The 1,112,716-nt window shown below is 44.2% G+C and overlaps 2 protein-coding genes across 11 annotated transcripts; one reads left to right on the top strand and one right to left on the bottom strand.

Moving 5' to 3' along the window:
• The first annotated feature begins 175,412 nt into the window (after window positions 1-175,412).
• Window positions 175,413-938,614, top strand: CDH4 (cadherin 4). Of its 7 annotated transcripts, none has more exons than XM_033153667.1 (16): window positions 175,413-175,820; window positions 179,480-179,591; window positions 616,540-616,763; window positions 643,392-643,565; window positions 754,249-754,404; window positions 777,998-778,142; window positions 802,493-802,665; window positions 856,637-856,774; window positions 898,352-898,537; window positions 906,790-907,043; window positions 913,129-913,271; window positions 920,393-920,626; window positions 921,639-921,872; window positions 928,572-928,711; window positions 930,914-931,078; window positions 938,200-938,614. In XM_033153667.1, the coding sequence occupies exons 1-16, from the start codon at window positions 175,761-175,763 to the stop codon at window positions 938,404-938,406; spliced, it is 2,745 nt and encodes a 914-aa protein (XP_033009558.1). In that variant the 5' UTR covers window positions 175,413-175,760; the 3' UTR covers window positions 938,407-938,614. The 7 variants fall into 7 exon arrangements, with proteins under 7 accessions (XP_033009558.1, XP_033009559.1, XP_033009560.1 ...); XM_033153668.1 differs by having other exon boundaries at window positions 616,540-616,640; window positions 643,389-643,565; XM_033153669.1 differs by having other exon boundaries at window positions 616,540-616,640.
• A 72,677-nt stretch (window positions 938,615-1,011,291) lies between these two features.
• TAF4 (TATA-box binding protein associated factor 4) lies at window positions 1,011,292-1,086,688 on the bottom strand. Of its 4 annotated transcripts, none has more exons than XM_033153674.1 (16): window positions 1,086,199-1,086,688; window positions 1,083,017-1,084,090; window positions 1,043,655-1,043,833; window positions 1,039,982-1,040,101; window positions 1,038,864-1,038,983; window positions 1,037,989-1,038,111; window positions 1,035,827-1,035,916; window positions 1,034,036-1,034,275; window positions 1,030,997-1,031,144; window positions 1,030,489-1,030,603; window positions 1,027,470-1,027,639; window positions 1,025,895-1,026,025; window positions 1,023,872-1,023,997; window positions 1,021,767-1,021,823; window positions 1,021,473-1,021,592; window positions 1,011,292-1,012,936 (listed from the first exon to the last, which is right to left on the bottom strand). In XM_033153674.1, the coding sequence occupies exons 1-16, from the start codon at window positions 1,086,626-1,086,628 to the stop codon at window positions 1,012,769-1,012,771; spliced, it is 3,411 nt and encodes a 1,136-aa protein (XP_033009565.1). In that variant the 5' UTR covers window positions 1,086,629-1,086,688; the 3' UTR covers window positions 1,011,292-1,012,768. The 4 variants fall into 4 exon arrangements, with proteins under 4 accessions (XP_033009565.1, XP_033009566.1, XP_033009564.1 ...); XM_033153675.1 differs by having other exon boundaries at window positions 1,034,033-1,034,275; window positions 1,043,673-1,043,833; window positions 1,086,199-1,086,687; XM_033153673.1 differs by having other exon boundaries at window positions 1,034,033-1,034,275; window positions 1,086,199-1,086,687.
• Between the last annotated feature and the right edge of the window lie 26,028 nt (window positions 1,086,689-1,112,716).

Genomic DNA, 1,112,716 nt, shown 5'->3' on the forward strand with positions numbered 1-1,112,716 from the left:
AGCTTTGCTTTCCCCCCTTTGCAAAAAAAAGCTGCAAAACCTTTAGCTGATCCTAAAAAAAAACACCCAGGGCTTTTTCCTTTGCAAAAAAAGCTGCAAAACCTTTAGCTGATCCTAAAAAAAAACCCCAAAAACAAAACAAAACAGGGCTTTCCCTTTTGCAAAAAATCTGCAAAACCTTTATCTGATCCTAAAAAAACCCCCAGGGCTTTTCCCTTTGCAAAAAAAGCTGCAAAACCTTTAGCTGATCCTCAAAAAAAAAAAACCAAAAACAAAACAAAACAGGGCTTTCCCTTTTGCAAAAAAGCTGCAAAACCTTTAGCTGATCCTTTAAAAAAGGCCTTTTGCCTTTGCAAAAACAGCTGCAAAACCTTTAGCTGATCCTAAAAAAAAAACCCAGGGCTTTCCCCTTGGCAAAAAAGCTGCAAAACCTTTAGCTGATCCTTAAAAAAAAGGCCTTTTGCCTTTGCAAAAACAGCTGCAAAACTTTTAGCTGATCCTAAAAAAAACAACAACAACAAAACCAGGGCTTTTAGAGGAAGAAAACCAGAAAAATATTTTTTTTCCCTTGTTTCCTCCTCTAAAAATGAGGTGCGCCCTATGGTCCGGTGCGTCCTATGGAGCGAAAAATACGGTACCTGAATTTGGAACCATAGCTCCATGCATGAATTTATGAACACAACCTCCAATGTACAGGCAGAGAAGCTTCCCCTGCAAGGGCATTCATTTTTCAAGAGCAGGGGAAACACTGGGCACACATGTTTATTCCACTTATTTATTTATCAGGCTTATACCTTGCCCTTTCTTCACAAAGGTCGGTGCTTCTTATACAAGTTTCCCAGGTGGCCTCCTAGCCAGACAGCTAGCAGGGCTAGGCCTGGCTAGCCTGACTTATAGAAGCACACAAGCTGTTCTTGTGGAGAATTATCTGAGGGGGGGGGAATGGGAAACAAAGAGATATTTCCAGAATGTATTAGAGATAAGTACTATACAGAGCAGCTTATAGGTGGTTGCATTCTATCATCACTTGGGATGGTGACATAGTTTGTGGAATTGAACAAGAGAGTGAACTTGGCGGAGTTCACTTGTCCACAAGCAGAATGATCCTCGGACCGCCCTGTGAGTTTTCCCAATAAGGCCACAGTACCAAATTTTAAAAACCTTTTTCACACCCAAATTCCAATCGCTGAGTTTGGGAGCATTCTGAGCCAGCCTGACGAAACCTACCAGCACTAACTGAGCACAGAGAAGCAACATGCCCCATCCCTAAACATCACAACAGCTCTGTGAAGTTGGTTGTGTTGAAAGGTAATGAGTTGTATCCAGCCTTGTGCAAGCAGCATCTCAGATAACAGGACTCCACTTCTGTGCAGTTCAAAAAACTGCAGAAGTCCCATTGAGCAAGTCTGTTTTATGGCCATCTGTCATGGATGCTTTAGCTGAGATTCCTGCATTGCAGGGGGTTGACTGGATGGCCCTTGGGGTTCCTTCCAACTCTAGGATTCTATGATCCTAAACCCATCCATTTTCATTTCTCCCAGCTTCTCATTTTTCTTCAGGTCTCCACATTTCCACATCAGGTTGCATTTTCTTCCTTTTAGTCCTGAAAATTCGTCATGATTTTAGTGTGCTTAAGATACACATTGTTCAGAAAGCATTTCCCCCTGATACAATGCATTACTTTATGTTATTTTCATGAATGTGTGCATTTATATGCACACTTTATCCTGGCACATGCATTTTTGTATGCATTACTTAGCTGGAAATCTACATTACAAAATTCGGGGAAGTCAAAATTTCAGAGGATGGCTGTGTTTCGGATTGGGTACTGTTTCAGAAATGAGAATTTGGTGGGCTCACCTTTAAATGTGAACTGAATTGAATTTCTCTCCCCACCCCCCTGCATAGGATATATGGCATACATAGCAGATTTTATTCAACTGCTATACTTTCCTGTTGCATTCAGTGGGCATGTATTAATTTAATGTCTAGGTATCCCACAATTTATTTTCAAAACAACCCTGTGAATGATACTTAGTGGTCTGAGAGGCCTTGAAGGATGAAAGTGATCTGAACACAGGTTTGTGAACACAGCAAAATTTCATTCAGGTAAGCAATAGGTTACGCAACTTGATGAAACATCAGAGAACTAGTGGGGGGAAATGTTTGTACATCTTTGCTCTGCTCTGTTGTGCCATTTTCTTTTTTTATTGAGTTTTAAATATATTGTAAGCTGCCTCAAGAGCTTTGGTTGGTAGGTATAAAGAAATCCTAAATAAAGTTAGCCATGCCATGATTTTGTTTACTGCTTGTCTTTTAATGTATTTGAATCTCTATCCTGGCAAACCACTTTGAGATTGCCTTGTTTATACTAATCGGCATATAAATATTATTGCATGGAAAAAATATTAGGCGGGCTTCAAGAAACAAGCCTTGCCCATGGAAGGTCACACAAAGGCTTCTGCTAGCATAATAGGGCTTTTCCAACTTTCCTCATTGCATGCCCCGCATTTGCTGGGTGGGTGTGTTGGGGAAAAACCCTGAGCAATGCACAGTGAGATGAGAAGGCAGATCATTCCATCACGCTAGCAGAAATGTTTGCACTGTCTGACCGATCTGCTTATTGCTACACTGAATTCCTAAGATTAAATAAAACTTCCAACCCAGAAGGGAAAACCCTCTACAAAGGCAGATTGAACCAGGTTGCTTTGGAGTACCATCCTCAAGCCGTTCACAAGGCTGATTCAACTAATACAAATCCACTTAAAATGTGTTTGACGCCAAACCCAATGATCTCTGCCTGTTTGCACAATCAAAATCTGTTTGCAGACAGAGACTTCTACTCTCTCTCTCTCTCTCTCTCTCTCCAGTTCCCCCAGACAGGCCTCCAAAATCTACTCTGGAAGGTCTACTTCTGAAGCAGATATTGTGGGTGGGGCATAGTGGGAAATTCAGGTAGGGAGGAAAAGAAAGAGAAGCATTCTTATGGGAGTGGATGCCTGCCTTGTGCTGAAACACCACCCTCCCCTTAAAAAAGCCATCAATGAGATTCTAATTGGGATACATGGACATGCTTGTATTTATAAAAGCTACTAGGTGGCTCAGCCCACACGCCAATGTGTTGCTGTTTGATGCACACAGTCTCCTGATGAGGATGAATCATCAACTAGAGACAGAGGATATTTGTTGCTTTCCCCCACCCTGCAGTGTGCTTTGTGTGGTTTCTCAATGGAACGTTATGGCCAGCTATGTTCGTTTCTTTAAACCGCTCATGTCCTGCCTCTCAGCCATAGCTACAACATTTCAAAGTATCTACAAGAAATGCAACCGCAAAAGCTAGAGCAGCAATTAAAACGAAGTCGCGGAAGAAACAGTGAAAGCAAGGAGTAATGAAACTGCTATGAAAACATTTCAGAAACAACACTATGAGTAAGAAGCATATCCCAAACTGAAGCTGAGCCAAAAGTTTTACACAGAGAACTTCAAATTCAAGGCTCATGGAAACATGTGTTGATATTTTCACCCCTCCCATTGTGAGAGTCTGGTGATCATATGTTTTGAGAAAGGAGGGGGCAGACACTGCTCTTTCTCTCTTCCGTCCCTGACTGCCTGACTCTGTGTTGGAAAGAGTCTTATCTTTGTTATGATAAGATGGGCTGCATGAGGGCTGACTCTCTCATGCACGTCTTCTGTGTATATAGTAGCTGTTAGAAATAAAAGGAGATATGCTTTCATAACCTCTACAGCTAGTTTCCACATTATTTATACTCTGCTAGAGTCTGGTGCTCACAATGAGCTGTTGTGAGTCCAATGCACCAGGACCTGTTCTCCAGGACTGGAAGTTTGGTGAAGGTGCTCCTGTCGCCTAGCCCAGTCGGGGCAGAACCAGTTGCAGGCACATCGGTTGTTAGACTCAGATGCTGCACGTTGGTTAACAGGCTTACTGACAGCATGAATGGGGAGTCACTTTCCCCATCAATTTGGAGAGCGGGGACTGGCCAGAGGTGAAATTGACTTTATGGGCTGGACCATCTCTTTCTCAAAATCCCTCTGGTGCATCAGTATAAGATGATGTTGCTTCACTCTGATTGGGGCTTCTGGAAATTTGGTCTCTGTGAGCCGATCATGTTTTTTATATATTAATTATATTATTATTATTATTATTATTATTATTATTATTATTATTATTATTATTATTATTATTATTATTATTATTATTATTATTATTATTATTATTATTATTATTCAAATTTCTATCCAGCCCTCTTTCCTCCCAAGAGATTCCAGGATGGCAAACAAACAAAGGAGCATAATGAAACCATGAAAGATAGAATGAAAACACATTTAAAACATTTAAAGATGGTGACACACTGCCCCAGCTACTAATTCCAAGGTTGCCAGGAACTGTCTCTTTTTAGCCAGGGTGAACAGGAACACTTTACATTTCCTCCTGAAAGTTAACAATTAAGGAGACAGATGTACTTCATCAGAAGGAGCATTCCACAGATGGGAAAACCACGAGCTAGAAGGTCACTTCTTCTGGGAATCAGGGCCCTAAGTGCCTCTCCTCCTTCGGCCTGCTTCCAGAAGTTACTGCTATGTGAGGTTTTTTTTCACTGTCCCAAGTGAAGTAACTGAAGCAGATTCTTCTTGTGCTTCAGTGCAGCAGTAGCCAACATGGTGCCCTCCAGAAGCAGTGGACTACAATTCCCATCAGCCCCCAGCTGGCAGGGCGGGTGGTCCAGGATGATGGGAGTTGTAGTCTAAAATATCACCTCCCGCTTCTTTAAAAAAACCTCAGTAAACCAGGAGGCCCTTCTGGGACATTTTCAACCCTGTTCAACATTTTCAACCCTGTTCAACATTTTTCACCCCAGACCCTTTCTTTTTTCAGGACCAGGACACATGTCAAAAGCTAAAAGGAACCATCACTGAATGCAATGCCTCAGTTTTCACCTTGACATAATTCCAGTGTAATTGTTTATTAATCACTTCCAATAACAATAATTTCCAAAGTGGTTTTAAAAGAATGGATAAAAATACATTAATTGGCATTTAAAACTATAGGGTTGCATTCAACCCAATCTTTGCATGCGCAGACTGACTTTCAGGGATGCAACTGAAGTTCTTCTCCCTCTCATTGCCCTAAAGCCCCCAATATTGCCCCCCCCCCCAAAAAAAATGCTGCAGGAGGTTGGGGAGATCACCTAGAGTAGATTGGGAAGGAGTGTCCAGAGGGAGAACAGATATGTAACATTTTGTTGCAGTCATGGAAATTGTTCCATGCGCACAACAATTTTGTGGATACAGCTCACTGTCAGAGTAAAATTTCTCCAAGAAAAAAAACACTATTGGTAGGCTTTTGAGAAACTAGCAATATAAAATATTCAATTTAGTACTTTTAAAATGGCAATTATGAGAAGGCCATGGTGTGTGGGGTTGCCTTTTGCAGAAAGAGTAGAGTTGTTACTCCTGAAGGCGGTTGACTTAAGGGCAGGATTTATTTTCTTAAAGGAAATGGGAAATATCTGGCAATGAACTGGAAACGTTTGAGGCAATTTCCCTCTACCTTTCCCCTCAGATGTGTGTGTGATGAAGATGCACCGTGGATTGTTTGCCGCCATGAGAGCGGAGGCTGAGGATGGATCCTAAACTGTACTTCTGTATCAAGAAAAGATGACAGGAGAAATCAATAAAAAGGGAATTGCTTGTCTTGTTTTTGCTTTCTTCCCTTCCTATTATTTTCTTTATTTCCCCCCCTCTCCCCCCAGAAAATAATACTCAGAGAAAATATGATAACGTATCTTGAAAGGAGGTCAGCCAGGGCAAGTTTAACTGAACAGAGGCATAGAGGAAACAAAGGGCATGACTAATCCAAGGATTCCTTTATGGCCGGGTCTCTCCAGCTCCTTGATGTTGCCGGATTGGATTCAAGCAAAACCGATTGTGGAGATTGCATTTTGTTTACTTCGCCTGCGCCACAGCAGGGGGCTCATCACCATTAAGTTAGCAGAGGTTCCTTGGTCAACAGAGCAGACCTGCATGTTGGGAATATGTATTTTCCATCCGAACCTGCTTGAAATCCCATGGTGTTTTGGGACAACCTGAAAGAAACATCAAGATAAATAAATAACATCAAGCCACCCTTTCCTCCAGGACTCTCCTTCAGTCAGACCCCCCCCACACACACAAAACCATGCCTATCACCAGCCATGCTTGGGCACCTCCTTCACAATTTTTGCCTGCCTGGAATGTGTCCTTGAACCTTGTTAATGCCTCTTGCTTACCCTTCTGGAGAATAGAGAGGTGTATTTGTGTTGTTGTTGTTCAGTCGTTCAGTCGTGTCCGACTCTTCGTCACCCCATGGACCAGAGCACACCAGGCACCTCTATCCTCCACTGCCTCCTGCAGTTTGGCCAAACTCATGCCAGTCGCTTTGAGAACATTGTCCAACCATCTCATCCTCTGTCGTCCCCTTCTCCTTGTGCCCTCCATCTTTCCCAACATCAGGGTCTTTTCCAGGGAGTCTTCTCTTCTCATGAGGTGGCCAAAGTACTGTATTTGTGTAGAAACCTTCAAATTCTGCATGGCTAGGATATACCATGCTCAGACATTGTTCCACCTCCTTTTGCCTCTGGCCCCATCTGCCACCAACATGTGGTCCCCAGAAGGTTCTGTGTGTGGGAATGTGCCCCTCAGCTGGAAAATGTTCCCCACTCCTGATTTAGGTGTCCATAGATCTGGGGGAATTCATAATGTCCCACCTTCTGGTATCCAAAAAGCTGAGCTGCAAGTATTATTTTCCACAAGCATCTGTAGCAAAAGAGAAATTTAGAATTTGAAGCTCCTTCTTTAGAATTTTGAAGCTCCGGAGGCAAGGTAAACGGCGTTTCTGTGCGCTGCTCTGGTTCGCCAGAAGCGGATTAGTCATGTTGGCCACATGACCCGGAAGCTGTATGCCAGCTCCCTAGGCCAATAAAGCGAGATGAGCACCGCAACCCCAGAGTCGTCCGTGACTGGACCTAATGGTCAGGGGTCCATTTACCTCTGAAGAAGAAGAAGAAGAAGAAGAAGAAGAAGAAGAAGAAGAAGAAGAAGAAGAAGAAGAAGAAGTAGTAGTAAGCTGGCCAAAATTTACGAACAGAAATCCAACTTATGCTGGAAAAGTGGGAAAGTGGAAGGAACACTGTTCCACAGCTGGTGGACCTGCAAAAAATCCAAGGCCTACTGGGGTATGATTCATGAAGAACTAAAAAAAAAAAAAATCTATACAAAAGAAACCAGAGGCATATTTATTAGGCTTATTGGGGAAAGATATACCACAGAAAAAGAGAGGAATTTTCTTACGTTATATGCCACAGCAGCTGCCAGGATAACTTTTGCCAGCAAATGGAAGAGTGAGGCAATACCTTTAAAAGATGATTGGCTGTGTAAACTAAGCGAGTTCCTAGAAATGGCAAAGCTGACTGCCTATATCAGAATGCAGACAAACCAAAAACTTAGACTAGAATGGCAGTGCTTTGAAGAATATATGGATAAATATTGTTCTCAAAAGAATGTGTTGATATGTTTAAATAAAAGGAGTAAAGTGGAAAAAACAACATTATCTAGGAATGTTATAAAGAGATAAAACTTCAAAATTTAAAGAGTGCAAGGATCATATAGAATTTAAAAAATAAGGAAGTTGTGGTGTGGTGGAGGGAGGTTGAGGGGTGTGGTGGTGGGAGGGGAATGGGGGGAGGATTTATGTTTGTGTAATAGTGTGTTTTTGTGTGCTTTTGTTTTGGTAGAATGTACTTTTTCTTTTTCTTTTTTGTATTAATAAAACTCTATAATATTTAAAAATTAAAGAAGAAGAAGAAGAAGAAGAAGAAGTTCTGAAGTCAACAGTGACTCAACATTAACAAGAGTATTGACTAAAGTTGAACACGAATTTGATTCTCTTTTGGGAGCAGAAGAGGAAAGAAACAAGGAAACAGCTAGATTTAAGGTATTAAGGGGACAGTGCTGAGAAGAAGAAGAAATTATTGAGAAATGAACAATGGTCAGATCACTATCTGACTACAATGGACACAATACAGTCCACAGATTATTAACAGAAATTCCACAAATCCATTTAAATATAAAATTAAACATATGATGTAATGTAATAATAGAGGACAAGTAGGGCTCTTGTAATGTGGACCCAGTACTGTCCACCTTTACTTTCAGTTGCATTCTTCTTCTTCTTCTTTCTTGGGAATAAGCCCTATTGTAAACCATGAGACTTACTTCTGAGTAGACATGTGTAGGATTGTGTTTTCATCCTCTGGCTTTCGCTGTGTTTCAACACAGTTTGAGGATCAAAAAAATTGCTTCTAAACTATCTATTTCTTTGTTCGTGTACCAGTGAATGCAAAAACAGGTCTCTAAGCAGCTTACAAGCATAAAAACCAATTATGGAAGCATTAAAATATAAACATTTATAATTTCAAAAATGTAATAAAACAGTTCCATTTAAACATTAATATACAGACTTTCATAATTTAAATATGCAATAAATTTTTTTATTAAAAAGTACAGTGATTAAAAAGGGAGGCTCAGGTCCAGAGATCAAAGGAATCCCTGGTAAACAGTTGCATCATCGAAAGCCGACGGAATGCTAATACAGATGGGGCCTCCCATATTTCAGCAGGGAGTGCATCCCATAATACTGGTGCCATGGATGGGAAAGCTATTTTTACATATATATTTCAAAATGTAAATTTGGAGAGAATATATACTTTAAAACATGTATTTTTTATTTGGAGAGAAAATACAATTAAAATACATATATAAATAGGTTTTGTGCTGACTTTTTTTTTAAAAAAAGATATTGATGCAGAAATTAATTTGAAACACCCACCTTATGAAATGATCTCTCTTTGGAGGTCTGGCAGGCACCTACAGCACTGGTATTTCACCGCTTATTAAAAACTCATCTGTTTACTCAGGCATTATTAAGGCATTAATTCTTCATAACAGCATTTAATAAGCCAGGGTATTTTTTTGTGTGTATTTTAGTTCATTGTAAATCACCCTGTAATCATTCTGGTGAAAGGTGACATAGAAACTGGTTTAAATAAATAGGATGGGAATACGGGTGAGCAAATGCAAAAGTGCCAAAGACCATAGATAGATTGGTTTGTCCAACCAGAACCAGAACTCTATGGGGCAAAGTACACATCGCTTGTAAAAGAAGAAGAAGAAGAGTTTGGATTTGATATCCCGCTTTATCACCACCTGAAGGAGTCTCAAAGCGGCTAACGTTCTCCTTTCCCTTCCTCCCCCACAACAAACACTCTGTGAGGTGAGTGGGGTTGTGAGGTTTGGCGCTTTCAGGGTTAAATAAGCTCAACAGTACGCCCCTCCCACAGGGAAGATGTGTCACAATATCTGGGTATCTGCTGTATGCGAAGCCTATGTGATTTATGTGACGCACTGTTTATTGTGAGTCCTACTTTCAGTTTTGACCGGAGCGGAGCGGAGGTGTCCTCTGTGAGCCCCGGAAAGAATGTCTGTGATTTATGCTTGTAAATAAAGCATGCTTTACTTGAAACAAGCTAGACTGTGTGGGAGTTTATTTGCCGGCAAGAAAGGCACACATACCGTTGCGCAAGAATAAGTTTGAACAACTCTGCAAAAGCACTGGAGAAGCAGGGAAACGCAGCAGAAGTGTAGCTGGACACCACTCCAAGTGCTATACTGGTTTGGAGGCTTTTCCAGTTAAAACCAAAAGCCCCAACAGGGGTTGAGAGACTTCAAAGAGTTGTGACTAGCCCAAGGTCACCCAGCAGCTGCATGTGGAGGAGTGGAGACGCGAACCCGGTTCCCCAGATTACGAGTCTACCGCTCTTAACCACTACACCACACTGGCCTATTATACTCTTTTTCAATGAAAAGCATTCTCGGAAGGCTGCATTGCTGATCAGAGGAGCAGTAGGGACAGGTAACTCTTTCCCTCATTGACTGATTGCATGTTTCCAAGATTAAGTATGCATCTGATTCCCTGTAGAAGGGGAAGTTGCTTGGGATATATGTGCTTTCAATTGGAAAATCAGCCATTTGGGAAAGAACTAAGCACATATTCGTCCACACACACACAAATTGGCTCCCAGCCAATCAGGATCAAGCACAGCCTTCTGCCAGCTCATCAGTGCTATGCCGTAGACCCGACAGAGCCAGTCTTTCTGTTCTAAAGAGGAATAATATGTGAGTCAACAATGCAGTATGTGCATTCCAGAACACAGTGAATTCTGCCCCTTAAATCCACTTTACTGCTTTCTGTATTATCAGTGCGATTCTATAGAAATGTTTCCTTTTCTCCTTCAGAATGTATATTTTAATAAAGCCATTGACATCATGCTCTCCACTCTAAACCGCAATCTCCTATTTTTTTTCCATTGGATAGCTCATATATTGCATCAGTTCCTCCACTCCCCAATCACTGACTTCTTCCCTGGTCTAGTTTAGGAGATTCGCCTTTTGAAAGCAGGCAGCAACAAGATTAGACTGAGAAATTCAAGGCACTCGTTTCCTAAAGTTAGGGTCTGCATGAAAGGAATTCCCATTTGACACAGGGTCATGCTGGATGCGCAAGCAACCCAAGCCTCGGCTCTGAAAACATCAAAGACTTCAAACAAGCCAATAAGAAGGGAACAAACAAAAAACAATGTGTAAATTGAGACTCCCTGGGAGGTTTGTAAAAATAAAAATAAAAATCAATGTTTTTTCCATTTGAAATAATGTCTCCCTCTTTTTTCAGGCTTCTCTCCTGAGAATATTGGAAATAAAGGAAGGGGGTGAGAAAAAGATGTTTTGTAAGAAAAAGAATTCAGCAGGAGGTTAAACCAGTTCTTATATCCTTTCCATTGAGGGCAGCATTTCCATAAGCAAATGGTGCTATCCAGCACAGGCTTACTCCAAGTGGAAAAGGGAGTTTGGTCCAAAGTGCGCTGGAGTGAACCAGTGCCTGGGAAGTTCATTTTTAAAAGGAACCAGTTCTAGCTATAGTTCCTCCTGTCCCAAATGGAACTAGTTCTGGTTCAAGTGCTTCCTTTTACAAAGTGAACTACGGTAGTTCATAAAAATGAAATGCTCACATATATATCAGAATGTTACAAGCTCCTGTAGTCAGGGGTGTAACTAGCTGCCCTTGGAGCAGGAAGGGCAGGGTGATCCACCCACGGGGGAGGGGTGATTCACCCAGGGGGGCACAGTGGCGATCCACCCATGGAGTCCGCCTGGGAGACGCAAGTCCCACGCTGCCATTTCGGGCAGCACGGAGTCCGGAGCCACCGTGTCACTCCCAGGAGAGACGCGTGGCTCGGGCACGCTGCAGGTCATGCCCCACAATAAGTGCCACCCCCCATGGTGTACCATTTTGTCACACACTCAGGGGTGACACCCAGGACAGGCCATTCCCCCGCACCCCCTGCACCCCCCTTCATACACCCCTGCCTGTGGTGAAGTGTAGGGTCCAAATGTAAATCATAATAAGGTTTCTGACAGGCTGAACATCTACAGGTGGAGCATTCCCTATAATTTTATTTCCATACTTGAAGAGGCTTACTTTGTTTAATTTGTACCACACACACAGCCATTAAAGAAACAAGGCATCATTTGCTAGTGTTGTGTAGTGGTTAAGAGCGGTAGACTCGTTATCTGGGGAACCGGGTTCGCGTCTCCACTCCTCCACATGCAGCTGCTGGGTGACCTTGGGCTAGTCACACTTCTCTGAAGTCTCTCAGCCTCACTCACCTCACAGAGTGTTTGTTGTGGGGAAGGAAGAGAAAGGAGAATGTTAGCCGCTTTGAGACTCCTTTGGGTAGTGAAAAGCGGGATATCAAATCCAAACTCCTCCTCCTCCTCCTCCTCCTCCTCCTCCTCCTCCTCTTCTTCTTCTTCTTCTTCTTCTTCTTCTTCTTCTTCTTCTTCTGTATTTCTTGCTGCAAGCTGCCCTTGTGGGATGAGAGGAAAACTCTTTACCAGGGAATGCAAAGGAGATGCCTCATTTTCCTCCCTTTTGATTGCTTAGCAGCAGTGGTAGGCAGAGCAAAGCTATGTGTTTGAAGCCGGTGGAACTGGCACTGGTTAAAATTAAGATAGCATAAATCACCCCTATTGAAACTCTGTTCAGGAGTGGGGTTATTGTCAGCTGAACTGGCCTAAGCCTGGCAGAGGGAAAACAAACCCTTTTTTTTTTTTTAAAGAGCTTTACTTACACCACTCTTTTCTGCCAGTGTAAGTTCCACCAAGTTGCCAGGTCATGTGACTGAACCGAATGGAGTTATGATCCAGTGTAAGTCTCTTGTGCCCAGTTTTTCCCTCACCACACTGCAGTTGGCCCATTTTCCAGGGTTTATGCTGGTGTAAGATCCACCAGTCTTGTCTCAGTTGACTGAACCCTGGTTTCACTGAGATGCAGGTGTTACACTGGTGTTGCATTCGCTGAACTGGAACATGGGCTTATTCAGGTATAGTTTGGCTGAACCAGGAACTGGTTGGCTGAGCCAGAGATGTGACAGATCCAACCTCTTACTGGCAGGACTTTTTCCCCAGCTGGAACTCACTGAAACTCAGTTCCAGCACCCCTCAGGTGGGCACCATTGCCATTCTAAGAGAATGAGGGAGGTGTTCATGCTTAGTTCCGGCATCTCTTTTTCTAGAAAAACAGCACTGGACAGATCTTTACTCTCTTGTCCCAAAAGATATTGTGTTTAGATTGTCCCTTAAGTCCATAGCAATGGCATTAGCCATGCCTGCATAATAAGCCTTAAAATGTTGCCTCCACATTTTGCTTTCTAACTTTCTAATAGATGTCTGATTAAGTTACTTAAAAACAGAAAGTTAAAAATTCATCAGTGTTTTAGTGCACTTTACTCATAACAGACACCAGTTTGGAAAACAATTTCCTTTAACGCAATGAATCTTTGTATGATTACTTTATATGCATTCTTATGCACACTTTCCCCTAACAAACAGACTTCTGATTAGAGAACTGTACTGCAAAATTCAAAGAAGTGGGACTTTTGAAGGGCAGCTGAATTTTGATTCATGTGTTTTTCAGAAAGTGTGAATTAGCTGGGTTCGCACTAAAATGTGATTTAATACCCCCCCATCCCTAAGGAGGACATGGATCAAAAGAGGTAATCCAAGGTCATTAACAGAACATAGTAAAATTAAAAATGTAAAGGACCCCTGGATGGTTAAGTCCAGTCAAAGGCAACTATGGGGTTGTGGTGCTCATCTCACTTCAGGCCGAGGAAGCCGGCATTTGTGCACAGGCAGCTTTCTGGATCATGTGGCCAGCATGACTAAACCGCTTCTGGTGCGACAGAACACCATGATGGGAGCCAGAGCACATGGAAATGCCATTTACCTTCACACCGCAGCGGTACCTATTTATCTACTTGCACTGGTATGCTGGGTTGCCAGAAGCTGGAATAGCGTGCCGGGAGCTCACCCCATCACACAGATTTGAAATGCCAACCTCCCGATTGGCAAGCCCAAGAGGCTCAGTGGTTTAGACCACAGCGTCACCCAAATCCCCCTAACAGAACATAGCATAAAGAGTCATTAAACTGACTGGTGTGCGTGTGGGAATGGATGTGGAAGCTGTGCAGTAAAGGCTAAAGCTAACATCCTGCCTAACCAACCGATCTAGGACCAGGGAATCAGTGATTTTAACTCTCACCTGAGCCATGAAATGCCTAAGTGGCCTTAGGCATGCACCATCACTTCTCTATCTGCAATATACAGAAGGTAATAACAGTAGGCATTACGTAGGGTGAGGTGGCCTAACTCCAAGGGACGATGCGTTCCTGCCTATGCAAAGAGGACACCTTCGAAATGTGACTCTGAATACCCCAGCTTCCATAATGTTCCTTTCTCTGCAGTGAGGCTTGGTTTTGCTAACGAAACCTTATTCCTTTCCTCACCCCCTCCCATCTCTCTCTCTCTCTCTCTCTCTGCCACTTTGCAAGGAAATGTTCGGTTCCAAGCGTTTCGTTTTTTGATCACAAATGTCAGCCTTGCCAACACTGCCAAGTAGAAACTGAAGAAACCGAGAAGCTTCTTTTTGCTTTCCATTTCCCTTTTGACATTGTGACTTTCCGACTGAAATCAGAAACCATGTGGGAATGACCTTACTCGAGTAGAACCGGCTGGCAAACCTGAGCCAGGTGCAAGGCGCATGCATTAATTTACAAGGCCCTTAACCATTTGGATCCAGGTGGCTCGAGGCCTTCCCAATCCCTCATATCCCAGTCCATTCTCAGGTGTCTTTGAGGGAATCACTGTTAGTGGTTCCTCCATGATTCAGTGCATGATTTGCACCCACCAGGAGCTGTGCTTTCAGGATTAGGTGCATATTTTTCCAGTTGAGGTCAGACAGGCCTCCTCCTTGTTGAGCTTCGGGAGGCTACTGAATACTTAAAAAAAAAAATAATAATCCATTAGGCATTTTAATTGGAATCTGATTTTTCAGTTCCAACTGAATTCTGACCTTATTTGTGTTGTATTTCTTCTACACCATTTAGAGGCAATGGTAGTTAAGTGGTATAGAAAGAAAGAAAGAAAGAAAGAAAGAAAGAAAGAAAGAAAGAAAGAAAGAAAGAAAGAAAGAAAGAAAGAAAGAAAGAAAGAATACTGTCACCTCACACCACTAGAGGGAGAAACATAAAGAGCATTGAGAAATCCAGTGCTAAAATGGGTCTGTTGTGATATCACAGCATTTGTGGCCGTCTCCTGCTTTCAGCATCTAGCTGCTTCTGCTTGTCATCGTTTCTGTAGTTTACTGAGATTTTTTCATTATCTATATCAGAGCTGGGACCAAATGCGGCCCTCCAGACCTAGTTATGTGGCCCTCAGGACTCTTTCTCAGATCAAATTATCTAACCAGGTTACACCTTTCACTGCTCCTGCTCTCACCTGTCTCGTGTGCTTTGGCCTGGCTGCAATGTGTCCTTCCACTGCGATAATGCCTCTTGCCTGCCTGGCTGGAGAAGGGATGGATGCCAGTGTAAAGAAACCTTTTCACCTTTGCATGACTGGAATATATCCTCCTCAACAATAGCAAAAGCCACATTTGCTGCTTTTCCAGGTTCTTCCCCTACCCCCAGGAGGGAATGTGGCCCTTGGGTTGAGAAAAATATTCCCTACCTTTATCAATAACAATAACAATAAATTATGAGAGAAATGGAAAAGAAGAGGCTGTTCCAATTTTAGTCATACCTTTTTTTAAAAAAGGCATATCATCTTTTTGGGTAAAAGAAGTAAAAGAAGAAGAAGCTGTCAGGAAGAAAAGAAGTTTGCAATAATTAAATTATGCCCCTGTCATAACAGTTTTGGAGCTCTGTAGAATTATTGAAAATCCAGCCTTCCCTTTTTATCGAGTTAAGTAGGAAGATTGGGGAAAAGGCAGAAGAAGAGAAATGTGGGGGAAGAGCAGAAGAGGGGATCAGAGGGCAAGGAGATAGATCACTGATGGAGAGCCTATGCTTTGTCCAGAAAAAAAGTTCATAGAATCATAAAGTTGGAAGAGACCACAAGGGCCATCCAGTCCAACCCCCTGCCAAGCAGGAAACACCATCAAAGCATTCCTGACAGATGGCTGTCAAGCCTCCGCTTAAAGACCTCCAAAGAAGGAGACTCCACCACACTCCTTGGTAGCAAATTCTACTGCCGAACAGCTCTCACTGTCAGGAAGTTCTTCCTAATGTTTAGGTGGAATCTTCTTTCTTGTAGTTTGAATCCATTGCCCCAAGTTCCAGGTTTAATCACCAGAATCCCTCCAGCAAAATGCACCAGGTGATGGAAAATAATTTTCCCTCCCTCAAAGTGACTTTAGCATGGTCTTTTCCAGTTGCAACAGGGTAGGACTCAGGGTAGGACAGGCATAAGGAGAGCCTGCTGGATCAGGCCAATGGCCCCTCTAGTCCAGCATCCTGTTCTCACAGTGGCCAACCAGATGCCTGTGTGGGAAACCCACAACCACAACCTAGGCAGAAGAGCACTCTCTTCTCCTGTGGCTTCCAGCAACTGGAAACATAGCCATCATGGCCAGCAGCCACTGATAGACTGACCCTCCACGAATTTGTCTTATCCTCTTTCAAAGCCATCCCAGTTGGTGGCCATCATTACCTTTCCTGAGAGCAACTTCCATAGTTTAACTATCTGCCATGTGCAGAAGTACTTTCTTTTGTCTGTCCTGAATCTTCCAACATTCAGCTTCATTGGGTGATCCCCATTAAGAGGAAGGGAGAAAACCTTCTCTCCACATCAACTTTCTCCACATCACACACAATTGTGCATACCTCCATCATGCCCAACCCCTTTAATCATCTCTTCTTCCACACTGATGTTCCCACCACGCAAATGTAACTCTTCCTCAAGAGAGATTTCCTCCCCCCCAAAAGTGCTTCCAGGTTGTAAAATTGACTGTTTCAATTCCTTTCCTTCCCGCACACATCTCCTCCCGCAATGATGAGCGTTCGTCTAGTATCTCTATTAGTTTTCCATTGTGTATATTAAAATACTCAGATGTCTTTACAGATGCGTAGACTTTGCAGATTGGTTTAAGTCAGCTGTGATTTAGGGTGGTCCCTGATACCATATTTGTGGTAGTATTAGAAGTGTGTATGTGTGAAATGCCTGTTGTCTTTGTCCATGGAGTTTTCTTGGCAGGGATACTGGAGTGGCTTGCCAGTTCCTTCTCCAGGTGGATCACGTTTGGTCCAAACTCTCCACTATGACCTGTCCATCTTGACCTGTCCATAGCTTCAAGCCCCTTCGCCACGACAAGGCAGTGATCCATGAAGGAGTTTGGCCAAACTGCGAGAGGCAGTGAAGGATAGGCGTGCCTGGCGTGCTCTGATCCATGGGGTCACGAAGAGTCGGACACGACTGAACGACTGAACAACAAACAACACGTGTGAAATAAAGAGCACTGGGATTTGATCCAGACAGGGGCATAAGAAGGGGGTGTGAGGGCTGCGGTCTGCCCCGGGTATCATTCCTGAGGGGGTGTCAAAATGGCACACCGCAGGGGGCAGCACTTACTGTGGGACCTGGCCTGCAGCGCACCCGAGCCACACGTTTCTCCTGGGAGTGATGCAGTGGCTCGGGGCCCTGCACTGCCCGAAATGGCAGCGTGGGGCTTGCGTCTGCCAGCTGTGGGCAGCTCACTGTGCCGCCCCCCACCCCGGGCGGATTGCCGCAGTGCCCCCGTGTTCGGTTCGCCCTGCCCCCGCAGCTCCCAGTGCCAGAGCAGCTAGCTATGGCCCTGGATCCAGAGCAATGTAGCTAAATCACCAGATCACCTCCGATGGGCTCTATCAAGCATGGGCTGATATAATTGCTCAAGTGGGCATCTCACTTGGATTAGCAGCTGTCATATATATAAATTTTACAAAATCAGCCTGCAAATATATGTAAATCAAATGCATTATCTCATCAGAGTGAACATCGCTATCAAAAGACAAGTGACAAGTCTCACTGAAGCCCCCCTACTGAGTGCATATTCTGTCATTCAGCAACTTGTTCAAAGTCCTGTATTTTCCATTTCCTTTGCAAACTTTTGATGATCCTCTCACTCAGTCTGGTTCCAACACCTTCTCACTTCTTTAGTGAAATTCTGTGGCTCCTTCGTTTCTCTTTCCACCTCTGCAAAGCTCCCCACTTCATGTCCTTCTTGTAAAACTGCCACCTGTAAGGGCAGCCATTCCACACAGCCTATTCGTTCAGGAATATTTATCTCCAGCTCTATCTCATCTGTAGATAGATTATCTCTCTCTCACACACACACACAAACACACACACACACACACACACACACACACACACACCGGGTATGAATAATAAATACATATTAAAACTGCTGCTGCTGTTGTTATATCCTGTCCTCCCTCCCCAAGGGGACCATGGTGGCAAAAGCTGCCCCTCAGTGGCACTGTTTTGTAGCCTTGGTTGCAATACTTGCAGTTGTTGTTGTTGTTGTTTTAATCTGTTGCTATCTTGTTAGATCTCTCTGAGCATCTAAACCTTGGTTCCTCTTCAGCTGGAAGGGTCCACCAATATTTGGAGGTAAGAACAACTTTATTTGCACAATCTTCCCCAGTGGAGCAAGGGGGAGGGGCAACAAAATTGGGCACCATGATATTTGACAACAGTGAAACTGGCTTGGGATCCAGTGGATAATACCAGCCCAGCACCACAACAGCTGGAACAGACTGTTTTGGAGCCTTCTATTGGATAGTAAAGACACTTTCTGACCTTGGAAGTAGCAGCAGGAGAAGCTGGTGCCCACTGAGACTGGTAGAAGGTGTTCCAGTAGGTGGAGATAGAGCCAACAGCTGGTGGAGTCAACTAATTTTGGGCTTTCCCCCAGCCTCCTCCCTGCCAAATACCCTGCTGCACTGGATGTAAGGAAGAATGTAGGCTGCTGGAGACAAGATGAGTTTGGTGACATAATGCCACATTCATTCTAATGGACCAGCTTTGACTGGCTGTTGTTGCAGAGGGTGAGACACCCTCTGGCCTAGGCAGTACATGGCAACAGATCCCTCTTCTGCCACTTTCCCAATCCATCGGATGCTGACTGTGCAGGTAAAAAAGTGGGACATCCTCTCAAGGCATGTCTCATAGATTATGAATGTACTAAGAGTTTCAGGGTAATAGTTCCTGGCTCCAAATAAAAAGTGAGTATTATGAGCAGCAGAAATTCATATTATATGTATCACTGGTTTTGTATTCATCAGCATCTTTAGTTTCAGCTCAACTCTACGTAATAGCATTTCCAATCTGCAGTTCATCCAGAAAGACTTGTTAGAGTAACACAATAACTGGGTATCTCTCTGTGTGTGTTTGTGTGCTTAACGCTCTTTCCTGCGTCAGGCCAAAATTTCAGTGTTCTGTCAAAGCTGATCTAAATTAACAAACTAAAACAGGAAAGCTTTATTGCCCAAATAGTTTTTCTGTTCCCAGAATGATAAGGACATTATGACAGCTATTGATCTCCTAAGATGGCAGTGGGCATTGAAAGATGGATCTCCCCATTTCCTTTTTGTCCTCACCCTATTATTATCTGTATTGGGAATCTGTCGGGATGGTTGACACTAAAGCTCGGGCTGCTGATAAACAGATAGACCCTGTATATGTGGGAAGTAATGACTGATCAATGTATATTAAATAGCTATTAGGAGGGGGGAATATAATACTTTCTCAGCTTTCCCCTGCAGCAATATTTAATAGCCAATCTTGCCTCCCAGGTGCTTCCTGGGAATCTCCACCGCTTTCCCGACCCTCAATTAATTACTTTCATTTGAATGATGAGTATAGTTTTTTTCTCATGGGTGAGCTCTAAGTCAGAAGAGCCCCACTTGGAGAAGAGTAATTGTCAAACAATGTAACTTTGTATACTTGTTGTTTCTAATTAGATTCTTCTCCCTCTCCTTTTCATGCCTTACGCATGTTGAAAGCACATTTAGCAAATCAGAAATGTGCTTCAAGGGTGGCTGATGTGTAAATAAATACCAAGGTGAAAGCAGAAGATATAAGGTTGTGTTCAATGTAGCACTAAGCAAAAGTTTCAGTGGAATATTCTTCCCCCCTCCTTCCTCTGAATGCCTCCTGAATCTATTATGGGATTTGTCCTCCCAACCATCTGGAGCAGGTTTGAGGATGGTGCAGGAGGAGAGGAGGAAATCCCATTGCATTCACAGTAATCCTTACATTTTTTGTTGTTCAGTCGTTCAGTCGTGTCCGACTCTTCGTGACCCCATGGTCCAGAGCACACCAGGCACGCCTATCTTCCACTGCCTCCCGCAGTTTGGCCAAACTCATGCTAGTCACTTCGAGAACACTGTCCAACCATCTCGTCCTCTGTGTTCCCCTTTTCCTTGTGCCCTCCAACTTTCCCAACATCAGGGTCTTTCCTAGGGAGTCTTCTCTTCTCATGAGGTGGCCAGAGTACTGGAGCCTCAACTTCCGGATCTGTCCTTCCAGTGAGCTCTCAGGGCTGATTTCTTTAAGGATGGATAAGTTTGATTTTTTTGCAGTCCATGGGACTCTCAAGAGTCTCCTCCAGAATGCTGCAAACCCAAAAGTAGGTGTTCCAGTTTATGAACTTTGCTTTGGAAGCAGAACATGTTCCACTTCCTGTTCCATTTATAAATTGAGTTCCCTGCTGCTAAACAGAGGTTTCCTGTTGAGTCTGTCGACTGTTGAGTCCTGAGCACCCAGGCAACACAGAGGTGATATTTGGAGCTTTTCTTTTTGCTATTTTTTGCATTTTTGTTTGTGTTGCTTTTTCATTTTTATGACTGTGACTTGCTCTTTGTTTCATGCAACTGACTTGTGACTCTGGCTTGCGACTTCATTTTTGTGACTTGTTTTTGTGACTGTGTGGAACCCAGTTCAGCTACTGATTGATTGATTGATTGATTGTGTGCCTGCAGTAATGGATAACAGCCCCCCATCCAAACAATGACTATCACCAGTGCACGTGGGGGAGGGTTAATTTTTATCATCTGCAATACTGTCTTGTTTATTTTATAGTACAGTACATTGATTATTGCTTTCATTTTATGGATCAATGGTCTCATTAGATAGTAAAATTCATGTTAAATTGCTGTTTTAGGAGTTGTTTTTAAAAGTCTGGAACAGATTAATCCATTTTGCATTACTTTCTATGGGAAAGTGCGCCTTGGTTTTAGAACGCTTTGGTTTTGAAACAGACTTCCGGAACGGATTAAGTTTGGGAACCAAGGTACCACTGTAGTTGAAAACTGCCCATAGGCCACTTTAGACTGTCACTATTTTGTGAGAATGATTCAGTCGTATATCAGCATATTTAGGTCACACAATTCAAGTGAATTTGACACTCTTGTACACCATGCTAGCTTCTAAAAAACCCCCACAACTCTCCTTCACTGAACATTTTTAAACAGAGGTAGGATGGCCATCTTTCAGGGATTCTTTAGCTGCGATTCCTACATTGCAGGGAGTTGACTAGGTGACCCTCTGGGTCCCTTTCAACTCTACAATTCTATGAATCTATGAAAACAAAAGCAAAACAGCAGATTTTTATTTTTGCTGTAAGAAAAGTAATGGGGAAATGTCCTGGAATGCATGGGATAATGATGACATTGGGCAATGTCATATAACCTCTGTACAAACAAATAAAAAATAATGCTTAATAAGCAGCCGTGTCGAATAAACTCCATACAAATATGATGCAAACAAATCAGGACAAATGCACAATAAGCAGGTTGTCCGGGAGAGCCTATAATCTAGTTTACCAGTGTAAATGATCAGTTAATCAGCAACAAAACTCTCTTAGTGTAGGAGTGGAATCAATCAATCAAAATGTCTTTACCGCACAGTGAGAAAATTGCCTTACAATATATCAAAAATACCCAGACAAATCCGCAAAAATATGGTCCACCACTAAATCAAAAACACATTAACATGATCAATGCTATAGGAGTTAGAATTCCTTACATCGGCATGAAAGAGGAAAGGAAAACATGTTTCAGTCTTATCCTTTTCCAAACTCACAGAAACACAGCTGCACAGTTTTCCTCGTCGGTTAGCAAAAGAATGAAGTCAACATTTTGTAAATGCTAACCACTTTGGGCTCTTCTTAGTTTGTAAGAAAGAAAGATGAAATGGTACCCAATGGAGGGCCAACATTTTTTATGAAAAGGAGTCAATTGGACAAGGTAAATGAAGAAGACCACTCAATAATCTTTGTAATAATAGTGCTTTGGGGAAATGTTAAACTTTTCCTCTCCCTCTCTGTCAAATTAATTCCATGAAGGAACGATTTTGATGCATGCTCCTTCAAATGTCCTTCAGAGGATGAATAATGATGCTTGAATTTATTTTTGCTAATAGAGAAGAAAATGCTAATCTGCCCCCCCCCTAATAAATTAATTGCAGGGTGTGTGTTTTTCCCCCAATCCCTGTTGTATACTTGCAAAGTAATCCTGTTATTAAAATCTATTTATATTTTCCAGCTTTAGGTTGCATGGATTTCTTGCCTGCTGACAAAGCTACTCTCTTTCTTTTATTGCATTTTGATGGGTTTCCTTTTCCTGAACCTGATCTCTATCTCTTGATATAATGGCAACCACTCTGTCCCTCTCCTTTTTTTTGCAGAAGCCAAATGGCTCCCCCCCCCCTTCGATAAAATGAAAAGGTATTAATCACATTTACAGGTCTGACATCAGTCGTTGGCATGGCTGGGTATCAGCCAGGAGCAGCGTGCTCAGAAGGGCTCACTCAATAGCAGGATGCATTGTGGGTGTGGGAATGTTTAGGGAGGCAGAAGAAGATATATTGTTTGATAATACGCTTCCTAACTTGTGTTGTTGTTGTTGTTGTTCAGTCGTTCAGTCGTGTCCGACTCTTCGTGACCCCATGGACCAGAGCACACCAGGCACGCCTATCCTTCACTGCCTCCCGCAGTTTGGCCAAACTTGTGTTAGCAAGTTCTATATCTTAGCAGAGTTAAACATACCCTTTTAAATGCACAGCGGTTTGATTGTTGCAGGCTCGTCTGAGCCTCTCTCTATAAGATTCCTGGTTAGATCCATTCTTGTCCCTCTTAAAAAGAAATCACGACAATCTTATTAATGTCTATATAAAAGTAATTTACTCACATTCATTCAGTTCACAGTTGGATCCCTGAAGGCACACTTAGGTTACAAAAATATATGTGTACATGTGGAACTATCCCTTAAGGGAGTTAGTCCCAAATGACTGCCGACACGTGGAAAAACATAATGGAGAAGAGAGGAGCAAAAGAAGAATGTGTGCTCCTCTACCCAGATTAGGCCACACCAACAGGAAGTTTTATATAAATAAAAGTTTTATTATTATTATTATTACTTGTTATTATTCCTTTGTATGAAAATATAAAATAATGTAAAACCATTTTTGCGGGGGGGGGGGGAGAATCAATGGGGGGGTTGACAATAAATTTTCCGCACCGGGTACCACCTGACCTTCCCATGCCTGGGGGGGGGGTTGACTTTTTTTTTTGCCCCCGGGTACCAATTTACCTTGCTACGCTCCTGGGCTGGACCATTAGTGTCAGGAATGAGCCAGTTCCAAGCGAAGGTTTGCAGCCAACTGCAGAAAGCAGCCAGGAACAGAGAGGCTTAGATGTTAGTCAGGCAGGGGAGAGCCAGCAGGTGCAGACTTTGGCTCTTCCTGACCTTGACAGGCAGGCTGATGAGGCAGTAGCTGAGAGCAGGCTGGAACACAGCCAAAGCTCGCAGGAAGCACAAAGAGGCACGAACAGCCTCTCAGAACAGGAAGAGGTTGGAGTTGACCCACTCAGTCCAAAGAGTCGGCAAATGGGAGGGCTGTTAGAGAGGAAGCAAAACAAGAGACTTAAGTTCAATATCTTCTGTCATCGCCAGAAGCAGTCTTCAGAAGGGTCATCTTGAGTAATGATGCCGGAGGCTTGGTTGAAGCTGTCCGGAGCTATGTGTTTGTTTTTGCAATAAATCCTCCTTTTTAATTACCTACGCTTACTGTGTTCTCAAGTGGGGAACCTGGACTCCTGACAATTAGGTCCTCAGCCAGTCCCAACACCTACCTTTTTCTTTAGAATTAGTCCAGTAGATGGCACGGGCTGTCAGTTTTATCCTTCTTAGCGTCAGTGTTGACTTTCTAGGACTCAGCTGGGATGAGAATGGGGACAAAACCACAATTAGTTGGCTATGCCTGTTGTTGATTGTGGTTGCGCCTGTCATTGGCTCTAGCTCTGCCCATTATTGACCTTCTGGCATATGTCCCACAAGTCTCAACGGGCACCAGCCACCTCTCAGAGCAAGCCTGGGACTTCTCGGAAGCAAAACATCTGCTTTACGAGACCATCACACAGGCCTACTTTACCAGTGTGGTTGTAAGCATTCCTGGGATATGTCTTGTTAAAAAAAAATAAAAATTAAAAAAGCCCTGTGAAATTAAGTATTAATTAAGTATAAATGCAACAAAGTGTGATTCCATTTCTCTCCCCTGCCTCTGAGAGCTGCTCAGCTAAGTCACAATTTGAATACCAACAAAGTGGTCCCTCCTGACAGCCTGAGAATTTGACAAGTTGGCATAAAGTGCCTTCGCTGAATTGTTGGTCTTGTCATGTTATTTCTCCCCATAATGGGTATGACTCGAGTTGATAGTGACTCGAATGCCTAAAAATAGATGAACGGAAAATAGGCCTTTTTTCGAATCCATAGCCAGGAGGAGCTGGCATTTCTTATCACCTTGGCTCTCTATGCCATTACATGGTGTAATGTGATAGCTTAAAATAACTAAGTGCCAGTTTGGTGCCAAAAATATGAAGTGTCACTCAGTATTACAGGATCTGTTTCAGCAGGAAAAAAAGCTGGTATCACTTTCTCGGAGTAGCTTGCCTAGCAGAAATAATTTGAAGGGTTGCCCCAGATTGAATGCTTGCGAGGGACGAAAGCTCCTCCAACAATTACTATTCTAAACGTGGAATGAGATAAGCAATTGGGCCGTAGTATCTCCCCTTCTGCACTGGGATTAGTGTACAGAAGATGCTCTGCCCTGGTTTCCATTGACTCTGGGCTTTATGCAAGGTTCACAGGATGTGCATTTGTGACATTATGCTGACAACAGCCCCTTCTTTGTGTTTCTGCAAGAATTGTGTGTTTCCCTCCCCGGCGATGCAGCCTGATCTCCTGCAGAACACGCTGGCTTAAAAATGCATCATTGGTGCCGACATCCCCAGGGAAGCTCTGTATTGACACTCTTGGGTTCGACAGTGTGGGAGTACAGAATCTGCACTTATTCTTGCTTGCTTGCTCATGTTCTAATTTTTGTTGTTCCGGAACTCATTCATGCATATGATGAATCTACCGTTGTTTCAATGAGCTGGAACTTTCTGCTTGAGATGATGTCTCAGCAACTTGCTTCCCTGCTCAAATGCAGACAAAACGTTTTCTTGTTCAGACATCATGCATTCTCATGAGCATGGATTTTGCATGTCTCTGGAGAATGTACCACAGGAGAGATTGTTTCCTGGGCATTTGATTGGTTGCAATTGCTTTAAATAAGGCCTGGACTTCCTATTTGCTTACAAATTTGTTAGATTATTTGATAAATTTGTATCTTACCTTACCTTTTCACCAGAGTGCTCAAGGCAGCTTACTAAATACAGTAAAATGTAAAGGGGAAAAAAATCAAATCGTAAAAATGTGGGGGCAAAACAATAAAAACAGCCTGTTGAACAAATTACACAGGTAAAGTAAAGGTAAAGGTAATTCCCCTGGACAGTTAAGTCCAGTCAAACTTGACTATGGGGTGTGGTGTTCATCTCGCTCCAGGCCAAGGGAGCCAGTGTTTGTTTGCAGACAGCTCTTCCTGGTCATGTGGCCAGCATGACTAAATCGCTTCTGGTACAACGGAACACCGTGACTGTAGCCAGAGCGCAGGGAAACGCCGTTTACCTTCCTACCACAGCAGTACCTATTTATCTGCTTGCGCTGGTATACTTTCAAACTGCTAGGTTGGCAGGAGCTGGGGCAAAGCAATGGGAGCTCACCCCATCGCATGGATTCGAACTGCTAACCTTACAATCAGCAAGCCCAAGAGACTCAGTGGCTTAGACCACAGCGCCACCCGCGTCCCCACAATACTTACAATGGACGTAACAATCTGCTTATGAGTATCTTCTTTTTCTTCTTCTTCTTTGGCGATCACTCGTAGCCAAGTAAGATTGGCTTCCATAAACACGGTTTTAACAGTGAGTCCGTAAGTGATTGTGGAGGCCAGTTCTGGATCCACACGTCTTTCCACAGTGGGGACATAGGTTTCTGGGCAGGAGTCAATCATGGTGAGGGTTTGCCAAGCATGCCTTCCTCTTAGCACATTTCTCCCTTTCATCCTGAGTTCGAGCGTCTTCAAAGCTCATGACACCTTTGGTAAAGGCTGTTCTCCAATTGGAGCACTTGCAGGCCAGTGTTTCCCAGTTGTCAATGTTTATACTACATTTATTAAATAGTGGGTGGACATAGCAGACGACACAGTGATTCTCCAAGCAGCTCTGTTTATTCTCAGGCTGGAACGGGACTGAACTGAAGGGCTCAGCAGCCTGCTTACATAGAACTCAGCTACAAGCAACAGTCACAACTTTCTGTAGTTACCCAATCCCTAAACGTCACTTTCCATCCCTCATTTGCATGTGCGGACCTGAGTGAGAACTGCAACAGAATGAACTATATACACACACCCCTAGTGGCCTAGGGTGAGAACTTCAATACATAACAACATTTTGTTTGTGTGCTGGTGGAGAGTCCCCAGAGAAGAGGCAAGGGAGTCCTCCCTTGGTAAGAAGCTCCAAAGCTTGGGTGAAGCCACCAAGAAGGCCCTTCCTCAAGTTTCCACTGTATGGAATGTCTGTAGCAAAAACGAGTAACCCTATGTTTCTCCCCAGTACCTCCCCAGTAGTGTTCAGTCTTTTAAAAAGTGAGATATGATATTGCTTTAGCATTTGAGTGGTGTAGTCATTAGAGTGTTAGATTAGGGGCTGGGAAACCACGGTTCAAACCCCACTCAACCATAGATCTCACTGGGTGACCTTGGGCCTGTCACAACCTGACCTACTTCCTAGGGTGATTGTGTGGGTAAAATGAGAATTGTTAGACCACCCTTCAGCTCTTTTGAGGAAAGGCAGGATATAAATGTAATAATGATTGGGAGGAGAGGCTGGATTCATCCTTCTCTCTGTGTGTGTCAGACATATATCTCAAAGAGCAATGCAGAAACAATGCAGAAACCGACTTTCAATAAATACAAAGTGGCTTTATTTCTTACTGTTTATTTATTTGCACTTGCATATCACAGTGATGAACATTCAGGGTTCACGAGAAAGCTCACCATGCAAATGTAAAATAGATAGGAAACCAAAACCAGCTTCAGAACAAATGGCACAGAAATAAATGTAAAGGAAATTGCACAACGTTTTTTTAAACTTTTTTATTTTATTTAAAGAAAGCTAAAGTGAATTCTCAGCAGCTATCCAGTCCCAACACAGCTTTTCATCAGTAAGTGAGGAATTAGGGCCACACTAGATGTGATGTTAAATGTGCCTTTGCATTTAACATGCACATTTGGGTGCCAATTGGAGTTTTCCTCCCAATGCAAACAGCAGCTTCAAAGGAATGGATTTTTGTCAGGATCTCAGCAGGAGAAAGGAGGACTAAACTCCCCCTCCCCACCCACTGTGATTCCAACACTGTGATTCTCACAAACAACAGAGATGCTATTTGCATTTATTTAATTTTAAGGGGCACATTAAATGCAAACACACATTTAACATTATGTTTAGTTTGGTCCTGATAGGTGAGAGCAGCCCCTTTCACAATGTTTGTGGGCTCTTTGTGAAGAGGAGTGGTTGGAGCATCAGGCAAGGACTTACGAGACCTGGGTTCAAATCCTCACTTAGCCAGGAAGCTTGTTGGTCCCGTCACTGCTTCTCAGCCTAACCTCCCTCATGGGGTTGTTGTGAGGAAGGATCAAATGAGGAGGGAAATAACTGTGGGCCCTTCTTTGAGCTCCATTGGTGAAAAAAGTGCATAGAATAAAATTGCACAGGCTTGTGCGCTGGGGAAAGTTGCAGGGGCAATAGGTATGATCCTGATAACCTCTACACATTCAGCTGACATAATATCCAACCACATAAAAAGAAAGAGTGCTGTGTGCATGGACTGAGGGAGGAAGCTGGAGCAATGTGGATTCCTCAGCAATGTGAAATCTGATTTAGGGGTGGTGGCAATCTAATCTCTGTCTCCCCTTCCCGCAGTCCAGCAGTGGGACCATCTCTGCACCTGTAGCCCTGCCATGCAAGGCAGTAAGGACACATGCTGAAAAGTGAGCCTGGAGTTGGTGAAGCAGTTAGGATGGGATTGGGCCCAGTGCTGTCACATAATGACAACAGGGCCAGATTGGAATCCAGTGGATTGTCAGGACAGGTTTACTTTGCTGGGGTGGGAGGGCGGGTTTGCTGACTGCTACTAACAGGGATTACCGGTATGTTAGCAGCACACTTTGGACAGAAGGAAGGAGGAGCAAGTGGAGTGACACTCTGCAAGCGGCAAGCAGTGTAGAACCCTTTATCAGGAAGTTTTTAATGTATGATGTTTTTCTATGCTTAATATATGTTGTAAGCCACCCAGAGTGGCTTGAGAAACCCTGTCAGATGGGCAAATATTCACGTAAATATTATTTATATGAAGCTACCTTTGAAGGTGACCTGGAAACTACAATTAATCCAGAATGTGGCAGCTACACTGGTGACTGGGAGCAGCCGCCAAGACCACATAACACCAGTCCTGAAAGACCTACTTTGGCTTGCAGTACGTTTCCGAGCACAATTCAAAGTGTTGGTGCTGACCTTTAAAACCCTAAACGGCCTCGGCTCAGTATACCTGAAGGAGCGTCTCCACCCCATCATTCTGCCCGGACACTGAAGTACAGTTCTGAGGGCCTTCTGGCGGTTCCTTTACTGTGAGAAGTGAGGTTACAGGGAAACAGGCAGAGGGCCTTCTCGGTAGTGGCACCCTCCCTGTGGAACGCCCTCCCATCAGATGTCAAGGAAATAAACAACTATCTGACTTTTAGAAGACGTCTGAAGGCAGCCCTGCTTAGGGAAGTTTTTAAAGTTTGATGTTTTATCGTGTTTTTAATATTCTGTTAGGAGCCGCTCAGAGTGGCTGGGGAAACCCAGCCAGATGTGCAGGGTATAAATAAATTGTTGTTGTTGTTGTTGTTGCTGTTGTTAAACCAATGGACCCTGACAGGGGTGGGCAGAATATTACCTCCATGCACTCCCAAGAACCCAGCCCAAAGGGAGAGGTGGATGGACTGATTTGTCTGCTGATTATCTTAAAGATAATTATACATCCAGTTTATACTGCAAACAGGCTTAGTAGCATTGCGTGCGCAGCCACAGAGTTCCCCCTCCCAGCGCGGCTAACTGCTGAGTGGTAAAATGAATGGACACAACAACTGTCTGGGATTTAAATGGCCACAACTTTATTGACTTCAGATGTAGGAAGCTTTGGCATAGGAATTGGGCGTGCATCCCTCTCAGCCCCCCCCCCCCCCGGAACTAAGGCATGACAGGGTCTATACAGGGGTGAATCCACCGCAAAACACAGGTTTACGCAGATGGCCCCCAAGCGCTGAGGGAAGCTCTATGGCCCGCTAGCCCTACGCACTTAGATCTTTGGACAGAGACTTCCCTTCAGACCCCTCTAATGGGGTACCCTGTTAACGCCACCGCAGATAATGGGGTGAGCAAGACAGTAAGTGGCCATTCCTCACACGAGTTTGAGTCTCCTCCAGTTATCTTCAAGTCCACTTCACATGCCCTCCAAAAAATAACAAACGACAGATATATATGTGCACATAGCCAGACACTGTAAGCACATAACTACTGTTTTACACCCAAGAAAATGTATGGGAGTTCTCTTTCCCCTCCCCCCACCACTTCAAGATTTCCAACGTTTCCCTACCAGATGGTGGTACAAACTGGGGCGACCTTTTTATCTAGATTTCATTGCAGGCACTCAGATCAGTATTCATTATGTACGATGCATCTGTGGGAACGCTGGGGCAAAATCGAGATTGTAGTAGCCATTTATCTTCGTCATGAAGCCTGTGAAGTTCACTCTGGTTCTTACAATCTATTTGCTGAAGCATCAAGGACATCTGCCACTTTTATCCATCAGATAAGGACCAGCAATGGGAGCTGGAGGTGCAAAGCCAAACCAATTTAGATATTATTAACCTCAATTCAAGTTGACGGGGAAAAAATTGCAACCTGTTGGGCACTCTGGGGAATGAACTCAGTACTTCTTCCAAGGTTTGGACCAAGTAGTCCTCCTAGCTGTCCTTGAAGAGAAAGAACAGGAGATTGAATGTCACCCACCCTTTCTTTGAGAGCTTTTCATTTCATGGAAACGGCTATCTGTATTCTACTATTGCCTTTTCATCAGGTAAGAAGAATTCTGATTATTTCCCAGAGTGGCTAAGACTTTCTACTATCTATCCATCCACCCACTCAATTTATAATACACTCCACCCGAAAAGCTTTGTGGTTGTGCTATATTTAAAATGGATTAAAAAAATGGATCCACCCTGCAGAAATGAGTTTTCCCAAATTATCCCCTGTAGTCTCCAGAATCAACCATGGACATGATTCTGGTAATAGTTACTTGTCATTGTTCACACACACCCCTGAGCCAATACAGAGCCCTAGCTAGCATTTCAGAGTGCCCCCAACACCAGCCTGGCTGAGATCCGGGCCCTGAAATGACATGAGATGTTCTTTCCAATTTCTGCATTCAGCTCTAAGCCCTTTCCAAGGTTCAGAGTAGAATCACAGAATTGTAGAGTTGAAAGGGGCCCCAAGAGTCATTTAGTTCAACCCCTGCAAATGCAGGGATCTCAGCCAAAGCATCCATGACAGATGACAATCCAACCACTGCTTAAAAACTCCAAGGAAAGAGAGTCCACAACCTCCAGAGGGAGACGATTCCACCGTTGAACAGCTCTTAAGGTGAGAAAATTATTCCTGGTGTTTAGTCGGAATCTCCTTTCTTCTAACTTGAAGCCATTGGTTCGAGTCCTACCCTCCAGAGCTGGAGAAAACAAGCTTGCTCCATCTTCCATGTGACAGCCCTTGAGATATCTGAAGATTCTACTGCATAATTCTACGGGATACAACTTTTACCCATATCCCTTGGAACAGTAAGTGTATGTCTATTTGCTTTCTCTCTTTCTCACACACACTCAAAAAAATCCAAATGCACCCTTGGGCATAAAAACAGTCAGCGATCCCTGCAAACTTGCATGCTAGCTTAGATGGACCACAGAGTTGTTGTTTTTTTAATTATTTGTATATGCATATGCTTTGGCCTTTGGGGCTGCAAGATTTGAGTGACTGACAGAGGCAATGAATCTACCAAAGGTTTAATTACAAACTAAAAAGGGCCTTTCAATCAGTCTAGCAATCAGCATGGCTCACGACAACTCACGCTCCTCATATATGAAAGTACATCTTTCTGACATGGGAAACGATATCTGGCTGAAAGACATCACAGAGGGCATTAGAGGTTGGTTGCAGGTGTGAGAGTGTTGGCGGCAAGCCGTTTGGCCTCGAGGGACAGTTAGGCATTGGGTAAGGCTTTTTTTTACTGGGGGTGGGGAGCTCAACAAGGGTATCCTGTTAAAGGGATCCGGGGGTGTGGATCCTGTCCGAAGCACAGATGTGGACTAGGATCATGCCATAACCCCAACAGGGACCCCTTGGGGGAGCCCCTATTTGATATAAATCATAGGGCTCCCCCTTCTTGTTGTTTACCCTTAGTTTGACTCCCTGCAGATGGGATGGAGTCAAGATATAGCCTGGTTTCACCCAATGCCTAAGCCAAACCACTCACATCTGGAAGAAGAAGAAGAAGAAGAGGAGGAGGAGGAGGAGGAGGAGGAGGAGGAGGAGGAAGAGGGTTCTGCTTGCAGGGTTTCCCACAGTCATCTGGTTGGCCACTGTGGGAACAGGATGCTGGACTAAATGGGCTGTTGGCTTGATCTAGCAGGCTCTCCTTATGTTCTTATGGCACCCATTGTAGTAGTGGTAGCAGCGGCGGCAGCAGCATGCTCACTTGGGGGGGGGGGAGTCCATGTCAATCACGTTTGAATCCTAGGCACTCAGAGCTTGCTGGTTGCTTGGTAACTCTCCCCCCTCCCCTTTGTAGGAACACTTGAAAGTGTTTTCTGAAAAGAGCTTAAAAGCCGGCAGCAATTACAAGCAAGGCAAGGCAACTCTTTCCCTCTGAGAAACCAACATACAAACGGGTCCTACTAGTCTGTTAGCATTTCATTATGATTTAAATCCCCCTACCCCTCCTCCTCTCCTATACAAGTGGCAAAGTGTTGAGGTAATAGGCCTTTGAATGGGAGTTTTGGTTTGGTATCTTTTCTTTCTTTCTTTCCTTCTTTCGTCAACAGAAAGCTTCCACTTCCATCTGCAGTACTTGTTTTGAGAGAAACATCTGAACCGGAGGAAGAACAAAGGCAGTCTGTGCCAACCTGGTGCCCTCTAGATGCTTTGGACTACAACTCCCATCAGCCCCAGCTAGCTTAGCTGTATTGGCTGGGAATGATGGGAGCTGTAGGATGACCTCAGGGTAGAATCACAGAATCATAGAGTTGGAAGAGACCACAAGGGCCATCCAGTCCAATACCCTGCCAAGGTTGCCACCTTCGGTGGGTCAAAATACAGGACAGGTCGGGGGACTGGGGATTGCGGGGCTCATGACACCAAATCTTCTGCCCCTTGTGGAGGGGGGTCCTCACATTTGACCTCTTGCCTCCCTCACCATCCCAGCTCTGCTCTTGGCCAGGAGTAAACGGCTGGCTCCCATGGGCAACTTGAGCCACAGCTCCAGTTTCTTGGTGTTGGAAGAGACTCGAGTGCATACAAGAAGAAGGGAGAAGGAGAGGTCAGGAAGGAAGGAAGGAAGGAAGGAAGGAAGGAAGGAAGGAAGGAAGGAAGGAAGGAAGGAAGGAAGGAAGGAAGGAAAAATTATATTTAGAATCCATACAGGGCTGGTCTCCTTCATCCAGTCCTGAATCCATATGCAAAGAGATCTGGCCACATAAGGTTTTGCATACGGCATCCTGTCCCTCTCGGCATCTTCCAGATTTTGTTTTCTCCCTCATACCTTCATCTGCTGGATAATGAAATGTCAAACTGTGAGCTACAGGGTGGTCTTGGCGATTATTTATTTATTAAACCTTTCACGGACTTTTGCCTCCCATTGTGATGGTTTTAATTAGCCATGCAAGCCTTGAGTAATTTGGTTTCCATCCAGCTCTTGTGACTGTCAAAGGCCCTTGAAAAATGTCTCGAGAAAGAAGAATGCATAAAGGTAACCACCCAAGTTGCTCCATGTTGTCCCAGGGCCGGCTTCGGAAGAGGCCGATTTCTTCTTACACGGAGGTCGCTTGTGATATTTTGTGGCAACCTGAGAGCGGATTCTGAACTGACTCAGACCCACAGCTAAGAATAGAATGTGGCCTTTTCCATAGAGAAAAGAAGGTGTGAGATAGGGCCTCCCTGATGTATTAACTTTCCATGTGTGAGCTTTTGCAATCAGACACCCACATGCAAAAGAAAGCAGGTCTCCTTCACATCCAACAGCTGTGTGGGAGTAAGAAATCCAGCAACATCTGGAGTGGCAGGAGGGGAAGATGATATTCTGGACTAAGCCTCCTGGTGGTGGCAGCAGCATCACCATGTACCTGCATGGGAGGGTGAAACCCAGAGTGGTGGGAACGTTGGGTAGTTTGGGAACACTGGCAGAGCAAATCCATTACTCCCAATGGTGAACCTGAATCTTCCCAACTTCCCCAGCCCCCTGCACTGCCCCTTACTGTCCTGGTCTACAATAGTTCTGCCGCTACTAGGAGGCCACTCCTGTGCATGAGCTTTCTCCACTTTTCTTCATCTTCAAATAACTCAAGAGCTGTCACATGGAAGATGGAACAAACTTGTTTTCTCATGTTCTTTGGGGGGGGGGTAGGACCCAAACCAATGGCTTCAAGCTACAAGACAGGAGATTCCAACTAAACACCAGGAATAACTTTCTGACAGTTAAGAGCTGTTCAACAGTGGAATGGTTTCCCTCTGAAGGTTGTGGATTCTCCTTCCTTAGAGGTTTTTAAGCAGTGGTTGGATTACTATCTGTCATGGATGCTTTGGCTGCGATTCCTGCATTTGCAGGGGTTGAACTAGATGACTCTTGGGGTCCTTGTTAACCCTATGATTCACCTGGCCACCTGTCAGGGACCATGCTGAGGAGAGCTGCACTGAGGAGGAATGCTCCTGATCAGGATCCTGAATCTTCCCAGGAGCAGGGAAGTAGTATAGATTTGGAACAGTGGTTTGCAGAAGGACATAGTTCAGAAGGCAGAAGTTGGGAAGTACTGGGTGGGGAACAGCTAGGAGGAGGAGAACTGGGAGAGAGAGAGTTAACAGACTCATTGTCGCTGGAAAGCGTCCAGCCACTCAGCCCAAGGTCAAGGAGAGCAGATAAGGTGGCAGCACAGAAAGCACAGTGGTTGCGAGATCAGGTTTCAAGATGCTGTAGTGATGTGGGTGACTAGGGAGGAAGTGGGTGGACCCCTTCATTGGGAGCACCTTCATTCTGAGAAATGAATTCTTTGTTCTCTGTTGCACTGGCAAAGAAATGACGTGACGACAGGATGGTATCAACGGGAAGGCAACCCTGAGCCACACCCGAGGGCTCCCTTTTATTGGCAATCTCACACACTGGTTAATGATTAGTTCCACAGGAACAACTTCAAGGACCAAATAAGGAAACATATAACCCAATGGTGGTACATCCATACCATATAAGGACATGCTCCTACACAGGGCACCCCGGCAACACCCCAAAACTTCCCCACATGACATCTCCATTGTGCACGTGCTCATCCTCCATGCCTCTCTCTCATGCACCCCTCCCGTGCTCATCTTGTGACTTTCCACCAATCCTTTGTTTTGCTGTCCCGCTGATCTGTGTCTCCCATCCTGATGTTCCAGGGTCAGCATGGTTTGCCAGCGCTGTATTTCTAACCTTGGCAGAATCGACGTGGTTTGCCAGCGCCAATCTGGCCATATTCCCTACAGTTCTCTTGGTGAAATCATTTAAATTTCTAACTGGTAAGGTACTCCTTTGGCTTTGTTCTGCTTATCTGCTGCCAAAGGGGTGGGGGGTGGGGGAGGGGGAGGAAGCTGAGTCCCTGAAGCCTGACACCACCCAGCCCTCAAGCACTCTATAGTGCTACAGCCCTTTGAGAGAACTTTACCCCCTCCATTTGAATCTGTTCCCATTTTGGCAGGCATTGTCTCTTCTATGGTGGTCCAGTTGACTTTAGCTTTTTTCCAGATGCTTCCTGGGAGGCTAACAATCCTTTAGACGTCCATTGTTGTCATATATCCAATAATATCACTTTGTCCATTTGAAATAATTAATTGTCAGGGGGTGCCAGAAATGACCAGAAAACGCAGAGCAGTTACCCTAACCCATTAGCCCTTGAGTGGCTCCAGTCACCCTTCCCCTGAGTTACTGAGGGGTCACCAGGAGCCACAAGGATGAAATGGTATTTCGGTCAGGGCCATTAGCACACTTTGGGGATAATTACATAATGTAGTATTCCTCGGGATTTACTTCGGTGCCGTAATCATGTATGTGAAGTTCAGTGGTGGGAAATTATAGGTAATTTATATTGGTTTTTGTTCTGTTTCTATAGCAATAGCCGTAATTACTAATAAACAGACCACTTTATTCACTGATATCCTTCTACAGCACAGCCTGAAATGGGAAAACAATGCTACTGAGACACAGCCACGCAACCCACTCAAGAAAGAAATGCTATATGTGTGTGTGTGCGCCCCCCCCCCACACACACAACAGATCCTTTTCACTTGATTAAATTCCCAGGCAGATAAAGAGTTATGAGCTGGATCCTCAGCTGGAGTAAATCAGCAAAGACGGTGATGTGCCAAGAGTCTAATCTATCTGATGGAACTGGTGCTAAAACACATCCCTGATATACGTCCAGTCTAAATAAAATAAAATAATAATAATGGGCCAGTGAATTTTCTACAATTATTTCTTTACTCTTTCCCCCACCATACCAAGGCTCCTGTGCCTTTAAAAATGCAACAAGAAAGACATTAAGAACATATGAAGACCCTAATGGATCAGGCCAATGGTCCCAATCTAGTCCAGCATCCCATTCTCACAGCAACCAACGTCTGTGGGTAATCCACAAGTCGGATGTGAGGGCAACAGCACTCTCCCCTCCTGTGGTTTCCAGCAACTGGTGTTCAGAAGAATACTACCTCTGTCCAAGGAGGTAGAACATAGCCATCAGGAGTCACAGGCTATGATAGAGCTCTTCTTCATGAACTTGCCTGACCCTCTTTGGAAGCCTGCTGTGGGAGCAAGTTCAGCTATACGCCATGTGAGAAAGGACTTTCTTTTGTCTGTGCTCAGTCCACCAACATTCAGCTTCATGGGCTATCCCTGAGTTCCAGTTTTATGATTATAATCTAGGTACCCGTTTTAATGAATGCACAATTCCTGGGATGTGCAAGTAATAAAACTATTCCCAAACTGGTTCATTTGTTTCTTTGTTTGTCGCTATCTCTCTCTCTCTCTATGTATATGTATATGTATATGTATATATCTGAGGGCCTTCTGGTGGTTCCCTCGCTGCGAGCAGTTAAGTTACAGGGAAGCAGGCAGAGGGCCTTCTCGGTAGTGGCACCCACCCTGTGGAATGCCCAGCCACCAGATGTCAAAGAGAATAACAACTACCAGACTTTTAGAAGACATCTGAAGGCAGCCCTGTTTAGGGAAGCTTTTAATGTTTGATAGACTATTGTATTTTAATATTCTGTTGGTAGCCGCCCAGAGTGGCTGGGGAAACCCAGACAGATGGGCAGGGTATAAATATTATTATTATTATTATTATTATTATTATTATTATTATTATTATTATTTGATTCCGGGACTGTTCCTGGAAAATTGGAGGGTTTTGTTTTTTACACCCTTCCTGTCTCTTCCATTTTTCTAAGCAGGCAGCTTCCCAAAGCAAGGAAACTAAGGCTTTATAAGTCCCTAAGGGGTTCCTTTTTAATGAACGATAATGCTAGCCTTTTGATAAAATAAGTTCAAAGAGCAAGAGGATCAAAACTGACATTGAAGCTCCTAAGAACCAGTTCAGAAACCAATCAAGCCCTTTTGCCAGAAAGATAGGCCTTCTACTGATGCCAAATTAATTTAGGAAGGCCGCGTAGTCAGTATGTCTCATAGGAGTATTCCACAATGTAGGTATTTCCTGTGTGTGTGTGTGTGTGTGTGTGTGTGTGTGTGTGTGTGTATGTGTAACACACACAGACACACACACACACACACTCCAAAAGACAGTTCAAATGACACCAACAAGGTGATATAATAGAGAAGCCTGTTTTGTCAAATGAAACTTTACCAGAAATGTGGGTAAACTGTACTTGATACATAAATGTGTGTGAATCAAATCTCTCTCTCTCGCTCTCTCTCTCTCTCTCTCTCTCTCTCTCTCTCTCACTGTGTGTGTGTGTGTGTGTGTGTGTAAAAGTCATTTTGGGAATGGTTACTAGAGCGAGGCAGCCTCCTCAGGCACATAGCTGTCAACTTTTCCCTTTTTTAAAGGGAAATTCCTTTATTCCAAATAGGATTCCTCGCAAGAAAAGGGAAAAGTTGACAGCTATGCTCAGGCGGCAGATTTTGGGTGTCATGAAAGGGCAGTGAATTGTTAGTTATTTAATTTATTACTACAGTATTATATTGCCGCTGCTTTTGGGGGTGGACTCAAACTGTTGGAAGGTTGCAGCGCCTGCTGTGGCTATAGAGACCAATGCGGAAGAGACATGTTTTGCTGCAGCTGGGGCAGATGAAGGCATTCAGTTATGCAGATGCCCTGTGGAATTTATGCTCCCTGCCCTCTTCCAAGTGGAGAACTGCATTGGGGGAGGGGAATGGAGGATTGTAAATTTTGAAGGATGGCTGCATTTCAGCTTGCACATTGCTTCAGAAAGTGTGAGTTAGGGAGGTCTTCCTTTAAATGCAATTTTCTCCTCATTCCTAGACGAAAGGAGTGCATAACCCCTTACTCTGCCAATCATTTCACCAGTAAAAATCACTCCTTCTGCTGCTCTTCATTCCATCTTTATCTGCTTTTGAAACCTATTATTTTACTTTCTCTTGCTTGGGTTCTTCCAGGCATCATAGCGCTGAGAAAGCTGAAAGCTTATTTTTTATCTTACATGTGCTGCTGTAGCCAGAAAACTTTCTGAGTATCCTGGATGAAATCTACTCCCCCCCCCCTTCTGCTCCCAGAGATAAACCACTCCATCTGCTCTCCTGTTTTCCTGACATAAAATCTCCTCCTATCCCAGGACTCACTTGTCCATTCTTTTCCAATCTACAAAGTTTCTTCTCTCCCTGACCCCGTACTCGCTCCTCGTTTTTCTCCTTTAAAATGCACCACACAGGCAAACTCTTTGGTTTTCAGACATATTCCCAGACTGATCCCCACGCCTCCTTGAAAAATTGATGCACGGTGGTCTGCCTGCAGAGCTTCACTTTCTCATAACTTGCATCTCTCTCTTGTACATATCTGTGCTGCCTTTGGAATGCATGGTCTAATTGTGGTTTGGGCATCGCTCTAGCAATAGACTCTCGCAAAGGAAGTCAGACCTGAGAAGAATCCCTGACAGTGGTTACAATGTTAGCATGGATATACCACTATTCCTCATTTTTGAAGCATGCTGTGTTCACTAATTGGTTGTTCCGACTGAGATAAAGGTAGTCTAAGGGAAACAGAAAGGCTACAGGCTTATCCATTCTTAACATACCTCTGTGCTTTCGAGGCATGATTTTTGCCATGAAAACTCGCCATTTGAGAGACCTGTGGCTGTGCGGGGCAAAATGTAAGAGTGAACATTCACAAACAAACAATTGGGCCACGTTCACACTCTACGTGCCTTCCATCAGCTTCAGCTGGTGGCCCAGCTATGCTCCTATCTGGACAGGGATAGCCTAACTACTGTTGTCTATGCTCTGTTAACCTTAAGGTTAGATTACTACAATGTGTTATACGTAGGGATGCCTTTGAAGATGGTTCAGAAAATTCAGCTGGTGCAGAATTCAGTGGCCAGGTTGCTCACTGGAGCAAGACAGTTTGAGTATATTGCACCAGTCCTGGTCCAACTGCACTGGCTACCAATTAGTTTCCAGGCCCAATTCAAAGTGTTAGTTTTGACCCATAAAGCCTTAAATGGCTCAGGACTGCAATACCTCAAGGACTGCCTCTTCCCATATGAACCTACCCAGACCCTGAGATCATCTTCGGAGGCCTTTCTTCGTGTGCCTCCTCCTTGAGAGGTCCAGAGGGTGGCAACATGAGAACGGGCCTTCTCTGCAGTGGCTCCCCATCAGTGGAATGCTCTCCCCAGGGAAGTCTGCCTGGCGCCTACACTATACACTTTTAGGTGCCAGGCAAAAGCGTTTCTTTTCAACCAGGCCTTTCCTTGACTTGATCTACATTCTATACCATTTTTTAAAATGCTGGCTCTTGTGTGTGTGTGTGTGGGAGGGGTTGTTGATTTATTTATTTTTTAATGTATTTGATATTTTATGTGAGCCGCCCTGAGACCTTTAGGTATAGGGCGGTATAGAAAACAAACAAACACTGAAAGCATTGTGATTCCACTTTAAATGGCTTTCCCCCAAGGAGTTATGGGAACTATGATTTTCTAAGGTTGTTGAGAGTTAAGTAGGAGGCCCCTATTCCCTGCACAAGGGATGTGGGTGGCGCTGTGGGTTAAACCACAAAGCCTAGTGCTTGCCAATCAGAAGGTTGGCGGTTTGAATCCCCGCGACGGGGTGAGCTCCCGTTGCTCGGTTCCTGCTCCTGCCAACCTAGCAGTTTGAAAGCACATCAAGGTGCAAGTAGATAAATAGGTACCACTCCAGCGGGAAGGTAAACGGTGTTTCCATGTGCTGCTCTGGTTCGCCAGAAGCGGCTTAGTCATGCTGGCCACATGACCTGGAAGCTGTACGCCGGCTGACTCAGCCAATGAAGCGAGATGAGCGCCACAACCCCAGAGTTGTCCGTGACTGGACCCAATGGTCAGGGTTCCCTTTACCTTTACCTTTATTCCCCGCACAGAACTACAATTTCCAGAGTGGTTTAAAACAAAATTAAAAAATAAATAAAATTCCTTCCAGTAGCACCTTAGAGACCAACTAAGTTTGTTCTTGGTATGAGCTTTGGTGTGCATGCACACTTCTTCAGATACACAGAGTGGTTTAACCATTGATCCCTCTCCACAGGGAACTCTGGCGATTTAAGCTGATGAAATGGGGATGGGGGAAAGGTTTAAACACACGACCTCATCCAAATCACCCTACATGCACACACTTGTTTTAACAAGCCAACGAAAAAGACAGGCTATCTCACCATAGTGTTGCCAAGTCAGCTATAGTTTCACCTTCAGACCTTTAGCAGCTGCTGGGCTTGTTCAACATGCCTGTCCCCGTGCGATAACCATGCATGTGTGAACCAAAAGCAGCCTGCTGTATAATTGGCTTCATTTCATTTTTTTTTTTAAAAAAAAAACTCTCTACAATGCAGAAAATCCGCCGCATCCATAAAATTGTAGGTATTATTTTATTATTCAACAAGTGTTCTAAATATTTTAGCCATAAATCAAGGAGAGAGAATAATACCTATCCTCTTGACTGCAGCTAAAAACACATATGCCTTTTTCTTCTTTTTTGGGGGGGGGAGTGGGGGGAATAAGTTATCTGCACACATCTGTATAGCATGAATGCTTATTGTGGAAAAAGCTATCATTATATGTGATTGAGAATCAAACAACTATTTCATTATTGGGCCCATTATCAGAAAATACACTGGCATTTGAATACCTGCATGCTGTTACTATAGATACCTGACTTCTCAGTAAGTGTTCTACAATATCTCGATGTGTAGAGATCCTGAGTGCCTTCTTCAAGCATTTTGTACAGATGTTAGCGTTCTTTGATAGACGTAATTACACGAGGTGTGCTAGACAATCTTTATTTGAATGCTTTGAGATCTCACAAAAGTGTCACGAATGCAAATGCACAAGGCAATACTTTTGTAATTCAGCTTTTTTTTTTTTTTCCTAGCGGGCAATACATTTTTTCTAAAAGAACCTGTGAAAACACATCGGACTGGGAGATTACTGTGTGGAGTACAAAGAAAATGCCTCTAATGCCTGGACAGTCACACTTGCAAAGTGTCAAGTGCCACAATCATATTGCTTAGTTGTTTCCAAAGTGGGAGTTACTGCCCCCTGGGGGTCTGCCCCCTAGGGGGTGCTAAGTGGCAGTGGGTGGCATGGGGTGGCATGAGGATTCTGGAGATGTAAATGACAATCAGATTTTTTCAAAGCTGGTATGACTAGATGAAGTTAATCTATTTTGTTGAATTAATTAAACTAAATCGTTTCAACTAGATTTTGAATAATTGTGGAATCAATTATTACTGTCTTACTGTGTTATCATTTTCCTTAGTGGGCCATTCAAACCGCTGTTTTGAACCATGCTTTTCCTAGGATAGGAGGAACTGGGGATGAATTTATGGAACCAAGGGGGCAGTCAGTGCCCCAAAATCTTTGGGGAAAACTGGTCTAGCTCATCTCTCCATGCTATACATTTTTATTTCTATGGGAACTCATTGGCTGCATTCAGACATAAACGTTAACCATTATAGCCAGAGTCTAAAACATCCCCCTTCTGATCCCTCATAGGGAATAGAAGCTGCCACTCCTGGTTTTCAACAAACCCTAGTTGGCCACTTGATCCAAACTCTGAAAATGGTGGCTTTGTGTTGTGCCTGCCATGGTTTGGAATACTGTCATGTGGGTAAACCATTGTTTGCTGGGTTTGGATGAAATGGAAACCCAATGTTTGCTGCTATGTTAAAAATGAAAGCTTTTCGTGACTGCACTGCACACTATACAAAGAAGGAAGGAACGAACGAATGAATGAGACTTTGGTTTATGAGGCTAAAGTAGCCTTTCTCAACCGGCTCCTTTTCAGATGTTGTAAAGCGGATCAACCTTCATCCAGTACCACTGGCCATGCTGGTGGGGGGAGATGAGTATTTGATTCCAAGACATCTGGAGGGCATGAGGTTGGGGGTCACTGTGCTAAACCATGGTATAACATGACATCTAAATAAGGTTGCTCAAATAGTTATTGGCCCACTAGAATTAGAAGTCTTTGTGGTTGTTCAGTCATTCAGTCATATCTGACTCTTCGTGACCCCAGGGGCTAAACTCTACCCTGCAATTACAAAATACAGAAGAAGAAGAGTTTGGATTTGATATCCCACTTTATCACTACCCGAAGGAGTCTCAAAGCAGCTAACAATCTCCTTTCCCTTCCTCCCCCACAACAAACACTCTGTGAGGTGAGTGGGGCTGAGAGACTTCAAAGAAGTATGACTAGCCCAAGGTCACCCAGCAGCTGCATGTGGAGGAGCGGAGACGCGAACCCGGTTCCCCAGATAACGAGTCTACCGCTCTTAACCACTACACCACACTGGTATAGCTACACAAGAAAGCTAAGTGGTCCATGAGCTCATGTGTTGATTTTGTTGTTGGAGTGTACCACCTCAATTAAATGGTGGAGAGATTTTTTTAAAAAATACCCCCCCATTAATCAGAAAATGCCACACACATACAAAACCATGGTATTGAGCAGGAGAGTTCCAAGCTATTACTTGTCCATAACTTACTAGTTTTATATGGCTCAGCAATCCATGGGTCTACTCCTTCTGCATACCCTCCAACATTTCTTGGATGAAAATAGGGACGTTCTGTTCCATTATTATTATTATTATTATTATTCTGACTGGGTTGCCCCATCCACTCTGGGTGGCTTCCAACGTATATAAAAGCATAATAAAACATTCAACACGAAAAAGACTTCCCTATACAGGCCTGCCTTCTGTTGTCTTCTTAAGGTTGTATAGTTACTTATCTCCTTAGCTCAGGGGTTGCATAACTCCATACCTTCCAACATTTCTCCAATTAAACTAGGGACATCCTAAGGAAAAGTGGGACATTCTGGGATCAAATCAGAAACAGAGACGGCTTCTGTAAATCTGGGACTGTCCCTAGAAAATAGGGACACTGCTCCTGTGTTTCACCTCTGAAGTCTCCTCTATTCACATTGCTCAAACCTAGGCTAAGAAACACTTAAGTCTCCTCGTGTAATTCCTGCAAGGATGTTACCCAACCTATCACCATTCCTTGCATAAAAACAGAGCCCCCTCACAAATGCCATGGCATTAATTGTCAGTGATACCTTTGCAATGCAACATCCCACTGACCGCACCTAATTATAAGCCGTTGTAGGCTATCATTCTAATGCCCTCCGATAAGCACTTGACAGTGCAATATTCACTTAAGCTGCAACCATCCCTAGGTATAATCATGGCATTGCTTGCAAGGTGCATGCACAAAGCCCTTTTCAAATATATCAATCTTGGAATCAATGGCAATGATCATTAAATCCCACCCTTCCTCTCCGGAGAGCCTAGCATTGCTAGCTCTAAGCAGAGAAGTATGAAAAACAAAAGCAGAACCACAACACAAAAATACAGCCTGTAATAATAATCAATAATGCATTATGCAAATGGTGGCATTCCTGCTGGAATTCAAAGACTCTGGGGATCCTCCGGCTTCCTTTCAAAATAAATTTGCAGTCTGTGAGCAAAATAAAAGCCTCCAAAAATCAGGAGCATCATTGGCTACCTAGGCTGAATACAGCCTTCCAGACCTGCCCATGTGGCCCTTGGGAGTCTCTCCAGGCCACACCTTCTCTCCAGATCTGTACTTTGAGTGCTTTTGGCTGCCTGGAATGTGTCCTTGATCTGCGGGGATGCCTCTTGTTTGTTGCCAGGATGGAGAGGTATGTGGGTTGGTGTATGTATGCATAGAAACTTCTGCAATGTAAAAAGGTAAAAGACCCCTGACAGTTAAGTCCAGTTGCAGACAACTGTGGGGTTGCGGTGCCCATCTTGCTTTACAGGCTAAGGGAGCCAGCATTTGTCCACAGACAGTTTTTCCGGGTCATGTGGCCCGCATGACTAAGCCGCTTCTGGCGCAATGGAACACCAAAACCAGAGCAGCACACGGAAACGCCATTTACCTTCCTGCCGGAGTGGTACCTATTTATCTACTTGCACTTTTTGGTGTGCTTTCGAACTGCTAGGTTGTCAGGAGCTGGGACTGAGCAACAGGAGCTCACCCCATCGCGGGGATTCGAACCGCCGACCTTCTAATCGGCAAGCCCAAGAAGCTCAGTGGTTTAGACCACTACTGTAAAAAGATGGCCAGCTCTCAACAAAGTTGCGAGCTGGAAGAAGCAGGTCAGTAGCTTGCTAGTGCTGCTAAATCAATTGTCACTGGAAACTCAGACAGCCTTGGTGTTCTCTTTCCAGCTATGGCTGGTTCACTGGCTACAGTGCCTCTTTGACAGAGAGCTGATGTCTATGCAAAGTACACCAGCATCACCTAGAAGCTTATAATTTCCAGCCAGCTCAGGAGGAACCAATGTGTGGGATGGAACCATCCTTAGATCAGAGAAAGGAGTACTGTTCCTTCTTCTTCTGCCACTCTAAAGCCTTGACTGGCTTACCACAAGGGGCTCCTGGTTCAAATCCTGGGCAGCTCTGATACATGGATTTCATTTCTCCAGAATACTGTTGCCAAGCAAGGTGCTTTCGTTTTCTTCTGCGCCCAAGCAGAACATGCAGAACAACTCGGCGGCATGTGAACCCCATAAACAGAGGTGACCACAGAAGTCACCACAAAACAGGGAAAACAGAGCCTGGCAAATCTACTCTTCATTTAACTTAATCCAAGGCCAAGAAATAGGAGCGCAAAAACAAGTGCATTAAACCCAGAATGTCACCTTGGTCCTTTTTCGTTTCTTCTTTTCTTTCTTAAACACACCTCCTTCTTTCAAAAGAAAACCCACGGTCTTGCAAATTGCAAGCAACAATAACCCTCATTCTCAGGTCCCCTTGACCTGGACCTTGATCCTGGAATCAGACGGCAGAAAGAAAGAGTCAATGCTCATCTTTCATGAAATATATAAAGAGCCTGGATACTTATAAAGAGCTTTTCTTCTATTGTTAAAAGAAAGGGGGGTGCTTAAAGGTAATTCTGACATTTTCTTTCTGATGACTCCTTTATTAACATTGTACGGATTCACGGGAAGATGGCCTGACAAGAAAAGAAAAGAAGAATGCAGTTACTACTTCAGTCTGAAATGGCACCAAGAGTTGAGATGCCAGAGTCAAGCAAATCAGCCCCCCCCCCCACATACAATCCCCCATGCCTATATCTCTTTCTTTCACTCTTCCCCTCCCCCTCCCCTAACCATTTTGCACAAGACTGAATTCTCCTTGGATTAGTACTTGTGGAAATTAAGTTGATTTATAACCTCCCCCACTTTTCCCGTCCAACAATGGCTGCTCGCATGCCTCTGAGGACCAAGTTAGACGGCGGAAATTATGGGTCTCTCCGTTTGCTGGTTGAAGCAGAGGCAGTCCCGAGCATGGGTGCTGGTGGCACGAGCAAGACGCCTCAGAGATGCAAGGAACCATTTTGTGCCTCGCTCCTGATTTCGCTTTTGAAGCAACTCAAGAACTAAGAGGGAGAACTGAAAGTTGGTGAGTGGGTGATTTGTAGGGTTATGGGCAACTTTTTAGTTCATGGATCATGTGGCTTTTCAGCAACGGATTATCTTCAGATGTACTAAAACTCCAAAAGAGGAATTGAGGGAAGTGTAAGGTAGCTGAAGGCATGGATGCAATTGATGTGCAAATTTTCTAATTACGTAAATAGCATGGGGTGTGTGTGAGGGTAAACAACTCTCTCCTTGCACAAGTCTGACAAAAAATCCTCTCTCAGAAGCTGCTGGTTGCATTTCAAGGGTTGCTGCCATTAATACCAGTGTGATTTTCAGCTATTTATTTATTGGATTTATATTCCAACTTTTATCCAAGGAGCTTAAGGGGGTGCGCATGATTCTACCTTAGGCTGAGAGGCAGAGGCTGGCTCAAGGTCACTCAGTGAGCTTCATGGCTAAGTGGGGACTGGAATTCTGATCTCCCAGGTTCTGGTCTGAAACTCCAACCGCTACATATGGGGAGGAGATTCTTGTTGAGACTGTGGAAAGAAGAGAAAGAATTCATCATCAACAACAACACCGTTTTATTTCAGTGCACAGACCAGGGAAAGAAAATGCAGAGCACACCAAAATCTAAAATAGAGGACCAATACTAAGAAGGATAGCATAGTAACAACAGCTCAGTTATAGTAAAAAGTAAAGGGACCCCTGACCATTAGGTCCAGTTGCGGATGACTCTGGGGTTGCGGCGCTCACCTTGCTCTATAGGCCGAGGGAGCTGGCGTTTGTCCGCAGAGAGCTTCTGGGTCATGTGGCCAGCATGATTAAGCCGCTTCTGCCAAACCAGAGCAGTGCACGGAAACACTGTTTACCTTCCTGCTGGAGCGGTACCTATTTATCTACTTGCACTTTGATGTGCTTTCAAACTGCTAGGTGGGCAGGAGCAGGGACTGAGCAATGGGAGCTCACCCCATCATGGGGATTCGAACCACCGACCTTCTGATTGGCAAGCCCTAAGCTCTGTGGTTTAGACCACAGTGCCAAAGCAGCAAATAACTTCAGGTTATTTTAGGTGTCAGGGGCCATGCTGGGGAGGGCTGCACTGAGGAAGAATGGTAGGAGCTACCCCTTCCCGCTAATCCTGATCCTGAATCTTCCCAGGAGCAGTAGTACAGCATAGATTTGGAACAGTGGTTTGCAAAGGGGCATAGTTCAGAAGGCAGAAGCTGGGTAATACTGGATGGGGAACAGCTAGGAGAAGAAACACTAGAAAAGAGAGAGTTAACAGATTCACAGTCTCTGGCTAGCATCCACCCCAATTCTCCAAAGTCACAAAGAGATCAGAAAGTGTCAGAACATAAAGCACAGAGGGTACAAGCTCAGATTACAAGACGTAGAGGTGATGTAGATTAATAGGGACGGATGGGGGAGTGTCCCTTAATTGGGAGCACCACCATTTCTAGGAGACATGTTCTTTGTTCTCTCGCTGTGGTTATTAAAGATTCTAACTGGTAAGGCGTTCCTTTCGTTCAATCTCTTATCTGCTTTTTTGGGGGGAGGAAGCCGATTGCCTGAAGCCTGACATTAGGTGGCTGATTGCCTTCTTGTTCTCATTGCCCCCCATAGAAATTTGGCCACTGTCAGTGGCACACATGGGATTTGCTCTCCCAGAAAACAGACAACCCAGTGTGCCCAGACCCATTTCACGTTGTCAGAGCGTGAGACAGGATGTGTGAGTCAACCATGCAGCAGAAGCAAATGCCCATTAGGTTCTACATACATGGGCCCAACTGCAACTCTCACCCTTGCAAGCGCCCTGAGATGGGCAGGGATTTAAGGTGCCCTTTCCTCTGTGCTCCTCACAATGTTTAAGGAAGCAACCAGAGAAAGTATCTTCCAATTTGTCCCATTAGTAAAATCAATAATGAATGGAAACAGGAATGGATTGAATCGCTTAATGCATTGTGAGCTTTTATAAAGATGCTTTTCATGGTGAAAAATGAAATTGAAACCCAGCAGAACTTTCTTCAGGAGCTGTGTGGTTACACTGCTGAAAAACTTTATGGCAGTAAAATGGGAAATGTGATTCAGTGCAAACAAGGGTAAAACGATACACATTTGGACAACACCCCACCCCTGAATAATTTCAAATATAAACCATTAGGGATGTTATAACCAAAGCAAGACCACCTCCATCTTTGTTACAACTGAAGATGCCATCTTGAGCCATTAGTCATCAACACCATTTTTAAATAGCGTAATCATTTGTTTGTCATCATGCTAAAATGCCAGCTTAAGAGAGGAACAGAAAAAGAACAATGAAATGGTGTAAGCAAAAGTTATAAAAGCATGCAAGGGAATTATTATTATTATTATTATTATTATTATTATTATTATTATTATTTCCCACCCATATGACTGGGTTGCCCCAGCCACTCTGGGCAGCTTCCAACATATAGAAAAACATTGCACATTAAAAGGCTTCCCAATACAGAGCTGCCTGCAGATATCTTCTAAAGGTTGCATAGTTACTTATCACCTTGACATCTGATGGGAGGGCGTTCCACTGCCTGGCTCCCTGTAGCTTCACTTCCCGCTGTGAGGGAACTGCCAGAAGACTCTCGGTGCTGGATCTCAGAGTCCAGGCTGAACAATGGGGGTGGAGACGCTCCTTCGGGTATGACCTTTAAAAAAAGGTGCAAACAGGGAAATGCCTGGTTAGCTGAGTTGTGGAAACATCTGGCTTTGCCATGAAGCTGGTGGTAATATCATATCACCGGGGGTCTTGCACGTCTAACCTATGTGGTTATAGATTCAGGTAGGGAGCCTTGTTGGTCTGATGCAGTCGAAATAAATTTAAAAATTTAAAAATTGGCCAGTCGCACCTTAGAGACCAACTAAGTTTATTCTGGGTATAAGCTTTCGCGTGCATGCACACTTATTCAGATACCATATGGTTCAGATCTACATGGTTATAAAAACCGTGTGTAAACAGAAATCAGGATTCCAGGCTCTGATCACTTTCCTGGGTGCTTGCTGTAACCTTTCCTGCTGGAGCAAGAAGTGAAACCTTGATTTTAGATAATGCTTGGGCATCACTCATTATTGCTAGTGAGTAAAGAATAAAGAAGACTGATCGCTGTAGAATTGATGCTTTTGAATTATGGTGCTGGAGGAGACTCTTGAGAGTCCCATGGACTGCAAGAAGATCAAACCTATCCATCCTTAAAGAAATCAGCCCTGAGTGCTCACTGGAAGGACAGATCCTGAAGTTGAGGCTCCAGTACTTTGGCCACCTCATGAGAAGAGAAGACTCCCTGGAAAAGACCCTGATGTTGGGAAAGATGGAGGGCACAAGGAGAAGGGGACGACAGAGGATGAGATGGTTGGACGGTGTTCTCGAAGCGTATGAGTTTGGCCAAACTGCGGGAGGCAGTGAAGGATAGGGGTGCCTGGTGTGCTCTGGTCCATGGGGTCACGAAGAGTCGGACACGACTGAACAACAACAAAGGACTTGGTTGTGCAACAGACCTTAGGTGAAGATTTCCCAAATCAGGCACAAGGATGGGAGCAGAGGTAACTTGCCTGTCCTGACTACCAACCCTCCTCCCCATGCTGATTAACGATTACGTTAACAATATGATTAATAATATGCTACTGTGCATATTATTTATCATATCTGTGCAACATTTTTTAAAAAAAAAATACTTTGTAAACCACTTAGAAGCCTGTTGACAGAAAGAATAACTACAGATCTGAGTTAATGGTCAGCCCTAACCTCTCTGTCACAGAGAAAATGTGGTGATGCAGAGTTGCAGTTAGGCCAAATAATTTCATCGGCACAATAAATACCCTTCACACAGTTTGCAGAGGGGAGACAGAAGTCAAAAGGAACATCAAGATATTTGCTTACACTTTGACCAGTAGGAATGCTGCTATTAAAGTTAGCACTGCTTTTCTTAAGTTGTATTCTTCTGTAAAATGAGACACAAATTTCAAAAGGTTTTGTAAACTGAGGATGATGGGTTAATCGTGAGTATAAGTGGGATCTGCAACAAAACGTTGCAGTGTAAAGTGTTGCTGCTGAGGGTTCTAGTCAGCCAACCATCCCCTATTCCACTCCTGTTTTTTTTTTCCCCTCTCCCATTAAGGAGTAGGGTTTTGTGGGGAGGGAGGTACTTCGGCAAACATTGGGTTCTCCTTCAAGCCTTTTACACCTCTCTCCATTTTGAGTGCAAATGGATCCACACTCAAAGAATGAGCTTGCAGCAGACATTAACTTTGCAATTTTGGGTGAGGGTTGACCATGTGAATTAAGCCTTGTATTCAGTATGATTGCGGGGTTGCAGCAAAGCGTTTGATTCAGTAAGAATCTGTGTTATTTTCTTGGGTTGCACTCCCCCCACACACATTCATTTTGTGCCTTAGCATAACCATTGGGGAGAAATTTCCTCTGAGCATTGCCTTTTCCCTCAATCCGCTCCGGAAACATATTGCATTGTTTTGCCCAGCTTGCCAGCTAAGTGCATTTCTAAAGATCCCTGATGCCAAACTTGATATATCCTTAACATTTTCATTAAGTTCATTCTTTGGGGCATGCATTATCCCTTCAGGTAGCAAACAGCATGGCGTTTCCCTGCTGTGGCCATGCATAGTAAGCTTTTCGAAACACCAGAGCTATTGGTGGAGGCTTCGGCAAGTGAACAACGGAGGGGAAGGAACATGCAGATTTTTTATGCAAAAGATCTGTGTGGCTTAAGTGTGCCTTTACTTAGTAGCTATGGGTATGAAACTCTCCTTAAGTACTAATAGGAAAGACCATGGAAGACCAGGTCATGTGTGGCCTGTCTCTTTAAGGAAGTCCTCTCTCCTCTCTGGGTGTGGCTCCCTCCATGGATCACATCCTTGCTGCCTTGTTGAGTCGCTGCTCTGCCAGTGTGGTGTAGTGGTTAAGAGTGGTAGACTCGTAATCTGGTGAACCAGGTTCGCATCTCCGCTCCTCCACATGCAGCTGATGGGTAACCTTGGGCTAGTCACACTTCTTTGAAGTCTCTCAGCCCCACTCACCTCACAGAGTGTTTGTTGTGAGGGAGGAAGGGAAAGGAGAATGTTAGCCGCTTTCAGACTCCTTCAGGTAGTGATAAAGCGGGATATCAAATCCAAACTCCTCCTCCTCCTCCTCCTCCTCCTCTTCTTCTTGTTCCCAGGATAGTTAATGATGGAAGTTCTCCTCCTGCTTCTTGGTATTAGGGCACATCCATTGCAAAGTTTCCAAGGCAGTGGCTGCTGCTTCCTAAGCCACAGGATACTACAGTAGGGATGAATTAATTCAGTTTGGGTTTCAGTCAGAGCTTTTTTCCCCAACCGGAACTCACCAGAACTGAGGGTGGTGTTCCTGGTGAATTCTGGTACCTCTTTTTCTTGAAAAAAATAGCAGTGGTTTTAGCGCAACCCTACATGAACTGCCAGTTTCAAACCAGTAAGAGAATGGAAACACAGCTCTCTGAATTCTGTAACATTGGTGCATACAAAAATGCATACACTAATTTAAAGAATGCACAAACACACATATATTAGTAAAAATAATGTACAGAGTTGTATAAAATTAGGGGGCATTTTGAGAAAGTTAAGGGAGCATCGTTCATAAAGTGGCTGCCATCAGTATGTGGCATAACACAAAATGGCTGCTGTGGAGTGTGGCGGCCTAACACAAAATGGTTGCCACATCCAAAAGGGCAGAAAAAGAGGCAGGGCCTCCTCTTAACCTAGCTCTGGAGTGAGGAAGAACCTCCTTTCCCCCTGCCCCTCTGCTGAGTGGGGTGCCCACTGCAATATGTGTATGTGAGCACAGACACACCCCTGCCTTTCTATGTACCCGAATGTGCGCATGTGGTGGGAGAATGTGAGTGCATGCACCTGTGTGCGCGCACATGTGCATGAGGCATACAGTCCATAGAACTGACCCTTAGCCTGAAAAACATGCGCCACTCCTGAATGAAGGCTTCGAACAAGAAACTGTTACCCTTATGCTAGCACGATCTGGTTTCAGTTAGGATGAGCCTCTGGGAGGCTGGGCAAGGAGATTGATGGGTTTAGAAGCCGTGGCACATTGGGGAGGTGGAACATCTGTGGTGGTGACTTGGCAAGGCAGCCAACCAGCCCAAGTCGACCACAAGCAAAGATTGGGGTACTTGTGAGGGTGGGAATAGTTGGGGGCTCAGGAGAAATGCACAAGGAGCTCCCACTGCCCTTTGGCAACCTCCACCTTCCGTGGATCCTCACACTGCCCAACGGTAGAGCCAACCCTGTCTATAAAAGCAGAACTTCTTATTATATTGAAGTGATTTACACAGACTCTTCTTACCTGGTTTTCCATGTGTGCATTGAGTACCATGGGCCTTAAGTTCCAGACTACGGTGTACAAACAGGTATGTTAAAGTAGACTAGTAAGCCTATAGGATCAGGATGCAGCCATTCTCTGTTGATGCTATAATAAAAGATAATGCCTCACCTATTTTGCATTTTCTGTTTCTCCAAATACTGTCATAGAAAGCCAGCACAACAGCTGTTAGTTCTCCCGCAGCTCCTGATTCCTCCCCCAGTCTCTTCCCCTGTGATTTCTTCTTCTGTGGTTTTTTGTGCGTTTTGTACAGATGCAATTTAACAGATCATAAATCAATCACTACTTTTGGTAGGTTTTCCCCCAACCCCTCTTCCATGAACAGATGTCCTCTTTAGGGACTGCCATATAAATGCAGTTAGCCCCCCACCCCATATTCTCTTTGTTTTGAAGAACTGCCAGTTACAAAAGGATGCCAATTGGCACCACCATTCCTCGAACATATGACTTCCTAATCGATACAATTTTCTGGATGACATATAGAGAGATGAGCACAGAAGGATGTTTTTGGTTGTCCATCTGAGCCTTCAGATGGGAGAATCTGCTTTTTAGCGTCGTATGACAGGGCCACCACCAAGCAGAAGCGAAAATGTGTTCATTGTTGTTGGCACTTCAAATAAACAGCTGCCTTCTTAAATGGTTTGGAATAAGCACTGGTGAGCACCCTCCCATGTTAAAGGAAGATCATCTGCTAATTAAAAGCAATGAATCTCTTCAAATGCCCAACTTTAAAAAGTGCTGTTGCCACCCGAAAAACTTTGTTGACACAGAGAAGCACCAGGGAAGTGCTTCCTCTAGTCCAGTGAGTTATGGCTGCACCATGGAATTTACCTTTCTTCTTCTCACCTTAAAGGCAAAGCTAAAGGGACCCCTGACCATTAGGTCCCATCGCGGACGACTCTGGGGTTGCTGCGCTTATCTCACTCTAAAGGCAGAGGGAGCTGGCGTTTGTCCGCAGGCAGCTTCCGGGTCATGTGGCCAGCATGACTAAGCCGCTTCTGGCGAACCAGAGCAGCGCACAGAAACGCCGTTTACCTTCCTGCCGGAGCGGTACCTATTTATCTAATTGCACTAAGTTGACATACTTTTGAACTGCTAGGTGGGCAGGAGCTGGGACCGAACAACAGGAGCTCACCCCGTCGCGGGGATTCGAACTGCCAACCTTCTGATTGGCAAGCCCTCGGCTCAGTGGTTTAGACCACAGCGCCACCTGCGTCCCACACCTCCTAAATCTGTTCTGGTGCTTCCTCCAACCGTCTGGATTTAGGGAGGATTAAGTAGGTGTGGTAGGAGAAGAAAGGGAGGAGAAGTTCCTGTGTTAGCAGGATACCACCCACATGCTGTAGTTGTATTAACTAAGAGCCTGTGCATTGGGTATAATGGAATAATGTAAGGCAGGCACCACTCTTTCATATATATGTCATTCTTGGGGTGGGGGAGTATTTGACAAGATGTGGGCAAAAGTATATCTAGAAATCTTTTTATGTCTAGAAATCCTATGGGAATTGGTCTTTAAGTAGTTAGCATTGTTCTCTTTAATAAGGTATTAGTTTCACACAGGGCTCATCCACATTTACCATTTACCCCACTTTTTCCAGGCACTGGTCCACATTTAAAAGCTCTGTGTCTGAGGGTGCTTTATTTTTTTTATGTTCCAAAGTTTTCCATGTGAAAACCCGCTCTTTAGCACTCATCATTTCGAGGGTTTCTCGCATTGAGGTTTGTCCAGTTGAGCTGTAAAGCGTGGGTTTTCATGTGGAATTCTCTGGAGCAAAGAAAGAGGGTGTGGGGCTCGGACAAAGAGGCGCCTTAAAGTGTGGACTTCCTGGAAAGAGCAGAGGAAAGGAAAGGAAAGGATAAGCCATTAGTTGTATATTGAGATGGCTCCATATTTGCCAGAGGCGCCAATTTCTGAGGGACAATGTGTGGGGGGGTGAAGCCATGCACATGACATCAGGATGTTGGGAGGAGCTGGGGATGGAGTTGAAAGTGGCAGCAGCGCAGCATCAATGGCCAGCGGCTCCTCCTCCTGCCATCGCCGCCACCATCAGGCACTGGGTGCTTTTCTGGAGGAGGAGGAGGAGGAGGAGGGAAGGACCAGCCTCTGAAGCCACACCATGCTTGGCCTCTTCCACCCCCTTTGAACATTGTGGGAGTCTGGCCCCCTCCCAAAATATATTGGGGCTTGGCTCCTAGGAGGTGGCACCCCTGATATATGCCCACTTGACCACTTTGATCTGCAGAGCTTGCACCAGGGGCAGACTTTGTTTTTTCACCTTTCTGTGGTGCCCCGTGCGAAGATAAAATTTGGCACCCTGCACCACAACTTGCCTCCTTTTCTGCACAATTCACTACCTCCTAGTCGTTGCTCTGTGGTGCCCCCTAGGCTTGGCACCCAGTGTGGCAGAACTGGTTGTGCTGCCCGAAATCCGCCTCTGCTTGCACTTTCGCCAGTGCCACATAATACTCATGACACACTTGTCAGAATCAATATTTCACCCATTCTTTGGAACTCCCTGCCTCTTGATGTCAGGCAGGCACTTTCACTGTACAGTGGTTCTTCTGGTTAAGAACTTAATTCGTTCCGGAGGTCCGTTCTTAACCTGAAACTGTTCTTAACCTGAGGTACCACTTCAGCTAATGGGGCCTCTCGCTGCCGCCGTTCCGCCACCACATGATTTCTGTTCCCATCCTGAGGTAAAGTTCTTAACCCGAGGTACTACTTCCAGGTTAGCAGAGTCTGTGACATGAAGTGTCTGTAACCCAAGGTGTCTGTAACCTGAGATACCACTGTACTGTTTTCAGCATGTGCTAAAAATATTTCTGTGACTTGCCCAACGTTGTCCAGCGAGCTTCATGGCTGAGTGGGGATATGAACCCTGGTTTCTTAAGTCCTAATCCAATGCTCTAACCATCACACCACACTGGCACTCAGTCATCCAATGCCAGGAAGGCCTGAGTGAACAGGTGAGATTTTGACTAGGTGAAGAAATATCGGCACTGTGAGAGCATGTGCGGAATCCAGCAGACATGGCAAAACCTAGAGGGCTTCTTCTGATCAATGTAGTGGGCAAGGCACCAAAACTCCATGTAAAACCAGGAAGTGTGTTTAATCTGATAGCTGCATCCTGATCCATAGGAAGGTAAGATCAGGTTGGCCCACTGTGAAAAGTGGACCAAATGAATTCCTCCCTCATCCCTGGACTTTAGGCTCTGCTGCCGATTTGCCTTCAGGCGGCTTCATGTCTTGACTTTAGCAGGTGAGACAGGAACTCTGCATATTGCCCTCAAATGAAGTGGTGTACGGTGGAAAACGAGTCATGCCCGGTAAATGAGAGCATCCTAATCAGATGGAGAAAATATCTATTATGCCCATAGACAAGGCTAGCTATCTTTCTACAGATAGTTCCCCCCCCCGCCACAAATCTGCACAGCCTGAAGAAAGCGTAAATAGTTAAAGTGAAAGCAATACAGAGAAGTATCTCGGTTGTCATATAGCAAAAAGATTTTCTTCACTTCTCTCTGAATAAGTAACTTATCAGGGCAAAGATGTAAGAGTAATTCTACTGCAAACACTTCATATGGCTTAGTGACAAAAAAAAAAAAGCCAATCCTAGAGGGAAATATAACAAAATCGCACTGGTTATTGATGATCCACTTGCTCTGATTCCTGCTCCTGGTGCAATGTTAGCTGTTACTCAATTGATGTTATAGGCTGCATCTAAAGCTACAGTCCTCTGTGCATTTCAAATGAAGCCCATAGGGTTAGAGCCAGACTTCGGCGGCAATTCTAACCACGTCTACTCTGAAGTAAGTCTCATTTAATTCAATGAGACTTACTCCCAGGTAGGTGGTGTTAGGATCACCACTTAGTCATTCTTAGTTGTGACTAACCTAAATCCTATTGATTTCCATTGGTCTGCTCTAACCATCACAAAGTCTGGACCCAACACATAGGCTTATTAAAAAATAATAAGAAAAAAAACTTGCAATAGGTTCTTCATCCACAGTATGAGCCCAGATTTCCAGGTTGCAAACATGCATTAACCAAGAAGTCAAACATAGCGTCAGCCCACAGCCATGTGCCTCTTGATGAACATCATACAGTGCTTTTGCTTTTTAAATAATTATGGAGGTGGCATGTGAGCATCTGCTCATAAATTAATTTATTGCACTTTACCCCTTAACATCACAAACATTTACAGAGGAATGTTATATATGTTTACTTGGAATTAAATCCTGCTGTGCCTGGTGAGGCTCTCTCTCAAGTACAGGTAAGTGTTCAAAGAACTGCAGCCTTAAATACAATTGCAAAACTGCTCCAAGGTTGTTGTTGTTTTGCTGCGGGGCGGGGTTAGGTATGCTACTGATGTCACAGACACTAGCCAATATTACCTCCATCACCAGATTTTCCTACTGGAGCTAAACCATTTAAAAACAACAACAACCCTGCATTGTCATCTGTGTTTTTGTTCTGTGCACCTTGCTCTGAGCGTGAAAAACACGAACCATTGGTCTTGCTACCAAACTGGCTACTCTTAAAATGTTCCATCCATCTCCACCCATAGATGATGAAAGAGGGAGCTGAATGCTTTGGTGAATAATAGAGGAATGTCACGACAGTGTCAACAGAGTGTTTTATTTGTCCACTCTGAAGCAACACAGATAACAAAATACACAAGGCATCTGATGAAGAGCGCTCTCCCTCTGCAAAGCTCAAAATTACTTCATTAATGTATCCCATCAAAGGCATCAAATATCGGCTGGCAGTTTCCTTGCCAACCATCTGGAAAGTTGATATGCTGTTGGCTTTGCATAAAATTACCCTCAAAATAATGTTAAATAATGAGGGGAGGGGTGGAATCTCACAGCTGATAAGGACCTGTGAGTGGAAGACAGAGATGCGAAATGAATCCGCAGTGGGGCAAGAACAAAACACAGCACGAAGGGATGGCACATATTTCTCTACTTACATTTCAAAGTATGCATTATCTAATGAGCATGGATTGTGTTTCTTTCTAGTTTGGAAAATAAATGTTACGTTAATCCACTAGATGGGGGAATATCCTTCTGTTGTGGGAATGCTTGGGCAAGTGGTTTTTTTCCCCCTGCATCTGATTATTGGAGAACGGGCCCTTCTCTGTGGAATAGGTCATTTCTTGCCATGGGAACTGATAGTCACACATCTGACATGGCTTTTGAAGACAAGCAGTAAGGAATCTAAGCATCCCCAGATGGCCTTGACATGACCCTCAGGACATAGGCAGATTTTATGATTTTTTAAATGCATATGTTGGGAAAGATTGAGGGCACAAGGAGAAGGGGATGACAGATGACGAGATGGTTGGACAGTGTTCTCGAAGCTACTAACATGAGTTTGACCAAACTGCGGGAGGCAGTAGAAGACAGGCGTGCCTGGCATGCTCTAGTCTAGCCCATGGGGTCACAAAGAGTCGGACATGACTAAATGACTAAACAACAATGCCTGTTACATTCAATGAGTGTAGCATTTGTGTGCCCCTGTACACTATATTGACCTATATACCTGTATAGTCATTCACATGCAATTATTCACAAGCAGCATTCAAGCAGAGTATCACACAACAGCTGAGTTGTAGAAATCAGCATGTGTGCGGTTCACACAAGCACTTGTGCATGTTCACAAACTGCCTTTACCTGCATTGCATGCCGTGTGTGAACGAGACTTAGGTGAGGTACAATAAAGTATCTGAAATGAGTTCTAGAATTCCTGTTTGCAAGAAACGAGAAACCAACCATCTACTTACAACTGAAGTGTTTTCAAACTTGTTGCTTAATGTTAATTATTTATGAAAAAGAAGATATTTGATATTACCATGAGAGATACTTTAAAGGCACTTGAAGTAACTGATACGCCTTTGAATACACAGTGTGAGACCTGGGGAACAGAGATGGTATTTTCGAAGCCCCCTGGAGTTCTGTAGCTTACCGAAACAATGATCATAAGCTTGGAAGGAGAGAAGCTCTTACTTTGATACTAGCCGCCCGACTGTTGGATGAACATCGTAAGCCTGGAAGAACGTCGTAGGAGATCTGGCTGACAGAAGTGTCAGGAAGTTTCATCACTAGGAGGGAGAGGAAAGGAAAAGGAAACGAAGCAATATAGCTAGACGCCAGAAGAATAATGAATTTTGTGGAACAGACACGTAATTGAATAAAGACACCCTACTATGTTTAAAGTTTTGCACATCTTTTTTGATGTCGGATGAGCTACTTCTTAAGAATAAAGGGGGGGGGTCCAATGATTTTGATTCTGATTGAGTGGGTTTGTTTTTCTGTTGAATGCTAATGATGTGAGGAGAAAAATAAATAGCCCGTAGTTATTTGTAACATTTTCTGATAAATTACAGAGTAGCTGATTGTGCTGATTGAAGGCCACATTTATGGGGTTGACTTGACCCAAGACGGTCACATTAGCTCAGCCCAACCAACGAACGAACGGGCAAAGCAGCCTTTGCTCGCAATCGTTTTAAAGAATGTTCAAGCTGATTAAAAATGGGTTGGTTAATTTGCGGGTCAATTGGTTTATAAAGCCCTCAATTATTTGCAACGGCATTTCTCTTGAATGTCTCAGATAATCATTCCAGCTTTCAAAGGAATGTTTCTTTTTTAAAACAAAAAAAAAAACCTCTGCTTTGCTAGATCAGCTGAAAGTCTAAAAGTCCAGTGTTATATTTCCAGCTAAGGCCACAAAATATAAAAAAATAAAAATAAAAAATAGACGCCTCTGAATAATCAAAGCAGAAACAAAGGATGAAAGTGCTGGCCTTCTACTGCAGTTCGACCCCAGAATCTGGTACCTTGGAAATTTTTATGAATGATGGAGAGAGAGTAAATTAACAGACATTCTGTTCTGAGTCTCACAATACTATAAGTCAGGATCAATAAATGAAATCGATTGAGGTATCACAAAACAGAGCACTCCTTCCCATGGCACATAATTAACTTATGGAATCCCATTACCACAACAGTCACCAGCTTAAATGTGTTTTTAAAAAAATAAAAATAAAAATCATTATATTATACAAATTAATGGCTAATAGGCCAAGAGACATTTGCACACCACATGGAACCTCCACAGCTAGAGGCAATCTATCTGGGAATAGCATGTGCTGGCAACAAACGAGATATGAGTGATTAGATCATGCCCCGTCCGAGAGTTCCCCACAGCACCCGGCTGTTCGCAGTTTTCCAAGTGCTGGACATGATGGGCCATTTGCAATGACCTAGCAAAGCAATTCTTGTGCCCTTAATTTGAAGGCTGTTTACAGCAGGAGTGACTGAAAAGTTCTGTTCTCTGAAATGAAGCATTTGCCAGGAGAGGATCCAAGCTATTATCGAACAGCTAGAAGACACAATTGCAAGATATCTACCACTGTAAAAAAGAAAAAAGGGGATTATTGCTTTTGGAAACCATTAGAAAGCATGTAAATAACTTGAGTAAATCTTCCTCTCATTTGCATAACTCTCATTTGCATAATGTTGCTTGTTTACGCACTGGCATGGCCTCTCCACTTCTTTCCCCCTCTCTCTTCCTTTGGCTACGGCAAACCTCTGCATCTGCAGTGGATATTTACTCCTGCAACAAGAGGCTTAGAAACGTGTTCTTTTTGAATACTTCATGACCTTGGCTTTTTCTCTTGAAGCTGCTAGATTGAAACTATGAAGTTCTGAACAATATATATATTCTCACCCTTCTTGCCTTCTGATAATTAGCTCGGCTTGCACTAATGCTGTCACATTGCCATCCATTTGCATAGAGATTTGGGCGCAACGGCTGAGTTGATTTCTCCTCCCCAGGAAGGCTTGCAAGAAGTGGAAATTTCAACCATAACTCCTTGAGAGTAAGAAAAGATACATATTTTACAGGCCTGGTGAAGTGAGAATTCCTTGCAATGCTCACCTCACATGCTACAATTAAATTTATTTATTGCATGTATATATAGTTACATTCCACCTTTCCTTGAAGGACCTCAAGGTGGCATAAACACTTCTCTTTCTCCCCATTTTATCCTCACAGTAACTCTGTGTTGTAGTCCAAAAAAAATAATAAAAAATAAAAAATCCTTCCAGTAGCACCTTAGAGACCAACTAAGTTTGTTCTTGGTATGAGCTTTCGTGTGCATGCACACTTCTTCACACAAAAGCTCATACCAAGAACAAACTTAGTTGGTCTCTAAGGTGCTACTGGAATGATTTTTTTTTATTTTTTATTTTTTTTTGACTATGGCAGACCAACCCGGCTACCTATCTGTGTTGTAGGTTAGTCTAAGAGACTGTGACTGGTCCAAGAACATCCAGTGAGATTCATGGCTGAGTGGGGATGTGAACTCTGATCTTCCTGGTCCTCCCAGCTCTTGTGTTTACCTTTGAAGATCTCCATAGGTTTGCCCCATCCTATCTTTCCACACTTAGCTCCAACTTTTTCCTGCCAGTGACCTTCATTCCATCTTTGGCTACCCCAGCTTTCCTCTTAATCCCTTACAAAGCTCAAAACTTAAGAGCAGGCCTGCTGGACCAAACCTAATCCCCATCAAGTCCAATATCCAATTTTCACAGCGGCAAACCAGATGCCTATGAGAAGTCTCCCCACTTGCGATTCCCAATAACTGTCTCGGGTAGTGGAGACAGACCACAGCCATCCACTCATTTTCTAAACCTCTTTTCAAGCCATCCAAGTTGGTGGCAAAAATGCTCTCTTATGGTAAGAAATTCCACAGTTTAACCATGTGCTGTAAGAAGCAGGTGCTTATCACTTCATGCTGCCTAATGGGTGGGCCGGCCCTGGTAGCAGGTGATGGAGTAGACCTCTGTCAGAGAGCAGTCACCACTCAACATAGATAATATTGCCCTCCATGGTCCCCTAATCATATTACTAACATTTTTCCAAATGAGAAAAAATGTGTCTTCCTGAAAAGAGAAAAACTCTCTTGGTTTACCCTCCTCTCCTATGGCTCAGTGGAATGTGATGCAAATGGCCTGGGACGGACCCTTGCCTGCTCAGTCTGTGCCTGCTACATACCAGCTGCAGAGGTGGCCAATCTGAAGTGAGAGGACAACATGGAAAGAGAGGGAGTTGAATGATCCACCACTACAGTCCCAGGGTAAATAGCACCCCAGTCCTGGCCAGGACTGTGTTTGTTGCAAAGAGTTAAATGCCACCAAGCTGTGGCCCTGATCCAAATAACCCCACCCCAGATATCATGGATGAGGGGACCACAAGGGTAAAACATACTGTGAAATCACATTAGCCTTAGGTTTTTCCTCTGGCCACCTCCTCCTTCCCCTCCTTCCTCTGGACCATTCCCTCCCTCCATTCCTTGTCCCTCTGCTTCTAGGGATTTACCTTCTCCTGAAGTAGTAGTAGAAGAAGAGTTTGGGTTTGATACCCTGCTTTATCACTACCTGAAGGAGTCTCAAAGCGGCTAACAATCTCCTTTCCCTTCTTCCCCAACAACAAACACTCTGTGAGGTGAGTGGGGCTGAGAGACTAGTGTGACTAGCCCAAGGTCACCCAGCAGCTGCATGTGGAGGAGCGGAGATGCGAACCCAGTTCACCAGATTACGAGTCTACCGCTCTTAACCACTACACCACACTGGAAGTCCCTACCTAGCCCCTTCAACCTCAGCCAAGGGTAGGGAACATCAGGCTAAAGAGCAAAATGTCAGCCTCTAGCCCTCTCTGGTCCCCTGGGGTCTCCCTAGGCTTCACCAGCTCTCTTCTAAGCCATCCTTGTGTGCTTTTGCTGGCTGGAATGTGACCTTGAACTATGAGATATTGTCTCTTGCTTGCCTGGGCAGAGGATACAAAGGTGGATGGATGGGTGAATGTGGGAGTGCTGATTTTTATATACCTGGAATGTATCTCTGCCCTAGGCTCTTACAGCTGTTCTTGTCCTCTCTAGGATTTGAGCAGCTCAGCCAATTACGGCCCCACCTCACTGTGACATAAGGGCAGCTCACCCAATCACTGCCTCGTGTTCCACCAACGCAAACACATTTTGAGAGTGTTTCTAAAGATACTGCATTGTGCCACCTTAAATATGGAATCTGTCTTCGTGAGTTCAATACCTTCCAGCAGGGAAAAATATATATAATGTATGAAGAACAGAGTGATTTATATCTGGTTTTATAGTTAAATAATGCACTACGGAACTCGTTAATCAAGGCTGCGTTTGCCCCGCCCCCAATAAGACAACGAATGAATTTTAGCTCCAAGGAAACAAAAGTTGTGTGACACTTTCAAGCCAATTCTTGTGGTAAAATTGGGAGTTCGTGGACAGGTCCTTGTGGTTTTAGGGCAGTTGATTAATCCGCTATTCTTCAGAGCAGGTTTGATTTCAGAGTTCAGGTATTTTACAGACCCATTCAAAGCAGCCGGCAACAGAGACTTTCCTTTGAAATTATTTTTCATCTAAGGCAGTGCTGAATTATACCCCTTTTTTCCCCTGACAAGGGCACAGCTGTGTTAATAACAGAATCCAGCACAAGCCCTCCTACAGCCCTCATTTTCCCAGAGAGCGCCATTTAAAGTTTCCACGGATGTCCAACAAAACGCAGCAAAGGGACACGGATTTCTTTTGTGCTCTGGCTAATGAAACCCAGAAACTACACACCAGGATTCCAGGTGGATTTTCTAAGTGTGCTGAAATGTTCCTAACAGCCAATGAGGCCTATTCTAGTCAATGCTAATGATTAACTCCCTTTGTTGGCAGGACCAGGGGCCACTGGCACTATGTCGTCATAGCCTGCAGATTATATGCTTCAGTTTTCACCATCAGGAACAATAAATGTATAGAGATAGGTAAGAGCCATGACATGCCCTCCAACATTTCTCCCATGAAAATAGGGACATCCAATAATAATAATAATAATAATAATAATAATAATAATAATAATAATATCCCATCCATATTGCTGGGTTGCCTCAGCCACTCTGGGTGGTTCCCAACATATATAAAAACATTAAACATTATTTTTTTTAAAAAAACTTCCCTATACAAAGCTTCTTTCCAGACATTTCTTGAAAGTTGTATACTGTAGTAACTTATCTCCTTGGCTTGGGGGTTGCATAACTCCATACCGCCCAACATTTCTCCGATGAAAATAGGGACGTCCTAAGGGAAAGCAGGACATTCAAATACCGGTATATAAAAGGATGTCATATAGAGGAGGGAGAAAGGTTGTTTTCTGCTGCTCCGGAGAAGCGGACACAGGGCAATGGATTCAAACTACAAGAAAGAAGATTCCACCTAAACATTAGGAAGAACTTCCTGACAGTAAGAGCTGTTCGACAGTGGAATTTGCTGCCAAGGAGTGCGGTGGAGTCTCCTTCTTTGGAGGTCTTTAAGCGGAGGCTTGACAGCCATCTGCCAGGAATGCTTTGATGGTGTTTCCTGCTTGGCAGGGGGTTGGACTGGATGGCCCTTGTGGTCTCTTCCAACTCTATGATTCATTCCAGGGTCAAATCAGAAACCGGGATGGCTTCTGTAAATCAAGGAATGCCCCTGGAAAACAGAGACACTTGGAGGGTCTGCCATGACCTCAGGATTCTGGAACATTGTAGAGCCTCAAGCCCTATGGTCCAACTGTAGCATCCTAGCTTCCATGTGTGCAGACTCTCCCCTGCCCATACCCCTTCTGCCACCACCTGTTTTCTCTCTAGGCCACACCCCTCCCTGGTCCTGTTTGGCAACCCAACTTCTGCAGTTTTGCTTGGCTGGAATGCGTCCTTTGACCTCTGATTTCTAAAGGAGTAGTGGGATAGATGTATATTTCCTGTGTAGCACTACACATGTTTACTCAGAGGTAAGCTCCTTCGTGTTTGACAGGATTTGCTCCCAGGTAAGCAAGTACAGGATTACAGGGAGAAGAAAATTGTACTCTATGTCATTTTGTGAAATTGCATTCAGCAAATCTCACAGAACACAGTAGGACTCACTTTCCACCGTGCGAATTTACATTGCTCTGTAAATGAGTTAATAAATATTTGGAGTTTGCCTGCCTTTTCATTGAGATTGCTGGATGCAAAAGAGGGCGAGGACCCCAAGGTGTAGATAAAATACCGGTAATTTCAATGAGTATAGTTTCAGTGATAGAAAAGTCTTGTCATTTATTGCATTTGGCCATGCTATTTTTCATCAGAATTTAATTTTGAGTTTTAGGGTCCTAGTCCTTATGATGGGATTCTAACAATTTTGTTATACCACTGCAATGACGTGTCAATTAAAAAGAGGTCGTTAAGAACACCAAATTAGGCAAAATATTCTCTGGTACACCATCACACCAGCATAAATCATTTAGTGACAAGAAACTTCTAGTATTAAGCAATTCCACCAATGTAAGTGGGGAGAGAGAAATTTCTCTGTTTTAATGAGAACTGAACAGAGAGATACCTAAACATCAAGAGGGCTTTAATTAGAAACCCTGCCTGTAACTACATCTAAATAGTGGGAAGCAAAGTCACTGAATACTTCTAATTATAATCATTATTCTGTTTTCTTTTCTTAGGTAACTAGATTCATTAATTACTTGGAAAAACTTCAAGGCTTTTATTAAAAAACCTACCATGGAGTATAGAGTGGTTTCTGTTTGTATTGTGATAGTTACACACACACACACACACACACACACACACTGCAAAAGCACTTTGTATTAATTAAGCAGTAGAAGCAAATGTTAGTAGGTCAAATCTAAGAGGATATTGGCTCGACTCTAAGGCAGACATTCTCTTCCAACTTTTACCTATTTTATTTTCCAGATTTGTAATTGACATGCCCACTCCTACCCTAGTATGACAACTTGTCATTCATCCATTCTCTCATAACACAGCATGCAAATATCCAAGCCTGGACACTTGTGTCACCCAATATAATTAGATACATGGCACTTCTGAGCAGGGATGGACAACTCAGTCAATTTCAGTTTCTGCCCCCTTTCTCATTTTCCCATTTTTCCTTCCACATTTCTACATCAATTTCTGGTTGTTGTTTTTTGTAGTCCTCAGTAAAAAGTGTTAGCCTTTTAGCATGCCTTTTACATAATATACATTGTGCCATGTGCAGCTTTGCTTAATATACCACAGTTTTGCAAGCAAGTCCCCCTATCAAATGCATTTCTGTATATTGATTTTGCTACAACATGCACCCTTTCCCTTGATGTGTGCATCACAACTGCTTCACAACATTTGAAGAAGTGTGAATTTCAAAGAATAATGGTGCTTCACACAGTATTTCAGGAAGTATGAATTAGGCATCCCCTCCTCCACCCCCCCCAAAAAAAATCCTTGCTTCCAAGCAGAACTAATGTCATAAAGGATTTGCAGCTGCAAGAAGATCAAACCTATCCATTCTTAAAGAAATCAGCCCTGAGTGATCACTGGAAGGACAGATCCTGAAGCTGAGGCTCCAATACTTTGGCCACCTCATGAGAACAGATGACTCCCTGGAAAAGACCCTGATGTTGGGAAAGATGGAGGGCACAAGGAGAAGGGGACGACAGAGGATGAGATGGTTGGACAGTGTTCTCAACGCTACCAACATGAGTCTGACCAAACTGCGGGAGGCAGTGGAAGACAGGAGGGCCTGGCGTACTCTGATCCATGGGGTCACGAAGAGTTGGACACGACTGAACAACAACAACAACAACAACAACACCAACAGCAGGAAATTGACATGCTTTGGTCAACTCATCACCCTACAACATGACCTAGGAGGGTCACAGGCAAATGATGTGATCCAAGACAATGGTCGTCTGAAAACAATACAGTGGTACCTCGGGTTACAAATGCTTCAGGTTACAAACGCTTCAGGTTACAGACTCCGCTAACCCGGAAGTAGTACCTCGGGTTAAGAACTTTACCACAGGATGAGAACAGAAATCGCGCGGCTGCGGCGCAGCGGCAGTGGAACGCCCCATTAGCTAAAGTGGTACCTCAGGTTAAGAACAGTTTCAGGTTAAGAACGGACCTCCGGAACGAATTAAGTTCTTAACGAGAGGTACCACTGTAATCAGATTCCAAGGGCCAGAAGCAAGCAACGTGATTCATTGGTTAGGTTCCATGGCAGGCAGCCAAATATATAGATCAGATGGTGCAAGTCCCTGGCAGATCCTCCAAGTGTCCCTATTTTCCAGGGATAGTCGCAGATTTACAGAAGCAGTCCCAGTTTCTGATTTGATCCTGGAATGTCCAAATTTTGCATAGGACGTCCCTATATTCATCAGAGAAATTTTGGAGGGGGGTGGAGTTATGCAACCCCTGAGCCAAGGAGATAAGTAACTATACAACCCTTAGAAGACACTTGCAGGAAGCCCTGCATAGGAAAGTATTTTTTTTAATGTTTAATGTATAAATACGTTTTGATATATATTGGAAGCTCCCCAGAGTGGCTGAGGCAACCCAGTCAGATGGGTGGAGTATAAATAATAAAATTATTATTATCATCATCATGGAATAGAACATCCCTATTTTCATCGGAGAAATACATGCATTCTTTTATTCGACCGTCAGTCAGAAAAAAATACATTTGTACAGAATTAAAAAACCTCTGAAGGAACTTTGAGGGGGGGGGGAAACATAACCCGCAATGGAATGGAGCTAAACAGATAGCCCCATATCGATGCAATCAATTAAAATCTTATGGCACTTAAAAGCTAAAGAAAGAAATTTAGCCACCTGGGAGGCTGTGTTTCTAGTGACATTGTTCAGTAAAGATAAAACCTGTCTTTCTCTGGATAGAAAGTTAGATTGACGTAAAAATGGAGCTATAAGGTTTTGCCTGAGTTCTACATAGAGAGGACAAGTCAGAAGACTATGTTCGGTAGACTCAACCACACCCATAGTACAATGACAGGTTCTCTGGGTGTACGGAACTCCCTTGTACCTTCAGTGTGCTGTAGTGGTTAAGAGCCAGTGTGCTTAAGAGCCAGTGTAGAGCCAGTGTGCTGTAGTGGTTAAGAGCGGTAGACTTGTAATCTGGGGAACCGGGTTCGTGTCTCCACTCCTCCACATGCAGCTGCTGTGTGACCTTGGGCTAGTCACACTTCTTTGAAGTCTCTCAGCCCCACTCACCTCACAGAGTGTTTGTTGTGGGGGAGGAAGGGGAAGGAGAATGTTAGCCGCTTTGAGACTCCTTCGGGTAGTGAAAAGCGGGATATCAAATCCAAACTCTTGTTGTTCTGCTTCTTCTTCTTCTTCTTCTTCTTCTTCTTCTTCTTCTTCTTCTTCCCCACAATACTGCGGAATCAAGGGCGTTTAGTCTAGCCGCTGTAAGGAGTCTGCGGTATTCCACGTAGTGGATTTCCGTGAGATAAGGGGCTGGTGTCATTTGATATATCTGGTCCCCTAGGAACATCCCTGGTTTCACTTGGGCTATGTCCTCTTGTCTGGCAATATCGCCCAATCTCCGGGAGATTGCAGTTCTAGCTTTATTGTACATCATAGACTCCAGGTAGAGGTGTGACAATCTACAGGACTGAACCTCTTTGATGACCTCCCTTTCCCACGATGACTGGAAATCATCCCTCAGTGTCAAGGGGGTGATGCCCATTGGCTTAAAACAAAGCTTGAGCCATAGCCAAAGCTTCATCATCAGAGAAATGTAGGAGGGTATGAGACTGGTAAAGGGTCTATTTCCAGACTGTTGGCAAACCAAGATTTCTCAAGCAGCAAATTCTCAAAAAGCCTCAGTCCACCTCTAGGCTTTTAAAGAGCAAGTTGATGTCTCGCCCTGTGGACTACTCTGCAAGACCCAAACAGGACAACTTGAAACTCTTCACCCTATTCAATAGGGGGGGAACTGGGGGGGGCAAGCATTTTGGCAAATATTTTAAATAGGTTGTGTGTGTATTATTTCTCCCAAAGTTCAAAGAGAGCCCCCAAAAAAGAAATTTCTCATTAAATTTACCAGAAACTTGTTTTGTGTAGAAATTCAGGCCTGCAGCTCACCCACATTTGCAGGGAGCCTAATTTTCTCACTCGTGTTTTGCTCAAGAGGATGAATTGAATACCAAGCCCATAATGAGCATTTAAAGACATTTTTTTCCTCCTGAGATGATTGATTGATTATTTCTAACAAAGTACTGAATGTGTGTAATCAGCTTACCAATTACATGAAAAATGCAAATGATTTGATGTCCTTTTCCCTCCTCCTCTCATTCCATTCTTGACCCATACAGAGAAAGTAGGTTTCTATTTAGGTGGGATTTGAATGTCAGATTTATGACAAATACAGTGGGGTATTGATAGTGCTAAAATGCTGCCTGCGGCAATAAACGCAGCTCTGCCGGTATTTGCTTTTCAATAATTTGATGAATTGCCTTGTCAAAATACATTGCAGAAAGTTCTCCAGGTGGGGGAGGGGGGGAAAAAAAGATTGGCATTAGATTGATTCTACTTTTTTTTTCTTACTCCCTCACCCAAACCAATCCTTTTTTTAGGAAGGTGGGGAATTTTGGAATTGTTTTGAAAATACTTCACGAGTAAGGCTATGTAGAACTGTAATTAAAGCATTGCTGTGCTTTTGATTCTATTGCGCAATTAATTAGCTGTTTGTATTGACGCTGTATTACTAATTAAGGCTGCCCTTGGCCAATTCAATGAATCCTTTAGGACCAGCAATTGACCTGCCTAGCCAGATGCAGAACCTCCACCCTTTCAGCAACAAACATAAGTGCATCCCAGGGACATATGAAATGGGGGGGCGGAGGGGGCAGGTCGCCCTGGGTGCCACTCGGGGGGGGGTGACAAGATGGCCCCTGCCTCCCCCCAGCTGTAGAGCGGCCAAGGGCGCGCGGCATCTGCACAGGCTGCCGCTCTCACGCGCCATGCATACGGGCGTCCATACAGGATGCCAATCGCACAGCAGCCCGTACGGAGTGTGCATGCGCGGCAGCCCATAGGTCGCTGTGTGTGTGCACTCCGTACGGGATGCTGCACATGCACAGTCCATACAGATGTTGCACGTGTGTCACCGGGCGGTTTGCCCCGCCCTTCAGCGTCCCGTCCCAGGTGCTGGAGAGGGTTCCTCCGCCACTGCTGCATCCATGCTTTATGTTAATAACCATCCTCCCCTGCCCCCCCATGCTCCTGAAAATGATGCCATGGCTAGATCTAGAAACATCAAAGAAGCATTCGAGTTTAAAGCGTTGTAAATTTAAACAAGGGAAAACAGGTAGAGAAAACTGGGACTCCACGTCACCACATGGTGGCACAATGTTATATTGCACATACAACACACAGGGATGTAGCTAGCTGCTCCAGCTGGGGCGGTGTGAACCGCCCTCAGGGGTGCCGTGGCGATCCGCCCATGGGGTGAGCTGTCCACAGAGTCCGCCTGGTGGATGCAAGCCACACGCTGCTGTTTCGGGCACTGTGGGGCCCCGAGCCACCGTGTCACTCCCAGCAGAGACTCGTGGCTTGGGCGCACTTCAGGCCAGGCTCCGCGGTAAGTGCCAACCCCCACGGTGTGCCAGTTTGTCACCCCCCTCAAGGATGACACCCGGGGCGGACCACATACCCCGCACCCCCTTCCTACGCCCCTGACAACACATAAAAATCGCCTTTTCTCTACCAGTCTAGCTGAGTCCTTAGTTGTCATCTAGGCAGAAGTGGTTTGTCAGGTAGGGTGTAGTAGCTATGCCAGCTTCCCAGCAAGTGGGTCATTGGTAGGGCCACAGATTGGGGCCACATGGCAGATGTGGGGGGTACATGCACAGCCCAACCTTCCACTCTGATCCTAAACCTTCACTGCCTTGTGGGGTATCTTAAGGAGAAGAAAAAGGATAAAGAGTAAACTCTGCACAAATCTGGAGTGGATTCCCTACGATGGTTCAATGCCGCCTTGCACTCCTCCTTCCAGCAACTCCTGAAGCAAAGCTGGCGCCAAATGTATTGCTCTGCTTTCCTTTGGACCACATCAGTGAGGCTAAGAGGGGAATCTTGTCATACACACTGCTTGCTCCCCGGGGAGGTGACATCAGTGCTGCAAATGCTGCAGTTGCCCTTCACCCCAAAAGGTGCACTCCATTGTCTCTCGAGACATATGGATGCTAACAATAATGCTTCATGAGAGAGTTTCTGATACCTCTGCAATGTCCAACAATCACTACCTGTTAGAAAGTTCTTATATGTGAACTGGAATCACTATCCTCCTTTTTCCATAATTGATGCTTGATGAATTCCTTCCTCCTCCAGAGGAAGGACGGCAGTTTGACTCCAATATTGCATTGAAAACCAACAAGGGAGAGAGCCAGCAGAAAAAGAAGAGAACAGAAAAGCCAAGTTTTCAAAGAGAAATGATTCTCTGTCTCATCTTTTTTATTTTTCACTCCGTTGAGATTTGTTGTATGCATCTGATTTGCTGTTCTTGAGATGTGTAATCTTGATGTCTATAAAGGAAGCATCTTTGCTATCAAATGTGAATATGTTTAGAACACTGTGTTCCTTCCAGCACTTCATTTCTAGTTCGTTTTGCCCTTAAGTTTGATGAAGGAAACTGGGTCTGAAAAGTCACTCCGTTCTGGGCGGTTGCATCATCATTTTGTATGCGTATTCACTTTGGGAAGGAAGAAGCTCCCATGCACGAAAATGATTTACTCCACCCTCCCCCTCCCCGCATAGTTTACCGATGAAACTGGCAGCACATGGAATCAATATCATACATCAGATGATCCTCGGGAATACTGAAGTCAATATATGTACGCTCTATTCAGCTACGGCTTGAGCAGGACTCCTCTACAGACATCAGAGCCCTGCTGGATGAAACCAAAGGTCAATCTAGTCAAGCATTTAGTTTCCAACTGTGGCTAGCCAGAGGCTTCCAAATGCCCAGAAACATGTCAGGAAAGCAACTTTCATTCCCTGTTGTTGATTCACAAATTTATCAGTGAGTTACAGTCATGCCTCATGTTGCATCCGCTTCGGGTTACGTTTCTTTGTGTTGCATCGTGCGGAACGGGTTACTTCCGGGTTTTGCCGCTTGCGCATGCGCAGAAGCACTAAATCGTGCCACACACATGCGCAGACCCGGTGCTTCGGCTTGCGTCAGTTTCGTGCTACGGGCGGGCCTCCGGAACAGATCCCGTCCATAACACGAGGTTCCACTGTATTATAAAAAGCACTCAGAATCATAGAATCATAAAATTGTAGAGTTGCAAGGGAACCCAAGGGTCATCTAGTCCAACCCACTCTGCAATGCAGGAATCTCAGCTAAAGAATCCATGACAGATGGCCATCCAATCTCTGCTTAAAAACATCCACAAAAGAAGAGTCAACCACCTTCCAATTGAGTCTTTTCCACTGTCAAACAGCTCACAACAACAACAACAACAATTTACTGTCTTAGTCAGAACAGGGATGGGCTTTGGTCTTTTACCAAAGCTGTCAACTTTTCCCTTTTTTAAAGGGAAATGCCCTTATTCCAAATAGGATTCCTCGCAAGAAAAGGGAAAAGTTGACAGCTATGCTTTTACATTACAGCCGTGCCCTGTGCAATGCCAAAACTTGGTGCTCCCCCTTCCATTCTGCTCAATTCACTAAGTCATAGTTGTGACACTCTGCAACGTCTTTTCCTGGCTAAACATACACAACTCCCTCAACCATTCCTCATAAGGCTTGGTTTCATCTTGAATCCCAAGTCTGTCTTCTGCGGCATTACCGGTAGCTACCCCTCCCAATTTGGTGCCATCTACAAATTTGATGAGCTTCACCTCAGTTACTGCATCAAGTCATTTATAAAGATACTGAACAACAGACAGAATCCTGTGCCTCCCCCCCCCTTGTAACTTTCCCCCCAGAATGACAAGGTACTGTTAGTGAATACTCTTTGGGTTTAGTCAGTCATTCAGTTACAAATCCACCTTACAGTTATCTCGTCCAGCCCACATTTTACCACCCTCTCTGCAATAATATTACGAGGGACTTTGTCAAAAAGCCTTACTGAAATCAATATATACTATGTCCGCAGCATTCCCCTGATCCACCAAGCTTGTAACTCTATCAAAAAAAAATAAATGAGATTTGTCTGGCTTGGCTTGCTTTTGAGAAACCCGTGCTGGGTCTTAGTAATCACAGCATCCTTTTCAAAGTGCTCACAGACCAGCTGTTTGGATTATCTGTTCTAGGAATTTTCCTGGTATTGATGTCAAGCTCACAGTTTGGTAGTTACCTGGGTCTTCATCCCCCCCCCCAATTTGGAAAATGGGGACAACATTTGCCCACCTCCAGTCTGCAGGGACCTAAACTGTTCTCTAGGAAACCACAAAGCTTATAAACAGAGACTCTGAGATTACATCTGCAAACTCCTTTAGTACCCTTGGATGCAGCTCATCAGGCCCTGGAGATTTGAATTCATTTAAAGCAGCTAACTGTTCCCTTACCAACTTTTCTCCTATCTTGGACTGCAGCTCCCTCCTTGAATCTTTTATTCTGTTATCAGCAGATTGGGCCCTGCTTTCCATTTGGGTGAAGACGGAGGAAAAGCAGGCATTGAACAGTTCCGCCTTCTCTCTGTGACCCAATGGCATTTCTCTGTCTTCACACAAAGGACCTCGTATTTGCTTGTTCTTCCTCTGGCTGGTTTTGGTTCCTCAACCCATTCAAATACATGCCAAAAATACTTACTGTGGGTGTGCATTAGCTTTGTGCATACCCCCCCAATTAAAAGGCGAATTGGGGTGATTTGGAGGAGGTCCTCACATTTTTAATGTGGATCCTGCATTTCAAGGCAATTCGTGAATTTCCTTTGTTTTCAAAGTGGCTCTGTGGCCTTGGGTGTCCAGAAGAATAAAGAATAAGAAGGCATGACCATTGTTTCCCTGCAAGCAACAAAGCTAGGCTTATTGGGGAAATGCCAGAAGCTCTGAGAGAGGAGAGTGGTAAGGTGGGGGATCTTTGGTTTTGATTTACAGGTCTAGCTTTTAATCCCAGTGAAGAATTATCCCAGGGCTTTCCTGTCACTGCGGAGAGAAGCAAACTGTTTTTGGTTTCATGTGGGTGCCTGCCCTCCCCTATGAAGGTCAGTGGAGAGACATCCATTGTATCCTCAAAACTCTGTTGTGGGGAGAATAAGTTTATCCCCACCAGGAAAGGAAACATTCCTCTTCTCCCTGGATTTTGGCTTATCTGTGGGATGTAAACACAGAGCAGTCAAAACACAACATTGCTAGAGTGGACATGAAGGTGTCTCAGTCCTCCAGCCTTAACTTCCTGTTTACCTGGACTGAGAAAATTTCCTCTATGTAACTGGAGATGGGTGTGGTTTCACCTGGGGAGGTTTACACAAAACCACAGGAACCAGACCCCATCTTTCTCTTTTGGATTCGCTTCTTCAAGGAAGAGCATCTCAGAGACATTTATCTAAGCCTGCCTGCCTCTCTGAGCCTGTACTGTAACTCAGGATGCCTGTAAGTAAACTCTTTTATATCTTATAAACAGTACTGTGTTGTGTCTTTACTTTTAAGAGGGAAGAAGGGGAATATACCAGGGCTATATACTTATTCTAAAGGCTTTAGCAAGCCTATGCAACTGTTTTCTGCTGTGTAGAAAGGGAATGGAACTCTGCTAAGTTTGGAGCTTGTTAATACAAGCTGGGATGAGATATATAAAGTAATATATCATCATCCACACTCCCAAGCATTCCCACATTATCAAACTATCTATCGCCTTTTGAACTGGGGAGGTATTGATTTTGTTTCTCCTTCTCCTTCTCCTTCTCCTTCTCCTTCTCCTTCTCCTTCTCCTTCTCCTTCTCCTTCTATATTGTAAACTGCCCAATGATCTTTGGATGAAGGGTGGTATTGAAATTTTAACAAAAAAACAATAACCCTTTGAGCAACAGCTGGCATTTAATAATCCCTAGTGATTTCTGCTATTTTTCCATCATCCCCATCCCCTGTGTAAGACCTCTCTCCCAGAGAGAACAAGCTGTAGCTCCAGCATTCCACAGGGGTGGGAGAAGAAGCTCAGACCCCATCAAATGACCCTTGGGGTCCCTGCTGAGAATGGCATTTCACCCACCCCAGTCTTTCCTGGGAATCCAGGCTATTTTTCCACCACCTCCACACCCCCAGTGATAAAGTGTTAAAGTTTGCCATTGTGGGAGAATCATTGCATTTATCCTCCAAAGGTGAGGCACTGCTTGAAAATTGCATCAAATTCTGGTAGAAAATGAAAAAGTTATAGGGTCCCCCCGGTGTCTCCAAAAAATCATGCACATCACTTGGGAAGACAGGCGAACTAATGCCAATGTACTGGATGAAGCAAAGATCACCAGTGTTGAAGCAATGATTCTTCAACATCAACTTCTTTGGACTGGTCATGTTGTGCAGATGCCTGATTATCGGCTTCCAAAGCAACTACTCTATTCCAAACTTAAAAATGGAAAGCTTAATGCTGGTGTTCAACAAAAGAGGTTTAAAGACTGTCTCAAGGCAAATCTTTAAAAATGTGTTATAAACACCGACAACTGGGAAACAGTGGCCTGCATGCGCTCCAGTTGGAGAATAGCCTTTAGCAAAGGTGTCATGGACTTTGAAGACACTTGAACTCAGAACGCAAGGGAGAAATGTGCTAAGAGGAAGGCACGCTTGGCAAATCCACACCATGATCAACTCCCGCCCCGGAACCAATGTCCCCACTGTGGAAGGACGTGTGTGTTCAGAATTGGCCTCCACAATTACTTACAGACTCATTGTTAAAACTGTGTTTATGGAAGACAATCTTACTTGGCTACGAGTGATCGCAGAAGTAGAAGAAGAAGAAGAAGAAGAAGAAGAAGAAGAAGAAGAAGAAGAAGAAGAAGAAGAAGAAGAAGAAAGTCAAACTTTAAAGCTGCCCTGTACATAAACTCATGGATTTCTCTGGCTACAATTTGGCAGCCTTAATGCACTCCGCTGTGCCTGTCTATTTCATCCAGTTCTGTGGAAAGGGGGAGGGAAAACAATGTCTAGATTTCCCATTACAGGAGTTGAAAGCAGAACTCAGTTTTCTACAGATCTACCCTGGGTCTGAAGACACAGAGCACCTCCAAAACAGATCAGACCGCTTTCCAAAGCTGCAGAGGTCAGTACTGTATACACCTTAAACATTTGCTAGGAGTAAAGCAAGATTCACTTAATATCCTGCTTTAGCACCTTGGAAAGCAGGTCTCTTCAGCAAACACTGCCTTGGTACAACCCACTTTAGAACAGAACTGAAGTCTCCTCTCACTCAGAGATGGCCAAATCTGTTAAACCCCCCCCCCCCAGTTTCTCATTTATCCAGTCTTAAATTCGTCTCATTTCTGCATTTTGTGCCAGCACAGGAAAAGCCCAACTCTAAATTCCCTTTGTAATCTCTCCGTAAGAAATAGAAGGAAAACAGCTTTCATCAACCTGATACCCTCCAGATGTTTTAGACTCCAATGCCCATTAGCCCCAGCCAGCACCACTGTGCCGCCATCATTTGGCCAAGCTGGCTGGGACTGATAGGAGTTGTAGTTCTACACATCTAGAGGACACCAGGTCTGTCTTAAAAGATGAGGGGGAAGCATATGGGGGAGAAAGAGGAAGGAAGGAAGGAAGGAAGGAAGGAAGGAAGGAAGGAATGTTTTTCACATTTACCCAGGTATCCAAGCATGCAACAATTTGGGTTGGATCAATTGCCAGCTTTCCCAATTAGTGTCATTAAAAATGGCAATGATTACAGAATAGGTACTAAGGCACAGAAAGTTTCTGTAGATCTTGACTACGGCAGATGTGCTCATCTACACTTAAATAGAGTTCTGAGCCATATCTTTCCCAAAGAGAGGTGTCAAAACGCTATCAGTAAATGATTCATAACATTGGATATGAGCCCTGCATTGCATGGCAACATCTCCTTTAAAGTGTTCCCTCTTTTCCCCTCTCTCTCTCTCTCTCTCTCTCTCTCTCTCAGAACTTGCAGAATTAGCGTGAATTGTGCACAAAATTCTTGAGTCAATGACCTGCGTGCAGCTGATTTTTAATAGGACATTAGGTCCGTCTCACCTTTTAGATGTTCCAAGTTCTCGCAAACAATGCCAGAGTCAAAGATGATATTTAGAAATTGTACGCTTGCCATGCACTCACCATTAATTATAAGAGGAATTCGCGTTATTCAAAAACCTGCTAGGGACTTGTGTTAGGGATCTAATGAGGGGGGCTACAAGTATTGGGGGCCCATTTGAAAACCACACCTTTTTGGGGGGAGGGAAGGCTTTCTCTGATTTTATGGGAGTATGTTTTAATTCCTTCCCATTTTATATTTTGTAGCAGCAGCAGCAGCAGCAGCTAGAACAGTTTCTTCCATTCATTTATTAACTTACTTCTCAAAACTTTTAGTTTTTCATTCAACCTTAAGTTCAGTTCACCACATTTCCACATCAATATTTCTTTTAAAATATCAACCCAGAAATATGTATTATTTTGTTTCAAAAATTCAACTTATATTGAAACCAGTTAAGAACATTGGAGGGAAAAACCTAAAAACACAGCTAAACAGATAAAAAGCAGGACTTATACATTCTATAGCACTAATAGAGGCCATAATGGCACCCTACAAATTAAGGGCCAAAACCCAAGTAAAGAGAAATGCATTTGCCTGGCACCTAGAATTGGGGGTGGGGTGGGGGTGGGGAGAGATGGCTCCAGACATGCCTCCCTGGAGAGATCATTCCACAAGCAGGGAGCCACTGCTGAAAAGGCCTAATCTTGTGTTGCCATCCTCCAAATCTTCTGTGGAACGGTCAAATGAAGAAGAGCCTCAGATTATGATCTTGGGGACCAGGTTGGTTCACATGAGGAGAGGGGATCCTTGAGGTACTGTAGCTGTTATGTATTGAAGTTCTCACCTTGGCCACCAGGGGTGTGTGTATATAGTTTATTCTGCTGCGGTTTTCACTCAGGTCAGCTTATGCAAATGAAGGATTAGAAACTGACACTCAGGGATTGGTTAGCTGCAGAATGTTGTTACTGTTACATTGTAGCTGAGCTCTATATAAGCTGGTGGCTGAGGCCTCCAGCTCAGTTCTGTTCCAGCCTGCAAATAAATAAGAGCTGTTTTGGAAATCGCTGTGTTGTCTGTTGTGTCCACCCACAACCTAACACTGGCGACGAGGATGGGATCATGGACATCAGAACACAGACAGCACACAGCCAGTCAGCGCAAGGGCAAATCACTGAGCTGAATCACTGAGCTGAATCACTGAGCTGAAACGCTGAGCGAAATCACTGAACAGAACCAACTCAGAGCTGCCCGTTCTGGCTAGAGCACTGTGTTCCATCCATCGCCCACCACGTCGGCATCGGAGTCATGGCTACACTAGTGCCTCTACCGCCGTTTGCCCCGGCCTCTGAATCATGGGACTCATATCTCGCTCGGTTCGAATGCTACCTTCAAGCAAACGAGCTAACAGAGGTATCAGAGGAGCGGAAGCGAGGCCTTTTCCTCAGCCTCTGCGGGCCCGAAGTGTTTGAGACGGCCAGAGTTTTAGTCGCTCCACTCGCAGTTCACAGAGCACCGTGGGACGCGCTACAAGAAAAGCTACGCGGCCACTACGCGCCCAAGCCGTCCAAAATTGCGGCCCGCCACGCCTTTTACCACCGGAACCAGGCAGAGGGGGAGTCGATCAACGACTACGTCGCCGCTCTCCGAAAGGCCGCATTAACCTGCGAGTTCCGAGACTTAGACGATGCCATGATGGATCGGATCGTCTGTGGGGTCTGGGACAACCGTCTGCAACGGCGCCTCCTTGCCAAGCCAGACCTCACGCTGCAGAAGGCCATCGAGGAGGCTGCGGCCTCAGAAGCGGCTGAACTCTCCGCCCAGGAGATCCGCAAGGCCAGCAGCCCACGACCTACAAAAAAGCCAATCGCCGTACACCATGAAGAGGCTAGCAGCGATGAGGCATCAACCAGCGAAGACGATGACGTGCACCAGACGAAGCGGGAACGCGGGAAGTTCAAACAGAAGTCCAAGGGCCAATCAGAATGCGCCGGCTGTGGAGGCGACCACCCCCGCGTCAAATGCCGATTCAGAGACGCCATCTGCCGGCAGTGCTCCAGAAAGGGTCACATCGCCAAGGTCTGCCGATCTACGCCATCAAACACAGCCTCTTCACCATCTCGCAAGTCCAAGTCGTCAACCCGGTCCGCAAACAGTAACTGTTTCGCTCTCACCAACTGTTGCTGCTCATCCAGAACCACGATTGGACAAACCGACTCGCCTACGCGACGCAAACTACACATCACGGTGCTCATCGAAGGAGCTCCGTGTGACATGGAGATCAACACCGGGTCTGCCCTGTCCGTTGTGTCCTGGAGCACTATCAAAAGACTTGTGCCCAAGCTGTCTAAGAGGCAGCTTGACCGACATCGTGTACACCTGAGGGACTACCAGGGGAACGACATTCCCGTGACGGGCGTCGGCCAGTTCCAGGTCAAGTTCAAAAACTTCTCGGGCCCACTCCAACTCGTGGTAGTTGAAGACCCGCGGCCCAGCCTCCTAGGGCTAGAATGGTTTGGCGCCCTCGGTCTGGAAGTCACCGGCATCAACTGCATCTCCAACGCGGAAGTGGAAAAGTTAACTAAAGAATTTGCCGAGGTTTTCGATGGCACCTTGGGCCAATATACAGGCACACCCATCTCCTTTAGCCTTGATCCACAAGTAGCTCCAATCAAGCTAAAGCCACGCCGGGTTCCGTTCGCCCTCAGGGCTAAGGTGGACGAACAACTGGACAAATTAATCGCGCAAGGGGTTTTGGAGCCGGTCGACCATGCCAAGTGGGAAACGCCTATCGTCACACCTGTCAAGCCGGATGGGTCGGTGAGGATATGCGCAGACTACAAGTGCACGATCAACAAGGCGCTTCAGCAGCACGCTTATCCCGTTCCCGTCGTCCAACACCTGCTGCATTCTTTGGGCGAAGGCAAGGTCTTTGCTAAGCTGGACCTTGCCCAAGCCTATCAACAACTGCCTGTTGACGACGCCACCGCTGAAGCTCAGACGATCGTCACCCACCGAGGAGCGTTCCGATGCCGCCGACTACAGTTCGGGGTGAGCGTGGCTCCTGGCATCTTTCAAAGCCTCATGGAGCGCCTCCTGCAGGGACTGCCAGGCGTGGTACCATACTTCGATGATGTACTGGTATCCGCAGACTCAAATCAGCAGCTGTTCGAGCGCCTCCGCGCTGTGCTGACCAGGTTCCAGGAGGCCGGACTCAAGGTAAAGAAAGAAAAGTGTCTGATTGCCGTTCCACAGGTGGAGTTCCTGGGCTACCTCATCAACGCCTCTGGCCTTCACCCAACGGCATCCAAAATCCGGGCCATCCAGGAGGCCCCGATTCCAAAGAACAAGACTGAGTTGCAGGCGTTCCTAGGGCTGCTGAACTTCTACAATATGTTCCTGCCCCACAAGGCAACGCTAGCTGAGCCTCTCCACCGCCTGCTCAGCACGAAGGCGCCATGGTCCTGGGGTCATCGGGAGACAGCGGCCTTCAACGCGGTCAAGTCCCTTCTCTCCTCAGACAGTGTGCTGGTACAGTACAGTGAAGCCAGGCCACTGGTCCTCGCCTGTGACGCCTCGCCCTTTGGCATCGGTGCAGTCCTCAGTCACCGGTTCCCGGATGGGAGGGAAGCACCACTTGCTTACTTCTCTCGGACGCTGTCTCCGGCGGAACGGAATTAGAGCCAGCTCGACAAGGAGGCACTGGCGCTTGTGGCTGGAGTGAAGAGGTTCCACGAATATCTCTACGGGAGAACCTTTGACCTCATCACTGACCACAAGCCGCTCCTGGGCCTCCTTGCAGGGGACAGACCAACTCCGCCGATCCTCTCGCCACGCATGCTGCGATGGACTGTTTTTCTGGCAGCATACAGCTATCGGCTCATTCATCGCCCGGGAAAGTCGCTGGGCCATGCTGATGCCCTCAGTCGTTGCCCCCTTCCGGCGTTGGTGGAAGATCCAGCTCCTGCTTCATCGGTACTCCTGCTTGAGGACCTCCCAGCTGCACCAGTGTCGGCTACCGATGTGGCCTCCGCATCTTCCCAGGACCGCACCATCAGACGTGTGCTCAACTGGGTGTGGAGGGGGTGGCCAGAAGGGCCATTCACATCTGAGTTCCAGCCATTTGCGACCAGACAGCATGAGCTCTCGGCTCATCGCGGCTGCCTACTGTGGGGAGACCGAGTCGTGGTTCCCCAAAGACTCCGCCAACGCGTCCTTGAGGCTCTGCACATCGGCCACCCAGGGATCGTTAAAATGAAGGCGTTGGCTCGGTGTTACGTCTGGTGGCCTAACATGGACGAGGCCATCACCTCCTGGGTTGCCTCCTGTCAAGCGTGTCAAGAATCGAGACCTGCACCACCGGCAGCTAAGGGCAACACCTGGGAGACGCCAAAGGCACCCTGGTCGAGGGTGCACATTGACCTTGCTGGCCCTTTTCACGGCTGGACCTTTATGGTAGTGGTGGACGCTTATTCGAAATGGCTGGAGGTGGCTCTGATGCCCTCCACCACTACCGAAGCCATAGTCCGGGTGCTGCGGGGCCTATTCGCAACGCATGGATGTCCTGATGTCCTCGTCTCCGACAACGGGCCACAGTTCACATCAGGCGCTTTTGAAAGATACCTCTTGGGGCTGGGCATCCGCCACGCCCTAACAGCTCCATTCCACCCGGCCAGCAACAGACAGGCAGAACGAATGGTGCGCTCAGCGAAAGAGGCACTGGCACGCCTGGACCAGAAGGACTGGCATGAGCGAGTTACGGAATACTTGCTCGTGCAACACATTACCCCGCATGCAGCCACAGGGCGGAGTCCAGCTGAACTGCTTATGGGCCGTCGCCTCAGATCTCCGCTCGACCGGTTGCATCCAGACTTCGGGGTAGCCGAGCCCCCGGGCGGTGCTAACGCACCAAGGTCTTTTATTCCCGGGGATAAGGTTTTTGCCAGAAACTACGTGGGGGACGTTCCTTGGGTGCCGGCCACGATAGTGGGAGTCACTGGGCCCCGCTCATATCAGGTGGCACTTGAGGACGGGCGTTTGTGGCGCCGGCACATAGACCAACTGAGGCGCCGGGTTGGAACTTTGGACGATACCGCAGTACCCTCAACGGCAGCCTCAGCTCTAGAACCGACACCATTGGAAGGCGAGGCTCCATCTACACCCCCTTCACAAACTGCGGACATGGGGCCAAGCCGAGCCACTGCAGGGGTTTTGCCTGACTCCCTTGAGACGCCGACCACCGCCTTGCCTGAGTGTCCACCAAGTCCGATCGTGACAGGCCTTCCAACAGCAGCGGAGCCGGAGACCTCAGGCCCAACGACACCAGTGGTAGCACAGCAGTCGCAACGGGACTCGGGCAGCCAACCGGACTCTGATACTGGCCCACGGCGGTCAGGTAGGGTTCCCAAACGCCCAGCATATCTAAAAGACTATGTTACACACAATTTGCACACATAATGCTGCATCGTAAATTGAACTGTTATGCTATGTGTTTTAATGAATATTGCTGTATATAATGGAACCACTATGCTTGTAACCTAATGCCTTATCTCGGTGGGGAGGGGTGTTATGTATTGAAGTTCTCACCTTGGCCACCAGGGGTGTGTGTATATAGTTTATTCTGCTGCGGTTTTCACTCAGGTCAGCTTATGCAAATGAAGGATTAGAAACTGACACTCAGGGATTGGTTAGCTGCAGAATGTTGTTACTGTTACATTGTAGCTGAGCTCTATATAAGCTGGTGGCTGAGGCCTCCAGCTCAGTTCTGTTCCAGCCTGCAAATAAATAAGAGCTGTTTTGGAAATCGCTGTGTTGTCTGTTGTGTCCACCCACAACCTAACAGTAGCATATGGATTTTTGCATGCAATTTGCCTGGGTGTATGCATTGCTGAGGGATGTGGGTGGCGCTGTGGGTTAAACCACAGAGCCTAGGGCTTGCTGATCAGAAGGTCGGCGGTTCGAATCCCCACGATGGGGTGAGCTCCCATTGCTCGGTCCCTGCTCCTGCCAACCTAGCAGTTCAAAAGCACGTCAAAGTGCAAGTAGATAAATGGGTACCGCTCCGGCGGGAAGGTAAACGGTGTTTCTGTGTGCTGCTCTGGTTCGCCAGAAGCGGCTTAGTCATGCTGGCCACATGACCCAGAAGCTGCATTCCAGCTCCCTCGACCAATAAAGTGAGATGAGCACTGCAACCCCAGAGTCGTCCATGACTGGATCTAATGGCCAGGGGTCCCTTTACCCTTTTATGCATTCCTGAAAAGTGATAATTCTCTAATATAATGGGTTGTATTCAACTTAGTGCAGCAATTTCTGCTTGCACAACAGAACTTCCCCCCCCCCTTTCCCCCCAACAGAAATCTGATCTAGGGGTCCGTCCGTCCCCCCAACCCTCAGGAGCAGATTCCATTTTGCAAGCTGATGGGATGAGTTAGTAGAGTACCATTTCTGCCTGGTTTTTACTTCTGTTGTTGTTGGAGAGATGCATCATAAAATCCAGAGGTGTGTGAATTTTGCAAGGTTCCCTTTTGCGTTTCAGTTCCCTTCTTGATTCAAGAGGTATGCATCAGGACAGATTCAGCTGAACTGAAGGAATTTCAATTAGGATTCAGTGTGAAATTGCATCCACAAGGCTTTGGTGCTGAGGGTTTTTGTTTTGTTTTTTTTTAACATTGCCGACTCTTCCCTTCATTGATCATGAGTACAGCTTGGCCGGCTTCCTACTAATGAATGAAGGAATACATTTCATTTGGTTCTCAATAAAGAGGATATAGGGTGGGTGTTCTTCCTCCTTTAATCAATTCAGAGAGAAACTAGTCCTGAATTAATATTAGATTTTTTTTCCTTATGTTTAATTAAGTCTAATTAAACAATGCAGACATCTTCCTGTCACCTGTGGTGTGATTACGTTAAATATTTAATGGTTTTGAAGGATTAGCCTGAACATCTAATCTATATCTAGCAATCTGTTTCCCTCTCTGGAGTATTTATTTATTTATTTATTTATTTCTGTTCTGCTTTGGTACAATGAATTGCATTTCTTAGGAAATTGTTAGATGCATCGGAGGAAAAAAGGGAGATGGGCTGGGGGCCATTTGGAAAGGTGAAAAGCTCTTTTAATTGGGTATGGAGAATGACATTAAGCTGGTGTGCTTTGATGCTTGCTCTTGGGAGAAGTGGGAGGAAAAAGGTGTCTGCTTTTTGAGTACCATTCCATGCCCTTGTTTTTTTTTTAAAATAAATGTGATTATTTAGCTGTGGCCCATCCATCCCAGGACATGGCACCAGGACTGCTGTTGTGATAATAGATGACAACAAACCAGTTCAAACCTTTTGGCTTATTTGCACAGGTACCTATTGACATGAACAACGAAGACTTAGGCTGCACACATACCATACCTTTAAAGCACATTCAAAGTGCACACAAGAATCCTGGGAACTGTTGTTCACCCCTAGCAGGGCTACAATTCCAATTGCCCATGGTGAACTACCGTTCCCAGGATTCTTTTAATGTGGTTTCAAGCTATGGTGCATATTCAGCCCCACACTAGGGCCCAGACTTCCCTGTAGCCTGAATCCCTGCTGATCAAGATCTTATCACCACCAACTTCATATTAGTTAGTAGTTGTCAGGCAGCAGAGGAACCAACCACACGGCAGGTTGCCAGGAATGGACAAGATAAGGGAAAGTCCTTACCATCTGCTTTTATTCAATATTCACAGAGAGAGGCTTGGGAATGTGGCCTCTCGGAATAATGGCATTGCTCCAAGTGAATCTCCACCCCCTCTCACTTCCTCATGAGTCATCACTACGGGTGCTGGGACGTGTCCTCTGTCTTTGAACTCTTTGCTCTTCTACTTTCAAGGCCCGCCATGTTCTAGGAGAGAGGAGGGGTTTGGAATGCTCTCTAAGGACACTGAGTCCATCAGCTTTCTCTCCCCTGGTGCTTCTTCTTCCTCCTCCTCCTCCTCCTCCTCTCCCATTATTTCCCAGCTTTTCCCCTCATCTGCCTCTGAGCTGTGGCCTCCCTCAAACCCCTGCTGTAATTTTGAACTGTCTCCTTCTTCTCTAGAAGGGTCAGGCTGGAGAGGTGGTCTTCACCATTCCTCCTCTGCCCTGTCCCTGACATCAGTGATGGGAGACAATGTAGAAGGTTCCACCAAAGACCAGAGGGGTGCATGCTACAAAGAAACCTGTTGGGGTATCCCTGCTTCTGCAGCGTAGCTACAGCATTCCACCATTATAAGATCTCAAATCCCCATGGTGTCAAGATTGCTTGGGTCATGCTGTACTTAGGACCAGTAATGAATCCAAATAAGAACTCTGGCCTAAAGTTTTAACCAAAAAGCATACGTTTACTCGTAAGTAATTCCAATTGTAATATCAATTCTGTAAAGAATTACAGTCTTAAACATAAAATAGTTTCATATGGAAATTTTCCTTGAAGTCTTCTAGAGATAGATGTCAAGGCTTCTCAAATACGTGTCAAATGTAAACCAGGGAGACCAGGACAGGGCCCCGTTTTGGCATGGATGCCTTCTTCAGCTGGCAATATCAAATAATACAGAGTACATCAAGTTTCAGAATTTAACATTTTACAAAATCATTATAAAACAACATCAAACGCGTTATATCAAAGTTCTGAACAAAATTTTAAACTATCATTCACTAAAGGTCATAATTCAACAACATCAGAAAAATTATTATTACAAGAAGTTTTAAGATTAACCAAAGTGACTTTTCATAGTATTTGGTTCCTTACCTTGTTTTTTATGATAGAAGTATATGAAAAATATATATGGTGTCTGTTTCTTTGGTTCCTAAAAGGATATAGTGTCTGTAAATCATAGAAAAAACGACTGTTACAATTTTTCCATTAAATTGTATGCATGTGAAGTACAAGGTATGTATCACCTCACCTTAGAAGAAGTTTTGCTGTGTTTTTCTGGCGTTTCCTACTAATAGGTGAGTTTGTGGCCTTATATCTGATAGGGGAGGAGATAGCGCCCTGTTCTTCTTAAAGGTATAATACTATCCAAAATCCTCAAAGACAAAGAGCACAGTGGTGATATTTTAAAGAAAGGAAATGTATTCCTGGTGTTCATTCAGACCCTTGGGAGACATGGTTTCAAACAGATGAATGTATCTGGCTTCCTGTTGTAATAGAAGTTTTTCAATATTTCTTCGGTTATATAAGTCTATTTTGGGTTTCCAGATAATAAAGAAGACAAAATCATCCTCTGTGTGTTTTTGTCGTATATAATGTTTAAGACTGTAATTCTTTACAGAATTGATATTACAATTGGAATTACTTACGAGTAAACGTATGCTTTTTGGTTAAAACTTTAGGCCAGAGTTCTTATTTGGATTCATTACAGTGTATTTGGCAATAAGAACTCCAACTTCTTTTACGAGTACTTAGGACCAGTGGCATAGGAAGCCGCTTGGGCACCCGGAGCGGCAAACCCGGGGGCACCCGGGGACGCAGTGTCGCTACGTACACCGCATGTGTCACTATGGAACAACGCTGCGCATGCAAGCTACACAGCGCGTTGCCAGCAGCACTGGAGCGGCACCGCAAGCAAACCGCGAGCAAGCCGTGGAGCGAGGCTTTTTGCTGGGTGGCAGGGCTCGGCTTGGGCATTACAGGGGGCGCGCGCCAAGTGTCACCCCCTCCAGGGTGGCACCCAGGGCGGACCCCGCCCCCAACACAACCCTTGCTCCGCCCCTGCTGAGGACTGTCTATAGCCTGTGCTCTACTTTGACGGGACCCTCTCTGCTCCCACCATCCCATTCTCCACCTCCAGTAGTAGCAGAAGTTCTTTTTTAAAAATATATTTTATTCCAACTTTAGCGCACACCATTGGAAGAATAACAGTGCAACATGGCCCAAACATTAATGCTGACATGGTTGTTTGTTTGTTTGTTTGTTTTGGTGCTTTGCAAGTTTCTGAGGGTTCCCTTTGCCCAGCAGAGCAGGATGATTAAGGACTGAGTGTGAGAGCTGAGGGTTCACATTGAAAATATCCCTGCTGGCATATACACACTTCTCAAGGTTGCTCGTTTCTTAGGCTTGTTTCCCCAAGGTGCTGTCAGCTGTGTAACAGGAGGAAAAATGTATTTGCACATCTCCCCTTCCAGCCTCCTCCCAGACCCACAGCCCCCTTTGCTCCTGCTTCTCTCGGAAACTGCACAATTCAGTCATTGTTGGGAATAGAGCAATTGTAAGAAAGGTCCACATACATGTGAACATGCTTTATTCTGTGTGTACATGTCCAACAGTTCTTAATGATGTCTTCCCTTTGGCTGGCTAAAAAGGAAAGGGGGAGGGGGGGAGAGAGAGAGTCCTACTTTGAAAGGGGGGATTTAGAAGAAAATATTACACAATCAAGGCTATGACTAGAAATGGGGAATAATTCACAGAGTCTTTATTTGCATTGCATCTAAGAACAAAAGATAAATTCCAATAATTATTTTCCAGTTGGTTTGGTCCATGCTTGTGTAATCATTCTTCCTATTATTTCCCCCCCCCTTCCCATCATACACAGCCCTTTCTCTATAAAACATCCTGGCTAATAGCTCCTTCATATTTACTGCTCAGAAGGAGATGATCTGGCAGTCGGACTTTATTTTTATTTTATGATGTAGGACGAAATTTTAAAAAAAATTAAATTAGTGGCGCTTACAGCGGCGCCTCTCGTTGTCAGCTAATTACTCCTCTTGGCAGAGCCACCTTGGCTCTCCTATTTGGATGTGAAGATGTGGGAGCACAAAGGGGACTTGCTGTCAGAATGTGGGTTGGGAACTCCCACATTCTTTGGAAACAAAGAGGGCTGGGGGAGAGGGGATGCACTGATGAGGTGAGAGGTGGCCAGGGAACACTCGAAACAGGCCTTCTCAAACAGGAAAAGAAACTCTCATCTGAGCGAACCAGGAGCACTTCTTCTACCCCCTCCCCCCCGCCGCCGCCCAATTCAGCAGAATCTCGCAGTTGCGGCTTTTCTGATCCTGCCGATAAACCCACACGTCTTGATCTGCAGAAACTGTTTAACGTTCGGAAGGGGCTCTATTACACGGAGCTCTGTAGGGGGAACTTGAGTCAAACAATAAAGCCTCAAACACAGGAACACACCCACCGCTTGCCTTCTGTGCGGTGGTGGTGGTGGTGGGGGGGTGGTGGGAGGTAGGACTGAAATAAATGGCTCCTTGGGTACCTGTCGGCAGAGCAGATCATGTATATTCAACAGCCTAACAGCTTTTTGAGCAGTAACTTTGCACTTATGCAAAATTAATAGGGTATTCATTCTGAAATCCAGGCAGAGTCTTATTAAATCTGCTCTGTCACTGAAAAGAGAAGTCGAAAGGAGGAGCCAGGGGCTTTTGTTTTGTTTTGTTGTTGTTGTTTTTTTAAGCGGGGGTTTGGTTGCCCTCTAGTGAATGAGGTCAGCATAGGGAAATTGTTTTGATGGCTGCATAATTAATGTTTGCGGAACTTCCACAAAGAACACAGAGTCCCAGCCCAAGCTCCCCGCGACCGCTTGATTCACATGCACGCCAGAGAAGCCCCGTGCTGCTGGCACACAATTTTCGCTGCTAGCTTTTCTCACTGCAATGGAAGGGGGTGTTCAACAGGGTGGCTTTTCGCGATAAGGCGAGCAAAAGAGGCATGTGGCATAAATCAGCAGCAATCTGGCTTGGACGCACGGCAGCTGTTTCATGTATTTCTATACGCTGAATGTGCCTTTGAAAGAGAATGTCTACTGTCATGTTCTCCCCCCCCCCCCCAAAAAAAGGTCAATGTGTTTACAATAGTAATCTTAATGTGCACCGTGGCTTACTTTCAGAAAGAACACCGAAATTTATGGGCAAAAATTGCAATGCCACATTTTTGAGGGGCAGGGGATGAAATAAAAGGGGGGTCCACAAAGTAGCAATAATAATAATAATAATAATAATAATAATAATAATAATAATAATAATAATTTATTCCCACCCCGCTCATCTGGCTCAGTTTCCCCAGCCACTCCCTCGTTCCAAGGAAAAGAAGGATTTCCCCTTTGACGCCTCCTCCTTCCCACACCCTCCAAAATCTCTTCCAGGGGTTTCCTCAACCAACCAGAGCAGATTTGTGGAAGGCATGATATGCAGGTGGGACGCCGAGAGGGAGGAAAGTTCCACTTGTGAAAGTGGAGATCTTTGCAATGGAGGAATGAGGGAGTTGGATATCGGATCTCAGTCCGGAGAATCAGTGAAAATTCAGTTGATACCCCAAAGATGTTGGAATCCATTAGTACTGAGTTGGTGGAATCAAAATTGGGTGGGAATTCTGTCAATTTAGGTAACCCAAAGGGGGACACGAAGTGGGTAATGGATGTGACAGACAGAACTTGGGTCATCCTCCTGGCCAAGTGGAGAAACAGCCAATCAGGTGGTAGTCAAAAATAAGAAGTTAGAATTTGGTAATTTAACTGTGAGATAGGGCCTGGCTAGGGAAGTAGCTGTGTGGTTTGGAGCTTGTTAGGGAGGACAAAGTGGTTTAATATCCATAGGGGTCAGGAGAGATCCTGGAAAGGGGCTAGAGGCATTTTACAGGCAAGGTAAAACAGATAGCCATCCTAGGAAGCATTGGATTTCTTAGAAACAGCATGGTAGAGGAAAGTTATAAATAAAGTTCTTTATTACATTTGTAAAAGAAGGTTGGATTGAAAGTAAGTACTGTGCATTTACTAGTGAAACCACTACGCTTCATTCCTCGTAGAGTGCTTGTTAATAAAATTCCATTTTTATTTCCATTCTGCCTCATCTTTAGTTTTATCCCAGTTCAGGAAATACTTGGTAACAGGACCTCCCCCACCCAACAAAGAAAGTCCTTGTTGCTGAATTATAAAACACTACCACACACATGAATTCTCTGAATTCATAGTTGTTTCAGACAGGGAAGGTTTGAGTCTAAATCACCCAGACCCGGTCAAATTACCTCACTTCCACAATGGGCTCCCTCACCACTGCTCATAGGGGGAAAGTGGACTTGTCCAGAGATGCTGTAGTTTTATCACCAGTCCTGTTTCTATAGAGACAAAGTCACTAGGATCTATTTACCTTTTTCCTAGAGCATAGCATGATTTTCAGGCAATTGTCACCAAACACAAATGGAACACTGGACTGCTGAATTTCCCCAATAGTGGAGAAATCTGGGGCACTGGCAAACTGGAAATATTTTAATGTGGTGTGTGTGTGTGTGTGTGTGTGTGTGTAGGCATTATCTCCCCCACACACCCTCCCTGAAATGTATTAAGTTTTCTCCTTCATTCTTGAATATAATTCCACAGAACTACAAGCATGTCAAAAAGGTGGGGGCTGAGGGGGCAGATAAACAAATAGTTGTTTATTATGGGGTGGGGTTTGGCACACTTGCCAGCAGTACAGAAAATGCAAAAAGCCCAATGTGATAAAATACATTTCTTTACACCTGTCACTAGCAGGATGAGACACTGCAAGGGTTAGTTGTTTCTTCTTCTTCTTCTTCTTCTTCGATCACTTGTAGCCAAGTAAGATTGTCTTCCATAAACACGGTTTAAATATTGAGTTGGTTGGACAGTGTTCTCGCAGCTACTAACATGAGTTTGGCCAAACTGAGGGAAGCAGTGAAGGATAGGCGTGCCTGGCGTGCTCTGGTCCATGGGATCACGCAGAGTCGGACACGACTGAACGACTGAACAACAACAACAACAACAAATATTGAGTCCATAAGTGACTGTGGAGGCCAATTCTGGATCCTCATGTCTGTTCACAGTGGGGACATTGGTTTCCAGGTGGGAGTTGATCATGGTGAGGTTTTGCCAAGTGTTTCTTCTTCTTAGCACGTTTCTCCCTTGCATCCTGAGTTTAAGTGTCTTCAAAGCCCATGACACCTTTGGGAAAGGCTGTTCTCCAATTGGAGCACTCGCAGGCAAGTGTTTCCCAATTGTTGGTGTTTGCCTTGAGACAGTCTTTAAACCTCTTTTGTAGACCACCAGCATTACGCTTTCCATTTTGAAGTTTGAAATAAAGTAGTTGCTTTGGAAGACGATAATCGGGCATCCGTACAACATGTCCAGTCCAACGAAGTTGATGTTGAAGAAACATTGCTTCAACACTGGTGATCTGTGGTAGGACCCGGGAGACCAGGGTTCAAATCCCCCACTCAACACTGGTGATCTTTGCTTCTTCCAGTACACTGGCATTAGTTCGCCTGTCTTCCCAAGCGATGTGCAAAATTTTTCGGAGACACCCTTGATGGAATCTTTCAAGGAGTTGGAGATGGCGTTTATAAGTGGTCCATGTTTCATAAGCATACAGTAAGGTTGGTAGTACAATAGCTTTGTAAACAAGCATTTTGGTTTACATCCGAATGTCCCGGTCCTCAAACACTCTGCACTTCAATTGGGAGAAAGCCGCACTCGCAGAGCTCAGGCGATGCCACATCCCAATGGACAGTGAGGTTTCACACACATCACTGAAAGCATCTATTTGTGTTCCATTCCTTTCAGTGTGATGCCTATTTGGATACATATTATTCTGGTGGGACTAGTCATGCATGAATATGCCTTACTGAAAGTTACTGTGGTTGGGCTGAGATCTATGGGGAGCAAGTCATGGAATCAGCTCCCAACAGAGGAGCATTTAGCACAGTGCAACTGGTTCCACTGCATGGGGCACTGAGCCAGGGGGGCACCACAGGGCATCACACATAGGACATAGTGAGCACAGCAGAACCGAAGCTGAGGTGTGGAGGGCACCGAATCCGGCCACAAACCAAAGTCCGCCCCTGCTCCCAGCTGCAAAACCAGGAAAGCACCACAAGCAGGAAAAGAGAGAGAGAGAGAGAGAGAGAGATCACAGGAGCTCTGGATAATATATTTTTTCTAGGCTTGATGCGTTTCAGAACAAACCTTTCCTAAAGCGCCCCTTTCATTTGATGAGAATTGCTGAGGAAAATGTACCCAAGGAGATGGATCTGCCTACATCGCATTGGGTTGAGTCATAGCACCATCCTACACACATCTATTCGAAAATGAATCCCTCTTAAGGACAATAGAGCTTACTCATAAGAACATGCCCAGGCTGAAAAATTGTCTGCGGATTTGGTTTCCAATTGTACTTGTTTTATCTGTTTCATATTATTTGGTTTGACTTGTACTGAGATCATACATGATGATGGGGAGGGTGTCAACCTTGCACACAAACATACAGAAGAAGAGCCTGCCAGGTCCAGCCAAAGTTCAGCCTAGCATCCTGTCACAGCGGCCAGCCAGTTGTCTATGGGAAACTTGCAAACTGAACCTAAGCTAGGCTTGCCATTTAAACCAGAAGATTCTGGTCATGTCCAGGGGGCAATGACAAACATGGATGCCTGGGTGGAATTTTAAATTTAATAGTAAATGTCTGGGTTCTTTCTCTGTTCCCCAGTGGAAGCAGGAGCACTGTAGAGAGGTCGCTTTTGCCTGCCACACAGAGATTGTGGAAGCCCACTCTCCACCGCCAGTGCCAATCACCCCAAAAAAGGTCAACAATCTTGGATGATCATCCCCCAAGATGGCAACCCTAACCTAAGCCCCATAGCACTCTCCCTATTTGTGCTTCCTAGCCACTGTTATTGAGAGGTATCACTTACTCTTAGGTAACTGGATATAGGATTGCAGGTGATGCTGTTTCGTGAGTTGGTTGGCAGGTCATCTGAAGCTTTTGCCCAATGATGAGTTGCCAAAATGTCTGTCTTTTCCAAAGACATGAGCAATCAACGTAAAGCAAGGCTGTGGAACCTGGAGGGAACCTCTTCAGGTGTCCTTGGACTCTAACTCCCATCAACCCCTGTCAGCACAGTTAAGGATTGTAGAGATGAAGCTACACCACATCAAAATCCATAGGGCCCAAGGTGTCGCAGGATTGGAAGAAATTTAAGGATTATTTATTTAAATGTGTAAAATTGAATATTTGAGCAGAACTAGTCAGAAGAATCGGCTTTAGCATGTTAATGTTAGTTAAAATTGTTTAGAAGAAACTTTTGTTGTGAATGATTTAATTGTTTAAGAGCCCCTTCATGGATCACTGCCTTGTCGTGGCGAAGGGGCTTGAATTACTCAGGCAAGCTATGGACAGGTCAAGATGGACAGGTCATAGCGGAGAGTTTGGACCAAACGTGATCCACCTGGAGAAGGAACTGGCAAGCCGCTCCAGTATCCCTGCCAAGAAAACTCCATGGACAAAGACAACAGGCATATAAAAGATATGACGCTGGAAGATGAGCCCCTCAGGTCGGAAGGCGTCCAACTTGCTACTGGGGAAGAGCGGAGGACAAGTACAAGTAGATCCAGAGCTGATGAAGCGGCTGGGCCAAAGCCGAAAGGACGCTCAGTTGCGGATATGTCTGGAAGCGAAAGGAAAGTCCAATGCTGTAAAGAAAAGTATTGCATAGGAACCTGGAATGTAAGAACCATGAACCTTGGTAAGCTGGATGTGGTAAAAAATGAGATGGCAAGAATAAACATTGACATCCTAGGCATCAGTGAACTAAAATGGACAGGAATGGGCGAATTCAGTTCGGATGACTATCATATCTACTACTGTGGGCAGGAATCCCGTAAAAGAAATGGAGTGGCCCTCATAGTCAACAAAAGAGTGGCGAAAGCTGTACTGGGATGCAACTTCAAAAATGATAGAATGATCTCGATACGAATCCAAGGCAGTCCTTTTAACATCACAGTAATCCAAGTTTATGCACCAACTACCAGTGCTGAAGAAACTGAAATTGATCAATTCTATGAAGACTTACAGCACCTTATAGAAATGACACCAAAGAAGGATGTTCTTCTCATTATAGGGGATTGGAATGCTAAAGTAGGAAGTCAAGAGATAAAAGGAACAACTGGCAAGTTTGGCCTTGGAGATCAAAATGAAGCAGGGCAAAGGCTAATAGAGTTCTGTCAAGAGAACAAGCTGGTCATCACAAACACTCTTTTCCAACAACACAAGAGACGACTCTACACATGGACATCACCAGATGGGCAACATCGAAATCAGATTGATTATATTCTCTGCAGCCAAAGATGGAGAAGCTCTATACACTCAGCAAAAACAAGACCTGGAGCTGACTGTGGCTCAGATCATCAGCTTCTTATAGCAAAATTCCAGCTTAAACTGAAGAAAGTAGGAAAAACCACTGGGCCAGTAAAATTCAATCTAAATCAAATTCCTTATGAATACACAGTTGAAGTGAAGAACAGGTTCAAGGATTTAGATTTGGTGGATAGAGTACCTGAAGAACTGTGGATGGAGGCTCGTAACATTATACAGGAGACAGCAACGAAAACTATCCCAATGAAAAAGAAATGCAAGAAAGCAAAGTGGCTGACCAATGAGGCCTTACAAATAGCGGGGGAGAGAAGACAAGCAAAATGCGAAGGAGATCGTGAAAGATACAGGAAATTGAATGCAGATTTCCAAAGAATAGCAAGGAGAGACAAGAGGGCCTTTCTAAACGAGCAATGCAAAGAAATAGAGGAAAATAACAGAATGGGAAAAACCAGAGATTTATTCAAGAAAATTGGAGACATGAAAGGAACATTTCATACAAAGATTACCACAATCAAGGACAAAAGTGGAAAGGACCTAACAGAAGCAGAAGACATCAAGAAGAGGTGGCAAGAATACACAGAGGAATTATACCAGAAAGATATGGAGGTCTCATACACCCCAGGAAATGTGGTTGCTGACCTTGAGCCAGACATCCTGGAGAGTGAAGTCAAATGGGCCTTAGAAAGCCTTGCTAACAACAAGGCCAGTGGAAGTGATGATATTCCAGCTGAACTATTTAAAATTTTAAAAGAGGATGCTGTTAAGGTGCTGCACTCAATATGCCAGCAAGTTTGGAAAACTCAGCAGTGGCCAGAGGATTGGAGAAGATCAGTCTACATCCCAATCCCAAAGAAGGGCAGTGCCAAAGAATGCTCCAACTACCGCACAATTGCACTCATTTCACACGCTAGCAAGGTTATGCTTAAAATTCTACAAGGCAGGCTTAAGCAGTATGTGGACCGAGAACTCCCAGAAGTGCAAGCTGGATTTCGAAGAGGCAGAGGAACCAGAGACCAAATTGCAAACATGCGCTGGATTATGGAGAAAGCCAGAGAGTTCCAGAAAAACATCTACTTCTGCTTCATTGATTATGCAAAAGCATTTGACTGTGTCGACCACAGCAAACTATGGCAAGTTCTTAAAGAAATGGGAGTGCCGGATCACCTCATTTGCCTCCTGAGAAATCTCTATGTGGGACAAGAAGCTACAGTTAGAACTGGATATGGAACAACTGATTGGTTCAAAATTGGGAAAGGAGTACGACAAGGCTGTATATTGTCTCCCTGCTTATTTAACTTATATGCAGAATACATCATGCGAAAGGCTGGACTGGATGAATCCCCAACTGGAATTAAGATTGCCGGAAAAAATATCAACAACCTCAGATATGCTGATGATACTACCTTGATGGCAGAAAGTGAGGAAGAATTGAAGAACCTTTTAATGAGGGTGAAAGAAGAGAGCGCAAAATATGGTCTGAAGCTCAACATCAAAAAAACTAAGATCATGGCCACTGGTCCCATCACCTCCTGGCAAATAGAAGGGGAAGAAATGGAGGCAGTGAGAGATTTCACTTTCTTGGGTTCCATGATCACTGCAGATGGTGACAGCAGTCACGAAATCAGAAGACGCCTGCTTCTTGGGAGAAAAGCAATGACAAACCTAGACAGCATCTTAAAAAGCAAAGACATCACCTTGCCGACAAAAGTCTGTATAGTTAAAGCTATGGTTTTCCCAGTAGTAATGTACGGAAGTGAGAGCTGGACCATAAAGAAGGCTGATCGCCGTAGAATTGATGCTTTTGAATTATGGTGCTGGAGGAGACTCTTGAGAGTCCCGTGGACTGCAAGAAGATCAAACCTATCCATTCTCAAAGAAATCAGCCCTGAGTACTCACTAGAAGGACAGATCCTGAAGTTGAGGCTCCAGTACTTTGGCCACCTCATGAGAAGAGAAGAATCCCTAGAAAAGACCCTGATGTTGGGAAAGATGGAGGGCACAAGGAGAAGGGGACGACAGAGGATGAGATGGTTGGACAGTGTTCTTGAAGCTACTAACATGAGTTTGGCCAAACTGCGAGAGGCAGTGAAGGATAGGCGTGCCTGGCGTACTCTGGTCCATGGGGTCACGAAGAGTCGGACACGACTGAACGACTGAACAACAACAACAAATCTTAAGATATTGAGTTTAAGTTATGATTTATATTTGATTAAGTAAATCTAAAGAGTATCAAGAGATATGGTAAATGTTAATGGAAAAAGATACCAAGTTACCCAATATATATATATGATTTTGAATGCAGTGGAGGGAACGGGGGAAGTCCCCAAATAGAGTAGTTAGAAACAAGAAAAGTACAAAGATAGGTATGGGTTAAGGTATGTATATGTTTTTCTTATGTTTATTATTATTGTTATTGTCTTTATTGTTGATTTTGTTTATTGTTTATCATGTATTGTGTTTTTATGGTGTTTATGTTTATGTAGTGTTTTTTCTTTGTTCTATTGGAAAATAATAAAAACTTTATTAAAAAAAAAAAAATCCATAGGGCCCAGGGGCGGAGGAAGGGGCTGTGGGGGTGGTACGCCCCGGTTGTCATCACTGAGGGGGTGACATTCAGTGCGCTGCCTGTCCATGATTCCCAAGCCTACCCCCGAACCATCATTTTGACAGCTCAGGGGAAGCTTGGGAGTCATGGGCGGGCAGTGCATCGTTGCCCCCCGCTCCGGACTGCTTCCAGGGGGGGCGAGCCTCCCCCGAGCTGTCAAAAGGAAGAGGGAAGGGAGGAAGACTGCTGGCAAAGCTGCGCAGCTCCCCCCCCACCTAGGAAGCAGCACACCATGGGTGGTTCGCTCTGCCCCCATGGGTGTCTTGCCCCGTGGGATGCTCACCGTGGGTGGTGCCCCCCTTGGATGCTTACACTGCCCCCCTGGGATGCTCGCCCCGCCCCCATGACCCCACCCCTGGGTGGACAGCATGTGCTCTGCTCCAGGTGCCAGAGCAGCTAGCTCTGCCTCTGATAGGGCCACAGAGTCTCCAAACCATAAGACTCAGGGCAGGGCCTTTTCAGTTGTGGTGCCCAGACTGCAGAGGCGGTTTAAGGGCAGCCTGGCCAGTGCAGCGGCACTGGATGCTGCGCTGCAAGGGGCGCCACAACAATGCCGTAGAACAGAGTGGGAGAGGCAGGGGGTTGCCCAATTTTAGCTCCACACTTTAGCCACTGAAATTTAAGAGCCCAAAGTCCACCACTGCCAGACTATGGAACTCCCATCCTAAAAAAAATAATAATAATAAGTTCTGCACTCCTTTCTGAGTTGCAGGAGAACCTCGATTCCTTAAAAGAAGATCTTATGGTTAGGATTGAGTCTTTGTCTTTTGTTCCTACTGGTTGACTTATTACCCACAACTGCTCCATGTGCGCTATAGGAGACAGCCAACACCCTCTCATTGCAAGGTCTACTCCATATAATGTAGGAATTGGGCCTTTTAGTGTAGAACCACCTCCCTCACGTTACATTTGAGAGGTGCAATCTGCACTGTTTTCCTATGACCTTCCTTTTTCAGCGAGCCTTTGGAGTAGAGCTATTTTATGCCTGCGTGCATCACTATTAAATATGAAATGATATTTACCGGTGTACATGTTTTCAATGTTAAACCACCTCAGGATTTTTCACAGGAGGCAACTCATAAGTGAAATAAACAAAACGGATCTTCTCTACTTTCGCTTTAAATTGTTTAACTAATATTGCTGCTGTTGTATTTATCAGTATTATTTTATCATAAGCCACCTTGGTAAACTTTTAAGGGCTACAAAGCAGGGCTGTTGGGTTGTTGTTGTCTTTTTTTTTTAAAAAAAAAAAGTTAATTACTTAATTAATAATTTGGTGCAAATTGTGGCTAACCTAATGAAAATGTAGGGGAAACCTTTTAATAATAATAATAATAATAATAATAATAATAATAATAATAATAATAATAATAATTGCAAATCCTTATGGACAAAGCAGTCCATGATTTGCATTTCTTTATTCTATGCAAAGTTGTTCCCCTGTAGCACCTTTTGGGGAGATTTCCAATATTACTTTAACTATCTTCATCTTATTTTCCACCTGCTGTTTTCCTTTTATCTTCTCAACTATTCATAGTAACAGCATTTCCCACCATGACAGCACAGCAACAGCATTTATAATGTCATCCTGTATGCACATCAGGCAGAGTTAATAATATTGGTGCTCGCATGGAACTTGTGACCTCTAGACAAGGCAGGAAACGGAACCAGGTGGACATAATGTTGCAAGAAGCAGCATGTGAAATGTCAAGACATAGAGAGTCAGACCCTTGTGTGCATTTTATATATATATATATATATATATATATATATATATATATATATATATATATATATATATATATATATGAAAACTAAATGTAGGAAGCAATCCTGAACAAGACAGTCAGAGGTTAAATCCTAAATATACTTGCTTGGGAGTATATTCAGAAGTGGCTCACTTGATGGAGCAGAACTGCCATGCTAGGTTTCCAGAAGCGGCGTCATTGCAGCTCACCAGCAGGGGGAGAAGTAAGGTGGCAGGGAGATTGTGACTGTGCAGACACAGGGCATGCAGGGCCAGCAGAACCCACCATGTGTCAGGACGCTGTCAGCGGCTCCCAGCTGGTTGCCCAGGAAAGTATAAAGACAAGGAAAAGTTTCTTACCGTCCTTTTTAATTTCAAACTTTACAGAGAGAGGCTATAGAACCCAGCCTCCTGGATAACGGCATTGCCCCAAGTGAATCTCCACCCCCCCTTCTCTCCCTCTTCATCATTCTGCATCATCATCACCTCCTCCTCACTGTGGTGTAGTGGTTAAGAGTGGTGGACTCGTAATCTGGTGAACCGGGTTCGCGTCTCCGCTCCTCCACATGCAGCTGCTGGGTGACCTTGGGCTAGTCACACTTCTTTGAAGTCTCTCAGCCCCACTCACCTCACAGAGTCTTTGTTGTGGGGGAGGAAGGGAAAGGAGAATGTTAGCCGCTTTAAGACTCCTTCGGATAGTGATAAAGCGGCATATCAAATCCAAACTCTTCTCTCTTCTTCTTCTTCTTCTTCTTCTTCTTCTTCTTCTTCTTCTTCTTCTTCTTCTTCTTCTTCTTCTTCTTCTTCTTCTTCTTCTTTACAGGTGCCACTAAGTGTCCTCCGTCTTCAAGCTCTTTGCTCTCCTACTTTTAAGGCTTGCCAGGTTCTGGGAGATGCTGGGTCTGGAATGCTTTCTTTTTTGTTTACTTTTTTTAATTAAAGATTTCTTGGTTTACAAGTACTGTATGTGCAATGTCTCTTTTTTTCAAGTTACATTTTCTACAGATCAGTTTCATTCATTGAGACATTAGTGTTACATTAGGAAGAAAAAGGGGAAAGAGGTGGAGGGGGGCATGGTGAGTGGGGGTGGGAGTCTGGTGGCCATGCTTCTATTCTCCTTAATGTATGTGCGGGGTTTTGTGTCAGTGTCGCTTGTGTGGGTTCTCTTTGCTATTCACTTGTGTTCCTTTGGTGGTGAGAGAGGTTGGGGTTGGCCTAGGGTGTGGTTGTTTGTCTGTGATTGGCTGTGGTGAACTTTGTTTTCATGTGTGAGTGGGGTGAGTGGGCGTTTTTGAATCAGGTTAGCCATATTGATCCGTATGCTGTTGGCGGATTCTTGTCGTTATTTGTCCCCGTGTCAGTTTCATTCTATTGGTTAGTTTTTTCTAATAAGGCTGTTTCCCATACTATTTGATACCATTGGGCCATGCTTACTCCTGACAGGTCTCTCCGGTGTCTGACTATGATGTTTCTGGCTGCTGAGAGTAGGTGGGTTATGAGCTCTTTATGATGTGCGTTCTAGTGAAAACATGTCAGCCAGCTGCTGCTGCTGCTGCAGCTCTGTCTGCTCTTCCTCTCTCATTATTTCCCAACTTGCCCCCTCATCTGCTTCTAAGCTGTGACCTCCCGCAAGCCACTGCTGTAACATCTATACTGTCTTCTTCCTCCTCCCTGGGGGGGGGTCACGATGGGGAGGCGGTCTCCACCACTCCTTCTCCCCTGCCCAGCCCCTGACTCCAGGCCAGGCCAGCCTTTGCCACCAATGCTGCTGGGCACATGCACACAGGGTGCAGAGGCAGGTGGGTAGCCGTGTTGGTCTGCCATAGTCAAAACAAAATCGAAAATTCTTTCTAGTAGCACCTTAGAGACCAACTGAGTTTGTTCCTGGTATGAGCTTTCATGTGCATGCACACTTCTTCAGATACACTGAAACAGAAGTCACCAGATCCTTAAATATAGTGAGGGAGTGGGGAGGGGTATTGCTCAGAAGGGTGGTGGGAATGGGTGATCAGCTGATAGGTGTGGAAAACCTGTTGACGACTCCCATGCACCATCTCAGCCCTGGCCAACTGGCCAAGCAGGACTGTGCTGCTCCCTTGCCCACCCATGCAGGGAGGAGCCCAGCCGGCCAATGTGGCCCTTGGCAGGCAACTACCCCCCCCTCCCCGATGCTAGCCAGGCAGCTATTCAGTGAGAAGGGCAGGGATGCAGTAGCCAGGCCAGGCCAGGCTCTGGCAGGAGGCAGGGCAGAACAGGGATCCCTGTCTTTGGGTTACATTTGACTTAGGGTTGCTCTCTTGTGTTTGACCTTGCCTTCACCTTGCCTTCACGGATCCCCCCTTGGTATGGCTCCAGATGTCCTCAGTGCCCCTCACAACTCGGTTTGTTTTGGGAACGAATAGTGGCGACTGTTAAAATCACATTTGTAGATTTCACAACCCCGAGGAAAGATCCATACCCGCTGCCTTGCAGGACCACTTCAAGAGAAGAAAAGGCTAAGGAGTAAACCCTGCCCAGATTCAGAGTGAAGTCCCTAAGATGGTTGGGTGGCATCCTTTACGCCTCCTTCCGGCAACTCCCGCAGCCAAGCTGGTGCCAGAAGCACTGCTCAAACCACACCAGCAAGGTTGAGAGGGAGTAGAATCATAGAATAGAATCATAGAATCATAGAATCCTAGAGTTGGAAGAGACCACAAGGGCCATCCAGTCCAACCCCCTGCCAAGTAGGAAACACCATCAAAGCATTCCTGACAGGTGGCTGTCAAGCCTCTGCTTAAAGACCCCCAAAGAAGGAGACTCCACCACACTCCTTGGCAGCAAATTCCACTGCCGACAGCTCTTACTGTCAGGAAGTTCTTCCTAATGTTTAGGTGGAATCTTCTTTCTTGTAGTTTGAATCCATTGCCCCGTGTCCGCTTCTCTGGAGCAGCAGAAAACAACCTTTCACCCTCCTCTATATGACATCCTTTTATATATTTGAACATGGCTATCATATCACCCCTTAACCTTCTCTTCTCCAGGCTAAACAGCTCCCTAAGCCGTTCTTCATAAGGCATCGTTTCCAGGCCTTTGACCATTTTGGTTGCCCTCCTCTGGACACGTTCCAGCTTGTCAGTATCCTTCTTGAACTGTGGTGCCCAGAACTGGACACAGTATTCCAGGTGAGGTCTGACCAGAGCAGAATATAGTGGTACTATTACCTCCCTTGATCTAGACGCTATACTCCTATTGATGCAGCCCAGAATTGCATTGGCTTTTTTAGCTGCTGCATCACACTGTTGACTCATGTCAAGTTTATGGTCTACCAAGACTCCTAGATCCTTTTCACATGTACTGCTCTCAAGCCAGGTGTCACCCATCCTGTATTTGTGCCTTTCATTTTTTTTTGCCCAAGTGTAGTACTTTACATTTATCCCTGTTAAAATTCATCTTGTTTGCTTTGGCCCAGTTCTCTAATCTGTTAAGGTCATTTTGAATTGTGATCCTGTCCTCAGGGGTATTAGCCACCCCTCCCAGAAGTACCCAAAAGTACTTGTCATCTGGGCAGCCCAGGACCTCCAGACACACTTCCCAGGCTTGCGCCCTGGGGAGGTCACTTAGGTGCTGCTAATGCAACAAAAACGATGCTGGAGGCAGCAGCTACAAGTAACTGGACTCTGCAGCCACAGCAGACACCGTGATTCTCCAGCGGTTTGACTTCCCCCCCTGGAGGCACACTCCATTGTCTCTTGAGACAGACGGATGCTAACAATAATACTTATCAGTAAAGTGTAATGCGCAACCATCCTGTATGAATGAAAGTGGCAATATAATCCTCACTTTCCCCATTATGCATTGGCCCGGTGATATTTGCTAATACGGTTTGATTCCCCTGCCTGCTTTTTTGTACTCAGTGCAAACAGCTATGAACCTTGACCCAGCTGCCACTTATTACATCCCCTTTTGCGGCTGCATTAAAGTAGAGTCTGGGAGTTATGGACCCCTTGGCAATAAAATGCACTCATAACTGGAAATTGTTTAAAAAATTGCAACAGAGGGAAGACACCAAGAAGGCATCTGGTTGACTGGTCTCTAGGTAGCTCATATAAGATAAGGTTCGACTCTGTTCCCTCCGTTAAGAATGAGAAGTCGTTTTGCCACATTTGAGGGGAATATTTCAAGGGCTTTTGCTCTGTGATTACAGATAGTTATGTGAAAATGAAATCACAGGTTCCACAGCTCTGGAAAGCACTTGTATTTCCCCTGGATCATGATGGAATAAATGTTATCTGAAGTTGCAAAACTGTAGGATCAGGGCACAGTTATAGCTGCAATTGGCTGAATGCTCTTCAGTGGGGTTGCATTTCCTTGAAGGAAGAAGTGCATAACTTGGAGTTTCTCCTGGACTTGACACTTTCCATGGGGACAGTGGTGGCCAGGAACTACTTTTATCGGTTGTGTCGGCTGGGTTACACTAGTGGTAGCCCCCTTCCCATTTGTTCTTCCCGGGTTCCTTGGCTGTACCTGCCTGCTGGAGGACAGGATTGAGTGAGCCACTCCTGGAACCCCCATAACTTTCCTGCCTCAGGGAGCAAAATATCTCAGGCCAACCCAATAGTCTGCTTTTGCAGAGAAAGCATTACTGTTTTCTCCTCTTAGACTGTTGTTTTCTTGTACATGTATTTTAATTGCTTTGTTTCTTTTTAATTATAGACCTCCCTTACTTTCATTCACATGAAAGGTAGGGTATTAAACATTGCAAATAAAAGAGGAAACAAGACAGCTGGCAGACGTATGTCGTCTTGGCACTTCACATTTCATGATTCCAAATTGTGGAAGCCTATCTCTCTTTTTTTGATAATAATTTTTATTAGTTTTCAATTACAATAATCCAACAATAGCCTCATTATAACAATACCAAATTATAATACAATTATAATACAATTGCTAATACCGATCATTCAGATAACAAATTATATAATTTAGGTGGCCCCCTGCATGCTAGAATTGATGGTTTGATTATTTACTTTATTTTTGCATTCCAAAATCTTATTAATTTCAATTACACTCTGGTCAAAATAATAATAATAATAATAATAATAATAATAATAATAATAATAATAATAATAATACCCCGCCCATCTGGCTGGACCTCCACAGCCACTCTGGGCAGCTTGCAACACAATATTAAAATACAATAATTCATCAGACATTAAAAGCTTCCCTAAACAGGGCTGCCTTCAGATGTCTTCTAAAAGTCGGGTAGTTGTTGTTCTCTTTGACATCTGGTGGGAGGGTATTCCACAGGGCGGGTGCCACAACCAAGAAGGTCCTCTGTCTGGTTCCCTGTAGCTTGGCTTCTCATAATGAGGGAACCACCAGAAGGCCCTCGGCACTGAACCTCAGTTTCCGGGTAGATTAATGGGGGTGGAGACGCTCCTTCAGATACCGTATACTGCACCGAGGCTGTTTAGGGCTTTCAAGGTCAGCACCAACACTTTGAATTGTGCTCTGAAACGCACTGGGAGCCAATCCCTTATACAACAACTGCAATATTAACAATTTCCATTTGTTTTGACACATTAAATTATTTATAAATCTACAGGTGAGGATGTAGGCACTCAAACTACATCCTTGTTCTTCCTGTGTGTGGTGATTATTCTGTTGGTGATGTTTCTTCCTGTCTTTGTAAAATAGTATGTCTATCTTTTCCCGGTTGTTGCTGTTCTCCATCATGCCTTGGGTGGAGCTAATATCCCATTGTTGTTTCAGAAATTCTCCATTGCTCCATCCCGTGCTTCGTTGTTTTCCAACTTTAACAGCAGCTGCAAAAATCACACTGTCCCAATAAATCAGTGTTTTTCGACCACTGTTCCGCGGCACACTAGTGTGCCACGAGATGTTGCCTGGTGTGCCGTGGGGAAAATTGAAAAATTACTTTATATATAGTCAATATAGGCACAGAGTTAATTTTTTTTAACATTTTCTAATGGTGGTGTGCCTCGTGATTTTTTTCATGAAACAAGTGTGCCTTTGCCCAAAAAAGGTTGAAAAACACTGCAATAAATAACCTGTTTTCGCCATTTTCCCTCTCACCCTGGGAAGGAGAGTGATCCGTCAAACTGCAAATGAATCAGTAATGAACCTTATCAACTCTTTGGCAAGCTGGCAGATTCCTTTCATCCCTATGTTCGGCCAAAGATAAGTGAGCCAATCTCAACCAGAACATGGCAATCAATGATGGAGTTTGTTGTTGTTGTTTGTTGTTGTCGTTCAGTCGTGTCCGACTCTTCATTACCCCATGGACCAGAGCACACCAGGCACGCCTATCCTTCACTGCCTCTCGCAGTTTGGCCAAACTCATGTTAGTAGCTTCGAGAACACTGTCCAACCATCTCATCCTCTGTCATCCCCTTCTCCTTGTGCCCTCCATCTTTCCCAACATCAGGGTCTTTTCTAGGGAGTCTTCTCTTCTCATGAGGTGGCCAGAGTACTGGAGCCTCAACTTCAGGATCTGTCCTTCTAGTGAGCACTCAGGGCTGATTTCTTTAAGAATGGATAAGTTTGATCTTCTTGCAGTCCATGGGACTCTCAAGAGTCTCCTCCAGCACCATAATTCAAAAACATCAATTCTTCGGCGATCAGCCTTCTTTATGGTCCAGCTCTCACTTCTGTACATTACTACTGGGAAAACCATAGCTTTAACTATACGGACCTTTGTCAGCAAGGTGATGTCTTTGCTTTTTAAGATGCAGTCTAGGTTTGTCATTGCTTTTCTCCCAAGAAGCAGGCGTCTTCTAATTTCATGACTGCTGTCACCATCTGCAGTGATCATGGAACCCAAGAAAGTGAAATCTCTCACTGCCTCCATTTCTTCCCCTTCTATTTGCCAGGAGGTGATGGGACCAGTGGCCATGATCTTAGTTTTTTTTTATGTTGAGCTTCAGACCATATTTCGCACTCTCCTCATGATGGAGTTTAGTCTCCTTCAACCTCAAGTCCCCCAGATGTTGTTAGACTATAACTCCCATCATCCCTGGCCATTGGCTAAGCACACTAAGGATGATAGGAGCTGTAGTCCAACCCAAGGCTGAAGAAAACTGATATAGGTAAATTAGTTTTAGACACTTAACAATCACCTCTACATTATGAGCAAATAATCCTGTGAATGCAATCCTTGATTAGGTTGCTCAAACCATGTGCGTTTATATCACTGTGCCAAGCAATGCTTTAAAAGATAATAATGCGTTGCCATGCTTACTGATCTTCACATTCAAATGGTCCATTTCTGCATGTCTCTTCTTTTGCATCCTTCGCTATCTGTGAGACCTAATCTATGGATTTGTGCTGAGCAAATAGAGCTTTATATCCCAGATAATTGATTAAACTCAACATGTTTGCATGGGGAAAACAGTTGTGGGCATAAGATCCTGAGGAGGGGTACACAGCTTGCAAGTGCTGAATCAGATTACAAATGGCTGTCTTCTTCAAGAAGGGGGGCATTACAAAGCAAAGAGAAATTAACTGCTACACAAAATTTTGGTCTCACAGCATTTTTTATTTTAATGAAACATTCACGGAAGGAGTACATCTCAGCACGTTTCTTATGCCACCTCCTGGGCAAAGGCAATCTCTGTGTTGCCTTATTCTCTGTAATCATCAAGCTATTTTTCATAGCTTTATACACTGCAAAAGCTGAACCACGACTAACAGGCGGATCCTAAGGAGCTGTGCTTTTGCCATCCTGCTCAGTCCCACTTGCAGTCAGAAAGCCTTTAAAGAGCAGGAATTTCCGACACAGCACTGCAGCAGGTAAAACCGTGAAGAGTGATGAACCTGTGGCCCTCTTGAACTTGTGGAGTACATCTTCCATAAATCCCAGCCACCATGGCCAATGGTCGGGAATGATGGAGACCAGAATCCAACAAAATCTGGAGTCACAGGCTCCCCACCCCTATAATATAGTGAAGAGTCTCTTAGTTTACAGTGATGTCTTTTGACAGCATGTCAGTCTGGACTGTGGAATTTTTAGCAATCATTTTGTAGGCCACTCTACTGTGTTATGTGCGTGCCCTAACCTGCTGAACCATCTCATTTTAGTAAATCTCCACAGTACCCTGGAAGCAGGCTGTAGGAATCTAGCCATTAGATGAGCAGAGTTTAGGAGCATGACCTTGTTGATTCTTCTGGGTCTCTCTGTGGCTCTGCTTCAACACCTCCGGCAAAGGAGAACCCACCACTTCCTAAGTTAGTATGTTCCACTGCTGAAGAGCTTGTACTGTTTGTTTTAATAAAATTTACATAATGCTTGATTGTAGAAAACCTGGATGTGGTTTGGTTTCTGTGAGAAACTGTTGTTTTCTCCTAACGTTTAGCCAAAATCTGTTTCCTTGTAATCTCCACCCATTTTAGGGGGAGGGATTTCTCTTTACATTTCCAACAGGTATTTGTACTTGTCTTAGTAATCTCCACCCACTGGTTCTGGTTCTGTCCACTGAAGCAACAGAGAATAACCCTGCGACATTTTCTGCATTAAAGCCATTCAGATATTTGAAGGCCACTATCATGGTTGTCTGATCCAGATGTTTGAAGACATATTAATGTTGTCTACTCCAGCTAAACAAACCCACCTATTTCAGCCATTCACCACAGAGCATGGTTTCTAGACCCTCATCAGAAATTCAGCCTACACCTCATATGGCTTTTTTATGCAAGAATTGGGAGGATGGGGCTCTCCAGATGTTTTTGGATGACATCTCCCATCTTCCCTGGCTATTCACCATGCTGGATGACAACATGTGCTTCAACAACATCTGGAGGGCCACAGGTTCCTTGTGCCTGCCTTAGTGACCGTCTGCCCTTCTGTATTCTTTCAGTAACTTGGATGTTATTTGTTTTCAATTTATTTCGCTAACTGCTGTAAGCTTTTTAAAGGAAATGTGGTATATTGGATAGACAGATAGATATTCTTAGGAAATGATGAGGCTCAGCCTTGCATACAAATGGAGATGATGAGTGGTTTTTTTGTAAATTATTCTATTTGTGCATTGCTATACCTGTCAGATCTGTAGCTAGTTCCTTATATAACATTCAAACCCACACAAAAACGTCTTCATACTATTTAGTGTAAGAGGTCTTAATTTCTAGGAAATGATCAGTCCCCAAAATGGATCGCCATCTCCATAGCAACATGCTTTGAATGTGTGGTTTTTTGTATTCCAACATGTAGCAAAAAAAAGTGAGGGAGGCTGTGCTTCTGCTTTCAAACTTCTTGACGATAATTAGCACCGGGGATGTCAGCCAATTAAAGACTGTGTAGATGCCTGTCAACCAATTAATTATTTGATCCAGTTTAAATGTGAATTTATAGCAAAACTTTGGTGCAGATGCCTTTTAAGGCATGTAAGAGAGACACATAAGAAAACATACAGTTCAATAAGGAACAGATACTACTCTTTGTTAGATGGGAAGATCCCCTTTACTATTTGTCTTTTTCATTCCTTATTAAGCAACAAGCAGGCTTGTCCTTTCAATGTAATCAGTACAGCAAGCATCAAGTAATAAGTGTAACTCTTTAGTACAGTGGTACCTCGGGTTACATACGCTTCAGGCTACATACGCTTCAGGTTACATACTCTGCTAACCCAGAAATAACGCTTCAGGTTAAGAACTTTGCTTCAGGAAAAGAACAGAAATTGTGCTCTGGCAGCGCAGCGGCAGCGGGAGGCCCCATTAGCTAAAGTGGTGCTTCAGGTTAAGAACAGTTTCAGGTTAAGAACAGACCTCCGGAACGAATTAAGTACGTAACCAGAGGTACCACTGTAATTTAATATGTCAGTCAAAACAGGAGTGGAAAACTTGGGACTCTCCATTTGTTGTTGGACTGTGGCTGTGGCTGATGTGAGTTGGAGACCAACAACATCTAGAGACCACAGGTGCCCCATCCCTGTCAGATGTTAGAGCTATAAACTAATGTTCATGCCATATGCTACGTGGATCATGTGGTTCACACCAGAAACTGCATCCCCTATAATGTGTTTGGTGCTGTAATTTATTAAGTCAATTCTGCTAACTAGATGGAAAGTTTGCATGGCAACACCTTAAGAGTTTGTGCAGAGAAGAAGAAGAAGAAGAAGAAGAAGAAGAAGAAGAAGAAGAAGAGAGGAGGAGGAGGAGGAGGAGGAGGAGGAGGAGGAGGAGGAGGAGGAGAAGTTTGGATTTGATATCCAGCTTTATCACTACCTGAAGGAGTCCCCTTTCCCTTCCTCCCCCACAACAAACACTCTGTGAGGTGAGTGGGGCCGAGAGACTTCAAAGAAGTGTGACTAGCCCAAGGTCACCCAGCAGCTGCATGTGGCAGAGTGGAGACTCGAACCCGGTTCACCAGATTACGAGTCTACCACTCTTAACCACTACACCACACAGGCTGAAGGCACATCTTCTCCAGCATCCTCATTCCCACAGTGGCCAACCGGATGCCCTAGGAGAAGTTCGCAAGCAGGAGATGAGCTCAATATCTCACTCTTACCGTTGTGTTCCAGTGACTAGTCTTCAGAATCATACTTGCTCTGATAGTGGAAGCGGTATATATATTCATCATTACTAGTAGTCATTGGATCAATTTGTCTTTCAAAGTCATTGAAGTTGATGGCCATTGCCACCTCTTATAATGAGGGTGGTGGTGATGATGATGTATTTGTACCCAGCCCATCTGACTGGGTTGCCCCAGCCACTTTGGGCAGTTTCCAGCATATAAAAACAAAGTTAAACATTAAACATTATAAGCTTCCCTATACAGAGCTGCCTTCAGATGTCTTCTAAAGGTTGTACAGTTAGTTATAGGGCTGCCATGTTTCAAGAAGTGAAAATTGAGCTTTTTAAAGTTTTGCCCAAAATTTTAGGGTTTTTTGTTTTTTCTGTGTTTTTGTGTTGTGGTGGTGGTGGTTTCCCCCCCTCAAAGTTAGGCTACTTTTAAAGAAAATTTGCAAAAACAACACTGCCAATATGGTTTGGCATGTGTCCAGACATTTTTTGCCGATTTCCGGGAAGTTCTGGACGTATGGTAACCTTATATAGTTATTTATCTCCTTAACATCTGATGGGAGGGCCCATCCACAGGGTGGACACTATTACCAAGAAGGCCCTCTGCCCCAATTTTGAAAAATTGGGGGGGGGGGAGAGACACCATCAAAAGGTTTGGCAGAGCACAGCTTCATACCTTCCCATTTTGAGCCAGAAGCTTGCAAGGGCAATTCTAAGGCCATTTGGGGTTTCTGATAGCAAGGGAAACTCCAAACCTATTCGCCTGAATGCACATAGACTGAATGCACTTCAGAACTTTCCCTGTGGGTGAAACTGTCACTCTCTTTCTCTTAAGTTCAGTTCTCCACGTTTCCACATCAGCCTGCAATTTCCTCATGAAAATTCACCAGCATCTTATTGCCTACACACGGTCGTATGCAGTCTCCCCAAGTGTTAAACATTTTTATACATTATTTTCAAATAGAACGTTTGCATTTTTAGGTAAATGTTACATCTGTATGTGCGAGTTTGTACACATCGCCTGCCTGGAGAAGTGCACTGAAAAATTCAGAGTTGCACAAATGTCAATGGATGGCTATGTTTCGGTTCACAAATTATTTCGTAATTTTGATAAATTCACAGTTTACTGAATCAAATTTATCCTTCACCCCCTCCTCTCAGTGCAGGAAGATCTGAAGTAGGGGGAGCACACAGAGGGATCTTTGGAATGAAGATTGCACATATTTAAGATGCACATGTGTCTGAAGAGGGCTACAGTCTGCACAGCACTTGGGTCTGATCCAAAAAGATGCAACAGTATGAGGAAGGAAGGAAGTAGCAAAACGGAGTGTGCCATATTAGGCTGCAGATGGGGAGAGTCATATTTTTTACACCTGATGTTAGTATTAAAAAAACTTATTAATACTTAATAATTAATTTTCTACTTCTGCAAGTAGAAAATCAACCCAGCAAGAAACAGACTGGCCTTGAATCTTTATTCCTCAAGTATCAGCTTTTTTTCTTTTTTAACTTGCAGGATAAGTTACGTGGAAAGCATTATATACATCCTCTACCTGCAACATAAAATGACACAGTCCACTCTTTATCGCTCAAGATTCTACTTTCCCATTCAACTGCATGGGTAGACCAAGCCTTACTCTGGAAGAACCTCCATTGATCCTTCTGGATAGTGGAGAAACTCTTGTTGCTGACTCCTCAGGTTTTTTTGACATCCAATATTGTATTCTCGTGAAGTACGTAGGTGTGCATCTTATTTGACAAGTGAGGGCTCCCCCTCCCTCATATTCGTTTTCTTCAAATAAGTTCTTCAAAACCTGCAGACTTTGACAGGAAATATTCCATAAACAATGAGTCAGTCTTCACTGCTGGTGACAGCAGAAATGCATATTCTCCAGCACTGGCTACAATTCAAGTCTTCAGGAAGGCACAACAATATTAATGCACTGGGGAGTGCTTTCCATATAAATATATGTGACTATATATAGGTACATATTAGAGATGGGAGTGGGAGGGGAGTTAAATGAATAAGATGCTGAAGCTATATTCCCCAGGTTCAAAATTTCATAGCAACAGTATTGTAGTGCGTTCTGCGTGGTCTTGAGTCCTGTAATGCACTCCACATAGGTCTAACCTTGAAGACAGTTTAGAAACTGCAAAACGCTGTCACTAGCATGGTGCCTGGGCACTTCAGTGAACAGCCATATAAAACCTATCTTGCAAACTTTGCATTGGATGCCTATATGCTATTGGGTCCAATTTAAGGTGTTGATATATCTCTCACTAGGGCTGTAGGATTTCAAATACCCTAACCCAGGGGTCAGCAAACTTTTTCAGCAGGGGGGCGGTCCACTGGGGGGGGCAAACTATATTTTGAATAGAAAAAAATGAATTCCTATGCCCCACAAATAATCCAGATATGCATTTTAAATAAAAGGTCACATTCTACTCATGTAAAAACACACTGATTCCCGGACCACCCACAGGCCAGATTTAGAAGGCGATTGGGCCAGATCCAGCCCCTGGGCCTTAGTTTGCCTACCCATGCCCTAACCCTTTGGGGTGGGGGCTAAATCCTGCTCAGATTAGCAAGAATCAGTGCAAACCCTTGCCTGAATTTGCCAAACTGCTGAGGTTGAATGAGCAGTGGTAGTGGCAACTCTCTCCTTATCCAAGTGCTGAAAACAGCATCTCGACTCACAGCTGCTGCTCCCTGTTTTGGAGCCTTGCAGCCGCTACAGGAGGAAGGAGGCTTCTTCCCATGTTGATGCCACATGAAGAGGCAAACAGCTGGACCAGAGCTCACACAGTCCCAACTTTTAAAAAGCAAAATCTACATGATATAGCAGAATCCCCCAAAGCACAGAAATGTGGCAGGATCACACAGGGCATTCTGGCATCTGCCGCAATATATGAGGCAATTAGCATGTTTCCTTATACAGTAGACAACAAAGAAGTTCTATCTGTGGATTGATTCCTAGCCTTCTGTGGTTTGTGTGTGTGTGTGTGTGTGTGTGTGCACGCGCGCACACACACACACACACACATATTTTATTAGCTGATTATTAACATTGCTGCCTACCCTGCTTTAATGACCCATGTCATTAATCTGTGCCGCTAACTTCCTGCTCTGCGCTCGCCTCTCTGTCAGCCCTTCATGCCCATAAATATCCTCTGCTTGTACACCACCACAGAGAACTCTGTAAATCATCTCCTCCATTCTGCCCACTCTGAAATCCAGCACTTAAGTTCTGAAGTTCAAAGAGCAAGCGCAGCATGCACAAAAGTTGACTAAGCTGAATAATAAGTTGTGTAAGCTGAGCGGTGTGGGGGTTTTCTTTGACTGCAGTGAAACTTGAAGTGACGTGCTGTGGCCCTCCAAATGTTGCTGGACTACAACTCCCATGATCCCTGGCCATTGGCCAAATTGGTTGCAACTGATGGTGGTTGGAGTCAAACAACATGAGGAGGACCTGACCTAAGAAGAGGTGGGAAACCAGTCTGCAGCTCCAGCCAACATGGCCAATGATCAGTGATGGTAGGACCCAGGGGCTGATAACATCAGAAGGATAAAAGCTCCCCATTATTGAGCTATGTAGAGTACTTAGGTGAGAAGGGGGCATTCGTGTTAATACCATCCACAGCTAGAAACCAACACAGACCCAACGCCTTGGTTGCCTACTCTGGAGTCATCAGGCATACCTCTTTTGAGAGGGCATTCCACAGGCACCACTGAGAAGCCTATTGCTTTGTGTGATCACATAACATACTTCCAGTTAAGAAGGCATTTGGAGTAATGGAAGATCTTAAAACATTGATGGATGGAATCCTTCAAGATTGGAGTCTCTGACCATTTAGGACACGGATGGGGAACCTGAAGCCTGGAGGGCCAATGCAGCCCTCCAAGCCCTGCTTTGCTTCCTCCCTGAGTGTTTCTCCTGACTATAATAGGCCTTTGAACTCTGATATTGCTTCTAGTTTGCCAGGATGGGAGATGTGAATGTTGGGGGATGTGAAGAGAATCTGGCCTATTCTACCAGGGTAAAATTCATCTTTTTTCATTCTGCCCCCCATGGGCCCACTGTTTTGCATGTGGCTGCAGGTGGATCTTGGAGTTCCAGTACAAATAAAAAAAGTATTTGGTCTGTTTGTGTCTACACAAGACCATGCTGACCCTAGCAGCATGCCCAGAGATTGGTTTTGCTTAGTGCTTTACATTGGAAGATACCCTATACTGAGTCAGACCATTGGTCCATCAAGTTCAGTACTGTTTACACTGAGTGGCAGTGTCTCTCCAGAATTCCAGATGGGGCTCTCTTCCACTCTTGTATACAGATGCCAAGGATTGCCCCCACACACCTTCTGCATGGAAAACAGATGCTCTATCTTTTTTTTTTTTTTACAAATCATATTTATTGTGGTTTCCAATAAAACAATATCATATGAAACATTCCAAATTACATTCCAAATTATTTCTCCAATTATAAAACAAAAAAAAGGTTCCAAATTGTCCAAATTATTACTTTAAATTTTATTTAAGGCTTCCCATGCTTCAAATTCCGGAGGCTCTATTATCATAAATTATTGCTTTGCTTTCTCTTCCAATGTTTTCACAGCCGCTGATATATCCAACAAGTAAGATAAGTCCAAACAAGCAGTATCACTGTGTGATTTTAAGTCTGTACTCCACATTCCTTCTTTCGCCTTGCTGGTTGAAATCCAAAAGTCATATTTGTACAATCGCCATTTTCTTCTTTATTATATTTCATATATTTTTCCACTTTTAAAAGTCCCGATCTGCACCAGGTTATAAATCTTTGGAGGTTAGCCATCTCACTTATAAATCGTCACGTAAAAAGAAAAAGAAATGCAGCCTTGTCCCTCCTACGATCTCACGTTGCAGTCCGGGCATAATTCTAACTGCGTCATTTCTTGGCAGTCAACCAAATTCTTCCAATTAAAGTCCGTCAATGTCCAAGGGATTCATTTCATACTTCACACATTTATAGATTATAGTTCATATATTCTCCTCCATACTCAATTTTTCAATCATTCAAATCTCACTTGTTATATAAACGTTGGGTCTTCTGGGGGGTATTTGCCCAATATAAAATCATACAATCACATAGTCCAGGGCTCCTCCCCCCCTTCTGTCCCGTTTCACATATTTCACATACCGATACAGTCGTAAATTCTCATCCTCTTCTTTTCAAACAGTGGCTGGATTCTTTAGCAAAATACTTTCTCCTCTTTCGTTTGAAGCATGCCCAAGGCGACTCACTAATTTATATTTCTTAGCGTTGGGAATCCCGGACGGACAGGCCGGTCGCAGGAGTGCCGAACCTCAGGGGGGCTATCTGCCCTGACTCCCCTGCCCATTTCCCCGAAGGGTCAGAGCAGGTTTTGGAGCACCGCGGGCAAGCTGCCCTTCCCACATGCCTGGGAAGGTTGGGAGGCTGCATACTCCCAAAACAGCCTCAAAATTCCCCATGGAGGTCGGGAGCAGATGGAATTCCGACCATACCAGTCCGTGCCAGAAGCGGAAGCCGGAAAACAGATGCTCTATCACTAAGTCAAGGCCCTTCCCTTTATTCTTATCTCTGACATGGTATCTGTAGTCTCTGTGCCTTAGGAGGTGTAATTTGCCCTTTCATACATTACTTTGCTAGATCTGAGAGTTTTGAATAGATCAAACCTGTTGGATGTTTCTGAGAGGGCAGTGCTTCTGAGCCTATGCAAAGTGCCACTGAAATCATCGTGATTATTAAGACTCCTCTGCATTCACATTTAAATTGTGTGGGTTTGTATGGAGGGAGGGCTTGCATAAGCAAGGAAAATACGTCAGCAGACGGCTGTCGAGATTGGGGTCATGTCAGCAAACCTACGGCGGAGCATTTTCAAGAGGTATCACAAGACAAGCTTGATAAAAACTCTGACTGTCACATCTACAGGAAAGCTGACTTTCCATGAGGGAGATGGCGGCTTTATTGTGACAAAGTACAGCGATGTTTGAGAACTCCTAATATCTAATATATAAGGAAGGTCATGAATTCATATCTAAGAAGGGGTGAATATCACACTCTGTGTGCCAAAGACGGATGGTGCTTCACTATGTTATGCTACACAGCTATAGCTACACAGCTATGGAAAACACTAAATCATAAGGCATTCCTGCTCACCTTGCTGAATTTCTAAAATGGATATTGCATTTCCTGCCCACTGAAAGACCCAATTAAAATAGTGAATTGGCATGTGGTACAGATCCAGGGTTCCCAGAAGCTAAGCTAGTTTCACAAAATGAAGCATGAAAGACTCCGCAGAGAACTATACATCAGAAAAGGCAATAGGAGCCATGTTGGCCCACAGGACAAAAACACCCCAAAGCCACAGTAAGGCATTGTCTTTATTAGGTCAACAAGAACGCCACAAAACAGTGTGCCAGCTTTTGAGTTCTCAGAAATCTCTATCAAACTAAACCAGAGACATGGAACCTCAAGCCTGGGAGTCAAATGTGTCCATCCAAAACTCGCTATGTGGCCCTTGAGACACTCTCCAAGCCACTGTCTCTCTTTTCTGGCCACACTTTTTCCAGACCTGCCATCAGTGCCTGTGCCAAGCTATTTTGCACTCTAGGCAAGGCTAGCTAACTTCAGTTTTCAAAAACAGAGGCCTTGGAGGGGGGTGGAGAATGAAAAGCACAAAACTTGAAACTGCTAAATTTAGTTTAAATTGCAAGAATGAGTAACACAACAATGTTTGATTATCTTTCTCAAGTACAAAAGAACAGGTTTTTGCACACAGCCCACTTGGAATAATCTTGTGAATTGTGATGTTAAAATTTAAGTCTCTGAAAAGTTTCAGTTTCAAGCACGTCATAGTTTGTTTGCTTTTTCAGGAACGGTGGAGTTGCTTAAGCAACCTACCACCCACCGAAAATCCACCCAGATTTGTTTGCAAGGGAATTCAATAGCATTAACTAATAAGCATTTACTCTGGTTTGTTTACAGGGAGGCTGGATGATGCTATGTCAAAGCAAGTGTTATCCCACACTTTCCACTGCATTTTCCTGTCACTTTTCTTTCAGCCAAACAGTATGATCTTTTAGGGGAGCAGGTTCAGTGCACAAGACTTCTCAATCAACTATAATTATGCAACCTGAATTTACCAGTATATGATTGAATCCCTCCTGAAAACAGAGAGAGCCTGGAAGTGCTCTTTGTGTCCCAAAATAAGGAGTGTCAGTGTCACACGCTGGCAAGATGTTAACATTTGCGCTGCACACATTCCTGGCTTTTGTACAAAGTATACAAGTTCACCTTCGCTCTTGGTGAATGTTGCATAAGCACACATGCACACACTTTGAAACCTGGAGTTGCATCCCCGAACAACAGGAAACAGATATTCTCTTCAGCAGAATGGATGGGGCATGTCTTTTATACTCTACACAATTGTACATCATCCACCTGTAAGATCTAAAGCAGATGGAACATTATCTGATTGGGTAGTTACTATCTGTAGCTTGGGAAGTTTCTCGAAGAAAACAAATGGTGTTTATGGTAGAGTTTGAGGGAAACAATTGTTCTTTCAAATGATTGATTGAAAGAGATGTCAAGCGATATTAGCTTCAAGTACGCAGTAAATGTCAGCCAAGTAAATGAAAGAATGATACCTTTTTTTGAGGGTGTTTGATTCACAGATACACAAGCCCTAGATTAACTTGACTGATTTTCTGTTTAATATCTTCATCCGAAGCTCTTCTCCCAGCCATTGTGACTGAAGGCTACGGGATCCCTTATGCAGAGCACTTAAATAAAGTCACAGAGTGATCCTGTGACCCACCAGATGTTTGGCCTCCAACTCCCATCAGCCCCAACCAGCAATGGCCAATTATGGAAGCTGCAGTCCAACGGCCAGGTTCACTATTCCTGCTTTAGGTTCTATGACCTAAAGTAGAGCAGGGGTGGGGAACCTATGACCCTCCACGTGCTTTTGAACTACATCTCCCATAATCCCTGCCCATTGGCCATGCTGGCTGGGCCTGATGGGAGCTGGAGTCCAACAACATCTAAAGGGCCTCAAGTTTCCCATTCCTGGGGAGAGGAATTCGCCTGAGCTTGATAGGACAAATTTGAGGATTCTGCAGCTTAGTAGCATAGGAAACTGTCCTATACAGAGCAAATGGTTCATGTAATGACTTCCTGAGGTTTTACACAGCGGGCTTTCTCAGGTCTGCTTGGGATGCCAATAAATCTAGGATCTTCTGCATGAGAATCATGTGCCTTATTGCTGAGCTACAATCCATCCCTATGGCACTTTCCTGATGGTGCAAACTTTGTTTCTCTATGTTACCTGGCATTTTAAAAAAACAGATTTCTCATTGTGTCCCACAGTTATTCTTCATTAAGACATAGTTAAATTACTTAGCCTACTATCACCTATCACTAATACTTCCACAAACAGACAAACGTTCCAGGGAGCACTTGAAAACACACCAAAAGGAAACAGAGGAGGTATTGCTCTTAGTGAAACAAACTAGAGAAGGTTCCATTTCAGCTATACTGCAGAAATGATCTTCCAAATACTGTGTTTCATTTATACCTATCCAGCTCTGTCCTCTATAGAGAAGCCAGCAAAGTTATTCTGAGACAGGCTCAAAAAAGAAGCCCTCTTCAAAGGAGAGGCAACACAGGAAGCTGCTGAGTAAGTATCCTGAGTCAGATCATTGGTCCATCTAGCTCAGTATTGTCAACACTGTGACTAGCAAGGACTCTCCAGGGTGCCAGGTAAAGGACATTCCTTCCCCTACCTGCAGATGCAAGGGATGGAATTTCTGTGCGCAAGGCAGATGCTCTTACCCTGTGTAGGCTCCAGAAGTCTTCTTCCCATTTGTTTAGTATGTGTTTGTGTGTGTGAGAGAGGGGGGGGGGAGTGGGCGGAATTGTTGGCTCAGTTTTGAATGCAATGGAGCCATGTTGCTCCATTATAGATAGCTTAAAAGTGTCAGTTTGGGAAATGCTACTTTAGCAATGCCACAAAAGTATAAATAATAATTTGGGGGTGCAGAAAAGGCAAGTATGCAAAGCAAATGCATACAAATGACTAGTCTCAAGGCTTTCTGTGCACTCCTATCACATTTCTAGGCAGAAGTACTGACTGTCGTTCCCGGAGAATCATCACAGAATTTTGTATAACAGGTTGACCACATACACAATTGTAATTGTATGAAGATCATAGGTGTTGCTCTTAGCTATAGCATATAAGAGAAAAATCAATTTTTCATTTCTCTGGAACAGAACTGGCAATACAAAAGGAATATTACAGGTAGCAAGTAAACAAAATTATATTTTAGTTCTACTGAAAATAAGGGGGGGGGGAATGGAGCAAAAAAGATTTCTTGTTCTCTGTCTTAGAGTGGTTTTCAGAGATTTGAAAAAGGAGAAGCAGGAAGGTAAATCAAGCACAGTTTGGTATGAACCACTATTCTTCCCCCACCCCCTTTCTTTAAGTGAATCAAAACCAACTTGAAGCACTTTAAACACTCCTTACTAAATTTTATTCATTAACTAGTTTTGGTTCCAGTTTAGACTCAGCAAAAGAGTTTCAAATTATGCTTCTGGTTCTGTGCAGGCCTGTTCCTAAAATCCATCCTTATCCTTATCAGCCTAATAGCAACAACTTCACTTTAGAACATTGAGATGATTCTTACACACTGGATGCTTGCTTCTTGTGTTCTTAATGATCATTAATGTCTTTGTGACAGAAGAATCTAAGACATTTTAGGGGTACACCTAATTAAGGAAAGTATATGGAGCAAGTAAAATAGTATTTGTGTCACACAGGTACACTCGTAAGACAGCTAGGATTGGCTGCAGCTCTCAGGGCAAACCCAGATTTGCTGCTACCTCATCTGTGAAATGGGCCTCTTTAGATATTTTGGCCTACTCTACCCACTTTTGGAAACCCTATTTGCATTTACTGAAGAATAAGCCCTGTTGGAATCAATCATACTGAATTCAACTGTAATTAACCGGATCACAGCATGAACTACATTCACTTCAGCCCTAGCAGAACCAGAGCAAGAAATGAGCTGCAAAATTTACTAGCATGACTCTCTGGCCAGGAAGTTTGTAGGACAAAGGCAAAGTGGAAGAAATGCAAGCACCCAGGTATAAGCAGGTGCATGAAATCCAAAGGTAGAATAAAGTAGAACCTTGCTTTGGTCCAGAGATCCATGGGCAGTTGGATATGTATGGGCAACACTCTACTGTGGGTTGGTTGAACCTTTCATTAACATAAACAGAGTTGTTGTGAGTCAGACCGAAGGCCTACTGAGTCCAACATCCTGTTCTCATACTGGCCAACCAGATACAATAGCACTCTCCCCAACTGTGGTTCCCATTTCAATGGAAGAGGAAATCCACACATACCCTTAAAAAGCATACATTAATCTTCTAGCTCCATAGCAACGAATGTATGACTATCAGAGCTCCGCACTCATACGAAACTGCTGACCACAAATGATTATTCTTACTATATCCCTTTTCAACTTGTGTGCTGTCCTTTGTGCTGAAATGTGGAGAGGAGGATAGTTTCTTGTATATCATCCTGAATCATGAAACCTTATTGCCTTTCCTCCTTGAGTATGCATTGCAATCAGTGCTGATAGTGAAAACATTGCCTGTCCACCTTCATTTAGTGACCATCCCCATTAAAATCCAGCTACAGAATTTGTCTCAGTGAACTCTTAAGAGGAAATGCCCATTAGGAAATAAATAAATGTGTGGGTTTATCTTTAAATTATACATGGGAGGGGGAAAGGAACTGACATATTGACCTCCTCTATATGTCAGCTCTAATGCTAATCCCCTTCCTTTCTTACTACAAATGGTGCATGACATTTTTTCTTCCTTGAGTGAAACTCAGGATGGTAATCAGAAGTGTTCAGCAGCTTTCATAGCATTTACAGAGTGCAATTAACTTGCCCGACAAAGAAGAAATACTAATTAATGTGCAATGGGTGTATTGAACATCCCATTTCCTAAAGCTTTGAAATTACTTCACTTAACATTGTATTCTTTGTTTCTTTTTCTTTTATATATGAGTACAGTAGTGGTTGCCCACCCCCTTTAGATTTCCAGATGATTTGAAATGGTTTGGGTTGAAGCAAAGGAAATCATAGTTATATATAATAAAATTTTAATTTAATTGAACCTCGGGTTATTTATTTCCTAGAAGATTTTTTAAAAAGTAATTATCTCTACCCCAAGCTTGATTCCCCCCCGCCAAGTCAACAAAACTTTATTGTCTAAAACCTTATTGGGTACCCATGTTCTTTAATGGAAAATGTAGCTACATATGCCTCCTGGAGGAAAAAAACAAAACAATCTTGGCTTGTTAGTTATTGAAAAAGGCATGCCATCTGGTTCCCTGCACTGCAAAAGGGATTTCAGTGTCCAGTGGGATTTTTTTTGTCATATGTTTACCTCTTTTATCAACATCTCAGTGTTTACAGAAAAGCCAAACCTACCACTATTTGCCCTGAAACAAGTCTCTTTAAATATATTTGTGGCACAATCAATCAAGGCCTTCCCCAGTGAAATCCCATTGAAAGGCACAGGAGCTGCTCAAAATGTTAGTTGTGCTTCCGTCCCCAACACTGCACCTTTTTCTTTTCAGTGGGGCTTATATTTTGGAGAACTACCCAGTCAATGCTGAGTGTCAGTTTAGAGTGCTGGGTTGTTTCAGTTGCTGTTTTTTTACCTAAGTTTTTATAGTACTCATCCCATCTCCTGCTCATGGGCACCTGCCATTCCTAGAGCACCTTTAAACTACACATTGCGCTTCGAGATCCATATGTCCTTGCAACAACCTTGCTTGACAGGTTTACTGCTGTTTCATGACAGGGAGCAGAGACTGAGAGATAGATCCCAATCAGCGATGAAATGGAATGGTGTGGTTTTTTTCTGAAACTCCTGCGATGCGTTTCTCTTTCCCACGAACACAAACACGCACACACACGCACCTATTTTTAAAAGCTAAGTTTTGAAATGAGCCTTTGGAACTCCCATGGCAGATGCTCATTGAGCCCCACACAATTTCCTGCAGGAGCTGGGCTGCTAGCCAATATCTGACCCAGCTGGGATTGTGTGTAGGTGCCAAATCATATCACTGGAACCTCAAGATGGTGCGGGGGTGGACGGGTGGCTTCTGCAATTTGTTTGCTCCCACTGCCACCTTTCTGAGCTGCTACAATCGTACAAACAGAAGCAACCATAGGTTATCCCGCCCATGCGAATGTTGCAGCACCGTATTACACCATCTGCAGCTCTGTGCAGTCCTTGCCATGTTGCAAACCCAGTGCTCCCAAAGGATCCAGGTGATTCTCAATGTAAATCTGACCTGGGCCCATAATATTTTGCCAGTACTGGATAATTGGCTCATCCCTGACCACTGTTATCACTGGGTTACAGCACAAATGAACCTCTCCAAGAGGTTGCAGAAGGTGAGGGTGGCAAACTGATTGACAGGCAATCTCACCATGGAGAATCCAAAATGAGATTAGGAACAGAGAGGAGTTCCACCCCAAAGAGAATCCAGGCCACAGTTTTCCACTTCTTTCTAATGGGTTTGTGGGTTCATTCCAAATACTTCATTTATTCTGTCAATTGCATTTCTGTTCCATCCTTCTTCCCAAAGGAGCCCAGGGCAGGAAACAAGATTGCAGGAAAAGAATTTAATTATTTTACAAGCAGTTTGAAAGCATTAAAAAATATCTAAAGACATTTAAAAGCACTCATGTATCATTGCAGCTAATAATTTCAAGAGTTTGGGGAACAGTATCTTTCAAACCATCAAATGCTTGGGTGGACAGGAATATTTTAAAATTGTTTCTGAAAGTAAATAATGCAGGAGACAGACACACCACACTGAGAAGGCCCCATCATGATGATTCAGCACCAGGTGATCATAAGCCCCAAAATGTCTGATATTTGAGAAGGCATTCTTTCATGGCTTTGTGTGAGACAGTGGTGTGTGATGAGCCCCTGTGGGCTGTTGTCTCCACCTCTTCCATGTATTGCTCGGTCTCTCTTTGCATGCCCAGCATCTGCCACAGAGCCCATGAACTCCAGAGTATTAGCAGAGCAGAAGGGACCCAAATGTAATGGGCAACCCTAGCAGAGATTCCCAGTCTGCTATTCCAACCTAAAATGCCCACTATTGCCAACAACACCTCAACTCAAACTCTGCCTCTGTTTAAAATCCTGCGTGCACTTTTAGTGCTCTGCTGAATCATCTGTGGAGATGAATGGGGCCCCTCACATGAGCAGAGTTATGTATGTGTTTAACTAATTGCAGGATAAGGACCATGGAGAGCAGCCGAATTGCTTGTAAGGAAATTGAAAACATATTCTTTCCATTTAACCGAGGCTGCCTAGAGTAATTCGTATGACTGCGCTCCAGAGGCATTAAATAAGGACTCTGACTTGCTGCTGTTTTAAAATGCTATTTATATCCCCATTGTATGTAGTCTGCAGCTATAATTATTTCTTTAATGCATTATTTTATTGCAGAAGTACCGCAGCAATGATTATAAGGTATCAGAGAGTGTAGGTGGTTGTAGTGTTAATAGCATTCATAAATCCACTGGAACATCTATTTTCTCTGATGGCCCAGAATTTCCATTTTGCTTTTCCATATATTTACCTCCATGCAAAGTCATCACCTCTAAATTTGATTGTAAATGAAACATTCTGCCCACAGCCAGGTAAATGCCCTTTTGGAGGCATTCCTGCAAATTAATAGTGATGCCTTCTGTTTGATGAAGTGAGCTGGATTATTTTTTCCCCCTACAAGTCATTAAGGCATCAGCACTCTATGTAGCTGCTGCAACATAGGTAATGTAGTTTATTTAATTGGAGCAGGTTGCGTAAATATACAACTAAACTCTCTGCTAATGCAGAATACTTTGCCAGGAACACAGAATTCTTCTGTAAGGTCTGCCAACTGATGATATGATTTTAATGCCCCAATCACCTGCCTTTTGACCAGTTAAATAATGGCTTGATCAATTACCTTTTAATAATTTTGCCAGTTACCAAAGCCTTCATTTAGGTGCTCTTTCCTGAGATGGTGAAAAAATAATAGGATCCGGCAATAAACAAAAGTAACCCATCATTAATATGAGGATACCTTTTTATTGTTTCCTTGGCAATCCATTTAGATTTATAGGCCTCCCCAATGGCAAAGCTCAAGGCATGTAACAAAGAAGAAATAAATCAGCAAAAAGGGAAATAGTTTCATCTAAAGCTGTCTATTCTAGATTTAATCCTAATCCCCAGAGGCCAACGCTTAAGAAAGGAATTTGGGATTGGACTCGGTGATTTGTAATATTTTCCCATGTATGCCTTACGATAGTAACATACTATACTGAAACGAGCCCTTAGCTTGCAATGTCACCAATTAAAATTGGCCAGCTGCCACTCTTCGATGAAATGTTCAGCTAGCTAAGCAATTCACGGATAAAGCCAACTGAGGCTTGCAGTCGTAGTTCCAACAGGTCAAAAGTTCATAGATGGGTCAAGGATGGTTTAGTGGGATATGGTGGTTAGCATTGTCAGAGGTTAAGTGGTAGACTAATTAGGGGGACTGTAAAGGAAGAAAAAATAAGATCGGTTTAGAGAAATCTGTTTTCCTTTAATGCCATATGGAAGTAAGAACCCATAGGTTTTTCCTGCTGAAGTCCCAGGTGTCTTTTTGGACAGATTTTATTGTCATGAAGCAAATAAATAAATAAATGAAAATGAAAAAAAATGAAACAAAGTTTGTTATATGGTTTGAGTGAGGGGAAAATGGAAACATTTAGGACAGTTGTGGCTCAAACTCATTGCACTCAGACTGTTGCTTATTAAGTTTACTCTGTATATTTGTGTGTATGCACACACGGACCAATATATTATATAATATAATCACCATCGGCCTAATTCATCTCTAGCACCAATTTGGCAACATTTCTAAGAATGCATTTGTCTGAATAACACAATATTGTTATTCATTTTATAGTTTCATCTTTCTGCGAACCGCTTTGAGCTTTTCTTTTCTTTTTTACAACCTAGTGGTGTGTAAATTGTATGAAATAAATAAATAATATCCATTGTTGAGGGGTGGGTTTTGTGTTTTGTGTTTTTTTTTTTAATATGCCAATTCCTGTTAGATTTCACCATGAGCATGTATGAGTGTAAACATATTTTTTATTTGTTTGTTTGTTTGTTTGTTTGGAGTCTCCAGAGACATCAGAAACTGCAAAGCCTCCTGAACATAAAATGGTATCACGGAGGAGGAAAGAAGCTGTATAGTGTTCCATTCTCTCGTTATGTAAAGGATAATTGCTACCAGCACACCTGAGTCTAACATGACATTAAGAGGGGTATGCTAAGCCCCCTTCAAGCCATCTTGAATAAAGGGGATTACTCGCACAAAGGTAGGACTCGATCACCTAATATCAATACTACACCTTTAGTTTTTCCTCAGGTGTTAAGTGGGTGATTAAGGAGTTAAGCAGGATATACAACAGTTTAGTGACATGCTGTCAACAAGTGCGGCAGAATCCCTGGGACTCAGCTCCTTTTAGCTTTTCAGGTCATGCCACTCCTGTCTGTCAGGCAAACACAATAGGAATTACTCAATTTAACACCATTTCAGTTCTAATTGAATTCCATTTGCTAAATCCTGAATAAATACATTATAACTGCTGCTTCGGTCAAACAGAGAGAAATAGCCATCTTTTAATGACTCCCCTGTGGGTTTAATGCCTATTCTATCTGTTAGAATAATGATTCCAACATCACTTGAATACATTTAAGGGATAATAGTTATTTAAACATGCCAAGTCTTCATAGAACAGATAAGGGTTGGGGATGGGGACGGGCGCTTTTGTTTCGTTTCAGAATTTGCATTTATGAAATTGGAACAGAGGGCATCGAACACGCAGTTGCCAGCTTTTCTGTTTTCCAAGACATCTGTGAAATATGCGCGAATCATTTTTTAAAAAGTGAATTTTGCATGTGATGAGTAACGTCCCTGATGCAGATTTGAGACTGAACGGACTTCCCTAAACTCTGGCAACATTTATAAGTCCATCCAGTTCTGATAGTTCGGTTTGAGAGCTCTTGCTTGTGTGGACAATATAGCACTGCCCACATGCTAGAGGGAAGAATTAGCAGGATTGGGGGGGGGATTACAAGGTTTGGATAAGTATCTTGGGTGGAGGAGTAGGTAGTGTGGAGAACTGAGCCCAATAGTGAATAAAGACTGAGAATATCTAGTGGTCATAAAATGTTGAGAAACAGTTGAGGGGCTGAATGGAAAGCAAGTGGGTAGCGGATAGGGAGTGGTTTGAGACTTGAAAGGGGACCAGTTGCTCTAGGCTCCATCTATTTTAGTATAAAATAGATGGAGCCTAGAGCAACTGCTATGATTTGTTTTTGCAAACAAATCTAAATGCTAGTTCAATGCTTTGTTGTGTCTCATGCCTTGAATTTAGTATGAATTCAAGACATGAGACACAACAAGGCATTGAACTAGCATTTAGATTTGTTTGCAAAAACAAAAAAAAAATATCAGTCCATTGGAAGTTTCAATTATCTTTTAACAATTACAAGAGGGAGAAATAATAAATATTTCTCAAAAACCCTTGCTTCAGAAGAGCAGATATGTCATCTCTATGGGTGGTACAAAATTGTATGGAAGAAAAAAAGCTTCACATAATTAAAGGATGTGCCTATTATTCACAAATTGATCTGTGACCTATCCCACTCTGCAGCCTCCTACAAAGAGGTGTGGCCAAATTATCTCTCTGCAATGTACAATGGGCAAGAAGTCCCTTGCAAATTCAGAGTCAGGAAACCTGCCACAGTCATTGCATCCACAGATGCAAATTGGTTTCAAACCAGTTATGCGGATGATAATCATTTGAAGTTAAAACTGTGCTTGCGGCTGGCTTACAATTTAGAAAAAACCAGGGACTAGCCTACAGTGACAGAATTTGATGTTAACTCTGGATTCGTATTTCCTCTGGCAATGCTGTTACAGGTGCTAAATAAGGTCATCATATGCTCATTCCCCTATGAGTAGTGTTGTTGGTATGTGGTGATAACATGATCTCCCAAAAAGAAAGCTGGAATAGCTGGGCCCTTAAGTGAGGGGTCCTCCTGGAAATTTTGGAAACTTGTACTATCCATGGAAGTGCCATTGGGAGGCCCCAGAGTGGGAAAACTCAAATAATGGATTTACCCAGCCCTCCTTCCCCATGGGGAAGCGTAAGAGCATTGGGTTTAAGGCGGCCTAGACCAACAGCAAGGAGCCAGGACACTCCCATCCCCTTTAGCCAGAGCCTGCCACAGAACCCTGGCAGGATCTGTCTCTGAAATCTGGGATTTACTCTAAAGGAGGCTTAGGTCAAAAAAGGGAAACTGGAGAGGGAACAATGCTGAAGCTGCCACCCCTGAGAGCCAAGACCTGTTGAAAAGTGAAGTAATCTGGGAGCTTGGCAAATACAGGAGTGCAAATTAAGCTTTACCCTGTCCTGAACCAGTAGCGTATTCAAGGTACCCCGTTAGATGGGTCTCTGTGGAAGTCTCTGTCCAAAACCAAGCATGGCAATAGATGGGCCATAGGGCTTCCAGCAGCAGTCTTAGGAGGGCCATCTCGGTAGACTGGCATCTTGGGGAGGCCATTATCCTTGGCATGACCCTGAAAAAGTTTCAATCCTCCAGCAGGAGGCTAAAACAGATTTACCAGTACTTCTAATGCTTGAGCCAAAATTCCACCTACATCTGTAATCAATGAAGTTGTGGCCATTTCTAATCTAGATCATTGTCTTTATATTATGTGAGTTTATAATTATCACACCTTACATTTAGCCACTGCCCAGGGAAGGGTGGCACTACAACAGAGACCACAAGTCCCTTTCCCCAGGGTGAAGAACACAAGAGTTTCAGTGCTATCACTTACGGACTGAATCACAAGACAAAGGATTTTCAACTCATTACATGTGTTAATTGGCTTACCAGTGCCAGGATGTCTGTATCATCAAGAGCTGTTTTTTGGGTTACCAATGTTAAGTATGTAATTATCACTTTCTGTACTTTTCTGCATTTTTCTGCATTTCATTTCCCTCTTACATCACATTTACACACACACACACACACACCTCCCCAAAAAAACCCCAACTCTCTGTGTATTTGTATACACACAAACACCTATAACTCAGGACAACACTTAATGGATATGATGGATCGGACTGTGGACCATAAAAAAGTTATGCCATGATGAATGACTTACTCTTGAACATGCTACAAGACTCTTGGTTGAATTTAAAAAGACAAGCACAAATAATTATCAGGCATAACAGTTGGAGGATCTGCACTTCTAGTAACAGTGTGAAAGATGGGTGCTGGCTGGAGGATTTTGGGTACAGAGGAATACCTCTGCACTGGATGAACATATGGTCCACTACCACCAGTGGAGATATGCCAGCCCAGTTGTGTGGACAAGCCAGCTCGACTCCACAATGGCATAACTTCACTTTCAGCACACCTGGGATATAGGATTACTCACCTAACACAAGGTAATAGGTTGCTTCTGATACCTCCCGGGATCCTTTTTAACTATATCCAATGGTGTGATGATAGATTGTTGCTAGGTGACCAATGCAGTATTCACTTCAAAATGTCTAGATCTTAAAAGGGTGTCATGTCACTGTGTGCATATTTATTTACTTTTAAGAAAGGCTTCAGTGAAAGGGAGCAGAAGTTCCTTTCCAGTTGATACAAGTCATTGTGTTCTGGGTAACTGTTCTGCTTGATATCCTTAGCATGGAATATAAGTTGAGCCAATGATTTAAACTATACACACGACTGGTTGGGGGGAAGTGACCCCAAGGGTCATGTAGGCCAACCCCCTGCAATGCAGGAATCTCAATTGACAGGTGGGCCATCCAGCCTCTGCTTAAAAACCTCCAAGGAAGGAGATCCAACCTCCTGCGGGAGTCTGTTCCACTGTCGAACAGCTCTCACTTTCAGAAAGTTCTTCCTGGAGTTTAGTCGGAATCTCTTTTCCTGTAACTTGAAGTCATTGGTTCAAGTCCTACCCTCCAGAGCAGGAGAAAACAAGCTTGCTCCATCTTCCATGTGACAGCCCTTGAAATATTTGAAGATGGCTATCATGTCTCCTCTCAGCCTCCTCTTTCCCAGGCTAAACATACCCAGCTCCTTCAAGGCTTGGTTTCCAGACCCTTGATCATCTTGGTTGCCCTCCTCTGCACACGTCCCAGCTTGTCAACATCCTTCTCAAACTGTGGTGCCTAGAATTGGACACAGTATTCCAGGTGTGGTCTGACTGAGGCAGAACAGAGAGGTGAGCCACAGCTGAGCCTTTCCTTTTCTCCTTGGGCTGACCTCAGAAGAGTTATGGACACTTCTAATCTGCGTAAATTTAAGAAAAGCAGAACACATATACACATCTTCAAGCTAATGAAAAGATAAGATAAACACCCACAGATCTGGAGCGGGCGATACAATGTAATGTGCTGGTGAGCCAAAAACTACATTGGCAGCAGCCCAGAAATGTCTCGGGAGACAGACGAGAAAGAAGAAGGAAGGGGGGTGGGGACAGGCAGATTGAAACAATTATTGATCACGACCTTTCGTACAAGGAGCCAAAGTTAATAACATTTTATATCAAAATCAACGGTGAATCCTGAGGGCTAGATGCACATTCTAAAAAATGTTTGTTTGCCCTTTCCTATGCCTAGCTAGACAGCAGTTCGAGCTGCTTAGGATTTCTGCTGGTGTGCAACTCCTCTTTCTAACAAAGTACATCAGCAGCCTGGGCTGCCTGGCTGTGTATTACATTGCTGGCAAAATGCCTGCCATTAGAGTGCATGGGTTCTATGCAGAGGAAGAGGTTTCACAATTCAGTCACCCCCAGGGGGGGAGCTGTGAACGGGGGGGTGTAGGAAGAAGGGCAGTTGGGGCAGTCCGCCCTGTGTATCATCCCAGAGAGAGGGCTGACAAAATCCCCCCCCAGGAGGAACACCACCGTACCAATCTGGCCCCCCAGGCGGATCGCCGCCACGCCAATGCCCCCCCAGGCAGATCAAACCCCCCCGGGTGGATTGCCGCACCCTCGTGTGTGCACACCTCCGGGTGCCTGAGCGGCTAGCTCCGCCACTGGCAGTGAGCCCTGTGTGTATGTACAGATTAAATACATACCTCTGCAAAATCTTGGCTGTTGCTGGGCCAAGTCTCAGCAGTAGAAGGAGGTAGCTGGGCAGCTGACCTCCTGGTTGCAGTTTTGCTGCTGCTTACCATGTGGGCAGGAGAGCAAGAACTGACTCCACCAGGGCGCATGCACTGACCTGCTTCAGCCCAGTAAGTGACAATGCCCTCCTGTGCTGGCTGTTCCTGTTTGGCCCGTCCTACCCAATTGAATTACTCTCCCATCTCCAGATGAGAAAGCACCGCAGCTGGGGGTCTGCTTATTGAAAAAGCAATGTCTGCTTATTGAAAAACATACAACCAAAGTGTGAGTTGAGGACAACAGAATGCTGCTTACCTAAGTCTAGTGTCTATTGTGAAAGTGGCAAATCTGGATGTACAGGTGGGGTGGGGTCAAATGATGGGGTGCATACCCTCCCACATGCTGCAGAGGAAAATTGGGTTTGCAGATCTTTGGGGGCTGCACTCTTGCACAAGCCATGTGACTCATGCCAGAGTGCCCCCCCCCAAATGTGCATCTTTCAAGGCCACGATCTCACGGGAGCCTGGTAACTCACATGAGAGTGTGGCCCCCCCCAAAAGGGAATCTTTGGGGTGGTGCTCTTGAGGGAGCCAAAACAGGACATCCCGGAATCCAATCAGAAGCTTGGATGGCTTCTGTAATTCTGGGGTGTCTGGTGTGGTTGAGGGGTGTGTAGAATGTTCCCCAGCAGGCGTGAAGAAAGATTCCTACACATCAAAAACTGGTTAAATCTGCAATGATAGACTGGGCAAAAGATGTGGGACATAATATTATGATGGATGACTGGGAGAGGTTGTGGAAGGAAGGTATCTGTGATGGCCTGGGAGTCAGACTCTGATGCTGAACCTGAGGGATCCCAGCCTGCACAGGATTCCCCGCCTCCAGAACCAGCTGAGCCGGGGCCAGGGCTTGAGCCTGAAGGATCCCCACCTGTGCTGGATCCCCAGGTGCAGGCATCAGCAGAGTCTGCTCTGGCTCCTGATGGGAGGGAGGACCCATTGCCTGCAGGTGCTCCACTCCCAGCCTCTTCAGAGGAAGCTGAGGCATCCCCTGGGTCCAGTAACCCACCAGCCTCTCCTGAGCTACAGAGGCTCAGGGCAGAGAGGCGAAGGGAGTTAAGTGTCTGCAGGAGGAGTGCTCGCCTCCAGGCCCGGAGGAGAGGCGAGTCTCCAGAGGATCGGGGCGGCCCTAAGCATAGGGCCAGATAAAAGCCAGCCAGACCCAGCCCAAGTTGCGTGAGCAACATAGTTGCAAGCGTGTGCTCAACCTGCAACCTTGTGCCTGAACCTGCCTTGGACCTTGACCTGCTCCCTGCCTCGCTCCCCGCCGGACTGACCTCCTTTGGACCCCTAGACCCAGGACTGGACTTGGACCTCGCTTCATGGACAAACCCTTGGGGCCAGCACAGTTTGCTCACGCCACACCCGCACTCCCCCTTCGCTGGGGTGCGTTCGGGAGGAACTAATAGCCATGGCTGACCAGGCGGCTGCGCTGGTGGCATTGGCCCAGGAGAACCAGGCCTTGACCCACACCGTGCAGCAGCTAAGCAATGTGGTTACGGCGCTTCAGCAGCGTTTGGATGCCTTACCGGCTCCTGGGGCCGCCGCCCCAGCTCCTGGCAAGTACCCCGTGGCCCTGCCAGAGAAATTTGATGGGTCCCCAGCCAGCTTTCCCATGTTTCTCGCCCAGGCCAAGCTGTATATTCAGGGGCGAGCTCGGGATTTCCCCGACGACCGCACCAAGGTGCACTTCCTGATCAGCTTGCTGAAGGACCAGGCGGCCAAGTGGGCGTTGCCGCTGCTCCGGCAAGACTCCCCCTTGCTGACAGACTATACGGGGTTTTGCAATCTTCTGGAAACCACGTTTGCCAACCCTCAGAAGGGGAGTCAAGCCAATCGGGCAATTCGGCGGTTGAAACAGGGCAAGTCCACAGTGGCCATCTACGCCACAGAATTTCGGCTGCTGGCGCAGGACTTGACCTGGAACGACTCTGCACTGCGGGACCAGTATCTCGAGGGACTTTCAGACGAGGTACTGGATCAGCTGGCCACGTTGGATCGCCCTGCCACACTGGATGCCCTCATCCAACGGAGTCTGCAGATAGATGATCGGTTGGAGGACCGTCGCCAGGCCCGGGGCCGCCGGCACTCCGGGCTCCCAGCGCCGGTGCTTCCCTGCAGTTCCGTGGCCAGAGCTGAGTCATTGGAGGAGCCGATGCAGCTCGGGGCAGCGCGGCCTCGCCTCTCCCCCTCGGAAAAGACTCGGCGTCGGGAGGGGAACCTGTGTCTCTACTGCGGTGGGAGTGGACACTACGCCCGAACCTGCCCTGAGAAACGCCAGCCGCAGGTGAAACGGCCAACCCCAGTAGCCGATGGCCCAGGCTACCTGGGGCCCCAAGCATCGCATGATGGGCCCTCACCAGTGGAATTGCAACACCTCATGATACCGGTGCGTCTATACCCCCCCGGTGGGCCCTGGATTCTCACCCACGCTCTGGTGGATTCGGGGGCAACCCGCTCCTATATGGACTCTGCCTTCGCCACTCAGCATCAGGTGCCGCTTCAGAACAAGCCGGAACCAGTACAGGTGGAGGCAATTGACGGACGGCTCCTACGCTCGGGCGCGGTTACTCGGGAGACCCAGCCCTTGGTCCTGTGCTACCAGCAGCACCGGGAGGTGCGAACCCTGGACATTGCCACCATGCCCCGGTTTCCCCTGGTGCTTGGGATGGACTGGCTGGAGTCGCACAATGTTCAGATCGACTGGGTCAATCGGACTGTACGCTTCCCAGACCCGGGTTCCCATGCTCAGTCCGAGTTAGTAGCAGCTGCCCCCATGGGGCAGGCTGTGTCAACGCTCCCTGCCGTGTACCAGGACTATTTAGACGTGTTTGAGGAACAGGGAGCAGACCAGCTGCCACCTCATCGGTCCTTCGACTGCGGCATAGACCTCCAGCCTGGGGCGCCCCTGCCTGTAAGCCGCCTATATTCTCTTTCGGAGCCAGAGCGTGAAGCCTTGCAGGACTTCCTTCGCAAGAACCTGAAACGCGGGTTTATTAGGCCCTCTACCTCACCCACTGCCGCTCCTGTACTCTTCGTTAAGAAGAAGTGTGGGGAGCTTCGCCTCTGCCATGACTACCGGGCCCTGAATAAGATCACCATCCCAGACCGGTACCCCTTGCCCCTTATTGCAGAATTGCTGGAGCGGGTGCAGGGGGCGCAGATGTTCACCAAACTGGACCTCCGAGGGGCCTACAACTTGATTCGGATCCGTGCCGGGGACGAGTGGAAGACGGCATTCGGGACCCGGTATGGGCAGTTTGAATACCTGGTTATGCCGTTCGGATTATGCAACGCACCCGCCGTGTTTCAACGGTACATCAACCACGTGTTCCAGGACTTGCTAGACAAATACGTGGTGGTGTACCTAGATGATATTCTGATTTATTCCCGTGACCCAGCCCATCACGAGAGTCATGTTCGGTCCGTGTTGCAGCGCTTGCGGGAGCACCGCCTGTATGCCAAGCTCAGCAAGTGCGAGTTCCACCAGCGGTCAGTGGACTTCCTTGGACACCGACTCTCCCCTGACGGGGTGCAGATGGACCCTGGGAAGGTGGCTGCGGTTCGAGAGTGGGCAGCGCCCCGGAACCGCAAGGACTTACAGCGGTTCCTAGGGTTCGCCAACTATTACCGGACCTTCATTGCAGATTATGCTCATCGCACCACCCCATTAACCCGACTGCTGCGCCCCAAGACACCCTTCTCCTGGGATGAGGAGGCTGAAGTGGCATTTCAGGGGTTGAAAGCCTGTTTCCAGAGGGCGCCGATTTTACAGCATCCTGATCCCTCTCGTCCCTTCGTGGTGGAGACTGATGCCTCCAGTACGGCTCTCGGTGCCATCCTGTCTCAGCAACACGGACCCGATGCGCCGCTGTTACCCTGCGCCTACTACTCCCGGCAGCTCCTTCCGGCGGAGCGTAACTATACCGTGTGGGAGCGGGAACTACTGGCCATCAAGGTGGCCTTTGAGGTCTGGCGCCATCATCTTGAGGGGGCACGACACCCGGTGGAAGTGAGAACGGACCACCGGAATCTGGAGTACCTCCAGACCACCCGCAAGTTGAACCAAAGGCAGATCCGGTGGGCGCTGTTTTTCTCCCGGTTCCAGTTCCGGATCCGCTACATCCCTAGCTCCCAAAACCGGAAAGCGGATGCCCTGTCCCGGAAACCCGAGGACGTCGCAGACACTGTACAGCAGGCAGTACCGACGACTATCTTACCACCAGCCACATTCCTGGCCACTCAGGAGGCCAAGCCACTGCAGGCTCGGGTGCGAGAACAGCAACGGGTCGACGCTTGGGCTCAGGAACGGCTCCGGGAACTGTCTGACGGGTCATGCCCTCGATATCCAGGGCTGGCCCTGCACCAGGGCCTACTGCTGCACCAGGGTCGTCTATACATCCCACCAGGACCATTGCGGGCTGAGGTTCTCCAGATGTCCCACGATGCCCCAGCAGCAGGGCACTTTGGGCGGTACCGGACCACTCATCTGGTAAGCCGGGAGTTCTGGTGGCCCCGCCTGAAGGCTGATGTGGCACGCTATGTTGCTGGTTGCGATGTCTGCCGGCGGGCCAAGGGTCCTACTGGGCGACCCCCCGGTCTGCTCCAGCCATTACCAGTCCCACCACGTCCCTGGCACACGGTCTCACTGGACTTTGTGGTAGACTTGCCCCCATCTCGTCACTGTACCTGCCTCCTGGTTTTCACGGACCATTTCACTAAGATGGTGCACTGTGCCCCCTGCCCGTCCATACCCACAGCTAAGGAGACGGCTCAACTGTACATGCAGCACATCTTCCGCCTGCATGGCCTTCCCGAGCGTGTGGTTTCTGACCGCGGCGTCCAGTTCACATCCCACTTCTGGCGAGCCCTGCACCAGACCCTTGGGACGGAGGTCTGTCTATCTTCGGCCCACCACCCGCAGACCGATGGCCAGACGGAACGGGCAAATGCGGTGCTGGAGCAGTACCTCCGGTGTTACTGCAGCTTCCAGCAGGATGACTGGGTCGATCACTTGCCATTGGCGGAGTTCGCCTACAACAATGCAGTGAACGCCTCCACCCAGCAGACCCCGTTCCAGGCCTCCTACGGCTACCATCCACGTTTGTTCCCGGACGTGCTGCCAGCTTCCGCGGTCCCCGCAGTGACAGACTGGCTTCAGGAGCTTCAGTCCCAGCAACAATTATTGATGGAGCAACTGCGCCAGGCCAAGGACGCATACAAGGCCCAGGCTGACCGACATCGTCAGGAGGGGCCAGAACTCCATGTTGGCGATCGGGTGTGGCTCTCTACCCGTCACCTGCATCCTTCTCGGCCCTCACGAAAGCTGGATGCACGGTTTGCCGGCCCATTCACCATCACTGCGCAGGTGTCACCGGTGGCGTTTCGCCTCCAGTTACCTCCATCACTCAAGGTTCACCCAGTATTCCACCGGTCCCTACTTAGTCCAGTCGCCCCGCCCGACGAGTTCCACCCAGACAATCCACGACCGCAGCCAGTTTTGGTTGAGGGGGAGCCTGAGTACGAGGTGGAGCGCATTCTCGACTCACGATACCGCAGGGGGAAGCTCCAATACCTCATCGACTGGAAGGGGTATGGGCCTGAGGATCGTTCATGGGAACCAGTGGAAAACGTCCACGCACCTGCCTGCCTCCGTGATTTCCATGCAGCTTACCCCAGCAAGCCTGGTCCGGCCCCTCAGTTGAGGGGGAGGCCTGGGAGGGGGGATGGTGTGATGGCCTGGGAGTCAGACTCTGATGCTGAACCTGAGGGATCCCAGCCTGCACAGGATTCCCCGCCTCCAGAACCAGCTGAGCCGGGGCCAGGGCTTGAGCCTGAAGGATCCCCACCTGTGCTGGATCCCCAGGTGCAGGCATCAGCAGAGTCTGCTCTGGCTCCTGATGGGAGGGAGGACCCATTGCCTGCAGGTGCTCCACTCCCAGCCTCTTCAGAGGAAGCTGAGGCATCCCCTGGGTCCAGTAACCCACCAGCCTCTCCTGAGCTACAGAGGCTCAGGGCAGAGAGGCGAAGGGAGTTAAGTGTCTGCAGGAGGAGTGCTCGCCTCCAGGCCCGGAGGAGAGGCGAGTCTCCAGAGGATCGGGGCGGCCCTAAGCATAGGGCCAGATAAAAGCCAGCCAGACCCAGCCCAAGTTGCGTGAGCAACATAGTTGCAAGCGTGTGCTCAACCTGCAACCTTGTGCCTGAACCTGCCTTGGACCTTGACCTGCTCCCTGCCTCGCTCCCCGCCGGACTGACCTCCTTTGGACCCCTAGACCCAGGACTGGACTTGGACCTCGCTTCATGGACAAACCCTTGGGGCCAGCACAGTATCAAATTCACTGCTTGTAATGTATTAAGAGAAAATATTATGAAAATGATATATAGGTGGTATTTGACACCAGTGAAGTTAGCTAAGATATATCATGTTACAGGTAATGTGTGTTGGAAATGTAAAACTGCGGAAGGTACCTTTTATCATATGTGGTGGACATGCCCAAGGGTTAAGGCTTTCTAGGAGAAGATTTATAACGAACTCAAGAAGGTAATGAAAATTACTTTTAGTAAGAAACCAGAGGCCTGCCTTTTGAGCATGACCAATTATGAGATACCCAGTCAGGATAGAGTGTTTTTTTATGTATGCCACAACAGCTGCTAGAATTTTACTTGCAAGAAACTGGAAAGGCGAAGAGATCCCGACAGTGGAAGAATGGCAGATGAAGCTAATGGACTTTATGGAACTCGCTGAACTGACCGCGAGACTCCGAGACCAGAGGGAGGAGAAGGTGCAACAGGATTGGAAGAAATTTAAGGATTATTTAAAAAATCATGTAAAATTGGATATTTGAGCAGAATTAGCTTGTTGAATTGGCTTTAGCTAGTTGATGTTAGATAAAAAATAGTATATAAGAAGTATTGTTATGAACGATTTAAATGTCTAGGAATGTTTTAGGATATGTAGTTTAAGTAATGAATTATATTTGATTAATTAATATCTTGAAGACTATTAAGAAGAGTGGTTAATGTTAAGAAAATAGATACAAAGTTACTAAAGTATATTAATATTGAACGCAGTTGAGGGAACGGGGGAAGTCTCCCCCCAAAGAAGATAGAAACTAGAACTAAACAATGTTAGTTTATTGTTCCTGTGTATGTAGGTATGTATAAGTTTTATTTATTTTTTTGTTGTTGTTTTTGTTTAATGTGTTTATTATGTTTTCTTTATTATGTATTTGTGTGTGTATTATGTTTTTCTTGTTTAATGTGAAAAGAATAAAATATCCTTTAAAAAAAAAAACTAGCAAGTCAAATATGATGCTAGACCCTGCTCTTGGACATGTTGGTTTTCTGTGTACGTGGAACTTCTCCTTCTTGTTGTTCATTCAGCTATGTGGGCTTCCTCCTACAGTTTGTAAAGCCCAGACCAGAGGTGGTTGGTGCCCAATGAGACTTTTCAGTGAGACCAACAACAGATGGAGCCAGCTAATTTTAGCTTCACCCCCAGTCCCCATTGAGTTCTAAGGAGAAAGAAGCTCATAGCCAGTTCTTCCCCCTGAGCTGGCTGAAGGTAATAAGGCAGGAAGGTGGAGCTGGCTGAGAACAGATTGGTGTTAGTGGGGTATTCACCCTAATGAATCAACTTCCACTGACCCAAACACAAATTCACCATCTCAGTGACAACTAGCCATGCACACACATTTATACACATACACACACACGTGTGTGAAATAACTGCCCCAGAATTGCAATGTCTGACAACTTCAGAGAATGCAAGTGAATACCTCAGCAGCAAATTCCATTTGTAGCAATATTTTGAGTTATCATTAAATCTGATGCGACATAGATGTGCAAAATCACATTCAGTTTTGGATAATTCACTTTATATACATGAGAAGCATTGTGCTTTCCAGTGAAACTAGTAAAGCAAACATCCAGCTTCTGGCTAAATGTCAGAGCTTCTACCTCATTCTGAAAACATATCTTTATGAATTAAACAACAACCCTCCATTGATTCAGACAGAAGCTAGTAAACAATGTTTCTTGTTTGCCATTGACCATATCATTATTGAGACAGAGAAGGGGAATTTGGTAGGTTAAAGGTTGACCCAAGATTCTTAATTGTGCCTGCAAAATTTTGAGATTTATAAATTATGTATTCATTGCAAAGTCTACATATGTTTTCCTATTATTTGAATGCAGATGAGGAATTTGTGTTTATAGTATAAGGAGGAAAGAAGAGGCCTGTTGTGTCAGGACAAATACTTTGTTTTGTTTTGTTTATTATATTTCTATGCTGCTTTTCATTCAAATGAATTGCAACGTGGCTTACAAACAGTAAGAACATGATATAACATCACAAATACAGCATAAATCATATTGAATAATTAACAAATTGCCAATGGAACAATTACAATCTGAGAAACACTGTTTTACAGATTTTTTTCAGCAATAGCTGAAAAAAAATACGCTAAGCATCACAATTGAAGCAAAAGTCATGTTATATGATTAACAAATCAGTAAAACGTTTATAATCCTTAGAACAACATTAACAGCATTAGCAAAATGGCAGCCAAAGACTCTTAATAATCTTCCACTCTATTCAGCTCATTAAAATACACATACACATAATGTCTATGGGAGCCACACCCTTCTGAACGCTCCTCAGGCTGGAGGTGGGGCAGCAGAGGTGAAACCAACCACCCCCAACAGCAAACAGAGGACAAAGGCCCATCTAGTTCAACATCCTGTTCTTGCAGTGACCAGATCCCAATGGGAAGTCCACAAGCAGGTCGTGAGTGCAGCAGAATACAGTGGTAGCTTGGTTGTCAAACTTAATCTGTTCCAGGACTTCGTTCGACTCCCAGAACAGTTCGCAAACCAAGGCACGGCCTCAGTTCGGCTGCAGGAGCTTCCTGCACTCAACCGGAAGCCATGGAAGCCGTGTCAGATGTTCAACAAACGTTCACAAACCGGAACACTCACTTCGGGGTTTGCGGCATTCGGCAGCTGATTTGTTTGGGAGGCAAGTCGTTTGACAACCAAGGTACCACTGTGGTTACCATTGGTGATTTCCTGCAACTGGGCTTCAAACGACATACTGCCTCTGGCCCTAGAGGTAATATAGGGCCATGATTACTAGTAGCCAATAAGCAGTGACCTGAGCATTCTTACTGGTAAAATCCCATGTGGACTACAGGATATTTGTTTTGCTTTTGGAAATGTCAAGTGTTTGAGACTTTTGTGGCCTTCTTGAAGACCAGCAGAGTCCCTATCCCCATCCGTATCAGATGATCTGGCTAGAATTGGCCCTCAGAGGCACCTATATACTCAAGTATAAGCCGACTCAAATATAAGCCGAGCCACCTAATTTTACCACAAAAACTGGGAAAACTTATTGACTCAAGTATAAGCCGAGAGTGGGAAATGCCGACAGTGGCAAAGGCGGAGGAGGAGGAAGGAGCAGCCCAAAATGAGATTAGACAAATTAATATACAACGTTTTTGCGCCATTGCGGCCCCACAAAACAGTGGATACGTGGTTTTTTTTTGTGCAGGCTGTAGCCATGGACATGCTATGTGATCTGATGGTGAATTTGGGGTGACCCAATGCAAAAATCCTGAGGATCCATGTGGATCCGTGCTTTGTAACAACGTTTTTGTGCCATTGCGGCCTCACAAAACAGTGGATGCGTGGGTTTTTTTTTTTTTTTTTTGGTGCAGGCTGTAGCCATGGACATGCTATGTGAGCTGATGGTGAATTTGGGGTGACCCAATGCAAAAGTCCTGAGGATCCATGCGCTTTTACCTCCCCCCTCCCAGGCAGCCTCCTTTATTGCTAGTGTCTCTTATCTCCCTCCGATCTCTTGCAATCAGCTGCTGAGCAGCTTCCTTTCAACACCCCCTTCCTTCTTTCTAAATTAAAAAAAGCATGATCTGCCAGCCCCGTGTGTGCACATCGCCCGGAGGGGAGGCAGCCTCTCTCTCTCTCTGCTCAGGCAGCTCTGGTGCCTTGTTGCCAGTTGCACAGCAGCAGCAGCAGCAGCGAGGAAGGCAGGGAGGGTGGAAAGGGCAAGTGGGAGCCACGCTCGCTCCTCTCCACAGCTCCCCCCCCCCGCTTCTTCCGCTGCTGCTTCTCCGCCTCCGCCGCTCCGTCTCGTGCACAGCACCCCTCCCAACCGCAGCTCCGATGCCTGCCCTTGTGAGAGAGGCAGGTGCTGGCGGTGGGATCAGTGACCCGAAATGGGCTGCTCCTTACCCCTGCCCCTGCCCGCCTCACTCGAGTATAAGCCAAGGGCGGCTTTTTCAGCACAAAAAAATGTGCTGAAAAACTCAGCTTATACTCGAGTATATAGGGTACTTCTTCCTTGCCTGAACAGTGGGTGAAGAGGGGGTATTTGTAGAAACTAGTTACTGGGAAAAGGTAAAAAAAATGTGGTAATTAGTTGTGTGGAAGTTCCTTTGACCCAGATCCTTTGACCCTTTTTGATAGTTCTCTTTTCTCCTCGAAAAAACCACGCGACACTTGCTTTTAAAGTTTAGAAATAGCATGTGACTTTTACTTGCTCTTGTCAGACTGAATGTACAAGAGAGGCAGGTGATACTTATATTTACATGAATTTGCATCTGAGGCTGACTGATATTTGCAGACTGGCTCTGAGGCTGGCAGCAGCATAACGCAACATACTTGCTGCTCTCACAGTTAAAATTCTCACACAGTTGGTAACTGAGCTAACTGAAAAAACCTGCCTGTGTGTGTGTGTGTTTGTGTGTGTTATAAGAATTTTAAGGTCTCAAATATAGAATAAATATTCATGAATGCACACATATCTAAATATACAAACCATGTGTCTGAAATAGTATGGAAGAGCAATCCTGAAGCCATTTTGACTCTCGCAATGATCTTAAATATTCCTCTGCGGTAAGGGAGGCAAATGGGGAAAGCCTCCCCCATTGTCTTTTTGCTTACAAATCCTGTCTTAAGGGCATGTGTGAATAGGGTGAGCCTGTGACCTGGAATTCAGAACTAAAGTATTAACCATCACAAAAGAATGGCCAGGCTGCCCAGGTAATACAATCAGTGACCATTATCAGGTATCCTAGCAGACAGGATTTCTGCTGCAGACCACCTCCTTCTGTGATGTATGTATGATGATTTTGGGGTGGTCTTTGGGTAAGGGGGCGGGGCAATGTCAAAAGTCTTTAAACTTTCCTGCACACTTTTGTTCAAGGTCTCTCCCTCCTTAGAAGGAGGGGAGGGAACTCTGTTGCAACAGAAAAATAAATATCTGCCTTGTTTTCCACTGGATCCTGCCCTCCATCCATTTTTCTCTGACAGATCGTGGACTTAGGGGACTCAGAGTCCCATGGGGTGTTGGGAAGCAAAAGCTCAATTTTTACATCATATGACACCACAAGATTCTATGCTACAGCATTAACCCTTTGCATAGTATTATGGATGCACCATTCCCACAAAATTTGAGCTAGTTACTTTGCTTAGTTTTGCCTCTGGCACTGCCCATCACTGGCACGTGTCCTGAAGAATGTTGCCCGGTGTTAGCTTTAGCACATCTCTCACACACGACACAGCAAGCTGGCAGTTTAACTCGTTTAGCTTTATTTGGCAATTACAGGCTTACAGCAAACACAGCCTCCCACAGCTCAATCTTCACTATCGGAGTCAGTTGACTCGACTGGCCTCCGGCCCCTTCCAAGGCCAGATATATGCCGAGCCCGCCCCCACTTCCAGCTGGTCTTCCTTTGCTGTAATCGCTTGCTCCGCCTCCTACTTCTGGGAGACTCTGGTGCAGCCAATTCCTTCTCCTCTGGAGTTGAATCCAACCCACTGCTACCACCTGCCCCCTGCTCCTGCATCTCAGTGTTGCAGTGACAGGCAGCCTTCTGTTTTCCTCTGCCTCTTCCTTCCCCTCTGCCATTTCCTCTCTGTGGGCCATGTCTCTGACACCTGGAAGGGAACATGGCCCTCAATCTGGAGAAAAAAAGGTTCTCCATTCCTGGAAGAAGCTAACAAGTTGCAGGACACTTTTAAGCAACGGTCAGGGTGACATTGTGGGTGACCAACGGCCAGATAAAGGAGCTTGAGCTACACTGGTGTTAGAGAGGGTAAGTAAGATGTCTGCTTGCATTTTTCTAGCTTGTGCTTGCCGGTAAGGAATAAGAGGGCCACTCTGGGGCCACGGTGGTCCTCCTGAAGGTCCACCACATGCTGGCGGTAGCACTACATGCGTGCTTTTTCTTTCTTAAATTTATTTGTCACTTTTTTTACATGTAAGCGTCTCAAAGCAGTTTTCAGAGTAGAAGTAACAAGGATCGTTCAAACCAATGGTAAGAACAGCAGCAGCAACAACAACAACAACAGCCTGAAATGCTTATTCATAAATACATCTAAAATGGACAAATCCAAGCTAAAAAGCTGAACACACACAAAAAGAAACCAGAGACATAACCCTCCCAAATATAGATCTGGAGGCTTGGTAAATAAACAAATGTATGAAACAGCCAATGATGGTACTAGGCATGCCTTCCCAGGGAGTAGTGGAGGAGCTGCATGCTCCGGCACTGGGGGCAGAGAGCAGGCGGGGGCATGGCTGGTGTCCCGGGGGCATGGCACGTCACCCACAGGGGCCTGGTGTGTGTCCCAGGGGTGTGACATGCTGCCGGGGGGCATGGCATGTGTCCCAGGAGCATGGTGCCAGCGCAGTAGGGGGCTGTGCTGTGCATGTCTGGGGGCGGCCACGATGGTACCCCCCTCCCCGATGGTGCCAGGGGCAGTGCGCACACCCCGCTGCCACCCCCGTTCCTCCGCCAGTGCCAGGGAGTGAATTTCATAAGCAGGGAGCCAGCCCTGGAGTGGGCCATTCTCTTGTCTACACCCCCCCCCACACACACACTTCTCTTGAAGGGGCACATGAAGAAGGGCAGTTAGGAACATAGGAAATGGAATTCCACTGAGTCAGGACATTGATCCATCTCACTCAGTATTGCCTGCACTGACTCGCAGCAGTTTGCTAGGATTTCAGAGGGGAGACATTTCTAGCCATACCTGGAGATTCCAGGGATTGAACTTTGGACCATCTGCATACAAACAAGGTAGATACTCTGCCACTGAGCCATGGCCCTTCTTCCAGAGTGCTTCTATTTGGTCTCCTTTTGAGTCTTCTCACTTATGTTATGTAACCTTCTGTGGAGTTTTGGCTGTTTTTTCACTACTTTTTGAACTTTCTTGGTAACTCAACCCCCTCCCCCCCAAAAAAGGGAAATCAATTGGGGCTAAAGTACTAACAAAATGGCACAAAAATATAGTTCCACTTACATTCAAGGCTATGAGGAATATTTCAGTCTGCAAGCTAGGAAGAAATGATATCCAGGAACTTTTGGGAAACTTCGGCCTTCATTAAAAGTACTGAGACTTCCGTTACGAAACCTCCAATTCTTCCTGTAGCCCCTTTTGGTTTTTCTTTCCCCCTTTTTTATTACTCCATTTTGATGGAGAAGATTTTAAAAGGTTGTTCTGGAGAGCAGTGCATTAACCATGGGGGGGGACAGTATATATAAAATAGTTTTGTTTTTGAAGCTTGCTCTGTTGTTTTAGGATGTTTCCACAAGTGGTAATAAAAACTCACTTTTATTTTTTTGACACATTTTAAAAAACGAAATAAAACAAAGAATCATGTGATCCCCTAGAAAGGTGGCTATCAAGAGTTTTAAGCGATGAGTTATTTGAAAGAGTAAAATCTAGCAGACATAAGAAGAGACTGCTGGATGAGGCCAAAGGTCCGTTCAGTCCAGCATCCAGTTCTTACAGTGGCCAACCAGATGCCTATGGGAAACTGCAAGCAGGATCCCTGAATAGGAGCCCTCTGTCCACCTATGACTCCCACCAACTGGTATTCAGAAACTTTGCTGCCTCTAACTGTGGAGCCATTGGCTAAGTTGCCTTAATGTCACAGCGGGAGGGGTGAGGCAGGCAGAAAGACCTTGAGTTGTTCTCAGCCAAGAATCATAGAATCATAGAGTTGGAAGAGACCACAAGGGCCATCCAGTCCAACCCCCTGCCAAGCAGGAAACACCATCAAAGCATTCCTGACAGATGGCTGCCAAGCCTCCACTTAAAGACCTCCAAAGAAGGAGACTCCACCACACTCCTTGGTAGCAAATTCCACTGCCGAACAGCTCTCACTGTCAGGAAGTTCTTCCTAATGTTTAGGTGGAATCTTCCCTCTTGTAGTTTGAATCCATTGCCCCGTGTCCGCTTCTCTGGAGCAGCAGAAAACAACCTTCACCCTCCTCTATATGACATCCTTTTATATATTTGAACATGGCTATCATATCACCCCTTAACCTTCTCTTCTCCAAGAAAAGGCAGCCAGAACAGCTGAGGAAGGGGAGGCTGCAAAAACAATCTGCCTTCAAAGCCTGAGAAGGCAGCAGAATAAGGGGAGCAAGAAGGGAAGAGGGCTGACGATCCAGAAAATTCAGCCAGAGGTGGAACAAACAGAGGGATGGACAGCTGGAAAGTCAGGTGGGACCAACAACAAATAAAAGTTGCAGTCTGGCAGTCGTGGCAGCTGCTCATTGGGACTGGAAGGGCGTAAGGCAGGGAGCCCATTCAGTAGCTGGAGCTGGAGCCAATGACAGGCCAAGCCAATGAATTCTAGTTTTGACCCCGGACTCCTCCCTGCTGAATTCTACAGGGGCAACACTGAGCCAGAGGCGGAAGAAGCTGACAAGCAGTGGTGTCCCCTAGGTAGGAAGACAGGCTGACTGAGGTTGACCCCATTTGCCCTTATAGACCACCGGTTTCTGGGCTTGCCTTCATAAGGCTTTGGTCCTACAGGGTTTTCTGTTTCCTTCTGAGAACTCTGGGGTACCTCATAACTCCTTCCTCTTCATGGACCATGTCATTTTGGCTAGATGCTGGATTGGCGCTTGGAGAACGAGTTTGCTATTACTACACAGGAACTGCAGAACATACCAGTGTTGAAGTTCACATCATTTCAAATCACATGCTAAATCTTTGCTAGCAGGCTCCCAGATCTGCAGTGCATCTAGAGTTTCCAAGTTACCACTCGTGGATTGAACGAAGACAACAGATTTTTAACCAAAGATATGTGTTAATTGGCTTAAAGGTAAAGGTACCCCTGACTGTTAGGTCCAGTCACGGACGACTCTGGGGTTGCGGCGCTCATCTCTCTCTATAGGCCAAGGGAGACGGTGTTTGTCTGCAGACAGCTTCCGGGTCATGTGGCCAGCATGACTAAGCCACTTCTGGCGAACCAGAGCAGCGCACAGAAACACCGTTTACCTTCCCGCCGGAGCGGTACCTATTTATCTACTTGCACTTTGACGTGCTTTCGAACTGCTAGGTGGGCAGGAGCGAAGACTGAGCAGCGGGAACTCACCCCGTCGTGGGGATTCGAACCACCGGCCTTCTCATCAGCAAGCCCTAGGCTCAGTGGTTTAGACCACAGCACCGGCCACCCGCGTCCCTGTTAATTGGCTTACCAATGCCAAAAAGTCTGTATCACCGAGAGCTGTTTTGTGAATTACCGGTGTTGAGTATGCAATTATCACTGCCTTTACTCTGCATTTTATTTCCCTCTGATCTCACATTTGCCCACCCCTAAAGATATTGTGAGTATATATAGACACATATACATACATCTATAACTCAGGGTTATTATACATCTAATGAAATAGACTGTAGTCCACTTAAGCTTATGCCATGATTGATGCTTCACTCTTGAACGTGCCACAAGACTCTTGGTTGAATTTTAAAAAGACAAGCACAAAGCATTACCAGGCATAACTGTTTCATTAAGAACAATAGATAATTTATCCAATAGATTAATTTATCCAATGCATTAGAATTCCCTGTTGCAAAGCAAAAATCAGCCGTGGTCTTAAACCCACATTATTCTGTGATGAATGTTCCTACACTTCAGTTTTGAGTTCAAAGTAGTGCTTTCAGGCAAGGGGAAATATTGCTGGATGAGGGATCTTGATTGTGATAAAATTCACATTCCACTCCCACCCCCCATTTTCTGGCACTGTCCTTGTTTCCCCTGCCTTCTGCTTTGACACTATTCCTCTCCCCCCCCCTTCTAATTACTGTACTAACAAAAAATTTCACACCATTATTTCCCAGAAAACATACACAGCATAACATAAATGTGGAATGTAACACAGCTAATTACAGCCCATACATAAAATGAGCAGGAAATTTAATAAACAACACAAACAATAAAATCAGTGTCGTTACATATAAACGAAGCAAATTATGAACCAGTGTTTAACAAGGCATGGATTAGTGAACACTTCTGGAAGTGAAAGTCAACCTAATCTTTTCCCCAGTGTAGAATGTAGAATGTTTGTGAACGGTCTGTGATGCCGCAACAGCTGAACACATGGCTGCAGTGCTCACCCAGCGGCAACCAGTGGTAGACAGTTTGAAGCATGCAATTCTGTGCATCACTTGCAATAAGCACAGAGCTTTAATTTTCTTCCCATTTCATGGGGCAGTAGCAATGAGAATGGAAGGTTTAAAATCAGGTCCCTGATCTGGGACAAGAGCCCAAAGCCCAGTGAATGCATGTGCCACTAAACATTTCACACTAATACACAATAGTACCAAACCCAGGGGGCCTCTGTTTGAAATTTCAACACAAATAAACTTGTGAAAAGGAAAAAGTTTCAGAAAGTGGTTGGAGGCAGGGAGAAAACTAGGAAGAGTGGTGCAGGAAAGGTTAAGCACCTTCTCTCCCTTGTTGCCTCCACCTCACAGTGTGTTTTCCCTGCTGTTGTTGATACAGAAATACCAGCCATCTCAGTGTTGCTACACATCTTTGCATGTAATGGTTTGGGGCTGTTTGGTATTTGAGGCGTTTTTGAGACAAAGCTAGTAAAGAGCATTCAGAGGTTTCCATTTGAGCAATTTTTAAACAGAAGGCCCTGAATGAATCCTTTCCGCATTTTGGGGGTGTGATTTTGAGATGGAATATTTAACCTTTTCTGTATGGTGCCTTAATTGGAGAGAGAGCATTGTCTGTTTATCTTCTGTGCTTATTTTAGTCAGGAGGTGAATATAAGTCATTTTCATTAGGAACCACTCTGTAAAATGTGCTATTTATGGATTTGGTTGCCGTTCGAAAATGTTAAGTACGTACAGTAGTTCATATCCAAAAAACAAAACAAAAAAAAAAACCCACATCAGCTCGGATTCACTACTCAGGGAAGGGCTGTGAACAAATTTCCTACTCCATAACTCGTAAGCTTATTTGAAATAATGAAAAATGCCACCTTCCTTCATGTGGTGTGTCTGCAGTGAAAGAATCTGTTAGTTGACGTTGCAGTTCAAAGCTGTGCAATGGGATGACATTTTAGTTCTCTGCATTAGCCAGTGATGCTCAGGTACCAGAGTGATGTGTTGAGGGCTGGTAGTTCCATACCTCACAGGTGTTCTATACCTCACAGCACAGACTGCAATGCTTAGTCCCTGGACCAAACACTTCTGGCAGTTCCTGGCATCATCTCCTGCCTTGATAAATCTATGAAGGATCCCAGCAACATTCACTTTGCCCCTTCACCAGGCCGCACACATCACCATTCTCCACCTGCGGCACACTTTACCTGCCACTCCTCTTTTCCCCAGCATCCTGATCTCCTTGACAACAGCTACCTGAAGGCATGCACAATGTACCTGACCTTTCTTGACCTCCATTCCACCCAGTTGAATCTTCCTACTTCTTGCTACAAGGCATTCTACACACACACACACACACACACACACACACACACAAACATAGAGATGCTGAACCTCCCCAACCAGACATAGTGGTAGTTCCTGCCAGAGAACCACCAGATGGTGTGTATCCCTAACACAAAATGTAACACCCTACGTGTGTGTCTACTCAGACCTAAGTGCTATAGGATTTACTGCTAAATATAAGTGCTGTCCAGAGCACCCAGGCAACAGAGGCATACATCTGGTGGTTAATTCTTTGGCGGGGGGGGGGGCACGCAGTGACAGCAATTTCCACATACACACTTCTAGTCAGCAGGTAGCTGTTCCCTGTTATGTGCCCTAAGGAGCAGTTGCAACAACAGTGGGAGCACAACTCCCTCCACGCTTAAAGGACCCCTGGACGGTTAAGTCCAGTCAAAGGCAACTATGGGGTGTGGTGCTCATCTCGCTTTTCAGGCCAAGGGAGCCAGCACTTGTCCACAGACAGCTTTCGGGGTCATGTGACCAGCATAACTAAACCACTTCTGGCACATGGAGGACCGTGATGTGTGCCAGAGCACACGGAAATGCCGATTACCTTCCTACCGCAGCGGTACCTATTTATCTACTTGCACTGGTATCCCGATTTTCATCGGAGAAATGTTGGACAGTATGGTTCATAGGGAGAGAGGCAATCCTTGAGGTATTGTGGTCCTGGGCCATTCAAGGCTTTATAGGTCAAAACCAGAACTTTGAATTGGGCCCAGAAACTAATTGGCAGCCAGTGCAGTCAGAGCAGGATTGGTGTAATATGCTCAAACAGTCTTGCCCCGGCCACCAAATTCTGCACCAGCTGAAGTTTCTGAACCACCTTCAAAATATTAAACATAGAAAGTTGTCTTATACAGAGTCACGCCACTGGTCCCACTAGCCTTCTCTTGTCTCTCCAGGGTTTCAGACTGGGCATATTTCCTACCTAAAGTTGCCAAGGATTGAGTATCCAACCTTCTACATGAAAAGCCATTGTTCTACTCCTGAGCTGTGGCACTTTCCCAAGGAAGGTGAAGTACACCCTTTTGCTGAAGTTTTTCACCTGCAGTCAGATACATCTATACATCTGTGGAGACTGGCAGGTGCTCTGCTGTTGAGTTTGTTAGAAAAAGGGTAGAAGAGAGTCACAAATGCATCGTGGTTGCATTCAAATAATTTTTCGCCGTCTCCGAATTGACTTGACAGATTCTTCCAACCAGCTGTGAGGTTAACTATTAAGTTCTAAACAAGGATGTATGTCAATAAACATAGTAACGATGTGGTAGCCTTGGCTTCTCAAAGACAGAACTATAATTTCTTTCCAGATGCTGCAAACTACAGTTGCATGATACATAAATAGCTGGTTCCTGTCTCTGTGATAACACCTACATTCAAACCATCTACTGAGCACAACAGGCGCAGAGACTAAATATGGAGCATTTGTAGTTCACCTACAGGCAATAACTAGAAAAGGCTAAACCCCCAGGAAGTTTCATGTTGGACAGATGTTCTCTGGAAATCTAAAACTACTGGTTTCAAATGCTGGGAGGGGGCAATTTCTTTTGCAACACAAAGCTGCAAGATGAGTTTGGAAGCTACCAGAAATTGGAAAACTGGTTTGTAGCGAGTGCCACCCAAACACTCTCATACCCATCAACATGCCGCAGAGGAAAATCGGGATGAGCATCTTTCGGGGCTGTGCTCTCGCATGTGTCACATCACTTGCAGAAATGGAAGGGCTCTTGTGGGTCATCTGAGCCCAACCCACTGTAAAGCTGGAATCTTCAACTCATCCTGGCAGGGCAGGTTCCCTGGAGGCTGAGAGTGTCATGAGACAAAGGTTATTGAGAGCAGAAGAAGCAGTAAGGCCTACAAGGTCTACACAACCATTCAAACCTAAGCCTGCTAAATGCTAACTGTTAACAGCAAACTGCTAAGTCACTGTGACTCGTGACTCATCTTTGGTGATGACTCATTCTCCCTATAAAAAGTAGCCAGCTTCTCTATGGGCCTCAGTGAGAGAGCTGTATGAATTGTGTATGGAGTAGTCTGTGGAATAGTGTTCTTGTTGTTGCTATGTAAAGCTAAGGCAGACAGAGTGGCTCCAATAATCTATAATAATAATATTATAATAATTTATTATTTATACCCCGCCCATCTGGCTGGGCTTCCCCAGCCACTCTGGGTGGCTTCCAACAAAATATTAAAATACAATAATCCATCAAACATTAAAAGCTTCCCTAAACAGGGCTGCCTTCAGATGTCTTCTAAAAGTCTGGTAGTTGTTGTTCTCTTTGACATTTGATGGGAGGGCATTCCACAGGGCGGGTGCCACTACCGAGAAGGCCCCCTGTAACTTGGCTTTTCGCAGTGAGGGAACCGCCAGAAGGCCCTCGGTGCTGGACCTCAGTGCCCGGGAAGATCGATGGGGGTGGAGACGCTCCTTCAGGTATACTGGACTGATATACTGGACTCTAGTTAATCGCTAACAAAGACTGTGCCTCTGTGAAGAGTCAGATAGCTGCTATGAGCACTTTGTGTATGCTCTTTAACTATGCTGTTTCTGGACAAGTTTATTTTCTTCAAGTAAAAGTTTTATTCTGTTTATAAAGAAGACTCTGCGTCAATTAATTTACTGCTGTGCGACAGAGAGCCTAGGCTCTCTCCTTAAATCCAGCTGCCGGCAGGGAACACAGCCTGTTGGGAGATGGAAAGGAGGCATGGAGGAAGCCAGAGTGAGTGTCTGCCTCCTCCTCCTCCAATGTTGGATGGAAGTAGTGGCTCTCTAGGCAGCACCATCACCACTCAGGGACTGTGGGTGTCTCGCAGCTCCTTCTCCTTCCTCCCCTGCCTCGCTCGGCACATCCACTGTGTCCCACATGCTGCCGCCACAGCTGAGAGTGAGGGCTGTGGAGCTAAAGAGGGTGCTAAGCGTCTTGTTCCCCCACCACCACCACCATGCCCATGCCGCCACCACCACAGACACTGTGACAAACTCTGTGTTTTTCAGTGACTCACACAAGAGTGAGGTCCACCAAAATGGGCGTATTTTGGGACCACAAGCTTGCAGGAGCCAAAATGGGACATCTCGGGATCCCATCAGAAATTGGGGTGGCTTCTGTAATTCTGGGATGTCCTGCTTAAAGTGGGACAGTTGAGGGGGTATGCACTCATCCATGTGGAATTTGCAACTCATTTGGGAGTTCATCATTTTGATGCATCTGAGGAATTTTGTCAGAAGCCAAAAAGTTATAATAAGATTTTTTTAAAAAAGACAGAAGGAAAGAGCTCAGGGTGATTCTCCCCCTGCCCAGTGCACAGGAATCCCATAATAATACTAAGCAGCAGCACAATCCTATGCATTTCTACTCAGAAGCAAGTCCCAGTAAGTACATTAGGACTGGACCGAGTCCTGAGGTTAGGACTATGGCTCCAGGATTGTCCAGCAGAAAATTCAGGGTGGAGGGGGTTCTCTGAGGTGAGGATGTTTGGAAACCACTCGTTCAAGATTCTTGGCATTTCCTCTGTGGACTTAAGTAGATGAGACTAGCTAAGAATTGTAGCAAAGAGGAGCTCTTTGCATGTTTTGATCAGGAACACAGAAAGCTGCATTACACCGAGGCAATCTTTCTTAGTAGTTTCCACACCAATGTGCAGTGGCTCTCCAAGGTTTCAAACGGGAGATATTCCCAACTCTGCCAGGAGAAACCAGAGGTTGAAGCTGGGGCCTTCTGCATGCAAAATGGATGCATGGATGCTCAACCATGGAGCTACAGCTCTTCTCCCAAAATGCTTGTGAACCACCTTAATAAGGAAACCTCTTTGGGAACTTTCCATTGAAGAGCAGCCCACTCATCATTCTGGGAAGTGTGAATGCACACAGTATTGAATTATCTTGCCAGCACTTCTAGATGTTTTGAGCATTTATTTTTGCATGCAGGAGTTTATTTATTTTTCCAGTTTTTTGCATACAGGAATTTGTTTATTTTTTCAGATTTTTTTTTTTTAAATAACGTCTCTAGCATAAACCTGATTTACCTCTGATATTTCTTCTCCCCCTGGGAAATTCACGTCTGTTTCTGGCATCTGTCCTCATTTTTGTGTGCAAACACTGAAAGAAACATTAATTTTGTGGGTATTTTTTTATGAATTTTGGTCAATAAATCATCCCTTATTCTCAAGGAGAAGCTGCACCCCTGCACATCAATACCATTTCAAAAATGGACTTAAGAACTCACGCACGAAGAATAATTCATAGGACTCGGAGGGGGGCAGATGCAAAATTGAGACAAGTTAATTTAGTGGCTTAACACCACATTCCCCAGAACACCCATAATGAGCAATGGCCAAACAATTGGCAAGCATTGTTTTGTGCAAAATATACTGTAGAAACCATCTATAATATGACTTTAAATTAAAACAAACTCTGGAAGTACACCTCTTGATTGACATGTATTCTTCCTGCCCTGAAATGCTCACACCAGTTGCAAAGGATATTGCAAAGAAAATTAATAGATCTAACATGTACAAACCATGGCTGTAGACAAGGCCTGCTCCTGGAACTTTGCCATGGGGCTATCTCCACTCAGACATCATCATGTAGCTTGCGCACCATGCCTTTTAAGTTGGCAGATGATCAGGGATCTGCTCTGGTGGGCTTCACAGTGCAAGACATCCTCCTTCCTATACACTGGAAAGAGCCCACTGACATTTTTATCTTCCAGGTAGAACTAGCAGAACAGCTGTTACTTCCCTACAGGGAAGTAACAGCTGTTCGGCTAGTTCTACCTGGAAGCTGGGTCTGCTAGTTCTACCTGGAAGAACAGGGATTGAGAAGATGTAGCCTCCTTGATGTGCCCATCATCTCTGACCATCGACCATAATGCCTGGGGGTGACAGGACCTGGAGTACAACATCTGGAAGGCCATAGCTTCCATATTCTTACAGGGCAATCCTAACCCTAGATCTACCAGGTTGGAACACACTCCCACAGGAGGCAGTGAGGGCCACCAATTTGGATGGCTTTAAAAGAGGATTCGAGAAATTCATGGAGGACAGCACTATCAGTGGTTATGGCTATGTTCTACCTTCACAGTTGGAGGCAATAATGTTTCTGGATATTAGTTGCTGGAAACCACAGCAGAGAATGCTCTTGTTCTCATGTTCTGCTGTCTGGTTTCCCACAGGCTAGCCACTGTGAGAACAGGATGTTGGACTAGATGGGCCATTGGTCCGATCCAGTGGGCTATCCTTAGGTTCTTATATTCTTAACTTGGTATTGGCAGGTACATTGCCTCTGAACATGGAAGTTCATTTGCCCATCTTGGGGCAATAGTCATTGGCATGCCTATTCTCTGGGAACGTGTCTAAGTCTTCTTCTTCTTTAAAGGAAGGTTTCTAAATTGCCGCACATCACCACATCTCATGGCATTGGAACCCATAACTTAATTACCCACTGTGTTAAGAAATATTTCCTTTTGTCAGCCCGGAACCTACTCCCCATCAGCATCCCACTGACTTCTAATATTATATGAGAGGGGGAGAGAAAAGTCATTTTCCCTAATTTTATTAACCTTGATTACACTCTTAGTCATCTACTCAATACATAATTAAAATCTCAGTTTGATTCCAACTTAATGGATGGTAGACAAAGAACACTTCCATTCATTCATTTCTTTCACTTTCTTGCATCAACAGAATTGTTAAGTCACTATCCTGAAATGTGCAGAGTCTGGTGCCCTTTGGGACTGGCAGGGTGGAAAGCAGGGAGCCCAAACAGTAGATGGAACCAAAGTCAATGACAGTCAGAACCAACTAGTTCTAGTCCCCCTCCCCTCTTCCCCTGTCCTCTCCCCTCCTCGGTTCTACAAGGGCATAGCTGAGGTGGAGGAGGAAAAGTTGGCTAACCCAATCAACTGGACTGCTTGTAAATGGGAAGGCAGGTAGGTGGGGGCTGGCTGTGGGTTGACTTTGGTAGGTCAGTGCCCCTTTTCCCTAATGGACCAGCCACCACTAGATGGAAATGGGTGTGTGTTGTGAATGGAGTGTTCTCATTAATGTTTTCTATAGTGTCTTCAATTTACATTTCTGAGGTGGTCCAGATGAAATAGGGGACAGTATTCATAGAAGCATAGAATCTTTCACCCAACATGGGGCTTGAACCCACGACCCTGAGATTGAGAGTCTCGTGCTCTATTGACTGAGCCATAGCATACTGCTTCTTTAATAGTTCCATGGAAGAAGCAGCCACAGCTTCTACATCCATCTTGCACACAGTTGTTGAGCGTGCAGAACCTCTGTCCTCTTTTTCACCCAGCCACTCAATTTGTGCCTCCTAAGCTAGCCTGCTGTCTTCAGATATAGGGCAAGGCATGGTCCCAACACTATTGGTAGAACTAAAATAAACTGTCGGGCCATCTGTCAGGGGTGGTTTCATTGTGATTGCAGTATTGCAAGGAGTTGAAATAGATGTTTCTATCTCTCCTTCAAATCAGAACCAGTGAGGGCAGTGAAGGTCCTGTGTGAGTGTCTGGATGCAGTTGGGTGGATGGAGGCTAAGAGATTGAGGATGAATCCTGACAAGACAGAAGTACTGATCTTGGGAGATGGGGGGTGAGTGTGGGGGACTCTGTGGTCCTAAATGGAGTAACCATGCCCCTGAAAGACCAGGTCCGCAGCCTAGGAGTCATTTTGGACTCACAGCTGTCCATGGAGGCACAGGTCAATTCTGTGTCCAGGGCAGCTGTCTATCAGCTCCCTCTGGTACACAGGCTGAGACCCTACATGCCTGTGGACTGTCTCCCCAGAATGGTGCATGCTCTAGTTATCTCCCGCTTGGACTACTGCAGTGTGATCTACGTGGAGCTACCTTTGAATGTGACCTGGAAACTACAATTAATCCAGAAGGTGGCAGCTAGACTGGTGATTGGGAGCAGCCGCTGAGACCATATAACACCAGTCCTTAAAGACCTACATTGGCTCCCAGTACATTTCCAGGCACAATTCAAAGTGTTGGTGCTGACCTTTAAAGCCCTAAACGGTCTCAGTCCAGTATACCTGAAGGAGCGTCTCCACCCCCATCATGAATGATGGGGGTGGAGACGCTCCTTCAGGTATACTGGACTGAGTCCAGGCTCCAGCCTGGACACTGAGTTCCAGCTCCGAGGTTTCTTCTGGCGGTTCCCTCACTGCAAGATGTGAGGTTACAGGGAACCAGGCAGAGGGCCTTCTCGGTAGTGGCGCCCACCCTGTGGAACGTCCCCCCATCAGATGTCAAGGAAATAAAAACTACCGTATCTGACTTTTACAAGGCATCTGAAGGCAGCTCTGTTTGGAGAAGTTTCTAAAGATTGATGTTTTTAGCTGCCCAGAGTGGCTGGGGAAACCCAGCCAGATGGGCAGGGTATTATTATTATTATTATTATTATTATTATTATTATTATTACCTCCTTCTCTGGCTAGTTCGCACAAGAGTTTATGCATTCAGCTTCTGATTGCTGGATGGATTTTGCCTGACAAATAAATAAACAACGTAGAATAGATGTAAGCAAGGTTTTAAACAGTTGTGCACACCAATATACACATTAGAAATTGACCCTGTTGGATTAGTGAATCCCAATATTCCAGTGAATAGTCTCTGGAAAAGCCAGTAGTTTTTGCAGTACAAACGAAAGAGCTATGTCAAGATTTGAGCTGGAGTATTAGAGATCCCTGTTAGAAGATTCCTTTTGTTTATCTGCGTTGCTCGTTCCCTCCTGATTTATTTCATTGAGCAGAAGGATTAATGAAGTTATACTAGATTCTACCTAGGAGTCTGCATCGGTCTAATCGCTCTGACAAGGCTCTCCTTCCCTTATAAATTGTGAGCATCATGAAGGCGCTGTACTGTAAATAGCACCACTTAGTGGCAGAATGACACTTTAAAATATTTATTTCTATCAGCTCAGCTAGACAATGATATACGAATTAAATAAATGGAATACCCAGCCACACATATTTAATTTTCTGCATTCGGTACTTTGGGGGAGGGAGGGTGGAGCCAGGAGGTGTTTTGTTTTGTTTTTGTTTGGATGCATATTTTCCCAATTCAAGCATTTGTTAGCCTTGGGTACCAAATATGTGAAAGGGTTTTCCAGAGGGACAGACTAGCCCTGTCTTCTTGGTGCTAATGCATATGCCAGCCATACCGTCTGTGCACAACTCCTTCCATGGGGGAGTGAGAATCCTAGTCAATCAGGGATCCCATATTAATGGAGGGAGCCATATACACCTAGGATCCCTTCAGACTGATGCTAATTAAGCATCATTTGGTGGGGGGAGAGGAGAATGACCGGGGGGGTTGGCGGGGTCTATGGATGAGATCAGTCCACATGTTCTGAATCATCCCTCCCCTGAAATTTGATTCCATTTGAATTTAAAGATGAAACTACTTAATCTAACTATTTTGCTCTTTCCCAAACAATACAAAACAGGCATCTTTTGAAATCTGCAGTTCTCCTAATTTTGCAAAGAAGTTCTCCAGCCATGGGATGTGCACAGAGATGCATATATTACTAGACTAGGAGATAGATAGATAGATAGATAGATAGATAGATAGATAGATAGATAGATAGATAGATAGATGCTAGATAGATGGATAGATAGATACCGGTAGATAGATAGATAGATAGATAGATAGATAGATAGATAGATAGATAGATAGATAGATAGATAGATAGATAGATAGATGATAGCAGGGAAGATTGCAAAAATGAGCATCTTAGGCATAATTGCATAGAAATTGTGGGTATTGAGAGAAATTTTCACCAAAATGCTGGTGGATTTTCCTGAGGACCTTTTAAGTAAGTAAGTAAGTACGTAAGTAAGTAAATATTGTAGACTGATGTGGAAATGTGGAGAAATGTGAATTCAGATTCCCACTCAGCCACAACATTTTCTGGGCAACTTTCCCAGCCTAACCCTGCCTCTCAGGGTTGTTGTGAGAGAAGGAAGGAACCATGTATGCCACCTTGTGTTCTTTGGAAGGAAAGGTGAGACAGAAACACAAGAATAAACAAAGTAAGTAGATTGTTGCTGTTCTATGTCTGATTTAAGAAAGGGAAATCTGAACTGGTTGTGTGAAGCAGGGAAAATGGCTTCATGCCATTGTAGTGAGAAAGATAGTCGTAACAGTGATAATACATTGCTTAAATCAACTCAACAGTAACGTGACCTCGCATAAGGAAGGAGAAGGCGCAATGGTGTCTTCAGTGATCTGTTTCAGGCACTGCCTGGAAGAAATCCAACAATGGCTACATTACAGTCAATTAAAAAACCCTATTTCAAAGTCATTTTTCACCTTCGGTGAAGTTAAACATAGTTTAAACTAACACACTTTATCCTGCCATAATGTGAAATTAATGAGCTTAATGTCTGAATATAGAATTTATAATCCTTTCTTTTGATTCTTTTTTTTTAAAAAAAAACTGACAGTCAAGTTTATTCCCATCTTTACCTCAGGATCAAGTAAGTGAGCCATGCTGGCCTTAAAACAGAAAACAGATTTGTGCCTATGTCTCTCCTATATGTTAGACTACAAATATACTGCCACATATTGCCTGTGAGTCTCGGCCAATGGCCAAGCAGCTGTGATGTCACAGAATGTTCATTTCTTCACTGCTGCAGGAGAAGGGTCAAAGAATAGTGGCAAGAGGACAATTCTCTGGGAGCAAAGGGAAAGGTCAGTTTGGTTAAGGATTTGATTCATTTGGGTCACAGAGCAGGTGTGTCTTTTGGTGGATTCTTGCATTGCAGGGGGTTGGACTAGATGACCCTTGGGATCCCTTCCAACTCCACACTTCTATGATTCTATGGTGTGACTTATCTGGCTTATCAGCAGGGTTCTTATACAGATCTGTGGCAGGGCCCTTAACACAGGCCTGCAGCGGGGTGTTTCCATTTCAGCAGGGATTTCAGTGAAAATGTTGACAGATACATTGTGTGAAGACAACTGCCAGTCACCTGGTGTCACAAGGTAGACAGGTGGATTGTCACGCCCACTTGTCAAACTTGGCCCATGAGGGACATATAAGGCTATTCCCCCCCCCCAAAAAAACCCCCACAAAAACAGTTCTCCACCCTTGTCATAAGCCAAGAGGAGAAGAGGGTCTGGCCCGTATTTAAGGGAACAGTGCACAGCAAATACAACAACAACAACAACAACAACAACAACAACAACAACAACAACAACAACAACAACAACAACAAACTTCCCATGGTTTCATAGGCTGGCCAAATGCAGAAAGGGGACGTGAGCTCCATGCACCATTAATAGTTGTATAGAAGAAAGCACTTCACAGGGCATGCCTTGCATAACAAGCTGCTGAAATCCTCCACAAATTCTCCACCATTTTTGTGCCTCAGCTCCCGTTGTTCGGTCCCAGCTCCTTCCAACCTAGCAGTCTGAAAGCATGTCGAAGTGCAAGTAGATAAATAGGTACCACTCCGGTGGGAAGGTAAATGGTGTTTCCGTGCAGGGGCGTCGCTAGGGGGGTGCAGTGGGGGCGGTACGCCCCAAGTGGCAGATGTGACAAGCGATGGGTGGGGGTGACAAGCGGCGGGTGGGGGTGACAAGAGGGGCCCCTCCCGCCACTCCCCACGCAACGCCGGTCACCCTGGGAGCAGCAGCGCTGCACGGACGGGGTGCTCCCTCGGCCGTGCGCTGTTGCTCCCGGGGCGACGGAGCAAGCGGCGGCGCATGGGGGTGACAAGCGGCAGCCCCTCCCGCCATCCCCAAGCGCTGCCGCTCCCTCCGTCACCCCAGGAGCAACAGCGCACGGCCGAGGGAGCACCCTGTCCGTCCAGCGCTGCTGCTCCCGGGGTGACCGGGAGCGTGGGGAATGGCAGGAGGGGCCGGCGCTTGTCATCCCCACGCGCTGCCGCTCGCTCAGTCGCCCCGGGAGCAGCAGCGTCGGACCGCCGCTTCCACAGCCTCCTTTTGAGCCGCAGAGCTTAAAAGCGGGCTCTTCGGCTTAAAAGGGGGCTGCAGAAGCGGCGGCGGCACTCCCGGAAACGCCCCAGGGGCGGGGCACCGTGACGGCACAATGTGACGTCACGACGCCCCACCCCCGGGGCGTTTCCTTTGCCGCCCCGGGTGCCGCAGAGCCTAGCTCCGCCACTGTTTCCGTGCGCTGCTCTGGTTTCGCCAGAAGCGGCTTAGTCGTGCTGGCCACAAGACCTGGAAAAACTGTCTGTGGAAGTGGACAAACGCGAGCTCTCTCGGCCTGTAAAGCGAGATGAGCGCCGCAACCCCAGAGTCGTCCATGACTGGACTTAATTGTCAGGGGTCCCTTTACCCTTTACCTCATCTTGCAAAGTCAATGACAGTGTGGTGTAGTAGTTTGAATGTCAGGCTGAGACTGGTCCCTACTCAGCCACGAAGCCTGCTGGGTGTCCTTGGGTCAATCACTGCCTCTCAGCCTAGCCCACCTCACAGGGTTGTGGGGGGGATTAATTATGTGCCCCACCTTGAGCTCAGGGGAAAAAAATGTGGGATGTCAATCAATCTTCAATCATTTTTAATTGTCTTGTTTCTTGCCATCCATACAAATAATGACTTCCAGGAATCTTCAACATGTTTCCCCTCCTTATCAGGGTGTTACTTTCCTGTGTCACATTGCCTGATTTAACAGATACACATCATGCCATCTGCAAGGTGGCACTATGTTAAACAGAAAAAACAAAACTTGACCAGTCGCCAACTGTTTGGCTGTTCGCTTCTTGCATTCGGAGACCAGATCCTCTTCCTTCGATATGTCACAATCGGAGTTGAAACCAAAATCTATTACAGTTTTGGCTCAGGAGAGTACAGTTTGCATTTTGCATCTCCATGGAGTCCATGTTAAGCTGACCTGCAAGCTGTGGTGGAGTACCACCAGTTACATTTGTTTTTAAAGGGGTGTGTGCTCTTGACCTGGACAAGATGACTAGCTCAAGGCATGCATGCCCCAACATGCTTTGGGTCAGCTCATCTAAACATAGTGTTGCTAAGTTGACACTGACGCATTTTATCGAGAGCTCTTGTGAGTTTTCAGCCTGAACTACCACCCTGGCCTCTGTGCTACAAAATCAAATCGAAACACCCTGGTGAAAATTGTGATCATTTGCCTCCCAGTTACAATTTTTTCAGCTGTTGTTCATGCTTTGGTGGCATCTGCTTACTGTCTCCATCCTGTCTTCTTCCACAGGGAGTTGTGTGGTTTGTTTTTTTAACCACTTAAAATAGTAATAGTAATATTTTGCAATCCAACATCAATTCATTACAACTTGAAGATGTCTGGCATTATTTTTTCTTCTTATCATCCTTTCTTTGTCTTTACTCTCATTTTCTTTCCTTATCTTCTGTTCTAGTTCTTTTCTTTTTTTTTTCTTTTTTCCCTTTTTTCTTTTTTGTTTCTTCATGTTTCTTTTGCTGAAAATGTAAGCTGTAAATTTGTATATGTATATATTCATGTGTATATGTGATATATGTATGAATATTTTTAAAGAATTAAATAAAATTATTTAAAAAAAAAAAGATGATGTCTGGCATTATGATGGGTAGAGTGCATGTGGGTACCTTCTGCAAGGACCTCTAGAAAGTCCTGTCTGCGATGACTGAGTTGCCAATATTAAAGATGGAGGTAAAAAAAGTACCCTTGCTGCAACAATGCTATCAAGCATACCATTGATTCCCCCTCTACTCACCCATAAGAATAGATGGCGGTGATTTGCTTACATTATTCTCTGTAGTGGAGAAGCAAAGGGGTGCATTTGGAGAACACCACTGGGGTTAATGCTAAACCTGATGACTGTCCCTGCAGAACACACACACACACACACACACACACACACACACACACACACACACACACACTACAGTGATGGCACACACAAAGATCCTGTAAAGCATAATTGTTTAATTGACACTGAAATGGAGAATCCCTGTGTGTATTGCTGAAAGGGTTTAACTGGAAGATTCCATTGAAGCTAAAGAACAGCAAAGAGCTGCTTAATGGGTTGATAATTAACTATCTCCTCTAGCAGCTAACACCTGAGTGAATAGCCGTAGATCACATGAGAGCTATTGAATTGCAAATTCACCATCTTGGAAGCATCTTTGTTCCCAGGCTCTGTGGGAGTAAGGATGTAAATGAATCTCTCCAAGAGTGCAGAACTTCAGGCTGGAACGGAGGCTGGGATGGGGGAAAAGACAGAGTTATGGTGTCAATCCTGTTTAAAGTTATTTCTAAGAAGATGCTGATCCTATGCTTTGATCGGCATGTTTTTTATGGAACTATTTGGATGTATCTTTGATGCTTTTGTTCAGTTTTGAATAAAGTTCTGCAAGTAAAGTTCTGAATCAATCCAATAGGTCTAGACGAAGTTTTATTCCAAAAGGACTCAGTTTTTATGCACCCAGTCAGTTCAAGCTGCACAGTATTAATAGCTGTAATAGACTCAAGCTGCAATAGACTCAAGGATCTTGCTATATGGATAGCTGCATCCTGGGTTGTGATCCATGCAGGGATACCCAGCGCTCACCAGATGTTTTTTAACTATTGTGCCCAGCCAACGGGGCATGACATTAGCTCCCCCTGGTCCATAGGAAGCAGATTTGCACCAGATCATCTAGCCTAGCATTAAACTACTCTGGTACTGACTCCCCAGGTGTCATGTTCTACCTGATGCTGGGGATTGTACCTAAAGCCATCGGCATGAAAAGCTATGCCCCCCTCAGCTTACAGACAGAAGTTTAGGTGGCATCTCAGTGGCCCTACTTCCTGTTGAGAGAACCTGCTGTTCCCATACTTTTATATTGATCAGGCCCACATTGTGTGCTTTATAGAACTTCACAGGTGCTGGTCCCTACTTTGAGCTTGTTTTCTATTTTGAGTACCTTACCTGACATCCGATAGTTCTCTTCTTGATACTCACGGTTCCATTATCCCCTTGACACGCACATATAACTCCCATTGCTGTCATTGAGAATTGCATGTGCTCAGTGAGGGGAGAAAGTTCCTTCATTGTTTTCCACATTCCATTCATTATCTTGGCACAGTCTGTTCCATGGATTTCTCATCTTTTAGAGCCCTCTATTCTCTCGAGTGCGGTGTAATGTAACAAGTTGGCTCTCCAGAGAAACAGCCTCGTTCTTCAGACATTTAGTAAGTTGATTTAATGCACACATGTACATTCCTGTAAAAGTTGTCAGCTAGCAAGCCACGTGTCTTGTTACAGAGCTCAGATGGTGTAGGATGAACACCCCACCCACCTCCTTTCCCATTGAAACCCTATGGCCAATTCAGACATTCCCCCCCCCCTCCAGTTCCTTTTTTCTAACAGAACATTTGAAAGAGGAAGTTGCAGATCTCATTCTGGTGAGAGACTTGTGAGCCCGAGGTCATTTCAAGCATCCAGATCTCAGTGATCTCTCTGTGTTTTTTTCCAACTGGACAAAGAACAGCATGGAGTGGGGGGGGGGAGAAAGATTTTATTGGGTTTGGTGGAAAAGTCACTAAATCCTCCATTCTGATCCAAATGCTCCCAGTGGTTGCTATTCAGTTTTTTAAAAAAGGTGGTTATTCCTATTCATAGTTCATCCACTTCATAACTACCTGAGCTGTGAGTGAGCTTTTAAACCTAGAATCCCGCAACTCTAGTCGGTCACTGTATTCACAGCATCACTCTGGTTCTCAAAAAAATGCTGGACACCAGCCAGCTCATTCAGATCCATGCACTCCAAACAGATCCAGTTCATCCATGCATTGGCAATCTACTCAATTATCTCAAGACGCTGCCAAAGGTTTATTAATTAATTATTGTTATTTGTTTATTTATTTATTTAATTTGTATATCGCCCTTCATCTGTAGATCTCAGGGAAGTTCACAACATAACAATATATGATTTTTAAAAACATGCAAAATACATAATAAAAACAAGAACAAAGAGGGCCCCCCCCCAATCCAATAACCCCACCCCCACCCCTCTTCCGCAAACACATTTAAAAGGGAGAGAAGATGTTAAGCAGCCCAAAGCCTGGTTGAAGCGGAATGTTTTTGCCTGCCACCTAAAGGTGTATAATGAAGGCCCCAGCTGAACTTCCCTGGGGAGAGCATTCCACATATAGGGAGTCACTGCAGAAAAGCCCCTGTTCTCATGTTGCCTCCCTCCGGATCTCATGTGGAGGAGGAACATCAAGAAGGGCCTCTGATGATGATAACAGGGTCCATACCCTCCAACATTTCTCTGATGATAATAGGGACATCCTATTCAATGATGAGAGGGACATGGGTGGTGCTGTGGGTTAAACCACAGAGCCTAGGGCTTGTCGATCAGAATGTCGGTGGTTTGAATCCCCGCAATGGGGTGAGCTCCTGTTGCTCGGTCCCTGCTCCTGCCAACCTAGCAGTTCGAAAGCACGTCAAATTGCAAGTAGATAAATAGGTACCACTCCAGCGGGAAAGTAAACGCCGTTTCCGTGCACTGCTCTGGTTCGCCAGAAGCAGCTTAGTTATGCTGGCCACATGACCCGGAAGCTGTCTGCGGACAAACGCCAACTCCCTTGGCCAGTAAAGCGAGATGAGCACCGCAACCCCAGAGTCGTCCGCGACTGGACCTAATGGTCAGGGGTCCCTTTACCTTTACCTTTATTCAATGATGATGATGATTTTATTATTTATACCCTGCCCATCTAATTGGGTTGCCCCAGCCACTCTGGGTGGCTTCCAGCTTATATAAAAACATAGTAAGACATTAAACATTGAAATAAAAACTTCCCTGTACAGGACTGCCTTCAGATGTCTTCAGAAGGTTGTATATGTACTCATCTCCTTGGCTCAGGGGCTGCATAACTCCATACCTGCCAACATTTCTGTGATGAAAATAGGGACATCCTAAGGAAAAGGGGGACATTCCAGGATCAAATCAGAAACAGGGATAGCTTCTATAAATCCGGGACTGTTGCTGGAAAATAGGAACACTCGGATATGTTCATATGGGGAGGGGGGGGGTTCTTGAGATGTAGTGGCCTTCTTGAGGGGCTTTCCATATATGGGCATTTACCTGGGGAAATGTCTACTTCACCAACCTTCTGACCTCCAGATGTTGGTGGACCACAAGTCCCATCCTCTGTGGCCACTCCTGATTCTGCCTGGGGCTGGAAGTCCAACCACATCTAGAGGGAGCATGCAGACATCATGACTAGCCTTATCCCTGCAGAAAGTTGGAAGAAATACAAAGAACTTGGAAAGGAATATATGTATATATTTATCAAGTGTCTGGAGGTAGTAGCAAATGTGCTAAAACTGAAGATGGAAAAAGCTTGTTTGTTTGGCTGTGGAAGGTGGGGGGTGGAGAACAGCTCCGGTGCTTTTGTCGCCAGATTAGAAGCCTATTTTAAATACACTGAAGAAATCTATTTCTCCTGCTCTGCCTTTTTCTTCACAGTATCTCGTGGTGTGAGACTTATTTTGACAATACTGGCAAAACTTGTCATGCTAATAGTTATTTGAGAGAGAATTCACGCTGAGCAACAGCTGTAGTCCAGCCAGAGTCAACGATTCATAGGTGTTTGCAAGAGAATACTCGCTTACACTCGGCTCACACAAATCAGCTTCATTTTTTTAAGAAACGAAGAACAACACAGCGATGCTGAAGCACAAATCCTTGCCCCCTGAGATCTTTAGATTTCATATGGCAGCAGCAACAGCTGCACCAAGTCCCCCCGCAACTCTGCATCCAAATGTTTGGGTCCCGAGGGGAAGATTACAGAAGGCCGCATTTAGGCGACGCATTAGCAGAGATTATTGCTAAATCCTTCCACTGGGTCAGTGGTTTTCAAATTGTGTGGCAAGGGATACTCGGGTGCCTTCAGAAACTACCATGGGCACAAATTAGAGGTGGAAGGGTCGTAGCTTAGTGGTGGGGCATTTTCTTTGCATGAAGAAGGTCTCAGGTTCAAATTCTCGGGGTCCCTACCAACTCTACGATTCTATGATCCCATGAAATGCATGATGAGTATTATATTGTACTCTGTCAGCAATCATGTTGCAGCATTCTGGATTTAGCAAGGATGAGGAGCCTCAAGCTCAATGTGGCCCCCAAGGCCTCCCCATCTGGCTCTCAAGACTTTCCCCAAGCCATACCCCATCATTGACCTTCCTCAACTGTTTTTGCCTGGCTGGAATGTTTCCTTGAGCTATGACCATGCCTCTTGCTTGATTCTGAGCCTGCCCACCTATTCTATGTGGTCCAAAAGGGGTGTCCATTGGGAAATATGGTCTTGGGCTGAAAACCTCACTCCTGGAACATAGGAACTCTTTGTTCGCCCCTTGGCTCAGCTCCTATGCTTTGAACAGCAGCCTGCAAGACATTAACATTTACAGACATTGTAGCCACCTGTGTTAGAATCTGCCTCTCTGTATAAAAAGGAACATTGGCCAGTGATGGGATTAACTGAATTTATTTTGTTCCATGTTTCTGTCATACAAGAATATAGTATGTAAACTTGTTGTTTAATTTGTATGTTACTTCGTTTGTAAAAGGATTATATTATATCATTAAAAAAATCCTTCCAGTAGCACCTTAGAGACCAACTAAGTTTGTTCTTGGTATGAGCTTTCGTGTGCATGCACACGTCTTCAGACACCTTTCGTGCATGCACACGAAAGTTCATACCAAGAACATAGTTGGTCTCTATGGTACTACTGGAAGGAATTTTTTTATTTTGTTTTGTTTTGAATATGGCAGACCAACATGGCTACCTACCTGTAACTATATTATATCATGTTTGTTTAAGTATGCACAGCTGATGAAGACCGGTTGGGCCAAACAAGGTATTATCCCGGAATCCTTGTCGTGCCATACCTTCAAGTTTTCCATCTGATCCTATATCTACATACAAGGAACGTTAGAATCCTCAAAGCAGCGATATGTGGAACATCAAAAGATAAGCATACCATATTGTGGTTATTGCCAATATGCCAATTTAGGAACCGAATGGACTTTATCTCCTGACCATCCATTGGACTTTAATTTCTCTTGATATGTTCTGTTTGCATGATGTGTGGAATTACACTCTGTGATATATTGTATGTTGAATTGTATTTGAAATAGAAGTTACATATTTAAAAACAGCCTGTTACATTGTGTGTGTTGTTACTTGAACAGCAGCCTGGCATGCATATAGCTAAAGCCAGTGAAGTTTTTGGCTATCTTTTGATCTCCATGCTAGGAAAATACTTCAGCTGCTAAATTTCTGTGTGCCTGGCTGTTGTTAAAAGGCATTGTTGTTGTTGTTTAGTTGTTTAGTCGTGTCCGACTCTTCGTGACCCCATGGACCAGAGCACGCTAGGCACTCCTGTCTTCCACTGCCTCCCGCAGTTTGGTCAGACGACATGGTGAATACGCCCATTGAAATGTTTGCTTATTTCTTACATTTTATAAACCACCTTTCTCCCCAAGGTGGCGTACATGGCCCTCCCCTACCCAATGTATCTGCACAACAACCCTGTGAGGTCGGTTAGGCTGAGAGAGTGTGATTGGCTTAAGGTCAGCATCTGAGCTCCATGGCTGAGTGGGGAATTGAACTCTGGCCTCCCTGGTTAGAGTCCAGAACTCTAACCATTACGGCAAAAGCCCACCCATAGTAACCCCCTCTACTTTTCCCCATGAGTGGTGACAAAAATTATTAACTTTGCCCCCCCACTAAATTGCTGCTTTGATCAGGAACCACGCCCCTTTGTAATTTCCTTTATTTTATATTGTTGTTCCGCAGTACTCCCTCAAAGTCAACCTCTCCCCTTCCCACTGATACAGTATTAGTATAGCAACACTGGACTACTTTGCAGGGAAGCTCCCTTGAGCTCCTTGGAGGAATAGATGGCATATCTATCAATCAATCAATTAATAACAGGCTTTTGTGTGTGTGTGTGTGTGTGTGTGTGTGTGTGTGTACACACCACAGACTTGTTAGTGTGAATGATGCCTGCACTTTTTTTCCCTTCATCATATATTTAGTTCCATAAGGGCTGGAGATTTACCGGTCCTTTTTTCTTCAGGCGGGGAGATTTTTTTTTTTTTTTAGGAAGTTCAGAGTCTGCCCCCTTGCTGGCTTTGGGTCTAATGCAGCTGTACCCCAAATATTTCTGGGAACCCCGGTTATGCTTTGAAAGAACTCAAAGATTCTTCATGAAAAAATGGGGGGGGCTGCCGCATTTCACAAATAAGCACGTGTTTCTTTCGTGTTTCACATTGAGCCTTTATAAGGCTGAGTTAACTGCAGAACAGACCTGGGGAACAAAGCTGGACACACAAAATTCTCTGCTTTTCTCTCTTTTTTTAGTCGTGTTGTCCCCTTTATTACTGGCCCTGATTTTGTCCCTTTAACCACAGCCTTGTGCACAGAAATTCAACAGTGTGCTTTTGTCTCTCCGCCTGGAAAAGCTTTGCCTGCTAAATTGCAATGCAGAAGCCTGCTGTTAAGAGGCATGTAAGCAGGTTCAGTAATAAAACTGACAGCCCTGTTTTAGAGGAGGGCTGATGAGGCATGTTTTACATACATATCAGGAAAGGGCAGTAGCTTGGTGGGAGAGCATCTGTTTTACATGCAAAAGGTCCAGAGTTCAGTCACTGGCATCTCTCCAGGCAGACCATGCTCCTTGTCTGAAACCCTAGAAAGACCCTGCCAGTCCGTGTCAGAAATATTGGATGGGATGCACTAGGGTCAGAGAGACCTGGGTTCAAATCCTGATCATCCATAAAAGTTTGCTGGTCATTTGTTTTCAAAGTACATTCCAGATTGTTGTAACCCGCTTTAGGACCTTAGGGCAAAGGTCAGGTAATAAACCAAATTCTTTGTTATCATCTTGGGCCAATATTTGGGCTTAATCTACCCCACAGGGTTGTTGACAAGATTAAAAATGGGCATGGGGAACTTTGGGTTCTGCTACTGAGCATGCTGGATAGCTCATTTGTTTAGAGTGTGTTGCTCATAATGCCAAGGTTGCAGGTTCGATCCCAGCTGCGTATTCCTGCATTGCGGCTGTTTTTTGGACTACAACTCCCATCATCCCTAGCTAGCAGGACCAGTGGTCAGGGATGATGGGAGCTGGAGTCCAAAAACAGCTGGAGACCCAAGTTTGGGAAACCCTGGACTAGATGACCCCACTCAGGATCCCTTCCAACTCTGTGATTCTATGATTCTGCGCTCCATTGCAACTGAACATAGAAAGCTGCCTTAAATTGAACCAGACCAGTGGTCCATCTAATTCAGTAGTAGCTGCACTGACTGCCAGTCCCCCAAATTGCTGCCGCAAGTAACTCTGTCGCTTACATTTGCTTGTGCTGCCGGGCCAAACCTTGACCCACTTCTGCATTTGCACCTAAGAAATCCAGCAACGCTAAGAAGGGCACCCTGGGGCCTTGCCAGATCTGTGGAAGGGAAGGAGCTGGTGGAAATTTACATCAGGACTCTCTCTGCTCCTTTTAAATCTCAGCTCCTTCTTCTGTAAGCATTTCCAGTCAGGCCATCAGAGCAATACCTACCAGAAACCTGTGTTAACATCGCTCTCTCTCTCTCACCCCCTTCCCTATTCAAAACATTTCAAATTCAGCAGAAACGATTGAGTCTCGCAGTCAGCAAGTGGGTTTGTTAAGGAAGCTATTCCAAGCTTGAGCTCATGCTGTGCTTTCTCCTAGCTATGTTAGTTTTTTCCCCCCACTCTCATATTTCTTGTACAGAACATTACACTGCAGTGCATAAATAAGAACTAAAAAGGGCTAACCTAATCATTTCCGAGATGAAAACCTGACTTCTGCGAACACAACGGTGTTCTGCTTTGCTTTGCAGAGATAAGATGTCGCTAAATTGTCTCACGGAGCAGAGTGGAGGGCTGCTCCCAAAATTGTTTAATTGGCGCCTTTAAAAAGATCTGGAATTTTACGGGACTTTTTTTTTTTTTTTTAATGATGCAATGCCACGAACTCTTCAAAACAAGAAACTACCCAAGACATCACACAGTCAGTGGTACAGATTACCCCTGTAGTCCTCCCAATCCCATATTTTATAACACACATCATTTACAACTTCTAGGAAAGAGAATACGAAAAGAGGAGAGAAGGTGGAAGGGAGACCACAGTCAGGAACAGCAAAAGGAGGGTAATCTGGAGAGGATGAATGAATGAACTTTTGCGTTGCGCATTTTAATCGGCGAGGGTTAAGAATCCCAATTTTTTTTTTTTTTGCATGCCTTCATGCTTGCTTGAAACATGCAAAAGAGGTGGGGCTCCTTTTGAAAACTTAGGAGAAAACCAATGATCTGTTTGCAAACTCCAGTTCTGGTACAGCGGAACCTTGGTTCTCCAACTTCATCTGTTCCGGAAGTCCGTTCGACTCCTGAAACCGTTCGAAAATCAAGGCACAGCTTCCGATTGGCAGCAGGAGCTTCCTGCACTCAAGCGGAAGCCGCGTTGGATGTTCAGCTTCCAAAAATCGTTCGAAAACCGGAACACTTACTTCTGGGTTTGGGGCGTTTGGGAGCCGATTTGTTTGTTAATTAAGCCGTTCGAGAACCAAGGTACCACTGTACTTAAAAAAAAAAAAAAGCATTCCTGAGCTAAGCATGTGCTCAGAGGCACCTTGCTCCTGAATTCCAGTGTATCAGATTAAGACCAGGATTCAAATCCTCAGCCATGAAGCTCACCTTGGCCAGTCACTCCCTCTCTATCAAGCCTACCTTGCAGGGTTACAGGGTGGGTAAAATGTAATAATGCCATCATTGAATTAGTGCAGCAATGAATTAAATAGAAATAAAGTAAATAAATTCTCTGCCATCTTTCCTGAACTGCTGTTTTTGGTAGATCTCAAGGTTTTAGTAAAAATGAAGTCCCTTTGCCCCTGTTACCGGGTATATACAGTATTTTCATCCATGCAGGCTGTTCACACATTCATGCTGCAAGAAACCTCGTGCCAGTGAGACACTGAAAGAGCTGGCCTTTCTATGAGCCAAATCAGTGTGGGCTGCCTCAGGCTGTGGAGTTAGGAAGGGCAGATGATGTTCATTTATTTTTAAGGGCTTTCACATCCTCTTAACTTTTTCTAAATGGTGCCTTCGGCAATATTTTTGAATTAATGTTTCTTCATTGTGCCCGTGGGTGTAGCACGTGTGCATTCTGGGCAGGAAAAACAACCCCAATGAAGTGGGAGGAGCCTGGCACAGTTTTAGGTGAGGGGTATCTCCAGATGACTTGTATATCGAGCCTTTGTCTCAATTTACTTATGCAAAGATTAAACTATCTTTATTGCCCACTTGTTCCGATTTGTTTGTGGGGAGGTTACACAACAATGAGCATTCCTCCTGATTCGCTTGTGGGGTGTTTCTACAGCTCCCCATTGATCATTTATTCATCCCAGAGTATTCAGTGCATTTCCTCCTCACTTCCCTAACTGCAAAATGTCATTTTAAAAAGTTGACAGGAGTGAGCCATCAGTAAATCACACTGAGAAGGCTGGAGTTAACTCTTTATTAGCAAAACAGGGTCCGCATAGGAGTGTCAGGCCTGAGCACAGTAATAGGTCTTGTTGCCCATAATAAAGTTGCCAAGACTAAAGGTCCTCACCTCCCCACAGCCACCTGTCTCCTCCTCTCCAGAGTTTTTTTCTAAGCAATCAGAGACTGTGCCTGCATGCCTCTCTTTGCTCCTCCTACTTCATACCTCTCCTGGTTCCGGGAGACCAGGGGGGAATTCAGCTTGGCGCAGCAGGAGGGGGAGACCCCAGTGACTCTTCACCACCCTGACTCATCTCTGCCTTTTGATTTTCCTCATCACACTCTCCTGTTTCAGCTTCTGCCTGAGTTTCTGGACTGGTCTCTGCCACAGATTCTCCCAGCTCACTGAGCCCTGTTACCTCTTCAGCGTCCAACACCTCCTCTTCCCAGTCATCTGCCTCTGACTACTCATTGTCATCCCACCACCATTCCCCAGGCTCTGAGCTTTCTTCCCTTGGGGGTTCCCCCACTAGCTCCTCCCTCCGTTCGTTTGAGTCCAACCAATCCGTGACAAAAGTGGACTTGTGCTAGAGAGAGGGAGCAGTGATGGTCTGGAGGCATCCTAAATGGCCGATTGACTGAAACCACCACCCTTCTCCTCAAGGACCTTAGTAATAATGAGAGTGGATGGAGTGGTCTAAGGGGCACCAAGCTTATGTTCCAGGAACACCTGATGCTGACAGCGCTTTCACCCAGCTTCTGCCACCTCCTTTGCTATTTTAATTTTCAGAGTTGGCCATTTGTGTTGGTAAAATGTGGTTGTATGGGCGGGGGGGGGGGGAGGAAGGTGCTATAAAGAAGGAAAAGGGGAAAGGGTGGCAGAGGGAGAGTTTGGGGGCACAAATAGTTTTAAATCTAAAAGCAAGTACTGGGTATCTTGCTACTATATATTTCTAATATGCAGTGCAGTGGGGAGATGAGGCATGGAGAGGATAATCTGCAAAACTGCCTAGCTTTTGCTCTAGGAAGTTTCATGGAACCTTAAACCACAGAACCTAGAACTTGCTGATCAGAAGGTCGGGGGTTCAAATCTCCACGACAGGGTGAGCTCCCATTGCTCAGTCCCAGTTCCTGCCCACCTAGCATTTCAAAAGCACATCAAAATGCAAGTAGGTAAATAGGTACCACTCTGGCAGGAAGGTAAACGGTGTTTCCGTGCGCTGCTCTGGTTCGCCAGAAGCGGCTTTGTCATGCTGGCCACATGACCTGGAAGCTGTACACAAGCTCCATTGGCCAGTAATGCAAGATGAGCGCCGCAACCCCAGAGTCGGACATGACTGGACCTAATGGTCAGGGGTCCCTTTACCTTTACTTTACTTTTAACTGAATTGCAGGATTAGGAGAACCAGGGTGGCATCTGCAATTGAATGTGGGCTTATGCAGAGAGACCTCGGCTCCTGCATCTTTAAAAAGGACACCTCCTGAAATCTCCTCTAAAAATAAAATTATTAAAGGTGCAGGAGCCCTGCCCTCTTTTCCGACACGCCAGCTCCAATGCACTGAGAGTGTTCAGTAAAAGCAGCTGTCCTTTTTTCCTCCATGAGCCTAGTGGTAGACCTATGGACATTTAAATCGTGAAAATAGCACGGGTGAAAGGGTTTCTCTCGTGCCTTCGATACTCATTCATAAGAAAGTAAGAGTCTGATAGATTAATATTATTAGTATTATTATTCATCTCATCTCTCTACTGCTTTATAGTTTTAAGGGAAAAAAACTCAAAGTGGTTTCACAACACATTAAAATATCAAATAAAACAATCCAGAACAAAACATTACGGGAGAAAGTCAAATCTAAAGTATACATTCAAAGCAGCATAATTAACAGGAAACCAAAATATGATTATTTTAAGGATTTCAAAATGAAACATTACAAAGGAGGTCAACCACAGAAAGCGCATTTAACACAGCAAAGTTACCAACAAACAACAACAACTTATCTTAAACATTTCAAAAGAAACCATTAGTAAAGGAAGTCAAATATAAAATGCACATCCAAAACAGAATAATTAACAAGAGAATAAATACAGTCATACCTCGGGTTACGGTCACTTCAGGTTGCGTGTTTTCGGGTTGCGCACCGCACCGAACCCAGAAGTACCGGGATGGGTTACTTCCGGGTTTTGGCGCTCGCGCATGTGCAGAAGCGCCGAATCACAACCTGCGGCGCTGCAGGTTGCGGACGCTGCGGGTTGTGAATGTGCCTCCCGCACGGATCGCGTTCGTGTATTATCATCAGCAGAAAACGTATCTGCTGCTTCCCACTGGTCCTGCCAATGGTGGTTCATGGAGGGCAATGGTTGTGGGAGGACCTAGGTCTGTGCGAAGAGACAGCCAAGAATGGTCAGGTCAGTGGTCCAGCATCTACTCCAGCATCCTGTTTTTATAGTGACCAACCAGATGCCTATGGGATAACCTGTAAACAGGACCAGAGCACAATAGTACTCTTCCCTTTCTCTCAGGATAGCTCAGTTGGTGAGAGTGTGGTGCTGAAAACACCAAGGTTGCAGGTTCGATTCCCGTATGGGACAGCTGAAGCGCTGTCTTTAGCATATGTGTTGCCAGGGTGCAAAGATCCACCCAGCACCCCCAAATTTAGTTTAGGCCCCAAATTAATTTTTATTATGATGTAAGAGTTAATGTCGCATGCACGGCGCCTTTGAGAATGACAAGTGTCGTCATTAAGTCTGCCAAGTGCTGCTGTTGTGAATGACAAGCGGCGCCACCAGCGCTGCACATCTTTGGTAAATGAGCGCACAAAGTTGAAAGTCATTTAGTGAAACAGTAGGTATACATTTCGGAAATACCTACGTATATATGTATTTTGTTTTCCTAGCTTGATCAAAATTATTTATTATTTCATAACAGGTAGATAGTTAAGAGCTTAGGCGGCTTCAGCGGCAGGCGCCTGGTGCCCCCTAGAATTCGATGCCTGGGTGCCCGCACCCCTTCCAACCGTGGGTAAAGATGGCCCTGGACAGCTGCATAGTCCTGAATTGCAGGGGGTTGAGCTAGAGCAGGCCCGTCCAACAGATAGACCGTGATCTACTGGTAGATCACTGGATGTTTGCGGTAGAATCATAGAATCATAGAGTTGGAAGAGACCACAAGGGCCATCCAGTCCAACCCCCTGCCAAGCAGGAAACACCATCAAAGCATTCCTGACAGATGCCTGTCAAGCCTCCGCTTAAAGACCTCCAAAGAAGGAGACTCCACCACACTCCTTGGCAGCAAATTCCACTGGTATTTGGTAGATCACTGACTCCCCCAAAGAAGCTCAACAAGTTTGTCTCCCCTAAGGAAACCTCAACATTTTTGCCCTGAACCCCTAAAAAACTGGGCTTTCCTCCTCCCAAATAAAACCTCAACAAATTTGACCTAAACCCTCCAAAACAGGGGGTAGATCACTGCCAGTTTTTAACTCTGGGAGTAGATCACAGTCTCTCGGGAGTTGGCCACCCCTGAGTTAAAGGATCCTCAGGGTCCCTTCCAAGTCTATGATCTGATATATTTTAAATGGAGATGCCAGGGATTGAAGCGGCGACCCTTTGGCACTACCAATGTCCCCTTGCCATGAGGCTATGTTGATTATCCAAATAATGAGACGTCACTCGCGTCCATGTTCACAGATGAATTAGCCCTAGGCTAAGGCTGTTAATATACTCCAAAGGCAGTGCCCCTTTAGGTACACTAATAACTGTCCCTGAAACATCCAGCAAGCCCAAAATTGCGCCCCGCCCCCTTCTGCAAGTTGCAAAGCTTTGCAACATCATCAGGCGTCCATGTTGCCACGAAGATGCTGCTGAAGATGTCATGCACGTAAACTGTTGCCACTTGGGGATAATAAAAACATTCTGTATGATGGTGCTGCCTGGGGTGTTTTGATCCATAGCTGCAGTTTCCCACAGGTGGAGTATTGTTTAAGACTGCACTGATTCTTAGGCTGATCGCAGAAGAATTGATGCTTTTGAATTATGGTGCTGGAGGAGACTCTTGAGAGTCCCATGGACTGCAAGAAGATCAAACCTATCCATTCTCAAAGAAATCAGCCCTGTGTGCTCACTGGAAGGACAGATCCTGAAGTTGAGGCTCCAGTACTTTGGCCACCTCATGAGAAGGGAAGACTCCCTGGAAAAGACCCTGATGTTGGGAAAGATGGAGGGCACAAGGAGAAGGGGACGACAGAGGATGAGATGGTTGGACAGTGTTCTCGAAGCTACTAACATGAGTTTGGCCAAACTGCGAGAGGCAGTGAAGGATAGGCGTGCCTGGCGTGCTCTGGTCCATGGGGTCATGAAGAGTCAGACACGACTGAACGACTGAACAACAACAACAATGAGCTGACATGTGCCAATCAGCCCATTGTACCGGCAGGAGCTTCCACACTCCAAATTTAACATTTCCGAGTACCAAATTAGACATGCAGCAAGCCATACCTGGGAAAGAAATAGTGCTGTTTTTTATTTTTTTGAATTTGTGTATTTTTCCTCATATGTTTCGTGCCATTGTATTTATGTCCATCATAACTGGTGCATGAGGATCAACAAGGCCTGAGCCAAGAGGCTTGTTGGTAGGATAAGGTAAAGGTAAAGGGACCCCTGACCATCAGGTCCAGTCATGTCCGACTCTGGGGTTGTGGCGCTCATCTCGCTTTATAGGCCAAGGGAGCCGGCGTTTGTCCGCAGACAGCTTCCGGGTCATGTGGCCAGCATGACAAAGCTGCTTCTGGCGAACCAGAGCAGCGCACGGAAACGCTGTTTACCTTCCCGCTGGAGCGGTCCCTATTTATCTACTTGCACTTTGATGTGCTTTCGAACTGCTAGGTGGGCAGGAGCTGGGACCGAGCAATGGGAGCTCACCCCGTAGCAGGGATTCGAACTGCCGACCTTCTGATCAGCAAGCCCTAGACTCCTTTAAGGATACAGTACAAGAAAGGATTCCAGTAGGTGCAGCATACATGACTTTGGTTAACAGAGAAGGAATTTCAGCAGTTGTAGCTTGTATGACTATTAATAGTTGTGTAGAAGAAGAAATGTCAGCAGCTGTGAATTGTCATATAAGCTTCACCTGCTGAAAACAATGCTCCTCCTCCAAACAGCTATTAAAAAGTACAGGAGCCCCCCATTCCATCTGGCTACCCTGGGATTTTGGGGGGTGGGGACAGGGTGGGCAGGGAAGCTAGATTTGCTGTATTAAAGTCTAAAACAGGCTTCCTCAACCTCGGCCCTCCAGATGTTTTGAGACTACAATTCCCATTGGTCCTGCTAGCTAGGGATCATGGGAGTTGTAGACCAACAACATCTGGAGGGCCAAGGTTGAGGAAGCCTGGTCTAAAAGGCAAAGGAAAGTCCAAACAAATCATATACTAGTAAAATCTATTACTCTACTAGGTTGACCATGACCTGCAGGCCTAACTCCACATACTCAAGAGTAGTCCCCAGTGAATATCAGTAGAACTTGCTTCTAAGTAGGCATGGCTAGGCTTGCAGCCTTAAGCAGGATTTGTTCCCAGTCAATACACTTTTCTTTTCATTCTTACAAGAGGTAAAAAGAAGAACTTGATGGGATATTGCCTCTCAGTAAACTTGTTTTAGGTTGCAGTACAAAACTCCCTAGAAAAGACCCTGATGTTGGGAAAGATGGAAGGCACAAGGAGAAGGGGACAACAGAGGATGAGATGGTTGGACAGTGTTCTCGAAGCTACTAACATGAGTTTGGCCAAACTGCGGGAGGCAGTGAACGATAGGCGTGCCTGGCGTGCTCTGGTCCATGGGGTCACGAAGAGTCGGACACGACTGAACGACTGAACAACAACAATCCTATAATCATTTAGTCATTAAAATATCCAACCTAGTTTATTTTATTTAGAAGAATATTTTTTTTAAAAAACCACCAACTCATGAAAATATGAGTTATTGCTGTGTACAATAAAATCATTAAAACCTACTAATATCTATAACATCATAAAAACATTTATTTTGCTTTTCTGCAGCCCTAAAAATACCACCCCCAAATATAAATATAAATATATATAGAGAGAGAGAGAGAGAGAGTTCAGTTTGGGTGTAAAACTTTCTTGGGAGTAAATTCCACCAAACTCAGAGAGAGGCTCTCTTCTGAGTAAACATGCATAATACATCCAGTCTATTAATTTTTCATGCAACCTGATCTTATCTATGTTTACTTCAATGGGCTCCTTTTCAAGCAAGCGTGCAAAGGGTTGCACTTTTATTTTATTCTAAAAAGGAAACCAAACCACAGCACAACCCTACACAGATGTGCAATCACAACTGCCATTGGTTTGAAGGGGCACCACTTCCAAGCAGGTGTGCACTTACTGTCCCGCCTGTATATGTCTACTCAGAAGCAAGTGCCGTTGAGTTCAACGGGCACCACTGGCGCGCGCAGGATAGCAGCACCCTCCTTTAGGAGACAAACGCAGGCCAAGCTATCGCTGGGTAAAGCAACCCAGTATTGCTTAACGGGCTCCGGGGCTCGAGCTCGATTAATGCAGCGCACGCTTACTTCGGAGCAAGCCCTGCCTGAACTCCCCGGGCCCTACTTCCGAGTAAACCCGAGGCCTCTCTGCAGCCGCGGGGCCCGATCCTCTGCAAACACAACCGTGCAAGAGCCTCGAAGGAAGCCCGCCTTCGGATGATGCCCTTGCAACCCCGCGGGCGCTTCCTCGGGAGTAAGACCCGCGGAACTTTCTTCTGCCTGCGCCAGTGAGAGAGTTGGAGCTGGGGCCAGTCCCTGTCATCACTCCCCCCCCCCCACTAAGTGGATCCTGGGAATCGGTACCCAACCTCTGCTGACTCCTGAGTAAGCCCGTCCCGGAGAGCGCAGGATTCCCTCCCGAGCCTTTTTGTGTGTGTGCGCGCTGGGCTAGCCAGCCGGCAAGCGCGTGCGCTCCCCTTCTGGCTGCTGCTGCTGCTGCTGCCGCCGCCGCGGCTGCTCCTTTAAGGGCGCCCGCCTGCCCCTCCGCGCCGTATGGGCCGGGCTTGGAGGCGGAGACTCGCTCGAGCAGCACCGAGAGCGCTTCACCTGCAGTTCAGAGCGGCGGCGAGGAATTGAGCGCGGCAAGGCAGGCAGAGGAAGAGAAGCAGCGGCGGCGGCTGCGAAGAGTTGGCTGGCTCGGAGGCGCCGCGGGATAACCAGGCAGCGCCGGGCGGAGCAGGCAGGGCGCGCGCTGGGGGTTGCCCTGCCCGGGCTGAGCGCGGTGGAAGCGGCGGCAGGAGGCAGCCAGTCGGGCGGGCGGGCGAGCGAGCCCGGCTCAGGATCCGCGGAGATGCCCCTGGGCTCGAGGATGCTACTTCTCTTGCTCTTTTGCTGCGGGGGCTCGGCCCGGGTAAGTTGCAGCAGCAGCTGCTGCTCCCGCCAGGAGAGGGATGGGGCGCTGCCGGAGGGGGGGGGGAGACGACTACGAGGAGGACGGGGGAGGGAGGGGACCGTGGTGGGTTCCGGGGCTTGGAAGCTCGCCTGGAGAGTGCCGAGAGAGTGCCGCTTTCCTTGCAATTCCTCTCTCTTTCCGTACATCATTAACTGCACGCTTGGAGATGCCTGGGATGTAGCTCTGCCTCTGTGTGTTGAGGAAAGGGGGTCCCCTTTATTTCTGCATGCGGCTTGAGCCAGATGCCTTGTGCAATAGAGGTTTCTCGTGTGTGTGTGTGTGTGTGTGTGTGTAAGGGGGGGGGGACAGAGGAAGAGCTCCTGCAAAAGCTCCACCGTACAGCACTGCCACACACACGCCCCGCCGGCCAAGCTCTCTCCTTTCCCCCTCTTTTTTTTTCCTGCAGAGTATGTGCAACAATGTTAGCCTGTGTGTGTCTCCCCGCTGAGCCTCCCCTCCCCTCCACTTTCTCCCCTCTATCAATTCATAGACAACTGGCAGACGAAAATCCAGAGGAGGAGGAGGAGGAGGAGGAAGGATTGAGCAAAGGAGGGGGGCGGCGGCGGCGGCAGCAGTGCTGGGGAAAGCTGGATGGTCGTTTTGCTTAGATGCAAAGCGATTTAACGGGCGGAAATGTGTCTCTTTGCCGTAGCCGGGGATAGAGACCTGGGCCGGTAGGCAACCGCGCGGATCGAGCATCCCAAGTTGTTTTTAGCTGGTGATGAGATTCAAACGGGGGAGGGGGGAGAGAAAGCCTGCACCGCTGGAAGGAGTATATAATTATATCTGCATATTAGAGATTGGTTATTATTATTATTTTTTTAAAAAGCTTTGCTTTGTTCGGATCCTCCCAGAACTTCAGAATGCATCTTGCCCTCGTGTGCTTAACCCACGTGGCGTGGCTGAAGTCTTGGGTGTTGCGGTATATCAACAGACGCTGTAGAGAGAACTGGAGCAATCTTGAGAACCCAGGCAAATCGAGACCGGCTTAAGGGTGGTTGTGTGAATTTGGGGCTCTTGAGCCACACCTCTGCCCCCTTGCTTTTTTAATAGCATTTTTTTTTTCTAAGAGCAGAAACTGTGCATCTTTCAACCCGGCACACCCATGATGGCTGAGGCTAATACAGATATGTGCAGGGAGTCCTGCTATGCACCTGATAACACTATTCATAACATAAAATTTGGGAAGTTCCCCTCCTCCCCCCCCCCAATAGGTATTCCCTAGAGAAACTTGCTTTCATAGCTTTTAGGGGAATAACAGACTTGTACTTGACTGCAAATGTGTATTAACACAGCTCAGAATCAGGGTTGGCAGCTCTAGCTTGCTTCCTAATATCCCGGTGTGCTGTATGTATTTTAAGGGAATATTTACCATGCGGTCTGTCACGGGGCCTTTTAAAACGAAAGGATAGGAATGCATAATGCTGAAATACTTTTTTTTGTGGGAGGGATATTAGGTGCCATGCTCCCTTCTTGCTTTTTGATTATTTCTACATTTTCTCTCTCTCTAAATTTAAAGATAATTTCAGAAGGACACCCACAGCTGCCAAATCAGCCTGATTCTCAAAACCATTTTTGAGTTAAAATTGATCAGATTGCAGTTTCTCTTCCTTTCCAGGCTGATATGAAAAGCCCTCTAGAGCCTTATTATCATTAAGCACATTTCCAGTACTGGAGGATCTGACTGACAATGGGCACGATCTGTTGGGAAGTTCTCCTGCATAAACATGCCTACAGCAGTGTGCCTTTCATTGCTTGAATAGGAGAGCTTCCTGGCAAATGACACCCCAATAATGACTCTTGTTTGGGACCCCCTTTCCCAAGACAAATTGAGGCACTTTATTTGTAAGCCTGGAGAGAGAGAGAGAGAGAGAGAGAGAGAGAGAGAGAGAGAGAACACTTTAGATTGGGGGTGGGGAGAGAGAATAGTGTCCTAATTAAAAACCCATCAAGGGAAAGCAGCTTTATAAGGCTTGGCTGTGTAACCCTACCACCAACTCTCTGCTGCAGTGGCCCCACTGTTAGGGCCATTGTAATAAGTGGGTGATTGGAAATCCAAAGCCTATTATCTACTGTCAGACTCTGAAATGCTTCTGAATTGCAGATCTTGCCAGGAGACTGCCGGAGTGCACAGCCGAGTCCCTCTCCTGCACTTCCCATAGACGGTAGCTGGCATTTCTCTCCCAAGCGTGATTTCTCGCCGATATTACATTGGCTTACTTTTTGCTTAGTAAGCTCCTCTGCAAGCCAGGAGACAGACTCTCTGTTCTCTTCCCCCCTTCTCTCCCTCTCTCATCCACATGCCGCGTGTGGCTTTCTTTCAGTCCACCGTTATTTAAAAAGCCACCTTGGCTGAGCCTGCTTCTTTCCCCTACCTATTAAGTCCTCCAAGCGCCTAATTTTTCCAGTGATAATAGGGTTGGCCTGGCTTGCTTACCGCCGCCCCCCCCCCATAGGGTTTAGGCTACTTGGTTTTGTCATCAGCATATGCCTTTAATCTGTTTGGGAGAGTCCCTGGAAAAATCTTGCCTGGGGTAGTAGAAAAACAGGGGTGACACCCCCCACCCCCTTCCCAACCTCATTTGCTATGTAGGAATTTGTTTACAAATCACCAGCTAACAAGCCATTCAGCTTCTGTGCCTGCATGTTGGCTGGACTCTGATCGAGCACATAGATCTGGAAAGCCAAGGCACAAGGAAAATTGATTTTCCCCTCCAAGGCTTGGGCTTGAAACTAGCCTTTTTCTACGACGATTTGCTCCAGTGTGCAGCTGGATACAAATCTCTGTCCCTGAGGGGAGGAAGTTACATGGCATAAGCTATGGGTGTAGTAGCATGCAGGTTAGGGTGTCTAGGTGATGCTCCTAAATTGCCTCGCTGGGGGTGGTCAGGGGCAGGCAGAGGGAATGTGTGTATTTCTGTTTCTGTGGGTTACCCTGTTATTCTTTCAGGATTTCGCTTTGTGTTCCGGCTAGGGATGCTTGCATGTGTACACTCGCTTCCTCCCTCTGCCTGCCTGCCTGCCAGGTGGTGATTGCTCAGCAGTTCTGCATTGATTTGTTAAGGGAGGTACAGGCTGGGTATATATGCAGACTTAACAGCATCCTGCTGTAGCTTTAACAGTAACTCTCCAGATCTCGATTGTCCAATGACTAGGGCCAAAGATGGTGATCAGATGGGTTTCTCAAACCTGGGGGGGGGGTGGTGGGGCTGCTGGCATGCGAGTCCTCAGGCTTGCCAGCTACGGCTTGATTTGTATTGATCTGAGATGTGAGGGTGCCTGTAATCCAACTGGGGAGATTTATTGCTTGTGTGCATCACTCAAGCCTCCACCGTTCCCAGCAACCTTGCTGAATAATATCTTCCCCCCCCCCCACGCAAGACATCTCTCCAGCAAAAGGCTACTGCTATTTTTCTGACTGGTGTTTCATTTTCCCCACCCGGCTTGAAACATGTTATCAGTGTAAGACTTGATGAACGCTGTTTCTGTTGCTCAGACTTGCCTGTTTGCAGACACCTTGCGCACTGGCTGTGAAACCTCCTCCCACCCCGGAGATTCCCACCAGAAACAACATTACAATTCACAGTGTTCTGTTGCTCTTGTTTTGGACTCTGCAGGCGCCCAATGGGGATCTTACAGTCAGACCCACTTGCAAGCCAGGCTTCTCGGAAGATGATTACACAGCGCTGGTTTCCCAAAACATCATGGAAGGGCAGAAGTTACTCAAAGGTAGGAAGTGTCAACTGGGAATGCAGTGGGATAGGTTAAGGGACACTTGTCTCGGTGGAGAAGAAACAGCTGGCAGATGTGAAAAGCAGGAACCCCAGGCCCAAATGTTTCATCAGCAAAATGAATGGTGAATTGTGGACTTGTGCATTGGTGAGAAGAAGACCACATTCTTCTGTTGCATATTGTGTGGCCCTTACTTCATGGTTTTGGTTTGTTTGTTTTTTAACCTCTACCTGCTGTTGGCAGAAGTATCTGTACATGTTTCTTTCTTTTTTTAAAATATTGTGGATGTGCACACACCTCTGTACAGAGCATCCTTGCATTTGAGATGTGAAGATCCTTAAAAAACCATCCTTTGCTTTGCAATGCCTGATAAAGCAGACATTGTTGTCGGATGATGTGGTAAACAAGCCCACAGACATTCTGTTCTCAAATGTGGCATTCATGTTCATTACTGTCCCACTGACAACATGAAAACACAGCCAGTGAGAAAGTAGCAATTAGCTTTACAGTAATTGCAGGATTACAACTGGTGTGTGTGTGTGTGACTAGAAACTCTTAAAACAGCTTCATAATCCGAAGGAAAATAGCTTATTTGTGAGCATTGTTCCTTTTCCTTTTTGTCCCCTTCCCCTGCCTCTGCCTTTTAAAGTTATTACAATAATTAAACTTTCCTATTTGTGTGGCACAGGAAATGTAGCCTTTAGTTTAGTCCTGTGAGAATCTTAAAAGCCAAACTGGAACACTTCTCTGTACTCCGCTTCCTAATTGCTAATAGGCGCTGTAGATGTCTCTCTGCCGCTTCTGCAGTGCCAATCTGATATGGCAGTGAGATGTTGCTGAAGGAAGAGAAGTGAGTTTTGGAGTAAGCAAGAGATGGCAAACACTTTAGCAAAGGAGGCCAACGAAGCTCAATTTGCGATGGGCTGTTTTTGTTTCCTTGAGGGTCTGTTGTAACGAGACAGCAAAATGGCACACTGAAACCCAAGAACGTTGTCCTGAATGGTTTCTTTCTGCTTCCAAACCCTTTTATTTTCTGCAAAGATTTCATTCCTCCTGTCTTTCCTGTCCAGAAAGAGGAGAATGATTATGGTTGTACAGTGTTACATGCAGAGCTTTGTGTGTGTGTGTGTGTGTGTGTGTGTGTGTGTGTTGCTCTAGAAACTGGCATGGCTGTATTGTGAGAGGACTGTCTGGTAAGTCATCTTGAGTCATTTTTTAAATCCTATCTCAGAGGAGTAATTATATTCTGAGAAATATAAATAATATCGTGAGGAAACATCCTATGCAAACCCAAGAAAAAATCTTAGGTATGTGCAATTTTATTAAGGACCTGGCTAGGGACCTGGAAGTTTCTCCAGGCTAGGATTATTGAGATGCAGTATGCTAACGAGTGCAGCTGTATATTGCAGAATACTTTCTGGTTTTTGATTTCTACCACTTTAATTATTAAATGTAGCAGTTAATACGGAGTTGATTATTTTGGGGGTATTGCCCCCTCCCCAAATATCCTGCTGCCACTTAATTTTAACTGTTACTACATTTATATCCTACATTTCCTCCAAGGGGTTTAAAGTGACACAAATGGTTCCCTCTCTTCTCATTTTACAACCCCCCTATGAGGTAGGCTAGGCTTGGGAGATGGCGCGTTGCTGAAACCTTCCCACTTCTTTGTCTCCTGGCTACTCTTTTTCTCCTGCTTCCTGACCAGTCGGGTACCATTTCTGGGATGGGATGATGTCACGATGATGCATAGCCAATCAAATCTGATGCCACTGAGGGCAAGCAAAGTTGGCTGGAGAGCAAGGGAGGGCCACACGAGCGGACAACCATTTTTGCCAGAAGTGTGTCTCCCCCCCCCCAATCCATACAATTCCTGTGTGATTTGACACTGGCAGAAAGGGGCGAGTCAGTGTTTTGCCGGTTATGTGGACAATAAGCAGTCTAAAGCTCAGTATTTCCTCCAGTGTTGGATTATAACCCTACTGGGAGGTCAGAAAGGAATGGAGGAAGGCCACGGGCTGTGAAAGGCTTCGTTTCCTCAGGCTGGAGGTGAAGTGGGAGAGGAATATGGGCCTTCCTCCAAGAATACAGCAGATGTTGGCTGCACAATGCATCTGCTGCTGACTCCTTTAGAAAGGTATATGAGTTCTGAACTTCTTTATTGCTTGACCATAATTTGCAGCTGAGTGTGCACCTTTGCCACTTCAGTGTTATAACCCTTTTATTACACCCTGGGCTTTCAATCCGTTTTGTGCCTTTGCCTTACGTTCAGAAGTCCATTTTAATTTGTTCCCTTCGCTGAACTTGGAATTAATGAACAAAGTTTGAGCTGTTTCGGATTTAACTGACTTGATCCAAGCACTCCAGAGGATGAATTAATGCTGGGTTTGTACGAGGCAGCAGCAGCAGAAGGGAGCTTCTCAGTTGGCTTGGTGGCTATTCCAGTTGTCCACCCACCTGCCTGCAAGTTGATCATTGACTGACTGACAACATGAAGGGTGTGGTGTGTGTGTGTGTGTCGGTGTCGAGGGAATAACACATGAAGCTGTCCTATACTGACTTAGGCTATGGTTATAACCATATCTGCTTAGGCGTCCAATTGGATTCAGTAGGGCTTACTTCCAGGAGATAGCTCAGTTGGTAGAGCAGGAGACTTTTAATCTCAGGTTAACGGTTCGAGCCCCACGTTGAGCAAAAGATCCCTTCCAACGCCACAATTCTATAATTCTAAAGTGAGATGGGGACTGCAGGCTTAGATGATTAGCCTCTCTAGCTCAGGAATAGGGATTCTGTAGCTCACCGGAGGTTGGTGGATTACACCCGCCTTCAGCCCCAAACAGCATAGCCATTGACGAAGGGAGTTCCAGGTCAAATATCTAGATAGCCACAGGTTCTCCATTCCTGATCTAGCCCACTCTCAGGCAGGGGTCTTATTCTGCTCTCTTTAAATGGAGACTAGTCTGGATTTGGGTCTGTCTGTATGCAAAGCACTTGCTACTCCATTGAGCTAAATCTTCCAAATCATAAAGTGTTCCTAGCTCAGTTCAGATGAAGTGTGCCTTCTTTGCAGCAGGTAACCAGACAAGTGGCTTCACACATGTTTTGAGTTAACATTGTATCCCTGATCCAATGGGATCATCATGGTTTGTATGCATTTGCTCCCCGGTTGCTGCTGCTTCCTTGTTTTGCTATCTTCCTCTGACTGACAGTGTTTTTCCTAATGTTTATCTTGCCTCTTCATCTTTGCAGACAATGTAATTGGCCTGTTCTTTTGGAAGGGGATTTATGACAATTGGGTGTTTGGTGCATTGTGTCGTGTTGTTGCTGGCTGGACAATAGAGATGGAACAGAAGGTCTGGGGAAGGCAGTTCAAAGGCAGTGCCAGCTGAGGCTGCGGAGAAGCTGCCATGTAATTATAACATCAGCTGATTGTGATCTTTAAATAAATAGAAAATTATATCACAATAAGCCGTTTAAGCACTTCCTGTGAATGAGCAATTTCCACCAATGATTGTTTCTCCTGATCGTGTTGAAACCCCCTTGAGTTGATGCTGGGTGTAGATTATGAGTCTTCAGAGGGTCTGTTTCCAGATCAGCAACCATGCTAGTCTGCTGCCACAAAATCGACCCTCTTGTGGTATCCTAAACTTTCATGGATTTACTTCATCAGATGCAGTGGATCTTGTGTATGTCTCCATGATTTTATTGGGCAGGGCTTTTACTTTCATGGGCATTGCCCACCCTGAGCTTTTGCCCCAGGATGCTTTAGTGGAATATGTTAAATGGATTCAAATTTCATTCAATCAATGAAAAGTTTCAGTGATTTCTGTCTGAATTCATATCAAGAGAAGTGGTTTCTGGGAAGATTTATTTTTAAAGTGGATTTTTTTTTAAAATTTTGGCAGAGGGCAAGCTAGCTATTTGTTACAAAAAAGATCTTCTTGCTGGCATCCCAAGGAAGAAACCAAAAATCACTGAAATACTTGAAGCAAGCAAGCAAGCAAGCAAACAAACAAAAAGCTAGCATCTTTTTTTTGAAAAAACAAGCAAGCATTGGAAAACATGCTTTAATTTTAATTTTAATGTGTATCTGAAGTGTGCATGCACACGGAAGCTCATACCAAGAACAAACTTACTTGGTCTCTAAGGTGCTACTGGAAGGAATTTTTTTTATTTTATTTTGTTTTGACTATGGCAGACCAACACGGCTACCTACCTGTAACTGAATGCTTTAATTTTGTGCTTAAAGTGAGAGTCTTTGTGGGCCTCCTTCAGGATGTTTTTCAATTCACAGTTGTGCCACTTACTGTTCCAGCTCTCTTGTAGCCTGATTTCAGAGAAGGCATTTTGTGACACCAGGAGCAAGCAGTTGCCAGTTGTCCTTAAGAGATAGCATGGTTTTGTTAGGGAATCTTTCTCTGTTTAAAGGCAAATTGGTCCAGTGGCCCAATGAGGACACAGATGTGGCATGCCCCATGCCTCTTGATTTCAACAACTGGATGAAACATCCTATGGACATATCATGGTCTTGTCTGAGTTTCTTCCTTTTCAATATTTTCTAGAATTTCAAAGCTGACATAGATCTTACACGTGAGCCTCGATAAATGGCGAATAAGCAGATGACTATCACTTTGGATAGCAAGCTGAGGTTGTGCAGGTCACCAGGTTTGCATCCAGACTAGTGGAGCCATTAAGACACCAGCAGAAAGTATTGTTCTGCTTGCAGGAACCCTGAAGTTTGCAGAAGCACCTAATACCTTCAAAAGCAGACTCCAACCAGAAAAAAACCCACACGCACAGCAGAGAACTGGAAGTCCCTCTTATATTGAATAGGATATATAATGATATATCTACAATTTGATGATTCTAAGTGGCATCACTTATACTGAATAGGAACAATCGCAAGGTCTGCAACATAAATGTTGTACTGCACATGCAAGGAGGAGGGGGGGGAATGAACCAGAGCAAGATGAGCAATATATCTGAGCATAATATGATAAATGGTGCAATTAATGAGAATGGACACAATCCAGTGGGAAGATACCCAGGCAAGTCCCATTAAAATTAACTTGAGCTGTGAAGGAGCCAGCTCTTCTACAGAGGATGGCCAAGAAAAAGAAATGAACAACTTGCCAATAAGCTAACATAAGACTAGATAGCAGAAGGAAAACTTCTCAAGAGTCCAGAGTTTCTTGGTGCACGTACACATCCAAAGCAGTTTGATAATGTGGGCTGCCCCTGTTCTCCATAGTATGAATTCTCGCACTTTGTGAAAATCCTGTTGGTCATATTTAAGGCTTTCAGCTACAAATGCAGTGCTCGGATCTGATGCATTTGAGATCCATGCTTCTTTTGGCCTTTCCTTCAGAATGACTCTGTTGCTGGCTGAAGCTTAAAGTGATGTCGAAAAGTGGCTGCAGCAGCCAGTAACAAGCTCCACTGAAAAGAGTGGTTAGTATACCCTTGCCAGGTTGTCCCATTCATTTCAAAAGGTCTTGACCTTGGAGAACTCTGACTGGACTATCCTCATGGTTTGCTTATGGAACATATTCTGCTAGTGGGAAGCGAGTAGCAATTTTATCAATGGAACTCCTTGTGGTCTATCTTAAAAAAGTAATTATTTTGTTTGCCAATAGACAAGAAATCTGTTTTGCACCTTTTGGAATTCGTATGCTGAGATACATGTTGCTGTTTATCATTGTGAAACAAATATCTCTAATTTGTATAACAACTGGGATAAATCTGTTACTTTAAAAATACTCTCCCCCCACATACACATTCTCTTCCTTTCTTATGAATTGAGTTAATTATCCAAGGATGGATTTCATTTTATTTCCTGACACTTCGTATAAATGCATTTCTTTCTTTCCATCCATCCGTGTGACATTCCCTCTGTTTTTCCAATGTGGCTGTGAGGTGAAGATCAGAAAGTTTTGCTTGCATTTCAACTAAACTATGGTCTGTACCTGGTTAGGTACCAAAACCTTTCCATGGTTTTGTGAAGTAAGCCAGTGTCGGCAACCATGGTTGGAAGTTTGCTTTGTTTCTTTTAAACATAAGACCAACCAGAGCTTTTTCTGTGTTTCTAGTATCAGAAGACTAGCCACTCATGGAAACAGGATGACTACTGTGATTCAATATGGCCGTGCTTTTGTTCTTAGGCTAAAAGCTCCAGGTCTCCAAACAGGTTTTGTATATGTGTTTATCAATTGGTATTTTATTCTGCGTGCTTGTTGCTCAATATCCTTTTTGCCTACTAGACCCAAAGGGTCTAGATAGACTTTTCAAGTAGTATGGATATTTGTTGTCCCTGACTTGGAATTTTGTGCAAAGCTCACATATTTGAAATGCCCCCACTCCTCTGGTGGTACAGTGAGCTGCAAACTTACTACCAGAAATGTGACCACAAGTATTTTTGTGCGGGGAAAGGAACAGAGCTCAGTGTCAGTGCGTTGGCCTTGCATGGAGTAGGTTCAAGGCTCAACTGCGGTCATCTCCAGTTCAGAAGGACCAGTTATCAGGTGATATCATATAACCTGAGATTATGGAATGCTGCTGGCAGTCAGAGTGCTTAGAAGGCAGTTTCTTATATTCCTATGTAGGCATGTCTCTGAGTCCACAAAGGAACTACATGGGTGTCAGTGTTTTAAGTGTAAATTTGAAGTTATCCATTGAGATCAAAATTAAGACAGATGCCTCAGCTGTGTCCTTTTTGGCTGCTTTTACATCCTCCTCCTCAGAGCATAAGCTCATCTACACCACACCAGATGTCCCTGGGAAGGCTGCAAACAGGCTATGAGCACACTAGCACTCTTCCCACCTGTGATTCCTAACAACTGGTATTTAGAGGCATACTGCTTCCCAGTAGGTGGCTGCCAATACCTCCCAGCTCCCTGTCCACACCACTTAGTGGAACTCTCTGCAGAAATTGTGCTGACTTCATAGATAAGGAGGAGCAGGGATGGAGGGCATCGCTGTGTGATGAGCAGGTTCTATGCATGTGAATTCTAGTGATCTGTCTGAAAGGGTTAGAAAACATACCACTGGGATCTCGAAGCACAGGTGGGGCTGCGTTTTGCGGGGCATCTCATTCTTTGTCTTCCTGCTTCAGATTGTCCTCGTCTGAGCTGGAGAGATCCCCTGCATATCTATGCCAGACTGGCTCCAGCAGAGCCTCTTGGTTTGGTACCACTGGGATGCCAGTCTCTGAGGGGAGTGTGATGGCTGCATGACCTCTGATATTTATCTTGGGCTCAAAAGATTGGGATAACTCAATGGAAGGAAGGTAGCTCAGTTGGATCCTGGGTGGCTAACCTTTCAGCTTTCCATCTGTTGTTGGCCTCAAGCTCCCATAATCCCCAGCCAAGCTGTAGTCCAGCAACATATGGAGGGACACATGTTAGCTACCCTTGCTTTAGATCCCCAAGGAAAGATGCAGAATGAAGAAGTGCAATTGCAGTAGGCGCTCGTCTCGTTGCCACTATGAGCGCAGCAAGGAGGAAGTCGTGTTCTGATGTGCTGAGCTGTTTAGAAAATGAGAGGAATACTTCCCTTTGGCCCAATAAAAACACACAAACTGAACTGGTGTGTGTATTTAAGAACATGGGAATAATCAGTGTTCAAAATTAGCCAGGCTCGTTTCGCTAATGGTCCAATTGCGACTACATGGAGATTTCTGGGCGCCATGTTGCCGACCCCAGGTTAAAAACCTCTGCTTTACTCCATAGTTGATTCCATTTCCAATTCCACTGTGTTTTTCTCCTCCTTGCATACTGGGACAAGTGAATTGTTGTAAGAGCAAGCTACAGTCATGCAATGTAGTTGAGATCACAGAACCATAGAATTGTAGCATTGGAAGGAATCCCGAGGGACATTTAGTCCAATCCCCTGGCAAATAGACATTTCATTGTGGCGACCACGACCTAGATTCAAGGTGTCATTTGGCGCCTAGCTTATATATCTTGAGTTTCTAACAATGCAGTAGCCCAACATCCTGTTCTCACGGTAGCCCAACAGAGATACCTATGAGAAGCCAGTAAGCAGGACCTGAGCACAAGAGCATTCTGCCCTCCTGCATTTTCCAGGAATTGGCGTTCAGAGGCATACTGCAACAGACACCAAAGGTAGAACAATATCCATCAGGCTTAGTAGCCATTGAGAACGCCATCCCAAATGAAGTTGTCTAATTCTCTTCTAAATCCATCCAAATTGTAAGAATTGTATACAGCTGAAGGGGAAAGACAGTTTGGATTTTGTGTGAGAGGTGGCTTAAGGGGGAGATATTGTGGGAATGTTAAGAAAGGTAGGAGAGGATATATTGTTTTGATATTTTCCCTCCTCACTCATGCTTGTGAGTAAACAGCAGAGCACGTTCCCTTTGCAACTTATTGGAAGCAAGTTGATGATTCGTTAGAATCCTTTTAATTAAGCAATCCAGTCTGACTTGTCCAGTCTTCATGGTTCCTGGTAAGTTCCCCCTTTATTTCCCTCTTAAAATAACAGCACAACACAGTCTTCAAAAGTAAGAATACAGTTTTACTCACATTCAGTTCACAGCAATAATCCAAAGGCAGGCTTTATCTTGTGGTTACAGTGAAGTCTGGGCTACATTTCAGACTTTCTGCTTGTGGGCTCCATCCTATGTGAAGGTTGAGCCATGCGCTGTTTAAGATCCAGGAGAGCAAGAGTCCCGAGAATAAGAGAGCAAGAGTCGAAGAGAAAGATGGTTGTGTGGCCAGCCCTTTTATCTGGTCAGCTTTGGTCACGCCCATCTACCTGATCACACACACGGGGAGGAAGCTCCAGAGAAGTCCTCCCTGTCTGGAGCCACATTCCTCTGTGTGTCCATTCTAGGCAACAGGAAAAGGTTGTACTTGACTGCTCTAGTATTAATATATCCCACAGATATCACAGGGTGAGAGGCTGTGAGAAGAGGGGTGAGCCCAGGTGAGATCTGGGAGGGACACACCTTCCTTCCTACATAGGGGATGGAAGTTAAGCTATAGTGATGAGGGAGGATCTTGTAGTTTCTTTTTCTGATTCTTCTCTTTATTTCCTGCAGATTAGCTTGTTTCTTTTATTGTATTGTGAAAACTTCATTATTATTATTTTAAGCCATCCAAATCGGCGGCCGTCACTGTAGGAACAATTTCCTTAGTTTCAAAGATGTGCTGTGTTTAAATGGTTTGCCATTGTCTCGACAATTGCTTGTGCCTCCTTATAGGAAGGAGATCTAAATCACATGCTTGGAACTTCTGATAATAAAGCAGATGTTACTCATTGTTGAGGTTCTCTTGTTTGGCAAGTGTGGTGTGTGTGTGTGTGTGTGTTGGAATTGAATCAGCATTCCAGTGCTCAGCTGTGTGTCATACTTCAGGTCCCCAGACTGGCATGGCTCCTCCTTCCATTGCATCTAGATTAGAAGGGGGGGGGAGCTTCCTGGTTGGAATTCAGTTAAACAGATAATGACTACTTTGTAATTGAGTTATTCCAATGGAAATGGCTTAGCTTTAATTTGACAACAAAAGCTTTCACAGAGTCATTGTTTTATTATAAGTACGCCATAAGCTATTAACTACTACTTTGTGGTTCATCTTCTTTTCCTGACTCAGCTCTCTTAGCATCCTCCAAAACATTGGGAATCCAGCGGGCACCCATTTGTTACACAGTAATTAACTTGTTTATGATGAATGGATGGAGGAAATGCCGTGGCATTTTGCTTTATGTCTCACTGAAATAATAATAAAATAAAAAACTGTGTTTGCATTCTCCCCAAATTCCATGCTAATTAGGCTTCAAATAGTTTCCCCCAATAGGGTAGCAAATCCAGCAGGTTGCAAACCACGGCACGGGCCACGGCTTAATGTGGACATACCATACTTAGCTGAAACTGATTTGCAGAACTATTGGCGTTCCGTGTTGCTATTTTTTGCCTTTTATTGTTGCTCAGTTATTTGTTCGTTCCCTCGATATATCACGCCGTCGTCTTCTTCTTTTGTTTAGCAGGATAATAAACTTATGCTCATGATCACTGGTGCATGGAAATGTATGAAATAAGATGGTTAAAGCTGTTTTCTTTAGGCTAACGTTGAACAGACGTGTATGTGAGTGTGTGTGTGTGGGGGGGGAGAAATTCTGCATTGTAGCAGAGGACAATTACTTCGCCGGTATCTCTTTTCTCTGCTTTGTTTAATTATTAATGTTAACTTAAACTGGTGAGAACAGCCTGCCGCAGGCTAGGGAGGGTGCTGGCTTGGGAGCGAAGAGAAAGGGAAAATGCGGTCGATGAAAGGTTGGGATGAAAGCGGCTGGTAATATTGGTGATGCAAGAGAAACGTGGAGGTCAGGGACTTGGAATGAACATACCCTGACTTTACAGTGGGGATTGAAATTTGGCAAAGGGGAGAGGGAATTTGTGGATCTTCCTGGTTTAAGTGGTTAAAAAAAAAGTTTTTTTTAAAATAAAAAAAATAAACCCGGGTTGTCAAATATAAGTAAGAATTAATTTCAGGCTGACTCCTGTATTTGGACCGAAGCATGGAAAATCTTGCTCGTCTTTTCAGTTTGGGTTTGTACCCAGATCACATCGCTGCGATTCCTGAACACCTGCCTTCCGTGCATTAAATCACATGATTAGCAGCTGTCACTTGTGGTTCTCTCAAGAGCTGCGAGAAGGGAGGTTGAGCAATTGAGAGGGGAAGGTGGTATTTAATTATGCTGTCTCATTGTGTTCGCCAGCACCTGTTTTATGCTATTAACTGTTTAAAAACCTTGGTGGCTCTTGTCCCCCCATTTCCCCCATGCAGCTTTAAGAAAGTCACTTTGACTAGTTTGCTCATTGGTTAGCCTTTCTCAGCCAGAGAACAGGGATGAGGGATGTTTTTTCAGCCTGAAGGCTACACTAACTTGTGGAAAACCATCTGGAACAATGTGTCCATAGCGGGTGGATCCCCACATGGTGTTGAACCGAAATTCCCATCATCCCCAGCCAGTTTAGCCCATGAACAGGGAAAGATGAGAGTTTCAGTCCTGCAACATCTGGCGACTCAAGGTTGAAGAATGCCATTTTCACCGACAACAGAAGGAGGTTCCCATGTTTGTCTTATCCCTGTTGTATGGTTACTGCTTAGATGGCTCTGAAGCCCATGTCTGGAGATGTTTTAACAGAGAGGTCTTGGGTGCATAGACGGAAACATATGGTATTCCGTTTTGGTGCCAGTAACCTGGATTTAAGGAGCCATTTGGTGCCTAGCATATATATACAGTGGTACCTCGAGTTACAGACGCTTCAGGTTACAGACGCTTCAGGTTACAGACTCCGCTAACCCAGAAATAGCACCTCGGGTTAAGAACTTTGCTTCAGGATGAAAACAGAAATTGTGCAGTGGTGGCGCGGCAGCAGCGGGAGGCCCCATTAGGTAGAGTGGTACCTCAGGTTAAGAACAGTTTCAGGTTAAGAACGGACCCTTGGAACAAATTAAGTTCTTAACCCGAGGTACCACTCTGTCTGTCTGTCTGTCTGTCTGTCTGTCTCTCCCTCTCTCTCTCTCTCTCTCTCTCTCTCTCTCTGTATAATTGCATTTCTAACACTGATTCTAATGTCCACTGAATAATGGCTTGTGTGTGTGTTTCAAAGCTCAGCCACCGTTAAGTATTGTCCCTTCTGTGGTGCCCTTTTGTCAGGCCTGGAACCATATGACCCATCCAAGCTGACTTGAACTCTCCTCTTGAAGATCTTTGGCCTTGAAGATTTAGCTTAATTAGCAGTGCCAAGCCCCAGTTGGGGGGGGGGGGAGAGGGAGAGGGGAAATGCAAATAAATTGCCCAGGCTTTGAAGTGTGAGATGTTTAATACTTGTTTTCCGATTGCAACACACGCTGCTTTGGGTTCAGCTGCCATGCAGCTGTTTTCTGCATGCTGTAGCAATAGCAGCTACCATAGAATCATAGAGTTGGAAGAGACCACAAGGGCCATCCAGTCCAACCCCCTGCCAAGCAGGAAACACCATCAAAGCATTCCTGACAGATGGCTGTCAAGCCTCTGCTTAAAGACCTCCAAAGAAGGAGACTCCACCACACTCCTTGGCAGCAAATTCCACTGCCAGGAAGTTCTTCCTAATGTTTAGGTGGAATCTTCTTTCTTGAAGTTTGAATCCATTGCTCCGTGTCCGCTTCTCTGGAGCAGCAGAAAACAACCTTTCTCCCACCTCTATATGACATCCTTTTATATATTTGAACATGGCTATCAGATCACCCCTTAACCTTCTCTTCTCCAGGCTAAACATACCCAGCTCCCTAAGCCGTTCCTCATAAGGCATTGTTTCCAGGCCTTTGACCATCCCTTCCACACATTGTCTCAACTCATGAAGCTGACTATGGTACCTCCTTTGTTTGGTTGCTTACCTGGAACCAGGTAAATAGGAGTCTTTAAAGGTACCTGGAAAGCCACACTATGGGGCTGGATGTTTGGTGCTTATGCAACTGTGTCTTGTATTCAAATTGGTTATATTGGTATTCTGTCACCTCCACTGATGGTGCAGGATATAGGCTAACTTCTCAATACTTAAGACTTCCTGGATATTTTTCTGGTGCAGCTTGAGTTAATAGTATGCTCTGTGTGTTTTGATATTCTTATCCCCCCCGCTCCTGATGTGAATTTGTAATGGCATCTGCATGCTTTATAAATTATGCTGGAATTGAGCAGGGTTATCTCTGAAAGGAGGAAGTTGCATGCCTGGTTTGGCTTATGCTGGGGTTATGCAGGGTGGCAAGCTCTGGTGTTCTAGTAAAATTCCTGGGTTATGATCTAATCAGTGGGACCTCCTTTCATTCCAGTGTAGTATGGTTTAGGTGCAGCTAGAGAGATCTAGGGCTTGCCGATCAGAAGGTTGGCAGTTCGAATCCCCATGACGGGGAGAGCCTCCATTGCTCGGTCCCTGCTCCTGCCCACCTAGCAGTTCGAAAGCACACCCCAAAGTGCAGGTAGATAAATAGGTACCACTCTGGCGGGAAGGTAAATGGCGTTTCCATGCGCTGCTCTGGTTCGCCAAAAGTGGCTTAGCACATGACCCAGAAACTGTCTGTGGACAAAGGCCGGCTCCCTCGGCCAGTAAAGCGAGATGAGTGCGCAACCCCAGAGTCGTCCGTGACTGGACCTAACGGTCAGGGGTACCTTTACCTTTACCTTAGAGAGATCATGGAGGGCCACCTCCCAATTTATAATCACATTGTTTGCTATGTGATTCCGAATAAGAAAGAATCTGCTGACCACACACAACATGACAAATATAGCAGCTGAGTCAAAGCAATGTACCCGAAAAGTGGGACCCACAAACCTCAGTCAGAAAGTTTTAATGCTTTGCTTGTTGCACAGAAAAGGGGGGGGGTCTAAAGTGAGGGTAGTGGCACAATCTGTGCTGCTAATTCCAGATCCTGAGTGTGTGATCCTTAAGTCCCACGCAGCCACATGGTCAAATTGAATAGTGATGGCAAAGTTGCCTGGGTGCTGGATTTACAGTTATTTATCTCTCTCTCTCTCAGCGTTGGTGTGGAAGAGATGCTGAACTCCTTGGCCTATCTGGCCAAACTTTTATATCACTTGGCTGGCTGTGTGTATAAAATAATAAGGCAGCTGGGGCTGTCGGCATCCATGATGCTTGAGAGAATAAGAGGACGAGGTCCCTGCCCCTGATGGTGAGCTAGGTCAGTCTTCTGTAAATTGCAGCGTTCAACAGCAAACAAAACACTGGATAATGAGCGGGAAGTTAATTCCATTGATTTGATGAGGTCTACTCCAGGGAAAACATAGTTGAATACCACCCATCATTTGCTATTGTGAAGGAAATACAGTTTCTGTCACTGTCTTGGCTGTGAGTCCTGGAAAGTCCCCTCTCTGCCTTGCTGGCCTTTTCCCACCTGGCCTGGGAGGGTGGGGCCCAGACTGACTCCAGCTACAAAAGCTGTGGCTGCTGAACAGACTCCTGGGCTGAGAGATTGTTGAGGGGGGTTGTTGTAGGTTTTGTTTGTTTGTTTGTTTTAGTGATATTCTTTTTTCGTATCTTCATTAACAGTTTATGTGGAAATTGTTCAGTTTGGTTGTGTACTTTTTGATGTGTTTTATTTATTCATTACTACTTTTGTAATTATGTAAATCTTTTCATATTGGAAGCTGCCTTGAGCATGGAAAGGGACAAATGCTGATGTGTACGATGATAATAATTAGGTTCTGATCAGGCACCAACCCTGTGGCCTCAGCAGCCAGGTCTGATGAATGCTGACCATACAGGAAGCAGGGCAGGCAGTCACCTTGGAAAATGCCTCAGGAATTAAGAATAGGCCGAGTTTAAATTGCGAGGTATGGACACAAACGAAAAGCGCATTTTGGCTATGAGTGGAGGCCATTTATGTTTGTATATTTCCTTGGATGCAGGGAGCTGTGCTTGGCTTCTCTTGCTTTTTCATTAAATTGGCTTTGAATTTATGGAGCCTAAAGGCTACTAGTCACGATGGCTGTGTTCTCCCTCCACTGTTGGAGGAAGCAAGCCTCTGAATTCCAGTTGCTTCACAAATGGGGAGAGGGCAGCTGTGCTCAGGTCCTGCTTACACGCTTCCCCCAGGCATCTTTCTTGGGGTAGCTCACTTGGTAGAGCACGAGACTCTTAACAATAGGGCCGTAGGTTCGAGCTCCACATTGGGCAAAACATCCCCGCATTGCAGTGGGTTGGACTAGATGACCCCATGGTCCCAACTCTGCAATTCTATGATTCTGTCTCATGGTTGGGCCTTTTGCTTAATCCAGCTGGGCTCTTCTTCTATTCTTTATTCTCTCTCTCTCTCTCTCTGCAGGAGCCTTTCAGTAGGCCTATCAGTCGCCCCTCTGTTCAATAATAATTGATATGGGCTAGAGCTCAAGTATTCCATAAACTGAGCCATGTTTAACATTTAAAAGACTTTACTTCTTAGCAGAGTCCCTTGACCGTAACCTTCTCTTCCGAGGGGCTCAGATTAATTGCTTTTTATCAGAAGCTATTCTAGAGATCTGTCTATTGCCGGAGAGAAATTGCAAACATGTTGCTGTTGAAGCCATTTACTACCCTGTGATTCTTCCTGAACCCTCATTCACATTAATATCAGATTTTAATTTTTTAAAAAACAAACGCATTGAACTGAAACTCTGTTCCTAAGTAATGCAGAATTTTGAGGCCTAGCTCTCATTAGTGATGCAAGGATCTGTCGATTTCAATTTCAATTATTTTCTTGACCTCCCAGTCTTTAGTTTAATTTGCAACATTTCTGCATCAGTTTGCATTAAAAGTTTTCACTTCCTTGCTTTTTAGTGTTCATTTTATCCTACGACAAATATTGTTATATGCAATTTGGCCTCAAATAACTTTTTTTTTGCAGTCAATTTTCCTAATATCTTAAAAGAGCATTATCATACCCCTGCAGAGGGGTTGGGCGTATGGGGAACTGCACCAGGGAACTCTGAGAAGTGTGAATTCTGAAGGATAGCTGCGTTTTGCTTCATGTACCACTTTGGAAAGTACCGATCTGCTAGGTTCTCAAATGCATCCCCTTGAACATTTCTTCATTGAAAATAGAGATGTCCTATTCCATAATAATGGTAATAATGTTATTATTTGTGCCCTGCCCATCTGACTGGGTTGTCCCAGCCGCTCTGCATACAGTGGTACCTCGCAAGACGAATGCCTCACTAGACGAAAAACTCGCTAGACGAAAGGCATTCGCTAACGAAAAGGTGACTCGCAAGATGAATTTCCCTATGGGCGCGACTCGCAAGACGAAAATTTTTTGCGTTTTTTTCCTCCGTCAAACCGCGCTTCCCCCGTCCGTGCTTCGCAAGACGAAATTTTTGCTAGACGACAGCACTCACAGAACGAATTAATTTCGTCTTGCGAGGCACCACTGTATACTGTATAAAAACATAACAAAACAAAACATGAAACGTTAAAAAACTTCTCTATACAGGGCTGCTTTCAGGTGTCATCTGAAGGTTGTCTAGTTACTTATCTCCTTGGCTTGGGGTTCACATAACTCCATACCCTCTAGCATAGGGGTAGGCAACCTATGGCCCGTGGGCCAGATGTGGCCCAATCGCCTTCTCAATCTGGCCCGCAGACAGTCTGGGAATCAGCATGTTTTTACATCAGTAGAATGTGTCCTTTTATTTAAAATGCATCTCTGGGTTATTTGTGGGCCTGCCTGGTGTTTTTACATGAATAGAATGTGTGCTTTTATGTAAAATGCATCTCTGGGTTATTTGTGGGGCATAGGAATTCATTTTTCCCCCCAAAAAATATAGTCCGGCCCAAGATGTGGTCTGAGGGACGGTGGACCAGCCCACGTCTGAAAAAGGTTGCCACCCCCTGTGTCTAGCATTTCCCTGATGAAAATACAGACATTCCAGGATCAAATCAGAAACCGGGATGGCTTCTGTAAATCCAGGACTGTCCCTGAAAAACAGGGACACTTGAAGGGCCTGCAAATGCACCCAAGACCTCTCTGTTCCTGATTATCTTCAGGGTAGTAAAGCTGTCTCTGAACAGTACTGCTTGAGACTGCTGGAGGTGAGGACTCTCAAACTGAAGGCTGCTTTCAATGAAAACCAATGAATCCCTGCCCATAAATGGCTAGCATGCCAGGGACCTTCTGTGCAAGGAATTTTGCTGAACAAAGGAGTGTTCAGTTACATACTTTATCACAGAAGTCTGAAGTGGTACAGTTCTCGTTGGGAGTGCTAGGCCAAAGTTTCATAACCCAGGACGCAATGAAAGGGAAGTGGAAAACATGAAGCTACAACATCACCTTCACTGTGAGAAACTGCATTTTTATTTACTTTGTAGGCATCTTTTATTCTACTTTTATGCTGCCTAATATGATAAGCAGTTTTACACAGATGCAGTAAAAATACAAGAGGAATTCAGTAAAACATCTTTAAAAACAAAAACAAAACACTTCTGTGTAACCCAAATAAAACCAAACAATGCACAAAATAAAAATAAAATATGGGTTGTATCTGCTGTTGGTCATACATACTCAGAGAAGACCTGTTGAAATGCATGGACATTACTATTTTAGGTACATACATTTCAATGGCTCTACTCTGTGAAGAACTTAGTTGGAGGCAAGCCAAGGAACTGGAGTGCAGGAAAGCTTTGGTAAATGTATTGTTACAGATTTGAGGTAACAGAGTTGAGGGGTGCAAGGGCCCCCATAACTGCTAGAGTTAGTGAATGTTAGAAATTAGTAAAACGGGAGCATTTAGATAACATTTGGGATATTGAAGGGAAAATACAGGCTGCAGCATTTCTCCTGAAGTGTGCCAAACAGGGAAATTACTGGGTTTAGCCTATGCAAACTAGCCTGGTCAGGCTTGTTGAGTGCAAGCCATTATGAAACAATGCCCAATCATCAACACATCAAAGAAAGATCCTTGGGTCTGTGCAGAACAGGCGTTTGTTGCCAGGGTTACGGAGGAGAGGGGGCATGGTGTCACACAGGAAAAAGTGTCCGTTTTAAAACAGAGGATTGGAGAAGGTGAGGCACCACTGAGCAAATATTGTTGGGAAGGAGAAACTCCAGGCAGAACCCATGCAGGGCAGAAGCATCTTGGCAGGCTGGGGCAGAGGTGCAGAGATGGCATGGAGGATGCCCTGGACCCTGCCACTGTTCTGCTGTGGAGAACAAGCTCATCTGGGGATGTGATGCTGTGAACTCTCTTCCTCCATGCCCAGGTGTATATAGGTCTAAAATGAAGCCTGTATCTTAAAACACTACAGTCTCTGAGGTGCCTGAATTCCCAATGGAAACACGACTGTCAGGGAACTGTCCCCTGCGCAGCGCAAGGTGGTGGAGGGGCTCTCGGGATGTTACAGAGAGCTCCGGCCCCACCTAACCAGCAGCACCTCCTCTGGCAGCGGAGGGAGCAGCGAGGCTTCCAGCGGGGAGGGGGATGGGTCTCAGGGGGTGGACGGTTGAGGCTCTGAGGATGCCGGAGAGACCCTGCACTCCCCTAGCCCAAGGGGCAATGAAGGAGGCACGCAAGTTCGCCGCCCCAAAGGCGTTGAGGGGTGAAATGAAAGGATGGGAGGCAGGGTTTCCGTATACCAAAACTCTTTTGTTGGGGTAAGAACCGGAAGGGGCCATTCCCGGATTCTGCCGACGCTTGATACAGACATGAACTTATTAGCTCTGCACTGTACATAGTTTGCACAATAAAACTATGAGATGAAAACTCAGAGTTTTGCCTGCTTACTCATGAGCAACTAACCGAGGACCTTACAACGACTCTGGGTAAGTGGCTGGAACCCTCTGAAATCTTGCTACCACCCAGCAGAGATTGTGGGTGGTGCACAACCTTTGCAACAGTATGTTTTTAAGAGGTACTGAAAGGTTATTTGATTTGCAGTGGGTGGCATTCTGGTTCCGTTTTGTCCTGCTATGTAAGGACTGTAGAAATATGATTTCCTCTGTGCCCAATGCACACAGACAGTACCATTCCCCCCCCCTCTCCGTTACACAAATCCTCAGAAGCTGCACAGGAATGAATCTGTGCTTGTCTAAAAGGACTGACAGCTCTATTGATAGATCATGTGGTTTCTGAACCTTTTGTCCCAATATGTTGGGTACAACCCTTTCAGGTGTAAGCGTAGCTGCAGTAAAGGAGGCCAAAGAGAGAGAGAGAGAGAGAAAAGAATACCAATTGGTGAATTTGCAGGAAGTCTGGGTCTAGATCAAATACCTTTTAGTAAGAGCCTTCATACCTTGCTGTTTGTGCAAAGCGGTGATGGTGAGTAGATCTTACTTGTTGAAATTTCAGTAGGGAAAGTTTTGAACATGTTGTAACGATTGTATACAAGATCGAGATTCTTCCCAGCTGCCAAAAAATGCTTGTATAATAGAGTTCCATTATCCTTTCAAAAGAGTCAGCCATAACTCCTGGAAATAGACTCAAAAATTATATCTTCTGCTGTATCAGCAATAGGTTAGGGTTGCTACCTCCCATCAGAAAGGGTACTTAGAAGATCTTCTTGTCCCTTCTGTTGCTACGGTTTTGGCTAGTCTTGCATCCATCCCGGTTTCCCAGTTTCAGATGCATTGATGCTATACTCCTCTATGCTGAAATGTCCAAACGAGTCTTTGATTGTCCTTGAATCTTTGCAACAAACTTGCTATCCTTTCCAGTCACATCCATTGAAAATCACTGGAAGGGTCTGGGGAACGCTGAACAATAAGTTTTGAAATGAAAAGATGTTAGAATGCATAAATAAAATGATGGTTTTTTTGGGGGGGGGGGTGGAAAAACTTCCAGTACATCAATAGAGCATTACAAAACTTCTGGAGGGAAATTCCACCCGACATCACTGATCCAGTGATGGGGAGCTTGGAGGGAGGGTGTGTCTGTCCTGAGATAGACTAGGATCATCCATTCATTCATTTGCTAGTGAATAAACATCTCTGTCCTCATTTAATTTCTCAGGATGCCAGCTGCTCATCTGTAAAAACCAAGACCGTGGCTCTGCCAGACCTTCCTGGGATTTTGTAGCAATAAATGCATCAAAAAAGTACAAGAATCTTCTATCACACAGTCTTTTTAGGGTGGGGAAAAAAAACATTCCGGCAACCTTAGATGCCCATATGTAGGTCACTTATCCAATTGATGGCACTGAAGCCTGCAGAGTGGATACCACTGGGGTATGATCTTTTGTCACTCTGATTGATGAGATGTCCCACCGTCTGAAGTACAATTTCCCAGGCACAAAATGGATTGTGTTGCGGGTTCCATTTGTGACAGAGGTAGCAGCGGGTGCTACAGACGAGGTTCAGAGTTACGGCATTGTTTTGGGGACTGAGAAACTGCTAGCTTTTTGTGGGGGGGGGATAAAGTTGCTCTTGCCATGTCATTGGTCCACAATAGGGAGGGACTTATTGATGCTTCAAGCTTTTTCACTGTTTTGGGGTTTGCGCCGGTATTTCCGACCGTATCCTCTTGGGGGGGTGTTCAGAAGAGAGTTCAAAGCCCCTCTGAAGGGATGAAACTGTGCCAGGGTTTTTTATGTTTTGTTCTTTGTTATAAAGATCACTTCCAGACAACCCATGAGCATTTATTCTGGCTTGTTTTCACAAAGTTTGAGAGGAGGTTACACAGTGTCTGCTGTTGGAACATTTGTTCTGATTTCTTTGCAGGAAGGTGATATTGTTCACGGGAAGCTTATATATGATCTACCAAGTTACTGTTGTCCTGTACTTTTCCAGTTCATTTTCAGGTCACTTTCCTTGTAGCAAAATTTGGTTTTTGGGGTGGGGCAGGGCAGTGGGTTTGACAGGAATATAAGGACATATGAAGAGCATGGTGGCAGGGGTGGAGCGAGCCAATCTGCCGACTGGGGCGGCAAACATCAAGGCACTTCTCCCCCTGCACGCGCGTCGTGACGTCACGACGCGTGCGCAGCCTTCTGGGTGGACTGTGCATGTGTGGACATGCCCAGTCCACCCAAGATGGCGGGCGCGATCGGCAGGCACCCCTTCCGTGTGGTGCGGCAACCTTTAAGGCTGCAGCGCGTGAACAGCAGCACAGACGCTGTGCTGCTGTTCGCGCATTGCAGCCTTTTAAAAGTTGCCGTGCCGTCGATCGCGGGGGTGGGGCCTGCCCCCAGTGTGTCACCCTCCCCAGGGCAGTACCAGTGGTGGACCACCACCCCCTGCCCCCTTGCTCCACCCCTGCTTGGTGGATCGAGCAAATGGCCCATTTCTTCTAGCATCCTGTGCTCAGTGGCCAACCAGATGTCTGTTGGAAACCTGCAGGCAGGCTCGCCCCCAATCCTACGGTAGCTCCCAGTAAGCGGGTAGTTAGAAGCACCATTAGCTTCAAGCTGTGGAGTCAGAGCATGGTCATCATGGCTAGTAGCCTACGATAGCCCATTCCTCCACGAATTTGTCTAATCCTCTTTTTAAACCATTTAGGTTGGGGCCCATCACTGCCTCCTGTGGGTGTGAGTTCCACAGATGAACTGTGCGCTGTGTGAAGAAGCAGCATAAGAACACCAAATTCATTTTAATTGCGCAACCTGATTTTGCTGGTAGGCAATTGAAACTGGGCTTGGACTAGATGACCCTCACGGTCTCTTCCAACTCTACAATTATATGACTCGCCGGCAAAATATCACGAGTCTGGAAGCAAACCCACGTGGCTGCTTTCTATAGACTGTTGTCACCAGAAAGGTCACAAGAGAGAGAGAGAGAGAGAGAGAGAGAGAGAGAGAGAGAGAGAGAGAGAGATGCAATGGATTCAGTAGTTTAAGGAGGAAACTCCCCGTCCCGCCCCAGAAATATGAATTTCGAAACAAATCCAGGACTCTGCACCTGGGCCCGCTCAGCGCTTTGAAGAAGAAGAAGAAGAAGAAGAAGAAGAAGAAGAAGAAGAAGAGGAGGAGTTTGGATTTGATATCCCGCTTTATCACTACCCTAAGGAGTCTCAAAGTGGCTAACATTCTCCTTTCCCTTCCTCCCCCACAACAAACACTCTGTGAGGTGAGTGGGGCTGAGAGACTCCAGAGAAGTGTGACTAGCCCAAGGTCACCCAGCAGCTGCATGTGGAGGAGCGGGGAAGCGAACCCGGTTCCCCAGATTACGAGTCTGCCGCTCTTAACCACTACACCACACTGGCTCTCTTTGCTTTGTTCCTTCCCGCTCGGGCTGCGGGTGGAGGGGAGGGGTGGGGCTTGGCCTGCAGCTTGCCTCCGCCTGCAGCCTAAGCAGCAAAGTGCGTGCCAACAGCTAACCTGCCCGGTGTGCGTTTTGCTATTTCCGGCTCAGGTGGAGGTGAGGGGCGGGTCCGCCCCTCGCTTTCGCCGGAAATAGCAAAGCGCACGCTGAGCAGGTTTGGGAGCCCAACCACTGAGCGTGGCTTTTTACCAGGTGGCTGCGGAGCTCGGCTTGGGTGTCGCTGGAGGGGGTGCCCAGAGTGTCACCCCCTCTAGGGTGGAACACAGGGCGACCCGCCCCCATTGCCCCCCTTCCTACGCCACTGCGATTCAGCACCTTCTCTGGTCATCTTTGAGTCACCCATTGCAGGGCTTCATATGATCAACAGTAGTAACTGGGCACATTAATATGGGGAGAAAAGGGTAATTGAGTACTTGCCTCTATCTACATTAACTATCTTTGTTAATATATTTGAATTCTGCCAGCACCTCACCCACTCCAGAGCCCTATGTACTTAATCTTCTATTTTTAGATTAAGGTATTTTTACGCATAGCACAGGAATCCACTCAGGATGGATTCTTGCTGGGGGAAATGAAGCAGCCGACATAGCTGACAAATATTTTGAAGGGGAAAAACCTGATGCTCTCTGCTAATTTCTGTTCGGTATTCGTAATGCGAATGGGCTCGGTGTGTTGTCACCAGATTCTTCATGCATGGTGAGCATTTCTGCCTTGAGTGCGAGGCCTGTGTACGAGGATGGATGGCTCGTGACTCTTGGCTTCCTGGGGCACAGGAGCAAATGGCGCCCCTGCCACAGCTCTCCCTCAGATCAAGGCCGGCCAAATTACTTTGATAGCAGATTGCGCAAGCACCTTTCATTTGGAAGTAAAAATACAATAGTCGGCTAAATAGTGAACCATTTTCTGCCCTTTTGTGACATGCAAAATCTCCTCACTCTGTCCAATGGTAGGGCTGGTTGCATCTATGCCTGCGTATCTGGTTCTTCCACCTGAATATCTACCTTGGCAATGCACAGAGCTAAATTATCCTAGGTCAGACCCTCCATCTCGGTCAGTAGTAACTTCTGGCTGGCGACAGCTCCCCATGGCCTCAAGCACAGGTCTTTTTATCCCCTTACCTAATCCTTTTTACTGGAGATGTTGGGGACTGAACCTTGGAATGCCTGTATGCATATCCACTCCCATTGAGCTCTCCCCGCTTTCCTGTGATCTTCATCAGGAGTAGCCAACCTGTGGCCCCTCAGGTGTTGAACTCTCACCGACCTTGTCTAGCAGGTTCATTGGCTCAGTGCATCTGCTTTGCATGTAGAAATTTTAGTCCCCAGCACCCCTTGGTAGGGCTGGGAGTGAACTCTGTCTGAGCTGATCCCAGTCAGCATAGATAGCATTGAGATGGATGGCCCCAAATGGTCTGACTCTGTATAAGGTAGCTTCCTGTGTCCTTGATGATGGGAGCTGCAGGCCACCATCATCTGAAGAGCATCATGGTGGTAAACCAAGGCCTCTAGATCTTGTTCCAGATTGTTTTCCTTCTAGGCATCCTTGAACTATGGTGACTAGAATTCACCAGATAATTCAGATAAGCAGGGAATGGGTTGGCATTGGTTCTGGATCAACCTAGCCTCTCTGCCTTCTGCCCCTTCTTGCTAAAGCCTGGACTTTCAGAATGAACCTAGGGTGCATTCACATGGCTGATTATTTCATTTCTCCAATGTTTCCCTGACAGTTCATTGCTGCCTCATATTTGAGCTTTCACGCAATGTAGAAGGCAGTTCTGGAAAACTGCTGGAATGTTTAGTGCTCAGTTCAACGTTACTTGGCTAGAACAAAATCCCTTACCCCAGAAAATTGCAGCAGTAAAGTGACAGAATTTAGGGTGGAATACAATGTTCTCCTGCTGTTTTCATGGGTGAACCGTGAGGGAACAGAAGCACGCATGAGTAAAAAGGATGGGGGAGTTGTGGCGTTGCCCAGTGATGTCCATTGTTGTGCCACACCACGTCCATTGGTTTGAATGAAATCAAGTGCGACATGCCAGGATGTTAGTTGAAAAAACCATGGCTCCATAACACAACTGTTGCGGAAGGAAGGTAAGAAAATGGGACAGAAATGGTAGCATTATAAGTCGGAAAACTAAAGCGATATTCCCGACTTCTGAATGCATTCCTAGTCAAGACTGTGATGCATGTGGCAAAGTGGAGAGTTGCAGAATTCTTTAGCTGATGCTCTGCTTCTCTTCCTGGCAATGCGGAAACCCTTTTGGATTAACTCGAGACCTAAATGCTCATGCTGGAGATGAAGATCTGACAACAGCCGCACATCAAGCCCAATGATGAGCGTGTGGTATGAATATTTCTTTTGTAAAGAATAAAAGGAAAACATCTGTTTTTCCTTCAAAAATATTTGTCAGTAATGCTGGCTGTTTTATTTCCTTGAGCAGGAATCCTTCCCAAGTGGATTCCTGTGCTGTGCATTAAAAAACACACACACACAAAGAAACACGTTAGCTGAGCAGAATTCCTTTCTGCTGCAGGCTTTAATGTTTCGTCACTTATTATCAAATACAACTACGTTCGGGTGTGTGAAAATATTAGTTACAAGGGTAAGAGAGAGGAAGTTGGGAGATGAATAGTACCCCTCGCCCCCTGCGCCGTGAGAGTTGGAAGTTGTATGATGAAAGCATTGTGGTGTGTGGATGATGATCAACAGCAGTTTCCCCCCATTGCTCCAGTTGGGCTGTAGTCTGTTTCCAGCCTTGGGGTACTTCTGGGTGGTTCTCCCAAAAATGCACTCGGGATCGGGAAGAAAAATCCCAAACAGTTTTCAGGATTGATGCCAATCCTGTGCCTGATCTATACATCAAGGTCTTCAGTGGAGGGTGGGTGCCCTTGCCAGCTGAGCTGAAGCAGTTGGCTGCCAGAGAGGACTTTTTTGGTGGCATCCTGGTTTTGCAACACTCTCCCCAGAGAGGGCTAGCTAGCTACCTGTGTACCTTCTTTTAAGGCACCAGGTGAAGCTCTCTTTATTTTTTATTTTGGTGAGCCTTTAAGCTTGTTTTTCAATTACGATCCTGCTGACTGTGTGTTGTGCTGTTCCCACTGATTTTTGTAGCTTGTGTGGGGTCTCTGTGTTATATATTAACAGTTAAATTTATTTTTGTCAGGTGTTCTAAAACTATTTAACTGGGCAATGTCATAGCAAAACAGGGAGCTGCTTTATGAGTTTTTGGGAGGCATAAATATACCCCTAAAACAGTGTTTTTCAACCACTGTTCCGCGGCACACTAGTGTGCCGCGAGATGTTGCCTGGTGTGCCGTGGGAAAAATTGAAAAATTCAAGAGAATTACTTTATATATAGTCAATATAGGCACAGAGTTAAAATTTTTAACATTTTCTAATGGTGGTGTGCCTCGTGATTTTTTTCATGAAACAAGTGTGCCTTTGCCCAAAAAAGGTTGAAAAACACTGCCCTAAAATATATGGCGTCATTCAGTAAAGGCTTATAATTTAAACAAGCCCCTAAATTCCTGGGTGTTGCAGGGGCTGGAGTTCAAACCTGTGTCTTCACAGTCCAGGAAACCACATGGTAGAGGAGAAATCAAGAGGTAATCACTGGAAGGGTTGACATAACATAGACAGAGTCATGACACATCAAGATTGTCCATCAGTGAAGCAAAGGTTGCGCCAGTCACAAATGGGAGAGTTAGTAACACAGAAGACCGGTAGTTTTGGTTTAGGATTCCACTTTGCCTGATGTAAGTAAACAGGAAAAAAGTGTCAGTTTGGCAAGTCAGAGAAGGAGAAGTGGGGCTGCTCTCCAGTTGTGCGTTAGTGAAGAGAGACAAAAGAAGGGTTTGGGATTTCGGTTTTGGATGACGTAGGCTGGGAGGAGAGAGCACCATGTGGGATGGCTTGGGACATGGGACAGGCTATAACAAAGACAGAGCATGGCTGACTTCTCTGCTTGCAGACCCAAGCCTGCCGCACTTATGAGAGAAGCAAAGGACCCTCTGTGGTTCGAATCCCCATGATGGGGTGAGCTCCTGTTGCTCCTGCCAACCTATCAGTTTGAAAGCACACCAGTGCAAGTAGATAAATAGGTACCACTGCAGCAGGAAGGTAAACGGCATTTCCGTGTGCTTTGGCTTCCGTCATGGTGTTCGTTGTGCCAGAAGCGGTTTAGTCATGCTGGCACATGACCCAGAAAGCTGTCTGTGGACAAACGCCGGCTCCGTCGGCCTGAAAAGCGAGATGAGCGCCACACCCCATAGTTGCCTTTCATTGGACTTAACCACCCAGGTGTCCTTTACCTTTTACCTATATATGTGTAAATAAACAATCTATCTTAAAGACACCACAGTCTCCACAAAGGAAACAAAGACCCTGGTAAGTGTGTCTGGTACCCCAGTAAACTTGCACAGCTCAGAGGTTGGGGTGGGATGTAGCACTACCTTACACTAAGGCAAAGCATAGGTCCATGTAGTTTGGTACTGTCTACACTGATGGGGTCCCAGGCAGGGGACATCCCCAGCCCTAGCTGGAGATGCCAGGGATTGAACCTGGGACCTTCTGCATGCAAAGTAGATGCTCTGCCACTGATCCAGGGCCCTCTTCCCAACTAAGTCATACTCCGAGGAGACCCGCTGAAATCAATGGTCAAGTTATTAAAGTCCATTGGTGTCATCATTGTACTTTGAGTATGCCAAGCATATTTCCCTCAACAAATAAGCACGACCAAAAAGAAATGCTTGCGGTGCCATAGGAAAACAATTTCTCTATTGTAACACCCACCTCCTAAAGCCTTTTGCCTGTCCCTGGCTAAAATGCTCTGGCTGGCCTGCCACCCAGTCATTCTGAAATGGATGTGATGGTCACATCTGCTTCCTGTTCTCCCACTGTCTGCCTGATGTTGACTGCCTGCCTGCCTGCCTGCCTGCCAGCTCACCATCAGATCGGCTGTCTGCTGCCCATTCTTGGTCTGAGAGATGCTTTGCTGTGCCAGGCTGGTTTCACGCTTGCCTCCAGCCTCTCTGCTGCATCCCATTTGGTGGCAGTGAGTGCCAGTGGCAACAGAAGCCACCATCCTGTTTTATCCTCCAAAATGTCTGGCTGTGCAGGAGGCGATAATGCAATGTCTGTGAGCACTGACCATCTCTGTATTCCAACAAAGTGTCTTGTCAACCTCCCCCAACCCAAAAAGAAGCAGCTTTGGTCCCCAAACACAGCAAATGTGCCCAGTAAAATTTGTAAGATTCCTGTGTGTACAGTAGCCTTGGTCTCCATTAGCTGCATAGCAAGTAGGGCACAGTCACTGTAGCGCTCTCAGGGGCGGAATTAAGCAAAACTATTTGGCGAGACTGATAATCAGTCTTGCCCAAAGTTCTGTGGCCAACAGACTGTTCATATTTATTCAAATTGGACTCCTGCTACAGAAATAAATAGGTGTGCATGGGAACTTTGATGTTTACCATGGTTCCTGCTTGCTGGAGAACAGGGACTTGGAGCAAGCATTTGTTGTTCAGTCATTCAGTCGTGTCCGACTCTTCGTGACCCCATGGACCAGAGCACGCCAGGCACGCCTATCCTTCACTGCCTCCCGCAGTTTGGCCAAACTCATGCCAGTCACTTCGAGAACACTGTCCAACCATCTCATCCTCTGTCGTCCCCTTCTCCTTGTGCCCTCCATCTTTCCCAACATCAGGGTCTTTTCCAGGGAGTCTTCTCTTCTCATGAGGTGGCCAAAGTATTGGAGCCTCAACTTCAGGATCTGCCCTTCCAGTGAGCACTCAGGGCTGATTTCTTTAAGGATGGATATGTTTGATCTTTTTTGCAGTCCATGGGACTCTCAAGAGTCTCCTCCAGCACCATAATTCAAAAGCATCATTTCTTCGGTGAGCAAGCATATGACCACTATTTAAGGGTGAAGTGAAAGAGCCCATACATTGTATGGAAGAGGTCCCTGGCATTTCCTGTAAGTCACAGTAGAGACTCCTGGGCTAGATGGACCCAATGGTCCGGCTTGTTATAAGGCAACAACAATGTCTAGTATTTATGGTTCTGCAAAGGGTTTGGTGCTTCCCTCCTTGCTTCCTGGCCATTCTGTCTTCTTTTGGTAGAGGATACAGGGATGAAAGCTGAGCTTCAGAGATGGAGACTGAGAGGAGATATGATGGCCATCTTCAGATATATCAAGGGCTATCACATGGAAGAGAGAACAAGCATGTTCTCTCCTGCTCTGGAGGGTAGGACTCAAACCAGTGTCTTCAAGTTTCAATAAAGGAGATTCTGATTAAACATATGGAGAAACTTTATTGACAGTAAGAGCTGTTTGACTGTGGACGGTCTCCCTGGAGGTTTTTAAGCAGAGGTTGGATGGTCATCTGTCATGGATGCTTTAGCTGAGATTCCTGCACTGCAGCGGGTTGGACTAGATTTCCTGGTACCTAAACATACAGACAGGGACCCAGGTGGCGCTGTGGGTTAAACCACAGAGTCTAGGGCTTGCTGATCAGAAGGTAGGCGGTTCGAATCCCTGCCATGGGGTGAGCTCCCGTTGCTTGGTCCCAGCTTCTGCCCACCTAGCAGTTTGAAAGCACATCAAAGTGCAAGTAGATAAATAGGTACTGCTCTGGAGGGAAGGTAAATGGTGTTTCCGTGCACTGCTCTGGTTCGCCCTAGCATAGCTGTCAACTTTTCCTTTTTCTTGCAAGGAATCCTATTTGGAATAAGGGAATTTCCCTTTTTTAAAAAAAGGAAAAAGTTGACAGCTATGGAATAGGAGCCTGCTAACTCACAATTTAAGGTATAGCTTTCAGGATTCTTTAAAGGAAGCCATGATTGCCTAAAGTAGCATAAGAGTCTTAAAATATACATTGTGGATGGGGCTTTTTTCTCCCCCCCCCAGTCACTCCACAAAAGTGGCTTTTAGCAGTTCTTGAATTGATGTCCCAGCCAAAATATTTTCAATTGCAGAGCTTCTGTCTGGTTGCATTTTAAGTTCCCGACACTGCTTTCCCTTTTGTTATGGAATAACTTGTGGAGGAAACCATTTTTTTAAAAAATAGCAAGACAGGGTGCTGCTGCTTATAAACAAATGATCTATGCAAAGCTTTTTATCAGTTTTACCAGTCAAGTTGGTCTCTGTGGTATCTTGCTATGGGCCTTTTACAACAAATACAGGTCAAGCAATCGATGAAGTAAAATGGGTTTTCGCTCTAGCTTGGAAAGTAATGTGATTTGGGGTTTCCAGGCATCTTTTAAGAAGAAAAGCAGCACAACACACTGCATTTCTACTTAGGGAAACAAACATATTTCTTTCTTTCTTTCTTTTAAAAAGAAGAATAAACAAACCGGATTCGAAACATGATGCATCACAAAACCCAAGATTTTGTAAGTTGTTTGGCATTATTAGGAACAAGTGTCTGAGCTGAAAACAGGAATTGTTTTAGATCTTGCTTGCTGGTTTTTTATCTGTCACATTTTGTAAGCATCCTTCCCTTCTACTAAGCCTATCGGGATGGCAAACCTTCTGTTCTCAACCCTTCCTTTTTTCACAGGACAACTTCCAAAGGGCCATGCTCAGGGTATGTTACATCATTATTATGTCTCCTTTCAGCCCAGAAAGACACCCCAAGGCAGCTCACAAACAATGCAAATGCAAACACGCCAGTGCAAATTCAGAACAATAAAAATCCAACTAAATATTAATGCCTGGAATACGGTGTCCAGTTCTGGGCGCCACAATTTAAGAAGGATATTGACAAGCTAGGATGTGTGCAGAGGAGGGCAGCCAAGATGATCAAGGGTCTGCAAACCAAGCCTTGTGAAGAATGGTTGAAGGAGCTGGGTTTATTTAGCCTGGAGAAGAGGAGACATGGAGGAGATATGACAGCTAGGGCTGTTTTTCAGCCAGAACTCACCAGAACGTAGTTCTGGCAGCTCTCAGGTGGGCACCATTGCCATTCTCAGAGAACAAGGGAGGTGTTCAGGATGAGTTCTGTCATCTCTATTTCTAGAAAAATAGCACTAAGCAGGCTTAAATCCTCCTTGCAGCCACCATAACTCCTCACTAGAAGATTTGACTGAACTGTTTTTTCTCTTTCTTTCTCCCTTTGTTGAGCTCCATCTTCAATTGCTTCCAGCTGCTCTGGGTCCTGTTGAACAGGGTGCTTTAACACTGAGTTGCAGTCCAACCAGATAATAAAATAAAAATAGAACTCTAAAAGTTGGTGTTGTGCTCCTGATGTTACCAAGTTTAAATTAGCTTAATGACAACCATTTAAAACAAACAAAACAGCACAGCTCAGAATTGCCATTGCACTCCAAGCTCCACCTCAGGCATAGATCCAAAAATTCATTAGAAAATTTAGAAATTCACTGACAAGCTCAGAAAAATCAAGGCAATTAAAAAAAAGAAGGCGTTACCAGAGCAAGTTGCTATCTCCCTTCTCAAGACACTCACTCGGACTCATTCAAATAACAAAGTCCAGTGAAAGACACAGGCTTCTGTTGAGCAGAGGTTTGGCTTTGCAAAAGTTATCACGTTTACAGACTTGTTATTTAGCCATGCAGGCAATTTTTTTGTACCCCCCCCAAATTCTTCCCATCAATGATCTAGTTTCTCCCTGCTTCCTGAAATTAAGCTAGGGAATTTGGAAGAGGGGATCCTCAATACCCTTGAAAGTTTATTCAGCCCCCAAATCTGTTGTTCTGTCCCTCTCCTCTCTTTCACACCCGATCATAGAGTTGGAAGGCCTCTTCCCCCCATACTGGTCCTGGGCAATGTATCAATATATCTCCCAGGCCTACACTGACCTCCTCCTCCTGGGACCTGCAGGAATTCTAGGTAGTAGAGGCTGCTAAACAGAGAAGCAAACTTCCCCTACTCTCTGGAATATGTGCAGAAGTCTGATGCAGTAATGAGACGCAACAGTCCAAAGTGGATAACCTGAAGCAGAAGATTGCAAGCAATTTCACTGAGTTGTACAGTGTAGTTAGGGGTTGGTGGCATGGGAGAAGACTGTGTGTGCATGTGGGAGGGCACCACCTCATTTTGCCCTAATACCAAACCTCCACTGTGGGTGGATGTGGGTTTTCCTATAATTTTACCTCTACAACAACCCTGGGAGGCAGATGAACCAGAGGGTAGTGAATGGCCCAAGTTATGTTTATTGGGTAGGGGGAAGATTCGTTCAACAGTCGAGAAGTGGGGACCACAGTGGGACATCCTCTTTGAGTTTGACTAGAGCTTTCTCGTTAGCCGCTCTTGTGTTTGCTGTGAAGTCATCATTCAAGGAGTGGAAGGCACCTTCCATGTGCAGAAGGACACCTTCTGAATGCAACACTCTGGGTGAAGAATGGGTGTCAAATGCAGCAATAACAACAACCCATTATGCATGTGCTGCTTTGTCTGCATCCCGAAAGGCCACAGTCCTTGGGGGCCCATTATCATGTGGCGCTCCCAAATAGTCTTATTCAAGTCTGCGGGAATACTTTGGAGTAAGTGGTTTGGGCCCTTTGGGTATTGTCAATAATTCATCTGGCAGCTCTTGTCTACTGAGCTCTCCTATAATCAGCTTTACCACAGCCTCGTTCGTGTGGGCACTGATGGCACTTAAAACCAATCTAAAGATCTCTACGTTGCTTTCCATTGCTTTGAGAGTGCCGGGGTAATGCAGGTTCTGATTATTCTTGCTTTGTGTGTTTGCCATCTTCAAGCAAAGCCAGACTGTTATTTCAGCACTCAGAATGCCCTCCTGAGCCTTTAAAACGTCTGTGGAAAGCCATAAAAAGAGATACAAATCTTTGCAATGCATGCATACCCCCTAAAGGGTACATTACTTTATTCATAAAAAAAACAAAGCACAACTTGCTTAATTCTGAGGGTATTACGGAGAGTGTTCTTGTATTAATTCAATATAAATATGGGCACCTGCCGTTTTGATAATGGAGAGGCCTGGGGAAGGCACACAGTGGATTAGGCTGTGCATCTCCTCTGGTTTAAAGCCATGTTATCCCCAAGGAGTCCTGGTTTATGTTACAACTGGCAACTTTTAAGTGCAGCTCGGGAGCCCAGATTGAATCACTCAGTATTGTTCAGCTTCTGCCCAAACTGTACTCTAAATGGAACGAAAGCTTCGCTGTATAGTACAAAGGCAGGCTTAAAACACATCACTGTCTGCAGCTCAGTCTGCATGTAACATCAAGCCAAACACTGGCTTTATGGAAACATGTGAGCATTGAGGCTCACAGGGTGGCAGTTGGACCCTTGGATGTCGTCGTCGTCTTTGGCGATCACTCGTAGCCGAGTAAGATTGTCTTCCATGAACACAGTCTTAACGGTGTGTCCGTAGGTGACTGTGGAGGCCAATTTCCACCCTTGGATGACAAGGGAGTCAAAGGTGTGCTAAAGGAGGATAAGGAGATTGCAAAGAAACTGAATGAATTCTTTGTATCTGTCTTCACAACAGAAAATATAGGGCATATCCCAGTGTCTAAAGGAGCTTTTGCAGGAGTGATGAGACACTCCCTTTCGGCAGATAGCGGTGAGCAGAGATGAAGTTCTAGGCCTAAGAGAAAAAAAACAAAAACTGACAAATCACCAGGTTTTCTAACAAAGTTATGTAACTTGTCCTCATAGCAGCCTCTACACCTGAGGAATGGAAAGTAGCCAATGTAACACCAATTTTTATAAAGGGGTGCAAATGGGATCCTGGAAATTACAGGCTCATTAGCTTGATGTCTGTCCCTAGGAAACCCGTGGAAAGTATTGTCGAAGATCAAAAAGCTAAGCTTATAGAAGAACAACCCTTGCTGAAGCCGAGCCAGCATGGCTTCTGCAAGGGCAAATCCCTTCTCACAAACCTTTGGGAGTTCTTTGAGAGTGCCAACAAGCATACTAATCATAGGGGCATGTTTCATATCCCTATTCTCTTCTGTGTCCAAAAGTATGAGGACTCAGTATCCACAGTCGATGCTAACTCAACAGGCTAGGGCAGCTTTCACCAACCTTATGTCCTTGAGATGTTGCTGGACTCCAGCTCTCATCTACCCCATCCAGCAAGATCAGGAGTGATGGGAGTCACAATCAAAACACTTGAGGAGCACAAGGTTAGGAAAGGCTGGGCTAGGACCTAACCACTGCTGTGAATTCCTTGATGTCCCAAGGCTCTTTCTTTAGCCTGTTTAGGATAAAGCTTACAGTGGCTTGTGTGGGTATGGAGTTTGCATTACAAATTGCAGGTGCACTTTCAAGCATACCGATCAGTTTCTTTAAACATGCATGCTCATTTGTCTTTCTATCCTACAGCTATCTTAAAATACTTAAACATTCTTTGTAATATATCATTTCAAGCATTGTCTTCCTCCCCTGATGATCTGTACTGCCCTGTAACTTGTCTGCTCCTCAGATCAAAATTAATAGCAAGAGCAGCAGCATGTTGGTTGCCAGTCCATTGTTTGCATGGCACCTGAAAACCGCTTCAGTATGGAGAATCCGGTCATTCTGCTTTTTCATGCAGGACAGAGCCAGGTATTTTTTAAAAACAAATTCTCACAGCCTGGCAAAGTAACAGTAGCTTCTGCTGAGTAGCAGGAGAATAGCTACTGTATTCTGAATTCTGGGGGAGGACAATGGCACCCAGAACAGAGCATAAGATAAAAGTCCACTCTTTATTGTAGTGAACTCTTGAGATAACTTGACCATAGCAGGGATTCCTGTTTATCTGAAACCCAGTTCTATAGCATCCTTAGACCTTGGGCTTAGCCTGCTGTGTTCATTTCATAGCACTTACTAGCTCATAACAACAAAACCTTCCTTTTTATCATGAATGTTCTTTTGGGGCAGGCCTGCCAGCTTCATTATAAGCGTGTAACGCTTTGGAAGTAGGAAAGCTATTTTGATTGCCTGGTCAATTCACAATAAGATGAGATTTTGTTAACTCAGCGACGTAGCACAAATGGGATGTGCTTAATTACAAGAACTCCCTTGGGATGAAGGTCATCTTTGATTGGCTGTTCTCTGGTGTGTTGGAAGTATTTCCAAAATGCTGGACAATAAGCACAGTGAGCTAATGGAAAATGCCACTTGGTGTTATGCTCTTTGACACATGATGTCAATCATGAAGCTAAAATAATGCCCCTCTTGTGTAGGGATTGGGCTTAGGTTAGGTACCCAACTACCAATGGGCCACTTGGCAATTAGGTCAACTAGTAGGACTTCTAAGGCCCTATTAATGTGATGCTTGCAAATAATGCTGGAACTATGTCTGGATGCAGCATAACCAATCAGTATTATTTAGTCAATGTACAGTCAATGCCTTGCAAGTCAAACATTTTGGCTCCTGAATGCCGCAAATCTGGAAGTGAGTGTTCCGGTTTGCGAACGTTCTTTGGAACCTGAATGTCTGACGTGACTTCCACAGCCTCCAATTGGCCGCAGGAGCTTCCTGCAGCCAATCGGAAGCCACACCTTGGTTTCTGAATGTTTTCGAAGTTGAATGGACTTCTGGAACGGACTCTGTTCGACTTTCAAGGTACCACTGTATATATTTAAGTTTCGTTTTATTATTTAGGCACACGTTACCTCACTATTGTTCATGGTTTTTAAAATAATAATAATATCATTACAAATCACAGAACATAAGCTATCAGTAAAATATTAGCAACAGTAATAATAAAGCCACAGATTTAGTACTATACAGGTGAAACTCAAAAAATTAGAATATCGTGGGAAAGTCCATTTATGTAAGCAATTGTTTTCGTTAGCTACTGGAGTTTAATATATCAGATAGACTCATGACATGCAAAGCGAGATATGTCAAGCCTTTGCTTGTTATAAATGTGATGATTATGTTGTCCAGCTGATGAAAACCCCAACATTGAAATTGTTAATTTGGGGTTCTCATCAGCTGTACGCCATAATCACCACAACCATAACAAATAAAGGCTTGACATATCTTGCTTTGCATGTCATGAGTCTATCTCATATATTAGTTTCACCTTTTAAGCTGAATTACTGAAAGAAATGAACCTTTCCACGATATTCTAATTTTTCGAGTTTCACCTGTAAAACAAAAGACTCAAGGCTCAAAAGCAGTATAACCAAAGCCACCAAAAACTAGACGTAATAAGTAAATTTCTGCTAAGCAGTGGACTCGCAACAAACATGTGACCATTCATGCCTTCTGGAGGATAATGTTCCAGAACGGGGATGTCACTAGTGTATTATAGCCATTTGGTTCTTTCTCTCTTGGGTCTTCATGTGCCTGGGCTGATACTCCATTAATGTCCTCTCCATCTTATGCTCTTAAAATGGTTGGTCACCTTTAGCTGAGAGCCACAGGGGGGAAGCCCTTTGGTTTCTGTGCCAAGGGCTCACATCCTTGCCAGATGCCAGCTTTACATAATACTGGAGGAAGTTGGAGAAGGAGAAGAAAAGTCTCACTTGCGATCGGGAGCACCAGCTGAGTCTCCTCCACCGAATACGCAGCCCCACCATCCCAGAACACTTCTTCAGGTTAAGTGAAAGTTCATGCTTGAAATCATTAAAAACAGATTAGTTATGCTTAATTGAGCATGTAAATGGATCATGTGGTTTCAGGTTTTGTTTTGGCTTTTTTTTAGAAAAGGGAAGGATAGACTGTTGAAGACTGATCTTGCCCAAGTGTGCATGCAATAGAAGGGCATGCTAAAAGACTGAAAACTAACTTTTAAAAACCAAATAAAAAGATTCCTTCTAGTAGCACCTTAGAGACCAACTAAGTTTGTTCTTGGTATGAGCTTTTATGTGCATGCACACTTCTTCAAAACCAGTTGAATGCACCGGCAATGCAGCATTTCAAGTATTTATTACCCAAATGCATTATCTTTGCACTTTGTGAAATCTCACCCACTTTCAGTATTACTGTGGCGATCACACAGGGCCCCCAGTCATTCCACGGACTATTGACTATACCGCTGCCACCAACCAGCTCCTCCCTGGTAAACACTGAGTCTCAGTCAGATTTTAAAGTTGAACAAAGATTGTCAAGTTTATTCTCACTCAGCAACATGCTTTTGATATTAATTACACTGTTACACTTTATGCTCTCATTCTCATTCCTATCTATAGCTCACTCTAACTCTTCTACCTCTCCACCACAAAGTTCCACACACCACCCTCACAGCCACCAACCACCAACTGAACTCTCTGACTGATCTCTCTCTAACCCCAACTGAACTAACTGCCAAAACCTCTGTGCTGAGTCTTAAAACAGCTAGACTCTGCCCCTGGGTTTTTATTGGTCAGTGTATTAACCCTTTCACACTCTCCCCCAATATGACATCACCATAATGAGTGGGCAAATGGCACAATTACATTTGAATCTGTCCCTTTCTAGAGTGTGTACCAGGGAGAGAGACCCTGTAAAGAGGCATTTCAAATTGTTCAGCTTCAAAATTCCAAAAAATGAAGGTTGCTAACAAGTTGTAACATGACTTGGCAATACAAAATATATATTGTTTAAAATAATATTTAGTTTTGCTTGGTGAGTAAAATATGTGTAAAATTGCACAAAAATAATTAAAAATGATTGCCAAGGACTTGCATTTATATTACCTATTAATATTAGTTTTATTTATTAGTTTTATTTAGCATTAAGTGATATTTTCAGAAGCTAAAATTAAAATTATTTGGTTTTCCAAAAGTAGCTTATGTGCCTCTTCATCAAACGTGGACTTACCAAGCTAAATGTTGTCCGGTCACAAATAGCAGATCTGAATTCCTCACACCCCAGAAAATAATTTTATGATACATACTGAATAAATTTGCAAAAATTGAGTTTCACCTCCTAAAATGACAAAATGGGGCAAATGAAGTATGGGTGGAAGGTGTTTTAATCAACAGCAGGACCTGTCTCTCTGAACCTCAGGAGACATTTTTTGCAGACAGCTTTTGGCTGCTCCCCTCCCTCCGTAAGTCCTAGCCCTGTATCAATCTCTCATGGATACCTTTGTCTGATATCTGCAAATACTTCTAGTGCTCAGTAATATATCCTTTTCCGCTGGCATCACTTTACATCTGCAGTTCTGAGCACCTCTTTGGAATGCTACCAACAACTACTGAGCTTTCATTTGACCTTGGCTTCTGTTGGGGTTGAATGAGCCTCTAACACAAAATATGATGATGATGGCAATAGCTACTGTACCATACAGAGCTATGTATTCACTACATTGCTGGGCTGACAAGGACTGATGCTTCTGGCTCCTTGAACCTTCCTTCTTGCTTCCATCGCTTGGGAAGAGTCACTACTTTCTTTGGTGTTTGGGCACTCAAAAACCCATGCTTCTTCCACAGCCTTCGTCTTGCTTGATCTTTGGGTGTGGTGGGTAGCAGTAGGGTAGGGTTCCAGTGTGGTCTGTTTCATGCCTCTGTCATGAACTACCTGAGAGTTGCACCTTGGCCATCCCTATTGTAAAGTGCCCTGTCTTAGACCAGGTGGGCAGATGATATAATTTGTGGAGTCTTTTCATTCTCTAAAAGGCCGCTATTCTATCCTGTCCATTGGGATTTCAGATTTCCACTTGGATCATGACAGGTGCATGATCTGGGGATAGATGAGACAACGTAGTCCCTTTATCTCTGGGGAGACTTAACAACGAAGGGAAAGGTGATAAGAACAGGGCCAAGGCTCCGAACTTCAGACAGAAGCCCAGCAACTTCACATTGCAAGACTTAATGGGGGAAATTGGGGTGTGTGTGTGTGGGGGGGGGGAATCAGCTGCAGTAAATTAATAAAACAAGGTGCCGTTGCAAATTTAATTAAATGGGCACAAAATTACAGAAACAATTGGAGTTGCTTAAAATGTGTGATGCCTTGGGAAAGAATGGGTTTCTACACACTGGGCCAGAATGGCAGATGTGCAACCACCTCAGAATGGAAAGTTATGCCCAGAATCTGGGTAGAATCTGGGGGTCAGATGACAGCACAGGAGCTGTGGAGGTGAGGTTCCAGAGTGGTGCATCATGTCCAGATGGGGGAGCCACAGGTTATAAATGAGAGAGTTGGCAGCCACCATAAGAGATGTCAATCCTAAAGCAAGGAAAAACAGCCAAACAGCCTAGCCAATACATCTTACAGACCCATCCCCTGGTCTTATACCTATTCACACATTGCACTGAACACATGTACAAACTGTCTCTACACTTGTAAGTCTGACTTGTTGTGTACAGACTGTGCATTTACTAAATGTAATGTGTGAACACCCATAGTCAGGGTTTTTTTAGGGTGTGTTCCCCAGAAAAGCTTCCCCTAAAAAGGTCAATAAGTTCTATCACCTCTTTGTCTAGGAAAAAAGCCCTGCCCATAGTAACAAAACTCATCAGAGCAAGGGAAACAGATGTTGGCCAGGCAAGAACAGAACTCTGTGTTTATTTCCTTCAAGTGGTGCTGTGGACAGCTCCTCCTTTAACAAGAAGTTCACAGTGTAGATTGGGAATCCTGAGCCTCAATGAAGGCTTTTGGTCCTCCCATTCAGAGCATGAACCACTGCCTCTTTCCCTATTGCTATTGGTTTCCTATATGCATAAACCTCACCATGGTTTTTGCTAGACTTTGCCCAGAAGTTGCACTACCAATTGGCATCTGAGGGCAGGACTTTTCTTCAAGGATGACTGTCCACCATGACCCAGTGTCTTACTGAGGACCCCCCCCAATTAGCTTTCAAGGAGCCCCAAGGGATCCTCATAACATGTTTGAATGTCACTGATATAGAGAATACACATTTGAAACTGGGTCCAGTCTTTTGGTGCCCTTGGCACTCGTCCCATCATGCTGCCCTCCCCTCTTGCCATTCCTTCTGGCTGCTGCACTGTGGTGGGAGCCATACACTGAACTGTGGCTACTGCTCCTCGCTCTCCTATTACGCCTGACCAGGAAGCTTCCATAATGTACAGCTGGTCTTGGCTATAGAGTTTTTTTTACGCAGCCTTCACCACAGGGTCCCAGGGTGGGTGACAGCAAAATATTGATGGTAGAGCATGAGACAGAGGATGCCCTCTGCTAGGCTGCCATTTCTGAACCTCTGAGAGTGATGGAACTACCAAGAGATCCCCCTCTGCTGATCTGAACACCTGAGAGATTCCATAGGGAAGGACAGGGTCTTCCTGATTATTTGAGGCATAAGTCTTTTAGGGCCTTAAACACTAATGTAAGCACTCTTGAATTTGGCCCAGGAGCAATCTGGCAAGAATTTTAAAATGGGGATCGTCTGAGTTCTAGATGAAACCCCGGCCAGAAATCTGTGTGCTGTAATTTGTTCTCAAGGGCAGCCCCACATACAACACTCTGTAGCAATCTGATGCAGAAGTTACCAGAGCAATGGAATACATTGGCCAAGCCACCTCTGTCCAAAAGCAGCTGTAGCAGGCAGACCAGCCACACCTGGAACCAGGCACTCATACCCACCAAGGCCACCTGAGCCTCCAATGACCATTTTGGACCTGGAATCTAAATACTATTATGTATATAGTGCATTAACTGATTTACCCCATGAAAAATTATATATACATTATCCTACACATAATACATATATGTTTAATCATACATTAAGATATATACCCCATGAATACCCTTATATATACTAGTATCTATATATAGTACATAATACATAACTGCTTTCTGTACATAATACCATACGAGTATTATTTAAGTATTATATCCTGTTTATCTGATTTAAGAACGTTATATATACATCGTGCATTACTGTGCGAATTCATGAATATCCACTAATCACTACCCTCCATAATCTTACATTCAGACATTATCTGAAATATTTCTCTTCAATACGGAAGTGTATTTTTTACCCGGTTATTTATTGATCTGGCTTCTCAAGGAGAATCACCAACCCCTGTATGTAAGGCTCTTTCAAGTCCCATTCTAATGTTGGGAGTACCATTTTTTTTTTTCTGTGGCAGGACAATGAACTCCCTGCAGCTACTCCTTTTCTGGTTGATAGCTGGGCATCACTCTGATGTTCACCTTGCTGTAATGCTGTCTTAGGAAGCCCTCTCCCTGTGTCCCTTGCTCCTCTGACTGGTTACAAGAGGCCAGAATGCCCTGTAGATTCCACCTTGTTGCTCTTGCCTCCGAAATCACGAAAAGCTTATGTGAAAACTGGGGTGCGGCCAAAGTAATTCATTCCTCCTTCAAATGAAATGGGAACAAAGCTTAAGAAATTTGCACAGATAAAAGCAAAACTGCCAACTTTTATCTTTCCAACCAGTGCAAGTATCTAATTGCATTGTTTTTTTCCACTTGTATTATATCAGAAAGGCAGACCATACATGTGGTTATCTTTCAGTTCCCTTATTGCTTTTGAGCTTTATCAGTGTAGTGTTTTTTATTATTAACCACCTCTTTTCTCCCCAACTCGTTTTAAATACAAAGCTGGACAAATTTTACAATTAAGTGTTATCAATACCGAACACTCCCCCATCCCTCAATGACTATAATCCCTGGTGTGATAGAGGAATGTAGTTAACGTGGATGGCTTTCATTCTCCCACCCCCACCCTAAAAAAAACCCACAAATGGGTGGGGGGTTGATCCTTAACAGTTGTCTATGACCTAGTTCTATTCCATCAGCTAGGACTGTGGAAGGAAAGGCTTATCTATTTATTTCTGAACGTATTGTGGTTTTAATCTAAACCTACTTTCTCCCGATGGAATTGCTATTCAGAAGGCTTTGGTCTCTCTCTTTGGGAAGCTATTTGATTTCTGAAGTTCTTACAAAGAAGGAAGGGATTTGATATTGTGGTGTTTGTGATAAGGTTGGTTCTCATACAGAGTTACCCATTATTGTGTCTTCTGAATAGTTGGCTATGCAAAAGCAGTTCCTTGCCCTCTGAGGAAGAGTGCCCGTCCTGCCCTATGCGTGGGCAAAGTGACTCGAAACAAGGGTGTGTGTGTTTGTGTGTTGCAGGCCACAGTGGTACATCTTCAGTCCCATTGATTGGCTGTGACACACCACAATTTTAGCCAGCCACATTCTTGCTGGTTGGGCGGGTATGGCTTCAGAGGGGTCCATTCCTAGTAGGGGCTCAGTGTTATATGTTACCTCCTGCCTATTGTTTGGAGTAAACCAATGGGAGTAATGCCAAGAGACAATGACCCAGCAGAAATAGCTGCCACATTGAAGCATTTTTGAAGACCCCGTGGTTGGAGTTCTTGGTGCCCCAGGTCAACACTGTAGTGCTTTAACAAAGAAAGGGGGGAGGGTTTGATCTTCCTCCCTTGCAAATCAGCTGAAATCACTTGCTCTAAAGGAAGGGGGGAATCTGTGGTTAGACCAATTTATCTTTCAGGGTTTCCAGTTACTGAATCTTCCATCTACTTTACTTGCCAACAAAGAGTCATGGGTGACCAAGGAGATTTTAACACAACTCCTCGTCCATTCTAGCCCACAAGCTTGCACACTCCTGAACAGTGGAAGAGGGAGAAGAGTTTGGATTTGATATCCCGCTTTTCACTACCCGAAGGAGTCTCAAAGCGGCTCACAATCTCCTTTCCCTTCCTCCCCCACAACAAACACTCTGTGAGGTGAGTGGGGCTGAGTGTCATGTGAGTGATGCATAATGATAGGATCTTTGATTTTCTTTAAGGAATTTATACTCCGCTTTGCAGAATATCTCGAAGCAGCAAGTATGCTCTCTCTGTGTGTGTTACATATATAGAAACAGACAAAAGGGGTGCATAAAACATCCCCACATCTTTAACAAAAAATAATAATACAAGGTTTTTCAGTGCTGTTCCTTTTGTTTGTATGATATTTGCAATGACCTTGCTGGTTCAAACCACACTGCTAAAAGTGGTTCTTGTAAACAGAGCGTTGCCAAACAGGCTTAGAAAACAATAGCAATGCAAGGAGCTTGAGACTTTCCTGCGTAGGAATCTGGGTTAGCAATACAATTGGCGATTAATTTTGTTCCTGAGAAATTGGATGTGAGAGCAGGCGCTGTTATACCATTGCAAGATTGCACCGCAGATGACCTCTGGTTTTCTTTTCTTTCTTTTTTTTTTTTTAAAAAAATATGGTTGTGGGATCAACTGTAGGGCAAGGAGCTGCATAGCAAAGGACGAAGGGATGACAGATAATTGGAAAGAAATGGAGATAGAATGTAAATCTGTGCAATTATCCTCAAATGTATGATGCCAGGTTCTGGGTGGGGGCAGTAGTTGCATGACTTTTGCTATGTCAAATGGGGAACTGGATAGAGCCCCTTATGATATTACAGTATAGTAAATATAGTATGTTCAAATGGATTTTGGGGTTTTCTTCTGTGTGTTATCTTCCTTCTGATGGCTATAGCTGGTTTGCAGGGACAATAATTGTTTCCACAGTGCAGGTACATATATATACAGTGGTACCTTGGTTCTCAAACTTAATCTGTTCCAAAACCAAAACATTCCAAAACCAAGGTGCGCTTTTCCATAGAAAGTAATGCAAAATGGATTAATCCGTTCCAGACTTTTAAAAACAACCCCTAAAACAGCAGTTTAACATGAATTTTACTATCTAATGAGACAATTGATCCATAAAATGAAAGCAATAAACAATGTACTTCAATCACACTATCAATCAATCAGGAGCTGAACTGGGTTCCACAGTCACACACACACACACACACACATACACAAGAGCCGCAGAAATAAAAACGCAAAATAAACAGCAAAAACAGACAGACATCAGTGTAACACGCAAAACAGAAGCATAACTCTCAAAACGGAGCATGTTCAGCTTCCAAAAAAGTTCGGAAACCGGAACGCTTACTTCTGGGTTTGCAGTGTTTGGGTTCCAAGTTGTTAAAGTGCCAAGGCGTTTGAGAACCAAGGTACCTCTCTCTCTCTCTCTCTCTCTCTCTCTCTGTGTGTGTGTGTGTGTGTGTGTGTGTGTGTATTTACCCAGGAAATGCAAAAGTTGGGAGGCTGTTGTTATACTATGAGGCGTAATTGGCAGTGGCTGTGGAAGGCACCAACTGTGTGCTCTACAGATTGTAAGAAATGGAACCCAAAGTGGCAAACGGGGCTTGGTTCCATTTCTTCCCTGGTTCCATTTCTTCACCTTTCCTGTTGGGTTCTGCGGGACTAGGTGGAAAGGTGTTGATCTAGGATGCCATGAGTTGTGAAAGAGTAAGGCCCGATGCCCACCTAGCAGTTCAAAAACACGTCAAAGTGCAAATAGATAAATAGGTACCGTTTCTGTGCGCTGCTCTGGTTTTGCCGGGAGCGACTTAGTCATGCTGGCCACATGACCCGGAAGCTTCTGTGGACAAACGCTGGCTCCCTCAGCCCATAGAGCGAGATGAGCACCGCAACCCCAGAGTCATCCATGACTGGACCTAACAGTCAGGCGTACCTTTACCTTTACCTTTAAGGCCTGGTGCCCTGTTTTATAGTGTGCCAAAGAATCTTAGGGTCCTTCAGAGTCCCATGTTTTTCACTTATTCCTCTGTTAGAGGAGTTTAGACACCCTTTTCATCTTTCATTGAGTTTCATCTTGAGCATAGCCATGAAGCACTTTTACTTGTGCTCTAGCTAGTGAAAGATTTCAGTAACGTGAATATTTGTTCCCTGAATCCGGAAGGTTTATAGACCAGGGTTTTTTTTGGAGTGGGTGTCCTTGGCTCCCCAAAGAGTCTGCTCCAAAGATAAATAAAATAGATTAAGCAATTAAAAAAAAAAAGCAGACTTGGTGACTCAGCTCCACCTCACCACTTGCCTAGAGGACACTGGTTTGCCACGTAGCTAATGGAGGATAGCAGAGGAGTGGCGTTGTCAACTTGGGCACAAGCCTCAAAAAGGGCCTTCTGTTCCTTTAGGAAAAAAAGGCATCAGGACAAAAATGCCGCCAACCCTGATGGCTGTAGCCCCCTAGCTCTGTCACCTGCGGTCATAGCTGTGCGTTCTTCACCACTGAAGTCAGGGTTTACTTTCTGGGCAGATTCAAAAGTTCCTCCGGCGTGATTGGTAGAGAAACGAACAAATTGTGGGACATATTTAAAAGCAACAACTGTGTTTGAACTCGCTTCAAACCCATTTTTGCAGGCGCAGGCCCGAGAGTGCCTTGCAAATTTCACCGTGGTAATAAAACACTTGGAGAGATAAAGCTGGCACGGCCGGTGATTTGACTTAAAACTCAATTAATGTATTTCACAGAACATTGATTAAGACACACTCCAGTACTATACAGCTCAGCCAAGCAGGTATCCTCGGTTTCTTGTGGCTTTATATACTCTGAAGGGAATGTGTTCTGACCCTGTCCTGTAATGGTGGCTGGGGTCTCCAGGGATTCTGCAACTGCGCTGCCATTATAATTGCCTACTGCAGAAGCTGGGTCATTCAGCCCAAGTATGGCCCTTAACAAGAACTTGCTTCAAGCATGCGATTTTGAGATAGAGCACATAAATGGCAGGGATCTCCTTGAAAAAGTGCTGCTGCCGATGTATCCCCGGTGTATGCAAGTTATTCATTTAGCCCAAGAAGAGAGATTTCATTGTGGCAACCAGCATCCTTGGTGGATCTGGTTGATCCAGTGTTCGAAATCGGCCAAGTGCATTTTGCACTTGGCTATCGGCCACTTGCGATCAAGAGAAGAAGAAGAAGAAGAAGAAGAAGAGTTTGGATTTGATATCCCGCTTTTCACTACCCGAAGGAGTCTCAAAGCGGCTAACATTCTCCTTTCCCTTCCTCCCCCACAACAAACACTCTGTGAGGTGAGTGGGGCTGAGAGACTTCAAAGAAGTGAGACTAGCCCAAGGTCACCCAGCAGCTGCATGTGGAGGAGCAGGGAAGCGAAACCGGTTCCCCAGATTACGAGTCTGCCGCTCTTAACCACTACACAACACTGGTGATGCCTGGGATGTCTCCGCCATCTGGTGGCGCATGCCTGGAGATCCTTGGATCTTGCTTGTTTTCACACACTTAACAACATATCTTTTAGAATTCTGTCCATGATATTTTATCTGCACAAACAGAACAAATTTCAGGAACCCAAAAGTCATAAAAAGTATTTAAATTTGGATTTTGAGATGAATTTTTGTAGTTTAATTTTTTTGGGGGGGGATAGATTGAATATGACTATTGGTAAAAATGTGTGAAACTGGAATGGAGGAGGGAAAGGCATTGTGGGGAAGTAAAATGGTGGTGAGACCCAGCTGTCAATTCCTGACTGGATTGTTGCCATCTACCTGCTACCAAAAAAGTTCATCAGAGTGAGCTGAGTGACCACCAGTTCTCAAAACGTTCCCTCAAACCTGGAGCAGGTCTGTGTAGAGAACACATCTATGAGAAAGTGCTCTATGTCATGCTGGACTATCGGTCCATTATGTCTTCTTCCACCTCTTCCAGTAGGCAACAGAAAGTATCTAAGCTCCTTCATTACAGTGGTAACTTGATTCTCAAACTTAATTCATTCCGGAAGACCATTCCAAAACCAAAGCGTTCCAAAACCAAGGTGCACTTTCCCATAGAAAGTAATGTGAAATGGATTACTCCATTCCAGACTTTTAAAAAGAACCCCTAAAACAGAAATTTAACACAAATTTTAATATCTAACAAGACCATTGATCCATAAAATGAAAGCAATAAACGGTGTACTGCAGTCACACAATCAATCAACCAACCAATCAATCAATCAATCAGTAGCTGAACTGGGTTCCACACAGTCGCAAAAACAAAACGAAAAAGCCGCAAAAACGCAAAATAAATAGCAAAAACAGACAGACCTTAGCGTGGCACTTAAAACAGAAGTATGGCACTCAGAACGGAAGCATAACACTCAAAATGGAACATGTTCGGCTTCCGAAAGAAGTTCACAAACTGGAACACTTACTACGGGGTTTGCAGTGTTTGGGTTCTAAGTTGTTTGAGTACCAAGGCGTTTTTGAGAACCAAGGTACCACTTAAATACAACTTTCAAGCTGTCTGGCCCCCAAAATGGCAACCAGACATTCGTTGTGGCAAATGTAACCTTGGTTTAAGGAGCCATTTGGCACCTAGCTTATATATCTGAGTTTCTGACACTGGTTGTATCTAATGGACAGGTTGTCAAAGGCACCTGAGGAGCACAGGAAGCTGTTTTATATGGAGTTAAGGCCATTGGTCCATTTACCTCAGTATCGCTTGCACTGACTGGGAGCAACTGGCCAGGCATTCAGACAGGGAACGTTCCTAACTTGACCTGGAGGTGTTGGGAACTGAATGTAGGACCTTCTACAAGCAAGTGTCTGCACTACCACTTAGCTGTTATTCTCTCCTCCCACTCACCTTGAAAGGCCAAATCTGAATTTACTTAGGCTTTCTGTGCAGACCAGCTCTGACTAATTTCCCTCCTAGTTTATATGAGCTGGCTTTTTAATGTAAAAAAATAAATAAATAAAATTAGAGCATCCTAATACTTAGCCTTCTCATATTCCATTAAGTTGCTCCTCTGAAGAAACATCTTCATTTCACCATCTAGGGAATAGACTGTGGCAGTTCCGATGTCTTTCCCCCGTAGGAGAAAGGCCCTTGAATTGTTCCACCTGTTGGAGAGGGGCCAAGGACATTTCTTTCATAGCGTATTCTATTACCTGTTAAGGTCCAGTTAGCAAAGGGATAGCAAAGCCCATTAAAAGGGCAGCAAACCCCCTTGAGTCCTTTAGCAGCTGCTTCTTCCTCCCTGAGGCTCTTGTTACCCAGATTTTAATAAAACAATGCCTTCCTCCCCGCTCTCTGTCTGTGTACCCGAAGGGGGGAAATGAGGAATGCTGCCTGTTAATAGATATACTGAGCAGAATTCCACATTGTTGTATGAAGTTACAAAGAGTGGCTGCTTGTGGCTTGGAAAGGCCACAACGTGAAGTTCTAAGAGAGTTAGATTTACAGGGCCATTTGGTTAAGGGTGGGTTGACTGAATCACATTTTGGCATCATTGTGTGAAATTGAGGAGCGGGAAATAGGTTTCATGGCTTGTATTCTCTCTATATGTCAAACCATGATGTCTCATTTGAGTGGATGGGGAACAGAAATAATAATAATAATAATAATAATAATAATAATAATAATAATAATAATTAATTGAATTTATATACCACCCTATGCTCAGGGGCAGGGCCGGCGCGTACATTTAGGCGAACTAGGCAGCTGCCTAGGGTGCCAAAATGCAAAATGGAGGGGGCACTGGCCAGCCTGCCCCCCCCGCCGCTGCCCGGTGCCATTCCACCAGTGGCAGAGTGGCGGGGGAAGGGGAGCAGCCTGGAATTGGGCTTCTCCACCCCTTCCGCCTGCGGCAGAGTGGCGGGGAGTGGGGAGCAGCCCAAAAATTGGACTTCTCCGCCCCCTCCGCCAGCGGCAGAGTGGCGGGGAGGGAGGAGCAGCTCGAAATCTGGCTTCTCCACAGCGCTGGTGCTAGGGATTGACGGGGGGGGGGGCGCCAGAAGGTGATCTCGCCTAGGGTGCAAAAAACCCTAGCCCCGGCCCTGCTCAGGGGTCTCAGGGCGGTTCAGTTTTTTTAAGTGCAGAAAAAGTTTTATGGGGGGGAGAGAGAGATGTCTGGGCAGGTGTTGTTGTTTTTTTGTCACACTGATAGTTACTTTAAAAAGGTTGCTAAACCTATCAACGTTGTTCTTTCTTATCCAAAAATTCTGTCTCATCGCACTGTTGCCTTGTTCCTTATATTAACACAGTATCTTAGGGTTTTCCAGCTGGTATAACTTCCATGAAACTCATATGCAGTCCCCTCCCTAATAATAATAATAATAATAATAATAATAATAAATTACTTGTCATAGTTTTGGATAGGCCCTAAAGACACTTGGATGGTTGCAATATCCTCCATGTCTGAGGTTTCTCAGCCTTGCACTATAGACTGCCCTGTTAGATTAAGACATAGAAGTGTAATGGTATTTTACTTAAACTGCAGTGAGTTAACTTTGTTGTGACCCTTGTACACACAGTCCAGCTTCCCCCTTGGCCTAGAGAAACCCTGCTTGCAGGCCTGGGTTAGGAGGGCTGGCAGGAATTTTGCATACAAACTTGGTAAATAAGCTGAGCTATTTACAGTAGCTGCATAGAGCCTGAATACAATAGTTGGGAGACAATGCATCATGTTCAATGACGTCAAGGGTTCAAGGAAATGTGCCTCTTACTAGATATTGGAGCTGTAAATACTGCAGAGAACTGGCCTTGGATGGAAAGAAATGGCAAAATACTCAGATACGTGTTCTGTAGCTTCAAAAGTTGCTATTTTTCCCCGTATGCATCTTGTGCAGCAGCAAGATCCATGCACACTGTGTGCGTTATTTGAGGCCGCCTGCAGCACAAGGAGAGACACTATGTGGAATCATAGAATAGTAGTTGGATGGGACCCTGAGGATCATCTAGTCCAACCCCCTGCAATGCAGGAATACGCAGCTTTCCCATACGGGGATTGAACCTGCAACCTTGGTGTTATCAGCACTAAGCGCTAACCAATTGAGCTATCCAGCTATTGTTGCACCAGTGGAGTGTGCCAATGGAACAGAAAAACATCAGATAGCTCAATTGGATAGCGCATAGTGCTGATAACACCAAGGTTGCAGGTAGAGTCAGTCCCTTTAATGACAGTATAAATAGATTACATAGAGTTGTAATATACAACAGCATACAATCATAGAATTATAGAGTTGGAAGAGACCACAAGGGCCATCCAGTCCAACCCCCTGCCAAGCAGGAAACACCATCAAAGCATTCCTGACAGATGGCTGTCAAGCCTCCGCTTCAAGACCTCCAAAGAAGGAGACTCCACCACACTCCTTAGCAGCAAATTCCACTGCCGAACAGCTCTTACTGCCAGGAAGTTCTTCCTAATGTTTAGGTGGAATCTTCTTTCTTGTAGTTTGAATCCATTGCTCCGTGTCCGCTTCTCTGGAGCAGCAGAAAACAACCTTTCACCCTCCTCTATATGACATCCTTTTATATATTTGAACATGGCTATCATATCACCCCTTAACCTTCTCTTCTCCAGGCTAAACATACCCAGCTCCCTAAGCTGTTCCTCATAAGGCATCATTTCCAGGCCTTTGACCATTTTGGTTGCCCTCCTCTGGACACATTCCAGCTTGTCAGTATCCTTCTTGAACTGTGGTGCCCAGAACTGGACACAGTATTCCAGGTGAGGTCTGACCAGAGCGGAATACATTGGTACTATTACTTCCCTTGATCTAGATGCTATACTCCCATTGATGCAGCCCAGAATTGCATTGGCTTTTTTTAGCTGCTACATCACACTGTTGACTCATGTCAAGTTTATGGTCTACCAAGACTCCTAGATCCTTTTCACATGTACTGAAATGAGGTTGCAAGGAGCATATAGTCTCCTTGCAACCTCATTTCAATACAGACCAGGCTCTGGCCAAGGGTAGGGGCCAATAGCAGACTTGCTTCAAACACAAGCATTTTTAGACTTTAGATTGTGCTGGCTCACTCTCCCATGCTTCCTGACTCACTCTCACATGCTGAACTAGTTGCAGGTGCAAGACAAACACACCCAGAATTAACCAACACACCTAGCTTAACCCTCTCTTGTGTTTTCTTCTCGGCATGCATAAACCGTTCATACATTAACAGACTATACAGAGCATAGAGAACTCTTTAATGGTAAGAGACCCAAAGGCCCACTAACAAAACAAGACAACGTAACTCCCACGCAGTTAATATAAGATTGTGCTTTGGCAGAGAAGGGTGGTACATTGAAAGATTCTTATTGGATCTAACTAAAAAGCAATGCAGAAATAATACTGACTGAGGCTGGATTAACTCGAGATGAAAGTTATTCAGATAACAGAGCCTATGAAGTATCCAAAGAGCACAGGAGAACAATAGGCTCTAGACGGGAAAGGGTCAACAGGCCCTTGGACCACATGGCCCAGTAAACGTCCCCAGTGTCTGTTCACTGCAGATTTGCATTGAAAAGGAAGAATGCTCAGCACTAGAGAAGATAGGCAAAAAAAATTCCCAAGGAATATGCCACCGAAGGACGTTTGACTCATACAGAGAATGAACATTCTTAAGTTAAAGAAGCCAGCAATACTGATGCGAGATTTATACCTAGCCACAATATATAATAATAGTGGGGGGGGGGTTGGAATGGAGGATGCATTTTTCATCATTTAGAGGACCCAAGACAGAACTAGTAGACTTTGAAGATTGCTGTGGGAGTACAAGTTAACTGCATTCCTGAGAAAGGGAATGGTACAGGAGGCACCTCTCCGGAGGATCAGAAAGGATAGTGTCAAATGCAATAAAGATGACACAGAATTGTAGAGTTGGAAAGGAACTTGGGCATCATCAATCCATCCTCTATCCAGTGCAGGATCAGCAAAGCAACATTAAAGCCTACATGTCTGTTGCAGACTCACCTTCTATGCCACTATTTTAACTGAAAGCCCTACAGACACAAGATGTATTTTTTTATTATTATTAAAAAAAAAAAACCTTAATGACAGTATTTGGCTCAGTTGAATCTCCTAAGTGGAACTCTAGTGCATGAAGGAGCCGGGATAAATCAAGAAGGTTGAAGAGTCCTCAGAACTGGTTAAGTCACTGTAGAAAAGAGAACAACCAGTGCTGTGCACATAGATCAGAGACCGGAATAATCTGAAAACATGCAGGGCAGCTGTTGTCCAATGCCCCTCTCTGGTAACAGTGCTACAGGTAGGAACAGAACCACTATAACATCCTGAGAGGAACTCAGTGTTGTACTAAGGAAAGCATTCAATCTGGGTAAGCATTTGGCTTTCCAGACAGAATGATTCCCACACAATTAGCATGAGTCAACAGTGTGATGCAGCAGCAAAACAACAACAAAAAAATACCCCAATGATAGGCTGCATCAACCAAAGACTAATGGTACCCAGAGCAAGTGAAGTAATAGTATCACTCTATTCTGCCTTGGTCAGACCACTCCTGGAGTGCTGTATCCAGTTATGGGTGCCACAATTTAAGAACGATGTTGACCAGCTGGAAAGTGTGCAGAGGACAGCGATCATGAAGATCAAGGGCCTGGAAACCAAGCTTTATGAGGAATGGTTGAGGGAGTTGGGGGTGTTTAGCCTGGAGAAGAGGAGACTGAGAGGAGATAGATAGCCATCTTCAAATATCTAGAGGGTTGCCACATGGAACATGGAGCAAGATTGCTATCTTCTGTTCCAGAGGGTGGGACCCAAATCAGTGGCTTCAAGTTAAAAGAAAGGAGATTGAAACAAAACCTCAGGAAAACAATTCTGATGGTAAAGAGATTCATGACAAAGCAACTCCTTTGAAGGTGGTGGACTTTCCTTCATTGGATGTTTTCAAGCAGAGGTTGGATGACCATCTGCCATGGATGCTTTAGTTGAGATTCCCGCATTGCAGGTGGTTGAACTAGATGATTCCTGGGGTATTTTCCAACTCCGTGGTTCTATGATTCTATGATATACCTTCCCTCAAGGACATTGTTCAGAAATTTGCGGCAGCAAATATTTTAAATGTGCTGGATGCCCTGTTGGGATGCTGGCAGAGCAAACTGGATGAAAACAGCAGCAAACTTGCCACCTTTAATGCATAATTTGGAAGTTTGCCTTTTGGCATATCGTTTTTGTGAGAGCCTTTCCAAAGTGGGGGGAAAGTGTAATAATTTTCTAGGGTCTGGAGGGTATTAAATTGGATGATATTCCAGTATGTGGAAGCTCTAAACAACTGATGCAACGAAAAACAAAGAAAGAATACAAGGAGACCAGTTGAATGTTATAATAATAATATTTAATTATTTATTATTTGTCTCCCCAGCCACTCTGGGTGGCATCCAACAAATATTAAGACAGATGCTCTTTAAAATACTGTGCACTATAAAGGCTACAAACTGCAGGAGCAGACATTTTCCCATTTCACCAAATTCCTCAATGGACTAAATAATACCTAGCAAAAGAGAAATGACAACCAAAAAACCCCTACATATAGACCGGTATTATATACAGTGGACCCTCTGGATACAAATTTAATTCGTTCCAGGGGTCCGTGCGCACCCCAAAAATTTTGCAAGAAGAGGCGCCACTTCTGTGCATGCGTGCAGCGCACTAGAGAAGAAGAGGAGTTTGGATTTGATATCCCGCTTTATCACTACCCGAAGGAGTCTCAAAGCGGCTAACATTCTCCTTTCCCTCCCTCCCCACAACAAGCACTCTTGTTGTGAGGTGAGTGGGGCTGAGAGACTTCAGAGAAGTGTGACTAGCCCAAGGTCACCCAGCAGCTGCATGTGGAGGAGCGGAGACGCGAACCCGGTTCCCCAGATTACGAGTCTACCACTCTTAACCACTACACCACACTGGCTCTCTTCTGTGCATTCATGTGGTGTGCAGAGTGCTTCTGTGCACACGGCAAATCCCAGAAGTATACACTTTCGGGTTTGCCGCGTTCACAACCCGAAAGTTACGTTACCCAAAGGTAACGTAACCCTAGGGTCCACTGTACTTGTATGCAAAGTTAACTGAAAAGTTTATTCCCTGCAATTGTTTTGCTTCAAACAATAAGAAAAATAGTCAAGTACGTAAAAGCATCCTTACGATATGCTACTTAAGTTCCATTATTTTTTATTGCACTAAAGCTAGTTTCTACTCCTCCTTCCATGGAACTGTTTCACACCAGTTGAGCCGTGTATCTGCTTAGAGTATTCATTTCCATTCATCATGTGAATTTGGGCATATTGGGCATATTTAAACCATTCCCTTAACCCTAATATATTATTGCTGAATCCATGCTTCCACCACCACCCTGGTTATTTAAGGCTAATGTAGGGCATCCATAGCAGTTTCTTTAAATAATGCTTTATTTAAAATGTATAGACTCTATACTCACAGAATAGAGCAAATTCCCTCTCAGATTCTGAAGTCGGTCTTTTCATGCTTGAGTTACGAAGTGGTTGACCAACCAGCTTTTTTTTGCAGAAACCTTCTTTGTTTTGTTTTTTTTAAGGTCATTTTTAAGGGGGGGGGATCTAGTTGGTGTTACTGTGGAGCAGGCGTGGCCAACCCTCAGCCTCCCAAATGCTTTGGTTTCTGTAGGCTGTTGTGCATCAGTTCAAGTGTATGTCCCCACCTCTGAGGTATAGTTTAACTAGTGGTGTTGAATTGATTTTATATCACATACTTCCTCTGTAAGGAGCCCGGGTTGGTAAACACACCCACAAGAAAATATTTTTTTTAAAAAAATCATTTAAAAAACAGTGTAAGACACCTAAAATTCTAAAAGCATTATAGGAATGGTTAAAAACATTCTGCCATATAGTGATCCGAAGGCTGCCAGGAACAGTGTCCTTCAGCTAGCAAATACCTAGGTAAACAGAAATGTTTTCAAATCCATCCTGAAATTCAGTAATGATGGTGACAGATGGTAACTCACCAGGGAGGGAAATGAGGAGCCACCATGGAAAAGATCCTGTCATGGGTTAACACGAACCCACCAACCACTGCCATTTGTAAGGATCAATATAGTTATTCTGAAGTTCTTTCTGTGTTGCTGGAGGAACCTTACTCGGAACCTATTGTATCACTGCTCCAGATATCTTTGCATCTATAAAGTGGTTATTTAATACTCTGGACGCACAAAATGATATTTACCTGTTAAAATAATTGTATCATAACCATAAAAGCCACAGGCAGAACAAATTTTGTCTAAGGGTTGTTGTTTTTTAGATGTGAACTACCAATATCTCAGGTGTATTTCTAGCCAGCCGTGTGTCTTCTGTTGACTGAGGTATTTTTAAAAGGCCATTCTCTTTTCTAACAAGTAAATCCACAAAGCAAATCGCCTCGTAATTCTTACAGGCATCAGATTGAATTTTAGCATATTTCAGTGTGCTCAAAGAACGTTTCCAAATCTGCATCAGTTTCCATGTACACCTTAAGATATAAGTACAAGGCAAGAATGGTATCATCTGATACTGCCTGCACAATGGGGACTGTAAAATGCCTCTTAAAGAGCTATTGTAATGAGGCCCGAGAACTTGAGTGCTTTGAAAGACATTTTATAAAATGCTAAATATAGCTATTATGTTGGTTTAGGCATATTCAGACCCTATATTTCTGCTGAGAGTTGGAAGATTATATCTCCCAAAACTAGGGGGTGATGCTCAGAGGCTGTAAGTTGTTCCTTTTCACACCTCTATGGTGAATCCTGGTCCTCTTCATATCTGCTGGGGTCAGAAAGTTTATTTTTTACATAGATGTGCATTAGTTTTATTGTTGTTTTTCTTTGGTATTAATATTTTATTGAAAAGCTTTCAATTATAAAGAAATAAAGCGATGCAAAGAAAAAGAGAAGGAGAAAATAAAAAGGCACACAACCCATAGATTCTTTTATAAATTTGATATGATTATCCTAATACATATGTAAATATTAATAGCCTACTACATTTTGTATAAACTCATTTTGTATAACACTCGCAACTTGTGAACTGAAGTAGACTTTGTTTGGATAAATATGAAATATTTGTGTTCATATTCTACAAGCAGCTCAGTGCCAAGGTATATATGCCCCCCCCCTTTTTATCCTCAAAACAACCCTGTGAGGTGATTTAGGCCAAGATTGTGACTAGATCATGTTCCTCCTAGTGAATTGTACAGCTGAACTGATACTGGAACCTGTTTCACCACCTTAACCACGAGACCATATAATGTTAAAGTGGATTTGGAGGGTTTTGCAGAGAGAAATATTTTGCACACATATACTCACAATAAAAAATGCACATTTGGTTATTATTTTTCATTTAAAGATCTATGCCCCATTTTTCTCAACAAGAGTGGCTAATAATAACGTAAAATGGTTCAAGTTACAGAAAAAAACGAAGGGGAAAAAAAACCAAGCAAACCCCAGACCAAGAAACTGAAATCAATTTTCTACATTAAAAGGAAGAGCAGGATAGAACGATTCAGCATAAAACAGGGAAATGCATCTTCAACTCCCACTAAAAGCTCACCAAAATAAAAAAGGGCCTTAAGAGCTCACTTGAAGTTTTAAATATTGGTGGGGGCAACTGAGGATGGAAGGGAAATGGGTTGGTTTTAGAGCACAACAGTTCTTTGTTACAGATCCGAAACTTACAAGCATGCAATGGACATGGCTTCTCAGAATATGTAACAAAACACATTCTTAGACATTCCCCAGGCACCAGGCATGTAGGTCTAATTGTGCCCACATGGAGATCTCTGGATCCCAGGTTGGCGACTGACATCTCCATTTGGCTGGATTGGGATTCAGTTTGTTGGCTCTTTCCCAGTCTGTTGCATGTTTAGACCTCTTAACCACCCCCAGAAATAAATTCACACATGAATCAGATATTTGGTTTGGTTTTTGGCAGAATTTAGGCCAGAACTTCATTGATTGCAATCGAGTGAGTGGTTGCATAGGCTCTGGTTCGACTAGCTCCCTGCACCCTTGCAGGCAGTGCTGACCCAGAGCTCTATCATAGGTCAGCCAAGGGTGAACACCAGGGACAGTGGAAACCGGGAACCCCACCAGTCAGCCACCCTGATGTCCCCTGGACTCGGGCACGGGCACAGTCCCTCTCAGGGTTGACCAAACCATTGAGTCCCTGGATTCCTTTATCGGAATACCCTTCGCATAGGGATGGCGAGACCCTTCTGCCACCCCTATTAGAGCCTATCCGCAACCTTACAAGTTGTGATGATTTGCTACATGGCAGGCGAAACCCAAGTGGCAATAGCCAATCAGCCAAGTGGGGAAAATTCCTGCTGTGCCCCTGTCCCAATGACAGATGACATACGACGGCATAGCAAGGTCAAGCACAAGCCCTAAATATAGGGAGAGGTGGGCGGGTGTTCCGATGCACTAACCCCAAGAGGAAGCTCGGGCACACTTGCATGGGCTTAAATAGGTCCCTCAATGCCCTTTACTTGCGTCCCATTGGCCTGATACTGACAAGCTGGAACGTGTCCAGAGGAGGGCAACCAAAATGGTCAAAGGCCTGGAAACGATGCCTTATGAGGAACGGCTTAGGGAGCTGGGTATGTTTAGCCTGGAGAAGAGAAGGTTAAGGGGTGATATGATAGCCATGTTCAAATATATAAAAGGATGTCATATGGAGGAGGGTGAAAGGTTGTTTTCTGCTGCTCCAGAGAAGCAGACACGGGGCAATGGATTCAAACTACAAGAAAGAAGATTCCACCTAAACATTAGGAAGAACTTCCTGACAGTAAGAGCTGTTTGACAGTGGAATTTGCTACCAAGGAGTGTGGTGGAGTCTCCTTCTTTGGAGGTCTTTAAGCAGAGGCTTGACAGCCATCTGTCAGGAATACTTTGATGGTGTTTCCTGTTTGGCAGGGGGTTGGACTGGATGGCCATTGTGGTCTCTTCCAACTCTATGATTCTATGATTCTATTCTATGATTGCTCCCAGCATCAAGGGACCTACCAATCAGGTGTTGTGGCTATCCAAACAGTCCCAACAAAGGGTCTGGTTGCCAGGCCGCACCATAACATGTGCCCTCTCTTAGGGAGGACCCGATTTATCAGGGCAAAACATTGGTCCAGCAAATCCATTGACAAACCTGCAGATGTAAAGGAGAACTAGAGCTGCATGTCACCAGGATATTGATGACAATCTACTCCAAATCTCCAAAATTTAATCTGGGATTGCTAACTCTCTCTCTCTCTTTTTCTTTTTTCTTTTTACTGCAAGCAGTTTAATTGTGTTTTATTTATTTTATTACATTTGAATCCTGCCCTCCTTCCTGAAGAAGCTTAGGGCAGCAAGCACATTGGCGATAAAGCAGTGCAATTAAAAACAGAATAACACATTTGAAACATTAAAAAAATTAGAGACATCTAAAAGCATGCGAAACAATCTCATGCGGTCACAGCTAGTAATTTCAAGGTTTCTGAAAACAGTATTTTTCAGCCATCAAATGCTTGGCTGAACAGGAATACTTATTCATTGCGACTGAAAGTTAATAAAGAGGGAGAAGACAGGCACACCTCAGCAAGGATGGCATTCCTTTATTTCTTGAATTTTTATTAACGCTTGAAAGAACAACAGTATACAGAAATAAACATCAAATATCAAGCATTTTTTTAAAAAACGTAGGAAGAAAAAGAAAATAGACAAATAAGAGAAGAAACAAGAAATGGAGAAAATTTCTGATTCTGCATCTAACAACTTGTGTTAAATCCTGACTTTATAATAGCTAATAATAATAATTATTATATTATTTATACCCCGTCCATCTGGCTGTGTTTCCCCAGCCACTCTGGGCAGCTACCAACAGAACACTAATAACAGAATAAAACTTCAAACATTAAAAACTTCCCAAAACTGGGCTGCTTTCAGATACCTTCTAAAAGTTAGATACAGTTGTGCCTCGGGTTAAGAACTTAATTCGTTCTGGAGGTCTGTTCTTAACCTGAAATTGTTGTTGTTGTTCAGTCGTTCAGTCGTGTCCGACTCTTCGTGACCCCATGGACCAGAGCACGCCAGGCACGCCTATCCTTCACTGCCTCTCGCAGTTTGGCCAAACTCATGTTGGTAGCTTCAAGAACACTGTCCAACCATCTCAAGAATGGATAGGTTTGATCTTCTTGCAGTCCATGGTACTCTCAAGAGTCTCCTCCAGCACCATAATTCAAAAGCATCAATTCTTCGGCGATCAGCCTTCTTTATGGTCCAGCTCTCACTTCCGTACATTACTACTGGGAAAACCATAGCTTTAACTATACGGACCTGAAATAGGACATCCATATTTCCATCAGAGAAATGTTGGAAAGTGATGCTGAAGAATGGCCTCACCTGTTAGCTTATGAGAACAGCTGGACTAATAACTGATGTGTCTTGCATATGTATGTACACAGGGGTAAAATATATTTGGTCTTCTGTCTCCTTGTCCTCTTATTAGGGTTCCTTTACAATGGGGAGTGAGACCACACCCTTAGTTGTTTCCTGAAATCACCTAAATAAGGGGAGCAAATTCACATCTTTCTGTTCCTGTAAAAATACTTCCTTTCTTCTACCACAGAATTCTGCAGTTTTTTGTTTCCTTAATAGGCCAAGCTCCTTGTGTCTGAGGTTTCGTTTCATATCTTTTACTACATTAAAAAAAATCAGAATTAAAGGAAGGGGTGAGGAGAGTGATTCTCCATTTCCCCCGTCCTTTCCTATGCAGAAATAAGCACTTGAGTATATCTGTTAACATTCCCAGTATAGTTTTCTCTGCTGAAAATTGGGTAACTGTGTAAAATTATATTGGCCTGAGGGGATGGAGATATGGAGGTGGCCATGCACTTGCTTAACTGTGCAGGAATCAAACTGTTTTACTGATAACATTTTTATTGATTCATCTCCTCTCTGTGCTACAAGTAGCCTGAAGCTCCTCAGAAATGAGCTGGCAGTGGGTGTCCCCCCCCCCCGCCTTCCTTTCTCATACAGCAGATACTATACTCTGGCATCATTTTGCAAGGCTTATGATTTTTCTTAAGGAACCCGCATGTGACAGATGTAAGATGCTCGTTAATTATTAGCTGGTGAGTTTTCTCTAATGTCCAGTTTTGTTAAAATAGAAAACTCACTTTCACTTTTCTGAGTTTGGTGAAGCTGAGCTGGCAATCAGAACAGAACCAACAGAACCCTGGGGTGCCTTGAATGATGCTCAGGGTTGTCATGGGCAACCCTGGCCTCTGTCCCTCTTTCCTTCCCTCCCTTCCTCCTCTGATGCCCTCTCACGTCTCTGCCTCCCAAATGCTTGCACAGCTATTTGTTGCAGCAGCCCTGGCTACAAGCTCCCTAGGCGAATGGTGCCTCTGGGCAGTGGCGACGCTGGGGGGGGGGCGATGGGGGCAGGCCACCCCAGGCTCCAGGGGAGGGGGGTGACACTTGGCGGCCCCTCCCGCCACTCCCCAAGCCGAGCCCCGCCACCCGGCACCCCGTCCGGGCCAGCGCTGCTGCTCCCGGCGACCTTGCGAGCCGCTGAGCGTGATCGGCGGCTCATGGGGCTGCCCCACAAGCCGTCCATCACGCTCGGTGGCTCTCAAGATCGCCGCGGAAGTAGCAGCGTCGGCCGAAATGGAGTGAGCATGTGCCAGGCGGGGCTCGGCTCGCTCGGCCGGCCGACGCACACTCTCACTTCCGTCTGCTGAGCGCTGGGCGAAGCAGTGGAGGGGAGGGGCGGGTGGGCCAGCGAGGGGCATCAGCGTGACGGCGCCTCGCTGCTGGCCCGCCCCTCCCCTACACTGCTCCGCCCAGCACTTAGCAGCAGGAAGGGAGAGCGTGCGCCAGCCGAGCCCCGCCCGGCGCATGCTTCGTTCATACTGACATGTGCGTCATGATGATGCACGCATCAGAACACATGCACGCTGCGGGGCGATGCCCCACCCCCATTGGTGCCTCCCGTTTGCCGCCCCGGGCACCTGAGAGGCACCATTTGCCGCTGCCTCTGGGGCTGGCCAGGGGGTGCTTCCCAGGCCCCTGTGGGGCAGTGTGAGAAGGCACCTTTCTTTGGGACAGCGGGTGTGGCTTAGAGACCAGGGCGGCGGCAGCAGCTGCTGCCCAGAGGACTCCCAAGGAGAGGAGAGAGGAGAGGATAAGAGGCTGAGGAAATACTCCACAAGGGTGTTCGAAAAAGGGTGGAGAGGCTCTGCAGGCAAGGGATAACGTAATTGGGCTCCTGAGCCCCACAGAGGTGCCATAGAAAGACTGTAGTTGGTCAAGGGAGCCGTGGACTCAAAAAAAGTTGAAAACCTCTGAACTAGGTGCCAGAAGCTCTTGTGCTGCTTTAACTGTCAGGAGATCCCTATTTCCCCTCACAATTCCCAGAGTTCCACGAGAAAAAGAACTGATAGTTTAAAAACACTCTAGGAATTTTAGCTCAGGGGCTGGGGCGGGGATAAGAAACTTCCTAACAACTCTCAGTGACTTTGAACTACAGTTCCCAAGAAGCTTTAGGGGAGGCCACAACTGTTAAATGAGGCATATGAATGCTTTCAAGGTCTGGTGTGGATATAGCTTAGCATATAAGCCACCCAAAAACGGGGAAGAGAGGGATGGATGATGCACCTTTGAGGAACATCTGGTCCTGCACCGTGGTAACTGAACATTGTTGAAGGCTGATGTGCACCAGCATTTCATAGCACTATGGTCATTGTTCCCAATTGGTACAACAATGCTTAATTTTTGCACCAGGTCCTGTTTAAGATTAAGTATATGGTTGATGTCCCTCTGGACAGTTCCATGATTACCTGTTCTAGGGCACAGTCATTTGAGGTATCTAGAAATTTCACTTCTTTGTTGTGACTGCTCCACATGTATCCAGCCTATGTGAGATTGCCCAAAGTCAACCATTAGTACACCATTTCCTCTTTCAGATGCCTCCTTGATTTCATTCTACATATCAAGATCTCCCTGAGCATTTTTTTTTTAAATCAGGGGACAATAATCAACCATTCTATTTGCATCTTGCCTTTCCAAAGTCAAAACCATGCTCAAGGCAGCTTACAACATGTAATAATAATAATAATAATAATAATAATAATAATAATAATAATAATTTTTTATTTGTACCCCGCCCATCTGGCTGGGTCTCCCCAGCCACTCTGGGTGGCTTCCATCAAATATTAAAATACATTTAAAATATCACAGATTAAAAACTTCCCTAAAAAAAATGATTTGCAAACATAACTAAAGTCACCATAAACAATAAGCAAATCTGACTTTGCCAGGAACAGACTTCATAAGTTCACCATAATGTAAAAAAACATTTTCAATGGCATATCTTTAAGAAGTGTGTGTGTTGGTGTGTGTGTGTGAGAGAGTTCTTTGTATGTTTAAATCTGGATATGTTGACTAATTACATTCATTTTTGTGGGAGCTAATTTGATGTATTGCATTTAATGAAGGCTTGCTTCAAATTTTTAAACTCCCCCCCCCCCGTTCCCATAGAATGCCACATTGACTCATGACATATTTTTACACAGGCTTCATTTTTCCAGGAACAACAGTAGCTGAAAGCAGAGTGCTCTTCATGAAGTGTGATTAAATTAGCTCATTGTCGTTGCAGATGTTTCCATTAAACTTGTTTGCTCTGGTATGAATTGATCATGGGGTGCTCCCAATAGCTTTGGAAGGGAATGTTTTGTTGTCGATTGTATTTCTCGATCTTGAGTGTTAGTCAACCTGTTGGCAAGTTTTGTGCAACCATATGGCGATATAATTTGGCTTTGGCGTGAAGGCTGCAAGGTGAAGAGAGGATGCCTTCTATTAATGCAATGAAGTCAGAAGTGGATAAAGCTCTCTGGCTGAAACTCCCAAATACGCTGGAAGTGAGAGTTTGCGAGATGCTGTAGATATGGACATTGGATTTTTTTATTTGCTTGTTTGTAACATATTTCTTGGATTTATGGAAAATAGTTTCAAACTCTGTATTCCAGAGTCTTATTTCATTGTTATATATTTAATTTTAAGGGGATGACAGAGGATGAGATGGTTGGACAGTGTTCTCGAAGCGACTAGCATGAGTTTGGCCAAACTGAGGGAGGCAGTGAAAGATAGGCGTGCCTGGCGTGCTCTGGCCCATGGGGTCACGAAGAGTCGGACACGACTGAACAACTGAACAACAACAAATGCCACCTTTCTATCACACAGTGGGTGGTGTTCAAGGAGGCTCCTAAGAGAACCCCCTTCCCTAAAAATCCAGCCATCTTGCATTATAGTTTGTTTTTATTTTAAACAACCTCATTATTACAGTTTCTAATTACATAGATCCTAAAGACTAGATCCATCCATCAATAAATAAATAAATATGCAAATATTATATAAATATTAACTACATCCTATACAAAAACATTCCATGTTATTCGGTATAAGATCATCTGTTTAATCCTTTTATAAAAATAACCACCGTTGTAAAATAATTCATTTAAACATGAGTCTATTTCATACAACTGGACCTCTCATATATTTAGATCTCTGTTTCTCTCAATAAGCTATACAGATTTATCTCATCCTTTCATTCCCATAAGAGACGAACACGCTCTGTTTTTCTAAGAATCTGTCATCTCGCTTTGAATTTGGGCCTTGGGTTTTTGCAAAGCTTTTCACGGTGGACCACAATGCAGTTCCTCACTCTCCGAACAAAACCTCAGCACTGCAGTAAGTTTTTATATCGGTCCATTATAGAAGGGTGAGTGTGGATGGTGCAGTTTGAACATTTCAAGATGTGATACAAGGATAGCTTATTTGCAAAAAGGGGCTGGGGGGAAAAACTAGGCATCTTAGCAATGAACCACTCCACTTCTCCTTTTGCAGTCTATTTACCCAACTGCAGTTTTTAGGTAACTGGTTCCTTGGCTGATTTCTAACTAAGGAATCTAGCAATTTTCAGGTAGCGGAGCCTGAAGCAATGACGGGCAAGGTGCCCATAGGCCTCCCTTCGCCCACTGTTGTTGACTTCATAACTTTCTCCATCTTAGGAAGGGAACAAACCTTCTCTACTTTGGCTTCCAGTATGCTTCCGGGCACAATTCAAAGTGCTGGTGCTGGCCTTTAAAGCCCTAAATGGCCTTGGCCCGGTATATCTGAAGGAGCTTCTCCACCCCCATCGTTCTGCCCGGACACTGAGTTCCAGCGCCAAAGGCCTTCTGGCGGTTCCCTCACTGCAAGAAGCCAAGTTACAGGGAACCAGACAGAGGGCCTTCTCGGTAGTGGTGCCCGCCCTGTGGAACGCCCTCCCATCAGATGTCAAGGAAATAGGCAACTATCTGACTTGTAGAAAACATGTGAAGGCAGCCCTGTTTAGGGATGTTTTTAATGTTTGATGTTTTATTGTGTTTTTAATATTCTGTTGGGAGCCGCCTAGAGTGGCTGGAGCAACCCAGCCAGATTGGCGGGGTATTAATAATAATAATAATAATAATAATAATAATAATAATAATAATAATAATTTATTTACTGCTACTTATTGTTGACCAAGAACCCTGCAAGTTATCTTCATTTTATTAATTCACAAACCACTTGCCATATAAATCTCAAGGCAAATTTAGTCATGCTATAAAGAAATTTCAAAGTAATTTGAAAACAATGCAGGAAAAAACCACCCTTTGGTTTAAATGCTATGCAGACGAGCATCTAAGGCGGAGACCAATTCCATCCTGCTCCCTGCCCTCCTTCAAGCTGGTAAAGCTGGTTAAAGCAATTATGGCTTATATGAGAAGAAGAAGAAGAGTTTGGATTTGATATCCCGCTTTTCACTAGCCGAAGGAGTCTCAAAGCGGCTAACATTCTCCTTTCCCTTCCTCCCCCACAACAAACACCCTGTGAGGTGAGTGGGGCTGAGAGACTTCAAAGAAGTGTGACTAGCCCAAGGTCACCCAGCAGCTGCATGTGGAGGAGTGGAGATACGAACCCGGTTCCCCAGATTACGAGTCTACCACTCTTAACCACTACACCACACTGGCTGTAACACAAGCATTTTGGACTGCGCTGAAGGGGACACATCCCTCTCTAGTGAAAGTAGGGACATCCTATCCATACCCTACAACATTTCTCTGATGAAAATAGGGACACCCAGTGCTATTTTTCTAGAAAAAGAGGCACTGGAACTCACCACAAACACCACCCTTGTTCTCTTATAATGGCAGTGGCACCCACCTCAGAGGGGACGTCCTCTCAGCACTGGGGTCGTCCTATTCCATACCCCTCCAACATTTCTCCGATGAAAATAGGGACGTCCTAAGGAAAAGCAGGACATTCCAGGATCAAATCAGAAACAGGGTCAGCTTCTGTAAATCTGGGACTGTTGCTGGAAAATAGGGACACTTGGAGGGTCCATACTTGCTCTCCTAAAAACCATTATCAGTATTGTTTGTTTGTTTTAAGATCCAAGTGATTAGAAGCTTATATCAGTTTATGCTGGATCTTTTGAACATCCCAAGGCAAACACAGGCAGTCCTTAACAAACGGGGATGTTTGTTCAGGAAAAACAACAGAAAATAAGACATGCTGTGTTTTGCAGATGGGAAATATGTTGGGGAGACTATGACTCAGTTGCTGCAGTGCCAGGAAACTTCCTGACTATGCTGAGCTGAAGCCTTACCCTCTGTCGAGAGTGGACTGGTTTTGTATTTTACACTTGCCTGCACACTGGAAGGGGGACTCATTAATGAGGCACGGATAACGGAGAGAACCATAATTAGATTTTTAGGAGAAAAAACATATCACGATGCTGCGGTAGGGTTCCCACCCCCCCTTCATTATCTCAACTTCCGAACAAATAGAACAGGCAGTGGGTTGTAAAATTTCATCTTTTAGATAAAAAGTTCTTGAAGTTTCCACTGCCTGTGTGTCATAGCTGTCAACTTTGCCCTTTTTTTAAGGGAAATCCCCTTATTCCGAATAGGATTCCTCGCAAGAAAAGGTAAAAGTCGACAGCTATGCTGTGTGTATATGTGCATGTGTTTATCTAAATCTATAACAATTTGGCAGTATGGCTGCTAAGCTAGGGGCTCCATCTCGTAATAATAATGATAATGATAATAATTCATATACCACTTTTATCTTCCAAGGATCTCAATGTGGTATTACATGGTTCTTCTCCTTCTCCCCATTTCATCCTAACAATCCAATTCTCGCAGGGTGAAGAATCATAGCACACGGAAGATCTTTTGATTGGAAATTTTCCTCAAGGGACTAGAGAGAGATCCCTTGTGAGTAAGGGGCCTAAGGACATATTTACAGGGAGAGGTGGAAAGGGTGCTATTGCCGGTTGAAACACATTAGACATTATAGTTTTTAGAATTCCGCTAGGGGAGAAAAAGAGAATTTCCTCTACCAAACACCAGCTTGCCTTCCTTATCTGGCTTTACCAGGGGGAAGTGTCATATGCTTTCTACGTGCTTCTTTCCTTTCATTTTTGGTGAAATTGTGGTGATCTGGATGTTCCCTGCCTTCCTTTGAGTTTTAAAATGTGCATGCTGAGATAAAGGGGAAGTCTCTTAATCTTCTTTTAGATGGTTTTCTCTTTTCCTTATTTCTCCTCCCCGCCCCCCGTCATTTTGCTTGCCCCTTTGGCTTGGTGGGTTCTTGTGGTCATTTTTCTTTTGCATACTGTCACTGTTGAAAATACAGAAAATACAGTTACTGGTACTTAGAAAAGATAAAAGCATCTAACGCCAGTCCTGGCCCGACTGCACTGGCTTCCCATTACAGTCGTACCTCGGCTCCCGAACGCGTTGGGAGTCGAATGTTTTCAAATGATTGAAAACCAGAAGTGAGTGTTCTGGTTTTTGAACGTTCTTTTGGAAGCCGAATGTCTGACGGGTCTTCCACGGCTTCCGATTGGCCGCAGGAGCTTCCTGCGGCCAATCGGAAGCCACACTTTGAAAGTCGAACGTTTCGGAAGTCGAACGGACTTCCCAAACGGATTCTGTTCGACTTATGAGGTGTGACTGTAGTTTCCAGGCCCAATTCAAAGTGCTGGTTTTGGCCTATGGCTGAGAACTACAATACCCCAAGGACCACCACTCCCAATATGAACCGACCTAAACCCTGTGATTATTATCCGAGGCCCTTGTTCATGTGCCTCCTTCACAAGAGGTCCCGAGGGTGGTAACATGAGAATGGCACTTTTCTGAAGGTACTCTCCATTTGTGAAGGCTCAACTGGTGCCTTCATTGCAGATCTTTAGGTGCTGGGCAAAAAAAATTCTTTATAGAAGAAGAGGAGGAGGAGGAATCTGGATTTGATATCCCGCTTTATCACTACCCGAAGGAGTCTCAAAGCGGCTAACATTATCCTTTCCCTTCCTCCCCCTCAACAAACACTCTGTGAGGTGAGTGGGGCTGAGAGGCTTCAGAGAAGTGTGACTAGCCCAAGGTCACCCAGCAGCTGCATGTGGAGGAGCGGAGATGCGAACCCGGTTCACCAGATTATTAGTCTACCACTCTTAACCACTACACCACACACTGGCTCTCTTATAACCAGGCATTTGGCTGATTAACATCCTTTGCCCTTTTAAATGTATGGGGGGGCTGGGACTGGGGTGTTTTGTCCTTGTTTTATTATGTATTTTGTGTTTTTTTAAATCTTGTTTTTTGTTTTTTATGAGATCTACAGATGAAGGGCAGTATACAAATTGACAATATACCTTATTTTTCCATGTATAAGACTTTGATTTACTATTTAAAAATCATGCTAAAAAGTGGGGGATAATCTTATACATGGATAGTGCATAGGGTGGATGTTTGATTCGTTGCTGCCACGGCTGTCAACAGCTATTGTGTGTGTTATTGATTGCTGTGTCAATGGGTGGTGTTGATTGCACGGGCAATTGGCAGCTTCTGCCAGCGATAGGACAGATGGCAAGCGGATTTTGCGACTTGTGCAGGTGAGCAATTTTCGGCAATCCCCGCTAAAAAAAAAAACCCTCAACAACCCTGGGTAATCCCTCCCCGAAAGCTCAACAACTCTGTGCCATCTCCCCCCATTTTCTTAGACTTGAGTCCCCCAAAACAGGGGGCGTAGTATACATGGGGGTGTCTTATCGAACTTATATCTCCCTGCCCATTTCAACTGACAATCAGTGGCAGTCCATGTGCCTCACTGTGAGCTACTTGAATTTCCATGGAGTGATTGTGTTTGAGTATTTAGTGTGCATGAATATATTGCTTCATTTAAGAACTGATGGCTAATCCTAATGAGTGGAAAATTAAGCACTCTTAAATGGAAATGAATTGACCGAAACCTTGATTCTAAGTCCTTCATGTTGATGTCTCCTCGCTGAAATCTCATGCCAAATGAAGGTTACAAACTTCAGGATTTCCCCCTTTTCTATATTTTTAAAATAGTCATATTTGATTGCTGCCTAGCAGCACATTCTCCACCTTTCTTTTACAGAGGTATATATTTATTAAAACCCCAGAGGGCTTAATTAAATGTGCCTGTTGCAGTTTTGTCTACCAATGTAGGCTAGAATCAAAATGTCACCAATTGAAGAAAAATGGGAATAAGGTTTATAGTTCTTATTCCTTTCTGCTGTTTTGGCTCCTCCTGATTTCCCCCCAAAGAGCAAAACGGGTTGAAAAGATGCAAGAAAAAGCATGCAAAGCTTTCAAAAGACTCTCAACTGCTTGTTTGTTCTGTTTATGATCGTCTTCCCCAGCTTGCTGCTCTCCCATATTTCGGGGCAGCTACAGCTAGGCCCCAACTAACATGGTCAATATATGGGTATTGTGGGAGATGCAGACCCAAACATCTCAGAGGAAAAGTGCCTTATACTGAGTTAGACCATTGATTCCATCCTGTGAACCTTGACTGGAGATGTCAGGGATTGTACCTGAGACCTTCTGTGGTCAGAGGAGATCCTCTGCCACTAACCTGTGGCCTTTCCTCATAATGTACAGAGAATCCCCAATTCCACAATGAGAAGAGTAGAAGAGTTTGGATTTGATATCCCGCTTTATCACTACCCGAAGGAGTCTCAAAGCGGTTAACATTCTCCTTTCCCTTCCTCCCCCACAACAAACACTCTGTGAGGTGAGTGGGGCTGAGAGACTTCAGAGACGTGAGACTAGCCCAAGGTCACCCAGCAGCTGCATGTGGAGGAGCGGAGACGCAAACCCGGTTCACCAGATTATGAGTCTACCACTCTTAACCACTACACCACACTGGCTCTCTAAGTGTTGCTTTTAGCACTGTATAATGTGTAGTATTGTGGAAAGAGTCAATACTAGCATAGGTTATACAGTAATACCTCGGGTTACGTTTGCTTCGGGTTGCGAATGCGGGAAACCCAGAAGTGTTTATTTTCGGGTTCCCCCCTGTGAGCATGCGCAGAAGCGCAATATCGCACTTTCGCGCATGTGCAAAAGTGCTCCTCAGGTTACGGACTTTTGGGGGTGTGAATGGCACCCCGGAATGGATTGGGTCCGTAACCTGAGGTACCACTGTATATATGTGTGTGTGTGTGTGTGTGTGTGTTTACGTGAAACGGTCAGAGAAAGCTCATGTGCCTGTGGATTTTCTTCCTTTGGAACGCCAGGAGCACAGAAGCAAACTTCTCTCCAATGGCAAAATGCACAAGCTGTCTCTTCCTCTGGCTTTTGTTAATTTCACTATGCAAAAACACCATTGCTTCTGAAACAAAGTGCCAACTATATGTGAGCCTCTTCTTTTCCCTGCTGTCTCAGTGTTATGCAACTTCCAAAGTCAACTTTGGTTCCTTCCATATTTTGGTGTGCCCTAGGATCTTTGCAACCATGTCAGTCAATGTCAATGTGGGAGGTATTTAGTAAGTGTATCTCAGACATTTGAAGGTTTGAGTCCACACCATCAGTTACAACTATCTTTCTAAATAGTTAATGATAGCTGCTGATTTACACAGGTGTCACAACCAAATGTTCTAGAAACAGCCCAAGAAAAGGCAGGTGCAGTTTCTAATGAGGCAGTCTGTTCTGTTCTGTTCCCCGGTCTGTCTCAGGTTATATTAGTCAAGAGGATTATGTTGGACGACCACAAGCTGAATATGGTAGGACTCAAACCAACGGCTCCAAGTTACAAGAAAGGAGATTCTGACTTAACATCAGGAATAACTTTCTGACAGTAAGAGCTGTTTGAAAGTGGAATGGTCTCCCTTTGGGAGGTTGTGGGCTCAGGGCCATCTTAAGCATATGTGGTGCCGGGGTGCAAAAATCTGCTCAGCGCCCCCCCCCCCAATTGCCCAAAGTTGTTGACCTTTGTTTAGGGTGGGCCACCTCAGCAGCAACAGAGGAACCCGAGGTGGTGGTGGCGGCAGCAGAGCAAGTCCAGGGCCAGGTGCCGGGGGGGGGGGCAAGCAGAGCCCAGCACAATGGCAGTCGAACCCGAGATGGTGGCGGCAACTCAGCAGAGCCAGATGCCTCGTGTGAGCAGTGTGCACTGGGCAGGCCTCTTGAAATCCCGCCAATCCCAGGCGCTCAGGAGGACGGAGCTGGCCAGCTGCCTCAGCGCCTCGCTCACCCGCAGCAGAAGAACTACGCCACTCCGATGGGCTCTGCTGCACTCGGTAGCAGCTGTCAGCTCTTCCCAAGCCCCAGACTCCAAATCTTGGCCCCAGACTCTCGGCCTGGTGCCCCTGAGAGCCTGGCACCCGGGTGCCCCGCACCCCTAGCGCCTATGGGTAAGGTGGCCCTGTGTGGGCTCTCCTTCCTTGGACGTTTTCAAGCTGAGGTTGGATGAACATCTGTCATGGATGCTTTAGTTGAGATTCCTGCATTGCCAAGGGTTGGACCTGGTCCCTTCCAACTCTACGATTCTGTGATATGGATCCACATGACGTGTATCATGTGTGGGCAAGTCTACCTTAATCCAAAATAATGGATGTGAAAACATGAAATACATATGAAGGAAGACTGGTTCAGGTATTGTAAGGGTTAGCCCTTACCACTACTGCCATAGAGGAAGACTTTGAACCCCAATGTCTACAGCTCTCAAACCTTTAGAGCAGGGATAGCTATCATGATGCCCCCATATGTTGTTGGGCTGCAAATCTCACCAGTTTAAGATGGCAAGGGCAGGGACAGTGTAAGTTATAGTCCAGAAACATCAGGAGGGCACCCCATTATTCACCCCTGCTTTAGAGAAAATATTGGTAGAAATGTAACTCATAACACCAATGAGATTCCTGTGCATTGTAGGAAACGGATTTCCTAGCAGATTTTTTTTTTTGGGAGGAGGTGATGGCCATTTTTTTTTTAGGAGTATCATATGCATAACCTACAGTAATAAAATTCTTTTTTTGTTGTTGTTGTTGCAAGAAGGGAGCAAACTCTGAAGGCAATGGATTTATCTGAGGACCCGAGTTATGAGCTGGCACTTCTGGGTAGTAATCCCGAAAGCAAACATATGACAGTGTAAAAGCTTTTTTAACAGCGCTGCATATTGGACCAGTTCAGAAGGCATTAAAACTGTAACAACAAGAAAAAGACAATGAAAAAGGATGCTCCTGCCAGCTTGCGTACAAGGATCTCTGAAAAGCTGACGGCTCCATTTCTACTTGTTTATGGGCAAATTACACAGTTGCATCTGTTCCCCATCTATATATACAGTCAAGCATCTCTGGTTTTTAAGGCGCTCCTTGACATTCTTTGAAGATTTAATGCCAAGCCGGAGATCAGTTAGAATTACAGATACCCTAAACCTTCAATATGATGATCTCACTTCAAGGTTGTTTTTACTTCTGCACCCAACTTTAATGAGCTGCACTCAAAGCATCATAACTAAAATGGTGGCATCAACCATGAAAATAAGCTTAATGCATTTTAAAATTGCAAAACAAAACATTTAGCCATCCGTCGGGCAGGGGTGGGAAATCCAAATGTTCTATATTTATTCCCCTTAAATGTGCATCTCAGAGCTAAGCCGAAACACATGGTCCGGTGAGTGACATGAAGCAGTTTTTTTCCTGGGTTGCCCCATTTCAGATCCCCGGTGAGAGATCAGTTAACAGATGCTTCCCTATATTAAAAGAAAGAAAGAAAAGCAACTTCTTCACATAGAAAAATAATACTCTGGGGGAGAAGATTAGGTTTTAATCTAAGTAAGTGTCCAGTCAGTGCAAGAATTCCTGCCCTCCCTAAATCTGTTCTGGAGGCTTGGTGGAAAACCCAGAACAGATTTAGGGGTGCACAGGAGGAGGAGGAGAAAATAGAGAATCCTGGCACTAATTGAATGTTTACTTAACACTGCATTAGATACAAATCCTTAGCCTTCATTAGATGCACTACTTCCTTGTATGCTTACATGTGAGGGGGATTCAGGCATGCAGGGCACCCTGCAGTCTGAACCGAAGATTTGTGTTGGCGTCCCATCTTCTGAGAGCCTATCTTTTCTAGGTGTTATTTATTCAGCTTCTGAATCGCTTCCCATCGAGCATTCCAAAGCTTTGCTTCCATCACAGGGAGTGTGCTCATGCCAAAGAAGCTCTCTTCCATGGTGGTTACATTAGCACAGAGACTTCATTGGTTGCCTAGCTAAATTGAGCCCAGAAACACTTAAAATGGCACTAGCCTTAAAGAAAGAAAAATCCGCTAACAAGGTTATCTCAAGGACCACTTGCTCACATATAAATTGGCCTGGGCTTCAAGACCAGGTAGGAGACTTTGCTCTCAGTGTCATTGGGAATCATTGAGCGAGCACAAGGGCCTTTTCAGTGGTGGCCCCACTGCTCTGAAAATCACTTCCATTGAATTGCTTTAGCCGTCTCAGCTCTCTTTTAGACAGAGATGTCCCTTTTAGCGGACATTTAATGTTTGATTTATCTTGTTATTGTGCTGTCTTCTTTTAAAGTTGTTGATTGCATGTTTGATTTTTTTAAAAGTGTTTAAAACAGAATTCTAAGTTGATGGGCATTGCCATTCAAATGGTGTGTGTTTGCACTGTGTCTTGTGAGTGATTATGCATGGTGGAGCTGATCCCCCCCCCCTAATTTTATTATTATTATTCAGGTTGGCACTCAGAGAGAAGCATTTCCAATGATCACTTAGGCTTCTGGGGTGATGTAAGACTGGCATTCAGCCCCCCACATGCATCAGGATGAGTCCTTGGGACAGGGGTGGGGCATCTCAAGCCTATTGATTGAATGTGCCCCTTTGCTTTACCCTGAAAACTCAACACAGGACCACCCCTCATTGCCCTGTCCCACAATCCCAGCATGTTTGCCTGGCTAGAATGCCTCATGCAACTCTGAATGTCTCATTCAACAACCTCACGCTTGTCTTTATAGAGAGGGGTGGCTGTAGGAATTAGCCAGTCATGCAGAGATGACAATTGCATTTCTTGCACTGTTGCCTCTGGCTACTACCGAGAAGGCCCTCTGCCTGGTCCATGTAACTTCACTTTGTTCCATGTAACTTCACTTCACTTCTCACAGTGAGGGGACCACCAGAAGGTCTTCAGATTTGGACCTCAGTCCGGGTTGAATGATGGGGATGGAGACGCTCCTTCAGGTATACTGGACTGAGTCCATTTAGGGCTTTAAAGGTCAGCACCAACACTTTGAATTGTGCTCAGAAACGTACTGGGAGCCAATGTAGGTCTTTGAAGACTGGTGTTATGTGGTCTCGGCGACCGCTCCCAGTCACCAGTCTAGCTGCCGCATTCTGGATTAGTTGTAGTGTCCGGGTCACCTTCAAAGGTAGCCCCACATAGAGCGCATTGCAGTAATCCAAGCGAGAGATAACCAGAGTATGCACCACTCTGGCGTGGGCAGGTAGGATCTCAGTCTGCGTACCACATGGGGCTGGTAGACAGCTGCCCTGGACACAGAATTGACCTGTGTCTCAATGGACAGCTGTGAATCCAAAATGACTCCAAGACTGTGCCCCTGCTCCTTCAGGGGCACAGTTACCCCATTCAGGACCAGGGAGTCTCCCACCCCCTGTCCCCCCAAAACAGTACTTCTGTCTTGTCAGGATTCAACCTCAATCCGTTAGCTGCTATCCATCCTCCAACCGCCCCCAGGCACTCAGAAGTCCATGGCAACAGAAAACCAGCCACTGTCATAGAATCATAGAATCATAGAGTTGGAAGAGACCACAAGGGCCATCCAGTCCAACCCCCTGCCAAGCAGGAAACACCATCAAAGCATTCCTGACAGATGGCTGTCACTGTGTTAGGAAACTTCTAGTTTCATGGGGTTTTGAATGATCTTCTGCTTTGGTGCCATGCTGGTACCCAGGGGCGTCGCTGGGGAGGGGCGGTGGGGGCGGTACGCCCCCAGTGACAGGGTGAACAGCGGCGGGTGGGGGTGACAAGCGGCGGCCCCTCCGGCCCCTCCCGCCACTCCCACGCGCCGCCGCTCCCTCCGTCACCCCGGGAGCAGCAGCACACGGATGGGGTGCTTCTGCCGCTTTTTTTCCGGCGGGGGGGGGGGCCGACCAGCGAGGTGGGGGTCACGCTTGTCACCCCCTCCTCGCTGGTCACCACCCCCCGCCGAAAAAACCGCGGGGGGGCGGGAAAGCCTGGAAAGGAAGCAGAGCAGGCGCGTTTAAGCGCCGCTCTGCTTCTTTTTCCGCTTTCCGCCGCTTTTTTCGGCGGGGGGGGGGGCGACCAGCGGGGGGGGGGTCACGCTTGTCAGCCCCTCCTCGCTGGTCACCCCCCCCGCCGAAAAAAAGCCTCGGAAAGGGGGAAATCCCCCCTTTCTGTATACACGTGCGTCGTGACGTGTATACCTGTAGTCTGTAGTGGCACAGCCTGTGCTGGTACAGAAGAACAGCTGCCCCCCTCATTCTGCTGCATGCGTGAAGGCCCAAGAGTGTGCAGAGGCAAGGATGGCAGTGCATCCTTTCCCACCCCAGCCCCACCTTGCATTCTGTGAGTTACATAACAAGCCCTGTGTGAAAACTCTTAGCTGGAGGAAACTGATGGTGGCTATCAGTTAGTGGATTTCTGTTTAGTAATTGTTTCATCCATTCAATACTATTGAAAAGCCCCTTGAGCGGAATATAGCTGCAGGGGAACAACACTCTCTAAAGCAGCCAGCTAATTAATGAACCTCATTGCCATTTAGGCCAACATTATGCAGCTCGCTTCGCTTGTCAGGAAAGATCTGTCTTTCCCGTTTATGCCATTGCCATCCGGAATGGGGATTGGGGGCGAGGGGGAGGGGATGCCATTAGGAAAAAAAAAGCAAGCGGGATTTGGAGCAAAGCATGGGAGCATGTCTTTGTAGCAGGTCTGCCCATGTTCAAACCTATGCCCTTCTATGCAGTGCACAATTGTGTTATTTCCAATTCTTTTCCAACTGTCAGCATTCTGTGGCTACTGAGCATGCTCAGTCCACATTAGGCTTTCTTGGGGGGGGGTGCTCAGTACAAAAGCTCAGTACAGTGGTACCTCTGGTTACGAATTTAATTTGTTCCGGAGGTCCGTTCTTAACCTGAAACTGTTCTTAACCTGAGTTACCAGTTTAGCTAATGGGGTCTCCCGCTGCCGCCTTGCCGCCGCCGCACGATTTCTGTTCTCATCCTTAGGTAAAGTTCTTAGCCCAAGGCACTACTTCCGGGTTAGCAGAGTCTGTAACCCAAAGTGTTTGTAACCCAAGGTGTTTGTAACCCAACTGTACTGTTATTTGGCTCCTTCTGCACAAACCTCACAAGTGTGGCTGTGATGCTTTGGTTGTGACCCACCTTTGCATTTGTTTGAAACTAAATGCGGTGTATAAATCCTCCCAGCAAATGGAAGCCAAGCCAACCCATAGATTATTTGCAATGCTTTAATATTTCCTGTTGATTTTCTTCGTGGCGTTATCCAGAACCTGAATCTCTGAACATTGACTTTCAGCCTCGGTTTATAACATTACTCATTATCTTGTACTGAGCATATCCTGCAATTACAGAGGCCGTGCTTAGTGCATCTAAGATGTGATGTATGAGAGGAGACGGACGGAAGGGAGGGCAAAGGCACTGTTGTGATTAAAGCTCAGAGGTCCCTCGGGGAGACAAAATGAAGGTGGTTGTTCAGGACAATTGATCAATAAAGGCCATCTTCTCCAATCTGATCCTTCCCTTAATGCAGTAGCCTTAATTGGACAATCTGCTGAGTAATATCTTGCCTTGAATGGATACCTGCTGTTAAAAGTGGTTTTGCCCACATTGGTCAGATTATAGCTGTACCTGGCAGAACGGTTATAGTTACTTTTCCGATGTTTATGTGAATCAGCCACATACACACACTACTTTATTTATTTATTTATATTCTCAGTCAGATGGCTAGTGTACTACTACTACTGTTGTTGTTGTTGTTGTTGTTGTTGTTGTTGTTGTTGTTGTTCAGTCATTCAGTCGTGTCCGACTCTTCGTGACCCCATGGACCAGAGCACGCCAGGCACCCCTATCCTCCACTGCCTCCCGCAGTTTGGCCAAACTCATGCCAGTCGCTTCAAGAACACTGTCCAACCATCTCATCCTCTGTCATCCCCTTCTCCTTGTGCCCTCCATCTTTCCCAACACCAGGGTCTTTTCCAGGGAGTCTTCTCTTCTCATGAGGAGGCCAAAGTACTGGAGCCTCAACTTCAGGATCTGCCCTTCCATTGAGCATTCAGGGCTGATTTCTTTAAGGATGGATAAGTTTGATCTTTTTGCAGTCCATGGGACTCTCAAGAGTCTCCTCCAGCACCATAATTCAAAAGCATCAATTCTTCGACCATCAGCCTTCTTTATGGTCCAGCTCTCACTTCCATACATTACTGCTAGGAAAACCATAGCTTTAACTATACGGATCTTTGTCAGCATGGTGATGTCTCTGCTTTTTAAGATGCTGTCTAGGTTTATCATTGCTTTCCTCCCAAGCAGCAGGCGTGTTTTAATTTCGTGACTGCTGTCACCATCTGCAGTGATCATGGAGCCCAAGAAAGTGAAATCTCTCACTGCCTCCATTTCTTCCCCTTCTATTTGCCAGGAGGTGATGGGACCAGTGGCCATGATCTTAGTTTTTTTGATGTTGAGCTTCAGACCATATTTTGCGCTCTCCTCTTTCACCCTCATTAAAAGGTTCTTTAATTCCTCCTCCCTTTCTGCCATCAAGGTTGTGTCATCAGCATATCTGAGGTTGTTGATACAACCTACTACTACTACTACTAATAATAATAATAATAATAATAAACAACTAGAAGCTTAAGAGAAGGAAATGTATTTGTTTTCCTCCAACACTGGGAGACCTGGGAACTAACATTTATGGAACCTGCTATAGTGGTGTTTCTGTGGCATAATGGAATTCACATTTCAAGGCCTTTCTTCCATGCCCATTTAATAGATTTTTTTGGCAAGGGAAGGAAGACAAAGGCAAAGTCATTGATGCCTGTGGGGTAGACATTCAGGCTCTATTGTACCCCTGGTGTCATTGGGAGTGCAATGGGTCAAAATTCCGGAATGTTCTTAGAAATGAAATAGACGAATATCGGTTAATAATAGCAACTGCGTCATTTCAAAACTGGATCTACAGAAGGACGGTCTTGACTATTTCTGTCTCTCTGTCTCTGACTTCCTCTCTTTCTCTACGTTTGTGTATGACTGTCAAATGAATGTATCAAAAACCGCCAATAAATCCATTAATTAGCTACGAAGATCCCTGGAAGGCCAAAAACTGCCAAGCAGGCAAATCCAAGCCATTCTTACATGGATGAGTGCCACATTGGATTTCACTAGGACTTCCTTCAGAGTACTGATGGGATTGTGCTGCACAGTATCGACATGATTAAGGGAATTTTGTTCTGTTCTTTAGGGCTTTGGTTCATAGCCTGGTCCGAACCGACTGAACTCTGAGTTTAAGACAAATGGTTATTCTCCCAGACTGTTGGAATAGGCATTGTAAAAAGATTGCAGTTGCATATCACGTATTCTCTACTCTGTCACTTCTAATAACAAAAGTGGCCCATGATCCTCGGGTCTCCTTAACTGGTGCACTGAGCCATCGAATTTCCCCCCTGCAAATAACAGAGGCTGCCCGAATGTCAGTATTCTATAATAAGATTACGAGGAGGGAAGGGGGGATGTAATAAAGGACATTAAAATGTGTAAAAAGTTAGCAATCTAGGGGGAGGGAGGGAGATTACTTAGCACTCCTGGCATTTTCCATCCAACGGATTTCTCTGCTCCTTACAAATATTAGCTAATTAAACCAAACATCATCCTGTGAAGCAGGTAAAGGTTAATAATCACTTCATTTGCCACTCTCGCTAGTAGAATATAATAACATTTTGGGCCTCAGACAACAATGCTATGAGAGAATAAATGTATTCCCGTGAAATAAAGGAATGACATTTGGGAAGAAAAATAGTAATTTTTTGTAAAACACTAAGAGGTTCTGTTTGTGGTCAAGCAGTATATTATTATTATTATTATTATTATTATTATTATTATTATTATTTATTAGTCTGGTGGTTTGACCAGCTTACACCCCACTCTTCTAAATTAGCAAACATAATTGATTCAGACATAATTTCCCTTTTTTCCTTGTTTCCTACCATGCAAAACAAGCCTGTCATAATCTTCCACCTATGTGTGCGGATGCCCCTAGAAATGATCAACGAGAAGGAGCTAGTTTGCTTTCCCTGATGTGAGTATAGGGGTGTGTCCAATGTCAGTCCTACTCAAAGTAGACCCATTGGTGTTATTTTAGGAATATTCACTTAAGTGGTGCTACTCTAAGTAGGACTGGCATTGGCTACAACCCAGGGCGTTATTAACCAGGGAACGTCTTCTCCGATCTGACTGTAAGATTTTGCTGGGTCTGCATCCTGCATGGGCACCAGATAGTGGCTAGCCTTCCTTGTATAATTTTCCCCGTGCTTACTCTAGCTAGTTGTCTTTGTCAGTACAGTGGTACGTCTTAATTTGTTCCGGAGGTCCGTTCTTAAACTGAAACTGTTCTTAACCTGAGGTACCACTTTAGCTAATGGGGCCTTCCGCTGCCGCCGTGCGATTTATGTTCTCATCCTTGGACAAAGTTATTAACCCGGGTTAGTGGAGTGTATAACCCAAAGTGTTTGTAACCCGAGGTGTTTGTAACCTGAGGTACCACTGTATGCCTGTTTGCCTCCTTACCTTCTCATTCTGGCTCTCACTCCAGATCAGGGGTAGGCAACCTAAGGCCCATGGGCCACAAGCGGCTCATGGGAGTCGTTTAACCAACTCACAAACCACCCCCGAACCGAGCGGCCTGCTCAGCGAGTCCCCCCACGCTGCACTAAACTGGCGCAGCGTGGCACAGGGACTCGCTTCTGCGGTGCCGGAAATCACATCTGCGCATTCTCAGATGCCGAAAATCGTGTCTGCGCAGACACAGACGCCAGAAATCGTGTCTGCGCTCATGCTGGAAATCGCGGCTGTGCGTGCGTGATCTTGCCCATGGAGGGATCTCCGCTGGAGTGAACCGGCCCAGGAGAGGTAAACCTTGCCAAGCCCTGCTCCAGATGTATCGGTTCATGTTCTGACTCTGATTCAAGATTGGCCCTCCCGTGAATCTTCCCATCAGCTTTGTATGAGATCTTGTGATTTGTCCCCATCAATGGGACTCTGGGACCTTGGGTTTTCTCATCTGAAAGATTAAAAAAGGATCAAGATGGAAGAAATTGGGAAACATATCTGCAGCTATTAAAGAGAAGAGAGAGAGGGCCCACCTTAACTTTTATTTCATTATTTCTTCAGCTGGTAGATAATGAGACCCTTAATCTCAGATATGTGGGTTTGAGCTCCACCTTGGCCAAAATAAATGTTGGATTGCAGTGGGTTGAAAGTAGACAACCCACATAGTCCCTTCTAACTTTTATGATCATCTTGAGTTTATTTGTATGCTGCTTTTCTGTGGTATAGAACCACGAACTCAAATAGCCCACAACAGCATATGGAATGCAATCTAACAACATTTAAAGAAAACCCATAACAATTATGAAACAGAGCAATTATGAAATGAAATAGAAAGTCACATTAATATCAGGAGGGCAAACAAACATTTCATGTTAATAAACCCTAAAAGAATGGCTAACGATAAAATACAAAACATCCAAATGGCTGCAAAAACAGTAGGCCTACACACACTTCTAGGCAGGGTGTGGGGCAAAGCAGATGGAAAAGATGGTTCCAGAAGGTTCTCCTTCCTTCTCAGTGTGGGACACTTGGTTCCCCCTTTCTGTCATCACAGCAACCCTGTGAGGTAGGTTAGAGTGAGGAATTAACTGGCCCCAAGGTCAGCCCCTGAGCTTCATGGCTGAGTGGGGATTTGACCCCTGGTCTCCTAAGTCCAGCACACTGACTGCTACATCGCACTGGATCTCAAACCTTGTCTTGTTTCAAACTCTCTGTGTTCTTCTGAGCGGGTTCCCAGTGACTGCCGAACCTCGTGAACGGGCAGCTTGCAGTCATGGACTTGGCATTACTTAAGAGCTGTTCCTCATCCAAAAAGCATTTTTTCTAGTGCAAATATGAAGGGAGAACTTTTAAAATATGAGCTGGTTTTTTTCTGATCTATTTATGCAGTTCTCTGTCCATCCCTGTATTACTAGATGAATGCATGCCTTATTTATTTATTTCCTTTTGGAATGGGGTGAAGCATATTTTTCTTTCCCCAGGCAGCCACAAATTGAGCTTAGTTATGCTAAGATGTTATTGTTGAAGTCTTAAAATTTTTCACTAATTATCCCCCAAGGGCACCTCAGTTGTCTAGAAGCTCAAGCCAGCTTGTTGTCACCCTCTTTAGATTTTTTTTTCCTTTTGCTAACCACATACAACCACACTAATTGGGCCCATCCCCTTCCATCAGCCAACTTGTATAAAAGTGAGAGAGTCTTTCATGGCTGAAGTTTTCCTGCTGAGGAATGCGCTTCCCGCTTTCCAAACTTCTGTTGCGCTTGGCTCCCCTCAACACTTTCCACCACCCACCCACCCCCTTAATGACAAACAAACAAACATACCCCCTGCTCTGAAAGCAGCTGATTTCAATGGCAGCGAGAGGGCAAAATAGGTTTCAATTTGCATTTTTGGTTTGTGTCGATTTTAAATAATAGGGCTGGGCTTTGAAAGATCAGTGGTTCTTGGTCCTGAAGGCATATGATGCAGAGAAATGGTGGGAGATTGGAGGCTGTTTCGGAACTAAATGAAAACCACCTCCAAGCACTTTGGAGAATTTTTTTTTAATGTGTGTGTGTTTTGATTTGAATAGTTGTTATGCTATATTGTATTCTGGGAGATATGTGTTACTTCTGCCTCCAACTTTGGCTGCTGGACATAAGGCAGAACCAGATGCTACTGACAAGATGGGCTCTTTGCTGTGAAAAGTCCCTTTTCCTGTGCTATAAACAGTGTTGGGGGCTTTGCAGAAAATTCCAAATAGGAGCATATTATGTTTCTTTTAAAAATCCTCTGCAATCTGCATCAGAATTTTTTTAGTTTAGAAACGTTTTAGTTTGAATTTTATGGTATATTAGGTTGAAAACCTTGAATATAGGTGTTCTCTCAGATATTTGGGCTCCAGGACAATTCAGGGTTTAAATGGCAATGACATGGAGACTTCCGGCGAGGACGCCATCGCGGGCGGTCGTGGGTCGCTTCGACAGCGAAGCGACTCAGGCCGGCCCGGGGGTAGGAGCCCCGCTACCGCAAAGCGGGGCTCCGCTAAACCGCGGGTCGAGCGTCCCGCGGCATGGGCTCTCCGGTGAGCCCGCTATGGTTCCGAACCCTTCCCCCGTTCCCCCTGTAAAGGGGGAGTGGGGGTGAAGGGACCACGGAGCCGGGCTGTGGAGGCATGCCCCAACCGGACCGGCGAAGCGGCGGCCGCCGCTCGCGATGAGCGATATCGTTCTACCTGGCAGAAGGAAAATAAAAGAAGCCCATTGGCCGTGAGTACGTGAACAATTGAATCTATCTTTGACATTTGGCGCTCCGGGAGATACGACGGAAAGGAAGCCCGTTTTTCTCCCTTTGGTGGAAAGAAAGTAACTGCTTTGATGGCGACTGCTGTTGCAGTGATGGATACAATGTTTCGATTTTGACAAGTGAGACTGATTAGACCCCTTCTGGGGGACTTAAGTTGGTGGGAATATTTCTTTCTAAAGTGGACAGAATGTAATCTTTTCGCCCTGACTCCAGGGAAAATGGCTGCGGAGACTTGTGACTGAGATGGAAAAGTACTGTGACTAAGATGGAAAAATACTGAAACTTGATACCCTATGCCCACTTCTACCATGTTGGGTTTCGTTTTCAAGCTGGTTTTAGACTCTGGACTGACTCACGAACAAAGGATTATTTTTTTGAAGTTAGAATTGCTAAACCAGAAATTAATTTTGCTGAACCAGGATGTTGCAGAACAGTTATATCCCACAGGAAAGACTATTCAGAACATTGTTAAAATGGAAGAAAACCTTGGCAGAGAGCTGAGGGGAATTATTGAAGAACAAAGTATAATGCTTTTGCAACTCCGAGAAGATGAAAAGTCCTGTTGGGGTGGGAGACCCAGGATGAGAAGATTTTTATATCCAATTTCTGGGGTGAGACCCCAGGAATGATGGGGAAAAGATTTATAGACTTACAATTAGAAGAGGAATGGAATTGTGGACTTACAAGAAAAGAGGACATTCTGAAAAATGGTTTTGGTGTAAGATGGAGGAACGTCTGGGGGGAGACCCCGAAATGGCGAAAGAAAATGGTTAGAAAAGGGATAGGGTGAAATGTATTAAGGATAAAATTAGGATGGTTTATTATGGTACCCTGAAGCCGGTGTGTTAAGATTTTAAGTTTTTGAACTAGAGAAGAGATATTTGAATTTTTTTTTATTAGCAGCAGTCTAAGTGAAAGAAGATGTATGACATGATTTGATATAAGAAGCAATATGTTGTGTTTTGAAGTTGTATTATTAATTATCATGAAGTTATATTTGGAATAGATTTGATTTAAGTTAAGGAGTGATAGATTATTGTGAAGTAAAAACAAGATTTTAAGAAGTATGTTTAGTTTTGATTTTTAAATGATTTAATTTCAGAGATGAGAAGTTATTAAAGTAAAATTGGAATTGGAACCAAAGGAGAGAAAATGGGGGAAGTCACCTAGTAATGATTCGAACAAGAAAAGGTTTTTTTGTGTGTGTGTAAACAAGAAAAAGAATTGTTGGTGTATTTGTATTTGTTTTATTATGGTTTGATTGTTGGGTTTGTGTTTGGGTTTGTGTTGGTATATGTGTTATGTTGTTCTTTGTTTTGTAAAAACCAATAAATTCTTTACAAAATAAATAAATAAATGGCAATGACATGGAGCAGGGGAGAGGGACAATTTCCCTTGTCTCCCCCGAGCATGGAATGGATGAGTGGGGGGGCAGAAACATCGTGTCCAGTCCTTTATGGAAAATCACATATTGGGGCACAGTGCTATACAGCAGATGGGTCATGCATCCACAGCAGCCTGGGAGGAGCGCAGAGAGAAGAAATGTCATGGTGCACCTGTAGCAGCAAAACCGGAAGCCTTTGTCTGCCCCACCTGCAATAGAACATGCCTCTCCCTTATCGGTCTCTACAGCCGCAGCTGGTACAGTCACTCATCAACAGTTTGACTTCACCCCGAAGGCACACTCTTCCATTGTCTCGCAAGATAGACGGATGCCAATCCTAATAGGTGGCCCCCAGTGTCAGCCACCTCCTCCTCTGTCTCAGTGTTACCTTTGTAGGATTCAGCAGGGAGGAAGAGGGGGACAAAGGCAGAATTAGTTGGTAAAAGTCTATCTATTCAGGGCTGGATTCAGGTTTGATGAGGCCCTAAGCTACTGAAGGTAATGGGGCCCTTTATATGTGATATTTTAGGGAGCAGGCTAGCAGGCAGGGCCCCATTATTTACATCCTAGGAGCTTACACAACACAAAACACTGTTGCTGTATGTAGGTTTTATTTTATTTGTTTTTTATCTTATATTTTGGAAATGATTTTTGGGGGGCCCCAAGAGAGCGGGGCCCTAAGCTATAGCTTGTTTAGCTTATACGTAAATCTGGCACTGCCCCCATTGGCACCAGCCAATATGTTGCCATATTACAGGGAAATATAGAAACCAGATCTGAGGTCGCATCGGCCACACAGAAGACTAGAAAATCTGAACGGGGGCAGCAGGGAAGTGGGGCATAACATTGGTGGGGGGGGGGGAATGCAGCAGGCTTGCAGTGTAAGCTCAGCAAGCAATAAGCCGCCTCTGTATGTCTGTCAAAGAGCAGCTGTCGCATAAAGAGCCCTCCCTTTGTTAATCCAGAATTTAAGTTGGGAAGGTAAATGCAAATGCTAGAGAAAACGGGATTGATTTAAATCAAGGCAATTGAAATCGCCCAAGAAGGAAACGAGGAAAAAAAAAAGACCAATTAAATAATTGATTTACATCTGGTTTCCCATTTTGTAAATTCATACATTTCCTGAACTAGCAACCATTTAGCGAGCATACTTGAATAATTTAAAACATTGGTTTACAACTAAATAGAGCCTTTATACTACTTTGAAGTAACTCCTAAAGCTTTTAGTCATGCGATCCATATGCCTTTTACACGGCAGAATTTATATCTGCTGCTGAGAGCTGAGGGGGCCACTGTAAAATTAATGGATTTCAGCTTTTCCTCCCCCATTTTTTTTTAACACATACAAGGACAGTAAGCCAAACTATCTGAGGATCAAGTTCAGGATCTGTAGAGCGGAGGTTTTAGACTTGTGCTTTTCTCATGTAGCAAACCTTATCCAGCACCTTGCCTAAATGCCCCACGGCCAACCGCTTTTGGAATTGCAGAGAGTTGCAAAAATCTCTGTCGTGGGGAGAAGTTGCTGAGAGTCAGAAATCTGCTTGGGCTGCAAGAAACTCTGTAAACCTGTGTGTACTTCTGTGGATTCCGGCTGAAGTGCTCATAACGTTGCAGAACAGAGCTTTGCCATCACGACATTGAAAGTTTCTTCCCTCTCATGATTGACTACATTCATTCATTCACCATTTTATTTGTATTCCCCTTTTCCACACACACTGAAACATGCTCAGAGACACTTGCAACAAAGAAACGGGGATGCATTTCAAAATCAAACGTTGCAAAGCAATGTTATAATAACATAAATAAAACAGCAACACAACAGCAAATCAAACAGCATAAGAAGCAACATTTCAATAATATAGATATAACCAGATTACATAAACAACACCCAAGAGCAAAAATATCAGGGGAGCTTAACAGTTTCTCCATGGCCCTAGAAACACCTATCCTTGCATTTAATATCTATCTATCTAATCTATCTAATGTATTTGATTTTTGTTGGAAGCCGCCCAGAGTGGCTGGGGAAATCCAGCCAGATGGGCGGGATACAAATTATTATTATTATTATTATTATTATTATTATTATTATTATTATTATTATTATATGTTTGATTGATATACCCCCTTTAATCATAAGATCTCAGGACAGTTCACAGAATAAGATACAGGGTAGGTAAAGGTAAAGGGACCCCTGACCATTAGATCCAGTCGTGTCCGACTCTGGGGTTGTGGCGCTCATCTTGCTTTACTGGCCGAGGGAGCCGGTGTTTGTCCGTAGACAGCTTCCGGGTCATGTGGCCAGCATGACTAAGCCATTTCTGGCGAAACCAGAACAGCGCATGGAAACATCGTTTACCTTCCCACCAGAGCCGTATCTATTTATCTACTTCCACTTTGACGTGCTTTCGAACTGCTAGGTTGACAAGAGCAGGGACCGAGCAACGGGAGCTCACCCCGTTGTGGGGATTTGAACCGCCGACCTTCTGATCGGCAAGTCCTAGGCTCTGTGGTTTAACCCACAGTGCCACCCGCATCCCTCAAGATACAGGATGAAAACCAAGTAAATAAGTAAAACAAAACAGCAAAATAATAACTACCCTTTCCCCACATTTGAGAAGTTAATCTGATTTAATGTTAAAAGTAGCTTTAAAAACAGCAACACTTTTTATAGAGGACTATAAACCACAGAGCCTAGGGCTTGCCAATCAGAAGGTTGGCGGTTTGAATCCCCACAATGGGGTGAGCTCCCGTTGCTCGGTCCCACCTAGCAGTTTGAAAGCACGCCAAAAGTGCAAGTAGATAAATAGGTACCGCTCCGGCGGGAAGGCAAACTGCATTTCAGTGCGCTGCTCTGGTTCGCCAGAAGCGGCTTTGTCATGCTGGCCACATGACCCGGAAACTGTACGCCGGCTCCCTCGGCCAGTAATGCAAGATGAGCGTCTCAACCCCAGAGTCGGACACGACTGGACCTAATGGTCAGGGGTCCCTTTACCTTTAGCTGCTTTGTAGGTGATTAAGAAACAACCCTCAATTACCATTGAATTGCTTAGCTTCCCCACCACACTTATACTTTGGGGATATCCACACAGACGTAGATTGCTCGGTTAGCTTTTCCATCTTCATGGTTTTGCTTGTTAAGGCTGGAAATTAAGTTCTTTGAATTCTCTTGTAGAAAGTCTTAGTCATCTGTACAAATACAGTTCTCATAGTTTCCAGGGAAGTGGAGATGACTGTGGTTGTTGTTGCTGCTGTTGCTTAAAAAAAACGTTTTAAGCCTGTGATGTAGCAATGTCTTTAGTTTCACATTCTTCAGGTAAACTCAAAGCCTTCTAATACTTTACTAGACAGTCTAAGCCAACAAATCTAAGTATTAAATCCAGCTCTGCTTCCTCATTCAATGCTACAGGGACCCAAATACGTCTCAGCACTCTTTATGCCATTAATATAAATCTAATCTGCAAAACAGGTCACGTTAAAAAAAAACTTTTTCTTCTAATTACAGTAAGATTTTTTTATTGAATGCACATTATACCTATAGATCATAATACTTATTTTTTTTTTTAAAAAAAAAGACTATTAAGATTTTACAGTTCAGGAATTTACAGGCAACGGAGAATAGTGGAAGCCTGATGTTATTTTCTGAGAATCATATCTGCATTAGGAAGATAAAGGACAATTTAGGAAGATTACAAAAGCCATGATTTAGAGTACAACATAAAAATCTGCTGAGAACTAATTCGCATTGCCAGCTGCTGCTAAGCTTCTTAATCTTTATCTAGTTCAATTAAAATCTGAATGTTTGGGATTTCATTAACAACTGGGGACCGCAGAAATTACATGCACTCGTACACTGTAGTCAAATGCGTTTGCCGCGTTCCTGGGAAGGTTCCCTCTAACGTCCTCAGGTAGACTTGGGATATAATTAAAACTTAAGTACTTAAAGGATAATGCGGTAGTAAAAGAGGATTATTTTAATTTTGCTGTTGGATCCAGTTGACCAAAAGGAGAGAGTTGGGCTGCGGTGGGGAAATGGTTGCAGTCAAAGGAAGCTGAGGATCTGAATGATAGACAGCACAGCTCAGCACTACGGTGTATCTGCTAAAGGGTTAAGCAAGTTTCATAGTCGTCTTCTTGCCCCTGGGAACCTGGGTAGAACACAAACTTGGCATGAGTCAACAGTGTGATACAGCAGCTAAAAAAGCCAATGCAATTCTGGGCTGCAGCAATAGGAGTATAGCGTCTAGATCAAGGGAGGTAATAGTACCACTGTATTCCGCTCTGGTCAGACCTCACCTGGAATACTGTGTCCAGTTCTGGGCACCACAGTTCAAGAAGGATACTGACAAGCTGGAACGTGTCCAGAAGAGGGCAACCAAAATGGTCAAAGGCCTGGAAACGATGCCTTATGAAGAACGACTTAGGGAGCTGGGTATGTTTAGCCTGGAGAAGAGAAGGTTAAGGGGTGATATGATAGCCATGTTCAAATATATAAAAGGATGTCATATAGAGGAGGGTGAAAGGTTGTTTTCTGCTGCTCCGGAGAAGTGGACACGGGGCAATGGATTCAAACTACGAGAAAGAAGATTCCACCTAAACTTCCTGACAGTGAGAGCTGTTCGGCAGTGGAATTTGCTGCCAAGGAGTGTGGTGGAGTCTCCTTCTTTGGAGGTCTTTAAGCGGAGGCTTGACAGCCATCTGTCAGGAATGCTTTGATGGTGTTTCCTGCTTAGCAGGGGGTTGGACTAGATGGCCCTTGTGGTCTCTTCCAACTCTATGGTTCTATGATTCTATGAACTGCAGTTGTGTGTGTGGGGGGGGGGGGGAGAGACTAAGGAAGTTGTGGGGAGGCTAGGGATCTTCAACTGCTTCCTGGTCAAATTGTGATTTCCGGTCTTAGTGTATGGCTTCCCCCACCCCCAAGTTATATATCATATCAAACCCCTAGGAGCAGTGGCTGTGCCGTCACAAACGGCCTGCCTCTTATTTGTACCATGGCTTAGCACCTACAGCTCACTTCCCATACAAATGCCCATTAATTATGCTTTTTAGGGGATCTGCAAGCTGAAATTAAACTTAGTAAAAGGAGGCACAAGGTTTTTAATCATTTAATACCTGCATGTGAAAAAATCATTAATTTTCATTAATTCCTCTAGGTTAATTCTTTTTTTTCTTCCTTCCAAAAGTAATGAGGGTCTTTATAGGTTCTTTTTCTTTTCTATTTGATTATATTTTTTGCACTGTGTATTGCAAGGATAAACAAGAAATGTATTTTTTTCTTAATGTGATGCAGACCCTACAGATTTCTGCTACATCCTAATTCCGCATCCGTTTTTACATCATTTACCCTTTTAATAGTACACACAGCAGGCGGGGAAGCTGAGGCTCAGCATCTAAATGTGGTCCTCTGGACCTATCCTTCTGGCCTTTGGGATTCTCCCAGGCTATGCCTCCACTTCAGCCTGTATCTGTATATTTGGCCAGTGGGACAGGACCAAACATTTCTAAATGGCTGGGCAAAAGAACTACAAAGTCTTTCATGTTCTCCGATTCAAAGGAAACTCAATGAAAAGCGAAACTCTCAGAAGGAGAACCATGAAATAAGTACATATGGGAAACAAAATTGCTGGGGGAGTATATGGACCGCATTACATGTCCTCTGGAGCAAGGATGGGAAAATCCACTTCTGTCCAAGGTGATGATGGGCTACAACTCTGTTTGGACCTAGCCAATGCATTGATAAATGGTCATGGGTTATGGGAGTTGTGGTCCAGCATCTGCAGGGCCACAGGTTTCCCACCCTCTGTTTTACAGATAAGTAGGCTAGTTGAGGCAAGGGGCGGTTTTTCAACCATATTAACTGTACAGATGAGGGCATTTCAACAAGTTCTATTTCTCATTCCTATTGCACTACTTAAACCTATTTAACTATTTGGCATTCAGGGACCATAGAGTAGTTGTGGGATGTGTGTGAATTTCTAATTCAGTGACCTTAGGAAATTGAGATCTAGGATGTCCCCAATAGATGACTGTCCAGCTTCTTGAGGACTTCAGTAAAGAAGATGGACCTAGTACTTGGGTCCATCACTGAACTGCCACTATTATGGTTCTCCTTGTGATGCTACCTTGCTGTATTCCAAACCCACTACTTGCTATGCCCTGAGCAGATCGTGTGGGCAAATGTTCAAACTCCCTCTCTTGAAATTAGAAAACTGTCAACATCACCACATTACTCATTCTCTTCCCACCACCCACCAGTGCAACCTCTAGCTAAATATACCTTCTCCCCCTGCATCATTGCTGGTCGATGTGAGGTCCTCCACATTGTCTTTCGATGGTGTAAAATGTATTTTTTTAAAAAGGACTTTATATGTGAAGAAGTTTGGAAATGGAGTAGAGGATTTTCATAAAGCACATGACAAGGTGTGTGTGTGTCATGCATCTGTGTTGACTGCCTTTTGTCAGTGACCTAAAATTCTAAATGTGCAAACAGAACTTCCCTTGCATTTTCGACATGGAGGATACATTTCATTCCCATTGGGCGCCGAGTGATTCAGTAATCTCTGCTTCCCTTTTTTTTTAAAAGCACAGATAGAAGAGATACAGACCTAAAGGATATTGCTCACTTTGTCAGCACACCTTGTCAGCTTCAGGTCTGAGTGGATGCTTGACCCCTCCTCTGTCAATGGACACTGGCAAGCTTATCTGACCGCTGGCTTCACACCAAGCACCAGTTGAGTGGCCGTGTCTTAGCCAACCTTTCAGTTTTGCACCATCTCCCAGGACAGTGCTAGGCTGGAGTCATTGTGGGAAATTTTAAACGGACAGTTAGATGTGGTTAGCAGGGTTCTTGAGCCCTAGCAGATGTACAAGAACACCAGCTTCTGGCATTAGTTCTCCTTGTGAATTGTGCACCATTGCCTTCTATATGCCCAGAGGTCAAGAATTATGTTTATCATGTACTTGCAGGTTGACACACTTGACTAGTGGAAATCATTTGGCTCATGTAACCTTTTAATTGGCTGTTTCTTGGTGGCTGAGCATTTGATTTGGGGAAGCTAGAGGGGTTTGGCCAATTCCAAGGGTGCTGCAGTTGTTTCCCAGTCTGGGAGTAGTAAACCTGTTCACAGGCATCTTGCAGTCGGCTTTGTAAATAACTAGTGTTCCCAAAGCGATGTTCTTTCCCGCAAGCGATTCATGCATGCTGTTGTAGAGACCAGATACTCTGAAACCTGCACAGTGGCTGGTCTCTTCAGTTGCAGGTATATCCCTTCTTTTGAACTGCAGCTGTGATCTCTGGGTGGTATGTCTGCTTCTTAAAATGCAAGTTCATAGAAAAAAAAAGACCACTACCACAATTACTGTGTGTTGCCCACTACTGCCCTATGTCTATTACTTTCCCACTTTTTGAATTCCAATGGGTCAAAATAACAACAGGTTGTTGGTTAACAGTAGGTCATGGACAGAATGCATTTGTCAGTGTTTTTCTCTTGGAGAGTTTTGTGGTCTTTGCCACAATTCACATGTCCACGGGACTCTCATTCATGCACTGAGCTCCACAAGAGCCGGGTGGCGATTCCCATTCTCTTTGGTGGCGAGTAATGAGTTACTCGTAACAAAATATGCAGATCAGCCTCAATAATCAAACAATACAATGAATCCTCTGTTCACATGGAGCTTCGCTGTTTCTCTCCAGGCAGTGGAGATTTACACTTTGGGTATTACGTTTTAAGAATTTTGCAACATCTCCTCTCACTTCCCCAATCATCAGTATATAAAGAGAGAACCCCGTAGCTCCAATTGTGGCAGCATATCATCAGAGGATGGGTGGGGGTTTTTTTTTAAGTACTTCAAAGTTTCACTGAAGACATTCATGGGCTGTATTCTTTTCTCCTCCAGCTAGAAGATGGAAATAAATAAAAAGGAAAGATGCTGATATATCACAAGCAGTTACTGCAAATATATCACTGGGGAGGCGTGTGAGAGTTTTGAGCCAGATAGAACTACAGATAAGTGTCTCTGCACTGGGCATCAGATAGCAAAATCTATGCCAAGAGATTGCTCCTGTAGGAGTAATAAATACACACCTTATCTGTAATGATTCTCCAACTTCATAAACCCTGCATTAATGGCATTCATTGCATCTTTTTCATGTCTCTCAGGTCTTATTTTTATGAGACTTCCATTTTTGTGTGTGTTAATTTTATGAAAATTGCACCATCTGTTGTTGTTGGGTGTGCGGTGTTTATTTTTTTTCTCTCTCTCTTTCTCTTTTTTTCCTTGGGTCTAGCTATTGACTTAAACTAGATGCGAGCAGTAATTCCCAGTGTGTATTTTGAGGTATGCTGTATAAAGCACCTATATAACCTCCAAAGTAGCCATCAGCAGACAGAAGAGCTTTCCCACGGTGTCTCTTCAGGATTTATTCTGGCCTCCTTCCAGTCGACCTCCATGCATTGCTGACAATTATGTCTCTGTGTAGCCATCTGATTTGGTGAATTGCTAAAATAGGAACTGAGTCCCAGAAAAATTGTATTCTCATTAGTGTTATTTTTATTATTTTCCTAACCCATCATATCCATTGTCTCCCAGGGTACGTAATAAACTATGGCAAGGATGCTAGAAGGGATGCATATAGCTCAGTTGGTAGAACATGAGGCTCTTAATTTCAGAAGTGCAGGTTTGAGCCGTGTGTTGGGCAAACGTTTCCTGCCTTGCAGGGAGTTGGACTAGATCAGGCACAGGCAAACTCCGGCCCTCCAGATTTTTGGGACTACAATTCCCACCATCCCTAGCTAACAGGACCAGTGGTCAGGGATGATGGGAATTGTAGTCCCAAACATCTGGAGGGCCGGAGTTTGCCTGTGCCTGGACTAGATGACCCTCGCAACCCCTACTAACTCTACAATTCTATTATATGTTTTACGGGGGTGGGGGTCTAGTTCAGATCTATTGAGAAATCATCATATCTCTTGAAATGAACAAACCACACCTTGCTTTTAGTGCTCATCTTCCCCCTTTCTTAGGTGTGGGGAGGAGTAGCTCTTCAGAAACCTTTGCTTCGACTTTTAAACAAACCACTGTTAAGGTTACATCTGAACAGGGAAGACTGTAGTTTGTTTAAACTCTAGCTAGCTCAAACCAAGCAGTATCAGAAACCACACTTAGATTCTGGCACATTTTTAAAAAAAGTTTCTTTAAAAGCAGAAACAAAAGCCGTAACTCATCCATGCAGTGGGAAACCATATTTTCCTGTTACATTTCAACTGTGCCATTGATGGTTTTATTTTTTATATATTTTTAAAAAATATTTCCTTGCCCTTGGAACTTACGGTGGATGTCAACAGCGCCATAGACAACGTGGATAATGATGTTATGAACCAGCTTGACTTTGTGCAATATGTTTTTTCTACCAATCCTAAAAAACTTGATATTGATGTCACAGTGTGAAGATAGTGCTCTGGTATCTCAGGGGTAAAAGTATAAGTAGCAAGGGAGATGGGAGTTGTAATTGCCCTGTAAGTTCCCGTTTTATTGAACTGTAAAGTAAACTGTTGTGTAAAACCTGTGTAAGTTGCTGATGCATAAGCTAAAGCTGCCCCAGGGTTCCATTAACCTACACATACTGTCCTTGTAAATTTTCCCTCCACGGTATTTAACGTATTTAGGGATTTGTGTCATCCCTCCTCTTTTTAGCTTGTTGGCACAAAAAAACTCCTTTGTGAAAAGTATCTCTCCCCCCCCCCCATTAAAAAGAGTTGAAACAGAACATTTTGAGCTACTTCTGTCCAGAGTCATAGCACATGTGAAAATTCAACTCTTCTGCTGCGATTAACATAATACAGCATGGATGCCGCAATGCCTGCGATGAAACTAGAGTTAGTCGAGTGTCGTCCTGTAGGATGAATCTGAATGGTGCAGAAGCACTCTTTTCAGCTGTTCCCATAGCTTCTGTCCTTCCTGAGCCAATCAAGGCCCAAGTTTCTAGGCCTGTGAGAATCAACAAGTCCTACTATGAAGACATGCATAATGTGATTATTGGGTCTGACAGCTGCCTGGATTAAGAGAGCTTGGAGCCTCTTTGTCCCAAACTCTTTGTAGGTATGGTGAGATATTATCCTTTAATATATTAAAAATACTTTGGGCAAGGCTTTAGTGTCCCATGCTGAGGAACGAAAGCTTTAATGGCTCTTATAACAGTTTTCCATTCCCTATACAATGGTACCTCGCTAGACGAATGCCTCGCTAGACGAAAAACTCGCTAGACAAAAGGCATTCGCTAACGAAAGGGTGACTTGCAAGACGAATTTTCCTATGGCCGCGACTCGCAAAACGAAAACGTTTTGCGGTGGGTTTCCCCCCTGTAAAACCGTGCTTCCTCCAACCGTGCTTCGCAAGACGAAATTTCCGCTATACGACAACACTCGCGGAATGATTTAATTTCGTCTTGCGAGGCACCACTGTATTTAAGAACTAATTGGGGTGCTGTTGAGTGTTTCCTTATACTGAGCCGGTTCATCTAGCTTGACATTGCTTACACTAACTAGAAACAGATCTCTGAGGTTTCAGACTGGGGACGTTTCCAGCCCTACTTAGAGTAGGCCTGTTGAAATTAATAAACATGACTAACATAGTTCTATTAATTTTAGTGTTTCTGCTGTGTTCTGAGTAGCCCTTAGTTGGATTTGTTGTTGGTTAGTTGTGTTCGACTCTCTGTGACCCCATGAACCAGAGCATGCCTTGGAAACTCTCACTTTCTTCTCAAAGCTTCTCCTTTTTTTATGTCCATGGAGTTTTCTTGACCAAATACTGGAGCGGTTTGCCAGTTCCTTCTCCAGGTGGATCACATTTAGTCTAAACTCTCGGCTTTGACCTGTCCATCTTGGGTGGCCCTGCACGGCATAGCTCATACCTTCTTGGAGTTATTCAAGCCCTTTCGCCATGACAAGGCAGTGATCCATGAAGGGGCTTAAGTTGGATACAACCCTATATATTTCAGCAATCCAAAGATTGCTCAGAATGTTATCAGACATCCTGGGTTCATTGGGGACAAAGGGCAGGATACAAAGTGAATAAATAATAAAATTATTGTTGCTGTTAATACTGTACAGTTGTACCTTGGATCCCAAACGCCTTGTAAGATTAATGTTTTGGCTCCCGAACGCTACAACCCGGAAGTGAGTATTCCGGTTTGCAAATGTTCTTTGGAACCCGAACATCCGACAGGGCTTCTGCGGCTTCTGATTGGCTGCAGGAGCCAATCAGAAGTCACACTTTGGTTTCCGAACGTTTTGGAAATCGAACGGACTTCCGGAATGGATTCCGTTCAACTTCCATGGTACGACTGTAATATCAATAGAAAACTGGTTACCTTGCTATTACTGATTTCATTCGTCATTAAAGAAAACATTTTTTTTACACCAGTCATTAGATAAATATTGGCTTCTTCAATGTACAGATCTTTTTTTTTCCCTCAAAAAAAAAAAAAAAAAAGAGAGAAAGAAAATAAAGCCCTGAAAACCTCTTGGGAGCCTCATGCTCATTCTGCCTGATATAAATGTCTTTGCTAAACAAATGTTTGCAGAGCAAAACTGGAAAAGCTCTTCATATGTTCTAGGCATATTGACAGTGAAATGAGATGCATGATTGGCAAAACAAAGGCTGGTTCCTCGAGAAAAGGCCAACCATGCATACTTCATTTGTTTTTTATTGTGTCTCAATTATTCTTTAATAACCGCAAGGCACCATTCTGATGACATCACTCATCTGTATTGTATAGTTGGCACGGAAGCTTCCGGTAATACAGTTTAGTTGAGATGGTCCTAAATTTCCCCATTGCTCACGATATAAAGCTGCCAGGAACAAAACAGTCCAACTTCTGGGAGAAGAGGTTGTCAGTTTGGCTGGGATTAATTTTATTTAGAAAAAAATGTAAACCACTTGATAACACAGAAAACATCTCCAAGCTGTGAACAGCAAATACTTACCAATAGCATACCTATATAATTAGCAAATACTTTTAAAAACCAGGGGCTGGATTCAACTAACCTGTTCTGCTAGCAGAAGCAAGTGGAAGAACTTCCTTTTGTTCATTGGGATTTTTCCCACTCTCTTGCCCCTGCATGTCCCCCCCACACCCCCAAATCCACTCTGGAGGGTCAAGAGAACACCCAGAACAGCACAGGATAGGCACTCCATCAGGCAAGCAGAAAAGCTTGTGTTGATGGAACACTTTATTTGGCCAAAACAAAATATAAAATCAAAAAATCCTTCCAGTAGCACCTTAGAGACCAACTAAGTTTGTTCTTGGTATGAGCTTTCGTGTGCATGCACACTTCTTCAGATACATTGAAACAGAAGTCACCAGACCCTTATATATAGTGAGAGAGTGAGGAGGGGTATTATTCAGAAGCGTGGTGGGAATGGGTGATTGGCTGATGGGTGTGGAAAACCTGGCATTAAGTTGGATTCTATCCAAGGGGGTTGTATTTAGCCAAGTCCTACTCAGAGTATACCCAGTGAGATTAATGAACCTGAGGTAGTCATGTCCATTGTGTCTGGGAGGAATTCAGTGTTGTGTAAAACAATTGATCCATACAAGCATTTTTGCTTGGCTGATGGAATGACTTCCGTCTCCTCCCTTGCATGCTTTTCTGGGGGTTTTCTCAGTCAGCCAAGGGCCAATTTCTTTTGTAGGAGGGAGGCATACAAGGGAAAGTCCGGTTGTACCAGCAGTAGCAGTGCCGTTGCATGGGTTGCCAGTGCCCGGGGCCGCAGAGAGAGAAGGTAGCTTCCATGTCACCCAGGAGATCACAGCCACAGAGATAAGAGGTCTGGAGAGGTCACATCCTGGTTTGCATGGAGAAGCCATTTTCAATGGAGCCCAGCGATGGCAGCAACACAGCTGTATTGAGGCAGCACTGGGTGTTGAAACTTCACATCACTAACAATTTTGCGCCCAGGGCAACTGCCTCTGTGCTCCCACCATGCTACACCACTAAGCAGGAGTGCTTGTGGGGGGCATCGTCTAGCAGAACTGCTTGAATCCAGCCCTGTAGGCTGGGTGAACTAAAAAAAAATGGGGTTTTAGCAATGTCTAAAACAGTATAGCAAAGGCACTTGCCTAATGTTAAGTTTGGATGAGGCATCGATGTGCACTTCTTGTCTGATTGTAGCGATGCTCCTGCTTCTCTTCTTTTTTCCATCAAGTTCAAATCAAATGTGTTGCGGCTCTCATTGGATATCAGATTGCAGCCATTAGGTTCTGACGTCTGATCAGAGTGCTCTTTGGATATCAACCTTTAGTGATGTAGCCCGTTAACTATTTTTAGGATCCCAATGCAGTCTCTCTCTCTCTCACACACACAGTGAGGGGGGTAGTATTTGATCCCCTGCTAAATTTGCCTGTTTGCCCTCTGACGAAGAAATGACCAGTCCATAATTTTAATGGTAGGTTTATTGTACCTGTGAAAGACAGAATAACAACAGGAAAACCTCCAGAAACCCAGAAGACAAAAGTCAGAGCTTGATGTGAAATAAGTATTTGATCCTCTATAAACCAGCCAGACGTCAGGCTACCTGGTATCTTCACTGTATGTAATGAGCTGAGATTAGAAGCACCTGCTGTAAGGGAAAAGTCTTACCTGTAATCCCAGCTCGGTACAATACCTGTACAAAAGGCACCTGTCGACAGAAGCAATCCATCCAGCAGATTCCAAAGTAGCCACCATGACCAAGACCAAAGAGCTGTCCAAGGATGTCAGGGCCAAGATTGTAGACCTGCACAAGGCTGGACTGGGCTACAAGACTATTGGTAGTCAGAGGGCAAATGGGCAAATTTAGCAAATTTAGCAAGGGATCAAATACTCCCCCCCCCCTCACTGTATATGTGTGTGTGTGTGTGTGTGTGTGTGTGTGTGTGTGTGTCTGCACGCGCTTGCTTGCTTTAGAAGCATGCTGCACCCATCCAATGTCAGTAGAACGAATCTCACCTAAAATGTGTGTTTGCTTGTCTTCGTGATAGCAAGAATAAATTCTGAGCAGATGCTGTGAAACACCCTTCCCCAACCAAGTGCCCTCCAGATTTTCTGTGCTGGGTGGTACTGCCTGCAGCTGATGGGAGTTGTGCCCCCAAAGCACCTGAAGGTCACTAGGTTGGGAAATGCTGCTATAAAACTTGACGGAGGCCCTTGTCTCGAAGCATTTCAGCAACACCATAGAAATTAAGAGCTTCCCTGAGAGCCAATAGCATCTTTCTCAACAAATAGTCCAGTTGATGCCAGCATGAATTAAAGTGGGCAGAACTTCCCTTGAGGGAAAGAGAAGGCAAGAAGGCTTTCATGGGGGCCCCATTCATCCTCATCAGTCATTTCCTTTTTCCTTTCTCAATGTTAAGGCTATCTCCTGCATGGGCAGAAGAGAAGCAGGGGAAGCTAGCTTTCGATACAGCATAAATACAAAGTGAAGTATTATACAGAATATGTCTTTTCTGCTAGAGGAGAATATATATTTTAGAATTGATTACTGACGTTATCTAGGTTGTCCCCCAAGTAACTCCATGCGAAAGCTTAGAGAAATGTCTTGTTTACCGAGGAGATGGAAAGCAATGTGAGCCGGTATAATTAACAAAGTTTTAGAACTTGCCATAATAATCAGGCGTTGGGAGAGAGAACGCTCTGATTTGCCGTCGTAAATCACAGCTGTGATGACAAAATAAATCCATTGTTTCAAGGAGGACTGAATAAATCTTTTGGCTGGAGGGGGAAAAAAGGATATACTTATCAATGTCTTGGTGATTAGGGCTCTTTTTTTTTTTTGGCTAAGATTACCCTTTTTCATCTAATATGTGCCATGTCGTCTGGGAAAATGAATCACACTGCGTGCTGAGGGGAGAGCAAGTTGTCTTTTGGCTATGATAATTAAACGGGGAAGGGATCCTCTTGACTGATGACACCTGCATTCGGAGGAAGAAAACCCATTAATAAGTGCTGTGCGGACAATGTTGTAGAGGGAGTGCTGAGCTGCTGCCTCCCGTCCATGGCACGGGACAGTTCTGTAAAGGAGAATTGCACCGATGAGCTGTGTTAACCTTGTGTCCTGTCATCTAGACTAGGGTGGCCCAACTTTTCATACCAAGTGGGCTGCAGTAGTACTTTGACCCGGAACCCACGGGTTGCTCACTGTCTTGTTACACAGCCAAAATTCAACAACCCCGTCCAGCCCTCGCACTGCCTTCCCAAACCCAAGTAAATTATGTGCAGAGCTTGGGAAGGAGGCATGAGGCTCTGGCATGGTCCTAAATAATGATGATGATGATGATGATGATGATGATGATGATGATGATACAGCATCAAATAGATCCCTCCCACCTCCTTCCCAAAGCTGGGAAAATGCAAACTAGGCTTTGGGAAGAAGGCAGGAAGACTCTGGGACCCTGTCAGAGCCTCACTCCTCCTTCCCAAAGCTCAACACTTCACTTACCCCCAATTTTGGGAAGACAGTTCGAGGTCAGGAGGGGTCAAATAGTACTGAGCCCCCCCCCAAAAAAATGCCTTGAGGCCTACAAATTGGACCACCCTGATCTAGACAATGACAGTTACCATTGTGGTACCACCCCAGTTTGTGCACCCAGTATTCTTGTGCACCAGGCCTTTACTTGAGAAATTGTGTCTGTAGTTCCCATCGTTTTTTTTTTCCAGTTCTTTTTTTATTTTATTAAAGATTTTCTTGGTTTACAAAATGTCTCTCGCATTTTTCCATGTAACATTTTTACAGATCAATTTTGGTTGTTGAGACATTAGGCAGAGAGGGGGGAAGGAGGTGGGTGGGATGGGGGGAGAGTGGGGTGGGGAGGCGATGTTTCTATTTTCCTTAGTGTATGTAGGATTTGGTGTCAGCATCGGTTAGATTCCCATAGTTTTTTTTAAGTTTTTTTTTTATTTGTCAATTCTCAGCCTGAGGCCCAACATTCCTTGCAGTCCATACTCTCTCAGCTTTTTCTGATGTGTGTGTCTTCTGGGATGTGCTCCCGGGCGAGTCACGTGATTCTTGCCTGGCACACAATAATTCGCCCTTGAAAAGGGACTTTTTTTAGGTGAGAGCGCAGCACCCAAAATGGCCACCAAGATCTCATGTGTGTGTGTGGGGGGGAATGGAATGTCCCTTTTTCCAGGGCCTTTGGAATGTATGGCAGCCTCCCTTTCCTTCTGTAATGTTGAGAAAGGGGTGGGAACAACAGGGATGGGGAACCTGGACCTCTGAATGTTGCTGGACTGCAACTCGTAACTTCCCTGGGTATTGGCCGTGCTGACCGAGGCTGATGGGAACTGGGTCCAACAACATCTGGCCGGCCACAGGTTTGTTTAAATATTGATAAACCACACTTTAATATATAAAACATCACAAGGTAGAATACGAAAGAATTACAGTAATGATAAAAAATGAACTGCATCCGTAAGAGCCGGTGGGCAAGAATCTCAGGTTTGTAAGGCCTGTTTGAATTACAGTTTTCAGAAAACCCCTAAAAAGAAGCAGAGGTGCCTCCTGCCAAACATCTCTTGGCAATGAGTTCCACAGGACAGCACCTGCTACACTACCATATAGCCCCAGCAGAAGACTGTAGTGATCAAGTTGGTGCATAAGGATCAGGTGGACCTTCAGATACTTTGAGTTTAATATATTTAGGTTCTCCCTGGGTTACAGGGAGGGTTTCCATCTGCATGTGAAAACAGTGGAGAAGTCTTTAGGTCTTGCTGCACTCTCCATGATACCAGGAGTGTGACAAAGCTTAGGATCATTGTTGATTCTGAATCCACCAGATTCTAAATTGGATTAATGGCAAGCTTAGTAGTAAGCCGTCAAATGAATCTGGTTTAAACAGACGGCTTCCATCCACCGCCACATTCTTTTCCATAAAAGATTGGCGAAGATCTGCATGATTTCCAAAACCATCCCAATATAACCATTCAGTTCCGAATAACCATAACCCTCTTTTTAGCTGCTAGTGTAATGTAATTGCTTTTGACTTCTTCCTTGACACAATTTTATTTCTGCGAGTTGCCTTCTGCGCCCCTTTTGTAAAATGACTAATGTTTAAACTAAACTAATAGACGAGATGCTATAGCAGCAGATACAGGAATGAAAACAGCGCCGTCGGAAATTATGGACAGGAAAAGATGAGCTGCCAGGTGTTTTCAGACAAATGGGGTGGCTGTAGCTGTCATGCCCTCTTGGTGAACTTCCCCAGGGCAGGTCTGTGTCGCCACCGTCGAAGACAAAAACATGAGGCTGCATAGCCTTTTTCAGCGCAGAGCCTATTACATGCTTCAGAGGAAAGGGCAGGGTTTCTAGCTGGGTGTGAGGAGACAAGGCATGCAAGGGGAGGAAGATGCTACCAAAATGATGCGAGACGTTTCTCCCATGTTCCATTAGGTGGTGAGGAAAGGTCCTTGTGGAAAGGTCAGCAAGAAACTGAGGTGTATAGGAATGGACATGAGGAGAATTTTTCTATATGCAGCAGCCACCGCTAGGTTATTGGTTGCTAAAAATTGGAAATCAGAAGAAGTACCATCAGTGGCAGATTGGCAACATATTTTTTTTTTTAAATGATTGAATTAGCAAAAATGACGGCAACAATTAGAATGCAATCTAACCAAAATCTCAAACAGGAATGGAAGTGTGTAGACGAATACGTGATTAAAAGATGCTCCAACAAAAATTTATTGATATGTATAGACTGATCTCACAAAGTGAATTTAAATAGACATACAAGAATGTATGTTGATTATTAAGATACAATAATAACAATCACAGTAATAAAGTTATAAAATAAAAATTAGGAAGTCACGCATGGGTGGAGGGAAGACATACGGTAAGACAAGAATTAAGTAAGAAATGACTAAATGTTGATACATAATGAAATGAAAAATGTGAATTTACAAGTATAATGTATATGTAATATAATGTAAACATTGTGTGTGTGTGTGTGTGTGTGGAATGGGCAGATTGTAGAAAGACAAATTAGGGAATCAGAATGTATGCACCCATATCTCCTGCTCTGACCATAGTCTTAACTGCCTCTGCACTATTTAATCAAGGTAGGAGGTGAAGAGTTAAATAACATACTCCAGATGTGGGATGGATTTTTGGCCACAGAACTGGGTATGTAAACATCTACTTATATTTGGGAAATGGTGGGTGGTGGTTGCATTATTAATTATTATCATCATGATGATGATTATCATAATTATTATAATCTAGGTGGGTTACGGCAAAATAAAAATAGAAGATTAAAACAGTTTAATCTGTCTGTGTATCTCTCTCTCTCTCTCTCTCTGTGTGTGTGTGTGTGTGTGTGTGTGTGTGTGTACACAGATACATATACACATACTAGGGTCAAGAGGTGCATCTTCAACATATGCTGAAAGCTTTACAGGTGACCCCCCCACTAATGTTATGGGCCCCACTCACATAAGTGAAATAGTTTAAATTGGGGAGCACCCTCTAAGCACCCTCTCTGCTGCTCTCTCTTCAATCCATACAAAAAATAAAAAGGTAAAGGTAAAGGACCCCTGAAAGTTAAGTCCAGTCGTGGACGACTCTGGGGTTGTGGCGCTCCTCTCACTTTACTGGCCGAGGGAGCTGGCAAAAACCAGAGCAGTGCACGAAAACACTGTTTACCTTCCCGCCGGAGTGGTACCTATTTATCTACTTGCACTTTGACGTACTTTCGAACAGCTAGGTTGGCAGGAGCAGGGGCTAAGCAACGGGACCTCACCCCGTCGTGGGGATTCGAACTGCCAACCTTCTTATCGGCAAGCCCTAGGCTCAGTAGTTTAAACCACCCCGCCACCCACGTCCCTTCATACAAAAAATACTGTACCCCAAAATATCCACAACTAGAATTGAAGCTCTGGGGCTGGCAGGTGACTGGAGCTTGTGCAGGAAATAAACCACTGCTGTGCCACCCCGCACACTAGCTGATAGCCGGGGAGGTTGAGCAGCCTAAACAAAGCCCCGCTGCGCCTTGGGTCTCTTCGAGGCTTCCTCTGCCCTCACTGACATTCTCTTTGGGCTCTGTGGAGAGTCTCTTTGTGAGCCACGAGGACTCGCCAGCACTCTCCTGCCATTTCCAGGTGTGGATTGAATAATTTATTTGTTACCCAGTGCCACGTGTATGTCGTGCACGAGTTGAATGTGCATGAGAGGTGGGGGGCATGCCTGTAAAGCTAAGGTTCCCTATGCCCCTCTGTGAGAAATGAGCCCCACAGCTAATGGGCTCCACAGAGAATGTCCTCTCTCAGGTTGTCACTGACCAAGGTTCTGAAGAGAGTAGGCCTACTGAGAGGAACATGTCCCCCCACTGATCTTAGCACTTGAGAGGGTCTAAGGGAAGCAGGTGGTAATTCAGGTATTTGGGGCCTAAGTCACTTAAGGTTTTTAGCACTAATGTGAGCAGTTTGAATTGCCAACCGGTGCAGCTCTTTTAAAACAAGGGTTATGTGAAGTGTAAGTGGAAAACCGCTCAGTAAGTTGGGATCTTCAGCATTTTGGACCATCTAGCCCAGTTTGGGCAAGTTTGGGCAGTGTCCCTTTCTAGCTTTGCAACCCACATTCCTTATACAGTGGTACCTCAGGTTACAGACGCTTCAGGTTACAGACTCCGCTAACCCAGAAATAGTACCTCGGGTTAAGAACTTTGCTTCAGGATGAGAACAGAAATTGGGCAGCGGCAGCGGGAGGCCCCATTAGCTAAAGTGGTACCTCAGGTTAAGAACAGTTTCAGGTTAAGAACAAATTAAATACCCGAGGTACCACTGTAATTGTTATAGGAAATGGATTTGGGTCTTTCTGCAGGCCAAGCATGCGTTTCTCTTCCTTTTTCTTGAAATCAGACGATGAGTCTGAGGGACTTCTGAGGGACATTGCATCCCTCTCATTTTCAGTGGGAGTCCATCTCCTCCAAGACATATCTTCTCTCGGTGCTCTTCTGCACAGTACCTGAATTGCTATGCTTATGTGTGAGTGGAGTGCTTGCGTACTGATTGGACAAATGCAGCGCCGTGAGTAGTGTCCCGGGGGGAGGGGGAAATATATTTTATGGCAGGGACGACCACTTTCGTGCGAGCTTCTCCCATGCTCATCGCTCTTTGTTTTGGGCTTCGCCATGGAGAGCACAGGCTGTGCCAAAAAACCTCCTTGTTTTGAGTGCGTCAGCACAATTTGGACAAAGACAATTTTGTTGCAAACCGAGGGAAGAAAGTGCCCAAGAAAATGGGACAGAGACTCTAATTGCTGATTATACCCTAATGAGCACAGAATGTGTTGTACTCAATATGCATTTGAACAATGGAGTGGCAGGTGGGGGAGTTAGAGACAATAGGAGCCTTTGCAAAGCCCAGCATCCCCCCCCCCTTAAAAAAAAACCTCTGTGTATAATTTTTTGCTTTGGTTGTTCTCCACTTAATTTTGAAAAGCTACAGAGGTATAATAAACTTCACTCAGTCAATTTGATAAAGTGGCTGAACATTAGCACATGCAAATATTGTGGCCCATCATTTATGCTGTCATGAAATTTGGGGGGGGGGCAACCAAATTTCATAGGAAATTTTGCCGGTCAATAGGATTTATTTGCACAGGGAAATATTCCTTTTAGACTGCTGCCTTGTCTCCTGACATGCAACTTGTATTATGGTGCCTTGGATTAGTGTCTCCCCACACAAACTTTATCGGATTTCATAAGGGCAGAGTTCTGAAAAAATCTGTTAAGGTGCACGTAAAACCCATAGCATCTTTTGATGGTCACTTGGGAAGCTGAAATTTGCAGCCATGCATAGACAGTGCTTTTTCGGGGCCAGGCACCTCAGAGACTTGGCAGATGTAGTGCATTCCTGTCATGGTAACATTACCACCACCCAAAGAAGGCAGGTTGACAGCAGGCTTCATTCATCAAGAAGTTCAGCTGTATTCATCTGAGTCTGAATAGAGACAATGGTTTCCTCTTCCACTGCAGTTGTTAATTAACTCCACGTTACAAAGTCGATTGTTTTATCACCTGTCACTGCTGCTGTAAAGGGTGTTTAACTTACATACCTATTTTGCAGGCATTCTACCTCCCACTGAATTGTCATTATCAGAATTAATTTTTCCCCCCATTTTATTTCACTTTATGCATTTGATGGAGTGATTCCGTGGTCTGGACCATGCAAGGAAAGGAGTATTTTCCACCTCCCCTCTTGGCCGGCCATAGTGCACCAATATCCAGTAGTCCCAAGGTTTGGGGTATGTTTTCTGGCCAAAAAAATAAATAATGAAAAAAAGGGTCTTTATGTGTTACAGTTCCACAGGAAAACAAAAAGTGAATATTTCAGCTTTCTGAGAACTTCAGGGCTTTTTTTCCATTAAACAAAATGGAGGTTTCTAGCCCTTGTGGTTGAAAAATTGGAAAGTCTGTGGACCATATTTCTTGAAAACTCTAACGCTAGAGGTGTGACAGACTGCAATTGAGCCTCTGGTTATTTCAGGCAAGGATTCCATGCTATACATCAGGGGTTCCCAAACCTGGGTCTCCCACTGTTTTTGGACTACAACTCCCATCATCCCTAGCTAGTAGGACTGGTGGGCAGGGATGATGGGAATTGTAGTCCAAAAACAGTGGGAGACCCAAGTTTTGGAAACACTGTCATACATAGTTCCTTGGCTCCTACTAAAACTAGCTAAAGCAAGAGTGATCTATACTGTAGGCCTGCAGTGCTGACTCCAGGAAACACATATACATTGAGGGCATAGAAGACGCAAAGTTCATTTCTGGGGTGGTGGCAATATTTGTGGAATAATGTGAAAGCTTGGGGTAATTGCATGGGCATGGGAGGTGCTTTGGTGCCACCCTGCGTGCGCCCGGCTTGCAAATATTAATTTCCCGCTCTTCTTCTTGTTGGCAAAGGTTATCAAAGAAAATTGTACTGGGATCACTTCTTCAAAGGTTCTGTAAAACAACTATTAATAATAATAGCAGGGTTGCCAAAGAAAAAGCAGAAAAGCAAGCGTCTATTGCAAAATCATTCTGTAAAGGCATTAATTAAAATACACACGTTATTGCTGTGCCACTGTGGTGTTGATGATTTGTACCTTCTGTGGAAGTTATTGGGGGGGTGTCTCTGTAAATAATAGGTTTTTGTTCTGAGATGTGGTGCTGTTGGCTGCATTAGAAATCCCTGAAACTCTCTCTCTCTCTCTCTCTCTCTCTCTCTCTCTCTCTCTCTCTCTCTCTCGTGAAATCTAAACTAATGTGTTGACATTACCTTTGAAGTCCTCCTACTTAATAAATCTGCTATTTGTCTCATTCTTCATATTGCCCACCCCCTTTGGCTTTCAAAGAGCAGGAGGCAGGGTCTCCTTGGAGGCTGCCATCAGTTCTGCTCTGTGGCTCTGGCAAGAGGGATTACTATAGGGGCAAGGCGATGAACCAGCTCCTTCTCCCTCAAAGGCCGTTCAGCATTTCTATTTTGACATGCCAAGTTCCTAATGTTCCCGTGCAAGAATGCCCCAAGGGCACTTGTATGCTGTGGCTTCAGGGTGACAGCAAACATGCCACCGAGTTACTGGGGTTGCCAATAGAATGATCCAGGACTTTCCTTTTTCATTTTTTGCCTAAAAGGCAAAATGCAACTTTCTGCAGGGGTTTCTGTGTCTCATTAACTAAGCAAATGAGGTTGGGCATTTTCAACACTGGCTTTGTTTTGCAAATGACACAGGGTGCTTGCAAGTTGAAATTAGAACAGCTAAAGGAATGTCAGAGAAGCCAAACTTTTAATTCCTTCCTCTCCCACCCCCACCCTCTTTAAGTCTGCTATTTCCATTTTTTTCATTGTTCCTTCCCTCCGCCAGTCCAAAGTGTAGTTATTTATTACATGCCAATTGGTCTGTCTCCAAAGACCCATGTTGAAATGCTGGAGCCATGTTCTCTCACACACATGTTAAAAATAGCTCTTTGGAGTTCCCTTGGCTACTAAATCTTAACGGTCAGGTCAGATTAATGGTCCAAAGGAATGTTGACACCATTTCTGCATCTCTTCCAACTGGTACAAATATGCAACATCTCAGTTGCTCACCCTTGTTTGCAGGCTGGCCGTGTTGCTTCCTTTTTTTCACAACAGCCAATGAAAAAGAAGGGACGCCCTCGCTGCGTTTTAGGTTTGCTAACTGAGAGAACAGAACAGAACCCAGAAAGGAAAGTGAGGCTTAGATACTGGGTTCCTGACAGCTGAACTTCTATGTTCAACTACATATCAGAGTCAGACCCTTTTGGAGTCTGTTCCCAGATTTAATTGGTCTGCTTAGTGCCTGATGAGTGCTGTCCTCATTGTGGTATCAAGGTTAGAGTGTCTGATAAGGATGTGGAAGATCAGGGTTTGAGTCTCAGAGGCGGAGGAAGGTCAGGTGGTACCCGGTGCGGAAAATTTCTTGTCACCACCCCCCCCATTGATCCCCCCCTGCGAAAATGGTTTTACATTATTTCATATTTTCTTACAAAGGAATAATAACAATAATAATAACAAACAACTTTTATTTATATCCCGCCCTCCCCGGCCGAAGTCGGGCTCAGGGTGGCTAACATCAGATACATAACATTGGTATAAAATCAAACAATAATTAAATTACCTCCTAAAAACATCTCAAAATCAAATTAAAGTCTAGTTAGATGGCTTTCCACAGGGTTCGGATTGGGAACAGTAAGTGCTCCACTGAACTGAAATTTCAGCCTTCACGGCATAGGAAAACGGCCAAGTAAACAGCTATTTTGGTGGAGGAAGGTCTAGATATTAACCGATATGCATGAAATTTCATATATAGCTATATAATCCCTAGTATAGTAAGATAAGACCTTTGGAGCAGGCTTTTTAAAAAAGTTTTTTTATGAACCGACCTAGTAGGGCAGTAATTGTTCCTTGATAATTTGTCACCCCCTCCATTATGGAACATGGGTCGGACCTCCCCCTACGCCCCCACCTTCCTATGCCCCTGAGTCCCCATGCAAACATGCTCACTGGGCCAATCACAGTCTCTGAGCCTAACCTACCCACAGCGTGAAGAATTGTATACACCACTTTGAGCTCTTTGGAGGAAAGGTGGGGTATGAATATTTTAAAAAATGAAACTTCTCTAACACTTTCTGCATAAGTGATCTAGTTTGAAGAGTGGGAGAAGGCTCTCCCTCTTAGGCCCTGGGTAGGACTTGATCCATCTGGAAACAAATCGGGCTCCAGGTTCTTTGGCTGATTGCCCAGAGTTCCACAAAATATTTTTGGGGTGTGTCAGCCCATCGCTACACCATATCAGCAAGCTTGCAAGGAGTCCAACATATTGTGTATGTCACCTTTTCCCCCAAGAAGAGACTTACCTGTACAGAAAGCACCCCTGGCAGCTGTTTTCATTAGTACTAGTAAAAGTGTTCTGAATTTGCTAAACATTTTGGTCCCCCATCCACCCATTTTTTTTTCCAGACCCTTGATCATCTTGGTTGTCCTCCTCTACATTCTACATTCCTCATACATTCTAGCTTGTCAATAGCCTTCTTAAATTGTGGCGCCCAGAACTGGACATGACACAGTACTCCGGACGTGGTCTAAGGCAGAATACAGCAGAACTATTATTCCCCTTGATCTGGACACTATGCAGCCTAGTACAGCACAGAGGTCAAACTAAATCTGGATCTGGGTGTGAATTTGGAAAGACCAGATGGACACATCTGGAATTGTGAGAAAGAGACCTGGATACCTGTCACAAAATGGCTATATGGAGCTGTGTAAAGGTAGGACAAACCTGCCCCAAGCAGGAACTGAGCAGGAAGAGTAAATGGTACAAATGCATTATGGATTTTTGAGGGGATATTTACTGAGACCTTAGAATAATAGAATTGTAGAGTTGGAAGGGTCCTTGAGGGTCATCTAGTCCAACCCCCTGCAATGCAGGAATCTTGTGCCCAAGGTGGGGCTCAAACCCACAGCCCTGAGATTAAGAATTTCATGCTCTACCAACTGAGCTACCCCAGCAAGCTCTTGTGCAGGTTCTATAGGAGATCCTAGCGGCATTAGTGAACCCTGATCTAGGCCAAGCTGAAAATGGAGCAAGGCTTTCTGAAATGGGGCAGTTTAAAAATCCGAACTCCCCCAATTCTGATTTTTATCCCCTCGCTATACATGCCCCATTGAGACCCTTTCCAAAAAAAGATTGAGGAGCATAGCACCTGCCTACATCTTTTAAGAATACAGCTTTGCATCTGGAGAATTGTGTTCTGGTCTGTCTAATTGTTCCTTACTCGTCTTGCCCAAGGGCAGATAAAATGTTGAAGGGGATTTTCTTTCTGTGCAACTGGTGTTAGCGCAAGGTTAGGAAAGGGCAGACAAGGTCACACTCAGATCTCCTTCCAACAGGCTGGTTCAAGTTTAACTGTGGACAAGCCCTGGGAGCCAATAAGCAATCAAATAACTGAATCTTTTTTTATTTTATTATATTTTATTTAAAAGGTCATATCACTGCTGCTGCTGCTTCTTTTTTTACAGCCATCTTTCATATGGAGTGCGAGGCATTTAAAATTCTCATTGTACGTTCTCATGAGAACGCTTGTAATGAAAAGGGGAGCTTGCATATTATAAATCCATTCTCCCGGTAATAATTGTAACTAGAACAGTTAGTGCTACAAACGTAATTCATTAATTCATCCATATGACAACTTGAGAGCTGAAATACAAGTTAGGGCACTGCCCAAGCTCACTTGGGCTCTATAAGTTTATCATACATATCAGTGGTGCTACCGCCTGGAGGGTTTTTAGAGCTAAAACCAACTTAGCAGCGTTGGAGAGCTGAAAGCTTTGGGAACTGTCGAGCACAGATGTATCCTATGCACTAGTTGTGTATGTGGCAGGGAATGAGGATTTGCAGTGTGGCATGGCTTGCAAAACAGAACCAATCACTGCTGCACTGCTGCATGTAGATGAACCCCATGGAAAACATCACTCAGATGTAGCCTTACCCAACCTAGTACTAGGGCTATCAATAAATCACCCCAAACCGGTTTGAAGTCCATATTGTGATATCGGTTTGATAGTTTTTCAAGTGGCTATATATTGTGAATCATGTTAGGGCTAAGCGATATATTGCCCTAACCCAGTTTCAAGCCCATATCATGATATATTTTCGACCTGGCAATATATTGTGAATCATGGTGTGTGGGTGTGGGTGCGCGCATGTGTGCGTGTGCGCGCACACACAAACACACTATGCAAAAATCACAGTGTGGAGGAAAAGCTGTGAAGCCAGCCAATGACTCTACATAGCTCTATCCTTATTTCAGACATTCTGATGTATAAGTATATTGCAATGTTTAGGTGGTGATATATCACAAAGTTGAAAACCAGGTATCATCCAGCCCTACCTAGTACCCTCAAGATCAGGGTGACCCACCAGGTGAGCTGCATGAGTACTGCATGAGAGCCAGCCAGTGTGGTGTAGTGGTTAAGAGTGGCAGACTTGTAATCTGGGGAACCGGGTTCGCTTCCCCGCTCCTCCACACGCAGCTGCTGGGTGACCTTGGGCTAGTCACACTTCTCTGAAGTCTCTCAGCCCCAGTCACCTCACAGAGTGTTTGTTGTGGGGGAGGAAGGGAAAGGAGAATGTTAGCCGCTTTGAGACTCCTTCGGGTAGTGATAAAGCGGGGTATCAAATCCAAACTCTTCTTCTTCTTCTTCTACTTTGACATGGAACCTGTGGGCCACACACTGACTTGTTGCATACAATTTCCACCTCTTCAGGGTTTCACTGGGCAGGTGATGTTGGCTGAGACCAATAGGAGTTGGTGTCCAACTAGACCTGGCGAGCCACAGATTCCCCATTCCTGCCTTACCTGGAAATGCTGTTGCTGTTAGATGGAACAGCAGCTCTTGTTATCCATGTTGGAGAAGGCAATGGAGGTGGGAGAAGTTGGGGTTGTACTAGAAGGGAGAACACCTGAAACAGTCAGTGCCTTATTGCATCCTCAGGTGCCCAGATGTCTTAGGCCATCACTAACATTTCTCACAGCCCTCCTGCATTTAGCTTGAAGTTGCCAGCTTCAAGTAATATGGCAACCTTAACTGTGCTACAGCTCTGCAGGAAGCTTCTCTAGGGGGTTCCATTTTCTGCAGGCCTTTGTGTTTCCCACTCTGTTAAGACCAGCTTGAAATAACATTGAAACATCTTTTTTGATTTGTTGTCTTCCAGGCAGATGGCTAATTTAGCTTGCCTGGTCTTGATTTCCTGTTGGACATATTTCAGCGAGGTTCCCTAATGTAAATACCCATAACTTATTTTTGTACTGTGTGTGTATATATTGGTCCATTAGAAAGTGTGGATGTGTTTTCCTGGGGAAAATTGTTACCCTGGAATGGATCCAGTTGAGGTAGCTGCAATAACTGATAACTCTTCACAGCGTTCTTATCTTTGTGTGACCCCCCCCCCCTTTTCGGTGCTGCTTTCTTATATCCTATAAGACACAGATACTATTACATGCCTTCTGGGCACAAAACTTATTGCCTTCAGTTTAGAAATGGAGTGGAGAGAAGGATTATTTGATTTCAAAGGTTAGAGGTGTCCAATATTTTGGGCAATCATCCTTGATATTCTCTTTATCTACCAGAGGTAGGATTCCCTCATCTTTTACCCAAACATCCTGCTGGAGTCTTAGAAATTGAACATAGTTACGGCAGCTTAGTCTAATCGTGGTTTCATTGTGGTGTACACATGGGACGATGTAATCCCCGCCCGCCCCCTCACTCACATAGAGAGACACAGTAGACATACAGCAGCCATGGAAATAGACACATGAAAGACAGCCCAACAGCAGGGATCTATTTGTTTTTAGCGACATTTATATTCAGTGTTTCCACCAAGGAGCTTAAAGTGCCATACTTTGATCTCCCCCTCCCATTTTATCCTCCCAACAGCCCTGTGAGGTTGAGAGATTGTCGTGAGCCCAATGGACATGGCAGGAGACTGGAGTGAGATTGTGGTGTCAAACTCACTTCCCCGCTCTGTTCATTTGACTGTCTATAATTTATTTCATTTCATCTGTGAATCACCTCCTATGAAACATCCCGGTATACATCTATATCTATCTCTCTATCTACGTATCTATCTATCTCTCTATCTATGTATCTATTGACAACTAGCAGGATGATGTGGGGAAGCCCGCTGCAGAGATCCTGGGGTAGGGCTAGAGGAGGCGTTTGATTTTGTTTGTATTTTGTTATTGTTTTGTTGTTGTTTAGTCATTTAGTCATGTCCGACACTTCGTGATCCCATGGACCAGAGCACGCCAGGCACTCCCATCTTCCACTGCCTCCTGCAGTTTGGTCAGACTCATGTTGGTAGCTTAGAGAACACTGTCCTACCATCTCGTTCTCTGTCGCCCCCTTCTTTGTCTTTGTTCATGGACAGGTAGGTAGCCGTGTTGGTCTGCCATAGTCAAAACAAAATAAAAAATAAAAAAATTCCTTCCAGTAGCATCTTAGAGACCAACTAAATTTGTTCTTGGTACGAGCTTTTGTGTGCATGCACACTTCTTCAGATACACTGCCCATGGAGTTTTCTTGGCAGGGATATTGGAGTGGCTTGCCCAGTTCCTGCTCCAGGTTGATCACTTTTAGTCAAAACTCTCCACTACGACCTGTCCATCTTGGGTGGCCCTGCACGGCATAGCTCATAGTTTCTCTGAGTTATTCATGCCCCTTCGCCACGACAAGGCAGTGATCCATGAAGGAGTGTATTTTTGCCCAATTCACACATCTCGAGTCAATATGCGAACTGAAGCACTGCTGTCCTTTGAAATGTGCACTCCTCCAAGTTTTGTGATGCAGTTCTCCAACCAAACAATATGTGCAAAATGCATATGTTAGGGGGAAACTCGAAACTCATACATTTAGGGGAGATTGCTGGGGGCGGCAGAATGCATATTAGTTAAAACCAAATACAAATGTGTTCATTAGGAGAAATTTGCCATAAAATGCTGAGAAGCTTTTGTGAGCGTTTTCTTAAGAATAATATTAATTTTCAAATTGCTGAATTCAAAACTGAGGGTGGGGGAATGAGAAACTGTGAGATCAGAAATTGACAAATTCATCCATCCCTATCCTGGACAGCTGTGGCCAGTTTCAGGAAATAGAACCATAGAATTGGAAGGGGTCCTGGGGTCATCTAGTCCAACCCCCTGCAGTGCAAGAACCTCAGTTAAAGCATCCATGACAGATGGCCATCCAACCTCTGCTTTAAAACCTCCAAGGAAGGACAGTGATTTCCCTCATTTTCTTAACCACACTGCTACACTAGAGCTTTTGTTTTAATGACTAGAACCTGCCCTTATTCTGTGAAAAAAAGGAGGGTTAGAAATAAACATTTAATCTCGAGTGTTTATTTTGGAACTAAAAATAATATTAAGTATCCAGAGTGTTTGTTTCTAAAAGCACATATTCATTTTAAACAAGTTCAGTCTGAACACTGTGACCTGGCGTATCCATTGCAGAATGGAAATGGATTCGGTTGGTGGGTGGGTGCTTGTGGTCTCTTCTGGCAGTGATCTGTATATTGCTTTCTCTCTCCCTCGTCCGTTCTCCGAAAGTGTTGCAATAAAAAAAAAATTCTGCAGTTTTGACATCTCCTGATGCTATTATTAAAATTCCAGGCCAAACAAGAAATAAATTAGCATCCAGGAACCACAGATTAATGGAACACTAATAGCATTCTATTGTACAAAAAAAAAGGTCACCGTATAATTAGGAAATGCTTAGTGCAATGTCAAAGCACAGTTGAGTTTGGTTTAAAACAAGGTGACAAATGCCAGTGCAGAGCAATCATTGGGAGAGGGGGGGGGTAAATGATAATTTATGCACAGGCCTGCCCTTGCGACTAGTTTTCCTCCAGCAGCGTATGCTTGTTGATGCAGCCCTGGGAGCTGAGGGGAGGCCGAATTGTTAAACCAGGAAAAAAACGGAAGCAGCTGCTGTGTGCCGGGCTTGAACTGAACATCCAAGTGCAGCAGGAACAAAGACCGATGCTGTAGGTTCTGCTCAGGTCCCAGTTTGCTATTTTAGCAGAAATGTGCAATAATACAAAGTTTACAGCTTCGACATCAAAGCAACGGCAAATTAAAGCCTGGGCTTCCGGGGAAGCCTATGGTGAAGCTTATTGCGCATGACGGATGAAAGGCTTGCCTTGACGACCACAACAGGCAGCATGTTCACAGAGCAAGCCAAATGGAGCCATTGAGCAGTAGCCTGGCGGTAGGAAGGGGCGCCATGCTCTGCAGGCCCCTTTTTTCTGGGGTGACACTTGCATGCACACCAAAGGTGATGGTAATTACCCGTTGCCTTACCAGCAATTTAATGCAAACTCTTGGCTGGCAAATACTTTTTCGCAGGGCTCGTGAAAGGGCTGGAAAATCCAGTCACGCTTGTGGGAGGCTCTAGCTAGATTTCCTTGCAAACTGGGGCTGCCACTCTTCTGGGGGAATGGAGTGTCTTAGTCACCATGAATTTCTTTATTGCTGTTACCAAGTCCTAGCAGAGATGGATATAGGGCAGCACGATGGGTTCTGCCACACTGGGTACCAAACCTAGGGGGCACCGCAGGGCATCACAACTATGATGTAGGTAAGAGGCAGGGGAGCCCAGGGCACTGCTGAAATTTGAAAGACAAAAGCCCACCCTGTGTCCTAGTTAGGAAGGAAGAAATCTTTCCAGTTTGGTTGCTCTCTCATTATTCCCAATGTAAGTTATGTTCATCAGATATTAGAGGGATTCAGAGTATGCCCACTGGGCAATACCCAATGCACTTCCTCTGTTAGCCCAATGATCTCCCCAAATAGGCTCTAGAGGGTTAGGGGGTGCATGGGAAGAAGAGAGAGAGGGAAAGTTCCATTGCACAGTCAAAATGAGGGCATTAAATACAACCCCTTGACATTAATGGATATGGCTAACTTAGCTCCATTTGTTTCAATGTGTTTACAGTCGTAACTTGGATCTCAAATGCCTTGGCTCTCAAACAAATCAGCTCCTGAACAATCAAAACCTGGAATAATAATAATAATAATAATAATAATAATAATAATAATAATAATTTATACCCCGCCCATCTGGCGGGGTTTCCCCAGCCACTCTGGGCGGCTTCCAACAAAATATTATAATGCAATATTCTATTAAACATTAAAAGCCTCCGTAAACAGGGCTGCTTTCAGATGTCTTCTAAAAGTTGTTCTCTTTGACATCTGGTGGGAGGGTGTTCCACAGGGTGGGTGCAACTACTGTGAAGGCCCTGTGCCTGGTTCCCTGTAACTTGGCTTCTCGCAGCGAGGGAACCTCCAGAAGGCCCTTGGCACTGGACCTCAGTGTCTGGGCAGTACGATGGGGGTGGAGACGCTCCTTCAGGTATACTGGACCGAGGCTGTTTAGGGCTTTAAAGGTCAACACCAACACTTTGAACTGCGCAGTAGTCCAAGCGAGATATACCGGTAACTAGAGCATGCACCACTCTGGTGAGACAGTCCACAGGCAGATAGGTTCTCAGCCTGAGTACCAGATGGAGCTGGTAAACAGCTGCCCTGGACACAGAATTGACCTGCGCCTCCATGGACAGCTGTGAGTCCAAAATGACTCCCAGGCTGTGCACCTGGTCCTTCAGGGGCACAGTTACCCCATTCAGGACCAGGGAGTCCTCCACACCTGTCCTCCTCCTGTCCCCCCAAAACAGTACTTCTGTCTTGTCAGGATTCAACCTCAATCTGTTAGCCTCAATCTGGTAGTGAGTGTTCCAGTATTTGAATGATTTTCGGAAGCTGAACATCCAACACGGATTCTGCGGCTTACGATTGGCTGCAGGAGCCTCCGCCGTTCTTTGGTTTCTGAACGTTTTGGAAGTCGAAGGGAGTTCTTGCACAGATTCCGTTCAACTTCCTATTATTATTATTATTATTATTATTATTATTATTATTATTAGGTATGACTGTGCTCTGAGCAAATTTTAGTCAGATAGAATCAATTTATTTAGGAATAAGTTCCACTTTGCAGTAGAAAACAATCTTATTTCAGATAAATAGTGATAATATGCACATGTAATGCCTGGTTGGCTGCCCCTGATCATAAAATATATTATTAAAAAAATAAAATAAGAAAAACAGGATGCTGCGGTGACTAGGGTCAACCTTGGTATGCCCATGCCAGCCGAGATGCAGATGGGAGGCCTGTTTGCCACTGTCCCAGCTCCTGATCCTGTACATGTTCTCATTTGGGGAGAGTGATTGCTCCATTGGGGCATTTCAAAAGAGGCACTTACATTCAGTGTGCCCTGCCCGCAATGTTCTCATTGGGTTTGGCTGCTTAGGTCTTTCTCTCCTGCCCCCATTACGACTTTGTTTTCTAAGTTAGATATCCAGCAGTGTTCTCTGCTAGTCCAAAAGAGAGCTCTCCCATTGGAGTCTATTAAGAATCCATAAGCGGACCCCTCACGCCCAGGAAAGTATCCATTGTCCCGATGGTAATTATACTGCATTAAACTGTTTACTTTGAAGATATCATTTTGGTGGGTGCGGATCACAGAGTGTCATGCTTTTTGTGCACAGTAGAAAATTACTATTTTCACTCAGACTCCTTCTCACCGGTAGCTGGAATTCCTAATGTTGCATTCTATATGTTGACCCTGGAAATGTGACAAATGGACAGCCTCTGTGAAGAATTCTAGCATAAGTGTTGGTTTTAAGTCTTTAAACAGTATATGTGTAATCTTTGCTTGTGTGAGTCTTACAGGGCTTAGGTGGAATGAAGCTTTTGCACACACACACACACACACACACACACATATATATATATATAGTGATTTTGGTTAAAATAAATTAAGTGATACAAGAAAAAGAAGGAAAAGTGAGAGGGAGAAAAACAAAAACAACAAAGATACATATAAAAGCGAAAATATACCAAAAAAGCAATATACAATATTCCCATACATTCTTGTATAAATTGATATAGTGTTGTTGTCCTAGTGCTTATGTAAATGTTAATAGCCTACTACATTTTGTATAAACTCATTCCAAATCAAATGTTATCACATTTATCCATACAGAGTCTGTGCCTACATTCATAAATTGCCAGTGATATCATATCATCAGTACATTGATTGAAGGTTATCATATCTTTATTTTTCCAACTCCTCAATATCAATCTCTTGGCAACCATTAGGGCACGGAAAAGCCATTTCCGTTGTCCCATTGATAATTTTCATACTGCAGGGATATAGTTCAATAAAATATTATCCACTGAAAGATTTAACTTTTTCTGCACAGTCATAGTTACACAGCCGAGCACTTTCTCCCAAAACTTGTTAAGAACACTGTAGAAACATGTGTTTTGGAGAGGCATTGTCCTTGCCACATCTCCAACACTGAGGTATTTAACGGGAACTGCTTTCTTTAGTGGGGACCATAATTATCCAAAACAATACCATAATTGCCCTAAAAGAGCTAAATGAATAAGTAATTTGTTTAACACATGAACAGTGCCGTAGTCCCTCAGTGCCATGAGTCAGAAAGAGAAAATTAGTCTATTCTTGCTCACAGACTTTGTTGTTGACCAGCCCAAACATTCTTCTAATTCACCAAGGTGCTGGGCACTTCAGAGCCTAGTCTTTGCGAATAGCTTCAGCCCCAAAGCAACAGGACAACCACAGCAAACAACATAATTTGCAGCTTGGAGTACATAGCTGTGCAATTAGAATACAATTATAAACAATAATAACAGCTGTACAAAAAAAATGAAAATAAAAAATCTCCCTGCGTTCTCCATCTCCTTGCTTATTAACCACTCTGGTGCAAACACTCATCTGGGCAGAGGAAAAGGTACCATGGACAGCTCCTGGAACGGCTCAGTCTGAAACACTAGGTAGGAGCACACTCCACTGAGCCTTATAAATGAGCTGAGGTTCTGCCTTAGGAGCTGTCTTCACTAAGAGGCGCCTCATCATTTAAAGAGCCCCACCCTTCTCTATTCGATTTTACTCCAGACTCTAGTTGTGCTGAGGTTTCTAAGACAAGTGTCCTCTGAGACAGAGGAGGGCGCTGCAACATCCTTGGAGAGGAGGAAAGCTGGCTTGCTAGGCTCTTATTGTAAAAGTCCTTCAGTAGGTTAGGTCTTCTGGAGCTATTCCCAGTCCCATGCTGGCTCCCCAGGCTCATACTCTCCAAAGACTAGAGTCATGACACTAGCCATACATTACCTCCCAGGTGGCAATAAGAGCCCAGAAATATTTTTCAGCTCCCCAGCAAAACAGATTTCAGTTTCCTCCTCCTATCTTTCAATTGAGTGACTCCCCTCTACCGGACTAAACCATCCTATTCATGGTGGTTGCATATGCACAAGCTTCACATTCCAGGGCTAGGTATTTTTTATGGAAACATGGATTATCTCCCCCCACTTTCAACAGGGGTGTCTACCATCTGTCCTGGTGAATGGACAGATATATGTGTTTGGAATATAAAAAAACAGATAGCGACAAAGGCTTTGACTTTAAGGTAGAGCACTAGTGAGCATTGTATTTTCACACAAACTATTCCAATCAGCTTCTAGGCTCAATTCATGGTGCTGGTTATTAACTTTAAATTCCTACTAGGGCCATTGCACCTGCAGGGACACCTCCACTTCTGAGAAGACTTGCTGGCTGTTCTGAGTATCTGGGGCATGCGTTTGGACTTTGTGCCTGTAGGATGATCTTCTCTGTTGCTGTTGATTACAACTCTTGAAACTTCCTTCCTTCCAGTGGCCCATATCAACCATTCCTTAGATTTTATTGGCATGCAAAAGCGGTTTAACTTAATCAGATGTTTGGTATAGGGTGGATGATATTGTTAGGGAAATGATTACCTATTAGCTCTATATTATAACTGTATCTGTGTGCCTAATATTGTAAGAGAAGCACATTGACTTATCTAAATCATCTATCTGTCTATAGAGCAGTGGTACCCAACGTGCTGCCTTTCATATGAGGATGACTGCAACTATCATCATTCCAAACCACTGGTGCTGGTGAGAGTTGCAGACCACGTAATCTGTGGGGCACATTGTTGAGTATCTTGGCTACAGGGCAATATATCCACCAGCCTCTGAAGGTACCTCATCCTCTCTCTCTCTCTATCTCTCTCTCACACACACACACACGGTAAATTGTATTTAATAGAAATAAATAAGCCATTGCGGTGAACTTGAATGCCTCACAGAAATTATATTGTGTTGCAGGGCAGCTTACACATCTCCTTAGGAAAGATGTAGCTTTTTGGCTAAAACATTTCCTTTACACCTCTTTCCAGCATTTCCTTGTAAAAAAAAAAAAGGTCTCACCTCTAGAAGAACTGCAAAATAAGATTCATTTAGCTTCAGTGGTGTGCTGAACATAACCCCCAATGAATGAGACTATGAGATCTCCTTTGGTTGCCTCCTCTTTTAGTGAGGAGCTCTTATCTCCATGCGTAATTTAGTATTTAATATTGTAACCTGATACCTGCTGCTGCTTGTCGTACCTTGCATCAATCTGAGAATTGCCCATCTCACTGAACCTATTTAGATTCATTTTGTTTTGTTGTTGTTGTTGCTTTTCCATTGTTTTTACATTCAATGTGGACAACAAGCAATAATAATGCATTGTTTTTAAATAATCATTTTTTTAAAACCCTCACAACTACGAAGTCTCTCTGTTTCACACATACAGACACACCACACATTTAAAAATAGTTCTGTGCTGCTTCTCTGGGCACAGCCCATCTGCCCAAGTGAGAACTGCAAGGGCATGGATGTATTTTTATATATTTCTACATTTTCTATATTTATAAATCCAAGGCGGAAACAGATTCACAACGTTAAAATCAAAGTTTAGAACCCCAATAACATATTTCAGCCTCCATCTGGTGACTAGGCCAAAATGTTACCCACAAAAGGCAAACAGATTCAAAGCTGAAGGTGTCCAAAGTGAGACAGATCTGTATAAGGAACCTCAGCAGATGTGCCCAGGGAGGGTTTGCAAAATGTAGGCATCATTATAGTAAGAGTCCTTGTGTTCACCTACACTGTCTCTAATAGATGAGATACAGAGCAGGCCACTGATAGGCTTGGGTAGCTTAATATGGGAGAAGGAGTTTGTTAAGCTACCTTGGTACTAATCTATTAAAGGTGGTGACCATTGCACTATGCATCTGCCTCCAATGTGTGTTAAAAGTTACAGTGGTACCTCTGGTTACATACTTAACTCGTTCCGGAGGTCTGTTCTTAACCTGAAACTGTTCTTAACCTGAAGCACCACTTTAGCTAATGGGACCTCCCGCTGCCACTGTGCCGCCAGAGCACGATTTCTGTTCCTATCCTGAAACAAAGTTCTTAACCTGAAGCGTTATTTCTGGGTTAGCAGAGTATGTAACCTGAAGCGTATGTAACCTGAGGTACCACTGTACTACTCCACTGGATGCTGCCCACCTCTGAGTAGTTTCTCCCTCTGTAGTGGCTCATTCTCTGCAGCAGCCTTCCCCAACCTGGTGCCTCCAGATGTTTAATGCTACAACTGCCATCAGCCCTAGCCAGTTCAGCTGAGTTGGCTGGGGGGTTAATGGCTGTCATAGTCCAGGACTTTAGAGAAGCTTGTTCTACCAGGTTTTTGAAGCAATCTTCCTGGATCTTATTTTTCTCTCTCTGGGTCAAATACATCCACTGCTTCCTCCAGCTTTCTCTGAAAGCTTTCCCTTCAGACACTTCACCAGCTTCATGGCTTTCTGAATTCTTTTCAGTTTGTCAGTGTTTTCGTCCCCAATGGAAGTTTGTAAAACCTTTCCTTACAAGCCTCCTAGAAAGAATATTCCCCAGCACTTCTTGGCAGCTTGTTGAATTACTGAACAGGTTTTTTTTTTTTTTTAATAGACTGGAAGAAGGATGAAACAGAAGCTCCTTAAGTGCAAAGAAGAGACTCCCATGCAAACACCCAGAACCTCATTTTTCTTTCCAGGTTTCATGACCTCATATTGGACCAGAGACCTGTTCTCAAAGTGGGAGGATGCATTTGGGAAGGAAAAAAAAAGGAGTGAATATGATGCATGCAGGTCTTGGGATATGGGCCATAATCATTGTGTGCTGTAAGGATCTAGAGTGGGTTGCAAATGCTGCATGTTGTGTTGGGGGGGGCATACTCGGGATGCACAGCCTTGCTCTACTTTTATTATAATTGCCTGTTTGTGAAAATGGCATAGTATCTCAAGGTTATGATTTCCCAATTGGTTGGGATAGATCCTACTATTAATCTACAGTGGTACCTCGGAAGTCAAACAGAATCGGTTCCGGAAGTCTGTTTGACTTCCAAAATGTTCGGGAACCAAGACACGGCTTCTGATTGTCTGTGGGAAGCTCCTGCAGCCAATTGGAAGCTGTGGAAGCCACAATGGACGTTCGGGTTCCAAAGAACGTTTGCAAACCGGAACAATCACTTCTGGGTTTGCGCCGTTCGGGAGCCAAAATGTTCGTCTTGCAAGGCGTTCAACTTCCGAGGTACGACAGTACATTGTTTTCTAAAGGTACAGATACCCCTTCCTTCCTTCCTTCCTTCCTTCCTTCCTTCCTTCCTTCCTTCCTTCCTTCCTTCCTTTTCAGAAGTCCATTTGCACAGTTCCACTTGTGGGGTAGTGACTCAATTATATACTAGAAATTCCCACTCTGAGGGCTGATCACCTTGTCATTGTATGAGATCCATCTATTGCTCAATGGACTAGACTAACAGTGCAGTCCAAACTCAAGATCTTATGGGATGTGCAAATTCGGAATTGGAGGATCTCAGGCTCTACTGGCTAAGCCAGGGCTCAGCTGGGGCTATGGCAGCATAACTCCCTTATTTTGGCTCAGCTAGAGATTTGCCAGTATAACTTGCTCAACCAATGCTGACTCAGTTGACAGAACTTTGAAAAGATAGAGCAAGGCAAGCCCAGCTTCTGTTCCAGTTTCTTGGTTGAAAATCTTAGATACAATTGAAAATGCAGAACACCAAAACCTCATATTTTGGGCATTCCCACCAAATATGCATTAGGGTCCCCAACATGTGACAACTTGTAGCTCTTTACTCAAGAAACATCAAATACATTTGGGAATACATCTTTTTAGAAAATAGAATTATTTATTTAAACAAGTTTCAATACAAATTTTCAGGTGGAAATGTGGCAGAAAAATGTATATGAGTGGAATAACAACAACAACAACAACAACAACAACAACAACAACAACAACAAATTTTATTATTTATATAATAAATCATATAAATAATTATTTTTATGAGTGGAATTGTTGTTGTTGTTGTTGTTGTTGTTGTTGTTGTTGTTGTTGTTGTTATAAATTATTTATGCCCCACCCATCTGGCTGGGTTTCCCCAGCCACTCTGGGTGGCTTCCAACAGGATATTAAAAACACAATGTTTTTAAACATATGGAAGCGACATGTCCCTCCCCCAAATATATAGTTTTGCCCATCACTATTTGAAAACTGTTTGTTGCTCTAGTCGGGGCTACTGCATGCGGCTATAAAACAGCTGAAAATGAAAAATTCAGGTGCTAGCTGCTCTTCTAAAATTATATGCCTGTTAAGTATAGCTCACACATTTCCCATTGCATAATTGGCATAATTCTCACAAGTGCACCTTACACTCCTTGAAAAGTTATGTGAAGCAGCCATTGGGAAGAGTCTTGTCTCGTCCTTTTCTTTCCTGCACTCCCAGGGTGTTCTCAGGGATCACTTGCTCCGTAGATTTATGTTGGTGTTTTTATTCTATTGAATAAAGAGATAGGAGGGCAAGGAACACATATTCTTATTATATCCTAACATCTGATAAAACAATTTGAGTCTATGGAGATCAGAGATATTTTCTATTTCCTGCGCAGGGGCGCAGTGTGTTTTTACACATGTCAGAGTTATTTACGATGACATTGATTGTGTTCTTTTATGGAAGAAAGCCTGCTTGCCATTAACAAAGAGTCAAGCAACAGGCATGGTTAGCAACCGGCAGAAACATTTACATCTATTGTAGTCGGAAATATGCCAGGTAGAAACATTATGGGAAGAGTCCTGCCCCTGTTCCACTTAGTCTTTCCTTCATAGGAAGCTGACTTATATTCAGTCAGGCTGTTGGTCTATCTAGCCTAGTATTGTCTACCCTGACTCATAGTTTCTTGCCAGGGTCCAAGGCAGGATCTTCTCTTAGCCCTACCTGGAGATGCCCGTGATTAAACCAAGGACCTTCTTCATGCAAAGCAGATAGTGTTGCTCCTTGGGACAAGGAGGTTTGAGCATATTACACTGATCCTGGCCAGTGCTGGATTTGATCTATAAAGCCTTGAATGGCTCAGGACCGCAGTACCTGAAGAGCCGCCTCTCTCCATTTGAACTGTCCTGGACTCTGCATGCATCATCTGAGGCCCTTCTTTGTGGGCTTCCTTCATGTGAGGTCTGAAGGGTGGCAACATGAGAACAGGGCCTTATCTGTAGTGGCTCCCCGTTTGTGGAATCCTCTCCCCAGGGAGTTTCGCCTGGCGCCTTCATTATATATTTTTAAGCGCCAGGCGAAAACGTCTCTCTTCAACAAGGCCTTTGGCTGATTCCTATTCTACAGCCTTTTAAATGTGTCTGTGAGAAGAGGGGGGTTATTGTTTTGGTGTTTTGTGTTACTTTTTTTCATCTTATATTTTACTCTGTGAGATGCCCTGAGATCTTATGACTAAGGGCAGTATATAAATCAAATAAATAAATAAAGTAAGTAAATATGGATGATACCTGGCTTGAGAGCAGTACATGTGAAAAGGATCTCGGAGTCTTGGTAGACCATAAACTTGACATGAGTCAACAGTGTGATGCAGCAGCTAAAAAAGCCAATGCAATTCTGGGCTGCATCAATAGGAGTATAGCATCTAGATCAGAGGAAGTAATAGTACCACTGTATTCCGCTCTGGTCAGACCTCACCTGGAATACTGTGTCCAGTTCTGGGCACCACAGTTCAAGAAGGATACTGACAAGCTAGAACGTGTCCAGAGGAGGGCAACCAAAATGGTTAAAGGCCTGGAAACGATGCCTTATGAGGAACGGCTTAGGGAGCTGGGTATGTTTAGCCCGGAGAAGAGAAGGTTAAGGGGTGATATGATAGCCATGTTCAAATATATAAAAGGATGTCATATAGAGGAGGGTGAAAGGTTGTTTTCTGCTGCTCCAGAGAAGTGTACACAGAGCAGTGGATTCAAACTACAAGATAGAAGATTCCACCTAAACATTAGGAAGAACTTCCTGACAGTGAGAGCTGTTCGGCAGTGGAATTTGCTACCAAGGAGTGTGGTGGAGTCTCCTTCTTTGGAGGTCTTTAAGCGGAGGCTTGACTGCCATCTGTCAGGAATGCTTTGATGTTGTTTCCTGCTTGGCAGGGGGTTGGACTGGATGGCCCTTGTGGTCTCTTCCAACTCTAAGATTCTACGATTCTATGATTCTAAGTAAGTACCATTGAACCACAGGTGGTTACAAAGTCAACAGTAATGTTTTAAAGGACTGGCACTTTTTGGAGTACGGACCCCAAAGAGCCATGTTTTGGGGTGTTGTGCTCTCACACATTTTGCGGAGCTGTGCTGTCATGTGAGAGCACAGAGCCCCCAAAATGGATATCCTGATTTAATTGGACCGGCTGAGGGGTATGAACTTAGCGGCTGCCACAGAGAAGGACCTTTCCCCAACCAAATTTCTGAGAGTGATGGAACTACCCAAAGTGCCCCCTCTGCCGATATTAACACCCAAGAGGGTCTGTAGGGAAGGATGTGGTCTTTGGGGGGGGGGGGATTAGGGACCTAACTCATTTAGGGCTTTATAAGCTAAGGTGAGAGGCTCGAATTGGGACTGGCAACAAACTTCCAATCAGTACAGCTCTTCCAAAAGTTGGCTATGTGAGTTGTAAACTGAACCCTAGCTAGCAATCTGCCTGCTGAATTTTGGACCAGCTTCTGGGTCTTCTTCAAGGGTAGCCCCACACAGAGTGTGCTGCAGCAATCTGAAAGGTAAGGCCTCTCACCCAAAAATGAGATGGAGGCCACTACCTTATGCAATGCATATTTTGCTGGCACGTGGTGTAGTTACAAAATGAGTGTGTTTCCTGTTCGTCTGGGTTTCCAGCTCAGTAATGTGGGAAAGTCCAGTGTCAATGATGTGTGTCTCATGTTATCAACCACATCCACCTTCAGCAACAGGCTTATTCTGGCCTTTTTGTGTTGTTAAGCATTTTGGAGCTATGATTTTTGGGTGTTTTTAAAAAGAAAATCACGATAACAAGGACATTAAAAATCATAATGGCTTGGCATTTTAGGTGCCAGCTGTTAGCATGCTTATAACTTCTGCTCAGGGAGCAATACCTCTTCCATTTCACTCCCAAACTATTTTTTTTAAAAAAGAAAACCCATTCCTTGTTTTCCAAATGAGCGTTCTGAGTATTATGCCAGTTGAAGTGCTGAGGGCACACAAAGAAACCTTGGGTAGAAAAGCTGACATTCAGGCTGATAGAAGCGGGTGGTGTCTCACATTGGTGGAAATTCTTGCATGGGGTGTGTGTGTGTGTCATCTTTTCTCTCCTTTACCTTTCTGAGATGTTTATATTATTTATTCCTCAGTTAGTGCAGAATGCTGCAGCAGGGTTGCTGACAGAAGCAAGACTTTGTCAACGTATAACTCCTGTGCTCAGAGACCTGCACTGGTTGCCAATCTGCTACTGGGCCACATAATACCCATTCTATACTCATAAGAAATCAGTCACACTTTGGAACTCCCTGCCTATTGACACCAGGCAGGTGCTTTCTCTGAACTCTTTTTGGCACCTGCCAAAAGCATTTCATGTTTAGGAAAACCTACACAGATATGTAAGAATGTTGATGTGTGTTTTAGTATGTATTTAGCTTATTGTTGGTTTTAATTATTTTTGAATGTTTTAAAAAAATGTTTTTAACAGTTTTTATTGATAATGTTACTGGTTTGGTCTTTTCACAAACAACTTTGTGCTTTCTTCCTAACACACACACACACACACACACTTTATGGATGGATTAATTAATCATCTATATCTCTATCTATCTACCTTTTATTTATTAAATTTAATATATATCAATATATATATTGAATATATCATTATATCACCCAGGACTGGTAAGGGGAGCAGATTGTAATGTTGGCTTTACTCAGCGGTACTCCTTCCTCCAGCGAGTGTCACTAGCAGAGTGACTCAGGTGCGGTGGCAGTTTCACCAGCGATATATCCCTGAGTGAAACTGCCATCCCATTCTGCCCTCATACTGTGCAGAGGGAGAACAAAAGCTGCATCTGTGAGGCGCCGATACAGCTTGTTCCTCCCTCTGCATCTTTCAACTGCTTGGCTGAGGAAGAAGAAGAAGAGTTTGGCTTTGATATCCCGCTTTATCACTACCCGAAGGAGTCTCAAAGCGGCTAACATTCTCCTTTCCCTTCCTCCCCCACAACAAACACTCTGTGAGGTGAGTGGGGCTGAGAGACTTCAGAGAAGTGTGACTAGCCCAAGGTCACCCAGCAGCTGCATGTGGAGGAGCGGGGAAGCGAACCCGGTTCACCAGATAACGAGTCTACCGCTCTTAACCACTACACCACACTGGCTCTCCCCTTCAAGGATGTTAAAGGATCCCTCAGCTGGCACTGGCTTCTACGCAAGCGGGGGGGGCAGGCACCAGGGATGGCTCTGCCGGGGATGGGGAGCCATCCCCACCCCCAGCAGAGCCATACAAAAAGCTGCGTTGTCCCAGCCCACTAGGCGCTGGGGTGAAACTACCTCAGCTCCCATGGTGAGAGGTGCGGCAATTTCACCTGGCGCCTTGCAGGCTGAGGCCAATGCAGCCTGTTTTTTTTCAACAGACAGTTTTTTTATATCGCCAGACCACGATGTTTGCCTGGTGATATATCACGATGTTGAAAAGCTGTTATTGCCCAACCTACACTCCAGGATCATTTTGCAATTAAAGGCAATAGAGCCGGGTTAAGGAGACTTGTGTTGTTTCTGATGTTTTCACATATTTCCCATCAACCCCCTCTAGCATTCTCAATGGTCAGGGATGATGGGAGTTGTAGTTCAGCAATGTGTGTGGGGGGGTATTGCTGGTCCCCCACATCCCCCCTGCAGCACAGGTTAAACTCTGTGTTGCTTTATGTATTGATTTCAACATTTCTGTCTACAAATGCCTATGCACTCATCAGGACATCTTGCAATTTAAAATTACAATATCACAATATCATCCTCGGACATTTTTGGAGGGCAGGGAGGAATATGTGCATTAGTGGATGGGCAAGTTGCTTGCTAACTGTTGAGTGCTTTAATCCTGAAATCTTGAAGTCATAAAACACTTCAGAAATGCAAAGGCAGCACTCATTCTTGCCCCTCTGGCGTTGGTGACAATATATGTCAGGATTATGGATTACAGCCAATTGTGCATTTCAGTCCGGGGGAAAAAGAAGAGAGAGAGAAGACAAGAAAGAAAGAAAGAAAGAAAGAAAGAAAGAAAGAAAGAAAGAAAGGCAAGTTTAAACTTTCTGAGAGCACAATGGCTGTAAAGATCAGATCATTTGATTTAAACCGCTTAGAATGCTATAGTGGAAAAGGAGGAGCGGTAGTCTTTGCTAATTCAGACAGGCAACGTGCAAAGCAGACACCATTATTGGCACGATTTTCAAGGGATCTTGCCCAGGAAGAATGAAAAATGAACTCCTAATACAGTGGTACCTCGGGTTAAGAACTTAATTCATTCTGGAGGTCCTTTCTTAACCTGAAACTGTTCTTAACCTGAGGTACCACATTAGCTAATGGGGCCTCCCGCTGCCACCGTGCCGCCCCTGCGCAATTTCTGTTCTCATCCTGAAGCAAAGTTCTTAACCCGAAGTACTACTTCTGGGTTAGTGGAGTCTGTAACCTGAAACCTGAAGCTTCTGTAACCTGAGGTACCACTATATCTTTGAATGGATGCATAGAACGCAGAGAACTTGTTGGAGTAGAGAGGTTGTGGACTCTCCTTCCTTGGAGACTTCTAAGCAGATGTCGGATGGCCATCTGTCATGGTTTGCTTTAGCTGAGATTCCTACATTGCAGGGGGTTGGACTCGATGACCCTTGCGGTCCCTTCCAACTCCAACTCTATGACTAAAGGTAAAGGTAAAGAACCCCTGACAGTTAAGTCCAGTCGCAAATGACTCTGGGGTTGCGGCGCTCATCTCGCTTTACTGGCCGAGGGAGCTGACGTTTGTCCGCTGGCAGTTTTTCTGGGACATGTGGCAGGCATGACTAAGCCTCTTCTGGCGAACCAGAGCAGCACACGGAAATGCCATTTACCTTCCTGCCAGAGCGGTACCTATTTATCTACTTGCACTTTGACGTGTTTTCGAACTGCTAGGTTGGCAGGAGGTGGGATCAAGCAACGCGAGCTCACCCCATTGTGGGGATTCGAACCGCCGACTTTCCGATCGGCAAGCCCTAGGCTCAGTGGTTTAGACCACAGCACCACCCACGTCCCACAACTATCTATCACTACTGTCCTGCATATTACTCTCTCAGTCTCCCTACTTGAGTTTGTTCTCGAAAGTTTACGAGGCCAAGAAAAGTTTTGAAAATTCTAAGGTCTTGGTGCTCTCTCTACCCCCGCCCCCATTCCCATTTTTATCCTCAAGATACTCCAATAGCTGTGCATGATGAAGCAATCTTGTTGGAGCCACGCTGGTTTGGGTCCAGTGAGTTTTTAGATGTATGTCGTCTGTGGGGAGGACTAACCTGGGAAGCAGGTGTTTGTCACCTTCACTTCCATGATCCAAAACTGGGGGAGAAACTACATGCAGTTGTTTTTGCATTTAATGTGCACTTCAGCAAAAAAATAAAATAAATAAAAAATGCAGATAGCATCCACCTGGGGAAAGAACACAGAGGCAGGCACGAAGGGGAGATTTAACCCTTTGCTGTCTTCTTGTTGGTCCTAATGGCAAATAGCAACTCCAGAGCTGCTGCTTGCGTTAGAAAAAAGAAAGAAAGAAAGAAAGAAAGAAAGAAAGAAAGAAAGAAAGAGCCTGTTGGTGTCAACTGAAGTCTTCCTCTCAATGCAAATAAGCAGCTTTGAAAGAGTAACTTTTGTCAGCTGGGGTGGAAAGAGTTAAATTCCCCCTACATATCTGCTGCATAGTTGCTTAATTGTAGCCTCCTTAAAGTAGCAAACACAAAGGTACATTTAATGTATCTGGCTTGGCCCTCTTTATATACACTGAAACAGAAGTCACCAGACCCTTATATATAGTGAGAGAGTGGGGAGGGGTATTACTCAGAAGGGTGGTGGGAATGTGTGATTGGCTGATAGGTGTGGAAAACCTGCTGACGACTGTTAACGACTGCAATTGGTCTTACAGGAAAAAGCAAGGGGCGAGATGGCTAAAGATAGCTTTGTCATGTATAATGAGATAACAATCCAATGTCTTTGTTCAGACCAGGTCTCTCCGTGGTTTTAAGTTTGGTAATGAGTTGCAATTCAGCAACTTCTCTTTCCAGTCTATTTCTGAAATTCCTTTGTATTAAGACAGCTACTTTGAGATCTTTTATAGAATGTCCAGGGAGACTGAAGTGTTCTCCTACTGGTTTCTCTGTCTTGTGATTCCTGATACCAGATTTGTGTCCATTTATCCTTTGGCGTAGGGTTTGGCCTGTTTGTCCAATATAAAGAGCTGAAGGACACTGTTGGCACTTGATGGCATCCACAATGTTAGAAGATGAGCAATTAAATAGTCCTGAGACGGTATGTTTGATGTTGTTGGGACCAGTAATGGTGTTGTCCGGGTGTATGTGGCAGCAAACTTGGCATCTGGGTTTACTGCAGGCTCTGGTACCAGTGTCCATGTTGAGTCCTGTTGTTGTATTATTGTGGGTGAGGAGTTGTGACTCACCCCAGGTCAGCCAGTGGGCTTCATGGCTGAGTGGGGTTGATATTTATACACACACACACACACACACACACACACACAGAGAGATTTATTTGCCGAAAAAAGAGTGGGACGTATGAGAACTCCACCCACCATTTGTGGGTGCAGGTATGTGCGTGCGTCATTTGCACATAAACTCTATCTGCCAGTATTTCTGATCCTTTGTAACAATGAGAGAGAGAGAGAGAGAGAGAGAGAGAGAGAGAGAGAGAGAAATGTACCATAGGATGTAGCTTCCCACAAACCCGTGCTGGCTAAATATAAATATCTGTGATGAATTGCGCAAGGACAGTGTACTGGCAGCTGTCAGAGATGTTTAAAATGGATCAGACCTTTTTCTTCCTTCCACTTCCCCCTCTAATAATGAACATTTAGACTCTTAAAGCTGCTAGCTATTAATTATGGCGCCTAAAAATACTCAGGCAATTCAGTAGGTTCAGAAATTGGTGTGGGTCCATTTTGCAGCAAAATGTTCTCCTGTCAGCTTCCTGCGTTCTTCATTATTCCCCACCCCTCTCTTTTTCTGGTATCAAAATTTATTTATTTTAATGATGCCAACAGGTGGCAAAATGGTATCTCCATCCTCCTGCTGAGACAGTGCACTCAGCAGAGATAAAGTACTGGTTTAATACCCAAATGTTTCTGCAATTGAAATTATATATGGCGCAATTATCATAAATTTAGTTCTAGCCCAGACGTTTATATTGGTCCACAGGTAGAAATCAAAGTGGAAAAATACTAGGCTGCTCTGCAAATCCCTATAAATGCCATTGTTTTTTGATTTAAAATAACAGTTCCATAGATAAGAAGCTGCTCTCGCCTGTCTGCCTTTTCTCTTTCTAAATTTCCTGATACCGCCGAGGGTTGCTTTCATACGATTTAAGTAAGGCTATATTTCCACAGCTGAAATAAATGTTTCTACTCTGGAAATAAATGACTTATTCCAACAATAGAAAGCTGATTATGCTATTGATAAAGAGTCTGTCAGTCAAGTAATTCTCATTCATGCATTCAGAAACTTTAACTAATCACAGAGCAGTGCAAAACAAGCAGCGGGTCTGTTAAGAAATCTTTTGCAGAATGATATTCCCTCCCCCTTTTCAACTTTTCATATGGAAATACCCCCCCCCCCAGCATTATGTTGTTACTCACCTGTTTTTGAGGACACCGAAAACTGCAAAACAAAAAACAAGCAAAGCTTTCCCTCTGCATTAAAACCCTATATTTTCACAGGAACCCAAAACATTTGGAATTACTTAGTAGCCAGTCATTATTTTCAGTCACCACCAAACCTCCCCATCCTCTTGCAATGGCTTCTGCATCTTTCTCTGTGTATGTGCAGATAAGGACATAAAAAGAGCTCTGCTGGATCAGGAAAATGGCCTGTCTAGCACAGTGTCCTGTTCTCACCGTGGCCAAATGGATGTCTGTGGGAAGCCTGAAAGCAGGACCTGAACACAACACCATTCTCCCCTCCTGTGGTTTCCAACAATTGTTACTCAAAATCATGGCTGAGCCCCAGTCGTGGAGGCAGGACCATGGACAACCTTCTTCATGAATTTGTCCAATCCTCTTTCAAAGCCATCCAAGTTGGGGGCCATCCCTGCCTCCTGTGGCAGTGAGTTCCATGGTTTAAACAGGCACATGCAGGGGGTTGGACTAGATGACCCTTGGGGGAAACTTCCAACTCTACAGTTCTATGGCTTTATGATTACCTGTCCTGAATCTCCCAACTTTCAGCTTTATGGGATGTCCACAAGTTCTAGGGCCATGAGGGAGAAAAACTTTTCTTTGTCCACTTCCTCCAGGCAATGCATATTTTTTAAAATTTCTATCATATTGTAACATTCTTCTTCTTCTTCTCTGGCGATCACTCGTAGCTGAGTAAGATTGTCTTCCATAAACACGGTTTTTAAAATGAGTCCATAAGTGACTGTGGAGGCCAATTCTGGATCCTCGCATCCTTCCACAGTGGGGACATAAGTTTCTGGGCAGGAGTCGATCATGGTGAGGGTTTGCCAAGCATGCCTTCCTCTTAGCATGTTTCTCCCTTGCGTCCTGAGTTCGAGCATCTTCAAAGCCCATGACACCTTTGGTAAAGGCTGTTCTCCAATTGGAGCGCTCGTAGGCAAGTGTTTCCCAGCTGTCAGTGTTTATACTACATTTTTTTTTAGATTTGCCTTCAGAGAGTGTCTTTGAAGCTCTTTTGTTGACCACCAGCATTACGCTTTCCATTTTTAAGTTCGGAATAGAGTAGTTGCTTTGGAAGACAATAATCAGGCATCAACACAACATGACCAGTCCAACGAAGTTGATGTTGAAGAATAATTGCTTTCACACTGGTGATCTTCGCTTCTTCCAGTACACTGACATTAGTTCGCCTGTCTTCCCAGGTGATGTGTAACATTTTTTGGAGGCACTGTTGATGGAATATTTTGAGGAGTAACATACAGCACCTAAGGGACAGAATCACTATATTTCATTGGAATACTGTGTCCAGTTCTGGGCACCACAGTTCAAGAAGGATACTGACAAGCTGGAACGTGTCCAGAGGAGGACAACCAAAATGGTCAAAGGCCTGGAAATGATGCTTTATGAGGAACGGCTTAGGGAGCTGGGTATGTTTAGCCTGGAGAAGAGAAGGTTAAGGGGTGATATGATAGCCATGTTCAAATATATCAAAGGATGTCATATAGAGGAGGGTGAAAGGTTGTTTTCTGCTGCTCCAGAGAAGCGGACACGGGGCAATGGATTCAAACTACAAGAAAGAAGATTCCACCTAAACATTAGGAAGAACTTCCTGACAGTAAGAGCTGTCCGACAGTGGAATTTGCTGGCAAGGAGTGTGGTGGAGTCTCCTTCTTTGAAGGTCTTTAAGCAGAGGCTTGACAGCCATCTGTCAGGAATGCTTTGATGGTGTTTCCTGCTTGGCAGGGGGTTGGACTGGATGGCCCTTGTGGTCTCTTCCAACTCTATGATTCTATTGTGCTGAGAGGAGGCCCCCCTCACTGGCTTGATCTGGCTTTGCTGCCTCTTACTACCATCCTCTCTGGACCCCTGGAACTAAACCCACTGTGGCCATTGGCCATATTAATTTCCGCAAAATATACCCCATCCTATATATCAATAAGCTCTGTGCCTCTTCACCCCACAAGAATTCAGGCCAGGGTCTAGGGGACTGCACCTGATTTTGTGTTTTTGTGTCACACCTTTCATTTCTAGAAGGAATAAATCTCCCCATGTCCTGAAAGTCATTAGGAGTTTTGGTATAGGGGGTGGGATTCTTTTTTTAGAAACAAAACTCCACAAATCAGTAGGACATGTTTATGCCTGGGGTGTTAAAAGGTGTTCTATGTAATATTTATTCTGGATTGGCAGTGGGGAGCATGCCATGCAATAATGGGAACAGGTCTGAGAATTTCATTTCAGCAGGATACAAGCTGCCTATATGAGTCAGCAATGTGACAATTTTGCAAGTTTTTTGGGGGTTCGCCTGGACAGAGTTTTTGTGAGCGAGGCTTGAGGAGGTGACAGAGTCCACTTAAACCTTCCTTGGAATATCGTGTGGCGTGGTAGACAACACAATAAAGGAGTGCAGAAGGACGAGAGAAGGTTTGAAGTGTGCAATATTAGAGGGGGGGAAGTTAAAGGAATTGAATACATTGACTACAGCAAATGAACGGGGACCCATGAGACCCAAACCATTGTTTCAACTAGGAATGCTTGAGGAATTTGTGAATTTTGCTGTAAACTGTCTGGACAAATGTATGGATCAGAAATTAGTTCTCCAGATTTTTCATTTCTCCTGATTTATGCAATTTTCAGCTAAAAGCACACACATCAAAATGCATTTTTAAATGAATACATTTAGAAATGCATATTTATATGATAAAATATATATTTAAACGTGGGTTCAAGTGCATGATTAGTGTAGAAATTGGATGGAAAAGGTTGAGGAACCAGGATCTCCAGATGTTTATAGAAGGATATCTCACAGAAGGATATCATAGAGTTGGAAGGGGCCTTGAGGACCATCTAGTCCAACCCCCTGCAATGCAGGAAGATGCAGCTTCCCTGGATCGAACCTGCAACCTTGACATTGTCAGCACCATGCTCTAACCAACTGAGCTATCTGGACCAGTGAATTACATGTTGTTGAACTACATCTTCTGTTAGCCCTGACCATTGATTATGTGGGCTGGATATGATGCTGGTTGAAGTCCATCAGCATCTGGAAGGCCAAAGGTCCCCTGTTTCTGCCTTAAATGGTTTGGGCTCAGGGCACCTGAGGGCTCGCCTCCTCCCATAACATCTTGCCTTCTCCCTAAGATAGGAAGGTGGGTCCATTCTCTGAGTGGAATTCAAGATCACGCTTTTCCAATCGTTGCATCTGCACAAGCATTTCAACTTGCCAGATGGAATGATTCTTCCCCTCTCCTCCCCCTGCATGCTGTTTGTTCTACAGGTTCTTCCATCTCTCTGCATCCAGTTTTGGGGCTTGTGGGCTTCCCATAGGCATCTGGTTGGCCACAGTGAAAGCAGGATTCTGGGTTGATTAGGTCTTTGGCTTGATCCTTGTGTTCTTGCACAGACAATTTTAGTGCAGCTGCTATTTGTTGATGACTGTCGTATGAACACACAGCCAGTGGCTGCCATTTTGCAAAACTACATCTGGGCATCCTTTAGGGGGGTTCGGAGAAAGTGTGGGGTGCAAGTTGGAGGCTGTTGAGCACAACAGTTTTGTCACTGCCACCACTGTCATTGTTGCTGTCATTGCATTTATATATTCCCCTTTCTGTAACCAGGGGCAAAATCCTCCCATCAAAACAGAATCCCAAAGTTCTCACAAGAAAACTTACAGGTTCACTCTAATTTTCGAACTTTTGGCCAGCTGTTGTTACTTTTAACACATTACATTATGCTAAATAATACAAATATGTTGCCAAGTAGCATTAAAATAAATCAGCGCAGCTTTCCCTGCAGCTGGGGATGCTCAAGGCTTTTGTCTTGTTTACATTCCAAAGTGAAGCAAACTGACCCACACCACTGTTTTGGAAATCCAGGTGCGAGGCTACTCAGCCACCTGGCCAGTCAGGCAGAGCCTGTGGGTTCTTTCTGGGACAAAGAAGGAGACCAGCCACCAACTGTAGAGCGGTAGACTCGTTATCTGGTGAACCGGGTTCGCGTCTCCGCTCCTCCACATGCAGCTGCTGGGTGACCTTGGGCTAGTCACACTTCTCTGAAGTCTCTCAGCCCCACTCACCTCACAGAGTGTTTGTTGTGGGGGAGGAAGGGAAAGGAGAATGTGAGCCGCTTTGAGACTCCTTCGGGTAGGGAAAAGCGGGATATCAAATCCAAACTCTTCTTCTTCTTCTTCAACTGGAGCAAAGGAGAACGGGGTGACAAAAACTTTTAAAAGTTCCCATCCCATCCCAAAATACAGTTCGAAAAACATCATCATTACCTCACTAAAGGGGAGGGTTATACATGATTAACATAGAGGTAAACAAGACATGGGTGGTGCTGTGAGTTAAACCACAGAGCCTAGGGCTTGCTGATCAGAAGGTCGGCGGTTTGAATCCCCACGACGGGGTGAGCTCCTGTTGCTCGGTCCCAGCTCCTGCCCACCTAGCAGTTCGAAAATACGTCAAAGTGCATGAGTAACACATGTCTAGGACTACTGTATAGCTGGAATGCTGAACTAGTAGTCCTGCAGATGCCGTCAGACTACAGCTCCCATAATCCCTGGCCATTGGCCCTGTCAGCTGGGGCTGATGGAAGTTGGAGTCTGACAACATCTGGAAGGCCACAGGTCCCCCATCTCCGCTGCAGAAAATTGCACTTGCTTATTTGTTGTCCAGGTCTCTTGCGTCAAGCTGCGTGCAGCTCCTAGGCAGGGAGAAATGATTATTTAGTTCTTCTTGTTGTTTCCTCTGTAACAATATTAGGCGCCGAACACGCAATTTATTTTGTTTCCTGTTGAACAGCTCACACGCATAAGAAATGGAAAAGTACAATGCTGCATGCAACTCTAATAACAGTTTGTCATGACAAAAGGTATGATTAAACGGAAAGCACCTTTAAGATGAGAGGTTTCTGCAGGTGAGTGAGAGATAAATCCATAATAGAGGTGGCTTGGGGGGGGGGGAGAGAGAGAGAGAGAGAGAGAGAGAGAGAGAGAGAGAGAGAGAGAGAGAATGAATCCTAGAATAGTGGCTGGCTCGATCAAATACTATTTGGCTACACGTTGCTATAAATGGGCTTATATACCATTTACAAAATTCAGAATTTATGGACAGATATATAATAGAAGCAAGGAGTGTGGAGCTAAATCTAAATGCCAACCATTTGCTTCCCCCCCCCACCCCCCAGTTTAATAATAGTCCATTCAATGAAGGAAATGAACCAACAGCTTTTGCTAGATGCGAGAGTGATGCTAAAAGTGGAGATTGAGACATTGCGTTCAAGTAAAGACTGGCGACCCGTGAGGGGTGTCACAGGGCCCTGCTTGTGTGACCAGCCTCTGTTTTGTATCGCAGAGTGGAGGAAATCCTGCCAAGAGCTCGTTAATTGTCGCCCTTTTCGCTTGCTTCTTCAGTGCTGCCCCTTAAAGCCAGTTTGAGCAAATATTTCCTCACGACTTTCTTCTGAGGTTACTTACTTGAGAGGAGCTACCCCAAAACACTCTACAGAAGCAGAAATCTTTAGCACAAGGCAAAAGATTTATATGAGCAAAAAAGAAACCATGGGGGAGGATGTGTGTGTGTGTGTGTGTGTATATATATATATATATATATAAACACTCCTGGGAGTTTTTATTTTGTGGATTCTACAGTGAGGGGTGGAGAGTATTTGATCCCCTGCTAAATTTGCCCGTTTGCCCTCTGACGAAGAAATGTCCAGTCCGTAATTGTCATGGTAGGTTTATTGTAGATGTGAGAGACAGAATAACAACAGGAAAACCCCCAGAAACACAGAAGACAAAAATCAGAGATTGATGTGCACATGTCCAATTTTTGAGAGGATTGCCGTCATCTCTAGACATATAGGTATGTACACACCCATTATTATTATTATTATCATCATCATCATCATCATCATCATCATCATCTTAGGAAATGATCTTCTTTCTTTGGTACTCTCCCCTTAACTGCTGATGTGAGAGCATTTCTGGCAAAACCCTCTTTGTATTTCCTCCTCTTTGCCAGGGTTACATCTGTTGCTTCTCTGCCAAGGGTTTCCAGGCTGTCGTGCATCCATCTGCTGCTCACTTCTTCCAAGCACTAGTTGCAATAGACTGCAGTGCTGATACAAATGCAAATACATTTTTAAAAAATAAATAAATAAAATAAAAGTAAAAATAGAGGACTCCTCTCTTGAAGGCAGGAATTGGCTGAACATGTAGAAAGAACGCAATGCAAATAAAATAATAATAATAATAATAATAATAATAATATCACCCAAGCACCAGCATCTGATTACACACACACACACACACACACACCCCATTCTCTCCATATTATTTATGGAATCTAGGAGCGCAGCTTCATGTGAGCTTTACATTTGTCCATCTGAACAGGTTATAGGTCACCCTCTGGCAATCTGATGCAGTTCAGCCTGATATTATCAAACCTGCATGGAATGATTCACTAATCATCGACTCAGGCCAGCTCCAAGTTCTTACTTGGATCAGAAACTCGCGCAAGAGACTCGTTTTTTTCGCAGAGAAAAGCATTAACCTGCCATTTTACCTGGTTTTCTCAATAAGGATGTGTGAATGTCCCCTTCCCACCAATTCACTTTGGGTTTTTTATTGGATTTTTGTAGACAAGAATAGTGTTATACGAACAAGTTTTCTCATGCCATTTGTATATCACGAGAATAGCACAATAAATGTGGAAAAATATCTACAACATACGTTTCATAATTAGTGGTCAATGTACAGGTTTTTGGTTCAAGAATTGGTTTAAACAGTTAAGAAGAAAGGAAGGAAGGAAGGAAGGAAGGAAGGAAGGAAGGAAGGAAGGAAGGAAGGAAGTTTCTATTCTTCTACTTTGTGAGGGGGGAAGTTTGTGTCAGGGTTACTTGTATGGGTTCTCTTACTATTCACTTGTTGTATTTCCTTCGTTGTGAGACAGGTGGGGATGTCTTAGGGTGTGGTTGGCTACTGTTATGTCTTAGGGTGTGGTTGGCTACTGTTACTGTAAGGTAAAGGGTAAAGGGAACCTGACCATCAGGTCCAGTCATGTCCGACTCTGGGGTTGCGGCGCTCATCTCGCTCTATAGGCCGAGGGAGCTGGCGTTTGTCTGCAGACAGCTTCCGGGTCATGTGGCCAGCATGACTATGCTGCTTCTGGCGAACCAGAGCAGCACACGGATACGCTGTTTACCTTCCCGCCAGAGCAGACCCTATTTATCTACTTGCACTTTGACATGCTTTTGAACTGCTAGGTGGGCAGGAGCTGGGACCGAGCAACGGGAGCTCACCCCGTGGCAGGGATTTGAACCGCCGACCTTCTGAACAGCAAGCTCTGGACACTGTGGTTTAACCCACAGCGCCACCTGGGTACAACTGTTATGTAGATTGGCCCCAATGATTCATTCCGCATGCTTTCCTGTTTCAATTAAGAAAAACTCAAAAATCAATCTTAGAATTGACACCTTCACTATTTGGCAGTGTTCATCTCTTACATATGGAAATGGAGAGCGGCTTTGATTGTAACTCTGCACAAAACAGAAACGTGATAATGGCACAGCCACATCAGGATTTCATTTTGTGTAGTGGTCTAACTAAGGTGCACAGATCTTTGGGCACAGCAGTAGCCTGAAAGGAGGAGAAGCATCAGTAGCTGAAAACAATTGATAAGCTACTTGTACAGGTATAAAGGTAAAGGTAAAGGGACCCCTGACCATTAGGTCCAGTCGCAGACGACTCTGGGGTGCAACGCTCATCTCGCTTCACTGGCCGAGGGAGCCGGCGTACGGCTTCTGGGTCATGTGGCCAGCATGACTAAGCCGCTTCTGGTGAACCAGAGCAGTGCACGGAAACGCCGTTTACCTTCCCACCGGAGCAGTACCTATTTATCTACTTGCACTTTGACGTGCTTTTGAACTGCTAGGTTGGAAGCAGCAGGGACCGAACAACGGGAGCTCACCCTGTCGCGGGGATTCGAACCGCCGACCTTCTGATCGGCAATCCCTAAGCTCTGTGGTTTAGACCACAGTGCCACCCGCGTCCCTCCCAAGCTGCTTGTATACCCACACACAAATAAAAATCAAAAACTGAAGAAAGGCAGATTGCCACCATCTCAGTGCCATTCTGTGAACAAGTTCAGGTGGCTGGCGGAAAGACATTGGGATGAGTGCGTTTTTTTTTTACATTTCTTTTCCTTTAAGGATATACTAAAATTTACAAAAGAAATATCTTGACCCTCAAAAAATAGAGAGGATCCAGCTGTCCTAAATAAAGACTTACAAATAATGTGATAGTTCAAAAGATCAAAGGGCATTTGAGCAGAGTCTCTCTCTCTCTTTGTTTCCTGTGATTCACCATGGCTATTGTCAAGCCTTCTGTCCTTAGTCTGTCAATGGCTGTGTAGAGTTATTTCCTCCCCCCACCTTAAAGTTCCCTAAATTCATCCTAATACAATGACTTTTGTTCCAGCACACTTGTCCCCTGCTTAGCCTGGTGCAAATGAACTGATTGTCAGATGATGGCCATTACGGATCAGTTGGACACACTTTGAGCACAAAGCTTTTCCGGAATATAGAGAGGGCAAAGTGTGTTTGTGCTGGAACTGGGTCTCAGCCGCAGGCTTTTGATTCCTAGAAAGCACTAGCGTTAAACGTTTGTTCATATGCAACAGCCTACTGAATTAACCGCTGTCCCTTTTTGAAATGGGGCTTTACTATTCAACACACCAGCAGTTGTGCTTTGTGTCAGAATTTTATCTTCTCCAAGAGCACAATTTTGTATTGGAACTCACATCTTGATAGCGTTAATAAAATCTAGGCTAAGTACTCTGAGACCTGCTTTTGGCATCCTGTCCTGGAAGCTGTCTGAGTTTCAACAGCTCCTACTGCGCGGGGTATCCTTGCTGTCATGCTTCTGCTGGAAGGGGTTGAGCCCTTTGATGCAGGCCTTTCAGGCTGTGTGATGTTCAGTCTTGTCTCTAGACTCTTGACAGTGGAGTGGTGTCAGGCAAGGTATTCAGCCTCTGCACCCCTATCCAGCTCTGGCTGAATGAAGGAACTGCATAGAAAACATTAAGGAAGCCTCTACAGACAGGGTGGAGTTGCCTCTGAGGCAGAACTTCTTAGTGCTCACCTTAGATGAAGGCACTGTTATGGAGATTGTGGCAGAGTTTGGACCTTGCCCTTTGCAGCTTGCAGCTTGTTTAAATCCATATTTTATTTAAATCCATGTGTTATGCCCTATGTCTTCATTCCAGGTTTAGAAGTTGGTGGTGGCTGCAGGACAAATGTCAGACCCTGTCCCGTTGCACAAAGGAGGAGCAAGTACGAGTAGCCAACAGTTGCAGGGGGGGAAGTCAGGCTGGGTAAAGCTCAGAATGAGTTCAGGCTTGGAAGAGCGGTTAAATATCTTTTTTTTAAAAAAAGGTTTATTCAGCTTTGTCTAAAGTAAAAGGAAGAACAAGTAAGTGGTAGGCCCTCTGTGTGGGGAAGTTGGAGAAATGCTATTGGGTGACAGAGAAAAGGTGGAACTACTCAACACCTACTTTGCCCCTGTCTTCACCCAAAAGGAAAGCTTTACCCAACCTGGTGGTAACAGATGCAATGAGGGATATGCAGCCCAAGGTAAGAAAAGAGGTAGTAAGGGAAAACCTAGCTACTTTAGATGAATTCAAATCTCCAGGGCCTGATGAGCTGCTTCCAAGGGTACTAAAGGAGCTTGCATATGTAATTTCAGAGCCTTTGTTTTTTATCTTTGAGAATTATTGGAGAACAGGTCAGATCCCTACAGACTGGAGGCGACCGGTGAGCTTGACATCGATACCAGGGAAAGTCCTGGAACAGATAATTGAACAGTCGGTATGCAAATGTTTAGAAAAGGATGTTGTGATTACTAAGACCCAGCATGGGTTTCTCAAAAATAAGTCATGCCAGACCAAGCTGATTTCTTCTTTTGGTGGAATTACAAACTTGGTGAATCAGGGAAATGCTGTGGACACAGTGTATCTTGATTTCAATAAGGCTTTTGACAAAGTTCCCCATTACATTCTTGCACGGAAGCTGGTTGATAAAATGTGAGAAATATAGTGTCTAGATCAAGGGAAGTAATAGTACCACTATATTATTCTGCCTTAGTCAGACCACACTTGGAATACTGTGTCCATTTCTGGGCACCACAATTTAAGAAGGGTGTTGACAAGCTGGAATGTGTACAGAGGAGGGTGACCAAGATGATCAAGGGCCTGGAAACTCAACCTTATGAGGAGTGCTTGAAGGAGCTGGTTAGGTTTAGCCTAGAAAAGAGGAGACCAAGAGTAGATGTGATAGACGCCTTCAGATATCTTAAGGGCTGTCACATGGAAGAGAGAGCATGCTTGTTTTCTCCTGCTGTGGAGGGTAGGACCAATGGCTTCAAGAGACAAGAAAGGAGATTCCGACTAAACATTCGGAAAAACTTTCTGACAGTAAGAGCTGTTCAACAGTGGAACAGACTCCCACAAGTTACAAGAAAGGAGATTCCGACTAAACATTCGGAAAAAACTTTCTGACAGTAAGAGCTGTTCAACAGTGGAACAGACTCCCATGAGAGGTGGTGGACTCTCCTTTCTTGGTGGTTTTTAAACAGAGATTGGATGGCCATCTGTCATGGATGCTTTAGCTGAGATTCCTGCATTGCAGGGGGTTGGACTAGATGACCCTTGGGGTCCCTTCCAACTCAAAGATTCTATTATTCTATATCTCATGTGTCGTTTGAAATCACCCTCAGTTTTAATATATAATGTGCCTGCTCTTAAGACTGATGTAAGTCCAAAATGCCCATTGGGCACATGGTACTCACCCAAGTCTTTGGATCCTAGCTTCTGAGCTTTACTAAAGAGACACAACTGAGTTCTCAAAAGATTTCTTGCTGTGACTTCCTGCAACTTCAGATGAACTTACATATCTGAGCATTTTGCACTGTCTGGAATTGAGATGAACACGCAACGTCTAAATTCTAAGCGTTGCTTATAGTCCTTCAAGGAAGTCTGTCTCCTCTCTTCCTCCCCATCTTCCAACACTTGATTTTTTAAAAAAGGCTTTGTTTGATCTGTTGTCTCAAAGAAGTGTATTATAGCTAATTACTCCACAAAGAACTTTCTCTTCCAGGAGCCTTTTTATCCCCTTTAAGTATCACCTCACAGGGGGGAAGCCGTCTTCATTTGATTTCACTCCAACATACAACATAGCTTTCATTAAGATGTGTCTTTTAAAAGATGTGATGGGAGCAATTAGTGGAAAGAGATGTTTCGCCCCTTCCCCTTTCAGCAATTCACACACACCAATGCCACCTATTTAGGTGTTGATTTCCAAAGACATGGAGGGGGGTAGTGGGAATTTACAGCATTAGCCCTGCCCTCTCAGTGCTGCTGTACCTACAGGCGGTGTCTCTTAGCTGATAAAGGGACATGGGTGGCGCTGTGGTCTAAACAACTGAGCCTCTTGGGCTTGCCAATCAGCGGGGTGAGCTCCTGTTGCTCTGTCCCAGCTTCTGCCAACTTAGCAGTTCGGAAGCACACCAATGCAAGTAGATAAATAGGTACCGCTGTGGCGGGAACGTAAACGTCGTTTTCGTGCACTCTGGTTTCTGCCACGGTGTTCCGTTGCGCCAGAAGCAGTTTAGTCATGCTGGCCCCATGACCTGGAAAGCTGCCTGCAGACAAACGCTGGCTCCCTTGGCCCGAAAGTGAGATGAGCGCCGCACCCCATAGTTGCCTTTGACTGGACTTAACTGTCCAGGGGTCCTTTACCTTTACCCACCTTAGCTGATACCTGACTGGCTCAGTCAGAAGCCTCTAGTCAGGACTCTCATGGCAAACCTGGGTCTCCAAACTAATGCAAAGGGAAGAGGAGGGGATCTGTAGCATAAAAGGAGGGTGTGCTTTAATGCTTCGCCTAAGTTACCCCTGGAGGAAGACTCTTGAGAGTCCCATGGACTGCAAAAAGATCAAACTTATCCATCCTTAAAGAAATCAGCCCTGAGTGTTCACTGGAAGGGCAGATCCTGAAGTTGAGGCTCCAGTACTTTGGCCACCTCATGAGAAGAGAAGACTCCCTGGAAAAGACCCTGATGTTGGGAAAGATGGAGGGCACAAGGAGAAGGGGACGACAGAGGATGAGATGGTTGGACAGTGTTCTTGAAGCTACTAGAATGAGTTTGGCCAAACTGCGTGAGGCAGTGAAGGATAGGCGTGCCTGGCGTGCTCTGGTCCATGGGGTCACGAAGAGTCGGACACGGCTGAACGACTGAACAACAACCAAGTCCCCCCTGCAACCTCCTCTCCTTTGTTGCTTTTCATGATAACATGGCAAAGTTGCTTCTGAAGCCTCAGCTGGAGAAGAAATTTCAGTGGTAAAATGTAGGGCTGGGCAAAGGTTAAGCCTCCCGCTGTTTCTCCTCCACCTTGCAGCTGCATGGTCACAGAGACTTGGGTTTGTTGCTGAGCGCCGCCTTTAGCAAGGAACTGGCTGCTGCACTCAAAGGTGATATCACGCTCTGTTCATTTGCTCCACTGTGTAGAGTTAACAAATCATTTTGTTTTAGGTCATTTGCTTCCTCGATGCACGCCCCGTGTGGATTACAGATCATGAGAAGGCAATGGGCCCTATGTTGTTAAAAGAGCAATGAACATGGAAAGCAGTTAGCAAACCCAGCAGCTGTGCCCATTTAGCCTGTGTGGCATCTGTTTAGTTTGCTTTTGCTGCTGCTACATACTAAGCTTGACCCTGATGCTGGAGTCCACCAGGCAAATGTACCTCTTTAGCTGTAATATGCCTCTTGTCTGTCTTGAAAATGGGAACGTATCTAAGATAATTGAGTTTTAGGCTTTTAAGTATGATGCATGTGTTATTTACTCAATGACACTAACATCCTAAAGTATTGTAGCTTACTGTTGATCCCTTGCCAGTGGATTTTATGGAATCTTTATGTATGGGTTAAAAGCAGAGGTTTTTTCCCCGGGGGAACTCACAGGAACTCAGTTCCAGCACCTCTTTTTCTAGAAAAATAGCACAGCTTAAAAGGGAGAGGTCATCCTTACAAACAGCAAGTAGAAGGTAATTCTCGCATCAAGGAAAATAATAAATGTCCCCTCTACCTCCAGGGATTAGTATCAGGACCCAATCTGTTCCATTCTTCCTTCTGTTAACGGCATTTTAAAATAACTGTCAAGATATTGGACAACGTTTATTTATAAAGCAACCATTTCGCTTTGTTCTATGCACCGATTGATTGATTAATTAATGAATGCACCATTAATTAAAGAATACATGTGATCAATGTAATCATTGGTATTAAATATTTGATTACTCTACTCTGTCCTAATACTGTCAACTCGTGGATCTGCGTAAGTTAATGTTCATCTTTTTTTCCCCACATGGAGGCTTATGGGAGACAAAATGTTTAATAATCTAACATCTTCAAAAATCGCCTGCCCATCAAAATGATGAGTCAAGGCTATTTCTTAAATAGGGATAAAAGTCTGAGTGTCACTGACATGAAGTCAGGCTTTTCCTGGAATTAATGAATCTGTTCTGTGGGAGTTATGATTTCCCTATTTCCACACCCCCCCCCCCAATGGGAAATGGTCTGTTTTGTAAATTCATTAGTAACAATAAAAGAATGTCAGATGAAACAAAAAAACAAAACAAAGAAATATACAAGGCAGGCTGGGCAGCTTCAAAAGTTTTTATCTTTCTTTACTATACACAAGTAAAATAAACATGCTGACTTAGATCACTCTAAAGGGCATAAGGACAGCACAAATTGCCCTAATTTGCATTGCAAATTTCCCTGAAAAAAATTCAGTTCAAAATTTTCCAGAAAACACACCGCTGCTTCTGTGCAAATATATGCAGGAACTTGCCCATCAAAGTAGACACTGCTGGAGATAATAAATAACACAATATTAAAAGTTATGTGGAGCCTTTGCTTTAGTTCTGCTTCCAGCTGAAAATCAGTCGTCCCCCCCCACTAGGCTAACTGGCCTTTGTGAAGAAAGGGCAGGAGAAAAACCCAGCTAGATGGGACCTCAGGACACTCTGGGCCAGGGCTCTTCTCTCACTGGCCAACCTGGTGCCTGTGGGGAGTCCACAAGCAGGACATGAGCCCACTGGCCCTCTTCCCATCTGTGCCACACAACAACTGGATATTATGTAGGCTTCTTGCCATTGCAAACCAAAACCTCCATGAACCTGTCTTAATTTCATTTTCAAGCCATCCAAATTGGTGGCCATCATTGGATCTCACGGCAGCAAATTCCATAGTTTTAACTGTGTGCAGAAGTACTTTATTTCGTCTGTTCTGAATCTTTCATCCTTCAGCTTCATTAGAGGATCCCTCACTCTAATATCTATGGATATAGGGCAGTAAACAAACTTAATAAATAAATTAACAACAGCAACAACAACAACAACAGATGTGCCATCCTGTTCCTAGAAGTAACCAACCAAATGCCTATAGGAAGCCTGTCTTGTAGGACCTGAGTGCAACAGCACTTGCCCCATCTGTCATCCTCAACAACTGGTATATGGCGGCTCATACTGCCTCCCAATCATTTTGGTTGCCCATTCTTGCAACCAACGTCTTCCCTCAGCAGTTCCCTAAAATAACCTGGCAATATATGAAGCTAGAATGTGCGGTAGCAGGAGCAAAGGGAGAGATGGAGATAGAGAGATCACAGCTGCTTCTCTTTCATTTTGTTTTTGTGGCTGTCCCTTACTTCACTTCAAATATCTTCTCCCCTTTCAGAATAATAAAAAATAGGGTTCTCTTTGGCTTCAGGGTGCAACTTTCTCACAGTGTATTAGAAAATGGTATTGTGGCAACTGATGGGTAGGATCTCTAAAGAAATATATTGAAACAATAAAGTTTCGGTGCCTGGTGCTGTCAGAGCACTGCTGTACTTTACCCCCAGCAAGTTGAATTCCTAAAGGGGATGTAATGGGTTTCCTCCTTTCTCTAAAGAACAATCAGCTTTGCCCATGCTTGCTGGCTCCATTTGGATCTTGAGTTTCAGGTTCTTGGTGTTTTTAATTCAGGAGCTTTCCATTACCATAATTATCAGCCTGTGTCAAGGTGGGTAGCATGGGGAGTGTTATTTAACGAACTCATTCTATCGGTGCAAGGGTTTCCACTTGAACAATAGAACTCCCCCCCTCAAGCTTGTGTACCCCCTAAAACGTCTAGACAAGATTTGGGGAGGGCATGGGACAAGTTCCCTTCCCAATGTTGATGGACCCCAGCTCCCATTATCCCTGACCATTGACGATGTTGTCTGGGGGTGATGGGACCCAGAGTCCAACAATATCTCAACAGCACCATGTTGCTGGCCCATGTGTATATGGTGTACATAAAAAGCTCAAAAGAAACGCTTTGAATAAGTATTAAGAAATGTAATATTTTGGGACCCCTATGTACATGAGAACTGTGTTGTGAAATAAGACAATTTTTTTGTTTTGTTTTAGTTCCATTTCACAAATGAGCTAATGACAAGGGATGTTTTATTGTGCTTTTATATGTGCTGCAAGGTGCCTAGATTGGCTGGGTTATTATTAACAGATAGGTGGTAATAATAATAATAATAATAATAATAATAATAATAATAATATGCAAATCTAAATCAACTGGCTTTTTGGCTCTTTATCCAACATGGTCTTAATCACGAATCAAGCTGAGTAGATACTTAATATTGAGGAACCAAATGCATTAGCGATATGATTATTATTACTATTTAATATCATTATTAATCTTACATGTTTGCTGGAGCTTTCCAACTATATTGTGAACTGATGCTGTATGTGAACCCTTGACTGTTGTTCTGGAAACCAGAGTATGAGGTCCCAGTATATCTCAAGCTGATGTTCAGTGGCGCCAGATTACATCCCCTTTCAAATTGTTAGTGGTGATCTTTAGTCTGGGATTTATCCACGTCAGCAGTGCCCTTTACCTTCTCGGCAGCTCCCATTACCAGTTCACGGCAAATAAAATAGAAGCAAAAGGAAACTAAGTTACACCACTGAAATTAAGGTTGTAGGTCAAACTACTGAAGCCAGCTACAAAATATTCTGTATCCCATAGTGGCTTCCCCATGAATTAACTTGGGGAAGCTGTTCGTTTGTTGTCTCGCCTCCCAACCTAAACTATGGGGTACGAAAACACGGATTGCCATACAAGGATTATTGTAGACATTTCTATCCTTCCTTTAAGCCCCCTCCCCCAGAAGACTCTCAAAATAGGAATTGGGGGGGGGGGACATAATTAATACAGTGGTACCTTGCAAGACGAATGCCTCGCACAACGAAAAACTCGCTAGACGAAAGGGTTTTGTGATTTTTTTGGTGACTCGCAAGACAAATTTTTCTATGGTTGTGCTTCACAAGACGAAAATTTCAATGCATTCCTATGGGAATTAAATTTCAATGCATTCCTATGGGAAACCGTGCTTCGCAAGACGAATTTTTCGCAATACGAAACGACTCACGGAACGAATTAATTTCGTCTTGTGAGGCACCACTGTATTGCAAAGTATGCAAGAGTATGTCCACTGGGCCACTGGGTGGTATACAATTATTCCTCATGGTAGACCTAAATCAGTCAAACCCATTAATTTCACTAGGTCTACTCTTGAGTATGGCTAAAATGGGAGGGGGGGCGAGAGGGAGAGTGAGAGAGCACTTCTATTCCTTTCAAACCCTACTGGAGCCCTCCAACATGAATTTCAGAAAATTAAAATCTCGCTCACAAATTGGATGGCATATAAAAGACAAAACATCCCAAGAAATATTCTCTCTCTCTCTCTCTCTCTCTCTCTCTCTCACACACACACACACACACACACACACACAGCAAGATTCAAACAAAGCAGAATGCCTGGGCAAATTCTAATACAGGATTGTAAACTACTTTGAACATTTAGAGAATCCTCTTTAAATGTCAAATTCTGCTTATTACTTCCTGCTCTTGCCTGGAGATCCATCACAATACTGGAGGAGGAGTTTTTTGTTTTTTTAAAAGGATGTCTTCAATTTTCATTTCCACTCCTATTTATTAACTATATACTGTCCTGCTTTTTGTCCTAACATTATGACAAGATACAATGTGTATAAAAAGTCTCTATATGTGGCACAATAAATGTAGTATTCCAGTAAAGCCGAAGTGGTGAAGAAACTAGTGAATGTGATCTTCCAATGGACAGCGTTTCCGGATAAAGTTCACTGTTTCAAAGGAGACATATGGAAAATTTAAGGCCGCAAAACAACAAATGCAACAATACAGTATATATGCTAACAAAGGACTAAATAACACAATGAATATAAAGAAATTCAAATATAACTATAAATGAAGAAAGAATGGAAAAATAGGAAAACATACTCCAAATTGTGGCATAGAAAACATGCTAAGGGACAGTGCTCATAATAATATGTAGACACTGCCAACGCTTAGAAAGCTTTTGTTGTTGTTCAGTCGTTCAGTCGTGTCCGACTCTTCGTGACCCCATGGACCAGAGCACGCCAGGCACGCCTATCCTCCACTGCCTCCCGCAGTTTGGTCAAACTCATGTTAGTAGCTTCGAGAACACTGTCCAACCATCTCATCCTCTGTTGTCCACTTCTCCTTGTGCCCTCCATCTTTCCCAACATCAGGGTCTTAGAAAGCTAACACAGAGTTATAAAGCCGTATGCAGGTGTAGCCAATAACAGCATAATAAAGCTATGTAAAAACTTAAAGTTACAGAGTTGGGAAACGCCCAAAGCCAAGGTATATACAGATATAATATAATACAATACAATACACAATGCATATATAAGTAATATAAAAATATATAATAAATATAATCAACATAAGAAGGAAGTGAGATTCCAATTTACATGGAGCCAGAGGGGCTCCATGTAAATTGTAGTGTGGAAGGAGTAATGCACAATTAAAGTTTCCTCCTTGCACGGTGCCGTATGCAGGTGAAGCTCGAAAAATTAGAATATTGTGGAAAGGTTCATTTCTTTCAGTAATTCAACTTAAAAGGTGAAACTAATATATGAGACTCATGACATGCAAAGCGAGATATGTCAAGCCTTTATTTGTTATGATTGTGATGATTATGGCATACAGATGATGAGAACCCCAAATTAACAATCTCAACTTTGGGGTTTTCATCAGCTGGACGCCATAATCATCACAATCATAACAAACAAAGGCTTGACATATCTCGCTTTGCATGTCATGAATCTATCTCATATATTAAACTCCAGTAGCTAATGAAGACAATTGCTTACATAAATGAACTTTTCCATGATATTCTAATTTTTCGAGTTTCACCTGTACCTCTACATTCAAGTTGCAACACAGGGGTTCCCTTTTTGACCTGCTTTTTGTCCAAACAGGCCTCTAAGCCGTTTACAAGTATAAAAATGCATTCATTAAAGCGAATGCATCTGTATTTAAAATACAAAATAGCAACACTGATGAAACATTAAAATAGAAACATCCATAATTAAAATGTGCTGTAAAGCATTCCCATTAAACCCACAAGTAATTAAAATGGGAGGACTCAGTTTGGGAGATTTCATATTTTAACGTGTCGTCAAATAAATGCTTATTTGGTGTTTGTGCTGTTAAACCGACAACCGAGACAGCCACAAAATCCTCAGTAACACCGTTAGGAAGCAGGAAACGCACTGTGTGAAACTGGACTGGAGGACTGATTATATCCCGCTGCGTTTGTTTTGGCTGTGGTTGTAGAAGCCAGGGCATCCACTGTTCTGTGATTGTCTGCAGCAGGAAGCCAGCCTTTTCATTTATCTGAGTTCCGTATTCTGGTCTCACACCTGTTTGGTTTTGTTGAGCACCTGTGCAGGCAAGTTAATAGCAATAAGGCTAAGAACTCTGCTAGTGGAATGAAGATTGGAGAAGGACGGGCAGAGGGACAGTTTCTGTACCAGAAGTCATTATCCGGGATCATAGTGAATTGCTTGTGCAATTTGTGGACAACTGTCAGAAAAAAAATAATTAGAGATTTGGAGTAAAAGAGCAAACAAACCATAGGTGATGCATTGCTGGAAGAAACTCAAAAAGGGAGGTGTTTGTTTATTTTGGAAGGACTTAAAAGCTGCATTGAACAGGATAAATTCTGTTAAATGTTAATCATCTCCTAATGCTTCGAATAATGAATGGGTGCCTCCAAGTATTCGTACCCTTTGGGGATGGAGTGATGATGTACCAATTCTTGTCATGGGAGCTGATTTTACTGGCTAATTCTGTTCATTGTGTCCATTTGGGAAACAAGAAGGAAGTTAGGCCAAAACAGAGACAAATGAAAGCGGATGCAACTAAATGAATCAAATGTCAGGCCAAAGAATAAACCGCAGAGCAAATGTAATGTTAATTAAATGTACAATAATATTCTGGGTTGTGTCCAACTGAGTTTTACTTAGAATAGGCCCCCTGAAATGAATGCAGCTAAGGTAGTCATGTTCATTATTTTGGATGGGTAGGGCTAGAATTGGGACCCAGCTTTGAAAGCTTAATAACAGAAAATATTACAGTAAAGACATGATGGAAATTCTTGACTCTTCTTATTCAAAGGTGGTTTTAGAAAGGCAAACTTGACTATTGATACTTGTGCAAAGGTAATTTATTATGGTTTCATTCCATGCCTTCCTCCTGCAGCAAGGATGGGGGAGCCTGTGGCCCTTGAGGTGTTGATGCACCAGAGCTCCCCTCTTCTCTAAGCATTGGCTATGCTGGCTGGGGCTGATGGGAACTGGAGTCCAACAGCATCTGGGGGTAACCTGGGGGAAGCACAGGTTACCCACTTAGAAGCTCAGGCACTCCTTAAGCAGTGGCTTAGGAAGTAGCGACTGGCCTGAGTTCATCCACTGAGTTTCTTTGCTTGGTGGAGATTTGATCTCTGGTCATTGTAGAGGGGAATTCTGGCACTTTATTCCAGGGTAGCCAAAGTGGTGTGCCCCAGATCGAATGGACTACAACTCCCATCTTCTTTAACCATTGGCCAAGCTGCTTGCGACTGGTGGGGGTTGTAGTCCATAATACCACACTGGGAACCCAAGCTATCCACTGCCCCCACCTGTCTCCTCAGCTTTCCTTCTGTTTATGTGATGCGGGTGGTGCTGTGGGTTAAACCACAGAGCCTAGGGCTTGCCGATCAGAAGGTCGGCGGTTTGAATCCCCGCGACGGGATATGCTCCCATTGCTCATACCCTCCTCCTGCCAACCTAGCAGTTCGAAAGCATGTCAAAGTGCAAGTAGATAAATAGGTACCTCTCTGGCGGGAAGGTGTTTCCGTGCACTGCTCTGGTTCACCAGAAGCGGCTTAGTCATGCTGGCCATATAACCTGGAAGCTGTACGCTGGCTCCCTCGGCCAATAAATGAGATGAGCGCCGCAACCCCAGAGTCATCCATGACTGGACCTAGTGGTCAGGGGTCCCTTTACCTTTGTGAGCAAAGGAAGCTGCCTTATATACTAAGGGCAGAACATTAGCCCATCTAGCTCAGAATTGCCCCTTTCCAGTTGGAGGCAGCTCTTTAGCTCTGGGGAAGCTGTGGCCCTCCAGGCATTGCTGGACTCCAGATTGCATCAGACCCTGCCCGGTGTGGCCAAAGATCAGGCATGGAGGGAACTATAGGCTGGCAACATCTCAAGAGCCTCAGGCTTCCTGCCCATGCTATGCTTGAAGACCTATGTCCTTTGGGTGGAGATGACAGGAACTGAACTGGAGATCTCCTGTGTGCAGCGCATGTGCTCTGTCACCAAATTATGGCCCCCCTCTCTCCAATTGTAGATGACACACACACACACACACACATCCACATAACGGGTCTACAGGAACAGTCATTTTCTGAATGTTGCCATCTCTCCAAGGTGCTGTAAACATTCTTTGAAAGAAATGATTCTCTTGAATAGTAAGGAGGCAGAAACAGCTTGGACCTTAAAACGCACACAGCGTTTCCCGACTTTATTGAAATCATAATTCAAGGCTAGTGTTTCAATAATGTTGTTACACCAAAGATGGTTTTAGTAATAACAATAACAACAACTGCTACTATTACTGTTGTTGTTAATAATCAGATATTAAACCCCCTTAATAAGAGGGCTAAATGTAATTACCACATAAAACTTACTGTAAAACAAGCTGTGGTGGAGTTGGTAGTATATTAAACTAGTGAGTTTTTCATTACACAGATTAACTGTCCCCCTTATCAAAGCTTCCTGTTCATTTATGCTTCCTGAATCGCTGCTTCTTAGCCCCCTTCCTCTGTATTACAGCCTCCTTGGAGAAGGGGAGGGAGAGAGAGAGAACCCTATGTCATCAGGCATTATTCCTTTACAACACACACCTTTTAATTACCCTTGTTGTTAAGTTCATTACAAATTAATTCTCTTAAAAAAAAAAACAAGGGGGAAAAGGCATGGTGGTGGTTGTATCATATCATCTGATTAATGGAACGTGAGTATATCCCTGTAGAACAAGCCCACAACTTACGTACATTTAACTTGGGCACATTCAGCTTCATGTGTGTAGCGGAATAATAATAAAATAAAATAAAATAAAATAGAAAGGTATCAGGGTTCCAGGAGAAAATGACATTGGCAATCCCACCCGCCACTGAACCCAATGAGTTTTGAGTATATGCAATTTTGGATTTAGGCGCCGTCCGCAAATCGTAACCTCTGTGTAAGTTGCGGACTTACTGTACTAAGCCAGTGGTGATTTTCTTTGGGCTTAGCTATTAAATAGGGTTGCCATACATCCAGAATTTCCCGGACGTATCCGGAATAATGCAACTGCAAGCAATGTCCAGGCAGAAATCGGTTAAATGTCTGACGGATGGCATGGCAGTGTCATCAGTGTCGTTTTTGCCCATTTTCTTCTGAAATAGCCCAAAAATGTCCAATTTATTTACTCCAGAACTTTGCCCCCTCCCCCCCAAAAAAACCCTCAAAAACTTTTCTCTCCGAATTTTCACTTTTTGAAGTATGGAAACCTTAAACTACTCTGCAGAGATCAGTGTATATAACCTGTCTGGGCAGGAAGATATATGGGTCTGTATAGAGTGCTAGTCCTACTCAAAGTAGATCCATTGACGTTAGCAGACATGACTAAGTCAGGTTTTATTCATTTCAGCGGGTCCACCCTGAGGAGAACATGCAGCATATATGACTTGTGGCTTCTGTAGATGACTTTAACGTGGGTCTGGAGAAATTCGCAGAGGATTGTCCTGTTAGTGGCCAACGGAATCTTCATTGTCCAAAGGTGGCATGCCACTAAACACTGGTTTTTGGGACGGAGGCAACAGTAGAGGACTGCTGCCTTCTGGAGATACCATTGATCTCCCTGGATGAATCTGAAGACCCCGCTATGAGATATGAGATGCTGGACGAAATTAATTTCTAACCTGTGTGAGCCTATGGCCCTTGAAATGCTGGACACTGTTGTCAATAAAAGAAGCTGTATCTTTTATTTTATTGTTTTTAAAAAAGAACAGATGTTGCTCTGGTAAAAGCACTCAAGGAGGGCATGGAGCAGAAGTGTTTAATGGTTATTGTAACTGTATTTGATGACATCTGGTGGGAGGGCGTTCCACAGGGTGGGTGCCACTACCGAGAAGGCCCTCTGCCTGGTTCCCTGTAGCCTCACTTCTCGCAGTGAGGGAACCGCCAGAAGGCCATCGGCGCTTGACCTCAGTGTCCGGGCTGAATGATGGAGGTGGAGATGCTCTTTCAGGTATTCTGGGCCGAGGCCGTTTAGGGCTTTCATAGAATCATAGAGTTGGAAGAGACCACAAGGGCCATCTAGTCCAACCCCTGCCAAGCAGGAAACACCATCAAAGCATTCCTGACAGATGGCTGTCAAGCCTCTGCTTAAAGACCTCCAAAGAAGGAGACTCCACCACACTCCTTGGCAGCAAATTCCACTGTCGAACAGCTCTTACTGTCAGGAAGTTCTTCCTAATGTTTAGGTGGAATCTTCTTTCTCGTAGTTTGAATCCATTGCTCGGTGTCCGCTTCTCTGGAGCAGCAGAAAACAACCTTTCTCCCTCCTCTATATGACATCCTTTCATATATTTGAACATGTCTATCATATCACCCCTTAACCTTCTCTTCTCCAGGCTAAACATACCCAGCTCCCTAAGCCGTTCCTCATAAGGCATCGTTTCTAGGCCTTTGGCCATTTTGGTTGCCCTCCTCTGGACATGTTCCAGCTTGTCACTATCCTTCCTGAACTGTGGCACAATTTGAATGGTGCTCTGAAACGTACTGGGAGCCAATGTAGGTTTTTCAAGACCGGTGTTATGTGGTCTCGGCGGCCACTCCAAGTCACCAGTCTAGCTGCCACAATATGGATTATTTGCAGTTTTTGGGTCACCTTCAAATGTAGCCCCAGGTAGACTGCATTGCAGTAGAAGAAGAAGAATAGGTGTGGCTGGGAGGTGATCCTGAGGGTCAGATAGAAGGTTTAGAGGGCCACAATGGGACCTGAGGTTCCTCAACCCTGGATTAGAGCCTGTGGGCTGAGGAGGCAAGGACATGTGGCATAATGCCTCGTTGTGGCCTCAGGCTCCCCATTTCTCTTGGTGATGTGCCCCCCCCATGAGATGTGTGTAGATGTGGCTGCTCCAAGTACCACCTGTAGTTAAACAGCTGCTGTTCTCTGCAGAGCCCAAGGAAAGCTCTGTTTTTCCAATTACAAATGGAGGAATCCACAGGGCGATATTGAATTAATTGACAGTCAGCCATGCATGAGTAATCCTGCACTTCGAAATGTAAATAACAAGTGCTTCGGAACAGTTAGAATAAAGATTTTTTGGGGGTTTATTGAAATTAATCCAACAACCAGAGCCGTGTCTGTACACAGGGGGGGGGAGGGGAAAAGAAAACCCACCAAGATGATCATTAAAGAAACAAAAGGGGGGGAAATTCAAAATGCCATCTCTGCCGAGGAGAGCTGATTTGCTGTGCTATGTCTATGTGTGTGTTTAAGGGGAGGGGAGAGAGTCATTGGTAAATTAATTGGCTTTTTTTCTCCTCTGCTTTAGCATTTAACTGCTTTAGCACCGCCATCGAAAATGTGGAGAAAAATGGGCTTTAAATGGTTTTTCTTAATTAATTACATGGTTAGGTGCCTAATTTAAATAAAGTGGTTTGATTTGTTAATAAGTTCCTTAAATTAATTGGAAAAGAAAAAGTTTGAGCATGTTCCTAATATTCCTGAAGTTTAACGTGGTCTATTAACTACCCCTGCTGTTAAAATAAATCAGTACCGTTTGTTATATGAAAGCTTCTGCTTTTTAGAAATAGTCTTATTTCCTTTTTTAAAGATATTCTACCTTAAAGCTGTTTCCGTTTGATCCTTTGAGCTACTGCAGTGGCCTACAGGCAAGGCTTCATGTATGCTGTGATTGTGCCCAATTACAGAAAGATCAGACTGAAGGTTTCTGGTGCTCATCTCACCTTTATAAGAAAACAAAGCTTTCGTTCTTTTTATTTTTTAAAAAAGCAAGTTTCTAGCCCTCATTGTTTTGAAGATTTGTGACATCCTTGAGCTGTTGGTGGCACTGACTAGTGATGTTAAATTCTTGAGAATAATCTTTTGGATTATTCTCAATTAATGAGAATATTAGAGAATTTTCATTTAAAATAGGAGAATATTCATTTTAATGCATTGAAAATGATATAATTGGTTTATTCATGGCTAAACTTGTTCAGATGGCAACCAAAAACTGTACAGATACTTTTATTCAATGGGACAATGCAGTGAATTAGATGTGCTGTTACACATAATTGTATAGCCCTAGTCAGTGGCGTCCAAACTTTAGTTGTTGACCTTTTTTTAGGATTGACGTTGTTGAACATTTTTATTATTTTACCCCAAAGTTGTTTAGCTTTTTTAAAGATTGAAATAAACTGCCACAGGGGCCAGATTAAACCAACCGGTGGACTGGATTAGGCCCCCCGAAACGGACTTTGAACATGTCATGCATAAAGCATTAAAGCTACTTTCTTGGGGGGGGACCTCTATGGCCAAGGGTATTACATATAGTTGAAATACATACAAATTCAAATGTTCATCAAATTAAATGAATAGTACTTTTAAAACTTTTTTATGTTTTCTGTAGCTCACATTTCAGAACAGCCAATGCTCAGTAATGCAACTGGATCCAAAAAATTTAAAAATAAAATAAAATCATTATTCATTACTTACACTGGCAATATCACAGCTTGACTTATTATTTTCTAGATTTTTTAAATGTGGGTTGTAAAACTGGTTCTTACGTTAGAATATACAGTTTGTGGAGTATATTCTCTGGAGAATTTCTCATCTCACATCATTAGTGCTGACTGCTTTTGTCTATCTGTGGACTGCTCCCCCCCCCACCCTGCAAGCCATTTTAATATCCCATGATGTCCATGGTGCTCTCAAGAACTACCACGGGCTGCTGATACCTAGCAACCTACCTTATAGCGAGTCAGACCTTGGATCAATCTAGCTCAATCCATCAATCTACATGGACTGGCCATGGCTCTCTAGGGTTTTTGAGGCAGTGGTCTGGTCCATGGGGTCACGAAGAGTCGGACACGAGTAAACGACTAAACAAGAACACCCAATGTGGTGGCCTCCAGTTGTTGGTTAGGCTCCAGCTCCCACCAACCCCAGCCACCATCAGGATGATAGGAATTGTAGCCCAACAACATCTGGAGTGTAGCACATTGGGTGCTCCTAACTGAAACCTTGTTGGACATCTAGTTCATTGTTAATTCCCTTTGTGGAGCAGAAGATGCGATGAGTGCCACAACCCCAGTCTACCATGCATGTAAGGAGTGCTACAAAAACAAATTGCCTTGGGCTGTAAGCCCACATTGCCCAAAGGCGGCAAATTACTCAGGTGCCTTCTGAGAAAGGTTGAGAGGGGTGAATCTTTGTGCGCCAGGCAGAGAAAACCGGCCTGGCATAGTCGGTCCGCGGGGTCTCTCGCTTCTCTGTTTCCCCCACGAGAGTTATGCAGATCGGGTCGCATTTGCTGCAGGCACTTTTTATTGCCCAGATTAATTTGATACTGTTTCGGAAAGGCGTACGCTTGAATATTTAACAAAAGCAGCAGTGCAAGTGACTAGACAACATTAAAAATATTGCTCTTGCATAATTTATGCCCGTTGACGCTGTTAGCATGCTTCACTTCATCACCTGCTTATGTGCAGACTGCTAGACGCTTCCAATCTCATTAAGCTATTTATTCATTGTAATGAATGGTTTTTAATGCACTGTGTCAGGGTTACGCCATGCTGGACCTCTTAAAAAAAACCAACCGTCTTACTTTACATGTTTCAATGTTTGCACAAATTAATACTTTTCATTACTGCCACAATGGTTGAGCTGACACTGTTTTCCACATTAATCATGTTTGTCGCAACTTCATCCCACTCTCCTTCTGTGCTGAAATTCTGAAGCGCCTCGCTCTTGGACAGGAATTCTGGAACTGTGCTGCCTTGGCCTTAGCATGAAATGGACATGATCTGAGGCGGGGTGATTGTATGTCGTTCAGATTTTATGTGGCCTGAAACAGACGCGGGGGAAACAGGAGAGGGGAGAACCTCAATGGGTACTAGGAAACAATTCATTATGAAGAAAGTAAATGATGTTGGCCATAGAATCAGAGACTTGGAAGGGATCCCAAGGGTCATCTACTCCAACCCCCTGCAATGCAGGAATCTCAACTGAAACATTAGTGACAGATAGCCACCCAACCTCTGCTTCAAAACATCCTGGGGAGTCTACAACCTCCTGAGGGAGACTGTTCCAGAACTGTGGTTGTTTTTTTAACCTATCTCCTGGGACGTCATGTATTCCGGTTTTGTCAGAAGACAAGTGTAGGGAACCTCAGGCCAGATCCTGATTGTGGCCCTCCAGTCTTCTTCATCAGGCCCCCAGAAATCTCCCTGGGTCACGTCACTCACTCAGACTGAGAAAGGTTCCTTGCCTCATTCAGAAGAGAACACTGCTTCTGCTGTTTCCTAGTTCTTCTTGACACCCCCTCCTCTCCTTTCCCCTCTGCTTATTGGAACTGCTATCCGTTTTTGCCGCTTTCCCTCAAAGAGCCATTGAATCCCAATCAAGGTGGGGTTGAACTCAGGAGGTACTAATTTCTGTAAATTGGGTCCATAATTGCCCTGATCAGAGTTCTGCTGAATGAAGGAGGCAGGCAGGCAATGTTCCTCAGTTGCACATTCCGCCTCTCTGTGTCTCCTTAAAAGCTGCTCCGGAGAGTTGGGGGTTCCTTCAGAGCATCACAAGAGGATGGGAGGGGAATTGGCAAAGATTTATGTTATGTACTGAGTTGAATAGGATCCAAAATGCACCAGTCCGATTGGTCCCAGAACAATAGGATTGAGATTGCAGCAGTCTGATTGGTCCGCAGGAGCCACCCAATCCAGCTCCAGGTGGAAGTGAATCCTCATTCCGATTGGCATACAGGAGTATCGTGGAATTAGCCAATCACGTGGGGCCCATTGTGTAAATAGTGTATATAAAGCAAACGTTTTGGGGGAACTGCATTCCTCACTACTATGAGCTGAATAAAGAGCATGAAATTCACACTTGACTCCGAGTATATTTCAATTTATTTATCACATTCCTCAGCTTTCCTCCTAGGAGCTCTTCCCCAGTTTATCCTCACAACAGCCCTGTGAGCTAGGTTAGGCTCAGAGACCATTACTGGCCAAAATCACCCAGGGAGTTTCATGGCTGAGCAGGGATTTGAACTCTGCCCCTCCCAGGTCCCAGTCCAACACTCTAACCACTATGCCACAATGGCCCTGGCTCCCACGTCCCCTTCCTTCGGTGGGAATGATCAAGTGCATCCCATTCTGCCAGTCTCTCTCTGATTAAACCATAGCTGGAAAGGAAGGGCTGCAAAATGCAGGAGGATAAAAAAAATCTTTATGGCAGTAAAACAGAGAATGCAAACGTAAACAGATTCAGACTGCTGATGTTTCTCCCACTGCTATAATCAGTTAGCATTGTTTGCACTTAATACCTGTTTTTAACTGCTTCAGATAATTCATCCTGAGTGCCAAGCTCATTTATGATAAACATTTCTTTTTGCTTAGGAGAGATTTTTCTTGGTTGGGGTGGGGGAGGGAATAGATCAAAACACATAGTATATGAAACTGATCTGACATAGGGTGGATTTAATTTTGAGAGAGAAAGAGCTCTTGTCTGTTATTTATTGTGGTCTGACGTTCTCTGCCTGCATGTGCACACGCTAGCTGCATTCACACTGCAGTTTATTCCGCTTTCCTGACATTTCTGTAACTGTTACTTTGCACATTGTTGTCGAGCTTTCGCGGGATGTAAATGTGGCTTGTGGAAAATGAATGGAATGGAATACAGTGCAGGTAACATTTCCCTGTTACTTGATTCTGTAAAAAGAAAAAAAAAGAAAGGAAGGGAAAAAAGGAAAAAAAGTTTGCAGTCCCCTCAGCCCGGAAAATCACGGGAGTTTTGTGTGACAGTTTTCCTGCCCTTTTTATGGGTTCATGTTGAAGCCACTTGTGACAAGCCATGAGGTGGCATATTGTCATGCGCTGCACTCCATGCGCATTTTAAGGCTCACACTTTAGTTCTGTTTTTGCCTGAGCAGAAAGTGTGCCAGTTTTGGGTATAGAAAGCCCTGCCAAAAAGCTAAAGCCTAGAAGAGCGGCAGAATGTAGAGGACAAGGAGGGGTGACCTCAACTTGGCGGTATAGTGATTGAGATGTGAGGGAACAGGCAAAGTACAGTGCGAAAGCAATGTTAGAAAACAGGACAGAGGAACTAGCCTTATAATCAGTCCAACTAGCACAATAAACCCGACATGTGAAAAGCAGCCAAAGTCTCTCTCACACAATATGACATACCCTCCAGCTTGTTGAGTCCCAAAACTGGGACATGTGTCTTCTTTTCCATGCTCCCAAGCAAGTCACATGACCTGTGCCAGATCAAAAGAAACACTGGGGGAGGCATGTTCTCATGGCACCCAAAATGCGTGTTTTGGTGCACCTTGTGAGATCACAGCCCTGGTAAAGCAGTTTTTCAAGGTGAGAGCTCAGTGGCCCAAATGGCTGCCGTGCTGTCATGGGGGAAAAGGAATGTCCCTTTTCCCCCCTGGGACACCTGCAGAGTATGATATTATGTTACTAACCACCTTCTAGGCATTTAGAAAGAAATAAAGAAGCCTTATGTTTTGGTCCAGTGCAGATCGTGCGCATGTTGTGGTAGCTCAGCCTGAGATTTTCGCGTTTTCGCAAATTTTGACACACGCTTGCTTCCCATGGTCCAAAAAACAAAAGCAAAGAAATCTTAAATTGGTGTCCCTCACAGATGTGGGGCCATACTGTAGTGCCCCAAAGTGATACCACCTTGTTCTTTTACCCTTTTGCTTCCCAGTGCCTCTCACACCTGTCACCAGGTAGCCCAGGTGAGGAAATCCTTCTCCTGAGAGAGATTAACTTTTGGCTGCTAGAGCTACCACATCCTCTGTCTGTCTGTCTGTCAGGGCCCTGAGATTCAGGATAGAGCAGCAGCTGGAACATCTATAAGACAGGTTCGTCCTTCCATCATAGCTCTTGTATGTTTCAAGATGTCAGCTGCCTCAAGACTGTTGTACATGAGTCTTCATCATCATCAACATTTCATTTATTTAACAGGACTCATTGCAGACACGCTGAAATAAGGCTTCCATCAGTTTTATGGAAATATTTTGAAACAGAACATTTTTTCAGATGTCTTAAGTTGATTGGGATCTGAGTTAGCATGATTGACTTATATTTAAAAATGAAAACAAGGCATGTACGCCATTTCAGTTTTGAATGTTGTATAGATATTTCAAAAGTGGCAGAATGTAGCCCAAAGTAGTCGAATTGAAATGCTCAGTTGGGGAGTCAGTTAGTGTTATGTTCAAATAAATACAGCATTTTTGTTCTGAAATTACTGTTGTTGGAAACATTTAAATTAATATTAAAACTGGATAGCATTCACTACCCTTACATTGTTTAAATAATACCAGTAGTGGGAGGGATGACAACATTGAAAAGTTTAAGATATTTTTTTTTAAAAAAATGATGCCACGCTTGTTTGTAATTGATTCCTTGGCTAAGATAGAATGTGATCCTCAAATTCACCTCAAATACAAGACAGGCATTTATAAGCATTCTTAAGTTATGAACCGTATATGAATGAATTGTAGAGTTCGAAGGGATGACCAGTGCCATCTAGTCCACCCCCTGCAATGCAGGAAACTTTCACCCAATGTGGGGCTCAAACCCATAACACTGAGATTAAGAATCTCATATTCTAACAACTAAACTATCTGAGAGAGAGAGAGAGAGAGAGAGAGAGAGAGAGAGAGAGACTGTAAAGTTGTTTTGTGAAGTGTATTAAATAAAAAAATTGCATGCATTTATTTCAGAAATTATAAAACTCTCTACATGAGGAAAATACCCGAGCGATGTACAAAAATGAAATATAAAACCCAACATAAAATTGCATTAAAACATTGAAAAACCCTCACAAAATTTCAAAAAACTGCCAATATAAAGTAGACTAATTTGGTAAGGATTCGGAGAAAAAGGAAAGTCAAGCAACAACAGTAATAATAACAATAGGAGGCTGTTTGGAGCCTAGCAGTTGCCCAAGGAAACCAGGTTGCCCTGGTTACTAGGAATAGTGTTGCAGAAATGCACAATTTAGGTGGTTTATAAACTGGACCAAAACTATTATATAAAATTACATGTGGGCTTCCTGTTCAAATGTGGAACCTTGTCTTCCAATAATTTTTGCTTCTTCCCCTCTCACTTCAAAGAGCTGACTATCCCAGTTCTCCAGATTATTTTAGGTGATCCAGTTTTTGTTCTTTTTATTTTATTTTATTGCTTTTTCAGCCAGTGGGCTGAAATGACCTTCAGATGCCTTCTCTGTTTCCCCCTCCTAAACCCTCTTCAACACAAATGTGTACGTACTGCTGTTTTAAGTAGGCTCCTGGAACTCCTTGACTTGTAATATGAAGCAACCTTGAGTTGTAAACTGGAGAGGGCAATAAGAATATAATAATTAGTGCATTATCTGTAAGTCTTACTATTCAGAGATGCAAGAGTTCATCGGGCTGACTTCATCCATAATATGGCACACTGTGAACTTTGCAAGCCTTTCATTCTCTCCGAGGAGCTGGGTTTACTATACAGTCAAACAAACAAAGAATACTGTTTCAATCAACAAGGAAACAGAAGACAATTCCTCTAACTTGTTTGCACAGACAAATTCTGGCAAGATTGTCCTCTGGATTTAAGTCCAATGTCTGAAAGAGAGAAAGAAAAATTATAGATTTCTTTTTTAAAGCTTTTGTCTGTTGTCTGCAGAGTCTTGTCTGCTTCTTACTGTTGTGGAACCGATTTGTGTCTCTTCGCTTCCATCTAATTTGTTTCAGTTAGATGCTTGCTTTCTAAGTTTGCTTTTTCTAGTGGGAAGGTCACTGGGGGGTCTCCTTTTTTGAACCCAGCATTTGATGATGTGGTTGCAATTTGAGCAATTTATGCCATCTTTCCCTGATGTGATGAAGAGAAAAGGGCTTTGAAGAATGCACAAAAATATGGATGACTATCATGGGTACTTTTTTTCTGGTGAAGAATAGAAATAGTTTGCCCCTTAGACAAGAGACCTTTTAAGCTGTGAGGAGAAGAAGAAGAAGAAGAAGAAGAAGAAGAAGAAGAAGAAGAAGAAGAAGAAGAAGAGAATATCTCACTTTGTATGAAAAGGCAGAGTAAGGCTTGCCCGTGTTGACGCAGACAGAAGCCCCAATGATGTCAATGAAACTTACTCCCAATAGCCACCAAAATGGTACCCTCCATAGACTGCTGGACTCCAGTTCCTATCAGCCTTAACCAACACAGCCAGTGGTGTGGGATGATGGGAACTGCAGTCCAGCAACATTTGTCATACCTCGGGTTACGGCCGCTTCAGATTGCGTGATTTTGGGTTGCACACCGTGCCAAACCTGGAAGTACCGAAATAGGTTACTTCCTGGTTCGGCGCTTCGTGCATGTGCAGGTTCAGCGAACGCTGCAGGTTGCGAACGTACCTCCCGCATGGATCACGTTCGCAACCCGAGCGTCCACTGTATTTAAAAATAGGCGTTTACAATGCATGAAAGCTCAAATAGAAGCTGGAAATTAAGAGTCAGGGAAATGTCATGAAAATGGAATAAACTGTCATGTGAACGCAGCCTCAGTAGCTTGTCAGAATCCTGGTAACCCTGTTTCTGCTGATGATGGATTAGCTGAGGCTGTCACTTCTGGTAATGACCCAGGAGGGCTACCTCTTGGGTTTGAAGGTCTGAAGGCAGCCCTGTTTAGGGAAGCTTTTAATATCTGATGAATTATTGTATGTTAATGTTTTGTTGGAAGCCTTCCAGAGTGGCTGGGGAAACCCAGCCAGATGGGTGGGGTATAATAAATTATTATTATTATTATTAGTATTAGTATTATTATTATTATTATTATTATTTTGTTTCTTGAAATAAACTATGAGTAACAACTTCTGTAGCTGGAATGAAGTGTGTGGGGTGTAAATAAAGGCACCACATTCCTACAAAACGGCTGTGAGATGGGAAAGGAGGGTTGGTGATGTTTTTTAAGGAGGAAACCGCAGCATTATTTCCATTTTGTACACTTTATTAAGACTTCTAAATATCAAAATATTCAAATAGCGTGCAATGAAAAAAGAGAAAAATACATAAAACGAAAGAGTAAAATATCATTGAAAAAGTTGTTAAGAGGGCCCCTGTTCCCCTCACAGAGCTCAGGCTCTCCAAGTGTCCCTATTTTCCAGGGACATCCCTGATTTAGAGAAGCCATCCCAGTTTCTGATTTGATCCCAGAATGTCCCACTTTCCCTTAGGATGTCCCTATCTATTTTCATTGGAGAAATGTTGGAGGGTATGGATTTATCCAACCCCTGAGCCGTCTGAAGGCAATCCTGTATAGGGAAGCTTTTTAAAGAAATGTTTAATGTTTTATTATGTTTTTATATATGCTGGAAGCTGCCCAGAGTGGCTGGGGCAACCCAGTAAGATGTGTGGAAATAAAGAGTACAATTACCATTATGGAATGGGACGTCCCTATTTTCACTGGAGAAGTGTTGGAGGGTATGAGAGCTACATTTCCTAGAGTGGTTTAACAACATATCCCTCTTCCCAGAGAACTCTGGGGATTGTAGCTCTGTGAGGGGGAATCAGGATTCTCCTAACACCTCTTTACACCTTTAACAAACTACAGCTCCCATGATGCTTTGGGAGGAAGCCATGGCTGTTTAAAGCGGTATGATACTGCTTTAAATGTAGGGTCTGGATGTGACCTTAGCATAAGGCAGCTACCTAGACTGACACATTTCACCTTCCAAAACTTGAAGGAAGGAGGAAGAGAAGGAAGAAGAGAAATGTGTTGGCTATTTGCATGTAGCTCTGTTGGATATTCCTTGAATGTTTTATGTGGAAGTGGACCTTGCATTATTCTTCAATTGGGTGAATATAATTCAGAGGAAAAACTAAATATACTGCTATGGGGTTACCAAAATATTATTTCTGACTAACCTTTTTGTAGGCTGTTCTGGTTCCGGAGAGTCCTATTATTAGCTCAACAAGCCGAGTTTCTCTGCATATATTTTTATATTTTAAATGTCTTGAACATGTACAACAAAAAAGCCAGCCCCTGCGATCTGAGTGCAGATCCTCTGCTCCCACGTTTTGTAGGAAATGAAATTGCCTCGGATATTAAAATTAACACTTTTTAATAACAGAAATGTGATACCGTCCATTGAAGTCAGACTTGAATTTATCTTAGGACTGTATATGTCATGGCCCTGGAGTATTTATGGAGTAGTTTTAAAAGTTCATTAAACTCAAGAGATTAGATATTGCCCTGAGCAGTGCTCCATAAAAGAGAAAAAATATAGTGCTATTACTTGGTAAAATGTTGTGCTATGTTGTTAATTTAACTCCCCTGAGTTCTCATCTTCTGATTCAAAAGACATTTCCTCGTGCTGTTAAATTTGACATTTTCAAAGAATCCCGGCCTGTGTCTCAAAAGCTTTCACCAGAAATTCAATATTGCACATTTATTTCTGAAGGGGGAAGGAGGGAGGGGGGCAGAGGACAGTCGCTTCAACCTACGGTTCCTCGGAAATGTCAAGCACATTGCTCTCCGCCATTTATCTCTCTTCCTTTTTACTGTGTCACTTGAGCTACTGAAACCTGATTTCGCCCCCGCCTTGCAAAAAACACAGAAAAGTCACAGGTAGAAAGCAGGGTTGGGGAGCACTTTTGAGTCTAAGGGTCATGTTGCCTTAGGGACGTTGCCGTGGGGACAATCTCTTGGAGGAGCTTCCTACAAGCAGTGGGTGGTAGCTGCAGCAAAGGACTCCAGGGCAACCAATGCAACTCTTTCCTTCTCTATTGCAGTCCAACCGCACAAAAAGACAGAAGCTTTTTGGCTCCATACATCCACATCTCTTCATCCAAGCAAACAGGGGCATCATCACAGCTCAAGGACACATCCAAGACAGGCGGAAGCATTCAAAGAACACACAAAGTAGGCCTGGTGAGAGTTCCTTGAACGGCTTCCTGCAGCCCCCAGACCTGAAGTTCCCAAACTCTGGTGCAACAGAAAGTGTTCAGGCATAGTAACTAAGACCAGTAAGCCTTCTGGGCAGAGATGCCATTGAAACTCGGCACTCTCAGGCCTGGATGCAAACTCTGGGAGCTCATAAATAATAATTCATAATAATTTTATTATTGATATCTCACCCATCTCTCTAGGTTTCCCCGGCCACTCTGGGTGGCTTCCCTCCCGCAGAATATAAAACCTAATACAATGTCAAATGTTAAAAACCTTCCAATACAGGGTGGCCTTCAGGTGTCTTCTAAAAGTCAGATAGTTGTTTGTTTCCTTAACGTCTGATGGGAGGGCGTTCCACAGGGCGGGTGCCACTACCGAGAAGGCCTTCTGCCTGGTTCCCTGTAACTTCACTTCTCGTAGTGAGGGAACCATCAGAAGACCCTTGGAGGTGGACCTCAGAGTCCAGGCTGAATGATGGGGGTGGAGACGCTTCTTCGGGTATACTGGGCTTTAAAGGTTAGTACCAACACTTTCAATTATGCTCAGAAACATACTGGGAGCCAGTGAAGATCCTTTATATGGTCTTGGTGGCCACTCCATAAGGCTTACCACCAGAGAACAAGTGAGCATTGCAAACTCCCCACATTATTATCCAGCTGTGATTATAATTACCCAACCCGAAGTGGAGCAAAATCCTCATTTTGTTGCCAAGGGAATCTGATATAAGCAATGGGTGGCTCACCAGTCGCTACTTCTGGGTCAAACCTTTTGCAGCCTGCCTGCTTGCCTAGATCTGAGCCAGCTGGCACACCTGGAGACTGTATGCACCCTGTGTACCCCCAGCCTCCGAGGAATACCTTTGAGGAACATACCAAGAAATACCTTTGAGGTAGCCGTGTTGGTCTGACGCAGTCAGAATAAAAATTAAAATAAAATAAAATGTCCAGTGTCACCTTAGAGACCAACTAAGTCTGGGTATCTGAAGAAGTGTGCATGCACACAAAAGCTTATACCTAGAACAAACTTAGTTGGTCTCTCAGGTGCCACTGGACTTTATTTATTTATTTATTTCCCTTGAGGTGAAAAGGGTAACTGGGAGGATTCTTCATGAGGAAAATGGCACTGTGGGTGAGGAGTTTAGGAACTCTGCCCATCACCATCTTCTGCTGGTTTTCCACTGGGTACCACACATAGCTTGGCCTTTCGTTGCTATTGTTATGAATCTTGAGGCGTAATTTCAGGCCACTGTTAACTGGTGGTTGCAACAAGGAAGTCTGAGAGGAGCCCTCCACTTAAAATCAAATCAAATTGTGTTTTGAAGCAAGTAATCAAATTGTAGTTTATCTCCCAGCAGGGCATATTCTGGCTTGGGTGACAAATTAAAGTATCCTTTGTCTTGGTAAAATAATAACCTTCCTTGGAAAATACCTTTAACTAGACCTGCTCTTTGTTTCCAGACAGTGCCTTAAGGTAATAACTGCCGTTACTGAAAGCTCTGAATTAATAAAGCTGCTTCAGAACCTATTTTGGGCTACTTACTGGTAACTTACCAATGAATCTCCTGTTTAGCTGCTGTAAGCCACCCAGATGGGTGGGGTAAAATAATAATAATAATAATAATAATAATAATAATAATAATAATAATAATAATAATAATGTTTATACCCCGCCCATCTGGCTGGATTTCCCCAGCCACTCTGGGCAGATTCCAACAGAACATTAAAATGCATTAATCTATTAAACATTAAAAGCCTCCTTAAACAGGGCTGCCTTCAGATGTCTTCTAAAAGTCTGGTAGTTGTTTTTCTCTTTGACATCTGGTGGGAGGGCGTTCCACAGGGTGGGCGCCACTACCGATAAGGCCCTCTGCCTGGTTCCCTGTAACTTGGTTTCTTGCAGAGAGGGAACCGCCAGAAGGCCCTCAGCAATGGGGGTGGAGATGCTCCTTCAGGGAACCATCAGAAGACTGTCAGTAAGGGAACCGTCAGAAGACCCTCGGAGCTGGACCTCAGTGTCCGGGCAGAATGATGTGGGTGGAGACGCTCCTTCAGGTATACTGGACCGAGGCCGTTTAGGGCTTTCAAGGTCAGCACCAACACTTTGAATTGTGCTCAGAAACGTACTGGGAGCCAATGTAGGTCTTTCAAGACCGGTGTTATATGGTCTCGGCGGCCGCTCCCAGTCACCAGTCTAGCTGCCGCATTCTGGATTATTATTATTATTATTATTATTATTATTATTATTATTATTAATGTTTGCTCATATTATAGTCCCACTGAGGTCAGTGGTTCTTGCTCCCAGAGAAGAATGAGATAAGCCCCTGTGTTGTAAACTAGGCCCAGAGAAGAATGCACAGGGTTGAGGTTTAAACTTTTGTTCGTTTTTGTGTGTCAAGGATGAGCTGTTTGTTTGATTTTGGCTGAGTAGTTCAAACCTGACCTCTCCATTCCTCCTTAGGAAACACCCTCCCCTCCAAAAAGGGCGGGGAGACTTGGCTTCTGACAATCACAGCTACTGCTCTTCATTAACATCTTCCTTGTCTTTCTTTGTCTTTTTTATTTTATTTTTTTTAACTATTTTTTATTAAAAGTTTTCAGCGTAAGGTACAATAAGAATCAAACCAATCTAAAGAGAAGGAAATAATGGAGGAAGATCAAATAATAAAAAATAAAAGAAATCAAAATACAAAATTCAGAGCCCTCTAGCAACACTATATCTTAACCTTTATTCCATGCCATGGAGGGTCGACCTTCCTAGTTCTGGCCTTTGTCCACCAATCTCTACCTTGCTTCTCATGGAATGTTGTGTGTGTGTGTGTGTGTGTGTGTGTGTTTCAGAGTGGCGTATTTATTTATTTATAATTTAGTTTTATAAGGGCTGTTCAAAATAAAGAAATAAAAGAATAAAGGAAGGGGAGAAAAGAACAAGGTAAAAAGGACTTCCAGCTGTCCATCTGTCAGTTATATGTCCGATACTTCTTTACAAGTCAAATATTCAGTCCAAATTAGGATCCTCCTTTGCCACTTGATATACTTAAAGCCTGAATATTGAGGGGAAGTATTACTGTTCACTATTATTAGCGGTGGTTTATTAGTCGTATTCTAAAGAACTGTCTCAATGTGATTTCTATATAAAACAATTAAAAACACAAAAACGGCAAATACTGATGGGAATCACAAGTGGGGAGACTAAGTTTGTTCTGGGTATAAGCTTTCGTGTGCATGCACACTTAATAATAATAATAATAATAATAATAATAATAATTTATTTATTTATTTAGAGGCAATGGTAACTCTGGCCTATCTAGGAAGCCGAGTTGCTCCCTGAATTTAGCTTAATGATCTGTGCCATGCAAAGGATAACATCATCTTTGATTTATTGCTAAGGGCTTGGTCTTTTCTTGTGAGAAAATGAACTGAAATGCTCCTTTCACAAAATGCACACCCTAGCTTCTCGTTCTGCGCAGGACAATATAATATATATCTATAATCTATCTATTTATACGTTTCCCCCAATTGCTATTATATCATCTGAAGGCTCCTTTTGTAATTTAAAATGCATCTAGCAATTAAAGGAATTAGGAAGGCTTTTCAGATCCATCAGCCATTGCCCTTTTCTTGATGCTGAAGCCTCCCTTAACTTCCAATATGTTTCTCATTTGTGAGGAAATGGAGCTCCTGTCTGCGCAAATAAACATGAATTTTAGCCTTTAGCGAGGCATTTTCAGGAAAGGGTAGGAACATGTATGGATATATTTGCTTGCTGAATTATGTAGAAAATGAGGGGAAGGAACCAGATAAAACAGTGTGCTGTTAAATTAGATTCCTGGAGGGATTATAGAGCTTTTCACATGACCCCCTCCAATCTCTCACAGAAAAATCCTGGGCAGTGTTTTCAAGCACAGTATTAGTACCATTGTAACACCAACACTCAGTATTATCCGTACTGACTGGCAGCAAATCTCTGGGGTTTCAGGCAACCCAAACCTCAACAGCAGATGCTGGGAATTGAACCTGAGACCTTCTGCATGCAAAGCAGATGTTCTACCACCGAGCTATGGCCCTTCCATAAAGCTCTCAAAGGGTAGCTTTGCTGCAGCTAAGACTGCTGTGTGTGTGCGCGTGCTGTACATTTGTTTGTGATGATAATAATAATAATAATAATAATAATAATAATAATAATAATAATAATAATAATAATAATAATTTATTTATACCCCACCCTTCCCCGCCAAACCGGGCTCAGGGCGGCTAACACCAATAAAATCACAACAAAAACATAAAACAGTTCATTAAAATACAGATTAAAATACAATTTAAAACTAAATCTAAACTTCAGCCTCATTTTTAAGTAGCCCACCAATCACCCCAAAAGAACGAAACATCAGGGTTAAACAGAAACCAACCCAAAGGCCAGGTGGAACAGTTCCGTCTTGCAGGCCCTGCGGAAAGATGCCAAATCCCGCAGGGCCCTGGTCTCTTGTGCCAGACTGTTCCACCAAGTCGGGGCCAGTACTGAGAAGGCCCTGGCCCTAGTTGAAGCCAACCTAGCATCCTTGTAGCTCGGGACCTCCAACAAATTATTATTTGAGGACCTTAAGGTCCTACCTGGGACATACCAGGAGAGGCTGTCCCTTAGGTATGAGGGTCCTAAGCCGCATAGGACTTTAAAGGTCAAAACCAGCACCTTAAACCTGACCCTGTACTCCACCGGGAGTCAGTGCAGTTGGTAAAGCACTGGATGAATGTGGTCCTGCGGCAAAGACCCCGTGAGTAGCCTCGCCGCGGCATTCTGCACCCGCTGGAGTTTCTGGGTCAGCTTCAGGGGCAGCCCCGCGTAGAGCGAGTTACAATAATCAAGTCTGGAGGTGACCGTCGCATGGATCACTGTGGCCAGATCAGGGCGAGAGAGGTAGGGGGCCAACTGCTTAATACGGCGGAGATGGAAAAATGCCACCTTTGCTGTGGCTGCAACCTGTGCCTCCATGGAAAGAGAGACGTCAAAGGTTACACCCAAACTCTTGACAGAAGGCGCTGGCACTAATTGACGAGGTATCCTTTATTTTAGCTAGTGCTATCCTCAGAATTACTCTGTACTTTTAGATTCAGGTAGGTAGCCATGTTGGTCTGACGCAGTCAAGATATACAGATAGATAGATAGATAGATAGATAGATAGATAGATAGATAGAGTGTCCAATAGCACCTTAGAGACCAACTAAGTTGTGTGATTGCCTGAGCTGTAGTCAGCTCACATGCCTTTTCTGCTAAGCATTTACTGGAATATAGGAAGAGGTCTGAGTCTGAGGCATACCATTGATCCATCTAGCTCAGTATTGCCTGCACTGATTGGCAGCAGCTCTCCAAGATTTCCAGATAAGATCTTTTCCCAGCCCGACCTTGAGATGTCTGGAGACATCTCAGCCCTACCTTGAACCTGGGATATTCTGTGTACAAAGCAGATGCTGTACCACTGAGCTATGGTCTTTCCTAAATATATGAGCAGCTCCTATTCCAGATCTTGAATGTGGCTGCCTATTGCCTCAGCCTCACCTTGCAATATGCAGCTATGTTGATAAAGGAAGTCCAGTTCTGAAGAAGAATTTAGAAGAGTTTGGGTTTGATATCCCGCTTTTCACTACCCGAAGGAGTCCCAAAGCGGCTCACATTCTCCTTTCCCTTCCTCCCCCACAACAAACACTCTGTGAAGTGAGTGGGGCTGAGAGACTTCAGAGAAATGTGACTAGCCCAAGGTCACCCAGCAGCTGCATGTAGAGGAGCGGAGACACGAACCCGGTTCCCCAGATTACGAGTCTACCGCTCTTAACTGAAACTTCATTGCCCAAAAGGAGAACATGCCTTTCTCCCATGTAGGGATATGTCTGCTTAGTACCATTATCACTGTTCAAGTTTCCTCAGAGCTTTGAAGGATGATGTGCCCCATCTAAACAGAAAACCAAACTTGAATCGATCAGAATCTGAAGCTGACAGTTCTGGAGAATCCCCCAGGATGTCAGTGTTCCCAAGAGAGGTTGAGTTAATTTGTTTAATTTTCACACCCATCACTCTCTCTTACAATGGCGGGCTGGATTATAGCTTTGATGCATCAACCAAATTTCACACTTCTTAGCATTTCAGGTGTGGGGGACGACCAATGTCATTCAAACGACATGCAGCACCTGGCCTGGAGAGAAATTTAATTGTAATTGTGATGGTGGCAAACAAAGGAACATGATTGTTCTTGGCAGCAGTTCATTGTGGAAACACCTTGCAGGAGGGAGTGTTCATCAGCTTTGGTCTTTTGACACTCTGATTTCAGCTGGTTCATTTATTTTAATTTGAGCTGGTGTGTGCGTCTGTGTATGTGTTTAAATCATATTAACATTCCATTATGTAATGTTCCATTGTGTTATGATGTCTTACCAGCCACGTGTGTAGCCATGCTTATTAGCCTACTGACAGAGCAGCCCTATGCATAGGAAGCCAGCAAAAAATTGTGCCAGTTTAACTTACGCCAATGTAAGTTACCTAAACTCCATTCAAGAACAGGCCTGCTTGCCAGCTGAGGTAGCTTAAGCCTAGGAAAGGGAAAATGAGCTTTCAAAATTGATTTCTTCTTCTTCTTCTTCTTCTTCTTCTTCTTCTTCTTCTTCTTCTTCTTCTTCATTTCATTTCTATACCTCTTTATATTTTAAAGAAAAGTCTCAAAGTGGTTTACAGCATATTAAACATCAATAAAACAACCCAGAATCAAACTTTTTCTGAAGAAAGTCAACTATAAAGTATACAGTCAAAGCAACATAATTAACAGGAAACTAAAATATTATCTTAAATGTTTCAAAATAAAACATTGCAGAGGAGGCCAACTACAGAATACAGGTATCTGAAGAAGTGTGCATGCACACAAAAGCTCATACCAAGAACAAACTCAGCTGGTCTCTAAGGTGCTACTGGAAAGAATTTTCTATTTTGTTACAGAATACATATTTAACAAGCCATCATTTGACTTACACCATCCTTTTTTTGCCAGCATAAGTTCCGCCGGGTTGCCAGGTCACATGACTCAGCTGAAAGCGTTTTGGAAAAGGTATAGGTCTCTCATTGCACCATCCCACCCCTGGGATGCCCCTTTTGGGGACTTACGCCCTGGGTTGTTGTTGCTGCTTTAAACCAGTTTAAGTTTCACTGACTGAGCCAACACAACCCCAGCTCTGCCAGGTTGAGGGAGTTACAATGGCATACCCCTGACAGCCTATTCCAAACCTGCTCACCCTGGCAGATGTTGTGTTTGGATTGCAGTATAAATGAACTCTTAACCCTATTATTGTTATTATTATTATTATTATTATTATTATTATTATTATTATTAGCTTGATTGATATTCTGTCCTTTTCGCCAAAGGAACCCAGGGTGGCAGACTCAGCAAGGATAAAACATTTTTAAAGTAACTGTCAACAGTTGGAAAACAATTTAAAATATTCTAAAAACAATTTAAAACATTCTCAACCAGTGATCCCAGGGTTGCCAAGAACAGGGCCTTTCAACCATCAAATGCTTGCGTAAGCAGGAATGTTTGCTTAAAAATTTCTCCTGAAAGGCAGTAACGAGAAAGACAGGCACACCTCACTAGGGAGGCCATGCCACAGATGGGGAACCACAACTGACAAGGCCCTGTCATAGGTCAACACCAATGGGCAGCCTCCAATCTTAACCCATGGGTGGCACAATAAGCAATTGGCCTGTGGGCTGGAAGTTTCCTACCCCTGTCCTCACCTGCCTACCAATGACGTTCCAGGGTGGGTGGGGCTTGGCAGTGCACCCAACTTCTCTGCACGTGTTTCCTTATATGTGATGAGACTGAACACCCCAACAAGTCCAACTCCTTTGTGCAATCAGGATCATTGGGGGGCGGGGGGAGAAAAGCAGTAAGAGAGCAAAGTTGCAAATGCTATTTGGCAGCCTTGTTGCTATTTCAGAATCACTAAACAAATAACTGTTGGAAGAAGCAAACCTGTGAAAAATAAAACGTTTCCCTTGTTCTTTAACTAGCCAATTTTTAATTATTTTTATTATTATTTTAAAGAAAAGCCTTTCAGGGAACTCTTCCTACATGTCTTCAAAATCTGTTTGCAAATCTGCTAAGTGTATATTTTCTGTTGAAGGGAGCTATGTTGCTGCAATGTTTTTGCGTTCGTTTCATCAGAAATATGTGAAACCTTCTGTTTCATAAAAGAACCAAGAGCAGATGGGGTAGTCTCAGTGGCAGATTCCGCTGAAGGAAGTGTCAGCTTTTCAAGCTGAATCCTTACCCCTATTAACGCCATGATGTTTGGGGAGCACTTGCAAGAGAATAAGCCCTATATGTGCTCACTTCTTCTGCTGAACGGAGCAAAGAGCTGCTCATGTCAGGCAGAGGGGGCGGGAGTTATTCATTCATTCATTCATTAATACTATTTCCATTTTATCCTCACAACAACCCTGTGAGGTAGGTTAGATTGAAAGGTGTTGACTGGTCCAAGGTCATCTTTGTGACTGAGTGGGGATTTGAACCCTGGCCTCCTAGGTCCCAGTCCTATGTTCTAACCACCACAACACACTTGCTAGCCTTCCACAGGAGAAATCTGAGGTCTGGACTAGACAATTTGCATTAGCCCATCCAATGAATAAAGGACAAGTAACAAATAAATTGGGACGCGGGTGGCGATGTGGGTTAAACCACAGAGCCTAGGGCTTGCCGATCAGAAGGTTGGTGGTTCAAATCTCCGTGACGGGGTGAGCTCCCGTTGCTCGGTCCCTGCTCCTGCCAACCTAGCAGTTCGAAAGCACGTCAAACCAAGTCAAAGTGCAAGTAGATAAATAGGTACCACTCCAGCAGGAAGGTAAACGGTGTTTCCGTGCTCTGGTTCGCCAGAAGCGGCTTGTTCATGCTGGCCACATGACCCGGAACCTGTACGCCGGCTCCCTCAGTCAGTAAAGCGAGAATGTTGCATTGGGCAAAAGGCCCTTCTTCTGATCTACGCCAATAAAACTCAGAGACTAGAGGAGCTAGGAGTCCATTTTGTTTTCTTTATTGCAAAGCAATAAGGGTTACAGTCGAATCATTTTCGCAAGCCTGCAACCCCGCCCAAAGGTCTGGGCAGGGGTATTTATAACATTTCAGACAAAGCATTTCAGTTTAACCAATCACATTTCATTACCTCATTTTAGTTTAGTACGCATGTACATTACGTAATCTAATACGCATGCGCAATAAGCATTGTTAACTAAACCTTGATTCTCAGAGATTGTTACATTTTCATTAGTTTGCGTGCATGGGAATCTGTGTTAGGCCTTTGTTCTATGTATCAACTTATGCTCTAGTTTATGAATGTGATTGACGTATTTGCTGTTCTTCTTTCCCTGTAGGGAAGGTCTCATGCCAAATCATCTGTTTCCTTAAAGCAACAGGTTACCATAACATTTCTATTATAAGCATATTCAATGATTTATTGGGGTTCACATTATCATATTCATTGTGGCCCCTTTGGGCCACTGCTACAAGATGAGCGCCACAACCCCAGAGTCGTCCGTGACTTGACAGGGGTCCCTTTACCTTTACCTAACAAATAATTTATAAACAAAATGTATGCTTCTTCATATATGCAGAGATATATATGATATGACTGTGGCGCATTGAATGCATCGCAAACAAGGCTATACAGGTGCACTGGGGCTGTGCTGAACGGGGGAGGGGTGCAAACCAATTTGGAGATCCAACAGTTCAAAAGACCTCAAATTTCTTAGTGCATTTCCAGGTTGAAACAAACCTTACAGTTCCTTGAAGGCACTGTCCGCTGAACCCCAATCTGGTGGTTGACCAGAAACCTGGGCTAGCCTCGGGGGAACAGGCCTGAAACAAAAATCTAGGCCTCCTTCTCCAGTCCGACTTCAGGAACTCCTCTAAGGAGACCGTGACTGAGCACACTCCACTCCTCTGGAGAAAAGTGAAGTGAGGGGAGTCAGTCCTCTGCTGGTTTTTTTAAGGTAATTTGCCTACTCTTAATAACGAGGCTAGCAACATGGGTTATACTTAAATAAATCTAAATTTCCATATGAAGAAGAGGAAAGGGAGGAAGAGAAACGGGAATGCAAATGGATGAATTTCAGCAAACACAGTTTAAAGCACTTACTATGTCTGCTTCGTGTCTAATTCAGTGGGGCTTGTTGTTGTTGTTCAGTCGTTCAGTCGTGTCCGACTCTTCATGACCCCATGCACCAGAGCACGCCAGGCACGCCTATCCTTCACTGCCTCTCGCAGTTTGGCCAAACTCATGTTGGTAGCTTCCATAACACTGTCCAACCATCTCATCCTCTGTCGTCCCCTTCTCCTTGTGCCCTCCATCTTTCCCAACATCAGTGTCTTTTCTAGGGAGTCTTCTCTTCTCATGAGGTGGCCAAAGTACTGGAGCCTCAACTTCAGGCACTCAGGGCTGATTTCTTTAAGGATGGATAAGTTTGATCTTCTTGCAGTCCATGGGACTCTCAAGAGTCTCCTCCAGCACCATAATTCAAAAGCATCAATTCTTCGGCGATCAGTCTTCTTTATGGTCCAGCTCTCACTTCCATACATTACTATTGGGAAACCATAGCTTTAACTATACAGACCTTTGTCGGCAAGGTGATGTCTTCGCTTTTTAAGATGCTGTCTAGGTTTGTCATTGCTTTTCTCCCAAGAAGCAGGTGTCTTCTAATTTTGTGACTGCTGTCACCATCTGCTTAGTCCTGCATATAATTGGGGATTGAGAATGTGGGATTAGGTCTGGTTTTCATTGGAGGGTGAGGGCTAAGGCGTTAAGCCAGATGCTTCTTGGGAAAGGTGTATTATAAGGAAAGGAGAGCAAGGCAGCCTCAGACGGAGATGTGGGGGTGGGTTTTTTGGGGGGTGCGATTCCAGGTATCAAGGCAGTAACTGCCCTTATATGTTGACTTTCAAAGTTGGCATATTCCGTTTTTGTCATGTGGTAGTTTACACAAAAGGCAAATGTAACATTGCTGATAGAACAAATGATACTTCCCCGATTTGTTTATTTCTAGGGCAGGCATAGGCAACCTTCGGCTTTCCAGATGTTTCAGACTACAATTCCCATCATCCCTGACCACTGGTCCTGTTAGCTAGGGATCATGGGAGTTGTAGGCCAAAACATCTGGAGAGCTGAAGGTTGCCTATGCCTGTTCTAGGGAGTTTGGGTAGTAGTGGTGAAATAATAATAATAATAATAATAATAATAATAATAATAATTACATTTATATTCTGTTTAATGCCAAAATAGGCTTCTGTGCCATTCACAAAGTATAGGACCTAGTTCAACAAACATTAAAATATAAACACCCATAATTAAAATGCACAGTAAAACTCTCCCATTAAAATACATGCATCCATAATTAAAATACACAATGAAACGATCCCATTAGAACAACGCAGCAATTAAAACAGGAGTCTCCGGGAAACGGAAGGTTGTTATACTGCCAGAAGTAGCCACCATCCAGGTTGGAGTTTGGCTTCCGTTCGGAAGGGTGCAGGTTTCTCTTGAAATGCCTGATGGAGGACCAGCAGGAGGGGAGAGGGTTTGATGTGTCTCCTTCATTGCTTTGGCTGTGTCTGTTTGGTTTCATTTTATGTCCATGATGCCTGTGGCGCTAATAGGTTTAAGGAGGGTAGAGCAACTTGTGTCTGGGTAATGGGACTCTTGGTAGTCAAGTGTGCAGTCCTTGTGGAAGTGTTCCTGTAATGGAAGCTCTCTCTTCTTTGTGTGTGATTGGTGTGGCATCTTCTCCTCCGCCCGAAGGCTCTTAGCCAGATGGAGGACAAGAAAATGGGGACTTTGGTTCGGAATAAGTAGCAGCTTAATTGCCCTCTTTCAAACCATTATGGTTCCTGAAAGCTTTATCACTAGTTAACGCAGCATGTAAAGTTCCTATAATGTTAATTGTAGGAAAAAAAGCAGCAGAGAGTCAAACCAGGGCTGCAATTCCGCAAAACAAAAGCTCTGTTGGAGCATGGGGGGGAGGGAGTAGATAAAGAGATATATTTTAAAAAGTAATGGGTTGTTTTTTTTTTTTTGGGGGGGGTGTCTCATGCTGATGCCTTTTATTGTCTGTTTGTTTCTTAGATTTCCTACCTACCCTTCACTGCAAGGGCCCAGGGGCTGGTTACAACAAGCTTTGGGTAGTGTGTTGTGAAAACATTGGAGTGACATAGAATTTTTCTCCAGGAAGGCTGGAAAATGGTTTCTATCTTTTTGCCACAGGGCACCTCTAAACTGTCAATATTTTGTGGGAGGGATACAAGCACAGAGTGGGAAGATTAAGTCTGTGCAATTAAAGTGCTCTGTTACTCTAGCACAACAAATAAACTTTCACTAAAAACAGGCCTTTTTGCTCTTGGGAAAGTGACTGCTTTGAAAAGAGCAGAATGAATTATTATTATTATTATTATTATTATTATTTGTACCCAATGGAAACTCTTCCTTCGCTCTTGCAAATGAGCCCCTGCCCACATGTTCCCATTATGGATATTGCACTGGAAGTACAGGTCATTAACACTTCCTCTCCACCAGTCTAATGTTGCTTTGAAATCTCCCCAAGACAAAAAATGGTATAATGCAAACTTCTCCAATCTGGAGTCCTTCAGATTGTTTTGGACACCATTGTCCTTAACCATTGGCCATGCTGGCTGTGTCTGAACAAGACCTGGAGGATACCAGGTTAGGAAATGAGGTTTAATGAGGAAATGATGGGAAGGAAATGATTGGGGAACTGATCTTTTTTGAATGTGTATGAGAGAGTGAAGGGAAGGATTCATTGATGCATAATGCTTTCTCATTTGATTCAACACCTTGAAGTACTTGGCTCTGGTTTCTCTTAGGTAAAGGTAAAAGGACCCCTGACCATTAGGTCCAGTTGCAGACAACTCTGGGGTTGCGGCGCTCATCTCGCTTTACTGTCCGAGGGAGCCGGCGTACAGCTTTCGAGTCATGTGGCCAGCATGACTAAGCCACTTCTGGCGAACCAGAGCAGCGCACTGAAATGCCGTTTACCTTCCCACTGGAGCAGTAGCAGTACTTATTTATTTACTTGCACTTTGATGTGCTTTCGAACTGCTAGGTTGGCAGGAGCTGGGACCGAGCAACGGGAGCTCACCCTGCCGCGGGGATTTGAACTGCCGACCTTCTGATCGGCAAGCCCTAGGCTCTGTGGTTTAGACCACAGCACCACCCGCGTCCCAGTGTCTCTTAAGAAGACAAATAATCTGGTGGGGAGAAGAGAAAGCAAAATAAGACATAAAGTTTCAGCAGCATGTTCAAGCTACCATGCTAGATAGCAAGGACAACGGCTCTGCATTTTTGCCTATGTGAGTTCTGGAGTTTAAATCACCTTCACCTAATGTATTAGGTCTGAAGTTAATGGAATTTTTTTTTTTTTTTTTTTTGGTCACTGAACAATGCTAGGAGTCAGGCTTGGTGACAGGAAGGCGAGATTAAGAGACCAGGATGGGAGTTTGCAAGGTCAGAAGGTTGCAGTGCCAGTTCAGGAGCGATCTACTCACTTGCTCAGATGGCAACCAAGGCTGACATTCCAGGAAGCATCAATCAAGGCAGGCTGTGGTGGGCACGAGGTAAGGGAGGGGAAAGCAAAGAAGAGCAGGATACAGTGGAGAAAGGATGCAAACTTGCTGGTTGTGTTGGCCAAAGGACGAGCATGCAGAAGCAGGGGTTTCTGTAGGTAGGAGGTTGATTAGGGATGGAGGAGAAATTCATTTAGTTTACATCTCAGCACTGAATCCAACTAATTTGCAACATGTCAACAGAAACATGGCGGTGCTTTGCAATTCGCGCACTTCTGAATTTTGTGATGAAATTCTTCACCACCACCATGCTCAAAAGCTTACAAAGCTGAGTAGATTGGGGGGAAAGTATACACACAATATGTGCATATATATGCACACAAAATATGCAATTCACTATGGAAAATTGGTTTGCAAAAAATATATTAGGCACAATTGCATACAAAAAATGCATATATCACACACACACAGGATCCCACTGCTCAAGGCAGAATGCATAGTTTTCCTGCTTCCATTTTATCTTCTCAACAACCCTATGAGGTAGGTTAGTCTGAGAGACTGTTGCTGACCAACATTAACAGATTCTTCCAGTCCGAATTATGACCCATTTGAGAAAGACAGAACAACTGTGCTTCCTTTCCACCATCAAACCGAGGAAGTGCTGATAGTTCAAGGTTGGGCTTCCATGTTGTCAGATATCAGGACCAGGTGCTGGTCAAGTTCATGAGCTAGCAAGTTATTGGGGTACAGGAAGCAGTGGAGAGACTGATAACTGGAAGCACAGAAGGATAGCATGGTGGCTTCCCTTTGCAATGGGTTGCCCAGACTGAAGGAAAGCAGCGTATCATAGTTACATAGTAGGCTGTGGCATGGGATTGAGTTTCTGGAATCAACTGAGATACACTTGTATTATGGCTTCCAGCATCCCAGCTTGAACTAGCTGTGTTCCCTTCAACCAAGCAGTGGTCATAAATGTGTGGGGGATAATTAATTGGTGCCTGACTCATGGAGCTTGTAAATCAAGCCGTTGGGACGTGACACACAGCTCTGACAGAAGACCCTGTGGTGGTCTGGGTCCTGTCACTCAAAGTCAAGAATCATTAGGCACCCGAAACTGAAAAGTATTGAAGTAATATTCTATACTCACATGGGGTTTTTTCCCCTCAGAATCCAGCCCTCAAAGTTTATTTTATATAGTAGTAATAGTAGAAGAAGAAGAGGAGGAGTTTGGATTTGATATCCCGCTTTTTACTACGCGAAGGAGTCTCCAAGCGGCTAACATTCTCCTTTCCCTTCCTCCCCGACAACAAACACTCTGTGAGGTGAGTGGGGCTGAGAGACTTCAGAGAAGTGTGACTAGCCCAAGGTCACCCAGCAGCTGCATGTGGAGGAGTGGAGACGCGAACCCGGTTCCCCAGATAACGAGTCTACCACTCTTAACCACTACACCACACTACTAGTAGTAAATAATTAGTTCTAATAGTAGAGAACCACCCAACCAACTTCTTGCAGCTGATTGGAGCTCTGGATTGAGCTTTGCCTAAGAGATCTATAAATCAGGTTGTTTGTTCAAATTAAATTGTAGTTAAGCCAGCATTGTGTGCAGAGTTCTTTTAGAAAATCAGATTCTCTGTGAGCGTGGTTACGTTTCTTTTCTCTCCCCTCCTTTTCTCTTCTTCAAAAGGAGCTCAAATGTGGTCCCTTGCAGATAAATATAAATGTGTGGCCGAGTGAAATTTGGATGAAATGGCACCTTTTTAAAGATGCAAATTGAAAATTAAGCCTCAAAACAATAGAATCCCCCCAAGCTGTTCAGAAAAGGGGATTGTGGAAACTCTGGCGCCGGGCTTGAAATGCTATTCCACTGTGAGCTCCGCTGTAAAGATTTTGGAGTGAGGACAGGATGTTCTCTTGGAAATATTCAATAGCCACTCACAAAAAAAGTGTATTGGCCGAATGCAGAAGGTCTACGGAGGGGAAGAATAATGCTGTTGATTGCTAAATGGGACATATCTGGTCTCTGGCTATACATTTCATTACAGGTGCCGTCTGTTGGTTAGCAGTGCATAATTATATGCAAGGGGAGTTAATCCTGATCCCTGCTTGACCCAAATCTGCTCTCTGATAGCATACAGAGTTTTTGTATTTCTTGTTTTGGATGTTTCAGTGCATACATGCATTTGGATGCTTGGATGACCTATCTACAAGCTGCTTACACAATATCATAAAGTTGGAGGATCCAAGAGCCCAACCAGAGATCATGAAGGGTTTGGAAATGCTAGCAGCATGCACACACACACACACACACACAAACACCTAAGAGGGGAAACGTCTCCTCTTCCCCCAGCCTCCAGTATTGGAAATCAATCCGATCTTTGTAGAAATTCCTTCCCTAACATCAAAAAGACAGTGAGTTTGAACAATTGCAAATCTACCAAATCATCCCAAGGAAATCCTTAAAGATGTGAATTGCTACAATGTGGTAAAAATTCCAGGTCTGTATTATTTGCTAGGAATGTATGTTTATACAGTTGAGTGGCCAACACTCATCAAATGGGGTGTCTCCTCAATACTTATAAATGTGTGGTTTTCTTTTCTGCATGTAGTTTTACACCTGGGGCATCTTATTTTTGCCACCAGTCTCCTGTATTCAATTATTTTAAATGCTAGGTGAACATGGGTGACTTAACAATGGATCAAAACAACAACAGCAACAGCAACATAAACCCGATGGGTGTACTGGGCATGTCTTAAAAGCTGAGTTTGGGCTGCTGAGTTTGTGTGAAATAAATCATTGGATAGCATTTAAAAATGTTCCCTGTGCTTGATCTTGATATAAACAGGCTGCCATTGAAATAAGATATTTAACAGGCAACATGGATTTTGTTGCTCGGTGTGAAAAATCCATGTTTAGCAGCACATAGAAACTGAGGATCAGATGAAAGAACTAAGCTCCAAGGAAAGGGAAGGCAGATCAGTGAATGCTGATCATCAATTACAGGTAGCTACTGTACCCGTGTTGGTCTGCCATAGTCAAAACAAAATAAAAAATAAAAAATTCCTTCCAGTAGCACCTTAGAGACCAACTAAGTTTGTTATTGGTATGAGCTTTCGTGTGCATGCACACTTCTTCAGATACACTGAAACAGCAGTCACCAGACCCTTATATATAGTGAGAGAGTGGGGAGGGGTATTACTCAGAAGGGTGGTGGGAATGGGTGATTGGCTGATGGGTGTGGAAAACCTGTTGACGACTGTTAACGACTGCAGTTGGTCTTAAAGGAAAAAGCAAGGGCTGAGATGGCTAAAGACAGCTTTGTCATGTATAATGAGATAAGAATCCCATGTCTTTATTCAGACCAGGTCTCTCCACGGTTTTAAGTTTGGTAATGAGTTGCAATTCAGCCACTCCTCTTTCCAGTCTATTTCTGAAATTCCTTTGTATTAAGACAGCTACTTTGAGATCTTGTATAGAATGTCCTGGGAGATTGAAGTGTTCTCCTACTGGTTTCTCTGTCTTGTGATTCCTGATATCAGATTTATGTCCATTTATCCTTTGGCGTAGGGTCATTGATCATCAATGTAAGATCCCTCTTTGCTGCCACAGGTCTTGGGGTTATGGACTGCTTTTTTATGTTGGTTGTGCTGCATCTTACTTGGGAAACAAGGGTGGTAGTATTTCAGTCAAGGCTGATCGCAAGACATTTTGAGGCCAAGAACAAGATGGCGCCCTCTCTCAAGGCGCGCACACAGAAACCAATAGGACTGTTGGTTGAATTTGAGTGAAATGGGAGCGTCTTCCACTGCAATCAAGGGCTGTAGGCTAGTATAGGGGTTAAAGGGCAGGCCACATGTCACTCATAGCTTTGGCCACTCCCCATACCTCAGCATTTGACTCCTGGAGCAGCTGCCTCACTCTGCCTCATCGTATGGCCAGGCCTGATCTCAGTGTGTTTTATTAATATGGCCTAGCAGGAGAGCAGGGGCTAGCCATTGAGGCTAGTGGCGCAATGCGCCAGGGCGCCAGGGCCTGGAGGGCGCCTCCGCCCTCCAGCCCCGCCAGCAGCCTCCGCCCCCCCAGCCCCGCTGGCAGCGTCGCCCTCGTGGAGAGAGAAAAGGGGCTTGGAAAACCTGTCCTCTCTTCCCTTGGACTACCAGTACTTCAGGGGTAGTCCAAGGAGAAAGAGGGAGCCCTCCTCTCTCCTTCCAAGTCCAGAAGAGCCCCTCTTTCTTTCGGAGGTGCGTGCAAGGGCAGAGGCCGGCTCCCTCCGCCACCTCCACCTCAGCTCCTCTGAGCTCCGCCCCGCTGCTGCCTTCGCCCTGCCTGAATGCGCCCCTGCCGTGCCTCCACCTCCAGCTTCAAACTTTGCACCCGCTGCTGCTGCCTCCTCCTTCCCCGCCCCAACACTCCTTCCCCACCCAGTCACCCTGGAGCAGCAATTCCCATTTCTCAGCCCTGGACCCGCCGTTCTCCGGGCAGCTTGGCCAATCCGGACCCAGCTGATAGCAGCGGCGGCGGCGCTGCTCCAGGGTGCTGCACTGCGCGCGGGCTTCACTTGCTTCACTTGCCCACTCTTGCGCGCACGCCCTGGCTGCCGTGCCGATGGGAGGCTCGCCGACGGCCTCCCCGCGTCCGCAGCCTGGCCCTGTCCGGCATCCCCGCCTGCTTCGCCGTGCCCTCCGGCCCTGCCCAGTGGAGCGTGAGGGGCGCTGGAGGGATCTTCGCACCAGGGCGCCAGCTGGGCTTAAGCCCTGGTCTTCATCTAGTGGGTTGCATTGTGGCCAAAGTTTGAGTCATGCCTTGTGTGATTGTGGAACCTGCTGGATCAGGTCCCTGGTTGCATGGAGGTTTCTACTTATGTTCAAGTGAAGGTGAGTTGATACTCACTACACTACTAATTAAGAGTAACTTTCCAGGCATCAGAACAATTCCCCGTTCTGTAATAATAGACAGTATTATGAGTTGTGGCAGGGATGAGTGCCATGTATTTTTTATTGTTTTATCTCTGCAAATAAGGAGTTTCTGAGTTTCTTTTTTTAAAAGTTTGTTTTAATGTGAAGGTTTCAAAGTCATCCTCTGAGCGAACAGGTAGCCTGATACCACGGTCTCATTCGTATGCTGAAGTTTCCATCAATAAAAAGTGTAGGCTTCAATCCATCTTCGAAACATCCTTGTCCTCCCCCCCTTCCCACCGCCACCTTTCTGTAAATCAATGTTAGCTGAGCAGCTGATCACGACCCATCAGGGCATCAATAAGCAGCCCGTGTGCGAAAGGGAAACCCATCTGCGTGAAATGCAATACACAGCGTCCTTCTATTCATCAGTAACCTTCATGGGAGCGCTAGGTCAAAGGGGGGCAATTGATTCCCTGGGTGCCTGCAGTCGATTGAGGGAAATCCCTGTACTCTAACTAGCCTGAGCTGGAGACAGACAGACTGCCAACTACTGGCACAGCTGAAATTGGATCAATTTTTGCAAAAGCCTGTTTAAATTTCAGCACTTGCAACCGGTTCTCAAGCTGAAGTATTGTGAATCAAATTGAACACATGAAATGGGGGCAAGTCCATTCCAGTGCTCAGTGTGGGATGCCACCCCAGTCTTTTCAGGTGGGCCTGTAAACACCCCGTGATCTCACTTTATTTAAAAAAAAATAAGGCTGGTTTGACTTCCACACTTCCTTTCAGTCCTTTTGGAGGTTTTTAAGCAGAGGGTGCTGACCTTTAAAGCCCTAAATGGCCTCAGCCCAGCATACCTGAAGGAGCGTCTCCACCCCCATCATTTAGCCTGGACACTGAGGTCCAGCTCTGAGGGCCTTATGGCGGTTCCCTCAATGTGAGAAGTGAGGTTACAGGGAATCAGGCAGAGGGCCTTTTCCTTAGTGGCGTCTGTCCCGTGGAACGCCCTCCTGTCAGATGTCAAGGAAATAAACAACTATCTGACTTTTAGAAGACATCTGAAGGCAGCCCTGCTTGGGGAGACTGAGAGGAGATATGGTAGCCACCTTCAAATATCTAAAGGGCCGTTCCGTGGGAAATGGAGCAAGCTTGTTTTCTCCTGATCGGAGGGTAGGACCCAAACAAGTGGCTTCAAGTTGCAAGAAAGGAGATTCCGACTAAACATTCAGGAAAAAAAACTTTCTGACAGTAAGAGCTGTGGAACGGTCTCCTTCAGGAGGTGGTGGACTCTCCTTCCTTGGAGGTTTTTAAACAGCAGTTGGGTAGCCATCGGTCATGGATGCTTTAGCTGAGATTCCTGCATTGCAGGGGGTTGGACTAAATGACCCATGTGGCCCCTTCCAACTCTACAGTTCTGTGCTTCTATGAATATTCTGTAGGATTCGGTGCCACGAGCAATGTTTTCCTTCAAGACAATATAGCAGATGGCCTGTGCCTGGGCTGTTAGCTGCATTGTGGAGGATGTTAGCCCTTCTGGCCGCATTGTCTGTTGCTACGGAGCTCGGGTCATCCATTGCCTCCACTATCCTTAAGAGCTTTCACTATCCTCAAGAAACTGCAGTGACTCACTTCTTTTATCCAAACTTCTCCCCCTCTTCTCTTTAACTCCTGTGCAATATCTGAGAGTGTTAGAACAATGCCACCTTCAAGAAGGTGCCAAGCAGGAAGGAAATAATCATTTCATTATAAACAGTATGGGGTAAATTCTGCTCAAATTAGAGCACTGAGCGATGCCAGAGCTGAAAGGGATGTTAAACACACACACACACACACATCCACACACCATCCAGTTTCCAACTCTGCGTGCAATATAACAGCAGATGAGAGCTTTCTATAAAATTTGTACTTGGTGAGGGAGATAATACTCTGGATGTCCATGGCCTCTCCAAACGGTGAAACAATTATGCAGACTTAAAATAAGATAAAGGTTGTACAATGCTGCCTTGTATGTGTCTACTCATTGAATTCAACAGGGCTTGAGGATTGCAGTAGTTTAATCCCACACAGGATGTGGGTTGCCAACCTGGTGCCCATGGGCACCTGTGCCTTCCAATGCTTCTTAAGGTACCTGTAATAAGGTATCAGTAAATTTCCCTTTCTGAGATAGTCACCAAATTTTTTCTGACTTCAGTTTAGGTCAGGAGATTTTTTCCAAGATGAAAAAAATGTATATGTGTATCTATTTGGGTTTTTTTATTATTATTTTAATGAGCGGTATGTTTTGTTTTTATACCTCATTTTGTTGGTCTGTGACCATAACCAACAATTCTTCATTCAGTACGTATCCTCTCAAAAATCCACAATTCGTGAGATGGGAGAGCATGTCCCCAAGCATTTCCCATTCCTCTCTCTTATTTTGCTCTTTTAGGCGGCAGCCATTTTGTGTTATGCCACACCTCCAGAGCTGCTGTTTTGTATTATGCCACACGCCTCACGGCAGCCATTTTATGTTATGTCACACACCCAAGAGCAGCCATTTTGTAACTGGCATCCGTGGCATTTTCCCAAAATCCCAAATGCATGCTGTTGTTGTTGTTGTTCAGTCGTTCAGTCATGTCCGACTCTTCGTGACCCCATGTACCAGAGCACACCAGGCACTGCTATCTTTCACTGCCTCACGCAGTTTGGCCAAACTCATGCTAGTCGCTTCAAGAACACTGTCCAACCATCTCATCCTCTGTCGTCCCCTTCTCCTTGTGCCCTCCATCTTTCCCAACATCAGGGTCTTTTCCAGGGAGTCTTCTCTTCTCATGAGGTGGCCAAAGTACTGGAGCCTCAACTTCAGGATCTGTCCTTCCAGTGAGCACTCAGGGCTGATTTCTTTAAGGATTGATAAGTTTGATCTTTTTGCAGTCCATGGGACTCTCAAGAGTCTCCTCCAGCACCATAATTCAAAAGCATCAATTGAAGACTTTGGTCCAAAATGACCAATGCTGCAGGACTATAAATGTTATGCGGCCATCCAGCAGGGTTCTCTTTATGTTTTACTGGTATGCTTGTTCCTGCCTCTCTCTCTCTGTGTGTATTCTTTTCTATTGGGCATTAACTTGCTCTGTGGGTAGCTTTCTGCAACTAACCTGCTGTCTGCTTATGGCACAAGCAACCTTCAGATAGACACCCAGAAACATAGGAACTGTTGTTCCATGGCCCGATTCGTCATTGACGGGCGGTACTTATGAATGAACTACACAACTTTGGATCTTTTTCCAGAACCCTGCTTGTACCCTGGTTACAGTGCTCCAGCACTTCTTTAGTATGAATTTGCCCAGAGTGCCATCTTGCTCTTTGACTCCACTCTTCAGCTCAGCAAATATCCATGTTTCCTGTGACTGAGAGTGAGGATAGCTTACCTTTGGCCCCCAAAAATGACTTGCTTTTCTGCATTGTCAGATGAATGGCAACTGATACGATTCCAGCGTTAAACGTTAGAAACTTAAACACGGAGGCAGGGTTTCAGAGACTCTCACTAGGCAGAGAGCTTATCCAGGAAAGATTTGTTTTGTGGGATCTGAAAGTACGACATCCCATCAAAATAGGGTTGCCAGGTGTCCACTATTTGAGTGGACAGTACACTTTTTCACATTATGTTCACTATTTTTTCCAGAAAATAGTGGACATTGTTTTATTCAAAAGCTTTATGATGAAATGGTATTTTAATACGTGTTAAAATGTTTGTAAGAAAATATTTAATTTAATTAAATTTAACCCCCCCCCCCCGCTTGTCCGCTATTTTTTTTGGAAGCAGACCTGGCAACCCTACATCAAAATAGTTGATTTTTATTATTATTACTTTTAAAAAAGAGTGTTACCCGAACAAGGATTTTGTGCTCTATAGGGATTCAGACTAGGGCTAGACTCTATAGGGATGAGCCTGGGCTATTTTTATTTTTATTTTTTAAAATAGAAAGCAGATTGTTTATGTGCAACCATCACCATGAGTGTTGCCCTGAGCTCCCAAGGCAAAAGTTGGGGTTCAGATGTGATTAACAACTTGTAAGGGTGTCTTGCTGCTTGCCTCCTCTTTACATAAACAATCCCAGTTAATGCTGACACCCAATTAGGTGTTAATTGGAATCCCCCAAGGGAATGATGGTTAGGTAGCATAGCATTACTAAGTTGGAGGTGAGGGTTAAAAGCTCTGGGAGACAGGTGTGTGTGTGTGTGTGTGTGTGTGTGTGTGTGTGTGTGTAAAATTTTATCCAGAAAGCCCTACCCAAAACCTGAGTTTGCACTCTTGCTTTGAAGAAAGGCTCATCAGTGTGCGAAGCAGACTTCTGCCTCCAGGCCATTTATAGTGCCAGAGCTTGTGAAGCTAAAACAGTTTGATGTGTAATTGCAGGAGGAAATGGAAAACCTGCTGAGCATGGCGGGATAGAGCGCCTTATCGCCCTTTATGTGCATCCAGTGCTTGCCGAAATTGCCAGCGGATCCGCGGCGCCGACCGAACGGTGACATTTTTCATGGGCTGCTGTGTTCTGAATCAACACTGCAACAGTGCGATTAGAATAGGTAAAGCAGGGGAAACAATCAAAGAGCTACATGTGACAGATCAAGTTTTAGTCATTCCTTCCTCCTTATTGCCTGCTGCCTTGTGTGATATGCAAAACAGCTTCTCCAGACGCATTACACTTTCACATTGCCTGAAAATTGAATTTTATTTGGTGGCCTGCGTATAATTTATAGCACTCTTCCAATACACTTCAGTTCTCATTTAGCTAAAAGTGTGTTCTTTATTTCCTACTGGCAAGGAAACAGAAGGGATAAAAAACAAAACAAAAAAACACCAGCACTCTGAATATTCAGCACCACTTACAAGCATATCGGAACCGAGCTATTGAAGTCTGAAGCCGCTCTGGGTATCTTATTGACAAGGACTTGAATTTACAGGAGTAAGTAAAAAGATGTACTTTATTCCCTGTGGTATCACTGCATCCTAGTAGCAGGTCTATAGACGTGAGGATCAAGGGTAGAAGCCAAAAGGTGCAAGGGAGGAACATGAGAAGATCCTGCTGGATCAAGCCAATGGCTGATCTGCTCCAGTCTCTTGTTCTCACAGTGGCCAACCGTTTGCCTTTGGGAAACCTGCAAGCAGAATTTGTGTGCAAACAGCACTTTCTCTGTTTGTTATTTCCATTAACTTGTATTCAGAGCTACGCTGGTTCAGACACGAAAGCAGAATGTAGTCAACATGGCTAGTCGACAATGATAACCTTATTAATTTGTCTCACCTTTCTTAAAGCTAGTAGTCATCAAATATATAAAAGGATGTCATATAGAGGAGGGTGAAAGGTTGTTTTCTGCTGCTCCAGAGAAGCGGACACAGGGCAATGGATTCAAACTACAAGAAAGAAGATTCCACCTAAACATTAGGAAGAACTTCCTGACAGTGAGAGCTGTTCGGCAGTGGAATTTGCTACCAAGGAGTGTGGTGGAGTCTCCTTCTTTGGAGGTCTTTAAGCAGAGGCTTGACAGCCATCTGTCAGGAATGCTTTGATGGTGTTTCCTGCTTGGCAGGGGGTTGGACTGGATGGCCCTTGTGGTCTCTTCCAACTCTATGATTCTATGATTCTATGTGCTGACTTCTTACTGAGTTTCCTTGCTCTGTGAGTCCAGATATTGTTTCTGAGGGTGGGAGCCAGGACAATAACTGTTGCTTCAGCACTGCTTGCAGGGCAGAAGATTCCTTTCAAAATTCTTCAGCTGTTTTGCCTCAGGAACCTTGGAATTCGCGTTGAATTCAATTTTAGGTAAAACAGTGAAAGATGTGGGATGTAAAGAACCTCTGGGGGAACCTTAAGTGTCTTAGTTGCATATCTTTTGCAGAAACTGAGCATTCCTCAGATGTTTTGTCAGAGAAGAGATCCCCAAATGCATTCAGATGTTCATTTCAATTCAAACGTCCTTGGCAATTTAATTAGCACCCCCGTGTTGAAATTATATTTACTTTTTATATCTGTGGTTTTTTTCCCCTCTCAGGATTGTGGGTAGTTCTTGAAGTTTCATTTTAAATACCTATAATAATAAATATAGGCAGAGACAGCTGTACAGTCTTACGAACGCCATTGTTTTTGCTGGGTGTGGAAAACAAACGACGGAGGGAACCTCGAGACAGCTTTTCAGAACTGTGAACAAGAGATCTTGCATGAAAGTTAGTACCCATTTAATGAGACACTAACTTTCATGTTTCTAATAAATGTGGAAGTAGATCACAATTGAGATGAGCATCAGAACAACATAGGAAGCTCCCTAGACTGCAGAAGTGGCTCGTATACCAATCTCACTAAAACTAGCTGGCGCTAACACAGCTTTGCAACTTTGAATTTTACTATGATGGTGGCGAAAGCTTCCTACCATTTGCACTTCTGGTATGCATGTTCTGAAAAGCCGAAGTCATGCAGCAATGCAAGGAACTACTTAATGAATCTCTCTCAAGGGATATATTAGAGGTCATGCATTCAGTTATAGTCTCAGAGATGGGGGTGGAGAGGGAGAGAGAGAGTTTCCAGCTCTATGGTTCGAAGTGTTTCTGTGCATCTGTTGTTGTTTTATATACACACACGTATGCAGAAAATGGAATTAGATAATAAACAGCTCAAGAATTAATGTTCGCTGAATACCACAAAGAAAAGATGTGCATTCAGCTGGTGCTAAACATTTGCAAGAGTTGGTGTTAGCTGTGTCTCAGAGAGAAGAGACTTCCACAGCCAGGGTGCCACTCCTGACAAGGTCCTACTGTGTGTGTGTGTGAGAGAGAGAGAGAATGAGAATTTAATTTATTGGGTTATTTTGAGAGAAACCCATGTTGTTTCTAAGAGTGTTATCTTTCAAAGCTGGGCTGTTCAGTTTGGCTGTGAGCTATGCAGAGATCTGGGTCAAGGTAACTTTGCATCTCTGTGTAACTTTTCCTCACTTTTTACTGAAGATGATTCTCAGTTCCTTTTTGGGTAAAAGTCACCGTGACACCGTAAGGAAAGCTCCATCCTGTGCTCGGTTTCTTAGTCACCACAGAGCATGACAGCCTGCTGAGAACTGGCTTCTCTTTCCCAGGTAGACAGATGAACCTGAACTGATTTAGCATGGGAGTGTTCCAATCAACCTCTGGTTTCAAACTGAGGATTGAATTTGCCTTCAGCTAATCCTGTTTGTCTGTTACGTGCCACAGTACAGGGTATTTTAAAATAAAAGAGCCAGTGATGTTGTGTCATTTGGGCATCAACAACCTCCGGAGAGAATACGCTTATTTATTTAGTCACACAATTGCCTGTTTCTGACAACTCCACAGGCCACGTAGATAAATGCCCTTGTTCCATATGTAGAATATTGAGACATGACTTTCTCTGTCTTTTTTTGTTGTTATGTTCTCCTTGGAGATTTCTTCTCCCACATTGCTTTGCTCCTGACCAACTAACATTGGTGAAATAAACAATCCTCCCTTAAGTGCCACCTGCATGCATAATTAATATGTACGCTACAACAGGAGCCTTTGATAACAGCAGGGATAAGTGATGGAAAGTCAGGGATGGAATGCTAGTTTTTGATGCTAAAACTTTCATTATTGGAAATGCAGACAGCATTTACATTCATGAGCCTAGGGCTTGCCGATCAGAAGGTCGGTGGCTCGAATCCCCGCGACGGGGTGAGCTCCCGTTGCTCGGTCCCTGCTCCTGCCAACCTAGCAGTTCGAAAGCATGTCAAAGTGCAAGTAGATAAATAGGTACCACTCCAGCAGGAAGGTAAATGGTTCACCAGAAGCGACTTAGTCATGCTGGCCACATGACTTGGAAGCTACGCCGGCTCCCTCAGCTAGTAAAGCGAGATGATCGCCGCAACCCCAGAGTGGTCCATGACTGGCCAGGGGTACCTTTACCTTTACCTAAATGCAGCCACAGCCCAAGGACTAATGGCAGGAGATTGCACAGAATGGATAAATGCCATCTGTCGCATACATGAAGGAAGGTGGAATAGATGGGTTCTGCTTTGTTGGGCCTCTGAAAGATAGGGATGGAAGAGCAATTCACTTCAGTTCGCATTTCAAGGTGAACCCACCCAATTTGCAGTGTCCAAAATACAAAGCAAAGGCAAACGCCCATCCTTCAAAACTCACATCTCTCAAATTTTGCAGGGCAGTTCTCCAGCCGAGTAACATAGACAAAAAATACATTTCATCGGAGGAAATTGCTTTGCAAAATAAATACAGGTAAAATAGTATACAAAGATGTTTATAGGAAAAGAATGCTGCTGAATTTTCATGAGGACTTTTTTTTAAAAAAGAAGCAAGCTGATGTTAGGAGTACTGAAGTTAAAAGTGGAAAAATGAGAAAACTGAAATTGTCAGATCCACTCATCCCTATGGACAGGCTTCAGAAGATGTTATGACAAGCAACAGATGCACTGGTGCCTTGTTTCTGCTTGTTGTGCTGGTTCCTCTGTGCCATGAAAGCACATAAAAGGAGCCCTGCTGGACCAGACCAAAGGCCTGTCTTCTCCAGCATCTTCTTCTCACACTGGCCAGCCAGATGCCCGCAAGCAGCACATGAATGCAACAGCAGTCTCCCCATGTGTGATTTCCCAATGACTGGCATTCCGTAGCCACTGCTACCCTTACCTTTCATGAAATTGTCTAATCCTCTTTTAAAGTCACAAGTTGGACCACAGTAGAACCTCATTATCTAAAGTTGTGATCTCAAGCAGTTTTCGGTGTGCCTTCCAAGGAGGCGGGATCTTAGAAAACAAGCTTACACAGGAGGGCCACAGTTTTCCCACTCCTGGACTAAGTGTTAATTGAAATCATTAAAACTAGCTACTTACCGTCAGAACCATCAGTGGCCTGAGAGAACTGTTAGGGCAGCTTCTCCCTCTCCAACTCTCCTGGGGCTGTTAAAGATCTAAGTGCCCGGAGGGAAAAGTGAGGGAGCCCAGGGTAGGGATAACTATGCCATTTTGACATCATCTCCCAGTGAACCTGGCAGGACTCCATCACACTGCATTTTATCTAATGCATTTGTTCTGATGTTTTGAAACTGTAATAAACCACCGTGGTGTAAAGGTGGAATGTAACTCCAATAATAATAAAGAACTTTACTTCAGTTTGTGGCAGAGGTGGGGGAACCTGTGGCCTTCCAAATGTTGCTGGGCTACAGATCCCATTAGCCCCGGCCAGCATTGTCAGTGGTCAGGGATGATGGGAGTTGTAGTCCAGCAACTCCCGCATAGTCACAAGTTTCCCATGTCTGATCTGCATAATTTACTCCAGGAGAAAATATACTGCAGTACTGGGGGAAGGGGGGGAAATGTTTTTTTTTAAAGCTAATATTAAGCTTGTCTGTTCCCCCAGATCCAATTTTAAATTTTTGGTTGGACTGCCCTCAGAAAGGGGGATATTAAAATTGAAAATTGCAGTATTTGGGATTGTTCAGTAGGTGCTGGTGTTTCTGCAACTATCCCTTTTTGCAGGTTTTATTTGCTCTTTATTTTCCCCTGGCATGACCTTCATGGGTTTGACACTCGTGACGAGCAGGTCTTTGTTTTTCACTCTCTTTTCTTTTTTGTAATTTGATTTTTTTTGGTTCATTGGGTGAACCGTTTTGCTTGCAGTGTTTCAGTTAATTTGTTTCCACTGTTTGGAGTCTACAGAACTTGCCAGCTCCGCCTTTATCTCGGAAACGCAAAAGATTTCTGCTCTTGGCAGGGTTTTCCAAATGTATTTATTCTGCAGAATTCTTCCTTCAGCCCATGCAAGATAATGTTCTTATGCATCCGTTCAATCTTAGCACTTGCGAAATGCCTTTGACCGAGTTCTCTTGACTTGCAGGGCTGTGTATTATATTAACTTCTTGGTTACACACACACACACACACACACACACACACACACAACACAGTACAAATGAGGGAAGGAACAGAATGAACAGCATTTCCCATGTTAAAGGGAAAAGTGATGTGGGATTTGGGTCAGCAGCGGACTGAAGCCACTGAACTCTAAACCTCTGCATAATATCCTATGAAAGGGAATGAGATGCAAAGTGATAGATTATCATAGAATCATCACAGATTCATAGAGTTGGAAGGGATCCTGAGGATAATCTAGTCCCAACTCCCTGCCATGCAGGAATATGCAGCTGTCCCTTACAGGGATTGAACCTGCAACCTTGGCATTATCAGCACCGAGGTATAGAAAGCCGCCTTATCCTGAATTAAATCCCTGGTTCATCTAACCTAAAATTGTCCACCGAGATGAATAAATCTCTGAGACAGGTATTTCGAAACAATTTAATTGGATATGATGGAGACTGAACTTGGAAGTCCAACATCTGGTTTTCATAGTGACCAACACAATGCCCAAAGGAAGCCAATACAGTGATACCTCGGATTTTGAACAGCTTAGTTCACAAACTTGGAACACGAACGCTGCAAAACCAGAAGTAGTTGTTCCGGTTTTCAAACTTTTTTCGGAAGCTGAATGTGCTCCATTTTGAGTCCCCCTGTGTTTCCTGTTGCACTGCTAATTTGCACACACCCCCATTGTAATTCAAGCCTCCCATTTCCATGCATCCTCTTGCGCTACTAATTTGGGTCCCCCCCCAATTGTAATTCAAGCCTTCCGTTTCCAATTGGAACGCTTTGGTTTTGGAACAGTCTTCCGGAACGGATTAAGTTTGAGAATCAATGTACCACTGTAGTGTAACAGCACTTTCCCCATTTCTGGTTCCCAGCAACTGGTACGCAGAGACATGCTGCCCCCAACAGTAGGGGCTAAAATATAGCCTTCATGACTAGTAGCCACTGTGAAACCTTTCCTCCATAAATTTGTCTGATTCTTTTTTAAAGCCATCCATTTACTTCTTCCTAATTTATATAGTGGGGCGGGGGGGGGGGGGGGTTAGCTGCATGTTCGCTAATGTAAGAAGATTAATCACTTAAACTGTAAAATACCAGAATTTCAGCGGGTCTTCAGAGTACAATTCATAATAATAATAAAATAAGATTCCAGCTCTCTCTGAGCTCAAGTGAGTTTCTGGAAGTCAGTGCAGCTGAGCCAGTCTTGCATTAAAAAGGGCCCCGCAGATTGAACCATTTAATAACAATAAACACAGATATTTAGTGTTTCATTTTTAAAACAATCACTTTACTTCTTTTAAGCCCCTGCTACATATTAATGGTGAAAGCCAATTAAATAATGTTAGAACACTTCATTCTCTATGACAAGATTGATGCATCACGTCTCTGACACGAAGATCCATCTTGTTCTTTGAATACTTGACATGCCGAATGCTAAAGCTTTTAATAAACGTTTGCAAGCATCAGCTGTATTAGAGAAATGTGCTACCCTTTTTTCCCCCTTCTGCATATCGTTGCTGTGAAGGGCTCAGAAGGAGAGGGGAAAGTGAACAGTCGAGTCTGAAGCTGCAAGCTGGGTATTAAATGTCTCCAAAGCTAGTCTCATTGGATGGTAGCCAATGAAGGAGCTCTGTGTGAGCAAAAAGATTTTTGTGGCAATTGAACCTCCTCTCCAAATCCTTTCCCCGTGCACTCCCAAAATCTGCTCTAGAAGATTTGGGGAAATCCCAGAACAGATTCCGGGTGGGCATGGAGAGAAGAGAGGATGGGGGAAGAATCATTGTGCTGACTGAACTGTTTTGTTAGATACCACCAACTGCTGCTAATTGTGTTTTGTTCTTCTAAGTGTGTGTGTGTGTGTGTGTGTGTGTGTGTGTGTGTGTAAAGCAGTGTTTCCCGAACTTGGGTCTCCAGCTGATTTTTTTTTACTACAACTCCCATCACCCCTAGCTAGCAAGGCCAGTGGTCAGGGATGATGGGAACTGTAGTCCCAAAACAGCTGGAGAGGAGACCCAAGTTTGGGAAACACTGTTGTAAAGCAGAGATGGAGAACATGCCCTCCAAACACTGATGGATTACAGCTATTGTTTAGAGGTGGGAGAAGGGGATGGTCATTGGGGATAGTCATTGGGGATAGTAGCTATTGATAGCCTCTCCCCCCCCCCTGAATTTGTCTTATCATCTTGCGACGCTTCCAAAATATATTCCAGATTGTCTTCGCCCACCTGTAGCTGCACATGAAAGCTTACTTCAGATGTGGAATAAATGTATCAAAAGGTTCCTTTCATTCCATACACCTGTTATCTAGGGGTGAAAAAAAGGAGTGCTCTTTTAAGGCTCGTCAGACATACTAATCTACTGTTTGGTGTTAAAAACCTGCACTTCTATTATTTTAACATTTGATTAATAGATGGCAGGTTGTCAGTATTGGTTGTGCCAATGATTCAGGGAGCCATTGTTCTTTCCGATTAAAACATTTAAACATTTAAATCCAAGGCTAGGTCTTCAGGCTGATTTTAATTATTCCTTTTGTCTTTGGGAAATTCTTTTCTTCTAATGATCACACGGCTGTCACATATACATTACCTTTAGTCAGAATGCATGACAGTGCTTTCTTATTAGCTGTCATGATTTTTGCAAGGAAAACTGGGAGCCACTAGAGCAGATATATTAATTTCAAAAGAAGACTGTCGGCAAAGTTATTAAAATAAAATTTGGAAGGGGGAGGGGGAAGAAAACCCCTAGAAAGCTCTGGTTTCATTTGATTTATGTCAGAAAGCTGGGACAGCGTTTTCTTTTTCTTTGTTGGTTGTTCTGTTGTCCCACTTTAAATAAAATTAAATAAAGCCATAATATATTTTTAATGATATCCTGGGTCTCACTTAGCTAAAAAATTTTCTGCATCTGCCAAGGTGAACTGTACTGCTTTCAAAGTCCTATTATATATTTAGCTCTTCTTCATTTTTAACATCACACACATGTGCCAAGTTGGAGTGTCAAGTGGCAATGAGAGTGAAAAGGGAAATGGATTCCTTGAATTCCACAACACATATTTATTTCTTCTTTGGCTCCGACCTGGTGGGATACTCTGTCCCATGAGACTAGGGCCCTGCGGGACCTGACCTCCTTCCGCAGGGGCTGTAAGACAGAGTTATTCCTCCTGGCCTTTAATCTAGCCTGATCCCCTATTCCTTTTCCCCTTCCCTTTTTTTCTGAAGAAACCCTTCTGGGTCCCCACATTAAAATTCCTTCCTGGTCTCCCTACTGGCTTAGCATGACTAACCTGGCCAGTTAGCCCTGGGGATCCCACTGATGTTTGTTTTTATGCTGTTTTTTAAGTTGTTTTAATCATTGTCTTATATTTGTTGTTAGCCGCCCTGAGCCCGGTCTTTGCATTGGGAAGGGCAGGGTAGAAATAAATTATTATTATTATTATTATTATTATTATTATTTCACAGCTTACCGTCCCTGTCTGCTGGGCCTCTCTGACACTGGCTCCAGGACCATGTGTGCCATCTGCTAAAACCATAGAGTTCCAAAGATCCATCTAGTCTCACCTGTTGCTCTATGGCAGGAAATCCAGAGCTAGGACATCCCCAGAGGATGGGAGTTACAAGAAACAGCTCATCACCATTCTAACTAATTGGCTCCACTGTTAAACTCATGTCTTGCCACCAAGGCATTTATTGCTCCAATAGGATCCAACACCCCCCCCCCCCCGTGAGATTTGGGTCAAGGTTGTGCTCTCCGATGGTTGTTACAGTGGCACAATGGTTAGAATGTTGGACTGTGACCTGGAAGACTAGGGTTTGAAACTCAGCTGTGAAGCTCACCTTCATAATCTTATAACCTAACCTAACTCAACCTAACCTAAACGCAATAAATAATATCTAATAAATAATAAATAGAACATGGCAAAATTCAGGTGACAGGGAGAATAATTGGCAGGCAGTACTACCTAAGTGTGAGCTGTATGCTGAGAAGTCCTTGGTCCAGGTCTCACCTTAGCCACAAACTCATTCGGTAGCCCCAAGAAAGGCATTCTTGCTCGGCCTCTCCCACCCCCACCCCCTTCTGAAATTTTGGAATTATATAGCCCTGCCTCCTTTCTTGCAAACCCTCCCATGGGTTCCATCTTAGCACTTCAACACAAAACTGCCTGAAGTCATCTTTGCAGGAGTTCTCCATCGCCTACTGTCCGGGGTTGAAACCCATTGTTTGACTGAGTTTGGCTAAAGAAATATTTGTGTGCATCTACCTTGAATGTGTGCACATCTACCTCGGTTGAGTCCCTGTCAGGGGAAAAGTTGGTTGTTTCTTCTTCTTCTTCTTCTTCTTCTTCTTCTTCTTCTTCTTCTTCTGTGTTTTTCTTTTCCTTTGAATTAAATTATGTGTTGTATAGAGAAAGCTGATTGAGAGAAGATTTTCTATATTATTATTATTATTATTATTATTATTATTATTATTATTATTATTCCCTAAACCCCAGGTCTCAGGGCGGTTCACCGGATAAAATCAGAATATAAAACCACAAAGTACAGAATCAAAATAAATACAACAACTACCCAATAACCGCCTTCAACACATTTTAAGAGGGCACAGGACATAGGGGAAGTATGGAATTCATTCCAGCAAGAGGCAGTGGTGGCCAACAAGTTGGCTTTAATAGAGGATTAAACATATTCATTAAAGCTAAGGGTATCGGGGGCTACTAGCCATGATGGCTATGCTCTGCCTACACTGCAGCATATCTCAGAATACCATTTGCTCAGTAACACGTGTAGAGATAGGGCTATCATACTCAGGTCTTGCTTGTGGGCTTCCTGTGGGTCAGCTGCTGTTGGAAGAGGATGCTGAGCGAGATGGGCCACTGGCCGGATCCAGCTGATGCTTTTATGTCCTTATGCCAGGGGCGTTCTAAGCCCCTTGACTGCCGGGGGCGGGAAGCCAAGAGGCACCCCTGGGGGCGGGGCATTGTGGTGCGTGCGTGCGTCATGACGTCATGGCGCACGCGACGCCCTGCCCCCGGGGGTGCCGGGCGGCGGCACCCCTTCGTGCTGCGGCTGCTCGTGCCTGCGTGAGCAGCCGCTGCACGAAGGGGTGCTGGGAGGCGGATTTGGGAGTCTTTGCAGGCTGCAAAGACTCCCGAATCCGCTGCCCGAGCTCCCTTGGCAGAGCGCAAGTCGGGGCAGGGAGAGGGACGGCCCCTCTCCATGCCCCGGCTCCGCAAGCCAGCCATCAGCGGAGCTCAGCAAAGAGGCAAGGGGCGGGCCAGCCAGGAGGGGGTGGCACCCCACCTCGCTGGCCCGCCCCTTGCCTCCATGCCGAGCTGCACCGCTGGAAGGGGGGGCTATTTTCGGTGCTGCTGGGGCGGAGCCGCAGGGGCGGCCAGCGAGGGGGGGTGACACCCCTCCTCGCTGGCCACCCCTGCGGCTCCACCCCGGCAGCGTCGAAAATAGCCTATTTTTTTTTAAAAAAAATAAATAGTAAAAAATGTTTTTAAAAAGCCCAGTGGGCGGGGCCGCCCCCCGGTGTGTCACACCAGCAGGGGTGCTGCCCGGGCCCCCCGCCCCCTCCGCCCTCCCCTGCGATGCCCCTGCTTTATGCATTTGGGGGAGCACTCTGTATTGTGCAAGACAAGCACACTGGGTGGTAAATCAAAATAACTCCACTTCTGCTCTATAGTCCAACAAGGCATGTCCCCATATAGCCTGGTATTCACGGTTGTCCTGCTTTGGCACCAATCACCTCAAAAGAACGTGATGCCTTTTTTATTTTCCATTTATATTGGCTTGGTTTGTGTGGAAATAAGCATGCATTATGTTCCCTAGGCATTTTAAAAGGGACAAAGCAAATTTGATTTAATCACAGATAATGTTGGGTTCTTTTTATTCTTATTATTATTGCCCCCCTCCCTTCGTAGTGCAAGATTGTGATTTCCATTGCTGATATCACATTGTTTCCAGCAACTGCTTTCTCTTTTGCTCAGAAAAGGAAAAAAAAAGGGGGGGTAAAACCCTGGCGTCCAAAAGCTAGAAGGAGGAGGTTGCAAAACAGGAGGCGCCGTTTCTGAAATTGCTTTCTTATCCTTCAGCCGGGGTGATTTAAATAATCTGAAAAACGTCAATAACCTCCTTTTTCCTGTAGTCTTCCTTACTGAGGGCTAAATTCCCATCTACTTCCACGTGGTATGAACTTTAATCCCTCCAGAGGAGCTCAGTGTAGTTTTGTACTCGTCTGTAGGTTATTTCAGATCATATGCGGTTTCTTGTGATACCGGTACTTGAAAACAGAAATATAGGCCACAGCCATACCTAGCATTTAAAGCACTCTTAGACCACTCTTAGACCACTCTTAGACCACTTTAGCAGTCATGGCTCGCTCACAAGAATTCTGGGAATTTGTTAAGGATGCTGAAAGTTGTTTGGATGAAACAAAGTGGTTTTAACAATCAATCCATGTAGCTCAGTGAAGGTAATGGGGGGTCTCCCTAACTCTCAGTACTCTTAACAAACTTCAATTCCCAGGATTCTTTGGGGGGAAGCCATGAGGCCATAAAGTAGAATAACAGTGCTTTTAATTGTAAGGTGTGTGTATGTGACCGTCTTTGGGACTGTGCTTTCTAACAGAAATCCAGCTATTATATAAGGTGAACTGAAAATTATCCAGCTTATTCTTACTTGGGTTTGAGTTGGAGTATTTGATTTGTTCAAATTTAAAAACAAAACTAAAAAACAATAATCCTGGTAGGATTGTTCCTTTAGGAGAAGGCAAGAACTGGGATTCCGTTCTAAATCATAGTAGAACTTGGTGTGAAATGAGTGCGTACAGAATGTCTCTTTCCAGCGAAGTGGGGAGCATGGGGGAGACAATGCAAGTTAAAGAGGAACTAGCCTGGAAATAGAACAGAATCAGGAATTAGAAAGTTTGCATTGATTTTAGAAAAAAAGACAAAAAATAAATAAAGAATGGCAAAGAAGATCCACAAGCTCAATTTGCATCATTTTTTTTTTTTTTTTTTGTAATGAAAATACATTGTGACTGAAGATCAGTCACTATGAATCACTAGTGCGGAGAGTGCTATTGCACTCAGCTCCTTCTTGCTGGCCTCTGGATGATGCGGTGAATAAATTCTTGGATGGCTGCAGCCTTGCAGAATATCTTAAGGAGAAGAAAAGGCTCAGGAGCAAACCCTACACAATTCCAGAGTGGAGTCCCTAAGACAGTTGGATGGTACCTTTTATTCCTCCTTCCATCAACTCCTACAACCAAGCTGGTGCTAAAAGTATTGCTCTGTTTTCCTTTCGACCACACCAGTGAGGCTGAGATGGGTGTTTTGTCCTCTGGGCAGCCAAGGACCTCCAGATACACACTTTATTGCTTCTAAAGCTGCCATTTGACTTCACCCCCAGGAGACACACTGCATCGTCTCTCAAGACAGACAGATGCCAGCAAAGTTGGTGGGGTGGGGAAGATCCTTCTTGTGCCAGCCTTCTGGTGCCACCATCCTTCTGGTGCCAGCATTGCTGCAGCTTATCTGGACAGCACAGAGTGATGGTAAGTTTGAGACTGTGTGGGTGCACCATCAGCAGCTCTAGACTGGCTCCAGTGTGATCTCCACATAGTCTCAACATCACTCAGCCCAGACTGAACCTAAGACTGAACACTGCCCATACCCAGCTTCTGCTTGAAGGAATAATAGCCTTTTCAGGAAGTTTCAGACACGTGAAATGCAGGGAAGAGATAAAAGATTTAACAAAGGTCGCTCAAGGCCGTTGCGCTTAAGTTGCCATCAAAATGGAAGAAGAAGACAAAGCGGTTAAATATTTTAATAGTCCTCCTTGCAGATCCTTCTTGCCCTTTTCCCAATTCAGCCTTATAAAAAGGTACATGCTGCTCCATGATAAACGTCACTTTTTTTCTTCTGTCTTCAGAGGCTGCTTTTTACGTGTCAGGATTAACACTGCATGGAAATGAATAAGAACAAACAGACATATATGTCTGTAATTATGACCTTTCCAAAGGCTCCCTTCGTCATAACTGCTGACACCTGGGGAAGCGTCTTCTCGGACAGCAACATCTGGTCGTAGCAGTTGTTTTCATTAGCGTTTGTAGCAGTTTGATCATGTACCCATTAATTAAAACCTATTTCAGGGGAATGAATGCACAGACTTGGAACTTAGTGGGCATTATCTGTGAGCATAGGCGGTTTTCCTTTTCCTTTTGTTTATTTGTTTTCCCTTCCCGGTTCTTCTCTCTTTTCTGCAAAATCTACGCCAATGAGTTTTTGGGGTGGGGTCATTAGGTGTGGTCTCACTCATCTGCCCGTTCATTGCATGCACTTCTAGATCATCTGAAATAAGCTTTAGTGACTGAACGCCCCAACTTAAACAGCAAATAAAGATTTTAAAAGGAGTGTGCCAGGATAGTAAACAAGTTGGCCTCTTTATGTTAAGAATACAAACACTCAGATCACACAACTCAGTGTTTGCCTATCCCAAGGGGTACATAAGTTTTCACATGCAAAACAGTTGCTATTCTAATGTATTTTAATATTTGTTGGAAGCCACCCAGAGTGGCCGGGGAGACCCAGCCAGATGGGCAGGGTACAAATAATAAATTATTATTAAATTATTATTATTATTACTAAAGCAGAAATAAATTCTCACTGCAGTCCACTCAAATGTGGCACATTAAGAAACAGGATACAATCAAATTTCCCAAGTCTGCAGATTTATAAAGCTCATAGGTTTTTTTCCCCCAGGTCATAGAACTCTTTTAAGATTTGGTTGTGTGGTATTTGCTTGAGGAGTTTTCTTCCACAGATGAGGATGTGGGACAAGCGGAAAGTTTCTTAGGAGAGCAGGCCTTGATCTCCCACTTAGAAACTCTTTTACTGTCAAACTTTTCAAATCTGTCACTGGGAAGTGTTGCTGTCGTAAAGGTTTTATTAAGCAAGGAGATCAAGATGTGAATATGAAACTTTCCCGAGAAGTAGCCGTGTCAGTTTATAATAAACCACTTAATACCAGAAGGAAATGGAAAGATATAGTCGGCTCAGCTAAAAAATCAAATTGAAGATATTATAATATACTGAGCAATTTAAATGTCACTTTAATATCAGAGAAAATTAGTGAGTTATATGTATAAATCTGAGGCTGCTTTCTCATCTTGGGTTTATTAGTGCTGGTTCTTACGCTTTCAGAAAAAATGGGTTGACGGGGCTTTTCCCTCTGTGCATTAAATGTGCTTAAAGTTCTCCTTTTTCAGAAGTACATCTCCATGTTTGTTTAACCATTTAAATATTAGATCAGACTGAGAGTAGCTTCTTTAAAATATCAAGCTAAATGCCCTGAGTGTCACCCGAAAGGGAAGTTAACAAATAATTTGCCACAATTCCTTACACACGCATCTCATTTTTCAATTATAATCACCCAATTCTGAATGCAGTTTTGAGTCACATACATACCTTTACAAGATTGTTTCCCTCCTAATATAATGCATTTTTGTATATTCTTTTCACTACTGCATGCCTCTTTTTTTTTGCACACTTACCCGTAATATATGAAATTTTGTAAACGCTGGTTGGAGAATTGTACTACGAAATTCAAGGAAGTGTGAATTTTGTAGGATTGCTCTGTTTCAGTTACTGTATTGGTTTGAGAAGCCTGAGTTTTTCGCTGGAATGCAAACTGAACTGAATTAATCCATCATCCCTACTAGCAACTCCTACCCCCCCCAAACAACTTTTATACTTGACTCAAAAGACCAGAAACTGCCTCACTCTTCTTCGGTCCAGAGATAGGGGCAGGGCAGGTTTAAGCTGCTACATAGTTAATGTCTTCCACCCTCTGAGTCCTCAGGGTTCCACAAGTACAGACGTCTCCCCACTCCACACAATTGCTCTTTGACACAAAGGGGGCACAATGAGAACAACAGCAAAGGGGTGGAGCTTGCATGCTCATTCCTGTGGTTCAAGCTCCTTGCACGATTACCATATTCATCAGAACACCTAAGGAGTTGTTGGGACCATGCTTGGGAACCTTGGGTTATGCAGTGTTTTTTTTCAGCTGGAGCTCAGTTCCAGCACCTCTCAGGTCGGTACCATTGTGAGCCGGTCCTCCCCTGCCCACTTATTGCCTTTCCATACTTCTGAGAAGCCAAAAATGAACATTTCAAGTCAAAACAGAAGCTGGCCAGTGTGTGCGAGTCTACACCTTTTTTTTAAAGATTTATGACTTCACCTAGCTCCTAGCTGCAATTGGCGGGGCCAGTTCATATTTCATAGAATCATAGAATCATAGAGTTGGAAGAGACCACAAGGGCCATCCAGTCCAACCCCCTGCCAAGCAGGAAACACCATCAAAGCATTCCTGACAGATGGCTGTCAAGCCTCTGCTTAAAGACCTCCAAAGAAGGAGACTCCACCACACTCCTTGGTAGCAAATTCCACTGCCGAACAGCTCTCACTGTCAGGAAGTTCTTCCTAATGTTTAGGTGGAATCCTCTTTCTTGTAGTTTGAATCCATTGCTCCGTGTCCGCTTCTCTGGAGCAGCAGAAAACAACCTTTCTCCCTCCTCTATATGACATCCTTTTATATATTTGAACATGGCTATCATATCACCCCTTAACCTTCTCTTCTCCAGGCTAAACATACTCAGCTCCCTAAGCCGTTCCTTATAAGGCATTGTTTCCAGGCCTTTGACCATTTTGGTTGCCCTCTTCTGGACACGTTCTTTTTCTTTAACCCATCTCCTGCATGGCGGTGGCAGGCTTTAAGCTTTCCAGCCCGGTCTCTATCGTTATACAAGCATGCATTTACGTGCATTGCGTTACGAGCTGCCCTAGGCATCTGCCTGAATCTACGAGTGTAAGGGAGGTGGAGGCACATTTAAATGACCTGCACCAGAACCAGGGGTGCCGGCATTTGTTCAGGGCTACCCCAAGTTGCCCATTGACTTACTGTAACAACGTCATGGTGAGTTCTGACGCCTATTTTTCTTGAAAAAAAAAACACGGGGGGCATGTGTGATACTGTGCAGATTCTGCTAACATAGCAGTCCATTTAGGGAAAGGCCACACCCCATTGGTAGAGCATCTGCTATGGGTTCAGTCCTTGGCATCTCTGGGTCTAAGAGGGTCTCCTGCCAGTCATTGTAGACAATGCTGTGCTACAGGGGCCAATAGGTCTGACTTGGTGTACGACAGTGTCCTATATTCCTGTGCCACTCTTAGGAGTGGCTATCATCTGTTTCTAGTGTGTCCACAAAAGCTAGATGCTCACTTATTTTTCAGTACCGAAACACCCTTATTTGAACTTCAGTTACTGCCGCAGCCTCTCATTCTTTCTCAGTTTGTTTTACCTTTGCATTTCCCCCAGTGTAAATAGCACCCCTGTCAACCCAAGCTCTTATTGTGTGCATATTCTTTTTGTGTTACCTAAATGGCGTTGCTGTTGTTGTTTACACAAGTCTTTTGTTTTCTAGCCGCAGCCTGGGAAAGCTTCTAACGGTATGCAAAGTTCACCACAGCTGAACTAACAAGAGAGGAGGGTGTTTTGCTGAAGTGATTCATTTTTCAGTCATTAAAAGGATTGCAAATTTAAGATGTTGTTGCTACTAGAAGGAATATCTTCTTTGGCATTATTCAGGGTTAATGAAGTACATTAGCCGGTACTAAAAAGGGGGGGGGGAGGGGAGGTGAAGTGTGTTGACAAATCAGACATTAAAAACATCTGCTTCCATTGCAGAACAAGTCTTTAGTTTTTACTACATTAGATCTCACAAAGGGGAGTTAGTCAATTTACATCCTGAATCTAAGACATCAGCTTATTTTGTGTTGCTGTTGGTTGGTGGTGGTGCTGGCAATTTGGGGTGGGGTGTTTATCTGGGCAATGTGGGGTAGAAATCTGAATCAGCTCTACATTTAAGGTGAAACTACCAAATTTGCACCATTCAAAGCAAAAACGAGAACCTAAATGCAGCCAACCTTCGAATTCTATACTTCTCAGAATTTTTGCAATGCAGCCACTTCACAGATACAAAATTCATGTATTGGGGTAAAGTGTGCATAAAAATGAATGTACAAAAATGCACAGTGTTGGGGGAAATCACTCCTCAAAAATGTGTATGTTGTGCAAAATTGCATGAAAACAGGACTGTTGCAAGAAATTTGGTAATTTTAGCAACTATTTTTTATCTTAAAAAAATCACAAGCCGATTTGGAAAAGTGCAGAACTGAATTTAAGATTGAGAAAATGAGATGCAAAGAGAAGACAAATTTGACAGATGGACACATCCCTGTGTACTTATGTGGGTGGCAGGCACCACTTCAAAATCTCATCTCAGCAATTCCAATTTCCACCCCAGCCCACAGAACACAAGAAAAGCACTGCTGGACCGGACTAACAGTCTGTTGGGTCCAGCTTCCCATGCGGATCAACTGCGTACCTCTGAGGTGTGTAGCCAATCAACTTGCTTCTTAACAAGTCGTGGCTGCAGTTTTCCCATCCAGGTGCCCTTCATCTCCCATCGTCCCAGACCATTGGCCATGCTGCCTGGGTTCGATAGGAGTTCTGCTCCAGCATGTTGTGGAGTGGATCATGTTCTTTGCCCCCGTTGTTCTCTAACCAGAAAGTGAATTTTATCTTGTAACTCTTGTGCACTTTTGTGAGGTGAGCAAACACACACACACACACACACACACACACACACAGGATGATTCCGGCCTTTATAGCAGACCTACTTGGGAGTGCAGTCTGTCTCTGTCCTGTGTGCAGAGACACATTTCCTTCCTCCCCCACCCCCACCTCAGGGCCCTGCCATATAAAAGCTCTTATTCCACATCCTTCTCTGCTGCCATTGTGACGAACGCTTTGCTAGTCTGGAATCAGCAGCCGCTCTGTGGGGGAAAACAATTTGACTATCGAGTAACGATGGAGGGTTAAGAGGTTGTGCCGAGAAAGCTATCGGGTGCCAATAAATGACGAAATAAGCATCCCAAAAAGGGGGAAGTGAGCCCTGTAGGATTAAGCTATACAGCAAGGGCAGGTTTGATTACTCTGCCTTCCCCTCTCCCTGTTTTAAAGTGTTACCAGTAGGAAATTGGAACAATCTCTGTTTGTGTTATTTCTGCATTTGTGTGGTTGTTCACTTAACCTGTGCAATGACCTGGAATGCTCAGCACCGAGACAGAAAGGGTGACAGAGAGATTTGATGATTTCATGAAAGAATTTTATGGAACAGCAGCACATTTTCTTTCCTGGCAAAGAATATGTTGTGGCAGTTTGGCCATGACTGGACAGAGAAGGTCTGAGGGACCGTATCTCTCTATAGGAACTTGTCTGGGCTTTTGAGATCTAATGAGGAGACCTTTCTCTTGGTCCTTCCACCTGCACAAGCACATTTGCTGAGGACACGAGAAATGGCTTCTCCGGGACTGTGGAACTCCCTTCCACAGGAAGCTAGGATGGTCCCCTCTCTGCTTCCCTTTCAGCGGCAGGCTTAGACCTCTTCTTTTCAGGCAGGTCTTGGGTCACTAACTGGCTGTTGTGTGCGAGTTGCACATTATTTCATTTTTCATTGTTCTTTTAAATGCTTTTTAGGTGTTTTCACTGGTGTTTTTAATAGTTATTTATTTATTTAAAATATATATGTTTATATTGGTCAAGTGCTTTTAACCGTATTCGTTTAAATTCACACTGTGAGCTGCCTTGGGTCATGACTGGGAAAAAGCCTTTTTTTAAAAAGGGGAAAAAAAGAAAAATATATATATACTGCTGGCAGTCAGAACACATACATAGCCAATGACCCGGGAAAATTGGAGTTGTCATCCAGAAACATCTGGAAGGCCACAATATCCTCATGTTTGAATGAGTGCAAATAGGTGATCATGGGCCCTCCTGGAGAGAAGATCACAGCCTTGTTCCTCCTCTAGGCCTGCTGCCGCTGGTCTACTGTGACCTAAGCTGTGTTGGTTACAGGTAGGTAGCTGTGTTGGTCTGCCGTAGTCGAAACAAAATTATTCCCCCACCCCTTCCAGTAGCACTTTAGAGACCAACTCGAAGGTTGGTCTCTATGGTGCTACTGGAAGGAATTTTTTCACCCAGAGAATCCACAAGCTGCCAGCAATGTGTCAGGGCTGGAGTCAGACGTAGGTCAGCAAGAAAGGAAGCAAAACTCCAGTGCCAGTGAAATTAACTCTTTATCCAAGGAAACAAAAACACGACTCAGCCTAGTGGTCTCACCAACCCTTCCCAGTGGGTCTTGCCCCTGTGGAACAGTTGGCCAGACTGAAGGTCCCCACCAAGCAGCAGAGTCACGGACACAGTGAGGAAACCACCAGAAGGTCCTTGGAGCTGTACTTCAGTGTCCAGGCTGAAAATTGGGGGCAGAGATGCTCCTTCAGGGTCGAGGTCATTTAGGGCTTTAAAGGTCAGCAGCAACACTTAGAATTGTGGTCGGAAACATACTGAGAGCCAGTGAAGATCTAATGTCCTGATGGCTTAGTCCATAGCGGAGCAGCAACAAGGAGACCAGGTGAGGAGCACAGAGACCCCAACCTCCTCACCAGGCACTCTCAGCCTTTCATTCTCGTGAAAAGCCATAATTTGGCTTGCAGTTTATGTGCTAGCTGGTGCAATATACTGTGTTGCATTTAGTTTATGTGGCTGGACCCACACTTGTTTTTTTTCTTTTTTTCTTTTTGCCGAGCTTGAGCAATGGAGACGAAATGCAGTCATGTTTCCAATGGAGCTGTTTGAGGTTTGAGGCGGTTGTGCTGTGCATTGCAGTTTGTGTTGGAGTACTTTCCCCCCGACCAAATGTGTTTGATTAATAAATTAATGAAAGCCGACAGGAAGAACAAAGGGTAGAGCAGACAGTTTCGTGGAGGGTAGCGTTCCTGAGAAACAAGGCTGATTAGTTCATAACAGCAAGCAACAGCGAAGGGTTGACAAGCTGCCAGTCACCCACCTATTAAAAAGTAAAGCAAATAAAACCCCACACATGTGCCGTATGGTAGGAGGAGAATGTGAAAGGAATGAGAGATCAGCACCTGTCCTATTTGGCCATTCGTGAGGTGGGTGGAGCGCATGGAGGCCATGTCTCCTCACCCACGGCCCTGGCTCACCTACCATTCTCCACATCAAGTTAGCCAAATTAGAGAGGCAATGTGGTACAGTAGTTAGAGTGGGAGCTCAGGAACCAAGGTTCAAATCTCCTCATCCATAAACCTCACTGGGTGATCTTGCGCCAGACCCCAACTATAAACTTAACCATACCCTCTAACAACCTTACCGCATGCTTGTGAAACATGGACCACTTATAAGTGCCCTCTCCAACTCCTTGAAAGATTACATCAACAGTGCCTCTGAAAAATTTTACACATCACATGGGAAAGCAGGCATACTAATGACAGCGTACTGGAAGAAGCAAAGATCACCCATGTTGAAGCAATGATTCTTAAACAGCGACTTCATTGGACTGTTCATGTTGTTCAGATTACTGTCTTCCAAAGCAACTACTCTATTATGAACTCAAAAAAATGGGAAGCATAATGCTGGTGGTCAACAAAAGTGGTTTAAAGACTCTCAAGGCAAATCTAAAAATATGTAGTACAAACACTGACAATTGGGAAACACTGGCCTGTGAGTGCTCCAATTGGAGAACAGCCTTTACCAAAGGTGTCGGGGACTTTGAAGATGCTCAAACTCAGGATGAAAGGGAGAAACATGCTAAGAGGAAGGCACGTTTGGCAAACCCTCACCATGATCAACTCCTGCCCGGAAACCTATGTCCCCACTGTGGATCCAAAATTGGCCTCTGCAGACACTTAGGGACTCGCTGTTAAGACCGTGTTCATAGAAGACAATCTTACTCGGCTACGAGTGATCGCTAAAGAAGAAGACCCTCTAACATTTCTCAGATGAAAATAGGGATGTCTTCTTCTTCTTCTTCTTCTTCTTCTTCTTCTTCTTATTATTATTATTATTATTATTATTATTATTATTATTATACCCCACCCATCTGACAGGGTTGCCCCAGCCACTCTGGGCAGCTTCCAACACATATAAAAACATAATAAAACATTAAAAATTATAAAACGTCACTCACTGTACAGAGCTGCCTTCAGATGTGTTCTGAAGGTTGTAGAATTACTTATCTCCTTGGCTTAGGACCACATAACTCCATGCCCTACAACATTTCTCTGATGAAAATAGGGATGTCCTAAGGGAAAGTGGGACATTCCGGGATCAGATCAGAAACTGGGACAACTTCTGTAAATCTGGGACTGTCCCTGGAAAATAGGGACACTTGTAGGATCTGCTAACCTACCTCACAGGGCTGTTGTAGAAAGGGGGCAAACTGTGTGATCACCTTGAGCACCTTGGAGGAGAGGTTCAATGTCAGTGTAAATGTATTCTGTTCACGGAGCCTGCTGTAGCTCCTCGTGATTTAAAAGGCTAATCACACAGGGCTCTAAATTATGTGGGGGGGGGGCTACCTGACTATATATATTTGTGTGTGTGTGTAATTTTATAATGACAAAATTAAAAATTAATACTTTAATGCATGAAAATCTGACAAATCTGACAAGGAAATGCTTATATAGGACACATGCATGCTTGCAGCCACACAAACAAACATGCTACGTCTAATCACTGCTCTTTTGTGGTATAAGGAAAGAGATATTGTTGGGCTACACTAGAAGCAGATTTGAAATGTGTTCTTTTGGGGTTTTTTGTCCCCAAAGGGTAGAAGATGGATAGAAATGGGGATAGCAGTTAATGGGGTGTACATCCCTCCCACTTTGAACTCCGATAAACATGTTTTGCAAAGATACACACACAGAAAAAGAGAGGGAGGGAGGGAGGGAGGGAGGGAGGGAGGGAGAGAGAGAGAGAGAGAGAGAGAGAGAGAGAGAGAGAGAGAGAGAGAGAGATTGTACAATCAAATTGGCAAAAGGTGACAGTGGGAGAAAATAATGTACATACATAAGGGGGTAGCAATGCTTCTTACAAAGCACTTCTGACTCTCTTAGAAATGATTATCCGTCTCCAGGAGATGTAGAAAATCTAAAGGGTACAGCAGGACCAATTTGAAATCTGCTGTAAATACTTGGAATCTCCCGCCCAGCAGCATCCCTTAAAAGAGAGAGAGAGAGAGAGAGAGAGAGAGAGAGAGAGAGAGAGAGAGAGAGGGAAAATCTTCTCTGCTGCTCCTATGACCTTAGGTTTCCTGGCGACGATAATGTCTCTTGACAACATGCTTGAGAGACTGCGGAACACTAACTGATGAAGGAATCAGAAATTTGCTGAGGAGCAGAGAGAGCTATGCTTTTGGAATTATACATAAGTGCCAAGTTGTGATGTGTCCATGTATATTAGACTTTTCCATTGCTACCTTTCCATAGGAAAATGTTGGGTCCCCCCTCCCCCGCCCCAGTTTAAGGTTTCTTAAGGACTGCAGCCCTCCCTTCCGCCTCCCTCGGGCTCCGTAATAACCCCAATATAAAGTTCACATCACATTGAAGTTTATTTTTTCAAAACTTTTTTTTTTTTTAAAGAGGACTTAGTAGAAGTGTACAGTTTTCATTTTGGGATATCCAGTTGTCCAGGACTTAAGTGCCTGGGGTTTTTTTGCTGGAGGAAAAATAGAGAGACATTTGTTTAAAATTCAACTTGTGCTAACCTTAATACATTCACAGATGCATTCCCTGTTCATAATCAGTGTTGGGAATTCTGCCATTCCCGCTTCTTATCACTGCCATGTTTTGAGAAGTGGGGAAGCTGGGAAACTTCTGGGTTGAGGCCAAGAAGCCAAATTCCCATACAAGAAGCTCAGTCTTTGCGGGAACTTCGGTTACCTGGCTGACTGGACTGCAGTTCTTAGTCCCTTTGCTTTGTGAGCTCCAGCCGTGTGTTGTGTCCAGCAAACAGGTCTTGGAATGTGTGAGGCCCCTGGTATAAAGTGAGTCCTTCCTTTGGTGAATCTAGCCATGAGGCTGTTGTTTTTGGGAGTCACAGCTCTGGGTTCTTTGGTTCTGAGTTGGGGTTGCAGCCTAATTCATCCTCCCTGCAGGTTGCCCTACTGATCTGACCCAGATGGTTCCTCCTCTGTGATCCACTCAAGGTTACAGCTGTGACAACTGTGGGACAAGGGTATGTTCTGAAGGCACACAATGGAGCAGGTTTGGGAGGAGGAGGAGGAGGAGGAGGAGGAGAGTTTGGATTTGATATCCCGCTTTATCACTACCCGAAGGAGTCTCAAAGCGGCTAACATTCTCCTTTCCCTTCCTCCCCCACAACACACACTCTGTGAGGTGAGTAGGGCTGAGAGACTTCAGAGAAGTGTGACTAGCCCAAGGTCACCCAGCAGCTGCATGTGGAGGAGCGGAGACACAAACCCAGTTCCCCAGATTACGAGTCTACCGCTCTTAAACACTACACCACACTGGAGGCAAGCAGGCCCGCATTTGGTCCAATGGGACAAGATTAGACACCTGGGAGCTCTGTGCTACCTTGACCTCTGTAGAGAAGAAAGATAGGAAGGTGTATAGGATGCAGAAGAATGATAGAAAATATGGTTTGTGTATAATATAATATGCATATGAGATGGATGAGCCTATGGTTGTCTTTATGCATGCTCTATTTCAGGGGTTGTCAATTCCCAAGAGACAGCGATCTACTCATAGAGTTAAAAACTGGCATTGATCTACCCCCTTTTTGGGGGTTTCAGGTCAAAGTTGTTGAGCTTCTTTTAGGGAGGAGGAAGGCCATTTTTTTAGGGGTGCAGGGCAAAAATGTTGAGCTTTTTTTTTTTTTTAGGGGAGCCAAACTTGTTGAACTTCTATGGGAAGAGCCAATGATCTACCAGTGATCTGCCACAGACATCCAGTGATCTACCTGTTGGACATGCCTGTTCTATTTGCATGTGACTGCACACGTGCATGGTGCTGGGAACATGGAAGGGGAACACGGAAATAGGGAGCACCCTGGAGAGTCCTCCTAGCTTGCAAGAAGACCCTCCATGGAGCCTAGGGAGAACATCCTCATTGGGCTTTGGGGAGTGTCTCCTTGTGAGCTGGTGGCTTCCCCGCCTAACAGCTGACTTGTGGGGTAGTGTAGCTGCTGCAGCCACTTCCCTGCACATCAGCTGAGCAAGCCCTGCTGCCACCCAGCTTGTGCAAGCTGGAGGGGCAGCAGGTCTTCTTGACCAGCTTAGCTGATCTGCGGGGAAGAAGCTGTGCAAGCCCCCTTCTCCTCCAGGGTGCTCCCAATATACATTATTTCGGTTACACGCTGGGAGGCCCTGGAATGTAATCCTTGTGTAAATTGGGAGTTCCCTCTGCTCTACAATTCAATCTGGAATCCAGGACCACCAAGTTAGGTCGAGAGGGGGTGACTGGCCCAAGGACACCCAAAGAGCTTTGTGGCTGAGTGGGGATTTGAACTCTGGTCTCCCAGGCTTCTAGTCCAGCACTTTAACCACTGTGCCACATCAGCTCTCAGGTTGCTTATATAGTTGCAGGCACATGGTGTTTGCTGTGTGCTGCCTTGTGAAAAACAAATAGCAAGAGGGCATCGATTAAGCTTTCTTGGTTAGTGCTTAACTTTGCACTGTGTGTCAGATAATGATCTTCAGAGCCATTCTTTAATATTTCATGATATTTTGGTCTGTGCTACACATAGGTCAGCCAGAGGTAAATTGCCGTGGGTAATTGGGGTGGGGGAGAGGGAGAATGGCGGTCCAGAGGCTTTTGTGCCAGTGGTCAGCACCAAGATCTTAGTCCTTTAGTGTGTGCAGCCCAGCTAATAATGAACAAATTGAGCATTCTGCTTGGCAATCATATTTTGCCTTGCCTTCTTGTCAGCTTAGCAAGGGACGGCTGTCCTAGCCCAGTTCGGCATCTGTGTCAAGTTTCTCACCTTTCATGGCACAGCCCACCTTCCATTCACCAGATGCTAAATTGCCACCAAACCCTGATTGCTGACAACAAAGATTCTGACTTCAAAAACCGGCGAACCCAGCAGACAAGAATGCTTCTTTTATCCCTGGTCATACATTTTTCATTTCCCCCCTGTTTAATAAGCTTAAGCCTGGAGATGTAGAATTTGATTTCTTTACTAGGCCAGCCTTCCCCCAAAGTGTCATGTCTTTCTTTCTTTCTTTCTTTCTTTCTTTCTTTCTTTCTTTCTTTCTTTCTTTCTTTCTTTCTTTCTTTCTCTCTCTCTCTCTCTCTCTCTCTCTCTCTCTCTCTCTCTCTCTCTCTCTCTCTCTTTAATGTACCGGGTACTTCAAAATCCCTGTGGAATCATGATGGAAACTTTGATCATAGGCACTGAAAGATAGCAAGAGTTTTTGTCCAATGGTAACATGGAAGGACTTTAATTCCCCATTCTGAGTACAAAATAGAATGCCTAGCAAATATGAAATGCCTTCAATATAAAATGGGGAAAACAGATAAGGAAGCACTGAGCATAGTGGCATCTTGAATTTTCTTCAACTCTTTGGAGCTGAATGTATATGGGGGCGATCCATCTGGGAAATTGCACGTACACTCTTGCATGACATTGCAGAGAGCAGATAGTTGACAGGTACCATGCTCTGACACGGTTAAATGCATCTCTTTTACCCTTCCTATTAGGTATTGAATTCTGCTTTATCCTATCAAATGTGTGCATTTCTCCAGACTCTATACTTCTCTATACAAAAAAAAAAACCCCACAGAGTTTTGAAATGCTTTCTTCATTCATTCATTCATTCATTATTTGGCTGTGGTTACCCATTTACTGGTGGAATCTTGTCTGGACTACTGCAATGAATTGTAGATGGGGCTGCCCTTTGAAGACTGCTCAGAAACCGCAACTAGCCTAAAATAGGGTGGCTAGATTGGTAACTGGGGCCAGCTCATGAAGTATATCTCACTAGGCGTAATACCGTTGCACCAACTCTCAGTCCAGTGGCAATTGAATGTGCTGGCTGAAAGGTTTGAGGCCCACATGGCTTGGGATTTCTCCTATACAAACTAGTCCTGGTATTAAGATAATCCTGTAAAGCCTATCTTCAAGTCTCCTCACTTCTGGAAAGCAGGTGGGGACAGGAGACAGGGCCTGTGGCATCCCATCTTTGGAACCCCCTCTTAAATTTTATTTCTTTGATGTTGGGGAGATACCTTTTCTCTGCCACCACAAGGAAAGTGTGGTCCAATAAAAACAATGCAATAATATTTATGTGTTTTTTTAATGAAAGAATGCAAAATGTTCACTCATCTCATTTTGACCTGTGGAAAAGGCACCATAGGCATTACGTTTGCATGGATATCCCCATGGCACTGTTTAATATAAAGATGCTTTAGGGGCCCCCTCTCTTTCTCTCTCCCTTTCTGCACTACCCAGCCCCTCTTCATATAAAGAGCTGGTGAATTTGCCAGCACAATACATTATAAAGCACTCTTATATCATTTGAACAACCATGGCTTCCCCCAGAGAATCCTGGGAATTATAGCTCTTTGAAGGGTCTCCTAACAACTCTCGGCACCTTTAACAAACTACAGTTCTCAGGAGTTTTCTGGGGGAAAGCCATGACTGTTAAAGTGGTGTAAGGATGCTCTAAAATGTATTGTGTGGATGTGGCTGCAGTGTCCAAAAGGCAGCTCTGAATCGTTCGCAGGCTTTTTGTTTTAAACCCACCTGCACTTTGGTTTTTGTCCTTTTGCTCTGTGCCAGCTCACCTGAGACACCCTCTGGATGAGGGTGATGATGATACACACGTGTTAGTTGCTTGTTACCTGAAGTTCTTCAAGTGACTTACAGCATATTTGAAATTGTTAATATAAATACAGTGATACCTCGGGTTACCAACACTTCGGGTTACAGACTCCGCTAACCCGGAAGTAGTACCTCGGGTTAAGGACTTTACCTCAGGATGAGAACAGAAACTGTGCGGCAGCGGTGGCAGCAGGAGGCCCCATTAGCTAAAGTGGTACCTCAGGTTAAGAACGGTTTCAGGTTAAGAACGGACCTCTGGAACGAATTAAGTTCGTAACCAGAGGTACCACTGTAAGTTATAGCATCGAAAAACAAAACGACCCCAAGGAAGTAGTAAAGCAACCTGATGGCCTCCAGATATTGTTGCACTCAAATGTGCACCAGCCGTGCCAGTGTTTGGGGATGATATTCCTGCCACATCTGGAGGACCACAGGCTAACCATCTCTGAACAACATACTAAAGGTAAAGATACCCCTGACCATTAGGTCCAGTCGCGGACGACTCTGGGGTTGCGGCACTCATCTTGCTCTATAGGCCAAGGGAGCCAGTGTTTGTTCGCAGACAGCTTCCAGGTCATGTGGCCAGCATGACTAAGCCGCTTCTGGTGAACCAGAGCAGCACACGGAAACGCCGTTTACCTTCCCGCCGGAGCGGTACCTATTTATCTGCTTGCACTTTGATGTACTTTTGAACTGCTAGGTGGGCAGGAGCTGGGACTGAGCAACAGGAGATCACTCCGTCACAGGGATTCGAACCGCCAACCTTCCGATCGGCAAGCCCTAGGCTCTGTGGTTTAGACCACACCGCCACCTGCGTCTTCTGAACAACATACTGTGCATGTTAAATAGCTGTAGTAATCAGGGTTGCAACCTCTAACTTGGCAGGTTTTGGATAAGCTACTCAAGGCATCAGGAACAGAAGCAAGTAGGGCAAAATGAGATTTCTTACTACTGTGGTGTAATCTTGGAGTATATAATCACATAAGCATAATGATTTCATTTATTATATACAGAGGCAGAAAACAGCTTGGTAATGTCCAATCTTCACTATATATATCCTGATTAACCTACATAACCACCTCAGCTTTCTAGATGGATGTGATGCAGGTTTATGCATGTCATTTATGAAATTTGCAATTGCCTTCCAGTTATTAAAAGCCCACGGGGCTGTGCGTTGTGTTTCTGTGAAGAGAAAACAGAGAGAAACCCAAAATGTTTTTAGTTCAGATTGTGTGTGAGAGAGAGAGAGACAGAGAGAGACAGACATATTTACTGTTTGCTCTTTTGCTGACTCAAATACATATTTTTGAAACTGAAGTGATGGAAATTTGCTTAGACAGATCGTTCTGCCTTGTGCAGAAAATATGGCCAAACTCTGAACCATAATAGGTTTTTCACTTGCCTATGGATAGAGCTTAAAAAATATTAACAGTCCATAAAAAATTACAAACAGGGAGGAAACTCTAGTAGTAGTTGCAGTAATAATGACAGCATTGAACAGGCCTAAATATATAACAACTTTTTTTGCAGGGAGAGATTGGTGATCGTATTGAACACCTAACAGCACTATCAATAATATATATATATATATATATATATATATATATATATATATATATATATATATATATTCCTATTTCAATATATTTGCATCTTAGCAGACATGAGCCATTAAGCCTTCATTTTCAACGACGGGTTCTCCTAGCACATTGTTGGTGTTCAACGGCCCAAAATGTTCTAGCTAAGCACCAAGGCATTTGTAATAGCTACCCCCACCAAACACACAAAAAGCAGTCAGACACAAAACTCTGCCTTTCTTGGAAGCAATTTTCTATCGCCACACAAGTGAGGGGCATGGAAAATCCTGCTTTGCTAAGTCAGTATGTGGAGCAAATCTTATTTAATGCCACAGGTACATAAGTGCACATCCTGAGTTTGATTAATTTGAATGATGAATCTGACTGTTATCTACTCAAAGAGAGGGGGGAAAGATGGAATCTATCTATCTACATCTGTATCTCCTTTTTTTATTATGGAATGTATGAATGTCTGACTTCCAAAGACCCAGGCTCTACTACCTCTTAAATTTTGTCGCTTGCATTGCTATAATGAGTTCTCCCTACAATTGGGGAGACTCCCAGCCTTTGCAGCTTCTTGTTCTCTCTTGTACCTACTGTTGCTAGAATGGAGACTCATCATGCTAGTCACAATTCTCGGAAGTATCTCAGCCTCACTCACCTCACAACTTAGTTGGTCTCTAAGGTGCTACTGGAAGGATTTTTTTCACGGCTACCTACCTGTCACCTCACAGAGTGTTTTTGTGGGGGAGGAGGAGAAAGGAGATTGTTAGCCACTTTGAGACTACTTGGGGTACTGATAAAGCGGAATATCAAATCCAAACTCTTCTTCCTCTTCTTCATTGGCACACGTCATATTTGGGCAGCTGCCACTTACCCTGTCAGGGGCTGGTGCTTTCCCTACTTTTCTGTTTGCACAGGCAGACTTTGGTCTTTCAAATTTCAGTGGCGCCCTGTGCAATAGCCAACCCCCCCCCCCACATACACCTTTCATTCTCCTCAATTCACTATGTCATAGTTGTGATGCTCTATGGCACCCCCTAAGCTCGGTGCCCAGTGTGGCAGAACCAGTTGTGCTGTCCTAAATATGCCTCTGCTGTCTGCTCCCCAACTTTGCAGTGGGTACCACCGAGCAGTTTCCCTCTAGTGGCATCACCAACATGAGTCTGACCAAACTGCGGGAGGCAGTGGAAGACAGGAGTGCCTGGCGTGCTCTGGTCCATGGGGTCACGAAGAGTCGGACGTGACTAAACGACTAAACAACAACAAGGAAATGCAGGATTAAATAAAAAACTGGAACAACTTCTGTAAATCTGGAACAGTCTATGGAAAATAGGGACACTTGGAGGGCCTGCTGTCCTCCTGGCCTAGACACTGTCACCCACTCTGTGTTTGAAACAGATCTGAGAAGAAGAATGCTTTCACTGAGCGATGACCTCAAGGGCAAGACAGCCAGAACATATGTAATTGTGTTACAAGAAGTATAACTTGAAAAACTTGAGTTTGCTTTTTCCTTAGCTCTGGCTCCTCATCATAGTTCCTTGATGCTCAGGTCAGCATTTGTCTCAGGAACCTCTGTCTCGCCTTTCCTCTTCTGGTCAACTTCTTCTTGCCATAGGAAAGGGGTATAGCTCAGTGGCAGAACATCCACTCCACGTCCAGAAAATCCCAGGTTCAATCCCAAGCATCTCCAGGTAGAGTTGGGAGAGACTTCCCATCTGAAATTCTGGAAAGCTACTGTCAGTCACTTGAGATGCTACTGAGCTAGGTAGACCATTGTCCTGACTCTGTATAAGGCGTCTTCCTATATTCCTGTATACCAAGGTAGTCCACAGCACAGTAAGCTGCAAAGTGGTTCTGGGCCTTCACAAGGAACGGAAATTATTCCTATGTGCCAAACACATTTCCACCCCACCCCACCCTTTCATAACTAATAACAGTGTAGCTGGAAACCTCCATTTAAATGTCGCAAAGCTAAATATAATGATCTATCTGCAAAAGACTGTGCATTTGCTTTTTATATAAAGCAGAACTCTTGTCTTTTAACTCAAAAGTCCTTTAGCACCTCTTATGCATTTCCTGACAGATTGTCCCTGTAACCTTAGCAGTTTCCTCTGCCTGCCTGTAATCAAAGTTCCTCATCAACGTAGACAACCGGGAAGGGAGAAAAGGCAAGAGGGTTGTGGAAATGAGCACACCAGAGACTCGGGGAACAGCACCACGGAGAGAGACATTTGAGCACCCCAAAATAGATGAACAAATCAGAGGCCTGGAATCTGATGCAAAGTGGGGGAGCAGTATGGCCAGTCCTGATTTTGATAAGTGCAATGTGCTCTACGCAGGGCTGCCCTTGAGAAAGGAGATAGTTCACAGAATTTAGCTGGTCCAGAATGCAGCTGCTGGGGGGTATCTTAAACCACAAAATCCCAAGAGAACATAGAACAGTCTTTATGTATGCCACAACAGCAGCAAGAATCTTATTAGCAAAAAACTGGAAGACACAGGAAATACCCATGATAGAAGAATGTCAGTTGAAAATGATGGACTATATGGAGCTTGCTGAACTGACCGGGAAACTCCATGACCAGAGGGATGATGCAGTGGAGAAAGATTGGAAGAAATTTAAAGAATTATGTTAAGATTGGTATTTAAAATAAGCAGGAAGACTAGATAGGCAGCAGATATAGAATTTAGATAAGATATAGCAACAGATGAAGTAATGTTAAGGTTATTAAATAAGAGAAGATGATTGGTGCATTAATATGAAAATATAAAAAGGTAAAGAAATTACTAAAGTTGATTTTTAAGGAACGCAGATGGAGAGGACGTGAGGAAGTCAATTCACAATGTTATAAAAGAAGGATAGAGTTAAATCAGTGTTTTTGTTAATTGTTTTTGTACTTTGTTGTAATGTTTTTTATTGTTTGTAATGTTTGTTTATGTATTATTTAAAAACTAATAATTTTTTGGGGAAAGGAAAAAAAAAACCCAGAATGCAGCTGTTGGGCTGTTGGTCAGCCATTAACCAGTTTAAAAGAAGTCCCCTGATTACTACTGGTTCCTTCTCTTATTCTATTAGGAACGAGGTCTTTTCTGCTGTGATGTTGCCATTGTATACATCTTTGTCCTGTATAGACTCACCTGGCTAGATCTTCTCGCACCTCTGGGAGGCAAAGAAATAGCTTTTGTATTCTCCTGGAGTTTTGAAAGCTGGGAACACAAGCATGCATCCCCCCTACCCATGCTGCTTTTGCTATTTTGCTCAAAATGATGGTGATGCTGCATGAGCCATAACTGAGGATGCTCAGTGACCTTGTATCCAATGTTTTGTGGCCCAGACATGAGGGGACAACATCAGAGCATCACTGGACCTCCTTGTTGAAGTTTTGTACCCACTGCCTTTCCTCTCTGTTCTCAAAAAGAGCATCCGCTCCCTGAGATGTGCTGTTATAATAGGACTATATCTTATTATGGGATGGCCCCTGATATAGAAGATCAGTACCTCCAGGGTTCTAAATTTCATTGATTCCCAGAGAATTTGGGGCGGGGAGCGACACTGCAATATTTCTTGGATTATTAAGACGTTGGTTTCCTTTTATTGTATGATGGAAAGAGTTATGAATTTAGTAACCACCGTGCCTTGGGTGGTTGGCGGTAAGCAATCAATACCTCCCTTTAAAACATAATTATAATAGCCCCCAACCTTTTAAACCTCTTTTTCCTCCACTCTCAAAATATTGGTGGTGGTTGTTTTTCTTGATTGCCTGTAGCATTTTTTATATATACTTGCTATTAAAAACAAAATCAGAGACTCTTAAGAATGGGAACCATATCACAGATTGTTGTTGTTTTTTCCTCCCACTGTGAAGCTTTTATGAAATATTGAGCACTTCAAGTTGTCATATCAGGAATTCAAGCTAACGTTTTCCGTGACGGAGCAGGTTGTGCGTGGCATGTAGCATGCTAAGCATTAATTTTGTGCCACATATCAACCAGAGAGAGAGAGAGAGAGAGAGAGAGAGAATGCACATGCAAATACCTTGGCCAGTTTCCAGATTGACTTCTGTTGCTCTGGTGCATCAGGCCAGGCCAACGCAGGACCATGGCTGACCACACCTGATTTGAGACCTGGAGTGCGTGTGTGTTTTCCTGCCCACATCCCTGAAATCACTTCTGGAGCTTATGTTGAGGGCTTGAGCTGGTGCTGGAGTTGGAGTTTGAGGAGTTGAATGCAGAAGGAACTGAGGTGTTGACCAGTCCGGGAAAGAGGCCTCGCCCTTATCGGGGCCCATCCAATCCAGAGGCCAATCAAAGGAGCTGATGTTGCACAACTCAGTCTCTGAGAGTACACTAGGCATCTCCAGCTTGGTGCCCAGTGCGGGCGAACCCAAAATCTGCTTCTGATCTGACCCATCTCTTTCTAGTTTAAACAGTTACAGGTAGGTAGCCGTGTTGGTCTGCCATAGTCAAAACAAAATAAAAAATAAGAAAAAATTCCTTCCAGTAGCACCTTAGAGACCAACTGAGTTTGTTCTTGGTATGAGCTTTCGTGTGAAAGCACACTTCAGATAAGAAGTGTGCATGCACACGAAAGCTCATACCAAGAACAAACTTAGTTGGAGTCTAAGGTGCTACTGGAAGGAATTTTTTCATTTTTTATTTAGTTTTAAGCAGTTGGTTAAGACACTCCTTTTTGGAAGGCAATGAAAGGAGGAGATACTGAATTAGACAAATGGAGTAGTTGCTGCTATTGCTATTAGTATAATTGCTATTTAGATATTTGAGTTCATAGAATCATAGAATGGTAAAGTTGGAAGGGACCCATAGGGTCTTCTAGTCCAGGCAATGCAGGAATCTCAACTGAAGCATTCAAGACAGATGGCCACCCAACCACTGTTTAAAAACCTCCAAGGAAGGAGAGTCCACCACCTCCTGAAGGAGACCGTTCCACTGCCGAACAGCTCTTACTGTCAGAAAGTTTTTTTTCCAAATGTTTAGTCAGAATCTCCTTTCTTGTATCTTGAAGCCACTTGTTTGGGTCCTACCCTCCGATCAGGAGAAAACAAGCTTGCTCCATTTCCCACGGAACGGCCCTTTAGATATTTGAAGGTGGCTACCATATCTCCTCTCAGTCTCCCTAAGCAGGGCTGCCTTCAGATGTCTTCTAAAAGTCAGATAGTTGTTTATTTCCTTGACATCTGACAGGAGGGCGTTCCACAGGACAGACGCCACTACCGAAAAGGCCCTCTTCCTGATTCCCTGTAACCTCACTTCACACATTGAGGGAACCGCCATAAGGCCCTCAGAGCTGGACCTCAGTGTCCAGGCTGAACGATGGGGGTGGAGACGCTCCTTCAGGTATGCTAATGAAGGAAAGTCCATAACCTCCTGAGGGAGTCCACTCCACTGTTGAACAACTCTTACTGTCAGAAAGTTCTTGTGTTGCTCCTTTAAGGATTGCGTGTCTGCCACCCCCCCCCAATGGATTTACGTCTCCCTTTTATAATATCAGACTTTGTTGTAATCTGCTGTTTTCTTTTTAGTCACTCTCATTTCCCATTGATTATCACTTTTATAATTATGGTTGTTGTTCCCCCACCTTTCATCCGGAAGAAAATACAAAATGTATAAGGCAATACAAAACAACGACAACAACAGATTGCAGAAAACAGAAATGTTAAAATGAGAAGTTGACAGGGGTTTCTCTATCTCACAGTCACCATACTCCTTGCCATACACGTTATATCCATTCAGTCTCTTTGGCTTTGCTTCAGCTGCGCATTTAAGCCTTTCCGCTCAAATATTCCCCGCAAGAACCTTGCAGCAATCCCAAATGTCCACAGATTAATGTCTGGGCGATGGTTAGCAAACATTGTCCCACTTTCTGTAGAGAATGGTGCACTCTGAGACTAATTTAACACATGATTTCTGGGACGGTGTTTTCGAAGCACCTGATGGCTGCTGCTTTCATGATGCCTCAGACCCTCCCAGTCTTCCAAACATCTCTCTCTTTCTCTCTCTCTCTCTCTCTCTCTCTCTCTCTCTCTCTCTCTCTCTCTCTTTGAACATCTGCATTTCAGAAATTGATCGCCACAGAGTAATTCTTTGTGTCACTTCACATAATCCCTAACACAGATTCCCGCCCCCAGTTGAAGCAGTTCACACATTCATGTGGAAATAATGTATTTTGTTTCTGAGTGATGTACGCATGTGAATTGTCCTTTACTGATGACCTGCTGCTCAGAATTTAATTAATATCACATTGTGGCATTCCCCCCCCCCTTTTTAAACTTTTTTAGGTGTCTGGCACTTAAGTTGGCAAAAGTCTTTGAGTGATTGTTCTTTCGATGACCCATAAATTGCCTCAGGATAAGGCTGCAGTTGCTTTCGTTTTATGCATTTCTGGGAAAAGAAAAACCTTCCCTCCCACTTTACCTGTCCCAAAAGTGGCTAATGAGACAGAAAGCAAGTCTGTCATTAAAACAATTACCAGCAGCAACAAATACTAGGAGAAGCCCAGAAATAATACAAACAGCACAGAAGGCTAGAGCTTGCAATAAATAAAATTGTGATAGGACTGAACACCTTAAAGAAAAAAAGTGCATAGGAAGCTTCCTCCTTGGTCTAATTAGCTGAGTATTTTTGATTCTGACTGGAAGTGGCTTTCCAGGATTTCAAGAATGGAACAGCCCCAGCTCTATCTGGAGGTGTCAGAATTTGAACACAGGACCCTCTACATGCAAAGCAGATGCCCTGCCGCTGAGTCTCTTCCTCCCCAATGATGAAGTGTCTCCAGGCATTGGCAGAACATGAGTAAAAAGGAGATTAGCCAAACTCTTTAAGACAAGGAGTTTCACATGCAGTATGCCATGTCACAGTCTCATTTGCAGTTCACAACCAGAATTTTGCAGAAGCTTGCCTGTGGATTGTTAATTGACCTGTTGGTGTGTTCTACGCTCAGTTAATCTTCTGATAGGTGTTGAGTGACCTGTTACTTGTCAAATGGTCATTTGCTATGTTGTTAGTGTAGCATAATTGCGTATTATGGCTATTCTGCTTTTACCGTATTCGCACATTCAATTTTCCGTGAACCACTCTGATCACAAAGGCTTACGGTAGATCCTAACTCAAATTTCTCCCAGTGGGAGCTTCCTCAGCAGAAGTGGGGGTGAATGCAACTTTCTTTCCTCCGTGCTCCCTGGGAACGTGCTCCAGAGGTGGTGTCGGATGATGCAGGAAGAAGCGGGAAATGGTGGAAATTGCCTCTCCCCACTTCTTCCAATGGGACCTCCGCTGGATCTTAGCCCTGTCTGTGACTGGAAGCAGCTTTTTTTGCAGATGCCTAATTAGGGTCCAAATATATGCATCTCACAACAATATTTGCCATAAATAAAGTGACTCACGTATATTCAAATTGTTTCTCTATTGCGCTAATATTGAATGTAAAACAGCCTGCAAATTTTACAAACATCTACAAAATCCCAAATAACCATTCATGCTATGAGCAACCAACTGTGGTACCGGTAGTTATTTTACCCCAGTGGGATCTGCCTGGCATCATCACTAACTTATTTTCAGCACCAGGTAACAACTTCTTTCCCCCCCCCCCCCCCCCCGTATTTGGTGGACTATGATGATTGGCGGCTGCCAGCTGTAATTGATGATCTGTTATTGCCAAAGCTTTGGTTGCTGTATTATTGGCCGTTGTCTGTGGGCTTTTTTATGAACTTACTTGTATTTTATGACAAACACGTGTATTCTTTTTATTTAAGCTTCATGCCACTTAAAAAAAAGTTGCTTGGCGAACTTATTCACATAGTGATTAATAACTTCAGTAAATAAATAAGATTTAATTGTGCAGATGGGCCATTCCATTGTCACGGGTGGGACACTTGGACCATGTTTTTTGGTATTCACACATGTGTAACAATGTAAATATACATAAAAATTAACAACCAAAATTTAAACTATGTTCTTAATAAGATACTGAACATTTTACCAATTTTTTATTATTTTTATGGATATTTTTGACAATTTTATTAAATGTTAAAATATTGTCACAGGTGGGACAAAAAAAGGACATGGAGCTTGAGATAAGTTTGATTTATGGAAAAAACTCTGTGAGTTGGGAGGTGAATCAATGATAAACTCAGCATATCTGTTTAAATCAATGTTTATTGGTTACAACTATGCAATCAGAAATTAAGTTTAAGAAATTTAAAAATACAAAATTAAGGGGAAAATGCTGTCTCGGATGGGACGATCATCAGAAAACTTTTAACTTGAACACTTCTGTGAAGACTACGTGGGTGGACTTTTGAAAAGAAGGTCCATAAACTAAACTTCTTTTGTCTTTAGCTTTAAAAAAATGGTTAGAGTGCACATTTGGAATCTTCCTCACCAAAGTCCAGCACTCATCTAGCATTCTTATCAGGCTCATTTTTCATGGAATGGCTCAGATAGTTAGGAGTCAAGCCAATACTTCTGAGGGAAAAACAGTGCATATCAGAAAATTGATGGTGACTTTTAATCTCTTACCACACTGAAGTGGAGGACTGCCTGCTGAGGGCCTGAAGGGCCCCACCCTTGCCTGTTTTCACCTGGCTTGGGGCAGGACTTGTCAGGCTTCACAAGGACTGTGGCTGCTGCTCAGCAGTGAGGGCTCCTCTTTTAAATTTGTTTTTAATTTTTATCTGTGCTGTTTTAAATGAGACCATCTTGGCTGTGAGCCCTGGAAGACCTGCACCCTGCCTTGCTGGCCTTTTCCCATCTGGCCTGGGAGAGTGGAGTGCTGACTGACTCCAGCTACAAAAGCTGAGGCTGTTGAACAGATTCTTGGGCTGGAGTATTGTTTACGGGGGGTTCAGAGAGCTTGTTGCTGTTATTGATATTATTATTGTATCTTTAGTCTTAGATCTTATGATTTATGTGGAAATTGTTTCCATTTGGTTGCGTATGTTTTGATGTGTTTTATTTATTGTTTAGGGATGCGGGTGGCGCTGTGGGTTAAACCACTGAGCCTAGGGCTTGCCGATCAGAAGGTCGGCAGTTCGAATCCCCACAACGGGGTGAGCTCCCATTGCTCGGTCCCTGCTCCTGCCAACCTAGCGGTTCGAAAGCATGAAAGTGCAAGTAGATAAATAGGTATCACTCTGGCGGGAAAGTAAACGGCGTTTCCGTGCACTGCAAGCGGCTTAGTCATGCTGGTCACATAACCCGGAAGCTGTACACTGGCTCCCTCTGCCAATAAAACGAGATGAGCGCCGCAACCCCAGAGTCGTTCGCGACTGGACCTAATGGTCAGGGGTCCCTTTACCTTTACCTATTTATTGTTTATGACTTCTGCTATGTTTGTAATTATGTCCATCTTGCCATGTTGTAAGCCGCCTTGAGCATAGTTTCAACTATGGAAACGCGGCATACAAATAAACCGATGATGAAGAAGAAGAAGAAGAAGAAGTGTGTTCTTTTAAGGGCCGACTTTCCCCGCACCCTTGTACAATGTGAACTCATTCTTTTTCAGAATAATACTAAAGCAGTGATGACCCAGGTGGAAGACAGGGAGGACAACAGTAGGGGGAGCCACAGGCAATGACAGACAGGCCCAACTAATTCCAGTTTTGGCCCCATCCTTCGTTCCTGCTGAGTTCTGTGATGGCAGCACTGAGTCCGAGGTGGAGGACGCTGACAGCCTGGGCCTCCCCTGGACTGGGTGCAAGCGAGAAGGCAGGCAAATGACAGCTGGCTGAGAACAGACGGAGGTTGGTGGGGCAGTTTGCTTTTAGCTCTAATGTGCCAGCCGTCACTGTCCTCCAGAGGAGGGAGCAGCCCAGCATTTGAAAAGTGTAGCAATTGTTAGCAACATGTAGGATTCTTTAGTAATGGAAAGCAATGCATTTATGCAAATGCATGATATAATGCTCCGCAATCCCTTGCTTCCAAAAAAAGGAAATGCACAAGGTGTGCTTTCTCTGACAGCATCAGACGCGCCACACTTTGTCACTCATCAAAGTGACAGTCATGATCTTCCCTCTGAGTGTTCCTCTTGTTCCTGAATTTCGACAGGGAGGCAGCCTTTCTTGTCACTTCTGCCCTTTTAATATTTCCCTTTTCAAACTGCCTAAGCCTTTTCAAACTGCCCTGCACTTGACCTGAAATCTATATTGAAGGGAGGGATAGTGGGTAGAAATCTTAAATTTTTTTTAATAAAAAAAAATGGAGAAGGAGAAGAAAGAGAATCAAAGCGATGCAGCAGGATGTATCAGAATGCTTGTTGGTGAACAGAAATATGCCATCAATGAAGCAAAGCCTATTGGGTGACTTTGCCCTCATTTACAGAAAAAATGAAATTGTCTTCCATTGAGACTGGAGATCCTTTCAAGCAATGGCTGCAAGTAAGTACCTCAATGGGTCCATCTTGCTTCCTTTTACTAACAAAACCATCTGCCATTAGGCTGGAGAATTTTAATAAATTAGGAAGAGGGAGAGAAAGACTAGTTCTTCCTCTGTTCACTATGCATGTCTGACTCTTTGCTCCATATGACCTCACAGTATCCTGTCCTTCTTGGACTTGGTGCTTCAAAGAATGTTATATCAATTAGCAGAACCTCTTCCGACCACATCAGGCCTTGTTACCTGAGCCATGGAAGATGTTATCTCAGCAGAGGCCCATACACATCTGAAAGCTTAAGAAGGCTGGCCTAGCTTTTCCTTCCAATGACTTCTCCTCCCCTGTGAGAGTGGTCTGAAGTCCTGAAGACCCTGTAGCCAGTTCTGCAGTTGCATGGTCCTCCATGGCTGTGGAGCAGGAGAAGTTAAGAAGGCGCTGTCTTCAGGGTCTGAAGATGATGGAAAAGTCACATTCTCAAGTGTAGAATGGGGTGCTGAGGGCTTCCCCAAATTGTGGTGACCCATGGGTCATCCAAATATTCACAATGGATCCTAGATGCAGCGATGTGGCACAATACACACAGAGCTTTTGAAGAATAAACATCATGTTTTTCCTGTTATGTCAGCCATTGCCCAGCACAATCCCCTGAAGTCTTACCTCCTCATCTTAATCTACTGTACACTTGGATTTGCCACATACCAAAGATACTAAGCTTTCTGTGGTAGCTGCTACTGGCTGTTTCCGTGCTGGTCAGCTAAACCATCAGGACCAGCCTTGCAAAAATACAGATGGCCTGGTGCTTAGAAAAATTAACCATGAAGTCTTGAGAACATATCTTCTGAAGTATGGATCAGCTGATTCACCCCCCCCCCTATGAAAAAAATGGCAGGCTAAATGTGGGTCACAACTCCCCTCCAACTCCAAAGTGTACCTTTAAAATAGTTTGAAAGTTTGCTTTCATGATGATATACTGTTCTGCTGTTCCTCTACCCTGTTTTGTGTTCACTGACAGTGTGTGGTCCTTGACAGTCAAGAGTTGCGTAGTTTTACTCTGCTACATTACCACTATGACTTAGTCATATGAGTTTGGGCGCCAGGCCTTTCTAACCCCTAGGTCCAGCAAGTGTTAAAATATAAGGAAGCATCCTGATTAGTCGAAACAAAATAGGAAATTCTTTCCAGTAGCACCTTAGAGACCAACTGAGTTTGTTCTTGGTATGAGCTTTCGTGTGCATGCACACTTCTTCAGGAGAAGAAGGTCATCGCCTGGGGTGATGGGCCATTAAGAGAACAAAGGGAAGATGGCAAAGGGATGGGCCCAGCTCACAGCAAGTTAGAAGGATAAAAGCCAGTTTAGAGTTAAGCTGGTGGTAATGTGACCCAGAAATAAAGCCAGAGAGGAAGAGCATGGTGTTTGATTTCTGCTTGAATCCAAGGCTGTGGCTATGAGAGAAACAAGACCTGTTGGGGGTGCTGATGCAGGAAACCCCTCCATCCTAGACTCAGGTTGTATATATGTGTAAATAATCCACATATCATAAATACACCACACTCTCCGCTGTGCCTCAATTTCCAAAAGGAAACACGAATCCTGGGTAAGTGCTTCCAACCCCTGGAATCTCGCACTGCTCAGAGATTGGGGCGGCATGCGGCAATGTTGTATCATAACTAGACAATTCCTGTTGCCACCTCTTTAAAAAGTCTTTCACGGTTTTGCAAAGTTTCACCCGAAGCCATGTAAGTTTCCAGCAGCTTGGATATAAACTTGAGAGCTAAAGCCACATAGTTTATATTTTGACGGGCAAGACTTGGGCTTGGCATAACTTAACAGGGGATGTTCAGCACCATTTGTCTTGGCACTGGACTGTAAACTTGGCTCGCTTCTCTGTGTGTGTGTGTTTTTTTTATCACTTGCATTTCCAGCCGAAGTTAGCCATGTTTCACACTGTTTGATTCCCCTACGAGGGTTGTCTCAATAAAATGTCATGCACTGCAGCTTTTCCAGACGGGGTGCCTTTAACTTTTGAGTCTATTGTCAGGCTCTGATGAAGAGGAAAAGATTTGCCTGTTGTACCTGACTCTGCTAGATACCAAATTTTGTGTGTGTGTGTGTACACAGTCAGAGAGGTGGGAAGCTTAGCAAGATCAAAGTAATATAAAGGATGGAAGCTGGATAACTTTTCAAGGAAAATAAAACTGTATTAGCCTTTCCTAGCACAAACACTATCTGAAATATGACATAAACTACTACCTTGGCCTGGAAAGAGGCTCGTGGGGGGAGGGAAACCCAGCCAGATGGGCGGGGTATAAATAATAAATAACAACAACAACAACAACAACAATTGGTTGCTTTCCAATATGGTCTATTAAATCAGGGAAATTGGATATGCCTTCTTTTTCTTTCTTTTCTCTTTTTTTGCGCTTTGGGGGTAAAGTGGGCAGGACTACATCAGCAAGGCTTGTTCCGTCTGCTTTTCATCCAAAGCTAAGCTGTACCTTACATTGATTCATCCATTCATTTGCTTCTTCAGCGACACACATCGCCCAACACAAATCCCTGTTGTCTGAGACCCTGTCGGATGTCACCAGTAGTAAGCAAAGGGCAACGTACCTCTTATGGGTGATGGCCTGGCCACATTTTGACCTCTACATTTACCACCAGTCATCATAACATGGTGGAGACAGACATGAAGAATTTCAACAGCATCACCTGAATCCTGTAGCACTGGTGTGTGTGTGTGTGTGGGGGGTCTTGTTCCACCGGATCCACAAGGATTTGATGGCTGGTGTTCACTCATTTATTCATTCATTCATGCATTCATTCATTCATTCATTTATATTTTATTGATTTTCCAAAAATAAATAGGAACAGCAACAATACAAAAACAAAACAAAACAACAAATTGACTTCCCTCTAATCCCTTCCTTGGTTCTTTTATTTATCAACATACTGCATGTCTATTGTTAAATTTTAACCTATTTAAATTCCTATTATACATTCATAACAAAATTACAAGTAATCTTAAAACCTTGCTAACGTATTAACCTGTGTACATTGCTTTTGTAAATATGCAACAAACACAATCCATTCTTCCTTAAATTCGTTGTCATCTCTTCCTCTTAGTTTCATAGTCGATTTTGCCATTTCAGCATATTCCATTAATTTAACTTGCCAATCTTCTTTAGATGGGACACCACTGGTGTTCACTCATTTTGGTGGCCCAGTAAGACTTGGGCATTCAGTGTGGGGACACTCATTTTGCTGTCCCTCCCAGTCTGCCACCTGATACAAGTAGATCAGTGTGTTTCGTGACAGGCTGGCCTTGACAACAAAACCTCCACAACCAATAGTAATTTCGAACACATTGGTCTACATCAGACATTGTTTGGTTTCGAAAATGAGAGTTAGTGCGACCCAATCCAACCTGGAAAGGATTTCATACCCTGTAAGTGTCCCAGAAAAAGGGCAGCCCATTTTTTTTTATAATGGGAAAATGGCAGCCATTTTGGTTGCTATGATCTCTCGCAATTTCACGGCATGATTCCCCCCCCCAAAAAAACCCCCCCCCCACTTTTTCAAGGCCATGATCTTGCACGGTTCCTCAAACTGCACATTTTGGGGCAGCATGCCTGGGGGGGGGAAACAATTTTTTATGGGGGGGGGAACAATTTTTTATGGGGGGGGTTGCTGTGTAGCAAAATCAAGTGAGACCACAGAAACCAAAATGGCTGCAGAGCTCTCACGACAAAAAACAGGAAGATGCAGAGCTGTCAACCTTCATTTTTGTTTTTTTGTTTTTGCATTGGGAAACGGCGCTGGAATAAGGGAATTTCCCGCAAAAAAGGGGAAAGTTGACAGCTATGGGAAGATGGCATCCTGAATTTTGGGTTCAAAGTGTTGGAGGGTATGCAGATGTCTTCAAAACTATTCCCTATCACTCCAGATGCGTGGGGCCCTTAGGTTACCCATTGATTTGACAAAGGTACTGCACACATATTCAGAAACATCATCTTATATTATCCATCATATAACATAATAATGGTCTGTCATTAAAAAACAAAAGATGGATTGAGGGCTCAACTGTAGCAGAGATTTTTGCCTTTACAAGTCCTTTATAAAGTTCAGGCAAGGGTGTGGGGGGTGGGGGTGGGGAGTTTAGAGCCTGAATCTGCATGCAAATTCAAACCAATACAGCTGGTTGTCGCTGTTTTAAATTCTTGGTGAATGCCTGCCAACGATTTGTTTACATTACTGTTTTTATTTGCAGAATAATGAAAATATTACTGGCCGAAGGTGAAAATATGGATATTAAAATTTTAATAGACTATGCACAGTTGTAAAAGAAAAAAGAGAGAGAAAGAGAGAGAGAGAGAAAAGGAACACACAGATGAGGGCTCTTCCATGATAATTAAAAATTATAAAGTCATTACTCCAGCTTGCTTTTGGAATTGCCGAGTGAATTAAACAGTTTGTTGTCAGTGCAAATGCCTTTGCAGATTTCGGCTCATTAAAATTCTGCATTGTCAAAATGGGCACAGAATGCATATACAATGACTAATTTGATTTTAAACCTTTCTTTTCCTCAAGGCTTTATCTCTCTGCACAACAGACCTCACCTTGGAGGGACATAAGGGATGATATATATTTGCTGATGCAGGGGGGATTGAAAAACAACAACGAAAGCTTTTTTATTCTTTTGAGGGGTCTCTTTTCTTTAAAGGGTGCATATGTCTCCCTCCCCCACCCCCCATTAGATATTGAGAAGGAAGGGAAAAGACCTGTGGGGTGTTCTGGCTCTCATGTGCCATAAAATGCTATTATAATGAAAAGTGTTAGTTTTTATGGCATCGCCAAACTATTAAGCAGCAACTTTTTCCCCCTGTACATGTTAATCTTTAATCTTTATAAATTGCATGCTGAAGAAATAGTAGGTCTGTAAAACACTTGTCTTCAAGCCTTACAGGGATAAAGTTATAATGGGGTTGGCTGTTGTCCAGAATTTTACTACCCAGTAGTATTGGTTTGCTTATAATAATGTGGGTTTTTCCCTCCCCTCTATATTATTTTTTTCTGCCTTTGAGGAACCATTTCTTCATCGGCCTGCCCACTGAGGAGCTGCTTTGTGTTGCAAAGGATTCTGGGATTTCTTTGAGGGCATTCAGCACATGACTCCCCCAGCGTAATTGACCCCCACTGTAGCCTCATGTGTAGTTGAGAGGAGGGCCCCCCCCCAGTGCTCCTTTTATGTCTGCCTATTTCAAGGGAAGATCAGTTGTGGCAAGGGTGGGGAAAGAAGGGAAGCATTACCCAAAAGAGGGTAACGATTTGCATGGAATTTGCATATTCTAATAGATGGAAATTTAGAAATAACTGAAATACAGTGGTACCTCTGATTACAAACCTAATCCGCTCCGGAGGTCCGTTCTTAACCTGAAACCGTTCTGAACCTGAGGTACCGCTGTAGCTAATGGGGCCGTCTTAAGCATATCCGGCGCCGTGGTGCGAAGATCCCTCCAGCCCCCCCCCGTCCATTTCCCAGAATTGTCAACCTTTTTTAGGCAGGGGGACCCCCAAAGTTGTTGACCGTTTTTAGGAAAGGTTCCCCACGGGGGTGCATAGCGTGCAACGTGCATGTCCAAATGGCGAGAAGGGCTGTGTGCGGGGAGGGGGGGAGAGGAATACTTCAGGAGCCGTTCCTCTCCTGGCCTCCCCACAATTCTCGCTCAGAACCCTCCAAGCTCCTCTCCGCCTTGGCTGTTGCTTCGCAGTTGCGGCAGCGGCCTCATAAAGGCGGAGCGGGGAGATGGATTCCCCCCCCCCCCGGTTGCTGGCCAAAGGCTCAGCCTGACTGCCCGGCCACAGTGCCTGTCTGGGGGAGGGCAAGGAGGGAGGGAGGCTGCCAAGGCAGCCAGCGACGGAGGCGCTACTCTCGCTCGCTCTCTGCAGCCAGCCAGCCAGCTAGTCGAGCCCGAAGCGCAAGCACAAGGGAGGCAAAGCAGAGCATGCAATCGGCATCCCAGAAGGTTATGGATTCGCCCGGTCCTGTGCCTCCTCATGTGCATAGCCAAGATACTGATCGCACGCTTTGCTACACCTCGTGTTTTCGCACCGGGTTCGGCTGGCTGACTGCATGGGGGCGTGGCGCGTGTCCCGGGAGGGCGCGGGGCACACCGGGGAGGGGGCAGCTGCAATGGGACGCTTTCCCAAAAGGAGGCTCCGGGCACAGTGCGGCATGGCGGAGGCAGACAAGGGCGGCGAGCTGATCCTGGGAGGTGCCGCGTCCAGCCTCCGCCTCTTCCCTGGCGCCCAGAACATGGCGCCGTGGTTCCCCGCACCACAAGCCTCTATGGCTAAGACAGCCCTGTGCTGCGCAATTTCTGTTCTCATCCTGAGGTAAAGTTCTTAACTCGAGGTACTACTTCTGGGTTAGCAGAGTCTGTAACCCGAAGTGTTTGTAACCCGAGGTACCTCTGTAGAAGTATAACACGGCTGACCACAGTGGGGAAGACTGTGACCAGGTGCCCCGTGTACCTGCTTAGTCTTCTGCCCAACTGGTAACTGAGAGCATCCTGTGATTTTTTAAATATATCATAGCTGCTGGACAGCTCAGTTGGTAGAGCATGAGACTCTTAATCTCAGGGTTACGGGTTCAAGCCCCACTTGGGGCAAAAGATTCCTGCATTGCAGGAGGTTGGACTTAGATGACCCTCATGGTTTCTTCCAGTTCTACGATTCTATAATTCGCTGATTGCTTTATATTAGCATTCTAAAATGGATATACTGACTACTTTTGAAAAGGGATTATATTGATTATAATATAAATCACTCCTGGATGAATAATTGATGGCTTTCCCTTAGTGCTCAGAATTTGCTTAGCTTCTAAACATAATTGAAAATTTAATTTTAATAGTAACAACAACAACAACAACAACAACAACAACAACAACAACAACTCATTGAGTATACATAAGTAATCTGGTCATTTATCATAACACGTGACAAACCAAATCTGATTGTGTCTTCCTAATGCAGCTGTATTTATTAATTCTCATATTTCTTTCTTTTTCTTCCCTTAGGTAAGTCTCTCAGCTCTTAATTCATCTGGCAGCTTCCTGATTCTGCTGTCTTTACAACAAAGATGTAAGAAAAAGTCTCTACATCACTCTCCTATATTTCCGATTAGCAAAATCCTGGAACTTTGCGGAAAAGTAAGAACAATCTAGCCCTTTCCATATGGGTAGAATTTTCTTTGGGGTGTGCTTTCGATGCAAATGTTGGTCCTATTGATTTTAGCTTCAGTCATCTTTTATGGCTTTTGGATTGCACAGTCTCTGTTTAACACATGTGTAACTCCAGTTTTCGAATCCCCCGTGGCAGTTTTGATACGTGCGCAGTTGAGATACTATGAATCAAATGGGACAGGTGACTTTACAATCTATGAATACTTAGATGGAAACCCTAATCCTTTGTGAGTCTGTATCTCTGATGAGGGAGGATTCCTGAACATCTCTGTGTAGGGGCAGGGGACATCTACAGAACATGCACATGACTATTATCTGCTCAACCTAGCTTGCCACTTCCAGGTCCTGATTCCTGTTCCACTGGAATCAGCACTTGGGTGGATGTCAGTAAGTGGAATAGAGGCCAGCTGAGAAGGATTGAGATGATGGATGGATTCTATGCAGGAGACAGTCAACATAGTGCCATCCTGATGTTGTTGCAACTACAAATCCCATCATCCCTGATCACTGGCCATACTTTAGATGTCCCACCAGCAGGACCGGCCCACCCATGAGGCAAGGTGAGGCGACTGCCTCAGGTGGTAGAATCCATGGGGTCAGGACATCACGATGTAGATCTTTATTCCTCTGGGCAGGTGGGGTTGGCTGAAGGCAGACTGGGGTTGGTTGGGCAGTGGCCCATTTACCCGAATGGACCAGCTGCCACTGAGGGGAACCCTCCATGTGTGCAGGGTGAAGACATTGAGACTTTGGTGTGTTTGTGTGTGCTTATGTGGACCCAACAACATCCTTCAGCTAAAGTGACAACTTCAAGGTATTACACCCTGCCTCCGTTCAGTTTGGGTGCATGCATTTGGAGGAAGAGGAACATGTGTTTTAATAATAATAATAATAAATAATAATAATAATAATAATAATAATAATAATAATAATAAGTAACTCAACAGGAAAGAGTTAAGTAATAAACACATCAGCTCAGCTGCAAACTGCTCGTGTGGCTTTGCGGTGTATATATTAGAATAATGACCTGAATTGATACTACAAATATAATTACATTGATTCTTTTCTGATGGCTATAAACAATGACATTTCCCTTGATCTCTGAGCAGAGTTAGTTATAAAACACATGCTCCACTTTTGTATTCACACACTGCCTTCTCATCACTTTTGTCTCGTACTCCCCGAGGGCTTGATTTAGAAGAAGTGTCTGATTTAATGGGGGGGGGGGGAGAGATGAAACAACAAAGGCAGCAGAAGCTCACGACTTTCCTAGTGTAAGAGTAGACATGTGTGTTTCCTTTTTGATTGCGATGCTCGGAATCATTGCCGTGTATTTTTATATTTTCCTTAATAAAGAGAACCCTAGAGGATGTCCATCTCCCCACTTCTGGACTCCCCTGTTAATTCCCCCCCCATCCACCCCCTTAGGGCACACTGTCTTTCATGCCATTTCACAGCAGCCATTAACTGATGAAAAACCACACTGGAGCGATTTGAATTTAACACACCACCCGTTAAAAGATTCCCATCGGGGTGGGTAGTGGGGCGAGAAGAGCTTTCTCTGCCAGGGAGGCAATACCTAGCAAGGAAAGTTAGGAAATAGTCATTTCCGCCACCAAAACGTCTATATATCTTGTAAAGTCCATAAACGGATGGGAAACACAACACGGACGTTTTTGAAATGGCCGTTTCTCCTTCTTCCCTGTGAATGTATACATTTCGAGAGGTTCGTTGGATGCAGGGGTCATTGGGTACAGAGGGGCATCAGGGTTCCTGCAGATTCGGTACTCTCTTACTCTGGACTTGGTGGTCAAAGGGGAGGACAAACTTTCATGGTAGCCTCAAATCCCCCAGCCCTGCAGAGGCCAATCAAATGCCGTTGTCTCCAATACCGTGGTACCTCGGTTTACGAACTTAATCCGTTCCAGAACTCCATTCTTAAACTGAAACTATTCTTAAACCGAGGCACGCTTTCACTTATGAGGCCTCCCGCCGCCGGTGCCCTTCCACCTTTCCGATTCCGTTCTTAGACCGAGTTGGAGTTCACAAACCGGGACACTATTTCCGGTTTTGCGGAGTTCGTAAACCGAATAGTTCGTAAACAGGGCTGTTCTTAAACCGAGGTACCACTGTATGTGCTCGTGCCCTGTGGGATATCACACAGTGAAGGAGGTCAACAAATCTCCCTATATGCAGCCAGGCAGCCTTTTCTCTTTCTTCATCATTGTCATTTCTGCCAGCCTTACCTTTTCCTCCTTACACTAGTGTCTTTTGGGAGTCAGAGAGGGGGGAAAATATATTTTCTGTTCCTTTTCCTTACATTCATCATGGAACTCAAGGCAGTTCCCAGAGGGTCTCCCATCCAGGCACTGACCAGGCCCAGAACGGCTTAGCTTTAGCAGGGTGGTGGCCTCATGTGCCATCAGGCCAGGCCTTGGAAGGAGAAAGCCCCTTTGTTTATCCTCCCACTGCTGCAAATCTCTTCTTGTCTCTCCATCCCTTGAGCCATTTCAGGAGGTAAAGAGATAAGAGAGGAAGCGGCGGAGTTTCTGTGTTTGGAAACGAAACGAAACTGGCTCTGCTTCTGTCCCTTTATCTGTAAGCTGGAACGAGGGAAGCTAGCAAGTGAAATGTTTCCCCTTCACTTATCCCAATGCCAGTATAAGCCGTGCTTTGTACGTGTGTTTTAAGTTGCTGCTAAAGGCACAGGGGGCAGGCAAATTAAGAAGAAGAAAAATCTGTTCTGGGAGGAAGAGAGATTCATTTCACAAAATATTAGTGCATATTTTAAACTGAAATTATCTTGATTTCATACTTCATTTTATTCTCACATGTACCTCAGCCTCTGCATCTTCTGCTAGTTTATTCTCCTCCCTGCACATGATGAAGTTGGCCCGGGATGGGAAACCTGCAGCCCTTGGAATGTTTCTGGACTCCCATATCCCATCAGTCCCAACCATCTTGGTCAGGGTTCAGGGAGGATGGGAGTTGGAGTCCAGCAACATCCGCAGGGCCACAGTTTCCAGTCCCCTGAAAAATGATATTGGATACCAAATCTCCTTCCACAACAAACCAGCCTAGCCTCAATTCCGATGCCACCATGCCTTTTGGTGCTATTGCCAATGGTCTAATTCTCCTGCTGCAAAGTTGGCCACAAATGCGCAGCAACAGCAGCTTCAGCTCAGTGTCCTCACAGCAGCTGTCAACGTGGCAGGGAGGGTTTCCTGATTATTCTGTGTGGCGGCCAGCTTGGCTCTTCGGGTAGGGAGGCGGGGCAGAATTATGATCTATCTCCCTCTTCCTTCTCTTGCACTGGAAACTGGCTGCAAGGTGAATCAATCAAACACCTCTGAGGCGAACCAGGACATTATGGTGCCTGCAGCAGAAAATCCAAATGGTGCCCTTCCGTAGGTGGCAAAAATATCACAATGAATAACTGATTGTTTGCTGCCCTTTAATGATGCTTCCAAATCTGCTGCCTGAGGCAGCCTGCCTCACCCAGCCTAATAGCCATGCTGTCCCTGAAACAGTGGCTTCAGCTGGACTCCATGTATAATGCACTTTGAATCCACTGTGCACTGACTGGTTCTGATTTGAAACAATAGTTAATGGTTGGGTTATTTAGTACACAGGTAGGAAATGTGAGGTTCAGTCCTCCTGGCTTATGTACACTGCATCCTTGCAAATTTTCCTAGACTATCCCCCTTTCCAGCCTGGGATAGCCTGGCCTCAGTTGTCCATACTCTAGTGACCTTCTGCATGGGCTACTGCAATGCACTCTATGTGGGCTTACCTTTGAAGATGGACCAGAAACTGCGGTTAGTGAAGAATGCAGCTTCTAGGGTAGTGAATGGGGCAGCTTGTGTCATCAGTCCTGAAAGCACTACACTGGTTGCCAGTGAGCTACCAGGGTCAATTCAAGGTGTTAGCATGAGCATACAAAGCCCCAAATTGTTTGGGACCCAAGTTCCTAAAATAACAGCTTCTAGCATGACAGGACCTTCTCAGTAGTGGTGCCTTCCTGGTGCTGACATGTGGCAGGGCCTTCTCGGTAGTGGTTCCCTGGTTATGGAATGTTCTCCTTGATGAGCGCCAACCATCTCCCTCATTATTAACAGTTAGGCTGAATGTAAAATCCCTGTTGCAGCCAGCAGGACTGAGTGGGTGGAGCTGTTTTGTTCTCCTATCTTCTTAATGGTGCATGTCACTACCACTTACGGGGACGGAGGGGAGAGGGACAAGGCGAGAGGAAGTTACTGCAGATTAGGTGCAGGCTCAGCAGTAAGAGCAGTATTCGGTGTGTGTGAGAGAGAGAGTTGCCGTTACTGTACCCTGGCATTTGATGACTGAAATGTATTCTTCCCAGTAATTTAGAAATTGTTAGCTTTGAGGATATGTGTCCATTTTCAACTTTTTGCAGATGTTCCTAACATTCTTTTTAAAGTATATTTGTTATTTGTTTCATTAAGAAAAAATGTATTGCTTTGCAGTTTTGTTGTTTGCTCCTCTGGAGTGAACAGCGTGGTAGAATCCCATTGCCTTAACTTTGAGCAGCCCTAGTCCACATCCGAACGACTAAATATGCAACTCAACTATAAAGTCGGGGAAACAAATGGGACCTGGAACAAAACATGGCAGCGTGTCCGTCCTAGAAGCCATGCCCTTGTTCATTGTTCCAACCATGCCCTACTCCAGGATACTCCATTCTGTCCTCCCAGAAGTTTTCCATTAAAAGGAATTATGATAACCTCAGCCCAAGCCAAACATCCTGTTTGATACAGGCATGCTGCTCTTGTGCATGAGGAGCACCACCCAAACAAATCTTGGAAGGTGCAGGAGGGGGAACGGTAACCCTGCTTAAAGCGAAATGGCTGAATATTATAGTAACACAAAGGAAACTCACTCTTTTCTATCTCGGCTTATCACAGATTCTGTGTGCTACTGATTCCGATCATACCTCTGGCAACAATGTAGGTTCCCTTCCATTGTCAGGCTCCTGTTCCTTGAGAATATGATGAGATATTCCGCAGTGATGGAGGCTGCTAACTAGTCTGTCATCTGTGCGATTAGAGGTGTTGCAATGCCAGTAGTTTCTGTGCTGCATTACGGGGGGGTTATTGTAAAGAATTGGTATTTTTTTTTTCCTGTACTTGTGATAGGAGCTTTGTCAAGGAAAGTTAAAGTTTCCCGTGAGCACGCTGGCTGTTTTGCTCAGGGAAGATAAACACTCCCAACGACTTAAATACAGCTCTTGTTTTCATACATCATGATGTGTTTGGAGGAATGGCAACTCCTGTAGCCCTCAATCAGTTGCTGACAATATGCTTAAGGTTTTGTAAATATCACCTGCAGGGTGTGCTGAACAGGTGGTTATATGAGTTCTTCCCAAACCCCCTCCGTGGGCATATGCAAAATGTATATGTGTGCATATTAGCAGAAAAGGAAAGCAAAACACAAGGTGTGTGCTTTTTTGTATAAAAACTGGAGCAACATACCTCATTGGGAGATTATAGGGCACAGCAAAACTGCCTTGATTGTAATAACCATTTTCCAGGTAACACATTTATATTTTGTGAGGGTTTTTTACATGAGTATTTTTGCTTGGGAGGGAGAGTGGCTTTTATTTTTACCTGGGAATAGCTACTGCCAAGAAACTATTTTTTTTAAAAAAAAACACAAAATTAAATAAAATTTTAAAATGTATGTTTTTTGACCAATTCGGCTAGATGGAGGGGGTTATTTCACTATAGGAAAGAGTGTGTTAGAGTGAACAAAGTTAGCCGTACAGCATAATTAAGGGACTAAGGTAAAAGGTAAAGGACCTCTGGACACTTAACTCAAAGGTGTCTATGGGGTTGTGCCGCTCATCTCACTTTAAGGCCGAAGTAGCCGACGTTTGTCCACAGACAGATTTCCGGGTCATTTGGCCAGCATGACTAAACCGCTTCTGGCACAACGGGACACTGTGATGGAAACCAGAGCACATAGAGACACCATTTACCTTCCTGCCACAGCAGTGCCTATTTATCTACTTGCACTAGTGTGCTTTTGAACTGCTAGGTTGGCAGGAGCTGGGACAGAGCGACGGCAGCTCACTCCGTCGTGGGGATTCGAACCGCTGACTTTCTGATCGACAAACCCAAGAGGCTCAGTGGTTTAGACCACAGCGCCACCCGCTCCCACATTAAGGGACTAGGAGCGGGGGAAATGGGAGAGAAAGGTGTGATAATAGAGTAACTGATACGTTCTATATGCACATTCCCATCCATGCTAGGTTGATTTCGAATGCATGAGTGCTGAACAAATGCACAAACAACTTTTGCTCTTATGTGTCATGCCATGAGATGATGAGGTCCCAGAGTTGTGTGGCAGAGGAATCCAATCAAATGAGGTTGAGGCTATATCATCAAAAGGAGAACCAGTAGTGCCTTATTTGGGGCCATGCCATCAGCATCTTCTGACCAAGAGGATGCATCACCTGGAATGCCTTTATCTTGCCCGACCACTGTCGCGGTCACTCTCTCAGACCTGAGCAGCACCCCCGGACGTTTAACGGTCTATTGGTAACTGCCCCAACGACATATGGTATAACCGCTGCCACCAGCCAGTATTCACTCTGGCAATGAATAACTCACTTCAGATTCAGTTTGTGGTAAAAATAAAACATAAGTTTCTTTATTGTTTGTACAAAGCGTAATGGTTTCAAATGACTTGGTGAAATGTTTAATATAACTGTATGTTTATTCAGATAAGTATATTTCAACTCTCAACCTAGTATTCCAATAACTATCCCTAATGCCTCCTGTTTATTATTAAACCTGCTCTAGCTCTGCTCATTAGCTCTATCTCACTCAACTCAACTCATCTGTCCCACTTCTAACCTCTAACTGCCTTTTCTATCCTCTCTAACTGGCATCCTCCCACACTCTATTTGCCTGGAGAGCTCCCATTGGTCAAGCTCCTCCCTGCCAAGTTAACCCTTGGAGAACCTTTAGGGGTGAACGCCACACCTGCCGTACATACCCTTGCCCTCCAGCATGTCCTTGCTATACAGATTTCCATACCTCCCCAGTCCTTCCATTCTTCCATGTCATTACTCACATACCACAAAAATTAAATGAATCTGCATTGCTTGAAAAGCTAGACCTGGGGTGCGGATGGTGCGAAACAAGTCACCATGCAGCCATGCCGCAAGGTAGATGCATAAAGAACTGCAAAGTATATTTGCACAATGGAAAACACTGCTGGAGTTGTTGTAACAACAACAACAACAACAACAACAACAACAACGAGTATGATTTTGTGTAATGTATTCTTATCACATAATTTGGGTATCCTTGGAAGTCTTCCATGTATCTTAAGCTTATTCTTCTGTATGTGGATAGACCATCCAACCTGCTAAGTTCATCATCAAGTACCTCCTTTGCTGGAGCCTGGAGGTAATTAAATGGAAGTTTGATAGCCATCAGGGACCCAGGTGGTGCTGTGGGTTAAACCACAGAGTCTAGGGCTTGCTGATCAGAAGGTCGGCGGTTCGAATCCCTGCCACGGGGTGAGCTCCGGTTGCTCGGTCCCAGCTCCTGCCCATCTAGCAGTTCGAAAGCACGTCAAAGTGCAAGTACTGTAGATAAATAGGTACCACTCCAGCGGGAAGGTAAATGGCGTTTCCGTGCGCTGCTCTGGTTCACCAGAAGCGGCTTAGTCATGCTGGCCACATGACCCGGAAGCTGTCTGTGGACAAACGCCAGCTCCCTTGGCCTATACAGCGAGATGAGTGCCGCAACCCAGAGTCGGACACGACTGGACCTGATGGTCAGGGGTCCCTTTACCTTTACCTTTGATAGCCATCTCCTTTAGAATCTGTAGTTGCATCCAGATTGCAAAACTTGCGTTGAGAAGGCAGTTGGAATAGATGACCTCCAATGGACCTCCCATTTTTATAACACTGCAATTCTAAGATTCTAGCTGTATGCTTCCTGGAATTAATGTTATCTGCAGCAAGGAAGAAGGCCTTCTTCGTAATGGTTCCAGGACTGTGGAATTACTTTCCTCAAAACCTAGCATCTTGCTTAAGATGATTTTCTAAGCTCTATTCAGTAAAGCATTTGGGAATTAAGGACCACCGATTATTAATATTATTGTCTTCTCTGTGTGTGCAAGGGAAAGAGGTGTGCTGGCAGAGTAAGCAATGGCAAAATAACCACAATGCAAAAATTATAAATATGGTGGAACATTCTCCTGGTGTGTATTCTAATATGCAATACATCAAATCTTTAAAAAAGCAAATCTGAACTGACTTGATGTTAATTATACCATCATGAGATCTCACAGATCCTTAGAACCAGCCCACTAATGATAGAACAGTAGCCCTTTCTCAGCAAGAAACAATATAGAGTTCCGCTCCAGCCATTGTGTGATTTTTTTAAATCTAGGGCTGCTACCCGATTAATGTTGATTAATTGTGCAAGCAACTTATTAAACCACTTTTATCTCTTTTTATCAATGTGATGATGAGGTATAACAAATATTCTTTAAAAATGCTTGCTTTGTTTTGAAATGTTTCACACACTGGTGACAGCAAGGCATCATCTTAGGACAGTTTGCTCCGCACTTCTGAGCATCTGGTTGATTGATTAATCAGCTAAACACTGCAGGTTCCTTTTTCACTTGTCTTCGTTTCAGTTTTCATGTTGGACGGCAAGCTGTCTAGATCTTTGGAGAGGCAGGGCAAACTCTCGACGGGATCAGAAGGCCTCCTATGCACCCCGTAATTAAACAGCGCCAGAGTTCCATCGTGAATTCTCAATTGAAACCACTTTATGCATATGGGAACATAGCGGGAGTAAATCAGAGTTAGATGCGGGAGATGGAAGGCGTCTTCTCCATTTGGAATTCGGCAATTTTCTTTTTCTCCGGTGATTGTAGCTTTGGGGTCGGACCTAATTTAAAGCAGGAGAAATTGCAGTGGTTACTTGGCAATGTAATGTAAGTAGTGAGGGCGGCGATAGTTGAGTTGTAATGGTGTCTGTTCTGTTACTTGGGCACAATTACCCAAGTGCTATATTCTCTCTATGCTTTGGGCTATCCTTCTGAAACGTATTTCCATTTCAATACCATGGAAATATGAGAAAGGGGCGGAGGGACTTAACTCCTGGAGTTCAAGAGTCAGGATGACTTCAGCAAAATTCAATTCAGGTTGCCATTCCGCATGCGGATTTTGTCAGAGTTTGCTTTAGAAATGCTCTACCGGAGGAGCCACTGAGCACTTATAGCAGGCCATTAATCATACGTTTAATATGGGTTTTGCTAAAGTTTGGAAAGATTAATTGGGAGCGAGCAAAGCATTTATGAAAATGCACTTATTTGTTGCCGAACATTATCCTGAATGTGCAGGAGTGCTTAAAACAAATAGCAAAATGTGTAACCTTTTCCTCTCCCCACTTCCATATTCCATGTTTTCTTCTACAGTAAAGTAATTGACTGTGTGAATTTCTGCAGTGTTTCAACCTCCAATCCTTTGTTAGCTTTGTTAATTTCAGTAAAATGGAATTTGTGCCATATCCCAAATACCTTAACGTGGTGAACAAATTGCATTTCACAACATGCTAGCTACTTTGCATTTAGTTAAGTTGCTGACCATTCAGTATTCTTAAATGCATGGGTGGTATCCAGCAAACTTGAAGGACTTTTGACTGTGCAGCAGAAAAACCCCTCCCTTTTCTTTCCCTGCATTCTTCACACATACCTCCTAAATCTGTTCTGGTGTTCCCTGCAGCTCTCCAAAGCAGATTTGAGAACAGTGTTAGAAACTCAGATATATAGACTATGCACCAAATGTCTCCTTAACCATGGTGGGTTACAGTCGCCAAAACGGAATATCTAGTTGCCATTTTGGGGTGGGGCCAGAAGGCTTGAAATATGACTTTTTAGATCCCGATATTCCTTCTGATTGTGCAGATAAAATACCATGGATAGAATTTTACAGGATGCATTGTTGGTGTGTGAAAACAGTTGAGATTCAAGGATCCCCAGGCATGCACCTCCAGGTGGTGGAGACATCAGGAGCCCAGGCATCTTCACTTGGTCGCAATTGGCCAATAGGTAAAGGTAAAGGGACCCCTGACCTAGGTCCAGTCATATCCGACTCTGGGGTTGCGGTGCTCATCTTGTTACTAGCTGAGGGAGCCGGTGTACAGCTTCCGGGTCATGTGGCCAGCATGACTAAGCCACTTCTGGCGAACCAGAGCAGCGCACGGAAACAGCGTACCTATTTATCTACTTGCACTTTGACGTGCTTTCGAACTGCTAGGTGGGCAGGAGCAGGGACCGAGCAACGGGAGCTCACCCCGTCACGGGGATTCGAACCGCTGACCTTCTGATCGGCAAGCCCTAGGCTCTGTGGTTTAACCCACAGCGCCAATAGCCATGTGCAAAATGCGCCTTCCACCTAGCAAATTTCGAACACTGTTGGGAAGAGTATGGATTGAGGAGAAGGAGGTGACGCTCCATTGTATAAATGGAATTCCTTGCACTAGTAACTATTTCATTTAAACCACCACATACCTCCAGGACGTTTTGAGTTTGAGAGGGGAAATACAGGAGTAAAGTTTCAAAAGTTTTTTTTGTGAAACCCCATGGAAATTAACACTAAGTGGGGAGGGTGGTTCATTACAGATCCAGGTAAACATTCCCTATATCATTGTATCCCTATACTATAGGTAGTAATAACCCTTAAAACAGATGTATATTTTTCACATTCTATTTGAATCAATGTGGAATAGGTCTTATTGAGTGTGCTGTTTTTTAAAGGTTACTTAATTGGAGTTGAACTGGCCCCAACACCACATAATTTATAAATCCCAAATATGAGAAGGCTGGATCCTATAGCCATATTCATTATGTTTATTCAGACAGGGACACTGAATTATGCTCTATTGCACCCCACAACAAACTAAAGAAAGGCTGCTTTCAATGAGCTGTGGTAGCAGATGTTGAAAGCACATTAGTTTTCATGAAAGTTTAATTTGGCAAAGCCTTTGCATCTCTGTTGAGAGAATAGATTAGTTTGTTTGTTAGCACAATTACACAATTTGTTGGACTGGGAGGAGGTTCTGATGACCAGACATGCATCTTATTTACAGTGAAGTCCAAGAACAAGCAGAAGTGCTTCTGGTTCCCATACAGTGTGATATTTAGCACTGTCCCCTATTATAATGTGTGTCTTTGTGTGTGTTTCTGACCTGGTTTGAACTCTTGACATTCAGCACGTTTCAGTATACATTTTTGCACACATCACAAAATTCAGAGGAGTGTAAATTTCAAAAGATGATTGTGTTTTGGTTTACATATTGGTTTGGGAACTTCAAACAAAATAGTTTCTCTGAAATGCAAGCAAAAATTTAATCCCCCCCGCCCATCCCAAATGCTGACCCTGGGTGTTGAGGAGGCAGCAAACCTGTGTTGTCAGCTGTACTGCTGTCAGCGTCACATACTGTATTTAAAGTCTCCTCCATACAGAAACAAATGATCTCCACAGAGATATTGGGGGTTGTGGGTTAGTCTTAGTTCTGGTGTGCAAGATATACAAACATACATATATATGGCATACGGAGGCTGAGAGAAAAATAATGGAGCACAAATGAGGTGGCATTTGTTTTTAGATTTATAAACCACTTGATCCAAAAGCTCTTCAAGTGGTATTAAAATAAAGCTATAGATAAAACACAGCTAAAATCCTTCCCCTTCTCTCTATCAACCATTAAAACACAGATAAAATCAACAAAACTTTCAAATCCAATATTGCTAATTGAACTATACATCTGGGTAGGCTTGCCAAAACAAAAACAGAGTTTCCCACAGGAATCTAAAACTATATACAAAGGGTGCCTGCCTAATGTCAATAGGCGAGGAATTCCAAAACTTGGGTGGAATCTGAACCCAGGACTGATAGGCCCAAGCATTTTTCTATCTGCAGCACATCGTTGTTTGTTGTTGTTGTTGCTGCCATTTTAGTCTTTTCATAGAACATACTTTGCAAGTTTCAAATGATACTGATTTATTAACAATTCAAGAGTTATTGCAAGATACATGATTTAATTGGATGGTTAATTTTTAGTTGCGTCCTTCCATGCACAGAATTATAAATGTTCATTATTTCTACTTGCATTTTGAGGGAGGGGAGCTAATGCAACAGGGCCTCGGAAACTCGACACCGCTTAGGGCCTCAGCGTGTCTTGTTCTCTAGCCCTGAGATCGAGGTTGTAGGAAAGGGAGCAATTGATGTCAAAGACTGAGCTCCCCCAAAGAAAAAAAGCAAGCACTAGTTTTTTGGAGGAGAATTCAGCGAAGCGGAGGTGCGCCGGTGCGCCTTGGAGTGAGCAGCAAGAGTTAGGAATGCTGCACTGACAGATATTCGTAGTTTGGATACGGGTGGTTTATCTAGTGATGGTTGGGACATGTCAGAATGGAATTATTTAAAAGCTATTGCTGTGTAGAAGAGATCTTATAAAAATGTTTGGTCTTGAAATGCCTGCAGACTAATTCATCATGGGAACAGTCTTCGCCTCAGCTGACAGCTTCTTCAATCAGCCTCTATTGCAGGGAGCTCAGTCTCATCAAACTTTTGGGGAGGACAGGGGGGGAAAAGCAAAGGGGAAGCCGAATCTTACGAACGCTGTGATTTGGTTTACTGCCGAGTTCCGAATCCCCAAAGTCAAGTCTCACAGCTCTGGAATTGAGATGAAATGAACGTTTTCTACTTTGCTGCAGGCTACTTATCAGCAGCATGGACACATTGCACATACTTATTTTATACGATCTACATAAGATACGTGGAAATAGATGCTTTCCAATTTACGGTAGTATTAATGTCCTGCAGTTATGGATTCTGCCATTGCTACTGCTAATAGGGGAATCTGTGTGTGTGATTCTGAAATTGATTCCTGTTTGCTTTCCAGGCAAAATCCACATTCATTAACCTAACACAAGTGGTGGGGGGGGGGAGAGACAAGGAATCGGAAATCCAGGTTTACTTGAACTGCTTCTCAGAAGGACTCTAATCCCAATGAGAAAAGACAAGCAGAGAGACAAAGCGGTGAAGAGCAGGGGTGTGGAGCCAATGACACTGGTAGGTGTCATTGGACACCAACTCCCATCATCCCCAGCCACCATGTCCATTGGTCAGGGATTATGGGAGTTGTAGTCCAGCAACACTTGAAGGGCAACAGATATCAGACGTTGGCCAGGGAGTCCTTGGTTCACATATTTGGTCAGTCAGGAAACTCGGTGGATGATCTTAGGTTGTTCACCATCTCTCAGTTTAACCTTCCTTATGAGGTTGTTAGGAGAACAATAAAGGAAGACACTCTTGCATGCTGTCCTCACCGTCATTTGGAAGAAGGGCAGGATATATTAAGTAAACTGAAAATTGCATTAAGTAAAATGATAATTAACAGTTGGGTCACAGTTTGAGTGTTACACACTCTTGAGTTCCACTCCATTTAAAGAGCAAACAAACCCAGATTCCAATCCAAGAATAAGTGTGTGTGTGTGTGTCTGTCTGTCTCTCTCTCTGTGTGTGTATCACATCAGTTTTTGGAAATGCAAATCATCAAAATGTACAACTGCCAGGTTCCCCCATCTCTGCAGCTGACTCATTTGCTTAAGCTTTGTGGATTTGTTGTGTGGAGCAAATCATGATGTCTGTTGCACTCTCTTGCTGACCATGTGGCTGCAGAGACAGGTCACTCATGACATTGTTTTTGCTGCAATAGCAGCACTGAAGTGCAAACCTGGGCAGTGTGTATGGAGACCCTGGTGCTGCCCAGGGAACAGTACCCTCCTCTCAGCCTCGCTGGCGTGCTTCTAAGGAAAGCAGAGCATACGTTTGGCACTAGATTGGCTGCAGGAGTTGCTGGAAGGAAGCATCCAAGGTGCCACCCAACTGTCTTAGGGACTCCACTCCAGATTTGCGTAGGGATTACTCCTTAGCCTTATCATCTCCCAAAGATGTCCCACAAAGTAGTTAAGTGCAGTAGGCTACACATATCCCTATCTAACTTTCCTCCAGGCAAGCAAGAGCCATTCAAGGACCCATTCCAAACAGACAAAAGCAGGCAAGGATATGTGTGAACTAGGACCAGTGAGGGGTGTGGCCTGCAAAGAAGGTATGTAGTGGGGGGTCTTGAGGGCCAGGAAGACAGCTCTGGAGGGCCATATTCAGTTCCTGGGCCTGAGGTTTCCCACCCCCTGTTTAGAGAGACAGACTAGATCCCTAGTAAATTCCCTCATCACATTATTACATGTGTGAAAGTTGCAAACAGGGACAGCCATAAGAGTTAGCATTGCTAAGCATCTGCCAAGCTGCACACACACAAAGCAGAGAAAGGAAAAGCAACATCCTGCATGCAGATATTGTGGGACTCTAACTCCCACCATCCACAGCTGGCATGGACATCGAGTAGGGATGATGGCGGGGGGTTGGACATCAACAACGTTTGGAGAGTTTGTCCCTGCAGTGGAAGGTCCTGGCACTACTGCTTCTCCTTTTAGCTATTGTGGCCTATTCCCCTGCCCTTTCTAGGTTTGTTGGTAGTTGCTAGGCAACAGTTCCCACTATGGACCGCTGAGGCAAAAGAGTAGGGCTGAGCAGCTCATGATGGAGGCATGTTTTTTTGCGGGGGAAGATAGCCTTGGTATAAGGGAATTATCAGACAATTCCTTCACTATCAGGCAATCTGGAGACTAGGGTGTGACCCCGGTTACTGTCTGGTGAGGATCCGAGAAGATCAGATCTGAACCAAAGGTTTTTTGGCTCACATTGTTAGCTCCTATGCTACATCAGTGCCAATCGCTAGTTGGACATATTAGACTCTGGATGGAAATCGATTAAGTTAACACTGTCTCTAGTGAACTGGTTTCCTGGGTGATAAATCACAATGATAGAATGGTTGCTGGGTAGTCTGGCAAATTTGCGAGAAATACTGCATTTGGGGGAATGTCACTGTGGCTTGACATCAGAGAAGGCGATGCAACCCATATTTTAATATGTGCCGACTTTCTGTGAGTAGGCCCTGCACAACAAGCATTTCACAAGTGAAAATCACCGTTAGCCATGAGAAAGCTCAAGCAGTCTTTTCTCTGGCCTTAATTATGATAAAATATTAGAATTCCCACACCAAACAGCTTGTTTTTTTTGTTTTTTTTTTGCTTTTGTGGACATGATTGCCCTAGGTTCTTTTCCTTTATAAAATATTATTTTGAAGCACCTTCCCTATTATTTAACCAGATAAACCTCATTCACTTGTCAGCTACAGGAATGGATCCCTACATGACTGGGGCAACTCAGTCAGATGACTGGGGCATAAATAATAAAGTTGTTGCTGTTGTTGTTGAGTGCAGTGTTAGCCATAGTACTACCAGGTCCCTGGACTTCCATGCACTAGCATGGACCTCAGCAGTGAAGTCTACATGTGAGCTAATGCATAGGTTTCACAGTGCAGGAGCAGATGACCATGTCAAAATGGATCACCCAGCTCCCTGGTGACCATGTGTCTTTCACATAGCCATACTTGTGAGTTCCTAAAGACAAACTCATGCTACAGGTGTTTGCCCTTTCAGGTGTTGTCAGAGATTGCCCGGCTCCTCGCGAGGACAGGGAGAGAGGAGGCACTACTCGGGAGGAGAGCCGGGGCAAGGGTTTTCCTTGGGAGGAGCAAGGGGAGAGAGGTTCTCCTCTCGAGGAAGAGAGGGACAGGAGGACTACTCGAGAGGAGGGGCTGGTTGGAGGTCCTGCTCGAGAGGAGGACTGGGAGAGCAGCTCTTCGCAAGGGGAGGGCTCTCTACATTACAGGGAACCCCAGCCGCTTCTGTCGACAGACTCCTCCTCCTCTTCTAGCCTCTCGCCTGAGCTCTCTCCAAGGGAGGGGGAGCTGCAAAGGCTTGGAGACTCTGGGCAAAGACCCAGCACCGCCAGCCAGAGGGGATCTGAAGAAGAAATTCCACTTCCGGCACCAGCACAGCATCGGGGGGGTCAGGGGGCACCGCAGACGTCGTTTTAGGGTGCCGAGACTTTCGTGTTGGGTGTCAAACAGGAGAAGGGCACTTCCGGATTCTGCAAGTGACTGAGCGGACATGTTTTGAACTAGCTCCACACTGTAAATAGTTATGCACAATAAGTAGTTTTAGCTTTACTCATGAGCAACACTTGGGAACCTCCTGACAGGTGTGATTTGGCTTGTTAACTGGAAGGCAACTGTGCTGATCGTTTCAATGCATCCCTAAAGATTATTATTGTATAATTATAAGATCATTATATAATCTTAGAAGGTTGCATAATCTTAGAAGGCGGCATGGCTGTGAGGGAGCACAGCTGTGATAGAGGAGACCCTGCACTTCCAGATTGGTCCCCACACTGCTGCTGAATTGTGTTTCATTTATTTTTTTCAAACACTGAGTCCCACTCATGATTAGAATCCCTGCTTCTTTGCGTGTGTAGCTTTCTTGTGTTTTCTTTTAATCCCTCCTTAAAGTTTTCCAAATGGCCTTGTGTATGCATTTATTTACTTGCTTGCTTGCAAGGAAATAACAATGTTCTGCTGTCAAATGCTTTCCACCCCAAGCAGCTAAAATTACAACATCTGCTATAGTTTGTTAAACATGTAACTGTTCTCTCTGTGTGTGTGTTTTTTCCCTTACCCTTTTCTTTCGTTCTCACCTCCTGAGGTGGCCTATGTGAACTTGCTTGTTTGTTTTCTGTGGTTTGGTGACTTTATACTAAAAAAAAAAAGTCCCTTACAGCAGAGGAAATGTTGAATTTCTTCTTAGCATGCAGCCAATAAGCCTCCTCGTTTAAAATCACAAGCATGTTCTTAAACTAGTTCAGACAAGGGGCTGTTAACCACCTTCAATCTCCACATGCACAAGAACTTTGGACAGACTGGCTGCTGTTGGTTGGTCAGTTACTAGAAGCACCTTGAGGTGGGGGAGAATTCCTACTCAGTAGGGGTTTGAAGGCGAATTAATCAACACTCTCCACAAACAAGATAGGAACCAAAACTAGGCCATCCTTTGAATTTCACACTTCCTCTAATTTTGCTTTCCCCTTCTCCCACTAAGAAATGCATGCTATATATATATATATATATAGAGAGAGAGAGAGAGAGTGCATTAAATTTTGTATATCAGGGGAAATGAGATGCAAAATGAATTATATTAAAGGGCTTCGTTCAACAAAAATGTGCATATTATGAGAAATTCTCCCCCAAATGCGGATGATATTTTTTTTGGTGGGGGGGTGAATTAAAATAAACTTGCAGACTGATCTGGAAATGTGTGGAGCCAAATTTAAGACTGGAAAATAGGAAAAACTGACCGAAACTGAAAATGACAGATTTGCACATCCATCCAAGATCCCGGAGAAGCCTGTTCCAGCCTTCTCAGCAATAATCTTTCCACTTGCCTATGGATCTCTCTGGGCAGTCTCTGGCTTCTCAGTCAGCTGGAGCATAAAGAAAGGAAGTCACATCCTTAAAAAAAAAAAAAAAAAACCAGATATCCCAACGCTGCCTGCCACCACCTTCTACAACAGCCCTGGCTTCTTGGGGCAGCCATTTTTTTCCAGGCTATTGAAGGGAGAGGATTGTGTTGTGGTTGCTAAGCAGTTTCAGCGCTTGATCCCCCAGCTAGCTGGAAGTTGATGGGTGGCAGCAACAGTATCAGTATCCTAGGCAGTGTGCCTCTGAATGCTATTTGCACAGGATGATGAGCATGGTTTCTCGGAAGCGTTCCCATCCTCTGTTAAACATTACTGGGATGTCATTTAAAGGAGGTTGGGGGTGCTTCAGAGGGTCACCGGTTAAACGTTCAACAAGCTCTGATGGAAGGGGATGAGGGTATGTCTGAGCAGGGAGGGGAGAGATAGGGGCCAGGGTGAGCTGTGGAGGTGGAGGGGGTTGACCAGGTGTGGGTATAGGAGGTGGCAATGGAGTGGGGGTTGGCAGAGTTGGTGAGCATAGCAAGCTGGTGCAGCAGCCCCTAGTACAGCGGTACCTCTGGTTACGGACTTAATTCATTCCGGAAGTCCGTTCTTAACCTGAAACCGTTCTTAACCTGAGGTACCACTTTAACTAATGTGGTCTCCTGCTGCCGCGGCGCAATTTCTGTTTTCATCCTGAGGTAAACTTCTTAACCTGAGGTACTACTTCCGGGTTAGCGGAGTCTGTAACCCGAAGTGTTTGTAACCCAAGGTACAACTGTAGTAGCAGCAGTAATAGTAATACAGTGGATGCTCGGGTTGCGAACGCAATCTGTGTGGGAGGCACGTCCACAACCCGCAGCGTCCGCAACCCGCAGCGTCCGCAACCCGCAGTGCCACATCTTCACATGCGCAGGTTGCAATTTGGTGCTTCTGTGCATGCACGAAGTGCGATTTAGTGTTTCTGTGCGTGCGCGAGTGCCGAAACCTGCAAGTAACCTGTTCCGGTACTTCCGGGTTCAGCGTGGAGTGCAACCCGAAAATGCGTAACCTGCAGCGTTCGCAACTTGAGGTATGACTGTAATAATTATATCTCCCAAGTCATTCTGTTAGTACAATGACTTCCCCCTGTGCCAAAGGACTCCCCACCTCTCTCTTCTCCTCTGTGCTCCTCCCCAAATCAGTTCTGGGAGTTGCAGAAGCCCCTAGAACAGATTTAAGGAGGTGGATTGGCATGTAGGCGGAGAGATGAGGGACAGGAAATCCCATTGCCCAAGTGAAAGTCCTTGTCTAATGTGATGGCTTTGTTAGCTACAACCCAGTAGTCTCCATTGTTAGATGTTGTCATCATCAGTTATCATAATCGCCAGCCGTTCTTTTCTTCCTTTGCTCTTGTGCAAGCACCCCCCCCCCAAAGTGTATGTGCGTAATTGCTGAGCGGTAAGCTGCCCCTCCCACACAGACAATGCATTTTGTATTCTTATTTCTCCCTTCATTTGTTTCTAAAGGGTCAGTTTCTGCCACATCAACGGCAAAAAAAAGCAGGAAGAGAAGAATATTTAGCATCTGTCATTGAATGTGCATTTGTTAAATTTTAATTTGATCTGTTTTAATATCATATAACGTGATTTCCATCTAGGACTGAAACTCCTTATAGTTAGCATAAATCTGCCATGTGCTTTGCCGCTTCATTTTTATTAGCTTTTATTTAACTTGGTAAAAAAAAGTAATTTATTTGTATTAATTGAATCATTTCTCTCTTCCCCCAAGTCAGTAATTCCAGCTAGGCAGTATGATCACATTTATATAAAAGCACGAGCTCTTTATCTTTTCACTCCTTGGCCCCTCCCTACCCCTATTGTCATTTGGTTGGGTTTCTCTGTGGCATAATCAAATCTGGTTTGTTGCTCCCCCTGTCTAATGCAAGGGTGCCAAAATGGCGCCCTCATCCCTGACCGTTGACCAAGCTGGCTGGGGCTGATGGAAGTTGTAGTCGTAACTACCCCTGGAGGGCATCCCAGTGTTTTGTAATCAGGATGTGACTTTCCCCTCTCCTTCTCTGATGCAACTACATGGAGATAGGAAACTCCCACTGCCATTATAGGTTAACTGCAGTTTAGCATCTTGTCTGAACCCTAAGCTCTGGCTAATCATATCTATAGTCAGTGGAAGCTATGGGTTTGCTTGTTCCATTAACCTGGTCTTGCTCCCATTCCTAAAGCAGAGGCTCTTACTTCTAAGTAAGAAAGGTTTCTTTATTCGGGAAAGGTAATGATACATGCTCACCAGCAGACAGGGGGCTTAGGAATCAAAGTTCAGACGTTCAAGAGCAGGGCAAGAACTTCAGAACTGGACAGAAGCAACAAAGATGTCCCAACAAGTTTCCACTCCCCAGCCAGCAAGCTTTTAAAGATGAGTCATGATGGGTTCACTCAATCACCTTCTGGAAATAGCGGGATAGCAAACGTGTGCCCCATTGGGGTGGGGGGGACTTCTCCCATCTGAAAAAGTGGTGTCTGGGTCTAGGGAACAAGAGTTCACCCTCCTGTTTGGGCTTCTGTTCAGTCACTATCGCCTCTTGTTTCATCTCCCGACCCCAGCTGCTCAAAGCCCTCAATGGCCTCCACTGAGGGCCTCTGCTTTGCAGGATGTTCAGGGGTGGGGAGGCCAGCAAAGTGGCTGAAAAGAGTCAAGGTGGAAAATGGAGATCCTTCTACTCCAACCCACATTCCTGCTATTATGTGTCCCTCATTTCTTCCTTCTCCTACACCAGAGCCTGCAAATCCAAACATGATCCTAACAGCACTGTGGGGCTTGTGACACAAAAATAGTTGTGATTTATCAGTTTGTTGTGGTTCAGACAACACAACAAGCTGGGCTTAATCAAACATTGACATAGACTGGGGAGTGTGCAAGCTTAGGGGTTGTCCAAGGCTTTTTCTTTTTCTTTTAAGTGTAAATGCTGTTTCAGCAGTCATAGAGCAACACAGTCCTGAAGAGGACAGATGCTGCATTTCTCTCCAGTTTTTTTTAAAGGCAATTAGTATTTCCTTCTCCCACTGGATAAGCAAGGCCTGCTTTGCACGTAATATTCACCTATATGTGATGTACTTCACATATAGTAGGCTTCACCATTCATAGCATTAAGGCCATGGTGTGGTTGTGGGTGCCCATTTTCAAATCCAGATGTAGAGGGTGTGTTTTTGAACCCAGATCCCTGAAATTCCATAGCTGGAGTAAAGGGTTTGAGTTGAACACAGCTTGGAGTACAGAAGGTAGAAGGTGCTACTCTGTTGGCCAATCAAGGGCAGAAAGGCTGGCTGCTAGTATTTATACTCAGCCAATTTTTTTTTAAGCGAATCAATTTATGGTTCCATCATTTATCTCAATCCACTGGAATTAGTTTGGACACTAAAATTTGGCTGATTAGCTGCATAGTTTAAGCTCTTGTTCATTAAAAATGGATCAACAATATCTGCAAATATTGTCTGGCAGCATCTTTATCTACAATTTCCCGAGCTGCCACTAAAGTTTATAGGGCATTTTTGTTTCTGTGGATACACAGCCGTTTCCCAGAAATATTTGAAAGTAAGTTGACTCGCTGCTGGAGTTATAAGCAGTAAAAGTCGTAATGGCAGTTAGCCCTGTGTATGGACACCATGGGGGCTCACCAAAGGGAAATGAGAAATCAGATCATTATTATTGCAGGCTAGATATTTCAAACTAGCATTTATTTCAGAGCACACTGAAATCCGCCTGAAATGGCGTGTGCAAATAGGACTGCTTCCATATGTGCCCCCTCAACTAATTGTAATTGTGTCAACGGTTTGTCAGGCCATCAAACTTCCACTCCTTTCGAGAGCAAAATGGAAAAGTTATCAAGATGAAAAGGAAAGTGCACAGCTGCCATGCACTGGGGGATTGTTCCTGCTATTTCTTAATTTAACTGAATTCATATTGGCTTAAAGCTTGCGATTATGTTATTGTTGTTGTTTATTGCATTTATTCATTGCTTTCTGCCATAAAAAAGACTCTTAAGTGACTTACCAAAAAAAAAATTATGTAAAATACCAAACAGCTTGTGAGTCATTTCAGATCTGCAACCGAAATAAAAAGGGGGGGGGAGACCATAGAAAAATGGAATTGTAGAGCTGGAAGGAATCCAGAGGCTGAGACCTGCAGGTATAGGGTGCCAGGGCTTTCTTTCATCTGAGACTTGCTGGAACTCAGATGGGCTCCATTGCCGTTATAAGAGGACAAGGGAGGTGTTCATGGTAAGTTCCGGCACCTCTTTTCCTAGAAAAATAGCACCGATGGTCAGTATACACATTCTAATCATCATCATCATCATCATCATCATCATCTAGTCCAACCCCCTACAATCCAAGAATCTCAACTAAAGTATCCATGGCAGGTGGTCATCCAACCTCTGCTTAAAAACCTCCAGTGAGGGAGACCATTCCACTGTCCAACAGCTCTTACTGTCAGAAAGTTCTTCTTGATGTTTAGTCGGAATCTCCTTTCTGGAAACTTGAAGTCATGGGTTCGAGTCCTACTCTCCAGAGCGGGAGAAAACAAGCTTGCTCCATCTTACATGTGACAGCCATTTAGATATTGGAAGATGGCTGTCATATCTCCTCACAGTCACCTCTTACCCAGGCTAAACTGTTCCTCACAAGGCTTGGTCCCCAGACCCTTGATCATCTTGGCCGCCCTCCTCTGCACCCATTCCAGCTTGTCAATAGCCTTCTTAATTTGTGGCACCCAGAACTGGACACAGCACTCCAGTTGGGTTTTGACCAAGGCAGACTAGAGTGGTACTATGACTTCCCTTGATCTGGACGCTTTACTTCTGTTGATGGAGCCTAGAAAAGCATTAGGTCCCAGTGTGCATGCATGGAAGTCCTTACATACAAGCACTGGTCTTCCTGAACTGTGCCATGCTCCCATCCGCATCTCAAAGTAATAACTTTTTTTAACCTGCAAGGGCCCTTTCCAAACCAAAATGTGCAGTCCCATAGGTATCACTGGTACACACATGTCACTTGTTTACTTGATTACTTGAACATAAATGTATGGGCTGGCTCCCCTAAGAAGCATTTTGTTTGGGGCAGTGGCGGAGCTTTATGCTCCGGCACCGGGGGGCGGAGAGCAGGCGGGGGCTTCATTGGTGCATGTCCTGGGGGCATGGCACCCAGCTCGCATGGGGGAAGTCGCGATGGCACCCCACCGGGATCGTGGTGCTGGGGGCAGTGTGCTTCCCCCACCCCCTCTTCCTCCACCAGTGGTTGGGGGTAGTGTTGGCTCTTTGGCATGGAATTAAACACTTGACCTAGCACTCATCAGGTGATGAACATCCATGTCTGAACCAGCCCTGTGTTGTCCAGATACAGGGGATATCTTACGAGGGAAATGCCTATTGCAGATAACAGCTCCATCTACATATGATACCTATAGTCTCTGCCTCTAATATATTTTCTGAGACGTCATTTACATCATACTCTTTGTATATCTAAAAAGAATTATTATAATCAACAGGAGCTAATTATGGAACAGGTAATAAAACAGATTATTCAGGTGATGCTGCTTTATTACTGTCTCATTATGATTAAATAATTCCAATTAAATTCTGGGTCAGGGAGGGAATATCTCACAGGAGGGCTTACCAAGTGCTTTAATAGATTCTATTTATCATATAATCCCAGGGCACGGATTGGTTTTTATGCCATCACACTAATTTACTTTGACAATGCTGAGGAGCACATCTGCAGGCAGTAAAAGTTTCTTGTCCAATAGACTACGGCGGCAGAGTGTAAAATTGCTGCTGAGAGGGGTTTTTTTCATTATCAGCTTGCTTAAGAAATAGAAGGGGGGGGGGAACCTACATAGGAAAAGCCTTCCTGGATCAGGCCAGGAATCCTATTTCTAACAGTGTTCAGCCAGATGCTTCTATGAAGCTCATAGCAAACCATGAGCCAAGTTAGACCATTGGAGCATCTTCACTGAGGGTTGCCTGCTATACTGTGGCCAGCGGTTTCAGACAGGAGTCTTCGCTATCTGGAGCTATCAGGGATTGATCCTGGGGCTTTTTGCATCCAAAGCATGTGCTCTACCAGTGAGCTGCAGGCTTTTCGCCATTAGGTAGTCCTTCCCTGTTACTTGCTCCCCAAGCCAAGTCACCATCAGTAAACCAAGAACTGTAAACTTTGAAGCACAGGTTGTAGAGCCATCCAAAGTTATACAGTGGTGCCCCGCTAGACAAATGCCTCGCTAGACGAAAAACTCGCTAGACGAAGGCATTCGTCTAGTGGGAGGCTGCCCCACAAGACGAAAAAGTCGCAAGACGATTTTTTTCGTCTTTTTTTTCGTCTAGCGAAAACTGCGGTTTACATTGCCGCTTCGCTAGACGAAAAGATTCGTAGAACAAATTCTTTTTGTCTAGCGGGGCACCTTTTGGTTTGACGTTCTTGCTTCCATCAGTTTTGTCATTTGCAGATGTTCATGTATTTTTAAACTATATTTCTGTAATATGGGGATTAACTGAAAAAAATGGACTTTGCAAGCCCTTATGGTGGCTGTCAGGGGATTCCCAAGTGTTGCTCATGAGTAATGACAGAGCCTTCAGTAGCTAAGACTATTTATTGTGTGTAACTATTTACAGTGTAGAGCTAGTTCAAAACATGACCACTCAGTCACTTGCAGAATCTGGAAGTGCCCCTCTCCTTTTTCCCGCCCAACACCAAAGTCTCGGCACCCTAAAACGACGTCCGCGGTGCCCCCTGAACCCCCGATGCTGTGCTGGCACTGGAAGCGGCCGTTCTTCTTCAGATCCTCTCTGGCTGGTGGTGCTGGGTATTTGCCCAGAGTCTCCAAGCCTTCGCAGCTCCCCCTCCCTTGAAGAGAGCTCAGGCGAGAGGCTAGAAGAGGAGGAGGAGTCTGTTGACAGAAGCGGCTGGGGTTCCCTGTAGCGTAGAGAGCCCTCCTCTCGCGAAGAGCTGCTCTCCCAGTCCTCCTCTCGAGCAGGACCTCCAACCAGCCCCTCCTCTCGAGTAGTCCTCCTGTCCCTCTCTTCCTCGAGAGGAGGACCTCTCTTCCCTTGCTCCTCTCGAGGAATACCCTTGCCCCGGCTCTCCTCCCGAGTAGGACCTCTCCTCTCCCTCTCCTCGCAAGGAGCCGGGCAATCCCTGACAGTGGCTATATGACTTCAAGGCTGGGTGGATGAACACCTCCTGTCTAATATGTAGCGGATCTCACTGCCCTGGCTATTTTCAAATATTTCCATATAAGCATCAGTCTTGTGTTGATACCTCTTTGGACACCTGCAATGTTTATATTAATTTAAATATTTAAGAGTCATGAGTACATGATCACCGTAAAAGGTGAAAGGTAAAGGACTCCTGGACAGTTAAGTCCAGTCAAAGGCAATACTCACTATGTGAATGGATGGTGTTTTACTAGTAGTATTATTAGTAGTATTTATATACAGGTAACTCCCCATTTGTATGTGTTCGGCATATGCACAACAGCTGACATTCAGCCCCAGAAGAGACCAGAACAAGGTGGGCTTACATGCTCCCCACTGATGCAAGTGGTGCATCAGAATGCAACCCCCATACAGACAAGTTGTTGCCTTTATTATTATATATTTTTCTCATCCGTTTTTAACAAATACAGTCATACCTTGGATCTCAAACACTTTGGCTCCCAAACAAATCGGCTCCTGAACGATCGAAACCCAGAAGTGAGTGTTCCAGTTCTCGAACCATTTTCGGAAGCCAAGCATCCGGCATGGCTTCCACAGCTTCTGATTGGCTGCAGGATGCTCCTGCAGCCAATCAGAAGCCGCACCTTGGTTTTTTGAACGGTTCCGGGAGTTGAACAGACTCCCAGAATGCATTCTGTTTGAGAACCAAGGTACGGTTGTACTTTTTTCTATTTCCTTTTTTTCCTTGTTGAATGTGCAAATAAAAATAACAATGAAGAACAAGAGCAAACCTTGGCAGTGACTCATGGTTCATCTCAAGCAAGACAGACCACAAGCCTGGGTTCAGATGACATTTAAGCCAAACCATGGTTTAGCTCACAGCCGTGCAGCTGCAGAGGAGGAGTGAAGCGGCTGTGAACTCCTCTCCAAGAGCCTCCCATCAGGCTCATGTATTCACACTAAACCATGGTTAGCACACTAAACCATGGTTAGAGTCATGTGAACCAAAACTTTTAATAGAGTTGACCATCTCTCTCTCTCTCTCTCTCTCTCTCTCTCTCTCTCTCTCTCTCTCTCTCTCTGTGTGTGTGTGTGTGTGTGTAAATGTTGCTGACTTCTGTAACAGCACCGGAGCTGTGAAACACCCAGAGCTTTTTAGTACCAATTTTGTTAGTGAGCGACTGGTTGTCATCTCTTTGCACCACCAGGCCTTCCATCGAGCTGAAGTTGGGGACTTAAGGACAAGGGATCAAGATAAGGCTTTGTGGTTGCTGAGGCACACAGGTCTGCTCAGCCGCCGTGGCTCAGCCGCCACCGAGGTTTAATACTTGCTGAAAAGAAACTGTAAATTGGACGTGGCAACTTACTTCCAGTAGCATCGTTCTAGGAAGCACAATTTTTAAAGAAGGATTTAGATAAAACTGCTTATTAGTAAAGTGAGGATTATCTGGGATTTTAAAAGTTTGCTCCTATCTCCGGTGTTGCTCAAGTGTAGAAACTTGTGAACATGGCAAGCTTTCATCTTGGATCTTCAGCTTTAAAAAAAAAGGGGGGGGAACCAGTGAGGGAAAAACCCCACAAATCCTTTCCTTTACCCCCGAACACCAGGAACCACTCCTTTTCCGGAGCCAAAAAGTTTGATCTTTGTTTTGAACTTCTTAAAGAGAACTGGCTGGCCGAATTTAGAAGGTGTTTTGGATGGATGCAAGAACGAGCATAAACATAAGATGAGACCCTATTTCTTGGTGTCCCATGATTGCTGTATTCCCACAGACGTGCACAGATAATGGCACTCAAGATGTGTGCTGACAAAATAGCCTATTTTGCAGGCAGAATGTTTATTGCTGCTTTGTCTTCTCATCCCACCCTCTTTCCTTGTCCAAAGCCACTTTCTTGTTAATGTAGTCTGTGATCATCTACAGGTATGACTGCTATTTATTTCTGCATTTGGGCTCTGCTGCTGTTCCAGAAGATTAGAATGGTTTTTGTACAGTTCTTAGATGGCCTCTCACACTTAGGCACCAATGCAGAGCTTCACCATAGGAGTAATGCTGCATCATAAACTTTTACCTCAGGGATGGCGAAACCCTTTTTATGGCCAGAGGGCATCTGGAAGGGCAGCAAGCAAGCAGTTTATATGACCAGTTAGCTGCCTGCCTCTCACTCTGGCCACATTCACGCCTGTACATTTAAAGCACTATGATACCACTTTAAACAGGCCCCCAAGGAATTCTGGGAGCTGTAGTCTGTTAAGGGTGCTGAGAGTTGCTAGGAGACCTCCTGTCCACCTCACAGACATATCATGGCTTCCCCCAAAGAATTCTGGGAGCTGTAGTTTGTTAAGGGTGCTAAGAGTAGCCAGGAGACCCCATTTTCCCTTCTAGAGCTACAATTTCTAGAATTCCCTGTGAAGAGGGATTTTTTTTTTAAAGAGCAGTTTTTATTAAAGATTTTCCAGTGTTACAAGACAAACAAATAAACAGGGGGAAGTACATATAGTGTCTCCACTTTCAATCATAGAGTCTTTATGTGCAAAGGAAACTTTATGTGCACAGGGTATGTAAGATTTTGGAATGGGCTTAGTCTCTATGGGTGCTATAGCAATACATACTTCGTTATTTACTCTGCTTAGGGACTTAGAGAGCCAGCGCGGTGTAGTGGTTAAGAGCGGTGGACTCATAATCTGGTGAACTGGGTTTGCTTCCCTGGTCCTCCACATGCAGCTGCTGGGTGACCTTGGGCTAGTCACACTTCTCTGAAGTCTCTCAGCCCCACTCACCGCACAGAGTGTTTGTTGTGGGGGAGGAAGGGAAAGGAGAATGTTAGCCGCTTTGAGACTCCTTAAGGGGAACAAAAGGCGAGATATCAAGTCCAAACTCCTCCTCCTCCTCCTCCTCCTCCTCCTCCTCCTCCTCCTCCTCCTCCTCCTCCTCTTCCTCCTCCTCCTCCTCGTCTTGACTATGCATGTATACTGCTGCTTCCATTGCATCCAGCGTATTATCCATATTTTTTTTGTACAAGGCTCCTGTCCTCTCAACCACCCTCTCACCATCACTTCTGTTGCTTTCCCGTTTCCTTATGATGATGGCACTCAGCAACAAAGCTGTTAGCATCTCTACTTTCTTGTAAGGAATATTCCATACATGCATAATTTCTGTCTCTTTCCATTAACTTACTGAGTAGGCAGCTTGGGCGCTTAGAACAATTTCCTTGTTTTTCAGGTGGAGAAACAGGGCGAGTTTTCGCCTTTCATCTGGCATAACCTAACAAAGTAGATATTGTGCTGCTTATGTCAAGTGTTACGTGGTCTGTGTTTTCGCAACTTGTGCTATCACAGGGATTTTTATCCTCTCTCTCTCTCTCCCTTCTCAGCTTCCCATAGGAATATGAGAAGCGTGGCAGAGCAGCGGATATTTAGTTTTCTGTTTTATTTTCTCCCACATTACACGGGTTTGCATCCAATCAGTACATTAGCTTGTTCAGCTATAGGAAATTGTGAGATAGCATTCATTCTCTTAGAAATGATACCTGTTTTATCTAGTGCTGTGAACTATAATCATTCTGTTTGTACTTTCATTGGAAATATTGTGTCAGACAGGCAGACGGATAGATATACAGCATGTTTATGTTCCACATTGAAGGTGATAGAGGTGGATTTGCCTGGTGCCAATAAAAGAAAGCCAAAAGAAAAGTAGTAATGAGTGGATTAGAGATATTATTAAGTTTGATGAAGATAAGCATTGAGATGCAGAGTTTGGGGTGCAAGAGGTAGAATAATAGAATCATAAAATCATAGAGTTTGAAGGGACCGTGAGGTACATCTAGTCCAACCCCCTGTAATGCAGGAATATACCACTGTCCCATGTGGGGATTGAACCTGTGACTTTGGTATTATCAGCACCACACTCTAACCAACTGAGCTATCCGGTGGTGCACTCATTGTTAAGGAGTAAGTGCAGCCTTGCCTTTTCAGCATGGGGGTTCAGGGTCACATATTCATATACTAGAGCAAAAAATAATGCAGATCATTGGCTTGGGCAAGAGGCAATAAATCCTACAAGCTAAAAATTCCCACAGGGGCAAACTTCAAAACAGAAATCATGGATGGTGATAACAGGCCCCAAGAGTGATTTAGTACTGGGGACATGCTATCGTTCACTTGATCAAAATGCTTGGGGAATCCTTGAGATGGAGAATGAGAGGGAATGTTATAGCCATAGGTGACTTTAACTAACCTCTCATAGACTGGATGAATGTGTGCTCCAACAAAGTATCTGAAGAAGTGTGCATGCACATGAAAGCTTATACCCAGAACAAACTTAGTTGGTCTCTAAGGTGCTACTGGACAATTTTTATTTATTTATTTCAACTGCGTCAGACCAACACGGCTACTTACCCGAATCCAACAAAGAGGTAAAGTTTCTAGAAGCTGTAAATGCACTGTGCTCTGGAACGTTTTTGCTGTGGAACCAACCAGAGTAGTGGCAACTCAGATTTCATCTTGAGTGGTGTGCAAAACCTGGCGTGAGATGGAAGTGCTCCTGAACCGATTGGGAACAGTGACCATTGTGCTATCAAATTCAATATATATGTAAATGGGCAATTGCCAAGAAAACCCAACAGTCACATTTGACTTCAACAAAGATCCCAAAAGTGAGGGACTGATAAAAAAGGAAGTTAAAAGGGAAAGTCAAGAGGGTCAAATCTATGGGAAAAATGCTTTTCCATCCTCTGTGTTTGTTGATTTATTTATTTTTTTACCTACCAGAATGTGTCCTTGGACTCTGATAAATGTTTCACGCTAGCTTGGCTGAAGGATAGATTGTGAGTGGTGCTAATCTGTTTAGAAGCTAGCCTAGTTTATCGCTGTAAAATTCACATGTCTTCTTCTGACTATGTTGCCCATGGTCCTGTCCATCACTGGATTGTAGGCCCTGGAAGGCTGCCCAGGAGAGAAGGTGGCCACAGGAGGTAGGGAGAGACTTTTCCTCACCCATGGCATCGACATGTTATCTGGTCACACTAGGCAAATGTAGGGAACCCCCAGACTGTGGATGTAGGCTGAAACCAGATTCCATCCCAGCTGTCTCCTGACCCGAGGACTCTTCTTTGGACTTAGTTTAGGGAAAAGACAAGTAAGAGACAAGGCAAATAGGAGACAGAACAATAGAAAAGTGTGGACAATTATGTGTGGTATGGAAAGAAAAGTTTTTCTTGCTCTGTCATAACATAAAAACTCAGGGCCATTCAATGAAGCTGAATTTTGGAAGATTCAGGACAGACAGAAGGAAGTATTTATTAACACAGTGCAAAGTTAAACTATCAGATTTTCTCCCATGAAATGTAATGATGGTAACCAACCTAGATGGCTTTAAAAGTAAATATATATACATACATACATACATACATACATACATACCCTGCCCATCTGGTTGGATTTCCCCAGCGACTCTGGGCAGCTCCCAACAGAATATTAAAAACATGATAAACCATTAAAAACTTCCCTAAGCAGTTACAGGTAGCTAGCCGTGTTGGTCTGCCGTAGTCAAAACAAAATAAAAAATAAAAAATTCCTTCCAGTAGCACCTTAGAGACCAACTAAGTTTGTTCTTGGTATGAGCTTTCGTGTACATGCACACTTCTTCAGATACCATACCAAGCTCATACCAAGAACAAACTTAGTTGGTCTCTACTGGAAGGATTTTATTTTATTTTTTATTTTGTTTCCCTAAGCAGGGCTGCCTTCAGATGTCTTCTAAAAGTCAGATAGTTGTTTATTTCCTTAACATCTGATCGGAGGGCATTCCACAGGACAGGAGACACTACCGAAAAGGCCCTCTGCCTGGTTCCCTGTAACCTCACTTCTCGCATTGAGGGAACCACCATAAGGCCCTCGGCACTGGACCCCCATGTCCGGGCTGAACGATGGGGGTGGAGACGCTCCTTCAGGTATACGGGGCCGAGGCCATTTAGGGCTTTAAAGGTCAACACCAACACTTTGAATTGTGCTTGGAAACATACTGGGAGCCAATGTAGGTCTATCAACAACTTTTAGGCTATCAATGACTTTTAGCCATGATGGCTGTGTTCTACCTCCACTGTCAGAGCAAGCAATTCTTCTGAATACCCATTTGCTGGAAGCCACAATTGGGGAGAACATTGTGGCTTTCCAGCACTCTCATGCTCAAATCCTGCTTGTGGTTTCCTCAGGCATCTGGTTGGCCATTGTGAGAACAGGATGCTAGAACTGATGGGCCACTGACCTGATCCAGGGAGTCCTTACATTATCATGTTCTCTAGACTATTTCTGCTAGTGGTGGAGGTTCCCTCCGTGGTGCAGCTCCTCAGAGTGATGCAAGTGGCCTTTAGATTATTATTTCTTTGAAGACGGAGAAATAATCTGCACTGCCAATAGCTAAGTCAGCAACCTTAATGGCTTTGGCAGCACCCCATTAGTAGCAGAATTAAGTGGCTTCCAAATGATGGCGTTGACATTTGGCTGCACAGTTAGAGTAATAAACAAGCAAGCTATTTGGTTAAAAGCTTCCTTTCTTTCCCCACCGCCATGGGCCCTGGCTGTCCCTTGGCCCTTTACATCTTTGGCTTTTTGTGCAGGGAGGTACATCAAGGGGTCTGTCAGGGAAGAAAGTGAAAGTTGGCAGGGGAGAACATTTGACCCTTTCAAGTTGCTGTACAAAGTGGCTCGTTAATGGTAATCTACTCAGGTAGCTTCAAAGTTTAAAGGCAGAACAGGGAGGGTGGGGGAGCTGGAGGTGACTGTCAATCCGCAGGAAGTATCAAGAGAGAACCTGGAAGGTTTGGAAACGGCAACCCTGCATTGCTATTGATTTCTTTTATGTTTGCTGTAATTATGTTAATCTTTCGTGTTGATGTGGATTTGCAGAAGTAACTACACAGGCTTTCCGGTGAGTTGCAGTAACTAATGTGCAACATCTGTATTCTGTTAGAAAAGTGGCCCTGAATTGTTTCTTTCAGAAAATGGAATTGTTGCTAGGAACAGAAAGATTTCTAATAAGATTTGGAATTGATGAATGAGATATGGGCAAATTCCAATGCAAGTGGTCCAGGTCACTTACCTCACAGGCAAATATGCCAATCAAAACTTAGGGTTGTATTCAGTGCTAACAATACTCAGAGTAGACCTGTGCAAACTAATACGTGTGACCAACTTAGGTCCATCAATTTCGGTGGGTCTGGGTGGAATCTAGTTGGCTGCAACTCACACAGTGCAATGCTCATTGTTGCAACATCTACACAGCTCATGGTCTCCCTGCAAAAGAATATTGGCAACTGTAGTTTGTTAAGAGTGCTGGGAAGTGCAGCCCTCTGAGGGGTAAACTTTGGTGGAAGTCATGTGCTTTAAATGGGTTGTGTGGATGTGACTCATGACTATTCAGAAGTAAGCCCTGTTGAATTCATTGCGGTTTACTCCCCAGTAAGTGAAGAAAGGCTTACAGCCTTGGTTTTCCAGCAGGTTTCATGCTTCCTGAATATTTTAACACCATCCTAGCTTTTTCTTCCCAATAAAAATGCATTTAGAAATATGAATTTGAAGTAAAATACATTGATAGATAGGAGAGAAAATGGGAAAATTCACAATGAAATGTGAATTTTCATAGATTTTCAAAATCTTAATGTGGAAATGTGATATTTTAAATATATATTTATTGCATTCATATTGTACTTTTTGTCCACATAGTTCAGGTAGTGTACACATTCCTCTCTCCTCCTCATTTAGTCCCCACGACAACCATGTGAGGTAGGGGAGGTTGAGAAACTGTGACTGGCCCAATGTCACTCAGCAAGTCCTAGCTCAGCATTGTAACTGCTCATTCACACTGGCTTTCTGGAATGGTTTTAGTCTCTGAAACAGACTTTGGAGTGAATGCATGAGAAAATGAGACAGACAAGACATAGGCCGATTCCATCACTCCTAGTTTGTATACATTGGTGGTTATATTATTTGTAGGCAATCAAGTTTCAGCTAATTAATCATATGCCCTTTAACTGGCTGATTAAGCAATTGATTAAATTTAAATATATTTGCCTATTGGCTAAATCTCCATATAGGCGTGTGAGTGTTGTTCTACACTTTTTTGTGACATTCTTGCTTGCCATAGTGTCACAGATCAAACTGGTCAGTAAATCGCATAGTTCAAAGCTGGAGTTAACTCTTTATCAGTGAAACACTCTTTTAAAAAATATAATATTTGTAGTTGAAATCCTGTGTAGTGCTTCCTTTCACAGCTACCTGACCTGGGTATGCTAACAGAGGTGAAATGTCTTTTGGTTGCTAAACCTCTTTTTTCAATTAACCATAACTCGGTTTTGGTGTGGGAGAAGAAAAAGTTAATTCCATCAGCATTGCTTTCCTCCCTTTAATTTCGCAGCACTAATGTGTTACCCTCCTGACACCATGAGCACAGCAGTGTTCCTCGTTTCATTTAATTTAAGCAATAGAAATAAATCCAGGAAAATAGAGTGCAGCACATCTGTGATTTGTTGGTGCTAACACAAACAGCTTAGACATATATACTAAATAATTGCAAGCGGAATGACTTATTCTTAGCTATAGTGCAAAATTGCATTTAACACAAAATATATGTTTTAATCTCTTTATCTTCTCAAAATACTTTGATTATAAGAGCATTCTGAAACGCAAATTGGCATTTGGTAAACCAAATTTCAGCTAGATCTTTTTGAAGGCAGGGTGTGATCCCTCCTACCGGCCCCCAATCCAGTCACAAATATAGCGGTTCTAACTTGAAAAGCTTGTGGGGTTGTTGTTGTTGTTTTCCTTATCAAATGCTTAAATGTAAAGTTCATGGGTGGTATTCATGGAATAGAATAACAGAAGTATAGAATTGGAAGGGACCCTAAGAGTCATCTAGTCCAACCCCCTGATATGCAGGAATCATAGCTAAAGATCCCCTGACAGATTATTATTATTATTATTATTAATTGAATTTATTTATATACCACCCTATACGTGGGTGGTTCACAGAATAAAATCAAAATACAAAACAACAAAATGCATAATCGAAATAAAAACAACAACCCAATATCTCCTACCCCCCAAAAAAACAATCACATTTTAAAAGGACATCAGATCCTCTCAACATTTAAAGTAAGACAATTAACAAACCTGGACAGGAGCCATTCGTTGAAAAACCATGATCTCAGAAATGTCTATGGCAATAGTTATTGGCAACCAAATTGGCCGGGTGCCTTTCTGATGCAAAGACAAAAATAAGGGGGGGGGTTAGCTTTGGTTGTTGAGCAGATGTAATGTAAGATGGTCACCCAACGTCTGTTTGAAAACCACCAGGAAAAGTTCAGTGCCAGTCCTACTCAGAATAGACCCATTGGAGTAAATAAACACGGCGAAGTTATTCCTTTACCCAATTTATACCTCACCCCTCCTCCCAGGAGGGAGTCTGGGATGGCTTACAACATGACAGAGGAACCTGCAGCCTCTGCCCCAGATGTTGTGAGACCACCACTCTAACCATGCCCCCGTCATTGACCATTAGCAGTTGGAGCGGATGGGTGCTGAAGTCACCTTCATCTGGAGCAGGGGTCAGCAAACTTTTTCAGCAGGGGGCCGGTCCACTGTCCCTCAGACTTTGTGGGGAGCTGGACTATATTTTGAATATATATATGAAGTCCTATGCCCCACAAGTAACCCAGAGATGCATTTTAAATAAAAGGATACATTCTACTCATGTAAAAACACGCTGATTCCCGGACCGTCCGTGGGCCAGATTTAGAAGGCGATTGGGCTGGATCCGGCCCCGGGCCTTTGTATGTCTACCCATGATCTGGAGGGTTGCAGCCCCCCCCACTCCCCGCCCTCCCTGACTTGCAACATGGAAGCAATAGGACCCAAAACCAAAACCTTAGAACCTTTCACATTTACGTCACAATCAACCCACAAAACAGCAAGTGGATAACTTGGGTTCATTAATTTCACTGGGGCTACACTTATTCGGACTTGGTTGAATATAGTCCATCTTAGTCAAGAGATTTAATTGCCAAACCCAGCATCGTGAGAAAGTTGTTCCTTTTGTTTATTAATTTAAATACTGCTCAATACCCAAAAGTAGGGTTTTAAGCTGTTCACACAGCATCAAAGCATGTAGCCCAGACATCAAAATGTAAACACAAATTCCATGTGTGTAGCTAAAATACATACAAGCTAAAAAAACAACAACATTCACATTAAAATAGAAGCATTCATAACTGAAGTACAGTATGTTGACATCACTGTTATGCGGATGGAAAATCCCTTCTGCAAATGACGTTATCTGGTGTTGCCTCTGGCCGATTGATTGTATGATTATTTGATGATAATTCTCTTTGGAATGTTAATGCACTGCCTTCTTTAAATGTGTCTTTTTGATATTTCTGGTACTTGTGATATTGTCATGTATCTAGCCATGCATTTTCTGTTTATTTGTGTTACTACTCATATGTGCCTCAATGTTCTCAGTAAAAAGTTATTAATACGAAAACGGCAATTAAATACACGATCACTTATTTGTAAATTAAAAATTCAGTAACAAACTGAAACAAAATGCAGAAATATCTCACTAGCTAGCTTTAGTAGAAATTCTGAAGAAGAAGAAAAAATGTTAGCCAGACATTATCAAGGCACTCCTGTCTTGTAATTAGCTGTGAAAATGGCCAGATTTGTAGGTTTCTGCATGGATACAGCAAAAACAGACACCGTGCACCATGTGAATGATACTTTTCATGATTTTTATAGCAAAACACAGATTTTGTTTTCTTGGTCAGAAATTGCTGCATAACTATTTCTTAATTTTTTAAAAAAATAAAATAAAAAATAAAAATATTTTTTCTATAGGAAAAATGTAAATTCAGTATTGAGAAACACTGAGTACCAGGAAAGGGTTTCATATTTTTTGGATGAACAAATTTGAAATTAAAGGGAAAGGATGCATGTGTATGGTACTGGCGGTCTTATAGAAGCATGAAAAGTTAATAGGGAAGAATCTATTTCTGCACTGGTGTTCCTGCTACTTCTTCTTGTAAGCTGTTTCTGAAAACCTAAAGAAAAGAGAGGGGGAAAGATTTTTCTTTTTCTCCCCACAGCTATTCTTATGATACTCTTTGATGTAATAGATAAAAGCAAATGGCTGTGCTTTAAGTTAAATTTATGTACATACTTGATGTGCACCTAATGCATCAGGTGTTGCATGTTAATGAAATGCAAATGTATTGACATTAAACAATAATTATTAAGCTTCTTTAATCAGTTTAATGACTTATGGAAAGGAAACTTACATTAGTGGATGAAGGTGGGGTTTTTTTTGGTTTTGTTTTTTCCTGGCTGGAAGAAAACAGTTTCACATCACCTCACTGATTTTAGCCTAGTGAATTCAAAGTTTGATTAATTTCCTGCACTCACAAACTGATAAATCTGAATGGAAGCTAGAATGAGTATGTGCATATTCAGTCCTTCTTGATTTTGGAGAAAGGACCAAGTACACAATATGTGAATATGATCTCAGCTGAGGAGAGAGGGATATATCTACAGAGTTAATAAGCTGCTTTAAAAGGCATTCATTCTCATTAGATAATCTAGAAACAGTAGTTCTATATGGGAGCTAAGGATTTCTGAGAAATTTTTGTCTCTTCATCAACCTACACAGCCCAGGAATCTTGCCAGTAAAGTGATACAAAACCTTTATAAATGTGTAGCTTAACTGTATTCCAAACACTTTTGAGCAATGAGGTCAATATTTATTTTACGCTAAGACAGGAGTGAACATTTTCATCTTATTAAATCGTATTGCATATTTAATATGCAAAAGCCATTTCTGAAAATGCTGCGACTCTGGGCTTTATTCAGTTACATAAACCCAAGTTAGTTATGACCATTATTTCCATTGTGGCTACTCTGAGTAAAAGTAACTTTGGCTGCAATACTCCATCTCGGTGTTCTATCACATTCTGGTGTCACAAAGGATCGGAAATCATGCCTCACTGATAGGAACTGGCTCAACTAGCAATGGCATCGCTTTCGAGTGATGTCCATGAATGCAGTTTCTTCCGTGGTGAATGGTTGCCATTCACTCCTATGGAAAAGAGTAAAGTGTTGCACTTGAAGGTAGTGTCATAGTGAGATCAAAATGTTCCCACAGTCAATGGCAATGGTTGGTTCAGCCATCAAGGGGGGGGGACCCTGAAGGATTAGCTCAGTTGGCAGATCATGAGACTCTTAATTTCAGTGTCATGGGTTCGAGCCCCATTTTGGACAAAAGATTCCTGCACTGCAGGGGGTTGGACTTGATGATCCTTGTGGTCACTTCCAACTCTACAATTCTGTGATTCTGGGACTCCACAGAGATAGGTGTCACATATCACAAAAATGCAGTCTTTATAGCAGAGAGGTCTCCCATCCATATGCTCTCATCTGGCTGTAAGGAGAAGACTTTTTGATAATTCTTTCCTAAATACAACCCGGGCTCTTTTCCCCTTCCCATCTCCCATGCTGTGCCAACTGGAAACCAAATTTGTTTTAAAAGGGTGCGGTAATGTGATGGCTTGTTAAAAGTGGTCAGGAAGGGGGGGGGGAACAAAGATATGTACAGTGAAGAAAATTACACTTGTCACCAGCTGGATCAATATGTTCATCAAGCTGTAATCAAGGGTATACACCACTACTTAGAAAGTATAATTGGTTCAGCGCGAACCGGCATTTGAATGTACGCTATGCTTTAAACTGTTTGACTCTATTAACATTTAAATACCCTATTGTGTGCTCTGCTGTTTCTTCCTTTTATTATGCAACTGGAATTCTCTGTCGTTTGCAATGATTAATTTCTTTTTTTAAAAGAAAACGTGCACAATGAAGAGAGTTAGGAATTCCTTGTGTTCAGTAATTACTCAGCAGCCTCCCTTATTATTTCGCATAAACGATTGGGTCTCATGTTATCCAATATCAGGTCAATCATTCGTAATAATCATGAAATATACAATAAAGTTCCCCACTCCTTTCCTCCACACCAAGAAGGACTAAAGAAGCTTCCATTGCACAGGCAAGGTCGCCATTAATTTTTTGGAGTACCCGAATAATTTATAGCTGCAGTTAGCATGCTCTAGGATGATTTTGTATTTTCTTCTGTACTAAGGTCACACTTGCACCATAACCTCTAAACCACTTTATGCAACTTTAACAGACATGCCTGTCCCCCAAACCATCCTGGGAACTGCAGTTTGTTAAGCATGTTGGGAATTGTAGCTTTGTGACAAGCAAGCTACAGTTTCCAGGTTTCTTTGGGGAAAGTAATGACCATTAAAGTGGTATAACAGAGCTTTAAATGTATGGTGTATGTGTGACCCAAGTATTAAGTTTCTATGTATGTGTTCCTTGGATGGCAAGCTAGCATATCAGGAGGGATGATTCTAGCTTAGGTCCCTGATGTGCTAGCTTTCCATGAAATTCACAATGAAATTCGCCAGTCACAGTCTTTCAGCCTAACCTACACCACAGGGTTGTTGTGGGGATTAAACGAGGAGGGACAGAAGCATGTAGACCACCTAGAGATTCTTGGAGGAAAGGTGGGATGTTAAAGTGATAAATAAAGAAATATAATCAGTATTCAGGTTCTGCCACCTTCGCCCTTCTGATCATCCCCCATAAGCTGGAGAGAGATCTTCTGAAGTGGGAAGTCTCTATTAATCATGTAGGCTCACCGTAGATCAGTGGTAGAAGATCTGCTCTGCATGCAGAAGGTCCCATGTTAAATCTCTGGCACCCCCAGATAGGGCTGGGAATATTCTGTGTCCGAAACCCTGCAGAACCACTGCCAGCCAGGGTAGAAAATACTGAGCTAGATGGAGCAAAGGCACCTTCCTATATTCTGTTTTCCAGAAGGAAATCTGAAGGACAGTTGCAAACATGACCAAGGACAGGGAGAAGTAGAGCTCATGCTCCTGCCCCAGTGTCACCCGCTGCATGTTTGCTAAAATATAAAATACCACTGGCTTGCTTCCTTGTAATAATCCTGGTCTAAAAACTCTCTACAGTTATTTCTGCAGATTTAGCTAACCATCATTAGCTCTGTTTAATTAAAGGTTTTAAAAGGGGGGAGAACCCACAGGTTTGGGGTGTGTGTGCAAAAAGCATACCGCTCATTTACACTTCTAAATAAAAGTTTCAAATAATATAGCTAATGACAAACCACACCTCGCTAATGGTCCTAGGCTAGTGAGAGAATTGCAGTGTCTTTCTATATGCAGAAGCCTGTATTATATGAATACTGCATTACCATGCTGGTAATTAGTATTATCACAGTCAGTTCCCATAGAATTAATAATTTCCTGCTGCTCAGTTTAAAGTCTCACTCTGGGTCGTTTGCACCCCCGGCACCAAAGCAGCTGCAATGTCTATGGTTCTTAAGCTGTGGACTTTTTATATTGGAAGGATAGCATCTGATAACATTAGAAACCTCAGTCTGCAATGGGCCAAATTCTACCTCCCATTCTCTTGGAACTCTCCTAATTCCACACCCCTTACCCACATCCTCATCCAGACCACATCCAAACCTTCTTATCTTCAGCAAGGTGGTGGTCTCATTTGACTTCAGGGGTTGTCAAAAGCCGGCTGTTCTCCAGTTTTGGAGAGTCGTTGAGCAAGGTGCTCTCACTGTGCCCCACTTCCTGAGTGGACTTATCTCATCCTCACTGATGCCCTCAATGCCCATTCTCGTGTCCTCTCTTGCCTTAAATGCAGGATGCTGTTCCATGTCCTTACTCTTGTAACTGCTTATATGCGCAGAGAGGGCAGGTGGACAGGAAGTGACAGCACACACGGAGCTGGAGCAGTGGTGCCAGGAGACTCAGGCTTTCTTGTTTGGTGAGAGTCCGATGCTCACAGGGGACACCCAGCAGTGTACCATCAAGAGGCTGAGTCAGAAATTCAAGGCAAGGACCCAACTCAAGAATCCATGTCAGGCTTCCTCAAACTCGGCCCTCCAGATGTTTTTGGCCTACAACACCCATAATCCCTAGCTAGCAGGACCATTGGTCAGGCATAGTGGGAGTTGTAGTCTCAAAACATCTGGAGGGCCAAGTTTGAGGAAGCCTGATCCATGTCATCCATAGCACCTTTAGGACCCTGGATAGCTCCCTGGGTTCTGCTGTGGCAACTGTACATACCAATATCTCTGCAAGCATCTCTGCAAGACTGCAGTCCCTGTAAATGTTAACCTGACCTGTAGTGTAGTGAGCCCCAGAGGAGCAGATGGGGCAGTTAAATGGCATTCACCTTATTTTGCAGTCTTTGTCTCCATAGGGAGGCAGAGATAGAGAGACCCCCTTCCTCTGAATCAGAGGAGAGCAGCAGGCCAGGTGGGTCAGACTTGGGGCATTTATTTACTCAAGGATATTCAGAGCTGCCTCTGCCTCCTTGGGTGTCTCCATTGCTCAGTGCATGGTCCATGGGTCGTGGGCCATGACTCTGCAAAGGTGTGGGTCTCGTCAAATGCCCAGTGATGTCTACCTCTGACACCGACCTGGAGCAGCTGAGAGGCATTATAGTCATCTTGAAATGTGTGTGCATGTGTGCACACATGCATGTTTGCACATGCATGCTCACCCAGAGAGACCAAATATAAGTGCAACGCACAGATCCCATAACATCCCTCTGCTTAAAGCAAAAATTGGAACCAGGAGAGGGTTAAAGAGAGAGATTTCCCATTTCCTCCTCGTTTAAATATCTCTGACAATCGCCATACCCACAAGGCTGCCATGGTAGTTAATCCAGTCTGGCGGAGGATTAACTTCCAGAGTGTTTATAAAAAGATATAAGAAGCTTTCTCCCTTCACCCCCCAACCCACCCGCATCCTGAAACAGCTTCCTTCAGTCATTTTTTGGCCACCCTTGAATTTGTAGGCAAGTTAAGGGGACTTGTTGACATGGAATCCCTGCTTCCCTTACAGGTCTCTTCTGCCTAAGCCATCGAACAAAGCATGAATAGGCTTCTGTGCCCTGGCCAAATTCCGTATGAATAGGTTATTCTGGTTGGGAGCCAACATCCATGGATTTATGTTGTATGGGAAGGCTCAGGATTGTCTGGAGATGAATAAGGCTCCAAATCATTGTGTCTTGAATTGTAGGAGGTGACTGTACTACAGATATTAATCCTTAGTTTTAAGATTAGCTGTTGTCCTATGGAAAACCAGGTCTGTGTTCTTCACAGATGGCAAATGTTTTCCTTTTCTCTCCACCCTCCAAGACTGGGTAGATATTATCCCTTGGGTGGCAGCGGGTGGGGTTAATTCCCACACATCCTCTAAACAAAATCACTAGAAAGCTTCCACTAATTATTTTCTGTACTCCAGACCTTTAAAAAAGTTGTTATTTGGTATATTTATTTATTCTCAATTTATTTGAGGAGGGGGCATCTTGCGGGATTGCATTGGGCACTCATCTGAATATTGCACAAGCAGCTTAATGTTGGAAGCATTAAGCACCTTTGCAATCTATGATAACAGATTTTAATACTTTCTATGAGCTACTGGAGAAAATGAAAGGCAGGGGGAGGCATGCAAGGATAGTCCAGACATGTATCAATAATGCTTCACAGAGGGCTAGAAGCCTTTGCAGTTTGCTTTGACACGTAGCGTTCATTTCCCAAGGGTCAAACGCAAATTTGTAGTGCAGTAAACATCCTCTGTGTGTGTATATGGTGTGTTTGTGTGTGCGTGTGTTTGCCACATTAAAAGCAAACAAGTTTGGAATGCTTTTGTTGCAATGCAAAGTTCCGTATTTCCTTTCATAGAGCCACATTCTGTCTAATAGCAAATGATCAAACAGATTCCCTTATTGGCCACATGCAAAGCTGCAAGCTCAGAATATCAAAGCAGGTCTTGCAAACTGTAGCATTCTCGCTGACCCGGCCAAGGGAGAAGGCAGAATTCATAATTTCTATGTCTTCTTCCCGTTTCATTCAAGTGAATTGCATTGCTAGTACTGTTTCTGCAGAGTTCTCATACTTTTTCTTTTTTTAAAGGAGAAAGTAGCAGAGACGTTTTGTGCCAGAGGCAAAAATCCAAATGGTGCCCACTCCTTCCCCCCGGTGTTCAAAATGTTGTGAAATGCACCAAAGCTTTACAGCAACATTCTGTGACACTCTAATGTGACCAAGAATGGAACTCAAGATGTGCAGTTAAAGGGGATAGGCTCCACCTTGACATTGAATGGCTGGGGCTATAGTGATGACCAAGTTTCAGGTAGCACAGTTAGCCACCATCTCAGTGGTACTTCTCATGTAATTGAATGGTTCCCACTCATACCCGATGGGAAAAATAATTGTGCTGCCCTTGGGGACAATGCTGCAATGAGGGCAGAACCTGACTTCCACCCTTAGCAGTAGGAGGTCTGTCTCTCACCGATAAGGATTCTGGAGGCCACATGACTTCAGAGCCCACTCAGTGAAGCCCTTGATGCAAATAAGGTAGAAGTATGAACTGTGTCACTTCGATCTGGAGGTGGAGATCACACTCTTACCCCCCCCCCCCAAAAAAACCCACAGGAACAAACTCCTTGCAAGTAGAAAAGTAGCATCACAAGTAGTGAGCTGTACCAGAAATGTTCAGCTTGGTGTTCTTCTTCTTTCTCTTTTTTCTAAAACATGCAAGGTTTCCTGCACACTTATATCAGGTAAATTAAAGTTTGACTGCAAGTCAGGGAGATTCAATTAGATATTTTGGGGGTTGGGGTTGGGGGAGGTGTGCAATGTCAACGTTTGATTCTGCCAGATCTGTTCAAACAATTCCCTCTGCTATACTTGCAATGATGTAACAGTATTTGCTATTGACTGAGCCGGTGGGGGATGTGGAATTTTGCCAAGTTTATGGGGAATGCAAACCCCTATTAGGTGGAACAACTTCACCAGTGCTACTCAGGCATTGGGGGGGGGGGGCGGAGAGAGAAAGAGAGAGAGATACAGATACACCTTACCAAACAATCAATACTAATTTCCGAATCCAGATTAGAATAAGGCTATGTGTTCAAAGGTATTTAACACGCTGTAGAGATGACAACTCCATTCTCTTATGTCTCCCCTGTAGCAACGGGCTGTTAAGACAGATTATAGTTTAAAAGCATCATTATTAAAAGACAATGCAGATATTCATAGGTCTAGCCCTGATCCCCCTCTTGTTCCCTTTCAATAAAAGCAAGCTTAGAGCAGCTATTGAAGTCTCATGCCATGAGCATTATTAGTTGTGATAATGGGAGTTAATGGCGCTACTTAAAATCGGAACTAGTGGTTCTCGCTTAATAAGTGTGATATAAATTAATTTGTAGAACGTCCTGTGGAGTCGGGTCAGTATGAATGAATGGATGATAATTGTCTTAGCTTCCTGCTTTAAGGGGCTTCCTTCTCCCCACCCAGGTGAAAGCCTTGAAAGCAGGTACAGCAAAATGCCCACCCCTAGTTTGGAAAGACTGTCTGTAGCTGGTTACTATTACTGAATGGGATCAGTACTGCTACATGATTTTCAGTGTCTCTGTGTGGGGCTGGGGCTGGGGTGAAAGATTCGAGTGGGGACAGGGGGAAGCGAGGATCCAGAAGCGAGACGTTCTGCAAGGTTTAAAGGACTGCTGCTAGGTGTATTCATGATGCAATTGTTCTACCAAGAACAAGGCAATTGTGTCCCTTGTTTATGGGATGCATAATAGCTATTAGCAACCCCCCCCACACACACACACTTTTTGGTGGAGCCATGAAATGGTTCATTTTGCATGCCTTGGGGTAAAGAGCTTTTACACTAGTGGCCAAAATTGTGGAAACCTTTTGGAAAAGGTGTATTTCCGAGGTTTGGTGGCTCATAACACCACTTTTTGGGGGGCAGTAATACCATAAAGAAGGCTGATCGCCGAAGAATTGATGCTTTTGAATTATGGTGCTGGAGGAGACTCTTGAGAGTCCCATGGACTGCAAGAAGATCAAACCTATCCATTCTCAAAGAAATCAGCCCTGAGTGCTCACTAGAAGGACAGATCCTGAAGTTGAGGCTCCAGTACTTTGGCCACCTCATGAGAAGAGAAGACTCCCTGGAAAAGACCCTGATGTTGGGAAAGATGGAGGGCACAAGGAGAAGGGGATGACAGAGGATGAGATGGTTGGACAGTGTTCTCAAAGCTACTAACATGAGTTTGGCCAAATTGCGAGAGGCAGTGAAGGATAGGCGTGCCTGGCGTGCTCTGGTCCATGGGGTCACGAAGAGTCGGACATGACTGAACGACTGAACAACAACAACAACAATACCATAAAATTATATATCAATGGAAAGATAATTTAATTAAGAATGTAATGCAGTAACTTTTATGAAGGATTATTTATTACAACAGCAGTCATAAAGAAGAAACGTGAAACACATAGAAAAAATGAGATATACAAAAATTGTCACCATGTCAGTTAATACTTAGTTGGGTAACCTTTAGCTTTAATTGCGGCCTTACAACACCTTCTCAAGGAGTGAACCATTATTATTTTTTTAAGTTCCACAGCTGTAATAATGTGAAACCAAGATTGAATTATTGCCTCTATTAATTGGGTTTTATTTCTGTTTGGTCGATTTGCCCCCTGCTTTTCAACCAGAGTCCACAAAGTGGCTTGCAACAATTACAAAATGGGCACACCATGATGAGTGCACTCTAAATAACTGGCATCTAGCATTGCTTTCCACAGGTAAGCTGTTGTTCCTATCAGATGACCTTTGGGTAGGAGAGGAGTCAGCTTGCCTGCCAAGTCAGACCATTAGTCCATCTAGATCAGCATTGTCTACACTGACTGGGAGTAGCCTATTTCCCTTTCTCCCATGGCATCTGTTAGCAGTGAGGGACATGGGTGGCACTGTGGTCTAAACCACTGATCCTCTTGGGTTTGCCAATCAGAAGGTCGGCGGTTCAAATCCCCACAATGGAGTGAGCTCCCGTTGCTCTGTCCCAGCTCCTGCCAACCTAGCAGTTCAAAAGCACACCAGTGCAAGTAGATAAATAGGTACCGCTGTGGCAGGAAGGTAAACGGCGTTTCCATGTGCTCTGTGTTCCATTGTGCCAGAAGCGGTTTAGTCATGCTGGCCACATGACCCGGAAAGCTGTCTGCGGACGAATGCCGGCTCCCTCAGCCCGAAAGTGAGTTGAGCACCGCAACCCCATAGTCGCCTTTGACTGGACTTAACCGTCCAGGGGTCCTTTACCTTTACCTTTTACCTCAAGTTGTCTGCTAGTCAGTGTGGTATAGGAGTTAGAGTGTTGGACCAGGACATGGGAGACCATGGTTCAAACCCTCCCTTGTCAAGGAAGCTCACTGGGTGACCTTGAGCCAGTCACTGTGTCTACATCACAGGGATGTTGTGAGGATAAAGCTGGGAGGGAGAGAACTGTGGGCATCACCCTAGTCCCTTAGAGCGAAGGAATAATAATGAATTGGCCAGAAATATAAATCCTTATCAGAAATGTGCTTAGGTTGGAGGGGTGGGATACTTCTCGAAATCGCATCCCTGCATAGATGCTGCAGTGGATCTTTGCTCTAGTCTTAATTTCAAATGAGCTTTTTTAAAAGAAGAAGAAGAAGAAGAAGAAGAAGAAGAAGAAGAAGAAGAAGAAGAAGAAGAAGAAGAAGAAGAAGAAGAAGAAGAAGAAGAAGAAGAAGAAGAAGAAGAAGAAGTGGGGGAACCTGATCTTCAAAATAACAAAAATCATTACATGGCTGTTGTATTCAGTTTTGTTTTGAGCTACACTGATGCTAATGTAGCCATTCATTTAGCAATAATGGTTTTGCTCAACTAATGGATCTCATGAGTCTGGTTTCAGGAAGCGCCGTCGTCCATCTATCCTAAGCATCTAGGGATGCTTAGCCAAGACTTCTGTGTACTTACCAAGTATCCATGCCAGGCCCTTGAGTAAGGTGAAATAATTGTCTTTAGCAATCTCTCTCTGAATATATACACCCTGCCTTTTTCACCAGGTGAAGTCAAGGCGGCTTATAAATCACACCTTGATTTTTTTAAAAAATTGATTTCAAACATAGCATAGAACACAACTACAAAGAGAACAACCTTAAAGCAATTGTAAGTGAAATATTCACCCAAATGAATATTTACCTAAACTGCTTAGATTTTTAAGCCACTTGGACATTATCTGTAAAGTAAGCAGTAAATGAATTTTGTAAAATAAAAGTGTTACATCTTACTCGGCAGAGAAATCCTCAGGTGTTTTGTTCTGATGCATCTCCCCCTCGTACCCCCTCCCTCAGCAAGACTAAAAAGACCCTCACAGGTGTAACTTGGAGAAGGAAATGATCCCTCTACCCCAGTCCGGAGATCCTGTCATGGACATCACACAACATTTGTTTGCTTCAGCCTCCAGTGGGACCATTGTTCAAAAAGCCCCCGAGTCCGAGAGTGTAAAAGCCCATCCAGTCCAGCATCCTCCTGGCCAACCAAATGCATGTGGAAACCCACGAGCAGGACCTGAACACAGCAGCCCTCTCCCCTCCTGCAGCTTCCAGCAACTGGCGTTCAGAGGTATACTGACAGTGGATCAGCCTAGCAAGGATGCAAAGGATGCGGGAAAACAATAAAGAGAGTTAAAATTGAAATCTGAGAAATGCAGATAGCGGTGGTTGTTTTTACGAGGTTGCAGGAGGTAAAGGTGGCTTTTCTCGAACGATTCCCCTGACTTTAAAACACGCCGCTTTCCTTCTCTTCCCTTGCCCCTTCCTGCCCTCTAGTCTGTCCAAAATTCTCCCCTGAGTGACCCGGTGCCAACCATGGCCATGTAGCGGAAGGAAGGATCACAGGGCTATAAATTATAGATGAGAGCTCCAGACAATACAGACAATAACATTGCCAAGCGAGTCACCTGTCGGAAGCCCAGGTAGCGAAGCGGCCTCCCCGGAGCAGGCAAGTAACAGACAGCCTTCAGATTAGCTTTCGTGGCAGCCAGCTGACCTCGGGCTGCAGTACTAATATCTGATCAGTAACCATCTGTTGGGTACGACTCGAACGACTAAGCACTCTCTCTCTCTCTCTCTCTCTCCCCCCCCCTTCCTCTTGACTGTCAGAGATGATCTGGAGAAACCCACCAGGGAAATAAAGCCATCAGCCGCTGATTGGAATGCTGATGGCCGTCATTTGGCAATGGCGCCACAGGATGTCCAAATCGCGTCTGCGTTCCCTGGTCAACTTCTCCTTGGTGCCATTGGCTATGTTCACATCATACATTTGAAGCACATTGACACCACTTCAGTCATGGCTTCCCCCAAGGAACCCTGTGATAGATAAGTCTTGAAGGAGAAAAGGCTCTCTGTTTATTATCTCCTCGAATTATATGCTGTTTTCTGTTCAGTTTTGCTCAGTAAAGTGTTGTCAGGATACCTTTTCTCTCTGGATTCCGTCTGTGGCTTTGCTAGTAATGTGGACCCTCTAGGAGTAGCACCAGGAAGGAAAATGAAATTTTATTCTTTATAGAAAATAATATGCAGCCCACAAGTGTGAACCCTCATCTGTGGACTGTTAAGATATGAGCTACACATTGCAAAGCTTCTACAAGGGAGGCAATTCTGTACAGTAACTAATGTATGAAGAACACTTGAGAGTAAAGTGCCTTTTATTTTTAAAATAAGCATTGTACATGTATGCACTGGTGACTTTCTGCTTTTATTTGTTGCTGAGAATGGCTTTAATGATTTGGAGCTTATTTGATTCCATCCAGATTTCCAGTTTACAAAAGTAATGCAGTGGCCTTTGTACTGGGAGGGAAAAGAAACCCAGAAACTAATTTCCAAGCACAACACACAATGGCAGCACTTCAAAAACCTTGAACAGCTAAATTAAAATATGGCTCCTTTCCCCCTCCCCCACTCAGCATCGATTGATGTACACAATTTCCTAAACATCTGTTCAGCTGCTACCCTATTAAATCTCACTTACCACCAATGTCTGCACATTAAAAGATGGATATACATTTTAAATACTCTAATTGAGTTTAAGCATTGTTTCATTGCCCAAATCATAGGAAGTGCATGAGGCATGATTGTCTGTGGCAAACCAGCAGCCAAATTCCTAACATTGTTTATATATTTTCCATAAGCCCCCAATCGCCCCGTTGTTGATGGAGGATCGTGAAGAGCTCAGGTACAGCAAAATGATAGGATTGTGATAATTGCATATGCTGGTGGTTATCGCTTAAACCTAAAGTTGCAATCCTGTGTACATTTTGGATTAAGTATCACTGTTAGCAGTTGGATTAAGGCTAGGTAGCTGCTATCAGGGTGAATGTGGATAATTTCATACATGCTTGGTGTTTCCCCTGGTAGCCCTGTGGAACTGCATAGGAAATTCAGACAATTTCAGCAAGAGAAATGTGTAGCTACGTGTGGTTCAGACGACGTGTACTCAGATTGTGAATGATATAAATTGTACGCAAATGTTGGAGACATGGAGGGATGGTCTATTGAAGAAGAAGAAGAAGAAGAAGAAGAAGAAGAAGAAGAAGAAGAAGAAGAAGAAGAGGAGGAGGAGGAGGAGTTTGGATTTGATATCCTGCTTTTCACTACCCGAAGGAGTCTCAAAGCTGCTAACATTCTCCTTTCCCTTCCTCCCCCACAACAAACACTCTGTGGGGTGAGTGGGGCTGAGAAACTTCAAAGAAGTGTGACTAGCCCAAGGTCACCCAGCAGCTGCATGTGGAGGAGTGGAGACACGAACCCGGTTCCCCAGATTATGAGTTTACTGCTCTTAACCACTACACCACACTGGCTCTCTGATAGCCAAAAATGGAAGGCCCATTTGCCCAGCCAATCACATACCTCTGATTAGCTGGTTCTGAGCCAAACTACAGGGCATGACTATATTGCAGTCCTCAATGCCCAGAAGCATTTTGCATATGTAATTCCATTCATAAGCACAGCCGCCAATGATTAAGTGAGTGGGGAAATCTCATTAAGAAAGTTTTTATCAACAAATGTGGGTCCACATGTGCCGTTTCTTAATTGCTGGGACAAATGTAGAGTAAATATGTGCTTTGATGTGCACATAGAGCTCGCCCTCTACCTGCTTCAGCATTCCTGTAGATTGTGTGTGCGTGCACATTTTGATACTAGCTTTCTTAATAGAACATGTTATCTCAGGTGTGCAGCCAGCAACATACTGAAACATTTGCATCGGCATTTGCTTATAAAAATTGACACTGCTGCAAAGCCTATCTCCATACACAATACTCTCTTTGTGACAAAATGTGAAATGCTAGTTGCCTGCAGGATGCAAACAGCAAGCCGGGGTCTCTAGGATGCTATGATCCAAATGTCCATGCATTCCAGATATGGGTCAGGATGATGCCATGCTTAAATAAACACCCTCTAGTCTGCTTCGGAGATTACTTTTCTCCCTTTTGCTATGGGACAGGGACAGGCAGGTGTAAGTTCAAGACTATTATTGACTTGAGATTTATTGTTACTGGAGGTACACTCCTATCTATCCATGTTTACTATAAAGCAAGTCCCATTATGCTCACTTTGTTTCTTTGTTTTTTTTTGCAAATATATTTTTTTATTTTCATCAACAAACAAAATACAAACATATATATCAAATAAAGTTTTACAATATTACCCAAACTCCGCCGAGTTTTTTGACTTCTTCCCTCCCTAAGCCTGTAGCCTAAGTAATGGCTGACCAGAGCTTCTGTTCCTCAGCCTCTGTCTAGATGATTTCATAAAAACTAAGCATGCCACTAAAATATTAGAATGGCTCTCCTGCATTGGAGGTTTTTAAGCAAAGGTTGGATGGCCATCTGTCAGGGGTTCTTTAGTTGTGATTCCTGCATTGCAGGGGGTTGGGACCCTCAAGGTCCCTTCCAACTCTACAATTCTATGGTTCTGTGGCACTTTTTAAAGGGATGTGGGTGGCGCTGTGGTCTAAACCACTGAGCCTAGGGCTTGCTGAACAGAAGGTTGGCAGTTCAAATCCCCGCAACGGGGTGAGCTCCCATTGTTCAGTCCCAGCTCCTGCCCACCTAGCAGTTTGAAAGCACATCAAAGTGCAAGTAGCTAAATAGGTACCACTCTGGCGGGAAGGTAAACGGTGTTTCTGTGCGCTGTTCTGGTTCACCAGAAGCAGCTTAGTCATACTGGCCACATGATCCGGAAGCTGTCTGCGGACAAACGCCGGCTCCCTCGGCCTATAGAGCGAGATGAGCACCGCAACCCCAGAGTTGTCCGCGACTTGACCTAACGGTCAGGGGTACCTTTACCTTTATGGCATTTTTAGGTGCTGTGTCCATCTATTGATGGCAGGTTTCACAGGTTTAGCATTCCTTCCCCCACTCTCAGTGAAACAAAGATGGAAAGTTGCTTTCTGCTTCTTGATGTGTACCAGTTTCAGCTGTGGCCTTTGGAACCCATGCATTGGTAATCTCAAAATTGGATTACTGCACTGTGGGCCGACCCTTAACGCTCTTCTGGAATGCTGCAGCCAGGGTGTTAAATGGGAGACCCAGACATGCACACATTCTGTCTCTGCTTAGAGAGCTGCACTGGCCATAGGCAACATCTTTTTACTAGCACATAGAGGCTGGAACAGCTTGGGGCCTGTTTACCTGAAAGACCCCCTGCCCCTATATAGGTCATGGGCAACATCTGAGGAGCTCCAACTTGTGGCGCCACATTTTACAGACCATTGCATGGTGATGATCTGTAGAAGTTTATTTCCCCCTGTTGCCCCTCTTTTTTTGGATTTGTCTCCCCCTTGCACCATCATCTACCTGCTTGAGAAATCTTTGGAAAACATACATTTTTCACCTTGGGCTTTCCCTGATTGTTAAAGCTGGAACTTGCCCCTTTGTAGAGAATATTGGATTCCGGAACTTCCCTGTTGCTCTTTGAAAAGGTTTGTATGGATGGCTTTACTGTATGCTCTTGCGTTACGAACGCCTAAGGATGTGCCTGCCCATTTCTAGTGTGAACAAGATGTTTGTTTGCATGTTCCGCGCTGGTCGAAGATGGCCATATCTGATGGCTATTAGAGTCTTAAAGAAGCAAAAACTCCTAGAAAAGGATGTGAGCGAGAGGGTGACAAAGGCATCTGAACAAAAGGGGACGGGCAGCATTTGCGCACAATAGGAGCCGAGCATCACGTTGGGGATTACAAAATGATGATGGAAAAGGTAACCAGAAAGGAGAGGTTAACCGAGTGAAAAGGGTCACTGAGATAAGAGAGTGGGCTGGGAGCCTTTGAGTGATAGTGCTAATGGATTTTGAAGAAGACATTTGGAGTACAATTCCAGGGGTTGGGGGAGCCCAGCATCTGGCACGATGGAGCAGTTAGAGCTTTGGATCTTGCAAACTACACTGTTTTGGTTCCAGTATTCCATCTGTAAAATGGGAATATCTCTGAACATGGGCCATTGGCCTGATCCAGCAGGCTCTTTTTACGTTCTTGCTCCTCAATACACGCAGAACAGCTTTAGAACATCGATTTAGGATGTATTGCCCTGGCTCTTATTAATGGAGTAGGAATTCAGGCTCTGGCGACTAAAATTAGATGCATTGATTGTGGAGAGTCACATATTGAGCCCCGAGAAGCTGAAGGCTTGCGCTGCTTTGAATATTTCGAGTACTGGAAGCATGTGAAATGGTTACTGGCATTGAGGATGAAAGGAGGATTTGGGTTGAAACATTCCCAGCACATTTTAATCTTTTGAATCTTTGATCCTTACCATTATATAGCACTTGATTTCATTTCAGTGAGCGTTGTGGTCTTTCTGTTACCAAAAAACTATGGGTTGCATTTGAAGGTGGGGTTGTCAGTCTATTTATTTATTTGTTTGTTTCCTTTCTAAATCACCACCCATGAGGCATTCCAAAACTTATTTGCAATAAAAAGGTAAATGACCCCTGGACGGTTAAGTCCAGTCAAAGGTGACTATGGGGCTGTGGTGCGCATCTTTTTTTCAGGCCAAGGGAGCCGGTGTTTGTCTGCTAACAGCTTTCTGGGTCATGTGGCCAGCATGACTAAACCCAGTGCTTTTTTTCTGGGGAGACGCGGAGGTACTAATACCCCATAACATTTTGTGAATCTAAGTTTGGCCTCATTGAGGGGTAGTATTTCAATATGAGTAGGAAAATGAGAATACCCCTAAACATTTTTTTATTTATTTAGAAAAAAAGCACTGACTAAACCGCTTCTGGCGCAACGGAATACCGTGTCTGAAACCAGAGTGCATGGAAACGCCATTTACCTTCCTGCTGCAGCGGTACCTATTTATCTACTTGCACTGGTGTGCTTTTGAGCTGCTAGGTTAGCAGAAGCTGGGAGAGAGCAACAGGAGCTCACCCTGTTGCAGGGATTCGAACCACCGACTTTCTGATCAGCAAGCTCAAGAGGTTCAGTGGTTTAGACCACAGCGCTACCCGCGTCCCCAAAAAGAGGCTCTGGCAATCCTGACTTCTACCATGCAGTGAATTCAGCCTGGCCTAGTTCAAAAGAAGGTTGTGCTGCAGTGAATGAGACCATTTTAGGATCATAGAATGGTAGCGCTGGAAGGGACTACAAGGGTCATCTAGTCCAACCCCCTGCAAAGCAGGAATCTTTTGCCCAAACTCAAACCCATGACCCTGAGATTAAGAGTCTCATGCTTTACCAACTGAGCTATCCTTATTTGCAGTATAATAACATATATAAGACAGTTACACACACACACACACAACCATTAAAACAATTACAGATATAAAAACAATTATTTTAAACAAGCAAACAAATTATGAAATACAACATCAGCACATATATAAAAAATAACATCAACACATCCATATAATAACTTCCAATCCTTAACAGATATCAACTTGGGGTCCTGATTTCAACACATTTGCCTTTAGCAGTCACTGAAAATGCAGCAGAGAAGCTGTCCGTCTGATATCTAGTGGGAAGGAGATGTGAAGGACAACAGACACCTGATTCTAGCATAGTGTGTAGTGGACCTTCTGATAGGATACTATATACAGGATGGCATCTCCAGCAGAACTCAGGAGTCAATTGGAATGTTTGTTTGTCATATGTTTACCAGGTAGCGCTTAGAAAAGAGATTGTAGGGGTTCTCCCCCTCCCCTTTACACAATTGCATTGTGCATATTCCTTAACCCAGGCATCCCCAACCTGTGGCTCTCCAGATGTTTTGGCCTACAACTCCCATAATCCCTAGCTAACAGGACCAGTGGTCAGGCATGATGGGAATTGTAGTCCAAAACACCTGGAGGGCCGAAGGTTGGGGATGCCTGCTCTAACCCAACCTGGGGCCAATGGTGGCTAGTGCCCATTGGGAGAGAGGGAGCTAAACAGAAGCCCGAGGCAGAACCAACTGGTTTTCGTTTTGTCCCCGTCGTCTTCTCTGCTGGCTTCTACAAGAGCCACGCTGAGACTAGGAGGCGGAAGCTGGCAGGCAGAGCCAACCCCATTAGCAGCTTGTAGGTAAACAGGCAGGCAAGTGGGGGCTTGCAGTAGGTGTCTTGAGGGTGGAGCAATAGCCTGCTAGCCTTAATAAGCTGGCCTCCACTGCCTGGGACCTTCTGGCAAAGGGCAGATCAGAAATAGTAAGAATAAAGAAGTAGTAGGGACAGGGAAAGAGAGAGGAAAACCTTAACTGTTCCCTTCAAAACGATGCTGAAAGCAGGCATTGTTCAGAGGAGGTGAACATGTTCAGGAAAATCCCACCCGCACCCCACCATTCAGCTCAGACTTAGTGGCAACAGAATAACAAACAGTGGCATACCCTGGGGTCTCATAGAATCGTAGAGTTGGAAGGGACCCCCCTCCAAGGGCCATCTAGTCCAACCCCCTGCAATGCAGGAATCTCAGCTAAATCATCCACGACAGGTGCATTTCAGGGGCGCCCTGTGCAATGCCAAAATTCAGTGACTCCCTGCCACTCACGCTCCATTCTAAATAATCGTGGCGACGTCCCCTGCAGCACCCTTGAGTCTTCGCACCCGGTGCAACCAAACTGGTCATGCTCCCCTAAATCTGCCTCTGCAACAGTTCAAACTCCAGGGAGTTTTGAAATTCGCTCGTGCCGTTTCCCATCAAAGCAGATGATTGTGCACACCCCTATATATATGTATATATATATATATGCTCTTAATAAACATATTGGGATTTGGGAGGAGAATGCACACTTCAGAACTCTTCCCTTTGACTTGACATTTACAGGTCCAGGCAGTCAGTGAGTGTTGTTCCAGTTGGCAGTAGACAAGGCAGGGAGAGGTTTGCCCAAGGCGATGCAGTGAGTAGTCAGCCACATCCTGGATAACCACAAAGGAGTTCCTTGGCTCTGAGTTCCTTCTACAGTCCACTATTCAGTTAGCTTGACCATGCATGGCATTTGCATAGGAACTTTCTCAACTAGAAAATCTCATCTATCCATCTCCAGGGGGCAGAAAAATCCATCGCCCATCATTTCCCTACCAAATCCTCCAGTGTGTGCTGGATTTGCTAATTCCAAATGTTATCTCGTCATGTGTGTTCTGTTTTTATTTTTGGGATCAGCTAGCGGGTCACGCGGCTCAGTTGGTCATTCATGCGGCACCTGTAAAGCCCGTTGGTACGGAACAGATCGTGGTCTTTGGATGTTGTTTTAGAGACTCCTGTGCATTGTTCCATTAATATGAGACTAGGGCTGGCTTGGGGGCATCTGTTGATACACATGCCAATAAAGAGATGATTTAGACGGCGCAGGTGAGCATGCCCATATGTTTGATCAAGCAAACACAAGCACAGTATATTCTTCAAAGGCTGCTCCTGTTAAAACAATACGGTGTAGCGGAAAAATTATTTAGCTTTGTAGCAGCAAATGTCCCCAGCTCTCCTGAAGCGTCACATCACTTCCATGCTAAAATAAAAATAAAAATGACAACATGGAGTTTAGAATAAAATAAGTTAAAACACTTAAAACTGGTTAAAAAGCATCTAAGAGCAATAAACACACCGAAAACTAATTCAGGAATATTGTTTTTTATTTTATTTTTTTATCTATGTCATTTTAAATTGTTATTGGTATTAATGTTGTTTTTTTAGTTTTAGATTTTATGATTTATGTGGAAATTGTTTTCCATTTGGTTGTGTACCTTTTGGTGTGTTTTATTTATTATGACTTTTGTTATGTTGGTAATTATGTAAACCTTGTCATGTTGTAAGCCGCCTTGAGCATTGTTTTAATTATGGAAAGGCAGCATACAAATAAGATGATGATGATGATGATGAAGAGATGCAACCAAAGGATGGGTCTGTGTGGATAAGCCTACCAAACCAGAAATTTTTTCAGCAGGCATCTCAGAGTCAAGGACTGTGTACACCTAATACCTGCAAGCAAGTACAGGTGCCACCACACCTTCAATTGATCACAAATTTGTTTCATGAAGTTCTGCACAGGGCAGATTTGGTGGTGCTGACATGTGGAGAATAGATTGTGCTGGACAAGTCAGATATGTTCTGTTGGACAAGTATAGTTTATCAACTCCATATTCTTTGAGATCTCACTCAAATACATAACCAGTAAGATTGGGGAAATGCCAGCATTCAGTTTTTCAGCTTTTTATATCTGTTTTGGGAAACTACAGGAGAGGAGGAATTGGGTGTCTTTTTGCTCAGTTCTGTGTGGTGCATCTATTTTTACAATGCAATCCTGTACACGTTTACAGAAAAGTAAATCCTCATTTTGGTTAATGCAGGCACCCCCAAACTCGGCCCTCCAGATGTTTTGGGACTACAAAACCACTGGTCCTGTTAGCTAGGGATGATGGGAGTTGTAGTCCCAAAACAGCTGGAGGGCTGAGTTTGGGGGTGCCTGGGTTAATGGCTCTTGTACTGTCTACTATGGATAATTTGCAATATAATCCTGTGTATGGCTACTCAAAGTAAGTCCTTTGAGTTCAATGAGATGTGCTCCCAGGCAAGTGTGTATGACATTGCAGCCTAGCTAGCAGCCTCGTATCTCGTGCTGCTCAGGAATCCTTGGAAACCTGAGAAAGTCAGTGCAGCTTTGAAAGGTTCAGTCCGCCACCTTGATTCAAAATGGCACCCAACCGTGCCCAAACATAGACAAAAACCTGCTGCTCAATCTCAGGAACCATCATGCAAGATTTGGTTATGACATATTAACAAGTGTTCAAATGCATAGTGAACAGACAAACAACTTACAGATAGACAGTTAATTGGATAGATAGACAGACAGAGATAGGTGATAATAATGATGACCAGGGACATGAAATTCAGATGAAATGCAGTAGTTTTAAGTCTTAGTTCCAGCCAAGAATTTCTTGGAAGTTCAGTAAAGCTTAATTAAAGCATTTGTCCTCTTAATTTTCACAGCTCTGCTTTTTTGCACTTTTAACCTCCTGCTGCTCTGACAATACGAAATGTCAAAAGAGAGATACAGTTTTTACACAATTTTAAACTCAGCTGGAAGGCAAAGATGCCTTGGGAAAAACACACACACACACACACACACACACAGAGAGAGAGAGAGAGAGAGAGAGAGAGAGAGAGAGGGTGCCCCTGCACATTGGCTGGCTTTGGGAATGATTCCCATGGATATATACTTGCAAAAATATTTTGTTTGTGTGAGTCGTCATGCAAGTTGCTGAAAGACACTCCTATAAATTGATTTCTGGTTCTTTGGCTGGCATTTTAATCTTCAGCTGATAGGATTGTGTTTGATCCAATTGTGAAGCTGGCCCCTCCTGTTGAAACATTTTCATTTACTGAAACTCTTTGTCAAACCATCCTGCGGATATCGTGTGTGTGTGTGTGTGTGTGTGTGTGAATGAACACACTGGAACTGTCTATTAGCACTTCGCCTCCAACACATGGTAATTGCAGGCACCACTCAATAACTTGAATGTGTGAAACTTTTACCAATTTGAGGTGTAATTTAGTGACAACTCTATTTTTCAGATTCCCGCTGTGATCAATGACTAGGCTTATATTCATGCTTCTGAGCTCTCTGTGTGTACTCCCAACTAGCTTAGAAAAATCTTCCCTGAATAATGAATGGTGGCCGATAAAAAAGGAAGAAAAGTATCCCATTCGATATGTACTTCATTGAAGGACAAAGACACAGAATGAGCTGGGGTGAGATGAAGGTGGTTTGTCATGAGTCAGACTGTTGGTCCATCCAGCCAAGTATGATTTATTATGATTGCCAGGCTTGCACAAGCCTCTAAAATAAGTTTCCTGGTAAATCCCCTTTTATTCCCTCCTAAAAAGAATAGACACTACACAGTCTTGTATAAAAGTATAAAAGAGTTTACTCACATGTTCTGTTCACGAATGGATCCCAGAAGGCAGGCTTAAGTTACAAAATATATATACCTGAAATCTATCCCATAAGGAGATAGTTCCTTTGTCCTCTCTTGGCCAAGAGAGCATCTCAGGCTAAGGAGATGTTGCTTCTTCAAGGAATGGAGTCAGAGAGAGATGGCTGCCTCCCCTGTGCTATTTTGTTACCTGCACAAATGAGGTCACACCCACCTCTAGTCACATGTAGACGAAATTTTCCCAGCCAAGGAGGAAACAGGAAGTTCCGTCTGGCTGGTCCAGACATCCCCTTTTTATGTCCAGTCTAGGAATGTTGTATTTGACTGCTCTGTATTTCACACCCCACAAGAAATTGTTGGAGGAGAGGCATGAGTTGTTGGACATGGATTTCCTTGAACATCTATGATCATGCCATTCTACATGATCTCATTTTAATTTTATTTTTTACTGTTGTTGCTAGCAGGATTCTGTTGCTTTCCGGATATGCTTCTTACATATTTTGTCTTCCTGGTATTGATGCTAATCTTTGTCATTTGTCAGGTGATGTGCTATGAATTCCAGGCTTTGCATATGTTAAATTGCTTAGGCGGTGCTTCGCAATGTATGGTTTCCCCATCTGTTGCTGCCATTTGGCACTTTGTGCATGCACGCCTCAACTCCGAAATGTTGTGATGCTGATTTTCTACATTTTGAGTGCCAGGTGGAAGGAAGCCATTCCTCAAAAGGATGGGCACGAGCCATGGAAGAGGCACTAAATAATCCAGAGTGGGTTGAAATCTTTGGTTTTTAGGGAGTTGTTCAATCATCAGTCAGGTACTGAAAGCTATCTGTATGTCAGCAAATCAATCTTGATCTTTATGGAAAACTATTTGGATCCTGTGTTGTGTGATTGTGTGCCTTCCACGCTGATAAACGGAGCACATTTCTTATAATTAGGCACATTCTTTTTCTGTCTGCACCATTTATCCCATGAGTACATATGTCTGTTTTTGTAGGCAAACTTGTCAGTCTGTATCCGTTTTCTTCCCATCTGTGCTTTACTTATCCCCCCAAAGACCTACAACCATCATCTCCTTACTCAAGTATATACTTGTCTTTGTCCGTTTCCTAGTATACCTATGCAAACAGGGTGGTGTTTTTTTAACTCTTCCATACTTCACTCAAGCCATCTACTTCAGTTTTAATCCTCTTGGTAGAGACCCCTCTATTCCTGTTTAGATGTAGTTTTGTTGGTCCACCACCTGCCTGCAAATAGCCTGTGTGATTCAGTGTTTGTGTTCATTGGACAGTATTCTACTAACACGTCACACAGATTTCCATTTGTACAATGGGAGTTCTGCTCTCTCTCCCCTGCATCTTCCCCAAATCTGCTCCAGATTTGAGGAGGAGGAGGAGGAGGAGATGCGAAGAACAGAGGGAGTCCAAGCAGTAATCCTAGGCCTTGGATTTTGGTTGAATCTGGTGCATAGCCCTAGTAATTGTTGTTAGTACCGCCTGTACTGCAAGATGCAGCTTGACTTAAAGGGACCCAGTCTTCTCCAGAAACCATCTACTGTGATGGAGTGGAGGAGACTTGGGTCTTTAAGGGTTTTGCACAGTGGAATCCTCAGAATCAGAGGAGGGCAACATCCCTACGATGGGTAGGCATACCTCTAAGACTGGCCTTCCATCCTCTTCCTCTTCAGGTCTAGAGTCCTCAGTCTCCATGAAGAGCAATCCAACTGCTGGTCCCTGACGTAAGCCCTGGTTCAAATGGGCTTGTGAAAGAAGCCCCACATAGTGAGAAGCTATGCATGGCTGTGGTAGCTACCAGTCCCAGCAACTACTAACATAGCCTGCAGAGTCCCCATTTAGCTCTGTCTCTCAGTGCTGCCTAGTTACAGGTAAGTAGCCGTGTTGGTCTGCCATAGTCAAAACATAGGAAACCCTTGGTTTTTAGCACTGAATTAGAGCAAACGGGTTTCCGCAGAATGCCATTTGTTCTGATTTATCCAGCCTTTTAACAGAGGATGTTCAAGGGAGTAGAAAGGAATATTCTTCCCAAGGCTTTCGGAGACCCAGAAGAATGCAACAATGGCTTGTACACAGAATCCACTCTAAATGGTTTCCTAATTTGACAGTCGCTGTGTAGGGTTTAAGTGAAAAGAACTGCAAAAGACTAATTTCCATTTCTGGAAAAAGGCTGCTTGAATTGGGCACTTGAAAAACAGCATCTTGCTTAAAATTAAAGTTCTGGTTGTGCAACAGAAAATGGAACCGATGCTTGCAAGTGTCCTCCATCAAAAGGTGCCAGAACTATTTATAGAAACGAAATGAGAATCTTGATTCCTTCCAAATCAAATGACCTGTTATTATTTATGAGAAGTGTTATGAAAGCGGGTTTCTGCAAACAAAGTTGCGAAGAGTTCTTTTGCCCCATGTAGTACATTTGTTTCTGTGGTGTGCGGAGCCGAAGGGAGAGTTGCTGACAGAACCAAATTCTTCTAATACCGTGGTTCATGATGCGGCAATTCTAGGAGATATAAAAGTAGTTAAAACTGATAAAGGTGACTGAGGAAGTTTCATAAGTATGTCTCAAGGGTCTCTTAAAGGAAAACGACAAGCCACAATGACTGTTGAGCTGTGATGCTCTCCATCAGGAGAGATTACAAACAATAGGATAGAGAATATCACGTCTTCTTGAAAGAAGGATGGGAACTTGCAGACTTCAAGATGGGGTTGAGCCCCCAAATCCCATTGACCACAGCTAGGGACTGGTGAATATCTCCAGTTCAGTTCCCTCCCCCCATCTTAAGTTCAGTACTCCACATTTCCACATCAGTTCCCCATTTTCATTTTTTAAAATAAATCATAAAAATCAATCTTTTTTTGCTTATATTCTATAACAGAGATGTCCAACAGGTCGATCTCAATCTACTAGTAGATCCCCAAGAGGTTTCGGTAGATCGCGGTCGATCGCTGGGTCCCTTTCCTTAGCGTTGGTAAAATAGAATCAGGCCTTGCCCCCTCGCCCCACCCTCCATTGTTGCATGATCTGCGGAACGGAAGACGGAGTTTACTCAGTGAGGCTGTTTGTCTCCTCAGCGATCTGTTGGTGAGTGACCGTTCCCCTTTCTCCCTAAAAATGTGCAACAGTTAGCCTTGAGCTCCCCAAAAATGGGGCTTTTCTCCTCCCTAAAAGAAAGCTCAACAACTTTGCCCTGAACCACCTAAAACGGGGGTAGATAACCGCCAGTTTTTAATTCTGTGAGTAGATCACAGTCTCTTGGGAGTTGGACACCCCTGTTCTATAACATGCACATGTTTGTATGAAATTTTGCTGAATATACACATTTTTGCAGAGCACTTCTCCCTAATATAATGAATTCCAATGTTTTTCCCCTACTAACCCATGCACCTTTATGCACAACTTATTCTACTAGATGTACACATTGTTTGCCTGGTGAGTTACAACATTACAACATTCGGAAAGTGCGGATTTTGGAGGATTTCTGCATTGCAGTTCTCTCAAAAGGTGCAAATTACCAGTAGGTAGATGAACCATTACATGAGAACAAAACTGAATTTATCCCCCATCCCTAGCCCCAATCAGCATGGCCAGCCATCTCGGATCGTGGAAGTTGTAGTCCAACAAGAAGGTTGGAAAATTCCCATCCCTGTCTCGAGACTTGGGGCAGGATTACACACTACACGCAAACACATGCACAAAAGCCTGATGACCTCTTGTTAAGAGAACACAGTGGGGTTTTTTGGGAAGAGGGGATTTGGGACAGAGAAAAAGGAAAGTGGGAGGGGGCGCTTAGCCCTTCCTTCCCCTCCAACCCCTTTCCCATTCAATTCTGCACAGTTTCGCAACGGATGTTTTAAGTGTATCATTGTGCTTGGAGCACTATGTGGTGAAGCAGAAGGTAGTTGCCATGGAGCAGCAATCAGCATGGAGAGGCTTAAATTTCCTGCCACATCTCTACCCTGCAGGCTGCTTCCTCCAGGCCTGGCTCCAGGTTTGAGTGTAGATTCCTTTGGGACGGGCAGAGTGGAAGGCCAACAGTAGATAGGAGCCAATGACAGGTGAATCCAACCAATTCTTGTGTCCCCCCCCATCCTTCTCCCTGTTGAGTTCTACAGAGACTAAGGCGTAAGAAGCTGACAATCAGTGCCAACCCCTTGGTCTGGGTTTTAAGTAAGAAAGCAAGCAGGTGACCCTGTTTGCCTCTTTCTCTGTTCATGAGCCCTAGTGGGCTTACCTGGCAGCGGTGGTGGGCAGCAGCACTCCAAGCAGAATTGGTGGCCAGGGGCCGCCATGTTGATTGCAATGCAACCAGGATTCTAAATCATGAAGGGAGCCTTCACAAATACCGTGCCGTCCCTCCTGCAAACTTTCATGCTGAGATGCAAGAGTTCAGTGACTGCAGGCTGTGAGGCTAGCAAGAGCGTCCCAAGTCTCCCTCATATGCAAGAACTGAATGAACTCTCCTTGGTTTGTGACCTTTAATGCATGAGGAGGCTTGCATGTTTGCACATTTCTGTCTGCGAAACTCATGCACAAATATTAGCCTTGCACATGTTAAGGTGGCATGCCAGGAAGGAAGGGCTCAATCTAGCCTTTCCAGCATAAGGGTGTATTTTCTATGTGCAGGGAAGCATTTGATTGTGCTAATCTTACAGTGATGCAGGCCAGGAAGAGCTTTACCTTTAGACTGTGCATAACCTGGCCTAATATTGCTTGCTATGCTGGCTCAGTTGTACCAATGACTTTTATTTCATCTAACATATGCAGAAAGGGTGTGCACCTTGGTTTTATTTAATTTTGCTTTGGTGTATTTTGGAGCACCTGTTTGAAGGCTGTACAGTGACTCATTATTTTGTAAATACAAGTAAAGTGCTTCCACCTTTGAAAGTTGCACACACATGCTCTATGCAGTTCTTGAAAGCTGAGGTGTACACACACACACACACCCCACATGTATATCTATGCCTTGTTCCTGTGGGGAAATGGTTGTAACAAGATATCACTGTTTGCTAGATTGCCATCTTTATGTAGACATCTACATCTGGCCAGTTCTGGTGCTGGGACTGAATATTTATTGGCCACAAAGAAACACAAGATACCAAAACCAAAGGGACGAGAGCAGGTAGTATTGTTTGCAATAACAGCTGTTACCCTGTGTCAGAAGGGATTTTTTTATTTTGGACCGTAACGCAGCTGTCTGTTATGGAGATAACTTGGCATTTTATTTGTTTTCGGTGGCACTGGGATTGTTACATCCTTTTGGTCCTGACAATAATGTGTTGTCTGAAGATAAGCTTGGATGGAGAAAATCGCACAAGCCGCGCCTGCACCTTGAGTTCAGGTTTCCCTTTGGACCCATTACAGTTGAACCAGGAGTCCTTTACGCATACACTTTCTGGCACTTCCAGCGACATCCAAAGTCATTAAACGAGAGAGCAGTAGATGGAAAGCTGGCTATAGATGGGGTGGGGGAGGCTAGCTGGAGATCTATGAGCCGTTCCATGCTCAGCCTCTATCAGGTTCAGATAATCTTGTATCAATTTCCTTTCCCTGAATAGGCAGGAGCTGTGTCTTAATTGCAGCCTCCTTATGGGTGAGAGATAGCTGGGGTTGGTGATTGATTGGGACTTCCACCATGCGCCAAAAAAACAAATGCAGGATTGTCAGCGGGAGCAAACTCAGGCCAATTAGTTCCCACCGCTATTGGCACAGCTATGGGAAATCCATTTTTTTATCAGCAAGACTGCAGCTTGCATCAGTAGGTCTCCATTTCTCATAAGCAGATCATTGACTTTATTTTTTATTTTTTTAAGTACCACCGCTATCCGTAGACTTAAGATTCCTCTTTTTTCCCCCTTCTCATTTTCTAGCCTAGTGTGTATACTAAATCCAAGAGGGCACATCACAAGCTGTCACAGCGCCAACGCTAATACTTTCATTCATAATATTGTGTTAAGTGTCAGCAGAAACAGCAAATGCATTTTTATTGGCATGTCTCACTGTTGTGGGATTGCTCTCAAGAATCCATAATTTTACAAGAAGCTGTTTTCTCCTGAGTCAGGCAGAGGCTCCATCGAGTTCAGCACAGCCAACCCTGTCTGGAAGTAGTCTTGCCAAAATCTCCAGAGAAGCTCTTTCCTCGGCCCGCTACCAGAGATCCAGGAATAGGAGTGCCATTGTTTGAACATGTAACCCCTCCACAAAACACGTTCTTCCACCACAGAGCTTGTTGGCCTTCCCCAAGTCCCTGTTTTGTTTATGGGCCTTGTGTTCACGAGACTCAGTCAAAGGCCAGTATACCAAGAACAGCTTAGGCTCATGTTGTGCTTGCTTTTGAATAGCTGGACACAATTACAGACTAGGTTTTTAAAAAAATATTATTATTAAAAAGCCCTCCATTAGAAACACCCGCTTTGCTATACATCTGCTATAAAATGAAGACTAGCCCAGTTTCTATGGTTCTTCAGTTTCTGGTCAAATGAGATAAATTAATGTTTCTGGCTAAAAGTAGCTTATTTATTACAGCGGCTTCATTCCTTTGCTTTGGTGAAAGGCTTAAACAATTATAACAAAAGCCATTCCTTCCTTTTTTGTTGTTGTTGTTCAGTCATTCAGTCATGTCCAACTCTTCGTGACCCCATGGACCAGAGCAGGCCAGGCACCCCTATCCTCCACTGCCTCCCACAGTTTGGTCAAACTCATGTTAGTAGCTTCGAGAACACTGTCCAACTATCTCGTCTTCTGTCGTCCCCTTCTCCTTGTGGTGCCCTCAATCTTTCCCAACACCAGGGTCGTTTCCAGGGAGTCTTCTCTTCTCATGAGGTGGCCAAAGTACTGGAGCCTCAACTTCAGGATCTGCCCTTCCATTTACATTTTGAATTTTTTACTTGCATGTATCACATATGGTCCATAATAGTGCTGAACTGAAACTGTTTTCTGAGTACAATGATAGACGTTTTGTGTGTACACGCGTGTACATGTGTGTACATGTGCACACATTAAGTACACACACCCTTTTCTGGACAATTTCTCTGCATTCCTTTAGGTCAAGTCTCATTGGTTACATAATTACACCCTTCTCAATGGGATCCCTGATTGGCTGGGAATAAACTAAGAAGGAGAGTGAAATACTTGGAGATGTATGGAAGAAAATAAGGAGAGTAATAGCACCAAATATGATGGTGACATATCCTCCCCCCCCCCCCCAAAAAAAGTTTGACTTTGGACAGAAAACTGCAATGTACAAGTCTTCCACAGTCAAGTACACTGTGTTAAATTAGTAATTCTATTCAGACAGTTAACTTCTGCAATAAAGATTCCCTGTTTCTGTGGCATTTTTACTGTGGTTCTTTCTCTTTGTTTGGTTCCTGTGCTGACAAGAAAAATAGCATTTATCTCATACTGCAAGTAAGAGAACCTAAAGGCTACTGCTTCCGAAAAGGGCATTCTATCCAAATATTTTCACCCAGGAGGACAGAAAATTAATTGCACTCCATTCCAGAACCCAACCAACAGAACCTTCAGAATAATTTTCTATTTATGCTGATTACTCGGGCAGCCTGGACCCCATCCAAGTCATTGAATGAATTAGTTTTTAGTGTACTATTGAACACAATTGTTGGAGAGCAGGAGGCAAGAGTAGATCTGGACGCCCTGTTACCATCATTCATTTTACAGAGATTGGCAACTGAAATCGCCAATGGTCACGTGGCTATTTATGTGAATGCAAGCGCCAGACTTTTAAGGAATTATTCTGAAGCCATCTGCTGATTTCAGGGGTTTAGACTACTGTACATGGATGGTAAATTTGGTCAGCATTAGGGTTTTGCTGTGCGTGGATTTAGTTTGCTGCAGAGGTGGTGGAAAAGTTACATGACCTCCTCTCATCCATCATGGAGATCTCTTCCAGCATGGTCCAATGCAGTCAGGACTTGAATGCCCAATCACTGGGGGGGGGGGGGGGAGGTTGGAACTTAACTAGATTTTACTCAGAGCAGAACAACTGAAATTAACATGACTAAGAGAGGTCCATTAATTTCAGTTCGCCTTGTCTGAGTAAAATGTAGTCGAATACCAGCCCTAGTTTGCACAATTCTCTCTCTCTCCCTCCCCCCCCAGCTTTTGGAAGGAATCAAAATATCTGAAAGAGACGCCTCGCCTCCCCCCCCCCCCAGTGTGAAGTTTGGCAGAAGAAACCACCCTCAGACACTCAGGGTGGCAGAGGCTCAGAAGAGGAGATTCCCTGTGGCAGACCTTAATTTATGGAACTCCCACAACACAGAGTGAGGCAATCTCATTATACAGTTTTTGGCGAATGCTGACCTCTTTAGTCTGCCGTAAGATTGATCTTTTCAGAACACACCTTAGGGGGTTTTTCATGATCACTTTTTTTTGGGGGGGGGGTAATCATAATACTTTAAAACTGTTTATATGTTGTATTTTAAATTGTTGTAAACCGGCCAGTGACCAAACGGTGAATGGCAGGGACACAGGTGGTGCTGTGGTGTAAACCACTGAGCCTCTTGAGCCTGCCAATCAGAAGGTCGGCGGTTCAAATCCCCGTGCCTGGGTGAGTTTCCATTGCTCTGTCCCAACCTAGCAATTCAAAAGCATGCCAGTGCAATAGATAGGTACTGCTGCAGCAGGAAGGTAAGTGGCGTTTCTGTGTGCTCTGGTTTCTGTCATGGTGTCCCATTGTGCCAGAAGTGGTTTATTCATGCTGGCCACATGACCCGGAAAGCTGTCTGTAGACAAATGCCAGCTCCCTTGACCTGAAAGCGAGATGAGCGCTGCAACCCCATAGTTGCCTTTAACCATCCAGGGGACTTAACCATCCATGGGTCCTTTTCCTTATCCTTTCAATAAATTAAAACTGTTGTCATGTTCATCTTCTGCATGATCAAGGATCATAGAATCATAGAACTGTAGAGTTGGAAGGCACCCCCAAAGGTCTATTAGTCCAACCCCCTACAATGCATGAATCTCAGCTAAAGATTATAACTTGGATATAACTGTAAACTGTTGTTGTTGTTGTTGTTGTTGTTGTTGTTGTTGGTTTCTATTGATTTATTAGTTTGTTTGTTGCTTGTGTGGTGTAGTGGTTAAGAGCGGTAGACTCGTAATCTGGTGAAACAGGTTCGCTTCCCCTCTCCTCCACATGCAGCTGCTGGGTGACCTTGGGCTAGTCACACTTTTCTGAATCTCTCAGCCCCACTCACCTCACAGAGTGTTTGTTGTGGGGGAGGAAGGAAAAGGAGAATGTTAGCCTCTTTGAGACTCCTTTGGGTAGTGATAAAGCAGGATATCAAATCCAAACCCTTCTTCTTCTTGTTGTATAGGATATTTTGGTTTTTTTTTAATGTTTGATGCTTTGTTGTGTTTTTATATATGTTGTAAGCTACCCAGAGTGGCTGGGGAATCCCAACAAGATGGGCGGGATATATATATATATACCGGTATATATATATGTGTGTGTGTGTGTGTGTAATTATTATTTCTATACACAGGCTGTGCTTGAGGTTCTGAGAAGCTTAAGAAAAAATGGGTAAAAAAATGTGTTTTTTGTTGTTGTTTAAATAAACAATCACAGAGATGTTTGAAGGTGTACCACAATGTGATCAGGTTATGGGGGAAAGCTAACATTTATTTTTTCTGTTATAAAATACACCCCACTTTAGACTTTGTATGCATAGGATGGAGTACTCACTTAGGAATACAGCTGTGACCTTGTCAGTGGAAGGCAATGTTGAATTTAATGAGAATGGCATCTGTGGACTTCTGGCTATGCCTGACTCAACAGGAAATTCTGTTCAGATCCCATTGGCCTCCCGCTCTCACTCTCAGACAGGGATTTGAGAGGGGATCTTGGGTCCATTCAACTGGGCTCCGTTTTGGAATATCTGCTAAGCTATTGATTTCTGCCATGAGGTAGAGTGCTTTTACATCAATACCACTTGGGTTATGCTCCTTCTGTTTGGCTGCATTCTGAGCAACCTGTGGGTTCAGAGACATTATTTGGTGGCAGAGAAATTGATGCTTCCACATGGGTTTTCTTGCTACTCTCCCCCTGTGAATGGAAGCTCTGTTGAGAAACTGGGGGCTCTGGAGACCTGGGTCTGGAAATAGTGTGACCGGCTACAGTCCTAACCCTCGCATACCTGTGGGTAAACCCCATTGAACAGCTTAATTCTGAGCATATATGGTTAGGACTGCATGGTTAATGTGTCGTTTTGGTGTTACCTTTGCTGTTCAGATTATTTAAAAGAAATAAAAATGTTAGTTATAAAGCAGAGCAACCAACCTCATTGGCAGCTCTTGATGAGTGGTCCAGCTGGAACAGCAGGTTCCTGGCGATGTTGGTGTTGGCAGTGCACAACTCTGTGTGATTGACACATCCCAGAGCCTCTGCTGGAATACCATTACTGGTGGTCATTGACAGCCATCTCAGTTAATGCAAGCCGAAATTGACCGCCATGCTGGCATGAATATGTTTGGTCCTAGAAGAAATGTCGGGTTTTTCTTTGTTTTTCCTGCCAACAGAAGAGTTGTCCTTTGCCACCCTATAATGGCCAGGTGCCCCAATGTCAAACTAGGCATTAAGGGAATAATAGATCAAAAACACTGGGCTTGTGCTGGGAAAATCAAAAGGAGAGACGGAAGCTGATTTTCCTGCAATTTCACACAGAGACAAGCTAGAGCGAATGTATTTCTCAGTATGTTAGCTCTAATAAGAGCATTTAGTTATTTATACATATAAACTGAGGGTGGTTCACAAAAAAGGGAGAGAGAAAGAGGAGAAGAATGGGCATTAAAATTACCATAATTTTTCCAGCTTTCTTTAACACAAAATGGAAGAGAGAGAGAGCGAGAGCGCTTTAGGAAAGTCCAAAGGGGAAATAAAATCAAATAAATTTTAGGTAAAACTGATTGTTCTTTTCTTTCTTTTACAAAAGCCCAACATTTCAAAGGAAAGCCAAGTGATTTAATGTTGAGTCTTGCAAAGTGTTTATGCTGCCAGAGTTAATGCATTCATTGGAAGAGGGGGGGGGGGAACTTGGATTCCGATTAATAGAAATCATGCCCAGGCCAACACTGTAGATTTAAGTTGTGTTTCCTTGGAGAAGCCTCTGACCATCAGCTGCATCTGGTTTGTAAGGCTACCCATAGGAGACAAATATGCTTGCCCCTAACCGTTTCAGTTAAGAAGCTGAGGATCTATTAATACCAGATCTCTTATCTCTAGACACAGGCTTGAAACAACTTCCTGGGACACAGTTGTGAATAAGAATCACACACAGTCTGGGGGAAAAGGCAAGGGAGCTTTTGTAAACTGGAACAGAGGGGGTTATAGTCCTTTTCTAAAAAGACATGTGCTACCCTCTTTGATCAAAGGCTTTCAGAGCACCTGGGAATCATTTAAATGCAACAGTAACAACAATAATAGTACAAAATCTGCACAATTCAACAGCCCCAAGAGCAACCTGGGCCTAGTTCTAAATGGCATCAACAAATGGGAGAGAGAGGGGGGGGGAATATGTAGGCAGGCTATAGAGAAAGGGACCAGAGTTAAGTGTGTCCCCCCCCACACACACACTCTGCCTCTCATAATTCTCAGGGTCATAAGTGTAGGAAAGTTAGCCTAGACAAAAAATAAAGGTGTTCAGAAAATTGGTGCACATTTCTGCAGGTCTGTTCATTCCCCATAATAACATGGGGCAGTTTTATGCTGTTATTGGAAGGAGGGGTTCCAATTGGCCACTATTGCCAAACAGGATGCCGGACTACTTGGACTTTGTTCAGATCCAACCAGGCCCTTCTTATGTTTTAGACATCTTTAATGATGACCTTAATGTTGCTGTCAGCAGCTCAATTGTCATATGGTTCCCATCTGATGTTCCTCTTCCCGACTGATTTGTGGGCGATGAGGAACACATGGGCAAGAGCCCAAATGAACCAGTGGTGATGGTTTCATGCAACTGTGGCCTTTTCCAGACACTTAAGGTAAAGGTAAAGGGACCCCTGACCATTAGGTCCAGTCGTGTCTGACTCTGGGGTTGCAGCGCTCATCTCGCATTAATGGCCGAGAGAGCCAGCGTACAGCTTCCGTCGCGGGGATTCGAACCACCAACTTTCTGAGCAGCAAGCCCTAGGCTCTGTGGTTTAACCCACAGTGCCACCCGCGTCCCTTTTCCAGACACTTACCTGAGCCAAAACTCCAGCTTCTGGAGTAAAGGAGGTTGCAAATGTGCTCACACCCTCCGCCCTAACTCAAAAAGTCACACACAATGCAGATGCATTGTTGAGATACCAGTTTGTGGCACAATTGTAGGATTTCCATTTCTGACAAAGAAAAATCATTCAGGACTCTATTGTACAGTGGTACCTCAGGTTAAGTACTTAATTCGTTCCGGAGGTCCGTTCTTAACCTGAAACTGTTCTTAACCTGAAGTACCACTTTAGCTAATGGGACCTCCCACTGCCGCTGCACCACCAGAACACGATTTCTGTTCTTATCCTGAAGCAAAGTTCTTAACCTGAAGCGTTATTTCTGGGTTAGCGGAGTATGTAACCTGAAGCATTTGTAACCTGAAGCGTATGTAACCCAAGGTACCACTGTATGTCTAGAAGCATTTTTTTTTTAAAAAAAATGCCATTGTACTTTTAACAGACTCCCAAGGTTGCTAATAAACTTTTCTTTAAAAAGCAGAGTGTGTTTTTTTTTTTAAAAAAAAAAGCTATTTAACCCAAGACAAGAGGAGCAGAAAAATTAATATTGCCTGCAGAGGATACCCAGGGATAATTAAGCTTCTGTCAGGATGTAATAAGAATGTTAGATTAAAAATATATTCACCTGGTGTCTCAAGTCATGTGATGAGCATGGAGGGGAGGGTCTTTCCATGTGCCGTCATGGGAAGAAGCTCTTTGCTTGAAGTAGTCTTTGTTCCAGGCCCATTATCTTGAACTGCAATCTTTCCCATCAGATGAGAATTTTGGCCATGTGAAGCCTTCCTAAATTGGTGGCCAACAGTTAACGTGGGGAGGCACAAAGAAACAATGAGACAAATAAGGTAATTAAGGATGAATGTATGCCAATCACTGACGCTCATAACTAAACAAGCAATTTGTGTCCCAGGCGGGAGAAATCATGATACAAAAACTGCACCAAGGTGGGAGGAGGAAATCACACAAAGTCAGAACAAAACACATACTATAAAGAATAAAAAAAGAAATAATTAGGCATACTGCTAAAATTGCATGTTTTCATTACTTTTGCAAACGTAGGATAAGCTGCAGGTATTTATTTGAGTCTTTTAATCATAAGGGATTGTCAAGGAAAACCAGGGTGAAATGCAGTGTTGATGACTGTTTTTAATTGCCAAGGGAGGGGGGAGCCTCTTAAGTATTTCTCCCCCCCCCCAAAAAAAAAGAACAGAACTAAAGAAGAAGAAAAAGCAGAAATAGATGTCAATAGATATTTAGCCAAGGGATGGGGGACCTGTCATGTTCAAGTTGTCATTGGACTCCAACTCCCATCATTCCATTGTCCATAGTGGCTGAGACTGATGGGAACTGAAGTCCAACAAAATATGGAGAGCCACTGATTCTCATCCCCTGAGATAGACACACCACTGATTATTTTTAGTGTTTCAAAGGACATTAAACTAGGTTCCTTGGTGTCTTCTTGCCTTCATGAAGATGAAACTAGCTAGAAAATTCTGAACAAAATAGGAAATTCTTTCCAGTAGCACCTTGGAGACCAACTGAGTTTGTTCTTGGTATGAGCTTTCGTGTGCATGCACACTTCTTCAGATAGGTATCTGAAGAAGTGTGCATGCACACGAAAGCTCATACCAAGAACAAACTCAGTTGGTCTCTAAGGTGCTACTAGAAAGAATTTCCTATTTTGTTTAGAAAATTCTGTTTAAGGTGCCTCTACGGCTGTGCAGCGATCTTGCTTATATCAGTTTGCCCAACTGATTTACTGTTGGCGGCAGTTTGAGAGGAGACTGATTGAAAAGGCAGAACTTCATTGAATTCATAGATTTCCTCCTTTTCCCATAGAAGAATGGCAGTAAACATACAAGTGCCCTTAATATTTTTCCGCCATTAAAAAAGGTGAGGGCTCAATACACCTGATAGAATCTCTGTACTGAGTTAACTATGCTCAAGGTAAGAACTCAAGCAGAATCCTTCTGGATCAAACCAAAAGCCAATCTTGTTTGGTGTCCTTTTTCTCACAGTGGCCTGTGAGATGCCCATGGGAAGCCCACAAGCAGCATCTGAGTGCAGCAGCCAGAGGCATAGGAAGGTCAGGTGGTACCCGGTGCAGAATTTTTTTTCACCCCCCCCCCATTGATTCCCCCCCTGCAAAAATGGTTTTACGTTATTTCATATTTTCTTACAAAGGAACAATAACAAGTAATAATAATAATAAACTTTTATTTATATCCCGCCCTCCCCGGCCAAAGTCAGGCTCAGGGTAGCTAACATCAGATACATAACATTGCTATAAAATCAAACAATAATTAAATTACCTCCTAAAAACATCTCAAAATAAAATTAAAGTCTAATCAGATGGGTTGGGAACAGTAAGTGCTCCACTGAACTGAAATGTCAGCCTTCACGACATAGGAAAACAGCCAAGTAAACAGCTATTTTGGTGGAGGAGGGTCAAGATATTAACCGATATGCATTAAATTTCATGTATAGCTATATAAGCCCTAGTATAGTAAGATAAGACCTTTGGAGCAGGCATTTTTTAAAAAAAAGTTTTTTTATGAACCGCCCTAGTAGGGCAGTAATTGTTCCTTGATAATTTGTCACCCCCTCCATTATGGAACATGGGGCGGACCACCCCCTACGCCCCCCCCTTCCTACACCCCTGGCAGCAGCACTTTCCATGCATTTGATTCCCAGCAGTGGGTATTCAGAGGCATACTGCCTCTGCCACGGGAGGTAGAACATACCCATCATGACTAGTAGCCATGGACAGCCTTATTCACCATAACTTTGTCTAACCCAGTGTTTCCCCAAACTTGGATCTGCAGCTGTTTTTTGACTACAACTCCCATCATCCCTAGCTAGCAGGACCAGTAGTCAGGGATGATGGGAGTTGTAGTCCAAAAAGAGCTGGAGACCCAAGTTTGGCAAATGCTGGTCTAACTCTACAGCTTGTGGAGCAAATTCCATAGCTGGAGTATGTGCTGTGTGAACAAACCACTTCATTTTGTGTGTCCTGAATCCCGCGTATAATCCACATAACAATGAAACAGGAGATGGATTTAACTCTCTCTCTCTCTCTCGATTCCAGGGTTTCCCCTAATTATACTTAACTAAGCTGGAACTCCAAGGCTCCACTTAGCTAATAGGCTATGCTGTATCCTGATGTTGGAAGGATTAAATTTGACTTGCACCCTTCTGCCACTTTGTTCATAGATTAAAAGACTTTGTGTTGGCCATAAGCCTAATTGACTTGCGTGAATGAATATGTGATGGAGTTTCATATTTACAGGTTTAAATGTGAGTGCTGCACACCAATGTTGCGTTCAACATTTCCCAGTTGGCCTCTTAAAAATCTCCATTAAAAAAAGTAGTTTGGACATCTTATGTAGGAAGATAGGAATACATCCGGTGTCTGTGCATTTTCTTACATATAAAAAAGTGCAGATTTGTGGGGACAGAAAAGCTTACTGCATCTGTGCCAAAGAGATTCTGGCTCTGCTTTGTTTCAGATGCTTTTTGCCCTTTTTATTCATTTTGTTCATTAAGCTGTTATGGTCAGTGGCCATGGGGGGCGGACTTTAAAAAAAATCACACATCATTAAGGTAATCCGAAATAAGCCATTTGTTTCATTTGCATGTTATAAAGAACCTAGAACCAGCTTCAATTAGAATTCTCTGCTGTGTTTGTGTTGTTCAATCTTCTCCAATACATTAAAAAAAATCCCTGTTTGTCAACAGCTGAATGCCCTCAGAGTGGTTCAAGGCAACATTTTGTATAAAGCAAGATGTTAGCCCTCCAGGCATATTGGCCAAATGGCAGCATGGGTAATTACATTTCCCCTTACCTAAATTCCCCTTGTTGTTTCAGCAGGGAACAGCACTGTTCTCTGATTTCTGCCCCTAAACTGTTGTTCAGTCTTAGTTGCTGCTATCAAACAGCTGCTGCCTGGACATTTTTGAAGTGCTCTGGGATCCTTTGGGATGAAAAGCAGCATAAATATACAATTGTATTATTTGCATGTTGCAAAGGGGATTTATTGTGACAAACACTTGTTTCCGCATTAATTGCCCGTCATAATTAGAGTGACAGTAACACGTGTAGAGGGGCAAGAGAAGCCACTCTTCGTCTTGCCACATTGTCTAACTTTTCGGTAAAACGGGAGTTGTAGACAGAGATAATTTGAGGGTTTGTGGTAGGGAAGGGGAACCAGTTGCTGGACTACAACTCCCATGATCCCCTGGCTATGCTGGCTGGTGCTGATGGGAGTGGCTAATGGTCTGTGGATGGACGGACAGGTTCTCTATCCCTAGTTTATGGCACACAGCTATGGTAAACAATGTAGTATGGAACTGTAGTTTCATTCTTCCTTGACTGATCAAAACCAGTTAGGGATCCTAGAGTGGACATGATGATGTCACAACACTAGGTAAATCAGGTTTGGCTACTTGATACCATCACTAAGGGCAAAGGAAACCCATTTGGAGTGAGGACAACATCTCACATACAAGCAGTATGGGTGATCCTGATAAATTAGGGGTCATAAACAAAGTGCATCCTGCTGTAGCCTTTCTGCAATGATCTCAGCATTTTGAGTCCAAGTCTGATGCAGATTCTGCAGAACAGAGTAGGAGTTTTCCACTCATCCCTATCTCTAATGCAAAACTTGAACTCTTCTTTCCCCTTCAATATTTGCAAGGTGGGGGATATGCAATATGTTCCTAATATCTGGATCCTGCACTGTCATCAGAATTATCCTTGACACTTGAGGAATTTTGCATCATCCCTAATTGTAGTACATTTCTTTTCGAGTGAATTAAACCCAAATTTGTATGCAAGCCCATGCAGCGTCCATTGTCGCTGATAGAATCTCTCTGTACTCAAGAACAGCATTCAACTTCAAGAGAGCCCACAAAAGCATTGTTTGCTTTCAAATTTATTCACCATCAAGACTGTATTGCGGCTGACAATTTCTGCTTCCAACTCTGAACCAAGAGCAAACTTTGCCAGCTGTGGAGTTTAAAAATAGGAGCGGGCCAGTGCTGGGGGGAAAAAATGCACTGCAGCAATGTGAATACTGATGCCATAATCAAATTATAGTAGGAGGGTAATTCAGTGAATGCTGATGCCATAATCAAATTATAGTAGAAGGGTAATTAAAAACATCTGACTCTTCTGAGAATGTAGAAGGAAATAACTGAAATGCAAGATGACCCTCCCTATCACACAAACACAAATATAGTTATTCATCTAGATGAAGGATGGGGGCCCTTTGAGTTCATTTCATCAGATCCCCAGTATGAAATGGCCATAGAGATGTCACGGGTCAATGATGAACCAAGCTTATTCAGTTCAGCTTGCTGTAGACTAGGTAATCTATCAGCAGAACGATTGAAGAAATATCCTAAGGTTAACTGATTCTTTCCATTTGTACTTGAATGCTTGTACTTGGAGCAGACAACAAGTGCTAACATATCTGGCGAAATAAAATGCCGCTGTCCTTTGAAATTTGCACTTCTCAGACTTTTGCAATGCAGTTCACTTGGACTGCTATTACTTGTTCCTTATGGGTCAGATGGACTAAAATGATATAAAAATACTTCAGATGTCCGGACAATAGCCAATGCACTAAAGCTGGGTAACCTGTGTTCCATGTCACAGAGTCGTCTCTGAGGAAACAGAACAAACACAGTGTATAATTTGAGGAGAAAGGAACAGGAAGGTTTTGCCTTTTCTTATCTCAGGCCTTGTATGTAACAGGAAAACATTTTATCAAACATACAAAGGGAAAATTCCCTCAGAATTGACAATTATAGCTTATGCTACCTCAGCGAAGATCATGGCACTCTCCTTGGTTACTAAGCAGCACCTCCACCTGCCTCCCTCTTGTTAGCTGGCTGGAACATTAACAGAATTAACCCTTAAATTGCAAACTGAATGATCCGATCCCTTCTGTGGCACTTCCAGTACCATGATTCCTTCAGCCTCCTTTTTGAGTCTGTTTATAACATCTGCTACTTCCCCCCCCTTCAGTTTCTTCACCAGAGCTCTTCGCCCCTTTGCAATGAAACTCGACTCTATTTTTAATTATCACAGGGAGTTGAGAGAGCTGTGCAGTTATAAACCACAGATTTTTCTTGGGCTCTGGCATCATGTCCATCCAAGCAGCTTCATTGACTTGCTCCAACACCTGTTTCAATTAACCTGCGCGCTTTTTTTTTTTTTTTTTTTTGTTAAGTGAAGGAAACCTCATTCCTGAAGTGAGCAGAGACTGTTTGACATGGAAAGCTGATATATAATGCATGGTTTCGTGAGCCTGGATAACAAAAGCAATTGATTCGCTCAGTCAATAAGCCATCTGCCTATTTCCACCCCCTCTAGTTTTATAGCTAAACCTTGACAGGCCAAATGTGGTGTTCGTGTTGTACTCACAAGCTTTTGTGGATCCCTCTTTTTAGCATGCTCAGCAGCTGATAACAAAACATGAAGGGACTGTAGCTTGGTGGTAGAACGTCTGCTTGACATGCAGAAGACCCCAGTATATCCAGATAAAGTTGGGGGATAACACTACCTGAAATTCTGGAGAACTTCTGCCAGTCATTGGAAGCCCACAGAGAGCCCTGAAATGGGGACTTCCATGGACAAGGAAGAGGAGCGGTTTGGGGTCCATATGGTGGCATTGGGCCTGATTTGAGTCCAATCCCCACCTCAGATTAGACTGGTGCAGTCATCTGCATTCTACGAAGGGAATCCAACAATTCCACAAACCTCTCCCGCTAAACTTTAGGAGTGGCATCGGATGTTGATAAGAGCTCCAAGGGCAGAAGGGGAAATGGGAAAGTGCCATTTTGTATGAAGGCACCTGTAGGAAGCACAGAAAGGTACTTTCGATGCCAGTCTGTGTTTGTGGTGAAACCTTCGGCACAATCGTCCTGAGCTGGTCCGAGACCATTTGACCCAAAACGTCAACTGGTGTGAAATGAGCTTCCGAAACGATTTGACTCCAAACGCAGCTCATTTGAGGGTAAATATTAGGAGCTTGATGGCATTTTTACTGTGTTGACCTTTTTTCCTTATAAAGAAGGTAGGGGGAAAGACTCATTTTAAACTTTAACAATTATTCCTGGGATCTATTAACTCCCCAGGAAGTTAATAGTTTAAAGATTTTAAAAGGTCTGCCAGGGCTTAAGAACATCCATTTCACAGCACATCAGTTAATACCTTGTTTTTAGTTTTTTCTGGGTTTTTTTTTTTTTTAAAGGAGCATTTCCAATCCACGGTATGGCAGGCTTGGGGCTATTCAAAGTCCTGATCCTTGGAGGGAACAAACTGCAATGTTCGGCTTAAATATTTCATTATGAAAGAAGCAAACTGTTTATAAGCACTGCAGCCAAAGCCACGTGCCATTTTATCACAGCGCTGGTTTTTCACCCAAGATTAAGTGCTCAGTTATATACAACTGGAAGGCAAAATTATCCCTCCATAAACCACAAAGTAAGGACATGATGGATAATTACAGAAAAATAATAGATACTTTTTTTGTCATTGTTTGTATCCTTCAACTCACTGGGCAAGCAATAAGATTTTAAAGTTTTTATTCAGAAAGAGCAAAAACGAAAAGGCATGGGGCCATTTTATTCAGCTACTGAATATGCAAAAGTTTTCAGCTGTGTGGAAAATGTTAACTTTGACGTCCTTTGTGGATTTTCCATCTTAGGCAATAAATTCTGCTAGCTTCAATATTGCGTCGGGTTATGCAGTTGTGGCCCTGACAATAAGAAATGCTAAACAGGTGGAATGTGATATATGTTACTGGGAAGCTTAGGTTGTATTGTCAAAAGAATATGCTTCCCTATAGATGAAAAGCCAAGCTTGCATAACTGTGGACACGCAGAAAGCCACATTCAGCTTTCCAACAACGTACTGCAGACTTATCAAGGTCACAGGTAACTTCTTCTAAAATTGCAGGGTTTTTCTACTTTCAGCTTGGTAGGACACAAGCCACACAGTCTTGGCTTAAGCAGAAAACTGTTGTGGTGGCTTCATTTGTTGTGGGTTGTTGTTGATTTTTGCGACAGTCCCACCCCCTGCCTCTGTGCTTTGATGGCCACTGTCCTTTTCCGTTAGCAGACTTAACCAATTCTAGTGACATCCTCTGCCTGAGAGTACAATTCCAAACCACAGCTGGAGTGGGGAGATATGATACCATAAAAGGAGGAGGGGGCGGAATAGCCCTCTATGTACAAACTTGAAGTCAAACGAAAGGTTTCTAGCCTAACTGCCTCCCTACCAGGCAAGTCATTTGTCTACACACGTTTTTATTTATCTGGAGGAACATTCAGTTATGGGAGCTCCAACCTGCACAAACCAAATAGGTGGTTATCACTCTAGGGGAGAGGAAACACTGGACCAGAGCAAAGTGCCATGCATATATTCTGCTTCTTGTCATGTCCCTGCAGGGCCATTGCTCAGGGACAGAGCACCTGCTGGCATGCAGAAGGTCCCAGGTTCAACCCCCAACACCTTCAGGTAGGGTTGGGAGAGATTCCTGCCTTCAAGAGCCACTGACAGTCTCTGTAGAAAGCAATGAGCCAGTCCAGCATCCTGTTTTCACAGTGTCCGCCCAGGTACTTACAGTATGCCAAACCCACAAGCAGGACCCGAGGACAGCAACTGGTCTACAGAAACATTTCTGCCTCTGACTGCTACTATCTTTCGAAAGCCCTCTCCTCCGCGGCAGTATGATTCAGACTATGTTTTTGTCATTATTGGGTTTTTGTTGTTAAAAAAAAAAAAGCCAAGTCCACATAGACCATTAAAGTGTGCCATATGCATAATTTAAATCTTTTCCCAGAAATGTCATTCTGATGTGTTTTTACAACTTTCAAATGCATTTTTCATACACTTTCTTCTCCTGAATGCTTTAAAACCATGCATCTATTTCCCAAAGAGCAAATTCCTTATTTAACTATGCTAGCACCTCTGCATACTCATACCTTTGCACACCGTTCTGTTTGCTACACAGAATAACATGCCTCGTTTCCTTTTTCTGCACAATGGCTTCTTATGTCTCTTGTACTCAAAATTTATATATGGATCTTAAGTGGTGTGTGTGTGTGTGTGTGTGTGCACATGTACTTATTTCCCTAGGTTATACCATGGCTATTTAAAATGCAAGAGCTTTCCAGCACAATCCTATAGTATTCACTCAAACGTTTGTATCATTGACTTCAATGCGGCTTACTCCAAGTAAGGGTGTGTCATATAGATATCCTTCCATGTTTTAATTTGTATATTTCTTTGTGAGAGCGTAGCCCTAAGAAGGGACAAAAATACATATTAAATAGTGGCGTTAACTTACAATCGTATATACAAGTCAGCTGAGCTTACTTCTGAGTCAGCATGTATAGGATATTACTGTTCATAAATACTTGGTAAAGTTGCAACCAACCACTCTATGTGTGCTCAGATGTTGATATTTCCATGCTTGAGCATCTGTACCCAGAAAGAAGGGAGTCCCATTGTGATGAATGCAAGAGTCACTAGAAAGTGTTCTCGAGGTTTGTAGCCAAAGGCCATTTCAAACCTGAAAGGAGCGTCTCCACCCCCATCGTTCTGCCCGGACACTGAGGTCCAGTGCCGAGGGCCTTCTGGTGGTTCCCTCGCTGCAAGAAGCCAAGTTACAAGGAACCAGGCAGAGGGCCTTCTCGGTAGTGGCACCCGCCCTGTGGAACACCCTCCCACCAGATGTCAAAGAGAAAAATATTACCAGACTTTTAGAAGACATCTGAAGTCAGCCCTGTTTAGGAAAGCTTTTAATGGTAAATAGATTATTGTATTTTAATATTCCGTTGGAAGCCGCCCAGAGTTGCTGGAGAATCCCAGCCAGATGGGTGGGGTATAAATAATTTATTATTATTATTATTAAATTATATCAAACCATTAACATTTCCTGTTTGGAAGACAAGAAGCCGCCTTATACTGGGGGAGATCATTGGTTCATCTAGCTCAGCAGATGCTACTAAGATACCTGGAGGTGCTGAGAGTTGAATGTTGGACCTTCTGCAGGCAAAGCAGATGTCCTACCACTGAATTACACACACTCTCCGAAAATGACTCAACCCTTAGGAGCAGAGGAACCTGCCCTATACAGTGACAGACAATCTAGCTGTTTCCATGAGCAGCCTATTATTTGTAAAGATGAGTGTCTCAGGGTCAAGGGAACTGGCCCATGGAAAGAACCAACAGTTTCCACCATGACTGACCTCTCCAGTAAGAAGAGATGTTCTCTTCCCACCACCCCAGAAGATCCTGCTAGGTTTTCATTTGGGCATCCGCATGGTGGAGATCTCTCTAAAACCCTAGGACATAAAAGAATAATACACCAGATTACCTTAGAACAGAATTCCCCTACCTGATCCCTCCAAATGTTTTAGAATACAACTTCCATCAGCCCCTATTAGATGGGAGTTATCGTCCAAAACACCAGAGTGAGTGGACAAGTTGGTGAAGACTGCCCTCCTCCTGCACTGCCCCAATTGCTTAGGTATTCCAATGTTTTCTCTGGGTTCTTTCCCAACATTTCGTCTTTCTCTGCTGTCAAGATCTATTTGAAATTCTCTCACATTTCCTCAAACAACAGATTGTCTCCTTTCCTGACAGAGAGCATGCCTGGAATGAAAGTTCATTATTCTATTGAAACGTTTCAGTTAATTGCTGAGCTAGTACCCAGGACTGTCAGGTTCATATTTCCATCTGTGCTCAAGCATTGTAATAAAGAATTTTTTGTGGACAGGTTAATTTGCCTAAACACTGCATCGCCAGTGAGAGCAACAAAGTTCTTGAAGGGAGCATCTGTCAAAATTGTAGAGCTGTCCCTCTCTGCTCTGCTAACACCTCTGGCTACCCGGAGCTGGTGGAGGGTGGGTGAGCTTAACAGCAAACAGGGGTTGCAGATGCAGTCAGAATAATGTTATTCAGATACCAAGCCTCCAGCGGGGGTTGGGGTCGGGCAGAAGGCTTTGTAGCACCCTCCTTTTCTTGCTCATTCGGATACATTATTTCATTGCAAACATAGTTGAGTGTTTCCACTGCATGCAATTTATCAATGTTTCCGTTGCCCATCACTTGTGGGAAAAGCATCAGACATGAGTTATGATGCTACCACGTTCTCAGACTTGCCCTAGCCCTTGTAGCTAAAGACAGGCTCCAGGTATAGGAGTTAAGGAATCTATGCTGGTTACTATTCTGAAGCTCCACAGCCCCTCTAACTTACTTTATCTTGCCCTCCAGATGTTTCTGCTCTACAACTCCCACTGGCCCTAGCTAGCATGCCAAATGGTCGGGGATTATGGGAGCTGGAGTTCAGCAAAACCTGGAAGGCCGCAGGTTAACTGCCCCTGTTTCATTCCCACCAGTCCCTGATTCCATATATATTTATTCTCTCTGAATGTGGTGTGCTTATTTATACAGGAAGCTCTCAGGTAAAGATGCGGGTGGCACTGTGGTCTAAACCATTGAGCCTCTTGGGCTTCCTGATTAGAAGATCGGCATTTCAAATCCCCGTGAGCTCCCGTTGCTCTGTCCCAGCTCCTGCCAACCTAACAGTTCAAAAGCACGCCAGTTCAAGTAGATAAATAGGTACGACTCCAGCGGGAAGATAAACGGTGTTTCTGTGCACTCTGGTTTCCGTCACGGTGTTCCTTTGCTAGTTACCAGTGTACACTACTTTTAGCATGCAATTTTGCTTAGTGTACACATTTTGCAAGCAATTTCTCCCAACAGAATGCATTTTGGGGTAGATTACTACCAGTAATATATGCATCCCTGTGCACATTTTGGTTCGTAAAGAAAACAGCACTGCAAAATTCAGGAAAAAAAGAGTGAATTGTCAAGCATAGCTGCATTTTGTTCCAGGGAATTTCAAACTATGATTGGTTCATATTAAAACATGAACAGAGAAAAATTTCCCCACTTTCTGTACACAGCACACAGTTAAATGAATCTGAATGTTGAAAGATTCAGGACACGCCAAAAAAAGAAAAGTACGTATTCATGAAACACATAGCCAGATCTGCTACCACAAGAAGTACTGATGGCTACTGGTTATAATGGCTACATTACTTCCAGGATACCAGTTGTGGGGAACTTTTGTGGGAAAGTGCTGTTACACTCATCTCTTGCTTGTGGGCTTCCCATAGGCATCTGGTTGGGCACTGAGAGAACGGCACAAGCCTCTAGTCTGACCCACCAGGTCTCTTCATATGTTCTTTTGTTCTCATTGCAGGGTCTGCAAAGACCCCTGTAGTGTATTTTGTCCCCCCATAAAGCAGGTAGAAAGAATTGTTTTCTGGAAACTTGGATCTCCTCTTAGGCAGGCGGAAGCAACAACTGAGATCAACATTTGCAAAAGCAAAGCGTGCATTAATGAGCCAAGTTTGCCAGTTTACACAAATAAGCTCCCAGCCGAATTTGGTTAAGCGCTGCTGGGGAATGTCACATTTCAAAATTCTGACCTGTAATTTTCAAGTAATAAAACTTCCAGGCTAAGTGCTAATGGCTTTGCTTCATAAGTCACAGTTCAGCATGCACAGGTACCTATTCTTAGATCAGAGATGTCAACCGCAGTAAAGATGATGACTCAGTATTGAAATGGGTTCAGAGATTAATTGAACATTGTAGTTCATAGACAGATTTATGGAGGGCTGTGGTTTGAAGCCACAGACTCCGCTGAATTCTCTCCCCCCCCCCCATGATGGAATACTTTTATTGAATTTGTAATGAGATTACATATCCTTCTTCTGCATTGGCTTACGAGGGGACCTCAAAGATTAATTCCCAGACAGCAGGAGTATGTACTTTTTATTTCCCTGTTAATGATTTTAATGCTGAGGTTAAAAACAGAAATTTTAGAAGCTGCTGAGTTGCCACACTTAGCTTCTTTATTTAGATATTCTTCCTGTTTGTTTGTTTGTTTGTTTGTTTGTATTTCCGCTGCATCTCACTAGCTTACAGTATGTCTTCTGATGGGGTGGGAGACTGGAGCTGCGCAGCAAGACAAATCCTTATTTTTCCCACCCCTGTGAGCAAAAATTTGGGCTGCCCCTTGCCAGCCACCTGGTGTCTGGTGATCCATTTTTGCCTTTACGGACTATCAGTTAATCAGCAGCACTTTTGAAACCACCAGCAAATAGCTGACTATCTGCACAAGGCCTTGCACATGTGGTTGACCGAACCTGCAGAAACCATTTCAATCCAGCCATAGGTAGGTATTACTTGGGCAAAGCAGCCTTATGGACCAATTGAGGCAGCCTGGTGGGAATAATTAGGCTTCTCCCCCAATGTCTTATGCCATATGAACTGAATCACCATGGGAGTTTGACACTATATAGAGTGGAGGCCTTGTCCTTCACCCACTCCAAGGAGAGCTATTGATAATGTGCCTTGGCTGCTGTCTTGGACAAATTACACCACTGATGGTTGGCTAAAGATGCCGAGGATGCCGAGGATGCCATCAGGCCAATGACCATCAAAACAACCCAACACTGAGCCTCAGCCTGCTCGTGATGGGCAGGGGCTGGGTTGTGGAAACCCCAACTTAGGGATCACCATAGAGACAACTACTAGAAGCTGTGGATAAACTTGAAAAATAAGTTGTGTACCTGCAAATTACACCATGAGTGAATGACTGACTTCCTCTGACTGAACCAAAAAAAAAAAAAAAAAAATCCTTCCAGTAGCACCTTAGTGACCAACTAAGAGGGACCCAGGTGGCGCTGTGGGTTAAACCACAGAGTCTAGGGCTTGCTGATCAGAAGGTCGGCGGTTTGAATCCCTGCCATGGGGTGAGCTCCCGTTGCTTGGTCCCAGCTCCTGCCCACCTAGCAGTTGGAAAGCACATCAAAGTGCAAGTAGATAAATAGGGACCGCTCCAGCGGGAAGGTAAACGGCGTTTCTGTGCACTGCTCTGGTTCGCCAGAAGCGGCTTTGTCATGCTGGCCACATGACCTGGAAGCTGTCTGCAGACAAACGCCAGCTCCCTTGGCCTATAGAGCGAGATGAGCGCCGCAACCCCAGAGTCGGACACGACTGGGCCTGATGGTCAGAGGTCCCTGTACCTTTACCTTTAAGTGTGTTCTTGGTGTGAGCTTTCATGTGCATGCACAATTCTTCCTTTGACTGGCCATCTTTAGTATCTGGTGTTTTTTTGAGGTACTAACTTTTTCCATGAAGAAACACAACTACATTAACTGGAATGGAAAATGAGATGAGGTGCACAAGTTACTTGTGACATTTTTTTCATGTTAATGCTAAATAAGCCCCCACCCCACCCCCCAAAATCTCTGGCCAACTTATTTTGTCTCAGCACTTCTTTACCTTGTAGCTCTATAGATTATGTTACATGAGAGTGACAGCTTTATTTGCTTTTTATTGTCCAGTGTGGAAACAGCGTAAGTTTAGGCCTAAATTAATCTGTATTGTGTTTTAAATTTCATCAGATTCCTTGACAGAGCTTGCTATCTTGGACTTAGCTGCGCTGGCTACAATCAGTTTATTATTCATAAATTCTCTGTTTTGACAGCAGTAGGCTGAATTCAATTACTACCGAAAGGACCAAGTTATACTAGGGCTACATTGATAGAAAATGAGTTGTTCAGTGATGCGGTCCACCTTAGCAAACCATGCAGCTTCTTTGATAATTATTTAGACATATGTATGGGAAACAAAAAAACAAAAACAAAAAAGTTGTTGAGGGTGTTTTTCTTCCCCATAATGTCATCAGGAAGAGAGAAGAAGTCAAACAGGAAACTATGATGGGAGATTAGAATGGGAAGAGACATTTGTTTGTGTGGGGTCGTACCGAACACGGTGTGAGCATTTCCACTCATACAACAGACTTTCCCTTCTCCTTCTTTCTGAAGCTCCCCAGACACTTCCAAAATCTGCTAGTCCACTTTGGTGAATGGAGCAAGGCCCCGCCAACCTCAGTTTTCTCTCTTTCAACCCCTTCCCGTTCTTGCTTACAACTAGTCCGGGGTAGCAGTGCTTCCTCGCCCATAGTTTGAGTGCTGCTCTAGTAGAACTCACCAAAGGAAGGGGACAGAAATAGAATTAGTAGGCTCCAGCTCCTCTGACTTTTAGGCTCCTGTCCTAGCAGTGGATGTGATCCAGAGGACTGCAATTCATGCATGTGCTCATCTATCTCCCTTAGTGTGTCTCATCCAGGGACTTCCCTTAGAAACCCCTCTAGCATGCCTTAACCTCACAGTTTGAAGATGTAGCTTGAGAGCTCTTCGGAAAGAGAAATAACAGCACCAGCTCTCTCCAGTGTTCAAGGCTGTTGTCATTGGCATTTGTCTGTCTATGGAGACGATGGAAGAGTACACCTTTGCGGGTAAAGGCAAACCGTTGCAGAGTTATAGTGCCTGCTGTGACTGTAGATACTGATACGGGAGATACATGTCTTGTATAAGGCTGGTGTAAACAGCTGAGTAGGTGGCTGCTTTGATCACCAACCTGTGGAGGTCAAACAATTTGAATGCCTTATTTAACACAGCAAATATTAACCTGCTGAAAGACTGCAAAGTCCACAAATGCATTGGGCCTTTGGATAGTCTGCTGGAGAGGTTCATATTTTCTCTACACATCTTGCTTCAGATCTGACAGCACCAACCTTTGATCTTGGACCACTGGGAAGGTGTGTGCATCTGTCTGCTTGTGCGTGTAGCTGGATCGGGACCCCTGGCTTTTGGAGCACCTCAACAGAAAACAAGAGGGAGCCAGTGTGGTGTAGTGGTTAAGAGCGGTAGACTCGTAATCTGGGGAACTGGGTTCGTGTCTCCACTCCTCCACATGCAGCTGCTGGGTGACCTTGGGCTAGTCACACTTCTCTGAAGTCTCTCAGCCCCACTCACTTTACAGAGTGTTTGTTGTGGGGGAGGAAGGGAAAGGAGAATGTTAGCCGCTTTGAGACTCCTTCGGGTAGTGAAAAGTGGGATATCAAATCCAAACTCTATACTGATTCAGTGGAGCGGGGAAGTAAAAATCCATAAACATGCAGAACATGTTATAATGAAGTAGCTTTATAAACGATACAGCAATTGAGTTTCCTCATTGGAAGCAGATTCCTTCTGAAAAACTGGACCCGGTTCTGTTTCATGCACGTAATTGTTTGGGAATGTGCAGTTTGTGTGTTCTTTGCCGAGGAGTTATTTATAAGCCTTAAAAAAAAAAAACATGACTATTTGATGATGCTCTATTCAGCATTTGTATAGCATTTTCATTATTTTCTCTCTCTCCAGGAATGGCAGAAAATAAAACACGCAACCAATGGGAGAGAGGCAGCATGGTGTAAATGTGAAACCTTGCCTGCTTACAAGTGTATCTAGTACACAGGTGTAAGGACAGGAAGCCTGAAAAACAAACAGAAGGTGCATTGAAATGTTTTCAGCAGGTGATGTGGAGAGGTTATTTATTCACATTCTAGGAACAGGTGCCAAACTGTATAAAAAGAATCACTGGGAACAATTTTTCTGCAATTATCCATGAGGTTTTTTTTTTCAATGATGAGCGTCTCCCAGACTCAAGTCACACCAGTTGCTATTGATTGAAGTCGCTTTTTTCTTTTCCCGCCATTGTTTGATCAAGGACCACTTTACAGAAAGCAACGGTGATACAATTTAGCCTACTCTTCCTATCTAGATCTATCTGCCTGGGTATTTCTGTTGCTGTTGAGTCGTCTTAGTCGTGTTCAACTCTCTGTGACCCCATGAACCAGAGCATGCCTTGGAAACTCTCACTTTCTTCTCAAAGCTTCTCCTTTTCTTGATGTCCATGGAGTTTTCTTGGCAAAATACTGGAGTGGATTGCCAGTTCCTTCTCCACATTTAGATCACATTTAGTCTAAACTCTCGGCAATGACCTGTCCATCTTGGGTGGCCCTGTACGGCATAGCTCATAGCTTCCTGGAGTTATTCAAGCCCCTTTGCCGCATCCATGAAGGGGGGCTGGGTATTAGGTGCAATATGAAACTTCTCCTTTATTTCCACCGAGTTGTTTTCCTCCCTTCGCTCGGACCGGAATAATGTATCTAGGACATGTCTTATCCTCAAAAAGCAGATTATGGTTTTTGCGGTGCTGAGCCACATCATTTAAATAAAAATAAAAATGGATGAACATTATTAGCTGTAGTAGACATAATTGTGACTAATGTTGCCTCTTGAAAAGCACGTCCATCTCTAAGCAGTGTAATGTAGCCTAGACAATACCTGAGAGTAGATTAGCACATGCAAAAATCAGGCAGCATTGTTTTTGCTGCCAGCAACTCTTAATTCCATTGCAAAATATCACATCAGAACTCGGACCTGTAGTAAGTTTCTTGCACTTCTGAAGAGTAGAAAATATAATTCTAAAGGAATATATTATTGCATACCTTCCCTATTAATAATACTTTCCGAGAGATGCCTGCGGCATTTTTAAGTCCATCACTTCCATTTTGTTCCTGAATAATCTCACTCTTTAATGCTGCCTCCGTTGCTTTCATTTCTGCTCTTAGTGTTCCCTTTCTACTTTAAATGGGAACTTGTCTTCCCTATAAATAGGATGTTCCAACATTTGAGAGGGGGAGGTTATCTGAAAATGAGCAGGTATTTTAAATTCCATTGGCATATTTTTGGCCTCTGTCTCCATCCTTCATTTTATATTGGTTATCCCTGAACTTCAAGCGAAGAACCTTCTAAGTAATAAAGGGGGCTTTTGAGACACTAAAATGTAACGCAATATGAATCAAAACTGTGTTTTAAAGAACCAAAAAAAAAGTGGGGGAGGCACCGAATCAGAAAATATCCAACAAAATGGAATGAATAGCACTAGCATTGGGTACAACTCTGTATGTTTGCCACTCAAAAAGGGTTTTCCAATTAAAAAGAAATTGAGATGTCCAATCCAGCGTTCAACAATTAGAAAACGCAAGGTATGCTTCTGGAAGGAAAAATGTTATCAGAGATGTTTTGTCCGTGGTCTCAAACAAATGCAGTATATTGCAAGTTTTCAGTTTTCATTAAAAAATAAATAAAATTTCTATTGATTCCAGATGTCTTAAGGGACACTTCAGAATGAACTTGCCTAAAAGGAGCTCATTTGGACTCATTCTGAATTCCAGGTCTCCTTGCGTTTCTGATGATGTCACCAGAAGCATGATGAGTCCTAGAAACTTGAGAAGTCCACCATACACACTCCCCTCATGACTCCCCTTCCTTTGCTGGGAAACATACTGAGGCTTCAAAACCATTCCCCATTTGTAGAGAGTCCCTCATCTGCACCCCCCAACCCCAAACTTCAGCAACATGCATCCTTTTCCTTAGTTTGAGTACAGCCTCAAAGTAACTGGATAATGCCTAGAGAAATTTCAGAAGCTGGAAGGTGGTAGCTAAGAATTCCAAAGTACAGACTACAGAATTTAATCTCTCTCTGTCCAGGCAGGGGAAAGCCACTTTCCCCATAGGCATGGGAGTGAGCTCTCCATATTTTGACTGTGAGAATGCTGGAGAGACTTAGTTCCAAGACTTGGTAATTAGGTCTGTCTGGATGAGTCTCAGCCATTGATGCTTGTGTCTCCTGGCGTACTAAGGAGGAAAACATTATCAGCCTCACGTTGATTACAGCATTGGTTTTTCCACCATCAATGTCAATGACCCCATCAGTTTTGCTCCCCTGAAAGCTGAAGAGGAGGAATTGCTGAAGGGGGGAAAGATGGATTTCTAGCAAGTGTCTAGAAATCTTGAGCTGGTCAGTGCTTCAGAGTAGATTAAGGAAATGCACTCTTGATTTGATATTGGGCAAAATGATTTATACACACATGATGCTTTTCCAAGTAGTTTCAGTGCAATGTATGAAACTTGGCAACTGTTCTCAGAGTTCATGAAAACCAATGAATTGAATATGCTAGATCGACATTAAATTATAATGCCGCTCACTGACCCCCCTGCCGCTGATCTGGTAATCAATAAAATTATAGTACAGTCTGGAAAGTGTCTAAAATACATAACAGGCACCACATTGTATTCCTGCAGTAGCAAAGGCAATTACTCAACAGGCTATTGATGATAACCACTGGCTACATCTACTGGTACAATAATTTAGCATCTTATGTCTTGTTGAATTAATTGATTTCTCGCTCTGCTGTGTACAATTTGCTGTATTTTATTATTTTCTTTTTCATCATGGAGAGATGCTTTCTGCCTTGTGGTTTCTCATGGACTTGGGTTTGCTTTGGGGTGTGTTCTTTTAAAGGCACCCAATGTAAACTTATGGTCAGTAGTGAAATAATTTTATGTTATAGAAGGTGAAACTCATAAGCGAAACTCGTTTTGTCTGGTGCTCACTTGACTATGTGTGGAATTGTGATTCCCAGTGGAATGGGGCTCTTTTTTTTACCAGCACTCCCTATACTCCACAGCTCCTACCCATAATGATTGAAGATGGTTAATATATGCATACACATGCAATTATTATTATTATTATTAGTAGTAGTAGTAGTAGTAGTAGTAGTACTATAGTAGTAGTATACTCCTCCCATCTGGCTAGGTGTCCCCAGCAATGGTCAACTGACATTTTGAAATTCACACCCATGGTGCAATAAGTACCACAATGGAAATAAAGAGGACAATTGGAAATTTGTCACCAGATGTTTTGACTACAATTCCCATCAGCACCAGACAGCATACCTGCTGTCAGGATGCTGTCAGCGGCTCCTGGCTGCTTGCCCAGGAAAGTATAAAGACAAGGGAAAGTTTTTTGTTTTGTGTTTTAAAAATTCAATCTTTACAGAGAGAGGCTATAGAACCCGGCCTCTTGGGTAATGGTGTCCCAAGTGAATCTCCACCCCACCCCGTCTCTCCCACTTCCTCATTCGTTATTCTCATCTCATCTTCTCTATGGGTGCTGCTAGGTGCCCTCTGTCTTTGAGCTCTTTAAAAGATGGGAGATGGGAGGGTCTGGAATGCTTTATAGTGACAATGTGTCAACTGGGTGTTGTTCTGGCTCTCCCACGATTTCCCAGCTTTCCCCTCATCTGCTTCTGAGATGCTACCTCCCTCAAACCACTATACTGTCTTCCGCTTCCTTCTCTCTGGAAGGGTCAGGATGGGGAGGTAGTTTCCACCATTCCTCCTCTATCTATCTATCTATCTATCTATCTATCTATCTATCTGATGGTCCAGTAGTGGCAGGCGTTGGACTTTTAGATGTTCTGCAAGCAACAATGTAAATAATAGGTCTGAAGTAATTGGCATGATGATAATGGAAGGGTACATCAAAGGCACACGAGTTTCCAGTCAACCTATGTGCCTACAAAGTTGCAACAATCAGTTTATGGTGTCCTCTTGTATTTAGCAACTGATGTGCTAAACGAAGACAGCAAATGGCTCATGAGGAAGAGATATGGATTACCTCTCCTTTCTCTAATGTACTTTACTCCCACTGATCTACCTTTGAACATCGCAATCGCTGCTAAGAAACAAATCCAAGCATTATCACTCTGGCTTTGATTAATTGAACTATAGCAATGAGCTTTGTGATAGCTGAGGTGGTGAGGTGACAATGTTGTGAATAAAACATTGATAAATATATATTATTATTATTATTTTGGAGAGTGCTGTTATAAAAGCAAAGCTTGTAGCTAGCTCACCTGTATAGCAGAGACACGTTTTCCAGGTCTGGGCTGTTATTGCCATGGTGAAAGAGCAAACCCTGCCAGCATTCAAAGAAGTGGGGGGAAATGTTGGGAAGTAGCTTTAAATGTCAGAATCAGGTTGTGGTCAGAAAGGTCTGTATTAGTCACTATCGTGGAGATAACCTTTATGCCACTTGAGCTTGCAGGTCAGTTACTTCACTTGAGCTACATTAATTCTGTTTTAGAGGTAATTACCTTCCTAAAAGCACCCGTGAAGCTTTATCACATTGGATAGGGTACTATAGGGAGGTGGATGGGAAAGGGAGCAGTTAATCTCAGTTTCACATAAAACCCAATCTTTCCTCTCTTAAGTTCCTTTTTTTTCCTTCACTCGCTGTTGACCATTGTTAAAAAGCTTTGTACCTTATCCATAACAATTAGGAAACAGCCTGCCCTATGTGCAGTTGCACAGATTGCTGTGTTCAAAAAAGGCCAACTTCTTCTCAGTTTAGCAAATCCATTTGCTGCGCTAAGCGGTTCCATCCAGCTGAACTCTCTAAGGGCACCTCATAATAAGAGATGCCCTGTCCGAGATGCCAATGCAACACACAGGCATGTCAGTTAGCTTCACTTTCTCATTTGCGCTGTCTCGTATGTGGTGCTATTTCTTTTCCCTGGCCTTCCCCAACCTACGGCTGGCCATTGCTGACTGGGGCAGATGGCAGCTGTAGCCCAGAACATCTGGAGGGTATCATCAGAACACAAGAAGAGCATGCTGGATCAGAGGAGTGGTCCATCTAGTCCAGCATCTTGTTCTCAAAATGGCCAACCAGATGTCTGTAGGAAGCCCACAAGCGGGACCTAAGCACAAGAGCCCCCTCTTCTCCTGTGGTTTCCAGAAACCACAGGAGCATTCAGAAGCAATGGAGGTTTTAGAGAAGACTGAATTATTCTTCAAGGAATCATTAAAAGAACCCTACCAGATCTCACTGGCGTACCGTGGGTTGCCAGCACCCGGGGCTGTGTGGAGGGGTGGGTGGGTGAGAGGGAAACAGACACGGAGTACAGATGCACATTCACCTGCCTAACGACATCTGTGTCACCCAGGAGATCACAGCTGCAGAGATAAGAAAAGAAGAGTCATTCTGTTGTCTGGAGAGGTCACTTTCTGGTTCACGTGGAGAAGCCGTTTTCAACGGAGCCCAGCGACAGAAGTGCAAGCTGTATTGAGGCAGCACCAGGTGTTGCAGTTTTGCGCCTAACAATTTTGCACCCGAGGCAACCGCCATTCTGTTACCAGTTAGGTACACACATGTGAATGCACACACACACATGTACTGCATGTATATATAACTCCAAAGGCAACCACTACTTTATAATTTGGGCAGGCAATGTACAGTGCTGGTGATATATTGCTTAACTGTGGAGGTCCTACCCACTGCATGCTCTCCACCCCAACCATGTGGGTAGAAGATGTACCTGTTATTTAGAGCAGAACTGGGATATCCACAAAGGAAGCAATATGGATTACATCAGCTTAGGGCAGTGGTGGCCAAACTTGGCCCTCTAGCTGTTTTGCGACTACAACTCCGATCATCCCAAGCTAACAGTACCCAATGGTCAGGGATGATGGGGATTGTAGTCCCAAAACAGCTGGAGGTCCAAGTTTGGCCACCACTGCCCTAGGCAATATGTAAAGGAGGCTTTATTGCAGACCAGGTGTGGATAATCTGGTCCTAAAGATATTGTTGGGCTCCAACTCCCATCTGCCCCAGCCAGGCCATCTAGTGGGCAGGGATGATGAGAGTTCTTACAAGAGCCTACCAGATGCCTATAAGAAGTCTGGAAACAGTACCTGAGTGTAACAGTGTTCTCCTCACTTCTGGTTTTCAGCAACTAGTATTCAGAGGCATAATTTATCCAGCAGTGGAGGTAGAACATCACCATTGTGTCTTTGCCACACTAGCTCTCATTTTAACCCTGTTTAAACAACCTTTTCTCCAGTGTTCTTCCAGTACTTCTTTCTGATTAAAATATGGCGGAGATAAAATTGTACCATTAAGAGGAAATAATCCCTTATAGTTTGTATGTCTTCCTAAGGCTGCTAGTTAACAAGCTGCGAAATAATATAGACATACAGTTTCATCTCTAAAACATAAAGCTGACAGAAGAGGAGAGAGCCAGAGGACAAATCCCTTGAAAATATATGAGGTAGACACTATTTCTCTTCTGAAAGCTCACTTCTCAGCCAATAGGCTTATGATGATCTATTAACTTTGCTGGTCTTATGGAGTAGGTGTTTCTTTGTCCCTTGAGAAATAATAGCTTAGTTTCTTGGGAAAGGTGACAAAACTGCCCTAACTTCTCTCAGTGGATGGTTTCATGTGCTGAGTGAGCAACTCAGGAAACTAAGGGGATTCACTTCTTTTATAACCCAAGTTGCACTTAACACTAAGACAAACTATGGCATAGCATGTACGAGTAAACATTGCAACTTCCTGGACCCACCTCCTCCTCCAATTCTACTTCTGCCATGCTACCTGGAACTCAACCATGGTTTAGCATTATGTCCAAATCTGAGCTTGTGGTTTGTCTCACTGCAGACAAACTAAGAGTTGCAGCCAAGGTTTGTTCTTGGCTCATCCAACATGGTGTATCTGAAGCCAATAGACTGCTAGCTCATATTTGCATACAGTGGTAAACCAAACCATGGTTTAGTTGCCAGTAGCATGGTAGTAGCAGGACCCGGGGAGGAGCACTGAAGCCACAATAATCTCTCTGAAATCCTGTATCCTTGTTTATCTGCACCAAGCCATGGTTTGGCTTACTATTATGTGTCAACTAGACCATGGGTAGGCAAACTAAGGCCCGGGGGCCAGATCCGTCCAATTGCCTTCTAAATCGGTCCCACAGACGGTCCGGGAATCAGCGTGTTTCTACATGAGTAGAATGTGCCCTTTTATTTAAAATGCATCTCTGAGTTATTTGTGGGGCCTGTCTGGTGTTTTTATATGAGTAGAACGTGTGCTTTTATTTAAAATGCGTCTCTGGGTTATCTGTGGGGCATAGGAATTTGTTCATTTTTTCCTCTTCAAAATATAGTCCAGCCCCCCACAAGGTCTGAGGGACAGTGGACCGGCCCCCTGCTGAAAAAGTTTGCTGACCCCTGAACTAGATCGATGTGTATTGTCTGTGGTATACTTTCTTCTCTTATCAAATATTCTTTCTTAAGAGGGCTTTTGAATGATCCTTGAAAGGAGCCAAAACATAGGGAGTCTTACTGCCAGGGATTGTGGGCCTTGTGATCGCTAACGCTGTTTAGATCTAATGCTGTTTAGATTAGAGTGGTGACTGGCTGTTGCCAGTCACCACTCTAGCTGCCACATTCTGGATTAGTTGTAGTTTCTGGGTCACCTTCAAAGGTAGCCCCACGTAGAGCGGGTTGCAGTACTCCAAGCAGGAGATAACTAGAGCATGCACCACTCTGGTGAGACAGTCCACGGGCAGGTAGGGTCTCAGCCTGCATACCAGATGGAGCTGGTAGACAGCTGCCCTGGACACAGAATTGACCTGTGCCTCCATGGACAGCTGAGTCCAAAATAACTCCCAGGCTGTGCACCAGCTCCTTCAGGGGCACAGTTACCCCATTCAGGACCAGAGAGTCCCCCACACATGTCTAAGGGAAGACTTTTCATAGGATCACAGAACTGTAGAATTGGAAGGGACCCCAAGGGTCATCAGGTCCAACCCCCTGCAATGCAGTAATATCAGCTAAAGCATCCATGACAGGTGGCCACCCAACCTCTGCTTAAAAACCTCCAAGGAAGGAGTCTTATGATGGGAGGTCAGGTAAACCTTGCCATCCTGCCCTTCCAGACAGCCCTGGTCTAGGATACACCCCATCTGAGACCATGGAGAGCTGCTGCCATCTAGGGTTAGCTACACTCAGCTCAATGGACCAAGGGTCTCACTCAGTATACACTGAGCCTCCTATGAACAAGAAGACCCACATCTCAGTATGACTAAGTTTGAGAACTTCTGTTTATGATGAAACCTTGAAAGACAGAATGGAAGAAACTCCAGTGCCCTTTCATTTCTTGATGTTTCAAAGAAAAAAGGAAACACAAATATTTCCCCCCCAAAAAAAGTTCTAAAAGCTTCAGACCATGAAAAAAAATAAATCCATTATTGCCCTCTTCTCAGCAGGGAAGAGTCTCTAGAATGAACTTTAGAATGAGCAGGATTTTCATATTCATATTTTCCCTTCTATTCAAAGAAATTCCACTTTCATCACCAAGTGAACTTGGTGCTAATTATTTATATATGAACTATTGATTAATGTATGAAGAGCCGTGAATGCTTTGGCTACAGTATAGGTCTATTTTCAGACGCTTTCCGTTCTATATTTTAAACTAATAACTCCTTAATATTTTATAGTTTGGCTCTAAATTAGAAGAAATAAACAAGCATTCTAAAAAGGATGAAAGGCATACTGCCACTAGTGGCATTATTGCCTTGGTGTAAAGCAAGTAACATTGCAAATCAGACCATTTTAAAAATATATTAAAGTACAGAAAGCATGCCAACACAGTGGAATATTAACTTAAACAGTCACCACTAATTCAGTTTCTGAGTGATTATTTTTGGATGGTGGTGGATATTTGCCCATTTACATTCTAGGCATATGGATTTATTTATTTTTTAATGAAGTGAATACTCTGGAGATCAGGTATGGGGAACCTTTGATCCACCAGATGCTGATGAACTACAACTCCCAACATCCCTGCCCAGTGGTCAAACTTGCTGGGGCTGATGGGAGTTGTAGTTCAGCAACATCTGCAAGACATGCTCTAGACTTCCCAGTAAGAACCAGAGACCTGCTGGATCAGGTCAAGGCCCATCTTGTTCTCACATCTCAGTTCTGTCTTTGGTTGTTGTTGTTGTTGTTGCCCTTTAGCAGACAGCCATGGCCACTTTACATTGGTGAACAGGCAAATCAATGCTCACAACTGAATCAGCTCCTGAGTGGACACTCAGCTCTTGGACCAATGTTCTTGGACCAGCCTGAAGGAAGGGGACGAAACAGAGATTTTACCCAGATGCCTTGTCCTCCTCATACACAGCTTCTTATCTACAAGATTTAACACAGAGAAACTGTACTCTGGCCTTCAGTACATTACAGTTGCACTCTTGAACTCGGTGACATTGAATAGTAATTTGTATGATTGTATATATCTCTATTATTATTATTATTATTATTATTATTATTATTATTATTATTATTATTTATTTGTACCCCGCCCATCTGGCTGGGTCTCCCCAGCCACTCTGGGCAGCTTCCATCAAATATTAAAATACATTTAAAATATCACAGTTTAAAAACTTCCCTAAACAGGGCAGCCTTCAGGTATTTTCTGGATGTCAGGTAGTTGTTTATTCCCTCTGATGGGAGGGCGTTCCACAGGGCGGGCGCCACTACCGAGAAGGCCCTCTGCCTGGTTCCCTGTAGTTTTGCTCCTCGCAGTGAGGGAACTGACAAAAGGCCCTCGGCGCTGGATCTCAGTGTCCGGGCTGAATGATGGGGGTGGAGACGCTCCTTCAGGTATACAGGAACGAGGCCATTTGGGGCTTTAAAGGTCAGCACCAACATTTTGAATTGTGCTCAGAAACGTACTGGGAGCCAATGTAGATCTCTCAGGACCGGTGTTATGTGGTTCCGGCAGCCACTCCCAATCACCAGTCTAGCTGCCGCGTTCTGGATTAATTGCAGTTTCCGGGTCACCTTCAAAGGTAGCCCCACGTAGAGCGCATTGCAGTAGTCCAAGCGGGAGATAACTAGAGCATGTACCACTCTGGCGAGACAATCTGCGGGCAGGTAGGTTCTCAGCTTGCGTACCAGATGGAGCTGGTAGACTGTTGCCCTGGACACAGAATTAACCTGCGCCTCCATGGAGACACTACATATATTATTTGAGTTTGCATTGTTTTGTGTTATAGTACATGTTGCATTGAGGTATTTAGTGTACAATATACTTTCATTTTGCATACAGGGTTTGTGCTTGAACTGGTTCTAGCCAATCGGTACTGTGCATTTCCCACTTCTTCTGCAGCTTTTAGCTCAACTGAAGGTAGAATATAATGTATCTGAACAAAATAGCATGACGAGTGTGGTTCCTCTGTTGTATCACCACACAAATCATGTCTGTCTGTGTACCCTTAGAACTATCTGTTGCCTCTCCTTTTTAATGAGCCCTTCAAAGACTCTTGATCAAAGGTATAAACATTTCTCTTTTCTTTTCTTCGGGTGACTCAACTGCTTTATATAAAGTAGCCAATGGCCAGAGCAAGCATTCCAAAAATACCTGTTTGCAAAGTCAAAGACAAGTTGCATAACCTCATAGGGCACTTAACTACCAGATAAATGACATATCAGTTTAAAGTACACAGCACATCTATTTGCAGAAATATAGTGGGTTTCTTACAGCTGACTCGTAAAACCAGCTAAATATGACAAATTAAGAGCTGGGTGTTGAGAGAAATAAGCTGCAGTCTTTGAAACTGTTTTTAACTAGTGGCTGCAAGTGCTCTGACTTTCCTAGCTTGTGCCACAGAACATTAATGGAAATTCCACTTGCTCAGAAATGCACAAGGCTGTCCAAGGTCTACAGACCGATGGGGCTATGTGCTGTTGGTTGAATGATATGGAAGTGGTCAGGAGCCTTGTAACTGGACTGTAGCCCTCTCAAGGGGCTGAGGAACTGGGGTAAGGTGACGCGTGAGGGTTGCACAAGGCTGAACGTATTTCCACCCCCTTCCACATTGCCTATGCAACCTGGAGAGGAGCTGTCTGAAGCTTGGGACCTGCTTCTACTCTGAGGGTTCTATATCGTGCAGGGAGACAACACCTGAAGAGGGACTGAGTATGTGAATACTGTTCTAGGTGCTGTATGTAATGTGTGTGTGGATACACAATATATACTTGAGAAATTCAATCTCTGCAAATTCTGATACTGAGCCACTTATCCCAGGATAATGTGTGAAACGGAGTTTTGTTATCTAGCAGGTTTCGTATTGCTGAATGTTCCAACGTTGCCGTCTTCTCAAAACATGTTTTAAAACCCATAGTTGCTTATTTTTTGGAAGGAAAAATACATACATATCAAAGCTTCTGCTGTGGTTGAGCACGATTCCTTCTGACATTAACCAGTCCATATCAAAGGTAATGGTAATGTTGAGCTGGCTGAAGGTCGATGTACCTTTATAGATCACCCTTTGCACAGTATGGTACCCAAAGAACTAACTGGATTTTCTAAACCACTCTCAGTAATTATGCTTCCAGGTGGTACATGTGCCTTCCTGCTCTCTAAAGATTCCTGACCAATATGGAGAGGAGGTAAGGGAACGGGGTATCAAAGGCAAGGGGAATTATTTGGGGCTGTGCCAATCCACCTCAGGAGAGTTCCTATGAAACTCCTGGACTTTCTGGGCCGGATTTGGCAACTATGTCCAGAGGGTAACAAGCAAGTGCTTCTTCTCTACAAGTTCCAACCAGTGGTCCAGATCCAGAGCTCCTCTACCTCCTGCAGGCCATTTTGGCAAGGGGGTATGGAAATCCATCTGACCATCACCTGATGTCACAATGACATCAGACGACTCATTTTATTATTATTATTATTTTTTACTTTTTGGGTGAAGCTCAGGTCACACCTCAGAGAGAAACCCTTTGCATCTCCAACTTGACTTCAGGGTGACAGAAAAAGGAGCCAAGTACAAAAAAAAAAAAATGTCAGCTTTTTCTGTTCAGATGAAGAGTTGAGAGCACACTTCTTCATTTCAGCCATGGCTTGAAGTTCCCAGCGCCTGATGTGATCTATCATGTCAGGCGCAGGAAACATGGGCACCGTTTCCCCCCAAACAGCCCAGGAGGCCATCCTCCATGGCTTGGCAAGTCTACTGAGGCCTATGGGCCACAGGTTCTCTACACCTGATCTACCAGTATGTATAGATATTCAGTAACACTGACTGACAGTCTCTTTTTCTGTGTGCAGATCTTTTCCGTGGAGCCCTTTCCCCTTTGCATCTTCTAGCTCCTGCTGGGATTGTAGAGCAAGATGTTCCTCTAAGAAATCTCCATTGTGTTCTATTCCAACATAATTGCTCTAGCTAAATGTTTCCCTTTCAATCGCCTTCCTTCTGAGTCGCAGAAGGGCAGCTTGTTCTCTTCCCACCCCCCTGGCTGACGTGACTCATGCTTCAGCATCGAAGTTGCTTAGGAACAAGGACATTTTATTTATTTCTTTGGTAGAAACTGAAGACGAGTCGGAACAATGACTGGATATACAAGTATCCCTGAAAAAAGTTCCCAGATCAAAGTCACCAGTTAACATTTTTTTTGGGGGGGGGGGCTTTTGTCAACTTGCAAAACAGGCCGTTGTTTCCCGTGTATTTTTATTTTATTTGGTTGTGTGTGTTTTGGAACATCACAGTGCTTATTGTAGAAGAACAATGGGCATTACTAGATTTTACTGGTGCTCTTAGCTTGAAGAGTAATTAGCAGAGATGCATAAGAATGCTCTCACCACAATCATCTTTCAAAAGGGTGATGCGTTTTATATGTAGAGACCCTGGGAGAGAACTGCTTTCCCAAGGTGGTCAGGTGGGTGAGCTCTCTCCTCTGAGATTATCAGGCACAAAGAGAATGGTTTAGTTAAGCCTGGTTGATTAAAAGACAGAGAAGAAGAAATGTACGGCAGCATGTTTCCTTAGATGCAGCAATTGATTGCAGCATCTTACTAGCTATGCTACAGAAGCAGAGCTTGGCTGTGGGGGGGGGGGAGGTGAGCTGAGAGTTAATATGTTGGGCAGGGGGGAGCTGAGATTGGCAGTGAAGTATTCAAGCCCTGGACGGGGGGGGGGGGGTTCTAGTTTTTCTACAATTCTGTACTATTAATGAGCAAAGCCTTTTGATCCTTTCAAAATGAACTGCCTCAGTCTCTGCTATGGAAACACACCCAAAGTCTCTGATTATCCTCCAGCTGTGCCAAAATTTCCTCCTTTTATCTATTATTATTATTATTATTATTATTATTATTATTATTATTATTATTTGTCCTGCCCATCTTGGTGGCGCTTGGTGGCTTCCAACATATATAAAAACATAACAAAACATTAAACACAAAAACCTTTCCCTCTACAGGACTGCCTTCAGATGGCTCGGAGGTCGGATGACTCCATACCCTCCAACATTTCTCCGATGTAAATAGGGGCATTCTAAAGAAAATTAGGACATTCCAGGATCAAATCAGAAACAGGGATGGCTTGTGTAAATCTGGGGCTGTGCCTGGAAAATAGGACCACTTGGAGGGTCTGTTATAGGGTATAAAGAACCACCAGACTATAAGTGTAATAAATGAATGAACAAGCCCCCATAGCCCAATCCAGCTGTTTCTTTGGGGTGTGGCTGTTTGGATGTGCACACCAAACTTCCACAATCCTACAAGCCCCCCAGTTCATTTCTGGACAAATCCATGCAAATGATTGACATTAAAGGGAGAAGCCCATTCACACAGAATCCCCTCAATTCAGACTGGATCACAAATGGGCCAGCAGCCTCCTGTTTGTGGTTTTATTTTATTTTCCTTGCCAGGGAACCAATCAGGCTTCCTTATTTGCCTTGAAAAGTGGGGTGGGAGGGGTGTCGCAAAAACAAATGCCAAATGATAAATCACACGCATTTGAAACATTCTAATGTTTTTGAAATCTGGTGAATAGCCATGCTGGTGAATAGATGTTTGTGTGTTTTGAAAGATTTTCCCACAAAGCATCGCTGTGATTGATGTTCATGATGAAAGATCCTCAGCCTTTAAATCAACTACTCCCCCCCACACCCACCCACACTTCGCAGTGATATATGGCAAAGCAATTTCTTAATGTTGACGTCGGTGTCATATTTGTGGGCATTCAATAGAAACCCATTAGGCATGATTTAAGGTGTGTTTGGGATGGGGGGGGTCTCTACTGCTAAACAAGATGCTTAGGAGATAATTAGTAAAATAGGCACTTCAAAATCTTTATGAGCTGATTGAGGATTGAGAAGTTCATAAATGAAGGAAGAGTTCATAAAACTGAAAATTCATAAAGCAGATCGTCAGCAAATTAGAGCCCTACAAAGGTATTTAGCTAGAATATGAGGCAATTAAGGACTGGTTTGCAGAATTAAGGGATATCCGCATTAGCCATTAACAGATTATCCCAAGTCAACAATGTAGCCTTTTGAGAAACCAATTTGCAGTGCAATCATAGAATCACAGAGCTGGAAGGAACCTCAAAGGTTATGTAGTCCAGGTTGCTCTTGATGCAGGAAATTGCTGTTAACAGCATCCCTTACACGCAGCTAGCCATTCTCTGCTTAGCAAACTTTCACAAAAGAAAGTCCATCACCTGCCAAAGGCAGCCTGTGTAATGATCTCTGGCAGGCAAGCAAGCCCTGATGAGAAGTAATGACTCTCCGGCAGTTTTATGTACAAAACACACACACACACACACACACACACACACACACACAGCATGGCTTCTTGCCTGCTCGCATTGATGATAGTTGGTCAGTCTGAATCTTCACCCCTCCCACAGCAGGAAGGACGCCAAACTCCCGCCTTTCCCCTCTTGCCCTTCCATTGCCCTCTGATCTTATCCAGTCTCCTAGAACGGGAACTGAGAGGCTGGCCTCCCCACTCCCTCCCCACTCGACACGGTCTCAGACCTCTGCTTATCTGCTGATTGCCTTGCAACGCTCTGGCTGTCTTCCAACTCTTCCTCTTCTTGAGAGCTAACAGAGTCTTCCCCAGGAAGGGAGGTCAAACTGCCCTTTCTCAACTCTGTCAGCCAGCTCTCATCTGCAGAGTCAGTCCCTCGTTCACTTAGTTCAGTTTCTGCGTGTGACTCTTCCCCTGCGCTCTGGGGGGCCATTTTCCCGACAGCCTGGTCCCATACTGAACAGCCCATTACCATCAAGAAGTTATTCCTAATATTTAACCAGGAGTGCAATGGACCTTTTCATTGGCAGCTCCATGCATGTGGAACTCTTTCCCTACAGAGGTGCACCTCCACCCTTGGAGGCAGCAGTACCATATTTCTGAATACCAGTTGCTAGAACCCACAGGAGGAGAGAGTGCAAGGCAGATGGCTTAGCAAAGCTGATTTGGGTCCAACGCAGCATCTTTGCAGCCATGGCAAATTTGTGGGAGATCTAGTCATGGATTCATTTCTTTCTTTCTTTGTTTCCCGGTATTCATACACCACCCTTGGTAATCTTTATTCCAGGGAGCTTTTCAACGTAATTTAAAATAAAGCACAATAATAAAAAATATGCAATAAACCAATTAACAGGAGTGAACAAATAATATAATTAGCACAAATTGGATTAGCAATTCAACCACAAAGTAAACACTTTGATTCCATGGTTTAAAAATATAGCATCATGCTCTCGGTATTATTTTAAAATGCAAACTGTTACAACACCCAGTAGAATAAAAAGGTCTTAACCTAATGCCTGTTAGAGAATCCAGGGTGGACCAGGCGATCTTCTTTGAGGAGGGAGTTCTGCAACCAGGGGATGGCACAGATGGCAGTGTCCTCGTCTATGCTGCCACTTCCATGATCTCTGATGTTGACAGCACTTTGAGTAGGGTGTCTGTGCATGGATAGGTCAAGATGTGTGACAGTGATCTTTAAGATACCTGTGTCCCCAGCCCTGAAATACTTCAAAGGTGAGCACCAGCACACTGAGCTAAGCTCAGACCAGTAACCAATATGGATCCCTCAAAACTGATAGTGTGTGTTCCCACTGAGCTCTCCCAGTCAAAATTTTGGAGGCTGCATTTTGCACTAACCACAGCTTTGAAACTGCCTTCAAGGGCAGCCCCACAGGCAATGCATTGCAGTAGTCTAAATGTTGCTGTACCACCAGCTTGTCTAGTTTGGCCTCTGTGTTACTCAAGGCAAATCTTAAAAAAAAAGTAGTATAAACACCGACAACTGGGAAACACTGGCCTGCGAGTGATCCAGTTGGAGAACAGCCTTTACCAAAGGTGTCATGGACTTGAACTCAGAACTCAAGGGAGAAACGTGCTAAGAGGAAGGAACGCTTGGCAAACCCTCACCACGATCAACTCCCGCCAGGGAACCAATGACCCCACTGTGGAAGGACAGAATTGGCCTCCACAGTCACTTACGGGCTCATTGTTAAAACCGTGTTTATGGAAGACAATCTTACTTGGCTACGAGTGAAGAGAGGCATCTGCATGTATGTACTTTCTTGCAGCTTCTGATTGCAGAATACATTGTAGGAGTGATGAAAAAGAAACATCCATTTGCAGCAGGTCTCCCTCCCTCCCATTGTTCTTTCCACATCCCCAGCCCCCCTGCCACTTCTGAGTTCACCTCCCACAGTCTACTAATGATAGACCCAACTTCTGAAGCCCTGTGAGTTGCCAATGCCGTTCCTTTTCTGACGAAAGGGAAGAAAAGAAAGCAGGAATCCTCCAATGTCTTCATTCCACACCCAATAGTGCCAAGCTTTGTGTCTGCACTGAACTACAGCAGGGAGTCATGTGATTATTCACATTGCCAGTCCTACTGAAATCTAGATTTTAATTTGGTACAGTTTGTTTGGCTGCTCCCATTAAGCAACGTGTGCTAATAACATTGGGCGGCTCAGCTATGGTAACTTGTGAGAAGGCTTTCCATTATACCAAAGTTTGAGGTTTGTTGGTGTGCCGTGGCATCGTTTTTAACGGAGCTCTCATTTATTTTCACCATAGGATGCAAATGAGAATCATGCATAAGGCATATGGCGATTTGCATAGTCAAAACATTGAGGAAACATTTACATTAATTCCCTCCGTGTCTTTATGGAGAATGCAAATATAGCCAACCGCCAAGCATTATAAATGTCTTATTGTGTAGGAGGTACCAAGCCACGGTATAAATGTCTAATCGTTTTGGAGGTGCACAGCTTGCCCTCAGTTGGTTAGTGCCTGGTGCTGATAACGCCAAGGTTGCAGGTTCGATCCCTGTATGGGAGAGCTGCAGATTCCTGCATTGCAGGGGGTTGGACTTGATGATCCTCAGGTTCCCTTCCAAATCTACAATTCTATGATTCTATGTGCTGCTCCTGCCTGCTCCAGATCCAAGGCTGTCTGCATTGCCTGAGACAGCCTGAAGAGGAAGAAGAGTTTGGATCTGATATCCCGCTTTTCACTACCCGAAGGAGTCTCAAAGCGGCTAACATTCTCCTTTCCCTTCTTCCCCCACAACAAACACTCTGTGAGGTGAGTGGGGCTGAGAGACTTCAAAGAAGCGTGACTAGCCCAAGGTCACCCAGCAGCTGCTTGTGGAGGAGCGGAGACACGAACTCGGTTCCCCAGATTACGAGTCTACCGCTCTTAACCACTACACCACACTGGCTCTCGTGTTTAGCCAAGCATGTTTACCAGACTGACCACAATCAGGAACCCTGACCACTACTGTGGTGCAATGGCTAACAGGCTGAGCTGATTTCTAATTTTGGGTCCGTCCTGAATTCTCAATTTGGTCTTAGGCCACTGGATGAGATCCTCAGGCCCAGGGGCTGAATGCACCCTCCAGGTCTCTCTGCCTAGCTCCTGAGATGCCCCGCAAGCCACAACCTGAACCCTATGCCACGGTCCCTGCTCCACACCCTCCTTCAGTGCTTCTATGGGTCCTTGGAATTGTCAGAATGCCTCTTGCATGCCTGAATGGGAGATGGAGAGACGTGAGGGTGCGTGCAGAAACCTCTGACTGCATCCTGTATGAAGGTAAGGGTCACATGTGTAGCTCCACCCACTTTTGCCTCTGGCCCCGCCCACCTTCGTCATGCGGTCCCTGGAATGTTGCCCGAAATGGGCTGGAAAAGTTCCCCGCTGCTGTGTTATGCAAACCATTGTCTGTCTCTTGTTCACAGCGTGCCTTCTGTGAAATTGGGGTGGTCGTATGAACCTACCTTATGGGGTTGTTATAAGCGCTATTGAAATAATGCATGAAGCTGCCTGACAGTACAATCTTATATATATCTCTTGGAAAGTCCTATTGAACTCAGTGGCGCTTATCCCCAGTTAAGTGGGTTTAGGATCATAGCCTACAGCACTAAGTATTATTTCAGTTTTATTTTGTTATTGAAGGGGGGGGGGAACCTATTCCTGTTGTACATGCCATTTTCATTTATTTCCAGAGCGATGCCTCTGAAATGTTTAGAAGCTCAAAATCAAACACAAATTTTCTACGTGCCGAGGATGACAAAGGTCCTGTGTTTTATTTTCTGTTGCAGATTTGTCTTTTTTTTTCCCTCACCCCTCCCTCACCCATCACTGTGGAGGAAGCCAGAAACAGCATCATAAATAAGATAGCATAAATACAGAGATAAAGCAACTGCAAACACTCTATTTCCCCCCTTTCAGATTTCAGCCCTTTGGGGAAGATTTCTTATTAAGGGTACCATGCACATTCCAAAGACTGCAAACACACAACGGTTAGAACCCAGTGACGTATATATCCAGTAAACATTAGCTATTGACAAAGGCTGCAATCCAGTTCACAGTTACACACGCTTAAGCCCCATTTAAATAAGTGGGGCTTAAGCATGTTTAGCAACACCCTGGATTGTAGCCAAAGGCTCTTTTGCAAACAGGTTTAAAGATACCCACTGATCCTGTACTCATTGTGTCCTATATTAAATGTTGCTTTAATAAGGGGTTCTTTCAGGTCGTTTTGGGTGGTTCCTCAGCCTCCTCCAGCTTCCTTGTGTATAACAGTTATTTGATAGCAAACCCCAAATATTTATCTGCGTAGTTGGTGGCTAGAAATGGCTGCAGTGACATCTGGAACCAGCTGTTTCGTCTCGAGATGACTGGATCAGCTGGCAGGTCTACACAGCAGGGAGGTTTGCTGTTGGCATGTATAACTGCCACATGATCAGGACCATGAGACCTTATGGAAACTGCATCTGTGGAAGTGCAGGCTGTTGTTGTTGTTGTTGTTTGCAACCCATAGGAAGTGGTTCATCTGGCCAGACAGATGGATCTGGTATTTATTGTTCTGATGTTTCTGCATGGGTGTTCTGTTTAACCAACTTGCCCAATAACCAATGACAGACTAACCACCTTCTGTGAAAGTTTGTGTTCCAGAGCCATCTAAGCAAGGGCCCCTCTGCACTATACATTTTAAGCAGTATCATGCCACTTTAAACAGTCATGGCTTTCCTCAAAGACTCGCAGGAGTTGAATGATTTATATCCCACCTTTCCCCCCTGATGGGACTCGAGGCATTGTGTGGGGAAGGAAGGAAACTATTATAAGCGATCTTTTTTTAAAACAACAATGCTCAAAGGTGTTAAGAGACCTGTATTCCCTTCAGAGAACTGCAGTTCTCAGAGTTCCCAGGGAAGAGAAGATTGGTTGTAAAATCGCACTGGGAATTGTAGCTCTCTGGGGGAACTGGCACCCATAAAAAACTACAATTCCCAGGATTCTTTGTGGAAAGCCAAAGTGGTGTGATATGGCTTTAAAGGCATAGTGCAGATGCGGCCTGAGTGCCAGTCACCAAAAGGGTGTGGCATTAAATACTCCATAAGCTAACTTTCTGTTAATTAAACATGGCACAGTGGTATTGTTTTTACCAGGCCCTCTGATTGCAAAGAACAAGAGTCTCCCGTAGCATACGAATGATGCTGAAATGACACAGAAATAGTGTCTTCATAATGCATAAGATGTGTCTTTGTATATCGTGGATTCATGCATACACACGGTCCTATCACTGACAAGAGACTCCCAGAGCTTCGTCTGCAAAGGGTGGATGGATTGGAAATATAAACAAATTGTTGGTGCTATTTATCTCTGGCGTTCAGTTCAGGGTTTTTGATGTTTGTGTGTGTGTTGTTGTTGTTGTTGTTGTTTTTTGGGGGGGTGTTGGCTTCCTCCCAGAAACGCTGAGGAATAATCTACAAAGCATTCAGCGCGAGATCTTCAGAGCTTGCTGCGTAACAAATGTGTGTTTGTTTCTGAGCTTTTTACGTGTTTCACACAACATTGTCTGTGGAAGGAACAGAAAGGGTTTCAAACAGGAGCAGCGCCGGCTTTCGCTTAAGTGTTTGCGACGCCGAAATGGAACTTGGATGACCTGAAACGACCCGTTGTGCCGTCACTCTCTCCTTCGGTTTCTGTATCATTCCTTGAATGCAAAATACATAGCGGTATAGATCATAATTCCTATGGGATGTGTTCTAGCGGAGCAGCTGTGTTAGTCTATAAAAAGAGACAGTCCTGAGACACCTGAGAGACCGAGGCTATTTGAAATGTTACTGTTTCCTTCACTGAGATTAATTTCTGTCTAAAGAGAGGAGAGATCCGGGGGGGGGGGGGTTGATTCAGGCTGCATGCAAAGGCGAATCTGGTGAATTTTCAGTTTTGAAAATGGTACAAGAGCTGAAGCACAGGCAACCTATGAAATCCTCGCTTCTCGAAATTTTGCAAGGTGCTGTTCCCCAGCCATATTGCATGTACAAAAACCCATATACCATAGTAAAGTGTGCATTAAAATGCATGTATAGGAGAAAGTAACAAAGATACATGAAATTATTGAAAATTGCTTTGCCAAGCTACCAGGCAAAAGTATTTACAAGCATATGCATGTTATGAGAAAACTGATGAGTTTTCATGATGTCTGTCTTTTTAATGTAGAACTGCAAAAAGAAAAAAAGAGAAGCTGAAAGAACCCAAAACTGGCAGATTGGCCCATCCCTATACAAAAGAAAGAATGAGAGACTATACCTTTAAAGAACATTCAAAGCACATTTCCCTCTTCAACAAATTATGGGAACTGCAGTTAACCCCTTACAAAATGTCAATTCCCAGAAATGCTTAACAAACTGCAGTGCCCATAATTCTTTGACAGGGGAAATATTGCTTCAATTCTGATTTAAAGGTATAATGCAGAGCTTTCCAAACGGTGTGTCATGACACGTTAGTGTGTCGGCTGCAGTGTGTAGGTGAGTCGCGCACATGCTCCCCGTGCTCCTCTTACGGTTGGAAAGGGGTTAGTTTAACTTCCAGTTTGTTAGTAAAAACTGAATTACTGTGTTGCGAAATGATTCATGTCTAAAAAGTGTGTCACCAACAATAAAAGTTTGGAAAGCTCTGGTGCACAGTGGGGACATTGGTGTCCAGGTGGGAGTTGATCATGGTGTGGATATGCCAAGCGTGCCTTCCTGTTAGCACATTTCTCCCTTGCGTCCTGAGTTCGAGTGTCTTCAAAGCCCATGACACCTTTGGTAAAGGCTGTTCTCCAACTGGATCGCTCGCAGGCCAGTGTTACCCAGTTGTCGGTGTTTATACTACTTTTTTTAAAAAAAGTTTGCCATGAGAGAGTCTTTGAACCTCTTTTGTTCACCACCAGCATTACGCTTTCCATTTTTAAGTTGGGAATCGAGTAGTTGCTTTGGAAGACGATAATCGGGCATCCACACAACATGACCAGTCCAATGAAGTTGATGTTGAAGAATCATTGCTTCCACACTGGTGATCTTTGCTTCTTCCAGTACACTGGTATTAGTTCGCCTGCCTTCCCAAGCGATGTGTAAAAATTTTCGGAGAAGCCGTTGATGGAATCTTTCGTGGAGTTATTCAGTCATGTCTTCCTGTTACACAGTTTTATAAATCATTTAGGTAAAGGTAAAGGGACCCCTGACCATCAGGTCCAGTCGTGTCCGACTCTGGGGTTGCGGCACTCATCTCGCTCTATAGGCCGAGGGAGCCGGCGTTTGTCCGCAGACAGCTTCCGGGTCATGTGGCCAGCATGACAAAGCCGCTTCTGGCGAACCAGAGCAGCGCACGGAAACGCCGTTTACCTTCCCGCTGGAGCGGTCCCTATTTATCTACTTGCACTTTGACGTACTTTCGAACTGCTAGGTGGGCAGGAGCTAGGACCGAACAACAGGAGCTCACCCCGTCGCAGGGATTCGAACCGCCGACCTTCTGATCGGCAAGCCCTAGACTCTGTGGTTTAACCCACAGCGCCACCTGGGTCCTGGATAAATCATTTAGTGAGGAGTAAATATATGAAGACCTTGTCTTAAAAAAATGTTCATCATTCTAAAAATAAAATAAAATTCACTAGTCTTTATTTTCTTCAGTTGTTTCTTTTTTTTGGGGGGGGGGACAAAAAAAAGCTTCAAGGAAAAAACAGGGAGAAGTGGTTTGATTGGTTTCAGATCTCCCCCAGGATTTCAGATCTCCAGGTGTGAGGCTCAAGTGAAAATCCTTGTGCTAATCGGATGCCCTGGTTGGGTACCACGTGTTATCACCATCATCACTGCCTTATTTGCAGCATGAATTTTCCCTCTAAACCACAACCCTCACCATTCATTTCTAGCCCATAACACAGCTTATAAATGGCAGCATTGGGAAAATTAAACAGAAGCATGTGGCATCTGAGGTCGTGGTTAGTTCTGGAGTTCACTTTTCCTTAGGAAATTTGGTTTATTAATAGACAATGGGGTTGTAAGAACTAGTGGGCTTTCTGTTGGGATGCCCAGTGGTTTTCAAGTAAATAAACTAACCCTGAAATTAAATGTTGTTCTTGCAATGATTTACCTTGTGTAATAATTAAATGTCTGCAGGTGCAACAGTTAAGCACCTTAAGATTCATTCCTTCTGCAAGCGAACATTCTGGATGCAGCAGATCGATGGCGCCTTGGGTCTCATCACAGTATTGGTAATTAATAAGCCAGTTCATAATCATTACAGATGTTGGCTGTCAGATAGATACGGTGCTGCTCATCTTTTCTTTCCAAGTTGAAGATGATTAATTTTGTGTTTTCGCTTTCCCCATAAACACACAAGTGCATGAGCACACAAATACATACTGTTGTTATTTTAGAGTTTTCAAGCGAGAAATATATTCTGAAATTTGGAATAGTTTATCATTTATTTTCCTTAATTAAACCCACCATGTAATGGTTGTTTGACAGCTCTCGGGAAAAGCAGCAGCTTAGCTTGTAGGATGTGTGATATTTCTACAGTTAGTTTTAACAGCTATAAACTTTTTGGGTCTCGTCCTCTTTCTCTCTCCTTCCACCTGCTCCTGAGTAGTGAAATGTACACATTTATAACGTTGGCATATTTTTAAGTGATGGTTAACACATATACCATTTCCCCTCTGGAAATAACAGAGCATCCAGTTCATTGGTAAAGTTCACTGTATATCATTAAAAAAAAACAACACAAATTTCAAATGACATTGATTATATTGGATTATGCAAATTATGCTAATTGGACCAATACTCTTCACAGGTAGTCTTTCAGCATAATGAAAAAGAACCTGAATTTTTAGGACAAATGTTTTCACCAACCTCAGGTCTTTTAGCTTTGGGAGGTAGATGAAGCATATCATTTGCTGTCTGTGAAACTCTTGTCTGATTTCTGACAGGTGTGGCTTTGCCATCTTAATGCATTAATGGATTTTAGGACACTCGGTGATAGGTGATGAACACCCCCACACTCCCAATTCAAAACAGGATTGGTTTCAGCAAATTGAGTGATTTTTATTTGATTAATCCCAATGCTTATTCAGATTGCATCATGTTCACTATGACATCATCCAAAGTTTGATGGAGTCTGAAACTCCAGTCTTCTCTCCATGAGTTCCTAAATTCACTTCTCTGGCTGCTGCTATGGTCGTAGAGATATCTTTCCCTTTTCCCTTCATTGCATTTGAAACATGGCTCTAACAGTATCTTATGCTCTAGGGACCCTGGAAAGTGAGATTTCCCTAAGTCATCTGCCTGCCACTGGTGATGCCTGCCACTGGTGATGCCACAGCAACAACTAGGAATTGGAAGAGTAGGAGATAGGAGTTTTTCTCCAGCTTGGCTTGTAGCTCAAGGTTAGGGGAAGAATGAGGAAACTATGGCTGATACCTGCAATATCCAATCTTAGAGCAGACAGTGAAATCAAAAGATGTGAGTAACTTCAGTTTATCAATTTTAGTGAGCATACTCTATGAGTTATTTTGTGTCATGAATGAGCCAGCTTCCAGGGAAGGTTTGCAGCCATCTCCCGGGGAAAGGTTGCTGCCAATTGAAGAAAGCAGTCAGGAACAGAGAGGGTTAACTGCCATGCAGGATGAGCATCGGCTAGTGCCTACTCCCCCACCCCTTGGAATGCTGGCTGATAAGGGAATGGCGGAGAGCAAGCGGGGGAACACAGTCAACACTCACCTGAAGCACAAACAGGTGGGAAAGAGTTAATTGACATCCTCTCAGAGAATGGGGAAGAGGAGGGAACTAACCCCCACAGACCAAGATCTCGAATAATGGGAGGGCTGAAAGATAGGAAGCAAAACAAAAGACATATGAACTGAACGTTCAGTTGCTTCTGGTCTTGCCAGAAGCATTTTTCAGAAGGGTCATCATGATTGATGATGGTGGAGGCTGTGTTAGAGCAGTCTGGAGTTATCTGTTTGTTTTGACAATAAATCGTCATTTTTAATTAACTACGCTCACTGTGTTATCAGCCGGGGACTGGACTCCTGACATTTTGGATAGCAAGCTATCAAACTATACAAACTCTGACAATATCAATGGCACATGCTGGTTTCGAATCAGCAGCATCCAGTGTAAAGATTTGTCTTAGATTATTTGTCCATGTTTGGAAGCGGTAATGCTTCTGAATACCAGTTGCTGGAAACCACAGAAGAGGAGGATGCCCTTATGTACAGGCCATGCTTGCGGGTTTTCCACAGGCATCTGGGCGGCCACTCTGAGAACAGGATGTGACACTAGATGGGCCATTGGACATTGCATCCAGCAGGCTCTTCTTCTTCTTCTTAGATTCCATGGTCCAGCTACCAAAACACTAGTGAGGCATCTCTCATATACTCTCCAATTGCCCTTATCAGAATGACTTAGCAGTACTGCAATTAATACAGCCAAGCTTCCAAGCCCTGCCTAATTTCCAGTTGGAGAATACAAATTGGGACAACGAAGAAAATCTACCACATCTGTGCAATGAGCTTTTTCTGTCTCTTTCTTGACCTCTTGTTTGCATTCATACAGCAAAGAGATTTTTCTATTTTTCTTTTTTTGGTATGGTAATCGCTTTTCAATACTGAAAGAAATTAGAAGCAAACAAATAGCACAAATATAATCTTTTCTTGTCTGGTAATACCAGCACTCAAATTAATATGAGTAAACATAAGTGCTTCCCCCCCCCCCCGCTCCGTGTGCCGTGCTTGGAAGGAGTGCCACAAACACCTACCTTGCCTTCTGTAGAGATGCGAAGCTTTTGAATGTTTGAGTTATGCACACAAGGTGCATTGGAGAGAGAGAGAGTGGATTCAAGGTAAATCAAAAGTTTGTATTGATTTCTGCAAGGGGAAGGGAAATGAACCGAACGCCGCAAAGGGTTGTTTGAATCACTTTTTGTTTTACGATCCTCTTCACCAGTGTGAAAATTACACTGGATAATACCCAGATCGCTTCTGTGTGTGATAAATTAACCAGTTTATTTATTTCCCAAAGGTCCACTTTATTGCCCCGAAATGAGTTGATGTTCATATGGCACTCAGCATCAGTTGATACTTTGGTTGTCTTAAACAACTCAGATACCTTATTTCTAAGTGCATATGACCTTGCTCACGTACAGATGTGACACCAACACAAATGTATCTATCCTGCAGCTGAAGTTTGATGTAGACATAGTTTAATCCTAGTTCAAATTGCCAAAGGCTAATAGAGTTCTTCAAGTTAGTTATGTCTGAAGCCCACTATTACTTGGAGAGCCTTGGTTTAATATCATAGCATAAAGAGAGGTGAGAAATGAGAGGCTGTAGGCATTGGGTTGATGTTGACCTTACATAATAAGTGCCCGCTGGATCACGCCAATGGCCTAGCTTGTCCAGCATCCTGCTTCTTACAGTGGCCAACCAGATGCCTATAGAAAGCATGCAACCAGGACCAGAAAGCAACAGCAATCTGCCCACCAGCAACTGATATTCAGAAACATACCAGAAACATACCAGAAACTGTAGAGGTAGAACATAGCCATCTGGGTTAGTAGCCATTGATAGCCATATTAGTGTTTCCCAAACTTGGGTTTCCAGCTGTTTTGGACCACAACTCCCATCATCCATAGCTAGTGGGACCAGTAGTCAGGGATGATGGGAATTTTGTCCAAAAGCAGCTGAAGACCCAAGTTTGGGGAAACGCTGCTCCATTGATTTTTCTACTCTTTTAAAGCATCCAAGCTGATGACCTTCACTGCTTTTTGACAAGCACAATGTCCATCCTGCTATGCTGGTTGCTTATTTTATTCTGAGCCCAATTCAAGCTACCCAACTTTGTGTTTTAAGCCCTAAACAACTCCCCCCCATACCCGCAAGAGTGCATTCCCCTCATGTTCCAGTCAAAATGTTCCAATCTCCAGGAGAGGCTCTTACAGTGCCATCTCCCTCTGAGTTGCAGGAGGGCCTTCTCTGTAATGGCCCCAAAATTGCGGAGGTTGGTCATGATAGGGAATGTGCAGGACTATAGCATGCAGGGAGGGGATTGCTCTTTCTTCCCCGTGCTGGTTCCCCCCCCCTAGCAAAAGATCACCCCTTCCCGACACTACTGTTTGCTCCTAAAGCTGAATTTTTAAGTAACAAAATAACATATCTGGAGGATATAGCAGAGGAACATAGGAAGCTGCCTTATACTGAGTCAAACCACTAGTCCATCCAGCTCAATACTGTCTGCACTGACTGACAGTGGCTCTCCAGGGTTTCAGAAAGAGAACACTCCTGGGACATGCCCGGAGATGCCCAGGGCCACCAGGAGATGGCGGAAGCAGAACAAAGGAGAAAGGGTTACATCCCTTTCCCCATACGCTGCGGGGTCAATCCAGTGTGCCACCCCACATTGACTTTGGTTAAGAAAGAGCCTGCCCTACTCTAAGCATCCTAGTTGCAGTGGTGCAACACATAGCGTTGAAGGTGCTCCTTAGTCTGGAAGGACAGCCCACCATTTTCCAATTTCACTTTGGCCCCAAACTCCCCATCTGGTCCCTTAAATTGGGTCCAACCAGTGGCATATGGTTGCTGCTGGGGAACCCAAACAACGTCGGTGTCCTGCGGCTTCAGAGGTGGCGAGGGACAGCACTGTTGTGCTCTTGTCCTTCTGGTGAGCCTCCTAGAGACAGGGGGGGTGGACCTGATGCTGCCCTTTAGGAGATAGAGATGAACTCCTCTTCTGGCCTCTTAACACCCGAGCCTAAGAAGATAACTCCCCCAGAACGACAAGATTTTGAGTCTGCTTCCACTGACACTGATAGAGCGAAGACGTCCTGACAAACATCACATCACTTCTCTGTAGACAGCAGACATCACTCCCCATGTTCCTGGAGATTTAACACTTGCTAGAGACCTTCGACTGGCCACTGTGAGAACAGGATGCTGGACTAAGATGGCCCTTTGGTCTAATCCAGCAGTGGTCTTCTTATGTTCTTCATAGAATGGTTGAGTTGGAAGGGATCCTGACGATCATCTAGTCCAACCCCTTGCCATGAAGAAATATGCAGATACCCCATCCAGGGATTGAGCCTGCAGCCTTGGTGTTACCAGCACCATCCTCTAACCAACTGAGCTATCCTGATCATTTACAGCTGATCTTCCCTGATTCTTCAGTCTGGCCATTTCCCCCCTATCTTTATTTTGACTTTTTCAGTGGGGACTTAACAAAAAAACAAAACAAAACAAAAGCTAGCATTCCCCCCCCCCACTACCAGGGTGGGGGGGGATGTTAAAGCATGTATCTCGTTTTTGACAGTTATATGAGCACAAAAAGCCTCTCAAACATTTTAAATCAATTTTCCTTGCACTCTTATGATTCAAACCCCACAGAATGGCTTCCTTTCAAGTTTGCTTGTATGCCAATTTTCAGCCCAAGGGGGATTTTTATGGCTTGAAATAGGGCTTTGTAATGGGGAAGCTTTACAGATCCCTTACTGTTCTGACACTTGGCGTGATGTTTTAATATATAGGATGATAATGACTCTTGTTTTAATAAACCGTTTTGCGTAGAACAGAAGGAGACATTTCCGTATTGTTAGTCAACATCTGAATTGGGGCGTAGAGGCAACATAGTTTTGGGTTTGTTTGTTTTTTAATCACTTCCTTAGATGCACTAATTTTCATGATGCCAGCAAAATCTTCAACATGCAACAGAATGTAGACACAGCCCCCTCTCCCCAAAAGGAAGCTTGCAACTAACCAGCATTAGTTAGTGTCAGTATCCCAATGCTGTCCTGATGAGATGGGTTTTGAATACCTTTGGGAAAGTTAAAAAGAAAAAGAGTATTGCTGTGCCATATATTCCCATTCAAACAATTTCTGAGGGTTTTGTGGGGGTAAAGAAGGCCCTTTTAAAATCTTCAACCATAGCAATTTCCTCAGCAGCAAAAGGCCAAACCTTTAGGTTTCCCCCTCATGCCTGTCTGAAGTCCTAATATAATGATATTTGGCATGCATTTTAGAGTTTCTTCCTCTTTCACCGTGATTCCAACCAATCAGTGATCACAGGATGAATGTGGCGGCAACATTCAAACAACTGGAGCTAAAAACAACAGCTAAAAACAGCATAAAACAAACATCAGTGGGATCCCCAGGGCTAACTGGCCAGGTTAGTCATGCTAGGCCAGTAGGGAGACCAGGGAGGAATTTTAATGTGGGGACCCAGAAGGGTTTCTTCACAAAAAAAGGGAAGGGGAAAAGGAATAGGGGATCAGGCTTGATTAATGGCCAGGTGGAATAACTCTGTCTTACAGGCCCTGTGGAAGGAGGTCAGGTCCCGCAGGGCCCTAGTCTCGTGGGACAGAGCATTCCACCAGGTCGGAGCCAACACTGAAAAAGCCCTGGCCCTTGTGGAGGATAATCTGTCTTCTTTTGGGCCCGGGACCTTTAAGCTATTGTTATTTGTGGACCTTAAGGTCCTCTGTGGGGCATACCAGGAGAGGCGGTCCCATAAGTACGAGGGTCCTAAGCCGACAGTGATACTCTGAGCCAGCCTTCCACCTGGATCCTATCACACAGAAAGGTTCATATAGAAGAAGCTGCCTCCCATTGTTTGGTCCCTGCTCCTGCCCACCTAACAGTTCGAAAGCACGTCAAGTGCAAGTAGATGAATATGTACTGCTCCGGCGGAAACGGCATTTCCGTGCACCGCTCTGGTTCGCCAGAAGTGGCTTAGTCATGCTGGCCACATGACCCGGAAGCTGTCTGTGTCTTATAGAGCGATATGAGCCCGTAACTTGACTGGACTTAACGATCAGGGGTACCTTTACATTTAATAGATATCCTTAACAAAATCAAAAATTCCTTCCAGTAGCACCTTAGAGACCAACTGAGTTTGTTCCTGGTATGAGCTTTCGTGTGCATGAAGAAGTGTGCATGCACACAAAAGCTCATACCAGGAACAAACCCAGTTGGTCTCTAAGGTGCTACTGGATAGATATCCTTGTGTTTGATGTTAAATGCAGACAAGCAAAACTCACAGAAAAGTCAGCAACCCTGCTGAGCTGTCTCCCCCAGGCCAAATGACACCTCCTTGTTCCCACTCAAGCCTTGGTGGTGGAGGAGAGGGATCTTTCTTCCGAAGAGGAGAGGGATCTTTCTTCCGAAGGCTCTCTACTCCCACCTAAACCCTGATTTTCACTGTGCATTCATATGGTTGGAGCGACGGCTGGCTGTTCGCTCCGAGCTGCCTCTCCTCTCCGCAGCTACGCACTGTTGATTTACTGAGGTTGTACCAAGGAATTCCCATCAGCAGGTGATTGAGAAGGTCCAGCTTTTGCTTTTCAATTAATTGTGAAACAATCTGTTGTCAACATTCCCCGCAGATAGGGAGACTTTGCCATTCAGAACAAATGTGATGAATGCGGACCTACAAAGAGACGGGGGGGGGGGGGGAATAAAGGCTGTAATGAAATTCAAGCTGAACTGAACTGGAGAGGGGGGAGGGCAGCGGCGGGAAAGGAGGCAGCGCAAAAGAATGGGCACATTCAGATTGTGGATGAATAAAAAGGGGGCTTGATGAATCCTTTAATTTAAGTTGGCAGGCTGGCTATTGAACTCTGAGAGATTTGGCACAGGCATGGAATAATGTAGCATCCCAAAGTACAAACCTCCATAAATTAGTTGCATCAGGGGTGAGGGCAGGGTGTGTGGGGATAGGAGAACACTACTGCTTGAAAAGTGGATGCCAATCTCCATACATGTGTAAATGCGAGTTAGTTTTGTAGTTGCTGTAAATTTAGGAGCCTATGTAAAAATCCAATTCCGAAGCTGCCATTGATTATTTCCTCCTCCATCAATATGCTCGGCAGTTTGCAAAGCCGAAGAGAAGCCCCTGTTCCCGATCTAAACTTAGGCACAGTGCAACCTGATGCAGCCAGATGTTTTGGGACTGCAGCTCTGCATGGCCCCAGACAATGCAGCTGTGCTGTCTGGGGCTCATGGGAGCTGTAGACCAAAAACTCTTGAGGTTGAGGAAGGCTGACCCTAGTGAGTCCAAGGTCACAGTCCAACCATATATCTGAAGTGGCGTCGTACCACTTTAAACAATCATGGCTTCTCCCAAAGAATTCTGGGAGCTGTGGTTTGTTAAGGGTGCTGAGCGTTGCTGGGAGGCTCCTATTCCCATCACAGAGATACAATTCCCAGAGGGGTTTCACAATCAATTCCTCTTCCCAGGCAACTCTGCAGCTCTGTGGGGGGGAACATAAGTCTCCTAACAACTCTCAGCACATTTTCAGGTCCCAGAATTCCTAGAATAAAGTGACAGCGGCCGCGGCTTGCAGAGTGCCCTCTCCTGTGAGCCTCTTTCTCCAGCTTGGGCTGGCAGCGGCACTGTCGTGCCTGAGCCCCAGCCTCCCCAAGGCCATAAACAAGCAAACAAACCAAGTCAAACAAACTCCCAAACCCCAGAAATGATGGGCATGTTGCTCCCCCCCTCCCCAAGAGAGGACATGTCCTGGATTTCCTCGACATATGGCAACCCTATCATAATGCTTTAAATGTATGCTGTGATTGTGACCTTAGCTCTGGTTTTCCTCACCTCTGGCTCTGCCTGCATACCTTTGGCCTCCCTGTCTTCCACCCTACTAATCCCGGAGGGCACCAGAACCATTGTTCCTGATGTATTGTTTTGTTCTGTTTTTACAGAAAAAGCCACAGGGGAGGCTGACTTGGATGGGGTTCAGGTACAGGGAAAGTGGGAGAGTTCCAACATTTTGACCCATTCCAATTTCCTGATTAAATCACACACACACACACACACACACACACACACACACACACACACATACCTGAGAACTTACTCTTAGCTGCAGAGGAGAAGATTTGCATGTCTGCTTGATTTCCCCTCCAGCATTTGGTATGTGTGAGCATCTTGGCTTTTCCTCAAGGTGAATGGAGCAAAGGGGTATCAGCCATCCTCAGCTCCATGGCCCTACTCTGTGGGCTCTTTTTTCAAAAATAAATAAATAAATAATGGAGTTCCAGTTTCAAAGGAAGGCTGTAGTGTGGTTTGCTTATTGTTTTCAGAATGTGTGGATCTGGTTGGCGCACCGTTAAATGCAAACTGTGAACCGCCTTGAGACCTCCGGGTATAGGACAGCATATAAATTCTAATCATCATCATCATCATCATCATCATCATCATAACTGAATGGAAATTCTGCCCCAGGCGTCCCTCAGAGAGAACTTGGCCTACGTTGAACACATTTAAGAAATCAGTTTCTGCTACATGGGAATGAACTAGTTATTACCCTGGTAGGAGGCAAATACCGTTTGTACTCCTCTTAAGGTAAAAGGTAAAGGACCCCTGGATAGTTAAGTTCAGTCAAAGGCGACTATGGGGTGGCGGTGCTCATCTTGCTTTCAGGCTGAGGGAGCCGGCGTTTGTCCACAGGCAGCTTTCCGAGTGATGTGGCCAGCATGACTAAACTGGTGTGATGGAAACCAGAGTGCACGGAAACGCCGTTTACCTTCCCGCTGCAGCCTTACCTATTTATCTACTTGCACTGGTGTGCTTTCGAACTGCTAGGTTGGCTGGGGCTGGGACAGAGCAACAGGAGCTCACCTCATTGTGGGGATTTGAACCGCCGACCTTGTGATCAGCAAGCCCAAGAGGCTCAGTGGTTTAGACCACAGCGCCACCCATGCCCTTTGCACTCCTCTTTATTGCTACCTCGAGTATTCAGGTTGATGAGGTTCAGCAGACATGAGAAATATACATATGCTTGTGGGAACCTACCTACCTGGAACTTTGGCATGTGGAAGTCCTGCTTGGTAGCACTGGCGTACGAAGCCGCTTGGCCACCTGGAGCAGCAAACCCGGGGGTACCACCCGAGGGCGGGGCGCCGCTCCATAGCGCGCATGCTCGTGGGGTTGCTCGTGGGGTGCCGCTCTGTATCGCGCATGCGCGCTACGGAGCAGGTGGAGGTGAGGGGCGGGCCAGGGAGGGGCATCAGTGGCTGATGCCACTTCCTGACCCACCCCTCGCCTCTGCCCCAGCTGGAAAAAGGAAAGTGGGTGCTGAGCAGGTTTGTGAGCAAGCCGTTGGCGCACGCTTTTTACCGGGCGGCAGGGCATGGCTTGGGCATCGCGGGGTGGGTGTGTGTCAAGTGTCACCCCCTCCAGGGTGGCACATGGGGCGGGCGGCCCCAACACACACCCTTGCTCCGCCCCTGCTTGGTAGAGCACTGGTTGTCTGTGGGGCACCCACAGATGTGCATGTGCTCAGTGAGGCTTTTCCTGGCACCCGCAAGTCCCTTGACCCTCCCCCTGAAAGCCACATTCTGTTGTTGTCAATAAAGTAGGTTGTGGTGGATGCATGGTGCTGGCAGCAATATATCTGCTATGCAAAAGTGCCCACAGGCGTAGAGGGAGGAGATTTCAGTAGTCAGGGAGGTCAGTGTGCACTAGCAAATTTTTATTTTATGTAAAAATAGCACATTAAGTGCACAAAAGCAGTTTTCTTCTCACATTGTGCCATTTGTATCTTTCACTTTTCAAATGATAGAGTGCTTATTCCTGCTGAGAAATTAAAAACCGTCTAGGAGATGACTCTATTGTTTGCTTTCCCCTTTAACAGCAGATATATATGGAAATCTATAGTTATTACTGGGGTTTTTTTTTTTAATACCTGCATAAATGTAAGCGCTGTGGAGGGTTGGGCGTTTTAATTAAAATTTATAAATGAAATAATGTTGGAACAGAAAAGATCTAATTGTATAACAGAGGCATAATAATTAAAATTAATTCTGTGAAGCTTGCTTGCCTTCTTGCTGTGACTGTTTGCTCATACATCAATATTACTGTTCTCTGGAACCGTTTAGGATTTTGGCCAAACAATTCCTTCATAATCAACAGCGAAATACAGATGAATATATACTTCTAAGCAGTTCAAAAAATGCAGGTCTCACTCCTTCCTTCTTTCTGTCTTCCTCCCCTCTCACTTCCCCTCCCCTTTCTCTCTCTTTTTTAAGGAGAAAAGAGACATAATTTGTGTTCACAGCAGGGGAAGGTGGAATAGGGGTGGATGAACCTGTCTCTTTCTGGTCCATGTTGCTTTTGAACGTTTTTACCCATAATTCCATTGTGTTCTGTATTCACAGGCATTTTTTTAAAAAAACACCCTTCAAAATGTGTATAAATGTGTGTTTTCTCTCAAAATGTGACTTTAAATGTAAGCTTTCTCTCTAAATAGAATGGAAAGGTCTTTCGTGTGTGTGTGTGTGTGTGTGTGTGTGTGTGTGTGTGTGTGTGTGTGTTTAAGCTGCTGAGAACCACATTGCCATGTTTGGAAAAATGGGGAGTTTGGTGGGCAGCTAAATTCTGACCTGCACGGGGGTGGATCAGATCATTTTGCATAGGTATTCACAAAGATTGAATTCCTCAAATGTTTGCCATACTCACGAGAAGTCAACTCCTACAACCATATTTGGCATAGAGACAAAAGTGACTCACTAGGTGTGGCCCACTCACTTCCTGTGGAGTCAGCCATGGGGCTCCTCATTAAAAGAGGTCCAGGAGCCCTTGGCCTTACACCAAACCCTGGGTCAGACTCGATTAGGGGAAGAGGAGCCAGGTTCCTGCAACAAGGCTGAGGAGGAGCCATCCATACCCCCGAGATGAGTTCATCCTCTGTCATCAAGGCTGATCAGGTCCTCAGCCGGACAGAAAGGTGGCCCTGTAAATGTGTCATGGAAACCTGGCCCATTTGGTGAAGTGTCCAATTACAGGCAAGGACTCCTCAGGCATGAATCACTCCTCGGGAGTAAAGGACTGGCCTTGGATACAAGTAGGGTGCTGTTGTTTCCCAGGTGGAAGAGAGGAAGAGAGGGCTAGATGGTAAGGAGGTTGATGCAGTGTTGGAGTCAACCTCCATGCACCGTGAGAACTTCCCTGCCACCTCTCCCTCCTGGTAAGCAACATTGACCCACCTGCTGCAGCTGTACCACAACCCCTTCTGCACACAGCTCCCCATCAGTCGCTAGATTGGAGAAATGCCTTTTCTCCAGGCAGAAAACGTTGCTGTTTCTATTAAGTGCTTAGCTTTGTAAACGTGCTAGCAGTTTTAGTGCCAGACAGACCAAAGATCTGATGCTACATAAAGCAGCAACTCCTCTTCTCACAAACACGTTTTCTGGTACCATCCCCTTTTCATAAATTTAATATAAATTTATATTATAAATCATAAATTGAAATACTTGGGGATGTGAAAACAGCAAGGCTGTCTTTCAGTAGAGCATGAGACTCTTAAATCTCAGGGTTGTGGGTTTGACCCCCACGTTGGGCCAAAGATTCCTGCATTGCAGGGGGTTGGACTAGATGGACTTGGTGTTCCCTTCCAATTCTACAATTCTCTGAAATCTTTCATCTCTCCCCCTCTTTTCTTCCTCTTTTAGCCCTCAGCCTTTTCCCCCTGTGTGTACCTGGCAAGGAAGCAGGTCATCAAAAAGCCTAGCAATTTTCACCTCAAAAGGGATGTCAGATCTAATGTTCCAGGTGAACATCCACGTCTTTCTTAAGACCTCATTATCTCAAGAACATGCGGGCCAACTCCAAGAGGTTTCTATTTTTAATATTTGTCTGTCAGTGTCCGATCCGAGACCTCTCTTGTATAGGCTTGAGGAAGCGTCAGAGAAGAGTACTGAGAGCTAGGGAGAGAGGAAAGAGAAAGAGAGAGAGAGGTTGCTTCATTAGTTTGATTCCACATGTCTTGTGCATGCAGCGCTTTCAAAGAGACATCACAAAATCCGTTCACAATGTGTTGCGAAGATGCCCACAGAGCAAATAGCATGGGGAAATTACCTCGATGCCTAGGGGGCAAATCAAAATCACATATTCGTTTCTGACAATGCGATCCGTTCCACACGCGCAGACACACACACACACACCCTACAAAAACAAAACCCCTCACACATCTTTTTGGGGGGGCATGAAACCTACGGGATCATTTGAAATTATACTTACTAAGAGATTACATTTGCCAAGAAGGGAGTTGAATGGGCTAAGTACTGCAGGGATGGAATTGCCCTGAAACCGTGTGAAAAGTAAAAAATAAAAATAAAAAAAATCCCGAGGAATAAATACATACATACATCTTGCCTGCTGGTTTTTAATTAACTTTTGAACCCTGACAGATACCAGATTGGCAAACCTCTGAATATGCTGAACCGTACAAGTGCTGCAAGTTATCATCTATTTCACAGATGCCGTGCTTTAAGCCATATTAAACTTCTGCAAATGCCAGCATGTGTCCAACGCATACTTCAGCTCTATGGCGTGCATGGGGACTGTAAAGCGCTTAGAGGCTTCTAGGCAGGAGACGCAATGTGGCTCTTCAGACATGTCTGGGCTGGGACTTCCAGACACTAGTCTGATAACATAGGCCTATTGTGGCCTGGAAATTGATGCTGGAGCTGGAGCTAGTGGCAGACATATAAAAGCTGGCCTGTTAATCACCTGTTAATCAGAAGAGTTCAGGGATATTATTAATATAATATAATATAATATAATATAATATAATATAATATAATATAATAAGTGTGTCCTTGTTTCTCAATTTGATCCTTTTACATGGTTTTGTACATTTTGTGGTATTTTATGCATTGCGACTTTCCATTACTTTCACTGATTGCAGTTTAGCAATTCTTTATCGTAACTGACAAGTTCAAACTATTATTTGCAGATATTTAATTTTACTGTTTAATATTCGATTCTAATGGATTATTGAATATTGCTTTATTTGATATAAGTTGTTTATTTTGAAGTTATTGTGACACCTTTTTGTTTTTGCATTGGATCAGACTGGTATTATTAACGTTCGGCATTTTATGATGGTTTTTTTATGCGTTGGAAGCCACCCAGAGACACATTGCATCTGGGAACTGAGTCTTCACACGTACATACCCTCCAAATGTCCCGATTTTCCAGGGGCAGTCCTGGAATTTCGAAAGAAATCCCGGCTTCTGATTTGATCCTGGAATGTCCCTATTTTCCCCACCAGCACCGCTGCGGCTGAGCTTGGGGAGCAGGATGAGCCGGCGCTTAGCCCAAGTGACGATGATGGCGGCAGGAACAGCAGCTGTGAGGAACCATCCTGTTGCTTCTCTATGGCTGCTGCTGCCAGCCTCCTCCCTTGGGCAGCTCGTAGCAGCTGCTGGAGAGTGGGTGAGGAGGAGGAGAGGCTGCCATGGCTGAGGCCCAGCCCCACATGATGCACCAGCTCTGAGGGGCAGGCAGAGGGCAGGGCCACCCTGGGTGGGAAGAAAGGGGGAGCGGAGCAGAAGGAGTCTTGATTTATTTATTATTATTTTTTAAAATGCTTTGTGTGTTTGCATCTAGCATTGCTCCTTTTTATAGTTTATAAATTGGTGTATGTGTGTGTTTCTTGTTGTAAACCTACGAAAGAATAAAATAAAACTAGGATTGAGGGGTTTCCTCAGGGCAATGGAGGGCGTGTGAGCTGTGTCCCGTTGCTGTAGTTGTGGTGGAAAAGATCTGCAGTAAGAGCTGTTCGGCAGTGGAATTTGCTGCCAAGGAGTGTGGTGGAGTCTCCTTCTTTGGAGGTCTTTAAGCGGAGGCTTGACAGCCATCTGTCAGGAATGCTTTGATGGTGTTTCCTGCTTGGCAGGGGGTTGGACTGGATGGCCCTTGTGGTCTCTTCCAACTCTATGATTCTATGACCACAGGAAATAGGAGGCCAAGGGGGTTCAGTTGGGGAGGAGTGAGAAATGCTCCTATTTTCATCTGTGGGATGTTGGAGGGTATCCCTATACAATGCCTCGGATAACAAACCGCTGGCGTCACTCCAAGCACAGTGCTTTTCACTGAGGTGAGTTCACACAAACAGTTGCCAGGCAAGTGAATAGGAATTGTGTAGAGATCTTGGGTGACTTGTATGTGTGCATGTCTGCAGCAGCTGCAGTTCTCTGAGGTTGGGATCTTCAGTTTTTAGTTATTTGATAGCACCATTTAATTCCCAGCCTTGGGTAGAGACTGAATACGAATCCCTGTGGAAACACCGCCGAGAGATGACTATTCCCCTCTAGCCTTGCTTGTGGGCTTTCTAGTTAGCTGTTTTGTGAAGTAAGATGCTGGACTAATTAGACCTTTGGTCTGATCCAGCTAGAGTAGAGTTGCCTCTTATGCCAAAAGAGAACGCATACAAAATACAATATGTGCATAGAGATGGAAATTTGAAAACAAATCCGACATGCAGCCCATCTCATCACAGAAGGGAAGACTTGGACCAGGTGATTTAAGGGCCTGCTTAGTTCGCTGTTGAGATCTAACCATGGGTGGACCATTTCAAGGACCTTCTTCTCCTCGCTGCTTATGATCTTTGCCTTTCAACCAGACTTGGACAACCCTTCTAATAAACTAGGGTTTCCCAAACTCGAGCCTCTCTCCAGCTGTTTTCAGACTACAATTCCCACTGGTCCTGCTAGCTAGGGATGATGGGAGTTGTAATCAAAGAAACAGCTGGAGACCCAAGATTGGGAAACTCTGAGATAGAACAATCCTTCAAAAGAAAGAATATCCTCTGTAAAGTTGGACATAGGGTCACTCTCAGGAACACACAGCCCTTTGGGAAAGGAATATCATCACGATGAAGCCCTTTCTAGATAGTATCAACTTCATTGCAGGTTTCTTGGCGTTTGAGATCATATATAATCTTTCGTTCCTTAGAAAGCCTTTCCCGTACCCCTCCGAGAAACTTAGAGCAACTGCTGTTCTTGCCAATGTACATTGTCTCCCGCCATACACAGCGAAGCAGGAGACATAATTTAATACAAATTACCTTCAAATTGTATGCAGTCTGGCTTAGTTTCCCTTCAGAATATTTAATACGATTTCTCTTCTCCCTCCTGCCCTCCCCCCCCCCAGTCAAAACCATAACAGCAAAATCTCACTGAATGGCTGAGATGAAGTGCAATGCCTAAAAATAAGGGTAAATTGGTGTGCAGGTGGCAAGAAAGGGTTAGACAATTGCTGATTTTTCATAAATGTTACTCTCGCTTTCCCCCCGCTTCTCTCCCTCTCTCTCTTTTTGAAGTGAATTATTTACTTCAAAAGATGCTGTCCTCAGGGGGAGGGAGAAATAACAGATATACTATCTTGCAAATCCATAAATGCCTCTTGTACATGAAAAGGCTTTATGTATTTCGTTCCCTGGCCAGTACTATCCGAGCGTAGCCATTATTTTTAAAGGGTGAGTCTTACCCTCTGATACTTGCAGATGCACATTACCTGCGCTATTATGCCTGTTCATGAATACATAGCAGCCTCCTTCAAAAAGACCCTTTTCCTAAGACTTTGCAGGCAGAACCAAATCCATTAAAATTGAGGGAATGGGTGCATTAGGCAATGTAGGCCGTTCTCTCCTTAAAGTGTATGTTAACATTATGGACAGATGGAATGGAGGAGATGGGGAAGATTTACTATAATCAGATATGACATAACTCCCTCCCCCCCCAAACAAACATACAAGCACAAAAGAAATACAGGGGTCTTGACAATGAGATGCACAACTCTTAATACTTGCTCTCCAATAGCTGCATTTTTATTTATTTATTCAAAAGTCAACGGCGTAAGCGCTTCCGTGAAAATTTCACACATGTCCTCATCATGATGCCATCTTATATGGCCCCCCACCCCCTGTCATTTAATCTGGATTTACCATTTCTATGGACAATCTAGTAAGGTTTGTTTGCTTGTTTCAAAAATGGAAACTTTGGGCTGCATAAAGTGCTACAGTTCTCACCACAGCAATTTAACAGTCTATTCTCTTCTCAGGGAACTCTGGGAATTGTAGTCCTTTGAGGGGAATGAGGGTCTCCTAACTACTCTCAGCTCCCTTAACAAATTTCAGCACCCAGAATTCTTCAGGGGGAATCTATGACTGTTTAAAGTGGTATCATAGCGCTTCAAATGTATAGTGTGAATATTGCCTTTCTTGGATTGCATCTGTTGCACAACGAGTTTCCACTACCGCAGCTTCTGCATTGGATTCCTCCATTGCACAGCATTAAAATTCAACCATCTGCTAGCGCAACCCCCCCCCAAAAAAAAAAAAAAACACCCTTGCGTTCGTGGGCAGAGAGCACTGAGTGAGACAAAAATTTCCTTCTTTTTAAACTTATTGGTTAAAAGTCACCAGCGACCTGTGTATGCATTTTCTTTCACAACAATGTGAAACATTTTGCCAGCAAAAGAAGTATATTGCTATGTGCCTTTTGGCTTTGTGGCATTCAAGAGTAGTTTGCATATGGTTGTTAAATGGGGTTGTGTACACACTCCTGTTTACTCTGCATCCAGCTAACTCCCACTGCTGCTTACATTAGCCCGAATCCACATATATCCTGCCTCTTTCCTGTCAATGTGTCCCCCCTTCTAAACCAAATTTGATACAAATTGAGAAAAAGAGTGACCTATCTATATTTTAAACTGGTAACATGTACACCAATATGTCTAGGCAGCATGAAGAACACAGATGCTTAGTATCAGCAGGAAAGCTGCATTAGGTGCCTTCAAATTATTCTCTGACCACTTATTTTTGGCAATTCATTTCTATTAGGGCTGAAAACCATGGATCTGCTAATCAATTTTGTAAGGAATTCTTGTATGTGGCACATGGTGTATCTGGAGGGCTCAGGTTTGTTCCATGTTTAAAGCGTTTTGGTTTAAAATCCATATTTTTGGGGGAGGAGGGGGGAGCAAGGAGGCTTTACTCTTTGAGATTTTACCCAGAACCTAGAAAAAGAAACATTAAGAAGTAAAAAGAATCAATTAAAAAAATTGACATCCTTTAGTTTTGAAATCAGTTTTGTGCTGCGGAAAAAAAATGGATGAGCTACTAAGGCGAATGACATTTGTGTTGGAGAAAGCTCATGCAGATTCCATGCATTTCTGAGAAAAAATAAGAATCCAGAATGAGAAGGCAATGCCTGCGAAATCTGGATATGTACCCACTGGTCCTCAAGCAAACCAGTATCTTAGCTTCTGTTCCCTAATCTGTAATTTAGGAATGCTACCCCAATTCATTAGTTTTTGCTGTGTTGTTGAATGAGCTGAAAAGGGGCTGTTAACTTAACCTATCCTTATTATTACAGAGGAGTATAGATCTAAATCCATTAAGTCAAAAAGCCTATTGGTTCAGAAAATGTGAGTTGCGACATATTCATTAAAAACCTTTCAAAATAATAAAAGGCAATGCAATGTAACAAACCCGTCTCTGTTGCTGTTGAACTCTCCATACTATCAATCATTCTGTTGAAAGTTTATTCCCTGTGTATTTGTTTTTGTGTCGTGTGTATTTTAATTTTTCAATGGCTGTCATTTAGGTTTCTTTTTAGTCTCGTTCTCTGATTGTCAGCTGTGTGATTGAGTGCTGATAATGAAGGGATTTCTGTAGATTTCTTTGTTCCATAGGAACAAATTTTGTTCCAAAATGCTTGTTTCTCCCCATCACCTCCCCACGGTGACTGAGATATAATGTTGTTAACTATGGACAGGGTAGGTTATAAATAAATCTTACCCGTGGATATAGTGAATATTTGGCATAGGTCTAGTGTGCTTTTGGAAAGCCAGATGAAGTTGTCACACTTCTTAATATGTAGAGTCAGACTGCTGTTAAGGTGCTGAATCTTAGTAGTTAGAGGCCTTAAAAAGCCAAGAGGAAAAAATGAAATGCTATTAAAGGAGGAGGTCAAGTTGCTTGTTAATTCATCGTCACCCTTTTGCATGCGTTCTTGTCGACATCTGAAAGGAGGAAAACAGGACTTACATGCAGACGCTCCCAGGATATACCCTGGATCAGGAAGGCATTATGGGAAGGACCAGTGTTGGATTAAACCCTGCAGAGGCCCCTAGGCAGTCAAAAATCTCAGGGGGCCCATCACAAATTATCTTCTACTCGTGAATATTCTATTAGGATCTGGAGTCGGCAGGAACTTGCGACACACTAACTAGCGGAAAGCTTTGTATCTGGAGGTTTCTTATGATCCCGAAAAGACGCTGTCAATCAAAATAAACAATAGTGGGATGGTAAATCGGACAAGGCAACTTCTTCTGCACAGCCTTCTGTAAAGCTCACTCTGGAGGACAACGCCACCTGTTCATCCCAAGCAGAGCCTTACAGGTGTCTCATTTCAGAGTCTACTCCAGCTTGAAGGCCACCTGCTCCCCCAGCCTTTGTTGAAAAGTTCCTTTGCTAATAAGCCTGTTCATTTGGTGGCTGCCTTGCTGCAGCGATCCCAAGCAGAACTGTACCAGAAGCTCGTTGCAGCACCTGCTCCTGCTTGAAACTCACCTGCTCCCTCTGCCTGGGTACCGGCTTTGTTGAAAAGGTCCTCTGCTAAGTTCCGACTGATTGCACATCTCTCTGTGGCTTGCCAGGAGGAATTTGCATGAGGTTGATTCTCCTTCCTTTCCCTCTCCCCCTTCTCTCCCCTCCCCACCCTCTCTCTTTTCCTCAACCCACCCCCTTTTTCCTTTACTGTATGAAACTTGGCAGTTTTGGCTGCGCTCTGTGTTGTGCTTTTCAACTTGCCCCCAAACAGAGAGGTAGTAAAGCTGGGCAAAGCAATCTCCTCCCCTGGCAAAAATTAATGAAACGCTGGCTGTGAACAGACTTCCCCAGCGTTTTGCATGTATTTGCAGTGTGCTTTCTGCTAGTTCCCCAGGCCACGGTTACTTGACTTTCCTTTTCTTCCTCTACCCTCCCCTGCTCCCTGCCACTGTCATCCCGAAGTTTCTACTGTACGCACGACTCACTGGTTGTCTGCGCTGGGCTGCCACTCTACATTTCCCATTTAATTGCATGTGATATTAGCAATGATGCTGTGGAATTGGAAGAGCAATTAGGCCTGCTGAGAAATTTCACACATCTCCAGTCTTCCCTAGGCAAAAGAAAGGAAGAAGAAGAAGCCTGTTTCTTGCCTAGGGACTCAAGACAAGGCTGGTCAACTGGTAACTCACTGGATGCTAAGCTTAACCCATCCATTGTGTAAGCATTTTGCCATTCTAACAGGAAGGATCTTCCTTTCTTCTACCCCTCAGCCTCTCTTTGGCAGCTGGAGCAGGAAGGAGGAACACCCCTGCCCATCCAACCTTCACAGGAACAGAAGGAGATGACATATAACAAGCCAGATTATTAGTCCAACTAGCTCAGGCTGGTCTACACTGCCTGCTCTACACTGCCTGGTCTACACTTCCAAAATCCAGCATTTCCTGAGCTCTGTGAGTGTAGCTTTCTCCCGATTGAAGTGCAGAGTATTTGAGGACTGGGACATTCTCAGGGAAACCAAAATGTTTGTTTACAAAGCTATTGTACTACCAACCTTACTGTATGCTTGTGAAATGTGGACCATTTATAAACACCATCTCCAACTCCACGAAAGATTCTGTCAATGGTGTCTCCAAAAAAAAATTATACATCACTTAGAAAGACAGGAAAACTAAAGCCAATGCATTGGAAGAAGAAAAGTTCACCAGTGTCGAAGCAATGATTCTTCAACATCAACTTTGTTAGACTGGTCATGTTGTGTGGATCCCTGATTATCGTCTTCCAAAGCAACTACTCTATTCCAAACTTTAAAATGGTAAGCGTAATGCTGGTGGTCAACAAAAGAGGTCCAAAGGCTCTCTCAAGGCAAATCTAAAAAAATGTAGTATAAACACCAACAACTGGGAAACACTGGCCTGCAAGCGCTCCAATTGGCGAACAGCCTTTACCAAAAGTGTCATGGGGTTTTGAAGATGCTCGAACCCAGGATGCAAGGTAGAACCAGCTAAGAGGATGGCACACTTGGCAAACCCTCACCATGATCAACTCCCACCCGAAAACCTCTGTTCCCACTGTGGAAGGATGTATGGATCCAGAATTGGCCTCCACAGTCACTTACAGGCTCACTTTTAAAACCGTGTTTATGGCAGACAATCTTACTCGGCTACGAGTGATCGCCAACACACCACTCTCACTGAAATTCCCTCTTCTGCACAACTCAGAAAGGTGCTAGAGTCCTGCCCTCCTCTTACTGGTGGCGGACTTGAAGGGTGCTCCTGATAAAGGATGGGCAAAGTTGTCCATGTTAGTTTCTACCAGTTTCTCATGGTTCTGATATTAAGTTTGGTGCTCTGCATTTCCATGTCAGTTTGTGTGAGATAGATAGATGATATAGATAGATAGATAGATAGATAGATAGATAGATAGATAGATAGATAGATGATAGATATTCCTTGTGAAAACTGTAGTCCAGCAATGTCTGGAGTTGTCGTTCATCAACATCTGGAGGGCCAAACACATCTGTATTTGTGGAACAGGGTTAAAAAAGAAAATCAGGGAAGTAGAAACTCTTCCTCCAAAGTTTGTTCTCTCCTTCTGTGCTATTTGTATTCCAGCTTGATTCGGAACTTTCTGCTCCCAGCTCAGGAAAGAAAATGCCACCATGCTCTTTGAAAATGTATAGTAAAGCAAAGTCAAGGATTCCTTTTAGCAACATTATTCATGTGAGAGCCTAGCAAATAATTAATTCAAACAAAAATAGGAAACTCAAAAGAGTACCTCATGGATATGCATTTTTAGTGCAGCCAAAAATTCAGGGATAGGTTCATTATTATGCCTTCTTTAAACAATCAGGAATAAATAAAGTGAATGGAGACTGATAGTGAATCCATGCCAATGAAACAAAGGAGGGAGGAAGCAGTTGACAAAGGAAGTCATTCAATGTATAGTTTTGGAGAGAATCCTGATTGTTAAAATATAGGGCTTGTTTATATGAGATTTGGGGTATTTGGAAACTACCTACCTCTGCAGGATTCCAGGAGGTCGAGCATCTTGTTTACATGGGTTGTAAACCTAGATCTCTGCACTGACCTCTTCACTGAAGAGGTTGCGAGAGCAAACTCACATTGCATATCTAGATTCAGGTAGGTAGTCGTGTTGGTCTGCCGCAGTCAAAATAAATTTAAAAAAAAAATTGCCCAGTAGCACCTTAGAGACCAACTAAGTTTGTTCTGGGTATAAGCTTCCGGGTGCATGCACACTTCTTCAGATACACTGAAACAGAAGTCACCAGAACCTTATATATAGTGGGAGGGTGGGGTTTTTCTCAGAAGGGTAGTAGGAGATGAGTGATTGACTCAATGGGTATGGTAAACCTGTTGATGACTGCTTTGTTGTTGTTGTTCAGTCGTTCAGTCGTGTCCGACTCTTCGTGACCCCATGGACCAGAGCACGCCAGGCACGCCTATCCTTCACTGCCTCTCGCAGTTTGGCCAAACTCATGTTAGTAGCTTCAAGAACACTGTCCAACCATCTCATCCTCTGTCATCCCCTTCTCCTTGTGCCCTCCATCTTTCCCAGCATCAGGGTCTTTTCTAGGGATTCTTCTCTTCTCATGAGGTGGCCAAAGTACTGGAGCCTCAACTTCAGGATCTGTCCTTCTAGTGAGTACTCAGGGCTGATTTCTTTGAGAATAGATAGGTTTGATCTTCTTGCAGTCCACGGGACTCTCAAGAGTCTCCTCCAGCACCATAATTCAAAAGCATCAATTCTACGGCGATCAGCCTTCTTTATGGTCCAGCTCTCACTTCCGTACATTACTACTGGGAAAACCATAGCTTTAACTATACGGACCTTTGTCGGCAAGGTGATGTCTTTGCTTTTTAAGATGCTGTCTAGGTTTGTCATTGCTTTTCTCCCAAGAAGCAGGCATCTTCTAATTTCGTGACTGCTGTCACCATCTGCAGTGATCATGGAACCCAAGAAAGTGAAATCTCTCACTGCCTCCATTTCTTCCCCTTCTATTTGCCAGGAGGTGATGGGACCAGTGGCCATGATCTTAGTTTTTTTGATGTTGAGCTTCAGACCATATTTTGCACTCTCCTCTTTCACCCTCATTAAAAGGTTCTTTAATTCTGCTAATGACTGCAATTAGTCCTACAGAGGAAAAACATGGGAAAGCATACAGTTGACCAAAAAGAGCTTTAGCATGTGTATTGAGACAAGAATCCAATATTGCGTATCTGTGATTCTTGATGGGGGAAATTTTCATTATTATAAAATGCAGCCACTGGAGCTGCAATTCAACAAGGGGAGTCTGACACAAGAGAAATGTGGTCTTCTTAATGTGTTCCTCTTGGGCCATATTCTCACCAGAAACCATTCTTACCGAAGCTTCAAAGAAGTGATTTTATTGGGAACCGTGGCAGGAAGAGAAAGAGTTAAACCTTCCCCACAACTCAGAGGCTGTGCCGGCTGCCATTTGCATAACAAAAAAGGCATGTCTATTTCATTCACTCTGTTGATATAATTTAACCCTTGCTGAGGTGTTGAAGGTATCTGAAAGGTAAGAGGCATGCTCCCATGTCCTCATAGGAACTTGGTAACTGGGCACATTTTCAAATTTAGGGTCCCCCACATCAAAACTCCCTGAGGCCTGTCCCTGCTTTTATGGCTTGGCTTCATGCAGCCACATTTGTATCTGAAATGGCTTTGATTTTTTTTTTTTTAAATCAAATTTCCTTTTACTGAATCATAGAGTTGTAGCACTGGAAGCCCCTTCATGGATCACTGCCTTGTCGTGGCGAAGGGGCTTGAATTACTCAGGAAGCTATGGACAGGTCAAGATGGACAGGTCATAGTGGAGAGTTTGGACCAAACGTGATCCACCTGGAGTAGGAACTGGCAAGCCACTCCAGTATCCCTGCCAAGAAAACTCCATGGACAAAGACAACAGGCATATAAAAGATATGACGCTGGAAGATGAGCCCCTCAGGTCGGAAGGCGTCCAACATGCTACTGGGGAAGAGCGGAGGACAAGTACAAGTAGATCCAGAGCTGATGAAGCGGCTGGGCCAAAGCCGAAAGGACGCACAGTTGCTGATATGCCTGGAAGCGAAAGGAAAGTCCAATGCTGTAAAGAAAAGTATTGCATAGGAACCTGGAATGTAAGAACCATGAACCTTGGAAAGCTGGATGTGGTAAAAAATGAGATGGCAAGAATAAACATTGACATCCTAGGCATCAGTGAACTAAAATGGACAGGAATGGGCGAATTCAGTTCGGATGACTATCATATCTACTACTGTGGGCAGGAATCCCGTAAAAGAAATGGAGTGGCCCTCATAGTCAACAAAAGAGTGGCGAAAGCTGTACTGGGATGCAATTTCAAAAATGATAGAATGATCTCGATACGAATCCAAGGCAGACCTTTTAACATCACAGTAATACAAGTTTATGCACCAACTACCAGTGCTGAAGAAACTGAAATTGATCAATTCTATGAAGACTTACAACACCTTATAGAAATGACACCAAAGAAGGATGTTCTTCTCATTATAGGGGATTGGAATGCTAAAGTAGGGAGTCAAGAGATAAAAGGAACAACTGGCAAGTTTGGCCTTGGAGTTCAAAATGAAGCAGGGCAAAGGCTAATAGAGTTCTGTCAAGAGAACAAGCTGGTCATCACAAACACTCTTTTCCAACAACACAAGAGACGACTCTACACATGGACATCACCAGATGGGCAACATCGAAATCAGATTGATTATATTCTCTGCAGCCAAAGATGGAGAAGCTCTATACACTCAGCAAAAACAAGACCTGGAGCTGACTGTGGCTCAGATCATCAGCTTCTTATAGCAAAATTCCAGCTTAAACTGAAGAAAGTAGGAAAAACCACTGGGCCAGTAAGATACAATCTAAATCAAATTCCTTATGAATACACAGTTGAAGTGAAGAACAGGTTTAAGGATTTAGATTTGGTGGATAGAGTGCCTGAAGAACTGTGGATGGAGGCTCGTAACATTATACAGGAGACAGCAACGAAAACCATCCCAATGAAAAAGAAATGCAAGAAAGCAAAGTGGCTGTCCAATGAGGCCTTACAAATAGCGGGGGAGAGAAGGCAAGCAAAATGCGAGGGAGATCGTGAAAGATACAGGAAATTGAATGCAGATTTCCAAAGAATAGCAAGGAGAGACAAGAGGGCCTTTCTAAACGAGCAATGCAAAGAAATAGAGGAAAATAACAGAATGGGGAAAACCAGAGATTTGTTCAAGAAAATTGGAGATATGAAAGGAAGATTTCGTACAAAGATTACCACAATTAACGACAAAAGTGGAAAGGACCTAACAGAAGCAGAAGACATCAAGAAGAGGTGGCAAGAATACACAGAGGAATTATACCAGAAAGATATGGAGGTCTCATACACCCCAGGTAATGTGGTTGCTGACCTTGAGCCAGACATCCTGGAGAGTGAAGTCAAATGGGCCTTAGAAAGCCTCGCTAACAACAAGGCCAGTGGAAGTGATGATATTCCAGCTGAACTATTTAAAATTTTAAAAGATGATGCTGTTAAGGTGCTACACTCAATATGCCAGCAAATTTGGAAAACTCAGCAGTGGCCAGAGGATTGGAGAAGATCAGTCTACATCCCAATCCCAAAGAAGGGCAGTGCCAAAGAATGCTCCAACCACCGCACAATTGCACTCATTTCACACGCTAGCAAGGTTATGCTTAAAATTCTACAAGGCAGGCTTAAGCAGTATGTGGACCGAGAACTCCCAGAAGTGCAAGCTGGATTTCGAAGGGGCAGAGGAACCAGAGACCAAATTGCAAACATGCGCTGGATTATGGAGAAAGCTAGAGAGTTCCAGAAAAACATCTACTTCTGCTTCATTGACTACGCAAAAGCATTTGACTGTGTCGACCACAGCAAACTATGGCAAGTTCTTAAAGAAATGGGAGTGCCGGATCACCTCATTTGTCTCCTGATAAATCTTTATGTGGGACAAGAAGCTACAGTTAGAACTGGATATGGAACAACTGATTGGTTCAAAATTGGGAAAGGAGTACGACAAGGCTGTATATTGTCTCCCTGCTTATTTAACTTATATGCAGAATTCATCATGCGAAAGGCTGGACTGGATGAATCCCAAACCGGAATTAAGATTGCCGGAAAAAATATCAACAACCTCAGATATGCTGATGATACTACCCTGATGGCAGAAAGTGAGGAGGAATTAAAGAACCTTTTAATGAGGGTGAAAGAGGAGAGTGCTAAATATGGTCTGAAGCTCAACATCAAAAAAACTAAGATCATGGCCACTGGTCCCATCACCTCCTGGCAAATAGAAGGGGAAGAAATGGAGGCAGTGAGAGATTTCACTTTCTTGGGTTCCATGATCACTGCAGATGGTGACAGCAGTCACGAAATTAGAAGACGCCTGCTTCTTGGGAGAAAAGCAATGACAAACCTAGACAACATCTTAAAAAGCAAAGACATCACCTTGCCGACAAAGGTCCGTATAGTTAAAGCTATGGTTTTCCCAGTAGTAATGTATGGAAGTGAGAGCTGGACCATAAAGAAGGCTGATCGCCGAAGAATTGATGCTTTTGAATTATGGTGCTGGAGGAGACTCTTGAGAGTCCCATGGACTGCAAGAAGATCAAACCTATCCATTCTCAAAGAAATCAGCCCTGAGTACTCACTAGAAGGACAGATCCTGAAGTTGAGGCTCCAGTACTTTGGCCACCTCATGAGAAGAGAAGACTCCCTAGAAAAGACCCTGATGTTGGGAAAGATGGAGGGCACAAGGAGAAGGGGACGACAGAGGATGAGATGGTTGGACAGTGTTCTCGAAGCTACTAACATGAGTTTGGCCAAACTGCGGGAGGCAGTGAAGGATAGGCGTGCCTGGCGTGCTCTGGTCCATGGGGTCACGAAGAGTCGGACACGACTGAACGACTGAACAACAACAACAAGCACTGGAAGGTTCTCAAAGGGCAATCTAGTCCAATACACTGATCGATTGATTTTGATTTATAACTTCCACACTATTACTGCAGAAACCCACCAGGATGGCATGGGGGCATAAGTTGTCTGAAACAGCTCTCCTTCATGTGAGAGCAGGAGCTGGCATGCAGCAGCCATGATTCATACAACCACAGCAACTAATAAAAATGAAAATAAAAATCTCAGCAGGTTTTCTGGGAATGCCGTTGAATCCCAGCAGGGTTATATCTGGGGTCAGAAGTTCCACCCAGAACCCTGCCTGTTCATTCTGCTTGGGTGGCAATCTTGAAAACCAGGCGGTTGTATTTATCACAATATAATTTATGAGCACAGGCTTTCTGACTGCGTTTGAGTCTCTCTTTTTCTCCCTCATGGAAAGAGACAGCTGTGGCTTGAGTCTGCAACTTCACACTTCTTTCCCTTGCCTATAACCAGAAGTGTTTGCCAGCTTGTCCTCAATAAATATGTTTCCTCTCTGCCTTCCTGGGTTGCTTCTCTCTCTCTCTCTCTCCCCCCCCCCTCTCTTTTGCCTCCCCTTCAAAAACTTCCTGTAGATCTACAAACTGTTCATAAATTTATTGACAGTTGGCAGACCTGCTGTGAAAGCGCCAATGTTAGAAAGCAGCCTTCTTCACATCTGTTTCGCTCGCCTACAAGACATCCAGTGAAAGTAGCTTAAGGTTTTGAGAAGGCTTACACGTCTCTGTAAATAAAAAGAAGAGGGCACACCTCTTCCTGGATCTCTCCATCTCTCCCCCCCCCCCGCCGCCGCCGCCCACTGTGCCTAGAGACGTTTTTCGAAAGATCCTTGAGTTCTTCACTGACTTCTCCGTCAGAAGTAGGGAACCTTTCTCCATGCCAGCAGGAGGGTGGGGCAGGCAGCAAAAGTGGGCAGTGCAACAAATACAAATTTTACTTTTTGCACAGTGGGAGAGCTTCTACGCATACCTCTCGTTGCTCCATCCAGACAAGCAAGAGGCATTTTCAAGCTTGAGGACAAATTCCAGCCAGGCAAGAATGCTTAAGGAGAGGGTTGTTGTTGTTGTTCAGTCGTGTCCGACTCTTCGTGACCCCATGGACCAGAGCACGCCAGGCACTCCTATCTTTCACTGCCTCCCACAGTTTGGCCAAACTCATGTTAGTAGCTTCGAGAACACTGTCCAACCATCTCATCCTCTGTCGTCCCCTTCTCCTTGTGCCCTCCATCTTCCCCAACATCAGGGCCTTTTCTAGGGAGTCTTCTCTTCTCATGAGGTGGCCAAGGCACTGGCGCCTCAACTTCAGGATCTGTCCTTCCAGTGAGCACTCAGGGCTGATTTCTTTAAGGATAGATAAGTTTGATCTTCTTGCAGTCCATGGGACTCTCAAGAGTATGTTTACAGATCATATTATCAAAATGAAAATAGGGATGTCCCATTTCATCATCAATAATAATAATAATAATAATAATAATAATAATAATAATAATAATAATATTTATAGCCCACCCATCTGACTGGGTTGCCCCAGCCAATCTGGGCAGCTTCCAACATATATAAAAAGATAACAGCATTAAAAAACTTCAGGTGTGTTCCAAAGGCTGTATAGTTACTTATCTCGTTGGCTCGGAGGTCGCATAACTCCATACCCTCGAAACAAAATAAAAAAAATTCATTCCAGTAGCACCTTAGAGACCAACTAAGTTTGTTCTTGGTATGAGCTTTCGTGTGCATGCACACTTCTTCAGATACACCATGCATGCACATGGAAGCTCATACCAATAACAAACTTAGTTGGTCTCTAAGGGGCTACTGGAAGGAATTTTTATTTTATTTCTTATTTTGTTTTGACTATGGCAGACCAACACGGCTACCTACCTGTAACTGGATCCATACCCTCAAACATTTCTCCAGTGAAAATAGGGACACCCTAAGGAAAAATGGGACATTCCAGGATCAAATCAGAAACCGGGGTGGCTTCTGTAAATCTGGGACTGTCCATGGAAAATAGGGATATTTGGGCAGTCTGTTGTATGCACTAGGAGTGTGTTGCTGCCATCAGGATCAACACCCCTTCATACCCTTTGTAATGTTTTATCGCATGAGGCATGCCAACATCATGCCTGGAGTTCACTCTGAGCCCATCATGAAAGATGGGCATAACGAAATGGGGAAGAGGAGGACCATTTACACTGCCTTGAGATGCTTGGAATAGAAAGGTGGTATATAAAGGTAATACTGTAAATAATAGCTCAGTGGCAGCGAATGTGCATTGTGTACAGAAGGTCCCTTCTTCAATTCCCAGCATTTCCAGGTAAATCTGGGAATGTTCCCTACCTGACCCCTTGGAAAACAGCTGCCTGTCTGTGTGGAGAACGCTGAGCTAGGTCGGCCCATTGTTTGACTCAGTGTATGTTCATATGTTCCTAGAAGTTGACAGGGTGCAGCCGAGATGGTGGAGCTTTAAACATGAGATCATGTCATGAATCCATGCCCCCAATATACAGTTGAAACTCAAAAAAAATTAGAATATAATGGAAAGGTTCATTTCTTTCAGTAATTCAACTTAAAAGGTGAAACTATTATATGAGATAGCCTTTATTTGTTATAATTGTGATGATTATGGCGTACAGCTGATGAGAACCCCAAATTAACAATTTCAACTTTGGGGTTTTCATCAGCTGTACGCCATAATCATCACAATCATAACAAACAAAGGCTTGACATATCTCGCTTTGTATGTCATGAGTCTATCTCATATATTAAACTCCAGTAGCTGATGAAAACAATTGCTTACATAAATGGACATTTCCACGATATTCTAATTTTTCGAGTTTCACCTGTATAGTTTGGTCCTCGGACAACGTGAAGAGAAGAGGAAGTTTTCTTGTATGGCAATAGCCTCCATCCTTTTCAAACCCAGCACCCACTTTTAACCCAACCATGCATTTGGGGACCCATTCCCTTAATCTCTTACCATGTTTTTGCAGAGCGATTGGGCTCTTGTTGCATCTCACCTTGGATCAGGCCCTGGTGCACTAGTGGATCCCGACCCACCCGTCAAAGATCAGCGCTGTATGATGTTTGGCTCACTTTGATCAGTCGTGGTGCCACACAAAACAACAGAATTAGCAGGATGCTTTTAATCTGAGCAAATGGAGCCCTCAGTCTGATTTCTGCTTCCTGTAGCCGGTGGATAAATAAAAAGTGCCAGGAAGTTTGCTGATGCAGGTGATAGTTTTAAAAAACATCTCTCCCATTTTAATTTTACAAAATGAGCCTAAGAAGTATTTTAGGGGGAAGCTTTAAAGTACAAAGAAGAACTTTGTTTAAAAATAGAGTTGACAATGTAAAATAGGTTAGAGCTTCCCTTTGAGGCAAACAAACAACCCACTTAAGAATTAAAAATTTCCAAGCAAATGATTTAGAAATCCTTCCTCCTCTGGCCCCCCTCCCTCCTTCAAGCATGATCAAAGTAAAAGCTTTGACAGGTAGCATTTATCACAGATAGTACCTTCTGCTCGGTAAGTATTCAGTGATGCAAAAGGGGGGAAATTAAAATATGGTTCATAGCTGCATTGCTAACTATTGCATTTAGAAAATTTAGAGAAAGTGGGTATTCTTTGATTTCATACAAAAGTGCCATGTGGGGTGATTTTTTTAAAGTTTGAATTGTCCCAGTGCCTACCAGTTTGGGTCATGCTGCAATGCTTCATCAGCTAATTAGTTATATTAATTGATTAAAAAAGTAATCCTACGGGAAAGGGAGGAATCAAGGGAGAATAAGAGCCGCCTTTTCTAATGCCCTGTTAGCTTGCAATGTGAATAGGAAAATGGGGTTCTTCTTCTTCTTTTTTGGCCTTCTACCACTGATATGTTCCGAAAACCTTTTCCTTCCCGTTGCTCCCAGGACTGGTTAGTTGCTTCCTGCCTTATTTATTTGCTGCACTTATATCACACGCTTTCCTCCAAGGAGCTCAAGGTGGTGTGCATGGTTCTCTCATTTAATTTACCGTATTTTTCGCTCCATAGGGCGCACCAGACCATAGGGCGCACCTTGTTTTTAGAGGAGGAAACAAGAAAAAAAAATTATTCTGGTTTTCCTCTTCTGAAAGCCCTGTTTTTTTGAGGATCAGCATCAGCTAAAAGTTTTGCAGCTTTTTATTTGCAAAGGGAAAAGCCCTGGTTTTTTTGAGGATCAACTAAAAGTTTTGCAGCTTTTTTGGAAAGGGAAAAACCCTGTTTTTTTGAGGATCAGCTAAAAGTTTTGCAGGGTTTTTTTTGCAAAGGGGGAAAAGCAAAGCTCCTTTTGCAAAGGGGGAAAAGCAAAGAGGAAAAGCTCTGTTTTTATGGCGTTCAACTCACATTTCTGTAGCTTCTAGAGGAAAGGGAGCCTTTTCTACAGTTTCCAGACAGATAATCTAATCAGCCAGTCACATGTAGCTGGGGAAACAAACAACCTCCCTCTGCAGCACTTTCAACAAAGGAGGACAGGGCTGAAAGGGAGCCAGGGACTCTTATCTCTCTCCCGATCTCTTGCTGATCAGCTGCTGAGTGGGGTCCTTTCAACACCCCCTTTTCTCTTTGTAAAATAAAAAGCATGATCCTCTTTTGGCCCCTGGGCAATTCAGCTCCAGGGACCACCATTCGCTCCATAAGACGCACAGATATTTCCCCTTACTTTTTAGGAGGAAAAAAGTGCGTCTTATGGAGCGAAAAATACGGTAATTCCCACAACATCCCTGTGAGGTAGGTTAAGCTGAGAGGAAGTAACTGGCCCAAGGTCACCCAATGAGCTTCATGGTTAAGCGGGGATTTGAACCCTGGCCTCCCAGGTCCCAGTGCAACACTTTGACCAGGCAAATAGGAGGATTTTGGACCCTGCAGATTCACAGCCTCTCCTGGTGCACCCATGACATGCCCCTGACACAACCTCCCTTTTTTTGTCCTTTCTGATGTCACAGTTCTGAGATTGGAGTGGCTCTGGCTGCAAACCTTTCCATAACTGCAGGTAGGAGAGTGAATCCCCTCCCCTCTCTCTCTGGAAAAGCTCATCTCAGATTTTGCTTAGCAGTTGGCAATCCGAACTTCGCTTTCTCTACTCCTTTGCACCATCCTTTCCATTTCAGTTTGGATTTTGAGGGAGGTGTTCTCTGTGACATGGGTAGGCAAACTAAGGCCCGGGGGCCGGATCCAGCCCAATTGCCTTCTAAATCTGGCCCAAGGACGGTCCGTGAATCAGTGTGTTTTTACATTTGTAGAATGGGTCCTTTTAAAAAAATGCATCTCTGGGTTATTTGTGGGGCATAGGAATTTGTTTTTTGTCCCCCCCCCCAAAAAAAATATAGTCTGGCCCCCCACAAGGTCTGAGGGACAGTGGACCGGCTCCCTGCTGAAAAAGTTTGCTGACCCCTGCTCTGTGAGCTGGATTCCCCCAATAGAAGACTCGTGCTGTGCTGTAGCTCATGCTTAGGAGAGAGGAAAACTTTCAAGATTAATAAATGTTAGCAATTTGTGGTTATTGCAGTGGGTCATAAAATATCGGCACAGTGTACAGAAGGAATCAAAAAGAAATTTTTGTTCTTCAGGTCTGCCAATGGAGACTAATGGCTGCCGGACTCCATGCATGAAGGACAAGGTTTGATTATTCTGGGTTTTATCTCCCCCATGCTGAGTAGAGAGATTTCTCTGCATTTCAGAGACCCAGACTGGTCTGGAGAACGTCTGTGCTCCATTTTCTCTGGAGTAGTCCCAATGAAGATTGCTTTTGAAGCAAGCGGTTGGAGGAATTTGAAATAAATAAGGCTAAAGAGTGAGAGATTGTGTGCAGTTTGGGAGTTAATCTGAAGTACCCTCAGTGGCTGAAATAGCAAGTCACTGATGTAATATAGCTATCACTGATCTAACACAGTGATCAGGGGGATGCTGTAGACATTGTGTATCTTGATTTAAGTAAGGCTTTTGACAAAAATCCCCCATGATATTCTTGTGGAGAAGCTTGGAAATGTTGACTGGACAAGGTAACTGTTAGGTGGATTTGTAGCTGGTTGACTGAATGAACTCAAAGAGTACTCATAAATGGTTCTGTGTTACCCTGGAAAAAAATGACAAGTGGGGTGCCACGGGGCTCTGTCTTGGGCCTGTTGCTGTTCCACATCTTTATGAATGACTTCAATGAAGGAATTGAGGGGATGCTCATAAAATTTGTAGATGGCACCAAACTGGGAGGCCTCAGAAGACAGAATTGGGATTCAATATGGCCTTAACAGATTGGAGAACTGGGTCAAAAGTAACAAAATCAATTTCAGTAGGGTCAGATGTCAGGTTCTACACTTAGGCAGGAAAAACCAGCTCCACAAATATAAGAAGAGGGACATCTGGTTTGCCAGTACAGTGGTACCTCGGGTTACAGATGCTTCAGGTTACAGAATCCACTAACCCAGAAATAGTACCTCGGGTTAAGAACTTTGCTTCAGGATGAGAACAGAAATCGCGCGGCATCGAGAGGCCCCATTAACCAAAGTAGTACCTCAGGTTAAGGACAGTGCCAGGTTAAGAACGGACCTCCAGAACGAATTAAGTTCTTAACCCGAGGTACCACTGTAGTACATGTGAAAACGATCTAGGGGTCTTAGTAGGACACAAGCTTCAACAGTGTGATGCAGCAGCGGAAAAAAGCTAATTCTATTCTAGGCTGCATCAACAGAAGTATAAGGTCCAGATCAAGGGAAGTCATAGTATCACTGTATTCTGCCTCGGTCAGAACACACCTGGAATACTGTGTCCAATTATGGGCACCACAATTTAGGAAGGTTGTTGACATGTTGGAGCATGTGCAGAGGAGGGTGGCCAAAACAACCAAGGGTCTTGAAGCCAAGCCTTATGAGGAACAGTTGAGGGAGTTTTTCGAGGGACTCGGATCCCACATTCAGTGGCCCGAGCAGAAGTGCCAAGTAAATCAAGTGATACTGACACGTGTGAGAGCCGCCCCTACCAAATCTCTTTGTTTTCATCTCCGAAGAGAGAAGCTTTCACTATGTATTTAGCAGATTATCCCCCCCCCACCCTTCTCCATAAACTCCCATTGTTGCTGCTACAAAGTGCTCCGTCAATTGGTGATATTATTAGAAAACAAATCTCCGAAGACAGCAGATGGCAACAAGCTCTCCTATCTTTGTGAAGATGGATCAAAGTCGTGCGGGATGAGTATAGCCCCTGGAGTTGCGTACCTGATGGGCGTTTTGCCTTTCCAGGCAACTGCCGTCTTACTTAGCTGCCTGAATAAATTCACAATAGACTTTATCGGGAACACACAAAACAACCTCATTTCTCTGACAAAAATCTGCAGCGGGGCCTGGCATTCTGGGAGTATGGGATTTCCAGATTTATACTTCTGCTATCTGGCATTTCATCTCCAACCTATTATGAGCGGGTGTTCATTTTATGAGTGTGATTACATTCCTTCATGGTCCGTGATAAAGAAGGATTTAGCTGTTTGTGCCAGCGGTAAACATACAGACACACACACACACACACACACACACACACCTTGCCCTTACTGTGTTCAGGCATCTCTTCTTGAAAGGAGGGAGGGCAATCTTTTCACCAACAAAGAAAACCTAGTATATTCATACTTCTGCACCCTTTCTCCGCTCATTGTTTGGAGAAATAAATGAGCGTATTTAGAAAGTAAAATAATGTCAGCCAGCTTGTGTGGTTGTGAACAGAATCTTCTCAGTTGCATATGAAGAAATAGAAGTCCCATTGAAAGATTAGCAGTAGAATCGCAGAATGGTAGGGTTGGAAGGGACCCCAAGGGTCATCTAGCCCACCCCACCTGCAATGCAGGAATCTCAGCTAAACAGCATCCATGACAAATGGTCTCCCAACCTCTGCTTAAAAACCACCAATGAAGACCTGACAGGGGGATCCACAAGTCTGCAAAAGCACACACAAACACACTGTCGCGGTCACTCTCTCAGACCTGAGCAGCACCCCCGGACGTTTAACGGTCTATTGGTAACTGCCCCAACGACATATGGTATATCCGCTGCCACCAGCCAGTATTCACTCTGGCAATGAATAACTCACTTCAGATTCGGATTGTGGTAAAAGTAACACATAAGTTTATTTATTGTTTGTACAAAGCGTAATGGTTTCAAATGACTTGGTAAAACATTTAATATAACTGTATGGTTATTCAGATAAGTATATTTCAACTCTCTATCTAGTATTCCAATAACTATCCCTAATGCCTCCTGTTAATTATTCAATCTGCTCTAGCTCTGCTCATTGGCTCTATCTCCCTCTCTCTATCCCTCTCTAACTCAACTCAGCTCAACTGCCTAACTTCCAACCTCTAACTGCCTTTTCTATCCTCTCTAACTGCCACCCTCCCACACTCTAATTGCCTGGAGAGCTCCCATTGGTCAATCTCCTCCCTGCCAAGTTAACCCTTGGAGAACCTTTAGGGGTGAAACGCCACACACACATGCACATACAAACCATTTTTTTGGGGGGGGGACCCAACTCTATGAGAACTGTTCGTGTTCAGTAGCTATATAGCGCCGTTGTGGGATGGAAATGCGAAACTGGGTGGAAGGGGGATGGACTGGAGTCTCATGGGGGAGGACAAGGCTGCCAACAGTGAATAGGAGCATAACATCCTGCAACAGTTTGTCGCAGTTTCCCTTTGTCCCTTTAAAAAGCCATCTAAGTTAGCGGCCATCACAACTTACTGGGGCAGTGAATATCAGGAGTTAATTATGCATCCTGCGCCTATTAGTTCAAAAACTTTTCCTCCTCCCCCCCTTTTTGCTATTGTTTACAAAGAGCAGAAGATCCATACCACATCAATAAATGAAAATTGTAGTTGTCAGTTTGTAACGGTTTGATTGTGCTTAATTAGCCATGTTTACCCATACATAGTTGTTCATTAGATCCTTCGACTTCACATGTTCCAAGCTTGCAAAGCTTCCTGAAATTAACTCAGTATGAAAGAGGGAGATAATGAAAGCCTGGCGTCTGTGTTTTTTCTCCCTGTGTTCTGCACTAGAGAATCCCTGGAGGTGTTGCAGTTGGGTTTCACATTATTGAGTGCTCACAAGTGCAGGTTTACCCTAATATTGTTTTAGTGGGAGGCTGTAGAAGACTCTGTCTGCACATGTTTGTGGACATATTTTTATTTGAAGATACCTGAAATACGGGGATGAATTTCATTCACAGAATGACAGAACAGGGTTTTTTTTTCTTGATAATTTATATACTGCTTGCTAAAAAGAAAGAAAGAAAGAATTAGGCGGTGTACAGATCCATAGCTAAAACACAGAGACCGGTTAAAAACAATCATGCCTAAAACCTTGTATTAATTTACAAAGCCCTGGACAACTTAGGTCAGGGCACATTAGGGACCGCCTAAACCCTTATATGCCAGCTTGATCACTGATACAGTGGTACCCCACAAGACAAATGCCTCGCACAACGAAAAACTCGCAAGACGGAAGGGTTTTGCGATTTTTTTAGTTGACTCGCAAGACGAATTTCTCTATGGCCGTGCTTTGCAAGATGAAAATTTCAGTGCATTCCTATGGGAATTAAATTTCAATGCATTCCTATGGGAACCCGTGCTTCGCAAAACGAATTTTTCGCAATACGAAACGACTCGCGGAACGAATTAATTTTGTCTTGCGGGGCACCACTGTATCATCTGCAGGAGATTGTTGGTTATTCCACAAGTTAGAGAGGCTCATTTGACAGCAACAAGGAACTGAGACTTCAGTGTCATCTGCCCTGCCATGTAGAATTCTCTTCCAATAGAGATTCAGAAGGCACCTTCTGTTTCAGTGTGGTGTTGTGGTTAAGAGCGGTAGACTCGTTATATGGGGAACCGGGTTCGCGTCTCCGCTCCTCCACATGCAGCTGCTGGGTGACCTTGGGCTAGTCACACTTCTCTGAAGTCTCTCAGCTCCACTCACCTCACAGAGTGTTTGTTGTGGGGGAGGAAGGGAAAGGAGAATGTTAGCCGCTTTGAGACTCCTTCGGGTAGTGAAAAACGGGATATCAAATCCAAACTCCTCTTCTTCTTCTTCTTCTTCTTCTTCTTCTTCTTCTTCTTCTTCTTCTGCTTTTAAACAGCTTCTGAAAGGCTTTCTATTCCAACAGGCTTATGCAGGCAACTAACAATACAACTTTTCCAGAATACTTAGCTGATTTCCAATTTTATATATATGGCTTACTGTTGTACAACACCCTTTAAAAATAGTGATATATAAATATTATTAAACGAATATAAATAAATAAACTGCTAAAAAAAACCACCACCCTGCAACACTTTTTAAAGCAATGTAACTATGCAAATAGATCAAGCGTTTGCAAAGGCTGGCTGAAACCGACAGGTTTTCAACAGGCATCTGAAAACAGCAGGGTAAAGGCACCTGCCTGATATCAATAGACAGGGAGTTCCAGAGCACATACCATGGCTGTGAATCCTCACAAATGCAGAGCATACTCTGTTGCCAGCCAGAGTAAGTAATATGGGGCTAGGTGGGCAAGTTGCATGATCTGGTATAAGACAGCTCCCTGTGTTCCTGGGATACTTAGCCCACTGCTGACACACACACACACACACACACCATTTCCCATCAATCCTGAAACAGCACAGAAGAGACAACCCCATTTGTGTCCCTGCGTGATGGACCTGAGCTGATGCTGTTGACATGTGTCCTCAATTCCCGTCCTCACTTTAGAGGGACTGGAACACAGGTTGAAAATAACGTCATTGTGTATCCATTTCATGGCGCTTTAGAAAGAGAACTTGCAGAGAGACGGGCGTCATAAGCGGCTTTCACCATAAGCACGTTGGTTCTGCTCCACTGACGCAGATAAAACGGGACTGCACAGTCCAACGTGGCAGACGAAAGGGCTTCTTTTTGTATCGTGCAGCCAGATTGACCGTGGAAAGTTCAGAGCAGGAATAGCTGACCTGCAGGCCACGTCTGGCCTGCCAAGGTGCGGAAGACTGAGAGCTGATATGATAGTCACTTTCAAATATCTGAAGAGCTTGGCTTTGTTTCTTCAAACCGCAGGCACGATCTAGACTGCATTTTCTGCATTGAGGCCTCCAAATCATGTTGATGAATGTCCAGTGGCTCTTCTTCTTCTTTGGCAATCACTCATAGCTGAGTAAGATTGTCTTCCATAAACACGGTCTTAACAGTGAGTCCGTAAGTGACTGTGGAGGCCAATTCTGGATGCGCACGTCCTTCCTAGGACCCTCGTACCTACGGGACCACCTCTCCTGGTATGCCCCAAGGAGGACCTTAAGGTCCATAAATAACAACACTTTGTTGGTCCCGAGCCTCAAGGAGGTTAGATTGGTCTCAACTAGGGCCAGGGCCTTTTCATCACTGGCCCCAACCTGGTGGAATGCTCTGTCACAAGAGACCAGGGCCCTGCGGGATTTGACATCTTTCTGCAGGGCCTGCAAGATGGAGCTGTTCTGTCTGGCCTTTGGCTTTGACTCACTCTGACCCCTTATATGGGATTTGGTATATAATTTTTCCCATGGCTTTTTTGCTGGCCCATGTAGGACCAGCATGGATAGCTGGCTCGGGTGAATATCTGATGTTTCCTCCCTTTATGGTCTTGATTTATGGGCTACTATTAAAATGAGGCTGCATTTTAAGCTGTATTTTAATTAACTGCTTTTCTTTTTTTCTTTTTTTTCTATTACGTTTTATTGTAATTTATATTTGGTGTTAGCCGTCCTGAGCCCGGCCCGGCTGGGGAGGGCAGGGTATAAATAAAATTTTATTATTATTATTATTATTCCACAGTGGAGACATAGGTTTCCAGGTGGAAGTTGATCACGGTGAGGGTTTGCCAAACGTGCCTTCTTCTTAGCATGTTTCTCCCTTTCATTCTGGGTTCAAGTGTCTTCAAAGCCCATGACACCTTTGGTAAAGGCTGTTCTCCAATTGGAGCGCTCTCAGGCCAGTGCTTTCCAGTTGTTGGTGTTTATGCTACATTTTTAAAATATTTGCCTTGAGAGAGTCTTTAAACCTCTTTTGTTGACCACTAGCATTACACTTTCCATTTTGAAGTTTGGGATAGAGTAGTTGCTTTGGAAGATGATAATAGGCATCCGCACAACATGACCATTCCAATGAAGTTGCTGTTGAAGAATCATTGCTTAGACATTGGTGATCTTTGCTTCTTCCAGTTCACTGGTATTAGTTCACCTGTCTTCCCAAGTGCTGTGTAGAATTTTTCAGAGACACCATTGATGGAATCTTTCGAGGCGTTGGAGATGGCATTTATAAGTGGTCCACGTTTCACAAGCATACAGTAAGGTTGATGTTGATGAATGTCCATTGGCTACATGTTCAGTGGCTGGTGTGAGGTTGGCTTATTCAGGAGACCCAGGAGATCCAGGAGGGGTTTGGATTAATCTATTTAAATAAGGAATACTTGATGAATTTTGTCTTTATGATCTTACCTTATCCACACCTCACAGAGCAATGTGCAAATGGAAACTTAGCTTATTTATTCATGGGGTGCCGCAGGGCACTATCTGATCTCCAGTGCTATTTAATATCTACATGAAGCCATTGGGAGCAGTCATTAGGAGTTTGGAGACAGGGTGCCATCAGTATACTGGTGACACTCGGCTCTATTTCTCCATGAGGTCTGAATCGGGAGAGGTTGTGCAGTCCCTGGCCCATTGTTTGGATGGCCATTGGTGAGATGGATGAGGAAACAACAAGCTGAGCCTGAATCTTGGCAAGCTGGTGGCACTGTGGGTTGGTAGTTCATGTGTCTCAGAAATTGGACAACTGTCTGCCATGGATGTGGTTCCACTCCTCCTGAAGGAGCAGGTTCGCAGGCGTTGGAGGTGCTTCTGGATCCATCTCTGTCACTGGAGGGTCAGGTAGCTTCAGTGGCTAGGAGGGTCTTTTATCAACTGCAACTGGTTGGACAGCTATGGCCATTTGTGGACCAGGAAAGCCTGGCCACCATAGTTCATGCATCAGTTACTTCAGGACTGGATTACTGTAATGTGCTCTATATATGGGGCTTCCTTTGTGCTTGACCTGGAAGCTACGGAGACCAACCAGATGCCTGTGGGAAACCTGCAAGCAGGATCCGAGCACAAGAGCACACTCTCCCCCGCCCCCTGTGGTTTCCAGCAACTGGTGTTCAGAAGCACCATTAGTATTCAGAAGCATTTCTGCTTCTAGCCATGAAGCACACAGTTTACTAATACGTCAAGTATCCATTAAGCAACTTCCTTCTGAAGGCTGCTAGGGCTGAATGGCGGGGCGACACCAGTGAAACCAATCATCCCATGATGGCAACCACAGAGACACTCTCCCCTCGCAGTTCTTCCTCTGGAAATCACTCCCTTCTGGAGCCTCTCACCCTTTCCAGTTGTTCTAACAGCAGCTCCCTTCTGAAGACTCCTAGGATTGGAGAATGGGTCAAGACGGGTGGACAAGTCCATCCTCTGATGGCCAATACAGAATTGCTCACCCATCACCTAACATGTGGGTACTCTGCTGATCCCATTTAGGTTTGCTGTACCAAATGCCTGAGCTTAACCATATATTCTATGAAGACGATGATAATTGGAATTATTATTATTATTATTATTATTATTATTATTATTATTATGCATCTCTTTATACACTAATAAAGCTATAGAAAATGAAACACAAACAAGAACAAAAATATTTCAAGCAGCCTTAACTGTGATCTCCCGCAATATTTATTCTGGCATGTTTCTAGGGTTGTCAGCAAGGCTATTTTTAAGCAAGCTGCTTTAAGGATTTCAGTCAAATTGCATAATTCAGTGAACACCTTCACATAGAGATGAAACAACAACAAGAAACGCTCCCAACAAATGTGTGGCACAAAGTGAACCAGCTGTATTGGAAAAGCACCATCAGGCCTTCATGACGTGGTGGAAGGCATGAATCCTAGCCCTATCTCCTACTCCCCAGGCTATGGGTAGAGAGGTTGGGGAATAACCTCTGCGAATAGGGATTATTCTCATTATTGAATGGTAATTGTTGGCCTGAGTTCTTTGTTTGCTTTCTAATTGTGTATATACTAACAAGAACTCCAATTTACTTCACGGACTACAGGTCCCAGCATTCCTGAAAATTAGCCATGTTGGCTGGGGCTAATGGGGGATGGAGTCCAACTTTGAAGGGCCAAAGTTTCCCAATCCCTGCTCTCTAGGCTTCCTTCTTCAGAAACGCAACAGCCAAGCTGAGCAGTGTTGAAGCTCTCCAAGGACCACTGAATCAGCAGCATAAATGGCTGCTGAGACATCACAGGGGATGGGGACAGTCAGGGCCAGGTCAAAACATTTTGCTACCTGAGATGAAAAGCAAGATGGAGTGCAATCCTGTTATTCTTACTTAAATTCTGTTGGCTTTTGATAGCATTGACCATGGTTTCCTTCTGAGATGATTTTGTGGGATGGGTAGTGGAGACACCGTTTTACAGAGGTTCTAGCCTTATCTGAAAAGGTGGCTCAGGAAGTTTGTGATGTCCTGTGTTTCATTCAAAACAAAATAGAAAATTCTTTTCAGTAGCACCTTAGAGACCAATTGAGTTTGTTCTTGGTATGAGCTCATATGGAAAGAATTTTCTATTTTGTTTCGACTATGGCAGACCAACACGGCTACTCACCTGTAACTGTGTTTCATTGTTTCTTTTATATTCTGTTGGAAGCCCCCCCCCCCCAGGGTCAGTTGGGTAGTTGTCTTTCAGCCCCCCTGGTGGCTGTGCTGTGAAGTGCTGCAGGATACCATCTTGCCACCAGTGCTGTATAATAGCTATATGAAGCTGTAGGGAGCGGGGATTAGGAGATTTTGAGTGAGATGCCATCAAAACACTGATGGGACCAAGCTCTGTTTCTCTGTAACCTCTGAATCAGAAGTCGTGATAACCTGGACTCAGAGGTGAACTGGATGAGGGCTAATAAATAAATAAATAAGAATAAACCTGACTGACAGCTGAACATTGATGTGGGGTGCAGTGATGGGTGAACTGAGCACACAGCTCTGCACTCCCAGCACCTCCCCAGCTCTTCCTGCCTCAGTCTCCCCAGCACCCACTGTCTGAGGCAAGTGGCTCATTGTGCCTAATGTCAGAGCCAGCAGTACAGTGCTGGGGCAAGAGGCAGAGAGTGTGCCCAGTTGTATATCCCAAAGCTTCTATTTAGCAAAAAACATGACCTGACCAGCAATTAAATGACAATGAAAAGTTCGGCGCATGTCTGGAGAAAAGTTATAGACTAACCCACTCCTTGCTGTGCTAGCTTTCTATTGAAAGGGGAGGTGCTGTTTTTACAAAAGAGAGTGTCTACAAATGCTCATGTCCACCATTGGCACGTGACCCCTCAACCAGTTGCCCAGAAGGGAATGCCATTCTCAGCCCTTGTGTGGACAATACTGTGTTACACGGAAACACTGTTGTGGCTCAGCCTAAGGCAGCTTCCTATGTTCCTGGGAGCGCTAGCCAGATGAGAGATTTCTTGCATCACACATACAAAAAAAGTTCAGCCATTCACCACAAAAAAGCAAAAGATTAATGAACATTTTATCCAGTGCATATGAGCTGCCGATCAAGAATATTTTCAGCACGGTGCCCGTGATGCACTGCAGATAGTGCTGACAGAAGCTAAAGTGAAATGTCATACTTTTCAGATCTGATGCTCTGAGGAGTTGGAACCAGGCCTGTAGTGCCTTCAGAGGCTGACAGCTAAATCCTTCACTCGCTTGGCTTCCAACATATGGCACGAGGCAGGGTGTGAAAGATAAATTTCTTTGGATAGGTGCAGAAAATATGGACTCCCCCCCCCCCAATTGCCTGGCTTTGTGGAAAGATCAAAAAGAGGCCCACGTAGTCTAGGAGAAAAGTAATAATTCTTTGAAATCCTGGCTCCAGATTGTCAAAGCTAATGATATTAAGCTGATACTTGCTTGGAGTGATTAGCGGTGTACTTTGTTAAACATAACTGTGGCTATCTGGCGGAAGAGAAAGTTAGGCCAGTCTGGCTTTCTTTAGAGATAAACATTTCTCACATTCATGTGGCAGAGTGAAAAACAACCCCTGTATTGATATTTGAGCAAGTTGGGTGCATAACTGTGGTCTTGACATCATGAGAACCGTCGGTTTTTTAAATAAAAAACAACAACAACCCAGTTACAACTGTCTCTCACTGTCACAGAGAAAATCTTGAATATATGCAGACAATTTGTTATGTATTGAAGTTCTCACCCTAGGCCACTAGGGGTGTGTGTATATAGTTCATTCTGCTGCAGTTTTCACTGAGGTCCGCATATGCAAAAGAAGGATTGTAAAGGACGTTCAGGGATTGGTTAACTGCGGAAAGTTGTTACTGTTGCTTTGTAGCTGAGTTCTATATAAGCAGGCTGCTGAGGCCTTCAGCTCAGTCCTGTTCCAGCCTGAGAATAAACAAGAGCTGTTTGGAGATCACTGTGTCGTCTGCTGTGTCCACCCACGACTTAACACAATTGCTGTAAAAATCCTTCCAGAAGTTATTGGGTAAGGTCATAATGGCTTGTATACTTCAGTGTCCTATTCCAAGAATGCCCACACCTTATTTCAGCTTTGCGTGGCGAGGTCACATGACACAAATAATTAAGGCTAATGGGCTAAAAAAGGCCACAACTTTATTGGTTACAGATGATGGGTGGTATTGGCTTAGGCATTGGAACTAACTGACTATATCTGACTCCAGCCCGTCTGCTGGGAGTCTGGGAAGGGTTAACCACCAGTAGGGGGAGTCCCCTTTTCTCCCAGGAATTCCCTGAAAATCCCCTGAAAATCAAACCGTATCATAGGTGCCCCATGTAATTTCTTTACAGTGGTTTCTGTAAGGAGAAATCTCATTGATTGAATTGTCGATTGCTTATTGGATTGTCTGTTTGGACGTCCCCCAGCTGTTTAAATAACCGAGGTTTCATTAAATCATCTCCTTAGCCAAAATAATATAGCTAATTAGGAGACCTCCCATGTCCTGTGGCTTCGTCAGTGTGTGCAAATGAGCTGGTTGCCCTCATGGCTGCAGGATGTGACTCTGATGACATTGTCTGGGACGCTTTGGGCAACAAACAGTTCTGCTCATTTGAAATCACTGTTTGTTTGTTTGTTTATGCACTTCCTCTGCTGGAATTAGCTTCATCTAAGAGGCCTGTGTGACTGGCCCCATGGTTTATTGGTCCAGGAAGTTTATACCAGCAGGGGAAGCAACTGAGCATGCTCAGAGCAGAAGAAGCCTTCATTGAAAAGAGCAAAGAAACATTGAGATAAAGTAGAAGTAATCGTAAGCTCAAATTCTGCACCCACCCTCTTACTCTTGGGGGTAAGAAGAAAGCTGGCGGATGAGAGGATTGGCGCTGAGCTAGTATGTAATTTGATTATGCGTTGAGTCAAAATTTAGACAGGGTGGCTGGGTTCAGCTCATAATAATTGCTTCGGGATTTCCAAACTGAAGAGCTTTCCACCACTGCACCCATTTCCAAAATTTACCATCATCTATAGTCAGAACCAGTATCAGTTACAGCCAGCCAGAAGTTTCTGACCAAATGGAGGAATTTTAGGCCTCTTGAACTAGTCTAGCCTCTGACTCAGGATTAAAAGGACCTGAAACATTATACCCAGAAAGGGGTCCTAATGCAAAATGTGCAAGCTCCATAGTTTATATCCCCTTGCAAGAGAAGCTCTAAACATCTACCCTCAAATAATTGCTTTCTGAACATATCTCTCTCTCTCTCTCTCTCTCTCTCTCTCTCTGTAGTTAGATCTGTACTAATCAGAGACCCAAGGGCTTTTATCCCTCTCCAGCAACCAGCACAATTTTTTTTAAAAAAATATATAATCCTGCCAATACTGCCAGTTCACAAATCATATGTCCATAAAATATGTTTCTGTTTCCTATTTTGTAACACCCGTTGAAGAACTTGCCAAGGGGGCAAGGCAGCAAGTTATAAAAAGGAATCCAACAGCCACAGAAAACAGCTGCTATAAGGAAAGCAGTTTATGTAGGAGGATTTTTTTTACTGTAAAGTGTGAAACCCATTGCCTTTTGAGTGTGCAATTGTTCGTCATGGGCAAGCACAATAAAACAAACTTGGAAGTTTATTTTTAGTGTTTCAGATTTGGAATTCCCATATGGAGGAGTCATAAAAACTTTAACGGATGCCTGGGCAAAAGCCTCCAATAAGACTGCAATGGCATGCATACTTACCTAGATTCCACTATAAATTGTCTCAGATAAATTCTCTTTAAGGGAATAAGCTTATGCAATCTGCCTTCATTGCTATGGTGCTCGTGCAGGAAAAACTGATGAAGAATTGGGTGCTCCGATGCCTGTGATTAGCTGATCAGATCTGCAAGAGCCCAAGAGGCTTCCTCGTTGTCATCTGTGCACAGAGAAATTGGCACATACACTCGCGGAGCTTTGCAGAATGATTCAAACCCTCTCTGGGCAGTTGTGGGGCTTGGTGAAGCCGTTCAGACACCACCATATCTGCAGGCCTGTCACTCATTCTGGCCAGGACGGCAGGCAAGGAGGCAGGCAAAAGCCTATTCTAGGCAGGACCGGTGCTAGGGCTTCTTGCACCCTAGTCGAACCACCTTCTGGTGCCCCCCGCCCCCCACCAAAGCCTGCTTTAGCGGGAGGTGGGGGTGGTGGAGAGGCAAGCAGCAGTTTCTCCGCTGTAGCAGAGAAGCTGCTGCTCGCCCACCCCGCCGCCTGCCCCCGCCAAAGCCTGCTTTAGCAGGAGCCAGGGGTGGTGTAGGGGGCAAGCAGCACCTCTCCACTACAGCGGAGAAGCTGCTGCTAGCCCATCCCACCCAAGCCTGGCCAGCGCCCCCTCCATTTTGGCGCCCTAGGCAATTGCCTAGTTCGCCTAAATGGATGCGCCGGCCCTGATTCCAGGCCACACCAGCTTGGAGCTGGCATAGAGATTGGAACCAAATTGGCCCCATGCTGTCAACTGATGGCACTGGGGATCCATCTGATCCAAAGACATATCAGTCCCTCTCCACCCCTGGAATGCCTGGTTTTTGGGTTGACCACAGGCTGCCACCAGAAGAAAGCTCATCAATGGGTGCTAGTAAAGCTGTTCTGGGCTGGAAAAAGGGAGACCTCCACCACTTACACAAGCACACCCTGCAGTGGATTGGGGAGGGAATTGTAGAGTTGGAAGGGACCCCAAGGGTCATCTAGTCTGACCCCCTGCAATGCAAGGATCTCAGCTAGATCATTCATGAGATGGCCATCTAACCTCTGCTTAAAAGCCACCAAGGAAGGAGAGGCTTCTATCAGTCTCAGCCACCGTTGCCTATAGAGGGATGGGAGAATCTGTCCATTTCGAGTTTTGTCCATTTGCCATTTTGTTTTCAGCTCTCCACATTTCTGCATAAGCTTCCAGATTTTTAAGTCCTTGTGAAAATTCAACAGCATTTTAGTGTCAGTTTCTCCAGAAGTACAGATTTTGCATGCAATTTCACTTAATATGCACATTTTTGAAACAGTTTTTCCTAATGCAATGTACTGCACTTTTTCATGTCATTTTCAGTAAAATGTGTGTTTTTACCATGGTGCATTAAAAAAATGTGTATGCATTTTTTGGACACATGGTTGGAAAACTGCATTGCAAAATTTAGAGAAATGTTAATTGCATAGAATGGCTGTGTTTCAGTCAGGGTATTGTTTTAGAAAGTGCAAATTAGATAAGTTTGTCTTTAAATGTGAACTGAATCAAATGTCTCCACCATCCCTAGGCCTGTGGCCAAGGATTATGGGAGCTGTAGTTCAACATCGTCTCAAGGGCACAAAGAAAGCATTGCATTTCATGCTGCTGCGTGTTTTCTCATTATGGCCTCTGCCACAGGAATGATATACTTGCATTTTAACGTGAAATACCATGGGAGAGGCTGAGCATCAACCTTCTCAATCTTCTGTGTTTTAATTGGCTGACCGTATGATTCTTTCATAAAGGTTATATAGGCTGTAAACAGATAACTCTATCCCACCGCTACCCAGACAAGCAAATTGTAGAAAACTGATGCTGTCAAAACATGTCAAAACATTGCTGTAATTAAAACAAAAAAGCCCAGTTCCTTAATTGTGTCACATATAGTGGGATGGAGGAGCATATACTCATCTAATTAACTGGCAAAATGTGGATTATAAGTACACTGGGAGAAAGCGTATTAACTTGCCTCCATAATAGCATTTCAGATTAACTTTGTCCGCACAATTATGTCCTTAGAGTCAAAATACTAATCTTTGGCTTTTTATAGCGAAAGCTCATCTGGAGACGGAATGTTCTAAACAGGTCAGATGTACATAATAAATTGGCCTGATCAAGTGATTAACATTTTAATTCACAGTTCAGGATTACTCAGTGTTCAAGACTTCCTGCTGCAATGGCCTGGCATTGCAACCCACAAATCTTTACAATAGTGTGTGCTGTTGGCTGCATGCTATTCTGGTGCTACCCTTCCCAACACTTATGGAGTTTACCCATGGAAGCAGAGGGCTTCAAGGTGGTGGAGAGAAAGAAGTCAGTGACAAATGCAGCCACCAAGCACCCTTGTCAGACAGTCACAGGGACCTCACAGAGCTTTGTTTGGTGTATCTGTAGCCTTCTTTGCCCTACATGTGAGAAAACACATGCTTGTACTCTTGGCTGGAGATGGGAAGTCAGTACCTTAATGGACCAGTGTTGTTCCAATGTGCCAATTATGCATGTTCTAGATCATGAGTGGGGAACCAGTGAGACAAATCAGGTCCACAGGCCACCCAGTTGGGCTTGTGTGGCCATTTTAGGATGGCCATGCCCACCCAACACTCATCAAAGTTCTTTGTACTTGCCCCAGTTCTGCCAACTCTGAGTGGTGTGCTTAGATTCATTATTCTACCAGCAAGAGTGGACAGCTGACCAGCTGGACAAGGATCAGGTCCATGGCAGGGTTCACCACAGTAACAGGGGAGCTGTCTAGCCAAGGATTCGGAGATGGAGATGGGCAGATGGTGATGTTGTTCCATCAACATCTAAGCAGAAAGTGAGGGGCTTTCAGGCAAGATAAGTTGATTGTTTCAGGTGGTGGGCATGAGTGGTGGTGGACTGGCCTCTTCGCATCCTTTTTTCTGGCTGGAATGGGATAAGTCTTTCTGCTTTCTGGCAACTGGTGGGATTAAGAGGTGTGTTTGCATATAGAAACCTTTGTCTTCTCTTTAGGTGGAATGTAGCCTAGTGTACAAGAGTAAGATTCGCATCTTTTGCCTCTCCCACTTTTGCCTCTGGCTCCACCCACCACTGGCATGCAGACTCCAAAAGGTTGCCCATGTGGTGACACAAGTTTCCAACTGAGAAAGATCCCTCTTCCAAAGGCTTAGATTCTTCATTCCTGCTCCAGAGTACTGTTCAGAGGAATCTGGCAGTAGATGTGTGCTTCTAGTGCAGGGTTTAGTTTGAGCTCCTTGCTGGTTCTGGTCTTGCGGCTGATTATGGAGAGTCTGGGACTGTGAGGCATGTGCTATCAAAGTGCAAAAATTCCCCAATTTACAGGTACCCCTTCAGTGCATATAGCCAGGTGGCAGCTTCACGGTGTACTTCAAGGTATGCCAACTCCCATATGTCCTAGTAGATTCTATAGTTTTGGGTGGAACCATCCTCTGAGGAGTTCTTATTCAGTTCTGGTTCCAGACTATTCCTACCCAGTATTAGAATATCACTGTGATGTTAGAGCAGACGTTTCCAAACTATGGCCCACAGGACTTGTTTATCCAGCCCGCGGCAACCCCCGCCGCCTGCTGCTGCTGCCCGCTGTTACCGGCATGGCATGGTGTGGCTGCCCACTTCCGGGTTGGAGGAGCACCGGAAATAGCTTGTGCGCATGCGCTAGCGTCATTTCCGGCGCACTTCTGGGTTGGAGGAAGCCCGTGCGCATGTGCACAAGCTATTTCTGGTGCTCCTCTGACCCGGAAGTGTGCCGGAAATAGCGTGTGCACACGCGTATGGGCGCACGCTCCCGCATTCCGGCCCGCCATGCAATCGGCACTGCAGGCACCGACCTGAGGCCAGGTAAGTTTGCCAACCCCTGTGTTAGAGTGATTAGAGGTTGACCTGCCCAATACAGGATTCATGCCACATCTGACCAATGATCTGCCTTCTCTAGTACTACAGCGGAACCTCGGTTGTCGAACGCTTCGGAAGTCGAACATTTCGACTTTCAAATGCCGACAACCCGGAAGTGAACGCTTCCATTTTTGAACATGCCTCGGAAGTCGAACGGCTTCCGAGGCGCATTCCTCCATTATTATTATTATTATTTTGCAATTGATTTTGCCAACTGGCAATTGCTCCTCTGATGTCGAAAGTTTCGGAAGTTGAACAGTCTTCCACAACGGATTACGTTCAACAACCAATGTTCCACTGTACCTGACAGAAACTCTGTTGTCTGAAATGCCAGTCTGTTTTAGCCCTGCTTTTAAAAAAACAACAACAAATGAGCAAACAAACAAAACCTTTAATTGGGGAAGTTGTGGATTGCACTTGTATAATCCTCCTCCAAATCTGCATGAACTTAAATCTCATTAGTTACTGTCAGTTTGGAACCAGTAAAGAGTGTGATTGTATATTTTATGAAAGATATTATGTAAGATATTGGATGAGCCACGGAGGACTGATGAAGGATATCTGCTGTAAAATCTTACTGCTTTATGGCAATATGAACTTTTTAAGGAGATGTGAAATTTAAATTGTCCTGGCTCTATATCATTTCATACTTTCGTGGAATTTTGCAATATCACAGTCTTCGTTACATTCATATAGTGCACGCCTGTAGTTATGAGCCTGGATGGTATGGTTTTGATATTTTAAGAAACCATAATGAGGTGTTTTCAAAGAGTGCGAATGTGTATATGTAGCATATGACTATTATTTCTTCGGCATTCATTCCTTCAATATTTCTCCTGTGTCTAATTTTATGACCTTTAAACACATTTAGAATTGCCCATTAAAGGTGGTTTTCTACATTCATTGCTGCCTTAAACAAAGAAAGAGAATGGGGAATGGATTTTTGCCTCCTCCTCCTATGCAAGTGAATGACAAAAGGGGCCAGGAGTCTGCATTGTTGCCATTGTTTAAAAATGATCAATCTCCTCTGTGTCAGTGGAGAAATAGTAGATCCAGTCCCATACAGGTGATTATTTAGCAGCTTCAAGAATAGGCCAGGAATGGACTTTGCCATGCACATAACAAAACAGGCTTTAATAATTCATCTCTGGATGCCAGACGATTGCATTACAGTGGCCATCTCCCTGAGAATGCGCAAGCAAGCTGTCTTGGGAAGACAATTTTTTTTCATTTATCGAGAGCTTTGAGTAAAACCAGAATTGTACATTTATGCCAAAGGTCATGTGCCTCATGACAATCCTTAGCATTTCCCTCAGTCTTTTTCAAACTGTGATACATGTACCCCCTGGGGTTCCAAAGAGTACATGGCAGATTTTTTTAATATTACATTATCATTGGAGGTGTGTGGTTTTTTTTAAGCTGCATTAAAAAATTCAAAGAAGGGGCCGGCCGCACCATGGTTAAATCACCCGCAGCCACACACCCCCTGAAAGCTGACTGGCTGGGCCTGTCCCACAGGGGACAGAACCCCAGCAACGATAACGCTGCCAGCGGGACACAGCGGAGAGGCGTTGTCCCTCTGCAATGCCACCCACCAGGAAAAGATGAGCAGATTTACCATTGGGGGGAAAAATCAGCTGCATAAAAAAATTCAAATATTTTCCCAAGACGGGGTATGCCTGCAAGACTAAAGATTCAAAAGGGGGTACATGACTTGGGAACAGTGCCTTATTGCAGTATGCAGTATGTGATGCTGAGTTGAGACCTGGATTAAACCTCCATAATGTTTAAAGGCTAGAGCTTCCGAAATGAGGCCAATCTATTTACCCTCCCAGGCGTCAAAGGACCATGGTGAATCTGTCCCTCTAGCAAAGGCCATCTCCGCTGCTCCTTTCTTCGAACCTGTCTAGATTTTGAATTAAATTTAGAAATATGAAAGTCTCCCTTTCTCCCACTTCCTTCTGCCATGCAGAGCTGTGTTCGAAACATAATAATCTCTTCAGGCAGAGCTTTAATTATACGATTTACAGTTCTAAAATTAAATATGCATATGCCATTAATAATAAGAGGAAGAGAAGGAGGGAAAACTGTTTAGCTAATTCTGAAATAATCCAGCTATCCCGCTGATAGGCTGATTCCTTCTTCTTCTTTTCCTCTTTGCTAGTTGGCAGATATAGGCTATATGGAACAATAAAAGCTAAAGATTGTCAGCTGTAATTTTGCTCTTGAAGGGATATCAGCTGTGCCTGTGCGAGTGTTTGTGTATGTGATGTGTGTGGATGCCTTTTTGTTAAATACACTGTGACATGTAATATTGTAATTCTGCTTTTACTGAAGAATGCAAACACATTTGCAAAAAAAGCATATGATTTCCAACATGGATTGAGGTAAGAAAAACTCACAATTTCTTTAACTTGCTAGAGAAAGTGTAGTGCTACATACAGTTTGGATGCTATCTGTGATACCCTCTTCTGTAGAATCCGTAAGAGGAAACCTTTGTCAAGGTAATGGTGTTAGCTGCTCAGTTAAGTACCTATCGTCCACATTTTAAAGAGTGAGCTCAGTTGCCATAGAGACAAATGGATGAGTGTTTTCTCACATCACCTTCCTGGGTGCCACGTCATCCTGTTGTTGTTCAGTCATTCAGTCGTGTCCGACTCTTCGTGACCCCATGGACCAGAGCACACCAGGCACCACTATCCTCCACTGCCCCCCGCAGTTTGGCCCAACTCATGCCAGTCGCTTCGAGAACACTGCCCAACCATCTCATCCTCTGTCGTCCCCTTCTCCTTGTGCCCTCCATCTTTCCCAACATCAGGGTCATTTCCAGGGAGTCTTCTCTTCTCATGAGGTGGCCAAAGTACTGGAGCCACAACTTCAGGATCTGCCCTTCCAGTGAGCACTCAGGGCTGATTTCTTTAAGGATGGATAAGTTTGATCTTTTTGTAGTCCATGGGACTCTCAAAAGTATGTTTACTGATCATATTATCAAAATGTCTGTGTGGGGCTCTGAGCACATCAATGAATATTAAGGTATCTTTGTGTGTGTCTCTATCTCTCTCTCTCTCTCTCTCTCTGTGTGTGTGTGTGTGTGTGTGCATTGTGTGTCCTTGTCAGCATTCCTTATTTCTCAGTTAATCATTTTGCTTTACTTAGAAGGCTGTCGCTGCCTTGATTTTGCTTTATAGGAATTAAACATGGGCAGGCACAACAACTGTTTATAATTATACACATCTCATGTATCTGTGCGTGCATCTAATTGCACACAAAGGCACTTTTTGTAGTTTTGAGTCCTCTGACTGTGTAGCATTCAGCAAATCTAATTATAGGTGATGTAAATTTGTGAGAGTCTCTGCATCTTTATGTATACTTACCCATTTCCTCCCCCCCACCCATCCCATCACTCCCCGTACTCCCTCCTCCCCTCTCCAAAAAATAAAAAATAAAAGTGCTTTGAAGGATTTTGCAATTAATCTTCTGTTTCACTTGATTGGAATTTACCATTCTTGGCCGACATCTGTCAGCGGTACCATAAAGCAAGCGAGAACCACAACATTTAGCATGTATTTTGTGGATTCTCATATATTTTCACCCACCACTCTTTCAAAACACACACACACACACACACACACACACACACACTTTCTGGTAGTAAAGATAGTTGGCAATTTACATTTAAATCAAAGAGAATAAAAGAAATACAGCTTTTCTTAGTCTGGTTTCTTTTCTTTTCCTTTTACGGAATGTTGTCTAGTGCGACCGTCATTGTTGATGTGTTTAAGATAAATAGGAAACAAAGCAATCCAATTAAATTAACATTTCTTTTCTGCATTTCAGTGAGGGCGATAGTCTTATCAAACAAACACTTCTGCTAATTCACTAGCATATGATGGTGGTCTTTACATTCTGTGCATTACTGGTGGGCAGGCCCAGAACTGAAAGTGGCTGGAGCCATGGATGTAGGCTGGCTGCTAAACCCACCCACAACCCTCTCTATCCTCCACCCCAAAAGGCATTATGGGATGTGGAGGAAGGGCAGTTTAGGATGTGGCCTGAAAATGCTCTGAGGGTCCGATAAGAGAGGCTTGGTGGGGGCTGCATTTGGCCCCCATATCTTAGATCCCCGGCTCTCAGTAATGTCACCCACTTTTTCCCATGCGCAGAAGCACTCTATTGCACCGCACATGTGTGCAGAAGCAGCGCCTCTGGGTACGGACTTTTCGGGGTAAATACAGATCCCCAGGACGAATTAAGTTCGTATCTGGAGGGTCCACTGTGTAAAATCTTGCCCCCTTGTAAAGGAAACTCGCTAATGCCCACGGCTGACCTTTTCTGTGTGAATACACTGTGAGGCTAAAAATGCTTGCAAAAGGGGTTTGTGGGATGACCCACAACTGTATCGTTGCAAATCTCGCTGCTGCAACATGACAGACAGCACTTAGCGGAAGGAAACAGCAGGCAGCAGAATGGCCTCAGAGACTCTTTAAAAGGGACACTTTGACACGCTATCAATCAGCGGTGGGAAATCTCTAGAGGGCGGCTTTTGCAACAAGTTAGGAGGAGTCAGGGAGCCACGGAAACGAAAAAGGAGTGTGAAGTGTGTGTTGGTGCAATTTGGGAGGCAGATTTTCTCTTGCAATTTCTCAGGAACTTATGACCCAGTTGAAGTTTAATTTAGGATAGTGATAAATGAATAGATAAGTCTGAGAGTTTTGTCAACATTTTCTGTAACTGAATGAGTTCAGCTGAAGGATCTATAATGCTCTCATGGAGCAGCTGCAATGTTCCTCAGGTAGAGATGCATGTAATCCGTCAACTCTGGCCCTCCCAATTTCTCATAGTCATAAATTGAGTTTGCCACATTTCTGTATCAGTTTGTAGGGTATTTAAAAAAAAAAATCCTCAGGAAAATTAATTGGCATTTTTGTTTACATTATTGTTAACATATTCTGTGCCATATGCAATTTCTTATAATCTGGGGGGGGGGATATTTTTTATAATGAATTGTATGATTTCTTATGTTTTCTAATATATGCATTTTTATGCACAGTTTCCACAAAAGTAAACATTCCTGTACACATTTTGGGGTGAGTGCAACAGCAGTGCAAAATTCAGAGAAGTGTGAATTTCAAAGGATATTGATGTACTGTCTCCGAAACTGTGAATTGGGCTGGCCTGCATTGCAAATGTATCAAATGTATGCTTTACATTTTCACATTTCCACTTAAAACACCTTAGCTGACAACTTGAATTTGTAAGGTGTGCTGTGCCCCTACCAGAAATACTGCAGTGCTGGCTTCAAGATGCTACTCAGCAACCAATGAGGAATAAGAATATTGATATTCTTTCCACCCCTTCTTTCTGTCTCCCTCTGCTCTGCTTTATCTGACCCCTTTCTTGGTGGGGGTTTGTGATGTTTGCCAGGGATCCTGTCCTAGGATGGGGCCAGTCGTACATTGCCAAATACAGGGTTTTGTATCACACAAAAATAGGACAAAAAGGATACCAATTTTCATGAAGTATGCTTAGGTTAATGTATCTCTATTGTATATCTAATGTACATGTATGTATGTATGTATGTATGTATGTATATAGATAGATAGATAGATGATAGATAGATAATGCATATCTATTGGGGCAAGTTTAGAAAGAATTGCTCTAATTTAGTGAGGAAGACACCAAGCGGCTTTTGTGTCATCTTAGTCTGCAGATGGACAACTTTGAGGCTCTTGCCCACTCTCCCTTCTTATCCAGACTCGAACTGCAAAACCTCCAAGCAGAAAGCATCTTCAAATAGAAGGCAGCCATTCAAAATAGAGGACTGCCCTCTGTAAATGAAGACACACAGGTGGCCTGCTGAACTCTGATGTAAGATACTGCATTGCACCATCGCAAAGCTGTACTACCTTAGGGTTGTAGCACAAAGGTGAACATTCTATTCCATCAAGGACTTAACATTGTCCTCTCCCCTCCTCTCCCCCCATTGCACCCCTAAATCTGTTTGGGGGTCTCCTCCACTCCCCTGAAGCAGATTTTGGGGTTGTGGGGTGCAGGGGGGTAGGGGAAAGGGCAAAGTCCATTGTTCTGGCAGTAATCTTTGCACAAGCAGTTATTTAGTTGAACACCACCCTAATTCTGCAGTCTATGAGTTTGACATGATGGGGCCATCTCCTTATCCTTTTACATCAAATCTGTATTCAGTATCAGTTGACCTTCAGGATATGCTGAAAAACCTTTTGCATGCGAGTGCCTGGATTGATGTAGCATGTAGGCTTTTGTCTAATGCAAGACTAGAGATGTTTATCAAAGTTCTGCTCCTTTTGCAAAATCCCTGGTGGTTTTCAGGCTGAGCAGAATTTAACCCTTTCTTCAACCCCATCTAGTTTGGCAACACAGGTGCTAGTTGGGGGGGGGACCTAACTGAGTACCAAGCTGTTAATAGTTCTGACGTGAACAGTCCTTAAATTGAGGACACCTTCATAAAGGGGACTATATTCTGACTGCCTGTCAAAACAGTGGACTGTCCTCTCTAAAGTAGGTCACATGGTGACCCTATCCGATCCTCTTCCTCTGCAGCCTTACCCAATCATCCCAGCTGTGTGTTGTGGCAGAACAGTACTCAGTGTATGCTCAAAGTCTCTTTCTTATTAAGCTGTGGTTCGAAAATTCAAGCCAAGTCTTCAATTAAGCCCCGATGAAACCATGAAGGTAGCTGCATATTGCACATTCAACTCTGAGACACACAGATGCCCGACTTAGTGTTTATTTACTCGGCAACGCTGCTGTCCTTTGGATATTTTAAAAGCCAAGATTGTGTTTGTTCTTTTGGTTAAAGCTGTACCAGAAAAAAACAAAACAAAAAAAACATTGCTGGCTGCCAATATACTGCCTCAGTTCAAAACATACCTCAGCATCTGCGGTGTGTGATGAAAAGGAAGAATCCTGGCCAGCCACAGCGTGTCACAAGCAGAGAGCAGGTGAATGTTTATGTGGCAAAAAACAAGGACAACAAACCAACTCCTTTTGGGCAAGTGAATCATCCAGCAGCAACAGGGAAGCAGAATCCAAAACCAACTCAGGGTTGCCATCAGACGGAGGCCACTTTCAGATGTTCTGCTTGTGGAGCATTCATCTTTGTGGGCTTCTCTGGCATCCAGCAGTCACAGACCCTAGGACCCCAGGAAGAACTCTATTGAGGCAGAGGCATGGACCCAAGAAGGAATCCCAATACAATCGAAGACCTGGAAGAATCTGCAGAAGTCCCGAAGCAGCTCCAAATGCCTTAGAACAGGGGTGGCCAACTTCCAAGAGACCGCGATCTACTCACAGAGTTAAAAACTGGCATTGATCTACCCCCTTTTGGGGGGTTCAGGTCAAAGTTGTTGAGGAGGAAAGCGACATTGAGGTTGTGTTATGAAGGAAAGCCCTGTTTTTGGTGGGTCGGGTCATTTTAGGGGTGGAGGGCAAAGATGTTGAGTTTTTTTAGGGGAGCCAAAGTTTTTTAGCTTCTTTGGGGGGAGCCACTGATCTACCAGTGATCTACCACAGACGTCCAGTGATCTACCAGTAGATCACGATCTACCTGTTGGACATGCCTGCCTTAGAACATGGATGTTTTGCCTGCCCCCTCCAATAAACTCCTCTCATCCTGAACACTGCCTCAATAACGTGTTTCCCCCTTTGCCCCCTGAACCTCTGGAGCAAAGATGGTAGCAGACCTGGGGGAAACTCACCATCAGCATTGGTGTGGCTGCCAGAAGCCTCTATTGCCATGGAGTCTACTCTGGAGGAACAGATGACTCGGCGGATAGCCAGGAAGAGGAGGAGTTGGCAGTGAGGACAGAAGTCTTTCCATTTCTTCTTTGCTGGTTATGGTGCTCCTTAGTGTCCAGCTCACTCGCACAGTTTCGTAATTCTCTGACTCAGATCAGGTGCTGGTCATGTGGGCCTGTGGATGTTGCTGGACTCCCAACACCCACCAGCCCCAATCAGCATGAGCAGCGGTCAGCGATGGTGGGAACTGTGGCCTGAGAACATCCAGAGGCACAAAGGCTCTCCATTCTTGCTCTGGCTCAAGCCTTCAACTCCCACCAGATGGACCTCAGGGTCCCTAAGCAGGAAAACATATTCTCTGGAATCTGTATTGGGATTTGCACCACCAGTGACCACAGCCAGGCTTGGACACTTCCCAAGAAAATCTCCTTGGGATTCAGCTCCACTCGTCAACATCCTTCCTCAGATTGTGGTAGTGCAGAGGAAACGGAGAAAATAAATACTCAGGGTTATATGCATATGCCAGCATGAAGGTCATTGCAGACCCCACATCATAAAAGACGGAATGTATTTTTTTTTTAGGGAGAATGTGAACTAGTTAAATGTACCGCTACTTACTGGTGGTGATTGTACAAGAGCAAACATGGCTTCTTCAGCCTGGTAGAAAAGTGCAAGGAAGTGTTGCATGTTTCCTCAATAATATATGAAGTGCTTCTTCTTGATGGTATTTAAAACAGCATGAGAGTGGCAGCTAAGATCTTTTTCATGCACAGTCCTTGTACATCAGTGTGTTCTGCAGCATATTCGTCTGTGGGAACATCTCCCAGGTGGGATGCATAATGGCTGGTACGGTTTGAAGACTAGCATAGATTTCCTATTAGAGGCCAACGTTCCTGGTTTCTAAGATCCCAAGAGCCCCGTTGGATCAGTCCAAAGTCCTGTCTTGTCCAGCACCCTGTTCTCACGGTGACCAGACAAATTACCTGTGGGCAGCTCCCAAATGGGACATCCTTTCTACTTCTTTTTTTTTTTTAAGCGTATGTGGTTAGAAATTATGATTCTAGGCATTTAGGCCCTGTCTGAAAAATGTTTCAACTATCCCCTGGCATTTCCTGTCTTATCATACCTTGGCATGGCTTGCCACTTTTGGGTCCCAGATTGCCTTGGTTAATGCCTGGCAGCCCTGGCTGAGTCTGACTCTTGTGCAAACTCCCATTGCAATGCACTCTTAGGCTTCTGCAATGCAATATATTTCTGACTATGTGCCCGTACTGTTGTGAAGTGTGCTGGAATGAGAAGCAATGGGATTCCACCTGTGGATATTCCTACTGTGCTGGCCAATTCTACAGGGTGATACAAAATGGGAGTGGTGTGGGAAGCTGTTTCTTTTAAAACAGCATTTCTGAAAAGGTACAAGTCGGAGTCAAAGTAGATATTAAACAAATGATACTGGTCTGCAAAGCCTGGACCTAGCAGAATATCAAAAAAGGGGGCTAGATAAGAGTGCAGTTTGGAGGGGGGGAATGAATGCTTTACCCGTCTCCTACCTGCTGGTTCTGCCTTGCACACCCCTCCCCAAGCTTCTTTTTCCCAGATGTGGTTCTTAGAAACACCTAGGACCTTCCCACAGGCATCTGGCTGGCCACTGCAAGAACGGGATGCTGGGCTTGTGATGTTCATAGGAGGAAAAACAGGTACAGGGAGGGGATTGCAGAAGAAAAAAGCCAGGGGAGGCAAGAGTTAAGTATGCCTCCCCAGCTCACTGCTTCCCCTCCTGCAGCATTTTAGAAATGTGCTGTCAAGACATAGTTCTCAACACAGGGTCTCCACCGGGCATTTAGCCACGGTAAAGCACAGCTCAGTAAATATCAGCATGGCGCCAAGGCCCTTCATACCGCCAAGAGACTGTGACTGAACACTTGCCCCCCCCAAGACCCACCGCGACCCCTTCATGAACCTTGAAAAGCCTTGCGTTGATATTTGCCATCCCGAAGGACACCTCTCAACAGCCATCGCTAGGCTTCTGGACTTTGTGGCGCAGGGAGACTTCCTTACTTCCGGAGAACTGGGTTAAAAACTGGAGGTTCAGCCAAGTAACCTGCAAAGTGCTTTGCAAACTGTAGAATTAATCAGTGGGTTGTCTGAGAGCTGCAGACTTATTACTTTTTAATGGCATTTTTTATTACTTGCTAATTATAAGGTGGGAAAGGTGTGAGGCGCAGCAAGTATCCTAGTTCCTTAAGTAAATCAGAGCAGAAGGTCGCCATAAATTGAAAAGTTATTAACTGCATACTTTGCTGAAGATATAATGCTTACCATTAGAAAAACCTTGGAATAAAGAGACTCTCCTTTCTTCTTCATCTTCTTCTTCTTCTCCCCATGCTTTTTTTTTAATGTCCACAGATGGCACAAGCTAATTATTCTCATTTGTATCGCACCTTACACCTCGCTCGATATTCTTTTTTCCCCCCAGAATGTTGAAAAACAGATGATCGCGTCAGTTTTTGTAGCTGCGTGAGAGATTTTTTTCATTAACAGGATCAGGCAGGACCATCTGTGTGTTCTAGTGAAAAGTTTACCACCAACGGTGATTTCCAAACTTTCAAACAATGGGTGAATGCATAATTTATCCCAGGGAGGATAACAATGCCTTGGCAAATTTGGCTCAGGGTTCGTTTAGCTCAAGTCGCATGTTTCTCAATCTGTCTTGGAAAAGCAGCTGGCGGAAAAGAGGGTTAATGGTCTAATTCCGTAGTGGGAAATTAACAGGGCAATCCTGCGCTCTGTCTTCAAGGTCCCCATGATCTGGCTGTCCTCAGTGGGGCTTATTCCCTAGTAAGGGTGCTTAGGTCTGAAGCCTAAGTTGCTTATTGTGCCATTCCAGACAGTATAGGCAACTCCCCATTTACATGGGTTGAATAGGAGGACTTACCTATTGGCTGAGCTCTTGCTGCATCAAAAATTCACGTGCATATGAAACATTTTTGCAAAGTGACAAAAATGGCATGGTACACACATTGCAAGGGACAAAGCTATCGCATAGTGTGAATGAGCAAGGCTGCTGGTACACACAGCGTAGGTTATAGTCGCTTACTCCTTCCCTGGTCCAGCTGCCACCATAAAACTGAGATCTAAGCTGTGGTTACGTCTCAACCCAGGATAGATTTCTGGTCTTACTCCAAACAAACTATGAGCTGTAAACCCCACCCAACCTCCCACTATACAGTGGTGCCCCGCTAGACGGAAATAATTCGTTCTGCGAATTTTTTCGTCTAGCGGTTTTTTTGTCTAGCGAAGCGGCAATGTAAACCACGGTTTTCGCTAGACGAAAAAAAGACGAAAAATTTTCGTCTTGCGAGGCAGCCCCATAGACTTTTTTGTCTTGCGGGGCAGCCTCCCGCTAGACGAATGCCTTCGTCTAGCGAGTTTTTCGTCTAGCGAGGCATTCGTCTAGCGGGGCACCACTGTATATAAGGGTCTGGTGACTTCTATATCAGTGTATCTGAAGAAGTGTGCATGCACACGAAAGCTTATACCAAGAACAAACTTAATTGGTCTCTAAGGTGCAGGTGGACTATTTGTTTGTTTGTTTGTTTGTTTATTATATTTTGACTGCATCAGACCAACACGGCTACTGACCTAAATCTGTTGTTGTTGTTCAGTCGTTCAGTCGTGTCTGACTCTTCGTGACCCCATGGACCAGAGCACGCCAGACACGCCTATTTATCACTGCCTCCCGCAGTTTGGCCAAACTCATGCCAGTCGCTTCGAGAACATTGTCCAACCATCTCGTCCTCGGTCGTCCCCTTCTCCTTGTGCCCTCCATCTTCCCCAACATCAGGGTCTTTTCCAGGGAGTCTTCTCTTCTCATGAGGTGGCCAAAGTACTGTAGCCTCAGCTTCAGGATCTGTCCTTCCACTGAGCACTCAGGGCTGATTTCTTTAAGGATGGATAAGTTTGATCTTTTTGCAGTCCATGGGACTCTCAAGAGTCTCCTCCAGCACCATAATTCAAAAGCATCAATTCTAAATCTGTAACCAAAGTTTATTGTTGGCTTACCACCTGCAGTTTGTCCGTGGGGGACAAACCAGTCTGGATTTGGGTACAAAGCCAAGCCAAGCCATGTGCAAATCTTAGAGAACTCTGTGGTGTGGATGAGATAACATAATATCTCCCCCCCCCCAATACACCTTTGTTTATTGGCCTGGGAACAAGCCATCACTTCCTGGCCATGCACAGCTTTTAGGATGTTGTTGTGGTTTCCTAAACCAAACCATGGTGCCCAAACTAGGAAACCCTGGCCTAAGGTCTCCAAGATATTAAACCAGTGGGGGAACTATTACTGAACAGCCAAAGCTAAGCACTTTGAAGCCCCATTGATTTCTGCCAGAGAGAGACTTAAGCCTGGGATTTTCTCTCCGGTTGAAATCAATAGGACCAGTGCTTAATTTTGGCTGAGTAGCTGCCGGATAGACACCTCCCCTCCCCTCTAGCATAATGGGGGGAAAAGGTGGGAGATTGCTGAGGTTTGGTTGCCTTTTGACCTCTACTTTTTTGTAGCGTTGTCAGGATTCTGTACACAGCCCTGAGCATTGGAGGGGCACATAATAAATAATAGATATTCTGTTGTGCCTCCATCATTCAGCTGTCATCTCCCCGATTATTATTTCTGGATAGGTTTCTCTGGGGAAAGAATTGGCCAGAGGGTAGAGCTCTCAAGGTGTGATGCTTTGTATTGATTCCTCCCATTCTCTGCATTGCATGCATTTTCCCAGGATCCTTTCCGCCAGCTCTTTTAATTCCTCCGGCCTCTGATTACATAAAGTGTATTCTGTCCATCCCAACAAATTACCTAAATGGGCAAAGAGCGTAATGCACCTTAGGAATTAGATGGAGCTGCCGCGGCTGGGGATGCCAGGAGGAGACGCAGCCAGGACCCGCTTCTTTGCAAAGATCTGTTTGCTTTGCATGCATATTTTGTGTGTGTGTGTGTGTGTGTGTGTGTGTGAAATAATTACATTGCAAACTCATTAATCTGATTGGCCATGGGGACAAGCGAAGCATCTGGATAATCAGAAAATTGGTATGCTCTTTACACAAGGTTAGTCCATGGGTGGGCAGCTTGTTTGGCGAGGAGGTCCAAATCAGGAATAGACCAGGAGCCAAAGGGCCACTGCTCATTTCAGAATGTGAGATGCCTGAAGCTAACACAATATGTGTCATGGCAATTTGCATAACAGAGAAAATGTGCACATGAATATGTATTTATATGCAAATGCTCTTCCTTCCTGGGGTCTTAGGCAAGTTGATAAAGCCCTAAAGAGCCAGAGCCCTAGTTATATGAAGGAAAACCTTCTCTCCTATAGAAATATCCTCATGCTTGATGGACGTTGGAGGGGACTCTGTAGATGAGGGCCAGCCAACCTCTCAGACCAAGAGGGCTGCAAGAGGACTTCAACACCAAACCTGTGGGCCACATGCTGAATTAAATTTCCATTTTGTGAATTAATGTGTTCACAATATATTTAATAATACTGAATACACACACACACACACACACACACACACACACACTTAATAGAATTAGTATGTTTAATTATTAAACAAAATTACTACACAAATAAATGTATGTGCATTCATTAAAAAATGCATGACAGTCAACAATTTTTTTAAAAAAAGGATTTAATTTCTCCCCCCTTGAATGCTGCTGAGGGCCACCAAAAATGGCCTCATGGGCCAATGGGTTGGAACACCTTGCTGTAGAGGATGCCCCCTGAGATAAGATCCTTCTTGGTGGTGGCACCGTATCTCCAGAACTCCCTTCCCAGAGAAATTTTCCAAGCGAAAAATGCTCAGCAATGTTTCTGTCTGGATTTTCACTGTTTGAAACATGGCAAGCCTAGCCAACTTGGCTCCTGTCATTTGGAAAATGAGTTGATGCCTCTCCTCAGGTGGCTGCTATAACTGTTGTCTTTCTCACAATGATTTGAATTGACAGTAGTCAACATGGTGCCCCCCCATATAATGTTGAATAACAGCTCCCATCAGCCTCAGCCATCAGGTCCACCAGCCGAGAAGGATGGGAATTGGAGCTCAACATTGTCTGCAGGGCACCTTGTTGACTGCCTCCGATTTAAACAATAGGATGTTTTTAGAAGCCTTTTATTATGTGTCAGTCTCTGTGGTTGTGAATGTAAGGCACGGTGGGAGCATTTTGCTGGGGACCAGAAAGTAAACAAATAAAGGCAAGACTCTGGCCTTCCTATGCCATTGGTAGGGGAGGGGGCAGAGACAAATGTGAGGAGAGCGACAAATGTGAGCTCTGCCTCAGTAGTCTAGTTTGTACGTGTGCTTGTGTACATGCACACTCCTCTCCATCTAAGTGTGCAAGAAGCATTATCAGAGTTTAAGGCTGCATTCCAGCCAAGCAAAAACACTAGTTGTTGTTGTTGTTGTTGTTCAGTCATTCAGTCGTGTCCGACTCTTCGTGACCCCATGGACCAGAGCACGCCAGGCACGCCTATCCTTCACTTTCTCCCGCAGTTTGGCCAAACTCATGTTAGTAGCTTCAAGAACACTGTCCAACCATCTCATCCTCTGTCGTCCCCTTCTCCTTGTGCCCTCCATCTTTCCCAACATCAGGGTCTTTTCCAGGGAGTCTTCTCTTCTCATGAGGTGGCCAAAGTATTGGAGCCTCAACTTCAGGATCTGTCCTTCTAGTGAGCACTCAGGGCCGATTTCCTTGAGAATGGATAGGTTTGATCTTTTTGCAGTCCATGGGACTCTCAAGAGTCTCCTCCAGCACCATAATTCAAAAGCATCAATTCTTCGGCGATCAGGCTTCTTGATGGTCTAGCTGTCACTTCCGTACATTACTACTGGGGAAAAAACACTAGAGGTGGGTGCAAATCACGGTTGGTGTCGGGAGAGGATGTGAACTGTGTACAGTCCCCAAGGCCTTCGCTCCATAAGACGCACAGACATCTCCACTTACTTTTTAGGAGGGAAAAGTGCATCTTATGGAGCAAAAAATATGGTAGTTTCTGGTGCAGCCAGCCTCCCGGTAGTCCCTTTCTCTGTGTTGCTGTACAGACGGAATCCTTTCCCCAAGTCCCCTTGAATGGGCTCATATCCTGGTGTCTGCTGGAACATTAAAGCAGTTATTTTCTTAACGCTGCCATTTCATCATGCATGACATGTTGCAATGGAGGTAAAGCTCTCTCTACCTTCTTTCCTCTCGATAACATTCTTGCCTGATTATTGCCCAAGGATCACATTAGGTCTTTTAGCTGCAGCGATGAACGGAGGCTTAATGGTCAGGCAGAGATCTACGGCGGCCGTTTATGCCCCCCTTTTATTCCAAGTCACCGCTTTCTAAACCACACGCATGGTGGCGTTTATTAAATGTCCACAAACCATTATGAAATCCTCGGATGAAGGTAAAATGGGATGTTAATTATTTCTGTCCCTGCATTTCTACCGCAATGCAATCAGCACACGAGCTTCCGTGATGGTTGCTCCGTTTAGTGCTATTTCGATTCGTTTCCAGTTCATGTAGGCACAATTAGTACGATATTGTACCCTTTGGGTTCAGATTTGGAATGAAATCTGGGGAAGAGAGGAGCCCTTTGCTAATAGTGCAAGAAGGTTCTTTTGTGACATTGCAGCTGACTTTTCATCTTATTCCCCTTGTGGTTCGTTTTCTTTGCATTTCACTGATTATTATTTTTTTAAATAGTCTTTATTGGTTTAAATTATACACATATACAAAGAATTTACCCAGACTTATACAATCTTCTACTACCAAAAAAAGCTCAAAGAAAAAAAGAAAGAAAACAAAGAAAAACAACTACAAAAAAGAAAAAAGTTTAAAAAATATTTACATAAAACGCGTAATTTTCCTAATTAACACTCGAATAAAAAAAAATTCAGATAGAACAAATCTTCCAATCTTCTTCATTATACTATTTGTACTGTCATTATTATTTTTGCACAGTTTTATATTCTTTAATGTCATTCCTATCTATTCAACTAAAATAAGACAGTATCAGTTATATGTTTTTATTTACAAGTATCACTCAAGTTCTGCTAGTATGGTATGGCTAGTACAATATGCTCTTATATAATCCTTAAATATTCTCCATTCTCCAAATATTTTTTTCTGATTTAATACTCCTCTGACTCTTCCCCTCAGTTTTGCTAGTTGTAAATATTCTAACACGAGTATCTACCAATCTGTAATTGTCGGTATTGTTTCATTTTTCCACATCCTCGCCACAAGAATTCTTGCTGCATTTCACCGATCAATTCCATCCCAAGATGGCACATGTGTTGCAAGAGAAACTAATAGTCTTAAGAAGAAGAAGAAAGGATGTAAATGACATCCTGCCATGCTGTGTTATTCACACCAGGATGTGCATTTGACATGGGCATCCATATTTTTACCCAAGTAGTCAACTACCATACATACAACTAGATTGGGTCAAGTGACTAACAATCAAACCAACCAACCCACCAACAAGTCCATGTTCAGGACCGGTGCTAGGGCTTCTTGCGCCCTAGGCGAACCACCTTCTGGCGCCCCCCGTCCCCCGCCAAAGCCTGCTTTAGCGGGAGGTGGGGGTGGTGGAGAGGCAAGCAGCAGTTTCTCCACTGTAGCGAGAAGCTGCTTCTCGCCCGTCCCACCACCCGCCACCCGCCAAAGCCTCCTTTAGCGGGAGCCAGGGGGTGGTGTAGGGGGCAAGCAGCACCTCTCCGCTACAGCGGAGAAGCTGCTGCTAGCCCGTCCCACCCAAGCCTGGCCAGCGCCCCCTCCATTTTGGTGCCCTAGGCAATTGCCTAGTTTGCCTAAATGGACGCACGGGCCCTGACCATGAAGATACATTAAAACTACCCACTTCTAAAAGACCACAGATAGCTAAAGGCCACAAAGCCTGGTTATAGAGGATAGTTTTTGACTGCCGCCTATATAATGATGGCTCCCTGGGGAGAACATTTCACAAATGGGAAGCCACTGCAGAAAAGGCCCGTTCTCATGTTGCCACCCTTGGGACCTCTTGCGGAGAAGGCACACGAAAAAGGGCCTCGGATTATGATAGCAGGGTCAGGGTAAGTTATGATAGCAGGCCAGGGTTGGCTCTATATGCTCAGACTTCCTTGCCCCCAGTGACCAACCTGGCCATGGAATTCTGCACCAGCGGAGGTTTCCGAATTGTCTTCGGAAGCAGTCCCGCCATATAATATGTTTCAGTAACACAGTGTTTAGACCACATTATGCATGGCAGATTAATGTTGTGGAAGCCTAGTGCAGACTCTGCCTAAGAGAGCAAGCTCACTTCGCTTCTGCTGTCGGAGGTCCCGAGAAAGACCGTCAGGAGCCACCATGTTTGCAGAAAATGATGCCCGTTGCCACTGCTGATAATGCTGATCTCTGTTATATTGATTCTGGTGTCAGATGTGCTTTGTGGCTCTCAGACCGAGTTCCTTTCTTCTGCCTTTGGGATTGTTTCTTAATGATAGGCATGTTTCCAAGAAATGGTCAACTCCTGGCTTTCTCATTAAAATACAGACAAGGAGGAAAAAGACACTGTTTTCTCACCATAAGCTGTGACAGTGGGTGGAGGGGGAAAAAAGAAAAGCTGTCTTGATTTCTACTTTCATGACTTGAAAGAATTTACTGGCCATTAGATCCCGTCTGTACTCTCCTTCTGTCTCTCTCCCCCCCCCCCTTTCAGCCTCAGTACATATCTGAGCCCATTTTGCCAAGCAGCCTGTCTTATATCTTTAACTAGGGAAGCCAAACTTTTCATCTGTGTTCATTTACACTCAACCTTAAGGAAGAAGATCATGAGTTACTTTCCAGCAAAACTTCCCAGCCTTAATAGTTGTGTTGTAGGGAGATCAATAGCTGGGTAATGAGCTATCCATTTTCTCCCTCTGCCTTAACGGCAGAATCTGGGTGTGCTTATTTTAACTTCACATTGTGAGATGATAAACTGCCTTTTAATAGAACATTAACATTAATCTAAACAAGATTAGCGGTGCAGAGCATTGTACGAATAAGCTTGCTCAATTAAAACAGATGGCCGCCTGCACTGAATTCTATTATGTTAATATAACCCTTCTTCTTCTTCTTCTTCTTCTTCTCTCTCTCTCTCTCTCTCTCTCTCTCTCAGACAAGTTCAATCTTGCACCACTTAGTTTTATCATGTTTTATTCCGCAAACAGTTCTGCATTGCATATTTATCATATTATTTCTGAATGATTAACAAAAGACCTCTATAGTTTCTCCTAATGATATGGGTGCTACTAATCATTGCAATTTCGTTTTGCCACATGGAGCCATGCGCTCGGGCATGCATCCACACCCTCCTCCCAAGCATTTTAGGGAAGGTGGAGAGGCACCAGCAATCAGTGTTAGCTTTCAGCATCCCTGAGACGGAAGGGAGTGGAGGTGAAGCGCAGAGAGCTTTCCCAGAGATAATTTAATGGGCAGCACTATCCAAAATTAATGATCAAGGCCTCCATCGTCTTAGCATCTTAATGCGATCTCAGACATAACTGCTTTACATTTGCAAGCAAGCAATATATGTGTTGCCATCAACTCACCACTCTTGTTGTTGTTTCCCTTCTAGGCAGACATAAGCTGCTCATTTTGTTGCTTCAAGTACGATTAAAATATGCTTTTGCTGCTATTGCTATCTATTATTGAAACAGCACCATCAATTCACACAGAGCTTTAGACTCTTTAAAAGTTGAGACAGCGGCATGGATGGAAATGCCAGCTCCCTGCCCCAAGGAGCTTACCATTTAAATGTTGACAGGGAGAGGGAACCAACAAAGCAGGAGTAGGAAACCTTTCTTCAGCCTGAGGGCCACATTCCCTTGGAAGCAACCTTCTGGGGGCCACATGTCAAAAGACAAAAGTGGGCGAAGCAATGGTGTGAAATTTACCTTTGTACAGTAGGCCAGTTTCCACAGCAGTATCTCTGGTGAGGGACATGCCATGTTTCTTCTGGGTTACTCTGTCCACTTTTGGTCTCCGCCCTGCATTCAGCTCTCACCTGTGGCCCCTAGAAGCTGTCAGCCTGTGACAGTGGCCACACCCTGGGAACAGCTTTGACTGGCAGGCTAAACTAGGTGAGGGTAGCTGGTGGGTCCCAAAGACTTTCCCTGCATGTGAAGACAGGCTCTGGTGGATGAAGTGGATGACATCAATAGTGGGTCCAGCTGTCAAGAAGGTGGTTTCTGTATATGCTGCAGAGGGAAATGAGGGACAGATGGGGATCATCAACCTGGGAAGGTAGCCCATCTCGGAGAAGGAAAACAATTATCCTAAACCTCTGCTGCATTGTGCCTGTATGCCTTGTGGGACATCTTCAGGAGAAGAAAAGGCTACAGAGTAAACCCTACACAGATCTGGAGTTCAGGCCATATGGTGGCTGGATGGGGTCTTGTATGCCTCCTTCCAGCAACTCCTGCAGCCGACCTGGTGCCAAACGTATTGCTCTGCTTTTCTTTGGACCACATCAGTGAGGCTGAGAGAGGGGTCTTCTCATCTGGGCATCCCAGGACCTCCATGCAGGACCTGCCCAGAATTGTACCCTGGGGAGGTCACTTTGGCACTACAAACACAGCAAAAGCAACACAGGAGGCAGCAGTTATAGGTCTACAGACATAGCAGGTGCTCCAACCTTCTAACAGTTTGACTTCAACCCCCCCCCCCCATTGTCTCCCGAGACAGATGGATGCCAACCAGCTAGTCTCTACATACTCATGCACAAACCTCTCTGTATCCTCCATCTGGACGAGCAAGAGGCACAATCAGAGTTCAAGGCCACATTCCAGAAAGGCAAAATATTTCCAGGAGGGGTGGTGGAAGCAGGGCAGATGAAGGGTGTGGCCTTGGGAGAGGGGAGTGACACCTAGAGAGAGAGAGAGAGATCTGGAGGGACATATTCACCCCTGAAGGGATGGGATGCTTGGAGAGGATGTGTATAAACACAGCAACATACTGATAAATGAGAGAAGTCTAAAAATGGTGTTACGTTATTTTTATTTTAAATGATCCTTTCCCCACTTGAACGCTTGAATACCCAAAGAGACAAACCATCCCCAAAGTAGCAACTCTGTTAGTTTTTAAAGGTTTTGTGGGATGGCTTCGTATGTGGTTATAAGCAGATGCAATTTAGTTTCTCAGCCCTAGAGAGGGAGTGGAATGTGTGCTGGCAGATCACTGCAATTCAACAGGGATTGTGCCAGACTTCCCATGCCCCTGACTTGAAATCTTCCTGAGGCCTTCCTGGCTGATCCTTTCCCTCCTCCTCTGGCCTCCTCTGTCTTTTGTCCTAAATCTGCTTTGATGAGGCAACTTTCCTGTCTTGAAACATCAAATGATAAGACAGCAGCTTGGTCTTGTTTTCCCCAAACCTAATTCCCTGTAGCTTGAGATTCTGTAGATGGAGATGTTCCTTAATAGCTGCTGCAGAAACTGTAAACTCCAGTGGTCTAAATCCCTATGGGAGATGTGTTATGAGCTGATATAATCAAGCAGAACTCCAAAAAACCAGGGATAATTTCAAAGATTTGAGGTGGGGGTGGGGACCTCACAATCCCTCTTGGGCAACTTGCATCAGCAATGGGTGTGGCAAAAGTGGCTGTGTTCACTCCCTATCTCACAGACACAAACAGGCACACACCAAACACCCATGCATGTGTGGCCAAACACACAGAGCCTCCTCTTTGCCACGGCAAAATTGCTAACCGATCAGCTGGTCAGTGGGGATGGGATGTTCAAACTCCCCTCCCTGTGATCTCCCCTAACCCTGCTCAGCTGATACAACCGGAAACTTCAGCTGGTGCAGTATTTCGTGGCCAAGTTACTCACCAGGGCAAGATGAATTGAGCATATTACACTGATTCTGGCCTGACTCCATTGGCTGACAATTAGATTCTGGGTCCAATTCAAAGTGCAGATTTTGACCTATAAAGCCTTGAATGGCTCAGGACCACCATAGCTCAATGACTGCCTCTCCCCAAACCCTGTGATCATCACCCTAGGCCCTTCTTCGTGTGCCTGCTCCACGAGAGGTCCAGAGGGTGGCAACCAGAGAACAGTCCTTTTCTGCAGTGGCTCCCCACTTGTGGAATGCTCTCTCCAGGTGCCAGGCCAAAACATTCCTCTTCTCCCAGGCCTTTGGCTAATTAAATCGATGGTCTTTTAAACTCAGGGGGCACCATAGTTTTGTTTGTTATTATGTTATGTATTTTTGTGGTTTTGTACTGTGATCGGTGGAGGGAAGGGTAGTATATCTATAAACGTTCAAGATGGGTTGTTTGATGTAGCCGCAATGCTCCGTAACCGCTTGACCGATTGCCTTCAAATTTGGACACAACATTCCTTGGCCATATGGGAAGGTTCTTAGGTACCTAGATTGCCAAAAAAATCACACCTTTCCCAGGTAAATCCGTGAATTTGTGCAAAAAAACAGCGCCCTCCAGTGGATGTCAAAGACCACAGGCTGTGATATATTTCAGAGCTTACAGGGTTAAAACTGCTCTGATCACATGATGTGCTGTTTTTCCGTGAGTCAGCGTTTGGGACGCTTTCTCTTTCTGTTCTGCTGTGCCGGGAGTTAGCCATGCCGGGTCGTTTGTGCTGTAAATAATAAAACTTCTACATAAGGAAGAAGCCGGCTCCTGAGAGATTTATTGCTGCAGCTCCTTTACACACAGTCCATCTTCCTGCTACGTGAGTGACTCTGAAATAGCTAAAATTGCTCTGCTAACAGCCCAGAAACTGGGAGGGGAATGTAGCAAAGCTGAAAGCATGCTGGACAACATTGTTGGTTCTAGAAAACCAACCCAACTTTGGTAGGCGAAAGCGGGGTAGTGTGCGTGGGGGGCGGAACTAGCATTTTTACTGGAGGCAGGCAGCATTTCAAATGGAGAAACTGTGGGGAAGGAAGCCACATGCAGCTGCTGGGTGACCTTGGGCTAGTCACACTTCTCTGAAGTCTCTCAGCCCCACTCACCTCACAGAGTTTTTGTTGTGGGGGAGGAAGGGAAAGTAGAATGTTAGCCGCTTTGAGACTCCTTCGGGTAGTGAAAAGCGGGATATCAAATCCAAACTCTTCTTCACTGAGATCTCCGAGGGAGCCTCTGTTAGTGGTCCCCCCCATGGCTCAGATGCATGGCTCATATTCAAGGCATTCAGCATTGTGGGCCCGTCTCTCTGGAACTCCCTCCAGGCTGAGATTAAGACAGTCCCTCTCCCTGTTGAACTTCAGGTGCATTGCAAATACTTTTTTTCTGTTGCTAGGATCATTTCTAATTGATCTTATCCACCGCTTTTTCATTTTTACGTGCACCACGTAGAAATGTTGGTAACTAAGTGGCCTATAAATTGATAAACAATTTTGCGTTTCCATTTTTATCTCGCTTTTCTGCTCTGAGCGCTTGAGGCAGCCGACAGCAAGGAAACTTGCAATTACAGCAAAGTCCAATAAGAAATATGTAAAATAGGTATATATGTAAAGTATAGATTAAAACAAAAAAACAACCGGAGACTTCCGGCGGCGACGCCATCGCCGGGTGGTCGAAGGCTGCTTCGGGTCTGAAGCGCCTTGTCCATCCCGGGGGTTAGGAGCCGCGCTACCGCAGCGCGCGGCTCCGGTTGGGGTGCGGGAAGAGCGTCCCGCACCCTGGGCTCCCCGGCTGCGCCCGCGGAGGCTCCGAACCCTTCCCCTGCCCCCCTGTAAAGGGGGAGTGGGGGTGAAGGGACAACGGAGCCGGGCTTACGGGGATATGCCCCAACCGGGATGCAAATGCGGCGGCAAAGCCCGCGGTGAGCGTCTAAGTTCTACCTGTGAAGAATGGAGCTAAAGGAACCCGGTGGTCGTGAGTAAATAATCTTGGCAGAAATCGTGTTTTTGGAACGATCCGGGGGGAAGGAGAAAGGCAGCCTGCCTCCCTCCCTTCGAGCCTAAGAAATTAACCAATTTGAGGGATTGCTGCCACAGAACTGGTTATAAAGTATCTAAAATCGATACATGAGACTGGCAAACTTTTTTCTTGGGAAGCTAACTAGCGGAAAATATCTCTATTTAAAGTTGCGGTGTTTGCGCTCCAGCTTAGGAAAATGGCGACGAACAAAGAGACAGGAGAAGAAATATGATACCCACTTCCTCCTCCTCTGCCAGTATGCTGGGTTTCGTCCTTGAACTGGTATTGAACTCTGGACTAACAGATGAACAAAGGCTCACTGCCTTGAAGGTGGAACTAATTTACAGAAAAGTTAAAGTCTTGTGTGGGGGTCTGAAATGGAACCAACTGCCCACAGAGGAGGCTAACAAAACTTTTGACACTTTGGAAGAAAATCTTGTCAAAGAGCTGAGAGGATGGATGGAAAGATGGGAAGAAATGAATGAGCTACTTCGGAGAAGAAATTCGCTTGTTGGGGGTGGCAGTCCCAAGGCGATGTCAAGATTTGCTATATCCAGTCCCCGAGGTGTGAGCTCGGGGGCCAGGGACAGAGAATTAAGGTATTTACAAGAAGAAAAGGAATGCTACAAAGAACCGGAGAAGCTGAGAGAGGGAGAGTTGGATACCTCGGAGCTCGTGGCAAGGAGAGCTTTGGACTGTGCCTGGATCTGTGGACGTTGGGAGAGGGAAGTTGCATGGAAGTTCAGTGCTGATGCCATCAGGAGAAGAAGAATGGACAGAGGGGGTGTGGGGTGAAGTATTAAGTAAAATCTAAAGCAATCTGTTATGGTATTTTGAAATTGGAGGGTGAACACTGTCAACAATAGTTTGTTTTATTATTTGTTTGAACATGAAAAGAGATATTTCAAGTTTTTATGTTATTAGCAGCAGTTCAAAGGATAGAAGAGATAGATTTGATGAGGACGATTTGTGAGGATTGATGAGGATGTAGTATAAATAAAGTCAATTTAAGTGGTTTAAGTTTACAGATTAAGACGATTAAGATTAAGATGAAGATTAAGATGAATGTTTTACTTTATATATATAATTAAGTTTAATTTTTTAAATGAAGAGGTTAAAAAGTAGATTATGGATATAAACTCGAAGGTGAAAAGGCAGGGGAAGTCAACTGTCAAGATTGGAAAAAGAAATAATTTTTTTTTTTGAGATGTCTAATTAAGAAGAAAAATCATGGCAATTTTTGTAATAGATGTGTAATTGTATTTGTTTTGTATGTGTATAAATGTAGGAGTGGTTAAGGTTGTATGTTGTTATAAGTAAAAATGTCAATAAATTCTTATAAAACAAAAAAACAACCACAAGCATCTAAATAAACCTGACAACTGCCAAATAAGCTAAAAGCTCCAACTGTGTTAAGTGTGAATGCAACAAAGAGGTGTTTTTAATTTAAAGGCATGCATCATGCAAGCACACTCCTCAGGGAGTCCCGCTTGCCGGCATCTTTCCTGCTGCGTTTACAGTCGGCGGCAAACTTAGATTTGTCTCTCTGTAATGTGTGAAATGGCCCTTAGCTGCAGCAGGATGAATGTAGCAATGTCAGTGTTTCTGAAAGATTGAAGAGGAGGCAAGCGAGGAGGCAGTCGCTCGACAGAGTCTGGTAGCAGCATGTTCGCGCGCCTGCGATTTCCGAGGGAAAACGCATAGCACTGCAAAGCAGGCCTTTTTGTTGGCATGCGAAATTATACGCCTCCCGGAGTGTAAGGTATGCAAAACAACATGCAGTGAATGATTCATGCGGGCATCCTTTGCGTGCCATTAATCCTCCCTTCGTTTGTTCTCTCCCCCACCCCCACCCCGGTTCATTATAAAATAAAAATAAAGAATGCAACAAATGAAAAATAATCACTAGCCGCCAGCAAACAAACGTTGGTGTCGTTTTTGAGAGCTTGGGTGACTCACTCAACAAAATTGATTTTAAATGCTGAGTTAGTTAGTTAGTTAGTTAGTTAGTTAGTTAGTTAGTTTCTTGATAACATTTGTACCCCACTTATCAGCCAAAAAGATTCCCAGAGTGGCTTACATAAAATCGGTACAAGACACTCCCTATGCACATGCTTACACATACATACATACATACATACATACATACATCAGCAAGCAAGCAAGCAATCTGGCTTGTCTTAGCAGAGCCGATGGAGAACAGCTGAGGTGCAGCGAAGATTGCATACTGGTGTAATCAGTAGGAGAGCAATGGTTTTCGACTGCATTTGAATGTCTGCTAAGTCCTCAAGGAGACATGCTCTCTCTCTCTCTCTCTCTCTCTCTCTCTCTCTCTCTCTCTGTGTGTGTGTGTGTGTGTGTGTTATAAAAAAGTGTGTGCCAGGATTTCAATTCTTCACCAAGAGACGGTGGATTGTGTGACTTAAGAGATGTTTAAGAGATTTCATGTACATTCCAATTCGCACAATTTGTTCTTCATCTGCTGGTAATGGATGGGCAAAGAGCCATGCAGAACATAGAACACTGACCCCCCCCCAAGGACTATTAAGCGTGTAGAGAAGCATCTTTTCCTCTTCCACCCTGTATGCATTGCATGCAATACTGTTTCCATTCCACTGCAGTTCACCTTCTGCTAAAACCTACAATATTTGTCTCGCTGTCTGCTGTTGCAAAATTATGCAAGTTATGTAATTAATTACATAAATTACAGTGTCACTGCCTTATTGCAGCCCCGTTTATTTCAACGCAAAGGAAGCGCAAAGCAAAAGGGGCGGAAGGGCATAATCAGTGACACATCATTCGTAGTCTGAAACAACATCAAATAGCAATAATACTCACGGATTAATTAATATCTTCCAGGGGGAAAAAAATCAAATGTCACGAATTATCAATCCCATGCCTGTTTGGGTTGGAATTCTCTGACATCCATGCTGCCCAGACCTCATATGCTTTCAAGCTCATCATTATGCTTTCTGGAAACTAGGAATAATGACAACAATACTAATAGCAGAATTGAATCATAAGAACGTTGTGTGTATGTTAAAGCTAGGTGGTGGAGCAATTGGGAAATGACAGCAGAAAGAAGGAAACTGTTGGCAGAACAGCTCTCCCACTCTTGTTGGACTACAATCCCCCTCATTCCCTGTTCATTGACCACACTGGTGGGGGCTGATGGGAGTTGGGAGTCCAACAGTCTAAAGGACTACAGGTTTCCCATCTCTGAGTTAAAAGATCTCAAGTAGCTGGACCTCCAGTAGTTCTGCCTCCAGGGTTGGTGGCAATATGCCTTGGAATACCAGTTGCAGGTGGAGAGAGTGGTCTTGCGCTTGTGGGCTTCCCAGGGGCAGCTAGTTGGCCACTATGAGAACAGGGTGCTGAACTAGACGGGTCTTTGGAATGATCTAGCAGAGTCCTCTTATCTTCTGGTGTTATGGGAAATATCTCTGGTCTGAGACCACGGCGTACCATTGCCAGTTAGCGCAGATGACACTGATCTTAGATGGACCAGTATTCTGACTCAGTTTAAAGAGAGCCAGTGTGGTGTAGTGGTTAAGAGTGGTAGACTCGTAATCTGGGGAACTGGGTTTGTGTCTCCACTCCTCCACATGCAGCTGCTGGGTGACCTTGGGCTAGTCACACTTCTCTGAAGTCTCTCAGCCCCACTCACCTCACAGAGTGTTTGTTGTGGGGGAGGAAGGGAAAGGAGAATGTTAGCCGCTTTGAGACTCCTTCGGGTAGTGATAAAGCGGGATATCAAATCCAAACTCTTCTTCTTCTTCTTCTACAAGAAAGGTCTTCAACAGATGTGAGGAAATGCTAGGTGATTTGCTTGGAGGATCTGCGTGCGTACCCTAAAGTTGTGCTGCCTGTGATTGACAGCTCGGGAGAAATGCCCCTCATCGTTGACAGCAATATCTAATGGCAAAAGCCTGATGTGAAACAAATGATGGGCAATTGGTGCTGCAGGACAAAGAGCACCATCTGATAAACCGCAACTCGGCAGTTTGCAGCGCTGGGAGAGGGGCCCCCTGACCCTGGGCTGCTTTCTGAAGGCAAAGCACAGATGTGACGGGGTTGTCCAAGCAATCATGCACCCAGCAGGGTGTTCTGATAACCTGTAATATCCGCCGCAATCTGGGTGTATTTTGCAACTCAGGCACTCCGGAAAGAGGGCAGCTTTAACACACAACAACAATTTGAAGCAAGAAAATATGTAGTTTCCTGCTCAGAAAGCAATTGCAAGGGAGGATTTTCCCAAAGACAGTAGAACAGTTATGTTCTTTAAAACACACACAGGAAAGAAACAAACAGGATTCAGCCAAAGGGAAGCAGGATCTGCAATCCACTCCAGTTATTTCTGCATTGTCGTTTTTGCAACACCATCAATGCACATTGCAGGGTTTTTCTGACACCGCCAATCTGATCGGCGTTCTGTACCCTTTTTGAGATCTCGCTTGCAGGCTGTGTAAAGGGTTGGGACTCTTCAGGGGACAAATTTTGGGGTGTTGGGGACAAAACCTACCCAAGATCCAGTAGCTCCCAGCTGCCACTGGAAGCAGCTGCAGCAGGAAAGCTTCAAGTGTCAGTGAGTGTTGTTGCCCCACCCTAAAAGCTGAATGAACTGCTCTCTCTTTTAAATTAAGCCCCTGTCAAATTGAGGCAAAACTTTTGGTATTCTACAGGTATACGTTCAGCCTTGCACTGGTACATAACACTCATTAGGGCAAGGATGGTGAAACAGTGGCTTTGCAGATGTTGTTGGACTACAACTCCCATCATCTCTAAGGATAGAGGTGAATTTCATTCAGTCTGTGTTTTAAACTGCTCTGACCTAATTCATAGCTTCCAGGCTTGTACACAGTGCAGAACTCAGCTAACAATCAAATTGCACAGTCTGAATTTTGCAATGAAGTTTTTGTTTTGTTTTTGTTTTAATACATGCAGTGATGCATAGGTTTTTTTGGGGGGGAGGGAGACAATGTGCACAATATGTATTTTGGGGAAAATGCATGGAAAATGCTTATTTTAGGGGCATGTGCAAACAAAAACAGGTAACAGTATAAGGGAGAATTTTTCACACTGTTAAAAGAAATCCTCAGAAAACAGGACAGAACAGACTTGTGATTGAAGGCACACAAAACTGGATGACCACAAGTCGCCATACCTGCATTAGGGACTATGGAAGTGAAGTCAGAGGCAGATTTAGAGGAGGGTGACCTGTTCGATTACACTGGGCATGGAGCCTTGGGGGAACCACAGGGGGTACCACAGCAATGATGTTGAATTGAAGGCAAGGGGCAGGGGTGCCAAATTTTGGCATTGCACAGGGGGTCTCTGAAATTTGAAATTTTGGTCTGAGCCTTAGCTACGTGAGCTACCTGAGACTCTGTATGTGTGCATCTCCAGGCACATAAACACTTTAGCAAAGTAAACCCCCCCCCCCCGTATAATGCATTTCTATATGTTACTTTCACTGATGCATGCATTTCTATTCCCACTTTTTTTCTGTAGCTTGTGCATTTTATGCACACGTTACTTGGCTGGAGAACAGCAAAACCTGAAGAAGTGTGAGTTTCGAAGGATGGCTGCATTTCCATTAGCCTGTTGCAGCCTTTCTCAGACTTGGGCGCCCAGATGTTGTTAGACTATGACTCCCATCATCCCTAGCTACCAGGACCAGTGGTCAGGGACGATGGGAGTTGTAGTCCAACAACATTTTGGCACCCAAGTTTGAGAAAGGCTGGCATACTGTATCGGAAAGCACAAATGAAGCAGGTTGACCTTTAAATGAGAACCAAATCAATGTCCTTTCCCATCCCTAACCTGGGGGGGGGGGGAAGGCCCCCTACCAGATCAAGCTGTGTTCCAGATCTTCAAGGCACTGCACCTTAGCTCCCAGGCTCCCACACCGACATCTCCATTTCTGAACACCAGGAAGTCCACAGAGGCTGCAGATGTACCGTTTGGCAGATGTGGGCTTTGAATATTGCAGTTGTCTGCTTTCTATCCCAAACTTTCTGGGTGCAGCTGGATGGCGCAGGCACAACTGAAGCTGCAGCAGGAACACTGCCATGCTACTCAACGAAACTCAAATGATGAAGTGCCTCTCTCCCGCTTTCTCTCTCTTTTTTTTAATTAAGTAAAAGAATGTGTGCAGAGGGCTGTATATTCCCCCCCACATTTGTGTGTGTATGGTGGTGGTGGGGGGAGCCACCGTCTTTTGTGTCCTTTCGGAAAGCGTTTGGCAGGCAAAGGGAATCTGTTTACAAAAACGAGCGGAGCTGGTAAAGTTCAGGTTCGTGTTTGGATTCAGCCCAAGCAAACCGCCGCTGACGCGGTGCCAGGCGTTTCAAGCTGCCAAACGGTTCATCTCAAATTGTAAATTGAAGGAAGGTGTTGTGGGGTGGGGGGAAGAAACTTATCAGGATGATTCCGTGTGCCTCTTTGGCGATTTGATTTTGCTAACCCTAGCCCCCCCCCCCAAACACTTTGGCTGTCATGCATATGGGTGTATGTTTGCTTATTTTCTCTTAGTGTCCGGAGGGCGGGTGGGGGATGATGGTGGGGGAAGCCAAGGATTTAGCTGGCACAGCAAGAAAGCTAAGGTTGATGGAGCAAAACAAAGCAAAATAACAAGAGGTTCACCCCCAAGTGCTTCCTTTTATAGGGGCTGCTGGGAGACTGGAAGTAAAGAAAGCAGGGAAGCTCAAGTGATCCGTGATAATTTTAAAAAATATATATGCATTTCAAGGATTGGTGGGGATGAGGTGCCTGGGAACTGCTTGTAATTCCCTAAATCAAAGCATCCACCCTAATCCGATGCTTTGAAGACCAAGTCTCAAACTGCCAGGGATTTTTCTCTGACCTCCCATCTGGGTGGGTGAGAGGGCAGGCTGGGGAGAGACCTTGCCAGATCTCTTTTCACTAAATGCTGCATGCTATTGCATGCCAGCCATCAAATACCATCAATTTCTATGTGCCGCTGCATGTCATCCATCTAGCGGATGCTGTCAGACACCAACAACCATATATAAGCCCTGCTGCTAAACATGGATAGGCTGCCTGGTTCAGCTAGCAAATGTGAATATTTAAATATTCAAAAAGACTTTATGTCAAAATTTATAGCTTTCGAAGCAAATCCATTTCAGTTCTGATGCCTGTCATCGACATAATAAACAGCCAAGCCTTGAGCTGTCTGTCTAGATATGGGCAGTTCATATTTTACCTAACTTTATTCACCTCTGAAGCGCTGCTGTTACCATTTGCTTGCAAAGCTTATGTCTGCAGCCGGCCTCCTGCACATATATTGATGTTTGAAATGTTCAGTTTTATAAATATATTAGCAAACGCCTGTGCTTTTCTAAATAAAAATGAATCGTTAGTGCTACGAAGGCAAAATGGGAGACTTCTTTTCTTTTCTTTTCTTTTTTCTTTTTACTGACAAATTGACTGTGCTGGGATTTATTTACTTCATACTCCAGTCATAATTAAAACACGCAGCCCTATCGGAGGTGCCTCCCACAGCTTGAACTTTGCTCTCCGAGCCAGGGAACACATTGATTAATCCATGAGGTCATTTGGGCCAATTTATGCAGAGTTAATCATGGAAAGCCCTGCAACAAGGCCAGAAGCTGTGTGGGATTATTTATTGGCAGGTAGGAAAGCACCGAGGCTGGCCTGAGCGAAAGGCAAAAAGAGCTTCCCTGCTAGCTGAAACCTTTAATTGCAATGCATCTCGTTAGTTTATCGGTAAACCTGATGACTCTAACGAGGAGGTGGTGTGATTCCATGTGCCATGCTCCAGGACCATAGACGGGTTATATAGCCTACTGGGGTGTAAATTGTGTGTGCCCTAGCAACCCACAGAGCACCTTATCTCTTCTGCAGACTCACCCATAACGAAGGAGGCTGCAATTGCCTGTCGGGAAAGGTGCAGCCGGGATAACCACTTAATGCAACCTTGCTGCTGCATAAGAGTAGCTGTAAGGATGCGATAAGCCTCGTCAGCAAAAAAGGGGGAAAAAAGAAACTTAAGGAAAGCATGTTTGAGCACCGGTGATGAATGTTTTTTTTTTTTAAAAAAAAAAAATCCTAGGGCTGCAACAAAATGTTACAGTGTGGAATGTTCTAGTTTTAGGGTTTCAGGCAGCCAACTAAACCATATTAAATGTGGAATTATTTGTTTTGGGGGTTGTAAATAGAATCAAGAATTAAAGGGAAATTGTCCAAAAAGAAATAAAAAAAAAGGTTGGGGGGGGGGGAAGAGCTGACATATTCCCAAATATTCTAAATGGTCAAAGGCCTGGAAACAATGCCTTATGAGGAACGGCTTAGGGAGCTGGGTAATGTTTAGCCTGGAGAAGAGAAGGTTAAGGGGTGATATGATAGCCATGTTCAAATATATAAAAGGATGTCATATAGAAGAGGGTGGTAGGTTGTTTTCTGCTGCTCCAGAGAAGCGGACACGGGCAATGGATTCAAACTACAAGAAAGAAGATTCCACCTAAACATTAGGAAGAACTTCCTGACAGTGAGAGCTGTTCGGCAGTGGAATTTGCTACCAAGGAGTGTGGTGGAGTCTCCTTCTTTGGAGGTCTTTAAGCAGAGGATTGACAGCCATCTGTCAGGAATGCTTTGATGGTGTTTCCTGCTTGGCAGGGGGTTGGACTGGATGGCCCTTGGGATTTCTTCCAACTCTAGGATTCTATGATTCTATGATTCTAAGCCACCTATTGATTGAGGTTGGCTGGAATATAGTATACCCCTCAGGTGAGCACGAATAGCATGCATGCTTTTCGAATGGTTCTGCTGCAAAGAACTGACACTTCTGAATGGAGCCTTTAAACGTGTGTCAAGCTAGCACCCTTTTAAGCTGGATCGCTTTTCTTTTTCATTCCATGTCTTTTTATTGCTGTAATGATTGCACTGCAATCACACAGTCACCCCCCCCCCTTCTTGCCAAGCGTTAATTAATACAGAGAACCTTGGGGTGGACTCACAGGTACAGTACAGTAAGCTTACAATTTATGCACTTTCAGATTGTGCCCATTCAGCTATATGCACTTGGCAAAAAGGGGGGGGGGGTAAGAAAGGAGGCCGGCATCTGGGGAAAAAAGACTTTGGCAATCCGACCTGTCACTGCACCCAATGTCTTTTGACTGCACAATTTGGGCCTTGGGCACGACCCCCAGAATGTAACCGCCGCATAAGTTGAGGACTTGCTGCACTTGTGAGAACAGCAAGGTACTTAAGGCAGTGCTGGATTTAGAAAGGAGAACCATACATCAGGAAATCCATCTGGGAGTGCCAAATTTTGGCCTTGTCCAGGGTGCCATATTGTGAGAGGTTTCCAAAGTATGCCCCTGCTTAAGGTGGGATGGCACGGAGAGCAGGACAGGTGAAACTGGGCAGGTGCAGAAAGTTGACATCTAATGTGATATCATAAAGCAAAAGTGAGTTGCCAGCTGCTCGGAGGCTTAGTGGGGGCAGATGGCCAAGCAGAGTGGTTTCCTAGTAGTTTTCCTGTAGCACACTGTTTGGCAACTTCTGGCCTGGATCCATTGTGCATATGCTAACATTGTGTTTAAATGTTGTATGCCGTGAGACGAGCTTGTAAATATTCATTTACCTGGAATTCACTGGTTAGCAGGAATCATTTCCAGAGCACTAGACAAGGAATCTTTCTACAAATTGGCTCTTTCCCTCATTTTAAGCTACAAATGACTGTCATAGATATGTGCATAAGAGGAGGTGGGTTTGGAAGTGGTTTTTTTTGTCTGGTTGTGTGTGTTTGTGGGGGACCCTCAATAAGGTGTCTACCCTACTGCAATGCAATGGTTTCCATCTCAAAATTGTCCCAGTGTGTTCATTTTTCATCTGACCAGAGGCATTTTATATTCCACTGAGGCAGAATGATTAATCCTAAGCACATCAGCCTTTTAGAACCTACAGCGAATGCTTCCGTTATAGGATAAAGGATGGAGGACATAAAACCAAGCAAACACCTAACTCGGGCTGTGATCCGAACCATGCCTCTCCAAATGTGGGTCCTGTTGAATTCAGTGGGGCTTATTCCAGTTTAATGGGGTTAGGACTGCAGGGTAAATAGCAGTTCTATGCGGAGAAAGGAGCCTGCTTCAACTGGCATATTCAGAATGAGTTTGTGCTTGCTTGCTGCTACAACTCATCATTTCGGGGAGGGGGGGTCCACCTAGTCTCTTTGGAAGTCATCCTCTCCAGGGTACTCTTACTCCCACCCCAAATGTGAGAGATAAGTGTCCTTCCTTTAAGCAACATCTGTTTGAGTCAAACTGGTTTCAGGCAAATGGGGAAACGTGTCACCGGGGGACGTTGGGAGATGGGCAGCTTTAGGGGGAGTAAGAAGTCCTTTGCTGGATTTAGCTGTCTAGTTTCAGGATTTTAATCTCCAACAGCAGTCCTCCCAGATGTCTTTGGAAGCCAAGATGTCAAGAATATAGTCTTGGCTCTTTGATCCAGCAGAATCTGCCATCAGCGGAAGGGAGAGGGAAGGAATTGTTGCATATTCCTTCTGCTATCCACCCCTTAGCCTCCCCTCCCCCCAAAAAAATCAGTTCCGTGGTTTTGGGGGTCCTTAGAACACTGTGGAAGGTGGGGCAGGAGGAATCAGGAGAAACTGTGTCAAATAAGACCACTGATCTTTGATAATTGGATCGCCCAATCTCCTCCCATTACTGCTGTATATGAATGCGCACACCAGATTCCCTAAAGTAACCAGGACGTAAACAGATACATACAGCTGTTCATGTGACTATAAAAATGCTTGTACATTGCTACTTACAAAATTATGCTGCAGTAATCTTGCATCACATGGGGCTTGACTCTTTTATATGTTATTTATGTATAATACATTGCATAGAATTAGTCGGGCTTTTTAAAAATAAATAAATAAATAAATGGCAATATGTAAGCAGCTCAAAGTTAAGTAGGTTCTTGATGAAAGAGGTGGTCCAATGCAGGCAAGGCTCAATCCAGCACCAAATTCTGTGCAGAAATCCTTTTCCTCCTCTAGCCCTAATTGGGTCACCGTAATGCTTTTTCTTATGATCTCAGATGCAAGTCTAAATTAGATATTTCTGGTCCCTGCAGTTAAAACAATAGGCCACAGGTGGTTCAATTTCTTATTAGCAGCACAGGACCTATTGTTCTCAGCCTTGGAGCTGGTACAGCCTAGTTTAATCGAAGCGTGCTTTATGATAACAGCTGCACTTTATCATGCTACTTCTGTCCCATGCATTGGTTTTAGCTTCATTTGAATAAACATCCAGAGCTAAATCATGGTCCTGTTTTGCAAATCTGTGACATATTGGGCAAATATTGTTTAATAACTCCGGAAAAAATTGGTGAGCCGAAGAATGATCTTCTCAGACCATCAGCATAATATCCACTATTGACTTCTCCAAAAGAGAATAATTGACTTGAGACAAAGTTGATGTGTAAACTGCCTTGTTTTGCCCTAAGTACTTTTCTGTTTGCATGTAAGGCTAATCGTATTCATTAGAAAGCTTCTGGCATGCAGTTTACTAAACAGATATTGACGAAGGCAGAAGATTCATTGACTCAAGAGTGAGAGAGCTTAACCAAGGAGATATAATTGGTTAAATTTCTTCCAGATTTTCAATAGTCTTGATTAGAAAGGAGTAAACATAGCAGTTGTTCACATCTCCTAAGCAAATGTGCTTTACCAATCGAGAGCTGGAGTTGTGCATCCCCTATCTATCTATCTATCTATCTATACATATATATATATATATCCAAGAGCTTAGATTGCCCATTTACAAGCACAGCAAGGTAGCTGTCCAACCATAGCAAGGAGCATGTTTCAGGCTGGGTGAGGATTTGAGAGAGAGCAGTGGAGCTGTCCAGCAGTGCAGCTGAAGTCTAGACACAAGCAGATGTTGCATAAGGATGCTGCCTTATACTGAGCCAGACCATTGGTCTATCTGGTTCAGTATTGTCTGCACTGACTCGCAGCAACCCTTCAAGATTTCACGCGGAGATCTCTCCTAGCCGTACCTGGAGATGGCAGAAACTGCAAATACGAGTTACAAACGCCTCAGGTTACAAACACTTCAGGTTGCAAACTCCGCTAACCTGGAAGAGTTACCTCGAGTTGAGAACTTTGCCCCAGGATTAGAATGGAAATCGTGTGCTGGCGGTGCAGCGGCAGCAAGAGGCCCCATTAGCGAAAGCACACCTCTAGTTAAGAACAGTTTCAGGTTAAGAACGGACCTCCAGAACGAATTAAGTTCGTAACTAGAGGTACCACTGTATACTGTATTTTTTCCCGTGTATAAGACTATATTTCCCCCTAAATTTTTGAAATTTAAAATAAGGGGGGCGTCTTATACACAGATAGTGCATAGTGCATTTTCTTGATTTTGAGTCACAAAAAAATAGGCACCGTCTTATACACTGGGGCCTCTTATACATGGAAAAATACGGCAATAGCCTATTGCTGACTCGATAGTTTTTGTGTGAAGAAAAAAAGAGAGGAAGCCAGCAGATGATTGCCAACTAGTTTCCCAAGTGCAGTAAAAAAAAACCCAACAACAACCAAGATTCCACCTGCAAGAAGGGTGCATTTAGAGGTGATAAAAATTTCATGGAGCTAAATGTGTTCTCCCAGGCAAAAGCGGAGCTAAATCCCATCCTTTGAGTTTTTGTGTCTTCCGTTAAACTCTACATCATTAGCTCTTTGTAATCCGTACAATCCAATCCCAGGAGAGCGGCAGGGAACTAAATGTCTTGTGTTTACTTACAAAATAAAAAGCCTTCTGCTTCTACTGGAATGAGTATCACTTAATGCAGGTGCTGGTTTGCATCGCAGGCTGGGTGAGCAGATACATGGCTGGAAGTGGGGGGCAGTGTAGGCTCATTTTCTTTTTGAGACGGAATAAGGAAGCAGGCCAGATTCATGTTAATGGGCAGTTCTTTGGAGAAGGCTTAGAATCATAGAATGGTGGAGTTGGAAAGTATCTGAAGGGTTATCTAGTCCAACCCCCCCTGCAATACAGGAAACACGGCTCCTTGCACCTCGTTTTTTGTGATGCACCGTGTTTTTCCGTCTAGAAGACGCCTCCATGTATACGACGCCTCCTATTTTGGGGAATCCAGATTTAAGAAAATGGGGGCAGATGGCCGCTGTGTATAAGACGCCCCCAATTTTTGGACATTATTTTTAGGGGAAAAAACCTAGTCTCCTACACGAAAAAATATGGCATATTTCCCCATTCTGTATATTCAATCTGTCATAACTCTAGTTCAGCATTCCAATTCTCCCATGAGTTTACATAAACACTGATCCAAAATTCACTACCCTGATCGTTTTTACTTCTCCCTCTGTCTTTCTTTTTTAAAGAAAAAAAACCAGAAGATCATAGAATTGTAGAGTTGGGAGGGACCCCAAGGGTCATCTAGTCCAACCCTCTGCAATGCAGGAAACTCAACTAAAGCATCCATCCAACCTCTGCTTAAAGACCTCCAAGGAAGGAGAGGCCTCAACCTCCCGAGGGAGACCATTCCACTGTCAAATGATGGATCTCCTGCCCCTTTCTGATCTCATTGCACACTGAGAGAGCATCCTACAGTGAACCCAGTTCAGTCATTCAGTTGTGTCCAACTCTTCGTGACCCCATGGACCAGAGCACGCCAGGTACGCCTATCCTTCACTGCCTCCCGCAGTTTGGCCAAACTCATGTTAGTAGCTTCGAGAACACTGTCCAACCATCTCATCCTCTGTCGTCCCCTTCTCCTTGTGCCCTCCATCTTTCCCAACATCAGGGTCTTTTCCAGGGAGTCTTCTCTTCTCATGGGGTGGCCAAAGTACTGGAGCCTCAACTTCAGGACCTGTCCTTCCAGTGAGCACTCAGGGCCGATTTCTTTAAGGATGGATAGGTTTGATTTTTTTGCAGTCCATGGGACTCTCAAGAGTCTCCTCCAGCACCATAATTCAAAAGCATCAATTCTTCGGCGATCAGCCTTCTTTATGGTCCAGCTCTCACTTCCGTACATTACTACTGGGAAAACCATAGCTTTAACTATACGGACCTTTGTCGGCAAGGTGATGTCTTTGCTTTTTAAGATGCTGTCTAGGTTTGTCATTGCTTTTCTCCCAAGAAGCAGGCGTCTTCTGATTTCGTGACTGCTGTCACCATCTGCAGTGATCATGGAACCCAAGAAAGTGAAATCTCTCACTGCCTCCATTTCTTCCCCTTCTATTTGCCAGGAGGTGATGGGACCAGTGGCCATGATCTTAGTTTTTTTTTGATGTTGAGCTTCAGACCGTATTTTGCGCTCTCCTCTTTCACCCTCATTAAAAGGTTCTTCAATTCCTCCTCACTTTCTGCCATCAAGGTTGTATCATCAGCATATCTGAGGTTGTTGATATTTTTCCGGCAATCTTAATTCCAGTTTGGGATTCATCCAGCCCAGCCTTTCGCATGATGAATTCTGCATATAAGTTAAATAAGCAGGGAGACAATATACAGCCTTGTCGTACTCCTTTCCCAATTTTGAACCAATCAGTTATTCCATATACAGTTCTAACTGTAGCTTCTTGTCCCACAAGAAGTGCTGCTTTTTTAAGGGATTCAAGAAGATTGGGAGAACTCAAGCTCATTGTTCATGCCTGTTCTAGCAAACCACGGTTTACTTGACCTGGAACATCAGTTCTAAAGCGGGTCAGCATACAGTGGCTATGTGTCCTTCCTTACAGATATTAGTCCTCTATTTGAAGAGTTGTCAGAGGACAGCCCTCTGTTTGATGGAGCAATTCATTTAAAGGACTAACATGCCAAGTCCAGATTAAAAATAAAGAACTCTGAGAAGGGAGAGGAAGAAAAGCCTTAAATTGCCCGTCAACAGTTAGTACCTGGGCAGCAGATGGAGCAGCCCACATGCCATATTATGGGATGTATTGCATTTGTATTTAACTTATAGCCAACATTTATAAATTTGTGTGTACACCCATAAATTAGCACTTGCAAATCTGTGTGTGTCCCCCTGTTTTTTTGCTGATGTGAATTTATCATATTTATATTTCACAACATGTATATACCGTTTGATTGGAATGCAGCCTACGAAAAGAATGAAACAATAAAATTATTGGTGAAGAGCCATAAAAAACAACTATTCAAGATCTCCAAAAAGATAATTAAAATCACCAAAAAGCTAAAATCAGATTAAACCACATGGCAGTTTCTTTTTTTTTCTTTTTTTAACAAAAATTTATTGGTTTTCCACATTACAAAGAACAAATACAACTGAAACAACAACAACAAATAATAACCACATGGCATTTTCTACATGCCTAACCAGAAAGGTTTTTACCAGGTGCTAAAAAAGAGTACAGTGAAGGTGCCGAACTGATGTCATTAGGCAGGGAGTTCCAAAGATGGCTGTCTATGCGCAGGGGTGCCAACTTGAATAAAATATTGGGGGGGGGCTGGTAAGCCCTGCCCCACATAATCACATGATGTCTTGCACGAACACTATTTGAATGGCAATGCCTATCACTTTTGGGGAGCTTGGCTCCCTCAAATATTTTATTGGGAGGGTGAAGACCCCTTGGCAGCCTAAGAGTTGGCTCCTATGTGTATATGGGGTAGGAACGCTGGTTTTGTTTCTCAATATTTGGGCCTGGCTGTTAGCGTGATTGAATGAATGCTTTAAAAAGGATTGATTCGGAAATGCACAGTTATGGAAGGGCTGTTTTTCTTCTGCAAGCTTCTTGAATACAGCACGTGGCACACGAAGGAAATCGCTGGACTGCTCAATTCATCACCTGGGTTGCCTTCCCCCCCCCCCCCAGTTCGACACCCGCCCTCCCTTCACAGAGCAAGCAATTAAAAATGACGAGGGTAAAGGGTTAAACCGAAAACTCCTGCTAATGAAGGTGCTGTTCTGGCTTTCTCTCTCTCTGTGGGCATTTGATGTGCCTTCTGGCATAAGCTTCTGATAAGCATCAGTGAAGCGTTCCACGGCTGATGCGCACATATATTTTTAAACACGGTTTCCCTTCTCCCCACCCCCAACCCCCATGTAAAAATTGATAAAATGCAAAGCTCTGCTGTTTATCTCAAACCCTAATTACAGACGCCGCAGCCTTTGAACTGTCTACAGTGGTTCGTGAGACTTTAGGCTGGTCAAAGGAACATAGATCTGAGTCTGGGGAGATCTGAGCTTTGAGTAAAGGCAGCCATATCTCTCTCTCCCCCCCCCTTTCTTCTTTAATTCAAAAGTTGCTTCCCTTGCAAATTGCAGCCATTCTCAGCTTTCTAAATAGAATTATGCCGTTGGAAAAGGTCCTCGTAGGTCATGCAGTCCAATCTCCTGTCCGGCGCAAGAGTTAGGGCGCAGGATGCGGACACAACATCCCCTAAAGCCAGGAGGAAAGTAGTTTCACCAGCGTCCTGTAATTTAGAAGAAGGAGAGTTTACACCCATTAATATGGATTGCTAGCTTTCTTTTCAAGGCAAGCCACTGTGTTTAATGCAAGGGCTTAGCCCCATTGCTTTAGTTTGTAAGAAGCAGTGTCTACAACCAGGTAGACAAATGTCTCAGCTCCTGGTCTGCAGAATGAGCGTAAGGTCCTCAGTTGCAGCAAGGCAGCATTTTGAAGTAAGTGAAGCAATGCACATTACTATCTAAAGAGGGAGCCCCCCTCCTTCAGACCGCAGAGTCTATAATTAAGTCTAAAATTACCTAATTGCACAAATGTAGCAGCAGGGATCAGACCGGAAGTTCCTTGCACCTGAGTGCTATCCCAGTCAGAAGAGAGATGCCTGGCTCCTGTTGCCAGAATCCAAGCCTCAAACCTTTTATGCATCTGTCAGTTTTGGTTACTCTCTGTTTCTCATTTTTTTTGCAATCTTACGTTCAGCTCCTCCGATTCGAAAACTTAAAAAAAAAAAAAAGCCCTCATTGAAAGTTGTGTGCATTTGCCTGCTTATTTTCCCCAACATATTCATTTGTGCAAGCATCGTTCTCTGGTATGATGCATTCTGACATTATTTTCACAAACAGACACTGTGTGTGTGCCATTTCCCCTGACATATGGCATTTTTGTACACATTGTTGTTCTCGGTGGAGAGCTGTGTTGCAAACTTCCAAGTGCAACTCCTGATTGGCAGGTGCATGTTGGTTGCATTTATTGATTGGGGGAATCCAAATTAGAAAGGTTCATACTAAAATGCAAACTGAACCAGTTTCTCCCCCATCTCTATCTGAGTCTGTGACACCTTGCAAAGGTATAGAAAAAGAGCCAAACCAGGTTCGGGTAAAAATCCCTTGTTGCATTTTTTTGTTTTGTTTTTTGTTTTGCAATATATTTTGGAATATCTCCAAGAGCAGGTTGTCAATCTGTGCATCCTCTACTGCGTATCCTCCAAGTGTCCTGATTTTGCTCTTTTAAGTAGAATCTGCAACAAATTGCTGCAGTGTGTATCATCACCTAACAGGAGTTCTCCTCTTTAAGGTTCCAGCCAGCTATCCATGCTCCCGTTGTCTTTTCCAACTGACACTCGAAATTATGTGGCTGCTGGACATGTTGGATCCTAATTCGGCTATTTTTTTATTGTTGTTGTGGAGTGCCCCCTTTGAGGTTTATTTCTTATTTTTGCAAGCTTCAGAGTTCCCTGAGCATACTGATACCCTTCTATGGTTTCTCAGTGGTTGTGTTTTTAGTCCAACCCTGTTGGCGCTGTTGGAGGGAGCGACGAATGATGCTACAAGACTCAGCGAGCCCTTGGCATGCACATGTGAATCAGCATCCCAACATCTACAGGGAATTGGTCCTTTCCCTCCACGGTTGATCTTCGAAGCTGCTGAGTGCAATCGGGAAACCCAGTACTTTGATTTTTGCAACCTGTGTTTAAAATAGTCCAAAGAAATGACAGACAAGTTTAACGTTAACATACCGTTTCCTGAATGTACAGCTTTAGAAAGGGGTCGAAAAATGCCTATTTCTCCTAGTCCATAGAAAGCAATCTTTTCCTCTCTCCCCCCAGCATCAGAGGTGGGAGGCATTGATTGAGGGGGCGGAAATGTCAAGACTGAGATGCTTTTCACGTCGCAGGTGTACGAGATAATTTTCACATGCCAAATGGCAATAAAAAGGTGAAAGCAAAGGCTGAGGTTGGGTGGAATTCGCTTCACGGAACAAAACAGTGAAGCACCTTTTTCCCTCCTGGGTTTTTGGAATGAACTGTAATTAAATCGAGCAAGCTGTGACAGTGAAATTGCTTAAAACCTAATCCTCCCACAGTAATTGCATAGATACCCCCACTAACAACCACCCCACAAAAAACTTAAAAAAATAGGACATTATCCATCGTTGTTTATCAGTCAAATGTGACACTTGCTCTTGGCTTGGCTTGTCATATCCACCCCACTGCAGGTGACAGTTCCAAAGGCATCTGCCTACCAAATAAATGAATGAATGTTCATATCTACAGATATTTCAATGTGTTCAAACAAATAGGCTGTGGGAGATTATCTTCTTCAGCACAAAAAAACTGGGTCCTTCTCACCCATTCTAAGAGGAGTGCAATCCACTTCATTAAAGTGGACTTGCTTTACCCCATCCTCGTAAATATTTGCGGGGGGGGGGAGAGGCTGGAGGAGCCTAGGAAGAGCAGTGAGAAGTATTTCGAATTACTGATAGGTTTTTTAACATCACAAGAGTGCCTAGCTTTCTGCAACCTGTGAATGCACTCCGGGAGGGGGCTAATGGTGGCATGAAATGACAGCAATAGAAAACGTTCAAGAATGCATGCTCTGAAACCAACTATGCTGGCAGCAGACAAGGAAAAGAAAGACCTGGGACTTTGTTCTCTGTCTCAACACACACACACACACACACACACACCTTGAGCAAATGAAAAGGTCTCTGCTTGATGCCAGAAAATGGTGGGCTAAACACAAAAGGAGATATCCAACAGTGACCATCTGCTGATGGAAGAGAATCCATATCCAGAAGGGAACAAAAACAATTTGCAGCAATACCCCCTGCAGCAACCCACACTCACCCTAAATTTGCTTCGGAGGGTTCCTCAACCCTCTGAAGTAAAATTAAAGGGGCACAGTGTTGATGAAAGGGTAGCGAAAATGCAGCTGAGAAGCTCAAATCACATATATAACTGGCACACTTCTTTGGAAATTAAACCAATGTCCAAATTTTAACATTCAAAAACTTTTTTGCAGAAACTTACAAGTGAATTAAAACATAATGTTTACATGCTTCTCCAAGCATGGGCTCGCTGCCTCTTCTTTTAACTTCCAAACAACTGTATTTTTCTCTCTTTCCAGAGCTCATCACTTTCAGCCTTCTGCATCTCAATTATATGCCTTGCAGCTCCTATGAGATATGTCCATTTTTACCTTCTCCTGCAGCTTTGCTCTCTTTCAGGCACTCCAACACTCAATTCAGCTTAGCAGTGTTCACAGTGGATTCTAAAAAACAGTCATCTTGCTTCACATAAGTCTCTCCTTCACTAGATACCTCCCATGTGACTAACATTAGCCAATCCCATGAGAACTCTCTAGAATTCAGTTACCAACCAATCAGATTTAAACACATAGTAATGCATAGATGCAGGTGGCGCTGTGGGTTAAACCACAGGGCCTAGGGCTTGCTGATCAGAAGGTCGGCGGTTCGAATCCCCGCGATGGGGTGAGCTCCCGTTGCTCAGTCCCAGCTCCTGCCCACCTAGCAGTTTGAAAGCACGTCAAAGTGCAAGTAGATAAATAGGTACCACTCCGGTGGGAAGGTAAACAGCGTTTCTGTGCACTGCTCTGGTTCGCCAGAAGCGGCTTTGTCATGCTGGCCACATGACCTGGAAGCTGTACACCAGCTCCCTCGGCCAGTAACGCAAGTTGAGCGCCGCAACCCTAGAGTCGGACACGACTGGAGCTAATGGTCAGGGTTCCCTTTACCTTTAATGCATAAAACCATTAACAATTACTTCTCCAGCAGCTGCTCATGACTTTAGAAACGGTTGTCTGTTCCTGCTCTTAGTGTAAAGGTATCACTTACGTGTGCCATTAAAATGTGCCAGAAGAGAGCAATTTAAAAATATATGCGCTAGTCTGTGTCTAGTCTCTCTTCTTCTTCTTCATTCAGTGCATCTGCAAATCAAATTATTTTTATTATTATTTATTAAATTTCTATACCACCCTATACCCAAAGGTCTCAGGACGGTTCACATAAAATATCAAATACATAAAATCCAAACAAAACCACCCCCCCCAAAAAAAAACCCAATAAGAGCCAGCATTTTTAAAAAGGGTATAGGATGTAGAACATTTTTGCCTGGCGCCTAAAGGTGTATAGTGAAGGCTCCAGGCAAACTTCCCTGGGGAGAGCATTCCACAGATGGGGAGCCACTGCAGAGAAGGCTGTGTGCTCGTGTTGCCACCCTCCGGACCTCTCGAGGAGGAGGCACATGGAGAAGGGCCTCAGAAGATGATCTCAGGGTCCGGATAGGTTCATATGGGAAGAGGTGGTCTTTGAGGTATTGTGGTCCTGAGCCATTTAAGGCCAAATGCCAAAACTATCTTTTAACTGTCGCTAGAGACCTAGTCTACTTGCACCAAACCACCGGTTGCAGCAAGGCTTCATTAAAAGAAAATGGGGGGGGGGGAGTCAAGGTAAAAACAAAACAAAAGTATAACATGAAAATATTACAGTATCAAATATATACAAAAAATATTCAGACTGAGCCCCCAAACTATGTATAAATCATTGAAGCAAGCTGAAGCTGCAAATCATCTTGAGACTGTCCATTGGAGAGCAAATGTTTTTAAAAACAAGTTATTCTCTTGAATGTTAACAGGCAGTTTTGCAAGTCAAAGTGAAGCTATGAGATGGCTTTTAGAGTAAAGAAACGGTGGATTAAAAAAGATATTAGCCAAATGCATTTAACCCCAGTCCCTTAGATGCCTCCAGGGTTCAAATCCAGAGCAGCTTACATTAACATAAGTATTAGGGTTTGCTGACTAATATATCTTGATTGACTGACTGACATTTATATAAGCCCTCTTTGGGCATCGTGGCAAACATGAATACAATCAGGTGGGTAGCCGTGTTGGTCTGCCATAGTCGAAACAAAATAGAAAATTCTTTCCAGTAGCACCTTAGAGATCAACTGAGTTTGTTCATGCACACTTCTTCTTGTTTTTTTTTAATTAACGTGCTATTAAAACACAATTGTAGTTTCTACAGTATGATCATGTTTATCAGATGGCATTTACTTAAGCTGCATTTCCTTAGTACGTATCGTGTCACAGTGTCTCAAATCTCTTTCATAAGGAAGGGCAAGACATAAGGAAGGGCGTATGTCTGAGTTGGACAGAAGGATTCAGTTTCAGCGGTGCGTTTTAATTGTCGTCCGACCAAAAAGTAAAAAAATAAAATCTGATAACGGGATGATTATGGACATTTAAGTTGCCATTAAGGCATGTGTAAGCATCCCATCGACTAGGTAGATAGCTGTAGGCTTCACAAAATGACAGACCAGCCATGTGGCTAATCGCTTCTCGTCATATTCAGTGGATAATGGAGGCAGGAGAGGAATCCACTCATAGCAGTGGGGATCGACTGCCTCTCAGATGTAATGAAACTTTAGAAAGGACTTTTTTTTTAAGAAATAGCCGCTAGCAGTTTCCCTGGGAATGGTAGTAAAGTTCAAGAGCTTTCTTGAAAGGTCAAATACACCGTTATATAATTTCCTGGATGTTTCTTTGAGAACATCAAGCGCACTGTCAGAAATGGCCTGACATCCAGCCACTGTCCTTTTATGGGGTTTTGTTTCCCATCTGAACTCTCTCGTCCTCCTTTTCCTTTCTTCCTTCAGCTCTCTCCCCCAACCTCCTCTTTATGTGAAGTTGCTGATCAGAGATCTACCTCACTCTTTCTCCCAAAAGAACATATTTCAGCATAAGTGGCCACCATGACAACTTTGTCCTCACAATAATTATGGGAATTGGCTTAGGTTGAACCTAAGAAGAACCCTGCTGGATAAGTATATATAAAGAAATTCTGCTGGATCAGGCCAAAGGCCAGTCCAGTGCAACATCCTGTTCTCATAGGAGCCAGCCAGATGCCCATGAAGAGCCCAAAAGCTACACACTGAAACATGGAAGTTAGGTTGGCTCCAGATGTGATGATTAAAAGAGGGGTCTATCGTTGAGAATAGCAGCCCAGTGGTGCATCCTCTCCCTTCCCTCTTCACATAAGAACATAAGAATAGCATGTTGGATCCAGGCCAATGGCCCATCTAAGTCCAGCATCCCATTCTCACAGCGGCCAACCAGATGCCTGTGGGAAACCAGGGAGCAGAACTTGAGCACAAGAGCCCTCTCCCTTCCTGTGGTTTCCAGCAACTGGTGTGTAGAGGCATTGTGCCCTCCAACTGTGGAGGTACAGCACAGCCGTCATGGCTAGCAGCCATTGAAAGCCTCCATGGATTTGTCTTATCCTCTTCTACAGCCATCCAAATTGGTGGCCATCACTGCTCCCGGTGGGTGTAAGTTCCAGAGTTTAACTCTGCACAGTGTGAAGAAGTACCTTCTATTATCTGTCCTGACACTTCCAACATCCAGCTTCATTGGTGGCCCATCAGTTCTGGTGTTATGAGAAAGGTCTGTCTAGGCCAGCATCCAGTTTCTCACAGTGGCCAGACAAATGCCTATGGGACATGTGCAAGCAGGATCTGGGTGCAACAGAACCTCTTCCCACTTGTGATTCCCAGCAGCTGGTACTCAGTGTTATGTATTTAGTGGTCTGTGTTTGCCTGGGCTTGATTCTGGACTTAGGATTCTGAGCCCCTGTGTCCTGATTTGGTACATGATATCCAATCACAGGACATTTCAGGATTTGGGCCTCTGCCATTGGACCTTAAAATCTGAGTCATGATTTGCAGCTTAGAAGTTTAGACAGCCAATCACGTTGGGAGTGGGAGTGGCCCAGGCCTTCAGAAATGCATATAAGCAGTTGCTTTGCCCCTGTTGTCAGTTCAGTAAAGGTTCTTGCTGTTATCACTGTCAGTTGCCCACCTACACTTCACTCAGAGTCATATCACTATCTTTTTGTGTGAACTGAAGTGTCCCAAACACAGACTTCCTAAGCGCCCCCCAAAAATGGAACATCACATTTTTTTCATGTGCAATCTCAGCAACCAATTTGGGTGCTGCGATGTTCAACGGCCCCCCAAGTGTTTTTGGGGCTAGAGCTCTGTGTAGGTCATGTGACATGAACGGGAGAGCGTCCCGGAAGACACGTGTCCTGGTTTTGGATCCGAAAATTTTGAGCAGCGTGCAAACAATGTAGCTTATCCTCATAGGTGCTCTTTCTCCTGATCATTTTCGTTCGCCCTTCTAAGTGGTAGACGAGCCACCTGAGAGAGCCACCAATTGGTTCAAAGTAACCTCTTAAGCGTTCTAGCTGAGGAGGGATTTGAACCCGGGTTTCCGTGTCTAATACTCTAAATTTATACCATACTACCCTGACCTATGTCATTGCCCTCTTTGCCAATGAAAGCACACCCCAAATGTGTGCAACTGCATTTTCTCTCAAGTGTCCCCCCTTTTTTCTTTTCCTTTTTTACTTTCCCTCCATTCGCCTCTCCTCTGTCATCATATTTAGAATGCAAGGTCCTCACAGCAGGAACCTATCTTGATTTTGTTGCTGTTGCTTACATTACCCCAATAAGCGCTGTGCACATCGAGGGCATAATAACAGTTTCAGTAACCACCATCCTCTCTTTTGTCTCCTTTTCCCCAGTGAAATTTAGCGGCTGCTCTGAGAGCAAAGGAATCCAATACGAAACCGACAACTTGGACTTCAAGGTGAGGACGGATGGGACTATCTACGCCACCCAACAGGTGCAAATCCCCTCGGAGCAGACAATATTTATGGTGACGGCATGGGACCACCAGGCCGTAGAAAGCTGGGAAACTATGGTCAGGTTACTGGTGGGAGAAAAATCACAACACAAGGGACACAAGGTAAAAATAACAATGATGCAATTCAGAGAAGGGGGGGAGAATAGCCAATAAATTTGTTGGCTTTATGATGCCACAAGACTCTTTATGTGGCACATTGTTTCAAGCTTTTGTGGGCGGGGGCAGCGGGTGGGGGACTTATTTGGGAATTTCACCACTGCCACCTTAATCTGGCCTTGGTGCAAGGTGTTAGTGTTTTGGCCTATAGCCCAGAAAGGCTTGGGGCACTGTGCTCAAAGGACCTTGCACATCATTATAGGCCTCCACAATCTCTAATGGTCAATTAAAATGTGCAGAAACAGCGCATGCTAATATCTTGGCTGGAATGTGGGAATCGTATATTTGAAAGGTCCCCATGTTAACAAGCAGTATAGACTCTTCTCCCTAATGTGCTAACTCTCCATGACCTGCGGGTTAAAAATAAATAAATCCCAGAAGCAGATCCTTCACCTGCAGTCTGAAATGGTACAATCCAAGACAGGCCGTATCATGTTTGAATCAACCAAGAATGTCCGTTTCCCCCAGCTAGGCTAGTGTCTGGAGAGGAGCAATTATGCAGTAGAAGCAATGAATGGTGGAACGGTTTCCTGCCAATTTTCTTCCACCAACACCCATTACCCCTGCATTCATAGTACATAGGGCTACAATTATTTGCTCAATTTTCCAACAGCCTTTGTGGCCAAGAATAAACCTGGGCTGGGGCGAAGGAGGGTGCTGTTGCTGTTTTTAGTCTTTGTTTAAGAACCCAGGGCCCTGGATCCATCCCAAAATGGTACCTCATCTTGCTGTTGGCCACGCAAACTTTAGAAACAAGGCGGGCGGGAGATGTGAGCAATAAATAAATAAATCAGCCCAGGCAAGTTTTTCCAAACAGGCACAGCAACAGGCAGTAGTGAGACCCTTGTGAATCATTTCGCGGCCATGAATTCTATTCCCTGTGCGCAGGCTTTCAGGTTAATGTAGCTAAAGGGGGGAATTGACTTTTGAGCTGGTTCTTCCTTATTCTTAAAAGGCCACTCGATCATCCTTCAGATTGAACTTTGGTGAACTGGGGAGAATTTCTCACCCACTTCCTGCCTTCACGTCCTCTTTTGTGGTGATATATCGTCCCCTTTGGTTGAGATACAGCCTTCAGACAAATGGATGGAAAGGGAAGCGTAATTCTCCTCTGCTCCTGGAGCTTCCGCCAATCCCCTCTTTTTACATTGACTCTGACTCTGCCTGTGTTGCCGACATCTGAATATGTACCTGAGGCTCTTCAGCAGAGAATCCCACGGCAATAAATTTTCCTTCATTGACCCCGTTCTTTGGCCCTGTAGCTTCACAGACGTGCCATTTGCTATTGAAGAAGTAATCCAGACTTCCAACCTGAAGATTTATTATCTAGAGATGGAGGACTGTCAGGTTGGAGGAACCGCTTTTGGAAAATTAGCTGCCAGCTCATCCTGACCTTTAGGGAAAGCAATGACTGCATAGGCTCTGGGAAGGTATTGGGGTGGGGGTGGGGAATTCTGTGAAGAAAGACTTAAGGAACAGGTTATGTTTAGCCTGCTGAAGTGAAGACATGAGGGGGGGGAGCAGAATGGCATAATACTCTAAAATATCTGAAGAAGGCAAAGACTTGTTTTCCGCCAACCCCAGAGGCCAGGTCAGATATAGCAACTTAAACTGCTTAATGGTAAGAGATGTTCACCAGTTACCTGGTGACTCTACCACCCTAAAGGTCTTCAGTCAGAGACAGAACATCCACCTGTCAATCCTTTTCTGGAAGGTAGGTCTTGGAGCAATGCCTTCAAGTTACAAGAAAAGAGATTCCCACTAAACATCAGTAAACCTTCTGACAGTAAGAGCTGTTTGACAGTGGAAAAGACTCCATAAGGAGGTTGTGGACTCTCCTTCATTGGAGGTTTTTAAGCAGAGGTTGGATGGCCATCCCATCATGGATGCTTTGGCTGAGATTCCTGCATTGCAGGGGTTTGCATTAGATGAGTCTCTCCCTCCCAACTCTACAATTCTATGATTCTATGACATAAGGTGATGGAAACATCGAGCTTTGTCTGCAAAGGAAGATTCGTTCTTCACAGCCATGACTAGAAATCAACACAGTGACAAAAACAAAGGTGCCAAATATTAAAAAAAACTAAACCTTTAAAGCCCTAAGCAGCCTCGGTCCAGTATACCTGAAGGAGCATCTCCACCCCTGTCGTTCAGCCCGGGCACCGAGGTGCAGCTCCAAGGGCTTTTTGACGGTTTCCCTCACTGCGAGAAGTGAGGTTTACAGGGAACCAGGCAGAGGGCCTTCTCAGTAGTGGCACCCACCCTGTGGAACACTCCCATCAGATACCTTTAGAAGGTATCTGAAGTCAGGTTTTTAAGGTTTAATGTTTTATCATGCTTCTGTATATGCTGGGAGCCACCCAGAGTGGCTGGGGCAACCCAGTCAGATGGGCGGGGTACAAATAATAAATAAATGATGGTGATGGAATAGGATGTTCCTGATGCATGTAAGATGCACAGGAAAGTTGGGCATAGTTTACACCAAGCAGCCTGGGAGACCAACCAGGGAGACCCACGGGCCCCTAATGCTAAGGAGGCTAAGGCTCCTATGGATGCATTTATTGCTCAAACCGTTATGCACCCTGAGGGAACTGTGCTCAATCCTTGGCATTTCCAGGTAGGAATGAATAATATCCCCTGCTTGAAGCCCTGGAGAGCCACTGCCAGCCATTGTAGACAATACTGAACTAGATAGACCAAGGCATTTAGCTCAGTATAAGGCAGCTTCCTATGTTTCTAAGCCTCAGTCCACAACATGATTTTAATTTGAGAGTCAGTGTGGTTTTATTTATTTATTTATTTATTTATTTATTTATTTATTTATACCCCAGCCACTCTGGGCAGCTTCCAACAAGAGATTAAAAACATTGAAACACCAGTCATTAAAAACTTCCCTAAACAGGACTGCCTTCAGATGTCTTCTAAAAGTCAGATAGTTGTTTATTTCTTTGACATCTTATGGGATGGCATTCCACAGGGCAGGAGCAACTACCGAGAAGGCCCTCTGCCTGGTTCCCTGTAGCTTTGGTTCTCGCAGTGAGGGAACCACCAGAAGGCCCTCGGCGCTGGACCTCAGTGTCCTGGTTGAACGATGGGGTGGAGACGCTCCTTCAGGTATACTGTAGTTGGACTAATCTGGGAGACAGGGGTTCAAAACTCCATTCGGCAATGAGGCTGATTGGGTGAACTTCGGCCAGTCACCGTCTCTTTGCCTAACCTACCTCACAGGGTTGTTGTGAAGGGGGAACCATGTAGGGGAAAGTTATATGTACATACATATATACAATGCATACCCAGAGCTGCTTCAGGTCAGCTCAAGGCAAATCAGAACCTTGAACAGCTCCCAATAGGAACTGCTGGCTGAGCTTTTGGAGACGTTATCTGGAACAGGGTCAGCAACCTTTTTCAGCTGTGGGTCGGTCTTCTGTCCCCCAGGACCGGTGCTAGGGTTTCTTGCACCCTAGGCGAGACCACCTTCTGGCGCCCCCCGCCGCCAGCCAAAGCCTGCTTTAGCGGGAGGTGAGGGTGGTGGAGAGGCAAGCAGCAGTTTCTCCGCTGTAGCGGAGAAGCTGCTGCTCGCCCATCCCACCCCCCACCAAAGCCTGCTTTAGCGGGAGCCGGGGGTGGTGTAGGGGGCAAGCAGCACCTCTCCGCTACAGTGGAGAAGCTGCTGTGAGCCCATCCCACCCCCACCCCCGCCCAAGCCTGGTCAGCGCCCCCTCCATTTTGGCACCCTAGGCAATTGCCTAGTTCACCTTAATGGACGCGCGAGCCCTGTCCCTCAGATGGGCCAGACTATTTTTTTTTGGGGGGGGGGATGAATGAATTCCTATGCCCCACAAGGCCATAAATAACCCAGAGATGCATTTTAAATAAAAGCACACATTCTACTCATGTAAAAACACCAGGCAGGCCCCACAAATAACCCAGAGATGCATTTTAAATAAAAGCACACATTCTACTCATATAAACACACACTGATTCCCAGACCATCCACAGGCTGGATTGAGAAGGCAATTGGGATGCATCCGGCCCCCAGGCCTTAGGTTGCCTACCCCTGATCTGGAGTATGGGAATGCTTTCTTTTCCGGTGATCATGCCACCCTTGGAGAGCAGTCTGCAATTCTTGTGTGGCCAAGTAGCTAGAGGGGAGCCATCCCCTGGGTCTGAGGGTGATGGGGGAACAACATCCTCTGAGTGGGATAGTGAAGAAGGGATGATTTTTGTGCTTGGATAGCTCAGTTACAGTAATTAGAGCTTGGTGCTGATAATGGCAAGGTTGCAGGTTTGATCCCGGTATGAGACAGTGGCATATTCCTGAATTGCAGTGGGTTGAACTAGATGAATTTCAGGGTCCCTTCCAACTCCACACTTCTATGATTATATGTGAAATGCGAGTTCTTAATAGAGCAACACTGTTTTAATGCTTTTTGCAATTGAGCCGGAGTGCTCTATACTCTGCAAATATGAACACATTTCATTTCAGTATTACGGATCACACTGTCGTCTCCAGTGAGCTACTTAAAATTTATCCCCGGCGAAAAGAATACAAGTTGCAGTGCATTTCAACTTTAGCAAAATATTTGATTGTAAATTTGTAGAATATTAATACAAGCTGAACTCTGGTTCAAGACAGATAGAACTCTGGCTTTTTAAAATTCACATCATTCTTTTCTTAAAAGCCTTTTTAGTGTATAGTTGGATGGTGGAAAAACGGTGGAAAACAAGACTAATGACAAGGTCACGGACTCTATTATTGTGTGTCATCATAGTGGGAGGCTGAGCTTATGCTTTATTTAAAGCTCCCTGCTTTGCTTTTATGAACAAAACAAGAGTTTTGTTTGCAAAAGAAATTAAACAGGTTCATGGGATTATTTGAAGGATATCAAACAGCACTGAAACTAAACATTATCAAGTCAAAATCCCAGTGCTTTTGAGGCACTGACCCTGACATGTCTGTTCAGGGAAATTGATCTGGTATGTTGTTTTTCAGAAATCCAATAGAATTAAAACAAACATGCACACACTTAGCAGCCACTGTAGGATATGCACAGAGTTGTTGTGTTGTTGTTTTTTGCAGTACTTAAAATATGATTTTTTTATTACATGCTGTGTCTCCTCTCACATGTTTCTCTGAAGACAAGAGTAGACAAAGAATTCTTCATATGGTGAATCTACAGCTAGACTGTAGTTCTGCATGTTGTAAGTGGGGAATTGTATGTCTTAATAGGCATGCAAATAGCGTGTGTGTGTGCAGAATCTTGTTCAATAACCAGAACATAATAAGGATGTAACATAAGCCTGCTGGATCAGGCCCATCTAAACCAACATCCATAGTGGCTAGCCTGCAAGCTGGACATGAAAGCAACAGTACTCTGCCCACTTGCAACTTCCAGCAAGGATGATAATAAAATAGCAGTTATTGGTCTTCTCATGGTTCAGCTTCTGTCTAGTGGCCTTGATCCTCCAGCTCCTTAATGCACTCCTAATCAGAGTAAACCTGCTGAAAATTAATGAACATGCAAAACTTAGGTTCATTAATCTCAATAGGACTTCTCTGACCTACAACCTACAGCACCTTGTTTGAGATTGGGCCCACGTTTTCCCAGTGCCAGTCGATTCCAGAGCTGTATGATCATAGTGGAGAACCTGTGGCCCCCTAGATGTGATTGGATGACAACTCCCATCACCCCTTATAGGCCATACTGGCTCAGAGTAATGGTGGGGGGCAGCGCACAGGTTCTCCACAGGTTCTCTATCCATGCCGTAGTGCAGGCATAGGCAACCTCCACTGACCACTGGTCCTGTTATCTAGGGATGATGGAAGTTGTAGTCCCAAAACATCTGGAGGGCCGAGTTTGCCTATGTCTGCCTTAGTGGCATGCTCTATAATAGCAAAGTGGCAATACCCAGAAAAGTGACCTGACCAGGGGACAATATCATTGGGCAGCCTATATAATTTTTTTAAAAAAAATCCAGAGATAACTGACCGTGCATGTGGTGTTACTTGCTTTGCTTAACATTGCCTAAAGGAGATGCAGTTGTTTATTAGTTGCCAAGTAACCTTTTCCGCTTACAGAGATGGACCAAAACATGTTGGTGCTTAAGGCAGAAAATCCATATTGTGGTGATGATAAATTGATGATAAGCTAAATAATTCACCATTTCTTGCTCTTTAATTGGACTCTGTCGTCTCGCCCAATAAGAAGCTGGTCCCGGTCACCTACTTGAAACAAAGCATAGTATTTTCATCCCTCTCCCCAGCAAACATTTCAGAATACATGTATATTTAAGCAGAATGGCAGCAATATCTGTGGGGAGAAGCACAGGCAGCTCAGTAGGGACACCTGTTGGCATTAATCCTGGCTCCCTGTGATGGGGTTTAGATCTGAACGTTGTCTGTCATTGAAAATTCCCTACAATGCCTGATGTAGCAACATTCGAAGACATTGTGAGGCACTTCAAATGGCAGGTGATGTAGGAGAAATCCCAGCTTCCTGGGCCACCCTTAGAACCAGAGCTGGCTGTCTCTTAAATGGCAAAGTCTATGGCATTCCATGAACTAACAATATTTTTCATGCTAAACAGACCCATAAAGTAAGCTTTCTCTCCTCTGCCCCCCCCCCAGCTAATCCAAGTGGTGTTATGAAACTGTAAGAACTTTCAGGGTCTCTCCCCCCCCCTTTTCTCTTTTTGGTTGTTCACTCTTGCAAGAAACCTGATAGCAATTCAATTAGAAAATGCAAATGAGGTCACAGATTTACCACCAGAGTGCTGAATTACCGCCTCTCCCCCCCCCCATGAAAGTGGAGTGATATTCTGGAATAACAGTAAATACTTAAGATAAAAGTTTTTTCACACTGCTCTCATCCAACTGGCTATTTTTACAGTTGAATGTGTTGATGGCGCCTGTGGGTATATTCTGCAAAAGGAAGAAATGGGGAGAGAGAAAAAAAACCTTGTTTATGAAATGAATAATTTGGCCTTCTAGCTCATGTCAGCATTTATGAAAGATACACTTGAATGAAATTGCATTCCCGGGGAAAAAGGGAAGCCTTTTTATTTCTCTCTTTTTGCTGGGTATGGCTTATAAGGGCTTTCCTTCTTGATATCTTAGGAAGCGTGTATTTGCTGGCTTAATGAAAGTCAGATGATCAACACCACAAATACTAGATAGGTTGTTGAGTACTGTGGTTATTGTTTACATCTTTGTTATGCAACCACCACGTGTCCTATGCTGGGGAAGGGAACCTCCATGTCAAAGATCAGATGTGGTCCAGCAGGGGTGCAAATTTGGCCCATGAGGCCCCACATCAGATGTGGGGCAGGTAGAAACATGGCTGATTGTGTGATCAGGAGTCTTAAAGGGTGCATTGGCAAGGGAAGGTGGGCTTGGGCTCTTCTGCAGCTGATAGAGAGCTGATCCTTCAGTTCCCAACAGCTGGTTGACTGTTGAGCACTTGAGAACCACTGTGTAATGGATTTTGACAGGTGGGTGGGTCAGCTGATGTCATGACGCTACCATACAATTGATAGGTAGGTTGTCCCACCCACCTATCCAAGTTGTCTCACATAGGTACACTTTTGCCCATGAAGCCAAAAATTCCTCTTAGAAGTCAACAATGAGTGAGACAACCTCACCAGGCCAAAGAGGGCACTATATGCTAGTATTAACACCTTTAATTGGGCCCAGTCACTCACTGGTAGCCAGCACAGTGCTTTCGGGTCTGATGTCACATGGTCCCATCATGCTACCCCACTTACCAACCTAGCAGCCACATTCTGCACTGGCTGAAGCCTCTGGCCTATCCTCAAGGGCAGCCCCATTTACAGCACAGTACAGTAATCCAGATGGGAGGTCATCAGAGCATAAACAACTGAGCCCAGGCTAAGACAGATATATACATCCATCTTGTTATATGTGAGGTGCTTTCTGCCACATCACGCAGGCAAGCCATACTCATAAATAGATCTGTTAGCACACAAATATGTTCACTTTGACAGAGCTCTCATTTGCTCAAGGTATAAGGCACTGAAGAGATAATATGCTAATCTTGTCAAGGTCCTGAAATGTATTAAAATCTCACCCCAAGGTGAAATTTGTTTGCTGCCTGTCTTTCATAAAACCGAGCCACCCATGAACTAATAAATCACTTCTCTTGAACAAAAGAAAACAAACACAGAGACCCAGGTATGCCTGCTCGTGATGTATGTTTCTTACCCTGCCTGATCGCAACCCTTTGACCTCCAATTTCCCTGTTTCTTACTGCCGCCTGCCAATGTCACATTATGCCACATCAAAAAGTTGATGTAAACAAAAGCTCCATAAAGAACACCAACACACAACATACACAATCAATGCTGTGATGATTCCTCATGGTCAAAATATATGAGATTCTATATAAGCAAGTTCCCAGAGGCAGGAGTTTTAAGAGTAACCTTGAGAAGAGAATAAAAAATTCTTTCCAGTAGCACCTTAGAGACCAACTAAGTTTGTTCTTGGTATGAGCTTTCGTGTGCATGCACACTTCTTCAGATACACATGAAAGCTCATACCAAGAACAAACTTAGTTGGTCTCTAAGGTGCTATTGGAAAGAATTTTTTATTTTGTTTTGACTATGGCACACCAACACGGCTACCCACCTGTAACTTGAGAAGAGATTTATAGGGAGGAACACAACTTGAAACATTGTGGGGTGTTGTTGTTGTTTTTAAAAGCACTGGGCTGTAAAAGAGTCCTGTTGAATCAGGCCAGTGGCCCATCTCGACCAGCATCCTGTTCTCACAAAGACCAACCAGAAACCCTTAGGAAACCTGCAAGAACGACCCAAGCACGAGAGCATTCTCACCTCCTGTGGTTTCCATCAACTGGTATTCGGAAGCATTACTGCCTCCAACCACAGAGGCAGAGCATAGCCATCACGGCTAGTAGCCATTGGGAGCCTTATCCTCTCTGAATTTTTTCCAGTTCTCAAGTTGGCCACCATTACTGCCTCCTGTGTGAGCAAGTTCCATAGTTTATATCAATGGTAAAGCAATAGCCTTGCATGCAGAAGCTCCCAGGTTCAAGCCCCATCATCCCCAGGTAGGACCAGGAGAGATTCCCTTCCTGAAACCCTGGAGTCAGTTTACACAATAGTCAGCTACATGGACCATCGGTCTGTCTTAATATAAGGCAACTTCCTCTGTTCCCGTCAGTCACGTTTTCCTTCTTTTGTCGACTGGAGAGCATAGAACCAATGTCCGTAGGTGCTATTTTTGGTTTGCATACAACCACTTTAGTTGCGCTAAGAATAGACCCTATTGAAATTAAGGAATATAACTAATTTAGGTCAATTAATTTGAATGGGTCTTGAACTTACTTGCTTGCGGCTCTTTGATTGTGCAAAACTTCTTCATCCTGCTCAAGGTGTGGTGCAACAGCCAAAAGAGTTGTTCCATAAAGAGGTCTTTCATCACTTCTAGAACATATTGAGGGCCTCTTCTGGCAGATGCTTGCCTAGCAGCACTGCTGTGACACTGCTTTGGTAATGTTGGGTCAGTTGGGAGAAGCTGACAATGGGTGCCTCCAGACTGTCAATATTTTGCAGGAGGAATTCAAGCGCATGCCAAAGCATTAGGTTTGCACAATGAAAGTGAAAGCTGCCTGCCACCTGAGCACCAAGGAGAAAAAACAACAACACTTTTTGTGGTTTGGAAAATGGAAATGCTTTGAAAAATGTGGAATGAATGAATGAATGATATAGGGAAGACAAATCCAAATGAATGTTCTTTGTCATAAACAAATCAGAACAAATGCTCAAGAACAACTGGACACAGGCCACGTTTGTGTCAGATATTTAAAGCAGGATTATACCATTTTAGCAATCATGGCTTCTCCCAAAGAATTATTGGAAATGTATTTTATTACTGGTGCTGAGAGTTACTAGGAGACTCCTGTTTGCCTTACGGAGTGAAAATTGCTAGTTGAATTGAATGTTAAGCCACTCTGGGAATTGTAGCTCTGGGAGATGAACAGGGGTTGCACCCTTAGCAAACTACAGTTCTCAATATTATTTGAAGGAAGCCATGACTGTTAAACTGGGATCATAGTTCTTTGAATGTATGCTGTGGGTGTGCACATACTCTAACCACAATATAAGCTGTAAGCAATTAAATCAGGATGAATGCTCAATAAGCAGGTCATCTGGTGGAGCTCCATTAGGTTATTTCTCATGGCAATAGGAACTCTTCCAGGATGTAAGACACTGACATAAAAAAGAACCCAATATCCCAGGCTCATCCCATCTGACATGAAGTTTCTGACAAACCCAAATGACATTGGAAAGATGCCTCTGCTTGTGCTACTGAGATCCTCCCCCCAAATAACTTTCAGGCAATTGTATAAACGTTGCTTTCCATTTAGCACACTTTCTCTAGGTGTGCTTGGAGCAGATGCTCTTATTGCTTGCTGCCCCCTTCACCAGCTGCATTCCTGTTTCAGGTTAACTGACATGGGAGAAATCTAGTTTTCAGATGAAGCTTTGCAATTAGATGGTAAATATGAAGGTCTCTAAATTTCATCTTAGGAGACGTTTGACAATGTGTTTCATGACTTGCCAACACAGCGAGCGACAGCATTAGGGGGGGGGAACCCAAAAAAGTGAAATTCTAGGTTGTTGTTTTTAATTTAAGAAATACTTTTGACATTTGGAAACTTTTAAAACATGATTCAGACTGACTCCTTTTTGGACATTGTCTTGACGGCTCATATCATTCACTTCATGCCCTGCTAACAGCAATCTAAGCTAAGAGCAATTGTAAAGTCCCCAGATATTACCAGCTATGGCTAATGGCCCAAAGAGAAAAGGCTATGTTTTAAACATGTTTTGTTATTTTAATCATGATTCTTTATTGTTCATTTCACTTGCATAGCAGTACACACCACTTGTCATGGCTGCAGACCAGGAATCCTTGGAGGCAGAGTCTTTCTTTTCCAATGGCAGCCCCAAGAAGGAGATGCCTCCTCTTTCTGGTCTGTCCTATATGCAGCAGCAGACTCCAGATACCACAGCTCTTCCCTTTAATCCCAAGGAGACACCTTTGCCCCCAGACTCTGATAGCAGAGGTCCACAGGCTCCTTTGAGGATCAAGGGAGCCTTGTGGTGGTATCTCCCCGGACTGAAAACTCAGGGCCTAGTGGAAGCAAATGGCTGCAAAAGACACCAGCCCTTTAAATGCCCTGATGCAGAATTCAGGAAATGGGCCCTGAATTTCATGAATCCCAAGCCTAGGGTATAAAAATCTGCAAGGTGCCCCAAGACACTGTTGAGGCAACTTGCATGTTCCTCCTCAGCTCTATGATCACTAACTCTGGTTCTGAAATGCGTATCTAGAACGCTCTCCAAGGTGCTGATCTTGCCTTGCCATGTGCTTGGAACCCTTGGGATTTATGACCTCCTCTTGCTTGGGCCATCCATGGTGGTAGACAACCTCATGAATCAGGATGCCACCTCTGGACTTCTGGGCGCCTATATATTCACTTTCCATTCATCTTATGAAGTAAAACTCTTGCCTACAAGAGCCCACGCTACAACAAATTAGTTAATCTCTGAGGTACTATTGAGTTGTTGTTTTCTGCAACACAGCTAGACTTAGAATTGTATTTTTGGGTGTGATCCAGCCAAAGTTAAGCACCATTAAATCATATTACTTGCAATAAGAGAGATTTAACTATGTGCTCTATTCACTCACTTAAATTAATGGTACTTATGCATGCTTAATTTTGCTTTGATTGTTTGCTTTATGTTTACAGCACCCTTTCGAAGCTGCCTTAGATGGAGGCAGGTGGTTGATGTCTCTAACTCAGTAATGTTTTCTTTGATGGGTAGCCGCACCCTTCCAGGAGGGGAGGGGAGGGGAGGGGTCTTCCACACCCTTTGCGACCTGTAGTGCTATAACCAGAGATTACTGGAGCTGAATAGGGTTTGAGACATGCAATGTAGGTTGTTTCGCACTGAGCAGAAGAAATTAAAGCAATGCAGCGCAATAACAACTCTTTCAAAAACATTTAAAAAGCAATTATAAAGGAGTGAATGAGAAAGGATTGCAGCCTTCAAGCAAATTGCAGCAGAAGCCTAAGGAATAAACTTGAAGACCATTCAACCTTGTAATAATAATAATAATAATAATAATAATAATAATAATAATAATAATAATATTTATCCCCCTTAATCTGGCTGGGTTTCCCCAGTCACTCTGGGCAGCTTCCAACAGAATATTAAAAACACGATAAAATATTAAACATTAAAAATTCTCTATACAGGGCTGCCTTCAGATGTCTTCTAAAAGTCAGATAGTTGTTTATTTCCTTGACATCTGATAGGAGGGCGTTCCACAGGGCGGGTGCCGCTACCGAGAAGGACCTCTGCCTGGTTCCCTGTAACCTCACTTCTCTCAGTGAGAGAACTGCCAGAAGGCCCTCAGAGCTGAACCTCGAACCAGCCCGAAGTGCTGGTGCATTCTTCCATTGAGAAGAGAAGCCATTTGTTAGGGGAAGCCACTAGGGGAGAAGCCATAGCCTTAGCAGAAGAGCATATGCCTTTTATGAATGCATGTCTGCAGCAGAAATGATCACTGATGGAGGCAGTTGTGCCAGAGAAGTAGCCAAGTGGAAGCAGTCCTCAGACATGCTGATGGAGAGGGCCACATTATCCCACCTGCCAATCTGATGTAGGTGACAATGCAGGTGGGGAGAGCACTGTTGCACTCAGGTTCTGCCTGTGGCGTTCCTATAGGCCACCGTGAGAACAATGTGCTGGACTTGATGGGCTGTTGGGCTGATCAAGCCGGGCTGATCTTACATTACTATCCCTACTTCTCATTGGATTTTGTATCTAATGCTGCTGTTTCACTGATGTTCCATAACCAGCAAACCCCTACTGCTAGATCATAGGTCTTCAGTCAGCGGTTTGGGACCCGCCATTGCAAGTTCACATCAGATGGGTCGCAGCAAAGCTGTTGCTGCCATGCTGAATTCCAGTTTAGGCTGCACAAGCCAAAGGAGGACGGTGTGCGTGTCCGGACCAGGACATATTAATCAGATGAGGCACTCATTTTAACAGCTCCTAGGAGTGCCGCAATGTGGCAGGAGAAAGGCACGAGCCATTTTTTTAAAAAATAAGATGCATATTTCTGTGAATTTCCATTTGAGGATTAATAATGTGCCTTATTAGCACTATTACAGATAAGACAAATGTGAAAATGTGAATATGGCCCCCATGTTGCAGCTTGGGAGTCGGGTCTAGACCAGTGGAAGACCATTGTGCTACATGAGCCCAACGTTATTACAGAACCTGGTCGTCCATAATGAAACCAGTTTGTTAAACAAATTATGTACTTCTGGCCCCCAAACTCTTATTTGCAAAAGAAAGTGTCCTCTAAGAGTAAAGAAACTGAGCACCTCTGACTTTCATAAACACCCCCTTATAGCGCACCAGATTTGCAGAGTGCAATTGCACTGAACATTCTGCAAATCTCTTATCACCCGCCTTCTTTCCTTTCCTTCCTTCTTTCCCCTTTTTTTGGTCATTATGAGATGTCTGTGTTAGTCTCTCACTCAGTCTTTTCCCCGTCTGTCAACCGACGAATCCTGCACGCTTGCCAAAATTGACAATTTTTCTTACTAATTGACTCTAATGCGAACTGTTCTGTGCAGCCCTCCTGTTAACTGAAACCACCCCTCCCAGAAAGTAATGAATTTCTTGCTTAACTAGCTGATTAACAAAAAATAAAAACCATCCTGCAATTGTATTCTGTTCTGTAAACGGGGAGGTAATTTTATCTAATGAGTTCCTAAGCAAACATAGCATTCTTGATTGTGTGCCGCCTGTTTTGATAAAGGTTGCAAATGTGCCACAGCCTCTGTTTGCCTTTGGAAGTGCCAATGATCAAACAGTTTGATCTGGCACTTCAAGCAGCCTGTTAGGATTGGTTCCTGTTTGCTTCCAAAATTAAGATACTTTTGTTTTTAGGAGCAAAGAGGTGATCTTGTCTACCAGTACATATATTCCTTCCCAATGCTGTTCATTATCTTTAAAGTAGAAGTCAGCTGCCCAATTCCCATTTCTTTGTCAATTAGCAAACGCCTTTTATGCAAACACATTAATTTAATGCCCCTGCTGAAGCGCTGTGCACAGGAGAGCATCTTGCAGCTAAAAATGCCAGTTTTTCAGAGCACTTTGACACAAATCGTTCATGAATAGCAATTTGTGTTTTGATGCTAATAGGATGCGATGCGAAGCTTCCTTTGATTAAATTCACCACGGAGCTTACAACTATTTGTAAATATGGCTGAAAGGTAGCCATTATAGCTTTGCAACAGGGGGACGAGAACATGGTAGGAAATAGAGGGGATGACACCCTGACAAAGAGAACAGCTTAACATCAATAGGCAGAAACAAATCAAGGTCTGAAATAAAGAGGATCATTGGACATGGTAGTTTTGTCTACTGTTGCTGCAGATTTTCAGGGTTGCTGATGCTTCAGTTCTGGCAAATTCGGCAGTGACCTAAATGCAAACACAGTAATTATTTAAGCAAACAAGTGTGTGTGTGTGTGTGTGTGTGTGTGTGTGTGTGTTCTGCTTTTGGTCCACAAGCCTTTCATTTGTTCTGCATGACAATGCCAAATGTAATCTCACCCTATTTGCTAAAAAATAATAATAATATAAACATACATACACAAGAATAAAAGAATCTTGTTTGTTACCTTTACCTTTGCCAATGGCAGCTGAATGCCTTGTACATGTAGAATAGAATTCATACATCACTCTGTCCTCCACTAGCATTATTTTTTTTTAAAAAAAAATAGCCAGCAAAGGTTTTTTGTTGTTGTCGGACTAACTTCAATTGAATACTTCGCATTTCATCTCCGCAAGGTTTGTGGATATGCTCCTGAGTAGGTACCCTGGAGTATCTACAAGCAGGAAACTTTTCTAAAACAACAAATCCAGTACCTTCTCAGCCATTGTCTGAAGTATTGCAGGAAGCTGAGTTCTTCTGTAATGAAGGAGTCTGTTCTGGTTTAGAAATGAATCCAGCACTGGCAGTTTTGGGGTGGGAATGTGTATACATATCCTGTCCTGAACACCACCATGAACTTGGTGCAGGGTCTGGTGACCTCAGTTTCGTGTGTTGAATACGATCCTCTTGGTCTGGCCCAAAAGATAGTAACCCACACCCCTTTTCCTCAACCCATAGTCCTCGCCAGTCTTGCTCTTCAGCCTCCTTGAGCACATTTTGGCATGCTTGGGATGTGTTCTGGAACTGTGATAATGTCCCTGTTAGAACTGCTCCACTGGCTACCAGTCTGTTTCTGGGCATAATTCAAGGTGCTGATTATGACCTATAAAGCTGTACATGGCTTAGGTCAAAGCTATCTAAAAGACCATATTGCGTGTCAAGACCCTGGATCCCACCCCTTTATGTTGAATAATAACACGTGGACACCATAATTAGGTTAATGGGCAAAATTTATGCCACAACTTTATTAGTTACAGAATGTGAGTTGTATTGGCTTAGGCAATGGAATTGAACTGATCATATCTGACTCCTGCCTGCCTGCAGGAAGTCTCACAAGGGTTAACCACCAGTAGGGGGAGCCCTGCTGATGCACATCAACTAGGACCCCCCCCCCCCCAGGGTCACTGATAGGGGTCGTGCCATGGCCCTAGCCCCCGTCTGGGCTTTGGGCAGAGACCACACCCCTCAGATTACTTTAACAGAATACAGAATATGGAGGGGCAGGTGATGGCCACAACTTCCATCCCCCGAACAAGGTTTTACCAATGCCTAACTGCCAAACCTTACAAAGTTGTGATGATTGCTATGAGGTAGGCGAAAAACCAAATGGCCAGTGCCAGTTTGCCAGGTGGAAAAAAATCCTGCCAGGCCCCTTCAACAGGCGACCAACCGAGGTCCATAGCAAGCCTAATATGATGAATGCATGAAAAGCAGGTGGGAGGGCAGGAGATCCACAGGAGCCAGAACAAGAGGGAGATCCCCTTGCCACACTGTGGTTTAAAAGGAGTGAGCCACACCCCCGGACAACCAGATTGGCTGGCCAGGGGCCATGACGTGGGACTTCCCCAGTGTCCGCTGTGTGTGGAGGCCACATGGTCTGACCGCAACACCATCCCACTCAGAAGTGGAATGGCTTTCCCTCATACAAACGTGCATGGGTTTTGACATCTTCAGAGGAGGTCTTTTTCTCAGTCCCGACACCCTCACAGTCACACTCGGTGGAGATGCAGGAGAGGGCCTGCTGTCAGATCTGTGTTGTGGTTGCTCACGAGTAACCAGGCATGAGTCTCAACTGTCTTTTAACAGTTTATTGGTGCAGACTATTTACAGTGCAGAGAATGTGAAAACATGACCGTCCTAGTCACTTGCAGAATCCGGGAGTGCCGGTTTCCGGCTGTGACCCCAACATAAGAATTTAGGCACCCCAAAGTGCCACCTCCCCGGTCTCCTTTTGACCCCTCTGTACAACTGGAGCGACGGAAGTGGCATGCTCCCCTCAGAGCGAAACTCATGAGGTGTGCTGGGGCTCTCAGCAGCATCTCCAAGCTCTTGCCTCGCCTGGCTGTTCCCAGCTTGCCCCCCCCCCCCCACTGGAGGAGGTGCCGCTTTTCCCGCTGGAAGAGGTTTCACTACTGAGGAGGTGTCTCGGTACATCGACAAGACCTCCCGCCCTGCCGAGGGCAGTTCCCTGACACCTTCCTAGTGGCTGCTCCCAGACTTTGGAACTCTCTCCCTGGAGGAGCTAGTCTCTCTCCCTCTTTTTTGTCCTTCCACCTGCAAGTGAAGAACTTCTTCTTCCAACAGGCTTTTGGGAACTGACTGCTTTTCATGAAAGGGCTGGTGCTGTGCTTTTTTATTGTAACTATTGGTATGTTTTAAGCAGATTTTATATATGTATATGGTTTCGTTTCTATTAATGTTTACATGATTTTTTAAAATTATTGTTTTTTTCTATGCTTTTAGTAACTCTCGTCTTTATTTGTAAGCTGCCTTTAATCCCATCACACACACACACACACACACACACACACACACACACACCAATAGGGAGCGCCCTGTGCTGCCCTGGAATATGTGGAATAAATAGTAATAATGGATACTGCAGTTGTTGAGTTTGGACCCATCATGCCAAAAATCAGGTGAAGTCATGCCAAAGCCATGTTTTGATCTGCCATCTTGATTCAAAATGGCACCCAGCATGAAAACATCAGTGAAGGTGATCTCCCCGCACTGAGGGAACCTTCATGCAGAGTTTGGCGACAATATCTCAACAGGTGGCCAAACCTATGCTAAAAAAAATTGGCCAAAGAGAGGTAAAAATCATGGTTTGGTCCACTATCTTCCATCTTGAATCAAAATGACACCAATCATCCAAACATCCATGAACTGTCACACCAAATTTGGCAACTGTGTCTTGAGAGGCATCCAAACCTATGCCAACAATGTCACCCCAAAGTCACTGTTGAGTCTGCCATCTTGGTTCAAAATGGCGCTCAGCATCCAAACATTGACAGTGACCTGTGCCCCCAGTTCAGCAACACCTTGTGCCAAGTTTGGTGATGATATCTCGAAGGGCGGCCAAACCCATGGAGAACAGATGGGCAGGCCAGCAGGCAGAAGGACAAACCACTTTCCAAAACATAATTGTGTGTGCATATGTCTGTTACCCTATTTTTGGGATGCCCTCCACAGTAATGCTTTCCTGGCCTCTACTTTGACGTCTTTTGTTGCCAAGCAAAGACTTCATATGTTACACAGCATCTCATACAGTTCGTTTTAATTGTTGTTCTATAGTTTGACTGTTCTTTTTTTATTGGCGGATGTTGCTGGGGTGGATGTTTCCCCCTTGTGTTTTTTATTCCTTCAGTTGTTAAGTCTGGTGCTGGTTTTTTCTTCTTCTTTTAATTGAAAGCTGCGATGAGAACATATTGCTGAAAGGTTGCTAACAAATGTGACAAATAAACACGTATGAAGAGGAACTGAAAAGAGTAAAGCTTAATGGCAGGGAAACAAAAATGTCAGGAATAACACAGTGGTGGTTTTTTTGGGGGGTGGTATTTTTTATTTATTTAAGAAAAACCTTCTTCCGTTCCTAATTTCTTCATGGAGTCAAAGCAGTGCATCGCCATGCAGAACATATAATATTTCCTTATACCTATAAAATGAATAGCCTTCAATGGATGCATTAAGACACCCCATCACTTAGGTTCACAATGGTGGCTTGTTCTGTCCCCCCCAAAAAGCTACAGCAATCCCAAAGGCGCCGTTAAGCTGGTACACAAAATCTGATCATGTATTATGTAAATGGACTGGTGGTCCACGCTTGGCTGGGTAATAATGTCCAGATGTCTCTCTAGCCAGGGGCTGACTAATAACAAAAGCAGGTTGGCTGGAAGGGGAGAACTGCCAGCTGGCTGGACTGGTTACTGCTAACTGTAGCGTAAGGTGAAAGCTGGTATTGTTTCACACTCACTGGTTCTGCTCTCAGCCAAATGAGGAGGCAGGGGCTTTTGGAGTCTTTCTGCATTGCTCTCCGAGGTAGCGGCAACTGTTAAATAGATCACTTTAGCCTTTATCTCGGAGAAAAATGCGGTTCTGTCCTAGCCTCTGTCTGCCAATGCCGAGGCCCATAGACAAGGGGTCATCAAGCCTGTGATTGTGCACCTGCGATGTCAAGTCAGGTGTTGGCCAGGAAGCAGCTGAGAACCAGAGGCACCGAGATGTGAAGCTGGGGATTTAAATGAATCCCGTAGCCTAGGGATTGAACAGGGACTTGCTCTACTGACGTTGGTTTGGATAAAAGAGTAGGATGGATTGCCCAAAAAGTTCCCTAAGAGCCAGGTATTCCCAGTGAGGCCATGTCAAAATTATGTGGTTCCATACAGGCATATGCACCATTTTTTCAGACTTAGGATGTGCTTCACTATGGGATTTGTAGTGCTCACAGTGCAGACCCACTTGTATTTTGTGGTGTGTGCATCCTGCTGTGAAATGTATATGTATGGATGTCTGAGCAATCTTTGCAAATTCTGATACATGTTGATCTGAGCCGCACCTTGCATAGGGCGTAATGGTGGGCATTCTGTCACCTAAGGGCACCAGGTTGGTGACCCCTGACTTGGGCCACATCCAAATATTGTGAATTTGCATGGGCTTCTGGAGGCCCTCAATATATATATATATATATATATATATATATATATATATATATATATATATGGTCCAGATCATGGAGAAGCATCATCTAATCCACAACTGCAGGATCCTGCAGAAAAAGAAAAAGGAAATTTCCATATGTGCGTATAATGCTCTTTTTTCTCCTGTTGCTTTCATAGCCTGTTGTTCTTTTTACAGAAAAGTGAACGGATCTGGTACTCAGCTCCACCACCAGTTTTGTTCACACAGTTTACTTAGCTTTTGAACACCAGAGAACATGCATAACTTATTTAAACACTATGGGAGAAATTAATGCTATGAGAACACATTGTCAACAAATGAAGATGAAAGAGAGTTATTGTTTTGGTTTGACATGAAGATATTGGGGGTGGAGACAAGGAGGCTTTGTTGAAAGGGAAGGTTTGTGATTCATGTTTGTTCTCATGTAGTCTCTGTACTTTTTTGTATTATTATTTCTTACACTGGATAAATGCACCAGAGCGCAAGCGAGATGATTTACCCATATAGACAAGGGATTGGGGATGCGGCCAGTATCATCTATACGGGTAAAAAGGGTGGCTAGGAAAGGAGCCCACCAATCCGCCTGAGTTTTTAACATTTCGGGGAGAATGCCATCAGGGCCGGGGGCTTTGGCCATTTCCAGAGCTCCCTCTCTGACATTGGAGACGGTGCAGTGGATTTCCTCACCTCACCACCACAGAAACCTCAAATACTCTGGCACAACTGACACCAGAGCTTCAATGTCTGTGGGGCTAGATAGTGGTGTCAATGACAGTTTGTGTGAGGGCGTTTAGGATAATAGGTAAGGAAATATTTGTTAAGTGTTATCCTTCCTTCACTCATGCTAGTGAGCGAAGTAGCAGAGCAAATCCCCTCTATATTCATGGAAGCCAGTTGATGGTAGATTCGTTTGAATCTTTACAAGATGACTAATCCAATCTAACTTCCCCAGATGGATTATTCCTGGTGTTCCTGTGCTGGCCCCAGGGGTTTGTCCGTGAAGCGAGGTCCAAGTCCAGTCCTGGGTCTAGGGGTCCAAAGGAGGTCAGTCCGGAGCGAGGCAGGGAGCAGGTCAAGGTCCAAGGCAGGTGCAGGCATGAGGTTGCAGGTTGAGCATACGCTTGCAACTAAGTTGCTCACGCAACTTGGGCAGGGTCTGGCTGGCTTTTGTCTGGCCCTAGGCTTAGGGCGGCCCCGATCCTCCGGAGACTCGCCTCTCCTCCGGTCCTGGAGGCGAGCACTCCTCCTGTAGGCACTTAGCTCTCTTCGCCTCTCTGTCCTGAGCCTCTGCAGCTCAGGAGAGGCTGGTGGGTTACTGGACCCAGGGGCTGCCTCAGCTTCCTCTGAAGAGGCTGGGAGTGGAGCACCTGCAGGCAATGGGTCCTCCCTCCCATCAGGAACCAGAGCAGACTCTGCTGATGCCTGCACCTGGGGATCCAGCACAGGTGGGGATCCTTCAGGCTCAAGCCCTGGCCCCGGGTCAGCTGGTTCTGGAGGCGGGGAATCCTGTGCAGGCTGGGATCCCTCAGGTTCAGCATCTGAGTCTGACTCCCAGGCCATCACAGTTCCCTTTTATCCCTCTTATAATACAACAAAGACTCACAAGTCTGTCTTTAAAAGTATAACGATAAGTTGACTCACAAGTTGTTCACAGTACACATCCCAGAAGGCAGGCTTTAAGCTTCAGGTTACAAACTTATAACATAGCTTCCATCCTTTGTGAGGATGGGCCCAAGTGCTGCTGGCTGAGAGCCAGCAGACAACAAAATGGATGAGACTTAACTGAGAGTTGAATAGAACTGAGACAAAAGGGCTGCGTGACTCTGCTTTTATAGAGTCACACTCATCTGCTGAGTCACGTAGAGCAGGAACAGGAAGTTACACATCCCCCTGTCTCTGTCCACTCTAGGAAGTAAAGCATGTTGTAATTGACTGTACTGATGTAACACATCCCACATGCTGGTGAAGGATTGGGAAACAGCTTGGATCCAAAAACCATGTCCCTAAACCAGGGAAAGGAATAGAGCTACCTAGAAGCTGATGACAGAAATTTAAAAAATTAGAGGCAGTGATATGCCATTTGACACACTGGTTATCTTACTAGGATTTTTAAAGGGCACAGTGCTACCTGATAATGTGGAAATGGCCACTCATGTCTTCTTCTTTTTAAAGGGAAGAAGATAACCCCATCACTGGTTTTTGAAATTGAACTCACAAATCTGGAACATAACAATTCATTGATAAATGGAGTCTTTCATTCAAACCCAGAATGTATTGATTGAAAGTGATGCAACTCAACTTTAGTCTCTTTTGGGATGGATCTGAGTTGCATGCCGTTGGGGAGATTTGATCTATGTTATCTATAATTAAATATGTCACTGTGGTTTGGCATACGCTGCTCATATTCTTTTTTCTTTTTTTCATTATCAGAAATATTTCTAAGTATTGCTTAGGTAGGGTGAATTATGTCGGGGATGCGCTGGTGCAATTGCCATTTTGCATGTTTCATAATTCTGAAACCATGGAAAGAAACAGAAAAGAAAAAAACCCTGTGATTGCTTTTCATCCATAGAACATATGATGTTATCATGGATGCTGTAGTATATAGAGCCTGCATAGAAGATATTAACATATCAAGGACTTTGTATTCCCCTCTGACCCTATGGCACTGCTCCCAATATCTGTATTCAACTTCCAACATCTGCAGACGGGTATCTATGTGTATAATGTATGCTGTCTGCGTGCTTTGAATCCCTGCATGAAAGATCATTGCCTGCGCCCTCCTTGACTTTTCCACCTGCTCTGCAATGCCTTTCATTTCCTCTATGATACCCTATCCTCTATTGCAGGGATGAGGAATCTGCAACCCTCTAGGTATTGTTTGACTGCACTTCCCATCAGTCCCGAGCAGCATGAGCAGGGATGCTGGGAGTTGTATTCGCGAGGGACCCCATCTCTGTTGTGCTGACTTCTGCAGCAAATATGTTGGCCAAGCTCACCATAAGTATTATTTACAAAAATAATAATAATGTTTAGTGGGATGTTTAATCTGACAAAAGAGATGGTACCTGTGAAATATGCAAGGGACACTTGGCAGATGTATAATCTGTAACTTTAAAAATGAAACAAAACACCTTGATACCCGCAACATACCCCTAAGAAGCAAATCAAGGACAAGGATTGAAAATAGAGGCTGTCCCTGGTAAATGGGAGAATTTCAGCTTATTCAGAAGCACAGTTGCTTGGGGGTGGGATGTGCATATTTACAGCAGTTTATTCAGCATAATTCAGGACAGATAAATCATGGTGTCTTTCCTTCGCCTTCACAAAGAGACAGTGAGAAAAACAATAGCTATACACAACAGAAGTTCCCAGCAGTCTGTGTGCTGGTGTGTGGCAGACACATGGCACATATAAAAGCCCCATGTCTGCAGCATACGGTAGAATGGAATTTCAACACCTGATCTAGGTTGGAAGCAGAGAGACACTTGTATTTACCCACTGCCAGTGTAAACTTTGGGGTTGATATTGCCTAGTGTGATGAGAAATCTTGCAAGCAGCACATCCCAATGTCCTTTGGGCTTGGAAAGAGCATAGTTGAAGGATATTTCCCTTTGGTCCTGTGGTGCATTTTCAGCCCAATATATCTCGGCAACGAGAAACATCTGATCAATACATATAAGTAAGCCAGCTCCCCTTGCAAGGAAATTATTTAGTTCTATTTATTTCATTTTTAGAAAAAGCACAATAGGCTTCTAGCATCCCACTAAGTTCTCCCCTCCCTACTTGGAGCTGTAAACTTGAAGTGTGATGGAAAACAGTGTGATATCACACTTTTTTCATCTTTGTATGGTGATGGAGAAGACCAAGCCAGTGGGCGAGGAGGGGAGACCCTTTTGAAAATGTCCAAATTGGCCCCTTAGCTTCAGTGCACACAGTCAACCTCAAAGTCTGGTTGGCAATCTATGCTAATGTCAGAAAACCTCATTACAAGTGACAAAGAGTCATGTTCCGCTCACTTGCCATCAAATATTTCTGAAAGAATGAAAGGACCAGGATGGTCTTGCTGAGCCGATACTAATTATTTCTGCATCCAGAGGGCTTTGGGAGTCATGTTAATTCTCAAGTCTCTCTTTAGCCCACATGCATTCCCTGGTGTAAACTTGCCAGAGCACAAATTATTTTACCGTCCCTTCGTAATTTGTCTCTCACTCTTGCATGCCAATTATCAAAACTGACCTAAGCTTCTGCTCTCTCAAGATCCCCCAGCTGGGAATTGCAAACTGATTTTTAAAAGGGGTCCGTTCCATGGAGCAAATGTGGATTGTGTTTAGGTCTCGTGGATGCATAAATGTATGTCGAGCTTCTGGGTGCCCTTTTACATTTCATGGTGCCACTTATTAATGAGCATATTCAAGAAGAGGATTAAGCACGGGTGCTAGAAAAGCTCAAAATGTAAGAGGAAGGAGATAAGCACACACAAGCAAGACTTTGTACTCTTAAGATTCGGAAAGCATTTAGCACCTGTGTTGTAAATCTGTTGCCAAATTACTAGGAGGGCTGTAGTAGGAAGCTGCCTGATACCATTTCAGACTTATATGCCCATCAAACCCAACATTGTTGGTCCTGACTTAGAGTGGCTCTTCAAGCTCTCAGACAGGTCTTTCACATGATCTGCTACATCAGACATGGGAAACACCCCCTCCCCAAATTGCTGGAGTGCAACTCCCATCATCCCTGACTACTGGCCATGCTGTTTGGAAGTGATGGGAGCTGTAATCTGATAACAGGCAGGGACCACAGTTTCCCCATCCCAGTGCTAGTTTACCTGGAGATATCAGGTAGTGAACCTGGAACCTTCTGCATGTAAGACACATGCTTGATTTTTTTAGCCTGTAGTTCTTCCCTTAACAGAAGTTGTGGTCTGATAACTAGCACATTTGGTTTATAAATATGAGATTTGTATTGAAAGTACAGCTGTAACACCCCTGGGTGATATTCAACAAATGATTTTCACTTGGACTCAATCCATATATTTGATGTGGGAACCATGGTAACTTCCTTTAATAGAATCATAGAATTGTAGACTTGGAAGGGACCCTGAGGATCATCTAGTTCAACCCCCTTCAATGCAGGAATATGAAGCTGTCCCATACAGGGATCGAATCTGCAACCTTGGTATTATCAGCACCAAGAAACAGCTGTGGGAGGAATGATTCTGATTTGGTTTCCCAGGACTTCAGAGCCAACGCCCCTCTTCCCCATCCTAGTTCCCAAGTAAGCTTGAAGCCTTGACTCTCCTTAAAGAAAGAAGCCCAGTTAAGCCATATGGGTTGTATGGCCACAGGTTTTGCTTAAATCAGGATGGCAAATGCAAAATCACACAACCTAGAAGAAAACACGAACAGCATCTAAATCTACATTTTGTTTTCCCGAAACATAAACTGAGAGCAGAATTAAATTAAAATAAAATAAAAATTCCTTCCAGTAGCACCTTAGAGGCCAACTAAGTTAGTTATTGGTATGAGCTTTCGTGTGCATGCACACTGCATGCACACTGCATGCACACAAAAGCTCATACCAATAACTAACTTAGTTGGTCTCTAAGGTGCTACTGGAAGGATTTATTTTATTTTATTTTATTTTGACTATGGCAGACCAACACGGCTACCCACCTGTAACTGAGAGGAGAATTAGAAGGGCATGACTGCGTGGTAGAGAGAATTTGAGTTCATGGGGGAGGGGGGAATTCATGAAGACTGGGCTTTCCCCTGAACTTTGGCCTGCCCCTTAAGGCACCCTGGTTCTCTAAAATGAGGAGGAGCCTAGAAGATGTGAACAGGAGTCAGACGCTCATAAGGACTCAATTCATTTCCAATGCTTATGGAGCAAGTTGCACACTAGGAGCTCTCCTTGGTCCTGCAGCAGGCAACAACCCTTGCTCTCTTCCTCTGTGGACTTCTCTGTGATACCAGAACAGAACAAGCAGACAGAAGCCACTGTCCTGTTGATCAGGCCATCCCAGAACCTCCCCTTGACCTAGATGTGGCCCTGTATCAATGGGGAGTGGGAAAATTTAATTGGGGTTGAGCTGGTGAGTGGAGAGTGCAATTATGCTGGGTGGTGCTTCACAAGTGCCTTCCCTCACCTTTTTCCCTGTTGACATTCCACCCCCTGATTCTGCCTGCATCATTCTGGGAGGCCTGATACTCTTTGGTTTGGTATTTAGCTGCATCTGGTACATAAGCCAAAGTCATGTCAATAATAATAATAATAATAATAATAATAATAATAATAATAAATATACTACCAATCACAAGGGCTAATGTTGCACATTTATATTCATTTCTCCACTTCAAGAGGATGCTGAGCCTTTGGCACACATGGTCCCATGGTGCTTAGTAGGCTAGGTGCCAACTTAAATACATGGGGTTCCCAGTTTATGGACCAGAACTACTGATCAAAGACCACACACATAATCATACCAATCACAGTTTTTACAGTCATCATTTGGAGAGATCCATGTGGAAGTAAATATAGTTTGAAGTGGGAAAAAAATCCTTCCAGTAGCACCTTAGAGACCAACTAAGTTTGTTCTCATACCAAGAACAAACTTGGTTGGTCTCTAAGGTGCTACTGGAAGGATTTTTTTTTAATTTTTTATTTTTTTTTTACTATGGCAGACCAACACAGCTACCTACCTGTAATAGTTTGAAGTGGACCTCCAAGACATACCAATCTTCTTTTGGACCTTCCTTCCTTCCTACCTTGTGTCCACCAGATGATGGATCTCTTTAGACAGCATTCAGACCTGCCTGAATCCCATTCCATGATGACTGCAAATAAGTCAGCAGTGCTTTAAAATTCCAGGCTAGCAAGGAGCTTAATACTGCGTAATGGACCCAGACCTACCACTGGTAACGCCAGGGGTGTTTTCAGCTTGTTTCATTTCATCCCTGTGATTTATTATATTTATTAGGAATCTGCAGATTTTATCCTCCAAGGGGCTGATAAAGCTTCCTGCAGTTGGCATAATGAAGACAATCCGTCGTGGAAGAAGGCTTGATTGTCTAATGACAGCTCCATACGTGTGGAAAAATGAAGTTGTCAATAGGAGTGCCGCTCGCTTTTGTAATGCAGAAATGTTTGCTTCATTGTAATAACACACACACACACACACACACACTCCAGTTATTTCTCAACCCGAATGAGCCTCAACATGGTCCCGAGGAGTTGATTTTCATTGCATTGTTGCTTTGTCTTCCTTTCTTTGTAAATGAAACTAAGCAAAATCAAAACAATACCTGTTTTCCTCCCCCCCTTCCAAATCAGCAGAAAGGAAAGAAGAACACGTCAGCAGACCTCCTGCAGCAGCCGAGCGACACTCTCCTACCCTGGCGCCATCAGCAGAATTCTCATGGGCTGAGGCGGCAGAAGCGAGACTGGGTCATCCCGCCGATCAACGTGCCAGAGAATTCGAGAGGACCCTTCCCACAGCAGCTGGTTAGGGTGAGTGGGACGGCTGAATAATGGATGCCCATGATTGATTGTCGGTCCGATGGCACCCTGCACATTTCCCAAAGCTTGTTTGAGGTGTCGTTTTCAGAGAGGAAGCTCATTTCTCCAACGCTGAAGGCCAAACTCAGTGTGACTTTAGCAGTATACCTGTGCCTTTAAGTGGGTTTTGTTTTTTAACACAGGGATGGGGAACTTATTTCCAGCTCAAGGGCCACGTTCCATTCTAGGCAGCCTTCCAAGGGCCACATGGCAAGGCTGGGCAGGGCTAGAGGCAAAAGTTGGTGGAGCAATGAGTGTGAATTTTACCTTTGTATAGTGGGCTAGTTTCCTCCATATGGGCAAGTGAAATGCATAATCAAAGTTGAAGGATGCACGCCAGCCTGGAAGAGGGGAACTCAACAAGGATGTAAAGCAGCACTAGTGCTTTTTTGATGTAGGAGTGTCCCGTGGGCCAGATAACGAGACATGGAGGGCCACATTTATCCCCCTGGCCTGAGGTTCCCCTTCCATTGCTGCTTCAGGAGGGGTGATCCAGATTGGGACACTAGCAAGAGGATGAGGGAGGGGGTCTTTAGTTCTCCCCACACACACCTTGCAGTGATCCAGATCAGGACCGTAGCAAATGGGCCAGCAGTTAAAGCCCCTTTACCCCCATGTCAGGGTCCTGATCCACCAGGCTGGCAATTTGTGTGACAGCATACAGACCTGCACTTAAAGGCACAGCGAGACGTTTAAAGTAATATGTAGTTTTGTCGTGAGTCTGGAGATGGCTGGCTCTGTTTTGGCGATAGGCTGTTTGCAATTCCAAGTGGTGCACCATATTTTTTGTAGATGCTTGGAGCTGAAAGTACCATCGTATTATTACCATTCTTTGCATTTGTATGCTGCTTCTCCACATAGAGACACCCTAAGCAGAGCACGTATCAAGAACAATGGTACAGTAACAGGAATACTTATCAAAGCACAGTTGCAATGAATCTGTAATGCTCTGTTACCCCAGGGAAGCTGTAGCCATTCAACTGAAGTTCTGCACTCTGATCCAAGGCTAGTGGTTACATGGGGTGGGGGGGGACACACTCTGCACATGCTTAGAGGCATGATTGCCTCTGTTATCACCTTACATGCTCCTAAACCAAATCCCAGCATGGACACCTCTTTTTCTTACTTGCATACTACCCACCCACTTTTATTTTTGATGTTTTAATTGTTTTTTATACAGTGCCGCCGGTGCACATGGCATTTTACACAGTACAAGGAGACAGGTCCCTCCATCTAGGCACTTAGAGTTCAACAGCCAGCGCAGTAGGGGGAAAAAAACAGAAGGAGGGAATGTGCGGCTGAAATGGAAAGCAATATAATAAATAATAATAATTTTATTATTTGTACCCCGCCCATCTGCATTTGTGTCAGTTGATTGTGCTTAGCTGTGCTTATAGGCTGCACTGCAGCTCAAGGACTCATTCCAGGTGAGGAGCAAATGCTCAAGAAGGATACAAAGTGGTGCAGAGAGGGGTGTTGCCTGGGAAGAGGAGTGTGTGGCTAGGGAGGGCCACACTCAACCTCAGGCCTCAGGTTTCTCCCAAAGCTTTTGGCCTTTCATTGCCGGCTGCTCCTCTTTTACTTAGCTCCTTCGGTTCCCAGAGAGGCAATTGCCAGCTGGCACTCATAGCAATACTCACCCTTGTTAATTGGCCCTATTTGATGGCTCTTCCCAACAAACTTCCCACTAGGTGCACAGTTGTCAAAACTCTGTAACTGGCCATTACCCCCTACAGCAAGTTAGAAAGTTTGTGATCATTCCATGACATCAGCATCACTAATGGTGTGCTTGGAAATGACAGGCTACAAGCAGAGACTTTTAAGTTATAGTCCAGTTCACTTACAAGAAGATGGCACAGAGAAGTTTGAATGACGCAGAGCACATATGGATATGTTTACTGTCAATAGCCAAAGCAAAACAGAAATGCACGCCATGTATTTTGCATCCACCACGCTTTCTATTTTGGAAGGGGGGGGGGAACCCAAAACAAATATTGTGTAAAACAAATGAAAGAAGAAGTAAAAGCCACCGGCAAACATTTTGTCAAGTTGTGCTCTGGAAGAAAATTGCAATGTAATTGCAAGAAATTTTAGAAAATAATTGGAGAAAATGAGGGTGCATCATTTGCATGCCTTGTCAGGAAACAATACTTCCCGAGTCCTTTCCAAGATTAAAATGAATGCTGTCATTACCTGCTCCATACTGATTAGCCATTGCCTCACTAAGCACATGACACTCGGAAGCGAAAAGTGGTTTGTTAAATCCCTCCGAGGTACGCGCAGTCTTGATAACATAAATTACATCTGAAAATGTATACTCTCCTTAACCCACTGCATTTCCTGGATGACACATGAAATATAACTGGGGTGTCTTGAGTGCTAGAGGCCGACTCACGCAGCCTTCTTTCTGCCTTCCCCCATGCCCCCTGGAGAGCCACTGGGACAAAAGATCACATGGCGATGTGGTCATTCCAGGATGCGCTCCCAGGCTGGAAGCCCATTTGCAAAGAGGCACTGTGAATGTCCTAAAGGAATGCACTGGGAAGAAGGAAAGACCAGGTCACCTCATAAGGGTGATAGGATAAATGACACCTCGTCTACCTCCCTTCTGCCATGTTCTAGCCACCCATTTTGGAGGCATGTTTGCTTCGCCCCCAACTCCAATCCTATTGAATGGTAAAAATGAAACAAACCCCCCCCCCCAAAGCTTCTGCACAGCATTAGCCAGTGCTGCTTGGAGCTCTACCACCATGGCTCTTCTGCTTTGGTCCACTGCCAGAGGAGGGTTCCCACCAAAGGACACTTTACCCAAGTTTCCTGCAATCCTGGAACCTGGTCTTCTCACCCTTCCATCACACAAACCACCTGTAGGGAGGGAGGAAGACCATGCAATCGTCAGTACCTGACAAGTGTCCTGGCAGCTCACTTAAGCCACATGTAGAAGATGAAAAGGCTGGGCAATCTAGGCTTCACTTTCCTAGCAGGCACTGCAGCAATCTAATGGTCAACGAAAGCTCCTAGGAAAAATCCCATGGCTGAAGACCTTGGACAGATTCCTACTTTCTGTCTAGGTTTGGTGTCTGATCTTGCCAAGCATTCCAGTTTGATACAGTAATAGTCTCTGCTCACCAATGGGAAAACAAAACAAAACAGGGAAATAATTGAACAGGAGCTGATTATGCAATGGCAGTGCCTCCATTTTGGAATGGCTAACATTTGCATTTCCATCTTTGATGGTTCAGGGACAAGAAGACACTAAGCCTCTTTGGGCATTAGGACCATGTGGAGAGGAGTGTTCTATCTCTGCCATCCTTTATCATCATTCCCATCTCCTTCAAGTCACGGAGCACACCTGTGTGAAGTAAGGGGCTTCCTGGATGTGCAGAGGTTCTCTGGGGAATTTGGAACCCTGGGAAGCCAGAGTTGTGAAGCACACAGGGAACCTCCATGGATTCTCCTCCTTCACAAAAGCAGCCTCCGTGAGCAGAGGGTGATGGGAATGGTGATAGTGGAGGGGTACAGCTCGTATTGTTCTCCCTATTTGCCCCCCCCAATGTGTTGTTGTTTTAAGCACTGGATCCTATCTCCCCAAAAGGGCTATTGTGATGATAACATGGGAGTGTGGATTGAAGAATACTGATGAAGCATCTTTTTTGGGGGGGGATCAGTTTGAATAGTTAAATTATCAGTATCCAAACTTAAATTTTGAGAAGCTGACACATACTCAGAGTCTGACTGGAGTACAAGTTGAAATTGTCATGGTTAGTGTAGCGCAGAACTCGTAAACATTCTGCGGGGATTGATCATGCTCACGGAAAGCTATCCTGCATCAGAGAGTTAAGAAACCAACTACAATTAAGAATTGCCAGCAGTCATTAAGCAATTAAGTTGAGTAATTAATTCTGTAAGGTATGGATTCCATGATTGGCTGACTGTGTCATGTGCGCAGAGGCATTGCAAAAAGTGGCAGCAGAGAATAATCCTTGGGTTGCAGTAGAGCGTAATTCTTTAGTTAACCCCCTCTTCCCATAAAATAATTCCCAGTATGTTTTCTATTGTGTAACTAAAACTGTGACCCTCACAGCTACCAAGTCTTAAACATTCTATTTCTACATGCGCGAGGCATAAACAGACATAACTAAAGTTGAGAGAGGTAAGCCAAACTCTATGTGGTCAACACCAGGCAGTTTGATTATACTATAAGCAGCCCTGAACCAGGTTACCTAAGGGACCACCTCTGCCCAGCAACTGCACTCCACAGATGGAGCACTGCTGAGGGCAGCACACGCCCAGTGTTGGATTTAGGTATAAGCTAAACAAGCAATAGCTTAGGGCCCCACTCCCTTGGGCCCCCCCAAAAAAATTAAAGGGGAAAAACTGGATGTACATTTCCAAAATATAAGATAAAAAACAAATAAAATAAAACCTACATACAGCAACAGTGTTTTGTGTTGTGTAGGCTCCTGTGGTGTAAGTAATGGGCGCCGCCTGCTAGCCTGCTCCCTAAAATATCTCCGATTTGCTCATTTCTATATATAGGGTGCCTACATTCTGCATGGACTAGTTGCATGGCAGCATGCGCAAATGGCTTTAGATACCTATTTTAGGTCCATAGATTACCATATAGCATATATTCAACACACACAAAAACCAGCAGCAATTTGTTGTTGACAAAGGACAGCTGGAATCATAGAATCATAGAGTTGGAAGAGACCACAAGGGCCATCCAGTCCAACCCCCTGCCAAGCAGGAAACACCATCAAAGCATTCCTGACAGATGGCTGTCAAGCCTCCGCTTAAAGACCTCCAAAGAAGGAGACTCCACCACACTCCTTGGTAGCAAATTCCACTGTCGAACAGCTCTCACCGTCAGGAAGTTCTTCCTAATGTTTAGGTGGAATCTTCTTTCTTGTAGTTTGAATCCATTGCCCCGTGTCCGCTTCTCTGGAGCAGCAGAAAACAACCTTTCACCCTCCTCTATATGACATCCTTTTATATATTTGAACATGGCTATCACATCACCCCTCAACCTTCTCCTCTCCAGGCTAAACATACCCAGCTCCCTAAGCCGTTCCTGGACATATAAAGGGCCCCATTACTTTCAGTAGCTTAGGGCCTCATCAAACCTAAATCCAGCCCTGCACATGCCCCGGAGGTGGTATGCATAGGGGCTACTAGAAACCAGGCTTTTGGTGTTTCAGCTCCAGCCTTCTGGAATTGGTCATCAGCTGAAATTAGGCATCATGATGTTAGGTCCCTACTGAATATGTTTCTCTTTCCTTTGAGGTTTGACCCAGCCATTTGTGGAATATTAATTGCCCCCATGAATTTTAAATACGGTTTTGCTGTTTTTAGAGCTTCTGGTTTTGGGGGAAAGCAGCTCGGGGCTGGTGCGAGGGCTTGGGCTGGTTTGCAGCACACGCCCCACCTTCACATGAAAAGATGCTTCGCCGCTAGGTTGGGCAGATGAAGATGTCCAGTTTTGCTGCTGCAGGTGCACCATGGTGTTTCTTCTCTCTGTGCTCCTCCCAGTGGTCATTCTTCCTCTGGTCACTTCTGTGGATACGCAACCTGACTGCCTGTCTCTAGGCACTGCAGCCATTTGCAAGGGATTCCTACACAGCATGGTCTGCCAACTGGTCTGGTGCCTGAAGCCAGCTCCCCGTAAAGAGATCCTTGAGGATCCTACATTAAACAGCAAATAAAACAATCCCAAACAAAACATTACAAAAGAAAGTCAGTGTGCATTCCAAGCAACACAATTAACAGGAGACTAAAGCGTTATCGTAAAGGTTTCAAAATGAAGCTTTTCACTTGAAGTAAAATAGCATGAGCAAGAACTGTGAACTATCTGACATCAAGTGTAGTTTGACCCATAAAGTGCTACTCTCTTTAATGTACCATTTGGGACAAAATTGTATGTCTTCAGAGACCATCATTCAGTGCTTTTTCAGATCCTTGTGATAATCATCACCCCAGGGTATTCTGTTGTCGGAAAGATCTAGGGGAACAGTTCTGATCTGGTTTTGAATACTCCTTTTTGTCAGGCGTCAGAAACCTTGAATTGATTGTGGCATTGCGTGGAGGTTAAACCATCTGTAGCCCAGGTGTCTCTCTCCAAAGCTTCAATGAGCTTTCCACATATGCAGTAATTTTATTTATCCGTTTATTCTTTACATTTATTTATTCTCTTCATTTATATCATGTTGCTACGGCAACTTGCCGCGAGAATTAAAATAAACAGATAGCTGCTTCCTACTGACCTGTCTTTTCTGACAGGGACGATCTCTCTGAACCTCCATTTGCCATTCACATGCAATAAAATCAGTGTATGCATGAGAGAGAGAGAGGGAGAGAGAGAGAGAGAGAGAGGAGATTCAACTGTTATGACTAGGGATGGAGGAGAAATCTGATTCAATTGCATTTAGAAGTGAACCTACCTGATTTGCACTTTGCGAAACAACCCAAGAACTAAAGCCACAACCGTTCTTCAAACTTCGGACTTCTCCAGATTTTGCAGCACAATTTCCCAGCCAAGTGATATGTACAAAAATTCATATGCTAGGGTAAAATGTTAGTTAAAATGTATATATTCATGGGTGGGGGAGGCTATAAAAATGCATTATTGAAGGAGAAATTGCTCTGCAAAAGTTGCAAGCCACACCGAAATGCTAAGGAATCTTTGCTAATGACTTAATTTCACTTTTTTGCCAAGTTATGTAGAAATGTAGAGAAGTGGACTTAATATTTTAAAAAAGAGAACCTTGAGCAAACCAAAACAGAGAATCCAAGGTATTCCATTCATAAACAACAGCAAGGCACAAACACAGAGAGCATTTTACTGTGTGCTTGAATTTGCCTTCCCTGCAGCTGCCTGCATCCTGTTTCCCATTTTTTTTATAGGTCAAACTAATTTGAAATTCATGGGCAAATCTTTTTTTGGCTCCTTCCCCCCTTCATCCGGCTTTCTATTGTGAATACAGAAAGTTCCATTTTATGGGAAGTTGATTAGCTGCTTGTCAGTATTTGAGCAAGGCTCCGCCTGAATGAAGTTTCAATCCTTGCCAAGGTGAATAAAGCTGGATGGGGCCCACATAAGCCCGAAGTACAGCCCCCTTTCCAGTTCTGCTGGGATGAGCAGTAATTCTCTGCTCATTAAAGCATTTCGTTCTTTGGGAAAATATGGTAAACGAAACAAGACGTGCCACGTTATTCTTGCAAACGTATTCAGCCCTCCCTGTCAATTGCAATCCCTCTTCATTCCATGAATTTACTTTGTAAGCTTCAGCTGCATCTGATGTGAGGGCCTTGATGAACCAGTGTGCCATGGATGCAACAGAGGAGAGGCTGCGATTCATTTCGGACAGCAACTTTGGGCAGAAAACTCCTTCTCTGACCTATGCACAGTCATTCCAATGTGTACGTTGTTGTGGTTGTGGTTGTTGTGGATGCGGATGGTGCTGTGGTCTAAACCACCAAGCCTCTTGGGCTTTCCGATTGAAAGGTCAGTGGTTTGAATCCCCACAATCCCCCTTTGCTCTGTCCCAGCTCCTGCCAACCTATCAGTCTGAAAGCACACCAGTGCAAGTAGATAAATAGGTACCGCTGTGGCGGGAAGGTAAACGGCATTTCCGTGTGCTCTGGCACTTGTCACGGTGTTCCGTTGTGCCAGAAGTGGTTTAGTCATGCTGGCCACATGACCTGGAAAGCTGTCTGCAGACAAATGCTGGCTCCCTTGGCCTGAAAAGCGAGATGAGTGCCGTAACCCCATAATCACCTTTGACTACACTTAATCGTCCAGGGGTCCTTTACCTTTACTTTACCTGTGGTTGTTGCATTTATATCCCACCTTTCCTCCAAGGAGGCATATAAGGTGGCATGCACAGTTCCCCCATCCCCATTTTATCTTCACAACAACCCTGTGATGTATGCCAAGGTGAGAGTGAATGAGCGGCCCGAGAGCACCCAGTGAGCTTCCTGGCTGAATGGGCATTTGAACCCTGGTCTCCTATCTCCTAGTCTGGCCATATAGAGCCTGCTGTGCCTATAAATGTATGCAAAAGGCATTAACTCGGGGTGGAAATATGAAACATTCCCCCCTGCCAATCCACTCTAGAGATGATGATGGTGATGATGATGAAGATTTATATGTTGTTCGTTGTTGTTGTTCAGTCGTTCAGTCGTGTCCGACTCTTCGTGATCCCATGGACCAGAGCACGCCAGGCACGCCTATCCTTCACTGCCTCCCGCAGTTTGGCCAAACTCATGTTAGTAGCTTCGAGAACACTGTCCAACCATCTCATCCTCTGTCGTCCCCTTCTCCTTGTGCCCTCCATCTTTCCCAACATCAGGGTCTTTTCCAGGGAGTCTTCTCTTCTCATGAGGTGGCCAAAGTACTGGAGCCTCAACTTCAGGATCTGTCCTTCTAGTGAGCACTCAGGGCCGATTTCCTTGAGAATGGATAGGTTTGATCTTCTTGCAGTCCATGGGACTCTCAAGAGTCTCCTCCAGCACCATAATTCAAAAGCATCAATTCTTCGGCGATCAGCCTTCTTTATGGTCCAGCTCTCACTTCCGTACATTACTACTGGGAAAACCATAGCTTTAACTATACGGACCTTTGTTGGCAAGGTGATGTCTTTGCTTTTTAAGATGCTGTCTAGGTTTGTCATTGCTTTTCTCCCAAGAAGTAGGCGTCTTCTAATTTCGTGACTGCTGTCACCATCTGCAGTGATCATGGAACCCAAGAAAGTGAAATCTCTCACTGCCTCCATTTCTTCCCCTTCTATTTGCCAGGAGGTGATGGGACCAGTGGCCATGATCTTAGTTTTTTTGATGTTGAGCTTCAGACCATATTTTGCGCTTTCCTCTTTCACCCTCATTAAAAGGTTCTTCAATTCCTCCTCACTTTCTGCCATCAAGGTTGTATCATCAGCATATCTGAGGTTGTTGATATTTTTTCCGGCAATCTTAATTCCGGTTTGGGATTCATCCAGCCCAGCCTTTCGCATGATGAATTCTGCATATAAGTTAAATAAGCAGGGAGACAATATACAGCCTTGTCGTACTCCTTTCCCAATTTTGAACCAATCAGTTATTCCATATCCAGTTCTAACTGTAGCTTCTTGTCCCACATACAGATTTCTCAGGAGACGGATGAGGTGATCAGGCACTCCCATTTCTTTAAGAACTTTCCATAGTTTGCTGTGGTCGACACAGTCAAATGCTTTTGCGTAGTCAATGAAGCAGAAGTAGATGTTTTTTCTGGAACTCTCTAGCTTTCTCCATAATCCAGCACATGTTTGCAATTTGGTCTCTGGTTCCTCTGCCCCTTCGAAATCCAGCTTGCACTTCTGGGGGTTCTCGGTCCACGTACTGCTTAAGCCTGCCTTGTAGAATTTTAAGCATAACCTTGCTAGCGTGTGAAATGAGTGCAATTGTGCAGTAGTTGGAGCATTCTTTGGCACTGCCCTTCTTTGGGATTAGGATGTAAACTGATCTTCTCCAATCCTCTGGCCACTGCTGAGTTTTCCAAACTTGTTGGCATATTGAGTGTAGCACCTTAACAGCATCATCTTTTAGGATTTTAAATAGTTCAGCTGGAATATCATCACTTCCACTGGCCTTGTTGTTAGCAAGGCTTTCTAAGGCCCATTTGACTTCACTCTCCAGGATGTCTGGCTCAAGGTCAGCAACCACACTACCTGGGGTGTATGAGACCTCTATATCTTTCTGGTATAGTTCCTCTGTGTATTCTTGCCACCTCTTCTTGATGTCTTCTGCTTCTGTTAGGTCCTTTCCACTTTTGTCCTTAATTGTGGTAATCTTTGTACGAAATGTTCCTTTCATATCTCCAATTTTCTTGAACAGATCTCTGGTTTTTCCCATTCTGTTATTTTCCTCTATTTCTTTGCATTGCTCGTTTAGAAAGGCCCTCTTGTCTCTCCTTGCTATTCTTTGGAAATCTGCATTCAATTTCCTGTATCTTTCACTATCTCCCTTGCATTTTGCTTGCCTTCTCTCCCCCGCTATTTTTAAGGCCTCATTGGACAGCCACTTTGCTTTCTTGCATTTCTTTTTCATTGGGATGGTTTTCGTTGCTGCCTCCTGTATAATGTTACGAGCCTCCATCCACAGTTCTTCAGGCACTCTATCCACCAAATCTAAGTCCTTAAACCTGTTTTTCACTTCAACTGTGTATTCATAAGGAATTTGATTTAGATTGTATCTTACTGGCCCAGTGGTTTTTCCTACTTTCTTCAGTTTAAGCTGGAATTTTGCTATAAGAAGCTGATGATCAGAGCCACAGTCAGCTCCAGGTCTTGTTTTTGCTGAGTGTATAGAGCTTCTCCATCTTTGGCTGCAGAGAATATAATCAATCTGATTTCGATGTCGCCCATCTGGTGATGTCCATGTGTAGAGTCGTCTCTTGTGTTGTTGGAAAAGAGTGTTTGTGATGACCAGCTTGTTCTCTTGACAGAACTCTATTGGCCTTTGCCCTGCTTCATTTTGATCTCCAAGGCCAAACTTGCCAGTTGTTCCTTTTATCTCTTGACTCCCTACTTTAGCATTCCAATCCCCTATAATGAGAAGAACATCCTTCTTTGGTGTCATTTCTATAAGGTGTTGTAAGTCTTCATAGAATTGGTCAATTTCGGTTTCTTCAGCACTGGAAGTTGGTGCATAAACTTGGATTACTGTGATGTTAAAAGGACTGCCTTGGATTCGTATCGAGATCAATCTATCATTTTTGAAATTGCATCCCAGTACAGCTTTCGCCACTCTTTTGTTGACTATGAGGGCCACTCCATTTCTTTTACGGGATTCCTGCCCGCAGTAGTAGATATGATAGTCATCTGAACTGAATTCGCCCATTCCCGTCCATTTTAGTTCACTGATGCCTAGGATGTCAATGTTTATTCTTGCCATCTCATTTTTGACCACATCCAGCTTACCAAGGTTCATGGTTCTTACATTCCAGGTTCCTATGCAATACTTTATACAGGATAGAAACAAGTAAGTAATTAAAAACAAAACAGCAAAACAGTAACCCGCCCGAACCTTCCCACAGACACATTTAAAAGGCTGTAGAATATTCATCAGACAAAGACCTGGTTGAAGAGGAACGTTTTCGCCTGACGCCTAAAATATATATAATGTGTTGTGAACGCGGATTTAAAACTGAGCTCTAGAAATGCAGTGTGAGCCTACCTAAGTGTGAACACAGCCCAGGAATCCAAGCACAGTGTTCTACCCACAAGCCCTGCCAATGGAAGAATTTATGTTTAAACAGAAAAATATATTAAGAGCCTATTGGATCAGGCCAATGGTCCATATAGTTCAGGGTCCTGTCCTCACAGTGGCAAACCAGATACATGTGGGAAACAGGCGAGCAGGACCCTAGCACAAGAGCATTCTCCCCTCCTATGGTTTCTAGTAACTGATAACCAGAGCAGCTTCTGTCAATCTGGACTGTCCCGCTTAAAATGGGACACTTGGGGGGGGGGGTATGTAGTAGCCATCAATCTCCCTCTTCTCTGTGCACAATGAGACTTCTTCCCTTTCCTCTCTTCCTTGCATAACCCCATGCCCTACCAAAATCTGCTCCAAAGGGTTGAAGTAACGTCTCCAACAGGTGTGGGGAGTACCTGGGGGGAGAAGGAGGAGGAGAATGTTCCGTCGCTCCAACAGAAATCCATGCTCCAATGGAATGTCCATGTTGGACTTCTCCCTAAGCTCTTACTTTTTATGATATTTTATTGCTTTTGACAGTCTGCCCATTCGCATACCTGCTTCTCTTTGCCTCAAGCAGAACCGTTTGGTTCAATCAAGGAGAGTCAAAGGAAACTTGAGCCCACCTCTGCCTGGCTACAAACGTTCCAGCATCTCTTTGAACATCCTTGAAACAACTGCCTAGGAAAAAGAGAGAGAGGTGGAATTATCAATCACAAGCCCAGTGTTCTCGATGTATCTTGCTGTTTGGAACTTAACATTTCAGAATCCATTAACCTCTAACTGTATGAGGGGGAAAACAACAGATGGTATTTGCCTGCAGTCAAGCGATGTTTGTTGAGTGAAGGCCCAGCAAGTGTTTTCCTTTAAAAGGTAATAAAGGAGCTTTCTTTTTACTAAGGAAACGCTGGACGAAGGCACAACAAAAGCAGACTGCCTATGATTTTCTGTCGCTGGTCAAAATGAGCAGGAAAGTCCTTCTCTCACTCTGGCTCAGTTCTAGGCTGCATGCATGCCATTCATTTGAAGCTCATTTAAAGTGCATGGCTTCTCCCAAGAAACCTGGAAATGATATTGTTTCACTTTTGCAGAACTACAATTCCCAGCACCATTGACAAACCACAGTTCCCAGGTTTCTTTGCATCTGCAGGTGCTGTGGTGAATGGTCTAGATCAGTGTCTTGTTTCTGTAATGGGCTGGAGGAGAGCCAATTAACTGAAGCTTAATGCAGATAGAAGAAGAAGAAGAGGAGGAGTTTGGATTTGATATCCCGCTTTATCACTACCCAAAGGAGTCTCAAAGCGGCTAACATATTCCTTTCCCTTCCTCCTCCACAACAAGCACTCTGTGAGGTGAGTGGGGCTGAGAGACTTCAGAGAAGTGTGACTAGCCCAAGGTCACCCAGCAGCTGCATGTGGAGGAGCGGAGACGCGAACCCGGTTCCCCAGATTACGAGTCCACCACTCTTAACCACTACACCACACTGTGGTAGACAGTTAGTGAGTGGATCTTTTTAGACTGGAAGGCTTAGACGTGACCTGCTCTGGATGGGGTTACACTTCCTCTGAAGAAGTAGGTACATAGCCTACTGTCCCAGTTACACCCCTATCCAGACAGAAGAGCCTAATTTCCGTGGTCTACACTCTAGTAACTTCTAGGCTGGATTACTACAATGCATTGCATGTGTGGCTGCTTTTTAAAGTGGTTCAAAAGCAGGTGGTGCAGAATTCAGAAGCCAGATCATTGACCAGGTCACGGCAGCCAAAACACAGAACACCAATTCTGGCATGACTACCCTGGCAACCAATTAGTTTCTGGGCTCAAAATCAAATTGCTCATTTTGACCTATAAAGACTGTTGCGGCTCATCACCCTGATATCTCAAAGGCCGCCTCTCCCCACGTGAACTCACCCAGACCCTACAATTGTCATCTGAGACCCTTCTTCATGTGCTTCCACCCCAAGAGGTCCAGAGGGGAGCAACATGAGAACGGGCCTTTTCAGTGTTGGCTCCCTGGTTGTGGAATGCTCTCCCCATGCCTAATGCCATCTTTATCTATTTCAAGGTGCCAGGTAAAAACATGTCTCTTTACCTGGGATTTTGGTCCTTGATTTGAAAGGTTCCAGGTAGGTGTGGCCTCTTTTAGTGGGGTCTTTTATCTACATAGGTGTATTTCACAGTTCTTTATTGGTTTTGTTTGCTACAATTGGCTTTAATATTTATACTCTTTTGGCAAGCCACTTTGGGTCATGACAGAGGGGAAAGAATCATCATCTTTACCAACCCACCACCAAAAAGTTCCTTTCCCCAGTGGCCACCAGTTGCTTGTCATTGGATGTGGCATCCAGAGAGGGGCCTCCAAAGATGGTCTCCCCCTGCAGTTCTTGTACTAAATAAATCAATGGAAATAATCATCTCCAAGAAGCTTGAGTGGCTTCTCAGCTGAATGTTGCACTCAGGTGCAGATTCCGAGAATGAAAAAGTGATGCCATCAGCATCATTCAAGATACTGCTTTATTCTTACTCTTTCAGTACATTTAGTGCCCTGTGGCTTCCTCCTTGTCCCTTACCAAAACTATTATTATTATTATTATTTTATTTTATGTTATTTCATTTCATTTCATTTTTTATTATTAGATTTATATACTGTCCTTCATTATATAAGATCTCAGGGCAGTTCACAGAATAAAATGCAGGATAAAAACCAAGAAAATAAAGTAAAACGAAACAGCAGAACAATAACACCCCCTTCCCACAAACACATTTAAAAGGCTGCAGAATATTAATCAGCCAAAGGGCTGGTTGAAGAGGAACGTATTCACCTGGTGCCTAAAAATATACAATAAAGGCACTAGGTGAAACCACAAGTCTACCAGTATCAATGTCTAATGTTAAGAGAATTCTTAGGGTATTCAGATCTATGCACTCAGAGGAGAGGGAGGTTGTTGTTGTTGTTGTTGTTGTTGTTGTTTAAAAAAGCATACCAACATCATATGTAATATAGCATCATCTGTAAAACACTGTTAAGCACAGAGTAAAGACAATGCAAAGTCTTGGCTAAGTCCTAAGGTTCATCAGCTGCTGATAACTTGTCACAGAAGAGGCTATCAAAGTGTGCATCTTGAAAATCCCCCAGCTAAAGCAGAGCTTAACTCTTGTCATTGAGCCAAAGCATGAATCAAACAAGGCATTCTCCGTGTGGAAATCTTGGCTTTCCCAACAAACAGCACGGGATTTCTCGATAACGTTTTAGAGAAAATCCTCCGTTCTCCAAAGAGTAATGTTGCATGCATCATGTTTCAGGTCAGTCAGGCTGAAGGCACAGAAAGTGGCTGGCATGTGGATTTTTCTCAAGGTGCATTGGGGAGAGAGGAGAAATAAAGTTTGGTTTGTATCTTGATGCAAAGCTACCAAAATTACCGTTCGCAAACCAATTCGCAAACTGAAGTCCTTCAACATTTGCTACCTCCCCAACCAAAGGAGGCTCACAATAAAACATATATTAGAGATACTGTACGTGTGCCCAGAAAGCCGTAGATTAGTGGAAACCAATGTTTAAAAAATGCATTGCATGAGGGTAAATAGCTTAGAAATGAACATGTTGGGGAAAATGTATGTGCATCTATTAGGAGAAATATGCATGAAAATGCATGCAATTTTTCTGCAGACGTCTCTAAAAAATTGCAAAATATAAATAAATTGCATAGTGATGCAGAGATGGAGAGAACTGAGGCAAGACTGGAAAAAGTAGAAACTGAAATTGACAAATATGTCCATCCTTGTTGAATGCAGACCTTTAAGACTAATTTTTTAAACTTATTTTTTTAGACACCTCTGTGTACCTTGCATGCAGCAAATGTGCGCTGTTGCTATGGCTGCCAGTAAAAGCTTTTCCTAAGCTAATGGCCAATTAAGAAAAATTGTCCAGAATACCTGTTTTATCACGTGCATGTCAGCACTGTGCTTCCTCTCAAGCTAATGGACAATTAAGAGAAATAACTGCTTGACAATATAGATTTATTAATGCGGAGTCAAAATTAGTGATGTGGAAAAGCAACCTCCCACTCACAAAACACACACTCACACACACACACACACACACACACACACACACACACCAGCTTGCATTAAAAACATTTGTGCTTTTCATGTGTTGCCTTAAAATGCTTGTAAAATCTAAAGGGCTGTTTTCCTCCTGAGCATTTGAAAAGGAGGGGGCAGGGGAAAACTTCAAAGGTTTTTGACCAGCTTCCTTCTCCCTTGGTAAAAAAAAAAAAAGGTAAAAGGTTATGTCTAGTCAAAGATGATTATGGGGTTGTGGCGCTCATCTCGCTTTCAGGCCGAGGGAGCCAGCATTTGCCCTCAGTGGTCTCATCATATAGTCAAATCCAATTGGCTTCATGGCCCAGCTCCAAGTTTTGGTAGGTCCTGGGCAAACTGCTTTCAGTGGTTCCCCCACGGGACAATTGGCTGTGGCTTCCAGTAACAAGGGAAGTTAAAATGGAACAAAATGCTTTGAAACCCAAGGTTTGGTCCAGCGTTTTGCATGGTGGACAGGACTGCAGGAGTGCCCTGCCACACTGTGGTTGCTTAAGGTTGCAGAGTGGTCGTTGTATATATTAAAGAGTGTAAAGTCTCCAGAAACGGATAATATTATTAGCACCACAGTGATTAAGATTGTGCTTGTTTTGTCAGTCAAAGGCAATTGAAGCTTCAATCTCAGCTGCTACAGCAAAGAATTGCACCAAGAACTCACCAAGAACTCTTTCTTTCTTTCTTTCTTTCTTTCTTTCTTTCTTTCTTTCTTTCTTTCTTTCTTTCTTTCTTATCAGCACAAAATGTACAAAACTCCTGCATAAATTAATAGGGAAGAGAGGGGGGAAAGAGAAATGACTCATCTAGCTGCAATGTGCTTGCGATAAGTCCATTTTGGATGTTCCTGGGAACAACTAGGGACAAAAAGCTAGGCAGGAACAGGTGTGAATTTAGGCTTCTGAGCATGATCCCTGGCACTGGGGCAGGATTCGTTTTGCTGAAAGCATCTTAAGAAAACAAGCATAGAACATCAGTTGTCATGGAGTAGATTTACAGTGATACCTTGTATTGGTTCTCAACGCCTTGGTACTCAAACAACTTGGAACCCAAACACTGCAAACCCGGAAGTAAGTGTCTCGGTTTCCGAACTTTTTTCAGAAGCCGAACGTGCTCCATTTAGAGTGTCACACTTCCCTTTTGAGTGTTACACTGAGGTCTGTCTGTTTTTGCTATTTATTTTGGGTTTTTGTTTTTGTGGCTCTTTTTTGTGACTGTGTGGAACCCAGTTCGGCTACTGATTGATTAATTGTGTGACTGCAGTACATTGTTTATTGCTTTCATTTTATAGATCAATGGTCTCATTAGATAGTAAAATTCATGTTAAATTGCTGTCTTAGGGGTTGTTTTTGAAAGTCTGGAACGGATTAATCTGTTTTGCATTACTTTCTATGGGAAAGTGCGCCTTGGTTTTGGAACGCTTTGGTTTTGGAACGGACTTCCGGAACGGATTAAGTTTGAGAACCGAGGTACAACTGTGCTGGAGTGCCCCATGGCAGAGGTTCTTTATATGGATCAAAGGACGTTAGTAAATAAATATTAAGGATGACAAAATCACTATTGTTGATGTCATCCCCAGCTGGTTTATGGATGTGATCCAAGATGACCAGAAAGTGTCAATGGAAACCTGAGCTTTGTACAAGTCAAAACTGATCAGCCTTCCTAGGAGCAGTGTCTAAATAAAGTTACAATTTTCACTTTTAATCCCCCCCATATTCACCAAGAAACAATATATTATTCATCGACTTCCCTTACCCCCTCCCATGGTTCATTCTAGTTCATAGAATCATAGAATTTTAGAGTTGCAAGGATTCCCAAGGGTCATCTAGTCCAACCCCCTGCAATGCAGGAATATCAGCTAAAGCATCTATGACAGATGACGATCCAACCTCTGCTTAAAAACCTCCAAGGAAGGAGAGTCCATCACCTCTTGTGGGAGTCTGTTCCACTGCTGCACTTCTCTGTCCGTTATCCATTACCGCTGCATATTTTGATTTCTCTGTGTTTTCTTTCTTTCTCATTTTATCCCAGCTTAATTTGTACTGCTGAATTTAATCTAACCTTGCTAACATTTTAACCTGTTTACAATGATTCTTCAAATATTCTAAAAACATTTTCCAGTCTTCCTAAAATGCTTTTTCTCCTCGATCTCTTATTCTAGTGGTTAAGCTTGCCAATTGGCGTATTTCTCCCTTGTTGGTACTGTTCCCTCCCTCCATTTCTGAGCATATACAACTCAAGCTGCCGTAGTTGCGCAGAGAAACAAATTCTTTTGATCCCTGGGGACATCTGACTCAATTATTCCTAAAATAATTTCTAACAATCCTCCATTGAATGATGTGGCCAGCTTGAAACACATCAGAATCTGGAATCTTTCGTTTTTATTATTGTTGTAAATCACGCCCACATATTGTCACAAGATTTGATAACGTCCACCGACTTAGATGTTTTGAACAGAGAGAATAAAGGTATGGCATGCAAGAATACAAGAAACTGCCTTATACTGTCACGCAACTAGTCCATCTAGTTCACTATTGTCAACAGTAGCTCTCCGGAGTTCAGATGGGGAGTGGAATTTATCCCCAAGGTTGCACCAGGACAAGCACTTTGCCCTGTGAGACAGAATGAATCCCCATCTTTTCACCAATCTCTCTGTAGAGGTGCATGAAGGGAGGAGAGGGGGAAGCCTCATTGTGCAAGTGCTCTAAACGGCCTCAGCCCAATATACCTGAAGGAGCGTCTCCACCCCCATCGTTCAACCCGGACACTGAGGTCCAGCTCTGAGGACCTTCTGGCGGTTCCCTCACTGTGGGAAGTGAGGTTCCAGGGAACCAGGCAGAGGGCCTTCTCGGTAGTGGCGCCCGCCCTGTGGAATGCCCTCCCATCAGATGTCAAGGAAATAAACAACTATCTGACTTTTAGAAGACATCTGAAGGTAGCCATGTTTAGGGAAGCTTGTAACATTTGATGACAGTTACAGGTAGGTAGCCGTGTTAGTCTGCCATAGTCAAAACAAAATAAAATAAAAAATTCCTTCCAGTAGCACCTTAGAGACAGTTGACAGTTGCCTTTCCCTGTAAGACCAATTGCAGCCGTTAAGAGTCGTCAACAGCTTTTCCACACCTATCAGCTGTATTTAAGGGTTTGGTCTGAAGAAGTGTGCATGCACACGAAAGCTCATACCAAGAACAAACTTAGTTTTATTTTATTTTAACATTTGATGAATTATTGTATTTTAATATTCTGTCGGGAGCTGCCCAAAGTGGCTGGGGAGGCCCGGCCAGATGGGTAGGGTAGAAATAAATTATTTATTTATTATTATTATTATTATTATTATTATTATTATTATTATTATTATTACTCTTGCACAGGACTTCTGGTGATGAGACCAACTAGTTGGATTCAGTTAGCTGAGTCTTTTCTAGTCATGCCTGGAGATGTCAGAGATTGAATCTGGGGCCTTCTGCACATCCAGCAATTGCTGGATATATTGCTTTTCCACAAATCTGTCAGTGTCACGATTGCTGATATTTGAACCCCTTGCTGCTCCTTCCTACTCAAGCCCCTGTGGGTCTGACAGGACATGGAGTCTTCCATTTCTTCTTCCACCGGCGAGCAAATTACCACCCTGAAATCTGCTAGGAGCTCTTTCAAATAAAAGACGATCAGCAACAAAACCTCACTGCTGCTGTTTACTGGACATTAGACATACGTATTTTGCACTATGGAATGAATAATGCATCCACCGTTTGAATTCCTCTTAACAATAGCATTCAGGACTATATTATAATTATACCTATTGTACTTCCTTGTATTCAGACCTATGGGGATTTTGCGCTGTCCTTGCTGCAGCCAGTGGGACTGAAAAGAAAACCGTCGTTTAATGATTTCAGCTGTCTCAGACTCTATCATTTAATCAATCATCTGAAAGAAATTTTAGCCCCTTTTGTATTTAGAATTCTCTTGTCTGAACAAGGGAGGGGGGTGGGAAATGTTCCTCTTTTCCTGAATTGCTTTAATAGCTGTATTTATGCAGTTGAAAGTTCCCCAAGAACCGCAAGTGGAACCAAATTGCCGAGAATGCCTCGATAATTTATCGGAGAATATTCAATTAGAATTTATTAATATTTTAGATTTCCATCATTAATTTAATCTTCAGAGATTTAATTTAGCCCTTCAATTGCTGCAGCGCTGTGCGTGGGCAGAGTGTGAGCTCTTAAAAACACCTGCCACAAACGGGTGTCTCTCTGCTTGCTTCTCCGTGGCACAAATTGCTTCTTCGCTAGCACTGGATTCATGGCAGAAGGAGGTGGAATCCTGATTTGCTGTGTCTCTCTTACTGTGACAAGGTTCTGGGAGAAGAAGCGATATGGAGAGAAGGGCAGAGGGAAAGAAAGCAAGACCCCCAAGCAAACAATAAGAAGAGCCTACACAGCTCAGAGGTTTGCATGCGGGGGGGGGGGTGGCATCCCCAGGTTCAATCCTGGCATCTCCAGGTCGTACTTGGAAAGAGCTGCTGCCAGTCAGTGAAGACACATACTGAGTTAGATGAACCATGGGTCCAACTTGGTTTAAAAGGGAAGACCACATCTCAGGGGAGAGGTGGATTGAAGGGGGGAAGGAATATCTCACCTGCACTGGGTGCCAACCCAAGAGGGCACTGCAGGGGGTGGCGCAACATGAACGAACATCAGCAAGAAGCAGGGGTGGCACTGAATTGAGCAGAAAAGTAGGGTAATTTTTTAATTTAAAAATAAAATAAAGCGAAAAATGGGAATAATAATAATAATAATAATAATAATACCTCTTTCCATATGAACCTACCCGGACCTTGAGATCATCTTCTGAGGCCCTTCTCCATGTGCCTCCTCCTCGAGAGGTCCGGAGGGGGCAATATGAGAACAGGGCCTTCTCTGCAGTGGCTCCCCGTCTGTGGAATGCTCTCCCCAGGGAAGTTCACCTGGCGCCTTCATTATACACCTTTAGGCGCCAGGCGAAAACGTTCCTTTTTAACCAGGCCTTTGGTTGATCTGATTTACATCCTATGCCCTTTTTAAGTCTGTGTGTGTGTGTGTTTTGTGGGGTGGGTGGGTTATTGGGTTGTTGTTTTCATTTTTAATATGTATTTTGTGGTTTTATATCTTGATTTTATTCTGTGAACCGCCTTGAGACCCCCCGGTATAGGGCAGTATATAAATTTTAATGATGATGATGATGATAATAATAATAATAATAATAATAATAATAATAATAATAATAATAATAATAATTTGTTGTTCAGTTGTTCAGTCGTGTCCGACTTTTCGTGACCCCATGGACCAGAGCACACCAGGCACTCCTGTCTTCCACTGCCTCCCGCAGTTTGGTCAGACTCATGTTGGTAGCTTCGAGAACACTGTCCAACCATCTTGTCCTCTGTCGTCTCCTTCTCCTTGTGCCCTCCATCTTTCCCAACATCAGGGTCTTTTCCAGGGAGTCTTCTCTTCTCATGAGGTGGCCAAAGTACTGGAGTCTCAACAACAACAACAATACCACCTTACATTTTTAAGGGAAAAAATCTCAAAGCTATCTACAACCTACATAAAAACATCAAACGAAACAATCCAGAATAAAACATTACTGAGGAAAGTCAAATATATACATTCAAAGCAACATCATTAACAGGAAACTAAAATTATCTTAAAAGATTCAAAAAGTAAAATATTACAAAGGAGGTCATCAACATAATGCACATTTAATGCAGGAAAGTTAACAAAAAAAACCTTTTATCTTAAACATTTCAAATGAAAACATTACTAAAGGAAGTCAAATACAAAATGCACATTTAAAACAGCATGATCAGCGAGAGAATAAGCATTATCAGTGTAGAACATATTAGCTGCTGTTGCAGCCATTGGTGATTCGTGCTGGGTGGTGGCTATGGAAGCTCAAGCTCAATGACCTGAGTCTGCACTAAGAGATAGGTTAAAAAAAAAAAAGGTAAAGGATCGCTGGACGGTTAAGTCCAGTCAAAGGCAACTATGGGGTTGTGGCACTCATCTCGCTTTTCAGGCCAAAGGAGCCAGCGTTTGTCCACAGACAGCTTTCCAGGTCATGTGGCCAGCATGACTAAACTGCTTCTGGTGCAACAGAACACCATGATAGAAACCAGAGCTCACGGAAACGCAGTTTACCTTCCCGTCGCAGCGGTACCTATTTATCTACTCGCGCCGGTATGCTTTCGAACTACTAGGTTGGCACGAGCTGGGACAGAGCAACGGGAGCTCACCCCGTCATGGGGATTCAAACTGCCAACGTTCCAATCGGTGAGCCCAAGAGGCTCAGTGGTTTAGACCACAGCGCCCCCCCCCGTGTCCCTAAGAGATAGCCAAGGTGGTCTCTGGCCCAGTGGCGGAGTAAGGCTCCGCGGTACCCGGGGCGGCAAAGGAAACGCCCCGGGGGCGGGGCGTCGTGACATCACATTGTGACGTCATGACGCTCCGCCCCCAGTGCGTTTCCGGGGGTGCCGGCGCCGCTTCTGCAGCCCTCTTTTAAGCCGAAGAGCTCGCTTTTAAGCTCTCCGGCTCAAAAGGAGGCTGTGGAAGCGGCGATCCGATGACAGAGTGCGCCTGCGCGCGCAGGCGCACTCCGTCGTCGGGCCGTGCGCTGCCGCTCCCAGGGTGACGGAGGGAGCGGCAGCGCGTGGGAATGGTGGGAGGGGCTGCCTCCTGCCACCCCCACGTGCCGCCGTTCGCTCCGTTGCCCCAGGAGCAGCAGCACCGCACACACCGTGCGCTGCTGCTCCCGGGGGGGACGGAGCCAGCGGCAGCGCGTGGGACTGACAAGCGCCGGCCCCTCCTGCCACTCCCCACGCTGCCGGTCACCCCGGGAGCAGCAGCGCTGCACGGACGGGGTGCTCCCTCGGCCGTGCGCTGTTGCTCCTGGGGTGACGGAGGGAGCGGCAGCGCTTGGGAATGGCGGGAGGGGCTGCCGCTTGTCACCCCCATGCGCCGCCGCTCGCTCCGGTCGCCCCAGGAGCAACAGCGCACGGCCGAGGGAGCACCCCATCCGTGCAGCGCTGCTGCTCCCGGGGTGACCGGCGTTGCCTGGGGAGTGGCGGGAGGGGCGCCGCTTGTCGCCCCCACCCGCCGCTTGTCGCCCCCACCCGCCGCTTGTGGCCCCTGTCGCCCGGGGGCGTACCGCCCCCAGCGCCCCCCCCTAGCGACGCCCCTGCTCTGGCCTCTTCAGCAGCCCCAGAGTTTGTAGCTGGAGTCAATCAGGTCCCAAGCCAGGTGGGAGAAGAAAAGCAAGGCAGGGAGCAGGTCTTCGGGTTTTTGCAGCCAAGACACTGCGTGCAAGTAGTGGCTGGAGTCCACGTATTAATTTGAAGGAGTCAGCCCATTTTCTTTGTTTTCAACTGCACTGGACTTCAAGCTGTTATAGCGGCTGAGATTTCCAGAGCCAAAGGTCTCACACCATGTCAATCCTCGCGGAGATGCTTCTCCTCTCACCCAGCGGAGCCGTTTCATCTGTGTTTCAAGGATGAGACGCAGGAGCATTGTTGGCTAACACTTCCTTCGAACTGGGGATGCAATCCTTCTCTATGCATTTTGATTTTTGATGAGAACTCCCGAGGGACAGCTGATCATGTCTTTGATGGCATTTGGTATTTGCGTCTAATTTGCTCCAGTTGACAGACACTTGTTAGGAACCTCTGTTAAACAAAATCTGTATAATTAGACAACTGCTGATGACAATCTGGGTAACTAAACAATTTGGGTGACTGTCTCAAGGCGGTCTTTACATGTGTTCTGTTGTTTGCTCAGAAGTGGGTGTTTATCCCAGTGGAGCTTTCAATGAGGTTTCAGGCACCTAAAATTGAGGGGGGGGTGAGAGAGAGAATGCTTGTGCAACGTCTACCCATTTTTCAGAAACCTTTGCAACATAAACATAAATAAGCACCTTTTAATATTCCTCCGACAAAGCAGGGAGGGTATCTTCCCCCTCCAAATCCTTCACTTTAGGAACCTCATCTTATTATTCTGCTAGTTCATAGTGGGTTTTAGCTGACAGGTGCACCTTTATGGTTGTTTACTGAACTTTTTTTGCCAAAAATAAAACTCATAGCCCAATACTGAATACCTAAGATGAAGAAGCCAACCGCTGCAGGGGTGTGAAAATGCTACTTGCGGGATAAGCAACATATCTTCCACCTCATCACATGCTCAGAACAGTTACCTACAAAAGCAAAAATGTGTTTTGTTTTGTTTCTGTCACACAGATCCTAATCAGTGCTGCACATGCATATTCTTGAACAGCCACTGCTCATTTTAATTTTTGTACTTTCTGAAACAATACACAAATTGAAACACAAACCATTGTTCAAAATGTGCATAACCTCAGATTTTGCAGTGCAGTTCTCCAGCCAAATAATGTGTGCGAAATATGCACACACTAGGATAAAGGTGTGTACAAACAATCATAGGCTAGTGAAAATAACATACAAAAATGAATTTTTTTTGGGGGGGGACTTGCTTGCAAAGATGTGCATATTAGCAGAAATCTGCATGAAAATGCTGGTGATATTCTCAGGAGGGACTTAAAAATGAAGCAAACTGATGTGGAAATGTGGGGAATGAAACTTGAATACTGGGAAAACGAGAAACTAAAACTGATTCATCTACCCATCCCTAATCATGACACAGCATAATTCCAAGGGACATCTTTGGGAGTGGGGGTGGGGGTGGCAGCCTCACTGTCAATCACCATTCCCCCCACCCTGGGAATGCTACTTGAAACTATGTATCATTCTGGGGGGTTGGTGGAAAATAAAAATGGGGGCCAATTGCCTGAGGAGTTGCAAGGAAGATTGGTGAATTTCTACACACACACACACACACACACACACACACACACACATTTTGCAACACTCCCCCGATAGGTTGAATTCCCCCATCCCCATATTTGCAGACTCCAAATGGAGGTTATTTTCACTCACACACTCTTCAACATTTCTCTGATGAAAATAGGGGCGTCCTATTCCATAATAATGGGACGTGGGTGGCGCTGTGGGTTAAACCACAGAGCCTAGGGCTTGCTGATCAGAAGGTTGGCTGTTCGCATCCCCGCGATGGGGTGAGCTCCCGTTGCTCGGTCCAGCTCCTGCCCACCTAGCAGTTTGAAAGCACGTCAAAAGTGCAAGTAGATAAATAGGTACCACTCCGGCGGGAAGGTAAACAGCGTTTCCATGTGCTGCTCTGGTTCACCAGAATTGGCTTTGTCATGCTGGCCACATGACCCGGAAGCTGTACGCCGGCTCCCTCGGCCAGTAACGCGAGATGAGCGCTGCAACCCCAGAGTCAGACACGACTGGACCTAATAGTCAGGGGTCCCTTTACCTTTACCTTATTCCATAACAGCAGTAGCAGCAGCAGCAATGTTATATGTTAGAAGCTGCTCAGAGTGGCTGGGGCAGCTCCCAACATATTTTAAAACATTAAACATTACAAAAAAAAACTTCCCTATACAGGGCTGCCTTCAGATGTCTTTTTAAGCTTGTCTAGTTACTTATCTCCTTGGCTCGGGGGCTGCATAACTCCACACCCTCCAACATTTCTGATGAAAATAGGGACGTCCTAAGGAAAAGTGGGATATTTTGGAATCAAATAAGAAACCGGGACGGCTTCTCTAAATCCGGGACTGTCCCTGGAAAATAGAGACAAATTGGAGGGTCTGTACTCAGCTCTACAACATCCAACCACCAGGCATGGGGAACACAGAAGAGGACCTGCTTTTAAGTCAAACCACTGGTCCATCTAGTTCAGGGTTGTCTACACTGACTGTAGCTCACCAGAGTTTCAGACATCGGACATTCCCAGTGTTACCTGGAGATGCCAGGGATTGAACCTGAGGACTTCTGCATGTAAGGTCAAACAGTGAGCCACGACCGTTTCCCTGGTGATGAAAAAACAAGCTGTGCACATGCATCTGTGTACCTCCTTGATAGCATAGGGCAGGGGTCAGCAACCTTCGGCTCTCCAGATGTTTTGGACTACAATTCCCATCATCCCTTACCACTGGTCCTGTTAGCTAGGGATCATGGGAGTTGTAGGCCAAAACATCTGGAGAGCCGAAGGTTGCCTATGCCTGGCATAGGGCATGGGTAGGCAAACTAAGGCCCAGGGGCCGGATCTGGCCCAATTGCCTTCTCAATCCGGCCCACGGACAGTCCGGGAATCAGCATGTTTTTGCATGAGTAGAATGTGACCTTTTATTTAAAATGCATGTCTGGATTATTTGTGGGGCATAGGAACTTGTTCATTTTTTATTTATCTATTTCAAAATATAGTCGTCGTCCCCCCACAAGGTCTGAGGGACAGTGGACCGCCCCCCTGCTGAAAACGTTTGCTGACGTCTGGCATAGGAAGCTACAAAGGAAGCAGCACCATTCTTTGAAATGTTACAGTATATATCAATCCGAACACAATGGTGTGTGTGTGTGTGCGCGCGCGCGCGCGCGTGTGTGTGTGCAGACTTGTATGGATGTTTGCATCTATTTTAAAGAGTGACAGTGGGGGGGGTGTATTAGGCTCCCTTCCACCTGGAGGATTGTGATTTAGAGGAAACCGATGATAACAATTTACTTACTGGTAATAGCATTCTGCAGCATCTTAACAACAAAATCATTTAGGGGCAAAAAGAATCAGATATCATCGGCACATAAATCATTTTCCCAAGGCTGTAATAGTTATTTATGCATTTGACAGAGGAGAACTTAAGAGAGGCAAGGCAAGAGATTTCTGTCGCTGATGGAAAAATACAGCTTGGCAATGCCTTTTGCACGAGTGAAAATCTACACATCCACATATGTGCACACGCGAGTGCACGCACACACATGCGCACGCCCCTCGCAAGCATATGGATTCAGCTTGATGGCCGGAAAGCACTACAGAGTAGCATCTGGCTTTGCAGGAAGGCAGGCATTTAAATAGGAACTCGAAGATCGACGCACGCTTTAAAACAACTGCCTAGGTTCTACCAAATAATTTTGCATCAAGCATTATGTTTATGGCGCAGTTTTCTGCACATTAGATTTTTTTTTTTTTAAGAGGCAATTCAGAATTTACGAAACAGCTGCTAGGCCTTGTAAAGCATCTTGGGGATACAGTGACACTATTATGTATTTCTGAAGCCATTAAAAGAATTTCTCTGTCATTCCCTTTCAATTACATCTTATGGTTTACCTGCCGCTTTTGAGAGAACATTTCCTCTACCCTATTTGATTAGACATGAATGCACAATTTAAATCTTGGCAATAGTTTCCTGTTTCATAATGTGCTGATGCTACGTTTCAGCCTCTCTCTCTCTCTCTCTCTCTCTCTTTGCATAGAGTTGTAAAAACACGCATCTTGGGATTTTTCTTTTCTTTTCTTCTTAACCTCTTGTTCTTAATGAGACTTCCTTCTTCTCCCCATGAATCATTATTTAAGCAACCTTCACTTGTGATTAATCAGTAATTAGAGAAGGAGCCATACTGATTTCCAAGCCTCTTGTATCCTCCTTTCCACACCGAAATCCAAATCATGAAATCTAAAAGCCAGGGAGGGTGTCAATATTGTGCCACTTCAAGGCATGTGATCATAACATTATCACATCTGCATCAATAGCACTCTGTCTTATTGCGATTTGGCTTACGGGAGGCTAAGAACACCTAGCTGTTACACAGCACCCCGATCTCTGCCAAATGGTCTGCAAGACTTCAATGGTTTCAGGCACTTACCCAGCATTTGTGTTTCCTTTGGAAAATTAGGCATAACGGAGGCTATAGGGTCTTTATGATATATGGTTTATTTACACATATATACAACCTACATAGAGACTTCAGTGGAGGGGCTCACAGCACCATCATCCCAAAAACGCACCAATTTATTCCGTCTCTGCTTCCTGGTTACATCACTCTCAACTCCAACCCCATAGCTCCTCTGCTAGCCTAAGTCCTGGTCTCTTTTATAACCCAGGGGAAGGTCCCTCCTTTGATGTGCTAAAGCTCATTACCTCAAAGGGGATTAGCTTTCCACACCTTATTCACACTTAGCACTTTTGATGCTTTGCACTTCAAATGGTCTATCCCCCCCAGGCAGTCACCTAACAAGGAAATTAGTCTTTTCAATTAACACTTGTTGATTTGCTAGGATGACCGCCCTAATACACAACCTAGCAAGTATACCTATTTAACTAGCTTTTACCTGTGCTGATTATATGAGTGGGTCCACCTCTTACTGCCCCTAATACACACTTGGGTCTGGCTATCCCTCCATCCTTACATATCAGTTCTAATTAAATCCCAACAGTGATAAAAACTCAATCATTTAGCACCTACAGATCTGTAACACCAACACTGTGAAGGGCAAGGAATGGCGTATCAGGGCTTACAGAGATGTTTGAGAGTCAGTAAGGTACAGTGGTGAGAATGCTTGATTTAGACCAAGCAGTCTCAGGCAGCCTCAGGAAAATGGTACAAATGAAAATCTTCCTGCAGCAACGTGGCCCTGATCCAATTTATTCCTGTCCCTACTTGCTCTTAAGCTTTAGGGGGAAATGGTGAGAGTTATAGGCCAAAATCAGTAAAGGGTGTGTGTTTTGTGGGTGTGGTAGATGAAAATAAGTCACAAATTACATTTCCAGATACACTCACTGGGTCCAGAGAAGAAATGGGAGATGAATCTGCAAAAATCAGATTCAAAAACAGACTAACTTGATTCAGTCAGTGTGGTGTAGTGGTTAAGAGTGGTAGACTCATAATCTGGAGAATCGGGTTCGCGTCTCCGCTCCTCCACATGCAGCTGCTGGGTAGTCACACTTCTCTGAAGCCTCTCAGCCCCACTCACCTCACAGAGTGTTTGTTGTGGGGGAGGAAGGGAAAGGAGAATGTTAGCCGCTTTGAGACTCCTTCGGGTAGTGATAAAGCGGGATATCAAATCCAAACTCCTCCTCCTCCTCCTCCTCCTCCTCCTCCTCCTCTTCTTGTCCAGGCAGATCATAGGTTTGGTTCACTTCAGAATCCACAGTCCTGTATTCCCAAGGGCTGCAAAGCTGCTCCCATCTGGTAACTGGCTCTTCGCCTCTTTACAAAAAGCTCCAAAACAAGTCAGCCAGCTGACCACAGTCTCGATCAACTAGCTTGGGAGTTCTTAAAAAGGCAAGGGGGGAGGGAGCAGAGGCAAAGCTGCAGCCCTTGGACAGCTTTGTAAGAATATTTATTATTTTATTTTGTTACAGAAATAACTGCATTTCTGCACAGATTTCACATGGAAACAGGACAGGATGGATTCAGTCCCATCTAGGGATGGATGAATCTGTCATTTTTCATTTTCTCAGTTTCTCATCTTTCATTCAATCTTAAATTTTGTTTCACACTTTCAGAGAAAGTTGTGATTTAAAAAAAAAAAAAAAACACACTCAGGAAAATATCATTGGCATCTTTTTGCTTATCTGTTTTGTATGCAGTTTTAGCCAACACACTCATAGAATCATAGAGTTGGAAAAGGATATCTAGTTCAACCCCCTGCAATGCAGGAATATGCCGCTGTCTCATACGGGGATCGAACCTGCAACCTTGGCATTATCAGCACCACACTCTAGCCAACTGAGCTATCCAGGCTCAGCAATTTCCCCATATATAATGCATTTATTTACACCAGTTGTGTTTCAATGCACATGTCCCCCCTAATAAAGTGAATGTTGTACATATTTTTAATTACAGGTAGGTAGCCGTGTTGGTCTGCCATAGTCGAAACATTCCTTCAAGTAGCACCTTAGAGACCAACTAAGTTTGTTATTGGTATGAGCTTTCATGTTGGTCTTAAGGTTCTACTGGAAGGATTTTTTTTAATGTTGTACGTATGCTGTACACATTGTTTGGTGGGAGAACGGCATTGCAAAGTTCAGAGACGTTTGAATATTGAAGGTCAGTTGTGTATATTGGTCCAAGAAGTGAGAATAAGGTCTTTGAAATGTGAGCAAAGTCAAATATCTCCTCCTTCCTTGTTCCTGTTGCCACGCACTATTTGGATGGACAGGAGTATTGTGGATTGTTGGGAGCGGGGAGCTAGCCAAGAACTAGAGATGTGCGAGAACCTAAGGATGACTGTCTTTTGATCCACATATTAGCCGAGGAATTAGATTAGCTGGCTTAAAATCAGATTAGTTCACTTTAAAATGTGGACTGATTGCAAAAAGAAAAAGAAACACCTGAGCAGCCTTATTCAAGAATGCGGTTGCAGGGAAGGCAAGACTTTCTCTTTAGGACTGACACAGGCAGCCGTCACAGGCAGGAGAGGTGAGCATTGCATATGTGCAATATCTGCGCACAAACACCCAAGCTCGTCCTCCACATGCTGCTGAATCATACAGTGCCAAGATTTACAGCTGGAGGTGTGCGGGAGAGTCACAGTGCTGATTCATGGAGCTTGCCCCCATGAACAAGAAAGTGGAAGAAAAAGTGGAAGGAAAATATAGCGGGAGGAGATAATGAATCTCTTGCTTGCTGTGTCCACTCATGCATGTTCGTATATCTGAGAAGTAAACAAGTCCTTACCTCCTACTTGCATCATTTCTATGTGGGTGGGGAGAGGCAGACAGAGACGTTTTGCTGCATTCTCAGTCACGAAACATTTACCAGTGCATGCTGGGAAGCAAAGACTTTCCCAGGAAGGAAACCAGATGGAAAGCGACAATCTTGGAGCTAAGAAAAGACCAGGGCCACATTCACTCCATATATTTAAAGTGCTGATCCTTACAGTCATGGAGAATTCCCCCAGGCAATTCCAGTAGCTGTAGTTTCATCGAATCATAGAGCTGTAGAGTTGGAAGGGACCCCAAGGGTCATCTAGCCCAACCCCCCTGCGATGCAGGAATTTGTTTGGAAGTTAACTGCCAAAGATCCCTGGGAAGGTCTCTGTTTGGCTGGCCCATGAGTCTGCCGTGGTTTGCTAAGCATGCTGCTAATTGTTAGCCATCCCCTCACAGCTCTCAGAGTGGTTTAAAAACAAATTCCTCTTCCCAGAAACACTGCAAACTGTAGCCCTGGGAGGGGAGTAGGTAAAGGTAAAGGGACCCCTGACAGTTAAGTCCAGTCGCGAATGACTCTGGGGTTGCGGCGCTCATCTCGCTTTACAGGCCGAGGGAGCCGGCATTTTCCACTCCGCAGACAGTTTTTCCAGGTCATGTGGCCAGCATGACTAAGCTGCTTCTGGCGTAATGGAACACTGACACCAGAGCAGCGCACGGAAACGCCATTTACCTTCCCGCCAGAGAGGTACCTATTAATCTACTTGCACTTTTAGGCATGCTTTCGAACTGCTAGGTTGGCAGGAGCAGCGGGAGCTCACCCCGTCGCGGGGATTCGAACCGCCAACCTTCCGATCGGCAAGCCCAAGGCTCAGTGGTTTAGACCACAGCGCCACCCGTGTCCCTGGGAGGGGAATAGGGGTCCCTTAACTCTCGACACCCTTCCCAAACTACAGTTCCCATAATTGGAACTGGATGTCGCATACAGCGGCAGGAACATGGTGCAGATCGAGGGCGTCATCTAACACCATCAATATTGATAGGCCAAATGCTATGTGCCTGCCTCACTGAAGTGACCATGTTCAGCTTGAAACAGGGAGTGCCCATGAAATAGCATTTTGACTGAGATCACCTCAGTGGCACAACACAGGAGACACCGTCCACTTCAAGTAGGCCATGGCTGAAACCCTTGATGGAAGGATGCCATGAGTTGGAAACCCAGCCGGATGGGAGAGGTACAAATAAATTATTATTATTATTATTATTATTATTATTATTATTACTACTACTATTACGCTGTCCCAGGTGAATGCCCTTGCTCACTTGTAGGGATGGGTGGTGTTATGCATTGAGAGGTCTGTGTTTGCCTGAGCTTGAGTCTGGACTCAGGATTCTGAGCCCCTGTGTTCTGATTTGATACATGATATCCAATCACAGAGCATTTCAGGTTTTCGGCCTCTGCCATTGGCCCTTAAAATCTGAGTCATGATTCGCAGCTTGGAAGTTTAGGCAGCCAATCATGTTGGGAGTGGGAGTGGCCCAGGCCTTCAGAAATGCATCTAAGCAGCTGCTTTGCCCCTGTTGTCAGGTTCTGTTAATTCAATAAAGGCTCTTGCTGTTATCACTGTGTCTTGGCTCATGGGAACCCACCTACACTTCACTTTTTAACCCCAACTGGCACCTTCCCCCCACTCAACATTACAGCAGCCACATGGCAGTGGCGTGTGGTCAGTGGATTAGGGGGAGAAGGCCAGTCCCCTAAATTTTCCCAGTAAATTAGACTATTAAAATATTAAAGCCCGGTGCTTCCTTCCCAATGTCTGGGAAGCTTCTGCCCAGCTTAGGGGCGGGGGGAGGAATGATGCTCTCACACATGATGTTCCCCACTCCCAATTGCCCTCGCAAGCTGGTGCCTCTGGCTCTAACTGTTCCCCTACCAAAAAAATAAATAAGAGCCAGTTTGGTGTAGTGGTTAAGAGCGACAGACTCGTAATCTGGGGAACCGGGTTCGTGTCTGCACTCCTCCACATGCAGCTGCTGGGTGACCTTGGGCTAGTCACACTTCTTTGAAGTCTCTCAGCCCCACTCACCTCACAGAGTGTTTGTTGTGGGGGAGGAAGGGAAAGGAGAATGTTAGCCGCTTTGAGACTCCTTCGGGTAGTGAAAAGCGGGATATCAAATCCAAACTCTTCTTCTTCTTCTTCACTGCACGCCACTGGGTCAGAGGCTAAGTGAGCAGAGCAATGAATCTAAAGTTTACCTTTGTGCAACCTCCCGAGGGAGACTGTTCCACTGTTGAAGCAATGACTTCATTAACTATAGAGCAAAGGCTTTTTAAAAAAGAAAAGAAAAGAAAAAGCCATTCCTTCCTTTCATGGGATCGCTTCCCCGCAGAATAGAGGCGGAGAGAGTGTAAAAACATGGGGACAGTCAATCTGAATGATGTAACCAGTGCTTTTCTTTCTAAAAAAAATGTTAATAATAATAATAATAATAATAATAATAATAATAATAATAATTTATTTATACCCCGCCCATCTGGCTGGGTCTCCCCGGCCACTCTGGGCGGCCTCCAACAAATACTAAAATACAATACAAAGTCACAAACTAAAAACTTCCCTAAACAGGGCTGCCTTCAGGTATTTTCTAAATGACAGGTAGTTGTTTATCTCTCTGACCCCTGATGGGAGGGCGTTCCACAGGGCAGGCGTCACTACCGAGAAGGCCCTCTGTCTGCTTCCCTGTAGCTTTGCTTTTCGCAGTGAGGGAACCGCCAGAAGGCCCTCGGTGCTGGATCTCAGTGTCCGGGCTGAATGATGGGGGTGGAGACGCTCCTTCAGGTATACAGGACCGAGGCCGTTTAGGGCTTTAAAGATCAACACCAACACTTTGAATTGTTCTCGGAAACGTTTAGGGGTACTCTCATTTTGACTCAAGAAAATCACCATTTTATAGTTCAAATTGGGGGAAATAAAAACAGTAAATGGACAAAAGTACAAAGATTCACAAAAGGTTTAGAGGTATGGGTACCCCTGCATCCCTCCAGAAAAAAGCATTGGATGCAACTGTTGGAGATTCATTCCCTGTGTCTGCAGTCATGGGATTGTTGTCTATCACATGACAGTGTGTGTTTTCATTCCACAGGGTGGGAAGTGACGGAGACAGGATGTTTGTGTTACTGTGTTCCATGAAGTGGGACTATTGCCCTTTGTTCTTTCTCTTTGCTGTCTGATGCTAGAGAGAGAGGGAGCCATGTTGCAGTGCTCTGCATGTGTTTATATGTAAATAAAATAGATTAGCCAAAATGCTGAGTTGCTGAGGTCTGTTACGCAAGCTGAGAAGACTCTGCGGATCCCTGAGTGTGCTAATGCTTTTTGGCATTAGTCGCAGTGATGTTTCAGCAGAAGAAAGCTTTTGAAGCTCCTGAATGATCGACCAGGAAGGAGAGAACATGCCAGTCGGGCATGTGTCTCTGCCAGGGTCCTACACGAGAGTAGGACGCTCCTGCTAACAGCAACTGTGTGTTTTTGTGGATGGGGAGGGTTACCTTCAGGAGTATCTCAAGCAACACATGGAGGGGATCAAGCATGCTCTGAATCGGGGCCAAATGCTTGTGGCTTTTTGGCCGGGGGGAAATGTGGCTGTCATTCCCCTCCCATTCCTGTTATTCCCTTTGGCAGTGGTATTATTTCTTTGGTGAACTTACCTGTATTTATTTTTATAATCTCACCTGTATCTCTACGAACATATATGACGTGGAAGTGACTAATTTCCTCCATCCGACTTCCGGTTAGGTGCCGGTCAATGGCGGACGGGAGTCCGACGGCTCCGTCCTCCGACAGGCTTTAGGGACTTCCGTGCCTGCGCCACGGGTCCCTTAAAGCCACGGGAAGAGCGTCCCGTGGACCTGAGCTTCGTGGGTCCCAGACGTGCCGTCTCCGTTCCCGATCGACCCTCGTAAGGGGGAGAATCGGGCGAGCGGAGCGCCGGCACGGGACTGAAGAAGCGTCTGCCTGCGGAGGATCAAAGCAGCGATCCCGCCAGACTCGAGCACCCGGCACTTCCTGCATAGAGACTTCCAAAGAAACTCTGTAAGTTAAAAATTGGATCATTTTTACAAGATTTAAGAGCACTGCTTGCAGAGGAATTGTAAAAGGAAGCCTGTTCCCTTTGAACTGTTTGCGCGAGCTTGGTAGCGCTAAAAGATCAAAGCCGCGACTAACGGAAAAGTCTTGCGAACTTTTTAAAAGTTGATTAAAAGTTATTTAAAGGATGCTTAAAGACTTAAAAACAGTTGATATGGCAAAAGAAGATGCCCCTCACCCTCTGGATTAGGATTCCGGGTCAGTAGCGGGCTGTAATACATTGTTGCCATTTTTTCTTTGTTGGTGTTTCAGTGACTGTTTACCAGTGGAGACATTTTGACTTTTTTGTAACCAGTTACAAGCTACTTTGTGGACTTTGGTGGTAACACTACAAGCTAGGAACTGTGACTGGCTTGGGCTATTTGAAAATAGACTCTTCTTGGCTTTAAGGAATTTATATTTTGGAAAATCAAAACCCTTTGCCTAAAAGTTGGACTTTCAGGACTGGTGTGGGCTCCTGGCTCAGCAGCCTCTTTGTTCTCAGGACTGAGCTGCTGGCCACCTGGTGTTTATTTTTGGGACTGTTGGCCTTCTGCTGTGAATGTCTGAGATTGTTACTACAGAAACTGGAGTGACCTTGAGATTACAGCTGCAGAGCCCACAAGGAATGGAACTTAGATCTAAAGGAACTGGCTCTGAAAAAAGAAAAGGCTCTGTTTCCCTTACTCTACAGGAACAAATGGAGAAACTAGTTGCCAGCGTTGCAGAAATTGCAGCAGGATTGAAAAGCGTGACTGATGGATTGAAACAAACACAAGACCAAGTTTCTTCAGGAAATACAGCAGTGAATTCAGCAATAGAAAAATTACAAGCTGATATAAAAGCTGATATTAAAAATTCTACGCAGACCCTAGAAAAATCTATTGGACAAATTGAGGAGAACGTAAGGAAGAACAGAGAAGAGATTAATAGGATTGGGCAAGAGGTGGCCACCCTGAAAAAGGACTCAGAGGAAATTAAAGTGGTCAAGGAAAAAATAAAAAAGGTGGAGGAAAAACTGGACAATTTAGATTTGGAACAGATAGAGAATATTGGAACACGACAGAGGTCTGTGGAAGAGTCCCTTGCGTTTCTGCAACTACATCAAAGAGAGGGCAACATCCGCCTAAGAAATCTTCCAGAAGTGGAAGGGGAAGACTTAAAAGACTACATAGTGAAGTTATTCTCAGGATTTTGGGAGATAGAAGAAATTAACGTCTCAGCGCGCATAGTGAAGGCCTTCAGATTTGGTCCAAGAGGTTCCAGAGGAAAGAAAAGTAACAAAACAGTCAGTGACTGTTTGATTGTGTGTCACGATCGACACGATAGAGATTTCTTTCTGGATTGCCATTACAGAAATAACCTGGTGGTAGAACAGAATAAAGTAATTTTTTATAAGGACATCCCCAGATTTTTCCTCGACAAAAGAATTCCTTACAACGATTTGGCAACTGAGCTTAGAAAAAGGAAAATCCCCTTCAGTTGGGAATTCCCAGAAGGCCTGGCATTTACGTTTGAAGGAAAAAAGATAAGAATAAGGTCCCTGGCGGAGAAACAGAAGTTTTTGGACAAGCACCTGGAACAATTCAAAGGCACACCACTCGACCCAGCACAATTCTACAGATTCCCAGAGGTACTCCCACCACCGCCGGGACCACTACCAAGTTTACCAAGCCCAGGCAAGGATCCAGAGGAAGGCAAGAAAGGAGAAGCAACTGGAGGAGAAGACTAGAGAAAGGAAAATGGCGCTCAAGTTGATGACATGGAATGTCCGGGGATTGAATCAGAGACCAAAGAGACGCAGAGTGTTTTACAGCATAGAAAAGAAGAATTTGGATATAATATGTCTACAGGAAACCCACATAGTTCGGCGTCACAGAAGATTGTTACAGAACAAAAAATTAGGCCAAGAATTCATATCATCGGACAAGGTCAAGAAGAGAGGAGTAGTGATTTATGCAAAGGAAAAATATAGCCCAAGACAGCTATTTAAAGATGAAGAAGGGAGATATATCGCAATTGAAATTAACGTACAAGGCGAAAAATTTTTAATTCTGGGACTCTACGCACCAAATGATGGAAAGTCAATTTTCTACAAAAAAATCCATGACTTGCTGTTGGATTATTTGGACTATAAGGTAGTTTGCCTTGGAGACTTTAATGGGGCAGTTTCCACATTAATGGACAGATCTCAAAGAACAAAATTAACAAATGATGGGAAACTCCCAAAGACTTTCTTTGAAATGGTGGACAATTTGAACCTGGTAGATGCGTGGAGATTAAAAAACCCCACAGAAACAGAGGCAACGTACTTTAGTGAATCTCAGCAGTCATGGTCGAGGATAGACTACGTCTGGATCTCGAATGAATTGGCTCCAAAATTACAAAAAGCAGAAATCGGTCCTAAAACGCTTTCAGATCACAATCCGGTACAGGTAAACCTAAAAATGATTTCCAAGGACTCTTTTAGGTGGAGAATGGATGATGCATTGATGAGAGATACCAAGCTAGTAGAAAGAGCGGCGAAAAAGATGAAAGAATATTTTCAAATCAATTGGAACTCAGATGTGGAGAAAAGGACTGCCTGGGATGCAAGTAAGGCGGTAATGAGAGGATTCCTCATTAGTGAAAAGGCAAAAAAGAAGAAACAACAAAGTGCAGAGATGGAGAGACTGTTGAAATTAATCAAAGAAAAGGAAAAAGAACTAAGAGGACATCCTAGATGTGTTAAAATTCAAAAAGAAATCAAATATTTGCAATCCCAATATGCCAATATTATGAATCAAGATATCGAATGGAAAGTGAAAATGATGAAACAAAGAACATTTGAATCTGCAAATAAATGCGGAAAACTACTAGCTTGGCAATTAAAGAAAAGACAAAAGGCAAATGTCATCAGCAAATTGGTAGTAAATGGAAAAAATGTAGAGAAACCGGAGGAAATCAGATGGTGTTTTCAGAGATTCTATAAACAACTGTACAAGGAGGAGAAGATAGATGACGCAGAGATAGACCGATTCCTGGAGAAGAATGGATTGCAAAAGGTCCCAGAGGAAAAACTAACAACTCTCAACCACCCAATAACGACACAAGAAATAGAAGATGCAATAAACAACATGCAACTGGGGAAGGCTCCAGGACCGGACGGATTAACAGCAAAATATTACAAGACATTGAAAGACTGGCTATCACAGCCGTTAAGAGAAACTTGTAATAGAATACTAGAAGGAGATAGGGCACCAGAGACGTGGAAAGAAGCCTTTATCACACTGATCTTAAAACCAGATACTGATAAGACTTTAATGAAAAACTATCGTCCAATATCCCTCTTGAATGTGGATTATAAAATCTTTGCAAATGTTTTGGCTACAAGGTTGAAAAGAGTGTTGAAAGATTATATACATAGAGACCAAGCAGGTTTCTTGCCAGGAAGGCAAATAAGTAATAATACGAGGATTATTGTGGACATTCTAGAAAAACTGGAGAGAGACATAAACACAGATGCAGCACTATTGTTTGTTGATGCAGAGAAAGCTTTTGATAAAGTATCTTGGACATTCATGAAAAAGAATTTGGAAAAGATGGGAGTTGGAGAAAAATTTTTAAATGGCATAAAGGCCATTTATACAGAACAAAGAGCTAAAGTTATTGTAAACAGTGTGATATCGGAGGAGATTGAAGTAGAGAAAGGAACAAGACAAGGGTGCCCTATCTCCCCTTTACTTTTTATCACGGTCCTGGAAGTCCTTCTGAATATGATTCGGAAAGATAAACAGACAAAAGGAATTAAAGTGGGAGAGAAGGAATACAAATTACGTGCCTTTGCGGATGATTTGATGCTATCCCTGCAAGAACCAGAAGGCAGTGTCCCCAGAGCCTTGGAATTAATTGAACAATTTGGACTTGTAGCTGGCTTCAAATTAAATAAGCAGAAAACCAAAGTTTTAGGTAAAAATATGAGTGCAGAACAGATCCAAAGAATTCAAGAAGCCACCGGCCTCAATTTTGTTAAATCCGTAAAATATCTAGGTATCAATCTCACAAATAAGAACTTGAACCTGTATAAGGATAATTATGAAAAACTGTGGATGGAGATAAAAAAAGACATGGAGATTTGGACAAGACTCAAACTGTCGTTAATGGGAAGAATAGCAGTGGTTAAAATGAATGTCCTACCAAGGATGCTGTTTTTATTCCAAGCCATACCAATCTTGGACAAATTAGACTGTTTCAAGAAATGGCAAAAGGACCTTTCGAAATTTATATGGCAGGGCAAAAAGCCTAGAATAAAATTTAAGATTTTAACAGACTCTAAAGACAGAGGAGGCTTTGCCCTGCCGGACTTAAGGCTTTACTTTGAAGCTGCGTCCTTTTGCTGGTTAAAGGATTGGTTTAAACTAGACAACGTGGATGTGCTGGACTTGGAGGGACACGATAATATGTTTGGATGGCATGCATACCTTTGGTATGACAAGGCTAAAATCCACAGAACTTTTAAGTCTCATATTGTGAGAAAATCCCTATATCAGGTATGGACTAGATACAAAGACTTGTTTGAGAGAAAGACCCCTAGATGGATCTCCCCAGTGGAGGCCAAGGCATATAAGAGACCGAATATGTCTGCAAACTGGTTAAGATATATGGACATATTGCAGCAGGAAGGGGACTCTTTAAAGCTAAAAAGCTATGATCAAGTAAAAAGTCAGGTCCCCGACTGGCTGCACTATTATCAGGTTTATGAAACATTTAAAATGGACAAAAAAGTTGGTTTTCAAGTAGAAAAATCAAAACTGGAAACAGAACTGATAGAATCGAACTTTAAAAACCTTTCCAAAATGTATAATCTGTTGCTAGAGTGGCATACAAAAGATGAATTGGTTAAATCTTCAATGATAGATTGGGCAAAAGATGTTGGACATAATATTATGATGGAGGACTGGGAGAGATTGTGGCAAAAAGGTATTAAATTCACTGCTTGTCATGGTTTAAGAGAAAATATAATGAAAATGGTTTATAGATGGTACTTGACACCAGTTAAGATTGCTAAGATGAATACCAAAATGTCAGATGTATGTTGGAAATGTAAACATGCGAAAGGTACCTTTTTTCATATGTGGTGGTTGTGCCCAGTGGTAAGTGCCTTCTGGGACAAGATTTATAATGAACTTAAGAAGGTAATGAAAGTTACCTTTTGTAAGAAACCAGAGGCATTTCTCCTGAGCATAACCAATGAAGAAATACCCAGTCAGGATAGAGTGTTTTTTATGTATGCCACAACAGCAGCTAGAATTTTATTGGCAAGAACATGGAAAGGTGAAGAGATACCAACGGTGGAGGAATGGCAGATGAAGATGATGGAATATATGGAACTCGCTGAACTGACCGTCAGAATCCGAGACCAGAGGGAGGGGAAGGCGTCGCAGGAGTGGAAAAAATTCAAAGACTATTTGGTCAAATCAGTTAAACTGAATATTTGAGCAGAATTAAATAGAATGTCGGCTTTGGTAGATATGTATTAGATATGAATGGTAAGAGGAATTGTTGTTATGTGAAAGATGTATGTGTCAAAATATGCTAAGATAGGTCGTTAAGATAAGATACATAGCTATTGAGATATTTGACTAAAAGAAAGCTAAGTATAATAAAATTTGGGTAAAAGTGAATTGAACAATATATAAAGCTACCTTGAAGAAGCATATGTTTTTTGAAGACAGTGGAGGGAACGGGGGAAGTCCCCAAATAGAGAAGTTAGAAACAAGAAATATATAAAGAAAGATAATGGTTAAGGTTTGTATATGTTTAGTTTTATGTTTTCATTGTTGTTATTGTTTTGAATGTTGATTATGTTTATTGTTGATTATGTTTAATGTTTATTGTGTTTTTATTGTTGTTTATGTTATGTGTTGTTCTTGTATTTTGTTCTCCTTTTTCTATTGGAAAATAATAAAATCTTATAAAAAAAAAAAAAAAAAAAACAAATTCCTCTTCCCAGAAACACTGCAAACTGTAGCCCTGGGAGGGGAGTAGGTAAAGGTAAAGGGACCCCTGACAGTTAAGTCCAGTCGCGAATGACTCTGGGGTTGCGGCGCTCATCTCGCTTTACAGGCCGAGGGAGCCGGCATTTTCCACTCCGCAGACAGTTTTTCCAGGTCATGTGGCCAGCATGACTAAGCTGCTTCTGGCGTAATGGAACACTGACACCAGAGCAGCGCACGGAAACGCCATTTACCTTCCCGCCAGAGAGGTACCTATTAATCTACTTGCACTTTTAGGCATGCTTTCGAACTGCTAGGTTGGCAGGAGCAGCGGGAGCTCACCCCGTCGCGGGGATTCGAACCGCCAACCTTCCGATCGGCAAGCCCAAGGCTCAGTGGTTTAGACCACAGCGCCACCCGTGTCCCTGGGAGGGGAATAGGGGTCCCTTAACTCTCGACACCCTTCCCAAACTACAGTTCCCATAATTGGAACTGGATGTCGCATACAGCGGCAGGAACATGGTGCAGATCGAGGGCGTCATCTAACACCATCAATATTGATAGGCCAAATGCTATGTGCCTGCCTCACTGAAGTGACCATGTTCAGCTTGAAACAGGGAGTGCCCATGAAATAGCATTTTGACTGAGATCACCTCAGTGGCACAACACAGGAGACACCGTCCACTTCAAGTAGGCCATGGCTGAAACCCTTGATGGAAGGATGCCATGAGTTGGAAACCCAGCCGGATGGGAGAGGTACAAATAAATTATTATTATTATTATTATTATTATTATTATTACTACTACTATTACGCTGTCCCAGGTGAATGCCCTTGCTCACTTGTAGGGATGGGTGGTGTTATGCATTGAGAGGTCTGTGTTTGCCTGAGCTTGAGTCTGGACTCAGGATTCTGAGCCCCTGTGTTCTGATTTGATACATGATATCCAATCACAGAGCATTTCAGGTTTTCGGCCTCTGCCATTGGCCCTTAAAATCTGAGTCATGATTCGCAGCTTGGAAGTTTAGGCAGCCAATCATGTTGGGAGTGGGAGTGGCCCAGGCCTTCAGAAATGCATCTAAGCAGCTGCTTTGCCCCTGTTGTCAGGTTCTGTTAATTCAATAAAGGCTCTTGCTGTTATCACTGTGTCTTGGCTCATGGGAACCCACCTACACTTCACTTTTTAACCCCAACTGGCACCTTCCCCCCACTCAACATTACAGCAGCCACATGGCAGTGGCGTGTGGTCAGTGGATTAGGGGGAGAAGGCCAGTCCCCTAAATTTTCCCAGTAAATTAGACTATTAAAATATTAAAGCCCGGTGCTTCCTTCCCAATGTCTGGGAAGCTTCTGCCCAGCTTAGGGGCGGGGGGAGGAATGATGCTCTCACACATGATGTTCCCCACTCCCAATTGCCCTCGCAAGCTGGTGCCTCTGGCTCTAACTGTTCCCCTACCAAAAAAATAAATAAGAGCCAGTTTGGTGTAGTGGTTAAGAGCGACAGACTCGTAATCTGGGGAACCGGGTTCGTGTCTGCACTCCTCCACATGCAGCTGCTGGGTGACCTTGGGCTAGTCACACTTCTTTGAAGTCTCTCAGCCCCACTCACCTCACAGAGTGTTTGTTGTGGGGGAGGAAGGGAAAGGAGAATGTTAGCCGCTTTGAGACTCCTTCGGGTAGTGAAAAGCGGGATATCAAATCCAAACTCTTCTTCTTCTTCTTCACTGCACGCCACTGGGTCAGAGGCTAAGTGAGCAGAGCAATGAATCTAAAGTTTACCTTTGTGCAACCTCCCGAGGGAGACTGTTCCACTGTTGAAGCAATGACTTCATTAACTATAGAGCAAAGGCTTTTTAAAAAAGAAAAGAAAAGAAAAAGCCATTCCTTCCTTTCATGGGATCGCTTCCCCGCAGAATAGAGGCGGAGAGAGTGTAAAAACATGGGGACAGTCAATCTGAATGATGTAACCAGTGCTTTTCTTTCTAAAAAAAATGTTAATAATAATAATAATAATAATAATAATAATAATAATAATAATAATAATTTATTTATACCCCGCCCATCTGGCTGGGTCTCCCCGGCCACTCTGGGCGGCCTCCAACAAATACTAAAATACAATACAAAGTCACAAACTAAAAACTTCCCTAAACAGGGCTGCCTTCAGGTATTTTCTAAATGACAGGTAGTTGTTTATCTCTCTGACCCCTGATGGGAGGGCGTTCCACAGGGCAGGCGTCACTACCGAGAAGGCCCTCTGTCTGCTTCCCTGTAGCTTTGCTTTTCGCAGTGAGGGAACCGCCAGAAGGCCCTCGGTGCTGGATCTCAGTGTCCGGGCTGAATGATGGGGGTGGAGACGCTCCTTCAGGTATACAGGACCGAGGCCGTTTAGGGCTTTAAAGATCAACACCAACACTTTGAATTGTTCTCGGAAACGTTTAGGGGTACTCTCATTTTGACTCAAGAAAATCACCATTTTATAGTTCAAATTGGGGGAAATAAAAACAGTAAATGGACAAAAGTACAAAGATTCACAAAAGGTTTAGAGGTATGGGTACCCCTGCATCCCTCCAGAAAAAAGCATTGGATGCAACTGTTGGAGATTCATTCCCTGTGTCTGCAGTCATGGGATTGTTGTCTATCACATGACAGTGTGTGTTTTCATTCCACAGGGTGGGAAGTGACGGAGACAGGATGTTTGTGTTACTGTGTTCCATGAAGTGGGACTATTGCCCTTTGTTCTTTCTCTTTGCTGTCTGATGCTAGAGAGAGAGGGAGCCATGTTGCAGTGCTCTGCATGTGTTTATATGTAAATAAAATAGATTAGCCAAAATGCTGAGTTGCTGAGGTCTGTTACGCAAGCTGAGAAGACTCTGCGGATCCCTGAGTGTGCTAATGCTTTTTGGCATTAGTCGCAGTGATGTTTCAGCAGAAGAAAGCTTTTGAAGCTCCTGAATGATCGACCAGGAAGGAGAGAACATGCCAGTCGGGCATGTGTCTCTGCCAGGGTCCTACACGAGAGTAGGACGCTCCTGCTAACAGCAACTGTGTGTTTTTGTGGATGGGGAGGGTTACCTTCAGGAGTATCTCAAGCAACACATGGAGGGGATCAAGCATGCTCTGAATCGGGGCCAAATGCTTGTGGCTTTTTGGCCGGGGGGAAATGTGGCTGTCATTCCCCTCCCATTCCTGTTATTCCCTTTGGCAGTGGTATTATTTCTTTGGTGAACTTACCTGTATTTATTTTTATAATCTCACCTGTATCTCTACGAACATATATGACGTGGAAGTGACTAATTTCCTCCATCCTACCCACTGTTAATGTGCACGCATCACTGGCAAAAGTATCTCTTATTTTCACTCCACTTCTTCCATCAAGAGAAGGGGCTGATGCACTTAATGAATTTAATATATTTATTTTCGGCAGCCTCCATATGTCTGGGTTACTTCCCAACTTTTCAATGTCAAAAAACACGACAACAACACAGGTGGGTTAAAAAAGAAACATATTTATATCCGCCCATTGTACATGAAACATTATCTCCCCCCGTTTTATTTCTCTTCTGCTCAGTGCAAAGATGAAAATCAAAATTGTAGACCTTTTCTGAATTAACATAAGAATAATGCAACATAATACAGCAGGCTTCCTCAACTCTTCCAGGATGCCACAAATGGTTCTCCCCCCCCCCTTGAATCTTCCCGCCACAGTTGCCACGACGTAGTGCAGTACACCCCCCAAGAACCACTGCACTTAGCGCAATTACTCAAATACAGCCCATAATAGTTAGGGCAGCATCTAACTAACTTGTTCCATCTGAGCAAGGGTTTCCACTTGTACACTGGAACTGCCCTTCTTCTTCCCTCCCTTTCACCCCTAAAACTGTTATTGGGGTACCCCAGTCCCCTAGAAATTTGGAGAGGGCACTGGATGCCCGGAGAAAACAGGAATTCATTGCACAATGCACAACCGGAATGCCTTGTGCAGACAGAATGACTTCATTGGATACTGCTCATCATGTTTTCTCACCACCTAGGTTTGCCTTTAGAGAGAGTCATGTAAGTTTAATACATACTTTTTTGAGCAAAGATGATGTTTCTCATGAGTGGGAAGGTTTTCTTTAAAAAAAAAAAAATCTAAACAAAAAATAAAACCCACCAGACAGCAGATGACGACTTGAATCATCCCTTTTGTTGTTGAAGAATCAGAAAGCTTCAATGGGGTAGAAAATGGTTTTGTTCAGGATACATACACACACACACACACACACACACACACATATCATCCTTTTTGGGAACTGCACACATTCACGTCTGCTGATGGCAAGTGCCAGGAAATGGTGTGTGAATCAAAGAAAAAAATAGGGAGGAAGAGGGGGGAAATGCAAAGTGCCTTGAGATCTTCCACTTCGCAGAGAAATTATTTAAGTTTCCTGCAGCTTTCCAGATTATGACAAGCTGAACAACTTGTTCTGGCTTGGTACTCAAGCACCATATGGTACTACTTCAGCAATTTGATGTGATATTATGAAGAAGGCGGGCAGGAGGAGGGAAATGGTTTTGTTACTCTGCAACATGCTGGCCTTCTGCAGTAGCTATTAAAAAAAAATCCATTTTAGAGGAGAAGGAAGACAGAAGCCAGAAATAGCAAACCTGACTCCGGATAGCACAATCACCCCAGATTGAAAATGGAGTTTTGAAGAAATAATCCTTGCCTCTGTGAGCTAATAAGGACTAGAGATGCCAGATGTTGATTTTGAAAACTAGTTCCATAGACAGGAAGCAGAATCAGGGTGGGTGGAGCATAGGCAGGAAATGATGTGTTAAGGGTTGAGACTGGGGAAATTGCGCAGCTCAGAAATTGAGTTTGGGGCATCTGGCATGTCAGGGCAGAGCTAGGATCGAAACCTAAGGATAAGGAAAGAAACAAGAACAGAATCTTCCAAGTCAAGGGTGTAGCCAGAGCCAAAGATGGTGGATTATGGATGGAGCATGCCAGAGTCTGAAGATTACTATTTTGTTTGAGCCTTGTGGTTACCTGGGTATTCTATTACTGCCTGGTATGGCACAGCCTCCAAGCTGGACAAGAAAAGGCTCCAATGAGCAGTAGGAATTGCAGAGAGGGTAACTGGTGTTAGTTTGCCTCCAATAGAGACACTTTATGCTGTTCAAGCCAGGAAGAGAGCAGAGAGAATTGTCGCAGACCCTTTGCATCCTGGTCATTACCTGTTTGATTTACTTCCATCTGGATGTCATTACAGGACTTTATACACAAAAACGTCTAGGCATAAGAATAGTTTTTTTCCCTTGTGCCATCAAACTGTTAAATTCGCAGTTGTGTGCGGAAGGGAGGTCAGTTGGTGGTATGGGATTCCGTTGCTGTGCTGTTGTATTGTGAGGGGAACAGTGTTTGTAGAGGTACGTTTTTCTTTACATTGCAATGTAGTCAAAGCAAAATTCCAAGTATGATTGGTACTTGGCCAATAAAGTTATTCCTTAATTCTTTCCTTATGTGCAGTTTCACAGGAAAATACTGGTTGACTGGCAGTATTAAAGGTCACAGAGGCAGCCCTGTCATAAGGCATGATGGGGTGGCTGCCTCAGTGCTCCAATGCAACCTCACTGAGTTTGCACAAGAAAAAGTGTGGGGTGTGTACTGGTGAATGGGTGTGTGTGTGTGTGTGTGTGCCATTTGAAGTGCATTTTAAGAAAATTGTTGTATTATTTTTAAACCTCTAGTTCAGGGGTCAGCGAACTTTTTCAGCAGGGGGCCGGTCCACTGTCCCTTAGACCTTGTGGGGCGCCGGACTATATTTTGGAGGAAAAAATATATGAACAATTCCTATGCCCCACAAATAACCCAGAGATGCATTTTAAATAAAAGGACACATTCTACTCATGTAAAAACACGCTGATTCTCGGGCCGGATTTACAAGGCGATTGGGCCGCATCCGGCCCCCGGGCCTTAGTTTGGGGATCCCTGCTCTAGTTCTTCATGTTTATTGCTGCTCATTTTATCTGGTTCATTATTGTTGCTGATTTTTTTTAATAATAATAGTAATAATAATAGCAATAGTAATAATAATACTTATTATTTATACCCCACCCATCTGGGTGGGTTTCCCCAACCACTCTGGGTGGCTCCTGACAGAATATTAAACAGAATAAAATATCAAGCATTAAAAACTTCCCTAAACAGGACTGCCTTCTGATGTCTTCTAAATGTCAAATAGTAGTTTATTTCCTTGACATATGACGGGAGGGCTTTCCACAGGGCGGGTGCCACTACAGAGAAGGCCCTCTGCCTGGTTCCCTGTAACCTTACTTCTTGGAATGAAGGAACCGCCAGAAGGCCCTTGGCGCTGGACCTCAGTGTCTTGGCTGAGCAATGGGCGCGGAGACGCTCCTTCAGGTATACTGGGCTGAGGCCGTTCAGGGCTTTAAAGGTCAGCACCAACACTTTGAAATGTGCTCGGAATATTTTTTTAAAAAATAATATTGCACTTCATTGCTGTTGTAAGCTGCCTTGGCGGTATTTTTTCAGGCAAAGAGCTGCATATAAGTTCTAATAAAAATAAATGCACAGTTTCTCTTCCTTCAAAGGCCCATTTCAGTAGCAAGGACAAAGACTTACAGGCTAGTTTAGATGGGTTTTATTTAAAGGAAACGGATCGGGCGTACTTAAGAAAAGTTATGTTTATTCACAACTCTTCGCATTGATAGCTAAATGGAGCCTTCGCGTTCATGGGCAGTGTATCTTTGAAAACTGGATGCTGCAAATGAATAGCTCTTATAAATACTTTTAGGGAAGTTTGCTTTTTGCCCTGCTTCCCAGGGGAATCTGGTTGGTGATGATAGGAAACCGAGGCCTGAAGCATATGGACTCAGGGCCTGATGCAGGAAGCTATTTCTTATATTTTATAATACCGTACATTGGTTGCCTGTACAATTTAAGGTTTCAGCACTGCTGTTTGAGGAGCTTTATCCACTGATAATTCCTGCCTGCACAAACTAAGAGTTCCAGGGGCTTTCAGCCAAAGCCATAACTGACTGCGTTGGGTCATTCACAGGTCACTGTATTTTTGCCCGGAATGATGTGTTGAGTTCACCCAAGAGAATAATCCTGCTCTTGTTTATGTGATCATTTCCTCATTTCCTTGGTGATTCGAGAATCACTGGTCTTCTTGCCAGGAGTACTTGACTCTCAGCTCACTTCTGCATCTGATTCACCCTCTGAATAGGTAAACATACATCCTAGGATGAAGAGAAATCAGTGGCGACGGCTGTTAGCCAAAATAAATTCAGGTGATGGAGCCCCGAGAAAAGTCACATCATCCTAGCCTAATGACAACTGCTGTAATGAGAAGGAGCGAACATGCAATCCTTCTGCCCTGCAGATTTTTTGGAGTGTTCTCTAGTCAAAACAAAACAGAAAAAGACAAGGAAAAGATTGGTTTCTGAATGAAATCCCTCCCAATTCTATAATGAATCCCACCTCCCCACTTCACTAGCAAGATCACTAAATCATGTCCACCTGGGTATTTCTGCTTTAGTTAAACTCATAAGTAGACCCCTGCTGGATCACGTCAAAGGCCCATCTAGTCCAGCATATTGTTCTCAAAGGTTAAACTTAAGACAGTGGAACTTATCGGCACTTTGGAGTAGGAATAGGTGAATCTGTCAATCTCAGTTACCGTATTTTATTTCTCCTATACTGAGCCTCCTTTATTCCATGTCTATGATTCTATGAACTCCTCACTTTTTTTCTTTATTTTGCTGACTTTTGTAAACCAAAGTGTGCAGCCTCCCACATCCCCTTACATGATTAATCAGACTTTAATAATTCTTTGCCCTCTCGTAATGCCATCCCCACCCCCCAGGATCACGTGGTGCTTTGTAGAGATTAATTAATCCTCATAATGCCACCTCAGGGAATCTCGGGGTGTGTGAAGAGTGTTGGGATGAGCTTTCTGCTCCCCCCCCCACTATTTATTAATAAAGATATTTACTTGCACTTTTGTCATCCTTACGATTTCATGGAACCCTTCCGAGGTTTATGAAGGATTATCAGCCCTCTTCCTTGTGAGAAGTGTATACCAGACCTTAAGAGTTTCTCAGTACTAGTGTTCTTGAGGCCATGTAGCAGATTTGGTGGGTTAAACTTGGAATGCAGTGGCACTTTGGATACAGGTGGTAGACTGCACTCCCTGTCTGCATATTAAATATCTGCTAATTATTCAACCTTCATTATCAGAGTCAGGCATCACTGATCAGCAGTCTGGAAGTCACTGTCTGGTGCCTGATAGATTGTGACTTCAAGCCTGCTTTCTACAGAGACAGACTACCCCGTGCCAGGCCAAACTTGGCTGATGGGTCAAGAGTTTCACCACCACTGTTTAGGGCTTTAAACCAACACTTGACATTGATCCTGGGAAAAGAGAGAGAGAGAGATTGCCAGTGCAAATGATGTCTCTTGAGTTCCAGATAGCAAATCGGCCACTAAATTCTGAACCTTTGAAGTTTCTAGACTTCAGGTCCATGTAGAGAGCATTGCAGCAACCCATCCCGGCTGTTCTGCCAAGGGCAGGGTTCTTTCTGGATCTGGAGCCAATAAGCATGCCAGTGGGTGAAGGAAAAGCAATGTTTGATTTGCATAAGGTCAACAAATAACAGCAGGCATACAAAACACAAATTATAACATACCAGACAGGAGTTACACACAATCTCCCCTTCAGCTGCCCGGAGCCCCAGGTAGAGCAGGAAGAGAGAGAACCCCGGCTGACAGTATCACAGCACTGGGTACCTCAATCTGTGAAGAAGCTCACTGAGCTCCTTCAGCCTACAGCTTTTATAGCCAACTTTGATATAATTGAGTGCACCTGGTTAACAGGCATTACTCACAGTCAGCCCAGGCCACCAGGTGCGACTAATGCGGAGCAGCTGAGAGTCTCCCACTCACTGCAACTGGGTATCCTCCCCACTAGCCAATCAGCACTTAGAACACAGGAGACCCAGGAAACTCCTGACACAGGTGTGTGAAAAACAAATTATACTATCATAAATCAGCAGACCTTAAACCGGGGATGTAAAAGGGATAGAGACATGTCACTTAACTCCTCGAAATTACAATGGTCTTCCGCATTTCCTCTACGCCAGCAGTAATTAAGGCATGGGTAACTGAATAGGGTCTGGGTTCCCCAGCAGTGTTAGAAACTCAGATATATAAGGTAGGCACCAAAGGGCACCTTAAACCTAGGTTACAGGAGAATGTCTGTTTGCCATGGAGTTGGACCAGATGGTGCTTGGGGTCCCTTCCAATGCTACAATTTTAGGATTCCATTCTAGGATTCTATTATCTCAACTTTAGGGAAGTTTTTGATGTTTTACCGTGTTTTTAATATTCTGTTGGGAGTCGCCCAGAGTGGCTGGGGAAACCCAGTCAGATGGGCGGGGTATAAATAATAAGTTGTTGTTGTTGTTGTTAGGGCTGTCATGCATCCAGAATATCCTGAACATAGCCAGCAATCGGAAAGAGTGTCTGGGCGGAAATTGCTGAAACATCTGGGAAAAATCTGGATGTATGGCTCGACAACTTCCACCCCCCCCCAAAAAAAAATTATCTTGTCAACCCTAAATATGGGAACCCTAAACTACATTGCTTGACTAGCTTGCTTTTAAAACAATTCACTTGTCCTGGTATGTAAGTAGAAACACACACCGTGGAAATGGAAATGGTATTAACTATGGACTAAGGAATAGGTTTTTAAACTGTGGTTACCAACCTGGCAGCCAGAAATCTCCACGTAAGTCGCAATTGGGGCTGCGCGCCAGTAGCAAAATGTACCTGGTGGGTGCCTGGGGAATTTTGAACACTGCCTAATCTTTTTACCTCTCCTGTACATGCGCATTGACTGTACAGCAACATAACGTAAGCTAAATTTGCGTGTGCTGGCTTTTGGAGGTGAGAAAAATGAAGCACACGTATGCCAAATCAGATGCAAGTTGGACACCTCAAGAAGCAACCTCTCTTCCTGCTAACATTCAGGTTGGAAGGAGTTTCCTACAATGTGTGGTTGCTTCAAGCCTGTGTTGAGTTGACTGATACTCCAGCTATAACTGCGGTAAAAGGATGGTAGGCAAGGCTATGTAGTACCACTTCCAACCCCGCAGAATTTGGCTTTCAGTTTGGAAAGAGTAGCCTAATTTGAAGTTTACAGCAAGCAACCAGAGCCATGCCCTGGTTCCGATTGATTTCCGCTTGCTGTTTTTGCATCCGCCTTATCCTCCGAGGATTCCTTTTCTGTTGTTGTTTCTCCTTCCTAATATATTCCCAGTTGGAAGTTAGCCGTTGCAAGATCTCTGCGTTGATGTGGTGTATTCCGAACAGTTGTCGCCTCCTTTTATGCGGCGCTCTTGCACAGCAAGAACATTTTAACCTTTTCTTAATGATTAACATTTCCATTCCTGCTGTTCATTAATCTATACCGGGCAAGGGGAGCGGTGTGCCACCCCACGAACATGCTCTTTTTCGCTATTATGACTGGCTCTGCGGAATTCCCTTGCCCACTGAGATTTGAGTAGGCCAGCTACCGCTTCCCTTTTGAAGTCTGAACTTAAAACCGATTTATTTATTTTGTAATAGATAGGTGGCTGGCTGTCCTAGTGAGTTATCTCCTTTTGTGAAGTGCTTTGAAGCACTAGATGTGTCGAAACATTCTATAAATACCAGGCACGGCTACTGTTCTCAGGACGCAAACAGCACATGGCAAATTCATTGCACAAAACCGACAGAAGCTGAAATATACTTGTGGGAGGTTGGGCGGAAAATGGAAAGCTGTGGCCAGCTTAAAACAAACAAACGAACAAAAAAACAACAACCACCCTGCATTGAGGAGATAATCTAGAATGCTGCATTCAGATGCAGACAAGTGGAACCAGTAACAAATTTTGCAGTATATTCCTTCAGTGGTGTAGCATGGGGTGCCACAGCAGTGATTGCCCCAGTCATAAAATGGTTAGGGATGCAAAATTTCGATGCTGGGCTCCGTTGACAACAGCTTCTCCGGGAAGTAATCTCTCCAGACAATGGAACAACTCTTCTTTTCTTACCTCCGTGGCTGCAGTCTCCTGGGTGACGACACCATTAGGGAGTTGAATGTGCATGTGTCCTTCATTCCTTCCTCCATGCGGCCCTGGTCACTGGCAACCCATGCTATGCCACTGTATTCCTTACCTCCTAGCAGGATTGCTCTTCAGGCTTCCAGCCAGGAACGTAGAAAACTATATTATACCATGTCAGACCATAGGTCTATTCACCTCAGCATTGTGGACACTGACTGGTAGAGGCTTTCCAGGATTTTGGACCAGCTGTACCTGTAGATGGCAGGGATTGAGTCTGGAACATTCTGTATGCAAAACACTTCTTATGCATCTGAGATACAGCCCTTCTCCTTAGACCCGGTCTCTGAGGAGGCAGTGGACTCCACATCCATTTGAGAAAGACAGGAAGCTGCTGTGTACAAAGTCCAACCATTAGTCCATTTGGCTCAGTATTGTCCAGAAAGCCATACCCAAACCATTTTGGAGGTGCTGGGGATTGAACCCATGGCCTTCTTCATAGAAAGCAGATGTCGTATCACTGAGCTATGGCACTTACCCAAAGCTAACTAATGATAGTATGAACTGGGCACGAACACATTTATTATTGATCCTGGCTTCCAATTGCAGTCAAGGATACCATATAACTAATGAAAAGTAAGTGTGCAATGATATAGTTTCCTTTTTGGACTGTGCTATCTTGAGGACCATTTTTTAAGAGTTCTCCTAGGGCAGTTTGTTATAGAAGTACATTTCAGAGTGGTTGTTTTTCATCTACATGAAAGAGTTTTCAAGCTGAAAATGCAGTTGTGGGTGAGGATGTGAACAAAACCAGGATCTGAGGCTATCCTATTAGGATAATTTTGCCAGAATAGGAATATTCTGTGACTCCAGTGAAACTTCAGACAGGCCCTCCTTTTTTTATATCTATAGCTGGAGATTTGCTGAGATTTCCCGAAAGCCGCTTTACCATAATGGAATAAAAACAGCACCGTTTAATTTTTTTTCTGTGTTATCAGGAGGCAGAGGCATACTGTATTAGAAAACATGGTTTTGCTACAACTTGAATATGTTGCCTTGCTTGGATTGCAGAATGTTCCACAGAGATTGTGAGCACTGACATGCCCTCCTTCGCATGGAAACACAATGTCTGACCTTTACCTCTTGAAATTCATTATTTAAATGCCAAAAACCCCACCATCAAATACAGGATGCATACAGAAAGACATGGGTTTGCTATCAGCTATATAAAGGTTCATTTTATCCCCACCACACACTTATTTATTGCAAACGCGGAAAGAAAATGAGTCTGGAGATTCTGGCTGTATATATATATATATTTATACCTCCCTTCCAGCCTCTTCTCTAGCTAGTTGTATCTTACAATCAATCCATCTTTCACACATCGACTCCACTTGACTGAGCATCCCTAGGGCTTCTTGACACAAGAGTGTCATGACCCCCTGGAAGGCTGAGAACAGATTGATTGGGATGTGGAGGGGGGAAGAAAATACGCATGCCTGACTGGATTTAAAGTGACAGGATCCATCATCATCCATTTTATTATTTAGGCAGAAAGGGCTGATTGGCACCTCATAGTTTGTCATGCATAAACCGGGCTGGGACTTAGTCTGGATGGGCTGTGAACTCCCATTTGATGGAGAATAAATTAGACCATCTCAGGATACTTAACTGTTTTGAGGCTGCTGGTATGACTTCAGGTAGACCTTGTAACCCAAGCATTGGACCAGTGCCTTTAAATCTGTTGATGTAGCAGAGGAGGAGACAGTTACAGCTACTCTCCATCCTTCCCATGCCCTGTTGTCTCATCACTCGTGCACAAAACTCTGCCTGTTGCGGAATTCCAGCTATGCTGCCCAATATTTGAGAAGGCAAATGAACAAGAGGACTGAGGAAGAACCTGTTGGGAGGCCCGTCTTTTTATTTGTATGCCTCTTTTGCACAAAACTGTGCCCAAAGTGGTTCACAACTTATCTGATGAGCAAGAGGCACAACAATTCGGAAACATTTGAAACAATGATAAATCCCTACATCAAGAAGTATCCCATCCAATCAATCCACACGACCATACAAATTAGCTTTGCAGAATTGGATAAAATGACAGGAAGAATCCGAGAACTGCGGGACCAGAAATTCATCAAAGACTGGTTTAAATTTACGAACTATTTGAGAGACAATGATTCTCAATTAAATACATTTATGGGACTTCAAGAAGCTTTGTAGATAAATGTTATTGTACTTACGAATTTTACAGTGACTAATATGTATATGATTTTTAAGCAATGATAGATTTTAGAAGTATAGAATTAAGATAGAAATTTGAAAGCCATTTGAAAGGTCTGAGGGAAGTCACGGCTATGATTGCCAAAGTAGATGAATCTATGTGAATTTATACTTTATTTTTTGTAGTACTTACAGATTAAAACAATAAAAAATATTTATAAAAAAACAAATTAGCTAATTTAACAGCCTAAACTAAACATTACTGGATAAAAATAATATGAACAAGGAAGCCTAATTAAACAATGAAAACTACAATTCCCAGAGTGGCTTAACAGTCAATCCCTCCTTCCAGGGAGCTGCTCCAAGAAGGCAACTCATTTGGGAAGATGGCCCAAAGTTTTGCACTGAAGAGCTGTCATAGTGTGCCGCTAGGAAAATCACTGGGGAAGTTGGTGCTTGTGCAAATATGGCAACCCTGAACCCTAGAAACAGGGAAGTTAAGGCCTGAGGGCTGCATGTGGCCCTCCAAGCCTCTCTGTCTAGCTGTCAGGGACTGACTGGATGAGGAGAGGTGGTGGCTGGATTCTGATGAGTGGGCATCAGGAGAAGTGTGGTTGGAGGCTGACTTGGAAGAAAGGATCACTGATCTAGGGGAGGCTGTAACAGCCAGGAGATGAGAGTCAGAGGCAGGAGAAGCTGAAGAATTGGAGAGTGAAGAACAGGTGCAGGGGAAGGAAGAGATAGGCCAGGCTTGAGTAGAGCCAAGGGCTTCCACACCTCCTCCTCCTCCTATCTCCACCTCTCCTGTCCCACTGTCTCCCAGGACCAGAAGAGGGCTGAAGAGGGAGGAGCAGAAGCAGGTTGCATGCAGACATAGTCCCTGCCTGCTTGGTTGAATATATATATATATATATATATATATATATATATATATGCTGAGGGGTTGGCGGGGGGGACAACTGCCTCAATGAGTGCACACCTAGGAGTAGCTGAGAGATGTAGGACTGATGGACATGTCTTTCCCTAACTTGTAAGTGTGGTTTTGACAATAAATAGTTAATTCCTCACTCTGGACATTCCTTGCCCAAGGCTTGAGTGCTTTTGTTTAGCTAGAATGTGTCCTTGAGCTGTGGCCCCATCTACACGATACATTTACTACTACTACTACTACTACTACTACTATTATACCGCCCTATAGGTCTCAGGGCGGTTCACAGAACAAAGCAACATCATACCTCATGGCTTCTCCCAAAGGATCCTGGTAGCCCTGGTGTGTTAAGAGTGCTGAGAATTCTTAGGAGACCATGTATTCTTCTTAGGATGCTACAGTTCCCAGAGTAGCTTAGCAGTCAATCCCTCTTTGTAGGGAACTCTGGGAACTGTAGCTCCTCTTGTACCAGAACCGCTGCCCTCCACCCTTTCCCCTGCCTTATCTGTGAAGCCAGCCCTACTCTGACAAACTTAACTTTGCCGCCTTCCAAAATAACATCTGCCAGGCGCTACAACATATTTTGCCAGCTGCCTGCGAAAGACCCAGAGTCAAATATATATAGAAATAGACAAATACAGCAGTCACATTATTCTTCGCAACAGCCATCTACAGCAATGTCAGAAGGGAGGGAATGTAGGAAGGTGAGAGATTTCGGAGGACAAAGTGTCTCCAGGGTATTTTCATTCCGTTGTACAGCAAACGTCTCCTGTTGCTTCAGCCTTTTCTCCCCCTGTTCCCTAACAATGAGCCGACTTTGCTGTTTATTCAGTGGAGGAAGAGGATGCCGAATGTCACTGTGTTCTTTCTCAGCATCTTCCGCAGCTGATTTGAATCCTTTCTCAAGATGCTGCCTGGTCAGAAAGTCTTCAGCGTTTTTGTGACTCATCAAAGCTAGCAGCAGGGAAAGAAGAGAAATCTTGCTGGGCAGCTTCTCTGCAAAGCAAATTTCCCTGCAGCTGGGTAGTAAAAAATGTATCTATTTAATATACCATCCTGCTTTTATTGTGTGACAAATACAGGCACCACAAAATAACTTGCAGGGGGAAAACCCCATGTATAACCCATTAACCGTATCATCAGACGGTAGGACAGATTCAAAAGTATATAGCCCTGAACCCAAAACCAACAAAAGCAACCGGAAATTACGATACACAATAACTATGACTCAGTGTTGATCCCAAATGCCCACTGGAACAGAACTGTCTTCTCCCGACATCTGAAAGCAAGCAAGAAAGGGGGCAGGCTGTATCTCATATGAAGAGCAAGTTTCATAACTCTGGTGCCTCTCCTAGGCAGGTCCTAGCCCACATCAGCACCCTCCAGACCTCTGATTGGAGGAGAAACAGGAAGAGGCCCCCTGTAGATGACCAATGTGTGAGAGTAGTTTCACATGTGAGCAGGCAGTCCATAAGGTCCCCACCAGCATCTCCAGGTACAGTTGGGAACGTCAAAGAGCCACTGCAGGTCCTTCTTGTTGTTGTTCTTGGCATCCATCTGTCTCGAGAGACAATGGAGTGCGCCTCCAGGGGTCAAGGGAAACTGGGTTTTGCTCTGTTAGGTAGCATCGAAGTAACCTCTCTGGAGTGCAAGCCTGGGCAGTGTGTATAGAGGTCCTGGGCTGCCCAGATGACAAGACACCCCTCTCGGCCTTGCTGATATAGTCCAAAGGAAAGCAGAGCAATACGTTTGGCACCAGCTGGGTTGCAGGAGATGCTGGAAAGAGACATATAAGGCACCATTCAAGCGTCTTAGGGACTCCACTCCAGATTTGTGTAGGGTTTACTCCATAGCCTTTTCTTCTCCCGAAGATACCCCTCAAGTGGAGTTTCAGGATCAGAGTTTTCCTTCTCCTGGATGGGTTACCTTTCCAGGTTGATGAGTCCCATCTGTCCCTCACTTCCCTCTGCAGCTCATGCAGAAATGAACTTCTTGACCATTAGAAACACACACACACACCCATTGCTCTTGTCTGTTCAATCTGCCGGAGCCTGTCTTCTCATCTAGGGAAAGTCCCTAACTCACCAGGGTTTGAGACTGCTCAGTGCTGACAGTATTGAGCTAGGTGAAGCAATGGTCCGACTCAGTAAAAAAATCTGCTTCCTGTGTTCCTGTGTAACTGAGCAGAGCTTTGAAAGGCTAAACAAAAATCCAAAAATGGGCATTGATTTGGGATTAGAAATCTACTAAGAACATTATTAAGAAGAGGCTGGCTGGGTCAGTGTTGCCTATTGTAGAATTCAGCAGGGAAGATGATGGAGACAAATCTAACATTTGTCTTTCTTCTCTTTGGCGATCACTTGTAGCCAAGTAAGATTGTCTTCCATGAATATGGTCTTAACAGTGTGTCCATAGGTGACTGTGGAGGACACTTCTGGATCCATAGGGTCTCCCAGTCAATGGTTCAGTCTCCACCTACAGTCATGGGTCTCAGTTACTACTGTCAGAGACCTTGCAAAGGTACCAGTCTGTCTGTGCATGCCAGAGTGCCAATCTCTCACTTTGACCTGCAGTGATTAGTCAAAATAATTAGGATGTACATAAGCTGGAACCTCTGGATCTAAGTTTTGCTTGCTGTTTCCAAGGAATTAAGCTCTTCCTTGTTTGCAAAAAGACAGCAAAAGCGTGGGGGGGGGCTCTTTTTTTCAGCAGGTCATGCAACCTGCTGAGATTGTGTTGGTTCAAAGGGAATTTCTGTTGTTAATGTCGGCAAACAGAATGTGCACTGTTGGCAAATGTTTCCGATGGCAAAACAGAGACTTATTAAAAATGTGCAAAACAACCCATCTTGCAAAATGTTTGATTCAGGTGAGCCCAGGGATAAATTTGGAAGAGTAAGCAAAGAAGAAGGGGGCTGCAGGAAAAGGAACAGATGAGTGCAGGTGTATTTATTTATGCATAAATACACGTGGAGGCTTTGTGTAGAAAAGTTTCAAGGTTTTGGCTTGGTGGACCAATATAAGCATTGCACGATTTCCCCATCTATCCATAATTTATTTCCTTCAGGCAGCTGGTGTAAGCACTCTTACGTGGAAGTAAGTTCCAGGGAATCAATGGGCTTACTTTTGAGTAAATAGGCAAATCACCAATAGCCACTGCTCATATTCTGTTTCTGTGTTTATGAGCACAAAGGCTTGTTTCAAGTATAACAGAGCCCAAAATACGCCCCCCCCCACCTTCATAGCTCAATTTTCAGGGTGCAAAACATGGAAAAGGGGTTTCATTTTCTTCAGGTGAGTGGAAGAAATGCTAGAAACTTTCAGGAATTGGTGGGGTGGTGGGTTAGTGGAACAAGTCACTAGCCAGTGGGATCTGCCACCACGACCACCTTCCAATAATGCCTCTGTAACAATGCTATGTCATGGTGTGGTATTGGCCCAAAGGGCCATAATGAATGTGATAATGTGAACCCCTATAAATCCTAGAATATGCTTCTAATAGAGAAGTTATGGTAACCTGATGATTTGACAAGTCGCTGTCCCCCACTGGGACGGAAGGACAGCTAATACGTAAATCACGAAAGATACCGCTCATAAGCTAGAACATAAGTTGATACATGGTACAAATGGCTACACGTAACACAGGTTCCCAACATGCATGCTAACACAATGTAACAGATCACGGTGAGAATCAAAGTTTAGTTACCAATGCTTATTGTGCATGTGTATTAAACATGAAATGAGGTAAATGATGTACATAATTGGTGAAAATTGAAACCCTTTGTTTGAAATGTTATAAATACCCCTGCCCGGACCCTTGGGCGGGGTTGCAGTTTTGTGAAAAGATTCGACTGTAACCTATTGCTTTGCAATAAACAACAATGGACTCCTTACTCCTCTTGTCTCTGAGTCCCAGCTCCTGCCCACCTAGCAGTTCGAAAGCATGTCAAAGTGCAAGTAGATAAATAGGTACCGCTCCGGCGGGAAGGTAAACGGCGTTTCCGTGCACTGCTCTGGTTCGCCAGAAGTAGCTTTGTCATGCTGGCCACATGACCCGGAAGCTGTACGCCGGCTCCCTCAGCCATTAATGCAAGATGAGCACCGCAACCCCAGAGTTGGACACGACTAGACTTAATCGTCAGGGGTCCCTTTACCTTTATGTGCAATTAAGCAATTGTGAGCATGGCCAGAACCAAGATTGTGGCCACTGTGTTCCTCCCCTTGTCCTGCTGTTGACATGCTACCTACAGCCAAGCCATGATTAGCTTTGCATCAAACCTTGGGCTGCAGATGAAACACAAGATGCAACCAAGGTTTGTTCTTGATTTACCACCTGTGGCTTTCCTGGAACAAGAGAAACCATGAGCCCAGGTTCGGACATAACATTAAGCCAAATTGTGGCTTACTCCCCTGGTACTGTGATGGCAGATGCGCGGGGGAAGGATTGCGTGATCTTTGTGGTTGTTCTTAATGTTAAATGTGAACTGGGCCATTGTGACAGATTGCTGCAGCTGCAGTGCCCAAACTCTGTTAAGAAAGAAATATTTAAAACTACACTGGTCCTAGTAAGGCCACTGCTCTGCAAACGTCTAGTGTGTTTCTTGTATTTGTATAATACAAGCTTGTTACAAATGGATTTCCCACCCACCCCCAGACCTGTTAAAAATACAAAACTATCCAGAAGTTAAAAAAAAGCACATGGCAGAAACTCAGTCCATGAGACAGTGACAATATACATCACAGTATACAACATGACATCACAATATACAGTGTGTAGTCAATGAACTAAGCAGGTGAAAAGTACATTCCATTTGTAAAGCTCATCTCATAGTACACACACACACACAAACACCACTGCCTCTCACACCCTTACACAAATACAACCCTCTTCTTAAAACACAAATACACACAGGCAGCTGCCCCGAGGCTGGGACTGTGCATTCCCTCTCTGGGATGTTCCCCACCAGGATGATTTTTGGGCTCTGTAATTCTAGTAACTGAGCCTTTGGAGAAAGGTCTAGAAACATGCATCTTCCTCCCTTCCCTTTCCCTGAGCAGAAAAAAAGTGCAGCTGCTTAGTCTGTGAATAAATATCTAAGCTGCTTGAGTAACCATAACAAGTCATCACACCCTGCGAGCCGTTCAAATATCATCTCAGGTTCTTTGCATAATGGTTTTAATAAATGTTATCTCCATTTTAATATTGCATGTATTTCATTTTACAAGGCGATGATGATGCATTTGTGGGACATGACGCGCATTTCATTTAGCGGCTACAAGCTAAATCGAATTAAACAGATGATTACTCTAATTCTATATGATTTGATGGATATTGTATCCAATTCAACACTTGATGCCGGCACCATCACCTGCTCCTCTCTGCATACAATGTTTCCCCCTCCGTGTAAAAGGGTGTGAACTTTAATTAGCATTCTTAATGTGTATTTTTTTTGGGGGGGGGGAATTTTACTGCTACAGCTGTAGCACTCCACATGTTACTGGGCTGCAACTCACATCATCCCTGGTCATTGGCTGGGATTGGTGGAAGTTGGGAGTTCACCCAAAATCTGCAGGGCTGCAGGTTCCCCATCCCTACTGGAACAATGGAGGACCTACCTACATCTCTACTACAAAACTTCCTAGCTACCTGCGTTTAGTGTTTCCTGAACTTGGGTGTCTCCAGCTGCTTTTGGACTACAATTCCCATCATCCCTGACCACTGGTCTTGCTAGCTAGGGATGATGGGAGTTGTAGTCCAAAAAACAGCTGGATACCCAAGTTTGGGAAACACTGGTTTAGCCTCTATCAGCAGTGACGGGCCTGGATGTGACCCTCTATCTAGGCTTCCCTATCTGGTCCTATTGGACATTTCGCAGGTTCCATCCTTGACTTGCTCTGCGTTGAAGCCTCCTTGAAGGGTTGTTGTTGTTGTTGTTGTTGTTGTTGTTTTGTTTTGTTTTGTTTTGGCTGTGATGTGATGTGCATCCTTGTAACCTGATTATACCTCTGTTGGCCTGGATGCAGGATAGAGAGGGGTGTAGAAACTAGCCAACTAATTCCCCTAATTCAAACCTCATGATACTAGAATGAGCATTTGGTATGAGGAACAGAAGAAGGGGCGGCGGCAGTCCCTTATACTTTTGCTGCCAAGGAGTGTGGTGGAGTCTCCTTCTTTGGAGGTCTTTAAGCGGAGGCTTGACAGCCATCTGTCAGGAATGCTTTGGTGGCGTTTCCTGCTTGGCAGGGGGTTGGACTGGATGGCCCTTGTGGTCTCTTCCAACTCTATGATTCTATGATTCTACTCTCTTCCGTCACCAGCAAAAGAGTTTTCATTCAGGGCAACTTTTCTCTGATCAAATAGCAAATTACCATGTGAAATTAAAGGCACCTCTTAACAAAGTAAAGGAGGTCCACAATGTTTATGCCTGGCAGAAGAAACACAGAAAGAAACTGATGCACTTCTGACACCCGCACCCTCTCAGAAGGCAATCAAAGGCATTATTTATCCACATCCTTCTCATCTGAGCAGAAACACAAGCTAGACTGACAGTTTTCCAGTAATCTACATTTTCTTTCTCCTTTCCTCTCGCATATTTTTTTCCCTCCTCCTCAGGGTGGGGGGGGGATGCCAAATACCATCTTATGCAAATGGTAAATATGACAGCAAAGGCCTTGTGCGTGATACGCATTCGGAGGCTGAGTAAAATTGCCAGGAATTGCCATGGTTTTGAACCTCAAGGGATTCTTTCAGATTGCCAAAAAATGCTTACAGGTTAATTTGTGCCCCTGCTCTGGGGACTGTGGGTGCTATTTTATCCACGGAGCAGAGAAAGGAATAGAAACCAAGCCAAGGGCTGCATGAAAAGGGAAGGATTTCAACATTGTCCCTGGATCACACCTTTCAAAAGGTGGCTTTGATCTCCTCCCCACATTCTGGTAAACACTATAGTGCTGGATGGTATGCAAAGTTCCCCTCTAAAGATTTTGCCTCTGGGAGCATCAGATCTACCCAGCAGAGATGTTTTCAGTCTTTGTCTGATGAAAAGAGATTGTGCTGGATGATAGAAAACAAGAAGCGGCTTAGATTCTTCAAGTGCTTGTTGCTAACAAAGGCTGAAAGGTTACTGCATTCAGCAACACTCTCTAGGGGTTCCCAGCAGAATTAGCTCCTGGAACACAGGTAGAGAACATAATATGTACATAATATGTTCATTTCGGTCACCCTAGAAGGCACGATGCAAGGAAGCAAAGAATTAACCACATTTTGCTCCTGCCCCACACCAAAACTGATGGCACCTAGTCAACCCCAAATTTCTCTCCCCTTCCCAGTTATGAATGGAATGCTATTGACTGAACTAACTCTTTGGTTAGTAAGAGAGTGCATGCAGACCAGTGCTTGTGTTGGATGGTAAGATTCACATCAGTTTTATCCCAAGGATATGTGGTGACTCAGCTATGAAAATGACATGCAGTTCATTAGCAGAAGTTACGGTGAAGCAATTCTTAGTGCTAGAACCCTGAAGCAGTTTTGCTTCCACCAGTTGGGACGCGGGTGGCGCTGTGATGTAAACCACTGAGCCTTGGGCTTGCTGATCAGAAGGAATTTCCGGGCATGCACAGTGCATCCCGCCCGGCGCCGCTGCTCCCGTGGCGACCGGGAGAGCCGCCAGGCGAGCGGCGGCTCATGGGGCTGCCCCAGCCATCCATGGAGCACCACGGACGGGGTGCTGGGCGGCGGGGAGTGGTGGGAGGGGCCACCAAGTGTCACCCCCCTCCCCTGGAACCTGGGGCGGAGCACCCCCTAAGCCCTGCCCTTCCTACGCCGCTGCCCCTGCCCTCAACAGGATCTCTTCTGAAGATCTTAAAGTGTGAAGCGGCTCACAACTATGGCACAACTCAGCCTATGTTGAAAATATCCCCAATGCCATGCTTAACATGGAAATGCATTCAATACCGTTGTTCTCTTTGAGCCCTTCTACAGAAACCGCCACATCACAGCGCGCTTGGAAGAAGGGGAGGGTGCATAAGAAAGAAAAGTGAAATTCAGACACCAGATTCTTCATGAGAAATAATAATGGAGAAATGGAATAGTGAAAGCTATAGAGATGTGTTGATAGTGACTTTTTAATAATGGCATGAGACTGCAGTGAATAGATTAAAAAAGCCAATAGAGAACACATAGAGAGAGAGGCAGGGATCCCTCTTAACTTAGTGACAGAGATTGCATTTGCTGGGGTTTTTAGTATTAGGTCATAGCAGGCTGCTAAGATATCTACACTTCAGACAAGCGAGGTCTGATTTCTAACCTTAAAAGATAACAATCTGTTTCCTTGGATTTGTTTCAAGCTTTGCAAAGCCAGCTGCATAAAATGCCACTATGCTCTTCTACAAAGAGACATTTGTTGTCGCTTCACCCTATGGGAAGGGTGGAAATGTCTGCTTTATTATGTCCTTGAACTCTGATAATGCCTTTTGCTTGCCTGGGTGAGGGATAGAAAAGAGGTGTGTGTGTGTATGTGCGCAAGCAAAGGTTACATTCATTGCTCTTCCCACCTTGGGCATGTGCCTTGCTAGAAAGTCGCCCAGAAGGGAATGTGCCCCCTGGGAATGTAAAGGCTTCCCCTCCCCTGCTGAAATGGAAACTTAAATAAAGAAGAGCTCCTGTTTCATGGCTCCCAAAGGAAACTCATGCACCAGTGCATGATGAATTCATTCCCCAGGACTGAAAATCCTGATTTGACAGTCTTGGATCCAGCCCTCCATTCTTCCTTCCTCCCATAATTCAAAGTGCCAGGAAGGTCATGGCAACTGCCCCTGGGGCAGAACTCAGACCTCCATACTGCACAACTGTCCCATTTTAAGCAGGACACCCTGGATTTAGAGAAGCCACCCCTGATCCCAATCCCAGGCGTTGGATCCCATGCCAGAGTAAGGGACCAAAACTCTCTCATTTATTCGTACCGTGCTGTGGTGCAAGTCAACTGGCTCACACCAGCGCATGGTACCCAAAAAAAGGAAGTCAAACTTACCATCCCCCCATGCAACACCACTCTTCCTCCTTCCACCATTGCTTTCCAGCCAACATACATCCGGACGCTGGCACTGACTGCACTTATGGAAACACTACTGGCTTCCACATGTATGGTGGAGGCAGAGGGAGGGAGGGAGGGAGCCTAGAAGGGTTGAGGCTGGAGAGGGGGCGGGTACAGTCTCCATTGATGTCATATCCTGATTTCCCTTATTCTGGTGTTGGAGGGTATGGAGATCTAGAAAATGAATGTGTGGGAGCTGTTTTGAATAAACACAACAAGTACCACCCCACTTCTGCCATATCAAGTCAGTCATGTTGCAAGGACATCAGAATAAACAAGGAAGGCACTTGACACAGAACGCTGCAGTATGGGGTTCAACCAACCATTTCTTCTCTCCCCCTGCCTAGTTGTTTTTTTTAATCATTTCCCACCCCCAAAGGCAGTCAGTACTCCCAGACAGCATGCTTAGTCCTACCCTTACAGTTTAAATTTCAACAAAGGTGGTGATGAGAGACAGGGAGGAGGAACGGAAAGTCGATATAATATTAGCGAGGAATGTTAAGTGTTTCAGCTCTGCATAAATCAGTGTTTTTGTTTTATAAATCCTGCGCAAGCATACTGTGCAAGACAAAATGGGATAAACTGTTATCTCATACTTGATTCACTTTTTTCCTGTCCAAAGTTTGTGTGGCTCCAAAACCAACTCTCTTGGTTTTCTCTGCACATTAACCTTCACAAAATGCAGCAGACATGCCAGTAGCTTAGCTCTTTGGTTTGATATTTCCTCAGTTCTTTTAATCTTCCGAAAATTTCTGTGGCCGCCTGCTCTTCCTCCACACCAGAACACAAAGCAGAGGAAAGGGCATAAATCGATATTTACCATTAGGATCAATTCCTTTTTCCTAGACTTTTATTTCTAACAATCAAATGCATAGTTTCTTCAAGACAAATTCTGATCAGAGGGTTTCAGAGATGCTTCCTTTCTAAAAACAAAGTTTTTAAAAGTCCATCGTTCCCCATCTAAGCGTTACAGATCTCTCCATGCACCCCCCACCCCCCAAGTTGGCTTCCAGTGCTTTTCAAATGAAATGCAAGAAGAGAGAAAATGTAGAACATGAATAAAAGGTTTTTAAGCATCTGAAGAAACCTGCAGGTCAGGCCCATTAAGAAGAAAACTGGCTCCTCAGTCTTTATCTGCATAACCTTTTCCCTCTTCTCAATCTTCCCATCTGAGATGTAATTTCTCAAACTGCTTCTTAATGATGAATCTTCCGTCTTGTAACTGCAATAATAGAAAAGTGAGGTGCAGTGCAAGCTGCAGGAGTTTGCAAAGGGTTTCATGTGATCATGGGTCAACCTCTTTTAAAATCCAGTAAGCATAGCTGAAGGTGCAAAGGGGCAGCAGGATGGAAACCCATCAATGGTACTGTCTTGGCCTTATTCTGGCCAATTACTCTTTGCACATCCAATGGCTTCTTGCTTAACATGTGCAAAGCTAGTCATACGCTGTCAGCTGCAAATGGCAAAGGCTTCCAAGCAGAGTTTGGAATGATAGAAGCAAACAGAGGGGAGCTTTGCAGATGCTCCATGCCAGACATGGGTTCCATCCCCAGGGGCAAGGAATCTCTGGTAGCAGGTGCAGGATCACAGTCTTCCTGAGAGGCTAAAGATATGTTGTCAGTCAGAGTAGGCCGGGCTAGAAGAACCTGTCCAAATTACAAGTTGGGGAGAAATTTGCATTTCTTCACATTTTGACTCGATTCCTCAAATCTGCTTTATTATTATTATTATTATTATTATTATTATTATTATTATTATTATTATAGTTTGGATTTGATATCCTGCTTTATCACTACCCTTAAGGAGTCTCAAAGCGGCTAACATTCTCCTTTCCCTTCCTCCCCCTCAACAAACACTCTGTGAGGTGAGCGGGGCTGAGAGACTTCAAAAAAGTGTGACTAGCCTAAGGTCACCCAGCAGCTGCATGTGGAGGAGACGGAGAAACGAACCCGGTTCACCAGATTACAAGTCTACCACTCTTAACCACTACACCACACTGGCTCTACTATTATTATTATTTATTATTTACTATTATTTATTTATTGAATTTGTCATTATTATTAATTGAATTTGTTAGTCTCTTTATCCTGCCCGGGGCCACCCAGAGAGACTTACAATTGAACAAACAAGTACATAGGAAACCCCACATAGATACATTTCAACCAAGATGGGGGAAATAAATACATCTTGGGGGGGGGGGGTTAGAATCTGCACCATCAGATACATCCGATGTATCCAGAGAGCCAATGTCATTGTTGTGGTTGACATGTTTAGGAGGAGTTAGGACTAGGACCTAGAAGTCCAGGAGTGGAATTCAATGCAGCACAGAGGAGATAATTCTGTCAGTGCAAACGTTTCTGCTTCCCATATGGAACTGTTTCCTCCCCCTGTGCACTTAGTTACTGGGGGATTCTTCCAACCCTCTGGCACAGATTTGGGGATGGTGTAGGGGTGTGAGTGCAGAGCAGAGGGGAGAAAGTCCATTGCACTAGCACGACTCGTGCTAACTTCTGCTGGCGCAGCTTGGTTGAATCTGGTCCTTGGGCTGAAATCCTCACACAGCCATGAAGTTCACTAGGCTGGTGTTTCCAGCCTAGACTGCCTCCGAGGGTCATTGTGAGGATAAAATTAGGAGGCCAGAGCTGTGCGCCCCACCTTGAGCTTTTTGGAGGAAAGGTAGGCTATAAAGAAAAGTAGCCAGCTAAACAGTTATGGTAGTGCAATGATTTTATTTTATTTTACTTTATTCCCCATTATGTTTTATTAAGTTTCAACATTGTTAACATATACAATCAAAACACAATTTCTTCTTTTCTCTTATTTTTAGTGACTTCCCACCCCATTTCTCCGTTGTTATTTCTCCACTGCACCCTATCTTCCATCTATTATATCATAACCGCAGTATCATAATCTAATTACTTCCGTTGCTCATAGCTTAAATCGTGCTCTCGATTTCATCATATTATAATACGGGGTATTTCTTTAAATAATCCGAAAAAGGCACCCGCTCTTCCTTAAAACACTCATCGCTAGACTCTATTAATTTTGCTGTTAATATTGCCAGTTCTGCGTCGTCCATCTTACTTATCCATTCTTCTTTGGTCGGAACCTGCACAATGACTTTTAGCTGTGCGGTGTAACTCCCCACATGCCCCCTCATACCCCCTCCCACAAATCTGCCATGAAGTTTGGTGGGGAAACCCAGAGCAGACTTAAGGGGTGCATGGGGAATGCATGGGGAGAGAAGAGGCTGTGGCTTAAAATATATTGGACTGGTGTAACTGCTTAGTTGGATTCTGCCCAAATGTTGTTGTTGTTCAGTCGTTCAGTCATGTCCGACTCTTTGTGACCCCATGGACCAGAGCACGCCAGGCACGCCTATCCTTCACTGCCTCCCGCAGTTTGGCCAAACTCATGTTAGTAGCTTCGAGAACACTGTCCAACCATCTCATCCTCTGTCGTCCCCTTCTCCTTGTGCCCTCCATCTTTCCCAACATCAGGGTCTTTTCCAGGGAGTCTTCTCTTCTCATGAGGTGGCCAAAGTACTGGAGCCTCAGCTTCAGGATCTGTCCTTCTAGTGAGCACTCAGGGCCGATTTCCTTGAAAATGGATAGGTTTGATCTTCTTGCAGTCCATGGGACTCTCAAGAGTCTCCTCCAGCACCATAATTCAAAAGCATCAATTATTTGGCGATCAGGCTTCTTTATGGTCCAGCTCTCACTTTCGTACATTACTACTGGGAAAACCATAGCTTTAACTATACAGACTTTTGTCGGCAAGGTGATGTCTTTGCTTTTTAAGATGCTGTCTAGGTTTGTCATTGCTTTTCTCCCAAGAAGCAGGCGTCTTCTAATTTCGTGACTGCTGTCACCATCTGCAGTGATCATGGAACCCAAGAAAGTGAAATCTCTCACTGCCTCCATTTCTTCCCCTTCTATTTGGCAGGAGGTGATGGGACCAGTGGCCATGATCTTAGTTTTTTTGATGTTGAGCTTCAGACGATATTTTGCGCTTTCCTCTTTCACCCTCATTAAAAGGTTCTTCAATTCCTCCTCAAAATGTAACCAACCAATAAAGATTGAAAGTACAACAGTACAACAATAATCCCCGTTGCTTTTTGCTATAAAACAGGCTGACACGAAAGAGCTCAAGAACGCACGCACTGAAAAGAGTACAAAGAAAGCTGCCAAGGCAGTATAGACAAGAAAGGTGACTCCCGGAAAATGAGTGGCCACTCTCAGTGGCTGAGAGTGGGCAGGAGTGGTTCAGTAGCGCTTTGGTTCCAAACGTGCAACTAACAAACCTACCCTTATTTTACACTATTTAAGATGCAGCCATATGAATGCCATCTAAATGTTTTATGCTCTACAAAGGTCTACTGGTTTTAAAAGGCTGCATGGATTCCAGCAGAGGAGATTTTTCATGTTCGGTTCTGCGGTATTTGTTTCTCCACAGGCGCTGTGTATCTTCATGTCTTTTGTTTTACTGCAGAGCTTTTTGGGGGGAATGCAGATTGTGAAATGTGATAGCTCCTTCCTTTTTCCCAGCTGCAGGAGAGCCTACACCGTTTGCCGACTTCCAGCACTCAGGATTTCATTTTTCTTCTCCCCCCCCCACCCTGAAATATTCATATCCTGTGTCAGGGATTGAACCTGGGACCTTCTGCATTCAGAGCAGGTGCAGTGCCACTGAGCTATAGCCCATCCAGGTGTGAGAAGGCATGGCCAGGCCAGAACACCTGACTACTCCAGGTGTCACATTTTTGTTAAGTATTTAAAAGGGGGGGTGATGGGAGATAGAATGGAGGGGCAGGAAGAGGAATAGAGAGAGGGACCATTAAACCTTAATGTGAAGAACAAGTTTGAGTTAAAGGCAGATCCTACCTCTGAAGATGTTGAATACAACTGTCGTAAAAACACACACACCATATGAACCATCATGATATTGAAAACAAATTCATCTAAAGCGATCTAATCAACATCTTGGAAAGGCTAAATTAAACAGGGAGTTGTGTATCCCTGTTCTCATATGCAACTGACGTTTATTTCATTTGTATAGTCTTTGATCTGTGTGGCATTTTTAAAGGAGCAACTTGAAGTATGGTCTTAATCCTATCCCCTCCTGGCTAATCACATTTCCAGCACACACACACACACACACACACACACACAAAACAACAACAACCCAGAAAAACAAAAGAGGCAATATTTAATTTACAAAGGAGACCAAAGGCAAAAAACCAAAATAAAATCAATTTGGACCACACCAGCAAATCTCGTTTAGAAATTCTTCAAAGACTCTCTTCCCTAAATACATGTGCAATATTGAAGCTGTTTGTAATTACTACCTTTATGAAATGCTTTGGTAACTAAATGGCATTTACAATTGAGTGATAAAGGATTTGATAAAGTAGCATTTATATATTCCTTTTGCCAGGAAAAAAAAGATTCTATTGAGCAGTGCCAAAACAGCTGGAGATCGAGTAATTGTCACGATGGGATTATACTCCATTTGTACTAGTTGAGCTATTTTAAACCCATATGTGTCATACATTAATATAAGTTGGTTGAAAGCTAACACTTAGAATTCATTTTAGAGTAATTGTCTGCTCCTGCAGTTGCTTCTTCTTTTGGTACAACTGCCCAGCTCTCTGTTGTACTTCAAATCTTTGAGTCGCCCACCTCAGTGCTACAGCCGAAACCACAAGCCACAGCAATAGGGAATAAGCTGGGTCTTGATTCTACTTGAAACAGATTTATTTAGGTTCCTACCTTAATCTCCCTCTATGTGCCTTCACCTTCTCTAGGATCAAGCAAACTTGGCTATGTGTGTGTCATATCACATGTTGTTATTATCTTAGGAACTTAGCTCTCCAAATCTGCCGTCTGCAGCTGGTGATTTGAGCCTGAAGACTAGACAGGGAGTTGAAATGCCTTTATAAAGGCTGTCCATAGTATGCGCTCTCATCCCATTGCTTCCTCTGGTGAACAGGTTTTGTATACTGCTTCAAAACGCTGTAAAAGTTGTTTGATCAGAGGCAACAATGTGTTTGTGTACCAAGTGATGTGATACCTCTCCTGAACTACTTCCGTTTCTCTTGACTACTGTCTGTCTCCTACCTATGACAGCTATAGACAGGCAGGTTTGTTTCTCCTCCTTGTTTGTTGGCAAACGAATCAGTTAGTGGAAAGACAACTGTGACTCCAAAACCCATGCTAATGAGATACTGACCTCTACTACTCCTAAACAAACTTTGGGGAACACAGGGGTGGACTTTGGTAAAATGGTGCCCTGAATAAGGACAAAACTTAGCTAAATATATCTTATTTTCACATAAAGGTAAAAGATAGGGTAAAAGACCCCTGGACAGTTAAGTCCAGTCAAAGGCGTCTATGGGGTTGCGGCGGTCAACAGAACACCGTGACAGAAACCAGAGTGCATGGAAATGCTATTTACCATCCCGCCACAGTGGTACCTATTTATTTACTTGCACTGGTGTGCTTTCGAACCGCTAGGTTGGCAGGAGCTGGGGCAGAGCAACGGGAGCTCACCCCGTTGCGGGGATTTGAACCAATCAGCAAGCCCAAAGAGGCTCAGTGGTTTAGACCACAGCGCCACCCGCACCCCTATTTTCACATAAATTCATTTTGGTATAGTTGCTTTTTATGGATATTCTCAGCAGGTACATGTATAAATATAGGTATTATTATTATTATTATTATTATTATTATTATTATTATTACTGTTTTGCACCCCCTCAGCTCAGTGCCCTGTGCCACCCACACTGAAGCTAGAGAAGAGACTTAGCTCAGTGGTAGAGCACATGCTCTGCATGCAGAATGTCCCAGGTTAAATCCCCAGCATCCCCAGGTGGGGCTGTGAAAGGTTCCTGCCTGAAGATACTGGAGAGCCAACTGCTAGTTAGGGTAGACCGACCTTTCTCAACATTGGCCATGTGGACTAGGAATGGTGAGAGCTGTAGTTCAACAACATCTAGGGATCCAAGGTTGAGAAAGGCTGGTGTACAATTGCCTGACTTGGTATAAGATGGCTTCCTGTCACTCAAACAGAACACATCACAGACTCGCTCAGCAAGCATCTTCCAAAAAATACACATTAGCTGTATGGTCCTGGGGCACTGGCATGGATTTGGACCTGCCCACCCAATGTACAGTTCTGAGCTAGATGAATGAGGGAGATTTCTGTGTTCCAATGTTCTCATTCATCAAGAGTGAAGAAAGGGTAACAGAATGGCACCCCGTTTCTGTGTTCTACTAGAACCCCAGTTTTGCAAGCTAGTATTCTAGTGGGGATGGTAAATCTCATTTTAAGGAATGAAAATGGCTGGTTGGGGTGGGGTCAGAGATTCTCAGGACTGCTAAGTAGGCTTTGCCAAAATAAAAAATAGTGGGTTCCTTAACTCTACTAAACCATCAATACATTATCCATATTTTATTGATGGCTTCTTTCTCCAAGTGGAGAGATTTCCATTATTTGCCTGCATGTTAGATGATTACTTTGTTCAGATGGAGTCTGATAAGGGTGATCGAAAATGGCTAATGGATAAATAAGAATGGCGGGGAAGCTTAAAGCTACCTTTTCTGAAGAACATATTAAAAACATTAATGGATCAGACCAAAGGTCCATCTCAGAATCCAGTGGTCAAAAAAAAGATGTTTTGGGAAGCCTACAAGTTTCTTTGAGAAATAAGTTCCTCCTACAGGATTAGAGTGGCCTGTCTTCATAAGCTCACAGGGCTTGGGAGAAGCAATGCTGTGAGCTGATTTCCCTATGTTGTGAGCTCATTTTGTGTGGGAAGGGGGCCATTGTCTGGATGAATGTTCCTATGGAATAGAGCTATACAGTCCCAAAGGCTGCTCGGCCTATACATTTTTAGATAAATTGATTCCACAATCCTTTCCCAGAGGAAAGAACGGTGTAAAAGTAGCCATCCATGTTCCACTGCTTGGGCTTAAGTAGGTGCAAAACCAAAATTATGGTGCAAACAGAATGCTCGGTGACATCATAGGCCAGAATTCAAATAAGCTAAAAACCAGATCCATGTATCCCAGGTTGGACTTTTGAGACAGAAAACTATCCCCAGGGCTGGCACGAGATATTTTGCTGCCTGAGGCAAAGGACAAAATGATGCTCCCTCCCTGCCCACCACCCCATTCCATGTACAAAAGCCAAGAAGAAGAAGAAGAAGAAGAAGAAGAAGAAGAAGAAGAGTTTGGATTTGATATCCCACTTTATCACTACCCGAAGGAGTCTCAAAGCCTCCCCCACAACAAACACTCTGTGAGGTGAGTGGGGCTGAGAGACTTCAGAGAAGTATGACTAGCCCAAGGTCACCCGGCAGCTGAATCTTAGTTCAGCACTGGCAATTGGACAGCGTTCTCCACTCCACCTGAAAGCAGCAGGCTAGCTTAGACCATGTGGTGTGAGCAGCTCTGCCTCCTCCTCAGCACTCAACATCTGCCACCTAAAGGCAGCTGCTTCACTCTGCCTCATGACAGGGCTGGCCCTGACTATCCCCCAGGTGTTGGGGACAAGAAAGGAGAAGTGCCTTTCTCCGCCACACTCTGCTCTAGGTGTTTCCCAGGTAGGCTACAGTTCCCTCTTGTGCACCATTTTTAAGGGTTACGTATATCCAATGATGGTTGGATAGTGTTCTCGAAGCCACCAACATGAGTCTGACCAAACTGCAGGAGGCAGTAGAAGACAGGAGTGCATGGCGTGCTCTGGTCCATGGGGTCATGAAGAGTCGGACACGACTAAATGACTGAACAACAACATATCCAATGATATACTCCTGCCAACCTAGCAGTTCGAAAGCACGTCAAAGTGCAAGTAGATAAATAGGTTCTGCTCCGGTGGGAAGGTAAACGGCGTTTCCATGCGCTGCTCTGGTTCACCAGAAGCGGCTTACTCCATGCTGGCCACATGACCCGGAAGGTGTACACCGGCTCCCTCAGCCAATAAAGCGAGATGAGCGCCGCAACCCCAGAGTCTTCCACGACTGGACCTAATGGTCAGGGGTCCCTTTACCCTTTACCTTTATATCCAATGATGGTCTTCCTCTGAGTAGATCCACTGTACTTAAGCAGCATGGCTGGCTTGGGTTCAGTAATTTCAAGGCGTCTCCTCTGGGTAGGTCTAGCTCTCAACAGAACTTTCAAAGTGCAGAAGCCATGTCCTCTTCTATATGTTGCCAACCTGTTCCTAGAGCACAGTCCAAACATGTGGTGAAGGAGTTATTCTTGAGTATTGTGATAAGTGATAAGTGATAAGCTTGTGATAAGCAGAAGTCATTTCTAACAAGTTATCTGTGCCCACTCTATAGATGGCACATCAGAATTACATCATGGTCATTATAATTGTTTTTTTTTTTTTATCAAACCTCTAATTTCTTCTCATTTGCAAAAATAAAAATAAATAAATAAAAAGGAGTCTAAAAGTAGTCATTTATTTTGAACTGCATCCTAAACACACCAAGAATAGAACAGGCTGCACAACAACAACAAAAATGCACAAATTGATTCTTTGGGCAAGAGGTAACATTTGAATGCTTCCTTGCACCTGCTTTCCACAAAGGGTGTCGAGTGCTGTTGTTTTAAAATGCAGCCTTTGCGCCTAGATATTTTCTCCCTCTTGCAAAGCTGCCTTTGGAATGCCAGAGGTAAAGGGTTTGGGGGATTTGGATGAGCAGGTGACCTTCATACAACTTTAGTGGGAAAGGACAAAGTTTGGAGATGAATGCATAAACGCAGGAGACGTGCAGCGTTTCAAAACCTTTCCCTTTGACCATTTTGTGCTTTGCAGGTGTATCAAAACATCACAAACACAAATGAAATAAACAAATATTGCCAGAAAGGGAAATGTAAGTGTTAAAAGATGCAGGAGGGCACAAGACTCCTACTGGAAAAGGCAGAGGGTCTTCCAGGGTGGGCACATTTGACAATCGGTAGGGGCCTGGGGACTGCATACCAGCTGGTGTGGGCAGTATTAGGCAGGGTTGGCTGTTAGGCATAGAATGGTAAAGTAGGAAAGGGTCTTGTGGGTCATCTAGTCCAACCCCTTGCAATGCAGGAAGCTCAACTAAAACATCCATGACAGATGGCCATCCAACCACTGCTTTAAAAAACCTCCAAACCACCACCTCCTGAGGGAGTCCACTATGTCTGTTTGCCCTGGTGTTTTTTAACTGCAGCTTTGTGAACCCTGAGCTTTCAAGCAACACAGGAATCAAAAATTGGTTTGAGGAGAGAGTAAGGAATGGAAGGAAATATCGGCTTAGCAAGTATCTTATTGCCCATCCTGAATCTATGTGGGAAAATGTTCTTACATTGCTACTGAAACCAGGGTTTTTGTAAGTGTGTGACAGAAAATGCTAACTTCTTCCACCCATAACCCATAAAAACCATCTTTATGAATGTATTTAAAACTAAGTGTTACTTTTGGCTTGGCTAATTAATATTGTCTCTATTTTCTTCGAACTGCAATGAAGAAAATGTTAAGCAGTTGACATGCTATTGCTGTGAATGTGGTTTTAATTATGACCGTCATAGGTTTATGGAGCTAGCACCGTAATTGCATAATAATTGCATAATTTGCTTGAAGTGACTAGGACTGAGATCCTAAGCACATTTACCAGGGAGTAAGTCCCATTGAATTTAGTGGGATTTGCTTCTGAGTAATCAGATCAGAACACAAATGATAATATTAAATAAGCTCCTCTCTTCCTTCCACAACACTGAGTTATAAGGTTTCCCCCCCTCTCTTTTCCCTTTTGTTCAGGGGTCTTGGAGGTGGGTTCTTTCTGGAGCCTGGGAATGCATCACAGCACAGGAAAGACTTAATGCAATGGGCAGGAGCCCACAATTCTGCATATTTCTTCTTCTAGCTCTGGTAGCTGCCAGTATCAAGCCACATATCAGTACATAAAATAGTTTAAGAGGGATAACCAGTTCAAGGTTTCATAATGGCAACTGTCAGCTCCACAATGGAGCATCATGGGATATTGAAATGTTTTCCCATGGGTTTCTGAGTATGGTTTTTTCCAATGCCAAAGTTGTGTTCATTTATGCTTTTGCATGCAAATAAAGATTAAAGTTGTTGGGAATCGCAAGTGAGGAGAGTGCTGTTGTGCTCAGGTGCTGCTTGGGGACATCTAATTGGCCATTGTAACAAGAGGTGCTATTGGCCACTACTTGGTTGGGGTTGACTCCGTGACAGGGCCTTCTCGGTGGCTGTTCCCCATTTGCGGAATGCCATCCCTGTTATGGGTGCATCCTTCTCCCTTGTTAATGCTCAGTAGGGATTTAGAAACATTCCTGTTTATCCACTCGTTTGATGGCTGAATGATACAGTGCTCAGCAACCTTGAAATTATTAGTTGTGGGGGTATATGATTGTTTTAAAATGTTTTAGGTGCTTTTAATTGTCTTTAAATTAAGCATTCCATATTTAATTGTACTGTTTAAACGTGTTTGCAACCCAGGCTTTCTTAGGAAGGAAGGGCAGTATGTAGATTTAAGAAATAAAGTAAAAACAAGATAACAGGTGGGCCCTTTGGATTGATCCAACAGAGTTCTTCCCAACATCTAATATCAAATGTTGTCTTCTGCTTTTTTCTGTATTAACTCACTACAAACTGAGTTGCTGGTAAATTGAGCTTAATTCGTAATCAATAGTTTAACAGTCAATCCCTTAGCACAGGAAACTCTGGAAATTGTAGTTCTACAGTGGGTTGGGGATAGGTAAAGGACCCCTCACAGTTAAGTCCAGTCGCGAACGACTCTGGGGTTGCGGCGCTCATCTCGTTTTACAGGCTGAGGGAGCCAGCGTTTGTCCGCAGACAGTTTTTCTGGGTCATGTGGCCAGCACGACTAAGCCGCTTCTGGCAAAACCAGAGCAGCGCATGGAAACGCCGTTTACCTTTGACATGCTTTCGAACTGCTAGGTTGGCAGGAGCAGGGACTGAGCAACGGGAGCTCACCCTATCGTGGGGATTCGAACCACCGACCTTCCAATCGGCAAGCCCTAGGCTCAGTGGTTTAGACCACAGCGCCACCCGCTTCCCTGGGTTGGGGATAGGGACCCCCTAACAACAGTCATCACCCTTAACAAAATACAAATCCCAGAATTCTTTGGAGGAAGCCTTGACTGTTGAAAGTGGCATAGTGATTTAAATTCATGGTATGAATGTAGCCCAGGATGCTGGGTCATATGGTTAATTTACATTGCAGCCATATGCATTCCTTCTCAAAATTAGGAATAAATTGAGTGGGGACTACTTTATTGTAACTGTGCTTACCTGACCTCCACAGAGCTGGACATGCCTCAAAAACACAGTCCTTTTGGCCCTTTTTTATTTTGCACCTTTTAAAAGTTGCCACCGTCATCATCTTAAGTAAAAGGGGATCAAATTAAAATTCAGACTGTTTCTTTTTGGGAGGGGTGCAAATGTGGGACCAGATTCCCCTCTCTCGGACTGGAAAACATTGCATCCTTTGTTTAACCGCCTGATCTAGCAGCAACAAATGCATAAAACTTAATGCTACCGTTCATTGGATTCGTTTACAATATGCCATTCATTTCTCTAAAGAATAATCTCCAAATGCCTGCGTATTCCACAGTCCCCCTTTAACACGGCGATTCATCATGTCTCTTGAACATACATCATTAAGATGATCATATGCATTTACAGATCTAGCAAGGCTGGTGCTGAAAATTCATTTCGCGATGACATTTCGGTCCTTGTTTTCTCAGCCACTGTTTGCCATGATTTAGTACTGGTGTACATCACTTATAAGAATGTGTCACATCTGATGTCCTTATTTATTTCCCTTTCATTGCTGATTGGTATAATTTATATGAATGCTCTAAGCCCCCCATCGCGCCTTGGCTACTTAAAATGCACATCTAATTACAAACCTTTCTTCCTTGCTGTGTATCTGGAAAGAAAGGACCTTCTCTCTCTCTCTCTCTCTCTCTCTCTCTCTCTCTCTCTCTCTCTTTGTCTTTCGGAGTTGCCAATTTTTTATTTTAAAATTTTACTAGCTCCTGGCTCTTCTGCCTTGAACAGAAGTTTGATCCACAGATATGAGCAGGTGATTGGGTCCAGCTCCAAAGCAGTGAAAAACATCAGTGGCTGGTTTCTGCAGATCAAGCTCCATTAAAAGGCAGCACAGCAGACGAGGCCATTTTTTCCGGTCAGTTGGCAATCGAGCTGGAAACATTGGTTCACATCTCCCCAAATCAGCTTTGCTGGGGGTGGGGAACTGTGCCAAACTCCACAGCTGTTTGATTGAGTGATTGATTGGTGCCACAATCAAAGAAATGGAGCCAATTCCGTGCAGAACAAACAATTCCAGATTGCCACACCCAGAGCTGCAGATACTAATCCAAGCCTGAACAACTTGTAACCCAACAGGAAGAATGTTCACCCTTGTGCAAATTACTTGAAACAAACAATGTAGTTTATTGTACAAAACTCACATATATATGTACCAAAATCACATATACATACATTAGTAATGGATATGACCTCCGTTTTGAGTTCAATGGGATTTACCCCTGGGTCAGTGTGTTTATGATAGCAACCTAACTGTTGCAACCCTAAGATAAGATTTTTGAAAACAACAAGGAAAACCAGGGTGGATACAAAATACTATAGCAAAATACCAAAATAACAAAAAAGTAACAAAATAGGGTAACCTGGAAAGGGGGCCTGCTTGCAAACCTGAATGGGAGCACTCTTTGTGCTGCAACATATCGCTGTCCAATTTGGGTTTCTGCCTCTTCTGTTTTTCTCCTTCTCCTTTCTGTGAGCACACATTCTTAGCTTGCATCGAAAAGGGCACAGTTTGCATTGTTATAAAGACAGGGACTCTGGAGCAATGCAAAGTTTAAACAGTCTCCTGGTGGCAAATTGCAAAACGCAAAAGGGGAGCTAGGTGACCCAGATGTGGCAACAGCCTAATATTGACAAGGTCCAAGTCTATGTTGCTTGAGTTAGAAATTCGGTTTCCTAGACAAGGTTTCCATGGTTAAATGAAGCAGTCAAGGATCATTGTTCACGGCAATGAGCAGATTAGTTCTCCCTGGGAGAGGGTGAAAATGTTTTCCTTTGCAAACATTGGCTTTCTGTCAGGGAACTCAGCAACATATGGACTCTGAGGATCTGAGTCTAAAGTGGTATGTTAAAAATGCAATAGCTTGGTATGCGAGAGAGATCATTACCCTGTCCACAATATGTGAAACAAGGGTGGGGGGGGGAGAGAAAGTTTCAGAACAGGATTAAGTTAAATTATTTGGTTCACTTTAGTAAAAATTAAAACAGAGCTGGTGTTAGTTTATAAACTTTCTGAACACCCAAGATCCCTGGTTGTCATATTTTGAAGTGTTTTGATGTTAATGTTGTCTAATTAAAAGCAACAAAGGGGGTTTTGGCACCTCAAATTAATAATGATAATAATTTATTATTTATACCCCACCCATCTCTTTGGGTTTCCCCAGCCACTATGGGTGGATCCCAACAGAATAATAATAATAATAATAATAATAATAATAATAATAATAATAATCGATAAAACATCAAACATTAAAAACTTCCCTAAACAGGGCTTCCTTCAGATGTCTTCTAAAAGTAAGATAGTTATTTATTTCCTTGACATCTGATGGGAGGGCGTTCCACAGGGCGGGCGCCACTACCAAGAAGGCCCTCTGCCTAGTTAACAATAAAGGCTAACAATTTACTGTGGCAGAAGCCAGGAAAAGGGGAAACTCAGTCCCAGGGGGCCAAATGCAGCCCCTAAGAATTCTACAGTGCAATCTCACACCTTTCTTTTCAGAAGGAAACCCTTTTGAGTTCAATGGGATTTACCCCTGGGTCGGTGTGTTTATGATAGCAACCTAACTGTTGCAACCCTAAGATAAGATTTTTGAAAACAACAGTTATTACAATAAGAACAGAGAGACTTAATAACAATGGATAATGTTATGCTAATGAGGAAAAAAACAAACAAATTGCAGAGCAGTTGGATTAAATTCTGAGAAGGTGTAATGAATTTTAAAAGCTAACAGACTTGCATTAATATGGAAGTGTTGAGTGGCAGGCAAATCCAAGCAGTTATTTTCACAGAACTCTTAAGGCAATGCTAAACAATGGCACTCTTTTAAAATTAAACACAAATAAACCAAACATAACAATGGTTACAGTCAGGATTTAAATATGGTCTTTCTAACTAGGCAGCAAGCTGATCCATTTTGCCTTTTGCTTTACATTTTGTTTTCTGTTTTTAGCTTCAGCGGTCTTATCTCTAACAGTATCTCCATCTGCGTCCTTATCAAATTCCACATCGGCTCATCACTGCTCCTGCTTCTGTTTGGAGATGGTGGCAGATAAAGCAAACCAAGGTCATGGCTAGAAGTCAGATGGCTGCAATTTCCATGTCCCAAACATTTATCAAAAGGTTCGGAATAGTTCTGTTTGGGGCGACACGCTCTCCCTACAGTCTCGTCAAAGCAATGTGCACAAACGAGACTCTGCCTGGTTTTAGTGGTGTTGCACTAATGCAGGCATGGAGAATCTTTGACCCTCCATAGTTTCTGAACTACAACTCCCATGCTCACTTCGGCAGCACATATACCGAACTACAACTCCCATCAGCCCAAGGAAGCATGGCCAATGACATCATACAAGAAATGAGGAAAGTGGGTCTTGGACGAAAGGTGCTTTGCAGGTACCTTCAGTCAGTTGCAAAGCCCCTTCCCTGGTGTTTAGCAAGCACAGACTATCAGCTGATAGTTGGCACTTGGTAAGCCTGGGAAGAATCTCCTTTTGACCCCCTGGTTTGATACCAATGCACTTGCTCCCCAATCCAGCTAAGGGGTAGAAACACTCTTTTGGGCACATCTCATGCGCTGTGTGCAGAACTGCCTTTGCAAAAGGCTGTTTTGTGCGCTGCACATTGTTCTCTCACTATCCAAAGGGTGGAACTGTGCTCACAGACCTGTGTCAGAAGATCAGTGATATGACTAGCCAGGTGTCTGGGGGAGAATGGGATTGGATTTAGTCTCATCCATCCAAATAGCTGATAGAATGACTACCTGTTATTTTTTCAGGGCTACTTGCATCTCAGGTTGTTGCATCCAATGAGGTTAGAGGCATTTATCTTTTTCCTTACATAGCTGCATCGGTGAGACAGTTGGTGTTCTAATAATTTTGGATGTGTGAATGGAACACACAAGTACACCTATAAGACAAAGGATCCAGAACTGGGAGAGGGGACACAAAAAAACTATTTGCTAGCAAAGAGTGAAGAAAGAAATCACTGCTTTTTCTCTTCACCGCAGCAAATATAAATAAGTGACTTCCAGAGTTTTCTTTCCCACAATGGTGAAGACCACAAGCTCACCCTGTAAAATCAAACAGTAGTCATGGTTCTCAGGATCCCCCTGCCTGTCACATGACAAGAGTGATACCGTGTGATCTTCATTTTCTGAGAGTCAGTGTGGGGTAGGGGTTAAGAGTGTTGGACTAGGACCTGAGAGACTGGGGTTCAAATCCCCACTCAGTCATGAAGCTCATTGGGTGACCTTGGGACACTCACAGCCTCTCACCTTAACCTCCCTCACAGGGTTTTTGTAGGGATTAAATGAGGAGGGAGAAAAAAACATGAATGCCAGTTTGAGCTTCTTGGAGAAAAAGATGGAATATAAATGTAATATTATAATAATACTAATAATTCTGTTATATTTTTGTTTTATGATTGGAGTCCTGTGAATTTCCACCCCCATCACTAGATACAGATGCTGACCACTGCTTCCTTTCTCCATGATTTTTAAAGGCTCGATCTGTTATATAATCCAGCAGCTTTCTTCTTCTTCTTCTTCGATCCCTCGTAGCCAAGTAAGATTGTCTTTCATAAACACAGTTTTAACAATGAGTCCTTAAGTGACTGTGGAGGCCAATTCTGGACCCACACGTCAATTGTCTTTTACGACCGCTAGGTGGTGACTAGGTGCGGTAATCCAGTCAGGAAAAAGGGAGGCAGACTTTGTTTAGGGCACCTTTTCTAGCCCCTCCCCCTTTTCGGGGTGAGCAGAGTGGATCCTAAAAAGGGCTGCTCAGTCGTGGATACAGCTGCTGAGCTGCTCAACTGCCTCATTCCTTGAGTCAGAATGACTGAATCTGTATCCACCACCCATGGGCCGGTTCATGACTAGGGGCTTCCAGATTTCACGATCCTGTCCCCGTTACCATTTGCTGATCGCCATTGGACTTTTGGGGTTTGGGTTGGATTTTTGGAAGTTGCCTGTGAGTGAATTTGTTTTATGCGTGTACAGGTAAAACTCGAAAAATTAGAATATTGTGGAAAGGTTCATTTCTTTCAGTAATTCAACTTAAAAGGTGAAACTAATATATGAGATGGACTCATGACATGCAAAGTGAGATATGTCAAGCCTTTATTTGTTATAATTGTGATGATTATGGCGTACAGCTGATGACATACCTCGCTTTGCATGTCATGAGTCTATCTCATATATTAAACTCCAGTAGCTAATGAAAACAATTGCTTACATAAATGGACTTTTCCACGATATTCTAATTTTTCGAGTTTCACCTGTAGATCAGTGCATGCTGACCAACGCACAGTCTTTGCAGTAGGGCTCTGTTCCAATGGCATGAGTATTCACAACTGACCGGTAGATCCTGTCTGCTGCAGCCTTCATCCACATTCACAGCCGTTGTAACATACCGCTTGTTATCATCCACCTGTTCTGCCATTGAGGACTTCTTGGATCATTCTTTGTCTAGCTCCTTCCCTTTGACCTTACCGCCTTGGGTGACCCTGCTGGGAGTACGAAATTCCTGAAGCCTTCGCTCACAAGAGTCATAGGAATGTGCAAGCCCACTAACCTCAACAAGGTGATGATCCAGCGAGTGAGATAATCCAGCATACCTTTAATTTGTCAAGATTTTTCAGCATATTATTTTTACATCATCGCGGTATGCAAAACCAGAGGATTACTCCCCAATGTTTCTATGAATAATGTGTTTATTATTCCTTCCTGGAGCCTCATTCCCTGCAACAGAGACACTCACATCATAAAAGCAATTGTCATTCCATCATGTTAATAGAATAACGGTTGCATATAATGCTGAGAATATTACTCCGCAGTTCATATTGGAGACAGTGCCACAGGAAGGCTGGCACATTTATAGCCCCAAATGATGGCCGGGTTTAGGTGAAAAATGTTTTATCACGAGTTTGCAATGAAAATAATATGAACACAGGCTTTTTATTTTGTTTTGTTTTTTAAGAGAATTATAAAACCCAGGCTCCAGCTGCATGCCCAGGAAGGTTAGTTTCCAATGCCATGGCAACCCAATATTTATGAGAAGCAGCCAGCCATGGAAGCCAAGTTCAGAGGTCAGGAGGGTTTTTTACTGCTCATTCCTTCCAGTGCCCAGCTCAAGTCTATCCAGCCACTCAGCTGCAGGCAGTAACTCTTCTGGGGTGCTTTGGATAAGAAGGTCATGTCAGACAATAGGGCTGTGTACAACACAGCAGCAACTTCATTAACCTGTCTTCTGTTCCAGCCAGACCATTGGAGGGGGGCACTCAGTGGGAATTATGCAGCAGGCAAAGCAGGAAACAGGGTGAGGATCAGCACCAAGGGGAGCTCCTAGGAAAAGCAGACGTTGCTCCAAATGAAATGCTGTTTGGTTCCCCACCCACCCACTTTGCTAACATCCAGCTAGTTCAAAAAATGATTCAAGCACACTTTCTTCTTTATCCGCTGTTCCCTGAAGCACAATCTGGATTCCCTCTTCCTAAATCCTAGAAGAACCCCTGTTGCAGGCCTCTGTTAAGAACCCTGCCAGGAGGCTGTACTCTGTACAAATCTGTCTGGCTCTATTACAGATGCCACATAATACCCATTCCTCATTTGTAAGTGCTTTTAGTGTGGCAGCACCCAAAACTTGGAACTCCCTGCCTATTGATATCAGGCAGGCACCTTCACTTGACTCCTTTTGGCACCTGCTGAAACATTTTTGTTTGGTCAAGAGTACCCAGATGTTTTGAAAGTTGATGTGTTGTTTTCATCTGTTTTTAGACTACTGTTGTTTTCAATAGTCTTAAATTATTGTAGTTGTAGATAATTTTATTGCTGCATCTTTCTTGTAAACCGCTTTGAGGTTTTCTTTTCTTCTTTTTTTCTTTTTAACAACCAAGTAGTTTCTAGATTTTATGAAATAAATAAATGAAACAAGGGGTGGGGAACTTTTTTGGGCCTCATTCCCTGGTGGCCCACCCACCTTCCAGAAGCCACCCTGCCAGTGGCCAGCAGAGTGAGAAGCAACATGTGGGTGAGACAAAAGTGGGTGGTTCAATGGATGCAACCTTTACCTTGATGAAAGATGCACACACACAAACATTTCTCCATAAATCCAAGCAGGCAAGAGGGATTAATGTACATCAAGGGCACATGCCAACCAGGGAAAAGAGGACGCAAAACAATGGCTAGTTTGTCGCCCGAGGAGAGAGAAACATGCCCTGAGGTGCAGAATTCAGTGGCCAGGTTGCTCACCGGGACAAGATGGTTTGAGCATCTCGCACCATTCCTGGCCTGACTGCACTGGCTGCCAATTAGTTTCTGGGCCCAATCCAAAGTGTTGGTTGCAATCTTTAAAGCCTTAAATAGCTCAGGACTGCAATGCCTCAAGGACCGCCTTTCTCTCCTTATGAACCTACCCAGACCCTGAGACTATCCTCTGAGGCCCTTCTTTGTGTGCCTCCTCCTCGATAGGTCCAGAGGATGGCAACACGAGAAGGGGCCTTTTTTGCAGTGGCTCCTTGTTTTGTGGAATGCTTTCCCCAGGGATGTTCACCTGACGCCTTCATTATATACCTTTAGGTGCCAGGCGGAAACGTTCCTTTTCAACCAGGCCTTGGGCTGACTGATATCCTATGTCCTTTTAAATGTGCTATATGATTTTCTGGGTGGAAAAGATGTGATAGAACTCACCACAAACACCTCCCGCAATGGCAATGGTATCCACCTGAAAGGTTCCGGAACTCAGTTCTGGCAAATTCTGGCTGAGAAAAAAGCCCTGGTTGTGGGAGGGGATAGGGAAAGGGGGGTAGACTATTGGTTTGTTTGTGTTCTTTCTATTATGTACTTTGTGTTTTTTATCCTGCATTTTTATGTTGTGAACTGCCAGGCCTGAGGTTCCTCACCCCTGCTGTTAATAAACCAGCTCAGTTACCAACATCTGTGTAGGATTTGAATTCCATGCTCAAGAAACAGACAACACCAATGTCAAAATGTATGCATGTGGTCCTTTCTTAAGGGAAAGGGTTGTAGCTCAGTAGTACCGCATCTGCTTTGAGTCCCTGGCACATCCAGGTGAACCTCAGAGAGATCTCTGCCTTTAACCATGGTCGGCCACTTCCAGTCTGCATAGATAATATTCCGCCAGATGGCCTGCGTTCCTGTATCTCTCCTAATTCTGGAAGTTCCACACTTCTTTGAAAGACGCACTGCGGGGTTTGTTGCACTCCTGCTTTGCCCCCCACCCTACTGTCAGCTGGCAAGGTGGCGGAGGGCAGAAATTCAGAAGCAGCCGAGTCTGGGAGCTTTTATGGGGAGGAGGTCATCTGCAACAACACACCTCCTTATGCCAGCTCTGAATTTAGAACCCATAGAATGGTCGCTGCAATATGGAGAGGTGGGGGGCAGAGAAAGAGATTTTGTATCTCTGAACTAAATGTTCCTACGGTGAGATCAGAGTATCAGTGGGACAGTTGGTATGTGGGTAATTGGCAAATTTTAAAAAGGGAAAAGGAGGGGGGGAGAGCAGTTCAGGATCCCGGCGAAGGTATCTGAAATAAATAGAAGAATGATCTTCCCTGCTGACACTGCTGGAGAAGGCAAGATATATAAAGTCGAGAGGAGAATAGCAAAGGTTATTCACTTTAATTCAAGTGTACCATTTAATTCCAGCAACAGAGCTGTCCTATCATTGAACTCCTACCTGTCTAGATGACAGCAGGAAGACTGGGCCAGGTCTGTCTTAGACCCTGCTGCACCAATGTGGTGTGGGGTGTTTGACTAGAGCCTCAGAGACCTGGGTTCAAATCCCCCCATCAGCCATGTCACAATCTCTCAACCTAAGCTACCTCACAAGGTTATTTTGAAGGAAGTTTGAAATAAGTGAAATAATGCGCTTTATATAGGGGGCGGGGTGTGGGTGCCCATTAAGTTCAGAGTCTAAAACTGACTGACTGAACTATAATGCAGGATGTTAATGTGATGGCCAAGGCCTATATAGACTCACCCATGTACCGAGGGGTATGCTTCCTCAAAACATGAAGAAGGCTTTATTTATTAATTTAAACATGCTTTACCCTGTTCTTCAGCAAAAAAAAGAAAAGAAAAGCTTTCAGAGTGGTTTACAAATCAATAAAAGCAAGGCAGCCCCTGGTGTTGGCTTACAATCCAAAAAGACATGGCACAAAAGGAAAATGGATTAGGAGGGAGGAGGAAATAAGCAAACTCAGGAACCAGTTCTTGGGTACAAGCTCATTTTAAGGTAGTTTTCTGGTTTTATGAAGGATTTAAAATCTTCTTGGTATGATTTTTTTTTTAAAAAATATAATAATAATTCTGTACACTGCTTAGAAATTATGACTAGTAAGCAGTATGTAAATACCAAATCAATTAGTACTACCCATGTTATGTGAGTAAGTAGCTATTGATTATCCTGACCTCCATGAAATTGCCTGCTTTTTCCTTAATGGTCTCTAAGCCTTCACCGTGCTTTGAAATACTAAAGTCTATAAATTCATCATGTGATGTTTGGAGGAGTACTTCCTTTCATCAGTTTTCACTGCCACTTGATTTATCAGGGTGAGCAAGCCCCCCCCCCCCCCAGGCCCCAGTCAACTTTCAGTATTATGTGAGTGGGAATAAATTTCCTCTGTCTCTACCAGGGTGCCCAGGTGTCCTGTTTTACACTTGACAGTCCTCTATTCCCATGGCTGTGAACAGTCAAAAGTACAGTTTAAAATGACATAAGTATAAAAGAGCTTCAGGGACCTGAGGGCTTCTCATTAGCAGTTAGCAATACCCAGGCAACAGAGTGAGCAGGTCACCTGTTGTTGTTTTTTAAAAGGGGGGGGGGGTCTGGTGGGATACATTGAGAGCATGCTGGACAGCTCCGAAGGAAAGCCTGTCTATGAGAAATCTACCTACCATGCCCCTCAAACCAAGGTGAGATCTAGAGCAGCCCAGAAACTGGCCTATAACAATGATCCTTGTTGTTTCCCAATGGGAATGAAACCGTACACTGAAAAAAAAAAAAACAATGAGTGAGAAATTACTCCTCTGCTCTCTCTTGTGCCCTGCTGGCAAAAACCCAATTGATGGAGAGGTTTTACCATCTTCTGTCTCCCACCACCACCACCAAGGGGCAGCTTAGTGTAGTGGTTACAGAGTTGGAGTAGGACCTGGGAGGTCAGGGTTCAAATCCCCACTTGGCCATGAAGCTCAGTCACTGCTGCTCACAGAGTTGTTGTGGGGATTGTATGAGGAGGGAGAGCAACGCCACCTTGAGGTCTTTAGAGAAAATAAAGATGGAATAGAAATATAATGGGAGTGATTGTGGTAGTGGTGATGTGGCCTTAATAGTTTAGCCAGCTCAATTGTGTCACCTGAAATTGCAATGTAAAATCAAACCCCTGGTGTCTATTGCTGGCCAGTGAAAGGAATGAAGCCGTCACCCCTTCATAGGAGTTAGAGAAAAGGGTTATTGATGTGCTTCGTTACTCCTCCTCCTCTCTCTGGAGAAGTTATGAAGAAAGAGATGACAACAGGAGTCCTCTGAGGGAGCTCAACTTGATGGTCTTGAATCCATCGCTTATGAGCTGTGGGGAGCTCCAAAGTGCTGACTAGCTCTATTTTTTTGCAACTCTCCAAATAATCAGAAAAGGACACACCGAGTCATAAAAAGCTCATATTAAAAGCATTCATAACAAGAGAGAAAGGACATCGAACACCGTTGCCTTTGGGAGGCCGTATCAATTGCTGGTTTCATCTACAAGCTCTTTCTGGGTTGCCTAAATGTTGGCACCCTCCATGGACTCATGCTTCAGCCTTTTGCTCTTGAGAGAATCGGAAATGGCTCCAAGGGCAGGCATCCAACCAACGATGGTAAGAGGAGAAGAAAGAGCTCCTCCATGGACTGTTGCAGAGACTTCTGCCATGACTGGCAATAGGCCTCCTGTTGCAGAGGTGGGAGAATGCAGTTAGACTACAACTCCCATCATCCAGTGCTAGCATGTTATATACTCCTCTCCATCCCCCATCTAAGGGTGCAAGAGACGTGATCGAAGGACACATTCCAGTCGGACAAAAAAAAAAACTCGAGGTGGGTGTGACTCAGGGTCAGAAGAGGGTGGGGTGGGGAGGGTGTGTGGCCTGAGCAGAATTCTGAGGGCCAGACAGAGAGATTTAAAGGGCCACATTCAGCCCTGGGCCCATTAATGCCTTATTATTTTGAAGTGTGAGCATCTGGCAAGCGGATTTGGTTTTGCTAATTCTCCTTTCCCTGTGGCTTGTTCCCCAGAGAAATGCAAGTGTTTCTCTCATTATTATTTTTTTAAATTCACATGTTCACACACTGCAGCGACAGGGAATGTTCCTGCAAAGTTAAAAATGCTGACAGTTCTTCGCTCCGTTCTTTCACAGCCTTGCACCAGCGCTGTTCAAGTCATGTCACTTGAATTCCTGCTGACCAAGATTATAGCTCTCTGGGGAGGGGAGGACACTCCTTGCAAATGGTATCCTAGTCTAAACATTTTGGTTGCCTTTCCCATTAAGGCTCCAGAAAGGGGGGGGGGGCAAACCAATTGGTTCTGGGCGATCCTTTTTAAATGCTTCTGCCATTCAAAACAAACAAACAAACACACCCCACAACATCTGAGTGTGATTCTCCTCTATTTTTTTAGAGTGAGACATTCTCCTCTCTCAGCGAGGAGACTTTCAACAAGAGCCTTTTTTCATCGCAAATACTTTTCTCCTCTGTATTTACTATGCATTTAGTGACAGATTGGAAACTCCTCTTGGGAACTATGGCTGCAGTCAATCACAATACATAGTGAGGAGTGGGGGTGCAAAAAAAGGGTTCAAGTAAGAATATTACTTATGGTTTGCTCTTACTGTCGCCTTTCCTATCATGTCCATTGCTCCCTTTTTCTGAATATGCCTCTCCTAAGGTGCTTTGGGTTAGGTTTTTATTTTGTTTTGTGCACAGGAAGCTGTCTTATACTGAGTCAAACCCTTGGTCCACCTATTATTTGGGGATGCAGGCGGTGCTGTGGTCTAAACCACTGGGCCTCTTTGGGCTTGCTGATCGGAAGGTCTGCGGTTCGAATCCACGCAACAGTGGTGAGCTCCCATTGCTCTGTCCCAGCTTCTGAAACCTAGCAGTTCAAAAGCATACCAGATATTTATGGAACTCGCTGAAATGACTGGGAGGATACGTGACCTCAAGGAAGAGACAGTGGAAGACGATTGGAAGAAATTTAAAGATTATTTGAAGAAATTTTGCAATATATATTAAAGTGTTCTCTTAGAAAAGTAACTATCGGTTGTACCGGTAAGTGTTAAAATAGGGCGTAGGAGTTGAGAAATACAAATGTAGAACCCAGTAAAAGAATAAGTGATAATGGTTTATTTTAAATTGCTTAAGGTTAATAGACAATGTAGAATAAACTGCCAAAGGTGTAAAATAATGAAATTCAGAAGGAAGAGTTCGGGGGAAGTCACCCTAAGATGATAGAGAAGTTAGATGAAATTAAGAAAAAATATATGTTGTGTTTGTTTTTGTTGTGTAGTTGTGTTGTTGTATTGCTGTATTGTTTGTAGTGTTTTAATGGTATTGTTTTATTTGTTTCTTATAAAATGAATAAAAATTATTTTTTAAAAAACAAACAAAAGCATACCAGATAAATAGGTACTGCTGCAGTGGGAAGGTAAACGGCGTTTCCGTGCGCTCTGGTTTCCATCACGGTGTTACATTGTGCCAGAAGTGGCTTAGTCATGCTGGCCACATGACCCAGAAAGCTGTCTTTGGACAAATGCCGGCTCCCTCAGCCTGAAAGAGAGATGAGTGTCTCACCCTATAGTCACCTTTGACTGGACTTAACTGTCTAGTTAAGTCCTTTATTGTCCAGGATTCTGGACAGGGGTCTCTTCCAGCTCTGGGCTTCTCTGAAAGTCTTTGAGAGTGGTGCCTCTGAATTTCCATGTAGGGTAGATTCCAGTGGCAACTTTCTTCTAGTTGCTGTCTTTCCTCCCTGATGAAAATTCGTAAGAGTTTTCAAGTGCATTTCCCACAATATGCATGTTTTTGCAAGCACACATATCTAACATAATGCATTTGAGAATGTTATTTCCACTGTACATGGCACCCCAATCTTTGAGTGGCAAGAGACTTCAGGGGTTCCTAGGTTTACGCAGGGTTCAGTTTCAGGGGTCAGCAGAGATCATGGTGTCTTTAGAATATATGGTTTTATTTACCCATATATGCAACCTGAGCTTAAGATAGAGGAGCTCACAACAATAAGACTTCTTGCTTCCCCATTGGTTTCCAGGGAAGCCCCAAAGTTCAGAACAATGCAAAGACATGTCTTCAGCTCCCTATCTGTTTTGCAGCTCAGCTCACATCCATCTTCTTCTACCTTGGATCACATGGTGTCCACCTAGGTAAAGGTGTTGAAGGAACGGCTCACTAATTTGTTCTATGGCACAGAGCAACAGTGTGGTGTAGTGGTTAATAGCGGTAGACTCGTAATCTGGTGAACCGGGTTCGCGTCTCCGCTCCTCCACACGCAGCTGCTGGGTGACCTTGGGCTCATCACACTTCTTTGAAGTCTCTCAGCCCTACTCACCTCACAGAGTGTTTGTTGTGGGGGAGGAAGGGAAAGGAGACTCCTTTGGGTGGTGATAAAGCGGGATATCAAATCCAAACTCCTCCTCCTCCTCTTCTTCTTCTTCTTCTTCTTCATGGTACTTTAGTAGAAAGCCAAAGCCATTAACTTGGTTTGGAAAACTTCCTCGTCTTATGTACTCTACCCCTATCGCTATCTTCAAACAGGAACTGGTTCCTAATACACTATATCCCTCACTATATTTAAGGATCTGGTGACTTCTGTTTCAGTGTATCTGAAGAAGTGTGCATGCACACGAAAGCTCATACCAAGAACAAACTCAGTTGGTCTCTAAGGTGCTACTGGAAAGAATTTTCTGTTTTGGTTCCTAATAGCATAGGCAATGATTTATAAAGATTCATAAGTATTTAATATTGTTAAGAATCATTTCCACAGCACTCTCCTTACAGAGATATGAGTTTCACCTGACCCTTTCTCTGAAGCTTGGGGTTTGTTTGTTTGTTGGTTGGTTGGTTGGTTTTAAACGCATGATGTTTCATTCCATTTTGGTTTCTTGGACAACACGCAATTGCCACAAACACATCCTGGTTTACCCTCATGCCTTAAGCTGATAAAAAAATATGTCTGGCTTTTATTTAAAGCTCTGCATTGGCATGGGAGCCAGGAAATTCCATTAGAAGGGATCCTAGGAGCCACCGAGGCACAGAAACAATCTCATCTCTTGATGAGGAAAGAGGGAAATAAAAAGGTCAATCCTATGAAGTGTGTGTGGGGGGTTCCCTTGGTTTTGCTGTCCTTGGTAATATTATATGATTGACAGAGTTGGGCAAAATTAACTCCTGCATCTCTGAAAGGAATCAGGTCCATTTTCCCACTTACAGGGGCTGAACTGAAAGATTGGTTTAAATAGCTTGGGGGGGGGGGACTAGCAGGGCCTTGCTATGCTCAGTTCCAGAGTTATAGCTCTTGAGCTTTCATTCATTCAGGAGGTTTAGGAGGTAAACAGATAAATCCCAGCTGAAGGCTCAAGTGTTATCCTTGAATGGTGGCAGAGGTGGGTTTGTTTGGGGTGTTGTTGCTGTTGTTTTTGCTTTTGTGGTTATATTGCACTAGAAGACAGCAAATGCAAACATGAGTTAGGGAGGGAGAAGAAAGTTTGCTCTGTTTGGATTTTTATGCAAACCTTCATCGCTCCCACATTTTCTGAAACAAGACACAAAGCGAAATGCTGATATCCTTCGAGATTCACACTTCATAGAATCGTCATCTAGTCCAACCCCCTGTAGTGACAATGGGCACATGGATGGATTCACCACAGAGAGGGGCCCCTATGGAAGTGCATCAAAAAGATAGTTTTGTTGAGATCTGAACTAAATTCTTGGATTTGCTAAAGGCAGAAATACTTTTTATTAACCAACATGGATTCCAAAATAAGGTAATGTGAATTGGGGGGGGGGTGTGACATTTTGGGGGAAGTATTCATGGGTTGATGGTACTTGACTATTTCCCTGTCTGATGATTATTCTTGCACTACCACCAAAGTCTAGCTGGAGAGAATCAGTCAGAAAAGGAGATGCAGGGAGGAGTGGCAGTCTGGGGGACAAATATTCACTTCAGTTCTATGCCTGTTTGCACCCCACATGCATTAGCCTTACAAGGGGGACGTGGTCTTAGAATCCCTGTATTTGCTTTGCAATGTTTAGTTCTGCCCTTAGCAATCTCCGAAGTGTGCTGAGCCCCTATATCATTGTGAACATTCATTCCACTCCTGTAATGTTTCCCCCTGACACAGATTTCTGCCTTTTCAGAGTATTGGTCTTTGCTCTGAAGGCGGGTAATGTTTCCCTCCTGAGATCTCTCTCCACAGCACATTAAAGGATGAGCTGCTATCTCCTCTATATTCGGTAATGCAGAAATTATTGGGTCACTTGGGATGCCATTGTTTATGCCTAAATCCTTCTCCCTGGCTCTCCTGAGATGCTGCCCGCTGCCTTCCCTGCTCTTGGGACTCATCTGATTGAGCTAAGAGTGTCCACAGTATAAGCTGGAAATCTGAGCATTAAAAAAGAGGGGGAAATATTGTTCTTCAGGCTTGGCCTGCTATTGCTGTAGACAGCTTTGTCTCATGTGTGCCTACCTGCACTATCCAAATAGGAACAATGACACCGTGAAAGACCAATGTGGAAGCCTGCTTGCCAGAGGTTCGGGAACAAAGAGAAAGTCTGTGGCTGTAGGCCCCTGGGATTTTGAGATCACTGCCACATCTCTTGGGAACATCCGTAGAAATGGAAAAAGAGTAGCACACCCATCCTCATCTTCTGCAGAGCAAGGAACTGCAACATAAAAATGACGAGCGATGAATCAGACTAGGGAAGCAGACATCCTTGAAGTTTCTTGGGCTCCCCAGTCTATTTCGGCAAGACGGGCAGCTACAAAGGATCCCACCTGCAAATGGCTCCATCAAAGACAAGAGTGGAAGGGCCAAAGGACTAAAAGGTTTTCAGAGTTCCTTGACCCAAATATCTCCTGGCTTTCATCTTGTGGATGTAAAGCATGGGTTGGAAGTGTTGGGATGGATTTGGAGAGTGGGGTATTATTATTATTATTATTTCTTCCCCCTTTCTCACTTGTTTGAGTTTATCATTTAGTTAGCAGAGTTTAAAATGGCCATCCCTTTGCAGCATGAAATGCGGAAGCTTCTGGAACAAGGTTGCTGAACCTTATTAATAATTACCCAGTGCCTTCCCCTTCTCATCCCTCTTAACAACGGAAGACTGGAGCATCCTTTTACCACAGGAAAGACCAAAAATTGAGCAGGCTCTGGAAGAGAAAGAACTGTAGTTTTATGACTCTACTAAAACTGTGTGTTTGCTTCAATTGAGGTTCAGCAAATTTCTTTAAACACATTGACTAAGAGGCAAAGCAACCCCCCCCCCAAATAATTTTCTGCATGTTGTACACAAGCACAAATACATGCATACAGAAAGAGTAGTGGGGGGACGGGACACACAGCTCCATATAGTAAGTGGGGCATAGTTGTAAAGAAAAGAATAGGGAAGTGGGTGTTCTGCAAAGATCTGCACTTCTAAGGTCCTCCTCCAGCTCTATTTCTCCTACATTCTCACTCCTGGTACAACTCTTCATCTCTGGTTTTGGGTCCCAACATCCCCCTCCTTTTCTTCCTGCTGCATATACCCTTATCTATATCCTACAAGAGAGCTGGACCATCAAGAAGGCTGATCGCCGAAGAATTGATGCTTTTGAATTATGGTGCTAGAGGAGACTCTTGAGAGTCCCATGGACTGCAAGAAGATCAAACCTATCCATTCTGCAGGAAATCAGCCCTGAGTGCTCACTGGAACGACAGATCCTGAAGCTGAGGCTCCAATACTTTGGCCACCTCATGAGAAGAGAAGACTCCCTGGAAAAGACCCTGATGTTGGGAAAGATGGAGGGCACAAGGAGAAGGGGATGACAGAGGATGAGATGGTTGGACAGTGTTCTTGAAGCTACCAACATGAGTTTGGCCAAACTGCGGGAGGCAGTGAAGGATAGGCGTGCCTGTCGTGCTCTGGTCCATGGGGTCACGAAGAGTCGGACACGACTGAACGACTGAACAACAACAAATATCCTACAAAATGGCGCCACCTGTATAGCATGTGATTCTTAATTTTGGGGCTATGGGTTCAAGGGCCACATTGGATGAAAGATTCCTACACTGGAGGAGGTTGGACTAGATGACATTTGCAGTCCCTCCCAACTTTACATTGCTATGATGCCATGCATCTACTAAAACTCACCTGCGTCACATTCTAGACTCCGTGCTTGTTGAAAGCTCGACCCATTGTGGATCCAGAAGCACCCCTCTGCCCCTGCCCCACAGGCATGCAATTCACACAAGGATATGTTCTACGATTACTAGTGTTCAGAAAGTAAAGGACTCAAAGAAGGAACTCTTTGAAACCCAATATTAGATGTTTTCAACCTTGGCTTGTTATTGCTGCAGTCAGCTTGTCACTTTCATAACTTCCTGTGCCAGGCAAATTAGGGCAGGCTCCCTTATCTCATTTTCCAGGCACAAACGGACTGTCTTAACTCTCCCATTGAAATCAATGAAAAGTGCTTAACTTTGCTGGATCGTGCCGTATCATAATAGATTTTGGAGCTGACATTTCCGGCGCTGCAAGTGCGGTTACAAGGGCCCTTGATGCTGCTCTTGTCATTCATTATTGAGCTCCTGGGACGCTCAATACGGAAGGTTAAGCATTCACTCTTGGAACTCTAGGGCTGTTTGTTGAAGATTCTGCTCCTTTTCTCACATCCATTTCATCACATTGGGATTTGCTTCTTTCTTACACCTCCCTTCTGCTTCATCATGCTCACATCCAGATAAAAGGAGGACCTGGGCAAATGACCTCTGGAGAGCCTTCTCCTCAGCTCCATTTTCCTGATAGTGGAAAGCATTGCTTCAAAATGTGCTGGGTAGCTGGGTCTGGTTGCCATGTTAATTTCCCAGTTTCAGTTTCACTTTTTACCAGTCTTTGACATATTTCTGTTTCAGCCTCCCCAATAAAATATTTGAGGGGGTTGTGGCCTCCCCAAAGTTGATGGGCATCGCCGTTCAGATGATGTGTGCGCATGCTGTGTCATGTGATCAGTTATGCAGGGTGGGAGCCCCCAATATGTAATTCAAGTTGGAACACCTGAGTGGGCGGGTAAGAAGCAGTAGCCGCTTCCCAGCATCAGTGACAGGGCTGGGGGGAATCATCAGCAAGATCATGGGAGCTCCACCTTCTTGGTGATGACCTCCCACAGGTGTGCTGCCACATCCCACCTCTCTGCCTAATCGTGATTTATTTAGTTGGTTTTTACTTGCTGGCACTCCAGCCTCCAGCTTTGTCTCCTGCCTTTGGGCTGCCTGGAACAAGATTTGGGCAGGCCTACTCCCAGCCTAACCTTGCCCCATCAATGTGACATTTTGCTTTTTGGGGACTCGGGTAATTTTCATTAGAAGGGAGTTGCATTCGTCTCTGGACATGCCAATTATGACTGAGATAATGCTAAATATCTGCCTTCCTTTGCTTCCGTGTTAATGGCTGCAGATCCACAGTGATGGCAGTGCTGTCCTCCTGCCAGCACTGTCCTTGCTGGGAAAGTGATGGGGAGGAATGAGGCAGTGAAGATGCTGGAGGTGCTTTGGGTTCCTGGTACCCAGCTGCAAGTTGCTCCCACCAGCCCCATTCCCACCCTGAGAAATGCAGTGTTGCAGCTAGCAAAAAGGCACTGCTGCTATTCCTTCTTCCTTCCATCCTCACGCCCCACTGCTGAGCTTCTGGTTCTTCACTTAGATTTCATCATTTCTGGTTTTAACACTAGAGGTTAGGTGGATTTTAGGGCTGGGGTGATTCACTGTATTGCCTTTCCGCATCAGTTGTGAAAGCATGTGTCGGGATGATCTGCTTTGGTGAAGCATCTCCTCCGTTCCATTTTTTGAGGGATGAGTCATTTGCCTTTAAAGCACCTCTCCTTCTGTGATGAAACCCTCTCCCTCCTTGGCAATATAACTGAAACGAAAGGAAAAGCGTGTGGCATCACCGGGAGGTTGCTATCTACCTGTCTCTTTCCATGTTGCAGAAAAGAGACGAGGAGATATGCTTATGGAAACTATGTAATAAAATGTTCACCTCCTATTAGAGGTGAAACTTCATTTTGGCTAGCTTTCAGCATACAGAATGATCTCTTTCCTTGTACAAGGAAAGAGTGGGATGGAGGGGAGGAAAATGTTTCCAGGGCTGACATGCGCGGGGGTAGAGCGGATATGGATGTACCACTACCACGTCCAAAGTCAGCAAAGATGCCAGGTGTGTAGCTTTCATTTAAAAAGAAAAAGCAGGTCTCTATGAATAAAGCATTCTCTATGTATAGGCAGCATTCTAACCAGCTTGTGAGAAAATAACCTGCACCCACCCAGGGGTGTACCTAGGGGTTGCCAGGTTGGTGTCTGCCAGGAGCGCAGGTCCAGGGGTGTTTGTTGTTTGTGTGTAAGTGTACAAATCATGTCTCTCCACTCTGGCTCAGAGTGGCTAGGAGAGGAAGCAGCTAGCAGAGGGAGGGAGGCAGGCAGGCAGGAAGGAAGACAGCTGGAACAGTGGAAGAGGAGGAGGGAAGGCAGAATAGAGCACCCCCAGCCCCGATGGCCATGGAAGAAGTCACTGGCAGAGCAAAAAATGTGATGAAAAGCAATTTTTTTTTTAAGTTTCTGGGCCATGGTCTCTCCCAGCATGGAAGGCACCAATACATCTCCTTGGCAAGGGCACGAGGGACCGAGGCATGGGACACTGATACATTTACTTGCCAAGGGCACAAGGGAGTCTAGGTTTGCCTCTGCTCCTACCTTCCCTTGTTTTTAGCCAATGAGAGAAGTCATAACTATAGTGGATGCATGCTATAGAGAACATTAGAGCCTAAAACTAAGAGAAATCAAACCAGGCAATGGAGAAGGGGCACCCCAGTTTTCAAGTGGCTCGGTCCTCCTTGGAGTGTATGTCTTGATTCAGCCCATGTAGAGGGACTTCCTGGTTCATTCTGAAGCCAGTTTTTTCTTTCTTTTCCAGGACAGGAGTTATTGTTGCCCAGAGAAAACAATTGACAAATGCAGGATTTTAGTGACACCCCCTCCAGGTGACTTTCTAAATAAAAGCTAGTTGGAAGCAGGGTCAGATGCTGCTCCTAGGGGCCTTTTGACTTCCAGGAGCAGCTTTGGTGGAGGGGATGAAGTGGGTCTAGAAAAGCCTCCAGGCATATGGAACAAAGCATGGATTGTGATCCTGGGTTGAAAACCCTGTTCAGCTCTGAATCTCGCTGTTCAACTTTGGGCTAATGCACTAGCTTCAGGGCCGTCTCGTCCATAGGGGCCGGTGGTGCAGCGGTGGTGCGGCATACCGGACGCCCCCTCCCCAACCCGCACCCGCCCCCACGGGCGGGCGCTCATGCACTGGCGGGCGAGCGGGTTGCCAGCCGGCCGCCCTCGCCTCCCAGAGCCCCAGCTGGACCGCTGGAAGGGCGTGCAAAGCCCTGCGCCGCTCCAGCACCACGCCCCTCATCCCCTGCTCGCCCACACCCCCTCCTGAGGGGCGGCCAGCACGGGAGGGAGGTGGGCGGAGAGGCGGCATGCAGCCGATCCCTCTAAGATGGCCCTGACCAGCTTACAGGGTTGTTATGTTAATGAAGTAAGGTAACCTGTCATTCGCTCCTTGTAAGAAAGGCAGGATATAAATGTGATAGGTCAATAGTTGCGAAATGTTTAGAAATTAAGTCAGCTAGATTTGAAGAAATATTGGGGAAAGTATCTCACCAGAACAGAGCATTCAGCAATGGATCAGGTTGACTAGGGGAGTTGTGGAATCGTGTTCCTTGGGGGCATTCAAAGGGGAAAGGTGGAGGCTTGTCATGAATGAGACAGTGTTGACTTTAGATGGCCCATGGGAATGTCCCCGTATTTATGAATCTTTGGGAAAGTTGACAAGTGTCTATGAACAGTTCCTTCCTGGGTGCTTAGGGATGCAGGAAATGCAGGCAAATCCTCCCACTTGTCTAATTAGAGGAGAAAAATGGTCCCATAGCAGCAGTCTGTAAGCAAGAGGGATGATCAAAGAGGGAACACATCTTGAGCTTTAAGGGATGGGCAAAAAAAAGCACAAATGACTGGGAATATGGCCATAAAGACGGATGAATGGAATGCCCTTCCAAAGCAACTCTTGGGGTGTGTGTGGTTTTTTTTCTTTCTTCCTCCCTTGGTCTCATTAAAGGAAGTTTGCAGTCATTCTGCCTGCCACAGCAATTTCAAAGTTCAAATGCTTACAAGCATAACCCACTACACATAAGCTATGCTTTGTTCGAAATGCTCTTAATTAACGTTGGCATTGGCAAGCCTCCTGCTGTTGGCCAACTTTTGTGCAACTTAAGAACTTTCCTTTGTTTTCTCTCGAGTAAACGACCAAAGCCATATTCCATGTTTAAATAGTCCAAAGCTGTGTTCAGATGTTAAATAAGCATATTGAGGATTGGTGTGTGTGTCCCCCACACACACCCCTCACGTCCCTTGCCCCAACATATTGCGGCAATTGTAAGCGATTTGTACATATGGAGAACTGGCAGGAGAAAAAACGTGAGCTATTCAAGCTTCTCCTTATCCCAGTTTTTTTGTTTTCATTTTGTTTTTGCATATAAAAAAGCGGTTCCTTCTAGCCAAATGCAGAGTTAGTGGTAGGCAAGCAGACTTCCGCTCAAATCAGAATTAGGGTATAATTAAAAACGTCAATGGAGAAAGCTAAAAACCTGCTCACGATTTAGTTAGTTAGTTAGTTGGTTGGTTGGTTGGTTGGTTTATTCCATAAAATGTTATACATTGCATGGTTGTTGTTGTTGTTGTTGTTTAAAACCTACTTCAAATGAGTTTACAAGATAAAGCAGTTTACCAAGCTAATTTTGAAAGAGTTCTAAAATGTCTTTTGATTCTGGTTCACCAACAGTTTCCCCCCACCTCCTGATTACCAATCCCAGGAACGGTTTCTGGCAGGGAAAGCTTTTGGCCTCACCATATGCTTAAAACAAGGATTCCCAAATTGTGGTCCAGTAGTCCTTAGGCTTAGAGAGCCAGTTTGGTGTAGTGGTTAAGAGCGGTAGACTCGTTATCTGGGGAACCGGGTTCGTGTCTCCACTCCTCCACATGCAGCTGCTGGGTGACCTTGGGCTAGTCACACTTCTCTGAAGTCTCTCAGCCCCACTCACCTCACAGAGTGTTTGTTGTGGGGGAGGAAGGGAAAGGAGAATGTTAGCCGCTTTGAGACTCCTTCGGGTAGTAAAAAGCGGGATATCAAATCCAAACTCTTCTTCTCTTCTTCTTCATTCAGGTGGTCTGTGGCATGTCTGTAGTTGAAGGCAGGAGACAGCACATCCATCACATTAAATATCTGTATTGATTTGCACTTGTATTGTTCTTTTATGTCTTACATTGTATTTTATTGTATTACCGTCTGAATTCCATGGAATTCAAATGGTAATGCAATATATAAAGAATAAAAGAGGCAATAAAAATAGAATTTAAAATCGTACAGCATCTAGCACAGGACGCCATAAAATGCTACAACAGGCAGAAAAACTATTAAGTGCTCCACCAAGACCCTTGGCAATTGTCAAGTGGTCCATGGGGAGGAAATGTCTGAGAATGGCCGCCTTAAAAGGCCAAGAAAAGGCCAATACTCAAAGTGAGAGCTAACAAAGGATGCATTCAAAGCCTTTGCATAAACTAGACTGCTTGTGTTGGGAAAATTTCCCAGAGCTGGGGCAAACAAGCTCAGGAATTGCATGTCTCTTTCCTACACATGTGAGCATCCCCGGCTTTCCTAAAATTCCCTGAAGCCTTAAAAAAGAACCCATTGTGGTGGAATTTGTGTAGCTTGGTTTCAGCTAAGATAACATGTAGGGTGCAGAATCTTATTTTGCATTAAGCCCATTCCTGTTGAATAGATGAAACTGAACCTAGAAAGCAAGTTAGATCAAATATAGAGAAGGGCCACAACTCAGTTGGGTATGCCTAGCAAGGGAAAGAGGAGAGACTGAGAGGAGATATGACAGCCATCTTCAGCTATCTAAAGGAATCACATGGAGGATAGAACAAGTTTGTTTTCTCGTGCTTCAGAGGGAAGGACCTGAACCAATGGATTCAAGTTACAAGAAAGGAGATTCGGACTAAACATCAGGATGAGCTTTATGTTAGGATTCTTGCTCCGTGTTTGCAGTCATGGGATTGTTTTCTATCACGAGACAGTGTGTGTTTTCATTCCACATGGTGGGAAGTGACGGAGACAGGATGTTTATGTTACTGTGTTCTGTGATATAGGACTATTGTCCTTTGTTCTTTCTCTTTGCTGTCTGATGAGAAAGAGGAAGGAGCTGAGTCAGAATGCTCCAAGTGTATTATATGTAAATAAAGTAGATTAGCCAAAATGCTGTGCTACTGAGTTCTGTTACGCAAACTGCAAATACTCTGCAGGATCCATAAGTGTGCTGATGCTTCTTGGTATCAGTCGCTGTGATGTTTGGGCTGGAGAAAGCTTTTGAAGCTCCCGAACGACCGACCAGGAGGGAGAGAACATGCCAGTCACACATGTGTCTCTGCCGGGGTCCTACACGTGAGTAGGACGATCCTAACACTTTATGGTGGTAAGAGCTGTTGGACAGTGAAAAAGACTCTTCGAAGGTGGTGGGCTCTCCTTCATTGGAGGTTTTAAAGCAAAGGTTGGATGGTTGAATTAGATGACCCTCTGATTGGATTAGAAGACCCGCAGAGTCCCTTCCAATTCTACAATTCTATGATTCTATGAATTCCATTTTTAACCTATTCTGGCAAGAGCAGTGGGGCAATTGCTCTATGGAGCACAGCTTTGAAGTCATATGGAGCCCCAAAAGTGCTGAATCCATTAAAAATAAGTATTTTGGGACAATATTCTAGGCACAATATGGCATGCCATCCTCATTGTTAAGAACCAAAGCAAATCTACTAAAATTGGCATCTTTAGTAAATATAGCAAAATGATAGCTTATTGGAATAAGTTTTCCTATGGAAATAGCCAGAAACTTTCAACATTATCCCTGATTAGTATCCCAGACAGTGACTGGGTAAGCTGATACCTATGATAGGATTTCCATCTGATTCTTGTTGTTGCTGCTGCTGTGAAAGCAGGGAAAAGAAGAAAGCTTTTGACTTCAAGAGACAGCTTATCTTCGATTTAGATTTTTTAAAAAGTTGTTGGCAGAGATTTAATACCTAAAGACTGTCACCCTTTGACCTGAAAGTGTATGTTAGATATCCCCTTTTTTAGTCTTGTTGGGTGAAACCCTTCAGATATTCTTGTTCTGTTGTATTATAATTCTCTAAAGGAGTGACAAGCACAATTATTTATTTTATATATCTGGGGGTGTTAGAGACTTTTTCATGGAAAGCAATGAATAAATGCAATAAATAAATTGAAGAACGAAACAAATAGTGCCACTCTGCCAGTTTAATATCACACACCCAAAGAATCAAAGATTAATCATCTTGACAAAATAAACAGATTCCCCTCTGCAGTTTCATTAGGATGGCTCAGAGGGATTCCCCTGGATTAGCACTGACAACCAGCGGTGGGAATCCTGGAACACAGAATAATAGAATTGTAGAGTTGGAATGGGCCCAAAGAGTCCTCTAATCCAACTCCCTGCTATTCAGGAATCTCAACTAAAGCACCCCTGGCAGATGGCCATCCAACCTCTGCTTAAACCTGCTAGGAAGGAGACTCCACTACCTTCCCAGGGAGTCTGTTCCACTGTCAAACAGCTCTTACTGTCAGAAAGGTGCTCCTGATATTTATTCAGAATTCCTTTTCTTGTAACTTGAAACCGTTGGTTTGTGGCTTCAGAGCTGGAGAAACCCAGGTTGCTCCATCTTCCATGCAACAGCCCTAAATATATTGAAAGAAAAGCTACCATATCTCCTCTCAGTCTCCTCTTTTTTTCCAGCTGAACATACCCAACTCCCACAACCATTGCTCATAAGTCTTGGTTTCCAGACCCTTGATCATCTTGGTCACCCTCCTCTGCACACTTCCCAACTTGTCAATATCCTTATTAAACTGTAATGCCCAGAACTGGACACAGGACACCAGGTGTGGTCTGACCAAGGCAGAATAGAGCGATACTATGACTTCCTTTGATCTAGACACTAGATGTCTGTTGATACAGCCTAGAATAGCATTACCTTTTTTTGCTGCTGCATCACACTGTTGGCTCATGCTAAGCTCATGGTCTACTAAGACCCCTAGATCCTTTTCACATGTATTATTGGCAAAGCAGATGTCCCCCATCCTATATTTGTGCAGCTGCTTATTTCTGCCTGAGTATAGAACCTGGCATTTGTCCCTATTGAAATTCATTTTGTTAGTTTGGGTCCAGTTCTCCAGTCTTTTAAGATCATCTTGTAACCTGATTCTGTCTTCTGCAGCAATACCTACCCATCCCAGTTTAGCGTTATCTGCATATTTGATGAGCAAGGTGCTGCAGGTGACTCCTCCCAGCAAGGCCATAATGAGCAAAGTCAAGTTTCAGTGAGGAATTTTCTTCAGCTCATAGCTGGGTTGCGTTTTCTGAAATGGGGGAGTTTGTTTCCAGTCTTCCCCCATGCTGACATTCAGTGGCACCCTTAATTAAAACTGTCATGAGGCAGTACCTGACAGTGAAATAAGAGATTTTGTACAAATGTGGGTGAACGCCTTTATGTCTCAGATAAAACAACAACAAATCCCGATAATAAAATTCTGCCAGTGTATTTTTAGCAACTAAGTACTAAATCTACAGGCTCAGGAGGGAGTGAAGAGGGGAGAGTGGCAGTTGTGGATTAATACATGAAAGGACATTTTTATTTCCTTTAGTGCTTCCTTTAAGTGCTGACCAATGAAACAAATCCTGAAAACCTATTGTGCCCTAACTGGTCTGGCCTTGGGCTTCCATCCCATATACTGCCTTTCATCTCCTGCAATTTAAAGCTTATTTGCCTTCCATTTACCAATGTTTCATGTCACTTACTCAGAAACTCACGGATACTTGAAAGAGGCAAAGAAGCTTTCTTCAAGTCACTTCCGTTTTTGTTGATTTCCTTAAGGTGCAAAAATGCTTCTTTTTATTTCCCAAAGTGCCAACCTATTTAAGGGGGGGGGCCTGTCTGTGTGCAACATCACATCACAAATAAGATGACCCTGTGAGTTGGTATAATTCAGATCGTTGGCTGTTAATCAACAGTGGAATGGAGAAGTGTGCAAGGAGATTTTGCATTGTGCAGGTGGAGAAAGAGAAGCTTCTCCACTGATAGGGTGGCAAGGTCCCTGGTCCAGAGAGGTGCTCTCACCATATCAGTGTGGGTCAGATTTCCCATTCATAGGTAAACTAAAGGTAAAGGACCCCTGGGTGGTTAAGTCCAGTCAAAGGCAATATGGGGTTGCGGTGCCCATCTCACTTTCAGGCTGAGGGAGCCAGCGTTTGTCCACAGACAGCTTTCCAGGTCATGTGGCCAGCATGACTAAACCGCTTCTGGCACAACAGAACACCGTGACAGGAGCCAGAGTGCATAGAAACGCTGTTTACCTTCCCGCCGCAGCGGTACCTATTTATCTACTTGCACGGGCATGCTTTCAAACTGCTAGGTTGGCAGGGGCTGGGACAGAGCAACAGCAGCCTTCTCCCCACAATCACGCAGATTCGAACTGCCGACCTTCTGATCAGCAAGCCCAAGAGGCTCAGTGGTTTAGACCACAGCGCCACCCATGTCCCTAGATAGTTTATTCATAGGTAAACTAACACTTTAGCATCCCAATAGTGCATTTCCACTACTTACTGACACCCTTAGACAGGGGCATCTTGCCCAGAGAGGCAAGTGGCACGGGGCGCCGGGGTGCCAAATTCTGGAGGGTGCCAGGGAAGAGGTGGAGGCTGGACACAACACCTCCCGGCATCAGCTCACTGCCCTCACCCACCTCCACCATGCTGCACCGAAGCAGCACCGTGCCCGGAGCCTCTCCCTGCTGTGGCCATGGCACGGGCACCAGGGAAGAGGTGGAGGCTCGGGGCTGTGCCCAGAGCCTCCGCCTCTTCCCTGCCGGAGGAGCCGCCCTCAAGCTGCTGCCTGCCTGCTCCAGCCTCCAAAGCTGCCGGCAGTGCCGTAAAAAGGTCGGCAACTCTGGGAAACGGTGTGTGTGTGTGTGTGTGTGTGTGTGTGCGCAGCGGAGGGATCTTTGCACCACAGCGCTGGATATACTTAAGACAGCCCTGCCCTTAGACACCACAGATGGAAAGTCAGTGCATGCAGTGCTTTGAGCTGGATTTCCGTCTGGCTTTGTGCCTCCAATGGTCATGTACATCAGCTCTCTGTTGCACACTCGAGGCTGGTCCACTAGCATGAATAGAATACAGCCCCATCAACCTCAGTCTACTCTCAGCCAGCACCCACCTGCCTCCCTCCCTTCTTCCTTAACACCCAGTCGTGCGCTGGCTAGTTCTGCCTGTCATTGCCATTGAGCAGGACATCCCACAATTATGGAAGCCACCCCAGCTTCTGACACCCCCCCCCCCGGATGTCCTGTTTTGGCAACTGTACTCTGGCTGTGCCAGAGTGTGGGACCCAAAAATGCACTGTTTTTGTGTCTCACACTCTGGCATGAATCAGTTGGCTCCCATCAGAGGGTGGGGCCAAATACAGACTATTTTGCAGCTGTGCTCTCACTTGGTGTCCACGTGCCAGAGCCACCCCCCCTCTTCCTCCTCCTGGAAGTGGCAGGTGGTGGGCAGTGTCAGTGGGCGAAGGTGTGTAAGGACCCGTCATCGTGATGGTGCAGGAGTTCAGAGTTGTGATCTCCAAAGGAGACAGTGAGGGAAGAGGGAACGGAGAGCAGAGAGTTGGGGGGGGGAGGTATCTGAGTGAGATGAAGCAGGGCCTCCACTGGGATGTTGGAGGGTTTTATGCATTGCCTTTGCCTCCAAAATTGCTGGTCTCCCTGCCTTCCGCCCTACCGGTCCCAATAATGGCACCAGCTACCACTGCTGTTTCAGGAACTGGAATTGTTATCAGCAGGGGAGCTAAGGACAACATCAGCCGCCGTGCACTTATCTCGGCCAAAGCCGCTGGGTTTGTGGGGTTTGCATGCATGGTGCCAAGCCAGGCTGCCCTGATTGCACAAAATAAGTCTTGATTTCAGCTAATATGCAGGGTGCGCAAGCTACTCTGCTCATGTGAGTAATCCCTTTGAACTCAAGGGAGCTGTTCGCATGCCTAAGTGATTTGCATGATCACTGCTTAAGAGCTGGAATTAGTCCCTGCCATCTGTATTTACAGCATTCTGCTAATCCAGCCCTTTTAGACGCTGCAAATAGCCCCCTTCTCTGTGCACCCGTTATTGATCAAGAGAGAGAGATTTGGTTTGACAGAGGTTTGTGAAAAGCCTCTGAGTTGTCCAAGGAGTAGTCACCTTATCAGCTCTTCTAAGATGACATGTTGGTAATGCGGAGTTTAATACCGAAGCAGTGTCAAGCCACACCGCCAGCTGATGCCCTAAAGTACAGAAATAAATATCCGAAATGATTTTCTGCTGCCACTTCTGGTTTTTACAAACTCCTGTGCTGTTCTGACTCCTTTTGTTACACTTAAACATCCTTTGGCAGGGGCAGGGAGGGAGGGCCGGGGACTGCCCTCTGCCCCCTTCCCCATTTGGAATAAATTAATCGGATTGTCTCACCATTTTTGTATAGCCTCATCTTGAAGTAATTTTAATTTCGGTGACTAGGTTCATAATATATATATATTTCAAGCGTGTTATCCCATTGACTGTACATAATCATGTCTCAGAGCCTTAAATGCTTGGAAGCTTCTTGAGCTACACTTCCCTTGCTTCAAACTTTTAAGTTTTAAGTGATAACTAAAGGACTATAATCTTCCAGCTCTGAAATTAAATCTGTTAATACAGCAGTAATGCACCTTGTTGTTGTTGTTTAAAAATAATAATAACCAGCCCTGGACTCTGAAGTTCAGCAGTTGATTTTAATCTTGCTATTAGCCAAAACCTTTGCCTTCCACAAATGCCACAAGCAGAATTTATAACCGGGTATAGTTTGCCCTACCATGAACTTCTGCTTACCTACATGTAGAAGAGGATGCAACAGTTTTCATCAATGACTTCTAGAGGAAAGGGCAGAGGGAAATCGTACCATATTTGTGGTTCACGTAAACAGGCGGTGACAGCTAACACCTCAGCAGATAGGAATAAAATTCAAAATGCAATGGAAAAAGCAGGGTGGAATATCAATTTCTGGAAACTGTAAGAGGGGAGAGTGTTGCTGTTGTGCTCAGGTTCTGGTTGTGGGCTTCCCACTGGCAGCTGGTTGGACACTATGAGAACAGGATGCTCAGCTAGATGGACCACTGCCCTGATCCAGAAGGGTTCCTCTTATACTGTATTCTTAAAATGAAATTCAGCAGATACAAATAAGAAGGTCTGCCATTAGGGGAGGGGAATGAAATGCACCCCAAGTATAGGAGTGTGTGTGTGTGTGTGTGTGTGTGTGTGTCTCCTGCTTGGCAATAGTACATATGGAAAAAGATCTCAGGATTGTACAAGATTGCAGCATGCTGATGTGGCTGCATATTGGAGCTGGGACATTCTGCATGCAAAGCAGTTAACAAGGACAATGATGGCAATTGAGGGTGAGCACAATGCTTGCTGGATTTCAATGCCTTTCACGTTTGTTAAAAAAGGTAAAGGTACCCCTGAGCATCAGGTCCAGTCGTGTCCGACTCTGGGGTTACGGCGCTCATCTCGTTCTATAGGCCGAGGGAGCCGGCGTTTGTCCGCAGACAGCTTCCGGGTCATGTGGCCAGCATGACAAAGCCGCTTCTGGTGAACCAGAGCAGCGCATGGAAACGCCGTTTACCTTCCCGCCGGAGCGGTACCTATTTATCTACTTGCACTTTGACGTGCTTTCGAACTGCTAGGTGGGCAGGAGCTGGAACCGAGCAACGGGAGCTCACCCCGTGGCAGGGATTTGAACCGCCAACCTTCTGATCAGCAAGCCCTAGGCTCTGTGCTTTAACCCACAGCGCCACCTGGGTCCCTTCACGTTTGTCAGCCCACCACAAACAAAACAATGAAAAGACCCTGTTATTGAGTCATTCAGATTTGTCTGAGTCCCAACGTCACATCACTGTTTCTGCAAGCATCTCTGTGACTCCTCAGCACTGTCACTCCTACCACCTGCATTCCTTGGCTGCTTTTAGAAATTGACCTCAACTTCCATGATGACTCTCTTCCATCTGTCCTCCCCTTGCACCAATCAGAGTCTTGGCCTAGCCAGATCCTTCTGTCCTCCAAATGGTTTTTGACCCATCACTGGTGCTGTAGAAGTACATTCAAGAGCTCATCATGACAGCCTCCCATAGCTATTCCCTCAAGTGTCCTATATCTTGGAATCAGCAGAGAATACTAGGCTGGCCTCATTCTCTGGCTTCATCTTTGCTAATACAACACAAAAAACAATAAACTTGAAAGCCTCGTTTATTTATTTTTTTGCTGGAATGTAGGAAGAGTTAGCTGAATCAAGTCAAAGGTGCATCCTGACCAACATTCTCTTCTCACAGCGACCGACCTGATGCATATGGGAAGCCCATAAGTACAAAATGAGCACAACAGCACACATCACACCTGTGGTTCCCAAGCAACTGGCACTCAGGAAGGATGCCCTCACTGGTGGTTCCCTTGCTGCAAGAAGCCAAGTTACAGGGAACCAGGCAGAGGGCCTTCTTGGTAGTGGCACCCGCCCTGTGGAACGCCCTCCCACCAGATGTCAAAGAGAAAAACAACTACCAGACCTTTAGAAGACATCTGAAGGCAGCCCTGTTTAGGGAGGCTTTTAATGTTTAATAGATTATTGCATTTTAATGTTCTGTTGGAAGCCCAGATGGGCGGGGTATTATTATTATTATTATTATTATTATTATTATTATTATTATTATTATATGCCCCCAACACTGGAGGTGGAACATAGCAAGTGTTGCTGGTAGCCATCCATAGACTTATCCTCTGTGAATTGGTCTAATCCTCTTTTAATAGCCACCCAAGTTGCTGGCCACTACCACCTCTTGTGAAGGTGAGTTCCCTAGTTTAATTATGCATTGTGTGAAGAAGTTATTTCTTTTGTCTGTCTAATGGGTGCTTTCCTCCCATTGCAAATAACTGGCACCGGGAGAAGCATTTCCAATTGGGACCGCAGTGGGATAAAGGATGAAAGCCCTGCCGCCACCTTGGTCCCACCCTATGCCAGTTATTGTTAAATACAGCTTGGCCCTTAGGGGTCTTCTGAGAAAGAGTGTGCTACAGGTGTAATTAATAAATAACAAAGGTTGTAAGATTCAAGTGGTCTAATCAGTAGATCAATCAGCTAAGTTTTAGTTAATGAATCACTGGAGCCCTTAATCAATGGGGTGATGATTTGAGAGCACAGTTCTTAATTACTTGAACTGTTTTATTCCTGGTGTGAGACTACAGTGGGAAATGACAAACAAAATATGAAGGATGCTCTTTCTTTGAACAATGAATGGAAGCTCATGTTTATTCAGCTGAAGTTGTCTTTAAAATCCTGCAGTATCTCATAAAAACTCTTCTACTGAAGTTTGGGTAGCATCCACTCCCACCAATTGATTAATTAGTTAAAAGGCAAATGATATGATTTATTTTTATTTATTTAGCAGGATTTCTATAACGCTTAATCATCCATAACCTCTAAGCTTTTTACACAGCATACAAAGCGCTCATTAAGAAGTAATTTATAAAAAGCAAGTTAACCTAAAAGTTAGGAGTAAAATCAGCAGTTGTTTAAAATACGGATAATAAAATAACGTCTTAATGTCATGTATCTGGCTAGGCTTGCCTAAATGAATGAGAAGTCTTTAGCAGACACTGAGAACAACACATTGTAAATAATAATAACAATAATACATTGATCAGCTGACACCCGACTTGTAAAGTATGGTTGATAGCTTTTGAAGTTAAAAGACACCAGTGATGGAGAGCAGGAATCCTACATCCCTTCCTTGACTCACCTCTGCTCTGAAGGACAAAACGTCCCTGCAGTCTCTACCTGCATAGCTGCCTCCGTTCAGCCAGAGCAGAACTTATCTGTTTCCCTGCCTGCTTGCTTGCTTGCTCTTTTATTTATTTATTAACATAGTCATCTCCTTTGTTTCTGCTGCACATGGATGTGCAGCCAGTGTGGTGTAGTGGTTAAGAGTGGTAGACTCGTAATCTGGTGAACCGGGTTTGCGTCTCCACTCCTCCACATGCAGCTGCTGGGTGACCTTGGGCTAGTCACACTTCTCTGAAGTCTCTCAGCCCCACTCACCTCACAGAGTGTTTGTTGTGGGGGAGGAAGGGAAAGGAGAATGTGAACCGCTTTGAGACTCCTTCGGGTAGTGAAAAGCGGGATATCAAATCCAAACTCTTCTTCTTCTTCTCTTCATCAACACATCCTGACTCCCCCCGAAAAGCAGCTGCCAACGAGATGTGAAGTTTCAATCTTCTTTTGCTGTAAAGTGGGCTTCTACTATCTCTCTCCCTACCCCCATTTCTCTACCCCTCCACACTCTTTCTTTCATAAATCTGGGGGGGGGGGGGTTGTCAAAGAGAGCATTTGCTTGTCACCATGATGCTCGCCAGACTGTTTTCTGAAGCTGAGGGGGTGTCGAGATGGTTTGTTTCTCCCTTGTACCTTGCACCTCCCTTACCCCTTTCAGAAATAGTCCTGATCTTACAAGAACTCCTTTACAATGCTGATCAGAAAATTAACTTCAGATTGCAGAGCGATAACAGGTCAAGGTTGCCACAGTTACGTCTCAACCGCCCTACTTACTGTCTTATATCTGGTGGCTGGAAACGTGGATGAAGTTATCTTTGCAAACCTTGTTGTTTATTTACTTTTATTTTCCTTTGGGTGGCAGAGGTGGCCTTGAAACTGACTTTCGGTGAACTGCAAGCACAGTCGAAAAAGGGTGGCAAAATGTCTGACTTTACAAACCTTCTGTTTGAAGGGGGTCCCCTGTTTGAGGGACTGTCCCACTGCACACAAGTGTAGTGCAGAGAGCTGGAAAGGTATTTATGCTGCCTGGACACAACAGACAATGGTGAAACATATTGCATTTAAAGAACAAAGGTAATTTCTAGATCTGCACCTATACAGATAAATTAGCATAGGCACATTTTAAACAAACCCATATCTTCACATGTCCTCTTTTATGGTGAGTGATGCATCTCCTCTTTCTTACCCTGAGTCAAAGCCATCTATCAGTTTGTGTCAGCGCCTCATCTAGTATTAGTTTCTGTACTGGTAAAAATCTATTTTAAGAATATAAGAGGAGCCAATCTGGGCAGCTTCCAACAAAATATTTAAAACACAGAAAAACATCAACCATTAAAAACTTCCCTGAACAGGGCTGCCTTCAAGTTGTCAAATAGTTGTTTATCTGTTTGACATATGATGGGAGGGCATTTCACAAGGTGGGCAACACTACTGAGAAGGCCCTCTGCCTAGTTCCCTGTAGCTTCATGTCTCACAGTGAGAGAACTGCCAAAAGGCCCTCGGAACTGGACCTCAGTGTCCAGGCTGCATGATGGAGGTAGAGATGCTCCTTTAGGTATACAGGGCCAAGGCCGTTTAAGGCTTCCAAGATCCACACCAACACTTGGAACTGTGCTCAGAATTGGCCTGTCCTGTTCAGCATCCTGCATTCTCACAGTGGCCAACCAGATGCCCGTGGGAAGACCACAAGCAAGACATGAGCCAAACAGGACTCTCCCCTCTCCAGTTCCCAGCAACTGGAATTCAGAAGCATACTGCTTCTGAGAAATCAGGGCTGATAGCCATTTTGTGCAATGGAGAAGAGAAAAGAAACTGTGTTATTCTCTGAATGGCTCCATCTTATCTGGGTGCTCCTTCCATGTGATGTGCAGCAGATCCTTTCTTTTTTTAAAAAAAGTTCCTTTTCAGTGGTCACACTCACCTGTTCCAGAGAGGCTTACTCAGCATCTACCTTGATGTCATTTTTTATTTTCCCAAGTCTCATAATCTGCCTCTTCTTTTATATATATATATCTGTATTATGGTTTATTGATGTGCTGTTTTCACAGGTTTTATTGATTTATTGTATGCAATTTTAATTTGCTTCTTTCTTTGCTGCAAGCTGCCCTGATAATATGGTTGCAGGGCAGGCAACATGAAAATATTTTGATCAGATAAATAGATTGTGTATGTGCACTTTCACAGATTGTTAAAAACAGATCAGTCTGGCAGTGACTGCATCTTTTGCTTCCCAAATTCCCATTTGCCTTTCTGGAATCCACTGGGCACTATTACTGATGCAAGCCGTGGGACCCATGAGCCAGTGGCTTGTGGATCTCACAGAAATTGTTTCTGATCTCAGGGGCTCGGATAAATAACACAGAGTCCACACATGGCTGAAATGCGTAAGCACACAGCGTGCATTGTGTCACAGAAGATGTTGGGAAGATTCCTGAAACAAGCATCTCCTTGGCCTTTTGTGAACAGGTTGCTGAGTTGTCCCCTGCCTAAATCCACATGTGTGTAGAATAATAGGCTATTTTTCCTCTACTCTTGAAAGCTTTGTGTGTCTTTGTGTGCATGTCACCATGAACTTTCTTTCCCACCTGCCTTGAATTCCAAGCTCACTCATGGTTCCCTCTCATGTTTTATTCAGATACGTTCGGATAAGGACAGTGAGATCCACATAAGATATAGCATCACTGGCGTGGGAGCTGACCAGCCACCTATGGAAGTCTTCAACATTGACCCTGTGTCTGGGAGAATGTATGTGACCCGTCCGATGGATAGAGAAGAAAGGGCATCCTACCACGTAAGCATGCAGCTTCCAGTATCTTGAGGCTTCAGCCCTCAAATCTTTTCTTCTGGTTGGAGCCGACAATCTCAAAGCACATCTCAATCAGAATTAAGCATAGAATGCACAGTTTTGACAGCACCGAAACCAATCTGTCAGCTCCTGACTGGGGACACGAGGGCAGGGCAACAGTTGTGCTTTAGAAGTTATTTGAGGGAAAGGCTGAAAATGAGTGAGCTCCTGGTTTATTTCTACCCTGCCCTCTACCCAACCCCCCAAAAATGGTTCTCAGAGCAGCTTTCAAAAATCAGTTCTAAGAGAGTCTCTGGCACATGAGGATAAATGAAAGGGAGGGAGGAAGGAGGACAAAACTAGCTAAAGGACCAGTTCTTAATGTTACTATGGGTCTGTGCTAGAGCATTCCCTTCCTCATAGGTCAGATCCCATGACCAGAGCAGGTGATTAAACATCCAGACCAGTGGAACAAGGCAGTTAGTTGATTAGGAAGAAGATAAATAACCAGAATGACATCTTATGGCAGGAGTGATGAACCTCATTACATCTTCCAGGTCTCCCCATTTGACGTGTCAGACTGTTTTCACCAAACCACAGCCACCTCCCCTAGGACACCAGGTGTGGGGTAGCTAAATATGTGCCTGGGCCAAAGCAGATTTGTACTTTTCAAGCCACAGTGATCAGCTGATTGTCCGAATGGACAAAAAAAAAAGATCATTGTGATGTCAGGTGATTGTAGCTCCTTACCTGTCAAACTTGGCCCATGAGAGGTGGGGGAGATAAGGATCCTGCCTTCTAGTTGGATCCCCTTTGCCACCTCTGTCTTAGAAAAAGATCTGTGGTTATCAGTATTATCTGCTAAAATGACTCATGTAGCAATCATGACACTTGTTGCTTCTTTTTAAACGTTGCATGACCTCCCGTAGGAAGCCCATATGTGTGTATCAGGCTTCTCTTGGTTGCCTGCATGAGAAGTCTGGTATCTGAAGTGCTTTGCAGGTTTTTTTTAAAATTTTTGTTTATCATTTATTACATTCACTTGGGAGCCAAGAATCTGATGGCTGCTATATTCAGATATTAAAGGCATGCCAACCCAAAGAGGTGAATATCTGTCTGGCATAAGAGTTTTCATCACATCAGAAAATATGCAGAAGGCTTATGGAGTGCCCAGTTTTCCGACTTAACATTTAGAAACATAGAGAACTGCTTTACACTGAGTCAGAAAACTGGTCCACATTACTAAGGATTGTCTACAGCAGGCATGGCCAAACTTGGCCCTCCAGCTGTTTTGGGACTACAACTCCCATCATCCCTAGCTAACAGGACCAGTGGTCAGGGGTGATGGGAATTGTAGTCCCAAAACAGCTGGAGGGCCAAGTTTGGCCATGCCTGGTCTACAGTGACTTGCAGCAGCAGTACTGGTTTCAGATAGGAGCCATTCCCACACTACCTGGAAATGCCAGGAATTGAACCTGGGACCTTCCTGTGTACAAGGCAGATGTTCTACAAATCAGCTATGCCCCCCCCTGCAACTTGCATCTGTGTACTTGCATTTTTCCAAAGCATTTTTCCTTTCCTGTCTTGCACTATATTTCTATCTTCATCCTTCAATTCTGCTCTAGTGATCGCAAGTTTATCAACCACTGACTCACCAAAACCTTACCAATAGTTTTGTGCCTCTTCCACTTGATACTGCAAACCTGTTACTGTTTTCTTGCAAGCCAAAATGCCTTGCCAACATCCTGTCCTGCACAACAATCTGCCACCTGCCCATCTGGCACCCAAAATTCTGTCCAGCGCTCTCCACCTTCCCATTCCCAACATTCATATGCTACAACAATCTCAGTACACCTGAATTCAGGTTATTGTGTTTTTCCCTGAAGAAATACAAGAGTCTGAAGAAAATAGTCAGCTGCTTTCTGGAAATCAGAGCTACCTGGGCGAGGTTTGCTTCTTACACAGAGGCTGTAAGAGAGACCCTCATTGTATAGGGATGGGGGATTAATTCAATTCAGTTTGCATTTCAGTGTAAACCTACCTAATTCACATTTTGCAAAGCAAAGCATAGCCGCCCTCTGAAATGTGCTCTTCTCCAATTTTTGCAGTGCAGTTCTCCAGCCACATGTGTAGAAAACACATATATTAGAGAAAATTGTACATACAAATGCATATATTACTGAAAATAACATATAGACATGCATCGTATTGGGGGAAATTGCTTTGCAAAAATGAGTATATTTAGGCAACATTGCATACAATATTAGGAGCATTTGCAGAAAAATCCTGATGAGTTTTTGTGGTGTTGGTCCATAGGGAAGGAGGTGGTCTTTCAGATATTTGGGACCTGAGTCGTTCAGAGATTTAGACATTAAAGTGAGCACAGAGATTTGGGTCTAGAAATGAACTTGCAGCCAGCCCAGGACCTTTTGAATGCACTCTACCACTAAGCTATAGCCCTTGCTCAAAATCTATTGCTTCCCGCACATGCATGCAAAGACCTGTCTGCATCCTACAAACTGGATGATTTCCTGTGAATCCCAGAAAATATCTGAAGCCTTTGGCCTCCTGTGCTGGCAATAGGTGGACGCAGAGCGGAGCCCCTGAGCCAAATGGCTTTCCAAATGGATGCCATCAAGTAACTATAAAAAAATAATAATCCTTCCAGTAGCACCTTCGAGACCAACTAAGTTTGTTCTTGGTATGAGCTTTTGTGTGCATGCACACTTCTTCAGATACACTGAAATAGAAGTTACCAGGCCCTTATATATAGTGAGAGAGTGGGGAGGGGTATTACTCAGAAGGGTGGTGGGAATGGGTGATTGGCTGATAGGTGTGGAAAACCTGTTGACGACTGTTAACAATTGCAATTGGTCTTACAGGAAAAAGCAAGGGGTGAGATGGCTAAAGACAGCTTTGTCATGTATAATGAGATAAGAATCCAATGTCTTTGTTCAGACCAGGTCAAAGGATAAATGGACATAAATCTGATATCAGGAATCACAAGACAGAGAAACCAGTAGGAGAACACTTCAGTCTCCCAGAACATTCTACACAAGATCTCAAAGTTGCTGTCTTACTGCAAAGGAATTTCAGACATAGAATGGAAAGATAAGTTGCTGAATTGCAACTAATTACCAAACAGGTTTTCCACACCTATCAGCCAATCACCCATTCCCACCACCCTTCTGAGTAATACCCCTCCCCACTCTCTCACTATATATAAGGGTCTGGTGACTTCTGTTTCAGTGTATCTGAAGAAGTGTGCATGCACACGAAAGCTCATACCAAGAACAAACTTATTTGGTCTCTAAAGGCGCTATTGGAAGGATTTTTTAAATTATTATTATTTTGTTTTGTTTTGAGTATGGCAGACCAACACGGCTACCTACCTGTAACATCAAGTACCGGTAACTATGAAATTGTAAGGATCGCTTGCACTGACTTCATCTTCTTAAAGGGTTCCATGGCAAGCACTGATCCCACCAAGCTGTGTTTGCTTTGTCACACATTTAACTCTGTTGGCATTGCTTGTGGACAGAGGTGGAGGGATGACTAAACTATATTACCTCCTTAGCTGGAGGGAAGAAGAGATTTCCCCAGGGTTAAAGGGGAATCTAAGGGAAAGTTATTTTATCCTCCTTGAACAAAAGCAATTATTTTCTCCAGTGATCCCAGCGAAATATGAAGCAAAAGGGATATTTGAGACTTGGGCTTTGTGCTGCTCCGGAGCTGTCAGTAATGTTTCACTGGTTGCAGACCATTATAACTGGGGGATAATTGGGTGGAATGGTCTCAGAATAATGCCTTTGATGGAGTCATTAGGATTCCAGCATTAGAAACTCGCAGTCCCAAAGAAATAACTTTATCTGTCATAATGACGACTTTCGGTGACCTGGGACTACTTTATAAAAAGCGTTCATTAATAAGTATACTGAGTTAAGACAATGGCTTTCAATGTTGCTTAGAAATGGGTGCCTCTATCTCGTTGTGATATATTCATGGCTAGGGGTGAAAACATTCAGTTTATAATTCCAAAAAAAAACTTCCTTTAATCATAGATCTTGAGTTTAGCCGTCTAGCAATACATTAAAATCATTTAATCAAAAGGCTGGGGATGTTTAGCCTGGAAAAGAGGAGACTGAGAGGAGATATGATATCCATCTTCAACTATCTAAATGGCTGTCACATGGAAGATGGAGCAAGCTTGTTTCCTCCTGCTCCGGAGGGTAGGGCCTGAACCAATGGCTTCAGTTTATAAGGAAGGAGATTCTGACTAAACATCAGGAAGAACTTTCTGGCAGTAAGAGCTGTTGACAATGGAACAGAGTCCCTCAGAAGGTGGTGGACTCTCTTAGAGGTTTTTAAGCAGAAGAAGGTGATCTCTCGTTGATACTTTAGTTGAGATTCCTGCATTGCAGCGGGTTCAACTTCTTTCTTCTTCTTTGGTGATCGCTCGTAGCCAAGGAAGATTGTCTTCCATGAACACAGTCTTAACAGTGTGTCCGTAGGTGACTGTAGAGGCCAATACTGGATCCACACGTCCTTCCACAGTGGGTACATAGATTTCCGGGTGGGAGTTGATCACGATGAGGGTTTGCCAAATGTGCCTTCCTCTTAGTTCGTTTTTTCCTTTTCTTTTCTTTTTTTTATAAGATTTTATTATTTTCTATTAAGACAAAAGGAAAACATAGCATAAACACCAACATTAACAATACAGAAATACAATACATAAACACAGCACAAAAACACAATCAAACAATTACAATAAAAAGAAACATATACAAACCTTTAAACTAACACTTATCCTCTTACTTTTCTTGTTACTATCTTCTCTGTTTTAGGGGACTTCCCCCATTCCCTCCACTGTCTTCAAAATCATATATATCTTCTAGGTAGCTTTGTATCTTATTCTATTCACATTTGCTCAGTTTTTAATGTGCTTTACTTTACTTAATCGTATCTTAACTTAAACACCAAATCTTAACATATTTTCTAACAAATAAATCTTTCACACTAAAATATCTTGCTAACAATTTTATCTAACATAAACCTGCTAAAGCCGCTGTTCTATTTAATTCTGCTCAAATATTCAATTTTACTGATTTAACTAGATAGTCTTTAAATTTCTTCCAGTCCCGTGACACCTTCTCCTCCCTCTGGTCCCGGATTCTGGCGGTCAGTTCTGCGAGTTCCATATACTCCATCATCTTCATCTGCCATTCTTCCACCGTTGGTATCTCTTCGCCTTTCCATGTTCTTGCCAATAAGATTCTAGCTGCTGTTGTGGCATACATAAAAAACACTCTATCCTGACTGGGTATCTCTTCATTAGTTATGCTCAGAAGAAATGCCTCTGGTTTCTTACAAAAGGTAACCTTCATTACCTTCTTGAGTTCGTTATAAATCTTATCCCAGAAAGCATTTACCGCTGGGCACAACCACCACATATGAAAAAAGGTACCTTTCGCATGTTTACATTTCCAACATACATCTGACATTTTGGTATTCATCCTAGCTATCTTAACTGGTGTCAAATACCATCTGTAAACCATTTTCATTATATTTTCTCTTAAACTATGACAAGCAGTGAATTTAATACCTTTTTGCCACAATCTCTCCCAGTCATCCATCATGATATTATGTCCTACATCTTTCGCCCAATCTATCATTGACGATTTAACCAGTTCATCTTTCGTATGCCACTCTAGCAAAAGATTATACATTTTGGAAAGGTTTTTAAAGTTCGATTCTATCAGTTCTGTTTCCAGTTTTGATTTTTCTACTTGAAAACCAACTTTTTTGTCCATTTTAAATGTTTCATATACCTGATGATAATGCAGCCAGTCGGGGACCTGGCTTTTCACTTGATCGTAGCTTTTTAGCTTAAAAGAGTCCCCTTCCTGCTGCAATATGTCCATATATCTTAACCAATTTGCAGACATGTTCGGTCTCTTATAGGCTTTGGCCTCCACTGGAGAAATCCATCTAGGGGTCTTTCTCTCTAACAAGTCTTTATATCTAATCCAAACCTGATACAAGGATTTTCTAACTATATGAGACTTAAAAGTTCTGTGGATCTTAACCTTGTCATACCAAAGGTATGCATGCCAGCCAAACATATTATCATGTCCTTCCAAGTCCAATACATCAACGTTCTCTAGTTTAAACCAATCCTTTAGCCAGCAAAAGGCCGCTGCTTCAAAGTAAAGTCTTAAGTCCGGCAGGGCAAAGCCTCCTCTCTCTTTAGAGTCTGTTAGAATCTTAAACTTGATTCTTGGCTTTTTGCCCTGCCATATAAACTTTGATAAGTCCTTTTGCCATTTCTTAAAACAATCCAGTTTGTCCAAAATTGGTATGGCTTGGAATAAAAACAGCATCCTTGGTAGGACATTCATTTTTATCACGGCAATTCTTCCCATTAACGACAATTTCAATCTTGTCCATATCTCCATGTCTTTCTTTATTTCCATCCACAGTTTTTCGTAATTGTCCTTGTACAGGTTCAAATTCTTGGTTGTGAGATTGATACCTAGATATTTCACTGTTTTAGCAAAATTGAGGCCAGTGCCTTCCTGTATTCTTTGAATTTGTTCTGCACTCAAATTTTTTCCTAAGACTTTGGTTTTCTGCTTGTTTAATTTGAAACCAGCTACAAGTCCAAATTGTTCAATTGTTTCCAAGGCTCTGGGGACACTGCTTTCCGGTTCCTGCAGGGATAACATCAGATCATCTGCGAAGGCGCGTAGTTTGTATTCTTTCTCTCCCACACGAATTCCTTTTATCTGTTTGTCCTTTCGTATCATATTTAGGAGGACTTCCAGGACCGTAATAAAAAGTAAAGGGGAAATAGGGCACCCTTGTCTTGTTCCCTTTTCAACTTCAAACTCCTCCGATATCACACTGTTTACTATTACTTTAGCTCTTTGTTCTGTATAGATGGCCTTAATGCCATTCAAGAATTTTTCTCCAACTCCCATCCTTTCCAAATTCTTTTTCATAAATGTCCAAGAAACTTTATCAAATGCTTTCTCTGCATCAACAAACAGTAGTGCCGCATCTGTGTTTATGTTTCTCTCCAGTTTTTCTAAAATGTCCACAATAATTCTCGTGTTGTTACTAATTTGTCTTCCTGGCAAGAAACCTGCTTGGTCTCTATGTATATAATCTTTCAACACTCTTTTCAGCCTTGTAGCCAATACATTTGCAAAAATTTTATAATCCACATTCAAAAGGGATATTGGACGGTAATTTTTCATTTGAGTCTTATCAGTATCTGGTTTTGGAATCAGTGTGATAAAGGCTTCTTTCCACGTCTCTGGTGCCCTATCTCCTTCTAGTATTTTGTTGCAAATTTCTCTTAGCGGCTGCGATAGCCAGTCTTTCAATGTCTTATAATATTTTGCTGTTAATCCATCCGGTCCTGGAGCCTTCCCTAATTGCATGTTATTTATTGCATCTTCTATCTCCTGTGTCGATATTGGGTGGTTGAGAGTAACTAATTTTTCCTCTGGGACTTTTTGCAATCCATTCTTTTCCAGAAATCGGTCTATTTCTGCTTCATCTATCTTCTCCTCCTTGTACAGTTGCTTGTAGAATCTTTGAAAACACCATCTGATTTCCTCCGGTTTCTCCACATTTTTTCCATTTACTACCAAAGTATTGATGACATTTGCCTTTTGTCTTTTCTTCAATTGCCAAGCTAGTAGTTTTCCACACTTATTGGCCGATTCAAATGTTCTTTGTTTCATCATTTTCACTTTCCATTCAATGTCCTGATTCATTATATTGGCATATTGGGATTGCAAGTATTTGATTTCTTTTTGGATTTTAACACATCTGGGATGTCCTCTTAATTCTTTTTCCTTTTCTTTGATTGATTTCAACAATCTCTCCATTTCTGCATTTTGTTGTCTCTTCTTTTTTGCTTTTTCACTAATGAGAAATCCCCTCATTACAGCTTTACTTGCATCCCAGGCAATTCTTTTCTCCACTTCGGAACTCCAATTTATCTGAAAGTATTCTTTCATCTTTTTCGCCGCTCTTTCTACTAGCTTGGTGTCTCTCATCAAAGCGTCATCCATTCTCCATCTAAAAGAATCCTTGGAAATCATTTTTAAATTTAACTGTACCGGATTGTGATCTGAAAGAGTTTTAGGACCAATTTCTGCCTTTTGTATTTTTGGGGCCAATTCATTCGAAATCCAAATATAATCTATCCTCGACCATGACTGCTGAGATTCACTAAAATAAGTTGCCTCTGTGTCTGTAGGGTTTTTTAATCTCCAAGAGTCCACCAAATTCAAGTTATCCACCATTTCGAAAAAAGTCTTTGGGAGTTTCCCATCATTCGTTAATTTGGTTCTTTGAGATCTGTCCATTAGTGTGGAAACTGCACCATTAAAGTCTCCAAGGCAAACTAATTTGTAATCCAAATAGTCCAACAGCAGATCATGTATTTTCTTATAAAAAATTGACTTTCCATCATTTGGTGCATAAAGTCCCAGAATCAAAAGTTTTTCGCCTTGTATATTAATTTCAATTGCGATGTATCACCCTTCTTCATCTATAAATAGCTGTCTTGGGCTATATTTCTCCTTTGCATATATCACTACTCCTCTCTTCTTGACCTTGTCCGATGATATAAACTCTTGGCCTAATTTTTTGTTCTGTAGTAATCTTCTATGACGTCGGGCTATGTGGGTTTCCTGTAAACATATAATATCCAAATTCTTCTTTTCTATGCTGTAAAACACTCTGCGTCTCTTTGGTCTCTGATTCAATCCCCGGACATTCCATGTCATTAACTTGAGCGCCATTTTCCTTTCTTTAATCTTCTCCTCCAGTTGCTTCTCCTTTCTTGTCTTTCTCTGGATCCTGGCTTGGACCTGGTAAACTTGGTAATCCCGGCGGTGGTGGAAATTCCGCTGGAAACCTGTAGAATTGTGCTGGGTCGAGTGGTGTGCCTTTAAATTGTTCCAGATGCTTGTCCAAAAACTTTTGCTTCTCCGCCAAGGATCTTATTCTTATCTTTTTTCCTTCAAACGTAAATGCCAGGCCTTCTGGAAATTCCCAACTGAAGGGAATTTTTCTTTTTCTAAGCTCAGTTGCCAAGTCGTTGTAAGGAACTCTTTTGTCCAGGAAAAATCTGGGGATATCCTTATAAAAAATTACTTTATTCTGCTCTACCACCAGGTTGTTCCTATAGTGCAAGTCCAGAAAAAAGTCCCTATCGTGTCGATCGTGTAGCACAATCAAACAGTCACTAACTGTTTTGTTACTTTTCTTTCCTCTGGAACCTCTTGGACCAAATCTGAAGGCCTTCACTATGCGCGCTGAGACGTTAACTTCTTCTACCTCCCAAAATCCTGAAAATAACTTCACAATATAAGCTTTTAGGTCTTCCCCTTCCAATTCTGCGAGACCCCTTAAACGGATGTTGCCCTCTCTCTGATGTAGTTGCAGAAAAGCAAGAGACTCTTCAACAGTTCTCTGTCGTGTTCCAATATTCTCTATCTGCTCCAAATCTAAATTGTCCAATTTTTCCTCCACCTTTTTTATTTTTTCCTTGACCACTTTAATTTCCTCTGAGTCCTTTTTCAGGGTGGTCACCTCCTGCCCAATCCTGTTAATTTCTTCTCTGTTTTTCCTTACATTCTCCTCAATTTGCCCAATTGATTTTTCCAGGGTCTGCGTAGAATTTTTAATATCAGCTTTTATGTCAGCTTGTAATTTTTCTATTGCTGAGTTCACTGCTGTATTTCCTGATGAAACTTGATCTTGTGTTTGCTTCAACCCTTCAGTAACGCTTTTCAATCCTGCTGCAATTTCTGCCACACTAACAACCAATTTCTCCATTTGTTCCTGTAGAGTTAGGGAAACAGAGCCTCTTTTTTGTGCAGAGCTAGCACCAGTTGTTTTTGATCTAGTGTCCATATCCTGTGGGCTCTGCAATTGTAATCTCAAGGTCACTCCAGTTGCTGTGGTAACAATCTCAGACATTCACAGCAGAAGGCCAACAGTCCCAAAAGTAAACACCAGGTGGCCAGCAGCTCAGTTCTGAGAACAAAGAGACTGCTGAGCCAGGAGCCCACACCAGTCCCAAAAATCCAGCTTTTAGGCAAAGAGTTTAAATTTTTCAGAATATAAATTCCTTAAAGCCAAGAAGGGTTTATTTTCATATAGCCCGAGTCAGTAACAGTTCCAAACTTGCAGTGTTACCACCAAAGTCCATAAAGTAACTTGTATCTGGTTACAACAAAGTCAAAATGTCTCCACTGGTAAACAGTCACTGAAACACCAACAAAGAAAAAATGGCAACAATGTATCACAGCCCGCTACTGACCCGGAATCCTAATCCAGAGGGTGAGGGGCATCTTCTTTTGCCATATCAACTGTTTTTAAGTCTTTAAACATCCTTTAAGCAACTTTTAATCAACTTTTAAAAAGTTTGGCAGAGTTCGCAAAACTTTCCCGTTAGTCGCGGCTTTGATCTTTTAGCGCTACCAAGCTCGCGCAAACAGTTCAAAGGGAACAGGCTTCCTTTTGCAATTTCCTCTGCAAGCAGTGCTCTTTAAACTTGTAAAATAATCCAATTCTTTAACTTACAGAGTTTCTTTGGAGGTTTCTGTGTAGGAAGTGCCGGGTGCTCAGGTCTGGCGGGATCGCTGCTTTGATCCTCCGCAGGCAGTCGCTTCTTCAGTCCCGTGCTGGGGCTCCGCTCGCCTGGTTTTCCCCCTTACGAGGGTCAATCAGGAGCGGAGACAGCACGTCTGGGACCCACGAAGCCGTCGGTCCACGGGACGCTCTTCCCGTGGCTTTAAGGGACCCGTGGCGCAGGCACGGAGATCCCTATCGCCTAGCGGAGGACGGAGCCGTCGGACTCCCGTCCGCCATTGACTCGGCACCTAACCGGAAGTCCGTTTTTTTCCTTTTCACCCTGAGTTCGTGCTTCCTCAAAGTCCATGACACCTTTGGTAAATGCTGTTCTCCAATTGGAGTGCTTGTAGGCCAGTGTTTTCCAATTGTCAGCGTTTATGCTACATTTTTTTTAGATTTGCCTTGAGAGAGTCTTTAAACCTCTTTTGTTGACCACCAGCATTACACTTTCCATTTTTAAGTTCAGAATAGAGTAGTTGCTTTGGAAGATGATAATCAGGCATCCACACAACATGACCAGTCCAACGAAGTTGATGTTGAAGAATCATTGCTTCAACACTGGTGATCTTTGCTTCTTCCAGTACACTGACATTAGTTCACCTGTCTTCCCAAGCAATGTGCAAATTTTTTAAGAGATAGCCTTAATGGAATCTTTCAAGGAGTTGCAGATGGCTTATATAAGTGGTTCATATATCACAAGCATACAGTAAAGTTAGTAATACAATAGCTTTGTAAACAAGCATTTTGGTTTCCCTGCGAATGTCCCAGTCCTCAAATACTTCAAAGCTGCATTCACAGAGCTCAGGCTGCCTTCAGATGTCTTCTAAAGGTTGTATTATTATTTATCTCCTTGGCTCAGGGGTCGCAGAATTCCATACCCTTCAACATTTCTCCAATTAAAATAGGGATGTTCTGGGATCAAATTAGAAACCAGGACAGCTTCTGTAAACTTGGAACTGTTCCTGGAAAATAGGGACACTTGGAGGGTCTCCTACAGGCATGAAATGCAATGAAGATACCTAGATTAGCAGATTCACATAAACCCTCTTTGAGCACATGCGGAGATCCACGTCTTCCTACTGTTGCCTTTTGGTGTCCAATTTCCAAATCAATTAAAATCAGAATTAGTGTAGATATTAATCAGAGTTCTGTTTAATTCCATCCCTAGTTTTCAACAAATGCTTTCCTTTTAACCTAATTGCACTGCTTCGTGATCACAATTATTATATCATTGTGTGTATTTTTTTAATTGTCCGTGTTCATCATCCATTTCCCTAATTAACACCAACCTTATTTTTTGTGTGTACCAAGGGGGAATAGAGTAATTTTCGAATTAATTTGGTTGATGTGTAATGGAAGTTGCTTGGAACAGAACTGTTGGCAAAAACTTCAATACTTCAATCGTCAATAAATGTTGAAGGGAGATCTTTGGAACCAAAATACAGCACACATTACCAGGTTCTCATGCATCACTGGGGGAAAAGAGAACTAAAAAAAGATACAGTATAGATTTACATAACATTTACATCTACTTGTTTATATGTATCGATAAATATTTAGGGTGGAATGAAACCAACTTTTACTCAGAGTAGAGCTATTGAAATTAATGTAGCTTCATCTTACTCAGTAATTTAATTTAGTGGGTCTACTCTAAAGGGACGTGGGTGGCACTGTGGGTTAAAGCACAGAGCCTAGGGCTTGCTGATCAGAAGGTTGGCGGTTTGAATCCCCACGATGGGGTGAGCTCCTGTTGCTCGATCCCAGCTCCTGCCCACCTAGCAGTTCGAAAGCACATCAAATGTGCAAGTAGATAAATAGGTACCACCCTGGCGGGAAGGTAAACGGCATTTCCGTGTGCTGTTCTAGTTTGCCAGAAGCTGCTTTGTCATGCTGGCCACATGACCCGGAAGCTGTACACTGGCTCCCTCAGTCAGTAATGTGAGATGAGCGCCGCAACCCCAGAGTCGGACACGACTGGACCTAACGGTCAGGGGTCCCTTTACCTTTACCTTACTCTAAATACAGGAAGAACCAGTAAGAGCTGTTTGACAGTGGAATGGACTATCTCAGGAGGTTGTGGGCTCTCCTTCCTTGGAGGTTGTAAAGCAGGAATTGGATGGCCATCTGTCATGGATGCTTTAGCTGAGATTCCTGCATTGCAGTGGGTTGGATTAGATGATCCCTGGAGTCCCTTGAGGGTGCCTTCAAGTGCAGTTTTCCAGGCTGAGAGAAATTCCATAATGTATTCTCTCTCGTCACAGTAGTGCGGTGATGGGAAGAGTACTAGAGACAACCCCCTTAAGCCCAACCAATTATGACTAGACCAAGTTCACCTTGAGTGAGCAAACCTGTGGCTGGGCTGGGCCACTTCTTACTGCAGGGTGGGGGCTCACATGACTGAACGTTCCTCCAACCAAAGATACTCCTTCCAGGGTAGTAAAACAAGGTTCAGAGGAAAGAGATATTCCAGTAGTCATTTGCATGGAATGTACTGTAATCAGTGCTATTTTTCTAGAAAAAGAAGTGCCAGAATGAATGCCGCCCTTGTTCTCTTAAAATTGCAATGGCACCCACCTCAGCGGTGCCTGAACTGAGTTCCGGTGAGTTCCGGCTGAAAAAAGCCCTGAATGTAATGACACCTGAGGAAAAGAGTATCTCCCAGGCCTACCTTGGTCTCAGGACTTACTTGGTAGGCATTGGTTTCTGTGCCATCTCCTCAGGTCAGCAGCACAGGCCAGGTTCTGCCAGTGGAGACCCCGCACCCAGGCTCTCTCTCTGGACTTCTTTCACTATAAGCCAAAACTTTCCTCTTCCAACAGGATTTTACTGTTTTAAGATTTTACTACTGCTGCTGCTGCTGCCAGCTTTTGCATTTCTATTTTAGACTGCTGCTCCACAGAGCTTTCTGAAGTTTGTGTGTGTTCTGTATGGGTGTTCTGTGAAGCCCTTCTGTGAGCTCTGAAAATCCGAAGAGACAGTATTTCTAACTGTCTAGAAATAACTCAGAGTAATTCAAAAAGACACAAGCTATGGACAAACTGCCCAAAATGAGAATGGTACTCAAAAGCTTTGGACAAATCCACCCAAAGCAGGAACAACTGTAAGAATGTTGCTTCTGCCATGCATCTAGATAGATGATAGATAGATAGATAGATAGATAGATAGATAGATACGGGCAGTTAGCCGTGTTGGTCTGCCATAGTCAAAACAAAATAAAATAAAAAATTCCTTCCAGTAGCACCTTAGAGACCAACTAAGTTTGTTCTTGGTATGAGCTTTCGTGTGCATGCACACTTCAGATACTTCTTCAGATAGATAGATAGACAGACAGACAGACAGATGATAGATAGATAGATGATAGATAGAGATAGATAGATAGATAGATAGATAGATAGATAGATAGATAGATAGATAGATAGAATCTTTATTTGCATAAGCCACTAGCCATAGCAATATAATATAATATAATATAATATAATATAATATAATATAATATAATATAATATAATATAATATAATATAATATAATGTACTGAAGATGGAGGTAAAAACTTAACCATAGAAAATACATTTTGGGGGTTTACATCAATAATAAAATAATAGATCTTATTCTAATTGCCCCCGCTAAAAACCCTGCAGTTTTTGCTGTCACCTGATCATCTTGATCTGCTAGAAGAAAGGACACAGTAGCAATGGCTGAGCGACCCAGCATGGACAAATAATAGAGGGGTAATGACCTCACTCCTCAAATCTTTATAAACTTGAGTGCAAGCCAGAAGCACATGAGCCACTGACTCAATACTACCCCCTCCACAGGGACAACCATTTTTCCAGTGGAATTTTTTGAAATCGACCCTCAAATACAGCCGAAGGCAGTATATTCAATCTTGCAGAGGTGAAAGCACGTCTATTTTGGAATTGTTAAATTTTGCAAATAGGGTGCCAAAGTGTCAAAATGACTAGGTGGGAAATAATCACATCATGGACAAAATTTCCTTATTGTGGCCAGATTATTTTGTCGCTTGCTATCATATAGGCGCTGTCTAATTAAATGATTTGCTTTACTGAAGCCCAGTGTTAGTAACTGTCACGGTGAAAAACCAGAAAAGTAAAGCTTTTGGTTTGACAATTTTAGACCAAGCATCTAAGAGTCCTATCCGAAGCCTTAAGAATGCTGATTGTCTTATTTTGGGAGTCCATTTTCTGCTATGTCCTACATTTAAAAAATATTGGCAGTTGATTAGTCTAACAAGATCACCTCTTGGATTAAGAGTCAGTAGCTGTGGCCCAAACCTCTGATCAGGAAAACCAGTGGATAAATGTTTGCGCAGCCCACATCAGAAATTGCAAGGGTTTCCTTTTTAACCTTCTGTGCCTTCCTGTGGTGGTGCCAGTTGCAAAGTACAGGGAAAAAAATCATTCCAGTCTATGGATTTTAATTAATTCCATAGACAAGTTGATAGCCTTTGGACTTCATTAAGTCTCCAGGCCTTCATCTTTTAATTAAGAGCAGCCTGACAAGATCAGACCAATGGTCAATCTAGACAAATACGTCATTTTCAACAGTGGCCTGTTGTATTTATTCTAAAGGAAGTCCACCTCATCACAGAAAAATAGCCAGGTACAGTAGTGAATTCTCCATAGCACAAAATCCCAGCTTCTGTACACCAAACATACATAGTCTACAGTCATTATGAATAATGCATTTTTGAGCATTTTTTTCTTCCTTTGGTTTCTTTGTGATTTATTCTGTCTTCATTAACTCAGGGAAGCCCACAAGCAGGGTATAGATCCCATGTGCATGTGTTAGAAACATTGGGAGTTGCCTTAGACAGAGTTTGACCACTGGCCCATCTAGCTCAGTACACTGACTGGGTTTCACCAGGGTTTCAGGCAGGGGGCATTCCCAGCCCTAGCTGGTGATGTCAGGATTTGGACCTGAGACCACCTGCATGCAGAGCAGATCCTCTGGTCTGCCACTACCGGTAAATTGTCTCCTTTCCCCATGAGTTCCAATGTTGTCCGCTGCCTCCATTCGGACCCTCCAAGTGTCCATATTTTCCAGGAACAGTCCCAGATTTAAAGCCTCAGTTTCTGATTTGACCCCAGAATGTCCTGCTTTTCCTTAGGACATCCCTATTTTCATTGGAGAAATGTTGGAGGGTATGTCCATTGCCCCAACAAGACAAATCAGGCCTGTGGTGGCAGTACATTTAGGTGCATAGCGAAGATTGTTGCAACCGAGCCCCATGTAGCTTGAGCTTCAAAAGTAGCCTGCAATGTGCTATGGAGGTCTGTGGTTCAGAGAGATAAAAATCAGCCATCCTGCAACCTGCTCTAATGGATCCATGTGCAGCCGTTCCCATGTGGCAAACTACTGAACTGCAGGTAGCACCTTTTGGGCTTGTACTGACTCCACCTCCCAGAGGGGGACATTTGGGCCACATCAGGATAGCAAGGAGTACAAAATGAGCTCACATGTTCTCCTGAGCCTAGCTTGAGCCCTCGTGTGCTTCTGCAGCCTTGCTCAATCTTTGGCCCTGACTTCTAGCTTGGTCCATCATCCTGCCACCCAGTTTGCCAGTGTGGTGTAGTGGTTAAGAGCGGTAGACTTGTAATCTGGTGAACTGGGTTCGCAGCTGCTGGGTGAGCTTGGGCTGGGCTAGTCATACTTCTTTGAAGTCTCTCAGCCCCACTCACTTCACAGAGTGTTTGTTGTGGGGGAGGAAGGGAAAGGAGAATGTTAGCCACTTTGAGACTCCTTCGGGTAGTGAAAAGCAGGATAACAAATCCAAACTCTTCTTCTTCTTCTTCTTCTTCTTCTTCTTCTTCTTCTTCTTCTTCTTCTTCTTCTTCTTCTTTTTCTTTTCTTTCTTTCTTTCTTTCTTTCTTTCTTTCTTTCTTTCTTTCTTTCTTTCTTTCTTTCCTGAACAGCACAGAGTTAAGCAATGGAGCTCACTCCTGTAAGATGAGCTTGGGTAAGTTTAGGAGAGGATCAGACATATTCATGGAGGTTAAGGCTGCTAACTCTGATGGCTACGCTCCCCTTCTATTGTTGGAGGCAGTGTCTCTCTGAATGTCAGTTTTGGGGAATTGAAACTGGAAAAAGTACTATTGGGCTCAAGTTCTACTTGTGGGCTTCCCAGAGGTATCTGGTTGGCCACCGTGACAAGAGTGCATTTATTGCATTTTTAAAAAATTACAAAGAAGAAACTGAGCCTCATTTTTAGTCTTTAAATGTATATTTTGTGCTTTGTAATTCTAAAATCATGAAATTTGTATGATACGTACATTCACCACCTGTGTATTTACAGCTTTGCTGCCTAGAAATCCCCATTTGTTACTTGCAGCTATTCAATAATGTCAAAGGGCAAAGGGCAGGTGCCCTTGGGGTGGGGAGAAAAGTAATTCTCAGCTAGAATTAAAGTTATTATCTTCAAACTGAAATGGGGATGGATTCCTTCTTTGCTGTATCTCCAGCTCAGAAAAAAAATACCTCCTTTCTGAGATAAAGCAGAGAGCAAAGCAGATATCTCATCCTTTCACATCTGCCTCCTCATCCTCCCCTCCCTTCCCAGACGAAGTTTTAATTATATTTGATAGCTCTTCTTTGAAATCTCCAGGAGTTAAGTAATTTCTTTGCACTGTAAGCCTATCGGCGCGTCGCCTGCACTGCCCCCCCATACATATGCATTCGCTTGCGGTTTGCACTCAAGCAAAAAGCAATTCAGCAAGCAAGTGTCTCGTAATCTCACTTAAACCTGCTGCAGTGATACACGCAGACAAGCCCTGGTTGACACATCTGTTTAATGGCACATTTGTGTCAAGAGCTGGGCTGGCAAGTGGGGATTCCCCAAGCAGAGGTTCCGGTGAAGGATGCTTGGCAAATATAGTCTTTGTGGATACCGATATGAACTTGAGCTTTCCACGTGAATTTGCAAATCAGTTCTAGGGAAGGAGGGACACACTGAAATCTGGACCATCCCAGTTCTCAGAGGGAACAGGACTCAACCCATTCTGCCCTGCTTCCAGGTGGATTTTTAACGGAATGTCCTTACAAACCCACCAGGCTATTTATTTATTTATTTATTTATTTACTTGATTAATAAGTCTCTTCTTGTGACACACCTCAAAGCACATTTTCACAAAACACTTAGATAAAGCAAGTGGGTATGTAAGAACAATTCAAAACCGCTACATCTATAAAAACAGCTAAAGCAATTACATGGATAAAAACAATTTCAAACCCAGGACAAGTAGCTACTGGGATCAGAATCTCCATTTAGAAAGTTTGCTTTAAATATACATTTAAAAGCATCTTACTGGATGGTCTGAGGATTGTGCTCTGCTTTCATTCCCCCAACTTTCCCCCCTTTAATGTTTCTGAAATTGTGTATTCAGTTGCTCACAGCCTGAGCAGTTATCTACTTGATATTGTTCACCTTGAATGAACATAGAACAATCCCCTTCCCATGGAGCAATGGGGTTTCATGCTGTTTCAGGGGGAACTGTGAAGGGGGAAAAAAACCAACCCGAATCAAAACTATAGCTGTAATTGTAATCCCATCTACATAGCAGTAAGCCCCACTGAATTCAGTAGGTCTTACTTTTGAGAAGACATGTTTAGGCTTGCAGCCTCAGGTGATTGCTGCCTTTCACACCTCTGGTGCAAATTTCCACTCAATTTTTTTTCCAAAAAATATTAAGGCATAATTTGAGAATAAATACTTTTAGAAATGCATACTTTCTGAGAATAGGTATTTAAATGTGAATTTTGTGCGTATTACGTCATATCTAGCTGGTGACCCAGCTATACCCCTACCTGCACAGGAAAGCCTAACTTCTGTTATCTATGCTCTAGAAACCTCTAGTTTAGATTACTGATTACTGCATACTGCAATATGTTATGTGTGGGGCTGCCTCTGAAACGGTTCAGAAATTTCAGCTGGTGCAGAATTCGGTGGCCAGGTTGCTCACCGGGATAAAACGATTTGAGCATATTACAATTATCCTGGCCCAACTGCACTGGCTGCCAGTTAGTTTCCGAGCCCAATTCAATGTGCTGGTTTTTACCTGTAAAGCCTTAAACGGCTCAGAACTGCAATACCTCAAGGACCACTTCTCCCTACACGTAAACCGGCCCAAACCCTGCAATCATCGCCTGAGGCCCTTCTTCATGTGACTCTTACACAAGGGGTTGGCAACATGAGAATGGGCCTTTTCTGCAGTGGCTCCCCATTTGTCAAATATTCTTCCCAAGAAGGCTCTCCTGGTTCCTTCGTTACATATCTTTAGGCACCAGGCAAAAAAGTTTGTTTTCAACGAGGCCTGTGGCTAATTAACATTCCACAGCCTTTTAAATGTGTCTGTGAGAGGAGGGATATTGGTTTGATTTTGTTCATATTTTTATTTTGTATTTTGTATTTTTGTGCTGTGAACCGCCCAGCGATCTTGGAATGAAGGGCAGCATATAAACTTAATTTTAAAAAAATTAAAAAAATACAGTGGTGCCCCGCTAGACGAAAATAATTCGTTCTACGAGTTTTTTTGTAGAGCGAATTATTCGTCTAGCAAAGCGGCAATGGAGTGCGGAGGTTTTCGCGCTAAAAAAAATAATCGTCTTGCGAAACAGCCCCATTGACTTTTTCGTCTTGCGGGGCAGCTTCTGCTAGACGAATGCCGTTCGTCTAGCGAGTTTTTCATCTAGCGAGGCATTCGTCTAGTGGGGCACCACTGTACAATAATAAAGGACCGAGATTGATTCTCCAGCATCTCCAGGTAGAGGTGAGAAGGAATTATGGTTGAAACCCTGGAGAACCACTGCCACCAAGCAAAACCAGTACTGATCTGGATAGGCCAATGATCTTACTCAATATCAGGCAGGTTCCTATGTCCCTAAGTCTCTACATGTACACCTCCACCCAGGCAAGCAAGAGACGTTATCCCAGTTCAAGGGCAAATTCCAGCCAGGCAAAATCAGTCAAGAATGATGCAGAGCAAGGCTGGTGAGGGGTATGATCTGGGGAGAGGGAGCATGGCCTGGGGAGAGAGGGAAATGGAAGAGAAATGGAGTGAATTGTGTTCCTGTGTTTTCACATCAAGACACGCTGGGGAAATAAGTGCACAAAACCACTCCCCCCCCCCCGCTCAGATAATGCGTCAAAAGAACTGTGTCAAATAGAGGTGACAAAGGATGACATTTAAAAATAACAAGTCATGGAGAATTGGTGGCATTTGAGGATTATTTAAGAGCTAAGATATGAAACTGCTGAACTATTAACTAAAATATGCAACTTCTCCATAAAAAAATACCTTCTTAACCCATTGACTGGAAGGTAGCCAAAGTAAAACCAATTTATAAAAGGAGCCAGGTGGGATCCAAGAAATTACAGGCTTGTCAACCTAACTTCTGTCTCTAGTAAATCAGTCGAAAGCATGATTAAGACTAGAATTGTTAAACCTTTAGAAAAATAAGCCTTGCTTAGGAAACGCCAGCATGGCTTCTGCAAAGGGATGCTTCACTTCGCTAGCTTTTTAACCTCTCCTTTTAACAAATTCATCACCAAAGAACCCTGAAGAAACATAGCAATGTTGGGATGAGAAAACCAGAGCTCCTACGATTCCGGTTAATGGATTTTAGAACATGAGGTTAGGAATAAATGGATAACCTCTCATAAGCAAGGGAAAACAACATAAAGGTGTGTGTGTTCTTCCCCTCCTGTTAATATTATTTAGCGTATTTATAAAATGTTTCAGGGTCAGGGATAGATTGTGAAGTGGGCAACTTTGCAGATGAAACCAGCCTTTTTAGAACAGGGGTGGTCAACTCCCAAGAGACTGTGATCTCTTAAAATCTGGCAGTGATCTGCCCCCTTTTTGGGGGTTCTGGTCAAAGTTGTTGAGCTATTTTTAGGGTGGAGGAAGGCTCATATTTTAGAGAGTTGTTGATCTACCACAGGTAAATCACCTGTTGGACGTGCCTGTTTTGAAGGCTGAAATTCTGAGCAGACTAGAGAGAGCTCCAAATGGATTTCTCCAAACTCAGGACCAGAAGAACCTTCTGGATCAGCTCAATAGCCCATCTAGTCCAGCATCCTGTTCTCACAGTGGCTAACCAGGACCTCAATGCAACAGCATTTTCTTCACTTGTGCTCCCCAGCAACTGTAATTCAGAGGCATACTGCCTTTGATGCTGGAGGTAGCACATGGCCACGATAGCTAACAGCCCTTGATGGTCTTATTTTCCATAAATTTGTCTAAACCCCTTTTAAAGTTGGCCATCTTATGACAGTAAATTATGTAGCCTGCGAGCTAAATTTGTTCTCCTGGACACCTGGTTAGCTTTCAGCATGGCGCCCAAATATGTGTGATATCTCTCACAAGAGCCCAGAGCCCAAAACCACACGTTTTTGGGCTTTATGCTATCACAAGGGTCACATGACTTGTGTGGGAGAGTGGCCTGGAAGACACGGGTCCTGGTTTTCAGCCTCAACATGTTGGATGGTATGTGATCAGAAGGGCTGGTCACCAGATTTATCTGCGGCCCAAGCCCTGAGCCAAAGTGGACCTATTTGGGGAGATCTGGGTCCCAGATTGCTGCAGGTCAGGTTGAGAGCCCAGAGCCAACTTGGGGCTTTCAGTGGGGAGGGACATCAGGCAGGAAGAAGAGGCAGATGTGAGTGAAAAGGCTGAGAAGCATTTTCACAGGAGTAGGTAAGGGAATGCTTTTTCCAACAGACCTCTCATTCTTCCAGCACCTCTCCTCCTTCCTGATCCTTCCTGCCCCCTGAAGCCACATGGATAGCAGCAGCACCAGCAGGATTTTCCTGATATCACCTTCATGGCATTTGAAGGAGCTGTGGAAGTAGCAGCTCTCACACTACAAAGGTGGTTCAAGTTGGGCTGCTCACATGCAGATATTTCTGCATCATTAGGAACGGGCGGATCAATTTCTTTCCAATACACCTCAGTTTTGCATGTGTTTATTCCTAAATCCATTTCATCCCATTTCAGGATTAAATTTGGTTTCTAAAATACATGGTTTTGAAGCATATTTTATCCTAAAAGATGGACTTTTAAATTTATTGAGCCAAGAACTGTTTTGCAACATTCAGAGAAGTGGGCTATCGGAAGGATAATAATTGTTCTGATTCATGTATCCCCATCCAGGAGGTGAAAATTAGACCAGTTCATTTAAAAAAAACAAAAAAACAACGGACTGTACAAAGTTCTCCTCCACATCCCTACGACAACACATTATTTATTTGCAATTAGTTGTTGCGTCCTCAGCTGAAATGGCATGCTGTGTTCAATCATTTTTAGTATCAGTGTGAATAACCACAAAAATGGCCCACTAGGAACAGGAAAAAAGATTTTTTTAAAAAACTACCTACATAAATAGACAGAACAATGAGTAATCATCTGAGGAAATGTAAGATACGTTTTTTAGTACGAAAAAACAGATGGTGGTTCTGAAGAAATGATGTGTTCTTAATATTTGTATTGATAACGGCTTGGCAGAGAAGAAAGTTCCGGAAGTTTTCTGCTCTTCTTGATAGATTGCTTTTGCCTTTATTGTTTCTGGGTTTGGGCTGTAGAAATAAAATAAAAAACTCTGTCTCTATAAAGGCATATGCCTCTCTCCTGTGCATGGACATTTGTTGATGCAATGGCCTAAGAGACTAAGTAACCCACTGGTGAGGCTGCCACGGTGAAACTGTGCCACACAGAAACCAGGAGGAAGGATGAAGAACTAGCAGTGTAGAAAGCCCAGTTTGTACCCAGTGCAGAATTTTTTTGGCACACCGTATGGACTGCGCATGTGCTCAGTGGCGTAGGAAGGGGGGCGTAGGAGGCGCTCCACCCCCGGTTCCAGGGGAGGGGGTGACACTCCCCGGCCCCTCCCCTGCCGCCAGGCACACCATCCGTGCTTCTTTACGGATGGGGCTGCCCGACCCGTCCACTCGCTTTCCAGTGCTGCTGCTCCTGCAGCGAGCGAGCGGCGGGTCATGGGGCTGCCCGACCCACCGTTCGCTCGCCGGCTCGCAGCAGCACCAGCCGGATCCACTACGCATGCCCGGAAATTCCGTACGGAATGCCTCACATGCGCAGTCCGTATGGACTGCTGCTCACGCGCAGCAACCTTATGAGCTACCGTGCGCGATCAGCAGCCCATATGGACTACGCATGTGTGGCATTCTGTATGGAATGTGCATGTGCGGGATGCCGCACATGCGCAGTCCGTACGGCATGTCGCTCGCGAGCGGCAGCTCGTAAGGAGCTGTACACCTGGGGGGAGGCAGGGGCCATCTTGTCACCCCTCCCAGAGTGGCACGCAGGGTGGTCCACCCCAAATGCCCCCCCTTCCTACGCCACTGCGAAGAACCTTTAGGTCCCAACAGGACTTCAAAGTATGACAATGTGTCCTCCTTTTTTTGAAAAATTCAAAAACCTTACCCCAGATAGCACCCCCCAAAACTGATACCCCCACACCATGCTTAGAGTTTAGTGCAAATCCAGTGGAACTTTTAAAAAATGAGGTCAGGTTTCTCTATTACTATGATGGGATTTGCTTAAAGAATGTCAATATATCTTCCTCCTCCTCCTCCTTTTTCTCTTTTGTAGAAAAAGCAGCTTTTTTCATATGTATAGCTGCGCCACCCATGAGGTTTGTCCGAAACACAGACTGATCACAATCCTCACAGAAATTCAAGCAAGCCGCTAAAACTGCAGCAGCCTTCAGGGTTCATATTATTATGCATACGAAAATCAGCTGGATAGCTTTGCTATAGAAAACCCCATAGAAAATTCCCATTATTCTGACAGTTATAAATCCTAATGTTGTCGAAGAGTCTGAATGACGGAAGATGACACACAGCTTTGCCGAGCGCTGAATCCCATTACTGACGTGGTTTTTCCCCTCCTCTCTTTTTCTTAACAGCTCCGAGCACATGCAGTGGATATGAATGGAAACAAAGTGGAGAACCCCATTGACCTCTACATCTACGTTATTGACATGAATGACAACAGGCCAGAGTTCATAAACCAAGTCTATAACGGATCCGTTGATGAAGGATCCAAACCAGGTACCGTTGGACTTGCTCATGGAACTGTTGCAGGTCTTTAGATAATAAAGTGCTGTTTTATATTGTGTTCCTTGCCGAACCTTGGATGTTAGAAATCGTTGTTTATTTCTATGTAGAGCATCCATTAAAGAACAGGAGGGGGTGTGGAGGAATCCCAGAGCAGCTGACACATTCAGCCCTTGAACAGCATTGGGCTCGTTCACGCCAAATTATAAAAACAACAAGATCATTTTAGTGCAAGGCAATTGATGCTATTAGTCAACAGCCCTATTTAGGCGCTACAAGCCCAAAACACAGATCAGACCCATACAGAGGCTGGGGTACACTTGCCCTGGGCTTCAGGGGGCTAAGCTGGCTGGGGGCTCCACCGGACTTAAACTGTTATGCCATGAATGTCCCTTGCCTCCCAGCTGACCAATGATGTAATGGATGAAACGGCCATGGGCAAAAGGCCCATGCCTGTCCATATGCACTGCAAGGGATGGGGGTGGCGCTGTGGTCTAAACCACTGAGCCTCTTGGGCTTGCAGATCGGGAGGTCAGCGGTTCGAATCCCCGCGACGGGGTGAGCTCCCGTTGCTGAGCCCCAGCTCCTGCCAACCTAGCAGTTCGAAAGCACACCAGTGCAAGTAAATAAATAGTTACCACTGTGGCATGAAGGTAAACGGTGTTTCCATGCACTCTGGTTTCCGTCACGTTGTTCTATTACTCCAGAAGTGGTTTAGTCATGCTGGCCACATGACCCGAAAAACCGTCTGCTCCCTCGGCCTGAAAGCGAGATGAGCGCTGCAACCCCATAGTCGTCTTTGACTGGACTTAATCATCCAGGGGTCCCTTACCTTTTACCTTTTTTATATGCACCGCAAGTCTTCAATAGTAAAATCTGGATCTGGTTTCAGACAAGCTCTGCATGGGCCTGGCATGAGCTGTACTAACTAAGTAACTCTGGGGTCTGTGTGAGCTGTGGAGGGGTGGAGGAGATATTTGGTTCAGTTTGCCTTTAAAGGCGAATGTATTTAATTTGCACTTTCTGAAAACTGAAGCAGAGACAGCCTTTGAAATCTGCACTTCTCCAAATTTTACAACGCAGTTCTCTGGCCAAGTCATGTATACAAAAATGCATATACTAGGGTGAAATGTGCATAAAAATGGATATATTCATGAAAATGTATTATATTAGGAAACACTGATTTGCCAAAAAAAAAAAAAAAAGATTTGGGGAAACTGCAAATAAAAAAATGTGTTTATTAGGAGAAATCCACACTAAAATGCCATTGAATTTTTGAGAGGATTATATTATTATTATTATTATTATTATTATTATTATTATTATTATTTTGGCAAACTCATGTAGAACTGAGAATAATACTGGAAAACAAGAAACTGACAGAAGCCAAAACTGACACATTGACCTGTGCCTAGTGCTGAGTAGCCCCTACCTTTGACTTCCATGCAAAAGTTCATTTCCCAAAGGACTTTCCTTGAGTAACTTCATGCAATTCCCTCCAGCTGTTGTTAGAGTACAGCTTCCAACAGTCCCACCAGCATGGCCAAAGGTCAGGGATTATGGAATATGTAATACAGCAAAATCTGGAGGGACACAAAAATCTGCAGAGCACCACATTGACCATCCCTGTCCTTGCAGTTCAACAATGGAGGCAATCACCTGGAAATGTGGTGAGATTTCCTGTCAATTGAGATCTTCGAGCACAGGATGAATGGCCGTTTGTTGGGGATGCATTGACTCCCTTGGATTTCCTGCATCACACAAAATCCTCGCTTAGACATCCTGATTTCTCCCTTCCTGAGCTATGATTTGAGGCTTCCCCTCTTTTTCTGCTTCTCTCTGTTGTTGCCGCACTGCCTCTCTTTTCCCTTATCATTAAAATGCAGAAGGAAATTAAAAACAAAACAGGAGAAATGATGCAGCTGAAACTTGCATAATGTAAGTTAGGCAGGACTTAGATCTTGGATCACTCCCCATCAGTTGAAAATGAGTGATTCAGAGCATCCAGTGATGGCTGATACCCATTGGGACTGGTAGGGCAGTACTTTGGCCACTCATGAGAAGAGGTACTTTGGCCACCCCATGAGAAGAGAAGAATCCCTAGAAAAGACCCTGATGTTGGGAAAGATGGAGGGCACAAGGAGAAGGGGACGACAGAGGATGAGATGGTTGGACAGTGTTCTCGAAGCTACTAACATGAGTTTGGCCAAACTGCGGGAGGCAGTGAAGGATAGGCGTGCCTGGCGTGCTCTGGTCCATGGGGTCACGAAGAGTCGGACACGACTGAACGACTGAACAACAACAACAACAACAGGGCAGAAGGCAAGTGACTAGTACCAGAGCCAGTGACAGGCAGAGCCAATTAATCCTTCTTTTGTGCTCATTCTCCTCCCTGCAGAGTTCTACACAGGCAACTCTGAGGCTAAGGGAGAGGAAGCTGAAAGCCAGGGCTGCTTGTAAGGAGGAAGGCAGGCAGGTGGGGGCTGGCGAAGGTTGGTGGGACAGTGCCCTGTTTACCCAAATGGACCAGCCTCCATGGAGAACATCTCTGCACCGGCTCAAGGAATGGAGCGATTTGCCATCTTTGAGAGAGATTGGGCCCTGATGCATTTCCAGGTGTTGTGAACCTAACCCAACAAGCCAAGCTTCAGTAGTGGCTTGTGAAAGGTGGGAGTCAGCAGTGAGGTCTTCCTGCTGGTGGAACTCCACTTATCAGAATGGAGAAAGTCAAGGTGGCAGTGGGGTATGGGGAACTCCAGGCTGCCACTGATAACCCTCAACTCGCCGCCACTCTTTTCTATCTTGGCAAACTTCCCACCAAGAAGACACCACTGTCACTGCCCCTCACCCACTTGCCACAATTTATAAATACATTTTTAATAGCAAAAAATGATAATCCTAATTAAAACTCTACACTGCGAAAGGGTTTCCGTACCTTATATCCACCTCTCTGTTAGCTCTTCAAAATGCTCTTTTTAAACCATCCTTAGTCAAGAGAAACTGTTGCCTTCAACGTCTTCAAAATGTGACCACCTGCATTGAGATAAATCAATTACTTCCAGTAATTAGTCCATTAAATCAGTCCATCTGACAAATTTAAGGCAGCTAATTGACAGCAAATTTCATCTGTCAGGAGCTTTAATAATAACAAATGTGAAGGAATTCGATGTTTGGGGTATTTTTTTTTAGGAGAAATGTAGGTTATTTTGTGAACAGTAGGGAACATGCTGTGAAATCAAGATCTCAGGGCAGACTTAATGAGGTTGTTTTCCCTTGATAAATTTGTCTTCCACTGTTGTTTACCTGGTGGAAGGGTTAAATATCACATGCCTCCTGGATTGTGTCAGCAAACATTTGTCATAACGTCTCCGTTGCCTGGGGTAGTTGTCATATTAAAAAAACCTCCGGGGGACACCATTTTTAACAGGAGGAAAGGCACTTGGGATTGATTGCCTTTCTGCCTGTTGAGGAATTGGAATAGGGCACCAAAATGTGTAGCAGGGACAAAGTGTTTTGACTTATGCCTTGAGGAGGGGAAGTCCACACCTCTTCTCTTTTGCTTTGTTTTGCTGTTGTACTGACACTGGGTCTACACCTGCAGCAGAATGAGCTGATAGAGCAGACCACACCACTTTAGACCCAGTGTCCCACCACCAGGCTCCAGGCTCTAAGCTGCCATCTTCGGAGCCCTCCCTGGAGGTCTCTTGGGAGGCAAGGTCCCACCACTCTTCTTCATCCAGCCAGTCCCTTCCAGAAATGTCCAGGCTAGAACCTGCTTCCCTCCCAGAAGTGCTAAGGTTTGGTTTGGCTGCATGGAGGAATGTCATACAACATTCAAAAGTGCCCTTCCTTACCTGTAGCTTGTTGTGGGGCAGCCTACATGCCTGCTTCATCCTACTGCCTACATTGCCATCTCCTTCTTTATCTAGTCTAAGGGGGACTAACCTTCTTCTTTCAGCTGGAGGAGGACTGCATTTCCTCGTGGGCAGCCTTCCCGGGGCCATGTGAGAGCGGTGGGTGGGGCCACAAAAATGTGTGAAGCAATGAATGCCATGCTTACGTTGGTTGAGTAGGCTGTGTTCCAGCTATACAAAAGTCACAGATTTCTGCACACACACACACACACACACACCTGCTCTCCAGCCAGACAAGCATGCTCACCCTTTCAAGGACACAACCAGCCAAGAGCAGCAATCAAGGAGTTTATTGAGCAAGACTAGTGCAGAGTGTGGCCCGGGGAGAGTGCCAATGGCCAGACTGGCCAGAGGGGGGCACATTCTGCCTAAAGTCTGAGTCCCCCCCCCCACTCCTGGCCTCATCTCTTGTTGCTTCTTTGATGCTTTAGCTGAGATTCCTGCATTGCATGGGGTTGGAAAAGATGACCCTTGGGGTCCTTTTCAATTCTGCACTTCTATGATTCTATGATTCGTGGACAGAATTGTTGAATATTGGGCCCTTACATGCCCGCACTGACTGACTGACCGACTGACTAGCTTCTAAAATTGTCAAAGTGGTTTACAACTATATACAGTAACTCTATATCTATCTATATAATTTAAAAACAAATTAAAATAAAAGTCAGGAACCACCACCCACCTATTATGGAAATATATTTTCATAATTGCCTGCATAAGCCTGGTGGCACAGGGGAAAAAAATCAACAGGTTGAAACATATAATCGTCAATTTATACATTGCCTGTAAGTTCAGATTAGTTTTTAAACTCAGGACATGATTGGACTCACTGACCACCCACTAAGTAACCTGAGCTAGCCTTAGTCATTACATAGTATACAGCAAGCCCTTCTCCTGCAAGACCTCTATTTTACAAGAGCACATCTTGGAGGACCTTTGGCAGCAAGCTTTGGGTTTCTGGAATGCATTCGGATAATTCCTTTGACGTTCAGGTGCATGCAGATGTTTTCGGCACGCTTTTAATGCTCTTAGTGCAGGAAGGATCCCACACTCCATCAGGATTTCAGCGGGTGAAAAACTGCTATGAGCTCACATGTATGTTGAAATGAGCTGATATCCTCTTGACACTTCCATGGCAAGTCAAACTTCCTGTGTCTTACTCTGAAACAAATCAATACAGAAAAAGAGTTACCAGATGTTAAACTAGCTCTGCTCATTAGGATGATAGATAGGGTAAATTGCAGCTTCTTCCTGTTTAAAATCCGGATAAGCCTTTAAGCTATTAAATCAGAATTGGATACCTTTTGACTACAAAATGCTTGCTCCTCTGGTTAGAGCTATGGGCTTGGGTGGGATTTTTTTTCCCCTTTTGTTGTTTTACTATCTATCCCAAACCATAATATGGGTACAAAACTGTCTCTCCTACTCAGAAGCAATTACATTCTCCTTTGATGTATTTCCCCAGAACCAACCCGTTACTTAATCTGTATTCTCTTAAAAGGTTTATATTGGTTATTGAATTTCTCTTCCTTGCCTTTGCTAAATTTCATGGGGACCGTGTCATGAGAAGCCCTCATTCTGCACATGCAGCAATAATTGTGATGTTATGCCTTTGAGAAAAAGACAAGGTCATGCAGTCAGATGGTCCTGCCTATGGGTGCCTCGACAGCTGCAATGTGGGTGCCAACTGGCTCAGCCTTGTCCTTTTATTCTGGTTTGTTCTTTATCCAGAACAATTAACTCTCTTTTTTGCCCACTGATGCAAAAGATGCACTTTAGGTTATGGGGAAAACCTTGCTGGCTGGGTCATTATTAATGTCACATTTAGGGAAGGTACAGTGGTGAATAACCTGAAATCTGTGGTCATTCAACCCTACTTTGAAAAGATCTACCCACGTATACATTACTACTGATCACCAAACTTCCCTTCCTGGGGAAGTTTGTTCAGTAGCAGTCCTGGACAGTTGACAACCAACAATGCTGGGAATTGAAGTGTGTACAAGTATGTTTATTGGGTAACATAGGGTTGGGAGGCGTTATAGAGACAAGCTGGGTACAACTCTTCAGCTTTGTTTCAATGGACAATATGCCAAGGTGGCTCCTACATCAGAGGCTTTTGCACGGAGCAATTTGAAAGGTTCTAGCCCACTACATCTGCAGAAGAACTGAAAGCATCTTCATTCGTTGAGATGTGCACCTGTTTATTCTGATGGTTACAATTATACGCAATTTTGCAAGGCCTTGTTCCGATTTCTTGCCTGAAATGCTTCCAGGCGAGAATGTGAATTGTTCTTGCTATTTCAACCCCTTCCATATTTATGATGATATCCAACTGACATGTTCCATCGGCAGAGTAATTTTTGCTTGTACAATGGGACTCCCCCCCCCCGGCCACTGCATGTACCCCATGCCCTCCCCGAACCTGTTTCTCAGAGCTGAGGGAACCCCTAGAACATATTTAGGGGGCACACGGGAAGAGGAGAGTGGAGAAGTCTCATTGCACAAGCAGAAAACCTTGCTGTGATGTGACACGTTACACAGTACTACTTTGGACACAAGCCACTGTCTGCCATATATCTGTAGATGTATCTGTAGAATGCGACAAACTGACAGTTTTTGACCTCATTATGCTACTGGAAATTTGACCTCAGTATAACACTGCCCTTGACTAAGGTTACCAGATTTTTTTCAATGAATCCGGGGACACTTTGAATGAATGAATGAATGAATAAATAAATAAATAAATAAATACTACACATTTGGGACATTGATGCTGCTACGATGGTGTTAGGTCTACCATCCATACACTTAGGCTGCCATCCTAACCCTACTTGCTCATTGACTTCAGTGGGTAGGTATGACTTCTGAGTAGGCATGGTTAGGATGGCAGCCTTAGTTAATCATCATATTTCACATTTCCAAGTCAGGGCAGCACAGGCATCTAAGGAGATATACCTAGAGCAGGCATAGCCAAACTTGGCCCTCCAGCTGTTTTGGGACTACAATTCCCATCATCCCTGACCACTGGTCCTGTTAGGTAGGGATCATGGGAGTTGTAGTCCCAAAACATCAGGAGGGCCGAGTTTGCCTATGCCTGTTCTAGAGTCTACCTCTTTACAGAATAATCTGTTACCCTGGATATTTGGCAAAGCTCATTCAAACATCTTCTGGAAGCAGTGTATGAAATTTCTTTCTTTAATTTTGGATGGATTTGATAGTAGGGTGGTATGAGGCAGAATTAATATGGATTAGGCGTTACTCATTTTATTTAAACTGGATTGTTTTGCAATGTATACACACACATTTTTCTAACATAGGGGCAACTCAGCAGAACTTAAATTAATTTAGGGGTGGACATTCAAATTTTGCAGATTTTCTGTTTTAAAATGTAGATAGTGAGGATGGAATTGAATCCTGAAATTTGACATTATGCTTTAAAATAAAGGTCTGCCTATAACCTAATTGGATAAAGGTATTAACTACATTAATGCAAAAATAACGAGCTGCTGTTGCAAGATAGATGTCAAAAATTGAAGACAGTCAGATGTTTCCTGTCACAGTTTGTCAGCTATCAAATACCATCATATTAACTGTCAGTTCATATCAAATATTGAAATCGGTTATTAAATGCCATCAGATGTCAAAATGCCAGACACTGGAGAATATTCTCCCTCAAAATTCACAGACAAGAATTGCAGGGGAGCAGTTTGGGGAGTGGGGTGGGGTGTGGGGAGATTTGCTTCAACTGAGTTACTCACCCTCAGACTTTTGGATAGAGGTGAGTTTAAAATCTCCTGGTATAAAGGAGGTAGGGAGGCCCGTGAGTACATTATGGTTGCCTTTGCGATTTCTAGGAAATTATTTCTTTCTTTTATTGAAAGGGGAGAGGGTAGTCATTTTATAATGCCAAACAGTACATTATTATATTGAAAGCAAGATAGTCCTTGTGGAATAAAACTGCTAGCCCATGTAAGCAAAGGCATATCAAGCCTGCTATGTATTGCACCCCCGGCTCACATTAAAAAGGAACTCCCTTTGCTCTGCTTTAAAAATGCCGAAGAATAAATTCTCCCTAACTGCTTCTCATGTCATTAGTGTAAGGTTATGCAGATGAAGCCTTTAGTGTTCGCTTTTTTCATTATTACGTGTTAAACACGGGTCTTTGCTGAGCTTTTGAAACGAGTTCAGAACATGAAATAGATTTGAACCATTTTTAAAAACACACACCCCAAATCAGCACACATCCCCTTTTTCCCGAGCTGTTTTGATTTAATGCACTGTTGCTGATTGAAAGTGTATCTTAAAAGGCCATGTTTTACTCTCCTCAAATAATGTTCTGCTTCTTTGAACTTTGCCTCTCTATGAAGAACATAGCTAAGTTAAAAAAAAAAAAAAAAGCAGCTGCAAAGCCAGAACTGAAAATTCCCACTGGACCCTCCAGCAGTCTTAATCAGCAAAGTTCTTTTCCGGCTGCAGAAGTTTCCTTTCAAGAGTAGATAAAGGTCTCCAGATTCCACAGTTTCCTCTTTCAGTGGCGTACAGGTGGCAGGTACGCTTTCCGTCCCCAGAAGATGCTCCTTGTTGTAAATTGGGCATAGCTAAAGCCATACTGCAACAACAGAAGAAAGGTTTCCTTCAACCATATATGCCAACTCAACCACTCCCATCAGCAGAATGCTGCAGATGCCACATAACACCCATTTCATGTTTGTAAGAACAAAATCTTTGGAACTCCCTGCCTGTTGATATTAGGCAGGTGTCTTCACCATCCTCTTTTCGGTGCCTGCCAAAAACATTTTTGTTTAGACAAGCCTAACCGTATCAAGTTTAAACAAAATAAAATAAAAAATTCCTTCCAGTAGCACCTTAGAGACCAACTAAGTTTGTTCTTGGTATGAGCTTTCGTGTGCATGCACACTTCTTCAGATACACATGTGTGTGTGCACACGAAAGCTCATACCAAGAACAAACTTAGTCGGTCTCTAAGGTGCTACTGGAAGGAATTTTTTATTTTATTTTGTTTAAACTATGGCAGGCTAACACGGCTACCTACCTGTAACCATATCAAGTTTGTTATTCTTTCAATTAATGGGAAGCTTCGGATTTCGTCAGGGAAGAGAGCTGTTTTCACAGTCCACCTGCTGCCTGAACTTGAAAATGACCGGTTCCTCTTCTTACATCCGGCTGCTCTGCAATTTTTGCTTCTGACACTTTCATTTCCTTCTCTCCTATAATTTTACCAACTCATTCAGCAACGCTCTTCCGTGTCCTTTTACCAGGAACGTAAGTGGCAGGATGCGGAGAAATTTCTTCATTAAGTGCACTAGCAGGTAAAAGGGAACACCTCTCCTCCTCCCCCCCCCCCAAGACTTGGCAGGAGATTTGGGATCTTCGTGTGAGCTTATGTAGAAATGCAAGGCTATGCCTTAAAGGATTAATTTCACAAACCTTTAAATTGCAGTTTAATTTGAAAACTAATTCAGGCCCATAATTGGCTTTCTGTTCAAATCGCTGAGGCTAAAAGATTTAAATTCTTAATATCCAGATGACTTTCAAGTATCTCGCCCCATCTGTGCATTAGTCCACAGTTTTAATCTCTCAGGGGGATCTCTGCTGGCAGAGGAATAAAATAAATAAATAAACAACAGGAGAACTAATAGAATAATCTCCTTTCTTCTTTTTTTTGTTTTTTGTTTCTTCTTTAAAAAACACCGTTCCTGGCATTCTGTAGAATATTTATTTTTTTGAGATTTCTCCAATTTAATTTGCGACATGTAGATCTCACTCCCAGCTATTTAATTTTTTAAAAGGGACATCAATAACAAGAAGAGGACTGTGGAAGGGAGGCAGGGTGGGGGGAAGCAGAGCTACTGCGGTGGTACCGAGTTAGAGAAGGCAAAAAGGATTTTAATTACAACATTCTTCACATAAGCAATAACACCAGCAATGCTCATCTCCTTTGGAGGTTTGCCCTCGGTGCTTAGAAGCACACACTCACAAATGCTCCGTGTCTCGTCTCAAAAGAAGGAAACCAGAGTTGATTGCCGTCTTCGAGCCAGCATTGTAAGCTCTGACTGGCAGCAGCTCTCAAAGGTTTCATCATTATCCTGGGCACCACAGTTCAAGAAGGATACTGACAAGCTGGAACGTATCCAGAAGAGGGCAACCAAAATGGTCAAAGGCCTGGAAACGATGCCTTATGAGGAACGGCTTAGGGAGCTGGGTATGTTTAGCCTGCAGAAGAGAAGGTTAAGGGGTGATATGATAGCCATGTACAAATATATAAAAGGATGTCATATAGAGGAGGGTGAAAGGTTGTTTTCTGCTGCTCCAGAGAAGTGGACATGGGGCAATGGATTCAAACTACAAGATAGAAGATTCCACCTAAACATTAGGAAGAACTTCCTGACAGTAAGAGCTGTTTGACAGTGGAATTTGCTGCCAAGGAGTGTGGTGGAGTCTCCTTCTTTGGAGGTCTTTAAGCGGAGGCTTGACAGCCATCTGTCAGGAATGCTTTGATGGTGTTTCCTGCTTGGCAGGGGGTTGGACTGGATAGCCCTTGTGGTCTCTTCCAACTCTATGATTCTATGATTATCCTCCTCCTCCTCCTCATTTTATTTGTTTGCTGCCTTTCCATAGTTGAAACATTGCTCAAGGCGGCTTACAACATTACAAGGTTTACATAATTACCAACATAACAAAAGCCATAAACATTAAATAAAAAGGTAAAGGGACCCCTGACCATTAGGTCCAGACTCTGGGGTTGCGGCACTCATCTCGCTTTACTGGCCGAGGGAGCTGGCGTACAGCTTCTGGGTCATGTGGCCAGCATGACTAAGCTGCCTCTGGCGAACCAGAGCAGTGCACGGAAACGGCGTTTACCTTCCCGCCGGAGCAGTACCTATTTATCTACTTGCACTTTGATGTGCTTTCGAACTGCTAGGTTGGCAGGAACTGGGACAGAGCAATGGGAGCTCACCCCATCGCAGGGATTCGAACCGCCGACCTTCTGATCGGCAAGCCCTAGGCTCTGTTGTTTGACCCACAGAGCCACCCGCATCCCCTAAACATTAAATAAAACACATCAAAGTACTCAACCAAATGGAAAACAATTTCCACATAAATCATAAAATCTAAAACTAAGAATACAGCATTAATGTCAATTTAAAATGACATAAATAAAAAATAAAAGTAATTTAAAAAAACCAAAAACGGAGCCCTCTCTGCCCAGCAATAGCAGCAGTGGCAGCACTCCTTTATGGAGCCTGCCAGGCCCCGCCCCAAGGCAGGTGGAGAGAAGCAGGACAAGGCCCTTCAGGCTCCCAGCAGGTCAGTCCTCCCAGCTGACTGTTACGGGCCCCTACAGTCACCCCTGACGTCCTCATTGACTTGCTGTACAATGGAGGCCACTTGGCTTTGCCAGCATGCATGAGGCTCATCCCGAAGATACAGATTGTGCTATGCCATGAGAAGAAGAAGAGTAGAAGAGTTTGGATTTGATATCCCGCTTTTCACTACCCGAAGGAGTCTCAAAGCGGCTAACATTCTCCTTTCCCTTCCTCCCCCACAACAAACACTCTGTGAGGTGAGTGGGGCTGAGAGACTTCAGAGAAGTGTGACTAGCCCAAGGTCACCCAGCAGCTGCATGTGGAGGAGCGGAGACACGAACCCGGTTCCCCAGATTACGAGTCTACCGCTCTTAACCACTACACCACACTGAGTCGTTATTACACTCCAGTCCTTCTCCTGTGATGCCTGCATGCTTAATTAGTTATGATTATCAATCTCCACAAAACACGCAGAACACACATCCCAACAATGTGATCACAACTCGGCAGACTTCTGTGCAAAAGAAAAGGTTTGTTCGTTTTCTTAACCAAGCACTTAATTTTGTTAACATGAAAGGCGTCACTTCAGTCGCTCACGAGAGGGCTCATCTTGCATTATTTCCAAAAAAAAATAAATCTCTTCAGGCCAGCTTGTTCTTTTTTATCCCCCACTGCGCCTTTCATGAAGCTGATACTCTCCAGCAGTTAGGAAGTGACGTCCTTTATTAATTAGGTTAGCTGCTTGAAAGGTCAAAATCTGCCATTGATTACAACAAATAACAGTCAATAAGAATGGTTGGAGTTTCCAATTGGAGCTCGATAGTGTGCTGTGTCAAAAGGCTGCTACTGTTGTCTGCAAATTGTTAGTTGTGTTTTTTAGATCCTGGGTTTGCAACAGATATGGTTTTGGGATCCCTACTAGGGCAACAAGACAGCTGGTCTAACTTGTCAGAGGGAAAATCTAGCAAGGGAGTTGGGTGCAAGCAGGCCCCAGGCTCCATCTCCAAAATAGCCAGCCCCAGCTTCCATTGCCACAGATGCTGCTCTTCGTCCATGCTCTGGCTTTGCCTTTGGCATTGGCATCTGGGAAGACAGATGTTGCCACTTAGGGGTCAGATATGACCGAGGCGTCGCCAACTCCTATCTTGGAATATATCATCATTTGAGAATTCAATTTCTGGTTGCCTCTGGAGATTCAGATTCTAATCTTTTGCACTTCTCCTGCATGTCTCACAGTTCGCGGGCAAACACAAAGGTCACTTGGCCTTTTCACACATTCAGGGAAAGTGCGCAGGGGCCCTTGGGATGGTGCCCACTGACCTATTCTCCAAGCAACCATGAGTGTTATCCCAATTCTCACCCTCTCCATGTGGTCACTGAACACCTGGAAAGGACTCTAGCCACCGTTACTAAATGCTGCCAGTGCAGCATGCACCTGAAATGCTCTCAGTCTTCCCTGAGAGCCAGTGTGGTGTAGTGGTTAAGAGCAGTAGACTCGTAATCTGGTGAACCGGGTTCGCGTCTCCGCTCCTCCACATGCAGCTGCTGGGTGACCTTGGGCTAGTCACACTTCTCTGAAGTCTCTCAGCCCCACTCACCTCACAGAGTGTTTGTTGTGGGGTAAGAAGGGAAAGGAGAACGTTAGCCACTTTGAGACTCCTTCGGGTAGTGATAAGGCGGGATATCAAATCCAAACTCTTCTTCTTCTTCCTGCTGCCCTCATGGCCAGCAAAGGATAGTGGCTGCTGAGGCACATTTCGCTTTCATAGCAGTGGAGCACTGCTAAATTTATCTTACAGGGAATGCCAAGCTTCAAGCAAGGACATCTGAGGGCTTGGGGGAACATTCCTGTCACCCTAACATCTGCAGCTGTTTGCACGTTTAGTTCATCTGAAAGGGATTATAGAAATGTGTGGGGTATCCCCGTATGGAAGGGCCAATACTCGCTGTTGGTGCTTTATCTGCAAACGGTCTGAGATCTCCCACATTTCCATCTAGGACCTGAAACCCTGCAGAGCAACTGCTGGTCAGTTTAGGTCAGGCAGAGTCAACATGGTGCCTTTCAGACATTTTTGACTACAACTCCCATCATCCCTGGCTATTGGCTATGCTGGCTGGGGGGTGATGGGTTTTGTAGTCCCCGACATCTGGAGTACACCATATTGGCTACCCCTGGGATAGGCAATACTGAGCTAGATGGACCAATCCCCTATCTTCCTAGCTCCGCAGAGGCCATAGTAGCTCCTGGTGCTGAAGCTTTTGCACAGAGTATTTACAAAGGTTCTTTTCAGCTCATTGCCTCTGCAGAAGAATTGAAGGCATCTCATTCATTTTCTTGCCTTACGCATGACTTTTTAAAATTCTTGATGATTGCTGTTACTTGTTATTTGGGCAGCCCCGGTCTGATTCTTTTTTTCTTGACGTCTTTTCAGACAAGGATATGAGTTGCTATTATTTGGTTTCCTCTGCTCGCTCCATACCTTGTCAACCATATATGCGTAATCGTATCTAAATGTAGATACAGGTGTTTTCATTCCGTGCACCCAGATTGCAACCAAGGGGCCAAGAGATTATAAGGAGAACGACATGATGCACAGCAAGGTAGAAAAGCCCGCAGGGATATTATTAAGTTTAAATTGCAAAACAAGAGAGAGAAAAGCAGTGACTTTTATATTAAAAGCATTTGTTGAGGTTATTTTGTATACCTTATAGAAGAGGGTAGGGAAGCTTTCTTCCAGCCAAGGGCCACATTGTCTTCTGAGGGCCATATGCTAGCAGTAGGCAAGTCCAGAAGCCAAGATGGATGTATCTCTTGCCTTTGCGCAGTTTCCTGGGCTGCATTTCAGTCACACACACACACACACACACTGGCAGAGAAACAGTGGGGCGGGAGGAGCGCACCGCCCCCGACACCATTGGGGAGGGGAGGTACCATCGTGGGCGCCCCCAGACAAATGCCATGTACCCCCCAATGCGCCGGGCACCACGCCCCCGTGGACAGTGTGTAACACCCCCAAGGACACAAGCCACGCCCCCATGGGCAGCGCAACACACCCCCAGGACATGCACCAGCCATGCCCCCACCTGCTCTCAGCCCCCCGGTGTCAGAGTATGCAGCTTCACCACTTCACCCACAAGTCAGATGTTCCTACACATACACACAAAGATAGAGAGAGTTCTCAAACCAGTCAAGGAAGAGGTATTACTATAGCCAAGCAAATGCACTCAAAGGGGGGCAGTGCCAGATTAAACCCCGTGGAGACCCCTAGGCAGTCAAAATCTCGGGGCGGGGGGGGGAGTCTTACAAATTATCTCCCAATACGTTTTTGAAAGCTTCGTATCTGGAGGTTCCTTCTACATGCTCTCTAGTGGGATAACGTTGAACTAAGAAAGCTTGGCTGTAATTGTCTTTCAAGATCAAATCAATAGTATTTTGATCCATTGTCACAGGGCCCCTAAAAGGCGTGGGGCCCATCAGCTGGTGCCTGTTCTTCCTATTTGGTAATTAATCCAGCACTGAAAGTGGGGCATGGATGGGGTTCCCCCCACCCCAGTCTCACAGACACTGCTGCAGTGTTATTCAAGTCAGACACCTTGGCACACGTCCTAATGTGTAGACCTATTTTTATAACAATCAGTGTCAAGTGAGAGCAAAAGACAAGACTAGCTCAATCAGGCCAGTAGTCTAATCCAGCATCTTGCTCCCCATCATGATCAGTAAGATGCCTCTAGGAAGCCCATGAGGAAGAGGAGAAGGCCATAGGTGTCTCCTGTTGTTGTTCCCCAACAAATGGTTTCCAGTGGTTCATACTTCCTCTAAATGTGGAGACTTCATATAATCATCATGGGTGAAATCAATGGGTAGAGCTATTCGAGAGCTTCCATGTAAAAGAATATGAGTAATGCATCCCCCATGCCAGTGGGAATTCTGGAAACCACAGTGGGGGGGGGGGGTTGTACTCCCTCCTGGTCAATAAATCACTTCCTTTGCAATTCAGGAGGAATGAGGCAATATATCCATTTCAGTTTCTCTGTTTCTCAGTCTTACATTCAGTTCTTCACATTGCTACATCAGGCTGTGAATTCTTGTCAGGGGTGGTTGTGGTGGAGCAAGTCCCTGTGAAAACTGATTGTTATTTTAATGCAAATTTATCCTCATCTGATGTATGGAATTTTGCCTGATATACACATGTTGGCAAGCACCCTTCACTAATATAATGCATTTTTGTAGGCTGCTTTCATTAACATGTGCATTTTGCACACTTTTTATCCTAGTATACAGAGGTTTTTTTTTGTATATTACATGCCTTGACAAACTGCAGTGCAAAATTCAGAGACGTGCGAATTTTTGAAGGGTTCCTGTGTTTTGGTTTGCATGTCGATTCGGAAAGTGCAAATTAGGTAGGTTCATTTTAGAATGTGAATTAAATCAAATTACTCCCACCCCCATCCCTACTCTGAGCAAATCTGGGAAACTTCCTTGTGGATAGTGAGAGACAACTCAGATACCAACCCTCAACTATCGCCTCCACTCCCTCTTGCAATATGGTAAGTTTGTGAAAATGTGTGGGAAGTGGAGAGGAGGAAAACAGAACTAAGGAAAGATCTGGCACTGAGCCACTCAAAGCTGAATCATAAGTGGAAGTGGATATGCACAGGGCTTTTTCAGCTGGAACTTTCTAGAAATCAGTTCCTGCACCTTTCAGGTGGGTGCCATTGCCATTTGAAGAGAATAAGGAAGGTGCTCATGGCAAGCTCTGGCACCTCTTTTTCTGGAAAAATAGCACTGGATACGAGAACATTGTAGAGTTGGGAAAGGTTCCAAAAATGGCAACCAAAATGATCAAAGGGATGGAGTGACTGCCCCATGGACTGCCCCATGTAGAAAGTTTGCAGCATTTGGAACATTTAGCTTATAAAAAAGAGGTGACGTGGTAGAAGTTTATATAATTTTGCATGGCGTGGAGAGAGAGAAATTGTTTTCTCCCTTGCTCATACCTCATAGACAACCAGTGAAGCTGAATGTTGGAGGATTCAAGACACACAAAACAAAACAAAACAAAACAAAACACTTCTTCACACAGATGTATAGGATTCACTTCCACAGGAAGCAGCAATGGCCACCAACTTGTAAAAGAGTATTGGGAAATGAGGCATAATGAGTTGGGGGGGAATGTTTAAAGGTACTCCTCCCAAAAAAAAAAACCAGAGTCCTTTCTGTAGGGGATAATTCAGACTGAAATTCCCAGGTGTCAAAAAAGTTTGTTTATGTATGCCACTACTGCGGCTCGTGTTTCATTAGCCCAAAAATGGAAAACGAGTGAGGTCCCAACCAAAGAAGAATGGCAACTTGAGTTGACAGAATAGGCACAACTTGCAGGCTTAACGTACAGAATAAGAGAACAAGAAGAACATACGTTTAAAGAAGATTGGAAAATGTTTATTGAATATATGGGAAATAATTGTGTACAGCTGAAAAAGCTGGCAGCATCAAGATAAATTCAACACTGTAAATAAGTGTTGATGATAATAGAATACTGAGTGGTATAGTTTTTTGTAAAATATGCGGGGATTTATGATATGTAAGATGAACCAGGGAAAGAAAAGAAGGGAAGTCACTAATATTTCAAGGATGTAAAATAAGTACTGTGTTTTTCTGTGTATAAAATGAGGTTTTTTTAATTTTAAAATTATGCTAAAAAATTGGGATCATCTTATACACAGTTCAAAAGCACGTCAAAGCACAAGTAAATAAATAGGTACCACTCCGATGGGAAGGTAAATGGTTTTTCCGTGCGCTGCTCTGGTTCATCAGAAGCGGCTTAGTCATGCTGGCCACATGACCCGGAAGCTGTCTGCAGACAAACGCCGGCTCCCTCAGCCTATAGAGCGAGATGAGCGCCGCAACCCCAGAGTCGTCCACGACTGGACCTAATGGTCAGGGGTCCCTTTACCTTTACCTTTTTATACACAGGTAGTGGCGAGGTGGGACGGGCGATTGGTAGATGCAGCGAGCCGGAGATTGCCAGCAATGTTTTTGTGGGTGATTGATGGGTGCGGGAAAGTCCGCTGGCTATTGGCTGCTGAAGCAATTGGGCAGGCGATTGGTGCTTGCCTTTGGCAAGCATGCAGATGATTGGTTGCTTCGCTGATGTGCGTGTGAGTGGCTGCTGTGGTTCTGCAGGTGAGCGATTTTCAGCAACTCCTCCCCCCCCCCCAGAAAAACTAAACAAGTCTGGACAACCCACCCGAAAAAAGCTCAAAAATTCTGGCAATCTCTCCCCAAACAAGCTGAAGAACTCCGGAAAATCTCCCCCCCTTCTCTATTTTCAGTCCCCAAAAAGAGGGGGCATCTTATACATGGGGGCATGTTATACACGGAAAAATACAGTATTTCAAATTGCAAAACAGAAAATTTAATTTAAAAAATTATATATCTATCATTGCCTGGTCTCTCACTATGTGCTATGGCCATATGGCTAATGCAATAAATAAATTGATTGATTGATTGATATATCTATAAAAAGGAAAAAATATCACAGCAGATAAGGCTATCAATGACTAGTAGACAGAATGACTACACTCTCCCTCCATGGTGAAAGGCAGTAATGCTTCTGAAGACCAGTTGCTGGAAATCACGAGAGGGGAGAGGGCTCTTGTGCTCGTGTCCTGCTTGCAGGTTTCCCACAGGGATACGGTTGGCCACTGTGAGACCCGGATGCTGCTCTAGATGGGCCACTGACCTGATCCATCAGGTTCTTCTCATGTCCCTAGGACTCGGGGATTTCTGAACTGACGGAGTTCATTTCAGAACCCATTACTCACTTGCAAAGCTCCTCTCCCACACTCAACTTCTGTCCTCTCCCCTCAAATGCTCATAAGCACACTATCCGTTCCGCAAAACATCACATATTCAGGAGGGGAAATCGCCAGAAGGGGAACTTTCCATCAACGGAAAGACATTATTAGCTCAGGTTAATGAAGATCTAATATAATATGGCTGTTACTACATGTCTGCCCATAATGATTGAATTTTTTTTTCTATGGGGGAATGATTAAATTAACTATCGTGTAGTTCGGAAATTAGACCGAAAAGGTTAACCAACCTTTAATGATTTGGCAATAATAAGAATTTATAAACATAAACTGTAAGGTGCAGCTCAGTAAAGAATAATTATCACTGTTTTATGTTTAGATCACAGCACTAGACAAAGTGTTGTTGGGGAAAGGTTGTACATTGCTTGGAGGCATGAAGAGTAAAGTGGAAGGGCTTTTAGATGAGGGTTTGGCCTCTTGATAAATGCCCCATTACCTCTCTGTTTTAACATGCATTAAGTCTAACTAATGAACATCAATCTTGCTTTAACCTAGCTTGGTATAATGGCAATTCTAACGCAGCTATAAAAATAAAGGTTTTGGGTGATAGCTGTTCAAAGAGTTTATAACTTCAGAGGCGGTCATAATCCCACACTGCATGCCCTGGGGTCTTCCTTCCATTTTGGACACATAATTTTTGGCGATTAACTTACATTAATGACGAAAGTGGCAAGCATTCTGTGGGTCAGGCACAGCCCTGCTCCACCACTGCTGCTGGCCAAAGGAAGGAGCTGTGGTTGAATTAGCCTTGTCCTTATTACAGAAATTAATATTGTCCTCATTCCATAAATTAATATTGTGCAGCTTGAAGCACCTGGAAGTACAAGAACGGACTCCTTTCGGAATAAATCATTTTCCAGACTCAGAAAAATGTTATTCATACTTTTACCAGCACAGGCTCAGCATTTTAGAAAAGATGAAATAATCCCCTAGAACCTGTTCACACGTACTTCGGACAAGGCAGGTGCCCCCATCTTATATTTGTGCCGCTGGTTCTTCTTGCCTAAGTATAGAACCTGACATTTGTCCCTGTTTAAATCCGTTTTGTTAGTTTTGGCAAGGTTCTCCAATCTATTAAGGTAATATTGAATCTTGATTTTGTCTTCTGCCTACTTCACGAGGTCATTGTGCGGATAAAAGCCTGGGGGTATGGTAAAGCATGCCCCCTTAGCTGGAATAATAATAATAATAATAATAATAATAATAATAATAATAATAATAATAATAATAGGAATCAATGCTAGATCTGTCAACTGTAGCTTTCAGCAGGTGCCAGGAGAGGCAATAGTCAACCAGGAAACCTTTTCAGCTCATCGACCAGAGCTTTGGCAGTTCTCATGTTAGTGGGAAATGTCAAGAGGCAAACATTGATCAAGATCAACCCATTTAGAAAGAAAAATAAATGTTTGCCCGTTACCCCCTTGAATTCAAGGAGGTCATTTATCACTTGAGCGATAAAGGTGCTCTCAAGGAGAGCACTTAGATTTCGGAAACGGCATGTGCACTGATACAATAAAATACGCATGTGTGGTGTAGTGGTTAAGAGCGGTAGACTCGTAATCTGGGGAACCGGGTTCGCGTCCCCGCTCCTCCACATGCAGCTGCTGGGTGGCCTTGGGCTAGTCACACTTCTTTGAAGTCTCTCAGCCCCACTCACCCCACAGAGTGTTTGTTGTGGGGGAGGAAGGGAAAGGAGAATGTTAGCTGCTTTGAGACTCCTTCAGGTAGTGATAAAGCGGGATATCAAATCCAAACTCTTCTTCTTCTTCTTCAGTTGTCACACATCCTAATCCACTCTTGAGTTGCAAGCCAGGAGCATTGCCCCAAATAGGGATTTTGCCATGCTCGAAGTGGCTTTCAGTACATCCAGTGTAGATCTAGACTAATGCAAATGCAGAACATTTCTTTAATTTTTTTTTAAAAAGTGTTGCTCTTTCATCACAAAGGTTGGAGAGGCGCCAAAGGAGGTGCCAGAATGAGAATATCAAACCTAGGCTTGTAGTGCCTGGAGCGGCTAAGTATTAAAAGTGGCACTGAAAGAGTTGTGGGAAGGAAGAGTGAACAGAGCAGGGGGAAAAAGTGGGTGTGGGGTGGAATAAAAACAGAGAGAGGCACAAGTCCCTTCCCGATACATCAAAGGATAGTGGAACAAGATAAATGGCTCCCCATCCAGGCCATATGGATACTAGAATAAAGGAGGAGCCCGCACTACGGATTGGGAAGAAATCTGATTCCATTTACATTTAAAGGCAAGCCTGCTTATTAATTCACCCTTCAAAATTTGTGCCTCTCCGAATTTTTCTGTGCACTTCTCCATCCAACTAATGTACACAAGGATGCATAAAAAGGTAAAGGGACCCCTGACCATTAGGTCCAGTCGTGTCTGACTCTGGGGTTGTGGCGCTCATCTCGCTTTACTGGCCAAGGGAGCCGGCATACAGCTTCCGGGTCATGTGGCCAGCATGACTAAGCCGCTTCTGGTGAACCAGAGCAGCGCATGGAAACGCCATTTACCTTCCTGCCAGAGTGGTACCTCTTTATCTACTTGCACTTTGACGTGCTTTCGAACTGCTAGGTGGGCAGGAGCTGGGATCGAGCAACAGGAGCTCACCCCGTTGCAGGGATTAGAACCTCCGACCAAGGATGCATACCCGAGGGTAAATTTCACCATAAAATACATATACTGGTGAAATTAACATACCAAACTGCTAAATAGGGGGAAATCATTTGAAAAAAAAATGTGTACTTTGGTCAAAATCACATACTAAAATATTTCCATTAGGAGAAATTCTGATCAGTTAAAAAAAAATGCAAACTAATATGGAGAACTGAACTGAAGACTGGAAAAACGAGAAACCGAGAGAACCCGAAATGGACAGATTCATCCACCCCTATTCCTGATATATCAAATTATGGGAGGAACAAGGAAAGCAGTGTCAGGTGGCTAGATGGAATGATCACAGTGGTCCCCTCTCCTGCACGTAGGAGAGGATTCAACCAGTAGGAGTGCTGAGGAAATCTCAGTTTCAATAGACTGCAAAAGTAGATAACTAGTGAGTGGTCCTTGCAGCTGTGTCTTAAGTCATTGTCCATTTTACTTAAATGGGGTGTGCTTTGTTCCTAACTACTTAAATAAGCCATGATGGAAGTGCATGGTGCTTTGTTTAGGAAGCTGGGTGACAAAAAACGTTTTTCTCCAATGGGTGGGAGAGAAGGTGTGTGTGTGCGTGTGTGTGTGTGTGTGTGAGAGAGAGAGAGAGAGAGAGAGAGAGAGAGAGAGAGAGAGAGAGAGAGAGAGAGAGAGAGAATGACATGAATAGTATTTCTCCCTTGGGAAAAAGTTATGGAGCATTTATCTTGGGACAAAGCATCCATCTCTCGGGGAAAGGACAAATGGGTGTACATAATGGTGTACGAAGAGCTCTGCCAAAGGCCCATCTAGTTAGTCCAGCACCCTGCTCTCAAAGTGGCTGGCCATGTGATTATGGGATGTTGCATTGCTGGTATTCAGCGGCATTTTGCTTCCAAAAGTGATGCTAGAGCATAGCCATCACACCTACAGGTCATTGATGGCCTTATCCTTTGTGAAAATTCCTGCACTGCTAAAATGTCTGTTGTTGTTGTTGTTGTTGTTGTTGTTGTTGTTGTTGTTATTTAATTCAGTTTTTATTAAAGATTTTTTGTGATACAAAAAAAATAAACAGGGGCAAATACATATAGCATCTCCACTTTCAATTCATATTTTTCACAGGTCATTTACGTTTGGTATGAGACACTATTGTCACAGACACTGGGGGAAATGAGAGGGGAGAGGGAGGGTTGGGGTGATGACCTTTCCATTCAATTGCATAGTGTTTGTGCAGGAGGGGGGGTTGTGTCAGCGTCTCGTGGGCAGCTCCTTTATTCATGTAGTTATTTGTTTTTATTGGCATTGTGAGAGATTGGAAGGTCCAAGGCTTGGGTTGTATTTGGTTCTCTGTCCAGCCGGGTAACCCCATGAACCCCCAAGTACCAAGAAGGTGCCATAAACAGTCCTATGTGAGATAGGGAGATTTTGTCACCTCTGATTTTGCATTTTGAGTACCATTAAGGGCTGCAAACCTGACACATGCAGCACAATTGACGATTGTGCCTTTGCGTGTTCGTTTCAGTGTTGTTGTTGTTGTTGTTGTTGTTGTTGTTGTTGTTGTTCAGTCGTTCAGTCATGTCCGACTCTTCGTGGCCCCATGGACCACAGCATGCCAGGCATGCCCATCTTTCACTGCCTCCCACAGTTTGGCCAAACTCATGCTAGTCGCTTCGAGAACACTGTCCCTTCGTTTCAGTGAGGCTTGAGGAAAATAACTGTTCAGCGTACTGTGTCCCTTATCAACTATAGCAGGCATGCCCAAAAGGTAGGTTGTGATTTATCTGTGGTAGATCACTGGAAGATCAGTGGCTCCCCCCAAAGAAGCTCAACAAGTTCGGGTCTCCGAAACAGTTTTTGCTGTGCAACCCCCAAAAAACAGGGCTTCACCCCTCCCTAAAAAAAGCTCAACAACTGTGACCTGAACCCCAAAACAGGGCTCTCCTTCCTAAATAAAAAAAAAAAGCTCAACAACTTTGAACCCAGTCTCTTGGGAGTTGGCCACCCCTGAACTATAGCCTATGTGCTGGGGGGTCCTTCCAGGCAACAAACTATATTGGAAGGCTCTGCCAACTCAAACCCTGAAGCTTTCATCTCCAGCTTCTTTGTGGCTTGTTCCTTTCAGTGCACTCCAGTACGATAGCATTCCCTATGTGATTCAGCCCAGGGGTGTTTGATGATTTCAGCTGCTTTCAACCTGCAACCTTGCTGTCTCTGTAAATTTCTGGGAGATAAGTTAAGTATGTTTTTTTTCTGTGTGTGTGTGCTCAGGAAGGTGCTCCAGGTTAATGCAGCAGCTCTGCCTGCCATCTCCATCGATATTCTTGTGCGAATACCATTTTTTTGTGGTGGTGGTGGTTGCGAAAGGTTAAATGGATGCTCCGCTAGTGAGCCACACTTCCAAGCACTGCCCAAAATGCTGCCCCACTTTCACAACCCCTGTGGAAGCGGGGCAGCATTTTGTTGGACGCAGCAATGCTTCTGAATACCAGTTAAGGGGTGATATGATAGCCATGTTCAAATATATAAAAGGATGTCATCTAGAGGAGGGAAAAAGGTTGTTTTCTGCTGCTCCAGAGAAGCGGACACGGGGCAATGGATTCAAACTACAAGAAAGAAGATTTCACCTAAACATTAGGAAGAACTTCCTGACAGTAAGAGCTGTTCAACAGTGGAATTTGCTGCCAAGGAGTGTGGTGGAGTCTCCTTCTTTGGAGGTCTTTAAGCAGAGGCTTGACAGCCATCTGTCAGGAATGCTTTGATGGTGTTTCCTGCATGGCAGGGGGTTGGACTGGATGGCCCTTGTGGTCTCTTCCAACTCTATGATTCTATGATTCTATTCACTCTCCTGCAGGGAGAGTGCTTTTCTTCTCAAATCCTCCTTGCAGGTTTCCAACAGGCATCTGGTTGGCCACTGTGAGAACAGGATGCTGGACTAGGTGGACCATTGGCCTGATCCAGCAAGCTCTTCTTATGTCAATGTTTTCAAGGAGGGAGGAGTTTGTTTTTTCATGGCTCCCTTGGAAGGGGATTACTTTCATGAGCAATAACAACGGCAGAAGTTTTCTCTGTGTGTCCTCTTCTCTTTTTTGGTAAATTAATTAGTGAGGTAGGAGACCTGAAAACAATGCCAATATAATTCACATCTGGCAACCAGTACACCCCTTTGGTTTCAGATAGTACATGGGTAGAAGAGTCTAAAAAGCCCAGGACACAAATGTTCACAGCCCTCTAGCAGCTACAGTGGCTCATTTACCAGAAGTAATGTATTTCGTGTTAACTCTGGAAGTGTATACTTGATTCTGACCTAACTAAGCCTCCTGATGTATATTGTGCTTCAAAGATCAAGGTGGCAATTTGCAATTCAATAGCCTCCCATGTGATTTAAGGTTAAACATTCACGTGTCAGCTAGCAGAGAACAACAACAGTTAACCAACAGTTAGCGACAGTTAATCAACCAATCCAGGTGCTTAGAGGGCTCTTCCTGATCTTCTTTAGTTTCAGTGGAATCTTCCAGTTAAACCCTTTCATCAACACACACAGACATTCTCCATTTCAGATGATGATTGATTCTGTTGTCATTTCCACCTTGTATGAAGGAACCTACGTGATGACAGTGACGGCCAACGATGCGGACGACGTCACTACAGCCAATGGGATGGTGAGGTACCGGATCGTGACGCAAACCCCACAGAGCCCATCGCAGAACATGTTCACCATTAACAGTGAGACTGGAGACATCGTCACGGTGGCTGCTGGGCTTGACAGAGAGGTAAGAGTTCAATGGGAAGCAGAATGAGCATGCATGATGGCTTCTCAACACTTTGGGGGGGGTGCTTTGCCTTCATCCCAGTGTAACACCTCTGACGCTTGCCTTGGTACCCAAGTAGTAGCTCCAACAAGCGCAGGCATCTTAGGGTAGGAGGTGCCTGCACTTGTTGGAGCTGCTACTTGGGTACCAAGTTTAAGTTAGGGTGATTCATCTGAATCACACACCAAAGCTAGAACTAAATATTCAGCTGCTGGAAAGGATCTGGGAACCCCTGATACGCCTCTGAGTTGAAGAAGAGGGGACATTTGCGGAAGAGAATCAGTGGGCAGGTGAGGGTCTCTTAACCCTTCCTCCCATGCACTGCTTTCCCTCCTGCAACTCCCCTCCCAGCCACTTTCCGCTTTTGATATGACAAATGTGTATCCAGAACCCCAGTTCCAGTGTGGGTGAGGAAGATGTGGGTGTGATGCTGCAGAGAGGAAATGACTGGTAGGGGATGGGTTAAACACATCTTCCCCTGTGTTGCATCTCCACCATACACATGGACCATTAGATCTCCATCTAAAGTATTTCTCCGGGTCCCTCCTTTGAAGGGGGTTCAGAGGCTGATGGCAGATTCAAGGGCCTTTCCAGTTGCAGCTCCAGATTTGTGGGATGTTCTCCCCAGTGAGTTCTGCCAGGCACCTTCCCTGACATCTTTTCTGTGCCAGGTAAAAGCGTACCTTTCCTCCAGGCTTTTGTTTTTTTTTTTTTAATAATAAATTTTTATTGTTTTCCAAAAAATAACAAATTACAACAAATAATCATATCTAATAAACAATGCAATACTATAGCTCCGCCGAGCTCTGACTCCCCTCCTCCACGTCAACAGGTTTTCTAGTCCAGTTTTGTCGCGCAGTTCATATTACAACCTTATTAGTCTTTGTCAAAGGTTTATTCCAGTCCTACAAGTGTTTTTAAACTTCCTCTGTTCAATCTTAGATACTCCACAAATTTACTCCAGTCTCTTTGAAACCTCGAGTCATCCTGGTTTCTGACCCTGCCGGTCAGTTTTGCCAATTCAGCATATTCCACCATCTTCGCCTGCCACTCATCAATTGTAGGCAACTCCTGTAATTTCCACTTTTGGGCTAATAGTATTCTTGCAGCAGTTGTCGCATACATGAACAGTCTTTTGTCCTTCTTAGCTATTTCATCTCCCATCAATCCCAACAGAAAGGCTTCAGGTTTTTTGGGGAAAGTATATTTAAACATCTTCTTAAGCTCATTATAGACTGCTTCCCAAAAACCTTTGACCTTATTGCAAGTCCACCACATGTGATAAAAACTACCTTCTTCTTGTCTACACTTCCAACATAGCTTATCATGCATTCTATACATTTTTGACAATTTTACTGGAGTCAAATACCATCTATACATCATCTTATAGACATTCTCTTTCAATGTTTCACATGCAGTGAATTTCAAAGTCTCATTCCATAGTTTAGTCCATGCATCATAATCTATATTGTGCCCAAAGTCCATTGCCCATTTTATCATCACCTCTTTCGTCAACTCATCTTTAGTATACCATTCCAACAACAAATCATACATTTTTGTTAAAAATTTACCTCTACCTTCTAATAGCTCAGTCTGAAATCTAGATTTTTTATCTTCAAAACCAATCTTTCTATCTTCTAAGAGCAAATTATGCACTTGATGATATTGAATCCATCCTGTAAAGAGATCTTCCATCTGGTGGTATGGTTTTAACTTCCAACCTTTTTCTGTTCTCATAAGCAAATCCTCATATGTGGACCTTTTACCTTCCATGTTAACTTTTTTTAAGGTAAGAACTTCAATCGGTGAGATCCACCATGGGGTTTTGCTCTCTAAAAGTCTTTTGTTCCTTTCCCATACTTCGAAGATGGCCCTCCTTATCACATGATTTAAAAAACCTCTATGAGCCTTTATCTTATCATACCAAAGATAGGAGTGCCATCCGAATCTATTATCATATCCTTCTAGATCTAACAAATCAGTATTTTGCAATGTTATCCATTCTTTTAGCCAACACAAACAGGAAGCTTCATAATACAACTTCAAATCTGGTAGGGCGAAACCGCCCCTTTCCTTTTTGTCAATCAATAACTTCAATTTAATCCTTGGTTTCTGTCCCTGCCAGATGAATCTACTCAATGTTTTTTGCCATTCTTTAAACTGTCCTGTTCCCTTAATTATTGGTATTGTCTGAAATAGGAATAACATCCTCGGTAAAACATTCATCTTAATTGCTGCTATTCTTCCACTAAGGGAAAGCTTAAGTCTAGTCCATACTTCCAAATCTTTCTTAATCTCCTTCCAAACAGGTTGATAATTATCTTCAAAAAGATTGATATTTTTTGGAGTTAACCATATTCCCAGATACTTTATTTTCTTTGATACTGCTATACCCGTTTTTTGTTCTATCTCTGAAATTCACTCTTTTTCCATATTCTTTACCATCATCTTTGTCTTGGTTTTATTCAGTTTAAATCCTGCTAATTGTCCAAAATTCTGCTTTTGATTGACTATGATGGTGTCGTTTGCTATCAATGTGCCGCCAAACCTTTATGATGTTGTGACTTGAGGGAAGCAGGGTCGCTTTGTGTATTTTTATATGAATTGCATGTATTTTTGCATAAATAGGTTTATATAGTGTTATTCTTTTACTATAATTTATTGTTGTTGTTCAGTCGTTCAGTCGTGTCCGACTCTTCGTGACCCCATGGACCAGAGTACGCCAGGCACGCCTATCCTTCACTGCCTCTCGCAGTTTGGCCAAACTCATGTTAGTAGCTTCAAGAACACTGTCCAACCATCTCATCCTCTGTCGTCCCCTTCTCCTTGTGCCCTCCATCTTTCCCAACATCAGGGTCTTTTCTAGGGATTCTTCTCTTCTCATGAGGTGGCCAAAGTACTGGAGCCTCAACTTCAGGATCTGTCCTTCTAGTGAGTACTCAGGGCTGATTTCTTTGAGAATGGATAGGTTTGATCTTCTTGCAGTCCACGGGACTCTCAAGAGTCTCCTCCAGCACCATAATTCAAAAGCATCAATTCTACGGCGATCAGCCTTCTTTATGGTCCAGCTCTCACTTCCGTACATTACTACTGGGAAAACCATAACTTTAACTATACGGACTTTTGTCGGCAAGGTGATGTCTTTGCTTTTTAAGATGCTGTCTAGGTTTGTCATTGCTTTTCTCCCAAGAAGCAGGCGTCTTCTGATTTCGTGACTGCTGTCACCATCTGCAGTGATCATGGAACCCAAGAAAGTGAAATCTCTCACTGCCTCCATTTCTTCCCCTTCTATTTGCCAGGAGGTGATGGGACCAGTGGCCATGATCTTAGTTTTTTTGATGTTGAGCTTCAGACCATATTTTGCGCTCTCTTCTTTCACCCTCATTAAAAGGTTCTTCAATTCTTCCTCACTTTCTGCCATCAAGGTAGTATCATCAGCATATCTGAGGTTGTTGATATTTTTTCCGGCAATCTTAATTCCGGTTGGGGATTCATCCAGTCCAGCCTTTCGCATGATGTATTCTGCATATAAGTTAAATAAGCAGGGAGACAATATACAGCCTTGTCGTACTCCTTTCCCAATTTTGAACCAATCAGTTGTTCCATATCCAGTTCTAACTGTAGCTTCTTGTCCCACATAGAGATTTCTCAGGAGGCAAATGAGGTGATCCGGCACTCCCATTTCTTTAAGAACTTGCCATAGTTTGCTGTGGTCGACACAGTCAAATGCTTTTGCATAATCAATGAAGCAGAAGTAGATGTTTTTCTGGAACTCTCTGGCTTTCTCCATAATCCAGCGCATGTTTGCAATTTGGTCTCTGGTTCCTCTGCCCCTTCGAAATCCAGCTTGCACTTCTGGGAGTTCTCGGTCCACATACTGCTTAAGCCTGCCTTGTAGAATTTTAAGCATAACCTTGCTAGCGTGTGAAATGAGTGCAATTGTGCGGTAGTTGGAGCATTCTTTGGCACTGCCCTTGTTTGGGATTGGGATGTAGACTGATCTTCTCCAATCCTCTGGCCACTGCTGAGTTTTCCAAACTTGCTGGCATATTGAGTGCAGCACCTTAACAGCATCCTCTTTTAAAATTTTAAATAGTTCAGCTGGAATATCATCACTTCCACTGGCCTTGTTGTTAGCAAGGCTTTCTAAGGCCCATTTAACTTCACTCTCCAGGATGTCTGGCTCAAGGTCAGCAACCACATTTCCTGGGGTGTATGAGACCTCCATATCTTTCTGGTATAATTCCTCTGTGTATTCTTGCCACCTCTTCTTGATGTCTTCTGCATCTGTTAGGTCCTTATAAACTATAATTTATATCCTGCCCTTAATCAAAAAGGTATCAGGGCGGTTCACAGAATAAGGGTGGTTCGCAGAGTCATATATTTTTAGTTGCGCTTATGTTTTTAAAGGGGTTGTGAGTCACAGCTAGTGACTAGCAAGTTTTAAAAATAGTGAAGATGACAAAATAATGGTGTTGATGGTGGTCACGAACCCCCCCCCCCTTTGCAGCATAGAGCTATAGCTTCCAGACATGTACTGATTGTGCCAAACATGCTTTTCCTGCTTGAAAGTGGAGGGTCAGAGAGATCAGGAGGAGACTCTACCTCTTCTGGCACTGACTGCAGTAACTTTCAGAGTCCTGCCTCCTTCTTTGAAAGCCATGGATCTAAAGTGCCAATACAGTATCTAATGTGCAGGGAGACGCCAGTCGTAATGCCCCCCTCCCCTTTCTTTCCATCCTTGCAAGCTGCCTCAAAGCCTCCAAGTTCCCAAGGAGAGTCAGCTGCCCAAACTCTTGCTCTTCCACTCTCCCTGCTTTTTCTTTCTCCGCTCCCACCCTCCCCACATCAGTGTTTCTGTCTGTTTCATTCAAACACCTCAGGCAGCCTTTTTCTGCTCAGAGGCTGCATAAAGGCTTTAAGGATTCCGGGCTGCTTTGACACATCCCCGCAAAGCCTCAGAGCGGAAATCCTTGAACGCCGCCTCTGAGCAGAAGGAAGGTGGCCACTGGTGAATTCAGAGAACTTGAGGGAAACATTGACAGCCAGTCAGCAGCCAGCAGTGGGGGACCTGATGGGCCGTCAAAAAGATTTGGAAAGAGAAAACAGGAGGGGTGCCAGGTGGAGCTGGCATGGAGCTCTCTGGCTTGCCTGAAGCAGACTTGTCAGCTACAATTGACCCTTAGGCAGCAGAATCGGCTCGTGTTGGGTAAGTCAGTTGGGTAGGTGGAGGAATGCTAAAGAGGCTGCGAGTGTTAGCAACCGAACAGAGCCTGAGAAAATTGCTTCCATTGGCTTCATCCCCAGACAGGGCAATTTAACAAAGAAGGTTGTAGCTCCATGGAAGAGCATCTATCTGCTTTGCAAATAGAAGGTCCCTGGTTCAGTCCTGGGCATCTCCAGGGTAGTGCTGGAAGGGACCCCTGCCTGAACTCCTGGAGAGCTACTGCCAGTCAGTGTAGACAGAGCTGAGCCAGATAGACCAATGAATTGACCTGACCAAGTACAAGGCAGCTTCCTATGGCAGTAGGTGGCTTACTGTCACTACTTGGAACAGCAGCCAAAGAACAGCTCGATGCGTTGCTCTTCGTTTAGCAAGGCTCAGGAACAGCATTTGCCTTCCCATTTCTCAGCAGAACATTATTCTGGGCAATGGCTTAGGACAGATTGATTAATTGCAGGTGAGAAGCCGCAGAATCTGTTACATTCTCTCCATTTCCCCCAAGAGGTGAGAGCTCCCAGTGGACTGCATGGCTGTTTCCTTTGCACAAGAGAGGAAACAGGCACCTATATGTACACAGGAACATTTCACCACCACATATGGTCTCCCCGACATAGTTCAATCATCACCTGGGACCCTTCTCTGATTGCCTGGGCCTCAGGGGGCAAAGCTGGTGTCAACTTGGGGCAGGACATTTTCTGTTGTGGCATCCACCTTCTGGAATACCTTGCTGCGCGATATCCATCAGGCCCAGATGGTTGAAGAAGACCTCGTTCTATGTTACCTTTGTGCTGATGTAATTTGTTGAACACGTTGGGCATTGTTAGCTTACATGGTAGAGCCTCAGAGAGCAATGTGATCAGTACACCGCCAGTACTAGCTAACTCTAGCTAGAAGCTTTCTCTCTTCCAACCTCCTTGCCTTTTTTTAAAAAAAAACTCTCTGCCCCTCATTACCTCCTATCTCTCTTTCACAAATGGAAACACGAACCCATTCTCCCTTCCTTCAGATGGAGAAATGCCACCTTCTTTAAGCCCTGATGGTATCCCATTCAAACTCACAGAGAGATCCCCAGCTGTCAAGAGGCCATCTTGCTGCAATTACCTCCCATTGATGAAACATCACTAGAACATCCTGTGCTATAAACGGTCTGCCTATCAATAGTGGGACGGGGGCTAGGGGCGCATGGCTGAACCAGCATTCACTTTCAAATACTGCCATGCTGTTTGCAAAACTGAATAAAGTCAGGCCCACATCATGGTTGAAGAAAACACTTTAACCCCTTGAAATATTCAAAACAAAATAAAAAATTCTTTCCAGTAGCACCTTAGAGACCAACTAAGTTTGTTCTTGGTATGAGCTTTCGTGTGCATGCACATTTCTTCAGATACACTGAAACAGAAGTCACCAGATCCTTAAATATAGTGAGGGAGTGGGGAGGGGTATTACTCAGAAGGGTGGTGGGAATGGGTGATCAGCTGATAGGTGTGGAAAACCTGTTAATGACTCTTAACGGCTGCAATTAGTCTTGCAGGGAAAGGCAAGGGGTGAGATGGCTAAAGATAGCTTTGTTATGTATAATGAGATAAGAATCCAATATCTTTGTTCAGACCAGGTCTCTCCATGGTTTTAAGTTTGGTGATTAGTTGCAATTCAGCCACTTCTCTTTCCAGCCTATTTCTGAAATTTCTTTGTATTAAGACAGCTACTTTGAGATCTTTTATAGAATGTCCTGGGAGATTGAAGTGTTCTCCCACTGGTTTCTCTGTCTTGTGATTCCTGATATCAGATTTATGTCCATTTATCCTTTAGCGTAGGGTTTGGCCTGTTTGTCCAATATAGAGAGCTGAAGGGCACTGTTGGCATTTGATTGCATACACAATGTTGGAAGATGAGCAATTAAATAGTCCTGAGATGGTATGTTTGATGTTGTTGGGGCCAGTAATGGTGTTGTCCGGGTTTATGTGGCAGCAAATATTACCTCTGTCTTCAATCAGTAAACTTCAGAAGAAGGAAGGAATCATCATATGAATTACTGATGGATTTAAAGCTATATTACCTGGCTCCCATTAATGAGGCTATAGATATGGTGATAGAGCTATGTGTCCATTCACTCATTATGACTGCACTTAATTGAATGGATCCCCAAAGAAGATAGTGATAATTTGACTATAGTTCTTTAAAAATATGTTAAAGGGAGCTGGTTTCGCAGCAGTCTGCTTTAAGCTCCATGCTCCCATGACAGCGTAAAATGCCAAAGCAGGACAAAAGGTTGTCATTTCCATTGAGCTAATGGAGGGATTGTTAGGCAAGTAGGTAGTTTGTAGTTCAGGATGTTCAGATGATATTTCATCAATGGGAGATTCAAAGGTGCATTGAAATAAACATGCGAGTGTAAAAAAAAAAGTTTGAAAGCAAACGTTGCTGCTGAAACATGTAAAGGGCAAAAGGGAAGAGAGTAGTTTGTTAAGGAATGTTTCAAGATTAAGGAGGAAATGTCAGGCACTGGCGAGCAATATATGGATTAGCAAGAAAAATGCACAGCCAGGAGAAAGAGGGACAGAGGAGTGTTATTAGACATTTTGGTGGAAGGGAATTTTTAGAGCTGTTGCAGAAGGCATACAGAAATATACTAGGAGTGCACATATGCCCTGAGATTTGCATCATATCTGTGTCTCTGCATTTTAAAAACATTCCAGTCTGCTTCTGAGTCACACTGTGCTTTCTCCACTTCAATCTGTGTTTGGGGTTCCAAGTTGTTCTGTATAAAATGAGGGAAACCTATTTACAGTGGTACCTCGGTTTATGAACTTAATCCGTTCCGCAAGTCCGTTCTTAAACCAAAACCGTTCTTGAACTGAGGCGCGCTTTCCCTAATGATGCCTCCCGCCACCGGTGCCCTTCCATCATCCGGATTCCATTCTTAGACCGAGGTAAAGTTCGCAAACCGGGACGCTACTTCCAGTTTTGCGGAATTAGTAAACCAAATAGTTCGTAAGCAGGGCTGTTCTTAAACCGAGGTACCACTGTATTTAAAATAAATCTTTTTGGCCAAAGCGGACAAAATCTACAGCCACAGGAGCTCTTCCAGAGGGAATTAAGGTTGCCAAATTGTAGACGAGGGGTCTAAGGGCCTTTTTGTATGTGACGTAAAAAAATGATTCACTTTCTTCCATAATCTCTTGTGGGTGGGGGGAGGGGGAACTGACGTTTGTCGCTTTCTGACTTAAAAATAATCAAGAGGTGGCCAAGTGGTTTTTATCCTTGTTGTTTAAGTTTACAGCTTCATTTCGGCCCCTTTTCTCCCTGGTAATTGGGTTGTATCCACAGTATGCTTTAAAAACAAAGAAACCCAGACCCTCCACTGCTGTGCTTTAACAAAAAAAACAAAACATGCTCCACATGCAACATTTCCAACAGCTTTCCTTCTTGCCAAGCCCACGGACCTCAATTTAAAAAGAGAGATATATACAATAGCATTGTAGTGGCTGGCTCCACCCTGACTTCCATCCATTGAAATTCAAACTATTAATTTAAATAGTTGTTTAAACATAGGGAGCCTTTTCTTTGGAGTGAAACTAAGCTACCGCCCCGTGTTAAAAGGCAGGGTTTCTGATCACACTGACCAGATTTCCGTGGAAACAAAATAGAAAATTCTTTCGACTATGGCAGACCAACACGGCTACCCACCTGTAACCAGATTTCCGTGGGAATCTGTATGCTGCTGGAAGGACCGTATATTACAACTGTATGTATCCTATAAGCCAGGGGTCCCCAAACTAAGACCCGGGGGCCGGATGCGGCCCAATCGCCTTCTAAATCCTGCCCGCGAACGGTCCGGGAATCAGCGTGTTTTTACATGAGTAGAATGTGTCCTTTTATTTAAAATTCATATCTGGGTTATTTGTGGGGCATAGGAATTCGTTCATTTTTTTTTTTCAAAATATAGTCTGGCCCCCCACAAGGTTTGTGGGACAGTGGACCGGCCCCCTGCTGAAAAAGTTTGCTGACAACTGCTATAAGCCGTGGAACTGCATTATACTGTCAGTAAAGGACCTGGCCCTACCCAAACTGTCTGGTGTTTTTCTGTTCCATTGGCACCTTCTGCTGGTGTGTCGAATGGGCACTCTGCACAAGCCCCAACACTGTAATTCTGGGGGGGGGGGGGTAAACTACCATTCCCAGGATTCTTTGGGGTAAGTCATGTGCTTCAAACATACTTCAAATGTACATGCTTGCATATACAGCCTTGGCATTATAGCACCATCATGTCCTCCTGTTTCAACACTTCCCAATCAAGCAAAGAAAAAGTTATCTTACAGAGAAGCTGTGCATAATAAACCACAGATGGTGTCATCCCACCTAGGGTTGTAAAGGCAGCACAGTTTGCTCGCGTGAGATTATTCTTCACGCCACTGATACTGACAAACAAAGGGATCTGTATGGGCTTTCTTTGGAGGGATTATGTGGCTTCCAGGAACGACACATGTTAAATTGGTGCACCTGAGCCATGAAACAACTTGAGGGAAGAGAAGCTTCTCTGCTGACTCCCTGAAACAGATGATATCCTTGGTCTTCTTTGTCATGCTATCCTGCAGCTTATGGAGAAAGGAGATATTTCAGATTACTTCATGACAGGAGGAATGCTGTGAACTGAGGATGTGGTACAGGGCTTGCAGCATAGAGAACAGATGAAGAAGGATGGACATCTCGTGGTCATCTATGCTTTGATGGGGCAGTAGAGCATCTGCTCCACATGCAGAAGGTCCCAGGCTCAACTCCCTCCATCTCCAACTAGAGCTGGCAGAGATGCTTGGTTGAAGCGCTTGGAGAGCATCTGCCAGTCAGTTCAGATCATGTACCAATTGTCTGACTTGGTACAGGGCTCCCAACACAACACAACACAACACGTGCCTTGCATGTTGAGATAGACCATCTTTCAAGTTCTCCTTATGTCAAACTATCACCATATTAACTGAATGACTACCCCTTATTAAATGATTGGGGAAACACCTGATGAGTTTCTTGTGCCACCACTATAATTGTTTCTGAGAGTCTGAGTGTCTTTGGTGGCACTGAAGAGGACCACAGTCATCACTCAAGGTCAAAGGTTGGAAAGCCCAATGGTAGAGAACATGCTTTACATGCACAAGGTCCCACATTCAATCCCTGGAATCACCAGGTAGGGCTGTGGATTTCCCCTTTCTGAAATCTTATAGACTGGCTGCCAGTGATTGTGGACAATACTGACCTAGATGAGCTTATGGTCATAGAATCATAGAATTGTAGAGTTGGAAGGGACCCTGAGGATCATCTAGTCCAACCCCCTGCAATGCAGGAAGATGCAGCTGTCCCATATGGGGACTGAACCTTCAGCCTTGGCATTATCAGCACCACACTCTAACCAACTGAGGTATCCATCTGATTCAATATTAAGTCATTTTCCTCGGGCCAATCAGTCAGTTTTGGTTTCTCTCAGGTTCTAATTTTTCCAGTCGTAAATGCAGTTCTTCACATTGGTTTGAAATTGTTTGTTTGTTTGTGTGTGTGTGTGTGTGTGTGTGTGTGTGGTACTCCTGAAAATTCACCAGTGCAATTCATAAGTGCAAATTTCTCCTGATATACACATTTTTGAAAAGCAGTTGTCCCTAATGTATTTTGTATGTCATTCTCACTAATATATGCATTTTTCTACACATTATTTGGCTGGAGAATTGTATTTGGAAATTTGGAGAAGTGTGAATTTCAAAGGACGGCTGCGTTTCGGTTTTAAACTTGTTTCGGAAAGTTTGAATTTTGTCTTTAAATGCGAACTGAATTGAATTTCTGCCCCATCCATAGTTCCTACCAACAGCTGAGAAATTGATAGCATTTCCCAGCATTTTTGGATACAACTGCACTGATCTCTCTTGCGGCTGGGTATATTTCTCTGCAGCCTTGTAAAGCTTCATCCGGTCTACTGCAAAGGCGATCCAGCCCTCTAGAGAGCTTGAACTAAATATTTTATAAAAGAGGACTTTGAGCACATAAAAAGTGGAGGGGGGGAGGACACAGAGAGAGGGGAGAGCAGAGAAAGCAACTGCATTTCCATGTGTATTGCTGGCATAGCAATAAATGTTGAGACTTCTCAAATGCCACCAGGACTTATTTGAGATAATAAGTATTTCAGCTCTGTGTCTCTTGTAGCAGGAATGGCACTCACTTTTCCCCAATCTTCTTTAAACACATAGTCTTTACTAGCACATTCATCTCCTCTTAAAAACCGAAGAGTCAGAGGCTTGTGAATCTCTTCATATGGAATTTCCCTAGTAAAATTCTTCCAAAAATTACTGAAGCAGGGTCGCGCATAGCTCTTTTTAAAAATGCATGAACCCCCAGCTCTGTGATTACCGCTGCTTGGCTCACAGAAACTGCAGCACTCTGAGATTGGGTTTCTCCACCAAGAGAAAGATAAAAGTGAGAGCTTTCCGGAAGAGGAGTTAGTGGGTTGCTTAGTTGTGAATGTGGTGGGGGTGGAGAACAGAACATTACTTCATACTATTTCCTTTTCCCACATACACTGGTGGAAGGAACCAATAATGCTACATCAAAGTTTTGTACAAAATCAGACGATATATTTCATTGCAGGGGTTTGGACACGCTCACTCATTTTAGCTTTTCTTATTAACGAAATCCTAAGCCTAGACAGCGTCTTAAAAAGCAAGGACATCACCTTGCCGACAAAGGTCCGTATAGTTAAAGCTATGGTTTTCCCAGTAGTAATGTACGGAAGTGAGAGCTGGACCATCAAGAAGGCTGATCGCCGAAGAAATGATGCTTTTGAATTATGGTGCTGGAGGAGACTCTTGAGAGTCCCATGGACTGCAAAAACATCAAACTTATCCATCCTTAAAGAAATCAGCCCTGAGTGCTCACTGGAAGGGCAGATCCTGAAGTTGAGGCTCCAGTACTTTGGCCACCTCATGAGAAGAGAAGACTCCCTAGAAAAGACCCTGATGTTGGGAAAGATGGAGGGCACAAGGAGAAGAGGACGACAGAGGATGAGATGGTTGGACAGTGTTCTCGAAGCTACTAACATGAGTTTGGCCAAACTGCGAGAGGCAGTGAAGGATAGGCGTGCCTGGCGTGCTCTGGTCCATGGGGTCACGAGGAGTCGCACACGACTGAACGACTGAACAACAACAACAATGTTCCAGCAAGACTAAAAAAAAAGGTAAAGGACCCCTGACAGTTAAGTCCAGTCGCAAACGACTTTGGGTTGCAGCACTCATCTGCTTTACTGACCGAGGGAGCCGGCGTTTGTCCACAGACAGTTTTTTCCGGGTCATGTGGCCAGCTTGACTAAGCCTTTTCTGGTGAACCAGAGAAGCACTTGGAAATGCCGTTTACTTTCCCGCCGGAGCGGTACCTATTTATCTACTTGCACTTTGACATGCTTTCGAACTGCTAGGTGGGCAGGAGCTGGGACCAAACAACGGGAGCTCACCCCATCACGGGGATTCGAACCACCGACCTTCCGATTGGCAAGCTCTAGGTTCAGTGGTTTAGACCACAGCACCACCCGCATCTGGTTGGGTATAATCTTCCTTGTGCTGTTCAGTGGAGAGAGCATTTCCAGGACATCTTACAAATCCTAACAATAATATGGGCTCGTTTAGGAGGAAGGGTGGGAATTAAATTTAAGAAAATAAAATAAATGATAATGAATAGTGATATTTAAAAATCTGAAAACCAGCCAGGATGATGTTCCGTAGGGAGTTAGATGATTTTGCATCATAGCAAGTCTTATCTCACACTTTCTCATCGCTTTCCATATTGCAAATAGTCCAGTCTTGGCGGAAAACAGGTTTATTGTACAAATCAACTTTAACTGTGCAACCAGAATTTGACAGTATGTGAGTGAATCCCACCTCCAAATAGTGACAGTCCGAATGTGGCAGAGCCATAATAAATAGCATCATAAAGACCGCAAAGCATCAAAACAGTTCCCAGTGCACATTAAAAGCCTGGAGAAATAAATAAGACCCCACTTGGAGCCAAAAGTGAGAGTACCAGGCAAGACTCCATGGTAAAGACATCCTATAGGTTGTGTGCCATAGCTAAACTAACTCTCCCTAGTCACCACCTGTCTCACTTTAGACAATGGAGGCACCTGGAGGATGCTCAAACTGTAAAGTGATGGAGATATTGTGGCCCTCCATATCTTGTTGGACTCCAACTTGTACCAGCCCCATATATCAGGGATGATAGGAGTTGTAGACCAACAACAGTTGAGGAGATCTGGTTCCCCAACCTTGGAGCAGGTAATCCTCTAAGTATGTAAGGTCTCAAACTTTGGACTTGGGGCTCTTGATTCACTGCAGTGCAGCTGACCATTCCAACTAGGCATTTTGCTCATGGAATTCACCATCCCTTGACCCTGGCCCTGCAGTTGATCTCTACTAGAGGTTCCCCCTGCAACAAGTGAATTCCTTCCATGCCCATTTTATGCTTTCTTTAAGCTGGGAAGAGAAGGATGAAACGCTGACTTGGGAGTATCAGACCAAGGCGGCAGTAACACTTCTGAATGCAAGTTGCTAGAAACCACAGAAGGCGAGAGTGCTCTTGTGCTTGGATCCTGCTTGCGAGTTTCCCAAAGGCATCTGGTTGGCCACTGTGAGAATCAGATATTGGACTAGATCAGGCATGGCCAAACTTGGCCCTCCAGCTGTTTTGGGACTACAACTCCCATCATCCCTAGGTAACAGGACCAGGACCAGTGGTCAGGGATGATGGGGATTGTAGTCCCAAAACAGCTGGAGGGCCAAGTTTGGCCATGCCTGGACTAGATGGACCATTGGCCTGATCCAGCAGGCCTCTTCTTATGTTCATCTATTTTGCTGGTGGTTATTTTTGGCTGTTGCCATTTTGCCATCAGTTTGCCTCTCCTTCCGGTTTTTTGACCATCTAAAGATTTACCCTCATCTTCAAGCAGGCGTGTTGCACCATCTGCTGCAGAATTTCTTCCGAAAGACCTCGATATCTGTGACTTCCCACAGTGTGCAGGTTGTCTCTTGTCAAATGGGAACAAATGGCTATAAGGAAAATGACACCTTTGTCGCAAGGCGGCGTTGGGTTTATTTTTATTTCGGGTTTTATTATTTCCATCCTTGGTTGTGGGAGGGGAGAGAGAGAGAGAAATCATGAAGAAGCAAGGGAGAAGGGGCAAAGATGCTCTGCTCTTACATGCTTGCCCCACGGGTTTCAGCAGTAGGAAGGAAGATCAGGAGCCATCTCACGTGTTCCAGGGGAGAAATGAACAATTCAGAGACCACAAGAGCTTCTGTTCCATCTCCCCACAAAAATAGGTCCTGATCCAAGAGGAGATATGAGTTGACTCTTTCCTCTCATTTTCACCAGTTGTTCTACATGGCTTACCGGTATTTGCTCACTATTTGCCCTGCCCCCTTCCAGGAGATTTGTGAAGCTGAACATTCACCGCATGTAATGAACTGCCCCTAAGAGCAGCATTCATTTCTACGGCATTATTGCTGCTAGCTCTTAACTCTGTGGGCCTGTGCAATAAAAACATAAATACAAAGGTTTTCTATGTTAATAAGCTTGGGTATCATTACTAAAATAGTCAAACGGTTGAAATTATTCTACTAGGAAATTGTCCCTATTTCTGCAGCAACATTTCCTGTCAAAGGAAACGGCTGATTAGCGCTAAACCGAATTTAGCCAGCCATAGATTTAAACTCTTGGCTGGGAGCTGGTGTTAGTACGAGAAGTGTATAAAATAATCTCACCTCGCTCCGTTTTGATTTTGTCATTATGTGCAACCATGACCTTTAATAGCACATTAGTGCCGTGTATAATGTCACTCATTAGCAAAAGGAGTTTCTTTGTGTAACCCAAGCTAATACTCTTAGAAACGTGTTCTGCACCTTCTGGTGAATTAATTGTCGTAATGCAAAGACATGAGGGGTTTGTGGAGGGAGGAGACAGAAGCAGCTTTAAACACACACACACACACACACACAATTTAGTCTTGCAGAATGGCATCCACCATACTTCTGATGGATCATGGTCAAGTCCATGACATGGTGGTGGGGATTGCATGGCCTTTGCCCCCTCTACACTAAGAATCTGGATCACATTTTGCACATGGGAACTCAGGAATGCACTATACTGAGTCATATCATTTAGCCCAGTATTGTCAACACTCAATAGCAGCGGGTCTCCAGCATTTTAGACATTGGACATTCCCAGTTGTATGTGGAGGAGCCAGGGATTGAATCCAGCACCTTCTTGCACCTGCAAAGCAGATGTTCTATCTCTGAGCAATGGCCTTTCCCACTAGGCAAGAAGCTTCCAGTCAGGCACAGGAGCCCAAACCCATCCCAATTTAAGCAAAGGCTTGAAACCTCATCTGCGTCCTAGGTCCTTTTCTGGATCGGACCTCCTTGAACCTGCAATTTAATGTTTGCTTTTATAGGTATTTGTAAATGAATAGTTTAGATTCATGGTAGCCAACACAGTGGAGTCCCTATGTTGCTGGACTCCAACTCCCATCAGCACCAGCAGGGCTGCCTTAAGCATATGCGGCGCTGGGGTGCAAAGATCTGCCCAGTGCCCCTCCCTGGTTGCCCAGTCCCAGGAGCGTAGGAGGGCGGAGCTGGCCGGCCACCTCAGCGTCTCACTGGCTCAGTTGCCCCCGAACTCGCAGCACAGCCGCATGAAGCAGAAGAGCCCACCGTGACACTCCAACTGATGGGTGGGCTCTTCCCTGGACTCAACTCTTGGGCCCTGGACTCTCGGCCTGGTCCCCCTGAAAGCCCAGCGCCCAGCTGCCCTGCACCCCTAGCGCCTATGGGTAAGACAGCTCTGAGCACCAGGCAGCATAGCCAATAGGCAGAAATTGTGAGAATTGCAGTCCATAATGTCTAAAGCAGAGGCGCCTCCTTGGTTGGGGGCCCGGCAACATTTTGCACACATGATGTCACACGCCCAATTTGCACCCGTGGCATCACGTGTGCAGCACACAGCACATGCATGTCATCAGGGGGAGGCACGTCGTTGGGAGGAGGCCTTGCCCAGTGCCACGTAGCGTCAATGGCTGCATCTCCTCCTCTCTGATGCTCAGGAGGAGCCTACCATTGTTGCCACACTGCACTCAGCTTAGCTGTTCGGCCCCCTCCACCCTTTAATATTGGGGGGCTGAGCCCCTGCTGTCAGGGACTGGGCAGAGTAGGAATGGTGGAGACCGCCTCCTCATCCTGACCCTTCAGGAGTTTGAGGGAGGTCACAGCTCAGAGTCAGATGAGGGGGAAAGTTGGGAAATCATGGGAGAGCCAGAGCAACAGCTGGCTGACACGTTGTCACTAGAAAGCATTCCAGACCCACCATCTCCCAGAACCTGGTGAGCCTTAAAATTAGCACAACAAAGAGCTTGAAGACAGAGGGCACTTAGCGGCACCCGTAGAGGAGTCCCTTGCATCTGTTTTACCATGTTAAGGCAGAGTGAAATGCACAGCCGGTTGGATTTTAATTGTACATTACAGCTTAGTATTGCCTTCCTTTTGAATTCCGTATGGCGCCACCATAATATTTTCATTGCTCAAGGCCTCCAAAGGTCTTCATCTGGCTATGCTGGTTGGCCACTGTGAGAACAGGAGAGCTGGAGTAGATGGGCCATTGGTCTGATCCAGCAAGCTTTTCTTACATTCTCATGTGGAAGGGTCAAAACTATGTATATATATTGGATGGCCCCTAGGTCTCTCACTCATAGCCGTCAACTTTCCCCTTTTTTTAAGGGAAATTCCCTCATTCCAAATAGGATTCCTCGCAAGAAAAGGGAAAAGTTGACAGCTATGCTCTCACTCAGTACATTTGTATCTCAGTAAGTTGCTGTTTGGTATATCGTTTTTCCCATTCACCAACAAGCTTCTGAAGATCCCGAATATGGTTCCTCCTAGAAGCAGCTCACCAGATGGGTTGGATAAGCTAGATTCCTGGCAGTTTGGTTACTGCTGCTTCCCAGGAGGGAGAGTGGGGGGAGAGGGCAGCGAGAGTGGCATGGTGCAAACGCACTGGCAGAACCAATCTGACCAACTTGAAAGGCTGCTTGCACCATGCTGACCTCCCTACTGCCTCACCTTCTCTGTCATGGGCTGGCCAAGTCTGGGCAATCCAGATAGATTGGGGGGAGGGTCTGATAATAAGGATCCAGGGTATGTTCCAAGTGTATGGGATCCTCTCAACCTGCTCCCTCAAATCACCTGTCTCCAAGGCAAGAGCCCCAAGCTCTGCCTCCCTCTCCAAGCCCTGCTACTCTCTCCACAGCCAATCTGTGACACTTCCACAGTGCCTCTCATGCCACCCTGGAGTTGTCGGATGCTGGGCACTGGCACCGGGTATAGAGGGCACTATGTCAGCCTCCTCAATATTTTGAATCAGGGGGCCCAGGCCCCCCACAATATTGAGGGGGCTGACATCCCCCGCCACTACCGGGGGCCCTCCCAGCCCCCACCCAGGAGCTGTGAGAGCCCATTGTCATGTTCTACTTCCTTCTACCCGCCCGATGCCACGTGGGGAGGAGACTGAGTGGCTGAGCCCAGTGCCACACTCTGCTTCCGCCTCCCCATGGCAGGACACGTCACGTGAAGTCACAGGATGTGCCCTACCAATGCGGTGGGCAGGTTGGTGCCCCTGATGCTGCCTATATCCCTGCCTCTCCAGAGAGGACAGAGGCACACACAAACCCATCACCTAGGTGCCAAATCCACCAAAGAAGGCATGAACTGATGGAGCAGAGTGCAGGCTGCTCTCTTTAGGAGCAGAACCACTTGCTGCGCTAAACAGAGCCTGCCCCCATTCCTTTATAAAGAATAGCATGGGGTATGCTGGTGTCAGATCAGCATCTTAGCTAGACACCTTCCATGCCTTTGTATAACTGTTCTTCAGATTAACTGCCTGCTGTGTCTTTAACCAGCATCACCCTAAACATTAAGGACCTTGGAAAGAACTCTACCTAGAGTCCTTGTTCCTCAACAGCTGGGAGCCAGGACACCCTCTCTCCCTCCCTCCCTCCCAGCAACAATCAGGCGCTGCCTGCCAGGAAGTTAAGCTAGCAGATTCAACCAACCTGTCAGGATGCTCTATGAGCATCTCCACTTTCGCAGACCACTTGATTTCCATGTGCATTTGAGTAACTTCAACATCCAGCCCTGGGTGCTGCACTTTGATTCAAATTGTTCTCTCTCTCTCTCGCTCTCTCGCTCTCTCTCTCTCTCCCCCCCCCCTCTCTCTCACACACACACACACAAATCCCTCCACCTTGTCTACAGCTGGTTGCTTTTTACATTATTCAATAAATAAAATCCCAGCTGAATAAGGGGAAAAAATGTTAAGTATTCGACTGGAAGGCTCACCGGGTTTTAGCATAATCTTAGCAGTTTAAATCTACTTTCTCTCCCCCCCCCCCCTTGAGCTAGCATTGCGGTAGGAAAAATAGTGTACCCTTCCAATTTCAAGTTAGAGAAAAGCACCTGCTCGGCTCAAAAATGATTTAAAGTTTTCTTTTGGTTAAATCACATTTTTTTTTCCAATAGCCCCATCCGCCTCTCTAAAGGGATTATTGTATAAAGCTGCACCAGGTCAAGTGAAATAATTAAACACAAGCTGGCTCCACTAATTAACTTATCCACAGACCATTGTTAGGTATTAGCATTTTAAAGACAGGATTAGTCTGTTAACCCTTGGTGGTCCAGAGGCAGAAATGTTCACATAGGCCAGACACGCTACACATTCGGAAACTGCAGCTTTACGGTATTAAAGTTTGCTCCCTTTTGACTACGCAGCATAGGGACAAAGTACACATTCTGATAAACCCACTTTAAAAAAAAAAGTGTGTGGAAATTGGCCAGTCTTTATTTTGAAGTAAAAGTAGCCACAGGGCTCCAGTCCAGAACCTGCTTCTACATCCCAGTTTTCTGCAGAAATTGCACCCCCCCCCCTCAGCTGCTATTTGCAGACCCTCCAAGTGTCTCTTTTTCCAAGGATAGTCCTGGAATTACAGAAGCCATCCCGGTTTCTTATTTGATCCTGGAATGCCCTGCTTTTCCTTAGGATGTCCTGATTTTCATCATAAAAATGTTGGAGGTTATGGAATCATGCTACCCCCAAGTCAAGGAGATAAATAACTATACAATTTTTAATAAAGTATTATTATTATTATTATTATTATTATTAAATAGGATGTCCCTATTTTCAAAGGGACCCAGGTGGCGCTGTGGGTTAAACCACAGAGTCTAGGGCTTGCTAATCAGAAGGTCGGCGGTTTGAATCCCTGCCACGGGGTGAGCTCCCGTTGCTCGGTCCCAGCTCCTGCCCACCTAGCAGTTCGAAAGCACATCAAAGTGCAAGTAGATAAATAGGGACCGCTCCAGCAGGAAGGTAAATGGCGTTTCCGTGCGCTGCTCTGGTTCGCCAGAAGTGGCTTTGTCATGCTGGCCACATGACCCAGAAGCTGTCTGCGGACAAACGCCGGCTCCCTCGGCCTATAGAGCGAGATGAGCGCCGCAACCCCAGAGTCGGACACGACTGGACCTGATAGTCAGGGGTCCCTTTACCTTTACCTTTTACCCTATTTTCATCAGAGGAATGCTGGAGGGTATGTATTTGGCCCCTAAGAAGCTGTTTTTAGCACTTCCAGGAGCAAATATCACTCAGGGGAGTTTTTTTAGCAGGTCTCTGATAACGCAGATATGGAGCACATTCTCAATCAGCCTTCACAGCTAAACTTTCCTTCAGAACAAAATCGCCCATGTTAAGTACCGTTGTAAGGAGTCTGTTCATTAGGAGGGGCAGTTTGTCAGCTGTCCCCCACTGCAAAACAGCTGGAGGGCACCAAGTTGGAAAAGGTGGTTGCAAGCTACCTTGAGCCTTCCCCTCCCCCGGGATTTGCGGGGGGGGGTGAGGGAAGAGTGTGGCAATGAAGCAGAACAGATAAAACAGAATGCAGCCTGGTACACTGTCAACTGTGTGTGTCAACTTGATTTGTTCCAACCAGAGACACATATGCCACCACAGCTGTGCATGGGGCCAGTCCTATCATTAAACCGAGCGAGACAGCTTCCTCGGGCAACTGATTTTGGATGTCATGAGGTGGCAGCCAGTTGTTAATTCCTAAACCGTGATGGTCTTTTTATGGCCAGCAAGAGGTGCTCGTGGGATTTTCCACCTCTGCTGCCAAAATAATTTGTTTGGCCTTTGCAACTGTGTCCCGTAACTTGGAGCGGGGTGGGGATTTGGTGTTCTGCCTCGGGCAGAAAATTGTCTTCACCCCATGGTGAAGAGTAGGAATCTGCAAATTCCAACCCCTTGAAAGGTGATGGTCTGGGCTGTTCTCCAAATGGCCAACCAAGAGGCAATAGGGATGTGGAGAGAAGTGATAGCTTCAGCAGTGGGAGCTGTCAGCTGTACCAGGTAGGAATGGTGCTCTTTCAAAACAGCTTTCCAGCAAAACTAGTTACTAAGGACAGTAATTTCTAAAAACCTCTGAATAATTCCAAGACCCTCCAAATGCCCCTACTTTCTATGGAGAGTCCCGGATTTACAGAAGCCATACCAGTTTCTGATTTGATCCTGGATTGTCCCGCTTTTCGGGATGACGTACCCATTTTCAGCAGAGAAATGTTGGAGGTTGTGGACTTATGTGACTCCTGTGTCAAGGAGATATGTAACTGTACAAATTTTAGAAGACATCTGAAGGCAGCCTTGTATTGGGAAGTTTTTTATGTTTAATAATTTATTGTGTTTTTATATATGTTGGAAGCTGCCCAGAATGGCTAGAGCAACCCAGTCAGGTGGGTAGGGGTTTGATTGATTGATTGATTGATTGATTGATTCCCACCCATCTGTCTTGTGTTTCCCCAGCCACTCTGGGCAGCTTCCAACAAAATATTAAAAAAACAATAAAACATCAAACATTAAAAGCTTCCCTAAACAGGGCTGCCTTCAGGTGTCTTCTAAAAGTCAGGTAGTTATTTCCTTGACATCTGATGGGAGAGTGTTCCACAGGGCAGGTGCCACTACCGAGAAGGCCCTATCCCTGGTTCCTTGTAACTTTGCTTCTCACAGGGAGGGAACCGCCAGAAGGCCCTCGGAGCTGGATCTATTAATGGAATAGGACGTCCCTATTTTCATCAGAGAAAATTTAGATAATATGCAATTCCTTTATTTCATTTCTTTAAGTTAAAAGCATGTTCAGAGCCAGCTTCAAACAAGTTGCACTTTCTTAGACTCCAAGGCACAGCACCTCTGACCCAGCAATCCTGCCCTTTTCAACCTGCAAGTAGTGGTCAACATGGTGACTAAAATCCCAGTTTTGCACCCCACACATTTTCCAAGTCAAAAGTGCTCACTGAGATTTCTTTTTCTGTCCCCTAAACACACACACACACGTCCTGGAGCTGCCACTATCTGAATGCCCTCATTTGCTGTGTCCTCACCTGTAGGGCATTTGTAGTAATTGGATGACACTTTCCCTCGTTTTGCTTCTCATATTACACACTGCAGCCTCTGAATAGTGAAGGCAGGAGCACAGTGGGTGAGATGGTCTCCTCCTCCTGTGCCACAAGCAAGCTTTGTTAAGAGGAAATGACAACCAGATGTTCGCAGCAGGAAGGCAACGGGCACCAGCAAAATCTTGGCAAAACAGTTCATCCTCCTTATAGCTCGACTGGCTCATCCTAAGCTTATCAAGATGTCTTCTCCTCTGGGCAGATGTAGCCGGAAACAAGGAGCCTTAATTGCTACCACACAGCTGTCTATCAAAATGGCTTTAGCATCCCATTCTTCAGCTTTTCCTGTAGATTCAGAAATGGTTTCAGGCTGTCTGGGACAGGAGCAATGTTTCATTCTCTACACCCCTGGAGAGACAGTCAATAGTCACACTGCTTCTGCATCACTTAGTTGCTTGCATTCCTGGTGCTCACCTGCAAGGAAGCAAACGAGGATTACAGGACAGACAGCCTCGGTGTATCCAAGGATAGCTTCAAGCTTTTGCAGGCCCTGGGGCAGGAGGCCACCAGAGGGTCTTCCAGCCAAAGAAGAAGCAGCCCAGACTTGAATAATGCAAGTAAGCCAAGCCATGTTCTAAATGCTGTCCAAGCTATTTTTCTGCCTGAGGCAGAACAGATGGCACATGTGTGGTTCCCCTCCACACACACACACATACACACACATGTCAAGGTGCATAATACCCAAGGCCAGCCAAGTTATTTTGGCACCTGGGGCAGAAAAACCACACAAGCATCATTCTCTGGCAGCAAAAAATACAATACATAAATAAAATACCTGGCAATTTGCTGACATATCAAGAAATTTCAGATCAGTTGTGTGACGAGGCTGCCTCTTTCTGTGCAATGGAAGGGCTGACCTTTTGCAACAGAGCAGTGATAGGCAAGAGTCATGGGAGTTGTAGTCCAACAATATCTGGAGGACCACAGGTTTCTCAGCCCTGACATAGAGAATATAGAATTCGGAACATTCCCCTTTAAAACTGTGGCAAGAATAAGCTTCATTGAAATTTGAGGGGGCAGGATGGAAAGGCTATGGGGTACCTTTGCCAGAAGGCTTCTTCTAGCTTCTTCAGAGTCTCTTATCATCTGCAGAGGCCTGCTCCATCTTGCCGTACCTGAAACAGACCATAAAACTGTATCCCTAGGATGTCCGTCATTCACTGGCAGAATGCAGGTGTCAGGGGGTGGTCAGAGTCGGATGCCAGAGACTGGTCTGACTCTGAAGATGGAGGAACACAGTCACAGACAGAGCGGCCTCTGGCAGAGGAAGAAGATTCAGAGGCCACACAGTTGGGGGAGGAGTTGCACAGCTTTGAGATAGTAGCTAAGCAACCAGGAGGTTGGGAAGGCTTTTCATTCAAGAGTGGGCGGGGTTTAAAAACAATGGGTTAAAAAACAATGGAAGTACAGGGGAGGGAAAACTGGACACTGTTGCGGAAGGAGAGGGGATTCAGAGTGAACAACTGCTGTTCTGGTGGAGAGTGGTCCAGGGCTGCTCTCTGTACGTTGTTGTAAATAAAATGGGCTATAAACCTGCCAGAGGCTCCATTAATTCTTATCGGAAGCTCCCAGAAAAGGGGAAACTCCTGTGCCTGCCAGCATATCTGACAGCAGGCTGCTACAAAACCTAGGCCTTTGAGCACTATGTTGGCTACCGCTCCCAAGTTTCTCCCAGTTTCAGACACCAACTTCTCCCCACCCACCCCAAACCATGAAGAAAAAAGGTTTCATTAAAAAAAAACCTCTTATTTGCCTTGTGTTCTGCCTCTGAGCAGCTGGATCCACCCCAGCTGAGATACCCAGGGTGCTTCCAGATGGTTGCATCAGTACTCCGCGTGCATGCAAGTGTTTTTGCAGCACCAGCTTGAAGTTGTTGACATCAAAGTTTCAGCCTGTACAACACCCCCCATACCCCGGTTTTAATCCAGATTTACCCTTTCTGAGGAAAATCTGCTTTAAAAAGCCCAACAACAACAACCCTGTTGTTGTATCTCAACAGCAATACATTTGCAAATTAATGTATTGGAGGCACCATCTGGAGGGACCCATACGCTCTCCCAAAATCAGCTGCTTCATGGGGTTGTTGTGAAAGCAAAAAACCCATGCACACACCCCTGGAGCTCCTTGTTGGGAGGGCAAGATCCAGCAGAGATCGATAGATAGATGTACTTAATTTTTTTAATAAAAAAAGAAAGAAAGCAAAAAGACACTGTTCTCTTACAACAAATCTAAGTGGGTTTTGTTTTTGTTTTTTTTTACCCCTGCAAGTATCTGCATTTGATTTGAAACTGTTTTCATATATGCAACTGATTTATATATGCTTTCATTGTGCAGTGAAATCATTTTGAGATGCTTCATAGGAAGTGATTCATAAATGTTGATGACGATAGCCATAGTGCAGGTAATAGCAATAATAATAATAATAATAATAATAATAATCGCGACAATGCTGGATGGATGCAAATGTTAGCAGAACAATCTCACAATGCTATTGCGTTTTGTTTCCACCCATCCTCCCTCCCATACACCAAACCAGTGACTGCAAACACTTTGGTTTTAGTGCGTTTGTGTTGCTCCTGACAGATATTCCAGCAGCTGGCTTGCACGCCACCATTTATTCTGAAAGCGAAGATTATTACTATTCAGGAAGAGTGCTATGTCATGATCTGAGGTGATATTATTGAAAGCCTACTGCTAATGCATTATCATCTAACAGGAGGCAATTACCTGATAAATTGTGACATTTTCTCGAGCCAGGCATTGGTTATACTCCACTGGGAGCCCGGGACGCAAGCCGTAATCCTGTGTTTGAAAGTTCCTTAAGCACCGCTGAAATGTTCTCTAGTGGCTCCCCAGGTTTTATAAATAAGGAAACAAGCCAAGCAATGTGAGGTACTGAGCTCTCTTCTGAATTCTCTCCACCACCCTCCAAACTGAAATGAAATCTGGAAGGATAATCTGGAGGGTCACATGGCAGTTGTTGAAGAAGCAGTTGGTCACCATCGCAGGACAATGCCTTTATCGTCATGGCATTAGTGTGAAATGTATGACAGGCACTTGGCTGGCAGGAAGTGGGTCTGAAAATACCGGAGGAAACAAAGGGGGCACACTCCACCTTCTTCCTCCTGTGCAAGCCTCACTGAAATTAATAGGAGCAGCTCAAGAGCAATGGGAGTGCTCCTGTTGTGAAGTTTGCCCATGAGAATGTCCCCTCTGTGCTCTTACCTATTTCTATCAAGTTGTGCAGGAGGAATGATTGATAAAACTGTCTTTTTCCAGCTGACCACTCTTCAAAATGTCAGGCAGAGACATCTTCTTCAGCTTAGTAAATGCAGATGCAGGAGACGGAATTGGGGTATTCCAAGCACAATTCAAAGTGTTGGTGCAGACCTTTAAAGCCCTAAACAGCCTCGGCCCAGTATACCTGAAGGAGTGACTCCACCGAGCTCAGCCCAGACACTGAGGTCCTCTCCTGGTTCCCTCACTGTGAAAAGCAAAGTTACAAGGAACCAGGCAGAGGGCCTTCTCGGTAGTGGTGCCTGCCCTGTGGAACGCCCTCCCGTCATATGTCAAGGAAATAAACTACTATCTAACTTTTAGAAGACATCTGAAGGAAGCCCTGTTTAGGGAAATTTTTAAGGATTAATGTTTTTATTCATGTTTTTAGATACGTTGCAAGCCGCCCAGAGTAGCTGGGGAAACCCAGCCAGGTGGGTGGGGAATAACAAACAAACAAACAAACAAACAATTCTGCATGCAGAGGAAATGCTCCACCACATGAGTGGGGAACATCATGCTCAGGGTCCAAATGTGGTCCTTGGGGCTTCTCTGTCCAACCCCTGGGACTCTCCCCAAGGCCACATCTCCTCCCCAGGCTACAGCTAACAGTGGCTCTGCTTCAAGCCATCTTCAGGTGCTTTTGCCAGACTGGAATGTGTTATTGAACTGTGATAATTCTTCTTGATTACCTGGATAGAGGTGTGTGTGTGTGTGTGTGTGTGTGTGTGTGTGTGTTTGTAGAACTCTCTGGCTTTTGCATGGCTGAAATATAGCCAGTTGTACAACGAGTCTCATCGTTGTTTTAAATTTTGTAAATCGCTTTGAGGTTTTGTTTGTTTTTTACAATTTTATGAAACAAATAAACAAACCATTGTTTGGTCTTTCATATTTCAGCAGCGCCCTGTGCAAGGCCACAATTTGGCATCCCTCGCCTTCCGTTCTGCTCAATTCACTACATCATAGTAGTAGTAGTAGTAGTAATTTATTATTTATACCACGCCCATCTGACTGGGTTTCCCCAGCCACTCTGGGCGGCTTCCAACAGAACTTTAAAATGCAATAATCTATTAAACATTAAAAGCCTCGCTAAACGGGGCTGCCTTCAGATGTCTTCTAAAAATCTGGTAGTCGTTTTTCTCTTTGACATCTGGTGGGAGGGCGTTCCACAGGGTGGGTGCCACTACCGAGAAGGCCCTCTGCCTGGTTCCCTGTAACTTGTGACATTCTGTGGCCAACCCTAGGCTTGGCACCCAGTGTGCTGGAACTTGCTGCACTGCCCTAAATCCATCTCCACTGGAGGGAATGCAGCCCTTGAAAGTGTTCCCCAACCTCTACCAACACCAAGCTATGCACCCTTTCCTTATTTGGGAATTGTGAAATGTGTTAGCTCCTTTAATTTTGGAAATAGCTCCCTTGAAAGGCGTTGTGCATCACTGCTCTGTGTGCCAGCAGCAGAGCCAGTGTGGTGTAGTGGTTAGGAGCAGTAGACTCGTAATCTGGGGAACCGGGTTCGTGTCTCCTCTCTTCCACATGCAGCCGCTGGGTGACCTTGGGCTAGTCACACTTCTCTGAAGTCTCTCAGCCCCACTCACCTCACAGAATGTTTGTTGTGGGGGAGGAAGGGAAAGGAGAATGTGGGGGAAGAAGGGAAAGGAGAAAGGGTAGTGAAAAGCGGGATATCAAATCCAAACTCCTCTTCTTCTTCTTCTTCTTCTTCTTCTTCTTCTTCTTCCCTATAATATGTTATCACTGACCCATGAAACATACATGCATAATCATTGCCGGGTAATGAAATGAAGCATCCCATTGCTGGAGAAAGGGTGTGTGTGTGTGTGTGTGTGTGTGTGTGTGTGTGTGTACGTACATGTGGGTGCACGTCACAAAATTAATCCAATTCAACTATGTAGTGATTTTGAATTATATCTGTTTGAAAGAAGGCGAGCTGCCATAAAGGGCTGTTAATATAGTGGAAAATTATATTAAAAAGGAACAAGACAAGAGTTGATTATATCCAACTCTATTTTACTTGCGACAAGGGTATTGATCCCCTCTTAAACTTGATCTAAGACGCAGTCCCAGAATCTGATCTGAATGATGAAAGTTTATCCCTGGAGCTTATGGGGGAGGGGGAAGTGTCTGTATCCATATGCAGAGAATATCTCCCTTAACGCCGATGAGGCTCACATCTGCTCAGCAGCTGAAGCGTCACCTATCAGTGTTTGGTGGGGGGGGGAGACCTACAGTACTTGCTCAACTTCTGCGGCATGTATCAATGAAAAGGTCGATGAACAGATGCAGCTTGAACCCATGTTCATCGCATCGTCAGACAATCCCCTTTTGGCATTTCTCTGTACCAAGTAAATGTAGGCTGGGTTGCAAACTGATCAAGCAATCACAGAGCTGCTAATTAGGACCAGGGGTTCTGACCTTGTCTTCTCCAAGTAGGGTTGTAGAAATACCTATATAAAACCCTGGGGAGTTACCACCAATCTGTATAGAAAGAACTGAGCTAGATAGACCAATTGTCTGACTCAATACGGTCAAACCTTGGTTGTCAAACGTACAGCAACCTGTTCCGGAAGCCCGTTCAGCTTCCGAAATGTTTGACAATCGAGGCGCGGCTTCCGATTGGTTGCAGGAGCTTCCTGCACTCAAGCACAAGCCACATCAGACGTTCGTCTTCCACAAAAGGTTCAAAAACCGGAGCATTTACTTCCTGGTTTTCGACATCCGGGAGCCAAAACGTTCCAAAACGGAGGCGTTCGGGATCCAAGGTTTGACTGTATAGGGATATTTTCCACAATACCACAAATACAAAACATATCCCAGACACACTCAAGAAACACTCTCCAAAAAACATACCAATTAGCCAATGCAAAAAGAGCCTGCTGGATCAGACCAATGACCCATCCAGCATCCTGTTCTCACAGCGGCCAACCAGATGTCTGTGGGAAACCTACAAGCAGGATCCAAGCACAGGAGTGCTCTCCTCTCCCATGGCTTCCAGCAACTGGTATTCGGAAACATAACTGCTTGCAGCCATAGAGGGCAATGTATAGCCATCATGGCTATCTGTGTATTCCTTGGGCAAGTGGCCTGGATTTGGATCAAGCCCACTCAAGATCCAAGTTGTGCCAGCCTCTGATGTGTTGATTCATACTGATTATATCTGGGATTTAAGGAACTCTAATTTCAAACGTAAAATGTCAGATTTCATATTGAGAAAGGGGGTTATAAAGGTGTTTCCCCCTCCAGTTGTCATTTCCGTTCTCAGCTTTTGTCTTCCTATTTTGACAGTGGGGAGACATACTTGGGCAGGGGGGATAATTACAACCATGTCTAACTAGGCAAAGCTATGTAAATTTAACATTTCTACATGATTATAAATGTCAGGAGAGCTGTAGACAAGACAGGGAAGTTTGGAGTATCTCTTTTGTACCTAGTCTAAAATGTCTTTATTGCTAATCCTATTCATCTGGAGTTGGAGCCTAATTAGAATATTTATGGACTAATAAGTAGGTGAACAAGACACTCCAAAACTGTTCCAAAGGTGAGAAAAGGCATTCGTTAGAAGGCGTGTTGTCTGTTTTGATTAATGTATGGTGTAATTACCAATGCACTGTTAGACAACCGTTCCTCGATTTATTTCAGCTGCAAATGTTTAAATAAAGTTTTGCTGCATTTTGCTCTGGCAGAACTCTGGCCAGAATAATGAGAAGCAGCATTTGCCAGATCTTCCTGTAGGGAAAATAAAATTTCTCATTTAGAATCTTTGATCACAGAGTCTCACATGTGAAGAACCGATAAGTGGAATGTCAGTTGACCAGTCAAATGTCAGAATCATAGAGTCAGAGGAAGCTTGTGGGCCACGGACAAAGGTGGATTTAGGGGAACATGACCGTTTCAGTTGAACTGGGCACAGAGCCTCAGGGGCACTGCAGGGGATCCCATGACAATTATCTAGAATAGAGCACCAGAGGCCAGGGGAAATTTTGGTGTTGTACTGAGTGCCACTGAAATTTGAGGCCCTAAGGTCCACCACTGCCACTGAGATCCTGGTAGCATGTAGGTAGGTGCCTGATGCTCAGGGGAGCTGCCTTGTACTGAGTTATACCATTGGTCCATCTTACTGAGTATTACCTGCGCTGATAGGCAGCTATCCTCAGGATTTCAGATTGGATTTTATCCTTGCATATGAGACTTGCATATGAGACAGGCTATATAGTTAAAGCTATGGTTTTCCCAGTAGTAATGTACGGAAGTGAGAGCTGGACCATAAAGAAGGCTGATCGCCGAAGAATTGATGCTTTTGAATTATGGTGCTGGTGGAGACTCTTGAGAGTCCCATGGACTGCAAGAAGATCAAACCTATCCATTCTCAAAGAAATCAGCCCCGAGTGCTCACTAGAAGGACAGATCCTGAGGTTGAGGCTCCAGTACTTTGGCCACCTCATGAGAAGAGAAGACTCCCTAGAAAAGACCCTGATGTTGGGAAAGATGGAGGGCACAAGGAGAAGGGGACGACAGAGGATGAGATGGTTGGACAGTGTTCTCAAAGCTTCTAACATGAGTTTGGCCAAGCTGCGGGTGGCAGTGAAGGAGAGGCGTGCCTGGCGTGCTCTGGTCCATTGGGTCACGAAGAGTCGGACATGACTGAACAACAACAATGAGACAGGCTGGTGTACACTAACTGGCAATCTCTCTGTGTGTTTCGGAGAGGGAACAATCCTAGTCCTTACCTAGAGATGGCCAGAGATTTAACCTGGGCCTTTCGAATGCAGAGATCCTCAGACTCTTGAGGGGAAGTTGGAACTGTACCATCCTTTCATACAGAAGCAGCCATGGGCTGTGTATGGAGGGCACCGACACCCATTTCTATGGAAGTGAAATTGTGCTTTGTCGAGCTGTCCATAGCAGTAGCTTCAGCTGTAGCCATCAACAGCCCATTTCATGCTGATGTTTCCCAATAAGCATGGTGCATGGTATAACCCGCCCCTTGAGAAAATACCTGTTTCTTTAAAACTCTCATTGTACAAAGCATGCTTAATAAAAGACAGAAAGTTTGCATAGCTTCAGGCCTTCATAATATGGGGGATTATATTTAGGCATCTCATTTTTACAAAAGTAAAGATAAATATAGCCTCATTCCATTGCTGATGGATATCATTAAGAACCATTATCAACCTTAATTAATATATTCACATTATTCAAATGCAGGTAGAAGATGTTCTTTGCTGTCAAGATGAGAAAAGTAGAGTGCTTTCCTCTTTGTTTGGTGTGAAAAGCAACTGATGCTTTGCAATATACGCCAGGAAGGGGGGAGCGGGAAACATTTTGTTTAGAATCCCATTCCTTCATTCTACCCCTGCGCCATCTTGAGTTGCAGGATTAGTCACACAGCTTTCTCCAACCTGGTACCCTCCAGGTGTTGAACTCCCAACATCCCTGTCTATTGGCCATGTTGTCTGGAGCTGATGGGAGTTGCAACTCAACAACATCTGAGTATTTGGGTCCTGAGTTCAACTTCTTCAGGACCAGAATGATCCACTCAGCACCTCAGCATTCACATTTTGCACAAGCAGGAGCTTTTGGACCTTCTTCAAGGGCAGCACCACATAAAGTCAATTGCAGTAGTCTATCCAGGAGATTAGCAGCTGTGGTGAGAACTTTAATGTGGAAAGTGATGTTCTTACAAACAAGCATTTGGATCCAGCAATGACTGGCCAGAAGACCGGGCAATGTGTCACATGGTGCTTGTTCCCACCATGTCTTCCCCTCTCGTGGACCATGGATCGCCCCAGAAACCCAATCTGAGGAACTGTTACAGCCAAGACAATTTCTTCTTCCAGTGGATGCATTTCAGACCTGAAATGGGCTGACATTTGCTACTGAAAAAAGAGATGTTTATTTTATTTTTTTCTGAAGCCACATAGAGCCATATAAATAGGACACAAGGCAGAAAAATAGTGCTATACGTGAGCCTAGCTGCCTCAGAGGCAAAGTGCCCCTTCCTCTCTTGGATACAAATATGACTGCAGCACACGATAAAATTAAACATATTTCATGCTTTCACCTTTCTCCCTACAGGGCTACAAATCCACTTCGCAAAAACCTTGACACATAGTTTTATCACCATCTGCAGCTTCTGCTTACGAAAGACCCTGGACCGGAATCTAAATCCCTTTGCATCCTACCTAAACAGAATGCCCCTGCTAGGTCAAAATGGGGTAGGCTGTGATTTGGGGCCATTTCTAAACCAGGATACAGCACTTCCAGATTCGTCTTTCCTTAACGTCCGCAGAACAGTTTTGTCCAGGGCATGGTGGGAATGTAGCATGAACCCTGATTCATCTTAGGGGTTTCTTTAAAACTTTCCAACACATTGTTTCTCAAACAGTTGGCACTGGGCTCACTCAGTATCACATTGCATAGCCCATTGCATAGCTGTCAACCTTTTCCTTTTTTTGCGGGAAATTCCCTTATTATAGCATTGGGATTGACAGCAGAGGCCCAGTGCCTCCTCATTTGCATGCTCTACCCCCTAGCCATGAAACAGCTTTGGGTTAGGGAGATGCCACCCCCTACAACTCCTTGCAGGTTGAGTAAAGGTGCCTGGAAAGCAGAGAAGGGCCTTGGCTGCGGTGCTTGTGCCTGGTGCAGCTTTGCCCCCCTGGGTCAGGTGAGGAGAACAGGTGAGTGGGTGGCAGCGCTGCCACCCACCCTCCTCGACTGTGAGGTGCCTCGTGCCCAGCTGCAGTAGCTCTGCCTCTGCCACCACATCAGGCCTGACCTGGTAGTGGAGAGCAGTGGGAGAGTGGGCAGCAGCTTCCCTGCCCCTCTCCTACCCTGTGGGGCGCAGGAGGGCACCCTCTGTGCACTGCCCCCCTCAGGGGGGGTGCTCCGCCCCGGGCAGCATGGGCATACACTCTGCCGCTGAGAGGAGGTGTTAATTAGAATGTTGTTGTTGTTGTTGTTGTTGTTGTTGTTGTTGTTGTTTAAATAAAGGAAAGGGCTAAGAGAAGAATAAAAGAAACTGGCAGTTTGGTAGGCAGATGATATAGTACAAGTTGAATGTGAAAGGAGAACAGGAGATGAAATTACAGGAGGTGAGTAAAAATATTTTGAGAGCCATGTGGGGTGAGAAGGGGGAAGTATTATTTAAAAGCAACAACAACAACAACAACAACAACCCTCCACTAAGACCCTCTGGATAAGCAAACTCTGCCTAAAATGAAGAAGCTCAGTGACAATACCTCCAGAACAAATGTATGCAGTTAGCTTGAGGAAAGCTGAGCTGTGGAACTTCTCGCCACAAGGAAAATTCCATGGCAAAAAAAAGTGATGCCAGTAATTGCCAGCTGATTGTGCCAAACTCTGCCTGCATCTGCCAACATTTTGTGACAGGCTCTGCCCCTGTTTTGTGACTGGTGGGCCTCAGTAATGTTCAGCCAACTTGAGTGGACCCTAGTAGTAGAAAGTTTGGAAAACCCTGGTCTAAAACATATTCTGGTGGAATATGCTGGGACGGGCAAATGCTCAGTGGAAGAACACATGCATTATTGATGTTGGGCAGGTGTCTTCACCAATAGCAGATTGGTGTTGTGGGACTCGGAGGCTCACCTGACCTCCCTCTGGCTGGGTCACTGCAGCACACCGGAATGGAGGTGGGGATGGGTGAGGGTCTCACAAGGTCGGCACGGTGCAAATGTGTCAGCAGGAGGACTAGATTGGCTGGCATGTTTGCACTGCACCAAACCTGCCACCCACCCACCACCCACCCTTCCATTCTGGTGTGGTACAGTGACCCAGCTGGAGGGAGATCAAGTGGCACAGTCCCACCATGGCTTCTGCTACTGCCCTCCACTATGTTGTTTCAGACACCACCTGCTGAAAACTTTTTTAAAAAAATTCCAGTAACCCTATTTTTTAGTTACCTATATTCATTGTATATGTGCTACTTATTTGATCTGTGTTGCAATGATAGTTATCTGATATATGTTTGGTTTTGATTATTTTTGTGTGTGGATTTTAGCTGTGTTTTAGCCACAGTTCTATGATGTGCACCACTTAGAGGGCTCTTGCGTTAAGTTCTCTATGCAGCTTTCTACATAAATGAATACTGATTCAGATAATACTGCCACTATGGCAAAACTAAGCAGATCCGTGTCTGGTTTGTGCCAGGATAGGAGACTCCCTTGGGCGCTATCTTGGAAGGAAACCAAGGGGGGAAATGATGTAATAAATTAATACATGTATTATGCAGGATTCAGCATTGCTTAACGCAGAATTTGGCTTACCATAGTATAGGATCCTGCCTTTAAAACAACAGTGCATGCACAACTCGTATTATGGAAACATAGAGTTGATCTTGATTAGAGTGCAGTGCTGATAATGCCAAGGTTGCAGGTTCGATCCCCGTATGGGACAGTTGCATATCCCTGCATTGCAGGGGGTTGGAATAGATCCATGGTTCCCAATGTGGGGCACACACCCCACTGGGGGAGGGGCAATTCAATTTTTATGGGGGGCAATTCGAGAATGAGTTATTAACAGTTAATGGCCTTTTAGACTTCCTCCACGTGAATACAAGTTCACTTTTTGAATAATAAGAATTATATGTCACGGGGGGGGGAGGCAATTAGAGATGCTTAGGTGGGGCATGGCCAAAAGAAGGTTGGGAACCACTGGACTAGATGAATCTCAGGGACCTTTCCAACTCTACAATTCTATGATTCTATGATACCAAGCAAGACCATTAGTCCATCTAACTCCCAACACTGGCTGGCAGCAGATCTCCAGGATTTTAGACAGGGGTCCTTCTCACCCCAACCTGGAGATGCCAGAGCTTGAACCGGAGACAATCTGCATGCAAAGCAGATGCCCTGCCACGGAGCTACATCCTTTCCCCAATCCATACTGTTTTTAAAAATAGAGCTACAAGAATATGGGAAGCTGCATTTATATTGAGTTAGACCATATGTCCATCTTACTCAGTACTGACCGCTCTGACTGGCAGCAGCTCTCCATGGTTTCATATATGAATCTTTTCTCAGCCCTATCTGGAGATGCCAGGGGTTGAACCTGGGACCTTCTGCCTGCAACGCAGACACCTAGCACTGAGCTATGACCCCTTTCATTGAGGAAGCAAAAGGCCCACTGGTCTTTGTACCATTCTTTCTCCAAGAAGCAATTACACAGAGTGTAATTTCTCCAAGAAGCAATTACACAGAGTGGGCATTTTCCTGCCCTCCAGCATCCCTGCATTGCAAGGAAAGTGCATATCATTTGAAGTGAAGCTGTCGAGCTTGAGGTTGCAATGGGTGAGTAAGTTCACCAATATTTTTTTTTCAGTGAAAGATGACTCCCCACCCCCCTTGTTCCAACACACACCCAAGATATATGTTGGACTTTGCAGCCCATATTACAAGCACTCATTGACCTACATTTATCTTTTTTCATCTCAATGTATGAACCAAATCTGCCCTGACCTGCATAGGCGGCCAAGTGGAAGCCAAAATTGCAGTCTGGGGGAAAAAAGCTGTAGCAGCTAAAAGCAGGAAAGCAAATAGCTTTGTTGGGTCTAAAGATGTTGAGGATTTAAAAAGTTAAAACAAAAACAAAAAGTTTCAGACTGAATTAATATGTTTGCCGTGCATATTAAAATGGTTCTGGCAGGATATGACAGCAAAAGGTCAAAATTTTGGGGGCTGGGTTTCTTTTTGTTTTGCAGATTATCAAGCAGCAATGGTCGTAGAGTGCACCCTTTGGGGAAGGGTAGCAACACATCGGCCGGAGATAGAGATTATTTGCACTGGAGCAATTTAGAAAAGGACTTTTCTTACCGTCTTCTCCATTCATCTTTGCCTCCTGATTAGTTCCTCCCCCCCCCCCCCGGACAGCTGCAACCATTATGACAACTAAATAAATAAACTTCAGACAGCAGGAACTCAGCCCTGACATGTTCACCAGAGGGCATCTCCTAGCAACTGTTGGTTTCGTTAGGATGATGTTACCTTGAAGAGATGCTCACCTTTACCCGAAAGCTCCCCTCGGATGATAGGAAAGAGTTATTTGCTTCCTTGAACATCGCCGAGGTCTCTTGCGTGCTTCCTTGTCAACCCACCTTTGTAGGGGGGGGGGGGTGCCTCATGTTTAAATCGTGTGATGTTGATAGAGATCTGTTGCCATGCCAGTCCGCCAGAATAAAGTCCTATTCAGATTACACTTCCAGGACAAGGAAGGAGAGCACTGAGCTATGCGCGTGGGTTTAGTTGAACATCTGCATGGGCTACTTGGGGAAGAAGGACAGGACATACCCTGAAGATTAGCTACAAAGGTGTGACATGGGTGGGACTGCGGGGGGGGGGGCTGCCATCTCGGGCACTGTTTTCTTGGGGGGGGTCGAGGGAGCTGGCGTTGGTCCACAAACAGCTTTCCGGGTCATGACTAAACTGCTTCTGGCGCAATGGAACACCGTGACGGAAACCAGAGCGCATGGAAATGCTGTCTACCTTCCCGCTGCAGCGGTACCTATTTATCTACTGCTGTGCTTTTGAACTGCTAGGTTGGCAGGACATGGGACAGAGCAACAGGAGCTCACCCCGTCATGCAGATTCATTGAATCATTGAATCATTGAACCATAGAGTTGGAAGAGACCACAAGGGCCATCCAGTCCAACCCCCTGCCAAGCAGGAAACACCATCAAAGCATTCCTGACAGATGGCTGTCAAGCCTCTACTTAAAGATCTCCAAAGAAGGAGACTCCACCACACTCCTTGGCAGCAAATTCCACTTCGGATTGGCAAGCCCAAGAGGTTCAGTGGTTTAGGCCACAGCGCCATCGCTCACAGGAGCGCTGTGAGTGCACCCTTCAAAGCAGTTGGCTGGCCCAGGCTCCCCACTTCACGGCCAGGCAAGTGGTCCAGTGCAGCCCTGCTTGGCTCCTGTGGGGAGCTCCGGCAGTGTACCCAGTGTATGTGCATGAACCCCGGACGACAGCAAGAAATGCTCAGCCACTGATTAGCTACTATTCCTAATGGCTATGCTCTGCCTTGAGAGTTAGTAGCAGCAATGCTTCTGAATACCAGTTGTTGGAAACCATAGGAGGGGAGATTCCTCTTGTTCTTGGTTGGCCTGATCCAGCAGGCTCTTCATGTGTTCTTAGATTATTCATTTCTGTTTATCACTCATACAGGTTTAGGGGGGCTTACTTTCTCTGGCTGGAGTCAGGGAAGGCTGCCATTTTCTTTTTCAGGAAGCCATGCCTTCTGGAAGAACAAAATGGCAGCCTCTAGGAGACAGCTGCTGGAATCAGTTCCTCTATGCCCCAACTTGCCAAAAAAAAGAAGGGCGGAGGAAATGAATGGGTATAACAAAATGAATACTGAATTAACAAATCAATAGCAAAACAAATGAAGTCTGATAATGAAAATGAATGGAACTACAACATGAAAAACATTTTCCTGTGCACCCTTGGAGTTGGCATAGCATTAATTCAAAGTCTTAGCATTGCACGGAATGGCTTAGCAGAAGTTTGGAAAGCTGGAGAGCTGCATAAAAAGGGACAAATATTTTGGTCATTTCTGATACAATTTTTGAACTGTTTTTAATTGCAAGCGCATTGAACATATTGATTGGTACGGGACTTCAATTCAGATTCACATGCTATAGAAGAGAGTGTTTACTCAGTGCATCTGCAGGTGCAGAAACTGGCATATGGCTTTGAATGTGGAGTTCCAAGAATTAGAACTTTTGTGCTAAAAATGAGCATGCAGCTCTTTATGGCTCTGGAACTGACTTGAATGCAGATTTCGGAGTCATCTTAACAGTTTGTGCTCCCTGAAAGGAAAAGCAGGGGAAAGTGATAGCCTCTGCTCCTCTTTTCTCAAGGGGGCACATGCCTGTAGGGATGTAACTAGGTATCATTTCATGCCCTGCCTAAAAATATATCACATGCAACATTGTTTTCCTTCTGCTGCAGTTTTACCTTGGCCAAATACTACCTTGAAAGATATTGAGCTTGGGCATAACAGTACCAAATTACAAGAAAGGAGATTCCAACTAAACATTAGGAAGAACGTTGTTGTTGTTGTTGTTTAGTCATTTAGTCGTGTCCGACTCTTCGTGACCCCATGGACCAGAGCACGCCAGGCACTCCTGTCTTCCACTGCCTCCCACAGTTTGGCCAAACTCATGTTGGTCGCTTCAAGAACACTGTCCAACCATCTCATCCTCTGTCATCCCCGTCTCCTTGTGCCCTCAATCTTTCCCAACATCAGGGTCTTTTCCAGGGAGTCTTCTCTTCTCATGAGGTGGCCTCAGTATTGGTGCCTCAGCTTCAGGATCTGTCCTTCTAGTGAGCACTCAGGGCCGATTTCCTTGAGAATGGATAGGTTTGATCTTCTTGCAGTCCACGGGACTCTCAAGAGTCTCCTCCAGCACCATAATTCAAAAGCATCAATTCTTCGGCGATCAGCCATAGAACATTAGGAAGCTTAAAAATGGAGGTTGGGTGGCCATGTCACAAGATTCTTCAGCTGTGATTCCTGCGTTGCAGCCGGTCAGACTAGATGACCCTTGGGGTCCCTCCCAGCTCTCCAGTTCTGTGATTCTATACTCCTGACGCCAAATCAGTTGCACCCCATTGTGGAATTTTGAGTTACTAGGGAAGGTGCAAGTTGCTTTCTGTAACACTGAATAGGTTTAAATTGGCTGGATTCAAAGGGTCATATCCAGGTCTGTGCTCTGGCACCTCTCAGGTGGGAAGCACCTGACCAACCTCAGGAAAGCCCCACTGCACTTCCACCTCACAAGGAGACCCTCTCCCCGGAGCCCGGACCAGACATCCTCTACAGGCTCTGGAGAGGGTCTCCTTGCAAGCTGGAGATGTAGCGGAACTTTTCTGGGGCTCTTCTGCCTCCCTGCTAACAGATGACAAATACCCTGTCCTTCCAGCTGGAGAGGCAGGGCAGCTTGCTTGACCCACGGAGCTGAGGAATAGGGAAGAAACCTCCCAGCGCTTAACTGAGAAAGCCCCCATTCCAATCACTGCAGCGCTTCTCCTCCTAGAAAAAAAACTGGTTGTATCCAATGTAGCGCCAGGTAACCCATTCTGTCAGTAGAAGGATTTGTGCTTGTGCAATGCAACACACCTGCTCTCCTCCCCATTCAGTCCCTAAATATGTTCTGGGGCTCCCCCCCCCTCCAACTCTCCATAGCAGATTTGGTGAGGGCATGGATGCACTGGGGGGGGGAGGAAAGAGGGGAAAGTTCCCTTGCACAAGCATAAATCCTTGTGCTAATGGCGCTGAGTGCATTGGATGGTGCCCTATGCTTTTTTGCCATTAAGAGGGCTGCATAATTTTATATTATTTGTGATAAATATGCCACGGTATATTAAGGAATTCATCCGTCTTGAAGAACCTGCTGTCTCCATTGAGGTTAATATACTGTGCAAAAGTGTTTGTCGCTCCGCCCGCATGAAACAAACTGGAAGGATCAGGGCCACTTTTTAAAGGACTGTAAAAAAACAAAACTAAAATACCCCTGTGCATTCCTCTTTACACCTATAATATTGAATCAATTCAGCCCCCCCTCTCTCTCACCCCCCCTTGCACTTACCCATTTTTCCTTGAGCATTTGTGTGCTTGCCAATTTTGGGATTTAAGAAAAAAAGAAACCACCACAAATTTTTGTAGTCAAGCTGCAGACTCCCAGAAAATAGATATCGCTGACATGCAAACTTAACGATAGATGCGCAATTTAGAAAACCGGGCCTTGTGTCAACTTTGAAGAATGAGGTGAATTTAAAGGCACTATTTAGGTGCGAGAAAATTCTTTGGATTTTAACAGCATCGGTTTTTCATACTCAGGTCCAGCACTTTGTTCTCTCCCCACCTTCTTCTTTTCCTCCGACTCCTGCAGGCACGTAATAGCATTGTCCTAAACGAAAAAGATTCCGGAAACAAAAGATACGGCCTCCATCCCCACTCTTTGCATCTCCTAATCAAGAGCAAGTATCTGATAAGAGAGGGCACACTTTCTGTTGCTAACCTTAGACGTGGCAAAGTTCCATGTTTTGGTGAAGGTTAATTTTTTTTAAAATGAAGAAAATGGAAACAAATAAGAAGGGGCTCAAGAAGATCTATTATCAGCTTGTTCAGCTGATTCTCCAAAACATTTGGGGCATCTATTTATCATCTATCTATCTATCTATCTATCTATCTATCTACCATCAATCTATCTATTTACTTGTAGGTCCTGCTTAACAAACACAATGCGTTCACAGAAAATCATTTATTAGGCGAGCATTTGCATAATGAGTCCACAATTTCAATGGGAACACTTCTAAGGTGGGATTTCCCCCCCCCCACACCATGGTTTCTTGCTGAAATCGCTGCAGAAAATCAGCAAAAGAGAGACTAATATAACACACACAACTGATTTGTCTCCTGCTCCCCAATTTGTCCATTTTTTCCCCTGCTCTCTGATTCATCCGATCTCACTCCCCCATCCCTCTCCCCATGGTTCCTGCCCCCAAATAGCTGCCACCAACCAGCAAAGCATTAAAAAAACCCAAGGAGGTAAGGAAGCCGGCTGTTCGGATAAGTGAATGTTTGGAGTACTTAGTGAGGTTTGAGCATAATTATTTAAGTGCAGATAAGTGAATTTTCATATAGCAAGCATGCAGATAGCAGAACGTATGTGTATTTATTTCCTAGTCGGGGGAAGCAATCAGTAGCTCCATTCACTGGCGTAGAAAGGGCAGGGCGTAGGGGGCGGGGTGCCCTGCGCAGCAGGATCCCAATAGGGTTCCATCGCAGCACGCCATGCCCCCAGAACGCGCGCCACGCCTCTGTGGGCGGTGCACCGCACCCATACGGGCGGTGTGCCATGCCCACAGAACGCGTGCCACGCCCGTGCGGGCAATGCGCCACGCCCCCAGAACATGCACCAGCCCCGCCCCCGGTGCCGGAGCATGAAGCTCCGCCACTGGCTCCATTTCAGGGGTGGCTCATATTTTTCAGCCCCAAAACTGGATCACCATATATTCTCCAGGGGCTGCAGAGGTGGGTCAATATGGGAAGTCAATTTGATTCAGTTTGCATTCAGTTGTGGCTGAATTACAACTAATCACCAAACTTAAAACCTGGTCTGAACAAAGACATTGGATTCTTATCTCATTATACATAACAAAGCTATCTTTAGCCATCTCACCACTTGCCTTTCCCTGCAAGACTAATTACAGCCGTTAAGAGTCGTCAACAGGTTTTCCACACCTATCAGCTGATCACCCATTCCCACCACCCTTCTGAGCAATACCCCTCCCCACTCCCTCACTATATTTAAGGATCCGGTGACTTCTGTTTCAGTGTATCTGAAGAAGTGTGCATGCACACGAAAGCTCATACCAGGAACAAACTCAGTTGGTCTCTAAGGTGCTACTAGAAAGAATTTTCGATTTTGCATTTAAAGACAGGCTTGCTGAATTTGCATTTTCTGAAACAATGTTCAAACTGAAACACAACGGTTCTTCGAAATTCACACTTACCTCCATTTTATTTGGTGTTTGGGTTTTGTTTTGTTTTTTGTTTTTTTTACAAATTTTCCAGGGTAATTAATCACCTGGGATTACCGTCTGATTGCTATGACAATCCCTGGTGGTTGGGGACAGTAGGAGGGGAAAGAAGGTTTATCCTCATGAATAAATGTTCACTAGTCCGCCAGTGAACTCTCTGAACTTCAGTGACACATTTTTTAAAACGGCTTACCCTAAATGGCGTGAGACCAGGATATCTAAACATGTCGAAACATATGATTCTGCCAGTCTACAAAGATTGGGGGGGAGATGTCCTTCTGTGTCTCTCTCCATGGTTAGAAGGATGGTTGGATGAAAGAAAAAATGGGCTTCTCTTTTGCAACTCCCGGCATGTTGAGCTCCCACCTTGGGATATCAAACTTCCCCCTTATTCACTAGCCCTCCACTGGCCTTTGGGAAAGCAAAATGAATTGTTTCATCTGGCCTCTGCACTGGTCTGTGATTGACAGCTGTTGAGTGGAAGGGGCAGTTCCCATTCACACTGCAGTTCCTTTCACACTGCAATACCTACTAGATGCAGCCTGCAGTTTTAAACAATGAGAGAGGTTTGAGTGGAGCATGAAGGAAGTTGGGAAAGGTTCTGTTCTAACCCTATTAGCTTTTACATGTTAGCTTCTGCGCATTACCAATTTCTGGTGTTTTTCCTTCTTAATTCCCTTTGCGAGTTTCTCCCTTTGCAATCCGTTCATTGTTTTAAACCAGGGGTCAGCAAACTTTTTCAGCAGGGGACTGGTCCACTGTCCCTCAGACCTTGTGGGGGGCCAGACTATATGGGGGGGGGGAAATGAACGAATTCCTATGCCCCAGAAATAACGCAGAGATTCATTTTAAATAAAAGCACACATTCTGCTCATGTAAAAACACTAGGCAGGCCCCACAAATAACTCAGAGATGCATTTTAAGTAAAAGGACGCATTCTACTCATGTAAAAACACGCTGATTCCCGGACCGTCTGCGGGCCGGATTGAGAAAGTGATTGGGCCAGATCCGGCCCCTGGGCCTTAGTTTGCCTACCCATGTTTTAAACAATCATTGTTTTTTTCCGCTCAGTGTGTCTCCCCTGTTGCTCCCATGCCGTGACTGCTGCAGTGCAAACTTCCTCCTCTTTCCGCCCCCCTACCCTGCCCTGACTTCATGCAAATTCAGGATTGTGATGCAGCAGCGCCAATCTTCCAATGGGTGGTGATAATCAAGTGCAAATATAGCATAGAGCAGGCATGGCCAAACTCAACCCTCCAGCTGTTTTGGGACTACAACTCCCATCATCCCTGACCACTGGTCCTGTTAGCTAGGGATGATGGGAGTTGTAGTCCCAAAACAGCTGGAGGGCAAAGTTTGGCCATGCCTGGTATAGAGAGATAGCCACCCACAGCCTTCGGCCTGACCCTGAACATATGTATGTTATTTTCTACGCAGAAATAACTAATATATTTTGAAGTGTCTGAAGGAGGCCTTGCTTTGTCCCTGCACGTTCTTCAGAATTTAATGGTAAACGCTGTGTGTTGCACAGCCAAGAAGATGTGAAAAGGCAACTACATCATTAAAAAAAGAAGAATTGATTCCTTGTGAAACCGGAACTGGTATTTACATGTCACTGTTCAGCAGACCACAATTTCAGAGCTAAATGCTAGGCTGCAAAAAAGGGGAAAAAAGAAACCCAAAACGTTACAAACAAATCTTAAATCTATCTTTTTTTTTAAACCATCACGGAATTGTGTTAAGAGATTATTTAAGAGTTAGACTTTATGGCATTAAGGCCAAGATAAGTACCTAAGATAGATCTAAATGTCGCATATTGAACGGCTGTCCTTTTTTAAAAGCGCCACACCAGAAATTGTAAATCGTAGATCAGGTGAATAACGTGGAATTCTCATCCAGCCTGTCGCCTTGGTGCCAATCCCTGGCACAGCTAATAGAGAAGGAGGAAAGGGGATCATCGCCTCTGATATTGTAAGGAATGCATTTAAGTATTTGTTGGTTTTCTTCTGCAATCAGTTTTAAATCAGACAGATAAAATTTAGGCATGGAGGGTGTGTGGTGGGTGATAGGAATCTTTAATATAAATGCCACCAACATAGAACACCTTGGTTGTGGGATTTGCGCTGTCTACCAATCGTCTGCTGGGTTAAGCCCAAGGTTTTGTCACTAACACGTAATGTTAGATATAGTTCAATACCAGGTTACATGAGAGACTGCACTATCCCTTATACACCCAGTTAAATCGCTCCACTCTGCAGAGTAGTTTCTCTTTAAAGACTGCTCCAGAGAAATGTGGAGCAGAGCCTTTGGCTACCCCTGTTCTGTGGGAAAGCATCCCTGTTGAAATATAGAATCATAGAATCATAGAGTTGGAAGAGACCACAAGGGCCATCCAGTCCAACCCCTTGCCAAGCAGGAAACACCATCAAAGCATTCCTGACAGGTGGCTGTCAAGCCTCCACTTAAAGACCTCCAAAGAAGGAGACTCCACCACACTCCTTGGTAGCAAATTCCACTGTCAAACAGCTCTTACTGTCAGGACGTTCTTCCTAATGTTTAGGTGGAATCTTCTTTCTTGTAGTTTGAATCCATTGCCCCGTGTCCGCTTCTCTGGAGCAGCAGAAAACAACCTTTCACCCTCCTCTATATGACATCCTTTTATATATTTGAACATGGCTATCATATCACCCCTTAACCTTCTCTTCTCCAGGCTAAACATACCCAGCTCCCTAAGCCGTTCCTCATAAGGCATCGTTTCCAGGCCTTTGACCATTTTGGTTGCCCTCTTCTGGACACCTTCCAGCTTGTCAGTATCCTTCTTGAACTGTGGTGCCCAACTAACAAGCACCAACTAACTGCACCTTCTGAAAACAACTGGAGACATTTTCCTTTTTGTCCACGTAGATGAAAAGGTCTCTTGGTCTTAGATGTTCACTTTGATTTTAAATAGGGAACACCTTATCTTCAGCTGTTTTTATACTGTTTTTAAAGAGCTGATTTGTGGTAGGCTTGTAAATTGCCTTTTAAAAAGGTGATCTTTAACCAATATCATTATTGTTATGAGGTTGTGTTCATTGAAATTAACAAACCTAAGTTAGTCAGGCCCATTCATTTCAGTGGGTCTACTCGGAGTAGGGCTAGCATTGGCTGCAACTCTTTGGGAGGGATTCAACTAATGAGTCCTGTTATGTATTCAGTGGTCTGTGTTTGCCTGAGCTTGAGTATGGGCTAAGGATTCTGAGCCCCTGTGTTCTGATTCAATACATGATGTCCAATCACAGAACATTTCAGGATTTAGGCCTCTGGGTTATGATTCGCAGCTTGGAAGTTTAGACAGCCAATCACATTGGGAGTGGGAGTGGCCCAGGCCTTCAGAAATGTATATAAGCAGTTGCCTTGCCCCTGTTGCCCAGTTCTGTTAATTCAATAAAGGTTCTTGCTGTTATCACCGTGTCTTGCCTCGTGGGAACCCACCTACAGTTCAACTCCTTTCACCAGAAACTAAGCACAAGGACTCTCACTTGCACCAAAAGGGGATTTACCCCCCTCTCTCTGCCCCTCCCCCCAAAATCAGTTCTGGAGAGATCAGAAGAATTCCTGGAACAGAATGTGGGAGAGGGTATAATCGTTCCATCTGGCAAACCTTTTGTTTGCTTTAAAATGCTTTTATTTATCTCCTTCAAAAGATATTGGTGGCTTTGAAGTCTCTTAAATATATAAATGAAACTAAAGAACAGAGTGTGTTTTGGAAGCCCAGGGGAGCTGCCCAAATTGCAGCCAAGGGTCTAAAACGACTTGGGCTGACTCTGAGGCCTCTACACCAGGGGAGGGGGAACTTTATCAGCCTGAGGGCCACATTCCCTTCCAGGGGCCACATGCCCATTGTGGACAGGGTTGGCAGAGCAACCAGTGGACAGGTGGCCTCATTCCACCCAGGCAAAACTCAGTGGTTTCTATATACTGTATTTTCCGCTCCATAGGGCGCACCGGGCCATAGGGCGCACCTTGTTTTTAGAGGAGGAAACAAGGGGAAAAAATATTTTTCTGGTTTTCCTCCTCTAAAAGCCCTGTTTTTTGAGGATCAGCTAAAAGTTTTGCAGCTTTTTTGCAAAGGGAAAAGCCCTGTTTTTTTTTGAGGATCAGCTAAAAGTTTTGTAGCTTTTTTTGCAAAGGGAAAAGCCCTGGGGGGTTTGGGGTTTTTTTTTTGAGGATCAGCTAAAAGTTTTGCAGCTTTTTGCAAAGGGAGAAAAGCAAAGCTCCTTTTGCAAAGGGGGAAAAGCAAAGAGGAAAAGCCCCATTTTTATGGGGTTCAACTCACATTTCTGCAGCTGAAGTAAAGGGAGCCATTTCTACAGTTTCCAGACAGATAATCTAATCAGCCAGTCACATGTCGCTGGGGAAACAAACAAACTCCCTCTGCAGCACATTCAACAATGGAGGGCAGGGCTGAAAGGGAGCCGGGACTCTTATCTCTCTCCTGATCTCTTGCTGATCAGCTGCTGAGGGGGGTCCTTTCAACACCCCCTTTTTTCTTTGTAAAATAAAAAGCACTATCTGCTTTTGGACCCAGGGCAATTTGGCTCCAGGGACCACCATTCGCCCCATAAGACGCACAGATATTTACCCTTAATTTTCAGAAGGAAAAAGGTGTGTCTTATGGAGCGAAAAATACGGTAAACCATGCACCCTACATATATCTCTCCAGCCAGCCATCAAAGAGGCAAGAGTTAGTATCACAGTTCAAAAACACATTCCAGGCAGGCGAAAACATGTGAGCAGAGTTTGAAGAAGGGCTGGTGAAGGTGTGGCTTACTGGAGGGGTGTGGCCAAAGGAGAATCTCAGGGTCTGAGAGAGGGGAATGGAGGGCTTCATTCCCCCCCCCCGGCCTGAGATTTTCCTCCTGCCCTCTGCTATAGTACAGTTGTTCCCAACCTATTCCTTAAAAAAAAAAAATCTCAATAAATGATACAACAAAAATGAAAATAAAATAAACAAACAAATACTGATACAAAAAGAAAAGATACATACACCCCCTATACTACAAACATAGACCCTACATAGCCCAGTGACTTCCCTCCACCACGATTCGACTTCCTTTGGTTCAACTTAAATATTGTCATTGCATTCTTTGGATAATGCATGTCTTATACCCCTTTCTAATTATTGTTCTCACTTATACTTTACATCCATGCATATAAACATATTCTTTTTAGAGCAGTGTTTTTCCATATATTCCTCAAAACATTGCCATTCTAATCTTAATTTTTGATTTGTCTGAAGCTGCTAACCTTGCTCCCAACCTTTTCAGTATGGCGACCCACCAATCCAAATTTGCTTGGTGTTGTGGCCCATTGACTTAAAATCGCATGGATTTTAGACCATAGGTCTTCGGCAGAAGTCAGTTTTGTACGTGTTTAACTGAAATATTGCCAATTTTATAACCATGTCTTGAGGCACCCGAGCAAAAATGTATGTAACGCCCCTATTAATGTGAAATTTGTTGTACTTACAAAGTTATTCACAGTTTTGTTTATTGGAATGTAAGAACACCAACTATCTGATTGCTGGATACCCAGGGGGGAGCTGTAATAGTCACTCAAAACAGCTCCCTTGTGGTGAACATTCACCACATCTGCCACCAGCCAGCAGAGATTGGTTCCCAAGTGTTAAAACGTAAGTCTTAAGACTTTCTGGTGTTCCACTGCAAGCTGTAAGAGGTTTAGATACACGTTGTAGGTGGTATTCATCATATTTGTTAACGATTAAAAGCAATTGTTTGGGGTTTACTTCAAAAGCCCCACCACCAGTTTCCAGGGGCCTCACCACCAATGTGTGGGTCATGACCCAAAGGTTAGGAAATGCTACTATAGCATACCCACAATAACACCTGGCTTTGGAGGGAGGGCATGAAGCAAACTGAGAGTACAAGTTCTATAGAACCTTCTAAGAACCAGTCACCTCTTTTTTATTACTGATTAATCTTCTTACGTTACAATAATAAACAAGATTATATTATAATACATTGCATCATATCACTTACTATACAATACTTTTGTGCATTTATACTAAAAGTATTACACCTCAGAAAGAGGAAAAAGAAAAGAAGAAGAAAAAACCTAAAACGAGAACAACAAAAGAGAAAAGAAAAGAAAAGCAAAAATTACCAAAAACAACAAATTTCATCCAATAATACACATAAACCAAACAATTAGACTTCCTGTCAGTCCCAACTGTATATTCCAATCATACAAATGAATGTGCTCCTATTTGTTATACATTTCTTTATATATTTTCTAATGCATTCTTATATCAACGTGTACCCTTGCTCCTATTACCAAACGTGTTCTGTCTCCAAGGTCACTCAAATGCTGGCATAGTTAGCATACCCTTACTGTATTTCCGGACATACCATTTATATTTGTCCCATTTTTTCCTTAAGAGGTGACTTGCTGTTGTTTAATAACAAGTCACCTCTTAATGTGCTGCTCCTTAAGCACCTGAGTTATACCTGAGTATCTGCAAACTCTGGGCCTCAGACATTGGCCCTTTCTTTGTCTGTCAAGCAACCTTAATAACTATATGATATCCAAAAAAATAAATTAATGGTGGGGTGTGTGTGGAGATTTTCCCAGAGAAATGCTGTGACAAATTGTAAAGACACATTGAAATGGTAATTTTCTGAATGGCTCAATAAAATCAGCTTAACACACAAGCATGAAAAAGTTAGTGTTCGGTGAGGGGGGAAGCTTCGTTCAAATTTCTCACATATTGGGGCATGCCTCACTGGTGATTTAATTAGAGATAACTGAGGAGGCTTATCTGAAATTGCTATGCCTTATGAATCCGGGCTCTAGACATTCAAATGAAATAGCATTTGATGGCTAATATTTTACAGATCACCTCTTATTTTTCATCAGTTCCCAAAATAATTGGGGTATTCTCTGCTTTTCAGGGGTATCTTTAATTTCCTGAATGCACAGACTAGGTGTTCTTTTTTGTTTTTATGCTTTAGCCCATTACTTCCTATTTGGGCTATAATGTCATTGCACTTCCAACTACAGTGATATCCATTAGGCAGCTGAATTTGTTAAGCCAAATATCTCCGTAGCAACATTGATGAGATCTACTGAGCTAGGTATCACCAACTAACTGGCAGCCTGTAGGCCACTTTCTGAGTGCTGCTGGTTGGCCTTTGTGAGGGATCCCTATTCCCGATCCCTCCCTTTCGATGCTTCCCCAACTGTGTCTCTCCCTAGGTTTCAGTGACGACTAGAATGAATCCTAAAGTGTTCATATGGGAGATGTCTCTGGGGTACCTCAGTGCTTCACGTTCGAAAACCTCTTGCCACCTATGGGATCTCCCTCCCCGGGTTCCCAACTACTGCAGTTTGCCTCCCCTTTTTGGCAACTGCGTGGCATCTTTGGCTTCACTGCCCAGCCCTCTGTATGACAGGAGAATAAACAAACCGTTTCCTCTTCCACAGGAAAACTTTGTTCTCTCCTCTTAGTCACACCTCTTAAGGCACTGATACACTGCCAGAGTCAACGAATGTTGAAACACATTTAACTTTATTGAGGTAACCTGAAAACATGGATGTCCAGGGTTATTACTGTTACAAATCTTCTCATGTAATTCAGCTTTGTTACAACATAGCATTGGTAAAGACCTTTCCTCCCATTCCCCAAAGCCTAACCTCTCACGATCTCTCTCCAACCCTCTCACCCTCTAACCCTCCTGACCAACTGCCATTTCCCCCTTTAAAAGGGCAAAAAGCCCCGCCTCCTGCGAGTGAGCTTCCAGTCACATAGAGTGGGTGTTAACTCCTAATACGCTGGGCTCCTGACCATACCCAGCCTAAGGGCTGATCCGTTACAGCCTTTCAGAAGGAAGGAATAACTCCCCCCTCCCTCCTCTTATTCTCATCTTCAGGCTGGGGTGGGAATTACAAAAGGTCACTTGGCTGTGGCGATGGGGGGTTGGGGGACATGGAGAAGAAGCTGCTGCAAGGGGAATTCCCCTCTAATCCCAACAAATGCAATCTTCCCAAAGTGGCTTTCCAGAAAAATTGAAGTAGGTACATTCATTACACCAGTGGGGCATGGAGCAGCTACCATGCCAATCCTTGCTCCTTTGTTTTCACACTGATCTCAGTCTTAGCTTTATTTATCTCTTTCGCAGTTCCTATAACAGGGAACTGTCCTCACGATGAGAGTTTGCACTTACAGTCATACTTTGGTTCTTGAACGTAATCTGTTCCGGAAGTCCGTTTGACTTCCAAAAATGTTTGAAAACTAAGGCGTGGCTTCTGGTTGGCTGCAAGCTCCATATAGCTCAGTGGAAGGGAACATACTCTGCAGGGAAGAGGTCCTAGGTTCAATCCTGGCATCACCAGATAGCTTTGGGAAAGACTTTTGCTTAAAACCCTGTCTAGCTGCTATCAGACAATGGTAGATAATCAGTGGTCTGATTTGGTAAGGCAGTGGTGGCCAAACTTGGCCCTCCAGCTGTTTTGGGACTACAGTTCCCATCATCCCTGACCACTGGTCCTGTTAGCTAGGGATGATGGGAGTTGTAGTCCCAAAACAGCTGGAGGGCCAAGTTTGGCCATCACTGTGGTAAGGTGACCTTTCCGGTCCTTAATGTTTTCAATCGTGATTATCACCTGTAGGTCAATTTTATAAAGTTGTGTTTAGCTGGTTTACACTCTACCTTCTACCCTTGCCCACTGATTAGATGTCTTGCAAGACTGTAGGTATCTTCGTAATAATTGTACCTCATTGATAGCACTTCTGTCATGCATATATAGACAGGTTCAATCCTCAGCATCTCTAGGTATGGCTGGAAATGCCCCATCTAAAACCTTGAAGCGTTTCTGCAAGTCTCAGTAGACAGTACTGAGCTAGATGGACCACTGGCAGCTTTCTATGTTTCTAAGAGACATTGGTTCTTATGCTGTTATTGATATATGCAGTGACCTTTCCTAGCTAGCACGGCACAGATTCATATACAGTGGTGCCTTGATTCTCAAAAAACGCTGCAAACCCAGAAGTAAGTGTTCCTTACTTTTTTCAGAAGCTGAATGTGCTCCATTTTGAGTGTTACGCTTCCAATTTGAGTGCCACACTTCCTTTTTGAGTGTTACGCTGAGGTCTGTCTGTTTTTGCTATTTATTTTGAGTTTTCGTTTTTGCAGCTTTTTTTGTTTGTTTTTGTTACTGTGTGGAACCCAGTTCAGCTACTGATTGATTGTGTGGCTGCAGTACGTTGTTTATTGCTTTGATCTTGTGGAACAATGGTCTCGTTAGAGAGTAAAATTCATGCTAAATTGCTGTTTTAGGGGTTGTTTTTAAAAGTCTGGAACGGATTAATCCATTTTGCATTACTTTGTATGGGAAAACGCGCCTTGGTTTTGGAACGCTTTGGTATTGGAATGGACTTCCAGAACGGATTAAGTTTGAGGACCAAGGTACCACTGTATAAATATATCATTATCAGTGTTCGAAAAATCGGAGCTTTCATAAGTGGCCTGGATTTGGGTGGAGGGGGTAGGAGGACAAGAATGGCGAGATAGTGAAGTTTTTGAAATAATAATAATAATAAAAACTTTTTAAAAATGAAACTTTTCAGATTTCTTATCTTGGGTCAGCCTGTTGGATGCCTTTTCTCCTGCAATGTTCTTTGAATAACAGACAAGCCAAAAGAGCAAAAGTCAGGGGATGGTTGGGCTGCAGAACAGAAGGCAATGTTACTGGAACAGCTACCTTCAAACAGCTTCGCCCAGCAAGGCCTTCTGTGATGCGATGCAATGCAATGCAATGGGGCTTCACCAGAAGACCGTCGCCTTGCTATCAAAAAGTCTTTTTTTCGCAGACTTGCGTGACCTTCTCTTGCAGTTCAGCTTTCAGGTTCAGATGAAAGTTTGCATAACTGCATCGCCGGTTCCCGAATTACTTTTGACACAGAAACCATGCCGTCTTTGCGGTGCCCTAGCTGGAGGCAAGGCAGTGAGACAAAAGCAGCAAACGGCTCTGACAGTCCCAGGTTGTTCCGACTGATAAATCTGCAAGTGACAACCTCTGAGGCAAGACACTGCTTTGTAGGGGTCATGCTGAAAACAAGGTGGAAGAGAGCACAGCAAAGTTTAAATGGGAGGAAGAAACTGCACAGGAAAGCAGAGAGATGCCGTGGTTCTTTGATAGATGGGAGGGCAGGAAGGAGAGAGTGTTCCCCCCTCCCACTTCACTTCCATTATAAATAGAAGTTTTGTCCGGGTTAAGTTGTGGGGTTCATACCTAAATCCAAAATCTTGTCTACTCAAAACCCATCAGGTTAAATGGCAAGCAGTGTTGCCAATGTCATTTTTCCTGGTATCCTACCCCCTATATATATATATATATATAGCCACACACGTAAAGCTGAATGTGCACAAGTTAAATGCATGTCAGTTGTGGGCCTGCTGTACTGAGTAGGAGTTGGAGAGGGATTTGGTTCAGTCCACATTTAAAGGGAAATCTGTCAAATTTGCATTATCCGAAACAATATGCGAACCAAAACTCAGCCGTCTTTCAAAATTCACACTTACCTGAATATTGTGATTCATCTATTAAGGGAATGGGTGCATAAAGATGCATTTATTTGTGAAAGTGACATAGAAAAATGCATGATATATGGGGAAATTCCTCGCAAAATGTGCTTGAGTCAAAACCACATGTAAGAAGACCCGCTTTGAGCAACTGGATAAAATCGCTCAACTTCAGAGTGATCTTGACGTACCCCCTCGACCCCTATCCCTCCTGGCTCATCAAATCTAGCAGAGAGAAGCTTGTCTGGTTCGGTCCAGAGTGTGGTTGACACTTTGCTGCATGAGGAGATGCTTCGTGCTACACTGAAACTAGGAGTGCTGCAACCGCTCCTAAAGAAACTGTTTCTGGACCCTTTGGGTGGGAACAGCTATTGGCCAATTGCCAATACCTGCTTTGGGGGTGAAGGTAGTGAACACAGCTGCAAGTATTCTTGGAGGATGCAGATCCATTCCAATTTGGGTTCAGGCTCGGCCACGAAACTGAGTTGACCTTGGTCGCCCTGGTGGATGACCTTTGCAGAGAGTGGGGTGGTAGGACCTTGCTCCTGCTTCTTGAGCTCCTGTTGGTATTTGATACCATTTACCATGGGATCCTCCTGAACTGGCTGTGGGGAATGGGAATTGGGGGCCTTGTATTACATTGGTTCCAATCCTACCTCCAGGACTGAGTCCAAAGAGTAGCATTGGGAGAGCGGCTTTCGGGAGATGATCTTCCTCCAGCGTCTTGTCCCCAGACATCTCTAGGATGCTGCTTTCAGCATTGTGGGTCTGAACAGCTTCAAAAATAAAACTTGCTTTTGTTCATTCCTAATCATCTGTGGCTGATGATCCCAGTCAATAGCAGATGGGACATCCTGGCTCTCTGAGGAAATTCAATTTTCAGCGATTCCTAGTAAAGGAGACACTTTGAAATGATAAGGCCAATAAGTCATTTGTTGCGTCAAGATTCCCTTCCTTTTCTAAAGCTCCACATCAATATTAGTAGCTCATTTAATGGATTTTCATCTGCCTAAGTGAACTCACTGAGCTGGTATTGCAGGTATTTATAGATGTTTGCCTGATAATTGCTCTGATAATTCTCCCTTTTTTATTTTGGCTTCCATAAGGGGAAAGCAGAACCTCTTATGTTGTTGTTTAGTCGTTTAGTCGTGTCCGACTCTTCATGACCCCATGGACCAGAGCAGTCCAGGCACTCCTGTCTTCCACTGCCTCCCACAGTTTGGTCAAACTCATGTTAGTAGCTTCGAGAACACTGTCCAACCATCTCATCCTCTGTCGTCCCCTTCTCCTTGTGCCCTCCATCTTTCCCAACATCAGGGTCTTTTCCAGGGAGTCTTCTCTTCTCATGAGGTGGCCAAAGTATTGGAGCCTCAGCTTCAGGATCTGTCCTTCCAGTGAGCACTCAGGGCTGTTTTCCTTCAGAATGGATAGGTTTGATCTTCTTGCAGTCCATGGGAACCTCTTTTACCTCCAGGGAAAACAATACCACAACAAAAAGCCTCTGTCCACCCATCCCCTCACCCTATCACATTTTATAGCTAGTGTTTTCCAAGGGATTTTAGGTCTGTGTCCAGGACCAGTCCAAGCAGAAGTTGACTGGGAACTGGCAAGGAAGCAGCACCCTCGCTTGCACCAGGCTATTTTAGTGGCACACAAAGCTCTGGTCTCCAGCAGAGTGGAATGATCAGGTGGCTGAGGAGGAGCCAACATATATTCAATTTTCTCCACCTGCCTAATGATAGGGCTGGCCATTTTTATCCTCAAAGCAGTCCTGTGGGGCAAGGTTTTATCAATATGAAATTGCTGCTGATTTTTTTAACATATCAAAGTTTTTTTTTCTATATTTCGTGTTTAATTGTTACATTTGCTTTGCATATATGAAATTGCGCAATTGTTTCGATTGCTAATGTTTTTACCGTGAAATCGCTTTGTGGGAAGCAAATTGGAGATGGAATCAGATAATGAATGGATGGATGCAGGCATGCATATGCAAGGGTAAAGCGTAAACAAAAAAAATGCAAATGAAAATAACATAAAAATTCATTATTTTGGGTGGCGGAATCGCTTTGGGGGGAAAGGGTGCATTAAGCAAAATGGTGTGCAAAAGCAAGTGTATTTGGAGAAATTTGCACTAAAATACCAATGAATTTTCATGAGGAGTTTGGTTTTTTTTAAAAAAAAAAAAAATGTAAACTGGTGTGGAAACGTGGAAAATTGAAATTAAGACAAGGGAAAAAAGAAACTGAATTTGACAGATTAACTCATCCCTAAATGTTATTTGGGCTGGCCATAGGAACGATGATGAAGATTGTTCAACTAGCTCTCCCTCACACAAGCCTAACCATGTCAGGAAACTGAACACCCAAATAGGACTTACAGGATTCACGCAAACACGGCTTGCAAGTTTTATTCACCTCACATACAACTTGCTATTTTCAGAAAAGTTTCCATTAGAACCAGCTAGATATGAATGCATCATTTATTGCGAGGAGAGACAGAGAGAGAGAAAGAATGAGACTTTTTTGCTCTGTCTTGTGTTTACAGGGGAGACAAAAGTTTGTCCTAAGAAAACATTTTGCAGCGGAGATAGATCTCAACAGGGTGATATTTTTCTTTCTTTTTTAAAAAAAATGAAGTTGCAGAAAAGTATGGAGAGACAGAGAAAACATTTCACATTCTTGTCCCCTTTGTTGTTTCCCCTTCCAGAAAGTTCAGCAGTACACAGTCATCGTTCAGGCCACAGATATGGAAGGAAATCTTAACTACGGTCTCTCGAACACAGCGACGGCAATCATTATGGTGACAGATGTGAATGACAACCCACCCGAATTCACTGCCAGCACCGTAAGTATCAATACATCAGCGCAATGATGTATGGACACACAACGTGTTTGTAATTCATGGACATTTGATACGGCTCGTCTCCGTTTGCCGGTTTGGCAGATAGAAAGAACTTGATAGATAAGTGTGTAACAAAGACTTTCAGCAAATAAAAATTGGGGGTGGGGGGGTTGGGGGAGAAAGAGAGAGAGGGAGATGTGAGAAATGATTCATGAAGAAGCTCAGCTATCTGGCTACCAGTTTGCTCTGAAGTGGAATACTGAGAAAATGAAAAGATTGTGGAAATATATATTTTCTCCATGTCATGAGATGTTCACCTCCTCCTCCATTATATTCTGCTTCCTCTCCTTCCTCTTCTTCTTCCTCTTATGTTCACTATTCTGGTCACTTAGGCACCACCAACAAATAGTGGAGACACATCGCTGAAAAAGAAGTCAAAAGAAGCCACATATTTGCATTAAAATGGCATGTTGTTGTTATTATTATTTAAATTTACCGTATATCCCACCCTTTCTCCTAAAGGAGCCCAGGGTGGCAAACAAACAATTGACAGAACAATAAAAATGCCTAAAAACAATGGCCGGTATTTAATTAGGTTTCTCTCAGAGTCGACTAGCTGAAATCTGAAGAATTTGCATGCACACAAAAGCTCATAACAAGAACAAACTTAGCTGGTCCCTAAGGTGCTACTGGAAGGAATTTTTTTATTTTATTTTGTTTTGCCACTGAAATCAGTGAACATGACGAAGTCAAGGTCCATCCATTTTGATGGGGCTGCTCTGAGTAAAACCCACTTGAATGTCAACTGGCTCCAATACAGATGCAGTCTGTGAAATACAGGTGAAACTCGAAAAATTAGAATATCGTGGAAAGGTTCATTTCTTTCAGTAATTCAACTTGAAAGGTGAAACTAACATATGGGATAGACTCATGACATGCAAAGGGAGATATGTCAAGCCTTTATTTGTTATAATTGTGATGATTATGGCGTACAGCTGATGAGAACCCCAAATTAACAATTTCAACTTTGGGGTTTTCATCAGCTGTACGCCATAATCATCACAATTATAACAAACAAAGGCTTGACATATCTCACTTTGCATGTCATGAGTCTATCTCTTATATTAAACTCCAGTAGCTAATGAGAACAATTGCTTACATAAATGGACTTTTCAACGATATTATAATTTTTCGAGTTTCACCTGTATGTCTACCTAAAAAGGATTGTTGGAAGAGAGAGACCTTCAGCAGTGGCAGACCTACATTTTGGGGGCCCTGAAGCTTGAAATGTCATGGGCCTTTGCAACCAGCAATGAGGTCTGGGTAACTACTTTTATCTTCTTCAATGGGATTTTTCTACAGCAGATCACCACATCTTTACAACACCTGTGCTACTGACTCTCAAACTTTGGGATTGTTGAAATACAGGCAACAAAAAAATTAATCAGTTAGAGTTGTGTGACTCAAATTGGGTCGACTAGACCCAATTTTTTAAAGCAATGTGGACTAAAGTCGCTTCTGGGACCTCTCCAGGATTAGGGCCCCTGAAGCTTTTAAGCTTCATCAGTTTCACAGTAGACTGGCACCCTGGGGTGCCACAATGCTAAAGACTTAATTCCTATATTGTGCAGAATGGACTTCCTGGTAAGATGGTTTCTGCAGGAGCCCCTCACCTAGGTGGAATCTACACACATATAAAAAAAAATTCTGAAAATGCTTTAAAAAAAAAAGTGTTTTTAAAAGTACATTGAATTTTCCATAAGGCTCACCACTGCCATCTAGTGTCACATTGCATACTGCACTTAAAACGTTTTAACTGGATATATAAGGGGAGATATTATCTCTAACCTATCCTGGTCTCAAGCTGAGTAGGGATTTATACACCCAAAGCCAGCACCTTGAACGTAGCCCATTAAATTATATGAATAGAGTCAAAATTGGACATGATTACCACAATTTAATACAGTGCATCTCAACGTAGTGAGGAAACTGTAACTGGTTGATATCTGTGTCCACTCAGGCTGCTTTCCAGAAGGTAAATGCTGGTCTCCCTACTCAGGCATCATTACCTTTATGCCAGGTAGATTTTCACAGCAAAGGTGCCTTCAAATTTTAGAACTGTCCTCTATAAATCAGATTGCATGGCCACCTTGGTTTTCATACCCAACACCAAAAAAAAACTTGGGATCCACTCTTCTGCACTGTTTGCATGTGTGTGTGTGTCTGTGTGAATCTTGTTGCAGAAAAGCTTTAGAAGAAGAAGAAAGTCTAGGTTTTAACTTATGCAGATACAAAAGAGCAAAAAAATAAATAAAAGAATGTGTTGTGAAAACTAGGAGTGGGCAGAGCTGTTTAGTTGCATTCCAGAAATACTGCTGCAGACTGAGAGTGGTGGTGGGAATTATCCACCAAGCATCAGAGTGGATTAAGAATGTGGAACAGCTTGTGATGGGTCATTAAAACGTCCTAGGCCACAATTCACACCACATATTTGAAGTGCTGTGGTAACTGGCGAAGCTTCCCTCAACGAATTATGGGAGCTGTGGTTTTCTAAGGATGCTGAGAGTTGTTAGGCGGCCCCTAGTCGCCTCACAGAGCTACAGTTCCCAGAGTTTCCCATGAAGTGGGGTTAATTGTTAAACCACTCTGGGAATTGTAGTTCTGCGAGGGGTCTCCTAACAACTCTCAGCGCCCTTAACAAACCACAGCTCCCAGAATCCTCCGGGGGCAGGCACGACTGTTTAAAGCGATATCATAGCGCTTTAAATGTATGGTGTGAACCTAGTGGCATATTTGTCTTCCTGCATGTGCCTGGCTTGGAAGCCTCCAGATGTTGACAGGATCTACCAAAATCTCTGTTCGGGAATATTTCTTCCTCAGCCCAAATGTGGTTAAGACAGCAAATAGGAAGCATAGCCCATTCAGCAGCATGAATTTAGACAATCCTTTTCACAAAGCTAAACAAGATTCTGGACTTGACAGTCCTTTGCTCTGATTTAGCAGGACTCGTTTTATGTTCTTGCGACTCCCCACACCCTATCGTTCTCTCATGGAAATGCTTTCTTGTGGAAGTTGTAAATAGATAGCTTTTGAACATCCAAACAGATCTGAGTGTGCAGGGCGGGGGGGTGCCTTCATAAGAGTTCTCACCTAGTGTGAGAATCTGGATCAAAGGTAATGCTTTGGAAAGGCACGTTTGGTATTTACACTTTCTCACTTGTTAGTAAGCACACTGTCTTCTGCTGTAGATTTTTATTTTTATTTTTAATGTTGTGTGATGTTCACAGTGTTTTGTGATGTTTCGAGCTGGGGGGGGCGGATTAAGCAGAGCTGTACACATTCCACGCTGTGATATGTTCCTCATTTAAGGCAGGGATAGGGAGAGTGAAGACTTCCAGATCTTGTTCAGCTTTTCACTCATTTGTTCAGCTTTTCACTCGTTCAGCTTATCCGTCTGCATGGCCAGAGACGTAGTCTTGGGATAAAATGGAAGAGTGCACCAGCCCAGGGTGCATGGGCCTCATTCCACCAGCCATGAGGAGAAGGAGGTGTCAGGTGAGCCTCCCTGGGGAGAGAGCATTCCACAAACAGGGAGCCACCACAAAAAGGCCCTTTCTCGTTTCGCCACACCCCTCTCCCGGAGGAGGCACATGAAGGGATGATGCGAGTTGTAGCCTAGTAACATTTGCAGGGCCACAGGCTTCCCATCCCCGCACAACTCGTAAGCTAAGTTGATTCTTGCCTTGTAAGCATCTTCCATACTGCACTGCAGAGCAGACTACTCACAGCATCCTAAGACTCAAAGCAGGGGTTAAGATGGTAAAACATTTTAAGCTGCCATGAAAAATTGGGGGGGGGGGAGAGAGAGAAGCTTCCCTTTTAACCTTCATTTCAGTGAAAGGTAGTGACATCTAGTGGCCATTTTTAATAAAATAAAAATAAAACCCCAAAGTGTATAGGGTCCTGCCTGAGCAATTTGTAATTTGTAATTACAATAAGTAGAGTTTAAGGCAGTGAGAGATTTCACTTTCTTGGGTTCCATGATCACTGCAGATGGTGACAGCAGTCACGAAATTAGAAGACGCCTGCTTCTTGGGAGAAAAGCAATGACAAACCTAGACAGCATCTTAAAAAGCAAAGACATCACCTTGCCGACAAAGGTCCGTATAGTTAAAGCTATGGTTTTCCCAGTAGTTATGTATGGAAGTGAGAGCTGGACCATCAAGAAGGCTGATCGCCGAAGAATTGATGCTTTTGAATTATGGTGCTGGAGGAGACTCTTGAGAGTCCCATGGACTGCAAGAAGATCAAACCTATCCATTCTCAAAGAAATCAGCCCTCAGTGCTCACTAGAAGGACAGATCCTGAAGTTGAGGCTCCAGTACTTTGGCCACCTCATGAGAAGAGAAGACTCCCTGGAAAAGACCCTGATGTTGGGAAAGATGGAGGGCACAAGGAGAAGGGGACGACAGAGGATGAGATGGTTGGACAGTGTTCTCGAAGCGACTGGCATGAGTCTGGCCAAACTGCGGGAGGCAGTGGAGGATAGGCGTGCCTGGCGTGCTCTGGTCCATGGGGTCACGAAGAGTCGGACACGACTGAACGACTGAACAACAACAAGAGTTTAAGCAACTACCAGCTGTCTGGCATCAGTATCTGTAATATAGAAATACTGCAATATAGAAATCCCTGCTTTTATTCTGCATAATGTACAGATGACTCACTCTCATTAACGCCTTATTCGCTATTGAATTAGTTCGGTTTTACCAGAATCAGCCGAAGACCACTGCCGTAAAGCAAAATGACTTTTTTATTTAAAAATCTGCAGAATTAAACAGAGTCAATTCATATCATGTTTACAAACATTTTTGAGACATTTGTCATCAAGGCTACAGATATAGATCCCCAAAAGAGCTAAATTCAAACAGAAATTTTCCCCAACTTCTTATCATTACAGAATAATATTCTGTGGTAGCTTATCTGCAGCTAATGCAAAGGGCACAGTCTCCAGTAACAGCGCCAGTCCAAGTCATTCTGCTGCCTGAGGCAAAGGACAAGATGTTGCTTCTTCCCATTTCTTGCACAGAAGCTCACTAGGCTGGCAGTCAATTCTTAATTCGATGCAGGCAATGGGACAGCACCCTCCACTGCCCCATGGCATGCTCCATGGCACACACAGCTGTGTCCATTTCCCCTCCACTGCCTAAAGCATCTGTGTCACCCTGCCTAATAGCAGGGCTGGTCCTGCCTGGTAAACACCTCCTTTGCCCTTCCAATTTCAAAAGATGGTGATTTTGACCATCTACCAAAAAAAATGCCTTTCCTAAGAAAAATGGAATGTCTTGCTGTGCTTTCTGGCATAAGGAACAACCAGCATATTATTATGCATGCACTAATGACAGGGCTCAGATGTTGCTTCAGCAACAATCAGTCTGAGGCTGAGCCCCATATAGTAGCACAGCTGCATCCCAATTGCTGGCCCCACCCTCACTGGAAGGAGCCTTTCCAGTTAAAGGGGCCTAATCCTCTCCCTTGGACTGCAAGAAGATCAAACCTATCGATTCTGAAGGAAATCAGCCCTGAGTGCTCACTGGAAGGACAGGTCCTGAAGCTGAGGCTCCAATATTTCAGCCACCTCGTGAGAAGAGAAGACTCCCTGAAAAAGACCCTGATGCTGGGAAAGATTGAGGGCACAAGGAGAAGGGGACGACAGAGGATGAGATGGCTGGACAGTGTTCTCGAAGCTACCAACATGAGTTTGACCAAACTGCGGGAGGCAGTGGAAGACAGGAGTATCTGGCGTGCTCTGGTCCATGGGGTCATGAAGAGTCGGACACGACTAAACAACTAAACAATCCTCTCCTGGCATCCGCTACTCCCACAGAGCAAGGGAGATTCTGGTCCCACTGCAGCTATGAGAGGAGATATAACAGCCATCTTCAAGTATCTCAAGGGCTTTTATGTGGAAGATGGAGCAAGCTTGTTTTCTCTTCTTATGGAGGGTAGGACTCAAACCAATGGCTTCAGGTTACAAGAATTGAGATTCCAACTAAACCTCGGGAAGAACTTATTGTCAGTAAGAGCTGTTCAATAGTGGGAGGTGGTGGACTCTCATTCCCTGTATGTTTTTAAGCAGAGGTTGGATGGCTTCGGTTGAGATTCCTGCAATGCAAGGGGTTGGACCCATGGGGGATTACCCATGGGGTCTCTTCCAACTCTGCAATTCTATGATTCTATGAGGACAGCAATATGACATCCTGAGGCCAGAGAGGCAGTGGTACCATCTTCTGGGGCTGGTCCTCAGCGCCATTCCCCTTCTGATTCAGAGTCCACATCGTCATGAAGGAAGGGGCAATAGGTCTGTGGTACAACATCTGCCATTCATGCTAAGCTTCCCAGGTTCAATCCGTGGCATCTCCAGATAAGATTGGGATACACCACCCCTGCCTGCAACCCTGGAGAGATGCTGCCAGTCCGTGTAGGCACTGCTGAGCTGGGTAGAGATTTTTCTTTAAAATATAAAGCAGCTTTTTATAAGGCAGGTTCCTAGGTTCCTAGCCATTGGAGAAAGGGAATCTGACCCCAGGGTCATGACAGGATGAGTTAGTAGAGCCAATTAGTCAGTTTTCCCAGGGCAAAGTTGTAAGGCAAACTACAGGTTACACTGAAGCCATTTGCAATGAAGTCTTGACATCCCCTTTCCTCAGCAAAACTTTTTTTGCGGGGGGGGGGGGTGAGGTGGAGGATTTGAAATGAATAGTGTTTCATCCAAACCTGCTTTTCCATATCTCTAAAGGTTTCTTCCTCAGCGAAAGGTGCTTCCATTTTTCTGCCTCGTCCTTTGCAATTTTTGGTGTGGGACTGAGCTTTCTGTTAGGGCACCAACAATTTGGCGTGCTGAAGCGCAGCAGTCAGGGTGAGATAAGCCAAGGTCAAACAGTCCAGGTCAGAAGCCAGCCGAAGTCAGGTACTGGGGTCAGGAGTAGCTGAAGTCAGGGACAGTCCGAGTCAGGAACAAACCAAGTCAATCAGGAACAAGCCAGGAGTCAGGAACAACCAGGAACACAGGAACAAGATGAGCAAAAGCAACCACGCGCCCAGCACAATAGTTGCAGAAGCTGTAGAGTGGACTAGCTGGTTTCCCTAAGAAGCCAGTTCACTCCCATGCTTCCTATGAGCTACAGCTGTCTCCAATTGCCACCTTCGCTTCTCATCTCGGCGTTCCACAGCTGAGAAGGGAGGAGGAGAGGGGATCGGCTGATTCTCCTCCTGACTGGGACCTGCTTCTGGCCCCACTTCTTCCTCTAGCTCTGGTCTTCCCTCCTCCTCCCTGTCAGATTCCTCCTCCTCTGAGGAGTGCCGCCACCAGTCCTCCCCAGGTACGAACTCCTCAGATTCCTCTGTGGGTGCTGCCCTGTTGGGGGGGGCTTGCCACCACTCCTCCTCATCTGACTCGACCCTGACACTTTCTTTATTGTAGCAAGGTGGCCATGGACGATGTGTGCTTATATTTCCCTAAAACCTAAAACAACTCCCATAATCCCAGGTCAGCAGATATTTGGAAGGGAATGCTTAACCTCTTCCCCTACCAGCCGGTTTCCTCTGAATCTTCCCCATAACTCCTGTTACCCACTACTCACTCCAACATTCAAGACCCATGTTTCCCTCCCAAGCACCAGCCTGGAACCTTGGTGGCAAGGAAGCCACTGGAAGAAAGATTGGGGGACCAGCTGGCAGCTGAAAGGTTAAGAGTTCCCCTCCCTATACATTCCTCTTTGCTTCAAAGCACCCCTCTCTGAAAGATGCTTTGCAAAGGGAGAAGGGGATCATGGGGCTCGATTCCGCAAATCATTTGCCCCCCGTTAGAGCACCCTGCCTATTCAACGACTTTAGGAAGAGAAGCTTTTGGAGGCAGCATTCAAATGTCCCCTGAGCATTAAGAGTCCTCACATGCATGCAAGCCCACAAGGCATTACGGTCGCCAAGACATCTCTGCCTAGCATCCAGCTTAAACGGATCAAAAACTGCTGCCTCCCCCTCAAGCGGGAATAAAGGACAACTCGCCCGTTTCTCTAAATTTGAGAACTGAGCAGAAAGTTTTTGCAAGGGCCAGAAACAGCTTTGCACGTTCCCCCATTGCTCTTTTCCATAATTCAAACCTGAGGGTATTTTACAGTTATATAAACTACTGCTCTTTAGCAAAAGTGACCTTTAAAATAAATCAGCCTCCTGGTTATAGTCAGAAATCCATTCCAGGTAGGCACAAAAATAGAGCCTTGTTCTAGCAATATTAATAGCTGAGTCCTGGGCATGTTTTTCCAGACGTGAGCCCCACTTTGTTTGATGGGCCCTGCTCCCACGGAAGGACTGTAGCCTAAAACATTTGTTATCTCCCACTTTTTGTATTCTGTTAAAAGCAATCGAGGCAGCAAACGATACAACAAACCACCTTTTATTCTGGACAACTAAATTACAATCATAAATTTAAACGGGGATGGTGAAAACAGGGACTGCCCAGATGTTGTCAGATTCCATCAGCTCCAGACAGCACAGCCAATGGCCAGGAATGATGGGAGTTGTAGTTCAGCAACATCTGGAGAGCAACAGCTTAGCCACCCCTGCCATGAGAGAAGGATGTGGGGCATCTAGAATCCCACCTGTCATATTTGGACCAAAAAAGCAGATCTGCTTCTCACGGGTGGACTTTGGTAATCTTTGGTAGCACAACCCACTGAGCATGACCAAAATCTGATGCCACCAAATGGATCTTCTCAATGATGGATCTTCTCAAATTTGAGCCCCCTTTGCTCAGCGCCCTGTGCAGGGGAACCACCCGCACCACACTAAATCTGGCGCTGCACTTCTTGTCAATAAATCTTGGCATCCCAGGTCATGATCAGAGGGCTGAAATCAGGTATATATCAGACTGGTGCTTGGATGTGAGACCACCTTGACACTTCAGGGTTTGCCTACATTGAGTTCCATGGTGAGATAAAGGCAGGATCTAAATCAGGGTCTCCCAAACTTGGGTCTCCAGCTGTTTTTGGACTACAACTCCCATCATCCTTAGCTCACAGGACCAGTGGTCAGGAGAGATGGGAATTGTAGCCCAAAAACAGCTGGAGACCCAAGTTTGCGGAACCCTGGCCTAAATGTGCTAAGCCAGCCTTTCTCAACCTTGGGTCCCCAGATGTTTTTGGCCCACAACTCCCATGATCCCTAGGTAGCAGGACCAGTGGTCAGGGATAATGGGAGTTGTAGGCCGAAAACATCTGGGGACCCAAGGTTGAGAAAGGCTGCGCTAAGCAAATGATAACGTAGGAAGCTGCTTTAAGTATAGGAAGGACATTGGTCCACCTAGTCCAGAATTTTCTGTGATGACTGGCAGCAGCCCCCCAGGGGTATGCCAGGTATTGAACCTGGGACTTTTCACATGCAAAGCAGACACTCTGCCACAAAGCTATGCTCCTTGTTCAAGCAGGTGAGCAGAATCATAGCTGTCAAGTTTCGGATTTGAAAATAAGGGATCAGCACCCTCACCTGTCCCGGGGACAGTCTACGGTTCTCAGGGACAGTCCACGCCGGGGTAATCCCCCCAGACTACAAAGTAATTTACACCAGGCTACACACCATCATCTTTCCCCACATTCATATGTGGGATTTGACTGGAGTAACGCATGACTGGAAAGGTTTGCAGTTCCACAAACATAGGTGTGCACTGCCTCGAAATAAAAAGAAGTGAACTTAAGGTGGCTCCTGGCCTGGCTTTTTACAGGCCCCAGCTGACTGCACAACCTGGCCTTTGGAAAGGCCATACAGACAGATACCTTTAGCTTCTGCACCCCTCCTTTGCACACCTGTCAACACAACCACATAGGCATTTTCCACAACAGCTCCGCAGCACAAATCCCTTCTGCAGGCAGGCACCCGCGCACAAGAAATGTGCTCCGCTCCCCACAGTGGACCCATGCTCCCTTGCCCTCTCGAATTTCCTTCCCAGACACTCAGCTTGCCGCCCGGCCCTGGTTCCCCGCGCCACTGGCGCCACAGGGTAAAGAGATGCCTGGGGAGCGGAATATTCCCTTTGAAACTGCTTGGAATAAGGGAGTTTTCCGCAAAAAAAGGGAGACCAGAATTTAAGGCAGATGTTTGCTCTATTCAGCAGCTGGGGGGAGTGGGGAATGGTTTTGTACCTTGACTTCATCCTGCAATGTATCTATGGCAAATCACTCTGCCACCACCTGCAGGACAGGTGTACTTCTCCTTGACTTCTGCAACCAGAACCACAGCCAGCTTTGGATGTTGTGAAATGCAGGAGTGACACAAAGCCCTCTCCCTCTTCTCCCTGCCTCTTATAATATCTGGAGCTTACCACCACCCCCACTGCAGCCCCACCGTGTCTTTTCAGAGTAGGGTTTATTTCAGCAGCAAGAGAACTGCACAGTTCTATTTGAAACAATTCTGCTCTGAGTTAAGGCAGGGGAAGGAAAGATGCTGTAAGATGGCAACAGAGGCTTGCACTTGGCACAGCGCCGACGCAGGAGGAATCAAGGGCTGAGCTCCCCACTAACGCGCACAAAAGCACATCCTATCTTGCTCTCAAATTACCTGTCAATCAAAGCAGGAGGCTTGAAGCTTAATAGTTTCAGGATATAAACATAGCCCGGGAGGGCTTTGCAATACACTGCTGCTAAGCCCCACGTGTTCTACAACGGGAATTAACGTTGCTATGTAAAACTTAACAGTTGGACCGGAGCGGGGGGGGGGGGATGGAATTGGCTGTGCTGGTGGTCGTCTGGGACAGTCAAGCCATGCAGCTGGAGAAACGCAATCTGCTCATAAGGCTGGTTTTCTTGTTCGTGTAACTCGGATGAGGCTTTAGACACAAGACATGGGTGGATGAGCTGCAGAGACACAAAGTGAAGGATGTAAAGCTGAATATTAGAAGATTCAGGACAGATAAAAGAAAATACCTCCTCACACAGCACATAGTTAAACTATGGAACTCGCTGCCACAACTCGCTTACCAACCTAAGGTAAAGGTAAAGGGACCCCTGACCATTAGGTCCAGTCGTGGACGACTCTTGGGTGCAGTGCTCATCTCGCAGCCAGTGTGGTGTAGTGGTTAAGAGCTGTAGACTTGTAATCTGGGGAACCGGGTTCGTGTCTCCGCTCCTCCACATGCAGCTGCTGGGTGACCTTGGGCTAGTCACACTTCTTTGAAGTCTCTCAGCCCCACTCACCTCACAGAGTGTTTGTTGTGGGGGAGGAAGGGAAAGGAGAATGTTAGCCGCTTTGAGACTCCTTCAGGTAGTGAAAAGCGGGATATCAAATCCAAACTCCTCCTCCTCCTCGCTTTACTGGCCGAGGGAGCCAGTGTACAGCTTCCGGGTCATGTGGCCAGCATGACTAAGCCGCTTCTGTTGAACCAGAGCAGCGCATGGAAATGCCGTTTACCTTCCCGCCAGAGTGGTACCTATTTATCTACTTGCACTGTGTGCTTTCAAACTACTAGGTGGGCAGGAGCTGGGACCGAGCAACGGGATCTCACCCCGTCATGGGGATTCGAACCGCCGACCTTCTGATTGGCAAGCCCTAGGCTCTGTGGTTTAACCCACAGCCCCATCCGCGTCCCTGGCCACCAACCTAGATGGCTTTAAAAAAGGATGAGACACATTCATGGAGAATATAGATACTAGCCATGATGGCAATGCTCTGCCTCCACAGCAATGCTTCTGAATACCAGTTGCTGGAGACCACAGCAGGGGAGCAAATCCTGCAGCGATGTTTCCCCCAGGCATCTGGTCAGCCACTGTGAGAACAGGATGCTGGACTAGATGGGCCATTGGCCTGGTCCAGCAAGCTCTTCTTAAGTTATTGTGTGTGTGATACACACTATGGTGCAAATATATATTGTACACGCATGCACCCTGCAGTCTTCACAGAAGCCCCTTTTCAGCTGCCTCATCTTGTACGGAGGTACAAGAACAGGCTATTTCAGTGGTCGCTCCCAGTCTGTGAGAAACATGCCTGGCACCGCACTTGACAGTTTTGTTTTGTTTTGTTTTGTTTTGTTTTGTTTTGTTTTGTTTTGTTTTGTTTTGTTTTGTTTTGTTTTGTTTTGTTGCATTGCATTGCATTGCATTGCATTAATATCCCAAGGAGCTCAAGGTGGTGTACATGACTCACCACCTCCTCATTTAATATCCACAACAACCCTGTGAGGTAGGTGAGGCTGACAGGCAGTGACTGGCCCAAGGTCACCCAGGGAGCTTCATGGCCAAGTGGGGATTTGAACCTTGGTCTTCCAGGTCTTTGTCTGACACACTAACCACTACAACCATACCAGGCCCCATCCTTTTTCGTGATTAATTTACCCTCTGCTGTGGTGCTTGTCTTTTAGTGGAGTGAGGTAAGACTTATCCATTTTCTTGCATCGCAGAATGAGCATTTTAGGAATATCGCATTGTGCGTTGTTTTAAATTTGGCTTTTGTCAGTATTTCATTTTGTTGTTAAGTCACTTTGAGACATTTCTTTTGGATGAAGCAGAAAACAAACACTATTGTGATTATTAGATTATTATTTTTGCTGGTTAAAGGGTGGAGTGGAAACATTTAAGACAGAATTACTCACGTTGTTGTTGTTGTTCAGTCGTGTCCAACTCTTCGTGACCCCATGGACCAGAGCACGCCAGGCACTCCTGTCTTCCACTGCCTCCCGCAGTTTGGCCAAACTCATGCTAGTCGCTTCGAGAACACTGTCCCACCATCTCGTCCTCTGTCGTCCCCTTCTCCTTGTGCCCTCCATCTTTCCCAACATCAGGGTCTTTTCTAGGGAGTCTTCTCTTCTCATGAGGTGGCCAAAGTACTGGGAGCCTCAACTTCAGGATCTGCCCTTCCAGTGAGCACTCAGGGCTGATTTCTTTAAGGATGGATAAGTTTGATCTTTTTGCAGTCCATGGGACTCTCAAGAGTCTCCTCCAGCACCATAATTCAAAAGCATCAATTCTTCGGTGATCAGTCTTCTTTATGGTCCAGCTCTCACTTCCGTACATTACTACTGGGAAAACCATAGCTTTAACTATACGGACCTTTGTCGGCAAGGTGATGTCTCTGCTTTTTAAGATGCTGTCTAGGTTTGTCATTGCTTTAATTACTCACGTAAAAGGTACAGTACTAAATCAAGAGCCAATGAGAATCTGCAATAGCCAACAAGAACGGCTGAGAAACCACTAACATGAAACTACGCCCCCTCCCCAAATGATGTTTTTTGATGGAAATGATCTCCTGAATGAAGCAACGAGCTAAGCCCTGTCCCCATAGCTATATGTCAAATAGGAGGAAGTGTCTGTGCTAGGAAGATAAAGAACTAATTATCTTAATATGTAAATTGGGGCATATTTATCCCATGAACCCCTTGATGCTCAAAGGAACGTGCCAGCCTTCTTCTCCTTAGGTATCTCTTCCCAGCTACTTTTCACAGACAATAAATGGGCAATGCTTTGCTGTGTTTTTATTATGTTGGAAGCTGCCCAGAATGGCTGGGGCAACCCAGCCAGATGGGCAGGGTATCAGTAATAAATTATTATTATAAATTATTATTATTATTATTATTATTATTATGCAGGACATCATGTCTTTGTAATTACAGAAAATGGTGTTGTTGTTTTTGTTTTGCTTGCCTCTCATGTTATCTGAAGGAGCATCTAGTAGTTCTTTTCATTATTTCGGCTGACTTTGAATGACTTCTAAGTAGACCGAGATAGGATTGCACTCTTTGGGGAATACCACTTTCGCTCGGTCAGTTAGTAGAGATCATTGTCCTGGATCTCCTGTGACTTGAAGAGTAAGCAGGAATCCTAATTCAGCCTGTGTGCCGTGCCACATGTATTATTCCTCAGGAACTCCTTTGGATCAGATTATTATGCGGTAGGGAAAAAAAGTAGCCACAATAAATGCTCTTCTATTATATTATTATTATTTAACTATTTTTAGGCTGCTTTCTGGGCAAATGCTCATGCAAAGAAGTATGCACTTGTTCAAAAACAAAAACAATGGGTTGCCTGCAACAAAGTTTTAGGCCGACTGAAATGAATAGTTCGTAAGTTAGTCTTGTTTAGGCATCCTCAAACTTGGCCCTCCAAATGTTTTGGGACTACAACTCCCATCATCCCTAGCTAGCAGGACCAGTTGTCAGGGATGATGGGAATTGTAGTCCTAAAAACATCTGGAGGGCTCAGTTTGGGGATGCCTGGTCTTATTCATTCATTTCAATGGGTGAGCAGGGTTAGCATTGCACACAACCCAATCAAAATGCATTATAGCAGCACTAAATTTGGCATCAGTTACAACAGGACCGGGGAACTCCAAGCCCATGGCCTGATCCTGCCCAGCAGCCCCCCAGCTCCTGGGTCTTGTTCTGTGCATGCATGTATCTAGGGATGATAAGGCTGCATGTGGTGCTCTGTCTTGCTGCGAGATCGCTGTGTTTCCATGTGCTGACCCTCCCAGTGCTGATAGGAGAACCAGACCTGCTGAGTCGTGTTAGCCTTGAGTGAATGTTGCACCCCTGAGTGATAGCTGCATATGAACTGAAATCCAAGAGTCAAGCCATGAAATGGCACTCCTTCCCTCCATAGGCTGATGCTGGCACTGTGAAGGAAAGCCCTTTTAATCAAGGGCTTTTCACATCTGATGGAAAGAAGCTTATTTACCCAATTTGCATGGCCATGCCGATTCCAGAACTTCTAAGCGTGCGATGCCATTCCACAGTTCTGCCTACGACGCGGTTTTCCGCCTTCGGAGGACATCCACTCAAAGTTAGCAAATGCTTAATCAGAGAGGAATGGGACTGAAAGGGGGAATCCATGCCCACACACAACTCAAATAAAGTCTATTTTTATCATATTCAATCAAGAACAATCAAGCAAGCGAGAGGAGACGCAGACAAATTTGCATGATCACACTTCTGTGCCTTAAATGTTAATTAAAAGTTAGCTTAAATTTGCCTACTGTGCAGAACTTCTCTATTCCCCCCCCCCCCCTTATCCCTTTCGTAGTAGCCCTTGTAAGGAAAATAATATGTTAGCCAGGCTGAAGTGTTTGTGATTAGTAGAGCTGTGGATTTGTGTGGCGGGGCAGGAGTGGGTGGGAGAGAGCTTTTGCAATCAAGCTCCTTTTCCTTTTTTTTTTTTTAAACCCACCACACTGGTCCATTCCACTTCTCCAAGCCTTAGGAGGCCTTATTAAAAGCTACTTTAAATTTCGCCCTTTGGCATCGCTTTGAGGTACTCCCGTTGAGTGCCTGAATCCAAAGCAGAAAAAGGAACCTATTTAAAAGCAACCACGCTACGGATATCCATTTTCTCAGTTGCTGCCCTGCCTTATCACAACTTGGATTCTCTTCCGCGAGTCTGTGCGTGAAGAGAAAAGGAGACTTTGATGAGCCCGCAGGGAAGAATTGAGGAGGAAGGGAAGAGGGATATAGCCACAACTGCCTCTGTTTTGAAAAAAATGTTCTGAGTTGCAGATGCTGGAACAAACAATTGCTATTGTGCCATACCTGTGAGGTTAAGAGAGGCGTTTGGGTGGTCTCTGTGAAAACAAAATGGCAGACATGGTCTGCTCCATGTAATCCTTAACCACCCTTATTTGAAGGAGAAGAAGAAGAGTTTGGATTTGATATCCCGCTTTATCACTACCCGAAGGAGTCTCAAAGCGGCTAACATTCTCCTTTCCCTTCCTCCCCCACAACAAACACTCTGTGAGGTGAGTGGGGCTGAGAGACTTGAAAGAAGTGTGACTAGCCCAAGGTCACCCAGCAGCTGCATGTGGAGGAGTGGAGACACAAACCCGGTTCCCCAGATTACGAGTCTACCGCTCTTAACCACTACACTACACTTACACAGAAAGTAAGTTCTGCTAAAACGAATGAAAGCATAGCTAGGCTTGAGATGTACGGTGATAGGTCATGGAATTGAGCCGTTTCTACTGTGCTTTCGGGATTCTGCAACAAGGATGGGGATGACATTCATTCCAGTTCACATTTAATGTGGACTTACATGATATGCATTCCCTAAAACAATATATGAACTGAAACTCAGTTGGCCGCTCTGAGAACAAGACTTTGCACTAGTTGGGTCCCTGATCCAACAGGCATTTCTTATGTTCTTATTGTTTGAAATGTCCTCCAAATTTGAGGGGTGCAGTTCTCCAATCAAATAATGTGTCCAAAAAGTATATAGTAGAGGAAAGTATGCATAAAACTGCATACATTGGTGACATACAGACATGTTGTTGTTGTTCAGTCGTTCAGTCGTGTCCGACTCTTCGTGACCCCATGGACCAGAGCACGCCAGGCATACAGACATACCTAAAGGAAATTGCTTGCAAAAGCGTGCTTTTAAAGATAAATTTGTGCTAAACTGCTACTGAATTTCCTGAGGAATGAATAGATAGATAGATAGATAGATAGATAGATAGATAGATAGATTCACAAGCTGGTGTGGAACTGTAGCAAAATGAATTTAAGATAGGGGCCAAGGAATGAAAAATTGAAAGAAACCAAAATTGACAAGATACATCTATTCTGGAACTCCCATCTCTTTAAGTTTTTAGGAGGCACTTTGATTTGGATGGTACATGGTATGCTATTGGAGAAATATGTGGTCTTAATTCAGCTGTTACTGTGTTGGGTTTGTGGGTGGATCTTTGTGAACTGCCTTGAGCATCTATTAGAAGCTTTCTACATAGACTTTTTGATACCAGGCATGAAAGACCTTTCATGCTAAGCATGCTATCAGGCAAGCAATTAATGAAGTGGCTTGGGAGGGAAACAAAGACAAAAGAAGTACCGACATGGATAAAGAGTAGCCAGGTTTCTTTTTAAATGAAACAAAACGAAACCCTACAGTCACTGTGATAAGAAATCCACACCTGGTGTGTGTGTGCGCGCGCACGAGCGCATGTGTGTGTGTGTGTGTGTGTGTGTGTGTGTGTGTGTAAAGGGACCCCTGACCATTAGGTCCAGTCATGTCCAACTCTGGGGTTGCGACGCTCATCTCGCGTTACTGGCCGAGGGAGCTGGCGTATAGCTTCCGGGTCATGTGGCCAGCATGACAAAGCGGCTTCTGGCGAACCAGAGCAGCACACGAGAACGCCGTTTACCTTCCCGCCGGAGCAGTACCTATTTATCTACTTGCACTTTGACATGCTTTCAAACTGCTAGGTGGGCAGGAGCTGGGACCGAGCAATGGGAGCTCACCCCATTGTGGGGATTCGAACCGCCAACCTTCTGGTCGGCATGCCCTAGGCTCTGTGGTTTAACCCACAGTGCCACCCGCATCCCATACACACACACACACACACACACACACACACACAAATACACTCAGGATTTGTGGACTTTGCAACACGCTGCAGAAATTATAGGGAAAACTGACAATTCATAATATATCAGATGGTAGCTTTTTATAACTTTTTTTGGGGGGGGGAATAGAAGCAAGACAAGGATCCCCCTCCATCCCAGCAAGAGGCAGTTTCACAATTCAAGGATGCACGCCAGCCAAGCGAAAACATTTGAGGAGGGTACTGAAAAGAACCATTGATGGTTGTGCAGTTTTGAGGGCAGCATTTGAACCCCAGGCCCAAGGCTTCTTAACCCTACTTTACATGGAAGTCAGGACAGGGATAGGGAACCTGTGGTCCTCTGGACATTGCTGGAGTGCACAAAACATCTAGAGGTCTGCAGGGTCCCGCCATCTGTTCCTTAGACCTCTCTTCTCACTGCCTTAGCAGCGAGGTGCAAAATATGGCTGTCTGACTTGCACCGAGTAAGAGTCGTCTTCCTCTCTCGATGGTTACATTCACCGAGTTTCTAGCACAGCCCTTCCTCGCCTGATGCCAGACATTGCACCCTTTATTTCCTGTGCCTCTCAGTTCAACGCAAACGACCAATCCTGGAAGTTGCAAATCAGCCTGCTTGGTTTGAAGAAAGAATTCAGCGCTTTTCAGTTGAAATGGATGATCTGCTCTTAATTGCATTTCAGGTCCAGAGAAAAACTCCGGTAAATAATTAAAGGGAGCAAAACTGTTGGTTCAGCAGTGGCAGGGGAGGGAATGCGACGGGGAGGGAAGAAAGCTGCTCTTTGATGGCCAAGGCCAAGGAGAATAGAAAATGCCTTCTTAGTCTTGTTCTGGGTGTCGCCGGATGAATACTTGATTAAGGTTACCAGATTTTTTTCCAATGAATCCAGGGACATTTTAAATAAATAAATACTACACGTTTGGGACGTTGATGCTGCAGTGATGGTGGTGGCAGAGGGGCGGCTGCTGCCTTGACCTCAACTGCCACATTTCCCCTTTCTTGGAGGCTTCTATCTCCTTTCTCCATAAGCCTGGGCAGCCACTGAGTTGTTGGTTCTTCGGTGGTGGTGGTGGTGGGGAAGCGGTGTGCGGTGGGTCAGTCATGGAAGGCGAAGAAGGAGGGCCGAGAGTGGCAGTGACAGCGAGGCTCGGGCAGCGCGATGCCTCCTTTCCCATCAGAGCAGCCCCAATCCCATTCCTACTTGCGTGTTGCAGCAAGCTCCCACTTGTGCAACAGGACTCCCCTTTCCCTTTCTTCCCTCTTCCTCACCAAATTATCTCTGGGTGGTACCCCAAACCTATGGAGGAAATTTGGGGATTCAGGGGGCTGTAGAGGCAGGAGAGGAAGACCCTTGACCTGAGTGATGAAGGTCTGATCCGCTCACACAGATGGTTGTCATCCATTATCTCATCTCAGCTTATTGTTTAATGCAACTCCCCCCTGTGTTATTTGGGTGATGATGTGGCCGTGATGGCAGGTGTGGGGCAGGTGGGCATGGCTGATGGAAAACAGCCTTGTGGGCAAAATTAGGACTGCCTGGTGGGCCAAATTTGGCTCATGGCTGGAGATTTCCCCTGCCCATGCCTAATATAGCAGCTCACAGCGTGGAAGCACTCAACTGTAAGCACATCAGTTCCTCTTCTTACCTGTCCTGCCAAACGCACAGGCATTTGTGGGACGGGGCCAGCGAGGAACTCAAGGGTGGGGGCTGAGCCAGCCCTGCCCCCACTCCAAGTATTTTGTCTGTATCTGAAAAAGGGCTGAGCACGCCAGAACATCTGCCATTGAGATACGCAGACAGCATTGTCTAGAAATGCAGCCTTGTAGAGGAAATTGACAACTCGTGGAAATACCTTTGCTGGATGCGATCCGCTTCCAACAGATGGTACCATTTAGAAAAATAAGTCCCTTGGATGATTCCCAGATTTAAACAGGCGTCTTTGCCAAAACCTCTATCTTTGATTAATTTCCTCAGACTCACATATTCAACAATAAGCAACATTTCTCCGACAAGGGTGCTTCACAGCATTTTGACCAGGTACAAGATAATGTGCGCTTTGCCAATATAATAATAATAATAATAATAATAATAATAATAATAATAATAATAATAATAATTTATTTCTACCCCACTCATCTGGCTGGGTTTCCCTAGCCATTCTGGACGGCTTCCAACAAAATATTGAAAATACATTAAAACATCAGTCATTAAAAACTTCCCTGAAACATTAAAAAATTGACTTCTCTCCCAATAATATTCACCACTGAAAACAACAACAGAATCCACTGTGTACCATGACCTTCATTATATCTCTTAGGGCAATAGGTGGGTGACCTCCAGCTCCTGTAAGCCTCAGCAGAAGGTCCCAGGTTCAATCTATGGCATCTTCAGCCAAGAGGATCTGGAGACTTCCTGATACTATGGAAAACCTCCTTTGCCTTGGAGAAGGATTATTGACAGAGCTTTGCATATCAGGGGGTCCAGGTTCAACCCCCTGCACCCCTGGCCATGAAACCCCGGGTAGACACAACTGAGCTAGATAGACCAAAAGTCTGACTCGGTATAAGGCAGCTTCCTGTGTTCCAGGGGCGCTGGTTTCCCCCCAGATAACACAGGAGAATCTTTAAAAACTGATTTCCCCACTTCTAAAGATTGCAAATATTGGCTCCATAATACTTACTTGGACTGTGATCCTAGCCACCAGGTTCCTTCCTCCCCCCTGCCAGAAGCTTTTCCAATTGCTTGGGTGAATCTAGCAGAAGTAAATCTTGACAGTCCACCTATGTCCCTGGACAGTCAAATATTAAAATTTTGGAACCACGCTAAAGCCAAAACCATCCGTAAGCCTCTTTGGTTCTTGTGTTTTTTATTAGCGAACACCATCACTTCTGTTTCGTTATAATTTCTGGTTTAATGTTCTTGTTTGCAAAGTGCGCTGTGGGTATTTTCTCTCTCTAACGTGGCTCACAAAAGTGACAGGACACATGCTTTGCCCACGAAAGGTCTCAAACTCAACCCCTGCCATCTGTGAGAGCCAGTGTGGTGTAGTGGTTAAGAGTGGTAGACTCGTAATCTGGGGAACTGGGTTTGCGTCTCCGCTCCTCCACATGCAGCTGCTGGGTGACCTTGGGCTAGTCACACTTCTCTGAAGTCTCTCAGCCCCACTCACCCCACAGAGTGTTTGTTGTGGGGGAGGAAGGGAAAGGAGAATGTTAGCCGCTTTGAGACTCCTCCAGGTAGTGATAAAGCGGGATATCAAATCCAAACTCCTCTTCTTCTTCTTCTTCTTCTTCTTCTTCTTCTTCTTCTTCTTCTTCTTCTTCAGCTCAAGGGATTGAGAAGCAGGTGATGGAGAAGCAAGGTTGAGGAAGAAATTCAGTTTTGTTCTCATTCAAAGGCCAACCTGCATAATCCTCACTTTCCAAAAGAATGCGTGAAATGAAGCACAGCCAGCCTTCAAAATTCACATTTCCCACCAATTTTGCAGTTTGGTTCTCCGGCCAAGTCCTGTACACAAAAATGCACCCCCTGGGATAAATTGTACATAAAAGAGCATGTGTTATTGAAAATAGCATGCAAAAGTGCGTTGTGTTGGGAGGAATTGCTCTTCAAAAATGTGTACATTAGAAACATTTGGAGGCAAAACTCTGTATATTAGGAGAAATTTTAAAAGCTGACAAATTTTCATGAATACTTTTTTTAAAAAAAAATTGCAGACTGATGTGGAAATGGGGAGAACTGAACTTAAAACCTGGGGGGAGGGGAAGGGAAACTAAGAGAAATAATAAATGATAGATTCACCCATCCCTTGGGAGGGGGTACCTACCTGAGACACTAGGACACTTTTCCCATGGTAGACAATACTCTGCCGGGCAACTTGCTGCAATATTCAAACTATAAGTTACCTGGAGTTCTGTGAGTCTTTCCTCGGCAGGTTCTCCCCCCCCCCCCAGCAATTCTTCCCCTAGGCTGGCTACATATGAGCTGAAGGAAGGTGAGCAGGGAGAAGCTAGTCAACTCTTTGCCCTCTCGTCATAATTCAGCTTAGAATCGTGCTCTGCAAGCTTTTTCTACTTGCGGCAGGGAGAAAGCCGTGGGGAGCGTGGTTTTGAGCTGAAAAGGGACTAAGTAGTAAAAGTGGCCTCTAGCCATGCATTCTGCTCCCACTCTTAGCTCACCCTTGGAGTCAGTCTAGAGTTTTGAAAAGAAAAGAAAAGAAAAGAAAAGAAAAGAAAAGAAAAAGAGCAAAGGAAAGATGACCGCAACTCTTGGAAATGGTTATTTTGAGCTAGAGTTCGATAAAGGACCGTAGCAGAACAGGTGGCTTGCCATTTAAAACTGAGGGAGGGGGAAATTAGGCTCTGCAAGTCCCTCCCCTTGTCATTAAAGTAACACAGAAAGAAAAGGGACTGACAGGCTGTGACGAACCTCCCTGCCAACTTCCCCTCTGTTACTAAGTGTATTATTTCTGAGGTGTTCCGGGTCACTTTTTCTCTTCACCCCACCTCGATCCTTGAGGTCCGTCTGTGTGGATAATACCCTTTTATTATAACTAGGGATAACTTAGTAACAGGGTTCTCTTCTCCAGCTGTTGTGGCCTGTTATATACATATATATATTGCTCTGGGCTCCTGGGTTAAGAATACCTCTCAGCTCTATCAGTTCTGGGGCTCTCTCTCATTAGATTCCCCCACTGCTTCAGTTAGCTAAACCCTTTTAGTAACTGTGTAGCCTTACCAAGGTTTCTGCCCTTCTGCCCCTCCTGAGTGAAACTCCAAGACACAAACTATCACCCTGCAGGTCAGTTTTGTCTTTTGCCTGAGTTCACCTCCTCATGAGCCTCCATATATCGCTGGACCAAATAAATGACTCTTTTCTCTTCTCAACAAAAACAAGTCTTTATTTCTTTCAGAACATCATGTTTCAAGTACTTCAATAATTCATCAGCTTAGTTGCATCTAAAGTATAAACTCTTTCAGTATAACCGACTGATCTTCATTCTATCCTAGCCTAACCACCACTATCCTGGCCCCACACCCCTCTTCTTCCTTGTCTCCACGCACACCCTCCCTCTTCTCCCCTGCCAAAACGGCTGTTCCCTCCTTTTAAACCGGGGACCGCCCCGCCCCCAAAGGATGAACTGTCCATCAAGATGAAGGTGGGTTAACTCCTTCTGCGCTGGGATGTAATAATTCCTCCACCCTAGCGCCAATCCGTCACACAGGCATCTCTGATTGACATCTCAAGGAGCTACAATACTATATATTGTATATTATGTATGCTCACCCAACCCATGCCCTGATCTCCATGTGCTGCAGCAGAGCTTTGCTTTTTAGCTGAAAATTAAATAGGATTGTTATTACTATTCCTCGACAGAACCTCTAACGCCTTTGTGCCTCTTCCTCCCAGCTGCCAGAATTGCAGAGGGTTTTCCCGTATACTCCTCACCGCTAACTTCAGAGTAACTCTAAGTGACTGATGCTTAATGTCCCCATTTGTGTGCACATTTCAACAAATTATTCCGATAAAGCTGACCAAATAATCTGTGAAGGTTTCCTCCCCACGCCCCCGCAAAAAAAAAAATCATAATTTTTTGTCTCTTTTAATAACATTTCTAGAAGAATGGGGGAGAGGAGTTAACTTTGTCATTTCCAACAACTTCGAGTAATTAACATCCTCATTTACAACCCAGTTAAACTGACATATTTGAATTTAAGCTAATTGCATCCTATTGAACTCTGCAGCTTATTTCTGGTCTGCGCATGCATCAATCTCATTGGTTTGAGTAGGACATATGTCTACGTAACTGTTTGCAGCGATAGAGCCGATTAGATTGATTTGGCTAAGATCCAAGGATGTTGACTTAATGGAGCCGCATAGCACACTCCGTGGGAAATAACATTTCTTTGTCACAAAGCAGCGCACAGAAAGCGAGGAATAATGGGCTTTTAATTTCAGTTTCCAAGGCTGCAGTCCTACGCAGGCTTACCAGGGTGTGAGTCCCACTGAGCTCAGTGAGGCTTAAGGCCAAGTTGCAGCCACAGGTAGCTATGGCTCAACTTTTTTCCTCTTACAGGCATGTCCAAAGTCCGTTTCAGGGGCCTAATCCAGCCCACCGGTCGGTTTAATCCGGCCCCTGCGGCAGTTTATTTCCTGGGCTAAAATCCTAAAAAAAAAATACAACAAACAAACCTCAACAACTCCAACCCTAAAAAAGGTTAACAACTTCGGTAGGCCCTTTGGTTGGCCCCCGGGGCCCTTCACTTCATCAAATCTGGCCCTCTTTGAAAAACATTTGGACACCACTGTCTTACAAAATGCACATGCGCGGGCTGCCATCTAAAGTAGGGGAAAGTACTTCTTAATGCTTTCGCTTTCTGCAGTTTTCCCACTACAAATGATGATGGTGATGATGATCTTAATATTATTTATACCCCACCCATCTGGCTGGGTTGCCCCCCACAGGTGTTGTTTACCACATAAGAAAAATATGCAGATAGCTGTATCTTTATTTTCTGTGGGAGAAAGGTAGGGGTGTTTTGTTTTGTTTTTGTGAGGGGTAGCCTTAGTGGAGGAGACTCTTGAGAGTCCCATGGACTGCAAGAAGATCAAACCTATCCATTCTCAAAGAAATCAGCCCTGAGTGCTCACTAGAAGGACAGATCCTGAAGTTGAGGCTCCAGTACTTTGGCCACCTCATGAGAAGAGAAGACTCCCTAGAAAAGACCCTGATGTTGGGAAAGATGGAGGGCACAAGGAGAAGGGGACGACAGAGGATGAGATGGTTGGACAGTGTTCTCGAAGCAACTGGCATGAGTTTGGCCAAACTGCGAGAGGCAGTGAAGGATAGGCATGCCTGGCATGCTCTGGTCCATGGGGTCACGAAGAGTCAGACACGACTGAACGACTGAACAACAACAACAAGCCTTAGTGGAACCACATCCAGTGGGGTAGAATTAATGAGTTTTTACTATACACTCAGGTACACCGATTTCAATGTAATGCCTAAACATGGAATGTCCGAGGGTGTTGGAGGTTGGATGGGTAGGTAAAGGTAAAGGACCCCTGGACGGTCAAGTCCAGTCAAAGGCGACTATGGGGTGCAGCGCTCATCTTGCTTTCAGGCCGAGGGAACTGGCATTTGTCCACAGACAGCTTCCTGGGTCATGTGGCCGGCATAACTAAACCACTTCTGGCATAACGGAACACCATGACGGAAACCAGAGCGCACAGAAACGCCGTTTACCTTCCCGCCGCAGCGGTACCTATTCATCTACTCGCACTGGTGTGCTTTCGAACTGCTAGGTTGGCAGAAGCTGGGACAGAGCAACGGGAGCTCACCCCATCGCAGGGGTTCAAACCGCTGACCTTCTGATCCGCAAGCTCAAGAGGCTCAGTGGTTTAGACCACAGCGCCACCTGCGTCCCATCGGTGGGACAGGTACACCTGATGAGCAAGGTGTGTTAGGGAGAAAGGAGAAGAGATTATGACAGTCATAAGGACATCAGAAGATCCCGTGGATCAGGCAAATGGCCCATCTGATCCAACATCACTGTTATCGCAGTGGCCAATCAGATGGCTGTGAGGAGCAGGCTGTGAGCAGGGTTCAAGCTCAATAGCGCTCTTCCCTTTCCATGGTTTCTAGCAACTGGTATTCAGGATCATAGCTGCCTCCAACTGTAGCCATCAATGGCAAGCATCAAAAGCCATCCCTTCCCATGTGAGCTAGGTCAGTAAAAAGCAGCTTAGCGTACAGTTTAGCACTTTCCATATCGCCTGTCCATTCATTTCAAAGGAAGGGGCACAACCACAGATGCAAATATATTTCCTCCATTCATAAATAGGGCAGCCTTTGAAGATGGTGAAGCTGTGCGCATATCAGGCACAAGACTCTTCAACACTAAACCTTCCTTTAAAAATTCTTTCATCCATAAAGATCAAGCTAGTTATTACGTATCTGAAGAAGTGTGCAGGCACACGAAAGCTCATACCAAGAACAATCTTAGTTGGTCTCTAAGGTGCTACTGGAAGGAATTTTTTTAGTTATCAGAGATAATTCAAGTCTCTATTTAGGTCTGAATGCACCCTATACCTAGTTAGAATTAGATTGTCTTTTTTTAAATGGGTCAGCCACGCAGAGGAGGAAAACAACAACCCAACACTCCCTAAGATCTAATATTGAGATTGTGGAGGGGTGGGGAGAAGATAGTTTTATATTTGTTCATTTACACCTTCTCTTTGGTTAAAAGAAGAATTAAAACGAGGTCATTAAAGTTTCCCTGGAGACAAACCTCAGACCTCAGTGGTAATATGATTAATCAAATGTAAAAGTGAAGCCAGCTATCTTGAATGAGTATAACTCATTTTTATAAAATATCTAATTACTGTAACATAGTCTGCTGTAGGAAAAAAAGGAAGAGAAAATTAATTGCAATAACAATTCAAGAAGATAATTTTTTTTCAAATTGAGGTCTACACACGAAGCTAAACGGAGATGATTAAGTAATTTTGGCTTCATGAACCCCCTTGATGGGAGTTAGTAATAATGAATTTTTCAGACCCTGGAGTTTAAAATTACCAAAGATTAGGGCATTTCTTTTTAAAAAACACTAGTAGACTTCAATTTCCTGTTGCCAAAAAAAGGAAGACAGATACATTTGCTTTTCTCAAATTGGAATATAAACCTACTTGTTTAAATTTCAGAGTGACAAAATGTGTTCTTTCAAGTCCCCATCTCAAGCCACTTAAAACTGAAACAAGTACACCATCCACAAATGCCTTTGCATTGTCAAAGCCAAGGACCCTCAAAATTCAAGTAAGCAAAATCCAAAATCACAACACTGGCCTGATTAGCACATAACTATGCTAAGCCATGGGCAACATTAACCATAGTCTATGCTAACCACAATTAATAAACCATGGTTGGAGCTGAAGCATTTCACAGAAGATCGTTTAAACCTTGGCCTATTTTGTCCCAGAATAGTTAAAAACATCAGTGAGAGCAGCTGAGCCTTGAGAGAAGTTTATTTATTTTTTTGACCCTCTTCAGTCACAGCTCAGTAGTTTTGGGGTGGTGATGACTCCTTAAGCAGGAAGTCCAGTTTCACATGGAAGGCTAAAGCTGATTAAGGCTTATAAACCAAATACAAACCTTAGTTGGTAAGTGACCTTTAACCATTGTTGTTGTTGCAAACTGAGAGAGAGAGAGAGAGAGAGAGAGAGAGAGAGAGAGAGAGAGAGAGAGAGATGTGGGACACAAGGAGAAGTGGGGGAACCATCTGTTCATATTATTAATGCATTTACACCCAACATACAAAAGCTGTTACTTGAAAGTAAGAGATATTTATTCAGGCTCAGCAGCAGACAGTGCTCAAGAGTGAGCAGGGCAAGAAATTCAAAACTGGTCAGAAGCAACAAAGATGTCCCAACAAGTTTCCACACTCCTCCCACCATGCTATTAAAGACAAGTTATGGTTCACTCACTCATGAGACTCTCTCGCCTTATGTGACCATTGGAATTGCAAGCACGTACCCCACCTCTGGTTTCCTTTTCCCTTCAACGAACACCCCAACATTTTGTACATCCTAAAGTTTGCAGGTCCTTATAAGGCCATTATAAAACACATTTAATTTGCAAACAATAGTAGGACATGATGGCAGCATCTAGGAAGTCCCCAGAATATGTCAAAATTATTACTTGGTTTTTTTTGGGGGGGGTCCTCTTTTTTGCCTTGAAACAGATAGACACCTGACTATTTGAGGGCATGATATTCCTGGTAGCATGAATAGTTGTGGTTAATATTTGATCTTCAAGCAAGGTGGTTTTGATGGACCATGCATTAAATTTCATGGCAGCCATGTGTTCTTCAGGGCTGTTACACAGCTTATGTACTGTGCAGCCTAGTCCATGCCAGGTACCCTGTCAGCTTGTCCCGAGCCTATTTGTCATGAACCATTTCATTTGTAACATCTGCCCGTGTTACACATCCCCCTGCTGCGGTATTTTCCCTCCAATGCAACCTCTCTGCAATTTTCACTTTTCCATTAATATATGTGGAGCCAGGAGGAAGGAATCCATTAGCCAATGCCCCTGTAATATGTAATATGTAATAATGAGGATAAAATGTCCAAAGTGAAAATGAGATGCCTGTGCCAAAGCGCTGCTCCTCTAGATGTGTGCAATGAGATGTAACGTTGCCAGATGTTGCCGACAAAAATGTCCACAATTCAATTAAATGGTCTCCAACCTTTCCCGCGTTGCGCTTTAGTCAGGAGGCAAACCACAGGTAGTAGCTTTATTGAGCTAATATGTATTCACATTGGATTCCTATAAACAGCAGTCTGGGGTACATCTTTGCTATCATAAAGCAGTGTTTGTTGGCAGAATAAAGCAAACTGTTTCTCCTGGCTGGCTGGCTCCAATGGCACAGAGTCTTCCGATCCAAGCAACCACCTGTTCTACAAATTCCAACAGCATCACTACAAAGAAACAAACAAAGACGCCATGATGGCACAACTTATTCTGGGGTTCACGGCATATATTATGCTAATCTCTGGATGTCGTGTGGCATCATAGAAGGCAATGTGCATCTGATGAGTTGGACCATTGGATCACTGGAGCCAGAGTCATTTCTTCTGCCTTGCTGTAGCTCTGGAATCTCAAGAATAATGTTCTTCAAGCTGTGCAAGCTGAAATCCTTTGGACCTAGGACTTCCAGAGATTGGTGCTACTTCCCTAGCTGGTGCAACAACATGGTCCAAGGAAGTTGCTATCGAGAAGTCACTATTGGAATGGGCTGTAGCTCAGAGGTAGAGCTGTAGCTCAGAAGGCAGCTTCTTATATTCCTACTTAGGTCTAGGTAGAAGGACAAAACAATGTTGCATGTACACCTATGTGTGTTGCTATGGAGGGGGTGGACTTCCGAACTTTAAAATGGAAAGCGTAATGCTGGTGGTCAACAAAAGAGGTTTGAAGACTGCCTGAAGGCAAATCTTTAAAAATGTAGTATAAACACCGACAACTGGGAAACACAGGCCTGCGAGCGCTCCAGTTGGAGAACAGCATTTACCAAAGGTGTCATGGACTTTGAAGACACTCGAACTCAGAATGCAAGGGAGAAATGTGCTAAGAGGAAGGCACGCTTGGCCTCCCGCCTGGGAACCAATGTCCCCACTGTGGAAGGACGTGTGGGTCCAGAATTGGCCTCCACAGTCACTTACGGACTCATTGTTAAAACCGTGTTTATGGAAGACAATCTTACTCGGCTACGAGTGATCGCCAAAGGGAGGAGGAGGAGGAGGAGGAGGACTACATAAACGCATGCTGAGCCCCACCCAGCCCTTTGGTATTCCTGGCAACTTTGCTCCTAAGATGCACTTCAATTGTGACTGGTTGCTTTGGGGACGAATAGCAATCTTTTGCTTACTCATGGTTGGCCCTTTGAAGCAGGTTCCCCCCCGCCATCTGCTCTGTACTGGCTAACCTGGGGGAGGGTGGAATCCATCACGAAAGGAACATACAGGTTGCCCCATGGCTACCGTTCTCAGACATCCAGATTTTGTTTTAAGCTTGTGTTATGTATTGAGCTGAATCTTAGAACAATAGGATTCAGAATGCAGCAGTCTGATTGGTCCTAGAACAATAGGATCCAGAATGCAGCAGTCTGGTTGGTCCTAGAACACTAGGATCCAGAATGCAGCAGTCTGATTGGTCCTAGAACAATAGGATTCAGAATGCAGCAGTCTGATTGGTCCACATGGGCCACCCAATCCAGCTCCAGGTGGAAGTGAATCCACAACCTGATTGGCCTACAGGAGTAGCCCGGAATTAGCCAATCACATGAGGCCTATTTTGTAAATAATGTATATATAGCAGACGTTTTGGGGAAAGATTCATTCATTACTACTATGAGCTAAATAAAGAGCATGAAATGCACACTTGACTCCGAGTATATTTCAGCTTGCCTTCTACCATCTCCTGCTTATGGGATTCCTATAGGCCTCTGGTTTGCAATTGTGAGAGCATACTGGTGGAGTGGATAAGCCTTTGATCTGCTCCAACAGGGCTCTTGTTATGCTCTTAATCCCAACCTCCTCCATTTTATAGCCGATAGAAATGAAAGCTCTCCGTTGCAATGTGTGAGGAAAGAAGAAAAATGCTCAAGAACGATGAATAAGCAAAGTAAAACCATCCTTACGGAAGACAGTTTACAGCTAGGAAGTTTACAGCTTTGAAGCAGCTATTCATGTCAGACTTTTTAATTTAAGTGGCTCCCTTTAAAGCCACATTCCTTGACTTGGTTGCCCTCCAGCTGTGCTAGCTGGGGCTGATGAGAACTGTAGCCCAAAATAATCCGGAGGGCATCAGTTTGGGGAAGGGTGGCTGAAGCTGTTTTGTTCCCAGCTGGGATATCTTATAAATTATCTCTGCATTTATGCACACACCCTTTTCTAATGAGACGATTAGCCTTAACTAATGAGCCCATTTACAGATGCCAGCGCTGCCTGTTACTCATCCCTACCTCTCTCTCCATCCCCTTTGCAACCATGTAAAGGTGTGACAGTTTTACCAGAAGAACATACTCAAAAGGCTTTGGAGCAGAACAAGAAGATGGTGCTCCCCATGGAGATGGGGAATTGAATCGATGCCTGAGAAAGAAGAGTGCAAATCAGAACTTTCTTGAAGGTTTCATTCCTTATTATCTAAATCCACAGCCTTTCTTCTTCTTTTCTTCTTGGATAAATAGCCCCATAGTCAGTGAAATGACACCGTGGAAAGAATTTGGATTTTTCCATCAGAAAATTATGTTTAAATAAAACTAATCCAACCATGTCAGCCCCTCCTGCATGAAATCCACACACACAAAAAAGTGTGTAAATAATTACGCATTTCATAACAAAAAAGTATATAAAGTCTGTATTCAGCTCCGTATTTTATCCCAATGTGTGCATTTCCAAACATACTATTTGCTAATATTTAATGGATTTTGGTATTTTTCCTGAGCTGAGAACTGTATCGCAAAATTCGGAGCAGTGCAATTTGAAGGATTGTTTCTTTCCCACCAGAACGTATATCCACAAGGTGCGGATCACACCTTGGAATTCACAGAAATCTAATCCCTCAAGCATCCCCACAACATAGTTCCTGAAAACAAAACAAGCAGAGAGCCGATTGCTCGGGGTTCACTTCTGATTTGTTGACTGTGTCATGCTATGGACCTAAAGCCAGCATGGTGTAGTAGTAGTAGTAGTAGTAGTAGTAGTAGTAGTAGTAGTAGTAATGGTAAAGGTACCCCTGACCATTAGGTCCAGTTGCGGACGACTCTGGGGTTGCACGCTCATCTTTCTCTATAGGCCGAGGGAGCCGGCATTTGTCCGCAGACAGCTTCCCGGTCATGTGGCCAGCACGACTAAGCCGCTTCTGGGGAACCAGAGCAGCACACGGAAACGCCATTTACTTTCCCGCCAGAGCGATAATAATTTATTATTTATACCTCGCCCATCTGGCTAGGTTTCCCCAGCCAGTCTGGGTGACTTCCAGCAAAATATTAAAATACAACAATTCATCAAATATTAAAAGCTTCCCTAAAGAGGGCTACCTTCAGATGTCTTCTAAAAGGCAGATAGTTGTTCATTTCTTTGACATCTGCTGGAAGGGTATTCCACAGGTCAGGCGCCACTACTGAGAAGGCCCTCTGCCTGGTTCCCTGTAACTTCACTGCTCACAGTGAGGGAATTGCCAGAAGGCCCTCAGAGCTGGACCTCAGTGTCCGGGCTGAATGATGGGGGCAGAGACACTCCTTCACTGGGCCGGGACCATTTAGGGCTTTAAGGGTCAGCACCAACACTTTGAATTGTGCTCGGAAACGTACTGGGAGCCAATGTAGGTCTTTCAGGACCGGTGTTATGTGGTCTTGGAGGCCACTTCCAGTCACCAGACTAGCTGCCACATTCTGGATTAGTTGTTGTTTCTGGGTTACCTTCAAAGGTAGCCCCACATAGAGCGCATTGCAGTAGTCCAAGCGGGAGATAAACACTCTGGCAAGACAGTCCCCGGGCAGGTAGGGTCTCAGCCTGCGTACCATATGGAGCTGGTAGACAGCTGCCCTGGACACAGAATTGACCTGCGCCTCCATGGACAGCTGTGAGTCCAAAATGACTCCCAGGCTGCACACCTGGTCCTACAGGGGCACAGTTACCGCATTCAGGACTCTTCCATACCCACCCGCCTAAATGTCTCATTTGTGCTTAAATCCAAACGCAGTCACTTGCTCTTCCTTGGGCCTGACATTCTCCCTCATGGCAAGGGAGCAATTCTAACTCCCCCACCTGAAAAAATCTGGTGGGGGTTTACAGAGTAGCAGGCCCACCGCAGCATGCTGCTGGCAACATAATATTACATGTTCCTTCCCTTCCTCCTCCTTTTTGGATAGAAGCATTATGTCTCCTATCCAATATCTGAATCAGTTCAAATATTCTTACCATTTCTTCTTCCCCTTCAGTCCTCAAAGGTCCTTGAAAAACTTGTGCATACTTTGCTGTCTAGTGGGGAGGGGGGATTAATTTAAAACTCATTATGAGAAAGTGGGTGGTTAATATTAAAAGCCTAGCTTTGATTTATCAGATAGAGGCCCTCCTTTATTTAAAAATAAAAAAAACACTTTACGATGCTGGTATGGATTAAGCTGTTCTCCAACCATGCAAAATACTGAGCGAGAGTTATCAAGTTCATTTATGGACTCTTTCATATGGAGAAATCTATATCAACCAGAAGAAGATCCCTGCCAGATGTCTCAGGGATGCTCATATGCAGAATGTGGAGATTTTGGCGATCCCCTTCGGTTTATTATCTGAGTTGTCACCAACTAAGTCCTGCTCAGAGTAGTCCCGCTGAAATAAAAATAGACCTACGTTTTCCATTAATTTCAATGGATCTAATCTGAGTAGAATTTAGTTGCTTATAACCTCCCAATCTCTGTTATTGAGGTATTATTTCCCTGCATGAGGAGGTTGTCTTTGCTTACGATAGCTATTGTAAGAGGTTTGGCTGTGGTTCCTCACAGGAGAGGGACAATCCCATCCATCACTCAGATCCATAGAACTCCTTCTGGGCTCACGTGTTTGCCCATTCATTCTACTAGAGGGATTCTATCTGCTAGGATGCATGTGTATTGCTGCTGAAATGAAATATAAGGGGAGGAGCATACATGCATCACAGCTTTGGTGCTGGGTGTGGGTCTTTGGGGCAAACAATTCTCAGTGGTATTCCTCGCTTTCTAATGTGAGGTTGACCATGTGTCTCACTTTACAGAGGGCAGTCCTTCATTTGAAGGGCTGCCCAGTCTTAGGTCCATTTAATGATTTTAAAAATTTGGAAATGAAATCATGGGCCGGTCAACAATTAGCGCCTGGACAGAAAACCAGGTTAACCACACAATTCACCTGGTCAGTTTGGCGAGATGCACTGTATTTCTAGTTCAGTTATATGCTAGATTTACATCTGTGAATATAAATTAGCATATGCAAACGTATTTCGCGAATCGGTGTCCCCTTTTGTCTTCTTTTTGGGTTATTTGTTTCCTCTTCTTTTGGTGATGAGTAAGTGGCCAACCAAAGGACCCAGGTGGCGCTGTGGGTTAAACCACAGAGTCTAGGGCTTGCTGATCAGAAGGTCAGCGGTTCGAATCCCTGCCACGGGGTGAGCTCCCGTTGCTCGGTCCCAGCTCCTGCCCATCTAGCAGTTCGAAAGCACATCAAAGTGCAAGTAGATAAATAGGGACCGCTCCAGCGGGAAGGTAAACGGCGTTTCTGTGCGCTGCTCTGGTTCGCCAGAAGCGGCTTAGTCATGCTGGCCACATGACCCGGAAGCTGTCTGTGGACAAACGCCGGCTCCCTTGGCCTATAGAGCGAGATGAGCGCCGCAACCCCAGAGTCAGACACGACTGGACCTGATGGTCAGGGGTCCCTTTACCTTTACTTTAAGTGGCCAACCTATCCTGATTTGCTTGTGCAACGCTTACATGGTGCTAACACTATGCATGACAATGAACATCCATCCTTATTTGCTTGTGTGGCGCTTACGCTGCTTCCCATTCATTCAGCGCACACTTTTCAATGCATTTCTCAATCATTTCCATAACTGGAAACAACAACAAGTGAATTGGCTGTGCTAGGGCCATAGAACCCTTTAATCCACTTTACTGGGGCTAACCTGAATTTTCAATACGTTTTTGAATCCTTCCCACACAACAGTGACAGTCTGGAGTCAGCCTAAGAATCCACATCTGCACACTTATGATCGGATATCCTTTCATCCAAAACAATGCATGTGGAGTCACTACTACTTCCTGGGTCAGCATTTAGGGTCCCCCAAAAAGGGGGTTTGAATCCTCATCTTCCTTGAAGTGGGTGGGGGGGATGAAGATTATCCACTTACTATGACTGCACCAGCCTAATGCATGCTTCATCCAACTCAAGTGTTATGGGATAGCTATTGTGCTTAAAGTGATCTTGAGGGTTTGCTCTCAGCGAAGGACGAAACTGCAAATGCATTCCGCTCCGAGCACAGATAAAAGCAATCTTATCTTAGAGTGTATACTTCAGCAACTTTTCATGTACAGATTTAATACTGATTCCTGCTACCTCTGGACATTCTTCCAATAACTTTTGACACTTTGGAGCACATTCTCTGTGATTCTGTTACTTCACAGCAATAGACTTACATTTTCTAGATAACTTCTTCTGGAGCAGGGAAAGGGAGCCTGAAGCCCTCCAGAGACTAAAACTCCCATCTGACTGTTCACCATGCTGGCAGGGGCAGATGGGACTTGGTTGTCCAATGACCTCTGGAGGGCCACAGGTTTCCTACCCCATTCTAGAGGTTAAAAGGAATGCTTAGAAATTCTCCAAATTCTCAGTCCAAAATGCTCTCGAGACTACTGTTCTTTTTGGTCTATTGTGTTTGCCAGAAGAAGAAGAAAAAACCCCCACAAAAACATAATTGCAGAATAAAATGTGCTTAATTTGCATAACATATTCCTTCCTCAGCTTATTTTCACTACCTTGGTTCAGAAACTGGATTTTGCTTGAAATCAAGGGAAGATCTAGTTAATTACCCATTCACCTGAGGTGCCACAAGACACTTAATCTCAGGGTCGTGGGTTCGAGACATATTGAGCCAAGGATTCCTGCATTGCAGTGGGTTGGACTAGATGACCCTTGTGGTCCCTTCCAATTCTATGATTCTACATTGAGCTGGTTACCAAATATATATATATTCAAACAGTTCTCACTGAAGCAGCACTATTGGGTTACCCCCCACGATCAAATATTTCCCTGAGAAATGTTGGGTTGGCTCCTGTTTCACATTATCCATTCCTCGGGCCCGAAACATGTTCGATGAGAAAGCAAGCTCGACAAAGCTTGAAAACAGAAGCCCCTGCTTGCTTGCCTTTTTTTATTATTATTTTTATCAGATCAGAATTTTAACGTGTCCTCTCCACCCTCACCCCCTCCAAGAGTTTGCGAGATAAAGATCTTCTATTGTTGAGCCAAAGAGCTCTTAAAGGTCATTGGCACAGGAGCTCCATCACTAAGACTGGGATGAGATCCCATTTTGGATAAATTCACAATTTTTCTTCCTAACAAGATGATAGTATCAGGGCTGGAGCGTACAGGAGTCTTGGGTTACAGATGAAAGGCTATTGTGTTCTCAAAGGCAGACTCTGCTAGTTTCTGTGCAATGCACAAGGCCCCAGAAGTCAAGTAGTTTGATGAAAGGGCTTCTCTCTTTATTAGCTCTCGAATATAGATAAAAGTACAGTTTTCCTGTGAAAGTCTAATGCAAGCTTCAGAGGCTCCCCCCCCCTCTCTTTGTGTGTGTGCTCACTGCTCTTTGGTACAGCATCTCCTTTGCATGCAAAAGGCCGCGGGTTCAATCCCTGGCATTGCCAGATAAGACTGGGAATGCCTCCCCCCTGAAACTCTGGAGACGTGCTACCCCAGTGTAGACCATAATGGACTTACTATAAGGCAGCTTCCCAAGTTCCTAAATAGCTCAGTTGGTTAGAGCGAGGGGCACAGGGGTGGTTGCCCCAGGTGCAAAATTGTTAAGGGGTGCCAAATTTCAACACCCAATGCTGCCTCAATACAGCTGCACGCTTCTATCACTTGGCTCCATTGGAAATAGCTTCTCCATGAGAACCAGGAAGTGACCTCTCCAGACAACGGGACACCTCTTCGTGTCTTATCTCTGCAGCTGCAATCTCCTGAAAGTCGTGGACACTTTTAGGCAGTTGAGTGTGCATCTGTACTCCCATCAGTTTCGCTCCCTCCCAGGTGGCATGCTAAGGCACTGGAAGGCAGAAAGGGCAACAGTAGGTGGGTCCAAACCAATGGCAGGCAGAGGCAACTAATTTTAGCTCCTCCTGCCTACCAACTTCCACAAGGACAACAATGAGAGTAAGGAGGAGGAAGCTTGACAGGTAGGACCACCCTTTGGACTGGTTGTAAGAAGGCAGGCAAGGTGGGACTGGATGAGGTTGGCATGGCAATGCCCCATTTCGCCTGCTGGACCAGCCTCCATTGTATTGTAGTGGGAGAAACTGTTACCAGATGACCTGCGGACCTCCTCATTCTGCTATTCAGGTGCTGACTATTGATGGTCAACTTCATGGCCACTCACAGTCTCCATCCTTGTGGTTCTTTATCTTTAAACCAGGCTTGGACTTGACAGACCTCCCATTAGAGAACTGTCCTTCAGACGACCTTTAAGAAGTTTTTAAGTCACGATGCCAATTTATGTGTTATGTACTGAGTTGAATAGGATCCAAACTGCAGCAGGCTGATTGGTCCTAGAACAATAGGATTGAGATTGCAGCAGTCTGACTGGTCCCAGAACAATAGGATTGAGATTGCAGCAACCTGATTGGTCCCAGAACAATAGGATTGAGATTGCAGCAGTCTGATTGGTCCGCAGGAGCCACCCAATCCAGCTCCAGGTGGAAGTGAATCCACACTCTGATTGGCATACAGGAGTATCCCGGAATTAGCCAATCACGTGGGGCCCATTGTGTAAATAGTGTATATAAAGCAAACGTTTTGGGGGAACTACATTCCTCACTACTATGAGCTGAATAAAGAGCATGAAATTCACACTCGACTCCGAGTATCTTTCACTGGCGACGAAGGTGGGATCCCGCTGAGCTGACTGCAACACACAGCACCGCAGCAACGCCACCTGCCGCACAGCTGCCTCGCACCGTGTATCCAGGCTTCAGCTCCGGGTCCCAAGGAACTCAAGATGGCAACAGACAGCAGCTTCTCGCCGTTCAACCCAGCATCAGGAGACTGGGAAGGATATGCCACCCGTTTCACCTTTCTTCTAGAAGCTAAAGGGGTCACCAACGATGCCAAGAAGAGGGCGATATTCTTCAGCGTCTGCGGAGAGGAGACATTCGAAATAGCCCGGGCTCTCCTTGCGCCTGATGATGTCGCTACCGTTCCTTACAAAACAATAGTGGAACGGCTGAAGGGGCACTTCTCGCCACAGCCCTCGGTGGTGGCTCGTCGAAATGCCTTCTATGCAAAGCGGCAAGCCCCTGGGGAAACCATAACGGGGTTTGTGACCTCCCTCCGCCAAGCCGCTCGGTTCTGCAACTTCTCAGAGTTGGAGAACATGCTGCGTGACCGCCTCGTCGGTGGCCTGAGGGACGAGAAGCTGCAACGACGCCTCTATGCCAAGAAGGACCTAACGTTCCAGGTCATTCTGGAGGAGGCCCTGGCAACAGAAGCCGCCGAGAGGTCGATGCAAGAGGCACGGCCGAGCGTGCCGTCCCAACCAAGGGTCCACCAGGAGGACCTCATCGACGATTCAGGATCAGACAGGGAGGAGGTGCACAGAGTACAGCAGCGCACTCAAGCCGTGCGCACACCACAGCTGCCTCGACCAGAAGGAGGGAACTGCGCAAGCTGCGGGGAGAATCACGAGAGGAGGACCTGCCGTTTCCGCAATGCCGAATGCAGGAAGTGCAGAAAATCAGGCCACATCGCCCGGGTGTGTCGGGCTCGGCCCACCCGACGCCAGGCATCAGATGACCGCCCCAAGAGCCCCAGGTCCCGGGGCCCAACGCACCAAGGCAACTCGACGGAGACCACGGACTACCAGGTATACCAGTTGCCCCACCCCAACATAGAGAAAATTTATGTAGAGGTACAGATAGAGGGGGCCCCGTGCCGCATGGAGCTGGACACAGGTTCAACCCTATCCATAATCTCGGCACGGACTTTAAGGAAACTGTGCCCTAGTGGGGGTCCCAAACTCAGGCCGGCCCCATTCACCCTCCGGGACTTCCAGAAACGTAAGGTCCCCACAATGGGGGTGGGGACCTTCAGGGTGCAATATCGAGGGCGGACGCGGCAACTGGACTTGCTCGTGGTCAAGGGCTCCTATGTTAGCTTACTGGGATTGGCATGGTTTGGACCACTGGGGCTAGCCGTCACCGGGGTGAACCGCACTAGCTTACAAATGGATGTGGACGCCATATGCAAGGAGTTTCCGGCGGTTTTCGATGGGAAATTGGGACAGTATACGGGCCCCCCTGTTGCCCTACAGCTGGACCCCACAGTACGACCTGTCAGGCTCAAGGCCCGTCGGGTCCCGTTCGCCCTGAAACCCCGTATAGACGAGGAATTGGACCGGCTCGTGGAGCAAGGAGTGCTGGAGCCTGTGCCTAATGCCACCTGGGAAACCCCGATCGTCACACCCGTCAAGCCTAATGGTTCAGTCCGCATCTGCGCAGACTACAAATGTACCATAAACAAGGCCCTCATGGCCCACGCATACCCAGTGCCAGTGGTCAGCCATGTCCTCGCCACCCTGGCTGGGTCAAAAATTTTTGGCAAGCTGGACTTGGCCCAAGCCTATCAACAGCTGCCAGTAGATGAAGCCACAGCAGAGGCACAGACGATTGTGACGCACAGGGGAGCGTTCAAGGTAAAGCGGCTGCAATTCGGTGTCAGCGTGGCACCAGGCATATTCCAGAATCTAATGGACTCGCTGCTTAAAGGGATTCCTGGCGTCACCCCCTTCTTCGATGATGTGTTGATTGCCGGGCCCACGGCAGAGGAGTTTGAGGACCGCCTTCGCACCGTTCTGCACCGTTTCCAGACGGCGGGTCTCAAGGTGAAGGGGGAAAAGTGTCTACTAGGAGTACCTCAGGTGGACTTCCTGGGATTTATGGTGGATGCAGAAGGGGTCCACCCGACTGGGGACAAGGTACGGGCCATTTGTGATGCCCCAGCGCCCAAGGGCAAGACTGAACTTCAGGCCTTCTTGGGGCTATTGAACTTTTACCATGCCTTCCTTCCCCATAAGGCAGCAGTAGCAGAGCCCCTACACAGACTCCTGGACAAGCGGGCCCCTTGGGTGTGGGGCCAGCGCCAGGAGGCCGCATTCCAGGCAGTCAAGGACTTGCTCGTCTCAAACTCGGTCTTGGCACACTTCGATGAGAGGCTGCCGGTGGTGCTAGCATGCGACGCCTCACCCTACGGCATTGGCGCTGTCCTTGGACACCAACTCCCAGATGGAAGAGAGGTGCCAGTGGCATACTTTTCCCAGACACTCACCGCAGCCGAGCGGAACTACTCGCAAATCGACAAGGAAGGTCTGGCAATCGTGAAGGGCGTAAAAAAATTCAATGATTTCTTGTACGGGCGGCCCTTTACCGTGGTGACTGATCACAAGCCGTTGCTTGGTTTGTTTGCCCCCGAAAAGCAGACCCCCCAAGTGCTGTCTCCTCGTGTCCTCAGGTGGTCAATTTTCCTTGCCGGCTACCAGTATGCACTGATTCACCGCCCTGGGAAAGCGATGGGCCACGCAGACGCCCTCAGCAGGCTACCACTACCAGAAACAGGCCCCGACCCAGCACCCGCACAAGAGGTTATGAGCCTGGAGCTGCTTCCCGACCGCCCTATTCAGGCACAAGAAGTTGCACACCATTCCAAGAAAGATAGGGTCATCTCCCGGGTCCTGGACTGGGTGTGGAGGGGAGGGCCCAGCAGCAGCCCCGGGCCAGAATTTGCTGGCTACACAACCCGTAAACATGAACTGTCGGCCCACAAGGGGTGCCTGTTATGGGGAAGCAGGGTCGTCGTTCCTGAGCCCCTTCGCAAAAGGGTCCTTGCAGCCCTTCACGAGACACACCCAGGGGTAGTGAGAATGAAGGCCCTCGCCAGGAGTTATGTATGGTGGCCAGGGATTGACGGAGAGATAGAGACCTGGGTCAAACACTGCCAGGCCTGCCAAGAATCCCGCCCAGATCCCCCAAGGTCCCCAGTGCAGTCCTGGGAGTCCGCCCGAGCACCATGGTCACGCCTGCACATGGACTTCGCGGGCCCCTTCCAGGGGAAAACATTCTTCATAGTGGTGGACTCCTACACCAAATGGCTGGAAGTCGCACTGGTACCATCCACTTCTACGTCCGCAGCCATCAAGGTACTACGCAGGCTGTTTGCAACCCATGGACTCCCTGACACTCTCGTCTCAGACAACGGAACCGCATTTACGTCAGAAGAATTCCTGACCTTCACAACGCAGAATGCCATCCGCCACATCCGCTCAGCACCATTCCACCCTGCCACCAATGGCCAAGCAGAGCGCATGGTGCGGACCACCAAGGACACCCTACGCCGCATGACGCAAGGGGACTGGGAGTACCGCCTTGCCACATTCCTTCTAGCACAGCACAGCACCCCCAGCTCAACGACTGGCCGGAGCCCCGCTGAACTACTAATGGGCCGGCGCCTTGCAATCAGACTGGACCGCCTCCACCCTGACAGAGCTCAGGATGAGGTAGTGGTGGGTGAAGGCAGGAACCCCCGGACCTTTGTGGCCCAGGATCCAGTGTACGCAAAGAATTTTGGGGCAGGCCCAGCATGGGTACCCGCCACAGTCACCAGGGTGACGGGCCCTGTGTCATACGAGGTGCTAACAGAGGGGGGGCAATGCTGGCGCCGCCAATGCGACCAGCTACGGCGACGATTCCCAGGAGAAAACCAGGAGGAGGACAGGTCAGAGGAGTCCCAAGGGAACAGTGGGGCATTAAGACCCGTAGAGCAGGAGGGGCCGGCAGGGGAGGCAGAATCAGTAAATACTGAGAGGACACGCGAGGCCGAAAGGGCACCGGAACCAGAGCCACGACAGAGCGAGCTGGTTGCGCCAGACCAAACAGCCCCATCACAACCAGCAGCCTCGGAACACGAGCCAGAACCAGAACCCCTGACCAGGGAACAGCCCAGGCCGCAACGCACACGTAGGCGACCAGCGTACCTTGAGGACTATGGATGCAACCTCCCAGGCAGGACTGGAACTTAGAGGGGAGGGGTGTTATGTACTGAGTTGAATAGGATCCAAACTGCAGCAGGCTGATTGGTCCTAGAACAATAGGATTGAGATTGCAGCAGTCTGACTGGTCCCAGAACAATAGGATTGAGATTGCAGCAGCCTGATTGGTCCCAGAACAATAGGATTGAGATTGCAGCAGTCTGATTGGTCCGCAGGAGCCACCCAATCCAGCTCCAGGTGGAAGTGAATCCACACTCTGATTGGCATACAGGAGTATCCCGGAATTAGCCAATCACGTGGGGCCCATTGTGTAAATAGTGTATATAAAGCAAACGTTTTGGGGGAACTACATTCCTCACTACTATGAGCTGAATAAAGAGCATGAAATTCACACTCGACTCCGAGTATCTTTCATTATGTATTTTATGATAATTACTGTCAATGTTCTAATTTCTTAAGTGTTTTTTAAATATTTCCGTCGTTGTTGTAAACCGCGGTATCATCATTTTTGTTGGAGGGTGGTATAGAAAATTCTTAATTAATTAATTAGCAAAATAAACAGGGGAGGCAGATTGGGAATGCACTTGCTGTTGCTGGACCTCTTTGTTTACCTCTGATTGTTCAGAGCCTCCAAGCGTACAGACAACCAGGTGAACATGCATTGGAGAGGCAATGGGCACTTTCTCCAATACACACACACACTCCAAGAGTTCACTCGGTTGTCTGAAAAGGGCACTTGAAAAAGTCAACGCTGGGCTCACACGTTTTCTGTACCATCCCAGTTGGTCTTCCATTATGTGAAGATCACCAAACACACACAAACAAACAAACATGCATGCATGCTTCTAACAGCACTTTCTTTTTCTTTTTCAGTATTCCGGTGAGGTCCCAGAAAACAGAGTGGAAGTTGTGGTCGCTAATTTGACAGTCATGGATAGAGATCAGCCTCACTCGCCCAACTGGAATGCCGTTTACCGGATTATCAGTGGGGACCCTTCTGGTCACTTCACCATCAGGACAGACCCCATTACCAATGAAGGGTTGGTAACAGTTGTGAGGGTATGTACATTGTGCTGCTCACCTCATTTGGGGACCCCATGGTTCTACTCACCCCATTTGGAATTCTATCGTGGGCAATTTATGGGAGATTTCTGTCTGTAGAAGAGTTAGTCAAGATCTTCTAAGGAAGGGGTCTGGACCATAAAGGACTATAGCAAGGGTGAAGACGGTGGGTGCAACTCTCTACCTCCAATTTTTAGCTTGCCCTCAGGGGTTTCCTCAGAACCTGTCTCGCCACAACTCCTCTTCCCAGGCCATGTCTCTCACTGAATAGGCCCTTAAATTAGCATGACCAATTCACCCTATTGATTTCAATGGGTCTACACTAACCAAGTCCAACTCTGGATCCAGCCAATTCTGCTTGGCTGTTCCGCATCTCACCTCCACTTCAAAATGAGACATTACCAACATCAGCGGCAACTTCACATACCTGATAATATCTCGTTTAAGTTTTAGACTCTGAGCCCAATGCCCATACCATTAACCTGTATGTGGAGGCAATTGTTGCCTTTTGTCTTTCCAAAAAGAAACCCACATTTGCTATTTGTTTGAAAATGCTGCTTAGAAAATCAGCAGCTCGGGTCAACACCTTCTCTCCCCATGTGTTATTATGCACAGAGAACATCAAGTGAATCAGTTAGCAGATAAGATTCCTGCAGCTGTTTTCCATAGAGTCTGAGGCATAGACCATCGAGACAAGAAAGGATGTGCGAATGAATAGGCTGCTCTGATCGGCAAGGACTTGCGCAGTGTGGCCAATACACTGTTCTCGAAAAGAATCTTCTTTTTTTGCAAGCATGTTGCTGAGAACAGAGCTTTTTCAATCTTTTGAAAAGTGTGACCTTCCCATAGCAGCAATTTTTTTTAATGTACTATGCTGCACTGCTAAAGTTGAAAGAGCAGCATTGTGAAAGAGTGATTCATGGGCAAAGAACATTTGCCGCTACCTAACAAACTGCCCTGCCTCCGAATGCAATGCCATCCGTGAAATGCCACCAGGATGTGGGGAGAAGCTTGTGAGCTTGTTCTTGCATTGACCTTGGGGACATTCACAGTTGCTACCTCGTTAAGCAATTATTATTTTTAAAGTCATTTTAACTTGCTCCATCTGTGGTTCCTGCAGCCTTCACACACGCATACACACACACACACACACACACACACACACCTAAAACCTCGTCCCTTTTCATCGCCCTTTTCTTGAATTCAATCCATGACCTATAAGACAATCTTCTGTTGCTTGCATCTTTCTTCATCATCAATGGTAGCATTTTACCAATCCGTTCAGAATTGTCCCATGGAATCCAACAGCCTTGCTGCCTGAGAATCACTCTCTGACAGGGAAGGGAACCAAGGGCCTGGAGTCTGAATATGTCTGGCTCTTCAGATGCCCTAGGCCAGGCATCCCCAAACTTGGCACTCCAGATGTTTTGGGGCTACAATTCCCATCATCCCTGACAACTGGTCCTGCTAGCTAGGGATGATGGGAGTTGTAGTCCCAAAACATCTGGAGGGCCGAGTTTGGGGATGCCTGACCTGAGGTATCACTAGAGTTTTAACGCAGCTTCAAAGGCAAGAAGTGAGGAGCATTGGGCAGGGAAGGTATTTGCATGTTCATCCCCATGCCACAGGGACATGCTAAGCCAGCTCTTATTCAGCATTTCCTGGGGGGGGGGGTAGACTTCCCCCCCACCCCATCCTCAACTTGTAACTCATCCCAAGCTTGACTTCCTATAGCTGTGCAACCACTCTCAACAGAAACACAAAGAAACCACATGGAAACAGCCCATCATGTCATGTCAAACTGAAAGCTTGAAATTGCATTGAATTTATCCTGTTCACCTGATCCATCTGTACACGTTTTTGCTGAGCCAGAGGTGGCTGTTTATCAGGGAGAGTGGGAAGAAAACAAGGCCCCGTCGCATTCCCTCCAAGTGTCCCAATTGCAGAAGCCACCTCAGTTTCTGAGTTGACTTGGAATGTCCTGGTTTTCCTCCATGTCTCAGAGAACAATTAAAAGTGTAGGTGTCATCCACACTGGTGGCTATCACTACATCTTGTAGGAGAGTGAATTTCACAGTTTAGATCTTTGCCGTGTGAAGAAATACTTCCTTTAATCTGCCCTGAATTTCCCACCATTCATCTTCCTTGAATAGCCTCAAGTTCTAAGAGATGGAGGAAATCTCCCGCCCGCCCTCTTAGTCCACAATACATAATATTATACAGCTCTATCATGTTGTCCCTCTCTTGCCTTTTTCTGAAGGAAAAAGCACCAAACGTCATAACTTTTCCTCAACGGGGGAATTTCTACAGCCCCTTGATCATTTTTGTTGCTCCTTTCTGGCACCTTGAGTTCACCAAGCCTTGCCTTCATCCCTGTTTAGAGGCCTCGTGCCAGAAACGGGAACAATTTCTCCAAGAAATCATCCTTGAAATTAGGATGAAAGCCACTTTTTTCCTGTTATATATGATATATAACAGGCACGTCCAACAGGTAGATCGTGATCTACTGGTAGATCACTGGACATCTGTGGTAGATCACTGGTAGATCACTGGCTCCCCCCCCAAAGAAGTTAAACAACTTTGGCTCCCCCCAAAAAAAGCCCTGCATCCCCCAAAATGGGGCTTTCCTCCTCCTTAAAAAATAAAAAGCTCAACAACTTTAACCTGAACCCCCGAAAACAGGGCTTTCCTTCCCAAGAAAAGCTCAACAACTTTGACCTCCATACCTTGTTCTCCCACCCTTAATAAAAGGACTTGCCATACTTTTACGTGTATAAGATGAGGTTTTTTTTCCCTTTAAAATTCATGCTAAAAAGTGGGGGTCGTCTTATACATGGGTAGTGCATAGGGTGGACATCTGATTGGTTGCTGCCGAGGTTGTCAGCGGCTATTGTGCGTGTTATTGGTTGCTGTGTTAATGGGTGGTGTCTGCAGCTCACTGAATGGACTGGTCCCAGTCTCTTAGCCAAACCTACCTCACAAGGCTGTTGTGAGAATAAGATTAGGAGGGGGAGGGCCATATACACCACCGAGGAGGAGGAGGAGGAGGAGGAGGAGAGTTTGGATTTGATATCCCGCTTTATCACTACCCGAAGGCGTCTCAAAGCGGCTAACATTCTCCTTTCCCTTCCTCCCCCACAACAAACACTCTGTGAAAGCAAACCCGGTTCACCAGATTATGAGTCCACCGCTCTTAACCACCACACCACAAGAAAGGCAGGATATAAATATAATCAATAGTAAATAAATAAATAAATAAATAAATAAATAAATGCCTTAAATAAATATAAACATGTGTCTGTGAGGAGAACAAAAGTGAATGGATGCAGAAAAGGCAAAATAAAATAAAAAAAGCAGAGAAAAATCTAAATTGACAAATTCGCCATGGTTTGTATCGAGTGGGGTTGAGGACCCAGCATATCCCAAACAACTGGATGGCACACTTTTTAAAAGTCACATCAATCAAAGAACTCTTCAGAGGCTTCCTGGATCCCTCACTAAAACCTGCGCGGCTGCAGCCCTTTTAACCGGCTTTCACTGTAAGTTTGTCTGCGAACTTTGTGTGCCAAGAGGCAGCGTATGATGTACAATTTCAATTTTGTTTTTTTCATCTCAACGAAAGCTATTTCCTTAGTGGTGCAAGATACTTATCTCCCTCGCAAGCCTTGTAAAGGGGGGGGTGGGGGGACGAGGAGGAGAGGGGAGTCTGGCTTTCCGTTCCACGTAGGGACAACACAGAGTCTCCAAGTGCTGCAATTGATGCCCTGTGGCATCTGGCTCAATAAAATGTTAATATGAACCCTGCGTGGATTACAGAAATGGTTTTGAAATGGAGGCATTCTCCGTTATTGTTTGTCTGACTCCTGACATAACAGCGAGAAGTTGTAGCTTGTTCCCGATAGTTGAAGATGCCTTTAGAACAAAAAGATACATTATTATTATTATATTTTATATATATATTGTAATAAAAAAATATCTCTCAGACATAGCCCGATTTATCTGCATTATGTGCTGTCAGTTCCACTAGTAAGAGGTCGTAGCAACCCTCTCAAACTCCAGGGCCACTAGGAAGGACCTGTCTAGGCTTTTAGAGAAACAATGAAATAATATGTAATAAACAGGGCATCTGGGCGACAATGGGACAAAAATGTATAGTCGACTCATCATAAACAGTCAGCACAACACTTTAATATCTCAGAGGGTTTCCTCACATTTGGCAGGAGGGGTTGCTGGCCCGAAGCAGGGAAATTATGGGCATAATTTATTATTATTATTATTATTATTATTATTATTATTATTAAAATTATGCTTGCCCTCCATGAGAACAAACATGGGACGTTGTTGTAGGCTGAATCAGACCATTGGTTCATCCAACTCAATGATGTCTACACAGATTGGCAGTAGCTCTCCAGGTCTTCAGACAGGGGAGCTTCTCAGCCCCTACCTAGAGATGCCAAGGACCTTTTGTGTGTGATGCAGATGCTCTACCACTTTGTTGTGGTCCTTCTGGATACCACAAGGATGTTGACAAGGTGGAATGTGTGCAGAGGAGAGCAACCAATATGACCGAGGCTCTGGTAACCATGCCTTATAAGGAATGGTTGAAGATGCTAGGTATGTTTAGACTGGAAAACAGGAGGCTGAGAGGAGATATGATAGGCATATTCAAATATCTCAAGGGCTGTGACAGAGGAAAGAAGAAGAAGAAGAAGAGAAGAGTTTGGATTTGATATCCCACTTTATCACTACCCGAAGGAGTCTCAAAGCAACTAACATTCTCCTTTCCCTTCCTCCCCCACAACAAACACTCTGTGAGGTAAGTGGGGCTGAGAGACTTCAAAGAAGTGTGACTAGCCCAAGGTCACCCAGCAGCTGCATGTGGAGGAGCGGAGACGCGAACCCGGTTCAACAGATTACGAGTCTACTGCACTTAACCACTACACCACTACACACTGGTTCTCTGGAAGAGGGAACAAACTTGTTTTCTCCTGCTCTGGAGGGCAGAACTCAAACCAATGGCTTCAAGTTGAAAGAAAGGAGATTTCAACTACACATCAGGAAGAAATTTCTGACAGTAAGAGCTATTTGCCAGTGGAATGGATTCCCTCGGAAGGTGGTGGACTCTCCTTCCTTGGAGGTTCTTAAACAGAGGTTGAATGGCCATCTGTCTTGGATGCTTTAGTTGAGATTCCTGCATAGCAGGGGGTTGGATCACTAGATCACCCTTGGGTCCCTTCTATGATTCAGGCTGCAGACTGTGTTCATATCATTGAACATTCTCCAGGTAGCAAACTCTCTGCTACTAGTTACCAATTACTGGCATAGACTGGAGAAAAGTACCATGAAGTTTGCAACAGGGGGTCGCCAACGCAGTGCCCATCAGTGCTAGTGTGCTTGCCAGTGCCTCTGGTAGTCTTACCATACAATTCCTCAAAAGTCCATAGTGCTTGAGAGACTCTTTGCTCTTCCTGCTCAGTTCCTGTTTGCACCAGCTCTGCCTCTGCTACATTGAACATGTCCCCTTAGGCATACCCACATTTCATTGAGTGCCAAGACTGGACACCCACCCTCCCAGATCTTTGAAACACATGAGTGGTGCAAAGGGCTTCTTCCTGTGGGTGAGCAGTGTGATAGATTATGAACGTGCTGCAATTCCCAGAGTAGCTTAGCATTCAATCCCGATTCCCAGGGAGCTCTGGGAATTGTAGCTCTGGGAGGGGAATAAGGGGGTCCTTTGGGAGAAGCCATGGCAGTCTGAAGTGGCATAAGAGTGTTTTCAATGTATGTTATAGGAGAATTTACTCATGTCGTAGTAGGCTCTCAACCCCTATATTCCATTCATTGACTCCAACCCAACTGTTTCAGCAAATTCTATTTTGATAACTCCACTCAAGGTTAACCGAAGCAGGGGGGGAGAGAAATTAAACCTTTCCTCCTGAGATGTTTTACTAGCAGTAAGCTATTCTTTCTTAAATGCCTCCTAGCCATGTTACTTTTGTTTTCAGTGCCTGACATAACAGCACCGTTCTGGCCCCTTGAGATGTGAACTAATAAATATTAGAGAAAGCTTACTTAATCTTTGCCGGTCTGTCCAAATGTGCCACCACCAAGTTTTTATTAAGCCATATGTTCATAGTGAATATCCTGTCTTCTGCTTTGAGCTTCTGAATTGTTGAAGAAGATAGATAGATGGTAGATAGATAGATAGATAGATAGATAGATAGATAGATAGATAGATAGATAGATATAGATTTGTACATGTTCTGACTTCTGACAGTGCAAATGTACAGGTTGGGTTCTGACCATTAAGCCCTATGACATAAATGTATCAGAAATTAGGTGGCCAGCAAGTGGTGGATAACACACAAAATATATTGGGGACACACAGCAGGAACAAAGTGCATTTCAAGGGTGGTGTGGAAACTTTGTCTCACAGGTTAGACTTCTAAGTAGAGAAGTGATATCTATCATATTAACACTTCCATCTTAAATATGTTGGGGTGAGTGACTTGTCTGGCACTGCCTCTGTGGATCTGGCACATTTAAATAGGCTAAAGTCCTTATGTGCAGTTATGCATGCAATATTCCGACCGAAAAGATGATTCAGATCTTAGCCCTGATGTTTTGTAGCTCGGATTAGCCCCCAGGTTGGGAGCCCAGATTTAAAAAGAAGGTTCCCCGAGAAATCTGAAATTACACTGGTAAAAGAGTTGCATGTTACTATGACCACCATTTCAATCCAATCCTATTTAGATTTGCACAGAATAATGACAAAAGGGTTTCTTGATTTTCACCATTATCATAATCATCATCAGAGGTACAATTTAGACATCGGCAGTGGTAGCTGTATTTAGACAGGCCTTCATAATACGGTGTGCCCCCCCCCCCCAGTATCCACTAGTATTTAATCGATGTTTTATGGATATATGTTTTATTGATTTTGTGGGGTGGGGAAACATAAGACATCTTGGTATGAAAGCATGGATAATAAAATAAATAAATATTAATAGTACTCGTGGCAAATCAAGCTTTTTGCAAAGAGCAGACAACCATGTGTTATTAGTTATCTGAGTGACCAAATGGTTTTTAATATACCGGTAAGTTTGAATTCAATTCTTTGTTTAATGCATGTTTTCTGTCATTCTTATGTTGCTTAGGTAAATTTTTCTTTTTGCAGTATATAAATTTGTTACACAAATCCTAACGATAATGATTATTGATGCTGCTATTGTTTTTTAATATTTTTTATTAAAGATTTTCTTAATATATGATACTGCTATTGTTATGACGCTGTAGTTCAATCAGCTGTGCCATATAATGCTGGCTGTGTGTCCTATCTTGCTTCCAAGGGTTTATGCAGACAATCAATCAATATGTGCTACACCTGGACACTATAGGCATTTTACTAAATGCACGCTATTTTGACAGTTTTATTTTGTTCGTCTTTTGCTTTGTATTGCTTTGTTTGGCAGAGCACTTGAAGAGCCATCACTTGTTTTTGAAATAAATACGAATCACCCTCTAAGGGTGCCACTAGACATATTTTTATCCATCCTGCAACAGGCTAATATGGCTACCCACTTGGGCAGGCCACAAGAAACAGCATCACTGGGCAGATGACATAGCTTAGGATTCCAGCAGGACCCACATCAGATGCCTGCCTTGCTCCCCCACATTTTAGGGAAGGGAAAAGGTCATTGCTGCATAGCTAGGTCTGGGAGCCACCGGTTACTTTTCCCACAATGTCTCCAAAATAGTCTCGCTCAAATGGCATTGTGGCACCACAAACACCACCTAGGACTGCTAAGGCAGAAGGGTGCCCAGCAGGGATTTATTTGGCGGCGACCCCCACAAATCTAGAGCTATCTCTGCCTTCGGAAGCCTTTCCCAAGACACTTATGTTGTGGGATGCAAGGAAAGCATCTACACAGACTGGACAGCGTAGGTCATGTTATTCTGAAATGCTGTCTTCCACTTGGAGTGACGGTCCCACATCATCTAAAGCAATCTGACCATGTGACAAATGCATGTACTCAACCATGAGGGACGCATGCCAGGTAAACAGTCAAGTTTGTTTGCCATTAAAAAGGCATTCTTTCAAAATGACCGTGGCTATTGCCCTTGAAAGTTAAAATGTGCCTCTCAAATTCCCGTGAGATAATGAGATAGCTAGTGAAAACATATTTCCAGTCTGTAGCTCACATGCACAGATTTTCTGTCTCTTTTGTGTATTTCTTTGCATTTCTTAGGAAGTTGACTATGAGATGAACAGAGCATTTATGCTGACCGTGATGGTGTCCAACCAAGCTCCCCTGGCCAGTGGCATCCAAATGTCCTTCCAGTCTACTGCAGGAGTCACCATTTCAGTCACCGATGTCAACGAACCACCCTACTTCCCCACAAACCACAAGCTCATCAGGCTGGAGGAAGGAGTACCTACAGGGACGGCACTGATGACTTTTTCAGCTGTGGATCCTGACCGGTTCATGCAGCAAGCTGTAAGGTGAGAAGGAACACCCCATCTAAAGCAAGAATGTGCATTGCATTTCCTTGGAAAATATCAGGGAAGAAGGGGCGCTGTCTGTTTAATACTATCCTTTGTCTATATGGATGCTGAAGATGATTTAGCACATGGTGTGCCTCAAATCTGGGTTTTGTAGTGTAGTCAATTCTACCATTGTGATAAAATGCTCTGGGTTGAACTCTCTGAATACAGGGTAGCATTATCATAGGATCACCCTGCTAAGAGGGTTGTTGTTGGGGTTTTTTTTAACCATACATCATGTGCAGATGTGGAGGAAAATATCTGCAAGAATATATATTATAGGGATAGCCAACATGGTGCTTTCCATATATTGCTGGACTCCCACTGCCTTTGTCCGTTGATCATGCTGGTTTGGACTGATGGGAGTTAGAGTCAAATAGGTACCATGTTGGTTGCTGGTGACTTGTGAAAGTCAGTTGGTAGTTTACCACACCTCAACCAGTGTAATGTATCAGCCAAGCCCTGGTTGAGTCTTCAGAAGTTTCCTGCTCCCAGCAGACAGCTTCTTCCAGAGTCCCCGGTTAAGGGGGGAAACTCCTCTCCCACCTGGTTCAAAATAACGAAGCGTTCATTGTCTCCAGACACAAGACAGAGCTAAACACAACTACCTACAGAGATGCTTGTACTCCCAGAACAATTGTCATTGCATGATATTAAATTCCACCTATCATGTATAAATTTCCCCATACTTTTTCATGTGCCTCTCTCATAATGCTAGAACTCGGGGTCATACGATGAAGTTGGAGGTTGGAAGATTCAGGACAGACACAAGAAAGTGTAATTATACCAACTTGTAGTTAAACCATGGCCACCTTCTTTGAAGGAGGATTGGACAAAATCATGGAGGATAAGGCTACCAGTGGCTACTAGCCAGGATGGCTATGCTCTGCCTCTGTGGTTGGAGACAATATGCTTCTGAATACCAGCTTCTGGGAATTGCAGGTGGGGACAATGCTGTTGTGCTTCCCTGTCAGGGGCTGGGCAGAGGAGGAGGAATGGTGGAGACTGCCTCCCCATCTTGACCCCTCCAGGGAGGAGGAAGAGGAAGACAGTATAGACTTACAACATTGGTTTGAGGGAGGTCACAGCTCAGAGGCAGATGAAGGAAAAGTTGGGAAATAATGGGAGAGGAGGAGCAGGCAGAGCCGGAGCAGCAGCTGGCTGATACGTTGTCACTAGAAAGCATTCCAGACCCTCCATCTCCCAGAACCTGGCGAGCCTTAAAAGTAGGAGAGCAAAGAGCTCAAAGATAGATAGCACTTAGTGGCACCCATAGAGGAGATGATGACGAATGAGGAAGAAGGAGAGAAGGGGGGTGGAGATTCACTCAGGACAACACCATTATCCAAGAGGCTGGGTTCTATAGCCTCTCTCTGTGAAGTTTGAAATAAAAAAGGGCTGTAAGAAACTTTTCCTTGTCTTTATACTTTCCTGGGCAACCAGCCGGGAGCCGCTGACAGCATCCTGACATTCCCATAGGCATCTGGTTAGCCACTGTGAGAACAGGGAGGTGGGCTTCATGGGTCCTTGGTTTGATCCAGCAGGCTCTTCTTATCTTCTCATGCTCTATGGTGGCTGAGAGACACATATACTCCAGAGACAGAGTGCCTCTGAACCATCCGTTTGAGCTGCTAACTGCAACCCAACACACAGCTGGGTGTGCTTAAATACTATTTGAATGAGAAGGACCTGTGTCCTCCACAGTGCGCTCAGCTGAGTCCTAAGGAAAAGGGGGTTTCTAACGCTCCTCCTAGCCTCACTGGTTATCTGTCTGCTCCTTTATTGCAAATGCTAGATATATAGCAGGAGGGCACACTGTGGAACAAGAGCCGGGGCCAATTAAACTTACATCACTTGTGACATTTTATAATCATTAGAGGGTTGAGATATTTCACCTGGGATGGAGCTGTCTGGAGCAGAAAATGACGGTGGTTACTCACTGCCTCTGCCTGTTGGCTTTGGACAGGCAGTGAAACCTTTAAGGACAGAGGGAATGTCTCAGCTAACAAGGCCATTTTTCTTAGTTGTTTCATTCTGAAGCTCCCGGGCTTTTGAAGGATGCTTATTTCCCTTCCTCACTCGTAGCAGCACTGAGGTGTGCAGGTGGAAAACTGTTTGTCTTCCGATCAAATGCAGGCTGTACATCCCGGCTGTGTGGAGTGGGAAAGACCCAGCTTAGGATTTTCTGGTCCAAGAGCAGAAGAAAAATTGGGTGGTGGTTCTATTGCTTGGACGGCTTTCCTTCCGCTTGCAAGCTTTAGCTCTAGAAGGCCCGTGTGTCTCTTTCCCTGTTTGTGGCTGATTTTCCAAGCCATGTTGCATAGGTCCGATTCAAGTGGCACAGTCAAAACAGCAAAAGGGGGGGCAGAGTTTAATTCCCCATGAGTTCAGCAATTCTTGATGGCCCTTCTAGTCCAGCACCCTGTTCCCACAATGCCCATGAGAACCCCTGAGTGCAACAGCACTCTCTCCTCCTGTGGCTTCCAGCAACTGTAGGGGGAGAAGACAGGCATTGTGGCTAATAGCCATGGGTAGCTATGGGTAGCCAGGGGTGCCTGGCGTGCTCTGGTCCATGGGATCACGAAGAGTCGGACATGACTGAATGACTGAACAACAACAGCCTTATCCTCCATGAGTTGCCTAATTTTCTTCAAAAGCTATCCATGTTGTTAGCCATCAAGATGAAGAAGTATTTCCTTTTGTGTGTCCTGAGTCTTCCAACGTTCAGCTTCATAGAATCATAGAGCTGGAAGAGACCACAAGGGCCATCCAGTCCAACCCCCTGCCAAGCAGGAAACACCATCAAAGCATTCCTGACAGATGGCTGTCAAGCCTCCGCTTAAGGACCTCCAAAGAAGGAGACTCCACCACACTCCTTAGCAGCAAATTCCACTGCCGAACAGCTCTTACTGTCAGGGAGTTCTTCCTAATGTTTAGATGGAATCTTCTTTCTTGTAGTTTGAATCCATTGCCCCGTGTCTCTGGAGCAGCAGAAAACAACCTTTCTCCCTCCTCTATATGACATCCTTTTACCGTATTTTTTGCTCCATAGGACGCTCCGGACCATAGGGCGCACCTCGTTTTTAGAGGAGAAAACCAGGGAAAAAATATTTTCTGGTTTTCCTCCTCTAAAACCCATGGTTGTTGTTTTTTGAGAATCAGTTCAAAGTTTTGCAGCTTTTTTTGCAAAGGGAAAAGCCCTGCTTTTTGAGGATCAGTTCAGATTTGTGCAGCTTTTGTAAAGGGGCAAAAGCATTGCTTACAAACGAGTAAGCACCAGTACAAACCAGTACGCACCAGCAAGTAATAGGAAGCAAGAGGAAAGCGAACCAGTACAAACCAGTACACACCAGTACAAACCAGTACAGACCAGTAAGCACCAGTACGCACCAGCAAGTAATAGGAAGCAAGAGGAAAGCGAACCAGTACAAACCAGTAAGCACCAGTACAAACCAGTACGCACCAGTACAAACCAGTACAGACCAGTAGGTAATAGGAAGCAAGAGGAAAGCGAACCAGTACAAACCAGTAAGCACCAGTACAAACCAGTACGCACCAGCAAGTAATAGGAAGCAAGAAAAAAGCGAACCAGTACAAACCAGTAAGCACCAGTACAAACCAGTACAGACTAGTAAGCACCAGCAAGTAATAGAAAGCAAGAGGGAAAGTAACAGAAACCCCAAATGGCTGAAAAACTCAATTTCCCAGGATCCTCAATTTCCCAGGATCCTACTGTGCAAGGGGCCTGGGCGGGGCAGGAAGGGAGCTAGCTCTCTTATCTCCCTCCCCGATCTCCTGCAATCAGCTGTTGAGCGGGTTCCTTTCAAGCTCTCTCCCCCTCTTGTTAGCCTTTAGCTCTTTCTAAAACAGAAAAAGCAGGATCTGCCTTTCCCCCCTGGGCAATTTGGCTCCAGGGACCATGCATTCGCTCCATAAGATGCACAGACATTTCCCCTTACTTTTTAGGAGGAAAAAAGTGCGTCTTATGGAGCAAAAAATACGGTATATATTTGAACATGGCTATCATGTCCACAAGTTTTAATAAAGAGTGTCTGGAAATGCATGCATTTTTATTCTTCCAGATGAATGTTCTGTATTATTATTATTATTATTATTATTATTATTATTATTTTCATTTTCATTTTCATTTGAACAGTCTTGATCAGGATCCTTTGCTGCGTCTTTTCTTGTATTAACTAGCGCTGGGCAATATATCACCCCAAACCATTTTGAAGTGCATATTGTGATGTCGGTTTCATAATTTTTAACATGGCAATATATCGCGAATCATGGTGTGTGCGCGTGTGTGCGCACGATGCAAAAATCACAACATGGGGAAAACCGTGAAGCCATCCAATGCTTCTGCATAGTTCCATCCTTATTGTAGACAATATATTGCAATGTTTAGCTGGTGATATATTGTGATGTTGAAAACCAGATATCACCCAGCCCTAGTATTAACTTATACGGGTCATGCCCATTTCATATCACAAGAAGATAGCTTATATTACTGTTCATGTATTACTAAATAATGCTTTTGCCACCACTAGCATGGCAGTATCCATGCCGTAAGCAGCGCTTACCACAGGTGTCAGGGACCGTGCTGAGGAGGGCTGCACAGAGGAGGAATGGTGGGAGCCCCCCCCCCATCCCGAATCTTCCCAGGAGCAGGAGGACAGTATAGATTTGGAACAGTGGTTTGCAGAGGGGCATAGTTCAGAAGGCAGAAGCTGGGAAATACTGGATGGGGAACAGCTTGGTGAAGAAGCACTGGGATATAGAGAGTTAACAGATTCACTGTCTCTGGAAAGCATTCCTCTACTGAGCCCAAGGTCGAGAAGAGCTCAGAAAGTCTCAGAACAGAAAGCACAGAAGGTACAAGCTCAGATTACAAGACATAGGAGTGACGTAGATTACTAGGGATAGAGGGGGAGTGTCCCTTAATTGGTAGGTGGGTTCTTTGTCTCTCACTGTAATTATTAAATAATCTAACTGGTAAGACATTCCTTTCATTTGATCTCTTCTTATTTACTACCACGGGGGAGGAAGCCTATTCCCCGAAGCCTTACAACAGGGCATGAAGGCTTTCCTGGAAAATTGTGCAGTTACAGAGGTCAAAATAAGAATTGCCAAACATTTATAGGGCCCTTTTTGTCAATAAAGAGCAAACTGCACATTAGGCATAAGATCCTTTATTGGCTCCCCAAACATTTTCTTTCTTTTCTTTTCTTTTAAAATGAGATGCAACCTGAGAATTGTTTCCACATCAAAATTTCCAACCCCAGACTCTTGCTTGCTGTGTGGAGGTGGGTGGGGAAAATATATTTCACACAATTTCCCTCTTCAAGGCAGGCAGTCATGGGGGAGTACAGTTCTGATCTGGGAAAGAGTACAATGAGGTAGGAATGGGGGGGGTTGATTTATTTCACTTTTAAAGGCAAAGCTACCTGATTTCAGCTTTCCGAAGCAATACGCCAACCAAAACACAGCTGTCCTTCGAAATTCACGCTTCTCCAATTTTTGCAATTTTTGTAATGTGTACAAAAATGCATATAACTAGAGTAAGGTTTGCATTTAAAATTGCATATCTTAGTAAAGATAACATACAAAAATTGATTATATCAGGAGAAAATGCAGACAAAATTGGTGCATTGGGAGAAACGTCCTCTACAATAGTGGTGAATTTTCATGAGGACTTAAAAAGTAAATGGAAATGTGGAGAACTGAATTTAAAATTTGAAAAATGAGCAACTGAGAGGAACCAAAATAGAGAGATTCATCTACTCCTTCCCAACATTGCCACAGTTCCAATAAATTGGCAGCTTCCCAGAACTGTATTGTGTGTGTGTGTTGCAAGTCCCAGTCATGGGGGGTCTCACACACACAACATGCCTGACGAAATGCCCAAGTGCTCTTTCGAAATGAAGAACCATGAGTCTGAAAACCAAGAATGCCAAAACACTACTCAAGCCTTATTTTCAAGCCATATTCAGGACATGTCATTGGAAGAGACTGGCATGTATTTATTCTCGGCTCTCCGCAGATACTCCAAGCTGTCAGATCCTGCAAACTGGCTGAACATTAATGCCACAAATGGTCAGATCACCACCGCTGCCATCCTTGATCGCGAGTCGGCCTACATTAAGAACAACGTCTACGAGGCTACGTTCCTGGCAGCTGACAACGGTAGGCCCAAGTCCTGCATCATCCATGCTTCAATAATGCTGTAATGTGGTGCATGAATGGGAATGATGCCCTGACAGAGTTGTCAGGGTAAGTTAGATATATATTTTTCCCCAGGTTTTCGAGTAAAAAAAGCAAAACAAAACAAAAAAAAAAGTAGAAAGGGAGAGGAAGGAAGACTTCATGAAGCTGGGACGGGAGATTGCCAGAATAAATTAAATGTGTGAAATTGTCCCAGACTATGATGAAGAAACAAATGGGAGATGGATAGGAGGGAAGATGTAGACTCTCACCATACGCGAGTGTGTAAAGCCAGCGGAAAGATGGAGCGGGAAAAATAGGCATAGCTGTCAACCTTTCCCTGTTTTGCAGGAAATTCCCTTATTATAGGATTGGGAAACAGCAGGGAGGGTTGACAGGTACGTATATAGCAGTGGGGAACAGCAGGGAGGGTTCACAGCTATGGAAATAGTTACAGGTGGGTAGCCGTGTTGGTCTGCCATAGTCAAAACAAAATCGAAAATTCTTTCTAGTAGCACCTTAGAGACCAACTGAGTTTGTTCCTGGTATGAGCTTTCGTGTGCATGCACACGAAAGCTCATACCAGGAACAAACTCAGTTGGTCTCTAAGGTGCTACTAGAAAGAATTTTCGATTTTGTTTTAGCTATGGAAATAGGTAGTCTGCTGCTGCACGTTACTTTTCCTTAATATGCTCCAAGCTGAGGACAGAAAAGGAGATGTTCCTTCAGGAAATCAGAAACAATTTGAGGATGAAAGGGAAAGGGATTTTATAATCCTGTCACCAATACAGATCAGAGGTATCGGACAAGACCTTTGGAGGTATCCAACATTATCCCGCAGCACCCCTGCCGCATCCCACACAAAATTGGGTGTTGTTTTTCTCCCCCCAGGGTCAAGAAACCACTGGTGGTGTACCTAAGCCCTGTTTAGGCATTTGGTGTCACGTGTCCTCCAGCAAAGAGGGCGGAGACATTCCAATTACCCCTACCTGCTCCTCGGCGATCCTGGCTGCCCAGGCCTGTAGCTCTCCATTTGCTGGGTCCTGAACATCTCTGCAGCTGAGAGCCTCCTGATCTTGCCTAGGCTCACAGAGAAGGTTCTGAATTGTGTGGGGAGCCTACAATGGCACGGCGGGCTCATTGACCCTGCAGGATGCACAGGGCTGCAGAGCCACGCAGAGGAATGCAAATGAAGAGGCAGGGCTTACAAGAGCGGCCCTGGTCTCCCCTTAACTGAGATGGAAAACACATAGACTTAATGCCAAAGTAGGGCTTTATGGACAATCAGGTCCACCTTGGAAAATGACCAATCGCCTTGTGTTGGAAGAAAGCTTGTATTCCTCACACTGTGGCAGTGGGGCGAGGGGCAGAATTTATTGATATTTATGTACAGTGGTACCTCGGGTTACAAACACCTCGGGTTACAAACACTTCGGGTTACAGACTCCGCTAACCCGGAAGTAGTGCCATGGGTTAAGAACTTTGCCCCAGGATGAGAACAGAAATCACGCAGCGGCAGCAGCGGGAGGCCCCATTAGCTAAAGTGGTACCTCAGGTTAAGAACGGTTTCAGGTTAAGAACGGACCTCCGGAACAAATTAAGTTCCTAACCAGAGGTACCACTGTATAGCAATATAATATACACTGGTGCCAAATGTATTGTTCTGCGTTCCCTTGGACCACATCAGTGAGGCCAAGAAGGGGGTCTTGTTGTCTGGGCAGCCCAGGACCTCCATACCCGCTGCCCCGGCTTGTACCCCAGAGAGGTCATTTCAGTGCTGCTCATGCAGCAAAAACAATGTGCGAAGCAGCAGTTAGGCGTTACCGGTCTCTGCAGCCACAACAGGCTCTGTGATTCTCCAGGGTTGGACTTGTTAGAGATTTCAGAGTTGCCTACGTGCAGAAATGCAGCTGTCTATCTCCAAGCAATTAACTAGTTGGCAGAAAGCCCAGATCTGCTCTCTCTCAGACCCTTAGCAACGACCTGTGATTGGTCAATGAGTGCCTAAAGAACTGAGCTCTGTGTGAGAGCTGTTTGGTTAGTGGTTAGTGTGTTGGTGTGAGAAAGTGGTCAGGAGAGAGAGAGAGAGAGAGAGAGAGAGACAGAGAGAAAAGATTTTATGTTTTGTTTCTTTTATTTTGTAAAGTCTGTAAATAGTAACTTATGGATACTAGTTGCTTCAATCAATAAATACTGTATATAGTTATCCAGTGAGTTGCTGAGTTCCTGCGTTGTTCTGTCCAGTCAATTACACAACAGCCAGAAGCTTCCAGAAAAGTCTGCGTCTAACTCTGCGGTGTCCAGGAATACGTTATACTCCTGACACTAAATCTTAAGAGGACTTCACCCCCAGAAGCACACTCCATTGTTTCCTGAGACAGGCAGATGCCAACCAACCAATATATACTGACTTTCAATATATATATATATTTAATAATACCTAAATACAATTTATTTTAAAAATAATAATAATGTTTTTTTGGTTTTGTGTTGTTGTTTTTTAAATGAAGGGGTTGTTTGTTTAGTGGGGAGTTGGTTGTTTTGGGGAGGGAGTGTAGCCTATTCTTGGAGATGGTATCTGTTTTATTTGTTTGGAGTGGGGTGTTGGTGTTTTACCTGTAGGGAATGGGTTCTGAAGTTTGCCTGCTTTACTTTTGTGAAATTGTTTGTTTGTTTTTGTGGCACCCATCTAAGATTTCCTGGTCCCCCACCATTGGGGTCCTCGACTCATAAACCTCTGTGTATTTCGCCCTGTGATCTTGCTTAAAACTAGCACTTTCGGGGCTGCTGCATACTTACGTTCTGTCATCAGCATCTAGGACTTAGATGACAAACCGGGGGGGGGGGGGAGATGAAGTTTTTGAGAGGGCAGTATAAAGCAGGCTGGGGGGGGGGGAGTGAGATGCCTTTTAACAGTAAATAAAATGAGTTTTAAAAGACTGTTTTGACTCCGCTCTGAGTAACTGAGCTCGAGTCAAAAACAAATGTTCTATTTTAAACTCAGGTGTGTGCTTGATGTCTGCTCTCACTGTCTCACCTCTAAATGTACATCACATTTGGACAGTTTTCTTTTTCTAGAAGCACAACTCAGAGGTTTGTGAGTTGTAAAATAAATAGATGAGATTTAAGCCCCCGCCAACCATAACCTGAGCACTGTGTAAGAAGAAGAGTCACTTGAGCATTCCTACATAATGGTAACTAACTCAGCAGTTGCAGGCAGTCATGGAAAAAAAACCCTGGGCTTCGCCTTACTGTTCAGCAAACTCAGTCCCTGATCAAGGCACCAAGCCTAGGAGGAGTTCTGTCCAGGGCCACCAGACTGAATGTAAAGTTTCTTCAGTACCAGACCTTGAGGTTGGCAGAGTTAACATAACAATAATCAGAAAGGGATTGGAAGGGCTTCATTGGGGATTCTGAGACTCTTCAGTCAGCAAAAACAAACAAGGAGAGTAAGACGCAAAGCTTTATAAAAAAATAGCCAGGAAGAATCAGTGGAAGGTTTCTTTTCATTCCCTTTTTTTAAATAAGAGTAGGGTTGCTTTATTTATTTCTTCTTCTTTTTAAAGCATTAAAAAAACCCAGCCAAGAACATGAGCTTTTTAAAAAAATCTACTCAGGCAAGGATTTTGCAGGAAATAGTCAGGGTAGAAGCCTGGAACAAAACTGCCTGCAGTTCACTGGGGATGGGAGATGGGGAAAAAAGAAGAATATTGAACAATTTAAAAGTGGTGCATTTCCCCCTCTAACTAGAGGCAAGTTACTGAAGCATTCAGATCTGGGGAGTTGAAGAATCTCTCTCTCTCTCTCTGTGTGTGTGTGTGTGTGTGTGTGTGTGTGTGTGTGTTTTGCAAAGGATTATACAGGACAGCGATGGCTTTTAACCTTTATAAAAGTCAAACTCAAAAGCCAAGAGCCTGATCTGGCAGCTTTGGCACAGCTGACCCTTCGCTAGAGGCTTAGCCATTGATCTTGCAGGACCCCTGTGGGGAGGGAGACCAGTGTTAGAACCGCTGGTGTCTGCTCTTGAAGGATGCCTTTTTGAACCTTGAATATTTACATGCCTGGGAGATGGTTGATGCCTTCAGCTACTCTCATCACTCCAGCGGTGTGAAGTGGGAAAGCTTGCACCTTTGTTATACGTGGCTATAAATCCTTCACTGCGATACTACCTGGGACTAGAAGAACTGCCCTTGTTGGGTCAGATCAAGGTCTGCCTAGCCCAGCATTCTGTTGCCAATAGCAACAGATGCCTCTGGAAGCTTCAAAGCAGGAGATGAAGGCCTCCGATTCATCTGTGGGCCTAATTCAAGGCGCTTGCTTTAGCCTAGAAAGCCTTACATGGCTTGGGAACTTGGGAACCTGAAATTACACCTCTTCTTCTATGTGTCTGCCTGGGCCTTATAAGCATCCAAGAAGGCCCTCCTCTGGGACCTTGATTGATTTCTTCTTGCGTCCTCTTCCAACAAGCCTTTTTTTAAAATAATATTTATTAAGATTTTCCAATTAAAACCAAATTACAATACATGATTACATTTTCCATACTCCCCTTTCTCTCACCAAGGGGAGCAAACAAAACAAACCCCCCTCCCACTGGGGCAACCAACAAATTCTTTCCCCATTTAACCACTTACTATGCACATAACATCTTTACAGACTTCCCCGATTCTCCCCCCCCCCAGTTGATTTCCAGGTTAACCCTAATTCACAGTTATTGCCAATTAATCCCCATATTACTTTTTTCTTCTGACATTTTCCTTTTTAAAACTCTTTTGCTAATTATTCATCTTACATATCCTATTTATGAATTTAACGTATCCTCTGCATTCACAACATTTCTGAGCCTCCATTGCCTAATTCAAAATTTCAATAAAATAACCTAATTTAATTAATTTCATTTTAACTCTTCTCCCCCCCCCCTTCCTTCCTGCACTGCCCAAAATTAAATTCTATTCATTAACCATTATCCATTGCCAGGCCATATGTCTACACCATAACACAAAGAGAATATCCATAGAAACATTCATTTTTCAACCCACCCCCACCCTCTCCCATTCCAAAATCCCACAGTCCTGGGAAACTGGCTTCTGCTCCTTTCTTATCTCATATGTCCTTGAAACTTTTTCAACATTGTCCAAGCTCTGTACAGCTTTCCATTGCACTCTCTTCTTTACTGCAGCTTTCCCATTTTTGCTTCTTTTTGTTTTGTCTCTTCTCACGTTTCTCTTTTCTTTTCGTGGGTTGAGTCCATGAATTTTATCCTGGATTTTCTCCTGTTCTGTAGTTATATCCTCATTACTTTCACAAAAAGTCATTAATCCATTTTCCTGCAAAGCCAAGTCCAGAGGTACCACCGTCCCAGTTAGCTGATTTAACTGATTAACTTTCACTGTTAAATTGTGCAAAAGTTCCAGAACCTTTATTTTAAATTCCTGTGACCATTTCCTTTTAGGCATACTTAAAGTCTAAAAAGCTTATGCAGTCCAAATGTATTTCTTCGCTGCAAAGCAGCCATCCAAAATTTCCTCAAAGAGAGGGTAATAGTATCTCCAAAAATCACAGTTCCAATCAAAATAAAAACCTAATTCAACCCCCCAACCTGGGGGAAAAGGTTTCAGAAATTTCCTTGTCACAAAGTTGGTCAATAGCTTCGGAATTGAAAGTTACACTGTTTCCTTTTGTTTCAACGCTCAGGGAACCGACTTCCGTTTTTGAAGTTCCCAGGACAGCCGAATTTTAAAGTCACTAAAGTATTTTTTTTGAAAAATCAATACTTACAAGTCCAAATTAGCCAAATCTTGGAAGAATTGGACGCTCTCTCTGTCAGCAGCCACTACTTCTCGCTGTGAGAACAGCAGATGATCCACAGCCCCCGCGCCTCTGAAACCTCACCCGTCACGACAGCCCTTACTAGGGCTTACCGGAGAGCAAGGGAGGTGCCCAGGGGGACCAGCCAGATCCCATGTCTCCAGGACGCTCTACCTGGAGTTTCTTGGGGGGTCGAAGCGCAGTTTCGACTCCCCCCTTCCCCGCAGCGACGGAGAAACCTTGGAGCCGAGCTTTCTCCCGACCAAGCAGAATGGCGTCCAACCGGAAGTCCCAACAAGCCTTTTTTATTGCATAGTTTTGTTTTACAAGAAACGAGAAAAATCAAGTTGACAAATAACAAGTACATATCAAATAAAAATAAATATCTTATCTGGCCATTTACCCAAACCAACTCAAACCAGTACAAAATGTTAATAAAATTACATACAGTACTAATTGGTTGTTTGTGTCTTACTTTCATCCTTCTGGACCGATTACCTTTTACCCAATCCTGTTTTTTTAATAGAAAAGGGGAAAAAAGGGAAAAGAAATATATACAGTGGTGCCCCGCTAGACGAAAATAATTCGTTCTACGAGTGTCTTCGTAGAGCGATTTTTTCATCTAGTGAAGCACCAATACAAAGTAGTGGTTTTCGCTTTTTTTTAAAAAAAAATCGTCATGTGAAGCAGCCCCATTGACATTTTTGTCTTGCGGGGCAGCCTTCCGCTAGCGAATGCCGTTCGTCTAGCGAGTTTTTCATCTAGCGAGGCATTCGTGTAGCAGGGCACCACTGTGTGTGTGTGTGTGTGTGTGTGTGTACACACACAACAAAATAAAATAGTTTTGTGTGTGTGTGTGTGTGTGTGTGTGTAATAATAATATTTTAAGGGGGGGACACACAGTCTGATCTATTTACTCGTAATATTCATTATTTCAAAATCTCCGGCAAAGTTCTTAACCTGAAGCGTTATTTCTGAGTTAGCGGCGTATGTAACCTGAAGCGTATGTTACCCGAGGTACCACTGTACACCTTCTCCACGCCATTCATAAAGTATCATGTTGTCTCTCCTGTTTGTATTTGTACTATACTTTTTTATATATATATAAAAAAGTCTGAAATGGTTTAGCCTTTGCTCTCAGTGGCTTTGTCCCAATGCCTTGGTAACTGTAGTTGACTTTTCCTGTACTTTCTAAACGGGGGTGAGGGAGCATGTTGGGAGCAGGTCCCTCTTTCTGCCTGGCGACTTCTATGCCAACCTTAACAATCACTCACGGAAATTATCCTTCCTTCATTTAGGTATCCCCCCGGCCAGCGGCACCGGCACACTCCAGATCTATCTAATTGACATCAACGATAATGCTCCTGAGTTGCAGCCAAAGGAGGCACAGATCTGTGAAAAGCCAAACCTGAATGTCATCAACATCACAGCCGCCGATGCTGACATCGATCCAAACATCGGGCCCTTTGTCTTTGAGCTGCCAAGTGTGCCATCTGCCATCAGGAAGAACTGGACCATTACGCGGCTAAATGGTAAACCAGGCAGGCAACACCCAACGGCATTTGCAGCTTGGCACACAACGCAAGCAATGGAGGGGATCAGCCTTCACCCTTTCAAATTTCCTTTAGTCCTTTCCCTTTGATTTATTTCATTTTTTAGATCCCACATTCTGGCTGACATTATAGGCAAGGTAGTTAATACAGAATTGCATGGATTGGGCCTTGAGCAGAACTCTTAAGCACTTTCATTGGCACTTGGCTTCCCCACCCTCTAGGTTTTAATGCAGTTCATAATTACGCACAGTTATCAGGATTGAACTGGGGATAAATCATCAGTAATAGCCCAGGGGGGAAAGCTATTATCAGTCTTCCTTATGTTCCATTTTTATTGTCACAAGCCACAATCAGGATCAATGATCATTCCTCCGGCTGTAATTGCATAAAAGTCACCCTCCTTTTCTCCTTTAACAAGGAAGTAGCTTTTGAGGACGGGAAAGTAGGAAGATGGCTAGTTCATTGTCATAGGAAGAGGGGAAGTGGAGAGGCTATTGAAATCAGCGAGCTGTAACTGACCTCATTGCTTGGCTTATCATAAACCTCACTCGGTGGCAGCTGGGGATGGGGAAATCTGTCAGTATGGGCTCTCTAAGTTTCTCACACCTACAAACTTCAATTCCGTTCCTCGTGTTTCCATAACAATTTCAAAGACTTCCGGATTTCAAAGGATGACTGTGTTTTGGTTCTCATAGCGTGTTGTAGAATGTGAACTAGGTACAGTAGTTTTGCCTTAGAATACAAACCAAATTGAATTTATCCCCCAAACCTACTTGTGGGCTTCCCATAGGCATCTGGTTGGCCATTGTGAGATCAGAGAGCTAGACCAGAGCCAGCAAAGATCTACTTACGTTCTGAACATAGGTCATGGGGGTGGGGGAGAGGAAATTTTCATTGTGGACATGTTCTTAAGGTTCCTTGTGGTCCCTTCCAACCCCACAATTCTATGACTCCCTCAGTGCTGCAGCTGTCTCCTTTCTGCTCCCCACAGGTGACTATGCCCAACTCAGTTTACGAATAATGTACTTGGAAGCTGGTGTCTATGATGTTCCGGTCATCGTGACGGATTCTGGAAACCCTCCTCTGTTCAACACGTCCGTCATTAAGGTCAAGGTGTGCCCTTGTGATGAAAACGGAGACTGTACCACCGTAGGAGCCGTTGCTGCAGCTGGGCTGGGAACAGGAGCCATCATTGCCATCCTGATATGCATCATCATTTTACTAAGTAAGTGTTGCAGTTCACACATGTTCACTTCATCAAACCTGGCCCTCTTAAAAATATATGTATTTAATCAAAAAAATCCTTCCAGTAGCACCTTAGAGACCAAGCTGGAAGGATTTTTTGATTTTATATTTTGTTTTGACTATGGCAGACCAACACGGCTACCTACCTGTAACTCTTTAAAAAAAAGTTTGGGCATCTGTCTAAGGGTGCCACTGCACATTATGTGTGGAACTTGGAAACCTACAGAAACAGAAGCACCAGAAGCCCATGTCAAGTCTTTCCTGTCTTGCAACGGTGAGTAGCCCCAATCTCTCGCCGTGGTCCTTAGAGGTGCTGACCTGTATTATGATGTCATCGTGTTATGCATTTCCTCACTCCCACCAGCACCAACCAATTAGAGGAAGAGTGGCTGGAGAACTCTGCACTGCAGTGAGATGCCATCAAGATATAAGTAAGCACCACTACATGTTAGGAAGCATTTTAGCAGCATCTCATAGACCTCTGAAGATGCCGTCCCATCCCAGGAATGGCAAAAATGCTCAGGCATTAAAAAAAAAAAGACCTACATGGAACAGACAACAGCCTTCAAATTTACACATGCAAAATAAGCACTTTGATTTCCTGCACAATTTTTAATATACACATGCTAATTTTATAGCGACGTGATGATAATGAGCAGTAAATACACATCTGCTTTTTAAGATTGTTGAATGTAATAAAGCTTCTTCAAGCCTTTTCCCCCCTTTGTGTTTTGCACAGGGAAAAAATTTGCATGGGAAGTAACAGGAGCAATAAAGCACAAGATGTCTTTTTACTGCCCCCCCCCCACATTCTCTACATATAAATCATAGTCTAAAGTATGATTTAAACACTTGAGAAAATTCTGTTGACTGAAATTAACTACAGCTGAAAGACATTTGATTTAGGAGAACCCTTTTTCCATTTTCAAATCCATTACCCTGTTCTAAATTACAGATTTTATTGCAAACACATATTTTTTTTTACATTCATTGTCATTCTAATTGACTTTTTAACGTTCGGAAGCCACCCTAGGCTTATATCAGTGGTGAAAAATGGAATTGGGGGGGTAGGAAGATCTTTCCTACTTACATTTTTATTTTCAGAATTTAGGAAGGGCGCGGGATTTAGCCCTGATAAAGAGCTATCACACAACACCGCCATAACTCAGGTCTGGGGGTAACCTCGCCCCCAGCCATCCCACCCCCACGTCCAAGCTGCTTTAGTGCTGCTCCTCAGGCGGGAAGGGTTGGATAGAAATTAATAAATATACAAATAATGCAGCTGAATTTAAAAGCCTCCTAACACCAACATCTTGCGGCTACTTTCTATGCCCGAGGCAGCTGCCTCACCTTGCCTAGTTACAGGTGGGTAGCCGTGTTGGTCTGCCATAGTCGAAACAAAATAGAAAATTCTTTCCAGTAGCACCTTAGAGACCAACTGAGTTTGTTCTTGGTATGAGCTTTCGTGTGCATGCACACTTCTTCAGATACACTGAAACAGAAGTCTGATACACTGAAACAGAAGTTCAGATACACTAAAACAGAAGTCGACTTCTGTTTCAGTGTATCTGAAGAAGTGTGCATGAACACGAAAGCTCATACCAAGAACAAACTCAGTTGGTCTCTAAGGTGCTACTGGAAAGAATTTTCTATTTTGTTTCACCTTGCCTAGTAAGAGGGCCGGCCCTAAAGCCTCAACACCTCCCCTATCAGTTCTGGCCAATACATTTTTAAATTATGTAAAGGTAAAGGGACCCCTGACTGTTAGGTCCAGTCGTGGACGACTCTGGGGTTGCGGCGCTCATCTCGCTTTATTGGCCGAGGGAGCCGGCGTACAGCTTCCGCTGTGCCAGCAGTGAAACCAGAGCAGCACACGGAAACTCCGTTTACCTTCCCGCTGGAGCGGTACCTATTTATCTGCTTGCACTTTTGACGTGCTTTCGAACTGCTAGGTGGGCAGGAGCTGGGACCGAGCAACGGGAGCTCACCCCGTCACGGGGATTCGAACCGGCAACCTTCCGATCGGCAAGCCCTAGGCTCAGGGGTTTAGACCACAGCGCCACCCGCGTCCCATATGTTTAAATTATCCGCCAGCAAAATGCCTCATCAGCCACCAAGTGCTTGGCATCTTAAGCTGTGACTCTTAAGACACTGGAGAGAGAAGCGATGCGACAGAGGGAAAACTGTGAGTGAGGAAGACAATGGGTTTCAAGAAAGCTCTATGCAGAGCAAAAACAGGCCTAGCAACAGTAATAGAGCTTTGTGTGTTTGTGTGAGCGGATAAAAAAGGCTGAGCTGGATCTGCTATTGACACTTTTGAAAGCCTCTTTTTCAAGAAAGCTGTAAAGCTGTTAATGGGACAGTTTTTCTATAAGTGTGACCAAAAAAAGATATATTTTTTTTCCGGGGGGTGGGTGGGGGAGAGAACCAGCCATTATAATATTGTTTTCTCATATCAGGCAGTTTGCTTATTGTGCGAGACAAAGTGGGGTGGGTAGGCGAGACTTCAATAGTTGGCATAAATAACAGAGCTTTTTTAAAGGGAGGAGGAAATCTCTCTCTCTTTTGTTACATTTGTGTTTTATTCCACCACCACTCCCCCCCCCCCACACAAAAAAAAAGCCCTGGAGGGAAAGTGCTAAAGAAATGCGAAGCACTCTGAAAACAATTTTGTTTCGCTAGAAAAGAAGGGAGGGCGGCCAGTTGACATACGGAGGCTGTAATTAGCTGTCCGGTTCTCTTGTCCTCACTTCAGTGAATTTTTGTTGGGTAGAAATTGCAGAAAGCCCTTGGAAAAGAGAAAAGGGAGTGGGGATTTTGGGGGGGGGGGACATCAACAACAAGCACGAGGCTTTCCCTGCCAAACACCTTCCTCCGAATGGATTCTTTGGATATGAATCTGCTGGAGTGTGCACATCCAAAGACATTCTCTCTGCGTTCCATCCTGCACTTGGCGACATGCTGATGAAAGGAAATACTGAAGCTGGGCGACCGGTTTTTTATTATTAAAAAAAAAAGACAAAACCAAACTGAAAAGTAATTAGAAGCAGGTTGCACTTTTTCCGCTGTATAGCGATGCCACTGAAATCTGTATTTTGCGGCTCAGAAATATGCCCTTGCCATTTCAGTAGCTCCTGGGGAAACTGCATTTCCCAGGTGTTACTTGTGCCTGGCATTTTGTGTAACTGTGAGTGGGGACACTTCCTTCCCTCCTTCCTCCTTCCTCCTTCCTTCCTTCCTGGTTGCTGCTACCCCAGAAGGAGCATGATGTGCCCCTTACCAGAGATAATACTACTCCTCTGACACTTCATACAGCCCACAATAATTTCCCGCAGCCTTAGCAAACTACTGTTCCCGGGATCCTTGGGGAGTGTGCCATATGCTTTTAATGTACATTGTTTACACAGACCTAATTCCAATTCATTCAGAAACAAGCTGAACCATTTCCTGATTAGCTGGGCTGGGTGAGTGCAAAGGAGCTTGGCTTCTTCCCAGGACAAGCCACTCTGAGCCTGGGGGAGATTTCTCATTACACTTCTTTCCTCCCTCCGCCGTCTCTGCATTTGCAGGGTTTGGGAACAATATTAAGCGAACCTCCAAACCTGTTGGCTAGAGGCATACACAAGATGACAGCACACCCTCCTATTCCAGTTGAGCTCCCTTAGCATAAATACTTAATAATTCCTCATTATTCTGAAATAAAGTCTTCCCCCAATGCCGTTCTGTAGCATTTTAGCACCCAGGCAATTATCCGTGGCAAAAACCTCAAGACCAGCATATAGGAGTATGACCTTATTGCAGAAGCTGGGGACCTGTGTTTTGGCCTAATGGTCACATTCCCTTGCAAGCATCCCTACGGGGATCAGCTGCTAGATAGAGGTGGGTGGGGTCTGATATAGAAGTGGACAGAGCAAAGGAAGTAACCCCTACCTTTGTATGGTTGGCTACATTTCAGCCATGCAAAAGTCAGAGCTTTCTATACGCACACATACCTCTCCATCCTCCTTCAAGGACAAATTCTAGCCAGGCAAAAGCACTCAAGAATGGTGTGGCCTGGGAAGAGCCCAGAAGGTCAAACAGAGAGGCCTGGAAGGCCATTTACAGAGCAGAGGTTCCCCACGCCTCCATACAGCAGTGGCTGCTCCCTATTGGGACTAATAGGATGGGAGGCAAGGAGACCAATAGTAGGTAGAGCCAGAATCCATTGAAGGCAGAGACTACTAATTCTAGTTTGGTCCCCATCCTTCCAACTGCTGGAAGTGGCACTGAAACTAAGAGGAGGAAGCTGGCAAGCAGCAGAACCCCCTGGACTGGGGTTCTGTAACAAGGCAAGGCAGGTAAGGGCTGGCTGAGGTTCAAGAGGCATTGCCCCATCCACTGTTATGGGCCAGTCTCAACAGCTGCCTTATAGTGTTGAGCACACAAAGACCCAATGTGCTTCATGGCGGTGGAAGGGTTTAAACCTGGGCATTGCCCAGCCATAGTCCAATTCTCCAACCTTGACACTGTGTTGGCTCTGCATACTAATTGTGGCCATCTTCCCAGGCAGGCAGGAAATGGGTAGGACAACTTCTGATGGCGAAAGCAGCAGTCAGCTCTTTTAATTTCACTAAGCTCCTCTTCAAGCAAAGAGAAGAGAGGGAAGTATTATCTAGGCTGGCCCAAACCAGATCTGCAGTTCCTCGATTTGCTTTCTCTCCTTCAGCAAAAACCACCAGCACTTTTCAGTGAAGAGTTCAAAGACGCTCAGATCTGCTTTCCAAGTAGAGCAGCTGAAAGAGTATCACAGTGCATTTGTTAATGTGATTTCGGAAATATAGAAAGCCCATAAAGAGGAGGAGAATAAGTCCAAATTTGATTATGCGAGCTAATGTTTTATCCAGCCTCTGTTGCATTCCTTCTGAGAGAATCGCACATCATTAAAATGAAATTAGCCCAGCTGCAACAACTTGCAAATTCAAAAGGATTTATTGTATCCAGAGAGTGGGGCTGAGGGGGGGGTGCGGGGGGGGGGGAAGCAGCCTATAGAAATAGCTGGCCTCGTGGCTGGTTCTAACATGTTGATGTGGCTCTTTGGATGCATTTGAGAACGAAAGCAATTCTTTTCCAAAATGGCCACTTTTCTTTTGGGTGAAATGCTTTGCTTGTGGCTGCCTTGGTCCCAGGGAGAGAGACACTGTGGTCCCATCTGTCATGGGTGCTTTAGCTGAGATTCCTCACAGGGAGAGGCATTCCACAGTACAAGGAAAGAGCAGGAGAAGCCCCTTGTGATGTTCTGTAGGGTGTGGTGCCATGAGCACAATTTCCCCAGATGATTCAAGTGATCATGCAGGCAGGTGGTCTTTCACGTAGGTACCCAGCCAGATGGATGTGGTATAATAATAATAATGTTGTTGTTGTTGTTGTTGTTACAGGTGTTCCCTAAGATAGTTTTCATGCAGCAACAGAAAATTGTAATATGTAATATTTTTGTCCAGGTCTCCAGAGAGCCAGTGTGGTGTAGTGGTTAAGAGTGGTAGACTCGTAATCTGGTGAACCGGGTTCGCGTCTCCACTCCTCCACATGCAGCTGCTGGGTGACCTTGGGCTAGTCACACTTCTTTGAAGTCTCTCAGCCCCACTCACCTCACAGAGTGTTTGTTGTGGGGGAGGAAGGGAAAGAAGAAGAAGAAGAAGAAGAAGAAGAAGAAGAAGAAGAAGAAGAAGAAGAAGAAGAAGAAGAAGAAGAAGAGGAGGAGGAGGAGGAGGAGGAGGAGGAGGAGGAGGAGGAGGAGGAGGAGGAGGAGGAGGAGGAGTTTGGATTTGATATCCCGCTTTCTTCTGAGAGCCAGTGTGGTGTAGTGGTTAAGAGCGGTAGACTCGTAATCTGGGGAACCGGGTTCGTATCTACACTCCTCCACATGCAGCTGCTGGGTGACCTTGGGCTAGTCACACTTCTCTGAAGTCTCTCAGCCCCACTCACCTCACAGAGTGTTTGTTGTGGGGGAGGAAGGGAAAGGAGAATGTTAGCCGCTTTGAGACTCCTTCGGGTAGTGATAAAGTGGGATATCAAATCCAAACTCTTCTTCTCTTCAGAAGTTTCTCTTTGACATCCCCATGAACTTGAGCATCTCGTCATTTCTCCATGAACCCCCAACCCACTACCATGTCAGTCTACTTCCTGCCTCTGATGAAGTAGGCTGCTGTCAATGGATTTTTTTAAAAAGCACATAATACTATAGCAGTATCTAAGCTGCAGCGCAGGTTAACATGTACAGAGCGCCTCATAGCTGCTCCTCTGTTAACCAGGAAGTCACTGTCTCCCGTTTCAGACTGTGCTGTGTGGTGCACTAAAAGCAAGGAGCTATACAGTTTGTTCCCATCTTGTTTCGCTGAAATATGCACCTTGATGGTATTCCGTGTGCAGGTGATGGAACTATTTACAGTGACCTCAGCCCTTAACTCTGGCTTAATAAACATGGCTCCTAATAGCACAAGAGGGGGCATTTATTTCCTCCGCCTGTTTTGAGTTTTGCATCTCCACTCCCAGACATACCATCAGCTCTGTAGTCATCAGTTATAGAGAAAAGGCGAGGGCACTTTTAATGCCCTCCTTTTGGCTGAGTTGCTAGCCCATGGGGGACAGTTGATCATCTCACTCAGCGGTGTCTCTTCCATTCTGTTTATGTTTCTCCCTGCAGCCATGGTTTTGCTGTTTGTGGTGTGGATGAAGCGCAGGGAAAAGGAGCGTCACACGAAACAGCTTCTCATCGACCCTGAGGATGATGTCCGGGATAATATTCTGAAGTATGATGAGGAAGGAGGTGGAGAAGAAGACCAGGTGAGGAGAGCATCTTCATGGTCCTACTTCCTACATGTAGATTCACAGTTTAGACCACTTTGTAACAACTCCATGGCTGCCACATGTTGTATTTAAGGATGGACAAGCCTGGCAATTTTGGTTTTTCTCAGTTTCTCATTTTTCCGAAGTAAAAGTTTAGTTTTCTGCATTTCAACATCAGTTCCTGGCTGCTGATTTTAAGGTCCTCGTGAAAATTCACCGGCCTTTTCGTGTGAATTTTCCCCAATATACACAGATTAGCCTTCATTTCCCCCAATATACACATTTTTGCAAGCAATTTTCCCTAACACAGTGGCTTTTTGTATGTTACTTTCACTAATATATGCATTTATATGCACACTTGACCTTAGTGTGCACATTATTTTGCTGGAGAATTTTGCCACAAGATTCATAGAAGTGTGAATTTTTAACAATAGCTTTGTTTCGGTTCATGGCTTGTATCAGGGAGTGTGAATTAAGTAGGTCCACATTAAAACTCAAGCTGAACTGACTTTCTCCCCATCCCTTGACTGGTACTTGAACATCAGCCCAAATATAGGACTTGGTTGTGCTGCAATTCACAAACTTCCATACGCTGCTGGTGGCACCCTTTTTGAAATGCTTGCAAACTGGTTTTTTCTGGATTCTGAGGTTTCAGCACTTCATACTTTACGGAATCCATGCCCGATCCAAAAAGGGTCAAACATGAGTTTAAAGGTAAAGGTACCCTTGACCGTTAGGTCCAGTCGCGGATGACTCTGGGGTTGCGTGCTCATCTCGCTCTATAGGCTGATAGCTTCCAGGTCACATGGCCAGCATGACTAAGCCACTTCTGGTGAAACCAGAGCAGCACACGGAAACGCCGTTTACCTTCCCACCGGAGTGGTACCTAGTTATCTACTTGCACTTTGATGTGCTTTTGAACTGCTAGGTTAGCAGGAGCAGGGACCGAGCAACAGGAGCTCACCCCGTCATGGGGATTCGAACCACCGACCTTCTGATTGGCAAGCCCAAGGCTCAGTGGTTTAGACCACAGCGCCACCCGCATCCCTTAAACATGAGTTTAGGGTTGCTCAATGCTCTGTATGGCCCAACATTCATAGTTGACATACAGCTCTCCCCAGAACTAGTTTTCTGTAACCTGAACATCATGAGAAGTGTAACATTATCACCCTATGCTGCAGCTAAAATGTCTCTGTTTAGGTCTAGCACTGCCTGCCAGGCCAGCTTGCACTTAATTTGTAATCTGGTTACATTTTACTTGGGATGCAGTCCTACTATACCTGCTTACCTGGTAGCAAGCTTTACTGAACTTAATGGGGTTGATTGCTGAGTAAAGGGTGTAAAGGATTGCAGAGTTCAACGGCAATCTGGGAAATCAGTGTGGCTATTCTAAATACGCGGGTGGCACTGTGGTCTAAACCACTGAGCCTAGGGCTTGCCAATCGGAATGTCGCCGGTTTGAATCCCTGTGGCGGGGTGAGCTCCTGTTGCTTGGTCTCAGCTCCTACCAACCTAGCAGTTCGAAAGCACATCAAAGTGCAAGTAGATAAATAGGTACCACTCCAGCGGGAAGGTAAACAGCATTTCTGTGCGCTGCTCTGGTTTCGGTGTTCCATTTTACCAGAAGCGGCTTGGTCATGCTGGCCACATGACCCGGAAAAACTGTCTGCGGACAAATGCCAGCTCCCTTGGCCTGTAAAGCGAGATGAGCGCCACAACCCCAGAGTCATTCGTGACTGGACGTAACTGTCAGGGGTCCTTTACCTTTTTATTCTAAATAAAATGCAGATCAGATCTTGGAAGGCTAACTTAACCCTAAAGCCTGTAAGGTAGGAAAACAGGTACAATGGGCGCTGTTCCTGTCCTCAACTCACTCTGAGATCTTTGCTGTCAGGTGTCCAAATATGAGCTGAATAACTGATTATTAAAGGGCAATGTTAGATTGTCTTAATCTCCCCAATGTGCCTTGGAGTGCTGTTCAGCTGCCTCCAGCAAACGATCAATATCACATGAGTCACGTATGTTTAAATAGGTGCAGGCATCAATGCCGAATGCCACATGGTGGAATGCTTCTGCCTCGATTCCAGCTGAACTTGAGCCAGTCAGGTTATTTACAGGCCTCGGCAGCATAGAGGCACTTGAAGGGTTTTCAGCGAAAAGCCGCCTGAGCCTCACTCTCTGCTTCTCCATTTGTTACAGGATTATGATTTAAGTCAACTTCAGCAGCCAGAGAGTATGGATCACGTCTTGAACAAGGCAAACGGAGTCAGACGGGTAGACGAGAGACCAGTTGTTGCGGAGCCCCAGTATCCTATAAGACCTGTAATCCCCCATCCTGGGGACATCGGGGACTTTATTAATGAGGTACATTCTTGAAGGCTTCCCGGGACGGCTACTGGAGGCTCGTATAGCCAGCAAAGGCTACCGATGCAATTAACTTACACAGAGTTCAAAATCAGATGCACGTGTGCATGAAATGGGACCTGCCAATTTTTGCCGATAGCTTTTTCCTCCCCCCAAAATTGTTACTATTCTGGTCGTTAACAGCACGATCCTAAGCATGTCTGTTCAAATGTAAGTTCCAGTTTATTTATTTGGGATTTACTCCCAGGTAACTGTGCCTAGGGTTGCACTGGGGAAATATTTTTGGACCCCTCCTTAACCCTTAAAGATACTAGCACATAGTATAAAATGGGCATTGCTGAGCTAAGCGTACCAGAAGGAATCCTACCTAGTGCTAAGCAGATAACTCCTGCCACTCACCTGATGGAATGATCTGCCCTCCCCTTCCCCTCCAGTCTCTTCCAGGGGTTCTCTGAACCTTCCTCAGAGACAGTTAGGGGTGCATGAGGGAAAGAGAACAGGAAAACCATTTTGCACTAGCAGAAATCCTTGTGTGGGCTTGCACTGGTGGGGCACTTTTGCTGAATTTCGCCCACCAAGAAAGGGTACAATAAGAACAAATTTGTGAAAGAAAGTGTATTTTACCACACTTAAAACAATAGAGCAGACCAGTAGCATAATCAGTGCTTAAAATGCTTGGGTAAATAAGGGGCAATACCCAATGCACTCATTCCATTAGTGCAAAAATTTACACTTGGGTAACAGAACATCACACACACACACACACAAATACACCACATGCCTGCCCCAAATCTGCTTCAGAGGCTTGTAGGAACCCCTGGAACAGATTTACGGCACTCACAGAGGGGAGAAGTTCCAAAGCTCCATTGTGCAAGCAGAAATTCTTGCACTAACAGAACAAGTTGCGTAGCACTTCTTTGGATACAACCCAAGGTTTTTAACCCCTAGCACCAAAACAGTTGTAGGTTTCTATGTGGCAAACAGATGCTTATTATCATATATTACTGGTACCGTACACCCTGATATTCTCCCCAAATTATCCTCCAACGAGACTTACATATGGGCCTTGATCCGAAGATCTCCAATGCTAGTTCTGTAAACGCCAAGGGGACTTTAGATATGAAATGTTCAAACATTTGCTCTCCATGCTGTGTGAAAAAAGTCTTTCGGAACTGAGACAAATTTCCAAAGCAGTGTGTGGCATGTTGTGGAACTCCTGCTGCTCCAAGGGTGCATTTGTATTCAAGAATGGTGAATTCAATGAACAATATCCACTTAACACCAACCCACTCTCCCCGGAGCCTAGCAGAAACCCTGAAGCAGGTCTTTATTAAGAGCCCAGGGAGGGAGCTGTATAGAGCTCTGTTAACCAAGACATTCATCAACAGAAGTCTTAAATCAATTTGTTGTTGTTCAGTCGTTCAGTCGTGTCTGACTCTTCATGACCCCATGGACCAGAGCACGCCAGGCACACCTAACCTTCACTGCCTCCCGCAGTTTGGCCAAACCCATGTTAGTAGCTTCGAGAACACTGTCCAACCATCTCATCCTCTGTTGTCCCCTTCTCCTTGTGCCCTCCATCTTTCCCAACATCAGGGTCTTTTCCAGGGAGTCTTCTCTTCTCATGAGGTGGCCAAAGTACTGGAGCCTCAACTTCAGGATCTGTCCTTCTAGTGAGCACTCAGGGCCGATTTCCTTGAGAATGGATAGGTTTGATCATCTTGCAGTCCATGGGACTCTCAAGAGTCTTCTCCAGCACCATAATTCAAAAGCATCAATTCTTCAGCGATCAGCCTTCTTGATGGTCCAGCTCTCACTTCCGTACATTACTACTGGGAAAACCATAGCTTTAACTATACGGACCTTTGTCGGCAAGGTGATGTCTTTGCTTTTTAAGATGCTGTCTATGTTTGTCATTGCTTTTCTCCCAAGAAGCAGGCGTCTTCTAATTTCGTGACTGCTGTCACCATCTGCAGTGATCATGGAACCCAAGAAAGTGAAATCTCTCACTGCCTCCATTTCTTCCCCTTCTATTTGCCAGGAGGTTATGGGGCCAGTGGCCATGATCTTAGTTTTTTTGATGTTGAGCTTCAGACCATATTTTGTGCTTTCCTCTTTCACCCTCATTAAAAGGTTCTTTAATTCCTCCTCACTTTCTGCCATCAAGGTTCTATCATCAGCATATCTGAGGTTGTTGATATTTTTTCCGGCAATCTTAATTCCGGTTTGGGATTCATCCAGCCCAGCCTTTTGCATGATGAATTCTGCATATAAGTTAAATAAGCAGGGAGACAATATACAGCCTTGTCGTACTCCTTTCCCAATTTTGAACCAATCTGTTATTCCATATCCAGTTCTAACTGTTGAAGTTTTCATGCCCAAGTCCCTGGATAGTCCTTTGAACCTCAGCCATCATTTCCAGGTGGTCTACCATCCAATACTGAACCTACTTGGCTTCAGCAGGAGAACTGCACCATGCGCCTGAAAATTCCTGCGTACTCTGAAATGCCATGCAGTGTTATTCATTTATTTGCTTGCTTAATCACAGCACTTCTATTCCGACTTTCCAACAGATTGCCTAGCATAAAGCCAGCCTATCTGAAATCAAATCAAACAATAAAATCTCATTTTAACAGCAAATCAAAACTGTATAAGCACCATACACCTCAAAGTAGCAAAGAGGGGAATGGGTTGCTTCGTGTAGTGATGGCCATCAAACACAGGGAGGTAGAACTCACAGAGCTCACAAGAGACACGAGAAACCTAATAATGATGACAGAGCTATGAAACCTGAACCCCACCCCCAAACCTAGGGGCACTGGAGACTTTGTTAATGAGTTATGCTCTTTAAATAGGTGTTCCAAAAGGCCAACATCCATGACTTTCATTCAACAAGTTCAACATCCAACCAGTTATGAAACGACATATTGCTTTATCCAGGGAGCAAAGTGTGAGAGCAGATGAATGAATATTTGGCCTCATTCAGCAGATCTCTCTTTCTATTTTATTTTTTGCACACATGATACCATGGACATTCCACCTGGAGAGGTGGGGTGTAAATGTAATAAAGTACCTGTACTCTCTGCTCTTGCACGGTATAGTTTGCAGTCCATGAGAATTGGGATGCATAAGCATGAGACCCTGGACAGGACCAACAGGTGCAATGGACTGCCCTTCATGGGTGCCAGCATTCCCCCATGTGGTTCCAGTGGCCATGTGTGGAAATATCCCCACAGGGAGGGAGAAGGAAGAAATCATCAAGTGGTAGAGCTCGCGCAGGTGCCACCTGGGAGTGGAGAATCAGGGCTTTGCCAAAAGTACGGGATAACTTCCTAAACAGGCACTGCACCTGTATTTAGCAAATGTTTAGCAGTACCACAGTTTTCTTTGCCACCACTCTGGCCTAGAAACATGTTTTTAAATTAAGAATAATAGAAACAGCCCCAGATTCCGCAGCAATAGCTGTGGAACATTTGCAATCACGGTCATGCAGGCTCCGATGCTTGCTTGTCTGAACTTGAGCCTTCTGGAAAAGGAATGAATTCCCTGGTGCATTTCTCGAAACTGTGCATTTAATATTTTTCTTTAATTTGCCAACTTGATCCTTTTACTATTGAAAAGACAGGCAGCATGTTTGCAAACCAATCGATGCTTTATTTCCTCTGAGGCAAAAATGTGATCCATTTCATAAAGCCTGATACATCAATGTGGGAGCAATTTAATTTTGTTATTATATCCATTTCCTGCTCTTGAGACATTTTGTTCTCGGTTTTTAATCATTAAAAAATTCTTCCTCTCTGCCCTCTGTGGTGCATACCAATCCCATTTACATGCTTCTGGAACCCAGCAGGAATACCTCTCCTTAAAGTCATGCTTCTCATTCCTCACACTGTGTGTGAGGCTCTCGCCAATCAAAAAGGTGCCCCCTGTTACTCTTTTCACACAATAATCACACACATAATCAGTGCATATAAAGGGGAGAAAGGTTGTGCCTGTTGATAGGGAAGTAGGGAGACAGCGATTTCCATCCTGCCCTGTGTTCATCTCAATCAGCGCTGTTCCCATTCCACTGCAGTTCGGCTTCCACTAAAACGTACATTATTCATCTCACTATCCGCTGCGGCCAAAATTAACATAATTAATTATGTAGTCCGTTTCAATGGAGGGAAAACGTCAAAAACAAAACAGAAAGTAACTTAATTTTATATAACATTAGCAGACTCTAAATGCAACGGTGGCAAATACCGCTCATAATTCACTCCCATGATTTCCATTTCTGACCTCAGATGAGCATGTGAATTGTGGCCATTTCTGCTCCCGGTTCCATTTTGGATGGAATTATCTGACATCTGATGGAATTCCCTCACACGGGAACATAAGAAGAGCCCTTCTGGATCACGACAGCGCTAAGTTCTGTTTGATCACTGGAATAAACACATGGGATTTGCAGACTGGGCTAAGTGGTATCATCTCAATTCCCTGCTGCAAATAAGAATAGACCCATCTAGTCCAAGATCCTATTTCCTACCATGCCCAACCAGGTGTGGGATGGAAGCCCACAAGCCCAACGTGAGTGTAATAGTGCTCTCTGCACTTGTCCTTCTCAGCAGCTGGTATCCATAGTGCCTCTAATGCTGGAACTAGTAAATGTTGTTGTTGTTCAGTCATTCAGTCGTGTCCGACTCTTCGTGACCCCATGGACCAGAGCACGTCAGGCACACCTATCCTTCACTGCCTCTCACAGTTTGGCCAAACTCATGTTAGTAGCTTCGAGAACACTGTCCAACCATCTCATCCTCTGTCGTCCCCTTCTGCTTGCGCCCTCCATCTTTCCCAACATCAGGGTCTTTTCCAGGGAGTCTTCCCTTCTCATGAGGTGGCCAAAGTACTGGAGCCTCAACTTCAGGATCTGTCCTTCTAGTGAGCACTCAGGGCTGATTTCTTTAAGAATGGATAGGTTTGATCTTCTTGCAGTCCATGGGACTCTCAAGAGTCTCCTGCAGCACCATAATTCAAAAGCATCGATTCTTCGGCGATCCCTTCATGGATCACTGCCTTGTCGTGGCGAAGGGGCTTGAATTACTCAGGGAAGCTATGGACAGGTCAAGATGGACAGGTCATAGTGGAGAGTTTGGACCAAACGTGATCCACCTGGAGAAGGAACTGGCAAGCCACTCCAGTATCCCTGCCAAGAAAACTCCATGGACAAAGACAACAGGAACTAGTAAATAGCCATCATGAATAGTAGCAATAGATAGCACGTTGATTTTAAGTGCAACTCTTGTAAAAGAGGGCTAATTACAGGAGTACAAGTGCAGCAGATCGGTTTCTGTTTTAGCGGCACAGAACCAAATGCATGGTTTCATGCAGGTGTACAGTTGGATTGATGCTACATAGATATGCAGTATGATCCTGTGCATGTTTACTTGGAAGTAAGTCCAGCACCTTTAAATGGGCCTTATTCACAGGCAAGTATACATACGATGCATTGCAGTCTTAAACTGGTTTAATGGCCCTTCGCTGTCACCAGCAAGCCCTGGCAACAGTAACTGTGCAAGAGAAGCTAGGGATATCCAGTACATTGGTACCTTGGTTCTCGAACTCAATCCGTTCTGGAAGTCCGTTCGACTTCCAAAACATTCACAAACGAAGTTGCGGCTTCCGAGTGGCACAGGCGCCCCGGAAACAACCGCATCGGACGCTTGGCTTCCGAAAAACATTCGAAAAATGGAACACTTACTTCTGGGTTTTTTGTGTTTGGGAGCCAATTTGTGCATCAACTAAGCCATTCAATCAATCAATTTATTTATTGCATTAGCCCTATGGCCATAGCACGTAGTAAAAGAATAACAGCTATTAAAGCTCTTCAACCAACCCGCCCTGTCCCTGCAACAAGCAAAAATATCCATCTTATTATACGCTGACGACATGGCAATTCTCTCGCTAACAAAGTTGGGACTCAACAACATGATGAGAGGGCTCATGCAATTTTGCGAAGCCTTTCAAGAACCAAGGTTCCACTGTAGTCTCGCAAAGGTACAGTTATCACGATTCTTTAAGGCAGTGTTTTTCAACCACTGTTCCACGGCACACTAGTGTGCCGCGAGATGTTGCCTGGTGTGCTGTGGGAAAAATTGTGTTTATTTGATTCCTATTCAAGAGAATTACTTTATATATAGTCAATATAGGCACAGAGTTAAATTTTTTAACATTTTCTAATGGTGGTGTGCCTCGTGATTTTTTTCATAAAACAAGTGTGCCCTTGCCCAAAAAAGGTTGAAAAACACTGCTTTAAGGGACACTCTGACAGTTGAACTGATTTTTTTATTTATTATTAAAAAAAAAACATAAACATGTGCAGTGTAGAGATGTGGCCACAGGGTTGTATCCAACCAATATCCTGTTCCTCTTGCACAACAGAACTTCCCCTCCCTCTCCTCTCTCACCTGAATCCAAAATCTCTTCTGGGAGTTTCCCCAACCATCCAGAGTTAATTTAGGTGGCGAGCACAGCAAGAGGCAAGGCAAGGGAAGTTCTGTTGCACAAGGGGATGTCCAACATACCATGCAAAGTAGCACTGTGATGCTACGTTAAATAACTGCGGCAGTTGCTAGGAGACACCCATTCCCATCCCAGAGCTACAACTCCCCGAGCTCCTTGGGAAGAGGGATTTATTGTTTAAATGATTCTGGAGACTGTAGCTCTGTGAGGAGAACAGGGGCCTTCTAACACAGGCATAGGCAAACTCCAGCCCTCCAGATGTTTGGGACTACAATTCCCATCATCCCTGACCACTGGTCCTGTTAGCTAGGGATGATGGGAATTGTAGTCCCAGAGGGCCAGAGTTTGCCTATGCCTGTTCTAACAAGTCTCAGCACACCCTTGACAAACTGCAGTCCCCAGAATGCCTTAGGGGAAAGCCATAGCTGCTTAAAGTGGCACATGACTGTCTCAAATGAATGGCAAGAATGTGGCTGGTGTCCTGAGACAGGTGGGATGACTTTGCTGGATGCAACCCTTCTGCGTTAAGCTCTGTGCCATGGAGCCACGTTTAGGTTGCTCCTACGAGCGATGCTTCTGGCGCGAGGTAACCTCTTCTTTCTTCTCCTTTGACATTCCAGGGCTTGAGAGCAGCAGATAATGACCCGACGGCCCCACCGTATGACTCCCTTCTTGTCTTTGACTATGAGGGCAGTGGTTCAACAGCAGGGTCCGTCAGCTCACTTAACTCCTCGAGCTCCGGAGATCAAGATTACGACTACCTTAACGACTGGGGGCCAAGGTTCAAGAAACTGGCGGACATGTACGGGGGAGGCGAGGACGACTAAACTGACCTCACTTTATTGTTTTGCAAAAGGAAAAAGAAAGAAAGAAAGGAAAGCTATAGCATTAGAAGAAGAAGAAGAAGATGATGATGATGATGATGAAGACAAAGAAGTAAAAAAAGAAACCCAGTGTTGAGGAAGAAAGGAGTGAAAGCAGACTAAACAAGAACTGTACAGAAGTGGCAGCTTTTTTAAAATTAATATCTCCTGCTGACTGTATTCCTTTGACTGGTGACTTAGAAAGTTTATTTTTCTCTTTTTTTCTGTTTCTCTCTCTTTCCCCTCCTTTTTTTTAAAGAACATCGAGCTGTCTAGCATGAACACTCGTCTCTGCTGCGGTTGTGTGGGGTTTTTTTTTGTCCCTCCCCCCCCCCAAAAAAATTGTTTTTCTTTTTCCCGATGTGTCAGCAGGGATATTGCTTGGTCTATCCACTTTATGACTAAAGGGAGTGAAAGGCACTCTGTCTTAACTTGAATTTCTTAGAACAGAAGCACTGTTTTTAAAATATATATACAGATATATATATTTGAAAGTGCCTTTTGGTACACGTATCAGATTCCCTCAATCTCAGGAGTGTTCAAAAGAAACAAACAAAAAATAATTTACGTTTCCACTGTCTTGGACACCACACTCTATATTACCCTATGCCAGTTCTAGCTGGGAAGGAATTAACAAAACAAAAACGAAACAAAAACCAGGAACTACGGAATGGTTTCTCTTTTTGGGCCTTTTTGCTATTTAAAAAAAAAATGTGGGCAAGTTGTTTGTGGGGTGGGGGAGGGGAACTAAGGAAGCAAGATGCTTTGAATTAAAACAAAAAAACAAAACTGCTATCTTTTGGCCTAAAGCAGATGGTGAACTGAGTAAACCTGTTGTGTATATATAATTCATTGTTTAGCCGATGCAAACAATCGACCTGGGTTTTCTCTTTATGACCTGGTCACACGTGATGTAGCTTCCTAGAACAATAGCGTTGGTTAGCCTTTGGTGCGTGCGACACAAAAGACCTTGCATAAGCCCAACAGTAAATGATGACAAGACCAAAGGCCGCTTGTGTGTGAGAGTTGTTTTTCTTCCTTTTTGTTTTCGTTGAAGCTCCCTCCACCTGCTGGATCCCATCCACCATGGTTAGGTACTACGTCTCTTACCAGATGTTCATCCTGATGAATGCGGAATTCTGAGCGAATGTTCGGAACGCAGAACAGGGAGGCTGTGGAAGCTCTGTCACCGGAGCTTATGAAATGGGGCGGCTCGTATACACCGTTCAGCCACATGAACTCTAATGCATTGAGTTGAATCATGTACAGCCCCAGATTACCTGTTTTGAAGCCTGTGTGATGTTGGCCAGAAGTTCCACCCTCTCCCTTCCTCATAGCATAGCAGGTAGGTGGAGCTAAACACAAGCAAAATGTAGGTATAAGCCATTTGGTAGGTGGGTTGGTGGGCGGGAAATCAGTAAGTACCCGAATGAAGAAAATGCCCATCTCTGTTTTGAAGAGTCGCAAGCTTAGTATAGGGGGCCATTGCTATAGGTCAGTTTTCAGTGCCATAGTAACAGGTGTTTGAGGCCCTTGAAATAGTTTGTGTACTCTTTCGCCATCAGAAGTAGACCCAGTGAAAGCTACTATCTCACTAGGGTTACGCCATTTGTTCTATTGATATTTTTAAGGAGGAGACTAGTTAGGCCTGCAGGCTGGAATGGTTTATTGTGTCAGGTCAGCTGATATACTTGCCCACATAATCTGTTCCATGAATCAGCAAGGACAACCAATGAACCTAATTTTAAAAGCACATGCAGACTGAAAGAGCATAGCAATTAATCTAGCATATTTACCTGACCACTTATTTGTATGTTGCTCCATTGTCAATAAGGAAGGTACTTCAGAGGGTCTTTGTTTTGGAGAGTTAAGTCCCCACAAAGTGAGGTGCTGGTCAGCATTGGTTCAAGAAATAATTTCTGCCCAAATCAGTTGTACTGCACATGATCCAAGCAATGGAGCCCAGGACCCTTGAGCTGCTCACACATATTGGCACTCACCAAAACTTTGCTACCCCAGACAAACTTTTTGGCTTCTTGAATAGTCAGCCCAGTCCAAATCTCAAATTCAAAAATGCTTGTATGTGCTAAAATTATATCCAACAGGCATTTGCCACAAGATGAGTTTTGCTTCTGAATACAGCTCACATGGTGCAGTCTGGCATTGATCATGTTCTCCTGAGGACTACTAGAACTAATGTTCTCCAGAACATAGTAAGCACCAGCTCTGGCCATGCATTGAGGAGCATTAAGAAAATATTCATGTTCTAAAAACAATGGGAAAACAGTTATGTTGCAATAATCATGACAAAAACTAACAGGCAGATCAGGCCTAATACAATATTAAGATAGCCTCCTTTGCCCTCAGTCAGGGAAGAAACCAGAAAAATAAAAGGACAGAAGTGTAAGTACGTCCAATAAAGACCCCCGGGAAAGCACACAGAGGGAGGGAGGTTGCTTGTCGATCCTCTAGAGAGAGTAAGCACTACAGCATTCCTTTCTGCAGTTATTTGAAAGGAATGGTAGTGAGCTATTATTTTTCTCAGTCTAACATAGACCTCGAGAAACCATAGCTCAGTGATAATTAACCTGTTTTGCGTACAGAAGGTCTTGGTTCAGCCCCTGGCATTCGAAGTTTGCCTAGAGAAATGCCTAGGAAAGACATCTGTGCGTCAACCTGGAGAACTGCCGTCAGCCAGAATAGATAATACGCCACAGTCTGGCACATGATGAGACCACTTCATAATTCATATGATATCCACAGGCTGGAGACCAAGAAGAGACTGCATTTCCTGTGGCGAGAATCTGCACCGCCATAGAGAGGCCAGCTTCACATTTTGAGAACTATTGGATGCAGTGCTGGGTGACTCGTACTAATGATATCACCAAGAGAGATGTCTTTAGTATCATTCTATGCCTCTATAACATGAGGGAAGGTGTGGCCCTCCATATGCCGTTAAACTCCTTTAAATCCCAGCCATCATTGCCAATAGTCACAGATGATAGGCACTGTAGTCACAACAACATGGGGGGGGGGCACAAGTTCTCCATCCCAGCTCTCTGGGGAAGAACCACTAAACACTTGCCCTTTGTCCTACAGAGATGGTCAATGTCCATAAGAGGTGCCATTTTCCAGACAGTAATCTAGGAGGCAAAGTGCGTTCTGACACACAAACTGGCCCCTCGCATATGATCAGGCTCTGTATTGAAGTTGGCGCCATGTAGAATTTAAGGCTCCCCAGATAGGAAGACCTGCCACTTGAGCATGGTTGGGACATTGCATGTGAAACCCAAAGAGAGATGAAATGTGGGTGTGTGACTTATCTATATGTCGTACAACCTGTGTGCTTCTCCCTTGATTAAAATTTGGTTGGGCCACCAGGTACCAGAATTGCTTTGGGGATCACCAATATGCCATCTGGGGCCTACAACATGAGCATCTCTTGAATGTCATGAGCCAGCTTGATGCAACTATATGTAAACCAGCTCATGTCTGTCCTGATGAGTAGGTACTTTGTTGTGTAACCAATGCCTATTGGATGAGAACAGAGAGCCAGAGGTATAAATAGGTATCTTGTGATTAATGTGTTTAAATGGTGGCAACTCAGCCACTGATTTGCTGCATTCTGATGGGACCTCACTGTTATCAATGGTAGCATACTACCTTTTGTTTTTAAATAGGGTCAGTATTTATTTTTTATTTTTATTTTTAAAAAACCCATCTAGATTATGGGCTTTCTTTAATCAAACAAAGGTTTTTTTCTCCCCTTTAATGATTTGGACTAGTGAGGTTTATGTCTAATGTTTGTACAATTATTTAGATTGCATGGCTGTGTAATGTAAAAACCACATTTAATGGATTATGAGCCACTTAATTGTGCTATGAAATCTTGGATTATCTATGAGTTAAACAATAAGAAAGATGTCCTGCTGCAGCAGTTTGGAGGAGGAGGAGGAGGAGGAGGAGGAGGAGGAGGAGGAGGAGGAGGAGGAGGCGGAAAATGTAGGAGAGCTTAGATATTATTTCTGTTAAATCCAAGAATGTGCACAGTTTTAGGGAAATGATATCGGATTATCCATGAGGGATGGGGCTGATTCTGCTTCCCCCCCTTCTTTTTTCCAATCTACAAATTAATTCTCATTTGGAAGTTGAAAAAGGGAGGGGAAAGAGCGAGGAGAAATGTATTTCAAGTGGATGTTGTTTTAAAAGACTGTCTCAGAATGCAAGCTCCTTTGTCTATCGACTTTGAAAGTGCTCCTCGCGCATTTTATATTTCATTGTATCATATTTTCTATAAAATGCAATTTCTGTAAATTAACGAGCATTTGAAATGTGTCGTGTCTGATAATGGAATGTGGTTTTTTTTAAAAAAAAAAAAGTATTCTGGAGGGAACATTCTGTCTTATCTTTCATGATTTTACTCACTGGGGATGCAATTTCATTGCCATTTGGTAACCAGCCACAATCCACACTTTTGGTCCATATGGATTTCCCACACACATAACTTCTCCTCCTTCCCCCTACCACCTCATACCCTTTAAACAGCAGGCTATATGAACTTTTGAAACTCCCAAAAATTCAAAAAATGGTTAACTATGCGAACATGGCAAGAGAGGGGACGCTATTGCTTGCACATGACTTGGCTGTGCTGTTGTTGAGACCGTGGCCCGTGACTCCATCAACCACTTAAGCCAGAGCATTTGGATTTAAGTCATTTGCACCCCAACTCCCAACTTCAATAAGTCACTGGGCAATCCAACCTATCTTTGAACTAGACTGGGGCTGAAGGGCTGGGACGAGGTGTCCCTCTTCCCAGAAAGGAAACCCTATTGGAGAACCATCAGCAGCCAAAATAGACCGTTCTGGGCTAGATGGGCACAGCTTCCTGTGTACCTAGCGCAAGGATCGAGACCTGCTCATCCATGTGGGTGTGCAAGAACAAGTGGCTGCCAACCACTTTACCGGCATGTGCTAAATTGGTGTGAAAAGGATGCTCATGCTAAGCGCAAGCCGCACACACCCACAAGTAGCTCTCCTCATTAGAGAACCAGACTGCAAATAGACTTACACTGAAGTATTCTGGTTTAACTGGTTTTTCTGAAGTTGGGATTGTGGATGAATACCAGTGAAGGTTTTGTGGGCCTATCTACACGAACAGTCTTAAACCGGAAATTCTTTCCAGTAGCACCTTAGAGACCAACTGAAGAAGTGTGCATGCACACGAAAGCTCATACCAAGAACAAACTCAGTTGGTCTCTAAGGTGCTACTGGAAAGAATTTCCTATTTTGTTTCGACTATGGCAGACCAACACAGCTACCCACCTGTAACTAGTCTTAAACCGGTTTCACAGCTGTTCCTTCTTCCCAAGGAACCACTGTGACGATCCCTGTGGGCTATTAACCAAATCTTCATCAAACTACTATTCCCAGGATTATTTGGGGGAAAGCGTTATGGTTAACCAACATGACCTTGTACTTTAGTATCTTGACAAAAACAAAGCTGTGAAGAGGGCATCCTTGGGAAACAGGGAAGCTTAACAAATCACAGTCCACTGGGCTATCAGGGAACTCCCATTTTTACCCTGCAGGAGAACCTTCTGGTAGATTCTGTGAAACAGTACTTGGATGTCCACCGATGTCACTTCCGGGAGGAAGTATACTGCCCGTCAACTGAATGATACCAATGCCTGCTGAAAAGACTTGCTTTGAGGTTGCTTTGACCTCATTTTTCTTCACTCTGGCACTTACACATGATGAAAACTATCTTCTCCATGCCATCACTCCTTCTCCTTAACCTGACATTCCAATTTCCTTCAAGCACTAAGTTTACCTGATCTCCTAAATGATGAAACGAACCTCATCCCCCTCTCTTTCTGAATTGCATGCCCCTTGCATACATTTCTCCCTCTTCCTTTTTGCTGTCATGTGATCTTCAGCTCTTTTGTATTGCTTTTACCTGTTTAAAAAGAGAAGAAAAATTACAACGGGTGGAAAGTGTCAAACTCAAGACCATAAATGATTATGTACTACAGAGCAACATTATCTGGTTCATGGAAAAGAAAAAACTGGTGGAATTTTATTTTTAAGAGCTTCGGTGTTTCTTAATAACTATCCCATGTTCATGCTTTGCTGCCATAACCAGAACCACCTCTCATAAAGGATGCTATTTTGCTTGAATGCGGAATCCAGAAACCCTTTTGGAAAGTATTTAGTCTATACAAGCATAATATAGAGTTCGTGTTGACTGGTCCCTGTCTCAAATCTTTCTAGATGAGCCTTTTACTACCAAGTACTCACCCACCCAAAAATTGATTGGAGCATCTGATTGGCTCCAGTGGAGAGCACCACACCAGATAACATTCAGAAGCTTCCTAGCTCTGATTGCTTCTTCTAGGGGAAGGTCCATAGGTCAGTGGTAGAGCCCATACTATGCATTGCAAAAGTTCCCAGATTCAAATCTGAAGCATATTCTGGCTGGACTTGGGAGCGATTTGTGCCTGAAAACCTGAAACCAAGAAGCATCTGGTTCCCCACCCCTGGTGAAAACAAGCAGCTAGATATACAAGTTATCCGACTCTGTATAAAGAGCTTTGGTAGTGGTATTTAGTAATGATTCACTCTAAAAACAGGAACAGAAGGGGGGGGGCTTGCTTTGTAGATCAAAAAGCTGAAGCTAGCAAAAGGTAAGTATTTAGCATGCCATATAATTCCATCAACACTCTTAATATGAGCATGCATTATATTTGCCATGCGGAGGTTCTGCTTTAACAGAGCTTCCGCGTGGTAGCTGGTAATCAGGTGTTTGTGTGTGGTGGCTCTCTGTGATAACGGCACACTTTTCTCCATGCCACAGCAATCCTCTCCCTTTGCACACTGGTCGTGGTGGGGCTAAAAGCACCCAATGTATAGAGTTTGCCACTTCAAAATAGCCACCGCGTGCCTTGATTCTGTGACTAAGCCCACTGTCAGAGGCAATATGCCTCTGAATACCAGTTACTGGGAGTCACGAGTGGGGAGGGCCTTACTGCACCCAGGTCCTTCTTGCTGGGTTACCCATAGGCATTTGTTGGCCACTGTGAGATGCTGAAGAAAATGACCCCTTGCTCTGATCCACCACGACCTTTCTTATGTCCTTATGACTATGCAGCAGCCACAACAATGTAAGCCAGCTCTTTCTAGAGTTTGAAGAGACTCACATATACAAGCAAGCCTTTCAATTAAATGGATAACCAGGTGACAAGGTAACTTTCTTATCACATTATGGCATTGGCTGACATGCTGTTTTGCAGTTGGTTGATTGTGAACACATTGTTTACAGCCCCCTTTAAAATATCCCAGGATGTCAATTTAGCCAAGAGGTAGACAAATGCAACCTGAACACATGTCTGGGGTATGTCAGAGTATTAACAACAACACCATGGCAGAAAGTGTCACTTAATGGTTTATGCCTTATGCAGAGAGGCCTTCATAATGTGATACTTTTTTGCCATTTCATTTTTTTCAGAAGACTGGCATCTCAATGATTCGTGATTTTTTTTTTTTACATTGATAAATGCAGCTAATCCTAAAGATGAGGGAACAGATTATATATCTACATTCACTAAGGATGTGGTCATCAAATGTTGAGGGGGAGGAGGAGTGATATTCCCATTGGATTTATGTGGTGTCAACTACCTGACATTCAGAAAATACCTGAAGGCAGCCCTGTTTAGGGAAGTTTTTAATCTGTGATATTTCAATGTATTTTAATATTTGTTGGAAGCCGCCCAGAGTGGCTGGGGAGACCCAGCCAGATGGGCGGGGTACAAATAAATTATTATTATTATTATTATTATTATTATTATTATTATTAGGCTTTGAATGCATAGAACCCCAGTTAGATTCCATGTTCAGATGACCATAAATCACTTATGTGATAACCCATGTCCTGGAAGATGAAGTGACACTACTATTTTTTGTAATAAACGAGCCTTTATTTTTCTGAAAACTAATGTACCAGTGCTTTGAAATTAGAAAAGCTGGTAATTTTGAAGTCTTTATCTATATCCTGTGTAATGCAGCCTTACTCAAAAACTGCTTAGAAATATGCTGAAACTGGTCAATTCATTGCCATGTAACCAGGGCTTTTTTTCAGATGGAAATCACTGGAACTCAGTTCCAGGACCTCTCAGGTGGACACCATTGCCATTATATGGATGTATTCCATCACCTCTTTTTCTAGAAAAAAGTACTGCATGTAACCAAATTCGAGGCTGGTTAGATCCCATGAGCTAGAGAGCAGCGGGAAGGGCTTGTAGGAGAGGCATTAGCTTGGTGGGGGAGTGCCTAATTTGAAGGCAGAAGGTTCCAGTCCCTGACATCTCAAGTTAAAAAGGGTCTCAGATAGTAGGACTGGGGAAGACCTCTGCCAGGGACCTTGGAGTATCATTGCCACCCAGAGCACTGGGTACATGGACCAAATGGTCTGGCTTTCTATAAGGTAAAGGGATCCCTGACCAGTCGCGGACGACTCTGGGGTTGTGGCCATAGTTTCGGATTTGAAAATAAGGGATCAGCAGCCTCACCTATCCCGGGGACAGTCACGTGGCAGTGGTGGGCGGAGCCAGAAGCAAAAGTGGGCGGCACTGGTGTGAACGCGCGCAGTAGGCTTACTGTATTTTGGAAACGCTGCCCGTGGGCTACGACACCTATAAGCGCGGGACATGGCTCCCGCTTGCTTTGAGGCTGCAAGGAGGTGAGGTCTTCCCAGTCCCTGGCCAGCAGGGGGAGGGAGAGGAGCTGCTTCCTTAGAAAAAACGGGAAATTAAAGGGATATAAAAAATAAGGGATAGCAGCAGGAAACTGCTTGAAATAAGGGAGATTCCCGGGGAAAACGGGATACTTGACAGCACTGGTTGTGGCGCTCATCTCACTTTATTGGCCGAGGGAGCCAGTGTACAGCTTCCGGGTCATGTGGCCAGCATGACTAAGCTGCTTCTGGCGAACTAAAGCAGCGCACGTAAATGCCGTTTACCTTCCCGCTGGAGCGGTACCTATTTATCTATTTGCACTTTGACGTGCTTTCGAACTGCTAGGTTGGCAGGAACAGGGACCGAGCAATGGGAACTCACCCCGTTGCAGGGATTCAAACCGCCAACCTTCTGATTGGCAAGCCCTAGGCTCTGTGGTTTAACCCACAGCGCCACCCGCGCTATAAGGTAGTTTATAAATTTATAAACTATAAGGTAGTTGCATACAAAGATATAACAACTGTGATATTCCTGGAGCCAGTGGGCAGGTAGATAGAAAGTGAGTAGTGGTAATAAGAACAGGTACAATCCAACCAAAGTTAATTTTAAGTCTCATTTGCTTCAGTAACAATGGGCAAACATGTGCTTAGTGCTCTCATTGAAACCAATGGGATGCAAAAGTGCCTAACTCTTGCTAGAGCATGACTGTGGATAATGACAAAGCAATAGCTTTTTAAGAAATAATAACTCTGTGGAAAAGAAAGGCACACTTTGCTTCATTTGCATCCATATTCATAAGGGTTATGAAACAAAAGGATAGAAAAATGTAGAAGCAGACCTAAGATGAGTAGCATCATGTGTTTGCCTTCACTGCTAGAATTTGTTCTTAACAAATACGATTTGTAAGGCTGAAATCCTAAGGTGGCTGGTCTGAGGGGCAGTTCTATCATATTCAGTGATCTGCCAGGCTCAGGGCAAAAGTAAGGGCAGAGGAATGATTTTACAACTCTCCATCCATTTGCTGTGTGTGCTTACAGACGACTTGTTTACCGAGCATTCGTCCTGGTTTATTTGCAGGGAGTTTGGGTGCCATCGCATAAAAGGAAACGTTGTTCCGTGCATTTTCTCATCACTTTCCTTATTACAAAAGTTCAATCATTTTAGGGAAGAAGGTGCAAGACCTCCCGATCAGCTATAATTGCATAACCTGAATTCACCAGTGCGTGATTGAATCTCACCTGAGAATAGTGACAGACTGAAGTCTGTCCTGTGCTTAAATCTTTATTCTTTTTTTTTCTTATTTCCTCTCCTATTGGAAGCAACAGGAGGGAGAGATTTGGGCACACTCCTGAGTATGTCAAGAGGCTGGGATGCCTTAGCATCATTTGGATCCTAGCCATTTCCCGGTCTTCCCCTGGTATGTCCATGATATGTCCCCAACACAAATCCTTTTTTTTTTTTGTCCTGCTGATGTCAGAGCTCCAGAGTCAGAGCTCAAGAACATCTGCAGCAACAGGGATGGTGTGGATCAAATATCAGATCTCACTTTACCATGCCAGAGCTCTGGGCCCCTCCACACATCCTTTCTATAATGCAGTCAAAATTATTTCTGCTGGTATTGGGGCAACTATATCCGATCTCGCTTTCAATAATGTTTGCACTTGCCAGAGTTTCAGAGTGGACATACTGCTTCATTTCTTGTCAGTGCATGCTCTGCAACTTCCTGCTGAAATCCTTCAACTTTTCATACCAGAAATGTTGGGGGAGGGTCCGACTTTTGCTATGCTATTGTGCCCTCCAAATGGCTATAATACAATAACATTGGGGCAGCATTGTAGAAGAACGAATGAAGTGGAACGATTTGTGGAAGGTCAAGTATAAATCCTCCCTTAATGCACGATTATTGCATCAATTACATACTGAGGCCCTCCACTCTGGAGAAGCATTGTGTCTCCATCATTGGAGCAGGAGGCCTGAAATAGCCTATGGCCCCTGGAATGTCTTATGGGCCATAGGATGGTGCCCTGAGCTAGGTAAGTCCTACAAGGAAACACAGAAAGAGAAACCAGCCTCCAACACGGTGAAGAGTTGCCCTTTTCCAAGTCAGAAAGTGTATATTTTCTACTTATCCCCCTAGGTCTCTTACCAAGACATTGCCTTTTGGCCTCTGCAGGTGACAAAGCAATTACTTCAACTAGAAAAACCAGCCAGGGGTCTTCCAAGTTCCGAGCAGAGGTCAACATCCTTAACCTCCCGTCTACCACGGAGAATTCTCCTGACTTTCTTCTAGATTCCAGTCCTACCAGATCATATCCCTTGGGCCAGAGAACTACAGTGTCCATTGTTAATAAAAACATCACTATCACTAATAACAGAAACATCACCACCAGGCATCTTCACACTGTGGCTTGTAAATACCAATATCCTTTTGAATGCCCTAAATAGAAATACTGGAAATAAATGGATCTCAGAGCAAGTTTCCTGGTTTGATACACCAATCCTGTGAGATTCCAGAAGGGGCCATGTTAGTCTATTGCAGCGGAAACAACAAAATGTCTTGTAGCACTTTCATAGAATTATAGAATCGTAGAGTTGGAAGGGACCCTGAGGGTAATCTAGTCTAAGCCCCTGCAGTGCAGGAATCTCAACTAAAGCATCCATAACAGATGGCCATCCAACCTCTGTTCAAATCAAACAGCTTTGTGTAAGGTTTCTTGGACTAGAACCCATTTCATCACATTGGCTTGGGCTTGGATCAAGTAAATTATCTGCGAGGAGGAGAAGGGATATAGTTCAGTTCTCTGTATCAGCATTCAGCTGAGGACCATGTATGATTGTATGAATGAACCAAGTCACCTGGTCACAGAAGCACTTGTGCAAATCTGGCAACCATGATTGGAACAAATGAAGCTGCCTTATTCTAAATCAGACTATTGGTCCATCTAGTTCAGTATTGCTTGCTCTACACTGACTGGGGATGCCTGGAGATGCCAGGGACTGAACCCAAGTCCTTCTGCATATCAAACATGTGCTCTGCCACTGAGCAACAGCTTCTCCCAGCTTAAGCCCTACTCTTTATTTCACGCTTTAAGATGAATAAATGTATATAATGCATGGGTGTGGTTTTTTAAAAAGTGGATTTACCCCTTTGCACAGCCTGAAAGATGCTCATAGGGATTTATTTTTGAGGAGAGAATGGGAGGTGGTGGTCCAGAACCTGTCCTTATTCTCCAAAAGAGACTGCCAGCAAGGTCACCTCACTTTCCACGTACTCATATTTCCCTTGGGGTGACAACTTGTAGGTGTGGAATACAATCATGCTCTATTCAAGGGGCAGATTTAGCACTAGGGACTTCTGTTGCTTATTTCTGATATACTACTTGGACAGTTGATGTAGTACAATTTGCTTGAAGAACACGCTGCAGCTCCAAGCATTGCTAGATTCTAAAAGAGTGTTTGGAATTCTTCAGAGTAACTGTCTGTGAAAATAGTATGTACATTTTTTAAAAAAAAAAAAGTCTGTGTGCATTTAAAAAAATGAGAAACTGAATACTGTAGCTTTGTCAAAATTCAGAAAGCACCTTTGTTTGGCAGAGATAGTGAATATTAGGTATTGGACCAAGCCACCTCCAATTTGCTCACTGTGTTTATAATTTAGCTCTTGCTTGCCGCTGTCAATCGAAGTGGCGAGCGTAAAACCAATATCAATTTGCAACAGAGGATGCTTTCTTCATATTTCTTTTGCATGTTTCCTTTTCCAGTGGGGAAAAACCCGCAGGATTGTGGTTATTTTAGAGGAGAGGCTGTTTGTTTTCTCATTATCCTTTTCTGATTCAGAAGGAGCCTTGGTGTATCCATGATGTTTGGAAAACAGGGTGCTGAAAGGGTGGCAAAAAGTTCAAAGGGGGGGGAGGAATAGTCCACAAGTTAAAGTGAGCTCAAATGTTCTTTTGTAACCCATCAAAACAGCACAACTCTTTTGTATTGTTCTTTGTACCAGTTTTGTACCAAAAAAAAATAATACAGAAAAAGAGAAATAAAAAACAAAAAGGGAAGAGAGTTGATGTTTTCAGTGCTTTCCATGCCACTGCAATCTTGGTTCAGAAACGAATAAGAGCTTTGCTGATTTATTGTGTATCAAAGCTGAATTGGTGTGTTGGCACCAATCTCCAGTGTAATAAATAAAGTCCTCCTTTTAAATAGCTTTGTTTGGTCATTTCTTACAAAATCCTTTATCATAGCCAGACACAGTTCCTTGCAACTGGTCATAAGAGTTCTGTTGGAGGCAACAAAGGTCCTTCCTGTCTAGAATTCTGATTCTAATAGTGGTCAATCAAATCCTTCAAGGAGGCCCATGCACAGCCCATGAAGACATCAATCAACTGAGGATTGTGAGTTGTCCTTCGTTGATTGATGTCTTCATGCACTTCCCCTGGGCTTCCCCAAAGCATCTGTTTACTGTCACTAGCATTTGATATCCTCTGGATATGGAGGTTCCTTTTAGGTGTTGTGGCTAATAATACCCACCAATAGCCTCTGGAGTATTTTGCAGGGGGAGATACATTTAGGTTGGTGCAATTAAGGTGGATTCAAGAGCGCTGTCACCCAACACAACAAATCCACCTTTAAAAAAAAACAAAAAACTTGGAAAGTGAGGAGGAAATGCATTTGAAAAGTGTGGGATGGAAAAAAATGGTTAACAAGAATAAACACTGCACAAACAAATCAGGTTGAATCATCATCATCATATATCCTCCACCCAAACAAATCATAGACATAGTCTAACCTCTAAGCTTTGTGCAAGGATATCAGGATGAATGTTCAGCAAACAGATCATCTGGCGGATCCCTTGTCCCTTATCCTCCCCAAATCATGTGATCCAGACCGGTAAGATATAACCATCACCTCCTACTATGAACCCTAAAAGTCCTGTCCATTGCATCCATATTATTGTACCTTTATTCTGGAAATGTCTCATGTAAGCTGCATTTTAGATCTTCCTCCATAATAAGAGACAGAGGTCCTGACCTCAGGTATCGAGTGCCAGCACTTATTCCTGTGTCAAGGAACAGATACATAATCAGAGTTGAGTTTTCAGCAGATTCAAGTTACTGAGTTAGCTGAAACGGCACATAATATGGCTTGTATTTCATATCAGAGTTTCACAGTATGCCAGACCTGGGTCGTGCCTCCTGTCTTCACACAAGGCCTTGTAGAGACACAACTTGAGTCATTAGTGACTCATGAGAGTCATTGTGGTGTAGTTGGACTAGGACCTGGGAGACCAGAACTCAAATCCCCACTCTGCCGTGAAACTCATGGGGTGACCTTGGGCTAGTCGCAGCCTCTCAGCTTAATCCACCTCAGAGGATTGTTATGAGGAGAAACTGAGGAGGTTAAGAACTGTGTATGCCAAATAGTGCCAATTGGGAGTGGTAGGGGTGGTAGGCAGAATTGGTGGAGCCAATGCCAGTGAGAACCAACCAAAACAAATTTGGCCCTCAACTTCCTCTGTATTGAATTCTACAAAGGTAACATTGACTCTAGAGAGGAGGAGGAGTTTGGATTTGATATCCCATTTTATCACTACCCGAAGGAGTCTCAAAGCAGCTAACAATATCCTTTCCCTTCTTCCCCCACAACAAACACTCTGTGAAGTGAGTGGGGCTGAGAGCCCAAGGTCACCCAGCAGCTGCATGCGGAGGAGTGGAGACGCGAACCCGCTTCACCAGATTACGAGTCTACCGCTCTTAACCACTACACCACACTGGGAAGATGTAGGACTAATTGCAGCCATTAACAGTAGTCAACAGGTTTACCATACCCATTGAGCCAATCACCCATCTCCTACTACCCTTCTGAGAAAAACCCTACCCTACCCTCCCACTATTTATAAGGGTCTGGTGACTTCTATTTCAGTGTATCTGAAGAAAGCTTATACCCAGAACAAACTTTGTTGTTGTTGTTTAGTCGTTTAGTCATGTCTGACTCTTCCAGAGCACGCCAGGCACTCCTGTCTTCCACTGCCTCCCGCAGTTTGGTCAAACTCACGTTAGTAGCTTCAAGAACACTGTTCAACCATCTCATCCTCTGTCATCCCCTTCTCCTTGTGGTGCCCTCAATCTTTCCCAGCATCAGGGTCTTTTCCAGGGAGTCTTCTCTTCTCATGAGGTGGCCAAAGAATTGGAGCCTCAGCTTCAGGATCTGTCCTTCCAATGAGCACTCAGGGCTGATTTCCTTAAGAATGGATAGGTTTGATCTTATTTTTTTTATTTATTTCTTCTGTTCTTGTATGGCATACTTAAATGTCATGGATAAGACAAAGTTTGATGCAACTCCAGGCAGCCCTTGCTTGCAGGGTAATTAGCGGTGATCCTTTCCGTATATGCATTTTATGAAGGATGGTCTTTCAAGTCTCTTTTCACACACTGTCTGTAGCAAGAAGAAAATCTCCTCCTCCTCCTCCAAGCCTCATCCCTGCAGTATACATGTCTCACCAAACAGCTGTGCCTCTTAAAACTCTTGACAGTAGCGGCTGCCTCATGTCAGCCTGGCTAGCAGAGAGATTGGAACATGCAAGGTTTTTCCCTCCCCCAAAATATGGGCTCACACTATAGATCGGGGCCAAGCAGGCATCAAAGTCAGAGGTGAACTACATGTGTTGTGATCTGTTGTGTTCCAGGGTGTGCTGCCAAGTGCTTTCAGCGAAAATGACGCACACCAGGCTGACTACAATGGAAATAAGAGTCCCAGAGGTGAGGGTGCAACAGAACCTTTGGCTAAACAAACGGTGCCCCTTCCGAGTAGTGATGGGGCATAAATTCAATTCATATCACACTGAAAGGCAAACTTACCTAATTTACACTTCCTGAAACAGGACCGTAATGAAGCCATCCGTCAAACTTCACACTTCTCCAAAAATGTATTTTGCTCCCTTTCCATGCAAAAGTTAAGCACATACTTAGCCCCCTGCCCTCTTAAACTCAGCAGGCCTGAAGTGTGCTTTCTGTCCCCTTACCTATTTGTCATCCATATCTTCCATATATATAAATTTCCAGCAATTTTTAAGAAGTTTTGTTGTTGTTTGCTTGCTTTTTGCTGCAACACCTTTTTCAGAACCGAGTGGCAGTAAGTCCTTTGTTGGATTCAGGTATCAGTGGTAAATTCCAGGGTCTTTTGGTTCTGCGCCTGTAGAGCTCCTTAAAGCTCTTCCTGATTGTGCTGCCTTCCCTAGGAATGGATTTTCCATGCCCTAATGGGGGCCAAGAGATTGAGCTTGAGGAACTGGAAAAATAAAGATATGGTACCCTTCAATCAATGGACTGGTGACGTGACATCACTGGCAATTTATGAACGGACTGCTTACAGGCGCAGACTCTGTATGGGTAAATACGATAACATTTGGAATGAGTTTACACAGAATGTAGTAGGCTATGAACATTTACAGAAGCACTAGGACAATAACACTATACCAAATTATAGAAGAATGTATGGGAATAGCGTATACATAGCTGTCAACTTTCTCTTTTTTTCATGAAGGAGAAGGCAATTTATAGCTACTAGCTATGATGGCTATGCTCTGCATCCATGTTGGAGACAGTAATGCTTCTGCATACAGCTCCTGTTGCTGGAAGCTGGAATAGAGGAGAGTGATCTTATGCTCTGGTTGTGCTGGCCAGTTTGCCACAAGTTGGCCACTGGGAGAAGAAGATGCTGGGCTAGATGGGTCAGGACCATAGCTGTCAACTTCCCCCTTTTTTAAAGGGAAATTCCCTTATTCCGAATAGGATTCCTTACAAGAAAAGGGAAAAGTTGACAGCTATGGTCAAGACTAGCTTGATCCATCAGGCTCTTCTTATGTTCTTTGTTGTTGTTCAGTCGTTCAGTCATGTCCGACTCTTCGTGACCCCATGAACCAGAGCACGCCAGGCACCCCTATCTTTCACTGCCTCGCACAGTTTGGCCAAACTCATGTTAGTAGCTTCAAGAACACTGTCCAACCATATCATCCTCCGTTGTCCCCTTCTCCTTGTGCCCTCCATCTTTCCCAACATCAGAGACTTTTCCAGGGAGTCTTCTCTTCTCATGTGGCGGCCAAAGTACTGGAGCCTCAACTTCAGGATCAGTCCTTCCAGTGAGCACTCAGGGCTGATTTCTTTAAGGATGGATAAGTCTGATCTTTTTGCAGTCCATGGGACTCTCAAGAGTCTCCTCCAGCACCATAATTCAAAAGCATCAATTCTTCGGCGATCAGTCTTCTTTATGGTCCAGCTCTCACTTCCATACATTACTACTGGGAAAACCATAGCTTTAACTATACGGACCTTGGTCGGCAAGGTGATGTCTCTGCTTTTTAAGATGCTGTCTAGGTTTGTCATTGCTTTCCTCCCAAGAAGCAGGCATCTTCTAATTTCGTGACTGCTGTCACCATCTGCAGAGATCATGGAGCCCAAGAAAGTAAAATCTCTCACTGCCTCCATTTCTTCCCCTTCTATTTGCCAGGATAAGACATATATGTCTTATGTTCTTAGACATATATAAAGGAATTGCATGTATTAAAAAGTTTTTTAAAACTGCCCATCTTTAAAACAATTTCAAATCCAACTCTTTGAGATAACTCAAAACCCCTTTATGGCTCTTTCTCCTGCTGTAACATGGCTTGAAAGAGACAGAAGTTGCTTCTTGAAACAAGTTTATCTTTCCTTTATCATTCCTTTCTTTTCCATGCTCTCTTTTTTCCAGCCCATAATGAGGGAGATAAAAAGGGTAGGTTGGAACAAGGAGCTCCGAGCAGCCTATATATATATATATATATATATATATATATATATATATTCCGACACAGCTTGGGCAGGTAGTTTGAAACCTCACCCACCTGACCCCACCACCACCTCCCTGCCATTTGCTTGCTTTTGAAGTGTCCTAACCCTTGCCTTCTCTTGGGCACAGAGCATTACGTGGTGGAACTTGGAAAAAGAACCTCTTTTCAAACCGCCCTGCGTGTTTCCAAGCTAATTAGATCACCTGACAAAGGGGTTCCTTCATGTACTTTTGCATTTAATTAGACAGGAAACATTCTGGACCTGCCTGGTCTAGTCAGTCCTCCTCAGCTGCATTTGAGCTCAGGGGCAGTTGCAATAATGAAGCCCTTCCCCAAACTGACCCTTTGTCCCCACACTCAAGTGGGGATGAGGGGGAAATCCTATTCTGTTCACATTTAAAGACGAACCCACCTGATTTGTGCTCTCAGAAACAGCACTAGAACCAACACAGCCATCCTTTGAAGATTCACCCTGAATTTTGCAATACGGTTCTCCAGCAAAATCATGTGTTCAGAAATGCATATACTCGGGCAAATTGTGCATGCGAATGCGTCTGTTTGTGAAAATAACATACACACAATGAAACATTAGGCATAACTTTCTGGTCGTAAGAGCTGTTCGACAGTGGAATGGGCTGCCTCAGTAAGTGATGATGTTTCCTTCACTGGAGGATTGTAAACAGAGGATGGATGGCCATCTGCCGTGGGTTCTTCAGCTGTGATTCCTGTATTGCAGAGGGTTGGACTAGATGACCCTTGGGGTTCTCTTCCAAGCCTACAATTCTATGATTCTATGCATTCGCCTTTCTAACAACCAGCTAAATGTCTAGCCTCAAAACCCAGACATATCAATTATGTGGTGATGGGAGATATGAGGGCATGCTGAAGTTTTTCAGAAGACCCGGCTCCATGCTGATCTCACCATGGGGTGATCTCATGGTGGGAGAAACAGAGCCTTGCCAATCCACCTTCAATCAACTGTCATTGCAAAGGAAAACCTAGTTCTGTCTGAGTCAAGTTTACCAAAGACAGCGGGGTGCTTAACATGAAACACGATGGCAGAAGCTTCCAAGGTCTGAGAACCTTATACTCTAAAAGAAAAGGAAGGCAGGTCAATGAGAAGCTTTAATGTTTCCTTCAAGTGATATTGGCAAGCAATTTAGATAGCCACATTTCTCAGAGTTGCTATCACCTTGGGTCACATTCTGGATCTGTTTTCCCGAGCGAAAAGAAACGAGCATGATTGATGTTCTGCTATGCAGGCTGACACTCTTGAAACTTGGTGACAGCGCTCAGACAGAGACAGTTATTTTACTTTGAAGGCAATAAGTCAAAGGAGCTCCAGGAGGCATCAGCACGAGGAAGGTTCGAAAACTGCCTGCTTTGGGCCGAATGGATGGGAGTTGCCAAACTTGCTCATTATAGATCATTGCTCTTGAGAAATCACATGGCCGGCTAGTGATACATCTTCCAAGACTCAAGGATAAGTTGACACTGTTACGACTTGAGTTAGATGGTGGGCTGATCAATGCTGATTAGTGGGCAATCAAGTCACCTAGAAATGCAGGACGCATGCAGCACCAAAGGACACAACACGCACACAAAGGACTTAGAGTTTTTGAGCTACCGCCAAGTTACTAATACCCCTTTTCAGGCAAGGTGATTGAGAGGGTGGTTATCTAGCCCCATTTCAGTCTGGGTTGAGAGCCAGTTTGGGGATATAAACAGCCTTGGTCGCCATGCCAGGTCACATTAACAGGAGAAGGGTAGCAGAAGTGCAACCCTGTTACTCTTATGGTAAAGATCTCTGGCAGGCAATCAAGCCCGATAAGAAGTAATGACTCTCCGGCAGTTTTATGTATGTTTATTTTTCAAAAAGACACATCCAGAGCCCTGCATCTTGCCTGCTCACATTTACGTTTGTTGGTCAGTCTGAAATTTCACCCCTCCCACAGCAGGAAGGGCACCAGACTCCTGCCTTTCACCTCTTGCCCTTCCGTTGCCTTCTGATTTTATCCAGACACCTGGATCAGGGATTGAAAGGCTGACCTCCCCCCTCCTCCTCACTCTGACTCGACCCGGACTCAGACCTCTGCTTATCTGCTGATTGCCTAGCAACACTCTGGCTGCCTTCCCACTCTTCCTCTCTGTGAGAGCTAATAGAGTCTTCCCTGGGAAGGGGGGGTCGAACTGCCCTTTCTCGATTCTGACAACTAGTTCTCATCTACAGAGCTGGTCCCTCATTCAATTAATTCATTCTCTGAGTCTAACTCATCCCCTGTGCTCTGGGGGGACACGTTCCTGACACTTACTAAATCTCCCAGTGGCTTCGGATGCCATCAACTATGCTATCCCCTTGGGTCATCTCCATAGGTTGGGAGTTGGAGATGCTGGGCAGGATTCACCTAACAAGTCCCCATCAGCACAGGTTCTACGCAAAGGATTTCCACTTGCACAATTGAGATTTTTTTTCCTCCCATCTCCTTGCACCCCCCAAAAAAATTAGCTCTGAGGGGGTCAGGAGAACCCCAATAACAGCATTCAGAGGGTGCAAAGGAGGGATTGTTCCATCTGACAATCTGGAGCACTTGTGCTGATGATGAAGCGATCAGAACAACATGATGTTGACTTCTTCCCACTGGGTTTCTATGGGGGTGGCCTCAGAGAGCAGGGCTTTTTTCCCCAGGCAAAACTTGCTGGAACTCAGTTCTGGCACCTGTCAGGTGGGCACCATTGCCATGTTGAGAAATTGAAGGAATTTGCCACAACAGTAGAAAGTAGGGATGAACAGTAGGAGTACGGTTCTGTGCAACCTCAAGATGCTAACTACCTCTTGTTCCAGTCATGCACTGAAGAATACTGATAAGCCCAGTCCTATGCAGGATCACAGTATGCCATTAATTGCCATCCTGCATGCTTGCTTACCACCTTCTCAACCTGTGCATTATGGCAAAGGGGTGTAAAATCTCAAGAAGCAGGCCACGTAAAATGACTGTCCGCCACTTCACAGGCATGAAACAATATAAAAGGTTATATATATATATATATATATATATATATATATATATATATATATATAATCTGAGTATATTTCAAATTAAAGATTGAAATGCACCACAGAATAAATATAGAGCCATATTAAATATTTAGCTTCTGAGCACATCATCAAAGTGGCTTCTCTTGACATTACATGATGTGTCCTTGTAAGATACATGCAGTCAAGAAGAAATATCCATCATGCAACAACCAAATATCATTTCAGCACAGTGGCAACCTCAACCCAGGAGATCCAGGACAAGAGGCTGACATGAAATGTACATTACTCCCCACTGCTGAGGACCCATTAATGCTGTCTTTGTCCTCTCGCTGATCCCTAGATGAGAAATGTTTTACAATCCTGTTGGGTCTGTACAGACACTGACATAAATGGGATAGGAATTGCAGGATCTCTGCAGCTACAATGATTTCGCATTGTGGAACATGGACTACGATAAACCATTATGAGTTGTTGTTGTTGTTGTTGTTGTTGTTGTTTCTATAATGCCCTTCATCCGAGGATCACAGGGTGGTTCACAACAGAAAAGCACAAAAATACATAACATAGTAACAAACAAGAACACACAGTTAAAAAGGCCATAGGTGATGTAATTAGCAAAAAGCTAATTAACTTTTTTCTTTATCTGGTTCTTTATTAATATAGACTTACAATATGTATAGTGTTTTGCAGCTTGCAAGAGGGCAAGTCCCTGCTTGCCGTTATTTTGTACTTCAGTAATTTGGAAATGTATCTATCTTGAGGTTTTGGCTATGTGTCATTTATATAAGCAGAGTCATTTAATCAGTTGGTGATAGGGGCAGGTGATTCACCCGTTTATATTCTTTAGTCAATCAACAGTTTTAACCATCACAGCTGGGTCCACATTCAGGTCAGACAAGACCTGGACGGCTGAGTTACAACCACAGGCTGGTGGGTTGGTCAACTTGCTACCCAACTTGGATTAGACATATTCATAGAGAAGGCTTTCAATGGCTACTAGTTATGAGGACTATATTGTTATGAGGACACAAGTGGAAGAGGGCTCTTATGCTCATATGTCCTGCTTCCAAACGCATCTGGTTGACCATGATGGGCAACAGGATGCTGGACTAGAAAGGTCTTTGGTTTGATCCAGCAGGGTGCTTATGATGTTCGCACTAACGAAGAAGAAGAAGAAGAAGAAGAAGAAGAAGAAGAAGAAGAAGAAGAAGAAGAAGAAGAGGAGGAGGAGGAGGAGGAGGAGGAGGAGGAGGAGGAGGAGGAGGAGGAGGAGGAGTTTGGATTTGATACTCCGCTTTATCACTACCCAAAGGAGTCTCAAAGCAGCTAACATTCTCCTTTCCCTTCCTCCCCCACAACAAACACTCTGTGAGCTGAGTGGGGCTGAGAGACTTCAAACAAGTGTGACTAGCCCAAGGTCACCCAGCACCTGCATGTGGAGGAGCGGAGGCGCGAACCAGGTTCCCCAGATTACGAGTCTACCGCTCTTAACCACTACACCACACTGGCTCTCGGAAGTGCAGATTCCGTATGATTTATACTGCTTCCATTCAAATATTCAGCTCCCAAGAATTCTACAGAATACATTTCCAGGCTCCACATAAGGATTCTCTTCCTTGATATTGTAATGACCGAGAGAGTACTGACTTGAACAGACTTTTTCTTCTGAGACACATTTCTCATTTTCACTGCTAGCATAAATCCTGCTCACACAACCTTCCTTCGTTGTACCACTTGTGCTCTGCCGATGTTGCTGCCTTTTCATTCACTATGTGTTTGCAGTACGAACACCTCCTAGCAGACAACATCAGTCAGTGGAGCATATCTCATAAGAAGTCTGAAGGGATCAGGCTCTGTTATCTTGCCTGTCCGCATTAACCTTTTGATTGTCATAGCCCTTTTCACTTAAAGCGTTCTGCATTGTCAAGGTTGTTGACAGGTGCTGTGGGCTGCTCTCTGCCAGCAAAAGTATTTCGCTGTTGCTTCTCGAACTGGCTGAAATGAGCCCAAGTCCAAAAAGGATGAGGAAGTAGATGTAAAGATAGAACACAGGTAACAACTGCAAGCGTGTCAGGACCATTTTCCATACTCAGAGATAATCACATAAGCAGGAAAATATTACTGGTTTGTCAGTTCAGAAGCACTGACTGGTTTTCTAAAAAGATGCTTGCTGACTAGGCCCTCTCTTCTCTCCCCAACGTGCCAAATCAGCACTGGTGCACTTATTTTAAAAACAAACAAAAAACACCAACTCAAATTGTGAATGGCAGCTTGTCTGAGCCTCCTTTACTTCTACAGTAGTACCTCTGGTTACAATTGCTTCAGGTTGCGTTCATCACGGGATACGAACGCGCCGACGTACCGGAACGGGTTACTTCCGGGTTTGGCAATTCGTGCATGAGCAGATGCGCAAAATGACATCACGCGCATGCACAGAAGCGCCGTATCGCATCGCACACATGTGCAGATGCGGCGCTTCAGGTTGCGGACCTTTCAGGTTGCGAACGGGGCTCCGGAATGGATCCCGTTCGCAACCAGAGGTACCACTGTATTTCCATTCCTGTTTGGGGACGGGACATCATGTTACTAACAATGGATTGGACATTAGTGAAAGGGGGTGGGGGCGAATCTTGGAGCTTTAATAAGCTGCAAAAGCCTGAAGTGATTAGCAGTCAACAAGCTTGTCCAGAAGAAAATTAATTAAAATACAGGAAATTAAATAAACATTGGTTTAGGGTGTGAACACACTATACAGTACTTTTAAAGTTCATGCAGAGAAGATTCTTTCTTCCCTTAAAAGAATTCTATAGTTTACCCCTCACAGCGTTACAGTTCCCACCAACTCTTAACAAACTAGTCTCCAGAATTCTTTGGGGTGCGAGAAAGAACGTTTAGTATGTATGCAGCCCAAATTGTCACATGAACCTCAAAAGCTTATCTCCATTGTAAAGAGAATGAAAGGTTCTGAAAAGCTGAAAATGGCAGAATATTTGAAGGAATACGAATAGCTTCCCTATTGGTCATGCTGCCAATTTCCGGCTCCTTTTATTTTATTTTATTTTATTTTATTTTATTTTATTTTATTTTATTTTAGCAGAATGTCCTACTAAATTTGAGTTCTCTGGCTGCAGATTTTGACCGATGGTTATCCTGGCACAGAAAACAAGCACTCCTTGCTGTGTGTTCGTTTGAGATAATGGAAGTATGGATTGGATTAGCATGACACAACAGGAAAATTAGCTAACCCACTTTAGCTTCATACCTACCTCTTCAAAATGGTGAAATACATCAGACAGATTGGAGTGGGCAAGGGTTACCATCCTTCCCTCATATATACCAAATGTCCAACTTTACAGGCTGCAAACAGAAGCAGAAAAAAATCTTGCAAGCCCAGCAGGCTACATTTTTAATGCAAACCTTTGGAGTTTTTTCCCATAGCGTCCATCTGATACATTTTAAGATGCATATTAATAGTTTAGTATATCACGCTCTAATCATTAAAAAGTGATGAAAACCACAAGCTAAGTGTCGTCAGGAAAGAAAGAAGGCTAACTTTGATTAATCTAACCTCTTTCTGCTAACCAAAGTTCCATGATGAATTTTAATTCAATGGGTGGCAGGCAAGTAGGTTTTACTGAGAGTAGACCCATTGAAATTAATGGACATGGGATACATGTTCAATAATAATAATAATAATAATAATAATAATAATAATAATAATAATAATTTCTGAGCTAGATAGATCAGTGGGTGTGACTCAATATAAAACAACTTTCTAAGTTCCTTTGTTGCCCGGTCTAGATCAGTGTTTCCAAAACTTGAGTTTCTGGCTGTTTTAGACTACAATTCCCATCATCCTTGACCACTGGTCCTGCTAGTTAAGGATGATGGGAGTTGTAGTGCAACAACAGCTGGAGACCCAAGTTTGGGAAACCCTGATCTAGACTGCATGGTACTTGCGGCAGACACTTGGCCTTTTGTTGATGTTTCTGCGTACAACGCTATGTACTCTGATGGCAATATATAAAATAATAATAATAATTAGTTAACGGAGACATAATGATCAACTTGGGTGATGTGTTGTTGTTGTTTTTCCAAAACAGAGGAAATCAACTAATTATAAATACGCTACTTTGTGAAACCTAATTTCCGTGAAATGCTTTTTCATATTGCGCACAGCTCAAAGGTCTCATTAGCAACCATTTTGCCAGATTATTCCCCTACCTAATGGAGGAAAAGAGATGAGCAGTTAATTTCGGCATCTTTTAAAATATGGCATGTGGGATTAATGGAAAGCATTTGTAATGTGGGCCCACGACTGCCTGCAAAGTGAGCAAGACTGTAGCATGGTCTCCCTTTGAAGCGCACATCAAAGGCAGCAGCTTTCTAAGGGATGTTCATAATATAGGATCTTCATAAGAGGAGACCAATCATTTTTAGCAATTATAAATGGGCGATGAGTGAGTGCCGCGTTTGGAAATTTATGGGACCCTTCCTAGTCAGCAGAACACTTCAATTCCACAAAATGGCATGCGGTTCCACCAAAAAGGGGCCCTTTAAAAGATGCACTATCCATTATTAAAATGATCTGGTAAAATTTGCACATCAATGCACACTTCCAGCTCATGTTGCTTTTTTTTTTTTAAGAGCAAGAAATACATAAAATGGTGTATAAGAATATACTTTAGGGCTGATGTTGCATGCTTTTGCTCAGACTTCTTTTCACTGGTGTGGGGAGAACATATACACAGTTAGTTCTTGCAACTCTGTAGTATAGATATGCTCAAAGAGTTCCATGGAATCCACTTGCTATCCATTAATAAGAGGACAGGTTTTAACCCGAGTTCAAGCCTTTATAATCAATTAATCATACTTATTAATTGATTAATCCCTGTCACATCCCATTAATTCAAGAGGCGTCTTCAATATGTGTGTGTTTGTGCATTCCCGTCAATTCTGAGAGTGCTTCATTCTTGGGGAAATAAGCCAAACATAGAGTCTGTTTGGTGCATGGTGTCAGCCCAGCTGAGGCCTGAGCTTGTAGTGGGGTGGGGGTGGGGGTGGAGAATCTCAGGCAAGCGGTTCTCTGAATGCATAAATAAAATATGTTTACCATTCAGCAAAATAAATAAAGCTGACTTTTTCACTCCACTGCCACCACCTTTTAGCCTCTTCTTCTTGACACATCTTGAATACATAAAGTCAATTTTGCCCAGGCCTCTGCAGTTTCAGCTGCTAAATTTGACTGGGAAAGAATGAAAACTGAACCAAGCATGCAATGAAAATCTCAAATGTTTGCTGACATCGGAAGCTAAAGGACAATCTCATTAACTGTTGCCTTGCCTCTCTGCTAAAAAATCCAGGATGTCAGTGATGTTAACGTTTTCAGAAAGTGAAGTTTGTCAAAGAAAGAGGGGAAAGATTCATATATATATATATATTCCATCCATGAGAAAAATTAACTTACTGTACATTTTTTTCATTGTGTTTAAAAGCCTTGAAAGGAGATGGAAATCTGGGTCAGAGAGTTGCAGCTGTTTGCAAACAGAAGCAAGAAATGCAGGATTAAAAAAATATTGTACCATACATAATATACAATATTAATATAAAGTAGTGTATAAAACAAGATTTAACATCCATGCACTCAAGGCAGAATTATGTATAATATATCATTGGGTGTAGCTCTCAAAAGTTTTATAAAACAGATTTATTTTAAAAAAAAACAAGGAAACGAAAAGCTCCACAACCACCTGACTTAAGAATGTTGGAAGAGCCTTGCTGGATCACATCACGGAGGCTGGCCAGATAGTTATGGGAAGTCCACAAACAGTGTTGCCCGCTGTCAGGGTAAACCACGGTGTTGCTCATGAGTAACGACAGAGTCCTCTTACACTAAAGATTACTTTATTGTGCATAACTATTTACAGTGCAGAGCTAGCTAAAAACATGACTGCTCAGTCACTTGCAGAATCTGGAAGTGCCCCTCTCCTGTTTCCCGCCCAGCACCAAAGCCTCGGCACCCTGAAAGACGTCTTCTGTGTCCTCTGACCCTCCGATGCTGCGCTGGCACCAGAAGCTGCAACTCCCCCTCTGATCGCCTCTGGCTGGCGTTGCTGGGTCTCTGCCCAGCATCCCTGACCCTCGAGTCCTCCTCCTCTTCCGCAGGAGAGAGCTCTGGTGATGGGCTTTGAGAGGAGTCAGATGACAGCAGTGGCTGGGGCTCCCTGTACCTGAGCAAGACCTCCTCTCGAGGAGGTCCCCTACCCTGATCCTCCCCACTAGCAGGATGACCTTCCCCTCTTTGCCCGTGAGGAGTACTCCCACCCAGGCTCTCCTCAAGAGTAGGACCTCCCCCCGGGCTCTCCTCACGAGGAGAAGGCAATCCCTGACACCCTCCAAAAACTGGTGTTCCAATATGCAGAGGGTTTTATTCTGTTGGCACAAGGCTTTCTCCATGAACAATGGAATGCTTCCCCCATCTCCTCTTCCCACGCACCCCTAAATCTGCTCTGGCATTTCCCACAATCCTCTGGGACTGATTTAGGGACAGTGCAGGGGCTGGAGAATGTGAAGGGCAGATCCAATTGTGCTAGGGATAATCCTAGTGCAACTTGTTTGTTGAATACTGCCTGTTGCCTCTGAACCTGGAAGTAGCTGTTGCTGTTCATTGAATTTTTCTCCCGTCCTTCCTCCCATAGGAACTCATGAACAATAATAATTACTAACAGCCAGTGATAGAGACATATTTCCATCACCACTCCCAGGACAATTTCATCCGCCCATGCCATTTTTAACTGTACCATTTATTTATTTTTGTAGAGCTAAGACTTCCGTATAATTCAGTTTTCAGCTGCCTGTCCTCTCAATTTCCTATAAAGGTGATGATGGCCGAGGTGTCTTTTTCCATTGCTGGTCTATAGTTTGGATACACTGTTCTTCTTAAAGCAGTAAATAAAATGCAGGACCATGTTATTGCAGGATACTTCACTCAAGGAAAGTACTGGAAGGGGCGAGCCTTACGAAAGCACCCCTTTCAGAAGAGAGCTTTACTTCAAGCAACAAAAATATGGCATTGGTTGCATCAGAGTTGCATCCATCCATTGTATTTCACCTTATGACACATCGTTCTCCACCCCCCATCGTTCAGCCTGGACACTGAGGTCCAGCTCCAAGGCCCTTCTGGCAGTTCCCTCACTGCGAGAAGTGAAGTTACAGGTAACAAGGAAGAGGGCCTTCTCAACAGAGGAGTTCTCCCTGTGGAATGCCCTCCCATCAGATGTCCAGGAGATAAACAACTATACAACTTTTAGAAGACCTCTGAAGGCAGCCCTGTATCGGGAAGTTTCTAATGTTTGACGTTGTATTATGTTTTTATATTTTGCTGGAAGCTGCCCAGAGTGGCTGGGGAAACCCAGCAACATGGGTGGGGTAGAAGAAGAAGAAGAAGAAGAAGAAGAAGAAGAAGAAGAAGAGGAAGTGTTTAGATGTGATATCCCACTTTTCACTACCTGAAGGAGTCTCAAAGCGGCTAACATTCTCCTTTTTCCTTTCTCCCCCACAACAACCACTCTGTGAGGTGAGTGGGGCTGAGAGACTTCAAACAAGTATGACTAGCCCAAGGTCACCCAGCAGCTGCATGTGGAGGAGCGGAGACATGAACCTGGTTCCCCAGATTACGAGTCCACCACTCTTAACCACTACACCACACTGGCTCTCCTTTATTTTTATGAATGTAGCTGAGTCCTAAGTCTCATTAAAGTCATTTGAACTTCCTTCTGAGTAGACAGGTGTAGGATTGTGTTGCATGGCGCAGCAGTCTGAAATGAAGTCTGATCCTTGAACCCTGTGTTAGGCCGCTCTCAAGGGCAAGGTTGTTGATCTTCAGTGACAGGAGAGGGTGCCAGAAGGAGTGCTACACCCACATGCAATGCCATCTGCAGGGGACAAGGACCCTTCAGCACGGAGACAGACCTCATCCCAATAATGAAGCAGAAACTAAGACAAAATACAAAAACAGCAGCTGCTCAGAACTAGAGTACCCACTGAGTAATAGATAGCTCCACACTTGCAAGAGGGGCAGGAAAGATTGCTATCTACCAACGTATGACTCTAATTAGATCTCCCCTGCTATGGAGGCAATTGCCTTGCACAGAGGTCAAAGTGGATATCACATATTACATTATATATTATAAATTTGCTTTCGTTTCTGTTCTTCAAGCACACAGTTCCCATCAGTGCCTGGCTGGTGGAGGCTGCAGACACTCTCAGTTCAAGGCAGCTCACCAAATGTTTGAGACCATTAAGAATTGTGCAACAAAACGGCATCATTCAGTTGTTCAGTAGATGCTGTAGTTTTCCTTTGGCAAATTTGTTTTGGCCATCAATGACCATGGAAGCAGCAGGTTGCCAGATCAGCCCTCCGCCTTGGGTGTCTTGTGGCTACGCAAGGCCACACTCTCACACATACACATCTGCTGCACTGCAGTTCATCAAGGTGGACTTGAAAAATAATAATAATCAGATAATGTCAATCACACCCCAGTCAATTAAATTCACTCTAGGCTTTAAAACAGATTCAGTTAGTGCTTTATGCCTCAGAGGGAGATGCTAGGAAAATGTTTCTGTGAGGTGGCAAGTAGCATTTAAAAATTAATAAAAAGCTGCATCTTGAATTTTAGTGGCGCCCTGTGTGATGTGAAAATTCAGCACCCCTAGCTCTTCCCTTCTTTTCTACATCATAGTTATGGCACCCCCGTGGCGCTCCCAAGGTCCAATGCCCAGTGCAACCAAACTAGTCACACTCCCCTAAATCTGCCTCTGTACACCTGAAGGAGTGTCTCCACCCCCACCGTTCAGCCTGGACACTGAGATCCAGCACTGAGGGCCTTCTGGCGGTTCCCTCACTGCGAGAAGCAAAGCTACAGGGAACCAGGCAGAGGGCCTTCTCGGTAGTGGCACCCGCCCTGTGGAACACCCTCCCATCAGGGGTCAGAGAGATAAACAACTACCTGTCATTTAGAAAATACCTGAAGGCAGCCCTGTTTAGGGAAGTTTTTTAATCTGTGACTTTGTATTGTATTTTAATATTTGTTGGAGGCCGCCCAGAGTGGCCAGGGAGACACAGCAAGATGGGCGGGGTATAAATAATAAATTATTATTATTATTATTATTATTATTATTATTATTATACATCCTATTATCCTTGACCATTGGCCATACTAGCTGAGGCTGATGGGAGTTGTAGTTCAACAAGGTTTAGAGGGCCACATGCTCCCTACCCACAACCCTCTTATGTGTGTTGGGTCACTACAGGCCTTGTGAGGCACGCGCTCATCTTCTGTAACATCCCTGTTCCAACTCTCTCAAGCCTCAAGTTCCATTTGCATCAGGTCAAAGGGAGCCTGAGATCCCATGCAGAAGATCCACACAGATGCCCCAGTCCCTGCAATTACCAGGGGAGGAATGGAAAGGCAGGGGTCTCTTGAGTCCAGCAGTGATTCCTCCCTGTGCCAGCACAGTGACCATATTAGGATTGATTGTGCACTTATTTTAGAAGAAAGGGACTGGTCCACCATCAGTTACCAGCCAACACCAATGTAAAAAGAAAGCTCTGTCCGGGCATTATAATGTAGGCATAATATGATTTACACCAGGCAAAGGCAAACTCAGCCCTCCAGATGTTTTGGGACTACAACTCCCATCATCCCTAGCTAACAAGACCAGTGGTCAGGGATGGTGGGAATTGTAGTCTCAAAACATCTGGAGGGCCGAGTTTGCCTATGCCTGATTTACACCAATAACCATAGCTTCAAGCTCCTACATTAGATAGGCAATAGATGGTTTCCTCCTTCCAGCCCTATAGAATTTCAGCACCTAGAACAGCTCCTTGGTTTCCTATGCTAGTCCCTGGTGATTAAAACCATACCCTTCAATTCCACCATCTAAGGCAGATGTGGGAAACCTCTGGCCCCTGCAGAACTACAAATCCCATCAGTCCCACCAAGCATGGCCACACTTGATTTAAGGGGGAAGTGCCAGGGATCATGGATGACGTGGCTTCCAAAGGAGACAGTCATGGCTTCAGAACTAGCCAACCAGTTCAGCATCACTCTTATAAGCTGATGGGCTTAATTGCTTGATCATATTTATGTTCCTCCCAAGGCAGTTTCTCGAGAATATCTCCCATGCAGAGTTTTAATTTAAATACAAAACTCAAGAGAAATTGAACGGCAATAAGGTTTGGTTTTGTTTCTTAGAAAGAAAAACTTCAACCATCTGAAATCTACATTTTAATTGAAACAGTAGTCATCGGAATGCTTTTTAAAAATCCCAATTGCAATGGGAAAGAGCAATGTTTGGTTAACTCTTCCCTTCTCAGCAACTAGGTCCCCTCACAAATAAAGATATTGGTCCCTCCCCTACTGCAATTAGGCTCCAACAAAAGGTTCTTTTCTAGCATGGTTGATGTAGTGGCTATTGGAACTTCTGGGAGACTTCAGCTGGGCAGGGAATATTAACTCTTCCCTTCCCAGCTTCACTCTGCAAGAAAATCAGCCACCTCCACAATTCAACTTGAAAGAAAAGCAAAAACACTTTTTTTGCACCTCATTGCTGGTGAAAAGAGTGTGTGCACGTGTGTGTGTGCACTCGCGTGTGCATGCGCACTCATGTGTGGTAATCATGATGATTTTTCCAGTTTGCAAATGTAGTCATGGACCCAAAAAGGCTGTTGACCTGTACTTAGAAGCAGCACTCAACTTGAGTCACAACACCCATTATCCTTCAATCCATCCCTCCACCACCACCCACAACCGTGGCCCGGTGCTTTTAGGAAAGGATGGGTAAATGAGAAGGTGGAAAACGGGTTTGCAAGAAGGCTAGCACTGAGCTATTTTGAGCTGGGGCAAAATAACTGAGCTCAACTACCAATGGCTCAGGGATTTCTGAACTGGGAAGGTCCATTTCTGACTCCTCACCCCACCCCATTCCCGAAATTCTCCATTTCTGTACGCTGCAACCAAGTTTATCAAAACTTAAAATAAATGAGGTGTCCTTCTGTGCCAGAAGTAAATCTCAGGAGAAGTCAGTTATCTGCTGAGGTGACTTTCATCAGCAATGCTCCCAGACCCCTTGGATTCCCACATCAGCCTCCCCAGGTGTGCATTTCTCTACAAAGCCCCAAAGACATTGTATTTTATTACAAACAGCAGGATCTCTGGCCTTCCACGAACTGTTCCAGGAGCCTGGCTTGCCTGTACATGATAATGTTTTTCTATATACTAAAGCCCACTGCTTTCTTCTGGAGCAAGGGAGCCAGTCATTCAACTCGGCATCTTGCCTTGAAATGTGCTGCTTTACATAACATCTGGCAATTCAAATCTCTACTTCTTGGAAATGTGCTCTGTGGGCTGCTGTGAAACCCGGAGAGGAGACAGAGCCACAGTAATTGATGTCAAAAAACTCCCGTCTTCTTGGCACTGCTGGGCTGGATCTGACACTATGGATAGTAATCACAGCTAATACTTAAGAGCAAGTTCTCACATCGGATAGCAGCCTAAAATCTAGCATGATTCAGGCGGCTGGAGGGAATGGATTTCACTCAGTGACCTTTTGTATGGAGCAAGCACAGAGTCTGGGTTCCTCTGTGTCCATCAACATGCAGTTTTAGGGGATGGGGAGGAAACTGCATTCAGTTTGCATTTAAAGGTGAACGTTCCTAATTTCACTTTCTGAAACAAGACACGAACCGAAATACAGGATTCCTTTGACATTCACCCTTCTCCAAATTTTGCAATGCTGTTCTCCAGCCACGTCATGGATACAAAAATGCATTATATTTCAAGGGAAATGTGCACAGGAATGCAGACACTAGTGGAAAACAGCATGCCAAAATACATTATATTAAGGGCAATTGCTTTGTGAAAATGTGTGTGTTAAACATACTTGCCCCCCCCCCAAAAAAAATGTGTTTAATAGAAATAATTCACACTAAATGCTGTTGAGTTTTCAGGCGGCCTTTTTAAAAACATGCAAATTGTTGCAGAAATTAGGAGATCTGAATACTGAGGACAATTTTCATTCATGGGCCTTTCATCAGGAGCAGGCAGATGGATTTGGTTTTTCTCCATCCATCAATGTATTTCATGCAGTTTCTACCACCACTGTCAGGCATTGTGCCTCTGAATCTTCGGGATCATCAAGACTTCATTTTGCCTCACACTTTCAAGACACAAGTCTGCCCTTTTAAATAACTATGCCTGAGCACTTTTTCTTTTCTTTTCTTTTTTGTTTCTCCAGCACTTTCCCAGCAAAAAAAAACCCGCTCTTTATTGCTGAATCAGACCACCGGCAATCTGCAGAAAATCTAAATTGCTGTTTGTTCCGATTCAGCATTAAAGAGCGGGTTTTCCCATGGAAAGTGGTGGAGCGGGTTAAAGTGGTCAGACATGGAACTTTAAAGAGTGGACTTGTGCCTAGAAAGCAAGGGGCAAAAAGTAACTTTGGATGAGCCCTAAGTTGCAGGTAGCCTGGCTGCTGCTTTGCTCATGCTCAGCTTGTAGGCTTCCCACAAGCATCTGGTCAACCACTGTGAGAACAGGATGCTGGACTAGATGGACCGGGGACCTGATCCAGCAGGGCTCTTCTTATCTTCTTATGTTTTTCTTTTTCCCCTTCCTGTTTTGCTTCCGCCCCCAACCTTTCCTCTCTCTTCACACTCCCCCCCCCCACATCTCCTTTTCACTTATCCATGGTTAAAGCAGCCTGTCGAAGGCCCATCTAGTTAATAATATAAAATCATTTTGATTTTATGGAATTATATAAGCCCATCGAGCAGTACTGCAAAAGAGAACATCAGATCTCCATTAGAGGGAAGATGCCTGTCACTGCATATCTCTAGTTATGGATGTGACAAGTGCATACCAGATGAGATGGCCTCATAAAATCCCCCTAGTGATGGGAATGTGTGTGCACAGGAGAAGAGCCCATGGGAAGAATGCAGCAGGGTGAGTCCAGCAAGCTAGGCAATTGCAGACAGTGCCAAAATTCTAGAGATGCTAACCTCACCCTTAGGAGACACTGTAGCTCAAGGTTAGAGCACATGTTTTGGATGTGGTAGTTACTCAGGTACAATCTTCAGAACCTCCTATTACAAAAATCAGAGAGCAGATTATGGGAAATGTCTAGGCCTGAGGCCCTGGAAAGCCACTGCTGATCAGAGGAGACAATGATGGACTAGATGGGCTGCCCTTACTCCAACCCAGACTTTGATGGCAAAGGCTCCTACCTGAGAGTAAGAAAGAGATCCTTATTGAGGGAGAGTAGAGGTAAAGGCTCAGCAGCTTGTAGTGAGTCACAGCACTGCTATCCTCAGGCTGAGTGATGTGAAACATGAGACTGATCAGGCTAGCAGCAGCAGTTCCAGCTTAGAGTCCAAGATCAGGGCAAGGGGTTGAGAACTGCGCAGAAGCAATAGGATTGTCCCAACAGGTTGGCACACTCGGCTTTGTGTGCCTTGCAGAACTGTCAAGCATGCAGGTGATCACTGCATCAGGGAGAATGGGTCTGTTCCCAGTGATGGGGACCCCACCAGGTGACTAGATTGTGCCCACCCCTGGTTCTTCTGCCATAGCGGTGGGTTGATGCTCTCCATTGCGAGATTTCATTGCTCTGCTCCTCTCCATGCGAGGGAAGAAGGGTGGTTGGAGTCCTGCTTCCAGACTTCCTGCTATATCCTGGCAGAGTGAAGTACCCACCTGCTCCAGCCCCTGTTCTCCCTCTCAGTTTCCTGTCATCCTTCTGTTGCCCCCTCCTTATCCATCTCAGCCAGCCACTCCATCCTGGAGCCTGACAATGCTTCAGTACACATGACATGGGCAAATAATCTGATCTGCTATGATGAAACTTCCTATGTTTTCTATGTACTTTTGCTCCAGAAAGAACTGCTGCTTGCTCCTTTTGAGTCAACTCGGGGGGCTTGCAGACCATCTGCTTACTGAGCATTAACCCTGAAACAGTGGTACCTTGGTTTGCTTACGTCTTGGTTTGCATACGTTTTGGATTACAAACATGTTGAACCTGAAAGTGCGTGTCCTGGTTTGCAACCTTTTTTAGGATTACAACCCTTTTTCCCCCCTTTTTTCCTTTTCCCCCTTTTTTTTGGATTACAAAAAAAAAAAAAATTGGAGGCCCCATTGGCGAAAGCACGCCTTGGGTTACAACCTTTTTTGGTTTACAAACGGACCTCCAGAACGGATTATGGTTGTAAACCAAGGTACCACTGTATATATATATATATATATATATATATATATATATATATATATTCATTCTGATTTCTTTCCAGGGTGGTTAGATGGCATGGCACCAAAGCACTGCTACCTCCACACTCTCTGCTGCATTATCCTACCACTTTCCTTATCAGGAAAAAGTTGAATATTTTGGAAAAGTGGTTTCAATGCACAAGATTCTTTCTCACATGGAAGTCTGACATTAAAGCAGGGTTTTTTCCAGAGTTTTTTCAGCCCAAGGGCAACTTTTTCTTTCTCTTTTTCTTTCTCTTCCGGGCCACCCTCCAAGGGATGCCTCCCAGCTGCTATTCAGAATCAGGCACAAAAGTGAGGTGCAAATCTCACCTTTGTGCACTAGGCTAGGTGTATTAAAGGTCACCGTCCATCACTCTTTCGCTGCATGAGAATACTCATATGTAGGCACCTCGTTAGAAGCTTTCATCTATTTAGCAGAGTTTCTGGAAACAGTGGTCAGCAACTAAAGTTACACTTTGAGATGAAACACTCACAACTCAGTCAAGGGATTTATTGCTTCACTGGTCATAAATGCATCACAGCTGCACTATTTACAATCGTTACAGCAATAACTGTAACGGGATACTTAAGTTTCAGTCCCTCTTTCTCTTTAGCAACGACGTAGGCAGACACAATCTATCAGCACTCATGACGCAGCAGTTTGCAGACTGTAGTTTGCATTTGTTGGTCAGTCGTCTGCAAAAAGCGAAAACGAAAGTTCTCCTTTTATCGGCACTTCTAGCTGAAGCTGCGCGTGCTCAGAGTGCCACTCCCACTTGTATACGACTGTTCTGGAATCTTCTCCCTGTTTCTTGATGAATGACTCCCTAACAAGGTGCCCTCCCACATCCACCCAGACAAGCAAGAGGCATTATCAGAATCCAGGGACAAATTCCAGCTAGAAAGAAACACCTGGGGCGAAGAAAAGCCAGTGAGGAGCGTGAGCTGTGGAGAATTTGGCAGGGCAGAGAGCATTCAACCCCCAAGACCCCGGGTTCCCTGCCCCAGCATTGAAGTGTGTCAAAGTAAAGAATAGCCTTGTACCAACAGGCCTATCGCTCACGTTTGCAGCTGTGCCAACAACTCCAGCTGGGAATTAGTAGAAACATGTTTATATCTGGCTGCCCACCCTGTCCTCTCCTGCTAGTTCTGTTCATTCCAGGGGTCCTATTTTCTCGCTGCTATTGCTAACATATTCTAGTTACGGTGTGCCTGCCACAGAAGGAACGAAAGCTATGCATATCACTTCCGAGCTCCAAGCTGTACTTTTACTTGGCACCAGCCAAATCTAATTTCGGAGATAATGTCCATGAAATAGGGCATTATCTTAGGGTCATGATTTCTCCTGCTGTTATATAAAGGCAGAAGGGAAGCCAAGCTTCTATTTCAAGAACAGGAGACATTGATTTTGTACTATGTTTCGCTCCCAAAGACAACAATTGTTCGGTGCCAAACAGTTGATCATAGCTCTGCACGTTAGAGATTGATCACACAGCAATGATGCCAGTTCCTCTGGTGATTGCAGGGCAGTGGCATGACTTGGGTTAGAAGACAATCTACCTTTTGTTGCTATGGGTGCCATGCTTTTCTCAAAAAGGGACACTGGCCAGCTTGGGAATGTCCAGAGGAGGTCGGCCAAGATGGTGAGAACATGAGAAGTGCCATGCTGGGTGAGGTCAAGGGTCAATGTGGTGGTCTTGTGGCAAGGTTAAAGCTTACTGGGAAATGATACATAATGAATTGAAAAAGATGTTCAAAATAACTTTTATTTTTTTAAAAAATCTAGAAGCTTTTCTTTTGGGAATTATAGGGACAGAACTACCTAAATTGTATCAAAATATATTTATGTATGCTACTACAGCAGCAAGAATGTTACTTGCCGAAAAGTGGAAAGAAGCAAAAGTCCCAGTAAACTGTTGGCATGTCCAAAGTCTGTATCAGGGGCCTAATCCGGCCCACCGGTTGATTTAATCCAGGCCCCGTGGCAGTATATGTCCTGGGGTAAAATCCTAAAGAAAGCTCAGCAACTTGGGGGTGAAATTGTAAAAAAAAAAAAAAGCTCCAACTTCAATCCTAAAAGCTCAACAACTTGGGTCAGCCCTCACGCATGTTGACTTCATCAAATCTAGCCCTCTTTGAAAAAAGTTTGTGCACCCCTGCAAATGGATATAAAAACTTATGGAATATGCAGAAATGGCGAAACTTACCGGAAGAATAAGAAATCAAGATAACAAACTTTCTATAAAAGAATGGAAATGGTTTATTGAATCTTTACAGATAAATTGTAAACAGATAAAAACATTGGCAGGATTATTGTAATAACCTGCCATTTTATAAGAGTATATATTTACAGTAGATAATTAAATGAGCAAGTTTAATGAATTTGGATATGCAGAATATATTTTAAAAAATAAATATATGGAACCGCAGAAAGAGGGGGAAGGAAGTCAAACTTTGAAATGTAAAATTGATTGTAAAATTAATGAAACGTATAAATTTGAAAAGTATAAATAAAAAACTAAAAATAAAAAAGGGAATCCTTGTTCTCACAGTACCAACCATATGCTTTTGAGAAGGTCGCAAGCAGAACCTGAGGGCAACAATTCCATAATCCTTGGTGGCCATCCTAGCTGGGTCTGATGGGAGCTGGAGTCTAACAACATTTCAATGGCCACAGGTAGGTCTCCATCTATCCTGACTGGCAATGCCTCTCTTGGGTTTCAGAGGAGTGTCTACCAGGCTGACCCGGAGGTGCCAGGGGTTGAACCTGGAGTCCTCGGAATGCAAGCCATGTGCTCTAACGCTCCCCAGAATCGGAACAAGACATTCTTCCTCTGAAGGTCCCATGAAACTTTCATGAGCAATAGCTGTTGGCAGGTACATCCGCTGTGATCAATAATACAACACTCAATTGCATCACCTTGGCAGTCAGGAGTGAGAGGCATCCCTGTAGGGTTCAGTGTGGCTGTGGTACTGTGCCTGGCAGGAGAGGAGCCCAGCAGCCAGATATATAAACATATAGCGCTGGGAGAAGACATTGCCAACAAACCAGTCAATCCCAACCACGAACTCCTGATTGGTCCCCTAGTGAGGAAGATCTATCCAGTGCCAGGCCCCTACGACTCTTGCAGAACTCCCTGTGCTGTGTCTTCAAGATGTGCCGCATTAAACTCTTCTGAAGTTGTGCCAAGTTTCAGCCCAATGGCCAGAAATAATCTATGAAATCGAAGGCAAGCCAAGAGGGTAATATGAAGGGGGGGTTATCAAAGCGGGGGGGGGGGGCGGTATACAGTCTGCTGCCTCTCCAGGGTTCTGCTAGTGCTTTGACTCTGGCAGAGGGAAGATAATGTGAAGTGCAATCAGCACTTTATTGTGATCATGTTGAGTTGCTCTGACAAGTTCCATGTGAGATTTTTTCTTTTTCTTTTGCCGCAGCGAGTGTAATTTTCAAACACCAACACACACGAAAACTGAGACATCTGTTGAAGTGGAGCACGGTGCTGAAAGATGGAACCATCTCAAAAAAAATATTTTTTTAAAAAAAAAAATCATAATAATTGGAAAGAGCAGGCCTGATGTCATGTGCAACAAGCTAGAAGCACCTGCTGTGTGTGCCTATGTCGGGGGGGGGGCATTGATAGATAGGAGAAATGAAGGGGGCAAGTGCAACTGTTGCTGTGGACTAGCCACATGGAGGCATGGTGCATACTTTCCAGGGGCCAGCACTTTGCAAAGGCTTTTATTCTAGAAATGTTGTTTCTCATTGTCAGCTTTTGCCTATGGCCCAGACTCATCTCAGTAACTATTCCATCAGCAGACCTCTTCTTTTGAAGTAGCTGCTGCAGCGTAGTTCTTTTTCTAGAGCGTCCAAAGCCAAATTCACACAATGCATTTAAAGCACTTGTGGTCGCTTTAGGCAGCCATGGTTACCCTCAAAGAATTCTGGGAGCTCCTATTCCCCTCAGAGAGCTACAGTACTCACAATGGTTTATTAACATCCAATCCCTCTTCCCAGGGAACTCTGGGAATGGTAGCTTTGTGAGGGGAAGAGGGGGTTGCCTTTGCTTCATGGAAAAAAAATTGGGGGGTGTATTTTGTATTTATTTTGATTGTGTATTTCACGTTTTTATGTTGTGGTTTTATCCTGTGAACTGCCCTGAGACCTGTGGGTATCAGGCGATACACAAATTTAATAACTAATAATAATAAAATAATAGTTTTGTGAAGCCTGTATATTTTGCTGTTTTGCAAAATGGCAGCTTCAGATAGGAATGTTCATCAAGAATTGGTGCAAGAGAAAGCATAACTCCCCTCCTGTGGAACTGTGACCCAGATCTGAACTCCTCTATCCCACATATATAAACATGCATGTGCATGTATACATACACACGCAAAATGGCTGCTATTAACATTTTTTAAACAATGGGACATGCTTTTTCATGGACCTCCACATTAAATCTAGGCCTCAGCCAGGAGCCTAGGTGCCTCAGACTGGCCTCAGTTGCTGTGCATAAATTTAAAAAAAAAAAAAATTGCCCAGTAGCTCCTTAGAGACCAACTAAGTTTGTTCTGGTTATAAGCTTTCATGTGCATGCACACTTCTTCAGATACACTGAAACAGAAGTCCCCAGACCCTTATATATTGTGGGGGGGGGTGAGGTTTTTCTCAGAAGTGTAGTAGGAAAACCATACCCATTGAGTCAATCACCCATGCTACCTACCTGAATCTGTGCATAAATTGTTGGTGCATCATGAATCCATAGAAAGCAGTTGCCCCATCGCCTTCTGAACATAGGGGCCGAAGTTCAGCAGCAGAGCACACACTTTGGATGTAGAAGGTCGCAATATCGATCCTTGGCATCTCCAGTTAGAATCAAGAAGCTGGTTAGGATCAAGACATCTGTCCGAGTAGACAGTGCTGGGCTAGATAGGCATAGTTTCTTGTGATCTGTCCTTGGTCCTGAAGAGCCTGGTTTGCACTTAGTCGTAGGGGTCAGCAAAGTTTTTCACCAGGGGGCCAGTCCACTGCCCCTCAGATCTTGTGGGGGACCGGACTATTTTTTTTGGGGGGGGTTGAACAAATTCCTGTGCCCCACAAATAACCCAGAGATGCATTTTAAATAAAAGGACACATTCTACTCATGTAAAAACACGCTGATTCCTGGACTGTCCGCAGGACAGATTTAGAAGGCGATTGGGCCGGATCCGGCCCCAGGGCCTTAATTTGCCTACCCATGATTTAGTGGGTACTGAAGCCAGAATCTTAAATTATCAGCTTATTCCAGGTAGAGATGGGCCATTTTGGTTTTTCTCAGTTTTCCAATCTAGTTCACCCAATTTCCACATCAGTTTGCAAACTTTAAGTGGGGGAATAATTGAAATTTATAAACATTTCTCTTAATAAATGCATTCATCCTAATCTGAACATTTTTGCAAGCCTAATGTAATGCATTTATGTACATCATATGTGTGTGGCTGTCCACACTTCCCCCTAATATATGCTCTATTTGAACATATACCAAAAAGGGGGAAGGGAGGAGATAAGGAAGCATTGCCAGCTGAGATTAACAATATGAATAGCCCATTAATTCTAATGTAAACATCTAAATTAATATGATCCATTCATATCTCCAGATAACCAGGTTGGAGGCCCCTATGGACCAGAATTTGGGGGCACATGAGGAGCCGAGTCCAACTGCATGCACTCAAGTCTGTGTTCCCAGTGCTAGATACAACCCAATGTTTTAAGACATCTGAGAGTAAAATTGAGATGATAGCAAAAGCACTCAGGATACACATTAGAAAGTAGCCCAGCTGGTCCCTGGAATGTGAGTTGCTCATTGACAGTGGTGGTTATCCAGAGTTTATTTAAACTGATAACATGAGTCAACAGCGTGCTGCTGCAGCCAAACAAAAAAGACCTATTGCTATTCTAAAAGTATAGTGTATTGAACAAGAAAAGTCATAGTGCCACTCTATCCTGCTTGGGTCAGACCATACCTGGAGTACTATGCCCAGTTTTGGGTGCCACAATTTAGGAAGGATATTAACAAGCTGGAATGTGTGCAGGGGACCAAGAAGATAAAGGGTCTGGAAACCAAACCTTAAGGGGAACGGTTGAGGAAATTAGGTATGTTTAGCCTGGAAACTGGTCCCATCACCTCCTGGCAAATAGAAGGGGAAGAAATGGAGGCAGTGAGAGATTTTACTTTCTTGGTCTCCATGATCACTGCAGATGGTGACAGCAGTCACAAAATTAAAAGACTCCTGCATCTTGGGAGGAAAGCAATGACAAACCTAGACAGCATCTTAAAAAGCAGAGACATCACCTTGCCGACAAAGGTCCGTATAGTTAAAGCTATGGTTTTCCAAGTAGTGATGTATGGAAGTGAGAGCTGGACCATAAAGAAGACTGATCGCCAAAGAATGGATGCTTTTGAATTATGGTGCTGGAGGAGACTCTTGAGAGTCCCATGGACTGCAAAAAGATCAAACCTATCCATCCTTAAAGAAATCAGTCCTGAGTGCTCACTGGAAGGGCAGATCCTGAAGTTGAGGCTCCAGTACTTTGGCCACCTCATGAGAAGAGAAGACTCCCTGGAAAAGACCCTGATGTTGGGAAAGATGGAGGGCACAAGGAGAAGGGGATGACAGAGGATGAGATGGTTGGACAGTGTTCTCAAAGCGACTGGCATGAGTTTGGCCAAACTGCGGGAGGCAGTGGAGGATAGGGGTGCCTAGTGTGCTCTGGTCCATGGCATCACAAAGAGTCGGACATGACTGAACGACTGAACAACAACAAGCCTGGAAAAGAGGGGACTGGGAAGAGATATGATAGCCATCTTCAAATATTTAAAAGGCTGGCACATAGAAGATGAAGCAAGCTTGTTTCCTCCTGCTCCAGAGAGTAGGAATTGAACCAGTGGTTTCAAGTTACAAGAAAGGAGATACCAACTAAACATCAGGAACAACTTTCTGACAGTAAGAGATGTTCAACAGTGGAACAGACTCCCTTGGAAAGTGATGGACTCTCCTTCCTTGAATGTTTTTAAGCAGAGATTGGATGAGCCTCCCAATGCTTCAGTTCTATGAATAACAGTCCCAGCCACATATCTTATACAGTAGCTTCTTCCTATGATGTTATGAAGCCCCAAAGGGACAAGAGACACAGGCCAGCAAAAGCTATTAAAGTGAGAGTCAGAAAGAGAGAGTGCAACCTTTATGGATAATTCATTACTTTTGCTCCTAGGTTTTAGGAGAAGTGGGTGGCCTCTGCCTTCTCAGCTGAACTGGGCGGCTTTTTGTGGTTCTTGTACTCTAGTGTACACATTCTCAAGAACAAATGTCACATTATTAACATCAGATGTGAGTGTTGCATGAACATATTGCTCTCTGCTTTCTTCCCATTCAAGTACAAGTGAGCAGGGCCCTGATCCTTTCTCTGAAGGCATTTCCATGTATTTAGAAGTAGTGATGGAGCAGCAAAAAAAGGACACCTGTGCTATTCCTATTGTATTAATAATGATTTCAACCCCTTGGGGAATTCATATTGTATATGTGATCCATGTGTATTTTGTTCCAGGTATGTGTAGTCAAGGAGAGAAAATATTGAGAGAAGCGGGAGATAGATGGATAGATGATGGATGGATGGAGTAGGGGTGTTTGTGTCAGGCACAAGAGTCACCTCCCGCTGACACTTTTCGGTGGTTTGTAAACACGGAGAACAGTGAGACCTGCTCATTTAAAAGGCGATATCACATTTTCTGGCATTTAGACCCACCTCCATTGTGATAAAAGCCAGCTTCTGTTTTGCCTGTTTTTCTAGGTCACGGAGCATTGCCAGAGGGGGAGGATCTAATGAAGAGTATTTGGCAACTTACAAGGTTATTAGTTCTGCTGGTTAAAGATGGGGAGGGAGAAAATAGTTCTCTAAGTAGCTTTTTTTTTTTTTGCTGATTGGTGACCTTAATTAGATTGTCAAATGGCAAGTGCTAATAAGAGAAAAGATGGCATGCCCAGAGGTGATGAATAAAGTGTATTGATTCTGCAACCACAGATTGGAGGTTTGTCTGAGCTCAAAAGTGCTTTGCAGATAAATATAGCACAGAGCCACACAGAGACTTCGAGCTTTTCAACAAGGCAGCGCCTGCACAACTTCTGGTGCCACCATGCCAAGCAGATTTTTTCCCCCGTGCCCCCATCTTGTATGGTGACCCAGGAAGAGTGTTCCTTACCTACCTAGGACTGGTGGGTGGGTGTTGGTAACATAACTTAATGTGAAACAGAAATTGCCACTTTATAAGACCGTTTGATTTGATGGACTGGTTGGTTGGCTGTATTTCTATGCCACTTTTCCATTCAGTGAACCCCAAAACAACTTTCAAACAATAAGCAACAGGAATGTAATTGGCCATCATAGTTACTTTGATGTGATTTGATGTACTGAGTGATTTTTCTGCAAAAAATAAATAAATAGTAATTTTGGTAACATTTTAGAAATGAATGTAGTGTTTCTCATTTGGTCCAGAGCCTTTCCTTTTTCAGCCAGAACACCAAAGGCAGGAGGAGGTTTGTTTCTGATTAAGAAGGAAGTAAAAGCATGGGTTGTCAATGCTGCACCTTTGGGTGCTCCTACACAGACTTTCCCTTGTACCAGCACTGTCCTGTCCTTTCCACAATGCAGCTGGGCTTGAAAGAAGCTGTGTTTTGCTTCAACAGAAGTCTTTTTACAGGCCTAATTGTTCATCCCATCCATCAGCAAATAGGCTTGGAAAAATGTTTTTTGCTTTTCTTGGGGTGTGTGTGTGTGTGTGTGTCTGTCTGTCTGTCTGTCTGTCTGTCTTACACACACACACACAGAGAGAGAGAGAGAGAGAGAGAGAGAGAGAGAGAGAGAGAGAGGGAGGGAGGGAGGGAGAGAGAGAGAGAGAGAGAGAGAGAGAGAGAGAGAGAGAGAAGCAAAAACTTTTCCCCAAGCCTATTTGCTGATGGATGGGGTGAGTTAGTGGGTGATGGGTGTTTGCATGTGTTTACGTTTTATCCAGCAGTGGTTTATCCAGTTTGCACAAGTGCCCATGAACCAAAAATTAAGATCTGCAATTCCTGAGTCAGAGTGCCAGGTGCATTTTCCTCTTAAGTCTGCTAAAACATAGTACCTAATAGAAGTATTAACCAACAACATGAAATTTGGCCCCAGCTTCATACAAATCTTCAGACAATTTTACTCCAAAACCTCAGCAAAGTGAAGAATCAACAACACATACTCCAATACCATAGCAATCCAAAGAGACACAATACTTCTGTTAAGACTTCTGTTAGGTATTTCCATTCCAAAACATGAAAGGTTAGAAGTGTGCTCTTAAAAGAAAATGGTGAAAACTGAGAATTCAGTGATGGGCCTATAATTGTTGTAGCAGAGAGCCAGTGTGGTGTAGTGGTTAAGAGTGGTAGACTCATAATCTGGGGAACCGGGTTCGCGTCTCCGCTCCTCCACATGCAGCTGCTGGGTGACCTTGGGCTAGTCACACTTCTCTGAAGTCTCTCAGCCCCACTCACCTCACAGAGTGTTTGTTATGGGGGAGGAAGGGAAAGGAGAATGTTAGCCGCTTTGAGACTCCTTCGGGTAGTGAAGAGCGGGATATCAAATCCGAACTCTTCTTCTTCTTCTTCTACCACCATTCTGCTCTGTTCCCAAAGAGGCATATGAACAGAGCTGCCTCCTCCATAAAGAAGGAGGAGGAGGAGAAAGAGGAGGAGGAGGAGGAGGAGGAGGAGGAGGAGGAGGAGGAGGAGGAGGAGAAGGAGAAGAAGAAGAAGAAGAAGAAGAAGAAGAAGAAGAAGAAGCAGACCAAGAAGAAGAAGCAGCGGAGGAGGAGGAGGAGGAGTTTGGATTTGATATCCCGCTATATCACTACCCGAAGGAGTCTCAAAGCGGCTCCTTTCCCCTCCTCTGTGAGGTGAGTGAGGCTGAGTGACTTCAGAGAAGTGTGACTAGCCCAAGGTCACCCCGCAGCTGCATGTGGAGGTGTGGGGGATCGAACCCGCTTCACCAGATTACGAGTCCACCACTCTTAACCACTACACCATGCTGGCTCTCTAAAGTGAATAGGGTAAGCCCCACACTCCACATTGGAGCTCCAGATGTGGGCTGAAGCAAAAATAGCTCCGGGTTGGCAGGGATGCTGTTTTTCACTCATGCCAAAAGCACTGAGTGACCCCATCCTCTGGGACCTTTTCCTCTACTGCTCCTTTCCTGGGACAAATACTTCCGTTTACCAATGGACAAGCAGCACCAGCCTGTGCACAGCCTCCAGAAAAGCCATCGAATGGCGGGCAAAAACTTTGCCAAGGATATGATTTAATAGCCGTCTTCGAAGCAGTGACAGGAGGCCTGCTCCCCCTTCCCACTCCCTGCCTTCTCCTGCGCACCCTCTTGCTGCACCAAACAAGCCAGCCCAGTTTGTGATGACAAGTGCGCTGTGAACAGCTCCCACAAAAATAAGTGGCTATGAGCAGTTTGAAAAGGAACAGCTCCTGTCCTGGCAGGCACCTGGAACGGCTAAGCAGATATCTCAGTGCCATTTGATACAAAGCCAGGCACAGCTGTAATTTGATACACTGTGAAATGAACTGTCTTGTCAGCAAGCTCTCCTTTCTGCTCATTCTAAAAGCAAGGAAGGTGTAGTGGACGGGATCCTTCTTTTCCCTTTTTTAAAATTTTGAGCAGGAAGTGATGGGAACTGGCTTTGCTAACATCCCTGAAATCTGTGGCCATGGAATCTAAATCAAAGCTATCGAAGGAAGCCCGAATCTTCTGTCATCAGGACGGGAAAGATGACTGTCTCCACAGCACCTCCACAAGCCTTAAACTCATCCATGCGTAGGGCTGGGTGATATCTGGTTTTCAACATCATGATATATCACCAGCTAAACATCACGATATGCAGTCGAACCTTGCTTTTCAAACAGCTTACTTCTGAAACGTTTTGGCTCCCAAGAGCTGCAAACCTGGAAGTGAGTGTTCCGGTTTGCGAACTATTTTTGGAAGCCGATTTTCCCACGGGGTTTCCACGGCTTCCGGTTGGCTGCAGGAGCTTCCTACAGCCAATCAGAAGCCGTGCTTTGGTTTCCGAACATTTTAGAAGTCAAACAGACTTCCAGAATGGATTCCGTTCGACTTCCAAGGTACGACTGTACTCATATATCACAATGGAGCACAGGTTGGCTTCACGGTTTTCCCCGCCTCGTAATTTTTGCATAACACACACATACAACATACAACACACAACACACGTACATCATGATTTGTGATACATTGCCAGGTCAAAAATTATGAAACCAATATCACAATATGGACTTCAAACTGTTTTTGGACGATACATCAATATATCGCCCACCCTATCCATGAGCTTGCAAAAGAAAATTGATGTAAAGCCCAGTTGCACAGCGATCCCTAAGGGGGTGTACAGCTCGAGGTAAATGACCCCCACCCCAGCCACCATCTCTCTCCTACCTCTGCCGTTCCTCTGCTGGATAAAAACAGTTCTTATGATTCCTATCTGTCCACTGTATTTTCCATATCTTTCTCTACAGCCAGGAGCGGTATGTTTTGCTTTTGTAATCGTTCCTTTCTTTTCCTCTCTTGGTCTCTGAAATGCTTTTTAAAATAAAATAAAACAAAAAGCCTCCCTTTGGCTCATGCTGTGTGTGTGTGTGTGTGTGTGTGTGTGTGTTTAACAGTTCAGAACCAATGACATAATACAAAGGGTGCCAGTTTTCATCACCAAATCATAACGCTTGCAGTGACTAAGTCCCTATGAAATAAAATATCCACAAAACAATTTTAGCTTGGCGATGTCATGGCGGTAAATTTGAGGTTTTAGTATGGCAATTGTGTTTGATATACATCTGGCGGTGTCGTGTTTGGTCTGGCTCCAGGCACACAGACCGAGGATAAACACACTTTGCAAGATCAGGGGTAGCCAAGTGGTGGCCCACAAGCTGGAAAAGCATGCCAAAACAATTTGGGCTGGCTAGATCACAAGCCCCATATAACAGGAGTGAGGAACAGGCCACATTCTCCTATGAACAACTTCCTGGGGGTCCTCATGAGAGCTGTGAATGGGTATCAGTTTTCTTGAGACATTGTGCATTTCACTTAAGGGTGTGGGTGTGCTTCTGAAATTTTTCAGAATCCCATTTTCATACCCTCCAGTGCCGGATTTACGTATAAGCTAAACAAGCTATAGCTTAGGGCCCCATTCTCTTGGGGGGGGCCCCAAAAAATAAAGGGGAAAAACTGGATTTACATTTCCAAAATATAAGATAAAAAATAAATAAAATAAAACCTACCTACAGCAACAGTAGGTTTGGCCAAACTGCGAGAGGCAGTGAAGGATAGGCGTGCCTGGCGTACTCTGGTCCATGGGGTCACGAAGAGTCGGACACGACTGAACGACCTGAACAACAACAACAGCAACAGTGTTTTGTGTTGTGTAGGCTCCTATGATGTAAGTCATGGGCCCCGCCTGCTAGCCTGCTCCCTAAAATATCACTGGTTTGCTCATTTCTATATATAGGGTGCCTACATTCTGCATGTGCAAATGGCTTTAGATACCTATTAGGTCCATAAATTACCATATAGCATATATTCAACACAAAAAACAGTGACAATTTGTTGTTGATGATGAAGGACAGCTGGACATATAAAGGGCCCCATTACCTTCAGTAGCTTAGGGGCTCATCAAACCTAAATCCGGCCCTGATACCCTCCGACATTTTTCAGCAGAAAATCAGGGTGCGTGTCAGCTGGCTGGCTGGCTGGCTGGCACAGGAGCACAGCACCAAATGATGCGCAAGTCAGCTGGCTGCCTCCCCTGCCACAACCCATACCTTTAGGTATCTAAAGCTTTCTCTGCCTGCATTGCACCTCATGCCACCATGATGGTGGTGGCAGTTTTGGCGGCAGCAGAGAAAAGCCGGCAAGAGCAGCATGCATGTCCTCTGCCTCTACTCCGGCGAGGAAATGCCTCCCCTGCGCACAAGGGTCCCACTTCACGAAGGTTACCCTGATAAGCAGTGGTTGCGAGCACCAGGCCACGCTCCTCCCATGCTCGGAGGCACTGGAGGGAGGAGAATGAGACAATCCCAGATTGCCAGTATTGCTTCTGCAATTCTGTGAATGTCCCGGAAAATAAGGACACTTGACGGGTAGGCATTTTTGACCATTCTTCGTCTCCACTGCTACAGGAGCTTTGATTGTGTTCTCCTCCCATTCCAACCTGCTCGATTTTATTTTGTGGGAGCAAGGAATCTCAATTTATTTATTTTTTTCTTAAAAGGTCCCACACAACCAAGCCCGCCCTCACCTTTCTGCAAGGCGAGGAGAAACCATCAGGAGCTGTTAACATGCAGGTGGCTGCAGACTGTGATGCAGCTGACCTCCTCCCTGGGCACAATCCTATCTGCATGCCAGGCTATTATAGTTTATTATGTTATTCTGCCTCCCACATTTGCGGGAAGGAAGGCAACCCATGGTTACTAAATTAATGTAATCGACATGAAATGTCCCTGTTATGGCTGGCAGACTGCTCTCAGCCCACAAGTTTTGTGAACTGCTAATTAACTCTCTATGATGATGATGATGATTATTATTATTAATATTATTATTACTCCCCCCCCCCTTTATCAAACTAAACCAAGATGACACAATTCAATTAAAATGACAAGAGGAGCGTTTGGGCTGGTGTATGTTTCACCCTGTGCATCTATTTGCTTGTTTATTTATTTTCCCAGATAAGGTTGAAGTGTCCGTCTCCCATTAGCGATGTTTCGAAGGATGGCAAAGAAACGTAGGCCACTTTGGGATCACAATGCATTGTTCTTTTCTTCCCACAGTTTTAACTGGTGTCCCCGCTGGAGTCGAGTAAAGGAGGCTCTGCCTTCCACATCTTTGGCCTTACTGGTTTCCAGAAAGTCTCTGCATTAAAGGCTGAAGCCTGAAAACCACGCATGGCGGGAAACCATCAAGGAAGGAGAGCAAGAGAGAGGGGTGGAATGACATGAAAACAGAAGAATCCAAAAGGGGTGGAAGGCAGGAAGCATAGACCTGGTTCATGAGAACATGATGAAGTCAGGGGGCCCATCTCAACCAGGATTTTAATGTCACAGTGGCAGCCACATGTCCGTGGAAAACCCGCGAGCAGGACCCAAGCACACACACTTCATTGCAAAATTAACTTGTTTCTTTGCAGAATCTTGTGGATAAAGGCGGAGCTAAAAGGTTGTGACAAAAGTGGTGGCATAAAGGGGTGTGGTTAAAAGAGGAAGTGACGGTGAAAAAGAAGGAAGAGGGCATAATTAAATATGGCCGTGTCTCCCACATCAGGGTCCCAGCGTCACCCCAAGGAGGGCTCAGATTTGGACACAGCTCATCTCACTTAGGGGAGGGGTGCCCTCAGCACCCCTTGCCTGAGGAAATGGCTCTCTCATTATCGGCCGACTGGTAGGAACAACTTGTCTGCAGCTTCTCCTGCTTCATAGACATGCTGCATCATGTGACTGCAGAACCAGTCAGGATTCCATACAGCTCTCCCCCAAGGGGCGGAGCCACTGGAAGGTGAAGCTCTGCCGGCCTTCTTAAGCCTCCAGGTAACTCTGATCCTTGGCTGAGACAACATCTCCCATAGCTCAGCCAGCAGGCTAACTTGTCTGGCTTTGACCTGACTGACTCTGGCCATTTCTAACACTTCCCTTGTGAGGATCAAGCCCCCTTAGAACAAGATAAAGAGGCCAGTGCAAATAGGTCCTTGATTTTAGCTCCATTGAGCTTAACTCGGGGAACTAGTGGTAGCAACCAAAAACAGACTGGGCCAGAAATGAAAATAAGTGGGAAAGATTTATTTAAATGAAAGCAGGGAAATTAGGAAAATATACAAACTCAGCAGTAAATATAAGAACAAACAGAATAAAGAATAAAAATAATGTATACATGAAATGAAAAAAGCAATGTTTAAACAGAAAAGAGCAAGATGGGATTGGCAAATAAAATAATTACCCAATAAATCATGTATATTACTAAGACTTAAATTGCATCCTCTTGAAACATCCTCCAGTACAAACTAGCTTAAAAACTACTAAATTTCCAGCTATATAACTTCAAGATTAAGAAAAAACGGGATTTATAATTACCAGTCCAAGAAGGGATCGAAGGAACAGGGTCCTGTAAACTCAATAAGAAAGTTTAAAAATATGAATCTGGGATCCAGAGTGATCCAAAGGGGGAAATTAGTTCAGGCAAAAGGAAAAAGAAAGTGTTTGAAATTGGAATGGCAAATCTGGACCTCACCCCCAAAAAATCAGGCCTCTTAAATCCATGAGCCAGAAATTCTTGACCAAAATTTGCTTCCATTCCACTCCATAGTTCTCTGGGGCAATCGCCTGCACCATGGATGGGAATTTTCCCTAGAAATGAGCTGAGTGAAAGGTTGCTGGTAGGATTCCATTGCATATCAGGAAAAAAACACAGTCCACAATTATCATAGAATTGTAGAGTTGGAAGGGACCCGAGGGTCATCTGGTCCAATTCCCTGCAATGCAGGAATGTCAACTATTATTATTATTATTATTATTATTATTATTATTATTATTATTATTATTAGAATTTATATACCGCCCTATACCCGGAGATCTCAGGGCAGTTCACAGAAGATCAACATAAAAACCACAATATATATATTTAATCAAAACATAAACAACAGAAAAACAGATGCAGAGCATTGCAGGGCACTTACATTGTCCTTGCCTGGCCTCAGACTTTACAGCAGAACCCAACGGGGCACACCGGTTGAGGATCTTGCAATGCAATCCTCTACCCATGTCTACTTGAAAGTGAGTCCTCCTGAGTTCACGGGATTTACTCCAAGGTAAATGGAATAAGGGATGCGGGTGGTGCTGTGGGTTAAACCACAGAGCCTAGGGCTTGTCAATCAGAAGGTCAGTGGTTCAAATCCCCGCGACGCAGTGAGCTCCGTTTCTCAGTCCCTGCTCCTGCCAACCTAGCAGTTCGAAAGCACGTCAAAGTGCAAGTAGATAAATAGGAACCACTCCGGCAGGAAGGTAAACGGTGTTTCCATGCACTGCTCTGGTTCGCCAGAAGCGGCTTAGTCATGCTGACCACATGACCCGGAAGCTGTAAGCCGGCTCCCTCGGCCAATAAAGCGAGATGAGTGCCGCAACCCCAGAGTCGTCTGCGACTGGACCCTAATGGTCAGGGGTCCCTTTACCTTTATCTAAATGCAATTAGGATTGCAGCCTAAACTGCTGAACCCGCGCCATAGCTGTGTTTCTTGTGTAGGACTACAGAGACTTCTCACAGCGGTGCATTGCACAATGAGGCAGGCAGTATCTGTAGCTTTTACAAGAAGAAGAGTTGTGCTCTGCTCGGGGAGCCCTCGGGCTGTTCTCCCAGAGGGGTCTAGCAGCTTGTTGAGTGAGAAGGAACATGGACACCACCGTGCCTGAGAGGAAGGGGAATTCCTTTTTCCTCCCATTTGTTTAATTAAACATGCTAAGGAAATACTTGTGGGAGCTCAAGAAGATGCCTCTCTCTTCCTTGCGCACACACTCTCTCTCACACACACATAACCTTGCTTCTCACATACTGTATCTCATTAAAAAGTGAAGAGCAAGAGTTTTCTGGAAACATGAATCTCAGCTAAGTCCTCCTTTATATAACAAAATCTGCCTTGTGTTTTGTTCTCTCTCTCTCTCTCTCTCTCTCTCTCTCTCTCTCTCTCTCTCTCTCTTTCCTTCTTGTTCCTCAAAGTGGCTTCTTTGGCCAATTAAAGCATGATGTTTACTGCTGGAGAAGATGGGGTGCACTGCAGTTAGGGATGGAGGATAAATCGAAAGGGGTTTGCATTTAAAGGCAAACCAACCTAATTCACACTTTCTCAAATAACATGCCAACCAAATAGCAGCCATCCTTGGACAGTTGCACTCATTTTGGAGTGCAGTTCTCCAGTCAAGTAATTCGGGTCCTAGGGTTTTTAATGTGCATAAAAATGCACATATTTGCTCAATTTCAAACGATTTGGTTTCCTAAGCTTTGACGAATCAGGATTCATTAGGTCTAAACATTAACGAAATCCTAGTGGGAGCAGGAGTGTCACCTTGAGATTAGAGTTAACCATGGGGATGCTTCAAGGAAAAAAATGGTTAATGTTGGACCTAATGGGTCCCGATTTGTTGAAGCTAATAAATGAATGGTTTGCAGCTCCTGACAAAGCAGATTTCTCCAAAGCACATTGAACAAAATGAACAGCTGATCATCAGAAGCACTGGAGCTTGTCTACTTTTGAATTTATTTATTTTGGGAAGATAATGAACCATAAGGAGGGAGAGCAGGAGCCTCGAAATTGCCCATCAGCAGTTGCATCTCACATGTCTCCTCATCACAATTTTCCCCCACAATTGTTCCTGGAAGTAAGATCAGAGCTCATATTTTTGTCACGCCTGTTGTTGTTGGTATCCATTCATTCAAGAAACAATGGAGGAGTAAGCCATCAGGAGTAAAGTCAAACTATTGGTGGAGTTACAGTGCCTGCTGTGGCTGTAAAGACCGATATGGGAGAGACATGTTTTGTTGCAGCTGGGACATTTTTTTGTTTTTGTTTGTTCTTATTCTAATTCTCCTCCACTTTCACTGTTACACATGCACCCTGACGTTTCTTCTCTCTTGAGTTCCTCCCAGTGATCATTTCTTCTCTGGTCACTGCTGTGGATACACAACCTGACTGTCTGTCTCCAAACACTGCAGTCATCGGCAAGGAATTCCCACATGGCAGGGTTGACGTTGCCAGCTTTCATCTCACATTTGCAGACATCTTTGTAACACATAGCTGGTCTGCCGGCAGGTCTTGTGCCTGAAGCCAGCTCCCTGTAGAGCACATCCTTGGGGATATTGCCATCTTCCATTTCTGCGTACATGACCAAGCCAGCGTAGACGTCACTGAGACAGGAGTGTGTACATGCTGGGAATGTGGGCTAGGGAGAGCACATCTTTGCTTGAGATTCGGTTCTGCCACGAGATGCCCAAAATCTTCCTGACACAGTGCATATAGAAGGCATTGAGGCATCACTCCTGGTGGGGCAAATAGCAAGTAGCCGTGACTCACTTCCATGAGGCAGCATGCTCAACACACCAGCCCGGCAGACCTTTTTCTCCTGGTTTTTGTGGATTACTGGTATTACTATGACCAGTAAAAAGCAGGAGCCCTTGTTGGAGGTCCCAGAGTTGTCCCAGGTTTATAGGATTTTGTTTCTTCTTTTTTTTTCCTGCTTTCATAAATTGTATTTGTACTGCTCTTGTGCATTTTAATTCAATGTAAACCATCCCGGAATCATAGCTTGAACAGCAAGTAGAAATCTAAATTGAATACATGAATGTGGCTAGATTCATTGCATTGTAGTCATTATTTCTAAACATGCATCTAAATCAGCATAGGCAATTTTTAATGCAATCTGCACCGTATTTTGACTTCTTTTTTGTGGTGGGAATAATGCATATATTCTCTTTTTTTTGGCCCATCTTAGGCCAGACCAGTGGGCCGTCTACTGTCTGCTGCAGAACCTTTTCTTCTAGTGTGCAGGCAAGTTTGGAAGGAAGGTGTAAAACTTCTGTAATGGACAATTATGTGCTAAGATGCCCCAGGGAGATGTCTCTCTTGACCCCAGCAGTTAGTGCTGGCTTCTATCTGAAGCACGGGGGTTTATATTCATCGTAAAATTTGTATCTACCTAATGTATCCCAAAGCTCTTTACACACTGAAATACTAGCCCTTACCATCTCACAGTCTTATCTACACAACTGATTACATGTGAGGGGCTCAGTTTGGGGCCAAAGAAAATCTGAACTGACACAACTGCAGCATGGCAAATTATTGCAATCTCATTGTGGGCGGGTTGGACTATGGTAGATCCTTCTTTACTACTTAGATAGCACTTACTTACAGCTGTCTTTTGGGTGCATAGCACACACAATGCAGTGCATGTGATTCTCAACAGACTGAGAATTAGGGGATCTAAATGGCAACAGGATAAACTTATTAGGATGCTAAACACGGCTAATGTTACTCAGAACAGACTCATCAAAATCAACAGACTTACCAGGTAAGTGCGTTGATTTCAGTGGTCTACTCTGAGTAAGACTAACACTAGATCACACTTTTAAACAGGACCCGTTAAAATAACTAAAACAGCGGCATAGATTACCGCAGCTAAATAAGCTACACATGATAAATAAATGTTTTAAAGTCTCGAATGGGAATGGGGAGAGAACAGCCTGAAATAAGTGTCGGAAGCCGTAGGAGGAAACTCACCTTGTCTGGTGGGTTTGCATATGGAGAAGTAGAGAGGCAGAGGGGAACCTCCGGGGTTACTAGGCTGTCTTTCTGACCTAACTTGTGCTGACCTCTCCTCATTACAGTGGTACATAGTTTACAAACTTAATCTGCTCCGGAAGTCCGTTCTTAACCCAAAGCATTCTTAAACCAAGGCGTGCTTTCCCATAGCAGCAAGGGACTCAATTTACAAATGGAAAACACTCAACAGGAAGAGGAACATGTTCTGCTTCCAAAGCAAAGTTCACAAACCTAAACACCTACTTACAGGTTTGCAGTGTTCTTAATCCAAGTTGTTCATAAACTAAGCTGTTCTTAAATCAAGATACCACTGTATATGCATCAGTTTTTTCTCAGTTTGGTTCTCCTTGCATCCAAGAGACACTGGGCTTTGCAGAAGCTTATTCCTCCTATTGCACATATATACATCTGCAGTGAAACACCAGACCCGGGAAAGGGATAGGGTGTTTTTTTTTTCAAACTGGAGGAAGAAATCTTGTTCAAACTTTTCACAACTCACTTCCCCAAGTGCAAAAAAAAAAACTTTCCCCAAAAAAAGCACCCAGGGGTGTTTCTAAAAGTGAATGGTGCTGGGCATTTTAGTTACGAGATAGCTGCCTCTGCCTTTGTCTTCTCTATCTCCGTCTGTCACTTTCCAACTCCACATCTCAAAAGCCACCACATCCAGACTGACATTTTGACAAAGCTGCCACTCTTAATCATACCGCCATCCATATGTCAACACTGCCAGAATGTACCTACCTTCTTAAAACGTAATGCTGAGCAGGCAAGGGAGAAACTGTCAGAGAGGAGCAGACTCCGATTCTTCCAGGTTTGCAGAAATTCTCCCTGCTGAGTTACTACTTTTGCTGCAGACTCATATTGAACACGTTCTTATTAAGACATTTCAACCGCACTGGAGTTTTGCATAGCCGGTAAAAAGGAGAAGAGGGTCCACTTGCTGAACAGGATCCATGATGATCCTGCCCAAAAGACTCCTACTCCTTCTCCTCTATTTCTTCTTCTTCTCTTCTTCTTCTTCTTCTTCTTCTTCTCTTCTTCTTATCTCTTCTTCTTCTTCTTCTTCTTCCATTTCTTTGATGGGAGTTTAACCCTAAAAGAAAATAACATTTTAAGATACATCTAAATTTAACACGTTGATTTTTTTTATTTTTTTTACAATAATTAACATAAAACTCAGCCACACACACAAGATGCCTTGAGTATCTTGGCCTCAAAGATTGTCTTCAAATGAAAGCATCTCTACCTGACAACTCCCTCCCGTAACTGGCCAAGTGCTTACCAAGCACCCTCTCGGATGGTGCCCTAAAACCACCTCTGGGTCCCTGTTTCGAACCCCACCTTTGCAATGATGACCTTGGGCAAACGACACTCTGCCCTAGTCCTCCTTCGGCAGAACCACCATCTGAAATTTGTTGTTTAGTCATGTCCGACTCTTCGTGACCCCATGGACCAGAGCACGCCAGGCACTCCGTCTTTCACTGCCTCCCGCCAGTTTGGTAAGACTCATGTTGGTAGCTTCAAGAACACTGTCCAACCATCTCATCCTCTGGTCGTCCCCTTCTCCTTGTGCCCTCCATCTTTCCCAACATCAGGGTCTTTCTAGGGAGTCTTCTCTTCTCATGAGGTGGCCAAAGTATTGGAGCCTCAGCTTCAGGATCTGTCCTTCCAGTGAGCACTCAGGGCTGATTTCTTTCAGAATGGATAGGTTTGATCTTCTTGCAGTCCATGGAACTCTCATTTGAAATAGGCATGATAATAATAATACTAAGGTAGATCCTAACTACATGTTGCATTAATGACATGAATAGCAATCATGTTGTGAGTTCCCCCCACAAATTTTTTTTGGCATTGACACTACAGCGTGTGGGGGAGGGGAGGTTTGCACCTTCTCCCCCAGCCACAATCTCAGAAGAATCCTCTTCAGAGCAATTAGCATGGGGGGGGGAGGTATTTTGTAATGATAACTGCTAGGGAGCAATTTGTATTGAGATTGTGTCTAGAGAAAGAAGCAGGCTTTAGTAATCTTCGTAATATGGTGACCTGTGCAAGGCCAAAATTTGGACCTTCTCAATTGTGTGCCCCCTTTGGACTCAGTGCCCTGAGGGGTCTTAGCATGGAGAAACTCCATGCACCACTCTAAATCTGGTGATGTAGGGAGGAAAGCCAGTGTGGTGTAGTGGTTAAGAGCGGAGGACTCGTAATCTGGGGAACCGGGTTCGGTCTACACTCCTCCAAATGCAGCTGCTGGGCGACCTTGGGCTAGTCACACTTCTCTGAAGTCTCTCAGCCCCACTCACCTCACAGAGTGTTTGTTGTGGGGAGAAAGGGAAAGGAGAATGTAGCCACTTTGAGACTCCTTCGGGTAGTGATAAAGCAGGATATCAAATGCAAACTCTTCTTCTTCTTCTTCTTCTTTCCTAGTACCTGTTATTTCCTTGATTTGTTTTATCCTTATATTAAACATCTGATAAACTTTGCTTCAGCCAATTCAGATCGGTTATACTACTGCCTCTGAAACACCAGGGACAAAGACCCATTGATGATGTGTCCATAAATAAGTAAATACTGTTCGATGCCTAAACAATTGCACTACAACATCTACCAAATATATATATATATATGATGGTGATGGTTACCTACATTTTTATTGATTCGTTTTAGTCTGGATTCCTTATATATCAAGATTCATGTCTCAAACAGACATGAAAATTTGTAACATTTTCCTTTGTCTGGAGAAAAAAAATGGCTGTTCTGATGCCGCACACTAATTTGGAATGTCTCTCAGCCAACATGCAGCCATGCTTTCTGAACCCAAAGTCTCTTTTTATTATTATTATTTTTTAAAATCAGACATGATGCAGGACGAAAGATCTGCAAAGTCCAGCCAGATTGTTGCTTCCGAGTGTGAGACCTTCTCAACCAGCCTTTAATCGTTAGTTCAAAAGCACATCAAAGTGAAAGTAGATAAATAGGTATCGCTCCAGCGGGAAGGTAAACGGTGTTTCCGTGTGCTGCTCTGGTTTCGCCAGAAGCGGCTTAGTCATGCTGGCCACATGACCCGGAAAAACAGTCTGCGGACAAACATCGGGTCCCTTAGCCAGTAAAGCGAGATGAGCACCGCAACCCCAGAGTTGTTCGCGACTGGACTTAACTGTCAGGGGTCCTTTACCTTTACCTTTTTATTGCTGTTACCAAAGTCTGATGGGTGAGAAATAGAGATGGGTGGAGAGGCAATTCCTGGGCGACCAGCCCTACCACCTGTTTCCCCCAAATATTTTTAGCGGCAGCACCAGAAATATTCATATATATGGTGGAGGGCACAGAACAGGCAAAGTGCATTTCAGAGGAAGGCAAGCTTTGCAAATCCTATCGATTTTGTTGCTGCTTTTAAATTGCCAGAGTGAGCTCACTTAGAGTCTTATTTCCAGCTTATGTTTCAGTTATCATTAGGGTGGTCAATTATGCATTGCCAAAAAAGAAGAGTAGAATTGCATCGCCAAAAAAAGAAGACATCACAGGGCACCAATTTGCAAGACATTTGCTTTTCTGACTTCTGTGTAAATGGCTCAGAGGTTTCAATGCTGAAGTGGCACGCAAATGTTAAAAATAAATATATGGTGATTTAAATGTAATTGGAAATTGGAAATAATTTCTAGAATTTGAGTAGAAATATGGTCCACCTCTCCATATTAGGGGAAACACCATATTAATTGTGTGCCTGTTCCATCTTCTGATCAGGTGCTGCTAACCATTAATGGGAAACTTCAAGGCTCCTTGTTCTCCCCTTCTAAGAATGTGAGAAGAGTCTGCTGGATCAGGCCACTGGCCCATCTCGTCCAGCATCCTGTTCTCACAGTGGCAACACTCCTGCCATTTCCAGCAGGCAAAGTATTGGCATCAGAGTTAGTAGCACTGATAGCCTTGTGCTCCCTGAATTTGTCTAATCCAAGTTGGTTGCCAGCAACTTGGGTTGGTGGCCATTTTATGGGAGGAATCCAACATAGGTGATCATTCCACTGGCAAAAAGCATTTCAGCTTGCCAGACAGAATGATCTTCCCCTGTGCATGGTTCTGAGAGCTCCCCTGACATGCACCCCAAGGCAAGGGGGGGGCATGGGGCTGCCATTGGAGGAAGGAGTGAAAAGCCCTATTTGCACTAGCAGAAGTCCATGCACTGGCTTCTGCTACCAGGATCCCTTTGTTGAATCTTGCCTCTTGTCTTTAAGCCAGACTGGACAGTCCTCAAAACCGAGGACATCTGCAAATAGGTGACTGTTCTCTGTAAAGAAGGACACATGAGCACTCCTAGTTATAATCTGCATATGAAAAGTGCCTTTCTTTAAGCAACCGCAGGGATCTAGCAATGGAAGAGATGGAGGGGGTAGCAAGCTGCTGGTCTGTGTGGGGAACACCTGCCCCCATTTGACCCTCTTTGGTGCTGCCTCTTGGCACAGCCTCCAAGCCCTCAGAGGAGAGGACTTCCTCACATCCTAAACCCAGATCTCAAAGAATCATAGAGTCGGAAGGGACCCGCCACCTTGGAGATGCCTTGGAGAAGGCAAAAGAAGGGATTTGTTCCACCTGGGAAGTCCCAGTTTGTGGAATTTGAGCAGCCCACTGTCACCCAACCACTGGGGCTGGGGCGGATAGGAATTGTCATCCAAAACATCTGGTTGGGAAAGGCAGGTGTCCTCATTTGTGTGTTAATATTCAACTAGGGCTGGATCTAGGTGCGAAAATAACTTGCAGGCTTCCCGAACGCATGATTTTTCTCATTTGCAGTTCTTCGATGCCCCAGTCTCTCCCTTACCCACCCGCCTGCCTTGCCCCCGGCACCATATCCCCTGCACTCTTCTCTGACTCCCAAGAGAAGGAAACATCATGTTCCGTGTTTGCTGGGAGTGATTTATGTATGCAGATGGCAAGGCACCTCTACTTACAGCTAATGATGTGCCATCTCTCTCTAATACCCTTCCTCTCTGAGAACAGTGTATGTGATCAGCCAGCGTAATAAACTGCTCTCCCACTGTCAGACTTGATAAAACCGTAGCTTGTTTTTTCTATTAGCAAATCCAGCCAACTAATACCTTTACATTCTAAAGGGGTGGCTTCTACTTGAGAGTATGTCACATCTCCTAAGTATCTTAAAGTAATACTTGATGATATTTCCCCAACCAGTAAACAGACTGATTATATTACAAATAAGATTACCTCTCAGCAGAGCCCTTTTGAAACGAGGGTATGACAAGGGTGAAGGTGTCTTTGGTTGCCAGGAGAGTCAGGGGAGGCTGCGGAATATCCAACCAGCTTTTCCTTTTCTTCAGGAGAGAAAAAAAATGTGCTTCAATCTCACGCGCTCCTTCTATTTGTATGCCGCTTTTACACACACAAAATCGTGCTCGAAACAGATGGTAACAAAGAGACGGGAGTTCATTAAGCAAACAACGATTAAGACAATGTCATAATAACATAGCAAAAAAAAAAAAATGAAACAGCAACCAATTAATAGCATAGCAAATATAATAGCATACCAAAAAAAAAATCACATTTCATTACTATAACAAGATTACGTAACCAAACTGCAGCATCCATCCAATAGCAAAAATAACAAGGGAGCTTTGCAGTTTCACCTTAGCCCTAGAACGCCTCCCATGATGTTAGTCCACAGGCGGCGCAATGGGTCAGTGCATTTGGCTGTTAACCAAAAGGTTGGTGGTTCGAGCCCATCCAGGGACAACTGTGGGTTGGACTAGGTGTGCCTTGGGGGTCCTTCCAACTCTACAATTCAATGATTCTACTATTCTACTCATGGTCCCTTTCCTGCAGTGACTTATAAGGCCATCAAGGGCAGGGAGTTGGAAAAGCTGGAGACACAGACTCCCCCCCCCCCATGATGGGTAGGGTGTTAGGTTTTTTTTAATGCAAGAGAAAAAGAAGTCAGAGGAATTTATTAATCTGGAAAAAGAATCAAATATTTGTTTTGAAACTTTGGTTATGGGATTGCCCCATAGTATGGTCTGAAGGCTACTACCTTTCTGAAACTAAGCAGGGTCTCCACTAGATGATCTTTTTTGTTGAGCTGCTATCCTGATTTGCTTGAACAACGCTTGCATGACGATTATACTATTTTCTCTCTTTATTTAGTGCTTATCTCAATCTGTTTTCAGGAAGGTTGTTGTTGTTGTTGTTGTTGTTGTTATACACATTTATAAACAGGTGCATGTCTTCCATTAAAATCAGTGGGGGACGGGGTGCTTAACTTCAGCTGGAATTGGTCCTAAACCCAATTTCAAAGCTTTTATTTTACTGTGGCATAATAATAGAATCTATCAATGTGATACTACCAATCTGCTTTTTTATTTTCTTTAACCTTGTGTAAGTGAAGACAGCTTTCACAATTTCCCCATTTGGTAATTAAGAACCTTATACGTCTCTTTCACAAGCCACAGTCCCAATTGTTTACACCACCAAAAAGAAGAGACCCAAATATCTTCTGCAGTAAGAGAGTCCCAGTTTGATTCTAAAGTTCTTAAGAGCTTTTCACGAGAATGTGACAAAGTTGTTTATGATCATGATTATTACAGTCCCTTCCCTCGGATGCTGCCTTGTTCTAACACCAAGACTGTATGTTTTATTCACTGCCTTTGCTTCCTCCGAATGTGTAGCATCATTATTTTCTTTAAAGTCTGCTGTTGCTTTCACAAGTTGTTTTGACCTGCTAAGACATCATTTCTCCAACCAGTCTTTCCGACCTCCTCTGCTTTGTTGCTGATGCCGTTGCTTTAACAAGAGCCTGTTCAAAGCTTTCTTGCTACCTAATAAGCTAACACTTGGCTCGCTCATTCAGACAACGCACCTGCGGGTGCAGAGAGTTGATCTGAAGCAGCCACTCCTCGCCTTAATAAAATCACAATACAGGAAGCAACCTGGAGGAAATGGCTCTCCCTTTCAACTGCAAGGCATCCGTGGAAGGAAGGCCCACACACATCCATCCCCAGAACCACGATCCTCGCTCCAATCTCCTTTGGATTCTCTCTTTTAACAAATTGCATTCGCCTCCTTTGGCTTCCGGTCGATTTGAAATTTTTGCTGCACTGTCATTCAGCTCGGAGAGAAATCCCAAGGCAGCTTACAATTATCAGATAAAATTGTAGCAGGACAGTCTCGGAAAGGCATCCTGGCACCAAGAAGCCAGTGTGGTGTAGTGGTTAAGAGCGGTAGTCCCGTAATCTGGTGAACCAGGTTCGCGTCTCCGCTCCTCCACATGCAGCTGCTGGGTGACCTTGGGCTAGTCACACTTCTTTGACGTCTCTCAGCCCCACTCACCTCACAGAGTGTTTGTTGTGGGGGAGGTAGTGAAAAGCAGGATATAAAATCCAAACTCTTCTTCTTCTTCAATAGGAAGCATGGAATTTTATTCTCTGGGATGGGGGAGAAAGGGAGCTCCAACATCAGAGAAAGAGACCCAGTGTTATATTCCCATTCCCCATTGCCACAGACACTTCCAAAACTCTTGCCCAGGGCATAGCTGTCAACTTTTCCCATTTTAAAAAGCTCCCGTTGCTCGGTCCCAGCTCCTGCCAACCTAGCAGTTTGAAAGCACGTCAAGTGAAAGCAGATAAATAGGTACCGCTCCGGCGGGAAGGTAAATGGTGTTTCCGTGCGCTGCTCTGGTTTCGCCAGAAGTGGCTTAGTCATGCTGGCCATATGACCTGGAAAAACTGTCTGCAGACAAACGCCGGCTCCCTCGGCCTATAGAGCGAGATGAGCGCTGCAACCCCAGAGTCGTCCGCGACTAGACTTAACTGTCAGGGGTCCTTTACCTTTACCTTTGTATGTTATGTATTTTGGTGTTTTTATATTGTAAACCATCTTGTGATCCTCGGACGGAGGGTGGCACAGAAATTTAGTAAAGAAGAAGAAAGAAGACTCGTCAGTTTCCAAGTCCCCCTTAGCGCTCCGCCGGAACAGAGAGCAAGTTGTGTCACGCATGACGCTAGTGCAGTTTATTCTTGTTTATTTCCCTTCCGTTGTTCCACTGCTGGAGGCAATATGAATGCCAGTTGCTGGGGGCATGAGAAGTGGGAAGTGTGCTGTTGCCCCAGGTCCTGCTTGTGGGGTCTCTATAGGCATCTGGTTGTGGACTTGATGGGTCCTTTTTATGTTCTTACGACTCTTCCGAAAACAATGTTCTAGCTGAAGTCTCCCCTGGTAGTATCAAACTTTGAACATTCCTGTTCCAGTCTCTGTTACCACAGATGAAATGTTCGTCATATATCCTTTTTAGGCAAACTTTCCTTTTTCAGCAAAGCTGTTTCTTACCAAAAAGGGAGCCAGGGAGTAACTGATAGAGGAAAAATAACTTTTGCACTCTGATGCAGAGTGCACTTAACTATTATAATGTGCAGGCTGACAGCACCACCTGCTGTCCAAAAGCAGGGGGAACTTCCAGGAGATGATAGTATAACGCAGACTCTTATCTTGTAAAGATGCTGTTAAATTTGAAATCTTGCTGAGCTATTTCTGCAAACACCCCAGAGAGAATCTGCTTCAATACCACTTAGAAAACTTACACCGTTCCCCAACACCAGCAGATAAAGTGAGGTTGTTTAAACGTATCCTGTTTGTTTTCAGTTACCTTCCTCTGTTTCTAAATACAGAAGTGTCAGTTTGAAATTCCTTCCTCAGCTACTTGAATTGATATTAACGCGAGGTTGCCACATTTTCTCTGGATAGAAGCTCACCTTTCCCACAACCCACTAGGCAAGACTGTCCCAGAGGACATCCACCCATTGGATTTGCCAAGGTCCTGCATGTAAAAACAAATGTTTGTGGGCCAGAACATTCTGGTTGTGCCCCAGATTTTTTCCCCCCCCTTTGGTTCTTAGGTTTGCTTCTTCTTTTTTGTACGATTCCAAACTTAAGCTCCACATCCCTTTAGAATCAGAATAACACAAGCAGAATTGTATCATCTCCCTTTACATTTTTATTTTTGACCCAAAGACTCACAGCGGGCTTCATGGCCAAGTGCTGGTTTTAATCTTGTTCTCCCAGGTCCTGGTCCAACTCACATCCCAACACTTCAGACCATATTCTGGAAAGTAGGCCCAGAAGTGAATAAACTGAAGGAGGATAATAATCTTTTTCCATAGGTCTGGGAGTTTGTGGAGGCCCTTGTTAAGAGTCCTGTGTGGCACCTTTGTTGGGCTTTTTCGCCAACACAGAGTGTGCGCAGCAACTGGAGTGTAGAAATAAAAGGCTGTGTGCAGTATCTTTGCTTAGTTTTATTTTCAAAAACGTAACAGCCAAACGCTGCAAACCATCACTCCTCCTCACCAGCAGCTTACAAAACATTTAATCAACTTAAATACAGTTTCAAATAATCAATTATCTGCTCACATCCCTTCCTGCTTCCGGTGCAGAAAGTAAACTCCCCTTTTAATTAGTCAAATAGTCAAGAGACCACAGGTGTGCAGCTAAGTAGGTCAAACTGCAAACATACACCTGTGAGCTTCAATTAACCAACCCCGTTCCTGCGTAGCATCATTGACCACTTTAAGATAAAGAAAAACCAACAACCTTTTCATTGCCCACTGGCCCCTCCTATGCAACCTCCTCAGACCACCCTTGAGCCAGTGTGGTGTAGTGGTTAAGAGTGGTAAACTCATTATCTGGGGAACTGGGTTCGCATCTCCACTCCTCCACATGCTGCTGCTGGGTGACCTTGGGCTAGTCACACTTCTCTGAAGTCTCTCAGCCCCACTCACCTCACAGATTGTTTGTTGTGGGGGAGGAAGGGAAAAGAGAATGTTAGCCGCTTTGAGACTCCTTCGGGTAGTGAAAAGCGGGATATCAAATCCAAACTCTTCTTCTTCTTCTTCTTCTTCTTCTTTGTGACCTCCTGGTCCAAGGTCCACCAGCTGCCACTGCAGGCAGAGCTGGGAAGGGGTCCTACCTGAGACCCAGGTGAGATGCCACCTGCCCTCCCCAGCAGCAGAGCAAGCCGATTGGGTGCCTGGGGCAGCGCATGCGCCCTGCACCCAGGGGAAGGACCAGCTGTCCACAGGGGTGGGGCCAGCCGGGGCAGGATGCTCCGCGGGGCCTCCAAGGCGTCTGCCTGCCTCCTCCCACTCAGCCACTCTACCACTGAGGGGGAGGCAGCAGGCGGACCGTTTGGACAGTGCAGAGCCTGCGGGCGCCTAAGCCACTGCGTCACTCCCAGGAGAGACGAATGGCTCGGGCCCACTGCAGACCCCACAGTGAGTGCCACCTGGCATTTTGTCACCCACCTCAGAGGTGGCACCCGGGGCAGACTGCCCCCCACCGCACCCCCCTTCCTCTACCCCTGCTCACCTCGCACTAAATGTATGTTGGAAGTGGTCTGCGACAATAAGTCGACGGAGTCACTTCATCATATAATCTTTTCTTGCCCTCTGCACAGAGACGCCCGGGCAAATCTACTAAGACCAATCATTTAGAAAATTGTGGGTACTCCAGCAGAGTCTCACCTTGCCCTAACTTTGCAAGACAATGATCTTTATATAACCTTGCAGGTGGCAAGGTTTTTAAACTCTGTTTTGTCCCAAAAAAAGGCGAAACGGCCAACTACATGACTAATAAAGGTTTTTTTTGTTGTTGTTGTTTTAGCATTTCCCCTCTAGATTGCAGTTTTAATACTACTTGATGTAGGTTTACTTCCGACGGCCGTGGTACGATATTCTGTCATTGTGATTACTGTGTATCCCTGTGTTTTTATGCCTTGTTCCTCGCTATGTTTATGTTTATATGTCTATATGGGGCTTATAGCTGCAATAAAATTTCTGTCTGTCTATGTTGGAAGTGGATGGCTGGATACAGGCCTTTTGAATTGCCTGAGATGCAGTCTTTGGCATTGTTCAGCTGTCCACTAAACATGCTGTTTTATTGCTTTTCTGTTGTTCCAGTACAATGGTACCTTGGTTTACGAACTTAATCCGTTCCGGAAGTCCGTTCTTAAACCAAAGTGTTCTTAAACCAAGGCGTGCTTTCTCATAGCAGCGGGGGACTCAGTTTACAAATGGAACACACTCAACGGGAAGCAAAACATGTTCTGCTTCCAAGGCAAAGTTCACAAACCAAAACACCTACTTCTTGGTTTGCAGCGTTCTTAATACAAGTTGTTCATAAACTAAGCTGTTCTTAAACCAAGGTACCACTGTATTGCCTTAAATGCTTTGTTTTCATAATTGTATTTAACCTTGGAAGTTCTTAGCCTTGAAAGGCATGACAACCTGCTAAACATCTTCCAAGGCAATAATGCCCATTTACACCACAAAAAATGTTACTTGGAAAAAAGCACATACTTTTGTAAACCAGGAAAATCTTTAATAAAAATACATATATATATTTTTTTTAAAAAAGGCATGGCAACAAATATTTCAAATCAGTGAAGACTGAACAGGCACAGCAGCCTTGCTAGACTAAAAAAACAAAAAATAAAAAAACCAGCAAGACGGAAGCCTTACCCACCCACCCAAAAGAAGAAATCCTGCTATCATCACTGCCATAGGAGCTAGAAAGCCTGAGGTGTTGTGCAATACTGAATTCTACAATACAGTAGTTAGTAAATTTTATGGCTTATTGTTTTGACTGAACTCGCTCCCTTTCTTTTCTCCCATTCTTTTGTGGCTTTACAACTTACAGAAGAACAACAATAGGTAAATGTGTTGGTACAGGAAATCGCCACGGAGGGAGGAGATGGGGCTGTCCAACTGTGATTGCAGCAGCAGTTGGAACCTTAAGCTGCTACAGTCAACTGGAGGCTTCTTGCCACATGGGAGATTACTAGAAGAATTAGCAAAATAAGCAGGTTTATAGTCAATTTGCTGTCTTCTGAAACCCATGATTGCTCTCTACCCCCTGCCTACATCTCTTTACTGTTGAAGCCCCCTATCATAGGAATAAATTTCCAGGTGATATCCATCTCTCATTTGTTTTTACATTCAAGTGACTCTTTCCTCTTTAATTTCCTCCCTACCGTGTCTTCACTTCATATTATAAGCATAGCTGCAGACGTTGTTTTACCTTATTCTATTTTGCACAGTGCCTAGCAATTTTAGGTACATTAAAAAGAATATACATGGTATATACAGACCACTGGATTTGTGCTTTTTTAAAATGTATAATTATATATTTCCGCTTTCCTTTAATAACATGCATTCCAGTCTCCTTGTGCAAAGAAGGAAAAGCAGAGGAAACTGCCTTCTACGGAGTCAGAAAAGCACTTCTAGCTCAGTATTGTCACGCAGGGGCATAGCAAGGTAAATTGGTACCCGGGGGCAAAAAAACTTTTTGTCAAACCCCCCCCCCAAGGCATGGGAAGGTCAGGTGGTACCCGGTACGGAAAATTTGTCCAAAAAAAGGCCCATTGATTTCCCCCCCCCCCGCAAAAATGGTTTTACGTTATTTCATATTTTCTTACAAAGGAATAATAACAAGTAATAATAATAATAACATTTTTTTATATCCCACCCTCCCTGGCCGAAGTTGGGCTCAGGGTGGCTAACATCAGATACATAACATTGGTATAAAATCAAACAATTAAATTACCTCCTAAAAACATCTCCAAATCAAATTAAAGTCTAATTAGATGGCTTTCCACAGGGTTAGGGTTGGGAACAGTAAGTGTTCTCTGAAGTGAAATTTCAGCCTTCGTGACATAGGAAAACAGCCAAGTGAACAGCTATTTTGGTGGAGGAGGGTCAAGATATTAACCGATATGCATGAAATTTCATATATAGTTATATAATCCCTAGTATAGTAAGATAAGACCTTCGAAGCAGGCATTTTCCAAAATAAATTCTAAAAAAATAATAATAATAAATTCCTTGATAATTTGTCACCCCCTCCATTATGGAACATGGGGCCCCCCCTTGCTATGCCCATGTTGTCACAGACTGGCAGTGGCTCTCCAGGGTTTCAGGAAGCAACTACTTAGAGATGCTGGGGATTTTCCTGTTGCATGTAACACATTTGTTCTGCTTTCAAGCTATATAATCATCCCTCATTCTGCATAACCCAGGCATAGGAAAACCCCGGCCCTCCAGATGTTTGGGACTGCAATTCCCATCATCCCTGACCACTGGTCTTGTTAGCAAGGGATGATGGGAATTGCAGTCCCAAACATCTGGAGGTCTGGAGTTTGCCAATGCCTGGCATAACCTGATGTCACGTGTCTCAGGGTATGGTCTGAAGACATGCGAAGCCACCAACTAACTAAAGCTAAGCAGCTATTGATCTAGTCTGTGCCTGGGGTGGGGGTAGCTTCCTGAGAAAATACATGTATACTACATTGGTGTCCATAACAAAAATGTTGGATTATAAATTTAAGAAAATGAATACAACTTCTTTGCGTGTCCAAAGGTCTGCTGATCACATATAATTATAAAATTCCTAAGAAGATGGTTCTATTTCAATTATTCTCCTTGCGCATGAGGAAAATGAACTTTTGCTAGTGATAAAACCCACGTACGTTGTTCTGTCCCAACATACACGTACAAAACTTAGTCAGCAGCTGGACTTTCCGAAGTGGAACAAAACACAGGTGCTGACATTCCACGCTTATGCTACGTACATAATTACAAGTGTGGAGTTTTAAAGTCTCTACCGCAAACACAAAATGTTCTCAGGCCTTGCAGAACAGCACATCAAATGCTGCAAATTCAATCTGCTTTGACTTGGGCATAAATCCCATTGATCTCAGGAGGACTTACTCCTGAGTAAGCATGCATTGGACCAAACTGAAAAACGTATCGTCAGATAACTTTACAGTGCAATGCTACACGTTTACCATATTGCTTGGAATGAACTAGTTCAGCTGAACAATGCACACTGAACTAGTTTCAAAAATCTCTGAACTACACCTGAAATTAATTGCCTTTGTCCTTCCATTTCCGGTGCACCAGGAATGGAAGTCTCCCTCGACATTGCAGGGAGAGACAGGAGGAGATAGACAAAGAATGATGGGGGAAAGTCATTCCTCTCTAATAATAATAATAATAATTTATTATTTGTACCCCGCCCATCTGGCTGAGTTTCCCCAGCCACTCTGGGCGGCTCCTAATCAAGTATTAAAACAATACAGCATCTGGGTGTGAGAAGAACAGGCTTCACCTGCAGATTGCCCTGAGGTCTGGCACTCGCTTCCCCATGAAATGCAAGAGCAGACAAGGGTACTGGCTGCCAAGCACTCCATCTGCCGCAACCCCCCAACTCCGTTCCTGGAAGCAGAGGTTACCCTGTTAATGGGAGATTAAATTACAGGCATGTGCTAGAAGAGATGATATCACAAACTGTGGAACAACACAGCTGCAATGGACTTAAAGGTTTGGATTGAGATAAGATTTCTTTCGGTGCCAGACAGTGGAGGGAGAGGAGCCCACAGTTTGTTTATTCAAAGTTTTTTCTCTACATTTATGATTTGGCAACCCTCCCCGGAATTCAAGTTAAAAAATATTATGTACAAGGGTGGTTAGAATCAATTAGATTACTAATATGGAATTTAACAACAAAAATGGAACTATGTGTGTGAAAAGGGGAGAAAGGGGGAAGCTCTACACTGCGAAAGCATTGTGCTAGAAATGAAGAGCCAACCTACTCTGTACTATCTACAAAGGGAACTGAAAAGGAATTTGGAATTTAATCTAACTTGAAGGCTAATTGGTCATAAATCTTCAGCTGTAAGGATGAAAGGATTCTGTGGGCTGCCAGGAAAGTGGCATGGAGGTTTTCTTATTAAATAATCTGCAGTCCGACGGACTGCTTTTCCTAAGCTCGGAGGGGGGGAGGGTTAATGATGAGAACAGCTTATTTACTGCCAGAGTTTTCTGTGCAAAATAACCATGGGATGGAGCGATGGAGAGACGCTTGGAAAACAATGGGACATCCAAGTCATGATGGGTAACAGCAACAATCTGAGGAAAGACAGACACATCATACATGGACAGGAAGAAACGTATCAGACAAAGTAATTGCCACACACATGAAAGAATGATAACAGACAGACTTCCTCACTTGAAGTTTTATAAATTATTTGATGTAACAACACGAATAGAAATCATCAGGATTGCAGCTGCTCTATAAAGGATTATAATTGTAACTGGAGTGTAACTGAAATAATAAGATTTTGGAACACAGAAAAAAAGGAAGCCATCAAATCTAGCATGCGGGGGAGTCATTTTAACTAAAATGTATAATCCGGTATTTGATTAATTTGTATTAATTAGATATGAATTGGCATTGTTATAATGGGGCTATGATTGGAATAATATTGGGAAACTAATTTTAAAAAATGAAAATAATTGCCTTTAGTCTATCTGACAACTAAGTTCATTTTGGGGCAGAACTTTGAATGATTTCTAGTCCCTCTTTGCATTAATTTCTTCCACCACCAAAGGAGGAAGCCCAATCTTAGCTTTCATTTTTTTAAAAAGCATGAATCATACTTGTATAAAGTTAGAAAGCAAAAAGTGATGGCAATGTTCTAAGCCTTATTAGACAGATAGAGATGCTGTTGTCACCAAGGACACTTAATCATTGCTGCTAAGAATTCAGAAGGAATGTGAAGCATTTCCTGTCTCTTCCTTGCTGAAGGGATATGCTCTTGTAGGAAAAATGATGTCTTGTACCTTTAACAGCTGTACATCTGGCACAAATTAAAAGGAATCCTTTGGACCTTATACTTCTTCACAGCAGCTTGTAAAATTATGAATGCTGAAACTGTTTTGCCAGGAATGAACTTTTTATGAACTAAAATGTTCATTGGACAAACATGAACTTAATTAGTCCATTTTGTAAAAGGATGAACATGAACTGTAACTAATTCATTTTTGGGCAGGATAAGCTTGAACTAGAACTTGAATTAGAACGAGTTCCTTTCAAGCAACTGGTTTACTCAGAAGAGTCTTAGGGAGCTCAGATGCAATCATAAATGTCAGCATTCTCCATGGTTTGCTATTCATCCCCATCCCTCAGGTACCTCTGCCCTGAACTTGGGTGTATCCCCCAACACTTATTGAAGCACAGAAATAAATACGTACACACAAAAACATAGAATCACAGAACTGTAGAGTCGAAGGGACGCTGAGGATCATCAAAGTCCAACTCTCTGCAATGCAGGAATATGCGGATGTGATGTGATAAACATCATCGAATACCTGACAGCCAGGAATGAAAAGCAAGCAGCAATGATTTTTGTGGATACAGAAAAAGAATTTGACAATATTTCTTGGGACTTATTGATAAAGAATCTGGAAGTAATGGATATCGGTGAAAGAGTCCTAAGACGTATTAAAGCAATATATTTGGAAGAAAGAGCCAAAATAATTGTAAATAATGTATTGACTGAAAATATAGAAATAACTAAAGGTACAAGACAAGGGTGTCCACTATCACCATTATTATTCATTTCGGTCCTGGAAGTTCTCCTGACAACAATAAGACAATCAGAAAGAATTAAAGGAATAACGGTCAGAAGAAAACAACAAAGTAAAAGCCTTTGCCGATAACTTGGTACTGACAATTGAAGAAGCTTTAGAGAGCTCCAAAGCAGTATTGGAAGAGACGGAAGAATTCGGCCAAGTTGCAGGATTCAAGCTAAATAAAAAGAAGACTAAAATGTTGGTCAAAAATATGAATAATGGAACAACTGAAAAAATGCAACAACAAACAAATATTGAAGTGGTCAAAAAAGTTAAATATTTAGGAATATGGTTAACATCAAAAAATATTAACCTCTTTCAAGACAACTATGAAATGGTTTGGACTAAGATAAAGAGAGACTGGAATTGGATAAAGTGACAGGAAGCATCTGAGAACAGCGGGACCAAAAATTCATCAAAGACTGGACTACATTTACAAATTATTTAAAAGACAATGGTATTCAATCAAATACGTTGATAGGACTGCAAGAAGCTTTGTAGACTATCGAAGAAATGTCATTGTAAATATGAAATTACAGTGATTAAGTTGGATATGATTATTTAAAGCAATGATTGAGTTAAGTAGTATAAAGTAATAGATATTAGAAAATCATGTGGCGGATTTGAGGGAAGTCATGGCCATAAAAGGCCAAAATATTAAATGAATGGAAAGATAAATGTGAAAGTTTTTCTCAATGTATTTATATAAAAACAATAAAAAATTATATATATATATATATATATATATATATATATATATATATATATATGTGTGTGTGTGTGTGTGTGTGTGTGTGTGTGTGTGTGTAATATGCGGATGTGGGGATCAAATCTGCAACCTTGACATTATCAGTACCATGCTCTAACCAGCTGAGCTATCCAGGCTATATTATTAGGCCAAAGGTCAGCATCCTTGAAAATGTCCTAGAAAGCTTTTTTGTTTGTTTTTTTAGATACCTAGTTCCTAAAACTATAAATGTAAACTTGCCAGCGTGTAGGTAGTACCTAGGAAAATATCGGAAGCCAATTTGCCCAGGTGGTGGTGCCTTCCATCGCACTTCCAACATGCATCAAAATGACACAGGATTCAGATGACACAGGATTAGATGACACAGGATTCACCTTTTTTAATCTCAGAATTATAATTTGTTTCCCTGCCTTTCTCTTTTTTTGTGTGTGTGTGAAGCCTACGTGTTTCTATCTAATCTCCGTGCTTCTCCCCGCAGCTTCCCCCTCTTGCTTGCTCTTTCCTGATCAACCTTTGTAAAATAAACAAGCAGCCAAACTTACCTTTTGGATTTATCTCCCTCCGTTGCACCCTGAGCTCAGGTTGGCATAAATATTTTCCCAACTATTCTGCTGGGGAAAGGTGGCTGGCGCAAGGTCGCTTAGCAGGGCAGCCATGCCCAGCCTGCTGCCTTCCTGCTATTTGGAACCAGAAATCCCCAAAGCCCAGGCCGCACAGCAAATACTGCATGCTCTGACGACATCCGGATTGGACTTTTGTAAATGTGCTCTACAATTCAGAAACTTCAACTGGAAATGCAGTCTACAGGCTGGAGTTGAGGAAGGCTTCTATAGGGACTTGAACCCAGCTTTTCTTCTCCCAAATCCAGTATTCTAACCACTATACCACAGTAGCTGAATCTTAAGACGCAGAACTGATTAGGCAAAGTACATATTTGCAGGTTTATATAACTAGCATAATTTATTCCAAGTGCAGAAGCTGAGTTTCCTTGGCATACAGTTTGTAATTTTATTTCAGGCACTGATCACCCTGATGAATTGTTAACTTCCCAACACTGCTTAAAACCAAGAGAGGTTATTTCTTCGAATATTTTAGGGAGTAGGGTAGCAGTGTAGGGTCGGGGTGGGGAGAAATTAAATAAATCCAGAAACAGAAGTATTTTTTTTTTTTTTTGGAGCAAAAATACATACACAGATACAGATAAATTTGTTTTTAATAAAGGAGTTAATTTTCTTTCAATCCTATATAAAACAATAGCAATTAAAAACTTCATTTCTGAAAGTAAAATATTTACATATGAACAAGGAACTGTGCAAAATTTACATGAAAATAAAATGGAAAGACAGGATTTTTATTCCCTAAAAGACGAAATAAAAAGGTGTAACAGTTTGTAGGGTGTTTGATAAAAATACTGATCAGCATTCAGTTTACACACAAAAAGAGTTAAGGTGCAATCCACCGGAAACGCTTCTCGCACAAGGCTCCGTTGAAACCCAATGCCAGTACGTGTTGCAGAGCTCCCTTCGTTTCAATAGGATTTGCGCAAGAAGTGTTCCCGGTGGCCCCTGCCCTTAAAATCTAACATGAGAGTTCACACAAAGAAAGCCGACATATTTACAGTCATAAAAGTACTATCAATAGACAATTTAATACAATAACCTCTGAAAATATAAAGAACCAATTAGTATATTTGTAATAAAAAAATAGGTACAAAGAGGGGAATTTTGCTCTGGACGTCTTTAAAGTAAGCCCATAGCTTGCATACAGTCTTTTAGCAAAATAATTATAGTTTACATAGCCATTTTTTAATGTTATGTGCCAAAAATTATGTACATTTACTGACAAAATACACCAACCATTTTTCAACACTTGATTTCACACTGAGAAACTGTCTTTTTTGATGATTCCTCTCAACTTTGATTTTTATTTAATCTAAGCTTTCACTTTCGCTAAAAAACACAGTGCAAGTAAAATATATTTATGCTGAAAAGGTTTTTTCTTTTTTTCCTTTTTCCTTTTTTTGTTTTAAACTTTACAGCTTTACAAACTATAGCAAATAAAATGCATTTCTTTTTTTTCTTTTTCTATTTTTACAGATGCTGATAAAACATTCAGAAGTAACCCTCCTTTGTGGGCCTTCAGAGTGGGGGGTTTGCCTCTAATAAGCGATAATAACAAGATTAAAAGAATTGAGGTTACGCTTAAAATTAAGTGTAATCTAGGATCTGAACAATTTTGGGCAGGAAAAGATAAATATTTATTAAAATCAGTTCGCTTTGCTAACTGACTCCTTTTAAAAGCTAAAATAAAATGAGGTCATCTGCTGTAGACATATACCTATATAATTCAACTCGTTAAGTAAAACTGAACTAAAATGCACAATTAATGTTGAAATTGCTACAGGATCTGACACAGAGTAGCTGGTTATTTGCTAAACGGTTCCATCAGTCTCTATAATATGGCTTGTTTGGCAAGAAGGCCACTCAATCAAAGAGATGAGTTAAACTTTAAATTGTCCTCTTATCGACTCCTCAGGCCTTTGCAAGTCTCCTTACTGTCAAGGAAAGGGATCTCTCTCTTACACCAAAGAGTTTATAATAAATGGGACTAGAAAACGGTTCCTTGTAAAGAGGTGGTTGTCTCAGAGTGGTGGTGGTGATGGTTTGTTGATGGGGTGTGTGGGGTTGTTTTTTTTTAAACAGTATCCCATATGCTCGTTACAAAAAGGCGTAATCTGCAAATATATATAAAAAAAGTGTCCCCAGGTGTCTTCTCCGCCAAAAATACCTTGATGTTCTCCACTTTTTTTACTTAAGGAATGCTTTGTATAGCAATAGTGAATGGCTTGTCTCTCGCTCATTTTCTAAACATAATATGAGGTCCCTGAGGTTCACCCGCGTTATCCTTTGCCGTGTAAACTGCCTGGCTGTTCCGACTCCAGAGCTGCCTGGCACCGCCACACTCGTGCTGGATCCCTGAAAACGGAAAGAGGAAAATTTAGTTTATTTTCCAAGCCCTTGGAGAAGCGACGGCAGCGGAAGCTGTGCAGAATACTGTGCGTGTGAACAGCGCAGCGGGTTAGTTCTCCAAGCTAGCAGTATAGCTGAATAAGCAACATGCATCTCTTAGAAAGTTCCCTCTATGTCAGGGATGGGAAGCTTTAATGGCCTCAGCCCTATATAGTCAAAGGAGCATCTCCATCCCCATTGTTCATCCCAGACCCTGAGGTCCAAGCTCAGAGGGCCTTCTGGCAATTCCCTCACTGAGAGAAGTGAAGTTACATCATCATCATCATCATCAACAACAACGGTAATAATAATAATATATTTATTATTTATACCCCGCCCATTTGGCAGGTTTCCCCAGCCACTCTGAGCGGCTCCCAGCAGAACATATAAAAAAGCAACAAAACACCAAACATTAAAAACTTCCCTAAACAGGGCTGCCTTCAGATGTTTTTTAAAAGTCAGAGCTGAACAATGGGGGTGGAGACGCTCCTTCAGGTATACTGGGCCGAGGCCGTTTACGGCTTTAAAGGTCAGCACCACACTTTGAATTGTGCTCAGGAAACATACAGGCACACAGGTAGTTGTGCCTGCCCTGTGGAACGCCCTCCCGTCAGATCTCAAGGAAATAAACAATTCTTGACTTTTAGAAGACACCTGAAGGAAGGACTGGATAGGGGAGTTTTTAACGTTTGATGTTTTGCTGTGTTTAATTTGTTGGAAGCCACCCAGAGTGGCTGGAGCAACTCACGTCAGATGAGTGGCATCTCTACAGCCCCCTTTCAGTAAAGTAGCTTTCATTTCTTATCCTGACAACAACCCAGTAAAGTGATTAGACCACAGGACTCTCTGCATGACTTTTATGGTAATACAAATGACTTGGCTCAAGGCTCTCTAAATGGACAGGTTTCAGCTTGGCCCTACCTAAAACAAACAACATTTTACATACTATTACACCAGACTGGCTCCATGGTGCGTGAGCATCCATCAACATTTTAGAAGACCTCTGGACTTTTATCCCACCTCGCTCAGTGGTCAATTTATTTGTTTGCTTGTTTAACTGGAGTAATTTCTACCCTGAACTTTGTGTATCAAGAGAGATGAGCGAGGTAGCTTATAACAATAAAAAGAGTGGTGCGACATAATTAAAACCATTAAAACAGAAATAAAGCGGGGAACAGAGACAGCAGGTAAAAAGCTAATGCAATTTTGCAGAATGCTAAAGACATGAACAGCACAGATTAAATACCTGCTGGCATATAACTGAAACATTCTTAGAATGGTGCTACTCTGCCTTAGCATCAGCAGGCCAACATCTGTTTCATAAGCCATTATAAAGACACACTCATGGGGGCAGCAGGGGACGTCTGTCCCCAGACACCCAAAGCATCATGGGAACTATGGAATCCACACAGGAGTCAGAGGAAAACTAAGGCACATTCTGTGATTTTCGATCCTCTGGGGTGTCTTTTTAACGAGCACTGAACATTCATTTTTGTAGCATTACGTACAAGGCAAATGAAGCCACATAACTACCCTGTTTCTCCTAAAATAAGACATAGCCATAAAATAAGCCATAGCAGGATTTCTGTGCATTTGCGAAATATAAGCCGTTCCCCAAAAATAAGCCATACCCTGAAAATAAGCCATAGTGACGTGGTACCTCCCATTAAAACAGCCTGGAGAGGCGTGGCTATGCAGCGTACCGATGCGACATGGTTAAAATAAGACATCCCCTGAAAATAAGCCATACTGTGATTTCGTTGAGCGAAAAAAAATATAAGACGGTGTCTTATTTTAGGAGAAACACGGTATTTCCAGGTCTTCGGGGAATGGAATCCTGGAACTACTGGATGATCCCCCCCCAAGAGTGAGAATGCTTCATGATGTTATCACCCAGCAAAGGCCTACCTATGAATGCATCTATAGCACTTAGAATCACAGAATCGTAGAGTTGGAAGAGACCCAACGATCATCTAGTCCAGGCATAGGCATATTTGGCCCTCCAGATGTTTTGGGACTACAACTCCCATCATCCCTGACAACTGGTCCTGTTAGCTAGGGATGATGGGAGTTGTAGTCCCAAAACATCTGGAGAGCTGAGTTTGCCTATGCCTGATCTAGTCAGCTAGATGCAGGAACCTCAGCTAACGCATCCATGAGAAATGGCCAATTCAACCTCTGCTTAGAAACCTCCAAGGAAGGAGGACTTTGAAGAGAACAGAAGATATCTGGCTCGCTGCAAGAGTCTCAGCTTTCTGCTTCCAAAGAGGTCAGGCCTATATTCAAGCTGGGGTTAATGAGCTGTAGTCCAAATATCTCAAGGGTACCCGGTTGGCGAAGGCTGGCCTAAGCAAATGCCAAAGGGGAGTGGCAGGCCCAAGATTTGCAAATCTTACAGTGGCAGTAAAAAAGCTGAGTGCCCGAGTCAGGGACTGGGGAGCTCTGGTTATCGCTATCACTGGTATTATAAGCCAAATGTATTGATGTGGCAAGACATTGAACCTGCGCTATAAGATATCAGCCTGTTCGAAGCCGACGCAGATGTGCTTGTAAAAGCCACAAAACGCAGGGTGAGCTTGAGGGACAAGCAGTTGTTTTGGGAAGGTGCAAAAAATTCCCTCTCGGTCCCTGGTCTCCACCCACATCTCAGCTTCTATACATCCTGGGAAGCCAACCAGACACTTTCAACCAGCCTAGGTAGTTTAGAGCCAGCTTCAGTGACCAGCTTATGATATGAAAAACTATTCAAGCAGCTGGCGCCCCATGTTTACAGCCTTTTATGTGCACAGCCCTTCCGGCTAATAACATGACCATGCTTTTCTGTGTATAAAACAAGCTATTTTACTGTAAAATAATGTTCAGAATCGGGGCCCGTCTTATACATGGGTAGTGCAAAGGGAGACGGGGATGGGCGATTGTTTGCAGCCATGAGCAGAAGGTTGACAGCGGCGACTGGGTGGGTGATTGGTTGCTGCGGCAAGGGCAGCTTTGGATTGGCTGCCGCTGCATCCATTGGGTTGGTGATTGGTGGCTGCGGCAAGGGCTGCTGTGGATTGGCTTATGCTGTGGCAATTGTGCATGTGCTTGCTGGCTGCTGGTGGCGAGCAGGCAGATGCTTTTTGGGTTTTGTGACGCATGGAGGCATCTTATACACAGAAAAATACAGTAAATGTCAGGCAGGAGCAACTGCTGCAACCCACAATAAACATGACTATGGATGACTGAGGGTGAATTTGTTTAACAGTATACTATTGGTTGGAGGACGGATGGCGGCTAACAGATTGAGGTTGAATCCTGACAAGATAGAAGTACTGTTTTGTGGGGACAGGAGGAGGACAGGTGTGGAGGACTCCCTGGTCCTGAATGGGGTAACTGTGCCCCTGAAGGACCAGGTGCGCAGCCTGGGAGTCATTTTGGACTCACAGCTGTCCATGGAGGCGCAGGTAAATTCTGCGTCCAGGGCAGCTGTCTTACCAGCTCTATCTGGTACGCAGGCTGAGACCCTACCTGCCTGCGGACTGTCTCACCATGCTCTGGTTATCTCCCGCTTGGACTACTGCAATGCGCTCTACGTGGGGCTACCTTTGAAGGTGACCCGGAAACTGCAACTCATCCAGAATGCAGCAGCTAGACTAGTGACCGGGAGTGGCCGTCAGGACCACATAACACCGGCCCTGAGAGATCTACATTGGCTCCCAGTACGTTTCCGAGCACAATTCAAAGTGTTGGTGCTGACCTTTAAAGCCCTAAATGGCCTCGGTCCTGTATATCTGAAGGAGTGTCTCCACCCCCATCATTCAGCCCGGACACTGAGATCCAGCGCCGAGGGCCTTCTGGCAGTTCCCTCACTGTGAGAAGCAAAGCTACAAGGAACCAGGCAGAGGGCCTTCTTGGTAGTGGTGCCCGCCCTGTGGAACGTCCTCCCTTCAGATGTTAAAGAGATAGACAACTACCAGACATTTAGAGGACATCTGAAAGCAGCCCTGTTTAGGGAAGCTTTTAATGTGTGATATTTTAATGTATTTGATTTTTGTTGGAAGCAAAAGCTCTGTATTTTTTTAAAAGGGGGGAAAGGAACAGCAGGGGCTATAATAGCACAGTTTTGGAGGTCATATGCTAAGATTACATCACTTCTCATATTGTGTTGTTGCTGTAGTTGTAGTTGTAGTTATTTATTGAATTTGCATACCACTCTGCATCTGCAGATTAAGACTACAGAAGCAGCACATAGCTTTTGTTTTGTAAAATGGTTACTAAAAGGTAAGTCAACTTAACAAAAACAAGGAAAAGGAGTGAGTTATTGAATCGGAAGAGGCAGGAGGTTTTGCAGCATCTCCTGGATGTCTTGGAATGCATGTGGAGAGGCAGTAATGAGCTGAGACCAGCAGGTGGCATATATAGACCAGAGAATTAATCTCTGCTCTGATTTTTCTATATTTATTTTTTTAAAAGAACCGAGGGAGATATACCACCTGGAAAGATTGCTAATTGGTGTACAAGTTGAAGTTGCAGTTTGCACAAACTGAGCAGCAGTAGTTTGGTACTATTTGCCTTAGCAGGGTCATATTAGAGAAAAATATTAGGATTATTTTTTTTTTAGTGCACAGTGGTACTGTCCTCCCACTCTTCCACCTTCTTGATTCTCAGCCCTTCCTTTCCTGATACACTGTAGTGCCCCAACAGGATCCCATTCATTCACCACTCCAGCCCCCAGGATCACGATCCACCTGGCCCCTCCTTCTTCAATGTGCAGCCTCGTCTAACAGTGTGACCAAAGGCTCACATACCTCAAATCTACCCCTGCCAAATTCTTCATTCTAAGCCCCTTGCTTTAGACAGGACCACCCCCTTCCAGAAAGCAACGTGCTTAAAAGTAGAAACGAAGCTCAAAGGGCTTGAGAAACATTGCATATATCTGCCCAAATACCGATTCAAGGGCTGCCTCCTCACGTATGAGTTAAAAATATGCAGAAGGAGCATCCTGTTTGACGGCTCCTCTCAATAACTCTAGGGAGTGTGTGGTAAAGAGAGGCAGAGAGAAGGAATAGTGTAAGAACCTCTTAGTCACTCGTGGGGTCAAACTGGGTCATGGCCAAGAATGCGGGGGGTACTGAGGTACCGGTATATTATGGGAGCCTTTAAGCTAATCAGGAAATCTTATCACAATATATTTTGAAGCTTCCCAGAAATGCTCAAACAGCTGAATTTGCACAGTTAGAGCAACAAATTAATTTGTCCAGGTAAAACCTGGGCTTTTGACATCATAGAATCATAGAGTTGGAAGAGACCCCAAGGGCCATCCAGTCCAACCCCCTGCCAAGCAGGAAACACCATCAAAGCATTCCTGACAGTTGCCTGTCAAGCCTCTGCTTAAAGACCCCCAAAGAAGGAGACTCCACCACACTCCTTGGCAGCAATATCTCGGATATTGAACATCATATCCACAAGCTAATTATGCAATTACATTTTCTTGGCTTTTTTTTTCTTTTGCTTTGCTTACAGGTGACTTATTAAGGTCCGACATTCCTTGGATATCAGCACGCTAGTCTGATCGAAATACTGCTTTAACTGCAAGAAAAACGCCCCCACCATGTGTGCGTGCACTAAGAGAAAGACAAGGGGAGCTCAGTTTAATAATGTCAACTGCAGCAATAGCAGCTGCACAGCTGTGAGTCAATTAGATCCAAAGCAGCTGGTTCTTAATTAAGCAAACAAAAGCTTCGATTTAGGACATTTGGCTATCCCGTAACAGATTAATCTAAGATAACTAAATTGATCACAGTTTGCTGATGTGCAAACAAGAGTTTCTAAAGAAAGAAAAGCAGATTCCATATACTGAAGGACATATGAAGTTAAATGCTCGTGTGTACTGTGGTACCTCCGGTTACGAACTTAATTCGTTCCGGAGGTCTGTTTTTAAGCTGAAACCGCTTGTAACATGAGGCGCGCTTTTGCTAATAGCGCCTCCCTCTGCTGACGCGCGCGACTTCCGCTCGCATCCCGGGGCAAAGGTCGCAACCGGGAGCATCTAATTCCGGGTTAGCAGAGCTCGTAACCCGAAGCGTTCGCAAGGAGGGCGGTACGAAACACGAGGTTCCACTGTATGCCTGGAGGTTTGTGTGTGTGTGATCCTAATAGCCCGCATCGTATTTTAAATCTACCTCGGATAAATATGTAGGAACTAAATGAAACTGCTTTCAGACACAGCATTGTAGGTGACCTGCCATTGGAGAAGAACAATTGTGGTAGGGCTTCATGATACAATGTACTTGGGGGACCAATGCCATACTCAGGTATTGGGGAACCTCCAGTCCAGGGTCCAAAGGCACCCACCAGAAATGTCTGACTGGCTTTTGAGACTCTTGCTAAGCCAGGCTCCCTCCCCCAGACAATCCTGCTCTGGGTCCTTGGCTGCTTTTGGCTGGCTGCCACTGTGCAATGACTCTTGCTTGCCTGAACGAAGAGATGTGTGAACATTAATCTCCCATTTATACTGTCCAGAAGAAGGCAAGCTTCACGTCCATCGCTCCACATGTTTTTGCCCCTGGCACCACCCACCACTGGAACGTGGCCTACAGAATGGAGCAGCTGGACACAGGCTTCCAAAATGACGCAATGGGCATGTTGAAGTCCTTCTCTTTAACGGTAGGCAGAAACCCTGATCCTGAATGAACTAGAAAAGAAGATCACTTCTGCACCTCTAATCAGGGAGTAGGTGCTATTGCCCAATAAAAACTAAACATTCTTCTTTACCTAGGCCCTTGGCAATTAAATAATCTATGGTCTGTTAAATGCATATGTTGTGCACCGCCCTGGGATATAAATGGTATATAAATTGTAGTAGTAGTAGTAGTAGTAGTAGTAGTTCTGACTAATAAGAGTTTGGGAGCAAGTTTACTGGTAAGGTTAGGAAGTAAGTTATTTTAGGCTCCGAACCTAAAAAGACTTAACTAGGGAGTAAGCCCAACTGAATACCGCTTGCTTCTAAATTTGCTCAGCACACCTAATGGTCTTAGACACAATGAATGCTATTTTGGATCACTGCTCCAAGTTTGAGCAATGATCATTTTATTGCATTCCCTATTTTTCCACATCTTTCTAGGTGCTACTACTGCTGAGAACGCAACTTAGGTTTCTTAAATTAAGTAAGCTTTGAGCTCGATTTAACTCAATTCCTTTCTCCCCAGGACTTCACAGACACAGTCCCATGGAATTCATTGCAGTGCCCTTTTGGACATGGGTGTTTGGACGCAAATGGATTTATAAAACCTATGTAAATGCTCTTCAGGTTTATTAAAAAAAACTATGTAAGATTTATGAAATATTTACTAGTAACAATATAAACACACACCAGAGAAACTTGCAGCATCTAGAAAAGGGGGATTTTGCAGAGATGTTTCTAGATAGGTTTATCAGCTTCTGCACTGTCATTTTGTGCATTCAACCAGGGCCAGTCCTACTGTCAAGAAAAGTGAGACTACTACCTCAAGCAGCTGATTTTGGGCAACGATGCAGTTAGTTCATTGCTGTTGTATATTTTACTGCAGGGAGGGGAAAGAGCCGCTTATGGGATTTTCTACCCCAGGTGCCAAAATAAATGTTGTTAGCCTTTGGGGTACTACTGTGCAACGGCTGCTCTGCCCAAGACAGGAATTCAACAGGTTCCACTAACACACACTGCAGAACTAGAAGAGTGCATCTGCTCAATTTCTGCCTGTAATTAAAGCCTCTATTAGAAGAGAAAATGGAAACTTGTTTCAATGAGTGTTATCCAAATTGCTATTTGCAGGAAAGCCTGCAACAGGAAAATCATTTTTGTCAAGAGCTATGCAGAAGAAGATGAACTTCAAAGCCCATTTTCTTCCACTGCTGCTACAGCAATAAAGAAAACAAATTGGCAGAGATGTCTGCTTTTATATTAATATAGGTTTTCTGTAAGGCATCTGGAATTGCAGATCAGATATATTGAGGCTCCAACCCTTTGTTTAAGAGAACTACAACCATTATGAAGCATTCCAGAGGTTACATCTCACACACAAAATGCCAACTTTATATCCTGTTTCACATCAAGAAAGATTTTTTTGCACATTCTGCGCCACTAAGAAAAGACAGATGAAGAATCTGCTCCAGCACATCTTGAAATTATCAGTCCAAAGACATTCAGATAAACTTAACAGTAAAGCCTCTTAAAATATTACGCCTGTCAGAACTTACACAGTTGTAAGAAAGAACATGGCAGATAGGTTTAAAGAAATGTAAGATATATATATATAGCAAAAGGCACCCAAGGGTAATTAAAAGATGTGCAGCAGTGGGGGCAGGAAAGTGTACCAGCAATGAGACTTGCCACGCTCTGTTAAACTTGGGGTGGCTAATTCAAACTCTTACACCCGCAACAAGAAAATCTGAACTGTGCTTCCAATTTCAGTTTAATTTGAAACTGTACCAGAGCTATCAGAAATCTAGGATCCAATGATGTACAAACAGAGTTGTAGTCTTGTACCTCTGTCCCTGATCCAGAGCCTGGGGAATCCACTTTCCTCTTCTTTCTGGGTCCTATTGCAGCCAAGGCAGTCAAGTTGGCATCCCTCTGTCTCATTTGTGCTAGTTCCTGTTGCTGCATCTGTGTTTGGCAAAACAGAAAAAAGTCACCGTTTTCCTCTGTGTTTTTACTCTCTCCTATGCTTGTTTTGGAACGCAGTCATTTCATACACAGTCATTTCATACACAGGTGAAAATATAACAAATGCAGCACTGAGATGATAAATACGACAGGCGGTTTGGGGAAAAAACATACCTCCTTGGCTTTCTGTTTCAACCTAAGCTGCTCTGGGTCTTCTTGTCTAGATCGAGACTGTGTTGATGAAGAATTTCAAAGTGGTAGCAGGGAGAAGGAGAGGGGAGACAAAGTAAGAAAAAAAAGAGAATAAATCAGAGACATTCAAAAAATGTGTTCTTGGCTATACCATATGTTTCGTATTTTAACTATATTCCAAACATAGATTAATGAGTTATTAGTTACTGCATTTAGCATGCACTTAATCCCCCAGGGAGCTCAAGGTGGTATGCATGGTTCCCCCTTCCCATTTAAATCTCCACAATGACCCTGTGAGGTAGGTGAGAAAGGTGAGGCTTAGAGGCACTGACTGGCCCAATTTCACCCACGGAACTTCATGGCCAAGTGGGGATTTGAACGCTGGTCTCCTAGGTCCTAGTCCAACACTAGCACATGCTCAGATTTTCAAATTTAAGATGATGAGCTACCACACTGGTGGCTGGGAGAGTGAGGAAGAAACAGACTGGATCCAGCCAAATACCCAGACACCCACCCCAAGCTCTGTCATAGTTCTATTTAAGAAAGAAAGGATTCTGAATGGAGGGTTTTCCCCTTCTTCTTGATAATTCCTTGGTGATTTCTGGTGTCCGGATGACTTCAGATCCAATGAACCTAATATAGGTATTCTGATCTCCTAGCAAATTGTGGAACTCAATGGGTCTTGCGCTTTGGGTATGAGACAAGCTGCTGGCCTCTCCATTATACACAGCAATGAAGTCTAGCAGTTACTTATTTTTCACACTTGTATCTTGGCTCTTCCGTGAAGGATCCAAGAGTGGCATACAGGGGGGTTATCCACTGAAGGAGCATCTCCACCCCCATTGTTAACCCAAGACACTGAGGTCCAGCTCCGATGGCCTTCTGGCAGTTCCCTCCCTGTGAAAAGTGAGGTTACAGGGTACCAAGCAGAGGGCCTTCCCATCAGACGTCAAGGAAATAAACAACTATCTTACTTTTAGAAGACATCTGAAGGCAGCCCTGTTTAGGGAAGTTTTTAATGTTTGATGTTTTATCGTATTTTTAGTATTCTATTGGGAGCCGCCCAGAGTGGCTGGGGAAAATATTATTATTATTATTATTATTATTATTATTATTATTATTATTATTATTATTATTATTATTAATTATCCTCACAACAACCCTGTGGGCTGAGACACATGCGTAAAATTTCCAATTGTGCAATGGAACTTTCTCCTCCTCCATAGGCCCTGCACACCCACAAAATCTGCTCCTGGGGGCTGCAGGACGATCTGGGGGGCAGCGCAGGGAGAGGTGAGGAACGTGAAGTTGCATGGTGCAACTAGAACTCTCCTAGTGCAGTGTTGGTATAACCCACGGTGACCGGCCCAAAGTCACCCAGGGAGTTTCGTGGCTCAGTCCGGATTCAAACCAAGCAACAAAACTCTCGCTGGATTTGCACCTCCATAAGGAAAAAGCAGGAGGTTCCACGCTACCCCTTTTGTGCCTGGTTTTACAAAATGCATTTGCATAGGGCATTTTGCTTCTCTTTGAGCCATCATTGAGAGTGCAAAATGTTATTCGATTCAATCTCCCCGTTCAAGGGAGTACAAAGCGTTTTCCACTTGTTTCCGGGTTACAGTAATAGGCTGGCATCCAAAGAGCCCGTTTAGACCTGAGGAAGTATTCCCACCCACACCAGAATCCCCCAGCTGTTTTCACAGAATCGTAGAGTTGGAAGGGACCATGAGGATCATCTGGTCCAACCCCCTGCAACTCAGGAGGAATCTTTTTTGTAACATGGGCCTCGAATCCATGACCCTGAGATTAAGAGCCTCATGCTCTACCAGAGTGCTGCTGGGGGCGATTTCCAAAATTGCTGGGAGTGGGGCACTGTGTGGATGAAGTTCTACATATAGTCCTTTTGTGGTTCTGGACTAAAGACAGCATTCAAAAGAGCAGCATCACACTTTGTGGCATTTAGGGTTAGGAGAAGAGCCTCCCGTCTCATTTCACGGCCAGGAGAACAAAAGAACCGTGGCTCTTTCAATGTCAAATGCGACACTTGTCAATCTATTAGGGGTGAAAAACAACAACAAAGCACTTGCCTTTGCTGCGCGCATTAGAATTTCCCTTTCTTGTTCATCTTTCCGCTGTTTTTCTATTTGATCAAGTTGTTCAAAGAATTTGAGCTGCGCCCGAACATCACTTGCTTGTTCGTATCTTTCATCATCCTAAAAAATGTGGTGAAATGGTTTCCATCAGGAAAAAAATGGGGGTGGGGAAATCACAAAGCTGCTCAATTGTACTGCACAGCTAAAAGAGAGAAACACAGAAACACACACACACACACTCACACACACACACACACACACTAAAGCTCAATATGTTCACTTAGTTGTCTTCAAACAGCAAGTTAATCTTTAAACTCATACAGCTGGCTAAAAACATGTTGTTGTTGTTTTTGTTTGTTTTTAATTCCACAATCTTTTCTATGATCTCATCAGGGTCTATAACGTTCAAGTGATATTTTCAGCTTCCTTTTTCAAAAAGATTCTTTTCCCCTAAAAGCCCAGTTCTTTAGGTCATGGAAACCTGTCAAGTCAACTCAAGAATATCTGATACTTATCCTTCTTTTAATATATTACACAATGTCATTTCCAGAGCTTGGTCTAAGGCAGAAAAAATAGGACAGTTCATCATTTCCTCTATTTTGTGTCTGATAATGACTGGAGGTGGATTTTGAGAAAGCATGTAATGGCACAGAATATCAAGACAACCACTGCCTAATCTCCTGTCCCGTCCAGTCCAGTGTTGAGCCAAATTAAGTTTAGGGGTACTCTAACCATAAGTAAGTCCAATTTTGACCTTCTCTGCTAATAGCTTTTTATATTCATATTTGCCCTAAATCAAGTCGGTCCTTTCCATGGAGTAATTCCAGCAGCAATGAGTTCCACCATTCAGCATCATGTAGTATTAGGGAGGGGGGCAGGGAATAGAGGGGAGGGCAGGACTACAGGAGGCAATATTAACCAGGCAATTTTGCGTATAGAAATAAAGCAATTTTAAAAATTGCCACCCCAAACAACACATCCATTCTATTCCCTCTTCGACTATAACAGTTCATAGTTAATAAAGCTTTGAAAACGGCACCATGTGATACACCTGCAACTCAGGGCACTGTGAGAATTTGCGGGGGAAGCTGAAGGCAACACAGCTGTCAAAAGAACATCCATCAATGGGAGGTTTTACACAAAATCTGTCATTTGGCTGGCCAGTGAGAAAGAAATCCCTTAGAGATTCACTTCACCCAGAATGACAAACCATGGCTTTTCATTACGAGGTAGTGAGGTTTGTGTATTCCCTCCTATCCTTGTTGCTTCCTTTGTACGTGAGGGGAGGAGATTAGAAGCCTCCACTTCTCATTTGCTATTTCAGCAGAATATATCAAACTATGGTTTGCCCTCAAGCCAGGATTAAACCAGGGGTGTACATAAATATAAACTTTAGAAGGAAATTCAGAATCATCACCACCCTCTCCCAATTTTATCCACCCTGCACTGCCCGCTTCTTAATGCAGTGGATTAATATATCTGATTTGTCATCATACCTGACAGCACCCCCATTGGTTTCATTTCAAAGTGCAAGAATTTGCCACAAAAAGGACCAAACAGGAGCTAAACCTAGCCAATGATTGCTTAAATCTGCCCATTTATTTAGCTATTTAATGAAAGGCATGCAGACTTCAAAAGAAATTTAAGAATTTAACTTGATAGCAGGTTTCAATAACCCAAAGTAGCTTTTTCTTTTTTTGTCCATGCAACAGTGTTTTTATGTCCCAAGAAGCAGCCCTGGCAGAGTTATTAAAGAGGAAAAACATTCCTGTTGTTGCCTTATTCCCATAATGCCTCCATTGTCACAGCAAAGACCGTGTCTACAAGACACACTTGATTTCTTCAGGCCTGGATGCTTTTGTTCACCACCATGAGGTCCTCTACTGCTAGGAAGGCTACAAAAGCTGTAAATCACTGGCTAGAAACAGAATTCCTGGGATTGCGTCTGAACTCTTTAAACCAGAGCTCAAAAGAATACAAGTTGCCAAACCTTCTCACTGTCGGTAAGACTATTTACCTTGTAAGACATATTCTTTTGCTGGGCAGTCTCCGATACCTTCTCAACTAGGTTTTGTAACCTTTGTTGCGTTGCGTGCGATACGTAGCTGACTACATCGGGGTGGATTTCCGTTATTCCATGCTTCTTACCTGTGTTTCCAACAAAAGCAAAGGCATTCAGTAACAAACCTAAGCAGCCATTGCCGATTCAGAGCCGAGTTCGTGTAAAGAATCACATTACTTGGGTTTCTTGTTGGTTGACTTGCCACTGAATGTGTGAAACGACTCCACTGGAAAGCACTGAGTTTAAGGTGATTCAAAAGTTCTACCTATGGTGTCTGACCCGTGGTGGCCCTTTCCTACCTACTTAACACCACTTGATACTGCAGCCCCCAAAGCGATGGCTATGCGTGCACAAAAAAGCACCCCCCCCAACAATTCACATAATGTGACTTACAACCGAAGAGCCCCATGCAGCTGCTTTTCTCAAACATAGCTTAGCAATTTCCTACAGTACTATGCACCAACGCAGCTAATGTTTTTGGGTTTCCTTACCAGCTGGATTGTGCCCCTATTGAAGTATGTGCACTACTTAACAGTGATATTAATTAGTTTCATTTCATTTCCTTTTATTTTATTTGCAATGGGCTTCATGAGTCTCATTGTGCTGCTTTTTGGGAAAGAAGTGTGTGAGTAAGGACACTATGACCCTCATTTTAAAATGGCAGCTATCTAGTGACTTGACCTACCCAAATATTATTTATTAATATTATAGTTATACCCCGCCTTTTTCCCTGACAGGACTCGAAGCAGTTTACAGATTTTTTAAAAAGGCTATGCGGCAATTTAATCCTAGATCTCCTAGGCCCAAGGCTACAACTCTAATCACCACATTACAATATATTTTTGAAAAGTTGTTTACAACAAGCAATAACTTTTGCTAGAAAGGGAAAGATGTAAGGAACACTTGGTAGCCTGCTATAGAAGCCTGATAATTATGCTTAGCTGATGACTGATACATAGCTATGACATAACATCCAATGGAAATGGTGTGTGTGTGTACTTGTGTGCACAAATTCATTCTGCTTTGCTGCCTGCTAGGTGCAATTGTTCTGTACAGGGCAAGTCACATGTTACAGTAGTAAAACACATGTTATCCCATACTGATATCCTCCACAGGGAAGCTGTAGCCAATTTGGGTTCCTGATAGCTTGAAACCAGGTTGTCCATGTTTCTTTTTATTAAAAAAAACAGGATGTTTGAAACACAGAAGCTACTTTTCTGGTGTGTAAAACATGGGAATATTTTTAAAGCTACCATATAAAGAGAGTCTCTGAATCACTGTACCTAATGCAGATGGCTCTCAGTGGCCTTTAAAGATAGCACATAGACAACTGTTGCCTTCGTCCCATCTACCCCTCATTCTCTATCCACTTTTGCTTAATGGAATGAATCTGTGTGTCACATCTAAGCTGTGCTCAATATGGGCCGCCACTGCTGGAACAGTAACATCATCACGTGGAACCATAAAAGGAAGGAGTCGCTTCGTATCACCAACCAGGCCATTATGCTTCTAAGGCTTACAGCAACTCACCTATTTCGAGTATCCTTCTTTGCAAAAGTGCCGGGAGAAGAAAGGTTTCGTCTTTACACGACCTTGTTAATGTGCCCACCAACTCAGAATTCGTGGCCAATATACGTGCGCTCTCTTCCGATAGATTAACTCCTGCCATCGAGGCGACGTCATTGATATCATCGTCATCCCTTCGGAAAGAGGGAACAGTAGATTCAAAATAAGTTGTTGTTTTTTCCCATCTGGTAATTTCCAAAAATGCCAGGAATTTGCAAAACAGCGAACTGTATTCAATGAGCAGCTGGATAGATATTGGGAGGGTGGGGGCAGCAAAAACAAAGTGATGGGCATTTTGCAAAACAATACGGAATTTAAATGTGATTGTATTGGCTCAAATCTGGATATTTTGGAGACACTGCAACTTGGTGCAAGGCAACTCTGGTTCTCTCCAAATTTTATCACATTCCAGAGAGTCTTAAGCAGGCTTCCTCAAACTTGGCCCTCCAGATGTTTTGAAACTACAATTCCCATCATCACTGACCTGCTAGCTAGGGATCATGGGAGTTGTAGGCCCAAAACATCTGGAGGGCCGAGTTGGAGGAAGCCTGGTCTTAAGAATGTAAGACGAGCTTGCTGGATCAGACCAATGGTCTACCTAGTCCAGCATCCTGTTCTCACATTGACCAACTAGATCCCTGTGGAAAACTAGCAAACAGGACTCAAGCACAGGAGCACTCTCCCCATTGCAGCTTCCAGCACTCCCTCAACAAGTGGGAATGGCAATTGGATGGAAGACTTGAGAAAGCCCCACTGCATGAGAGGAGATCTTCTTGGCTATCTCTGGATCCAACCCGTAGTAAAATATTGAAAGTATCAAAACTCAAAGAAAAGTAAACTGAATCCAACAAAACTACCAATCTAACGCGTTGGTAGATTTTCCCATTAATCAATTTATTGGGGGGGAGAATGAAAGACAATCCATAATAATGACAACAACAACAACAACAACAACAACAATGGGGGTCCTGTGTGCAATGCCTATTTGTGTGTTCAACAGTGTCTGCTATCCACAAGCTGGATAGTAAAAGGATTATAAATTTGATGAGAAAATACACACTTTAGGTTTTCAGCTAGGGGTAACCTAATGTATCATTCTAAAATCCATACGAGAGCTACACCTTCAATAGGCCAAGTAAAATGTCATGAAACGTCTAAGTGACACAGGAATCATCTGTCTAGATCTGCCATCATCAATTTGGACTACTACTCCCTTCAGTGCTGATGGGAGTTATGGCCTAAAATTATGGAGGGCAGCAAGTTAGCAAAGGCTATGCTAGAAGGTAAGTGGTGGGTGGGAGAGAAAATCAGAGGGGCGGAGAGAGAGATTTGGCTGGTGGTAAAGCTGTGAGTTTGCATCTAGGCAGGAAAAAAATGTGAAACCTGCACAAAGCCTCGAGTGATTGTTTCCTACGTTCTGCCACACTCCACTTTGAGACAAGGTATAGTATCAGCTTTATCAGCAGCTAACTATTTCCCCTATCCCTTCTTTACCATCTAGCCCAATGAAGAGTGCAGGAAAACTTGCAAGCTTGCAGTTTGGCCTAATAAAGGTATCGCCCTAAATGCAGAGATTTCAGATTTTTCTTCTTCCTGTAGGCCAACAAGAATAGCATCACTTTTCCTCTAACATATCCTGCTAGAGTAAAAGGAGTGAGTCATGGGTTACATGAATAACCGGGATTGTAAAAAATAATTCACTGAAGAGCATCTATTGCTTTTTGCACTCGGTTCATAATCTCTATTGTCTTGCGCTCTGGTAACATGCATGTTATGGGGACACCGACAGAAGGTAACGGAGCTCAGCATCCACTCTTGAGAGACAGGCTGGATTAGCTGTTCTTAAAACTGTAGGGCAGAGGGAACGAGACAGTTGGAAGAGAGAACGGTATAAGAGACTGGGGGTCAGGAATCAAGCAGGATGAGAAGGGGTGGTTCAGCTCATTGACTTCCCCAGGTCCAGCAGGGGGTGCTGTTGCCCGGCAACAAAATAAAATATAAAGGAAATCCAGGTCAAGCCTAGCTTCCTGTATGTTGGTACTACTGCCCTTTCCTTCCCACAGGAAAGAAGAATAAGCAAGGTGTGCAGCTCCCTGGTTCCAGCTGTGCATTTTATATCCAATGCATGCAAGTCTGCCTTTTCATGGGAGACTTACGATAGGGGAGAAAGTGGAGTAGAAACTGAAGACCACTTCCATCACCCCTAATATCTGTGGGGAGGGAAAATTAGTGGCGTATTGAGATAGGGAAGTAGAAAAGAAGAATGCTTCCTTTGTTCCCCTCTCGCTTGGGGTTTCTTCTCTCTTTGTTGCCCCTAAAATCAGGAAGGGCTTTCAGACCATGCCATCTCTCCTTCTCTTTTTAAAAATGTATGTTGGCAGGATACGTTGCTCCCCCACCAGAGAATGGGTTCTTCTTGGGATTTCCCCCTTCATTGCTGCCCCACAGAAGAGGGAAGAGATATAAGAAAGGAGAAACCAAGAGGTCCCGATCCAGCATTCTTTGAATCCCTTTGCTCAAATTGACAGAGCCTAATCCATCATAGTAGGCTGCCAGAAGGCGTCTACACACGAGGATCTCCGTGCTTTAACCTATCGAACATGGGGAGGCATATAGGGGGGGGCATTCAGAAGTTGCATAGGGGTCCGGCTGCACGGATTCCAGAAAGATTTGAGAGACACTAGGCAGGGCAGTATAATAAATACAGAAATGCAATTCAGCATGGAAGACAGAATGAGCCTACTATATTTGCTAATCCAGATAAGAAGATATTTAAAAGATCAGTATTTATTCCCTGGGTGCTGCAAATATGCAGCTACTGAGAAAGCAACATAAGGCATAACCAAAACACACACACACACACACACACACACACACACACACACACACAAAGTATCTGTCGCAGGGACAAGTGTCATTTCCAGGATTCCCCCACCCCACCCTCCTGCAAATCTCTTTGCACAAATGCACAGGATTACTTTACCTAAAAGAACCTCCCCCAGGTTCTTTGAGTTTGTTTTTTTGAGCAGCAGCTGCTTGAGTTGAAAGTGTAGAAAGAGCTTTGGTTCCAGGTAATACTGTCTGTTTTACCACAGGGACTGCAAGGAAAGGAAATCAAGAAAAATGCTCTGTAATTCAGAATCCACACAAACACACCAAAACCAGCAGAACAGTGCAAAGTCTTTACCTGAAGCAGAATTAAGAGGAGAGGGAGTTAAGCATAGAGTATGCGTAGTCCTGCCCAATGGCCTGATAAATCTGCTACCTGAGATGCTAGCTCAGAAAGAATGTATATTTCCTGTGCAGGTTTTCTGACTTTCAAGAATCCGATCAAAAAACTTCTCCAAAACAATCACGTACCATTAAGGGGCCCCGTGATTGAAAACATTGTTTTCCAAGTGCAATGTTATGACACTGCATCATCAGATGGCTGGTTTTTTAAATTTAAAAAAATCCCATTATAATAAATAACAAGAATGCTTCTCTCTTACCTGTCTGAAGCGGGTTTAGCTGAATTTGTTGAGGAGCAGTAAGCATAATACGGTTGTGCGGTGGCCGCAAGGCTACCATAGGGGTCTGTGTCAATGTCACCTGTGGTGGCCTGATCAACGTGCCTGGCTTTTGAGACTGCTGGATAACCTGAAAACATTTGAAGAGACATTCGTTTCAATAAACCAGCTAAGAACAAGAAAGCCTAGGTGCACTTTTCTTATAACATGAATACAAAGCTGAAAATGAATGAATTGCAGCTAAAATATTATGTTCGTTTTCCACATGGTCTCATCCTTCCCCTGCCCACACCCCTGATATTCTTATGAGGGTCTCTTGTCCAGTCTTCAGAGGGTAGCTGGAAGCGGGGAGGCAGAAAAGGGTCCTTTCCTTCCACTCTGCAGTTTTAATCTGAAATCTTAGGTGCAGTACTGCACCCAGAACTCAGAAACTGCTCCTGCTAATTAAATTCCCTGTCACAAAATGAGTCTATAACAATGGGAGTTTCGAACACTGACCTTGAGCTCCTTGGAGGAAAAGGTGGCAGAGAAACGTAAGAAATGAATAAAAAGTTTGAGAGTAGTTGCAGTTGACTAAGAATGCCAATTCAACTGACAGCTTTTGGAACCCTTTAAGTAAAGGTAAAGGTAAAGGCACCCCTGACCGTTAAGTCCAGTCGCGGACGACTCTGGGGTTGCGCGCTCATCTCGCTTTACTGGCCAAGGGAGCCAGCGTTTGTTTGCAGACATGTGGCCAGCATGACTAATGTGCTTCTGGTGAAACCAGAGCAACGCACAGAAACACCGTTTACCTTCCCGCCGGAGCGGTACCTATTTATCTACTTGCACTTTGATGTGCTTTCGAACTGCTAGGTGGGCAGAAGCAGGGACCGAGCAACAGGAGCTTACCCCATCGCAGGGATTTGAACCGCCGACCTTCTGATCAGCAAGCCCTAGGCTCAGTGGTTTAGACCAAAGCGCCACCCTTTAACCATGGCTTTTTTTTCAACAGGAATTCACTGGAACTCAGCTCCAGCATCTCCCAGGTGGGCACCATTGCCATTACAGTATAAGAGAACACAGAAGGCATTAATGGTGAGTTCCGGCACCTCTTTTTCTAGAAAAATAGCACTGCCTTTAACCATGCCACTAGTGTCTCAAATTAAAGCAGGCCATATGTGAAAAGGGTATTTTCCACATCAACCTAATAGGGTCTAGAGATGCATGATAAAAGATTTGCTTTATGCAGCCCTGGAGAAGCCCCTTGTTTTATACAACCACTACAGCCCTGTCCAAAGTTTTTCAAGAATGAACACCATTCCATTTTTAGTGGGTGATGTTGCTCTGCCAGACTTTGGGGTACAAGGTTGTCAGAAGCCTCTCCCCATTTAATGCATAATTTAGATACACGTTGTGAATCATGAGTCTACCTTGCCATAAAGCCCCGTTCCCCTGCAGTACAGGAACAGTGGGTTTAAGAGTAGCCCATCCTCCTAACTGCAAGTACAGGACGAGAAACAGCTTAGATCAGGCATCCCGAAATTCGGCCCTCCAGATGTTTTGGGACTACAACTCCCATCATCCCTAGCTAACAGAACCAGTGGTCAGGGATGATGGGAATTGTAGTCCCAAAACATCTGGAGGGCCGAGTTTGGGGGTGCCTGGCTTAGAACATGGGTAGGCGAACTAAGGCCTGGATCTGGCCCAATCACCTTCTAAATCCGCCCCACAGGTGGTCTGGGAATCAGCGTGTTTTTACATGAGTAGAATGTGTGCTTTTATTTAAAATGCATTTCTGTGTTATTTGTGGGGCATAGGAATTCGTTCTTTTTTCTTTCTTTTTTCAAAATATAGTCTGGCCCCCCACAAGGTTTGAGGGACAGTTGACTAACCCCCTGCTGAAAAAGTTTGCTGACCCCTGGCTTAGTTCTTCAAGTAACTAAGAGCAGGAATGCTGACAGGCAAGTGCGGGTAGTCAAATCCAATTCAGGTTTGAATCTTTAAGACACTAGCAAATTCAAACAAAAGAATAATGTCTTATTTTTAAATAAAAAATTCTTTCCAGTAGCACCTTAGAGACCAGCTGAGTTTGTTCTTGGTATGAGCTTTCGTGTGCATGCACACTTCTTCAGATGTTTTTAAATGACAACAAAACCTCTTTCGGAGAGGTTATCAATGCACATATGCAACAACTGACTTGCCATTCATTTAGCGCACGGTTTGGTCTCTTATCAGTAGCCAGCCTAATGCTCCTAGGAACCTTGCAATCATGGTACAATGGACATGGTTATCAACTACTGCTTCCCCCTAGCCTCTGGCAAATCATTTGAATGCTGATTCTGAACACGCAAGTTTTAACTGTCATAGTTCGAAGAACCTTTCTCCATGAACTTTTAAAAGCTACCTGGTGCGACTGGCTATCTTGCAGTAATGAATCCAAGAAGTTGCTTTTGGCCTATGCAATCGTAAATAAAGTTGGAGTTCTTATTACAAAATACACTGAAATAAATATAATTAAGAACTCTGGCCAGAAGTTTCAACCAAAAAGATGCGTTTACTCGTAAGTAAATACAAATATAGTATCAATCCTGTTAAGAATTACAGTCTTAAATGAAAAAATAGTTTCACATTGAAAAATCCCTTGAAAGTCTTTTAGAAATTTTTCATTTAAGACTGTAATTCTTAACAGGTTTGGCCTATGCAAAGCAGTACCTCCCTTTAATTTCTCCTGTACCTACTGCCAATACTGTAAACTCTTCGTTTTCAGAGAGGCTGCGATGGTAACAACTCACAGCAATTGCTAGAGTAAGTATAGAAGTTGTGCTGTGCAGCTGAGGGCCAATGCACAAAAGTTTGCAATATATCCTTGACAGAGCTTTTTCTTTATCAAAAAAAAACAACTGATAAGCACGCATGAAATATCGACAAGATAACTGGTTTTACGTTCAGTTTATGCCCATTACTGACTGGCGTTAGGAAGGAAGGGGTTCAGTTTTCTGGGAGGTAAAATGTAGGATTGATTCATTTTGGTTTACACACCACCTGCGTGGGCTGCCCTTGTTTGCCAACCCCAACTTGCGTCGGCTGCGTTAGGCTGATGACCGGCTGCTGCAAGGTACTTGTCACGGTGGCAGGGGTCTTCCCCGCTGTTCGCTGAACTGAGCCGCTCAGCATCACTGCCGTCAGGGCTGTCGTAGGCTGCGTCGTGGGCTGCTGCTGCTGGCTTTGCTGAATGAAAGCCGCCGAATCTGGAGTCAGCTGTCTCAAGGCAGGTAAGCTCCGCTATGGGAACAAAAGAGGAAGTGATGTTTCGAGTGTCAATGCGTACCCCCCCCCAAAAAAACCCAAAATATTGCATCAAGTTTCAGGTATCCCTAGAAGCATTGGAAATGTGCAGTAGTTCAGATAATATGAGCTGTCATGAATGACACTCCCATGTAGCATACTGTTAGACAAGGAACACAGTCAAGAATCAGAAGTTATCTCAAGCCTTGCTATCCAGAGATAAAAATCCCTAACAAACAAGGAATCTTAGGTTGTATCTGTAATACTTACTTGTCCAAAGGAGACTGACTTTCTCTGTGGAACAGTAAACTCTATACTCCAGCCAAGCAAACAACCTGGCTACAATTATGTCACGAGAGGGGCAAATCAATACACCAAAACTGCGCCGGCTTTGTCTTCCAATTCATTTCAATTACTGAATTCACCAGAGTGACGCCCTCATTTGCAGGGGCAAGTGGGGATAATAATACTGACCCATCTTGCAGAATTGTTGTAAAGATGCCTGTGCAGCGTGAGAAGTGCTGAAGCTAAGTTAAGAGTTGCGCGTACCTCTTAACACCCTGGGATGAAAATAGTACTTGGGAATCTGCCTCAAAGCAGGGGGAAAGCCCATCCTTGAAGAGGAAATAAAATCTACAGTCTGCAACTCTTGACTGCACAGGCTTGACAGGAATGCTCAAAGCACTGACTTCTGAGACAAGGAGTGCCTCATGAGTGCAAGATCTGACATTTCTGTGCAAATCCCCTAAGATGGACTGGAAATACTGTGGATTTTACCACATTATCAGCAGAAACCAAACAAAAACGCAGAGTATACTGCATATTTATTTATTTATTTATTTATTTATATTAATACCCTGCCCATCTGACTTGGTTGCCAACAGTATGGTGCTAGCTAATATTTAACCAATGGAACTGGCTCATAGAATTCTTATTTTTCCTATTATTATCATCATCATCATCATCATCATCATCATCGTTAAAATTTGTATACCGCCCTTCATCCGCAGATTCCAGGGCATTTCACAATAATTGCTAGTTGCAAATCAGAAGAAGTGATATAATATCAAGCTTGGAAATGCACAGAAGAAGTGATATAATATCAAGCTTGGAAATGCACATTTGCATACACCTTGCACACACAATACAACATGACTTCGGATTTACACACGTTAAATTCCTATAGTTCCTCCATATACACCTTTTTTAGGAGGAAGGGATGTTGAGAGCAAGAATGCATGTGTATACCCAGCATCACACATCATCTCGCCAGGTCTACCAGATTTCTAGCAGTGATTGTGTGAACACAGTAATTCAATATTCCGCATACAGAATATTGTCACAGCTGCACTCCATAGATTTTACATCAAGAAAATTTCCCTGTGATTCCTCTTACGAAGAAACAGAAAGAGAATTTTTGTTCTTGTAGTGAAACTTTATTACTTTAATTTGGTAGCAATTTCTAACTGTGTTTCCTGCTTCTTTATTGAGAAGGGCAAGAGGCTTCTCTGCCAAAGTGATGCAACTAGAATGAAGAGAGGTTGTTACCTTCAAGAAAGGCACAAGGTAAGGTTGAGGTGAAGAATTAAGTTCCCGGTACAGTCTGCTGGTGAAATCTTCTGCTTCAATTTTTCCATCCTGAAGGATAAAATTCAGATTCAGATTTTCCAGATAATGAATTCCAGATATTAAGCCCTCAACCATTTAAATGTATAAGGAGGACATAACTTCTTAACAAGATACAGTTGTACCTTGGTTGCCAAACACCTTGGTACTCGGACGTTTTGGCTCCCAAACACCGCAAACCTGGAAGTGAGTGTTCCGGTTAACAAACTTTTTTGGAAGCCGAACGTCCAACGCGGCTTCCGATTGAGTGCAGGAACCTCCTGCAGGCAATCAGAAGTCGCACCTTGGTTTCTGAACCATTCTGGGAGTCAAACGGACTCCCAGAACGGATTAAGTTCAACAACCAAGATACCACTGTACTTAACTGGGTAAATTTATTTAAGGCGTTTTGCAAGAAGAATGCTACATATTCATCCAACATAAAAATACAAATAACACATCTGCTAGCAAGTTCAGTTTAAATACATTTTTAAATCTACTTGATCTGCTCTTGTTTTCTATGCTCATAAGCAGAATGCTAATCATTTCAAAAAGTCGTGAAAAAGTGTTATGTTTACATCAAATGGTAGAGCTTTTATTTTGATTGGATTGTTTTTGATTCCTCTGCTTTTTCAGATTTGTGACTAAAGGGTTCATCTGTGTTTTTCAATACTGGAGAGCAATGAGAACATCCATATGACTGAAGCCTTCTATGGTTTCCATGTCACATGAATGAACTCTGAGGGTATATCTTGCCTAAGTTTTGTTATTCCATACACATGTGATGGATGTAATAAAAAAAAAAGTTGGGGTGAGGGGGAAATTCCCATATTTTCATTTTAAGCAGTCAATCTTTTTAATTATAGGTAGGTAGCCGTGTTGGTCTGCCGTAGTCAAAAAAAAAAAAAAAATCCTTCCAGTACCACCTTAGAGACCAATTAAGTTTGTTCTTGGTATGAGCTTATCTGAAGAAGTGTGCATACACACGAAAGCTCATACCAAGAACAAACTTAGTTGGTCTCTAAGGTGCTACTGGAAGGAATATTTAAAATCTTTTTAATATTTTGAAATTATTTCCTTAATTCACCCTTTTTAAAAAAGGATATTTGTTTTAAATGAAAGACAAGCTGTAAGACACTTATAAGCAGGTTGCTTCTCCATAGCTTCCCCTGCTCATTGACCTTATATCTAAAAATAGATGTTCTGAGTTGCATCCATAACACCTTATATATTACTTCAAAATTTGCTCCGGTATTACAACAGGGGTAGCTAACCTGTGGTCCTCAGGTGTTGTTGAACTCCCAGCTCCCATCAGACCCTGCCAGCATGGCAAATAGTTAAGGACGACAAGAGTTGGGAGTACGGCAGCATCCAAGTTTTGGTAGAGTATGAGACTCTTAATCTCAGGGTCATGGCTTTGAGCCCTACATCGGGCAAAAAGATTATTACATTGCAAGGGGTTGGACTAGATGATTCTCACGGTCCCTTCCAACTCTACAATTCTACGCTTGTATGCTATGCTTCTAAAAGGAATAACACTTTTCTTCTTAAGCAAAAGGAGTAAATGCATGAAAAGTATCTTGTCATGTCTACTGCTTCTCAAATCTTTGTTTTGTGTAACAGTATTGAAAGTCAACATTTTAATCTCTTATTTTCAAACAACGTTTCATAACCGTATGTCTGTGGCCTGGTTCAGACAATCCAGCAGACTGGAGATGAGATATGGCAAGACTCAGGCTCCCAAGGCCTCAATCCCCATCTTCTCCTTCATACATGCAAGGAGGAAAGTGGAAGTTTTGCTTTAGAACAAACTGCAGTTCTGTGCCGCACCTCAACTCAAGGAACAGTGGTTCGTTCCAGCCAAAGTTGTTAAAAACAAATGATTAAACTATGGTTTCAGATCCTGACTTATTAACTGATTTTAGTTAGAACTAACCACTGTTCCTTGTGTTTTAGACAACATGTGAACTGTGGTTTATTTTAAATTGGAAGCTTTCGTTCTCTTCCTCTTATATGCAAAGGCAAAGGAGAGGGGAGAGACTCATTCTCAGTCACCTACGCTATGTTTCAGATGAGGATCTGAACTAAACCGGTGTCTGTCTTACCAGCAGGTGCTGAACTAGTTCTTTCACATTAGCTGCAGTCTCAGAAGACTGCTTTCCAGAAGAGGCCAGTTTTATTAGCGTGGAGAGAAAATTCTTGCATTTCTTCACATTTTCCATGGTTTCCTATGGGAAGGAAAGATAGAAAAAAAAGTGAGAGTGGATAGGGTTGTGTTTTTTTTAATGCAGTGTATTTGAATTCAATCTGAACACTCTAGAATCCCTTTCAACCCTATTGATTTGCAACACTGCCATTCAAATTGTATTTGGCCAGGGGTGTGGATATTCTGTGCCCATGCATAAAAAACACATGATGTGATAATGGAAACATGCCAGATTCTCAAGGATCCTGGCTTCCTTGTTTTTGTCTTAAAGAAGGTTTATGGCCCTTGTTACTACAAATAAGTTTCATGGCTTGTGGGGCAATGCCTGTTGAATCTTAGAAGCTAGAAGAAGCTGAGCAAGTTTTCCACTATTGCTCTATTGTTATTAGGTTTCAGTGTCCTGCCCAGTTCTTTGCCTCTCCCATCATCACTAGGAGTAGAATAAATTGAGCAAAATAAGCAAATTGCTTGTGTCATTTAATCCAGCTGTCCCCGACACAGAATTTAGGTTACTTTGGTGCAGAACTTGTACTTGTTTTGTTTCATAGCATGTGTGTGGCACAGTAATGTTTACCATAATTCCCACAAACATTTACACGATCATAGCACATTTGCCTCACTTAGCAGTTTCATACTCATAAGGTACGAACTGGAGTGTCAATACTGTGCCAGCAAAGTAAACCGTATGCCCTACACTGAACACTTGGTGGAAAGTTAATGGAAGCTGGCAAGATCTGGCTTTTGACTTGCAACAAACAGTCATCGGGAGCTTACTGTGGCCGCAGCTGAGGCTATGGCGGCTGCTTGCACCGCCCTTTGAGACGTTCCAGTCTGCACAGCAGTTGCTGTTCCTAATGCTGTCGTTTGTGCAGGATTACCCAGAACAATCTGAGGCTGCAAAGATACACAGATATTAGACAATTATACAGAGCTGCAAACGAAGGGAGGATGCATTTTTATCAGCTGCAATATGCTCCTTACAGTGATGTTAAAACAGGCTCCAAAAAAAGAGAGACTCTTGCTCTGGCCACCCGTCTGACGCAGTTAAATGAAACAACCACCAGGTGGCACAAAGCCCTATGCATTCAGAATTCAAGACAGTGGAAGTTGATTAAACAAAGCATGTGTTTTTGGTGCAAAAGGTAGAAGGCGGCAGAACACAGGACCTATGAAATGGGCTACAGACCTTGTGGTGCAGCCAAATAAATCTATTTTGCTTCTGCTTCTTAATAATCATTCCCAATTATTATAAGGGCACTGTGCATGCAAACAGAACAGGCATGAGGGTAAAAATTTGGGGGGGGGGGACTTTGGTTTGCACCCCATATCAGTCACACAGGAGAGTAGCATACAATCAACATATGTCAAGGAAGAATCGGTGCAAATCGAAATACACTGAAAAATTTGCACAGTTAAAAGCTGTTATTCAGGGGGAAACGTTTAGAAGCGTAGTCACTGAAAGAGAAACTCTTTGCTGGTTCCACCTATCCGCTGACTCCCAAAAGTCTAAAGCAGCTGGAATAACTATCCACAAGTACTAATCTGGACCACCCGTAACATAGTTTCAGGGGTGTTATGAATCTTCAACGATGCTATACTTGTGCAGCTCCTGCAGAAAGTCCACACCCCTTCTGAATTAAGACACTTTACCATTTGAATGCACCAGCTTTTTAAAACTCAGTAAGGGCTGGGCTATTCAGTAATTTCTGTTTGCACTTATTATTGTACTTACTCTTCCTTTACAAGCTACACGTAAGCCCCACCGCGTTTGATGGAGTCCACTCGCATACTTGGGAGAATGCCCCAGTGTGACATAGTTTTACATCTCCATCATCATCTATTCTCATAAAAATTAATGGCAACCAAACAGCACCCTATGTTGGCAACCTTACCTGAACTACAGGGGGCCGCTGTAGCGTTGTCGTGGGCTGTACAGTTGTCTGTGCCTGAGACACTTGCTTGATTATAGTGGTTGGAGCCACCTGCCGCGCAATGATAGGCGTTCCAGGAGCCTGCAAAAAAGAATCCCAGGTATGTTCACAGAGAAGTAGGTAGCCACATATAAATAGGTAACATGCCCATTTTAACTTAGAATCCAACCTAAGGTAAGTTGGGCTGAAATTTTATGTTCCAGCACTTTCTTCAGTTCTGCATCTTTTAAAGCAAATCCACACCCAGTACTTAATCCTGAATAGTTATAGCTTTGAGTTGTTTCAACTGCACATTTTCACAACTTTGGATCTAGTCTAGATTTTTCATGGGGTTTTTGTGTTTTTTTTAACCAACAGGTTTATAACCCACTAGGGCTGGACGATATCTGGTTTTCAGCATTGTGATATATCACCAGCTAATCATCATATATATCACAATGTCTGAAATAAGGATGGAGGTACAGGTGAAACTCGAAAAATTTGAATATCGTGGAAAAGTCCATTTATGTAAGCTATTGTTTTCATTAGCTACTGGAGTTTAATATATGAAATAGACTCATGACATGCAAAGCGAGACATGTCAAGCCTTTGTTTGTTATAATTGTGATGATTATGGCATACAGCTGACGAAAACACCAAAGTTGAAATTGTTAATTTGGGGTTCTCATCAGCTGTACGCCATAATCATCACAATTATAACAAATAAAGGCTTGACATATCTCGCTTTGCATGTCATGAGTCTATCTCATATATTAGTTTCACCTTTTAAGTTGAATTACTGAAAGAAATGAACCTTTCCACGATATTCTAATTTTTCGAGTTTCACCTGTATGTAGAGGCATTGGCTGGCTTCATGGTTTTCCCCACATTGTGATTTCTGCATAGCACACAAACATGAATGTGCACGCACACGCATGCACACACTGACACACACCACCAGTATCATGATATGGACTTCAAACCGGTTTTGGACAATGTTCTATTTGATTTTGTGGGCTATAGGGCTGCAATCACAGAAAAGTCACAGGGCTTCTCTTACTATCTTGATCCCAACATTGATATGGCAAGTTAGATCTTCACCAAAGTTTACTGTGAAGATTAACAGAGTGCAGGATCAGGTGGGTAGCCGTGTTGGTCTGCCATAGTCGAAACAAAATAGGAAATTCTTTCCAGTAGCACCTTAGAGACCAACTGAGTTTGTTCTTGGTATGAGCTTTCGTGTGCATGCACACTTCTTCAGATACCTGAGTGCAGGATGTAACTGCAGAGAAGTCTGAACTTGATAACTGGCATTATTAATTAGGCTATTTTATTATTAAAATTCCAAAAGCAGTATGTCAGGTCTCCGAGCCTCTAATCAAAAACCTTGGGATAAAGGCTGATTTTCTGTTGGAAAAAATCCTCCTTTAATCCTAATATTTGAAGCTGCAATTTGATATTGATTTTAAAAAATAAATAAAAAAATCACATGGTTATAATTCACTTGTCTGAATTTGCATAAAAATGTTATGGCCCTAAGACTAAATCTGCATTGTTCTAATAGATATTAACTAAACAGTTGAGGTAGAATCAGAAAGCATGAGATGATTAATTATCCAAATCAAGACTTTCAGATCCTTAAAGTAGCCCAACCTCCCCATCCTTGCTTCAACTTCAAGTCCCTATCCATCCAACCCGAAACTATGGCCAAATATCCAATATCCTAAAGTATGGCCAAACACCCAGACTTTTAAATACTCCAATTGGAGTGGATTGTAAAATGGAAATTAAGGTGAGCACAACTCTACAATTATGACCAGGTTAACTGAGGAATGTGAGTTTGCTAGCACATAATCTGGATTTTTAAAAACCAGAGGTGAACAGAAGTCATGCAACACTAAACTCAGGCCAGGGGGTTCAGTTTGCCTCAGAATACCCCATGTGGCACTCAGCACAAAATCATGAAGCTCAGGGCCAAGCAAAGAATTTTGTTTTCTGAGCAAGAGGCAGCTGTGGGAGGCAGCAGGTAAGGCTGCTTGTTTTTGTAATTTATACCACAGCTAGCATTCCCAGAGCTGCTTACAAAACAATAAAAATAAATCTTACAGAAACACTGAATACAGCACAGAAAAAAGATAGAATTCTGATCAGTGAAGATGCACAACAGCAAGACAAGGTTTTGTTTCTTTTTTTAAAAAAACTTGTTTTTTAACAAGTTATTGTTGTTGTTCAGTCATGTCCGACTCTTCGTGACCCCATGGACCAGAGCACGCCAGGCACGCCTGTCTTTCACTGCCTCCCGCAGTTTGGCCAAACTCATGCCAGTCGCTTTGAGAACACTGTCCAACCATCTCATCCTCTGTCGTCCCCTTCTCCTTGTGCCCTCAATCTTTCCCAACATCAGGGTCTTTTCTAGGGAGTCTTCTCTACTCATGAGGTGGCCAAAGTACTGGAGCCTCAACTTCAGGATCTGCCCTTCCAGTGAGCACTCAGGGCTGATTTCTTTAACAATTTAGCAACATTTAAAAAGGCGAGGGGGGGGGGGACACAGTAAAATCTAGTTACAAAATGCTTAATTTTTTTCCCCTGGGGGCATTTTTCTACTCAAATCCACACACGCCCAAGCTGCCTTTTTTTAACCAGTCTTGGGAAGCACCTAGGGGACAATTCTGAGCAAAAAGCACAGTGGAGGGGAGAGGGTCAAGCACCTCTTTACCATTCATCCACTTCCAAATGCAACTTCCTACAGCCTTTTCTTTTTGTTTAAAAACCAAACAAAAGAAAGCACATTGATGACACAGTTGCATGCACCACCCATGAAGCATCTAGCATCGGCCTCAGTTGGAGTCCTGAAGTCTCATGCTTGCTTCTGACCACAGTAGCCAATTATATTCATGCCCGTTTCATGTTCAGACCATTAACTTCCACATTTATTAAAAAAAGGAGTGATTCTGAGGATGAAATTAACAAACTGATCTCCATCTAACTACTGAAAAGTGGGTCAAGATCCAAGCACAAAGTCTGCAGTAGGCCTCAGATTTAATTTGCAAACAAATATAGAAGAAAAGCAACGCTGCTAGTCTTTAGGGTTCTATGTTTTGGAAGTGTTTGCGGTAAACAAAGTTCTGGACAGGAATTCAACTCGTAAGGTGCTAGGAGTTGTCATGACACAACTATCAGCCAGGAAATGCATGTCTCCAGATACACACTCTTTCCCCTTTCCTTTATGACTGGATCACAGTATGAAAAGCCGAATGCAATACCAACCTATGCAAACAATATTGTGTATGCATGTTAAGCAAATATTTGCAAACTTGCCACATTTGGATCATTCGCTTCAGCTATGAAATTCGAGATTTTGGGCCATGGAAACCTGGAGCGCTTTTAACACAGCAGGTGAAAGCTCTACAATGGGAAGCACATGCAAAGGATAGAACTAGGAGCTGCTTGTTTTCGGGAACAAAATCTTCACTGGAAGGCTGGTGGGGAAATGCGGGTCTCTCAGTGGACTGAGAATCCTGCCACCTAGAGTCAGCGCAGACATACTTTGCAGGCACGTGGAATACAACGCAGGGCATGTCAGGGGAAAACACTTGGAGGCAGCCAGTTTGGATACCCTCAAATGTAAGGAAATTTAAGATTTTATTTTACTTACGTTTCTCAGTGAACTGACCTGCACAGTCGAGATCTGGACCGGAGAAGCACTGGTGGGGGTGGCAGGGCGAGGAGCCATGGTGGTTTGAGGCTGGGACTGCGCATGGGCCTGCATTTGCGCCAAAGCTTGTTGAGGGATCATCAGTAGCTGGCCATTCTCGCTACGCACAAGAACCATGCCTGAAAGGGAGGGAAGAAAGTGCCCGTCAGGATTGGCTTGGGAAACAAGGAAGTCAATTCCACATGCGGGAGTAATGAAGATGCAACTTGGGACATCGTTCAGTGAAAAGAGTTTTGATGAGATTCTGACGTTGTTTTCCCAGGATAGTTAAACTCAAATTAACCAAAGAATATTTCCATTACCAGACTGCACAATGGGGAACGTGGTCCAATGACACAGTACATTCCTTGCGTGCAGAATCCAATCCCCTGCCCTTTCATGTAGAACAAGGGTCAGCAAACTTTTTCAGCAGGGGGCCGGTCCACTGTCCCTTGGGGGGCGGGGCGGACTATATTTTGAAAATAAAATTGAACGAATTCCTATGCCCCACAAATAATTTTAAATAAAAGCACACCTTCTACTCATGTAAAAACACCAGGCAGGCTCCACAAATAACCCAGAGATGCATTTTAAATAAAAGGACACATTCTACTCATGTTAAAACACACAGATTCCTTGACCGTCCACGGGCCGGATTTAGAAGGCAATTGGGCCAAATCCGCCCCCCGGGCCTTAGTTTGCCTACCCATGATGTAGAAGAACCTTGGAGAGTCACTGCCAACTCAAGTGTTTCCCAATCTTTTTCTGATCGTGGCCCCCTTCTGACCTTGTTTCCTTCCTGTGCCCCCCCCCCATGGATGTAGCCAGGGGGGCTGTGGGGCAGCTCCCCCTCCCATAAGAAAAAAAATAATACAATCAACTCAAATCTGAGATTCTGCCCCCCTAACAAAAATCCTGGCTATGCCCATGCCCCCCCCCTCCTACCGGTAGAAAGGTAGGCATTTAAATGCTTTGTTTGTAAATAGAACATGTTTTATTTCTATTTTTTATAATTTATACAAAATACAATTGCATAAAGTTATAGGACCATAATGCAATATTGTTGAAGCAAAAAAACATAGAATCATAGAGCTGGAAGGGAACCCAAGCGTCATCTTTCTAGTGCAACCCCCCTGCAATGTAGGAAACTCAGCTAAAGCATCCAGGACAGATGACTATCCAACCTCTGCTTAGAAACTTCCAAGGAAGGAGAGTCAAGAACCTCCAGAGGCAGATCCATCCTCCATGTATTATAAAAAGTAAGCAACACTTATTTGACCCCAGATATTTGACACAGAGGGGGAAATCTATAGATACAGTCCAAAAGACACACAGGGAGTTTTGTATACATGGGAGAATTTTAAAAAGCAAGTGCTCCTCACTGACCTGGTGCAAAAAGATCTTGTCATCCAGAGGAGCCCTGGCTGCCTAGATAAAACACTGTAGCCCCACACACCCTTACCTGGGAACTCAGTGTGGCTTTCTTCTGAGTAGGCACTTAGTTACTTACTAGATGAAAGTCAGCAGCACCAACTGACCCTGCTCGTCTAGGCACTGAGGTGGATTTCACCGCACGCCTTGCAGAGCCAGGACAACGCTGCCACCAGGCCCAGCAAATGGCAGCAGCAACAAACAGCTCTGGTTCGCCCAGCCCTACCCATTGCCACCCCACCACTGCACTTACCTGACCTGGGGGTACTGGATCACGGGCTCTACTGGTCAAAGCGGGAGCCTCAGCAATCACCCTCTCCCAGTGGAAACAAACCAGGACAGCTCCAAGAAAACGCATGTGGCAAAAAGCAGCGTTAGGCCCTGGTGGGCCGGCCCCTTATCCACTTGTGATTGGCCAAGTGGCTAGCCAGCCAATCATGATTTTTCTTTAAAAACCTGTGGGTTTTTTTCCTTCACAACGTGGCAGTTTTTCCTAGCAACAACTCCATCATGAGGTATAATGAGGGAAGAGAGAGTGGCTGGCAAGAGAAGTCTATTGGCCTTAATGTTACAAAGGCACATGCTGCAGGAGCAGAACCAAAACTGGAAAGGTTGTAGGCCATTTACTATGCATTTTGCACCACACCTCACCCTAAAGGCACAGAAAGGGACACAAGGGACCCTAGATACACAGCCACACACAATACTTATATATGTAAAGGTAAAGGTAAAGGGACCCCTGACCATTAGGTCCAGTCGTGTCCGACTCTGGGGTTGCGGCGCTCATCTCACGTTACTGGCCGAGGGAGCCGGCGTACAGCTTCCGGGTCATGTGGCCAGCATGACAAAGCTGCTTCTGGCGAACCAGAGCAGCGCACGGAAATGCCGTTTACCTTCCCACTGGAGCGGTACCTATTTATCTACTTGCACTTTTGACGTGCTTTCGAACTGCTAGGTGGGCAGGAGCTGAGACCGAGCAACGGGAGCTCACCCTATTGCAGGGATTCGAACCGCCAACCTTCTGATCAGCAAGCCCTAGGCTCAAAACTGGGAGAAAAAAATAGTTGCCAGAGGTGTTGTCATGGACTGGTTGGACACAGAAGAATGGTGGGAGGGACCTGCTGTGGAACCACCAAGGGAAGATGGCTCAGAGCCCAGGGAATGGTGGTGGGACAATGATTGGTCACAGGGAGAAGAGAGAGAAGACTAGGGAGACGGGGAGTTGGAAGCTGAAGGGGCAACAGGCATGCTGGGAGAGTCTGTGGCAGATAGCAGTCCAGAATCAGAAGTAGAAGCTGAAGCAGGGGGGTGGTTGGTCAGGAGGGAAGTTAAGAGGCAGAGATGAGTCAGGCTAGTGAAGAGTCGTGTCTCTCTCTCCTGCTGTGACAAGCCCACCTCCTTGCTAGTCTTCCAGAATCAGAAGAGGGATGAAGCGGGAAGAGCAAATATTGCCACGCAGGCACAGTCTCTGATTGCATGGGGACATAGGCAGCTGCGGGGAGGCAGGGACCTTCAGTCTCAGCAACTATTTGGGGGGGGGGGGCAAGACCTACTAGAGATGAGTTGTGGTGCTCATTAGGCCTGACCCTCCATCAAGTCTGTGCTGATCGTGTTTTTGCTAATAAAAAGTTGACTCCAACTTGCACAGTGCGATTTCTTGCTAGCTCGCTTCTGACAGAGGTTTTTTGAAACATACCACATCTGTATACCACTCTTCCTCCAAGGAGTGCAAGTATACATGGGTGCTGTCTCATTTTAACAAGAGGTAGTTTAGGTTGAGATACAATGAATGTCTCAGAAGTTCCCTAGAGCGCTTCAGAACATCTGAATGCAGGTCTCCCCAGTCCAAGTCTAGCATTCTGTTTAGGACACTGTGCGAGCTTTCATACTGATGTAGTTACTTGTCTAGAAAAGCCATTGAGCTTCTCCCCTGTAACTCACTTGTGAATACAACAGCAGAAGGAAAAACCTATTAAATTCAATCTCTATTAGGGCAGCCTTAAAAGCCACCAACCAATTAAACAGAGGTTTTCGTCAGAAAAGGGAACACAAATTGTCTAACTTCTAAATTAATTTCCCATAACAGATTTAGTCACAAAAGTGGTTATAAAAACCATAACTGGCCTCCAGTGCATCTGTAACAGACGGCGCAGTGCTGAATTACATCCCAAAAGAAAAATAAAAAGGACGAGGCAAATAAAGCTGCCGTTCCCTGCTTAACCACACATATCTACACTCTTAACCTGCTGTAACAGCTACAGTAGGGAAAGGGCTGAAAGCAAAATTCACACCTGGTCTCCGTTCTTATGGGCAGAACTGGGATGTAACAAATCCAACACAATTAGTGAAGCATTCATTCACTGAAGTTCATCTAAAGAAATACGTCATGCTCCATTCACACATAATAATTGGAGCAAGTGATGAGCATGCATGTCTGAACTAGCCCTATTTAACAGACAGAATTTGCACATCGCCTCAGAAAACAATGCAAAATTTCTGTGGAGCCAGTTCACACATTCAGCCACAAAATCAAGTGCAGAGTAATAAACCAGTGTCTAAGCATGCATGCACAAACATGCTCAGCGTGGCTGCGAAGAAGGATGGCTTGTGCTGTTGACAAGAGTTATCTACATTGAAGGGAGAAACAAGATATCTGACAAAGAATATATCACGAGGCTCTCCAATTTCACTTTTAAAAAGCATTTTTAACCTAACGTATTAAAGAGAGGAGCTCTCCCTGCTTCTCCCTCTTGCTTAAATGCTCCCTTGCACTTAAAGGATCAGGGCTCATCCTTCCCTGTGCCCATCCAAAGGATCTCCGGCACTAAAGGAAGGTGGATACATGTCTCTGGAGAGCTTCCATCAGCCCAAACAGCCAGTTCAGGGTTAGATGAAGGACAAAGATAATGCAATACAGGGTAGCTTTATGCTATCTTCCATGGGGCCCGGAGAGTCTCTACAAATAATCAGCACAGTCAATAGCAATATCCATCAAAAGTCACAGAAAGCACACCGCCCAACTAAAAAAGCAGAGAACCTCTCCTTTATCTCTGACCACAGGAAGTTGTCCAAATTTTAAAAATCTAACATTACTTTCTAGATGCAACCAAGCTCAGGATAAGTTGCCTAACTTAGTATTATTATCCATCTTCCGTGTGGCTCTGACCATGTGATTCCCCTCTTTAAATCCCTACACTACTCTTCGGTCCACTCAAAAATCCTGAACAAGCACCTCACCCTTACCTTTAAACCCACCTGCCTCTTCTCTCCATGACCTTCAGCCACTCAAAAGTCTCTTTCTCCCTCAAATAAATCCCGACCCTTTGCCATTGCTGCTTTTACATCTAAAACTGCCTCCCAGAATGCCTTCATGCAGCCACCTCCTTTTACCTCTTTCAAGCCCCTCTTTGAAACTCAGCTTTTCGAAGAAGCCTTCGGAACACCTCCATATTCTTGATGTAGAAGAACGTAAGCGCCCTGCTAGGTGAAACCAAAGACCTATCTAGTCCAGCTTGTTACTTCCCACAGTGGCTAGCTGGGTGCCCATGGGGCTAGGTTGCCCGAAGTGCTGCTTAGCGCTGTATAGACCTATAAGATCACTCAGGTGGTGTGGAAAATTTTAGTTATGGCACTACAGAATATCACAGGGTGATGGCCCAGAAAGGGATGTTCCCAGCTTTTCTGTAACTGAAGTCTGCATTTTGTTCCAGGCTGTTTCAATCTTATTGTTTAATTTTGGTTTAGGTTGTGTGTGTATTTCAGCCCTGGGACTTTCAAGTGAAGGGCAGGTTACAAATAAACGTATTTAAGCAGCCTCCTGGTAGCCAAAGGTAACAAGGATTTTCATCATGCAGGCAAGTGAGTGGGCTGGAATGCTTCATCCCACCTCTGTGCTCAGCATAAAAACCAAGTGATGAGCAAGATTCCTCCTGCCTGTTCCACAGCGTAGAAAGTGGGTGGGCTACTGCAGGAACAACAGGGCTCTCCATCCTTCCTCTGCTCTCCATCCTTCCTATCAGGAGGCTAGTGAAAAAACTTTGCAAGATAGTATGTTTGGTGGACTCATTTACAAGGCAAACTTTCTAGGAAAGCTATGCGCCCACATTCCTGAATAAGGTCTTAATCAGAACGTGTTGAGTGTTATTATTATCATCCCCCAGTACCGTTCAGAGGCCTTGCTTCTTTCTTTGGCTGTTTAGTGCTGCTCCTCGTTTTTCTTTCAAGGGGACAAAATGAAATTTTACGTTGGGTTTTCTTCCCTTACTGGATTATCCACGGATTGGGAAAATCTGAATTTAGCAGAGGTAAAGGATGGGTTGACACTTGAATGAGGACCTTGCATGGACACAGGGGGAAATAAATAAATAAGCAGTTTCAAATCCACAATAAACTCCAGTGTGGATGAGTCCCAATTGTTCTTAATTTGCATAATGTATACATGTCACACAATTCAGGTTTTCTTGGAACATGATTCTTGTTTTGTGCTTGAATGACTAAATACAGCGGTACCTCGGTTTTCAAACGTAATCTGTTCCAGAAGACCATTCGAGTTCCGAAACATTTGAAAACTGAAAACTCAATACGGAAGCAGCGTATCATGGTCGACTTCTGAGGTGTGCTTGAAAACCGAAGCGTTTACTTCCAGGTTTGCGGCATTAGAAAACTGAAACATTCGTCAATGGAGATGTTCGAAACTGAGTTACCACTGTACGTCTTTCTCCTAAATCCTACCCACCTGCTTCTAGATTCTGGCAGTACCCACATCATTTAACCATAAATCTTCTCCATACATACCTGGACATACATCCCAGCCCTGAAAATAACTTAGTTGATGATGTCTAGCCCATTCTACTCGTCAAAAATACTCGTCAGAATTCAACACCCGCCTTAGCTAACAAAAAAAAAACCTCCAGGACATCAGCTCATCCATATATCAGAGGCTGATCATTGGTGACAATTAGGAAGAAAAGTGGCATTCATCATTCCAGCTGAGTCAATATTCTGAAACTGGTAGCCATGCATTGGTAAAGGGAGGTTTCAAATTTGTATTAGCCTTCACTTGTCAGCAACCCCCCCAAAAAAAACAGCCACCAGCTCCATCAGTTTCACAGAATATACAGAAACATGAGCTATGTTCCTTGCAGATATTCTGACAAAGTTGAAATGTTTGAACAGCAGCCTTAAGCATTTTCCACTAATTTAGGGGTAAGCAACATACTCGGCACGAGCATCACATTCCCCCTCACCTCATGACATGCAATTAACATACCGAGCTCAACATGCTGAATGACTGCAAATGAAGCAAATTCACTAATAATGGGATATTTTACTATAACATCTATTGACTAAGTGTAACGTACAAATGCTACAGATGGCCTACTTGAAACTCAGGGAAACATTATAGAAACAAATATTTGAAAAACACTGGATGGAGGGTTCATATTACTTTCTCTTCAAGCCCTAAGCATTTAGAATATGCCAATAATGCATAGTATATCTTTGGGAATATCTCTGCAACCATGAGGGCTTGATTTTTTTAAAAAAAAAGAGTGACAAAAAGGAAACTCCAATGGGAATAATTTTCAACAAGCATGTGTTCCATGCAGGAGTAGTTAAAAAAAAAAAGCTCTTTGGCCAATGAATGACCTTCCCCCTAACTCTTTTCTGGAATAATTCTGAAATCTTCAAGACTGGTAATTGACAATAAAATCCTACTGTGGTCAATAGAGTTTGCTCCCATGTAAGTGTGCATATGAATGCAGCCTTAATATACTGGATTTTATGGAATATGCTTACCAGAATCTTTAGGAAAAGGAAGGAAAGAAAACTGAACCACAGCCAGATTTAATTGGTAACAAATATCATTTTGTTTTTTTCTCTCTAATCATGATACAATATGCATACACTGCAGCTTTCTCAGCAAAAATCAAAATTGCCCTCTTTTAATTAGTAATTATAAGTCACAAAGCGTATGAACCAGGCAAAGTTAACCACTTTTAAGTCACATTGGTCTCCATGGGAAAATGCTTAAATGAATCCCATTGAAATCTGTGGGATTTAGAAGTGGCGGACGTTTCCTGGATTCTGCTCATCGAGTACAACAAATCTGCTCATCGAGTACAACAAATCACAAGCGTTAACTATAAAAACTTTAGTGCCCCCTGCCATCCCCAGAATTTGGTGTTTTTATTCCAACATATAAATATGACACAGTCAGCAAACAAACACTTTTTGCCCATTTCTCTGTCATATTCTTGCCTTCATTAAGCCTAAAACGAAACACTGAATCAGCACAGATCTTCAGCATACTCAAAAATGGAAAACAAACACCTGCTGCTCTGGAAAATGCATACCAAGTGGCACTTAAAAAAAAAAAAAAACTGTCACCAATGTTAAGACTTCAGAGAGGAATTAGCAATTCTCCCAAAGTGAAATTGGCAGGGCTAGAGGAAAATACAAATGCCTCCAGTTAGAAAGTGTAGTAACATATACTAAAATACATGTCTAGGACATATAAAATCAATGCAGAGTCTTCAGGGTTCAGCATCTCTCCTAGAGTGATGTATTTTTCAAGCTTGCTAGCTTTCCTTGTCTCCTTTTCTGCTCAGGACACCTTCAGTGTCAGCAATGAAACTTCTCTACCTTGCAAAGAATTATGGGGCATATCCCAGTGCATGCAAATTCACCCACTGCCTGGGACTCCTGGAGCTCACCACTGCCCTGCGTGAACTGAAACGCACCTTTAGCATTCCTGCCAAGATCAATAGCAGCAAACAAGGAAGCTTACAAATTATCTTTTCAATGAAGAACCCCTAGATTCCCCAGAACAGATTCTGAAAACTACTGGTTGAAAAACATTTCACAACTAGAATATGCATATTCCAGGCCATGGGCAAAGGGCATCAGTCGCCTGCAACAGAGTACTGGGATGCACTAACGACTACTTTAATCCAGATTACACTAAATCGTTTAGGCCATGATTCTCAGCAAGCATACTGGGTAGTAAATTAACTCAGTTGAACTTGCTTCTGAGCAAACATGCTTAGTTAGGACTGTACTGTAATAAAGATAGTGATGCTGCAATACTTATTTCAATTACTCAAATGCTTAAGAGTGCAATCCAAATTTACTGGTCATTTAACTAATGGATTTAAAATTTGTCTTTAATTTCAACATAGTGAGCAATTCTTCTTTGAAAATTGTTTCAAAGCCGCTACATGGTTCAGCTGGATTGAAACACTGATGGAGAGGTAGTCATATATTGTATGTCAAAACAAAGCTCTTCCTGGACTGATTTAAGAGGAGGGTATACATAAGCAGGCATACACACGTTGATGTTATAAAATTACATTAATAACTTTAATAATTACAGCACCCGCTACCCACTTCAAACAGTCCTATAGAAAATATTATAGAACATGAATTCAGCATGATGTTAAATTTAAATTTTTTGAAACTTCTTGTAAAGGATCGGCTGCTATTGCCATATAAGGATATGTTACAAAAACATTAAGTTTCAAAGATGATAATCTACTTCGGAAGGAGGTTTGACTGTGGAAATCCTCCTCGAATAGCATTGCTGATGCTTTTCTATTCTATTTATTTATAAGCATTTATAAGCAACTTAAATATTTCAAAAGACTCAAAGCTGTGTACAATCTAAAAAAACAACAACCAAACAGTATATCATTAAAACTTGAGAAACAAAAAACCCCACAACCTAAAACCAATAAAACAACAGTATAAACACACATAAAAGCATATAGAAGGGGGGGGACCAGAAATTCACAGGATTCAAATGTGTAAAACATGTAACGCCTTGTTACAAAGATAATTCTTCGCAAGACGTCCGAAGCAACTGACAGTTGCTTCTTCATATATGGGCATTCCACAGAAAAGGGAGACAGAGAAAATGCCCATTTTCAGGTTACACTGCCTAAAAGTCACTAGCATTCCTTACCAGTGATGATATGACACAGCAAATTGTCCCATGTTAGCTCCACAAGATAAGGGACAATTTACAACCCTATAAGGGGGTTGTACTAGATGACCCTCCGGGTCCCTTCCAACTCTACAATTCTATGATTTCTGAAGTGGAGAAGTCGCCACAAAACTTCAAATTTTGCAGGGTAAAATGTTCTTGTGAATGTGCTCCCCACACATGTTCAAGGTAATTGCTTGCATTAGACACTCTTCATTAAAAAGTAACATACTAAGATGCTCCAAGCAGCTCTCCAAGCCTATCTTCCAACCCCAGAGGCTCCCATCACGGCAGTTCTGCATCTTTCTAGAATGCTTGCTGTGGCTGATGATGCCATAGTCCCAAACTTAAAACATATGCACCCATTAACAACTCTTGTTCTCTATGCAGCTGCAGATTGCTATATGCATTAGTACCCTGTTTTTCAGGCAACTTTCACTCCCTAAGAGACATTAAATTAAATTCCAGCGTAAGATACAATATCTATGATGAAATCTGCAGCCTTGCCATTCTGCCTTTTGAAGATCATTGCACAACACAGAAGCTGGCATCTTCTGGTGCTCAAAGTATCACTTGTTTGGGGAAGGGGGTGTGACTTTACCCATGAAGTACTTGGAAACAATCTTGATCACTGTAATCTCCATAACCACAATGGGAAGAAGGGTTAACAGTCAAGCCAATCGCAGGCATAAGGTTTCCAAATTTAGGATAGGCTCCAAGCGAAACAAAGAGCAAGTGGAGAGTTACAAGTAAAATAGGATCAAGGCAAAGGGTCACTGCTAGGACAGGCTGGCTGACTTAAGGTTAGGATAAGGTCAAACATAACCAGCCTAAATGATGCTGGTGCATTTTATGTCCAGAAATTAGGAACAGGAGAGAGGGAGAGGGAGAGCACTACACACACAATATATGCATATACACACAAACACACACACACACACAAATCCCCCCTTACATAACATAGCAAGGAATTTATTAATTGCTACCAACATTAAGCACATGCAGATTCCTGCAGCAAATTACCAAACAGATCTAATGCACTCAAGGAGTGACTCACTAGGAGAAGTTGCTCGGATAACCATCACTGCTCAGTTTTCAGACTTTTATTCACCAAATCTGTATCCCTCTTCCTCTAAACTGCGTGGGCAGCTGACATGGGGTGTTCATTTCACTTTCACCACAAGCCCGTAAGGTAAGTGGGGCAGAGAAAGGCTTGCTCAGAGGCATCCAGTGAACTTCAAGGCCAGAAGGAAAACTGAACCTGAATTGCTACATGGATCCCCAAAGTTAAGCTCTTCACTTCGCTGGTTCCTGCTGCCCCCCCCTATCACAAAAGGATTGCAATGTGCTTTAGTAAGGAAAGGAAAGAAGGAGTGTCTCCACCCCAATCGTTCAGCCTGGACACTGAGGTCCAGCGCCAAGGGCCATCTGGCGGTACCCTCACTGTGAGAAGTGAGGTTACAGGGAACCAGACAGAGGGCCTTTTCAGTAGTGGCGCCCGCCCTGCGGAACGCCCTCCCACCAGATGTCAAGGAAATAAACAACCACCTGACTTTTAGAAGACATCTGAAGGCAGCCCTGTTTGGGGAAGTTTTTATTTATTGTGTTTTTAATATCCTGTTGGAAGCCAGCCGCCCAGGGGAGCTGGGGAGGCCCAGCCAGATGGGTGGGGTATAAGTATTATTATTATTATTATTATTATTATTATTATTATTATTATTATTATTACATTTTATAATAAATCTTTAATTTCTTAATAAAAAGCAACTGCAAGGCTATTCCACATAATATTTAACATCCAAAGAAAGAAGCTGCAGTCCAAATGATGAACTATTTTAATCCAAATTATTTGGTTTTAAGCAGAACCAAGTCCAGTGACAGCAAGCACTATTTCACATACTGTATTATGAAGAACAAACCACAAGTCTGTCACCAGATCATCCAATCCTGCCTTCCTTGAGGAGTACCCTATATTATATAAATGTTTGAAAACATGTCACATTGACTTTCTACATCTTTTGCCATTCACTTTTTCTGTTCTATGACTAAAATGTAGTGTGTGGATGAAGTTCTAGGGCCAGAGTCCTGTGCACATGAACCTCAGACGCAAGTCTCAGTTTACATCTTTAGGACTGGGTCATAAAATTTATGAATCCAGTTTGAGGAATATTAGGCTACACCTTTCTTTGGAGTAAGTCCCACTGGAATCAAATAGAACTGACTTCTGAGTATGCAGTCATAAGATCAAAATGTTAAGGCTGCCATCCCCAAATGTTTCCTCTGTTCACCCCGTTCTCGAAAAATAATTTCCAGATATACCACCCCCTAACAAATAAAAAAATCCCTTTTTGTTCCTATTAGCTCTGAATAAGAAACATCCAGGAGACATACTTAGTGCTTGTTCTATTCAGTAATTGCTTAAAATGCAACACATTTAACCAAGTCGCAGGTACTGTCCATGCGTGTCACAAATTTGTTGAATTTAAGATGTGAGCACTAAAGTAGCTTTTTTTTCCAGCTCCATTTTAAAGCAAGCATGAGAGAAAACGTTTTTAATTAGTTATCAAATTGATTCTTTCCATTAGAATGAAGCAGACACAGTGGAGACTTTAAAAGCCTAGTTCTTTAGTCTGAATTAATGCCAATTTGTTGCCTCACCGTTAAAAAAGAATTACCCAAATTGGTCAGGAATGGTCCTTCATTTTAATTATAGAAGTGTGCATTTTGTCACAACAATTCTCATATTTCACTTGCTGTAGGCCACTTGCGACAATATCTCAAACACCTCCATTCATCATTTCCCCCAAAATATGTTACAAGAGCAACATTTGAAAAAGAAACAAAGTTGCGAAAACAAGTGCTTTATTCAACCATCACTGGCTACTTATTTTCATTTTATTTACAATGTATAGCCCACCATTCATTACCAAGAAGACAAAATTGGTTCTCATTATCTACACATACAAGGTCAGCGCTAGGCTCAAGGATCATCATCAGAAAGGCCTCTAAGAGATAAAATAAAATAAAATAAAATTCATGTTTGACGTTGGAACTGAGTCCCTCGGAAGGCAGTGAACTTGTCTTCCTTGGAGGTTTTGAAGCAAAGGTTGGGTGTCCCTCTGTCATTGATGCTTTAGTTGAGATTCCTGCATTGCAGACTAGAAGAGTCTCAGGGTCCCTTTCCAACTTTACAATCCTACGATACTATGACTTGCTAAGAACCAACAACAGCGAGGCAAGACTCTCTTAAGACACTGAGAAACATACTTGTGAACTGATGGTTACCAGTTCTGTACCCAACATCCATGGTGCTTTCCTTTGTATTTCCCCCTTATTTTTCCCAAGTAAGCTGCTTATTTTTCAGGGGTGTGGGGAATGTACATTCATTTCCAAAATATCTGGCAGTCTACAGCCACTTCCATTTCTATGGCATGCAACAACTTCTGTACGCAAGATAACCCACCGTTATACAACATCACCATCGTTGACGAGCCAAGCAATTCAAGCCAAGTGACAAAACAAAGATTTATTTTATAAGAACGGAAAGTAAACTCAAAGCAGGGTAGCTCTGCGGGAAAATAAATAAATAAACAGCAGCTTTAGCTCAGCCCATTTGATACCTAGCAGCCTCCACAACAGCCATCTCTCAGGAAGTTCTGAGAAGAATGATAAGCAAACCAGAGGATAAATGCTAAAATGGAACACGCTACAATTGCCATACTGATTAATACTTTTTATGAGGGGAAGAGCAGAAGGAAGAAAAATATGCTTTTTGTGGCTATCAGAAGCACCGCAATGCAGTACACAGTCCGGGGAAATGAATTCAACTGAGCTGGAGAGGAAAAGTTTTCACCAGCAAAGAATAATCAGTTTTGAAGTGAGATGGGGCCAGTATAGGACCACTGGTTAGCTTCTTAAAATACCCCATCAACACCTCTTTTATTTTTCTGACATTTATATTCCATCTCTCTTGCATCATGGAACCCAAGGCAGTATACATATGGCTCCTACCTGCCTACCTTAATTTCTTCATTAGTGTCACAGGTTTCCATTTTCTTTCTTCCCAGCATGAGAAACTCGGATATATACCAAATAAAATTAAAAAAACCCTTCCAGTAGCACCTTAGAGACCAACTAAGTTTGTTCTTGGTATGAGCTTAAGTGTGCATGCACACATCTTCAGATACGAAAGCTCATACCAAGAACAAACTTAGTTGGTCTCTAAGGTGCTACTGGAAAGAATTTTTTATTTTATTTTGTTTTGACTATGGCAGACCAACACAGCTACCTACCTGTAACTGGATATATACCAGTAAGCTAATTGCCAAATGCACCTTAAACCTATTCACTACAACAGAATGTCTAGGTCTCATTTTTCCCAGTGAAATATTATTATTACTGATTTCATTTCTTTATATTTTAAAGAAACAATCTTAAAGGTGTTTACAACACAGTAAAATATCCAATCAAACAATTCAAACTAAAACAAATTCAAGCTTCACGGAAAATATTTCAGATCCTTCTCTAAGTGACATTTTGCTTTCCCCATAGTACCTACTTAATATATATAGCTCCCCCATAGCAGAAATACTCTAGGAAGCCAGTGTGGTGTAGCGGATAGAGTGTCAGAGTAGGACCTGGGAGATCAGGGTTTAAATCCGCAATTCAGTCGTGACCTTCGAGTCAGTCACGACCTCTTAACCTACCTCACAGGGTCGTTGTAGGGTTTAACTGAGGAGTGGGGTGAACCATATACTTCCTGGAAGAAAAGGTGGAATATAAATGCAAAAAATAAGCTATTCTGCTTACCTGCTTAAGAAAGCTGAAGGGGCCAAACAGATGGAGATGTCAGTTGCCAACCTGGTATTCAGAGATCTCCACATGGTCACAACTGGAACAGTGCCAGTCACAAAACATGCCTGGGGAATTTCAAACTGTTCCTTCCCTAGGGACTGAGCAATCCTCAACTTGCCACCAAGAAGGCAAATGCTTGCCCTCCACAATCTTCCCACATGCCACAACAACCTGCTTCCGCCATCCTGCCAGCCTCTGTCACACATGTCACCCAAATCTCCTTGCTTAGTCACAGATATGAATGCCCATTCCATGCTCTTTGCCCTGATCTGCAAAGGCTGGGAAGTTGCGCTCTCTGTACACTCCCTGACACCTGAGCTGCTAATTTAAATGGAAAGGAGAGGGGCTGATGTTGTGACTCACAACAGCAGTCGCAGGTAAGCCAGCCCCTTTGCTTTGCTTGGGGGCACTGCTTTGTCAGGCTGAAGATGGCTCAGCAATTTGTGTGTGGCATGGCGACTGTTGCTATGGACCACACTGGAGAACCTACAAACCTCAGATAGTGTTGCCATAGAGTTTTGCATACTATGCCTAGCTGGTCTCTGCTAATGGGGAGGAAAGCGAGCACTGAAAAACCAGCAGATTGGATGCTGAACAACTTGTCAATACTTATGTACCAATACTTCATATGTGAAGTGCTTTGAACACTCTAAAGCAGGGATAGTCAACCTTTTTATACCTACAGCCCACTAATGCATCTTTCTTGATGGTAAAATTTCCTTACCGCCCACCAGTGTTTGATGGAAGGAGGATTCAGCTTGTGCCGTAGAACCCCCTACCATCCACCTAGAATCCTGAAACACCCACTAGTGGGCGGTAGGGACCAGGTTGACAACCCCTGCTCTAAAGTGAAAAATATATTTGTTGTTGTTGTTCAGTCGTTCAGTCGTGTCCGGCTCTTCGTGACCCCATGGACCAGAGCACGCCAGGCACGCCTATCCTTCACTGCCTCTCGCAGTTTGGCCAAACTCATGTTAGTAGCTTCGAGAACACTGTCCAACCATCTCATCCTCTGTCGCCCCCTTCTCCTTGTGCCCTCCATCTTTCCCAACATCAGGGTCTTTTCTAGGGAGTCTTCTCTTCTCATGAGGTGGCCAAAGTACTGGAGCCTCAACTTCAGGATCTGTCCTTCTAGTGAGCACTCAGGGCTGATTTCTTTGAGAATGGATAGGTTTGATAAATGATGAGGCCATGAAAGTTACCACTTGTTAACCCAACTTTCTAAAACAAATTGTTCCCTGGTTATTCAGCTTCATGATACACACATTGGTAAACAGGCACTTGCAACCTCCCCTTGTTACATTTTTAGATGCACAGCTGAAAGACAGAATATGCCATGCCACCTGGAAAGGCACTCACACACCTGCCACTTCCTGGAAGTGAAGAAAAACTGCATAAATCGAATGCTGAGGAAAAGGAGGCCAGGTACTATTTCTGACCCTCTGACAGTTCCCCCCCCCCCCGCAACAAGCACATTTACTAACACAAAACAAGACTGCCTCCCTTTATCTTGCATAGCCTTTCAAGCCAGAAGCTTCATCACCTTGCCAAAATGTTATTATTTATTAGTATTATTTCTAAAAATCATATCCCGTATTTTAATGGGCAAACAGCATTCCCACGGCTGTGCTCCCAAAATACAAATATGACAATGAACAAATATGCTGTGAACCACCCTGAGATCTTTGGGTGCAGGGGATCATACACATTTATTAGATAAATAAATAAATGACAAAGCTGCAGTACAGGACTAAAACACCAACCAATAAGAATTCACAGCAGCTTAAAAGAACTAAAAACTTTGAACACTGCTAGTTTTAAAATGCCTGGGAGAACAGAAAGCCTGAAACCAAAAATGACAGCAAAATATAATTTTGGAATCAATAGATTGGAAAGATGTACAGTATTGTGCTATGAACATGTTTGCTCCTGAGTGCCCTCTCTAACACAGTGGAGCCTGCATTGCTCCTTGGTTTTCTGGAGAGCTGTGGATAATGAAACAAGCCAGAGGACATCTGGAACACAGACGGAATCAAACTCATAACAAAGATGACAAGAAATTATACTTTTTTGCCTCCATTCCATCCCCAAATAGCCACCAAGCAGTTATTCTGAATGGTACAGGATTTTTCTAACATCCACCCCAGCCAAGAGTAACGTTGGACCTCTCTCTCAGAAGCCTGCAAGGCACTCTGAGGGCAAAGTCACTTGTCTCTGTGACAATCGGGACAGCATGGTTATGACAAACCCAGATGAGGTGTCCAATGTACAATCTAGTGCATTATTATGGAATCTGATTCGTGAATAAAGATTCCAAGTTATACCCTCCTGGCTCAGTGTTTTCCACTGCCAATCAGATTCAAAGCTAGACTTGGAAAAAGAAGACTTGCTTTTTCGACACTGTAAGTCCATCAGCAGTACACTGAAGTATCTGAGGATATTCCCACTGTGATCAAACATGGCAGAACAGTCCACACAGCATCTTAGTTTGGCGTGATGGGCCTGTCAAGCTAGGCAACAACACCAATGTACTTCAACTATAGATTATTACACACATACACACACACTCATTCTGTTTCTACAACCACTTACAAGTTCAAAAAAAATGACCAGCCACCAGCAATTTGTACTAGCTCAAATGCCCATACATATCACCGTAAACCATTTGTGGCACATAATTACAATACAATAATAAAAAGCCGTTTAAGACAATGCAAGAGTGTTCCTATATTTAGCTCAAGTCAGATCAGAATTACAGGAGGAAGTGGTAAAGGGGGAAGAAACCACCCCCTTTCCCAAATATTGGATGGCTCCTCGGTCCTCTTAAGTCTGAGTCTGCCTGATGACTTCTCTGTGGCATAACTTCCTTTTGTTCTTCCTTTTTCTTTTCTTCTTCTTCCTTCAGCGTCTCTCAAATGTTGGAACAATGGTTTGCACTTATCGAATGCTTCTGCAGGTGGGTAGCCGTGTTGGTCTGCCATAGTCAAAACAAAATCGAAAATTCTTTCTAGTAGCACCTTAGAGACCAACTGAGTTTGTTCCTGGTATGAGCTTTCGTGTGCATGCAAGAAAGTGGTATCTGAAGAAGTGTGCATGCACACAAAAGCTCATACCAGGAACAAACTCAGTTGGTCTCTAAGGTGCTACTAGAAAGAATTTTCGAATGCTTCTGGTAAGCTGAAAATGCCTCATTGCACTGTAAAATTTCCTCAGTGTTGGCCACCTACAGGGACAGTCTTCCTCCAAAGTAGACAAATGCCTATCATCCTGGACCAGGGAGAAGCAGTTTTAAATGCCTTTTCAGACATGGGAAAATCTGGGTGACCTTAGGCCAATCACATTCTCTCAGCCCAACCTCAGGGTTGCTGTGGGGATAAACTGCTACAACCATGTGCACTACTCTGGGCTCCTCAAAAGAAAGACTGGATATCTATGTGACAAACAAAACTTCCTCATATTTGCTGTTGCTATGGGGGGGGGGGGGAGACCAAAAAGAAATATTTAGGCAAAAGCACAAACAAAATTAGCTCAATTTGTATTCTCCATTTTTAAAAAAATTATAAATGTATCTGAAGACGTGTGCATGCACACGAAAGCTCATACCAAGAACAAACTTAGTTGGTCTCTAAGGTGCTACTGGAGGGAATTATTTTTATTTTGTTTTTTAAAAATTAAAACTCTCTAACAGCCATTCAAATTCTTATATCCCCACCCGATGCTGTGAATGGTATGGCATCCTCCTAGACTGGCTCCATGAAATGAGGACTGGGGTTCTATGCTGTTCCTACTAACAGGGCGGAGCCCAGAGAGTGGCATTGGGAAAGTGCTTTTTGGCCTCCTGACAATTAGACTATGGCCCGCTGCAGGGCACTATTTTACCCTCAATGCTATTTATTTGGGGCGAGGTGCCATCAGAACATGGGCAGCACTCAGCTCTGTTTTACCATAACATTTGACTGAATCTAATTGGCAGTAGAAAACACCTAGAATCTGCACAATGCCACTGAAACTGCCACACCATATCTTCATAACTCTCTGCTACCCTACCAACCTAGCACCATCGCTCAATATCACAATATACAGCTGGGAGATTCGGGCCACAGATAACAAGCCAAAAGTAAGCACATCCCACTCTGTCGAACAGAAGACTGTAGTGTCACTATAACACTTCTCCTGTCTCTTGCTCGGAGGACCACCACCAAACCAAACCTTCCCTCTCCCGGGCTCTTACCTTAGGTAAGGGTGGCAAGCCTGTTGGCCCACAATCCCTATCCTACAGTGCCATATCCAGAGAGGCCTCTTACCTGAAGGCAAGCAGCAGTCACAACAAGGAGAACAAACTCTCTGAATAATGCAGGCAAGATGGCACTTTTATATTCAACTGCAAGATACCTGAAGACTTCTTTCAATCTGGAGGAAGGGACCTATACTACCCCACTGTAACAACAATGGCCCGAGAAGCCAAGCACTGGGCAAGGGGAGAGCTCCCTATAGGCTTTGATATGCCGAGTAATACTGACTTTTTCTTGGATCTGCAGTCTTCAATTCCAGGTCACATGGGGTTTTGGAAAGTCCCCTCGATTCCAAAAGTGGCCCATTCTGTGGCATGGGAGGTAGAGGGGGAGGCTGCCATTCAAGAAATTCAAGCCCAAGCCCCCATTGAGCGCACAGAAATAATTGTGCAATTCTTTGGATCCTGGCCAACGTAATTATTTATACCAAGTTTCAAGCCAGAAAAAGAAGAAGCAAGGATTGTCAATATCAATAAAAATGTAACTCCTCCTTTCCCACTTCCCTATGGATGTGATTTTCGTTTGAGCAGACTGGCCATTAAAATATTAGCTTTCATGGTGGTTTAGTGCTCATATACTGGTCCCAAATAACAGAAAGATTCTGGCCATGTCTCAGTAACATTAAGATTGAATAATGAATATGTTAAGCTTCTGAATTTCTGTGGGTTGCAATACACCATGGAGATGAAGACTAGAAGAATGTTAGGATGGTAGCGATCTAAACATAAGTATATAAGCATACCATGATCTCCTATACTGGTATAACCAAATGTGCTTAAAGAGAAGGGAGGGACACTTTTACAAAAGCAGCAATCTCCCTGCCACCAATTTTAAGCCTTGTACATTTTAGTAGTTTATCCCAAGCCTAATCATTTTCTATTTCTCCATTAAAGGTATATTTCCAAGGCAGTTGGCATTCACAGCATTCTTCAGCTCCACAACAATATGCCTACCAGTCTTGATGAGGGAGCTTCAGTGCACATATTTTATTATTTATGTATATATTTACAAAATTTCTATCCTGCCATTTCTCCAAGGAGAGGGAAGAGTAGATGGTTCTTTTCTCACACATTTTATCTTATTTTTCTGTGCAGCCTGAGCAGGAGCAGTTGCCATTAAGAAAAAGAGGTCGGAAGAAGCCAATATATACATGTGGACTGTCCCTGAATCAAGTGACTTTTCTTCTTTAAGTTCTCAGATCTCTTAACCTAGCTCAAGGTTGTCCTCTGAACTAGCCAGATGCTTAACAGATAATCAATCCCAATCAGTCCATTATTTGAAAATTATGTCTTAAAGATGTCTTAGTCAAAAATAGCAACTAGGCATTCCATTTTGGCGACTGCGACCTTGGTTTAAGGAGCCATTTGGTGCCTAACTTACATATCTGAGTTTCTAACACTGCCTGCCACATAGAAACAGCTAAAAACAGTTTAAAGTGGGGGGGAATAAATCCAGAATATGAACTACAAAGCAATATAAATCGGACAACCATGGCAAATTCTGCTGGGAAAGCTTGCCTGAACAAAAATGTATTCTATTGTTCCTGGGTTTGTCGTATCTAGACATGAAAGCTGTTCCACAGAACACGGGCAGCCACACTGAAAGTCCTGCTTTGAGTTACTGTGGAGCAGACTTCAGGTTCTTCTGTTCTCAAATCTCATGCACTAGAGCCTTCACTACGTTTGGCACTTCTCTATATTGTAGACCAAAAATTCAGAAACCTTTGAGGGAGTGCAGATAGTGTGGTGGGGGAGGCCTACAGTACATAATACTCTTATTAAATCTTATTAAAAACTACAGGTGCCTGGGTCAATTCCTGACAACAGTATGCATCTCTCATAGAGTCTTGCCTTTATTAGCACTACTTAAGGTTTCCACAGCTGTGAAAACAGCTTCTACAGCTAAAATAACACTCAAGCCATATTCACAAAATCTTTTAGTGTGTTTTAACTCCTGTCCTGGCCTCACTTGAAAGAGGAGTATGTGGGAACAGGATATTTCTATGTGAACTGTTAGTCCGTGTGAATGTCACTTGAGAGTGTCTCTTCCAAAGGCATCCGTTTCCAGTACAGAGACCCTGCTTGCTCACTGGAAGACAAGAGTAAAGGAGGCCCCCTAGGTAACTTCAGTTGATGTCAATGAGCATGACCCTCTTTCAAGAGAAAAAGTACCACCAAGTGAAAAGCATATGTAAACAGTGCAGAAGGCCTGCCCTCCTTTCCTCTTTTTGTGTACGGTAAATGCAGCTTCCACCCTCACACAAGTTGTTGCCCAACAAGAAATTATGGAATCCCAGGCAGATCTGCCTAGGGCAAGACTAAATGTCTCTTATATCAAGTTGGTACACTGGTTCATCTTCCTCCATCCAGTAGTAACTCCTTTCCCAGTCTTGCTATCAAAGATCATTTAAGCGAGCAACTGATCCCGGGAACGTCTGCATTCTAAGCACATGCTCCAATCACCAAACTATGGACCTTGCTGGATATGTGACTATTCCAAATTCCCAATTTGTAATTATGAGCATCCACAAATTCAGTCTCTTAACACAGTATGCTTTTTCCACATTGTTTCTGCAGGGCCAATGCATAATACCAGTTTATATCTTGTTACATAAAACAAGCTGTCCCTATACCTCTCGACTGTTTAAAAGGGTTCTTCCTGTAAGGTCACCAATCTTTTACTTGAAGGCTTTGGTTCTTCACTGAGTTGAACCCAGTGCCTAACCTCCATGAAAAAAAAACCGGGTGCTTGGTTTAAGTTTTAATTAATCTGAATTAGTGCAGACACTACTTAACACAGGTGAAACCATAGCAAGTCTCTCACAGTGCAATCCGATAAATGTCAACTCAGCAGTAACATCCAAGTAAGTAAGTAAGTAAGTGGGTACAGGATTGCAGACTTTACTGTAGCTACATTTCTACATCAGACCTCAACTAGCTTAAATAACATTGACATCATGCAGCTTTCTAGCTTCAGTTGACTCAGACAGAAAAACACAGAAACTCCTTCCCCTGCAGAAATAATCCCAAAGCCACAGGATGGTAATACTTTTACTAAGGCCAAGGAAAATGCCACAAAGTAGCGTACCTCTTGTAAAAGAGCTTTAAGTTTATTTTACTATAAAGCCCATAAATAAAAGATATTTTTTCCTGTATTCGTGAAAGGGAAAAACACTGCTCTGACCATTCAGGGAAACGCAAATATAAACAAAGCACTGATTTAAACAGATCCAGTATCCCAACCACATTGGAGCGAGAGCACACACAAGGAGCATCAGGTTGGTGTAGCTGCAGTGACATCCTGTGGCCAGCAAAATCCACCCTGCCTACTACAATGTCTGCTATTTGTAAAAATAGGTAAAGATAAAGGAATAAATAAAATAAGTAACGGTAAAAGTAAAGATAGTGACGTGGGTGGCTCTGTGGTCTAAACCACTGAGCCTCTTGGACTTGCCGATCGGAAGGTCGGCAGTTCAAATCCCCATGACGGGGTGAGCTCCCGTCGCTTTGTTCCAGCTCCTACCAACCTAGCAGTGCAAAAGCATGCCAGTGCAAGCAGATAAATAGATACCGCTGCAGCAGGAAGGTAAATGGCATTTCCATGTGCTCTGGTTTCCATCACGGTGTTCCGTTGCACCAGAAGCGGTTTAGTCATGCTGGCCACATGACCCAGAAAGCTGTCTGTAGACAACCACCGGCTCCCTTGGCCTGAAAGTGAGATGAGCGCCACAACCCTATAGTTGTGTTTGACTGGACTTAACTGTCCAGGGGTCCTTTAAATTTACTTGTATAAATATTGTGAAGGACTGCTGCAAAATATTAGGTGCTGTCAGGACTCAAGACCACAGCAACTCTTGAAGAAATGAGGGCTGTCAAGCAAAGATTCTGTCTAGCCCTACAGAGACCAGTCACACCAACCAAGGAAATCTCTTTGCACCCATATGACTGACCTCTATAAAAGCTTCTGGGTCAAACTTGCTCATTCATCTGAACAACTAGGAGATCTGCTCTTGCCAAGATACAAATCAGGCCTTTACTTCATCCTGCCTTTGAAAGCAAAGGAACCAGATCTGACAATATGTACAGTTGCGCAACTGTAAATCAGGGCTATGCTGGCAGAAGTGCTTCTAGGATGCTGAAACATGCCTCTGTTCAGTCAGTTCAGACCTATACATGACAGCTCTGCATAACACAACTGCATGTGTCTAGCAATGGTGGCTGCTGCTCCTGTAGCAACACATGCTGGCACAATATTCTGGATTAGCTGACCACAGTTGTTTCACTTTTACCCTGTGTGTGTTCACAGTGCAACAGCTGATGGCACCAGACAACAACTGTGGCTGGACAACAACTGTGCTTGGGTAACAACCCCTATTCCAGAGATGTAAAGAAATATCTACATCCGATTCCACCCCCCACCACATAGTGATGCCTGGACCAGAACCCACCCTACAGCAAATGCTTTCTGCTGAATACACCAGCCCTCCCTCCCCAGCTCCAGCAGCAACCTTCTGTGCATACTACAGGATCCATATGATGATCATTCCTGTTTGGACTAGGAAGAAATCTCCTCAATTTCCTTAAGAGTCAAGGCTGGCCTCAACTAAAAAAATCTGCAGGAAGAGTTACAGGTGTGTTGCATGGGGAGCTTTTTTAATTGTTTCTAAACAGCAGCCTTCCTTTCTGAGCAGCATGAGAAGCAGTTGTTTCTGCCCTCTCAAGTTTTAAAAGAAACTCCCAAAAACTTGGGGAAGGTGGTGGGTGGGTGGTTTTGGTGTACAGAAAACAAATTGAAAGGTCTTGCCGAACACATGCAGGTGCAGCCAGGTACAAACCTGCTGGATTAAGACTATTGGTTGTACCAAAGAGAAGCCGCCGTATGGCTCCCAAATTCACATTGTCAACTGCAATATACATTTCATATTTGTATTCTTTCTTTCAAGAAGCTCATGTTACCTTACACAAATATCACCCCATCATCTTCACAACAGCACTGTGAAGGAGGTCAAAAGAGAGTGATTGTCCCCAAATCACCCACCAAATGTCATGGTTGAGCAGGAATATTTTGAACCCAAGTCTCCCAGTTCTGGTATCCAAGTCATACATTCTGTCCACTATACTGTGTGGTCTATTTTTATTTATTTTTATTTTGCTGCCACTATAACTTTGTTGGTTTTAAGTTAAATTAACACAATCTAGGCTATGGTTGTTGTAATTAAGGATTAATGTCTGGAGTACACCTTTCAGGTGAACTGTATGACAATGAGCTGCTTTCATAGCTGTCAACCTTTAAAATGTGGGGCAAGCTATTTTCAAAACAATTACACTTGACAGAAACACAAGTAGCACTGAGCAGCCGTGGAGTCTAAAGAAGAATAAACTTTGGTAGGTGAATATTAGGAGTGCAATACCATTTCAATATTCAGTGTTCTATTAATATTTTGCATACCATTTACATCTAGAGAGATAAACAAATTCCTTACAGCACATTCAGGTCAATAGCTAAGCACTTCAAGGGCACTGGCTATATGACTTTACAAAACCCACATTTCTTGGAGAACAGCAAGTGTGTTCTGATATCCTGCGTGAAAATGGGGCAAGAGAGATCTTGACTATACATTGAGGACAAACCACAGCTATGCAGAGAAGAGAGGGATTTTTAAAAGATAAGTTTAGCATATGTCTAAAACTTTCCACTGTCCTGTCTACAAAGTGGCACAAGGAAGAGGCCTGAGGTTGCACTGCCGGAGTCCCAGAGAGCTGCTTCTTTCTCTCCCCCCCCCCAACCCTTCCTTTCCCTCACCTCCATGGTCCCTATGCTGTGTAAAGCTTCCTTTCAGCCCTTAAAGTCAAGGAACAGAGCTGTTCATTCTACCGTCTGGGAAAACTACAGTGGCTGCTGCACAGCTTCTCTCTCGTTCTCCAATCGCCTTTTCAGGTTGGTGGACGAACCGCTATCTCATTGCACTACTGTTTCCTTGACACAGCAGCACAGGTGCAACTAAAAAACAGCCCTCTCGCAGCTGCATAGATCTGGGATACTAACAACATGGTGGAAAAGAATGTAAGACGCAAAAGGAAAGAGACAGAATGAACTGGGGGAGTGGAAGTGAAGCCCATGAATGTCAGAACGGAGGATTTCTACTTGTAGGGACTTAGACGTATTTACGTGCCAGGCAGAAACATTCCTCTTCTCCCAGGCCTTTGGCTAAATAAAACAATCTATGGCCTTTCAAACTGTGTCGGGGGGGGGGGTATTGTTTTGTTTTTGTTTGTTATTGTGTTGTGTATTTTTGTGTTTTTATATTGTAAACTGCCCTGTGATATTCACCTGAAGGGTGGCATAACAACAACAACAAAATTATTATTATTATTATTATTATTATTATTATTGACACTCCTCACAATCAGGAAGACGTGTTGTCATTTTTCAATCTTGGTATTTAAAATAGGGCATGTTGAGAACTGTAACCAAACATTGCAGTATGAAGTGTTCCTGTTCAGCAAGCAGATACATCAGTATTGTGTATGGATGGTGCCATTTTGGCCAGATAAGAGTCCATAATCAGATAAACGAGTTCACTAAAGATGTGAAGGTACAGGGAAAAATGGGTAGAACAGGGAGGGGAGATTTTCCTCTATACAGTATCTCACATTTTTCTTCTTTTCTCCCCTGAGTATTCACATCTCTAGTTGGTATTGGACGATATTGATACTGTCCATGAGTGACTAGATGGGAAGTTGGGGGAAAGTCCATAATTCAGTGGTAGAGCTGTGGAGCACTTACATCTCCACTTAAAAAGGGATCTCTGCTCATGGGCTGGAAAGTCCTCATCTGAATCCCTCAAAAGCTGCTTACCAATACACATACTACCTGGCAAGATAAGGCTGTGACTTTCAGCCAATCACTGCCTTGCAATCTTTAGTTACCTCCCAGGGTTGTTGTGACAGAGAGGGGAAGAGAACGATATGCACCACCTTAAGCTCCTTGGAGGAAAAGGGGAATATAAATGTAATAACAACATACCACTCACACTTGAAAGTATTATGTGCAACCATGTAAGAGGTAGAAACTTGACTTCAACTACCACTATTCCTCAAAATACAAGCTGAGGTTCTGTTAGATAGCAAATTTTGTACACCACAGCCCTACTTGTAACCCACACACAACTAGGCAACTTTCCAGAATGACACCAGCAGCAGACTAGTAGTTTTGAACTTGCAAGCATGAACTCAGGATATCTCAGTCGGTAAAGCATGAGACTCTTAATCTCAGGGTCGTGGGTTCGAGCCCCACGTTGTACAAAAGATTCCTGAATTGCAGGAGATTGGACTAGATGACCCCACGTGGGGTCATCTAGGAATGCCTAGCCAATCCCTCCCTTCCAACTCTACAACTCTATGAATGGGTACATGAATGTGTCTGAGTTAGACTATGAATGTAATCAAACAGGTGTAACCAAGTCATCAAAAGTACAGATTATTTCAACTGCCAGTACATGCACACTGCAGGAAGGGAAGTACAATCACTAATAAAGAGCCAACAAAGGGTGTCCCTCTCCCACCCTTGGATAAATAAAGTCTTGGATGAATTGGGGGGGCATTGAATTTCTTTATCCTGTGCTCCTTCTTTGTGCTTCATGACTCAGGAAAGGTAAGCTCATCTTGGTTAGAGTGTGGTGCTGATAACAGCAAGGTCGCAGCCGCATACTCCTGCATTGCAGGGGATTGTACTAACTAGATGATCCTCAAGGTCCCTTCCAACTCTATACTGTAATGCTATGATTCTATCTCTTAGGTGCAGGCCTTTGCACACCAGGCAGCATGCAGGAAGTGGTGTGTGGGAGTAAAGTCCAAGGTGAATCTTCTTCGCAGGCAATCCTCCCTGTGCAGCACACCTGCACCTGCCCACCACCATCACCTGGCTTGGACCTCCAAGGACTGGTAATATAAAAGGCTGATGATTTGTTTACCCCTCTTTCATTTATCCATATTAGGCATACCCACAGCATAGGTGCAACTTTGCTCACAAATATTTCAAAGCAGAAAAATTATATATCAGAAGCATTTGCTGCTCGATTGAAAACTTATGGGAACACATATACTGGCGTATAAGACTACTTTTTAATCCAGGAAAATCTTCTCAAAAGTCGGGGGTCGTCTTATACGCCGGGTGGAGAATCTGCGGTCGAGTATATCTCAAACTCTATATTTTAACTGGAAAAGTTGGGGGTCGTCTTATACGCCCAGTTGTCTTATACGCCGGAAAATACGGTAGTATATCCTTAATAGCATTTAAACAAATATAGTATATCCTTACAAAAGAATTCATATACATATTTTAATAAGTGGCAGGCCCACAGTACTCCTGCTTAAAAGGGGGTTTAAACAGATACTCAAGTGCTATCTTAAGCTGTAGTCTTTATGAGCAAAGCTTGCAGGGGGGGAATGCCCTTCCTTTTTGAAAACCCTCAAGAGTCTCAGATGAGAGCCATCAATTTGTTTACAAGTTAAAGCTTTCACTTAACAATGAAATTTTCCATTCTGCTGTTGTGAACAGAGCTTGCCAGACCTGAATCTGATATAAACAGAGACTTCATACTTAACCTGCAGGTATGGAAGTCAAGCGCTCTACCATAGTTTTACCAAGAAGAAAGTAGGCAAATCTGATCCGGCACTCCTGTGGCGCAATGGGTTGGTGTGACTGTTAGCCAGAAGGTTGGCGGTTCGAGCCTACTCAGGGATGGCTGTGGGCAGAATCCTTGCATTGCAGGGGGTTGGACTAGATGACCCTTGGAAACCCTTCCAACTCTACAATTCTATGATTCTCTATGGTGGGCAACAGGAAATATACCACAAACACCAGCTAGTTTTAGCTTCCAGTAACTCTGAAAATATATGTGGTGACCAAGACATATTTTTAATGAACCTAAAATGCACTTCCTTTATATGACAGAGTTCATCTCTTAATTTTGGTTATGAGACTGGGAGTAGGCCTCGGTACAGCATACTTTCTACCTAGGGCAAATTCTCCCTACTCACCTTAAGCAAGGTTAAGTGTCACTGCCACCTCTGTTAACTGTAGTTAAAAAAGAAAACGCCTGATGGTTAAAATATTGCACTGGCTGCCCATGTCACCAGGCCAGATTAAAGGTTCTTTGCCTTAATTTAAAAGGCCCTTAACAACTCGGGTCTGTGATATCTCAAGGACCACCTGATCAATTATATCCCTGCCCGATATCCGAGATCTTCAGGAGAGTCTTTGTAAATGGGGAAAACTTGTATCAAGGACAGCAGACAATAAAAAGCATATTGACCATGGCTAAAGAGATAACTTCCATTATGTTTGTAAGAGCCCAATGTAGTTATTTACATAAACAGCCTATTTTGCACTCACTGCCCAGCCAAAATAAGCTAAACAGCAGGGGTACACAACGTGGTACCAATGTTAGAAACTAGCCAGGTGTGTTTTGCGACTGGAAAAGTTCCAGTTGCAACCACATGGAGATCTCTTAATGCCAGGTTGGCGACTGACATCTCCATCTGGCTTGCCCCTCTAGCTTCCTTATGCTGGTAAGCAGAAGAGCTTATTTACTGCATTTAATTCTCACCTTTTTCTCCAAAGAGTACATGGTTCACACCCCCTCCTCAGTTAATCCCCACAACAACCCTGCGGGGTAGGTTAAAAGTTTGCAACTGACTCCAAGGTCACCCTGTGAGCTTCATGACAGGGTGGGGGTTTGAACCCTGATCAACCAGGTCCTAAGTCCGACAATCTAACCACTATACCACACTGGCTTGAGTACTTCTGCTATGGGGCCAGCTATAAAAATTAAGTTGGTAAATAAATATGGGGAAAGCAAAATATCACTTAGAGAAGGATCTGAAATGTTTTCCTTGAAGCTTGAATTTGTTTTATTCTAGATTGCTTTATTTGATGTTTTAATGTGTTGTAAACCGCTTTGAGATTTTTCCCCTTTAAAATAAAAAACAGTATAAAAATGAAATTAATAATAATAAATTTCACTGGGGGGGGGGGAGGTACCTAGACATTCTCTTGTGGCGACTGTAACTTAGGTTAAAGGTGCCACTTGGCAATTAGCTTATATATCCGAGTTTCTAACACCACTCCTGACCACTGGCCATGCTGGCGAGCGCTGATAGAGCCGTGGTCCACCACATCTGGAGGGCACCCCTGGCCTAGGGAAATTAAGGATAATGTCACAAAGATCCTGCTCCCACATGCAGTTTATTTCACTTAAACACCCACTTCTGTTAAGTTAACTCCTCTCCTATTCTCTTCACAATACCACCTAGTGGCCCTTTTACTCATGCAGCTAATACAGTACTGCATCACTTTGTGAGAAAGGATGACACCTTGTGAACCAAAACCACTGAACAGCGATAAATGTAAATAATATCCTGCGAAGGCCAGGGTAAATTACCAGAATTTTCAGATGCATGTCTGGGATTGTAATGACTTTTAGCTACCAACCTCTTTTCCCCCTGGGCACCCCCCACACCTGAAGCAACGACCACGTTCAGACAATCAAAGCTCATCTTAATAAAAACCCAGCTCCTTTGCTCCCACCTCACTCTTCCCTTTGCATGAGCAAACAAACATGTCAGGAAGCTGCCATCAACCATAGCTTCCCATCATATATCTGGAAAAGGAGCAATAGTTAATGGTTTCCAAACAAGCCGTCTTCTTAAAAGCAACTCTAAACCTTTTGGCTTCATATAATCTGGCTTGTTTAGAAACCATTCATCATCACAGTTTCCTGATTCAAAGGCAAAACCACTCACACAACAAGGTGGGGGAGTGAAGGGTGTATTATGTTCGTGCTTATAAGCAGAGCTTGGTCATCCATGCTTTCTTAGGAATGTTGGTGGTCTTACCACCCCACTACCTGGATAGCTCCTCGCAGGCAGATGATGATCTGGAGCATCTGCATGGATGGTTTCCTGTACACTCTTCAAGGCATGCTCATCAAGGTGCCGCAGAATCTCCTGCCTCCAAGAGGGATGCCCAGCTTCCACTTTAACCACAGAGTGTCCCTGCATGTCCCTGCACTATTTAGTATCATGAGTTAAGTACCAAGGATCAGACAGGCAAGACAAACAAGCTGCCCTTCGCACACCTTGTACTGTAATTTCTACCACAACAGTGTTTTAAAGGCAATTCGCATAACAGCTGCCATGTCAAAGCCATTCTGAATCCTTCCACACCTCACTATTTTATTTTATTTTTACTCAGGTAGGGTTCTCTCCTGCCCTCCCATTTATGCCCCACTTAAACAAATATAGATTATGATATGGGCAATATGTCTAAAACTTGACACATCCAATCATAAAAATGATTTGCAAAGTCTAATGTTTGGCAAATACTCAAATTGCAATCATCATAAGGCACAAATCTGAGAAGCCTGAATGCTGAAAAAGTTGTGCGCCTCTGGTATATACGGTAAGTTCCAGAAGAGCTAACGGTTACTTAGAACCTAGAAGGGGGGGGGGGGGGGGCTTGATACAAGATGGATCTTCATGAAGCAGATTTCGCACCTTTTGATTTTTCCCTGCCCCTATTGATGGTCACTCCTAGTGTGGATCAGAACTGGGAAAACTCCTTGTATAATGGTCTCAAACACACAACTGAGTTTTGCCTCAGGATATAGCCAGCAGGTGGGAGACTCACAACAAGGATGCTAGTCCCCATATTGTTGAGGCAATAATTGGCATGTAAATTTGTGCATTTGCATGTCTTTCAGAGTGTGGATCTAGTACTAAAAAAATTTTATTTTACTAAGCAAAATCCAGGCTTCTAGAAACAACAATTTAATACCTCAATTTGCTTTGCTTTGCTTTTTTAAGTGGAAGATTCAAACTCCAATAGTGAAGCCAAGTGTGTGCATAGAAGGTGGCAAAACTCAGAAAGCTGCTTTCTCACAGATGAGAGCCAGTGTCACACAGTGGTTGGAGCTTCAGACTCAGACTGGGAAGGTACCGTGTCTCAAATCCCAACTCAACCACCAAACTCTGATTGGCATAGGGTCAGTCACTCTCTCCACCTGAACTACCGCATAGGGCTGTTGTGAAGATAAAAGGGGAAGATCACCTATGTCACTTTGAACTCTTTTGAGAAAAATGTGGGATTAAAGTATCATCTTGTTAACCAAACCAAACACGGCAATTATAAGCATAACTCCTGCATGGTACCCACAGAAAAGCAAATAGGGTTCACAGAGGTTCTAATACTTTTTATACTGCTCGTCTGAGACACACTTTTTTTGAAGCTGGACAGCAACATATTCCTGCTCATCAGAAAAGCAGAGTTCCATGCAACTGGACAACTCATCACTCATTCCATCCAAGACAACTGATCCAATAAGATGCATCACAGGAATAATTTCAAAACCCAACATGCTACACTTTAAACATCATTTCAGAAATCAATGAGCTATGTTGTAAAATTAAACCCTTCAACACAGAGTCAAGAAAACTGCTGCTATCTCCCACACACTCTTGTTTGATCCACACCTTTCACAAACCAGGCCTACTACTACCATGAGGTTTAAGTAAAATCTACCAGAGAACCAACTACAGCAAGGAGTTTTATGCAAATTATTTGCATAGCATTTCCCACTTGGGGTATATTAATTTGACCTCAAAGTGTTTCTTGCAGATCCCTCTTTAAGCTAGAGACAGGCAGCTGTCGGCCTGCAAGTTCTCATTTAATTCAACCACTAGTCTGTCGTAGACTTCCTACTATCAAGAGACAAATGCAGCAGGGGCACCTTAGACTCACTTTATGCATTTCTGCATGGTACCACCATGATCAGCATCTCTTCAATGGTTGCTCCTATGCAGAGTCCAGTGCAAAGATTCTCACCCGTGTATTGCTTAACATGCCATTAGAAAGAACCATGTGGTCAGAAGCCTCCGTGTGACCCAGGAACAGCATGAACAGCAACCGGGGCAGTGTCAACCTTAAGCACATGTTAAGTACAGCGTCCAAGAAATAACATGCAGTACTGGGGCAATCATCTAATTTCTCAGGGAAGTGCCAAGACTTGGGGAGTGGGGAGCAATGAGTGTAAGAGAAACCACTAAAAAGGTTTACCAAGTGAGATGCTGCTTACAGTTTGCTAGAAACAAAATACCAGTATAACTTCCCTGCCCATATTCATAGCTTCCATTGCCATACCAAGCACACACAAATTGCTCTTTACATCGAAGTATCTGTGGAAGCAGTTTGGTGATTCAGTTGAGGCAAGGACAGTTGGAAGACCTGACTGGGTGGACGGGTGCTGCTGCTGAGGAAGCCATAGAAAGTGTCCAGTTTACATAGAATCCTCTCCCACAAAAAGTCTGAACTTTGTCTTGCATGTTCCAGTTTGGGACCATTGTTTAACACGATACCTTTTGTGCATCAGAACTCCACCGTGCAACTTAAGCCATCTAAATGAGACAATGGGTTTCTACTTGGCATAACCTGACAAATCTTTTAACAATCTTTTCTTCTCCAACTCCCCAAAGACATTATATTCACAATCATTCTTTGTTCGGGGCTGAAAACATACCTTCAATACCTAGCAGCCACTCTGAAATTTTTAGGAGTCAATGCTTCACTGAATTGATTACAATATTAACAACTGCTAGACCATACCATGAAACCTCTTGCAGCCCAAGAGACCAGGCACTTAAAATCTCTCCGTACACCTGCATTTGATATTAAAAACTAACTCCAATTCTTTTGGAGAAAAGAGCTAAAGATTGTTAATTCGTTATGGGGGACAGGGAAGAGATTAACTGCTAATAATAATATACAGAGTCACAAACAATGTTTTATAGAATAAATAGGAGGAAAATGCAAATTTGAAACTATATAGCTTACAGTGTTGACAGAGATGAAGACTACAGAGGGAAGGGAAGAACAGAGAGGAAATAAACAGAAATTAATACCTACAAATTCAATTACATGTATTTAGATATTATTTCAACTGGGGGTTAAATATGGGCTAAGAGGTTTAAGTCAAAGGCTTCGTGGAAGAAATGTGGGGTTTGATCTTCACATCCTTACCTACACATGCACTGTGCTAGCACAAGAGGAATCTACAGTCCGGACAGGAATCACACCTGTAGGCCAAATCTGCACACGTAGCAGCTGGTGCCCTGGTTGCATTATTACTTTGGATATCACTTTTAAATGAGGCCTAGGTCTGTTAAGTATTGGAGAAGGCAAGGGTATGGGGATAAATGGGGACAGAAAGATGGGATACTTTTAGGGCCTACTTTTATATGAAAATCTAATTACTGTAAGAGATGAGCGCTCCTGTTAAGAATGAGCAAATAAACATTCTGCTAACTTCACTGACCCATGTTAAAATATTTCAGGGTCCAATCCTTTAGAATTTCTTGCTACTTCAAGAAGTTCAAGAAATGCTTTCTTCAGTGGAATATGCACAATGTTAGTTGTTATGTTAATAATGAACTTAAGTCCCTAAATTTATTGTACTCTCAGAAGAGGCTAGAGGATGCTCAAAAGACAGCCCTAGAAGTGAGTGGCAACTTTTTCAGAGAGAAAACCTTAACGCCGCTTTGTGCAGATTTATGGCTATATCTTGCATAAGTGAGGCATTATGCAGAAGCTCCAAAGATTTATAGTATCACGTGCCACCCCAAGTATCTTGCGGTTTTGCACTCCACAAAAACTCAGCAAAGAATGAAAGTCCAACCCCCTACAAGAGTCAGAATTAGATAAAAATTCATCTGCAAAACAGAGCCATCCCTCCCACTCCAAATATTAACCCAGAACCCACATTGTGTACCACACCATGTACAGGAACCAAGACTTCACACCAGGATCTAATAAATCAAAACACAAATAGCATGAGCCAATCAGCTAAATTCTCTGGTCCAGGAGAGACTTCAAACAAACCACACACTAACTGACAGCTCTGATCTCATGACCAGTTAGGTACCATATAAAGCAAAATGAAACCTCCCAACCTCGCCAAGAAAACAGTATCTCAGCTTCAAGCCTATTCTATCCAACAGTTCAAGATGTAGTAAAGATAGAAATACTCAAAGGTGTTTTTTTTGGGGGGGGGGGAATCTTTCCAAGCAAAAGGGGAGGTGCCATTTGAAAACAAACGAACTATTCTATATATGTATGATTTATCTCTGTCTACCTGGATCTACTCTAGGTATAGTATTCCAGGAGTTTAAAATTTCTAGCTTCCAGAAATAGCTTCCAATTTGCATTTTTAGATTTATTGATGCTTAGTAGCTAGTATTCCTTAGCTTGACGTGCCCAATCTCAAGCTTTTTCTCCCACCCAAATTGCAATCCAATGGAGGGGGGGGATGCACGAACCCTAAGTTGCTCTGGACAACTAGTGAAAAAAGTTCTGAGCATTGTTGTTTACCCAGCCCATAATTTCTTCAGGATGTTTAAGTACCTGTTCCATTTGGGACAAAGAAGTGTGCCACCTACCCTGCAATGCACTCTACTCAGCTCCAAGTAGCTCTGGGGCCATATCTCCCACATCTCCGAGCACTGCTACACTTAGCAAGCTCATTGTAGTATGCAAGTAGGCAAAACAGCTACATTTTTCCCTTTTCTGAATCCCACTCCAGCTAGATTTTCAGTGCCTTTCTTGGGAGCAGGTGCTTCACAATATGGAACTTAGTAATAATTCATGTTCTCATTAAAGGGGGCCTCTCTGCTTGGTAATATGCACATATCTAAAATGTGATTTATGGTTTCAGGCTAGCCATCCTCAACCTGGTACCCCTCCCAAGGATTTGGACCACAACTCCGCTCACCATGCTGGCTGGGGCTGATGGGAATTGTAGTCCAAAACATCAAAAGAGCACCTGGGTTAGGAATCCTGTTTTCAGCACACTAAACTGCCATGTCAGAGGATGTGCCAGAGCCAATATGTTATAATAGTAGCAGAGCATCAGACTAGGACATGTGAGACCTGGGTTCAAATCTTCACTTGCAGTGTTCGAAATTAGCCAAGCACATTCTGCACTTCGCTATCAACCACTTGTGACCAAGTGAAGATGCCTGCATGCCAGGATGATGCCTGACATCTCAACCATCTGGAGATGCATGCCTTGGGATCATGGGATCGGGAGTGTTTTCACACACAAATATGACATCCTGTAGAATTCTCTCCATTATGTTTTATCTGTGTAATTGGAATGAATTTCAGGAACCAAAATGCTTTTTCTGTGCAGCCTGAGCAGCAGCTATCACTATTAAGAAAAAAGAAGCAGGAATAGGCCAATATATATGTGGACTGTCCCTGGATTAAGTGACCTTTCGTTCTCAAAGCACTTAACCTACCTCAAGGTTGCCATCTGAACTAGCTAGATGTTTAACAGATAATCAATCACAGTCAGTCCATCATTTGAAAAATAAGACTTTAGAGCCATCTTAGGCAACCGTAACCTTGGTTTAAGGGTTATTTGGAGCCTAGCCGATATATCTGAGTTTCTAACACTGTTTGTTGATTGGCCTTGGGCCAGTCATTGCCTCTCAGCCTCACCTACCTCACAGGGCTGTTATGGCAATTAAACAAGGGCAGAGTGCACCACCTTGAGCTCCTTGGAGGAAAAGGCGGGATTTAAATGCAACAAAAATATATTTTAAAAAATACTGAAGATTCCTCTAAAGGTAAAGGGACCCTTGACCATTAGGTCCAGTCGTGTCCGACTCTGGGGTTGTGGTGCTCATCTTGCGTTACTGGCCAAGGGAGCCAGCGTACAGCTTCCGGGTCATGTGGCCAGCATGACAAAGCCTCTTCTGGCGAACCAGAACAGCGCCCAGAAACACCTTTTACCTTCCCGCCAGAGTGGTACCTATTTATCTACTTGCACTTTGACGTGCTTTTGAACTGCTAGGTGGGCAGGAGCTGGGACCGAGCAACAGGAGCTTACCCCATCGCAGGGATTCGAACCGCCGACCTTCTGATCAGCAAGCCCTAGGCTCTGTGGTTTAACCCACAGTGCCACCCGCATCTGAAGATTCCTCTACCTGGGAGCAAACTTGCTATAGCCTCTTGATACTGCAACTTGCATTACATACTCTCTCTCTCTCTCAATACATCCGCTCTTATGGTCCTAAAGGACAACAGGAGGCCCCTTAATGATGGCACATGCAGAAGCACCAAAGAAGAAAAAACACCATTACCCAATTCTGACATTAGTTTCTAAACTCAAAGCGCTTTCACCTGAGATCTTTTAACTGTTAGTATAAAGAATTTAACCTAGGACCTTGGGCATGAAAAGCATATGCTCTCTGACACTGAGCTATGGGCAAGCCCCCAAACTTTAGGGCCTTTTTGCTTACAGAGTAGGGTTGGGGGGTTAATATGCTTCCTGGCAGTTGCTGAAAAACATTTTGGTGTCTTCATTCCATCTGACTTTTAGCAGCAATTGTGTTTTATTGCAACTTTTTAATGGTTCTATCTTTTTAAGTGCTTGCGTATTGTTGTATACTAATCTTTGGTTATATGTCACTTTGGGCATTTTCATTAAAAAGTGATGATTAAATATTGTAAAGAATTTAAGCAATGAAACTGACTGCCTCTTTGTACAGTATGCGTACAAAGTATTTTTTTTTTACACTATAAAAATCATGAGTACAGTATAAGAACTGCATCTGAGTGATCTGCAGCCTGATCCTGTGGGTGTTTATGCAGCAGTAAACCCACTGAGTACAATGGAGCTTACTTCCAAGTAAGGGTGCATAGAACTGAAGTCATAATTTTCCTCCCACAAGACAGGCGTGGCGTGGCACTTTTGGATTTTGCTGTAACTACAAGTCCAAATCTTCTAGAGAGCAAGCCACACTTGTCATGATCTGGAGCACGTGTATTTTTTGCAAATGGACAGGCTTTTTTTAATTGCAAAACGGATGTATCGAAAAGGTACACGTGGTCATTCACAACAGTTGTTTTTAGATACAATTTTCTTTCTTCAGCACTACTAGCCCCACAGGGGCAGCTTTTCACATTTCAATAGGCAACTAAAAAGAGTGGCAGTAAAGTCCTCAGCAAAGCTTCAAAGGCCTGCCCTTGAAGATTTCAGTGCAGAAAAGGCTGTTGTGATTTGAGGGCATTTGTTGCAATATGTTTGTAACTCCTACTAACTAGGAAAATGACGTCAAATGAAATGATGTTCTAAGAGTCACCGTCTTTTTAGGAAAAATGGGTTTGTGCCTTTGACATGCATGAGAACATAATAGTAGCAACAACTGGATCACACCAAGGTCCACTTAGTCTAGCAATCTGTTTCCAACAGTGGTCAGTTAGATCCCACCCCCAAGGGATGGGCATGAAGATAGCAGTCACCCCCCCCCCCCGTTTCTTGTCCCCATGTTTTTTAATTTACACAGTACCAAAAAAATCTCGCTTTTCCCCTCTGAAAGGCACTAATCGAAGTGGCTAGGTAAAACAAATGAAAATGGATATAGATTCAGAACCGCGTGGCTAAAACCTGTGTATATCTATGCCTTATGAAAGCTAGTGGCCATCTCCACATCTTGTGGCAGTAAAATCAATACATTCATGATGCATTGTTCATCCCCAATACAAAGGCCCAGGTTTATTTGGTTTTGTGTTGGGCCAGAAATATAGGGATACATTTGGTCCGGAACACATTGACTGGGAGGACTGGAACAGGAACAGGCCATAGCACCATAGTACAGTGTCTGCTTCACAAACAGAATATTCCAGGATTGATCCCCTGAATCTCTAGGTAGGGATGCAAGCGTCACCTATCTGAAATCCCAGAGCTGCTGCCAGTCAGTGTAGACCACACTCAGCTAGATGGGCCAATGGTCTGACTCTGTACAAGGCAGCTTCCTATGTTCCCTACCTTCTAAACTGTACCCCGGCAATTCTGTTATCAGAATGGAACTTTGCTTCTTTTAGCAGCTAAGCACCCTCGTTCTATACAAGCCATTTATAATGTGAAAGAAAATGAAGACAGAACTTTTGGAGAGGCAGGGTGAATACTCCCCCCACCCCCTTTCAAATTAAGAATGCAATGAAGAACAGCAATTACATGGCGTGGAAAGCTTTCTTGCACAGTTCAAGACTGCCTTGAACCATGGACATAATTAAGCTTACTATGCAGTATCTTTCTGTCCAATGCAAATACCCTAAGTTTTCTGAATATCTAGCCAGCCTCTATAGAGGATCTAACAGGCAGCCTTCAGTGAACTGAGCAAGAGTATCAGCTGCTGCATACAAAATGCTACTGTAGAAGAAAAGTACAGTACAACAATATAATAGGGCCGCTGGCCTCTCTTATGTGATAAACATATCAATTTAAGCAGTTCGCCAAGTATGTTACAACCAACATATTGGCTTTGCTACTCAGAGATCCACTGAAATGAAGCACATGTAACACATGCACCGCACTGATTTCATTAGGTTGCAATAAGAAAAATAATAATTAGATGTGCTTTGTGCAGTAGCAATGCCACCTTGCAATAAGAAATACTGGGGGGGGGGGGATATTAATATTCAACTATAAGTGTCAATTAGAGCTGCATATCTTCATAGGCATGTGGAATTCAGGTGGAATTGGCAGGTGTAAAGGTCTGAAACAGCCAGTTCAGATTACTGCTGTCATATTTCTACACCACAAAAGAATGTCAGGGGAAAGGTGCATCACTGTGAAAGGCTGGCAACACCTGGACACACCATTTTTACTAATTATTTAAAACATCTCAATTAAAGTCACAAACTGAAGGTATTGAAGCCTTAGGATATACTACTTTGGGATCATAGGGAAGGAAAAGCAGAATGAAATCAACCCAGCCTTGTATAAGGTCTTGGACTAGATAAGCTCCTTCCCACATTGCCTCTTAGTACCAAAACATGATCTTAACTACTACATGTGCTTCAGCACTACCCACAACAGGGTGATGTGAGGACAGAATGAGGCTGGAAAGCTATTCCAGACATGCCAGTTTTAAAAACCAACAAGGGCCATAAGCACAGCGTTTTTGTGTCATTTTAATCAAGAAAAAAAGAAAACAGATCTGCTCCCAAATTGTACTTGCTTTTTGCTGCTTCTGTGAAAACAGTGGCAGGCTGAAACAGAGGAGAAGAAGTAGGAAGATGCTAGGACATATCTCCTTCGCTTAGCACAGTAGTAAAGCACTTTGCTGTAATGCAGGTTTACTGCTTTGCTCACTTAACGCTCAAGTAAAAATTTACCTAGCAGTGCATTCTCTCCTAGGGCTCAATACCAGCATGCTCTGGTCCCTTGAAACACCAAACTCCGTGTGGATGTAATGTACTACTCTGGGGAAAACATCAATATGATTTAAAGCTGTGCAACTCATAAGGCTTCTACTGGAATCCAAAGAATCTCAGATTTTGCTTCTTTTAGCAAAGTTGTGTTTCTAGCCCTCATGGTTGCAAAAGAAGGCCTGAAGGAAAAGCTGCTAACAAACTAGATACAATCAGAGCAGAGCAACCTACCCAGAACAATTTCAAATTTACAGATGCTGCAAAATGTCCATCAACTGGTTCCCGAACAGCTACCTGCATAATGCCAATTACAACCAATTGGAATATGCAGAACGGAACACATGTAACTCAATGTCCAAAGAGACCTTCACAGTACAAGCTGTCCAACCCTGCATCTACAGTGAAATCCAGAACATCTGCTTCATTTTAAGCAATAGGCACCAATAGCGCAGAAAAAGAGAGAGGGGAAACTCCTTCAAGCCTTTCCTTACCTGGTGGCAACTGAAAGTTCTGAATATTTGTTGGATTCTGAGGAGGCTGAGGCAGACGAGGTGCTAAAACAGTGGGAGTCAAAGTTGCTCTGATTCCACTTGTAGTTGCCGTCGGAGTCCTTGGTAGGCTCTGCGCCACTGTATTGGCAGCACCCTTAGCCAGGCCTGTGGGGGTGCCTGGAGGCGCAGGAGGTACCCCACCAGGATTAGGGGCCACGTTGGGCAGGCCAGCTTGCATAGTTTGCCCGATAATCATATTACCCCCTGTAGTACTGGGCTGGCCACCAGCAGCCAGAGTCTGCTGTTGAGTTACTGTCTGCACAATAGTTTTAGGAGACTCCGATTTGATGACCTGCGTGGTGGGTGCAGCCGGTATCCCAGAACCTGGCTGGCTGTTCACGAGGGTGGTCTGGAGGGAAACACCAGACCCCACGGTGGCTGCAGCGACAGCCGCGGGAGGAAAACTCCCCACGTTGATGGTCGAATTGATCACAGTATTGCTCCCATTCTGGGTGGCTGCAGCCACGGAGGGTCCTGCCGTGTGAATGGGTGGCCTCACCAATGCTACAGTTGGTCCCCCAGCTCCAATACTTGGGGGCTGCTGTGAAGAGATCACCGTTGGGGAGGGCGAAGAGGCGGAGGACACCCCAGTGCCAAGGAAAGAAGTCTGGATGACGGTATTTGAAGCAGATGGCAAGACGGCGTTAACGGTACTGACTTTCCCCACATTTCCAGGTCCATTGTTAACAAGAGGGGTGACAGCAGGGATTACGGTAGGGTTTGCCGTTACAGGCGTGGCCGAGAAAGCAGCGTGAGAATTCATCACTACGTTACTCCCATTCAAGGTTTGCACTGTCGTGGTCCCAATTTTACCATTCCTGGTAGATAAAGCTGTTGCCATGGTGCTGATTACCACTGATTTACCCTGGCTAAGGGTCCCTGGGGTGACAGCAGCTTCAGATCCGCCTTGGACAGGTGCATTGGTGCTGGTGCTGGTTGTGGTGGCCCCGTCCAAAGTAGAACCCTGGGACCTGGCGTTATGATTGATAACACTTCCTTGCACTCCACCAGCTCCTGCAAATAAAACAAAGGCGATTAAATGACAAGAACATACAAAAATAAAAGAGAAGCCAAGAAGTCTTTTGACTAAAGAAGCCAAGAAGAAAACATCTGCCAAACTCTGCTAAAACAGTGGGACTCTTCTCCTTTGTCTTAAACTCTCTATATTGAATGACATGAAAAAGGTGAAAATATTTCCAGAGCGGAAAATAAAAAAATAATCTCACTGTTCCCATCCCCCCACAAACGGTACACTTAATAATTAACCAAAGCCATATATATATATGACACACACAATAAGAAATCAGCTCCTAAGGGGGTTGATTATGTGTTTCTTTTTCCTTCTTTGGACACTATAGCACTGTGTTCGATAATACTCTACTGCAAGCCTGCTCTAGCAGTTGCAGGGAGAAAACAAGAGAAAAGTAAATAGGGGGCAGCCCAGAGGCTTCAACCCCCTCCATACAATCCACTCATCTGCTATAGGAAAACCTAGTGGCTAAATGTTTCCTGTTTAATGGAACAACGTGGAAAAGTGGGACTGAACAGCAGCTGTCAAAGAGATGATAGAAGGCAAGAGGTTGCAAGGCAGTGTTAGAGGACTTCACCCTCCCTCTTAAACATACACACATTAAACCCTGCTGCTTTGATTGCTGCTCCTACAAAGGAAAACAAATACTAGCAAAGATGCTTCTTTTGCACCCAGAAAACCCACTGTCCTTAGCAAAGTCTAGCATTATGTGTTACACGATCCCTGACTTTACAGGCCCTGTATTTAGAAGACACAAGTAGGAGGACTTTAATCAGATAGATAACGTCACACAAATCAGGGCTACCGGAGGGTTCTCCCTCCAAGATCCCCCTTTACTAACCTGGAGTCCTACGTGCAACAGCATCCCTGTAATATTTCAGTCACACAAAAGCGAGGGAAAATATATAGAGGGGGAGGGGAGTGTAAATCATGGTGGTGGAAGGGGAGAGAAGCACTGTTTTCTTTCCCTTACAATGCTCCTCTAGCCATGCAATGAAAGACAGGACCAAATGTTATGATACCCCTCACAGTCCACTGTCTTGCTATAAAGGGGAAAACGTTCACAGATGGGCTGTCATCTCTCCCAACCCCACGGGCAAGGGGGGCTTGTCCTCAGATTCGAAGCAAACGACACAGCCTGGCATAAAGAAGAGACTCAAAAGGTTGAGGTATAACCCCGACGACAACGGAAGGAGAAGCAGCCAAACAGACCGGCCTTTGCAAAGAGGTATATTTAAAAAGGGTTCCTGACCCTGACGTCCCCCCATCACTTCCTCTTCTCAAGGGAAGCTGGTGTCATGATTAATAACAATGCCCCCCATCCACGCAAAAATCCTTGCACTTCGGCTACAGAGAGTGGGGAAGGCAAGGAAGAATTCAGACAGCTCCAGAAGAGCATTATATATATACAGAGGGAGAGAGAGAGAGGGCGGGAGACTCTCCCCTGTAAACAACACAATTTCTTATTTCTTTGATAAGGCAGTGGGTAGGGGGGAGGGGAGGAAGCGCAGAAGTCAAACGCCAAGGGTCTCCCAATCAATCAGGAGCACCCCAAATACCCCAGCTACCAGGAGACTGAACTGGGGGGGAAGGGATGACATAATTAAAAAGGAGGGGGTGGAGACGGTGTTAAAGAGGAGAACTGCCATACATACACACATATACAACCACAACAAAACCCCTTAATAATCCATTTCCAGTCTACATGTAGTAGGAAGGGGGGGAGGGGAGGCCAGTCCCAGCCAAAAATAGTATGTTGTGGGGAGGGGAGCTGAGGGGGGGGGGTTGGAGGGTGAGAGGTTGGCATTCTAGGAAGGCCTCCCTCGCCCCCCGACCCTCTCCACCCAGCCACCCCCTTGCACACTCCAATTCCTATCATAACAACAACTGGGGGGGGGGGGAGAGGTGGAGAAGAGAGAGAATGGGAAAGAGGAAAAGGAAAGAGAAAAGACCAAGGAGGGGAGCAAGCAGTCCCGGTTTAGGGGGGAAGAGGGCGGCAGGGGGGAGGGGAGAAGGGGAGCCCCCCTCTGCCCCCTGAGGAAAGGGGGCAGCCCCCTCCCACCCACCCACCCCCGTCGCCTCGCCAGGTTACCTGGCTTGGTGATCTCGGGGCCACTGAGTCCCATCTTGGCGGCGCTGGTGGCGGCGGCGGCACTGCTGCTGCCGCCGCCGCCGGTGGTGGTGCCGGTGCCGCTGCCGGGGCTCTCGGTGTGGACATGAGCACTGCTGCCGCCGCCGCCGCCTCCTCCTCCTCCTCCGCCTCCTCCTCCGCCGCCGCCGCCACCTCCTCCTACTCCTCCAGGGCTCGGGCTCGGGCTGCTGCTACTGCTGCTGCTGCTCACAACATGGTTCCCCAGCAGCCCCCCAGCGGCCCTGAGGGGCTCCTGCGCCCTGTGGTGCTGGTGGTGGTGGCCCGAGGCCGCCAGCTGAGACTCCAGGGAGCCCACCAGGTCGCTCACCACCTTCTCGTCCACATCAGGGTTCAGGAAAACCTCATCCAGCAGATCCGAGCCCGCCGCCATCTTTTTTTTGGAGGGTTCCTGTGAGAGGCTCCCGCCCGACCGACCGCCTGCCGGCCCCCCTCCTCCTCTCTCACTCCTCCCTCCCTCCCCCCGCCCTCCTCGCGCTCGCCACCCCTCCCCTCTCTCCCTCACTCACTCATTTTACACATACACCGAGCTCCCCTCCCGCCCCGGCCTTCCCGCACTGGGCATGCGCGCGAGGGAGGGGGGGAGGAAGAGGGGAGGGGCGGGCCGGCCGCCGAGGCATCACATCAGCGGCCGGAGAGGGATTCCGCCGGCTCCGGATTGGACGGCCGGTCGCTATAAAAGCTCGGGCAAATGGCTGCGAGCGCTTAGTGAGGGGACGGGCGGCGGCGGGCCCGGCTGCGGCCTAGCGAAGGGGGTTGTGGGGGGGGGGGGAAGCAGGAGGAGGAGAGGGAGGGAGGAGCGCCGGGTGCGCGCGCGGTTGGCGGAGAGGGGTTTGCGAGCGTGGCGGAGGCGGCACTGTTGACAGCCGCCGCCGCCGCCTCAGAGGCGAGCAGCCGCCGTCGCAGTTCTTTGTCTGGTGAAGCCCAAAATGGCTGCATGTTCCGCGGCGGCGGCGGCGGCTCCCGCTCTTCTCCCTCCCTGCCTGCGCCCCTGAGGTTTCCCTCGGCGGAGCGGGTCTGAAGGGCAACCCCGCCGCACCTGTGCCAGCTGCTGTAACCGATACACCCGCGGGAAGGGGAGGCGGTGAGGGGAGAGGAAGAGGGCCGGGCTCGACCCGGCGGCGGCGGCGGACCACCTGCCTGTGGGTGAGAAGGGCCTCGTCCCGCCGGGGAAGCCCGCCCGTCTCGCAACTTAGCTGAGGAGACGGGAGGTCTCACCCGCTCGCCTCGGCCTTGGGGGAAGAAGGGCCCGCGCTCGCTTCCTGGCCATGCCGGCTGCCGCCTCTTTCCCTCTCTCAGCTTTGGTTTCTAAAGAGTTTGAGATCTCTCACACGGCAACCCGGGGGACCCTCCCCCCCGCGCCTTTTCATGCTCTCGACACCCCCAAATCCTTGCCGTGGGGCTCCCCGTTTTGCAGGAACAGGCTTTCCCGCCCCAGTTGAACTGCGCCCCCTCCCTATTTTAAAAAATATTTTTAAAGAGTCCTCTTCGGTGTCAAAGTCAGTGCCCTCCTCTCCCGCCTTTATTTTTCAAATCGCTTCCTTAACACTCTGCGAGGCCGGCAATGAATCTTTTTTTCCCACCACCACCTCAAGCCGCCGCCTTTCCATTTAGGAGATTCTCTCGTGTAATTGATCCTCGCACACTTTTTTTATTATTTCATGCTGTCCTGAGAGCAGCTGGCTGCTCACATCGCAGCCATGTCATACCTTCCAGTTTTTAAGTTGCTGTTTGAGAGAGAGGAGAGATCTCCACTTTGCATGTAAAGAATTTCTCTGAAGGAGACAACTCCTGTTTCTAAAGTAAGTGGGAAGGAGAAGGGTAGCAGATAGGCTTTAAAGGGCAGAGACTGAAGGAATGTAATCATAGAGCTGGAAGGGACCCCCGAGGGCAATCTAGTCCAACCCACCACAATGCTATCCTTAATGTTGTTTACATCCCCCCCCATCACATGGCTTAAAGTCACTTGTAATCAGATTTTGGTAGGGTTTTTTGGTCAAAACAACTCACCGAAGCTTCCTATAGTAGTCCTTTTGCACTGCAAAGTCACATTTGTTAGTGCCGCTCTTGTCATAGTGCGGTTGGCCTGCAGCATAAAGCTGCCCGTGAAGATCTCTGTGCTCTCCTTCCTCAGATCGTCAGAGGTGCAAGCTATGTGTGCCGCCACATATCACAATTTATCACCAGTCAGTTGTAAATGGAATCATTCAGAATTCTCTTTGTGTTCCTCTCCCTGCTTTCTTTAACCAATTTAATCTGGAAATCACCTACTATCAGGCTGTGCTAGTCACTGTCTCCCTTGCCGAGATACCTTATGTTGCTGTTGCCCTTTATTAATTATTTCTGTGCTTAGCCCACCCCATCCTGAGGGTTCAGGATGGGTGGCAGTACTTTATTCTATAATTTATACTTCTAATGAGACTTTTAGAATGGTGGAAATTAGAGGGGAAGGAAACATCTACTTAAATCTGACAATTAAAAGAATCCACCAATACCAAGGCTTTTAATACCAGGCGTTAAGCTCTTGAACAACTCCCATTTTTAAGACAGAGGGGTTATGTTTTGCTTTACAGCATATTTCAACTCGGTTTTAAGGAGTTAAGAAGGCTAAGCTTTCCTGTTATCAGTCAGTGTCGGTGCACAGCAGGTAGTTCAGGTGCCTCTTTGGGCAACTGGAGGGGGTCTGGACTCCTTGCAGCAGGTAACTGGTTTTGTTCCCAGTTAAGGATTAGCTGAGGAAGTACTGCAAATGGGTAGCATACATGGAAACTGCTAACCTATGTACTACATTGTTTTTTTTTGCAGAAATTCTTGATTTTGAATTTAGAAAACTTTGCAAACTGATAACCCCATTCTTTATATAAGCTATGTAAATACACAGAGAAAGGGTTTTTTATATTAAAGCCTTGGGAGAAAAAAGAAAAGGGGGGATGATCAGTAGCTATTCAGACTGCCCTTTAAAGTTCAGCAGCAAAAGGCAGGGGGAAAGGATGGCTTGAGAGCATCATAACTAAGTAATATTAACCCCTCACATCTCAGGAAAAACTGTAAACCTTCACATAGGCTAGAAAAACGAACGTAAATAAATCTGCTTCATGCTTTGCTTTCTCTTGACAGAGGGAACACATGCCATGCCCTTGATTCTGATCACCACTACAAAAGATTGTGTCTGAGACATACCAGCTTCCCTTACACATTTCAAACACCCAGTTTTCCCAAGTTTGGACATAAGACTCTTAATATGAATTAGCTTTATGTCCGTCATACTGTCCCTTTGTCCTTTTAATTTGGCCATTTTACACTACCCTACCCTACCTGCCTGTCTTTTGGATAGCTACACATCCTGCTTGGTAATTGCTGCCTTCACAACAGGTAGTAGAGGTTTTTTGTTTAGTAAAATAAATGGAAAGAGCCTTAGCCAGGGCAGAAATGTACAACATACCTTGCCTTTTCTTTTTCAAAAAATGAACTTAAAGCAGCTTACAAAGCAGAAAAGACTTAATATTTTAAATATAAGACAGCAATGGCAAAAGGGGTGGCATGTTACTTACCAAAGTCCAGGTTGTCAGGAAGCAATAGTTACAAGTTGTTAGTCATTCTCGCCTATTACCGGTATGTCATGCTTCTGCTTCCTTTTACCTTTGCCCTGCCTGTATCTCTCGCAGCAAAATTACTAGTGAGCCTAATCACCTCTGCGGGAGAAAAAAAAACCTGCCACTTCTATGATCTGTGCAGCAAGTAGAATAGTTTGCACTAAAATCTTAAAACAGTTCCTCGAGGAAAAATGCACTGTTTATGTGACGCAAACTACTTTACAAACAGACCAATCATAGCCATGTTTACAAAGCAGTACCATTGATTTAAGTGGCTTTTACTGTACTTGCCAGTGTGTAAGCTTAGAACTCCTGTCCAAGAGTGCAAGCCACTTCCAGTGTGGCTTTGTCCAGAGATGGAAACAAGGTAGAATATGGTCTTTTCAGTGGATCGCTAGCCAATATCTGATACCACTGCTTAGTGCCTGCTCGTTCCTGGGATTCTTGATGGACTAGGTCAGGCTTCTTCAAACTCAGCCCTCCAGATGTTTTTGGCCTACAACTCCCATGATCCCTAGCTAGCAAGACCCGTGGTCAGGGATGATGAGAATTGTAGTCTCAAAACATCTGGAGGGCTGAGTTTGAGGAAGCCTGGACTAGGTGGACCTTAATAACATGCTGCAAGGTACTTCTTAAGTGTGATCTTGCTTTGTAAAACAAAGTTGGCTGGCTCAGATCAGTATCTCATAATTAACAACCAACCACTCAGCCAGCTGTGAGAGGTATGTGAAGCACTTTGAGATCACAATTGCTCTGATCTGTGCCGAACTTGATGCCCCAATTAGTGCAGTTCCATTGGAGGTTCTAGACCATCATCTTGTTACAGCCTGTGGGATCTATTTCCATTGTTGTATACCCTGAAGAAGTAGTAGGGAACACTTGCAGCAGTGAGGCTGACTATAGTCCTCTTGATCCCAACTCATTTGACTAGCAAAATATAGTATGAGGTGGTTAAATGAATGGGAAGAATGCCCCTTCCCCTCCTGAAAAGATCTTCCTGAGATACTCTTTTTTGAGGAAACTACCAGTTTCTAATACTGTATTCCCTTCCTGGGCAAGGTGACATCTGGAATCGGCTGTGCCTGGAAGAAGCAGATTATCTAGACTATCTGTTTTTAGCACCAAAACTGCCCAGGCCAACCTGACTGGGAGAGATAGCTTGGGTTGCTTTGCTAGTTATGGCCGTTCCTGGACTCGGATGGCTTGGACTCAGTTGTCCATGCTCTGTTGACCACTCATCTAGACTACTTCAATTTTATCTACGTAGGGCTGCCCTTGAAAACAGTCCAGAAGCTTCTGCTAGCAAAATCCATTGCTGCTACATTTACAGCCCAGTGGAACCATGTGTAACTGGTCCTGAAAGCACTGCACTAGCTGCAAGTGAGCTATGAGGCGCAATTCAATGTTAGCATTTGTGTACAAAGCCCTAAACAGCTTGGGACCCAAGTTCGTAAAGGAGTATCTCCCTCAAACTCAACCATTTTGGGCCCTAGAATCTGCAGGTGAGACCCTGTTGGTGGCACTCCTCCCGAGGGCTATGAAATAGGTTTTCACACATGAAAGGGCCACCTTGGTTGCAATTCCGTATTTACTGAATGCCCACATTGGTGAGATATATCTGTCCCCCTTTATCTAACATTTGGGAGGAATTTAAAAACAAGACTTCATCTAGGCTGAAATATGTTGATCCCAGCAACCTTACAAATATTAACAGTATATATTATTGTTTTTAGAGGGGCTTTTTAATTAATTGTTTTGTTTGCTCCCCTAATAAATATATTCTCCCCCCCCCCCAGGTAGATCATATATAACCACAGTCAGCCTAATCTGGCTTATCTGAGGCAGTTTCCTAAAAGTACAAGAAGACTTACAACACCTTATAGAAATGACACCAAAGAAGGATGTTCTTCTCATTATAGGGGATTGGAATGCTAAAGTAGGAAGTCAAGAGATAAAAGGAACAACTGGCAAGTTTGGCCTTGGAGATCAAAATGAAGCAGGGCAAAGGCTAATAGAGTTCTGTCAAGAGAACAAGCTGGTCATCACAAACACTCTTTTCCAACAACACAAGAGACGACTCTACACATGGACATCACCAGATGGGCAACATCGAAATCAGATTGATTATATTCTCTGCAGCCAAAGATGGAGAAGCTCTATACACTCAGCAAAAACAAGACCTGGAGCTGACTGTGGCTCAGATCATCAGCTTCTTATAGCAAAATTCCAGCTTAAACTGAAGAAAGTAGGAAAAACCACTGGGCCAGTAAGATTCAATCTAAATCAAATTCCTTATGAATACACAGTTGAAGTGAAGAACAGGTTCAAGGATTTAGATTTGGTGGATAGAGTACCTGAAGAACTGTGGATGGAGGCTCGTAACATTATACAGGAGACAGCAACGAAAACTATCCCAATGAAAAAGAAATGCAAGAAAGCAAAGTGGCTGACCAATGAGGCCTTACAAATAGCGGGGGAGAGAAGACAAGCAAAATGCGAAGGAGATCGTGAAAGATACAGGAAATTGAATGCAGATTTCCAAAGAATAGCAAGGAGAGACAAGAGGGCCTTTCTAAACGAGCAATGCAAAGAAATAGAGGAAAATAACAGAATGGGAAAAACCAGAGATTTATTCAAGAAAATTGGAGATATGAAAGGAACATTTCGTACAAAGATTACCACAATTAAGGACAAAAGTGGAAAGGACCTAACAGAAGCAGAAGACATCAAGAAGAGGTGGCAAGAATACACAGAGGAATTATACCAGAAAGATATGGAGGTCTCATACACCCCAGGAAATGTGGTTGCTGACCTTGAGCCAGACATCCTGGAGAGTGAAGTCAAATGGGCCTTAGAAAGCCTTTCTAACAACAAGGCCAGTGGAAGTGATGATATTCCAGCTGAACTATTTAAAATTTTAAAAGAGGATGCTGTTAAGGTGCTGCACTCAATATGCCAGCAAGTTTGGAAAACTCAGCAGTGGCCAGAGGATTGGAGAAGATCAGTCTACATCCCAATCCCAAAGAAGGGCAGTGCCAAAGAATGCTCCAACTACCGCACAATTGCACTCATTTCACACGCTAGCAAGGTTATGCTTAAAATTCTACAAGGCAGGCTTAAGCAGTATGTGGACCGAGAACTCCCAGAAGTGCAAGCTGGATTTCGAAGGGGCAGAGGAACCAGAGACCAAATTGCAAACATGCGCTGGATTATGGAGAAAGCCAGAGAGTTCCAGAAAAACATCTACTTCTGCTTCATTGATTATGCAAAAGCATTTGACTGTGTCGACCACAGCAAACTATGGCAAGTTCTTAAAGAAATGGGAGTGCCGGATCACCTCATTTGCCTCCTGAGAAATCTCTATGTGGGACAAGAAGCTACAGTTAGAACTGGATATGGAACAACTGATTGGTTCAAAATTGGGAAAGGAGTACGACAAGGCTGTATATTGTCTCCCTGCTTATTTAACTTATATGCAGAATACATCATGCGAAAGGCTGGACTGGATGAATCCCCAACTGGAATTAAGATTGCCGGAAAAAATATCAACAACCTCAGATATGCTGATGATACTACCTTGATGGCAGAAAGTGAGGAAGAATTGAAGAACCTTTTAATGAGGGTGAAAGAAGAGAGCGCAAAATATGGTCTGAAGCTCAACATCAAAAAAACTAAGATCATGGCCACTGGTTCCATCACCTCCTGGCAAATAGAAGGGGAAGAAATGGAGGCAGTGAGAGATTTCACTTTCTTGGGTTCCATGATCACTGCAGATGGTGACAGCAGTCACGAAATCAGAAGACGCCTGCTTCTTGGGAGAAAAGCAATGACAAACCTAGACAGCATCTTAAAAAGCAAAGACATCACCTTGCCGACAAAAGTCCGTATAGTTAAAGCTATGGTTTTCCCAGTAGTAATGTACGGAAGTGAGAGCTGGACCATAAAGAAGGCTGAGCGCCGTAGAATTGATGCTTTTGAATTATGGTGCTGGAGGAGACTCTTGAGAGTCCCGTGGACTGCAAGAAGATCAAACCTATCCATTCTCAAAGAAATCAGCCCTGAGTACTCACTAGAAGGACAGATCCTGAAGTTGAGGCTCCAGTACTTTGGCCACCTCATGAGAAGAGAAGAATCCCTAGAAAAGACCCTGATGTTGGGAAAGATGGAGGGCACAAGGAGAAGGGGACGACAGAGGATGAGATGGTTGGACAGTGTTCTTGAAGCTACTAACATGAGTTTGGCCAAACTGCGAGAGGCAGTGAAGGATAGGCGTGCCTGGCGTACTCTGGTCCATGGGGTCACGAAGAGTCGGACACGACTGAACGACTGAACAACAACAAAAGGTAAAGGTACCCCTGACGGTTAGGTCCAGTCACGGACGACTCGGGTTGCGGCACTCATCTGGCTCTATAGGCCGAGGGAGCTGGTATTTGTCCACAGATAGTTTCCAGGTCATGTGGCCAACATGACTAAGCCGCTTCAGGCGAACCAGAGCAGCGCCCAGAAACACCGTTTACCTTCCAGCCGGAGTGGTACCTATTTATCTACTTGCACTTTGACGTGCTTTTGAACTGCTAGGTGGGCAGGAGTTGGGACCAAGCAACGGTAGCTCACCCCATCACAGGGATTCGAACCACCGACCTTCTGATCAGCAAGCCCCTTGGGAAAAGTACAAGTAGGCTGCTCTAAATAATACTCAATTCAAGGTTTACAGGCTACTTCATATGTGCAGATGTTCACATAAGATGTTTTACCTAAAAATGTAAATAGAGTAAATGTGTTAACAAATCTGGTTTCCTGTGTATTTGCAAAGAAGAATATGCTGAGTTGAAGTAATCTTGCTGCAGCCTGAGATATATGGAAGAAATCCAGCAGCCCATGCATTTTACACCTTGAGCTTCTCCCATATAGGTCGGGACATACTGCACTATACCAGCTTCACACGAAGGAGCCATGCTGTAGTGCAGCCTTCACCAACCTGCTGCCCGCTGTGCTGGCTGAGACTCATGGGAATTGTCTTTAGACATCTGGCAGGCATCCGGTTGGTGGAGCCTGCTGTATTTGGTCCCATGCTTTCAGTATAAGTAGGGAAAGTTTATATCCTCATGCAAAATAAAGAGGGTAGAATTTTGGACTGTTGCATTTCAGAGTGTTGGTGTGGGGAGAGTCATAGTTGTTAAATGCTTTTTACACAAGACTCCTGTATGTAGTAGCACATCAAAGGATATCTCTGATACAATGGTATATGCAAGGAAAGTTATACTGTATATGGGGAAATAATTCTATTAAAATATGCAATCACCAACATGAAGCCCGAAGAGTCCAAAGCTTTAGAACCTCATTTCATTTGCAAGCTGACAAAAAGTTGAAAATAAGAGGCCCGAATTTAGTTATTTTCAGTTTCGATTTTTTGACTTCTCTATGAATTCCCTTACATTAGGTCATAGTATCAGGATTTTTCAAGGAGTTGGCTTTTCCACAACTTATTTTCAAATCCAAGGCAGCATATTCATTAAACCATAATATTGGGGGGGATCTCTATCTCTAATAAAAAAATTGTGAAGTGTGAGAACATCAGAGTGCCAATTTACACACTAGGCAAAAAAGCACTTTTAGAGAAACCGGATTCATTTTAAAAATAAAAGCTCATTGCAGATTGAGTCTGCCCTACCCCCAAATGTATCCATTTGAAAGCAGGTGTACAGGCCCCTGTCAGTGGGGGGGCATATCCACACCTGCCCCAGTTACATTGTAGGTTGGCATATACAAAAGCCACAATAACCACTTCATTTGCCTGAGTCATGTGAAAGAGCAAAAGGCATGGAAAACCTAATCAAGAACATGTCTCCGTAGACAGCTGGATCGAGGTGCTTCTGGCCTGCTGATTCTTTTAGATTTGTCAGCAGCCTTCGATACGGTCGACCACAATCTTTTGGACCACCGCCTTGCCGACGTGGGGATTCAGGGCACAGTCCGACAATGGCTGCGCTCCTTTATCTCAGGTCGGGGACAGAGTGGCGCTAGGGAGGGAGTTGTCGCCGCGACACTCCTTGGTGTGTGGAGTTCCGCAGGACACAATCCTTTCCCTGATGCTTTTTAATGTCTTTATGCGCCCTCTTGCCCAGATTGTGCAGAGTTTCGGGCTGGGCTGTCATCAATATGCTGATGACACCCAGCTTTATCTGTTGATGGACGGCCGCCCTGACTCGGTCCCAGACACACTGGCCAGGTGCTTGGAGGCTGTGGCTGCATGGATGTGTGGGAGCCGGTTGAAGTTAAATCCTTCGAAGACAGAGGTCCTTTGGTTGGGTCGGGACGACATGGGGTTGGGAGGCCAACTCCCATCTCTTGCGGGGGCCCATTTAGTGCCAGCACCTTCTGTCAGGAGTTTGGGTGTAACCTTCGACGCCTCTCTTTCCATGGAGGCGCAGGTTGCAGCCACAGCAAAGGTGGCATTTTCCCATCTCCACTGTATTAAGCAGTTGGCCCCCTACCTCTCTCGCCCCGATCTGGCCACAGTGATCCAAATAATAATCTTTTGGAGGTCCTGAGCAACAGAGATCCTAGGTTGGCCTCAACTAGGGCCAGGGCTTTCTCAGTATTGGCACCGACTTGGTGGAACAGTCTATTACAAGAGACCAGGGCCCTGCGGGATTTGGCATCTTTCCACAGGGCCTGCAAGACGGAGCTGTTCCACCTGGCCTTTGGGTTGGTTTCTGTTTGATAGTTATGCTTCATTCTTTTATTGGTGGGCTATTTGAAAATGAGACTGAAATTTTTAATTTTAAAATTTGTATTTTAATCTGTATTTTAAATTGATTGTTTTTATGTTTTTGCTGTGATTTTGATTAGTGTTAGCCGCCCTGAGCCCGGTTTTTTGCTGGGAAGGGCGGGGTATAAATAAAAATTTATTAGTAGTAGTAGTAGTAGTAGTAGTAGTAGCCATATCCACCTTTAGGTAGAGCAGGATCTAGAATCAATCTAAATGGAAGGCAGCATGTTGAATACAAGCATGAAATGATTCTGGATTGAGAAACACTACATTTTTGTGCTACAAGCAGTTAAAGTATGTACCGCCTTACTGACAGGTATATCTTCTTGCTCCAGAAATTTCCGCAGCCAAGCATGAAGACGGTGAAAATAACACCTGAATTGCCTCACATACAAGAATTTTGACTTCTACAACAGTTTGGTTTTGGGGGCAAACCTTTGGTCTGAGGTGAACTAAATATTGCCCTTTAACCTGTGGGTTGTTCTTTAATTGGTTTTTATTGTGATGAAATATATTTTAAAGCTAGATGTTTTGTATTTGTGGGGGGTTTTGTTTGTTTGTTTGTTTTTTGCTTTAGCCTGTGGTTTTAGATTTTGATAGTTAACCACACCAATGCGTTTTTGGGTAAAAAGCTGATGATCTGCCAGACATTTAGAGGAGGAATTGAGTTCTGAGATGTAGAGCACATGCATGCACAGGGTCCCACGATGAACCCGTGCCACCGCCTAAATCTTGGCAGCAAGGCTAGGAGATGAGACACGGCAGAACCACAGCTGTTTAACAGTAGACAGTACTGGGGGAGATGTAGTTTCAAATCTGTTCACCATAATTTCTAACCTTTATACTTGCAATGCAGATATCTTTACAGCAAAATAAAAAGTTGCCTTGCAACACGCTTTGTCTGCCTGTTGTCCAAAGGGGCGTTTCCGCATACATTTTCATCACCTGATGACCATAATAAAATGGGTGGTTTGTATGCATAATACAGCCATCACAGATCTAATGGCACCCAAAACTATAGTTTTAAATAGTTTTTATGCTGTGACATGCCCTGGGACTTTAGGGTGAAGGGTGGTTAATCATAATATAAATTCAGCCTTGGTGCTAAATTTCCTTATGTGCAAATTGGGTGTTTTGACATACGCTTTTTAGATCCCACTTCATTAGATGCATGAAAATGTTATCCTCTGTTGGCAGTTATCAGCCATCTGAGAACAACACTTCACGCGTCTGTGGAAGAGAACTCTAGGCTAGAATACCTTATGCACAATATTGGTGTGTTAGTTTTTTAAGGAGTCACAAGATGCTTCATTGCAGACATCTTGCCTGAATCATCTCTGTATACAGTAGATTCCAAGAGCAATGGAGGCACAAAAAGCCTGTTTCTTCATGTGGTTGAGCTGGTTCTGGGAAAAAAAAAACATTCTAAAGACCAGTTTATGCATTCTACAACCTCAGGCATTTTTTGTTGCCTAGTTCTTTTAAAGTTGTCTCAAAAGTGCATTCAACTTTGCCTTGCCTATTTTTTAGCTTAAGCCCAATAACTTCCAGTACATTTGCCTGAAGGTGCTATTATCCAGAAAAAGCCCTTTAAAGAAGACATTGGAGCAGGCAATGCAGGAAGTACAATTAATTTCTGCAGTTATTGAATTTAAGGGGGAGGAGAGATTGTGTCATCATAAGTTCTCACTACATTTTCTGAAAACCTTGAGTAGGCTGTTGATTTTTTTTTTTAAGTAAAGCTGCTATCCTTCCCTAACATTGGATAGAGTGAACACTATAATCTGGCTCTGAAAGCTGTCTTGGATGGGAGACCACCTGGGAACCATCTGCAAGTTGCTTTGAGGTCTTTAGAGGAAGCACATGGTATAAGCAATAAATAAATGAAGACTGTTTACGTTCATATTCAAAGCTTGTATGTTTGGATAAGGAATATTCCTTAGGGGGAAATGGGACTGCTCAAGCCCTTTGATTCATAAGAAGTGTTTCCTGAGTTCAATTAATATATTTCCTCTTTTTAAAAAAAAAAAATCATTTTTATTGTTTCAGGGAACAGAACTTGGGCAAGGGCAGGGATGAATGAATGATTTTTAAAGCAATTGCGCTGAAATGAATTTCAAAGAGTGTTCAAATATGCACATGACCATTTAAAATTCTAATTCTGAAATTCCAAATCCATATTTGAAATTTGACTCCAGCCTTCAAGTTCTATTTATGGGTGAATTTTCCATTCCATTTCCATTGGAGTGGAAATGTTCAGGTTTATGTGTAGGTTCACTTGAATGTTGGTGACAAGTTTGTGTTGCAACATGAGGGGGGGGGTGTGAATTGAATTGCAACGTAGACACCGCATACTGAATGTTGCGGGTTTCATAGACATCACATTCCACTTGCCATGCAATACTTGGGAGGAAAGAGCTACTGGATATTAATATAACAAATCAAATAAGACTGTTATTGACCCCATGTTGCTTCCACGTAACTTTATTACAACTGTACCATTTTGTCTGTTTGAAAGAGTCTAGGAGAATGCATTGCATCATAGTCCCAAACCATTGAGCCTAGTGGACTTCTCAACACAGCTGCTACTTTTCTACAGCAGCCAGTTTCTGAATAACAGTTTTTTGTATGGTTTGGGTTGCTGCTGCTTCCAGCGGTCTTGAAGATATGTAGAGTGGCAGGTTACACAGTTCTTTAAGTCACTGCAAACACTTGGTGACCACAGTTATAATGAATCAAACTTGTACTTGATCTGTAGATAAACAGTTTGGGTGGAAATCAGCATGGCACGAAGGAGGTTGCTCAGTCAGCATAAGCATTTTGGTTGCATGATAAAAAACCATCTCTCCTCTCCCCACAAACTGTTTTGGGGTTTCTGACCCCCCCCCCCAGAGCAGATTTGTGGGGTACATGGGAAGAAAGCGTGGGGAAAGCCCTACTGGAGTCTTGTTGGCTTCCACTAACAGGACCAAGTACGTAGCTGAATCCAGCCCATAGCCTGGTGTTATGTACTGAGTTGAATAGGATCCAAAATGCAGCAGTCTGGTTGGTCCTAGAACAATAGGATTCAGAATGCAGCAGTCTGCCCCAATCCGGCTCCAGGTGGAAGTGAATCCGCAACCTGATTGGCCCACAGGAGTATTCCAGAATTAGCCAATCACGTGGGGCCCATTGTGTAAATAGTGTATATAAAGCAGACGTTTTGGGGAAACTTTCATCCCTTGCTACTATGAGCTGAATAAAGAGCATGAAATCCACACTTGACTCCGAGTATATTTCACCTAGATTGCTGCTGATACTATCAGCTGTCCCTATCCAATGCCAAATTTGGTTCTTTCACCAAATACACCTTAAAAAACCTGAGTTCTTATATTTTGACTCTTACGGCCCTCAACACGTTAATTTTTATTTACCTATTTAAATTTGTATACTGCCCTTTATCTGAAGATCCCAGGGCAGTTCACAACAGAAAAATACAATATGAGAATACAATATGCATAATAAAAACCCATACCCCCCAACACATTTAAAAAGCCATGGGGTGTTAAATCAACACCTGGTTGAAGAAAAACATTTTCCCTTGGTGCCTAAATATATGTAATGAAGGTGCCAGGTGAGCCTCCCTTGGGAGAGCATCTCACAAACGGAGCCATTGCAGAAAAGGTCCATTCTTGCGTTGCCACCTTCCGGACCTCTCATGAAGGCACACAAAGAAGGGCATCAGATAAACAGTTCAGCTTTTTACTCTTAAAAGTCATTTAAACAATGCCCAATCAAAAACGGAATGGGATAGTCTAAAAAAGTTATCCACCTTGGCTCCCAATTCCATATTAAACTTCACCTTTTTTGAGGGCCTTGTGTTACTAACAGCCAACCATGTTGAGTGTGTTAAATTTATTCCCATTATCCTCCCCTCTTGTGCCTTTCCAGGATACAGAAGTGATTAACTTTTAGATACGTTTCTGGTACTTAAAGTGTTTGCTGTATTTACAATATTCCATTTTTTTTTTCTTCAAATGTGCTTGCTGATTTTGCATTACTTCCTGCCCCAAAACCACAGCTCATTTAATAGCCAAGAACCTATCCCTTACTTCTGGGCATTTTCTTTCTTATTAAAAAAAAGTTTTATTGAAACTTTTCAGCATACTGTCCAATAAAAAAAAACTAAATAAACATTTAAAAAGAAAATTTCAACTTCATACTCAGCCATTTAAGAATATTGGTTTCATCATCTAAGTGGTTTTCCTGACTCTTGTGTCATTAAAAATTATTGTGGATATAATGGCTTTGTGTTTGCCAATATAAACAGGTCCCAATCATTGTCTCTTGTTTTGAAAGGGATCCGATTCAAGCTTTTAAAAGTTGATGTCCTGTAATCAACTCCGTAACAAAGACGTCTGAGTAAGCTTAGCAGTCATTGTAGAAAATGAACTCTCCTCTTATGGATCAGTAACTGTTTAAGAAACAGGAAGCAGAAACAGGAAGAGAGTAGGAATAAATGGATATTTCTCCAACCAGAGGGATGTAGAAAGTGGAGTCCTTTTCAGTTTGTAGATAAATGATCTAGACCAGAGCTTTTCAAACTGTATTACGACACATTAGTGTGTCAGCTACAGTGTATAGGTGTGCCACGTGATGATGATGATGATAATAATAATAATAATTTATTATTTGTACCCTGCCCATCTGGCTGGGTTTCCCCACGTGAACGCTCCTCGTGCTCCTCCAATGGCTGGAAAGGGGTTAATTTAACGTCTGGTTTTCTAGTAAATGTACGGAATGTACGGAAGTAATGTACGGAATGCTAGTAATGTACGGAAGTGAGAGCTGGACCATCAAGAAGGCTGATCGCCGAACAATTGATGCTTTTGAATTATGGTGCTGGAGGAGACTCTTGAGAGTCCCATGGACTGCAAGAAGATCAAACCTATCCATTCTCAAGGAAATTGGCCCTGAGTGCTCACTAGAAGGACAGATCCTGAAGTTGAGGCTCCAGTACTTTGGCCACCTCATGAGAAGAGAAGACTCCCTGGAAAAGACCCTGATGTTGGGAAAGATGGAGGGCACAAGGAGAAGGGGACGACAGAGGATGAGATGGTTGGACAGTGTTCTCGAAGCTACTAACATGAGTTTGGCCAAACTGCGAGAGGCAGTGAAGGATAGGCGTGCCTGGCGTGCTCTGGTCCATGGGGTCACGAAGAGTCGGACATGACTGAACGACTGAATAACAATTGCTAGTAAAACTGAGTTACTGTGTCGCGAAATGATGCATGTCTAAAAAGCATGTCACCAACATGAAAAGTTCGGCAAGCTCTGATTTAGATTAAGGGGTGAGCAGTGAAGTAGCCAAGTTTGCTGATGATACAAGGGATCTTAAAGACCTCCAAAAGGGCTTCTCCAAACTGAGTGAATGAATGTAAAATTGCAACAGCAAGTTAATGCAAGCTAGTGTAAAGTGAGGCACATTGGAACAAAATAAATAAATAAATCTTAATTTTGCATATACACTCATGGGGTCTGTACTGGCAGTGTCTGGCCAAATGACCGCCTCCTTCCCTACAGACCTTCTCTGGTGCTAAGATGGGTGGAGGGCGGCCTCCTGGTTGTTCCAGCACCCTCAGAAGCTTGGATAAGTCTGTCAACGGATACTAACCATACAGGTATTGAATTGAATTTATTTTTACGGTCACACACCAGCTCAACCATACAGGTATGTTTTACCTCCACTATGGGAGTAGAACATCAAACATTAAAAACTCCCATATACAGGACTGCCTTCAGATGTCTCCTAAAAGTCAGTTTGTTTCCTAAACATGTGACGGGTGGGCGTTCCACAGGGTGGGCACGACTACGGAGAAGGCCCTCTGCCTGGTTCCCTGTAGCTTTACTTCCCACAATGAGGGAACCGCCAGAAGGCCCTCGGAGCTGGATCTCAGTGTCCGGGCTGAACGATGGGGGTGGAGACGCTCCTTCGGGTATACAGAGCCAAAGTACAACACACAAAGTGTAAACCAGCCCAAAACTGAATATTCACAATAACAAAGAATTCCTTAATAGTACTTACTGATACTATTCACTCCTACAGTATGCCTTGCACAGGTATGGAAGCAGAGTTGGTATGTGAATGAGTTCTAAGGGTTGGGACATATGGAGGCAGTGGTTACTGCCCTGCGTTCATCGCAACCAGCACTGTTGCCATTCTGCTACAGTTTTGCTTCTTCTAAAACCTATGTCGATGGCCAGAACTAATGTAATTCATCATGCAACTAATTTTAATGGAAGGGAAACATCAGAAAATGACCGTTACTTACAAAACATTTGCAGACTTCAAGGAAAAACACCATAGCCAAGACCACTGCTATTTGCTTGCATGATTTCCATTCCAGACTTCCTATGAACATGCAGTTTGTGGCAATTTACACTCCCATTTCTACAGCATCCCTATCTAGGGGTCAGTCTTTGTTTGAGAATCTTTGTTTACTGGTGACTTATAACTAGCAGGGATGGACTCTATAAGCAAAGGCAAGGCCTGCATGAAAGGAAGAATCATTTTGCGAAATTTCTTGTAGAGTCTTAAGAATGCATGGTGGGGGTGGGTTTCGCTTGAAAACAAAATTCATAATCCTTCAACACAGTTGCTTAAAATATTACTTTGGGTATCCTCATTAATTTCAGTGGTCTCGTGGAAGTAAAGCCCGTCCCAGGTATCTTTGGTTTGGTTTTTTAACTGATGCTAGCAGCAGTTCTAAGTATACTTAACAAGGAATCTCTGCTGCAGTTCTATATAAACGCTTACTTGAGAGCAAGCCCTACTGAGTCCAGTGAGCCTTACTTCTAAGTAAACATGCCTAGGATTGCCCTTTCTGTCCCTTTGAACTGAGTGCGGCTTGCTTCTAAGTAAATATGTTTAGGATCAGTCTGTATATGTTGTGATTAAATCTCAAATTATTGAACTGGGCCTGTGCTAATGGTTGACTGACAACCACACAGTGCCATAAGTCAATAGCTAACGAGAGAGAATGAGATTAAAAGAAACCACTGCTAGCAACTGAAAAATAATCTCTTGTAAACTGGGAAATTTTGCTATACCATACTTCAAGAGGGAGTGGGTGGGCAGAAGATAGATTTATATCTATTACTTGTTTTTATTTCCAATTTGCAGCAAATCAAAGGGTTTCTGGCACCCAATTATTTAACAATAACAAAAAAAGCTTCCTTTGCTCTTCTAAATCAGGCAGCTGAAATAAAGAAAGGTCTGGGGGGGGGGGGGCAACCAAGAGGGGATTTTGGTCAGAAAGAATTGTGAGCTCAGTTAATTCTAAAGCACATTTTCACCGCACTTTAAGAAAATGTAGACCCCGCCAAGCCTGAAAGCTATATAACCCAGCTATACATTGCTGCTGCTGCTGCTACTACTACTACTACTGCTGTTGTACTGCCCTATACCCATAGATCTCAGGGTGGTTCACAACATAAAATCACTATACACACACACACGATTTTATGCTGCATATTTCTATGGATTACTAGGCTGGTTTGGAGTATGGGTTTTTGACTCCGTAGCATCAGCTCATTCGAAATTAAGAGGATGGAACAGCTGCTGCAGTTTCATGGCCGATAAATGCACCCCCTTCCCCAGAAAGTAAAGACTTCCCTTCCTAATCAAAGACACTCGGTAATGGTATACCAAACGTTCCTGTGTGGTGATTCTGCGTTGTCAGCCTGAAATCATAATACCACATGCAACTTTTGATATTACTTTGAATTTTCTGCTCTTATGTGCCAGGATGGTGATGTGCATCCTTAAACCAGTGAGAAAGTGGCTGCAATCGCCAGTGCTATTTTTCTATAAAAAGAGGTGCCAAAACTAACCATGAACACCTCCCTTGTTCTCTTACAATGGCGATGGCGCCCACCTGAGAGGTGCCGGACCTGAGTTCCGGCTGAAAAAAAGCCCTGGCAATTGCTATATGGAAACTCTCATCACCAGAATACTAACACATGATGCATCTGTGTAATGTCTGATTGGGGGTCAAACCATAATTCAGGTTTGCCTTGGCACTGAGAAGCTGCTCTTGAAACATGCTGTCTCACTAGGAAGCCTAACACAATAATTATCGTCCTTAAAATGCCTGTCATTATCCACTGCCCCTTTAAAACTGTAATTATAATTACACACCACTGCCATTCAGGATCCTCTTTTGAAAAGAAAATGGTTAATGCACCACGTGTACGCATGCACTCCAACCCATTTATACATTCATTCCTTTGTTTTTACTCTCACCTGCCAAGTTTATCCCTTAAAAAAAAATGCAATGCACAGTATCCAGATTCTAGAGGGTAGCTTTCTGTAGCAACAGAAAGAGAAATTTGTGATACTGTACTGTAAAAACAGGTCTCCTATTGTATTAAATTTCTTTCTCTTTTGTGTGCAACAGTGTCACTTTTACAGTACAAATCCTTATGCCGTTCCCATTCTCACACTATTATTATTTATAAAATTTATATTCCGCCCCTTGCCCAAAGATCACAGGGCAGTTTACAACCTTCAAAAGCCAAAACCAACAAACAAAATATATAACACGACAGCAAAAAAGTAACCCTTCCCCCCCCCCACGCATTTTAGAAGCCATCAATTTTGTAATCAGCCAAAGGCATAGTTGAAGAGAAACATTTTTACCAGGTGCCTAAAGATATGTAATGAATGTGCCAGGCGAGATGTGCAATCCCCGGGGAGAGTGATCCACATACTTCCTCCTCAAAATTTAAGGCTTGGGTATTTAGTGCACATATTCTGCCCCCAAAAACCCTATGGGGTGGTATCCAATGAAGTACAGTTGTACCTTGGAAGTCGAACGGAATCCGTTCCAGAAGTCCGTTCAACTTCCAAAATGTTTGGAAACCAAAGTGCGGCTTCTGATTGGCTCCAGGAAGCTCCTGTAGCCAATCGGAAGCCATGGAAGCCCCATCGGACGTTCGCCTTCCAAAAATAGTTCGCAAACCGGAACACTCACTTCCGGGTTTGCAGTGTTCGGGAGCCAAAACGTTTGAGAACTAAGCTGTTTGAAAACCAAGGTACGACTGTACCTAACTTAAATGCAAGGACTTCCTGCTGTGTTGTCTAAATTCCTTTCCTTCTCATTTCCTTATGTATTACCACTTTCATCTGTTCTGGGGTTTCCTCCACCCCTCTGGAGCAGATTTGGAGAAGGTGCAGAGAGAGAAGAGAGAGGGGAGGTTCTGTTGTGCAAATAGAAACTCATGCATCTAGTTACAGTTAGGTAGCTGTGTTGGTCTGCTGTAGTCAAAACAAAATTTTAAAAAATCCTTCCAGTAGCACCTTAGAGACCAACCAAGTTTGTCACTGGTATGAGTTTTCGTGTGCGTGCACACTTCTTCAGATACACTGAAACAGAAGTCACCAGACCCTTATATATAGTGAGAGGGTGAGGAGGAGTATTACTCAGAAGGGTGGTGGGAATGGGCAATTGGCTGATAGGTGTGGTAAACCTGTTGACAACTGCAGGAAAAAGCAAGGGGTGAGATGGCTAAAAATAGCTATCATGTATAATGAGATAAGAATCCAATGTCTCTATTCAGACCAGGTCTCTCCATGGTTTTAAGTTTGGTAATAAACTTATTTCAGAAATAGACTGGAAAGAGAAGTTGCTGAATTGCAACTTATTACCAAACTTAAAAACAGCTTATCACTTCTGTCCAGTTCAATCATAAAGCCATTTTTTGGAGGGGGGGAGGAATAATGTTACCTGCCACCCCAGTCTCTGTGCAGTGAGAGATTCCAGGGCTGCAAGCACTTACCCTGGCTTGGTGTTTCCAAAAGGGTCTTGTTTCTCCCATAACCACAGCAAACACAAATCAAACATTTCTCTGACATTCCAGCTTGCTTCTTTACTTCCAGGACACATCACTGCATTTTCAACTCCAGACTTTGGCATCACCCTTTTAACTAGCCATGAGCTTGCCGGGGGGGGGGGGGACGGGACCACCCATTCTCTATTTCACACAAAGACCATTTTCTTTGTGTCCCTTAAAGGCCCATCACCCAAGTTATCACCTCAACATAGGAATCTAACCTGGGTTAAGGCTTGCTGGATCCAGAGGTTAGAAGGATCTCACGTACGTCCTCCCCACTCACCAAACTCACAGCAATACTTTGCCTAAGTAGGACTGCCTGAGCCCAGCTCTGACGAGGTAAGAGTGAATCTCTACTTGACATTAATGTCGCTTTGCATTTAAGGTGCAGAATTTTTAACAAGCAAATAGCATCAGCTGGGGAGTGGGTGGTAATTATCAGATTCACAGCAGGCGTAGAAGAGCAATTTCATTATTTTTCCTCAGGACTGCAGCAAAGTGGGAAATCTAATGATGGTTGCAATTTACAAGCAGAGGAAATCCCCCAGTGGCACAAAATAGGGGATACCCCCCTCCACAAGCAAATGCAAGCTTTGGAAGAGAAATTCTTTTCTCAAGACCTCAGTGTGGGAGGAAAGGGTTAATTCCCCCTCCACAACTGCTATGATCCTGATTGTTATCATGCCCCACCCCCTCGCCCATGCTTTTTGCATTTTTCCAGTGCCTGGACTCAACTACAAAGATGTAATATCTAGTTTTGTCCTAAGAATTCAATTGTTTCAGGGACCTCTTAGGAACCTTTCATTTTGTTTGTACCTTTGCTTCATTGATTTCCGCAGAGCCCCTTCAAACAAAGATTACCCAGGCTAGTTTACAGTAAAAACACAAAGTAATAAAGGTGCAAGGAAGAAACCCAACATAAAGCAACAGACAAATCTGCAGAGTAAAAGCAGTGATTTGTACAGTGCATAATTAAGCCATGGAATTCAGTTGTACAATACATAGTGGTTGCCACTAACTTAATGGCTTTCCAAGAGAATTAGACAAATTAATGGGGGATAAGGCTATGTTCCACCTCTGCTGTCAGAGACAGTATACTTCTGAATATTTGTTGCTGGAATCACACGTGAGGATAGTGTTTTTAAAGAACATATACAGATTAAGCACTGGTGGAAACTCACAGTATAGCACTCCAAGAAGCACCCAAAAATCTGCTGTGCCCCAATCATATCTTCAGGGTTACAGCCAACATCTCAAGATGTTGTTAGTCTTTTCCAGAGTTCTAAAACTCAGCTCTCTGACTCTTAGTAGCCTTCCTTTCCAGCTGACCTTTCATACATAAGACTCCTCGCTTACATCACCCTCAGCTGGGGGTCCAACCCACAATCTTAACACACCATCCTAATACTGTAAACTAATGTTCATAAGTAGGTGTGTTTTGATTGGCTGTGTGCCAAAATACTGGCTTCCTATTAAGAAGTGTGTACAGTACTTCAACTATTAGACCTAAAAATGTCCAATATTTCAGACTTTGTGACTAGTGTATTTTGGACTATATGCCATGGAAATTTCTGGGGATGTATCATCTCCATCCTCTTCCCTGCTGAGTTCTACATGGGCAACCATTACAGAGGAGGAAGGTTCCACTTGCTGGACTGGTTGCAAGTAGGAAGGCAGGCAGTTCACCCTCATGGACCAATCTCCGCAATCAAGATGTGAGCATCAAACAGATGCTACAAGTGCAGCTGTCCTCCAGCCATCAACCAGGTGATCAGAATAGTAATCCTCACCCAGTTGTTTTATTATCCATTGTACCAGGAACATTAAAAAGTCTGCTAGATCAGGCCAATAGCACATCTAGTCTAACATCCTGTTCTCACAGAGGCCAACCAGATGCCTACAAACAGGACATGAGGATCACAATCACCACCCTTCTTAATTAGCTGTGGGTATGTGGAGGAGGCATAGATAACCTAATCAAGTGGAGAGGTTTCAAATGCATATCAATTAACTAAATAACAGGATCCAGAATCAATCTAGACTGATGACAAACAGGTATCATTTCGTATTGAGGAAAACTATTCTTTGCGCTACAAATGGGTAAGTGTGCACACAGACCCAGAATGTCCTCAGAGGAGCATTGCCCTTTAATTCTAATTGTGTAGCTTTCTGCACCTGGCTCTGGTTGCTAGATCTCGAGGTTGCAGTAAAAATGCAAAGTTGATCTGAGGATCCTGAAAAATATCACCCCGATCTAAAAAGCCTTTCGCTCAGAAAGCTGAGTCTAAGAACAATCACAAATGATATTTTCCTATTGCCTTCACTAATCAAGGCTGAAGTATTACACATACTAAGCCGACAGAATTATATAATTAAACTTACAAAATTAAATTGCTGCAGAAGTATAATTTTATATAATATTAACATACTGCGCTTGCTTGAACAGTTAGAACTTACCTCCATTCCTGGTCTCCCAACAAACTGCTTATGCATTGTTATGCAGAATTTCTTTGAACCTCCTTACTTATTTTTTGAATACAGGTCTCTGATTTGCCATAACTGCTTCCAGCTGCAGAGTGTTACATGGCTGGGTGATATGTAAAAAAGCATTCTTTTTTGTTCATTTAAAAAAAGAAAGAATAAAGAGTTAACCATTGTTCCCTGTTGGAGTGCTTTGCTGTGTACAATATCTGAAATGATAAACCTCGGTCTGTTCTTCTCATTTCTTGGGGTTTACTGCAATAAATATTATGAATAGGGGGTTTTTATAATAAAAATAACATAGCTCAGAAGTCAAATCTGTAGGAATTTCAGCTGTCACTTAATACAGGAAATAATGTTTATGAAAGTAGTAAGATTGGAAATATAATTATGAATGCTTTTAAAAAACACAATAATATTATTTTTAAAAATATCAAGCCAAATCTAGTTTTAAAAATCTTATTATGGGGGGCATAATTAATAACTAAGTACATTTCTTGTAGTAAAATTCATGCTTCTTAAATGTGAGATAGAGGAGAGAAATATCCTGTATATCAGAGGCCACTAGAGCAATATTTCCCCTTCGTTTTCTGTTTGACTTAATTTGCAGGGGAGTTGCAGAATCCCCAGATTGAATTAGATTAGGCCTCACCAGCAACACCACTAAAAGCACCCACAACAAAGCCATGCGATTGCAGCACATACACAAGAGCATCCACTGGGACGTGGATGGAAAATACCCACAACGATGATGACACCTAGTGATACAGGCTTTGGTCCCCATGGCAACGCATACACCACCTGCATCACCTGGGGCAACCCAGGATGTCGCATGAAGAAAAATTGCATGCGTACTTTACGCAGAAGACGCCACACAAAAGAAAATGGGAGCATATACAAGCACGCATGCATATTCTCAATTATTATGGCAATTGCAGGCAGGAGGGCAGGAACCTCGTTCAAGCCCTCTTTTCTCTAGATACCCTGGTGCTTGGGAGGGGAGGGGGGTAGTTTCTGATTATGCTTTCCTGCTGCATCACTAACACCTCATGATCATTGGTATCAAAGATCCCTGCCTAGCATGATTGTAGAATTCCATCATTCGTTTCCAGATGTAGTTAATCAACACAGTCACGGGCAAAATATCTGCACCATGCCAGAGCTAATGCAATTCTGGAAAACTGGGCTAGCCTAGCACTACTATTAGGTTGAGAGAGGTAGCCCGCTTCAGGTAGCATATTTGAGGTATCCTTAAAGGACCAAACAAACAAACAAACAAACAAATTGTTTCACTTACCATATTATTTTTTAACCACAGTGATGCCACTGGAATGTTCTCGGGCACCAGAGTATACCAGATCATCTCTTTCAGCATGGAAACTGATGTGGTCTAAGTGAGCTGTGAAATGACCAACATGTTCTACTATCTCTCTCCCCCAATGGATGATTGGTAGTTAAGATTCAGGACAGACAAAAGAAAATACATTTTCCACACACAAACTTAGTTAAACTATGGAATTCTCTCCCACAAATGGGAGCAATGGCCGCCAACTTTAAAAGTGAATCAGACCCATTAACGGAGGATAAAGTTATCAATTGCTTGCTCGTATCACAATGACTATGCTCGAATCCGTCTCCATGGTCAGAAGCGGTATGCCTTTGAATACCCATTGCTGAGAACCACAGGTAGGAAGAGTGCTGTGATGCTGAAGTTCTGCTTAAAAATTGGTCAGCCACTGTGAGAACAGAGTGCTAGACTTGACTGACCTTTGGCCTGATCCTGCAGGCTCTTCTTATGTATTTGCTAGCATCAACAGGACCCAGGACCAGACAATACATACCAGTTATTTTAAGCACCGATCCAACTCTAAGCTGCTTCAATTTTTCCAAATCAGTAAATAAATGGATCAGTAGGCAACTATTGATATCAACTGGACATGAGAGAGCTTTCCTTACCCTGAGCTCTTTAGCCAAAAGACGGCCAGCAAGTCATGCTTAACATGAGATGTTAGTTGCCTGCAGCATGGTCTACGGAACTTATCAGGGAGAGACAATAGGCCTACTCTGAACAAGACCTTTTGCCCTCTGTCACTTAACATCTAGGGTGCTGAAAGAGAAAGCTTTATTTGCTGCCATTGCTAGCAGTAAATCGGGGGTTAGGAACCTATGGCCCTCCAGCCCATGTTAAGATTCAAACGCTGATCAGCGTCAGTCAGCATGGCCAATTGTTTGAAGATGCTTTGAGTTGCCATCTAGCAACATCTGCAGAGCCACAAATTCCCCATCCCTTCTTTAAATATAAATTTTAAAGTGGGTTATGCCACAGTATGCTATCTTTGGCGCAATTAATTTGCCAGGGTGTTGAGGATTGTTTGGTAGGTCCCCTCACAGAACTACAATTCCCAGCATTTTTGAATGCTTTAAATGTGCAATGTAGATGTGACTTCTATCTCTTAGCATAAACCAAAATATCTTGCGAGGGGAGGGGGAGGAAAAATGTCAGCAAGCCGAATGCTCATGTTTCGATAACAATTAAAGACAGAGCAATCCCAGAAGCAGAGGGAGAGAACCTGTGGATAATTCTTAAGCAGTGCATAACCATCTGACCAGCCACAGAAACGGACGTTGACTATGCTTCTACAAGCCTTTCAGGGTTGGCCCTACCATTTGGCAGAGCGAGGCAGCCGTTTGGGGATGCCATTAAACGTCTTCACAGAGCTCATGGTTCAAGCTATGGAACTTGCTGGCACAAGATGTAGTAATTGCCACAATTGGGATGGCTTTGATTACACAAATCCGTCATGGGTGAGGCTGAGACCATCGATGGCTACCAGTTTGCTGGGAGTTTCAGGTGTGGAGACTGCCCTCGTGCTTGCAGGCCTTGCATTGGCATCTGGCTGCCCACTGCGAGAATGGGGGCAGATCAGTTCCAGATGGGCTTGCAGTTGGGAGGAATCTGGCTTTTGAGCAAGAGCACAAATGCAGCTCGAGAACACACGTGCTGTTTGACGGACATATTGACAATTTGCTATTTCATAGATTGATTGTGCATATATATAGTTTTGTATTAGTGTGCCCTGAAGTTGAGGCTCCAGTACTTTGGCCACCTCATGAGAAGACTCCCTAGAAAAGACCCTGATGTTGGGAAAGATGGAGGGCACAAGGAGAAGGGGGCGACAGAGGATGAGATGGTTGGACAGTGTTCTCGAAGCTACTAACATGAGTTTGGCCAAACTGCGGGAGGCAGTGGAGGATAGGGGTGCCTGGCGTGCTCTTGTCCATAGGGTCACAAAGAGCTGGACACGACTGAACAACAATTGGTGTGCCATTCACTACTTGGGGAGTCTTTGAATCAAAATGTATTATGTAAACAAAGCATAACATGACCAAACAACCTTCATCCTGCAGGGCTCTTACATTCCTGAGAAAAGCGATGCATTGTTTACTTGTTGTTGTTCTTATTTTTTACTGTCAGAGACGCAGCAGCGGGTTGGTGCATGCCTTAACCTAGTACTTTTGGAGCTATTTTTGCCTCGGTCACTGAGGGCACCATTTGCTGCTGCTGCTGCTGCTCTTCAGGGAAGATAGCACAAATATTTTTGTGTCGGCCATACTGTAAAACCCTTTATTCAGAAACAGGAGGAGGAACAACGACAACGTCGAAGTTTTATTTCTCCGTCCAATAACTGAACGGCGCTCGTTTTATAACGTGCGCGTGAGGGAGGAACAGGCCGCCCGTCAC

This window comes from Lacerta agilis, chromosome 6, assembly GCF_009819535.1.
Source record: "Lacerta agilis isolate rLacAgi1 chromosome 6, rLacAgi1.pri, whole genome shotgun sequence".
Lineage (NCBI taxonomy): Eukaryota > Metazoa > Chordata > Lepidosauria > Squamata > Lacertidae > Lacerta > Lacerta agilis.

Excerpts from the sequence above, each read along its gene's own strand:
- TAF4 (XM_033153673.1), bottom strand. The coding sequence starts at position 1,086,628 with ATGGCGGCGGGCTCGGATCTGCTGGATGAGGTTTTCCTGAACCCTGAT. Across the intron at positions 1,034,276-1,035,826 it reads ACCTTGTGCCTTTCTTGAAG|CGGAGCTTACCTGCCTTGAG; the intron begins GTAACAACCTCT and ends TTGTTCCCATAG. Across the intron at positions 1,021,824-1,023,871 it reads TTCTAATGCGCGCAGCAAAG|TCTCGATCTAGACAAGAAGA; the intron begins GCAAGTGCTTTG and ends TCATCAACACAG.
- CDH4 (XM_033153666.1), top strand. The coding sequence starts at position 175,761 with ATGCCCCTGGGCTCGAGGATGCTACTTCTCTTGCTCTTTTGCTGCGGG. Across the intron at positions 175,821-179,479 it reads GCTGCGGGGGCTCGGCCCGG|GCGCCCAATGGGGATCTTAC; the intron begins GTAAGTTGCAGC and ends TGGACTCTGCAG. Across the intron at positions 928,712-930,913 it reads GAGGTGGAGAAGAAGACCAG|GATTATGATTTAAGTCAACT; the intron begins GTGAGGAGAGCA and ends CATTTGTTACAG.